The sequence below is a fragment of the Erinaceus europaeus genome, chromosome 8, assembly GCF_950295315.1.
Source record: "Erinaceus europaeus chromosome 8, mEriEur2.1, whole genome shotgun sequence".
NCBI lineage: Eukaryota > Metazoa > Chordata > Mammalia > Eulipotyphla > Erinaceidae > Erinaceus > Erinaceus europaeus.
The window spans coordinates 50,007,392-51,105,007 of NC_080169.1; the positions used below are offsets into that span (position 1 = coordinate 50,007,392).

Below are 1,097,616 nucleotides of genomic sequence, written 5' to 3' on the forward strand. Positions count from 1 at the left end.
ACCTTTTCTCTTTTTCCTTCATTTCATTCATTTTCTGATTATAGAAACTTGCCCAGTTTTTACACCATACATTTTTCGTAACTACACCAGCCCAAGTTCTATAAATCTCATCTAACATGCACTATGATGAACTTTCCACTTCTGGACAAGTATGTAAGAAAGAAGTTTGAAAGTTGCCACTATCTGCTAACAGTAACTAAAATGTTAACAGATAAAATCAACAACTCTTCTTATATGTGTCAGAGAAGTGAAGTCACAAAGTAAACTACTAGCCTCACAGTTGGAAAGATCAACAAATAAACTACAGAAAACTTACCGGAGCAGAATTCCACAAGTAGCAACCTCCACAAAAATCAGGATCTGGTTATGGAATAATGAGAGTACTGTAGTTGATTAATTGTGTATATAGTCTTATGAAGAGGCAACTTTGAAAGTTAAGTTCCAAGGGAACCCAGTCACAGTAGAGCCAGACAAAGATTCAGATAATTCTGTTCCTCTGAGCAAGGTCTTGCCCATAGGAGAAATGATTGAACCAGACTCTAATCTACTGGGATTTTTTTCCTTCTTTTCTTTTTGCTGCCTTCCTCCCTCCCTTCTTTTCTTCCTTCCTCTTTTCTTTTCTTGCTTCCTTCCTTTCTCCTGAGTACTGCCCAGCTGTAGCTTAAGGTGGTGCTAGAAATCAAACCTTGGGTGGGGGAGATAGATAGCATAATGGTTGTACAAAACATACTCTCTTGCCTGAGGCTCCAAAGTCTCAGGTTCAATTCCCCCACACCACCATAAACCAGAACTGATCAATGTTCTAGTAAAAAGGGAAAAAATGAACCTAAGACATTGGAGCCTTTGGAATAAGAATTTTTCTTGTTTTCTTTTTTTAAATTTAATTTATTTGTAGAATAAAAATAGAAAACATTGATAAAACCATAGGATAAGAGGGGTAAGATTCTACACATTTCCCACCATCAGAGTTCCATTTCCCATCCCCTCCACTGGAAGTTTTCCTATTCTTTATCTCTCTGGGAGTATGGACCCATGATCATTATGGGGTACAGAAGGTGAGAGGTTTGGCTTCTGTAATTGCTTCTCCACAGAACATGGGTGTTGGTAGGTCGATCCATACTCCCAGCCTGTTTCTATCTTTCCCTAGTGGGGCAGAGCTCTGGAGAGATGGGGTTTCAGGGTACACTGGTGAGGTCGTCTGCCTGGGGGAATCAGGTTGGTGCCATGGTAGCATCTGCATGGTAGCATCTTGGTGTCTGAAAAAACATTAAGATTATTTTCTTAATGAGCAAATTGTTTCTTAAAGAACAAATTGTTTAATAGTCTGCAACTTAAAGGCAAGAACATAGCAGATGAGATTTGGAGTTTCCACTTTGGAAAAAGTAGGTCTGTTTTAGGTATATTCCAAGAGTTCCATGACTTTACTAATTTTTGCCTGAGCCTGACAGATAACATGCATGTGGGCCAAAGGTATTATCTGGGAAGTTGGTGCTAGGGTTGGAAATAGGACTAGAAAGCTGTATCAGGGAGGAGAGTAGCTCCACAATCTGGGGAAAGTATATAAATATCATTAACTGTAAACCCCATTGATTTGACCAGTGTAGGAATCTGTGCAACCTCTGCATCCCTGTAGGTCTGAGCTAGCATTCTGTGCTCATAGCTAGGAAATGTTCTAGGCTGCACCCATTGCCAGACCCATCTTCCTCGAGTGATAGAGGATTTTGGTCCAATCTCCATTCCAAGAGTGGGGCAGTCCCTACCATAGTTGATCCACACTGAAGGCAAGGTCCTATGGGGGCTCACATAAAGGTCCATTATGTTGTTCCTGATGGAGATGGCCAGTGACAGTGGAGACAGGGATCTATTATAGGTCTAGGTCCATCATGTCATTATAAAATTAATTTTTAAAAGTTTTTTTAAAAGGTAGGTTCATTATTTTTTCATTCTTCTTTTTTTCCCCTCAGGGTTATCTTTGGGACTTAGGCATAGGATACTATGAATCCACTGCTCCTGGTAGCCACTTTTTTCTTTTTCTTTTTTTTTTTCCATTTAATTTGATAGGATAGAGAGAAATTGAGAGGACTTGTTGAGATAGAGAAAGAGAGAGAAAGATAGATACCTGTTGGCCTGCTTCACCACCTGTGAAGCATCGCAGCTGCAGGTAGGGAACAGGAACTTAAACCCAAATCCTTTTGCATAGTGCCATGTTCACTTAACTTTATCGGGGGATTAATAGTTTACAGTTGAAAATAAAATATGATAATTTATACATACATAACATTTCCCAGTTCAACCCCCACTAGGTCTTCCTTTGCCATCATGATCCAGGACTCACTCAAACCCTCACCCCACCCCCAGAGTCTTTTACTTTGGTGCAATACACCCACTCCAGTCCAAGATCTGCTTAGTGTTTTCTCTTCTGATCTTGTTTTTCAACTTCTGCCTATGAGTGAGATCATCCCATATTCATCCTTTTGTTTCTGACTTATCTCACTTAACATGATTTCTTCAAGCTCCATCCAGGATGGGGTGAAGGAGGTATATTTACCATTTTTAATACCTAAGTAGTATTCCACTGTGTATGTAGACTACAAATTGTTCAGCCACTCATCTTTGGTTGAATACATGGGTTGCTTCCTTTCTTTCTTCCTCTGCCAAGCCAATAATATGTATATTATTTCTTTTGAAGTCATCCCATATATCTCTGTTGTTATTTTCCTAACTGGTATATATGTTTAGAATTTCCTATTATAAAGTATTTTTCTTTTTAATATTTATTTATCTATTATTAGAAATAAACAGAGATAAATTGAGAAGGGAGGGAGAGGTAGAGAGGGAAACAGAGAGACAACTACAGCCCAGCTTCACCACTTGTGAAGCTTCCCTCCTGCAGATGGAAACCAGGGGCTTGAACCCAGGTCCTTGCACACTGTAATGTGTGTGCTTAAACAGGTGTGCCACTACCTGGACCATTGTAAAGTGTTTTTCTACAAAAATTTAGTTGGAATGTTCTTTTAAAAGGAAGGAGAAAATGGAATATAGACACAAGATGTCACTCAGGTAGCCTGTTTTGTGTGTGTGTGTGTGGTTTTTGGTTTTCTTTAAAGAAAGGATTACAAGTTCTGTAAGAAAGGGGTGATTGTAGGAAGGCAGGTAAGTCAAAAATCGTCAAAATATGGTGATGGAGATGGAATAATGGTTATGCAAAAAGGCTTTCATGCCTTCTGAAGTCCTAAGTTTAGTTCCAAGCACCACCATAAGTCAGAGCTGCATAGTGCTCTGGTTTTTCTCTGTATCTCTTTTTCATTAAAATAAAATAAAAAACACTTATTTAAAAATATATAAACTTAGTCCAGGAACTGTACTTCCAGTAATGTACTTATGACGTTTAAACTCCATACAGTGCTAAAATGAACTTTACAAAGTCTTTGAATTCCCTAAAGTTGCTCTGAAGTTATTCTCCAACAAGATTGGATGTGTTCAGTGTGGTATGGCCATAGATTCAAGTTATTCTCTACACGTGCATATTTGGGGGGGGGGGAGGTTTGCAAGCCTTTCCTTAGACCCTTAAAGGAATCCGTTTTCCCTACACATTCTTAAATTATAGAAATGGTTTTGCTGGGAGTCGGGCTGTAGCGCAGCAGGTTAAGCGCAGGTGGCGCAAAGCACAAGGACCAGCATAAGGATCCCGGATCGAACCCCGGCTCCCCACCTGCAGGGGAGTTGCTTCACAGGCGGTGAAGCAGGTCTGCAGGTGTCTATCTTTCTCTCCCCCTCTCTGTCTTCCCCTCCTCTCTCCATTTCTCTCTGTCCTATCCAACAACAACGACAACAACAATAATAACTACAACAATAAAACAACAAGGGCAACAAAAGGGAATAAATAAATAAAATAAAAAATATTTTTAAAAAATTTAAAAAAAGGAAAAAAAAGAAATGGTTTTGCTACAAGATGGCCTTATTATATGTGGAACATAAGTAGCTAAAGCCATCTTGCAAAATAAATCAGTAATTATCAAACTGACTTTTAGACTGAAAACTAAGATGGCTATTAGAGAGGACTATGAGGAACAGTAGAGAGACAGAAGGTTCTCTTTTGTGTAATGGAATTGGAATTCTGGGAGCACATGTGTGTACATACTAATGTTAAATCATTAGTGAAAACAAAACTACTCCCTAGGAGGTGACATGAAAAAGATTGTATGTGTTTACCAGTGCACTCCACAGCAGTCCCATAGAAGTACATAGTAGTGATCACTTGAAGGATCCCTGTAAAACAGAAACATGAGCACTAGTACACAGAAGCAGTGTAAAGGTCGCTATGCTCTTTACTCTTGTTGCTGAAGAATAAGTTGGCATACTTGCCAACAACCTTTGTCAGTGTTCATGCAGCTGTAACATCAACATTCCTAATTTAAAGGCATTTTGAAGCAATTAGAATGTGTGTTTGCGATTATGTACAAGGACCACTGTTCAAGTCCCCAGTCTCCATGTGCAGGGCAAAAGCCTCATGAACAGTGAAACGATACTGTAAGGGTCTCTTTCTGTCTCTGTGTCTCCTTATCTACCCCTTCTATCTCAATTTCACAGACTCTATATGTCTATATATTTGTAAAAAATAATTGTTTCTGGGGGTCGGGCGGTGGCGCAGTGGGTTAAGCGTGGCACAAAGCGCAGGGACCGGCGTAAGGAACCTGGTTCGAGCCCCCGGCTCCCCACCTGCAGGGAAGTCGCTTCACAGGCAGTGAAGCAGGTCTGCAGGTGTCTATCTTTCTCTCCCCTTCTGTCTTCCCCTCCTCTCTCCATTTCTATCTGTCCTATCCAACAACGAATTGCGTCAACAATGGCAATAATAATAGCCACAACGAAGCTACAACAAGGGCAACAAAAGGGGGAAAAAAAATGGACTCCAGGAGCGGTGGATTCATGGTGCAGGCACCGAGCCCAGCAATAACCCTGGAGGAGGAAAAAAAAAATTTTTTTAAATAATAATAATAATTGTTTCTGAAATAATGTATGTTTGGTCCTGGAATATTCTAATGCTTCATGGAGATTCTGCCCATTATTGATCCCTATGATTCTTAAAACTAACACGGAAAGTTTGGGGAATCTTATATTATTTCACTGCACATGCATCTATGAGAAAATGAAGTAGAAACCTCTAGGGATACTTACTCTGTCTAACCTATCTCAATGATTGATTTGTCACTATTATTCATGCAACCAGTGACCCACCCAAAATGAAAACATAAATGATGCATTTTCCTAGACTAGTCTTTTTCTCCCACAAATTGTAAACAAAACCTTTGGTCTAGTGAGAAAACAGTGGCAGTGTGATGTGGTGTGGACAGCCAGAAGGACGCTTTCAGAATAAAAAGCTGGTTTTCCGTTTCAAGTCTGGCTATTGCACTCAGTGGACTCAGAGATCCTGGCCTCACTCAGACATCAAATATTCATATTACAAGAACACGAAGAGCTATAAAACTGAAGAACACATCGATTGTTAAGTCATCAGTGGTTATAATAGAGATCAAAGGGCTTCACAAATTACTAGACATGTACTAAACAAGTGAACAGGTCATAGCCATTTTGGGGACCCTAATAATTGAAGATAAGCTTAGAAGGGAACTAATTAATGGCCAACATATTCTACTGCTGACTATCCTGGATTATTGTATTCAGTATTTGATCAATACCTAGATGCTAGAAGACTTTGCCAACCCATTATTTAACAGAATTGGCACTGTTGGGCCTTAGATTGGCCTGATAAATAGAGAGGAACCTAAAGGCACTGAGAAATCCAAACTATTTCTAGGGCAGAATCAGAATGGATCATATTCTACAGGATGTCTCTTATGATGAAGTTGTGGAGGTATCCACATTCAATTCCCTGCTAATTTGTAATATGATGATCAGTAGAAAATATAATGCCTTAGATATAAAAAGCACTCAAACAAGTATTGAATGAATGACTACCGTATGCCAATGAAATTGAGCGTGAAATCACTGACTAGAAAAGGTTTTTGTTGGTTTATAATTTATTTTTTCTTTGAAAAATAAAAGTGAAAACATTCAGGCTATTTGACATAACACAAATAAATAGTACGGTGTGCTTTTTGAGTACTTGCTCTAAGCCAGATACTATTATAAACATTGTATATATGTTAACATTTCACACATTACATGTTTTTTTTTAGATCTTTTGCATTTATTTATTTTGGATAGAGATAGAAAGACTTTAAGGGGGAATAGAGAGAAAGAAGGATACCTGCAATACCGGTTCATTATTTGTGAAGCTTTCCCTTTCTAAGTGGGAACTAGGGTCCTTGTGTACTACAATGTGTGAGACATCACTTAGCCTCCCATTACATGTTTGATTTGATTTGAATTTACATGTGTTTAGTTTACACAGGTTACCTCATTTTGCATGTTAAATGGAGTTCACAGCAAGTCTGTTATCCATTTTTCACAAATAAAAAGTTGACATAAAGAGGATTTAAGTCTTTTGCACAAAGTTGCATAGCTACACCCTGTAATCCTACAGTCCTGCTGTTAATCACAAATAAAAATATAAATAAAATGAGGCCAGATGGTGGTGCACCTGGTTGAGCGCAAATGTTACAGTGCGCAAATACCAGGGTTCATGCCCCCGGTCCCCACCTGCAGAGGGAAAGCTTTGCAAGTGGTGAAGCAGGGCTGCAGGTGTCTCTGTCTCTCTCCTTCTCTATCTCCCCTTTCCCTCTTGATTTCTGGCTGTCTCTATCCAATAAATAAAGATAATTATATATATATATATATGTATACACAAATTTGACAGTTGCATGAATTAAGACAAAAATAAATTTACATTGACCTATCTTTTAACCTTAAGGATAGTCAGTAATGAAATCACAGTTCTACATGCTGCTGATCTTTAAGTCTGAAGAGGAACCATGAGCAAGGAGAGTAATGCTGTGACACCACCACAGGCAAAATTGCCATTTGCTTTAGACTCCTCCCCCCTCAATGTGACTGCTTCTCACTTTTTCAGTCCAATGTTATTGCTATCATTGATGCTAAAGGGAATCCACAGACATGGATCTTGCACTATTTGTGAAGGGGTGTCAGTCTGACAATGTTTGCCCTGTTCTACATGGAAATGAGAATAACGGGAAATGTATTGGGTTCTCTTTCAGAAAACTAAATTAATATTTCATTTAAATAGCTACCTTCTGATCTGATTGAGATAAAAGATAAGATCTTTTCTACCTACTTGATAATACATCTGTATTTTTTTAAATGTATTAGTGGTAATTGTTGGTGGTAGTATGTTCTGTGGTTTTTATTTCACTTGATATGTCAATACCCAATTGACATTTTTTTTCTAGTCCATAAAGTCAAATATATGGAATGTTGCTACTGATAAACTCAATAAAAGTGAATTCTAGCGTACCAAATAGATCCTATAATCAGGTCAGCTGGTTGGTTTTTCTATTTTGTGCTTAGTAATTATTTATTTGACAGGTTTTTTAGAGTAGAGACGTGACTAAAATAGGCACAGTGAACGGGTTTGTTTGTTAAGCAGATAGCTGGCATAGACATCTATAATAGTACCTGGTGCTCAATAAGGGTTTGTTGAAATAGAACTAAGTTAAATCGTGCTATGTATAGAAGAAACCCTTTCTTGGTTCCTTCCTGACCACTGTGTTATGTCCAGATGACTGTCACGTAGCAGGGTGTTTTATCTTTACATAAATAGAAAGTGGCTTTCATGAAGGAATGAGGCATTAGAGTGAGAATCTGTGAAAATCTAAGTTCTGATTTCATTACTGTGACCTGGCACAGTCATTTAAACAGATTTAACATCCTACTCTCAAGGAGTGAAAAAGTGTCAAATTGCCTTTGTTGTCTAATATTCTCTGTAGAAGGATATGCAGGTTCATTAAATGATGCTACTTAGGAATGAAATAACTCCGTGATATAATTATGTACTCCAGACATTTTGAGGTTGAATCATTTCTGTCTTGTGGAATATATAGTCCCAGGTATTTAACACTTCTTGAAGAATATTTATTTATTTTAATGAACAAGATAAAGACAGAAAGATACACACAGAGAGACCAGAACTCTGCTTAGCTCTGATTTATGATGGTGGTGGGGACTGAATCTGGAGCCTTGGAACCTCTGTCATGAAACTCTTTTTGAATAACCATTAAGCTATATTTTTTTAATTTTTTTTTCAATGAGAAAAAGAGGGGAAAACACCACTCTGGCATATGTAGTGCGAAGAATTAAACCCAGAGATTCATGAATGCAGGCTCCATTGGTGAATCATCTCCCTAACTGCTATGTTAATACGTTTGAAAATAAATATAATTGCTTATTGATGGAATTCATACCAGTATAATAAGATGCTTTGTTTTTTCGTTAAATTTATGTGCTTTCATTCTTTATCAGGTGGTATATTTATTACATTTAATACTGGTTGATATACTGGCTTACAAAAATACATTACAGGGGGTGGGGGTGGCGCTGGACAGTAGCACAGAGGGTTAAGCACACATGGCCCGAAGCTCAAGAATCAGCGTAAAGGTCCCAGTTCAAACCTCTGCTCCCCACCTGCAGGCAATAAAGCAGGTAGCAAGTGTCTATATTTCTCTCCTACTCTCTGTCTTCCCCTCCTCTCTCAATTTCTCTCTGTCCTACCCAACAACAATGACAGCAATAACAACAACATTAATAACAATAAAAATAACAAGGGCAACAAAAGGGAAATAATAGCCTCCAGGAGCACTGGATTTGCAATGCAGGCACCGATCCCCAGCGATAACCCTGGAGGCAATATATATATATATATTACAGGGAAAGTATTAACATAAACATCTTGTACAAAAAGTGTTTTATTTTTTATCTCTAGAAGTTCTATTTTTTTTTAACCAAAACATTCTCCAGTTCTGGCTTATGGTAATGTGTCATGGATTATACTCTGGACCTCAAATATGAGACTGTTGCATAGATCACTATGCTATTTTCCCTTGCCCTAGCTTTTAAAATATCTTCTATTTATTTTTCATAGAGCTTATGTTATCCTCTAAATTTTGTGCAAATGGAGACTATAGTTGTTTATATAGTCCTTGTTTCATATTTTCATTATCTTAGTCATATCTGCTTCTACGAATTGACTTTTTTCCTAGTCACAGGCCATATTACCCTGCCTTGTTGCACACCTGGTGAAATTTTATTACATATTGGGCATTATAAATTTTGTCTTTGATAGCTGGATGTTGTATTTCTTAACTTGTGTTAGATTTCAAATTGCCATGCAGCTAAATCACTTGAAATAGATATGGACCTTTCAAAGCTTGTGTTTAAACTTTTTAAGTGTGTTCAATGAGTCTTGCTTCTATGGCTAATTTAGCCCCCTACTGAAGCAATATCTTTGTAAAGAGTGTATCATCTATATTATGAGTTCTTTAACTGTGTTTGGTGAGAACACAACTATTTAGTTCCCTATGAATCTCCAGAGTCATTTCCAATGATTCTTTCTTTGAAATCCAGTAGTTTACATCCTGCATGCACAAATCCAACCAAATTTCTACAGGGACGCCTTTTCAGGACTTCAGTATTCCCTCAGGCTTTCCTCCCATCCTCCCTCCCTCCTCCTCTCCCCCTCTCTCTCCTCTCATCAAAACCCCATACCACAAACTCTAGATACCTCATCTTCTCAGAATACTAGTTCTCTTTTTTTTAATTTTAAGCTTTATTATTATTATTTTTGTTACCAACATGACTTCACCACTCCAGGCCAACTTTTTTCACATAGATACATAGATACAAGAGAGAGAGAGAGAGAGAGAGTGAGAGAGAGAGAGACTGACTACAGGACCAAAGTTTCCTTCTCATGTAGTATGTAGTGTTACATGTAGTATGCCAGTGACTTGAGCCTGGGCTGCACATGGCAAAGCACTGCCCTCCCAGGTGACCTACTTCGCTGATCACTATACAGCCATTTAAAAAGGATGAGGTTTACAGTCAACAATATTTATACTCCTTTCCCATATTAGGGAGCTACTTTCTTCCCTGATCCAGCTTTCTCATCCTTTTTCCAGCCATGACATCATCTCCCCAGACAATAACTTGGGTCCACCTGCATATCAGATTTCAGGTTCAGGGTAAAAAAAGAAAAAGAAAAAAAATAATAACAACAATAACAAAAAACTAGTATAGCCACAGGCCCTTTGGAATATAACTAAAATATGCCTACTAGCTATTTACAAAATGGAGGACCCCCAACTCTTCATCGGTCCATTCCAGCCTAAAAGTGGGATGGGATACAGAATTCTGGTGGTGGAAATTGTGTGGAGTTGTACCCCTCTTATACTATGGCTTAGTCAATGATTCCTTTTTATAAATAAAAAAATTAAAAAGTAAATTAAAATACCAAATAATTCCTTTTTTAAAAAAAAAAGAATTTGCAGGGTCTCAGGTTCTAGTCCCCAGTCTCTGAAAGCAGGGGGAAAGCTTCACCAGTTGGGAAGCAAAGCTGTAGCTGTCTCTCTTCTAATTCTCTCTTTCATCTCAAACTCCCTCTGTCTCTCTACCCGAAATAAATAAATAAGTAAATAAATAGTTCAAGATATCATAAAAATATTGTTTTGGTCTCTATTCAAAAGGTGTTCCCAAGGGGGTAGGTGGTGGTGCACCTGATTGAACATATATGTCACCAGGCACAAGGACCAGGTTCAAACCCTCCCCACCCTCTGCTCCTCACTTGCAGGGGGGAGGCTTCACAAGTAGTGAAGCAGGTCTACAGGTGTTTCTCTCCTTTTTTAAAAATTTTATTTATAAAATGGAAACACTGACAAGACCATAGGATAAGAGGGGTATAATTCCCACCAGCAGAGCTCTGTATCCCATCCCCTCCCCTGATAGCTTTCCTATTCTTTAACCCCATGGGAGGATGAACCCAGGGTCATTATGGGGTGCAGAAGATGAAAGGCCTGGCTTCTGTAATTACTTCCCTGCTGAACATAGGCATTGACAGGTTGATCCATACTACCAGCCTGTCTCTCTCTTTCCCTAGTGGGCCAGGGCCCTGAGGGAGTGGAGCTCCAGGACACACTGGTGGTGGTGGGGGGCAGGGGTCATCTGTCCAGGGAAACCCAGTTGACATCATGGTAGCATCTGGAACATGGTGGCTGAAAAAGGGTTAACATATAAAGACATACAAATTGTTGATTAATCATGAACCTAAAGGCTGAAATATTGCACATGAAGATTTGGGGTCTCCGTTTTGCAAATAGCTAGTAGGTCTATTTTAGGTATATTCCAAAGGGCCCATAATTTTATTAGTTTTTGCCTGAGCCTAATGTCTGATATGCAGGTGGACCCATTGTCTGGCTAGAGCTCTGTCTCTTTTAACTCAGTCAGACCAGCAAACACTGAGTTGTTCCTCTCTGCTTTGTAGTCTGGCAACTAACATCAGTCGTTAAATTGGAGTAATCCTAGGATTCCCTGTTTGCCTTCCTTCTCTCAGGGATAACTGTCCTGTGCTACTTGCTCTCCAATGTCTAAAAATTGATGTCTCAAATATTTTGTCTAGTTTTCAAAATGAATTTGCTCAAGGTGGAAGGTAACAGTCCTTGTTATTCTATCTTAGCCAGAAGTGAAAGTTCTTGGGTATTCTTATCTCTGTGGATGCCAGCTTTAGGAATGAAACAGTTCTTAGCAACAAGTCAGATTATAAGGAATAGTAAATATGATACATCACAAACTCAACAAGCTTGTGCATGTCATTACAGGATGTGATTAAATAAATAAATGCACCAATCTAAATCTACAACATTGTGCCATTCTTCTTCTCCTCCTCCTCTTCCTCCTTCTCCTTCTTCTGTTTTCATTTCTAACATTTGACTTTTGGATCACAGACACTGATTAACCCTTTATATAAAAGCTCCAAATTAGGAAGCTATTACATAATTTGAAATTCTATTTAAGGACCAATAGAGGCCTTTGTTATTGATTTGGCAAATAAAAAGTTTCTGTGAAAGAATAAAATTTTTTTTTAAGTTGGGCTTCTGGGACAGTTTGACACTATTATCCTCTGAATACTATAAATTAAACTGATATGACATAAATACATTACAAAGACTAATTTAACATGCATGTGAGGTTGACATATGGTAATCCTCTCTACAATTTTTTTAAGTTTTATTTTACAGCTGTATGCTAATATAGAGCAATATTATATTATTCGACATTAGATGAATTAGTGCATGTGTAAGCACAGAGTGAAAATATGCACATAACAGGGAGTAAATCTTAAACTGAATTTCTTCTTTAAATAATCATTTTATATTTGTTAGCATGGTGTTTAATCTTCACACTGAGACTTAAAAATTCATAATGGGAAATGAGAAATTTGAACTTAACAAAGTTACCTTAAGAATGTAATCACTCCATTTTAAGACATATAAAATGTACAGCAATAAATAAGGCTCTACAAAATGTTCATTAAATTGAAGTTGTTCAATTAAGAAACACTTTCCAAATCTACAAACTGAGATATACCTATCTTATAAAAACTACTGTTAAACTGTACATTTCCTCTATAAGTTATTGATTGTTTCTGCAGAAAGCAGTATATTTTTCCTTATTCATAAATCTGTCTTTGATTAAACTAGAGAAGTCTATAAATCAACAATAGCCTTTTAGGTATCAACCCTTCATAATTACGCCCTCCAAATCCAGGTAATTATTTGCATACTTTATATAGAAATAAATGAAGGAAAACATGCTTCATTTTATTTGAGGGAATATAAAGATATAGACTGTTTTTCAGCATGTTTAAAGTTTGATTGTATCCACTTTTATATTTCATTTGAAAATTTAATTTATTTTACACAGAGGAACAAATATATCAAGTGATGCTCTGCAACTCTGGAGGAAAAAATATAGATATAGATGTAGATATAGATATATAGTCTGTTAGGAAGATGGCTTTTGTCAAATATAATGCAACACAGTGAATTTAAAGAAATTCTTTATTTTAGTCAATTCAGTATCTGCTATCCTGATGTTTCTGGTACATTCCCAACAGGAAGTAACTGAAAGACCCAAAAGGGAATGATCTCAGATTAAAAAACAACATGAGTATCTTGAAAGCTCTCTTATTTGTAGAACGAAATGACAGCAACCAGAGAGGCCTGGGGCGATTTTCCTAGATGCCTGCTCTGGGTGCCAGCCATCTGTATTCATTTAGGGGTGTGTGTGTGTGTGTGTGTGTGTGTGTGTGTGTGTGTGTGTGTGTGTGTGTGTGTGTGGTGTAGGTGGAAATGGTGGCAAAAATTACATATCAGGGTTCAGTGTGGGATCTGTACAGAATGCAACCTTCTGCCTGGTGCTTCTCAAACAACCCCCGCCCCTCATCAGTTGGTCTCTCCAGAGAACTAATTTACCAGTACCAGCTGCACAGAGAATGTTTTGTGTTTTCTTTATTCAAAGTGAAAGATGTTAAACAGAAATTTTCAGAAGCACTTTTGTTTGGTAAAGGGGAAAGGAAGATCAGGGAAACTGGAAAACATCCATAAAATTAGCCCCAAATCAGAGCCAATACTGATCATTTCCTGACAAGCTGTCTATCAGTCAAATGACAATACTTTATTCAAGGCCTCCTGGTGCCGACAGTGATGGAGCACAGTTAATTAAATGTTGGTGCAATGGCAAACATTTTTAAGATTTTACTTGCATAACTATAATAATGGGTGCGATAGTATTTTAACTACCAAGAGTCCTCCAAAATTTACTGATATGCTTCTCATACAGACTGCTTTATCAGGAATCAGCAAAATATCAATTTAACATAAATACCTTGCAGGCCTATTTAACTCACCTAAGAGCAACAAAAGAAAAATAGACAACAACTAGGGATCCACTTGGTTATGACAGCTTCAAAACAGTAATTTGATTTTGAAAAATTCATACAAATACACTGTTTATAAGTAGGAAATGTATATAAACTAATCGGACTGTGTGCTTATATTTACTTGTTATTCATGACCAAAAACATTCTGGCTGCCATTAAATGATGTAGTTATATTTCATTGCAAATTTTCTTCCAATTTATATTCTCACTCTCTTTTCAACTTGATTTCTCTGTCTTTTACTCTCTTCCTTTTTTTTTTTTTTGATAGACCATGAGAGTCATAAAGAGTTAGAGAGGGAAAGTATGAGAGATAGAGACAGAGAAAAAGAGAGGCACCTGCAGCACTGTCCCTTCATCTGTGATGCTTCCTTGCTACAAGTATGAGTCTTTCAGTTTCCTTGAGTTTTGCCTCTACCATCATTTGACATAACACATGCTGAAACATGAATTGGTTATTATTGCAATTCTAACAACCATGCACTAACCCAAGAGGGAGTAATATCAGATGCTACAGTTAACCTTTTTTTTCTTTTTTTTTAAAGATTTTATTTATTTATTAGAAAGGTAGGAGGAGAGAGAAAGGACTGGCACATGTGCTGCCGGGGATCAAACTCTGGACCTCATGCTTGAGAGTCCAAAGCTTTATCATTGTGCCACCTCCCGGACCACCAGTTAACCTGCTTGATGTCACATCTACTTAGAACAGCATAATTTGCATTTGCAATTCATTGTCAAATTATTATTTTTTTTTTTATGAAACAACTGTAAGGTATAAATTTCTATCTTCTAAACTCTCCTCATGGGAAAAAAAAACTTCTGTGGATTAACTAACTGGACTCAAAATATCACATTGAAAATAGTCCCCAACTTAGTAATAGTAAAAGCTTTTCATATATCTCAGACTCCTATATATCTAGAGTTTGAACGTCATCTGGACATGTAAGAGAAGAGAGGGAACTCTTTTTTAGTATTTCATATATCTGGGAGAATTATTTTAAGTTAGAAACAGGATCACCTGGGCAGCATTTTGCCTTGAAAATTCATTGGCTCATGTTTTTACACACCCATGCAAAAGATGCATAAGGAACTGTTTATATAGCAACACACTTGCATTGCTGGAATTTGATGACTTCTGAGAGAGAGTGTTCTCTGGATGTAGTGTTTTCTTCCTACAAACTCTGGTAAAAATCTGTCTATACATTTCACAATTTGTATCTTCCTGTTACTATACCTCATTTTATAAACCAGTAGGCACTTATCTGCCTCAAATCATAGGATTCTCACAAGATTACAGGACAAAGATCCTGTGCTCAAGAAATTTAACATGTGGTTGGGGGATACAAATCATAGTAAATGTAGAAAATAAAGGAGACCATATATATTCTGAAGTGCAGTGGGAAATGGCTTTGAATGGGATTATGTGAATATGAAGCAATGGTACAGATTAGGGAAAGAACTTGCCTTGTATAACTAGCAGTGAAGATAGTCCTTGGTGCAGAGAAAAGTGCAGGGAAGAAGTATTAACTAATGCTCCAAAAATGACCAAGAATGTTGCCTTTAAGAATCAATAAAGCTGATTATTAAATAAATTGTTCTGCTTTATATTTTAATGCTTTTCAGCCACCAAGTTACAGATGCTACTACCATGATGCCAACCTGACTTACCTGAATCCATTGCTCCTCGAGATAATTTTTTCCTTTTTGTTGCCCTTGTTGTTTATCATTGTTGTTGTTATGATTGTTGTTGTTATTGCTATCGTTGTTATTGGATAGGACAGAAAGAAATCAAGAGGAGGGGGGGTTCCCGGAAGATGGCGGACTGAGAAGCTGCTAGTGGCTTGAGCTCTGATCACATCTTCTGGAAAAGGTAGGATTTTCTGCCTTTAGTAGGCCAGTCAATAAGGGATCCTAGCGGTGACACCAAAGAGGTGACTATCACTTAATTTGGGTTAAGAATTAGAGTAGAAAAAAAGGGAACAAAAAATTTTTTTCCTTTTAATTATTAAGCACACCACCTCCCCCCCCAACCTGTCCCTGGGGACCAGCTCCTAGCAGAATCCCCTGCTGAGCTTCTGTCTTTACCAAATTCCTGTCCTACCAGGGAGTATCATTCATTCTAAGTCTATACCCTTCTGAAACCTCTGGCCTTTTTTCTTTCTAAGTAGCCAACAACCCCCACCTCACCCCGCATAGCTAATTAAATAATTAAAAATAAATTAATTAATTAAAAAAACTCTTTCCTTTCACCGCTCTTTTATGACTGTTCTTTTTATTATCTTTTTCTTTTTTCTCTCTTTCTTTTTTATTCTTGTTCTCATTCTTGTCATCCTTTCTTCCTTAATCCTATGGCTCCCAAAGCCACAGGCCCCAGCCCCCACACCACCAAACAGTGTGCTTTTTTGAATTCACTGATACACATTTGGGAATTATTTTGGGGAAGAATTCTGAATCAGAGTGGACTCTCTAAGTGTGTATCTCTGCTCTACTTCCCTTTCCCCTCTTGTTACCCCTAGTATATACAGTGGATAGTAGACTTGGATAACTGTTTATTCTTGCTATCCCTTTTTTTTTTTTTTTCTCTTTCTTCTTCACTGGGATTTAGTTACTATTCTTTCACGGACTGGAGAAATTGTTTGGCTAACTGGTAGTGATTAAACTGCTCCAATACTTGCTTCAGTTGCTACTGTAATTCCTTAGGTTGGTGAGTGTGATTGTCATAAAGGTATTTAGTACAGTGTTACTTGTACTCAAGACACAACAACTGAGGAACACAGTATAAAAAAAAGAAACACATAAATCAAAAAAATGGGTAGATCAAAAACAAATAAAACTGCTACTCCAATGAATGAAGACAAGAGCCCAGAAGAAACTACTAATCAGCCAGAAGTAACCATAGATAAGAAAAGTATGCAAGCAATAATAAACTTATTAATCACAGAAATGAAAATAACATTGGAGAAAGGAATAGCAGTATTAAGGAAACAACAGTTGAGACCCCCAATGAAAATACTGATTATCTTGAGGCAATTAAAGAACTGAAAGCTGAAATAGCTGTAATGAAGAAAGAAGCTAAGGCAAGGGAAAGCAGACTAAAAGAAGTGGAAAACAGAATTAGTCAGACAGAGGATGAGTTAGAGAAAATGAAGAAAGAGGTGACAGGGCTTAAAAAGAGATTGAGAGACACTGAAAACAACAACAGAGACATATGGGATAATCTCAAAAGAAGAAACATTCGCATAATTGGCCTGCCAGAGGAAGAAAGAGAGGAAGGGGAAGCAAACATTCTAGAGGAAATAATAGAAGAAAACTTCCCAGACCTGAATAACAGAAAGGACATCAAGATTCAAGAGGCCCAGAGAGTACCAAACAGAATCAACACAGATCTGAAGACACCAAGACACATCATAGTCACAATGAGAAGAAGTAAGGATAAAGAAAGGATCATAAAGGCTGCAAGAGAGAAACAAAAAGTCACATACAAGGGAAAACCCATAAGATTATCTGCAGACTTCTCCACTCAAACTCTAAAAGCCAGAAGAGAATGGCAAGATATCTATCAAGCCGTGAATGAAAAAGGGTTTCAATCAAGGATAATATATCCTGCTAGACTTTCATTCAAACTAGATGGAGGGATCAAAACCTTCTTAGACAAACAATAGTTAAAGGAGGAAACCATCACCAAACCAGCCCTGAAAGAGGTTCTAAAAGACCTCTTATAAACAAGAACATCACTACAATACTGGCAATATATCAGAGCAAACAAAAAAAAATTTTTTTTGAACAATGGCACTACAATACATTAAATCCATAATATCAATAAAGGTCAATGGCTTAAACTCACCAATCAAAAGGCAAAGAGTTGGGGGATGGATCAGAAAACATAATCCAACCATATACTGCTTGCAAGAATCCCATCTGTCACAACTAGATAAACACATACTTAAAGTGAAACGATGGAAAACTGTCATACAGGCTAACGGACCACAAAAAAGGGCAGGAACAGCGATTCTCATCTCAGACACGATAGATTTTAAATTAAATAAAGTAATAAAAGATAGGCAAGGACATTACATAATGATTAGAGGATCAATCATCCAAAAAGACTTAACAATCATTAACATCTATGCATGCAATGAGGGACCATCTAAATACGTCAAGCACTTACTGAAAGAATTTCAAAAATACATCAATAGTAATACAATAATAGTGGGAGACTTCAATACCCCACTCTCACACTTAAATAAACAAAGCAGATAACCAACAAAGATACAAGAGAACTGAATGAAGATATTGACAGACTATACCTCTTGGACATTTTCAGAGTCCTTCACCCCAAAAAACTGGAATACACCTTCTTTTCAAATCCACATAACACATACTCAAGGACAGACCACATGTTAGGCCACAAAGACAGCATCAATAAATTCAAGAACATTGAAATCATCCCTGGTATCTTTACAGTGGAGTAAAACTAACATTTAACAACAAACAGAAAGTTATTAAAAGTCACAGAATTTGGAAACTAAACAACATACTCCTTTAAGAACCACTGGGTCAGAGACTCACTCAAGGAAATTCAAATGTTCCTGTAAACAAGTGAAAATGAAGACACAACCTATCAAAATATTTGGGACACAGCTAAAGCAGTACTGAGAGGGAAACTTATAGCCATACAATCACATATTAAACACCAAGAAGAAGCTCAAATGAACGACCTTACTGCACACCTCAAGGACTTAGAGGAAGAGGAACTAAGGAACCCTAAAGCATCCAGAAGGACAGAAATCACTAAGGTTAGAGCAGAAATAAACAACATCAAAAATAAAAGAACCATACAAAAGATAAATGAAGCCAAATGTTGGTTCTTTGAAAGATTAAACAAAATTGACAAACCCCTAGCCAGACTCACCAAACAAAAAAGAGAGAAGACTCAAATTAATAGAATTGTAAACGATGGAGTAGATATCACAAATGACACCACAGAAATCCAGAGAATCCTGCAAACCTTCTATGAAGAACTATACGCCACCAAGCTAGAGAATCTGGAAGAAATGGAACAACTCCTAGAAGCATATGCCCTTCCAAAACTGAACCAATAAGAACTACAAAATCTAAATGCACCAATCACAGACAAAGAAATTGAAACCGTTATTAAGAACCTCCCCAACAACAAAAGTCCGGGACCAGATGGCTTCAGAAATGAATTCTACAAAACTTTCAAGAAACAGTACCCATACTTCTTAAGCTTTTCCAGAAGATTGAAGAAACAGGAATACTCCCTTCCACCTTCTATGAAGCCAACATCACCCTGATACCAAAAGCTGATAGGGACAGAACAAAAAAGGAAAACTACAGACCAATATCTCTGATGAACATAGATGCCAATATTAAACAAGATCTTGGCCAACCGGATATAGCAACATATCAAAAAGAATGTTCATCACGACCAAGTGGGATTCATCCCAGGAATGTAAGGCTGGTTCAAAATCCATATGTCAATCAATGTCATTCACCACATCAATAAAAGCAAGGCCAAAAACCACATGATTATCTCAATAGATGCAGAGAAAGTCTTTGACAAAATCCAACACCCATTCATGCTCAAAACTCTAAAAAAATGGGAGTAGTTGGGAAATTCCTCAAGATAGTGGAGTCTATATATAGCAAACCTACAGCCAACATCTTACTCAATGGACAGAAGCTGAAAGCATTCCCCCTCAGATCGGGGACTAGACAGGGCTGTCCACTGTCACCGTTACTCTTCAACATAGTATTGGAAGTTCTTGCCATAGCATTCAGGCAAGAGAAAGATATCAAAGGAATACAGATTGGAAGGGAAGAAGTCAAGCTCTCACTACTTGCAGATGATATGATAGTATACATAGAAAAACCTAAAGAATCCAGCAGAAAACTTCTGGATGTTATTAGGCAATATAGCAAATTATCAGGCTACAAAATCAATGTACAAAAATCAGTGGCATTTCTTTATACAAACACTAAATCTGAAGAAGACATCCAGAAATCACTCCCATTTACTGTTTCAGCAAAATCAATCAAATACCTAGGAATAAAGTTAAACAAAGAAGTGAAAGACTTATATACTGAAAACTATGAGTCGCTACTCAAGGAAATAGAAACTGATACCAAGAAATGGAAAGATATCCCATGCTCATGGATTGGAAGAATAAATATCATCAAAATGAATATTCTCCCCAGAGCCATATACAAATTTAATGCAATACCCATCAAAGTTCCACCAGGCTTCTTTAAGAGAATAGAACAAACACTACAATCATTTATCTGGAACCTGAAAACACCTAGAATTGCCAAAACCATCTTAAGGAAAATAAACAGAAATGGAGGCATCACACTCCCAGACCTTAAACTATATTATAAAGCCATCATCATCAAAACAGCATGGGGCTGGAACAAAAATAGGCACACAGACCAGTGGACCAGAATTGAAAGCCCAGAAATAAATTCCCACACCTATGGACATCTAATCTTTGATAAGGGGGCCCAAAGAATTAAATGGAAGAAGGAGGCACTCTTCAATAAATGGTGCTGGGAAAACTGGGTTGTAACATGCAGAATGAAATTGAACCACTTTATCTCATCAGAAACAAAAATCAACTCCCAATGGATCAAAGACCTAGATGTCAGACCAGAAACAATCAAATACTTAGAGGAAAACATTGGTAAATAGTTTCCCACCTACACCTCAAGGACATTTTTGATGAATCAAACCCAATTGCAAGGAAGACTAAAGCAGAAACAAACCAATGGGACTACATTTAATTGAAAAGCTTCTGCACATCCAAAGAAACTACTAAACAAACAACGAGACCCCTCACAGAATGGGAGAAGATCTTCACATGCCACACATCAGACAAGAAACTAATCACCAAAATATATAAAGAGCTCAGCAATCTTAGCACCACAAAAGCAAATGACCCCATCCAAAAATGGGCAGAGGATATGAACAAAACATTCACCTCAGAGGAGATCCAAAAGGCTAACAAACATATGAAAAACTGCTCTAGGTCACTGATTGTCAGAGAAATGCAAATTAAGACAACACTAAGATACCACCTCACTCTTCTAAGAATGGCATACATCAAAAAGGACAGCAGCAACAAATGCTGGAGAGGTTGTGGGGACAGAGGAACCCTTTTGCATTACTGGTGGGAATGTAAATTGGTACAGCCTCTGTGGAGAGTAGTCTGGAATACTCTCAGAAGGCTAGACATGGACCTTCCATATGATCCAGTAATTCCTCTCCTGGGGTTATACCCCAAGGACTCCATAACACCCAACCAAAAAGAGGTGTGTACTCCTATGTTCTTAGCAGCACAATTCATAATAGCTAAAACCTGGAAGCAACCCAGATGCCCAACACCAGATGAGTGGCTGAGAAAGCTGTGGTATATATACACAATGGAATATTATGCAGCTATCAAGAACAATGAACCCACCTTCTCTGACCCATCTTGGACAGAGCTAGAAGGAATTATGTTATGTGAGCTAAGTCAGAAAGATAAAGATGAGTATGGGATGATCCCACTCATCAACAGAAGTTGACTAAGAAGGTCTGAAAGGGAAACTAAAAGCAGGACCTGACCAAATTGTAAGTAGGGCACCAAAGTAATAACCCTGAGGTGAGGGGTAGACATGCCGCTTCCTGGGCCAGTGTGGGGGGGGAGTGGGTGGGAGGGATGGGTCACAGTCTTTTGGTGGTGGGAATGGTGTTTATGTACACTCGTAGCGAAATGTAGACATATAAATCAGTAGTTAATTAATATGAGAGGGGGAAAATCAATTGTATGTCTCGAAGTTTTTCAAAACACAAACTGAATCTTTTCTCAATATATGTAGTGTAATTGATATGCAGACTCTCTCAAAAGCCTAGACCAAGTAGATCAGAAGCAACCAATAGCACAGCTATATACAAGATACTGGGTACTGTACAGCAAAGCATAACAAAAGGACTTTTCAAAGTTAACCCAATTACCAAATAATGTGATGATAACATTAACTATCAATTGTCTTTTTGAACCCTAAGACAGCAGGAACCTAACATCTCCACTATACAGCCTCTACTTCCCCCAGTCCTGGAACCATTGGATAGGGCCCACTTTCCCATATGCCTCTCCCAATCCATATCAAATAATATTGCATCAGCCGATCACAACCTAACCAACGCAATGATTGCCACCTCAATATGCTTCACTTCAGACTCTGTCCAGAGACTTCACGTGTGGAATGACAACCCTTCAGCTTCATTACTCGGGTGAGACCTTTCCTTTCATAGTATACTCTAATTCCATCTCAGGTGGTTCACTTTCTAACAAAGTCCCAAAATCTAGATATACACCAGTTTCTGTGAGAGAGAGCATATGTTCACACGTATCCATAAACTACTGCAAAATATATACCTGAAAGAAGAAGTACACTAGAATTTTCAGTGAGTATCCCCCTAACACTTCCTCTCCACTATTCCAAGTTTGGGTCCATGATTGCTCAACAACTTGTTTGGCTTCGTATGTTATCTCTCTTTTCAGTCACCAGGTTCCAGATAACAACAGGATGCTGGCCAGGCTTCCCTGGACTGAAGACCCCACCAATGTGTCCTGAAGCTCCTCTTCCCCAGAGACCCACCCTACTAGGGAAAGAGAGAGGCAGACTGGGAGTATGGACCCACCAGTCAATGCCCATGTTCAGTGGGGAAGCAATTACAGAAGCCAGACCTTCCACCTTTGCAACCCACAATGACCCTGGGTCCATGCTCCCAGAGGGATAGAGAATGGGAAAGCTATCAGGGGAGGGGATGGGATATGGAGATTGGGTGGTGGGAATTGTGTGGAGTTGTACCCCTCCTACCCTATGGTTTTGTTAATTAATACTTTCTTAAATAAATAAAATAAATAAAATAAAAATAAATAAAATAAAATAAAAAGAAATCAAGAGGAGAAGACAGAGAGGAGTAGAGAGAGATATATACCTGAAGACCTGCTTCACCGCTTGTGAAGTGACTCCCTTTGCAGGTGGGGAGCTGGGGGGTATAACCAGAATCCTTACACCAGTCCTTGTGTAGTGTCATCTTTTAATAACTGTGTAGTACTACATTGAAGAGGTGAAAGATGATGTCACCAGATGATTTTACTCACATGTGACATACAAGTAATTAAAGTTCACAATTGCAGGGAAAAAAACCTGCTTCTTAGGTTGTCACTATGATAATTATCAGAGAGAAAAGAAGAGTGAGGTTGATAGGAGGAGGGGCTTTTTCAGGGTTTCAGAAATGCAACTTGGGGAAAACAGGATCTCATGTCATGCTCTAAAAATCTATTGGGGAAGTATATAGTTATATAAACAGAAAGGGCGGCAAAACCATTTTATGTAAATTTCAGGACAACAAAAGTCTGTAGTGAAAATTTTTTGCAGTGAGAATGTTTTATAGACCACTACCACCAGGAGATGAGAAATTATACTCATGTGCTAGTAACTATACTATAACCCAGTAACACCCCAATAAAGTAAAAAAGAAAAAATCTCTCCACAATTTGGAGCTTTTCCATTAATCGAATAGTGTCTCAGTTCAGATACAGACATGTGTATCTTTCTTACCAAAGAGTAGCTTCAGAGGGGGCCTGGATGGTGGCACACCCAGTTAAGCACACGTAGTACTAAGCTCAAGGACCCAGGTTTAAGCCCCCGCTCCCCATCTGCAGACAGGACACTTCTTGATCCATGAAGCAGGTTTACAGGCATCTATCTTTCTCCCTCTCTATGTTCCCCTCCACTCTGAATTTCTCTCTGTTCTATCCAATAAAATAGAAGAGAAGAATAATTAAAAAGGAAAAAATCGCTGCCAGGAACAGTGGATTCACAGTATCAGCACCCAGCCTCAGCTATAAACCAGGAGACAAAAAAAAAAAGCTTTAGAGGAGAACTAGAGTGGCAGTCTGAAAGCAACAATATAACAAGATTGTGCAGAAAAACAGCTCCTTCTGGGGTAAAGTTAGACAGTGCCAGAGCAATAACTAGCAAACTCCTCTGTTGCATATATTTCCTGCCCAAATCCCAGAAGCATATGTCATATCAATTAAATCATGCTGAATTTTTACCTTAATGAATATTTATAACCAAATAAATAAGTAGGATGTATGTGAGCACTAATGTAGAATTTTCAAGTTCCCGGGAAGTCAGCTAGTCTACTCAGAAATAGAAATAGACAGATTCCCAGCAGGGAATCTGGGATGTACCTCACATGGTAACATGCCCACCTGCTCATCTGCAATGCTTTGGTTGTAAATTACTCCATGGGAGCAACACAGCACCAGGGAGAAGCTCCACAGATGGTGGGGAGTGCTGTAGTGTCTCTCCCTTTTCCTCTCTCTTCTGTCATTAAAGTACGGGGCTCTAGTAGGCCGGGCTAGCTTCGTGGTGGTAGACAGAGACTCCCGGACACACGGCTGGGCAGAGAAGCTGTATTTTTTTATTCATGAACGATTCAAAAACTAACCCAAACCAATCACCACACAGATCTGTCCTGCCCCCTTTTCCTCCAGCGGCAAGAAATCTGGAAGTCCGTAGGGGCCAGGGGGCGGGGAGAAGGGGGCGTGTGAAACTAGCAGGGGCCAAACCACAATCTCCCAAACCAATGGGAAGCATAGCAACAATTTCCCCTTTTCTTGGTAGTGGGGGACGGCGATTTTTTCGGCTGACTCCACGTGGCCTGAGCCACCCTGTTTGATCCGTAATAAAGATTTGTGTACCCCATTTGCTCCGGATCTCCTCTCTCTCTTCCCTGTGGTGCAGCCCGACACCTGGTGCCAAACAAGGGGCTTGACCCACCCACTGGCAGGTAAGTATATAGCCACTTGACCCCCTGAGGACATGGGACAGGCTTTCTATCTCAGAGACATTTCACTTGGGGCTGCACTGTGGATTCTCTTGACCGTGATCGCAATGCTTGGGAGACGTGTGGGGTCCCCTCCCATGTCTCCTTTAAGGAGCACTGACTCTGGCCTGAGAAGCAGCCCTAGTCTAGCTGACCATGAGGCTGTCACCCAGAGACTCCTATTTTGGCAGACATGTCTTAAGCTGTTGCCACAGCTTCTGCGGCCCCTCCCTCTGCCACTTTTGCCAGAGGTAAGACGCCCTCCCGGGACTCATGATACAAAATAACACAATCTGAAAAATTAGTTCACAGAGCCCAAAAACAAAACTTCCCTACCATTTCTTTCTCCCCCCTCACCTCTCTAAATATCTTAAGCCTGCTTCTGTCTAACCTCTCTGCTTTCAGTAGTCTTAAACCGTGTGATTAAAAATGGTTCAACTAAGATGGTACAGATCTAAATTCGTGTTTAAAATGACATGTCTTCATAACAAAAGTTTTTCTCCTTGTCTATTGAAGACCATGTGTATGTGTGTGTTTAAAGTTTGGTAAACATTAACTTTAAGGTTAAAAATGTAACTTTAAGGCTACATTCTTACCAGGCAAAGTTAAATGAAAAAGGTTTTCAACGTAATTCTCATAAAGATAAAATTAACTTACATTTAAAGTCTGAGGTAAAAATTAGTTAAAAATCAATATATTTTAACTAAGTTGGTCTAAAAAAAAACCTGCGCACACCTAGGGTGTGTCTCTATCTTGAATGGGTGTTACAAAAGGTTAATAAGATGTTGTTGATATGTAAAACTCTCAAATTCCTTCTCATTTAGAAACGTTAGATTGTGCTATGGTTATGCTAATGATTCTCATGCCTGAGGCTTTTTTCTTTCCATGGTTCTTATGTTTACCTTTCCACATTCTATTGTTTAAACTTCAAACAACCTTAAAATCATACTAAAAAAGACTTCCAATTGTAATAGAGTTAACAATTGTGATAAACTTCTAACCTGCTACATGTTTTGTTTCATAAGTAAGTAAATTGCAGCTGTCAAGTTCTCTACAGAAAAGCGGAATTCCAGCAGCTGACCTTCCTCATACAATGTTCCACCCCCTGGCATTCTTCCATAGACATCTGCTTTAGACTGGCACTTCTATCGGACTCACTGGTACGCCTCTTGGACACTTTGCACAAAACTAGCAACTTCCCTTTATGCTGCTGGGTTTCTCAAAGACTGACTGCAGCCAGCTGCCTTGGGACTCTAGGCCGTTCCCCACCCCCATGCTAGAAAATGCCCGTCGAGACAAGTAACGCCCCCCAGAGGCAAAAAAAGGTCCCCCTCAGGCCTTCCCTTGGCAGCACAGTGGTTCTTGTTGCTCCCTTACATGTTCCTCCATGTTTGTGCCAGTTTCTTTTTTAAAAATGTCTGTACGATATAGGTTTCTGTTCACCCCACACCCCTGATACTATGGTCATTTAGTTAAAAAGAAAAGGGAGAATTGTTGCTATGCTTCACATTGGTTTGGTCTCCCCCCCTCTGCCTCTGGGAGGTGGTGGTTTAGCCCCTACTAGTTTCGCACACCCCCTTCTCCCTGCCCCAAAAAACCCTACAGACTTCCAGAGTCCCCCGCCGCAGCCGCCAGGGGGAAAAAGATGGAGATGGAGAAGCACATGGTGTGGTGATTTGCCCGCTCGTGAATAAAGATTAAACTGCATTCTCTGCCCAGCCGTGTGTCCCAGAGTCTCTGTCTACCTCCGTGAAGCTAGCCCGGCCTACTAGAGCCCCTAACTTTAACGACACTCTTCTCTGTCTTTCTAGCTCTATATGAAATTAAAAAAAAAAAATCAAAGATTGGCCTGGAAATGGTGAAATCAAACATGCATGAGAGACCATGCAAGAAAAAAAGAAAGAACAAAGAAAGAAAGGAAAGAGACTGAGAGAAAGAGGCAGTTCTTTAGCAGAGAAAATGGTTATTGGAAAAAGTAACAAAATGTATTGTTATAGAGCTGTAATTCTTACTAGTCAAAAACGAAAATTTGAAATTGTCTTAACTATTGAATGTGTACCTGCAAAGATTTTTTTTAACACCATTAATTATTACAAAAGCTCTTAGATTTTTCTCATAACCTCTAAATACTGTCTTGTTCTTGGCTTAAGAGTGAAGGGGTTTTCTATAATAAAAAGTATCAAAATAAGAAATACATTAGTGAAAAAAAAATAAACTTCTAAAAGTCTAAATAAGTGACCTCAGGGCTTTTGTTTTTTATTTCTAATATATATATTATACCAGGACTTTTGTACATGAGTTCATTAAGCCAGGCAGACTCCTTTTTTTTTTTTTAAGAAAGGAGACATTAACAAAACCTTAGGATAGGAGGGGTACAACTCCACACAATTCCTGCCACCCAATCTCCGTGTCCCATCCCCTCCCCAATAGCTTTCCCATTCTCTATCCCTCTGGGAACATGGACCCAGGGTCATTGTGGGAGACTATTTTTTTCTTTCTTTTCAGTATCAGATAGAGATAGAGAGGAAGCAAAACAGAGATAACAAGAGAAGGAGAGCACAGCACTGCTCTACCACTACCACCCTGCACATGAAGCTCCCATATGGTAGAAGGGGCCTGAATCCGGATGCTTGTTCAATGCAAAGTGTGCACTCCACTACTGGAACTAACTCCCAATCCTCACGGTTACTTTTTTGTTTGTTTGTTTATTTGTTTTAAGTCTCTCATAAAACACAGACCCAGCAAAGAAAAACAGGGTCCATAAGCTTAGCTATGTCATGAATTATACTGCAGCCTTGCATCAGCATATTTTAGAGATTAGATTTTTTTTTTTTTAAACCAGAGCACTGTTCAGCTCTGGCTTATGGTGTATAGGGGATTGAACCTGGGACTTTGGAGCCTCAGGCATGAGAGTCTGTTTGTATAACCATTATGCTATCTACCCTCCGCCCTGCATCAGCATATTTTAAAACTACAAGAAACTTTGAAAATCCTTTGTGTGAAGTTGCGACTAGAATGCAGGGTTCCAGTTCTCAGTTCTATCCGTGTCCCACAATGGACTTCTTTTTAAGTCTAGGAAGTCACAGGCACCTAGAGCACCATCAAGACTCCTTTCTTAATATTGACCAGTCAATGTAAAGGCATTTTTGTCAGTGCTGAACCTGATCCTCAGATGCCATCTAATCCAAAATAAGCTGTAGTCACTATTATCTCCAGCTGCACTTAGGACTCACTTTGTACCTCCCAACAGATGACCACATTCAGGTCATTCTTGCCAGCTTGTTAGTCTACCCTAACCTCCGGCCTGGTGATTAACATGTTGCCTAAAGCTGAAGTTCAGCCAGCAGGTATCTTCTATTGCTTTGCCTCATAGACATCCTAAAGATACTCCTGTGGTCGTAATTCATGGAAAACAATCATTTCCACTGCGTGAGATGCAAAAACCCTAGGGAAGCAGTTTAGTAATTAAACATTTTTGTTTCATGTGAAAATATTATTTCTAGTTCATAACGGGGAGTTCAAAAACATTGTTGCTTCTCATTAAAAGCTTTCAGAAGTGTGTAATCTGAGTTCTTTATAGGTAAGTTTCCTATAAAATGCCCTGAGGAACAACATACCAGTCTTTCCACAAAGAAATACCTTCGATATCTTCTGTTGTTTGAAGAGAAAGGTCTTTAATTTAGAGATGAATTAGTCATACTGATAAACACTTTAAAGTCCTTGGAATCTGCAGTTAGTTTTAACAAGCTTTTAAGTTAAATTTGAAGAGTGCTGTATCTCTTATGTTATGATACCTCTGAATTTGAAGGAGAAAATAACACCCAGGCTCGTCCATTCAAGATTTATTTTACATTCTATTCTGTGCAGGTTCGTTATGAATGCTGAATAACACATGGATTTTGACCTCAAAGATCTTCCTATTAACTGTAGATTCTGTACTGGGTTGAGTATTGTCTTTTCCTTCAAATTTACATCTACCAAGAATCTCAGAATGTGTTCTTACCTGTAGTAGGATCTTGGCATATATAAATAAGTTAAAATCATACTGAACTAGGCTGAACTCTCAACCCAATCACTGATGTCTTTAAAAAAATAAAATAAAATAAAATAAAATAAAATAAAATAAAAGACACACAGGCCAGACCATGTGAAGGTGAAAGGAAAGATTAAATAGGTACTTTTTCATTTCAATAAATGCCAAGCATTGCTGGCAAGAACCAGAGTTAGGAGAAGCTACCTGTTTGGATACTGACCATGATCTTGCCAATTTTTTTCTTTAGAATTTCTATACTCCAGAACTCTGAGAGAATACATTTTGTTGTTGTTGTTGTCATTTTAAGCCACCCAGTGTGTAGTAATTTATTACAGCAACCTTATGAAACTGATGTCAGCCATTAAATTCAAACAATCTGACATGATCTGTGTTGGATTTAGGCAGCAGTAAAGTAAAAATAAAAAGAAATAGGAACAAAATCTCTCTAGTTGACTCTAATGTTTTGGAATCATCACTCCAAATAGGCAGTATTCAAAACCTTAAGAACATTAACTGAGAACTTAATAAATACATATTCTCAGTCCTCACTCAATCCTAATAAGTCAGAAACTCTGTTCTCCTGTTGACTATGATGCCACCAATGTATGAGAACCACTATTGTGAATGGAAAGGGAGGCAAAGAAGAAATGGAAGATACCCAGCAGCCAGAAAGGAAATAGACAGGACTATTTCAAAAAGGGAAGAGTGTTCTCATCTTATCATAGGCAACACTAAGACAGTGAACCTGAAAACCCTAACATTAGCTGTTGTTCAGAGGTGAAGGCATGTCCAGATAATGATGTTATCAGCATAAATTGTTTTTAGGTTTTTGTCACCAGGATATAACTGTTCTGAGCCGACTTTTTTTCAGGTTGACTGAGAAATACAGAGATAGAGGGGGATAGAGAACAATACCACAGAATCAAAACTTTCTCCAGTGTGGTAGAGGATGGGTTCTAATCTGGGTTACGTCCGTAACAAAACGGGTGCATTACCAAGGTGAACTATCTTGATGCAGCTCTCAGTATATATTTTTTGAAGGCAAACTCTTTTCAAATTCATGGAGGGGATTTTAAAATTAATATTGCTATTAGGGTATTTGATGACCCAGTATTTGCATTCAGATTGTAAGTGGGCCAAAGGTAAAATAGGAGACCTCAATCTGTCACCTACAAAGACCAACAATTTAGAGAACTGTCCATGAACTAAAGCAGTTTTGATTAGTATTAAAGGAGCATTGATGAAACTTCAACAAACACAGTTGAGAAAGAAAGAAGACTATGCAGAAGGAAGAAGAGGATGAGGAGAAGAAAGGAGAGAGGTAAATATACCACAATAGCAAAGTTTCTTTAGTGTGATTGGAATCAGGCTTGAACATGGGCCATGTATATGACCAAGCAGATACACTATCCAGGGGAATTCCTTTATTTATTTATTTATTCCCTTTTGTTGCCTTGTTGTTTTATTGTTGTAGTTATTATTGTTATTAATGTCATTATTGTTGGATAGGACAGAGAGAAATGGAAAGAGGAGGGGAAGAAAGACAAAGAGAGGGAGTGAAAGACTGACACACCTGCAGACCTACTTCACCACTTGTGAAGCGACTCCCCTCCAGGTGGGAAGCCAGGAGCTTGAACCAGGATCTTCACACTGATCCTTATGCTTTGCGCCACCTGTGCTTAACTCACTGCACTACTGCCTGACTCCCATATCCAGGTGAATTCTTTTACCACTCCTACATAATATATTTGCAACTCATAGCAAGCTGAAGGGTTTCAAAAGTCAGCTCTAAACAGTAAAACACTGGCAATAACAATGACAACAACAGAGAGAGAAAAAAATGGCATAAACATCTTGAATATATCAAAATTAGTGATTTTGTTGAAATAAATGAAAGAAAACATAATTTTATACAAAAAAATGTGTAATCCCTAAGTGACTTATCACATATTCACCTATCACCAGCTCATCAACAGGTAAACCAGATATGTACAATAGAGCTGAATTCAATAGCTGAATATTTTGTTAGACCTTACACTTATTTAAAAAATAGCTTAATATAGATTATTTGCTTTTTTATTATGGGTTTTTTTTCTTTATTGGGGGATTAATGTTTTACAGTTGACAGTAAATACAATAGTTTGTACATGCATAACAGTTCTCATTTTTCCACACAATACAAGCCCCACTTGGTCCTGTGCCATCCTGTTCCAGGACCTGAACTCCCTAGGGACAGAGTCTTTTACTTTGGTGCAATACACCAACTCCAGTCCAAGTTCTGCATAGTGTTTTCTCTTCTGATCTTGGTTTTCAACTTTTGTTTGTGAATGAGATCATCTAATATTCATCCTTCTGTATCTAACTTATTTCACTTAACATGATTTCTTCAATTTCCATCCAAGTTGAGCTAAAAATGGTGAACTCACCATTTTTTTACTCTGAAAATGACCAGTAGTTCTAGTTTATCTATCTCCTCATTTAGTGCCTTCCTTTCTTCATTGATTTTCTGCCTGGATAATCTGTCAACTTGAGAGAGTGGGGTGTTGAAGTGCCCTACTATGACTGTGTTGCTGTTAATATATTGCTGTGGCTCTTTCAGTAGATGTTTGATGTATTTAGATGGCATCTCTTTGGGTGCATAGATGTTGATAATCATTAAGTCCTCTTGATTGATTGATCTTCTGAGCATTAAGTAATGTCCATCCTTATCTTTTCAAATTTTATTTACTTTAAGGTCTATCATGTCACAGATGTGCATAGCTGTTCCTACCCCTTTTTTGTGGTCCATTGGCTCATATGGTAGTTTTCCAACCTTTCACTTTGAGTCTGTGTTTGTCTTGTTGAGTTAGATGGGATTTCTGCAGACAACATATGGTTGTGTTGTGTTTTCTGATCCATCTTTCTACTCTGTGCCTTTTCATAGATGAATTCAGGCGACTGGCATTTATTGATGTCAAAGAGTGAAGATATTTTAATGCCATTATTATAGATTTTTAGAGTTTTCTGATATATGGCATGTTTTTGGTGATCTTTCAGAACTTCTTTCAGGGTAGGCTTGGTGATAGCTGATTCCTTCAACTGTTACTTGTCTGAGAAGGTTTTTTATGCCTCCATCTAGTCTGAATGGCAGTCTAGCAGGATACACTAGTTTTGGTTGCAAGCCTTTCTCATCAAGAGCTCAGTATTTATCTTGCCATTCTCTTCTGGCCTTTAGTGTTTGTGTAGAAAAATCTGCTACTAATCTTATAGGTTTTCCTCTTTAGGTCACTCTTTGTTTTTCTCTTGTAGCCTTCAGGATCCTTTCTTTATCCTTATTCCTTTCCATTCTAAATATGAATTGTCTTGGTGTTTTTAAATCTGGGTTAATTCTGTTTGGGGCCCTCTGGGCTTCTTAAACCTTTATGTCTTTGATGTTGCCTATGCTAGAGAAATTTTCAGCAATTGTGTCCTGAAGAATGCTTTCTTCCTTTCCCTCTCTTTCTTCCTCTGATAGGCCTATAATATGTATATTATTTCTTTTGAAGTCACCCTATATGTCTCTGTTGTTTTTTTCAGTATCTCTTAATCTCTTTTTAAGATCTCTTACTTCTTTCTTAGTTTTCTCTAATTCATCCTCAATCTTGCTAATTCTGATTTCAGAATCATTTATTCTATTCTCTCTCCCCTCTCTTGTTTTCTGTAGCTCAGCTATTTTGTTACCCTGTTCTGATACTGTATTAGCTTTTTCAGATAGGTGTGCTTTTAGCTCAGTTATTTCAGCTTTCAACTCTCTAATTAACTCAAGATAGCTAGTGCTTTCTTTCAGAGTCTCATTTGTTGTTTCTGCATTTCTGATAACGAATCTTCCAAATTCGTTCCTCACTCCTGTGACTAATTCCTTAACTATTGTTTTGATATTGATTTTATTCTTCTGTGTTTCTAACTTTGGGGGGCTTTTAGCTGGACTTTTGTCCTGGTTCATTTCTCCAATGCTTCTCCTTGGTTTAACCACTATTATAGTGTGTTATGAGGTCCTTCTCTCAGTACTATTTCAGTCCACTGATCACTCTTGCCTGGATTGACTTGTGTATAAGTAAGGTACTTAAAGAGTTCACAATTGTGGAAATTAACCATTGTTTCAATGTTATCTCAATCCCTGAGTTGAAGCACATTGGTTACAGCCTCTTTTGTTCTTTTTCTTCCCTGTAGGCTATGGTAGCATGAAGGCTTTTTACCTATAAGTAGGGTTTTAGCCTAATTACTCACTTATGACCAAGAGATAAATCAGGGTGGGGAAGAGATAGCACAGTGGCTTTGCAAAGAGACTCGCACACTCAAGGATTGAATGCTCCAGGCTCAATTCAACTTTTCTGTCAAGCCGGGCAGCACTAATGGGCCCTGTGAGTTTCTAAATAAGTCCCATTTATAGTCTGTAGGTTCTGAGGCAATTATTCACCATGTTCTCATCAGAAGAAAAATTTGCAAAGTTTCCCACTATACAGCCACAGAGCTAGACCACAGGGGTGCAGATCTTCTCTTGGTCAGTTCTCTGCCCCAGATGTCAGCACAGGGCCTCCACCCTGTTGCTCCAGCCTCTGAGGTCAGTAGCAAGTGGAGACTCACAGTTGCATTTGGTGAATTTTAGGGGAGTCCTCTCCTCCCTTCAGCAGTTTTTTTGTTGGTAAAACAGACTGGATGTGGCTCCTCAACTGGCAAACTACCAAATTGTTACCAGACACTCGGGAGTAGATATGGGCTTTAGCCCCAGGAATCTCTCCTTAGGATCCTCTCTGTCCTTGAGCCACATATGTTTTCCCTCACCAGTGACTTCATGGGTTCCCAAAGTAGTCCCAGTCTCGTCTTGTTGCAGTCTCAGGTGATCTTTAATATTTCTTGTTTTTTAGAGTAGTTTCTCAACTGAGGTGAGCTGGAGGTCTGGGCAGAGTTGTGGTCTCTGGATGCTCTGGTAATTTGGGGGGTTCCCAAAATAGTTCTAGTCCTGTCTTGTTGTGGTCCCAGGTGATAGTCTTTGATATTCCTAGTTGACTTTTTTTTATATTTTTAAGTTTAATTATTTAATTCATTTGATAAGACAGAAAGAAACTTAGAGAGAAGAGGAATAGAGATAAGAGAGGTAGAGAGCTACCTGTCACACTGCTTTACCTCTCATGAAACCTTTAATTTATTTTTCAAGATAGGAGGATAGGATAAATTTCATTACCAATTTATAATAAAAGTTTATAAATAATAACAATATTTATATATTTTTCTCATACTTGGATGCTACTCTCTTTTCTGACCCAGCTTTCTAGTCCTTTTTCCAACTCTGACACCATCTCCCCAGACAATAACTTGGTTCCACCTGCATGTTAATGCTCAGACTCAGAAAAAACTAGTAAAGTCATGGGCCCCTTGGAATATAACTAAAATAGACCTACTAGCTTTTTCCAAAATGGAGACCCCAAATCTTGATCTGTAATATTCTTGTCTTTAGGTTCATGATTAGTCAACAATTTGTTCTGCTTTATATCTTAACTCTTTTTTAGCCACCAGGTTCCAGATGCTACCATGATGCCAATCTGACTTCCCTGGGTAAACAACACCACCAATGTGTCCTGGAGCATCATCTCCCCAGATCCCTGCCCCACTAGGGAAAGAGAGAGACAGGCTGAGAGTATGGATCAACCTGCCAACACCCATGTTTAGTGGGGAAGCAATTACAGAAGCCAGACCTTCCACCTTCTGCACCTCATGATACTGTGTCCATGCTACCAGAAGGATAAAGAATAGGAAAAATTTCAAGGGAAGGGATTGGACATGGAGTTCTGGTGGTAGGAATTATGTGGAATTGTACACTCTTATCCTATGGTCTTGTCAATACTTCCATTTTATAAATAAATTTTTTTAAGTCTAAAATCCCTTCTGAATACTTCTAGGTTTCTTTCGTTTTTTCCTTTCTTGTTCTTTTTTTTTTTTTCATTTTTTTTTAGGCAGAAGCAGTGAGAAAAAAGCTGAAACAGACTACAATACCAAAGCTCCCTTCAGTGTGGTATGGACCAGACTTGAATATGCGTCATATACATGGCAAAGTAACACACTATCCAAATGAGCTATTTCACCAGCCCCACTCTGTTTGTCCAGGAAGTGATTATCCATACACTCATGGCAGACAAAATATAGGTTAAAGTCACAGTGGAAGCTCCCAAAGATTATCCCCAATCTCATGGAAGAACCAAAATAAATTAATCTGGAGGAAGTAATCACTTGAAAACTGTGGTTTCACTGAAACAGTCTGCACAGCAGCTGTAGACTAAAATTACGAAGTACATTATGAACCAGAAAAGATCATGTATGTCCCTAGACCAGTATGGTGAGAAAGCAGGATGTATAAGGGTCTAGAGGTTCCCCAGAAATAACATCTCTCATGTTGAACTTCTTTTCATGGTTTCCTCAATCCCAACACTACGGATATGTTTAAGATAAAAAGAGCATGGACTTGACAGACAGCTGAGAGCCCAATTGTCTCAGAAGCAGAGATTCTTTGGAAATGATAAGGTGCAAAGACTGTCAAATGGCTCCTTTTGCATTACACTACAATCTCCAGCCATAAAGGCTGTTGTGACCAGCAGGGGCAAAGCTCCCAGCCATCCCTCAAAACAACAGGCTTCAGCTGTCAGAACACTCTTTGGATTATATAATGACAGAGACCTGAGCAGTCTAGGTTTGGGATATATGTGTGGAGGTTGGGGAGGGGGTACTCTCTGACCCTGCTATTGAAAGAGAAGTGACCACTAGAGAATGCTATGTGGACTTGGTCGGTGAAGAGAAATCCAGAGGTGAAGCCAGCTGACCTTCCCTCACTTTCTAACCCTCCTTTCTCAGGGTTCAGCTGGGCAGTAGGTTCACTGCTGAAACCAGGTCTGGCCCTGTTGGATTTCTTCTGAAATCATGATAGTAGGAAATCTGTGTGTGTGTGTGTGTGTGTGTGTGTGTGTGTGTGTGTGTGTGTGTGTGTGTGTGTGTGTGTGTATCTGTCTGTGTCTGTCTCACTCTGTCTCTCTTTCTCCCTTCCTTTCTTTCTTTCTTGGGGGTTAATGGTTTACAGTACAGTCGTTCACACATAGATATAGATAGATATAGCCTCTCATCTCTCCATGATAGGTATGTAGGCACCTGCAAGACACTCCCACGACATAAGTCCTTTTTTTCCCCATCATTCACTAGGACTGCAACACCCCTCATCCCAACCCATTTCTCTCTCTCAAGTTTCACCTCATGTTTTCCCTTATTGTCTTTGCTTTATCAGTTCTGCCTATGAGTGTGATCAATCAGTATTGGTCCTTCTATTTCTGTCTTGTCTCATTCCACATAATTCCTTTAAGTTATGACCAAGATATGGAAAAAGAGATGACTTTGTCATTTTAACAACTGCATATTATACATATACCACAATTTTTTCAACCATTCATCTGCTACTGATCATCTGAGTTGCTTCCAAATTGTGCTGCTATGAAATACATATGTATATCATTATTGCTGTTACTATTATTATTTATTTTACTAGAGCACCACTCACCTCTGGCTTATGGTGGTGCAGGGGACTGAAACCGGGACTTTGGAGCCTCAAGCATGAGAGTCTCTTTGCATCACCATTATGCTACCTACCCCCGCCCTTTATTATTTTTATTATTATTATTAACTTTTGGATGGAGACAGAGAGAAGTTGAGAGGGGTGGGAGGTGGAGAGAGAGAAATAGAGACACCTGTAGACTTGCTTCACTACTCTTAAAGTTTCTCCCCTGCAGGTGGGAAACTAGGATATTGAACTCAGGTCTTTGTTGCATTGTAGTGCATGTGCCTCAACCAAGTGAATCACCACCTGGTCCCTAAAATACCTGATGATTTCCAAAAGCTTCTTGCTGGATTCCTTAGGATTGTCTATGTATACTATGATGCCATCTGCAAATAAGGAGAGTTTGACTTCTTCTCTTCCAATCTGTATCCCTTTAATTCCTTGCTCCTGCCTGATTGCTATGGCAAGAACTTCCAACACTATGTAGAATAGTAATGGTGATAGTGGGCAGCCCTGTCTAGTACCTGATCTAAGTGGAAATGCTTCCAGTTTTTCACCATTGAGTATGATGTTGGCTGTAGGTTTGCTATATATAGACTCCACTGTCTTCAGGAATTTTCCATCTATTCCCATTTTTTGTAGTGTTTTGATTGTAAAGGGATGTTGTATTTTGTCAGAGGCTTTCCTCTGCATCTATTGATATGACCACGTGGTTTTTTGTCTTGCTTTTGTTGATGTGGTGGATCACATTGATTGATTTGTGTATATTAAACCAACCTTGCATGCCTGGGATAAACCTCACTTGGTCATGATGAACAATCTTTTTAATATACTGCTATATCCAGTTGGCTAGAATTTTGTTCAATATTTAGCATCTATGTTTATCAGAGATACTGGTCTGTAGTTTTCTTTTTTGGTTGTGTCCCTGTCTGATTTTGGTATCAGAGTGATGTTGGCTTCATAGAAGCTGGCAGGGAGTATTCCAGTGTCTTCAATCTTCTGGAAGACTTTTAAAAGTAGAGGTATTAGTTCTTCTTTGAAGGTTTTGTAGAATTCATTTGTAAAACCATCTGGTCCAGGACTTTTATTTTTGGGAAGGTTTTTGATAGCTGTTTCAATTTCATTAGCTGTGATGGGCCTGTTCATGTTATCCACTTCCTCTTTACTTAGTTTTGGAAGTTGGTAGGTATCTAGGAAATCGTCCATTTCTTCCGGGTTATCTAGCTTGGTGGCATATAGTTGTTCATAGAAGCCTCGCATGATATGTTGAATTTCTCCTGCGTCTGTTGTGATCTCTCCTCTTTCATTTACTATCTGATTTATTTGGGTCTTCTCCCTTTTTTGTTTTGTGAGTCTGGCTAAAGGTTTGTCGATTTTGTTTACTCTTTCAAAGAACCAACATTTACTTTCATTGATCTTTTGTACGGTTTTCTTATTCTCAATGTTATTTATTTCTGCCGTAACTTTAGTGATTTCTGTCCTTCTGGTTGCTTTAGGGTTCCTTTGTTCTTCTTTTTTTAGGTCTTTAAGATGTGTATCTAATCTTTGACAAAGGGGCCCAGACTATTAAATGGGGAAAGCAGAGTCTCTTCAATAAATGGTGTTGGAAACAGTGGGTTGATACATGCAGAAAAATGAAACTGAACCACTGTATTTCACCAAATACAAAAGTAAATTCTAAGTGGATCAAGAATTTGGATGTTAGACCAGAAACTATCAGATACTTAGAGGAAAATATTGGAAGAACTCTTTCCCGCATAAATTTCAAAGACATCTTCAATGAAACAAATCCAATTACAAAGAAGACTAAGGCAAGTATAAACCTATGGGACTACATCAAATTAAAAAGCTTCTTCACAGCAAAAGAAACCACTACCCAAACCAAGAGACCCCTCACAGAATGGGAAAAGATCTTTAAATGTCATACATCAAACAAGAGTTTAATAACCAAAATATATAAAGAGCTTGCCAGACTCAACAACAAGACAACAAATAACCCCATCCAAAAATGGGGGGAGGACATGGACAGAATATGCACCACAGAAGATATCCAAAAGGCTGAGAAACACATGAAAAAAATGCTTCAAATCTCTGATTGTCAGAGAAATGCAAAAAAAGACAATAATGAGATACCACTTCACTCCTGTGAGAATGTCATACATCAGAAAAGGTAACAGCAACAAATGCTGGAGAGGGTGTGGGGTCAAAGAACCCTCCTACACTTCTGGTGGGAATGTAAATTGGTCCAACCTCTGTGGAGAACAGTCTGGAGAACACTCAGAAGGCTAGAAATGGACCTACCCTATGACCCTGCAATTCATCTCCTGGGGATATATCCTAAGGAACCCAACACATCCATCCAAAAAGATCTGTGTACACATATGTTCTTAGCAGCACAATTTGTAATAGCCAAAACCTGGAAGCAACCCAGGTGTCCAACAACAGATGAGTGGCTGAGCAAGTTGTGGTATATATACACAATGGAATACTACTCAACTATAAAAAATGGTGACTTCACCGTTTCAGCCGATCTTGGATGGACCTTGAAAAATTCATGTTAAGTTAAATAAGTCAGAAATAGAAGGATGGATATGGGATGAGCTCACTCACAGGCAGAAGTTGAAAAACAAGATCAGAAGAGAAAACTAAAGTAGAACCTGAACTGGAATTGGTGTATTGTACCAAAGTAAAAGATCTGGGGTGGGTGGGTAGGGAGAATACAGATCCAAGAAGGATGACAGAGGACCTAGTGGGGGTTGTATTGTCATATGGGAAACTGGGGAATGTTATGCATGTACAAACTATTGCATTCACTGTGGAATGTAAAACATTAATTCCCCAATTAAAAAAAAAAACCTGAGAAATGTCACATAGTATAATAGTTAAGAATGTATATTAAGGCAGTGAGATAGCATAATAGTTATGCAAAACACTTTCATGGCTGAGACTCTGAAGTCTCAAGTTCTACCCCTCACATCACCATAAGCCAGAGCTTAACAGTTCTATGGTAAAAGGGGGGAAAAAAGTTGATTCTGGAGCAAGGCTACTTTTATTCTAACCAGACTCTAGTAAGCTGTGTACCTCAGTTTCACCACTTATAAAATGGTAGGATATACATCACAGTGTAGACAAGAGAATTTAGTGATTGGATTTAAATACTGATGAACATAGTCCTTGGGAACACTGTAGTGTTTTAAATTTTACTTTATTAGAATAACAATAAGACCAGAGGAGCAAGATTATTTTTTACAAATTTCTGAAAGAAGTAATTGTATAACCAGTAATATTAACATTTTAAGAGAAAGCAAAATTACCTTTCAAGAAGAAAGTCTAAATTGTCTTTCAAAAAGATAACTGTATAAGCAGTAAAATCATCTTTTCATGAACAAGATTGAAGTAAATTCATTTTGAGACCCCCCAAAATCTCTTTTTTTTTTTTGCTACCAACATTACTAAGAAATCCTTCTAGAAAAAGTTGCATCAAAAATAATTAATGTGATAATGTAGGAAGGAGCTAAAATATAATAAGACATGGCAATCAAAGAAAAGGCAAACATGTATATAAATAAATATCAGTTACATAAAATAGTAGTGAATGCTTAACATGAAAAGTCAAAAAGTAAGGTAGCTGCTGGCAACAACGTAATCTGTAGGGTGCTTGGACTCAAGAAATGAAGTATAATAATCTTGACTATAAAAGAATATGAAGCTATTAATTTACTTTGACTTATGCTCTACTTACTACTTATAGGAACATCATTAAAGGCTAGGAATAGAATGTATACTTAAAAACATTTTTTTTTGTGTTTATTTATTCCCTTTTGTTGCCCTTGTTGTTTTATTGTTGTAGTTATTATTGTTGTTACTGATGTCGTTGTTGTTGGATGGGACAGAGAGAAATGGAGAAAGGAGGGGAAGACAGAGAAGGGGAGAGAAAGATAGACACCTGCAGACCTACTTCACCGCCTGTGAAGCAATGCCTTTGCAGGTGGAGAGCCGGATCCTCGAACCAGGATCCTTCCACTGGTTCTTGCACTTTGCGCCACATGCGCTTAACCCGCTGTGCTACCGCCCAACTCCCAGAATGTTATTTTAAGGTGATGTAAAAGTAAAAGATTATTTTATTTTAGCCTTTTTAGTTGCCACATCAGAGTTTCAAAGTGTAAAATCTAGTCAAGTTTTATATCCACCTTTACTCATAGCCACTCTAAGGGTATGATAGCTTTGTGATGAGTAAAGATCCTAGCAGTAAACTAAGTTCTAGTATTGTGCTTAAACTGCTTCAGCAGTTTTAAATCATACTAAAGAGATTGTAATCATTTTACCATGTTAACATACTGAATGTTGACTTTATATAGTATACTGGTATATGTATTTGTTTAAAAAGGCCTTCCAAAATTATATAAAGATATTTAAGCCAATTCTAATTATTGAGTTATCAATTCTCATGAACATCTAACTGGGTACAAGTTTTATTCACAAGTGAACGACTACAGCTGTAACAAGCTTTCACATGAAGAACCAACCATATGGTAAGACCTTATTATAAGAGGTTCCCCTATATGTAGTCCAACTTCAGGCTTATGTGACTTAACAACAGTGTTCTTATATTTTGCTCATGGGTGTATACTGACCCCTAAGGTCACTCATACCCCTAGTTTTTATAAAAGAAAAAAGGGGGGATATTACTCCAACATACAATTATCCATAGCCTTAACTATATTTAATCTTTTGAATATTTACAAAAATTTAAATTTTCAAACTACTCCCCAATGCCTCTCATTGTTCTGTGTGTGCCTCTCTCCAAAGACCCACTGTTGCTGCTGTACCCATTCTATTTCTGTCTCTACCAAACACTCTTTTTGCCTCTCCCAACCCCTTCATAACATTCCACAGTGGGAAATTAGGTCTCCAGAAGAGACACAGCTTACATGCTATGTCACTGGATCATTCATAGCCTCACCCCTTCTGTGCCTATGTAATATTACTGTTAGCGGTATGAGAGCTGCTACTTCACTGATGCAGTTCCAGTGCAATGGCGCCCTCTCTCTCCCTGTTCTGGTGGGCATGGGTTTAACTGCCTCTATGGGATTGGCCGGTGATGCTTTGGGTCACAGTCTCGTTACAACAGATGATTTTCCATGAAAATCCAGCAGATCGTGGATTCTACCACAGACACCCTGGCTTCCCTTCAATGTAAGATCAACTCTCTCGCCAAAGTATCCTCCAGAATTGCTGTGCACTGGACCTGCTGACAGTCGAGTAGGGCGAGACCAGTATCTTTCTGCAGGAGGAGTTCTGTTTTTTGACATGAACGAATCTGGACTGGTTGAACAGAACATAAAGACTTCGAACAAGATCAGTCAGTTGTTAAAAAATTGTTATGGTTCAGATTCCCCTAACTCGTGGTTTAGAAACCCCCTAACCTCTTGGTTTCTCCCTCTCCTGGGGCCATGTTGACCATTGGGACTCTGATGCTAATTGCCCCATGTTATCCATTTCCTAAAGAGATGTCCTTGGGATATCATAAAGGTCATGGTGCAGAGGGTCTCAGTTCAGCCCTACACTGCCCTCCTGGTAGAGGAGATGGAGTAATTTGCTGATATCGGTCTTTTATAAAAGAAAAAGGGGAGATGTGGGGACACAGTGGGTTAAGCCTGGTTGGAACCCCAGATACCTTTTCATGAGGATGGAAGACGTTCACCTATAAGCCTCCCCACTCCTACCTGACCTCCATCTTGTTAGACCTAGAGGCTGTAACCATTCCCCCTCCATCTAGTCTGGATAAACCTGATTTGCTCAATGGAATGTGGATAAACCCGAAGAACCCCTTCCTCATTCTTAAGTCCCATGCCCCAGGTAAGGGGAAGTCAAGAGCCAGAGTCATTAAAAGGAAGCTAGAGTCTAAAATATCTGATTGGTGCTTGCTGTCAAATTTTTGCCCCCATTCGGCTTGTTGCCCCAGCACCCTGCTCCAGCACCTGACTTCTTTTTACCCCATATAAACCCTGCCTTTTTCTTCAATAATCACACTATTCCCTGCCATAGTGTCCAGAGTGGTCATTCTGCATGCTCACCCCCACCTCAGCCTGTTCTCCTCTACAACACCTCTCTGGTGGCCAACAGACTGGTGGGTGGGTTGGTCAAGGCAGTTCTTCCAGAGCTTGCCCAGCAGAGCACTGCTCAGCTTTGGTTTATGGTGGTACTGAGGATTGAAACTGGAACCTTAGAGCCTCAGCAAGGAAAGTTTTTTTTTGCATTCATTATGCTATTTCCCAAGTCTTTGAGGTCTCTCTCTCTCTCTCTTTTTTTTTTTTTCTTTCCAGCACCTGAACACTCTCCCCCTCCCACCAGAGTCTTTTACTTTGGTGCAATATATCAACTCCAGTCCAAGTTCTGCTTTGTGTTTTCCTTTCTGTTCTTATTTTTTGACTTCTGCCCATGAGTGGGATCATCCCATATTCATCCTTCTCTTTCTGGCTTATCTCACCTAACATGATTCCTTCAAACTCCATCCAAAATGTGGTGAAAGTGAATTCACCATTTCTTATTGTTGTTGTAGTTATTATTGTTGTTGTTATTGATGTTGTCATTGTTAGAACACAGAGAAATGGAGAGAGGAGGGGAAGACAGAAAGGAGGAAAGAAAGATAGACACTTGCAGACCTGCTTCACCACCTGTGAAGCAACTCCCCTGCAAGTGAGGATCCAGGAGCTCAAACCAGTAGCCTAATGCACTTGGTTCACTTAACCCACTGCATTATCACCCAACTACCGTGAATTCACCATTTTTGATGGCCGAATAGTATTCCATTGTGTATATAGACCACAACTTGCTCAGCCACTCAATCTGTTGCTGGTCACCTGGGTTGCTTCCAGATTTGGGCTATTACAAATTGTGCTGCTATGAACATAGGTATACACAAATCTTTTTGGATGGGTGTGTTTTGTTCCTTAGACTATATCCCCAGAAAAGGAATTGCAGGGTCATAGGGAAGGTCCACTTCTAGCCTTCTGACAGTTCTCCAGGCTGCTCTCCACTGTGGTTGGACCAACTTACATTCCCACCAGCAGTGAAGAATGGTTCCTTTGTCCCCACAACCTATCCAGCATTTGTTGCTGCTACCTTTTCTAATGTATGACATTCTCACAGGAGTGAAGCGGTATCTCATTATTGTCTTTATTTGCATTTCTCTGACCATCAATGATGGGGCATTTTTTCATATGTTTGTTGGCCTTTTGGATCTCTTTGTGATGAATATTCTGTTCATATCCTCTCCCTACATTTGGACTGGGTAATCTGTTTTTTTGTTGCCTGAGCTCTTTATATATTTTAGTTATTATCCTCTTGTTTGATGTGTGGCATGTAAAGACTTTCTCCCATTCCATAAAGGGTCTCTTTGTGTTGGTGGTGGTTTCTTTAGCTGTTCAGCTTTTTAATTTTATGTAGTCCCATTGGTTTATTTTTAATAAAATTTGTATCATTGATGATGCCTATGATGCAATGATTTGTATCATTGATGATGCCTATCAAATTTGGATGGAAAAGAGTTCTGCCAGTGTAAATATAGAAATAAAGTTTTTTTGTTTGTTTTTTTAGTTTGCCTTGGGGGCACTTCTATACATAAGCTCTTTTAAGCAAGACTCTCAGTTTAAATAGTTCAAATAATCCACTTGTGGGAAGGCTTTTAGTTTTAATGACCTATATTTTGTCAACTCTACCAAAATACAGAAACAGATAAGCAACTTTATTGTCTTTTTTTATACTATTAAGATACCTACACCTCCCAACTTATTAGAAACAGAAACAAAGGATTACTGCTTCCACTGCTCCTCTTGTTCATTGCTGTTGTTTTGGTCTAGATACTCTACTACCCACCACCAACACCCTAAATTCATAGGTCAAATTCCTAAAGCTCAATGTGATAGTATTAGAAGGTAGATTCTTCAGATTCTGCTTAGGAAAAGAAACTAGAACTCTCATAGAGGGATTCACATTTCAATAAAAGAGGCCCCATAGAACTCTTAGACCTTTCCAATGTGAGACTATAGAAAGAAATCTGAAATTTGGAATAGAAATTGTCTCACAATGCTGGTATCTTAATCCTGGATTTCAAGCCTCTGTACTATAAAAAAAAGAAATATATGTCTTTTGGCTGGGAGTATGGATCAACCTGCCAATACCCACATTCAGTGGGGAAGCAATTACAGAAGCCAGACCTCCCACATTCTGCACCCCATAATGAACCTGGTTCCATGCTCCCAGAGGGTTAAAGAATAGGAAAGCTATCAGGGGAGGGGACGGGATACAGAGCTCTGGTGGTGGGAACTGTACCCCTCTTAACCTATGGTCTTGTCAGTGTTTCCATTTTATAAATAAATATATATATATTAAAAAGTAAATATATGTCTTTTATAAGCCTCCCACTCATTCTATGGTATTTGGGTATAGCAACTAGACTAAGACTTTTGTTAGCTGATATTATCTACTTTGTATCTCCTTATTGCCTGTTTATTATGCATATAAAATGCTGCGTTTTCATATTGATAGCTTTTAAAGGAACTATTTCTCCTCACTGTGGTTGTTACTAGTACATGAACTTGAACAAATTTTAATCCAACTTCCAAAATCTAAATGATAATCAAATCTTTACATATTTCTCTATTCCAAGCAATGCTATAAAAAATTTTCATTCCTGGGCTGGGGAAATTGCATAGTAGTTTACACACCATACTTTTAACCCTGAGGAACCAGAGGTCTTAGATTTAATTCCTGGTATCATAATAAGCCAAAGCTGATATATATCACCTCCTTCATTAAAATCATTTCTCCTCCAAATTAAGTCTACTTTTAAATCTTCCATGTTGTTAATTAACTTAAAAAAGGGGTTTGGCTCTAGTAAAGGTTGCTCATGGCTGTAGAAGGGTCTAAAAGTTTACCAGCTAGCAGAGTCACATGTGTTCAGTTCCCAGGAGAAGTAGCCATGGCACACCTCCGCCGAGATACTTCTGACCAGGAGAAGAAGCAGCAGCCAAAAAGAACAAGTTCCAGCTGGCTGTCCTTTTAAGTCTATTCAGCCTACCCACAATTCTTTGCATACCAGCAAAGTCTGGATCCACCTACAGTCCACCATGCGCCTACACAGATCACTGCATACTGTCAGCCTTCTGTGGCCAAGGTTGACATCAGCACTGTGGACTTCCATTCATGGTCACCGGCATATTGCATTACCACACCATGTATTCCCAGTGCAATAATATTCTATAGAAATCAACTAATGCCCCTCCCCCCAGAGTCTTTTACTTTGGTATCATACACCAAACCCAGTCTATGTTCTACTTTGTGTTTCTCCTTTATATTCTTATTTCTCAGCTTCTATGAGTAAGATCATCCCATATTCATCCTTCTCTTTCTAGTTTATCTCACTTAACATGATTCCTTCAAGCTCCATACAAAATGAAGTAGAAAAGGTGAACTCATAATTTAATTTAATAAGCTTTCTTAGTTACACAATTGTTGAACACCTGGGTTGCTTCCAGGTTTTGGCTGGGAGTAGGAGTGTTTTGCAGAAATATGTCCTGGAGCCCCAATTCCCCAGAGCTCTGCCCCACTAGAGAAAGAGAGAGATAGACTGGGAGGATGGGTCAACCTGTTAACGCCCCTGTTCAGCAGGGAAGCAATTACAGAAGCCAGATCTTCCACCTTCTACACCCCATAATGACCCTGGGCCCAAAGAATAGGAAAGCTCTCAGTGAGGGGATGGGATACAGAACTCTGGTGGTGGGAATTGTATTCCTCTTATCCTATGGTCTTATTTGTGTTTCTATTTTATAAATAAATTTTTTTAATGTACACATGTACCAACAACTATATACACTGTAAACCACTAATCCCCCCAATAAAAATGTTAATGAAACTTTCTTTCAGATTTTAAGAGAACTATGGTAGTTATCAAGGATGGGGCAGGGGGGTGGGCAGTGGCGCATCCGGTTAAACACATGTAGCGCAAAGCACAAGGAACCACATAAGGATCCCAGTTCCAGCCCCTGGCTCCCCACCAGCAGGGGAGTCCCTTCACAGGCAGTGAAGCAGGTCTGCAAGTGCCTATCTTTCTCTCCCCCTCTCTGTCTTCCCCTCCTCTCTCCATTTCTCTCTGTCCTATCCAACAATGAATGACATCAACAACAACAATAATAACCACAACAAGGCTACAACAACAAGGGCAACAAAAGGGGGGAAAATGGCCTCCAGAAGCAGTGGATTCATGGTGCAGGCACCAAGCCCCAGCAATAACACTGGAGGCAAAAAAAAAAACAAAAAAAGGATGGGGCCTAGGTGGAAGATACTGCCACTGCCACCATGTATAGTGAAATTGTCTTCCTGAAGTTTAATAATTTTGTAAAGCACTGTTAAATCATTTTTTAAAAAACAATAAATGCTTGTATCAATAGAAAATAAAATCTGAAATATATTTATTTCATGCAAGATAAAGTTTCATGATTAAAAAAAAGAGAGAGAGAGAAGTCAGAGCACTGCTCCAGTCCTGTGGTGTTAGGGATAGTACTAGGAACCTCACACGTGTAAGGTGAGCTATTTACCCCAACCAAGAAAGAATCTAATTAGAAATTCCTAGTTAGACTAGGCAGAAATATTTTTCCCTACTCCAGTCATGTGTTTCAAAGTTGAAAAAATCTTCCAGAGTGACGTGCAATGCCATTTGATCATCTTTTTAGTTTGCCATCACATCTTTAAGCTTGGTTTATGAGATGATAAATATACATTCAACCTTAATATAGGACATTTTGTATACATATGATTGCATTTAATTCCTAAAATTAGAGAAGAAAAATCCAATATTCTTTCAGGATCCATTTCTGGAATTTCAATTTCTCTTTCACCAAGTATAACATTTTGTGTCTGAAAAAAAAATAACTTCTTTTATTTTAAAATCTATACTGTATAGTCCCTATAAATAAAGAATTCCTAGAGTTGATTGGACTCTCTACTTCGATTTCAGAGACATTTTTCTTTTGCACAGTACCTCACATAGGACTATGTACATAGCAAATACGCATATCTACTTATTGAATAACTCACATAAACCTTGAGTTTTTTCAAAAGAATTTTATGACTACATGGAAATGGATTATACCTATAATCTTTTTTCCTTCTGTACACTTGGCATTTCAAAATTCTGAGCTTCCTTCACTTTTCATAGAAGCTTTGCACTCAGCCTATAAATCTTGCTCTTAAGATATTTTCCTTCATTATCCTAAATTTATTTTAATTTCAATCTAATTAAAAATGTTTACTAAAGTTTCTCCCCCCATATAATTGAGCACAGTATAGTTGATTTTTAAACTGTAAACATACATCTGTGAATAATTCCTAAATGCCACAGTATATAGGAGCTCCTGCAGCATAATGGAAGTAATTTATTTCCAAATTGCTCCCATTGCTCTTGTGACTTGTTTGCACAGCTTCATTAAAATCAAGTTCAGCAGGTACAGCAAGAGACTGACCTTGTTTTCTAAGCATTATGCAAGCTGCTTATACAAAAGACTTCTAAAGCTTTTGCATAGCCCATAAATTCACAATTCCTAAAGATATGACCTTACTCTGTTACTTCAGAAGAGACTAGTAGTAGTACAGTGTGATGTTTAAAAGCATGAGATGCAAAGCAAGACTTGTGAGATTTCTATTCTATCTCTACTGTTCTCCATTTGTGCAACATTAAACAAGTAAATGAACATTTATTCCTTTCAGTCATCTCATTGCTGTTATAAAGTAATAAAATCTACTTCACAAAATCATTAGGATTGAATTCATGGATATATGTAAAGAATATGCTAATACCTACTACGCATCGTTATTATTAGAGTTGGTATTATGGTCATTTAAAATTTCTATAAATCCATCTAGAAGAAATTTTCTAGTTTTTAAATGGAGTTGTCACACAGCCTTAAAACTCAGACATAGGGAGTCGGGCTGTAGTACAGCGGGCTAAGCGCAGGTGGCACAAAGCACAAAGACCGGCATAAGGATCCCGGTTCAAACCCGGGCTCCCCACTTGCAGGGGAGTCGCTTCACAGGCGGTGAAGCAGGTCTGCAGGTGTTTATCTTTCTCTCCTCCTCTCTGTCTTCCCCTCCCTCTCTCCATTTCTCTCTGTCCTATCCAACAACAACAACAACAATAATAACTACAACAATAAAACAAGGGCAACAAAAGGGAAAAATAAAATAAATATATATAAAAAAAAAAAACCTCAGACATAAAGAGTCCTGAGATCTCTCAATGATAGGAATGGAACTACCCAATTACCAGCTAGTTCCTTTCCTGGATATATATCCAAAGGAAGCAAATACATCCACATAAAGAGATGTATACCTATGTTCCTAGCAATTTGTGATAGCCCAAACTTTGAAAGCAATCTAGATGCCCAATTACAGATGAGTGGCTAAGAAAACTGTTGTATATACACACTATGAAACACTGCTCAGCTGTTAAAACTGATAGCATTATCTCCTTCACCTCATCTTGTTAGAACTTAAAGAAATCATGTTACATGAGATAAACCAAAATGAAAAAAACAAATATTGTATGATCCCATTCATAGATGGAATTTAAGAAACAAGGACAGAAAGAGAAAACACAAAGTAATATTCAGATTGGGCTTGGTGTGTTACACCAAAACAAAGGACTTTGGGGAACGAGGGGAACGGTGGAGGTTGGGTTGGCCTTGGAATTCTGGTACACAATGACAGAAAGGACCTAAGTTCGAGGTGAGAGTATTTTGAAGACAGCTATCACAAGGAGATGAGAAATTTTATCAATATGTCATCAAGTATACTGTAAACCATTAACTCCTCAATAAAATGATATATTTATGAAAGTCAGAAATCAGCCTCTGCCAAATAGCCACAACAATCAGATTAAAGTCGGTCATCTTAGTGGTCATATGTCATTGATGAGAAAAGCTAAACCCATTTTTCAGCAAATAACCCCTTTATAGTTTATTTTTTATTTTTATTTTATTTATGTATTCCCTTTTGTTGCTCTTGTTTTATTGTTGTAGTTATTATTGATGTCGTTGTTGTTGGATAAGACAGAGAGAAATGGAGAGAGGATGGGAAGACAGAGGGGGGAGAGAAAGATAGACACCTGCAGACCTGCTTCACCGCCTGTGAAGCTACTCCCCTGCTGGTGAAGAGCCAGGGGCTGGAACTGGGATCCTTATGGGGATCCTTGTGCTTTGCGCCACCTGTGCTTTACCCGCTGTGCTACTACCCAACTCTCCCCTTTATAGTTTCTATATCAACTAATTGTGTGACTCCATGTCTCAAAAGAACTGCATTTTCTGTCATGAAATTTGAACAATATATCAATTTCATCTGATTTATCAAATTGCTCTTAAACATCACCATAGGCAAGACACTGAGTCAAGTCATGAAGAAAGGTATGGCAGAAAGTATTTATTTAATTGCTATCAGATATCTTTCTGTGAAGTAGATGGTGAAGATATTGGGGGGAAAAATCAAGGCAGTATATTTTCTATCCTTAGAGAGCTTATAGTCTTGATAGGGAGGAGTAATACAAACCATAATTGCAATAGAACTATAAGGGATGAAGTTAGAACCTTATAAACCATTACAGATAGTTTGAATTTTATTCCATAAACAATGCGGAAGATAATAGAAGTTTTAAGCCTAGGAATGGAATTATCAGCTAAATGATCATTTGGGGGAAATATAGCTATGTTACAGAATAGACATGAAGAAGTGAACTGGGGAAAAAGATCCAAATGAGACTGGGCTAGAGAGACAGTCTAATGGTTATGCAAAACTTCCATGCTTGAGACTCAGAAGCCCCAAGTTTGTTTCCTAGCACCACCATAAACCAGAGCTGAGGTCTACTATATCTATCTATCTATCTATCTATCTATCTATCTCTATCTCTCTCATGAAAATAAATAAAAATATCTGAGAGAGTTGGGCGGTAGCACACGTGGCACGAAGCGCAAGGACCAATGGCATAAGGATACTGGTTCAAGTCCCTGGCTCCCCACCTGCAGGGGAGTCACTTCATAAGCGGGGAAGCAGGTCTACAGGTGTCTTTCTCTCCTCCCCTCTGTCTTTGCTTCCTCTCTCCATTTCTCTCTGACCTATCCATCAACGATGACATCAATAACAAGAATAATAATTACAACAATAAAACAACAAGGGCAACAAAAAGGAATAAATAAATAAATAAATATTTTTAAAAATCTGAATAATACCAAGAGTATGTTTTTGCTCAGTTAGAAGAGTGAGTATATAAAAAGTAAATGGTTTTTGGAGTTATTAAAAAGAAATCAATAAGAGAGCCGGACTGATAGTAGGTAGTAAGTGTAAGAAAAGACAAAAATAACAAAGATGACTAAGAAAATAGTAAGCATAAAGTTAAAGATTACAATATTTTCTGTTGTATGAGATGGGAGCTAGTACTGAACAGAATCAGTGACATAATGGAAATACAAAGATGCGATAGATTTATGAACAGATAATTCTTTAGGGACAAGGAACTGAAACATTTATTAATTGCTACCCCACAAGTATCACTGAGGCTTGGTGTCTCCATAACAAATCCATTTTTTTCCTTTCTTTTATTTGATAGGACAGAGAGAAACTGAGAGGGGGAAGAGAAGAGAGTGGATGAAGAGGTAGAGAGGGGGGCCAGATGCTGGTGCACTGGGTTGAGCACACATGTTATAATGCACAAGGAACCAGGTTGAAGCCCCTAGTCCCCATCTGCATGGGGAAAGCTTCATGAGTGGTGAAGCAGGGCTGCAGGTATCTCTTTGTCTCTCTCCCTATCTCCACCTTCCTCTCAATTTCTAGCTATATCTATCCAACAAATAAATACATTTTTAAAATAAAGGTATAGAGGGAGAGGGCGAGACTTTCATCACTGCTTCAGCACTTATGAAACTTCCCCCCACCTGCAAGTAAGGAGTAAGGGCTTGAATGTGTGCACTCAACCAGGTGCAACACCACATGGCCTGGTACTCCAAAACATCTTTGAGGTTAGTAGGCATAGGAGTTGGATTAAAATTAGCTGGGACTGGCCATTTGGGAAAACTGAAAAGATATTTTCATTCTCCACTGATGTCAATCCTCTAGAGCAGTTCTTTTTCCTCTGGCCCTGTGAGGCTTTCAGGGAAAATGCATTGACAGTTGAAAGCCCAAAGTTACCTCCATCTGTTCATCAGGATCTGGAATTCCTACCTAAAAACATTTGTGGCTCCATGTAACATTTCTCAAGCTGCAGATATTTGAGGTCATGTACAGGTCTTTGTCAGCTAGGGAATTGCTGCTCTGAAAGTGTAGTTAGTGAAATCCTTGCCAAAGTTGTCAGAAACAAATCATTTTCCCTACCCCCTTGAAAATTTGCCATTTTTTCCTAAATGCAAAAGCCAATTTTTATATAATGGTTCAAGACTTTGCATACCATATTTGGCCTGGAGTAGATTTTGATGTAACATCAGACCTCAAAGAAGTAAGCATTGCTCTTAGCAGAGACTCTGAACACTAACCCTTATGCTTCAGAACTGCTAACCTGAGCTTTGCAATCAGAATTTTCAACAACACTGTGAGGACTGGGAGAGAAGTTATCTGGCCTTTCAAATTGCAAGCCCAGCACATGTGGGATACATCTTTAACCACAAAATATGTTTTCTTTAAGGACTTTCCTCAATTGTAAAAACTTAAATTTGACAAGAACCAAAGAAAACCTATAATCACACACACACACACACACACACACACACACACACACACACAAATTACATTATGTACCTTACTCCAAATGGGGTATATATATTTTATATTGAAAAGTGCGGGTCTTAGTATTCTGGAAATCCTGATTTCTTGGGCAGTCTGGGAGTTGGGGGACACAGCTACATTAGTTTTCAATTTACAGAACATGATGTTACTGATTACATTAACTTAATTTAATATTATTTCCCACATTTAAAACAGAATAAGAACCTTGTGTTTAGATTGTTGCTAGTTTTAAATATATAAATGTTACTGCATATTTGGGTGGTGTGTGTGTGTGTGTGTGTGTGTGTGTGTGTGTGTGTGTGTGTGTGTGTGTATGTGTTTGTGTGTGTGTGTGTAGAAATAAGGGCCCGGTGGCTTTCCATATAATAGACCAAGTTATTAGTACAGCTGCACATTCTATGTCTCGGGGGATTAGAAATTCAGTCTGAAATCTCATTTAATTACAGAGCTTTGATTACCATGGACCTCTTGCATCTGGACCCACAAATAATAGTATTTTCTCTGAATGGTTTGCAGTGATCAGTATAGAAACACATGTAGTTCAATTTCTAACCTTTGGTTAAGAAGAAAAAGCAAAAGTTCACAGATGGCTAGATCAGCCATCTAAATATTTTCACTAAAGTTCCTTGAGTCTCATCTTTTATGGAGACTTTTAAAAACATCAATTTACTTCCCTTTGGTGGTAAAGTAAAAGGTCACAAGATTATTCATTTCATCTATAAAAGAACATAACAATGCTTTCATAAGTTATCATAGGGATAGTAAAGACAAAAAAGTGATAAGATCCCACATAATATTGTTCAATATTGGTTAAATACTATAATTTCTCACTCCTTCCCTTATTCATTCAATCAAAACTTTTGGATATCTCCTAGGTACTGAATATTTCTCTGAATGAGGGAAATAAGTGGTAAATAAGAAAGATGTGATTTCTACTCTGAAACAGTTTACATTCTAGTGAGGGAAGCAGATGAGAAGGTGATTGTAGAGTAGTAAATGGTATGAAAAATCTGGAAGTGAAGAAAGTGAGAGACAGTGGCTACAAGTTTCCTTTGGAAAAGTACCTATTGGAACATAATATTTAGGGGCCCTGCAGTGGCACAGCCAGTTAGGGGTACCTGTTACAATATGTAAGGATACAGGTTGAAATCCTCAGTCCCTGCAGGAGGAAAGCTTCCTGAGAGGTAAAACAGTGCTATGGGTGTCTCTGCCCCTCTATCTTCCCCTCCCCTCTAAATACCTTTCTCTGGCTCTATCCAATAGCTAAATAAATAAATAGTATTCAAGCAGGAACCTGAATGAATTGAATGATAAGAAGTTAACCATTAGAAGAACACCCCAGAAAGGAAAGTGACATGCTTCTAAGTGGTATGCTTCTAATTCTGCTTCTAAAACCCCTTCTGTTTCATTGATTTAATCCCCCTTGCTTAACACTGTATTCTATTTACATAACCACTGTTAACTAAGCACCGCCCTCCCTTCAGGGCATTGGTTTAATCCCCACTGGTTCATGATGTCATTGGTTTGAAATTGATAGCTACCATGGGGATGGACCAGAAATACTGTCTGAGAAGATTTGAGATTAGAACTGGGAAGCAGGATTAAAGGAGATAGTTGCTAACAAGTTTGAAGAAAAGAGATAAATGCAGTTAACTACTTACCACAATGATCTAACCCAGGGCCCATATCCATTCATATTTAGCACAGAAGCCTATAGAACCTCTGAGTCCCTATCAGACTGAGCTAACAGTCCATAGGCATAGCTGGGAACATTCTAGGTTGTGCTCACTTAAAGCTAGTCTCCCTCCAGTGGCAAAGTAGGATGACCTAGCCTCCCTTTGGAGAGTGGGGCAGTCCCTACCATTGCTACTTCATAGTGAGGGAATGGTCCAGAAGAAGTCTACAAAAAAGGATTATAATGGTGTTCTCAATGAGTGTGACCATTGATGGTAGAGAGAGGGATCTATGAGAGGTCTAGGCCCATGTTATCTATGGGAGAATCCAAGAATTCCATGTCTACAAGCCTGGGTGATGGGTAGCCTGATATTGGTCAAATAGACCACTGTTAAGTGAACCAATCTCTTACCATTACAGAGCTTTTGTAGTCATTTCTTTATCTGACAACCATAGGCTTTCTCCCAGTTGTTAAACAAGTTGAAATAGTTTTAAAAGTTGTTTACTTGATATATAGTTGTTGTCAACTCTTAGTCAGTTGTATGGTGTTTCTTCTGAAGCTTATCAAGGGGTAGCAATAAAGCCGATGCTGTGTCAGAAGAGATTTTAAAAAATGGAAGAATATTTATTACTTCTTTTCTTTTGTGTAGTTAATTGAGTAGACAAAGTGATGGGGAGGTTAAGTAGGGAGTAGGAGAGAAGGGTGCTTAGACCTAAGTAATAAATGTATGATTAGAGAATTTATGATGTCTACGAATATATATACACATATATCCAGTACCCTTAGCCCTAGCTTCTATCTACTATCTGTAACTTTGTTGGAAAATGTGCCATGTGAAATGGATCTCGGTAGACCCATGTGTTAGGACAGATCTCACCAGATTATAAGAGTTTGAAGACTGGTATCTCAGGCTTGGCATCTCAGGAGACAATCCACAGTTAACAAGTCAGTAGCAGCATAACATGGTATGGTGGCATTGGCAGCACTGATTTAGTTTTGGTCAATAGTGACAATATAACAAGGTAAGGGATCAGAGAGAAAAAATATAAATAAATATAAGCATAGGTTCCAGGACTAGGAAAAAAAATAGGAATCTTAAAGAGAGTGGGAAAAGTTCCTTACAGTCTTAGAAAGAGTTTAAAATAGCCATAGTTAATTATTATTGTAATGTGTGTACTTGACCAAGTACATCCCCGCCTGGCCCCTGTTAATTATTATTGTAGTCAAGTTAGTTGGTAGCTTATTTTTCTTTGAAAATCCAGTGGTTAGGATTTATTGTAATGTACTTGACCTCACTGTGCTTTATGCCATTTAAGGATATCTACTAATAACAACATTTTAGATACTGACAGGGCCAAAGAGTTTTGATCTATCTGGCCTAAGGTTGTAGGTAACTTGGGTATTTAAATATATATATATTTAGATATAATACACACACACATATATATACACACACACACACACAAATATCACAAATATATATATTTTTAGGGCTGTTTAAAGCATTTAGACCCAGTATCAGAATTTGATCATCTTATAAATCCAGAGCATTAAATACTTAGGCCAGGGAGACCAGAAACGGTCTTGTCAGTATATAAGATATAGTTATTTGTAAATAACATTAAATAACACAAATCACGGTAAAGTCTTATACAGAACCTCTGGGGCTTTACTCATTTTCCTTCATGCTTCTCATCTACTGATCTCAACCAATCAGTGCAACCAGTGCCATCTCAACATGTTTCACTTCGGATTGTGTCCAGAGACTCCAAGCCTGGTATGTCAACCCTCCTGCTCTAATACTCAAGTGAGACCTTTCCTAGTCCATAGGACTCCTAAGTTCCATTTTGGGTGGCGCACCTCCTAGAAGAGTTATAGAATCTAGATATAGACCAGGAGACATGAGATAAGGCATAAGTTAGGGGAAAATATATACCTTGAAGTAAAAGTGAACAATAGTCTATTTTGTTGCCCTTGTTGTGGTTGTTATTGTTATTCTTGTTATAGCTGCTGCTGTTGTTGTTGTTGGACAGGACAGAGAGACATAGAGAGAGGAGGGGAAGAGTGCAGCAAGTAAGTAGAAAGACCTAAAAAAGATAACACAAAATACTTAATCAAATATTTTCTACTTAAACCTATACACCCTCTGCAGCTACTTCCTATTTCACTTACCTCAATCACTCTAATCCTAGCTCTATCAGATAAAGTAAGGACTACAAAAACTGAATAAGGGAAAGAAACCAGCATTCTTTAATGATGGCCCTTTTGGTCACTACCAGCCCACCCTATCATCTGAGGCCCTAGTTTGGGAATCCTGGAATTCCCACACAGATATGATGGGCCTAGACCTCTAACAGCTTCCTCTCTCCACCATCACTGGTTATCTCCATCAGGAACAACATCATAAGCCTTTACAGGAACTTGCACTCAAAAATTCAATTTCTATGACAATCTTTCAAGAAAGGTTTTCTTAATTTACATTTTTATTTAAAAAAGAGTAGCAGTTGTAACATTTAATTTATGAATCCAATCTCATCACAGTTAATTTAGTCTCAAAATCCAATCATATAAGGGACTGTGATAATTTTCCTAATCTAAAATATAATTATATCAAATGATTGCACAGTAATAGAATACATTTTATCATTTATACTATACTTCACCAGTATTTTATGAAGTATCTATAAGAAATATTCTAGAAAATAGAGAACTAACATTTTGATATTTACCATCTATAATACCTAGTATTATGTTAATATTAGCATAACTTACTACATGACAAAATATATCTTCTATTTAGAAATGAATATTCTTCTCTACCCTTAAGTTCCTTCCAGAGAACTATCCTAGTCGATATCTGTATATAGTAATTGATTCATAAACTCTCCAATTCTCTTAACTACTCTTATCAGGACTTATACCACCAATAACCCTGTAAAATCTGAAGTTTCGGTGTAGGGAAGAGGGCTGGGTGGTAGCGGAGTTGGCTAAGTGCATATAGCCGCAAATGCAAGGACCAGTGTAAGAATCCCTGTTGGAGCCCCCAGCTCCCCACCTGCGGGGGGGGGGTCGCTTCACAAACCCTGAAGCAGGTCTTCAAGTGTCTATCTTTCTCTCCTCTTCTCTGTCCCCCCCCCCATTTCTCTCTGTCCTATCCAACAACAATAACAACAGCAGCTATAACAACAATAACAATAACAACCACAACAAGGGCAACAAAATAGGAAAAAATAGCCTCCAGGAGCAGTGGATTTGTAGTGGTGGCACTGAGCCCCAGCGATAACCCTGGAGGCAAAAAATTAAAAAAAAAATAAAATCTAAAGTTTCAATGTTCCTGTCCCTAATTAACATGTATTCTCCTAGTTCTTTAAGGTTCTTATTCCCACTATATCTAAATTTGGGGTTTAATTCTCTCTTGTCCTCATTGTGTATTTAGTCTAGATCTCATAATCCATCATGTTTAGTCTAGATTTCATAACCCATCTTTTAATACTCTTTTTAAAAATATTTTTATTTATAAAATGGAAACAGGAACAAGACCATAGAATAAGAGGGGTACAATTCCAGCATTGCCGAAATAGCTCAGTTGGGAGAGCATTAGACTGAAGAGAGGTACAATTCCACACAATTCCCACCACCAGAACTCCATAACCCATCCCTTCCCCTGATGGTTTTCCTATTCTTTATCCCTCTGGGGATATAGACCCAGGATCATTATGGGGTGGAGAAGGTAGAAGGTCTGGCTTTTGTAATTGCTTTCCTGCTGAACATGGGCGTTGGCAGGTCAATCCATATTCCCAGCCTGTTTCTCTCTTAACCTAGTGGGGCAGAGCTCTGGGCAATCGGGGCTCCACAGCACATTGGTGGGGTCGTCTACCCTAGGAAGTCTAGTTGGCATGACGGTAGCATTTGGAAACTGGTGGCTGAGTAATGAGGCTGAAGGGTTGACATTCCATGCATAACGTCTCTGGATAGTCTGAAGTGAAGCATAAGAGGTGGTACTCATTGCATTGATTAAGTTGTGATCAGCAGATGCAGTATCAGTTGGAAGGAAAGTGAGCCCCACCCTAGAGGTTCCAGGACTCAGAGAAATATGGGCTTTATAGAGGAAGCAGGAGGTTCTGGCTATCTTAGGGTTTAAGAAGGCAATAGATAGTTATTGCTATAATCAAATTCTTTGACAATTGGGCTAACTTAGAAAATTCCATTGTTAGGGTTTTCTGTATCATATACAATCTCACCATAATTTATGTCCTTTGATGTTATTTATATATAGCTGTATCTTATAAAGTAATGCCCCAGTTGCTTCTGTTCTCCCTGGTCTAAGCTTTTAGGAGAGTCAATATTTCAAAGAACAAGTCATTGTTAGAAATGTATTAACAATTTGAGCCCACTGTTAAAATTCAATCTGATTACCAATTTGAAGTCTTAAGTGCGTAGATTGAAGGACCATATATATACTCAGCCTATGCATCAAAAAGTTTGAGACATTCAATCAATTTTCCCCTCTCATATTAATTAAATTGTGATTTATAAGACAACAAGTTCATAGTAGTGTACATCAGCACCATTCCCAAAGATCTGTGTCTGCCCTCCCCCCCCACCTCACCCCCTGGTGAAGCTGAACACCCTCCACCCAGAGATTTTTACTTTGGTGCCATACTCCCTCTCTTAATACATTTACCAATAACCTTGTTCCATATCTTTCCATCAAACTATACTAAGAAAAAGTCTGCCTTTAACTTCTGTGCTCTACCAGGTTGTACTTGAATGCATAAAGTCAGTGTAGTTTGGTATCTCTTTATATTATGGGCCATTTATTTTTACCTGGTTAACATTGTCTGCATCCCCCTAGTCAGCAATTCCCCCTGCCCCTCTCTTTTTAACTAACTAGGGAAGTGATGATTTTAAGACCGTTGGATATAATTGCATACAATTTCTCTTCCTTCAGGATAAGTGTTTGCACAACACTCCCATCACTAACTTATTTTTTCTTCCACGACAGCACACTGATTGAGTCTCCAATGTCCTCTTCATCATCTTATCAAGTAATCATAACATTGTAACATCACCAGTTTTCTAATTCAGTGTTACCAAAACTTCCCATCTCACTCTCAAACATCAGTTTATCTTCTACTATTCTTTCTGCAGGAATAATAAAGAGGTGACCCTATAAGACACTCTTAAGCTTTCTGGTCTCAGCTCTATTTATTTAGCTAACACTACCTTTGTAATTTTCACTTTGTCTCAGTGGAAGAATTTTCCCTCCTGAAGTAAATTTTTAAATGTAAGATCTTTGTCTGCAGAGATATATATAGTCATCAATTATTCTCTCTACACATGCTACATCTTTATTAGCCTATTTCAGTGATGACAAATAAATGCTTTTGTCTCTCAGTTGATTCTACATCCCTTTCTTAAGTTATATGGTCCCTTCTTTTTACAGTAAATGTGTAGGGAAAATTATAATCACTATATTTCCTATACATGCAACTAGGTCTTCTATGTAAAGCACCCCACAACTACTCTTAGAAGTTACCAATACTCCTTTTGCTGCTGTTCAATAAAAGAACTTCTGTACTTAACTTATTTAATCACCATAAGCCTTTTTTTCTTGAATACTCTTCCTCACTGATATTCATAACATTAAGTTCTCCAAGTTTCCCTAATATATACTTTTTCATTCTTCAGTATTTTCTATCTACTCTACAAGTGTTCTACTATAAGTTTCCATCTTTACCTATCTTTTCACTCTAGATTTTCTTGTTGACTAACTTCACTCATACCTACACTATCAGTTACCATCAGTATAAATGGTACTTAAAGTTTGGAGATTATGAACCCCTTTCAAAATCTGATAAAAATCCATACAAGAACTATGTACAAGCTTTCTAAACCATTTAAAGAGGTTCATGGATACTCTAAAGTCCACAAAAAGATCATTCACATAGTATTCCTGATTACCAATACTCTTGGACAAGACTCATAAAACAGAGTGATTATTCAATATCTCTAATTGGATAGTCTAACAACACTACATACATAAGATGTCTAAAACTTACTGTCTCTTCCAACTGTAAGTCTGACCCTTATTGATTTAATCTTTTTGTTCTTAAATAAGATTTTTAATCTTTTCTTTAATTGGTCTTGTGCAAATTCTATAAAGATATATTTTTCATGTTCATCTCTAGATGCTTACTACTAGTGAAAAATAAAAACTATCTGGGGGCAGAGCCAAGATAGTGACTTGGAAACAACTGATGGTGTGAGCTACAAACAGAAGCAGCTTACAACCTGGAATTATCTGGACAGGGTAGGATACTGTGCCATCTGTAGGAGGGTGAACAAGGGGTGGTCAGGGTGACCAAAAAAAAAAAAAGTGTCCTATAACCCACTCTTGGGCTGGCAAACAGAGGCCAAAAGGACGAAAAAGGAAAATCATTTTGGCTTGAGTATTTCTGAGCTCACCTTCCCCCTCACCCCAGAAACAGCCCCCAGGGGCTGGGCAGCCACTGCTAGCAGGCTTCCTGCTGAGCGATATTCTTTACCAAGATTCCTGATTCACCAGGAGTGTCATTCCAAGCCTTTTTCTTTTTGTTTTCATTTTCCTTTTTTTTCTAGGTGGCTGGAGCTATATTTGAGTGACAAAATACCTGACCAATCAAAGCCTCAGCCATGTATGGGAAAGTCTACCTGGAGGGGGTTTTTTTGTTTGTTTGTTTGTTTTTTTGATACTTCTTTTAATTGGATGTCTTTGCTCAAGCTACCTGCAGACAATCTGGCGCAGTCCAAGCATCAGACTGGCTGTTAGGGTTTTTTTTTAACTCTATTTTATTTTTTATTTTATTATTATTACTATTATTATATACAAGTGTCCCTTTTCCCTCCTCCTTCCTGAGGTTGACCAAAATTAACTGTTGTTGTTTTTTCAAGTGATAGGTGACTGGTTGTCCCATCCATTGTGAGAAGAACCTGTTTCTCTCTCCCTCTTCTCTCCATTTTCCTTTTCCTCTCCTCCTAGCTAATTCAAAAGAAAAAAAAAAATCTCTTTCCTTTCACTACTCTCTCTCTCTCTCTTCTTTTTCTCTTTTTCTTTTCTCCCTTTTTTTTGCTTTCTGAATTCACTGAAACTCGTCTTGGAATATTTTGTGAAAGAAATCTGACTTGTAGTGGACTCTGTGTGTGTGTGAGTTTCTCTTTTCTACCTCCCTTTCTTTTCTTGCTATCCCTAGAATTTATAGTGGACAGTAGATTTGCATAATTATCTATTCTTCCTCTCCCTCTTTTCCTTTCTCTTTCGTATTCTTTTGGTTTTGGTTGCTATTTTTTCTTGGACTGGTGGTGCTGTTTGGCTAACTGGTATTGGTTGAGCTGCATCAATCCTTCCCTCAGTTGCTATTGTTCTAATTTCTGAGGTTTGAGACTGCATTTGTGAAAGGGCTTTAGTATAGCGTGGCTTGTACTCAAAACATAATGACTGAAGAACAACAGAACAGAAAAATAAAAACCACATGAATAAAAAAAATGGTGAAATCAAGAGCAAATATAACTGCTAACACAATGAATCAGGACAGGGGCCCAGAAGAAACTCCAAATCAGTCAGAAGTAATAATAGATAAGAAAAGTATGCATGTAATAATAAAACTAATTACTGGGCTAGCGTAAGGGTGTTTCTTCCTGGGCACGTGCTCTCTGGGTTGGACAGAACTCTATCGGAGCCAACCTGGGCTGCTGCTTACTCAGCGACATGTGAGAGAGACCAGGAACTCGTGGAGGAGTGGGAACTCAATGTGTCTTTACTGATCAGAGACAATGCTTTTATATATTTTGAAACATAAGTGGCAAGTCAGAAAAGGAAATGGCTAGGAAAGGGGACGGAGAAAAGGAAAGAGCGGGAAGGTAGAAATCTTCCACACCAACTATTGCAACGGTTTTAACTGGTGAGATTAATTAGTACCCTACAGGCAGGGCAGGTCTCAGACAAAACAATGATTATGTAAATAGACTATAGTATCAGCAACAGAGCGGGGGGATGGCTTAAGTCCTGACAACTAATAATCACAGAAATGAAGATAACTGTGGAGGAAAGAGCTATCAGAATTATGGAAACAACAGATGCGATCCTCAAGGAAAATACTAGCTACCTAGAGGTAATTAGAGAGCTGAAAGCAGAAATAGCTGAACTAAAAGGCCAATTAGCAGAAGAAGCTAATACTATCACTGATACAAGCTAATACTATAACTGCTAACAAGCTAATACCATAACTGATACAAGCTAATACTATAACAAGCTAATACTATAACTGAACTGAGGTAAGGGAAAGCAGACTAACAAAAATAGAAGACAGAATTATCCAGAGAGAGGATGAGCTATAAGAAACTAAGAAAGAGGTAAAAGAGCTCAAAAATGGATTGAAAGACACTGAAAACAACAGCAGAGTCATATGGGATGATGTCAAAAGAAGTAACATTTGTATAATTAGCCTACCAGAGGAAGAAAGAGAAGGGGAAGTAAACATTCTAGAGGAAATAATAGAAGAAAACTTCTCAGACCTAAACAAAAGAAAGGACATTAAGATCCAAGAGGCCCAGAGAGTCCCAAACAGAATTAACCCAGACCTGAAGACACCAAGACACATCATAGTTACAATGAAAATAAGTAAGGATAAAGAAATGACCCTAAAGGCTTCAAGAGATAAACAAAAAGTCACATACAGGGAAGAACCCATAAGACTATCAGCAGACTTCTCCACTCAAACTCTAAAAGCCAGAAGAGAATGGCAAGATATCTATCGAGCCCTGAATGAAAAAGGGTTTCAAACAAAGATAATATATCCTGCTAGACTTTCATTCAAACTAGGTGGAGGGATCAGAACCTTCTCAGACAGACAACTGGTAAAGGAGACAACCATCACCAAGCCTGTTCTGAAAGAGGTTCTAAGAGACTTCTTATAAACAAGAACATCACCATTCTACTTGTCATATATCAGAGTAAGTAAAAATTATTGAATAATGGCACTACAATACATTAAATTCATAACATCAATAAATGCCAATGGCTTAAACCCACCCATAAAAAGGAACAGAGTGGGAGGATGGATCAGAAAACATAACCCAACCATATGCTGCTGGCAAGAATCCCACCTGACCCAACAAGACAAACACTGACTGAAAACTATTATACAAGCTAATGGACCACAAAAAAACAGCAGGAACAGCCATCCTAGTCATTGACACCATAGACTTTAAATTAAATAAAGTAACAAAATATAGGCAAGGTCATCACACAATGATTAGAGGATCAATCAACCAAGAAGATTTAATAATTATTAACATCTATGCAAACAATGAGGGACCATCTAAATACATCAAACACCTATTGAAAGAACTACAAAAATACATCAATAGGAATACAATAATAGTAGGAGACTTCAACTCACCACTCTCACACTTAGACAGATCAATGGAGCAGAGAGTCAACAGAGAAACAAGAGAATTAAATTAAGAAATGGACAGATTAGACCTCATGAAAATTTTCAGAGTTCTTCAGCCCTAGAAACTGGAATACACATTCTTTTCAAATTCACACAGCACATCCCCAAGGATAGACCACATGTTAGGCCACAAAGACAGTATCAACAAATTCAAGAGCGTTGAAATCTTCCCAAGTATCTTCTCAGACCACAGTGAACTAAAGCTAACATTCAACAACAAACAGAAAAGTACTAAAAGCTAAAAAACATTGGAAACTCAACAACATGCTGCTTAAGAACTGCTAGGTCAGAGAGACACTCAAGCAAGAAATTCAAATGTTTCTGGAAACAAATGAAAATGAAGGCACAAGCTATCAAAATATTTGGGTCACAACTAAAGCAGTACTAAGAGCAAAACTCATGGCCATACAATCACACATTAGAGAACAAGACAAAGCTCAAATAAATGACTTTACTGTATGCTTTAAGAGGAACAATGGAACCCTAGAGCAACCAGAAGAATGGAAATCACTAAAACTAGAGCAGAAATAAACAATATCAAAAATAAGAGAACCATACAAAAGATCACTGAAGCCAAATATTGGTTCTTTGAAAAATTAAACAAGATTGGCAATGCTCTAGTCAGACTCATTAAAAGAAAAAGAGAGAAGACTCAAATAAATAGAATTGTAAATGATAGCAGAGACATCACAACTGACACCACAGAAAATTATGCAAAACTTCTACAAAGAACTATATACCACCAAGTTAGAGAATCTGGAAGAAATGGAAGAACTCCTAGAAACATATGCCCTTCCAAAACTGAACTAAGAAGAACTACAAAACCTAAATGCAACAATTACGGACAAAGAAATCAAAACAGTTATTAAGAATCTTCCCAACAAAAAAGTCCTAGACCAGATGACGATGGTGTTACAAACAAATTCTACAAAACATTCAGGAAATAGTTAATACCTATACTGCTTTTTTTTTTTTTTTTGCTTTTTTTATTTATAAAAAGTATACATTGACTAAACCATAGGATAAGAGAGGTACAACTTCACACAGTTTCCACCACCAGAACTCCATATCCCATCCCCTCCTCTGATAGCTTTCCTATTCTTTAACCCTCTGGGAGTATGGACCCAAGGTCATTGTGGGATGCAGAAGGTGGAAGGTCTGTCTTCAGTAATTGCTTCCCTGCTGAACATGGGCACTGGCAGGTCAATCCATACTACCAGCCTGTCTTTCTCTTTCCCTAATGGGGAAGGGCTCTGGGGAAGTGGAGCTCCAGGACACATTGGTGGGGTTGTCTGTTTTCCACAAGATCCAAGAAACAGGAACTCTCCCTTCCACCTTCTGTGAAGCCAACATCACCCTGATAACAAAAGCATATAGGGACACAACAAAAAAGGAAAACTACAGACCAATATCTCTGAAGAACAGAGATGCCAAAATATTAAACAAGATCTTGGCCAACTGGATACAACAGCACATCAAAAAGATTGTTCATCACTACCAAGTGGGATTCACCCCAGGAATGCAAGGCTGGTTCAACATACATAAGTCAATCAATGTCATCAATAAAAGCAAAACCAAAAACCACATTATTATCTTCAATAGATGCAGAGAAAGCCTTTGACAAAATCCAACGCATATTCATACTCAAAACACTACAAAAAAAAGTGAATAGATGGTAAATTCCTCAAGATAGTGGAGTCCACAGCAGGAACCTCACATCTCCACTATAGAGCCTCTACTTCCCCCAGTCCTGGAACCATTGGATAGGGCCCACTTTCCCATATGCCTCTCCCAATCCATATCAAATAATATTGCATCTGCCAATCACAACCTAACCAACACAACGATTGCCACCTCAACATGCTTCACTTCAGACTCTGTCCAGAGACTTCACGTGTGGAATGACAACCCTTCAGCTTCATTACTCGGGTGAGACCTTTCCTTTCATAGTATACTCTAATTCCATCTCAGGTGGTTCACTTTCTAACAAAGTCCCAAAATCTAGATATACACCAGTTTCTGTGAGAGAAAGCATATGTTCACACATATCCGTAAACTACCACAAAATATATACCTGAAAGCAGAAGTACACTAGAGTTTGCAGTGAGTACCCCCCTAACACTTCCTCTCGACTATTCCAAGCTTTGGGTCCATGATTGCTCAACAATTTGTTTGGCTTCGTATGTTAACTTTCTTTTCAGTCACCAGCTTCCAGATGTCATCAGGATGCTGGCCAGGCTTCCCTAGACTGAAGACCCCACTAATGTGTCCTGGAGCTCCGCTTCCCCAGAGACCCACCCTACTAGGGAAAGAGGGAGGCAGACTGGGAATATGGACCGACCAGTCAATACCCATGTTCAGCGGGGAAAATATTACAGAAGCCAGACCTTCTACCTTCTGCAACTCACAATGCTCCCAGAGGGATAGAGAATGGGAAAGCTATCAGAGGAGGGGGTGGGATATGGAGATAGGTGGTGGGAATTGTGTGGAATTGTACCCCTCCTACCCTATGTCTTTGTTAATTAATCCTTTCTTAAATAAAAAATAAAAAATATAAATAAATAAAAATAAAAAATAAATTAAAAAAAGATAGTGGAGTCCATATAAAGCAAACCTAGAGACAACATCATACTCAATGGACAGAAGCTGAAAGCATTCCCCCTCAGATCAGGGACCAGACAGGGCTGTCCATTATCACCATTACTCTTCAACATAGTATTGGAAGTTCTTGCCATAGCAATCAGGCAAGAGAAAGAAATCAAAGGAAAACAGATTGGAAGGGAAGAATCAAGCTCTCACTATTTGCAGATGATATGATAGTATACATAGTAAAACCTAAAGAATTCAGCAGAATATTACTGGAAGTTATTAGGCAATATAGCAAGGTATCAAACTACAAAATCAGTGTACAAAAATCAGTGGAATTTCTTTATGCAAACACTAAATCTGAAGAAGAAGACATGCAGAAATCACTCACATTCACTGTTGCAGAAAAATCAATAAAATACCAAGGAATAAATGGAAAGACATCCCATGCTCATGGTTTGGAAGAATTAGTCTCATCAAAATGAATATTCTCCCCAGAGCCATATTCAAATTTAATGGAATACCCATCAAATTTCCACCAAGCTACTTTAAGAAAATATAACAAAAAATATAATCATTTATCTGGAACCAGTAAACACCTAGAATCACCGAAACAACTTTGAGGAAAAGAAACAGAAATGGAGGCATCACACTCCCAGATCTCAAACTATATTATAGGGCCATCATCATCAAAACACCCTGGTACTGAAACAAAAATAGGTACACAGACCAATGGAAAGCCCAGAACAAAACCCCCAAACCTATGGACATCTAATCTTTGATAAAGGGGCCCAAAATATTAAATGGAAGAAGGAGCCTCTCTTCAATAAATGGTGCTGGGAAAACTGGGTTGAAACATGCAGAAGAATGAAACTGAACCACCTTATCTCACCAGAAACAAAAATCAACTCCAAATGGATCAATGACCTAGATGTAAGACCAGAAACTATCAAATACTTAGAGGAAAACATTGGTGTAACACTTTTCCACCTAAACCTCAAGGACATCTTTGATGAAACAAACCCAATTACAAGGAAGACTAAAGCAGAAACAAACCAATGGGACTACATCAGATTGAAAAGCTTCTGCACAGCCAAAGAAACTATCACACAAAGAAAGAGACTCCTCACAGAATGGGAGATCTTCCCATGCCATACATCAGACAAGAGACTAATAACCAAAATACACAACGTGTACAGCAAACTTAACACCAAAAAAACAAATGACCCCATCCAGAAATGGGCAGAGGATATGAACAGAACATTCACTACAGAAGAGATCCAAAAGGCTAACAAACACATGAAAAAATGCTCGAGGTCACTTCTTCTTCTAGCGTTTGCCCTCGAGGTCACTGATTGTCAGAGAAACTCAAAGACAACATTGAGATACCACCTCACCCCAGTGAAAATGGCATACATCAAAAAGGACAGCAGCAATATATGCTGGAGAGGCTGTGGGGACAAAGGAACCCTCCTGCACTGCTGGTGGGAATGTCAATTGGTCCATCCTGTGTGGAGAGCAGTCTGGAGAACTGTCACTAGCATAGACATGAACCTTCCATATGACCCAGTAATTTTTCTCCTAGGTGTATATTCCAAGGACTCCATAAGGTCCAACCAAAATGATATCTATATGCCTATGTTCATAGCAACACAATTTGTAATAGCTAAAACCTGGAAGCAAACCAGGTGTCCAACAACAGATGAGTGGCTGAGAAAGCTGTGGTATATATACACAATTGAATACTAAACAGCTATGAAGAACAATGAACCCACTTTCTCTGTCCCATCTTGGATGGAGCTAGAAGGAATTATGTTAAATGACCTAAGTCAGAAAGATAAAGATGAGTATGGGATGATCCCACTCATAAACAGAAGTTGAGAAAGAAGAACAGAGAGGGAATCTCAAAGCATGATTTGACTGAATTTGGAGTAGGGCACCAAAGTAAAAACCCTGGATTGAGGGTGAGGGTGGATGTTCGGCATCATGGGGCAATGTGGGATGGGGGTTGAGGGAAGGGTGGGATGGGATACAGTCTTTTGATGGTGGGAATGGCTTTTATGTACACTCCTATTAATTTGTATTCATATGAATCACTAATTAATATGAGAGGGGAAAAATTGATTCAATGTCTCAAACTTTTTAATGCACAGACCATAGGCTGAGTCTTTGGAAAGCTTAGACCAGGGAGAACAGAAGTAACTGGTGGCACAACTATATACAAATAATGTCAAAGGACATAAATTATGGTGATGCTGTGTATGATACAGCAAATCCGAACAAAGGGATTTTTCAGAGTTAAACCAACTGCCAAATAATTTTATTATAGCAATAACTATCTATTGCCTTATTAAGCCCTAATACAGTGGGAACCTCCCACTTCCCCTACAGAGCCTATATTTCCCCAATCCTGGAACCCTTAGAGTGGGGCTGACTTTACTGTATGCTTCTCTCAATTCATACCAAATAATATTGCATCTGCTGATCCCAACCTAATCAATGCTATAACTATCACCTTGGTATGCTTCACTTCAGACTGTGTCCAGAGATGTCAGGAGTGGAATGTCAGCCCTTCAGCCTCATTACAAGGGTGAGACCTTTCCTTTCATAGGATTCTCCAATTCCATTTCCAGGTGGTTCACTTCCTAACAATGTCCCAAAACCTAGATATAGACCAGGTCCCGTGAGATAAGAGCATAGGTTCTCATGTATCCATAAATATGGGCAAAATATGTACCTGAAAGCAAAAGTACACAATAGTCTGCAGTGAGTCAGTATGAAGTTCATAATGAAATATTATCTACTTAGACTTAGCTCCCTCCTCACCTATTTCCTGTTTTACTTCCCTTGCTCACTCCAAAGCTATCCTTATCAAAGCAAAGACTACAAAAGCTGAATAAGGGCAAGAGTGTGGCATACTTTAATGATGCCTATCAGACCACCTCATCAGCTTGGGACCGTATCTGGGGAGTCCTGAGGTTTCCAAACAGACATGATGGGCCTAGACCTCAAATAAATCCCTCTCTCCATTGTTACTGGTCATCTCTATCAGGAACAACAATGAAGACCTCTTTGTGGGACCCCATAGGACCTTGCACTCAACTTGGATCAACAATGTTTAGAGAATATTCCCTTCTCTGAAGGGAGGCTGGACAATATACTTTGTGCTACACCTGAGGAAGATGGATCCTGATATTGGGGCAGCTTGGAATGTTCCTACTAGTGACCACAGAATGAGCTCAGATCTATAGGGATGCAGAGGTCACATAGGCTCCGAAGCTGAATATGGTCCCCAGGTCACATCAAATCAGTGGGGTTTACAGTCAACAATATTTATACACCTTTCCCATATTTTGGAGCTACTCTCTTCCCTAATCCAGCTTTCTGGTCCTTTTTTCAGCCATGACATCATCTCCCCAGACAATAACTTGGATCCACCCACATACCAGGGACAAAAACAAAAAATTAGTATAGCCACAGGCCCTTTGGAATATAACTAAAATATGCCTACTAGCTATCTACAAAATGGAGATTCCCTCCACTAACTCTTCATCTGCTCTTTTCCAGCCTTTAGGCTCATGATAAGTGAACAACTTGTTTGGCTTTATATGTTAAATCTCTTTTCAACCACCAAGTTCCAGATGCTAGCATGATGCCAACCAGACTTCCCTGGACAGACAGCCCTGCTCTGATTCCCCAGAACCCCGCCCCACCAGGGAAAGAGAGAGGCATGCTGGGAGTATGGATTGACCTGTCAATGCCCAGGTTCAGCGGGGAAGCAATTATGGAAGCCAGACCTTCCATCTTCTGCATGCCACAATGACCTTGGTTCCATACTCCCAGAGGGTTAAAGAATAGGAAAGCTATTGGGGGAGGGGAGGGGATACGGAGTTCTGGTGTTAGGAATTGTGTGGAGTTGTACTGATCTTATCCAATGGTTTTGTCAGTGTTTCTTTTTAATAAATAAATTAAAATTAAATTAAATTAAGACAAAAACTATCTTTGTGTATTTTACAAGTGTTCAGGAACCTCATAAAATCTCATTAGTTCTACATTGGGGCTGGGGAGATAGCATAATGATTATGCAAATACCTTAAAAGCCTGAAGCTCTGAGATCTCAGGTTCAATCCCCAGCACCACCTTAAGCCAGAACTGTGCAGTGTTCTGGTCTCTTTCTCTTACTATCTTTCCCTCTGTATCTACTCTTTCTTATTAAAATAAAGTAAAATGAAAACATTAAAAAAATTCTTTAAAAAAAACTCATTAGCTCTATATCAAACCAAAGGCTAATAACCAAAATATAGAAAGAGCTCAACAAACTCAGCTTCAAGAAAAATTATTTCATTCAAAAGTGGGGAGAGAGTGGTCCGGGAGGTAGCGTAGTGGTAAAGCTTTGGACTCTCAAGCATGAGGTCCTGAGTTTGATCCCCGGCAGCACATGTGCCAGAGTGATGACTGGTTCTTTCTCTCTCCTCCTATCTTTCTCTAAATAAATAAAATCTTAAAAAAAAAAAAGTGGGGAGAGAGTATGAACAGAATATTCATCACAAAAGAGATCAAAAAGGCCAACAGACATATGAAAAAAAGCTCCAAGTCACTGATTGTCAGAAAACTGCAAGTAAAGACAATGAAATACCACTTCACTCCTATAAGAATATCATACATCAGAAAGGATAGTAACAACAAATACTAGAGAGGTTTAGGGAATTAAAAAAAAAAAAAACCCTATTGAACTGCTGGTGGGAATGAAATTGGTCCAAACCCTGTGGAAAGCAGACACTCAGAAGGCTAAAAATGGACATAACCCCAAGTGCAAAGGCCGACATAAGGATCCTGGTTTGAGCCCTTAGCTCCCCACCTGCAGGGGAGTCGCTTCACAAGCAGTGAAGCAGGTCTGCAGGTGTCTATCTTTCTTTCCCCCTCTGTCTTCCCCTCCTCTCTCCATTTCTCTCTGTCCTATCCAACAACAATAATATCAATGACAACAACAATAAAACAAGGGCAATAAAAGGGAGTCAATAAAAAAAAAGGACATAACCTATGCTATGTTATTCCATTCCTGGAGATATATACTAAGGAAGCTAATATGCCCATCCAAAATATGTGTGTATACCTCTGTTCATAGCGACACTATTTGTAATAGCAAAAAACCTAGAAGCAACCTAAGAAAGTTGTGGTAAACTTAAAGTAGTACTGACAGAATATATAAGACTTTGTTGAACAATAAAGATAACAGTAAATATGAGTTCTGTGTTTTGCTTTATGTTTTGCTTTAAATGATTTTGGTAAATCATTTTTATAACATAAAGTTAGTTTTACTCTCTTGCTGCAGTCTTCTTCTTCTAGCGTTTGCCCTTCTTCCATAGCCAGTTAACAGCGTCAGGTTGAGCCTGATGTAAAGTTTCGAGACCTCCTTTGAATCTGGAGAGGTGGCAGTCATTGACTATGTGGGTCATAGTCTGTCTGTAGCCGCAGGGGCAGTTCGGGTCGTCTCTGGCTCCCCAGCGGTGGAACATAGCGGCGCACCGGCCATGGCCTGTTCGATAGCGATTGAGGAGGGCTCAATCAGTAAAGTTTGTTATTAAGAATAATGTTATTATGTTCTTTTTTCATTTGACAGTATTATTTCTCTAATTTAGTTCATTATATCAGCATAGGTTTCATTTCATTGTACCAATAAAGTAAATGTATATTTTGACACATTATTCAATACTATTTTGTAGCACTTTAGTTATTTTTCTATAGCCATAAGCAATTAGTCACCAGTTTTCTTATTTTAATTTAAATTTATTTATTTCAGTAAGAGCAATGTAGAGAGAAAGTTGCAGAGAGACCAGAATACTGTTCAACTGTAGCTTATGGTTTTGTTGGGAACTGAACATGTGACCTGAAAGACTCAAGCTGAATATTTTTTGCATTACCATTATGCTGTCTCCCTTGCACTTCAGGTCTTCTTTATTGGTTTGTGGCATCAAATTATAGCTGGTTTTATAAAATAATTTGGGATGTTTTCAATTTGTCAATCTACTTAATCTAGTTAATAAATCAGTCTAGTTTGTTTATTTTCCCCCTTTTGTAGCCCTTGTTGTTGTAGCCCTGTTGTGATTATTATTGTTATTGTTGATGTCATTCGTTGTTGGATAGGGCAGAGAGGAATGGAGAGAAGAGTGGAAGACAGAGGGGGGAAAGAAAGATAGACATCTGCAGACCTGCTTCACCACCTGTGAAGCAACTCCCCTGGAGGTGGGAAGCTGGGGGCTCGAACTGGGATCCTTCCACCAGTCCGACCCCCTAAATCAGTCTAGTTTTTACAGGAGAATTTCTTGAGGAGTTTTAAGAAAACATTGATGTTCATATCTAGTACCTAGAAATCCTGACTCTAGTGACCTGAATCTCACTGTGAAATGGTATATTTAAAAATAAAATTATTTAAAAGTACAATAAGTTTTGTTATTATTGTTCTTAAAACAGGAACAGATAGTAAAGCGAAAATTTATGGAAAAGGAGATGGATGCATACAATGGAAAAGTACACAGCTATGAAAAAGATGAAATCTTGCCTTGTACTACAACATAGGTAGTATTGAGGGGATCATGCTCTGGGAAATTGGTCAGAAGGAGACAAAAAAAAAATATCTTATCCAGGGTGATTGGTTGCTGATCGGCTCTTGAGTCAACTGCTGTAGAGGCGGCTGCGTGGGCGTGGAGAGCCATGGGTCAGGCGGCCAAGGTTTTACAGCTCTTTAAAACACTGCACAGGACCAGACAATAAGTGTTTAAAAATGATGTGAGAGCATTAGAAGCAGCCAGAACAAAGATAAATGAAGAATTCAAAAGTAATAAAAGTGAAACATCTCCTAAGAAAATAGAAGAGCTAATAAAAATTGGTTCTGATGTTGAATTACTACTCAGAACATCTGTTATCCAAGGCATTCACACAGATCACAATACACTGAAATTGGTGGCTAGGAAAGACCTACTTGTAGAAAATGTGCCGTACTGTGACTCACCTTCTCAGAAACAATGAATTTTCTGGGATGAAAGCAAGTCTTTGTATTTTTTAATCTTTAAGTATATAACTGGCGGAGGTTCTGGAAATATTAGATATTTTTTCTCCAAATGTATATGTTAAAAATAAGTGAAGGTGGTAGAAAGAAACTCTCTTCTATAGTTCTAAGAGTCCCAGTTACAACCCCCTATTCTACTAAAAGCCAGAGCTAAGTTGTGCTCTGTTAAAAAAAAAAGGGGGGGGGGGAGTTGGGAGGTAGCACAGTGGGTTAAGCGCATGTGGCGTGAAGCACAAGGACCAGTATAAGGATCCCCGTTGGAGTCCCTGGCTCCCCACCTGCATCTGAGTTGCTTCACAGGTGGTGAAGCAGGTCTGCAGATGTACATCTTTCTCTCCCCCTCTCTATCTTCCCCTCCTCTCTCCATTTCTCTGTGTCCTATCCAACAATGATGACATCAATAACAACAATAATAACTACAATAATAAAACAACAAGGCCAACAAAAGGGAATAAATAAATATAAATAAATATTTTTTTAAGTCATGAAAATAAGTAGTGGATTAAACTATAGTTTAATGATTAAATTACACATTTAAATGATAAAAAAAATACCTTATCCATCTATGAAACATAAAAACAAGGGTACAGCAGGATAGAGGTTAAAGGAAAGAGAGGTTCAGTGGCATGTTGTAGAGAAATGTTAGTATTTTGGTGATGGGTCTGGTGTGGTACCATATCTGGAAGAGCTGTAAAATAGTACACTTAAAAGACATTCAGGGGCCAGGAGGCAGTGCAGCAGGTTAATCGCACATGGTGCAAAGCACAAGGACCAGCATAAGGATCATGGTTCAAGTCCCCAGCTCCCCAATGAAGCAGGCCTGCAGGTGTCTATGTTTCTTTCCCCCCTGTCTTCCCCTCCTTTCTTGACTTTTCTCTGTCCTATCCAATAACAAGCTACTAGCAACAAGAACAATAACAAGGACAACAAAATGGGGAAAATGGCCTCTAGGAGCAGTGGATTCATAGTGCAGGCACCAAGCCCCACCAGTAACCCTGAAGGCAAAAAAAAAAGACATACAGTCTTGGACTGGCAGCACAGCATATGATTATGCCAAAACAGTTCTCATGCCTGAGGCTATGAGCTCCCAGGCTCAATCCCTAGCACCACCATAAGCCACAGCTGAGCAGTGATCCAGTAAAATAAACAAATAAATAAGTAACTAAATTTTAAAAAGCCATGCAGTCTTATAAACTAGTTTTAAAAAAAAAAAAGACAGAGACAGAGACAGATAAGCAAAGGCAGAGAGAACTTTCTTCTAGGCACTGGTGCACAGAATCGAACCTAGACCACACACATAGCAAACCAGTGAACTTTCCAAATGAGCTATTTCATCATCTAGCCATAGGTGATTCTAATGAGCATTTACTACCGAAAGATAGTGCTCTAGAGTCTTTCAAATACTTGAGAAGATTATGTACAATTTAACCATTATCTTGTCAATGGGTGCTAGTCACCTTCCCAATTTCTTCTAAGGTAATTGTTCCATTAAAGCTTCTCATTTCTTTGTGAATGAATTTTAATAAACGTATATCTTTTTCTTTATGAGGTTAAGGACATTTCTATTCCCATTTCGTTGTGAGTTTTATCGTGAATGGGTATTCTATTTTCTTTCTATATCTACTGAAAGATGATGCTGTTTTACTTCTCTAGTCCATTAATATGGTGAATTTTACTGATTGTGTAAATCTGAACCAGACTATAATTCCTAAAATAAATTTCATCTGATTGTGACATTTTATCTTTCTTATATATTGCTGTATTCTATTTGTTAGCATTTGATAGAGGCAGAAAATTTGCCCTTACTGGTTATATTTCACTCTCCTCCTTGTGTCTGCTGTTCTTTACTTCTTAATTTCTTCAGATAATTGCTTCATTATTTTTTTTCCAAATTTTCAACTGGACTCTGTAGAAGAGGCAGGCTGTGATATACTTATTCCATTTGACTAGTATCAGTTTATCATGATGTGTGTGTGGGGGGGTGTATGTGTTTGGTGGGGGGTGGTAAGTAGTACATACAATTTACTCTGTTTAAAGCAATAGAACTCAGTTTATTTACATAAAATTCATATCCTTGATTTTGTTTTAGTTACTTTACTTTTATTATTGCTCTATTTTGGTCTTTGTTTTATACCTCTTGGTTGCTTATTTTTTCCTCCACCTCCTGTTATTTGGAAAAGCTACAGCTATTTTTCAATTTGTAAACATTTACTTTACCCAGGTCAGGCAGTGGTGCATCAGGTTGCCATATGCAAAAACCAGGTTCAAGCCTCTAATTCCCACCTGCAGTGGGGGAAGTTTCACAAGTGGTGAAGCAGTACTACAGAGGACTCTTTATCTTCCTTTCAAGTCTCAATTTCTCTATGTCTTATCATAAAATAAAAGCAAAAAAAAAAAAAAAGGAAGAGGGGAAGAATAAAGAAATGAAGGAAAGAAGGAAGAAGAAAAAAAAGAGAGAAAGAATTGACTGACGGAAGAAAAAAAGAAAAGAGAGAGAGAGAAAAAAAAGACTGCCAAAAGTGGTGAACTTTTATTACCTTGATGATAATAAAAAATGATAGATAGATAGGTAGACAGTATATAGACAAGCAAACATTTACTTTTCCTATCACAAACAAACATATTTTAATCAACCATTACATGAAAATTCATACAAACACATTTCTCTCCCATAAAGCTTTGGTGTTTTGTTTCTCTATTCTTTTACAGCAGTTAAAGTTATAGTGTTTTGGTGATTTATTTTATTCCACATTAGCATTATTTGGTTGTAGTAAAAGATTTCTATTCCAAGGTGGTTGTTGTCATGACTCTTAAATAATTATTATAATTTTATATAGATAGATGGGAAATTTTTGTATAGTCCTTTATTCCTCTAAATTTATTTTTTCTTCATGCTGAATTCTCTGTTTCAGATTAATTTCAACTTGGCTGTATTTCTTCTCAAGTATTTTTCTCAAATTACATAGATAGATTAATGCACTTAGGAATTATTTATGTATCTGCAAACTTTGTCACCCCCAATAAATTAATTTCATAAATTTAATAAGTATAGTAAGCTAGATAGAGAGATTAAATATTTAATGATTCTATCCATAATTCAAGAATAAGCAAACCTATATATGTATTAGTGGTTAGAATAATAATTTTGGGGAAAGAATGAGAAAACTTACTGAGATTCTGAAAATAACTATTTTTCTATGAGATTGTCACATGGGCTTTTATAAATGTAAATACTATGAAGACATTCACTTAAGATTTTGCATTGTACTGTATATGATCTATACTTAAATAAAAAGACATAAATGGCCAAATAAAAGAACTAACAGTTTGAGACCAAAGAGCAGCTGAAGGCCCATCATGAGACAGCCAGCCAACATAGAAGATTTGGGGTCTAGCACAGACTTATGACTGGATGGGACTCAAAATGGGGCTCACCTACATGCTCTTTTAAACTGGGGAAAATCACTCCAAAATTATGCTCACCAGCAACTTTATTGCAAGGTTGCAAGAGGCTGACAAGAGGAAAGCTAACTTCCAGTGTTTCTTTTTTTTTTTAATTTTTATTTATAAGATGTAAATACTGACAAGACCATAGTATAAGAGGGACACAATTCCCACCACCCTTTCCTTTGAAAGCTTTCCTATTCTTTATCCCTCTGGAAGTATGGATCCAGAATCATTATGGGGTACAGAAGGTCTGGCTTCTGTAATTGCTTCCCCACTGAACATGGGCATTGACAGGTTGATCCATATTCCTAGCCTGTCTCTCTCTTTTCCTAGTGGGGCAGGGCTCTGGGGAGGTGGAGCTCCAGGACACATTGGTGGGGTCGTCTGCCCAGGGAAGTCAGGTTATGCCAGTGTTTCTTAACTGGTTATTACCCTTAAAGTTCCTTTTCTCCCTGTCAGATACTGTAGTAGTTGTTGAGTGAAAGTCTTTTCATCTATGGTTTGAACTCTCTTCAAGTTGGGGCCATTGCTGGACATAGTGATGCCCATCTTTAATCCCACCTACTAAAGAGGCTGAGGCTAGAAGAAATGTTCTCACTTTAGTGCACAATGTCAACTGGGTACCTGTACTAAGTTCAGTATCAATATGGTGACTTCTGGGAGCAAGTTACCACCAGGCTATTTAAAGAGGGTTGAACCAGTCCAGGTAGGAAGTGAATCAAGTAAAAACTCCCCTATTTATAAAGTTTGGTCCCAGGAAGTTTATGTAGAGCTGTTTAAGTAAGGGTTCTTTATTCTGATTCTTCTAAGTGTTTCAAACTATCAGCCCTCAGTGCTCCAGGGACTTACTTTCACTAAACCAAATTGAGTTGGTGGGATATCTGAGAAATGGACTTCCAGATATGTAGCATAACTCTCTCCTTGTTCTACAGGATAAAATTTCACAGCCTTGGGACTCCTTCTACCAGAAAATCACTACAATGGACATAAGATTTCTTCCTTGGTGAGAGTTTACCTGTGGTTCTCCAACTGATCTCAGGATTATGCTTTTATCCTTTGTTATGAAAGCTCTGTTTATCAGTGTTCAAGTTTTCTTCCATGTAAATTGGTTCATCAGTCTTTGGGTCTTTGTATATTTGTTGTATATATGGAAGGAAGTTCAGATTTACTCCTTTTTTGAGCGAATAAAATATTTTATGTAAAATTATCACAATAACATGTAACTACAGCAGAACTTTTTTGTCATGTAAAGCTCTGATTTTTTAACTTTTTATTTTATTAGTGACTTAATGTTGATTTACAAAATCATAATATAATATAGGTATAATTCCTCACCATTCCATGGTTAACTCTTGATATATGCACATTTTAAAGAAAAATACAAATAGTTGGAGAGAGCTGAGTTTGCTAGGAGGGGCTAAGCTTGCACTCCTACACCAACCCTGTCTCCTTATTCTTTGGGGTTCTAGAAGGAAGGACAAGCTGAAAATGTAACTAAACCTATTTATTCCCCACCTTCCAGATACCCAAACCTTCACCTCTTCCCCATGGTCTTATAGCAAGTTAAGCTTGTTATGGGTAGGGGGAAAGAGATTCAAGTAATAAACAATACACATGGTTGACATCTATTCTGTGGCCTCAAATTATTATAATCCATAATGTTCAATTGAATTATTCAGTATAAAGTAACCCCCAAATATGTAAATCAATGAAAATAATTTTAATTAAAATATCTTCAAAGACTGGGAATTGGTTGAAAAGCATGACATATCCAAGTGTATACTGCTCTCTTAACAGAATAGAAGCATGAGGCAGGCAGTGGTGTAAAATGTACAAATCCCACACTACCATGTACAAGAGCCCAGGGTAGAGCTTCCAGTCTCCATTTACAGGGGGAAGATTCAGGGGTGGTGGAGCAGACTAAAGGTGTCTCTCTTTCTCTCTCTTCCCTTCTTGCTTTACTTCTTTCTGTCTCTATCAAATTTTTGAAAGGGGAAGGAGTGGCCTCCAGGAGCCATGGATTCATCATGCAGATACCAAGACCCAGAGATAATCTTGGTGATGAGAGAAAAAAAAACATAAATATGAACTTTAAGAAAAAGACCAGTGGGACTGGGTGATGGTATACCCAGTGGAGCACACTCATTACCATACTCAAGGACCAAGGCTTCAGTTCCTGTCCCCCACATGCAGGGAGAAAGCTTCATGAGCACTGGAGCAGTGCTGTAGGTATCTCTCCTTTTCTCTCCCTCTCTCTGCCCCCTCCCTCCCTATTTTTTCTCTGTCTTTATCAAAAAACAAACAAACAAAAAAGAAAAACAGAAATAAGAGGAGAAAGCAGAGAAAAGAAGGAAGGCCAGTCACAGGGACCAGTGTGTTTGTCTTATAGGTACTGAGCCCCAAGGAAACCATGGTGGAAAAACTTTAAAAATTTTTAAATTAAAAACATAAAAAGACCAGTATGGATAAAATCTGTTAATGTCTAATGTGATTATGCCAATCTAAGTTGCCCCTAGTATAGAATAAGCTTTTTCTGTAACATTTTATATATCTTCATGAGAAACTCAATTTCTCTCTTTCTTTCTGACCTCTATGCAAATAAAATCTGTGAAATAATAATCACATTCACTGGAGCTGAGGTTCTCTTTGCACTCCCATTGATCTCATTTCTGGGGTTCTGCTTTCAGGCATACAGAGAGAAAAAGATAATAGAGCAGCAGGCCCTAGTCTGAAATCAGCACTTAGAGAGTAGCAGCCCACATAGAAAGAGATCTTTTTGTATGGTTCAATAGGGCTGATAAAATAATAGATTGTCCTGCTGTGTAGAAGCCGTGGGGATATAGCTAATGGGACTCATAGATGTCCTAGAGGACCCACCTTGTGGTTTCTGCAAGGACCTGATGAAAAAGTCAACTCTCTCTGAGTTAATATAGGTAAATTAATCTGATATGTAAGTGTGTGTGTGTGTGTGTGTGTGTGTGTGTGTGTGTGTGTGTGTGTGTGTGTATTGGAAGACAATGTTAACAGTTAATGCATGGTTTAGCATAGCTAACTTCTACTGTAAATTCTATTATTTTCTAGTAGTTGTTTTCAAGACAAGTCCTGTGTTTCAACATTTTAACATTCCTGCTAGGAGACTAGATTCCCAGGGACATGGAGAAATACACAGTTGAAACCACTAATTGTAAATTTGTACAAATATTTCTACACAACTATCAACAAAAGTATGATTATCTGAACAATACCACACAATGAAAGCATATCTTGAAACACATTGCAGAAGTTATATTCATCTGGAATCTTTAGATTTCTTATAGTATCCAGGTCACTGGATACTATAAGACTTCTTTGTGCCTTATGTATCTATCTGTATTATCATGGCAGACAGAGACCATACACAAGGAATGTCACATTTGGATTCATGAAGTAAAGATGAAGATGGTGGTGAAAAGAGGTGATATGATGCAACATATCTAATATAACATATATAATAATCGTGTGTGTGTGTGTGTGTGTGTGTGTGTGTGTGTGTGTGTGTGTGTGTGTGTGTGAGTGAGTGTGTTGGGGTCAGAAACAGACAAGGGGACAACTGTTCTAAGAAAAAAGATGAAGTAGTTCTGGCTAAAGTACATGTGGTATCAAAAAAATCTATTGGGGGAGCAAATAGCTCAACTAATAAGGCGCATGCCTCTCCATGACACATGTGCAACCCAGACTCAAGCTCTGGCATCACATGGGAGATTCGACAACACCAATGGAAACTTTTGAAGTGGAGATAAAGTAGGCAGAGTGCACGATCTGCATACATAAGACTCTGGATTTGACTCTGAGTACATATGCCAGTGTCTCATAAACAGAAAAATCTTGAGAAGAAATGGATAAGTATGCTCTAACAGTAAAATCAAATTTATGTATCTTATTCCTTTTTGTAGCATTTATAGTCACTTCTTTATTTTAATGAATAGTATATTTCAAGAAAAAAACTGCAGGGACCCAGATTCAAACCCTTGGCTCTCATCTGTAGAGGGAAAGCTTTGAGAGTGGTAAAGTACTGCTGCAGGTGTCTACTTTCTCTCTCCCTCTCTATTTTCCCCTACTCTTTTGATTTCTAGCTGTCTCTACCCAATAAATAAAACTTTTTAAAAAATTTAAAAAGAAGAAAAAACTTTAATGTCATAATATGGTGTCTTAAAGTTACTGAGCTAATAAGGAACAGTTTGACTTGTCCTGCATCCTGAAAAATGTACCTATTATTCTACTTTATTTAAAGGTCTCCCCAAGATAGATGGGTATGTGTGCCTCTATGGTCCCTATATAAGGTATCAGAATATTAGTAAATAGCTCAGCTTCTCAGAGTACTCACAGGTGCAGGAAGAGTCAAAACACTGGAGTAGTTGAGGAGGCAAGCAGAGACAATCTTGCAGGCTCTATCACATGCTCATGTAGGAGCCATAGTACAATCAATTTCCACACCAGAATAACTTGATTTTGTAGAAAGATGGAGACAGTGGGCTGGACAGATATGTATGACCTTGCAAAAAAGTTTAATTATCACACTCAACATTCTACTCTGAAAGGCTTAAAGACCTGAAGAATATGAGGAATGCTCATTGTCTTTCTATCCTTTCCTTCCCTTTCCTTCCCTTTCCTTTTCTTTCCTTTCCTTTCCTTTCCTTTCCATTTATTTATTTATTTATTTATATTGCCACCAGAGTCATCGTGGGGGGGGGGGGGCAGCTCAGTACTGATACTAGAAATCCTCTACTCCCAGGACCCATTTACCCCCCTTTTTTATTCTTCCTATTTTTATTTGACAGGACAGAAATTGAGAGAGGTCAGGAAATAGGGAGAGAGAAAGATGCCTGCAGACCTGCGTCACTGCTTTTGAAGCATCCTCCCCGCAGATGGGGAGATGGAGCTTGAACCTGGATCCTTATGCATGGTGATAGGTGTACTTAACCGGGTGCACCATCTCCAGGCCCCCATCTTTCTAAACACTTAAAACGTGGCCTCCTCCCAACTGCCCTACACCTACACACACGTCTCATCTAGTTACATCAAGAAAATAGGGTTGAGGAAGTGTGTGAATATTAGAAAGTTTCCAGATAAGAGCAAGAAAACAGAAGTCAATAGTAAGGTTAATTATATGTTCTATCACTTTTCTACTTGCTTTCTGAGTTATATCCACTTCCTCACCAATGCAGCTTGATAAAACTCAAATTTTGTCATGACTATTTCCAAGCCAAACTAGAAATACTACTTCTTAGTAGTATAATACTTAATGCATCATGTTGCCTATGGTTAAGCATTCAGTAAATGCACTGAATGATAAAATCCCGCCTTGCTATGTTTCTTATCTCTCCTATAAGAGCCTAACTTGTTTCCCCAGTGAGATTATAAGTGGGGACAACACACTGCATTTCACATCCATTACAGTCCTTCACTAAGTTCCCTACACAAGCACTCTATAAATTTCCTAATTCCTTCTTAAATGCTTACCTGTGCTCACAAAGAGATGGACACTTTCTACTGATGTTTATCTCTCCATTGACATTAGTTTGTATATTTGCAGTCATATATATTTGTTTATTAGAAAGACAGGGAAATGGAGAGAGAATATTATTCTACCACATGCAATGCCCAGGATCAAATCCAGAACTTCATGTTTCTGAGTCTAATATTTTTTAGTGGGGGATTAATGGTTTACAGTAAATAAAATTATTGATACATGTGTAAAATTTCTCATTTTTCTGAAAACATCTATCATTTTACACCAGAACCTGAAAGTTCCCCTCACCAAGAGTCCTTTACTTTTGATATAATACATCAAATCCTATCTCAGTTCTCCTTTGTGTTTCCCCTTTTTTGTTATACCTCAACTTCTGTCTATGAGTGAATTCATTCTAAATTCATTCTCCACTTTCTGACATATTTCACTTAACATGATTTCTTCAAGCTGCATCCAAGATGAGGTAAAGAAGGTAAATTCATCAGTCTTAACAGCTGACTAGTATTCTATTGTGTATATAGACCACAAATTTCTCAGCCACTCACCTGTTGTTGGACACCTGCGTTGCTTCCAGATTTGGGCTATTACAAATAGTGCTGCCACGAACATAGGTATACCCACATCTTTTTGGATGGGTGTGCTAGATTCCTTAGGATATATCTCTAAAAGAGGAATTGCAGGGTACTAGGGGATGTCCATTTCTAGCCTTCTGAAAGTTCTCCAGACTACTTGTTCTTCAGAGGTTAGGCTAATTTACATTCCCTCCAGCAGCGCAAGAGGGTTTCTTTGTCCCCACAAATTGTCCAGAATTTGTGGTTATTGTTTATCGGTATGACATTGTCACAGGAGTGAAGTAGTATCTCATTGTTGTCTTTATTTGCATTTCTCTGACAATCAATGACTTGAGCACTTTTTCATTGTCTGTTGGTCTCTTGAATCTCTTCTTTCATGACTATTTTGTTCATATCCTCTCCCCATTTTTGGATGGGGTCATTTGTTATTGTTATTATTGCTGAGTTTGGTAAGCTCTTTCTATATTTCGGTTATTAGCCTTTTGTCTGATGTATAACATATAAAGATCTCTTGTTCTTTAAGAAGTCTCTTTGTTTGGACAGTGGTTTCTTTTGCTCTACAGAAGCTTTGCAATTTGATATAGTCCCATTGGTTTGTTTCTGTTTTAGTCTTCCTTGGAATTGTATTTTTAGCCTTGAAGATGTTCAATAAAATCTAGGTGGAAAAGAGTTCTGACAATATTATCGGACAGAGACAGAGAGAAATTGAGAGCAGAGGGAGTGATAGTGAGGGAAAGAGACAAAGAGATACCTGAAACCCTGCATCACCACTCTTGAAGCTTTCCCCCTGCTGGTAGGAACCAGGGGTTTGAACCCAGGTCCGTGTGCACTTAACCAGATGCGCCACCACCTGGCCCCTCAGCTTCATTCTTCTGCACATTTCAACCCAATTTTCCCAACACCATTTGTTGAAGAGACTCTCCATTCTCCATTTAATCATTTGGATCCCCTCTTCAAAAGCTAGATGTTCATACGTATGGGTGTTTGCTTGTTTGTTCCTAATGATTTTTATTATTAGTGATATAATGTTGGTTTATAAGGTCACAGAATTTCAGGGGGACAATTTTACACCCATGCATATGTGTATGTAACATCCCACCCACTACTAAAGTTCTCATAGCACCCTCCCCTTCTATAACTATCTCTATCATTTTCAAAATATCTAAGAAATAATTTGCCACTATTTCTTTCAAGTCTGACTTTTTAATCTTTTTTTCCAAGTTAATTTTTAGCAAAGTCATTATATCTAGTATAACACTCTAACCAAGTCTTGTTGGATAACTGCAAAATGAAAGTATAATCAATTTTACAGGATATTTTGACAACCCATATCTGGTTACTGAGAAGTACAACTTAACAAGAACAACAGAAAAGAAATGTTGTTCATCAGATAAATAAAAATTTTCTCTTATTCTTTATACCTAGCCTTTTTCAAGACCACTTTCCGTTTATTAAATTCTCTTTTCTGAAGAATTCCTGTGGAAGAAATGAGACACATTTCCCTTGAGATAATCTATAGTAAATTAATTATTCAAAGGAGGAGACCAGGCAATGTGCACTTCCATAGCAATATAGTCTCTCACCACTATAAGAAAATATGATGTAAAAAGAAATGAAATGGTATAGTAAATAAATTAAAATAGTTTCCATCCATTAACATTTTTCTGGTGGAGAGTGAAAGTACCCATATCTTTCTAGGGGATATGTACCCTCCTAATAACAACAATCCTTTAAGTCAGCATTTCTTCAATAAGATGATACTAAAATTTCAAATAATAATAAAATTTTCCTGGGGAGAATGACTATGAGTTTTCCACTTAGCCTTGAATATAATTTCAATTTTTAAATTCAATTTGCATAAAACTTTGTATCAGAAATTTGCCTGTTACATGAATCTCTCTGATTTGGAATGGGTCCACAGAGGGTAGGTAACTTGCCAGAAATTTTTTTGTAATTATCAACTCTATGCTGAAAAACCAGTGTGAACAGCGATTAGATAAACCAAACCCAGGAATGAACAATGTCTGCTAATTATGAGAAGGAGCCTGAGGGAGAATCTTTTAGGTCTAGCCACTAATCCACTGAGAATACATCTACATTTGAAAGGGTAATGTCACACCCCTTTACAACTGTGACCCCTTCAGGTTGTTTCCAATCAAAAACTCACAGTGCAGCTGGGCCTAGTCATTTGTTCTCCCAGGTCTTATCAGATCAGTCTCCTTTTTCCATCAGAATTCTCCTTTCTCACTCTCATCCCCAATTTTCCTCTACTCACAAATCCCCAGAATTAGAGTGAGTTTAAAAGACTTCTAACTTGCTGATTTTCAATTTTCTTATCTAATTTTTTTCATTCAGTTCTTGTACTTATTTATTTATCTGATAGAGAAGAGAGAAACTGAGAAGGAAGGGGAAGATAGAGGGGGAGAAAGAGGGCCCAGGAAGTGGCACACCTGGTTGAGCACACATATGACAATACTCAAGGACCTAGGTTCAAGCCCCCTGTCCCCACCTGCAGGGGGAAAGCATCACAAGTGGTGAAGTTGTGCTACAGGTGTCTCCCTCTCTCTTTACTTCTTTCTCCCCACTTCCCAATTTCTCTGTCTCTATCCAGTAAGTAAAAAAAAGAGAGAGAGAGAGAGAGAGAGGGAGAGAGCCACCTAGGTATGTTATACCATTAAAGGGAACCAAGCAGGCACTCCACCTGCTACACAAATCTGTCTCTCCTTATAGTTAGAACTTCAAGTGGGAGATTCTTTCCTGTATGACTGAAGAAACTGAATGAAGAATAAATGTTTCTCAGTGGAGACATTCTAGCACCTGAGGACAGGAGTGGTCTTTACTATGTAGGATGGGTCTCTGCATTCATGGTCACTGAACTTCCTCAGTTGAAAACCTGTCTTGCCTTTCCATGCTTGTGTCCACCAAAATCAGCTAGCTACCAAGAGAGTAATCTGGCTCCAGCTGGACTGAGAATCGCATGGTCCTGGAGTGATTAGCTCAGAGTTAACCAGAGGCAAATGGGCTTAGCAGTGAACCCAGGTTTCTTGACCCATGCCTATTGCTCTTTCTTCTCCAGCACATGGACTTCTTTTTTCCCAACTATAGTTTTATCCGTTTTGATCTTCAACAAAAGTGCCAGGCCGTTGGCCACTAAAATTCAGTTTCTACTTCTTTGTAGGGTGACTTTATTGTACCTGTACCACAACCATTGCTACTGCAAAAATAAGAGTGAAGCAGACTCTTCCATCTAAAAATGGAGATTTGTATAGAGAAGTAGAGGTCCCAGGATTTTCTTGCTTTATTCTAAGCATACATTTAACTCATGGCTCAATGACCAGTGCATCTTCTCAATAACGTGGTTTTCAACTCACTAATCTGAATGAATGCTGTCATTTCTTTCCAATTCATATTTCTTTACTCTAAATTTTCTTTCTTCTATAATATTTAACCTTGATTCTAGTAGGTTATTTCTTCACTGTTGTCTTGAGTAGTGTAGTATTATAATAACATGGGGTTGGAGGCAGAGAGACCTGGGTTTGATTCCTGCCTTTTCCACATGAGATTTTCTGAAAGGCTTTTCTGGGTCTCAGTTTCCTGTGGGGGCAAAATAAAGTGTCCCTTGTAGGATGCTTGTAAAGTCAGGACAGTCAACATTCACAGTACTTAGCACTCCCTGTGGTATAATAAATGACTCCCACCACTGTCGTAATTATCATATCACCATTCTCTCCTCTGGCAGGAATACTTGGAATAAAATAAATTCCTCAAAAGTAAGTTTCATAAATTTATTACATGAAGATGACTGAGCAACATAATTCTAGATTCTTTGCTCAGAGTATCCCCTCAGCTTTCAAAAGACCAGTAATGTCAGTCCAAGTGGGAACAAAATGCTAGATTCTTTATTTCTCCTGTAATAAGATGAGTAGACACCCCTGGAGTCATCTGAGAAAGCTTATTTCCCACTGATAAAGGAGTCGACAAATTTTTAGACCTTGTAGAATGGTTCTTTTCTTTTATTTTTTTTTCTTTTCTAACAGTCTATCAAGTCTCCAGAGGGGACTATCATATGAGAGATATACAGGATCCATTCTTACTGATAGTTTGAGCTTTGTGGTTAAAATCAGGTTTTGACAGGAAACGAAAAAAAACAGGCTCAAGAGCAATGAAATTATAGACAGTCCACAGTGACCAGTTTTCAAACTTCAAAATCTACATGAGTGACTAATTATACCACACCAGAAAGAATTTCTTTGGAAATTCGATGTATTTTTTTTTCTTTTGCACTTAGCACTCAAAATCAGTGAAACGATTTTTTAAATTCCAGCCAGTAAGACCAACTAAACCAAAAACATTGTTCTGAAACATTGGCCAAAAGTTGTGTCAGTGATACAATTCGTGTTGCTGGATCAATTAGTTTTAATTTCTAAACAAACAAAAAAATTGTTTGTTTAGAACACTTTTTAGATGTTTGCCTAAAATATATCTATATGGTTAGTGTATTAAGTGACACACAGGTGTAGGATATATCTGTGTGGAAAAGTATACCTCACTGGAAAAAGTTAAGGCCTAACAAATTATTTTTTTTAAGTCAGTATCATACTCCATACTGGAATTCTTTTAATATGTTTTCAGCAGACTTTCTTAACTGTAAATCTCTACATGTTTTGAGAAAATTCCACTGGAAGAAAAAAATGGTGCAGATTTCCTAGCTACATTTCCTTGCTTTTTTCTTCTCAATGAAACAATAATTACTCAATTAATCCTGCCAACAAGTGGAGGCTGGTTTCATTTCAGTTGTTTACTAATTATTATTGGGTGGATTTTTAGATCCTTGCAAATGTTGTCCAATTGCTACAAACTACTAATGAAGCAAGACTTGGTTAATTAGGGAATAACAGCAATTAGCTTGTCAGCAGTTAATTTCAACAGTCCCTGGAGAAATGCTACATTTAGGGATATGCGCATCACAGGAGCTATTGACCTCTAAACTTTCCTCCTTTTCTGTCACTGCTGTTTAGTGAAAAGTCACTTACTTTGTCAGGCTAATAACAGAGGTAATGAGGTAGCCTATGGCTTCAGTTTGCCGCTCTGGTTTTCTTTTGCTAATTTTAGAAAGTTTAAAAATAGATGAATGAGTTTATTTTTGTCTTTTTTAAAAGAGGAAGCCCAAGGTAGGACTTTTAAAAAATCTGTTGGATGTCTGTTGACCACCCCTGGAGCTATCTGGCACACAGTTTTCGCAGAAATTTCTCTGCCAAAGAAAATGAAGCTGTGAAAAAAAATTTAAGCTAAAAGACTTTTATGAGTTAAACCAGTTTTGTTTGAGAAGTTTATCTAATAGGTCAGAGGAGGATAATTCTCAAATATCTTGAACATATTGCCATACTATCCTGAAAATGCCAAATCTTGCCTGAAATATAGTCTCATTTCTCTGTTTACTGATAGAAAAATGTCTTTAAAAAATAAAACAATTGAATCAGATAGTTAAGTTATAGTCATTTGAGAGTGGGTAGAAGGTGAATGTGGCTGGGATGAAGGTTACCTTTAACTGATCTTTAAAATATCTTAGGACAATTGAACAAATTTCTATGTACCATAAGAGTAGTTTAAGCTAGGATAATATAATTGTTCTAGACTTGGGACTACCTCTCTTAGTGTAAATTATGTACAGAACATTCATCTGACATCTGTAAAGTGACTGGATCTGAGGAGACCAGGGTATTTCACTAAGGCAAATTTTGCTATTTGTTATCTCCCCCTTTTCCAGTTCTACAGAAGGCTGGCACTGGGGAGTACAAGGCAGCCTCCTCAATGAGTAGTCACAGACACCTTATCTACCCCAAGTCATGTTTCAGAACTTCTCATACATCACCTTTACTCTTCTCCTTGAGAGCATTGTAAAAAGTTCTTCGAACTAAAAGCCATTACATCAACTACAAAGGATATAAAAGGAACATGAAAGTAGAAAGGAAAATGGAGGCAATTCCATCTCACCAAGAAGTTTTGTTGAATTTGTTGCCGATATTAGAAGTAACAGTGCTGACCTTCATAGAAACCAGGGAACCTATTACATAGCAACCCTCCCTCCTTTTCAGCATTCTTAACCAAATAAGATAAAAGTGTAAATTAGATTAAGAGCCCATATCATCTTTATTTTAAATTGACAGAGTGCAAATCAATTTTTACTGCATTCTCAAGGGAAATTATCCCAGTGTTGTAAAAAAAAAAAAAAAAAAGTAACACTTGGTTTTTTTTGTTGTTGTTGTTGTTGTTGTTGTTCTGTTTTGTTTTTCTTTATTGGGGTATTAATAGCTTATAATCAACCGTAAAATACAGCAGTCTGTACATGTGTAACATTTCTCAGTTTTCCACATAATAATTCAACCTTCTCTAGGTCCTCCTCTGCCATCATGTTCCAGGACCTGAACCCTCACTCCCTCCCCTCCTCCCTCCCCAGAGTCTTTTACTTTGGTGCAACACACCAACTCCAGTCTAAGTTCTGCTTTGTGGTAACACTGTTTTAAATATTGTATTTAAAGAATGTGACTGATATCAGAATATGACTTCTATCACAGGCAAACAAACTTTCTAATAGGATTATACCCCAGAATTATCAAGAATTAACCAACTAGGGTCTGGACCACCAGCTCACATGGGGAAAATGCCAGAAGGAGGCAGGGAGCTGAGCACAAAATGTGCTCCTGCTGTGGGTCACACACTGCACGAGAAAAGATTGGCATCTCTTGCCACATTCAATAATCAGATTAAGCCATTCCTTCTCCAAGGGAGCAGGAAGGACAGGGCAGAATTACTCTAGGCAGAATTCTCTTCACTGGACTAGAGAAGGGCTAACAGATACTACAGATATAGACTATCTACTGGATCATGGTTTGGGGATTTGTTAAGAAATAAGAGTTTCCCATGACAAAGACATAACAGTACAACACTTCACTGCATGTGGCTCCAGAGATAAAACCAGGAACCTCAGGACTTCAAGTCTTGCACTTTGTCAGCTAGGTATTTTCCCAACAACCATCTTGTTCACATTTGAAGCAATTGCTTTCAGTTTTTGCCGGGAGGTTAAAAGTCCCAACAACAAAAAGGATCTTGTATGGACAGGCCTGATTGTAGGTATATTAAGGGCTATTTAGCTTTCAATTAGTACAAAGTAGCTTTTAAGTTGTTATTCACAGTTTACAAAAACCTATTTAGCTTTTGTGTTAAATTACATTATTCTACACACAGAAGTGTGTGATTTGGGTTACATTTTCACAGGCATCTGTCTACAGAATCCGGTTTATAAGGTTTGTCTGGGGCTGGCAAAATAGTACAGTTGGATGGTATGCTGTTTTGCTAAGTGCACAACACAAGTTCGAGTCTGGTACCCACCATGGAAAGAAGCTTCAGTCCTGTGGTCTCTTTCACTTTCTCTGCCTGAGTCTCAGTCTTTCTATCTGGAAAAGTCATCCCAGTGTTAATAAATAAAATTTACTTGATTTTTTCAATTTATGAATGAGCTTAGTATAGTTATACACTTTGGTAAATCAAGTAACTTTCAAAGTCCTTTCTTTCAACCCTTTGCATTTGTGATCTTTAGAGTCCACAAAACATTCTCACCTATAGAGCCACAATTTAATCCACATAATAACCCTGTGTAGGTTGGATGGACAGGCATTATTATCTCTATGTTGAGGTGTGTTTACCAGGACTCTGAATTGGATTGCATGAAACTATTTCCCTCCTCAGTCTCACTTAATTAGAAAGGTGGAAGCACTTAATGCAAGAGAATTCAGCCCATAGGCTAGACAATGAATGACCTAGTGTGACCAGTTCTAAAAGTGGAACTGGGCCAATTGAATATGTCTCTCTCAGAGGGGTAAGGCAATTTGTCCAAAACAGATTTCTGTATATAGCTCATACGAAGTTTCAATGTTTCTGAGAGAGCTATTGAGATATTTTCTTAAATTGTCCCTTTCTCAGTCTTCTCCATCTTAGTAAAAGGCACTTCTATCCACTTATTTGCTCAGTCAAAACCCTAGGAGTCATCCTTAAGTTATCCTTACCACCACCACCCCCTGCCTCCACCACCCCTCCTTTTATCTATCAGCAAGCTCAGCCAGTTCTATTGATAGCTTCATTCTTTTTTTTTTTCATTGATAGAGCCCACCCTCTGTCTAAGCCATAATCATCTCCTGCCTAACTTCACAATAACTTCAAAACTGTTCATCCTGCTCCCGTTCTTGTTCCTATTGTAATCCACTCTCCAAGTGATAGTCATTGTAAGCTTTAAAATGTTTATCAAACCATTCCATTTATAAACTTCAATTCCTGAGAAGTCCTCCATAGTTCAAGAACTCATTGCCTTACTTTGGTGGTAAGAATGATGGGGAGCTATACCCTTATTGTCCTATAATCTTATAAATCACTAATAAAATAAATTTTAAAATAAAACATAGAGAAAAAGAATAAAGAACTCATTGCCCTTGTATCAAAGGACATGAAAACACTAATTCAAAGGAATGTATGTACCCCAATGTTCATAATTGCTTTATTCACAATTGTGAAGAAGTGAAAGCAATCTAAATATCCAATGACAGACAAATGAATGAAAAATTCATGGGTAATATATTCAATGGAATACTACTCTGCAATAAAAAAACAATGATATTGTTCCCTTTGGGGAAAGTAGATGGAACAGGAAGTTATTATGCTTAGTGAATAAGTAAAGAGGTACTTAACAAAGAAAAGATCAACTCTAATTTGACCAAAGTCTCTAAGACTTTATGAGAACTATGATGGTTATTGTAGGGAGGGGCATTATAGAACTTTGGTGGTGGATGCATTGGGGAACTATGCCTCTGTAATCTTTTTAATGATTAACAATTTTATTTATTTTAATTTTTTTGCATTATCTTTATTTATTGGATAGAGACAGTCAGATATTGAGAGGGAAGGGGGTGATAGAGAGGGAGAGAGACAGAGAGATAACTCCAGCACTGCTTCACCACTTACAAAGCTTTCCCCTGCAGGTGGGGACCAGGAATTAGAATCTGGGTCCTTGAGCATTATAACGTGTATTCAACCAGGTGCGACACCACCTGGCCCCCAACAATTCTATTTTTAAAAGAGAGACTATGTGGAGCAAAATGAAACAATTATATTTAGCCATGGCCTATGCCTTGGTGAAACCCTCCCAATAACATACTTTATGTATTATCTAATAGCTATCAAAATCTCACTTTATGGGATATAGCACACCAAGATTCAAAAAAGATAGAATCAGAACCTGAGGGATAGTACACTGAGTAAGGCACTGAATTTGGAAGCATTTGGTCCCAAGTTCAATTCCTGGCATCATCCAGAGGGCAAAATCACTAGGGCTCAGTGCCAGCACTATGAATCCACAGCTTCAGAGCCTCAGACATGAGAGTCTCTTTGCATAACCATTAGACTATCTACCCCAGCCCTTGAATGTCTCTCTTTCCTTGAGTCCCTTTTCCCTCTCAATTTCTCTCTGTCTCCATCCAGTAAGTAAAATAATTATCAAAAAATAAAGATGTTTCTGATAAAAGTTGGCCCAGAGAAGTGAAGTCCCAGATACAACAACAAAAGAAGAAGAAGGAGAAGAAGGAGAAAGAAGCCAGGTGGTAGTGCACCTGGTAGAGTGAACAAGTTACAATGTACAAGGACCTGGACTCAAGCTTAAGGTCCCCAATAGCAGGGGGAAAGCTTTACAAGCAAGTACTTCAGGTCTCTCTCATTTTCTATCTCCCCCTTTCAGTCTCTGTCTCTATCCAAGAAAGAGACAAAGAAAAAGTAAGAGAGAAAGAAAAGAAGTGAAAACCTGTACCTAATCATACATATACAGTCTGTAACAAGATTCTGAAGACGAACAATGTGGTGAAGGCTTAGGAGAGAGAGAAACCTCATGTTGAAGGATCAGAGAAGACGTAAAGGATAAAATGTCATTTCAGATAGGCATTGAAGAATAGGTATATGTATACTGTTTCACTTTATAATATTTGAAACAAAGTTTGTATGGATTGCATAGTCAGAAATACTATTTACATTTTTACAGAAAATGTTATTGACCACTCATCTATTGAATTATAAACAGAGGAAAGGATCTCTCACAGTACCCAGAATGATAATGCTTATGTTCCAGAGGTTTGATAAATGTCTCTTGCTTTAACACCACTGTAAAATTTCTAGTATTCCACTATGTGTTACAGGACTCCTGCTTCTGTGCCAATAAAATTTAAAGTATTAATTTCTTTATATTTCTACAAAGTTTGACACTTACCTGCTTTGACATTTAGCATATGAAATCTACAAAAGATTTTTTACAGAAACTTCATGCTGCAATAAGAGTCTGATACTCAAAAAGAGAAGTAATTTTGCAGTCTCTTTTTAAGTATAAAATAGATGTTCATGTTGAAATCTTGAAAATTACACTAATGTACCATTCAAACTCTAAATGTCAGTACAGAAAACTGTTGGTTTTCTAGAACAAAAATAAATTAAAGATTAAAAGTCTGAGATCTCTGGCATTGCCTATTTCAAGCATACCTTCAAAATTAATACATGATCAGTCTTTAAAAATATCTTATAATTTATCAGGACTAATAGAATTACAAAATTAGTTTCACAAAATGAGATACCACATATGTTCAGAAACAACCAAAGATGTAAACAGTAAACATTCCTAGAGTAAATTTGAAAAAAGAGAGAAAAAAAAAAAGACTGAAAAGAGGAAAAAGTCACACACACTCACCTATATTTTTAGAACCATAGATTTAGACTTTTGTAACTTCCTTTTAAGGGTTTTATGTGCATCTATTAGCGTAGTTGCCCTTTCTTTAGTATGGCAGTAAGAAACAGTTTTGTTGTTGGTATTGCTGAATTTTTTTCCTTTTCATTTTCCACTCAGGTTATCACTGAGATTTGGTATCTGTAGGATAAATGACTACACTGATCAAGTTGCTGTTTTCCTTTTGATAGAGTATGAACAGCGGGGGTGTAGAGAGGAGAGAGAAGAGAGGAGAAAGAGAAAGAGAGAGAGAGAGAGACAGAGAGACAGAGAGAGAGAGGAGGCAATTGTATCACTGCCCCACTGTTTGTGAAATTGAAGCCAGGGGTTTGAACCCAGGTCCCTTAGCATAATTTGTGAACTTTACCAGGTATGCTACCACCCAGACCCAATATGAAACTATTTCAAAATGTTGCAAATGCACTATAAATATGGTATTATTGCTGCTAAATAAAATCTTAGGTCAGAGAGATAACTCTTATTTGAGCACAGGACTTGTAGGCCCTTGTATGCCAGAAGCTTCAGGTTCAACCCATTGCACTGCCATATGGCAAAGTTGAGCAATACTCTATTCTCTCTCTCTCTCTTTCTCTCATAAAGACAAATAAATCCTTTAGATAAATGAAATCCCACAATTCTGGGGCTAGAAGTTTCTAGAATTCATCTACATACTATCTACAGTACACAGATAAGAAACTGAGTTCTAAAATCCTCTACCACTCAAGGAAAATGGGTCTAGCAATGGGTGCAGCTTAGAACACTCCTAGCTATAATCACAGAATGCAAGCTCAGACCTACAGGGATGCAGAGGTTTCACAGACGCCTGTACTGAATATAGGCCCCAGATCAAATCATGGGGTTTACAATTAATGGTATTTATATACTTTTTCCAGATTTGGAAGCTACTCTCTTCCTTGATACAGCTTTCTAGTCCTATTTTCAACCCTAACATCACCTCCCCAGATAATACCTTTGGCCCAACTTCATGTTAGCTGTCAGGCTCAGGCAAAAATTAGTGAAGTCATGGGCCTCTTGGAATATACCTAAAATAGACCTACTGTGATCTGGGAGGTGGCTCAATAGATAAAGCATTGAACTCTCAAGCATGAGTCCCGAGTTCAACCCCCGGCAGCACATGTACCAGTGTGATTTCTGGTTCTTTCTCTCCTCCTATCATTCTCATTAACAAATAAATAAATAATTATTTTAAGAAATTTAAAAAATAGACCTACTAACTTTTTCCGAAAAGTAGACCCCTGCTATATTCTTGCCTTTAAGTTCCAGATTATTAAACAATTTGTTCTTATTTATATCTTAATATTTTTTCAGACACCAAGTTGCAGATGTTACCAGAATGCCAACCTGACTTTCCCCGGGCAGGTGACCTCACCAATGTACCCTGGAGCCCCATCTTACTGGAGCCCTGCCCCACTAGGGAAGGATAGGGACAGGCTGGGAGTATGGATCAAACCACCAATGCCCATGTTCAGCAGGGAAGCAGTTACAGAAGCCAGACCTTCTACCTTCTGTACCCCATAATGATCCTGGGTCCATACTCCCAGAGAAATAAAGAATAGGAAAGCTTCCAGTGGAGGTAATGGGATATATAACTGTGGTGGTGGGAAATGTGTGGGATTTTAACCCTCTTATTCTATGCTTTTGTTGATATTTTCTGTCTTTTAAATAAATTTAATTTAATTTAAAAAAAAGAAACTGAGGTCTAGAGTTGTGAAATGCTGAAGAGTACAGCTTTTCCATTACTCCATGTTGGCTATTTATGGTGAAGAACAATGTCCCAAATGCTTGCTGTTCCTGCAACATTTGCCTATTTAGACATCAATTATGCTTTTTATTTTCAGACAATATTCTATTTTCTCACACTGTTGTATTCCCATGGCTTGATTTCAACTTAGTCTCTGTGTCTGCAAAACACTGCAATTTCTGCTTGAATTTATCAAACAGTATTATCTAAGTAGTGTATTTGTATTTCATTCAAGCAGAAAAAGTATATGGCTCATTAGGATTCAGAGCTAATAACAGAAGATAAAGAAAAAGAAGCAAAAATGAGTGAAATAAAGGAAAAATTATTTGTCTTAACTGAATTATTTTGGTGTCAGATTCTTCCTTAAAACTATAGTTTTGCCAAGGCACATAAATTAACCTGTCAAATTATGTCTTGCTCACTAGAAAATTAGCAACAGTGATAAAATACTTCTGGCAAGAACCCATTCACTCAGTTATTCAACAAATATTATGGAGTCTTATAAACACTATGGCAGGATGGAGTACCCTCACTAAATTAATAGATTAATGAGTCTCTTCCTTCCTATGAAAGAATTTTAGAAATAAAAATAACTTACATCAAGCCCATGACCAATTCTGTGCCTCACATATTTTATTATGTCAAATTTAATGATATCCTAGATAAAAGTTCTAGTGCCTGGACCATATTATCAATAAATTCTCATAGAATCTTAATTTCCTCTCTGTTTTCCTTTGATTTTACAGGAGATATCATCATTCTTTCCTCTAAAATAATCTTAGATAGTCATGGATTTCTAGAACCGAATGAATGATACAGCCAAAAGAACCTACTAACTGACCACAGAAAATAACCCCAGCAGCTTAGAATGTTCCTACTCATGACCACAGAACGTGAGTTCAGATCTACAGGGATGCAGAGGGCACATAGGCTCCTAATCTAATATGGGCCCCAGTCCAAATCAAATCAATGGGGTTTACAGTAAACAATATTTATACCCCTTTCCCATATTAGGGAGCTACTCTCTTCCCTGATCCAACTTTCTGGTCCTTTTCCATCCATGACATCATCTCCCCAGACAATAACTTGGATCCACCTGCATATCAGATTTCAGACTCAGGGAAAAAAAAGAAAGAAAAAATTAATATAGCCACAGGCCCTTTGGAATATAACTAAAATATGCCTACTAGCTATCTACAAAATGGAGACACACCAACTCTTCATCTGCACTATTCCAGCCTTTAGGTTCATGATTGTCCAACAATTTGTTTGGCTTTATATGTTAACTCTCTTTTTAGCCACCAGGTTCCAGATGTTAGCATGATGCCAACCAGCCTTCCCTGGACAGACAACCTCAACAATGTGTCCTGGAGCTCTGATTCTGCAGAGCCCCACCTTACTAGGGAAAGAGAGAGGCAGGCTGGGAGTATGGATCGACCTGTAAACACCCATGTTCAGTAGAGAAACAGTTATAGAAGCCAGACCTTCCACCTTCTGCATCCCACAATGACCTTGGGTCCATACTCCCATAGGGTTAAAGAATAGGAAAGTTATCAGGGGAGGGGATGAGATACGGAGATCTGGTGGTGGGAATTGTGTGGAGCTGTACCCCTCTTATCCTTTGGTATTGTCAATGTTTCTTTATTATAAATAAAAATAAATAAGAGAAAATAACCCCAGAATCAAGATCTATCTTAGAAAAGTAAAATGAAGTTTATTTGAAAACAAAAAATGGAACAAATTCTTATCTGAAGGAGTCAGAAACTGGTACAAACAAGAGATACTTGGAGACTGATGACAAATAGAGGCTCTATGATAAAGGGTTGAGACAAGAATAGGTCAGCACTCTGCTTATTCATGCAAAAGCTCAAGCAGTCATGGGAGGCCCAGGTCCAAGAAACACACTAAAGGAAGTATGGGAAGAGGTGCAAATGGCACATTGGAGCCTGTCTCATGATGCCCCAGCCTTGAGCCTTCATGGCTTCCAGAACCACAACAGACTCCAACACTTTCCACAGAGAGTGGAAGGAAGTTGCTAGAACAAACACTATCCTGAAACTTGCCCCAAATCTGAACCTAATCAAACCTCAGTGTTTTTCTGAGGTTACAAAAAGTCTGACTTAGCATTTTTCTTTACAATATCTGTTTGCCTTTTGTCCTGTGTTTGCAACCAGAAGTGGAAGTTCTAAAATCCCATTAAAAACTTTGGTTTTTACTTTTTATTTATTTCCTTACTATATGCTTTACTTAGCCAAAACCAGAAAATACTGGAATGGCACAAGTTCATTCTCCTGAGATATCCAGATCAAAGTCTTTTGGAACTGCCTTGGCGAACCCTCTGAATTTTTCCATTCTTATCCAAACCAATACTTCACTCCCTTGCAATTTATTTATATGCATCCACCTTCTCAAGTGTTCTGAGGAATTTTTTAGTGTACACATTAGCCTTCAAATGGTAACAAGCAATTGTATTCTGGCAAAAGTTATGTTTTTAAGACTGGACCTCTTTACTACTTCCCAATAAAGAGAACAAGAACCTCTGACAACATCCCCTTTCTATATATTTCATACAGAAGGAAAATTTAGAAAAGGCAATGTCAAAGCCCCCCTTACAGAGAGGTTTACTGTTTTGCAGTATACTTTATACGCTAAGTTATCCTTCCTTTTAAATGTATAAATCACTTCGGCAAAAGTAAAATTTTAAGGCAGCCCATCTAATCCAACCAGTAAATTTATTGGAAAACTGGGTTAATTCTATTTGTTCTGTTTTGTTTTAAGTTTGTGGGTAAATGTCCTTTGAGAGTCAACCAACTTTGCCCTATCAAAACACACGCACACACTCCAACTGTTTTTTTTTTTGTTGTTTGTTTGTTTTTGTATTTTGGGCAGGTAAAGCATTATTAATATTTATTGAATTCCTATTAGCCATTTTATTTTTAAATGATTTTGTATTACCTTTCAGGAAATTATTGAATATTATGTGTTTTATCATACAGTGCCAACTGTGTTCTCATAAAATTAATTTCAATTTATCAACTGTTGTTGCTGTTTTCCCATGTTGATTCTTGAGTCCCTTTTTTTTTTTTTTTTAAACCATGGGATGGAATAGGAAATTAAAGTTTGGGCCTGAGGAGGTATCACAATATTTATGCAAAAAGATTTCTATCCCTGAAGCTCCCATGATCTAAATTCACTACCATAAGCCAAAGGTGAGCAGTGTTCTGGTTAACATAGAATAATGAAAATCTTTAAAAAAAAAAAAATTAAAAAAAGGAAATAAAACTAGGTAGAGTTTATTTTTTCAAAATATTTATTATTAATATATTATTATTATTTACTCTGTAGAGAAAGAAATAAAGAGGAGAGGAATAGAGAGACACCCGCAGCACTGCCTCGCTGCTTAAGCAGTTTTCCCTCTAGAGGTGTGAGAACAGGGTTTAAGCCCAAGTCCTTGAGCATACATGTGTGTTTAACAAGGTACATTTCTTCCCAGCCCCAAGAGAGTTTATCTAGAACCTAACTTGGGGGTGAGAGTGTTTTGCAGACACCTACCATGGAGATATAAAAAATTGTACCCATTTGTCAACAACCATGAACCTCAAAAAAAAATCAAAAACAAAAACAGAAACAAACCCTCAGAGCATTCTTCACTCTTCCTCCTGCGCAACAGGATATGGAAAATGTGTGGATCTGTCCTATACAAAGTTGCTAAGAAAATATCAAGTCATGCCCATCTTTGGCTGTGAAATGTTTGTGACATGTTTCAGCCTCCTCCTAGGGCACTTAGATATTTTATGTCTTGACAACTTCTATACAACTATGTCTGTACTGATTTGCATTATTGAAATCACACTCATTAGCTTGATTCTTCCCTAATACCAAAAGAAAGATTTTGATCATCAGACAGTTGAACTTCTACGGTAAGCATCCCTGTCTCAGTTTCTGAGGCTTCCAAAATATACATGCAATTCTTTAACTTTATAAACTTCCACCTGCTTCTTCCTTTCATGTAATTTGCCTTTGTTCAGTTATTTTGCACCACCCCTGGAGTGTTTTCAAATATATTTCAAACCCCCAAGCAACCCTATTTCAACTGATTGACTTCAGAGAACTCAAATGCTGGCCAGGCATTTTGCTCCAAGCCCATTTAGACTCAGCAGGAAGAGCAGATTTAAAAGGCAGATTATGTTTTTAGCTTAAAAAAAACTGCTTTATTAGAGAGGCTAAAAAGCCACAGTAGTGGTAAGTTGGATTCTTTTGAAATATAGGCAACTTCAAGACATCTGGGGATCCTGTGGAGCTCCTCCCTTTGGATTTCACTGATGGCAGGGACCACAGCTTCCATCAGTTGCATTTTTCTTAAGGGTCCTTGTGGCTCCAACAACAAAATCCATAAAAGCACCAGAGTAATTTTATTTAAAGGCCAGAAAACTTGGAAAAGCAGCTTACCACTTTCCCACCCCTGGACTTGTAGCAGGTCATTTTATGTGAAAGGGTTGGTTATATATTGTCCTCCATTAATAGTAGGGTTTGGCCGTGGGACAGTAGGTAAAGAATCATGGTGAGAATGTAAAAGGCCACTGAAAGAAGAGAGCATATCTACAGGCCAGCTTCCTATGGAAGACAGCGAGGATGCTGCTGCTGATGACAATGATAATGAAGACAGATGCTAGGAATAAATATATAGATTGATACATGACCAAAAGAAAGAAAGAAGGAAAGAAAGAGAAAAAGAGAGAGAAAGAAAGGGAGATAGAGAAGGAAGGAAAGAAAGAAAGAAGTTCCAAGGCTGATGGAGCAGTACGACAATCTCTTTCTCTAGCTCTATCTCTCCACATATAAATATATGAAATAAATTTGTATGTAAATATATGATATTATATATATTTTTTTATGTGTATGTAAAATTAAAATAATGAAGATTTTTGATTTGGGATCATACATGAGAATCAACACTACAAAAAGGAAGGAAGAAAGAAAGAAAGAGATGAAGGCTAGAGACTACTTAAAGCAGGGATGGGGAACATCCCGCCCTTGGCCATTTATAATCAACAAAAGCACTTGATTTGGCCCTATCATGACAACTGCAGGTGGGACTCTAAATTTAGTAAATCTAGAGACTTTTTCATAACAATATTAAGTTATGACATTCAAATTGTGATTTCAAATGGCCTGCCAGTGGTGTTATAAATATCCAAATGTCCCTTGATAGAAGAAATTTTCCCTACTTCTGATTTAAAAGCAAGACAGAGTCTTAAACCAAATATCAAATTAATAAGATAAGGCAAAATATATGGTATCTACTATGTCTGTGCCTAAAGAAAACATCAGTAACTCATCATAACTCTTATGCCAAATTTAGACAGTATTACAATCTTTCTTAGTGGTAAATACTGAATGAACTCATTTCAAGGTGAATCTTAAGAAATAATGACAGGGAAAACACAAGGTAAAACTTAGACTGACTGGGTGTATTACACCAAAGCAAAGGACTCTGGAGAAGGAAAGGGAAAGAGAAGAGGAAGAGAACCTTGGGGTCCAGTGATGTGATGATGGAAAAAGACCTAAGTTGTAGGGTAGGTGAGAGTGTTCTGCAGAGAACTACCATGAGAAGATGAGAAATTATACCCATGTTTCAACAACTGCACTGTAAACCACTACCCTACACCCTGATAATTTTTAAATTATTGATTTAATAATGATTGGCAAGACTATGGGATAATGTCAGCTTTCTGGCGGGGTGACACCAGCAGGAAGGCAACTGACTGGCTCTCTCTCACTCGCTCAAGGGACGAAATGAAGTAAAGACACCAGGGAGAAATGATGTGCTCTCAAATCTCAAATCTCATTTATGGGCAGGTAGACATGAGTTTAAATAGAAAACCAAACAAAGGGTATTATTGAAATATGTCAGAAATTACAGGTTTCTTAAAGGTCAGCTTGCCCCTATGGTAGGGGGCTGGTATGACAGGAATTGATGAGTTACAAGACAGTTATTCTCCATGACACAAGCAACTTAATTATCCAAAGGTATTTGAGAGAAGCATAGGGGTTAAACCAGTAGGGTGAGACAGAAGATGGATATCAAAAGTTTGGAATTTCTCGTCTGGGGTCTAAGGTGTATGATGGAGTGTGTGATAAGGTGTGTTCTCCTCTGTGATCAGAAGGTGAGGTGAACTTTGAGTAAATGAATCTTAAAGTAGGCAGCCATGTGGCCTGCAGTTAATGAAAAGGGGTATTGAGGTTTCTGTGGGCTTGAGAGTCAAGAAGGGAAGAACGTAGTCTGAAAGATGGTTTCTCCCCTTTGCTCACCTTGGTTGAGAGAAACTAACAAGAGGGTATCTTCTCAGACCTCCACCCGAGGATGGGGGGAGTTCTCCCTAAGCTCTATCAAGCTTACACATAGCCCCACAGGATAAGAGGGGTACAATTCCATACAATTCCCACTACCAGAGTTCCATATCTCATCCCCTCCTTTTTTATCCCTCTGGGAGTATGGACTAAAATTCTTTATGGGGAGCAGTAGGTGGAAGGTCTTGCTTCTGTAATTGTTTCTCTGCTGGACAGGAGCATTGACAGGTCAATCTATACTCCCAGCCTGTTTCTATCTTTCCCTAGTGAGATAAGGCTTTGGAGAGGAGGGGCTGCAGGGTACATTGGTGAGGTCATCTGCCCAGGGTTGTCAAGTTGGCATCACGGTAGCATCTGCAACTTGTGGCTGAAACACACTAAGATATAAAGCAGAGCTAATTGTTTAATAGTCAGGAACCTAAATGTAAGAATATATCCGATAAAAATATTTTTAAAAGACTCCTTATAAAGCCATCAGCAATACTGAATTAATGGGATATTCCTGAAGTTGCATAGGGATTGACAAAGTCCTCTGAGTTGTACAAGCCACTGACAGAATCCAGTGGGCCCCGCATATTGATAACTAGCAGGATAGTAAGTGTGTATTACATATGAACAAGGCAGTAGACACTCAACCTTAGATGTCGCCCTAATAAGAGTCTGGAATACATGCTATACAAGTAATATGAATTTGATTTTTCCTTAGAATCTCTTGATTTTTCAGCATATCCAAAAGAGAAAAGAAAGAAAAGACCAATATTGTATGAGTCAAACTAAATATATGTGAAATCAAAATATACCTACAGACCAGTATAATCTCTAGGCTTGAAAGAATCAAATAAAAATTCCCATGTAACACCTCACCTGAATACCTTGCTACTACACACAGTTTAAAAACAAAAGAAAACCATCCCACCCCAGGCTTGAAGAGGGCATGTAACAAATTGCAGAAAATTATAGCCAACTTTTTGTGGTTGCTGATCTCTAGTGTACAACCCTAGCAGTGTCCTAAGGAAAAAGAAAAAAAAAGGCAAACTTCAAAGATCAAAGTTTCCAGAGTGTAGAAGGATCTTTCAGCCTCCCTGCTCTTGCCCAGCTCCTCCCCCATCCCTGTCATCTTTTGTCAATCACAAAACTCTTCTCTCAAAGCTGAGATTCTGACATTGTCAGAGGCTAATGACAATGTCAGAGGCTTTTTTGCTCATAGCTTATTTCAGTATTCCAAACTTCTCTGTTTTGGTCTCTCCCTTCAGGCTGTTTACATACAATGTCCTCTGGGTAGAACTTTGTTTTTCCTTTCCTTCTTATGAGGCTGTTGTTTTTTCTTAAAATAGGAGGTCAATTCAGGCAGAAATGTGTTTTTGCTTCCTTGCTTCCTCTATAGCTGGGACTGGGGCACTTTTGGAAAGAAGGAAATTTCCACTTTGTTTACAAGGAGGACATAGTTTTCTTTGGACAACCCATTAATTAACTGGGTTGGGATTTTGGAGTTCCTATGACTATCTAGAGAGAACAGGAAATGTCATTTTTAAGATATTTAAAAGATTTGAAAAAATGTTATGCACTATTATTCCTTATTTCTTTTCTCTAACCAAGTTACCTCCCTCCTACACACACACACACACACAGACACACACTATAAATCTAAGCTTCCCATGTCTTCCCTTATGTTGCAACTACCAACCTGTCTCACCATAATCTTTCAGCTTCAGTAGTCAGTCTGGATTATTTGACCAGAATTCTGGGTCATTTCCAACATGAGTCATGGTTTCATATTTTGGGTTGAAAAAATAATTTCCCCCTTTTTAGAAAAGTGCAGCCATGGTTCATTAGTGTTAGTAGGGAAGACTAACTTCATCATGTATACCTTTCTTGACCCCACCATTCCATCTTCAAAGGCAATCAAGCAATCCATCAATCCACATCTAACAACATCAAAAGGCACCTAGGTGAGTGTGGGCTTCTTGAGGCACTGTTGGTTATCATAGACCTCTGGGAGAATATGTCATTTTTTATTTATTTATTTACTTTTATATTACATAATTACGTGTCGACAGGGGTTTGAATCCACACCATTCCCACCACCAGAGTTCTGAATCTTCACTTTCTCCACAGCAATACACCAGAGTTCCCTAAAATTGTAGGCATGGGCCAACCTCTTTTCTACAACTATCTGTCCACATTTATACAAAATTGCTCCTTCTTCTTCTGATTCAATCCTCTCTTCCCCTCTAAGCCACTCATAACATTGTAGCTACCTTCATATGTCCCTCTCCTTTTTCTTCTCTCTCTCTGGGTGCTGATGGAGCTGGAGTTCAAAGCCCTCTTATCATCAACCTATCACTTCTCCCCTGCTGGGAGTATGAATCAAGGTTGTTTATGGGGAACAGAAGGTAGGAGTTCTGGCTTCTGTAGCTGCTTCTCCACTGAGCATGGGTGTTGACAAGTCAATCCATACCCCCAGCCTGTTTCTATCTTTCCTTAGTGGACCAGAGCTCTGGAGATGTGAAAGTTCAGAACACATTGGTGAGGTCGTCTACCCAGAGAAGTCGGGATGGAGTCATGATAGCATCTGTAACTTGGTGTCTGGACGGTGGCATGACCTAAGTTGAGACAAGATGGTTAGTGAACAGGAACCAGAAAGTAGGATCAGAGATATGAGATTAGGGATTTTAGGGTAGAAGAAATCTAGGAAAACCATTTTAGGCATATTCTTGGGGCATACAACTATGGTAGTTTTGCTTCAGTATAATAGCCAGCCTAAGGTTGGATAAGAATATTTTCTGAGAGAATGTTGTCAGAGTAGAGAAATGGTGTCAGAGTAGAGAAAAGGGCTAGAAACTTGGATTCAGGCAGGGAGTAGCTCCCATTCTTATATATTAAAAAATCTGTGGCTAAAATTAACTGTTTACCTCCATCCACCTGCTCCAGAGCCCATATATAAATACATATTTATATTTAGCACCAGAGCCTGTGTAACCTCTAAGTCCCTATTGGCCTGAGCTTATAGCTCATGGTCATATCTGAGGAACATTGTAGGCTGCACTCATTTCAGGACCAGTCTTTTTCTGAGTGGCAGGGCAGGATACTCCTAACCTCCCTTCAGAGACTGGGTCTATCCCTACCATCATTGCTTTATGGTAGAGTCAAGGTCCTGGGAGGGCCACAAGATGCTGTTCCTTATGGAAGTGACCAGTGGCAGTGGAGAGAGAGACCCTTAAGAGATCAAGACCCATCATTAGTGCATGGGAATCCAAGGATTTCCTAACTAGGACCCCAGATAATCAGGTCATGTGATATTGACCAAGCAGGCCATTATTAAGCGGGCAAGTCTCTTGCCTTACCCAACTTTTGTAGTCCTCTCTTTATCTGATGATCTTAGATTTTCTCTCAGTTGTTTAGGCATTGAGTATCATTTGTTGAGCCCAACCAGAGTTAGGTTTGGGGGAATCTATCTTCTTCGGGCCTTTCTACTAGGCTGTCCCGCTAATTTGGTCTAAATCCAATTAATTACAGAATTTATGATGCCCTCTTTAGGCATTTCAACCATTATTGAGCACTTTGACTTGGAGTTATATGATTGCCCCTTGTTTATGGATATGTCTACACCTATACCCAATAACCTAAACCCTAGCCTAATCTGGTATCTGTTCCTTAGTTAAATGACATGCCATCTAACTTGGATGTATGTAGTCCCAGGTATTAGGAAAGGTCTCACCAGATTTGAAGAGTTGCAAGGGTGACTTCTCAGGCTGGTATCTCTGGTTACAGTCCACAGAAGGATTTCGGTAGCAGCATAATGTGGGGTGGCAGCACCAGTGGTGGTTTGGTTGAAGTCAACAAAATTGCTATAACAATATGGAACCATAGAGAAGCAATTTCAAGAAGTGTGGGCATATCCTAGAGGTACCAGGACTAGGAGAAATGAGGGTCTTAAAGAGAATGCAAGGGGTTTCTGATAGTCTTAGAAAGAGTTAAATTATCAATAATTAATTATTATAACCAGGTTAGTGGGGGATTTAGTATCTATATTAATATACTTGACTTCACTATGCTTTGAACTCTTTTAGTAATAGCTGAACCTCTTTGTATTTTAGATACTTACAAGACCAAAAGATCTAGATCTTTGTATTTTAAATAAAAATACTTACAAGGTCAAAAGGTCAACTTGACCTGTCTGGCCTAAAGCTACAGTTGATTTAGATATTTGCAGAACTATATTTTCAGATACATTTTTAGAGATCCATGAACAATCCCCTTATCAGAGTTTGATAATTTTGCAAATCTAAGATAAATATTAACAAAAGCTAATATTTTTGCTTAGGTCTATGGTCTAGACAGTTAGGGAACTTGAGATATTAACTCTATTCCCTCCACACACATGTGGTATTACTATTGATAGGATTAAACAGTGATAGGACTAGAATGTCACATCTTCCCAGCCACTGAAAATCTGTGCCCTCCTGCCTCCCCTTAGGTAACCACTATAATTTTCCTATTTAAATATGGGTTGTGTTATGTCTGGTTGTTTATTTTAAGTATGTATGTTCAGTTCTCTAAATTCCACATATGAGTGAGACCATCCTGTAGCTTTCCTTTACCTCATTGTTTATTTCAGTAAGCATAATATTCTAAAGTTCCATCCATTTTATCCCAAAAGATATAAAATCATCTTTTTTATTGCTGAATCGTACTCTATTTAGTATATGTCCCATAAATTTTTTAACCAGTCATCTGTGGAGGAACATTATGGTTGCTTCCAAATTTTTGCTATTATGGATAATGCGGCTATGAACATGGGGGCACATATATTCCTTCAAATTAGTGATGTTATCTCTTGGATAAATGCCTAGGAGTGGGATTGCTGGGTCATATTCCATCTGTATTTGCTTAAGGATTATTCATACTATTTTCCGTAATTGTTGTGCCATTTTGCATTTCCACCAGTAGTGTATTATAATTCCTTTCTCTCCACATCCTTTCCAGCATTTATCTTCTCCTGTTTTGTTGATGAAGGCCAGGTGTGAGGTGGTATCCCAATGTGGCTTTAATTTGCATTTCTCTGGTGATGAATAAATTAGAGCATTTATGCATATGCCTGTGGGCCATGCATATCTCTTCTTTGGATAACTGTATATGCATGTCCTCTGCACACTTTTTTATTGGGTTGTTCTTTTCTTTTTGTTGAGCTGGATAAGTTCTTTATAGATGTTTGATATCAAGTGCTTGTCTGAAGTGTGATGTGCAAATATGTTCTCCCATTTGATGGGTTTCCTATTTATGGAGTTTTCTTTTGGTGTATGGAGACTTTTTAATTTGATATATTCCCACTTGTTCAATCCTGCTTCTGTTTCCCTTGCCCATAGGGTGGAGTCTCCAAATATGTCTTTAGTATTAATGTCAGGAAATGTTTCAGCAATATGTTCTTCTATGTATTCTGTATTTTCAAGTCTGACATCCAGATATTTGATCCATTTTTAGTTAACTTTGGTGTATGGTGTTAATTAGTGGTCTAGTTTCATTTTTCTACATGTGGCAGTCCAATTCAACCAACAACACTTATTAAAGAGACTTTCTTTTCCCCAGTGGGCAGATTTGGCCCCTTTGTCATATATGAGGTGTCTGTACATGTATGGACTGAATTCTGGGCTCTCTATCCTATTTCATTGGTCCATATGACCATTTTTGTTCCAACACCACACTGTTTTGATTACTACTGCTTTGTAGTATAACCTGAAGTCAGGTATTGTGATGCCTCATTTTTCTTCCTTTTCCTTAGGAGTGATTTTGCTATTCATGGTATTTTAAAGTTACACATGAATTTTTGATTAATCTGTTCAACTTCCTTGAAATATATCATTGGAATTTTAATAGGGAATGCATTGAATATATAGATTGCTTTTGAAAAAATTTCCATTTTAATATTTATTCTCCCAATTTATGAATAGGCTGTGTTCTTCTGTTTCTTTTTATCATCCTCTATTTCTTTTAACAGTGTCTGATAGTTTTCTTTGAAAAGGTCCTTTACATCCTTTGTTAGATTTATTCATAGGTATTTGATCTTCTTGGATTTAATTATAAATGATATTGCTTCCTTCAGTTTCATTTCTTCTGACCCATTTTTTGAATAAAGAAATGCCACAGATTTATGGGTATTGATTTTGTATCCTGCTAGCTTACTGCATGTATTGATGATTTCCAGTAGTTTCTTAGCAGAGTTTCTGGGGTCCTCTATGTAAACCAACATATCATCTGAGAATAATGAGAGTTTAACTTCATCCTTTCCAATTTGGATTCCTTTGACATCTCTTTCTTTTCTAATTGTGACAGAAAGGACTTCTAGAACTATGTTGAATAAAAATGGTGAGAGTGCACAAAGCGCAAGGACCAGCATGAGAATCCCAGTTTGAACCCCCAACAGAGGAGTCATTTCATAGGTGGTGAAGCTGGTCTACAGGTGTCTATCTTTCTCTCCCCCTTTCTGTCTTCCCCTCCTCTCTCCATTTCTCTCTGTCTTATCCAACAAGGATGGCATCAATAACAACAACAATAATAACTACAACAATAAAACAACAAGGGCAACAAAAAGGAAATAAATAAACAAATAAATGTTAAAAATATTTTTTAAAAAATGGTGGGAGTGAGCAACTTTGTCTAGTTCATGATTTTAGGGGAAAAGCTTTTAATTTTTCCCCATTGGCTATGACATTAGTCTTGGCCTTATAATATATAGCCTTTATTATGTTAAGGAATTTCCTTTCCACTCCCAGTTTCTCAAGGGCCTTTATCATAACTGGGTATTATACCTTGTCCAATTCTTTTTCTGCATCAATTGATAGAATCATGTGATTTTTTAATCTTTCTTTTTGCTGATATAGCAGATTATGTTTATTGACTTATGGATATTGAACCATCCCTATTTCCCAGGGATGAATCCCATTTGATCTTGGTGGATTATACTCAATATTATATTGTAGTCCATTAGCCAAGATTTTGCTGAGGATCTTTGCATCAATGTTCATCAGGGAGATAAGCCTATAGTTTTCTTTTTTGGTGGGTCCTTTCCTGCTTTGGAGATCAGGGTGATGTTAGCCTCATAGAATGCATTTGGGAGTGTTCCCTTTTCTTCTATTTTCTGGAATTGTTTGAGGAGGATGTGTGTTAGTTCTTTGAATCTTTTGTAAAATTCATTAGTATAGCTACCAGGGCCTGGGCTTTTGTTCTTGAGTAGGCTGTTAATTACTATTTCAGTTTCTTTATTAATGATTGGCCTGTTAAGTTTATCTACTTCCTCTGTGTCAAGGCTGGCAGTGAGTATGATTCTAAGAATGTGTCTCTTTTTTTAAGTTGTCAAATTTGGTTCCATAAAATATTCTTACATGAGCTTTTGAATCTCTACCTCATCTGTTGTAATATCTCCTCTTTCTCTTATGAGTGATTTTATCATAGCATCCTCTCTTTTTCTCTTGGTAGGAGTAGCTAGTGGCTTATATATTTTATTTATCCTTTCAAAGAACCAGCTCTTGGTTTCATTAATCTTCCTAATAGTCTTCTTGTTTTCTATTTCATTGATTTCTGCTCTGATTTAACTTTTTCCTGTCTCCTGCTGATTGTTGGTTCTTTTTGTTGCTCCACTACTAGTTGATTGAAGTGGGTTGTTAGATAGTTTACTAGTTATTTCTCCTGTTTCTTAATGTGGGCCTGTATTGCTAAATTTCCCTCTCAGCACTGCTTTTGCTGCATCCCATAGGGTCTGGTAGCTGGTTTCTTCATTTATATTGGTATCAAGGTAATTCTTAATTTCTTTTTTGATCTCTTAAGTGACCCATTTATTGTTCAGCAGCATATTGTTTAGTCTTCAGACTGGGGAAATTTCTTTTCCTTTTTTGATTGATTTCTATTTTCATGCCTTCATGGTCTGAGAGGATGCATTTTATAATTTTAATATTTATATATTTGTTTAGACTGTCTTTGTGGCCCAGCATATGGTCAATCCTTATTCCATGTGTACTTGAGAAGAATATGTATCCATTATTTTGGGGATGGAAAGTTCTGTATATATCTATTAGGCCCATTTCATTTATGGTTTAAGTTTGCTATTTCTCTCTCTTTCTCTCTCTCTCTCTCTCTTTTTAGGATTCTATTTATTTATGAGAAAGACAAGAGGAGAGGGAAAGAACCAGACATCACTCTGGCACATGTGCTTCCGAGGATCGAACTCAGGACCTCATGCTTAAGAGTCCAAAGCTTCATTACAGCACCACCTCCCTGACCACAAGTTGGCTATTTCTGTTGATATTTTTGTCCAGATGTTCTGTCTCTTGCTGTGAGTGGTATGTTGAAATCTCCTACTATTATTGTGTTGCTATCAATGTCTCCCTTGAATTCAGTAAGTGTTTTGTTTTATTACTTGGATGCTCCAAAGTTGGGGGCATTTATATTTATAATGATTATATTTTCCTGTTGTATTGATCCCTTAACCATTATGTAATGTCCTTCTCTATCTTTGATTACTTTCTTTGCCTGAAAGTCTGTTTTATCAGAGAATAAGATAGCTGTCCCTGCTCTTTTTTGTGAGTTATTAGCTTGGAACATCTTGTTCCAACTTTTTACATTGTTATCATTTATATTGTTATCATTATAACTACGATCATCCTCTCTGGCATTATGCTATTCCACTGCAGAATACTGTGCCCCAGTATGGTTCCATAGCCCCCATGTCCACTTGGTCGATTCCAAATTATATTCCTCCATGAGGATAATTTCTGGAACCATCCGTTCCACCCCGGTTCCATGGCTGCCAGTTCTTAGCAACATCGCCCCGCCAGATATTCGTCAGGATGCGGCATCATCTAAGTTCATTTCCCACGTCTATGCTCGACCGGACCTGCCAATATACGCGGGTATCTTCGCCCACCCTGTCCAATGCTTGACGTCTCATCACCCAATCTGGTCCCCTACGCCTACACTGAACTTCTCTGTTCCAGTCTCTTGGAAACAGAGCTGGCAGTCAGCTGAGGTAAAGAACAAACACCTCATCACAGACCCCTGCAAGCGTCAACCCGGCTTTGACCTAGCACGTTATGATTGGGCCCTCCTCAATCGCTATCGAACAGGCCATGGCCGGTGCGCCGCTATGTTCCATCGCTGGGGAGCCAGAGAGGACCCGAACTGCCCCTGCGGCTCCAGACAGACTATGACCTACATAGTCAACGACTGCCACCTCTCCAGATTCAAAGGAGGTCTCGAAACTTTACATCAGTCTCAACCTGACGCTGTTGACTGGCTACGGAAGAAGGGCAAACGCTAGAAGAATTTGTCTTTTCTTAGAATGTGTGTTTCCTGAAGATATATACTGGATGGATCCCGTTCTTTAATCCATTTAGATACTCTAAATCTTTTGGCAGATGAATTTAGTCCATTTGCATTTAAGGTGATTATGGATATATGTGGTTTACTTATGTTCATTCTGATTTTTGTTTTGAGTTTATTTTAAATTATTGATTCTTTGCCCATTTATGTCTGTCCGACCTATTGTGTGGATGAGTTTCTGTGGTGAATTCCTCACTTATTTTTCTTGTGATTCCTGTAAATCTCTGTTCTCTGTTTTGGTTTTTTTGTTTTTTGTTTTGTGGTTAACATGTAGTAACTAGCATTGTGTGTCTAGAAAAGTATTTTTTAAGTTGATCTTGATTAAAAAACATTTGATAGGGCTTCTTTGTCTTTTAATTCCCTCCCCTCTTTGCTTGGTGTTCTTTCCTATTTTATTTTTTTATACTTTTTTTTACATATTTTATGTATTAATGAGAAAGGAAGAGAGAGAGAAAAAAACGGACATCACTCTGGTACATGTGCTGCTGGGGATTGAACTGGTGACCTCATGCGAGAGTCCAATGCTTTATCCACTGTGCCACCTCCTGGGCCACGTTCTTTCCTGTTTTATTGTGTTCTTATTTCTTTTTTTTTTTTTTTAATTTTTTATTTAAGAAAGGATTAGTGAACAAAAGCATAAGGTAGGAGGGGTACAACTCCACACAATTCCCAACACCCAATCCCCATAACCCACCCCCTCCCCTGATAGCTTTCCCATTCTCTATCCCTCTGGGAGCATGGACCCAGGGTCGTTGAGGGATGCAGAAGGTAGAAGGTCTGGCTTCTGTAATTGCTTCCCCGCTGAACATGGGCGTTGACTGGTCGGTCCATACCCCCAGTCTGCCTCTCTCTTTCCCTAGTAGGGTGTGACTCTGGGGAAGCTGAGCTCCAGGTGTGTTCTTATTTCTAGCCTACTGCTGTTCACCTCACTGAGAACATGTGTTCCTTTGCTTCTTCCTTTCCAGTAAGACTCCATTCAGTATTTATTATAAGGTGGGGTTGATTGTGGTAGATTCCTTTAGTTTTTGAGTATTTGGGAATATCTTTATTTCTCCATCATACTTGAAGGATAATTTTGCAGGATACAAAATCTGTGGCTGAAATTTCCTCTCCTTTAGTGTCTTGAATATATCATTCCACTCTCTCTTTGCCTCTAGGATTTGTGAAGAAAAATACAATAAGAGTCTGATATTTCTCCCTTTGTATGTAATTTTTCTCCTTTCCCTAGCAGCCTGCAAAACTTTTTCCTTGTCATTGAGTTTTGATAATTTTACAATAATGTGCCTTGTGTTGGCCATTTTGGATTTGCTAACCTGGGTGATCAGTCTGCCTCCTAAATAAGTATATTCTGAGTATTGCCTTGGTGAGGGAAATTTTCAACTAAAATTTCTCTAAAAATTATCTCTGGAACTTTGACCCAGTCTACCTCCTCAGGTATCCCTATAACTCGTATATTCAACCTTTTTATGGAGTCAGCAATTTCACAGAGGGTAGCTTCATTTTTTCTAAACCTTTCCTCTCTCTCATCTTTGAATTGAAAGAGTGAGATAATTATGTCTTCTAGATTGGAAATTCTTTCTTCTGCATGTGTGAGTCTATTTTCTAAGCCTTTTGCCTGAGTTTGAACTGAACTAAAGGTTTCTTTCAGTCCTTGCAGTTCTTTCTGAAGTTCTTCTTTCTTGCTTTGTAGCTTCTTATCAAAAAATTCTTTTCTGAGTTCCTCTTTTGGGTATCTTAATTCCAAAGTAAAATGCTCCTTAAACTCTTGCTTAAGTTCTTGTAGAGTTCTCATAAGCTTTCTATAATTTGTCTCTGACAGACTCTCTGCATCTGTAATATCTTGGATTTCGTCTGATTTGCTTCTCTTTATTTGTGGCATGTTATTTAGCTGTCTGCCTCTTTGTTTTCGCATGTATGGTGTTGGTTATTGTTGGCCAGCAGGTGGTGCTGTTGTGATCTTTGCTTTCACTTGTTTGTATAGTCAGCGGTGGTGGGAGGGGGAGAGGTGTTTTTGGACTATCTTATTGGCTATCTGGGTTCTATGTCTTTGTCTTAAACTCAAACTGAGAAAAAACAAAAACGAACATACACATACACACAATCAATCAATCAGTCAATCAATAAATAAATAAACAAACAAACCCTGAGTCAAAGATTGAGAGGTTTTAAGCTCCAATTTCTTTTCTTCTGGAGAGTCTGATAACTGTGTTACTGTCCAAGATGGCGCAGGTCAGTGCCAGGCTCCATCCTCTCAGAGCACTGGTTTCAATTGTGTCTTCCAACCCACTTTTTCCCAACCACACTGCGCAGGCACCCACCTGAGGCTGTGCATATTTTCAGCTGTAGATTTTTATGTTTCCAGTTTGATCTCTTGTTGTGTACAATAGTGTTTTGGGGGGAGCAAAGGTCTGATCATGGATACTCCATAAACCACACCTCCTGGAAGTCCCAGAGAATATCTTCCAATATAGAACATTAACTGAAAAGAATTTCCAAGATTTTAAAACCTAGCAGAATAAAACTGGGATGACTTAGATAGCTTAAATATTATATTGTAATATAAACACATATTACATATATATTTATTTAGGGTCATTCTCAATGTGATACTTTTTCATTTTATTGAGAAAATGTGGGTTTACAGAGTTGTTAACATATGTTATTATAAGAGTACAGTTTCACCTCTCCCCAAGGTGGGTGTAAGCACACCTCACACCTCATCCATCTGTCCTCCTTCACTATAAGATACTGAGTCCCTCCCACTCCCTTAACCCCTTGACACCTCTCCCCCATCCAATATGTGATGTATTTAAAGAGCCATGTTCAGTAACAAACACTCAAAAATCTCAATTAAATGAAAGCAAGTATTCATGTTTTGACTTTGATTGTCTAGTATCTCTTCATCCCATAAATGTGTATCATTTGTTTTATTCCTGAGACCAAAAGTAAATAATTAAAATTAATTATGTGACATAAAAGACAGAAATTGGAATGTATAATAAAGGCAGTTTAGGATGTTGTTTGAGTCCATGGATTTGGAGTCAGGAAGACATAGATTGGGTTCTCAGCTGCATTAGCACTAGATGAGTGGCCTTAGGCAAGTTACTTACTATGTCTATTCTTCAATTTTTTCATCTGTAAAATAAATGTTTTGATGGGACACACAAGGTCACATGTGGTCGAGTGGAGTATCCCCTGGTTCATTGCTATTTTGATGAAAAGAATTCCAAGGAACACTCTTCCAGGTGTATGGTTTCTGAACACTTTATTAAACAAGAAAATAAGGCTAGGAAAAAAATTGGGGGACAGGAATCCCAAGGGTCTTTGGGCCCAGAGACCCAGACTAAGCCAACGTCAAAGTTACCAGGGCCAAAAGTCCTCTCTTCATTCATGATTTGGTTTTTTTCTCTTTTTTTAAATATATTTATTTATTTATAAAATGAAAACACTAACAAGACATAGGATAAGAGGGGTACAATTTCAAGGGAACTTCTGGAGGTTGGACTATGGAGCAGCAGCAGCTGTTTTCTCTCCTCTCCCAGTTCAACTAGGAATATCAAAGATCATCTGGGACCACAACAAGGCAGGACTAAAATGACTTCAGGAACACACCAAATCACCAGTGAGTACAAATACCTGTGGCTTGTGGACAGAGAGGAGCCTCAGGAGAGATTAAGTGCCTGGTAACAGTCCAGCAGTTTATCAGTTGAAGCACTACCTCCAGTCTGTTTTATCAACAAAAATACAGCTGAAGGGAGGAGAGGACTCCCCTAAGACTCAACAAATGCAACTGTGAGTCTCCATTGCTACTGCCCTCAGAGGCTGGAGCAGCAGGGGGGAGGCTCTGTGCTGACACCAGGGGACAGAGAACTAACCAGAAAACCCAGGAGAAGATCTACACCTTGGTGGCATAGCAGTTGGGCTGTGTGGTGGGAGCCTTTCTACGTTGTTCTCCTGATGAGAACATAGTGAATAGTTGCCTCAGAACCTACAGACTATAAATGACTAGTTTAGAAACTCACAGGGCCCAGCAGTGCTGCCTGGCTTGGCAGAGAAGCTGAACTGAGCCTGGAGCTCTGGATCCTTGGGGTGTGAAAGTCTCTTTGAATAGCAAGTGTATTATCTCTCCAAAACCCTGCTTTATCCCTTGGTCAGAAGTGAGGGATTAAGCTAAGAAACCTACTTATAGTTTAAAAGCCCTCAGGATCCCATAGCCTACAGGGAAGAAAAAGAAGAAAAGAGGCATTAAATGTCACTATGCTCCAACTCAGGGATTAAAATAATATTTAAACAACTGTTAATTTCCACAACTGTGAGCCCTTTAAGCACCTTACTCAGACACAAGTCAATCCAGGCAAGAGTGATCAGTAATTTGAAAATTACTGACAGAGGAACCTCAGAACATAATATTTAGAATGGGTAAACCAACAAGAAGAAATATTGGAGAAATGAACCAAGTAAAAGTCCAGCTAAAAGCCCCCCAAAGGCTGAAGCACAGAATAATGAGGTCAATATCCAAACACTAGTTAAGGAAATAATCACAGAGGTGAGTAAAGAGTTTGAAAGAAGGGAGTCAGGCAATGGCACAGCGGGTTAAGTGCAGGTGGCACAAAGCTCAAAGACCAGTGGAAGGATCCGGGTTGAGCCCCCGGATCCCCACCTGCAGGGGAGTCACTTCACAGGTGGTAAGGCAGGTCTACAAGTGTCTATCTTTCTCTCCCCCTCTCTGTCTTCCCCTCCTCTCTCCATATCTCTCTGCTCTATCTAACAATGAAGACAACAATAATAACTACAACAATAAAAATATACAACAGGACAACAAAAGGAAATAAATATTTTAAAAAGAGTTTGATATGGAGATTGGGTGGTGGGAATTGTGTGGAGTTGTACCTCTCCTCCCCTATGGTTTTGTTAATTAATCTTTTCTTAAATAAAAAAAAATTTTTTTTAATGAGTTTGAAAGGATTGTCATCAGAAATGCAGAAACAACAAATGAGATTCTGGAAGAAAACACTAATTATCTCAGGGTTATTAAAGAGCTGGAAGCTGAAATAGCTAAGCTAAGAACACAACTAGCTGAACAAGTGTCAGGCTAGTGACATGAGAGAGCTGACCCAGGAACTGAGCTTGTGGTGGCAAGGTCATTCAAATCTTTATTCATGTGAACACCCCAGAGTTGGGCAGTAGCACACCGGGTTAAGCACACATGGGGCAAAATGTTAGGACCAGAATCTGCCTTCCAGTCCATGCACACTCCTCGAGGCCAGAAAACGGAAGTCCAAGTCAGAAACAGAAGTGTCTTGACAATACCATACATAGTTAGGAAAGGGGCGGAGAAAGGTAAAAGGGGACTGGGAAAGGTAGGAAATTCCTTAGCAACTGTTGCTAGGGGTTTAACTGGTAAGATTAATAATACCCCACAGGCAGGGAGGGTCTAGAGGGTAGGAAAATAATATATCAAATGAGCAGACTGGGTGGGAAAATAGGGAGGAGACCTTAAGTCATTTGTTAGACAAAGCAGAACATTGATATGTAGATAATAAGAGAGCGGGCCATTGTATCAAGGAATGCAGGGTGAAGCAGGGGAGCTGGCTTAATGTTTTAAGGAATGCTGAGCCCCTGGAGGCAGAAAAATGCAGGGTTTCTGGAGATAGGGAGTGGCTGACAGGGAAGTGAAAACTGGGACCTATACTTTCTCCCCAGCTCAGCCTTAGCAAGAGGGAGTCTGATAGGGAGATTCATTTCCTCAGTTCCCCATTTTTCAGTGGGAAAAGCCTTACCACACTCAACCTGGTTCTCACAGTATTCCCAGCAAACAAGCTAAAACAGTATCAGAACAAGGTAACAAAATAGATGAGCTCCAGAAAACAGTAGAAGGGGAAAAGAATGGAATAAATGAGGCTGAAGACAGAATTAGCAAGATCAAGGATGAATTAGAGACAACTAAAACAGAAGTAAGAGATCTCAAAAAGAGATTAAGAGATACTGAAAACAACAGAGACTTATGAGATGACTTCAAAAGAATATACATACTATTGGCCTACAAGAGGAAGAAAGAGAGGGAGGGGAGTAAAGCATTCTTCAGGACTAATAGCTGAGAACTTCTCTAGCCTAGACAACATCAAAGACATAAAGGTTCAAGAAGCTCAGAGGGTCCCAAACAGAACAAACCCAGACTTAAAGATACCAAGACACACCCTATTTATAATGGAAAGGATAAGGATAAAGAAAAGATTTGAAGGCTGCAAGAGAAAAAACAAAGAGTCACCTATAGAGGAAAACCCATAAGATTAGCAGCAGACTTCTCCACACAAACACTACAGGCCAGAAGAGAATGGCAAGGTATCTGTCATGTGCTCAATAAGAAAGGCTTTCAACCAAGACTACTGTATCCTGCTAGACTGTCATTCAGATTAGATGGAGGTATAAAACCATCTCAGATAAGCAACAATTGAAAGAATCAACTATAACCACACCTGCCCTGAAAGAAGTTCTGAAAGGTCTCCTATAAACAGACCACTATAAGGATGGCATATTTCAGAACACTCTAAAAATCTACAAGAATGGCATTAAAATATCTTCAATCTTTGATCTCAGTAAATGTCAATGGCGTGAATTCACCTATTAAAAGGCACAGAGTAGGAAGGTGGATCAGAAAACACAACCCAACAATATGCTGTCTACAGGAAATCCACCTATGTCAACAAGACAAACAGACTCAAAGTGAAAGGATGGAAGACTATCATACAAGCCAATGGCCCACAAAAAAAGGGCAGGAACAGCTATTCTTATAACTGACACTATAGACCTTAAAATAAATAGAATTTTAAAAGGTAGGGATGGCCATTACTTCGCGCTCAGAGGGCCAGTCAAACAAGAGGACTTAACAATTGTTAACATCTATGCACCTAATGAGAAGCCATCTAACTACATCAAACATCTACTGAAAGAGCTACAGCAGTATATTAACAGCAACACAGAAAGAGTAGGGAATTCAGATTGGTGTGTTGGGTTCATTAGGATATATGCCCAGGAGAGGAATTGCAGGATCATAGGGTAGGTCCATTTCTAGCCTTCTAAGAGTTCTCCACAGAGGTCGGACCAATTTACATTCCCACCAGCAGTACAGGAGGGTTCCTTTGACCCCACCACCTCTCCAGCATCAGAGGGTAGGTCTATTTCTAGCCTTCTGAGAGTTCTCCAGACTGTTCTCCACAGAGGTTGGACCAATATACATTTCCACCAGCAGTGCAGGAGGGTTCCTTTGACCCTACAGCCTCTCCAGAATTTGTTGCTGCTGTACTACAATTTCTGTTATAGGTGGTTTCTGATTGTAGGACTTAGTGTGAAGACTTATTTTACAAGTGGAAATTAATGCTTCCAAGAAAAGAAAAAAGAAAAATAATAAATAATAATTATTTTATTGCTGTTATTGGTGCTTTCTATATAGTTCAGGGGTCAGAAGACACTTTCTATAAAGAGGCATCTCCTAAATATGTTTGGCCTGTGTGCCATATGGACTTGGATTATTTGTTTTTTACAACCCTTAAAAAATGTTTTAAAAATGCAACTAGCAACTGGAAAAATGTCTCAACTGTTAGTGTTAAGCTTTATGCATGAGGTTCCTGGTTCAACACCAGCACCACACATACCAGAGTATGCTCTGGTTCTTTCTCTCCTTGTTTCTATCTGGTTTGAATCTCTCATATATAGTCAATAAGATAAATCTTAAAAAACAAAATCAAATATCCCATTTTCCCCCACATCTGACTGTGCTCGTCAGACATTTTTTTTCTTCTGTGAAACTACTGACTCAACTCAAACTATGAGTTAGGTCCTAACTTCATTATTTACTAATCTCATTTTGTCTAATTTCCTTACTAGAATGGAATTCAAAGCAATGATAATTTAGTAGGGTTGCTGTTATAATTTTTTTTAAAAAGTCACATAAAATGTTAACATTGTTACTAACTCATGGTAAGTATTTAATGAACATGAGCATTATGATTATTGCATTCAGAAGGATTTTAGCTTAGCCAACCAAGCTTCAGAGATCAGTTCCCCTATCATAATCCTATTCTACCTTTGTATTTGCTAGATCCATCTGAAACGCACTTATCCAAGATGTTCACAGGCATGTTCTCTTCCTGTCTTCTCTCAGACCCCTACTCAAAGGTCACTTACTCTGAATAATTTTCCCCAGCTTCCCAGTCTAAGATATTGAGTTGTTGAAAAAGTCATGATCTACTTTTCTATGTTTCTGTGACTCTCTGACTTTAATCCATCTCATTTCTTTTTTTTCCTAATAGCACTCATTGGATATTTCTTTACATAATGCTAATATTTATCACATGATATTTTCTCCACCATTAGAAAGCAAGCTCCACAAAAGCAGTTCAACCTATCTCAATAAAATCTGTGATTTTATTGCCTAAAATACAAAATATATAAACAAATCAGCAAAATGCTTATTTTGCAGCTAACATGTCACACTATTACCAACAGAGGTACCAAAGTATGGGTAACATCTAGGTCTTATTTTTATGAAACTTCACTTTGGCTAGAAAAGGGGTCTGGAAACCAGCAGGTTAGGATATGCCAAAGTTGATGCCTAATCTCTGGGCTAGTCATACCGTGATTCTTATCTTTTTGCTAAAACACTAATTACTCTCCTCTCTCTCTCTCTTTCTCTCTCTCTCCTTCTCTCTCTCTCACTTTTTTTCCCAGAGCACTGCTCAGCTCTGGATTATGGTGGTGCAGGGGATTGAACCTGGAACTTTAGTGCCTCAGGCATGAGAGTTTCTTTGCATAACCATTAACCACCCCCACCCCCCACCCAAAACACTAATTTCTCCAGCTGGCCAGTTGGATAATCAAAATTTCCCTAGTGAAAAGACCACATATCATAAAAAAAAAAAATCAAATGACATAATTTCAGAAAGTCACATCAAAACAGTTTAAATATTCAACTCCACCATATCTGTGAAATCAAGCATATATATTCCCTTGGGGTGAAATTCCCCAGAGAACTGCAGAAAAAGAATTCTGTTTCATATATATGTATATATATACTCCCAAGAGTAAACTGTGGAAGTAGTTTCTTTGCAATTGCTAAAAATCTTGAGAAAATGAAAAGCAAAATAGTCACTCAACCTCATCCAGCCTAAACTATTGGACTGTGCCTCCTGTATGTGAGTCATTAGTCAATCCCATTAAGTTATAATTCTTTGCCAAGCTAAGAAAACACAACCAAACAGTAGCGAATATTTGCTCTCCTTTGTCACTTGCCTCTAAATATGAAAAGCAGTTTTCTAAAAACTTCAATCTTCCTGAAATTAGCAGGTCTGCAAAATGTCCATTGGATTTGTCCAGAGAGAAAAGGTGACAAATTCAATGAAGTGAAAGAACAGGGCTTGATTCTGACCACTCACACTCAAAGCTATTTCCATAGCCCAGCTAAAACAATACAGAGCTATACAGGATGACATGGCTAAAATAAAACAAATCATTTACAACATGATTTCCTGCTGAGCAGTGTTCGAAGCTGTCCCATGGCGGACAGCTGTTAGCTAACATAGAACAGACCACAAGCTCTTGAGTAGCAAATCCTTTTATATGACAAATGACATTGTTTGTATGTTGATGAGTGGTGACTACAGGAAAACAGCAAAATATAACAGAAGCATCAGTGGTTACAGCTGAGGGACACTATCCTGTACTTCATCAGAGAAGCTCAGCCTGATCTGGTGTGATGGACCAAAGGGATAGTTGCTGGGACTGTCAAATCCAGTCATAAACAAGCAAGTGTCCAATGCAGCTTACTTAAAGGACAGATTACTCAGCAGCCTAGGAAGCCGGCCGCACAGCAGGTGTAGCACCTGACATGCAGACATAATGTCCATAGTTAAATCCCCAAGACCAAATATGTTATGGGTACTCTGGTATTCTCTCTCTCTCATATACATTTAAATGAAATAAATACAATAAACATAAATGACAGCATAGTGGAATATAATTTAGCAAGTGTCTGCCATATGCAACATAATGAGTTAGTAGCTAAAGAAATAAAGATAACACATTCCTGCTATTTTGGAGGAAGAAAGTACTCAATGAATTTGATTCTGATAAGAGTACAATAGGATATTTAGATTTCTGATTATTAAAAGATTTTTTCTGCTTTACATCTTAATTCTTTTCAGCCACCAAGTTGCAGATGCTACCATGATGCCAATCTCACATTCCTGGGCAGATGACCTCATCAATGTGTCCTGGAACCTTACCTCCACAGAGCTCTACTCCACTAGGGCAAGATAGAAATGGGGTGCGGGAATGTATAGACCTGTCAATACCCATGTCCAGCTGAGAAGCAATTACAGAAGCCATACCTTCACCTTCTGCTCCCCATAAAGAATTTTAGTCCATACCCTTAGAGGAATAAAAAAAAAATAGAGAAACTTCTAAGTGGAGTGGGGGCGTATGGAACTCTGGTGGTAGAAATTGTATGGAATTGTACCCCTCTTATCCCACAATCTTGTCAAACATCATTAAATCTCTAATAAAAAAAGAGGAAAAAATGAAAAAATAATATTAATAAAAACAATTCAATAATCTTATAAATTACTTTAATATGTTGTTTCAAATAAGGCTTATTTTTTTTATTTGTAAAAATTTATAAAAAAGGAAACACTGACAAAAACCATAGGATAAGAGAGGTACAACTCCCCACTATTCCCACCACCAGAACTCCATGTCCTATCCCCTCCCCTAATAGCTTTTCTATTCTTTATCCCTCTGGGTGTATGGACCCAAGGTCATTGTGGGATGCAGAAGGTGGAAGGTCTGGCTTCTATAATTGCTTCCCTGATGGACATGGGCATTGACAGGTTAATCCATACTCCCAGCCTGTCTCTTTCTTTCCCTAGTGAGGCAGTGCTCTGGGGAAGCGGGGTTCCAGGACATATTGGTAGGGTCATCTGCCCAGGGAAGTCTGGTTGGCATCAAGTTAGCAACTGGAACCTGGTGGCTGAAAAAAGAGTTCACATATAAAGCCGAACACACTGATGACTAAACATGAACCTAAAAGCTGGAATAGTTCAGATGAAGTGTTGGGTGGGTCTCCATTTTGTAGATAGTTAGTAGGCCTATTTTAGATATATTCCAAAGGGCCTGTGGCTATACTCATTTTGTTTGTTTGTTTGTTTGTTTGTTTGTTTGTTTGTTTGTTTTTTCTGAGCCTGACATCTGATATGTAGGTGGATCCAAGTTATTGTCTGGGGAGATGATGTCATGGCTAGAAAAAGGACCAGAAAACTGGATCAGGGAAGAGAGTAGCTCCCAAATATGGGAAAGGTGTATGAATATTGTTGATTGTAAACCCCACTGATTTGATCTGATCTGGGGCCCATATTCAACTTAGGAGCCTATGTGACCTCTGTATCCCTGTAGATCTGAGCTCACATTCTGTGGTCATGAATAGGAACATTCCAAGCTGCCCCAATATCAGGACCCATATCCCTCAGGTGAAATATAGACTATGTTGTCCAGCCTTCCTTCAGAAGATGGAACATTGTCTGCCTTTGATGATCCTCGTTGAGGGCAAAGTCCTATGGGGGCCCACAAAGGCGTCTATTGTGTTGTTCCTGAAAGAGATGACTGGTAACAATGTACAGAGAGATTTATTAGAGGACTATTTGGGAATCTCAGGACTCCCTGACTAAGGCGCCAGCTGATGGGGTGGCCTGATAGTGACTAAAGAGTCATTGTTAAAGTATGCCTGTCTCTTGCCCTTATTCAGCTTTTGTAGTCCTTACTTTGATAGGATTAGTTTTGGAGTGACTGAGGAAGTATAATAGGAAAGAGGTAAGGAGGGTATCTAGGTCTAAGTAGATACTATTTCATTATGAACTTTATGGTGTCTTTTTAGGTCTTTCTACTTGCTTGTTGCATATACTGACTCACTGCAGACTATTGTGTACTTTTGCTTTCAGGTATATTTTGCCTTAATTTGTGGATACATATGAACATATACCCAATCTCATGGGACCTGGTCTATATCTAGGCCTTGGGATGTTGTTAGGAAGTGAATCACGTGACATAGAATTAGAGAATCCTATGAAAGGAAAGGTCTCACCCGAGTAATGAGGCTGAAGTGCTAACATTCCATGCCTGATGTCTTTGAACACAGTATGAAGTGAAGCATGCTGAGGTGGTACTCGTTGGATTGATTAGGTTGGGAATAGAAGATGCAATATCTCTGTCCTTATCCAATAAATAAAAGTTTTTTAAAAATGAAAAAAAAGAAGATGTAATATCATTTGGTATGAATTGAGAGATGCATGCATAAAGTGAGCCCCACACTAGAGGTTCCAGAACTGGAGGAAATATAGGCTCTATAGAGGAAATGGGAGTTTCCTGCTGTCTTACAGTTTGAGAAGGCAATCAATAATTATTGCTGTAATCAAATTATTTGTCAATTGGGTTAACTTTGAAAAATCCCTTTGTTAGGCTTTGCTACATCATATACAACATCAACATAATTTATGTCATTTGACATTATTTGTATATAGCTATGTCTTATAGAGTAATGCCACTGGTTGCTTCTGTTCTCCTTGGTCTAAGCGTTTAAGAGAGTCAACATTTCAAAGACTCAGCCTATGGTCTGTGCTTTAAAAAGTTTGAGACATTTTCAGCCACCAGGTTCCAGATGCTAACTTGATTCCAACCAGACTTCTCTGGACAGACAACCCCACCAATGTGTCTTGGAGCTCCGATTTCCCAGAATCTCACCCCGCTAGGGAAAGAGAGAGGCAGACTGGGAGTATGGATTGACCTGTCAATGCCCATGTTCAGCCAGGAAGCAATTATAGAAGCCAAACCTTCCACCTTCTGCCTGCCACAGTAACCTTGGGTCCATACTCCCAGACGGATAAAGAATTGGAAAGCTATCACGGGAGGGGATGGGATATGGAGTTCTGGTGGTGGGAACTGTGTGGAGTTGTACCCCTCTTATCCTATGGTTTTGTCAGTGTTTCCTTTTTTTTTTTTTTTCTTTTTTTTACAGCTGAGTAGTATTCCATTGTGTATAAATACCACAACTTGCTCAGCCACTCATCTGTTGTTGGACAACTGGGTTGCTTCCAGGTTTTGGCTATTACAAATTGTGCTGCCAAGAACATATGTGTACACAGATCTTTTTGGATGGATGTGTTGGGTTCCTTAGGATATATCCCCAGGAGATGAATTGCAGGGTCATAGGGTAGGTCCATTTCTAGCCTTCTGAGAGTTCTCCAGACTGTTCTCCACAGAGGTTGGACCAATTGACATTCCCACCAGCAGTGCAGGAGGGTTCCTTTGACCCCACACCCTCTCCAGCATTTGCTGCTGTTACCTTTTCTGATGTATGACATTCTCACAGGAGTGAAGTTATATCTCATTGTTGTCTTGATTTGCATTTCTCTGACAATCAGAGACTTGGAGCATTTTTTCATGTGTTTCTTGGCCTTTCGGATCCCTTCTGTGTGAAAATTCTGTCCAAGTCCTCCCCCCATTTTTGGATGGGGTTATTTGTTGTCTTGTTGTTGAGTCTGGCAAGCTCTTTATATATGTTAGTTATTAAACTCTTATCTGATGTATGGCATGTAAAGATCTTCTCCCATTCTGTGAGGGGTCTCTTGGTTTGGGTAGTGGTTTCTTTTGTTGTGAAGAAGCTTTTTAATTTGATGTAGTCCCATAGGTTTATACTTGCCTTAGTCTTCCTTGTAATTGGATTCGTTTTATTGAAAATGTCTTTAAAATTTATGCAGAAAAAAGTTCTGCCAATATTTTCCTCTAAGTATCTGATAGTTTGTGGTCTAACACCCAAGTCCTTGATCCACTTGGAATTTACTTTTGTATTTGGTGAAATACAGTGATTCAGTTTCATTCTTCTGCATGTTTCAACCCATTGTTTCCAATACCATTTGTTGAAGAGACTCTGCTTTCCCCATGTAATAGTCTGGGCACCTTTGTCAAAGATTAGATGTCTATACGTGTGGGGCCTCATTTCTGGGCTTTCAATTCTATTCCACTTGTCAGTGTGTCTGTTCATGTTCCAGTACCAAGCAGTTTTGATGACAATGGCCCTATAATACAGTTTGAGATCTGGGAGTGTGATGCCTCCAGTTCTGTTCTTTTTTCTCAAGATTGTTTTGGCAATTCTAGGTCTTTTCTGGTTCCAGATAAACATTTGTAGCATTTTTTCTATTCTCCTAAAAAATGTGCTTGGGATCTTGATGGGGATAGCATTAAATTTGTAGATGGCTCTCAGTAATATATTCATTTTGATGATGTTAATTCTTCCAACCCATGAACATGGAATATCTTTCCACTTCTTTGTGTCTTTTTCAATTTCTTTGAGTAGGGACTCATAATTTACAGTATACAAGTCTTTCACTTCTTTGGTTAGGTTTACTCCTAGATATTTTATTGTTTTTGTTGCTATAGTAAAGGAATTGTTTTCTGGATTTCAATTTCTTCTAACTTAGTGTTTGCATAGAGGAATGCCACTGACTTTTGAATGTTAATTTTGTAGCCGGACACCTTACTGTATTGCCTGATGATTTCCAAAAGCTTCTTGCTGGATTCCTTAGGTTTTTCCATGTATACTATCATGTCATCTGCAAATAAGGAGAGTTTGACTTCTTCTCTTCCAATCTGTATGCCTTTAATTCCTTGCTCCTGCCTGATTGCTATGGCAAGAACTTCCAACACTAGTTGAATAGTAATGGTGATAGTGGGCAGCCCTGTCTAGTACCTGATCTGAGGGGAAATGCTTCCAGTTTTTCACCATTGAGTATGATGTTGGCTGTAGGTTTGCTATATATAGACTCCACTATCTTCAGGAATTTTCCATCTATTCCCATTTTTTGTAGTGTTTTGATCATAAAGGGATGTTGTATTTTTGTCAAAGGCTTTCTCTGCATCTATTGATATGACCATGTGGTTTTTGGTCTTGCTTTTGTTGATGTGGTGAATCACATTGATTGATTTACGTATATTAAACCAACCTTGCTTGCCTGGGATAAACCCCACTTGGTCATGATGGATAATCTTTTTGATATACTGCTGTATCCAGTTGGCTAGAATTTTGTTCAATATTTTTGCATCTATGTTCATCAGAGATATTGGTCTGTAGTTTTCTTTTTTGGTTGTGTCTCTGTCTGCTTTTGGTATCAGGGTGATGTTGGCTTCATAGAAGCTGGCAGGGAGTATTCCAGTGTCTTCAATCTTCTGGAAGACTTTTAAAAGTAGAGGTATTAGTTCTTCTTTGAAAGTTTCAATTTCATTAGTTGTGATGGGCCTGTTCATGTTATCCACTTCCTCTTTACTTAATTTTGGAAGTTGGTAGGTATCTAGGAAATCATTCATTTCTTCCAGGTTCTCTAGCTTGGTGGCATATAGTTGTTCATAGAAGCCTCGCATGATATGTTGAATTTCTGCAGTGTCTGTTGTGATATCTCCTCTTTCATTTACTATCCGATTTATTTGGGTCTTCTCCCTTTTTTGTTTTGTGAGTCTGGCTAAAGGCTTGTCGATTTTGTTTACTCTTTCGAAGAACCAACATTTAATTTCATTGATCTTTTGTATGGTTTTCCTATTCTCAATGTTATTTATTTCTGCCCTAACTTTAGTGATTTCTGTCCTTCTGGTTGCTTTAGGATTCCTTTGTTGTTCTTCTTCTAGGTCTTTAAGATGTGAAATCAGGCTCTTTATTTGTGCCTTTTCTTGTTTCCTAATGTGTGCTTGTATAGCTATGAACTTCCCTCTTAGGACTGCTTTAGCTGTGTCCCAAATATTTTGATAGCTTGTGTCTTCATTTTCATTGAACTCTCGAAACATTTTGATTTCTTCCTTGATTTCCTCTTTGACCCAGAAGTTCTTAAGAAGTGTACTGTTGAGCTTCCACATCTTGGGACTGTTACTAATCTTTTGTTGATTTTTAAGTGTTAGTTTAATTCCACTGTGGTCTGAGAAGATGCTTGGGATGATTTCAGTGCTCTTGAATTGGCTGATGCTGTCTTTGTGGCCTAACATATGGTCTATCCTTGAGAATGATCCATGTGGATTTGAGTAAAATGTGTATTCCAGTTTCTTGGGATGAATGACTCTGAAAATGTCCAATAGTTCTAGTTTATCTATCTCTTCATTTAGCTCCCTTATGTCTTTATTGATTTTCTTCCTGGATGATCTGTCAAGTTGAGATAGTGGGGTGTTGAAGTCCCCTACTATGATTGTGTTACTGTTAATATATTGCTGTAGCTCTTTCAGTAGAAGTTTGATGTATTTAGATGGCTTCTCATTGGGTGCATAGATATTAATAATTGTTAAGTCCTCTTGATTGACTGATCCTCTGAGCATTAAGTAGTGTCCATTCCTATCTTTTTTAATCTTATCTATTTTAAAGTCTATCATGTCAGATATGAGAATAGCTGTTCCTGCCCTTTTTTGTGGGCCATTGGCTTGTATGATAGTTTTCCATCCTTTCACTTTAAGTCTGTGTTTGTCTTGTTGATTTAGGTGAGTTTCCTGTAGACAACATATTGTTGGGTTGTGTTTTCTGATCCATCTTCCTACTCTGTGTCTTTTAATAGGTGAATTCAGGCCATTGACATTTATTGATATCAAAGATTGAAGATATTTTAACGCCATTCTTGAAGAGTTTTAGAGTGTTTTGATATATGTCCTATTTGTGGTGCTCTGACTGTTTATAGGAGACCTTTCAGAACTTCTTTCAGGGCAGGCTTGGTGATGGTTGCTTCCTTCAACTGTTGCTTGTCTGAGAAGGTTTTGATGCTTCCATCTAGTCTGAATGACAGTCTAGCAGGATATAGTATTCCTGGCTGAAAGCCTTTCTCATTGAGCACTCGATAGATATCTTGCCATTCTCTTCTGGCCTGTAGTGTTTGTATGGAGAAGTCTGCTGCTAATCTTATGGGTTTTCCTTTGTAGGTGACTCTTTGTTTTTCTCTTGCAGCCTTGAGGATCCTTTCTTTATCCTTATTCCTTTCCATTCTAAGTATGACATGTCTTGGTGTCTTTAGTTCTGGGTTAATTCTGTTTGGGACCCTCTGGGCTTCTTGAATCTTTATGTCTTTGGTGTTGTCTAGACTAGAGAAATTTTCAGCTATTATGTCCTGGAGAATGCTTTCTTCCTCTCCTTCTCTTTCTTCCTCTGGTAAGCCAATAATGGGTATATTGTTTCTTTTGAAGTCATCCCATAGGACTCTGTTGTTGTTTTCAGCATCTCTTAATCTCTTTTTGAGATCTCTTACTTCTTTTTTAGTTGTCTCTAATTCATCCTCAATCTTGCTAATTCTATCTTCAGCCTCATAGATTCTATTCTCTCTGCCCTCTACTGCTTTCTGGAGTTCATCTATTTTGTTGCCCTGCTCTGATACTGTTTTAGCTTGTTCAGCTAGTTGCCTTCTTAGCTCAGTGATTTCAGCTTTCAGCTCTCCAATAACCATGAGATAATTAGAATTTTCTTCCATATTCTCATTTGTTGCTCCTGCACTTCTGATCACAATTTTTTCAAATTCTTTACTCACTCCTGTTATTATTTACTTAGCTAATGTTTGGATGTTGAACTCGTTGTTTTGTGCTTCACCCTCTGGAGGACTTTTAGCTGGTCTCTTGTCCTGGTTCGAGTCTCCAATATTTTTTCCTGTTGTTTTAACCATTTTATATATTATGTTATGAGTTCCCTTTTTCAGTACTTTTCAAATTATTGATCACTATTGCCTGGATTGACTTGTGTCTAAGTAATTTAATTAAAGGGTTTACCGTGATGGAAGTTAACAGTTTTTTCAATCCCTGAGTTGGAGCTCATTGGTGTAAAAGCCTCTTTTTTTTTTCTTCCCTGTAGGCTATGGGAGCCTGAGGGCTCTTAAACTATCAATAGGCTTCTCAGCTTAATCACTGACTCCTGACCAAGAGATAAAGCAGGGTGTGGCAGAGATAATCCAGTAGTTATGCAAAGAGACCTTCACAGCCCCTCAGCTATGCCACCGAGGCATAGGTCTTCTCCTGAGTTTCCCGGCCAGATCTCCGTCCCCTGGTATCCCTCCCCGCCGCTGCTCCAGACTCTGAGGGCAGTAGCAATGGAGACTCAGAGTTGCACTTGGTGAGTCTCTGGGGAGTCCTTTCCTCCCTTCAGCCGTCCCCCCGTTGGTGGAGCAGACCGGAGGTGGCGTCTCCACCGACAAACTGCCAAACTGTCAGCAGTCACCCAATCTCTCCCTAGGCCCCTCTCTCCTCTCTGCCACCAGCCATGCGTGTCTGCACTCACGGGTGATTCACTGGGTTCCTGTGGTCATTCCAGTCCTGTCCCACTTCGGTCCGGGTGGTCTCCTTTGGCATTCCCAGTTGATCTGGGAGAGAAGAGGAGAGGAGAGGAGAGGAGAGGAGAGGAGAGGAGAGGAGAGGAGAGGAGAGGAGAGGAGAGGAGAGGAGAGGAGAGAAAGGGATCTGCTGCTCGTAGCTCCGCCTCCAGAAGTCGAATCGGAATCTTCTCAGTGTTTCCTTTTTATAAAAAATAAAATTTTTAAAAGAGTGTGAGACATTCAAATTTTCCCCTTTTATATTAATTGAGTAGTGACTTATATGACTACAAGTTAATAGGAGTGTACATAAACACCATTCACTCCACCAAAAGGCATCCAATCCTATCCTCCCTCCTACCCACCCCCAACCCAGTGAAGCTGAATATCCACCCTCACCTTCAACTCAGGGTTTTTTCTTTGGTGCCCTACTCCAAACTCAGTAAAATCCTGCTTTGAGTTTCCCTTTCTGTTCTTCTTTCTCAACTTCTGTTGATGAGTGGGATCATCCCATGCTCGTCTTTGTCTGTCTGACTTAGCTCTCATAACGTAATTTCTTCTAGCTTCATCCAAGATGGGTCAGAGAAGGTGGATTCATTGTTCTTAATAGCTGCATATTATTCCATTGTGTATATATACCACAGCTTTCTCAGTCATTCATCTGTTGTTGGGCACCTGGTTGCTTCCAGGTTTTAGCTATTATGAATTGTGTTGCTATGAATATAGGTGTACACATATCTTTTTGGTTGAGTATTAAGGAGTCCTTGGGGTATATCCCCAGGAGAGGAATTACTGGTTCATATGGAAGGTCCATGTCTAGCCTTGTGAGAGTTCTCCAGACTGCTAGCCACAGAGGCTGGACCAATTGACATTCCCACCAGCAGCGCAGGAGGGTTCCTTTGTTCCCACAGCCTCTCCAGCATTTGTTGCTGCTGTCCTTTTGGATGTATGCCATTCTCACAGGGGTGAGGTGGTATTTCAATGTTGTCTTTATTTGCATTTCTCTGACAATCAGCGACCTGGAGAAATTTTTCATATGTTTGTTAGCCTTCTGGGTCTCTTCTGTAGTGAATGTCCTGTTCATATCCTCTGCCTATTTTTGGATGGGGTAATTTGCTTTTTTGTTGCTAAGTTTGCTGAGTTCACTGTTTATTTTGGTTATTAATCTCTTTTCTGATGTATGGCATGTGAAGATCTTCTCCCATTCTGTGAGGGGTCTCTTTGTTTGTGTGATGGTTTCTTCGGTTGTGCAGAAGCTTTTCAATTTAATGTAGTCCCATTGATTTGTTTCTGCTTTAGTCTTCCTTGCAGTTGGGTTTGTATAATCAAAGATGTCCTTGAGGTTTAGGTGGGAAAGTTGCCCAGAGAAGTTGGTATGGAGTCATGATATCATCTGTAACTTGGTGGGTGAAAGGTAGCGACGTATAAATCAGGACAAATGATTAATGAGCAGGATCCAAAAAATGGGAATATAGTAGATGAGAATAGGGATCTTAGGGTAGAAAGAAGTGAAGAGGTCCAGTTTAGGGTGTTCCTAGGGGCCTATAGCATCCATAGTTTTTGCTTGAGTTTGATGGCTAACAAGGAGTTGGACAAAAATATTATCTGAAAAGACGGTGTCAGAGTTGAGAATAGTGCTAGAAAGTTGGCTTTGGGCATAAAGTAACTCCAAATCTTTAAGAAAATCTATAACTAAAATTAACTGTTTACCCCCATCAACTTGACCCAAGGCCCATATATATTTATATTTAGCACAGGAGCCAGTGTAACCTCTTAGTCCCTATCAGTCTGAACTCACAGTTGATCGTCATGGCTGGAGACATTTTAGGCTGCATTCATTTCTAGAGCAGTCTTCCTCAAATGGCAGGGTAGGATAACCCCAGTCTCACTTTAGAGAGTGGGGCAGTCCCTACCATTTCTACTTTATAGGGAGGACAACTTCCTGGAGTGACACACCAGAGGGATTATGCTGACATTCCTTGATGGAAGTGACCAGTAATACTGAAGAGAGGGATCTAGTAGTAATATTATCTCTGTGTGGGAATCCCAGGCTTCCCCAAGTAGGGGGAAAAGTTTATAAAGTCAATAGCCTTAAAAATGTTACTGGTTCGGTGAGCCAATAAAAGCACCTGGTTCAGCATAGGTGAAAAAAATTACTAGCTTGAGATGGTCCAGTGAGCAAAGGCTTTTACCTCTTTCATCAATCTTTGATTCCACTGGTAAATTAAGAACTTCTAGCAAAATACACCTTAGAGAATGAACTAGGAATAAAAATAGATAGTAGATAATGTAGTTCTATTTCCTTGTTTTACTTATGAAAAAAATAAAAGCTCAAAATTATGATATAACTTACCCAAACTCACCCAGATAGTTAGGACTACAAGTGTAAACTTTGTCTTTGATATATTTTTTTCTCCACCATTTCTCTTAGAGAAAATAAGTTCTATTGGTACTTTTTTTAATTGGGGTAATAAATGGTTTATAATAAATATAATTGTTGATACATGTATAAAATTTCTCAGTATTTTGCAAAAGATACTCTCCCTCGGCCTAGATCCTCCTCCACCATTATGCACAAGGATCTGAAAGCCCCTCTCCTCTCAGGACCTCTTTGCTTTTGTGCAATACAACAAACCCAGTCCAAGTTCTATTTTGTGTTTCTCCTTTCTAGTCTTATTTCTCGATTTCTGCCCATAGTGAGATCATCCCATAGTCATTCTCCTCTTTCTGACTTATTTCACTTAACATGATTCCTTCAAAATCCATCCAAGATGAGATGAAGGTGACTTCATCATTATTAACAGCTGAGTAGTATTTCATTGTGTATGTATACCACAACTTCCTGTTTTGGGGCACCTAGGTTGCTTCCAAGTTTGGGCTATTACAAATTATATTGCTATGATTGTAAGTATACATAGATCTCATTGGGTGAGTATGTTTGATTACTTAGGATATATCTTTTCTTTTTCCCTTTTGTTGCCCTTGTTGTTTTATTGTTGTTATAGTTGTTATTGTTGTTATTGATGTCATCATTGTTGTTGGATAGGACAGAGAGAAATGGAGAGAGGAGGGGAAGACAGAGAGGGGGAGAAAAAGATAGAAACCTGCAGACCTGCTTCACCATCTGTGAAATGACTGCCCTGCAGGTGGGGAACCAGGGCTCAAACTGAGATCCTTAGTTGGTCCCCACCTTCAGGAGGTCACTTCATAGGCGGTGAAGCAAATCTGCAGGTGTCTATCTTTCTCTCCCCCTATTTCCCCCTCCTCTCTCCATTTCTCTCTGTCTTATCCAACAACAATGTCATCGATGACAACAACAATAATAACCACCACAACGGTAAAACAACAAGGGCAACAAAAGGGAAGAAAAAAAGAAAAAAGCCTCCAGGAGCAGTGAACTCGTAGTGCAGGCACTGAGCCCCAGCAATAGCCCCGGAGGCAAAAAAAAAATGACAGGTCATAAGATAGATCCATTTCTAGACTTTTAAGAGTTCTCCAGACTGCTTTCCACTGGGGCTGGGCCAATTTGCAATCTCACCAGAGGTGCAGCAGTGTTCCTTTACCTCTGAAACCTCTCAAACATTTGTTGTTACTGTCCTTTAGGATGTATGACATTCTCACAGGAGTGAAATGGCATCTCACTATTGTCTTTATTTGTATTTCTTTGATAATCAGTCATTTGGAGCATTTTTTTTACTTGTTTGTTGGCCTTTTGGGTCTCTTTGGTGAATAGTCTGTCCATATTCTCTCCTCACTTTTAAATGGGGTTGCTTGGTTTGTTGTTGTTGTTGTTGCAGAGTTTGTTGAGCACTTTATATATTGTTGTTACTATATATTGGGGTTTTTTTTGTGTGTGTTTTTTTTTGCCTCCAGGGTTATTGCTGGGACTCAGTGCCTATACTCTGAATCCACTGCTCCTGAAGGCCATTTTTTTCCATTTTTGTTACCCTCTTTGTTATTGTTGTTGTTGTTGGATAGGACAGAGAAATCAAGAAAGGAGTGGAAGACAGAGAGGGAGGAGAAAGACGCCTGCAGTCCTGCTTATGAGGTCCTTGCCATGTGCACTTGTTTCGTGCCGTGTGCGTTTAACCAAGTGCGATACCTCCCCGCCCCTCGTTATTAATCTTTTATCTGATGTATATCTTCCAATCCACAATGAGTCAATCTGTTTATGTGGTTGTTCCTTTTATCATGTAGAAGTTTTTCAATTTGATGAAGTTCCACTGGGTTTTTTGTTTTGTTTTCCTTGTGAATGTATTTGAGTCATTGAAGTCACCTATAAAACTTAGATTTTTTTTTTTTAAAGAGCCTTACTAATGTTTCCTTCTAAATATTTGATGGTTGCTGGTTTAATATCCAAATCCTTGATCCACTGGAGTTTACTTTTGTTCATGATGACATAAGGTAGTTTAGTTTCATTCTTAGATCTTCAATTTTCTTTTTTTTTTTAGATCTTTAATTTTCAATAGTTTTTTTTTTCTCATGCTTATTCTTAACTTGTTTTAAGATGGAAGTATATTGTGGTGTATTACTTGACTTTCAAAGAAATAATTAAAGCTTTATTTATTTAAAAGAGATGAATTTGTTAAATTTATTATAATAGACCCTTAAGACTGCTGTGATGGATGAGGAGATAATGAGAAGTAGAAGAAACACAAAAACAGATCAAAAGACCAAAATTCAAAAAAATAAACAGACCACCTAGTTTGATCCTTTGTCTTCAGTTATTATACCAAATGATAATTTGGTTCCTTTAAATGCAAATTTATTTAGCTTATTCTAATTTTACATTAGAAGTATATATTTATATCCTTTGGTTAAGTAGACAACATAGTTTTTTTTTAAAAGATTCAGGAAATAATTCTGGACTTCTTTCTACATTTGTCTATATCCTGTTTTATAAAAAAGATTTAAGACATCTCACTTTGGAGAATTTACTGGGGAATTTAAGTTTTGTTTGTTTGTTTGATTTGGCAGTGCATTTTTCCTTTTATTTTTTGCTTTTCTATTCCTAGTGTATCTCCATCAATTATAAAGCTAAGTTGTATTTTAAGAGTCTTACTTCATATAATAATATTTAATTCCTGTTTATTTTACTTTAAGAGGTTTGATATGAACATCATATCAGTCAAGGGCAATTACAAATAGTCTCACATTTATCTTTGCCATATCTCTCTCCTGTATCATTGCAACCTAGAAGGAGCATTGTTTGTTCAACCTTCTGAGGTCACAGAACAACATTTTCTGGTCTGTATCTGAGATAATCAGCTAGCTAAGAAACAGCAAACAAAGTTATGAAACAGATGAATACAAAAATGTGCAACTGGGGCAGTGGCACACCTGGTTAAGCACTCACATTACAGTCCTCAGGGACTCAGGTTCAAGCCCAGGTCCCCACCTGCAGAGGGAAAGCTTCACAAGTGGTGAAGCAGGGTTGTAGTGTCTCTCTGTCTCTTTCTCTCTCTATCTCCTCCTCCCCTCTCAGTTCCTCACTGTCTCTATCCAATAATAAATAAATAAATAACATTAAAAAATAAAAAAGAATGTGCAACTAACTGGGTTTTGAAATAACAACAACATAGTATTGAAATGTCCCATTGCTCATTGCAACATTAAATTATGACATCATTATTCTTGCTCAGTAAGCAAGTGATTTTGTTTAACTGGTTTTTTGTGTGTTCCTGTGAGTATTTACTATGTGTAAGACTTCTATACTCTGTCCAGTAGAAGGAAAGCTTTCTGAAAATGGTAGGAGTTTTAAAAATGGGAGGAACTGAATCAGAACTCTAGCAAATATATATCACTGTACCTGTATGGAACTTTATAATTGAAAGAATACTTTCCACATGTGGCCCTTACAACAACCCAATGGTTTAGATAAGACAGGAATGATTATTTCAGTTTTATAGATATTAAACTTAAAGTCAGATGTTGTGACTTACTCAAATCCATTAGACAAAAACCATGGACTCTAATTTAGGTAATACTATCACTAGTCAAATTTTATTTCCACCAGTAACATTTATAATTAAGTTTTGTGGCTTCTGATTTTTGTTTATTTTTGGTTTTCTTCCAATGTTGTTATTGCTGGGACTCTGAGCATGCATTAGTCCAGAACTCCCAGCAGACCCCCCTCCCTTTTATTTTTCTTTTTTTAGATAAAGGGTAAGAGACAGAGAAAGGGGAGCAAGATAAAGGGGGAGAGGAAGGGAGAAAGGGGAACAGAAAGAGATGGAGAGAGAGACTTCACAGTTCTACTCTGAAGCTGATGAAACTTCCTCTTGCTCAAGCCTGGGTCCCTGGACATGGATGGACAAATCTTCCATCTGCTATCATTAACACTTTTACTAAGAAAACCTCCATCCTTTTGAGAGTTTTCTGTAATTTCCACTTGCAAAGTAGTTTCCTTGCACTTAGCACCACCTACTTGCACTTTGCTTAACCTGTGGCGCTTCCACCGGACTCCTGAAAGTGAGACTTCTTAAAGAGATTAACATACTGGAACGTTCTACTTGTTTGCTTGTATATATATATATATATATATATATATATATATATATATATATATATATTAATTGTATTTGACAAGACAGAGAAATTAAGAGAACCAGCGAGATATAAATAGATAGATAAATAGATGATAGATAGGTAGATAAATAGATAGAGACTTGCTGCACTGCTTCACAACTCGTGAAGCTTCCCTTTGCAGATTGGGGTTGGGGGCTTGAACTTGGGTCCTTGTTCATGGTAAGTTATGTGTTTAATCAGATGTGTACTGCCTAGCCCATAGAGACTGGAATGTATGTATGTATGTATGTATGTATGTATGTATGTATGTATGTATATATGTATTAACAGAGCACTGCTCAACTTTGACTTATAGCAGTGCTAGGGATTCAACCTAGGACTTCAAAGCCTCAGGCATGGAAGTCTTTTGCATACCCATTATATGCTGTCATCCCAGCCCTGGAACTTTCTAAAGGACAAAGACAATTGCCCTCCCTTAGAGTTGGCCTATCTTCAACAAAATCAGATAACCCACCCCCCTCCTCAACCCCAAGTTCCTCTACTTTTTCAGCTCATAAGCTGAAATCCACCTTTCCTTGTTGTTATTGTTGTTGCCATGATCCACAATTTGACTTCAGGCCAGGGCATTAACATCCTTTGTCCCTTTGAGGTGACTGCCAGTGTTGAACTACGGACTCCCTGGAAATTAGCATTTGTGGACAGCTGCTGTTAGAGCCTTCTGTAGCAACCCTTGCTTCTCACTGACCTTTTGGCTCTCTAGGAGGAAGACCCACCCTTCTCAGCAGAGGCCTCCCACTTACTATGTTACTTGAGACCCTCAACCAAAGCAGGATGGTGGTTGAGTGTTGGATATTATTTAACCATTATCTTTCCTCATCTCTCAGGTGCTTCATTTAGTCATAGGTGTTAGAATCTATCTCAGAGAGTCTGGAAATTGCTGTGGAAAAACATGAATATTTTCTGTTTTTTTCTTTTTAAGATAGATTTTTAGTAGAAAAGAGATATCACAACACCACTCAGCTTTGATAAAAGGTGGTGCTGAGAATTGAACCTGGGACTTCTGAGGCATCAGGCATGCAAGTTCTGTGCTCTTATTTATCTCCCTGGTCCAAAGTATAAGTATTATCTAAGACGTTTACCCCCCTCTGCTTCTTTGAAAAGATACAAAAAATTGGCCTAGGCAATGAGGTATCTTTGTGTCCAATTTGGAAAAAAGTTTTACCCAAATATCTGAGTATCTTTTTTATTTTGTGTATTTTGCAAAGCTGGACTGAACCTCTGTGAGAAAGACTGATGCCTCCATTAATAAGGTTAGAGAACAACAGCACCGTCTACTGGACAGAGGCTGAGTTCCTTGGTGATGGTCTGTGTGATGGATTGATAAAGTTTGGCAGACACTGTGGAGTAGACTGTAGAAAGAAAAAAAGAAAAGGAAAAAGGTCATGAAAGAGGACCCAGACCTTTCTAACTCAGCAAATACCAGGAGTGGCAAGTGCTATGAGAACTGTTCCCAAAACAAATCCCAGATCTTGAGAGTTACCCTTAAGGAAATTAAATAAATTCATTCCGTACACATCCACCTGGCATCTGCTTAACTGAAGCTGCCTCCTCCATCAACACTTATTAAACACCCTCTCACCTTCACACCCACATATTCATTCCTTTATTCATTCATTGAGCACTAGACCCTGTGCTCAAAGTCTAAACAGAACTTAAACTAGGGGCCAATAAATATCTTACCTAGTAGAGAGTGTACCTCACCACATTTGAAGTTCTAAATTTATGGAATAGCATGACAGAGGCAGTGTGGTGGAACACTTACTTAAGCACACACACATCAACATGCACAAGGACTGGGGATCGAGCTCCCACTCTCCACCTACAGATGTCCATCTTCCTTTCTCCCTCTTTATCTCCCCCTACCCTCTCAATTTCTTTTTGTTTTTGTCAAATAAAGTAGAAAGGGGTAAAATATAAAAAATGACCACCAGCGTGGTGGATTTATAGTGCTGGCACTAAACCCTCAGTGATAACCCTGGTGGTAATAAAAAAAATAATAAAATAAAAAGAAAAGGAAAAGTAACAGGACATGGAAGTATGACAGCATCAGAGAAATTGCTACAGATACTGGTTTAGGAATGTGCTATTCCCTCCACTGCCCTCTGTCTGTATGAAGTAAAAAAAAAAAAAAAAACACTATATATATATATATATGAAAAATAAAAATTTTAGGGGCCAGGCAGTGGTGCACCTGGTTGACTGCACACGCTACAGTGCTCAAGGACCCAGGTTCAAGGCCCTAGTCCCTACTTGCAGAAGGAAAGCTTCACAAGTGGTGAAGCAAGGCTGTAGGTGTCTCTCTGTCTCTTTCCCTCTCTTATCTCCCTCTCTCCTCTCAATTTCCCTATGTCTATAGCCAATAAATAAAAAATAAAATAAAAAATTTTAAATATCAAAAAGTTTTAAAATAAAAATGTAAACCCAGGAGCACTAGAACTGTGCATGTGTGAGACCCTGACACCACACTGGAACACATACACAAATTTAAAAAGAAATAAAATGAAATCTAAACCAATATTTAAGAAATCAGTGGGAATATGAGATGATGGAATAGGAATGAATGTATCAATCATTCAGGTTCTGCCTTGTAATAGCAGTTGTATTCTTACAGCTCAGATTTGATTTTTTATATGTGTTTCTTTTCCATTATGTATATAACTCCAGAACTGTGGGTTAGTTCAAATGAGCCACAGCAACTGCAACTTTTCATTAAATGTGTTGATAACTCATAGTGTTATGGGAAATAGCAGTCACAAATGCTTTTTTAAGCATTATCTGTTGTCCTTCCCATTTATTGAGGAGAGAATAAAGGGTAATTTAAATATTCACAGACAGCTGTAATTATCCTTTCCCCCAGCTTATCTCATTAAGAATCACAAGTCTTAAATTAAGCCAGAGGCCTCTGGTTTATTTCTCTAATTTCTGCAAGGATGTGAAATTTTGAAATAATGACAGCAATGTCTCTAGAAATAAGATTCTCCAGTTACCCACATATGTTATTGCATACAGAGTTATGTCTGTTAGAAGAAACTGTCTCATTTTTCATAGGAAAGGTTTACTTCTGTCCTAGAGTGTCGGTGTCCCAGAGTCTGGAGTTGAATTTTTATTCTCCATTATGAGTTCTTCCTACAACTTTAGCTTTCTAGAGATGAAGTGGATTCCTAGTTTATGTTGTCACCAAGAGTGGCAAACGAGCACTGTTCAATGTTTTCCTTCCATACTGATTCAGTAAGATCAAAATGTTGATCTCAAATAATGTAATTTCACTCAAGGACAAGCCATTCTGGAGCCCAGTGTTACTTGAGAGATAAATTGTGGTATAATTGCTTCCCAATTTAATATTTTACTACTATCCATTAGTTTTAGCCTACTTTCTCTGTATCTAATCAACATTTACAATATGGGTCATATTTGGGAGGAGGGATATGTACCCAGTTAAGTACACATAGTACTATGCGCAAGGACCCAAGTTCAAGTCCCTGCTCCCACCTGCAGTAAGGATGCTTCACAGACAGTAAAGGAGGTCTGCAGGTATCTGTCTTTCTCTCTCCTTCTCTACCTCCCCCCTCCTTTCTCAATTTTTCTCTGTGCTACTGAATAAAATAGAAGAAAAAGGGCTAGGGGAATGGCTACTAGGGAGTAGTGGATTTGTAGTGCAGCAACCAAGCCCCAGCAATAGCCCTGAAGGGAAAACTAGATAAATGAATAAATAAATAAAATAATGTTGGCCATATAATATTTTTAAAATAAAAATTGAGGGAGCCTGACGGTAGCACACCGGGTTAAGTGCACATAGTATGAAGTACAAGCATGGACAGAAGGATCCCGGTTCCAGCTCCCAGCTCCCCACCTGCAGGGAGTCACTTCACAAGCAGTGAAGCGGTCTGCAAGTATCTATCTTTCTCTTCCCACCTCTATCTTCCCCTCCTCTATCAATTTCTCTCTGTCCTATCCTACAACAACAGCAGCAACAATAACAGGAACTATGGGGAGGGGGATGGCCGCCAGGAGCAATGGATTTGTAGTCACTGAGCCCCAGCAATAACTCTGGAGGCAAAAATAAATAAATAAATAAATATAAAAAGAGAGAGGAAAAGATCTAGTCTAAATCAACAAGATAAAGTATCTTTATAATCTGAGTTTGTAAATGGTTATGAGACTTAGAAACTCACTATTCCAGATTGAATCCAATCATATATGTTCTCTAATTTCTCTCTTTCTCTTTTCCTGAGTTGGGGCCTTATGCATGTGAAATTTTACCACTTTGCAACATTCTTTTATTCAGAAAAAAGGAGACAGAGTGAGAAAAGGAAAAAGAGAAGAGGGATGGGGCAAGCCATATAACACAGCACCAGAACTTCCTCTGGCATCATAGAATCTCCTAATGTGGTAATGGGACTCAAACCTGGACAGTGTGCATGGCACAGTAGGTGCCTTGCCCAGTATGATATTTCTGGCCCATCTTATTTTTCTTAAATGAGTCCTTCTGTTCAATTATTACTCCTTTCACATAACCAGTTTCGTTCTTTACCAACAAATACCAAGCACAGAAAATTTTTTGAAGAAAATTCTGTGTTCTAGAGGACTAAAAAAGAAGCAATATTCTAATATCAGTGAGTACATATTATTAATACAAATGAAGCCACCTTTCTGATGGCCAATATTAAAACCATAAGTGGTATGTGCAGCTTGACTTAATGTTCCATTTTGAGAAGTCTTAATAGATGTATTAGAAATAATGAGACAATTTTGTAAATCAACACAGAATCACTAATAAGATAAAGAAAAGAATGAGATGCATGTACTAAAGCATGTGTATAAAATGAAAATCACATTATTTTCTATTAAAAATGAATATTGGACAAACTGTACACTGAGGTAGAGCACAGGATTTGCATTTTTGAGATTCCAGGTATGACCCCTGGCACTCCATATGCTAGTGTTTTGACTTTTTCGCAGTGTATACATAAATCATTTTTTAAGGTTATATTGGCCTTGGGTATATAGCTGAGCCTCTTAGAGCACAAACTTTCATCACTGAAACCACAGACGATAGGTTCAGTTTACAGAATCACCTTATACCAATGCTGACTAGTGCTTAGCTCTTCCCCGTTCCATATCTCCTACCTCTCTGATTCTCTCTCTCTCTCTCTCTCTCTCATAGCAAATAAATCATCTTTAAAAAGTAAATATTGGGCAAATCAAATGTTCATCATTTAAAAATTTAATGATGGGAGTTGGGGGGGCAGTAGCGAGGCAGGTTAAGCACCTATGGCTCAAAGCACAATGCCCAGTGTTAAGTATCCCCTCTCAGGATCCCTGTACCCCACCTGCAGGGGGTGACTTCAGAAGCTGTGAAACAGGTCTGTAGGGGTCTGCCTTTCTCTCCCCTTATCTTCCCCTCCTTTCTCGATTTCTTTCTGTCCTATCCACTAACAACAATAACGGCAACAATAAGGGCAACAAAATGGGGGTAAAAAATGGCCTCCAGGAGTACTGGATTTGTAGTGCAGGCACGGAGCCCCAGCAATAACCCTGAAGGCAAAAAAAAAAGTTTATGACCCAGGGGCCAGGTGGTGGCACACCCAGTAGAACACATGCATTTCAGTGCTCAAGGACCCACGTTTGAAATTCTAGTCCCCACTTGCAGTGGGAAGCTTCATCAACAGTGAAGTATTCCTGCAGTTCTCTCCTCTCTCCCTTTCTCTTCCTCGTTATCTCCCCTTTCTCTGTCAATTTCTATCTATATTCAAAATAAATAAAATATTTTTTAAAAGTTGATAAAGCGTGGTCTGAGATGTGGCACAGTAGATAAAGCACTGGACTCTTCAAGCACGAGCTCCTGAGTTCAACCCCCAGCACCACATGTAGCATAGTGATGCCTGGTTCTTTCTCTCTCTCCTATCTTTTTCATTAATAAATAATTTTTTTAAAGTTGATAAAGCATTCACTGGAACACTGAATTAGTACTAGATAGAACTAAGTCTATCTCAATGAATAATGAAAGCTATCTCTGTATATATGTATATTCCATAAGTATGCATATAAGATACACATGTTTTAGATATACAAAAATGTGTCATGGGTTTCCAAGAAACCCAATAGTTTCATCAACAATTTCTAAGACTTTGTTTTATTGATGGTAGAAGAGGACCTGGGGGTGAGGGGGTAGTGTGTTATGTGTAAAACAGAAGTATCACACATGTACAAACTAATGCATTTTTCTTTTCTTTTTTGCCTCCAGGGTTATTGCTAGGGCTTGGTGCCTGTTCCACTGCTCCTGAAGGCCATTTTTTCCCATTTTGTTGCCCTTGTTGTTGCCATTGTTACTGTTGCCATTGATGTTGTTGACAAACTACTGTATTTTACTGTTAACTGGAAACCATTTTTTATTTTTTTATTATTTTTATTTATGTATTTGATACAGACAGCCAGAAATTGAGAAGGAAGGAGATGATAGGGAGAGAGATAAAGAGGCACCTGCAACACTGCTTCAACACTCACAAAGCTTTTCTCCTACAGTTGGGGGCTTAGAGCTCAAACCTGGGTCCTTGTGCATTGTAACATACGTGCCATCACTCTGTCCCTGAAATACCACTTTACACCTTTAAGAATGTCACACATTAGAAATAACAGTAACAATAAGTGTTGGAAAGGTTGCAGGAGCAAAGGAACACTGTTGCACTGCTGATGGTCCTACACCTGTGGACAACTATCTGGAGTATTTTCAGAACACTAGAAATTGACTTACTACATGACCCAGTAATTTCTTTCCTGATGACTTTCCCAAAAAAAAAAAAAACACCTATCAGAAGATGTCTATGTGTGTTTATGTTTATACTTGTGATTAATAGAGAATTACAAAATTGTAAGATTACAGTATATAGCTCCACACCACACCCATCACCAAAATTTTGTATTCCCACCTCCAACCTCCTACTTCCCAAAGATAACAACCATAGTCATAGTTGTCACAAAATTTTAGAAACTGCTTCTTTGACTGGTTCTTGTGTTTGTTTGTTTTGTTTTTGTTTTTGCAAATTCATGTGCACCAGTTTTCTGGATTCCACATTTGAGTGAGACCCTCTGGTAGTTGTCTTTCATCTCTTATTTTACTAAGCATAATCACCTCCAGTTCCATCCATTTTGTCTCAAAGGACATAATATCATTGTTTATACAAAGTAGTATTCTGTAACTTCTTTAGCCATTATCTTATGATGGGCATTTAGGCTGCTTCCACTCTTTGACTACTGTGACTAATACAACTATGAATATAGGAGTATGTATATCATTTTAGATAAGTGTTTACATGTCCTTTGGGTAAATACCAGTGTTATTGCTATGTCATAAGATAATTCCAGTTTTAATTGTTGAAGGATTCTCCATGCAGTCTTCCAAATGGGCTGAACCAGTCTGCATTTCCAGTGCAGTGGAGTCCCTTTTCCTCTACAACCTCATCAACACCTGTCTTTCCTGTTTTGTTGATGTAGGCCATTCTCAAGGTGTAAGGCAGAATCTCAATGTAGTTTTAATTTGCATTTCTCTATTGACGAGTGAAGTCAATAATTAATTAATTTTAATTAGCATTTCTTCTTATGTCTGTGGGTCATGTGTATTCAGAAGAGATCTATGTACACCAGTATTCTTACAAGCACAATTCATTCATATTTAATAGCCCAAACTTGGAAGCAAGCTAGATGTCCAACCACAGATGGGTGGCTAAAAAATATATATAGATACATGGCATATGTACACATTTCCCACTCCTCTCTCTCAATTTCTTTCCACTCTATCAAAGAAGAAAAAGAAAGAAATATGTCTGCCAGGAGTCATGGATTCACATGCAGACTGAGAGCCCTCAGCAATAATCCTGGTGGCAACAAAAAAAAAAAAGGGGGGGGGTAAACAAATGCCCAGAGAGCCAGACTGCAGAGCCTAGATTACTTGTCCTTTTTTTTTTTTAATTTCCTTTTTTGTTGCCCTTGTTGTTTTATTGTTGTAGTTATTATTGATGTGATTGTTGTTGGATAGGACAGAGAGAAATGGAGAGAGGAGGGGAAGACAGAGAGGGGGAGAGACAGATAGACACCTACAGACCTGCTTCACCACTTGTGAAGCTACTCCCCTGCAGGTGAGGAGTGGGGGCTCGAACTGGGTTCCTTACTCCGGCCCTTGCGCTTTGCCCCACGTGCACTTAACCAGCTGTGCTACCCCCCCGACTCCCTACTTGTTCTTTTTAGCACTGTCAAGACTCCTCACAAAAACAATCTCCATAGGACAAGCAAAAAATCAGACCCAAATCTGAGATATCTGTTTTCTGGCTGAAGATTAATTAGCAGTGTTTCAAATCATTAAGCTTGGTATGGAAGATAGGAAAGCCGAAATGTGAAAGTCTTTAAACTATCTGAAGCAAGACCTCTGAGCAGCCATTGTGTTCAATGTCATAAGAGATTTTCATCTTAGTATTTAGTGGCTGGCAGAAGATGACTCATGCTGTAGAATTTAATTTTAAATTGTTTTCAAATAAATTTACAGGGTTCAATAGTATGAAATCTTGGAAGGTGACGAGATGACTTTAGAGGTTTGAGAGTTTTTGAAACTATATATCAAAGGCTCCCTCTGACAGTTGTGGGGATTTATCGTGTTGGCTGACAGTTGTGGGGATTTATCGTGTTCGCTACCCTTGATTGTTTCTAAAAGCTCTCAACCATGTTTCCCTATGCAAGAAAATTAAATTTGGAGTTTTTGCCATATTTGCCTGCCTGGAGACCTCAAAATATCTAGCCTTATGCTCAAACATGTTTTTCTGGGGGCTGTCATTAAATCCCCGTTTTCTGGTTGGGGCAGAGAGGGTGCAACCATTGGTCAAGGTCACTCAGTGAGTCAATAGCAAAACTGGGAATGCAACCCAGACTTTCTGACTCCCTCGCCCTTCCTCTGACCATCAAACCACACACTCCTGACCAGGATGAAATAACCTTGTCCCGTCTCAGCATTCAAACCCAGCTGAGTGAAACAGCAGTTTGCCCACTTCCCTTTCAAACATCCATATGCCATTCAGTTTATCAATTAATAGCTCCAGATAATTCTTCACACTAAGGAAGCGTTTTTTCCAAGGTAATAAATACTCCTATTACTTTGAAAAAGCAAGAGTGCAGGGGGCCTGGCACTCCTCCTCACCACCACTACCCTCTCCTCATATACACCATATCACATTGTGTAATACTGGCAGTGCAGTGGCTTCAGAAACCCACAGAAGCTGCTCCCTTTGTTCTGCCCATGGCTGATGGTCAGTTCCCTTGCCAGCTTCTCCATGTGGCCTTCCTTGTACTAGGGTCGGGCATCCCATGGTTCCTGGCAAAGTCATCTCCCATGGACAAGCCAGGTCTTGACGTGGCTGTTCCTTCTCCTGTGCTTTTGAATATTCCTTGACCGCAAGAGAACCCAGCTCTCCCTCCAGCTACACCCCACATGCCACTTGAAATGTAGTCAGTGGTGATGCTTAACAGGGTGCCAGCCAGAGTCCAGAGCAATTCTACCAGGGATGAGGGAAAATCAATACACAGGGGCTGCGGCTAGCAAGGAGCATCCCCTGCCAAAGAACACAAGGGGGGAGAACAGTCTTTAATACCCAGAGCCCTGGAGTTGTCCTGTGAGTAAACTGTCCCTCTTTTTTTCTCTCAGCCCATGAATTTTCTTCTCCTGGCATGTTATACCTGCCATGTTTGATTATAAATATTTCTTCCTCCAAATGAACCAAATTGTTTACTTGCAAAGACCCACTGCCATTTTGAGAACAAACTTCCAAACTCTAGGTTAGGGTTTTCACCAGCCTGTTCCATGCTGTCTTCTCATGTTGGCACTGATCATCATGTTCTGCAATGACTTCACTCTCAGCAGCTGTCAGTAGAAGCCAGAACAGCAAAGAAAAGGCTTCAGGAAAGAAGAGGGGGTATAGCATTATGGGGTTACCCAGACCTCTCTTTCTCCTTTCTTTGTGTTTGCAATTTGTTCAGTTCCTGTCAAGTATGCTATGGTTTGGGTAAGAGTCCTCAAAGTCTCCTCAGAATTTAGATCTCTTACCCCAGCAAAGTCACACCTGTCCTTCGTTGTCTCAGACATTGCGGGGTTGGGGGGGAGGGCAGGATAGAGAGGGAGAGAGGAAAAAATAAATGAGGACAGAGAGGGTGGGAGGGAAGAATAAAGAAAAAAAAGGAAATTAGAGGCTAGTGATATCGCTCACCTAGGTGTTGCCTTTGCCATGCAAACGACCCAGCTACAACAGGTGGAAGTACTAAGGTACTGAGCAAAACTTTTATGCTTTGGTGTCTTATTTTCTCGGTTTGTCTCTCATTCTTTCTACCTGAAATAGTCATCCAGGGTCAGAGAACCCCCAATAATTGTAACAACAATGAATTAAAAAGCCAGTCCTTCTTGTCTTTCCTCACGCCAGTCCGTGCATTTCACGCCGTGTATGCTTAACCCACTACAAGCGCCCAGCCCCCTCTGCTTGTCTTTCCTATCAACCATGACTCCAGTCACATCATATATTCGAGTCTTCAGCTCTTGCTATGTGAATCACCAAGCGCTGTGGTCTCATGTGGAGAAATAAGTCTGCTTAATGTTGACAGTACTGGATGTACTCCAGAAAAGCGACAACATAATTTTGTTTTATTATTCACTCCAAGTTCTAAAGAAATAAATGTCATTAACTTTTCTGATAAAAAAAAAAAACAAAGACACTATTATTCACCTTACCAGTAAAGTTAAAAAGAGAATAAATAACTTTGATGTCCCCCGAGATGGCAGAGTTTTTTGTTTTTATTTTTTAGAAGTTTCAGTTGCTCTACCCAGGTGATCTAGAGACTGATACTGCCTCTATTAACCTCTGACCCACGGTCGAAAGGCCCAGATCAGCAGCTAGTGCACTTCTCAGTATAAGTCTTGCTGCCCACCCATGTACTATATGTAGTGGCCTATCTTGAGTAGTGGAACAAAAAGGTGTTACATCACTGCCTAATATTATATAGATGGACATTTTTCATTCATAGGACAACAATCCCATGAAGATAAATATCTCATTCAAAGCAGCCTCTCAACCAGAAAATAAAAGACTTAAAAATATAATGTGGGCTGTGGAAGCCAGACTAAGTCACAACAGGATAAGAGAGACAGAAACTACACAAAAGGAAATTGAGAACAAAGAAGTCTGGCCTTTTGCTTCCAAAATTGGCAGAAGTACCATAGACCAGGTTTCCACTTGTGTCTCCTTGATACTCTGTCCACAGTGTGAAAATCTGCATTTAAGACAAAAGATTATAAGGAAGACTATCTGGAAGAATGATGACTTTTTTTTTTTTTTTAGAAAACTGTTTTCAGTGTTTTTTTTTTTTAAAAAAAAAAAAAAAAAAAAAAAAACTAGCTAGACAACCAAACCAAACCCTCAAATTAAATATTGGGGCAGATTATCTAATTTTTAAGATTTCTTTTTCTTCCTGCCAAGAAGAAATGGTAGTATGTATGATGTTGTCAGCAAACACAGGCAGCCTCTGATGACTCATAGAAAATGAATCTGCTTTCAAAGAGAGTAACAAGCAAGACAGGCCCCAGAAAAAAAAGTTTAAGATCTTCTACATTTGTTAAAATTTATCTGAAGAATGATAAATCTTCCATATATGTCAAACAGTTGTCTTTTCTATTTTATAGTAAAAGTAGCATTTGAAGATCTGAAATAAACAACTTTGTCAAAGTTCTCTTTACAGGACTTTCTCGTTCTTCCACCACCTTCATACCCCTAATAAAATGGTATTCATGGTTAAATGTGCAGAGTTGGAAAGACAAAATGTGAGGACAAGGGGATAAAGACTCAAAAAATTGATGATTCATGAAATAGAATTAAGTTAGAAGTTTATGATTTTATTTGTTGAGTAAAGGTTTGTTTTCTATCCTAATTTTTATTATATATATATATTAAATACATATACATATCAGGATATATATCAGGATATTTTCTTGATATATATACATATATATCAGGAAATTCAACATTTTAGCTTCGTGGTTATTTTATTTTTAATATGCTGCCAAGAAACAAACCAGGGGTTTGGCACATGCAAACTGTCACTAGCAACCAACTGTCAACTAACCCAATTTTTCTAATGTATATTTTTAGAGGAAAAGAGGACAGAAGGAAATATACTAAAACAGTGCTCCATCTTCCACTGTCTCTTTGTTTGGTGTTCTTATACGATGCTGGATGGAATACCAATGAAAAGTAATTGATGTGCTCTACCCAGGCACATTTCAAGATATCATTTTAACCATTTCTAAAAGAAGAATTCCTTGGCATTAAGGATACTGATAACATTGTATACCCATCACCGCTATTTATAACAAAACTTTTCTTTTAATCATCGCCAATTAATATCTTGTAAATCACTAATTACAACCAACTTCATGCTGCTTGTAACGACCCATCCAACCAGGTCTGGTAACCTCTACTTTACTTTCTTTCTTTGTGAATTTGCCAATCATAGGCATCCCATATAAGCTGGAATCATACAGTATTGCTCTTCTGTGTGTGTGATTCATTTTACCAAGCATTATGTGTTAAAGTTCATCTATGCTATGATGTGTATTCAAATTTTATTCCTAAGAACAAAGTTTTACTTGGCAGAGTAAGAATTTTTATTTACTTTTTAGTTTGCAATCCCTGTTCTCCAGTTTTTATTAACTCTTAGTAAAGTATATAATGACAGGAGGAGCCTAGCAATATAGTTGCCAACAAACCAAGCTCCCTAGAACAACAGTATAAATAGCAACAAACCACAGAGATACCTCACCAGAAAATACTTACATTTGCCTGAAAATACAGGCAAAAAAAAAAAAAAGTGTTTGAAATCAGGCAGTGGTGGATGGAGAGGAGGTAAATAGATTTATCATATTATAAACATGACACTCACTAATTGTCATTGCCACTAACATCATACAGTGATTTAGGAACAGAGAAGAAACTTTAGGCTTTTAAGCCCCTATTTCAGGGAACTCCCTGAAAGGAATAAAGTACTGACCTGTTTGCTAGTGCTCACCTTTAGGGCAAAAAAGGAAACCACCAAAAGCTTAAAACTGAGCCCTGTTGAGCCAGTCTAACCCAATCTTCTTACCCCCGTAGATTAGCATAGCTTCAGTCAGAAACAACTTATTACCCTGATATGGGTTAGGACACTGAAAGTTTGCCCTATTATGTTAATGAAGAGAACTGTACTTCATTAACAACATTGTGGGGTCTGGAAAAGTCTAAGTGCACCATGGAGCCCTCACATAATTCCACATTCCTACCAATATTCCTTAGCCAACTATAGCAGCACAAGAACTTATCTCTTGGGAGTTGGGAGACAGCACAGCAAGTTAAGCGCACGTGGCAGAAAGCACAAGGACCCAGATAAGGATCCCGGTTCGAGCCCCCAGCTCCCCACCTGCAGGGGAGTCACTTCACAAGTGGTGAAGCAGGTCTGCAGGTGTCTTTCTCTCCACCTCTTTGTTTTCCCCTCCTCTCTCCATTTCTCTCTGTCCTATCCAACAATGACGACATCAGTAACAACAAAAATAATAACTACAACAACAATAAAGAACAACAAGGGCAACAAAAGGGAAAATAAATAAATATATGTAAAAAAGTATCTCATAGTTTCTGCATTGCCCTCTCCCACCCCATTATATCTTATTTAAAAAATTTTAAAAAGGAATACTATCAGTACAAGCACAGAGCCACTTTTATGTAGATAAAAAAGAAAAACTATCTTAGATGCACAAACATAGAAAAGGGGCAGAAACCCCTGTAAAAAAATATCATGGAAGTCACTAAAGAAAATAGATTCATAGTAGAGACATATAATAATGCACTATCAGGAAACTTATAAGAGAAAGAATATAGAAGAGTCATTTCAAAACATTTAAATCTAGAAATTCCCAATATAGAAATGAGCAAAAGAATTTTTTTACCAGAGATTGAAAATTTGAAGGTAATGTATTTGTATTTATTTCTCCCTCCTCCTCCTCCTCCTCCTCCTTCCTCTTCTTCTCCTTCTCCTTCTCCTTCTCCTTCTCCTTCTCCTTCTTCTTCTTCTTCTTCTTCTTCTTCTTCTTCTTCTTCTTCTTCTTCTTCTTCTTCTTTTCAATCAGAGCACTGTTCAGTTCTGGCTTATCAGAGGTTGAATCTGGATCTTCAGAGTCTTGTTTCTAAGACTCTGATGGGTGTGAAAAGTAGTATGACTGAAATTCACACTAACATGAAAAGATTAAGTGGATTCAACCATGCTTATGAAAAAGCATCAAGATTAGAGGTTAACATGACCGTGATCTCTAAAAAGGAAAATGAGAGAAACAAGTTTAAAAACAATGAAGTATTGTTACAAGAAATATGACATCCACTAGAAAAGAAATATAATGGTTATTTGGATTTCCAGGAAAAGAAGAAAAAAAAACAAAGAACTGAGGCCATATTGAAGAGAATAGCCACTATTTTTTTTTAAATATGGAGGATGGCCAGAAAAAAAACAGTTCAGGAAAAAGGAGAACACCCAAATTCCTGAATTCAAAAAGAGTTATACCAAAATATGTTATCCTAAATTATTTGATGTCAGGGTACTAGAGAAAGTAAGAAAGTGATGCAATAAAATCTCACTACCAAGTTCTCATTCAGACTTGTCAGCAGAAATCCTACAGACTAGTAAAAAGTTTAATATTTAATAGCATCTTCAAAATGCTAAAAAGATAAGAATTTCCAACTAAGAATGTTTCGCCATGCAAAATTATCATTCAAAGTCAAGATCAGCATAAAACATTGTTTCCTTTTTGTTCTCGTTGTTGTTGTCATTTTGCCTCCAGTATTATTGCTGGGGCTTGGTGCCTGCACTACAATCCACTGCTCCTGGAGGCCACCTTTTCCCTTTTATTGCCTTGCTTTTTAACATTGTTGTTGTTATTGATGTTGTTGGATATGACAGAGAGAAATCAAGAGAGATGGGGAAGATAGAGACGGGGAGAGAAAGATAGACACCTGCAGACCTGCTTCACCTCCAGTGAAGCGACCCCTCCACCCAAGCAGGTGGGCAGCTGGGGGCTCGAACCAAGGTCCTTATGCTGATCCTTATGCCGATCCTTGTGCTTTGCACCGTGTGCACTTAACCTGCTGCACTACAGCCTGCCCCCAAAAACATTTTTTTTTATATATAGGAAGTTGAATACAATCCTCATGGTAATAACAAGACATAATACAGAAAAAGAGCAGAAAAAGAGAGCAAGAAAATAAAAGAAATTTGGAAAAGGGTAATACAAAAGATCAGTAAAGGCAAGAGGTAGTTCTTTATAAGGATAAGTAAAATATAGATAGGGTCCTTATTAGTGTTGCTAAGATAAGAAAGAAAAAGTCTTGATGAAAATAGTAAAGAATGAGAGGAGTGATATTGCAATGCCACAGAAATACAAAGAATCATAAGAGAATGTTATGAGGAAGAAAGAAAAAAAAAGGACAACCCAGAAGAAATCAACACATACTGGAATCATGATGCAAACTTCCAAGACTGACTGGGAAGAAATACACAACCTGAGCAAGCCAATAACAAGTGTAATTTTTTTTAAGTGTAAAATTCAAATCAGTGCTCAAAATTATCTTGAAACACAAAAACTCAGATCTAGGTGGCTTTAGGAGCTAATTCTACAAAAGTTTCAAGGAGAACTAATGCTCATCCTACTGAATGAAACTTTAAAAAAAAATGAGGGCGAGCACTTGCAAATGTTTTGTGCATAGCTAATCGGTATCACTCTGATCCCCAATGTAGGATAAAAGAGCATAAAAAGCAAAAGAAGAAGAAAAAGGGACCGATAACCCTAATAAGTATACAAAATCAACAAAATCTTAGAAAATCAAATCCAACAACATATCAAGAGAATGATCTATCAAGACTACATGGGATGCAGGAGTAGTTGAACATAAAATCAATAAATGTAAAAAGAAACATACTCATCATATCAATAGATACTGAGAAATCATTTAACAAAATTCAACAGCCACTTATGACAAAAAAATTTAATAACTTTTGAATCCAAGGATCATACCTTAACGTACTTAAGTCTATAACGTGGTGACTCATTCACTTGATTGAAGTTCAAGTCCCTGACTCACACTTGCAGGGTGAAGGGGCACCTTACAAGTGGTGGAACAGCCGTGCTCTAAGTATCTCTCCTTTCTATCTCTTTCCCCATCTCTTCAACTCTTTGTTTCTTACCTATAAATCTCTTCAACACTTTGTTTCTCACCTATAAAAATAAAGAAAATTTAAAAAAATGGCCACTGGAAATGGTGGAGTCTTGCTGGTATAGAGCCCCAGTAATAGCTCTACTGGCATTATAAATAAACAAACAAGTAAATAAATGCATATGTACATAATAAATGCTATATATGACAAACGCACAGGTAGCATCACACCTCTTGAAGAACTGAAACCTTTTTTCCTAAGATCTGAAACAAGACAAGGAGACCCATTCTCACCATTACTGTTCAGTATAATCCTGGAAGACCTACTCAGAGCAATCAGGCAAGAAAAGATATGAGAAGTCCAAACAGGAAGAGAAGTGGAGCTATTTGGTATTTACAGTTGACACAAGGGAATCCATTGAAATCTTAAGGACTCTCATGTCTGAGGTACCAGAGATCTCAGGATTAACCCCCAATTCTACCATAAACCAGTTCTAAACAGTGTTCTGGTTAAAAAATAATAATAATAAAATAAAATAAGCATGTCTACTCTTTATGAGCCACACTAAGTGGCACTGTTGATCTTACTTGACCTGAGTTCTTGTAAATTTTCTTCAGTTAAATTGGAGAGGGCTAGGATGTATAAGTAATGGGCATTTAACACAACCCACATTCATATTCCTCTGTTCTTTGATAACTTTTTGTCTAATGTTTCTCAACTTCATTAAGCCTAATGTCACCTTTTTACAACAAAGATCTTAAATCCCCTTTACTATCCTAAAATGAAATTTATAGGCAATATAACCTGCCTCTACACACTCATTACTTTTTTCAAGTTTCAATAGTGCCTTGTACATAATATAAATTAAAAATAATAGAAGAAAAATGATTTCAATAAGATAGTATCCATCAGCTTGCAGGAGTCACATTAAATGAAATAAGCCAGAACGAGAAGGATGAGTATAGGATGATCACACTCAGATAGAAGTTGAAAAATAATAACAGGAGGCAAAACACAAAGCAGAACTTAGACTGGAGTTGTTGTAGTGCACCAATAGTAAAAGACTTGGGGGACGGGGAGTTTTCAGGTCCTGGAAGATGATGGCAGAGGAGGACCTAGAGGGTGTTGAATTGTTAAACATGTACAAACTACTGTATTTTACTGTCAATTATTAACAACTAATCTCCCCAATAAAGGAAAATAATATTTTTTTAAGTCTGGTATTAGGTATTCACAAGAGTTTTTGCATTCTTGTTTATGATTTGATGCCCAGAATAAAGTGGAAAAAATATATTCTTCCCAGTTTTCTTGGGAATAACTGCATTGAAAATTATAATGAATTAATCAGAAGCTGGTAGTTAATTAGCAAATTACCTTTGAACTCAACAACCACAGGCACAGACCAAGGAAATAAATTATATAAATCACTTCAGCTATGTTACAAATCTGAAATTATGCAAATTTTCAAGATAACTTAAAAAATCTTAGCAAAATATAAATTGTTACTCCTAAAAATTTAAGAGTATTAGGGCTAGGTGGTGGGGCACCTGGTTGAGCGCACATGTTACAGTGTGCTTTGTGAGTGGTAATGCAGTGTTGCACGTGTTTCTCTGTCTCCCTCTCTATCACTCCCTTCTCTCTCTCTACTTGAACATATGAAGGTCATATAGGATACAGAAAATATCTTCAATGTTCAGGATTGTCCTTAACATGCATCGTGTTCATATATATTTTTTTATTTTCCCTTTTGTTGCCCTTTTTTTTTTATTGTTGTTGGTGTTGGATAGGACAGAGAGAAATGGAGAGAGGAGGGGAAGACAAAGAGTGGAAGAGAAATACAGACAGCTGCAGACCTGCTTCACCACCTGTGAAGCGACTCCTCTGCAGGTGGTGAGCCGTAACCTCCAACTGGGATCCTTGTGCTTTGCACCACCTGTGCTTAACCCGCTGCACCACCGTCTGACTCCCAGTGTTCATATTCTTAACACTTCTCCAGTAACTGTTAATAATGATCACCGTTTTGTAAAACCCATAGGAGGAAGTACAACAGCTTATGTTTGTTTGTTTTTAGAGGTAAGAAGCAAGTAGATAATTCTAGGTGCCACTAAGAGTGTCCAGAAACATTCACTTGCATAGTGTGGTCTGGAAAGAGACTCCAGAGACAAGTCAGTCAATGAGACTCTTTGGATGGCTGCAGATGTTTTAGTGATTTTTCTTAGGTCCTTGCCCACAGCATGAGCCTGAAATCTTATCTTTGCCTTTCTGTTTGGCTGCTTTACTCTCCACCACCTATGCCAAGTTTTCCTAAACACAGGATAGTACACAAATAATTTTGCTGTAGTGTGGTGGAACCTCAGGAATTGAACATGTAAATTATGTCATTACAGCTTCAAAAAAGATTCAGGCTTTCCCTCCATTTCATTTTCCCATCTTAACTTCTCCTCTAATTGCAACCTCCAGACCAAAGCCACAAATCTTGGCATTACTCCCAAACTCTCTCTTTTTTTAATCTAATAATTCCTTTCTATATATGTCTCCAATCCCACCTCCAACTTGGCTCTGTGCCTATGCTGTTCTTATAGTTTGCCTAAACCACACTTGGTGGCATCCTGCATCTTATACCACAGTAAGCTTGAAAACTAAACTTTCCACTCTGGCATCTTAGTGCCCCAGTTCATCTTTCTTATGTGACCAATCTTGCTACAGTTCAAAAATATACTTTAAAAGAGCAGACTCCTTCTTTGCCTCAGCAATGTCTAAAATAATCTTCTCCATCCCCAGTCACCTATATTATCTGCTCAGATCTTCAAAATAATTCTGTAAAGCAAACCACTGTGGTGACATCATATCACTGAGATCACAGAGAGACAAAGATTTATTGATTTACAAGTTACATAGATGATAATACTAAGTGGCAGAACTGAGAAGATAACAGATTTTTGTTTACTTATTTGCTTTTATGTTGTTGTTGTTGTTGTTTTTTTACTTTTAATTCAGTAAGCTTTCCAGGCGTTAGTTCACTAACCCCATTAAAATCAAAACCTCTTTGGTGAACTATTTTATATTTACCCTTTCAGTACTTCTAAGAGATGTAGAAAGTTTCTTAAAAGGGTTTTTGCCTTTTCTTTTTGTCAGCAGAGTCAGAAAACCCCTTATTTCCTAGTCTGTCATCACATCCCCAGAAGTGTCTCTGCCCTTCAGATGGTTTATGGTGTCTTTCTCTTGTCCTTTTCTGCCATTGTTATTTTTTCTAGATACACAAAAATTAGCATTGCCCTCTAGAAGATATAGATGACCTACAGTTTGGTCCAAAGAAGTGACAATGTTTTCCATTTTGCTTCTGGAGCATAACATAAGTAGAAGAGCCTTGAGCATTTGAGACTTTGAAAAAGAAAATTTACTCTTTTTTCACCACTCAAGGAAGTATCAGCTTTCCACCCTCTTACCAGAACCACAACTGTTCTGCAGTCCTTTGCTTTAAAATCCCACACAGACTTCAGGATCTCTCTTGTGTAGTGCCTCCTCTCTGATGCTTTATTTAAGTTTTCAAAATGACTCCTTTTTTTCTCCATGGAACATCATCTCAAACCTTTTTAGTATCAATTTAATTCTAAGGGATGTTAGGGTTAAGTGACTTAAAAAGTATATTTGTTTAACATTTATTCTTTCTTCCTCCCCATATTAGTAGGGAAATAACAATTTACAGGATGGCTAATACATGAGTACAGTCTCTTATCTCTATTACTTCTTATTTTTGCTTTTCATGAAGTTTCACACATTTACTTTTTCACCATTATTACTATATTACATTGAGGAGATATGTAAGTGATAAATTGCTTTAAGTCTCCAAATTTCAGTTTGGAAACTCTGGACTATAAGTATCAATAATCTCTGCTAAAATGGTTTTTAAAGTAAGGAACTCAACTATTCTACTTTCCAGCAGTTCTTGAGATAGAACAACTAGACATACAACTATATTATATAAGGAGAAGAGTTTTGTCATTATACTCTGCCCAACTGCTTGAAACATTCACTATGGCTACATTTTTTTTCAAATAAAATATACTGACTTAGGTGTACAGTATTCCATAAGTCTACGGAATCAACATCACACCTTGATGTGCCTAGGCTATATTACCTCCTTCACCATAGGTCTAGCCTTATCCACTATCACCAGGTTGTTTTCCTTTGTCCTTTTCAGACATATAGCATGTGAATTGCTTTTTTTTTCCATGAAAATTACTTTACTAGTATTGACCAGGAGACTTTAGACTTATCATTTTAAAGCTCCACTTTTGGGAGAAGATGAAACTGCAGTTAGGTAGTATATCTTGGTGATCCTTGCTTTTTTTTTTTAGTCTCTTTTGGGCTAATTTCTTCAGTTTTATTCTTTAATAAACTCACCTAAATTCTAAGTTAACATGTTTTCCACTAGCATTTATATAAAAATAAATCATTTTTTAAATAGAGATTGAAAAAAAGTCTATCTATGTGCACAATACTTAAAGACTATAGCTCTAACCAGACCTTTTGAAACTGAAACATGACTAATATAAGCTTCCAAATTACAAAATGTAGAAAAATGAAGTAGTACCAACACAACTCACTGTGTATACAACTCAACTCAAAATGAATCAAAGGGTTGATTATTAGACCAGAATCCACAAAAGACATAGAAGAAAATGTTAGCAGAATATTTCACACAACCTCTGCTTCATAATGTTTTTGGAGAATCAAGTCCAACAGCAAAGAAAGCAAATAAAAGTAAATCAATGAATATACATAAAACTGAGAAATTTGAGCTCAGCAAAAAAAACTATCATGGGGATTAGTAAAATTGCTCATATGGATGTTTCACTGTGCACTTGACTTAATCTCAAGTACAGCACCCACAGCAAAGTAGGATATTTTGGAGTTGTGGTGTCATTAACTCTTCCTTTGACTATGCCTGAGGGAAAAAGAAACCATGACCAAAACAAAAATACACTAGCTTAATGGGATAAGATTTTTACATTCCATTTATCAGATAATGGGCTAATGCCCAAAATATATAAAGAGCTCACAAGACTCAGCAACAACATTTTAATTGGGGAAGGATCTGAACAGACTCTTCAAACAAAGAAGATATTCAAATGGTCAACAGGTATATGACATAAGTTATAAAAACCACTTATCAGTAAAATGAAAATTGAGACAATGAAATACTACCTAACGTTCATGACAAACTCCTACGTTAGAAAGAATAGAAATAAGTGCAGGCAAGGATGTGGCTAGAAAAACATCACTTTTTTAAAATTTCTTTATTGGGGGATTAATGTCTTACAGTTGACAACAATCACTACTTAACTATTAGTGGGAGTATAAATTCATCCAACTGCAATGAAGTTGGATTGCATAATGGTTATGCAAAGTGACTATCATGCCAGAGATTCCAAAGTCCCAAGTTCAATCCCCTACACCACCATAAACCAGATCAGTGCTCTGATAAAAAAAAAAAATCTGGAGAGTTCTCAATATATTAAAAATAGACCTACTATATGATTCAGCCATACTTATTCCAGTATTTATCCAAAGAAAACAACAACAAAAAAAATCTAAATATATCTATGTATACCTGTGCTCACAACAGAACTATTTATATTATTCAAAGTATGTAAACAATCCAAATGTCCAGTGACAGATAAGTGGTTAAGGAAGTTGTGGTATATATACAAAATGGAATACTACTCAATACAAATAACTATGAAATCTTCTTTGGCTACTACTTAGATGTAACTTGAAAGAATCATGTTAAAGTAAAATAAGTTAGGGGAAAGATAAATGCCAGATGGTGTCATTCATGGCTGAGACATAAAAAACAAAGAAAGAGAAAACATACAGTGAAACTTTAAGTGGTTATTGTCTACTGCAGCATATTCTAACACTCTAAGGGGAGGGGGCAGGAGGGGCCTAGAATGGGAGTTGAGGATGCAATGTGCTCTGGAGAAAGAAGATGAGAATTTGGTGGAAAGTGTGGTATGGTGACACCTCTCCTGGGTCAATAATAGACTGTACATATGTGGCAACAGCTTTATAAATCAATGTTCCCAAAAAAATTAATTTACTAAAAAGCAAACTGAAATGACACCCCAAGCAAAAGAACAAAAGGTAAAGATTATTAAAGGAATTCTGGTGAAATTAAGATATGTTTGGACATTTTGCCCTTGTGACAACAAAAATCCTGTAAGTCACCATTTTCTCAATAAATTGATATTGGAATTAAAGAGAAAGAGAGAGAGAAATGTTTGCAAGTCTGGAAAACTGACGTAGAAGATAGTTAAAGGATGGGACTTCTCCTTGGTAATGAGTAAACCATATCTTCTGTATCTTATATATCATGTTAAACAGTTGAGTCCTTATTCTAAAGACAATGAGAGTCATTAAGGCATCTTAAACAAATTGCAGACTTTCTCTTTAGAAAAAAAAAAATCAATAGATGAGCAGGAGACCAAAAACAGAGTGATAAGTCAATATTTATTTTTTCTTTATTTATTGGGTGGGGGCATTAATGGTTTACAGTACAGTCATTGGCACGTGGGTATAGTCTCTTGGTTGGACAGTCAATGTAATACATTGTAAAGGTCCATAATATAGCACAGTAACTAGGACTTGTTTTACAGAGCTGGAAGAGCACTTATGTTTGAACTGCCTGGTTTTGTCATTAAAGTCTCTCTCCACCCCTTGTTTGTCTGAACATTGACCAAGCCAATTTTTTTTTAAACCGAAATGCTTTGGAATAAGAATGTCATATACATTGAGGAAATTTTAATTTAACTTTCCTGAGAGCTGGAAACCAACCTCTTGCAAAGTTCAGCACATTCCTCAAAGCTGTTCTCACTTTCTTGCCTAAGTTAGGAAGCAGACAATTGTTGCTAAGGACAACTCCATACAAGGCCTTCCATACTATGCTGCCCTCTGCTGCATCTCTGGCTAACCCTTTTTGGATGGCTTAGAATATTACAAACTAGAACTAAAAATGCTACTCCTTTATTTATCTGTCTCAGAAATCCCACTTAAGTGTCTGTTTTTTTTTCTTTTTTTTAATTTTTTTTTAAATTTTTTTTTTAATTTAATTTAATTTTTAATTTAATTTTAATTTTAATTTTAATTTAATTTAATTTTTTTAATTTTTTTTGCATCCGCCGATCACAACCTAACCAAAGCAACGATTGCCATCTCAACATGCTTCACCTCAGAGTGTATCCAGAGACTTCACGTGTGGAATGACAACCCTTCAGCTTCATTACTCGGGTGAGACCTTTCCTTTTATAGTACACTCTAATTTCATCTCAGGTAGTTCACTTTCTAACAAAGTCCCATAACCTAGACATACACCAGTTTCTGTGAGAGAGAGCGTATGCGCACACGTATCCATAAACTACTGCAAAATATATACCTGAAAGCAGGATTACACTAGAGTTTGCAGTGAGTACCTCCCCAACACTTCCTCTCCACTATTCCAATCTTGGGATCCATGTTTGCTCAACAAATTGTTTGGCTTTGTATGTTAACTCTCTTTTCAATCACCAGGTTCCAGATGCCACCAGGATGCTGGCTAGGCTTCCCTGGATTGAAGACCCCACCAATGTGTCCTGGAGCTCAGCTTCCCCAGAGACACACCTTACTAGGGAAAGAGAGAGGCAGACTGGGAGTATGGACCGACCAGTCAACGCCCATGTTCAGCGGGGAAGCAATTACAGAAGCCAGACCCTCTACCTTCTGCAACCCTCAACGACCCTGGGTCCATGCTCCCAGAGGGCTAGAGAATGGGAAGGCTATCATGGGAGAGGGTGGGTTATGGGGATTGGGTGGTGGGAATTGTGTGGAGTTGTACCCCTCCTACCTTATGCTTTTGTTCACTAATCCTTTCTTAAATTAAAAATTTAAATAAAAAAAAATAAATAAATAAATAAAAGTTAAAATGAAAAAAAAAAAAAAAAAAAAAAAAAAAAGAAAGGATTAATTAACAAAACCATAGGGTAGGAGGGGTACAACTCCACACAATTCCCACCACCCAATCTCCATAACCCACCCCCTCCCCTGATAGCTTTCCCATTCTCTATCTCTCTGGGAGCATGGACCCAGGGTCATTGAGGGTTGCAGAAGGTAGAAGGTCTGGCTTCTGTAATTGCTTCCCCGCTGAACATGGGTGTTGACTGGTCGGTCCATACTCCCAGTCTGCCTCTCTCTTTCCCTAGTAGGGTGTGTCTCTGGGGAAGCTGAGCTCCAGGACACATTGGTGGGATCTTCAATCCAGGGAAGCCTGGCCAGCATCCTGGTGGCATCTGGAACCTGGTGATTGAAAAGAGAGTTAACATATGAAACCAAACAAATTGTTGAGCAATCATGGACCCAAAGCTTGGAATAGTGGAGAGGAAGTGTTAGGGGGATACTCACTGCAAACTCTAGTGTACTTCTGCTTTCAGGTATATATTTTGCAGTAGTTTATGGATACGTGTGAACATAAGCTCTATCTCACAGAAACTGGTGTATATCTAGGTTATGGGACTTTGTTAGAAAGTGAACCACCTGAGATGAAATTAGAGTGTACTATAAAAGGAAAGGTCTCGCCCGAGTAATGAAGCTGAAGGGTTGTCATTCTACACGTGAAGTCTCTGGACACAGTCTGAGGTGAAGCATGTTGAGGTGGCAATCGTTGCGTTGAAGTGTCTGTTTTTATCATCTATTTTGTTATCAGTTTCTCTAGTCCCAAACTCTCTATTCTCTGAAAACAGGCATGGGCTTTCTAGTTAGATTATGTTTTATTTTCTATGATTTCCAGATCTCATTTACTAATCTATTTGTTTATAACCTATCTAAGGAATAGAAAGGAAGAGTGAATATGGATTCATTCGATCTAATACAGGTTGTTTAAGGCTAAGTGCTATGAGACATTCAAGTATCAAATAAATCTATGTTAATTTCCTTGCCAAAACATTTAACACTGAACATTAAATAAGGGCAATATATTTACTTGGAGTTCAAAGAGGCATTTGATGACATTCCAGGATAAGACAAAAGCTTTTTTTTTTTTTAAAAAAGGTAGCGTCTGCCTATAGCTATGTGATTAACATGATTCACATCTGATGATACCCAGGAAGCACTGACATTTTGTAGGCAAGTTTTTAGTCTCAACATCATCTTGGACATCAAGTTTATAATCACTTGGACTGCAATATATGCCATTTATCTTGCAGATAACCCAATGTATCTTGTGCAATGCTAGTACTAAGCAATTGCTCAATATTATGATTGTTGAATTTAATTGAGAGAAAAGTATTGACTTTCCTGACAGAATTACCATTCTAAATTATTTCACAAGACTGAAAAGGAGTGTGAATATTTAATATCAAAAAGGGGTAGATAAATTTTGTGCTCTTGGATTTAACTAACAAATGATGTAAGTGTAAGGCTGAGCAAGTTCAATTTACCAGTAAAAAAATACTTAGAATTTAGTTGACTTTAACTAAATATGGATTAATAGGTTGTTTTTCTCTCCCTAGAAAGCTAATGCAGAGTACATGATATCATGTCAAATGAGATAAAAGTTTACTATTACACTGTTTATATAACATCTGGAAATTGTGTTTCATGGCACTGAATTTATTTATTTATTGAATAGAAACAGACAGAAATCTAGAGGGAAGGGTGGGATAGAGAGGAAGAGAGGCAGAGAGACATCTGCAGCACTACTGCACCACTCGTGAAGCTTTCCCCCTGTAGATGGGGACTGAGGACTCGAACCTGGGTCCTTATGCATTGTAACATGTGTGCTCAACCAGGTGCACCAACACCGAGCCTCTCACTGAATTTTTATTAGTAGTAATTGAATAGTGATCAACAATACTGTGGGATTAGAGGAGTACAATTCCTACTACCAGAATTTCATATTCCATCCCCTCCTCCATTGGAAGCTTCCCTATTCTTTGTCTCCCTGGGAGTATGAACCAACGATCTTTATGGGCTTCAGTAGGTGGGAGATCTGGCTTCTGTAAATGATTCTTTGCTGTACACAGAAATTGACAGGTCAATCTATACTCCCAGCCTATTTCTATCTTTCCTTAGTGGGGTAGTGCTCTGGGGAGGTGGGGTTCCAAGACATATTGGTGAGGTCATCTGCCCAGAGAAGTCAGATTGGTATCATATTGGTGGCTAAAAATCATTAAGATATGAAAAAGAGGGAGTTGAGTGGTAGTGCAGCAGAGTAAACGCAAGTGGCACAAAGCGCAAGGATGGAAAGAAGGATACGGGTTAGAGCCCCAGCTCCCCATCTGCAGGGCAGTCGCTTCACAAGCGGTGAAGCAGGTCTGCAGATGTCTGTCTATCTTCCCCCTATCTACCCCTCCTCTCTCCATTTCTCTTTTTCCTATCCAACAACGATGACAGCAATAACTACAACAATTAAAAAAATGGGCAACAAAAGGGAATAAATAAATAATTTTTTAAAAAAAAAGATATAGGGAGTCCGGCTATAGCACAACAGGTTAAGTGCTCATGATGTGAAGCACAAGGATGGGCTTAAGGATCCCAATTGGAGCCGCCCGGCCCCCCACCTGCAGGGGAGTCACTTCACAAGTGGTGAAGCAGATCTGCAGGTGTCTGGCTTTCTCTCCCCCTCTCTATCTCCCCTCCTCTCTCGATTTCTCTCTGTCCTATCCAACAACAGAAACAATAGCAATAATGATAACCACAAAAATGACCAAAAAACAACAAGGGCAACAAAAGGGGGAAAAAATGGTCTCCAGGAGCACTGGATTCATGGTGTAGGCACCAAGGCCCAGCAATAACCCTAGAGGCAAAAAAAAAGATATAAAGAAGAATAAAGTGTTTAATAATCAGGAACCTAAAAGCAAGAATATAGCAGAAGAGATTTGGGGTCTCCATTTTTGAGAAAGTTAGTAGGTCTATTTTAGGTATATTCCAAGAGGCCCATGACTTTACTAATTTTTGCCTATGCCTGACAACTAACATGTAGGTTGGCTAAAGGTATTATCTAGGAAGATGGTGTCAGAGTTGGGAATAGGAATAGAAAGCTGTATCAGGGCAGACAGTAGCTCCTAAAACTTGGGAAAGTATATAAATACTGTTAACTATAAACCCCATCAATCTGACCTAGGGCCCAAATCTATTCATATTTAGCACAGGAGCCTATGTAATCTCTGCAGCCCTGTCAGTCTGAGTTTGCATTCCATGGTCACTGCTAGAAACATTCTAGGCTGATCTCATTTTAGGACGAGTCTTCCTCAAGTAGCAGAGTATGTTGACCCAGCCCGTCTTTAGGGAGGTCCCTACCATTGTTATTCTACATTGAGGCAAAGTTCTATAGGGGCCCACAAGAGGGTTTATGATGTTGTTCCTGATGGAGATTATCAGTGATGGTGGAGAGAGGGATCTCTTAGAGGTCAAGGCCCATCATATCTATGTGGAAATCGCAGGATTCCCGGAGTAAGGTCCTGGATGATGGGGTGGCCTGGTAGTGACCAAAAGGGCCATTATTAAAATATGCTGGTCACTTTTCCTTATTCAGCTTTTATACTTGTCACCTTATCTGACAAAGTTAGATAGAGTGATTGGGGGAACTGAAATAGGAAATAGGTCAGGAGAGCATCTAAGTATAAGAAGAAAATATTTGATCTAAGTAATTTATGATGTCTTTTCTTAGGTTTTTCTGTTTGCTTTCTGTATTTAGTGATTCACAGAAGACTACTGTGAACTTGTACTTTTATATCTTTATGTATTTATTGGATAGAGACAGTCAGAAATCAAGAGGGAAATGGAGAGGGTGAGAGACAGAGAGACACCTGCAGCAGTGATTCACCACTTGTGAAGCTTTCCACCTGCAGGTGGTGGTGAACTTTTACTTTAAGGTATATATTTTCCCTAATTTATGGGTACATGTGCACATTCATGCTACTGAATTTTAAAAGAATCATTAATCAAGATTATGTGTCCAGAGGAGATCATCTGGGACCACAAAAAGGCAGAACTAGAATGACTTCAAGAACCCACCAAATCACCGGTGAGTACAAATATGTGTGGCTCCTGGGCAAAGAGGAACCTAGGGAGAGATTAAGTGGCTGGTAATGGTCCAGCAGTTTACCAGTTGAAACACCACCTCCAGTCTGTTTCACCAACCAAAAGACAGCTGAAGGGAGGAGAGGACTCCCCTAAGACTCAACAAATGCAACTGGGAGTCTCCATTGCTACTGCCCTCAGAATCTGGGGCAGCTGTGGGAAGGCCCTGTGCTGACACCAGGGGACAGAGTACTAACCAGGAAACTCAGGAGAAGACCTCTGTGGTCTAGCAGTGGGGCTGTCTCTTTGCATAAACACTGGGTTATCTCTCACCCACCCTGCTTTATCTCTTGGTCACAAGTCAGTGATTAAGCTAAGAAGCCTACTTATAGTTGAAAAGACCTCAGGCTCCCATAGCCTACAGGGAAGAAAAAGAACAAAAGAGGCTTTTAAACCACTGAGCTCCAACTCAGGGATTAAAATAATATTGAAACAACTGTCAATTTCCACAACTGTGAACTCTTTAATTACCTTACTTAGACACAAGTCAATCCAGGCAAAAGTGATCAGTCATTTGAAAAGTACTGAGAGAGGGACCTCATACCATACTATATAGAATGATTAAACCAACAAGAAGAAATATTGGAGAAATTTACCAGGACAAGAGTCCAGCTAAAAGCCCCCCAAAGGTTGAAGCACAAAATAATGAGGTCAACATCCAAACACTAGTTAAGAAAATAATCACAGGAGCGAGTAAAGAGTTTGAAAGAATTGTCATCAGAAATGCAGAAACAACGAATGAGAGTCTGGAAGAAAACACAAATTATCTCAAGGTTATTAGAGAGCAGAAAGCTGAAATAGCTGAGCTAAGAACACAACTAGCTGAACAAGCTAGAACAGTACCAGAACAGGGTAACAAAATAGTTGAACTCCAGAAAACAGTAGAGGGAAGAGAGAATAGAATAAATGAGGCTGAAGACAGAATAAGCAAGGTTGAGGACAAATTAGAGGCAACTAAAAAAGAAGTAAGAAGTCTCAAAAAGAGATTAAGAGATACTGAAAACAACAACAGAGACCTATGGGATGATTTCAAAAGAAATAATATATGCATTATTGGCCTACCAGAGGAAGAAAGAGAGGGAGGGGGAAGAAAGCATTCTTCAGGGAGTCGGGCTGTAGCGCAGCGGGTTAAGCGCAGGTGGCGCAAAGCACAAGGACCGGCATAAGGATCCCGGTTCTAACCCCGGCTCCCCACCTGCAGGGGAGTCGCTTCACAGGCGGTGAAGCAGGTCTGCAGGTGTCTATCTTTCTCTCCTCCTCTCTGTCTTCCCCTCCTCTCTCCATTTCTCTCTGTCCTATCCAACAACGACGACAACAATAATAACTACAACAATAAAACAAAGGCAACAAAAGGGAATAAATAAATAAAATAAATATTAAAAAATTAAAAAAAAAAGAAAGCATTCTTCAGGACATAATAGCTGAGAACTTCTCTAATCTAGACAACATCAAAGACATAAAGATTCAGAAGCCAAGAGGATCACAAACAGAATTAACCCGGACTTAAAGACACCAAGACACATCCTATTTATAATGGAAAGGAATAAGGATAAAGAAAGGATCCTGAAGGCTGCAACAGAAAAACAAAGAGTCACCTACAGAGGAAAACCCATAAGATTAGCAGCAGACTTCTCCACACAAACACTACAGGTCAGAAGAGAATGGCAAGATATCTGTCGTGTGCTCAATGAGAAAGGCTTTCAACCAAGACTACTGTACCCTGCTAGACTGTCATTCATACTAGATGGAGGCATAAAACCCTTCTCAGACAAGCAACAGTTTAAAGAATCAACTATCTCCAAGCCTGCCTTGAAAGAACTTCTGAAAGTTCTCCTATAGACAGTCAGACCACCATAAATATGCCATAGATCAGAACACTCTAAAAATCTACAAGAATGGCGTTAAAATAGCTTCAATCTTTGATCTCAATAAATGTCAGTGGCCTGGATTCTCCTATTAAAAGGCACAGAGTAGGAGGATGGATCAGAAAATACAACCCAACAATATGCTGTCTACAGGAAACCCACCTAACTCAACAAGACAAACACAGACTCAAAGTGAAAGGATGGAAAACTATCATACAAACCAATGGCCCAGAAAAAGGGGCAGGAACAGATATTCTCATATCTGACATGATAGACTTTAAAATAGATAAAATTAAAAAAGATAGGGATGAACACTACTTAATGCTCAGTGGATCAGTCAATCAAGAGGACTTAACAATTATTAACATCTATTCACCCAATGGAAGCCATCTAAATACATCAAACATCTACTGAAAGAGCTACAGCAATATATTAACAGAAACACAGTCATAGTAGGGGACTTCAACACCCCACTCTTTCAACTTGACAGATCATCCAGGCAGAAAATCAATAAAGGCATGAGGGAGTTAAGTGGGGGAGACAGATAAACTAGAACTGTTGGACATTTTCAGAGACATTCACCCCAAGAAACTGGAATATACATTCTACTCAAGTCCACATGGGTTATTCTCAAGGATAGACCATATGTTAGGCCACAAAGACAGTATAAGCAAATTCAAGAGCATTGAAGTCATCCCAAGCATCTCCTCAGACCTCAGTGGAATTAAACTAACACTTAACAATACGCAAAAGATGAGTAATAGTCTTAAATTGTGGAAGCTCAACTGTACACTACTTAACAACTACTGGGTCAAAGAGGAAATAAAGGAAGAAATCAAAATATTTCGAGAGTTCAATGAAAATGAAGACACAAGCTATCAAAATATTTGGGACACAACTAAGGCAGTACTTAGAGGGAAGTTTATACAAGCACACATTAGGAAACAAGAAAAAGGGAGTCAGTGGTAGCACATATATCCGAAGTAACCCAACACACCCATCGAAAAAGATCTGTGTACACATATTTTCTTAGCATCACAATTTGTAATAGCCAAAACCTGGAAGCAACTCAAGTGACCAACAACAGATGAGTGGCTGAGCAAGTTGTGGTCTACATACACAATGGAATACTACTCAGCTATAAAAAATGGTGACTTCACTGTTTTCACCTGGTCTTGGATGGAGCTTGAAAAATTCATGTTAAGTGAAATAAGTCAGAAACAGAAGGATGAATATGGGATGATCTCACTCTCAGGCAGAAGTTGAAAAAGAAGATCAGCGGGCCAGGTGGTGGTGCACCTGGTTGAGCATGCGTACATGTTACAGTGTGCAAGGACCCAGGTTTAAGCCCTGGCCCCCACCTGCAGGGAGAAAGCATCACTAGTGGTGAAGCAGTGCTGCAGGTGTCTCTCTATCTCTCCCTCTCTATCACATCTTTCCCTCTCAACTGCTGACTGTCTCTATCCAGCAAATAAAGATTATTGAAAAATAATAATAATAATAATAATAATAATAATAAAGATCAGAAGAGAAAACACAAGTAGAACCTGAACTGGAATTGGTGTATTATTGCACCAAAGTAAAACACTCTAGGGTGGATGGGGGGGTACAATACAGGTCCCAAATGGATGACAGAGGACCTAGTGGGGGTTGTATTACAGACAACCCCACCAATATGTCCTGGAACCCCACCTCCCCAGATCCCTGTCCCACTAGATAGAGATAGAGAACTATAGTCTGGGAGTATGGATCAAACTGTCAATGCCAAGATGCTAGCATGATGCCAACCAGACTTTCCAGACAGACAACCCCAACAATGTGTGCTGGAACTCTGATTTCCCAGAACCCTGCCCCACTAGGGAAAACGAGAGGCAGGCTGGGAGTATGGATTGACCTTTCAATGCCCATGTTCAGCGGGGAAGCAATTAAAGAAGCCAGACCTTCCACCTTCTGCATCCCACAATGACCTTGGGTCCATACTCCTAGAGGGATAAAGAATAGGAAAGCAATCATGGGAGGGGATGAGATAAGGAGATCTGGTGGTGGGAGTTGTACCCCTCTTATCCTATGGATTTGTTAATGATTCCTTTTTAGAAAGAAAAGAGAAAAGAAAGAAAGAGAGAAAGAAAGAAAGAAAGAAAGAGGGAGAAAGAAAGAAAGAGGGAGAAAGAAAGAAAGAAAAGAAAAGAAAAGAAAAGAAAAGAAAAGAAAAGAAAAGAAAAGAAAAGAAAACAGAAAAAAAAAGAAAATTGTAGTGTGTGTGATTCGCAAAGTTAAATCAAGATGGTCGAGATATTGTTTCCTTTTGAACACTCCAGGGGTAAATCTCTGTTTTCCTGTCTCCCCTTATTCTCCACATGCCCCAGCTCTAGGAGCCGTTGGTTTATTATGTTTCTTTCCTTCAACTTCAGTGCCAAAAATGTCAGGTATAGTCATTCTTGTACTGCCAGTTGTCTTATTTTCTATTTTCTTCCTACCTCTTAAGGGACCTTATGATTCTGTTGGACCTACTTAAATAATCCATGATAAATTCCTAAACATAAGATCATATGAAAAGTAACCTTAATTCCATCCATAAATTTAATTTCCCCTTTTCATTTTCCAGCCAGAACTGTTAATAACAAAATATTACACTGGTTGGTCGTTTTTACAAGTCATTTTATTGAAGGGCAAATGGTTTATAGTACAGCTGTTGACACAGGGATATAATTTTTTAGTATTATATTGTGTATGTGTACCTTAATTTTATTAGTAATTTAATATTTATTTACAAATTTATGAGATAACAGGGATATTATTCCACACCGTTCCCACCACCAGAGTTCTGTGTCCCCATTCCTTCCATGGGAAATTGAACTAGTTCTCCCAAGGTCACAGATATGGATTGACTATTCTATCTATAACAATCTATATTTACATAGAGTTGCCCAGTTTTTCTGTGTTCCTACCTTCTCTTGCTTTCTAAATCACACCTACACCTATTACCATTTCCAAATGTCTTTCCTTTTCTCCTCTTCTCTTTTTGGGTCTTGGGGTTTTGATGGAATTGAAGTTCAGAGCCCTTTGCTCATCTTCCCCAAACATTTCTACCCCCCTGGGGATATAGACCAAAATTCTTTATGGTGTGCAGAAAGTGGGAGTTCTAGCTTCTGTAATTGCTTCTCCATTAGACAAGGGCTTTGGCCAGTAAATCCATAGCCTCAGCCTGTTTCAGTTTCTTTTCTTTTTATTTCTTTATTGGGGGATTAATGTTTTACAGTCAACAGTGAATATAATAGTTTGTACATGCATGGCATTTCTCAGTTTTCCACATAAAAATACAACTCCCTGTCCTCTGTCATCCTTTTCCAGGACCTGTATTCTCCTCCCCACCCACCCCAGAGTCTTTTACTTTGGTGCAATATACCAATTCCAGTTCAGGTTATACTTGTGTTTTCTTTTCTGATCGTGTTTTTCACGTTCTGCCTGTGAGTGAGATCATCCCATATTCATCCCTCTGTTTCTGATTTATTTCACCTAACATGATTTCTTCAAGCGCCTGTTTCAATTTCTTATCCTATTGGAAAAACACTCGCACTCCCAATTTAGGTGAGACTGGCTAGTATTAAATATCAGACTCTTCTTTAGGTAAAGATTTATTTATTTATTTATTTATTTAAGAAAGAGGGAGAGAGAAACAGAACATCACTCTACTACATGTAGTACTGAGGCTCAAATTTAGAATCTCATACCTACAAATTCTATCAACTACCACCCCTTAACACACTTTCTCTACCCTTTTACCACCTTCTTGATCACAGAAATTTATTTTCTCATACTTCCGAAGTTCAAGATCAATAACTGAATTCATTTCTAGTCAGAATCTTTTCCTAATTTGCAGAGGGCTACCTTGTGTCCTCACATGCAAGCATACACATTTGGTGCTTCTTCCTCTTTATATAAAGACATCAATCCTTTTGGATTAGGAACCAACTATTATGGTTTCATTTAATTTAAGTTGCTTCCTTTAAAAACATTGTCACAATACAATCACATTGAAAGCCTGGGTCTTCAACATATGAATTTATGGGTAAACACAATTCAGCCTATCACAGTCATGTAATTATATATTCCTTCCTAGAATTCAGGGATTAGTGTATGCATGTACCAAGGGGCTAATTTTTAAATTATTTTAACTTATTTGGTTTACAAAATTATAAGATTTCAGGGATAGTTTCACACTTACACATATGTGTACAGCTTACCACACCCACCACCAAAGTTCCATTGTGCTCTCAAGGGGATCATTTATTTTGCCATATACTTAGCAAATGTTCTTTGAATGAATTACTGAAAAAAGTGAATGCTAAAGCAGGGATGCTTATATTTTAACATAGACCCTCACAGTTTAGGTATCAGGTCACAATCTATGTGCCAACAATGATCACACAGGTACATAGGTGGTATCTGTGAGTCAAGCAAACCAAATGGACCCTCAGACAAGTTCAATATACATGGTGCAGCTGCTACTAAGTTCAATTCAATTTTTGCTATATTCTATTTAGCATTGCATTGTTAGATATTCCATTTCTTCAGAAGAAACTGCAAATCTGAATATTTATATATAAAATATCAAAAATGTGCACACTGTCAAACACATCTGTGGACCGGATTCAGCCAATAGACTGCCAATTTGCAATCTCTCATCTCAAATAAAGAGTAACCAGCACTAATTAGCCTGGAGTCCAGGAGAAAATTCAGAAGTCTATGAGCCTAAATAGCAGAAAATAACTGCCTTTAGTTTTATGCACACAAGATAATTTACATATAACATTAAAAATTTTTATTGGGGAATTAATAATTTATATACAACAGTAAATGGAATAGTTTGTACATGCATAACATTTCCCAGTTTCCCATATAACAATACAACCCCCACTAGGTTCTCTGTCATCATTTTTGGACCTGTATTCTCCCCTCCACCCACCTGAGAGTGTTTTACTTTGGTGCAATAATATACCAATTCCAGTTCAGGTTCTGCTTGTGTTTTCTCTTCTAATCTTATTTTTCAACTTCTGCCTGAGAGTAAGATCATCCCATATCCATCCTTCTGTTTATGACTTATTTCACTTAACATGAATTTTTCAAGGTCCATCCAAGATCGGCTGAAAACGGTGAAGTCACCATTTTTTACAGCTGAGTAGTATTCCATTGTGTATATATTTATACCACAACTTGCTCAGCCACTCATCTGTTGTTGAACACCTGGGTTGCTTCCAGGTTTTGGCTATTAAAAACTGTGCTGCTAAGAAAATATGTGTACACAGATCTTTTTGGACGGGTGTGTTCGCTTCCTTAGGATATATCCCCAGGAGAGGAATTTCAGGGTCATACGGTAGGTTCATTTCTAGCCTTCTGAGAGTTCTCCAGGCTGTTCTTCACAGAGGTTAAACCAATTTATATTACCACCAGCAGTGCAGGAGGGTTCCTTTGTCCCCACAACCTCTACAAAATTTGTTTCTGTTACCTTTTCTGATGTATGACATTCTCACAGGAGTGAAGTGGTATCTCATTGTCTTTATTTGCATTTCTCTGACAATCAAAGACGTGGAGCATTTTTTCATGTGTTCTTAGCCTTTTGGATCTCCTCTGTGGTGAATGTCCATGTCCTGCCCCCATTTTTGGATGGGGTTATTTGGTGTCTTGTTGTTGAGTTTGGCAAGCTCTTTATATATGTTGGTTATTAAACTCTTGTCTGATGTATGACATGTAAAGATCTTCTCCCATTCTGTGAGGGGTCTCTTGGTTTGGGTAGTGATTTCTTTTACTGTGCAGAAGCTTTTTAATTTGATGTAGTCCCATAGGTTTATGCTTGCCTTAGTCTTCTTTGTAATTGGATTCATTTCATTAATGATGTCTTTAAAATTTATGCAGAAAAGAGTTCTGCCAATATTTTCCTCTATCTGATAGTTTCTGGTCTAGCATCCAAGTCCTTGATCTACTTGGAATTTACTTTTGTATTTGGTGAAATACAGTGGTTCAGTTTCATTCTTCTGCATGTTTCAACCCATTGTTTCCAACACCATTTGTTGAAGAGACTCTGCTTTCCCCATTTAATAGTCTGGGCACCTTTGTCAAAGATTAGATGTCCATAGGTGTGGGGGATTAATTCTGGGCTCTCAATTCTATTCCACTGGTCAGTGTGTCTATTCATGGTCCAGAACCAAGCAGTTTTGATGACAATGACCCTATAATACAATTTGAGATCTGGGCGTGTGATGCCTCCAGTTCAGTACTTTCTTCTCAAGATTGTTTTGGCAATTCTAGGTCTTTTCTGGTTCCAGAAAACCATTTGTAGCATTTGTTCTATTCTCCTAAAAAATTTGGTTGGGATCTTGATGGGGATAGCATTAAATTTGTTTATGGCTCTGGGGAGTACATTGATTTTGATGATGTTAATTCTTCCAACCCATGAACATGGAATATCTTTCCACTTCTTTGTGTCTTTTTCAATTTCTTTGAGTACTGACTCATAATTTACAGTATATAAGTCTTTCACTTCTTTCGTTAGGTTTATTCCTAGATATTTTATTGTTTTTGTTCCTATAGTAAAAGGACTTGATTTCTGGATTTCATCTTCTTCTAACTTAGTGTTTGCATAGAGGAATGCCACTGTCTTTTGAATGTTAATTTTGTAGCCTGACACCTTACTGTATTGCCTGATGATTTCCAAAAGCTTCTTGCTGGATTCCTTAGGTTTTTCTATGTATACTATCATGTCATCTGCAAATAGGGAGAGTTTAACTTCTTCTCTTCCAATCTGTATGCCTTTAATTCCTTGCTCCTGCCTGATTGCTATGGCAAGAACTTCCAACACTGTGTTGAATAGTAATGGTGATAGTGGGCAGCCCTGTCTAGTACCTGATCTGAGGGGAAATGCTTCCAGTTTCTCACCATTGAGTATGATGTTGGCTGTAGGTTTGCTATATATAGACTCCACTATCTTCAGGAATTTTCCATCTATTCCCATTTTTTGTAGTGTTTTGATTATAAAAGGATGTTGTATTTTGTCAAAGGTTTTCCCTGCATCTATTGATATGACCATGTGGTTTTTGACCTTGCTTTTGTTGATGTGGTGGATTACGTTGATTGCTTTACATTTATTAAACCAAATTTGCATGCCTGGGATAAACCCCACTTGGTCATGATGAAAAAATCTTTTTAATAGACTGCTGTATCCAGTTGGCTATTATTTTGTTCAATATTTTAGCATCTATGTTCATCAGAGATATTGGTCCGTAGTTTTCTTTTTTTCGTTGTGTCCCTTTCTGCTTTAGGTATCAAAGTGATGTTGGCTTCATAGAAGCTGGGAGTATTCCAGTGTCTTCAATCATCTGGAAGACTTTTAAAAGTAGAGGTATTAGTTCTTCTTTGATGGTTTTATAGAATTCATTTGTAAAACCATCTGTTTTAGGATTTTGCCAGGGTACGGATGAGGACCCCACTTCTCAATCAGCTGACCCCCACTTTTGTTGTACACCAGAGTAGGGGGCCGAAAGGTCAAATCAAGGGCAGCAGAGGTGAGTAGGAGCTGAGGGTTTTTCTCTGTGGATCAGGGCAAGAGAGGAAGCCAAGGATCACCCCAGGACACTATTTGCTTATGAATAGCATGTTTATTGTAGCAAGCAAGAGTTTTATAGGTCCGGGTAGGGGGAAGAACAGGGCAGCTATGTCCTTAGCCTTATAAGGTCAGGAATATTAAGGGAGGAGGGAGCTGCTGGGGGCCTTCAGAGTCAGTTACCTGTTTACATCATATATTGTCAGGAGAGCAGGAAACAGGGTCTTTCCAGTAACTGTTGGGTAAGTGGTCAAGCTATTTTGGAGAATGAGGAAGCAGAAGCCACCAGCTAACACAGAAGGGGGAGGTGGATCTTTGTGTAAGCGAGAGACTCATAGGGGACTGAGACCTGTTAGGCAGTTTCCTTCCTGTTCAACCCATAGAGGCAAAAAGCCCCTGGAGAGACTTATGGAAGGCATGTGCCTCCCAGGCATCCAGGGGTCCACCCCTTGGATGGTCCGCACCACGCTCGACCTCAGTTTAGGCAAAGCCCCATAGACTTTTACTCTTGGGAAGTTTTTTGATAACTGTTTCAATTTCATTAGCTGTGATGGGCCTGTTCATATTATCTAGTTCCTCTTTACTTAATTTTGGAAGTACATAGGTATCTAGGAAATCGTTCATTTCTTCCAGGTTCTCTAGCTTGGTGGCATATAGTTGTTAATAGAAGCCTCACATGATATGTTAAATTTCTGCCATATCTCCTGTGATATCTCATCTGTCATTTATGATCCAATTTATTTGGGTCTTCTCCTTTTTTTGTTTTGTGAGTCTGCCTAAAGGTTTGTCGATTTTGTTCACTCTTTCGAAGAACCAACATTTACTTTCTTTGATCTTTTGTATGGTTTTCATATTTTCAATGTTATTGATTTCTGCCCTAACTTTAGTGATTTCTGTCCTTCTGGTTGCTTTAGGGTTCCTTTGTTTTTGTTACTCTAGGTTTATAAGATGTGCAATCAGGCTATTTATTTGTGCTTTTTTTGTTTCCTTTTTTTAAATATTTATTTATTTATTCCCTTTTTGTTTCCCTTGTTGTTTTATTGTTGTAGTTATTATTGATGTTGTTGTTGTTCGATAGGACAGAGAGAAATGGAGAAGGAGGGGAAGATAGAGGTGGCAGAGAAAAACAGAAACCTGCAGACCTGCTTCACCACTTGTGAACCGACTCCCCTGCAGATGGGGAGCCGGGAGCTCGAACCGAGATCCTTCTGCCAGTCCTTGTGCTTTTCGCCACGTGAGCTTAACCCGCTGTGCTACTGCCCGACTCCCATTTTCTTGTTTCCTAATGTGTGCTTGTATAAACTTCCCTCTCAGTACTGCCTTAGTTGTGTCCCAAATATTTTGATAGCTTGTGTCTTCATTTTCATTGAACTCTCGAAATATTTTGATTTCTTCCTTTATTTCCTCTTTGACCCAGTAGTTGTTAAGTAGTGTACAGTTGAGCTTCCACAATTTAAGACTATTACTCATCTTTTGCGTATTGTTAAGTGTTAGTTTAATTCCACTGAGGTCTGAGGAGATGCTTGGGATGACTTCAATGCTCTTGAATTTGCTTATACTGTCTTTGTGGCCTAACATATGGTCTATCCTTGAGAATAACCCATGTGGACTTGAGTAGAATGTATATTCCAGTTTCTTGGGGTGAATGTCTCTGAAAATGTCCAACAGTTCTAGTTTATCTGTCTCCCCCACTTAACTCCCTCATGCCTTTATTGATTTTCTGCCTGGATGATCTGTCAAGTTGAAAGAGTGGGGTGTTGAAGTCCCCTACTATGACTGTGTTTCTGTTAATATATTGCTGTAGCTCTTTCAGTAGATGTTTGATGTATTTAGATGGCTTCCATTGGGTGAATAGATGTTAATAATTGTTAAGTCCTCTTGATTGACTGATCCACTGAGCATTAAGTAGTATCCATCCCTATCTTTTTTAATTTTATCTATTTTAAAGTCTATCATGTCAGATATGAGAATATCTGTTCCTGCCCCTTTTTCTGGGCCATTGGTTTGTATGATAGTTTTCCATCCTTTCACTTTGAGTCTGTGTTTGTCTTTTTGAGTTAGGTGGGTTTCCTGTAGACAGCATATTGTTGGGTTGTATTTTCTGATCCATCCTCCTACTCTGTGCCTTTTAATAGGAGAATCCAGGCCACTGACATTTATTGAGATCAAAGATTGAAGCTATTTTAACGCCATTCTTGTAGATTTTTAGAGTGTTCTGATCTATGGCATATTTATGGTGGTCTGACTGTCTATAGGAGAACTTTCAGAAGTTCTTTCAAGGCAGGCTTGGAGATAGTTGATTCTTTAAACTGTTGCTTGTCTGAGAAGGGTTTTATGCCTCCATCTAGTATGAATGACAGTCTAGCAGGGTACAGTAGTCTTGGTTGAAAGCCTTTCTCATTGAGCACACGACAGATATCTTGCCATTCTCTTCTGACCTGTAGTGTTTGTGTGGAGAAGTCTGCTGCTAATCTTATGGGTTTTCCTCTGTAGGTGACTCTTTGTTTTTCTGTTGCAGCCTTCAGGATCCTTTCTTTATCCTTATTCCTTTCCATTATAAATAGGATGTGTCTTGGTGTCTTTAAGTCCGGGTTAATTCTGTTTGTGATCCTCTTGGCTTCTGAATCTTTATGTCTTTGATGTTGTCTAGATTAGAGAAGTTCTCAGCTATTATGTCCTGAAGAATGCTTTCTTTTTTTTTTAATTTTTTAATATTTATTTTATTTATTTATTCCCTTTTGTTGCCTTTGTTTTATTGTTGTAGTTATTATTGTTGTCGTCGTTGTTGGATAGGACAGAGAGAAATGGAGAGAGGAGGGGAAGACAGAGAGGAGGAGAGAAAGATAGACACCTGCAGACCTGCTTCACCGCCTGTGAAGCGACTCCCCTGCAGGTGGGGAGCCGGGGTTAGAACCGGGATCCTTATGCCGGTCCTTGTGCTTTGCGCCACCTGCGCTTAACCCGCTGCGCTACAGCCCGACTCCCTGAAGAATGCTTTCTTCCCCCTCCCTCTCTTTCTTCCTCTGGTAGGCCAATAATGCATATATTATTTCTTTTGAAATCATCCCATAGGTCTCTGTTGTTGTTTTCAGTATCTCTTAATCTCTTTTTGAGACTTCTTACTTCTTTTTTAGTTGCCTCTAATTTGTCCTCAACCTTGCTTATTCTGTCTTCAGCCTCATTTATTCTATTCTCTCTTCCCTCTACTGTTTTCTGGAGTTCAACTATTTTGTTACCCTGTTCTGGTACTGTTCTAGCTTGTTCAGCTAGTTGTGTTCTTAGCTCAGCTATTTCAGCTTTCTGCTCTCTAATAACCTTGAGATAATTTGTGTTTTCTTCCAGACTCTCATTCGTTGTTTCTGCATTTCTGATGACAATTCTTTCAAACTCTTTACTCGCTCCTGTGATTATTTTCTTAACTAGTGTTTGGATGTTGACCTCATTATTTTGTGCTTCAACCTTTGGGGGGCTTTTAGCTGGACTCTTGTCCTGGTAAATTTCTCCAATATTTCTTCTTGTTGGTTTAATCATTCTATATAGTATGGTATGAGGTCCCTCTCTCAGTACTTTTCAAATGACTGATCACTTTTGCCTGGATTGACTTGTGTCTAAGTAAGGTAATTAAAGAGTTCACAGTTGTGGAAATTGACAGTTGTTTCAATATTATTTTAATCCCTGAGTTGGAGCTCAGTGGTTTAAAAGCCTCTTTTGTTCTTTTTCTTCCCTGTAGGCTATGGGAGCCTGAGGTCTTTTCAACTATAAGTAGGCTTCTTAGCTTAATCACTGACTTGTGACCAAGAGATAAAGCAGGGTGGGTGAGAGATAACCCAGTGTTTATGCAAAGAGACAGCCCCACTGCTAGACCACAGAGGTCTTCTCCTGAGTTTCCTGGTTAGTACTCTGTCCCCTGGTGTCAGCACAGGGCCTTCCCACAGCTGCCCCAGATTCTGAGGGCAGTAGCAATGGAGACTCCCAGTTGCATTTGTTGAGTCTTAGGGGAGTCCTCTCCTCCCTTCAGCTGTCTTTTGGTTGGTGAAACAGACTGGAGGTGGTGTTTCAACTGGTAAACTGCTGGACCATTACCAGCCACTTAATCTCTCCCTAGGTTCTTCTTTGTCAAGGAGCCACACGGTGTTAGCACTCACTGATGATTTGGTGTTCCTGAAGTTGTTCTAGTCCTGTCTTGTTGCCATCCCTGGTAGTCTCCTTTGGTATTCCAGTGATTTGGTGGGTTCCTGAAGTCATGCTAGTCCTGTCTTGTTGTGATCTGAGGTGGTCTCCTTTGGCATTCCTAGTTGGCCCAGTAGAGCAATTTACATATAATTTGCACATCTGTATTTCTTTATATAATGACAGTAAACTGAAGGCTCAGCAGTCAAACATTTGATAGAAGGCATATATTACTATGTGCAAGGTCCCAGGTTCAAGCCCCTAGTCTCCACCTGCAGGCAATATGGCAGGTGTCTCTCTTTCTCTTTCCTCTCTTTCTCATGCCTTTTCTTCTCAGTTTTTCTATTTCTCTATTCAGTAAATAATAAATAGATAAATATTTTTTTAAAAGAAGAAAACTTGCATATTTTATTCTTACTATCTTCTAATAGAAAATTAGCATCTCCTTATTTCTAAATGTCTTTAACAGACCACACTTGTTTTAGGAGTACCTGTAACTGCCACCTTTGGAAATCACAAATATTTTCATCTCACGTTACAGTGCTAAATCATCTCAAATATATTATTTGTTTATCGCTACTATAATTTTAATTATTGGTTTTGTGCTGTTTCTAAAAGTTGTGGTTTTCAGAGGTAATCACTACTTTAAATTATCCACCCTAGAACTATTGATTAGTATATTCAACCTCAGGAGATGGTTTATCAGTAAAGTTTTCTTTGGATCCCCAAGATCTTGTTCTCAATCACTAGTACTAGGCAAAATGGCGGAGCAGTGTTCTGGTCTTTATCTCAATAGATATTATTACAAAATAACATAACACAGGTAGCAGCACAACTGGTAGAGTGCTAGATATGCAGGCAAGAAATCCCAAGTTCAATTCCAGACATGGCATGCACCAATATGCCAGAATTGTGAATGGTTATCTCTGTCTCTTATTAGTAAATTAATTAGTTATTTTTTCTTTTTTTATTGATTTAATAATGATCAACAAGACCATAGGAGAAGAGAAGTACAATTCCACACAATTCCTACCACCTGAATTTTGTATTCCATCCCCTCCATTGGAAGCTTTCCTCTGGGAGCATAGACCCAGGATCATTATGGAGGAATGTGGAAGGTCTGGCTTCTACAGTTGTTTTTCTGTAGGACATGGGCATTGACAGGTCAATCCATACTCCCACCTTGTTTCTATCTTTCCCTAGTAGGGCCGGGGTCTGGAGAGGTGGGGTTCCAGGACATACTGGTGAAGTCGTTTGCCCACGGTAGTCATGTTGGAGTGAGTCACGGTATCATCTGAAACTTGTGTCTAAGAAGCATTAAGATACAAAGAAGAATAAATTGTTTAGTAATCAGGAACCTAAAGGTAAGAATAGAGCAGATAAGATTTGTGGTGTCCATTCTGAAAAAGGCTAGTAGGTCTATTTTAGGTATATTCCAAGGGGCCCATGACTTTACTGATTTTTGCCTGAGCCTAATAGCTAACATACAGGAAAAGTATATAAATATTGTTAACTATAAACTACATCGATTTGATCTGGGGCCCATATTCTGCACAGGAGCCTGTGTAACTTCTGCATCCCTGAATGAATCATTTTCAAAGCAAGATGAATAAATGTATGCTAATGAGGAGGCACATATAATATCACATGATAAATTTGATTTTTCAATTTCTTTGATAAATTTGATTTTTATTGTGAGTCGGGCGGTAGCGCAGCAGGTTAAGCGCAAGTGGCGCGAAGCACACAGACCGGTTTAAGGCTCCCGGTTCAAGCCCCCAGCTCCCTACCTGCAGGGAAGTCCCTTCACAAGCAGTGAAGCAGGTCTGCAGGTGTCTACCTTTCTCTCCTTCTGTCTTCCCCTCCTCTCTTCATTTCTCTCTGTCCTATCCAACAATGACAACAAGAATAACTACAACAATAAAACAAGGGCAACAAAAGGGAATAAATAAATAATTTTTTATTTTATTTTAATACTTTGATAACAGCATTTCATCATGTGTGGTGACCTTCACAATGCTTTTTTGTTTGTTTTGTTTTAGTTTAGAGAGATCATTCTACAATTTTCACATTTTTCACCAAAATCCAACAGAATGTGTGGCATACACACAGCAAACACTATATACACAAACACCAAGATTCCTTGAGCCAGACTGAAAGGAAAGAGCAAAACATAGCATCAAAACCAACACAAATCTCCATCTTGGTTTGTTTTTTGATAAAATATTAGCAAGTGATACCTGTCAGTCTGCCAGTGAGGTAATATTAACTCATTCAGTTCTCTCAGGTACTGCAGTCAAGCCAAATACCAAGAGTGACTAAGTCTTGGTAAAACTTAAAGCTCCTTGTTACATTCTATCATTAGAATGGACTGCCCTGAGAACTGCATTTTATTTAGTAAATAGGATGCATAGAAACTTCAATTGTATTGCTAAAAAATGAGATTTTTGCATTTGTTTGTTTGTTCATTTAGGTCTTTCTGGATGGAGAAGTTTCTGTTTATTTGCTTTCAGCTCTGGTTAACCAAAGTCTCTATTTCTGAAGGATGGTTGGCTACATACTGCAGTTCTGGGAAATGTATTTGGCTTCCTCCTGATCCGGGCTGTCTGCTCTGCTTGCTGGGTTTTGTAAATCTGAGCTCAGTTGTGGGTTTATTTAGTTCCAGAAGGCTAGGATTGGCTTTTCACATTCCTAGGTCTCGTGTATCTGAAGACCTTCAGTTTGGCTTTACAAACGATCCTATGGTGTAATACTAGCTCTTGAATGGTAACATAAGTTCAGTAGTAATAATAAAACAGAAATAGGGAGCTATCACAAATTATTAGTACTGGCATATGAATTAAACCATATTGCAACAAATCAGCTTCAAGGATAATAATCTCTGTTTGGACAGAACTGAATTCAAGACCTCAACCTCACTGGCACTTCCCACATCCACTTCCTCTAAATATGAAGCTTTCCAGATACACTTAAATGATACATGCTCCCAGCTCATCTTCAGATAGTCTTCTAAAAGCTACCTACTTCTAGCAAGCTGTTTTCAAATGTACTAATATATTTTTTGAACTTTAAGTAGTTAAATACTCCTAAAGCTTAAAAAAAAAAAAGAGTCCCCATATGTAACTGTAGTCCCCAATGACAGACATATTTTTTATTTTGTTTATCATGGCATCTTGTCTGTCACCTTCTTAGTGTTCAAAAATGTTAGTTTGGATATGTTGACTCTTTCAAAAGCCTAGACCAGGGAGAACAGAAGCAACTGGTGACACCGCTATATACAAGGTGTTGGGTATTATACAGCAAATCCTAACAAAGGGACTTTTCAAAGTTAACCCAATTACCAAATAATGTCATGATAACAATAACTATCCATTGTCTTCTTGAACCCTAAGACAGTAGGAACCTCACATTTCCACTATAGAGCCTATATTTCCCCCAGTCCTGGAACCTTAGGGTGAGGTCCACTTTCCTGCATGCTTCTCTCAATTCATATCAAATAATATTGCATCTGCCAGTCACAACCTAATCAACACAAATGCCACCCCAGCATGCTTCAGCTCAGACTGTGTTCAGAAACTTCAGGTCCACCAGGTTCCGGATGCCAGCATGATACCGACCAGACTTCCCTGGACTGAAGACCCCACCAATGTGTCCTGGAGCTCCACTTCCCCAGAGCCCCACCCTACTAGGGAAAGAGAGGGGCAGACTGGGAGTATGGATCGACCAGTCAATGCCCATGTTCAGCAGGGAAACAATTATAGAAGCCAGACCTTCCACCTTCTGCAACCCACAATGACCCTGGGTCCATACTCCCAGAGGGATAGAGAGTGGGAAAGCTATCAGGGGAGGGGATGGGATATGGAGACTGGGTGATGGGAATTGTGTGGAGTTGTACCCTCCTAACCTACAGTTTTGTTAATGTCTCCTTTCTTAAATAAATTAAAAAAAAAAAAAAAGAGGGAAACAATCATTTAAAAATGCAGTAAGTTAGGAGGCCAGGTGGTGGTGCAACTGGGTAAGTACACACAATACAATGCATAAGGACCTAAGTTCAAGCCACTGGTTCCCACCTGTGGGGGGGAAGCTTCACAAGTGGTAAAACAAGGTGTCAGGTGTCTCTCTGTCTCTTTCCCTCTTTATCTCCCTCTCCCCTTTCAATATGTCTGTCTCTATACAGTAATAAATAGGTTTTTATTTTTAAAATGCAATGAATTTTTATTTTAAAAATGCACAGTCTTTTGGTGGTGGGATTTTAAATAAAATAAAAAGAAAAGAAAAAAATGCAATGAATTAAGTATAAGTGTAATGCTTACTTCAAGTTAAAGGACTTTTTGAGCTATCAAAAGTTAAACCATTCATATGATCATAAGCTCTGTATAACTAAATAAATTATATCCAATAGTACCATAAACCATTATATGTATGGTTTATATATATGTATACCAAGTAAAATAACTTTCTTTTTTTTTTTAGTTTTTATTTTAAAATGGAAACATTGACAAGACCATAGGATAAGAGGGGTACAATTCCACACCTAAAATAACTTTCTATCAAAGTCATATAAAAACCTTTTATCTGGGTAAAATCATGTAGATGGTATGTTTTGATATGCTATCATGCCATTTTTTTTTTATCACTACTACCCTATATTATTGGACCTCAACTTCCAGAGGTCTAGAGTCTCAAAATCTTATATATAGGGAGTCCGTCAGTGGCTCATTGGGTTAAGCGCTAGTGTCGCAAAGTGCAAGGAACGACAGAAGGATCCCGGTTTGAGACCCCGGCTCCCCACCTGCAGGGGAGTCGCTTCACAGGCGGTAAAGCAGTTCTGAAGGAGTCTATCTTTCTCTCCCCCTCTCTGTCTTCCCCTCCTCTCTCCATTTCTCTCTGTCCTATCCACCAACAACGACATCAATAACCACAACAATGTTAAACAACAAGGGCAACAAAAGGGAAAATAAATAAACAAATGTAAAAAAGAAATTTAAAAATCTTGTGTATAAAAATTAAAAAATGATATATCACAGCAGACACTTCAAATATCCAAAGTATCATGCAAGACTTTTATGAACAAGTATATGCCACTAAATTAGAGAACCTGGAAAAGATGGGAAACTTTATGAAAACATATACCTTCTCAAGACGAAACCAGGAGAAACTAGAAAATATGAACCGCCCAATCACAGCCAAATAAATTGAAACAGTTCTCAAAATCCTTCCCAACAACAAAAGTTCAGGCCCAGGTGGTTTTACAAATGAATTCTTCAAAATCTTTAAGGAGGAGCTACTACCTATACTCCTCATGCTCTTCCAAAATATTAAAGACACAGGAATTCAACCTAATACCATCTTTGTAGCCAACATCACCCTGATACCAAAAGCAGGAAGAGATGCCGTAAAGAAGAAAACTATAAACCAATATCCCTGCTGAACATAGATACTGAGATATTCAACAAAATCCAGGCTGACTGGATAGAGCAGTACATCCAAATCACGTACAGGGAGTTGGGCAGTAGCGCAATGGGTTAAGCACAGGTGGCGTAAAGTGCAAGGACCGGCATACAAGGAACCCGGTTCGAGCCCCCGGCTCCCCACCTACAGGAAAGTCACTTCACAGGCAGTGAAGCAGGACTGCAGGTGTCTATCTTTCTCTCCTCCTCTCTGTCTTCCCCTCCTCTCTCCATTTCTCACTGTCCTATCCAACAACAACACATCAATAACAACAACAATAATAACTACAACAATAAAAAAGATCATGTACAATGGGCAAGTAGGTTTTGTCACAGGATTACAAAGATGGTTCAGTATAGGCAAATAAGAATTTGACAGGATCTAGCATCCTTTCACTATCAAAATATTTTTTAAATGGGGTATATAGGAACAACACAGGATTTTTATATATTGATTTTGAAGCCTGCCACCTGACTATACAGTTCAATAACTTACAGGATTTTTATATTGAACTCTTTGGGATTTTCTATATCTACACTCATATCATCTGCAAACAGTGACAGTTTAATTTCTTTTCTAACCTGTATTTCTTTGGTTTCTTTGTCTTGCCTGATTGCTATGACTAGAACTTCCAAAACTACATAGAATAGTAGTGGTAATAAGGGGCAGCCCTGCCTTGTATTTGACCCAAGAGGGAAAGCTTTCATTTTCTCACCATAGTGTATGATGTTGGCTGTAGGTTTGTTATATATGGATTCAACTAGTTTGAAAAATTTCCTATTTATTCCCATTTTTAATATTTTGCTAAGAAAATGATGCTAGATCTTGTCTTGTTTTCTACTAAAACTGTAGTCTATAGAATCCTACCCACACTGTGATATTTTGGATCTTTTGCAGGCTTGTTGACTGGCATTTAATATTACAAGAAAATTATTTTTTATTTTTTTATTTTATTTATTGATTCATGAGAAATGATAGTAGAAAGAGAAAGAACCAGGCATCACTCTGGTACATGTGCTGCCAGGGATTGAAGTCAGGACCTCATGCTTGAAAGCTCAATTCCTTATCTACTGCACCACCTCTTGAACCACAAAAATTATTTTTTCTTTAAAGATGTAAGACCTGTCTTTTAAGACAGAGTGTATGACTTAGCTTACAGTATTTTTTTTTAATTTTTTATTTAAGAAAGGATTAATGAACAAAAACATAAGGTAGGAGGGGTACAACTTCACAAAATTCCCACCACCCAATCCCCATAACCCACCCCCTCCCATGATAGTTTTCCCATTCTCTAGCCCTCTGGGAGCATGGACCTAGGGTCGTTGAGGGTTGCAGAAGGTAGAAGGTCTGGCTTCTGTAATTGCTTCCCCGCTGAACATGGGCATTGACTGGTCGGTCCATACTCCCAGTCTGCCTCTCTCTTTCCCTAGTAAGGTGTGTCTCTGGGGAAGCTGAGCTCTAGGACACATTGGTGGGGTCTTCAATCCAAGGAAGCCTGGCCAGCATCCTGGTGGCATCTGGAACCTGGTGATTGAAAAGAGAGTTAACATACGAAGCCAAACAATTTGTTGAGCAATCATGGATCCCAAGCTTGGAATAGTGGAGAGGAATTGTTAGGGAGGTACTCACTGCAAACTCTAGTGTACTTCTGCTTTCAGGTATATATTTTGCAGTAGTTTGTGGATACGTGTGAACATAAGCTCTCTCTCACAGAAACTGGTGTATATCTCTCACAGAAACTGGTGTATATCATATGGACCTTCCATATGATCCAGTAATTCCTCTCCTGGGGTTATACCCCAAGGACTCCATAACACCCAAACAAAAAGAGGTGTGTACTCCTATGTTCATAGCAGCACAATTCATAATAGCTAAAACCTGGAAGCAACCCAGGTGCCCAACAACAGATGAGTGGCTGAGAAAGCTGTGGTATATATACACAATGGAATACTATGCAGCTATCAAGAACAATGAACCCACCTTCTCTGACCCATCTTGGACAGAGCTAGAAGGAATTATGTTAAGTGAACTAAGTCAGAAAGATAAAGATGAGTATGGGATGATCCCACTCATCAGCAGAAGTTGACTAATAAGATCTGAAAGGGAAACTAAAAGCAGGACCTGATCAAATTGTAAGTAGGGCACCCAAGTAAAAACCCAGTGGTGAGGGGTAGACATGCAGCTTCCTGGGCCAGTGGGGGGTGGGAGTGGGTGGGAGGGATGGGTCACAGTCCTTTGGTGGTGGGAATGGTGTTTATGTACACTCCTAGCAAAATGTAGACATATAAATCAGTAGTTAATTAATATGAGAGGGGGAAAATCAATTGTATGTCTCAAAGTTTCTCAAAACACAAACTGAATCTTTTTAATATATAGGCTGTGTATTTGATATGCGGACTCTCTCAAAAGTCTAGACCAAGTAGATTAGAAGCATCCAATAGCACAGCTATATACAAGATACAGTATTGTTTTTTATGCTTAATTACATTTTTCTACATGGCAATGGAGAAAGGAAATGTAGCTGGAAAATATTTGGGTCTAACCTACTGTGGGACAGTAGTGGGAGGGCTGATAAGCATTTTACTTGGACTTAGCTGATCTCACTTAATATTATTCCTTCAAGCTTCCTCTAAGATAAGGGGGAGGAGATCACTTTATCATTTTTTATTAATTTATTTATAAAATAAAAAATATCAAAAAGACCACAGTATAAGAGAGATAAAATTCCATACAATTCCCACCACCAGAACTCTGTATCCCATCCCCTCCCTTGAAAGCTTTCCTATTCTTTATCCCTCTGGGAGTATAGACCCAGGGTCATTATGGGGTGCAGACAGTGGAAGGTCTGGCTTCTATAATTGCTTCTCCGCTGAACATGAGCATTAACAGGTCAGTCCATACTCCCAGCATGTTCCTATCTTTCCCTAGTGGGTCAGGGCTCAGGAGAGGTGGGGGTCCAGGGTACATTGGTGAGGTCCTCTGTCTGGGGAAGTCAGGCTGGCATCATGGTAGAATCTACAACTTAGTGTATGAAAATGCATTACGATATAAAGCAAAACAAATTGTTTAATAGCCAAGAAGGCAAGAAGCTGAAGGGTTGACATCCCTATATAGCAAATAAGTTTTGGGGTCTCCATTTTGGAAAAAGCTAGCTGGTATATTTTAGATATATTCCAGGGGGTCCATGACTTTACTAATTTTTGCCTGAACACGACAGCTAAGATGCAGGTGGACCAGAGGTTTTATCTGGGGAAATGGTGTCAGTGTTGGAAATAGGACTAGAAAGCTAGATCAGAGCAGAGAGTAGCTCCCAAATATGGGAAAGGTATATAAGTATTACTCTATGTTTTTTTTTCTTTCGACTTGGTTGCTATTTTGGGTCACTTCAAACTACTGTACACTTTTGCTTTAAGATGTGTATTTTCCCCTAACTTATGAGTACATGTGCACATGTGTTCTGTGTCATGTTGCCCTGTTCTATATCTAGGTTCTGTGGCTTTGTTAGGAGGTGCACCACCCAATATGGAACTGGGGAATCCTGTGAGCTAAGAATGTCTCACCAGAGTGCTGGAGCTGGAAGAGTTGACAACCCACACCTGTTGTCTTTGGACACAGTCCGAAGTGAAGCATGATTTAGTTGAGCTCATCCAGTGCAGTATTAAATGGTATGGATCAAGTGAAGGGTGGAGGAAGATAAGCCATGCCCCAGAGTTCCCAGGACTGGGAGAAATATGGGTTTTATAGAGAATGGGGAGGGTTCTTGCTGTCTTGGAGATCAAGAAGTCAGTAGACAGTTGTTATTATAACCAAGTTATTAGGAAATTTGGTTTACTTTGAAAATCCCACGGTTAGGATTTTCTGTATCATATAAGACCTTACTTACCATGATTTATGCCATTTAAAGCTACTTACATATAGTGTATCTCATATAGTTACACAGCAGTTTCTTCTGGTCTTCCTGATCTAAGACTATAGGTGATTTAATATTTTAATTAAAAGTAATTATTAAAAACGTATTGGGAGTCGGGCAGTAGTGCAGCAGGTTAAGCCATGTGGTGCAAAGCGCAAGGACCAGCGTAAGGATCCTGGTTCAAACCCCCAGCTCCCCACCTGCAGGGGAGTCGCTTCACAAGTGGTGAAGCAGGTCTGCAAGTGTCTGTGTTCCTCTCTCCCTCTCTGTCTTCCCCTCCTCTTTCCATTTCTCTCTGTCCTATCCAACAACTACGACATCAATAACAAAAATAGCTACAACAATAAAATAACAAGGGCAACAAAAGGGAATAAATCAATAAATTTTTAAAAAATAAATATATTAAAATTTTGAGCCTACTGTTAAAATTCAGTCAGGTTACCAATTTGAAACCTTAAGTGCTTAGATTGAAGGAATATATACTCCAAGCTGGGGTCCATGCTGAGTAGGGTAGTTTTTAGTTTAAATTACTAAAAAAGCTAAAACCAGCCTTATATTTCATTGTATATAGTATCCAATATTGTCTGAAATAGTTGCAAAACTAAGGTTATCCACTATATGATATGGTATTAATGCAAAACATTCTTAGCTGGTAATTCTATAGAAAGCAGACATTTTCTTCTACCATGTATGTATACATACACACACACACACACACACACACACACACACACACACACACACCCTTCAAAGGACTGGAAAGAGAAAAATAAGTTTAAAAAAATAATAACTGCAGAAAAAGTGGAGCAGGACTGGAAATTAAAACAAACTTACATCTGAAATCAAGAGACTAATAAAGTAGCCAAAGATGGTCTTCAAACATCAAAGCAATATAAGAACAGGGGCTCTTTCCAAAGCACCATGTAGAATAAAGGAATCATTTTCACAGTATGAATTACAACAATATACACAACACTAGTCCTCCTTGCTAGTCATAACAAAAATTATTTGAAACATATACAGAGTGAATGAAAGAATTTTGGTTTCAAATATTGAGAATTCAAGAAACGAGAATTTATTTCTCTGGAGACTGAAAATTCATGAAAACATATATGTACATATGTGTGTATATATGTACATATATATTGCAGCTTTATAAGTGAAAATTCTTCAATCTTTACCTTACTATGAAAGCTTGAAATAATTTAATCTTCTCAAAAATGTTTAGAAAGTAGACTGTAAACATTTGCATTAATAACATATACAATGTTGGAAGAAAGTACAAAAATTTCAACTGAGGAATTTTTGTCAAAAAATGTTCTCCTGAATGATTTTGTGATTTCTAAGAAAAGCAGCATAGGTGTGTCCTGTATAGACTCATGCCATTTAAAAAGTTATAGGAATTGTACGGAATTATACCTCTTTATCCCACAATCTTATTGATCAATATTAAATCACTAATAAAAAAAAGAAAAAGTTATAGGCTAAAAAAAAGTTACTTTAAATATTGTCAGTATATGCCATTAACTAAGTTAAATACCAAGCTCCAGGCAGATAGATAGCTCAGTGCAGAACATAGAACTTACATGTCCCTGAGACCATCTCTTTACTTGATCTCTTTCTCTGTCTCTTCAAAATAAATAATCAATTTAATAAAACAATAACATAAATTTCCCCTTATTCTCAATAGAAAAATCCAGTATTCTCTAAGGTTACATGCACTGGAGTTGCTTTCTCTCTCTTTCTCTCCTTCTCTCTTTCTCTCGCTAATGTGAAACTCCTTTTACATATGAAACTTGAGTGTGTGAGTGTGTGTGTGTGTGTGTGTGTGTGTGTGTGCCAGTTGCCATTAACTAGCCAATTATATGCAGCGTGTCTAGTATTGGGACTTTGTCATAGCATGACTCTTCATGTGAATCTAAAGACAAATGCTCCAAAGCAGAGACAAACCAGAGGGGATTATACTTGATTGAGAGAAACTAAAAAGAATGAAAAGCAGATGTAGTATATAAATCTTTTGTTGAATCATGCATAAAAATAATTGGATAAGTTTGAATATGAACTTGGCTAGATATTATTCAATCAATTTTGAATTTCTTCAGTGGTTTGCCAGATAAATGCGTTCATTACTAGAAAATATATGCTGAGCGTGAGCAGGTTATAACCCACCCAGTATAGTACACACTTTACCATTCATGAAGGTTTGAACCTCAACACCATATGGTAGCACAATGTACAACAGGAGAAGCTCTAAGAATGGTGGATAGTTACTGTTGTTGTACCTCCTCTCCCCTGCCACTATCACTATCTGAAACTTAAATGGGGAAAAAAAAAAAAGGAAAGAAGAAGAAGAGAATGAAGGAAGAAAGGAAGGAAGGAAGGAAGGAAGGAAGGAAAGAAGGAAGACTAGAAACAGTGAAATTGTGTGGGTAAACTCCTGGCCAAAAAAAGAAATGATATGATATAGTGAAGTATTTAGAGGTCAAGGATCTGGGATCAAGAGCCATGTGTGCAAGTTGTTTTCAAATATACAAGTAAGTGTGTGGAAATAGAAAAGAGAAAAGCAATATTGAAAAAAAAAGTTAACTGTGAATTATGAAAGAATAAGTGTAGTATATTATTCCTTCAATTTTTCACTGTATTTGAAATAGTTTAAGAACATCAAATGTAGAATTAATCATTGAGTGCTATTTCATCAGTAGAAAAAAAAAAAGCAGTTAAACTATCTCCGTATTCATGGATCTGAGAATTTACACATGAATGGCCACAGGGGAAAAACTCTTTGTATACTGTTATTTTTTCTTCTTCTTCTACCTTTTCTTCATGTTCCGCTTTCCCTTCTCCATCTACCTTTTTTTCTTGTGCTACCAAGGCTTCACTGAGATTTTGTACATTCATGATCCTAGCAGTCCCAATGAGTCCTTCCTTCCTTCCTTCTTTTCTCCCTCCCTTCCTCCCTCCCTTCCTCCCTTCTTTCATTCTTTCTTTTATATCTTTGTTCTTTTACCTTTTTTTATTTTGAGATAGGAGGTGAGAAACAAAGAGGGGGAAATAAGGAGAAAAAGAGAGATCAGCAATATTACTCTACCATTCATACCTTCTGAATGATAGCCAGGTTGCTAGAACCCAGTTCCTCATGCATATACTTTCTCTTTTTCCTTTATATTTAATAGTACAGAGAGAAATTGAGAAGGGAGGTGAAGATGAAGAAGAAGAAAGACACTTGCAGTTTTGCCTCACTGTTTGTGAAGCTCCCAACACCCCCAACTCCCTATGAGCGAGGGCTTGAACTCAGGTCCTTGCACATGGTATTATGTGTGCTCAACCAAGTGTGCTGTTGCCCGGCCCCATATATACTATATTTTTGAAAATACTTAACTTTTAAAAATAAATACCATTCGTAATTTTTACTGAGAAAGAAATATTGAACCTTAAACCAACCAGATTCCTTAGTCAGTTGTTCTCAAACATCAGCAGAATCAAAAAGACTGTGTATTAGAAGTGTAATCTGAACCGTCCTGCACTGCCGATAGGAATGTAAATTGGTTCAACTTCTGTGGAAAACAGTCTGAAGAAGTCTCAGAAGGCTAGAAATGGACCTACCCTATGATCCTGCAATTCTTCTCCTGGGGATATTGTTGGCATGCTTCTAGTTCTGTTTCTGGGATCTAGTTCTGCTTCTGTTACATTGCTTGACCTTGTGGTCTATTTACATGATATTTCTGTTACATTGGTTTGGTCTCATTCTCCCCGCCTCCAGGAGATTTGGTTTAGGCCTTGCTAGTTTCGCGCTTCTCCCTTCTCCCTGCCCCCTATCCTACGTACTTCCTGGGTTCCTCTCTGCCGCTGGAGGAGAAAAATGGAGGAGCACATTGTGTGGTGATTAGGTGTTGGACTGTTTGCCCGCTCATGAATAAAGATTAAACTGCATTCTCAGCTCAGCATGAGTCTCTGGTCGTCTCTATCTCCTGCCCGTGAAGCCAGCCTGGAGAAAGCAACAAAATGGCGCCTGAAAAGGGACAAGAATCTTGGCTCCACACACATGCAACAGACCAAAGAAAATCAGATAAGTAAAGCCACAATGCCCTTCTTTTCTGCTTGTGAAGAGGTTTCCAAAGGCCTCTGCCCTTTCTTCATGAGACTGTTTCTCTGTTTCTGGAACATTTCTCTCTGGGCCACATTCTGGTTTCCACTTGCCGCCCCGTAGCGCCGCGGGGCATTGGGTGTGGGCTCCCTCCACACTGCTCAACACCCAGGAACAGGGCAGCAGACATGGCAGGCAGGGCTGCAGCCTATCCTGGCCGCAACCCCGGGCACCTCGGCCAGCGCCTTCTGCACGGCCGACCTGGCCGCCCTCCTGCTATGAAGTCTGGGCAGATTCCCGGACCACCTAGAGACCACGGGCTCCCTGCTGGGACTGGGCCCCCTGGCCGAGATCCCCAGCTCGGCTCTGAAGGCAGAGGAGCTAAATTACACAGAGATCCATGCAGCAATGGCAACCTACAATTCCTGGAAGTGGAGCAGCGCGGGAGGCCACCTCCAGATGGTGCCCCCCCAAAACGGCTAAGACAGTATAGATCTAAACTCATGTTTAAAATGACATGCCTTCGTAACAAAAGTTTTTCTCCTTGTGTATTGTAGACCATGTTTATGTGTGTGTTTGAAGTTTGGTAAACATTAACTTTAAGGTTAGAAATGTAACTTTAAGGCTACATTCTTACCAGACAGAGTTAAATGAAAAAGGTTTTCAACATAATTCTCATAAAGGTAAAATTAACTTACATTTAAAGTCTGAGGTAAAAAATTAGTTAAAAATCAATATATTTTAACTAAGTTGGTCTAAAAAACCTGCCCACACCTAGGGTGTGTCTCCATCTTGAATGGGTGTAACGAAAGGTTAAATAAGACGTTATTGATATGTAAAGCTCTCAAATACCTTCTCAATCAGGAACAGTAGATTGCACAATGGTTATGCTAATGATTCTCATGCCTGAGGATTTTTTTTCATGGTTCTACTGTTTACCTTTCCACATTTTATTGTTTAAACTCTAAACAACCTTAAAATCATACTAAAAAAGACTTCCAATTGTTATCAAGTTATTAATTGTGGTAAACTTCTAACCTGCTACAAGTTTTGTTTCATAAGTAAGTGAATTGCAGCTGTCAAGTTCGCTATAGAAAAGCGGAATTCCAGCAACTGACATTCCTCATGCAACATTTCACCCCCCTGGCAATTCCTCAGTGGACATCTGCTTTGAACTGGCACTATCAGCCTTACTGGTACACAACCCTACAGTAGCTTTCCTTTATGCTGCTGGATTTCTCAAAGACTGACTGCAGCCAGTTTCCTGGGGACTCTATAGGTCATACCCCTTCCCTCCTTACTAGGTAATGCCCACAGAGGCAAGAAACACCCATTGAGGCAAGAAACGCCCCAGAGACAAGAGAAGCCCACAGAGGCAGGAAATGTTCTTTAGCTGATAAAGCCTTGCCCACAGAGGCAAGAAACGTCCCCCTCAGGCCTTCACTTGGCAGCACACTGGTTCTTATTGCTCGCTTACTTGTTCCTCCATGTCTGTGCCAGTTTCATTTAAAAAAAAAATGCCTGTACGATATAGGTTTCTGTTCACCCCACACTCCTGATACTATGGTCAATTAGTTAAAAAGAAAAGGGGGAATTGTTGGTATGCTTCTAGTTCTGTTTCTGGGATCTAGTTCTGCTTCTGTTACATTGCTTGACATTGTGGTCTATTAACATGATCTTTCTGTTACATTGGTTTGGACTCATTCCCCCCGCCTCCGGGAGATTTGGTTTAGGCCTTGCTAGTTTCACACTTCTCCCTTCTCCCTGCCCCCTATCCTACGTACTTCCTGGGTTCCTCTCTGCCACCGGAGGAAAAAGATGGAGGAGCACATGGTGTGGTGATTAGGTATTGGACTGTTTGAATAAAGATGAAACTGCGTTCTCAGCTCAGCTACGAGTTTCTGGTCATCTGTTACCCACCCGTGAAGCCAGCCCAGATAAAATGACAGGCTATATTCCAGAACCCAACACACCCATCCAAAAATATCTGTGTACACATATATTCTTAGCAGCACAATTTATAATAGCCAAAACCTGGAAGCAACACTATCTTGGATGGAGGTTGAAAAATTCATGTTAAGTGAAATAAGTCATAAACAGAAAGATGAATATGGGATGACCTCACTCTCAGGCAAAGTTGAAAAACAAGATCAGAAGAGAAAACACAAGCAAAACCTGAACTGGAATTGGCGTATTGCACCAAAGTAAAAGACTGTGGGATGGGTGGGTGGGTGGGGAGAATACAGGTCCAAAAAGGATGACAGAGGGAAACTGGGAAATGTTGTATTGTTATATGGAAAACTGGGAAATGTTATGCATGTACGAACTATTGTATTTACTGTCAAATGTAAAACATTAATTCTCCAGTAAAGAAATTTAAAAAAATTAAAAAGTGTAATTTCTCAGCTCTTCCAAATATGTTGCTGCACCACATTCACCAAAACACCAATATCTCTCCACTAAAGTCCATTGTAACCCACTCCATATCCAACCTTCCTTGATAACCTTTCTTCAGTAGTTGTGTCTCTTCATGTGTTCTATTCTTTAGAATGTTCCTTCAGCGCTAGAGAAGAATGTGTATTTCTTTGGCTTTGAAGAGAGGGTGGTTAAGAGCCCAGTAAATATCTATTAACCACTTAAACTTTTTGCTTAAGGCTATTTTTTATTAGAGTTCTGGTTGTTCTACCTACTGAAAGAGGGGATTAAAGTTGCTTACTACTATTCTGTAGCTGTTGATGTCTCTCCTCAGTTCTGTTACTTTGTACATTTTGATGCTCCTTTTTTTGTTTGTTTAATGAGTTTTAAGCTTTCCTGAATGATTGATTTTTATTCATTATATATAGTGTCTGTCCCTGCATTTTGTTACCTTTTTTTTAGGGTCAAATTTCATATTATCTCCAGTCTTTTGTTAGCTTTTTTAAGGGTCAAAATTCACATTATCTGACACAAGTATAATCATCCTGCCTATTGTAGGCTACCATTTGCCTGTATGATTGATTTCTAAGCTCTTAGGGTTTGTTTGTTTGTTTGTTTGTTTTGAATTTATTTATTTATTTATTCCCTTTTGTTGCCATTGTTTTATTGTTATAGTTATTATTGTTGTTGTTGTTGGATAGGACAGAGAGAAATGGAGACAGGAGGGGAAGACAGAGAGGGGTAGAGAAAAATAGACACCTGCAGACCTGCTTCACTACATGTGAAGTGACTCCCCTGCAGGTGGGGAGCCAGGGGCTCGAACCAGCATCCTTATGGAGTCCTTGTACTTTGGCCATCTGTGTTTAACCCGCTTAGCTATGACCACACTCCCTCTAACCCTTTAGTTTGAGTCTATGTTAATCATTAGAGTACAAATGGGTATGTGATAGAGGAAGGTTGGGGCTTTATTTGTTTTGTTTGTTTCAACTCATCTTACCACTCTTTTTTTGTTTCTTTGTTTAGTGGCTTCAGGTCATTGACATTTAGTGAAATTGTTAATATAAAATAATCTGTGGTTTACTCTTCAAATGTTTTTCAATATCATAATAATTAAGGGAAGTCTCTGTTTCATTTATAGAAATCCCTTTGGAATATTTATTTTTTATTTTTTTACTTGATTCTAATTTTTTTAATTTCCTTATTGGGGAATTAATGTTTCACATTCGACAGTAAATACAATAGTTTGTACATGCATAACATTTCCCAGTTTCCCATATAACAATACAACCCCAACTAGGTCCTCTGTCATCATTTTTGGACTTGTATTCTCCCCCCACCCTCCCACCCGAGAATCTTTTACTTTGGTGCAATATACCAACTCCAGTTCAGGTTCTACTTGTGTTTTCTCCTCTGATCTTGTTTTTCAGCTTCTGGCTGAGAGTGAGATCATCCCATATTCATCCTTCTGTTTCTGATTTATTTCACTTAACATGAATTTTTCAAGGTTCATCCAAGATCGGCTGAAAACAGTGAAGTCACCATTTGTTATAGCTTAGTAGTATTCCATTGTGTATATATACACCACAACTTGCTCAGCCATTTATCTATTGTTGGACACCTGGGTTGCTTCCAGGTTTTGGCTATTACAAATTGTGCTGCTAAGAACCGATGTGTACACAGATCTTTTTGGTTTTTTGTTTTTTATTTCTTTATTGGGGAATTACTGTTTTACATTCAACAGTAAATACAATAGTTTGTACATGCATAACATTACCCAGTTTCCCATGTAACAATACAACCCCCATTAGGTCCTCTGTCATCCTTCTTGGACCTGTATTCTCCCACCCCAGACTCTTTTTAGTGCAATATGCCAATTCCATTTCAGGTTCTTCTTGTGTTTATTTATTTTTTTTTTACTTCTGATATTGTTTTTAAACTTCTGCCTGAGAGTGAGATCATCCCATATTCATCCTTCTGTTTCTGACTTCTTTCACTTAACAAGAATTTTTAAAGGTCCATCCAAGATCGGCTGAAAATGGTGAAGTCACCATTTTTTACAGCTGAGTAAAAAATGTGTATATATACCACAACTTGCTCAGCCATTCATCTGTTGTTGGACACCTGGGTTGCTTCCAGGTTTTGGCTATTACAAATTGTGCTGCTAAAAACATATGTATACACAGATCTTTTGGGATGGATGTGTTGGGTTCCTTAGGATATATCACCAGGAGAGGAATTGCAGGGTCATAGGGTAGGTCCATGTCTAGCCTTGTGAGAGTTCTCCAGACTGTTCTCCACAGAGGTTGGACCAATTTACATTCCTACCAGCAGTGTAGGAGGGTTCCTTTGGTCACACCCTCTCCAGCATTTGTTGCTGTTACCTTTTCTGATGTATGACATTCTCACAGGAGTGAAGTGATATCTCATTGTTGTCTTTATTTGCATTTCTCTGACAATCAGAGACTAGGAGCATTTTTTCATGTATTTTGAGCCTTTTGGATATCTTCTGTGGTGCATATTCTGTCCATGTCCTCCCCCCATTTTTGGATGGGGTTATTTGGTGTCTTGTTGTTGAGTTTGGCAAGCTCTTTATATACATTGGTTATAAAAATCTTGTCTGATGTATGACATGTAAAGATCTTCTCCCATTCTGTGAGGGGTCTCTTAGTTTGGGTAATGGTTTCTTTTGCTGTGCAAAAGCTTTTTAATTTGATGTAGTCCCATAGGTTTATGCTTGCCTTAGTCTTCTTTGTAATTGGATTCATTTCATTAACGATGTCTTTAAAATTTATGCAGAAAAGAGTTCTGCCAATATTTTCCTCTAAGTATCTGATAGTTTCTGGTCTAACATCCAAGTCCTTGATCCACTTAGAATTTACTTTTGTATTCGGTGAAATATAGTGGTTCAGTTTCATTCTTCTGCATGTTTCAACCCATTGTTTCCAACACCATTTGTTGAAGAGACTCTGCTTTCCCCCATTTAATAGTCTGGGCACCTTTGTCAAAGATTAGATGTCTATAGGTGTGGGGCTTACTTCTGGGCTCTCAGTTCTATTCCACTAGTCAGTGTGTCTATTCATGTTCCAGTACCAAGCAGTTTTGATGACAATGGCCCTATAATACAGTTTGAGATCTGGGAGTGTGATGCTTCTGGTTCTGTTATTTTTTCTCAAGATTGTTTTGGCAATTCTAGATCTTCTCTGGTTCCAGATAAACATTTGTAGCACTTGTTCTATTCTCCTAAAAAATTTGGTTGGGATCTTGATGGGGATAGCATTAAATTTGTATATGGCTCTGGGCCTAAACCTCAAATAAATCCCTCTCTCCATTGTTATCAGTCATCTATATCAGGAACAACAAAACAGATCCCTTTTGTGCCCCCATAGGACCTTGTTTTCTCTTTTCATTATCTTTCTGATGTTGCTGTTGCTACTAGCATTATCACTGGGGCTCAGTACCTGCACAACACCACAACCCTTCTCCACAGCCATTTCTCTCCCCCCCCCACTTTTTTTTTTATATAAAGGTAAAAGACAAAGAGAGAAAGGAAAAGGGGAAGAGACAGAAATAATGAGAGTCACCTGAATCACTATTCCACCACTCATGAAACTACCCAGCTGCAAGTAGAGACTGGGGAGCTTTAACTTGGGTCCTGACACATGATAATATATATACTCAATACTATAGACACTCTACAGGGTACATCTCTACCCAGTGTGTTGGAGGGGGTGTTTATAAGATTACTATATTGATCCTTTATTATAGATGGAATACATAGGTGACTCTGTCTTATACTTATGTTTGTTGCTGCATGAGGTCTTGGACAAAGGGTCTATGTGCAAACAGACCTGGGCAGCAAAAGGGATTCATAGTTGTGAATGCCTGGAAGTACCTGTATATCTAGTTCTGGTGGTCATGGGAAGACCAGGAGTTTATGATTGCACCTAGTAGCAGCAGAACAAATGAGACTGGAGAGTAAACAAAAGTTTAGAGTCTCAGTTACTTGGTGTTGAATTTGATTGTGTCTAGATACCATATGAAAGTTTCCCCAGTGTATTTATGCCCAAAATTTGAATAATACTAGGTAAAAACAATGATTCATAGTCACACATGCCTGGCAGAAACTGTGGCACTGGAGTCAGGTAAGTCTGTACCAAAAGTTTAAAAAAAAAAAAAAGTGTCTACCCTGTGACATGTTTCTGCAAAGTTTGAACAGACTGGAGCAAATGTAAGTATTTACAGTCATGCATGCCTGTCAAGTATTTTAATACTGAAGTCAATATTTTCAGTGTTATGAGTAGGCAGTTACAATTGTATACCAAGACTGTGTAGGTCTGGGAAAGACCAGGTGCAAGATTCCAGTAATAGCTATGGTGCCAGTATTGGATTTGCCTCAATGGTTGCTGAGGGTTTGACAAAGTGAGTACCTACTAGTCCCCAAACACTAAGTTCAATCAAACCAGAGCTAGACTAAGGGTTCACAGTACAAGTATCCAGTAGTAGCTACAATACCAATGCCATTTGGGCGGGGATGAAGACTTGAGGTTCAACATAGTGTGTGCTAACCTTTGTGCATCAAGATAAAGGAGGTCTAGATAAAAGTGGGAATTTGTGATTGTAAATACCCAACAATAGCTATGGTATCAGGGATAAAAGAGACAGAGGAATAACCTGAAGTTTGAGGTTCTGGATGTTCAGGAGCATTTGTGTGTAAAACCATGTGAGCCTGGTTATGACAAAGGGTTAGTGGGTCTGAGTGAATGGGAGCTCCAGGATAGTCATGGCTGCAAAGATCTGGGCCAGTGGGGGGTGCCTGTGTGGACCTCAGTCCTACCTAACAATGACGCATGCATTCTAGAGGTGGCAGGAAGCATAATCAGGCTGACTTTAGGACTTCAAAAGGACTCAACAGACAATAGGAATCTCTTACTAGCTGGATATGCTTTGGTAAGTCCATGAAGCATTTGTTGATTCTAGAGATACAGTTTGGTTGCTAGCAGACAGGGTCTAGGATTATTTGCCTACAAATTATATGCCTACAGTCTTTCATGGCATGAATATTTCTGTTTCTCTTCTTTGCTAAAATGTTCTATCTTCTCCTCTCCTCTCCTCTCCCGGATCAACTAGGAACACCAAAGGAGACCACCTGGAACCAAAACAAGACAGGACTAGAATGACCACAGGAACCCAGTAAATCACCTGTGAGTACAAACACATGTTGCTGGTGACAGAGAGGAGAGAAGGGCCTAAGGAGAGATTAAGTGACTGCTAACAGTTCAGCAGTTTATCAGTTGACACACCACCTCCAGTCTGCTCCACCAACAAGGGGACAGCTTAAGGGAGGAGAGGACTCCCAGAGACTCACCAAGTGCAACTCTGAGTCTCCATTGCTACTACCCTCAGAATCTGGAGCAGCGACAGGAAGGGACACCAGGGAACAGAGATCTAACCAGGAAACTCAGAAGACCTATACTCAGTGGCATAGCTGATGGGCTGTGAAAGTCTCTTTGTATAACGACTGGATTATCTCTGCCACACCCTGCTTTATCTCTTGGTCAGGAGTCAGTGATTAAGGTAAGAAGCCTATTGATAGTTTAAAAGCCCTCAGGCTCCCATAGCCTACAGGGAAGGAAAAAAAAAGAAAGAGGCTTTTAAACCACTGAGCTCCAACTCAGGGATTGAAATAACTGTTAACTTCCACCACTGTGAACCCTTTAATTAACTTACTAAGACACAATTCAATCCAGGCAATAGTGATCAATAATCTGAAAAGTACTGATAAAGGAAACTCATAACATAATATATAAAATGGTTAAAACAACAAGAAAAAATATTGGAGAACCGAACCAGGATAAGAGTCCAGCTAAAAGTCCTCCAGAGGGTGAAGCACAAAATGAGTTCAGCATCCAAACATTAGCTAAGGAAATAATAACAGAAGTGAGTAAATAATTTGAAAAAATTGTAATCAGAAATGCAGGAACAACAAATGAGAATATGGAAGAAAATACTAATTATCTCATGGTTATTAGAGAGCTGAAAGCTGAAATCGCTGAGCTAAGAATGCAACTAGCTGAACAAGGTAAAACAGTATCAGAGCAGGGTAACAAAATAGATGAACTCCAGAAAACAGCAGAGGGCAGAGAGAATAGTTCTATGAGGCTGAAGACAGAATTAGCAAGATTGAGGATGAACTAGAGACAACTAAAAAAGAAGTAAGAGATCTCAAACAGAGATTAAGAGATGCTGAAAACAACAACAGAGTCCTATGGGATGACTTCAAAAGAAACAATATATGCATTATTGGCATACCAGAGGAAGAAAGAGAGGGAGAGGAAGAAAGCATTTTCCAGGCCATAGTAGCCGAAAATTTCTCTAGTCTAGACAACATCAAAGACATAAAAATTCAAGAAGCCCAGAGGGTCCCAAACAGAATTAACCCAGACCTAAAGACACCAAAACATATCATACTTAGAATGGAAAGGAATAAGGATAAAGAAAGGATCCTGAAGGCTGCAAGAGAAAAACAAAGAGTCACCTACAAAGGAAAACCCATAAGATTAGCAGCAGACTTCTCCATACAAACACTACAGGCCAGATATCTATCGAGTGCTCAATGAGAAAGGCGTTCAGCCAAGAATACTATATCCTGCTAGACTGTCATTCAGACTAGATGGAGGCATCAAAACCTTCTCAGACAAGCAACAGTTGAAGGAAGCAACCATCACCAAGCCTGCCCTGAAAGAAGTTCTGAAAGGTCTCCTATAAACTGTCAGAGCACCACAAATAGGACATATATCAAAACACTCTAAAACTCTTCAAGAATGGCGTTAAAATATCTTCAATCTTTGATATCAATAAATGTCAATGGCCTGAATTCACCTATTAAAAGACACAGAGTAGGAAGATGGATCAGAAAATACAACCCAACAATATGCTGTCTACAGGAAACCCACCTAACTCAACAAGACAAACACAGACTTAAAGTGAAAGGATGGAAAACTATCATACAAGCCAATGGCCCACAAAAAAGGGCAGGAACAGCTATTCTCATATCTGACATGATAGACTTTAAAATAGATAAGAATAAAAAAGATAGGAATGGACACTACTTAATGCTCAGAGGTATCAGTCAATGAAGAGTACGTAACAATTATTAACATCTATGCACCCAATGAGAAGCCATCTAAATACATCAAACTTCTACTGAAAGAGCTACAGCAATATATTAACAGTAACACAATCATAGTAGGGAACTTCAGCACCCCACTCTCTCAACTTGACAGATCATCCAGGCAGAAAATCAATAAAGACATAAGGGAGCTAAATGAAGAGATAGATAAACTAGAACTATTGGACATTTTCAGAGTGATTCATCCCAAGAAACTGGAATACACATTTTACTCAAATCCACATGGGTCATTCTCAAGGATAGACCTTATGTTAGGCCAAAAGATAGCATCAGCAAATTCAAGAGCATTGAAATCATCCCAAGCATCTTCTAAGACCACAATGGAACTAAACTAACACTTAACAATCAATAAAAGATTAGTAATAGTCCCAAAATGTGGAAACTCAACAGTACACTTCTTAACAAACTCTGGGTCAAAGAGGAAATCAAGGAAGAAATCAAAATGTTTCAAGAGTGCAATGAAAATGAATATACAAGCTATCAAAATATTTGGCAGTACTGAGAGGGAAGTTCATAGCTATACAAGCACACATTAGGAAACAAGAAAAAGCACAAATAAACAGCCTGATTGCACATCTTAAAGACCTAGAAGAAGAAGAACAAAGGAACCCTAAAGCAACCAGAAGGACAGAAATCACTAAAGTTAGGGCAGAAATAAATAACATTGAGAATAGGAAAACCATACAAAAGATCAACGAAAGTAAATGTTGGTTCTTCGAAAGAGTAAGCAAAATCGACAAACCTTTAGCCAGACTCACAAAACAAAAAAGGGAGAAGACCCACATAAATCATATAGTAAATGAAAGAGGAGATATCACAACAGACACCGCAGAAATTCAACATATCATGCGAGGCTTTTATGAACAACTATATGCCACCAAGCTAGAGAACCTAGAAGAAATGGACGATTTCCTAGATACCTACCAACTTCCAAAACTAAGTAAAGAGGAAGTGGATAACATGAACAGGCCCATCACAGCTAATGAAATTGAAACAGTTATCAAAAATCTCCCCAAAAATAAAAGTCCTGGACCAGATGGTTTTACAAATGAATTCTACAAAACCTTCAAAGAAGAACTAATACCTCTACTTTTAAAAGTCTTCCAGAAGACTGAAGACACTGGAATACTCCCTGCCAGCTTCTATGAAGCCAACATCACCCTGATACCAAAAGCAGACAGGGACACAACCAAAAAAGAAAACTACAATATCTCTGATGAACATAAATGCGAAAATATTGAACAAAATTCTAGTCAACCAGATACAGCAGTATATCAAAAAGATTGTTCATCATGACCAAGTGGGGTTTATCCCAGGCATGCAAGGTTGGTTTAATATACACAAATCAATCAATGTGATCCACCACATCAACAAAAGCAAGGACAAAAACCACATGGTCATATCAATAGATGCAGAGAAAACCTTTGACAAAATACAACATCCCTTTATGATCAAAACACTACAAAAAATGGGAATAGATGGAAAATTCCTGAAGATAGTGGAGTCTATATATAGCAAACCTACAGCCAACATCATACAAAATGGTGAAAAACTGGAAGCATTTCCCCTCAGATCAGGTACTAGACAGGGCTGCCCACTATCACCATTACTATTCAACACAGTGTTGGAAGTTCTTGCCATAGCAATCAGGCAGGAGCAAGGAATTAAAGGCATACAGATTGGAAGAGAAGAAGTCAAACTCTCCTTATTTGCAGATGACATGATAGTATACATGGAAAAACCTAAGGAATCCAGCAAGAAGCTTTTGGAAATCATCAGGCAATACAGTAAGGTGTCCGGCTACAAAATTAACATTCAAAAGTCAGTGGCATTCCTCTATGCAAACACTAAGTTAGAAGAAATTGAAATCCAGAAAACAATTCCTTTACTATAGCAACAAAAACAATAAAATATCTAGGAGTAAACCTAACCAAAGAAGTGAAAGACTTGTATACTGTAAATTATGAGTCCCTACTCAAAGAAATTGAAAAAGACACAAAGAAGTGGAAAGATATTCCATGTTCATGGGTTGGAAGAATTAACATCATCAAAATGAATATATTACTGAGAGCCATCTACAAATTTAATGCTATCCCCATCAAGATCCCAAGCACATTTTTTAGGAGAATAGAACAAGTGCTACAAATGTTTATCTGGAACCAGAAAAGACCTAGAATTGCCAAAACAGTCTTGAGAAAAAAGAACAGAACCGGAGGCATCACACTCCCAGATCTCAAACTGTATTATAGGGCCATCATCAAAACTGCTTGGTACTGGAACATGAACAGACACACTGATCAGTGGAATAGAATTGAAAGCCCAGAAATGAGGCCCCACATCTAATCTTTGACAAAGGTGCCCAGACTATTACATGGAGAAAGCAGAGTCTCTTCAACAAATGGTGTTGGAAACAATGGGTTGAAACATGCAGAAGAATGAAACTGAATCACTGTATTTCACCAAATACAAAAGTAAATTTCAAGTGGATCAAGGACTTGGATGTTAGACCACAAACTATCAGATACTTAGAGGAAAATACTGGCAGAACTTTTTTCTGCATAAATTTTAAAGACATTTTCAATGAAACGAATCCAATTACAAGGAAGATTAAGGCAAGTATAAACCTATGGGACTACATCAAATTAAAAAGCTTCTTCACAGCAAAAGAAACCACTACGCAAACCAAGAGACCCCTCACAGAATGGGAGAAGATCTTTACATGTCATACATCAGATAAGAGTTTAATAACCAACATATATAAAGAGCTTGCCAGACTCAACAACAAGACAACAAATAACCCCATCCAAAAATGGGGCGAGGACATGGACAGAATATTCACCACAGAAGATATCCAAAAGGCCGAGAAACACATGAAAAAATGCTCCAAGTCTCTGATTGTCAGAAAAATGCAAATAAAGACAACAATGAGATATCACTTCACTCCTGTGAGAATGTCATACATCAGAAAAGGTAACAGCAACAAATACTGAGAGAGGGTGTGGGGTCAAAGGAACCCTCCTACACTGCTGGTAGGAATGTAAATTGGTCCAACCTCTGTGGAGAACAGTCTGGAGAACTCTCACAAGGCTAGACATGGACCTACCCTATGACCCTGCAATTCCTCTCCTGGGGATATATCCTAAGGAACTCAACACATCCATCCAAAAAGATCTGTGTACACATATGTTCTTGGCAGCACAATTTGTAATAGCCAAAACCTGGAAGCAACCCAGGTGTCCAACAACAGATGAGTGGCTGAGTAAGTTGTGGTATATATACACAATGGAATACTACTCAGCTGTAAAAAATGGTGACTTCACCATTTTCAGCGGATCTTGGATGAACCTTGAAAAAATCATGTTGAGTGAAATAAGTCAGAAACAGAAGGATGAATATGGGATGATCTCACTCTCAGGCAGAAGTTGAAAAACAAGATCAGAAAAGAAAACACAAGTAGAACCTGAAATGGAATTGGCATATTGCACCCAAGTAAAAGACTCTGGGGTGGGTGGGTGGGGTGAATACAGGTCCATGAAGGATGATAAATGACATAGTGGGGGTTGTATTGTTACATGGGAAACTGGGGAATGTTATGCATGTACAAACTATTGTATTTACTATTGAATGTAAAACATTAATTCCCCAATAAAGAAATAATTTTTTTTAATGTTATATCTTTGTCCCTTGCTGTGGAAACAGCTCACATATTTTTCAGAGGTTCCTGTACAAGTATTTCCTACTTTGACTTAGTTTCGCTTTAATCATGGGGGGGTGTTAAAATAGTTTCAACTACCTTGACCCTACCCTTCTGTAGGTGAAAGTTTTCCTTTCACCTGCTAATATCTCAGTTTAGGAAATCAGAGATGGCTGTCAAATTATTTTCATGATCAAATTCTCTCTCTCTCTCCTGCCAGGGTTATCACTAGGGCTCAGTGCTGGAATTACAAATCTACTACTCCTAGCAGCCATTTTTCCTCTTTTTTTTCCCCCTTTCTATTTTATTTGATACAACACAGAGAGAAATTGAAAGGGGAAGGAGAGAGAGAAAGATACCTACAGTACTGTTTCACAGCTCATGAAGTTTTCTCCTGCAGGTAGGAAGCTGGGGCTTAAACCCAGGTCTTTGTGCATAGTAATGCATGCACTCAACCAGGTGTACTATCACCTGGCCCCTCAAACATTCTTCGTGTTGGTGCTAGTCTAATTTTTTTTTTATTCCAGAATATCATGTGTTGTTTTTAAACAAACCCACATTCAATATAAATTCTATCTACAAAGCAAAAATAGCAAAGCAATTTAGTTTAATTGTGAAAATATCATGGAAATAGTACATGATGAATGCATAAATAATAACAAAAGAAAAAATATATATATATTGATCACTCAGTTTAAGAAGTTAGACATTGGGTGGGGGTAGAAAGCATAATGGTTATGCAAACAGACTCTCATGCCTGAGGCTCTAAAGTCCCAGGTTCAATCCCCTGCACCACCATAAGCCAGAGCTGAGCAGTGCTCTCGTAAAAAAAAAAAAAAAAAAAAAAAAAAAAGAATAAGTAAAATAAATTTTAAAAAAAAGTTAGACATTATCAATATTCTCAGAAAATCTCTGTATACCTCCATCTAGACTATCCTTATTTACCTCTGTAACTAACTTCAGTAACTATGCTCAAATTATTCCTTTTCTATTGTATAGCTAGTTTAGAATCATGCTATGTACATTCTTCTGTGTATTTGTCATTGCTATTGACATTATTTTTTTATAGATTTATTTTTTCTAATTTTTGAAAATGATCTTTATTTATTGAATAGAGATAGAAATCAAGAGGAAATGGGGAGGGAGAAAGGGAGAGAGACAGAGAGCTACCTGCAGCACTGCTTAACCACTCATAAATCTTTCACCCTTTAGGTGGGGACTGAGGGCTCAACCTGGGTTACTTGCACATTGTAATATGTGCACTCAATCATGTCCACCACCACCCAGACCCTATTTGTTTTATTTTATTGAATGGAGAGGGAGAGAAATCAATAGGGAAAGGGGAAATAATGAGGAAAAAAAAAAGAGAAACATCAGTACTGTTTCGCTAGTGAGGCCTTCCTGTGTAGGAGTGTGAGAAGGTGTCTTGAGCCTGTGTCCTTGCACACATGGTAACCTGTTCACTTAACCGGTTGCACCTAGTCCCCCAACACTGTATTTTTCAAACTGAGTCATATAGTTGTGTTCAACAATCATTCATCCATCTTCACTATTGTAGTCTATACTATAGTATAAAAAACTGTAGTCATTTGTACAGATATCCAATATTTACCAGATCATGTACTAATGGTTCTTTCTGAATTTTTAAAATTTTTCCCCCTACTTTTTTGGAAGGTTAATGGTCTACAATACAGCCAATTACACATAAATACAACCTTTCATCACACCATGAGATCTGTAAGACACTCTCCCAACACTCCCATCCTCATGCCCCAGGACCCCAGAGCCCTTCCATCTTACCACTTTCCCTCCTGCCCCAGAGAACTTTCTTGTGCACTAGCAAAGAGTAAACTCAGGGTCTGGTGCATGCACAATACAGCTGAGTGGCCTCCCTATTTAATTTGCTATTATTTTGGTTTTGGAGAAGGGAGAAAAGGAAAAGAGACAGAGACAGAAACCAGTCAACCATTCATGGAGCTCTACCATTATTGCCCACAGAGCTCCCATGTGGTACCAGGGCTCAAACCTATAACCTAATAAATGCTAGAGCTCTCCTACTACTGGATGAGTTTTCTTTTTTTTCCCTAGGCCTACCACTTTTCTTTAATGTTGTACCTATTTAGATAGCATGTGTGCTGTATTCCCCTTATATTTTTTGGTATGATTTCCCACAAAATCAAATGAACCTGACATTTTTTTTTTTTACTAATTGTTTATTTAGTCTAAGAACATGATTATGGTGAGATTTTTCATATAATGTCTTTTTTAGTATATTGCATTCCCTAGGTGGATGTTATTTTGTTTATCCAAATTTTCATATTATATTTAAAGCTAATGAATTTTTCTGTTATGATTCTCTGAATTTCATGTGTTCTACCATTAATTCTGTACTATTACTTTTTATTTGCTTTGTGTCCATTTTGGTTGACTTGACTAATGTTTTGTCTATTTTATTAATGCTCTAGTGAACTTTTTCAAAGATGTATTCAATTGCTACTAGTAAGATAGACATAAGCTCTGACTTATGATGGTTCTGTGAATTAAGCCTGGAAATCACCAAACCTCAGGAACAAAAGTCTGGTGTAACACTACTGAGCTCTCTCCTCAGCATGAAGAACTTCTAATTTTTCATAATTATATTTTCTGTGCTTTAAATCACTAAATATTTTTGTTGAGTTCCTCCCATGTATTTAGTTTCACTTTTTCCTTTAAGCCAAATGATTAAACTTAATTATTCACTTTTTTGATACTTGTAAATCAATAATTTTAAACTATAACATTTTATCTCTTGGCCAAGCAGGTTTTCTGGGGTGGTCTGCTTTAACTCTATGCTGTATATCTTGATATTTAGTATACTTGTTATTGTTCTTCTCTATATAATACTTTTTTTCTTTGCCTCCAGGGTTATTACTGGGGCTGGGTGCCTGCACAAGGAATCCACTGCTCCTGGAGGCTATTTTTTCCCTTTTGTTGCCCTTGTTTATCGTTGCTGTTATTATTATTATTGTTGTTGTTAGTATTATTTCTGTCGTTGTTGTTGTATAGGACAGAGAGAAATCGAGAGAGGAGGGAAAGACTGAGAGGGGAGAGAAAGATAGACACCTGCAGACCTGCTTCACTGCCTGTGAAGCGACCCCCTGCAAGTGGAGATCCAGAGGCTCGAACCCGTATCCTTATGCTGGTCCCTGTGCTTCATGCCATGTTCGCTTAACCCACTGCGCCACCTCCCAACGCCCTATATAATATTTTCATAGAAATTCTGTGGGGGTCGAGCTGTAGCGCCACGGGTTAAGCACAGGTGGTGCAAAGCGCAAGGACCAGCGTTAAGAATCCCGGTTGGAGTCCCCTGCTCCCCACCTGCAAGGGAGTCGCTTCACAAGAGGTGAAGCAGGTCTGCAGGTGTCTTTCTCTCCCCCTCTCTGTCTTCCCCTCCTCTCTCCATTTCTCTGTCCTATCCAACAATGACGACATCAATAACAACAACAATAATAACTACAACAATAAAACCACAAGGGCAACAAAAGGAAATAAATATTAAAAAAAAAAAAAGAAAAAAAATTCTGTGGTTTTAGCTTGCATTTCTTTTTTTTTTTATTGTTGTAGTTATTATTGTTGTTGTCGTTGTTGGATAGGACAGAGAGAAATGGAGAGAGGAGGGGACGACAGAGAGGAAGAGAGAAAGACAGACACCTGCAGACCTGCTTCACCGCCTGTGAAGCAACTCCCCTGCAGGTGGGGAGCCGGGGTTTGAACCGGGATCCTTATGCGGAGCCTTGTGCTTTGCGCCACCTGTGCTTAACCCGCTGCACTACAGCCCAACTCCCTAAACAATACTTTAATGAGCATTTGTGTATACACACATTTATATATCTTCAGGAGAAATTCTAAGAAGGAAAATGTGTATGTGTGGTGACTTTTATATATATATAAATTCACACAGCAGTATTACATAAATCAGACTTGTCATTTTAATGACACTATCTGGAAAATATATCCACAAAAAATGTTCTAAGAAAATTTACTAGCAGGAAAAGTGAAATAATGAATAAAGCCGGTGTCAAATAATCTCAGATCAGAGCATATCTCTTTCTATTTCATTGCTTTCTCTAGTTAAGTTTAACCAGTTTCTACTCCCCAGGATGATTTATTCATGATTTCCAAAGCAATTTAATTAATTCTGAGGAGGTTGCAGATATTCCATAGATTTTCAAATAGGGGAGTAAATAGCTGTTAGAAGTGATGAAGTAAATACTAACAGTAGTAATTTGTGGGAAAAAAAGATAGCAGTTTGAAAATTTATGCTTTCCAAAATTCCCACGTATTTTGTTCAAGGTTCATCTCTCCTTTACATTGATGTATATATTTAATGTCTTATAAGTCCTTTGTGCAATACTGAAGGTTACTGAAGTATGGCTTATTTTTGCAAATCAAATGTTTCTTTAAAATTCAACAAATTTTCAATGAGGTTTAATTAGGCAGAGCAGAGGTTCAGAACTCATTTTAAAACATGCATAGTAATTAGAGAACATCAAAGAGTATTGTTACATTCTAAACAGTAAACAACAGACTGTTAATGATTTAACAAATTCCCAAATGTTATCCCATAGTACAGAGGACCAAAGCTTGTTTTTCAAAAGCAAGTATAGATTAAGCTAATGTTTTACTCTGTTCCTCTTGTTTAAAAAAAAAAAGTTTTCCCAAAGATTGCATCCATCATTGCAAAGAACAAAGTTCATGGAACCTTGGAATGGAGAGAAATGATAGCTATTATCCTATCCACCAGCATATGAGGAAACTGACTTGATGGCAAATACTGTATTTGTTTAATGATAGGCTGAACTAGGACACTCCTTCCCAGACTCTCAATCTAGATTTACTACATTTTGCTTTCCCGGTGTTAATATATATAGAAGTGTTCACAGCACTATGTAATGTTTACTGTGATGTATTGCTTTTTATATGGCTGTTTTAAAAACTCTTTTGTATTGAGAGTCATTGTGATAAGTAATAAGGTTATACTAATGAATCAAGAGTTTCTCTTATTCTGGAGTCTGCGTTCTGATGAGCAAGGGTATGGATCAACCTGTCAACACCCATGTCCAGCAGAAAAGCAACTACAGATTCCAGACCTTCCACCTTCGACAACCTATAAAGATCTTTGGTCCACATTCACAGAGGGATGAAGAATAAGGAACCTTCCAATGGAGGGGATGGGATATGGAACTCTGGCAGTGGGAATTATATGGAATTATACCATTCATCCTACAATCTTGTCAATAGTTATTAAATCACTAAGAAGAAAAAAAAAAAGAAAGAAAAAAAGAAAAATGTTCCAGGACAATATTTTAAATGTCTCTATTGTTAAACCTGATCCTCACAATAATTTCTCAAGCAGGTGTTGTCTCCATTTGCTAACTGAGAAACACATAGCTCAAAGAGGATGATTTGCCAACAAATTAAAGCTGAAAAGTTGTAGAGCTGGTATTAGAATCCCAGGCTTCTGATCTTGATTTCCATGATTTGATCATTCTATTAATCAACTTGAATTCTCCAGGTTTCAAATTCTAAAGTCACTTATTTGTTTTCATTTTATAAAAGTGTTACTTATTCATTTATGAGAGGGAAAGAAAGAGAACCAGAGCATCATTCAAGCACATGAGATACTATAAATCAAAATTAGGACTCTATGCCAAGAGTTCAACACTGCATCCACTGCATATCTCCCAAGCTACTTTATTTAGTTAGTTAATTATTTTCGTTCTTATTGCTTTTGTCTTGTTTTCACCAGAGTACTTCTCAGCTCTGGCTCATAGTGGTGCTGGGAATTGAACCTGGGACCCTTGGTGCCTCAGGCATGAAAATCTTTTTGCATAACCATTAAGCTACCTCCCCAGCCTAATCGCTGTATCTTCAAAATAAGTTTATATCAGGAGTCGGGCTGTAGCGCAGCGGGTTAAGCGCAGGTGGCGCAAAGCACAAGGACCGGCATAAGGATCCCGGTTCGAACCCCGGCTCCCCACCTGCAGGGGAGTCGCTTCACAGGCGGTGAAGCAGGTCTGCAGGTATCTATCTTTCTCTCCTCCTCTCTGTTTTCCCCTCCTCTCTCCATTTCTCTCTGTCCTATCCAACAACGACAACAACAACAATAATAACTACAACAATAAAACAACAAGGGCAACAAAAGGGAATAAATAAATAAAATAAAATATTAAAATAATAATAATAATAAGTTTATATCTGGGGCTGAGGAGACAGCCTAATGACTATACAAAAAGCCTTTCAAGCCTGAGGTTGTAAAGTCCCAGGTTCAAACCCCAGGACCTCTATAAACCAGAAGTGGTTTATAATCTGGTCAAAAATAAATAAAATAAATAAATAAATAAGTTTATTTCAACTTTGTTCTTTAAATGATTATTTATGAGAAAGAGAAATAGAGAAGACCACTGCTCAGCTTTGACACAAAGTTGTGCTGAGAAGTGAACCTGCAGTTTCTGGGGCCCTAGGCATGCAAGTTAGTGCTCTAAGAGGCTACACTATCTCCCAGGCCCTCTGAGGTCACTTTGGAAGAGAGCTTCTTCAGTGGAAGCTTGGGTAACCTAAATATCTAAATTATAGCATACTCTCTTGGAAAAGGAAAATAGTAGCACCCAAAAATTCCATGGAAGTGCTTGTGGCTGTTAGTGAACTGTGAGGATGGCATTTTGCTAGATGCATGAAACCACAATCAGTTTTGAGTTCCTCCATTTGTTTGTTCCATTCCTTGTCATGGGGATAAAGAAACTCAAAAATAAAATATTACTGAAGTTAAATGTGTCTGGAAAGAAGTTTACTATAATGTTGCCAGTCTCTGGGTGGTTGGATTACAAGTTAATTTTATTTCTTTGTGTGCATTTTTCACATTTCCTACAATAATTATGTTACTTTCATAATCAAAAATTACATAATCCATCTATAGCTATGTGTAATTTGAAATGTATTTTTTTAAAAAGAAATTCAAACTTTATTAAGATGAACACTTGAATAGACAGATACTTGGAACCTCCCCATGAAAATGAACATTCTCTTTTTTTAATAAAAATTCACTCTGCAAGTAAGCTAAAGAATTTATTTAATCTGTTATTCTTCTAACAAACATTTACTGAGCATCTATACTGTGCCAGACGTGTGTGTGTGTGTGTGTGTGTGTGTGTGTGTGTGTGTGTGTGTGTGTGTGTAAACATTTACACCATAACAGGGAGGTTGTAGCACTTGCAGTGTAGTGTCAGGATTCATTCCTGGGCCGCAAGCATAGCAAGGCATGTGCCGTACCATGTGGGTTATTTCCCAGTCCTGGCAGGCTATATACATTGAATTACTGAAAATTTAACACAGTAAAATAGATTAGTATTTCTGCTTTCATGGACCTTCAGTTTTAGAGGCAGATAAATAATAATATTAAAATGAGTACAACAGAATATGTAAAATGGTTCCAAATAATAATGAGAAGAAAATTAGAGTAGTGAAGAATGCATGGGATGGGGACACTTTCCATAAGCTCTATAAGGATGACTCAGATAAGCCAAGATAGTGAGCTAGGTGGATATCTGAAGGAAGAGAAATCTAGGTAAAAGGAGCAGTCTTGCAAAGGTATGGAGCAGGAGTGTGCCTGGAAGATTCTAGAAACAGCCAGGGGACTAGAGTGTCTGTAAGATCATTAGCAACAGAGAGAAAAGAGATGTGAAGAGCAGGAAAGGGACAGTTTTAGTTTTATGCATTAGGCTCACTGTAGCTTTTGTGGTAAGGATAGACAAGCAAGAGTAGGAGAAAGAAGAAGAGATTGGGGACTGCTGCAATATCTAGGCCAGTAGAGTTTGTAGCTTGAGCTAACAAATTAAGAACAGAGACAATGAGCCAGAGAGATAGCTCACCTATAAAAGGCATGCCTTGCCACATGGGAGGTACCATGGGGAAGGTCTGGTGTTGTGGTATTTCTCACTTTTTTTCTTGCTTTCTCTGTCTCACCAATGTGGACCAACATTTTCAGATAGAGAGCAGGAGAGACAACATAGATCAAATCTTTCAGTGAGGTAGCACTCCCATGTAGTATACTGGGCACTCAAATCTGGTCTACATGCATAGCAAAACAGTCACCCTCCCAGATGAACTATCTCACTGGCCTGTCACTATCTGAATTAGAAACCATTCAGGAGTAGTGAAATCATGCATGCACTAGGCCCCAACTAAAAAAAAAAAAATGAATGAATGGTGGTCCGGGAGGTGGCACAGTGGATAAAGCATTGTGCAGTCTACTCTGGGTTCCCTGCCCCGCTGACCACAAGGGACAAGGGTTAGAGCAACTCTCCAGGGAGTCCCGGGGTAACTCTGCATGTCAGGGGCAATGTGCGCAGAAAGAATCTCAGACTCATTCAACTCCAGGGGCAGCCTCAGAAAGGTGGGCAACCCACTTATTGAAAGGAAAGGTGGGTAGATATACCCAAAACTTAGGGGGATGGTTGAGGTAACCATTAACCCAAACACAGAGCATTACAATACATAGTCACATACTGACCAACAGACTGACCACAAGTAAAAGGTTACCATATAATGTTCGGTCACAAGCTTTACAATGTACATTTTTCCAGAGATAAATTGCAGGCACTTTAGGGCAACAGGGAAGAAAGGGAGGCAGCTGAGCAATCAGGATGTTTGCTGGCGGTTTTAAGGTTAGCCGCACACAGTAATCCATGGCTTTTAATTAAAGAAGAATAGGGGGGAAGGTGGCATGTGTAGAAAGGCGCCTATGTCCGGTGTCCAGCCAGCATAAATTCCAGAGATGGGGAAACCTTCCCTTGTCTCATCCCGAAGGGAGAGCTGGGGGTCAACCCACTCAGACCTCTTGGAAACAATGGCCTGGACTTTCCAGGACAATAGGCCTCACTCTCCAACAGCATTGAATTCTCAGCCGTGAGGTCCTGAGTTCAATCCCCAACAGCACATGTACCAGAGTGATGTCTGGTTCTTGCTCTCTCTCCTATCTTTCTCATGAATAATAAATAAATTCTTTTAAAAAAATGAATGAATCAATCAATTAATGAGAATGAATGAATAAAGACAGTGAGAAGTAGAGTGTAATGGGTATATTTTAAAGGTGGAATCAAAAGAATTTTCTTATGGAGAGTCATCAGTGACAAAAAAAATCTAGTTCAGTGAGAGATTAGCGATTTCAAGTTGTCATTTTCTAAGATAAAGAAAAGCAATTCGACTTCAATTTCAGGGACTCAATTTTGAACATGCTAAGTTTGATATTATAGCATCTTTTATCAAAGTAGATATAACATTTATTTTCATGAAAGAAGGGAGGAAAGAGAAAGAATCTAGAGCACTGGGAGTCGGGCTGTAGCGCAGTGGGTTAAGCGCAGGTGGCGCAAAGCACAAGGACCGGCATAAGGATCCCGGTTCGAACCCCGGCTCCCCACCTGCAGGGGAGTTGCTTCACAGGCGGTGAAGCAGGTCTGCAGGTGTCTGTCTTTCTCTCCTCCTCTCTGTCTTCCCCTCCTCTCTCCATTTCTCTCTGTCCTATCCAACGACAACAACAATAATAACTACAACAATAAAACAACAAGGGCAACAAAAGGGAATAAATTAAATAAATATAAAAAAATTAAAAAAAAAAAAAAAGAATCTAGAGCACTGATTAGCTCTGGTATATGGCAATGCTTAGTATTGAACCTGTGACCTCTAAGCCTTTGAGAATGAAAATTGGGTATACTATTGCTGAGGTATCTCCCCACTCTGAAAGTATTTATTGTTTTGATGCTTGAATATTCTCACTGAGAATTCAACCAAGTCATTCAAACTCCAAAATTTGGACTTGTGAGCATGGAGCCAACATATTAATCTAAAAGATATGATGGGAGCAATAAAGAACAAGTGAAACTAAGAATAGGACCCAAAGAAAGTCCCAGATCCCACCTACATAGATTGAGAAGTTTAATTAGAACTAAGAGACAGATAGCATATCCTGAAAACAAAGAGAACTACTGTCAATAATGATCAGTTGGCATCAAGTAAGTGCAGCAGAATGTGATTGATCTTGAATCCAATTATTTTTCAGAAAACACCAAGTTGTGTCTGTTTAGGTATTGATAATCCACAATACCTATGCCCAAAGAAAAAGCATTTTAGAGGGCAAGGCATAACGGAAAATGAAATTTTGGAAACATACATTTAATGGTGAGCATATGGGAAAGTAATTTAATCATTTTGTAGGTTCTATATTTTTAAGATATAAATAATGTTAGTTATCTCATTCAGTTACTGTGAGGAATGATAAAAATAAAACCCTTGGGAGTTGGGCAGTGGTGCAACAGGGTAAGTGCAGATGGCACCAAGTGTAGTGACTGGCTTGAGGATCCCGGTTCAAGCCCCTAGCTCCCTACCTGCAGGGGAGTCGCTTCAGAAGCAGTGAAGCAGGTCTGCAGATGTCTGTCTTTCTCTCCCCCACTCTGTCTTCCCCTCCTCTCTCCATTTCTCTCTGTCCTATCCAGCAACAATGACATTAATAACAACAACAATAATAACCACAACAATGTTAAACAAGGTCAACAAAAGGGAAAATAAATATTAAAAATTAAATAATTAAAAATAATTTAAAAATAAAACCCTTATCATTGTTTTTTTTAATTTATTTTCCCTTTTGTTACCCTTGTTATTTTTCATTATTGTTGTTAGTTATTATTATTGTTGTCATTGTTAGATACAGACACCTACAGACCTGCTTCACCGCTTGTGAAGCGACCCCCCCTGCAGGTGGGGAGCCGGGGACTTGAACCCGGATCCTTTCGTTGGTCCTTGGGCTTTGCACAATGTGTGCTTAACCCACTGTGCTACGGCCCGAATCCCAATCATAGTTGTGTTTTTTAAAAAATATTTTTATTTACTTATTGTTGCAGAGAGAGAAATTGAGAGGGAAGAGGGACAAAGAGAGGGAGACAGAGGCACCTGCAGACCTACTTCACCAGTTGTGAAGCTTCCCCCCTGTAGGTATCAAGCCAGGGACTTGAACCTGGATCCTCGGGCACTGTAATGTGTGCACTTAACCGGGTGCGACACACCTGCCCTTCTTGTCATTTTTTAAAATAAATAATAGCTGTTCAATAAATATTGATTTTTCTCTCTGTTATCAAATGATACTGCTGGTGAGGTCCATGCAATTGATAAAGACATGGGAACTGTTCCATTTATCTGAGAGGGAAAAAAAAAAAGAAGGATACTTAGAAGTAATAATAAGTGTAGGTGTGACAGAAAGAAAGTGAAGGCAGGACTGTAGAAGTGAATAAAAATGGGCAAAAAATATAGAGATAGAAAGATATAAAGATACATAGTCAATCCATATTTGTGACCTTGGAAGAACTATTGCAGTTTCTACTGGAGGGTAATGGGGACACAGAACCCTGGTGGTGGTAATGTTTAGTATTTATACCTGTTATCTTATAATTTGGTAAATCACTACTAAGTCAGTAAAAAAAAATTAAATAGGGAAAGATTAGCATACATTTTGAAATCTATGAAACTGGTGAATGGTGAATTAATCTCCCATCTATCCCTTTTTCTAATTACTCATGTGTCTCTTAATAAACCTGAGCCCACCTAAAAAATATTCCCAAGTGAAAGATATTTATAAAGTAGCTGGCTCATGCTGTTCACATCTTTAAGATCTTGAAACCAAAGAAAAGCTCAGTAATTTTTCCAGATTAAAGGAAAATAAGACATGACAAAGAAATGCAATATGCACTCCTAGCCAGGATTTTTTAAAAACATTTTATTTATTGATTGATGAGAAAGATAGGAGAGAGAGAACGAACCAGACATCACTCTGGTACATGTGCTGCCGGGATTGAACTCAAGACCTCATGCTTGAGAGTCCAATGCTTTATCCATTGCGCCACCTCCTGGACCACTCCTAGGCAGGATTTTGTACTGTTTGGGATTTTTCCATAATGGAAATAAGAGGCCCCAAAAAGAACATGAGGACAACCATTGTTCTACTGAGAAATGGCCAGATGACTTTATGGCCCCACCCACCAGTCTTCTGCCTCTACAGAAAACCATCACTGGGGAGTCGGGCTGTAGCACAGCGGGTTAAGCGCAGGTGGCGCAAAGCACAAGGACCGGCATAAGGATCCCGGTTCAAACCCCGGCTCCCCACCTGCAGGGGAGTCGCTTCACAGGCGGTGAAGCAGGTCTGCAGGTGTCTATCTTTCTCTCCTCTCTGTCTTCCCCTCCTCTCTCCATTTCTCTCTGTCCTATCCAACAACGACAACAACAATAATAACTACAACAATAAAATAACAAGGGCAACAAAAGGGAATAAATAAATAAATTAAATAAATATTTTAAAAAAAAAAGAAAAGAAAACCATCACTGAAGACCTACCTAAAACCTAACCCTGTTTATTCAAAATCCATCTCTTCAGGCCCTCCTACAATAAATAGTATATATTAAATATTATGTAAATATAAATGTATAAATAGTCTATAACAAAATAATAGCAAGTCAATTTGAACAGTGCTCAATTCTCCTTGAACCTTTGTAATACAGTATATTTTCTACTATGCAAAAGTTTTCTGTGGCAATAGGCAGCATGCCACCCCACCTTTTTTTTACTTTTTTCTTTTATACAATCAGAATTTGAACTACATATTATAATATGTATTTTCATATGTTAATATGATTAAGTGTTTTAGATTTGATATCTGTGCATGGATATCTAAGGGAATATTGTTGGTTTAGGAAATACACATATAAGCACTACAAAGGAACGGTTAATTAAATAATTATACACAGCATAGAGGTATCATGAAAAGCAAGTGGAAAAGCATTAAAAGTTGGTTAACCTGGATCACTGGTATACACATAATCTCTATATTATCCTAGGTACTTTTCTGTACATTTAAAATTATTTCAACAGCCAGGAAAATGACTCACTGATAGAGTTGTGCTTCAGTCCTCAGCAATGCACATGCCAGAGAGGATCACTACTCTGACTTTTCTTTCTCTCTTAAGATAAATAAATTGGGGGGGTCTGGTGGTAGCACAGTGGGTTAAGCCATGTGGCACAAAGCACAAGGACCAGCGTAAGGATCCCAGTTTGAGCCTCCAGCTCCCCACCTGCAAGGGAGTCGCTTCACAGGTGGTCAAGCAGGTCTGCAGGTGTCTTATCTTTCTCTCCTCCTCTCTGTCTTCCCCTCCTCTCTCCATTTTTCTCTGTCCTATCCAACAAGACAACATCAACAACAATAATAAGTACAACAACAATAAAATAACAAGAGCAACAAGAGGGAAATAAATAATAAAAATATATATTTTAAAAAAGATAAATTAACCTTCAAAATGATAGAAAAATAAAGAATCTTCAAAATAAAAAAGTTGAATAATATATATTGGAGTATGCTGTTAGTTACTTCATGCAAAAAGACCTCAGTTAACATTTTTCTTTCAGATGTATTTTTATGCTCTTTAATATATATGTATATGTGGAAAAATTCACATCAAAACTTAAAAATAATAAGTAGTCATAGAGTTATATTGACTTATGTCTGTAAAGATAAAAAATAACTTAAAGGAGCCTGGCGGTAGCACAGTGGGTTAAGCTCACATGCCTCAAAGCGCAAGGACATGCATAAGGATCCCGGTTCCAGCTCCAACTTCCCCACCTGTGGGGTGTGTTTGTGTGTGGGGGGGTCGCTTCACAAGCAGTGAAGCAGGTCTGCAGGTGTCTATCTTTCTCTCCCCCTCTCTGTTTTCCCCTCCTCTCTTAATTTCTCTCTGTGCTATCCAACAATAATGACAGAAATAACAATCACAACAGCAATAAACAACAAGGGCAATAAAAGAAAAAATGACCTCCAGGAGCAGTGCATCTGTAGTGTAGGCACTGAGCCCCAGCAATAACCCTGGAGGCAAAATAATAATAATAATAATAATAATAATAATAAATAGTGATTAGCTCTGAGGAATCTAATTATAATTTTCTCTTAAATTTGGATTTCCTTTTGAATTTTTTAAAGTGATGGCTAGTTTTCTGATTTAAAATGCATTTTCACTGGGTAGTAAATGACACAGTTAGAGTCAAATGTCACTGTTGGCATTTGTGAATCAAGGGGCTGGGTGGTGGTGCACCCAGTTGAGCACAAGTAGCAGGAAGCACAAGGACCTGTATAAGGATCTGGGTTTGAGTTCCAAGATCCCCACCTGCAGGGGGAAAGCTTCACATGTGGCGAAGCAGTGCTACAGGAGTCTTTTTCTCTCTCTCAGTCTCTATCTCTACTTCCTCTTAGTTTCTGGCTATCTCTATGTAGTAAATATATAAATGTGATTTTTTTTAAAAAAAAAAAAAAAAAAGCAAAGAAAAACAAAAAGAGACAAGAAAAAAATGTTACAGGAAGTGGTATAGTAATTCAGGCACCATGCCCCATTGATAACCCTGGTAAGTGAAAGATAAATAGATGTTCTCATTCAAATCTCTGAAATAGGTAGCCAATTCACCTTATGTAGTAAAAAAGACTTTGCAGATGTGTTTAACTGAAGAAAGTAGAAATGGAGAGATTACCCTGAGTTATTTAGGTGGTCTCCAGTGTAGTTATAAGGACAGTGTAAGAAGCAGGAACTGTGAGTCAAGGAAAAGATCTGGAGTTGCTATGATGTTGGTCTCAAAGGCAGAAAAAAAAACTATCAAACTATCAGCCCAGGAACATAGCTAGCCTCCTGTACATGCTGAAAAAGAGCAAAAAAAATAAAAAATAAAAAACCAGATTGTGCTGAGCCTCCAAGAAAAGGTGATATATCAACACCTTGATTTTAGCCTAACAGCTCAGTTTAGACTCTTCTGGTTTTCAGACTGTATAATTATAAATGTATATTGTTTTAAAGTACTGAATTTGTGTCAATTTGTTACGGCAGCAGCAGCATAAAAGAAAATGTAACAATTTTCCCCTTGTTGTCTCCCACACTCTCTCACTGAAACTGCTGCTCAGTTTTGTGTTAGTTGCCTCTTCATTACTCCACACTCTCAGGAATATAAGAGAAATCCTGAGGAGGTATGGCCCCAAACTGAGCCCTGCTATGTAAATGTATTTCTTACTAATAATTCTGATGATAGTGATGGATGATAGTCAATGACACCTATGACTAGGTATACAACATTCATCCTGATGTGTTCTGTGTGTCAGAAGCCTTGGGATGAAGAAAAGTATAAGCACAAATCCTGGCACTGTTACTTGGGAATAATTGTGCAATATTGACTATAAGATTATGTTTGAGTAACTAAATTGCAAACAGAATAATAATGTTTTTGGAAGACTACATTTATGATGAAGAGCAACAATTTGAGAGTCAGGGCATTCATTTGAGAGTCCTGCCTGTCACCTTGGGATGACAGAATGTAGTTAATTTAATGGATTTCTCCAACTTTATTTCCATATCAGTAAAATGGGGGTGGGGTGGACACACAGTGAGATCTGTGTCATATATTGTTTTGGTAAATCATAAAATAGATACATGAATATTTAATCTACCAAAATAATAGATGGTAGTTTTTGCTTAATGACCAGGTTCCATTCTTGAAAGCTGGTAGATAAATGAATTTGTAACAAGGAGCCTCCCTCTTACTAATATATCAGCACAACATAATGTACTGGCAATGGGTTTGTCAGTCATTTTTAGATTGTTTGTGTCATTTTTTAAATTTTATTTTATTTTATTTTGCTTCCAGGGTTATTGCTGGAGCTTCGTGCCTGCACTATGAACCCACTGCTCCTGGAGGCCATTTTTCCCATTTTGTTGCCCTTGTTGTTGTCATTATTATTATTGTTGTCATTTCTGTTGTTGTTGTTGGATAGGACAGAGAGAAATTGAGAGAGGAGGAGAAACAGAGAGGGGGAGAGAAGGACAGATACCTGCAGACCTGCTTCACCAGTTGTGAAGCTACCCCTTTGCAGGTGGGGGAACCAAGGGCTCTAACCGGGATCCTTATGTGGACAGGTCCTGGCGCTTCCCGAACCAGGATCCTTAAGCGGGTCCTTGCGTTTTGCCATGTGCGCTTAACCTACTGTGCTACTGCCCCACTCCCTATTTTTAAATTTTTATTCAGTAGTGGTCCGGGAGGTAGCGCAGTGGTAAAGCTTTGGACTCTCAAGCATGAGGTCCTGAGTTCAATCCCCGGCAGCACATGTACCAGAGTGATGTCTGGTTCTTTCTCTCTCCTTCTGTCTTTCTTATAAATAAATAAAATCTTCAAAAAAATTATTCAGTAGTGTGCTGTATATTACACTATGATAATAAATAGTGGGCATATATTGTACTATGGGGTACAAAATAAAGTACAAATATATAGATGAAAATGCTAGTATAATGTACACTGACAACAGGAACAAGACTGAAACTGAGAGAAAATGCAAGATAAGATATTTAAGCTGAGTTCTCTGCTGATGTTTTCCACAACAAAGGTTCTCATAAATCGCCACAATATCGTCTCATCAGAGAGCTGAGTAGGCATAACTCCAGAGTAGATAAACAAGTAGGTCACTAAGTAAGGTTTCACTGTGTTCAATGTAACAGTTCAATAAATGGTGACTTAGTATGACATGTTTTTCAATATTCAAGGCAATTTTTATGAAACCTCTCAGCAGGGATCACTGAGCTAAACTATCTTTTGAAAAGCTTTGCTTGCCACATCTCCTGATTCTTTTACCCCCCTTTTCCAAATCCATAATTTCTGTTCAGTGCTGAAAAGATTTGCCAAACCATTCTGTCAGATAGGGTTTCCCTTTGCCCATTTTCCTTCAAAAGATGGGCCCTAGCCAGAAAAGGGGTTTTAGAGGATAGTTAGGACTCTCTCCAAATAAAAACACAAATGTGGTTTTTAGGGGTTCCAAAAGAAGGCTGAATTATAAGGACACAATGATTCTTTCTTTGTGGTCAAGATGTATGAGCTATATTTGTTAGGGTAATTTTGTTTGCCTGTGTTCTTTCATTTTTAACAGGGTACATCAGCATAAAATCCCTCATTGTTCATTTCCTACTATACCCTTCTCAATATGACTTTCATGGTACTCTTCCAATGCCTCACTGTCAAGCTGATTGAAAAGATAGCTGATTCTAACCTGCCAAAAGTTAAGTTCTGAAATTAAGCACATAAGCCAAAATCTCTCTTTAGTAACATGTAAGAGTGGGCTGGAAAGATAGTTCACCGGGTAGGGGATCTACCTTGACATGCATATGGTGCAAGTTCAAGCCCCACACCACATGGGAGGACCACCAAACTAGAGCAAATTTCTGGTACTATGGTGCGTTCCCTCTCTCCATTTATCACCATGTCTTATCCTGTCAGGTTTTGTTTTGTTTTGTTTCTTTTTTAATTGTCATCGGATTATTTCTGTGACTCCATGCCTGCACAATAAATCCACTGGTCCTAGCAAGCATTTTTCTTTCTTTCCTTTGTCTTCCTTTTTTTTGGGGGGGGGGGGAGTGATAGGGGTAGAACCATATAAACTGAGAAAGAAGAGGCAGAGAGAAAAAGAGAGACAACAGCAGCACTGATTCACTACTTGTGAATGCCCTTCCCCCTCCCCCTGCCAACACACACACATAAATGGAAACCAAAGGCTTGAATCCAATTCCCTATACATGATAAAATGTATATTCTGTTAGTGTAATAACACCCAGCCCCTTCTCTGTCTGTTTCAATCTTAGTGAAAAATTCAGTCTGGAAGCAATGAGATTATTTATGTCTGAGATCCCAGGTCCACAAAATAAACAACAGATGAAAATACACAAAAGTGCTAGTCTTTTCTGTCATCTAACCCAACAAACAAAATTATTCAGTCTCATATTCTGAGTGTTCATAGGGAAATTCAAGAAATAATGGAGGAGCAAATCCTTTGACTTTTTGTGTAAACTGAGATATTAGAATATGAAAGCAGTTGTGTCTTCTTTCCTTTGTTTCCAAAATACTAGGCATCCAGGTAGTAATCCCAGTCTAGAAGCTGAAGCTATGGGATGACGTTTGCCATATATAATTTCCTCATATTCTGGAAAATCCAACCGTCCCACTGATTGAAGGATCTCAGTAAATACATAATGTATCACCCCGTTTATTTGTCTCCAGCTAGCCAGGAATCTATGATAGGGTCATTTTCCTGTTGTAGAGGTGGGAAATTTGAGGAAAATAGTCTATGAAGTCATGTTTGGGGGTCAGACCTCTGGATGGGTTCTTACAGTTTATCATGGGCAGTGGCTGGGAACTGCTGTTAAAAATAGCACGACCTCCTCCAGAGCACATAGTAACTATCAAGTCTGCCATATGGGCTAGCCTGCTGAGCCCCACATGGAAGCACAGTATGTGGGATATAATTCCTGGGCTTTCAGAAGGCAACAGAAACCAACTTCAAACCCTTACAGAAGAATTCAGACTGTTTAACAGTGGGGATCCTCCAATCAAGGCATATGAATGAATGTCAGCCTCTTTCATTTAGAAATATAAACCATAGTATATATTTTGCAAAGTATGTAAGTGTGTGTGAAGACTGGAATCTGGATCTGTCTCAGACTACTAAATTCAGTTCAAGTTACCATAACTACTTATTGAACATTTTATGTATGTATAGCTCTGTATAACTGTATGTGGTAAATAGAGAGATGTATTGAAGTGATAGTTAGAAAGAAATGAACAGTCATATTGATACAGTCTATGTATCTACAATAATTGTCTTCTCAATATTTCTCACAACACCCTGATAGGTCCAGCTTCATGTTATAGGGGGGAAAACCACTCATATTTAAGTAATATAGAAATTTATTTTTATAATAATTAATTATAAAATAATTATTACCTATAAAAATTAATTTTAAATAATTTGGTTATGGCAATAACTATCTATTGCCTTCATAAACACTAAGACAGCAGGAAACCTTCCCCAACCTCTACAAAACCCATATTTCTACCAGTCCTAGAACCTCTGGGGTGGGGCTCGCTTTCCTGCATGCTTCTTTCAATTGATACTACTACATACCAATTGATACTGCATCATACCAATTGATACTGCATCTACTGATCTCAACCTAATCTATGTAGCCAGTACCACCTCGGCATGTTTCACTTCAGACTGTGTCCAGAGACACCAGCCATAGAATGTCAACCTCCTGCTTTATGACTCTAATGAGACCTTTCCTAGCTCATACGACTCCTTCATTCCATTTCAGGTGGTACACTTCCTAACAAAGTTTCAAAACCTAGATATAGACCAGGGCCCATGAGACAAAGCATATGTACACTTGTATTCATAAGTTAGGGGTAAATATATACCTTAAAGCAAAAGTGCACAATAGTTTGCAGTGAGTCAATAAATGCAGCAAGTAGAAAGATATAAAGACACCATAAAGTACCTAATCAAATAGTTTCTACTTAGACCTGGGCACCTTCCTCACCTACTTCCTGTTTCACTTACCTCAATCCTCCAAAGCTAACCATGTCAGACAAAGTAAGGACTACAAAAGCTGAATAAGGGCAAGAGACCGGCATACTTTAATGATGACTCTTCAGTAACTACCAGACCATCCCATCACCTGGGGCCCTAGTCAGGGAGTCCTGTGATTCCTACACAGATATGATGGGCCTAGACCTCTAACAGATCTCTCTCTCCACTGTCACTGGTCATCTTCATCAGGAACAACATAATAGAACCCTTTGTGGGCTCCATAGGACCTTGCCCTCAATGTGGATCAGCAATGATAGGGACAGTTCCATTCTCCGAAGAGAGGTTGGATTATATACTCTACCTACCACCTGAGGAAAATGGGTCCTGAAATTAATGCAGCCTGGAATATTCCTAGCCATAATTACAGAATGTGAACTCAGACCTACAGGGATGCAGAAGTTACATAGGCTCCTGTGCTGAATCAAATCAATGGGGTTTACAGTTAAAAAAATTTATATACTTTTCCCATATTTGGGAGCTACTCTCTTCCCTAATGCAGCTTTCTAGTCCTTTTTCCAACCATGACACCAGCTCCCCAGACAATAACTTGCATACAACTGCATGTTAGTTGTCAGACTCTGGCAAAAATTATTAAAATTATTAAGGACCTCTTGGGATATACCTACTAGCTTCTACCAAAGTGGAGACCCCAAAATCTTCATGTGCAATATTCTTGCCTTTAGGTTAATGATTAGTCAACAATTTGTTCTGCTTTATATCTTAACTCTTTTTCAGCCACCAGGTTCCAGATATTACCATGATGCCAACTGGGCTTCCTTGGGCAGATGACCTCACCAGTGTACTCTGGAACCCCACCTCCCCAGATCCATGCCCTACTAGGGAAAGAGAGAGACAGGTTGGGAGTATGATTCTACCTGTCAATGCCCATGTTCAGCCAGGAAGCAATTACAGAAGACAGACCTTCCATCTTCTGCATCCCATACTGATCCTGGATCCATACTCCCAGAGGGATCTTCTTCTTCTAGCGTTTGCCCTTCTCCCGTAGCCAGTTAATGGCTTTGAAAGTGACTGGGATCCATGTGGATTCAGTCAGCTAGGAAGGATCGTCAGTTTCCCCAATGAATGGGTACTCACGGATGCACCACTGGAAGGTCGATCCAATGGGATAAAGAATAGGAAAGCTTTCAAGGGAGGGAATGAGATACTGAGTTCTGGTGGTGGGAATTGTGTGGATTTGTACCCCTCTTATCCTATGGTCTTGTCAATCTTTCCATTTTATAAATAAAAACTTTAAAAAGACTATTAAATTTTTATTTACACAAAGTAATAATGGGATATGAAAGATTATAAAGATAAGGAAACATAAATTTTGGTCTATCAACAAAATTTCCAGAAAAGCATAAAGTTAGGCCATTATGAGGTGAGAGGCATGCCTCAGGTCAAACTGAGCCAGGAAATAAAAGTTTCCTTATAGACATTTACATACTTGCCTTAAAAACAGAAATTCATGAAAGGGTGGTGCACCAGTTAGAGTATACACATTACCATAAGCAAAGACCCAGGTTCAAGCCCTTGCTCCCCACCAGCAGGGTGGAAGCTTCATGAACCAGTGAAGCAATACTGCAGGTGTCTCTCTTTCTCTCTCTCTCACTTTATCTCTACCTTCCCTCTCAGTTTCTGTCTCTATCCAAAAAAGAGGGGGCAAAAAAAGACTGCCCAGGGTGGTGGACTTACTGTGTAAGCACTGAGACACAGCAATAACACAGGTGGAGGGAAAAATAAAGAAATTTATAAGAAGAAAAAGAGAAAACAGAAAAAGTTAAGCACAGGTAGTTATGGTAAATTCCATTTCACAGATACATAGCTGTGATTCAGATCATAGACTAAATAACATTCTTAAGATCCATAGGTTTCTCTATGGATGTTTCTCTATAATGCTGTACAACAGAGAATTTAATCTTTTGACAAAGCCATGCCTGCCTGGACTCTGAATGACAACAATTATGCTTTATCATAATAAGTTTTGTATCCTTCATGAACTAAAGAGAAATAAAGCTGTGTTGAAAACTACTTGAGAACTTAAGAGGCACGTGAATTCTCACTTTGCAAGGAAACTAAGGTTTTCAGTAAGTAGAAGTTCCACTAAATGCAGGGAGTAAGTAGTCCAGCAAATGAAGCAGTGAGATGGCAAGGCAGGAGAAGTCAAAACATGATCTTCCTCCACTGATTCTACACTCTCAACATGATGGTGGTTATTGTCATAGCTACTCAACTCTACTATTGCAATATGAAAGGAAGTGTACATTAGATAATCCTGAGCAAGTGAGCATGTCTACATTCCAATAAAGTATTATTTAAGCCCAGTGAAATTGGACTTTCAATCTTGTTTTTCAACTTCGGCCTGAGAGTGAGATCATCCTGTATTCATCCTTCTGTTTCTTAACAAGATTAGAAAAGAAAACACAAGTCGAACCTGAAATGGAATTGGAGTATTACACCAAAGTAAAAGACTCTGGGGTGGGTGGGTGGGTGGGGAGAATACAGGTCCATGAAAAATGATGAATGAAATAGTGGGGTTGTATTGTTAAATGGGAATCTGGGGAATGTTATGCGTGTAAAAAAAAAAAAAAGAAGTAGAAACGCAAAGCAGAAATTGACTGAGTTTGGAGTATGGCACCAAAGTAAGAAAGCAGAAGTACACTAGAGTTTGCAGTGAGTACCTCCCTAACACTTCCTCTCCACTATTCCAAGCTTTGGGTCCATGATTGATCAACAATTTGTTTGGCTTTGTATGTTAACTCTCTTTTCAGTCACCAGGTTCCAGATGCCATCAGGATGCTAGCCAGGCTTCCCTGGATTGAAGACCCCACCAATGTGTCCTGGAGCTCAGCTTCCCCAGAGACACACCCTACTAGGGAAAGAGAGAGGCAGACTGGGAGTATGGACCGAGCAGTCAACGCCCATGTTCAGCGGGGAAACAATTACAGAAGCCAGACCTTCTACCTTCTGCAACCCACAATCACCCTGGGTCCATGCTCCCAGAGGGATAGAGAATGGGAAAGCTATCAGGGGAGGGGGTGGGATATGGAGATTGGGCGGTGGGAATTGTGTGGAGTTGTACCCCTCCTACCCTATGGTTTTGTTAATTAATCCTTTCTTAAAGAAAAAAAAATTGGACTTTCAAATGATATTCTTGTGCCAAAAAACAGTGTTTACATTTTTATTTTTCAACTATTTGAAAAGGTTAAAGTCATCTGAAATTGATATCCTGTTTAAAAACAGATAATAGATACATCTGTACAATACATTTAGCCGTGAAAACAAATACACTTTTTATTATTAATTTAATAATGATTGACAAGACCATAAGATAAAAGGGGTACAATTCCACACAAGTCCCACCACTAGAGTTTTGCATCCAGTCACCTCCATTGGAAGCTTTCCTATTCTCTATCCCTCTGGGAGCATGGACACAGGATCATCATGGGATGCAGAAGGTGGAAGGTCTGGCTTCCGTAATTGCTTCTCTGCTGGAAATGGGCTTTGGCAGGTCAATCCATACTCCCAGCCTGTTTCTATCTTTCCCTGTAAGGCAGGGCTCTGGAGAGGTGGTGCTCCTGGGTACACTGGTAAAGTCATCTTCCCAGGGAAGTCAGGTTGGCATCATGGTAGCATCTGCAACTTGGTGGCCAAAAAAAGCATTAAGATATAAAGCAGTGGTCCAGGAGGTGGCACAGTGGATAAAGCACTGGTCTCTCAAGCATGAGGTCCTGAATTCAATCTCTGGCAGCACATGTACCAGAGTGATGTCTGGTTCCTTCTCTCTCTCTCCTCCTTTCTTTCTCATTAATAAATAACATATTTTTAAAAAGATATAAAAGATATTAATAACCAGTAACCTAAAGGTAAGAATAGAGCAGATGAGATTTGGGGTCTCTGTTTTGGAAAAAGCTAGTAGGTCTATTTTATGTATGTTCCAAGAGGTCCATGACTTTACTAGTTTTTACCTGAGCCTGACAGCTAACATGCAGGTGAGCTGAAGGTATTGTCTGGGGAGATGGTGTCAGAGTTGGAAATAGGACTAAAAAGCTGGATCAGGGAAGAGAGTAGTTTCCAGATATGGGAAAAGTATGTAAATATTGTTAACTTGTAAACCCCGTCGATCTGATCTGGGGCCCATAGTCAGCATGGGAGTCTGCGTAACCTCTGCATCCCTGTAGGTCTGAGCTGGCATTCTGTAGTCATAGCTAGGAATATTTTAGGCTTCACTCATTGCAGGACCCATCTTCCTCAAGTGGCATATTGACTCAACATCTCTTTGGAGAATGAGGAAGTCCCTACCAGTGTTGACCTATACTGAAGGCAAGGTCTTGTAGAGGCCCATAGTAGGGTCCACTATGTTATTCCTGATGGAAATGACCAGTGATAGTGGAGAGAGGGTTTGGCAAGGTTGGAAATAGACATACTTGTGACTACAAAAATGTAACATGAGGGATATTTTTATGAGAATGGAATAATTCTGTTTTGATTGAGCTGGTGGATATCTGAATTTACACGTGTTAAAATAATGTATACACACAAACTGTGCCAATATGAATTTCTTGGCTTTGATAGTATACTGTGACTATTCAAAAAGTAACTACTGTGAGAAACTGGCATATCTTGTTACTGCTTTTGTAAATTTAATTGAATCTATATTTTTTTCACAGTGAAATTTTAAGTAGAAAATTCATGGAAAATAAAGAATAAGTTGTATATATTTTTTTGTTTGATTTTACTGGGGTATTAATAGTTTACAGTAAATACAGTTGTTGATAACTGTGCAGTAAATTGTATTTCACTCATAGGTTATAGGATCTCAGCCTCTCAGCAAGGAAAAAAATTAAAAAACAATTTTTCTAATAAGAAAGAATTAGCATGCATATGTGACTAAGATTATAAAAGTCAGTAAGGAAATGACAAAGAACTCATATTTCAATTATAAATAATTCACAAAAAACACAAAATGGTCAGTAAAAATATTAAAGTTTTTGAAACAGTTCAATAATACAGTAATCAGTGACAAGCATTATAAGAAACATGTATTATTTATGTTGCAAAAGAACTGACAAAATTGTGGAAAAAATTGGTGAATTAATTTTGAAAAGGAATTAAGTATATGTAAATATATGTAAAATATGTAAATATACACTCTTTTGACCCACCAGTTACAAATTTATAAATATGGTTACACAGGGATACAAGGATGTGATTATGAAGATATAAATTAAAATTTGGTTGTAACACATTTTAGTTTTAGGAACATGCCCAATGCTCAGTGATATACATTTTTTCTCAGTAACACTCTATGGGCATGACTTTAAAATCAGTTAAGAATACAGCCTGAATTAAAAGGAGACTGAAGGCTCCAGGAGAAAGCACAGTAGACTAAGTATTAGACTCTTAAACAAGGGGTTCTGTGCCCAATTCCCAGCATTCCATGTGACAAAGTGATGCTCTGTTTCTTATGTTCTCTCTCTCTCGTAAACAAATCTTTAAAATGTTAATATATGATTCCTTTTTAAAGAAAAGATTAAATCACTTAAATTGGCTTAACATATTCAAGTACTGTCTTTGCTCAGAGTTTGAAAAAAATAAATGCTCAGTTGTACTTTGCCACAGAGTAATGCTATGCAGCCATTATACTGTTCTTTTTCTAAAGGGGATAAAAAAATTGATCTGTATATTTTCAAAGCAGGAGGCATTGGTACTTTGACAGAGTTCTATTACAGTGACAGTATCCTTATTATGCCAAATATCTAATGTACACCTAATGATTGTATAATATACAGAATGCTATTATGCACTGATTACCAACTGCTGTTTAAAATCTTTTGAATGCATTTTCCTGGAGCTAAAAAAAATGTAAAAAGTTATAAGAGGGAGAAAATGGAAGAGAAAGTGATCCATAAACAATGGGGCTTCATATAGCTCCATGTGGCTACATCAAGTCTCTATGGCTACATCAAGTCTGAGAGTCTCTGACAAGTTTCAGGAACATGACAAATTTATAGACTTAATGGCAGTAAAGCAAATAGTAGCCTCTAACTTAATATGGACACTAGTATTAGTGTTATAGTAACACTGTTTTCATCAGTCCTTCGCAACTTGACCAAATGGCAGGTGTTGAGCCAAAGAAACTTCAAGTATATATCAGTCATCAGTCATCTTAATCAGAGATCAATTTTCCAAAAGGGAAACTGGTTATTTAACCATTCAGAGCTATTTTCTATATTTGTTATGACCCAATTATATTTTCAAATATTTGAGAGTTCCCATAGAGAGTAAAAATAAAAGAATTTGATTCTTTTTTTTTAAAGATTTTATTTATTTTATTAATGAGAAAGATTGGAGGAGAGAAAGAGCCAGACATCACTCTGGTACATGTGCTGCCGGGGATTGAACTCAGAACCTCATGCTTGAGAGTCTAGTTCCTTAGCCACTGCGCCACCTCCCGGACCACAATTTGATTCTTTTGAATAGGGTAGGTGTTATCAATATCTACAAAGTTAATTATAATGATAGGAAAACAGAAATCCTGGGGTGTTTCCCAAATGGGACTACGTCTGGAAAATTTGCCATCTCAGTCCCATGTGGCACTAGAGGGTAATCATTCAGGAAAAGTGAGAGAATAGAAAGAATAAGGGAGCATCTTCTCCATAGGGAATGAACAAAACTTGTGATAAGCAAAGGTAATAGAGTAAGAGTTTAAGAGATTTGAAATTAGTTGAGTTTGACTAGAGATTGCAGAGAGGAAAGAAAAAAAAAAACCTAAAGTGATAGAGAAGAGTCAATGAGTAGTACTAAGTTTGAGGAAAATGTATCATAAAATAGGTTTAATTCTTGAATTAAGGACAAGAAGAGCCATTATAAGATCCTGAGTAGTGGCTTTATGAGACCTAGATTTTTGAAGACATCTTGAGAGCAGGGTGGAGAACAGTGTGGCAGAAAATGAAGCTGGAGAGACAAGTCAATAAATTTTTAGTATTCTTTATTTGAATTGATCATGCTTACTTTACCATGGTGGTGGTAATGGAGAGAAGAGCTATTTTCCATGGTGAAATCTATACCACTTTAATCAGCAGGAATAGAGTGAATGAAGAGTTAAAAGAAATATAAGAAGTAAGAATGACAGGGGGTCAGGTGGTAGCACAGCGGGTTAAGCGCACATGGCGCACAGTACAAGGACCGGCTTAAGGATCCCAGTTCTAGCCCCCAGCTCCCCACCTGCAGGAGAGATGTTTCACAGGTGGTGAAGCAGGTCTGCATTTGTCTATCTTTCTCTCCCCCTCTCTGTCTTCCCCTCCTCTCTCTATTTCTTTCTGTCCTATCCAACAACAACATCAACAACAATAATAATAACTACAACAACAAAACAACAAAGGCAACAAAAGGGAAAATAAATATAATAAAAAATTAAAAAAAAAAAGAAGTAAGGATAACCACACCCCATCCCAGCTTCTGGTTTGAAGAATGAGATAACTGTTGGTGCCATTCGTTAAGATAGATATAAATATGAGAGGAACTGATGGGATGGTATTTAATTAGATATATGAAAGTATTAAATAACAGAAGGTAGATACATGAACAGTTATGAGCCTAAAACTCAGGAAGAGATAGAGAAAGAGGATAAGCACCTGAGGAACAGATGAGACCAGACAGGGCTGTGAGGAAATTCACATCCACAGAAAGTTTAAATATAATTCTGGACACATATAAACCAAGTGATATTAGGCAATTATCCTAATCTCAGTATATGTGATGTTTTTGTTTGTTTTTGCTATCAAGGTTATCACTGGGCCTTAGTACCTATATAACTCTACCATTGTTCCTAATAACCAACTTTCTCTCTCTCTATTCCTTCCTCCCTCCCCCCTTACTTCTTTCTTTTTCTCTTATTGGTAAAGGTCAGAAATAAAGAGAAATAGTGGTGGGGAGAGGAAAAGAGGGGAGAGGAAAAGAGGGAGAGAGAGAGAGAGAGAGAATGAAGACACCTAGAGCATAGTTCCACTGCTTGACTGGCTTCCACGCTGCATGTGGAGACTGAGGGCTTGAACCTCTACCCAAGTGTGCCACTACCTGGTCCCTGTGTTTTTCTTTTCTTTCCCTGACATCTGTCCACATACCTTACTCTGTCCACCTTTCTTTCTCAACCTGTGGTAAAGAAATAATATCAAACTCATAAGCAGTAGCTATTAAATAAGAAAGTTTATCTAGGGAGTCGGGCGGTGGCGCAGTGGGTTAAGCGCACGTGGCGCAAAGCGCAGGGGCCGGTGTAAGGATCGCGGTTCGAGCCCCCGGCTCCCCACCTGCAGGGGAGTCGCTTCACGGGCGGTGAAGCAGGTCTGCAGGTGTCTATCTTTCTCTCCCCTCTCTCTGTCTTCCCCTCCTCTCTCCATTTCTCTCTGTCCTATCCAACAACAAAGCAACGTCAACAATAGCAATAATTGTTGCAATAACTAGGGCTGCAACAACTAGGGCAACAAAAAGGGAAAAAAATGGCCTCCAGGAGCGGTGGATTCATGGTGCAGGCACAGAGCCCAGCAATAACCCTGGAGGGAAAAAAAAAGAAAGTTTATCTAAGTCATCTATACCTCAGTGTCAAGGACATATAGTAGGAAATCAATTCTTAACTATCTTTTTAAATATTTTTTTTTATTTATTAATGAAAGAGAGAGAGAGAAAGATTGAGACAGAACTAGACATCACTCTGGTATATGTGCTGCCAGGGGTTGAACTCAGGACCTCATGCTTGAGAGACCAACGTTTTATCCACTGAGCCACCTCCTGGACCACTTACCTATTTTTTATTCAATGTCAGTATCACTTTACTGGGTAAATGTTGATTTACAGAATATTGGCATAAAGGTGCATTTTCACATTTCCCCAAGAAAGCAAAGATCAGTACACCTACCCCTCTAGCAAACAGTTATCTTCCATAAATAGTTATTCTTATTTATGTTCATGGTAGCAGTGCTTGTAATAGCCAACATTTGGAAATAACCCAAGTGTCCAACAAAAGATTGCATTGGTAGAGGCATAGAGAGAAAGTGAAAGAGACCACAGCAGCAAAGCTTCCTTCAAAGTAGTAGAGAGAGACCAGACTCAAACCTGGGTGGAGTACAAATCATAGCAGTACACTATTCAAGAGAGCTATTTTACCTACCGTGTGTGTGTGTGTGTGTGTGTGTGTGTGTGTGTGTGTGTGTGTGTGTGTATTTGTCTGATAGCATAAAAATGGTTAAAGAAGTTGTAGCATAGGGGGCCAGGTGGTGGTGTACCTGGTTGAACGCATATTTTAGAATGCACAAGGACCCAGGTTTAAGCCCTGAGTCCCCACCTGCAGGGGGAAAGCTTCACAAGTGGTGAAACGGTGCTGCAGGTGTCTCTCTGTCTCTTCCCTCTCTATCTTCCTCTTCCTCTCAACTTCAGGCTGTCTATCTAAAAAATAAATAAGATTAAAAAATTTAAAAATAATTTTAAAATTTTTAAAAATATTTTAATTAAATATTTAATATTTAATTATAATTTTATAAAATAATTATAAAAATATTTAATTTTAAAAATATATATGCTACACTTTATATATATTGTATATGTATATATACAATAGAATACTAGATAGCCATTAGAAACTATGACATATCCCCCATTGCTACAAAATGAACAGAATTAGAAGGAATAATATTGAGCAAGAAGTCAAATGATGACTACCAGTTGATATCACTCACAAATGGGCTCTGAGAAACAACACAGGATGAATCTTGATTGAATTATAGTCTATCAGCATAGAAAGGGAAGACAGGGTTAGTAAAGGGAGGTTGGTAACCTAAGTATCTATGGCAGAATAAGATGATATGGTTGAGGGTGAGATGCATTGATAGTTCTTTTGGAGGAATGTGGAAATGTACCCTTTTGACAACAAAAAAATTCTGTAAATCAACATTTTCTCAATAAAAGTATACTAAAGTTTAAAAAAAAGTAATTTTTGTTATCATGTTCAACAACTAGAAAGAAAATTTTTATTGGAAGATAATTACCTATAGATTATATTGATATTTATGTTAAGATTTGATGTAAATTCACCTTTGATTTTCATTCAGAATTCTTAATCTTAACTCACATAGACTGACTCATAAATTTTCTTTTAAAGAGTAGCTGTATGATTGAGGATTGGTTGGCTAAAGACCAAATTCATGTGGCTAAAGATCACATTTTGCATTCCATTTTGGAGTAGTTTAGCCTGAAGCTGAAAAAGATACAAGTATCATTTGCAATCACACTTATTTACAGTAAGGGCCATTGGTATTGTATATAAAAACAATAAACTCCTCTATGAAGATCATAGCTGGAGAGGACAGTGCCTAGAGGATGGGCAGCCTATTTAACCTATTTTTGGAGGCAATAACACATACAAAAAGAGCATGATAAATATGCTAAGTTTATACAATATGTTCTCAGTAATAAATATTCTAAGCATGCACTTTAATAATTCTCTCATCAAAGATGTCTTGTTACCCCCACCATCAAGCAGATACTGATAATTAATCAACTGAAATGAATCTTTACAGAATAAACAAATCTGTTATACATGAATGATTATGCCTCTTTCAGTTGTGAGGCTTTTCATAACTTATTCATGCCAATGTTATGAAGACTTTCCCTTTGGGGAATAGAATCTTCTTAGAGGTAGGTGGAGGGGGAGAGACAACTTTTGGGACTGTTTCTGATGATCATTGTCAATTCAGCCATATCTAGTGTATGGAGATTATTGTAGAGGGGTTATAGAGGTCTTGGGGTATTGCTGCATTTCCAGGATAGAGAGAAAGAAATAGCGGTTCTCTTGATCTCTTTCACATACCTTTACATTCTTCCTGACAGTGCAAGGGTGGTTTTCCCTGATTGAGTTCATGGAATTGGACATAATAGCTTTTGCATCCATAAGAGAGCAGATAGCCCTACTGATAATAAGTAAGTAAATAAATAAATAAAATGTGTGCAAACACTACTTTGAAACTTATCCATGCAAGTATTACCTTCTGCAATTAAAGAATATAGAAAGAAAGTAGATTTTGACAGACAAAAAGAAATCTCAGGTTGGTCTTGAAGAAAATAGCAGTCCCTTGATTATAATATATAGACAGTAATTAATTCCTAACTTTTTCATGATGATGTGAAAGATTATCCTTCACAGCTTTCTTGAATTTTTGTATGTCATCTCCTTCTCTTCTCTCTCTGTCTCTCTCTCTCTCTCTCTCTCTCTTCCTCTCTCTCCTAAAGCAGGACAAACTATTTAATATACAGGAACCAAAAAGTAGGGTAGAGCAGATGAGAATAGAGATCTTAGGGTAAAAAGAATAGAAGGAAACTAGGAAATATACTTTAGGCATGTTCCTAGGGACCCATGACTTTAGTAAGATTTGCATGAGCTTGATAGCTTGATATTCAGGTGAACTAAATAAAAATATTCTCTGGGAAGATCACGTCAGAATTGAGAATAGGGCTAGAAACCAGGTTAGAGCAAAGAGTAGCTTCCAAACTTGAAAAACATAAATAAATTCAATTAACTATTTACCCCATTGATATGACCCAGGACCCATATATATTCATACTTAACACAGGAGCCTGAGTCCCTGTCAGTCTGAGCTCGCAGTTCATGGTCACAGCTGGATAGATTCTAGGCGGCACTCATTTCAGGACTAGTATTCCTCAATGGCAGGGTAGGATGACCCAACCTTCCTTCAGATAGTGGGGCAGTCCCAACCACATCATATCTATTGAGCAGAGGCTATGAGAACCCCTGTTATGAGCAAATTATCTCTGTATAACAAGCAGAATTGGGAGTTTCTGAACATAGAACTACATAATTACTCTCTGTTATAAAAGACCTGTTTTCTAACTCAGGTTTTCTCTCTGACAGTGCAACACACTGCATAAGCAATCCTCTTTGCATTAGTCTGTAGGGTTTAGGAAATCAAGCTAATATTCTGGTTGTTGCTATTACTGGTAAGCAACAATCCTTTGACTCTAACTTGGGTATATCATGTCTTCTGCTAGCACCCATGAAATGTGCTAGTTTTACAGTTCTTACCTCCAGATTTTAGTGTTACTAATATTTGAAATGAGTTAAAATTTAACATTCCTTACATTTTCCCCTTGCAGTTTACCCATTTAAAAGTGAAATTTAGGATACAGAGAACTGTTCTATTGTCAGTACAAATGGAAGATACGGAGAGCTAAATAAATAGCCAACGTATGTTCTAACTCATCCACTGTGTAGGAATTTAGAAAACACTTGCCTACATTTAAGGGACAAAAAGAATAAGAAAAGTCAAATAGTGCTTCCCCATGAAAAAAATAAAAATTCAGAGCAGGAAGAGAGCATAAAAAAATGACTTCATTAACTTAATTCCATCCATTAAAAAAAGAAGAAGAAACCACTAAGGACTCTCTTTGACCCCCTCTGTATTCTTTGTAATGACTTTTTATAAACTCCTTCCTTTTTCTTTAGAAAATGCAATTTTGGGGAGTCAGGTGGTAGCGCAGCAGGTTAAACGCAGGTGGCTCAAAGCGCAAGGACCGGCAACAAGGATCCGGTTTGAGCCCCACCCCCTGACCTGCAGGGGAGTCTCATAATAAATAAATAAATAAATATTAACAACATTTTTTTAAAAAGAAAATTCAATTTTGATGGTATCCATCACATTTTGCCTATATAGATAGTGATAAGTGACTGATACACCCACTCCTTATAAAATGATAAAAGCAAATTATTATGTTACAATATAAATTATGATTTTCAATAAAATAAATTATGATGCAATATGAATTATGATTTTTGATATAATCCTAATTATGATTTTCAAGAATAATTAATGACAGGCTAATATGCACATATTGAATCAGTCAGTAAGATGTAAGAATAGCGTTATAGCAGTAATGTAACATATTATTATAACACATTCTTATTTTCATACATATCTAGAAAATATTACTTAAAAATAGTTACAATTGGATTAGGAGAATATACATGTTATTTTTATTGCCATCTGCATTGTTAAAATTCCTTATAATTTAATCAGAACTTTAAAAATTATTCCTTCATTATAAAATAAAATCCAAATCCTAGATGAATAACTTTCACTGAGTCAATCTTTTTTAACCCAAGTAGGTTTATTTTAGGCTTTCTCCTTTCCATTTATGACTCTCTTCAGTGAGACATAAATGCACCATACAATGCAGTTTTCAGATGCAATGGAGTGGCAGATATATATATATATCATATAAACATTCACACACACATATATGGGCTGGGTGGTGGCACACCCGATTGAGTGCACAAGTTACAATATACAAGGACACAAGTTTGAGACCCCATCCCATCCCTCACCTATAGGGGAAATGCTTTGCAAATGATTCTTCTTCTTCTAGCTTTTGCCCTTCTTCCGTAGCTAGTCAACAGCGTCAGGTTGAGCCTGATGTAAAGTTTCGAGACCTCCTTTGAATCTGGAGAGGTGGCAGTCGTTGACTATGTGGGTCATAGTCTGTCTGTAGCCGCAGGGGCAATTCGGGTCGTCTCTGGCTCCCCAGCGATGGAACATAGCGGTGCACTGGCCATGGCCTGTTCGACATCAAGCGTTGGACAGGGTGGGCGAAGATATCTGCGTATATTGGCAGGTCCGGTCGAGCGTAGACGTGGGAAATGAACTTAGCTGATGCCGCATCCCAACGAATATCTGGCGGGGCGATGTTGCTAAGAACTGGCAGCCATGGAACCGGGGTGGAACGGATGGTTCCAGGAATTATCCTCATGGAGGAATATAATTTGGAATCGACCAAGTGGACATGGGGGCTACGGAACCATACTGGGGCAGAGTATTCTGCAGTGGAATAGCATAATGCCAGAGATGATGATCGATTGTAGTGTGGAAGCGCTCACGCCCCATGAGGAGCTGGCCAGTCTTGCAATGATGTTATTCCTCGCGCCCACCTGTGCTGCAGTTTTTATGAGATGTTCGTGAAATGACAGTGCGATCGAGAGTAACGCCAAGATAGACTGGCTGGGCTTCATGCCGGATTCTCATATCGCCAAGCTGCACATTAAGCTCACGCGAGGCCAAGGCATGGTGTAGATGGAAAACAGATGATACCGTTTTTGCAGTGCTAGGAATTAGTCGCCATTTTTTACAGTAATCAGATATCAGAGACTTGTCTTTCGTGTTTCCTCGAGGATGTCGAACTTTGATGCCTGAGTTGCACAGCAGATGTCATCGGTGTAGATGAACTTCCTTGAAGAAGTTTCTGGGAGGTCATTGATGTAAATATTAAATAGCATAGGAGCCAGAACAGAGCCCTGGGGGAGACCACTTGAGACAAGTCTCCATCTGCTAGACTTGTCACCCAGATGCACCCGGAATCTTCTGTTTTGGAGAAGAAACAATATAGTGTTGGCCACCCATGGAGGCAGGCATCTTGAGATCTTGACTAGAAGACCACGGTGCCAGACCATGTCATAGGCTGCTGTGAGATCAACAAAGACAGCACCCGTCTTTAAATTCTTCTGGAATCCATTTTCAATGTAAATTGAGAGGGCCAGGGCTTGTTCGCAGGTAGATCTTCCTGGGCGGAAACCAGCTTGGGCGGGTGATAGGAATTTCTCTGTAAGATGAGAAATACGTGACAGAAGCAGCCTCTCAAGGAGTTTGTAACACACGGAGAGGAGAGAAATTGGTCTATATCTGGCGGCCAGTGTTGGGTCTTTCTTTGGTTTCAAAACCGCTATAATCTTCGCACGACGCCAAACTTTGGGCATAGACTCAGATTACAAGATGTGGGACAGGAATGAAGCGAGCCACTTCTTTGCCGCGGGACCCAGGTTAAGAATGAGTTCTGGGGTGATGTTATCATAGCCAGCAGCTGTTCCCGGTTTAGCCCTCTTCAAAGCGTCTTCCAGTTCAGACAGTGTAAAGGGAGAGAGTTTTGGAGATGGACAAGATAACCGGAAGTGGGATGACCACTCATGGGAAATTTCTCTTTTCCAGACTGGGTCGATCTTAGCACGTCCAACTTGAGTTAGGTGACTGTCCACTGAGTTTGGAGATATGGGAGGATGGGAGACGGGAGGGGGTTGGCTACCGGCACCCAGTCTGTGAAGAAGCTTCCAGGCCTTCCTACTTGAGTGGGTGAAGTTCAGGCTTTCCGTGAGTTGTTGCCAGCGGGCTTGGCATGCTGCATCCAGGGAGGCAATGAGATGGTCAGCCACATCTGGGTCGCCCGCCTCATCATACTGCTTTAGTAGTTGCTCGCATTCAGCATCAAGACAAGGCGTATAGTTAGCACGTCTCCCACGAGGAATGGCTTGGGAAGTTGCTTTGAAGATGGCTTGGCGGAAGCGCCTGTAGGAATCTTCAGAAGGGATAGAGTTAATTGGAATTGCAGGAATAGATTTGTTGGTAAGATCACTGAGCAGACGCCAGTTTGCTTTCCAAAAGTTCCATCTTAGTTTCTCTGAGCACAGAATCAGTGGGAGCTGGAGACCAATGTGGATGATAGCTGGGCGGTGATGACTGTGCGGGAAGATCTTGAGAACGTGTCTCATAGCGGGAAAGGCTTGGCCGTTGACTGTGCTAATCCAGCACAGGTCGGGTGACGAGTCTTTATTCCATCTAGCACTGTGAAAAGAGCCTGGCTGTTTGGGATCGTATAATAGGGAGAGGTCATTCGCTGAAGCCCAGTCGGCTAAGATAGAGCCGTCAGCACGAGTGGAGGAATATCCCCAGTCTTGGTGATGACTATTAAAGTCTCCAACGTAAATGGCTGGGTGATTCGGGCTAGGCAGGACCTCATTATCCCATGAGGCACTGGGAGGCTTATATATGTTGACGAGCTGAATGGTTCCAATAGTAATGGAGTCGTAGAAGGTCAAAGAGGCCGTATGGTAAACGTCCACAAGACACGATTTGGCGTAGATGGCTCGGCCATGTTTAGGATGGAGATTATAGCATATTAAATCGAATCCACTGATGGTGAATCGAGCAGCTTCATCGACTGCTATATGTGTTTCTTGTAGGCAGATAACATCTGCCTGATGCTGTATCGCCAATTGACCAATAAGAATGCGTTTGGCAAAGGACAGCCCCTCAACATTAAGTTGGAGGACTTAATGAAGAGCAGGACCAACAGCTTGAAAGCTGTCAGGAGCTGCTTGTTGCTGGCTTTGAAAGTGACTGGGGGGAGTTGGGCGGTAGCACAGCGGGTTAAGCGCAAATGGCGCAAAATGCAAGGACCGGCTCAAGGATCCCGGTTCAAGCCCCCGGCTCCCCACCTGCAAGGGAGTCACTTCACAGGCAGTGAAGCAGGTCTGCAGGTGTCTATCTTTCTCTCCCCCTCTCTGTCTTCCCCTCCTCTCTCCATTTCTCTCTGTCCTAGCCAACAACAATGATGACATCAATAACCACAACAATGTTAAACAATAAGGGCAACAAAAAGGGAAAATAAATAAATATAAAAAAATAAATAAATAAATTTTAAAAAAAAGAAAGTGACTGGGATCCATGTGGATTCAGTCGGCTAGGAAGGATCGTCAGTTTCCCCAATGAATGGGTACTCACGAGATGGCACCACGGGAAGGTCGATCCAATGCAAATGATGAAGCACTACATTAGGAGTCTGTCTGTCTGTCTATTCCCATCGATTTCTCTGTCTAAATAAATAAATATTTTTAAAAGACTTTAAAAATAAATAAACACAGGCATAGGCATAGGTATGAAAGAAATGAAAAGAGACCAGAGCACAACTCTGGTACATGCAATGTCTAAGACAAAACTCAGGGCTTCATACCCACAAGTCTAATGCCCTTTCCACTGCACCACCTCCTGAGCTGCAGAAAAAAGATTCCTGTCTCATTTCTAATTCTACTACACTTTCTAGTCTCTCTTCCTCAATTCATCATATTGTGCAGTAAAGCATACTGAAAATCTTTAGACTTTTTATCTTTCACAACTCCAGCTAGTGTCCTGGTTTTGTGGCACTTTTCTGTTTCCTACCTAACAGTATAGTTGAGTGCAAATTCACAATATTTCAGGCATAATGTCTTCATGACCCACTCCAATCCCTTCCATGACTCTCTCCTTTTGCTCCATCAGTTTCTTCACCTTCTTCCTCCACACATACACACACATGTAACTGGAGCTCTAAATTAGTACTATTCAAAAGCTACGTTATTTGAATGAAGTAACTTAATGTTGCTTCTCGCTGCTGTTCCCAAGAATTTATCCAAAGGACATAAAAATAATAATTCAAAAGAATAGTTGCACACTTATACTCATAGCAGCATTATTCACAGTTTTCAAAACATGGACATAACCTAAATGCCCACAGACAGATGACTTAGTAAAGAAACCCTACTATATGTATTCAGTGGAATACTACTCATCTATTAAAGACAGACAATGCCATGTCTTTTGCAGGAACATAGAGAGAATTTGAGGTGATGAAATAAGTCAGAAAGTGAAAGGTTACCAGATGATTTCACTTGCATATGAAATATAAGCATCCAAAGCAAGTTGGCAAAAGCACACCAAAAAACAACTTTTAGATTCTATGAAAATAGGTAGTAGTTAGCAGATGGGGAAGGGGAAGGAGACTGGGAGAAATGGAGATAGGGTGGTGATGGCACTAACTTTGGTGATGGTGTTATGTGAACCTATACTCCTATACACATATAGAGTTGTGAACCTATATTTCTGACAGTCTTCAGTATTGTAAAACAAAAATAAATCAGTAAAATTTAACTGAAAAGTAAATAAATGTCTACTAACACATTCAAATGTTTAAAAGATGCATATAAAACTGATTTTTTAAAAAATATTTATTTATTTATTCCCTTTTGTTGCCCTTGTTGTTTTGTTGTTGTTGTTGTCGTCGTTGTTGGATAGGACAAAGAGAAATAGAGAGAGGAGGAGAAGACAGAAGGGGAGACCTGCAGACCTGCTTCACTCCTTGTGAAGCAACTTCCCCACAGGTGGGGAGCCGGGCGCTCAAACTGGGATCATTCCTCTAGTCCTTGCACTTTGCACCATGTGTGTTTAACCTGCTGCGCTACCGCCCAACCCCCTAAAACTGATTTTAAGAAGCTATGTTATTTGGGAGCCAGAAGATAGCCCCTATAGTAGGGTAGAAGCCTTGACACCACATGGGAGTGCCATGGCACGAGGAGGGTAGTTCTGATGCTGTGATGTTTTTCCCTCTCTGTTTTTCTCTCTGTCTGAAACAGAAACAGTAAAATATGACCTCAATATGTGTTTACACTGATTTCCTGGTGTCATAAAAGATGGGGGGGAGGGCACTATATTTTACTTAATTCAGTATATCTTATCTGTGCTAACTGCTTTTCAATATGCTGTCAATATAAAAATCATTTAGGAAGATATTTTACATCTATTTTTTTCCATAGTAAAATCTCTGCAATGTATATTCTATATTATCAGTACATAGCAGCTTACACTAAGCATCAGAGTGGCTGATGGAATCAAGAAGAGACTTTCTCCCACTTTAAAAGACAATTTGCAACTTAAGTATAGGGGCCATCACTGTCCTTAATGCATACACTCCATTCCATCCCACCAGTGTGAATGACTTCCTATTCCAATTCTTGTTTGAGGCTGGCTGGCTGGCTGAATGGCTGTCTAAATGAATTGGGGTGGGGAGGGGGGAATAGAACACTAGCATTATGATTGATGCTCTTTGAAATCAAGTGCACTCATTTCATTGGTGAAGAAACTGAGTCCTAGAGAGGAAAGTTGATTGGACTGCTAAGTGACAGAACTGGATTAGAAGCAGCATCCAAGTTCCTCCCTACCCAACTCTCAATTCATTCTGTCTCAAGTTCATATCAAGTCTTAAGTCTCTTGCTTTTCATGAATCAGGTCACCAGCACCTACCTCAGAACTACAGGTCATTCACCTACCCCATCTGTTTTCAATCACTCTTTCCCAAGTCATCTCTTGACAACAAAGCTATAAATACAAATGATAAAAAAAGAAGAAAACAACTCTGTGATAAAAGTGAAAAAAAACAAAAAAGCAGAAGCAGGATGAAGAGATAGTAAATGACGAGGTTCCCTCTTTAGAAAGGGAGCCCAGGGAAGGTCTATAAGGGATTGAAGAATGAAAAAGAGGACCTGAGTAACGAGCTAGTGGGACTCTAAACAGATGTAACAGCAGGTGCAGAGAAGAGGTCCTGAAGGAAGAAACACTCGTCCTGTAAGAAACCAAGAAGTAAGGGATGGAAGGGCCTTAGAGAATGGAGGGCCACATTATGTGAAGGTTTAATGAGAAAAGTTACACATGCAACTGATCAGGTCCCACTGCTTCTTTTTGGTTTTGTTGTGCTATCTGAGCCTAACATATTCCTGATTTAAGACAGACTTCATTCTTTTTATTTCACAAATAAAGAGAGACAGGGCCATAAAGACAAACACAACACTGGAACTTTCCTTGGTTCAGACATGGGCCATGCTGCACCATGCACCCTACTGGGGGAATTATCTACCAGCCCCCCTCCCTTGCCTTTCAGTCTTTTTTGTTTTCTTACTGCTGAAGATATCAACACTCTGAGCTGACTTTTTTCAGATAGAAAGAGGGATACACAGAAAGAAAGATGCTACAACACTGAAACTTTCTGCACTAAGTCAGGGACTGGGCTTGAACCTGGATTACATGCATGGTAAAGTCAAGTGCACTAGTGAGGTGAGATATTTTGCTGTTCCACCCACTCCCACTCTTTTTTGATAAATGAATTAGATTTTCATTTAGATTAATTTTTTGTGTTACTATGAGTGGGTAGGGGGGAGGCGCCAAAATAGCCCACATGGACAGTTGGCTCTTTTGCCATGTGCATGACCTGGTCTCCACTGCATTGAATGAAGTTTCGGTGCCATAATTTCTTTCTCTCTCTCTCTCTCTCTCTCTCTCTCTCTCTCTTTCTCTCTCTGCCTTGCTACCTCTCTGTATCTACAAAAAATAAAATATATATATATATAATAAAACTATTAGGGGAGGGGCAGTGAAAGAACTCATTTGCATAGTGCTTTGTACTAACCTAAATTTGAGTCTGGCCCCTTGTGGTCTCTCTCCCTTTGCCTTTTCTTCTCTCTCTCTCTCTCCCTCTCTGTCTCTGACAAAGTCAGCCCACAGCAGTGAAGAATTGATGAAGACAAAAAGTATTATTATTATTTGTCTTGGAACCTAAAGAAAATTAACTCTGCCAAAACCTGCAAAGTTCCTTGGAGAATGAGTATATTGACTTGTTTCTAGCAGAGGATCGATCCCTAATGGACTCAGGCAGGAGCAGCAGGAAGATAAAGTACTGCAAAAGCCAGTGACCCTGAGGCTGAAATTGACTGTGCCCATCTGACTAGTTCAGTCATTAACAGTCTGGTCCAGTGTCTTCTAATTGGAAAGACCTAACACTAACAGGGTGTTTTTAAATGCTCAAGAGCTTTCATGTTCTCTCCCTTAATGGTGTTTCAATTTCTAGCTTCAAAAGTACTACATGTTAGTAGAGGAGGGCTTAAGTTAGCAGGGGAAGTGATGTGCAGACACCTGCTTCAGGGAGATAAGAAACTGTACCCAAGTATCTTGTAAGTCATTATTTCCCTTTAACAACAATCTGGGGGGGGGGGAATAGATGTTCTAATCCTTCTAAATTGACTTGCTTCTCGCCCCTCAGCCTACATTTGAAAGATCCTGGGATATGTGCCCAGCTATAATCTTTATGTGCATGAGAACAGGAATAAATCTGGAAAAGAACACTAGAAATACTAGAGATGGGAGGTGTTTCAGAAGACAGTTGCACTGCTCCTCTTGTTCAAGTGATATATTCTTTTTAAAAAATATTTTTATTTTTTTTAATGTTTATTTTTCCTTTTGTTTCCCTTGTTGTATTATTGTTGTTGTTATTGATGTCATCATTGTTGGATAGGACAGAGAGAAATGGAGAGAGGAGGGGAAGACAGAGAGGGGGAGAGAAAGACAGACACCTGCAGACCTGCTTCACCGCCTGTGAAGCGACTACCCTGCAGTTGGGGAGCCGGGGCTTGAACTGGGATCCTTACGCTGGTCCTTGTGCTTTGCGCCACATGCGCTTAACTGGCTACGCTACCGCCTAACCCCCGATATTATATTCTTATGCTATTTTTCCCACCAGAGTTATTGCTGGGACTTGATGTCTATACTACGTATTCATCACTTCTGGAGGGCATTTTTTCCTATTTATTTAGTTATTTATATATTTTAATTTATTATTATTTTATGTTTTATTTGATAGAACAGAGAGATATTGAGAGGGGACAAGAAGATAGAGAGAAGGAGGAAGAGATGTCTACAGCATACCAAGTGGAGACTGGGAATTTAAATCCTTGGTTCTTGATCCTTGCACGTGGTAATATGTTCGCTCTACCAGGTGTGCCACCATCTGCTTTCACTAAATTTTTTAAAAAATTTTTTATTATTATTTTCATTTATTTATTGAATAGAAACAGTAAGAAATTAAGAGGGAAGGGGGTGATAGGGTGGGTGAGAGACAGAAAGACACCTTCAGTACTGCTTCATCACTTGTGAAGGTTTCCCCTTGCAGGTGGGGACTGGGGCCTCGAATGGGTCATTGTGCATTGTAACATGTGTGTTCAATCAGGTATGCCACCACCCAGCCCCCCACCAACAATTTTAATGCATTTAATTTGTAATAAAACAGGAAGCTGGGAGGTGACTCGTCCAATTGAGTGCAAATGTTACCATATGGACAGACTTGGGTTCAGGTCCCTGGTCACCACATGAGAATACCTGTAGGAGGGAAGCTTCATAAGCTGTAGAATAGTGCTACGATGGCTCAACTTGCCTATCTCTATCTTTTTCTCTCTTTCTGTTTCTCACTCTCTATCTAAAGGAAAGAAAAGTAAATAGCGACCAGGAATGGTGCAGTCTGGCAGGTACCTAGCTCCAGGAATAACTCAGCTGAAAACTAGTTAGTTAATTTGTATTAAAATAATTTTTAAAAATTGTTCAAATCTGCTACCTCTCCTTGTCAAAACTGAGATGAACTTCCTAGGCCTAAGGAAATGAATTTTAAATATATATACTAGTGGAGGCTTATAGCTTGAGTACAGTGACAATCCCTTTCTGAGAGTAATTTGTTAAGCTTTTCTGCCTTTATTTGAACCAGGACAGTTTCATAAATGACTTTGTATTTATAAACATCCCAGGCCCCTGGACAAAACTGGAAAATGGAGACTATAATAGAGCCCTCCTTGAACTACTACCTCCATTCTTATCACTAGACTAACAATAAAGCCCTGCCGAGTTTTCTCTGAAATTCTCTGAACACAAACTATATAACTATATACTTCCTCAACTGTGCATGAATCTTTTCCTCAGGCATAATTTTCCCCAGAAACCCCTTAAATATGTATAGACTATTATGTCACTCAAATTCTACTTGGCAACAAACCAGACCCCCAATATCTCGAAATTTATTCTCTCTACAGCTAACATTGTCTACACATGCTGCTCAATGGAAGTTGCTTTCTAGCAAGTAAACTTAGCTATTCAGCTATTTTGGTGATTTTTTTGTAACAAAGTCAATATCATATAAATCTTGCGAATGGATTTTTTAAACCTCCTTTTCAGATCTAGAGACTGATTCTCAGCCAGGTTAATAATCATTTGACCTGGGTTTGGTGTACTGAACCAAAGTAAAGGACTCTGGGGGGAAAAGGGAAAGGAAGAGGCTGCAGGGGCTTTGGGACCCTGGTGCTTGATAGCAGAAAAGGATCTAAGTTGGGTTTTGAAGACATCGATCACAAAGAAGTGAGAAATTGTACCCATATGTCAATAACTGTACTGAAACCATTAACCCCCAATAAAATGATCAAAGAAGAAAAAAACCATCCAACCCTTGCATAGCTTTAAGTGATAGGAGATAGAAGTGGGTCTTACTTAAATAAAGGTCCTTGAATTTCTAACTCACCATGCTAGCTAAAGCTAATTAAACAGATAGACTGAGAATAAATAAGAGCCAATGGTTGAAATTACATATTACAGATAGTTTTTCTTTTTCTGTATCTTAACTATAAAGAAGAGTGCAAAGAGAGAAATGATAACAGGATAGAGTTTAAGTTATTGTTGCTTACAGAAATACAGGTTTCTTTAAGCTTGTTTTGTTATGATTGTTTTTACTTAACAATGAATTTCTTTAAAAAAAAACTTGTAGAATTCTCAATAAAGAGTTGTGGTATGAGTCGGGCAGTAGCGCAGTGGGTTAAGCACACATGGTACAAAGTGCAAGAACCTGTGTAAGGATCTTGGTTCGAGCCTCTGGCTCCCCACCTGCGGGGGGGGTGTAGATTCACAGGCAGTGAAGCAGGTCCACAGGTGTCTGTCTTTTTCTCTCCTCTGTCTTCGCCTCCTCTCTCCATTTCTCTCTGTCATATCTAACAATGATGACAGCAATAACAGCAACAATAATAAATACAAAAACAATAAAAAAAGAGTTGTGGGGGATCTTGCAAAAGAAACTGCTATATATTAAAAGTTTCAGGTTAGAAATTACCAGATTTATCAATTAGATTCATAAATATAGGTTTGGACTTGGTATAAGGTGATGGAGTAATGGTATGTTCTCTCTTTCTTCCCTTTCCCCCCTCTTTTTATTTATCTAAAAATAAATAATAATAATAGTAATAATAGCTTGGAACAGTGATACCAAATGTGTATAAGGCTGATGCCTAAGTGCCACATATAAATAAAAAGTAGAAAATATGGACATTTTCTTGTGAACTGGTAACTGGAATTGGGAAGATGAAGGAGATTCTGAATATACCTCAACATTGTGGGTGAAACTACATCATCTTGATGTCTTCAATTTAAACTTCTATTAATTGACCCATACAGGACAATCTTCCTCAAGTTTTACTGGGTTTGGAATCCCAGGCACAAAAATTTATGCTTTCAATGTAAATATGAAGGAAATATTTATTGAGTTTCATGCAATGTTAGAGTGCTGCATGCACTAGGATGTGGCAATGAGTCATGGGGCTTAATTCATTTTTTAAAAATATTTATTTATTCATTTATTCACTTTTATTGCCCTTGTTTTATTGTAGTTATTATTGATGTCGTTGTTGTAATTATTGATGTCTTTGTAGGACAGAGAGAAATGGAGAGAGGAGGGGAAGACAAAAAGGGGGAGAGAAAGATAGACACCTGCAGACCTGCTTCACTGCTTGTGAGGAGACTCCTCTGCAGGTGGGGAGCCAGGGGCTCGAACCGGGATCATTACGCTGGTCCTTGCACTTTGTGTCACATGCGCTTAACCTACTGTGCTACCACCTCACTCCCGTGGGGCTTAATTTTTCCTTTCATTTAGTGAGAGAGGTAGACACTAACTAAGTATATGGCAGGTGTTGATAAGTGGTATCATGATACCATAAGCAGTAGGTGATTAGAGTGCAGTCAAGAGACTTCTTAGATATAATTACATGTTTTTAGAAGATAATTTTTATTTATTTCACATGCGGTAAAGAGAGAGGCGGAAGAGGGGAGAGAGAGAGAGACCAAAGCACCACACTGTGGGGCCTAATGAGGGAACTCAGGCATACAAGTCTCATGCCCTAACAGCTGTGCTATTTCCAGGTTCTCAGATATGGTAACATTTGACGAAGACTTAAAGAACACATCCAGAAACTCTGAGAACCAGAGTTCTATGTCTTCTACACCTTTGAGTCTATGCTATGGTTGAATTCTTATAATTATGGACAGGAAAACAGTTTAACGCCAGATTGTAAGACTGTATTGGTAGAAGTAGCAATGGTTAGTCTCTTGATCTATGGAAGTACAAACAATATATATATAATTTCATTAAGTACTGGCCAACATTAGCTACCTACTTAATCTTACTTAAGAGTTCTTTGGGTTGGGGTTAGATAGCATAACGGTTATGCAGAGACTCTCATGCCTGAGGCTCCAAGGACCCAAATTCAATCCCCCATACCACCATAAACCACAGCTGAGGAGTGTTCTGGTTAAAAAAAAAAGTCCTTTGTAGGGGTTGGAGGACATAGGTCAATAATAAAGTGCATACTTCACATATTATGAGGCCCTGAGTTCTATTTACAGGACAAAAAGAAGAAGCAGAAAGAAGAGCAGGAGTAGAAGAGGAAGAGGAAGAAGAAACAATAGCAACAATAAGATGGAGGAGAAATAGCCTCTGTGTTCTTACAGTATCTGAGTGTAAAGCACATAACTTAGAGATTTTGAGGTGCCGTGTGTCATCTATCAATACTTTTCTGCCAATATCAATCAATATTTTTGCATCAAACCTTTCAGACTGGGACTTAGTTTATTTAAAGTTAAAAATGTATATGTATCCCCAAATCTGTAGTGACTATATAAGATTTTATGGATTTTCTTTGCCTCCTACAAAGCTCCATCAAACTTAAATGTTTGTGAATTTATACATTTATCACTGAATTGGGATATCTGACTACTGACCAAAATTATAAGCTGTATTATATTGTAGCAGTAACCATTGTGATTCTTTTTGATAGTTGCTGTTACGATACTGTTCCCATTTTGGTGGTAACATAATGCTCGCATCTTCTATCTGGTGAAAATGAACGTCCATTAGGGTTCTTCTGGGTGAGGATAGGCAGCAGATATTAACAATATATGCTCTGTTCTTGGATATTAATCTGTCCTATGCCTTGCTTATAGTCTCAAAGCTTGGGGGTGAGGGGTTTCTTTTCAATCACACGTTCCCTTAGTTTTTTTTTTTTTTTTTTTTTTTTTTTTGTGTGTGTGTGTGTTTTCTCATCCTGACTTATCTCATTGTTTCTACTTTCCCTTGTGAATTGAATTCTAGAAATGTTGACACAGCTTTATCCTTTCAATCAGCTAAGAAATTAGGTCTACTCCTTTTAGGGAAATCTTATCATGCTTGATCTGATCTTTGTCAGAACTACAAAAAGGGAATGACAGCAGAGGGCTGTGTCCTTAAGATGCAGAGTCTTAGCTACACAGTCAGAACTTGGGAGTTTCTCATTTAAATGTTGCTTCTTTGCATCTAACTTATAAGTCCTTTACCAGCCTTGGCATTACCTCTGCAAAATGCAATTCACACAAAAGGACCACTATGGCAATTCATATTTACCTGCCTAGAATGTCCTGTAGATGAAGTGTTTTGCAAACAATCTTGCTGGATACTCTTTTCAGCATTATAATCTGGAGGGATGCTAGTCCTGATAGCTGTGCATTTGACTTCCTTGTTTGTCCATAGTAAAGCTAAAGTAAAATCAGACTGTTTAAAAACATGCTCAAGGGGGTTGGGTGGTAGCGCAGCGGATTAAGCGCATATGGCTCAAAGCACAAGGACCAGGGGAAGGATACCAGTTCGAGCCCCTGGCTCCTCACCTGCAGATGGAGTCGCTTCACAAGTGGTGAAGCAGGTCTGCAGGTGTCTATCTTTCTTTCCCCCTCTCTGCCTTCCCCTCCTCTTTTGATTTCTCTCTGTCCATCCAACAACAATGACAACAATAATAGTAACAATAACACTGATAAACAACAAAGGCAACAAAAGGGAAAAAATGGCCTCCAGGAGTAGTGGATTCGTAGTGCAGGCACTGAGCCCCAGCAACAACCCCGGAGGCAAAAAAAAAATGCTCAAAAGACATCTACAATGCCTGGCTGCTCTGTGAGTGGTGAAAGTTCATCTCTTGAACGCTTACGACATAGATCAGACTGAGACCGTGTTTAGTCAGTCCATGCACCTTCCCCATGATTTGGGTTGGCTCTGCTCCAAGCAGGTCAGCTTGGCATGGGTTGCTGCTACAAGATTCAAGTGGTATGGGAGCTTATAATAGTTTCTCTAGGCTGCCTGAATAAAGTGCCACAAACTGCATGGCTCAAAATGTGTTTATTCTATCACAGTTCTGAAGTGTCATGAGGATTGTGTTCTATCTGACACCCCAGGTCAAATATATATTTTTCCCTTTAATTTTATATTTTTGCCTCTTCTTATCTGGTGATGGCAGTTGAAACTTGGCTCTAATCTCTGCCTTTTCACTACATGATATTCTCTTAGCAGGTTTATGTATCTCCTTGTGAGTTCACTCTACTCCAGTTTGATCACATCTGAACTAATCACATCTTCAGTTTCCAAATAAGTCAATTCTAAGGTAGTTGAGGTTAGGCATTTCGAGTAACACAACTCAGTCCATAGCATTATCATAGCAGTTAAAAAGGAAAAAAACGCAACTCAGTCCATAGCATTACCATAGCAGTTAAAAAGGAAAAAAAATTCCAGGTAGTTTAATAGTAACAGTGTTATTTTTTAAATTTTATTTAAGAAACGATTAATTAACAAAACCATAAGGTAGGAGAGGTATAACTCCACACAATTACCACCACCCAATCTCCATAACCCACCCCCTCCCCTGATAGCTTTCCCATTCTCTATCCCTCTGGGAGCATGGACCCAGGGTCATTGAGGGTTGCAGAAGGTAGAAGGTCTGGCTTCTGTAATTGCTTCCCCGCTGAACATGGGCGTTGACTGGTCGGTCCATACTCCCAGTCTGCCTCTCTCTTTCCCTAGGAGGGTGGGTCTCTGGGGGAAGCTGAGCTCCAGGACACATTGGTGGGATCTTCAATCCAGGGAAGCCTGGCCAGCATCCTGGTGGCATCTGGAACCTGGTGATTGAAAAGAGAGTTAACATACGAAGCCAAACAATTTGTTGAGCAATCATGGGCCCAAAGCTTGGAATAGTGGAGAGGAAGTGTTAGGGAGGTACTCACTGCAAACTCTAGTGTACTTCTGCTTTCAGGTATATATTTTGCAGTAGTTTATGGATACGTGTGAACATAAGCTCTCTCTCACAGAAACTGGTGTATATCTAGTTTATGGGAATAGTTATTATTGTTATCATCATCATTGCCAGTAGAGTTACTGCTGGGGCTTGGTGCTTGCATAATGATTCTACTGCTTCTGGCAGTTGTTCTTATCTCTTTTTTTCTTTGACAGAGGGTGACAGAGAGAGGAAGAGAGGAGAGAAAAAGGAGGGAGAGAGAGCATTGCTCCACCACCATGAAGCCTCTCCCCCTGCAGGTGAGGGCCAGCTATTTAAAGCTGGGTCCTCATGCATGTTTGCTTTCTTTTTAATTTAATTTTAATGATAGAAAGATACAGAGAGAAAGATAACAGAGAGAGACCAGAGCATTGCTCAGCTCTGGCTTATGTTGGTGCTGGGTATTAAACCTGGGACCTGAGAGTCTCAGACATGAGAGTATTTTGCATAACCATTATGCTGTCTCCTCAGCCTCCCGTTTGATTTCTTTTCCTCCCTTCTACCTTCTTTCTCTTTCCTTTTAAGACACTGATTAGTTCTAGTTTATGGCACTGCCAGAGATTGAACCAGAGAACTCAGAGCCTTAGGAATAAAAGCCTTTCACATAACTATTACGTTATCTCCCTAACCCTTTTCTCTTATTATTTTTTTTAATGGAAGAAATGATACTTTATAAGACTATAGTTGCTTCAGAGATACAATTTCACATCTCCCCAAAACATGTAGTAGCTGACCTCATCCAACACCAAAAAACCAGAGCACTGGGCCTCTTACCACCTTTAACTTACCGTCTCCCTCATTTAATAGCTTTACATCTTCATATATAGACTAAGGGTTCATTCCTATTTCACTGTCTTTTCCTTTGATGTGTTTCTTAAATCCCAAATATGAGTGAGATCATCAATATTTATTTTTCATCAATATTTATTTTTCTCCTCCCCAAACTACTTTTAAGTGACAAGGTAGTGAGTGGCCTGGAAATAGATGTGGGACAAGTATCAGGAAAAAACCCCTATTATGATAACACCAAGAGGGAGGAGAAGTAGCACGTTCCCATCAATGTTCACTTTATGTCTCAAGTGGTCAAGTGGAAGCCAAAGGCCAATTTTGACTTTCTTATTTTAGAAAGAAATAAGAAAAACCTTATTATTAAAAACCTGGTGAAACCTTGTTATTCTTATTATTTTTGAAATATTCATATTTGGGGGATTCTAGAGTTAAAAGTTTAAGGGACTGAATCTAATGCCAAAACGGTTGAAATATATTTTTATCCATAGATGGATATACTGTATACATAGTATGAGGGGCTTCGTAGTTAAGTAATGACTCTCTTCTAATCCCTAGAACTTTTGAGTGTTACTTGCATGGAAGAAGTTTTGCAGATGCTATTAAATTAAGGATTTGGGGATGGATTCTCCTGGATTATCTGAGTGTATTTAAATGCCATTAGAAGCATCTTTACAAGATAGAAGTCATGGGAGAGAGAAGCCAGGTCAGAGAAAGAAGATGCCATAGATGCTGGCTCTGAAGACTGAAGAAGGGATCCTGAGCTCCTGCAAAGGGTAAACGAATAAAAAAAATAAAATTAAATTAAAAAACCATACCTTATCTTAAATTCTCTAACAGTGAGCATAGTCCTATTGACACCTTAATTTTGCCTCCTTAAGACTCATTTCAGAATTATGAGCTCCAGAATTGTAAGAGAATAAATTTGCATTGTTGAAATTCATTAAACATATTGTGCCTTTGTTGGAATAGCTATAGCTAATTTACAGAGTATGAGTCTAGTAATTAAACATACCTCCACTCTCTCCAGGCACATAAACACATAAACACTTAAAAATACAATAAAATACTAATAGTGGTTAATAAAAATCGTCAAATTGCTTTCCATCATTATTATTTCACTCAGCATTCCCAGCTTTTAATAAAAATTCAGATTATTGATTATTTTCTATTTCTTAAAAAGGTGGATAGAATACTGTTTAGTCTACATGTGTCAGGAGTGAGCTGCTGATACATGCAATTACACAGATGCCTAAAGAACTTTATCCTCAGTGAAATAAGCCAGTCACAAAAAGATAAACACTTTTCTTTAGGTGTGTGAACACCTAGAGCAGTCAAATTTATAGAGATAGAAAGAAGAATGGCCATTGCCAGATATTGGGAGATAGAAGACTGGTGTGATTAATTGGTATAAGACTTTCAACTCCCTTTCAAGCAGCTGGGGTCATCTTTTCTATACCAATTACCCTGTTTTGACTTCTTTAAATCCATTTTTTAAACAGACCACTGATTAGCTCTGGTTTATGGTGGTGTGGGGGTCTGAACCTGGGACTTTGGAGCTGCAGGCAAATGAGTCTCTTTGCATAACTGTTATACTATCTACCTCTGCCCTTTAAATCCATTTTTAAAAAAAGATTTATTATTATTTATTTCCTTTTGTTGCCCTTGTTGTTTATTGTTGTCGTTGTTGGATAGGACAGAGAGAAATGGAGAGAGGAGGGGAGAACAGAGAGGGGGAGAGAAAGATAGACACCTGCAGAACTGCTTCACCACTTGTGAAGTGACTCCCCTGAAGGTTGGGGAGCTGGGGCTCTAACCGGGATCCTTAGGCCGGTCCTTGCGCTTTGCACCACGTGGACTTAACCCACTGCACGACCGCCCGACTCCCATAAATCTATTTTTTATCTTCTCAGTTTAGGAACATGTTTGAGTCCTTTGTGGTTTTTTGTTAGATCTCTTGACAGAATGTTAAAAAATTACTGTTTTAAAATTTTCTTCTGGGGGTTGGGCGGTAGCTCAGTGGGTTAAGCGCACATGGCGCAAAGCGCAAGGATCAGAGGAGGGATATCTGTTCAAGTTCCCGGTTCCCCACCTGCATGGGGGTCGTTTCATGTGCAGTGAAGCAGGTCTGCAGGTGTCTTTCTCTCCCCCCCTTTGTCTCCCCTCCTCTCTCAATTTCTCTCTGTCCTATCCAACAGCAACGGCAACAATAACAATAATAACAAGGGCAACAACAACAACAACAAAAAGGGGGGATGGCCTCCAGGAACAGTGAATTTGTAGTTCAGGCACCGTGGCCCCAGCAATAACCTTGGAGGCAAAAAACAAAAACAAACACACAACAAATTAAAACTATAATTTCTTTCCTCTTTGACCCTCTCATGTGTAATTAGTCATCACTCCTTACTAATTTTACTTTCTTTGTGTTTTTGAATCCTACCTCTAGTTTCAGACCTACCTTCCTCTTTATAAGCAGATTGATTCCCTCTTAATATAAATCTGTCCATAATACTTCTTATAGTCTTGCAGTTAAGGCATATACCCATCAGCACAGCACCCAACACTCTCCATCATAAATTCCCTACCTATCCCCTCCAAACTCTTCTTCACTTCAACAGCTTAGGTTACTCTTCATGCTCAACCATCTTCATAAATCATTATGGTTTTTCAGTATTTCTGGGTTGCTTGCCTCTCCTTATTTTTTTCTGGTAAGAATGTCTTTTCATTCTACCTCATTTGATTACTATATAGTCACTTCCTTGCATTCAGACCAGGCATCATTTCCTCTAATAGACTAAAACCAGTCTTTAAAGTTTCTACAGAGCATTGGGAACAATATGCTGCCTTAAATTATATCCAGTTAATTATTTATGTGCCTGCCTTCTCATAGCCCTCAAACTCTTTCAGGGCTGGAACCATCTCTTGAGTTATTTTGGTGTTCCCAAGTTCTGCTATGGAAAACACCTGGCATGTACTTGGCACCAAATCATTGTTGATTGATCAAAATGATTAGTAATAAATACTTTTGCTGGTATGGCACACCCATAATGCAGAAAGCATTTCAAATATTTTCCCCAACATACTGTCTTAATTTCATGACAGACAAAACAATGAATGCTTGATAAAGAGAAAATAGTCTTTCCAGTTTCTATATTAAAATTTTAAATTAAAAATATAACTGTTATTTTGGGGGGGGTCAATAGAGGGGGCTTTTTGACCACTAAAGTCCTTATTTGCAGGGTGAAATGATCCATAATCAAATACATGCCATATGTATATATTTGATAGATAGAGATGACCAGATTCAACCTAAAAGTTGAAAAAAAACCAAAACCATCACTTTACTATCTGCCATTGGTCTAGTTACTGCTTTTGGATCAAAAACTCTGGATACTTTCTATGACCCTGCAAAATAAAGCCTGCTAAACATGGATCCTCAAAATGTTTTCAGTTTCCCCAAGCTCTCTTGTCTTTCCTATGGGTCTTCAGGGCTCTGGTACTTGCCCAAACAGGTAGTTCCGCTTGAAAGGCCACCTAGTCCTTGCAAACCCGGCTGGCATCCTGCCACCATTCCTAGGCCTTAGTCTCAGAGGTCACAGCAGCGGGACAGTTCAGCCGGGGTCATGTGTCTGAGAGCAGCCCCCCACCCAAGAACCTGGGCCCGCCCTGGCCGCAGGGCAGAGGCCATCCGGATCACGCGCACCCCGGCTGCCGGCCTGGACCCAGCCAATGGGCTGGCGGCACCCTCATGACCCGCGCTGGCGGGAGGGCGTGGGGAGGCAAGCCGGGTGTGCACGCTGCTGCTGTTGCTGCCGCTGCCGGCCTCTTTCGCCTATCCCCCCCCGCCCCCCCAGCCGCCGGGACTGGAAGTGAGCTGTGCGGGCCTGCAGAGTGACTGAGTGAGTGTATCCCGCAGCAGCCAGCACCCGGGGTGAAGCATGGCGGCCGCCAAGGTAAGCGTCAGCCCGTTGCCCCGGGGAGAGTGCACGGGCCGGATTGGGCCCAGGAATGCGAGAAACTGGCGCTCACGTGCCCTGTTGGTGCACAGCGGGAAGCAGATGAAGGGGTGCGGGGGTAGCTGTGCCACTTTGCAGAAGCGGAAGGAAGGTGAGCGACCCTCCAGGGCAGCCCTTGCGGCCTGGTCAGTGCATGGACGGAAGTCAAATCTTGTAGGAGAAACTTTGCCGGCTTGGACCCTCCCCCTTGGCCCAGACTGGGAGCCGGTGTCTGTCTGGCAAAGAAGGAATGGGTATGATGGGAGCCCACGGAGTTGGGGCGGGTTGTTGGGTCATCTGGTCCCCCTCGGCCACCCCAGGGCGCCTCTGTTCCGTAGTCTGGTGGGTTGTTGTTGACTTGGGCTGCTTCTGGGGAACGCTGCCCAAGTTGAAGCCTGGTCTTATTAGATTTCAAAGACTCCGCCCTCCCGCGGCTGGGAAAGTCACCTTGACTTCCGTTTTGGAAATGTTGGGCGGAGGGGGGGGAATTGGCGCTAAGAACTCCAGAGGACCCCCCAACCCTTCACCCCGCCCCCCTCTTTTCCCATCCTTCTCCCCCTTTCCCATCTGACAACAATTAAACATACCTGCCTCTGAGCACTCCAGAGGCTTCTTTTTTAGAAATGACAAAATAGATTGTCCTGGAAGCTTGCAACTCCTGTGAAGTTCTACTTAAAAGGAATTTTGTGTAATGTGAATCATTCGCTAACCCAGAGAAAAGGCAACTTTGACAGCTTGACCTTTCCTCTTTCACCGTTTCTTGAAACCTGGACACCATTTCAGTCTCTTTGGACTCCATTTCAACTTTTCTGGCAGAATACCATTATTTAGTCCCAATCACTAGAATCCATGGAATTTGTTGCTTTTAATTTTAAGTTCACTAAGGCAGCCCTTTAATCAAGCCTATACAACTTCTTAGCTTATTTTATGTGCAGTGAACTTAAATATATCCAACATTTCAAACATTTGTCCTTAATCAAAACTCTGTGATAACCTCAAGAGGAAAACATGGCCAACACATCATATCCCTATTTATTCAAGCAAAGTAATCACATTTGCAATGGAAATTGTAAGCAGACAAATAGATTTAAATGCTGTTCTATGACTTGAGTTCCCCTGCTTCCCAGATCTGCTGGTTTTATCGTGTTCTTAGACTGTCGCCTAAGTGACCTTACTCTTTTTCTGTAGTTATGAGTTCCATTCTCAGCAGTGTGTTCTGACTGTGTGTGTGTATATGTGTGTTTGTGTGTGTGTGTGTGTGTTTCCCTGTGTGCACTTATATATATTAACTGTTTTAGGGAGGTTCTCTGAAAATCACTTGAACTAATTTTTGGAAACTGCATCGATATTTTCAAACTCTATCCCTTGACCTTTCCTTACATGGAATTTACATGTAATCAGTACTAGACATGGTATGAATTAGTTCTTTTTTTTTTTTTAATGGTTTTCTTTTTTTATAAATTTTTAAAAATATTTATTTTATCTATTTATTCCCTTTTGTTACCCTTGTTGTTTTATTGTTGTAGTTATTATTGTTGTTGTCGTTGTTAGATAGGACAGAGAGAAATGGAGAGAGGAGGGGAAGACAGAGAGGAGGAGAGAAAGATAGACACCTGCAGACCTGCTTCACCGCCTGTGAAGCAACTCCCCTGCAGGTGGGGAGCCAGGGTTCAAACCAGGATCCTTATGCCGGTCCTTGTGCTTTGCGCCACCTGCGGTTAACCCGCTGCGCTATAGCCCGACTCCCCATGAATTAGTTCTTACAGTGACTTCTCCCAGGAGAGTAGGTGGGAATAGACACCTGTCCTTAGCAGTCTTTTATATCTACAAATGAATTAAACAATACTTTATTTGGAGATTAAATGATTGTTGAAGCTAACTTGAGAAGTATGCATTAGGAGTGTAGTAAGACTAGTATGAAGCAAAGCAAGTGACTTGGAAGCAAGTTTCAATTAATTTTTTTTGCATTTTTAGTAAACTGTCATGTCATATAAGTAAAAACAGTTGGATTTTAGTCAAGTAGTGAGAGTCAGGAAATGAAACTTCATTTTTATTCTTTGAGAGCTCGTGTTTTTGTTTATTTATTTATCTAAATTCACTTCTTTTTACTTCTATTGGCAAGACATATCAAAATCAAGCCAGAGAAAAAATTGAGAAAATTAGTATCAAGAGTAAGATGAAGCCAGAACTGAAGTTTTGTAGAAAGTAAGAATGTTGCTGGAAGTGACTGAATTTTCAAGCATACAAAACAAAATGAGAGTGATCCAATGAGTTCTGTTACTTTACTTAGGAGAGAAATCTGGTACTGCTGAAGGGACTTTTTCCTCGTGCTTTTTTTTTTTTTTTTTTTTTTTTTTTATCTCAGAGAGAGAGAATCCAGAACATCACACTGGTATTTGTGGTAAGAGGGATTGAACTGAAAACCTCAGGCATGCAAGTCTGGCACGCTACCTATTGAGCTATTTTTTTTCCTGGCCATTCCCATGTCCTTTTAAAAACTTTATTTTCCCCTGTATTGCAATAATGTTAATTTACAAGAGTGCATATGTTCTAGGTTTATTTCTCCAGATTGTGTATTGTTAGTCTGATGATGCTTACCACCAAAGTGTCAAACTCCCACCAAAGTTTCAAGCTTCCTCCTCCCATCCCCTTTATTTTGTGGACAGATTAGGGACGTTACACTTGTGATTTAACCTCCTGAATGATTTTACCACTTTTAAGGTGTTGGGGCTTGAATCTAGGCTATTTACATGATAAAGCATGCACCCCACCCTACATCTTAATCCACTGTTCCTGGCCAACTCCTTTCTCCCTTCTTCTCTTCCCTCTCTCCCTTCTTTCTTTTATTAGATATGACAGAGAAAAGTTGAAAGGGGAGAGGGAGATAAAAAGGGAAAGAGAAAGAGAAACAGTTGCAGACCTGCTTTTTACATCTCATGAAGCTTCTCTATTGCAGGTGGCGAATGGGGGCTCTGACCTTAGTCCTTGCACATGGTAATGTGTGCTCTCAACTGAGTGCACTATGGTTTGGCCAGCCCACTCCCTGTGTCTTTTATGCTTTGAACAGACTGTATTTGTAACTACTTCATGAGCAAAATATATATATTTGTATAGCTATGTTTCATAAGGCCCATTTCTTAAAGTATGCCTCATTGTAGCTCAAGGACTGCATATTTAGTGTCACTTTAAATAATTCCTTAATGAGCTCTTCCTTAGTCCAAAAATTCCCCTTGCTTAGTTGTCTTTGAACATCATACTTGTGGAGTGAATGTATGGGCTGCTAGTTGGTGTTGGGCAGCCAGAGTTAAAGGCTGTGTTGTTGTGTTTTTTTTTTTTTTTTACTGTAGATATTCCAAGTTGTAATGTTGAGCACAGAACTAAAGACTTACCAACCTCATTTAGGAATAGGATAATCATAAACTCTTTAAGACGAGGAATTCTGTCTGCTATCTTAGTAAAGTATCTAAGATGACTTTGGTCACAATGCTGGGACAATAGGTGAGTTCCAATACTGTGGTCAATGAATTGGAGATTTAAGCTGACTTGCTATTTTCTGGATTAATTTAGCTACTGACAGTGTTTTGATTTCTTGAACATTTACTCTTAGTTTCATTGGTCTTTTATTTATTCAAATATAATCAGTTGTTCTTGTCTCTCTTCCTTTAAATTATTTAGATAGACAGTTTAATGATCTAATTTTGGGTATGGTTTTTATTTAGATTTCTGCATGAAAATTACTGCCTAAGTGATACAAGAAGTATTTATCTTTTCATTAAGTAACGTTGATCTAAAAGCCATAGTATTTTTGAGATTCAAAGCTTCCATATTTTTAAAAGATTTATTTTATTACGTGTTAGAGAGTTTCACATGACACAGTGAGAGAGGCAGAGAGAGAGACAAAGAGACAGAGAAGGAAAAGTCAGAGCACCACTCTGCTATATGAAGTGCCAGCTGTTGAATCTGGAACTTCAGGCATGAAAGCCTACCAGTTGAGTTATATTCCTAGTCACAAGCTTCCATATTCTTACTGCTTTCTTTTATAGGAATAATCTATAGGGGTTTCTTTCTTAGGTGCTAAATGGTATATAGTCAATTTAGACTATTTGTGATTTTTTTTTTTTTAGTATTTTAAAAGTGTCTAAATACTGTCCTGCATGTATTAAGATGAAAATGACTCCTTAGAACAACATTTTACATATTTCCACAAAACATGCATTTTTAAAAATTAGTAATAGAGGTTTTTTTTTTCCTCTTTCTCAAAACCCCCCCCCCCAATTTTTGCTTTTGTTTCAAACCAGAACACTGTTCAGCTATGGTTGCTGGTGCCTAGGAACAGACCTGGGATCTCTCACATTCAAGTCATATGTTCTACTCCTGTATTTATTTTGCCTCCAGGTTTATTGCTGAGGCTGGGTGCCTGTACCACGAATCCTCTGCTCCTCTTTTGTTGCCCTGTTTTTTTTCTTTTTTATATTTATTTATTTATTTATTCCTTTTTGTTGCCCTTATTGTTTTATTGTTGTAGTTATTATGGTTCTTGTTATTGATGTTGTTGGATAGGACAGAGAGAAATGACAGACAGACACCTGCAGACTTGCTTTACCACCTGCAGGTGGGGAGCCGGGGGCTGGAACCAAGATCCTGGTCCTTGAGCTTTGTGCCACCTGCGTTTAACCCGCTGTGTTACCGCCCGACTCCCGTTTTTTTTGTTGTTGTTGTGATTATTATTGTTATTGATGTTGCTGGATAGGACAGAGAGAAATGGAGAGAGGTGGGGAAGACAGGGAGGGGGAGAGAAAGACACCTGCAGAAGTGACCCCCCTGCAGGTGGGGGGGGGACTCGAACCAGGATCCTTACCCCAGTCCTTGCGCTTCCCATCATGTGCACTTAACCTGCTGTGCTACTGCCTGACCCCCTCTACTGCTGGCTTTTTTTTGTCTGCCTGCTCTTTGTCTTTGGTTAAGTTTATACATTAAGAATGATGAAACTCATAGTGCGGAAGGATCACAGTTCGAGCCCCTGGCTCCCCACCTATAGGAGGTTGCTTCACAAGCGGTGAAGCAGGTCTGCAGTGTCTTAATCTTTCTCTCCCCCTCTCTGTATTCTCCCCTTTCAATTTCTCTTTGTCCTCTCCAACAACAACAGCAACAAATACAACAACAACGGAAAAAAGATGGCCACCAGGAGCAATAGATTCATAGTGCAGGTTCCGAGCCCCAGCAATAACCTGGAGGCAAAAGAAAAAAAAAAGAGACTGATGAAATTAGGGATGAGGTGGTGGTTCACCTGCTTCAGCTCACACATTATAGTGCATAGGGTTCTGGGTTCAAGCTCTCAGTCCCTACCTGTGCGGGGGTGGGGGATGTCAGGCATACTTTATGAATGGTGAAGCAATGCTGCAGGCGTCTGTTTCCTCTCAACTCACTGTCTCTAACCAAGATAAATAATTTTTTAAAAAGAATGATTTAATTAAACTAGACAGTACTGTTAAAAGTCAGAGTGATCACTTGAGTTCATAAGCATTGTTCTGGTATAAATTGGGTATTGACCACTAACTTGGATGAAATTAGGCAAAATGGGGGGGGATTGGGACTGTATTGCATTCTTTGTACTATATCAAATAGCACTTGACTAAAGGTATGAAAATAAATTGGATAAATACCAATTGGGGACTTTTTAGAGAATCAACACCACACCACACCATAGGCTAAATTTTCTCATGGATGTCCCCTAAGTAGATTATGGAAGTGCTAGGGAAGGAAAGAAACTATTTATGATTGATGAGAGGAGGGAACTTAGTAAAGGCTTTGTATTTTGGAAGGGTGGTTGGAAGAAAAGGAGTGACAGAGAATATCATATAAAAGGCAGAAAGGTGAGAGTACATGTTTCATTTAGGGAACACTAAGTTAAAATAAAAATAAACAAAATAGCATCTAGTGCTGACTTCTGTACTAGATATGATTTAGTTCTTAGTGCTTCTCATTATTAGCTTACTATTTTATTTTATTTTATTTATTGTTGGATAGAGACCGAAATTGAGAGGAGAGATAGAGAATGATAGAGACACCTATAGCACTGCTTCACCACTTGTGAAGCTTCTTCCCAGCAGATAGGGATTAAGGGCTTGAACCTGCATCCTTGCATACTGTAATGTGTATGCTTAATCAGGTGGGCCACTGCCTGGCCCCTCATTATTAACTTACTTAAGGCCTTTAACAGTTGTATGAGCTACACACTAAATCATTCGTGTTTGGCCGATAAAGGCTCTGAGATATCAATAGGTGATATAAGTGGTATATAAGAGTTGGGTCTCTTGAGGGGCTGGGCAGTAGCACACCTAATAGGGTTCACATGTTGCAAAGCACAAGGACCTGTGCTGAAGCCTCTGGTCTCTACTTGCAGGGGGGAAAGCTTCACAAGTGGTGAAGCAGTGCTATAGGTGTCTCTCTCAAGCTTCCCTTTAACTCTCAGTTTTTCTCTCTATTAAATAAATAAATAAACAAATAAAATATTTAAAAACCATTGGGTCTCTTGGAAGTGGAGGAGTTGAGGTTCAATTCCAGCCAGTTCAGCTCCTCGGTTTGAACTCCTCGGGGAGTTCAGTATAAAGGAGAGCTGCAGAGATTGTTTGGGGAAGATAATTGGTGCCTCAGTATACCAGCCTTTTATTTATGAAGTACTTAACATAGTACCGTGTGTGTGTGTGTGTGTGTGTGTGTGTGCGCCAGGTTCTTCTCAAGTGCTTCACAGGTAGCCACTCAATTTTCCATAGTATCAGGAAATAGTATCTTTCTCTTTTACCCTCCCCCACCTCTCTCTTCTTCCTCTCTCTCTCCCTCTCCCTCTCCCTCTCCCTCTCTCTCTCCCTATTTTAAAAAGGTAAGCTTAGAGTGGTGAAGCTTTGGTGATGATGACAAGACAAAAAAATCAAGATCTAGATGCTTTGTCTCTCTCTTTTTAAGATTTATTTATTAGAGAGAGAGAGACCGGCAGAGAAAACCAGAGCATAACTGGTATATATGTTGCTAGGGATCGAAGTCATGACCTTTTGCTTGAGGTTCAAACTTTATCCACAGTGCTACCTCTGGAACCTCTCTATTTTTCTTCCTTATTTTTCTGTCTTCTTTTTACAAGTGAGAACACCAAGGTCCTGGGAGGTTAGAAGCTTTCTCAGAATTGAACAGCAAGTAAGCGATATAATTTGCATTTGAATGCAGTCAATATGTTTAATATCTCTGCTCTTGATCTCTCTCTCTCTCTCTCTCTCTCTCTCCCCTTCCTTCCTTCCTTCCTTCCTTCCTTCCTTCTTTTCTTCCTTCCTTCTTTCTTTTTTGCCTCCAGGGTTATTGCTGGGGCTTGGTGCCTGCACTACAAATCCACTGCTCCTGGAGGCTGTTTTTCCCATTTTGTTGCCCTTGTTGTGCTTGTTGTAGTTGTTATTGTTGTCATAGCTGTTGTTGTTGTTGGGTAGGACAGAGAGAAATGGAGAGAGGAGGGGAAGACAGAGAGGAGGAGAGAAAAATAGACACCTGTAGACCTGCTTCACTGCTTGCAAAGCCACCTCCTCCAGGTGGGGAGCCGGGGGCTCGAACTGGGATCCTTATGCCAGCTCTTGGGCTTTGTGCCATGTGCGCTTAACCTGCTGCGCTACCGTCTGACTCCCTTATCCTTTCTTTCTAGACCTTAAAAAGACCTCTTGCTTGCAAAGGTACATGTGAGAATTCACTCACTGTTGACATGTATATTTCCTGAGCACCCCAGTTTAGTAGTTTGTATCTGTGGAATGCATTGGTTCTCACTTTGTGCTTTATTGCAAGATTTGTTTACTAGTTTTTATTATTATAAAATATTAGAGGGTGGTGGAGATACCATTGTGGTTATACAGAAAGATTTTCATGCCTGAGGCTCCAAAGTCCCAGGTTCTACCCCCCTGTGCCACCATAAGATGTAACTGAGTAGTACTCTGGTCATTCTGTATCTCTCTCATTAAAATAATACATATATCATATTAGGAGAGCGAGAGAGTGATAGACATACTAGAGAATCTCTCCACTAAAGCATACATACTGCTATGGATCTATCCCCAGGATCCCCCACTGAGCCACCTTCTTAGTTGTGCAATATTTATTTGTTCAGTGGTTTTCAAAACAAATTGGGCAGGCCAGGAATTATCATATACTTTTTCTTTTAATAGCTGTATTGAAGTATGATTCCTATACCATGAAGTCCCCCATTTGAAGTATAATCTTCTGTGGTTTGTGCAGGTAGTACCACTGCCATAAACCTTTTAAAAAAAATTTTGTTTTAATTTTTTAATTATCTTTAATTTATTGCATTTAGATAGCCAGAAATCCAGAGAGCAGGGAGTGATAGAGAGGGAGACACACACACACACACACACACACACACACACACACACACACACACACACACACAGAGAGAGAGAGAGACTTGCAGCACTGCTTCACCATTTGCAAAGCTTTCCCCCTGCAGGTGGGGTCTGGGCTGGGTCCTTGTGCACTGTAGCATGTGCAATCAACCAGGTGCACCACAACCTGGCCCCCCATTTATGAAAGTTTTTTTTTTTAAATATTTATTTATTTCCTTTTTGTTGACCTTGTTTTTATTGTTGTAGTTATTGTTGTTGTTGATGTCGTCGTTGTTGGATAGGACAGAGAGAAATGGAGAGAGAAGGGGGAAATAGAGAGGGGGAGAGAAAGATAGTCACCTGCAGATCTGCTTCACTGCCCGTGAAGCAACTCCCCTGCAGGTGGGGAGCCGGGGGCTAGAACCGGGGTCCTTGAGCTTTGCGCCACGTGTGCTCAGCCCACTGTGCTACCGCCCGACTCCCATTTATGAAAGTTTTAATCTAGTGTTCACTATTTAAGACTTGGGCTACATATGTAATTTCAGTGCTTTCCCTGTTTTTTATTTGTACATTAGATGATTTGTCTGCTGAGGATAAAATTGGATTGAGATAGTTTTTTAAAATTAATTTATTCCCTTTTGTTGCCCTTGTTGCTTTACTGTTGTAATTATTATTGTTGTCATCATTGTTGGATAGGACAGAGAGAAATGGAGAGAGGCGGGGAAGACAGGGAGGAGGAGAGAAAGACAGATACCTGCAGACCTAGTGAAGTGACTCCCCTGCAGGTGGGGAGCCAGGGGCTCGAACTGGGATCCTTCTGCCAGTCCTTGCGCTTTGCGCTACATGCACTTAACCCCCTGTGCTACCGCCCGACTCCCTTGAGATAGTTTTTATATTGAAAATTTTCTCTCCTTTATAGTATAAACCACTAGGTATTTGGTGTTACTGTATAATAAAATGAAACAAACCAGTTTTTGTGCTAGGCAGGAGAGAATGAAAATTTGAGTTGTTTTTATGTTACCAGAATGATGGAGTTAGATGGATCTTATTTTTAAAATATTAAATAAACAAATTGTTATTATTATTTGTTACAAGAATACTACTCATTTCTAGCTTATGGGGATTGAACCTGGGGCGCCTGGGGCCTCAGGCATGAATGTCTGTTATATGTCTGATGCTTTCTCCCTAGCCTTGTATAGATCTTGTATTTCATAGCACAATCAGTCCTGTTCCCTTTGCCAGGTGAAGAAATGGAGTCCCAGAAAAAAATTGTAATTATTCCAAGATCCCTTAAGATAGCTTTCTTCGTTTTTTGATTTATTATAGGCCAATAGTCATTTGGACTGATACAAAAATATTGACAACCAGGTGGGTCTCATGAAGTTCTGGTTTAATTGCACTTCAATATGACCTGAATCTTAAGATTTTTCAAAGCTTTGTGGGTGAATTTTATTTATTTTTTTATTTTATTCCTACCAGTGTTATTGCTTGGTCTCAGGGTTTATGTTACTCTACCATATCTGGTAGCCATTAATTTATGTTTGGATAGAAGGTGGCAAAGAAAGAGATAGAGAGAGAAGGAGAGAGAGAGAGTCTCTGAGAGATAAAGAGAGACACCTGTAGCACTGCTCCACTGCTTGTGAAGTTTCTTCTCTGGGTGTGGAGACTAGGGGCTTGAACCTGGTTCCTTGTGCTTGATAACATGTAGGCTCTCCTGGGTCACCACCCTGCTCCTGAAGGCATTTCTAAATCTGACAGTTGTTGACTGCTCTAGTCTGTTTTTTTGTGCTTTTTGCCTGAGGTGATCTACTATATGTTCTTTCTTGGAATAGAGAAGGAATGCAATGAGATAAAGGGAAAAGTGCATTACTTCAGAGTAGGGTATGTAAGAGTCCCCTTTTCTTGACATTCTTTCATTCTTGCAGTTCTGTATCACCTTGATGGTTAGGCATCAAGATGATATAGTTTTCTGATTGTCCTAGGTTATGGTTTTTATTGAATGATTAAAAGCTCATGTTAAGTTTCGTTCGTTTTCTAGGCCCATGAAGAGTAAAAATGTTACAAAGTTATCCTGGTCTTGCAACCCTTTCCCTGCAAGTGAGGTTTCCATTAACCTAGTTAGTGTACACAAGGCTTCAGTATTGGTCAGCAAATAGAGAACCAGGGGGTGTAGGGAGGAAAGGAGAAGGTTAAAAGCCAGCTTACAGTGTAAGAGAATTAGGAAGTGAGGCTGGAACCACTGGCTCAGTGGCTTGGGTATTGGGTCCTGAGTTTGCCTTTGGACTGATGTTAGAACACAGGTTGTCCGTTCTGCTTGAGAATAAGGAGCATGTGCCCCACTCACAGACATATAGCAAACCATTTCTTTTTTTTATGAATTTATTTATTTATTCCCTTTTGTTATCCTTGTTGTTTTGTTGTTGCAGTTATTATTGATGTCATTGTTGTTGGATAGTACAGAGAGAAATGGAAAGAGGAGGGGAAGAGAAATACAGACACCTGCAGACCTGCTTCACCGCCTGTGAAGCGACTCCCCTGCAGGTGGGGATCCGGGGGTTCAAACCGGGATTCTCACGCTGGTTCTTGCGCTTTGCGCCACATGCGCTTAACCCGCTGTGCTACCGCCCAACTCCCTGCAAACCATTTCTTCATGACCTGTTTAACCAGACCCTTTTGTTGCTTCAGGTCATATCAGTTAACTGGCTGTTAGGTGTGGTTCTGGTTCATAGGCTCAGAATTAGCCTTGGTGGTTGTTTTGTATAGGGTTGTTCTGTTTGGAAACATCTGAAAGATACTCATAGTTATCCTTTTCTTTGGAAATTCATTATTCAGTTGCTTGAGTGAAAATAGGCCCAGGTGCTTTCTTTAGACTTTAGCTTATGACAACACAGTAAAATTGGCAGTGTTGAAATTCTTAGCAATTCAACCTAAATAAACCACTCTATTTAATGACTGTTATTAGATTGGTACCTTTGTCTTGATTCTCACACTTAAAGTTTCCATATGTAATCCATGAAAACTGTTGACATGATATGAGAGGGATTTCAAGACACACTTACTGATTTATGGTATAATGCCTTTGCATAAGATTTATGCAGTACAATTTGTAAGAAAGCTGTGTTAAGTGGTGGGAAGGAAAATTTTTCTTTAACCTTCTTTGGGTCCCAGACGGTCTGAAAATTAAACTGACAAAAACAGATTAGCAGGGGAAAAAAACAGGCTTAAAGAAGTGACCAGAACAGGAAGCTCTATACCTGTTAAACAGTGAAACAGTGTATTTGAGAAGAATTGACAAATCAGAGGGAATTGGGCAAGGGGTAGGTAGTAAATGGTCAAAAAGCAGCTCAAAAGATACAGAGCAGTTTAGCAAGGGTTGTTTGTACAGATTTCTTACTCTCAGATCCCCCATCTCTGATAATAAAAGATCCTTCCTGGTATAGGGGAAAGTTCATGTGGCAATTTGCAGATTTGTTTTGGGGAAGCAAGGTGTTAGGAAAAAGGTTGAAGTGACCTTCTTACTTCTGTAGAATCGTTCAGTCTAAGGGGGAGTAGTGAGTCCTAAGCCCCATTAGGATCCTGGTTTAGTCAGGATTGGATGCCCAAGTGCATGTTTACTGGCTTTTTTGACTTTGAGATGGTTTGGTTTGCATCCATCTGTCTGATTCTCTTCAGCTTTGTAGACTGAGTTGCTAGGGAGCTTGGTTACTCAGTCAACTGAGCACCATGTTCACATTTTAGGAGAGACAAGAGGCCTTTTAAAAAAATACTTATATATTAGCATGAGAAATAGAAGAGGAGAAGGAGGAGGAAAAGAAAGGAGAAGAGTAGGAGGAGGAGCAAAGGAGGAAGAGGAGGAGGAGGAGGAACCAGAGCATTACTTTAGCACATGCTATGCTGAGGATCAAAATTAGGACTTCATATATATTTTTAATTTTTTATTTATAAAAAGGAAACATTGACTAAACCAACTAAATAAAAGGAGTATAACTTCACACAATTCCCACCACCAGAACTTTGTATTCCATCCCCTCCCCTGATAGCTTTCCTATTCTTTATCCCTCTGGGAGTATGGACCCAAGGTCATTGTGGGATGCAGAAGGTTGAAGGTCTGGCGTCTGTAATTGCTTCCCGGCTGAACATGGGCATCGACAAGTTGATCCATACTCCCAGCTTGTCTCTTTCTTTCCCTAGTGGGGAAGGGCTCTGGGGAAGTAGAGCTCCAGAACACACTGGTGGGGTTGTCCAGGGAAGTCTGGTCCACATCATGCTGGCATCTGGAACCTGGTGGTTGAAAAGAGAGTTAACATACAAAGCCAAACAAATTGTTGACAAATCATGGACCTAAAAGCTGGAATAGTGCAGATGAAGAGTTGGGGCAGGGGTCCTCTATTTCTCTATTTTGTAGATAGCTAGTAGGCATATTTTAGTTATATTCCAAAGGGCCTATGACTAGTGTTTTTTTTTTTTTTTTGCCTGAGCCTGAAATCGGATATGCAGGTGGATCCTAATTATTGTCTGGGGGAGATGATATCATAGTTGGCAGAAGGACCAGAAAGCTGGATTAGGGAAGAGAGTAGCTCCCCAATATGGGAAAGGTGTATAAATATAGTTGACTGTAAGGCCCATCGATTTGATGTGATCTGGGGCCCATATTAAGCGTAGGAGCCTATGTAACCTCTGCATCCCTGTAGATCTGAGCTCACATTCATGAGTAGGAACGTTCTAAGCTGCCACAACATCAGAACCCATCTTCCTCAGGTGTAGCATAGAGGATGGAACATTCTCTGCCGTTATTGATCCAAGTTGAGGGTAATGAGGGCCCACAAAGGGGTCTATTGTGTTGTTCCTGATAGAGATGACCGGTAACAATGGAAAGAGGGATTTATTTGAGGTCTACGCCCATCATGTCTGTTAGGGACTCAGGACTCCCCGAATAGGGCCCCAGCTGATGGGGTGGCCTGATAGTGACTGAAGAGTTACCATTCAAGTATTGCCAGTCTCTTGCTCTTATTCAGCTTTTGCAGTCCTTCCTTTGATAGGGTTAGCTTTGGAGTGAGTGAGGGAAGTGTAATAGGAAGTAGTAGGTGAGGAGAGTATCTAAGTCTAAGTAGACACTATTTCATTATGAACTTTATACTAACTCACTGCAGACTATTGTGTATTTTTGCTTTCAGGTATATATTGTGCCCTAATTTATGGATACATGTGAACATATGTTCTATCTCACAGGACCTGGTTTATATCTTGGTTTTGGGACTTTGTTAGGAAGTGATCCACCTGGAATGGAATTAGAGAATACTATGAAAGGAAAGGTCTTATTCGAGTAATGAGGCTGAAGGGTTGACATTCCACGCCTGATGTCTCTGGACACAATCTGATGTGAAGCGTGCTGAGATGGTACTCATTACATTGATTAGGGTGGGATCAACGGATGCAATATCATTTGGTATGTATCGAGAGATTAATGCAGGAAGTGAGCCCCACCCTAGAGGTTCCAGGACTGGGGAAATATAGGCTCTATAGAGGAAGCGGGAGGTTCCTGCTGTCTTAGGGTGTAAGAAGGCAAAAGATAGTTATTGCTATAATCACATTATTTGGCAATTGGGTTAACTTTGAAATATCCCTTTGTTAGGATTTGCTGTATCATATACAAAATCACCATAATTTATGTCATTTGACATTATTTGTATATAGCTGTGCCACTGGTTGCTTCTGTTAATCCCTGGTCTAAGCTTTTAAGAGAGTCAACATATCAAAGACTCAGCCTATGGTCTGTGCACTAAAAAGTTTGAGACATTCAATCAGTTTTCCCCTCATATTAATTAAATAGTGATTTATATGACTATAAATGAATAGGAGTCTACATAAACACCATTCCTGCCACCAAAAGACTGTGTCCCATCCCATTACCACCCCCCTCCCTCCTTAAGCCGAACATCCACCCTCACCCCTCAACCCAGGGTTTTTACTTTGGTGCCCTACTCCAACTAAAACGGTGGATTCTTGTGCAGGCACCAAGACCCAGCGATAATTTGGCTGCAATTAAAAAAAAGAAAAAGCCCTGGACTAAAATAGAAGGCAGGAGAACCTGGGTTATAGACTGTTGCTTTCACTGATAGTAAGACTGTGGAGGAACCTTTGAAAACATGGGTGTTTGGTACTACCTTTAGGGAAATGAGAACCTTTTTTCTTTTTCTAAAGTTTATTAGTTTGGCTAAGAGACAGAAATTGAGAGGGAAGAGATAAAGAGAGACACCTGTGAAACTGCTCTGCTGCTTGTGAAGCTTTCCCCCTGCAAGTGGGGGCCAGGGGCTTGAACCCCAATCCTTGCACATGGTAATATATGTGCTCAACCAGGTGTGCCACTTCCCAGCCCTGAAAATGAGAACCTTTGTGACATCTGTGATGGGCAAGTGAAATATAATTAAGTGAAAGCACATTGGGAATTACGAAATGCTGTAGGAATGTCAGGAGCTAACAGTCAGAGACTGTGGACATGTTCACCCAGCTGAACTAGGGACAGCAAGATTATTTGACTTATCTGAACAGAACATGGTGTGCTTTTCTGAAGCTCATGATCCATTAAATAGCCACCGCAATGTTTAAGCAGTGTGGCACCTTTATTAACCTAATTCTGAGTTGTCTTTTTGGACTTTTGCTATTGAAGTTTTTGATGAAAAGATGATCAGCATTGATTTTGTGTGGAAGCTTGTTAGAAATACAGCATCTTGGACTCACCCTAAGTTGGTTGTATCAGAATCTGCCTTTTAACCCCTTCCCCCCAGTGATTGTGTATACATGTTAAGAGTTTGAAGAATATTAGACTGGAGCTCTCCAAATTTTGTGTAATTAAATATAGTTGCCTTTTTAAACTAAGGGTGCAGCAGTTGGTTGCATGTTGAGTCCAATATTTTGCAGAATTAAATGTGTATGACAATGTTTAGTATAAATTTCAGGTTTTTTTCTTGTTTATTTAACTGCATGCTGGAAAATGTTCTTTGCCTATCTCAAAGATATTTCAAACTTTGCTTAACCTAGAGGTAAATTCTAGGTCATTCCTCATGTTTAGCCTGCAACTTAGCTTTTGTACTGAAGTTTGCAGTTAGTCCAATTAAGTCTGCATTTGTTTTTGTATAGCCAGGAGACACATTGTGGTCAGGAATTTGAATGTAGGAGAAGAGAACTGTCATTTAAACTCTTCCACTTCCTAATTGATGTTTAGCTCATTCTTTTTTTTTTTTTACATTTTTATTTATAAAATGAAAATATTGATAAGACCATAGGACAAGAGGGGTATAGTTCCCACACAATTCCCACCACCAGAACTCCATCCATATCCCATCCTCTCCCTTGAAACCTCTCCTATTCTTTATCCCTCAGGGAGTATGGATCCAGGATCTGTATGGGGAGCAGAACATGGAAGGTCTGGCTTCTGTAGCTGCTTCTCTGCTGAACATGGGCATTGGCAGGTTGATCCATACTCCCAGCCTGTCTCTCTTTTCCCTAGTGGGTCAGGGATCTGGGGAGGTGGGGTTCCAGGACACATTGGTGGGGTCTTCTGCCCAGGGAAGTCTGGTTGGCATCATGGTAACATCTGGAACCTGGTGGCTGAAAAATAGTTAAGATATAAAGCAGAACAAATCGTTAGCTAATTATTAACCTAAATGCAAGAATATTGCACATGAAGATTTGGGGGTCTCCACTTTGGAAGAAGCTAGTAGGTCTATTTTAGGTATATTCCAAGGGGCTCATGACTTTAATAGTTTTTGCCTGAGCCTGACAGCTAGCATGCAGCTGGACACAAGTTATTGTCTGGGGAGCTGGTGTCATAGTTGGAAAAAGGACTAGAAAGCTGGGTCAGGGAAGAAAGTCTCTCCCAAATATGTGAAAATACATAAATATTTTTTAACTGTAAACCCCATTTATTTGACTCAGCAAAGGAGCCTATGTAACTTTTGCATCCCTGTAGGTCTGAGCTCACATTCTGTGGTCACGGCTAGGGACATTCCAGGCTGTACTAATTTCGGGACCCATCTTCCTTGGGTGATAGGCAGAATGTGCTATCCAACCTCCCTTCAGAGACTGAATCATTCCCTACCATTGTTGATCCACACTGAGGGCAAGATCCTGCAGGGCTCCCAAAAGGGGTCCATTATGTTGTTCCTAATGGAGATGACCAGTGACAGTGGAGAGAGAGATCTGTTAGAGGTCTAGGCCCATCATGTCTGTGTGGGAATTATAGGACTCCCTGACAAGGGCCCCAGGTGATGGGATTATCTGGTAGTGACTAAAGAGTCATTATTAAAGGATGCTAGTCTCTTGCCCTTATTCAGCTTTTGTAGTCCTTACTTTGTCTGTCAAGGTTAGCTTTGGAGGACTGAGGGAAGTGAAATAGGAAGTAGGAAGTAGGTGAGGAAGGTGACCAGGTCTAAGTAGAAACTATTTGATTAGGTACTTTATGGTGTCTTTTTATGTCTTTCTACTTGCTGCATTTATTGACTCAGTGCAAACTGTTGTGCACTTTTGCTTTAAGGTATATATTTTCCTCTAACTTATGGATACATGTGTACATGTACCCTGTCTAATGGGCACTGGTCTATATCTAGGTTTTGAGACTTCGTTAGGAAGTGTACCACCTGAAATGGAATGAAGGAGTCCTATTAGCTAAGAAAGGTTTCACCAGAGTAATAAAGCTGAAGGGTTGACATTCCATGCCTGGTGTCTCTGGACACAGTCTGAAGTGAAACATGCCGAGGTGGTACTGGTTACATCGATTAGGTTGAGATCAGCAGATGCAGTATAAGATGGTATGAATTAAGAGAATTGTACAGGACAGTGAGGCCCACCCTAGAGGTTTCAGGACTGGGAGAAACATGGGCTTTATAGAAAAAGGGGAAGGTTCCTGCTGTCTTAAAGATTTTAAGAAGGCAATTTTTGCTATAACCAAATTATTTGGCAATTGGGTTAACAACAAAAGCAAATGACCCCATCCAAAAATGCGCAGAGTACATGAACAGAATATTCACTTCAGAATAGATCCAAAAGGCCAAAAAACATATGAAAATTTTCTCTAGGTCACTGATTGTCAGAGAAATGCAAATAAAGTCAACAGTGAAATACCATCTCACTCACCCCTGTGATAATGTCATATATCAAAAATGACATCAGCATCAAATGCTGGTGAGGTTGTGGGGAAAAAGGAACCCTCCCACACTGCCGGTGGGAATGTAAATTGGTCCAGCCTCTGTGGAGAGCAGTCTGTGGAGAACCCTCACAAGGCTAGAGATAGACCTTCCATATGACCCAGTAATTCCTCTCCTAGGGATATATCCTAAGAACTCCATAACACCCAACCAAAAAGATATATGTACATCTATGTTCATAGCAGCACAATTTGTAGTAGCTAAAACCTGGAAGCAAACCAAATGCCCAACAACAGATGAATAACTGGGAAAGCTGTCGTATATATGCACAATGGAGTACCATGTAGTTATTAAGAATAATGAATCCACCTTCTCTGACCCATCTTGGATGGAGCTAGAAGGAATTATGTTAAGTGAGGTAAGTCAGACAAAAATGAGTATGGGATGATCCCACTCATAAACAGAAGTTGAGAAAGAAGAGCAGAAAGGGAAACTAAAAGTAGAATATGACTGAGTTTGGAGTAGGGCACCAAAGTAAAAATACCTGGGTGGAGGGTTAGGATAGATATTCAGCTTCACTAGGGGGGAGGGGGGTAGGCAAAGACCTCTGGTGGTGCAAACAGTGTTAATATACACTCCTATTAACTTATAGTCTCACAAATCACTATTTAATTATTATGAGAGGGGAAAAATAGGTTGAATGTCTCAAACTTTTGAGGCATAGACCATAGCTCTGAGTATATAGTCCTTCAATCTAAGCACTTAAGAGTTCAAATTGGTGATCAGGTTGAATTTTAACAGAGGGCTCAAATTGTTAATACATTTCTAATAATGACTTGTTCTTTGAAATATTAAATCTCCTAAAAGCTTAGACTAGGGAGAACAGAAGCAACTGGTGGCATTACTTTATAAGCTACAGCTGAGAGTTGGGTGGTGGCGAGAGAAGGGGAAGACAGAGAGGGGGAGAGAAAGATAGACACCTGCAGACCTGCTTCACCACCTGTGAAGCTGCTGGAACCTGGATTCTTATGCTGGTCCCTGCCCTTGGGCCACATGTGCTTCTTCTTCTTCTAGCGTTTGCCCGCCACATGCGCTTAACCCGCTGAGCTACCGCCCAACTCCCTGTTGTTAAGTCTTTTAAGTACTGCTAGTCTACAGGTTCTTCTATTGCTTTTTTTTTTTTTCCCCATTTGATTTATCTGTTGAGGGAAATGGGCTGCCTCTCTGGTGATTTCTGACAGTGTAGATTTTGTATCACCCATGCCTTTCCCTGGTATTTTCTGATAAGTGATAGATCAAGAAGCTTAATTCACTTTAGGATGTCTTAATTTGTTTGTCAGTTTGTTTGATTGATTTTGGTTAGACTTCTTATTCTGGTGTGCCTCTGTCAGAGTTTTGAGTACCTGTTACTGACTACTCACATAAGAAGGCACCTGAATGGGAGTCCTGCGTTAGCGCAGTGGGTTAAGCGCAGTGGGTTAAGCGCACCTAGCGCAAAGCACAACGGTCGGCGTAAGGATCCGGGTTTGAGCCCCCCCACTCCCCACCCGGAGGATGTCACTTTGCAAGTGATAAAGCAGGTCTGTAGGTGTCTTTCTCTCCTCCTCTCTCTCTTCCCCTCCTCTCTCCATTCTCTCTGACCTACTCAACAACAACAGCTATGACAACAATAACAACTACAACAAGGGCAACAAAATGGGAAAAATAGCCTCCTTGAGCAGTGGATTCGTAATGCAGGCACCGAGCCCCAGCAATAACCCTGGAGGCAAAAAAAAAAAAAGGCACCTGAACCTGGTTGTGTATTTACATATTGTTATGTTTGATCAGTGAGTCTGGATCTTACTATCCTGGTCCATCAACTTTTTGCGTAGTGCCGTATTTTACTTTAGTATGTTTTAATATTAATATTTATGCATTAATTAAAAGGCATTTCCATCCTTTAAATATATACACTTATGTTGAGTGTATGTATATACTCTAATCTCTCCTTATTCTCAGTTTTACTTAATGTGGTTAGTTACCCATAATCAACCATGATTTATATTTGTATATATAGAAAAAAAATATATATATATAGGACTTAGTAGTATCCGTTATTTGAGGCATACTACAGGATTTTGGAATGGATTCTCTATAGCAAAAGGGGGATACTGTATACATATAGAGAATTTAGGGGTGATGGTGGAACTGGTAGAGCTCAGAAGTTATTGTGTCCAACTAAAGGAATATATACTCAGAACTGAAATCTATGCATTAAAAAGCTTGAGACATTCAATCTATTTTCCCACCAAAAGGTATGCTTTGTATTGGGTCTCTTATCTGTCTCTCCACAGGCCCAAAGTCATGGACTTTATTTTCAGCTGACCATTCACATACTTATTTTATTGAGGCTGAGGTTGATTCTGTTTGAGGATTCCATCTTCTCTGCTGTAGATCTTGACCTTTTTATGATGGTTCTTGTAGATAGCCAGTAGACCATTTTGGTGGCTGTCTGTGCAACTTAAGAAGAGCCTGATTTTGACTTGTGCCCATTTTCTATTGGGTTATTTGCTTTTTCATATTGATTTGTTCTAAAAACACTTTTAAATTAAAAACTTTGACCCTGTGTTCACATTTTTTTTTTACAGTTTGATGTTTAACTGGTTAATAACCTGCTTTTGATTTTTTTAAAAAGCTTTGTTACATATTGACTAATCCTCTTTTCAAGTAGATTTCAAAAGCTTATTTTGTTTACTGATTTATTTATCTTGATAGAAACAGAAAGAATTTGACAGAGAAGGGGGAGATAGAGAAGGAGAGAAACAGAGAGAAACAGCAATGCTTCAATAGTCTTGAAGATTTACCCTTGTAGGTGGGGACTGGGGTCTTAAACCCAGGTCCTTGCATGTGATAACATACTGTCAACCAAGTGTGCCATCACCCAACCCCTCATCTTTCACTTAACAGCTTCTATGTAGTAATAGCCTGTGGTTTGTCGTGTTTAAACACAACTTCTCCCTCTTAATATTATACAGAAATTATATAATATTGTAGTAGTATATTATAAAAGAATATTAGCGATGCATTATACTGTTTATAGTATTATTTTTATTAGTCTTCTAGGTTATTAGTCTAATAAACTCATTTTTATTATATTCTTTCAAGATTAAGTCTGACCTACCTGCAGTTATTTTGATATAATGATGAAGGGTGTGAAACTGGCTCAATTTTTGTTGTTGTAATTTAAACCCAGAAGATAATGCTTATTCACTATTGTTACATAATCGACCAGTGTGGCCTACTGTCAACCTAGACCTTTGACTGGTTTAGGCTTTTTGTTGTTCTTAGTGCCAAGGCCTCATGAGCACTCAGATTCACTGCTCCCTTGCAGCTTTTCCATCATTTATATTTCTGAGATAGAAAGACTGAAGAGGGAAGAGACAATACAGTATAGGAAATTCTCATAAGACATGGCACTCGGTGTGATGTTGGCTGGAACTCAGGAGTGTGTTATCTTTTGGCCGAATTTAGAGTTTTAAGATTGAACCTGAATCTCATTAGTTTAAAGAGTTACTCCCCTTAGGGCTCAGCCCAGGTAATTACTTAATCTGTGGAACAGGTAAAAATGAAATGCATGCAAGGAACTGGGAGATTAGATACTACTTGATTTTGGGTTCTTGCAATTCTTAAATTCGCTCTTTTTTAAATACAATGAGAAAATAAAGTCAAGTTGCTATTTCCTGAGTCAGAATCTAAACATTTGCAAAGCCCATAAATTGGGTGTAAATAACATTCTATGGCTCATGTTCAGCAGAGAACCTATTAGAATCCAGAATTTTCACCTTCTGTACTCCCTCAGTTTTTTTTGGGGGGGGTTTATAGTCCCAGTGGGAGAGAAATGATAGGGAAAAATGACAAGAGGACTCTGATCTCCCAACTTCATCAGGACCTGGAAAGAGAAGAAAAAAGGAAGAACATTTAGAAGTAGTAAATAGGTGTAGGTGTGACTTAGAAAGGAAGAGAAGGCAGGACCATATAAACATAGAGCAAGTATATAAAAATATAGACAGATAGTTACAGAAATAAGAGTTAACCCATACCTGTAGCCTTGGGAGAACTATTGTAGCTTCCAGTGGAGAAAATAAGGAAACAGAATTCTGGTGGTGGGAATAGTGCAGAATTATACCTCTGTTATGTTATAATTTTGTCAATCAATATTAAGTCACTAATAAAATAATAATAAAACCCCCCACAAAAACAAATAGCATTCTATGAAGGAAATCTGGTTAGAGAATCTGGAAAATCTTACTGGGGTAACTGACATTTGAAGCAATATCAACATTTTAAACTTCTCATTGTAGAGAATTTCTTTCATTATTTTTAAAAAATATTTTAATGTTTTTTTTACCGTCTTTATTTATTTATTATATAGAGATAGCCAGAAAGTGAAAGGGAAGGGGTGATAGAAAGGAAGAGAGAGACACCTGCAGCACTGCTTCATTACTTGAAAGCTTTTCCCTTGAAAAAGGGGGCTTGAACCAGGTCCTTGCACATTGTAATATGTGAGCTCAATTGGGTGCACCACCACCCAGCCCCAAGAGTTTTTATATAAAAAAAAATTGTATCAAGTCTTCATGTCCCTACCTGTATAGTTTCAGTAATTATGACTAAATTTATGGACAATATTATTTCATTGCTCTTTTCTCCAGCAGCTCCCTGGTTTTTCAAAGGAGATTTCAATTATATTATCAAAAATATCTGTATATATTTCTAAAACATGTCTTTAAATCAACAACCAAAATATTACACATAACTAAATTTCAGTTAGTTTTTTTGTCTCATCAAATATCTGTTTGGAACACATTTTCCTTATTTTCTTAACATTTTTAAAAGTACTTTTTAATTGTCATTTAAGTAAAGCTCAGTTATTATTGTGTTTTAATTTTATTTTAATGTCTAGATACTCCTGCTTAGTTTCATGCTCTGTTTTTCCCTCCTTTTTTGAAAACTAGTATGTGTCTGAAATTATGGATTTGTACATCAAATTATAACTGTGGTTTGCTGAACTTTGATTTCCTTATCTGTAAAAAGGGGATAGTTTTTCTTTGGCATGTCTATTTTCTTCCTCCTTTCCTTTCCTTTTTTTTTTTTTTTTTTGGTGGTGTGGTGCTGGGGATTGAAAGTGGGACCTGGGAGTCTCAGGCATGAGATTCTGGTTGCATAACCTATATGCAATCTCCCCAGCAAAAGGGCATAGTTTTTCTGCCTTTAGGTTTACTGAGAGTCAGTGTGCTTATGATTTTAAAACTCAGAGCTGAACCTGGGACATAGTTGTCTTTATAGAAGTGTGTGCTTTGGGTTTGAAATTAGAAAAGCTGCTCAGAGTCAGTAGTACATGGATTGTAGGAGAGGGTGGAGGGTGAAACAACAATCTCTGGGTCAAGGAAGATCTTACTCTTTTTCTTTTGGCTTCTTCCTGGGTTCATGCCTAATTTCAGCTACATGATGTTGATGTACAGAAGATATTTCAATGAGTAAGGTATTGTTTCCTGGAGGCAACTTTTCCTTGGTCTTTTGATTTGCTGCTTTTTCTTCTTTTGCGTTTATTAAGTTAGCTATTCTTTCTCAGAAGCCATTTTAACTTTCTGTGGCATTATCTGGGCTCCAGTAACTTGTGATCTCCTAAGTAGAACCTTTCAGCACTTTATAAATATGTCATATACTTTTTATATTCCTTTGTTTCCCATTGGGAACATACATCTAAGTCATCAGACCAGCACAGTCAGTTTTATTCACTTAAAGAGCAGTAGTAATTTGACACTTGCTAATATGTAATAAATTATATTGGGAGCAGTAATTACAATTGCAGCTGGTTCCTAATTATACTGTAACCTTGATGCTTTAAAAAAAATTGAGACTGAGTTCAGCTTATAATATTGAAGAATAATCTACTCTAGACAGGTCTGCCTTCTATTTAACCATGGACATTTAAGTCTCATAATGCTCCCAGATTTTTAAAAAAAAATATTTTGTTTATCTTATTTTAGTCAGAGTGAGAGATTAAGAGGAAGACCCAGAGAGAAAGACCAGAGCACTTCTCAGCTCTGGCTTTTGGTGGTAGTGTGGATTGAGCGTGGGACCTTGGAGCCTCAGACATGAAAGTATTTTGCATAACCATTATACTGTCTCATCAGCACTGAAAATTTTATTTTAAATTGTTTCTAGCTATAATGTCCAGTGGCTCAATTCAGAAGGATAATTTTGTCTCCTTTACTTATCAAACTGTAGACATGTTCTGTGTATATTATAACTTGAGTGTCCATACAGTTTGGGCTATAGGGTAATTTTCTTTTGTTTCTGATCATTTAATACTAAGTATCTTAACTCACTCATCTTCCTCACCTGAAAAGTAGGAGTGTGTGTCGTATGCTTTACATTGGTTTGTTCTAGCCCTTCCCCCGCCAAGAGAATTGGATCAGGCTTGCTAATTTCGCGGGCCTGCTTGGCCCCGCCCCAAGGAACCCCGGGAGAGGGTTCCTGAGTTTGAGAGTGACAGAGTTCCTGAGTTCCTGAGTAAGAGAGTTCCAGAATTCCAGAGTGACAGAGTTCCTGAGTTCCGGAGTTCGAGAGTTTCAGGGTTACAGAGTAAGAGAGAGTTCCAGTGTGCCAGAGTTTCAGAGGGCTCTCAAGTACGAGAGTTTCAGAGTTCCAGAGTTGGAGGGTTCCAGAGTTCCCGAGTAAGAGAGAGAGTGCTTGTGCCGCCGCAAAGAGACAGCAGAGTTCTGTTTGGTGATTAGTTTGTCTTAGTTTATGAATCGTTGTTCCTGAATAAAGAAATACAGCTTCCCTGCCCAGCCGTTGTCTCTGCATCTCTGTTACCAGCCGTGAAGCAAGCCAACCCGGCAAGAGCCGTCCGAAAAATTTTAACAACAAGTGTGTTTAGACTTTCCACCTGAAATAGTTTTAGTGATATTGAAATGAAGTAAACTTTTTGTACCATTCCTAGCATAGAATTAGGTTCCAGTTAAAGTTAGCTGATAGTTATTATTACTGTAAACAATCCTACCCCTAAAACTTCACCTGTGATGCTCAAGTCCAACAGAATTGATTTTAGTTCTACCACCACTGTTGTGCATTATCTTATTGATAAGTCTATCATTCCTTTCCTACTGCCCATGGGAAGGGCCTCAGGTTTATTTCACATCTCCTTGGTGCCCGACAGTAGGCCTATAACATGATAGGCTTCCCATTGGTGATTGTGTTGCATACATGAGCATGAAGAGCAGTTTTTCAACTGGGTGTAGAGTAGTTTAGAGTTTTAGAGATATCTGGGGACATTTTTGACTGTCACATATGAGTATGTGCGTACTAATTGGGTAGGTAGAGGCTAGGCAAGTTAAATATCTTACAATGCCTAGAATAGCCTTCTGCAACAAAAAATGATCTGACCGAAAACATCAATGTGATGAAAAATTGTGGCCCAAGACAGCCTGACTGCCTGGGTTGTGGCCCTGAGGAGTAGGCATGGGATGTGAAACAGATCAGCCTGTCTAACCTGTAATTTTCTTAACCGTTAAACAAGGAAAACTAATCTGCTTTAAGCATTCCTTGAAAGTAAAAGATTATACACATGTGTGCTTAATGACTCCTCCTAATCAGGCTCATCTTAATAGTCCTAGTTATGCATGGCTTTTTTTTTAAATAAGTCTTTGCTTTGGATAACTTTAGGGTTACAGCAAATTAGAAATGAATGTGCAGAGACTTTCCTTATACATTGTGCCCAATACTTGCATGACCTCCCATTATCATCATTCCCCATCAGAATGCAACTTCTGTTACAGCTGATGAACTTACATAGACACATCATTATTGTTCAGATTCTGTGGTTACACACTTAGTGTTCATTCTATGACTTTGAACAGTTTTACTAATATATACCCCCTATTGTAATGTCATACAGAGTAGTTTTATTGCTCTGAAAATCCTCTTTGATCTGCCTGTTCTCTTTTCTTAACTCCCTAGTACCCAGGCAACCAATGTTTTCCTTCCTTTCTTTTCTGTCTCTTTCTCCCTCTCTTCCTCTCCTCCTCCTCTTCCTTCTTCCTATTGATATTATAGTTTTGTGTTTTCTAGATGGAATCACACATTATGTAATCTTTTCAGATTGACTTCTTTCATTTAGTAGTGTGCACCTAAAATCCCTCCATGTCTTCTCAATAACATAACTCTCTCTCTCTCTCTCTCTCTCTCTGTGTGTGTGTGTGTGTGTGTGTGTGTGTGTGTGTGTGTGTGTGTGTGTGTGTATACTGAGTGATATTCCATTGTTTGGATGTACCACAGCTTATCCATTTAGTGAGTGAAAGGCATCTTCGTTGCTTCAACTTTTGACAATTTAGATTAAAGCTGTTATAAACATCCATGCAAAGGTTTTTGAGTAGATATACCTTTTCTATACTTTTGAGTAAATATCAAGGAGCATGAATGTTGGATGTCCTTCCTTTTTTCCTACTTTACTCAGAGTTCTGATGGAATTGGGCTTCAGAGCCCTCTAAGAGTTATCTTCTCTAAACATTTCTCCCCCTCTGGAAATATGGACCAAAATTCTTTTTAGGGTTTAGAAGGTAGGAGTTCTGGCTCCTGTAATTGCTTCTCTGCTGGACATGGGCATTTGCAAGGCAGTCTATGTCCCCAGGCTGTTTCTATCTTCCCCTAGTTGGGTAGGGCTCTGGAGAGGTGAGATTCTGGGGTACACTGGTGAGGTTGTCTACCCATGGAGTTCAGGACAGCATCATAGTAGCATCTGCAGCTTGGTGCCTGAAAGGCATCTTTATGTTGTAAGTAGAATACTTGTTAATATATGTAGCTTGGTATATAGTTGGGTCCCTATCCTTTAATTAATTGGTTAAAATAGACTGCTGACATTAATGTCAGTTCTAAATGATGTTCTCTGATCTTTTCTCTTTCTGGTTTGATCTGACATTGATTTGGGCTAGTTTTTTGGTTTTCACATTACATGTATGTTATACTTTAGTAATCATCAAGTACATATTTTTTCTTCAGCCTTTTTTCTTTATTTTTCAATTTTGTAGATTTCTATTGAGACAGTCTCAATCTCAGAGATATCTCTGATATCTATTGAAGTATAGCAGTCTACCAATAAGCTCATCAAAAACATCCTTCATTATGGTTATAGTATATGATATCTAAGTAGACTCTATAACTATATGGTCTAGCTTTTATTTCCAATTCTTTCTTAGAATTTCCATCATTCTGCTAACATTGTTGATAAGCCTTTGCATGTTATTTGATTAATCAGAGACCTTAGCATATTAATAATAGTTGTTTTAAATTCCTGGTCTCATGGTTTCAATATTGCTGTTATTATCTGATTCTGGTTTAATGCTTTCTCTGTCTCAATTTATTTTTCTGCTTTTTGATATGGCTTGCAATTTTTTCCATGTATTTTCCCCAGAATACAGAAAGGTTTATTTTGTTGGTCGGTTTTTGAGAACCTGTGTCCCTAGCAGTGCATTTATCTAGTTTTTCTCATCCCTCCCACCTTTTTAGATGGGTGGGATTGCTGGAGGTGGCCAGAGTTGGGTATTATTTCCTGGGGTTATTACAAAGGCTCTGATAATACCCTAGGCAGGATAGGTTAACTAACTAAATAATTTATCTTCAGGACAGACCTAGTTACAAAGAACAGAATACTCTAGTGTATTTCAAAATGCTTTTCCTTTTCCTCTTCCTGTTGGGACGTACAGAGTGATTTTCATCCACTATTCACTGTGACAGCCTGGCTGAATTTAGGAGGTAAGTGAACAGAAATATGGGAAACTTCAAGTTTTAAATTCTCAGTCTTATCCATAATAATCCAGTAGCAATTTGTCAGACATGGCCCATTTTTAAAAATTTAATTTTAAATTTAATTTTTATTATTGGATTGAAACAGAGAGAAATTGAGAAGGGAGGAGAAAATAGGGCAAGAGAGAGAGAGAGAGAGAGAGAGAGAGAACTGCAGCTCTATTTCACCACTCATGAAGCTTTCCCCCTGTAGGTGGGGACCAGGGGCTTGAACCTGGGTCCACTTTTCTTACTCACACACTGATTTTCTTGATGATTCCCACTCCTGATTTATGCTTTGATATGTTGTGATTCTTTGTTTTTGCCTTTCTGTATCTTTAATTTTGGGGATAATGATTTGCCTTGTGATCTTCTCTGACAGATCTAGGGGGTATCACTGGTTTTGCAGTTTTTCCTCTTTTTACTTAAGTGACAACGTCTAAGATTCTTACATGGTGTTCTGGAAAACAGAGATTCCCCCACCAACTTTTGTCAAACATTTATTTAGTTTTTATTTATTTTGTTTTAATGAGAGAGAGAGAGAGAGCTACAAGGCAAAGCTACACACAGAAAGACTAGAGTACTGCTCAGCTCTGGCTTTTGGTAATGCTGGGGATTGAACTTGGGACCTTGGAGCCTTTTGTGTAGCCACTATAATGCTATCTCCCCAACTCAAACTTTCTTTTTGTATTGGAGAAAATGTTCATATTATAAGGCCTGCCTCCTTGAATGTATGAGTCAGAATGAATTCCTATTTTTCCTTGAAGTCAGGACACAGACACATGGTCTAGGTCTGCTAATTAGATGCTTACATTGAGGCTTTGATTTAGAAGAGGGTAAGGTAGGGAGTCGGGTGGTGGTGCAGCGGGTTAAGTGCACGTGGCACGAAGCGCAAGGACTGGTTTAAGGATCCAGGTTCGAGCCCCGGCTCCCCACCTGCAGAAGAGTCCCTTCACAAGCGATGAAGCATGTCTGCAGGTGTCTATCTTTCTCTCCTCTCTGTCTCCTCCTCCTCTCTCCATTTCTCTCTGTCCTATCCAACAATGATGACAACAATAATCACTACAACAACAATGAAAAACAACAAGGGCAACAAAAGGGAATAGATAAATAAATGTAAAAAAAAATGAGGGTAACATGAAGAAAACTTGTATATGAAGCTTCTGTAGCAGACGACCAGACAGGTAGCCTCAGCAACTGATTTCTAAGTGTGAGATCAGGATTTCTCAAGCGATTCTGAAATAATCTGGAGCTTTGTTGCTAGACTTTAGTCTTAAAATATTTATCCGGGAGTCGGGCGGTAGCACAGTGGGATAAGTGCACGTGGCACAAAGCTCAAGGACCACGTAAAGGATCCCAGTTCGAGCCCCCGGCTCCCCACCTGCAGGGGAGTCGCTTCACAGACCGTGAAGCAGGTCTGCAGGTGTCTATCTTTCTCTCCTCTGTCTTCCCCTCCTCTCTCCATTTCTCTTTGTCCTATCCAACAACGACAACATCATCAACAACAACAACAATAACTACAACAATAAAACAACAAGGGCAATAAAACGGAAAATAAATAAAGTAATTAAAAAAAACAAAAAGTATTTATCCAACTGTCCGATCAAAACGTCACTCATTCTGTGGAATCAAATAAACTCTTTTACTTCTAGTTGTGTTATCTTTGTTGTTGATGTCTAAGTTGGATACAGGCTGGATCCCCTTGCCTTTTATTCATATTTGAGATTAGAAATACCACTTAGCTTTGTTCTCAGCTCTCTCTCTCTCTCTCCCCTCTCCCTCCCAGAACATTGCTCAGCTCTGGCTATGGTGGTGTGGATTGAACCTGGGATTATCACTTTAGAGCTTACATAATTATTTATTTATTATTTTCTAAATACATTTTAATTTTTAATTATTAGAGACAGCCAAAAATTGAGAGCGTAAAGGGAGGGAGGGAGAGAGAAAAAGAGAGAGACCTGTAGCATTGCTTCACCACTCATAAAGCTTTCCCACTAAGGTAGGGACTAGGGGTTTGAACCTAGGTCTGGTCCATGTACATTGTAACATGTCAGGTGCACCATCATCTGGCTTAACTAGGTGCACCACCACCTGGCTGTACTTTTTAATTAATTTATTTTTTGATGTATATGTATAGAGAGAGTCCAGAGAACACTCTGCTTATATGTAGTGCTGAGCATTCATACCATGTTTGCTTAACCTGGTGCACCACCGCCTGACCCCTTGTGCTGATCATTCAACTTGTATTCTTAGGCTTGCAAAGTATGTTCTCTCCTTGCTGAGCCACCTCCCCACTCACGTACAGAACAGTTTATTCTAATTGGTGTTTGAGAGAGCTTTTTGAAATAACTAAGTAAATTTATCATTTTGTCCATTTTATAAATGAGGCAATGAAAATTCAAAGTTGTTAACTCGCTTGACCAAGTTCATCAGGCTTGCAGCATACTGAGACACAAAGCTCTTGACATCTGCTCATGTCAATGTGAGCAAGCATCTTCTGTCTTCATAAAAAGTTGAAAATATAGTCTGTTTTCAGAAAATATTCCTACTGTTTTTTCTAAGTTTTACTCTTGGGAACATTTACTAAAGTGTTAGCTTTAGCTTAATAACAATAATAATAAAATCTAAAATTAGTATGTTTAAGGCTATTTTGATATAACAGAACCCACAGCTAAAATACTGCCATTTATTTCTTAACTGTTATATTTTGCTTCTTAATATTAGAATTTTAATGTTTTTATAGTTTAATGTTTATAAAAGCAGTGTAGAAATATATGTTGGAAATATATCCAACATATATTTCTCAACTTACTGAATCATTCTGCTAAATATCTCTAGTACCCTTATATGACCTTCTTGTGTAATTACCTGCAGGGTTAGCATCTGTGGCGTCTGATGCTTTGTAAGTCAACTGTTGAGTGATAAGAACTTTTGAGGGTTGATTACACAAAAATGTTGTGGTTTAAGGAATGTTTAACTTGGCATCTTTTGTGTATATCAAAGACATTGTAAATATTCATTATTCTTAATTACTAGAATTTAGGAAAGCTGTAGGATGAGAAATAAATGATTCAGTTAATTCAATACAAAATTATTATTTTAAAAAAATTCAGTGAGATGCTTTTTTTTTTCTTTTCCTCAGTGGTAACTGTGGTTTTGGGGAATTCTAAACCTTCACTTGCAATTACTGATTGTATCAGTCAAGGGTCACTTGCAGAGAACAGAATCCACTCTAGCTGGTTTAGGCAGAGGGAGATTTATTACAGGGTGTTAAATGGCTTACAGAATTTGTTGGGAAAGTGAAGAAACAGACTTCAGGTTGAGGTCTCAGGAATAACTTTCAGAGTCTTATAGCAGAGCAGGCCACTAAGGGAGTAGTTGTCTCTTGTGCAGTTTTGAAACTATCTACCAAATGGTTAGTTTCAGAACCATACTGCTGTTCAACAGGTAGGAGGTATCCACAGGAAATTACAGTATTTCCAGTGATGGTACTTGCTGGCAAAAACAGCCTGAGTGCAGTTCTGAACTTACAAACCTTTGTCTTCAACGTCTTAACTTCCTCAATCTCATAATTTCATTTGATCAACAGCACTTCAGTTACATTGGTGCAAGGGATTCTGAGTAATTTACTTTTAACCTTCTAGTCTTTATAATATAGAAAAAAAAAAACATGAGTAGGAGGGTTGGCTTTAGCTTATGAATTGTTTAGTTAGTTGGTCATATTCCATAGAATTGTTTCATTGAGGTTCGAGTCCAACTACTACACTTACCTCCTTTTTCTTCTACTCCATATATGCACATACTTAGACACATATACCTGCTTTTTTTTAAAGATTTTATTTATTTATTAATGAGAAACATAGGAGAGAGAAAGAACCAGGCATCACCCTGGTACCTGTGCTGCTGGGGATTGAACTCAGGACCTCATGTTTGAGAGCCTGAAGCTTTATCCACTGCACCACCTCCCGGACCACACATATACCTGCTTTTGATGAGTTGCCTCTCTTGCTTTTTTTTTTAAATTTTTTAAAATATTTATTTATTCCCTTTTTTGTTGCCCTTGTTGTTTTATTGTTGCTGTAGTTATTATTGTTGTTGATGTTATCGTTGTTGGATAGGACAGAGAGAAATGAAGAGAGGAGGGGAAGACAGGGGGAGAGAAAGACAGACACCTGCAGACCTGCTTCACCGTCTGTGAAGCGACTCCCCTGCAGGTGGGGAGCCGGGGGCTCGAACCGGGATCCTTACCCTGGTCCTTGCACTTTGCGCCACGCACGTGCGCTTAACCCGCTGCGCTACCACCCAACTCCCTGCCTCTCTTGCTTTTTATTTCATTTCAAAGGTAAATAATTACATCATGACCATACAATTTTCTTATGAGACAACAGGTGTAATTTCACATCATATCCACAACCAAAGTTCTATGTCCCCATTCCCTTTATTGGAAACTAGTAGTTCTCTCAGGGTCATAGATATAGGTTGACTATTATTTCTATAACTATCTATGTTTTTAAATATTTGCCCATTTTTTTCCTGTGGTCTTGTCCCCCACTTTTTTTCTTTTCTTTTTTTTTACTATTTTAAATAATTCTTTATTGAAGTATCTTCCTTAGTAATTCTTTTTTAAAAAATTTTTTATTTAAGAAAGGAGACATTAACAAAACCATAGGATAGGAGGGGTACAACTCCACACAATTCCCACCACCCGATCTCCATATCCCATCCCCTCCCCTGATAGCTTTCCCATTCTCTATCCCTCTGGGAGTATGGACCAAGGGTTGTTGTGGGTTGCAGAAGGTGGAAAGTTTGGCTTCTGTAACTGCTTCTCCGCTGAACATGGGCATTGACTGGTCGATCCATACTCCCAGTCTGCCTCTCTCTTTCCCTAGTAGGGTGGGTCTCTAGGGAAGCAGGGCTCCAGGACACATTGGTGGGGTCATCAGTCCAGGGAAGTCTGGTCGGCATCAAGCTGACATCCGGAACCTGGTAGCTGAAAAGAGAGTTAACATACAAAGCCAAACAAATTGTTGAGCAATCATGGACCTAAAGGCTGGAATAAGTGCAGATGAAGTGTTGGGGGTACTCACTGCAGACTCTTGTGTACTTCTGCTTTCAGGTATATATTTTTCCCTGGTTTATGGACACGTGAACATATGCTCTATCTCAGGGGACCTGGTCTATATCTAGGTTTGGGGACTTTATTGGGGAGTGGAATACCTGGAATGGAATTAGAGAATACTATGAAAGGAAAGGTCTCACCTGAGTGATGAAGTTGAAGGGTTGTCATTCCACACCTGAAGTCTCTGGACACAGTCTGAAGTGAAGCATGCTGGGGTGGCACTCGTTGCATTGATTAGGTTGTGATCGGCGGATGCAATATTATTTGATATGAATTGAGAGAAGCATGCAGGAAAGTGGGCCCCACCCTAAGGTTCCAGGACTGGGGGAAATAATAGGCTCTATAGTGGAAATGTGAGGTTCCTGCTGTTTTAGGGTTCAAAAAGACAATGGATAGTTATTATCATCACATTATTTGGTGATTGGGTTAACTTTGAAAAGTCCCTTTGTTAGGGTTTGGGGTATAATACCCAGCATCTTGTATATAGCTGTGCCACCAGTTGCTTCTGTTCTACCTGGTCTAGACTTTTGAGAGAGTCAACATATCAAAGACTCAGCCTGTGTATTAAAAAGACTCAGTCTGGGGGTCGGGCGGTGGCGCAGTGGGTTAAGCGCATGTGGCTCAAAGCGCAAGGACCGGCGTAAGGATCCCAGTTCGAGCCCCCGGCTCCCCACCTGCAGGGGAGTTGCTTCACAGGTGGTGAAGCAGGTCTGCAGGTGTCTATCTTTCTCTCCCCCACTCTGTCTTCCCCTCCTCTCTCCATTTCTCTCTGTCCTATCCAACAACGAATAGCGTCAACAAGGGCAATAATAACCACAACGAGGCTACAACAACAAGAGCAACAAAAGGGGGGAAAAATGGCCTCCAGGAGCGGTGGATTCATGGTGCAGGCACCGAGTCCAGCAATAACCCTGGAGGAAAAAAAAAAAAAGACTCAGTCTGTGTTTTAAACACATTTTTTTTTTTAAGTCATACCTACACCTATTGCTACTTCCAAATGTTTTTTCTTCTTTCTCCAGGTCTTGGGGTTTTGATGGAAGTAGTATTCAGAGCCCTCTATGACCATACAATTTTCAGTGTAAATCTGTGCTTGTTCTAACTTTCAGACCTTTCAGTTTTGGTAGGGTCACAGGGGAGTTTTATTGATTCAAGTCTGTGCTATATGGCTAGTGAAGTACAGAGATTGGGACCTTGGGTTCTAAAGCAGGAATTCTCAACACAGCTAAATTGTATAGTCTCATGATAGAGCTTTAAAGATACCTATTCCAGAGATTCTAATACAATCACATTGTTGTTTGGTTGTCCTGGAAATGAATAAAAGTTCAAAACCCCTCTGGTGACCTGCATGCACATCTGGAGCTGAGAATCTGCCCATATCAGACAGAATGGGACAATAGCTGCAGTTGGGTTGCTTGTACTTTAATAGCATCATATAGAGAATATGCAGGAGGAAAACCGTAGCCAGTTGCCAGGGCCCTGAGATTAGGGTGAAAAGTAAGCACAAGCCATACAATTGATCAGAAGAGGTCAAGTGGGAACACACATATGACTCCCTAACTAGGACAATGCCAAGTGTGTGTCCCCCACCCCAAGCTTCAAGGAGTATGTATTTGTAAAACTTAGGCATTTCCTAACATTGTTCAGACAAAAGAACAGGTGGTTATACATTACATAGACAAAGATCAGAATACATTTATAAGGAAGAAAACATCAGGGTATGGTTCTTGTCATTATCCAAGAGTCATAACGTCAGGCACATTCTTTTGATGCCATAAAATAACTGAGTTTATTCCAGTTATCCCATGCACAATCTCCAGACCCTTAGGGCAGCAGCCAGACATTCAGATTTATGGGTGATCGCTGTGCAATCCAACCCTCTACTGCCTATGGGCAAGAGTCTCTGAAATATCTAAACTTTACCTTAGAGCAGGATTTTGTGATAATGGGACAGAGCCTGAAAATAGAGCCTGAAATATAAGCCTCATGGTTTATTAGTCAAAGGAATGTACCTTGTAGACAGATAGTAGCAAAGCATATATTTTATAAACATAGTTGCATCAAGAGGATTTTTATTGGCAAGTATCAGGAAGTCTGAAATCAGAAAACGTCTTCAATACATCAGAATCACCTAGAGGATCTGTTTCACCATAAGCTGCTCTTTTTCATCCAGTTCCTAACTCAGTGTGCCTCTGGTAAAATGAGAGATTTTTTTTTCCATTTTTTTTTTTTTTACCAGAGCATTACTTAGCTCTGGCTTATGGTGGTGCTGGGGACTGAACCTGGGATTTTGGAGCCTTAGACACAAGATTCTCTTTGATTAACCATTATGCTATCTACCCCTGCCCCCCACCCCATTTTTTAATCTACTGCATCACCTCCCGGACCACCTTTTTTTTTTTTTTTTAAAGCCAGAGTCACTCATCTCTGGCTGTTAGTAGAGATAGAGACTGAACCTAGGCATAAACCTGAGACCTCTCATGTGCTAGTCCTGTATGCTAACCTGTGCTGTCTTCTTGACCTATATATTGTTTAAATTTGCAAATGTGCTGCTGATGGTCCTATTACTAGGGGCTACTTAAGGACTGAGACCCTTGTCTGCCACACTTGGGTGGTCTTGAAGGGCATTAGAAGGGCATTGGAAGGCATACCAGGAACTCAGAACAGGCTGAGCCAGCCAATCCACCCATTTCCCTACACCTTCCTCAGCATAGAAGAGGGGCCAGGCGCCAAGATGTCTTAGAACAGCACCAGTATCTCCGCCTTCCATCTGGTTTAAAGGTCATAGCGTGCAGATGGGAGTGCTAGAAAACAAAGACTAAAGTTAGACCTTCTTAGATGGGGAGAGGACCAGGGGTCTGAGAAAGCAGTATGATGCAGCACATTTACCCTGACCCAGACTCACTATCAAACTAGGAGGGCAAGGTACTGGGTGGTGGTGCAGCCAGCTCAACATGCATATTGCAGTGCAAAAGCATTTGGATTAAAGCCCCCAGTCCCCACCTGTGGGGGGAAGCTTCATGAACTTTGAAGTAGTGCTGTGGTTGTCACTTTTTCTCTCTCCTAATTCTCCCCTTTCCCTCTTGATTTCTTTCTGTTTCTATCCAATAAGTAAATAAATAAATAAAACTGGAAAGACTGGAAAACTTGGGGTCTCTCCCTCTCTTGAGGGCATATATGTGTCTGTGCATGTAACTTTCTCTTTTCTGTCCCTGCTTTGTTGCCGTAAACTCACCCTCTTTGAAACCTGACAGTCTCCTGTGATTCTTCATTGTTAAGATTGTGAAGGATACCTTCAAGGCGACTATAGTTTTACATCTTTAAACTTTCATAATGGATCAGGAAAACTTTTCTCTATATTTTTACCTTTAAATTATTATTTTTATTTTATGTAGGGTTACATATAGTCTCCTGCATTCTTCTCTGTTAGACCTAGTTTTGCACCACTGAGATTTATTGTTAAGTCTAAAATACAATTTGAATCCAGTGCAAGGAAGAAATTTGTCCTACATATAGAAGTGTCTTCCCTAGAAACAGGGTGGGAGTATGGGACGACCTGTCAACACTCATGTCCAGTGAAGAAGGAATTAAAGAAGCCAGACCTGCACCTTCTGCTCCCTATAAAGATCTCCATACTCCATACTCCCAGAGGGTTAAAGAGTAGGGGAACTTCCAAAAAAGGGGAGAGGATATGGAACTCTGGTGGTGTGAATTGTACCCCTCTTACACCACAATTTTATCAATCATTATTAAATCACTATTAAAAAAGTTAAAAAATTAATTTGTGATTTGGGAGGTGGTGCAGTGGATAAAGCATTGGACTCATAGAGCATGAGTCCTGAGTTCAATCCCAGCAGGACATGTACCAGAGTGATGTCTGGTTCTTTCACTCTCTCCTTTTATCTTTCTCACTAATAAGTAAATAATATATATTTTTTAAAGTATCTTCCATAGTGCCCTTAGATATTTGCTTGTTCTAATTCATATTAAAATGGGAATGAATGGGAGTCAGGTGGTAGCGCAGCGGGTTAAGCGCAGGTGGCGCAAAGCACAAGGACCAGAGGAAGGATCCGGGTTTGAGCTCCTGGCTCCCCACCTGCAGGGGAGTCACTTCACAGGTGGTGAAGCAGGTCTGCAGGTGTCTGTCTTTCTCTCCCTCTCCCTGTCTTCCTTTCTCCATTTCTCTCTGTCCTATCCAACGACAACATCAATAACAACAACAATAATAACTACAACAACAATTGAAAGACAACAAGGGCAACAAAAGGGAAATAAATAAATAATAAAAAAAGAGAATGAATTAGTTGTCCTGTAAATTACCTTTCTGTTCTCACTGTCATGTCTCCCCCTCTCCATTCCCTTTTAAGTCATAGAAATGTTATTGTTGCTCTTTTTTTTTTTACTTTAAGGTGTATCTCAATATGATATATTTTTGAAAAAATATAAACCGAGGGCAAAGGATAGATAGCATAATGGTTATGCGAACAGACTTATGCTTGAGGCTCTAATGTCCTAGATTCAATCCCCTGCACTACCATAAGCCAGAGCTGAAGAGTGCTCTGGTTAAAAAAAAAAAAAGAAAAAAGAAAAAAATATAAACAGCCTAATTAAATTATATTTAATGTTTGCCATGTCAAAATTTACTTAGTTTTTGATGCTCAGCTTTTTTCTTGAGTAATTGATTCATAGACTTTATCTGGAATTTTCATACTAAAATAAAATATTGGGTTGTTGGAAAAGTGATGACACATTTTTGCATAGAAAAATACTTCATGAACAGCTGGAGGAGTCACCCCCAATACGGCTGCGAGAGCAGGAAAGAGTTGTCACCTCCAGCTGTTGCCCAGGGAAGTAGGTGCATGTGCATATACACACACCCAGGTTACACATGAGGAAAGTAAAGGTAAAGGGGGCATGAGATATAACGGTGGTGGTTCCGGAGGCGAGGCTACATAGCAGCAGCAGCTGTGTTTCTCTCCTCTCCTCTCCTCTCCTCTCCTCTCCTCTCCTCTCCTCTCCTCTCCTCTCCTCTCCTCTCCTCTCCTCTCCTGGGTCAACTAGGAGATCATCTGGGACAGCAACAAGACAGGACTAGAATGACTTCAGGAAACCACCAAATCACCAGTGAGTGCAAATAGGTGTGGACAGAGAGGAGCCTAGGGAGAGATTAAGTGGCTGGTAGCAGTACGGCAGTTTATTACCGGTTGAGGCACCACCTCCAGTCTGTGTTAACAACAAAAATTGCTGAAGGGAGGAGAGGACTCCCCTAAGACTAACCAAACACAACTGTGAGTCTCCATTGCTACTGCCCTCAGAGGCTGGAGCAGCAGGGGGTAGGTCCTGTGCTGACACTGGGGGACAGAGAACTGACCAGGAAACTTAGGAGAAGATCTACACCTTCGGTGGGGCTGTGTGGTGGGAGTCTTTCCATGTTGTTCTCCTGATGATAACATAGTGAATAGTTGCCTCAGAACCTACAGACTATAAACGGGACTTGTTTAGAAACTCACAGGGCCCAGCAGTGCTGCCTGGCTTGGCAGAGAAGCTTAACTGAGCCCGGAGCTTAGGATCTTTGGGGTGTGAGAGTCTCATTGCATAACCACTGGATTATCTCTCCCCCACCCTGCTTTATCTCTTGATCACAAGTCTGTGATTAAGCTAAGAAGCCTACTTATAGTTGAAAAGACCTCAGGCTCCCATAGCCTACAGGGAAGAAAAAGAACAAAAGAGGCTTTTAAACCACTGAGCTCCAACTCAGGGATTAAAATAATATTGAAACAACTGTCAATTTCCACAACTGTGAACTCTTTAATTACCTTACTTAGACACAAGTCAATCCAGGCAAGAATGATCAGTCATTTGAAAAGTACTGAGAGAGGGACCTCATACCATACTATATAGAATGATTAAACCAACAAGAAGAAATATTGGAGAAATTTACCAGGACAAGAGTCCAGCTAAAAGCTCCCCAAAGGTTGAAGCACAAAATAATGAGGTCAACATCCAAACACTAGTTAAGAAAATAATCACAGGAGCGAGTAAAGAGTTTGAAAGAATTGTCATCAGAAATGCAGAAACAACGAATGAGAGTCTGGAAGAAAACACAAATTATCTCAAGGTTATTAGAGAGCAGAAAGCTGAAATAGCTGAGCTAAGAACACAACTAGCTGAACAAGCTAGAACAGTACCAGAACAGGGTAACAAAATAGTTGAACTCCAGAAAACAGTAGAGGGAAGAGAGAATAGAATACATGAGGCTGAAGACAGAATAAGCAAGGTTGAGGATGAATTAGAGACAACTAAAAAAGAAGTAAGAAGTCTCAAAAAGAGACTAAGAGATACTGAAAACAACAGCAGAGACCTATGGGATGACTTCAAAAGAAATAATATATGCATTATTGGCCTACCAGAGGAAGAAAGAGAGGGAGGGGAAGAAGCATTCTTCAGGACATAATAGCTGAGAACTTCTCTAGTCTAGACAACATAAAAGACATAAAGGTTCAAAGGTCCCAAAGAAAATAAACCCAGACTTAAAGACACCAAGACACATCCTATTTATAATGGAAAGGAATAAGGATAAAGAAAGGATCCTGAAGGCTGCAACAGAAAAACAAAGAGTCACCTACAGAGGAAACCCCATAAGATTAGCAGCAGACTTCTCCACACAAACACTACAGGCCAGAAGAGAATGGCAAGATATCTGTCATGTGCTCAATGAGAAAGGCTTTCAACCAAGACTACTGTACCCTGCTAGACTGTCATTCATATTAGATGGAGGCATAAAACCCTTCTCAGACAAGCAACAGTTGAAGGAATCAACTATCTCCAAGCCTGCCTTGAAAGAACTTCTGAAAGTGTTATCTGGTTGAGTGTAAAATTCTGTTTTATTGATGTGTATAACAAATAGCAATCTTTCATATTCATCTGCAGAGGACCTTTCCTTTTCAGTGATTGACACTTTGTTTGAAAACAGTTCCTTTACTTGAAACTTTTTTTTCCCCCCTGGGGATTCACTGCAAGGGATTGACTTTTTCAGATATAGAGAGTCAGAGGAAACAAGGTGAAGAAACCATACTGAAGCTTTCTCTACTGTGGTTGGCAATGGGTTCAAACCTGGGTTGCAGCATGACAAATAGAGCCACCTCCCAAGGTGAGCTATTTTACCAGATTTAAAATTTAATACAGTGTCCAGGTGGTAGTGTTCCTGGTCAAGCATACATGTTCAAGTTTTTAGGTTCAAGCTTCCAGTTCCTATCTGGACGGGAAATGCTTCATGAACTGTGAAGTAGTGCTGCAGGTGTCTTTCTCTGTTTCCCTCTCTTTTTGATTTTTTTATTAGTGATTTACAAAATTATTAGATGATGAGGGGCATAATTCCACAGCATCCCAACACTAATGTTTTGTGTACCCTTCCAGCAGAAATTGCAGTACTTCTCCCAAGGTGACAGATATGGGTTGACTATATACCTATATCCGTCTATCTTATCTTTTTTTTTGCCCATTTTTATTCACTTCTACAACCCTGTCATCACTTCCTTTCTGAGTCTTACCTATTACTACTACCAAATGTGCTTCCTTTTTTCCTCTTTCCTCTCAGATAAGAGAAACATTGCCTGACTTCCTCTGGTGTTTTCCAGATTCTTTTGCTTTTTACTGATAGCATAAAAACAGAGATTTCTGGGGGTCAGGCAGTAGTGCAGCGGGTTACGAACACATGGTACAAAGTGCAAGGACCGGCGTAAGGATCACAGTTCAAGCACCCGGTTCTCCACCTCAGGGGAATCACTTCACAGGCAGTGAAGCAGGTCTGCAGGTGTCTGTCTTTCTCGCCCCCTCTCTGTCTTCCCTTCCTCTCTCCATTTCTCTCTGTCCTATCCAACAATGAATGACATCATCAATAACAATAATTACAACAACAAGGGCAACAACGGGGGAAAATGTCCTCCAGGACCAGTGGATTCGTGGTGTAGGCATTGAGCCCCAGCAATAACCCTGGAGGCAAAAAAAAAAAAAATATTCCTGGTGACAAAGCTTTCAAGTCCCAGTGGAATCATCTTCCTCTAACATTTCACCCCCTCTAGAATTTTGGACCAAAATTATTTTTGGTATAGAAGGAAGGAGTTCTGGCTTCTGTAGTTGCTTTTCCATTGCACATTAACATTGGAAGGTCGTTTGTACCCCCTACCTATCTTTATCTTTCCGTAGAAGGGAGGGGTGAGATTCTGGGATATGTTGGTGAGGTCATCTGCCTAGGGAGGTCAGATTGGAATTGTAGTAGCATCTACAATTTGGTGGCAGAAACCAGTAAGATATAAAGCATAAAAAAAATTAATAAGAGAAATCAAAAAGTAGTAATATAGCAAATTAGAATAGGAATTCTGGTGAAAAGAAGCTAGGATATCCATTTTGGGTATGTTCGTAGGAACCCAGGACTTTAGTAATCTTCGCTTAGCCTTGATAGCTAACATGGTTTCTCTATCTACCTCTCCCCTCTCAACTTCTCTGTCTCTACCAAATAAATAAATAAATAGATAAACAAAACTCATTTGGTAAAGTGTGCATTATGCTCATGGCCTGGGCTCAATTGTTGGCACCATATGGTAGCGCTGTAGCACATTGGGGAAGCTCTGAAGTCTCTCCCTCTCACTGGGTTGGTCTCTCTCTATCTGAATTTTAAAAATTGAAAGAGTTGTCCCAAGAATGGTGAAATTGCACATCCATGATGCCTGGGCAGTAAAAATAAAATAACATAAATAAATAAAATTCCATATAAAATGTATTGGGTAAAATCTATTATAAATGTAAATGCAGAAGAATAATGATAAGAAAAGTAAGACAGATGTTAAGGATCATAGCTGTGTATATTTACATGGTATTATTGTATGAGAAAAATACATATACATATTAATGAAAATCAGTCCTTTGACAACAGTTTAAAGTTTAAATTTCTAAAACCCAAGAGTGAACTAAGAGACGATGTAAATTGCACTTGTTGAACAGCTTTTTTGCATTGGCTTAAATAAGGCTGCATTCTGTGACACTCTTTTTCAAGCTCATAGAACTTTCTGCTACAAGGTAAAATCTATCTAAGTGCACATTCAAAGTACTCAGCAGTGAATTTATGTTGTTTTCAGCGTTGTTCAGTTTACCTCATCTTTCTTGGAACATAGACCTGAAAGGAGGGAATCTTCTGAAGCCTTTAGGTTAGCATGATCATCATTCTTAGGTTGGTTAGTAGTCTCTTTTATCCTCCTTAATTGAATGGCAAGAAACACTAATCTAGGATTTTAAAAGGGATCACAAATTCTTAAGGCTAAAAATATTGGTGGTCGCAAGTACTTAGCTGACCTTAAAAGAGTTATAGTCTTGCTTTGGGAAACTAGATGGCCAACCAGCTCGTTTCAGAAAGACTACCTTTCCCTTTCCAGTGATTAGCTAAGAAAATTATTCCTGACAGTGGCAGGCCAAGGAGCTCAAGCAGTTACATATTTAGAGACAGAGAACCCATTGTCCAAAGATCATAGAAGAGCCTTTGCAAACACAAAGAAGGGATTTAGAACAATTTGCATAAATCTCCCCCTAAACAGAGACATGGCTTCGGTGTTGGGGTAGTTCCAGCAACCCCTCCCTATCTGTATCATGAGGTGACTGTGCTTGGTGAGAATACAGTCTGAATTCAGTCTCATGATGGTTTATGCCAACAGGATTGGGTGATGGGACACTGAATAAGTCCACTGTTTGGCTCTACATAAGGACTCTTTTGTGTTGGCCTGGGCAGTCATTTTCAAGTTTGTCTTGCTTTTTTCCCCAAAGATGTTTTTGGACGTTGTGGGTTGGAGAATTAAGCACAACACCTATTCTGAGCTAATCTGTCAAAATTTGCTCTTGGAAGACCACCATAGTTCCTTGTATTTCTAGAATATGGAGAATGGTAGTCATACTATTGGAGACTTCTGATTCCTTAATTATAAGTCAAGCAGAAGAGAAGTCTTTGCTTGAAATACCCAATAACCAGGCATTCACTCCTATTCATGGTAATTCATTTCTGTTTGTTAATATATGATCAGTTTTATTCAGTAACTTCTTTAAGAATTATGTTCTATTGAGCAGTAATCTATATACTAATATTTAGTATTCCCATGCCATCCTGGGATATAGTTTAAAAATGCCAAATGATTACATATCTGTTTCTGAATTTCTTTCCTTTTTTCTTTTAAAAAGATACACATTAAACCAGATACTAGGAGCATTTCTGGTGTTTTGCACAGAATATTATTCTAGAAATCACTTAAGGAGCCAGTTTAAAATCCAAGAAGTAGCTCTTGCACTGGGAAAATTTTGAGCTTTTAAGGACAAAAATAAAATTCACTAATTTCTAACCTGCAGTTTATTTTTCTTTCAGTCTGCTAGCTTGATTTCATAGCTTTGTTATAATAATATAAACATTTTTTATGTTTATTTATAGGTGGCTTTAACCAAGAGAGCAGATCCAGCTGAGCTTAGAACAATATTTTTGAAGGTCAGTATAAATGAATCTATTTTGTTTCTTGTTTGATTTGTATTCTGTAACATTTAAAGATTTTTAAGTAGCTTTTTATTTCATTGTTATACTTTTTTTAAAAAAAATCACCCAAATTGTCCTTACTTAAGACTTAAGAAAGATTCTTTACATTATATATTTACATTCCCCCCCCCCCCATGGATTGATAGGCAATTGTGATGGGAACAAAGTTTATATTGCTATTTCTTTTTCTCCCCTCACATGATGTCAGGTACTCAAAAGGAGCTGCTGAAGTCTTATCACCAATTTGCCTTTCAAGGATTGACTATTTTGATGTTAATGCCTTTTTTTCGTTAAGTTTAAAGCTGTTCATAAACATGTTGGTAATCTTTCATTCATCCAATGGAAACTTCCTTGTCTGTCCTTAGTAGAAGCCATTGCTCTCTCCTCCTCCTTTCCATTGCCTTCGTTGTTATCATCATCATCATCATCATCATCATCATCATCATCATTCTTGGTTACAACTGTGATGCCCTGTATGTAGGAGTTCTCAGTATGAATATTAGGCAGCAGAACTAGCAGGCACCATATAAAATTTATTTCCTTAGTTTTGTATCTATTTACCCACCTTGTGATAGTTGGTCAGTGAAGGATTATATGCCAACAAAACTACCTCAGAATCCAGACATTGAATCACTTCTAATGTTATTAATTGTAATTAAAGTACTCAAAGAGAAAAAAAAAGATATTCTTATAAAGAAAATTGAAAATGTGTGAGCTTGAAAAAAAAAAATGGAGTGACCAGTCTCTAAGACCTTTTTCAGAGAGAACAATAGAGAAACACCACAGCACCAAACTGTCCTTCCAGTTTGTAGGGGTAGAGCACATGGCAAAGCAAGCATACTATTCAGGTGAGTTGGTAAGGCTACATGGTGATCCTGCTTTGGAATAGCATGTCTTTTTCTAGCTGCTGCCTCCACTCTGAGTTATGTGCACGTCTACATTGGGTATAATTCTGATTAGTCAGGCAGACCCAAGGTAGGTAGGACTTTTATGCTGACTTCTGGAGAACCTCTCTAAGCATATCTGAATAAGTAGACCTGAAGAGTGGGATCGAATCTTTAGGAGCAGATAGAGAAGATCTCTCTTCCCTTGCAGTGGCTGGGACTACATGAGTTTTGAGTGAGAGTCCCTTATAATCTGAGGAAGAGATGATCTGGGGAGAAGCATTCCTGAAGAAAACAGTGATCAGCAGTTTATGGAAGGGATTGTGGAGCTGGCAGGGGTTTTAGTGATCTCATCAGGCCTGGGCAGTGTGGTACCCACACAAATCCACCTTGGCTCAGCTTGCTGAGAGATCTCTTGTTTACCATCTACCGCAGACAATATTGTGGTGGGGGAAGAATAAGGAGGGAGGCGCCACGGGGGCTGTGCCAGGCATGTCTCCGCTGTAGCTGGGCTTTTTAGTTAAGTATGGATCAGCATTCTGTAAACCTGACTGCTGATTCACTTTGATTTCTTCCTGACTTTTCTCTCTGATCCATATTTCAACCTTTTCTCTGTTCAGCTGACTAGAGAAACTTCTAATATAGCATGGGAGAGATTTTCTTGAGGTATAATTTATTGTATCCTCTGAAGTATAGAAGGACTGAGTGCAGCTATTGAGCTAAGAGAGAGTCTGTGGAGGCAAGACATAAGAAAAAATGCCTTCAGGGACTGAGATGGGTCCAGTTCTGGAGTTTCATTTAGTGTTTTTGGGAAAGATTTAAGATATTCCTCTCTCCTAAGTATCTTTAACCCCCCCTCTCATTACATTAGTTTGCAATGTTATATGATTTTTAGTATGGTTTGACAGCTGCATACATGTTTGTTTATCTCAATACACTGATCACTGAAGTTCCTGTGCCACTGCACAAAACGGAGCCCGTTACCTATTATCCCCTTCTTGTACCCCTCTCATTTCCACTCTTACAGTGACCAAAATTTTCATGAATTGTGAGTCAGCTTGATGGTTATTATTTTGCATAAGATCACTTAGTTTAGTTAGATCTTTGTTCCACATATGGGTAAAACATAGTTGCTTATTATATGTTAACTATAGTGTTAGATGCTTTTACCAATCTTATTATGTATCTATACAAATATTTTAAAAAACATAATATGGTTGATAGTTTTGTATAGCATTGAATAGTAGAAAGATGGTATGAGACAAATTATATCTACCTAGAGATAGTCATTAATTTTACAGAGAAATGGTGATAAGCTGGGATTGAGGATAAGTAGGTATTTACCAGGTGAGAAGGTGTGATAGGGGCAAAGGGAGACAATTCTAGAATGGCATGTGCAAAACAAGGAATTTCAAGACTGCTAGATACACAAAGGGAGGGTGTCCTAGATGACAGTCATGAATGTTGACACTAGAATAACAGGTAGGGAAGGATTTGGTATAAGACTTCCTGTCTAAGACCTTGAATTTTAGTATGCAGGCTAATGTTGTTGTGGGTAATATTTTGATTAGATGTGGAAGTTGAAATCTAGCTGTTTAGTTTTGTGTTTAACCTAAATGTTGACAGACATATTTTTGTCTGCCTAATGCTTTCAGTGTTGTTTCATATTAATTTAAGCAAGTAGATATTGATGACTACTTAGTTTAAAGAATATTATGAAGTACTATGAAACTCTGAAGTGAGTGGGATGTGCAAAAAAATAAAATAAAAACAGTGACTATGTCTTAAAAGAATTCAAATTTTACATAGGAAACCTGGTTTACAGGCATGCAGCAAGTGAAAACAAAAAGAATTTAAATCAGCATACACAAATGGTTTGCATATGTGGTTAATGCAAATGCCACAGGAAATAGGGGGAAGCAGTACCCCTGGGAGGATTAGTTGGAGACTTTTCTGTGGAGAGGAAAATTGAGGAGGCTCTAGAGTGAGTGGAAGCTGAAGATGCTTGGAGGAAGGAGGCCAGAGCATGAGGGAAGAGGGCCGTGTTCTAGGGAAGGTCTGGGGGTGGAACTGGAAGCATTCAGCCTCTCAAGTAAAAAGCTATTTTCTAATTTTTCAGATACCTTCTGAAATTCGTCTCTGTACCAAGGAGTTTGCCAAGTATTACAGGGAGTGAGTGATAACATTAGAAAGGTAACTGGGGGGTTGGCATTTCTGCTAAACAATAGGAAGCCTTTGAAAGTTTTCTGAGTAATCCAGTGACATAGGAGAGGCAAGTTTGAAATGTGATTGATGAAGAAAGGCCATACAATAGATGTGAAGATCAGACTTGGGTGTAACCCTTAAAAACTTGCCTTAGTTAAAAGTAGCTGATCTTATCTAGTGTGTGTGGATGTGTGTGTGTGTGTGTGTGTGTGTGTGTGTGTGTGTGTGTGTGTGTGTGTGTGTGAGAGAGAGAGAGAGAGAGAGAAGTAGGGGAGAGGAAGAGAGAGAGGTGTAAATGTGACCTCTGGCTATGCAACTTAAATGCTGAAAGGTGACTAAACAGGGGGTGGGGTGGTTTAGGAGGAAACCTGTAACTCAAGGGAGAGTAGTGGAGATGATGTGTGTACTGTTTAGTAGAAGTGTAGAGCTGGAAGTAACTGAATGCCTGTAGCATAGCTGTGGAAGATGGTAAACTGAGTGAAGGGACTGAGGGGAGAGTTAAGTCATTTCAAATTGTAATGGCAGTATGTAGTGACCTGCTCTCAGAATTTTATAGTTTTTCCATTATGAACAAAAATAAAACTCTTGTAAACAAAATTATTTTGGAAAGTTCTCTTTTTTAACATATGAATTTAACATGGGTTAGAAGTATTATGAAGTTTGAGGGGTGGTATAGAGTCACACCTACTTGAGTGCATAAGATTGAACACTTGAACAAATTTCCAGTTTCCTTTGCACCAGAGACCCCTCTACCATCACTCCCACTCTCCCTCTGATTACAGTTTTCAGAGTCTAACATTAGTATTGTGACTATGTTACTAATAATCTCCATGTTTGTTTTCTTTAGTTATTTATGTCCCACATATGAGTGAAACCTTCAAGTTTCCTGATTTTACTTAGCATAGTCACTTGGAGTTCTGTCCATTTTTATCTTGAAAGGCAATATGTTATCTTTTGTAATGAAGGAGTAGTAGTATTTTAAGTATATACCTGATAGCTACTTTATGTAGTCATCTACTTTGTATCTATGTTGATTACATATTTTGGTTATTGTGAATAGTGCTGCTATGAATATAGAGGCACATATAATCTATATAAATATTCATAAATGGTATAGGTGTAATTTCATTACATTTTTTATGATAAAACAGTTCATACTCTGATCAAATGTTTTAAAGCGGGGATGGGTGATAGTTCAGGTTAAGTGCGCATGACGCAAAGCACGAGGACCTGCGCAATGATTCCAGTTGGAGCCCCTGGATCCCCACCTTCAGGGGGGTCGCTTCACAAGTGGTGAAGCAGGCCTGCAGGTGTCTTTATCTCCACCTCTGTCTCCTCTCCTCTCTAGATTTCTCTGTCCTATACAACAATAACAACAACAATAACAATGAGGGCAATGAAATGGAAAAAATGGCCTCAGGGGCAGTGGATTCGTAGGCACTGAGCCCCAGCAATAACCCTGGAGGCAAAAAATAAATAAATAAAAGTGAACATAAAAGTAACTTGTGATTCTAATTTATATAAATATGTGAACATGCATATGTGCATTTATGTATAGACATATTAATTTTTCTTTGTGTATGTATATATATATATATATACACACACACACACACACACACATATATATATGTTTTTCCTTAACAGGAGGAAAAAAATCCTTTTTTTTCATTCCCTATTATGCTACACTTTTCCCCCCTCATTTGTAACTGAATGTATTGCTATAGTATTTTGTTGTATGATCTTCCTATGTATGGCTGTTTTATCATAAGTCTATTTAACTACTGCCTATTATTGATGTTTAAGTCTTTGCTCTTACCTGCTCTCATAACAGCACCGTGATATATATATATATATATATATATATATATATATATATATATATATATATATATATATTCTTTTTTTTTCTCTCCAAGGTTATTGCTGGAGCTTGGTGCTTGCACTATAAATCCACTGCTCCAGTGGCCTTTTCTATTCCTTTCTTCTTAAAATTTTTAATATATTTATCTAGTTTCCCTTTTGTTACCCTTGTCTTTTTTGAATTATTGTTGTAGTTGTTGTTATTGATGTCGTCATTGTTAGATAGGACAGAGAGAAATGGAGAGAGAAGGGGAAGACGGGGAAAGAAAGATGCCTACAGACCTGCTTCACCACTTTTGAAGTGACTCCTCCTACAGATGAGGAGCCTGGGGCTCGAACCGGGATCCTTATGCAGGTCTTTGCGCTTGGCGCCATGTGCACCTAACTCACTGCCCTACCGCTGACTCCCTCTTTTTCTTTTTTCATTCATTCTCTCTCCCTCTCTCTCTCTCCTTCCTTCCTTCTTTCTTTCCCTTTCTCCCTCCCTCCCTTCTTTCTTCTTTCCTTCTTTCCTTTCTTTTTATTTCTATTATACTTGATAGGTCAGAGAGAAATTGAGAGGCATGGGGAGATAGGGAGAGAGAAAGACATTTGCTTTATGCCAACATGTTTGTATATGCCTACTATTTTCTTAGGATACATTGGTATAAGTAGCATTTTTGAATTAACTGGATTTCTAATACTTGAAGATATATGATGTGGTGGAGAAAGAGTGAATACCTTCCTACACCCCTTTGGAATTTTTGTAAGTTAACAAATGTTCAAATAAACAACAGATTGAAAAGAAAAAAAATAAATTATACCATATAATTTCCTATATTCATGGGTAAGAGTGAGCACTTCAACAAAATGATCTCACCTGTCACAAACAAAGCAAAGGAATGGTAGAGGGGAAAAACTTGTAAGGGTGACTAGTTTCTGCTTTATGAAGTCAGAGAGAGCAAGCAAGCACGGTTTGGAATGTTCAGCAAGGCTTGAGCACTCACTAGGAAAAGCATTGCTTTTAGGCATGATGGTTATGTTACTTACTTTCTCATTTAGTGAGATTCAGGGAAACCCGAGGGGGGATACCCTTTATGTATTTGTGTGTCTTTTACAAAAGGACAGCCTCCACTCAGCCTCAGAATCCCTTCAGTGAAATAATTGTTATCCTAAAGCAATATATCTTTAGGGTGCCAGATTTTGGTCTTCTACGATGTCCTTTGGCAGACTGTCTTTCATGAAGGCTGTACCAAGTTATATTTCTGCAAATTTTGGGATATTTTAATACATGAATAGCATTGATGTGGAATTACTATGGAAAAGGTACAGCAGCAACAACTAAAACTTTCTTCCAACTTGAGGAATTATATCTTATTTTAAAATTTCATTTCATTCATTAACAGCGTTTTAATATTATTTACATTCCAGAATTTTATTATAACATAAACAGAAAAATAATAGGCCTCATGTAGCCACCACCTACCTTATATTAATACTTAAATTAATTTAACATATATAAATTTATTGATGTTTCAGTATACATTACATATGACTATAATGCACTCTAAATATTCAGCATACAGCTTCAAATGATAAGAATGAATTTTTTATAGCTGTAATATTGCAACCTTTTTCCTTACAAATGTATTTTTTCATATTTTATTTTCCTTTTGTTGCCCTTGTTTTTATTGTTGTGGCTATTATTATTGTTGTTATTGATGTTGTTGCTGGATAGGACAGAGAAATGGAGGGGAAGACACAGATGGGGAGCGAAAGATAGATACCTGCAGACCTGCTTTACCACTTGTGAAGATAACCCCCCTTCAGGTGGGGAGCCAGGGGCTCGAACCGGGATCCTTATGCGGATCCTTGAGTTTTGCACCATGTGCACTTAACCCGCTGTCATTACCCGACCTCCTTACAAATACTGATTTGTTCATTTAATGACAGACCAGAATATTGGCATATAATACTGCCTGAGACTGACCTCTCTGAGTTTCATACATCTCCTTGGTCCTGTGTTCGAATTATTATGTATATTTTATTCCATTCCTACAATAGGAAGATAGGTTAAAGAATAATCAGATGAAGTAATCTGATGTGCACTGTGCTTTTTAGTGACTGGAAAACAGTCAAGGAGAATTTGCCCTTACTCCCTGAGATGTGAGTAATTTCTGGCAGAAACAGGGCAACTGGATAATTATGGTTCTGAACTGACTTTTTCACAGACTGTAGACCTTTTTTGAATAACTAGTGCTAAGCAGGTCAGATGGGAACATCTCTGCCCTCTAAGAATACGGGGTAGTGACATAATTCCTTTCCTGATTCCCTTTGTTACCATATTCATTGAATATGGTGATTTGACAATTCATTTATTAGCATTTCTAGGGTGGGGGGAACCAGTAGAAGTATCCATTTACTGCTATTACTATATTTTTATCTCTAGCTTGTTAACCTAAAAATTCAGATTTCACCTTTAAAAGGCAAAGTACATTTATTCAGTATCAGGGAACTGCAATTTAATATATGTAATTTTCAGGGTAGAAGTCTTAGATGTTTTGGAGGAGAGAAAAAGATAAATAAGGAGGCTAAATGGTTAAACAGTGACTTAATTGGTGCTAATAAGCCTAAACCATTCTTGGTTGTACATAACTAACTACTAATTTTATTCTTTGGCAAAAAAGTAAAGTTCATAATCATCAGTCTTTTTGATCTGGATGATTTCTCAAAGATTAATTCTTAAGACAGTTGCTTTTTGGATCAGTTCAGAGGCTTTTGAACTAGGTCAAACAAAAGAGATTATGGGATTCTCTAATGACTGACTAGTTCCATTTTTAAAATGGCTCCATAAACATCAGCTTTCATAGTCTGCATTTGTGTAATGAAGTTTATTATGAAGAACTGACTCACATTATTCATTATGAAGACTGTGGAGTTGCTTGACCTATCTTTTGCAAGCTAGAGACATAGGATAGCTGGTGGTGTGATTATGTCCAAGTTAGAAGATCTGAACATGAATGGAAGTACCAGTGTAAATATACATATACATATACATATACATATACATATACATATACATATACATATACATATACATAGCCTCTAGGGTTATCACTGGGGCTCAGTGTGGGCACTACAAATTTTCTGGTCTTAGAAGTTATTTTTCCTTTTTTTTTTTTTTTATTGGGTAGGATAAAGAAATTAAGAGAGGAGGGGAAGATAGAGAGGGGGCAAGAAAGACACTTGCAGACCTACTTCACTGATTGTGAAGCAACCCCCCTGCAGGTGGAGAACTGGGGGCTTGAACCTGGATCCTCGTGTGGGTTCTTGCATTTCATACTATGTTCGCTTAACCCAGTGTGCCACCACCAGCTCATCAATCTAAATCTTAGTTCAAGAGATAGTGAAATGAGATGTTCCTTCTTAGGCAGCAAAGTAGGAGCCATGCTCCTTTTTCACTCAGCCTCTTTTTTTAAATATTTATTTATTCCCTTTTGTTACCCTTGTTTTATTGTTATAGTTATTATTGTTGTCACTGTTGGATAGGACAGAGAATAATGGAGAGAGGAGGGGAAGACAGAGGGGGAAAGAAAGATAGACACCTGCAGACCTGCTTCACCGCTTGTGAAGTGATTCCCCTGCAGGTGGGGAGCTGGGGGATTGAACTGGGATCCTTATGTCAGTCCTTGTGCTTTGCACCACCTGCACTTAACCCGCTGCGCTACAGCCCGATTCCCACTCAGCCTCTTTTATTAAGGTCCTTAGTGAATGGACTGTTACCCACTCACATGGAGGAAGGCAACCTTCTTTATTGATGTCAGGGACCTAAGTGATAATTGTCCAGAATCACCTTCGTAGGCACACTCTGAAATATTTAATCTGGGTACCCCATAGTCGATCCACATTGACACAGAAAATTTATCATTGCAGTTAAAGTTACATTGAGTTGTACAGGAATCCTAAAAAGCTCCCTGCTTTGTATGTATATGTTTAGTCACCTAGTTAAGATTTCAAAATGCTATAAGAGAGAGAGGGGCTTTAGGTCACTCGTAATCTATTCTTAAGAAAGACCTGGGGGAGTGCCATGAAGACCAGGCTCTGGAATGAAGAGGGTACTAACCAGAGTAGCATTTCATATCAGTTTCCATAAAATCTCACAGAAAATCAAAGTTTGCTTTTCAGTTCAGCCTGCTTGCCATCTTCTGTTTTATTTTGTTTCCATAAAGTAGAAGAAATGGGCTGTTTTCATTTGTGACTTCATAATGAATTGTAATTTTACAGTGGGGAATCTCCTTCCAGAAATGCAAGTGACATAGAGAAGGCTACTTTTCCTAGACTGTATGGGGCTTTAGGGGGATACTGGTATTTAGAATCTGGATAAACTGATCAAGCTGTCTCCAGTTGAGAACCAGTGATATAAACTTAACACTTGGCAAAGTTAATTTTTTTTTTTATTTCTTTGAAGTAATGAGAAGTAATTGTTCTCTTGAAAATCATATTATAGCTGATATTTTATCCTTTGAATACATAACATTTTTACATCTGGTTCTTGTGATTAAATACTTGTAAGGATATAATTTCTTTTCTCTCTCTCTTTGAAAAATAGTATGCAAGCATTGAAAGAAATGGTGAATTTTTCATGTCTCCCAATGACTTTGTCACTCGATATTTGAACATTTTTGGAGAAAGCCAGCCTAATCCAAAGACTGTAGAACTGCTGAGTGGTGTGGTGGATCAGACCAAAGATGGGTATGTTTATTTTTAATGATATCATTCAATTCTCCTTTTTTCTTTGCTTTTTCTCTGCATGTAGCTTTGTAAAATTTTTAACATGTAATCAGTTTTCTATCATCAGTGAAATATTATATAAATATATACACATATATGTGTCTTTTAAACTAGTTTTTTTTTTGTTTGAAATAATAAAGTCATTGTAACATTTGCCACCTCTTAAAAGTATTTTATCAACCCATTACAGTGAATACAATTCAGGGTGTTGGGCAGTAGCACACTTAATTGAGTGCAAACATTACCGTGCTCAAGGACCTAGGTTTGAACCCTTGCTTTCCACCTGCAGGGGGGAAGGTTCACAAAGAGTGGTGCAGGTCTGCTCTTTTTCTTTCCTTCTCTCCCCTTACCTCCTCTCAATTCCTCTCTGTCCTATCAAATAAAATAGAAACAAACAAACAAACAAAACCCTAGCAGAAATGGCCACCAGGAGCAGGCAATTTTACTTTATTATTATTATTTGTTGCTATTGTTGCCACCAGGCTTCACTGCTCCAGGCTAGCCTTTCCAGATAGAAAGAAAGACAGAAGGGAGAGGGATAGATATCACAGCATCAAAGTTTTGTCTAATGTGTTGGAGATGGGGCTGGAACTTAGGCTGCACACACTGTAAATCAGGTGCACTATCCATGACCTAGTTGTCAGCCCATTCATTGCCATTATCATCATCAGTCATTATTATTATTTATTGTTATTGTCAGGGCTTCACTGCTCTGGCTTTTTCAGACAGGAGAGAGAATACTCCCATGTGATATCCTGAACACTTGAATCTTAGCTGAATTCATGACAAGCAGGTTTCCTCTCATGTGAACTTTTTGCCATTCTCACTGTCTACATTTTAAAAGGAATTCTCTCCTAAACTATGTAAGATTTTATTTGAGTAGTCTCACTTGTACAGAGTTTTGTGCTCTAGTTATTGATACAAACACCAATGTCCTCTACTAGCTAAGTATAACCTATATTAACTAGCCATTTCTATAGAATTGGTGGTCACTTAGACTTTTGTCCTTGTTGTTTGATACCACTCGATAGTTTCCTGTGTTGGAAATTTTATGTCTGTGATTTTCCCACATTTGTGAGTGGTTTGAAATAGAACCAAAGTAAAATCTTTTGATGGTACTGTGAATACTTTTTTCTTAAAAATTTTTATTAGTTATTTAATAGTGACTAATAAGACTGTAAGATATCAGGAGTCAGGCGGTAGCAGCGGGTTAGGTGCATGTGACGCAAAGCCCAAGCAAGGACCAGCGAAGGAACCCGGTTCAAGCCCCCAGCTCCCCACCTGCAGGGGAGTCGCTTCACAAGTGGTGAAGCAGGTCTGCAGGTGTCTTTCTCTCCCGATCTCTGTCTTCCCCTCCTCTCTCCATTTCTCTCTGTCCTATCCAACAACGACATCAACAACAATAAGAACTACAACAATAAAAAACAATAAGGGCAACAAAAAGGAAATAAATAAATATTTTTTAAAAATTTTTAAAAGACTGTAAGATTACATGGGGTATGATTTCATACAGCTCCCATCACACAAGTTCTGTGTCCCATCCCCTCTATTGGAAACTTCGCTGTTATTTATCCTTCTGGAGTATGGGCCAAAATTCCTTATTGGGTGCAGAAGGTGGAAGGTCTGGCTTCTGTAATTGCTTCTCCACTGGACATGGGTATTGGCAGGTCTATCCTTATCCCCAGCCTGCTTCTGTCTTTCCATAGTGGGTTAGAGCTCTGGAGAGATGAGACTTTGGGGCATATTGGTGAAGTCATCTGCCCAGGGAAGTGAGGATAGAATCATAGTAGCATCTGCAACTTGTCTTTTTACCAGTATTTTCACTTTCTAATTTATATGCCCATAATCCCAACCACCAAATAACCTTCTTTAAAAGGAATGCCTAGCAGATTGTGAGGGAGTTGGGAGAATTGGCCTCTGAGCTTCCTATAGTAGTACCCTGTAGGAGTATGGAATTATGCTTCTCTTTGGACCAGTAGCAGTTATCTGTGTTATTTCTGTTTTTTGTCTCCACCTTAACATGGGATTCTTTGTGTGGTAAGAAAATATAGTCTTAAATCACCTTTGCTTCCTCATAGGGCTTTGCTGGGTTGCTACAGAGGTTGAAGTATATTCAATCTTGTCAAGTGAAGCAAAAACTGCTGGACACAGGTAAATGCTAGCCAGCATTTTAAAGAAGACAATATAGTTGCTTCCACACACCTGTGTTTATGATTCATAGGCAGTTTGATCAGGATAACATATAGCATGAATTATGACTATTTGAGATCAGCATTTTTTTCTTAATATTTTTTTAAATATTTATTTATTTTCCCTTTTGTTGCCCTTGTTGTTTTTCATTGTTTTTGTAGTTATTATTGTTGTTACTGATGTCATTGTTGTTAGACAGGACAGAGAAATGGAGAAAGAACGGGAAGACAGAGAGGGGGAGAGAAAGACAGACAACCGCAGACCTGCTTCACTGCTTGTGAAGCGACTCCCCTGCAGGTGGGGAGCCAAGAGCTTGAACCGGTAGCCTTAAGTGGGTCCTTGTGCTTCCCGCGCCACGTGTGCTTAACCCACTGCTCTACCACCTGACTCCCAGGGTTTTTTTTTTTTTCTTCAGAAAAATTAAACGTGAAACATAGTGCATGGTCAACATATACCCTTCACTAGAGGAACTAATTGTTAACATTTTTATTTTATTTTATTTTATTTATAAAAAGGAAACATTGACAAAACCATAGGATAAGAGAGGTACAACTCCACATAATTCCTACCACCAGAACGCCATATCCCATCCCTTCCCTTGATAGCTTTCCTATTCTTTAACCCTCTGGGAGTATGGACCCAAGATTATTGTGAGATGCAGAAGGTGGAAGGTCTGGCTTCTGTAATTGCTTCCCTGCTGAACATGGGCATTGACAGGTCGATCCATACTCTCAGCCTGCCTCTCTCTTTCCCTAATGGGGTGGGGTTCTGGGGAATCGGAGCTCCAGGACACATTGTTGGGGTTGTCTGTCCAGGGAAGTCTGGTTGGCATCATGCTAGCATCTGGAACCTGGTGGCTGAAAAGAGAGTTAGCATATAAAGCCAAACAAGTTGTTGACTAATCATGAAACTAAAGGCTGGAGTATTGCAGGTCAAGAGTTGGGTGAGTCTCCGTTTTGTAGGTAGCTAGTAGGCATATTTTAGTTATATTCCAAGGACTTGTGGCTATACTAGTGTTTTTTTTGTTTTGTTTTGTTTTGTTTTTTCCCTGAGCCTAAAATCTGATATGCAGGTAGATCCAAGTTACTGTCTGGGGAGATGATGTCATGGCTGGAAAAAGGACCAGAAAGATGGATCAGGGAAGAGAGTAGCTCCCTAATATGGGAAAGGGGTATAAATATTGTTGACTGTAAACCCCATTGATTTGATATGATCTGGGGCCCATATTCAGCTTAGGAGCCTATGTGACCTCTGCATCCCTGTAGATCTGAGCTCACATTCTGTGGTCATGAGTAGGAACGCTCCAAGCTGCCCCAACATCAGGACCCATCTTCCTCAGGTGTAGCATAGAGTATGTGGTCCAACCTCCCTTCGGAGGATTGAACATACTCTACCGTTGTTGATCCAAGTTGAGGGCAACTATTGTTGTCTTATTGTTGTCCTGTTGTTAACATTTTTACATACTTTTTATATTTAAATTTAATATAAATAGAAATTCACATTTTTATGTATTGTAACATCGAAACATTGTCTTAGTGGATCTTTTACCATATGCTTTCTGCTTACAAACATATGTATAAAGGTAATTTCCTTTTTTGATTTGACCATTTAGCTGTACATTACAGACACCACAATATGTCAGCATTTATTTTCTAAGACTAAGAACATTCTCCTACATAACCACAATACTATTATCATACTTAGGGAAACTAAGAATAATGTCCCATGTCATCTAATATCCAGTCCATATTCAGGATACCAGATCTCTATCCATCCACTTCTCACTTCACATGGGTAGCTGTATTTTCTTAAAATATATATGTATTTTTGTGCCAGAACACCACTCTAGCACATGTGGTATTGGGAATAGAATTTGGGAACCTTATGCATGCAAGAACCTGTTCTGCCAACTGAGAACTACCTCCCTAGCCTAGTTAAAAAACAAAAAATAAACAAACAAAAAAACTCAAGATCTAATCAAGATATTTTTGTATTTCACTTTATATATTTTATTAGATTTGTATTTTATATTTCATTTGTAGTACTATTCTATGACAAGCCCTTTTATTGTTTTTCATGACAACATTTTTGTTGTTGTTAGCAATTTAATCATATTTTACAAGATTATAAGACTATAGTTGTATTATTCTACAAAGAATAATAAAAGAACCAAAGTTCTGTTTCTCCTTACACTCCTGCAGAAAAACAAAACAATAACCACTGTAATTCTCACAAAGTCTTAGAGACAATTTAGTCACTTTGTTTTATTTTGCAAGTTCATGTCTCAATTACATGTATTCCACATAAGAATGAAACCATCTAGTAGTTGTCTTTCTTTTCCTTACTTCATTTAGCATGATCACTTCTAGTTCTATCCATTTTGTCCCAAAGGACACAATGTTGTTGTTGTTATTATTATTATTGTTATTTTAATAGCAAAGTAGTATTTCATTGAATACATGCCCCATAACTTCTTTTCCTGTCAATGGCATTTAGAATTCTTCCACTCCTGGGAGTCGGGCGGTAGCGCAGCAGGTTAAACGCACGTGGCTCCAAGCGTGAGGACCAGTATAAGGATCCCAGTTCGAGCCCCCAGCTCCCCACCTGCAGGGGGGTCACTTCACAGGCAGTGAAGCAGGTCTGCAGGTGTCTGTCTTTCTCTCCCCCTCTCTGTCTTCCCCTCCTCTCTCCATTTCTCTCTGTCCTATCCAACAGTTATGATGTCAACAACAATAATAACTACAACAACGATAAAAAAACAACAAGGGCAACAAAAGGGAAAATAAATAAATAAATATATATATAAAAAAGAAAGTTTAAAAAAAAAAAGAATTCTTCCACTCCTTAGTAGTTGCAACTCTGAACATTGGGATGCATATGCTCCTTTGAATTAGTGTTTTCATGTCCTTTCATATATGCCTAGGAGTGGTGTTGCAGGATCATAAAGTACTTCCATTTTTACTTAATTTAAGGACTCTTCATACTGTTTTGCAAAACAGTATGCATTCCCACCAAAAAAAAAAAAATTTCCATGACATTGACTTTTAAGATCTGATCAGTTTGTTAAAAGAAAGTTCCCTATTTTGAATTTGCCTTTTTTTAAGATTCATTTTTTAATTTTAGATGTATGAATGAGAATTTCACATTGACAGAGAGAAAAGCCAGGGCAGCACTCTAGTACATGATGGGCCAGAGGTTGAACTGGAAGCTGAAGTCCAACTCTACCAGTTGAGCTACTGTCCCAACTTTGGACTTATTTTTTTTTTTTGGTCTTTCCTCTTGACTAGATTTATGTAAAAAAAAAAATTATTGAATACCAGAAATCTTGAAAGAGACTTAGACATGTTATCTTGCCAAGTGGCAAGTTATCTTGGTATTGATAATGATTTTTGATCACTTGGCTAAGGTGCTTTCTTTCACATATTTCCTGTATAAAAATGATTTTTGTCTTGTATTTTCAAAGTAGTTACTTTGAGAATGTGTAGATATCCTGTTTCCCAGCAGACTTTCACATAGTACTGTTAGCATCATAATGATTCTTTCATCTACCAGTTATTACATTGACACTTGAAAAGTAGTGATTTTCTCATTCTATCATATTTCGTATATTCTTCTGTTATACTCTAGTTGTTCAAATTGTCCCAGTGTAGTCAGTGAAGAGTCCCTTTAAACTGGTTCCTGTACCCTCCGCTCCTTGTTTTTGACAAATAAGTTGTTGCAAGTAATTACTCTCTTCTCTGAGAAGCCCTGGTTCCATTTATTTGGAAGTGGTGTACTGGAACAGTAAACAGGGCATTGACGTATTCTCCTTCTTGACTTTTCAGTGCAAAGAAGTGGAAATATATATATGTATATTTATATCTTTTAAAAAAAGATTGATTTATCAGTGAGGGGAGAGATTGAGAGAGAGAGAGAGAGAGAGAGATTGAATGAGAATGAACCAGAGCATCAATCTGGACATGTATCTGCAAGGATAAAACTCAGGACTTCATGCTTCAGGGTCTAACATTTGATCCACTGCATCACTTCCAGGTTCTGTGAGGAACAGACTTTTAAAATATCAAAACTTTATAAAGACATTTTCTATTTAAATTTAACATTACAGGACTTTTTCCATCTTCTGTATCTCTAGCAATGAATATGTGGCTGCTACTTAAATTAATGTATTTATGGGTATTGATTTAATGTAGTTGATCAAACCTTCTAATGTATTTGCCTTCTTATTTTTATTCCCATCCTCACTAATACACAGACTTTTCATGTCTTTCCTACTACAGCTTCTAAAACACTGCCTCAAATGCATTAGTAGCTAACAATGTAATGTTTAAACAATAAAACATATTATGACATATATCTATCATATATCATATCACATATATACTTTTCCCAAGGCTTATAGAAAATCTAAGATATTAGCTTTACTTTCTTGATTTTACAGATGAGATAACTAAGACTTTTGATTTTGCAGTTAAAAAGTGACCAGGTCTGTGGATCTAAGCACCTTAACCTTTCTCGTGTTCTGAGCTGTCTTTATATTTTCTGTTATTATATCTCAGAGTTTTATTGTGACAATGAAAATCCTAGGTGGCTTCAAGTCTTTGTACTTTGACTTTTTTAAGTTTCAAAAACAGTGTTAACAGTGAATATCAGTTTCCAAAGGGAAAACAACCATCAATAATCTCACCTTACACAAACATTTCAAACATTTTAGTATTTTCTACGACTTGTTAACCCACACTGATATTTTTCATAAATTGAAATTATTTTAATTGTAATTATTAACAATTTTTGATGGCATCAATTTTTATGTTTCCATATACTATACATATTAGGTGTTAAAATGCTTCCTCATTTTCATCAAGTTAATGTTCCATACTTTGTAAAGTCATACCCTTTTGGAGTTATTTCAGTTCCTAGTTTTCTGCAGTAGAGATAACAATGGAGTGACTATCTTCATGAACATGATATTACCATTTTCTGTTTAGTAACTTCCTAGGAAATAATTTGAAGAGAGGGATTCCTAGGTCTGTGGAAATAAATATTTTATGGCTCACTATATAAATATACTTCTTTCCAAAAGGGTAAGCTAGTTGAAGAATTTGTCCAGTGTATCTAAGCTCACTAAACAAATAATATAAGCCATTATGTGAGCCTAGACTCACACCAAGCACTGGACCTTGTCAGACACTCCATGCCATTTTCCATACGGCTAGTTTGGACACATAGTTATTCAAGTACTTCTCAAACAGCTACAACCATACATCTGTTCTCAATGTAAGCTGAAAATGCCTTCATTTCCCCTTCCTTTCCCTTTCTTCAGAAGCATTTGTCAAATTCACAAGTCACAAGTCATACTCTTAAATCAAACTACTATTCCCTGAAAACACTACTTGACCAAAGCCACCTGTTGGCACATGGAAGTACAATATAGCTAATTTAACTAGTCAGAGGGATTTAGTGTGGAACTTTATTAAAATTTGTAAACCATTTCTAGATTGACCAGGATTTAAAAAACAATGACAATGAATTCAAACTTGTACTTATTCTTGGTTATTCACAGCCAACTGTTATTTATTGAGTGCAAAGACCAGGTTCTATTGTTAGGTTCGGGAATCCAAGGAAAACACCAAGAGAGACTGGAGTGATGTAAAAACAAAGAGCCTTTATTGTTCTAGGCCGGAGTTGGGGGCTAGGGCCTAGACCTCACAGCTGAGGAGATATATAGGGTATGGGTTACATAACATACATGACAAGCTTAGCCTTGTGGTTATCTTCTTTACACATCTGGGGAAAATGTGGGGAAATGTTTAACAGTCTCTATCTCTCCAGAGATGCCTTGGCTCTATCTCTCCGGAGATGCCTTTCTTAATGCTCAGCTTATCTTTGTTCCTGTTGACTCAGGGCCATGGGTAATGGACCAGTAATGGTCCTGAATTCCAGGAGCTGTTCTTCTGAAACTGGGGCCTATCTCATTTCTGCAGTTTTTGGAGCCTGTCATGGAGTCACTGCAGTCTGTACCCTTCACTATATATTTGAATCTCTCCCTGTCCAAAACAATATGTTTCATGTCAACTTGTTAGTTATCTTCTAGTAAATCTACTGAGAAGAATTGACTGTTTTATCTTATGAAAGCCAGGAGAATTCAGAGATGGGAGTTCTAGTTCAAATTCTAGGATTCTGCTGTAGTAGTCTGAATTATGACTACCTGAAAATTTCCAAATTCTTGGAATTTGACATTCGAAACACTGTAAGAGCAAAGGACAACATGACCACATAGGCAAAGATTAGAGTGATGCAATCCATTTGTGGCCCCCAGAAGCTCAAAAAGAGAAGGAAAGAAGAGAAGAAGCAGACTGCCTGACCTGGAAGACTTTTGTCGTTGTTGTTATTGTTGTTGTTGTTATTGGGCCTCTTGGTCTAGAGAACTTCTTACCTAAATGGAGGTGAAAGGTGATAGATGTTTTCTCAAAGCCTAACTCCCCATACCTCAGCTAAACCGTGTGATTTGTCTCCTATTGTAGATTTTGCTTGAATTTTGGTGTGTCTTTTTTGATTTGGCTGTTGGTATTATTCTCTTTTAAAGATTTACTTAAGGGGCTGGGTGGTGGCACACCTGGTTGACTACACACATCACAATGTGCAGGAACCCCAGTTTAAGCCCCAGAACCCCACCTGCAAGGGGAAAGCTTCACAGTGAAGTAGTGCTGGTATCTCTCTGTCTTACTCCCTCACTAATTCCTCCTTTCCTCTCAGTATTTCTGTCTCTATCCAAAATAAGTAAGCAAATAAATTAATTAATTAAAAAGACTCACTTAATTTTTTGTTTGTTTGTTTTTGTGAGAAAGAGTTTGGGGATTGGAAGGACCAGAACAGTGCTCAGCTGTGTTATAAGGTGGTACTGTGGATTGACCCTGCAGCCTATGGGGGTCTCAGACCTTCAAGTTCTGTGCTCTAGCAGGCTGAATTTTCTCCTAGGAATGAAGCTTTCTATGTATGTCACCTAAGTATAATTTTTGGATAGATGCTGTGAGAGCTAGACAGAGCTCCCTGGCTCATGAGCCCCTTACCCCTACAGATAGGAGCCTGGGATTGAAGTTGGGTTCTCATGCATGGTAATGTGTGCACTCTATCAGTTGGGTCACCCACCTAGGTCATTAAGTGCATTTTTTTTCTTGTTTTGTTGCCTTTGTTGTTTATCATTGTTGTTGTTATTGTTGTTGCTGGATAGGACACAGAGAGAAATGGAGAGAGGAGGGGAAGACAGAGAGGGGGAGAGAAAGGTAAGACACCTGCAGACCTGCTTCACCGTTTGTGAAAGGACCCCCCCCCTGCAGGTGAGGAACTGGGGGCTCGGAACTGGGATCCTTACACCCATCCTGGCACTTCACACCATGTGCAGTTAACCTGCTATGCTACCGCCTAGACCCTTTAAGTGCATTTTTATACATTGTTCACACAGCTATCTTCTAAGAACAAGATAAAATACTGTGTCCTTTATAGCTTTGCAAGCATATTTCTATTACTGTTTGTTTTCATTAGCAATTGATAATCTTATTAGAAAGGACTGAGGTTCAAAGGTTGTTTCCACTGGTACTTACTTGTACTTCCCACCTGGGAGTCAGCTGTGATTGTACTGAGGGACCTCCCCGCTGGAGTATGGAATTCCCTGGTTGATTTGATCCTTGCCTGTGGGGAGAGTACTGGTTGGCTCTGGCATGTATTGGGTTTACTATAGTTGCATGAAAGTTTAACAAGCATAGGTTTTCCAGTTCCAGATCGGAACCTTTTTACATTCCATGGGAGAACAAAACTTAACTTGAATTTTTGGAAAGATAATGTCAAAGAAATTCGATTTTTCATAATGACATAGCAGATACCTCCAATTTATCCTTTGTCAACTTCACCTGATTTTACAGAATCAGAATGATAGCCATACAATCACTATACACACAAGATTCCTTTCTCTTCAGGGAACATAAAATCAATCCTGGGACAATTCCCATTTGGAGGCAATGAGGAATAAGGATGCCAAAGATGAAATATAAGAAATCTAACTTTTAAAATGTGTGATGATAAAAATATCCAACAACAAAGCAACGTCAACAATGGCAATAATAACCGCAATGAGGCTGCAACAACTAGGGCAACAAAAAGGGGGGAAAATGGCCTCCAGGAGCGGTGGATTCATGGTGCAGGCACCGAGCCCAGCAATTCTTCTTCTAGCGTTTGCCCTTCTTCCGTAGCCAGTCAACAGCGTCAGATTGAGCCTGATGTAAAGTTTGGAGACCTCCTTTGAATCTGGATAGGTGGCAGTCGATGACTATGTGGGTCATAGTCTGTCTGGAGCCGCAGGGGCAGTTCGGGTCATCTCTGGCTCCCCAGCGCAGCAATAACCCTGGAGGAAAAAAAAATCATTTTTATATACCTGTTTTCGCTTTGTGAGACTATCAATGAAATCCAGGCCTTGGCCACATGCTGGGAGTTAATGAGGTTTACAATTGGCAATGCATAAAGAGTATTAGGGTAATGTATTTAAACATCAGCAGTTCACAGTCTGAAATGCTCATCATCTGTCAAATATAAAGCAGAATCAATAAGAGATCTTTTAATTTTCTAGTGAGGATAGGTTTTTCATGCTATTGAGTGGACACACCCTTCAGATGCACACCTGAAATCCATAAACTATAGAATTAGGCAAAGATACCTCTAATTAAAAAAAAAAACTTGATAATCAACAGCAGTCACCTGAGCTTAACATTTTCTTAGTCATCAGACTCCCAAATTAATCTACCAAAACAAAAAGCCTCATTAACAACTCTCATTGAATCAGTGTTATTTTTTTCTCTCAAGATGTCTGATTAACCCCCTTTCTTTTTGCATTACTCACTTTGTGTTAATATTTGATGTCTGAAATCATAGGGGGTGTATGCAATGTGGTGGCTAGACGCTGTCTGCAAGGAGTAAATTAAAAAAGAATTCTTAAAAAGGTTTATATTATGTCTCCTGTATATCAGAAAAGTGTAGCAGTGTCAGGTGTCTAGGATTATTTTTCTTTTTAATTCCAGAAAGGGTTGATTAATGACTAGGTACTGATTTTACTTCTTATTCATATGTATAGATAGCACTCCTCCTTCTCTTCCCCTTGCTCCTAGGTACCAGACTGCTCTCTTTTGGAGAGTTTTTTTTTTTTTTTTTGTAAATGGAAGGTGACAAATGGGGCCAGAGGTACCACAGACAATCTTGTGAAGATGGATAGGTAATAACATAACATATGCTGCCAAGAATGACTGTAGAAAATTACAGTGTAGGAGGGAAAAAGGAGAAATTCTAGTGCATTGTCTGAGAAGGTTGTGGTCTCCTGAGAAAATGGAGAATTCATCTAGAACAGCTGTTCTCAAAGAATGGCCAGTAGACCTCCAGGGAGTCTCTAAGACCTTCGCCAGAATTCCTGCTGCGAGAACTATTTACATAATAATGCTAAGACTTAAGCCATTTCCACTGTTTTGTGTTTATACTGAGGGTTCTAAACGCAGTGTTGAGTGAAATTGCTGGTTTGCCCTTGTACCTACTGAACAATAACACTAAACTAAAATGGGTGAGTAGCCTTTATATTAACTGCCATGCATTCATGCATTTATAGTAACCACATTACTGCTGATAGGGCCAATCCTGTTTCAAAATGATACTGAAGGAGAAGCAAAAGTTACTGATCTTTATTAAATTTCATTCTAGATACTTGTCATTTATACTACTAGGAACTGGGGATATAGCTCAGTGGTATAGCACATGCCTTGCATGTATTGCACCCTGGGTTCTGTCCCTGGCACCAGAAGAAATTAAAAAAAAGAAAAAAATTTTTTTTATTTAAGAAAGGAGACATTAACAAAACCCTAGGATAGAAGGGGTACAGCTCCAAACAATTCCCGCCACCCAATCTCCATATCCCATCCCTTCCCCAATAACTTCCCATTCTCTATCCCTCTGGGAGCATGGACCCAGGGTCATTGTGGGTTGCAGAAGGTGGAAGGTCTGGCTTCTGTAATTGCTTTCCCGCTGAACATGGACATTGACTGGTCGATCCATACTCCCAGTCTGCCTCTCTCTTTCCCTAGTAGGGTGAGTCTCTGGGGAAGCAGAGCTCCAGGACACATTGATGGGGTCTTCAGTCCGTGGAATTCTGGCTGGCATCCTGATGGCATCTGGAACCTGGTGGCTGAATAGAGAGTTAACATACAAAGCCAAACAAATTGTTGAGCAATCATGGATCCAAAGGTTGGAATAGTAGAGAGGAAATGTTGGGAGGGAACTCACTGCAAACTCTAGTGTACTTCTGCTTTCAGATATATATTTTGCAGTAGTTTATGGATACGTGTGAACATATGCTCTATCTCACTGTACCTGGTCTATATCTAGGTTTTGGGACTTTGTTAGGAAGTGAACCACCTGGGATAGAATTAGAGAATACTATGAAAGGAAAGGTCTCACCAGAGTAATGAGGCTGAAGAGTTGACATTCCATGCCTGACGTCTCTGGACACAGTCTGAAGTAAAGCATGCTAATGTGGTACTTGTTGCATTGATTAGGTAGGAATCAGCGAATAGAATATCATTTGGTATGAATTGAGAGAAGCATGCAGGAAAGTGAGCCCCACCCTTGAGGTTCCAGGACTGGGGGAAATATAGGCTTTATAGAGGAAGCAGGAGGTTCCTGCTGTCTTAGGGTTTAAGAAGACAATAGATAGTTACTGCTATAATCACATTATTTGGCAATTGGGTTAAGTTTGAAATAATGAAGCTGAAGGGTTGTCATTACACACCTGAAGTCTCTGGAAACAGTCTGAGCTGAAGCATGTTGAGGTGGAAATTGTCGCATTGATTAAGTTGCGATCCGCAGATACAGTATTATTTGATATGAATTGGGAGAGGCATGCTGGAAAGTGGGCCCTACCCTAAGGTTCCAGGACTGGGGAAAATATAGGCTCTATAGTGGAAATGTGAGGTTCCTGCTATCTTAGGGTTCAAAAAGACAATGGGTAATTACTGTTATCATCACATTATTTGGTAAAAGGGTTAACTTTGAAAAGTCTCTTTGTTAGGGTTTGCTGTATAATACCCAGTATCTTGTATATAGCTGTGCCACCAGTTGCTTCTGATCTACTTGGTCTAGGCTTTTGAGAGAGTCCACATATCAAAGACTCAGCCTATGTATTAAAAAGACTCAGTCTGTGTTTTAAAAAATTCGAGACATACAATCAATTTTTCCCCCTCATATTAATTAACTAGTGATTTATATGACTACACTTTAATAGGAGTATACATAAACACCATTCCCACCACCAAAGACTGTGTCCCATTTCACCCACCCACTCCCACCCACCCCCCCTGCGGCCTAGGAAGCCGGCATGTCTACCCTCCCCCTCACCACAAGGTTTTTACTTTGGTGCCCTACTTTCAATTTAGTCAGATCCTGCTTTTAGTTTCCCTTTCTGATCTTCTTTGTCAACTTCTGTTGATGAGTGGGATCATCCCATACTCATCTTTATCTTTCTGACTTAGCTGACTTAACATAAGTCCTTCTAGCTCTGTCCAAGATGGGTCAAAGAAGGTGGGTTCATTGTTCTTAATAGCTGCATAGTATTCCATTGTGTATATATACCACAGCTTTCTGAGCCACTCATTTGTTGCTGGGCACCTGGGTTGCTTCCAGGTTTTAGCTATTATGAATTGTGCTGCTATGAACATAGGAGTACACACCTCTTTTTGGTTGGGTGTTAGGGAGTCCTTGGGGTATATACCCAGGAGAGGAATTACTGGATCATAGGGAAGGTCCATGTCTAACCTTGTGAGAGTTCTCCAGACTGCTCTCCACAGAGGCTGGACCAATTTACTTTCCCACCAGCAAAGCAAAAGGGTTCCTCTGAGTCATAAAAATGCATGCATACTGATGTCATGGGATGACTGTGGAAAAGTGCTTCAGCTATTACTTAGTTTCTAACTGAGCAAGTTATTTTACCATGCAATATTTTTATGAAAAAATTAAAACTTTGGCACTGACATCTTATCTACTTCAGGTTAGAATCGTTTTAATTCTTAATTACTGGGCCAGAGAGATAGTTGCAGGGTAGATTGACTGTATTGCCATGCACCCAAGCATGTTCAGTCCATCCACACACCACATAAGAGGTACTATGACAGTAGAGGAGGTTTGGTGCTATGGTGTTTCTTCCTCTTTCTGACTCTGAATGAAAAACATAGCTTGGCAGGGGGTGGGGGGTGTAGGGGGGGTGAAATTTCATATGTGTGACTGTCCAGTTTCACCTTCTCCCCAAAGGAAAATAAAGGAAAGGAGAGGTGAGGAGAGGGGATGGGAGGGGAGGGAAGGGAAGGGAAGGGAAAGAAGGAAAACTTTTATATAATGGCTGCCCAATTTTCTGATTTCATCAGTGGTAGCTTTTATGAATATGTTTTTTTTCCCCATGTAGTGTAATGGCCAGCAATAGGAAGATCTATATAATTTAGGGAAACATGTTTTCCAGTTGGCCAGCACAGCTTGTTTTATAATATCATGGTGTTCAGGGGGAAAGAGGAGAAGAGGTCTCTTCCCCAGTTTCTGGTCCATCATACTAAACTCAAAAAAGAGTTGGAGAGGAAAAAAAAAAAAAGCATGATTTTTCTCAGGCATTTTTTAGTTTTTATTCAGGAAAAGTCAATGCATGCACTCAAAGGGACATGTGGGCCAAAAGACAAAATGGCCAGAGTTGGGGTCTTCTACACACCTCTAAGGATCGGCCTTCATTTCCTTTCTAAGCCACACTGACACCTATTACAACTTCCTAGTGTCTTTCCTTCTTCCTCTTTCCTGTCAAGAAAGGGAATTAGGGCCTGGCTCCCCAAAGTGTTCTCCAAATTCTCTTTCCTCTCAGTGGTAGGATCAAAAGCAAAGATTCCTGGTCACAAAAGTTGCTGAACTGGGGTTCAGCACTGTCTCTGATCCTGACCATTCCCTAACAATGGCTTGGGTAAAAAGATCTATTCTTAGTGCCAGGATTTTAATATATCAGTATAGAAAAATCTAGTTCATTCAAACAATACTAGATTCCACTTTATAATTAATCTTTAAGAAAGCATCACTTCTTGAGATGGTGTACTATAGAAAAATATCCACATTTATTTACAAAGACAAAATATTCCCATTTCTTATGAATTTGTGGAAGACTGAAATCCTTCATACATGCAGCTCTATTATAGCACATTGAATAAAGCTGTATTCTTCCATTAAGTCTGACATTAAAAATTTGCAAAGATATGAAAGTGCTTTCTTACTTGCTCCATTTTTTTTAGAAAACAGAAATTTTCATGCATATATGCTATTTACATTACCATGTGATAGATTCATTCTCTTTTCAATTAATGTCTTTTTTTTTTTTTAAGATTTTATTTATTTATGATAAAGATAGGAGGAGAGAGAAAGAACCAGACATCACTCTGGCACATGTGCTGCTGGGGATAAAACTTGAGACCTCATGTTTGAGAGTCCAAAGCTTTACCACTGCGCCACCTCAATTAATGAGACCACTCAATTAATGTCTTTAAAAATTATCAGTTTTAGTTTTTGGAGAGTAAAGAATAGATATGACCTACATAAATAATAGCTTCTTTGGGTAGTGTCCTTAGTTAATTATAAATATGTCCTAAGACCCAGAAGTTTGAGAAATGCAAGAGCAGGTGGAATATAGATTTTAAGGAAGTTTTTTGATTTCCCAGGTGTTTCTATGGAAAATAGATAAGAGGGAAGATGTAGATTAAGATGTTTGCCCTCTGAAAGATAAGATTCTGGCTGCTGGGCTGGTCCACTTGAGGACTGACCTGAGGGCTTGTGGTCATGAAAATTTAAGTGAAACCTATCAGTGTGATCTCTCTCCCTCTCTCTCTCTCTCTCTCTCTCTCTCTCTCTCTCTGTCTGTCTCTCGTTTCAGATGTTTAGCTCCTGGAATGGAATAGGCAGTGTTGAATAGTCAGAATTGAGGATTTGGTCATTGAATAATCCCAAGTAGTAGGGGTACCAAGGAATTGAGGAGCATGCTTAGGTGAGACTGTAACTTTCAACTATAGATTGAGCCTAGGTAAGGGACAAGGAGGATATTGATCTAGGAGACAGTGAGAAGGTGGTAGGCTTAATGAATTGTAGATTTTAGTGTAATTCAAGATTGTTGGTAGTTTGAAGGAAGCAGTGAAGCAGTGAAGGGGAAGGAGTCCACCTAATCTGTTGATAAACCTGACCAGGGATATGTAGGCAGTGCTGTCACTTCTTTATCAGATGCTGCAAAGAAAGCATTGTCCTCAAGAAAGAGCCAGGTACTTAGAAAAAGCAAGAAGGTTAGGGGGTCGGGCGGTGGCACAGTGGGTTAAGCGCATGTGGCGCAAAGCGCAGGGACCGGCGTAAGGATCCGGTTCGAGCCCCCGGCTCCCCACCTGCAGGGGAGTCGCTTCACAGGCAGTGAAGCAGGTCTGCAGGTGTCTATCTTTCTCTCCCCTTCTCTGCCTTCCCCTCCTCTCTCCATTTCTCTCTGTCCTATCCAATAACGAATTGCATCAACAAGGGCAATAATAATAACCACAATGGAGCTACAACAAGGGCAACAAAAGGGGGAAAAAAATGGCCTCCAGGAGCGGTGGATTCATGGTGCAGGCACCGAGCCCAGCAATAACCCTGGAGGAGGAAAAAGAAAAAAAAAAAAAAAAAAAAAGCAAAAAAGCAAGAAGGTTACAGGATATTAAGGGGATTCCTTTGAGAAAGGTCCTTTTAGAGACTGGATTGAGGATAAAATTTTACTCATCATCTTGTGAATTCTAAAGGGTATAATGGAAGTTCTTTTGTGGGGTGAGATAGTAACAGAGTAGAGGACATTCAGAGCCCCATGGGGATTAGATGTGGGTAATGAATAAGATATATTTATAGTTAGGGCTGCTGGTGATTGACTAGCACAGATAAGGGGTACAATAAGATTAGTCCTAGTGGAATCTAGATTATGTCTGCTAGGCTATACGGATCTTTGATGAAAGACAAGGAATGCTGCAGAGGGGCAGTTTTATTATTTGAACCTTAAAAACAAAACCATTCTCTGAGATTGAGTTCAGCTGATGGTTTGCTTCCTAGTTGGACCAAGGATGAAGAAAGCAAATAATTGTTGAGCATATGCAAGGTTCTCGATTCCATGTTAATAGTTTCTATTCATTTCCTTTTCTCCCTTCCTGTAGAGTGAAAGAGACCACAAGCATGAAAACTTCCTTCTTGACAGAGAGGGAGAAGAGAGGGGTAGGGAGGGAGGGAGAGAGGGAGAAGGGAGGGGGAGAGGGAGAGAGGGCAAGGATGAGAGAGAGAGAGAGAGAGAGAGAAAGAGAGAGATAACCTAGCATCAAACTTCCCTTAATGCAGGGAAGCGTAATCTCAGGCCAAGCGTAATCTGGGTTGTAAGCATGGCGAAGTAGCACGCTATCCAGTGGAGCTATTTTTCTGGCTCCCCACTCATTTTCTTATCCAGTACTCATGATAAGCCCTTAAATTAACCACATGAATCCATAGCTTTGAAAAAGAGGTGAAGAGTTTAAGACTTTAGGTATGTTATCTGAAAGTCATTATCTAATGATTATTATCACCAGAATTTGGATGCCATAGTTTTTAAGTGTCCCAGCTTTCAGTGTATAGAGAGTAACTTTGCAAATGTCTTTGCTGAGGAATGCCATAACCTACAGCTGTATTTATCCAACTTAAGGTGGGCCTGAAACCTCCACAAAAGCCACCCCAATGTCATCTATATTCACAGAATTAGGTACAAACTTTCCTCATGTTTATTTTATGATCTTTTTTTTTTCTTTTGTAACTTTAATTTAGGAATATTTTTGGGAATATGTTTCACCTTTTTCTCTTTACAGACTCAGTTTTGAGGTACCACTGGATAGCTTATTCTCAGAATTGTTAATCTTTATTGAACTACTTAAAATACCAACCATTCTTACACATTCTTCTTACACATCAAGGTGCTCAGGTAGTGTTGTAAAGAATAATTTCTGTTTAAGCCTCTTTCCCTTCCTTGGTTTTTGTGCCATAGGTGTTTTAAACTCAAATCTAAAAATTTAGAAAGGAAATGAAATGTTAGTTCTGTTTCCTGACTTATTACAGATTGGTTTCTTTATCAATTTCAGTGTCATAGCACAGGATATCACAGTTGCTTAAATTAAAAGTTTTCTCATTAAACTGAGGAATTCCTGAAGTGAAATGTGAGATTTCGTGCCTATTAATTTACTCATTGATTGTGGCATAATTGTCAATGAGTCACTTCCTAGTAAATAGGTGAGATTCTCAGACTCTAGTGAAGGTCTTTGAGGGTAAATTATGTGTCATATCTGATATAAAAGGTTTTGGGTTTTCAGTCTGAAAAAGTAGGAGGGAAGGGGTCAGGCAGTAGCACAGTGGGTTAAGCGCACCTGGCTCAAAGCGCAAGGACAGGCATAAAGATCCCGGGTTTGAGCCCCCTTTCCCCACCTGCAGGGGGAGTCGCTTCATAGGTGATGAAGCAGGACTGCAGGTGTTTTTCTTTCCCCTTCTCTGTCTCCCCTCCTCTCTGTCCTATCCAGCAACAACAACAGCAGTGACAACAACAATAATAATAACAACAAGGGCAACAAAATGGGAAAAATGGCCTCCAGGAGCAGTGGATTTGTAGGTAGTGCAGGCACTGGGCCCCAGCAATAACCCTGGAGGCACAAAAAAAAAAAAGTAAGTAAGAGCGAAAAAAGATAACTAGCTATCATAGAAATAATAGAATACCCTATGTCTAGTGAGAATCCTATGATAAAGTCAGGTAACCTTCTGTTACAAATCTGAGAGAACCATGACACCTGAGAAATCGAAGATTTATCTCAGATTTTCTATTCATTTAACATACATTTATATATTTATTGTCACCCTCTATGTACTAAGTATTGTTCTAAACAAAACAGTAAATCTCCTGCTCTTGTATAGCAAGTAAACGGTGTAGACAATAAGCCCATGATGTAGAGGTAGATTACTGTATCTTTTTTTTTTTGAACTTTTATTTATAACATGGAAATATTGACAAGACTATAGGATAAGAGGGATACATTTCCACACCAGAGGGATACAGTTCCACATACAGTTCCCACACCAGAACTCCATATGCAATCCCCTTCCTTGATAGTTTTCCTGCTTATTTCTCTGGGAGTATGGACCCAGGATCATTATGGGGTGCATATTATATTATTATATATAATTATTATATTATAATTATATATAATATAGGATCATTATATATAATATAGGATCATATTATATATATTATATTATTATACTATATTATTGTATCCTTTTAAGCCAGTAAAGGAATGACTGTGATAGGATTATCAAGGATTGTGGGCTGCTGCTCTGGGTCCCCCACACCCTGGCCACTGCCCGTGAAGGTCAAAGTGGCCCCCTGGGAGTCTTGGGGTAGTTCCCTGTAGAGAGGGCAAGTGCTCAGAGAGACAAACAGTCAGCTCTGGGAGAGCCTCAATGGGGCAACTTTTTTATTGAAAGAGAAAGCAAGCTGATATCCCCATTGCACAGGGAGAAGGTTAAGGTAATCATTAACCCAAACACAAAGCAACACAATGCATAGTCACATTTTGACCTACAAACTATATGATCACAAGTGAAGAGTTACCATACAAGGTTTGATTACAATGTAGTTTTCCCTGGGGGTAAATTACAGGCACTTCAGAAGAGGGGGAGGAGGGTAGCAGTTGAGTAACACGACTTTTGGGGTGGTTTTCAAGTTGGGCCAAACACATTGTACAGTAATTCATGGCCTTTGTTTTAAGGGGATAGGAGGAGCATGTGCAGAAAGGTAGCACCCATCCAGAGAAGCAATCTGTCATTAGTTCACAAGGTCAAAGGAATCTGCCATTGTCTCAACCCAGAGTGGGGAGAGCCTGGGGTCAACCCACTTGGACCTCATGGAAACGATGACCTGGACTTCCCAGGCAATGGGCCCACTCTCCAACAAAGGATGGTCTCAACAAGACAGCAGGTCTGTGAGTTGGGTTCTTGTGTTGAGGGAATGTCAGATGCAGAGAATCACAGATAAAGAGTACTTGGTGGGGGCCAGGCAGTGGCACACCTGGTTAAGTGCACATGCTATAGTGCACAAGGAGCCAGGTTTAAGCCCCTGGTCCCACCTGCAGGGGGAAAGCTTCATGAGTGGTGAAGCATGGCTGCAGGTGTCTGCTTCATCTCCCTCTATGTCTCCCCTCCCTTCTCAATTTCTTTTTCTATCCAATAATAAATAAACAGAAGTCTAAAAAAATTGGGGAAAAAAAAAAGAACAAGTACTTGGAATGTTTGAGAAGCAACAAGATGACCTTTTTGGCTAGAAACAGGTGAATAAGCAGGAAAGTAGAGTAAATGTGGTATCTATATAGACCAGATAATATAGATCATCTAAAAAAATTGTATTCTATCGTAGAAGTCCTTGAAGATTTTTAAGCATGACTGACATGATCTGAATTACATTTTGAAAATTCTCCCTGGCTGATTTGTATAAGTTAGAATGAAATGAGCAAGAATGAAAGAAAGGGAAAAGATGGTAGGAGTAAAGTATTATAGAGAGCAGAACACCAGTCTGCTCTAACATCTGTGATGCTGGGCCTCATGCATGCAAATCCTGTGTTTCACCCACTTAACCACTTCCCTGACTCCATATTTAGTCTGTCAGTTTTGTTTGTTTGGTTGGTTATTTGGTGCTATTGTTGTCATTGGAGTTTCACTGCTTCAAGCCAACTTTTTCAGATAGAGAGATAGAAAGACACTGGAGCACCCAAAGTTCCTTCAATATGGTGGGGGCCAGGCTTGAACCTGAGTTGTGTGCACGGCAAAATAAGTGCACTATTGAGGTGAGCTATCTTGCCAGTCCTCCAATCTACTAGTTTAAATGCCAGTTATAATCGTCAGTGTCCTCACAGAGACAACCCAGAAATAACATTTAATCTGGACATGTTTAATAGTATTTAATCCTAGGACCCACGATTTAAGCTGACACATAAAACTTGCTATTACGGGGCCTGGTTGAGCACACATGTTACAATGTGCGGGGACCCAGGTTCGAGACCCCAGTCCCCACTTGCAGGGGGAAAGCTTCACAAGTGCTGAAGCAGTGCTGCAGGTGTCTCTGTCTCTCACTCTCTCTATCCCTCCCTTCCCTCTCAATTTCCAACTCTCTATCCAATAAATAAATAAAGATAATAAAAAGAATTTTAAAAACTTGCTATTACAGTATTTGTGTAATATCATTCCCCATTAGATACACATTTCCATGTAGGCATGGGTGCACACACAGTTTTGTTACTTAACTATATATCCTAAAGAACAATCCATACGTATGTTTCATGACTAATGTATAAGAGTAAACATTTTGTTTTTTTATATTATTTATTCCCTTTTGTTGTCCTTGTTTTATTGCTGTAGTTATTGATGTCATTGTTGTTGGATAGGATAGAAATGGAGAGGGGAGGGGAAGACAGAGAAGGGGAGAGAAAGATATACACCTGCAAACCTGCTTCACCACCTGTGAATCGACTCCCCTGAAGGTGGGGACTGGGGGCTCGAACCAGGATCCTAAAGCCAGTCATTGCGCTTTGCGCCACCTGCGCTTAATCCTCTGCGCTATTGCCCGACTCCCCCAAGAGTAAACATTTTAAATCACTTTTCCATTTCACTCTAATGCCTATTAAAGTTTGTAGATCAGTGCCTTTAAGACTTAACTTACTCTGGTCAGAAGATGCTAGCTAAAACCATCTAATAGAAGTCTTGTCAGAGAAAACTATACACATCATAATGAACTAGATGAACTCTAACTACACAGGGTATAATTTACTTTCTATTTTCTCTTCACTTTTTTTTTGCATCAGGCACTTTTGAAGCTATCTGATTCTTTGTTCACTCGTGTAGGAACATATTATTTATCTACTCACCTCCTTCTTCTTTTCTTTTTAGTGTGGTGCCAGAAACCAAACCCAGGTTCTTATGCATATGTAGCTTGTCCTTTGCCTCTGAGCCTTCTCCAACTCAATTTTTATATTATTTTGAGAGTCTGAGATATACATACATACATACATACATACATACATACGGGTCAAGTGGTGGCACACCTGATTAAGCACTCACATTACAGCATATAGGACCCAGGTTTAAGCCCCTGGTCCCCACCTGTGGGGGAAAGCTTCATGAGTAGTGAAGCAGGGCTGCAGTTATCTATCTTCCCCATCCCTCTCAAATTCTATCTCTATTCAATAACAAATCAATAAAAATATTGGAAAAAAGATTAAAAATCATACAAATCATACATACATACAGACAGACACCAAGGCACCTTGAGTTCCACTAATTTTTGTCTCCCTTAGTCTCCTTTGTTGTTAGGGGACATGCCTCAGACCTCATGAACATAGAACCTATGCTTTACTACAACTGAGCCACCTCCCCACTTTCGTAATTGTTACCCTCAGGTTATTCAAATGCAGGAACACTGCTTTTGCAGAGGGAACTATGACTAAGTTTCTTAAAAACCTAGGACCTTAAATAAGTGGCTGAACCATTCTGGTCAGTTAACTAAGTCAACTTATATTTGTTCCAATGGAAAAAACAAAACAAAACAGAGAAACACACACACACACACACCAGGGAAATAACATCCATAAGAACTTAATTAGCTCTCCTTTCTCACTTTGCTCATAGGTAAGATTACTGTGTTGAGAAAACTACCCTTTAGGTAAGTTTTCTAATCTTTTTTGAGACTCCTAGCCTTCTCTTTTCACTCTGTGAAGCCTGGGCTTTGGAAGCAGGTGCCAAGGTACCACTGCCTTTCTTTTTCTTTCCCTCCCCCTCTGCTTCCTTTTCTGTTCTGCTGTGCCCATTTCATTTCTGCTTATGATCTGATGAGTTACATTTTATGGCTGACCTAACTAAAAGACAACCATGTATCCACCCTTTCCCTGTTAATAGTTTAGAAATTAAAAAAAAAAAAATCATTAAGGTTATTGTATTTCCATTTGAGGAAAACACCTCACGGAAATAGTAAAGTTTGTACAAACATGTGATTTACATAGAAACCTGTTTTTTATGGCTCTGATGAATGCTTTATTTTAGCTTTTTTTAAAATGCTAGGAAGTAAAATAGTCACAAAGATACTAAAGGAAAAAGCCTTAAATCACTGATGTTGCGTTTCCACAATTAGCTGTAATTGTACCTAGAAAAAGTCTCAGAAGTCTTATAGCTTAATTTGCTTTTGCAGAAATAAAGTACTTCCAACAGTTTCTAATTTTGATTATTCTTTACAATTGCTGTTTTGTGTTGTAATTGCCTGTTTAAAAAGAAAAAAGAAAGAAAAAACACAACCCTTGGTATTATTCTGAGACCTTTAGAAATAGGACTTGCTAATGAATACAGAGATAGTGTGGAATAGGGTGGAGAACCACACTGAACAACAATATAACAGTTTTTAATCTGTTTCTCAGAATTTGTATGGATCTTTCCAGAGAATAAAATAAAATATAAACCAGACTCAAAAAGTTAAAATAAATGCTTTTGATTATTCTGATGAGAATCTGCACTCAAAGATGATCTGTATTAAAAATGAATTCATTGTGCTTTGTTTATGATTATTCATATATGTAACATGAATATGGAAAAGGTTTTTTAAAGCAGCTTGTGTACTATTTCTTCAGCATATTATATCCACATAATAAATATAATTTGTGGGAGTTGGGCGGTAGCACAGCGGGTTAATTACACTTGCTGCAAAGTGCAAGGACCAGCATAAGGATCCTGGTTCAAGCCTCCAGCTTCCCACCTGCAGGAGCGTCACTTTACAATCGGTGAAGCAGGTCTGCAGGTGTCTTTCTCTCCCTTTCCTTGTCTTCCCCCTCCTTTCTCCATTTCTCTCTGTCCTATCTAACAACGACAACAACAATAAAAAACAAGGGCAAAAAGGGAAAAATAAATAAATAAATAAAATTTGCATTCTACTGGGGCTAGAAGTGGATAAAGCGTTCTGTTTCTTTATTTTAGGTAAAATGCCAGAAGATGTTCCCTTTTTTTTTTTTTTTTTTTACCAAAACACTGCTGAGCTCAGGCATTCAACCTGGAACATCCAAGTCTCATAAAAACACTTCTTATCCCACAATCTTACCAATCATTATTAAATCATAATAAAAAGACTTCATAAGTAGAATATTGTTATTCAGAAACCAGTTTTACTTTCATTTATTTTCTTTTTTAAAACATTTTTAAAATTTATTTATTATTGGATAGAGACAGAAAAATTGAGAAGGGAGGGAGACATAGAAAATGAAAGAGACAGAGACACCTGCAACCCTGCTTTATTATTCATAAAGCTTTCCCCTTGCAGGTGGAGTCCACAGGCTTAAACCTGGGTCCTTGCACACTGTAGTGTGTGTGTTTAACCAGGTCTATCACTGCCTGGCCCCATTTATTTTCATCCCTTATCAATTTTTCTTCAGTTATTCAATACTTTCCCCAGTAATGACACTTCAAAAAGTTAGTTTTAAGTCTCGCCCTTTTTTTTATTATTATTTATAAAATGGAAACATTGACCTTTTTATTATTATTTATAAAATGGAAATATTGACAAGACCATAAAATAAGGGTACAATTCCCACCATCAGAACTCTGTATGAAGTCCCTCACCCCCCTTGATAGCTTCCCTATTCTTTATCCCTCTAGGAGTATAGACCCAGGATCATTATGGGGTGCAGAAGGTGGGAGGTTTGGCTTCTGTAATTGCTTCCTCACTGAAGATGGGCATTGGCAAGTTGATAGATATTCCCAGCCTGTCTCTGTCTTTCCCTAGTGGGGTAGGGCTCTGGGGAAGCCAGGCTCCAGGACACATTGGTGGGGTTGTCTGCCCAGAGAAGTCAGGTTGTCATCATGATAGAGTCTGGAAACCTTGATTTGTTTCCTTGCCTGCACATGGAAGAGTTTGAAGCTTGCTTTTCTTCTGTAATGGGAAAGGTAAGAATGTGTATTAGACATAACAGTGTCATTTGATGTCTCTTCTTCCCTCCTTTTCTTCCTCTTCTCTCTCTTTCTTTTTTTGTTTCTCTTTCTTTCTTCCTTCCCCCCCTCCCTCTTTCTCTTTTCATTTTTTTCTTGCCACCAGTATTATCTCGGACTTAATACCTGCACAACTACTTCTAATTCTGGCGTCCCTCCCCCCTTTTATAATCTTTTGATAAATGGTGAGATGGCAGAAAGCAGAGAGGGAGAGTGATACAGAGATGAGAGAGAGAGAGTGAGAGAGAGAGAAAGAAAGAGAGAGAGAATGAACTGTAACACTGCTTCATCACTCATGAAGCTACCCCCCTGCAGGTGGGAAGCTAGGGTTTAAACCTAGGTCCTCATGCCTGGCAACATATGTACTTTACCAGAGGCATCACCACTCAGCCCCGATTTTTCATTTCCTTTTTGTATGTGTCCTTTATGCTTAGTATTGAAAATTTAGGGTCTACTGTAATGCAAAAGGTAGAAGACAATCTGTAATTAAGACTAAGAATTTAAGCTTACTTGGAACCAGAATTGCCTCAGAGAAATAATTCCATAATTTAGGAGTAGAAATCTGATCAGAAAGATGAGAGAGGGAGTATTCTAACTGCTAATATAATGTTTGCAGAGCAATCACATTTTTCTTTTAAAATTTTTAAAAATATTTATTCCCTTTTGTTGCCCTTGTTTTATTGTTGTAGTTTTATTGTTGTTGTTATTGATGTTGTCATTGTTGAATAAGACAGAGAGAAATGGAGAGAAGAGAGGAAGACAGAGGGGGAGAGAAAGAGAGACACATGCAGACTTGCTTCACCAACTGTGAAGCGACTCCCCTGCAGATGGAGAGCCGGGGGCTCGAACCCAGATCCTTCCGCTGGTCCTTGCGCTTTGTGCCACCTGCGCTTAACCTGCTGTGTACTGCCCGACTCCTAACATTTTCTTACATATAGATACTTGCTTTAGGTGGCATGGGTAGGAGGTTGATAGGGGAAGTATTAGTATTGGTTATTACTCTTAATCTAGGCAAATACATATCCACTAGAACTTTATTTGGACTTTGTACCTTCATGAATCTACCATTCCTAGTAGACTTTTTCCTTTCTTTTTCAGATAGTGAAAGGCCAAAGGAATGAGAGAGGAAAGAAAAGACAGACAGAAGGAGGTGAAACATCAAAGCACTGCTTCACTTCCCCTTTGCTTGGTGATTTCATTTGTGGCTGGAAACCAAGTTCTCACACATGGTTCAGTGTGCACTCTACCAGTTGAATTGTCTTCTGGCCAGCACTTCGTTAATTTTTTCTTCCTGGAGCAAGGACTTTGTGCATGTGTGGTTTCACTGCTCCAGTGAGTGATTTTTCACTTACATAGACAGAGGAAGAAATAGAAAGGGGAAGAAACACAGTAGCACCAGGGCTTCCCTGACTGCCATAGCTCCTCACATACAGTGGTTAAACTTAAACCTGGACCTCCTGCATGGCAAGGTTTGTATGCACGGTACTTGTTGAGCAATCCTTCTAGCCCCCTTTTAGATTGTAATAGTCATTATATTTTAGATAATGCATGGTATATCCTTTATTTTATTACTAGGTGCTTTGATTTTTAAGCAATATCTTCTTTAAATTTGTTACTGAAACTGCAGTGCCTTCTCATCACACCCCACATTGATAAGGGAGGGTAAGACAACCTTTGAAGGTTTGAGATACAGTTGAGGGAAGTATTTCGCATCTCAGAATAATTTTTTTTAATTTTTTTTTTATTTAAGAAAGGAGACATTAACAAAACCATAGAATAAGAGGGGTACAATTCCCATATCCCGATCTCCACATCCCACCTCCTCCCCTGATAGCCTTCCCATTCTCTATCTCTCTGGGAGTATGGATCCAGGGTTGTTGTGGGTTGCAGAGGGTGGAAGGTCTGGCTTCTGTAATTGCTTCCCCGCTGAACATGGACGTTGACTGGTCGATCCATACTCCCAGTCTGGCTCTCTCTTTCCCTAGTAGGGTGGGGCTCTGAGGAAGTGGAGCTCCAGTACACATTGATGGGGTCATCTGTCCAGGGAAGTCTGGTCAGCATCTCGCTGGCATCCGGAACCTGGTGGCTGAAAAGAGAGTTAACATACAAAGCCAAACAAATTGTTGAACAATCATGGACCTAAAGACTGTAATAGTGCAGATGAAGTGTTGGGGGTATTCTCTGCATGCTCTTGTGTACTTCTGCTTTCAGGTATATATTATCCCCCTAGTTTATGGGCACGGGTGAACCTATGCTCTATCTCAGGGGATCTGGACTATATCTAGGTTTGGGGACTTTATTGGGGAGTGGAACACCTGGAATGGAATTAGAGAATACTATGAAAGGAAAGGTCTCACCCGAGTGATGAAGCTGAAGGGTTGTCATTCCACACCTGAAGTCTCTGGTCACAGTCTGAAGTGAAGCATGCTGCAGTGGCACTCGTTGTGTTGATTAGGTTGCGATCCGCGGATGCAATATTATTTGATTTGAATTGAGAACAGCATGCAGAAAAGTGGGCCCCACCCTAAGTTTCCAGGACTGGGGGAAATATAGGCTCTATAGTGGAAATTTGAGGTTCCTGTTGTCTTAGGGTTCAAGAAGACAGTGGATAGTTATTGTTATCATCACATTATTTGGTGATAGGGTTGACTTTGGAAAGTCCCTTTGATAGGGTTTGGGGTATAGTTCCCAGCATCTTGTATATAGCTGTGCTATCAGTTGCTTCTGTTCTCCCTGGTCTAGGCTTTTGGGAGAGAACATATCAAAGACTAAATTTTTTTAAACCTGGCTGTTTGTTGCTTACATTGAACATTATGACCCTATTGATGAGAAGTGTTAACATCTAAAACAACAAGTTATATGTTACCAGAAATTTCTGAAAACTCAATTTGAAATCAACACATGGACTTCTCTCTCTCTTTCTTTTTCTAGTTCTTAAATACAGAAAATCATAATCCATTTTAAGCTTCTTATAAATGATGGAACACTTGTTTACATGGGTAAAATGACTCTAAGTAATGTATTGAAGTTCATGTTAATGTTTGCTATTTAATGACACCTAATGATATTCAATGAAGGGTTATGCTAAACCAGAGAGAAAATGTGTTTCCCAGGCAACTGCCTCAGGCAGACTGGAGATTCAGGCATATGGCTCTATAGTACACATTATTTCAGCATCTTTTAGCATAAAGAACCACACATGTAATTGACTGTGAAAAATTACTGCTCAGTTACTGTATTGTATGGTCATAATAGAAGTAAATGAATACGTCATTGTTGTTGGAACAAGTCTGTTGGGAATCACTTGTAGACTCTACTGTTTAAGAAGCAAAAATACAATAAGAAGAAAATAGCTGGTTTAATTAACATGTAAAATTGGGTTAATTTGAATTCAGCTGGCACAGCAGATATTAATGTTGGCTGGTTTTTTTTGGGCATGTGATATTTTGGCTTAAGCCTGTATACTTATTTCTTCCTGCCCACGTCATGAATAATTTTTTTTAAAAAAAAATCTGATAAAACCTATCCTAGTTATTAATTTATGCTTTGTCAAGGGTTCTTGTTAGTGTTCACAATATGAAAGATTTCTGTGTGTATCCTCCCAAATAAGACTGAGAACTTGATTATAGAAAATGATAAAATATTTTTAAGTAAATTGGTAATGTTTTTTGAAGAGGAAGCAGTAAAGCTGGATTTCACTTCTTTAAGTCTGATTTATTGCTCATTTTATTTATTTATTTATTTATTTATTTAGCAGAATAGCTAAATATGAATTTGGCACTGGTATATTAAATAAAGCAGAACATTTATACTTTTTTAAATGTCTGTGTGAGTGTCTTTGCTTAGGTACCCTTTATCTGTTTCTGAATATTGTTTTAATCACTATTACTTAGCTTCAGAGATTTAGAAAAACAGATTGGGAAAGGCATGTTATTCCAATTAGGAGATTATTTAAATCAGTCAAACTTTTCATATTTGAAAATACTATTTGAGGGAGGAGAAAGTACCCCTAGTTACTATAAGCATCAGCTGAAAGTATGCATGAGAAAATTCTGTTCCTCACACAATCTCCTGTGCCTTGGATACTCACAAGCCTCTTGAGGGTAGAGTACGTTTTGTGCTCTTTAGCTCTAAAGGAAAGGAACAAATTGTAGGTGAAGTCTGATAAGCAAAGGATTTGGCAGTATGTGCTTCACAGGGAACCTTTAAAGTAACTGGCTGAGCAGTGGCAATCTAATAACCAAGTTGCTACTCTAGGCAGAGTGATAGGGCAGTCCTACTACACCAGTCACTTAAATATTAGCTAGCAAATTTATGTGCTTGATAATATTTCCTCTGTTGATTTCTTATTCACAGATTCATTCACCATTTTTCTTTATCCTTTTAATAAAATTGAAGCTTTCTCATTCAGCCCTAGATAGAAGAGCAATGGAAGATGCTGGAAGACTAGATTTGTTTGATTGTTTATTTATTGGCGAATGGGTTACCTCTGGGTCTCAGTGTCCACATGATTCGGTTATCCCTGGTAGCCATTTTCTTTTATTGTTATTTCTTATTTCTTTTTAAAAATTCTTTCAATATTTATTTATTTTTCCTTTTCTTGCCCTTGTTTTTTATTGTTATTTTAGTTATTGTTGTTATTGATGTCGTCATTGTTGGATAGGACAGAGAGAAATGAAGAGAGGAGGGGAAGGCAGGGGCAGGGCAGCGGGGAGAGAAAGACAGATACCTGCAGACCTGCTGCACTGCCTGTGAAGTGACTCTCCTGCAGGTGGGGAGCCGGGGGCTCGAACCAGGATCCTTTTGCCGGTCCTTGTGCTTCACACCAACATGCGCTTAACCCACTGCGCTACTGTCCGACCCCTATTTCTTATTTCTTCTCCCCCCATCCCTCTTTCTCTCTCTCTCTCTCCTTCTCTCCCTCCCTCCCTCTCTGTCATAGAGAATGAGAAACAGATGGAGAGACACCTAAGGTACCGCTCCACTGCTCACAAAACTTCTCCCATGCAGATAGGGACCAGGGGGGAGCCTGGGTCCTCACCCATGATAATATGTCTTTCTTTTCTCATATTAATTAAATAGTGATTTATATGACTACACTTTAATAGGAGTACACCATTCCCACCGCCAAAAGACTGTGTCCCACCCCAGTCCCTCCCCTCACCCCCCACCTGCCCCATGAAGCTGAACATACACCCTCACCCTTAACCCAAGGTTTTACTTTGGTGCCCTACTCCAAATTCAGTCAAATCCTGCTTTGAGTTTTCCTCTCTGTTCTTCTTTCTCAACTTCTGTTTATGAATGGGATCATCCCATAGTCATCTTTATCTTTCTGACTTAGCTCACTTAACATAAGTCCTTCTAGCTCCATCCAAAATGGGTCAGAGAAAGTGGTTTCATTGTTCTTAATAGCTGCATAGTATTCCATTGTGTATATATACCACAACTTTCTCAGACACTCTTCTGTTGTTGGGCACCTGGGTTGCTTCCAGGTTTTAGCTATTATGAATTGTGCTCCTATGAACATAGGTGTACACTTATCTTATTGGTTGCATATTATGGAATCCTTGGAGTATATCCCTAGGAGAGGAATTACTGGGTCATATGGCAGGTCCATGTCTAGCCTAGTGAGAGTTCTCCAAACTGCTCTCCACAGAGATTGGACCAATTTACATTCCCACCAGCAGTGCAGGAGGATTCCTTTGTCCCCACAGCCTCTTCAGCATTTGTTGCTGCTGTCCTTTTTGATGTATGCCATTCTCACAGGGGTGAGGTGGTATCTCAGTGTTGTCTTTACTTCCATTTCTCTGACAGTCAGTGACCTGGAGCAGTTTTTCATGTGTTTGTTAGCCTTTTGGATCTCTTCAGTTGTGAATGTTTTGTTCATATCCTCTGCCCATTTTTGGGTGGGGTCATATGCTTTTTTTGTTGTTAAGTTTGCTGAGCTCTTTGTATATTTGGTTATTAGTCTCTTGTCTGATGTATGGCATGGGAAGATCTTCTCCAGTTCTGTGAGGGGTCCCATTGTTTGTGTAATAGTCTCTTTGGCTTTGCAGAAGCTTTTCAACTTGATGTAGTCCCATTGATTTGTTTCTGCTTTAGTCTTCCTTGCAATTGAGTTTGTTTCATCAAAGATGTCCTTGAGGTTTAGGTGGGAAAGTGTTCCACCAATGTTTTCCTCTAAGTATTTGATAGTTTCTGGTCTAATATCCATGTCCTTGATCCATCTGGAGTTGATTTTTGTTTCTGGTGAGATAAGGTGGTTCAGTTTCATTCTTATGCATGTTTCAACCCAGTTTTCCCAGCACCATTTATTGAAGAGAGCCTCCTTCCTCCATTTAATACTTTGGGTGTCCTTATCAAAGATTAGATGCCCATAGGTGTGGGGGTTTATTTCTGGGCTTTCAATTCTGTTCCATTGGTCTGTGTATGTATTTTTGTTCTAATATGAGGGTGTTGTAATGATCATGGCCTTACAATATAGTTTGAGATCTGGGAGTGTGATTTTTGTTTCTTTTCCTCAAGATTGTTTTGGCGATTCTAGGTGTTTTCTGATTCCAGATAAATGATTGTAGTTTTTGTTCTATTCTCTTAAAGAGGTTTGGTGGAACTTTGATGGGTATCACATTAAATTTGGATATGGCTCTGGGAGAATATTCATTTTGATGATACTGATTTTTCCAATCTGTGAGCATGGGATATCTTTCCATTTTTAGTATTATTTTCTATTTCCTTGAGTAGTGACTCATAGTTTTCAGTATACATGTCTTTCACTTCTTTGGTCAAGTTTATTCCTAGGTATTTTATTGATTTTGCTGCAACAGTGAATGGGAGTGATTTTTATCCTCTTCTTCCGATTTAGTGTTTGCATAAAGAAATGCTACTGATTTTTGTACGTTGACTTCGTAGCCTGACACCTTGCTACATTGCCTAATAACTTCCAGTAGTTTTCTGCTGGATCCTTTAGGTTTTTCTTTTATTTTTAATAAATATTTATTTTATTTATTCCCTTTTGTTGCCCTTTTTGTTTTATTGTTGTAGGTATCATTGTTGTTATTGATGTCGTCGTTACTGGATGGGACAGAGAGAAATGGAGAGAGGAAGGGAGGACAGAGAGGGGGAGAGAAAGATAGACACCTGAAGACCTGCTTCACTGCTTGTGAAGTGACCTGCCTGCAGGTGGGGAGCCGAGGGCTTGAACCGGGATCCTTATGCCGGTCCTTGCACTTTGCGCCACCTGTGCTTAGCCCACTGCGCTACCACCTGACTCCCTCTTTAGGTTTTTCTATGTATACTGTCATTTCATCTGCAAATAGTGAGAGCTTGACTTCTTCTCTCCCTATTTGTATTCCTTTGATTTCTTTCTCTTGCCTGATTGCTATGCGAAGAACTTCTAATACTGTGCTGAAGAGTAATGGTGATAGTGGACAGCCCTGTCTAGTCCCCGATCTGAGGGGGAATGCTTTCAGCTTCTGTCCATTGAGTATGATGTTGGCTGTAGGTTTGCTATATATGGACTCCACTATCTTGAGGCATTTCCGTCTATTCTCATTTTTTGTAGTGTTTTGAGCATGAATGTGTGTTGGATTTTGTCAAAGGCTTTCTCTGCATCTATTGAGATCATCATGTGGTTTTTGGTTTTGCTTTTATTGATGTGGTAAATAACATTGATTGACTTACGTATGTTGAACCAACCTTGCATTCCTGGGATAAGTCCCACTTGGTCATGATGAGCAATCTTTATAATATGTAATATTATATATGTAATATGTATTTTCTCCTGGGTGAGATATAACACAACTGTCAGAAACCTAGATTTTTAATCTGCTTTGCTTACCTACATTGATTTTTCTAAAATGATTTGGTTGCAACTACCCCCAACCCTAGTGGTCTTCTTCTCCCCTTTAAAGGCAATTCTGAATTAAAATGAGTTTTTTTTTAACCTTAGTACACTTTTTCTTTTAAAAATATCAGTTTTGGGGATATATCTCAAAATGCTATTTAACCTGTGTGTTAATAAATGCAGAATATTCATGGTGCACATTATTAAATTGTGCTCTGAACACTAGCAATTATAGAGGATAACAGTATGACTTTTTTTTTAATGGTATCACTTTGAGAAATAATAGGGTATTTGCCAGAGATTTATGGAGATAATAGAATATGATTTGTCTAGTTTTCAAAGCCTGGTACTCCTTTCTGTTGTTATAATATACTTTTATGGGAATCTGTCAGAATGAGTTTTTTTTCTCTCACTCAAAGTCTTATGGGTGGGAGGATGAGGGAAGTGGTGGTTCATGAGACAGTCTTCTGAGGTCATTATTGTTTATAGGGATTAAGAATATGTGTAGATGATGTCTTGCAAGTTGGTGCAGTGGATAAAGTGTTGAACTGTTGAAGCATGAGGTCCCAAGTTCAATCCCCAGCATGCACCAGAGTGATGCCATGTTCCTCCTTCTTGTCTCATAAATAAGCTTTTTTTAAAAAAAGAGTACATATAAGTAAAATAAATTAAAATTAATTAAATTAACTGCTAGCAGAACAGAAGTAGCACAGGCATGAATCATACCTCTTAAATATATTTGATGCCTCTGTGAAGTAAGAAAGAAAGTGTAAAAATGCCCTCTATAAATCTCAGTAGTTTGAATAGTCATCCTTGAGCAGCCTAAGTGGTATTGGACAGATAGGTAGATCTAGAAGTATGGAATTGTCACTGAACTAAGTTCACAAATTAAAAAAAATTTATATCTATCTTCTGGAAACATGGAGTCAGTAACAGATGCAGAAGTGGTATTTATAGGCTAAATTTATGATAACAATATAGTAAAATTGCTAGTAAAATCTTTAATAGGTTTATAAAGCTAAGCAATAGCCTGCTTGTTTGAACAATATTTAGTCAGCCAGATTTCATTGGAGCCAATGAATTTAAATAGGCCCTTGGCAAATGCTACAGTGAGATTTGAGCTTAAGTACTTTGTTGAGCAGAAAGAGGAGCCCAGCTGGCCTCAGAACAGATGCCCTCTAGGTAATGCCAGGGCTGGCACTGGAGCCAGGGAAGGCACGAGATGATGGCTCCCTGCAACCAAAAATGGTAGAAAGTGGGACAGTGGAATGATAGACAATGGAGAAAGCACTTAAAAAAAATTAGGGGAGTCGGGTGGTAGCACAGCGGGTTAAGCACAGGTGGTACAAAGCACCAAGGACCGGCATAAGGATCCAGATTCCATCCCCTGGCTTCCCACCTGCAGAGGAATCACTTCACAGGCAGTGAAGCAGGTCTGCAGGTGTCTCTCTTTCTCTACCCCTCTCTGTCTTCCCCTCCTCTCTCCATTTCTCTCCGTCCTATCCAACAACAAGGACATCAATAACAACAACAACAGTAAAACAACAAGGGCAACAAGAGAATAAATACATATTTTTAAAAATTAGATAAAAATAGGTGATCTGCTCCAATTTGCTCAGCAAGATCATTAAGTCACTCAGGCAAAGGGAAAATTATAGAACCTTAGTCTCTTTCTATAATATACGGATCACTTAAAATGTATATAACATTCCGTCCCTGTTCCTTTTCTATTCTCTGCCCACTTGGGTGACTTCTGCCTCACAGGACTTGCCAACATTGGTTTATCTGGGAGCTGACCCTAGTACTGAGGTATTTATTTATTTATTTTATTTATTTAAAATATTTAGAATATTTTTCTTCCAGATCTTTCCTGTAGTTTTTCCTTTTTACCTTTCAGATATTAATGACACTGGTCAGAAAGTATATCCTGCCCTCATTACACAAAGGAGCCATCCCTTTTATTCTGATGCTTGACAGAAGGGTAGAATCCCTTAGGTAGTCTACAAAGACAAATACAACAAAACAAAAGCATCAGATTATATATTTTAAATGAATTATTTCTGTGGTATGTAAAAAATGTCTGTCAATAAAGATGACAGAAGGTGTTACCAATAAAATAACCTAAAATATGAAAAAAAAAAGAAAGCAATAGTTGTTTGACCTAATAGCCAAGTAAAAAAAAGTGTTAATAGTTTTATTTATTTTGAATTAAAAAAAGTTGGAAATACCGCAGAAAAACCTAATGGCTGCTTAAGACCTCATTATCAATTTAATAGACTGGGGTGGGGTTGAGAAGCACTGGTTTAGTCAATTTCTCTGTTTTATCCTGTATATAGTAGTTATCTGGTTATAGAATTATCTTACCTTTTCTCAAAATACATTTCTACTTCTTGCCTTCTCCACTAGGACACATTCCTCAAGGATATGCATGCTACCAGTCTTATTCTTTTTCTTTCTTTTTTTAAAAATTTATTTTCCCTTTTGTTGCCCTTGTTTTTCATTGTTGTAGTTACTATTGTTGTTAATGGCGTCATTGTTAGATAGGACAGAGAGAAATGGAGAGAGGAGGGGAAGACAGAGAGGGGGAGGGATAGAGAGGCACCTGCAGACCTGCTTCACTGCCTGTGAAGCGACTCCCCTGCAGGTGGGGAGGGCAGATGACTGGAACCAGGATCATTATGGCGGTGCTTGCGCTTTGCACCACGTGCACGCTTAACCTGCTCCATGTGGGTTTAACCCACTGCTATCCCCTTATTCTTTTTCATGGTATCCTTCCTAGGTACAGGGCACACATTTGCCTGGTGGCCTGAACAACATATATATTTGCAAGGCATTTACGAAGTAGATAAAAGAGCTGACCCTCCCCCACCATAGTTACTAAAATAATAAAGGTCAAAGCTGTTTTGATAACTGATGATTACAGGAGAGCCCAGTTCTTTTTAAAATTTTCTTTCTTCCTTTTTTTTTTTTTTTCTGTTGACATTCACAGATACTTGAACCTGGGTGGTCTGCTGGTTGGATTTTGCTTTTATCTCTGCCATTAATCTCAAACAATTGTTTGGCTTCTGTTGTATCTCACGGAAGAGGGTTATAAAGAGAAGTTATTTTTGCGAAGTGCTCTTGTGGTTAGGAACCTTAAGTAAAAGTGGCAATTGGATTTTGATATAGTGCATTGTCTACAACCAAACTTCCTGAAGTATGAACAGATCAGAACCTTATGTGCAGTTGCTGAAACTTCCATAGCCACAGAATTGGCCTGGAGATAGGAGCCTGGCGGGAGATAAAAAGGACTGCATGGGGAATAAGCCACTACTGAACAAGAATAAGCAGCAGCAGGGAGGAAGAGAAGAAATGGATATTATCCACCTTAGACAGTCAGTATTCTCTGTGATTCTTTCCCTTCTTTTGTTTCTTTATCTTAATTTCCTCTCCCATCTCTTTTTTTTAGTCCTTCTGCCAAGTTGAATTCCTTGCTATTTTAGTCATGTAAATGTTTAATTTCTTCTACAGAAATAACAGAATCTTACATATATATTACATTAATATTTTAAAATACATTTTCATGTATTTATGCTATTACATAAGTATAAGTAATAATAAAACATTATATGTGTATATACTATGGAAAAGCCAAAAGAAAAAAGGTCTATAATTAAAAAAAACAAAAAACTGTTATCTTTATTTATTAGATAGAGACAGCCAGAAATTGAGAGGAAGGGGGAGATAGAGAGAGAGAGAGAGAGAGAGACACCTGCAGCCCTGCTTCACCACTCATGAAGTTTTTCCCCTGCAAGTGGGGACTGGGGGCTTGAACCTTGGTTCTTGCACACTGTCATGTGTGCACTTAACCAGGTGTGCCACCACCTGGCCCCTAGGTCTTTAATTCTAAGGTTTTAAATATCCAGAGATAACCCTTGCTAATAATTTAGCCTACATCTTTGAAACTGTGTGTATATATATATAATATTTTACCATTTTTAAAGTAAAATTGAATATTTTTTCCGTACTTATGTATGTAGCTTTTTCTTTTTATTTGGTAGCATGTATTTGTGTGTGCATGTTTTGTATTTTGAGAGAGGTAAGAGACATCAAAGCACTGCCTCAAAATCCATGATTTTCTGTCACTTGATGCTCTTATGTGGTACTAGGGATCTTGTCTAGGGCCTCACTCATATAATACATATGCTTTGCACCCCAAAATGATCCTAGGTCCATACTCCCGGAGGGATAAAGAATAGCTATCAAGGGAGGGGATTGGATATGGAGCTCTGGGGGTGGGCACTGTGTGGAAATATACCCCTCTTATCCTATGGTCTTGTCAATATTTCCATTTTTTATTACAGATAGAATATTGTTTTCTTTTTTAAAATTTTATTTATTTATTTTCCCTTTTGTTGCCCTCACTATCTTTTTATTGTTGCTGTAGTTATTGTTATTGATGTTGTCATTGTTGGATAGCACAGAGAGAAATGGAGAGAGGAGGAGGAGACAGAAGGGGAGAGAAATACAGACACCTGTAGACTTTTTTCACCACCTGTAAAGCAACTCCCCTGCAGGTGGGGAACTGGGTGCTCAAACCTGGATCCTTATACCAGTCCTTGCACTTTGCACCACATAATATTTCCATCTTATAAATAAAAATTAATATTCTCTACTCACTGAGCCACTTTCCTGAACCCATCTATAATGATTAATGGTTGTAGAATGCTTGAGTATTCCTTTATTTTTATTAGTCATATACTATTACATACTAAGATTGCTTTCACTATTATTAGTGCTATTTGAGTGTTATATACTGAGAAGCACACATTTATCATGTTACTCAAAACTTCAAACCTTTGTCTACAGCAGGATGTGAGCACTGTACTTTCCTTTTTACAGTTTTTCTTCCTTGAATCCTGGTTCCCCACCTGCCTCCCACCCCATCCCCCATCCCTCCGCTCCCGCCAATCAGTTCTTGGGGAGCAGAAATTTGCTTTTATAATACCAGTCTGTGTTCAGTACAAGAGTAGACCCCACTCTATTAGGTGACCTCCCTTTCTCCCTCCTCCTTTCTCTCTACATAACAATAGACTCTATTAATGCTTTATTTCCAGTCCTATTATATTATTACTTTTCCCATAATATAACATTGTCTATTTTCTGTTCTAATATCTCCAAGCTAGAATCTTTTTTTTTTCTTTTGCAAAGCTGAGAATGACTGAGAAGTTGTACTTCTGTAAGGAAGTTCTGGTATTTAAAAGTCTAATTCGGGAGTTGGGCGGTAGCCAGCGGGTTAAGCGCAAGTGGCACAAAGCGCAAGGACCGGCATAAGGATCCCGGTTCGGTTCGAGCATCAGGCTCCCCACCTGCAGGGGACTCACTTTATAGGCAGTGAAGCAGGTCTGTAGGTGTCTTTCTCTCCCCCTCTATGTTCCCCTCCTCTCTCCATTTCTCTCTGTCCTATCCCACAACGACATCAATAACAACAATAATAACTACAACAATAAAAGAAGTGCAACAAAAGGGAATAAATAAATATTTTTAAAAGTCTAATTCATTCTTTTATTTCCTTCTTCCCTTCCCTTCCCTTCTTCCTTCCCTCCTTCCTTTTCCTCTTTCTTTCCTTTCCCATCAGGTGTTGTATGCCTACACAGTGAATTCACCCACTGCTTCTGGCTTGCATGCCTGCCTGCCTGCCTGCCTGCCTGCCTTCCTTCCTTCCTTCGCTCCCTCCCTCCATCTCTCCCTTCTTCCCCCCCTCCCCGCAATCCTTCCCTCCCTCCCTATTTGATAGGACTGAGAGAAATTCAGAAGGAAGGAGAAGATAGAGAGGGCAAGAGAAAGAGAGATACCTGTAGCATTACCTCACTGTTCATGAAGCGCTACCCCCCCAAGGACTGGGGGCTGGAACCTGCGTCCTTGTGTATGGTAATGTGTGTACTGAACTAGGTACACCACCACCCAGGTTATCCTTCCCTCCCTTTTCCTCTTTCCTCCCTCCCTCCCTCCTTCGTTCTTTCCTTCCTCCCTCCCTCCCTCTCTTTTCTTTCTTTCTTTTTCTGTGAGGCAGAGAGAGAATCAAAGAGACCTCAACACCTACAGTGCAGTAGGGGCCAGATTTGGCCCTGACTTGCATACATGGCAAAATAGTACACTATCCAAATAACCAATTTGGTAACTCCAGTCTAATTTTATTTTATGAGTATAATAGATAATGGATGTACACTTACATTGCCCTAAGCAAAATGTACAGATGTGGCCCACTTTTAATCTCTTTCCTCTTTGACTTAGTACTTTAATAACATTATGCAGTATTTTAGCTGTTTTTAACTGGACTTTAAAGACATTCTAAAGTTGCTGCTGTTATAAATGATTTTCTGAAAGTACTCTAATGGTTTTGGAAGACAAAACAAACTTACTTTAAAAAGAATCTCAGGTAGCTTTAGAACTAATAGAAACTTACCCTCCCATTTCCTAATTTTTGAGTGGGGTAGACCTTTTGAGTGGGGTAGACCTTCTATATTTTTTCTATGCTTTGTGACCTCTGTCCTAATATTATTTGCTACAGGTGAGCATTATTTTAAAAAATACTGTTCCTTAGATTTTGTTCATAATGTACATCAAAGCTGTAGGATTTAATTTGAAGAGTATCTAATGTCAAAGAAAATTTGGATGTTGAAGGGGAGAAAGGAACTGTGAGCTTACCAGCCAGGTCTGAACTTGATTAACCTTATATTCTTTGTTGTAATTTGTGATAATACCCAATAAATCTAAAAAACAAGACTGCCTGTTTATGTGGAGGGTAAAATGTTTTTATAAATCATGTTGTAAGTGACTGTAGTACTACTATACAATTATTTTGTCTTCTAGTCACATTGCTTTGAAAATCCAAAATGATCTTTATGAACAGTAAGACATGATTTCATGGTTCATCTATATACCTCCTACATAGATATGTAATAAATGTATCTAACAGGATTATCAAATTATATACCTTTTTGGTGTCTGTAACATGCCTAAAATGACAGAGTATTCATTGACCGGTTATGGTTATGAAACCACATTAACATTGCCAGAGGAGGATTTGTACATGCACAGAAATAATCTGTAGGTTTCTTATAACATTTTGAGAGAGGTAAGATGCCCTTTTTTTTGTACTTAAGATTTATTTTACTCATTTCATTAACTTTTTTAAAAACTTCTTTATTGGGGGATTAATGTTTTACATTTGACAGTAAATACAACAGTTTGTACATGCATAACATTTCTCACATTAATGATACAACCCCCACTAAGTCCTCTGTCATACTTTTTGGACCTGTACTCTGCCCCCCCCCTCATTAACTTTTTTTTTAATGTCCCTTTTTTTAGATAACGTTATGTGATTCATTTAAGTAACCTAATACCCATGGACAGATATCTTTAGCAAATACAATTGTTTTCTGTCCAAGCACACTGCCAACAAGTTAAACTGATGAGTAGTGTGACTGCATGGTTGTTGGGAAGTAAGCAATCAAAAACATTTTTCCTCAGTACTGCTTCAGTAGTCTAGAACACAGTGATCATACATCCCCAGTTGGAATGCTTCTGGGCAGTTGCACTCACAGCTTCACGTACCCTTTCTTTAAAAACTTTCAGGTATGCATTTCCAATCTTGACTTCTATTTTAGTTTGCTAGCACTGCCAATAGCAAAGAATAGATTTGGTGGCTTAGAAAAACAGAATTGTGTTGTCTCAGCTCTAAAGACCAAGATCAAAGTGTTGGCTACTTTGGTACATCCTGTAGGCTATAAGCAAGAATCTGTTCATGTCTCTCTGACATCTGGTAGTTCTGGGCAGTCTTTGCCATTCCTTGGGTTATAGAAGCACTTTTTTTTTTTTTGGTCCCCAGGGTTATTGCATGTGCTCAGTGCCTGCATGACAAATCCCTCACTTCTGGTGGTCTTCCCACAAACCCTCTCTCTCTCTCTTTTTTTTTTTTTAATTTGATAGGAGAGAACATTGCCTGTGTACCTGTGTTCAGATTTCTCCCTTTTGCTAAACACTAGTTACTTTGGATCAAGTGTCCACCCCATACCAGTATGAGCTTGTCTTAACTATTGTGTTGTCATAAAAGTCATGATGCATTTTTGCATAGCAAAACAGAAGATGACATCATGACCTTTGCCAACATGTCCTAGAACCTCACTACTCTAGAACCCAACTCTACTAGGGAAAGATAAAGACACATTGGGGGTATGGATGACCTTACAATGTCTATATCCATCAGAGAAGCAATTACAGAAGCCAGAACTCTTTTCTTCTCTACCCCCCGAAAGAATTTTGGTCCATACTCCCAGATGGGGAAATGTTAGGGGGAGATGACTGGAGGAACCCCCATTCCACTGGGACCAGGAACCTTCCTGACAAGGAATCTTTGTTTTTGCCCCATCCCCAAGAGGGAAGAGATTCTGGAGAACACCTGAGGAATGGCACTGTTTCTCTTATCTGAGAGGGAAAAAGAGGAAGGCTAAACAGCTATGGGATGATTTCACTCATAAGTACAATATGGAAAATTGAAACACATGAACTTCAAAATATCACTTTCTCTTGTTCTCTCTATATCTGTCTCTCTCTTGGAGGGATGACAGAACTTAAGTGATGGGAATAGTATGAAAATATACTTCTATTATCTTATAATCTATTAAATCACTAATAATATATAATACAGATTAAAGAAAATATGACTTCTGCAACCCAATAACATGGAAAGATTATTTCCATGTAAAATCACATTGTAAGGCACAGGGCTTTAGGTCTTCAACTTTAATTTTGGAGGAGATGAAGATGCAATGTGGTTCAACCCAGATCGGCCTCTTTTGGTTTTTGCTCTGGTCCTGTACTTTATTGGTACCTTAAAATCAGTCCAGTCAGTTGGTCCCACTCTCACAGGTCCCTGCTCACTTTTCCTTTTATTCTTTTCTTAATTAAAAAAAAAAATCTTTGGTAGTGTTATCATCCTGCTAAGCTATCCAAGTTAAAAGTCTTAGGAATAACCTGGCTTTCTCATTCCTGTTTCCTCTTTTTTTTAATATATCTTAATTATTTTAATGAGAAAGTGAGATACAAAAGGAGGGAGAGAATGAAGCCGGAGAGAGAAAGGGAAAGGGAAAGGGAAAGGGAAAGGGAGAAAGAGAGAAAGAGATATCAGAGCACTGTTCAGAAACTCTGGTTTATGATGGTGCCAGGGATTGAACCTGGGGCTTTGGAACCTCAGGCATGAACGTCTTTTGCATAACTACTATTCCTAACCTTGTTTCCTCTTTTTGTCATCCCAGTGCTCTCTACCTGTGGATCAGTCAGCCCCTCCCCCTCCTTCCTTTATCCCTTGCTGTCAAACTGTTTCCAGCATCTTGCTTTTTTTCCCTGCTAAATGCTTCTTCCACACCAGATCCTTTTCTAAAACAAAAACCTGAATTCAGTATTTTCCAACCCCCTTCTCACTGTATGCAAAAAAATCAAGATCTGTAACTTGGCCTTTAAGGTCCCCTGGAGGTGACTGACATGCCAGCTAAATAGCCACCCTTTTCCCTCTCTTAATTGCATAGCCATTGGTTTGGTGCTAAACATAGCACTCCATTTGTAACCTCTTTCCTGCTTCACCATCTTCTCATACCAGTTAGAATCCTGTTAATCTTCTAGAAATCAAGAAATCTGGTTTGTAGGCCAAAACGCTAGAAATCAAGTTTCTCCTTACACAGATTATTAACCTCTATTTTATCTAAAGTGGGACAAGAAGGTTGAAGTTGAAGATCTTTGAGGTCTTTGTAGCTTTAAATTTTTTTACTTTAAGTGGCACCCCTCCACAAAACATTTCTCATTTCTTCAAATAAATCTCTCTTCCTTTTGTGCCCTCCACTTAAGTGTTTGATTTCTTATTCTAATTTCCACACTCAACTCTTGCATTCTACTGAGCATATATGCACGTGATTACTTCCTCTCAGTCCCTGTCCCCCACCCACCTTAGCTCTTGTCTTGGCTTGTAACTTGGGGGATGAGAAACATTCACTCTGAGCACCATGTGCAGCCTGTGGAATTGTTTGGTCTAGACCTACTGAGATAATTCAGGCTGAAACTGAAATTCAATAAATCTAGGAGATTTCTTTCATTGCAATAGCAAGTGCTGATTTTGAAGTTGAAAATTTTGTATGGCCTGTGAATGATGTTATAGATATCCAAATGACACTTGTCAGGAAAAGGTGCCCCAGCCCTGATCTAGATTCTCAGTGAAAGTGACAGAAAAAGAGTACAAAATGTTTTGTGCCTGCATTCTCTGGTAACATAAGCTGTTCTGAATGTTCCCATGCATTTGGAAGGATAGATTTCAGTGGTGAATAATACAGATATAGTATATGGACCACATTGTAAATTTTTCCTTTGTGGTATTATAATCAGGTGACATAGTAGGGAGTGGTTAACTTTGTAACACTTTTTATAAAATATGATCTCTTAGATGTTAACTTAAATTTTTTTTTCTGTGAAGCGTACTTACAATATTCCCATTTTTCTCCCTTTTGTATCTGGTCTCCAGGGATTTAGACTAGTTCAGTGTATCATTGAAATATCTAGACATATTAAATACAAATAGGTCTGGAAAATAACACAGTAAATACAGCACTGGACTAGCAAGCGTGGGGTCCTGGGCTGGAGACCTGACATCTTATGTCCTACAGTGATGCCTTGATTCTCTCCCTATCTTTCTCATTAATGAGTAAATCTTTAATAATAATGTATGAAAGAGTGACCATGATCATTTCTAGGAAAGCTTTTTTTTTAAATTATTTTTTTATTCTATAGGAAAGATAAATTGAAAGGGGAGAGGGAGCTAGAGAGATTGAGATAAACAGACAGACAGACTGACTGATAGACCGGCAACCTGCAGTACTACTTTACTGCTCTTAAATCTTCTCCTCTGCAAGTGGGGAGTGGAGGCTTGAACCAGGTCCTTGCACATTTAGATATGCTCACGCTATTAGGGACACCACCTAACCCTCTAGGAAAACTTTTATAATCTGTTCTTTAGAAGTTAAAAATATCTGTGTCTGGGGGCCAGGCAGTAGCCGCAGCAGGTTAAGCACACATGTTGCTAAGTGTAAGGACCAGCTCAAGGATTCCAGTTCAAGCCCCAGACTCCTCACATGCAGTGGGGGTTGCTTCACAAGTAGTGAAGCAGGTCTGCAGGTGTCTATATTTCTCTCTCCCTCTCTGTCTTCCCTTCCTTTCTTAATTTCTCTCTGTGCTATCTAACAACATCATCAATGGCAACAATAACAAGGGCAACAAAATGGAAAAAATGGCCTCCAGGAGCAGTGGATTCATAGTGCAGGCACTGAGCCCCAGAGATAACCCTTGAAGCAAAAAAATAAATAAATAAAAAATAAAAAATCTGTGACTTGTTATGGTTTCTTTAGGATAGCATTGATCATATCTTGACTATAATTAGAAACTTCTAGGCATGTCTTAGAAAAGAATGTTCAGACCCTTTCTTGTCTTGATGGTTCTCTAGAGGTCTATCTGTGTTCTATTTTTTTTTCTTTCTAATATTATTTCACTATGTTCTCTTTTATGTACTCTACCATCCAGCAAAATCAATTTCTCACTGTTTTCCTTCTATACTCCTTAGCTTTCTTGTACCTGACTTTTCTGTAGCTTTTCTGTAGCTGTTTTCTCTTCCTTCTTTATTCACTACTACATTCCCATATTTCACTCAGATTTTTCAAGGTCCAGTTCACATCTTCTTTCTGCTAGTAGTGATTCCTTGTTTTTCTGCTAGAATCATATTGGAGCCTGTTTTAGGGTTTGTCTTTGTCTTTGTCTTTCTTATATGCTACCTTTTTTAACCTGCCTTACCAATTTAGAAGTTCCTTGGGGTCACATTTCTTCTTTCATTTATCTGTATTTTTGTGCTCCTTCTCCTCCCATTCTAGTTTAATCCTGGTAGCTATCAGTAATGAATCTTGTGAATTGTTTATAGTATTGTGCATAAAAGGTTAAAATGAAATTATAGTGCATTTAATGTGTCATCATAGTCTCAAATCTGTCATGTCTTTCAGATTGTACACATTGTTATTTCAGTCCACTCTATGTAAAGGGGAATCTAGGTGTTTATAAATGCTTTTAGTTTTAAGTTTTATTTTTTGACAGTGACATTCTACATTTTTCCTTAGTGTATATTTGCATATGCTTTTATTTTCCACAAGCTCCTGACTTTGTCTTGTGTCTTTTATGTTACAGACTAATATCATTTCAAGAATTTGTAGCATTTGAATCTGTGCTATGTGCCCCGGATGCTTTGTTCATGGTGGCCTTTCAGCTGTTTGACAAAACTGGCAAAGGAGAAGTGACTTTTGGTAAGGGGTGTGAACGTGTGCACATTGGTGTTAACGTACAGGCTTGGTGAACATATTATCTTTTCATGAATGACGTATGTGTCTTTGAAATTATGAGCATATCCTTTTATTTATTTGTTTTCCTTACAAGAGCACTACTACTCAGTTCTAGCTTGTAATAGTTCAGGGGATTGAACCTGGAACCTTGGAGCCCCAGGTAGAACAGTCTTTGGGTAACCACTATGCTATCTCTGACAGTATATCATTGGGAATTCTCCCCTCTCTTCCCTCCCCCCTCCCCAACCAGCCCTCCACTGTTCCACCCTCAGGCAAGCTTTAGAGACTGAGTAAGACACCACAGTGCACACTCAAACTAGAGGCATATGCAAGAGTAGCTGAGAGTAATCCAAGTCAGCTTTCTTACTGGACCCACATATCCTTTTAATTAGAGATATCTTAGTGATTTGTTGCTTTTGTTCTGATGTCTTCTTTTGAAAAAAAATAATAATTTCTGGCTTGGTAATTTTGATACTATGGTGGTTGAACGAGGGAGGTGGAGGCAAGATTCTGTCCACATCCTTCATAACTAGATATTTCCATTGCTGGGTTGAAGAAGTCAACAGACTGTCTAAGAGCAGATGTTTCTCATGTGTCCAGTGATTGCCTTGTCCTCACACAGTAGCTTGAGTTTAGAGGCACAGTGCAGTAAGGTAGTTCAGAGTGGTGCATGGTTGAACCATATACCTATAAACAATCCCTTTCTGCATGCCTGTGTTGTAAATGTCTACTCCACTGCCATATTCTTTATTGTGAAAGGGAGAACCATCTAACTGAGATAAGCTTCAAAGCTGCAGAAAGAAAAATGTCTTTTAGATTTTAGAAGAAAGGAAGACCAGGAAGTGATGGAGCAATGATAATTTCTTCTCCTCCTTCTCCTCCTCCTTCCTTCATTGGGGTGATTAATGGCTTACAATTGACAGTAAAATACAGTAGTTGATACATGTGTAACATTTCTCGGTTTTCTACATAATCCTCTAAACCTCCGCCTAAGTCTTCCTTCACCATCATGTTTCAGAAACTGAACACTTCCCCTTAACTCCCCACCATACCCCGGGGTCCTTTACTGTTGGTGCAATACAGTAATTTCTTTTCTAAAATGAACTAGCTACTAAAGATAAACTTGACTTTGTGCGGTCTAGTATACTTGCTATCTGTGCAAATGTACTTGCATCAGATAGCATTGCCCATGCAGAATAAGTGGGGACCTTTTAAGCATAAGGATTATGTTTTCAGGAGAAAGGACTAATGTGCCTATTTTAAATGTCTTTATTCATGGTTTTGAGGCTTGTCTGACTTGATGTATTATGTAAAATGTGTAGTTGGGGGATGTAGATTGTGCAATAAAAATACAATCTATTCTGGAACAGTTCTGAAATAGATTTAGAAAAGACTTCGCTCTGCCAGCTTTGTCTTGAGTTAACTGTCATGTCATGTCATTTTCCTTATCAAAGTGAATAGCCAAATAACGCACAGGTAAAACATAAGACGTTTATTTATTTTAGCAACTTTTTTCCCATTCCAGTCCTGTGCCCAATTTTTCATGATCACTTGACGTGATATTCATTTTAAAGCTAGAATAAATAAAGCAGAGGAAAACCAATACAGTCTGGGGACTAAACTGAAATAGATATCCACAGTAAAAAAAAAAACTACCCAAATGACCGCCATATCGCAAAATGATAGTTGACTTTTTCATGAGATATGGTAGAGGCATCAAATGTAGGTGCTGTGCCTATTAGTCTTGCCCAAATTGCTCAGATTACAGGGGAGGTGTGGCAGCCTAACGAATGTTTTAAAAGCAAATACCTTGAGAAGAAGTTAGAATTAAACATGTTTTCTAGGAAATTCACAGTGAGACCAAAGACCTTTAAAAATGATGCTGGATAAGCGCACGTGGTGAAAAGTGCAAGGACCGACATTCGAGCCCCCCGGCTCCCCACCTGCAAGGGAGTCGCTTCATAATTGGTGAAGCAGGTCTGCAGGTGTCTGTCTTTCTCTCCCCCTCTCTGTATTCCCCTCCTCTCTCCATTTCTCTCTGTCATACCCACTAACAATGATACCAGTCACAACAACAATAATAACTACAACAATAAAACAACAAGGACCACAAAAAGGGAATAAATAAATAAATATTTTTTTAAAAGAATGCTTATAAAAAATGACTCTGGACAGGGAAGAGAAGTTACTTAATCAATCCTTATTTCATAAACCCATATTTAGTGAGTTCTCATTAACACATGTTTAGCAAATTAAGAAAATCCCAGTCTGTGATTTTCCATATCAGACTGTTTGACTTGAACACATGGTTAATTCCTTTTAAATTCTTCCCAAGAATGACTTTTTTTTTTTTTTGTATTTTCAAAGATCGTCTTAGTATGTATCTTTGGGGAGCGGTTAGCCTAGGTTCGAGAAAAAAGGCTCCCATTTCACGTCACATTGATTTATTGTTGTCAAGGGTGCATTGTTTTCACACTTGACAGAACTTCATGGGATGCAGGGAAAGTCACAGATCCCCCCTACTTGTCTTTTAGTGGAGAACACTTACACATGCTATCTGCTTATGTATTGGGTTTCCACCTAAGAGTTTATTTCTGTGACTATGCTCTAATCAGCACCAGTTTGTCAGCAAGCTAGCAGCGCTGATGCTTCGACTAATACTGATTCTACTGCACATAAAACGTTAAAAAAAAGTCAGATGACATCAAGGGCAGATGATAAAGTGTCACATTTCAAACCCCAGACCCACCAAACCAGAAGTTGCTCCAGTATAAGGAAAAAGTAAATAAATAAAAAAAATAAAAGGTGAAAATGATCTCTTTGAAACTGTTCTTTGAATGTCAACATGATTTTCATTTTTGAAAACTTTCTATGCTAGATCTGGGGCAGAAATTTTTTTCTGAACAAAGACATAGTAAATATGTTGAACTTTGCAGGCCATGCATCTCTTACAACTACTTTTTCATTCCCATGGGTGGTATAAATGGTATTTGGTTGTGTCTAGGTAAAACTTGATTTACATACGTGCCTACTAGGAATGCATTGTGTGAATACAGTGCAGTTTATACCACAGAACTGTTTATGTAGATTATCCCACATTTAAAAAATAGGTCATTATAAAAGTTACTGGAAGACTGACTTCACATAGATAATAACAGTAAGTAGAGGAACATAGGATCCAATTAGGGTCGATTGACTTCAATGTATGAGTCCCTTAACTACCTTACATCAACTGTTTACTATTGTTATTAGGGTGATAGTGTATTGAACTTGTATAGACCTTTATATAAGATATGGAGCATGGAGCTGGGCGGTGGCACAGCAGGATCCCGGTTCCAGCCCCCAGCTCCCCACCTGCAGGGAGGTCGATTCATGGATGGTGAAGAAGGTCTGCAGGTGTCTGTCTTTCTCTCCCCCTCTCTGTCTTTCCCTCCTCTCTTGATTTCTTTCTGTCCTATCCAACAACAATAACAGCAATAACAACAACAATGATAAACAACAAGGGCAACAAAAGGGAAAAAAAATAGCCTCCAGGAGTAGTGGGTTCCTGGTGCTGGCACCAAGTCCCAGCAATAACCCTGGAGGCAAAAAAAAAAAAAAAAGAAAAGAAAGAAAAGAAAAAAGATACGGAGCAACAGGTTTCTTCACATCCCCATTGCTGCAGTATGTGCAGTATGCCCGTAACTTTTTCAAGTAAGGAAGGAATTTGGAATAGTCTGGGGACTCTTTGTTATTATGAAGGTAGAACCAGAGTGTGGGTGTAGTGTCAGCAAGTGTGATATTGTCATACAAAGGAAAGTGGGTTTGGAGCCATGATCTATGTGGGACACTGAGCAGCTAGCCACTCTCTCTTATCAGTGAATTGGCCCTTTCTCCATCTGTCAAAGGAAGTTTTGATTTCATCAGCATCTTTACCAAAAATCTGTTCTGTTTAAAGTCTTTTGCTAGGTGATACTGCATCCAAAAGGCCCATAATTTGAGGAGGTGAATATCTTTGTAGGATAGAAAATTAGTTCATAAAAGTGCCACAATTCATGTGCAAGTGTCAATGTTCAAAATGGACTTACAGGTGTGTGAATGTGAAGAGAGGAAAACATGAGATGGAGGAGATATTGAAGATGATCTTGCATATTCATAAGACCTTAAAAAATGCTATTATTTAGCTAACTATTTCAGCAGAGCTATTCCTGTATATGAGTTTATATGATTGACTTCCCAGTTGGCAATGGGATGAGATGGGTTCAAAGAAAAAGAAGAAGCATCAACCAGCAGGGAATTAACAGTGAGTTTATTCAGCTGCAAAGGTGGACAGTTTTATATAACCTCTTGAGAGAAAAAGAAAGTGATTTTCCCCCTTAAATTTGTTGATCGCGTATTACATACTGCCCCAGGACTTAAATGCCTTATATGTAATTTTTAAAATTCTTATGATCAAAGAGAGCTTTACTGTTATTATGCTCATTTTTTTTCCTGATGAAGAAATAGACTGGGGTGGTTGATTAACTTGTCTGCTCATGGAATTGCCTGAGATGGAGCCATGGTGGCAGCACTACTGTTCCATACTACCTCCCTCTGGTGGTTGTTATGCTCCATGACTTGGACCCTTCATCTAGGTAGTTATCACCTGGCTGAATAGAGCCTGAATCAGATGTTGGGGAGTTGGGGCGGGGGTGATATTTCTTTTCTTAAAATATTTATTTATTTACTAGGACAGAGAGAAATTGAGAGGGAAATGAGAGAGGGAGAGGGGAAGAGAGAGAGAGAGAGAAGGAACCCAGGTCAGTGTGCTACTGTCCTGCCCCAAACATATATATATATGAAGTAAACAACTATAAGGAAATGCATTTGAAATATTTTATGTGTCTCTAGTTGAGAGTAATTAGAAGGAAGAATGTACTTGGATCAGAGTTCTCAGCTGGCCCATAGAAAATTGGCCTCCATTACATACAGACATCCTTGTAATTTGCTGAAATGCACTTGGTATGGACTTTACCCAGGAAAAATTTATCTTTTGTTTTTCAGTGTGAGGAGAATTCTGAGTGAAGCAGAAAGAATCACTGATTGCTAGAGCAGAGTGGAAAGGTTATCTTTAGTACAGGTGGCAAAGACTGGAGGTGGCCCTGATTAGGTGTACAGCCAAGAAACGTGGACATTGGGACAGATACTACCATGTGATGAGTGCCCACCATATACCTTCATGAGTCTGTGAGCAGGAGTTTGTATTTGATAGGTGAAGTAATTTCAGGGTCCTTTGGAGAATATTACACAAAATAGAAATGGTGTTTGGAAAAGATGGGTTCTGCCCTACTGATTGGAGTAAAGAGGCAGCTTGTGTCTATGATCATTCTTCCCAGAGCTGGGAAGCTGCCAGGTCGTCAAACACTTTAATGTTTCCCCAGATTCTTACTTAATGACTGTGAGGGAGTAAAGAATTTGTTAGGAGTTTTTAGAAAGTGTGTGTGTGTTTAATAAAGCTGTTCATCTGAAATACTTAGTGCACCCACCTACAGCTGACCTTTTCGTGATGCTTAGTTAACATTAATGATTCCTATTTATTTGCATTCCATTGTTTGTTGTTTCTGCCAAAGTTAATAGTAGTGGACGATCCAAATCCTGATGTTTGTCTAGTGAAAGTGAAAGACTGAAAATTCAAGCTATGTTTTATAAATTGAACTTTCTTAGGTTGAAATCTTAAGAATAATGCCATTGCATATCTCTCTCTCTCTCTCTCTCTCTCTCTCTCTCCTCTCTCTCTCTCTCTCTCTCAAAGAAATAATGCAACTCCAAAACTTTCTCTAATGCAGTGGTGACAGGGCTTGAACCTGGGTCACACTCATTACAAAGCAGTTGCACTTCATTACATTGACAGTGCTATGAAACATGTTTTATATGCAAGTTATGAATCTTACCATGTGAATATAAGCACCCAGCATCTTATTGACGATAGTATGTGGGGGAGATTGTAGACAGGTTCTCAGTCAAGTTCTTAGTAAGTGTCTTGCTGTCTCACATAGCCACAGTTGTCAATTTTATTATGCCTAAATATAAAATAGCTTTTATACTTGAGATAAAAATATCAAATGGCCAGTGATTTGCTAAAAGATCAGAACTGCTTTTTATAGTAGGGCAGTTGAATGAGTGGACATACATGTTATTTAAAACTTTGCCAGCATTGTTACAAATTTCAGGTGTAAGTTTATTGATGTCTTCCACTAAACTGGAAGACTTCAACTGATGTGCTGTTTAACTTGGTCATTTGGTCCATAGTCCAAAAGAGACTAGCCCAGTCTTGTTTTTTCATTGGAAACTACAGAGGCTTCTTGTCCTTTAATCTTCACTGTTGAATGATAGTTTTAAGTTTGACTACTTGAAAGTAGTGCTTCCTGTTTATGTTACTAAGTATTGTATATATAGAAAAGAACTCTTCAATTAGACAGTGATAGGGGGTAAATTTTTTAGCTTATTAAAGATTCTGAAAAAATTTGTAAAGAAAATTATCAGACTCATTTGAATGGACTGTGTGTGTGTGTGTGTGTGTGTGTGTGTGTGTGTCTACACACAAAACAAGATCAGATGGTTCAGTGAGGTGACTTCTGATGTCTTTCTCTAGTTGATACTCTGAAATATGTTACAGAGTTACCTTTGTGGGTTTATAGATTATCCAGAAATACTTGCAGTGATGAAAATGAAGTTAACATACTCCAAGAAAACAGATAGAGATGGTATGACGAAATACATAGAAACAACCCACTCCAGTTATTTTGATTCTGGTTGCAGAAAATGATGAGAGTTTTTGTGGCCCATGAGGTGGCACAGTGGATAGATGTTACACTCTATAGCATGGGATTCTTAATTTGACACTTGGCAGTGTATATTCCAGAGTGATGCTCTGGTTCTTCTCCCTGTCTCTCATTAGCATATAGATGAATCTTAAAAACAAAACTATGGAAATTAAAGAAGTTTGCTAAGTAATTACCCAAGTTTCATATTAAATATACAAAGACAAGAGGTATTTGAAGAGCCTTATTTTTTTAAACTCATTGGAAAGATGTCAGTTTATTATTGTCTTTATAAAGGCAGTTATAAAATGAAATACTCAAAAATATCACTAATAGAAAAATGGTTATGAGCTAGAAGGAACATTATTAGGAAAACTTTGTTAGCATTGGTTCTGGCTTGGTTGTTTTATGAAAATAATGTGTTATTTTGAGGAACAAGATGTAGTGCCCTCTAGTAGATTTTATTTTGGGATCCTGTTATGTTTTCTTATACACTTACAATTTCTAGTGGAGAATAGGAATTCTGAATGAGAACAGTGTGTTTTCCAAAAGTAAATAACATCAACATAGATAAGAAATGTGGCATGACTGTTCACTGAGTGTCTTGTCAAGACCTTAGAGCCTGCTCAGTAACTTTTCCAGTTCATTGGGTCAAAAATCCACTATTTACGAAAAGCTAAATACGGATTTGCACAATTGACCATAATGGCTTCAATTTTAAAAGATAGTAGTATCAGAGAGCACTTCCAGTTGGTGGGATAATTTGAGAATTGTCCATGCTCAAATGGCTAGAACATTGTACTTTTTGCTACTTCATCACTCCATTTTAAAAATAGGGAAGGGGGAAGAAAAGCAGGTTTGTTGAGAAGGTGGAGAATGTCAACTGGAGAGTAAATCACAATAACCATGTGAAGTCACTCCTTAGTTAACTACTGCCTGAAGGTTAACCTTTCTTTAGAAGAGTGAAGGGTATAGAGATCAAATTGGGGCCTTCAGCCCCTGGTGTGTGTACATGTATATGTGTGTAAGTTAAAGAGAAGAGAGAACTTGTGAATAGGAACAGAAAACTAACAGTAAATCCTGAGACTTAGAGCACTGGGAAAATTTGACTATTTTAAACTGTACTGCTCATTTAAAAATAGTAAAATTATACCATTATTCTTTCTGTGTGAGAGGGAGATAAAAATACAGTTTTTCTAAATTGGAAAATTTGCTGTAATCTTGTTACTAATGACTGATTTCTTCCAACAGTTGCAAGGCAGTTTTTGCTCTGATAGGTTGATAAAGGAAACAAAATCAAGAACATATTGGAAGTTCTCAGAGAAAATTACAGTTTAGGTGTATGTTGGGGGTGGATAGTTAGACATTTTAATTGAAATAAAACAGTTTTATACTAATACGGGATCACTGTGGGTGTACATTTGTAGTGCATCTGCTCTTGGAGCATTTAAGTACGGTTAAATGTATGTTAATGCTTTTGCAAGAAAATTATTTTTTCTAACATCCATCTAAGGAAACTAGCTTAGGAATTTTTTTTTTTAACAATATAGGTAGTACACTTGTATTTAGAGAATGAATTAAGGTTCTTTGTGCTGCTTTAAGAATTTCAAAGCATTGGGGTTTTGATTTTGTTTTTTGGCTATATTCTTCTACTAGTGATGAAAGTGAATGATAATTAACACAGCAGATGATTAAAGCAAGTTATACATCTGGAAAGTGACCACAGTCTGGTCTATGCCTCCAAATAGCAGTTTTGACTGACCTACTTTTACAATTATGAAAGGCTGCTAGGGATTTAAATCCAATCGGAAAAAAAAAAACTTTTCTAGCAGATTTTAAACATCTCAGTTATCTTTCTGTTGATTTAGATAATGCATGGGATTCAAGTTGACTTATCTGTTGCTGTATGTCTGCTATCCTTTCATTTTTTTTTAAAGACTTATTTGTTTGTATGGGAAAAAATGTGCACATGTGTGTATGAGAGAGATAAAAGAGCACTGCTTGACTCAGACCTATGGCTTTATTGGGAATTGAATCTGTGGCCTCCTAGGCCCTACACACACACACAAATCCTGTATTGTAATGCTGATCATTACAGATCCCTTTTCTCTTTTGTTGCTAATGATATTTGCTAGGATGACTTAAAGAGAGTATTGACCTTGAAGATTTATAGATCCATTGGAATTTAAAAAGGAAGGATTTTTATCAATAAGGCAGAATCTGGGATCTCATTGTGCTAATGGGGGTTATTTTTTCTACTATGGACTTTTTGGCTCCATCTCGAATCAAAATCTTTGAGCATGGGACTTGAGTTTTTTTTTTTTTTTTTTTTTTTTTTGGCATTTTTTATATTTATTTATCTATTTATTTTCCCTTTTGTTGCCCTTTTTAAATTATTGTTGTATTGAGGTTTTTTTTTTTTTTTTTTTTTTTTTTTACAATCTCTTCAGGTTAGTATGTTCTCAGTGCAGTAGAACAATGACTGGTGTGGTGTCTGGCTTTCTTTCATAGATGGGGAAACCTAGACTCAGAAAGGGGAATATGCTTTATTATGTAGAAATCACAGCTTTGTTTTTTGGCACTTGCGGAAGTACAGTGTTTTCCTAGGATGTCACATGGCCTCACAACAGGATAACCTCTCTGTAGTTATAGAAATGCAAGAGTTTTACATTAGTCCTATTTTTTTTATTATTATTTTATTGCTACCAGGGTTATCACTAGGACACAGTGCCTGTACTACAAACCCACTGTTCCCAGTGGATATTTTTTCCTTTCTTTTTTTTTTTCTCTTTCTACTTTTAATTGATAGAGAGAAATTGAGAGAAGGTGAGATAGAAAAAGATAAACACCTGCATACCTGCTACAAATGACACATCCCCCTTTTGGTGGGAAAAAGGGCTCAGACTAGTCCTACTTATTTTGTACATCAACATCATATGTGCCTGTAAAATAATATTCAACTCAGGTTGCCTATGTGTGCTTGGTGAGTGTGTATGTACACAGTTACTTTTTGAAAGATGCTTATTATCACTGTTCCTACATGTTCAGAATAATAGTAATTAAAGTTTACAGGGACTTATAGAGAACTCAGTTTTAATGAGAAGGGTTACATGTATGGACTGCTTATTCTGTACCTACCCTATTTTAATGGCACCCATTTTCCCCCTCAAACTTCCTTGAGTGGGTCTGAATTGTAGCCAGAATACATCTTGCCTCTTTAGACCCTTAACTATGATTAATATAAAAAGGCACTTGTCAAAAGGGTTTGAAATGGCAGCCTTGATGTTGGAACATGTGACAGTAGAGATAGGTCTGCATCCACTTACTCCATTATGTTATTTAACTTACGAATTCAACAATTTGTCTTTCATTCCCTACTTAAAAGACCATGGCCATATAAGCTGTTGTTAACCATATCAGCAAGATAGGTATATTACTTCCCTTATAGCGAAAGTTACAACTTTTCTGGGAGGATTTAGCACGTTACAAAAAGCACCCTGGTGAAGCTGTTCAGAGATAAAGTGGGGCTGTTCAGAAACTGACCTTTGACCTCCTGCAGGGAATACTTTTGGTTTTAACAGAACTATGCTTTTTATGTGTATTGTGTTAACGGCATTTTTAGGATCCATAAGAGAGACATATAGTTCAGTGTTGGCAATAATGTAGCTTGATGAACCTTTTTTATTTTAATGCGAAATTTGTTTTCATTGATTTGCAGCTTCAAAAAGTGAGTCAGAAATTAAAGTGCATTAATTTAGTTATTTTGTATGGAAACAAACACATAGAAAGTTAAAATTTGCATAAATGAAGACCTTGATGATTTCAGATTATAGTGCAGTGGAGGTTAAAGAATAAGAGCCCATAGAATTTGTAAAAACAAATTCACACTAACCACTTAATGGCATGTGCAAGTAATTTGCCAATTAAATATTTCTAGTATCTGAAAGATATTCAAAGTAAAGAGCGGAGGTTCTTAATCTTTCTTAATTTCATACTTTCAGAAACATAATAGAAAACTACTTATTTTTATCACTTTTCATTCAAAATTTTATTATAAACCAAGGGTAAATTTTAAATATTTGAGAGAAATTATTGGGTTTTGAGTAATGTGTCAACTGTGATATTTCCAAATCACATTGCCTGATTTTTCTTTCAATCATTTATAAGTATTTGGTGCCCACATAGTAATTTTCAATATAATTGAGGCTTTAGATCTTGGAATTTTTCCAGTCTAACGATCACACTATCTTTAGAACATTATTCTTGGCGCACTTAGCTCTAGAACAAACTTCTAAGATAGATACTTTATTCTCATTTTACAGATTGAGAAAACTGAGTCCAAGTAAGTAATTTGCCTAATGTAGCTCTTATTTATAAAAGGCAAATCTGACAGTACCTGACTTTTTTCTTTAAGTATTGAGGTATAATTTGCTCATTGAAAATATAAAAATTTAATAGTTTTTAGTTACATATATTTGTGCAACCATTGCCATATTCAGCTTTTGAATATTTTCATTTCCCCAACAAGAAGCCCTCCCACCTACATGTCTTTTACTTGGTCCCTCCAGTCCCAGGTAACCACTAATTTATTTGCTGTTTCTGTGGTTTACCCACCTTTTCTAGACCTCTCACACAAATGAAAGTGTGCAACAGCTTATCTTTTAGAATTGGCTTCTTAGCATATATTTTCAGTGTTCCTCTGTATTACAAGATGTAAGAATACTAATTTCTTTATTGATGAGTTATATGCATTGTTATGGCTGTATCACTCTTTTAAAACAATACCATTTCATTTGTCACTCATCTTTTAAAAATTCCAACTCCTTCCACTGTAAGTATACTTGGTAGACTAAGAAAATTTTCACTCGGAGAATTGCTGACCTTGAGGTTATTTTAGGAAAAGTCAATTGCTACTTTATAATTGCTTATGCTTTTGGAAAATGCAGCAAATCTTAAGCCTAGAAACATTTCTGGAGAAAACCAAGTCCTGCAAATAAATGCAAAGGATCCTTAAACTTTTTTGTTAAAGTCATGTGACCAAATGTTTCTTAATGTTATGGAAGTTTAGGCTTTTAAATGATTTTATTTGGCACAGATTGAAGAACAATGACAATACTTTCAAAGATAATTTTGGGCAGGCAAAATAGGTAACATGGATAATGTGCTGCTTTGCTATGTCTGAGACTTAGGTTTGATCCCGAGCCCCTCCACATTGAAGGATGCTTTGTTACTGTCGTCTGTCTGTCTGTCTCTCTACCTGTCTATCTCTATTTGAAAAGTTAACCTGGGAGCCAGGAAGTAGCACAGCGGGTTAAGCGCAACGGCCGGCTAAGGATCCTGGTTCGAGGCCCCGGCTTCCCACCTACAAGGGAGTCACTTCACAGGCGGTGAAGCAGGTCTGCAGGTGTCTGTCTCTCCCCCTTTCTGTCTCCCCCATCTCTCTCCATTTCTGCCTGTCCTATCCAACAACAACAACAGCTGTGACAACAATGACAACTACAACAAGCACAGCAACAAGGGCAACAAAAGGGAAAAAATGGCCTCCAGGAGCAGTGTATTCATAGTGCAGGCAACTAGCCCCAGCAATAACCGTGGAGGAAAAAAAGGAAGAAAGGTTAACCTGGAGTAGTGAAGCCCTGGAGTTAACAAAACAAACAAAAACACATTTTAAGCTTATTAACTTGTTTTCACTTTTAGGGAAATTTGCTAAGTTAAGAAAAATAGGAATTTAAATACCTATAATTGATATTTAATGCTTCATTCATGTTCCAGTGCTAGTTCAGTTTTGCTTCTGTGTCTATCTATATGATCTCAACCTGAGGGCAAGGTTTTAAGATTTTGTGTCTTATACAGGAGAGATCTTCTTATTTTTTTAAGTTAATGATAAATCTGCCAACTGATCCCAATGTAGTTACATATAGGTAAGTGAATCAAATTAGTAACCAGAAAAAGCAAGAACAGAATGTCGTTTCCCAAACAAAGGAAGAGCACAAGCTTATATAGAGTTTTTACATCTCAATTGCAAAGAGAATGTAGACACTGGCACACTGCAGGCACATGATGTTTGGCCCTGTTGCTAGTTGGATACGGGGGTTATATCTCTTCCAGCTTACTGTTGTTTCATTAGCAGACCCTGAATAGCAGTACAGGTTCAGCACTAATGCATTATTCCTTAAATGACATTGGCATTATTTGAAGCATTTGTGAGCTTCTGTCAAGCCAAATGTGTGTAGTGTTAAAGAAGTGGATGCTAGATTTTCTTCCTTTCACTGTTGTCTACAAATGGGACTTGACGAACTTGGAACCTTTAAAAGTTCAAATGGAGTCTCAGTCTCAGTTTTGTTGAATATGTGTCTCAAATTTTAGTCATCTGATTTCTAAATCCAGAACTTTTCCGGATGACTCAGTAAGTAACTGTATTTGTGAGCTATAGAGTACTGTATGTATTTCAGGTCACTAAATATTGGATTTTATTACCTGTGCCTATCAACTTATATATCTTGAAAAAAAAACACTGAAATGAGGATGGTGATAGATTGAGCTTATTTCTTGGGTTTGGTTGTCTTTTAGACTTTAGTTATTGGTTCTCTGTGACTCCATTATTTTTCCTTTTTATTTGATGAGATTATTAATTAATTATTGCCTCCAGGGTTATCGCTGGGGCTCAAGGCTGGCACTACTAATCCACTGCTCCTAGTAGCCATTTTTTCCATTTATTTGATAGGATAGAGAAAAATTGAGAGAGGAGAAAGATACCTGCAGATCTGTTTCACTGGTTGTAAAGCATCCCCTCCCCCGTAGTTGGGGAGCTGAAGGCTTGAACCCTTATCCTTGGGCAGGTCCTTGTGCTTAGTACTATGTGCTCTTAACCAGGTGTGTCACTGCCCAGCCCCCTAGGATTATTAAATTTTATTTTTTCTTTAAGTCTATGAATTATTGCAATTTTCATTTCTGCCATGGTTTTATAATTTTTGTGGGTTTTAAAGTTATTTTACATATATAATGAATTTTTTTGATATGAAAGTAGCAGCTCATTCTTAATGACAGATTTTGTACAGCAGAATCTGACTTTGTTTAATCAGGTTTTTCTTTTCTCTTTTCAGAGGATGTTAAACAAGTGTTTGGACAGACCACAATTCATCAACATATTCCATTTAACTGGGATTCAGAATTTGTGCAACTACATTTTGGAAAAGAAAGAAAAAGACACCTAACATATGCAGAATTCACTCAGTTTTTACTGGTGGGTCTCGGTTTTTAATTTGAAAATAGAAAATAAAATTGGGATCCTGATTCTACCTCAGCTTGAACCCTGACTAAACCATTCCATTTGAAAATGTTCATGTATTTGTTTTTTATTTTATTTTATTTTATTTTATTTATTTATTTATTGGATAGAGACAGCCAGAAATTTAGAGCCAGTGGGAGAGAGAGACACCTGCAGTACTGCTTCACCACTTGTGAAACTTTCCTCCTGCAGGTGGGGACCAGGGTCCTGAACCCTAGTCCTTGTGCATTGTAACATAAGTGCTCAACCAGGTATGCCACCACCTGGCCCCTGAAAATGTTTCTAAGTATCTAAAAATCACAGGATAGAATGGTCTCCTACAATTCTGTAGAACCCCTTTATGTTAACAAGAATAAACCCTGAAGCCCCAGGAAGTCAAGCATCTTACTCAAAAGTCACTTTAGTTAGGAAGATAATATTGTGGGGCCAGGTGGTGGCACACCTGGTTGAGTGCACATATTACAGTGAGGAAGGATCTTGATTCAAACCCCTGGCCCCCACCTGCAGGGGGAAATCTTTGTGAGTGGTGAAGCAGGTCTAAAGCTGTCTCTGTCTCTTTCCCTACCCATCTCCCCCTCTCAATTTCTCTCTTTCTGATAATAAATAAAAACAAAATATGACTTTTAAAAAAGACAATATTGGAACTAGAACTTTTGTCTTATGTCTGATTCTGCTAGTGTTGATCAATATTTTATTTTCCCCTGGAAAATGGACAGATGTACAGTCATTTAATTTAAGTCCCTTTCTGGGAGTCAGGTGGTAGCACTACACTCAGCACTGGGTCTCAAACTTGATTGAATATAGGAATCACTGATTGTTGCTTAGCTTTCCCCCACTAGAAATTGTATATGATTGAGATGGGGATTTGCAACAGCCTGAGCATTAGAATATTTTGAAACTGTCCCCTGTACTTTCAATTTTCAGTCAAGCTTAAGAGCCATTGTTCAAAGAGCACTTTGTGATATATATATATATATATATATATATATATCCAAGGTTAAATGATGGAATTGTTTATAATTCTGGGGTGAACCTGTTGTCTTTTTGCCATTCTACCCTCCAATATGATTATATTATTGATGATGTAAATGAAATTATATTTTAATTTTCCTCTTGAAGTACACCTTGTTAAATGTTTTAATTAATTTCTTATTACATGTAGTCATTAGGAGTCAAAAGCTGGGGGGTCGGGCGGTGACACTGCGGGTTAAGCGCACATGGCGCAAAGCACAAAAACTGGCGTAGGGATCCGGGTTCCAGCCCCCAGCTCCCCACCTGCAGGGGAGTCGCTTCACCAGCAGTGAAGCAGGTCTGCAGGTGTCTATCTTTCTCTTCCCTTCTCTCTCTGTCTTCCCCTCCTCTCTTCATTTCTTTCTGTCCTATCAAACAACAACAATAGTAACTACAACAATAAAACAACAAGGGCAACAAAAGGAAATAAATAAATTTTTTAAAAAACTTTTTTAAAAGTCTGGTTCTAAGGAAAATTTGCCAGGGTAAACTACCTTCTGTTTTTAGTGACTAGGGATATCTGTTTCTGCTTTCTTTGTGTCTAAGTCCTTTCTCAGAGTCTTTTGAGGAGCTGTTATATGCACAATTATGGGGTGGAGTTAGAGCAAGCGTACACAGATGTATGCCTTGACTGGTGCTCATTCCCTAAGCATTTTGTGCTATCCAGTCTTGGAGTATAGATTGATACTGCTATGATATGTAAAATCTCTCAGTATACTTAGTTTGCTTTTTTTTTTTTTTGTCCTAACCTTTGAAAACTTAAAAATAAGGAGTATTGGGGCTGGGTGGTGGTGCACCTGGTTGGGTGCACATGTTACAGTGCATAAGGACCCAGGTTCATTCCCTCTAGTCCCCACCTGCATGGGGAAAGCTTTGTGAGTGGTGAAAATAGTGTTGCAGGTATCTCTCTGTCTCTCTCCCTATCTTTCCCTTCTCTGTTGATTTCTGGCTGTCTCTATTCAGTTAAAAAAAAAAAGTATTGCAAGTCTGAATATATTTTAAAAAAATGTGTTAGTGTCTTTTAATCTCTGTTTTAGTTCTATATTAAAATAAACTCACTTAAGTAACTCAGAGAATGGCATGTGAGTTGTTGGATTTTTGCTGGTGTTTACATAAGACACTGGCACACAGTGGGAGGTAGTAGTCATTTTGATGAGGAATAATTACAATAATGCTATTGAGACAAATGCCTCAAATTGTCTTTATGGAACACAGCCTAATTAACTTTTACTCCTAATGGTGTGTTAGCAGTAGTAAGGGTGATCGTATTTCCCTTTAAGCAAGTATCAATTAAGCTGAATTGAGTTGTCTGCAATCCACTCTCAGAGGCTTCTGGGTCTTCCTTGAAATAAGGAGAGACCAGAGTCAAAGATTAGATGACTCAGGGATTACTGTTTATGTCTTCAGCTACAACTTGTAGAACATTCACTTGAGTTTGACTTCACTCTTTAATGGTTAAGTGGAGTCATCCCACAGTGTCTTAGAAAGGATGATTTTACCTCTATGGTCAGAATGCAAGTACTAAACTTCTATAGATTCAAAAGGTTATGATGGATTATTACTTCAGTAAGGCCTTGATTTTGTGTCCCACTCCAGGCCCATATTTAAAGGAATTAAAGGATATATCATAATATACTTTATATTAGTGCAAATGTTGATGTCTACCACTGGGATGCCCTATGCAAATGCTCTTTCCTTTGAACTCTTTTCTGAATATAGGTAGAACATCATACCTTTACTTCAAATGCTTTGTTTGCTTTGGGCTTTTTTCTAGATGCAGGGAACCTCTTATAGATATAAGAGAACTTAATCTCCTATTGATATATTTTGGGCTCTTGCTTTGTCAAGCATGTGCTTGCCTTTCTGCTGGAGGGTAGGGCTCAGAAACACAGGCATTAGCTCCCTGACTGGCGCCACAGTTGTGAAAGCAGATGCTTGCCTTCTTGAGACTTGAAAGAACTGCCACTGTGCATGCTGCTACCTGTCACCTGCTTAGGAGAAGGAACAGCTACAAGGGCAGCTGAGAACTGCTTGTGCTTTCAGGGATCCTGAATGATACGTTAGAGACAGCACTGCTGAGATAGTCCTATAAGGCAGTTCAGTTTAGTTGCACAGAGCTGCAGTCTTATCCTGTGTTTGTTACCTATGTCTATAGGTGTACATGTGTGTGTATATGATGGGCAATATCATTCTCTACTAGGTCAAATTTTCCCCTTTATTAGATATTTTACTATACCTAAGCAAGTTTAAGTTTGTTATTAGCCACCATATAGCCATGAGAATTTAACATGTTCACGAATACTTTGTATATGGTTTGGCCAAGCGTCCCAGTCATATTTGAATGCTGGTTTATCAGCTATCTAATTGATAAAACGGTGAATATGCCTTGTTCGTACTTTATATCTCTATGCTAATGTTTAAACAAGTAGCATGGACACAAAGCCTCCTTCCTAGAATATAGAGAAGGTTTTTTTAATATTATTTATTTATTTATTCATTCTCTTTTGTTGCCCTTGTTGTTTTATTGTTGTAGTTGTTATTGATGTTGTCATTGTTGCATACAACAGAAAGAAATGGATAGGACAGAAAGAAATGGAAAGAGGAGGGGAAAACAGAGAGGGGGAGAGAAAGACACCTGCAGACCTGCTTCACCACCTGTGAAGCAATTCCTCTGCAGGTGGGGAGCCGGGGGCTCGAACCGGGATCCTTATGCTGGTCCTTGAGCTTTGTGCCACATGCACTTAACCCGCTGCGCTACTGCCCAATTCCCTAGAGAAGGTTTTTAAAGGTTGGTAGGACCATAGCTCCCCATCAATACTATTCTAATTGTTGTTGCTATTCTTTGTACTCAGTTTTATCACCAGTGAACTGCATGACTGATGATGGAATGTGTAAATGGGAATGCAGTTTACATGTACACTTGTGCATTTTAAAATAACTGTAAACCTCTTCACCTAATTGTACTTTTAGTTTCTAGAACAAAGCTCTGATTTTGTGACTGCTAGCTAAAAAATAATTTTGAACATAATGAATTTTTAAGAATTTTGAGGCATTTTCCTATTTTTATACCTGATAGAACTTTTGTTCATAAAAGGTATAAAAGTAATTCTCCCTGCCCTATTTGGAAATATTTTTTGATCTATCCTTAGTACTCCTGTGGTGCAAACCACCCATTTTAGCAGTGTTTGCTGAGCATGCTGGGTGTGTTGAGAGGCCTTTGCAAAGGACTGAGAGGTACAGAGATAGCAATTTCAAAATACTTATACTGTACAAGTCTAAGAGATTTCTGTTTATCTTCTTGACAGTTAAAAGGAGCAGCTGCAAGCAGGTATAAAATGTGCACATTGTTAAGTTGTTCTTTTGTAGCAAAGGCCCTTGAAAGAGTTTGTAGTATAAACACTCATGACAGCTGTAAACTCAGAATAACATTCCAAGTATAGCTAGAACAGCCATTCAAAGTATAAACTTAAATATCCAGACCATCACGAGGACCCCATTTTACAGATGAAGAGGCCTTTCCTCGAGAGGGCCTTACTGGTAGTTTATTTATGACACTGATTTGCATTTCCCTGATATATACTGATGCCAAACATCTTTCCATGTGTTTATTGGACACTTGTATATCTTCTTTGGTGAAATATCTATTTAGATACAATACCCATTTTTAAATTTGGTGTACACTTTGGGCTACTGTGTGGATAGAGAGTAAAAGACATCTTCAACTTATCTCACAAGTTGCTTTGTAGAATAGATATTAATAATCACTCTAAAAAAATTCTCAGGTAGCTAAATTCCCAGATTCAATTCTCCACACCACCATAAACCATAGCTGAGCAGTATTCTGGTTGATCTCTCTTTTTCTTTGTCTTTCTCTCTCTGTTTCACTCATTTTAAAAATTAGTAAAATCCACACAATTCCCGCCACTCCCCCAATCCTATGATTTTGTTAATGTCTCCTTTCTTTAAAAAAAAAAAATAGTAAAATCAGGAGTTGGGCCATAGCACAGTGGGTTAAGCTCAGGTGGTGCAAAGCACAAGGATGGGCATAAGGATCCCTGCAGGTGGGGAGTCGCTTCACAAGCGGTGAAGCAGATCTGCAGGTGTCTGTCTTTCTCTCCCCCTCTCTGTCTTCTCCTCTCTGTCCTATCCAATAACAATGACATCAGTAACAACAATAATTGCAAAAATAAAACAACAAGGGCAACAAAAGAGAATAAGTAAATAAGTAAATATAAAAAAATTAGTAAAATCATTTTGTAAAGAGAAAGGTAGTTTGTCTATTGTTTATCCTTAACCAAAAAGTAATAGTAACAACCCTTATAATGTGCAGTTTTTTAAATACTGTTTCATTAGTAGCATCCTTCAATATTATGGGGTAATTATTATTAATCACTTTTATATGTAAATACTCCAGGGTCAGATTTTATACTTACTGGTAATTTTCTGGGGAAAATGTTCATGACCTTTGTTACATATCTAAGCAGTGCCCAAAGAACATTTGCTCTAGAACTTTGCACCCTCCATTTAAGGATGTGTTTTATCACTGTGTTATATCATCTCCAATGTAAATACTTTGAAGTTCCTGCTTCTAAATGAATGAAGGTGGGCAGGCTACACTGTTAGACATTTAGTGCTTTTAGCTCCTATCATTAATCGCCAGATATGACTGTAGAAAGCTTTTATTTAGAGCATGTACTACTGTCATTTTTTATCTTTTGATAATGTTTTATAATCATGTGTGTATAATTCAAATTTATAATTTGAAATTAATCTATACATAGAAGTTTTCTATGGCTCCAATGTTAGAATAGTCTTGTTTGCTATCAAAAGCATTATGTTTGTTACCTAGAGAATAATTGCGATTAACTACTTGTCACCTGGCATTTTCTAATTTAGTTGTCCTTATAATGGCCCTATTTGACCTTTTGTATATCTGAAAGATGTGCACAGAAGTCTAGGGAAGATTTCCTGGATTGTTTCAGGATCAGACAAGTGGAACTGAAGTCAATTTTGATTATCTTGCTCTCTAATAGTGGTTTTCATATTTTGGTATAGAATTTTTCTAAAGTGACTGCTTTGAAATCATGAGTCCTGAGCCTCTCTGATTCACTAGCATGGGGTAGAAAATATAAAATGCCAGTTCCAATGAGTATCCTGAATTTCAGGTGGTTCAGAGACCATGAACTGAGAAACATTCATCCCAATTACCCTGTTTAAAAGCATAGAACCTAATGGCTGGAGAACTTACTCAATGATAAGACCCTGGGTTTACTCCCCAGTGTTACATGTGACTGAGCTTGTATTCTCATTTTTCTGTCTGTCTGTCTATCTATGTTTGTCTCTCTTTCTCTCTCTCTTTCTCACACACACGCACACACACACACACAAACACACAAATTGGGCTGACAAGATAGCTCATATGGGAGGATGCCTGCTTTGCCTTGTGCATAATTCACGTTCAATCCCAACCCCCACCACACTGGAGGAAGACTTAGTACTATAGTATCTTTTACTCTCTCCCTGCCCCTCTTTCTTGCTATATTCAAAAGTTGCCTGGAACAGTAAAATCCTGGTCTGACAGTAAACAAACAGGTAAATAAATAAACAAATTTCTTTCTTAATTTTTTATTTCTGGAGTGAGGTTTCAAATGTGTGTAGGATTTTACAGTCCAAGACCCTCATGTTTCATTCAGAAATAGAAAGAGAATATTTTTTATAAGTAAATAAAATCCAGTGTTAATAGCTTCATCCCAAGGCTGATTAGGTATGCTTGGAGAAGCAAACATGACCAAAATTTGTGGTTTAGATGGATCACTTTTCATTTTGGGTAGAAAAAAATAAAATATTTTCTTTATCTTTTTAAGATTTACTTATGTGTGTTCATGAGAGAGTAGGAGAGAGAGAGAAATAAAGAGCATCACTCTTGGCAGAAAAAAAGATTCCCCATTCCTGTTATAGGCACTCACAGAAGTAGGTCAGTAACGCTGTATATTGGTGGAGAGGCCAGACGGCATGTTGGGATGCCATTATTTAGATAAGAGGTAGGATAATTGATTTGAAGGGAATAAGGCTAGAGATTCTCACTAATGCCTTTTCAACAAGTAGAATTAGAGAAAGAAGTAAACTTACCCTACTCACAAAGTTTGAGTGTTTTAGCATAACTTTATTCAGATATCTCTTTTATGAAAGAGAATGATGAAACCCTGAAAGGTACATCAAAATTGATCAGTCTGTGAATGGTCCTGGAATAGCTGTTCATACTGGTAAAGAGGTTTTTTTTAAAAAAAATTTTTTTTCTCTACTAAGCACAAGGACCCAGGTTCAAGCCCCCCGTTCTTCACCTATAGCGGGTACACTTCACAAGAGGTAAAGCAGGTGTCTGTCTTTCTCTTTCCCTCTTTATCTCCTTCCCCTCTCAATATCTCTCTGTCCTATCTAATACAATAGAAAAAAAAAAAAAAAGGAAAAAATGGCTGCTAGGAGCAGTGGATTCATAGTGACAGCACCAAGCAACAGTGACTGAAGACAAAAGGAAGGAAGGAAAGAAGGGGGAAAAAAAAAAAAAAGAACAGAAAGCACAGCAGTACTGATGCTTCCTTCAATGTAGGGGGGCCCAGGCTCTAACCTGGGTCTCACATATGGCAAAGCAACACACTATCCACGTGAGCTATTTCAACAGCATGCCCCATGCTTATCAGGTCACATAAGCTCTGTGTCAGCCCTTTTGGATTCCAAAGCATACCCCTGTTGATGAAACTGAACAATTTTAGTTCATTTTGTAAAATCAGAGTGATTTTTTTTTTCTTTTTGGCCTTTTGCTTTTTGCTTATGGATCAGTATGGTGTACAGATCATTTAAAGTCTTTTCCTGTAAATCAAATATTTTAGTTACTCAGTTTCTGAACTGTAGAGACTAGGTCTCTAGAAGTCTTTTGCCTCCCAAGACTGGTGGTTGCCACATGTGCCTCTGGAGGCCAAGAGATTCACTTTCCTAGTCAGCTGTGGTCTCTTTGGCTTTATTGTTACCATCACTTATGGTTTGCTGTTATATATATTATCACATCCTAGGGTGAGGCAAAAGTTTCAACACTAAGTTATGTATGTTGGGGGGAAAAATTTATTCCTCCTCTTCTATCCCACCCCCTCTCTTTCTTTCACCAGAGCAACATGAAATCTTTGAAACTGACAGAGCATTTCAGATATTAACATAAACCAATCATTTGTAGTAAGCAGATTTACTTCAACCAGTTGGTTGAATAAGTTAGTGGACAACAAACAACATCTCTACTTCGGGTTGTGTAACTAGAGCCATTTGTATTTCCTCTTTGTCCTTCAGCTTGTCATCTGTATTAGTTAAAATATCTAGGCCAGTGATCTTAAGTAGCTGGAGACCAGGATTGCATTTGCATTTTTAACTTATGAGTACTTTTTATGTTGATTCTTAAGTTGGACCAGATGGGCTCTGAAGTGTAGCTTTGGTCCTGTTTCTTCAGTGAAGCACCAATAAGTGTTCCAAAATGAAATGAGTAAAATGGCAAATGTTTGTTCTTCCCATAGATTAGGGTCCTCAGCTCCTTCTATGAATTAGGTTATGTCTTGGGTTCAAATGAAAACCATTGCTCGTTCTGCAGTGGGTGACCAGAAATGTGATAATATCCTTTCACTTAAAGAATTAGATGCAGAAGACATTTTATTTACTTTGCTCTGTCTACTCTATGGGCAGAGGAAATCAGAATGCAATGTTGCCCTTGTGTCCTTAGTGTTAGTCAGCTAGCTGTTTTGCAGAGCAGCCTGTTGTGCAGGCTTATACAGAACATCTTGATGAAAATTAACACTCCATACAGCAGCTCCCCAGCTGGTTCCCACTGTGAAATTTAACGTTAAATCAGAAGAGCAAGGAAATAGAAGTGCAAAAGCTCTCTGTATTTGGTTGCTGCCAAGGTGTTGGTGTGCGTGCAGTGCCATTTTTAAGCAAGCACCCCACCCAGTGAATGGGGGAAGAAATTTTACCCTAACTCTGAAAGTCTGACTGCATGGGCTAAATAGGTGCATAGAAAATAAATAGATGAAGAATGAGAACTACTTTTTCTCTACCTATTGTTTTGTTGTTATGTTCCTTTTTTACTCAGCTTAAAGATAATGTGTTTTTTGTTTTTCATTGAAATTAGAATTTTCCCCCAAACTAGCATGAAGTAATATGAAGTATATAGGTATATTAAGTAGTACAATGGGGTCTGATACTTGATGTGATAATAGAGTTTAATTGAGATATGGCGAAATACTTGATTTTTATAAGAAAACCTTCTGTATACATTTTTGCTTTTTTTTTTTAGATCAATAGTTACTTCCTCTGATTTTTCCCTAAAATTGTTTTACTGTCACCCCCTATGTAGAAATTATTTTGCATCTTTGAGTCGTTTCCTAATTAATGACTCCAAGTTAAAAGTTTGGGTGCTGTTTTTTTTTTTTTATTTCAAAACAGGAAAAGCAGAACAGGAAAAAAAAAAAAGTAAACTAGCCAGGGGTTCTTTTGGTGTTCTTGACTTTATAATATAAATCATCTGGATATCCTGCTTATTTTGCAGGTCTTTGGTCTACTTTTTCCTCCTTCTACCCCTCCCCCCTTATATATTGTTCTCAGGCTGAAACACAAACTTGCATGTCTGAATAGATGTGGAGAGAATTTTTGCATTCAAAATATGCTCACTTGAAAATTGGAGATTATTAAGGAAATGACAGGTCTAAAACTATTAGAAGCATGAATGTTAGACCTAAAGTGGTATAACCCCTATATATGTTTATTTCTGTACAGCTAGCAATTTTGAAGAATTTGATTTTTCCCCTCCCTACAGCAGTCTGAATGGGTGTGTTGAAGTAGTTGGAAACTGCTGCAATAAAAGCCTATTCCATTAATCATCATGCACCAGAATAGAAGGAACAGAAAACAGTTCACTGGCAAATATTAAAGAGAAATTGGGTTTGCTTTCATGTATTTGAGCAGAACTGCCCGAGAGATAGCTGTACAGCAGCTTGCTCTGAGACCTTCTAGACTTAGGTGAAGGAGAGCTTCTTTGTAGTCCTTAACTGGCTCTGCAGCTGCATTTGGCACTCTGATGCTGGGCTTATTAAGAGCTCTGTTTGTGGAGCTGTGCCATCTTCCCAGCTCTCTGGGTATTCTACAAAAAATCTCACAACCTTAGTTTTATTTTCTGTCCTCACGTAGGTATAAGTTCAAGTTCTACTTTCTGTTTGCTTTTTGTATATACCATAGAATGATCTCATCTGTTACGACAAGTAGGATTTTTTTTTCTCCTTATGGATTGGCTTCCCTCAAAAAGAACAGTTATGGGGGTCAGGTGGTAGCTCAGCAGGTTAAGTGCACATGGTATGAAGTGCAAGGACCTGTGGAAGGATCCCGGTTTGAGCCCCTGGCTCCCCACCTGCAGGGCTGTCAATTCACAAATGGTGATGCAGATCTGCAGGTGTCTAACTTTGTCTTCCCCTCCTTTGTCGATTTCCCTCTGTCCTATCCAACAACAATAACAACAATGATAAGCAACAAGGGCAACAACAACAACAACAAAAGAGCAGTTGCTAAGTGAGAGCACATCATATGATCATTCACAAGAACCTGGGCTCAAGCCCCTGGTCCTCACCTGCAAGAAGGAAGCTTCACATGCAATAGAGCAGTGCTGTAGGTGTCTCTTTTTCTTTCCCTCTCAGTTTCTCCTTGTTTCTATCCAAAATACATAACAAATAATTAAAAAAAAAAAAGATTGTGGCTCCTGGAAATGGGAGATAGCTCACCAGCTAGAGCACACATTTTATCCAGGTTTGAGCCCCTGGCACCACATGGGAGCAGCATGCAGAGCAGCTGCTGTGGCTTCTGACCTCTTCCTCACCCACTCACTCCCTGTTTTCACCTGAAAATAAAGGAGGAAGGGAAAAAGTAGTTCATGAGGAACAGTGAAATTGCACAGGTGTTAAGTCCTGGAGACAAACAAATAAAGCAATAATAGCATGTGGGTCCAGAGCCAGATTGCCAGAATGTGAACCCAGTTTCACCCTCAGTGTTGTTTAACATTCAGTTTGCTCTTGTTAGGAAGATTCAAGGAAACGAATCAGTAAAGCACAGTAGTATCATGGGACATAGCATGTACTTAATTATTGTTTAGTAAATGTCAGCTCTTTTCCTCCTTAAAAATCTTGTTACCATTTCCCAGACTTTTATTTCTATTTGTGTTTCTAGTTTTCATTTTTTTAAATTTTTAAAAAATATTTATTCCCTTTTGTTGCCCTTGTTTTATTGTTGTAGTTATTATTATTATTGATGTCATTGTTGTTGTCTAGGACAGAGAGAAATGGAGAGAGATGGGGAAGACAGTGAGGGGGAGAGAAAGACAGACACCTGCAGACCTGCTTCACCGCCTGTGAAGTGACTCCCTTGCGGGTGGGGAGCTGGGGGCTCGAACCGGGATCCTTGCGCTTTGCGCCACGTGCTCTTAGCCTGCTGTGCTACCAACTAACTCCCTCTAGTTTTCATTTTTTATAGTCTACCTTTTATATTTTATTTAATTTTGTTTTGTTTTGCTTTTTGCCTCCATGGTTATTTCTCGGACTCTGTGCCTGCACTGGAGTCCACTGCTCCTGACAGCCATTTTTCCATTGTTGTTGTTGCTATTATTGTTGTTGTTGCATAGGACAGAGAAATCAAGAGAGATGGGGAAGACAGAGAGGGAGAGAGAAAGACACCTGCAGACATGCTTTACCATTTGTGAAGCAACTCCCTTGCAAGTGGGGAGCCAGGGTCTCGAACCAGAATTCTCATGCGGGTCTTCGTGCTTCACAACATGTGTGCTTAATCCACTGCTCTTTGTCCTGGCCCCCAGTCTAAGACTGGAGTTTTTTGAGATATAATCTTTTATATATAATCTTTTTACCCAAGGCAGCATAAATTATTGGTTAAAAATACCAGTTTGGGGGCACATGCCTTGCTATGTATGAAACGAAGGATTTGAGCACTTATGGAGCTCTATGGATGGCATTGTGCTGTGTCTCCCTCTTCTCCTCTTCCCTCCTGCCCCCAGAAATAATAAAGAATTGAAAATATAGCCCACGAGTGGTGAAATTGCACATATATGGCCCTGACACTCCCCCCCTCCAAATAAGTTTTGGAATCAAAGAATACTTGCTATAGATTTCAACTCTGTTGCTTCCTAGCTATGTAACTTTGGAGAGTTACTTAGCCTCTGTGAGCTTTAGGAACATACCAGGTGACAATTACTTCCCAGAAATATTGTGAAACTTCTGTCTTTCTAACTTTTCAGCATAGGGCCTCACCTATAGAAGGTATTTTAAGTATTCAGCTCACATTTTCTTTCTCCACCACATCTTATTCCTATCTCTGTTCATATTACTAATTCAAATTAACTCTGTAGAATTCTACTCTTTACTAAGTAGTTTTGTGAAAGACTCAACATATATTGGAAGGTTCCTTAGAAATATATAAACCACTCACCCAGGGGACTGGGCAGTAGTTCACCTGGTTAGACTCACAGGTTACCATGCACAGGATCTTGTATTAACCTGCTGTTCCCCACCTGCGGGGGGTGGGGAGGGGTAGCTTCAGAACTTTGAAGCAAGTACTGCCTGTGTCTATCTGTCTCATTCTCTCCCATCTCAAATTGTTTCTGCCCTATCAAGAAAAAAAAAGTAGAAAAATAATTTTAAAAATAACCGGTCACCCAGACAAAATCAAAGATAACCATATTTGAAAAGCCTGTCTTGCATGTCCTCTACTTTTCCTTCCTTCTTTCTATCCTTTCTTCCTTTCATTTAAATTTTTAAATATTTTTTATTTATTATTGAATAGAAACAGAGATATTGAGTGGGGTGGGGGACATAGAGAGTGAAAGAGACAGAGAGATACCTGCACCCCTGCTTCACCACTTGTGGAGCTTTCCCCATGCAGGTGGGGATTAGGGGCTTAAACTTGAGTCCTTGTGCACTGTAATGTGTGTGCTTAGCCAGGTGTGCCACTGCCTTGCCTTGCCTTGCCTAGCCTGGTTTTCTCTCTCTCTCTCTCTCTCTTTCTTTCTATAGAAACAGATGGGAGAGAGAGAGACACACACAGACTGACAATAGCACCAAAGTTTCCCTCAGTGTAGTGGGGGCCAGGTCAGTTGTCCTCTGATTTTTACAGTTCTGTACAGTGGGTGTTTCTGGGTCTGTTTTATAGAGAACCTGATACAAGATGATGCAACAGTCCTAAATTCTCCTAGTTTAGGACCATCATGGCTAATGATCTACTTTTTACAAACTTCAGGTTTTTGTCATTGAAACATACTGCTTCTATGGCCCTCTCTATTAAAATAAAATGGAATAAAATAAAATTCCATGACTTAATGTTCTTCAGACTGTAATTGAACAAGTATTTCCCACTGATTTAAAAAAAATAAAGAAAAGGAAAGAAAGTCTCCTAGACTAAATTTGTTTTTGCCTATATTGCCTATTGGCCTTTAACCTTTACACATTTGAACGTACTTACGGCTTCTCCCATTGTTCCTTTCTTCCTCAAATACCACTGCTTTACCTATTTTGCTTCTTCCTATTTTGAAAATGACCATTATCTTAAATATACTCTAATTCATGAATTCTAAAAACTCTGTCCCTGCTTTATCCATATGAGATCAGATCTAGGCACTGCTGCTATCTCACTTAGTATGTATTGCTTTACCTTAAATAGGTACCAGTTCAAATTTTTCATTTTAAATAGTGAGTCTGATTCTTTGTTTTAAAGATCACTCATTTCTGAATTAAGTATTTATAGAATGTGACTTTGGAGATGGTGTAGTGGGTAAGGTATTGGACTCTCAAGCATGAGTTCCTAGTTTAATCTTAGGCATTGCTTGGGTTCCAGTGATACTCTGGTTCTCTCTCACCCTCTCCTTATCATTAGCAAGTGAACAAATAAATCATATGTATATATGGAGTTGTAAAAAAGTTAGGAAGACCAGTGAGCATGGCCGAGGTAAGACTTTTCATATTTGATTTAATTCCTCCATGTTCTCTACTATTGTTACTGCTGGTCTGCTTCCTTTGCTGTTGGTACTCTAAGCACACAAAGAACTTTGCTTTTTTTTTTTTAATATTTATTTATTATCTACTCCCTTTTGTTGCCCTTTTTGTTCTATTGTTGTAGTTATGATTGATGTCATTGTTGTTGGATAGGATGGAGAGAAATGGAGAGAGGAGGGGAAGACAGAGGGGGGAGAGAAAGATAGACACCTGCAGACCTGCTTCACCGCTTGTGAAGCGACTCCTCTGCAGGTGGGGAGCCAGGGGCTCGAACCGGGATCCTTAGGCTGGTCCTTGCGCTTTGCGCCACCTGCGCTTAACCCGCTGCGCTACCGCCTGACTCCCAAGAATGACCACAATAATAACTACAAAAATAAAACAACAAGGGCAACAAAAGAAAATAAGCAAATAAATAAATGTTAGAAAAAAGACTTGAGAAATTGTTGTCTCAGAAGAACAAGTGACAAAAAAATATAATATTAAGAATAATTTAAGAGCATGCTGAATTTTTTTTTTTTTATAACTACTAAGATGCTTAAGTACAAATATCAAGTTCCTGACAGTAGAGTTATCCAGACTGCCTATGCACTATAGTGAAGTGTTAGCTACATTCAATGGGGTGGGACTGCCTGAGTTTAAATTTCAGCTTAGCTATTTCCTCCTGATCCATGATTAACCTATCCATGAGACTGGTTTCCTCAACTGACGTTAATAATAGTACCTATCTCACAGAGTGGTTATACACATTAAATATTTTTTTATTTTATTTATTTTTGAAAATATTTTACTTAATATTTATTAGAGACAGAAATCAGGAGGGAAAGAAGAGATAATGTGGGATAGAGAGAGAGAGAGAGAGAGAGAGACCTATAACACTGTTTCACTAATCATGAAGCTTCCCCGCTGCAGGTGGGACCAGGGACATATATCCGAGGCCTTGCACATTGTAACATGTGAGCTGAACCACAATGTGAATTTTAATAAAGTGCTTCAGGACAGTATCTAGCATATAGTGCATTCTTATTAAATGTAACCATATTTGATATATAGCTTTATTTCTTCACCTAGAAGAAGAAATTACATAAACAAATGTTCTTCAGAAGACAGCTCACATCTGTTTCTGAAGTTGGGAAAACACTTAAGTAAACCTTTAAAAAAAAAAAAAAACGAGAACAACACTCAACTCTGGTTGAGTCACTGGTGGTATTGGGGATTGATCCTGAGACTACTTGCATGTAAGTGTGTTCATTCACTGCCATTGTGCAATCTCTCTGACCCCTTAGCTAGACCTTTCACTCTATCAGACTTTTTAGAGAACTAAATAAATCTAACTTTTACTTTTCATATTGGTAATCTTCAAGTATTGTTGGAAATGCATTCTAATGTCATGTGTCATTAGATTTGTTCATCTTGTTCCATGATGGAGGGGTCCCTACTAGCAAATGTTTAATCTCATAGGAATGTATAATGTATCATGATGTCATTCCCTGTTATGCAGCATAAGCATGTCCCCGCCTCCTTTTGGTCTTCATTTCCTAATTTAGCATTTCAAACAGGTTGGCCTTAGTGTCCTGGCTTCCTGATTTCTGAGGAACTGGGGTAGTCAGAGATAGCATTTTTGTATTTGGTATAATAGTCTGAGGATCTGAAGAGTTGTTAACCAGGGGAAATAATAAATAACTGAACATGCCTTCTACTATTGTCAAGAGTAATCTTGACTCACGATAGCTATAACAGTGGTTCTGGCAATTCAGAGGAGACTGTGTTCATTTATTTTTCAATTGAATACATACTGTGGTCATTTTTCACTACAGGGTGTTTAACAGCCCATTTCTTCCTCCTTAAATTGGAGGCACTTGTGTAGAGAACCCCTTTTTGATCATGATGTCTTCATTCAGTTGGCTATAGAGGATATCTATTACTGATGATTCTTTTCTTTCATTTATTGAATATCTACTGTATCTGAAGTGTTCTGCTCAGACTGTATGCTGGGTAAACAGAACATACTTTTACCTCTAGAAAGGTAGGAGAAAGACAGTACTGTAAATGGTTTACTTTAATATAAGGTAGAATAGAGAAGTGTTGAGATTCAAGAAGGTATCCATGTGAATACAGGTCAGTTATACTCATTAGAAAATCTAGTTATAGGGGCCAGATGGTGACACAATACAGTGCACAAGGACCCGGTCCCCACCTGCAGGGGAAAAGCTTCATGTTAAAGCAGTGCTACAGTTGTGTTATTCCCTCTTCCTATCTCCCTCACCCCTCTCAATTTCTCTGTCTCTATCCAAAATAAATAACTAATCAAAATATATTTTTTAAAAAAGGAAAAAGAAAGCCTAGTTATGTTTCTAGAAGTAGTGCCATTTGAATTAAGTCTGGAGGAAGTTGTGAGAGTTCAGAAGCTATTCTAGTGGGTAGGAGGAGTGTGAACTAAGACTTGGATGTGTGGATCTGTCAGGACTGGAACTGGGCTAGTGGAGTCTAGTAGGGTCTTGAGTGCCCTGCTTCAGTGATGGGTCTTTATAACCAAAGTCACCAGAGGTTTCTGCAAGAGATTGAGGTAATATCTGAGATCTCAAATGGTAGAAACTAATGTGTACAAGGTCAGAGAGAAGCAGGTCTAAGAGGTAAGTCATGATTCATTTGTAGTCTGAGGAGAACCTGAAGCTGTGGGTTAAGGAGTGAAAAGGAAAAAACAAACTTGTTAGAACTTTCAGAGATTCAAAGAACATAAGTTGACAACCAACTTGTTCTGAGTAAAAAGAAGATTAAAGAATTGAAAATGGGGCCAGGTCGGGACACACCTGGTAGAACACTCATGGATGCCCACAGATATGGGTCTAGCCCCTAGTCCCCACCTGCAGTTGTAAAGCTTCATGAATGGTACTGTTTTAGGCTTCCTTCTTTTCTCTATCTCCCCTGTCCTTCTCATTTTCTCTTGCTATTCAATAAGTAAATAAAATATTTTTAAAATTATAAGAAAGTAATAATGACACATTTCTAGATTAAATGAACACAAAAACATGCCAGTACTTCAATTTTGAATATAGAAGAGAGTCTAAGTTAGGGTAGGAAATACATAATAGTAATTTTAGTGGTATGTAAGTTTATGATCTTTGTAAGATATTCATATGGGTGTATCCTTTAAACAGAATTTCTGACTTTTGTTAAGAGGGTAAGAGTGAGAGATTAGGATCCAGAAGTACAGCCTTATGAGGAATCTTTAAAACCTTTTCCTGAGAGAATGGAGTGAGAAGACCTGAAGACAAATGGCTGACACATATCTACGCAGCTAAAGATACAGACTAGTCTCAGAAAAGAATTTCAGCAGAGACAAACTGCATCATAACTAGACTAGAATAAGAACTGACTTCTTAAATTTTATCATAGAAGTCTAAAATGACACAGAAGTAAAGCAAAAAGTACAATGACACACCTAACATAGTATTCAACTTCAATTAGTTTTGGGATTTTTTTTTTTAATCAGTTGTCCTTTATCTGCCCATCCTTTTTAGGGGAAGAGAAGCTATATGAGTACATTAAGACATCATCAAACTTCTGTCTCCTGTACTTTATTTTGCACTAATCCATAAAAACCATTAGTTTTTACACAATTAAGTCATCACTCCAATTAACGATATTAATTCCTCAATATTGTATGATTTGCTAAAACAACTTCTCATTTGAATAACTAAGTTCTTGAAAGCTGTATTAGTGATGATTTTTAATTGACTAAAGTTGGAGATTGCAGTATAATAGCACATCTGGGAAATAGGAGGAAAATAATGAAATGTTCCCTTACAGAAGAGATGCTTCTCTTTTATGACATGCAGTAAGGTTTGATGAGAGGCTATATTTATTCTATAAATGTGTATACACTTACTCTTTGGTAGTAGCAATAGAAGTTTGAGATTTGGCCTCATATCTCTATATCATTATGAATTAAAATATACACTCAGTGGTGCTGCCACTGTTTTACTGTCTCTGTCCCACATACCAGCCAACTGCTGATTCCACAGCAGTGCTCTTCAGTGGGAACATTTAACTCTTTCTGGAGATATTTTTATATGGCCTTGGGTTGGAAGGAGCCACCAGTATTTAGTGGGACAAGGGAGGGTAAGAATACATAGAAAAGGATAGTGGTGGCTTAATCTATCACTAATGCTGGTAATGTCAAGACTGAGAAGTTCTGTGTTTAAGAAATAACATGTTTCAGAGAACTGCCCCTTTCAGTCTCTTGTTGCATCATGTTTACCAGGTTACTATTAAGAATACTTCTTTCTTAGAAGAAAGGTTAATGTTTCTGTAGGTGTTTTTCCTTTCATCACCTGTGTCACCTGAACTGAATTTGGTCAGATCTTTCTCAATACTTTTCTCTTATACTTTCTCAAGACACATTTAACTGTGTGAGCAAACTTTTGCTTTTAGTAGATTACAGCTTGGAGGGGATGCTAGTCAATAAGCAATGGGAATTTGTTCAATCAAGTCGTAATCTATATTCCTTTACCCTAATTTCTCATTGAAGAATCATTTATAGTAATTAAGTGAGAAACGAAAGATATTTCATTCTTTTTATATATATATATATATATAGGAGATACAACTGGAACATGCAAAGCAAGCTTTTGTGCAAAGAGACAATGCCAAGACTGGAAGAGTCACAGCCATTGACTTCCGAGACATCATGGTTACTATCCGTCCCCATGTGCTGACACCTTTTGTAGAGGAATGTCTTGTAGCTGTAAGTTGACCTAGTGAAGTAGTTTATTCTACCTGGTTTAAATGTTTATGAAAATAATTTGTAGAGCTTATTCTGTTGTAAGCAATAGCATTTCCATAATGATTCATATAGATTAGCAAATTTACAAAGGGTATGTTTTGACTAGGTTTAGTAGAAAAGTAGGTTAATTTGTTATCTGGATGATATTATAGAATGCCTTAAAGAAACATACTACTGGGGCTGGGTAGTGGTGCACTTGGTTAAGTGCATATGTCACAATATACAAGGACCAGAGTTCAAGCCCCCAGCCCCCACCTGTAGAGAGAGGGAGAAGCTTCACAAGGGATGGAGTAGGGCTGCAGTTGTCTCTGTTTTTCTCTCTTTTATCATTGGGTTATTATTGGCGCTTGGTGTATGCACTATGAATCCACTGCGCCTGGAGACCATTTTTTCCATTTTGTTGCCCTTGTTGTTTATCACTGTTGTTGTTACTATTATTGCTGCTATTGCTGTCATTGTTGTTGAATAGGACAGAGAGAAATCAAGAGAGGGGGAGAGAAAGATAGACATATGCAGACCTGCTTCACTGCTTGTGAAGTGACCCCCACCCCACTGCAGGTGGGGAGCCGGGCTCAAACCGGGATCCTTAGTCAGTCCTTGCACTTTGCACCATGTGCACTTAACCCACTGTACCAGCGCTCAACCCACTGTTTTTCTCCCTCTTTATCTCTCCCTTGCCTCTCAATTTCTAGCTGTCTCCAGCCAATAAATAAATATTTTTTAAAATACTAGTTTTTCATGTAATTTTTTTAGATATCAAGTTTTAAGATTTATTTATGAGAGAAAAAGAAACCACCAATGTGTTACTCTGACACATGTGATGCCAGGAATTGAACTTAAGACCTCATGCTTGCAAGTCTAGCATTCTGTTCACTGCACAACCTCCCAGACCACACTGGTACACTTTTCAAGGAAAAACAAATTTATGATCTCATTAATTTTGCTTTAGATTTTGAAGGGTGTTATAAGCTTATTTTCACTTTTATATATTCTCCAAAGCTAAAAATAAAAAGGGCATGCAGTATATTTGTCTGAATAGTCAGCAAAACAAACTAATACTTAGATTTACTTGTCTATTCAGAATATGTTTCTTGAGGCAGAAATGGTATGTGTTATTAATGATGCATTGCTATTGAATGTCATGGAGCTTTTTTTTTTTAAGATTTTATTTATTTATTAATGAGAAAGTTAGCAGGAGAGAGAGAAAGAACCAGACATTACTCTGGTATCTGCGATATCAGGGATTGAACTTGGGACCTCATGCTTAGGGATCCAATGCTTTATCCACTGCGCCACCTGCCAGACCACTGGATCTTTCATTCTAGTTGATTACTAGCCATTGTATCAAATGAATCCCAAGGAGAGTGTCTTAGAGCTTTATTTTATTTATTTATAAAAAGGGAACATTGACAAAACCATAGGATAAGAGGGGTACAACTCCACACAGTTCCCACCACCAGAACTCCATATCCCATCCCCTCCCCTGATAGCTTTCCTATTCTTTAACCCTCTGGAAGTATGGACCCAAGGTCATTGTGGGATGCAGAAGGTGGAAGATCTGGCTTCTGTAATTGTTTCTCTGCTGAACATGGGCATTGACTAGTTGATCCATACTCCCAGCCTGCCTCTCTCTTTCCCTAGTAAGGTGGGGCTCTGGGGAAGCAGAGCTCCAGGACACATTGTTGGGGAAGTCTGGTCGGCATCATGCTAGTATCTGGAACCTCTTGGCTGAAAAGAGACTTAACATACAAGGCCAAACAAATTGTTGATCAATCATGAACGTAAAGGTTGGAATAGTGCAGATGAAGAATTGGAGAGGTACTCCATTTTGTAGATAGCCAGTAGGCATATTTTAGTTATATTCCAAAGAGCTTGTGGCTATACTAGTGTTTTGTTTTTTTTTCCCTGAGCCTGAAATCTGATATACAGGTGGATTCAAGTTATTGTCTGGGGAGATGATGTCATGGCTAGAAAAAGGACCAGAAAGCTGAGTCCCATATTTCCTAATATGGGAAAGGGTTATAAATATTGTTGACTGTAAACCCCATTAATTTGATCTGATCTGGGGCCCATATTCAGGTTAGGAACCTATGTGACCACTGCATCCCTGTAGATTTGAGCTCACATTCTGTGGTCATGAATAGGAACATTCCAAGCTGCCCCAATATCAGGACCCATCTTCCTCAGGTGTAGCATAGAGTATGTTGTCCATCCTCCCTTCGCAGGGTGGAACATTCTCTACCATTGTTGATCCAAGTTGAGGGCAAGGTCCTATGTGGGTCCCACAAAGGGATCTATTTGTTGTTCTGATAGAGATGACTCGTAACAAGGCGAGAGGGATTTATTTGAGGTCTAGGCCCATTATGTCTGTTTGGGAATCTCAGGACTCCCCGAATAGGGCCCCAGCTGCTGGGGTGGCCTGATAGTGACTAAAGAGTCATCGTTAAAGTATGCCAGACTCTTGCCCTTATTCAGCTTTTGCAGAACTTTCTATAGTGGCAGTTCCCATACTTTGGTCAGGGAACATGAGAATCACCAGGGATAATTATCAAGCATGTGAAGTCCAAGGTCTCTTTCAGATTTACTGATTCACCATCATCAGATGGAGACGTCTTAGAACTTAATTTCTAAAACTTCCTAGATGATTCTGATGATCAGATCTGGGCCCCATTATCTAATTGTCTAACTCATCCTTTTGTTAATCACAGAAGCAAGATTTTTTCCAAGTTCTCAGTAGCATCTGTTCACCACTGAGAGAAATACAGAATATCTCTTCATTCTTTGTTTTTTCTCCCTGGTGTCTCTTTTTGGAGCCATGACTTCCTGAAGATCTTTTACATTCTACCACTGTGTTGTTAATTTAGCTCCTTTGTTTCTCTTCCTACCCCTTTACAACTCAGTCTGACTTCTCATGTCAGCTATTTTAAATAGCACCTACATAAAGATTTATGTGGTTGTTACCTTATAAAGAAGTGCTATATATATATGCCTTGCTAGAGATGGATAGAACTTGAAACCCCAAACTAACATTCCATTCAGAATGGACATGCTTTCCATTTCCCTTTTCCCCTACAGAGATATATGATTTCTTGCAAATTCTGATGATCCAGATTCTGACCCGTCTTAACCTCCACCAAAGCATATGACATTTCATAATGCACTTGTTTGCTAGAAATCCTACCAATGCTAAGTCTGTAGTAAGTTGATTATTTATTACTGGTTATAAGTAACATGGCAAACCATGATATTAATATTAGAGTGTCTATATTTTATAGTATGTTTGAATTGGTATAATATAGTTTTACATATTTATTCACATATGTGTATATATAAAATAGGCTTTTTGGCATGCATAAACCTTTAAGACTTGCTCATTAGATGAAATAAATAAGCTTATAAAACATTTCCAATTGAAATTTGAACTCAGTGAATTATTACTGGTCCTGTAACAATCCTACATATGTATTTATTTAGTTTCTTAGGAGTCACATGTGGAGAGTACAAGCTGTGGTCATGATTAGTTGCAGTTACTTCTAAAAATCATTTATAGCTTTTTTTTTTTTTTTAGTGTGAAAGGAAAATACTATGGTCACTTTTTATACATACATTCTTGATTATTTTCAGAACTAGCATTCATTCTGTAAATGTTTTGTTTATTTTCTTCTCTCTTTTTGTTTTTAATTCATTTGAGGCTGCTGGGGGTACCACATCCCATCAAGTTAGTTTCTCCTATTTTAATGGATTTAACTCACTCCTGAACAACATGGAACTCATTAGAAAGATCTACAGCACTCTGGCTGGCAACAGGAAAGATGTAGAGGTGACTAAGGGTGAGTGCAAATAAATATGTTCTTACCTCTCATAGTTCAATGTAGTATTATTAGAGTGAAAAGGTAACCTCGAATTTATGTTACAGGTTTTTGCTATCCCATTGGCACATAGTAACTATGGGATACAAGTGTGCTCTCTACCCTTTTATCAGACAAAAGCAAATAAAGCAGTCTTAAGAATTTAAATAAACTGAAGGCCGTCATTGAATGAGAGTACCGTATAAAATTTCTTAAATGTTTAAAAAAAATTTTTGCTTAGAATCCGAGTTTAATTGGCAGCCTTTAAAATGTTCGTAAGTGCATGGAGAATCATATGAGTTTGCACAGATTGACCTACAATGTTAAAATAAAATTTTAGCAGCATTCTAAAGGAAATTATTTTTAACTGATATTTTAAAGGAATTTCTCAGCTTCATTAAGATCCCTAGAATCTATGCTTATGGTGTGTTATATCTCCTTTCTTGTCCTTGATCTGTAATTTGAATAGCATCCAAGATCTAATTGATCCAGAACTTTTAGAGGATACCAGGTTTTTATAGTCAATATTAGAGGACATATCCTGTGCAGTCTTTTCAGTCAGTGAAAGAGCTACAGAAATCCTTATCCTGTTTGGATTATCTAGAATACCACAACTGATAATAATAAAGTTTTATAGCAATCACTCATTCCAGTGTCTTGAGTTAATGTTGAATTTAGTAGATATTCCTCCTTGAATCTTTCCCTTTTAACTTTTTTTCCATACAGAGGAGTTTGTTCTGGCAGCTCAGAAATTTGGTCAGGTTACACCCATGGAAGTTGACATCTTGTTTCAGTTAGCAGATTTATATGAGCCACGGGGGTAAGTCGGCCATTTTTTATTTTTTTAATTAGCTTAATGGGGGGGAGGGTTGGATGATCGAGGTAGGAAGAATGTAGCAACTGGGAGAAAAAGAATCTGAAACATATGAAATAAAAAAGGAATATTTAAAAATTTCATAATGTAAGTTGAAATTTGTTGGTGTTTTTATTTACTTTCTCCTCCAGACGTATGACCTTAGCAGACATTGAACGGATTGCTCCTCTGGAAGAGGGAACTCTACCATTCAACTTGGCTGAAACCCAGAGGCAGGTAGGCAAGAAATAGCAAGCTTATTTCCTCGTCTTTTTTAGTAGGATACCTTCCTTCCCTTTTCATTTGCAATTGCTGTTTTAACATTGCAGTGCCATTTTAACATTACACCTAAAATCTGGGTAATTTCTCAGGAATGAAAAGAGAAATGACTTAGAACTGTTCTGATTCAAATGTTACTGGCATTTGTTTCTTTAAGAAAAAAAAAAAAGAGGTGATTTTCTAACTGCACTTGAAGCCCAACACTCAGAAAAATGGGCAGATATTTTATTCTTCCATAAGTGTCATGTTGAGAAGTATGGGGACACTGTTGTTTTGCTATTGCTGTCCCTAGCAAAGCAAAATGGCATATCAATAATGAAAGCTGTCTTTTCTCAGCAAAGCAGTACTTTGTCAGTGCATTGTCTAACTGCCATGTCTTCCGTTTTTCTGAATATCAAAATGAGATAATTTTGTTTAGTCTAGAGTCATAGTTTGGAGGCTTTTAAATCTATTTTCTCTGTGAAAGGATTCATAAGTTATGTGGAAACAATTTGAGGAATGCTAAATTTTATATTATGGTTAACAAAAACCAATCGCTGGAAGTTGTGAGAGTCAGAAACTTAAGACATGGGATCTCATCATTTAACTCTTGCCCAGCTTGCTATAGATCAGGTCTAGAGAATGAAACCCTTCATAGCTCATGTTGTGCTTACATGATGTTTGTAAAATAAATCCACTCACAGACGAGCTTCATTTTAGAAAAATACCTCCTTTAAGGCAAAGCCATCTCTGAATCCTATGAGACTTAACAGTTTTTGGCTTGGAGCTCTGGGTCTGTACAGAGACGCCAGTTTGACCACAATGGGTTGATGCGGGCTACATTTTTAGGACTGGAAGGCCTCGAGCCAGGACCCCCTCCTTTCAGCTCCTTCCCACTGAATGCAGTGGCAAGTTTTTTGTGCAGTGTGTAACTTAAAGTAGTGAGTTTGTGTTCAGTAAATCCTAACTAGGCACCTCTGGAAAACCAGCTGGCCTTTGTTAAAAGAGGAAGCCGATCTCCCTAGTATTGGAGAGAGAACTGTATAATCATGTGTAGAGGTGGTAGCAAAGTTGCTTTTCCCTTGCTTTGATTTTTAAATACTGCTTACCAGGTGATTATCCCTTTGTCTCAGCTACTAGCTGTTGAAGAAACTCAGGGATTAAGAAAGCACAGAGACTTTTTTAAAAAATAAATAAACTTCTTATTCTCTAACTGGTGGTGGTATCCCACAGTTTTCCCTGTGTTTTCTGCAATTTTTGAGTTTTGATGGGTGCTTGTTGATATGGCTATGAAAGGGTTAGAATTGATTGATCAGGTTTATAGCAGGAAATGATTGACTACTGCTTAGAGGTTTTGGAGCAATTCAAAAGGACTTTGTAATATGCTTTATTTTGCGAACCTCAGTGGGCCAGGTAACATTGGCAGACTCAGAGAAGGGAGGCCATCATCCATCTAGTAGACTCTGTGTTGAATTTTATGATCTACAGAGCAGTGGACAGGTAGGGAGACTTTTGTCTCATTATAAGAATGCTACATTTCTAGCTTTAGAAAAATTGCAAAAAAGTCTGGGGTTTTATTTTATCCTTTAGATGAATAACTCATGATAATGGAAGCCCCCCTCCAATTATTTTTCATGCATTACCTTGTTATAAGAAATGTTTTGAATATTGCATATTTATATTCATGTAATAAAATGGGGGTTTTCTTATAGATGCATCTGCCAAGATGAAGTTGCTTTTGCTTTCTTCTATATTTGTATAGAATTGGGAACACCCCATGGAATTTGCAGGGAAATGTTTTATATTCTTAAAAATGCACATTTATATGTAAAGCTATTTTGAGTTAAAAGGCTTTGAAGGAGATTGTAAATTATCTCATTGTAGAGAATTGTGGTACAGTGACAGCAACTAAAATTCAGTGGATTGATAGCTGGGGTTAGTAATTACTTCCATTATTCACCCATTTTAATTATTGTGGCTTTTGAAAAACAAATTTTATTGAATGTATTTATTCATTTAACAGGTATTTATTAAGTACTAAGTTTATGCCACCATCATCTGACAACTCTGTGTGACATAAAATTGTTATTTATGTAGATAGAGAAGAGTAATACTATGAAGTGTTCTGGCATTAAAAAAAAAAACACTGTTAGGATAATAGGTCAAGAAAAAAAAAAAGAAAACAAAACAAAAACAAATAACTAGCCTGAAGTCTAAATTTAGAAAACATGTACATAAAAAAAGGAGAAAGTAACAACTACCTGTAATGCAACTACCTACTTATAGCCACTGTAAATATTTTGAATGTCTCTGAGTGGTGGGGTAGTAAAATACTACTATTATTTTTTTATGTGTATACATACCCACAGATAATTAATTATAATGAAAATACCATGTCTTTAACATTGTTCTTGAAACATTATTATTAAATATTTGAAACATTTTTTAAACACTCAAAGGAAACATATCATAAACACATACCTGTCCACTCTATTCTTTTTTCAACTTTTATTTATCCTTTCATACATTTTTCTTAACATGAGATGGATGCTCTTTGATGTTATACTGCTTAATTTTGGGGTTAAAATTTTTATTTTAAGTTAGTTTTATTTATTTAATATGACAGTCTCATATAAGATAAGGGAAATATGAAGAGTGAGAATACCACTCTGGCACATGGAATGCCAGAAGGTTGGCATTCAAGTCTGATACTCTTACCATTTGAGCTGCTTCTTCAGTTTTTAATAATCCCCTACTATTGGATGTTTAGGTTATTCAAAGAGATTTTGCTCTTAAAGCTATACTGCTTCCTAGCAGTCTTATAGCTTGATCGTTGGTTTTATATGTGATCATTTTTTTACCTAACATTTTCTAAGTAAAATTGCAGGGTCAAAAGCTATATGCATTCTAAAGGCTGTGTATTTATTACTAAGTTTTTCCTCAGCTTATACTTACGCAAATATCAAGTATATAATTTGAGAAGCAAATTTTATGAACTCTTACCAGGTTTTGAATTGACATTATAATTAAATAAGTAAGATACACACACACATTTACTAATTTGATTGATAAAGAATGATTTCCCATTTATATTATTTTTTGTTTTTTTCTTTGCTAATGAAGATCAAACTTTTAAAATAGATTCATAACACTTGGGGGGTATATATTAGCTCTCAGATTCAAATGTGAGTTTCAACATTAACAGCATTAATAACTTTTTAAAAGTATTTTTATTTTTAAATCTTAGTGTTTATTTGCTATTGGATAGAGACAGAGAGAAATTGAAAGAGGACGGGAGATAGAGGTAGGGAGAGACAGAGAGATACCTGCAGCCCTGCTTCACCGCTCATGAAGCTTTCCCCTGTAGGTGGAGACTACGGGCTTGACTCCAGGTCCTTGGGCACTGTAATGTGAATGCTTAACCAGTTGCACCGCCACCTGGCCCCTGCATTAATAACTTCTAATTAATGTAATAATAACTCAGAGAATCTGACTTCCTTTGTGCCATTTTAGTTGTGTTGTGAATTTAAAACACAATAGGTAATTTGCTTTAAAAGTTCTCATTTTGTTCTAAATTTTATTCCATCTTCCTGCTTTCCAAACCCTGTGCCTGCAATGAAGAAGGCCTCCGTCAGTTCATCTCGACCAATTCTCCTACAAGTTGCAGAGTCGGCCTACAGGTTTGGTCTGGGTTCTATTGCTGGAGGTCAGTCATAAACCAGTATGATGTTTTTCATCTTTGTTTTATTTTATTTTACTTTTCTACCTTAAGATATTAAAAGATGAAGCCTACTCAAGCTTTTCCCAGTCAAATCCCTACGTGTAAGATAGGAGGGAAAAGAAGCTCTTCTCCCATACCTCAATGGTATCAACCATAAAAGAAGTGGCTTTTTCCCCATCTTATTTATCTCTAGATAGGCTTTCTAAAGGTGGATAAATAATGAGGTTAAGCAGTAGTGATGCTTTTTAAATTTAAATTGCCTCTGGCATTCTTATATTAGGAGACACTTAAATGAAAATCCATAATTTTTTGTTAAGGGTAATAAAAGTTAGTAAAGTTTTAAGATCTGAATATGTGTCATTTGATGCTTTTAGCTATTTTCTGTGACTTAACCACCTTTCTTTTACCTCTTACTGTTCTTATTCCTTCTGTAATGTTATTTGATTTTAGCTGTTGGCGCCACTGCTGTGTATCCGATTGATCTTGTAAAAACTCGAATGCAGAACCAAAGATCAACTGGCTCGTTTGTGGGAGAATTAATGTATAAAAACAGCTTTGACTGTTTTAAGAAAGTACTACGTTATGAAGGCTTCTTTGGGCTGTATAGAGGTTAGTACCATGTGTTAAATTCATGTAATGTGAAATAATAGTCAGAGGTTTGGTTTTCCATCTTAGTGCCTGAAATATATTAGAGAGACTGTTAAAATGGAAATACAGCAGATTCTCAATTATCCATGCTAATGGGAGTAGGCTGCAGGCATCTAGGGCATAGCTAATCAAAACAGCCCATACATAATCTGAAAGCCATTTATATTGCTCTGCAGTATGTTGTGTTTATAAAATCATTATTTTTATAAACATCTTCAGTGAGTTTTTAAAAGGTTTATACTGTTTTTGTTCTTGAAGTAACTGCACTAACCAGTAGGGAAAGGGATGCTGGGGCCATAACAGAGCGTGCTTGGAATGGGTGATTTTACTTGACAATACTTGAAAAAAAAAAAATCCTCCATCATACCCATAACCCAAGATTTAGTGGAACTGTTTCTTACTGCCTCTTTCTGAGTTAAAATTGCTAGTTCTCTTCTTCTAATTCTGTGGTATATATTGATTATATACCATTCTAGCCATATAATCCTTTTATACCCAGATGTTCCCTTAATCATGTAAGATTCATCAAGCAAAGTAGAGAATATGCGCCATCACTAATAGAAAGTATTCTACAGACCCTGAATGCTTTTTCACTTGCTTTGGCCTAAAGAGACGCAGTTCCTAACCTCTCTTTGTGATTCTTTCCAGCCAAAGAAGTCAATGTATTTGCATCATCTAAAATAGACTACCACATAAAGTATCTCTTTGCAGAAACTAGAGTACCTAGTCTCTGCAAAACTAGAATAGGGGTGAGGGGGTGTCTTTCCTCCTACTCTCCACCACCTTTCTATAGGAACGTAATACTTAGTATTACTTAGTATTCTACTCACACAGAGCTGGAAATTAGCAGCAGTGTTCATCTATGCTTCTAGTTCTCTTCTGCCATCTGCTGACTTGTCTTCATCTTAAGTACCCAAGGTAAAAAAAAAAAAAAATCTTGAAATCTCTCACCTTAGAAACTAGGAAACTTCAAACTCTAAAGAAGTTGCATTTTTGCAGGTCTATTGTGTAGGTAGATGACCCCCATCAAAGGCCTTTTGATCTTTTCTCTGCTGTGTTTTTCCTTACCCCCTGCCTCTTCTTATAAATGGGAAGGTCTTTGACCCCAGGTGATTGATGATGACCCTTGCAGGGTCACTGCCTTTCATTTGAAATACTTTTTCCTGCTGGTAACAACAAATCTCACAAATGAAATCTCAACCAAGTGGTACAAGTTTAATGTCACAGTCTTGCACTGCAGTGATTCAGGCAAAGACCACCACCTCACCTGTTTATAGGCATCATTTCTGCAAGACCTTTGCAACATAGTATATGTTTGGTCCTCTCTGTTGGGACCTTAGTATTATTTCATAACCAGAATTTAAGGGCTTTCATTAATGTTGTATTAAGTGCTGAGTGAGTCTTTGGAGTTGTGAGAAGTACTTAAAGTCCTACTGAATGTTCTTTATTTGTATGTGTTGTCCTGATTTATTTTTAATAATCAATTCCTTCTCTTTCCTTTTTGACCACACCTGACAGGTTGCATCTGAATTCCCTTCTTCCATCTGACCCCATGGAAAGAACAGTTTAAAGCATACCTGAGTACTGAGTTAATCTGGGTCATCCCATAAACCTCTTGCTCTTTCAGTTATAATATCTGTGAGATTGGAGTGGCTGGTGTTAACTTTTCAGGGAAGAAATTAAGTAGAGACAGAGACTCTGAACACCAAAAAGGCAGTTCTTCACCCTTTTCCTAATTTAGAAATAGCCATTCATCTAATCTGCTATTGTTGCCTGAACTCTCAGGGCGCCTATGGCAGAATATGCAAAGTAACTAGGGTAAATATAAGGTGAAAAATTTTGGGAGTCATGTTTTTCATTTTACTTTGATTTTTTTTAATCTTTTCTTGCAGATGATTTTAAAACAAAAAATTCTTCATTGTAAACTTTTGTTCAGTTCTTTATTTTGGGTCTTGAGCAGAGGAAAGATCCGGAGTTTAGCTATTTCTAAAGGATGGTTTACATCTTGCTTCATACATGGTTTATTTTTATTCTTGATTGGCTAAAGCATGATTCACTAAAGTATTTTTGAAAATCAGTAGTCTAACTTTTGTGTACAAAGTCAAGATATAAAATACTTTACATTTGATTCTTTGGGTATAGACTTCTTACTTAGTATAATTTTTGTTTAAAAAATTTCATTCCTCCACATGAGGAATATTTTGAAAATTCAGAATTGCTACCAAGTATGCTTCACCTAGCAATATTTGAGATTGTGTCAGAGAATGGCTTTAATTTATAAACATGATTTGAAATCTTGAGCCTAATTTTTCTTACTATGGAAATTTTTCACATAATTTTTATGCATTAAGATGTGTTTTTATAGTTCCTAAATAATATAATTTGGGAATGCTGCATAAGTAAGATCTCTTCCCAATTTGTAACTATCTTTACATATATTCTGGAGAATAGTTAGCCATTGCCCTTGAATAATGGTGCTTGCAGCTTGCTTCCTTATTATACAGTTAATAAGCATCTCAAACCCTCTCCATTTTTTTTTCCTCCTCTTAATCCCTCTTTGTCTAACAAGAATATGGACATCTGAAGTATACTGTTTGTAGAACTACTTGAATGAAGCTGACTTCTAAAGAACTCTTTCAGCACTATATCACGTTGTTTTTCTCTTTTTTCCCTTTCTCTGGTAGTTGCCATCATCTGCACTCAGTTCTGGAAGTGATCCATTAGTAATCGGGGAGCATGCCTCAATCACTGCCCCTCAGTACAAAAGAGACTGTTAGCACAGCTATCGGGATTGCTGGTGATCATCTTTAGTTGACTTCTAGTTCTATGCCTCAGAGAGCTGTAATGGTAGTTATATGAGGTGGCTAGTTCTTACTCTCTTAAGTTTTTTTTAAACTGCCTAATGCTATAATTCTGAGAGTCTTTTGCTTTATGGGGTAAGTTTTGATAGTTAGAAAATATTCTCTTAGACATTCTATGAGACTAGCTCTTCAAACCTCTATAATACAAACTGTTCAATACTTTCTTTATAAGAAAATGATGAATTTTTCTAGAATTCTTGAAATGTTTGGAAATCAGACCTCCTCCCCCAGGCTAGGTCTATCTTATTAAGAAAAATAACACCACAGATAACACAGATTTTCCTGAAAGTCTGCTTTTTAAATGAAGTCTGCCTTTATTTCTTCTCCAGTCACCAGATGAATTTAATATACTCAGGTATTTAAAATCCTTAATGAATTACCTGACAGTTAATTTTATTTGAATGAGTCAAATGAATAAATGAATTAGTTATTTGACTGGTATAAACTTGACATATTAAGAAACAATTTAGTAATCATCCATTACTAAATGCTTGTAAAGTTCCAGAAATGACTGGTTTCTGTTTTCAAAGTTAGCTACACTCTCTTTCCTGAGATGCTTCTCTAATGAGGTCAGCAGTCTTATAAATTAGAAAATGTTTTCAGGGAACTTTTAGGATATATACGTATTCAAGAGAAAGCAGGATCCACAGGAAATTCTTAAAAAGACTTGTTTTGCTTCTGTTGGTGAAAGAAGGCTTAAATTTAGAAAATCTTCCGGAAAGCCAAGTGCAGGGTTTTTTTGTTTGTTTGTTTGTTTTTTATGAATTAAACTTAATTGACGTACTACTTAATCATTAAGGTAATTGGGGGGGAGCAAGATTTTTGTTGTTGTTCATTTGTTTTTAACAAGCCCATTGAGTCAGGCATGAGAAGTTTTAAATGCAGATATTTCAAGTTGTCTGTGTGATGTAAAAACAGTCATTTTCCAACCTGGAATGTTCTCAAAGTGACATCTAGAGGATATAGTGGTGATATCTCAGGAAGTTATTGATATGCTTGCATTCTAGAAAGAAGTTTGCCCAATAGATAGTAAAGCAAGGTCTTTTCCTATATATAGTTAATGGTTCTTGTGTGTAAGGAAATAGCTAAATTCTATGGATTCACAGTGTTATTTATTCTTGCATAACTACTGAGGATAAAAAAAGTTTAAAGATTCATGCATCAAATCAAATGAGTAACAATTCTGCAACACTGTTTTGCATTACTTAAAGATAAATGCACCTTAAAATAAACCACAGTGAATCGGTGATCTGCACTGTGTCATGGATGTCCATCCATGGCCTGCATCTCTTACTAGGTATAAACTGGATTGGTTCGAATCTTGTTTTATTTCACTAGTTTCTACATGTTTTCATTTATGATATTAAGCTGTGAAAAGTTCTGAAGGCAGTTGCTTAACTATAGGAAACTGGACAAAAATGAATAAAAGTCTTGGGCAATTTGTCAGCTAGGTAATTAAGTCTCCAAAAGTCTGTAGTGAGCTGTACTGAGTGCAGGGCATTATAGAAAGAAACTAAGGTGCCATTGTCAAGCAAAAATATGTGGGAGTGTTTTCAGAGACTTGAAAGGGCCAGATGAGAGCAATGATGAGCTTAGAAAATTGGGAAAGATAACATAAAGATGAGCTAGGTGTAGCTTTTAGAAAAGAAGGTTTATGATCTAATTAGTTATGGGTCTCAGGAATGATAATTTGTAATCAGCAGTTGCCTCTGCTAAAACTGAAACAATGAGAATAGTTTAAGTCAGCAGCAGCAGGGAAATAATTTAGATAAAAGAAAAGATAACTGGTGGTCCGGGAGGTGGCACAGTGGATAAAGCATTGGACTCTCAAGCATGAGGTCCCGGGTTCAATCCCTGGCAGCACATGTACCAGAGTGATATCTGGTTCTTTCTCTCTTCTGTCTTTCTCAGGAATAAATAAATAAAATATATATAAAAAAGATAACTGGATAAACATTGCCATAAACATGTTTGAAAAACTGAAGGAAAGAAATTAATTCCTTTTTTCAATATTCTTCACTTCTTAAAAAAAAAGCCCCTATTTTTTTCCTAGATTATAACCAATATCATTTATGCTTTAACACTCACACTTAGTCTTCAAAAGGCATCCTGAGTTATGATTAAGATGTGGTTCTTGAGATCTTGAGTAAACATTTAATCCAGATAAACCAACTTTTAAATCCTCATTTCTGTGTCTCTTCCCACCTGCCATTTCCCTACCTCCACTGTACAGTGCCCTTGGGATGGAGATCTAAATTGTAATGTGGTTGTGAAAGAGGATAGTGTAGTTGTTAAGGGAAGGGATGGAAAGACCTCATGCCCAGAGGCAATTTGAGTCAAAAGCAGACAGACAAATGGGAGGAGGGGGAGGAAGGAAATAATGCTTGAACAAGTGAAGAGAGAAGGCCATGGAAATAGGAGCAGAAATAAAAGCTGTGAGGCAGGGCATACAGCGTGCTGATAGCTCCAGAATGAAGGTTAATCTGATGTTGAAAGCAGTGATGCTCTCTGGGAAGACAGGAGCAAGTGTAGTGGCCTCCATGGTGAGGTCAGAGGGTAGGAATTTAACATCGAAGGAGGGTTTGCCTCTGGGTTGAAACTAGATAGCACAAAAAAAGCCGTCCTGGACATGGTTTTTGTAACAGGAATAGGAGTATCTTCCGTATTTTTTTCTTTACTTCACTTGAATTTATACAGGTTGTTTTTGCCCTGAATGCCTTCTACCCCATCTTAAGTGTTCTAAGTAAGCTGTGGTTCTTAAGACTAGCTAGTCACTCTTGAACTTGTGTTTATCTCACTTGAGACAGCAATGCTTCCTAGGTTAACGCTTTTCTTCATGATAGTGTCTCCCCCATGTCTACACTCCTGCTTATCTGGTCATCTTTCCACCTGCCAATTTATGACTACAGCAATCTGTAGACTAGTAATTTACCCCTTGTCCTATTACTCTGTGAGCCTCAGTCCCACTGTTCTCCCTGACTACCTGACTCACATGTTTCTCAGCCCATAACCTTTAGTATGGCTCTGATGTTCATAACTTTCAGCATTATTTTTTTCTTATATAGAGACAGAACTTGACAGGGGTGAGGAAGATAGACAGTTAGACCTACAGCATTGCTTCACTGCTCATGAAACTTCCTTCTTGGTTCAAGACCAGGACTTGAACGAGGGTCCCTGTTCATGGAATCAACTGGATGCACCACTGCCTTGAGTATTTTAAAGATATATAATAATTAATATTAATACTTAAAATAGGAGGCCAAGAGGTAGCACAGTGGGTTAAGTGCACATGGTACAAAATGAAAGGACCAGGATAAGGATCCTGGTTCAAGCTCCCAGCTCCCCACTACAGGGGGGTCGCTTCGCAGGCAGTGAAGCAGATCTGCAAGTATCTATCTTTCTCTCCCCCTCTCTATTTATCTTTCTCTCCCTCCTCTGTCTTCCCATCCTCTCTTGATTTCTTTCTGTCCTATCCAACAACAACGACAGCAATAACAACAACAACAATAAACAACAAGGGCAACAAAAAAGGAAAAAATAGCATCTAGGAGCAGTGGGTTCGTAGTGGAGGCACCGAGCCCCAGCAATAATCCTGGAGGCAAAAATTAATAAATAAAAATACTTAAAATAGATCCAGTTATGAACTGATCTAGTAAGAAGGGTAAATACATTGCAACTCCCCTTTTGTTATAGGAAAGAAACATTCCATGCAGAAAGCTGGACCAGCACAAATTAAAGCCCAGAACAAAAGTTTCAGGATGATCTGGTCTGGAAGAAAGGCATTTCTAGAGCAGGGAAGGAAAGTTGGAGCATTTGGTTTGCTCAAGTGAGTGGGGAAAGCTGAGCACCACGTGTGAATAGCTGTCTTTCAAATTAGACTAGCACTTAATTCAACTTTTTTATGCCACTGAAATAGTAAATGATGACTTGGGACATGCTTCTTTTAGCCTTTCTAGATTTTAGTTTTCGTGGAAAGGAGATAGAAGATTATCATGATTAACATTGATGAAAATAAAAATAGTCAAACAACACAGATCACTTCTGTAGTACTTCCTTTGTACTTAGCAGTGTTTTGAGGTCTTTGAATATATGTACATGATGCATGTACTATATATATATATATACGTATATATATGTATATATATACGTATATATATATATATATATTCTCCTTTTCTCTTCCAAATCAACCTACAAGGTTTTTATTATGCTTATTCTCATTTTACAGATGTTGTTGTTACCATGTTTGTCCCTGTTACTGACATGGACACTAAGGTACAAAGAGTTTGTAGAATGTGAGGGAATAGTAAACCTAGAAATCTGGCAGTAAACTTCATCTGGCTCTTCTGTCTCTCAATATAAATTGCATTATAAAACTTGGTTATTGTGGCCTGGGAGACTCACAGTGATGAGGACGATAGACTTTTGCCCTGAGGTTCTTTCTACCTCAGATCCCCCTCATTGCATATGCCAGAATAATATTCTGGCTGTCCTTTCCCCTGACAGATAAACGAATACTTTTTTTTTTAAGTTACTTATAATCAGAGTTTGAGAATTTTTTATATTTTTAGCTATAACCTTTTTATTTCAGCTTAGAAGCATGGCTCCTCCTGGGCAGGGGAGTCGGGCTGTAGCGCAGCGAGTTAAGCGCAGGTGGCGCAAAGCACAAGGACCGGCATAAGGATCCTGGTTCGAACCCCAGCTCCCCACCTGCAGGGGAGTCGCTTCACAGGCGGTGAAGCAGGTCTGCAGGTGTCTCTTTCTCTCCCCCTCTCTGTCTTCCCCTCCTCTCTCCATTTCTCTCTGTCCTATGCAACAATGATGACATCAATAACTACAACAATAAAACAACAAGGGCAACAAAAGGGAATAAATAAAAAAAATAAATATATATTAAAAAAAAAAGGGGGGGCCGGGCAGTAACACAGTGGGTTAAGCAGACATGGCACGAAACCCAAGGACCAGTGTAAGGAGCCTGGTTTGAGTCCCTGGGTCCCCACCTGCAGGGGATTCGTTTCACAAGTGGTGGAGCAGGTCTGCAGATGTCTATCTCTCTCTCCCCCTCTCTGTTTTCCCGTCCTCTCTCGATTTCTCTCTATCCTATTCAACAACAGTGACAGCACTGACAACAATAACAATCATAACAACAACAAGGGCAACAAAAAATGGGGTAAATTTTTTAAAAAGAAGCATGGTTAAACATGTGTTGTTTAACTGTGTTACTTGCTTATCTTTGTCTAATGTAAATGCCACCACTGGACATTATGTAAGTGTGATATCAATTATGCTGTTTCTGCATGGGGACAATTCACCTGAGGAGAAGTACAATCGTCCAGGAGCTGCACTATTATACCCCCTAAGTCACCACTATGAGTACTCTACAGGCTCAGTTCTATCTTATAAAGAAGAGAGTGAAGACTGTGTTGAATGGGCAGGTAGAAAGAGACATCAGATTTTTCAAATATTGAATGCACAGTATCATTTATAAATGCTGGCTATATACATTTACTCATGAGTATCATAGTAGACCACTGAGTTATAATAAGTATCTTTGCTTTGTTGGTGAAGAACATAGAATTCAAAGGGTATCATGTCCAAGATCATGCATCATGATAAGCTTAGACCTAGAATCCCACCCAGATCTATCTATGTCCATGATACTCATTTTGGTACCATTCCATTGAAATAAAAAGCTCTCATTCATACCAGCATTATTCATACGTTTCTTTCTTTTTTAAAATTTCTTTGTTATATTTATTTACTTATTGGATAGAGACAACCAGAAATCAAGAGGGAAGGGGGTGATAGAGAGGGAGAGAGTGAGAGAGGGAGACCTACAACACTGCTTCACCACTCAAAGCTTTTCTCCTACAGGTGGGGACTGGGGGCTAGAACCTGGGTCCTTGCACATTGTAGCATGTGCACTCAACCAAGTATACCACCACCTGGCCCCTATAAGTTTCTTTCATACTTTCTTCCAAATTTGGGATTTTAAAATTTGTATTTTTAAAAGTGTATAAGTAAAGAATAGCACAGTGTTTATGAGAGTGTCCTTTGGGGAGGCACTATTTGTAGCTTAAGCTAAAGATTCCTTACATGGATTTTATTCCCACACCTCTAGCTTAGTTCTCATTGAGTTGCACAGGAACGGTGTGATTTATATCTCCATCCCATGAAACTTGAAGACAAAATACTACATTAATAATGTACGCTGTAAATCTTTTCTCGCATTAGCAGTCTTCTGGTAAAGTTTGCCAAGGAAGCATTGCCATATGTGCTGATGGAGCTGAACTAAAAAGAGAAGATTTGGAAACTAACCACACTAATAATTTTCATTTGAGGTAGTTGAAAAACAGACTGCTATTTTGACAAGTTAAAAACAACACACACACACATACATACTTTGTTTTTAATGGTTAAAGTGAATATCCAGGAGAAATATATTAGAAATATATAAGAAATTGTTCTACTGAGCTACCCAGATGTTGACCATAAATGTACTTTAAGCTTCAAGATGATGGTGTTGAAGTATCTTAACTGGCAATTTTAGAATATTGCTGAGCTGTGTAACACCTCCTCCCTGAGATTCAGCAAAGGATAGTAGAAATTCCCGCCGTATGCCTTCTTCTTTCCCACAGATCATGACCTGTTTCAAAGGACTGATGATGCCAACACACACATCTGCAGTGCTACTCACATTGTAATCCACATCTACCTTTCATTTTCTAGCTATTCAGTGTAGTCACAAAAGTATTACTTACCTGGTTCCTCCCTGACTGCCAGCATCTGTCCCAGGCCTTCAGAGTTTATAGTATATATTTATACGTTGGTTTTATTCTTACTGAGATGAATTGATTTATTTAATAGAGTAAAACATGTGGCTTCATTTTATATTATATTATTCTCCTGAGTCTGTGCCCTTGCCATCTGTTTTCTTTCTCCTCCAGAGTTATCACTGGGGCTTGGTGCCTTAACTATGAATCCACTGTTCCTGGCAGCCATTTGTTGTTGTTGGATAGGACAGAGAAAAAATTTGAGAGAGGAGGGGGAAATAGGGAGAGAGAGAGAGAGAGAGAGAGAAAGAAAGGCACCTGTAGACCTGCTTCATCAGTTGTGAAGCTGGCCACCCCCCCCCCCCACACACACACACATACATACTGCAGGGAGCTCAAACCTTCATCATTGCTCAGCTCCTTGTGCTTAGTATCATGTGCACTTGACTGGGCGCAACACCACCTGCCTCCCTTACTATCTATTCTCCACCTACTTCTGGGACATTGTGTTTGTGAAATTTCACTTTTTTTTTTGTAGATCCCATAGTTTTGTTTTTTTTAATTTTTAATTTATAAAAAGGAAACGGTGACTAAAACATAGGATAAGAGGAGTACAACTCCACATAATTCTCACCACCAGAACTCTACATCCCATCCCTTCCCCTGATAGCTTTCTTATTCTTTAACCCTCTGGGAGTATGGACCCAAGGTCATTGTGGGATGCAGAAGATGGAAGGTCTGGCTTCTGTAATTGCTTCCCTGCTGAACATGGGCATTGGCAGGCTGATCCATACTCCCAGCCTGTCTCTCTCTTTCCCTAGTGAGGAAGGGTTCTGGGGAATTGGAGCTCCAGGACATATTGGTGGGGTTGTCTGTCCAGGTAAGTCTGGTTGGCATCCTGCTAGCATCTGGAACCTGGTGTACCAGGATAACTTATATAGAGAGAGATTTTCCAGGAACCAAGCTCATGGCAGTAGCAATATAAATCTTTATTCATGTGGGACGCTTCAGAGTGGGGTGTGAGCACAGCGCGTTAAGCCACGTGGCGCCAAACCACAATGGCTGCCTCCTGCACTGCATCCCAGCCCTTCTCCAGGTTGGGACACGGGAGAGAAAAGAGAGAGAGTGAGACCAGGAACAGAAGTGGGCTTTATAGGGTAAAACCAGAAGTGGGAAGTCAGGAACGGAGATGGCTGGGAAAGGGGATGGAGAAAAGAAAAGAGTGGGAAGATAGAAAGCTTCCATAGCAACGATTCCTAGGGTTTTAACTGGTGGGATTAATGTACCCTGCAGGCAGGGTGGGTCTTGAGGTAGAAAGAAGATAGATCAGGCAAAACAATGATTATGTAAATAGGCCATAGTCTCAGCAATGCAGCATGGAGCAGGGGGGCTGCCTGACACTGACACTGGTGGTTGAAAAGAGAGTTAACATATAAGGCCAAACAAACTTGCGGGGCCAGGAGGTGGCGCACCTGGTTGAGCGCACATGCTACAATGGGCAAGGATCTAGGATTGAGCCCCTGGTCCCCACCTGCAAGGGGAAAGCTTTGCAAGTGGTGAAGCAGCGTTGCAGGTGTCTCTCTGTCTCTCTCCCTCTTTATCTCTCCCATCTCCATTTCTAACTCTCTACCCAATAAATAAATAAAGATAATAAAAGAATTTTTAAAAAAAAACTGTTGCCCTATCATAGACCTAAAGGCTGGAATAGTGCAGATGAGGAGTTGGGGGGAGGTCCTCCATTTTGTAGACAGCTAGTAGGCATATTTTAGTTATATTCCAAAGGGCCTGTGGCTATGATAGTTGGTTTTTTTTCCTTTTTCTATTTTCCCCTGAGCCAGATATCTGATATGCAGGTGGATCCTAATTATTGTTTGGGAAAATGATGTCATGGCTGGAAAAAGGACCAGAAAGCTGGATCAGGGAATAGTGTAGCTCCCTAATATGGGAAAGGGCTATAAATATTATTGTCTGTAAACCCCATCGATTTGATGTCATCTGGGGCACATATTCAGCTTAGGAGCCTATATGACCTCTGCATCTATGTAGATCTGAGCTCACATTCTAGGAATATTCCAAGTTGCCCCAATAATGACCCATCGTCCTCAGGTGTAGCATAGAGTATGTTGTCCAGCCTCCCTTCGGAGGATGGAACATTCTCTACCATTGTTGATACAAGTTGAGGGCAAGGTCCTATGGGGGACCACAAAGGGGTCTATTACGTTGTTCCTGATAGAAATGACCAGTAACAATAGAGAGAGGGATTTATTGGAGGTCTAGGCCTATCATGTTTGGGAATCTCAGAACTCTTCGAATAGGGCCCCAGCTGATGGGGTGGTGTGATAGTGACTGAAGAGTCATCATTAAAGTATGCCAGTCTCTTGTCCTTATTCAGCTTTTGCAGTCCTTGTTTTGATGAGGTTAGCTTTGGAGTGATTGAGAGGACTATAATAGGAAGTAGATGAGGAGGTTATCTAAGTCTAAGTAGACACTATTTCATTATGAACTTGATACTGACTCACTACAGACTATTGTGTATTTCTGTGTTCAGGTATATATATTTTGCCCTAATTTATGGATACATGTGAACATATGGTCTATCTCACAGGACCTGTTCTATATCTAGTTTTTGGGACTTTGTTAGGAAGTGAACCACCTGGAATGGAATTAGAGAATACTATGAGAAGAAAGGTCTCACCTGAGTAATGAGGGTGAAGGGTTGACATTCTATTCCTGACGTCTCTGGACACAGTCTGAAGTGAAGCATACTTTCTTTTTTTATTAATGATTTAATAATTATTGACAAGGTTGTGGAATAAGAGGGGTAGAGTTCCCAATTCAAATCCCAGTTCCCAGAGTTCCATATCCCATCCCCTACAGTGGAAGCTTTCCTATTCACTATCCCTCTGGTAGTATGAATCATACATCTTTATGGGGTGCAGAAGGTGGAAGGTCTGGCTTTTGTATTTCTTCTCCATTGGACATGGGCATTGACAGGTCAATGCATACTCTAAGCCTGTTTCTTTCTTTTTTTTAATTATCTTTATTTATTTGATAGAGACAGCCAGAAATCAAGTGGAAGAGGCTGATCGAGAGGGAGAGAGACAGAGAAACACCTGCAGATCTGCTTCACCTCTCAAAAAGCCCCCTCCTCCCCGCAGGTGGGGACTGGGGGCTCAGACCTGGGTCCTTGCACACTGTAATGTGCACTCAACCCAACCCCTGGAGCCTGCTTCTATCTTTCCCTAGTGATATAGGACTCTGGGGAGGTGGGGTTCCAGAATACATTGGTGAGATCATCTGCCCAGGTAAATCAGGATGGCATCATGGTAGCATCTGCAACTTGATGACTGAAAAGCATTCAGATAGAAAGCAGAACAAATTGTTTAATAATCAGGAACTTAAAGGTAAGAATATAGCAGATGAGATTTGGGGTCTTCATGTTGGGAGGACCTAGGAAATCTATGGTAGGTACATTCCAATGGACCCATGACTTTTCTAATTGTTGTCTGAGCCTGACAGCTAACATGAAGGTGGGCTAGAAGATTTGTCTGGAAAGATGGTCTTAGAGTTGAGGATAGGACTAGAAAGCAGGATCCAGGCAAAGAGAAGCTCCCAAATATGGGGAAAGTATATACATACCATTAACTATAAACCCCATCAGTCTGACCCAGGGCCAATGTCTATTCATATTTAGCATAGGAGTCTCTGTAACCTCTGCATCCCTGTAGGTCTGAGCTAGAATTCCATATACACAGCTAGAAACATTCTAGGCTGCACTCATTTCAGGATCAATCTTCCTCATGTGGCAGAATGGGTTGACCTAACCTCCCTTAGGAGAGTGGGGCAATTTCTATCACTGTTATTCTACATTCAAGGTAATGTTTTATAGAGGCCCACAAGAGGGTTTATGATGTTGTTCCTGATGGAGATGACCAGTGATGATGGAGAGGAGAATCTGCTAGAGGTCTAGGCCCATCATATCTATATGGGAATCCTAGGATTCCCTGACTAGAGCCCCAGATAATGGGGTGTCCTGGTATTGACCAAATGGGCCATTATTAAAGTGTGACAGAGACTTTACTTTAAATATCACCTGGTGTGCTACAGTTTGGCCCAAACTCTTTGGTGTGACCTAGGAGAGTAGCAGTACAGAATATCAGGTTTATGGACCAGATTGGGTTGGATCTCCATCCTCAATCTAAGTTAATTGACCTTGAGAAGAAGTATGCCTAAATTCTTTTACCTGTCAATGAGGATAAAAATAGCATGTGCTATATATATAGGAAACACTGACAAAACTATAGGATAAGAGGGGTACAACTCCACACAGTTCCCACCACCAGAACTCTGTATCCCATCCCCTCCCTTGATAGCTTTCCCCTCTTTAACCCTCTGGGAGAATGGACCCATGGTCATTGTAGGATGCAGAAGGTAGAAGGTCTGGTTTCTGTAATTGCTTCCCTGCTGAACATTGGCGTTGACTGGTCGATCCATACTCCCAGCCTACCTCAGTCTTTCCCTGTTGAGGAAGGGCTCTGGGGAATCGGAGCTCCAGAACACATTGTTGGGATTGTCTGTCCAGGTAAGTCTGGTTGACATCCTGCTAGCATCTGGAACCTGGTGGCTGAAAAGAGAGTTAACATATAAAGCCTAATAAATTATTGACTAATCATGAAACTAAAGGCTGGTGTAGTTCATATGAAGAGTTGGGAGGATCTCCGCTTTTAGATAGCTAGTAGACATGTTTTAGTTATATTCCAAAGGGCCTGTGCCTATACTAGTGGTTTTTTTGGTTTGTTTTCCCCTGAGCCTAACATATGACATGCGGGTGGATCCAAGTTATTGTCTGGGGCGATGATGTCATGGCTGGAAAAAGGACCAGAAAGCTGGATCAGGGAAGAGAGTAGTTCCCAAGTATGAGAAAGGTGTATAAATATTGTTGACTGTAAACTCCATCAATTTGATCTAATCTAGGGCCCATGTTCAGTTTAGAAGCCTATGTGACCACTGCATCCCTGTAGCTCTGAAGTCACATTCTGTGGTCATGATGGAGCTTGAAGAAATTATGTTAAATGAGATAAGCCAGAAACAAAAGGATGAATATGTGATGATTTCACTAATAGAAGTTGTAAAGCAAGATCAGAAGAGAAAATACTAAGCAGAACTTGGACTGGAGTTGATGTATTTCACAGAAGTAAAAGACTCTAGGGTGGAGGGGAGGGTTTGGTCCCTGGATCATGATGGCAGAGGAGGACCTAGTGGGCATTGTATTGTTATGTGGAAAACTGGGAAATGTTATGCATGTACAAACTATTGTATTTCACTGTCAACTGTCAATCATTAATCTCCCAAAAAAATGTAAAAAAAAAAAAAAAGCATGCTGAGTTATTGTTATTGGGCTAATTGTGTGGATTAGACATGTTAATTCACATAGAGCACATATGTAGTGCCTGGTTGTATTAAAAGAATCCAATCATTGACTGTCATTATCAGTACTGTCTCTACTGCTGTTATTTTACAGATGGCTTGTAATCTAACCACAGCATCCAGCAATCTTACATTCACTCTGTATGAACCAGCATCTTGATTATTTAGTGTGTTTGCACATAATACCCATATTATCTCACCCTCCCTTTTTAAATTTTTATTATCTTTATTTATTGAATAAAAACAGCTAGAAATCAAGACAGCAGAGGGAGATAGAAAGGGAAAGAGAAAGAGGGACACCTGCAGTGCTGCTTCACCAGTTTCAAAGCTTTCCCCATGCAGGTGGGGACCAGAGGCTCAAACCCATGCTCTGGTGCATTGTAATGTATGCTCAACCAGTTGTGCTACCACCCAGTCCCACTCACCCTCTTGACTGCCCATGACTGTTATCTCTTGTGTACTTCTGCTTCTAACTAAATACCAAGATCAAGCCTCTCTTTTAATGTTTTTCTCCCTCCAACAGGCAGCAACTGGTTCTCTCAGAGCTCTGTATTCCCATAGTACTTTGCTAACCCTGGACTCTCTACTCTAAGGTAGTTTGTCTTTCTTGATAGATAATTTTTTCCAGTTATTTTTTATTAGTGATTCAATATTAATTTACAAAATTACCTGTCAACAGGGGTGCAATTCCACACCATCCCACCACTAGAGTTCAGAATCCCTGATGCCCTTCATTGCAGTCCACTGCAGTTCTCCCAAGGTTGTAGAAATGAGTTAACCATCATCCCTATAGCTGTCTTTCTACATTTGTACATAGTTGCCACCTTTTTCTTCCAGGTCCAGTCCTCCCTTCCCCTCCAAGCCACACATAACCCTGTTCATCCAAATTCTCTCCTTTTCATCCTCTCTCTCTGGGACTTTATGGAGCTTGAGTTCAGAGCCCTCTTATCCTCTTCCTCCTATCACTTCTCCCCCTATTGGGAGTATGGATCAGAGTTGTTTTGGGGTTGCAGAAGGTAGGAATTCTGGCTTCTGTAACTGCTTCTCTGCTGGACTTGGGTGTTGGCAGGTCAGTCTATACCCCTAGTCTGTCTCTTATCTTTCCCTAGTGGGGTAGATCTCTGGAGAGGCAAAGTTGGACATATTGGGGGCTTCCCTTTTCTTCTAAACTGGGAATTTCTCCAGAGATGTCATCCTAGTTCTTTCTAGTAATAAGCATACATAGGAATTTGGTATATGTTGGCTGGACAAGCCAATATCTTGTTTCTCTATAGTTAACCTTAAGTACAGGGTTTTCTCTTTTGTTTTTAATGTTCACAGTGCATTGCTAAATTTATAATGACAAAGAAATCATAGTTGCTTAAACGATTGATTGAAGTGATTGTATCTAACATTCTAGTAACTTGGTTTTGTGGACTGTTTTTTTATTAGTCATTTAAAAAAAAAACTGTCACCGGGTTGTTATAGAGACAAGTGATCATTTAAATCATAGTGCTTTCAGCCTGTCCATAGTTTTGGTCTACAATTTAATGATGAGAAAAATACACCTAGCAAGTAAATATATAACTAAACATTTTGGTGCTTAACCTGAATGCAGAGGCTAAAATGGAAATTGTAAATTTTGAGGTGAATTAAAATGAAGCTTGTCCCTTCATTTTTCTAGTAGAAACTAATGTTTTAATTCTATAAAGTAATAATAAGGCCTTCTGTTTTTCAGGTATAGCATCATCTCATATGGTATAGGTAATAGATTGAGTATTTGGGGATTTTTTTGTTTATTTATTTTATTATTATTTTATTTTACTTATTTATTAATTATTTTTTTGTAACTAAGGCTCACTCAGCTTGGTGCCTGTATAAGACTCTTCTATTCTTGTCTGCTTTTTTTTTTTTTTTCAATTGAGGGTGAGACAGGGAGAGAAACTGATAGAGAAGGGGTGACAGACCTTCAGCACTCCTGAAGCTTCCCCCCTGCAGCAGGGGACAGGGAGACTTGAACCCTATTCTTCACACCTGGTAACATGTACACTTTACCAGGTACACCACCACCCTGCACTAAGTGAGTGTATATATTAAAATAATGCTTACTTTGAGTAAGAGCATAGTTGACACTTGAATAGCATAGAAGCTAGTGGATCTGACCCTCATGCTGTTGAAAACTTGCAAATAACTTACATTTGACACTCAGTATGTACAAATTCTATACCTTAGGCTCCAATTAGCCAAGATTCATAGTTTATTAAATGCTTGAATGTGGAACCCATAGACAGAAAAAGAAAATTACATAAGTAATAAGTAAGTGGATTACATAAGTAAGTGGATTCTTATTATTCAAACTCATGTATTTCAAGTTTCGGACACCCTTATTTTTCCCAAATGTCCCATATTTGTATTTTGTCATCTATATAGCTTTGGCTTATTTAAGACATTAAAGGTATGTGCCTATACTCAAGCTAGCAAGGGTGTATGAAGACTATTTAGTGAGAAAGAATTCACATGAGAGAAAGAAGTGAAAGAAATTTACTCAACTTCCCAGGGCAGAAATGTGTCTGGAGCCTGATCTTAGTGAGATCAGTCAAAGTTGTCAGGTAAGACCAGCTTTCCCACCTGTGCACTTTTCATGGGTTCTTGTTCTCCATCTTTGGTGTTTCTATTCACTTGTCCTCATTACTTTCTCTCCATCAGTCTGTTTCCCTTATTTTTCCAAGGTTTCTGTACCCTCATGACATTAGCACCAACTCGACTTTTATTTGGCTATTTTTTTTATTGTTTATTTATAAAAAGGAGACACTGACAAAAAAACATAAGATAAGAGGGGTACAACTCCACACAATTCCTACCACAAGAACTCCATATCCCATCCCCTCCCCTGGTAGCTTTTCTCTTCTTTATCCCTCTGGGAGTATAGATCCAGGGTCATTATGGGGTGCAGAAGGTTTCCACCTGGCTTCTGTAATTGCTTCCCCCACTGAAAATGGGTGTTGACAGGTCAATCCATACTCCTAGCCTGTCTCTCTCTTTCCCTAGTGGGACAGGACTCTGCGGAAGTGGGGCTCCAGGACACATTGGTGGGCTCGTCTGTCCAGAGAAGTCAGGTTGGCATCATGTTAGCATCTGGTGGCTGAAAAAAGAGTTAACATATAAAGTCAAACAAATTGTTGACTAATCATGAACCTAAAGGCTGGAATAGTTCATATGAAGAGTGTCCCTGTTTTTTAGATAGCTAGTAGTCCTATTTTAGTTATATTCCAAAAAGCCCATGACTATACTAGTTTGTTTGTTTGTTTTTTCCTGAACCTGACAACTGATATGCAGGTAGATCTAAGTTATTGTCTGGGGAGATGATGTCATGGCTGGAAAAAGGACCAGAAAGCTGTATCAGGGGAGAGAGTAGCTCCCAAATATGGGAAAGGTGTATAAATATTGTTGACTGGAAAGCCCATTGATTTGATGTGACCTGGAGCCCATATTCAGCTTAGGAGCCTATATGACCTCTGCATCCCTGTAGATCTGAGCTCACATTCTGTGGTCATGAGTAGGAACGTTCCAAGCTGCCCCAATTTCAGGACCCATCTTTCTAAGTTTGTGCTTCTGTGCTAACTGGCTGCATCACTGTTAACAACTCTGCCAGGTTTCTGACTCATTGGTTGCCTCTCTCTCAGGTGCCTTTCCTTTGTTCAGGTAATTAATTCATGCACAGGTGCTATACAAAGGGCAAGCCTCACCTAAATGGACCATATTGCCATGCTGTCCAGAAAGAGACCAAGATCTGTCCAATCTGACAGTCTATCTGTCTGTTTCACTATAAGCTCAAATTATATTTGAAATTGTGCTACTCTGTAAACACATCTGGGGGCTGAGTGCATATAGCATTATCAATGAACTTTGTGACTTTTGCTCCTTCAGGAAGACAGGGTAGACAGGGTCTCTTAAGGCTCCAAGTGGACCTTTTAGTATCAAGATGAATTAGAAAATTAAACAATTACACTTGTTGATGAAGGATATTACCATGAAACCTCTTTCTTCCTTTCCTTCTTCCCTCCCTTTCTTTCATTCTTTCTCTTTCTTCCTTTCTTTCCTTCTTTCTTTCTTTTTTACAAATCCACTGAATTGGGTGGAATTTTTTTTTTTTTTTGCCTCCATGGTTATTGCTGGAACTCAGTGCCTGCACCACAAATTCATTGCTTTTGGAGGCCATTTCCCCCCTTTTGTTGCCCTTGTTTAACGTTGTTGTGGTTATTATTGTTGTTATTGATGTTGTTTTTGTTGCATAGGACAAAGAGAAATGGAGAGGGGAGGGGAAGACACAGGGGGAGAGAAAGATAGACTCCTGCAGACCTGCTTCACCTCTTGTGAAGTGACCCCGCCCCCTTGCAGGTGGGGAGCCAGGGACTGAAACCAGGTTCCTTATGCAGATCCTTGAGTTTGGCACCATGTGTGCTTAACTTTTTGTGCTACCGCTGGACCAAAATCTTCTTTTACAAGATAATTGTTGTCACATGAGTATAATTTTCCCATGGTAGGTGTCCCCACACTTCCTACCACCAGCTGAAATCTTCCTCAGTCATCTAGCACTATGTCTCCAATGTCCTCTCAGCTTCTGTCTCTTAGAGTCCTTGACTCTGCTATAATAGAACACAGCTGGAATCCCCTTTTACCTGGAGATGCACTGAAGCTTCTCCCCAGTGCCATTGTACTGTTGTGTGTTATTCTGGGGCTTGCATTTAGGTCATATATGTGATAAAGCCGGTAGGTACTCTTCCAGGTGAACTCCCTCTCACAGGCCCCTGGAGTGGTCTTTTAAAAACATAAATCAACCCTTCATTCTCTTCCAGATTGAAATCCTGTAGTACCTTTTCACCTAATTTAGGATAAATTTAGCCCAGAATCTTGGCCTATAGCATCTAAGCCCCATGCTTCTCACTTCCTGTGAGATGGCTCACTCATGCGTCTTTGTTTCTGAGCATAGTATGGTTGTTCCTTTTCTGCTCTCCTTACCTACCTGCCCCCCTTCCTGAGATGCATCTGCTATTGTTGCTGCTGCTGTTGTAATTTTCATTTCTTCAGAAGGCCTTTCTCTTCCTCCATTCAAGATAGTCAGAAGAAGAACCTTATATTTCTGTTACTTGTCATAGAGTTGTAATTTCTAAATAAATTACTAAACCATGGGCATTGGGGGGATTTATAAACATGTATAAATATATTCACTGAAATCCTCATAGGAGTCAGGGAAAGAGCAAGTTCTTGAGGAATAATGAAATTTTCCTATATAATGAATGCTGTTGATTGAACCAATGTGCAAATGATCTAGAATATGAGGTGGAATTTTCTTGGGCTTGCTGTGGTTGTTAAGCATTAGTATTTAAATATTCCATTTTGAGTATTCTCATTAAAGGTAACAGCTGAAAATTGCAGCAAAGATTGCCCCCATTTTTAAGTGGTGATCCCCTCTTTAGAGCTGCTGATTTGTTTAGTTAATTCTAATTTATTTAATATACTTCTACTTTTTGTTAGGTCTCTTGCCACAGTTGTTGGGAGTTGCCCCAGAGAAGGCCATAAAACTTACAGTAAGTCTTTTTTACTTAATGGTTGTTACTAAGGGAGTTTGCACATACTTAGGAATCTAGCAGCACAACTGGACAGTAGCACAACTGGTAGAATGCACATGTTATTGTGTGCAGGGACCAGGTTTCAAGCCCTGGAGTCCCCATCTTGGGGCAGGGGGTTGGAGGGGATGGGAGGGAGTTTCAGCAGTAGTAGAGCAGTGCTGTGGTAATTAGATGAACAAAATTCTTAGCCCTCACCATTGTTCCTGCTGTTGATGCAGCAGCTTAACTTCCTTCAATGCCTGCCCTATTAGATACGTACTGTGTCAGTTACTTTCATCTCAAAATCTAGCCCACAGTTTACAGATGAGGTGAGTGAGGCCTATAGCTTTTCAGTATTTGATTCACCAGCCAGTTCATACATGGGAAAGGTAGAATTCAAAATCAAAGTTTTTCAGACTGTAAAGTGTATGCATGTTCAGTTACATAATCCTTTTAAGAATTATTTTTAGGATATACTCTTAAGTATTTGTCCAAAACACATTTTGGAATATCTGAATCCTAATGAAATTCATCCTTCATCAGATTGTTTCTCTAATATCTAACTCCCATCTCTGGGTAGGTACTCAGCAAGTGTTAATGAAATGGATAAAATTTACATTTAAATCAGGATGCCCCTGAAACTTCAAAGTTAAGCTCTGGTCTTAGCTTGAACTGTGTAACCTTTGTGCCTGCAAGTCTTCTTTTATATGACCTTGAGAAAATCAGTCTTCTCTGATTTACATTTTATAAAAACATGATTGATACATGAAATAGCTTAAAGCAATATGCATCATTTTGTTAATATTATACGTAATTAATTAGCACTATTGATGTTCTTTGAGAATCCTTGTGAGATTTTTTAGATACTGAATTTCTCAAGGAAAATTTGTATCTGTGATGAGTGCTGTTTTTAGATCTTGTTAAAAGACTTGAAGTGATTATTAATCAAACCTTTTAAAACAATTTTTAAGTTCTAAAACACATATTTTGAATTTTGTCTCCATTGTCAAGATGTCTCTCAAGCTATTGTTGTAATTGAGGCACATGTTTGAGTTTTTGGCTTAAGAACTATCTTTTGGGGAGTTGGGCAGTAGCGTAGCGGTATAAGCGCAGGTGGCACAAAGAGCAAGGACCTGCTTAAGGACCCATGTTTGAGCCCTGGCTCCCCACCTGCAGGGGAGTCGCTTCACAAGCGGTGAAGCTGGTTTGCAGGTGTCTATTTTTCTCTCCCCCTCTCTATCTTCCCCTTTCTCTATCCATTTCTCTCTGTCCTATCCAACAAGGACATCAATAACAACAACAATAATAACTACAACAATAAAACAAGGGCAACAAAAGGGAATAAATAAATAAATATTTCTTTTTAAATCTTTAAAAATAAAAAAGCTATCTTTTATATTTTTCTTCCAGAAATAGCAGGAGTATGTATGCATACATATATCTATAGTATCATTAAAAATGTGTATATGCTACTAAGAACACTTCTCAAACTTAAAATGTGTTAACTTATACAGTTTATACCTGACAAAAACCATTTATAGATATAGATGTTTATATGTGTGTAATGGCTATTTTTCATCACTTACAATAAATATTTTTCTTCAAGGTGAATGATTTTGTGAGGGATAAGTTCATGCACAAAGATGGTTCAGTTCCACTTGCAGCAGAAATTCTTGCTGGGGGCTGTGTAAGTATCTTTGGTAGATTTCTATACTGAAAAGACTTGTTTCGTATATGTGTATCACAACTGTGATATTAAGTTTGGACTAAGACTTCTGTTTAACTACAGATCCTGTACAAGGGCAGAGCCTGCTAGGCCACCTCGGCTTTTCCTAAACAGGCGAACCATTCCTGAGGTGGAAGGGTAAATGTTTCTGATCTTATTGCCTGTTAAGTCATGCCTATTAAATTTGTCATTGCTTGTGGTTAGTTCTGCAATGGAAGTCATTTGTGGCAAAAGTGTTTGGTCTTTGAAAAGTCTTTGCTAACCTTAAGTTAATTTCTATCCATTCTTTTCTCTTGGCACCCTCTACTGGGTCTGAAACTAAAATTTGTATTTTGAAGTCAGCAGCCATAGCTCTCTGCTTTGCTTTACCTTACAATTGCTACCAACTCTTCAAGCTTCCCAGTGCTTCTGGGAGAAGAATGCTGAAAAATAACTGGCTGAGTGTGCTCTGCATTGTCAAAAGTGCTTGGAATGATTATTTATGTAAATGGGCAGCCTGCATCTTGTTCTTAAACTCACCAAAACATTGTGTCTTGTTTTACCTCATGTGCGAGTTCATCTGAGTGTAATACATTGAGTCAATTAGACTCTTATACAAATACTGATGTTACTTAATGATAATGTTGATTAAAAAAGTGAACTTTGATCCATAGAGCAGTTCAGTGTTGCTGTATTTCCCATCTAAACCTATGTGTCCTTCTAAGAAAAATGAACTCATTTTTCTCCTCTTTTGCTTTTTCAAAAAGGCCTGTTTTATTTGAGAAATACTATTCATAAAATAGTTTTTTCTTAAGTCATTGAGTTTAGAAATTGGGTAATCACCTGAGGAAATTAAGCAGTTGTTTGGAAAGGACTTATTCTCCTGCATAGAACTAGTCAGAAGTAGGCAGATCTAGCTTCTGATAATAAATAAGAGATGGACAGAATTTAGCTGCTACCTTACTAGCTCTGTATTTGATCATTGACCTGTCAGAAATGGCTGCCAGGTGTCAGGGCCTGCTTGGTAGGTTGTCCTTTTCATGTAACTTTAGGAATATTCATGATGGAAAGTGGGAGCCTTTAATAGCTTAACAAAAAGGAAAGGCATTATTTACAAATCAATCAGAATTATTAATTTGACTACTATTGTTATGATAATCAAAAAAAGAATATCAGGAGTCACATGAATGCTTCTTCCAGTATTCTTCATTTAAAACAACTGTAGTTTCATTTGAAGTTAGATGTTCTCATTCTAAATATATATACCCTAAATGTATATATATATAGAATATATATAAATAAATATATATAGAATATAAATATATCTTTATATTTATATATATATTCTAAATATATATAGACAGTAGTAGGAAACCTGAGATAGCAGGTCCTGAGATAGCAGTGTGCTTCAGTCGGTCATGAGAGTTTATACTTTTTAAGTGAGATTTTTAACACTGCTTAAAAGGCATGATTCTATATCTTCATATATTTGTAAAAGTAGTCATGTTATACAGTTGAAGATGTTGGTGATAGTATTGAGATTTATTTTCTTTTTTAATGAAAGCGTTTTGTCTGCACATGGGTCTGAGTGCCAAGGAGATGGGTTGTAGCATGTACTGTCTTCCGTAGGTGGTCTTGTTTTCTCCTATGTGTTCATCCATTTCAGATACAAAGTACAGACTGGCATCAGAAGTGATGCCTAGTTATTGTAGCTTTAAAAAAAAAAAAAAAAAAAAAACCCTGATCTAAACACAGGCTTAAAACTGGAGCCACTTGGGCTTTACAACTACTTAAAATATCTGTGAAATGAAGTTTGCCATCCTTCATCTCAAATGTAGGTAGACAGTGGTCCTCAGTGTTTTAAGTCTCCTGCACACACAACCCTGCTTCCCCCCCCCCCACTTCCATACACACACAGCTTTCAGTCATTGCTTTAAGAAGAGTTTAAATTTTTTAGATAAGCAGCCCTGCAGGTAGCAAACAATCCAGGACCCTTTCAGTCTTTGAAAGAGGCGTGAATGATTCCATTTTCCATGTACTTTTAAGCAGATGCAGCATGTCTCTTTGCAGACTTTGGCAAAGTTTCCCCCATCATTGGAAATTCATCGTGAGTTCCTCTGCCCTGTCTGTCCAGTTGGAAATATAAAAGATTTTTACAGGTCGTGTTCCGTGAGCATCCTCAGTCTTAGTTCAACCTTGCATTGCCAGGCATTAACTTTTAAGTTCTCAGCGTCGTTCACTTTGTTCATTATTACTGAGAATTAATATACAAGTGCCTTCTGTACTGTAAACAAAACTGTTCTTTTCTTTCAAGAAGGCTTTTCTGATTGTTTCTTTTGGGGGGGGCAATAAAGCAAATATGCAGGGAAGTCTTTGTCTCATATCACTTATTTAACTGATAGACTGTTTTATTACATACTTTTTAGGAAAATATTGAAAGTGATAGTCATTCTGAGGGACAAATCATTGGCAGAGAAAAGAGTAAATTTAATCCCATTCTTTCATTATATATATATATATTTTTTCTTTTTAATATAAGACCTGTAGGGGAAGAGATTTTCAAAAGTCCTGGTGTATCGTTGTATGTGCAATAGAGTGAATCTGATTTAATTTTTAAACTCACCTTTTCCCCACTGAGATTAGTTTTTAATTTAGAGCACTGTCTCAGTGTTATTTCCATTTTGGGGGAGGGGGTATTTTGATGATTTAGCATTTGACAGTAGTGATATATGCAGCACAATCCTAGACTAAACTAGATACTTATAATGGGGCTTACCAATTCTGAGTCGGAAAAATACTTTGTGGTTTATTTTCTCCATTAAGTCTGTTTTGTAACTTCTGAGTTAGGTTAATAGTTGTAGAAAGTTTTGACACATTTGGACCTTTTCATATCCTTGTACAAAATGTGTATACCTTCTGTTTCTTTCTGTCTTGCTCTTTCTTGTGGTTAGAAGCTCAGTCATAGGCAGTAGCTCAGCTGGCTAAGAACACATGGCACAAAGTGCAAGGACCAGCACAAGTATCCCAGTTTGAGCCCCTGGCTCCCTACCTGCAGGGGGGTCGCTTTATGGGTGGTGAAGCACATCTGTGGGTGTCTGTGTGTCTTCCCCTCCTCTCTTGATTTCTCTCTGTCCTATCCAAAAAAAGAAGCAGCAGCTCGGTCCTTGTTAGGGATATGGTTGGGGATCATTGCAGTAACAGCAGAGGCTCCCTATAAGTTAGGTCTTTTAGGATGGTATATTTCCAATTAGAATCCTAGTGACTTTAAAAGGGACTTTATCTCTGTGCCACTGTTATTGTTGTGTTGATGTTACATTAAGAAAAGATAGCATGTGTAATGCCATATGATGATCTGTTGAAGTACTTAATTAAAAAATGTGCATTGACTATATGCATCTGATGGACTAGACGGTGGAAATTCTGATTGAGTTTCTTTTCTTTTTTGTTTGTTAATCTTAAGAGAATTGCCAGAAAAGGAAATGTTAGTGGTGTATGACTGATTATGAGCAAGACATAAATATAATTATTTAGCATTAAAAATAAGTACATCAAAATGAAAAATTACCAGAAAAAAGCTAAAATATAACCTCTGCTCATAAAGCTCACATTTAGGAAAAAATTGTGTGTGTGTGTGTGTGTGTGTGTGTGTGTGTGTGTGTGTGTGTGTGTAAAAAGTAGTATTCTATAATAATTTTTGAAAGACAAGTAAATGTGCTTTTAAACAATTATTCTTTGATAATGGGTCTACAACAGTTTTCTGCAGAGATAGACACAAACACAGAGATACATATTCAGTGTCTGTGTGTAAATATTTAATGCTTATGGGAATTTATACTCATTTTAAATAGGAAAAATAATTGATATGCTGACATCGCAGGTTCTAAAAGAGATTAGTGAGGATATTACCATTGGGAAAATTATGGGATAAAGAGTAACTTTAACTACTTTACCCTGCAAGTATAACCCCTATATTCCTTTTTTTTTTTTTTTTCTTTTTCATTCCATAGTACTGCTCAGCTCTGAACTCTAGCATATAGTAGTGTGTGGGGATTGGACCTAGGACCTTAGAGCCTCAGGCATTAGAGTCTCTTTGCATAACCATTATGTTATCTCTGCTGTCCAACTTCCATTATTTATTTTGAAAGACAGAAAGTAACACCCATCCATGTACCTTCATTCAAGACCTCATACTTCACAAAGGTATATGCAGGTGCTCCTGATCCTGTCTTTGTTTTCCCTGCTTCATATCACAAGATAGAAACCTGTTCTGAGGGCAGGGGTAGATAGCATAATAGTTATGCAAAGAGACTCTCATGCCTGAGGCTATAAAGTCCCAGGTTCAATCCTCTGCACTACCATAAGCCAGAGCTAAGCAGTGCTCTGGTAAAAAAAAAAAGAAAAGAAACCTGTTCTGAAACTGGTGTGGGTCTTAATATTTTTGTTACACCTGAGTTTCTCCCTTGGTGATACCAATGTTTGCTTCTGGATGCTTCATTCTAACCAATTCTATAAGAAGAATTCAGTTGATTCTCAAAATGATACCAGTGCTTTCTCATTGGAGCAATTCATTTGGTTGGCTTGTCAGAGAGTTATAAATTGGAGTAATATTTTCAAATATTGTGACATGGCATCTAGTTTGTTTGTTATAGATGTGTGGACTTGTAAATAAGTATTATCTACTACTATAGAGGTAAATGTAGTTAATAAAGTACATGGATATAATAAAATATATTAAACAGTGTATTTAATTAACCAAGTTTCTGGTAACTTGAAGTTCTTCCCTAGGCTATAGTTACTTCTTCAGTTTTATAATTTAAACTCATGTTGAGTGCTAAGTAATCTTGAAATTGTAACCAACCCTATTGCCAACACACATATTCCATATCTACCATATTGTCCTCCATACTCCTTCCTTCCTAATTGGAATGATGGTGGTGTTTCTCTGTCTTTGAGGAGAGACATTCCCATTTTCTATTACTATACAATAAGACATTCCAAAACTTTGTTGTTTCAAACAGCAGTGTATTAGTATTCACTCTTGTGGTTCTGTGGGTTCATTGTGCTCAACTGATCACTTCTCCTTTTGGATCTCTGCATGGCTATAGGAGAGAGCATCTGGGAGTGGAGTCATTTAAAGGTTAGTTTGAAATAGGTGTTCAGAATTCCTCACTTTTGTGTTTACTGTTGACTGGGAATATCCAAGGCTATTATTCAGAGCATCTTGCCATGACCTCTGTGTAGCGTTGACCTTTCAAATCTTCACAGCTTGATTCTAAGAGAGTTTCCTCAAAGCACACATTAGATGGTGGGACTTGCACATAGCTTACTGCACTGAGGGCTCTAAAGCATATATTCTAAAAGTCCTGAAGGGAAGCTCAAGGTTTCTTACGATCTATCTAGCCTTGAATTTCATAGCTAGTCAGTCCTCACTTATTGACCTACTTAAATATACAGAACTTGAGTCATAGAAAATGTCAACACTGGGCAGAGGTAGGTAGCATAACGGTTATGAAAAGAGACTCTGATGCCTGAGGTTCCAAAGTCCCATGTTCAGTCCCTCACACCACCATAAGCCAGAGCTAAACAGTGCTCTGGTAAAAATAATAATAATAATTAAAAGAAAAAAAGAAAAGAAAACAGCAGGATAGCATCTAATCTCACATCACCTCACACAGTGTCACTTCTGCAGTTGGTCAGTATATATGCACACTAAATGACCATTTCTCACCTAGATATTTGTACTTTATTGTGTACTCCATAGTGCAGTATATTTCTTCTTTTTTTATTACAATACAATATAGAATGTGCTGCTAGATAACCCTTTGAAATTTAATTTTAAAATGTTACAAATGATGCAAAGGCAACATTAAACAATCTAAAGATGGTTGACAAGCCCACTGCCAACATAGTATATTATGCCTGAAATATTGATAAGGGAAAGGGCAGCTCCTCTTTCACTGACAAGTTCATCTATCAAGAACGGAACCTAATGACTAAGAGCTCCTGGTAGTTCTGCTATAATCTGTTGGTCAGACAAATCAAATAGGCCATCATAGGAACAGGAGGAGAAAAATCAGTCTCCACTTCATGGTGAGAATATTAGCAAGGAATCTTTAAACTACTAGTGAAATGTTCCATAAGCAGTGTTATAGGATAGAAAATCCTCTCTGTCTTCTACCTAATGAAAGTTTCATTAAGTCTTTCATCCTGTCTTTCCTGAGTATCTGTTGCTGAGTCTGGACTCTTATATTTTTCTTCAGATTGCTCTTGGTTGCAGGAAGCAGACACTCAGTGAAGTTGCAACAATTAAAGAAAGGTATACTGCCAGGTGTACATGAAATCAAGTCAGAAGCTCTAGAAACTGACAACTTTTCCAGTTTCTGCTCTTGGATTTCTCACTTTTTCTCACAGTAACTTTATTTCCTTGCCCATTTTTTAAGTTAATTTTTTAAAGAGTAGCTTAGGTTCAGAACATAGTTGAGAATAAAGATATATCCTGTATCCCATACTAGTATGAAAACTCTTCCCATTACTACCATTTGCAGAGTGATGAGCATATCACAACCAGTGAACCTGCATACATTTGCTGAAACTGGTGAACACACAGCAGCACATCATAATCGCTCAAAGTTCATGGTTTGCTGTAGGGTGTTGCATATTCTGTGAATTTGGAAAAAATGATTAATGATATGCATCTGTCATGATAATGTCCTCCAGAGTATTATAACTGCCCTAAAAACCCATCTATTTATCTCTCTATTTTACCTGTCTTTTGAAACCTCTGTTTTTTTGGTTTTGTTTTTTTTTGCAGTCTCCATCATTGTACCTTTTACAGAATGTACTGTAGTTGGAACCATATAATATGGAGACTTTCTGAGTTGTCTTCTTTCATTTAATAATATCCACTTGACGTTACTTCATATCCCTTCATGGCTTTTTTATTTTTTAGTTTTGATGATGCTTCCAGGGCCATCTGGTTATTGAACTTGTAGTCTGTTATTTTGGTCTACCTGTCTCAGCTTCTAGTGGAAGTGGGGAGAACACTTCTCAAGGATTTTCCCCCAGGGTCTGCTACTATGGTAACTAAGATTCATTATGACCCCACACCAGTTATTCACATCAGGTTGTGAGAGGAAGAGAATGACATCTGCCAGTGACTCCTGTATAGCATATAGCCTATACTTCTATCCCCCTAGTTCAGTGTTGTAAGTATAGAATTCTAAGGTTAGAGTTGTTGGAGTATAGCCAAACATGCTGCCAAGGAAATTTCCACACTTCAGAAATCTCATTCCTGTGTCTGGTAAGGCAGCATAGTGGTTAGTTTTCCCAGCTTGTAGGCATGAATTCCTGAGTTCAATCCCAGCATCAGATACGCCTCAGCAATGCTCTTGTTCTGTGTATTTTTCTTCCTCTATCTCTTTCACTAAGAAATGAATAAATGATTCCTTTAAAAATATTTCATCCCAACTATAGCTGACTTCAGCTCACTGGGGCCTCTTTCCTTCCATATATTTCTTTTTTCTTTGTGCCCGGATTGTAAGTCTTTGTCCCTTTACTGTGGAAACTCTGTTCCTATTGGCTTTAGAATGGTCTGTGCCAGCATGATGCCGACCACACTTCCCTGGACTGACGACCTCACCAATGTGTCCTTGAGCTCCGTACCCCAGAGACCCATCCTACTAGGGAAAGAGAGAGGCAGGCTGGGAGTATGGATCGACCAGTCAATGCCCATATTCAGCGGGGAAGCAATTACAGAAGCCAGACCTTCCCCCTTCTGCATCCCACAATGACCTTGGGTCCATACTCACAGAGGGATAAAGAATAGGAAAGCGTCCTGGAGCTCTGCTTCTCCAGAGACTCACCTCAGAGAGGCAGACCTCCCACCTTCTGCAACCCACAACGACCCTGGGACCATGCTCCCAGAGGGATAGAGAATGGGAAAGCTATTGGGGAGGGGATGGGATATGGAGATTGGGTGGTGGGAATTGTCTGGAGTTGTATCCCCCCCCACCTCATATGTACATGTATCTGCAGAAAGGGATTCTCAGTATTTTCCTTCTCAAATTTGCTGTGAACCTAAAATTACTGAAAAATGCCAAAATAAAAATGAAAAAGGCCTCTGATGGTTAGAACATACACACACACACACACACACACACACACACACACACACACACACACACACACACACACACACACAACCATGGAACTACCTATAGATACCTGTGGTCACCACTTGCCCAGAAATTTGGGGATATGTTGGGATTAACATACTGGGCAAAATAAGAAATCTGCTATCTTCCTGTTCTCTAAAAACCCCGCTTTCCAAACTTCTTGGATTCGGGGGGAAAAAATAAGAGATATTTGATGATACTGGGATTTCCTAGAACATCCAACCTGAGTAAGGGCTGCCTTTCGTGGCTTACCGATGTCACCTAGTTAGGGGAAGTTCTGACTCATGATAGACATTCAGCCAGCCAGACGTCTCTTCTATTTTCCTGCCTTTCAAGTACATGTCTCAGAGTTGTTTGGACTCAACTTAGTCCGGTGTTAGACTGTCCTGTTTTTCTAATAAATAGGCAAGAGGTTTGTTATGATACGAAATATAAAGAAAGATTGGGTCACAGCTTTCATATATTTAAGGTATGTTAGACATTGAAGGTCTGTAAATCATTAAATGATTTTGGTAGTGGTAGTCAAAATAGACATGTATAACAGGCAAAGCCTAAATGTGAACACATTTGACAAGTCTCTAGCTTAATTGCTTTTTAATGTCAGTCAAACAGATTCTACTTTGGTCTCTTGGCCAGACTTCTGTAGGCCTATTAAAACTCTATGAAGTTGAAAAAAATGAAACTAAATATTTGTAAAATGCAGAAATATTATAACCTTTTTCTGCTGGTCATATTTGAAGAGCTAAGTGTAGAAAATGTCTATTTTCTTTTTATCTGTTTCAAAACAATTGCATGGAAGGCCAGTGAAATCCCTTACTTGGTTAGTGCACTGTTTTGCCATGTGTACAGCTGAAGTTTGAGCCCAAATCCCACTGCATAGAAGGACACTTCTGTGCTTTAGGTCTTCTCTCTATACCTCTATACCTCTTTATCTCTATCTTTAAAAAAAACAACAACACATAGACATTACTCCTTTTTGCAAGTTTTTAATAATCTTGTTACAGATATTCTATTTAAGAGTTTAATTTATACACTTTTTTTTTTTTGACCAGAGCTGCTCAGCTCTGTCTTATGGTGATGCAGGGATTGAACTTGTGCTTCTGGAGCCTCAGGCATGAGAGTCTGTTTGCATAACCATTATGCTATCTACCCTCCGCCCATACACCATTTCAAAGGATGGATTCCTGTATTGTTGCATGCTTGTAAGTGTGCATGTAGTCAACCTAACTAGGTGTGTAGTTTGCTTGTGCTGCTAAATTAAAGCTCACAGACACACAAGGCGCCTGTAACAACGCACTTTGGGGAGTTCAAAGTCCAAAGTCAAGATTTCTGAAGATCTGAGTTTTGCTTGTTTATTTGTTTGTTTTGTTTTGTTTTTTCTCTTGTTTTGTTTTTTCTCTTTGTTTTTGCCTGTTTTGTTTGCAAATAGCTATCTTCTTGCTATGTCCTCAGATAATTGTACTTCAATCTGTGCTGTGTGTTTCCTATCTTTGATATGTAATTCATTGGTATTAAGTGACAGCAACTCCTATGTCCTCATTCCCCTTAACTCCTCTTTATATGTCCTGCTGTCTGTAACAATCACTTTCTAATGAATAGGATAAATTTTTGATATATGAATTTTGCAGGAACACAGTACTGGGAGTTAAGGTAAAGCTTATCTTTTCTTTTTTTTTTTAATGTTTTATTTTATCAGGGGTAATGCTTTACAGTATAGTCTAAGCCTAGCCTTCCATCTCTTCTTGACAGTTGTCTAGGAGACACATCAGCACCCCAGTATCTTTTCATTCTGTCCCTTTCCCTCCTTCTACAGAGTCCTTTGCTTTGCTGCAATACACCACACCCTGTCCAAACTTTTAAAAAGCTCATATCCCTGTCCTTATTCTTTTTTTTCCCTTTTGTTGCCCTTGTTGTCTTTTTTATTGTTCTTGTCATTATTATTGTTGTTATTGATGTCATCGTTATTGGAGGACAGAAAGAAATGGAGAGAGGAGGGGCAGAGAAAGATAGACACCTGCAGACATGCTTCACCGCCTGTGAAGCAACTCCCCTGCAGTTGGGGAGCCGGGGACTCGAACCGGGATCCTTACACTGGTCCTTGCGCTTTGAGGCACGTGCGCTTAACCCGCTGTGCTACTTCCCGACTCCCCCCCCCCCCCCCCGTCCTTATTCTTAAGTTTTAGCTATAAGTGATAGGTGTTTTTGTTTTCCCTGAGTAAATCTCCAAGAGAAGGACTGTTGGGTCATAAGGTAAGTCCTTTTCTAGTGTTCTGGTGAATCTCCAGGCTGTTTTCCATAAAGGCTGGACCAGTTTACATTCTCACCAACATTATAGAAGGAACCCTCCCCCCCCCCCCAGCCTCTCCAACATTGATGTTTCTGTCTTTCATAATGTATGACATTGTCACAGGTATAAAGTGATATCTTATTGTTGTTTTTGTTTGTATTTTTCTGGATCATCAGTTACTCAGGGAAAAGAAAACCACTATCCGAAAAGACCTATACATGCCTACATTCATAGCAGCATAGTTGGTAATAGCCCAAATTTGGAAGCAACCCAGATACCAATTGACAAATGAATGTCTAAGAAAGTTTTGGTATATATCCCAATAGAATACTATGCAGCTGCTAAAAGTGATGGGGTCATCTCCTTTGCCATATCTTGGTAATGCTTGAAGGTATCTTGTTAAGTGAGACAAGCCAGAAAGAGAAAGCTGTTCTTTTCAACTCCCAGTTATGATTCTGCTTCTTGTTTGCAGCCATGTGATAATTCCTCTTCTGAGGGTAATAGCTCTAACATTTTGCCTTCAGAGAGGATGGAGCAAGTAGCCTCTTGGCCTAATGTCCCCTCATATTAGCTGCATAGCCCCACTGTGTTGTTGAATGTATGATTTTAGTCTCTGGGAACAGTAGTTGATTGTTATAACAATGTGCTGCTGTTTGTTCAATATTTACTTTGTAGCTATGATTGTTTATGTGTGTGATAAAACACAACACATAAATCATATGTATCTAATAGTGAGTTAGTAAGAAAAATGTGTTGACACTTTGAGTTCTTAAGAAGTCTTTTGTCTTCCAATTTATGCAAATATTAAACACTATCATTACTTGAGTATTCATTTTATATGTAATATAAGTCATTAGACATTTACTAGTGTAGGCCATTTTTGTAATTACAATTTTATTGTTATCCATATAATCAAAATTGTGTATTTGGGTTTCAGTTTTTAAAAGCTTATATCCCATAACTTCATTTCATATTAATCTATCTTTAACACATGTAAGCACATATTTTAGAATGTCAGTGTGCAATTAGATATTCTTAGCACATGTCATTTATGAAAAGCACTTTTAATCTAAGTACATTCAATTGAGCATAATTAAAATATCAAGATACATATTCTTCATATACATTTTGCCATTTAATTTTTTAAGTAGCTATAAGTATCTACCATGTGAATTCAAATTAAAGAGAGGTGATTAAATTACATTTAGTGCTTTTGGTAAAAAATTAACAGAATTACACTTTGTTAAAAAAATACAGTGCTATTATTTATGAACATGAGATTGGTGATAGAATTAATTTTCTTAATGCAAGACTGTTTATATCTTCTGAATAGTGTCAGTACTGATGCTTGGAATGTCAGGAATGGTGGAGTCATAAGAATAATCTTTTCATTTTGTAAGTTCTCTTTTTAAATTTTTTTTAATATTTATTTTTTTCCCTTTTGCTGCCCTTGTTGTGGTTATTGATGTCGTTGTTGGATAGGACAGAGAGAAATGGAGAGAGGAGAGGAAGACAGAGAGGGGGAGAGAAAGATAGACACCTGCAGACCTGCTTCCACCTGTGAAGCGACTCCCCTGCAGGTGGGGAACCGGGGGCTTGAACCAGGATCCTTATGCCTGTCCTTGCGCTTTGCGCCACATGCGCTTAACCCACTGCGCTACTGCAGGACTCCCTTAAATTTTTTTAATTATCTTTACTTGGTTTTATTTGCAAGAGACAGCCAGAAATCAAGAAGGAGGGGGAGATAGAGTAGTAGAGAAAAAGAGAGACACCTGCAGCACTTCTTCATCACTCTTGAAGCTTTCCCCCTGCAGGTGGGGACTGGGGGCTATAACTTGGGTCCTTGCACATGTGTGCCACCACCTGACCCCTGTAAATTCTTTTGACTTGATTTCGTATATCTGGAAAAAAGAGAAAGGTTGATAGACCTGCTTCAGTACTCATGAAGCATCCCCCTGCAGATGGAGAGCATAGGGATTCAAACCCAGGTCTTTGTGCATGGTAATGAGTGCACTCAACCAGGTGCACCACTGCCTAGCCCCCTCTAGGAAATGATTTTTATGGCACATATAATTTTAAAATCACTTCTTGGGAGTCGGGCTGTAGCGCAGCGGGTTAAGCGCAGGTGGCACAAAGCACAAGGACCGGCATAAGGATCCCGGTTCGAACCCCGGCTCCCCACCTGCAGGGGAGTCGCTTCACAGGCGGTGAAGCAGGTCTGCAGGTGTCTATCTTTCTCTCCTCCTCTCTGTCTTCCCCTCCTCTCTCCATTTCTCTCTGTCCTATCCAACAATGACAACAACATTAATAACTACAACAAGAAAACAACAAGGGCAACAAAAGGGAATAAATAAATAAAATAAATATTTTTTTAAAATTTTTAAAAAATCACTTCTTTTTGATTATTGAACCTCAAGTATATTAAGATTATTTTTATGAAGATCATTTTTCTTGGGATACTTAAAGGAATTGAATTGTGCATTAGAATTCTATGCTAGGTTGCTTTTCTAAATATTTGATTTATTGAAATTCTGGCTTTGAAAAATAGATACACCATTTCCTACAATAAATTTACTCATGCAGAAACAAAAGTGTTAACAATGAAGGCAGTCATTATTTAACTTGGCAAGAAGTTTCTGCAGATCTGGTTTTCTTTCATAGCCTGTCTTGCTTGCAAATACTTTTCTTCCTGTGTCCTCAGATAACTGTTCATCAGTCTGCAAATTGTAATCTCTAATGTGCTATCCAGTCACACTAGGTGGCAATAATATGTCAAAGGCAAGAAGTTCAAATATGCAGATGTATTTTATAATGGCAATTAACAAGAACTGTAAAGCCACATGCTGGATCCTTTTCAAGTTAATCAATCTCAGACAGAAAAAGGCATTAGAACAAGTAGGGGGAAAGCCATAAACTATTCCATCACTGATGAGACTTTCCCTGGTGCTATGCATTGTGCCCGGGGCTCAAATCGAGTGGTAAAATACGCACTTTACCAGTGAGCTCGCTCCTGACCTCAGAGCATGGACATTCTCACAGTTGGTAAATCAGCATAATATTTCTTAGCTTGGGTTAGGAATTGGGCCTGGGTAGAATGAAATTTTGTCTCTGCCTTGATGCTTCCAGATAAGGGAGTTGATCAGAGTGGCTTATAATGATTGACAGAAGGATATTTGCTCCACTATCACTGTGATACTGAATAGCAACTCTTCAGGGTTTCCAAAGAGCCTACATAATAGGATTTTTAAAAAATTTTATTTAACTAGTCTTTAAACTTTGTTTTGTAAAGGTCTTTATTAAATCTTAATTAGATAAATACAGAGAGAGAGAGAGAGATGAGAGCACTACTCAGCTCTGGCCTGCAGTGGTGCTAGCCATTGAACCTGGTACCCTGGTACCACAGAACCTTAAGCATAAATAAGTCTTTTGGGTAACCATTATGCTGTCACCTCAGCCCTTCATTAAAAACATTGTGTGTTGTTACTATATACTGACATAAGTTTCACCACATTACTTTTTTACTCATAATATTCTTATCTAAAGTAGACCTTGGTGTTTTTTTTCTTTTTTTGGGGGGGGGGAGGATTGCTTTGTATTTTGAAGTAATGTATGGAGAAAAAAAATGACACCTTTAAGCATTTGAGTATTATTATATTAATTTATAGGAAAATTGAAATTCTTAGATTTGGGTTCTAAATAGGTTTACAAATAAGTTGGCATCTTACAACATTGGCTATCATAGTTTGAGAACAATATTTGTTTTTCTAGTATTCAGATACATTATGTCCCTTAGTTCTATGCATGTTTTACAAATTCCTTGTGAGACCCTCCTGCACTGGAGGAAGTATAAATTGGTCCAGCCCCTGTGTAGAGCAGTTTTTAGAACTCTCAGAATGCTAGAATGAACCTACCTTGTAACCCAGCAATTCATCTCCTAGGAATATAGCCCAAGGAAACAAACACACCCATCCAAAGGAACCTATGGAGACTGTGTTCATAGCAGCACAATTTGTAATACCCCAAACTTGAAAGCAGCCTAGGTGTCCAACAACAGATGAGTGACTACCAAAGTTGTGGTATGTGTGTATATATTACAGGTGTATAAACACACTACACAGCTGTTAAAAATGAAGTCACCTTCTACCCTCATTCTTGAAGGAATCATATTAAGTGAAATAAGCCAGAAAGAGAAGATACTCTTTATATTTGAATATGGAGTGGTCTCAGTCATGGGCAAAACTTGAGAAATAAGAACAAAAAGCAGAAATAGAAAGAACTTGGACTGGGTTTGGTGTATTGCACCAAAGCAAAGGACTCTGGGCAATGAGGAGGAGAGTAGGTGATGGTTAGGGCAGAGCTTTGACTTCCTGTGTGATGATGGAAAAGGACGTAGGCTGGGGGTGAAAGTGTTTTCCAGAGACCTGCCCCCCAATAAAAGAGAGGAAAAAATCTTGTCAATACCTCTGGTAAAAACAAAACATGGCAGTGTGCATACATTATGACTTACTCATTGTACCAACTTTATGTTTTTGTTCTTAAATATTCTTTAATGTAAAATTCCCTTTTCTGAAAAAAAAATGTGGCAGTTTTAACACATTGACATTTATATTCAGTGAGTACAGTGGGAAAGAAGATGTTCTTATTTAGGACCTGGTAGAAGGCTGCTAACAATCCACCATAGCTCATCTCTCATCTGCAGTTCTTTGCTCACAGTGGGTGATTAATAGAGAATTTGCTGTGGAGCTCTTGGCTGAAGCTCTGGGTTCCCTGGGGTGCACGCATGTAAGTGATCCCAAGTAGTGTTCAAACATACTGCAGATCATCGCTGTGTCTTCCAGTCTGTTTGAGTTGAGGGGTAGAATGAATCCATGAGCGATTATTTAGAATCATCTTTAGATGTCATTCAATACTTGATCTTCTTGTCTGTGTCACAGATCAAGCTAACTTCACCATACAAAACTTCTGGAGAGCCTTCATCTATTGATTGAGGTAGTCATTGCCATTGATTTGGCTTCTACTTCAGAACTTAGCTTCTATCTCCATATGCCAAATCCTAATCCATTTTTTATTCTACTTTCCTATATCTTTGAAGCATAAGTAGCAAGGACAACTACATATCATTTTCTGCTCAGAAACAAAGTTATGCTGCAACACTGTGTGTGTCATTAAAGCAAATCCACAGGCTTCACACTCTACTTTTCACTACTCAGAACTTGTACTGTTTTGCTTAAGTATTAACATAATTATCCCATCTCTGTTTTATCTCTTCCGACTCCCTAGATCTTTTTCCTTTAATTACCCTAAATAAATGTTCTTTCTGTCTTTTTATTTCCCCATAAATGACTTAATCATTCTTCCCCCTTCCCTTGAAAATGTACATTACACAGCTCTAATTCCTTGGCATCTGTTTTTTCAATCACAGATCACCCTTTGTGCCTGACCTGAACACATTGCTGTTGCTCTTCTTGTTTCAGGAAGCCTTTTTGCTCGTGACTTCTGTCCCAAGTTGACTACACACTGTGAAGGAGTAGAGGTTTTCTCATCACTTTTGAGTTGGTATATTCCCTTCCTTTCACTCCATGTAAGCCCCTGCCTCCACATAGATGAGATAACACCCTCATTAGTGTTAAGTCCTTAACTTTTAATTTGTCACCTGTACATCTCATATTTCTCTCCCTTTTTTTAATTGAAATTTTAGTGATTTTGCCATTATTTTGTAGTAACTTGAAGCCTTCTCCCCCCCCTCTAAGGATTGAATTGTCAGGAAAGTCATGACATATTTTTTTCTAAGTTTTTCTATGCAAAAAGGTGTCATGACTTTTGTGACGACTCAATATATAAAAGGTCATCACATTCACCAAAGATCTAGTCCCATTCCTGCTGTCAGATTGAATACTCCTTCCTTGCTATTTTCTCCTTCCAGATGTCCCTTTTTGTCCCTTTGCTCCAGTTACATCTGCAAAAGTTTGGATTTTTTCTTTTACCCTACTTAACTCTTTTTGTGCCATATTCATCAGCCAATCTTAATCTTACCCTACCTGACCTCATTACTGATGTAATTGTTCTAATCTGGTCTTTTCTCTCACCTATTTTGCTAAAACTTTAATTGTTATCCTGGCCTCAGGGGTCTCCCTCCCTAATAAACTCTCTCCCCTCAGCTAGCCAGTCTTTTTTTTTTTTTTTTTTTGAGGCATAGATACTAATCTGGGCACTCAAACTCTGTTTACCAGCTATGGTATAATCTTTCCATACCATCAAATACAACAAGTTAATTCTTCTTCCCCTACATCAACCCCCAACTCCAGTATCACTTTATTGAACTCAGTAGAATATCTTTTTCCTCTCACTCTGTCAAAGCAGAATCCACAGACTCCATGAATAAACAACAAAAAATGTATTCTCCCACATTACTGGAGGTTGAAAATTACAGATGAAGGTGTGACAGTTAGTCTCTTCTGAGACTTATATACTGAGTGGTGGCTGCCATCTTCTTTCTCATTGTGCCCTCAAATAAGATATTCTTTTTTTTTTTTTAAGAATTTATTTATTTATTCATGAGAAAGATAGGAGGAGAGAGAAAGAACCAGACATCACTCTGGTACATGTACTGCTGGGGATTGAACTCAGGACCTCATGCTTGAGAGCCCAATGCTTTATCCACTGCACCACCTCCTGGACCACCAAATAGGCTATTCTTTTTACACATAGCTGCTTCTCATTTTCTTCTTATAAGGACATTGAATTAGGACATTGAACTTCTGCTATTTGACATGATTTCACATTCATTACCTCTTTAAAGACTCTCCCTCCAAATATAGTCATAATAAAATGTACTAGAGGTTGAAAATTCAACATAAAAATTTTGATGGAACCCAGCTCATCCTGTAACTATTGCTTTAATATTTCTATGCCTCAGTTCCCTCTCGTGTAAAATCTGGAAATTGTTCTTTTTTGAGTGGACTAAAGATATATAATATATGCACAGTATATGCCACTATATCCCATAATGGATACTTATTGAATATTTATTACCTCTGTTCCTATTTTGAGCTCCTTAAGAAGATGAATGTTTTGTCATTCATCTCATGTCCTTGCAGTTCTTAGGACAAACTTTGAACATGATTGCTTATAAATATTTGGTGATAAATAAGTAAATGCTTGATTAAGTAGAAGTGAGTATGAAATAGGCATGTGTATTTCTCTATAGATGGTTCTAGATACTGGGTATTTGGTACTGAGATTGCAGTACCAAAGATTATACCAGGAAACCTGCAGAGCAGTCAATGTAGGTACACACAGAGTCTGTTATAGAATGGGAAAGCTCCTTCTGTCCTACATATGCATACTTTAGAAAGTCACAGCGAAATGATTTGTGACAAAATTGTATGTGTACATAAATACATACACACACACACACACATACACACACACACACCCCGCAGTATCATCATACAGCCAGAGCTCTCAAATGATGAGGGACACAAAGAAATTGTATACAATAGGTGTTCCTGTCTGATAGCGGAGGACTCACTCTCTTTGATCTCTGCAGAGGAGGGACATGAGTAAGGTACTATGAATGGATAATAGAACAAGAGTCAGAATAAAGAGAAAAAAAAAAAAAGAACAAGAGTCAGAAGAGCTGCAGGCTGTGTGCTGCTTAGTGATCCAGTCATGGTGATGCCCAGACACACCATGCATCTGATGATAAACATCTTCTCCTGGTGCCATGGAGTCTCTCATTTCCTTCTAGCTTGACTCCAAAGGAGCAATTCATCTCAAGCACCTCTGTTATGTGCCATTCTGTATCTATAGGTTATTTCTTTTTAGCTCATCAATGGTAAGAAGTACATTATTTTCTATAGTATCATTACATTCCCTGTTCCTACTGCTTCTGTTTTCTGCAGCTCTTTAAAGAGGATTTGACTTTTGCATCATCCATGGTGATTAGAGTTTACTTTGCCATGCTTAAAGAATTGGAATCTGTTGATTGATTGGACTCAGAAGGTTGAATATAAGTTCTTACTTTATTGTATACAATATTTTCTTTTATGCCTACTAGTAAAGATGTAAGATAATGAAAAAGAAAATTTGTATCTAAGAACTGAATTAATACTAGTACCACTGCAGTTAAAAAAAAATCATGTGTAATATAGAAAAACTACTGTCTGAAAGAATGGAAAAGCTGGAATGAGAAACCTGTTTAGACACCACCACTAAGCACCTTCTCAGAACTGAAAAAAAGACCTAGAAATGATGTAGTAAAGTAATTCTCAGCTTAAGTGTACATTTTTAATCACACCAAATAGTGGTTTGTTTTTTTTTTTTTTTTTTTGGTTGTTGTTATTTTGTTGTTTTCTCCTACATTTTCTGGTACTTCCACAAATCTACTTCTCCATTCAAAGTCAGTCAGAATAATACAGTGAAATAGATATGATAGATAAAGAGTGAGCCACACAGCACCACTCCATGTGCCTGGTGCTCCCATGTTGTTCTAGGGACTCAAATCCAGGTAATTTTACATGGCAAACTGTGTGCTATTTTGAGTGACTTATCTCCTCACACCGCAGACATTTTTTAAGAGTAAATGCATACATTCTTTTTTCACTTCTCTGGAGTGAGATCTTGCAAGTCACTACTTATTTTAGAGCTTTCAGATATTTGTAAGATCTTGTCAAGGAGGAGAACCATGAGTTAAAGAGAGAGAAAGAGAGAAAAGTTTAGAGAAATGCTCTATCTTGAGCACTGCACTGCTTGTAGTACATTAACCACCTCTCTGATACACATCAGTTACACTGTTTGATAAATGGGATAATGTCTCTGTCTTCATGTGATGCTACTTGGCTGCTTCTTCACCTGCTGTTGACAGTGCTTAATGAGTGTGTGTGTTGTGTTCCTTGTTCCTGTTCTGAGTATGTTATTATGTCTGTTTTATTCACTTCTTTACTGAAGTAACTGGTTTATAAGACTGGGGGATTTCATTTCACAGTTCTTCCAAGTACCAGAGTACCAATATTCTTCCACAAAATTGTTCTGTTTTTCAAAAGATGAATCTATACCAACTACTTGCCAGTCTACTTGGGAGGGATCTTCTTACCAACATTTGAGCTAATTTCAACTCAGTGGCTCATTCTCAACAATTTGCCCCTCCAGTCCCCAATCCAACGATCTTTAAATTTACCTCGGTTTTACAACTTGAGAACTCTTGTTTAGAAGCATAAACATCATCCTTACTGTGACTGAGCACTCTTTCTTCATTCTGTCAACTCTATAAACAATTGCCTTGGTGTCATGTGGCATGTGGAAAGATACTCCTGGACTGTAGATAGGGAAGGCTGGTCTTCCCACTCACCTACAGGTCAGAACAGCATGGAATCAAAGCATGGCCATCCTGAATGCTGGAGCATATGTCATCATGTGAACAGAACATAGAAGCTTCTTCATGGTTCATCCTGAACTTTTTCCCACTTTAGAAGATCCTTTACTGCATTTTTCCTGGAGCAGCCTGGTTTTCTTGTTTGTTTGTTTTTGTTTTTGTTTTTGCCCCATATGTGTTTGACTTGTCTTCTTAGAATAAACAAAAAGGGGCCGGGGGGTGGTGCACCTGGTTGAGTGCACATGTTATAATACGCAAGGACCTGGGTTCAAGCCCCTGGTCCCCACCTGCAGGGGGAAAGCTTCACAAGTAGTGAAGCAGTGCTGCAGGTGTCTCTGTGTCTTCTTCTCTGTCTTCCCCTTCTTCTCGATTTCTGGCCGTCTCTATCAAATAAATAAATATTTTTTAAAAAAGAATAAACAAAAAGAGATGAAAGTGATGAGAGGAACATAGTAGAGATGAGGAAGGAGAGATAGTGAGACAGTGTAGACACAAAAGAACATTACATTTTGAATGTGCAAAACCAGAATATCTTGGTCAGTCTTGAAGAGCAAGTATACCTTGATTAAAGATTGAAGTTGATAAAATTAAAAAAAAAAAATTAGAGTTAATGAGTAAAATTTTCCTTTACTTTTTTTTGGCTAAAATTGCTATGTTTGTTAGATAAGCAATACAGAGCATTTAGTTTTATAGAAGTAGTATACCTGTGCAGAAATAAAATACAGCAAAAATTATGAACCATTTGTAGTACTACCACTTCAAAAATATTGTTTATTTTCTACACAATAGTGTGCAACAGCAGGAAAAAAGATATACAAGCATTTAAACACAAGTTGGTTTTTTCTTTGTTTTTTTAGATTTTTTTTTCCTGACAGTATACATTAAACATTATTTGTCCTGTCAGCATAGTATCTCATTACACCAACCTACTCAAGTAATTTAACTTATCCCTCAACATTGGATATTTATGTTATTTCTTTTATTTCCAGTTGTTATAAACAGTAACTTCAAAAGTCATCTTTGTTGGTAGTCTTGATTACTACAGGGACATGCATTGGTGAATGGAATCAGAGGACTTAACAAGTGGTAGTTTTGTCTTGATGGCAATCCAAATGGTACTTTTTACCATGGCAGTATCTACTATACTATAAAATATTGGCATAATATCCATCATCTAGTTTTGTGATATCCCTGCATAATAAAGATTCTGAACAATATCATAAAAGTTTAATATATTTGTGACAAGGAATCACAAGGTGAAAGAAAGAATGCAATTGCTTATAATAAATATAGACTTAGCTTCAAAATAGCTAGCTTAAAATTTCTCCTCTGGTGCACTTTAAAGATTTCCACTGATGATCTTGGAGGGGTGGCACCCAGCCACTGTTGGAATGAAATAAAACCTGTTGTTCAAAGTTTGGATCATAATTGACATAATGCATATTTTCACTACTTTGACATTTATCTTATATGAAAAAGAACAATCTTATGTATGGAAAACATAAAAGTGTGATAATTCATAATGGTATCTGATGACAAGCATTTTTTTTTAAGATAAGAAAGAGTAGTTTTCACCTAAATTACATGTTCTCTGGTAGTTTTAAATCATTGCCAGATGATCATGGAAGACTCTTGTCTGCCCTTTCTCCCCCTTTTTTTTTTTTTGACTTTTTCATTGGTAATTTTTTATTTAATGGGTAGACTATATATGCATAAATATAATATATGTGTTTATATACCAGTACATATATTGTGTATAGATGTCAAAACAAAAATGATAACTACATAAATAGAAATAAATACAAAGTTATAACTAAGTTCTGTATGATTAACAACAAAACACATATTCTCTGACCTAAGAGATGCTGAAAGGCTAAGTAAGTTGAAGCAGAAAATTTATCTTATTCTTGTAGCACCAATATCCCAGCAGAAATTCTTGTTCATGATGGGTGTACAAGATTGTCTGAATTATAAAACTCAAGGTCAGAGTTGAGATTCTCCATATATAGGTTAATCCCTTTGATGCTTACCCCACCCCATCTTTGTACTCCTAATAAGGGCATCTGGGTTTTGTTTTGTTTTGTTTATTGGAGAGATTAATGGTTTACAGTAAATGCAGTTATTGACACATGTATAAAAATTTCTTGTTATCTGCAAAGCACTGTCATTGCAGGAGAGGTAGAACTTTCAGTTCTCCTTTTCTAATGGGCATAGGCTATGTCTCTTTAGTTGCATCCTATTCGTTATTCACTTTATTACTACCTGCCCTTTTTGTGTGTACTTAACCTTAAATACTGTGGTGACAGTTGTTTCTGCAAATCCATGTTAGGGTGAAACCCAAGGAAGTCTCTCAGGTGTTTGCTCCCTTTCAACCTCTGCCTGAAGGGAACTTGGCTTCTTTACTCAAGGCATTTTAGAGAGTAACTGCATTTTGATTCAGACTTGTAATAACTAACCCTTTTTATTGACAAAGCAAAGACTGAAACTATAGTCTCTTGAGGGTAGCTCCCTTGAGGTAAATCATGTGTCTCTTCCTGACCTGCCTTACCATTACCCTACTTTGATCCTTACTGTCTTCTTTTTCTCATTTTAGGCAGGAGGTTCCCAGGTAATTTTCACAAATCCTTTGGAAATAGTCAAGATCCGTTTGCAGGTGGCTGGAGAAATCACTACTGGTCCCCGAGTCAGTGCCCTGTCTGTCTTAAGAGACCTGGGGTTCTTTGGCATTTACAAGGTAATTTTTTCACTTAATCATTTGCTTAAGTATGTGTTTCATCTCTTAAGTTTCTTTCTCTTTTTTTTAATCTTATTTTATTGGTGATTTACAAACTTAATATGGCTCAGGGGTATAATTCCATACCTTTCCCACCACCAGAGTTTTGTATCCCCATTCCCCCCATTGGAAACTGCAGTAGTTCTCTCAAAGCCACAGATATGAGTTGACTATTATTTCTATAACTGTCTGTATTTATAAATATTTGCCTTTTTTTTTTTTTTACTATGGTCCTGCCTTCCATTTCTAAGTCACACCTACACCTGTTACTACCTCTTAATGTCTTTTTCTCCTCTTCTCTCTCTGGGCCCTGATAGAATTAGAGTCAAGAGCCTTCTGGTCATCTTCCCCTAATATTTCTTCCCCTCTAGGGGGTATGGACCAAAGTTCTTGGGTTGCAGAAGGTGGAAGATCTGGCTTCTGTAATTGCTTCTCCTCTGGACATGGGCTTTGGCAGGTCAATCCATACTCCCAGCCTGTTTCTATTTTTTCCCTATTGGATTAGGGCTGTGGAAAGGTGAGGTTCCAGAATATACTGGTGAGATCATCAGCCATGGGAAGTCAGGATGGAATCATAGTAGCATCTTAGTAGCATAGTGGCAACTTGGTGACTGGAAGGCATTAAGATATAAAGCAGGACAAAATGTTTAAAAATAGGACCCAAAAAGTAAGTATAGAGCAGATGAAATTAGAGACCATAATCTTAAATTTTTTAATGACTCATAAGCATGAAATCACTTCCTAATACTGCTATACCTGGAGAAGATATTCTGTTGGAACCAATAGGATACTTTTCATGCCAATTACAAAGAAGTAGCCATTCCTGGCATCCGCCCCCCAAAGCTTAGACTTAGACAAAGTAAGGATGACCGTGTGAATGATGCCTGCTAGTGTGCTTGTGTTCAGTGCATGATTCTTTGTATCAATACTGGGGGTGGGTGTAGTCTTTATTTAGATAATGCTATGACTAGAACCACCTGGTTCTTATTGTTTGTCCATGAAGGACGAAAACAAGGATGTCAGTATCTTCGTATGATACTTTGAACTCATTTAAGGAAAAGCCTATATCAGATTGGGAATTTATATTCAAGCCCTATCTATACATGTTGTTAAAATTTCGGAAGGCTCTTGCTGGCCGGGCTAGCTTCACGGCGGGTAACAGAGACGCGGAGACAACGGCTGGGCAGGGAAGCTCTATTTCTTTATTCAGGAACAACGATTCATAAACTAAGACAAACTAATCACCAAACATAACTCTGCTGTCTCTTTGCGGCGGCGCAGGCACACTCTCTCTTACTCTCGAACTCAAGAACCATCTCTTACTCTGGAACTCAGGAACCCAGGAACTCTGTCTCTCTGGCACTCTCTCTTACTCTGAAACCCTGAAACTCTCGTACTGGGGAACCCCCTGAAACTCTTCCACTGTGGAATTCTCTCTTACTCTGTAACTCTGGAACTCTCGGACTCAGGAACTCAGGAACTCTGACACTCTCGAACTCTCGCACTCAGGAACTCTCTATACATATGCCATATCATAATTATTTTGTATCTTAAACATTTTTTTGTTTGGGAAGTAATTAATTAAAGCATTAGAATGATTATAAAACCAAACAGTTTAGAAATTTTGGGAGTCATGCAATAGCGCAGCAGGTTAAGCGCACGTGGCACAAAGCACAAGGACCGGTGTAAGGATCCTGGTTCGAGCCCCCGGCTCCCCACCTGCAGGGGAGTCGCTTCACAAGCGGTGAAGCAGGTTTGCAGTTGTCCATCGTTCTCTCCCCCTCTCTGTCTTCCCCTCCTCTTTCAATTTCTCTCTGTCCTATCCAACAGTGACATCAATAATGACTACAACAGTAAAACAAGGGCAACAAGAAAGGGAATAAATAAGTAAATAAATATTTTTTTAAAATGTTTAACAATAGGAAAGTTTAAAAAAATTCTTGAAATGTGTCATTCAAATATTCTATCAAAAATTAATGGAATATACTAAAATTAGCTTTTACTGTGCCCAGTTGTAAGGTTTAGCAAGCATATGTATTCACCATTTTTCAATGAAAAGATTAATGAAATTGTCTATGACCAACTTGAATAAGAAAATAAACCTTTAGGGATAAAGATAAGTCAGATGTCTACTTAAAATAGTTTTCATTTGTTCATCTATAAAATACATTATAAAATTAATATTTTTCTAGACACACACACATACTAAATACTTTCTTGAAATTCTTCGTGAACTTTGATTCAGTGTGTTGCTCATCATGTAATCCAAATTTTTGAACCAGTTCTTCAAATGGTTTTATAGAGTGTGTTATCTTTATTTTTGTCTCCAGATAAAGCATTTTTCTGTGATACTGATCCAATCAGTAGTGTTCCTGGAAATTTTATCTCACGTACACAAAATTAAGATAGTTATTTTCTTTTTATTTTTGTATTCCCCATTAGTCTTGAATGGATATGATGGTTCCCATAATGTAATGATTTATGCCATGTTGCATTTTAGAACTTTAAGTGCCTTGTTTTGACATTCAGTGCTGCATTCATCAGATTCTATACCAGGCATACACACACACACACACACACACACACACATACATATATATCCTTTTTCCATTCAAGTTTTACAAGTGTTCTTAGTAAAGATCTAAGTTTAGTAGTAATTGAAGTTGTTTCAGGCATACTTGCCTTCCTCAGTGGTATTCTGGTATTTCTTAAGGTCATTTGATATACAGGGACACTACTCTTGAAGACTTTGTAAGGATTAAATAAAATATGATACTGTCTTTTCTAGAATTAGTGATGGGGAGGTCTTACCTTATATATAGGCATATGTAATCTTTAGGAAAAAACATTCTGACGTTCTTAATAGCACTTAAAATGTCTGGTCTGTAATTGTGCAGTGGAACAAAATGTTATAGCTATTTCATTTACCAAATTATTATCTATCTGTAAGAAATAGTTTTCTATTGATCAATTTGAAGAAAAATCATCTTTTATAAATTTTTAGGCTTTTGCCAACTACAATATGATGTAGCAGCTTGTCATTTTGACAGAATGCCAAGCTGTCTTTCAACAGGCTGTCTGGTAAAAAGCACTTAGGTACTATGCCAGTGAATGCTATTGAAATGTCTAGATGGATAAAAAGGTAAAAACTTGTTTGCTGACACAGAAACAGAGACTGTTCAACTACCTGCAAATGATACAAAACTGAGACTTAGTTCTTTTTATGTTCACTGTATTTCATAATCTTAATCCCCCTTAAAACCTCTTGGAAGTATTTAGTCTTCTGATTTTGTAGTTAGGAGAATAGAGGCTGCCAACGATGGTATCTAAGCTGAAATTGAGGCTCAGAAGTTTCTTGTTTCCACTTTTGTGCTAAAATTACTTTCCTGAAATGAGCAGGATTGCTCAAGTTTGAGCAGGAGATCTCTCCCATATAAAGTTAGTTTAATTACAAGCCTTGTGGTTTAATCTAGTTCAGAGACATTCCATAGGGCTTGGTACTTCCTTACAAAATGCTGCTTTTGGTGTATTGGCAATTACCAAGTAAAGTTGCTAACACTTTGAGCTTCTAGAAGCTTTATTTCCCTTCAAGAGAGTAATCTGGCTTCTTGCTCTTTCAGGTGGTCATTGGTGTCATGAGCTAATTCACTGAGACCTGGGAGCCTAGATAGACTTCGAGTTCATCTCTGAATTAAGTTCAGTTGACACTTGCATTATCACTCAAGGTTATCCTCATTTATAATATCCCAAACTCCAGCATCAACCTTTATTTCTCATGGAATTCTCTATTCCAGGCTCATCCACTTTACCATCCATGTTCAGTAGTCAGTTTGTCAACTCAAGATCCATCTATGTAAGGATACCATGGCTTTAGCATTGCTGTATAGTTTAATGTGTTTTTCTTTCAGAATAGTGCTTTCTAGCAGCAGAGCTAGTATTTCTCTTATGGTTGAGTAGAAAAATGCAAAGGACCTGATACTTTAACAACTGTTGGGCTTCACTCCTTCTTTGTAAGTCTTAAAAGAGAATTGCTGTTTTAGTGTTAGTTGGGACTAGTAGTCTTTGTTCTCCTTTTCTGGTCCTTTTGTTTGCTATTGTTAACATTACAATGAGGCAGCCTTAAATGAATATGGTTGACTCTGTCTGTGTGTTTAGGCCTGCAGTGCTTAACCTCACCTGAATTGGACTTACCCAGCTTTCTGTTTTTCTCATAAATAGATTTGCAAAATACCCAGCTGTTCTTTGACTTCTGTAAATGGTAATTAGAATACTTGCTTTAGAAATACATTTACAAATGAAAAAAAAAAAGTGGATGTGGTAAACATTCCTGAGGTTAGAAATGGTTTAGAGATATAAGGAGCTATGTAAACAAAGCCTTTCTCTTTGGTAACCTTAGAGACAATTAGTTATACCTCAGAGCAGGTAGGTGATTGAAAGCAGAATCACTAAGTGCCTTTAAAAGAGCTATTTGAATAGAATGAGATTTTAACTAATGTGCAATACAAACTAGTTAAGAATATACTAGCATGCATTTCCTTTTCCCTAGGTAACTAGTTTTATTGCATAAAGGCTTGAAGCATTACATATGTAAAATAAATTCTGCTATAGAAATATCTGCTTTTGAATGCTATTTTTTTCCAATAGAAATCAATAAAGCTTTACTGAGGAGATAGACTGTACCTTAATGATAGAATGAAATGTCATTTATTATTAAATGTTAGCACAGCTAATATAGCTAAAAGATGCTTCATTAAAACACAATTTTCATGTCTCCTTTTGGAAACAAAAATGACCAGTGAAGCTATGACAGCTAAGATTCATTAAACATTGGCTCTACATGCAAAGTCCCTTAAGATGTGGATCATACTGTATTCTAAAGAAAGGCATATGCTTTGTGCAAACGTATTTGATAAAAGTATTCAAATATGGGGTGGGAAAGATAGCATAATGGTTATGTTAAGAGATTCTCATGCCTGAGGCTCCACAGGTCCCAGGTTCAACCCCCACACCACCATAAACCAGAGCTGCACAGTGTTCTGGTAAAAATGTGTGTGTGTGTGTGTGTGTGTGTGTGTGTGTGTGTGTGTGTGTGTGTGTGTGTGTGTGTGTACATGTACATATGTATGTATATATGTTTCTGTCATGCATATATGTTGTGTTCATTCATAATGTATACATAAATGAATGAGTCCATAGAAATCAGAAATCATGTACTAGTATATATATTTGGATTTGTTCTGTTAGTTATCTCAAGGGAATATTGTATATTTCCATTTTAAATAAAATGCAAGCTTATGGTTCAAAAAAATACCCAGAATTGTATATGAAACAGTAAAAAAAAATTGCTTAGGCACCTTTCTATTCTCTCTTCAAAGAATAACCACTATTTATATTTTTGCATATATTTAAGGTGGAAAAAATCTTCCTCCTTATGTCAATACTTATTTCTCCTTCCCTTCTTTCCTTTTTCTAATAATCATTCTAGTTTGTCTATTATTTGTCAATGAGTAAGAGATACACAGAGAAAGAGAGAGTGGGTGAGATACCAGAGCACTGCTCAGCTCTGGCTTATGTTGGTACTGGGGATTGAACCTGGGGCCTGGGAGCCTCAGGCATGAATGCTTTTTTGCATAACCGGTATGCTGTCTCCCCAGCCTTTTCCCTTCTTCTCCATCGGTCTGTGAGTCACAAATTAGAATCATATCAATGTCAGTGTTGTATGTTTTAACATAAAAAGACTATTTCCACACACTATATCTTTAGGCGCTTTCTTTGTTTCATAGCTGTATAAATTTTTTGAAGGTTGTTTTTTAATGCAGTTTCTTATTGACATGCTATTATTGTTTTCCATTTAGTGATATTTTAAGCAATGACAACAACTCTGCATATATTTTGACATACTTTGTGAATATATACAAATGACAAGTTCTTAGCAATGAAATTGTTAAGTCAAAGAATATATGCAGTTTTTGTGATGATAGAATTTATTCAATTGTATTAATTAGTCTTTTCTTGGTAACGTATAAGTACATAAGAATACTTCCCACCTGCAGGGGCGTCCCTTGACATGCAGTGAAGTAGGTCTGCAGGTGTCTGTCTTTCCCCCTCTGTCTTCCCCTCCTCTCTCCATTTCTCTCTATCCTATCAAACAACAATGACAGCAATAACAATAATAACAACAACAACAAGGGCAACAAAAAGGGAAAAAATAGCCTCCAGGAGCAGCAATGGATTTATAGTGCTGTCACTGAGCCCCAGTGATAACCCTGGAGGCAAAAAAAAAAGTACATAATTTCCTTTTACATAAATGTTAATTTTATTCATCATGAGCTAGAAATAGGGAGAGAAAGGAGAGAAAGGCAGGGGCTCGAGATCAAACTTGGACCTCATGCTTGAGTATCCAAAGCTCTATACTATACCAATTCTTGGGCTGCAAAAATAAATCTTTGATTTAGTAGTTTTTTTTCATAGATTTTATTTATTTTACTAATGAGAAAGATAGAAGGAGAGGCAGAGAGAGAGAGAAACCAGACATCACTTTGGTACATGTACTGCCAGGGATTGAACTCAGGACCTTCTACTTCAGAGTCCAATGCTTTATGCATTGCGCCATCTCCTGGACCACGATTTAGTAATTTTTAAAAAATACCTATCTTAATGAGTTCATAGCCCTACTTAGAGAAAATAATTTTGTCCTACTGTCTTGCTAACTTACCATCACCAAGGGGCAATATACAGTTTTATAACCACCACCATGGCAGTTCCCACCTTCCTACATTATTTATTTATTTTTTTATCAAGACTTCTGTGAAAATCTTTATCAATCTCTTTTTTGAGCTTTAATTCTCCTAATTTCACTGTCCCACAGCAGCTAGGTGGTCTATTTTACAATGTAAATTTGATTAATCCATTCACTCCAAGCACTTAAGTTGAGTGACTGTGTGCTAGGTAGGAGCGTTAGTGATAAATCCAAGGCCCTATTCACAAATGCTATGGCTAGAAAAAGGCTACTTGCTATCAAGAAAACAAATATAGAGCCAGCAAGATAGCTCACCTGAATAGTGAACCTGCTTTATTAAACACACAACCTAACCCAACCCTCACACACTTGAGAAGATTCTGTGTTGTGGTGTTTCTTTTTGCTTCCAGGGTTATATCTGGGGCTCAATGCCAGCACCATGAATCTACTGCTCCTGGTGGCCCTTTTTTTTTCCATTTTGATTGGATAGGAAAGAAATTGAGAGGGGAAGAGGAGATGAAGGTGGAGATGGAGGAGAGAAAAAGATAGCAGACCTGCTTTGCTGCTTGTGAAGTGCCCCCACTGTAGGTAGGAAGCCTGGGGCTTGAAACTGGGTCCATGTGTAGGTCTTTGTGCTTCATACTCTGTGTGCTTAACCAGGTATGCCACCACTTGGCCCTTTGTGGTGTCTTTCTCTATCTCCCTTTATATCTTTTTTTCAATTAGTGATTTAATTTTAATCTACAAAATTATGAGACAACAGAGGTATAGTTCCACACGTTTTCCACCAACAGAGTTCTGTGTCTCCATTCCCTCAATTGTGAAATACAGTAGTTCTCCCAAGGTCAGAGATACAGTTGACTATTATTATTTCTTTAGCTGTCTTTATATATATTTGCCCTTTTTTTCCCCTGTGGTTCTGCCTTCCCTTCCTTTTTAAATCACACCTACAACTATTGCTACTTACAAATGTCCTTCTTTTTTCCTTTTCTACTTGGGTATTGGGTCTTGAGCTCTTGACAGAATTGAAGTTGAGAGCCTTCTGGTTATCTTCCCCTAACATTACATCTCAAGGAATATGAACCAGCATTCTTTTGGGGTTCAGAAGGTGGGAGTTCTGGCTTCTGTAATTACTTTTACACTGGATGTGGGTGTTGCCAGGTTGATCCAGGTCCCCAGCTTATTTCTGTCTTTCCCTAGTAGGGTAGGGCTCTAGATAGGTGAGGCTTCAGGATACAGTGTTGAGGTCATCAGCCCAAGGAAGTCAGGATATAATTATATTAGCATCTGCAATTTGGTGGCTGAAAGGCAGAAAGATATAAAACAAGTTAAAATAATAAAATTGAACAATAAACAGGAACCAAAAAGTAGGAATGGAGCAGATGAGAATAGGGATCTTAGGGTAGAGAGAAGCTAAGAAGTCTATTTTAGGTATGTTCCTAAGAATCCATGACTTTAGTAATTTTTGTTTGAGCCTGGAAGCTGACATGCAGCAGACTCAAAACATTGTCTAGGAACATAGTCCCAGAGTTGAGAATAGGGCTAAAAAGCTGGGCAGGGAGTTGCTTGAATAAAGTATATAAATACAATTAACTGTTTACCTCATTGATCTGATCCAGGTTCCATATACAGATTTAGCACAGGAGCCTGTGTAACCTCTGCATCCTTGTCAGTCTGAGCTCACAGTCCATAATCACAGCTAAGAACGTTCTAGGCCAGTGGTCTGGGAAGTGGCAAAGTAGATAAAGCACTGTACTCTCAAGGATGAGGTCCTGAAGTCAATCCTCGGCAGCACATGTACCAGAGTAACATCTGGTTCTTTCCTCCTATCTTTCTCATTAATAAATAAATAAAATGTAAGTGGTCCTGGAGGTGGCGCAGTGGTAAATCATTGGATTCTCAAGCATGAGGTCCCAAGTTCAATCCCCAACAGCACATGTACCAGAGTGATGTCTGGTTCTTTCTCTCTCCTCCTACCTTTCTCATTAATAAATAAATAAATTCTAAAAAAAAAAATTTAATGTTTAAAAACAGAACATTCTAGGCTGCACTCATTTCAAGACCAGTTTCCTTTGAGTGACAGAGCAGGATGACCCAGCCTCCCTTTGGAGAGTGGAGCAGTCCCTATAATTACTTCTCTACAGTGAGGACTAGGTCCTAGAGAAACCTACAAGAGAGTTTATGATGACATTCCTGGTGGAAGTGACCAGTGATGGTAGAGAGAGGGATCTGTTAGAGGTCTAGGCCCATCATATCTATGTGGGAATCCTAGGATTCCCTGACTAGGGCCCCAAATGATGGAGTGGCCTGGTATTGGTCAAAAAGGCCATCATTAAGTGAGCTGGTCTGTTGCCCATATCCAGCTTTTGTAATCCTTTCTTTTATCTGAGGAGCTTAGACTTTCTCCCAGTTGTTAAAGAGTTGAGTGCCATTTGTTGTATCCAAACTGGTATTAGGTTTATGGAATCATGGCCTTAAATTAGACATAAGACATTCAATCTGATGTCACCTTTATAATTGAAGTCCAGTAATCTTGAGATTTAATAAGGTGACTGGGTCAGCAGTGGCAGTTCTAACACTCTTGACTCTCTCTGTTTAAAGTTTATCTTACTCTCCCACAGTAAACATGGACAGGTGCCCTAGAGAGGAATGGGGCCTTAAATGCTGTTTTAGGGTTGGTTGAATATGCATATATAGTTCACCTGCTTTGTTGTGCCTCCCAGATTTGAGCCTGAGCCCCCACTGCTTTGGTGCTACTGTGTCTTTTCATCTCTTCTTCTCTATGTATCTGAAAAAGTCAGTGAAACCCTGGCAACAGCAAAAAGGAAGAAAAATAATTGAAAGGTCTTTGACCCTTGATCTGCACCTTGAACTTAAAGGTGAGGATCAATGGCTTTCTTTTAGATATCCATGTAAGTAGAATGACAGACATAGAAATCCATCTGAGGAAAATATAGGTTTTTAAGGGGAAAAGATTACAGCAACTGGAGGAAAAGTTGTAGCATTAATAATGTTAGAGCAAAGTGGATGCTGAAGGAGTTTTCATTTTGTTGGGAGAACCTTGTTGATCTGTAGATAGGTATGGAAAAACTTCTGAAAGTAAAATGATTCATAGTGTCTAAAGATAGCAAGATTAAATACTCTAGAACTATCCTAAGTAACATAGAGACAGGTTTCAGTATGTGCATAAGCTCATGAAAACTAATACTTAGTGTTTGCTCTTTGGAAGGCTTCATGCTTTAGACTACATATGCTTTATATCACTTTATCCTTAGTACATTTGTGGGCTGAGGGGTGAGATGGAGGGGGGTTTGTGTTATAGCTGAGGGAAGGAAACCTTGATGGTTTTAAGTAATTTGTTCAAGATCACACATCTTGAAAGTAAATAGGAGGTTTGGTTTCAAATTCAGTCCAGTTTCTGTTTGATACTTAAGTTATCACATTACCAGATAGGAAAGAACACGTGCCTGATAGTTCAGGGTAAGTTTAGAGACAAGGTGAGCAATTGAAAGGTTTGGTGTCACTGTTGGTGAGTGCAGAAAGAGTATGTCAGTGTCCTAGCCTACACCATTTTTGACCTACTTGAGGCTAAAATTTTATCAAAGTAGTGGGTTTTTGAGGGGTGCTGTATGTATGTATGTTCTTGTATGTGTGTTTAATGTACAATTTCACTGGAGATTGAGTGCCAACCTTATACAGCCTCAATAATGATTTTCCAAAATAATAATTGTTCAAAATAGCCTACTCCTAGTCCTTCCCCACCACCTCACCTACACCAAAATCCTTCACACCTGCAAAAAAAACAAACAAACAAAATCTAGCACTACAAATAGTTATACCTTCATTGTAAGAAAAAAAGGAAAATTCCCATTTATTATTCTTTACTAAAGGAAGGGTGCTATGGTTATAAATGGAGGGAGAGAAATCAAAAACTCCAAAGTCCTATGGTGATACACATGGTTGAGTGTCCATGTTACCATATGCAAAGACCTGGGTTCAAATCCCTGCTTCCCACCTGCAATAGGGAAGCTTCACAAGTATTGAGGCAAAAATGCAGGTATCTCTCTCTTTCCCCCTCTACTTCCCCCTCCACTCTCAATTTCTCTGTGTCCTAACAATTTTTTTTTTAAGGTTAAAAAAAAAAAGGCTACTGGGAGTGGTGGATTTATCATGCAGACAGTGGGCCCCAGCAATTACCCTGGTGACTCACATGCAGTCAAGAACTCCATCCTAACCCCTACCACACTGAAGGAAACTTGGTGGTTTGGTGCTGTTGTCTCTTGCTTTCTCACTCTCTATCTAAAAAAGTCAACTTAACAGTGGTGAAGCCCTGGGGAGAACAAAGAAAAATTTTTAAAATAACCAATCAAAAATTCCAGGCTTATCAACCATAGATTGGCAGACTGAATCTCAGCTGGAAATTTATTTTTGAAGTAATCTTAAATTGGTAGTATCCCCAGACATTTGAAAAAAGTTATTTCAGAAGGAATCTAACTTCAATCTATACATCAAAGAATTTTCACTGATAATGTTTATAAGGTAGTAAGCAGTTTGCAATTTAAAAAAACCTCAAATCACAGAAAGAAATAGGGAGCAAACCAGTAGGTAGCATTTTAAGCCCACAAACATTTTTAATTGTTAAATTATCAAAAAAATATAAAAATTTGAAAGTTTGATAGTATTTATAGTAATTAAATTTTCTAAGTTTAATAGCTGAACAGCAGATGATACACAACTGAAGAAAGGATCTGTGAGTTGGAAAATCAGAGAGACAATGAGAGATTGAGACACAGAGGAACATATAAGATGGTCTCATTAGAATAAAAGAAAGCCAGAAGTAGAGCTTATGACAGAAAATTCTCCAGAATTAACAGAAGTGATAGACCTATAAACTGTACAGATTCCAAGTTGAATAAGTAAAAATAAATCACACTATATGCACCTTAAACAAAGGTGTCTAACAATACAGCAGAGCTGAAGAGAAGAAGCTTTTAAGTGCCCAAGAGGAAAGCCGGTTTTCGCTCCAAGGAGGGAGAAGCAGGCTATAAGGAATTGCTCCACTGGCATAGTGTAGCCCTCCATGTACCAGACTGGTGCTCTGACGTCTTTCTCTTGCTCTTGTGAAACTTGGTGTCTACTATGGAATAAATAAGTCCTCATAAGTAAATAATAATAAAAATAGGGACAGTATAAACCAGAAAATGTAATAATGCTATCTCAGTATGTAGGGGGAAAGAAACCTGTCATCCTACCACTTTATATCCTTTGGAATTTATTCCAGAAATGAAACTTAAAAAAAAGAATTTAGACTACCACAACTAAGAAAGCACATTACCAGTAAACCCTTCTTTATGTTGTTTATTTATTTAGTTTATGTATTTATCTTGAATAGAGACAGAAAATTGAGAAGGAGGCAGGGAGATAAGAGAGTAAGACACTTGCAGCACTGCTTCCCCACTTGTGAAGCTTCCTTCCTGCAGGTGAAGACCAGGGGCTTGAACCTCAGTCCTTGAGCACTGTAGTGTGTACACTCAACCAGTGCACCACTGCCTGGCCCACCAGTAGACCTTGACAAAAGGGAATTCTTGACTGTGCTTATCAGGTAAGAAGGAAGATGGTCCCCGATGGCAGGGTTGAGATGCTACGAAGAATAAAGAACAAAGAAAATGATAAATGTTTAGGCTAAATCAGACTTCCTAAGTTATAGTGGTAATTATAATGCCTGTGTTTTACAAACACATAACACTAATAAATAGGAAGGCTACTTATAATTTCATCTAAAGCACATACGTTATACAGGAACAAGATAGTGAAAGAAAGTATTTTAAAAAATAGCGATCACTGTAAGTTTAGCTCCACGTACTAAAAAATTAGGGTATTCTCTTATACTAGAAATAGACCATAAATTCCAAATAACAGAAAGAAGGGAAAAGTTTTAGGTGGAAGAGGCAAAACAAAAAAAGGACAGAAAAAATTGGAAATGTGGGACATATTTCACAGATTCATTTTTGTGAAAATGACATGAATGGTGTGTAGAGACTAAAATGCTGTGCTGCTTATTTGATTTTTCTGCCTATCATCTGGAGGCTGAACATCATCAGTAGTGAAGCAGTATGTGACAGTAGAAAAGCAGAAAACTCGAACTGACACAGGAACAGCAATTCAAGGTGCTAAAATGCTTTTGTTAGAAGCTCAGTGAAATTACGGAGGAAACAATGTCCTAAAAGCCCCTGGACTAAGGAAACTGGTTAATGTGAATTTATATCTCAGCTCCTCTGTTACTGAATCTCCAGTAGTTGGCTGACCTATTTAGTTTTAACATTAATTCTTCTTCTAGCGTTTGCCTTTAACATTAATGATACAATATCATAACAGGTCTTAGCACCAATGTATTGCTCAGCTGGATACTAAAACACACTATTCAGTTCCTAGGCATGTGGGGCCTAACTCTCCCTTGACTGAGCAGGAGTGGTGCTGCCAAGCTGTGTATACAAGGGTTAACTCACTTGGGAGAAACCCAAAAGGAATGCTAAGGGATCAAGACATGACATGCTGCCCATTGTTTGTAGCTCCAGGATCAAAATATACAATTATACATGCCAAATAAATTCTAAACCTGTAAGGTAGGAGAAAAGGGGTGGCTCTGAGTACAGGTGCCAGAAGCATTAAATAACCTTCTCAGACAAGGTGCACCACTGTTGTCTTGAATGCTGTAGGGTCCCCCAGTCTGGCATTTTCCCTCATGCCAGACAATGTGCATTCACTGCAGGAGTCTCTGTTAAGCCTCTGTCTCCCAGACCTACTGGCTCCTGGTGCCCAACCTCTACACAGAGGTGCCTTTGTGCGTGTAATTACCTTTCCCTGTATTAGAAATAGTCTGTTTAGAGATGTGTTTGCAGGTACAGCTAAAATAAGCAGGAATTAGCATGCAAAAAAGACCTGCCCTGGCCCTGACTTCTTTATCAGCAACCATCCTTAAGAACGGGTTTTTCCCCTTTAGTTGACTGGGCAGGTGTGGTCCCTTCCAAGATGTAATACTTGAAGGGGGTGGGGGGGTGACTTTGGAGATAGAAAAGAGACCGTACCTCTGTGCATGTGTAAGATAAAAATCCTCTTATGTTCTACCTTGGGACAGTTTATGTCAGAGCTGCCAGAGTAAACTCGGGGGGGCGGGGGGTGTGTGTGATTTCATCAACTAGAAAATTGATTAAAGTTCCCTTGGGCTTTGAACAGTGTCCACATTAAAAAAAAAAAAAAAAAAAAAAGAGGCATGAAAAGCAAACAGTGTCTTCACCGTGGTGGTAGTATAGCCAGATTCTCTAAGGCTATCTAACTGACCTGTGTTGATTGCTGACTACTGAGTTGAGTCTACATAAGGCATGCCCTTAAGGAACCCTATCATAAAATGATGGAAGACTATTAAACCAGTACAGAACTGAAACAAAGCCAGAGCCGATGATTAAATAAGATTTCAGCTTGGGTTCCAGATGTTTTATGTATAGTTCTTCCTGCCTGGTGGTGGCATACCTGAGTATACATATTACAGTGTGCAAGGACCAGGTTCAAATGTGATGGCAGAGGAGGACCTAGTGGGGGTTGAATTGTCATGTGGAAAATTGAGAAATGTTATGCATGTACAAACTATTGTATTTTATTGTCAACTGTGAACCATTAATCCCCCAATGAATAAATTTAGAAAAACAAGGTCCCGGGGACAGGTGGTGGTGCACCTGGTTGAGCGCACATGTTACAGTGCGCAAGGACCTGGGTTTGAGCCCCCAGTCCCCACCTGCAGGGGGGGAAGCTTCACGAGTGGTCAAGCAGGGCTGCAGGTATCTCTCTGTCTCTCTTTATCACCCCCCTCTCAACTTCTGGCTTTCTCTACCCAATAAATAAATAAATATAACAAAAAAAAAACTAAAAAAAAAGAGAAAAGAAAAACAAGGTCCAGGTTCAAGACTTTGCCCCACCTGCAGCAGGAAGCTTTACAAGTGGTGTCTCTCTCCCTCTGCCTCTCAGCCTCCCTTTTTCCTCTCAGTCTCTGTCTGAAACAAAATATCAAAAAGAAAAAAATATTAAGTACATATAGTTATTCTCTTAGATGGCCTTTTATTGTTTCTGTTATTATGGAATTTGTGTATTACGATAAAAAAAAACTGAAAAAAGTGCTTTAATTAATATTAAGAACTAGGTGATTGCATTCTGCATTTACTAAACTTCCCTAGTTGATTTTACTGTATTTAGGAAGGAAATTCAGAACCTCGTCTGGGGACGAGGCTGTTTAGAGAACCATGAGAACAATTTAAAACAGGAAAATGTGGGGCTTTTCTTACGGAGCCTAGGACATTGAAAGATATGTTTTGATTGGTATACACTTTTTAATTTATTAATCTTAATAGCCAAAGTAACTGTGTTGCTGAACTGATTATAACCCCCTTGTACAGCATTATTACAAAGTTGCCTGTTCAGAATGGAAAAATTCATGGGGCAAGTAGCGTTTAAGTCAAGCAGGTTTATGTTTTGATATAGGCCTTAGAGAATGGATGTTTACCACAAAGGGGAGGATTTATCAAGGAATCTGGGAGAGAAGTGTTTTCACCTTTGCAACTTTGAAAGCCTTTTTCACATCCTGCCTTCCTTTTCATTGTGCCCCAGCCACAGGTCAGGCATTGCCTGAGGCAGCCTTACAAATTGGCACCTGCCTTTGTGCCTTAGACCTGAAGGAAATGGTGGGGAAAGGAGGCCAGGGAAATTTAATAAGCCTGGGCCGTTTTCTCCAACCTTTTGCAAAGCTAGTTTTCCTTGGAAATTGGGCTTTGATACCTGGGGTGTGAGTGATTTGCTGTGGGGAGATGCCTGAGCAGGTGCTAGGCTGTGGGAACCATGCAAGCGTCAGAAAGTCAGAAAGACACAGATTTCCTGTCCTCACTCTTAACATTTCTTCTACAGTTGACACTTCATACAGGATTTATTTCCCCATTTATTCTAAACTCCTAACTCCCCCAGCCCCCTGAAGAAAGCAATCAAAAGGTTTTTCTTGACAGCTGAGGAGGTAGTGAGCTTGATTTTTCTCTGTGCTCATCAGACTGCTAAGCAGTGGCGGAGAGGGAGGGCTGTACCCAGGTGTTCATACTTCATTCACTGGAAATTTTAGTTTTTAAATGTTTTCACCTGTTGGGGAGGCTGGCCCGCCTCTGTGAACCACTGATGGTCACTGTTAAACAAGTGGTCTTTCTACCTTGTGTTTTCGTATTTTTCCTCACTTATTAATAATCAGAAACTTCAGCCCTCTTGATGTTTGCTTTAGTTTGTATAAATGATTTGGCCATACAGTCTGATACTTGGTAGGAAAATGCAAAACAGTCCTAGCCATTTTTCCATTAGTGTTAGATGGTACCATTCTTCGATCTCAGAATTGTTGCTTGTTTGTTTCTTTTGATCAAGCCATTTATCTTCTCAATCATCTGGGCCTGTTTTCAGAACCCATAAGGCACATATCCCTATTTTCATGCTAGTACATGATTTATTGGGTTGTCAAAAAAGTGATTACTTGGTGGTCAGGCAGTAGCACAGCGGGTTAAATGCATGTGGTGCAAAGCGCAAGGACGGGGTAAGGATCCCAGTTCGAGCTCCCGGCTCCCCACCTGCAGGGGAGTCGCTTCACAGGCGGTGCAGCAGGTATGCAGGTGTCTTTCTGTCTCCCTCTCTGTCTTCCCCTCCTCTTTCCATTTCTCTCTGCCCTATCCAACAACGACATCAGCAACAACAACAATAATAACTACAACAACAGTAAAACAACAAGGGCAACAAAAGGGAAAATAATAATTTTTTTTTTCCTTCCAGGATTATTGCTGGGCTCGGTGCCTTCACCATGAATCCACCGCTCCTGGAGGCCATTTTTCCCCCTTTTGTTGCCCTTGTTGTTGTAGCCTCGTTGTGGTTATTATTATTACCATTGTTGATGTTGTTCGTTGTTGGATAGGTCAGAGAGAAATGGAGAGAGGGGGACAGAAAGATAGAAGCAGACCTACTTCACCACCCGTGCAGCGACTCCCCTGCAGGTAGGGAGCCGGGAGCTCGAACCGGGATCCTTACGCTGGTCCTTGCCCTTAACCCACTGCACCACCGCCCGACCCCCCCCAAAAAAAAAAATTTTTTTTAAGCCATTACTTCTATGAAAAAAATACTCCGTAACTTTTCTGATAACCCAATATTACTGTGATTTCAGGGAAGAAAAGAGAGTTCCTTCTTGGAAAAACCCGTATCTGAACTGAAAAGAAATTATAGAAGTATAAGATTACATATATATATATATATATATATATATAGTTTCATATGTGTGTTATGTCAATACAGCTCATTGCACCCACAAATTCCTATTTTGCTTTTAAAAAAAATCAGTGCAATTTCTTATAGAAAACTATAACAAATAAACCATTTTTTCTTCTTTTTGTGGTGTTGAGATCTTCTTTATACATAATTTAATTATCCCTGAGCTGATTTTTTTTTTCATTCAGATAAAGAGTGAGAGAGCCCTGGGTTCAAACCAAGGCCACCTGCATGTTAAGGCATGCACCCTAGCCAGTATGCTATCTCTCTGGCCCTTTATTCTCTTTTAAAGGTTTACTTATTGTGTGGTAGGGAGGGGGCCACCAGACACCACTCAGCTCTGGCAATATTGTCACCATGAACATAACCTTGGCCCCAAATGATACTCAAAGTTTTTGTTATATATTTTCTATATATATATATATATATATATATATATATATATTCCCTTTTGTTGCCCTTGTTTCTTTTTTTTATTGTTGTAGTTATTATTGTTGTTGTTGTTGGATAGGACAGAGAGAAATGGAGAGAGGAGGAGAAGACAGAAAGGGGGAGAGAAAGATAGACACCTGCAGACCTGCTTCACCGCCTGTGAAGCGACTCCCCTGTAGGTGGGAAGCGGGGGGCTCAAACCAGGATCCTTCCACTGGTCCTTGTGCTTCGCACCAGGTGCGCTTAACCCGCTGAGCTACCACCCGGCTCCCTGTTACATATTTTCTGAATAGTCAGACAACAGTTCCTGTTCAGTGGTTCCTTACACTGAAAAGAGAAAACACTGATACAAACAGATACAAATATGTAAGGGTAGCTCAGAGAATGTCTCCTAGTGAAAAATATCTCAGTGAAAAGGGCAACATGGGGGTTAATGAAGAGGTTGATGTTCCTAGCTAAGCAATCATCAAAGAAGATTCAAAATGATAGCTATAGTTTTATTGATAGATGAATGAAACAGTGAGTAGCTTAACTTCCTTGGTCATACTGATCAGGGAGAGAAAAATAGGAAGTGAAATCATTACAAAATTTTGAGAAGGGAAAGAATACTGATCAGAATTAACAGGACACCAAAGACCAAAAGAGATAGTAGAATTTTTGAAACAACAAATAGAAAGGAAATCTTAAACAACACCACACCACCTTCCCCCCCCCAAAAAAAAAAAAATATATATATATATATATATAAAATCACACTTCATGAATTTATGGAGAAACAGCATAATTCAAAACTACACAAGCACAGTTCTAATGGTGGTGTTACTTACTGCTGAAGACTATTATCCAAAATATGTACAATGTTTTCAGTGGTTGTCTCTGGCTAGTGAAAAATCAATAGAATTTTAAATCTTGTTTTCTATATTGTCTATGAAAACCATTAAATATTTTATAACTTAAGGAAAACACATTAAAAGGAAAGTATTCCCAGCCCCCCACCACATAAATAAATAAGTAAAAGAGGTGAGCCTATCTAGAGTTCAGCTGTAAATTGTAGTTTTAGGAGATATGGTTTACGTTAAAAAATTATTAGTAGATCTGGGGGGGAAAATAAGAGTTGTAAAATGGGGGACTGTAATAGCCTAAATATCATACTCTGGGTTGGTTTATTTATATAGTCAGTAAGATGGCAATAATTTGACTATATTGAGGGAGTCAGTTACAAGGAAGATCTGAGTGATAATGATTTGAGTTGGATATTTGGTATCTAATTTGAATATCCTCTGGACAATCTGCCTATGGACAAATAACAGAATTTACAGGAAGATTTGGAGGCAAGGAAGAAAAGTTAGAGAAACAAACAGGCAGTAGTATTAACCCATACACAGTTATCACTTGGATTTATAACATTTTAGAAATCATAAGCAAAGAATTGTATGCTACATTGGCATTACCCTGTCCTTTTTCTTTTTTTTTTTTTATTTTTTTTATTTAAGAAAGGATTAATTAACAAAACCATAGGGTAGGAGGGGTACAACTCCAAACAATTCCCACCGCCCAATCTCCATATCCCATCCCCTCCCCCGATAGCTTTCCCATTCTCTATCCCTCTGGGAGCATGGACCCAGGGTCATTGAGGGTTGCAGAAGGTAGAAGGTCTGGCTTCTGTAATTGCTTCCTCGCTGAACATGGGCGTTGACTGGTCGGTCCATACTCCTAGTCTGCCTCTCTCTTTCCCTAGTAGGATGGGTCTCTGGGGAAGCTGAGCTCCAGGACACATTGGTGGTGTCTTCAATCCAGGGAAGTCTGGCCGGCATCCTGATGACACCTGGAACCTGGTGACTGAAAAGAGAGTTAACATACGAAGCCAAACAAATTGTTGAGCAATCATGGACCCAAAGCTTGGAAAAGTGGAGAGGAAGTATTAGGGAGGTACTCACTGCAAACTCTAGTATACTTCTGCTTTCTTACTTTGGTGCCATACTCCAAACTCAGTCAATTTCTGCTTTGCGTTTCTACTTCTTCTTTTTTTTTTTTTACATGCATAACATTCCCCAGATTCCCATTTAGCAATACAACCCCCACTATTTCATTCATCATTTTTCATGGACCTGTATTCTCCCCACCCACCCACCCACCCCAGAGTCTTTTACTTTGGTGTAATACTCCAATTCCATTTCAGGTTCGACTTGTGTTTTCTTTTCTAATCTTGTTTTTCAACTTCGGCCTGAGAGTGAGATCATCCCATATTCATCCTTCTGTTTCTGACTTATTTCACTCAACATGATTTTTTCAAGGTCCATCCAAGATCGGCTGAAAACGGTGAAGTCACCATTTTTTACAGCTGAGTAGTATTCCATTGTGTATATATACCACAACTTGCTCAGCCACTCATCTGTTGTTGGACACCTGGGTTGCTTCCAGGTTTTGGCTATTACAAATTGTGCTGCCAAGAACATATGTGTACACAGATCTTTTTGGATGGATGTGTTGGGTTCCTTAGGATATATCCCCAGGAGATGAATTGCAGGGTCATAGGGTAGGTCCATTTCTAGCCTTCTGAGAGTTCTCCAGACTGTTCTCCACAGAGGTTGGACCAATTGACATTCCCACCAGCAGTGCAGGAGGGTTCCTTTGACCCCACATCCTCTCCAGCATTTGCTGCTGTTACCTTTTCTGATGTGTGACATTCTCACAGGAGTGAAGTGATATCTCATTGTTGTCTTGATTTGCATTTCTCTGACAATCAGAGACTTGGAGCATTTTTTCATGTGTTTCTCGGCCTTTTGGATCTCTTCTGTGGTGAATATTCTGTCCAATTCCTCCCCCCATTTTTGGATGGGGTTATTTGTTGTCTTGATGTTGAGTCTGGTAAGCTCTTTATATATGTTGGTTATTAAACTCTTATCTGATGTATGGCATGTAAAGATCTTCTCCCATTCTGTGAGGGGTCTCTTGATTTGGGTAGTGGTTTCTTTTGCTGTGAAGAAGCTTTTTAATTTGATGTAGTCCCATAGGTTTATACTTGCCTTAGTCTTCCTTGTAATTGGATTCGTTTCATTGAAAATGTCTTTAAAATTTATGCGGAAAAAAGTTCTTCCAATATTTTCCTCTAAGTATCTGATAGTTTCTGGTCTAACATCCAAGTCCTTGATCCACTTGGAATTTACTTTTGTATTTGGTGAAATACAGTGATTAAGCTTCATTCTTCTGCATGTTTCAACCCATTGTTTCCAACACCATTTGTTGAAGAGACTCTGCTTTCCCCATGTAATAGTCTGGGCCCCTTTGTCAAAGATTAGATGTCCATAGGTGTGGGGCCTCATTTCTGGGCTCTCAATTCTATTCCACTGGTCAGTGTGTCTGTTCATCTTCCAGTACCAAGCAGTTTTGATGACAATGGCCCTATAATATAGTTTGAGATCTGGCAGTGTGATGCCTCCGGTTCTGTTCTTTTTTCTCAAGATTGTTTTGGCAATTCTAGGTCTTTTCTGGTTCCAGATAAACATTTGTAGCATTTGTTCTATTCTCCTAAAAAATGTGCTTGGGATCTTGATGGGGATAGCATTAAATTTGTAGATGGCTCTGGGTAATATATTCATTTTGATGATGTTAATTCTTCCAGCCCATGAGCATGGAATATCTTTCCACTTCTTTGTGTCTTTTTCAATTTCTTTGAGTAGTGACTCATAATTTTCAGTATACAAGTCTTTCACTTCTTTGGTTAGGTTTATTCCTAGATATTTTATTGTTTTTGTTGCTATAGAAAAAGGAACTGATTTCTGGATTTCAAAAAGATTGTTCATCATGACCAAGTGGGGTTTATCCCAGGCATGCAAGGTTGGTTTAATATACGTAAATCAATCAATGTGATCCACCACATCAACAAAAGCAAGACCAAAAACCACATGGTCATATCAATAGATGCAGAGAAAGCCTTTGACAAAATACAACATCCCTTTATGATCAAAACACTACAAAAAATAGGAATAGATGGAAAATTCCTGAAGATAGTGGAGTCTATATATAGCAAACCTACAGCCAACATCATACTCAATGGTGAAAAACTGGAAGCATTTCCCCTCAGATCAGGTACTAGACAGGGCTGCCCACTATCACCATTACTATTCAACATAGTGTTGGAAGTTCTTGCCATAGCAATCAGGCAGGAGCAAGGAATTAAAGGCATACAGATTGGAAGAGAAGAAGTCAAACTCTCCTTATTTGCAGATGACATGATAGTATACATGGAAAAACCTAAGGAATCTAGCAAGAAGCTTTTGGAAATCATCAGGCAATACAGTTATGTGTCAGGCTATAAAATTAACATTCAAAAGTCAGTGGCATTCCTCTGTGCAAACACTAAGTTAGAAGAAATTGAAACCCTGTCCTTTTTCAACTTGAGAAAATAACTAATTCAAGAGACCTAGGTTTTAGATCCATATCTGGCACAGCTTCCACAGATGTTCCTTGTATAAGTTAACAACATGGCCATTAGAACATGTGCAATTGATAGATTAACTGAAATAAAGAATTTGGGTGTGTTGGATTTGGTGGTAGTTCTTTACAGACAGGCATTTAAAGAGTTTGGGGCAGACCAGATACAGGAGTGTGGACTCACTGGCAGTATTTGAAATAGGCCTTTTAAAATATCTATACTCAGAATAAAAAGAAAAGGTGTCAACACATCTGAGGGCAGGTTGACTGAGGGGTAGCCAAACTGGCAGAATCCAGATTCCAAGCATTTCTCCTTGTTGGAAGGATGGGCCAGACTAGGATTAAAGTTGATGGGATTAAATAAATCATGTTTATGTTACTTGCTCTATGCAACTATTTAAGTTAGAGTAGACTAGGTTAATAACTGTTCATATGAAAAAGACAAGGTTTTTGTTAACCACAAGCTCAGTGTGAGTCAAGAATATAGTAATGGTGTCAGAAAAGCAAAGACTAAAGTAGCAGATGTATAGTGGTAAGGAATTTTGACAGATTAGAGCCCAGTGTTGAACAAAACAGCAAAAATCCAGTGTCACCAGGCCTCAGTAAATGTCACCGGGCTTGACTAGATCTGTTGGATTTGGAAGGAGTCATTATTTTCATTGAAGAATCACTAAATATAGAAAGTTTTAGGTATTATAAACCTGTGAGAGAAATGGTATTAAATCTTTGAGTGCTGAAAAGCAGTGACTTCCCATTTAACATACCTAAAACATTATGTTTTATATATCACATTATGGTTTTCATTATAATGTGATAATCATATTTCTGTGCATCTATCAGTTCTCAAGGCCTCCCCATGTGGTGTCAGAAATTTATGAAAGCTTTGTTCTGTTTACTAGTTTTTCTTAAATATGACGGAGTTATATATTTTAGTGCTTTAGTGTAGGTATTCATCAATTTTTGCATACATTTGGGAAGTTATGGTTCAGTATTTAAATATTAGGCTATCCATCCCTGTAAAGGTATTCTAAACTGTTTTACTTATATGTAATTTGGGAGGGGAAGTTTAATACTTTAACCAGACTTATATATAATATGAAAAGTAAAATCTTTCCCTGACACCTGTTATAACTGATTTGTTTTCTACTGTGTAACTGAAGATAAATCTTAAATACTACTCATCTTTGGAGAATAGATTCTTCTTGAAATGTTATCAGTTAAGTACTTAAGAGAATGTCACAGCCACATTTTCAAAAATATCTTAATAGAAATCTTGAGACCTACCTCTTTCTCCTCATACTACACAACAACATTATTTTTAAAACGAAATTCAGTTTTATTACCTGCACAATTGGGGTTTGTTGGGTTTTATTTTTTCTGTCCTTCTTTCAGCCTGTGTACAAATTCTGTCTTCTCCAGGAATATTTTGTTCTGAGGTAAGTTCCCAAGAAGCTTGATCTTCTCAATGGGATATGTGTTTCATATGGTTTTTCTTCTTTTCCAAACTTGCAGGGTGCCAAAGCGTGCTTTCTGCGGGACATTCCTTTCTCAGCCATCTACTTCCCCTGCTATGCACATGTAAAGGCTTCCTTTGCAAATGAAGATGGCCAGATTAGCCCGGGAAGCCTGCTCTTAGCTGGTGCCATAGCTGGTGAGTACCCTTCACTAAACTTTAGTACTGCTCTCCTTGTCTTTGCATATAGGATTATTTGTTTGTTTATTGCTTGTAGTTTTTGACAGGGTACATATGTAGTAATTCAGTAGATTGCCTTGAATAGCTGCTGAATAGAAAGGGAGTAAATCTTACATTTAGCAGACAACTTAAATTGTCAGACAACTCTAAATTTCTTAACTCCAGAAAAGACTCATTAGGGTGGGGATTATACAGAAACTCTCATGCCTGAGGCTTCAAAGTCCCAGATTCAGTCCCCTACACCACTATAAGCCAGAGCTGAGCAGTGTTCTGGTAAAAACAAAACAAAATAAAATAAAAGAGAATAAAAGAGAATAAAAAAAGGAAAATTAAAAGAAAAGGCTTACTAAACAATGGTGAGGGTGGGTGGTTGTATACCTGGTAGAGTGCACACATTACCATATTGAAGACCCAGTTCAAGGCCTCTGTCCCTGCCTACAGGTAGAAGCCCTAGGAGTAGTACTACAGGTCTCTCTCTCTCACTCTCTCTCTCTCTCCCCCCCACCCCCATTTCTTGTCTTCTATCAAAAGAAAAGAAAGAGGGGAGGAGTCGGGCAGTAGCACAGTGGGTTAAGTGCACATGGCGCAAAGCGCAAGGACTGGTATAAGAATCCCAGTTCGATCCCTTGGCTCCCCACCTGCAGGGGAGTCGCTTCACAAGCTGTGAAGCAGGTCTACAGGTGTCTTTCTCTCCTCCTCTGTGTCTTCCCCTCCTCCCTCCATTTCTCTGTATCCTATCTAACAACAATAACAATAATAAAAAAGAACAACAAGAGGGAAAATAAGTAAATAATTAAAAAAAAGAATGTTTAAGAATTAAAAAAAAAAAAGAGAGGTGAAGGAATTGTCCACTAGAAACATTGATGAAATTGTACAGGCACTGAGCCCCCACTGATAACCCTAGTAGCAAAATTTAAATAATTTTTTTTTAATTTGAGTTTTGTGATAGTGTTAGGTTCCAGTTCAAATTCCACATAATTTCATGACAATGAAAATTGTTTAGATGGAGTATTCAGAAGTTGGTGAATGCTTATTGCTTAAAGATGTTGAAATAACATAGTACACAAAAGCTTGTCTGAAATGTTGTAAAGCAAAAATTGACTGAAACACATTAGATACCTGATAAAAACCTGACTATGTATGTTAATGGAATCCCAGAGAGGGCTGTCACTCTCCATTTTTTATTTTCAGTGATAAATTCAAAATACCAATAGGATAAAACATATTGAACATGACTTCTTTATCCTATGCAGATCTCTAAAGGATAGTTGATTAGTTCTATAGTACGAGTCATTTTGTTCTCTGGAGCAATCTGGATTATCTCTCCAGGTGGTGAGAAACATTTACTGAGTTAAGAAACCCTATGGCCATCATGAGGAGTCTGGGTCCTAACAGTTTAGTTACAGGTGTTCTCATTACAGATGTTCTCATCTGATTTGCGGCTTGAATCTCATGAAAAAAAACTCATGCTTTGAGAAGTTGTTTATCTTTGTAGGTCCCTATCCTGCCTATAGCCTGGGGAGCCCCTGGAGGCAGGAACGCACGGAACTCTTCTCTATTCTTAGTTAATTATTTTTCTTCAAAAGCAGTTTTGATGCTAGTGATGCTGGTATTTTAGGCAGAGATGTCCCTTACTCTGAGTGCTCAGGGACCCTAGTCATGTGAGCAGCAATGAATCTACTTGTCTTCTCTCAAGATGTCATGATTTCAAAGCTCAGGCTCTGTAACTGCACAATGTCACTGGTCAATGGTCTTTTTCCTTTTTTAGATAGAGGGAGAGAGACAGTGAAAACTTTTTTCCAATAAATTTCAGTACTTGCTATTGTGAAAAAAAATTGTGCTTAGAGACTTTAATTTCTGTGATGATTTTCTTTGGAGAAATAGATTCTCTAATGCGAGTTAACTGGTACAGGTGTTGTTTTCTAGCATTGCAACATTATTCTTGAAAGCCGGAAGTACTTTATATCTCCATGGTGCTGTCCTAGTAGTTTTCCAGATACTATCTGTATTAATGATTACCTTAAAACTTACCAGATAATACAATAGACATTTATTATCTCACTATTTCTGTAGGTCAGGAGCAACTTATGTGGAGGGTCTGTGCTTCCGTAATAATAGCGAGATTACAGTTAAATTGTCAGATAGGTTTCTGGAAGATTTGACTAGAATTGGAGAGCTCACTTTTTCTTTCTTTCTTTTTTAATTTAAGAAAGGAGACATTAACAAAACCGTAGGATAAGAGGGGTACAGCTCCACACAATTCCCACCACCCAATCTCCATATCCCATCCCCTCCCCTGATAGCTTCCCCATTCTCTATCCCTCTGGGAGTATGGGCCCAGGGTCGTTGTGGGTTGCAGAGGGTAGAAGGTCTGGCTTCTGTAATTGCTTCCCCGCTGAACATGGGCGTTGACTGGTCGGTCCATACTCCCAGTCTGCCTCTCTCTTTCCCTAGGAGGGTGGGTCTCTGGGGGAAGCTGAGCTCCAGGACACATTGGTGGGGTCGTCTGTCCAGGGAGGTCTGATGGCATCATGCTGGCATCCAGAACCTAGTGGCTGAAAAGAGAGTTAACATATAAAGCCAAACAAATTGTTGAATGACTTGTTAAAATTCGGCGGCTCCAGCTGGCCGGGCTAGCTTCACGGGCGGGTAACAGAGACGACCAGAGACATACGGCTAGGCAGGGAAGCTGTATTTCTTTATTCAGGAACAATGATTCATAAACTAAGACAAACTAATCACCAAACAGAACTCTGCCGTCTCTTTGCAGCGGCGCAAGCACTCTCTCTAACTCTGCCACTCTGGAACTCTGTCGGGGTTCCTTTGGGCGGGGCCAAGCGGGCCCGCGAAATTAGCAGGACTGATCCAATTTTCTTGGCGGGGGAGATCTAGAACAACCCAATGTAAAGCATACAATAAATGACCATGGACCTAAAGACTGGAATAGTGCAGATGAAGTGTTGGGAGGTATTCCCTGCAGGCTCTTGTGTACTTCTGCTTTCAGGTATATATTTTTCCCTACTTTATGGGCACGTGTGAACATATGCTCTGTCTTAGGGGACCTGGACTATATCTAGGTTTGGGAACTTTACTGGGGAGTGGAACACCTGGAATGGAATTAGACAATACTATAAAAGGAAAGGTCTCACCTGAGTGATGAAGCTGAAGGGTTGTCATTCCACACCTGAAGTCTCTGGACACAGTCTGAAGTGAAGCATGCTGGGGTGGCACTCATTGTGTTGATTGGGTTGCGATCCACGGATGCAATATTATTTGATTTGGATTGAGAGAAGCATGCAAGAAAGTGGGCCCCACCCTAAGGTTCCAGGACTGGGAGAAATATAGGCTCTATAGTAGAAATGTGAGGTTCCTGCTGTCTTAGGGTTCAAGAAGACAATGGGTAGTTATTGTTATCATCACATTATTTGGTGATAGGGTTAACTTTGGAAAGTCCCTTTGTTAGGGTTTGGGGTATAATACCCAGCATCTTGTGTATAGCTCTGCTACCAGTTGCTTCTGTTCTCCCTGGTCTAGGCTTTTGAGGGAGTCAACATATCAAAGACTCAGCCTATGTATTAAAAAGACTCAGTCTGTGTTTTAAGAAGTTCTAGACATATGATCAATTTTTCCCCTCTCATATTAATTAAATAGTGGTTTGTATGTCTACAATTTAATAGGAGTGTACATAAACACCATTCCCACCACCAAAAGACTTGTGTCCCATCCCAACCACTCACCCCACCCCACCCCCGCCACTCCAGGAAGCCCAATGGCCACCCTCCCCTTCACCACAGGGTTTTTACTTTGGTGCCCTGCTCTGAGAGCTCACTTTCAAAGGAACTCAATCACCTGGCCTTTGGAAATATGTCTCAGTTCCTTGGCACGTGGGACTCTCCATATGCCATCTCTGTGTCCTTATGACATAGTAACTGATTACCCCAGAGTGAGAGCAAAAACATAATCAGGAAGGGGGGATGTGAGAGAGGATAGGAAGAAAAGATGGAGAGCCAGGAAGAAGCAAAACAGAAGCTGTGATTCCTTTTCTGACCTAATCTTAAAAGTTACACTCTTTCATTCTGAACAATCCTATTGATTAGACTAATCAGCTGTGTGTAGTGCAAGAACTATCCAGAGGCATGGTGTGAAAATCAATAGGTAAAGCTCATAGAGTGCCATTTGGGAAGCTAGCTGACATACCTACTGTAGATTATTTATTTTCGTATCATTGTTCGTCTCTCCCCTCATCTTTCTGTTCCCTAGAGACTGAGGAAATATAAGAAGCAGTTTGTCCTCCTGGTTTCTTTCTTGAAAGAATAGGTTATTTTGATCAATTTTTATATTTTACAAATCAATACAAACTAGATCATGAAAACTAAGCAATTTACTTAATTTTAAAACACCAGAAACAAGTGGTCATAACTACCATTCTCATTAAAGATAGGTTTAAGACAAATATGTCTCTACCATCCCTATTTTTTGCTATATTTTGGAGGTTCCAGTAATTGTGGCAAAGTAAGAAAGCGAACTAAGAAGTGTAAATATTAGAAAGGAAATGAAACTATTATCATTTGCAGATTATTTTACACCTGAAAGGCCAAATTGAAATGTCCAAAGATATGTAGAATTCATATGAAAGATTACAAAAATGAATCATATTCTAAGAAATTTAAAAAAATAACTCTATATCAGTGATAAGCAATTTACTGAAGTCACAGGCAGAAGCAGAGCAACCAGCTGCTGAGTGCAGAGTTTTGGTTTGCTTAACCAGAGAGTGAATTCAGTGCTCAAGGGTAGAGCCATGGTAGGAGAGTTACAAGCAAACCACACTCCCCAGAAACAGTGGTATCAAGAAGAATGAACCACACGGAAGCCTCACTGGTGAACAGCCAGATTTGCCTGAAAGACACATGTATCCATATCCATTAGAGGTGGGTGAAAGTGATGGATGGTGGAGGGAGTGGTGAACAAGTGGCCACACAGAGATACATAGCACAAAGCTTTCCGTCTGTCGTTGTTAATAGAGCAGACCCTACAGACCAGAGAGAGACCATGGATTCTTACACCCCAAACTTCAGGGAGTTTAGGAGGTGGAAAGAAGGTGCTGAACTAGACAACAAGCTTTTCTAAAAACTGGCAGCTGAGTCCAGTAGAGCCAGTGTAGCCAGGCTGCCACTTACTGGGTTTGAGAGCAGGTGCAATCAGAAGTAAGTAGTATCTCACACATAGGTAGGACAGAGAAAGCTTTTGCCTTTTGAATTTATAGAAATCTATGTTACGGGGGTCGGGTGGTAGCACAGCAGGTTAAGCATGAAGCGCAAGGACCAGAGTAAGGATACAGGTTTGAGCCCCTGCAGTGGGGTCGCTTTACAAGTAGTGAAGCAGGACTGCAGGTGTTTAGGTTTCCCTTCCCCTACTCTCTTGATGTTTCTGTCCTATCCAACAACAATAATAACAATAGCAATAACAAGGGCAACAAAATGGGGAGGGGGAAAATGGCCTCTAGGAGCAGTGGATTCGTAATGCAGGCACTAAACCCCAATGATAACCCTAGAGGCAAAAAAGAAAAAAAATGAAAGAAAGCTATGCCACCTCATTAATTTCACTGGGGGTCTGGAGCAGCTGAGGTGCAATGTGGAGCCCTCTCTGTGAGCTGCTAACCTTCCTTTCCTATTTTGGCAACAAGAAGATCACCACAGGTTTGTTGTTGTTGTTTTCTGTTTGTTTCTACATTATCCTACCCTTTCCTGTATACCATGTAGACAAACGGGAATCCCAACACTACAACCACAGTGCCATCTGCAGGTAAACAGTTAAATCTAAGCTGGATGCATACAGAAAGCTATAGGCAACCTGAGTAGAAATAAGATGGCATCCCTTAAAGTGAATAAATTTGTAGGAAGCTTCCAGAAGGAAGCTTAACTAGAGGATTTATCAGAAAAAGAATTTATAATGATGCTTTAAGAAATTAGAAACTCCCAGCTAAACATAGATAAGCAGGTTCAAGTTTTTTTTAAAAAAGAAAATTAAAAAAAAAAAAAGCTACAGGAGTAGAAAGAGATCCTCATTAAAAAGACTGAAGATTTTAGGAAAAATTTACCGAAAGACTATCGGGATAAATATTTAATGAAATTTAAATTTAATCTGTAAATGGATCTTTTGGAGGATGAGCGGTAGCATGTTTGGTAGAGAGTACATGTTACAGTGCTCAAGAATCAGAGTTCAAACGTCCAGCCCCCACCTTCAGGGAGAAGCTTCACAGTCAGTGAAGCAGGTCTGCAGGTATCTCTCTGTCTCTCCCTCTCTTCCTCCCCATTGCCTCTTGATTTCTCTATCTTGCTCTATCCAGTAAATAAATATCAAAAATAAATAAATATTTTTAAAAACCAGAACAGTGCTTACCTGTGGGCTTACAGTATACTATTGATAAATGAAAAAGTTAATAACTAGGCTCACTATTGCAGAGGAGAGAGTATCAGGGTTAGGAGATAAAATGACTATAATCTCTCAAGTAGAAGAGGAGGGAGAAACAAGCCTTATGGAAATTAAATCTCACTGTAATAACTGAGATTCCATTAGAAAAAGAAATGGGCAGGTCTGCAGGTGTCTCTCTTTGTCTCTCCCTCTTTGCCTCCTCCTGGCCTCTCAATTTCTCTCTGCCCCATCAAGTAAAATAGAAAAGAAAGAAAGAAGAACAGTAAGTAGGAATTCCAGAAGGAGTACGAAAGCTGTAGAAATTCAAGAAAATAGCTGAATTTTTTTTCCAAATCTGAGGGGCACCCAAAATGGATATTCAGGAACTGGAAAAAACACAAAAATTCCTGAATGTACAATCGTCTACACTAAGATGCATCATTGTAAAAGTATCAAATGTCTAAATCAAAGAAAAAGTACTATTAGGGAAAGGAAAAATTGAACATATAGAGTTGATAAGATGGTTCATCTAGGAGGATGCTTATTTTGTCATACACACACACACACACACACACACACACACACACACACACCCCAAGTTTGAGCCTGTTCTGGAAGGATGGGGAAGGAGCCAGGTGGTGGCACACCAGGTTGAGCACACTTATCACCATGCACAAGGACCCAGCTTTAAGCTCCACATGCAGAGGGGGGGGGGTGCTTTGTAAGTGGTGGAGTAGGTCTGCAAGTGTTTTATCTTTCTCTCTCCCACTCTATCTCCCTTCCTCTCTCAGTTTCTCTGTCCTGTCAAGTAAAAGTAGAAAGGAAAAAGAGAAGTTTGTGTATATTAGTGGAAGCACTATCAGACTTTTCTGAGCCAAAATCCTAGAGGTTAGGAAAGAGTGGAACAACATACTCAAAGCACAAAAAGGTAAAAATTTCCACCCAAATATGTGATTGTATAAAAGTCTCACTCAGCTACAATTTAGAAAAGTAAGCATCTTAAGTCTGAACAGTGGCATACCTGGTAGGCAAATGTGTTATTGACATAAGACACATGGACCTGGATTCAAGCTCCCCATTCCCCACTCTGCACTAGTAGGGGGAATGCTTCATAAACAGTGAAGTGGTGCTGCAGATGTCTCTCTGTCTCTATCCAATAAATAAAAAAAGAAAAACAAGAACAAAAGACCCTTGCAGACAAATTAAAGCTAATGGAATTTGCCAGCACCAGACCAGACATACAGTAATTTTGTAATGGGGTTTCAGATTAAGAAAAGAAACAAGGGAACACAAAACCCTACGTAAGGTGATAATAGTAATGCAAAAATTAGAAATACAGGTAACAGTAGTATAAGATTACAATAAAACATGAAAGGGAGGGAAATACGCGTATAAACAGTACAGCTGGAAACCCAACTGAAAAGACCAAAAGAAATAAACAGGAAAAGAAGCAACAAAGATATAGAACAACCAGAAAACAGATCACCCACTGTCAACAAAAAGCAACCTCATCAACAAAAAGAAAGATAAAAACCACATGATCATACCAGTAAATCCTGAGAAGCATTTGACTGAATTCAACATCTATTTAAGTACTGGAACTAGAGACAATGAGGGTCCTATGCAGGCTTCCCTGTCTCTAGCACCACCTCTCACCCCTCTTACACACACACACACATACACACGCACACGCACACACACATACACACGCACATACACATACTCTCTCTCTCTCTCTCTTTCTCTCTTGCCAGAAAACATTTTTTTTCCTTTTGTCACTTTTATTTCACTAGCCAGTCTCTTTCTCCCATGCATCCCCACTTTTTTCTGCATACCATGAAACTTTTTTTTTTATTTAAGAAAGGAGACATTAACAAAACCATAGACTAAGAGGGGTACAGTTCCGCACAATTCCCATAACCCGACCTCCATATCCCATCCCCTCCCCTGATAGTCTTCCCATTCTCTATTTCTCTGGGAGTATGGATCCAGGGTCGTTGAGGACCATGAAACTTTTTATGAAAGCTACTCTGGCTGAAGGAAACTTTTGCCCACTTTATTGCTTGTGTGTCTCTCACAGTCATACTCTGACATGTCTGCCCACCAATGGAAGGAGAATTTTATTGTATTTCTAAGACAGACAGGCTCACTAAACTCTTTCTAAACCAGAAAGAAAAACAAAATCTGATGGTATGAACACAGTGGAGTTCTAAGCATTTTTCATGTTTCCTTCCATTATGTTAGAGGATAAATTCCTGGCTCAAATTTAAAATAATTCCTCCAAGCTAATAGGAAATTCAGTATGACTTACCCAGCAAAATACTGGGCATAGAGTAAGCTTTTTCACATGCAAAAAAATGTGATGCGTTCTATAAAACCTGTTACTTCAGATAAATATTTGAGGAGCTGAGTAAAGATAGAAGAGGAGGAGATGCAAGTTAGTGTTATAAATCTAGTATGCAAATTCTCCCTCTCCCCCCCCCCCCATATACACTGTAACTTTAACACTGTCTGTTAGAAGGATAAGATGTAGTTTTGAGCCAGACCAAGTTGGTTTGGACAGAAATTCTTACAGAATTATTAAGCCTTAAAAAAAGCAAAGGAGATTTATGCATCTGCATTTGACCAGTTTGGTTTGGAATAGGTTCATAATGGAAAAGTAATAAAACCATAAGAGACAGTGTCTTCTGAATACAGTCTCGCTTTTAAAAATTCTAAACATGGGCTGCCCCATTTTGCATTAAATAACTGTAAAAAAATTTCCCATTGGTAATTTTGGGAGGGTTTTTGTTGTTGTTGTTCCTTTTTCATTGATTATCAGCCAGCATAAATTTTAAGCTTTCTGTCAAATATTTTTTCTGGAGATGTTAGTCTTAGAAAAAGAATCTAAAGTGTTATCTGTGGTATTCGCCACCTCTTGTCACCGCCACCACCACCCCAACCCTCCCCCAACACACACAGTGTTTGTTTAGCTATCAGTAAAGTCTTTTTCTAGTGTAATTGGATAGGTTGGGGTTGAAAAGGTAGGGGGTAGCTGAATGTGTGCTAGAAGCACCTCCTGTGACTGCCAGCAGCCACAGAAAAGCATGAAGAGGAAGCACATAATAAGCTTCACCTCTGAAAAATCGGACCTAATAACTTTGCAAGTCTCTGATTTCAACAGGAAAGCAATAATAATAATAATAAAAGACTTTTCTCCATTCGCAATTACTTGAAGTAGTGTTATTAATCTATATGTAAGTCTTTAAAACTAAAAATACAAGCATAGCACATGGAGGCTACGTGATTTGGGGAAGGGGCAAGTGGGGAGACTGTAGGTATGTAGGTGGCTCCATCACTGCCTGTGAGATTGTCACTACTGTGCTTCCCAGAGAGATTGGTGAAATAAGTATTTGATTTCATCAGGTTCTTAACTTTCTTTCCACGGACATATGTTCATAGCACAGTTATTTTTATATAGTGAGAATGTGACCGGACTGTGATGGATTGTCTTTCCTGCAGGTATGCCTGCAGCATCTTTAGTGACCCCTGCTGATGTTATCAAGACTCGATTACAGGTGGCCGCCAGGGCCGGCCAAACCACTTACACTGGAGTGATAGACTGCTTTAGGAAGATTCTGCGGGAAGAAGGCCCAAAAGCTTTGTGGAAAGGAGCTGGTGGTATGGAAATAATTTGTTCTTAACTAAACCTTTAGTGCTGGGTAAATTTTTTCAGAAATCTAATTATATCTGTTATTTACCTTTTTTTCTTTTCTTTTTTCTTTTATTTTCTCAAAGCTCGGGTATTTCGCTCCTCACCCCAGTTTGGTGTAACTTTGCTGACATACGAACTGCTACAGCGATGGTTCTACATTGATTTTGGAGGAGTGTAAGTATGCCACAGAATCAGCAGCTAAGCTTCCACTGCTTATTTAATAGTCACTCATCATTGAGAAAGGTCAGTCTAATCCCTGTGATGAAACAGAAAATGTAGAGAAATGTTGAAATCATGCTGGCAAACTCATTTCAAAAAGAAACATACAACTAACTAAAATTCCCTTGTTCCTAATGTCTGATGACCATTTCAGTGGCTTTAGAATGTTGCCTTTATTGTGTGTAAAATAGATATAATAAAGCAAAAACTCAAATTCCTGCTCTATTTTCTCTCCTTTTAGGAAACCCATGGGATCTGAATCAGCTCCTAAATCCCGAGTCACATTGCCTGCCCCCAATCCTGACCACGTTGGGGGCTATAAACTGGCAGTGGCAACATTTGCAGGCATTGAAAACAAATTTGGACTTTATCTACCTCTCTTCAAGCCGTCAGCATCTACCTCAAATGTTTCCAGTGGAGGCCTGTAGGAGATCCAGACCTGGGAGTTTATTGTAGTTGTGTTGTAACTGTGGTAAAGAACACACCATCCAGGAATGAAGTGATGTCTCATTCCTTTCCCTTCCTTTCTAGTTCAAGTTTAACTCAAAGCTGTTTTATTATAAAGTGAAATCATTCAATTTCTGTGTGTTCTCGTCACCGGATCATTGTGAAATTATTCATAATTACCAGTTGGGCATCTACTCACAAACCTTTGTACTTGATGTATGGTGGAAATAGGTGAACACTAATATGATTTGGGGGGGAGGAACAACTCTGAATAGAAATTAGAACTATTCTTCTTGAACCAGGATATTAATCTCAGAGAAGTTACTGAATGGCAATCATGGTGCTCAGAGCAAAATGTTTCGTGTATGTTTAACTTGGTAGAAAAGTAGATGTCTGTTTCTAACAATGAAAGACACTGGACAAAATTACCAGAAATAGCCAACCTGGCTTCTGATTTTAAATATTCACTAATTTTATCTCTGGATTATATTATGAAGCTTTCATGTGAAACATGTTTATTTTTTTTTCTTTTGTAATGAAAACCACACTGAAGATGTTTAGTAATCATATGCTGTTGTTGGTACCAAGACTCTTGAAAAGTCTTTGAACTTTAGGGAAATGTTCTTGACATTTTATTATATAGAAAAGCTATGAGAAGTCTCCTCTCCTGGATGTGCTAGTTTGGGCAGCAGCTCATCCGATGCACACATAAGCTGATTCTCCTATTTTAATAAACAATGTAGAAAAATGCATGTCCCCTGTAACTGGTAAACTGTCCTGATCCCCTCCCAATCCTCTTAATTGGCGCCTCTTTGCTTTTAAAATGTGCTTTTTCTTGAATCATGTCAAATGTACTCTAATAGGTTTTTATTTAACATGTGGTGCCTCACATTAATGATGAAAAAGTTGTGTGTTTATGAAAGAGGAAATAAACTATTTTTAAAGCTATTGTTTACTTGTGTACATATCATGTGAATGATAACATTAGTTGTCATTCTTTGGACTCTATATGTTTCATCTTTGTAGGGCTTTTGTTCATACTGATATCAAAATATTCTTATTTTTAAAAGCAGTATGTGTGTCCTTATTTTCACTATGTCATTGTCTAGAGTAAGAACATTTAACCCTAGATCAGTGTACAAACTAGCAAATTGATGTTTGCTCTAGCCATTTCCAGTACTTTGAACAGTTTATCCAGAGAATTGAGTAATACTAAGTTTATCTGGTAGTTAAAAATGAAAACGTGTATGAAATTATGGCAGTTGTAGGTTTTTATCTTGCCACCAGGCTTAATGCTGGCACTCTGTGCCTATAGGACTCCACCACTACTTCCCAAAAGCCATATTTTCTTCTTTTTTAAAATATATTTTTTAAAATATTTATTTGCTCACTTTTGTTTACCTTGTTGTTTTATTGTTGTAGTTATTATTGTTGTCGTCATTGCTGGATAGGACAGAGAGAAATGGAGAGAGGAGGGGAAGACGGGGGTGGGGGGAGAAAGATAGACACATGCAGACCTGCTTCACCACTTGTGAAGTGACGCCCCTGCAGGTGGGGAGCTGGGGACTCCAACTGGGATCCTTAACACCTGTCCTTGCGCTTTGCGCCATGTGCACTTAAACCACTGTGCTACTACCTGACTCCCGTATTTTCTTCTTTTATTTCCTCTATTTTCTTCCTCTTTTTCATTTCTTTCCTTCCTTCCTTTCTCTCATTCTTTTTGTAAACACAGAAATAAAGAGGGAAAGAGAGACACCTGAAGCACTGCTTCAGCACATATGAAATATCCCCCTGCAAGTGATGAACAAAGGCTTAAATGAGGTCTCTACAGTAAAATTTTTCCTTTATAACCTGATATTATATAGGTCAGCAGGTTGACATTCAATATTGCTGCTCAAAATTTTTTTTTTTTTAAAAATCACTATCCATAAATCTTTTTTTTTTTAAGTGAGAAAAAATATTAAATGCTTATATGGTTTGGGGTTGGTTAAAAAAAAAAGGAAGGGGGGCCAGGCGATGGCGCACCTGGTTAAGTGCACACATTACAGTGCGCAAGGACCCAAGTTCAAGCCCCTGGTCCCCACCTGCAGGGGGAAAGCTTCACGAGTGGTGACGCAGGGCTGCAGGTGTCTCTCTGTCTCTCCCTCTCAATTTCTGACTCTCTATCCAATAAATAAATAAAAAGATAATAAAAAAATTTTAAAAAGAAAATATGTCTCTGACCAATGTAATAAATATTTATAGTTTACTTTTAAACACCATCAAAAGACTGTAAATATGTCTTGGAAATGTGGGTGATGCTCTAACAACAAAGAAAATATATTTTTTCCATCACTTAAAATTTTATAGAAAATCAAATATTCATAGTATAAAATCTGTTTCTTTCGTTAATGGGAGGTGCGTTGCCTTATCTTTTTCTGATTTGTTTTGTCATTGCCAGGTCTTCAATGCTCTGGATTAACTTTTTCAGATAGAGAGAGACAGGGAAAAAGATTCCACAGCATCAAAGCTCCCCCCAACACCATGGGGCCAGAGTGGAGGCCAAGTTGTGTGGCTGGGAAAGTAGACGCCTTTCCAAGTGAGCTATTTAAGTTTTCCACCTGTCTGCTTCTTTTAAAAGCTATTAAAGTTGGTGGGTGAGCACCTTGGCTTCAGTTACGAGTTGCCCATAGCAGAAAGCAATTCACTTTAGTAAATGGAAACCAGAGTTACCAGAAAGAAGAAATCAAAAGGTCTGTAGTTCTTTAAAATCCATGTGGAGGTGGTACAACAGAACAGAGAACTTGTAGGTTCAGGGTCCTAGGATCAATCCAACACCTCATGTGTCAGATTGATGTTTGAGCATTCTCTCTATATATCATCCCCTTCCCTTGCTCTCTCCCTATTCAATAAACATTTAAAAAAAAAAAATCCTTTGCTTACTCTGCTACAGCATAGGCAGAGACTTGAGACATTTTGAAGAAGGCCTAATTTCCATCTGAGTTCTGCTCAGTGGGTGGTGTGACTGTGACATCCTTGAATAGGACTGCAATCACTGTGTGGTGAAAACCACTTCAAATTTGTTCTGGGTTTTCCTCCTTCCTGAAATGACAGCACAATAGGTCTTCAGTGCTGTGGCTACTGTACTTGCAGCCGGCTGTTTCCCTTGACACTATGAAACTGAAAAATGTGGAGCTCCCATATGCATGAGTGGCCACCCAAGGGGCCCCACCTCCCTCTGCTCTGCTGACCCTGGTATATCTCAGCTCTGCACTTAGTCCATCTCATGATTGCTTGAAGGGTGGATGAGAAGCCTGATTTTCAAAGTGCTTTTTTTTTTTTTTTAAGGAAGGGGAAAAATGTGAATCTGACCACAATGTGAACACACTGATTCTTGGGTTCCAGTCATGGCTGGCTTTCTTGAGGCTGGGTGGCACGTTGTCGCCAAGCTCATGCTACACCTCATAACCCACAATCATTTGCTGAGCTCCCTGGGGTCGTCTTAATCCCAGCAGCCAGGGTTGCACAGGGGAAAATAAAAATTCTGGCACAGAAAGGAGTCATTTAAATGCTTATTGCATTTCAAGCTTCAGTTTTTACTTAGCTAAAATATTTACCATTGCTGGAAAACAATGTTTAAAATTTTGTGCTTATATGTTATTTAATAGAGTGGCCTATGTAAACCTCAGGATGCTTACTTTTTGACAGTCTTCTGGAAATGTTTAACAGCACATAACTCAGTGAGCAGTGAATGAAAACGGGAACAAATTGTGCTTGAAACTGGAACCTTCCCCAACTAGGTGTTCGACTAGTTCTATTGGAATTATTCAGGTGGAAGAGAAATCTCCAATGATGAAATTTGATGAGTCCTATATTGTGGCCCCATTCATTGAATTATTAGATAAACCCTCTTTTAAAATCATCTTGTGCTTTTTACCACAGAAGCCATATTTGTGGAGATAAATCTGTATCCTTGCCAGTAAGCAAAATCCCACTTGAACACCAGGGTAATCAAATGGTTTCAGGATGTGGATTTTTCCAGAGATTATTGAAAGACACATTCCCTGCTTGGTAGGAGCAATGAGATGTTCTTTCCATAATTGGTGCTGCCCACAAAAGGGGTGTGTTCTTTCCTTTCACCTTTGGGGAATAACCAAGGCCTCAGCAAAAGAGTTCTCCTTTCCATATTATGAAGATCACAGGGAAGTTCACTACTTCGTTTTTAATATCTGAGGCTGTTAAAAAGCATTAGCATCTATATGTTAAAAGAAAAAATAATGCTAGTCTTTAGTTTGAATGTCTAGTTTTGACTCCATAGGGCTAGAGACTATGATTCTACTTCCATGTGCCTAGAATTTAGTAGACATCTGGTTATCTGCATAGATTGGTGGATTTTTGAGAATGTTTTTCCAATGAGCAATCTGTGTTTTGTCCCTTTCTCTAAAAGCCCTTGCAAGCTGGCAAAATAGTTCACTTGAATAATGTGCTGCTTTGACATGTCCTTGATACAGGTTCCAGTCTGGCGCCCAGCACACTGAAGGAAGCTTTGGTGCTGTGAGACTCACTCATTTTTTATCTCTCCCTCCCTGCATCTCTGTAGGTCAGTGGGTGTTGTTTTCTCCGGGCTGGCTTCACGGGCAGGTAACAGATGACCAGGGACACATGGCTGAGCTGAGAACACAGTTTAATCTTTATTTATGAGTGGGCAAGCAGTCCAACAACTTAATCACCACACAATGGACTCCTCCAATCTCTCTCCTCCAGCCGCCACGTCCGGAACCCAGGAAATATGTAGGATAGGGGGTGGGGAGAAGGGAGAAGCGCGAAAAGGCAAAGACTAAACCAAAATCTCCCAGAAGCAGGGGGAATGAGACCAAACCAATGTAACAGAATGACCATGTAAATAGACCATAATGTCAAGCAATGTAACAGAGATCCCAGAAGCAGAACTAGAAGCATATCAACAAGTGGGACTACATCAAACAGAAGCTTCTTCGTGGCAGAGACTCACCACCACAACAGAGAGACTCACCACAGAGTGGGAAAAGATCTTTATGTGTCATACATCAGACAGAGGACTGATAACCAAAAGACACAAAAATCTCACGAAACTCAATAAAAAGACAAGTCTACTGAAAAGTAGGAGGAAGACATGGGCAGAATCTTCTCCAAAGATGAGATCCAAAAGGCCAACAGACATAAAAAAACAAACAAACAAATGCTCAGTCACTGATGATCAGGGAAATGCAAATAAAAACAAGATACTACTTTATACCTGTGAGAATGTCATACATTAGAAAAGACAGGAACACCAACTACTGTGTTGGTTTGCTTCTAAATTCTGCTTCTAAGACCCCTTCTGTTTCATTGGTTTAATCCCCCCTGCTTAACATTGTATTCTATTTACATAACCACTGTTAACTAAGCACCGTCCTGCCTCCAGGGCATTGGTTTAATCATTGTTTTGCATGCTTTTTTTCTCCCCACCCCCTATCCTACATACATCCTCTTCGGACCTGACACTTCTACCTCAGGATATATAAGGACAGGATTGTGATTAGAGATAGCTTAGACTGCGCTGTGTTCCACATGAATAAAGACTGAACTGCGTACCACTCAGCCATGAGTCCCTGGTTGTCTCTCTCTCCCGCCTGCGAAGCTAGCCCGGCATAATGGTCCCCGAACAGGGACTGGCACTATTAGAGGGGAAGTTACTCTCCTGTCCATGGTGGGAATGTAAATTGTCCCAGTGCCTATGGAAAACAGTCTGGAGATTAATCAGAATACTAGAAATGGATTTACTTTATAAAGGAATAATCCCTCTCTTAGAGATTCACCCAAAGAAAATAAAAACAACTATCTGAAAAATACTTATATACACCAATATTCATACCAGTGTAGTTTATAATGACCCAAATATGGAAGCAACCCAGATGCTCAATGATGGATGGCTAAGGAAGTTGTGGTACATAGTACACAAGGCAGTACTATGCAACTATTAAGACTAATAAGGTCTCAACTCCTTTGCAGTATCTTGTTCAGAACTTAAAGCTATTTTGTTGAGTGAGCCAAGCTGGAAAGAGACTTAATACCAAATGATTTCACTTACGAATAGAACTTAAGAATGAAGCAAAGTAAGAGGGCCAGGTGGTGGCTCACCTGGTTGAGCATACATGTTACAATGTGTAAGGACCCGGGTTCAAGCCCCTGGTCCCCACCTGCAGAGGGAAAACTGCAAGTGATGAAGCAGGGCTGCAGGTGTCTCTCTATCACTCCCTTCCCTTTTGATTTCTGGCCATCTCTATCCAATAAATAAAGACAATACTAAAAAGAAAAGAAATGGCAAACATAAAGTAAAACTTGGACTGGGTATAGTGTATTGCACCTAAGCAAATGATTTGGGAGAAGGAGGGAAAGGGACAGGATGAAGAGACATTTGGGCCCTGGTGTGTCTCCTAGACAACTCTCAAGGGGAGATGAGAGGTTGCGCCTATGTATTAAATAAATATTAGACTGTAAACCATTACCCCCCCAATAAAGTAAAATAAAATAGAAATATTTTCTGTTAGAGTTAAGACTTATGACATAGAGTGATCACAACTTCGTTAGTTTTTTTATTGTTATCAATTTATTTATAAAATAAAAAATATCAACAAGACCATAGGATAAGAGGGGTACAATTCACCACAACTCCTACCACCACAGTTATGTATCCCCACCCCTCCCCTCCTTTGAAAGCTTTCCTATTCTTTATCCCTCTGGGAGCATGAACTCAGGATCATTAAGGGGTGCAGAAATTGATGGTCTGGCTTCTCTGCTGGACATGGGCGCTGGCAGGTCAATCCATATTCCCAGCCTGTCCCTATCTTTTTCTAGTGGGACAGGGCTCTGAAGAGGTGTCAGTCCAGAGTACATTGGTGAGGAACTCTGCCCAGGGAAGTCAGGTTGGCATCATGGTAGCATCTGCAACTTGGTGGCTCACTTAACATGATTCTAGGCAGGCGATGGTGAACCCGGTTAAGTGCACATAGCACAGTTTTGTTTTTAAAAGTCATAAATGGGTATTTTATTAAAGAAACTGCCTATTTAAAATCACTTGGAATTATGAACTGTCACATAAACTATATGATATCCAAATTTCCTGGTAATGTTAAAACTAACTTTTGAAAGTCCTATCTTGTGGCTGGGTAATGGGTCAGTTGTTAGAACATCAAACTTTCGTGCCTGAGGTACCTGATTTAATCCCTAGCACCAAGTGGAACTTGTTCTTGTCTCTTATTCTCTCTGCCTCATTTGAAATGTTCTCTCTCATATGTAATAAATAAAATAATTTTTGAAAAAAGTTCATAACTTTTAAGATCAATGGTCCATTGAGCCTGAGCTATCACTAAAATAATGTTTATTGTCAGTGAATATTAACTGTAGAAGCTCTTTTCTTTTTTCTATTCCTGAATAGAATTTTTTTTTTTTCTATTCCTGCCTGATATTTATGTGTCCACAGGAGCACATGGCAAGTTTTCCCTTAGAAGCTATGAGGCCAATAGGATCTCGCTTTCAGAAGTTTGTTTTTAGGTAATGCATTAATTGACTCCAAAAAGAGTCCAAATGGAACAGTCTGCTTTCATCTGCTAGGGCAACCTAATAAAATAATATTGTTTGTTTTTAGATTCCCTGCTGTTAAGGGGGTTTAGCTCAAGGCAAAACCACAGTCCCCTTGCATAACTTTAGAAGGAAAGTTAAGAAGACACACTAATTGTGCCTGTCTGAGGCTTGCTTCTCCCAGGTCACAGATGCCCCCACTCCCCTCACACACACTGGTCTGGCCACCAAGGCTCCAGTGTCCACCTCTGCTTTCATCCCATTGGGTAGGACTCCTACCCCTTTGGAGGGTGTGCGATTTTGCAGTTGAGCAGTTCTTACAGTTATTTTATTTGATGCTTTAGTTCGAACACCACACCAGCTTTATTTATATAAGCTATTAATTTCTGAACCTAGCTCAATGAATTCTTCTCTCATGCCTATCACTGAGGTGTAAACAAACACTAGTGCAAATCAAATTTATACTTGTTGATTAAATTTCTGCAACTATTTTTGTTGTTATAGTGGGGTGGGGGGGTTGCCTTTCTGTAAGGCTTATAGCTACATAGGGCAGACAACTGGGGTCATAGTCTATGGTTATTGTTCCACTCTGAAAGATACTGACTTCATGTATCCAAAGGCAACAGCAAACGCTTCTTGCTTCCTTTTGGCTAAAGAAACCAGAGATTGGAGGCCAGGTGGTGGCACACCTGGTAAAGTGCACACATTACAGTGCACAAGGACCCAGGTTCAAGCCCCTGGTCCCCACCTGCTTGGGGAAAGCTTCATGAGTGGTGAAGCAGAGCTGCAGGTGTCTCTCTGTCTCTCTTCCTCTCTGTCTCCCCCTCCCTTCTCAATTTCTCTCTGTCTCTGACCAATAATAAATAAATAAAAATACACTTTAAAAAAAAAAGAAAAAGAAACCAGAGATTGAGTCTTTGGTACTCAGATGGTAGTCTACTGTACTCCACCTGGCATATAATTAAATTGGCTACACACACTGGCAACCAGTCCCCCCCACCATTGATGCTAGAAGCAACTATAACTTGGGTATGCCAGAGTGATCTCCAGTTCATCTATAGTCTGTTGTTGCTAGATAGAACAGAGAGAAATGGAGAGAGGAGGAGAGAAAGATAAGATACCTGCAGACCTGCTTCACCACTTGTGAAGTGACTCCCCTGCAGTTGAGGAACCAGGGGCTCGAACCGTCATCTTTACACCGGTCCTTGGACTTCACACCATGTGCACTTAACCTGCTGCACTACTGCCCGACCCCCTTGTGTGTTTAAAGTAAATAAATATTAACAAAATAAATAAATCTTAACACAAAATCTAGTATTACATGCCAAACATGAACTCATAAGATCTGCTTTATACATCTTAAAAGTAGGTGAGAAAAGCAAGACTCTGAGGATAAGGATCTTACTTCACTCTCCCTGCTAATACATGAGGAAGCTAGAGCTAGAGTCCAGGTTTGATACTGATAATAGACTCTGTCTTTCCCTATGATGGTTTCTCAATAAAACTTTACATAGGAACTTCTTAGGACAGTCTTTGTCCAGTTTCTTCTTACTGTCCCCTGTTTTCAATAGCAGATGTATTATCACTATGCTAGAGTAGAAGTGAGTCATGGGCTCTGATTATTTACTATAGTAAGGACAATATCTTTTAGAGAATTCCAGACCCTGAGGACCAGGTGAGTCCCAACAAATCTGTTGAGGGTCATCTTAAACTATTTTATAACCTATTAATATCAGTAAAGAGAAGACTAAGGTAAACTTGAAGCATTTGCCCTATGGGTTTAAATTTGAAGTAATGTGGAAAATGCAGAGGTAAATTTACAAACTGTTATAGTGTAATGTGATCTGATGCTAACCAAGTTGGACCATCTTGAAAATTTTCTACTATAATTAGAAAATATCATTCTTCAACACAAGTTGGAAATAATGGAAAGGCAAGTTAAAAGTAAATATCTATGAGTACTTGGCCTCAGAGTGTGTCTGGAGGGAATGTAGACAGTTTACAGAATGTGGGATTTTGTGGAATTACTTTTGGACATAAAATCTCCATCACCACTAATGGTGGAACAGTTTCTGTTCCCAACAACAGCCTCCAGCTACCCCTAACATTGAAGGGAGAATCTACCACTGTGCTTTACTGCCCCTGCCCCACTGTTTTATAAATAAAGCATATAACTAACTGATCAACAACAAAAATTTAGAGTATTTTTTTCCTGGACAATTGAGGATATATATGTATATATATGCATATATATGCGTGTGTGCACTATATTTTCATTATCTTTTCAAAAGTATTGTAGCTTTTCTTAAAATAGATTTTACCTACATGAATATAGAGAAAAGTTTTATCAATTTGAGAATTCATGTTTCCTGGCAATTAGCCACTCCATGATGATTTCTTTATTTGAATTAGTTCTGCTGTGTTCACACATTGCTAGAGTAAAATGAAAAAACTTGAGATGAAGATACTTAAAACAAGATTCATTTTTTTTCTGTAGACATAATTGAACTTATTGTGATGTTTATGGAATTTTTTTATTGATTTAATTATCAACATGACAGTAGGATGAGAGGGGTACAATTCATACCACAAGAGTTCTGTATCCCTTCCCTCTATTGGAAGCTTTCCTGTTCTTTATCCCTCTGGGAGGATGGACCCAGGATCATCATGGGGTGCAGAAGGTAGAAGGTCTGACTTCTGTAATTGCTTCTCCTCATGACATGGGCGTTGGCAGGTCAATCCATACTCTCAGCCTGTTGCTATCTTTCCCTAGTAGGGCAGGGCTCTGGAAAGGTAGACTTCGAGGTCACATTGGTGAGGTACTCTGTCCAGGTAAGTCAGGTTGGCGTCATGCAACTTGGTGGCTGAAAAGCAGTAAGATATAAATCAGAACAAATTGTTTAATGATCAGGAACCTAAAAGTAAGAATATAGCAGATGAGATTTGTGGTCTCCAGTTTGGAAAAAGCTATAGGCCTATTTTAGGTATATTCCAAGGGGCCCACGACTTTACTAATTTTTTTCCTGCTCCTGACAGCTAACATGCAGGTGGGCCATAGGTATTATCTGGAGAGATGGTGTCAGAGTTGGAAACAGGACTAGAAAGCTGTATCAGAGAAGAGCGTAGCTTCCAAATATGAGAAAAGTATATAAATATCACTAATTGTAAACCCCATCTATTTGATCTGGGGCCCACTGAGCATGGGAGCCTCTGTACCCTCTGTATCCCTGTAGGTCAGAGCTTCTCAATAGGGCATGGATTCCTTTCTCCCTCCATTCCTTCCTTCCCTCCTCCTCTTTCCTTCTTTCTCTCTCTCTCTCCATTTCTTTCTCTTCTTTCTTTCTTTCCCTTTCTTTCTTTCTTTCTTTCTTTCTTTCTTTCTTTCTTTCTTTCTTTCTTTCTTTCATCTTAATCAGTAGAGCTTCACCACTCTGAGATGATTTTTTTTTCAGATAGACAAAGAAAAAAGCGATACCACAGCCACAGCACCACCAAAGCTTTTTTTTTTTTTTTTTTGCCTCCACGGTTATCACTGGGGCTCAGTGCCTGCACTATGAACCTACTGCTCCTGGAGGCTATTTTTCCCCCTTTTTGTGCCCTTGTTGTTTATCGTCATTGTTGTTGTTATTATTTTTGTTGTTATTGCTGTTGGATAGGACAGAGAGAAATCGAGAGGAGGGGAAGACAGAAAGGGGGAGAGAAAGATAGACACCTGCAGACCTGCTTCACCGCTTGTGAAGCGACACCCGCCTTTGAAGGTGGGGAGCCAGGGTCTCGGACTAGGATCCTTCCGCCAGTCTTTGCGCTTAGCGCTATATGCGCTTAACCGCTGCACTACCATTGGCCCCAGGACCAACAAAGCTTCTTACAAACATGGCAAAGCAGTAAAATATCTTAGGGAGCTATTTTGCCAGCCCAACTCCTATCTAATTGAAGAAGTAACTCACACTTGACATGCAATCTCAAGTTGCTTATGACCACAACCTACAAAGTAGTTGATTTCTTTCATTTTTAAAAAATAATTCACCTATGTGAAAGTGAATATAAAGAAATAATCAATTGTGTCATTTTAGTACCTGATGTTTAAACATGGGATTTTCACTGCTCACTCCATCTGGAGAGAGGTTTATTTATTTATTTATTTATTTTATTAAGACTTCTAACACTAAACAATCACTTAAATTCTTTAGAAATTATGATAATGGTATTTGGTCACTCAGATGTAAGGAATAACTGCTTTTATTGGAGCTTAAGAACAAGTAATGGGTCCAGGTTGTGATGCACTGGGTTCACCTCACATAGTATGAAGAACAAGGACCCCAGTTTGAGCCCCTGGCTCCCCACCTGCGGGGAGATCACTGCACAAGTGGTGAAGCAGGTCTGCAGGTGTCTATCTTTCTCCCTCTCTATCTTCCTCTCCCTCTCAATTTCTCTGTCCTATCAAAAAAAAAAAAATTAAAAATAAATGGTCGTAGGAGCAAGCCTGGAGGCAAGTGAATGACTTGAGTGATATAGAAATATATCACTATTATTTTATAATTTTGTGAATTCTTATTAAATAACTAATAAAATTATAAAAAATAAGTGAATATAATAATGTATAACCAAAGTCCTGAAATTATTAAAAGAATCAAAGAAATGCTTTGGTATCTATAATCACTAAAATTTAGTTAACCTTTTTCTTAGTTAAAAATGCCATTTTTGGAGGAGGGCAGGCTGTGATACACCTGGCAGAGTGTACATGTTACCCTGTGCAAGAACTCAGGTTCAAGTCCACAGCCCCCAACTGCTGGGGGGAAGCTTGAATGGTGAAGCAGTGCCGTAAGTGTCTTTCTTTCTCTTTCATATCTCCCCCTCCCTTCTCAGTTTTTTTTCTCTCTCTCTCATAAATAAATATTTTTTAAATGTCACTTTTGAGAGATTTCTATTCCTAACCAACATGAAGTAGAAGGGAAAACTGGGAGATATATATATATATATATATATATATATATATATATATATATATGTATATATATTTAATTTCTCTTGCCTGATGCATAGGAAATTTCACTGCTCCATACCAACTTTTTCATTCAGATATAGATGTGGTGGGTGTGAGAGTCATACAGCTGTGAATCTTCCCCTGGTGTCATGGCACTTTCATGTGGTGCCAGGATATCAAACATGTGTCTTGTGCATTGAAAGGCATGTCCCTTACCAGGTGTGCTATTTCTAGGCCTGATAATGTATTGAAAACTGTATATGGCAGCCAGGCGGTGGCACACCAAGTTAATCAGACACATTATCATGTGCAAGGACCAGGGTTCAACCAGTTAATCAATCAGACACATTAGCATGTGCAAGGACCAGGGTTCAAGCTCTCAAACCTTATGTGCAGAAGCTTCATGGTGATGCAGTGCTGTAGGCGTCTCTGTCTCCCTCTCTATCCTCTCACTTCCCCTCTCAATTTCTCTTTGTCCTATCAAAAAAAGAGAAAGAAATGGCCTCCAGGAGTTGTGGATTTGTTATGCAGCCAGAGTCCCAGAGATAACTCTACTGGCAATAAAGAAATGAAATGAGGGGGTAGGGAGGTAGTGCAGCAGGTTAAGCACACATGGCGCAAAGCACAAAGACCAGAGAAAGGATCCCGGTTTGAGTCCCGGCTCCCCACCTTCAAGGGGGTCGGTTCACAAGCAGTGAAATGGGTCTGTGTCTTTCTCTCCCCCTCTATGTCTTCCCCTCCTCTCTCCATTTCTTTCTGTTTTATCCAACAACAACGACATCAATAACAACAACAATAACAATCACAATAACGATGCAACAACAAGGGCAACAAAAGGAAAAAAAGAAAAACAAACAAGAGTAGAAACTTGGACTGGTTTGGTGTATTGCACTGAAGCAAAGGAGTCTGGGGAAGGGAAAGGGAGACGGAGAGGGCGAGGGCGAGGGCGAGGACGAGGACAGATTTTCAGGTCCTGGTATATGATGCTGGAAAGGACATAAGCTGGCAGTAAGAGTGTTTTACAGACACCTACCATGGTAAGACAATAAATTGTAACCATGTGCCAACAACTGTACTATAAACCATTATCGTCACATAAAAGAAAACCAAATTAAAAAGAAAGGGGAGGTGTTGGGTGGTAGCGCAGTGTGTTAAGCGCACATCACACGAAGCGCAAGAAACGGCGTAAGGATCCCTGTTCGAGCCCCGGCTCCCCACCCAAGGGGGGTTTGCTTCACAAGCGGTGATGCAGGTCTTCAGGTGTCTTTCTTTCTCTCCCTCCCTCTGTCTTCCCCTCCTCTCTCCATTTCTCTCTGTCCTATTCAACAACTACATCAGTAACAACAACAATAACCACAACAATAAAACAACTAGGGTAACAAAAGGGAAAAAAATAGCCTCCAGTAGCAGTGGATTCGTGGTGTTGGCACTGAGCCCCAACAATAACCATGAGGACTAAAAAAGAGAAAGAAAGAAAGAAAGAAAGAGGAACAAAAAGGGAAAACAAATTGAAACTTGGACTGAGTATGGTATATTGCACCAAAGCAAAGGACTCTGGGGAAGGAGGGGAGGAGAGAGGGTGAAGAGGGTATTAGAGTCCTGGTGCATTGTGCACCAGGAAAAGGACGCAAATTATAGGGTTGAGTGTTCTGCAGACACTTACCACAGGGAGATGAGAAATTGTACCCACTCCTTTGGTGGTGGGAATGGTGTTTATGTACACTCCTAGCAAAATGTAGACATATAAATCAGTAGTTAATTAATATGAGAGGGGGAAATCAATTGTATGTCTCAAAGTTTCTCAAAAGACAAACTGAATCTTTTTAATATATAGGCTATGTATTTGACATGCGGACTCTCTCAAAAGCCTAGACCAAGTAGATTAGAAGCATCCAATAGCACAGCTATATACAAGATACTGGGTACTATACAGCAAACCATAACAAAGGGACTTTTCAAAGTTAACCCAATTAACAAATAATGTGATGAGAATATTAACTATCGATTGTCTTTTTGAACCCTAAGACAGCAGGAACCTCACATCTTCACTATAGAGCCCCTACTTCCCCCAGTCCTGGAACCCTTGGATAGGGCCCACTTTCCCGTATGCATCTCCCAATCCAAACCAAATAATATTGCATCCGCCGATCACAACCTAACCAAAGCAACGATTGCCACCTCAACATGCTTCACCTCAGACTGTATCCAGAGACTTCACGTGTGGAATGACAACCCTTCAACTTCATTACTCGGGTGAGACCTTTCCTTTTATAGTACACTCTAATTACATCTCAGGTAGTTCACTTTCTAACAAAGTCCCATAATCTAGATATACACCAGTTTCTGTGAGAGAGAGCTTATGTGCACACGTATCCATAAACTACTGCAAAATATATACCTGAAAGCAGTACACTAGAGTTTGCAGTGAGTACCTCCCTAACACTTCCTCTCCACTATTCCAAGCTTGGGATCCATGATTGCTCAACAAATTGTTTGGCTTCATATGTTAACTCTCTTTTCAATCACCAGGTTCCAGATGCCACAGGATGCTGGCTAGGCTTCCCTGGATTGAAGACCCCACCAATGTGTCCTGGAGCTCAGCTTCCCCAGAGACACACCTTACTAGGGAAAGAGAGAGGCAGACTGGGAGTATGGACCGAGCAGTCAACGCCCATGTTCAGCGGGGAAGCAATTACAGAAGCCAGACCTTCTACCTTCTGCAACCCTCAACGACCCTGGGTCCATGCTCCCAGAGGGCTAGAGAATGGGAAAGCTACCATGGGAGGGGGTGGGTTATGGGGATTGGGTGGTGGGAATTGTGTGGAGTTGTACCCCTCCTACCTTATGTTTTTGTTCACTAATCCTTTCTTAAATAAAAAATTAAAATAAAAAAATTAATAAAATAAAAAAAGAAATTGTACCCACTGCCAACAACTATACTGTAAACCATTAACCTCTCAGTAAAATGTTTAGGATTTTTTTATTATTTCTATTTTTATGTTTTTTACATGACTTTAAATCATTGTTAAAAATTGAATCAAACACATGTGCATTTTATTGTATATAAATTATACTTCAATAAGAACATCATTTTCCTTCCCCCACCCACATAATTTTTACTAGATAGGACAGAGAGAAGTTGTGATTGGAAAGGGGGCTCAAACCTTTTTCCTTATGTTTGGTAATACGTGTGCTTAATCAGGTGCACCACTGCTCCCCCCACCCCACCCAAGTTGTACTGTATATCTTACAAGTTTACTTATTTTTTTATACATCTGTCCAACTTTATAACATAGTGACATTTCAAATTACCAGAAGTTTCTGTTATCTCATGATGAAGGGTTCTAGTTCTTTTTTAAAAATATTTTTTATATTTGTTTATTCCCTTTTGTTGCCCTTTTTTATTGTTGTAGTTATTATTGTTGTTATTATTGATGTCATTGTTGGATAGGACAGAGAGAAATGGAGAGAGGAGGGGAGACAGAGAGGAGGAGAGAAAGATAGACACCTACAGACCTGCTTCATCACTTGTGAAGCCACTCCCCTACAGGTGGGGAGCGGGGACTCAAACCTGGATCCTTCTGCAGGTCCTTGGGCTTTGCACCTCCTGCGCTTAGCCCCTGTGCTACCGCCCAACTCCCTTTTTTTTTTTTGTGGCTCCAGGGTTATTGCTGGTGCTGGGTGCCTGCACTAGGAATCTATTGCTCCTGGAGGCTATTTTTTCCCTTTTGTTGCCCTTGTTGTTTATCATTGTCTAGTTCTATCAGAACCCTGTAACATGCCTGGGGCTCCTTCTCCCCTCCCCTCCCCTCTCCTCTTCTCAGGAAAAAAAATCTTTGTGTATGGGGGTTGAGCGGTGGCGCAGTGGGTTAAGCGCACGTGGCGCAAAGCGCAGGGACCAGCGTAAGGATCCTGGTTCGAGCCCCGGCTCCCCACCTGCAGGGGAGTCGCTTCACGGGCGGTGAAGCAGGTCTGCAGGTGTCTATCTTTCTCTCCCCCTCTCTCTGTCTTCCCCTCCTCTCTCCATTTCTCTCTGTTCTATCCAACAACAAAGCAACGTCAACAATGGCAATAATAACCGCTACGAGGCTGCAACAACTAGGGCAACAAAAAGGGGGGAAATATGGCCTCCAGGAGCGGTGGATTCATGGTGCAGGCACCGAGCCCAGCAATAACCCTGGAGGAGAAAAAAAGAAAAAAAAAATATTTGTGTATAATCATTATGCTGTCTCCCCAGCCTGATTAATCAGTATTAAAAATGGCATGTTACTTTCTCCAAAGGGAGGCTGGACAACAACTCTACCTACTACCCAAGGAAGATGGATCCTGAAATTAGTGCATCCTAGAATGTTCCCAGTCGTGACATTAGAATGCGAGCTCAGACCTACAGGGATGCAGAGGATACATAGGCTCCTGTGCTGAATATGGGCCCCAGATCAAATGATGGGGTTACAGTTAACAGTATTTATATACTTTCCCCATTTTTGGGAGCTACTCTCTTCCCTGACCCAGCTTTCTAGTCCTTTTTCCAACTATGACACCAACTCCCCAGACAATAACCTGAGTCCTCCTACATATTAGATGCCAGGCTCAGGCAGAAACTAGTAAAGTCATGGGCCCCTTGGAATATACCTAAAATAGATCTACTAGCTTTTTCCAAAATGTCTTCATCCCAAATTTTCATCAGCAATATTCCAGCCTTTAGGTTCATGATTAGTCAACAATTTGTTCTGCTTTTTCAGCTACCAGGTTCCAGATGCTACCATGATGCCAACCAGACTTCCCTGGGCAGACTATCCCACCAATGTGTCCTGGAGCCCTGCCTCTCCAAACCCCTGCCCCACTAGGGAAAGAGAGGCTGGGAGTATGGATCAACCTGTCAATGCCTATGTTCAGCAGAGAAGCAATTACAGAAGCCAGACCTTCAACCTTCTGCACCTCATAATGATCCTGAGTTCATACTCCCAGAATGATAAAGAATAGGAACACTATCAATGGAGGGGATGGGTTACAGAGTTCTGGCAGTGGGAATTGTGTGGAAATGTACTCCTCTTATCCTATAGTTTTGTCAATGTTTCCATTTTATAAATAAAAATTTTAAAAAGTAGTTTAAGAAGAGAAAGAGCATTAGTGAGGCCACTTCTTGCCTTTTAATGATGTGTTAACAGGGTGCCTGATTATCTTGCAGGAATAATGAATCAAAGCAAGGAGTCTAAAACAAACAAAAACAGACTGCTTTTAATGATAAAAAAAAATAGGAGGACACTACACAAAAGGAGGGACACTATTTTAGGGAATATATATCAAGGGAAAGTGCCTAGATAGATGCATAAGTTCTTGCTATTCTTCATATGCTCTGGACTTTATAATTCCATAGTTATTTATTTTTATTTATTACTATTTTTTTTGCCTCCAGGGTTATTTCTGGGACTCAGTGCCTGCACTACAAATGCACTGCTCCTGGAGGCCATTTTTCCCATTTTGTTGCCATTGTTACCCTTGTTATTGTCATTATTATTGTCATTGCTGTTGTTATTGGATAGGACAGAGAGAAATCGAGAAAGAAGGGGAAGACAGAGGGGGAAAGATACTGCAGACCTGCTTCACCACCTGTGAAGCAACCCCTCTGCAGGTGGGGAGCTGAGGGCTGGAGCTGGGATCCTTAAGCTGGTCCTTGCACTTTGTGCCATGTGCACTTAACCCCCTGCGTTACCATCCAACCCCCACAATTCCATAGTTTTTACTCAGGAAATCAGTCATTGCTTGGTGTATAGTGATAACTCATACACTCATGCCTTATTTTTAATTCCTTGAGAAACTTTTTTATTGATAGTACTTTTAATTGGATTATTTTAAAATCTGTGTTACACATTCATATCTTTAAGATTCAATTTCTGTTTATAAAGCTCAACATATACATGCAATAAGCACTCAGGCAAGTCATATCATTAGTTTATGAGAAAATCTCACATTTCAAGGAATCCTTACTGACAAAGAAATTCTCTTCCTAAAAAGTTGAAAGTCTGTCTGCAAATATTTTCATGAAGTTACTTTTGGAAAAAAATTATATTAAAGGTTTTTATAGAGACATTTCCTAGTCCAACATTAATAAACATAATTTTCTGGTATAAATAAAAAATGTGTGAACACTTGCTACTTGTTCATCTTAACCCTTCTTTTTTCCCTTATTCCAACAAAGTCTTTGTGAGTTAGTCTTTGTGCAAGAATGGCACTAGTCATAAAAGAACTTTCCCCCAAACCATATACATTGCCTCATAAAAATTAAACCAAGAGTCTTGACTAGAATCCAGCCAGGTTAATTGCCTGTAGATTTTCTATTGAGTTTTTAAATATTTATTTGTTTGTTTACATATTTATTTTCAAATTTTTACTAGGGTTATTGTTGGGACATGGTGCCTGTATGCTGAATCCATCATTTCTGACCATTTAAAAAATTTCTTTCTTTGTTTTTTGATAGGACAGAAAGAAATAGAGAGGAGAGGGGGAAAAAGAGAGAAACTTGCAGTACTGCTTTGCCACTCATGAAGTTTACCCTGCAGGTCGGGGCTAGGGGCTTGAACCAGGGATTTGTGTGTGGTAATGTGTGTGCTCAACTGGGTATGCTACTGCCAGGTCCCACTATCAATTTTTTTTAATTTAATTTATTTATTATTGGCTAGAGACAGAGAGAAATTGAGATGGAAGGGTGAGATAGGGAGGGAGAGAGACATAGAGACATTTGCAGCCTAGCTTCCCCAAAACAGGTGGGGACTAGTCGGGCTTGAACCAACTCCTTGTGCACTGTAATGTAAGTGCTAAACCAGGAACACCACCACCTGGCCCCCTACTATCAATTTTTTAATGTGTTTTTAAGCCCTCTGTTGGCTTTCTTTGTGTATTTTCTTTTCAAGGATTTATTTAGACCTTTGGTGAGAAGAATTGTGAAAATAAATGAGGAGAGGAGAGGAGAGGAGAGGAAAGGAGAGGAGAGAGGGGAGGAGGGGAGGGGAGGAGAGGAGAGGAGAGGAGAGAGGGGAGAAGAGAAGAGGAGAGGAGAAGAGAGGAGAGGAGAGGAGAGGAGAGGAGAGGAGAGGAGAGGAGAGGAGAGGAGAGGAGAGGAGAGGAGAGGAGAGGAGAGGAGAGGGGCAACCAGTCCAACACTCTGGCATAGGTAATATTAGGGCTCAAACTTAGTCCTCATACCAGAGAGTTCAGTACTTTATCCACTGTGTTACCTCCTGGGTCTCAATGTTTAATTTTCAATTAATTATTTTTTGCCAGAATGGTGCTCAGCTCTGGCTTATGGTGGTATTGAGAACTGAATCTGAGACCTCAGAGCTTCAGGTATGAAAATCTTTTGCATAACCACTGCACTATTTCCACAGTCCCACTATCAATCTTCAACATGACCCTGATGTATATTTCTCATCCACCCCCAACACACACACTCTACCTTCACGCCCACCCTGCCCTCACAGATGTCTAATCAGGCTTTGCTCAAGCAAAGGATTTATCCACACTGTTGCACAGGTTTGAAACATTTTATTGGCAATACTGTTGTCATATTTAGGAACCACAGACTTTTGTCAGACTATGTTAGCTTCAATGACAAGTATCAATGGTTAACTATATTTGAAATATTGTTAAAGTACCTAGAAATAATAGGCATTAAAATTCATTCTGTTCACTGTAACAAACCTCTAAAGACTTCATGCCCTCAGTGGAACCGGCATACTGTAATTGTTATTTGGAACTTAATGTAACCTCAACAGCAGCAGAGAGACAATACAATCCTCTCATTATGTACATGCTCTAGGATCATTTATTTTAATGCTTTCAAATAAATATGTTCCATGCAGCACACCACAATAAATAAGTAGCAGCAATTTTCTTCTAGTAAATCCATTCATAATGTGAGTCACCATGTAAAACACAACATCTCAAGTCTTTGGCCCTGTCCCATATCATGAAGCACACCAACATCTGTACCTAATCATATCTGACTTCATATGGATTTAATAGGCCTATGCCAGAAGTGCATGTAAGCACAATTTTAACCAGAGGTTTCCAGCTATTAAATACAGCTACTAAGCAGTTAAAGGCAACAACCAAACCCATAAAGCAACCCCCCTCATTTTTTGAGAAAGAAATATAAAGATAGAAACACTCTGATGGATTTCAGGTCACTGGAAAGCAGAGTGGGGCACAACATTTGGAACACTTGGGGCATAACTGACACAATATCGTACTTAAATTATCACAGCAATGCTGAAACTGAATGGACACTGATAGACTAAATGGACTTGACTGCACACAATGAGCTGTAGTTGGTGAGGACTGGGACTGGGATGGAGGCAGCTCATTTCTACTAGGCAGCTAACTCCATGGTGCCTTCTTCCTCGCTATCAGCTCTGTTAGCACGGATCTCCACAAGGGTCCTGGCAAAGCGAGTCCATTCATCACTGTGGGGAACGGCAAGCTGCAAAGTAAATTAATAGAAAATGGTGAACAAAATATCTCTCACCTCTAAAAATCCTGAGAACTACATGCCTGTTCTTTCTGAAGCAGACATTTCCCTTAAAATATGAAGAAAGCCAGGTAGCCTTCTTTCAGTCAGAGCCCTGAAGTGTTGCTCTTAAACTGACAAGAGAATAATGTCACTTTCAGAAGTGAAATTAAGGAATTTAGAAAAATTTTAAAACTTATGTAAACTATACAATAACAGCAGCCACCTTAAAGCACTTTCAGTAATGAAATTTCATCATAGGAAGACAAGACTCACATTATAGAACACAGCAGATACAAACTGCATTATTGACTAGGGTTTTCAAACAACTGTATTAAACTGGCTAAAGCAACAAGGAGATTTATAAAATTTCCCAAATAATATCTCCTTTTGATTTAGTGGGAGAAAATTAACTCTCCCCAATGAAACTTGCATGTATGAGTTTTTGCTACTTTATATTATTTTTTAAATACTTTATTTATTTTGGATAGAGGTAGAGAGAAATTGAGAGAGAGGAAGGATACATATACTACTTCATCACTTATGAAGCTTCCCCTTGCAGCTGGAGACTGGATGCTTGAACTCAGCAACTCATGCACAGTAATGCCTGTGCTCAACCGGGTATCCTACCATTAGCTCCCTGCTAGTTTATTTTAAAGATAAATGATTTGGCTCATCTGGTTAAAGTTTAATGATTTCTCTACATAGTATTCAAGATTGAATTTATTTTTTTTAATATTTATTTTATTAATTTTTTCCCCCTTTTGTTGCCCTTGTTTTATTGTTGTAGTTATTATTGTTGTTGTTGTTGTTGGATAGGACAGAGAGAAATGGAGAGAGGGAGGGGAAGACAGAGAGGAGGAGAGAAAGATAGACACCTGCAGACCTGCTTCACCGCCTGTGAAGCGACTCCCCTGCAGGTGGGGAGCCGGGGTTCGAACCGGGATCCTTATGCCGGTCTTTGTGCTTTGTGCCACCTGCGCTTAGCCCGCTGTACTACAGCCCGACTCCCAAGACTGAATTTCTTAATGATATCATGAAAGTGTTTTAGATAGAAAGAAAATTATTTGAAGGTGAAGAGCAGAATTATGTAGAAGTCTGGTTTTCACATATAATTAAATAATTTAGGCTGTAAACCATTTTCTTGCAGGGTAACCCTATATGATGGTGTGATCTGTCTAGGTATGGGGAGGCAGCATAATGGTTATCTCAAAGATGTTCATGTTTGAGGCTCTGACCTAAGCTCAATCACCAGCACCACCATAAATCAAAACTGAACAGTGCTTCAGTGCTCTGGTCTCTCTCTTTATTCGTCTCTCTCTTTCTGTTCCTGTATATTTCTCTCTGTATTTCTCTAATTAAAAAAAAAATTATGAAGATGGTGTGGCTTTTTTTTCCCCTCCAGGGTTATTGCTGGGGCTTGGTGCCTGCACTACAAACCCACTACTCCTAGAAGCCATTTCCCCCATTTTGTTGCCCTTGTTGTTGTAGTTGTTAGAGAGAGAAGGGGAAGACAGAGATGGGGAGAGAAAGATAGACACCTGCAGACCTGCTTCACCACTTGTGAAGCGACCCCCCTGCGGGTGGGGAGCCGGAGGCTTAAACCGGGATCCTTGCACAGATCCTTGAGCTTCGCACCATGTGCTACTGCCCTGGCCCCACTAGTGTGGCCTTTCTATACTGATAAATGTTCCCCATGTATCCACATAATTAATAAATAATACTAGGTTGGTGGAAACGTCATGACACATTTTTGTCATGATTTTTATGATAACCCAATTAATATCACACATTTATCCCAATCAATATGCATTTACAAAATTAAAGGGAGCAAATAAACCTAAATTTTGAGATTGTATTTACAGATGAAAAAGTACGCACTTTACAGAGCCAAATAATTTGAACTTAACATTTTTGTTACAGGAATTGACATCTCAGATACTATATGTCCAAAACAAATTGGTGGAAAGTGGCATTGTGATTCTACAAAATAGATCCTTAAATTAGTTTCTAGTACTAAGGTTAAATGGTTCAAGATTATAATTCTTGAAATGATGTTCAGGTGAGGGAGGTAAGTTCTATTTACTTTGATAAATGCAGTACCAAATAGAATTCTCATTTAGACATATGAATGGGCTTCGAATGGCTGAATACTTCCCTAGTTATTGAAACGAATCCAGATTTCCTTTTAGGTAATGACACAGGTTCACAATAGCATGGAATGACATGGTTACCCCTTTACACAGTCCATTTTCTCTACTTTGAGCTCTTTTCTCATGTTCTACTATTCTTCATTTTTCTCTTCAATTTTAGGGAAAAAAAAAACTGAACTGGGGAAATGAGGTCCTCAAAATAAATGAGCAAAAAAAAGCTAGCAGGAAGCATAAGCAGCAAAGAGTTGGTATCATATTTATATTAAAAAGAAAAAGTCTACTATTTCTCTTCTCTCCAACTCCTAGCCAAGTTCTTCCAAAAAGAACTGCAGAGTGAAAGCCCAAGAGACTAAGGCCAATCAGGATAACACATTTGTAACATATTTTTTCATATAAGGTGAGGATAAAGTTGAAGCACCTCATAACTTCACATAACTTTAAGAATTGGAAAAATAAGACATTTTACTTATATTATACTGTATACCTTTTATAATATTCTATAGGAGTTTGCCTTACATATAACTGTATTATTAGTTAAAATGACACAAATTTAAGTTAATATGTTATGTCATATGTAATAACAGTACAGAGAAACTATATACTAAACACAAAAACAGGCCAATATATTTACATAGTTTAATTTAGTAGTAATGATAAACTGTTTCAAATATGACCATAGTTTTTATTAAAACTATGAAATATCAAATTTTGAGTATGTGTCAGGTACAGCTTGAGACACAACTGAGTATCATTTATGGTACATAAAGTCTAACGTTTAAAAGATGGATTTTGTCACATTTAAATGTGTATGAATAAATAAAAATGCTCTACAGTGGAACTAGATTTTTACATTATCTATGGGGTGGGAATAATATTGTCAGACCAACATTGTCCTTATAAATACAAATTTAGCCTCATAAAAGTTTTCATAATATTCCAACATCTTTTGATCTCTTTAAGATCTGGGAAAGTTTCATGAATTTGGAACAATAACAGTTTTTATTAACTAGAATTATTATAATCCCTCTCTAGAATATAATAAATTTCAAAGAAATGTTTGTATTGGTTCATGAAACAAAACATTCTAGTGTAGATCATGATGAAAACAGATGCTTCTGAAAATTTAAATTCAGCTGTCTCCTTCTAGTATAACTTTTCATTTCATCAACTGTAAAAATAACCCAAGATAATTGTTATGTTAGACTTCCCCATTTTTAGAATTAAATATCACCATCAAGAAGCACTTTAAGTATAATCTTAGCTTGAATGTGTGAATGTATACTCACAGGCCCCTTCTATACCCAAAGTTTTATATATATGTGTGTGTGTGTGTGTGTGTGTGTGTATCTGAATTACTTGTAGGTAAGACTAAGTAGGTATCCTAACAAATAAGAAAACCATTCTTTTCATTTTATATCTATGACTGTAAATAGCATCTGTCTGGGCAGAGCTGTTCTTGTCCTTGCAGTTTCTAACTTTTCACCTGCTACTTGCTGATTAGAAACAGCAAGAAAGGAGGTTCATAAACACAAAGGCATCTTGCACTTCTCATCCAGTAATACTACAATCATTATGTAGGAAAAAATCTTTGTTCATGTTTCTTCATTAAAGAGTAAGACTGTTCACCAACCAGCATATGCGCTTATTCAATAATCAATATGTACTGAGTACCAACTCTATGCCTATCACTATACTAAGAGTTAAAGGCAGCTGCAAATTATTTTGGTATATGATGATTATAAAATACAGGTAGATTTTTTTTTTCCCTGAGCCTGACATCTAATATGCAGGCGGATCTAAGTTATTGTCTGGGGAGACAACGTCATGGCTGGAAAAAGGACCAGAAAGCTGGATCAGGGAAATGAGTAGCTCTCAAATATGGAAAAGGTGTATAAATATTGTTGACTATAAACCCCATCGATTTGACCTGATCTGGGGCCCACATTCAGCTGAGGAGCCTATGTGACCTCTGCATCCCTGTAGATCGGAGCTCACATTCTGTGATCATGAGTGGAAACATTCCAAGCTGCCCCAATTTTAGGACCCATCTTCCTCAGGTGAAACATAGAGTATATTGTCCAGCCTCCCTTTGGAGGATGGAACATTCTCTACTGTTGTTGATATACACTGAGGGCATTGGTGTCTGCACTATGAATCCAGTACTTCTGGTGGCCATTTTCCTGTCCCCCCCCTTCTGTTTTATTGTATTGGACAGATTGAAATTGAGAGGGGAGAGGGAGGTAGATAGGGAGAGAGAAACATATCCACCTGTAGACCTGCTTTACTGCTTATGAAGCATTCTCCCTGCAGGATGGGGAGGGGGGCTGTGGCTCAAACCCAGGTCCTTATGCATGTTGAAGTGTGAACTCAATTGCCTGACCCCCAAAATGTATTTTCTTGTATTAGCAACTGCAACATTTCCTGGTATGTGTTTTATGTCAAGCTAGTAGCAGGTTTCAGTATCACTTCAATTTCTATCATGGCATTAAAGATTAAATTTAAGGTATCACGATAGGTCTTCCCATTGAAAAGAAAATTAGAGTTAATTTCAATGAGCTTTTATGGTCAGAAAAAATATTCATAAGTTTCTATTATTACTGAATAACTTCAATTAACTAATATATACAAAACTGTGAAATAATGAGTTATATCAAGGAAATATCCTAAAGGAGGACTTGTAAAATTCATATAGTAGGGAGTCCGGCGGTGGCACAAAGCGCAAGGATCTGCAGAAGGATCCTGGTTTGAGCCCGGCTCCCCACCTGCAGGGGAGTTGCTTCACAGGTGGTGAAGCAGGTCTGCAGGTGTCTATCTTTCTCTCCTCCTCTCTGTCCTCCCCTCCTCTCTCCATTTCTCTCTGTCCTATCCAACAACGCACATCAACAATGGTAATAATAATAACCACAACGAGACTACAACAACAAGGGCAACAAAAGGGGGAAAAAATGACCTCCAGGAGTGATGGATTCATGGTACAGGCACCGAGCCCAGCAATAATCCTGGAGGAAAAAAAAATTATACAGTATTCTTTTAAAAAATTTTTTTATTATTTTTATTGATAGGGCAGAGAGTCAGAACGGAGAGGGAAGGGGGAGATAGAGAGGGAGAGAGTTAGAGAGACACCTGCAGCACTGCTTCACCGCTCGCAAAGCTTTCCCCCTGGAGGTGGGGACTGAGGGCTCAAATCTGGGTCCTTGCAAATTGTAACATGTGCACTCAACCAGGTGTGCCACTCCCTGGCCCCTTATACAGTATTCTTATAGACAGAAGTTGAAAAATAAGACCAGAAGGGAAAACACTAAGCAGAACTTGGACTGGAGTTGGTGTATTGCACCACAGTAAAAGACTCTGGGGTGGGGGGAATACAGGTCCAAAAAGGATGACAGAGGACCTAGTGGGGGTTGTATTGTTATATGGAAAACTGGGAAATGTTATGCATGTACAAACTATTGTATTTACATACAATAAATGTCGAATGTAAAACATTAATTCTCTAATAAAGAAAAAAAAGACTCTGGGGTTCAGGGGAGGGTTCAGGTCCTGGAACATAATGGAGGAGGAGGCCCTAGTGGGGACTGAATTGTTATGTGGGAAACTGGGAAATGCTATGCATGTGTAAACTCCTGTATTTTACTGTTAACTGTAAACTATTAATCCCCCCAAAAAGAAATTTTTAAAAATTATACAGTATTGTACTAAATTAAAAATGGGTCTGAAAAATCTCTCAGCCTTCTCCTTCATCTACTCAACTCCACATCCTCTGTCACAAATGACTAGGTGTTCACAATACATTGTAGATGAGTTTCACAATAGTCAATTCACCTCTTGTTAGATGACTGATTTTTAATATTTTACTAACTGCATAAGTCAATATTATGCCATAAACATATAAGGTTTTGATTCCTAAGATAGCACTACATTAACTCTCCAAATTACCACCTTTTATAGATATATGACTCTCTTTTTTTTTTTTTTTTACAGTCAAAGGGACAGGATAAAAGGTAGCTATGTAGATCTACTGTTGAATCAGAATCTATATACTTGAAATGTATGAATCTTAAGTATCTTAAAGCAAAAGTGTTCTAGAATGTTGTTGCTTTTTTAAAAAGCATTAAAGTTAGACCAAGGTATACCGTTTTGTTTTAATAGACATTTAGGTTAATTGTAAAGATAAGGAATGCAAAATGGGTCAAAATCAAACATTCTTCTCATGTTATGTATATTTTGTTCCTGTTATATTGACTTTGTTTTCAAATTGTAGTTTGTAGGATGTTTCCTTTTATTGATATTCTCTTACATATATTATTCATTCAATAAATGAGTTATGACTTTGGAAAAAAAAGGTAGTTTCTGAGGTAGCAATTCAGACAGAAGACTTATATTCTACTCTCATCTTAGCTATTGGCAATGATCAGACACAGCTTCTCACTGCCTCAACTATAGTGTCTGACCTATTTATCAACAGTCATGTAGAGAGGATGAAAAAGGTAATCTAAGTAGGAAAAAAATTCTGTCATATCACCATTAATTTTCATGCATTCTTTTTCTTTAAACTCATTTAAACACATTCCTAGAAATGGCATGTGTGTGGCATACTTATCTACAGCCTTTTTGTATTTTTATCTCATTGTATTATTATTAACCAGAACACTGTTCAGCTCTGGTTTATAGTGGTAGAGAGGACTGAACCTGGGACTTTGGAGCCTCAGGCATGAGAGACTCTTTGCATAACCATTATTCTATCTTCCCTGCCCTTGTTTTTATTTTCTATAAGAGCTCTGAGGATTGCTATCTAAGGCCATTAAAGAACTATTCATAGACCACTCATTAACAGGGAGGAAACAAATCAACTGGGAGCTAAACGGGAGTTAAACAACACATAATTAAAAAAATATATCTATACTATATTGTATATTTAAGATGAATTTGGGGCTTGGAGGTGGCACATCCATGTTACCATGCTCAAGGACCCAGGTTTAAGCCCAACTCCCTACTTGCGCGCGGGGGGTGGGGTGGGGGTGGGGGGTACTTCAAAAGCAGTGAAGCAGTGCTACAGGGGGTTTCTCTTTTTCTATCCTTCTCTATCTCCTTCCCTCTCACTTTCTGTTTTTATTTTAAAAAAAATGGGGGTCAGACGGTAACGCAACAGGTTAAGTGCACGTATTGCAATAGGCAAAGACCGGCAGAGGGATCCCTGTTTGAACCTCTGAGTCCCCACCTGCAGGGGAGTCCCTTCACAGGCGGTGAAGCAGGTCTGCAGGTGTCTATCTTTTTCTCCCCCTCTCTGTCTTCCCCTCCTCTCTCCATTTCTCTCTGTCCTATCCAACAACGAACGACATCAGCAACAACAACAATAATAACCACAACAAGGCTACAACAACAAGGGTAAAAAAAAGGAGGGGGATGGCCTCCAGGAGCAGTGGATTCATGGTGCAGGCACCAAACCCCAGAAATAACCCTGGAGGCAAAAAAAAAAAAAAAAAAAAGAAGAAGAAAGAAAGAAAAAAAAATGGAGTGAGGTGATGGTGGATTCATAGTGCAGATAACGCTATAACCCTGACGGCAGTAACAAGAACAAAAAGGAAAAAAAAATTTGGGATTGGGTAGGGGCAGTGATTGCCAATAGGAAGTACAAAATGAAGAGTAAAGCTCAAGTAATTTGTACATCCATGACTTGTCTCTGCTAACATACGTTCCACATTAATAAATGCAGGTAAGGACAGAAGGGCATACACATGTTACTGTGTGGCCGTCTGGAGCCTCACCAGTTGAAGAAATGACAGTAAACCGTGCCAGGACAGCAAACAGGTAATGTGTTTTGAATCAGCTTTGAGAAGATTCTAAAGATTGTCTTTAATCTTCCATAGTTTGGGAGGACAATAGGTCAGAAGTGAAAAAGCAGCAGTACCAATTTTGTGGGAAAATTCATGAGAAGTGATCCAAATGGTCAGTCCTCTCTGTGCCCTACTACTTCTGTGACCCTGGCAGGAGTTTTCTCCCTCCCTGCTCCCAAGTGAATGAGAAGTGTGCCTTTGTACCCTGCTGAACCTTATTCCCAATAATTTATCAGTCTAACCACTGTGTATCTTGCCTGACCTTCTTGCACACTTAAAGGAAGGCATAGATTACAGTAGGTGGAGCCAGGACTAGCTTTTTTCTAAATTAAATATCAGAGTATAGGGTGCTTTTTTTTTTTTTTTCTTTCTTTTTTCCAGCTTGACCACTTATTTTCTTGAAACCTCAGGCATGAGAGTCTTTTTGCATAACCACTATGCTATCTCTTCCCGCCCTTTGCTATGTCTCTTTAGGAAACACGTACAAACATCTCTGGTCTTCCTCACAAATGCAAAAATAATTCTTGAGACCTATTTCCTGGGATTGTTCAGACAAACACAAGTATCAGAGTACTTCACACATTGTAAACTCTGAATAAATGATGCTGAATTTTCTACTTTTCCTTCAATGTTTATTCCCTCTTCCTCCACTTTTTTTTGTGCTTTCTTCCTTCTCTTGCATTTTCTTCTTTTCACCTAAATAGAGCAGATTTTATAAGTACACCTTCTATCTTATCACATTTAATTTATTTAGCCAACACAAGTTATTTTCTAGTCACACTTCTAATAATAGATAACTTTCATGAGTTTGGTGTGGGGAAAGGGCTCTTTCAGATCATAGGAAAAATTCTGACTGAGTACTTTTTATTGTTCATTTTAAAAATCAAATGTAACGTACAGTGTTTTCTTATAGATACAACCACATACATAAATACATATTTTTTACTTTCCAGTATGATCCAAAAGCTATATATATTTTCTTGTTATGGCACTTTCTACAGTTAAAGACATGAAGTTTGTAACCACTGAGCATGCTGTTGTAAAATTCAAATGACTTTTTATAACCAGGGTTAAGCACACAAATATGATTTATGTGTCCCTTTTTTTTTGCCTCCAGGGTTATTGCTGGGGCTCAGTGCCTACACTACAAATCCACTGCTCCTAGAGGCCATTTTTTCTGTTTTGTTGCCCTTTTTGTTTATCGGTGTTGTTGTTACTATTATTGTTGTCGTCGTTGTTGGACATTATAGAGAGAAATGGAGAGAGGAGGGGAAGACAGAGGGGGGAGAGAAAGACAGACACCTGCAGACCTGCTTCACCGCCTGTGAAGTGACTCCCCTGCAGGTGGGGAGCCGGGGGCTCAAACCGGGATCCATCCGCAGGTCCTTGCGCTTTGCTTCATGTGAGCTTAACCCACTGCACTACCACCCGACCCCCTATGTGTCCCTTTTTATAAGCATATGGCTAACCATTCTGAACAGTCCTCAGTCAAGCCTCCCAAATTTGTTAGCAATTTTAAAGGGTTTATAGTACAAAGCAGCTGATTTTAAGTGGCTGCTTTATCTGCCAATAACTTCTACCAGCCCAATGCTATATTTTAAATAGTAAAATATATGTCTTAGGCATGGCTTAGTAGATTTAAAAGAAACTGAATAATTAAGAAATCAGAAAAATATTTCATAATTCCAGTTTAGTTTCTCAGATATATTGAGCATGGCAAACAAATTAAAATGATTAGGACTCTAGGTTTCAGGATAAATATTCCACGGATGTGTGGTTCATCAGCATCTTTGTAATCTTTAAATTAAGTGGCGTCATTAGAAAAATCTAGGATTATGTTAACCACTGATTCTGAACAGATACACAATTCATCTTCTGTATTAACTAAAAAACTAAAGTTTTCTGTTAAAAGGATAGCTTATATGTCACCTTTTCTACTTTGATATACATCGATTTTTCTGAGGCTACTGCTGTTAATACATTTATGGAATGTGAAAAGGCATGTCAGTTGCCACAGTACCACTACTAAACCCCTTCTAAGCTCTAAAGGCTTTTTCAAAAGTACAATTATTAATGGCATCCTGACTCAGGAGATTGTGGACTTACTGGTGTACAAATACACGCTTGTGTTCAGAGGAAACCTATATTTTTTTAAGGACAATTCCCTTTGCCACACACACAGATGGAGGCAAAGTGGGAGGTAATAAGCAATGGAACAGCTGCTGGAAAGACCAAGCATACTCACTTAACATAAATACAGCTCCACTGCATTTAATTCTCCAGAGAATCTAGCATCACTGTTAACAATGGATGAAACCACTGACAGAATCCCAAGCCAGAATGCAGTATACAAAGGGTAGTAAATATACTACAGTGTTCTACCACAAAAAGATATACTATGTGGTAACAGTATTTGCAGCAGTTTTAAAGAAGTCCACAACATAGAAGTTACATTAAGACTGTACGCTGTAGCATCTGTTACTACCACTCAAATAGGCTAAACTTTTGTAGCACACTAACCTATAGAAGTCTGACGATAACTATTTTTGGTTAAGGAATCTGAAAATCTCATCTAACATAATCTTGACTACCTGCGAAGCTTGAGAAATCTTTGCCAAAGTTCCCCCAGAGCCTTCTAATGACTTTTATAGTATGCTTGTTTGAAAAATACTTAGAAAAAGAACTCTATTACCACTCAGTTGAGAAAGCTAGGAAATAAAGTCAAATGTAAATACTAATAAATTAAGGTATATAGCAGACAATAATAGTTTATTTTAAACATTATTCTTAAAAGTGAATTAATTTATAGCATTAAGTTAGAATTTAATTAAGATTCCTTAAAACAAGGTTATAGTTCTGAAGTTTCTGCCTTTAAAGAAAAACAAACTGAAGAAAAGTTAATTCATTAACTATAATAAACTGAGGATGACCTTGTTCAATTTATATTAAAATATTGTCACCCTCACCCTCCTTTCTTCAGGAATATCTTACATGTTACTTTTTCAATTATTTGGGATATTCTATTTTCTGTTGAAATGATGGAAGAAGTATTAAAAACATTGATTGTTGGGCAATAATTGCAAATACATTTTCTAAACTTCAATTACTCTCTTTTTTCTATAACAAAAAGATAAAGAAAATGACAGGAAAATGAAAAAGCACGTACTACTCAAACTGATCTGTTACATAGGCTGACTAAATATATAGTCCTTCTCTTCTTGATATTATTAACTCTAGGTATTCTAGTTAATTCCTAGCAACCATTACATCTAAGCAGTTTTGACAAAAAGAAGGCTTATTGCTAAACATCTTAAAACATGTACTATGGTAATAAAAGAAATGTCATTCCCTCCTACTGAATATTTGGGCATAAAAGGTATTTTTACAATGTAGTTCATGATTTACCATATCTATAGTGTCCAAAAAAAGCACAATAAAAAGAAAGCATTTTTTCCAGTGGTTTGAAAACTACTTGAATCAATGGTTAGGCTTTCATTACACTTGCGGCCAATTTCTTACTTTTTTTTTGTTTTGTTTTTATTTATAAAATGGAAATATTGACAAAACCATAGGATGAGAGGTATACAGTTCCACACAGTTCCCACCACCAGAACTCCATGTCCCATCCTTTTCCTTGATAGCTTTCCTATTCTTTATCCCTTTGGGAGTATGGACCCAGGATCATTACCAGCGGAAGGTGGAAGGTCTGGCTTCTGTAATTGCTTCCCCACTGAACATGGGCAATGTCGGTTTGATCCATGCTCCCAACCTGTCTCTCTTTCCCTAGTGAGGTAGGGGTCTGGGGAGGCGGGGCTCCAGGACACACTGATTTGCCCAGGGAAGTCAGGTTACTTTTAAAAGCATAGGAGGAGAGGGGGGGATCAACATAGAGAGTAGGGAGATAGGATAAGCATTCATTTCTAATACATTTTCTATATATCCTTTTCCACACAAATATAGTTAAATGGAATGTTTTTTCCTGTTTATCAATCCATTTTATTTATTGGACAGAGACAGCCAAGAATCAAAAGAAAAGGGGGAAGTAGATAAGAAAAAGGGGGAAATAGATAAGAAAAGAGACAAATAGGCACCTGCAGCACAGCTTCACCACTCGCAAAGCCTTCCCCATGCAGGTGGAGACAGGGGGCTCAAACTTGGGTCCTTACGCATTGTAACGTGTGCTCAGCAAGGTGTGCCACTACCCAGCCCCTCCTGTCTATTAATCTATAACCAGCTTAGAGATTCTGCCTTGATTACTTCACACAAGTAGGTTTTCCCTTTAATTGTTATGAGCAACACATTTTATTTTGTACAAACAGACAAATGTCAGGAGTAACCTTTGTGTATGTTCTTGTGGTGATGATATTCCAAAGTTTAATAAAATTCTACTGAGGAACATGATTAACCAAAATAGGCTGTCACCTTTTTTTTTTTCTCCTAAGCCGAAACAATGGTTGGTCTTTAGAATACTAGAAAGTGTTCACTTTTTATCTAAAAGTCCTTAATACTGAGGCAAATAAAAATAGGGAAGTTTATTGAAATGTTGAGAAACTATTGTCTGGATTGAAAGAGGAACAACTTGGGGAATTAACCACTAATGCATTTTATCTACCAGCCTAAGAAGTAAAGTACAAAATTTTCTTGGCAATGTTAAACCTTGTCATCCCCTAAGAGATAAATAATTCATGTTTTAAAATGTGAAAGTAGGGAGTTGAGTGGTAACGCAGCGGGTTAAATGCGGCTTAAGCATCCCAGTTCGAGCCCCTGGCTCTCCTCCTGCAAGGGAGTCACTTCACAAGCAGTGAAGCAAGTCTGCAGGTGTCTGTCTTTCCCCCCCTCTCTCTTCCCCTCTATCCATTTCTCTCTGTCCTATCCAACAATGACGGCATCAATAACAGCAATAATAACTACAAAAATAAAACAACAAGGGCAATAGAAGGGAATAAATAAATAAATTCTTAATAAAAAATTTGAAAGTTGTTCTGATAGCTGACATTTTCAAAAATTTATGCAGACCCCCCGAAAAGCAGAATATGATTCATTCACTTCTTTACTTCGCAGGTACAATGCACCTGGCAGATAAATATTTATATGTAAACATGCATAAGCAGATATTCAATTTCATATTTACTTTATATATACCCATAGTAGCACATATATACATGCACGAAGCAAATAACTCTCAATTTCTAAGTATTTATTTATTTTTTCCGTTTTGCCACCCTTGTTGTTTTATTGTTGTAGGTATTGTTGTCGTTGTTGGATAGGACAGAGAGAAATGGAGAGAGGAGGGGAAGACAGAGAGAGGGAGAGAAAGATAGACACCTGCAGACCTGCTTCAGGCTGTGAAGTGACCCCCCCCCCCCCCCCCCCCGCAGGTGGGGAGCCAGGGGCTCGAACCTGGATCCTTACACCAGTCCTTGCGCTTTGCGCCATCTGTGCTTAACCCACTGCACTACTGCCCAACTCCCATAACTCTCAATTTCTTTTTTTTAATATTTATTTATTTTCCCTTTTTGTTGCCCTTGTTGTTTTTCATTGTTGTTGTAGCTGTTGCCATTGTTAGATAGAACAGAGAGAAATGGAGAGACGAGGGGAAGACAGAGGGGAGAGAAAAATAGACACCTGCAGACCTACTTCACCACCTGTGAAGCAACTGCCCTGCAGGTGGGGACCCCGGGGCTTAACCGGGATCCTTATGCTGTTCCTTGCGCTTTGCGCCACCTCCACTTAACCCTCTGCGCTATCGCCGGACTCCCAACTTTCAATTTCTGTACAGGCTACTATTAATCTAGACTCCCAGATGACTGGAGCAGCTTCATGCTTGGCTGGTCTAAGCTGTGACTTGAGGCTACTGTTCTAAGCACTAATTTTGCAAGATAAAATTTAGCAATTTTGAAATTCTAAAACTAAACATAATTTTGTCATCTATAAAAAAATTAACACTGTAATTAACAACTGCTTCAGAATCCAAACCGCTATTGAACATGACAGTTGCAAACCACAGAAGAATCATAAAAATGATTAATTGTACAAACTAAGATTTGTTTCAGAAGGCTTGTATTTTAGAACATTTTATCACCAAAATGGGAATGCCTGAATTTTATTGCATATTGTAAATTCCTACATATGTATTTATAAAATTTGATATAATGGTTTTCATTTCATTTACTCAACCACTCCCTAATACATTAAAGTAATAGAAATTTTCTTATTAATTCAGGAAATCAAAATGGCCTGAAAAGATATTAATCTGACAAATTCATCTTATAAACTAATAATATTTGAATAAGTATATTATTTTTATAGTAATTAGTTTAATCATGGTCTTTCACACATATAATTATCAACATGAATGCCACTGTTGTTATATTCACTATAAGATGAACAATTATAACATTAATTGGAATTATAAACATTTTTTTCTTCCTTTTATAAAAATTAAGCACTTTTCCTAGATAAAACCTAGCTGACATTAAAATCATAAGTCTTAATTAGATTATTTTGTTTAAAATACACATAATTTATCATAAGGGAATGAATTAGTATATTATTTCAAATTAGCTTATTTAACATAATTACATTTTAACACCCTAAAGTTGCTCATACAGATATATACTTTTTTTTGCTTCTTACTAAACTATACAGTGTTGTGGTTATAATAACAATTCAGGTAAAATTCTGAAAATGAGAAGTCCAGTTGAAAATTACATTTTTTTTCTATGCTGTCAAATATCTATCTACATGCTATTAACAGAAGTAGGTACTTGGATTTTCAGTTTTTATTTGGATGTTTGGCACCATGGAAAAAACAATTGTACCAAAAAGTCTTTTGCAAGGAGGGAAAACCAAAAGAAGTATTAGGTTAGTTAAATAAAATAGAATTAAAAAAAATTCATTGAAGAGTAACCTGGTACTTGCAAAGACCTCCAAGATTCTAACAACCTTGACCACACTCACTTAAGAGAACACAAGTGCTTAGGGTGATTATAACTGGACTTTGTTTTGGTAAGTTGAACTCAATTCTTCTGGAGATCACCAAAGCTTAACCATGCTATCAGGTTTGTCATCAGCAGGGGCTAATGGCCTTCATAAAGTATAATAATTTAATAGGAATCTTTTCTTAGTTGCTCCCCCCCATAACCGTTGAATGTCACATTTTGTGCTCTGTACATCCCTTCTTCCATGAAGGAAGTTTATTTATATTCAGGGTATATGCTCCTTATAGAAAATTGGTATAGGTTCTATCCTAGTAGAAATCATAAAGTTGTTCTACAAAGCAAACAGTTATCATCTGAAACAACTCATACTTAAAACTGTGAATATATCCTAGTTATTTTGTCATTCAAATCCTTTTTAAATCTTAGCACCTCTAGTTTATCAAAAGCTACTAGACTGAAGTGCTACTTAAAGGATAGCAAATCTCTTTCCTTTCTTATTCTGGCTGTGGAAAATGTTTGAGACACTTTTTAATAATTCTTGTACATTACACCTTGATATCATTCTAAAATAAATTACACAGGTCATTTATCCTTTTGATATTCCATATAGACTTTTTCCTTGTTTAGAAATACATACAACTGAACATTTTAAATACTGTACTACGTTTTTCATAGTTACATGCAATCTCATATGCTCAACTGCATTTTTCCTTTCTAATTTTTTTCAAAAGTTTTTTTTTTTTTTTTTTTTTTTGCCTCCAGGGGTTATCGCTCGGGCATAGTGCCTGCACTAAGAATCCACTGCTCCTGATAGCCATCTTTTTTCTATTGTTGTTGTTGTTGCTGTTGCTACTGTTGTTGGATAGGACAGAGAGAAATTGAGAAAGGAGGGGAAGACAGAGAGGGGGAGAGAAAGGTAGAAATCTGCAGACCTGCTTTACCTCTTGTGAAGTGGCACTCCTGCAGGTGGGGAGCCGGGGGCTCAAACTGGGATCCTAGTGCCCATCCTAGTACTTCACACTATGTGTGCTTACCTTGTGCACTGCCGCCCAGCCCCCTTTTCAAAGCATTGTCAATATATTAACAAGTGTCAAATTTGCTGCATTATTAACATTTGTAATGAAATTACTGTTATTCTTTTGGCTTTAAGATGAATTTTTGGCTTTAAGATGAAATAAGTGATTTGAAATGCTGTCAAAGTTTAGGGTTGAAATTTAAAGATTAATGTTTTTTTAAGATAATCAGTGTACAAAATACTAAACAAATAGACTAGGACAATAAGACATATTTATCGTCCAAATTATAGTTTTTGAGTTGCCATTTTGTTTCTTATATTGTACTTTAAGCTGAAAATTATTTTGGAATTTGATCATTTTACTACAGTGGAAATATAATCAGAGACTTGAAACTTATGTGTATCGATCACAACTGAAAACAAAATCTTCCCTGGAAGAGGTTAATGGAAAAAGAAATAGTAGGCAGTGGAAGATGAACCGCTCTTTTCAAAACTGGTACTGCAAACAGCATTCTAACTAATTCAGATAAGCAGCAAACATAGTTGTTAGGGGATATTTATGACAGCTGCATCTGTGTGACAGCACTGAAGCATTAATAATGGCATCGGGCTTTCTGTAAAACACATCTGCAAGAAAGACAGGTAGATAGGCTGACTATCAATCATCAGGACATGTGAATAATTCTATACTCACTGGCCCATGTGCTGTTAAGTCACCTTCATATATATAGAAAAGCTTACTACTCACTAAAGGAGCCATAGTACTGAGTAATTTTTATTTTTAATTTTTTTAGAATGTGTGTGTTTGAACATCATTTAAAAGAATCAAGTGGTTAACAGCTCTCTCAGTATATTTTGAAGCAGGATATCTACAAAATTTCTGGTTATATCAATCATTAATTTATGACTTATTATCTTACTCTCATGTTTTAGCTAATTGAATGAAACTATCTAGCTTTAAAACAAATAGATTGTATTCCATAGACTGAAGACAAAAATCATCAGAACTTAATTCATGTGCTAGGATAATTTTTAATTTTGGATCTTTGTAAACATAAAGGTTACATACAACTACTGTCTGTTTAAGTAACTGAATTTCTGGGTGTGGTGGGTCTTAGGCAATGTGTACCGGTGTAACACTACTCTTTGGAGTTTATAAAATTGTAATCCAATGTTAAATGAGTTAAAAAATAATAAAAATGTAAAAGATTTACAAGTAGAGTAAAAATTACACTTAAGTAATTAAAATGATGTTCTTGCTTTTCATTGAACTCATATAATTTTGATTTATGCTAATCGGAGCTAAACACCTGCTCTGCAAAGAAAATAGACCCCTGTCTGTGAAAATAAGTGTGTACAGTATATTTTCTAGATAGAATATTGAAGTCAAATAACTAAAAATGTGTAATATATAAACAAAGCATCATGGGGCCTACCTGAAAACATTGTTGTTTATATATTTTACTTCTTTAGTCATAGGCCCAGAGATATTCCTCAGTATTCCTCAAGTCTTTGCCACTTAAATGTAAGAAGGGAAAAAAAAAAAAAAAAAGAAAACCACAAATGGAATGGAAAACTCAGTCTGGTGATTTCAGTGATCTCATACACAATCCTCTGTTTAGCCCCTTAGAAGTTCATAATACATTGCATCAGTAAATCTGAATTCAAGCCACTACTCTGCCATCATCTAAAATGTCAAGGAAGATAATTGGGCAAAATAGAGGAGGGCATGATCATGAGGGCACTGTGCTGGGACTCCCTGCGACAGCTGTAGCCTTAGCTGGGACAGGAGATGAAGCAGCCAATTGGTAACTAGAGTTCCTTTTTTCAGTGACCTAGTTGCATGTCAAGTCTCAGAGGAAGGTATGTCTACCTGGACTTGAGTGAGAATGTCTCCGCTGTTGAGTTATAAAAGTTCTTTCACTGGGAAATATTGACAAGAGGTGGACAGAAAAAAGATCTTTCTCTCTCTACTCCAACTGCATAGTGCACTTTACATAGATCTTGTCCCAAAACTATTACACTTCCTGATAAAATTACCATGTGATCAAAACAGGGTTTTGGGAAGGCAACTTAGGGTATCTAGTGTGGCTTCAGTTTTATTTTAATGGACCTTCTGATATTTAAAATGTCAAATCATTGTGCTCTCCTTAACAATTTTGACAGTCATAGAACTATGTAGTGTGATTATTTGACTTTTGTACTACTTTTTAACCACACTTTCTAAAAATTCCTTTTTACTAACGGTCTAGTACATTTTTTTATATCTAATTTGCATCATGAGTGGTGAGCAAGTCTTGTGGGTAGATATGGCTATATGACTTATAGGGTTCATTGTAGAACAGAAATTGAGCTCCTTACTGGAAACGTTTTTAACCTTGATAAGACGACAAAATAGCAGAGAATTAAGCTAAGCTTCAGACTCTTCTGAACATAGGACATTGTGAGATTACACAGGTTGTACTGTGAGGTTGTACTGTGAGGTTAGGTTCACTTTTGGAATAGAACTTTGTTAAAGATATCTTACTGACATGTCCTTCTCAGCCCAACTACTGAAAGATCGATACGATATCTTCCCCAAAACACCTGTTCAGTGCATTTAAGTCCCAAGGAGAGTGAATCAACCAAATGTAAACCTAATCAAAATTTATTTTCTTATTCAGATTGTATTATAAAGTCTAAGAGTATTTTATCTTCTTTCCTTGAAGTTTTCACAAAGCAAGTTTCCTTTCAGAAGACAACACAACCCTAGTGAGTTTTAATAAGGATCAGAGGACCAATTCTGATTACAGATAATGGTAACAGATTCTTTTGGAAATTTGATCATTATAGGCATATTTTTTCATATATATATATTTTTTTCTTTTATTTCCTTCTTCCTCTTTCTTCCTTTCTTTTTCCCTTTCTTTCTTTTTTATCACTTCTTGCTCAAACCTCTTCCCCCTTGTTAGCCTTTCATTTGACTTCAAATTCTAAACGGGCCAACTTGCTCTGAAAGTGCTTTGTCTGGATTTCTGCAATTTATGTGATTTGGAATTAGCACAGTTTAGAGGGTGCCCTTCTTTTTTGAGAGCAGTTATGCTCTGTCAGCTTGAGGCTGGTGAATAAGACAGTAGTAATTACAGTAATGGCGGCATTTGCCTATGAAGTGATCCACCACCTCTCAAAAGTGAACTTCAGCTCAGCTGTAGGAAACTTATCTTTCCTTTCCTACATAGAGTCTCTATGGAGTTGGTCTTCAGAAATTTCTAACAGGCTATTGAGGTGAGCAGAGGAAGCAGAACTCCCTCCCAGAATCCATTCTATTTTTCTTCCAGAAATACATACAGGTAAATTTAAACACTGTACAAAATTTTTAAGAAAAATACTAAATAAAGTTATTTTCCTAAATTTGATTTTTTCTGAACTATATATTGTTTTGTATATAACCATATGAACTGTTCAAATGTATTTCTATTTTGATTTTTGATAATGTAAGAAAGGGATAGAAGCATATGTTTTTCTCACCTGGCAGTGAAGTTGTAGGGATAAGCAACCCTACAAATTGTTTGGCCTATTATATGTCACAGAGATTTTTCTATAGCCTGTCTAGACTCCAGACAATAGACTCCAGACTGGCCTATAGTTGCAGACATTTCTATAGTCTGTAATATCACTTAGAAAAGTAAGGGCAATAGCACAAAAATGAAAACCAGCCTGACCTGCCAGTACGATAGTAGAAATCTGAGTATAACAACACTTCAGAATTTAGAAATGATGACAGTAACCTAAAAGAAGTTTTAGCAGCTATATATAAGTCAAAACCAACTTCTGTAAAAGCATATATCCTCCCCAAATGAGTCCTGTTCAAGTCATTCTGCCCAGAGAATATAGAATTATGTTATTACAGAGATTTCTGACTATAAGTTATATTGCATTTTCTTATTGCAATGGAGATAATGATGCACATGTATGTATTATATGTAATATTTGTGGTCAACACAGACTTTCCAAAAGGCTTTTCTTTAAATAAACCAGATTGTTAAATTATTCTGTTTTCAGTTCTTTTGGGTAAGATAATTAATTATTTATATAATCTTAAGAAAGTTAGGGACAGTTTGATATAAGAAAAGAGGTAGAGAAAAATTTTCTAAATTTTACCAATTTACTGTTATTTTGTCTTTGAGCAGGTGTCCATATTTATTTTTCTCATACAGTTACACTTCACAGGAAAGCAAGGAGAATGAAAGAAACCTCGTTTGCTTTTTATTTTTTCTTTGACCAAGAAAGAGTATTTGTTCAGTTGTTGTTTTATTTTGATGAATACTATAACAGACATATTGAATTTACGTAACACTCATTGGATAAATTATTGTCGTAAATCTACTGGAAATATTTTAGACTCCAAGCATTCTTTTTTCTCAAAGACACCAAACTATATCAGTAGCCACTAGAGCATTTGCATCTTCATTATTAGGGGTGAATATTAACAGAGTCTTCGCTGCTGTTGGAGTGACTCAATGTTTGGTTGAGGAGGTACCTAGTGAAAAAGGTAAACTGAAGCAAAGCCAAAATATTCTTCAAGTTATTTTACCTAGAATTTTACAGCCCCAAGTAGAAAACTCTAATTTCTGAAGGCATTCAGTTTCATTTAATGAATTTAAAAAACTAAGCAAACAAAAAACACTACCACCATCTACTTGTTTCAACACAGTCAACTTGAGCATAGTCATATAAAATATATTATCAAAAGTTTGATTATAAAACAAACCACTACAGATGTTTATAGAACCTTAACTGAAGAACCTTTCCAATGTGATCTAAGCCCATTGACCAGGCACTCAGAGAATTTATTATATCTTAGAGGTTATGTATATAAGTGTGGTCTATTTTCCCTCTGGAATATAATTTTAGATTTGCATTACAGAAAAGTAGCATTACATGACACTCTTTGTTTTACATGTAAGTCCAATATTTTCTTTGTCTTTAAGAAAAATTTCTTGTAAACTCATCAGAAACAAAGGTTTTTGTCAATATTTCCTCATGTAGCAAAAATAAAGAGATGTGCTTAGTTACAATCAATTGACAACATAATATCAAATACAAATTATGTAATATTCAAGGAGATATATCTGAAATAATAGATGTATTTTTCCCTTTTATATATGCCATGATATTCAGGAATACTTCATATACCTTACAACAAAGTATACTAGTTACAATAACTTTGACTATCATTAAAATAGCACAAAATTCCAGCTCACTCCAGTCTTTTAAAATGATTATAAGTAAAAGAGTAATAGCATTCCTTTTTTACTTGAGCATACAAGAACTTGACTTTTCAAAGTAAACAAAAAAGTCCAGATTTAATGTTAGCATGACAATGTTGGCAAACTTTTCAATCTCATGAAAATGATGACCATGTTTCATTACAGGATAGCTGAGATGTCTACAGCATTTTGAAAGAAAGCTAGATCATTAACTAAAGTGTCCTGTGAGTGGAGACACAAGGTCAAATTAAGCCCTAAGGAAATCTTCCAAATTTCTACACAAGTCAGTGGAAATGTGCAAAATTTACACTTGAGAGGGGGTCCTGTAACCTACAAGTTCTTGTTAGTAATTTCAACAGGTCTTTAGAGAAGATATATAAACAAGCAGGAATAAAAAAAAAAAAAACCACCAAAAATAGATACATTATAAATAAATAAAAAATACCTCTCCAACATCATAGATCCAAATACGGCCTTCAGAGTCCCCAACAGCAACTTCTTTGCCACCTTGAGCCCAACGAACACGGTTTAGTGCAGAGGCTCCCTCAATGGCCACACTTGCTGTTGGAACCTGTCACAGAGTCATGACAGTTAAGAGAGAATCTCTAAATATGAATTTAAAGACACGGATTTACAATCGTACATTTAAGTGGATGAGTCACCACTGCCTTCATGTGCATGTAGTAATATATGTCCCTTTGCAGGGGTAAAAAGGATTCATTGTTCTTAAATCATATGCTCCACTGAATTAAAGGGTAGACAGGAGAAACATTTTAACAAAAAAGGAAAAGAGGGAGAGTCTTTTTCCATAGTCAAAAGGCAGTGAGTAACACAAATAATTCTTTGAATTATGCAGGATGTACATTCAACATACAAGTAAAACAAGATAAATATGATACTTATGATCAGTTTGTGATTTGTGGAATGGTGGAGAATTTGGGATTTAACAAGATTAAGGATATTATAAAAAGCAGGAAGAAGAGCATATAGTGGAATAAAAGTCATAATAATATGAGTCTTTAGGGAAGAAGAAAATATATTGATCCCTTAAAACCTCACTGTGGAGAGAATGATCAGAAAAAGTTAAAAAAATGCAAGTGAAAAACTTCAAAACTTCCAGTTATCCTTTTATCTTTTTCTCTGTTTTCTCTTTTCATGTCAGTAGTAGGGTGTAGGAAGCAGTCCATAAAGCTCACAGTATTCTCAGGGTAATATCCTGGTAGAATGTAATCACCTACATCTAGAAAATGTCTTATATGTTCTTAAATAATGTCCAAAACCACTGTCAATTATACTTATAACTACTGTTAAAGTGAACGGGAAGTGCTGAAATGGACCTTAAAATATTTGTCAGAAAAATTTTAGCATTTAAAAAAGAACTGTAGCCAGTCTACAATTCTCTTAATTCTGTTATCATCAGCTGTGAGAACTCTTCACGTCACTCTTGCTTTTTCTTTCTTTTTTTTTTTTTTGACCAGAGTATGACTAAATTCTGGCTCTTGGTGGTACTAGACCGAATCTGGGACCTCTTGCATTAAAGTTCATAAACTCGACTTTAAGGTTAGAAATTTATGGGAAAAGGGCTGTAGCACAGCGGGTTAAGCGCAGGTGGCGCAAAGCACAAGGACCGGCATAAGGATCCCGGTTCGAGCCCCGGCACCCCACCTGCAGGGGAGTCGCTTCACAGGCGGTGAAGCAGGTCTGCAGGTGTCTATCTTTCTCTCCCCCTCTCTGTCTTCCCCTCCTCTCTCCATTTCTCTCTGTCCTATCCAACAATAATAACTACAACAATAAAACAACAAAGGCAACAAAGGGAATAAATAAATAAAATAAATATTAAAAAAATAAAATTAAAAAAAAGAAAAAAAAGAAATTTATAACATATTAAGGTCAAATTCCTCTAAGCATTCTATAGGAATAGTAAACGGGAAATGACAACACAGCATTAAAAAGAAAAAAGTAAATGTAAAAAGAAAAAGAAAAAAATAGCAAAAAGAGGGCTGCATAGATCACCTCATGCCATTGTCTATAGTACATGTCCATTTAAGGCCTGTATCTAATAAACATCTCTTATTAGGATGAGAACATGACATGTACTATACCTTAGCATCCATGGTATCCATTACTCAGGGTATTGAAACCATATGTTTATATGATATTATTGATCCAAAACCTATCTTTGAAATAGCAATAAAACTCCACAATATGTAAGAATCTATGCTTAAACTTAATCTTAAATCAACACAACCCCTTTTACCTACTTAAATCACTGCATGTCATGCCAATTGTGAGCAAAATGAAAAACAAAAGTCCTCAGTTCATTAATTTTTTATATACAATTAAAAAAAATAAATAAAGGCAATTACTGTGCAAACTACAAGTTGAATTTTTAACCAGACCTTTCAGAGGCCAAAGCAATGTGAATTTAGATGGACTATAATTCTGTCAATACATTTATAATTATATGAGTCTGCTACTCAGAAAACAAATCTAAGATTTAGTTATATAGTTTTTCAGAGTTAATTTTTAACTCCATAATTTAGAGGGGTCATAAATTATTAAACTCTATTCATGATCAGAATTTATCAGTGAACAATATCAAAAATAGAATGAAAATGTTTAAAGCAAATGCAAATATAATAAAAATGAACTATTCAGAAGAAACAGAATTTTAATACAGTTTAAAGGATTTTTAGTAGACTTACTTAATAATAATATAGCAAATTGGAGCAACTAATATTTTAACCATTTTAAAATAGCTTCATTTCATAATATTATAAATGGCAAAAAAGTATCTACCAAAGCCCATATATAATGTATCAATATTTTAAAAAGAAAACTTACCAGATAATATGAAGGAAATGACAAAATATATTTTGCCAGGCCCGTGCCTGTAAAAGGCTTTCCAAAATTTATAAGCCATATGACAACAAATCACATTTTCTTACTCTTGAACTTTGGTTTTATGTACATTTTTATATTTGTATGGCTCAAATATTTCAACTGCAAAGAAAAGCTATATGCAGCAAAATTACTGTACTGTATAAAGGTCAGTAGTACTGAGATAGATGATACAAATTATCTTAGTTGAAGCAGTTGGGGGTAAGTTGATCTGAAAGCACAATATTGGAAACACACTCGAAATTCAGAATTTTTTTTGACAAGTTTAAGTCCTAATCTGACAAATATTTGAAAAATCTGACTTAACTTGCTTTAAAGAAATAAAATGATATGATTTTAAAAAGTATTCAGTTCATTGAATCTTAGCTAGGTTCAACTCCGCTATTATGAAGGAAGAATTATGTATGCCATAAAAGTAAATAGTTGCTTGTCCAGTAATGATTTTTAAAATCATTAGCTATAAAATTCCTATATGGTTGTCTCAGAGAAGGGTAGAGATTATATCTGGTAATGTTAATTTCATTTTATTAAAAACTGATAAAAACAGTTACATGGGAATTACTAGTTTATAAAATATTCCATTACATTGTAGAATATCACTGTCACATCTACTAAATCCGATTACTGACATAGGGGCTCTCTGAAATCAGTCTTGAATATGTGTTTTTGATTGTTTTTAAAAAGTGAATGAATTTATTTTAGTAGATAGAAGTGGTATGATTTTAATCAACAGTGATGACAGACTTTGGAAAATCATTAGAATGTAGAGTAAACAGAATTTTTTTTATTATTAAAAGCAATAATGTCCTATGCATTTTGGCATTCAAAATGGTCATTGAACATGTACATGCCTTTTGATCATTCTCAAAGATGTTTCATTACATAATTCATCTTTGTTATGTGGTCCTTGCAGCCAAAAGGAAATATAAACTTAAATCTAAAGATTTTTTAAAAAGGTAACTCTATGGCAGTAGTTGTAAGTATAGATAATTTTGCAAGATACAATGTCTCAATAGTAACACCTGAAGGCTGTGTCCCTGCCCCCTCCTACAAAAAAAATGCTAGGGGACTCTGCTCCTCCTCATATCCTCCAGCTGTAGGCTTCTTAATTAAAAAGGCTGTGTTGTTTCCTGCTCAGAACACTTCAAAAGGCCTTTCTCTTGTTCTCGACTTGACAGAGTTTACAGCACTTGTCCTTTTTACCTGTCCATTCTTATTTATGAAGACGGTTCCAGAATAAGAAACTAGGGAATGATGAAGAAACCATAATATTTTATTAAATTGAAAGAGACTTAATATTTATGTTTAAAAATAAAGTGAAAAATTTGATTAGCCTTTACTAATTTTGAAAAAGCAGAAACAAGGAAAAGATACACATGGAATAATTTAAAAAACGTAGATATATATAGCATATTTTAAAAAACGAATGCGTCTTTATTGCCAGTTTTTTTTTTAATGGGCATTTTCACTCATGATGGATATTCAGTGAAACCTGTTAAATATGCAGCTTTAGATACATGTTCAGAGTTTGATACGACTGTAAATCTCTGCTGTGAGTTCAGTATGTTAGACAAGGACTATTTACCCTGTGAAAATCAAATGGAGGACAGATCTAAACATACAATAAACTGCCAAGAGGAGTATCTTTCATGGATTCAACATAGAATTCATATGCATAGTAAACGGTGACAAATAACCCTTTTAAAAAAGTCCAATCTAAAATCAGTCCACAAGAAGTTAAATTTTTTTTTTTTTTTTTTTTTTTTTACTATTTGCGTTTGCCAATAGTTAATTTCAACACCGCTTTGGTGTGTCTTTCCAATAGGGGAAGCTGTGAACACGTATCATTTTTGCTTTTTGCAAAGAAGGGTCCTCAACAGTTCAGGCTCTGTTATGGTTTAGGGATGAAGTGAGATTTGCTTTTTTGGCCACTGCATCTGCCAGTTCCCTTCAGACCAGACAAGAATGAGGGGGACCCGGGGTATGGCGGGAGGGGGTGGGAGGGGGTCTGCAGTATGGCTGCAATTGGAAGATCTGCCCCCAAAAAGGCCGTTTTGGGGAGGAGGGGGTGGTGGTGACAGAGAGGCCAGCTGCGCCCCCCTTACAGCCCTCCCAGTCCAGGCGCCTGCGCCACCGCTCACCTCGGTGTCGTTGTTGAGGTTCCAGAGGTCCAAGCGCCCCATCCCGTCCACGCAGGCAAAGAGCGCGGGATGCACAGGGGACCACATGACATCGTACACATAGTCTGCATTGTCTTCAAAGGAGTAGAGCGGCTTGTTGTGCTGTAAAGCAGAGACCGTGAAGACTTTGTGGCGCTGCTTCTGCCTCGGGCTGTCTAGAGATCCTAATTAAAAACTTTGCACATTCACAAAGTGTCATAAAACTTCCCGAGATGAAAGTCCTCAAGAAGGTGAACCGCAGCTTTAATGTGACTAGAACTGTCCAGTGGCATAAATAAATACCGGGGGTAGGGGGTGGGGAGCTCGAAAGGGCTGGGGCTGGGACGGGAGGGGGGGAGGAGGTGGTTTCAGACACAGAGGAGACATTCCAGACAGGTGGACGGGAACTGCCCATTAACTCGGAATTTTCGCCTAGAAAAGTCTTTGCGAATCACTCTTGAGTCCGAACCCAATCGCAGTTGACCCGGATTAGACCCTCCGGGATGCTCTGGGAGCCCGGGCGGTCCTGGCTGCCCCGAGCCCTTTGGTTTGAAGGCAATGCCTGCCACCTTGTGGTTTTTGTCTATAACTGCAACGGCTGGTACTGTTTCCAATCTATACCAAATTCATACTTTTGTGGTTCAGTTATGAGGGCAATGGGGGACACGTTTTAAAGGGATTTGCAGTTCTTCTGAAAGGCGAAAAAAAATCATTATTCTAAGACCGAAGAGTGGGTTCACTCAAGTCAAGTAAACTGGTGTGATTAGGTGAACTGCACCCGTACCCTCAGAGGTGATGAATCACATTTTATAGATAACCTAATAGTTCCAAAAGCCTTGAAATGGATGCTTTTCTTTTTTTTTGGGGGGGGGCATACATTAGCACATTCCCATTGAATATAAATGCTTCCACTCCAGAGGGATATAATAAATTAAAATGGCACTCTTGATTCCAGTGAATATTGTCACATCAAAATAGCACAGAAGTCAGAGGCAAGTTTGAAAGTACACCAGAAATAAAACGTAATTGGACTTCATGAATTATTCATTCCATCTGGCTTGTCTTATTCTAATTTCTGCATAATGGCTTTACTAATCCCTGATCAATTAATGTAAAATGAAATTTAAATGATAATGAAAGCCCTAGAGATAAAAGAAATTAAGTATTCTTATATCCTCTGACAGAAATCTAAACAATGGGAGTTTTTTCCCCCAATGTCTTCTTCATCCAGTCAGCTGTCGGTACTCTTCATGGGGTTAGGCTGAATGCCTGTACAGACCAGAGTAATAAGATTTAAAGAGAGAGAGAGAGAGAGAGAGAGAGAGATGGAGGGAGATACAACATTCACTGTGAACAATCAAATTCTTTCTACATAGAATGTAGAGTAGAATTGTAAGGAATTAGTTCCAAATACAAGAACAAACTCCCAATTGTATTGGTAGAACTGTAAAATGAACACCATGCATGTGCCAAAATCAAAGTAAGAAAAAAATCTTTGAAAGGACAATAAAATTTCTATGCAAACTTTTATTAATGTAGTCACCCTAAGTGATTTGTCTGCATGAATTCTGTTGCTTAAAAGAGAGCACAATTGTGTTATGAGTTAAGCACATAGAAGGTTGAAAATGAACCATGGTATGTGTGTGTAGGTGGGTAGTATTAGTATGAGATGTATCTTATTTTTAATTCAAAATCTAACAGGGAGTAACTTGAAAAATATCTAGAGAGAATTAGATATTGTATCTTTATGTTCTATAACTTGTTGATGCTAAAATATTTTTATATGCTATTTTTTCATAGTGATTCAAAACTAAAATGATTTCGTATAAATATAACTTCCTATTTGCAATGTGTGTGTTTTTCTACATTTGATTTACTAAAAATGCACCTTTCTCGTCTCATAGTCTGAAGCAGGTGATTCAAAGTACTTTCTCCAGAAAATATGAATACCCGAAGACAACATAACATGACTTATCATTTCCCCTTCCTATCACTTTGTTAAAAGGAAATAAAGATATGGCTCTTTGCTGATAAATTCTAACCCTTAGTAGAAGAATATTCCTACATGAAATCCTTAATTTTATACTTAGCTAGTCACTGTTAAAGAACATGCCCCTCCCTACAAAATCAAAGGGTGGAAAAGATTTGTACATGCTTATACAAGTCAGTTCTTAACTTCTCTCAGTAGCCCAGTTGCTAGCATAACTGAGTATATGGAGGTCTGGAAATAGACACACATGTACAGACATGTAATGAACATATAACCCATCTACACTCCTTGTTTTGATCAATTAGGTCACCCAACTTTAGTCATTTTCTTAGGAGCTGATGTTATCTGATACACTATTTCTATAAATTACCCTGTTAAACTCTCTTGTTGTTCCCTTTTTTCTTTTAGCAGCCTTTTCTTTGAGAAACTTAGTTAAATTTATATAGGCTAGTGACTTCACTACTCAAGCATCTGTAAATAACTGCTACTGTTTATGTTATCAGAAACTAGTTTTCCCATGTGTGGTAGTACTGTATTAAAGTGCTATTGCTCTTTAGGTTTGTTCTAAAGTCATTATTACCCTTCAACTCTATGAATAAACCTTCCATCATGAAAATCACTATAAGGTTAATACCATTCAACTAACTGCTTTATCTCGCAACTTCATGGTACTCTATTCTGTCACTTTTTTTTTATACTAAAGTTAATAGATCTTGTAATAAATACATATTTTGAATTGCAAAGAATGTCACTATGCAAGTAATTCTAGCCTACAGTGGGTATATTTTGGGGGGAAGGGAGAAGAGCCTATATTTTCAAAAACACTGCTTCAATCACAGGTTGGAAAAGTCTTGGTCAGGATTGAACCCACTACCAGGTTATCAAGTGAACTGATGCCTATGAACCATTAGTTCTCAAGTATAGTCTATAGCATGATAAAGACATAGGCTAATGCCACCTTTACAGTTGTAAGCAGTGCTACTTTAAATAGCAACTGATTTTTTTAGAATAGGAATTTTATTATTCTATTTGGTTTGTGAAATCAAAATGTTATTGGAAGATCTTATTAAAATTTGTTTCAAATATTTATTATGAAAAATTTTTGCAGTAAACACAGATATAAGGACATTTTAATACTCATAAAATATACTGACAGCATCAGGGCTAAAACATTCTGTTTTCCTATTTTGAAACATAAATGTTTGGACCCACATTGTTGTTATAGCTTACTAGTGCATTCCCACCAATTTTAGAATACTGTAAGTTTTGAAAAGGCAGGTAGAGGGGGAGCATGAAGCTACAGAAACATGATAATTTTAAATATCTACACTGTGGAATCCTCAAGGCACTCAAGATCCAAAGTTACTCAAGTAAACTGAATATTCCTTCACAGCATGTTACTATAGAAACTGTATTCCAGTGCAATCAAATTTCTCTCAACAAAAGCTCTTTCACCTATGTTTCCTTTTCTAATGTCTTGTTTAGCATCAGTAAACTGTTAAAGAGAAAAGGAAAACTTCACTGTTACACAACACATTTCATGTGTGACACATGCCAATGAAAAAAAGTCACAGCACCCTATATTTTAGATTGGTTTCCAAGGCTGTGCCAAAAATGCTAAAGTATCCAGACACAGATCAGCTTGATTTTAATACTCTGACTCCCAAACAGAGGAGAGAAGAAAGCTACCAGTCACCTCCCAGACAGACATGCAGGACAGGGCAAGGTAAATTGTTGGGTGTTCGCTGTATGCCTGACTTTGTACACATTGTCTAATCTAATCCGCATAAAATCTCTGTAAGGTAGATGGTATTTACAGAAAAGAAAATTATAGTTCAGGAAAGTTAGTAACTTTCCCAAGGCCACAAAAGTTGTAAGTGGTGGAGTTAGATTTGACTCTTTGGTTTTTCTAGCTGTAAAGAAGATCCTCTATTTGCTGGGTCATGCTGTCTTCTAGAAAACACAGCAAGTCTTCTTTAGTCTCTGTAGGAAAAGCCAGTAGCTACCCCCCCTAATGCCTCTATTCTCTGCTGTTTTATTTGACCAATAATATTTACTAAATACACATGATTTAACATTTAGAATGTTAAAAAAATATCCAAGTCTGAATATTTATTTCATTTCCTGAATCTGTTATCAGTAATCCCAAAGAAGTTTCATACAGTGGATGTATAATAATTCTGGCAGTTGCATGTAACTCTAGGCATCTTTGCACTGACTGATAAAAACAAAAGTATTTTTCTTCTGAAAACTTTTTAGTATTTTAACAGGTGGAAATTCCTATTTAGCTAGTAGAGGCTAAAAGTAGGCCATATATTAAAGTAGAATAAAATGATGCATAGATCTGGGTACTAGTTCATTGAATATCCACACAAATTTGGGTGAATGACAACATTTATATTATCTGAAAGATGGGAATTTCTCAAGGAGAGTGAAGCAGAAAACACAATAGGAGAAAATGGGAGTCTTGGGGAATTAAAGTTAACAATCTTGGATCTTCCTTTCTTTCTTTCTTTCTTTCTTTCTTTCTTTCTTTCTTTCTTTCTTTTCTTTGTTTCTTTCTTTCTTTGTTTTTTTCTTTTTTTCTTTTTTTTTTTTTTTGCCTCCAGAGTTTTTGCTGGGGCTCTGCACCTGCATTACAAATTCACTGCTCCTAGAGGCTATTTTTTTCCCCTCTTGTTGCCCTTGTTTATCATTGCTGTTGTTATTATTATTGTTGTTGGATAGGGCAGAGAGAAATTGAGAAAGGAAGGGAAGACAGAGAGGGGGAGAGAAAGACACCTGCAGACCTGCTTCACCACCTGTGAAGCAACCCCCCCCCCTGCAGGTAGGGAACTGGGGGCTCAAACCAGGATCCTTATTCCAGTCCTTGCGCTTAGCGCCATGTTCGCTTAACCCGCTGCACCACTGCCCAGCACCCCATCTTGTATGTTTCTTTTCATTAATAAGGAAGACTTTATTAATAAGAACAGCTTCCCTCAAGGGCACATATTGATTTTGTGGTTGCATCAGTTTCTGCAAAAATGACCGAATGGAATGAGATAGATGAAAGTTTTTCTTTTTTATTAAGAGTTATTACAATTAAAGCCATTATACCAAGGACCTTGGTTCAAGTCCCTGGTCCTTACTTTCAGGGGGTTGGTGGGGTACCTTTATAAACCAAGCAGTGCTATAGGTGTTTCTCTTTCTGTTTCCCTCAGCCTTCCTATTCCCTATCAATTTCTCTCTGTCTCTATAAAAGATAATTAAAACCATTTTCCTGATGCTCTGAGGAATTCATTTATAATGATTTCTTTATTTTATTTATTTGTTTATTTTTTACTTTGTATTTTATCAAGATATACATATAAAAGCTATACCAAGGCGGTTTGAAGTGAAAAATGGAAATTATAAATGTAAAGATAGACCTCCTATTTGATCTGTTGGAAGAGGAATAAAACATTTAAACATAGTTAAGAGAGGCAGGTACAGAGTTCAAAAATGAAACATTACAACATCCATTATTATTTTACAATATAGGCTTGATCTCTAGATTTGGGGCTTTGATTTTATAAGTACACTTCTGACAATGAATAATGATAGTTTTTTTTCCCCTGAATGGTTAACTATAAAATGATTTTGTATGTGAGGAGTTTCTGTTTCTCATTTCAGAAATGTACAAAAGTCATATCTAGAGAATATAATTCCTGTATTTTTTCCCATCATTTACTTTCTTATCAGGCACCTCTAGGTATTCCAATAAATAGTTATTAGTATTTAAAAAAAACTGGTGAATATGACTATTTGTGTTAAAATGCTTCCTAGCATTACCAAGTACTGTGGTTCTTGCGGTTGCTTTTTTTCTGAATAATGAGCTGTCAAAGGAGACTTGTGAAGGATGTTTACTCAAGCCATGAAGATTTTTGTTGGAATAAAGGGGTTGGAATAGGTAAGGTGTAGTGTGAAGAGGGCAGAAAAAGATAATGGAGTTTCTGTACCTTTATTCTGAAATAAATAGTAATGAAATAAACTCTTACCTTGACAACTATATTCTGTGGAGGGAAAATAATGACCAAAATACTAAACAATGCATAATAAAATGTTCTTCAAAAATTGTTATGTGGGTTCCTGTGAAGTAATTAAAATAAATAGCTAGCCAGTTCTTCCAGGAAATGTTAAAAAGTGAGACCATAATATCACTTTAAAAAAAACCACCAAAGGACCCCAAAACTTCAGGCTCACATAAAAATGGAAGCTTCTACCATAAAAGCAAAATGTTTCAACACAAAAACAAACCAGCACTCATGAACCAAACCAAGTCAAACCAAATGAGGAAAGCAAGTCTTTTTTTTTTTTTTTTCACAAAAAAAGGGGCACTGTGAATTTCGTACTATGCCTGGAAAACTTTATTTATAACTCGATTTGAAGTTCTTGTAAAGCATGAGATATCCTATATGTTTCTTAATTTTATTAACTAATGTTACTAAAAACAATCCATGATATCTAAAATGTTAATTTTACTCATTTCTATTATGGTCAGAACTTCAAAATTAGATACTGGGTGAGCTATTCTTAATAATATGTATAGTGGGTCTGCTTGTGTATTTAATTATAAAGGCTAAGGACTTTAATTTGGATTTGTTGATTTTAAAACAATGTGAAAAGAATACTACAGAAATCCATGAATTTAGCATTTGCTTCTCTATAAATGCAGAAGTTTAGCTAAATAAATGCTGAAGCCACATAAAAGGTATTCTTTGTTGTACCACCTTCCTCTTATGCTTATTTGCATGGAAGAATCCTCCTAATCCAGGAGGCGCCACCAATAAAGAGGATAATTATCCATATAAAAGAATGTATACATATTCACAGGTTTTGACTAGTGTTGGAGTGTTTAAAGGTATGGAAAAAACTACAAGCTTTGCCTAATTCATAAAAGGAACATCACCACACCAGCATGTTTTTTTTTCTTCCAAAAAAAATAATAAAGGCAATTTTTGCAGCATAAGTCTTTACAGAAACATTTTGGCTGGGATGCTTTTTTGACTGTCATTTGCAGTCATATAAACTGCTCAATCTCTTTCTGAGTATTCGGTCTCCTTGCTCATTTGAGTTGAGGCCAGGCTGAAAGGGCAGATCACTATGTCACCAAAATCATTGCCAGATGAACAGACTAAATACAACTGAGGTAGCTGCTTTCTGGGCCTATATTTTCTCTCTGAAAGACCATGTGGCTATAAAAGAAGGCAAGCAAGTTCAAAAGGGACACTCTTTACTTGCTCCTGTTCTAATTATATATATATTTAAAATCTATGGTTGTATATATATATATATTTAAAACACTTTATTCATTTTTGATAGAGACAGAGAAGTTGAGAAGGGGGGACAGAGGAGAAGGGGGGGGAAGGGAGAGAGAGCTGCAGCATTTCTTCATGGCTTGTGAAGGTTCCCCACTGCAGGTAGGGACCAGAGTCTTGAACTGGGCCCTTGCAATTATGATTGTGCTCAACCAGGTGTGCCACCACCTGTGCCCAAATCAATGGTTGAATACTTTCATAGCATGATGCCAGTATGAGTAAGAAGCATACAATAAATAGATGCTGCTAAGGTTTAATAGAGACTTTGTTAAAGGGGTCAGGTGATGAGACACCTGGTTGGACGCACATGCTACAATGCACAAGGACATAGGTTTGAGCCCCTGGTCTCCACCTACAGGGGAAAGCTTTGCAAGTGGTGAAGCACGGCTGCAAGTGTCTATCTGCCTCTTTCTCTCTCTCTATCTCCCCTCCTGTCTGAATTTCTCTCTGTCCCTGTCAAATTAAAGATAACAACAACAAAAAATAACAAATGAAAGGGGCCAGGTGGTGGCACACCTGGTTGAATGCATGTTACAATGTACAAGGACTTGGAGGTTCAAGCCCCTGATCCCCACCTGCAGGGGGAAAGTTTCACAAATGGTGAAGCAGGTCTGTAGGTGTCTGTCTGTCTCTCTTCTCTATTTCCCTTTTCCCTCTCGACAGCTAAATGTCTTTATCAAATAAATATAATTACATATACAAAAAATTAAAAAAGACTACTACATAATAGAAAAGAAAAGGGTGAATATTGGTAAAAGGAATTCAGCATGAAGAGGTCATGGGCTAGATCTTGAAGTGGCTAGGAGTGTGGCTGTGTCTGTACCTTGAAGACTTGAAAGTTAGAAGGATGAGAAAGTGAACTGCAAGTTTGGCTAGTTTTACTGGTTTACTTATTACCTATTTAACATTAAACTGTAAAATTTCAATTTCTAAGTACATTGGTTAAATGATCGAACATTTCCCCTAGATCTTAAATTGTCAACCTTCACTCTAGCACCTGGTCCACAAATTATCATTTGTATACAATACTATATATTAAATACACATTATATATAATACATTGTATATGTATTGTGTGATATATATCCTGTATTTTAAAGATTTATTTTACTTATGAGAGAGAGAGAGAGACAGACAGAGAGAGAGAGAAGCAGGGCATCACTCTGACATAGGTGATGCTGGGGATAGAATTTTGGACTTTTTACTTGTCCCACACTCTACTCACTGTACCATATTTGGGCCACTATATAATATATCTTCTTCAAAGAAATATTGAATAAGATCACATTATTATCCTGGGTATATGACACACACTTTTATAATTAGGTTTGATTTTAAATTTCCCATGTGGGCATTTGATAGCTCCCAGAGATAATTTGACACTAGTGTTCTTACCATTGAGTAAGTAAACACTTAGAAAAATATATTTCTCCCAGTCCTGGAACCTCTGGGGCTTTGCTCATTTTCCTTCATTCTTCTCTCAATCCATACCATTTGATACTGCATCTACTCATCTTAACCAAATAAGTGCAACCAGTCCCACCTCAACATGTTTCACTTGGGGCTGTGTCCAGAGATTGCCAGACCTGCGATGTCAACCCTCCAGCTCCATTACTCTGTTGAGACCTTTCCTAGCTGATAGGACTCTTTAGTCCCATTTTAGGTGGTGCACTTCCTAACAAAGTTATAGAACCTAGATATATATATATACCAGGGCTCATGAGATAGAGCACATTATGCACACATAACCACGAGCTGGGGAAAAACATATACCTTAAAATAAAAGTGTGCAGTAGTCTACAGTGACTCAACCAACTATTCTCTACTTAGACCTTCTCACCTACTCCCTGCTTCACCTCCCTCAATCACTCTAAGGCTAACCTTGACAGATAAAGTGAGGACTACAAAAGCTGGATATGGGCAAGAGACTGGCACACTTTAATGATGGCCCTTTTGGTCACCACTAGGACACCCCATCATCCAGGGTTTTAGTCAAGGAATCCTGGGATTCCCACATAGATATGATGGGCCTAGATGTCTAACAGATCCCTCTCTCCACCACTGCTGGTCATCTCCATCAGGAACAACATTATAAGCCTTTTTGTGGGCCTCTACAGCACCTTGCCCTCAGTGTAGAACAACAGTGATAAAAATTGCCTCACTCTCTAAAGGGAGGCTGGGTCAACACACTCTGCCATTTGAGGAAGACTGATCCTGAAATAAGTGCAGCCTAGAATGTTTCATGTGACCATGGAATTCAAGGTCAGACTGACTGGGATGCAGAGGTTGTATAGGTTCCTGTGCTAAATACGAATAGACATGGGCCCTAGGTCAGATCGATGGGGCTTACAGTTGGTGGTATTTGTATACTTCCCCATATTTGGAAGTTTCTCTCTGCCATGGTTGAGCTTTCTAGTTCTACTCCTAACCCTGACACCATCTTCCCAGACGATACTCTTAGCCCACCTTCATGTTAGCTGTCAGGATCAGGCAACAATTATAAAAGTCATGGGTCCATTGGAATGTACCTAAAATAGACTTCCTAGCTTCTTCCCTAATCAAGACCCCAAATTTCACCACTTTCACTCTTACCTTTAAGTTCCTGATTATTAACCAACTTACTCTGTTTTATATCTCAATGCTTTTTCAACCAACAAATTGCAGATGCTACTAGGATGCCTTCCTGACTTCCCTGGGCAGATTACTTCACCATTGTGTCCTGGAACTCCACCTCTCCAGAGCCCTGCCCCACCAGGGAAAGACAGAAACAGGCTGGGAGTATAGATCAACCTGTCAATGCCTATGTTCAGCAGAGAAGCAATTACAGAAGCCAGACCTCCCACCTTCTGCTCCCCATATAGATTCTTGGTCTATACTCCCAGAGGGATAAAGAAAAGGGAAACTTCTAAGGGGATGAAGGGGATATGGAACTCTGGTGGTGGGAATTAGATTGTATGAATTGTACCTCTGTTACCCCACAATCTTGTCAATCATCATTAAATCACTAATTATTAAAAAAATAAAAATATATTTTCCTTTAAAGAAATCATGTATTCAATCAACCAGATTTGTATCTTTTATACTGTATCTAATAATACTTGTATTTATTTTAATGGTGGAGCGAACTATCTCTGATTATTTCACATAGCAGATGTTCAGAGCTAACTCAACTTACCTGCTCCTTCCTTCTTTTCTTCCTTTCATATATTAAGAATGAGAGAGAAGACCAGAATACTACCCTGCCATTTAAAATGCATTTTTTCATTCTTGTCTTTACATTTTACATGTAGTGTCAGGGATCACACCCAGACCTTAGACATGCAAGTCATGCACACTACTAAGGAAACACCAACTGGCCCCAAAATATTCTTTTCAACTGTAAATTATATATGAAAATGTTTTATTTTACAAAACATTTCAATATCTTATTCTGTTTTCTTTAAGTTAAATTAAAATTAATTTCTATTCAAAGTCCAGTACATTGAAAATGACCGTGGACATGAATCCTGGACAATTTTCAAGGTTAGGAGGTCACATAAAGCTGGTCAAGATATACCTATATTGATTTAAATTCAGAACAGATCTTTGGGGAGGAGGGTGGCGTAATAAGTTTTAACTTATCTTTTAACATCAGACAAAATATAGGTTAGATCAGGAGTTATCTTTGAATCTCAGAATTATGTAAATAGTGGTACCTGTTAACTATTATAATTCACCCTCCCTCTTCATCCATTATTGATTAGAATTGTGGAAGATAACCATGTAGCCTGTCACTGAAATAGAAAGGCAATATTTTTGCTGTGGCTAAAAGAGCAAAAGAATGTATTCACCAAGCCATTACTTCTTGCATAAGAGCAAAGCCTACTCAGCGGGTTGAATTTTAAGTCTCAAAGTCTTTGTATTTATATGGATTATTCACACAGGTCTGTGTAAATATTTGACAGCTATAGGTTTGCACTGGTGGATGAATGTTGGGAGGAGTAGTGTAGGGTGGGGGTAATAGGACAGAAAGTACGAGTGCAGTCTGGATGTGACTTAATGATTACATTCTTGTGGTTTCTTTCAAAGTTAAAGTATTCTCCCTGGGTGAGCTTAAAAAGGAACCCCTCTCCACCCTGCGGTCCTCACAAAAGGGGGAAGAAAGAATATAGTATCCCATGACTGGCACAAGTACTTTACTGAAAGCCAGTATTAATGCTCGCTACCTTATATTAGGAAGGGCAGGATAGAGGAGTCAAAATGAAGATGGAGAAAAAAAAAATCAGACACCATCTGAATGTTATGTTTATCAGAAAGGGATCAAGCAGGGCTTTGGGTTGTGGGAAAAAAAAGTACTCTCTCATCCAGTAAGTGTTACTGGCAGTAAACTATGGATTTTTGTTAAACTAAAAACTTTAACTTTTAAAATCTAATGATTTCTCCGATATTTTAAACATTTAACTAAATATTAATAGAAATAGGCTCAGGGCCCTTTGTTTAAAGTACATAGTAAGTGGATGTTCCCTTCTCAGTTAAAAAATATTCTTTTAAAAAATATTTTTATTTATTTATTATTGCAGAGAGACAGAGAAATTAAGAGGAGTGGGGGAGATAGAGAGAGAGAGAGACAGAGACACCTGAAGCCCTCCTTTACCACTTGTGAAGCTTTCCCCCTGCAGGTGAGGGCCAGGCCTTGAACCTGGGTTCTTGAGCACAGTAATGTGTGCCAGGTGTGCCACCACCTGGCCCCAGTTAAAAATATTCTACAAGCAAGATCTGACTGAGTTTGGAGTGGGGCACCAAAGTGAAAATCTCTGGGTAGAAGGTGAGAATAGATGTTCAGCTTCACTGGGGGGCTGGAGGGGAGATCCCCGACACAGTCCTTTGGTGTTGGGAATTGTGTTGATGTATACTCCTATTAATCTGTAGTTTCATAAATCACCATTTAATTAATATTAGAGGGGAAAAACTGATTGAATTAAAACAAATTTAAAAATATTCTAAAAGACTTTAGCATAGCACACTAATTTTACTTAGAATATCCAAGAGTAAAAACTAATGAAAAAAAAAGAATATCCAAGAGTATTAATCTACCAACAACATTTTATTAAAGACTTTTCATATGTTTTCTACTTTGGACAATCAAAAGAGTTACAAAATCTAACTCTTCTGAAGGCTTCACAATCCACACAGGAAATGAAAATTATGAAATACTATGTTTTTTATTTGAGAATCATATTTATTTATTCATTTGGATAGAGACAGAAAAAAATTGAGGGGGAAGGGGAAGATAGAGAAGGAGAGAGAAAGAAAGACACCTGCAGCCCTGCTCCACTGCTCACAAAGCTTTCCCCCCTGCAGGTGGAGACCAGGGCCTTGAACCTGGGTCCCTGTGCATTGTAACAGGTGCGCTCTACCAGATATGCTATTGCCTGGACCCCAGCAATCAATTTTCTAACTTTGTTTCAGAAGGATTTACAGTATCTGACAAATTGAGTTTATTGCAAAACTAAGAATACACAAAAGACAAAAAAAGGCAGGAAGAATAGATAGCTACTAGGATTGTGAGATAAGCTGATTATTACAATCCGATAGTGAAATACTTTTAAATTTCCTCATCATTTAGACTAAAGTGAAAACACAACAGATTATAAAGAGGTATACAGATTTTATCATCTGAAGAAAGGATATTAATTCCTTCTCAAAGACACATTCCTGGGAAAAACTCAAAGAGCAGTATATGATATCTGTGGTTTCCTGGAAAAGAAACTGCATGTTTATAGCAAAGAAAGAAATTTCAGTGCCAGAGGAATTTGGAGATATGAAATAGGGGGAGGAGATGGTATGTTGGTGGTTATCTTGGTCTGATGTGGTCAAGGAAGGTATTATCTAGGACAGGTGTTGGAACTTTCTTTGAAAGATGCTTAGACCAAGGCTGCCAGGTGGGGATGCACCTGGTTGCATGCATACACTGCCATGTGTAAGGATTTCGGTTCAAGCTCCAGGTCCCCAACTGTGTGTGTGTGTGTGTGTGTGTGTGTGTGTGTGTGTGTGTGTGAACTTCAGTGGTGGTATGTGTCTCTCTTTCTCTCTTCCTATCTCCCTCATCCCTCTCAATTTCTCTGTCCTATCAAGTAAATCTATAAATAAACAAATGAATGAAGAAAGAAAAAAGAAAAGAAAGATGCATAGACCTTAATGGATGTCAAGAAAGCCAATCAAAAATGGAAAGCAAACATGAAGACCTGGATGTGCAAATCAGTAAGGAATTTCCAGTTGGACATTTAAATAAATATGAGTCTAATGACCACAGGGTTGACTCTAAGGATTTGTCCTAGGGAATGCAGAAAAAGAAAATTTTGGCTTGGGAAGGATAGAGGAGGGACATATTATAAATGGTCTTGAGTAAGACTGTTTCATGCTAAAAACTACTAATTCGTTAAACAGATATTGATAAATGTGCTGGGCATTATTAAATATTAGTTTCAGAGATGTCTCACATTTATGCAAGTTTTTTTCCCCAGCTTTTCTAGTGTCAATGACTGAGCGCATACCATTAACTGAGTAGAAAAAAAGAGGCAGAATAGGGGGGGGTAACACCTGGTTTAACATTGAGACAATGGTGCATTTGAGCTTGTGGAGATGACATTCACACTAGGTAGTGGAAATTAATGTCTAGAATGGAAAGTAAGTGTAAACTTGAAATGCATGCTAATAAATCATTTCCAAAATATCTTAAGGGAGAGCACAGAGTGAATAGGAAGGTAAAAAAGAACACAGATAACAGCTACTGAAAAACTGGGCCAGTGGCGTGAAGGAGAACTACTGATGAACTACAAGACAAAACAAGAGAACATCACCTAGGCTTGGAAGAGATAATGAATGAGTGGTGCATAGGATAATACTACCTCTAGTAATTAGGGATTCACTGATGGTCTTGGAGAGATAGGTGATTGAAGACCGAGTTGGTTGAGATGTGTTATAGTCACTGGTATGGCTGGATGTTGGTTCTTCAGGGAGTTTGGCAAGTTCACTCAAGTTATAGTAATGAAAATACTCTTTTTTAAAAAAAGACTCATTTTTATTTGTTTCATGTGAGATAGAAATAATTTTTACAAGATGGAGAGAGAGACAGAGAGACAGAAAGACCAGAGAATGCTCCAGTACACAGCACAGGTGATTGCACCAGAAGCATCAGACATACAAGTTTGGTGCTATTTCCCCAGCTTATAGAAGAAAGATTTTTTTAATAAAATATTTCATAAGATTTCTTTTTAAATAATTATTTATTTATTATTTTTAATTGGTAGGACAGAGACAAATTGAGAAGGAAGGGAAGACAGAGAGACTAAAAGACACCTGAAGTACTACTTCATGGCTTCTGAAGCTTCACAGCTTATGAAGGTAGGGACAGGGGGCTTCAACTCAGGTCCTTGGACATGGCAACATGTGTGCTCAACCAGATGAACCACTGCCTGGTCTGTGTGGAAATATTTGTATTGGTTTATTTATCTGGGGGAAAAGAAAACAGTGGTTCCTAGGAATAAGGAAACTGTGCCTTGATTAGGCATCTTGTCCCGGTTGATTACCGTATTCATGATAATGAAGAAATACGTATTTGGATTCAGTATCAACAAAGTTGCTTTTCACTTAATGATATTCTACCATTGGTTTCTGTTACTTCAGCATCTAGGGGGATTTTCGGGCTTCTGTTGCTCTTGGGAATCAGTTTTGGAATTTTGGAGCCCTTCAGGCACTGGAAATGGAACAGAGTTGTGTATGAAAAAAACCTCATGGAAATTTCATTATTATTTAAGGTGTGTGTGTGTGTGTGTGTGTGTGTGTGTGTGTGTTGAGGGGACTGCTGTATCCATGCATTAATTGTGATAATAAAATATCCTTACTTGGGAGTTGGGCAGTAGCACAGTGGGTTAAGCACATGTGTCGTAAAATATCCTTACTTTTTTGCTATGGAATGAATCATGTTGAACTGAATTAATAAGTTCTACTCCCATCACTTCAGAATGTGACTGTATTTGGAGACCAGATCTTTTTGTTTGTTTGTTTGTTTTTTGTTTTTTATTTTTTAAATATTTTATTTATTTATTTATTTTTGTTGTCCTTGTTGTTTTATTGTTGTAGTTATTATTGTTGTTGTCGTTGTTGGATAGGACAGAGAGAAATGGAGAAAGGAGGGGAAGACAGAGAGGAGGAGAGAAAGATAGACACCTGCAGACCTGCTTCACTGCCTGTGAAGCGACTCCCCTGCAGGTGGGGAGCCGGGGTTTGAACCGGGATTCTTATGCCGGTCCTTGTGGAGACCAGATCTTTAAAGTGTCAATTAAGGTGAAATGAAAATCTTCTGAGGGTGTCTTGACCAATATGACCAGTGTCTATAGAGGAAGAGGTAATAAAATACAAGCACACACAGAGGGAGGGCCACATGAAGACATAGAGAAAAGGCAGACATCTGCTGCCAAAAAAAGTCAGCCCAGTCAATACTTTGGCATTGGCCTCCTCAATTCTAGACTGTGAAGAGATACATTTTTGATGTTTTAAGCCACCCAACATTTAAGTGCTTTATCATGGCAATGATAGCAAACCAATATCATAGAGAAAGAGATATATGCACACATATATGGGCACAGCTACCTTATTGAGTCCATATTTATGGAATCACCTTCAAGTGTGCAAAATAAAAAGTCATTTCTGAGTAACTACTTCTCTCCAGGAACACACCCCTATGAAATCAGCGATGGTGGTTAAACCCTATGCTCTACTATTGAGAGGTACTTACAGTAAACAAGTTTTAAAAGCCCCTTTCTGGGGGCATCAGGGTCTCATTTTAATTTTCAATTTAGTTTTAACTCATACCCATAGTTCTGCAGTCTTGTTGAAACAGGACAAGTGAGGGTGGAGAGTGGAATATTATGTGGAATTCAATTCGATTTTAGGATTAAACTATTCTCGGGACTCAGCTGGATGTGAACCCCCAAATAATTCTGTTCTATTCAATCAATCACTTTTGCCTAAAGACAGAATTATTTCCCCCCAGAAACAGAGGTTTTCTGCTCCTGAGATTGACATTTTTTTTTTTCTTCCTCCTCCAGGGTTATTGCTGGGCTTGGTGCCTGCACCATGAATCCACCGCTCCTGGAGGCCATTTTTTCCCCCTTTTGTTGCCCTTGTTGTAGCTTCGTTGTGGTTATTATTATTGCCCTTGTTGACGCAATTCTTTGTTGGATAGGACAGAGAGAAATGGAGAGAGGAGGGGAAGACAGAGAAGGGGAGAGAAAGATAGACACCTGCAGACCTGCTTCACCGCCTGTGAAGCGACTCCCCTGCAGGTGGGGAGCCAAGGGCTCAAACCGGGATCCTTACGCCGGTCCCTACGCTTTGCGCCACATGCGCTTAATCCACTGCGCCACCGCCCGACCCCCAGAGATTGACATTTATTTTGGTTTAAATTTGTCCTCCTCTACAAGCTCAGTCTTGAACTTCCATATATATATATGGAAGTTCAAATTATATATTATAATAATATAAGTTCAAATAATATAATAATATATAAGTTCAAATTATATATATATAATTTTTATTTATAAAAAGGAGACACTGACAAAAACCATAGGAGGGGTACAACTCCACACAATTCCCACCATCAGAACGACCTATCCCATCCCTCCCCTGATAGATTTCCTATTCTTTATCCCTCTGGGAGCATGAACCAAGGGACATAGTGGGGTGCAGAAGGTGGAAGGTCTGGCTTCTGTAATTGCTTCCCAACTGAAGAAAAGGTAGTGAGAGGGTGAGATGAGGGAGGGAGGGAGGAAGAGGACAGGCAAGGCAGGTAGACAGGGAAGGCCATGGGCCCTACAAGGAAACCTTTCATCCAGAGACTGGGGGGCTTACATTTTAAGTCAAGAGCAGGAAGACCTCTTCTGAGTCCCCCCTCATCAGCTGAGTTAGTGACTAATTACAGCTGAATGCTTTGATTCCCAAGGTTGGAAACAATTTCAAAGAGTTTTTGAATATATCTTTACAGCTCTTTTCACTTAACAATGGGATCTATCAAACAGCAAGGGAAAGGCTCTGCTTAGAAGCACTGACAGGAGATCAGAAGAATGTGTTTGGTTGCCAAAGTGACTAATTTATTTTTACACAATATTAATGATACTACAATACCCAATATCTATAGCTTGGTTTTGACACTTCATCGTAAGGGCTCCCATTGTTAAAAAAAAAGAAGAAGAAGAAGAAAGAAAGTGTGTGGGGGAGAGAAAGTATGAAATAAAGCATTTTTATTTTGCCACATTTCCATTTGTTAACAAAACTTCCCATAAGCAAAACCAGAGGTCATTAGCAAACAACCAAAACATGCCTGTCTTCAGAAGAATACAACTCCCTTCATCATTTAAAATGCAGCTTTGCTGAAAACTCAAATCATGACAGATCCTTAACATGAAAAATTCAGTGCAGACTTGAAACCACCTGACTTTACTTTGAGTTTGTGCTCCTTAAAATTACCTAGAAAATACCATAATCTTCTCTTCGTGTGGCTGGATGTGGTCCAGGGTCCTGGCTCCAGAGGCAAAGGGCAAAACTAAAAATCATGTCTGAACAGACAGCTCCACCCTTTCTCCCAAAGTCCACTTGGCCCTGTGACAAAAAGTGAGGTCTAATGCACATTCATCCAGGGCTTGGGTTGCTGGCTTAAACTCAAGACTCTTAGAGGACAAACAAAAAAATGAAATTCAAAATGTTATCACTCTCCCTTTAAGAAGTCAAATGGGTTTAAATGATTGCACTGCAGCCTATAGTGAGCTGTTCATATTTGTGATGAAATTGGAAGTTAATAGATTGGTACTGGAAGATATTTTTGTTTCAGAAAAGTATCCTTAGCTGAGAATTTAACTTTCAAATGATTTTTAAAAAATAATAACTTGGGGTGTGTGTGTGTATGTACACGGAAGAATGTGAAAGAGGAAAGAGATTTCTATATTGAACTTAGAGAATGAATGAAAGACTAACTCTCTGGAGAATGGGAGTACAAAGGGACTTCACTGCAGGGTCTAATTGCCTGGCACCAGTGCCTCTAGATTTCAGCAAGCCTTCCGTGCCCTTCATTTACCTTCACCTAGGGCCCAAGTTCTTATGGACTCACTTCTTCCAGTGCCCACACGCTCTGACATCCATTCTCTCTCTCTTTGGATAGGTGAGAGCCAGGAGAGTCTGTCAGGTGATTTTTTTTACCCTCCTGCTGGGCTAGTGACAGGCTCAGTACAAATAACTATATTGAGAAAGTACATTTATGCCCCAGATTTCACAGCTAGCACTCTATGTTAGACAGTCCAGGGCTAGGAATACTACCATCTGATCACACTGGGACAGATCAGTACTGAAATAGCAGGGCCAGGTGTTCTAAATATGTTTTCCTCTCAGCCTCTTAATCAAAACCCTCTGCTCTTGCGAGTCAGCTGCATTCACAATCTCCTTCACACACTCAGTCCCTTTTAGTCTCTGAGCCTTTGTTCACAGTGTTTTCTACTCTTGGAGAAGGTATTACTCTCCTAGGAAATGGCCAGTACTATAATCCTGATCAAGTCCTGTCTAAATCAACAATTGTTTTCAAACACCTACCTAAACAGGGATGTCTCATCACCCCAGGCCTTAGTTATTATTTCCAGACTTTTTTAAAAAAGTGTTTATTTACTTATTATTATTATTTTAGATTTATTTATTCCCTTTTGTTGTCCTTGTTGTTTTATTGCTGTTGTTCTTGATGTCATTGTTGTTGGATAGGACACAGAAAAATGGAGAGAGGAGGGGAAGACAGAGAGGGGGAAAGAAAGACACCTGCAGACCTGCTTTACTGCTTGTGAAGCGACTCCCTGTGGGGAGCTGGGGGCTCGAACCGGGATCCTTCTGCTGGTCCTTGTGCTTTGCGCCAAGTGCGCTTAACCCACTGTGCTCAGTTTTTTTAAAAGCAATTTTAGGGTCACTGAAAAGTTGAATGTAAGGTATAGAGTGTTTCCATATACTTCTGTACCCCCACATCCATGTCCTTCCCCAATTCCTCCACAGAGTGAAGCATTTGTTACAACTAGTGAACTGCCACTAATACATCAACACTACCACTCAGAATCCATAGTTTGCATTAGGGTTCACTTTGAGTACTGCATATTTCTATGGGTTCTGATAAATGTGTGAGACATAAGCACCATTTTATTGACATGCAGAGTGCTTCACTGCTTTGTTAGAGCAAAGGTTTTCAGACAGTTTTGGAGAGCAGTTGTTTAATTTTTGGGTGGATGGGCTTTCTAGGAACCTTCATTCATTGCTGGTGGGAACACAAAATGGTACAACCATTTTAGAGGACAATTTACAATATACACAAATAATAGTATATTCTCACCAGTTATACTCATTTGCATTTACTCTGAGGAGTTGAAAGCTTATGTCCCCACAAAAATACAAATGCTTATAGAGCTTTATTCATAATTATCAAAACTTTGAAGCAGCCAAGATGTTTTCAGCTGTTTCAACAGATAAATAAGCTGTAGTACATCCAGACAATGCAATATTATTCAGTGTTAAGAGAAAATGAGCTGGGTGGGGGTACATAGCATAATGGTGATGCAAAGAGACTCTCATGTCTGGGGCTCTGAAGTCCCAGGTTCAATCCCTTGCACCAAAATAAGCCAGAGCTGTGCAGTGCTCTGGTGCTTCTCTCTGTATCTTTCTCTCTCTACATCTCTCTCAAAAATAAAATAAATAAAATACTTAAAAACAAAACAAAACAGAACAAAAAGAAAATAAGCTATTAAGAAAATGAGCTATTAAGGATGGATGGAGTCGAGCGGTAGTGCAGCAGGTTAAGTGCACGTGGTGCAAAGAGCAAGGACCGGTGTAAGGATCCGGCTTCGAGCCCCAGCTCCCCACCTGCAGTGGAGTTGCTTCACAAGTGGTGAAGTAGGTCTGCAGGTGTCTATCTTTCTCTCCCCCTCTCTGTCTTCCCCTCCTCCCTCCATTTCTCTCTGTCCTATCCAACAATGACGACATCAGTAACAACAATAATAACTACAACAACAAAACAAGGGCAACAAAAGGGAATAAATAAATAAATATAAAAAAAGACATGGCTGAATGTAAACTGTATATTATTAAGAATCGAATCTGAAATGATTCCACATATGACTCCAACTATGTAACATTCTGGAAAAGGCAAAACTATGGAGATAGTAAAAAAAAAAAAAGATCCATGACTGTCAACGGTTGAACAGAAAAGGGATGAATCAGTAAAGCACATGATTTAAATGGCAGTGAAAATACTCTGTATAATATTATAGTGATTACACTCCACCATGAGTGAAACTTAAACTATGGGCTTGAGTTGATTATAATGTTTCCAAAGTAGCTCACTTGGATAGTGGACTCCTTGTCATTCATGTAACCCAGGTTTAAACCTGGATTTTTACTGCACTAAAGCTTTGTTGTTGTGGTTTCCTTGCCTCCCTTTCTTTGCCACTCTATCTCTATTTTTATAAGACTGTTCTCCCTTTCTTTTTCTTCTTCTCCCCCTCCTCTTCCTCCTCCTTTTTCTCCCCTTCCTCCTCTCCCTCTTTCTTCTTGGTAAATTATAAATATAGACATTTCTTCTGCTTCCCCCCCCCCCCCCCCCCCCGCCACCAAGCATTACTCAGCTTTGGCTTATGGTGCAAGCAATTGAACCTGGAATTTTGGAGTCAGGTATAAAATTCTTTTTGTGAAACCATTATTCTGTCTCCCCTGACCATCTCTATCTCTATTTTTTAAAAAAGTGTGTACTGTTATAGTATTTTTGTATGTTTTCCAATGATAAGAAATAGGTTAATAAGTAAAAATGTATATGTTCACGTGTGTATAATTGGTTAAGAGTGAAAAGAATTATGAGCTAGAAAAAAGGAGACATAGAATGGAATTGTCAAAAATATCAATAAAGAATGGACAGAGATGTCATTGCAGGTGTTTGGGTGAAATTGTGTTTTAATCATTGGGGTGTCCAAATGGGTACTGAAATAGATATGCAATACTTATAAAACCTCTGAGCTAAAAAAATTCAAAGAGCATTCTTCACATAAATAGAACAAAAACTAGGATTTTAAAAATAGAGAAGCAGAGAGGCAGAGACAAAATGAGAGAGAGAGAGAGAGAGAGAGAGAGAAAGGGACCACAGCATTGCATATTCCTTCAACGCAGTTGGGGCCAAGCTCAAATCTGGATCATGTACATGGGAAAGCATCACACTATCTAAGTGAGCTATTTTTTGGTCTGAAATTAAAACTTATTTGGAACTTCAAAGAAAATGAAAAGAAAAAAAGAAACAAACAAAAAAGAATGAAAATAGAAGTATCATACATACCTTGACATCAGGTTTAGAAATATATTTGGGGATTTGATTTCAAAGGCAAGGCAAACAAAGGCAAAATAAACAAATGGATTTTCAACAAATTATGCATGGTGGAAAAGTACTACATTAAAACAAAAAAAGACACCTTACTGAATGAGAGGGAGTATTCAGGGGCTTGGTGGTAGTGCACCTGGTTGAGTGTACATGATACAATGTGCAAAGACCTGAGTTAAAACCCCCAGCCCTCACCTGCAGGGGGAAAGCTTTGCAAGTGGTGAAGCAGGGCTGCATGTGTCTCTCCTTCTCTATCTTCCCCTTCCTTCTTGATTTCTGGCTGTCTCTATCCAATAAATAAATAAAGATAATTTAAAAAAAGGAAAAGAAATGTATGTATCTTTTTGAATTTGTGTTTTTGTCCTTTTTGGCAAATACTTAGCAATTACAGTTCTATGATTAATTTTTTTAAAGAATCTCTGTACTGCTTTCCATAATAACTGCACTGACTGCATTTCCACCAGCAATGTACATGGGCTCCCTTGTCCCCAAATAGTCTCCAACATTTGTGGTTTCTTGTCTTTTGGTTCACAGGCAATCTTACAGATGTAAGGTGGTAGTGTTTTTATTTTAATTTCTCTAATAATAGCAGATGATGATGATGACATCTTTTCATATGTGTATTGACCCTCTAAATTTCTTCTTTGCAGAAGTGAGACACCTGCAGCCCTGCTTCACCACTCACAAAGCTTTCCCCCTGCAGGTGGGGGCCGGGGGCTCGAAACCAGGTCCTTGTGCACTGTAACATGTGCACTCAACCAGGTGTGCCACCACCCAGCCCCTAGATACACACATTTCTATATTTACTGCAGCATAATTTACAATAGCTAAAACCTGAAAACAACCCAAGTGCCCTGTGAATAGATGAAGAATGGGAATCATATATAAATGATGAAAATTTGTCATTTACGACAATGTGAATAACATAGAATGTAGTATGCTTTGTGAAATAAATAAAACAAAGGCAAAAACCATATCATTCCACTAATATGTAGAAACAGAGAAACCAGATATAACAAAAGTAAATTTTACCAGTGGTTACCAGAAGGAAAGGGGAAGAGTGTTGGGTAAATTGCAACAAAAAGAACAATTGCAAGATAAAGGATAGACATCATGTGGTAAACTTATTTCGGTATATACATGCTGATTGTAATGATGCACATCTGAAACTTACATAATGCAATAGCTTTTCAGTAATAATTTAAAAGGTTTAATTATTTTATGAAAGAGATAGCGATATCAGATAGCAGAACATCACTCTACACACATAGTTTGGGAGAGGGAGTCAAGGAGTTCAGGCTTTCAAGTCCTCTGCTCTGCTGCATACCTATATCTCCCTATAACTTTTATTTTATTTATTTTATTTTATTTTACCAGGTTTATCACTGGAGATCTGGACCTGAAGGAGTCCTCTGCTTCTATCAGTCTCTCTCTCTCTCTTTAAGATAGTTTGTGAGAGACAGAGAGGGAGTGAGAGTCAAAAAATGAGCAAAAGACATAGAGCGAAATGTCAGTGTAGCACTGCTCCACCACTCTTGAAGCTTCTCCTGTGAAAGTGCTTCTATATAGTCTTTGTTTATGGGGAACTGTATTCTCTACTCTTAAAATTAAAATGGCGGCCATTTTTATTTTTAATTTTTCTTTGAGAGAGAGAAGAGAGGGGGGAAAAGGGAGAGAGAGAGAGAGAGAGAGAGAGAGAGAGAGAGAGAGAAAGGGAGAGAGGATAAAGAAGCAGATAGAAGGAATGACAGCTGCAGTACTGCTCTACTACTTATGAGATTTTCCCTTGTAGGTGGGAACAAGGGTCTTGTGCATGGCAATGTGTGTCGATTACCCATTGTGCCCTCTTTTCTGCTAGACAAATTCAAGTTCACTACTCATTTCTGTCCTTAGTGGTTCTCTTATGTTCACTTGTCTGACGATTACTACTAAAAACATAAGTTATCAAAGATTGTGTTTAGAATTTGTGGGACTAATAGATGCTTGTCCAAGAGTGGGAAGCCATGAAATGTAGATTGAGGTGTCTAAAGTGATTAGGAAGCAAGTAGCGTCAGTCAGAGTTTTAATAGGTATGTTCCAGGTTATACTATTTTATCAATAGACTTGAGTAGAAGTAGAAGTCAATCCCTGTATATAGGTAAGTTTGAGGATCTCTGCGAGAAATATACTCAGTTCATTCCTAAAGAATAAGCAAGCAAACAAATAAAATCTTCCTGGTAAAGATGCTTTCTTTGTTTAGCTCTTTTGGTAATGATTTTGGATTGGGAAGATTCTTATCTTTAAAATTTTTCTTTCAGTAGGTCAGAGAATATAAACAATGTTAAACATTGTAATATGAGGAGATTAGCATCATGAAAACTGTAGTTTAGAAAGACTATGAGAGAGAATTATTCAGAAGGAATGGGCATGAGGAGAGACCAGCCTTATAGACATTGGTGATAATTTTGCCACAAACTTTATGAAGAATACATGATTTTCTCTGCTCTTAAAGACTTTAAAAAATATGTCAATTATTTAAAATAATATCGTATTCATTTATTATTGGATAGAGTCAGACAGAAATTGAGAGGAGATGAGAAGACAGAAGAGGAGATAAAGTGGGAGAGACATATAGAGACACCTGCAACCCTGCTTCACCACTCCTGAAGTTTTCTTCCTGGTGGGGGTCATGGGCTTGAACCCATGTCCTTGCACACTGTAATATAAGTGCTTAACTAGGTCCACCACCTCTTGGACCCTAATTAGCTGTTTTAATTATGGGAGAGACAGAGAAATAGGATGAAGGTGGGGAGAGAGAAAGAGAGAAGAGAGACTCCTTAAACTTGCTCCACAACTGGTCAAGTTTCCTCCTGCAGGTGGGGACCAGGGGCTCAAACTGGGGTTCTTCCATGTGGTAATTTGCATGCTTTATTGGTTGTGCCACTGCCCCACCCACTTTTTTCCTTTCCTTTCCTTTCCTTTCCTTTCCTTTCCTTTCCTTTCCTTTCCTTTCCTTTCCCTTTCCCTTTCCCTTTCCCTTTCCCTTTCCCTTTCCCTTTCCCTTTCCCTTTCCCTTTCCCTTTCCCTTTCCCTTTCCCTTTCCCTTTCCCTTTCCCTTTCCCTTTCCCTTCCCTTCCCTTCCCTTTTCTCTCCCCCTCACCCCCTGTCCTCAGCTCATTTACTGGACTTTGTTGTAGGACAAATTGGTGAATAGAATAATTAAATATGTCAAGCATAAATTACTTTCCTGGGATAAGTAGAAACTAGGAACCTCATGCATTGGTGATCCCTTGCACCTTTCAATGTAGCTGGGCCTTGAAAGATGGTACAAGGGAAATCTGGTATACAAGTTAAGTTTTAATCATTAAGTGAGAAAGAAACTGACAGCTTATAAGAAACTTCTTTTGACTTGGGCTTAGTTCAAGTCAATGAACCAGTGGACAGGAGAACAAAAACTATTTTACTCTACCGCCAATTTGACAGCATTCCTCCCCAGAAACTTCCAGAGAGCTGGTGAGTTTCCAGTAGTAAATACTGAGGTCTATTTCCCCAAAATTTATGGGAAGGCCTGTAACTCTACTTTGAAAGGAAAAATGAGAGTTTTCCAAGATTAATTATATTTATTTTTCCTCTATAAAACTTTCATTTATTCTTTCTAAAGTACTCAAAAAATGAGAACATGTCCCAATTTTTATTGTCCCAAGTTGATAACACAGTAAGTTGTCCTAATGATCAAATTCTACTCATTCTATATGGTAACACTAGTAAAATTAATATGTAGTAGACACAGGATAAAGATGAGCAAAGTAATTGTATTCTGAAATAAAAATGTAAGTCAATATTAAACAGTGGAACAATTTAGATAAATATGTGGAAACTGTGACAGCAAAATTTAGATAAATATGTAGAAACTGTGAAACCCATACTGTAAAAAAAATCCTATATGTGCTTTTTTAGATTGAAGATGAATAAGATTATATATATTTTTCTTTTGAACTTGCAAAATTTAGCCCGTTTGAGCAGTCAGAACTTGGTGTGAGGGGGTTATGTATAAAGACTAGTAGGATTTTGAATGAGGGTTAGAAGTTCTATTGAGGGCCATTAAAACAGCTTACTTGGATAGTGTGTTGTTTTGCCATAACATAGGTGTGACCCAGGTTTGAGCCCAGCCTCCATCCAATTGAAGGAAAGCTTTAGTGCTGTGGTTCTCTCTCTCTCGCCTATGTATTTATCTAATAGAAGAAGAAAGAGAAGGAGAAGGAGGAGAAGGAGAAGAGGGAAAAGGAGAAGGAGAAGAAGGAGGAGAACTAGTGATAAAAGATCAAACTAAAAAGGACAGGGCTAGTAAAATAAATAGAAGAAAGACAACCACTGGATGGTTTCAGTCATATGTAGAATCTAGATAACTGATACATATGAACTTGAAAAAAACAGAAGCAAGCTGTTTCTATGACTTGTGACAACTATGCTGGTTATCTTTTGGTTATCTTTAGGAGGTGGGAGGGTGGGAACACAGAATGCTAGTGGTTGGTGTGGTTACTATACACTGTAATATTAGAACCTTGTAATCCACTATTAATCACAGATTAAAAAGAAAAAGGGAAACAAGCATAATATTTGGCTCAAAAATTCAAAAATAATTTTAATCTGATGGAAAATCTAATTGAAGATAGAAAGGAGGAACAAGTAAGCACAAAACTAACAGAAAGTACACTTGATTCTGCACCAATCTACACAAGATGAGGTCATGTGTCCATGTGATTATGAAAAGATAGAATTATGTTATATTATTGGTATTATAAATCACATGCAAGTATTCAACTCAATGCAGCTTCTATGATTATTGTGACAGTATTATTATTTATATTGAGATAAAAAGGATTGAGGGGCAGCACTGAAGCGTTAATAGGGAACACAAATCTTGCTGGTGATGTGCTGAAGCAGGCACCTGATGTAGAACATTATGCTAATGTTGGGATTCAAAATTCTGAAGGAAAGGTGAGATGTCTTTGTGCCCAGTTTTACTTTGCTTGATACCAAGCATTGTCACGTCATTCCCTCTATCATACTGAGAAAAGAGTCTAAACTACATCACAAACCAGTGTGCCTTTTACTGTCTGCCCTTCCTACAGTCTGGCCTCTCCTCTTTGAAAGTACTTCCAGGAATTGAATCCAGGACCTTGTGTATGTAATACTACTAAGCTGCTGCCCTGGCCCAGATTTCAGAGGGTGGGGGGCTAACTCCCTGCTCCATCTTTTTTTTTTTTTTTAATATTTATTTTATTTATTTATTCCCTTTTGTTGCCCTTGTTGTTTTATTGTTGTAGTTATTATTGTTGTTGTCGTTGTTGGATAGGACAGAGAGAAATGAAGAGAGGAGGGGAAGACAGAGAGGAGGAGAGAAAGATAGACACCTGCAGACCTGCTTCACCGCCTGTGAAGCGACTCCCCTGCAGGTGGGGAGCCGGGGTTCGAACCGGAATCCTTATGCCGGTCCTTGCACTTTGCGCACCTGTGCTTAACCTGCTGCGCTACAGCCCGACTCCCTCTGCTCCATCTTTTTTGGCATTCCACATGCTAGTCTTTGGAGGCTTTTTTTTTTTTTTTTTTTATGATGCCAGAGATTTAACTTAGAGTCTCACTCATGGAAGTCATGTGTTCTACCTGCTGTGTTACATTCCAGTTCTTTAAATTTTTTTTTAAAATTATCTTTATTTATTGGATAGAGACAGCTAGAAATCAAGAGGGGGCAGGGAGACAGAAAGGGAGAGAGAAAGAGAGACACCTATAGCACTGCTTCACCACTCGCAAAACTTTCCCCCTGCAGGTGGGTCCCAGGGGCTCGGACCTGGTTCCTTGCACATTGTAATGTGCACTCAACCAGGTACACCACTGCCCAGTTCCACATTCTATTTCTTAATCTGGTTCTTTTCCCCAGAGTTTTCCTTTTATTATTGCCTTCTACCTACTTTTACCAAGGATCCAGCTAAACCACTTTAATATTCAAAGTACAAAAGCAACATTACGAGTAGTTAGTAATAGTGATAGTACTACTTCACTCATAGAGGTTACTTAAATAACCTTCTTTTTTTAAAAAGAAACTTTATTTAATTAAAGTTTTTATTATTTTCATTTATTGGATAGAGACAGCCAGAAATTGAGAAGAAGAGGAAGATACAGACGGAGAGAGACAGAGAGACACCTGCAGCCCTGCTTCATCACTTGTGAAGCTTTCCCACTGCAAGTAAAGTCCAAGGCTTGAACCCAGGTCCTTACTCATTGTAACATGTATGCTCAATCAGGTGCACCACTACCCAGCCCCATAACTTTCTAAAGTCACATAGCTTGCCCATATTATTTGGTTGCTTATATGTTTTGGTCACCTCCAGAGCTTCACTGATCCAGACTTATCTTTTCAGGTGGATAGTGAGGCAGCAAGCAAAGAGAAGGAGGGAGGTGGGGAAGAGAGAGATAACATAGCACTAAAGCGTTTGAATGCTGCCAGGTACTGAGGAAACAAATAAAGTAATATTGGTCTGCTCTCAAGGAATTCATAAACTTACACAGAAAGGGAAGAAATTTTATACATATTGAACATGGGTGGGAATTCTATGCATGTTAAATGTGAACAAAGCAAAGGTAATATTATTATTGCATTATCTATAATACAGTCAGACTTAAGATATACTACAACAAATAATAATTTTAATTTAAAAAGTTAATAAGGAATGTTTTCCTTGGAAACAAAATCTTTCTAATTTCTTCATAAAATTTCAAATCATCATTCTCTTCTAGAAGTAAAGAAGAATCAGTTAAGACAGTCATATTTTAACATTGACCATGGATATAAAACTGAAGTAGATAATATTTATTGATTTGACAGCAGCTACCTGAAAATTGAAGTTGATATTTCTTATTTTGCAGTCACTTAGATAACTTTGTTATTAGATTTCCTATTTTATTAAAAGATCAGTGGGCTGAGTTGTATGTTAACTGCAAGGGTAGATTACATAATATTAAAGTATATTTGAGGAAGATGATGACCTCCATCAAACAAATGTATGTCCAGAAAATATCTTTGGATGATAGCACCCCAAGATTCTGGATTAACATGGGTTAAGTAAGGCCATATACTTAACAAGTTTACATAAAAGAATGATAATAAATAGTTCACAGGATGTTATCTATACAAGCAGAAGCACTGGTCTTTTGAAGTAAAGGAAGGCACTAAACTGGCAAATACAGAAACAATATCAAGATCTTTGCTTGTGAAACTGTACCAAGACCAAAATAAATATGAACCCGATGTTTAATTGGAATCTACCAAAACTTTTCCAAACTGGATGCAATAATAAAAAATCCAAAGACTCATAACTTGCCTAGCCACTAAGTTAAATGACAGTACAGGAAAAAAAATTATCCAAAACCTCAGCAAACAGAAAAGCTTAGTGAAACAGTGAATATTTTAATCTAGCCAAGAGTTCATACTTTATGTATTAGCTCCAGCATTTCCTGATGGATGGGATATTTAATATGCTAAGATACAGTAAAAGGTAGGAGTTGGTACTCATAGAATTTGCTCAGGCAGTGCATTTTCCTATAGTTTTGTCAGTGTTTCTTTTTTATAAATAAAAAATAAAAAAGTTTATCAAATGTACTCCTTTTAGTATGCAGCTTTTTACTAGTATACTTATTTATTTACTTTTTAAACCTCAGATTTTTTAATTGGTGATTTAATAATAATTAACAAGACTGTGAGATAAGAGGGGTAAATTCCATGCAATTCCTACCACCAGAGTTCCATTTACCCTCTCCTCCATTGGAAGGGTCCCTATTCTTTATCCCTCTTGGGCAGTATGGGTCCTTATTCTTTATCCCTCTTTGGGTGCAGAAGGTGGGAGGTCTGGCTTCTGTAACTGCTTCTCTGCTGGACATGGGCATTGACAGGTCAATCCATATCCCCAGCCTGATTCTATCTTTTCCACCTTGGGTAGGGCTCTGGTGAGGCAGAGTTCCAGGACACATTGGTGAGGGCATCTGCCCATGGAGGTCAGGTTTGGCATCATCTGCAACTTGGTGACTGAAAAGCATTAAAATATAAAGCAGTACAAATCAGGAACCTAAAGGTAAAAATATAGCAGATGAGACTTGGGGTCTTTATGTTGGAAGAAACTAGAAGTCTATTTTAGGTATATTGTTTATTTTTAATTTTTTAAAAACAATTTTATTTATTAAAAGAAAACATTGACTAAACCATAAGATAAGAGGGGTACAATTCTCCATAATTCCCACCACCAGAAATCTGTATCCCATCCCCTCCCCTGATAGCTTTCTTATTCTTTAACCCTCTGGGAGTATGGACCCAAGGTCATTGTGGGTTGTAGAAGGTGGCAGGTCTGGCTTCTGTAATTGCTTCCCCACTGAACATGGGCATTGACAGGTTGATCCATACTCCCAGCCTGTCTCTCTCTACTTATTTATTTTTTTTTATCACAGTACTGCTCAGCTCTGGTTTATGGCGGTGCAAGGGATTGAAACTGTGACTTTGGAGCCTCAGACAGAGTCTTTTGGCATAAGCATTATGCTATCTGCACCACTCTTTATTTTTCTTATTCTTGAAACATTTTAAAAAATTAGTTTTTATTTTTATTTTATTAGCTAGAGACAGGAATTGAGAGGAACAGAGGAAATAGGGAGTGAGAAAGAAAGATGCCTGTAGCACTGCTTCACCCTCTGTGAAGTTTCCCCCTATGGTGGAGACCAGGGCTTTTGTACTGGTATCTTTAAAACAGTTTCATGAATGTATATGGAGAACAAAGTTCCAGTGTTTCATCAACATTACTAAAACAATGAAGCAATGAAAGAAAATGAAAATGACAGAATGAGGATCAGGCAAGGATATCTGGAAAATGGTAACATAGAGAAAGAGATAGATGGTGGTTAATTAAATAAATATACTCTACATAGAAACATATTCCAGAAGGCTCCATAGCCATAGATAGCCCACACTCTATAACTTATGTGCCTCACCTAACCCCACTTTGCCCTGTCTCATTAATTAGAACACATTTAACTATTTGTTCTAATGTTCTTTTGAATTCTCCTGTATATTGCCTCTGTGTAAATTAACTATAACAGTACTGTTTTCTACACAAGATTATATTGTTATTCTTTATCCAGCTGAGGATAAGACCATAATGTTTATTTCCTTTACTTCCCTTCTGTTGATAATTAAGGCGGTGAGAAAAACTCTTTTTTAAAAAATATTCATTTATTTTTCCTTGTCCCTTTTTATTGTTGTTGTAGTTATTATTGTTGTTGTTACTGATGTCGTTGTTGTTGGATAGGACAGAGAGGAATGGAAAGAGGAGGCAAAGACAGAGAGGGGGAGAGAAAGATAGATACCTGAGACCTGCTTCACCTGTGAAGCCATTCCCCTGTAGGTGGGGAGCTGGGGGCTCAAACCGTGATCCTTCCGCTGGTCCTTGGGCTTCATGCCACGTGGGCTTAACCAGCTGCGCTACCACCCGACTCCCAGAAAAACTCTTTTTACTATAAAAAATGTTTGCATTCTATGATTGAAGAATGTCCTTGGACCAGCAAGATAGCTCACCTGGAAGGAAACCTGCTTTGCCAGGTTTGAGACTGACCCCCAATCACACTGGGGAAATTTTGGTGTTGTTGAGTATCTCCCTCTCTCTGTCTCTTTCCATCTGAAAAAAGATAGCTTGGAGCAGTGACTCTCTAGCAATGAGAAAAAAAAATGGTCTTTAATTAAATTACCTTCACTTTCTGACAAAAAGAAAAGAATTTGTCTCTTTCACTAATATGCACCTATTTTTCTCTTGCTAAATCAAGTAAGCTATTGAAGCCAGAATCCTTAAAAAATTTCAAGATTTTATCATAATATCAGGTCTTCAAATTTTCTACCTGTATTCAATGTACATTTTTGGTGTTCATGAACTAAGCCACTTTTCTGGGCATGATTCAGAGCTCCAAACTTGCAAAGATACATAGTTTTACTTTCATATTCATCTTTTTCCAGTAAAAAAAATTCAACCTTCTCATTGTTTATAGCAAACAAATAAAACCACCTATGTATGTGAGCTTATTTATTTATTTTTATTGCCATCAGGGTTATCGCTAGGGCTCAGTGCCAGCATCCATTGCTGGGGAGCCAGAGACGACCCGAACTGCCCCTGCGGCTACAGACAGACTATGACTCACATAGTCAACGACTGCCACCTCTCCAGATTCAAAGGAGGTCTCGAAACTTTACATCAGGCTCAACCTGACGCTGTTGACTGGCTACGGAAGAAGGGCAAACGCTAGAAGAAGAAGAAGTGCCAGCATTACAAACCTACCACTGCTGGGGGCCATTTTCCATTGTGTGTGTGTGTTCTTATTTTAATTGATAGGACTGAGAGAAAATGAGAGGGATGGGGAGATAGAGAGGGAGAAAACAGACACTTGCACACCTGCTTCACTACTTGTGAAGAGTTTCCTTCCTGCAGGTGAAGAGCCAGGGCTTGAACCCTGGTCCTTGTGCATGGTGATATATGTGCTTAGCCAGGTGCTTCACTGCCTGGCTCCCATGTGCATATTTATATATATGTTAATGGGAACATTCAGTTTTCTTTTAACATAGTTCACAATGACTTCATTTTCTCCAAATATAATTTTTCATTATCTGCAATATCTCTAAAATCCTGCATAGGGAAATATAATTTTTGTCTTGATCTTAAAAAATGTAGTTTAGGGAACCAGGTGATGGTGCACCTGTTATAATGTGCAAGGACCCAGGTTCAAGATCCTGGTCCTTACCTGTAGGGGAAAATTTCACGAGTGATGAAATAGTCCTGCAGATGTCTCTTTCTCCCTCTCTATCTTCCCCTTCCACCTCAGTTTCTCTCTGTCACTATCCAACAAATAAGGAAATAAAAATATAAAAAACGAAACTGTAGTTTATTTCTAAAAGTGTATAATGTGCTATTGTCTCTCTGGCAATCACATAACTTACACAAAGTGAATGAATCTGGTCTTTGCTACAGACTTCAAAATTAGTTTCATTTCACTCAGTGTGATAATTTCAGCATAATATTCTCCCCTGGAATGCAGATTTTATTAATACTTTACCCTTGCATTATTAGTATGAATGTACAAAATGCACATCTGCTAACAAATGTTCCTGGTGTTTAATTTGCAATTTGCTATGGCCCAACAATTTGCATCTTTCCCAAAATCATGCCTCAAAACCCTAAATCCCCAAAGATGATAGTACTAGGAGTTTGGACCTTGGATAATATTTATGTTAAGGGTGGAATCCTCAAAAAATGGAATTAATATTTTTATAAATGACATTCAGCAGAGACCCTTAGACCCTTAGACCCTTCCACTATGTAGCAGAAAAATCTGATTATGTGCCCAGAAAAGGAGCCACACCAGAATGTGACATGCTAAAACCCTCATCATGAATGTCACATCCTTTAGAATGTGAGAAAAAGGTTTATGTTATTTGTAAGTCAGGAAATCTGTGGTATTTTAGTATATCAGCCCAAACAGACTAAGACACAGTTTAAGTATGATGGGATCACTAACTTGGTTATGTAGTAAGACTTCCTTAACCTTACTCAACATATGCTTAAATGATCAATTTCAAGTTATGCAATGCTGTGAAATAAATATAACTGGGACCAGGCAATAGTACTCCTAGTAGAGTGAACATGTTACTGTGTGAGGATCTGGGTTCAAGCTCCCTGTGCCCCCCTGCAGAAGTGAAGCTTCATGAGTAGTAGAACAGTGTTGAGGGTTTTTCTCCTTTCTGTCTCTCTTCCCCTCTCTAGCTTTCTGCCTCTTACCTTCTATACAGAGAAGAAAGAAGGAAAGAAGGAAGGAAGGAAGCAAGCAAGGAAGGAGGAAAATGGTTGCTAGGAATGGTGGTGAACTGTGTAGGACTAAGCCCCCACCAATAACTGCAATGGCAAAATAAATAAACAGATAAATAATAAATATGATTTTGGTAACCATTATTGCCAAAAGGGACTCATTTACCCTTCTCAGCTCAGAGAGACAAGAGAACTCATTTAGGAAAGCACTTGCTTCATTGTATGTGTGACCCAGGTTCAAACCTAGCCCCACCCACACCTAGGGAAGCTGTGGTGTTTTTACCTCTCTATGGGGGGGGGAGTCACCTCAGATAAATGAAAAATTGATGAAAATAGCAAGAACACAGGAGTTGGGTGGTAGCGCAGCCAGTTAAGCATACGTGACACAAAGTGCAAAGATGGGCATAAGGATCCCCGTTCGAGCCCCCCACTCCCCACCTGCAGGGGAGTTGCTTCACAGGCGGTGAAGCAGGTCTGCAGCCCTGGCCCTCTCAACTTACATTGAAAATGGATTCCAGAAGAATTTAAAGACGGGTGCTGTCTTTGTTGATCTCACAGCAGCCTATGACACGGTCTGGCACCGTGGTCTCCTAGTCAAGATCTCAAGATGCCTGCCTCCATGGGTAGCCAACACTATATCGTTTCTTCTCCAAAACAGAAGATTCCGGGTGCATCTGGGTGACAAGTCTAGCAGATGGAGACCTGTCTCAAGTGGCCTCCCCCAGGGCTCTGTTCTGGCTCCTACGCTATTTAATATTTACATCAATGACCTCCCAGAAACTTCTTCAAGGAAGTTCATCTACGCCGATGACATCTGCTGTGCAACTCAGGCATCCAAGTTCGACATCCTCGAGGAAACACTCACGAAAGACAAGTCTCTGATATCTGATTACTGTAAAAAATGGCGACTAATTCCTAGCACTGCAAAAACGGTATCATCTGTTTTCCATCTACACCATGCCTCGGCCTCGTGTGAGCTTAATGTGCAGCTTGGCGATACGAGAATCCGGCATGAAGCCCAGCCAGTCTATCTTGGCATTACTCTCGATCACACTCTGTCATTTCACAAACATCTCATAAAATCTGCAGCAAAGGTGGGCGCGAGGAATAACATCATTGCAAGACTGGCCAGCTCCTCATGGGGCGCGAGCGCTTCCACACTACGATCATCATCTCTGGCATTATGCTATTCCACTGCAGAATACTGTGCCCCAGTATGGTTCCGTAACCCCCATGTCCACTTGGTCGATTCCAAATTATATTCCTCCATGAGTATAATTTCTGGAACCATCCGTTCTACCCCGGTTCCATGGCTGCCAGTTCTTAGCAACATCGCCCCGCCAGATATTTCCCACGTCTACGCTCGACCGGACCTGCCAATATACGCGGATATCTTCGCCCACCCTGTTCAACGCTTGATGTCTCGTCACCCAATCTGGTCCCCTATGCCTACACTGAACTTCTCTGTTCCAGTCTCTTGGAAACAGAGTTGGCAGACAGCTGAGGTAAAGAACAAACACCTCATCACAGACCCCTGCAAGCGTCAACCCGGCTTTGACCTAGCACGTTATGATTGGGCCCTCCTCAATCGCTATCGAACAGGCCATGGCCGGTGCGCCGCTATGTTCCATCGCTGGGGAGCCAGAGATGACCCGAATTGCCCCTGTGGCTACAGACAGACTATGACCCATATAGTCAATGACTGCCACCTCTCCAGATTCAAAGGAGGTCTTGAAACTTTACATCAGGCTCAACCTGACGCTGTTGACTGGCTACGGAAGAAGGGCAAATGCTAGAAGAAGAAGAAGAAGAAGAAGGTGTCTATCTTTCTCTCCCCCTCCCTATCTTCCCCTCCTCTCTCCATTTCTCTCTGTCCTATCCAGCAATACCACCAATAACAACAACAATAATAACTACAACAATAAAAAAATAAAATAGCAAGAACACAAAACATTTACCTATCTAATTTTTTTGTCCTCTATCACATACCTCTATGGAAATTCTTATTGTAATAAAAACTAAAAACAGTAACAACAACAATAACAGTAAAACAAAGCCTTGATTTATAACATTTTCAAATTTCTTCTTATATTTTCACTTTGTTCGTTTAATAGGAAGACTATTTTCATTCCGTCTTATAAAACTGATTAGCACTTTTAAGAGATGTTGCTGTTTCCATTAAAATTTATGTATATTCATGTTAGGAATTAGGAGAAAGACCTAAGCAAATATTGTCAAAAAATTCAAGCATACCATAATTCTCAATACATCACCACAAATATTATAATTAATTTGTGGCTTAAAATATTTTCATAGTAACAAATTCTGGCTAAAACAAGTAAGATATTCATTCTATCAGGAAATCTTTTGGGGTGCAGTGGGGGGCAACTGATTTTATTCTTCTACCTGAAGCCTGAACTAGCTTCTCATTCTCTAACACAAGCCTAACAAATAAATGAACTGCCCTATCAGCTATTTAAGATGGTTCAGGACATTTTTCTTTAAATTTTACCTGTATTATGTTCACTTGAAAAGTTTCGTAAATATAGATCACTGGAAACCCACAGTCAGAATTATTAATGCAGATGATCTGGACTGGGGTTTGGAGAATTTGCATTTCAAATGCTCCTGCTTGATGATATGAGAGACTCTGGTTTAGAATAGCTGACAAGGGTTTATCTCTCACTCTTGAATTTGTAGACCTGTTTGTTAAGTTGGGGACAGATTGTGCTCAGCTCTGAATATTAGATCTGGGTAGTTTCTGAAAAATCAGAAGACTGGGCAACGGTAACTTTATACATCTACAGGGGTGGCCAGTATAGTGAAGGGATATTGCACAGTATCTTTAGAGAACAAAGTAGAAGGAGATGAAACCTTTGTTTGTTGAGCTGTTGGTTAAAGAACAGACTGATGCCTTGATTTCTTGCCTGAATGTCAACAATAACCTCAGAACAGGCCTAACTAAACATGCTCACTCTTTCACCTCCAAACCATGCCCCATACTCTAGTCAGAGGAATCTCAGTTATTTAGTATGTAAGCATGCTTGTCTCATGATTGATCATCTCAGGGTGTCATCTGCCCTCTTAGTCTTAAAATAAAGACCCCAAATCTGTGCCAAGAATGACCAGAAACTGAAACTCTGATCTCTTCATTCTTGGGACCTCACTTTTTCTATTGGATGACTTCTCTGAAACATTCTTTTTACATGGTGGGGGAAGGATTCTCCCAGAAGCTCTGCATTTATGCCATCTCAGTGGTTCTCAGCTGTAATTCCTTAGTTTTTGTGTAGAAAGGGAGAGAAAGTATTCAAAAGAAAAATGAACAGAGAATAAAGTAGCATCCTCTCTGGTCATATAATTAAAAACAAATCATTTAGCATATAGTGTAATTTTCCAACTACCAACTATGCTCCTTGTTTTGAAACTATGTTTAGACATGCATAGAAAATAATTTGATGCTATAAATTCCCACAGTGAGGAAATTCAGAAATCTTTTGGAGATAATTTGGAATATTATTAGTTGCTGATTAAAAGAAAAAGAAACTCATACGGCTCAACAAAAAGAAAAACCTAATAAAAAAGTGGGCAGAAGACATGAGTTGCAGGGTCATAAGGCAGATCCATTTTTAGCCTTCTGAGAGTTCTCCAGACTGCTCTCCACAGGGATTGGATCAATTTACATTCCTATCAGCAGTGTAAGAGAGTTCCTTTGTCGCCACAACCTCTCCAGCATTTGGCTGCTGTTACCATTTCTGATGTGTGATATTCTCATAGGAGTGAAATGGTATCTCATTGTTTTTATTTACATATCTCTGACAATCAGTGCCTTGGAGCTTAGATCTCTTTGGTGAATATTCTGTTCATATCCTCTCCCCATTTTTTGATGGGATCATTTGTTTTTTTTGTTACTGAGTTTGGTGAGCTCTTTATATACTTTGGTTATTAGCCTCTTGCCTGGTATATGGCATGTGATGATCATCTACTATTCTGTAAGGAGTCTCTTTGGTTGGTAGTTTATTTGCTATAGTCCCATTGGTTTATTTTTGTTTTAGTTTTCATTGTAACTGGATTTGTATTATTGAAGATGCCTATAAAATTTAGATGGATAAGAGTGCTGCCAATATTGTCCTCTAAGTATTTGATAGTTTTCAGTCTAATGTTCAAGTCCTTGTCCATCTGGAGATAACTTTGTGATCCTGATTAATATCTTACTGCCTTTCAGACATCAAGTTGCAGATGCTATTACAATTCCATCCTGATCTTTCTGGGCAGATAACTTTGCCAATGTATCCTTGAACCTCACATCTCCAGAGCCCTATCCCACTAGGGTAAGACAGAAACAGGCTGGGCATATGGATAGACTTTCCAATGTTCATGTTCAGCAGAGAAGCAGCTACAAAGCTAGAACTTCTTCCTTCTGTACCCCAAAGAGAATTTTGGTCCATACTCTCAGAAAGGGGGGAATGTTAATGGCAGATGACCAGAGGGCACTGGATCCCAACTCCATCAGAAATGTTTTCCATCAGGAATCTTTGTTTTTATACTATCACTGAAATGAAACCCAAACTGGAAAACATCAGAAGAACAGAGGTACTGTTTCACATATCTGAGAGAGAAAAAGAAAGAGGAAGGACATTTGGAACTAGTGGTAGGTATAGGTACAAATTTAGAAAAGAAGTGAAAGCAGGACCATAGAGAAAAATGGGCAAAAAATATATATGGATATAGATAGATATATGCTAGATAGATAGACAGATAGATAGATAAATAGATAGAGATAGAGCTATATAGTCAACCCCTATCTGTGACCTTGGGAGAAGACATGCAGTTTCTTCTGGTTGAAGATGGAGACATAGAACTCAGGTGGTGGGAATGGTATGGAATGATACCCCTATTTTCTTACAATTTTGTAAATATTCATTAAATTATTAGTAAAAAATTAAAAAAAAAAGAACTAGAGAAAGGGAGGGAGAGAGAAAGGCAAAGTAGCTACCAGGAGTGGTGGCTTCATAAAGTAGGCACTGAGCTCTAGAGATAACTGGGTTTCAATGACAACAACAACAAAAATAATAGAAGTTTACTATAAGGATTTAGTAAGATCATCTTTTAAGCATTCAACACAGTATGTGGAACATAGTATAAGGATGAGAGATGCTGGCCCTGTTTCCTTCCTTTTTATTTTTGCAAATTCACCTTACATAGAAAACTCCCAAACATTAAATTTTGATTCACTCTTAAAATGACTTGTCATCATTTATAAAATAAGAATAATCTTCACAATTAAGTCTAGACCTATTTTTCTAGCCTCATCACATGACATTCCTTAACTGGATTTAGGTTTAAATAGCTGCTCACACATTTGTTGATTCAGCTGCCTGGAAAGTAGTCTGCTCTTCTTTTTTGCCAGGTAAAGAATTCTGGCAAAGTTTCTGCTTTAGTGTGAAGCTTTCCCTGACTGTGGTTTAATGATGAAAGTCGATGTGGTGGCAGTGGAAAGGGGTGGAGAGAGGGCAATGTAATACGTTTTAATCCTGTCTTCCTTCATGCTGTCTTCACTAGAATTTGCAAAAATTAGTATCTTGTTTGGAATTCTGACCTCCTTTTCCTCATCTTCCCTTGTCATTCTTTGTGGTCCCATAGTATTTTTTAGAAAATTCTGTTAATACTTATTTCACAAGGCCTCCACTTTTTCAGATGTTCCTACTGTACCCTTTAAAATTTATTTATGTATTCCTTTTTGTTGCCCTTGTTGTTTTACTGTTGTAGTTATTATTGCTGTTATTGATGTTGTCGCTGTTGAACAGGACAGAGAGAAATGGAGAGAGGAGGGGAAGACAGAGAAGGGGAGTGAAAGATAGACACCTGCAGACCTGCTCCATCGTCTGTGAAGCAACTGTCCGCAGGTGGGGAGCCAGGGGCTGGAACCGAAACCCTTATGCCAGCCCTTGTGCTTCACACCACCTGTACTTAACATGCTATGCTACCGCCCGACTCCCCCTACTGTACCCATTGTGTCTTTCATTCCATGACAATTTCCATGGAAAACTTCTCTTACTGGTGAACAACCATGTTCCCTCCTGTTATCTCTATGAGTGGAAGCTATTCACCATCACTTTTCTATTTCAGAATACTGAAGAGTCCAACTACCTATTTGCTCAATAGGGCAGTTTCCCAGTATTTCGGTTCTCCACTAAAATTTCCTGCATCAGGGATTTTGCTTACATTTTTTGATATTTCTCCTCTTGATCCCCTATCCAGTGATACTGCCTCTGCTGACCTCAACTAAATCAATTCAACCAGTGCCATCAAACCACATTTCATTTTGGACTGTATCCAGAGACACCAACCCTGAGATATTAACCCTCCAACTCCAACAATCTGGTGAGACCTTTCCTAACACATGAGACTACCTAGTTCCATTTAAAATTGCACATTCCCTAACAAAGTTATAGTCCTTAGATATAGACCAGGGTCTAGAGGACCAGGTACATGTACACATGTATCCATAAGTTAGGGGAAACTATATACCTCAAAGCAAATTGCTTAATAGTCTTCTGCGATTAGACTTAGAGTTTATAAGCTGAGCAAGCAAGCAGAAAGACCTAAAGAGGAGACCATAAAGTGTTTAACAAAATATTTATGACTTAGGCCTGGACACCTTCCTCTCCTACTCCCTACTTCACTTCCCTCAATCACTTTATCTACTCAATTAAATACACAAAAGAAAGTAAAAGATATCCCCTAATCACTTCTGACAGCAACAACATTACTGTCACCCCCTTGATAATCATTAGAAGAAATACTGTATACAAATGGCCAAGAGATATACTATATATATATAATACAATTATTATATTATATTGTATATATAATATAGAAATAATATATACTGGCAAAAGTATATATATCAACTAAAGGACAGTTACCATCCTCATGACAACCTCTATTATAATTGTCAAAACAAGTAAAATGCAGTAATGCTTAAGATTAATTTAGAACCCACTTAAACTCAAGGTCTATATCCTCCCTAACTTGAGGCCAGATCCCATAAACTGGTTTAGATACAACAAATGATACTCAATGATTGATTGATCTCACAACTAGGAAAAAGACTAACTTCGTCAGATAAAGAACAGACTGCAAAGGCTGGATAAAAGTAAGAGACTGCCTCATTTTAATGATGGCCTTTTTGGTCAATACCAGCTCACTCCATCATCTGGAGCTTTGGTCAGGGAATCCTTAGATTCCCACATAGATATAATGGGCCTAGACCTGTAATAAAATAGATCCTTCTCTCCACTATTACTGTTCACTTCCATCAGGAATGTCATTATAAGCCCTCTTGTGGGTCTTTCTAGAACCTTGCCCTCACTGTAGAGCAGCAATGGTAGGGACTGCCCCATTCTCTGAAGGTTGGGTCAGCCTACTCTGCCATTTATGGAAGACTGGTTCTGAAATGAGTTCAGACTAGAATGCTCCTAGCTGTGATCATGCAGTGTGAGCTCAGAATGACAGGGATGCTGAGGTTACACAGGCTCCTGTGCTAAATCTGAATATATATGGGCCCTAGATCGGATTGTTGGTGTAATGGTTAATGGTATTTATATTCTTTCCTCATGTTGGGGGCTACTCTCTGCCCTCAACCAGCTTTCTAGACCTATTCTCAATTTTTTCCAGCAATATTTTTAGTCCACCTACATGTTAGCTATAAGGCCCCAGTAAAAATTACTAAAGGCCTGGGCTCCTTGGAATACACTTAAAAGAGACTCCTAGCTTGTTCCCACCCAAAAACCCCTAGGGAAAGATAGAAACAGGCTGGGGGTATGGAAAGACTTGCCATCGTCCATGTCCAAAAGAGAAGTAGTTACAGAAACCAGAATTTCCACTTTCTGTATCCCTTGGGGAATTTTGGTCCCATACTCCCAGATGGGTAAAGAATGGGGAAGTTTCCAGTGGATGGGGTGGGGCATGGAACTCTGGTGGTGTTATCTTACAATCTTGTTAGTCACTAATAAAATATTTTCTATATTGTATCTGCTTTCAATCCAACTGATATCAATTTCCAATTCCACAGACACATTAATTTATTGCTTAATACAAACACTTAATTTTTTTTCATTTGTCATTGTTGTTGGGGTTGAATTTTTTTCTACTTTGCTTTCTTCATTTAAAAGTAGACCTTAAGTTTAACTCCCTAGTAGGATACAAAAACCTTCATTTTCCCCCTACACCTTAGTAGTACTGTTTTCTTATGTCTTATTTATTTAGTTTATTAATTATGGACTTGTGATAGACTTGAGGTTGTTTCCATTCTTTTTCTATTTAAGTATTTTTTTTTGATGAGTATCATATACATGCTCCCTTTTCTTATTTTTGATGATAAATCTATGGCACACATTCCTTGAAGTGGGAATTGTTCCACCAATGACCAATTATACTTACAGTATTTTTAAAGTTTGTCAAATTCCCTTTCATAATGTTATACATTTTTTGCTTATTCAATGGCAATGTATGATAATGATTGCTTTCTCTCTGTCTTATCATAGAGTATGTTGCTAATATATTCGGATATTTGCTAATCTGATAGTTGAAATAAGTTACTCAACTTGGCTTTAGTTTGAATATATCTTACAAATGAGGATGTTCTTCATATGATTAAGAGCCAAATCTGCCCTGTTTATACAGTTCCTCTTCATTAATAAGTATGAAGCAACACACACAAGAAATAGTAATTTTTTCCTATTGCTTAGGTTGTTACATTTTGCCCAATCATGCTTTTTTTCTTCTGTCAAATTCCACTACTTCCAAACAGACAAGCTTCTTGTTTCCTTTAATTTCAGCTAGCTAGCTAGCTAGACAGACAGACAAGCTAGAGAGACTGACTCACAGACAGACAGAGTGACACCACAGTATTGTTCACAAAGCTACCGATGGTGCAGGAACTCATATTGAGTCTTTGCACTTGATAAAGTCTGTATTCTACTGGGTCAGACATCTCCTGACCCCTAGTGCTACTACTTTGTAATATTCTTCCCCAGTTTCTTTTCTCCTGCTTATTCCCTAATATTCTTCTTTCTCTGTATTGTGCTTTCACACAATATTTTGAAATCCATTCCCTGGCCAAAAGCTTTCCCTATGTTTTGCCCTACATAATAACTTGCCTGATGAAGCTATGAATTGTTCCTCCCAGGCACCCAAAACTCAACTTGTGTAAAGTTCTTCCCCTGACATGCCCTGGTATTCTCCAGCATAGTGAATACTACCATAAATGACCAGTTTTCCCTCCCAAATACCTGAAGTTTTTTTTTTTTTAATCTGATGACTCCCTCTCTCACCCTCCTTATATCAAATCAATGACTAATTTCTTTCTTTCAGCCTCTGCAATATTTCTTAAAATTACCTGGTACTATCCACCTTAGACTACTACTCTAAAGCACAATCACTTCTTCTCTGGTCGACTGCATCCTCCTTCTCAGTAATCTTTCCTATTCTTTTTCACAAACATGGTCATATTTAGCTTTCAACTGTAAGTAAAACAGTGCCATCTATGAACTAGAAAGCTCCTAAAGGTTAAAAACAAAACAACAATCCCCCCCAAACCTAAATCTCAAGTGATACATATCCACAGGTACATCTGCTAGAGAGTGTGACTAGGCTTTGGGTCAGCACCAAACAGAAAACAGAGGTTGTCTTCTGGGATTGTAGAGGATGGCAGACAGTGAATAGATGTTCAGGGTGGGGATAGTGAAGACAGAAATCAGTTTTTATCATAACTTAAAATTTCTGAATGTTTTATAATGAAACATTTCTAATATTACTTAACTATTTAAAAATAAAGAAAATGCATCCAGAAAGTAAACTTTTAACTATTTTAGTTCTGAAGCAGATTAATCTTACCACCAGACTCTATAAATTCCTGATGCTAAGCCAGATGAAAGAAATTTCAGATTCCAAACAACCACACTCCCTGCCCCCTCACACCCAACAAAAATTGTCCTCTTTGCTTACATACTAGGTAAGAATTTCAGTCAAGATATTCTTACCTTTGTGGTCCACAGTTTCACAGTCCAGTCAAATGATGATGTGACAAACAGGTGTGAAAAGTCGATTGGACCCACTGCCATATGGCAGTTAATTCCTGTCACTGGCCCTTGGTGACCTTCAAAGACTTCACCGATACCCGCTTTGCTGTTTGAATACCACACATGAACAGAATTTCAGTGACCTCTACAAAGTAGTGATTCTTAAAAACAGGACAATGCTTGGCTCTGCATGATTATGACTCTATAATTTAGGACATCTATATACTGCAAAAAGTTATACCATTTTGAACAGTTATCTTGAAATAAATAATTCTCAAACATGCTGCATATTTTTGTGATAGAAAACAATGAAATATAATTGAACTGTTAACTTTCAAAATTTACCTCATTTCATTTATTTATTTATTCCCTTTTGTTGCCCTTGTTGTTTTATTGTTGTAGTAATTATTATTGTTGTCATCATTGTTGGATAGGACAGAGAGAAATGGAGAGAGATGGGGGAAGACAGAGAGACACCTGCAGATCTGCTTCACTGCTTGTGAAGCGACTCCCCTGCAGGTGGGGAGCCAGGCCTCGAACCAGGATCCTTACACTGGTCCTTGTGCTTTGCACCACCTGCGCTTAACCCGCTGCACTACAGCCAGACTCCCAACTTTCAAAATTTAATATTAAACTATATCATTGTACCTTTTTTTCCAGCAGTTCCTTCAATCCTGCCATTATCAATTAAACTTTGGTGGAAAGCATATGTGCTTAGTTCTTAAAATTTTTAATTTTAAAATCTATTATTGTAAAGACTATGGCTCATGTTCAATTTTAGTAATTTTTGGGATGCCTATTGGCCACAGAGTTCTATATATCCTGCAAAAACACACTTACCTTTTTGAGGGAATTTATTAATAAAGAAGTCTTATTAAATAAGAAAATTAATTCATTAATTTCAGGCATATAACTTACTCCTGAAAATGTAACATTTGTCAAGATCTTTGTCATTACAAAGTAATATACACATAATTTAAACAGAGTATGAAGATAATAGTGTTTTCTTCTTCAGAGTGAAAGAAAGCTTTAGTACTCCACTAAGTGTAAATATCATAATGGTTGATGTTTTCTTTCTTGTTGTCAAATATTTAGAACTTGTAAATGCTCAGTAAATATCTGCAAAAATAAATAACAAGGGAAAAGAAATAAGAGAATACTTTTTTTTTCCGAAAGAAGACACATTTGAGAAACAGTGACTTATTTTGAGAGTTAATCACAGACATATTTTGCTTATTTAAACTGGGATTATTTCCAGCCCTTCATTTCCACATAATAGCCTTTCCTTCTCCCCACCCCCTTTCTTTCCTAGAGCACTGCTCAGTTCTGGCTTATAGTGATCCCAGGGGTTGAACCTGGGACCTCAGGTTCTTCTAGTACCACAGGAATGAGAGTCTCTTGTGTAAACTACTATGCTATTTTCTAGGCCATAACTGTCTGAGTGCAGTCATACCCAATTAAAGAAAGACACCAAAAATACTATGCATTATAAAAACTGAAGTGTATGAGGTTATGCACATGACAAACACAAACACAAAAAAGTAAAAATGAATCAAATTATTGAGTTGGGTTTCTCGAGTACCTACAAATATTAGTGTGCTAAACCATATCTGAACCCATGAACAAAGCACTGTAGTGTGTTTCCTACAGCAGCACTCAAAAATTATGCCAGTAAAACTTCTAACAGCAGTTCCATACATTATCAGTTACATTTGTTCTATTGCACACAAGGAACTGATCTTTGTAGTGGCCCCTGGTAAAATTCTACTTGTTCTTAATAGCATCCTGAAGGGGTTTATAGGGTGGAAAATGAAGACTTTGTTTAATTTATGGAAGTAGATTTGCACCTTCTTTATGGTAGGTGAAAAGCAGAAATCACCAACTTCTTTCTGTAGCCCTACATAAACTTACTAAAAATTATTATGAAGTACAATGCCTGCTACTTTACACATTTTGCTGAGCTCTGTATTGTGTTTTGTTTTTGCTGTCACCAGGGTTTCACTTTTCCAGTTCATTTTTTTTTCAGATAGAGAGAAAGAGACATAGAGAGACAGAAAAATGATCCAGGTGGTGGCACACCTGGATAGGTACACACATTATAGTATGCAAGGAACTGGGTTCAAGCCCCTGGTCCCCACCTTCAGGGAGAAAGCTTCAAGAGTGGTGAAACAGGGCTGCAGGTATCTCTCCGTCTCTTTCCCTTATACATTCCCATTCAATTTCTCTCTGTCTCTACCCAATAATAAGTTAATTAATTAATTAATTTAAAGAGAGAGAGAGAGAGAGACAGAGCTAGGCAGTAGCACAGTGGATTAAGCACACGACATGTAGCATGGGGACCAGTGTAAAGATCCCAGTTCAAGCCACTGGCTCCCCACCTGCAGGGGGCTAGCTTCACAAGCAGTGAAGCAGGTCTGCAGGTGTATATCTCTCTCCCTCTCTCTGTCTTTTGTCTTCCCCTTCTCTCTCGATTTCTCCTATCCTATCCAACAACAACAGTACAATAGCAACAGCAACAAAATGGAAAAAAAATGGCCACCAGGATCAGTGGATTTGTAGTGCAGGCACTGAGCCCCAGCTATAACCCTGGAGATGAGAGAGAGAGAGAGAGAGAGAGAGAGAGAGACAGAGACAGAGACAGAGAGAAACACCTCACTGCATTGAAGCTTCCCTTAGTGCAATGGGGCCAGACATGACAAAGCAGGCCTTCTTCCAAGTTAACTATCTTGCTGGTCTAAGATCTCCATTTTATATTTTATCTGGATGGATTGACAAAAAAGTCAAATAAAGCTCATTGAAAAAGATTTGTGGTTTAATGCCATAGGTATTCTTTTAAAAAAAAATTTCTTACCAGAGCTTTGATCAGCTCAGTTATGTTCATACCAGGGATTGAACTGGGGACCTTGCAGTTTTGGGCATGAAATCCTTTTGCATATCCACTTTTCTGCCTTTGTGATTCAATACTCTTCATTTGAACTACAGTGCACTTTCTGATTGTGCTTGAAAAGGACAGTAGCGTCAAGAAAAAAAAAATCCACAATTTAAAAGGCTATTCAGATTAAATAAACACAAAGAAATGCTGAAAGTTATCAATGAATGAGCTTGTTCTTAGTCTTCACAAGTGGTTTAGTTCCAGAGTAAGTCAATTGATTCTTGTAAGTATGTAGCTGTTTAACTTCATGTTTAGCCTGGTATACTCTCTGTCTCTCTCATGCCACTTGGGAAATTCAGGCGGTATTGCAGATAATTGTATGCTTACTTTTCTACCCTCATCAGTTTCTTGAAGATAGGAACCAAGTTGAAATGCAGTCTGTTTACCTGGCAGCATGCAACAATGCACTTTGCTCAGAGGAGGTTTGCAGGAAATGTCTGCATGAATGAACAACTTTTATCAGATCTTTTTGTGCTTTGATGAAACAGGGGCACTGGTTATGGAACTATAAATCACATCTCTTTCTAGCCATCATTAAATCACGTGATTAGGGCAAATACTTGTTTCTATATGTGTAACAGTTGAAACATCACAGCTCGTACTTGAGGAATAAAAATTACACAGTTGGACTAAGGATGCATATTTCTCTTTCAAATTGCAAACACAAATTTTTATGAACTTTGAATAAGTTATGGTTCCTCATTAAATTCAAATAGTCTGGGATGAAAACACAAGAGAAAAATCAATTGAATTAGAATTACTAAAGTGGAAGCGAAATTAAGCACCAAGGTGCACACAGTAAATCTTTCAAAAAGCTTTTCAGCTTTGGGTTAAATATTAAAATCTGCTCCAAATGAACAGAACCCATTTCATCATGATGGATCTGTTTCTCATAAGCATTTGGTGATTTCTCAATTAGGCAGAGTTCTTATCAACTGCATAGTGGCTTGTGTATGTTATACTGCTCCAGCCTCTTGACTGGGAGAGTGTGTCTTAAAGGGCTTCTCAAAATTATTTAGACACCGTCATGTACTTATTTCCCAGTCAGATTTTCACTCTCTATTATGTGCCAGACACCAGAAAGGGAATGAGCGAGGAAATAGAAATAGCTTAGTAACAGAAGTTAATTCAATAACAAGCTAATGAATAATAATTAAGTAATGAAAATAAATGTGAGTGATGCTATTGCAGAATTTTACATAAAACACATGAAAAAACACAGAATAGCAAACCTCACAGTCCTGTAGTCCTAGTCCATTTATTCTACTTTATTTGTCTTCATAGGATTTATCTTTTTTTTAAATTTATTTTCCTTTTTGTTGCCCTTGTTGTTGTAGTTATTATTGTTGTTGTCATTGTTAGATAGGACAGAGAGAAATGGAGAGAGGAGGGGAAGGCAGAAGGGGGAAAGAAAGACAGACATCTGCAGACCTGCTTCACAGCTTGTGAAGCGACTCCCCTGCAGGTGGGGAGCCGGGGGCTCGAACCGGGATCCTTACAGTCCTTGCACTTCATGCCATGTGCGCTTAACCCACTGTGCTACCGCCTGACTCTCATGGATTTATCTCATTAAATCATACATTTACTTGCTTATTATCTCATTGTTTTCTAGCCTCAGCCAGCATATGAGCTTTGTCCCTTACTGTGTCCTTATGATGGGATGATGCTTAGTACATGATAGCTTCTTAGTCAGTATTCCTCTGAAGAACTGAATCAGTAAGGGAAACAAAATTTCTTTTTCTTTCTTTCTTTCTTTCTTTCTTTCTTTTTTCCTTCTTTCTTCCTTCCTTTCTTTTTTCTTTCTTTCTTTTTTTTTTTTTTGGGAAACAAAAATTTTATGGAAACATAAAGGAGGGGTGACTTCTTTTGCTAAAGAGAGTTGAGATGGGGGATGGAGCACTTTGTTGAGCTCATGCATTATAATGCACAAGGACTCAAGTTCGAGTCTCCTGTTCTCACCTGCAGAGGGAAAGCTTTGCAAGTGGTAAAGCAGTGCTGCAGGTGTCTCTCCCTCTCTATTTCCCCCTACCCTCTTGATCTCTCACTGTCTCTATCCAATAAATAAAGATAATAAAAAATTTAAAAAATTGTGTGTAATAAAATGCATGAAATTTAAAATAACAATAAAAAAAGAGAGTCAGAAGTTTTAACTGTAGCATCTCCTCTGTGCTGGTACTTGAAAGATGAAGACATACCAAGGCTAAGAAGAGAAATGGCAGACCCAGCAAAATAAATGAAAAGCATAAATGTCTGGAGATGTTATAGGATAAGTAATATTTAGATATAATTATCCTCATGAGTGTGAGACTACAGCCTAAAGACTATGGCTGGGAGGGGCAGAGAGTCAAGAGTCTCATATAATAGGATAAGAAGCTGAGATATTTTTAGTCAAGGATCTTTTAAGAAGCTTGGGATGACCTCTCCCTGAAGGCAGCGTGGATTACTAAAGACTTACACATGGCTGACAACCACAGCAAATAAATGCTACAAAGATAATGAAGACTTGAGGCTATGCTTTGTGTTTCTTCAGAAATACCTTTGTCATAATGCAAAGTGGCAATCATCCAGAATGGGATAACGGACTTTCAGAAATGAGTAACACATCATGGGTAAGAAAAGAGAAAAATCACCTTCCATGACGACAGGCTGTGTAGACAGTACCCTCCTCACTGCCAACCACAAAGTTATTGACATCTCCCGTCGGGAAAGCCATTCCGGTAACAGCCACAGACTTGGACTTATTGTACATCAGCTCCATGCTCTCCTACCAAAATACAAAGTGGTTACATTCCCTCTGTCAACTCCTTGCCATGCCAAAGATAGCACGGAAAAATCATTTGGCTAAATCATCTGTTTGCTTTTCACACAGCGTTACAAAAGACCCCGGCTGTGCCAGAAACCACGCTTTACTGCCCCTGACATTCATGCTTCTGTGTATCTCTGGTTTCAGGCCGGCTGGATTTCATCAGCATGTGCTGCTGCTTCTTAAGTCAGACAGAGATGACAGGTGAGAATTTTGAAACTAATGGTGCAGAAACTAAAGATAATACTGTAATGGTTACACTTGTCAGCCCCAAGCTTTAATAAAACACACAATACCCTTGTATTTACAAACATTTTTAAAATCAGTTGTTCTTGAGAATACACATGTATTAATCTCAGATGTACTAAGCATATTTGTCAAAATAGGAATGAGTGTCCTCCATGGACTGAAACCAGAAAGTTGTCACCTGGGTCATAAAAAACAGATTACAACTGGGACTAGGTTTGAAGAAGGGCAGCCATGGAGTATATAGATGACCAGCCTGTAAAGAACAGTGTTTGAATAGGTTTTTACATAGTAAAACAAAGTCTTTATTTTATATAATATGATTTTCAAAATAGGAAATTCAGGTATACTTTAAAAGCTATTTGGCTGAATTAAGTTTAGTGGCAGTGAGAAGTAATGAAGTGTTACTAGTGTCCCCCAGTATTTCTGGATATTTATATCACACAGTCTACTTTTAAGTACCTGATATATTAAAAAAAAAAATCACTCCAGGAGGTCATGTCAGAGTTGCTTGCTGGTTCAGTTTTTATGTGCAGACAAGTAAACCAGGTCATTCCAGCCAAAGAGTTCATAAATCTGCAATGCAGGATAACAGGCTGGGTAGTGCAGAGCAACTGCTTATGTGATGTGCTCACAGTCCCTGAGATCCATATATAGTGAATGTGTTAGTGAGGGGTAGTATGATGATGTAATACAGAAAATGGAATAAACTAATGGTCTGCTCCATTGCTAAAATTAGCATGGGGTCTCACACATGGCTTACCCAGTAGAATGTACACATTATAGTGCAGGGAGACCAAGTTCAAGCACAAGCAACCATATAGAAGCTCCCTAGAGGTTAAACTCCAACAAGCAGTGGTGTTTCTCCTACTGTCTCTCTCCCTCTCTATCTCTCCCTGTCTCTTACCCTCTACCAAATTAAAATAGTGGTAGTTGAGAGAGGTGAAGTTGTACAAGCAATGAGTGGCAAAACAAACAAACAAATAAACAAGTAGTGTTGATGGCACATCTTTGAGTCACCAATGCAACTGATGGATGCTCCCATGTCGGAAACATTCCTCACCCAGGGAATCCACCAGAAAACAATGCATCCCTGTGAAGGGAGAGGAGACTGAACATGCTGAAACTAATAAAAATGATTTTGTAGTCTGTAAATGCCTAGTTTTTAACCTAAATAAGCACATGTTTAATCAGCAAAACTCACATTTCAGTATTGCTCACCAGAGAGTTTGCTTTTCTATGTAGTTTTTCTTTTCTTTTTTTTTTTTTTTTTTTACCTCCAGAGTTACTGCTGGTGTTTGGTGTCTGCACTACAAATCCACGGCTCTTGCAGCTAATTTTTCCATTTTATTTGACATGACTGAGAGAAATTGAGATGGAAGGTGGAAAGAGAGAGAGAGAGAGAGAGAGAGAGAGAGAGAGGGAGATATGCCTGTAAACGTGCAGGTAGGGAATGGAGGCTTGAAGCCGGATCCTTGTGTGGGCCTTTGTGCTTCATACCATGTGTGCTTAACTGGGTGTGCCACTGCCCAGCCCTTCTATATAGTAATAATCTCCATGTTCTTAAAAAGAAAACAACTCATTATTGAGAAATTTTAAGAAAAAACCATGAAACAGCCACATTCTTGACTTGTATAATGATAAAGATCAGCAAAAGTAATGGAAGTTAAACTGTAAGGAGTTCATTATGAGTTCTTTCTTTCCACACATCCCCTTTCCATTGCAAAAATAAAATAAAGCCCAAAATGCATTTAATTTTACTATTCTCTACATCCATACTGGTAGAGACTACTGAGAAATTATTTATGATTTCCACATTTACTTATGTATCTTGAAATGTCACTGCTTTCTAAAATTGTGTGAAATATTCTGGGATCATTATTCTAGTAAAGGAAATAGGAATGCTAAAATTATATTTTTTTCTTCTAACAAACGATATACTCCTCTTGTAGCCAGAAGATAGCTCACCTAATTAAGCATGCATCTAACTGTGCTCAAGAACCTGGATTCAAACCCCAGCACCTTGTAGGACTTTCATGGGTGGTGAATGGTGCTAAAGTATCTGTGCTCTCTCTGGGTGTCTACTCTCCCCATCTTTCCCCTTTTCTCTCCTCTCCTCTCCTCTCCTCTCCTCTCCTCTCCTCTCCTCTCCTCTCCTCTCCTCTCCTCTCCTCTCCTCTCCTCTCCCTCTTCTCTCCTTTTGATCTCTCCTTCTAAACAGTAGAACTTGAACCTGGGAGGCTGTTCAGTGCTACAGTGCATGCTCATGGTTTGGCATTCATTCCCCACTGTTGCACAGCAACAGAAACAACAAACAAATAATGAACCTTTTTCTCTTTCTTACATTTTTGTTTGGAGGAGAGTGAAGTCCTCTCTCCAATCCCAATAAAAATGTGAAGTGTGTGCATATGCTTATGGGTATTATGTATATTCTGAAAGTCCCACTTACATTGCCTTCCCCTCAACTATCTCTTCCTCTTCTGCTCCTTGTTTGGTTCTCATTACTGTAATCAGAGTGGTTTAGAAACCTTGGAGCTTTTTCCATTTTCAACTTTTCATTTATCGAACAAGGACTGGTATGAACCATACTAACAAACATTCTAGAGAGGAAAGAAGATGGCTTGACAAGTTCTTCATATACACAGATGGCTGTCTGGACTACAGATTTATCAAAGGAATCTGTCTTGTTGGGAAACCTTTTCTCTAAGGCAAGTACCTACCAGGGGTTGTTAAATTGAGCTCCAAGCTCATTTTTATTTGTTTAACAATGCTGTAGGGTAAATATAACATGTATCATAAGTAGCTTCCATAATAACCATGCTTTAAAATGGCTTATTTAATTTTCTCTTGAAACTGACCTAAGGATTAATGGTATTAAAATAATTATATGATTTGTGGTAAAGGAAATGGGTTTGGCTTCAAGGGAAGGCTGCTGATAGCAGGCCCCCCTCTTTTAAGTGCATCCATTGGTTTTAGTTCCTATAGGATGTGAGGGTTTGGCTTTTAGGAACTACATTTTAATAAACAAGAATTACTTTTAACCAGGGTGCTCTTATGTATAAGTGAAAACAAACCCACCTGTGGAGTTGAGAGCATATCCAAGCTCCAGGAACACATTTTACCATCAGTAGAGACAGTGATGAGGTTATGAGCATTCTGGGTCCCAACGACATTTACACAGTACACGGGATGCTGTGAAAGCATAAACATAGAGAATCACACTCTGATCTAACAGGAAATGTTTGCATCTGAGTGTTAAACATATTGCTTTAAAACCAGGATTCAAAAGCTACACAATTCTATAATAATGCAAGCCTTGGGTCACTTGCTATTTTTGATTTGAGCCTTTCTAAAAGTTCTGGCAGGAACACATAATAGTGGAAATAATTACAAAGCTCCAGCTTGTTCAGTGAGACGTAGTGCAACAAAGCTGAAGGAAGTGAGAGCAAATGAGGATCGGCAGGGCTGAAGCAGCACAGGGAGGTGAATATGGATTGCTTAAATCTCCACCACATAGTTTGCCTTCTAAGCTCATGAGTGATAAGGAAAGATATTCACAAGGGTAAAACTATTGACTTTTGGCAATAAGTATTACTAAACCTGAAGTTTAATGCATTATGGCCATAATGCCACACATTTGCTAATATTTTTCAAAGCTATGGTTAGTATTCATTAACTTCTTTGATTTGGAGGAAGAGATTGACGATAGAGATTACTAGCACAATGCATCTAGCAAGATAAGTTTAGTCTCTTCTATGCTACTGTAAACATTGAGAATAATGATAAATTCATTTTTCAAAATATCATTTGAGTTAGTACAGAGGCTTTGATTTTGGTTGGGGTCTTTGGAAAGGTATTTACATATCCCAGGAATTGTAAGCAAGCTACTGCAACTCTCTGTCATAACTCTAGCAAGGTATACTATAATTCTGTAGATGCCTAAAGGGTAGGCTAAAATCATTTGCAGCTGCACATTAAATACTAAATGGAAGGTTAGCATAAGCAGAACCTCGCAGCAATTTGGGTTAGATTTTAGGCAGCTTAGCCACTAGTGGCCAAACCACAGCTTACTTGATGCTTCTCTGTGCAAATAGCTGACGGTCTAAGTCTTACTCTTGATGAGTTACTGTCCATAATACCTAGCCACAACTACAATGAAACAATCTTTAATATTGGAAAGCTGATATTATATAGAGAATGGTTTCCAAACTATTATTATCATATAAACTCCTGGTCAGAAGACGCTATAATAATCATCTAGTGTGACTATTAAACTGCCTCTACAAAGAGATGGTCCAAGCTCTGCTTAAACACCTTTCTTTCTTTTTTTTAATTAGTATTTTAATCTTGATTTTCAAAATTGTAAGATAATAGGGTTATAGTTTGCTAGTATACAAACAAAATGACTGGTGGCAGACAGTTCAGGTCCTGGTGGAACAAGGATACAAAACCCTCTGGTTTATTTACCCATTAATTTAACCCTCTGGGAGTATGGACCAAATTTCTTTTTGAGGTGCGGAAGGTGAGAGTTCCGGCTTCTGCAATTGCTTCTCTGCTGGACATGGACACCAGCAGTTCAGTCCATACCTACAGCCTTCTTAGACACTTTTCTTAAAGGGTATCAAGTTTTAGCATTAATTTCTGAGGAGTTATTTCTTTTATTAGGAGGGTTAAAAAGGTTCAAGGGAATACTGTTAATATAGTCCCCTTTGGGATGATACAGGTCATATGAAAACAGCTCAGCTTTTTGAGTATTTAAAGATTGTTGAAATATTACCATACTATTAAGTACTATTTTTCTTAGATTATTGTCATAAATTATTTCTTAAGGATCTTGTTTTCAATCCTGGTGACTCTCTTTTGAATATGTTGAACTTTTTTCTGAGTTCCTCTTACAGCAAAGTTCTGAAGATGAAGCACACTGCGTATCTTTATACTGACCTGTTGAATACAGAACTCTAGGAAGACTGAATTGTCACTTCTCATGTGATAAAAATATGTCTGTACCAATGTATCCTAAATTACTTTGTATGAGGGGGCAGGTGTCATCCCTTGTTTGTGTGAATGACAGTCAACTAAATCCCTGTGTTTTGCTCACACAATCCTTTTACAGAGATTTTAGAGAATTTTTTTTTAAAGATTTTATTTATTTATTAATGAGAAAGATAGGAGAGAGAGAAAGAACCAGACATCACTCTGGTACATGTGCTGCCAGGGATTGAACACAGGACCTCATACTTCAGAGTCTAGTGCCTTAGCTACTGCGCCACCTCCTGGACCACAAAATTTCTTTTTTTTTTTTTTTAATTTATTTATTCTCTTTAGTTGACTTTGTTTTATTGTTGTAGTTATTATTGTTGTTGTTATTGATGTTGTTGCTGTTGGACAGGACAGAGAGAAATGGAGAGAGGAGGGGAAGACAGAGAGGAGGAGAGAAAGAGAGGCACCTGCAGACCTGCTTCACTGCCTGTGAAGCGACTCCACTGCAGGTGGGGAGCCGGGGCTCGAACCGGGATCCTTATGCTGGTCCTTGCGCTTTGTGCCATGTGCGCTTAACCAGCTGCACTACCGCCTGACTCCCCAGAGACTTTCAAATGAATCAATATTAACATATTCATACAATGGCAAGTATAGCAGACATCTGAAATCAAACAATCAAACAGGTCAAAGCACAAAAAGACCTGATCATGTTTTAAATACCAGGACTAACTAGGTCTGCGGACAGTGCTCTTATCTTATTCCTAGTCTCTTGTACATGTATCAAACATAGCATCATGTACTCAAATTTAAATCCAGAGCCACAGAGAACAGAAAAATCAGCAGGAAACCTAAGTGGGAGTCTAGGTGAAATGGTTTCTTACCTAAAAATAATAGATTTACTAGAAAATGGAGAATGAAAATACAAAGTCTGGGCATTGTTATAAACCTGAAGGCCACATAGTGTTTTTCAGCAAGAATCCAATGTGGCGTCTTTGTTACCCACCCAGCATCAACACAAATCACCCAGACCTTAATGGATCTGGACTCGTTAGGGGAAAGAAGGAAGAAAAGGCGTGTGGAAGAATGTATAAAGCCAAAAGCCTAGCAGACTGTGTGTGGCAGTTCTCCCTGGCTTTAATCAGTACTACTGGCCTGTGCTTTCATGAGCAATAAAAAGAAAAGAGAGAGATGTAAAGAAACCAGAACAGAAGCAGCCACGTGGGCTTGTCTACTCTCTCATACACACAAACACCAATGATTCTACTTAATGTAAAGAAAAAAGCAATGGTAGAGCTCATTTTTCCAGTATAGATGCCAGACTGTTTTTATTTATTTTAGGAATAAACTTACTGTGTGGCAAAAGGGTTTTGTTTTAATTAGGATTTCCTGTTGTTCCAAATGCATATGTGTAGTGGGTGTGAAAGGAAATTAGTTAGTAATCTGTGGTGGACCTCTTTTTCCTTTTAGATCCTGGCAGCAATCAGTCAGGCATTAGTGGAAGTTGAAAGGCAGTTGCAAAATTATGCACTTTTAGCTTCAATTCAACAAAACACAGCAAAAGAGAAAAACTTGGTATGGTTTTGTTTTCTAACAGAAATGACTCTCTGATCATACTAGTATTTTAGTTGTGATGATTTCATTCTACGTTACTTGCAAAAACAACAACAACAACAACAACAAAACAGCTCCGTGGAAGAACTCCTAGATTTGAATTCTTGCTCAAATATCATTGCTAAATGTTAGAACATTTATTTTTATGATTCTTTGTAATATCTGAAGATATGCTTACAAACATACCAGACATCCACATCCAACAAGAATTGGTCTCATGCCACTTGAACAAACACCTGCATCAAGCTCATCTTTTCCTGGGTCACAATTTTCTGTTATTAGTTTGGAGAAATGAGGTAGACAAGAGTAATTTTCCAAGATTCCAAGAACTAGTTTCACCTGTATATGGTGCAGGTCCAAGTCAGTTAGAATTAAAGCTAACTTGATATTTGTAATTTCCCATTGTCAATCTTAGGAGAGAGAAAGCATTTTCCTCTTCATGATATTAACTAAAGTACCAAGCAGGCCCCTTTTCAGAAGACAAGAATGGTTTTGAGGCCATAAGATGAAACAAATGAGACAACCACATTAAGGGAATTTAAACAATAGTATAACTGAATCCTTGGGCACAATTTGGGCATTTCATAGGCAGAACATCAGTTACCTTAAATGTTAAGGTAGCAAGGATTGATGGAGACACGCCAGTCTTCTCATTCCTCATAACAATTGCTAAACACACCTGTCATTTTCTTAAAGGAACTGACAGAGTAGTTGTCTTACAAACACTATACTGAACCTCTCCTGCTAAATTATGGGTAATGGTTTTGAGATGTTGACTTTTAACCCTAGGGATTATGTTGTCACTGTAGACTTTGCCATTGAGACTTATACCACAGATTCTAGAATTTAAAGTCATAAAACCCCTTCAATCACAAATCAAAAAGGCCTGTTGGCAAAAGTCCCATATTCCATGCCTAGATGTGAAATGCACACTCTTTCTGGTCAAATTGAAAGCACTGGTTTCTACCTTATAATGCAAATACAAAAGGTTATTATAGGAAAACAACTTCACAGATGCCTTTTCTAAAGTTTTTTCTCCCTTCCATTTCTTTTTCTTCCTTTCTTCACTTCTTCTTTTCTTTCATTTTAATCTGTCCTCAAAGGTAACCCCTGGGATATGCAAAAAAAGATTGTTTCTATGTGCTAAAACTTAGAACTTCAAAAGACTTGTAGATTCAGAGATTTCCTTAAATCCAACTTCCTTCACCTACTTTTTTACTCCACTTTATATAAATCAATCAGCATACAGTCACTATAAATTAAATACTTCCTTTTTATTTTTAAATTAAATTAATTAATTAATTAATTATTTTTTGCCTCCAGGGTTATCACTGGGGCTTGGCTCCTGAATTATGAATCCACTGCTCCTGGAGGCCATCTTTCCCATTTTTGTTCCTTGTTGTTGGACAGGATTGAGAGAAATCAAGAGAGGAGGAGAAGACAGAGAGGGGGAGAGAAAGATACAGTCATAGACCTGCTTTACCACTTGTCAAGTGACCCCCCCCTTGCAGGTGGGGAGCCGGGGGCTCCAACCAGGATCCCTAGTATGGTCCTTGTGCTTCACACCATGTGTGCTTAACCTGCTGCGCTACCGCCTAGCCCCCTTTATTTCATTTTTTAAAACATTTACATATTATGGTGGAAAAAGAATGAGAGATGAGGGACAGATTGGGGCACTTCTCAGCTCTGTGACATATGTTGGTGTGGGGGACTGAACCTTTTTTTAAAAAAATATCTAGAATGGGGCGGAGGGTAGATAGAATAATGATTATGCAAAATAGACTCTCTTGCCCGAGACTCCAATGTCCCAGGTTCAATCTCCCACACCATAAGCCAGAACTGAACAGTGTTCTGGTTTAAAAAAAAAATCCAGAATGGTTCTGAGGTCAGCAGATGAAACAAGTGATGCAACCATATTAAGGAAACAAAAATAGTAGTAGAACTTGCAGCTACTGGGGGCCTTAGGCATGTCAATTTTGTGCTTTAATAGCTTGCCACATTCCCACCACTTATTCATATTTTAATTTTAAAAAATAATTTATTTTATTTTAATGAGAGAGATACAGAGAGGGGGAGAGAGAGAGAGAGAGAAAGAGAGAGAGAGAGACCAGAACACTGCTCAGTACTGGCTTATGGTGATGCAGGAGGTTAAACCTAGGACCTCTGGGCCTTAGGCATGATAATCTTTTGCATAATCATATGCTGTCTCCCAAGCCCAATGTTTTATTTTTTAATTAAAAATTTTACTTGAAAATTCCAATTGGATCAAGGACTTGGATGTTAGACCTAAAACTATCAGATATTTAAAGGAAAATATTGGCAGAACTCTTTTCTACATAAATTTTAAAGATATCTTCAATGAAATGAATCCAATTACAAAGAAGACTAAGGCAAGTACAAACCTATGAGACTACATCAAATTAAAAAGCTTCTGCACAGCAAAAGAAACCACTACCCAAAGCAAGAGACCCCTCACAGAATGGGAGAAGATATTTACATGCCATACATCAGACAAGAGTTTAATAACCAAAATATATAAAGAGCTTGCCAAACTCAACAACAATAAAACAAATAACCCCATCCAAAAATGGGGAGAGGACATGGACAGAAGAGTCACTACAATAGAGATCCAAAAGGCTGAAAAACACATTAAAAAATGCTCCAAGTTTTTGATTGTCAGATAAATGCAAATAAAGACAACAATGAGATATCACTTCACTCCTATGAGAATGTCATACATCAGAAAAGGTAGCAGCAAAAGATGAATAAGGGCAACAGACTGGCATACTCTTTAGTCACTATCAGGCCACCCCATCAGCTGGGGCCCTATTCGGGGAGTCCTGAGATTCCCAAACAGACATGATGGGCCTAGACCTCGAATAAATCCCTCTCTCCATTGTTGCGTCATCTCTATCAGGAACAACAAAATGGATCCCTTTGTGGGCCCCCCATTGGACCTTGCCCTCAACTTGGATCAACAAAGAAGGGAAAGAGAGAGGCAGGCTGGGAGTATAGATAGAACTGTCAATGCCCATGTTTATCGGGGAAGCAATTACAGAAGCTAGATCTTCCACCTTCTGCATCCCACAATGACCTTGGGTCCATACTCCCAGAGGGTTAAAGAATAGGAAAGCTATCAGAGGAGGGTATGGGATACAGAGTTCTGGTGGTGGGAACTGTGTGGAGTTGAACCCCTCCTACCCTATGGTTTTGTCAATGTTTCCTTTTTATAGATAATAATAATAGAAAAAGAAACACAGATAAAGCTGTACTAAGAAATGGTAAAAATAAAAAAGGTAGCAGCAATCAAGAACAATGAACCCACCTTCTCTGACCCATCTTGGACAGAGCTAGAAGGAATTATGTTAAGTGAACTAAGTCAGAAAGATAAAGATGAGTATGGGATGATCCCACTCATCGACAGAAGCTGACTAAGAAGATCTGAAAGGGAAACTAAAAGCAGGACCTGATCAAATTGTAAGTAGGGCACCAAAGTAAAAACCCAGTGGTGAGGGGTAGACATGTAGCTTCCTGGGCCAGTGGGGGGTGGGAGTGGGCGGGAGGGATGGGTCACAGTCCTTTGGTGGTGGGAATGGTGTTTATGTACACTCCTAGCAAAATGTAGACATATAAATCAGTAGTTAATTAATATGAGAGGGGAAAATCAATTGTATGTCTCAAAGTTTCTCAAAAGACAAACTGAATCTTTTTAATATATAGGCTATGTATTTGATATGCGGACTCTCTCAAAAGCCTAGACCAAGTAGATTAGAAGCATCCAATAGCACAGCTATATACAAGATACTGGGTACTGTACAGCAAACCATAACAAAGGGACTTTTCAAAGTTAACCCAATTAACAAATAATGTGATGATAACATTAACTATCGATTGTCTTTTTGAACCCTAAGACAGCAGGAACCTCACATCTTCACTATAGAGCCCCTACTTCCCCCAGTCCTGGAACCCTTGGATAGGGCCCACTTTCCCGTATGCATCTCCCAATCCAAATCAAATAATATTGCATCCGCCGATCACAACCTAACCAAAGCAACGATTGCCACCTCAACATGCTTCACCTCAGACTGTATCCAGAGACTTCACGTGTGGAATGACAACCCTTCAACTTCATTACTCAGATGAGACCTTTCCTTTTATAGTACACTCTAATTTCATCTCAGGTAGTTCACTTTCTAACAAAGTCCCATAATCTAGATATACACCAGTTTCTGTGAGAGAGAGCTTATGTTCACACGTATCCATAAACTACTGCAAAATATATACCTGAAAGCAGAAATACACTAGAGTTTGCAGTGAGTACCTCCCTAACACTTCCTCTCCACTATTCCAAGCTTGGGATCCATGATTGCTCAACAAATTGTTTGGCTTCATATGTTAACTCTCTTTTCAATCACCAGGTTCCAGATGCCACCAGGATGCTGGCCAGGCTTCCCTGGATTGAAGACCCCACCAATGTGTCCTGGAGCTCAGCTTCCCCAGAGACACACCTTACTAGGGAAAGAGAGAGGCAGACTGGGAGTATGGACCGACCAGTCAACGCCCATGTTCAGCGGGGAAGCAATTACAGAAGCCAGACCTTCTACCTTCTGCAACCCTCAACGACCCTGGGTCCATGCTGCCAGAGGGCTAGAGAATGGGAAAGCTACCATGGGAGGGGGTGGGTTATGGGGATTGGGTGGTGGGAATTGTGTGGAGTTGTACCCCTCCTACCTTATGTTTTTGTTCACTAATCCTTTCTTAAATAAAAAATTAAAAAAAAATGTAGCAGCAACAAATGCTGGAGAGGTTGTGGGGTCAAAGGAAGCCTCCTGCACTGCTGGTGGGAATGTAAATTGGCCCAACCCCTTTGGAGAGCAGTCTGGAGAACTGTCAGAAGACTAGTAATAGACCTACTCTATGATCCAGCAATCCCTCTCCTGGGTATATACTAAGGAACCCAACACACCCCTCCAAAAAGATTTGTGTACACATATGTTCATAATAGCACAATTTGTTCATAACAGCACAATTTGTGTACACATATGTTCATAACAGCACAATAGCCAAAACCTGGAAGCAACCCAGGTGTCTAACAATAGATGAGTGGCTGAGCAAGTTGTAGTATATATACAAAATGGAATACTACTCAGATTAAAAACAGTGACTTCACCGTTTTCAGCCCATCTTGGATGGAACTTGAAAAAAACATGTTAAGTGAAATAAGTCAGAAATAGAAGGATGAATATGGGATGATCTCACTCTCAGGCAGAAGTTGAAAAACAAGATCAGAAGAGAAAACACAAGTAGAACCTGAACTGAAGTTGTTGTATTGCACCAAAGTAAGACTCTGGGATAGGTGGTGGAGAGAGTACAGGTCCAAAAAGGATGACAGAGGACCTAGTGGGGTTGTATTGTTATGTGGAATACTGAGAAATGTTATGCATGTACAAACTATTGTATTTACTGTTGAATGTAAAACATTAATTCCCCAGTAAAGAAATTAAAATTCAATTTTACTTGAAGAAATGATTATTTCCAAGACTATTGTTACATGTGTATAGTCTCATAAGCCCCCATAAAAGATAGTAGCCTATCATACCAATTTGTCTTCTTTCTCAAGGACCCCTTACAGCCACCTCCCTCTTCCTCCCACCTTCACAGTCCCTGGGTCTGCTGCAACAGACCACGGGTAATTAAAATTTCACCTGATTTAAGTCCCACCTGTGAGTAAGAGCTTCCACTTCTTCTCCTCCTTCTAGTTTATTTCCTTAAGATGATTCTTTTCTTACTTCTAACAACTGACAGCATTTGTACTGTTTTTCAGTGAAGCGACTCTTTCTTTTAGGGTTCAAGAGACTACAGAAATATGGCAAAATTTTACTCACTGTGTGTGCAGCAGCTGACAACGGTGTCCTCTGCACTGGAGTCCTTCGATGACTGCGATTGTCCCACAGGACTATCTGACCTGAGTAGGTTCCACCAACCACTAAGTTGGGATGGAAACGAGCAAAGCAGACAGACATCACAGAGGACTGTGAGAAGAAAAGAAAGAGAAATGTACTATGAACTTGCTGGACAAGGCTTGTATCTTCCTTAAAAAAAAAAAAATCATCCTATAACACCTGAAAAACACCAAGTTGAGACTTTTAAGCATATACTTAGAAGAATATTCTGTGTAGGGAAAGTTTTTTTTTTTTCCTTATTTGTCAATATTGAATTGAAACTTGAATTTTGAAGTCTTAGTTACGTTATGAAGTAGGCATAATTCCCATCTTATGAACATCATTGTTTTGTGGTCTGTAAAGTTAACTTTGTAAAAAAATTTCCATTTATCAATAAAAATTGCATAAGAACTGCACAAGGATCCCGGTTCAAGCCCCCAGCTCCCCACCTGCAGTGGAGTTGCTTCATAGGCGGTGAAGCAGGTCTGCAGGTGTCTGTCTTTCTCTTCCCCTCTCTGTCTTCCCCTCCTCTCTCCATTTCTCTCTGTCTTATCCAGCAACAACGACATCAATAACAACAACAATAATAACTACAACAACAATGAAAAACAACAAGGGCAACAAAAAGGGAATGAATAAATATATATGTATATAAAGATATCCAGGTTATAATGTCTCACCACTCCCACCAGTAAAGTTTTATCATACTCCCCCCCACCCCAAGGATAACCATCATAGTTCTCAAAATCTTAGAGATGGGTTGGTTATTTTTTTCAAGTTCATTGGTTTCAATTCTCTGTATTCTTCATATGAGTGAGACCATCTGGTATTTGTATTTCAAATCCTTCCTTGTGTCATTAAACATATTCACTTCCAATCTTGTCTTTTTTAATTACCAACTAGTAACTCCATTGAGTATAAGTCCCACAACTTCTTTATCTAGCCAATTGTTGATGGGCAATTAGGCTGATTCCATATTTTGGGTATTGTGAATAATGTAGCTATGAACATGGGGGTGTATATATCCCTTCAAATTAGTGTTTTCATGTCTTTTTTTTTCATGTCTTTTTGCTTAAGATTGATATTGCTGGATCATAAAGTTTCTTTTCTTTTTTTTTTTTTGCCTCCAGGGTTATCACTGGGGCTCGGTGCCTGCACTAAAAATCCACTGCTCCTGGAGGCCATTTTTTCCCTTTTGTTGCCTTTGTTGTTTATCATTGTTATTGTTACTACTATTGCTGCTGTTGCTGTTGGATAGGACAGAGAGAAATCGAGAGAGATGGGGGTGACAGAGAGGTGGAGAGAAAGATAAGATACCTGCAGACCTGCTTCACTGATCATGAAGCAAACCCTCCCCACCCCCCACAGATGGGGAGCCGGGGTCTTGAACCAGGATCCTTACGCAGGTCCTTTGCACTTTGCCCCACCTGTGCTTAAACTGCTGCGCTACCATCCGGACCCCATGTATTTCCATTTTTGTTTAAAAATTCTTGATACTGTTCTCCACAATGACTCCACCAGTTTGCATTCCCATCAGCTGTGTAACAGAGTTCAGAACTTATATTAAACTACCAAAAATTATTTAAGTGCAATTCTTTACTTTGAGAGTATTGTCATATCAAGTTGTATAATGCACAGTACTGACACGGCTTTGAGGACTTTCAAATGGGGTGCTTTTCTTGGTTTTTTTCTTTCTTTCTCTTTCTTCCTCTCTTTCTTTCTTTCTTTCTTTCTTTCTTTCTTTCTTTCTTTCTTTCTTTCTTTCTTCCATCCTTCCTTTCTTTCTTTTGGGTTTAATGTAGATTTCTAGGAAGTGCACTGACCTTGGGCTGATCCAACTGGTTACCTCCCGAAATTCCCTCTATTCCCATGGGTATTCTCCTAACCTTGAATCTTCCCACTTCAGACAGATCCTAATGTTATTCTTTGCCTATTTTAGCAGTCAGAAATGGATTTTAGTTCAACTCTGCCATGGCCTGTCATAACATCACAAATGTGGTTTTTGAAATTATACAACAGACTACTGGATACTATATTTTATAGGAAGTGACTTAGTTGAGACAGAGTCATGATGTAGCTGAAATCAGATGAGTCAGCTGTCCCACATCTGCTGAAAAGTCCTTTTGATTTTAGTAGTGCTGTTGGCGATTGAATCCATATATAAAGGTAGTTGTTTTTAACAATTGTATTTTACTCCTTTATTAAAATTTATAAGTACTTTTAGGTGTATAGGAAGTATTGTATTATTTGTAATGAAAATACAAAGGCAGTCAATTCCTTAAACAAATTTGTACTCTGATAAAGGAAACTAGGGTGTATACAAGCATGTGAATGGAGCTGCTGCTATCTATACAGTGCTTTTGCATGGGAACCTCTTTGTAGACATTTTCATGCTGTGGCAGGTGGAGAGTGGGATAGATTTTGGTCTTTAGTCTCCCTTGGGATTGACATCAGGACACAATTTACACACTCATGTAGCAACCTTGACTATGACCCAAGGATGACTAAATCCCAGGCATATGAAGGTGTGTGTGTGTGTGTGTGTGTGTGTGTGTGCGCGCGCGCGTGGGAGAGAGAGAGAGAGAGGGAAAGAGGAAGAGAGAGAGAGATGTAACTGTGTAATAGGTTGCTAAAAAGATTTTTCTTGAAGGTATAAAAGAAAAGTAAAATATGAGATGGATAGGAAGATCTTACAAAAGGGAATGTATAACACTTGAAGTGTATTTGGAACATTCAGCAAGTGGAGAAGAAAAGGACTTGGTATCCTTTAAATTGGGGATACTGGGAAGAAAAAGATTAGGAATTGCAAATAGATGTTGAACAGCTGGCATTTGGTTAGGCTGTGGAAGAGCTTATGAGGAAGAGGCAGGTAGTAGGAGATGTGATTGAAAAGTTATTCTGGGCTAGATAAGAAATGGCCCTGGCTCTGAGAAGTAGTCTTTGTCTGGATTTTGTTGTTGTATTGGTACTAGTGAGGAGTCATAGTTTTATAAGTAAAAATAAAATAAATAAACTAGATCAAATGTAACCAATAAGTCAGTGAAATGTGATTGAACAACAACAGCAACAACAAATAGATATGGCATTTTTCTAACTAGTAAGTTAAGCTTTAATTTCTAAAACAAATCAGATCTACCATCACCCTAAAGGTTTCTAGTCACAGAGTATCTGATAGTCTATCTAAAGTAGAATAAAGAATGTGGACTATTTTTTCTATGTCATGTTTTACTAAATTGAATGATTTTCAGTTTCAATTCCTTGAATATGATTCGATGATGAACATGCTTATGTCCAAATCTGGATTTCATAAACTTCAAGAATAACTCTCAATAATATGGAATTAAAGAAAAAGAAAATAATGCTGGTCAGCTTCTTGTTTTACACATCCCACAGAATCTTTCTTAGTTTTCAATTGATGAAGTTCTTATGTTGCTTGAGCTCTGTTGGAAACAGCTTCTAAATCTTCAGAAAGACTAAAATTATACAGGTGGCATTGACAGTTGAATTGCTAAAACTCCAATAAATATGGGTAGAAGAATGCCATTGATTTTGAAAAAAATCCAGATATCAGTTCCTTGATTACTTCTAGATTTCAGTTAAATTATAGTAAATGCCACTCTAAGCCTTGCACAGTTTGCTGAGGAACAAAACTGGAGAAAAATAAGCAGTGAAGTTTTTTTTTTCTATGAAATTGAAGCACATAGTTGGCAGTCAACGTGAGCCCAAGCCCACAGGATGAGTACTCTAATTCTTAGTTTTCATTCATTTAGTTGTTCACTTTTCATTCATCATCAAACACACAGTGTCCAATAAGTACTAACTAAATCAATTAAAATATTAAGTATTGCAAATGTTCCTCATTTTAAAATTCAGAACTCTGATAGTATTTGATAAAAGTCAAATTAATACTAAAAAATCACCACTTAGGCACTGGGATTCTGTTAACAGCACATTTTGTTTTCCTACAAATAAATCTTACAATGTCTGTAAGAGGAAAAAAATGAACACACTTATTTTCACTTTCTAGTTAGAAGACTATAAATGGGGAGACTTAGAAGATTCATCAACTTTGCTTATTTTTTGAAGTTATACAAAGTTATGTATTATAGAATACCCATCAAGTTTCAAAACAGATCTCCAAGGTGTGCCACACTGACATACTATCATTTGTATGAAAACATCAAGGTGGTATGATCTCAATTATCTAGATGTAAAGTTTAGAATTTAGTTATTTCTTGAGATATTTTTTAAAAGTACTCTGATGTTTGATGTAGTGGTGGCAAACAACTGGATGACTGGCTGAGCTTCAAAATTTTCATTCTAATGTCTATGCTCCTTTAGACCCAGGAGGATAATCTTCCTTCAGTGAGATTCTGAAAAGAAAGCTCTTCTTTTGATGTGGAAAGGCCACATCAGTCCCTCAGGCAAACCATCTTGGAAAAACTATGCAACCTCGTTCCCTTCATATAGCTACTAATCTAGGCACTGCTACTGATTGTTGTAGAATTTACTGACTGTCAGAAACAAGAACAAAGGATTATATCATTTTGTCAGTTACACCTATTTGGTAAGGAGTAGGAAAGCATTCCAGAAAAAAAAAAAGATTGACACAGCTAAAACATGTGGTTTGTACTGTGCTCATTTTTAGCAATTTTTGAAGACAAATTATATGAACCACATTTTTAATAATATTAATATTACTTTAAAAACTCTCATTACTTTTCTAGTCCTTGAAAATGTTGTATGCAGTGTCACAGTAGAGCATTATTAAATTATATTATTAATAAAATTTAGACAGGTAAAATTAATTTTTTAAGTTTCATAACCTTGTTACTCTTAGCACTGTAAGTATTCTTAGCTATATAAGTGCTTTTCTCTATCTTATTTTATTTGTTAAATCATGAGAACTTACAATGACTTTCAGAAACAATGTATGGTCTTTTAGCACTCAGATAAAACAATTCACACAAGTGGAAAAATAATGATAACATTTATGAGAATGTTTTTTTTTTTTTTTGAGCTGTTACCTCCAACATGCTTAACTTTACTTCTGCAGACCATTTTTTCATTCAGATTGCAAGATAAAGTGGGAGGGATAGATCAACACTGAGCTTCCTCTGGTACTATGGCATGTCCTGTGTGGTGCCAGGAATTAAACCCGAGCTTCACACATGGCAAAGTATTTGCTCTGTGAATAAGCTATCTTTATGTCCCTGATGAGAATTTTTAGACAATTTAGCTGTTATATCAAAATAAGGTTTCCTGATACTAGATTCAGCTTTCTTTTAATAGGACAGTGATTTCATATATGTAACCATGTGGCCACTAAAATTAGAGACCTATAAATACTATAAACTTATGTGCTAAAAGTTTTATAAACAACTGGTGAGCTTAACTGACTACATTCCAATACAAATAATACAGAGACAGTATTACATAAGGAACCGCTATTTCCAACATAAGCAAAACATTTAATTTCTTTGCATACTCTGTCTCAACCAAACCATAACAAGTGAGGTTTTACATATATATTTTGAGAATCCAGTTATCTTTATTGACAGTTTTTAGTGTCTTCTGCAAAGAATTCCAGAGGCTCCTGAAAAACATGATTTAGTTTTTCACTTTTGAGCATATTGTCTTGCTATAGCCCATCTTTGAGAAGGCAGTGCTTCTCCTTATCTATGCTGCCACACACCTACTTGTGTACAAGTTAACCTACTGCACAGGATTTCACATCCTTTAAGAATGTTCTAAGAAACATGGAGGTTTACTGGGGTACAGGTTGTGGTGCACACAGTTGAGCACACATGTTGCTGTGTGCATGGGCCCCCAGCCCCCCACCTACAAGAGGGAAACTTCACAAGTGGTGTCTCTTTCTCTGTAACTATCTCCACCATCCATCTCAATGTCTTTCTGCTCTATCAAATAAAAAAGGATGAAAAAGATGTCCTCCACAAATGGTAGATTCTACATGTTGGAACCAAGTCCCAGTGATAACCCTGCTAGAAAAAACCAAGGAGGTTTACTTTGTCCCAACTTACTGAAGGAATTCCACAGAGATGAAAGGGGTAGAGACTTCAATGTCTTCTCTGGCCCACTGTGTACCACTACATTCAATTCAAGGCAACCCCCAGTCTCTCCTTAAGGGACTGTAGGGCTGTTTTCTATTTTACAGAGTTAATCTAGACCAGCTTAAAGATGGTACTTCCCCTCAACCACAGACCCAGATGCCTAGGACAAACAGCCTTCAGTCACTGGGCCACTCATCCCCTACCCCACCCCCCATATTCACATTTGATCTGATTGTCCATATCCTTCTGTGTGTGACACTCTGCCCACACTTCAGACATCATGCCTGGGTGGGAGGGAAAGAGATCCTTCACTCAAAAGCATCTCCTATTTCAAGTACCATCTCTTCTGGGCAGAGGTTGGTCCCTAGAGAGGGAATGATCATATTGTTGCCATATGCTGTTTAACAGTGGCTGACGTTTTATTTGCCTAAAAGCAAATGCTTAACTGTCAGAGGTTTGTAAGACAGGAAGATCAGATGCTTCTGGCTACTAGTGAGCTAGTATATATATATATATATTTCTGCAATACCTAAAAAACCCACAGATATTTCTTTTGTTAATGAAAACAACTGTAATTGGAGAGCACTGCTGTCAAAAAATCCTCTTACAGGCAATCATGTAGCACCAGGCATCTGACAATGTGGAAGGTGTGAAGGTGGCAGAGCCAAGACATGAGTCACAAGTCAGGCACTTAACTTTAACTGAGATGAGGGGAAAGATCTTTATCTCCCTACAGGGTTGACTTTTCTTAGGAGGAAATTTCTGTCTCAGAGTGTACATACCATTTTCCCAGAGTCTAAGATTGGCCATGTACTGTCCAGGAGCAAAATCTGCATGCATTTGGCTGCAACCCCCTTAACTCAACTTGTACTAAATAATTTTTTTTTAAAAGCTGCTAGTTCTAAAATGTGATTTCTCAAATAGTGGCAACCACTTATTCTGATGACCCACTTTTAGAGTCTCTTGGAATTTTCATTTCTTTCAGTGAAATCCTGTACTTTATCTTGAACTGTCTGTAAACAATGCAAAGTTTCTGTGCAAACCACAAAGAGATACAACTTCATGCACCTTAGCATGGCTATAATTATATCTCAATAAAGTAGGAAAAGTCACCAATAAAAAGGGAAAACAACAATAGTTGGTGAGGATATGGTTAAGTCAAATGCCCACACAACACTCACCAGAATGTAAAATACAGGGAGTAGTGCAGCAGGTTAAGCGCAGGTGGCACAAAGCCCAAGGACCGGCATAAGGATCCTGGTTTGAGGCCCTAGCTCCCCACCTGCAGGGGAGTCACTACACAGGTGGTAAAGCAGGTCTGCAGGTGCCTCTCTTTGTCTCCCCCTCTCTGTCTTCCCCTCCTCTCTCCATTTCTCCCTGCCCTATCCAACAATGATGACATCAATAATAACTACAACAATAACTACAACAATAAAAAATAACAAAGGCAACAAAAGGGAAAACAAATAAATATTTAAAAATATTTTAAAAGAGAAATTATTAAAAAATAAAAAATTTAAAAAAGAATATAAAGTACAGGTCTACTATTTTAGAAAATGCACTGCAGTTCCTCAGAAAGTTAGACATATAACTCAGCAATTATATTCCAAGGTATATAACTAGGATAAATGGAAACACATGTCTACTCAAATGCATGTTTTCAAATGTTCATAACGGCATTATTCATAATAGCTCACAGTGAAACAACCCAAAGGCTGATCAACTGAAGAATGGACAAAATATAACAAAACCAATAAATCAATAAAAAGAAATAAAGCACTGAAACATGATATAATCTGGGTGAATCTTGAAAACAGTATACTTAGTGAAACAAATAACAAAAGATCACATATTATATACTTCTATATAAAATAAACATGAACTGTTAAGAATAGCTAAGTCCACAGAGGCAGAAAATAGACTAGGGGGTGCCTAAGGCTGGGGTTCAGCAAATTATGAATAACTACTAACAAACATGGGGTTTATTCTGAGCGATAATAAAAATGTTCTGGAATTAGTGTGATGATGATGATGGTAATTGTACAACTTTGTGAATATACTAAAGCCATGAAATTGAACATTATATTTTAAAAATTTAATTTAGTTTTTATAGAGACAGAGAAGGAAGAGGGAGATAGAGAGGGAGAGAATGAGAGAGACACCTGCAGCACTTGTGATGCTTCACCCCTGCAAGTGAGGGTCAGGAGCTTGAACCCAAGTTCTTCTGCACTGCAATATGTGCACTCTACCGGGTTGCTCACTGTGAAATTCAACAATATAAAGGAATAGTTCACCTTCTTTGCTTCTTCCCTTTCCCCTTCACTCCCTCCCTTCCCTCCTTGCTTCCTTCCTCATTTCTTTCCTTTTTTTTTTTTTTTTTGGCCATCTCCATGTGTACTTGAGAATAATGTAGATTTCTTTATTTTGGGATGAAAAATTCTGTATAGATCAATTAATTCCATTCCTTCTGTTACCTTGTTGATTCTTTTTTTGTTGTTGTCCCAAAGGTCTGTCTCTTACTCAAAGCAGTGTACTTAGATACCCTACTATTATTGTGTTGCTGCCAATATGTCCCTTGAGGTCATTAAGAATTTGTTTTGTTTGGTGTATTGCATCAAAGTAAAAGATTCTGGGGTGGGGGTGGGGGGCTCAAGTCCTGGAACATGATGGTAGAGGAGGACCTAGAGGGGGTTAAATTGTTATGTGGAAAACTGAGAAATGTCATACATGTACAAATTATTGTATTTACCATCAACTGTAAACAATCCCCCAATAAAGAAAAAAAGAAATATAAAAAAAAGAATTTGTTTTGTAGGACAAGGAAGATTGTGAGGGGATATCTAAGAATGATATCTCAGCATGCCAAGTTTCAACAGCCACTGACTTGTACAACCCATGCCCTAACTCCTTTGCATGGCCAGCAAAGATCTGTAACTCTTCAAACACTAATAGGTGTCAATGTAGCCTTCATATGCCAAATATCTGACCACAATCAACTTGTTATCTGATCTGAATGTGAAGTACATAATTTGCTTACCATTACAGCCATAAATCTTCTTATATCCATTCAAAATTGCTACTTAGTAGAGACCTTTAATGATAGTTAGAGGAAACTTCAGATTTTATTTCCCATGATCAGTGGTGCTGCCCTATGCAAACTTCCCTTCTGCTACTGTACTCCTTATCAAACTGTTCTGCTTCAGGCAGATATAAGCTGTCTTAAAGTTCCTTTGATTTATCTTGAAATGAACTAATTATAGGCAAGAGATTCAATAGATGGGGCTCTACTACTTACTATCCATCCTTAGAGTATGTTGGTGCAAGTCACCCCAAGTCTCTTAGGATCAGTAATTATTTATTATTCTTGAGTCAGAGGCTTTGAGTCACCCCATATGAGATAGCATAATGGTTATGCAAAAAGGACTTTCATGTCTGAGGCTCTGAGTTCCCAGGTTCCATTCCTAGCACCACCATAAGACAAGGTTGAACACTGCTCTGTCCTTTCTCTATCTCTATATCCTTCATTAAATAAATAAAGTATTTTGGGACCCAGGCAGTGGATTCTAACTGCTGTTCTAATGGACTCCTCTATTTCAAGTAGAATTTTTTTCTAAATTTTTTTTTTCTCCATTTGTTTTGAAATCAGTGTGAGAAGATAAATAAAATAGATAAACCAGGCTTACCAAGAAAAAAGAGAAAAGGCTATGACAAAAATAATCAGAAATGAGAAAGGTGAAATTATATCTGTTGAGTCAGAAATACAAAGAAAAAGTGATTATTGATGGTGTAGAAGAACTTAGGCTGGAGGTGGGAGTGTTTTGCAGAAAACTGAGAAATTTTACACATACATCAGCAACTGTATTTACTGTAAACCATTATTCCCCAAAGAATAAAAAAAAATATGAAAAGCCTATATGTAAATAAATTTGACAATGCAGATGAAATGGGCATATTTCTAGAGTCATGCCAATTTCCTGAACTGATCCAAGAGGAAGTGGGAAAATGTTAAAAGAGTTAAACCACTTAAGCAAATAATCATAGACATACCCTATGACCCCAGAACACCATTCTTCACAATATACTCAAAGGACATGGAAGCACAAATTCAAAGAGAGGTATGCACCCCTATGCTTATAGTTACATTGTTTACAATAGCCAAACATTGGAAACAATGTAAATACCCAATGACAGATGACTGGATAAAGACTTTATAAGATGTTCAAAGCAGTGTTGCAGGTAGTTCTATTTTTATCTCATTTTCTCTCTCCCTGTCTCCTTTTAATTTCTCTCTGTCTGCACCCAATAAAATAGAAACAAATAAATATATGAAAAAGAGAAGTTGTAAAATATATATACAATGGAATTCTACTCTGCACTCAGAAAGGTTGAGATTGTATTCTTTGGAACAGAATGGATAGCACTGGAGGTGCTTATGCCAAGTAAAACAAGAAGTAAAAGACAACTGCTAGATGGCTTCATTCATATGCACAGTATAGATGAATAAAGTAAAGGAATTTGCAAAAAAAGAAAAAAAATGACAACCAGATTATTTCTTGTAAAATGTAAGAACTAAGATGATTATGGGGTGGGGAGCAGAACTTTGGAAGCGGGTATGGTGACTTGCATACCAAGTGCGGTTATGAAAATACTCCTGAAGTTTGAAAATTCTGTAAAACAATGTTAAATTACTAATAAAAAATAGCTTTAGTAGTAATGCTTTTCCTGTCTTGATGATCTAGGTTAAGAAATTATCTCTTAGTTAATGTGCCTTTTGCTATGTGGTTTAACTCTTTCGAGTAATGTTTATATGTATATTTATATCCTCCACATCCTCCATTCGGAATACTGATTCTTCCTCTGATTTCAGAGATCTTCATGCCTACAGCTCTACTTGTTGACAGCAATTCTAAGCCCAGACATTTATTGACTTGGTTAATGAGGAAGAGGAGGGATAGTTTGAAATAGCATCACATTAGCTAGTACCAGTGAAAGTCACGAATAAATCCATACCACACAATTATTCAAATGGATATTTATACTGTAAGCACTGCCAGTTTAAGCAAATTCAGACTAAATTACAAATGGTAGTCCTTTGGGTACAATTTGGTTTTCTGTTTGTTTTTGCACTGAGCATGCTAGTCTGTTGCATAAACTGTTGTGCTATTTCCCCCAGATGTGAGTGCAAATACATATATTTTTTATTAGTAATTTAACAGTATTTTATGAAAGTATAAGATTTCAGGGTTATAATTTCATATGCATATGTGGTGTGTGTAAGTCACCATACTTTCCACCAAAGTTTTGTTCTCCACCCTCCCCCCAGCCTATACAACTCTCATAAAGCTGAAGAGAGTTTGGATGCCATTATTTTAGTCCAAGTATTTTTGAATATAGCAAAATTCTAGGGCAACTGACTAATCAATTCACTACTTGCAGGAAGTTTTCTAAAATTGGTACTTTTCCTTTTATAGTTACTTAATTTTTTAAAAATACCTTGAATCAGAGCTATACCTTTTACCTATAATGTTACATTGGATCTCAGTATTATCATTTGCTGGTTACTTATCTCCTGCTACTTTAAAAGTAAGCATTCCTCCTGTACTTCAGTATTCTCTGAGAAGTTAAGCACTTTTTTTTTCAAAGCTCAAACTAAATTTCATAGCAATTTAACCAGAAATTCTAGGGCTAGGACCCAAAAATCAATGTTTAAAAAAACTAAATTCAGACATGCAGGGGAGTTGCTTCACAGGTAGTGAAGCAGGTCTGTAAGCAGGTGCCTATTTTTCTAAAAAAAAAAAAAAAAAAAGGAAAAAAATAAATTCTACAGGATGGATAAATCCTTGGTTGCCCAAACATGAGATTCCCAGTTCAATCTTCAGCTTTGCATGTACTACGGTGATGCTTTGGTCTTCTCTATCACTTTTTAAAATAAATAAATAATCTTTACCACCTGGGATTTGGCATAGTGGATAAAAAGTTTCAAAGAGGGAAGCAGAGCCAAGATGGTAACTTGCAAGCAGGGGCTGGTGTGAGCTCCAACAAGCAGAAGCTTGTGACCGGGGATTCTCTGGATAGGGTAGGATACTGGGCTGTTAGCAGGGGGGTGAATAAAGGGTCCTAAGGGTGAGACCACTCTTGGGTTAGAAAATGGAGGCCAGGGGGTAAAAGAAAATAAATCTTTTGATTATTTCTGAAGCTAACCCCTCTCCCCCACCCCAACCCCAGCCCCCAGGAGCTGTAAAGCTGCTCCTAGCAGGCTCCCCCGCTGAGCTATTTTCTTTACCAAGATTCCGGGCTCAACAGGGGTGTCATTCCACACCTTTTCCCTTTTTGTTTTCCTTCTCTTTTTTTTATGTGGCTGGAGCTCTATTTGAGTGGCAAAATACCTGACCAATCAGAGCCTCAGCCCTGCCTGGGAAAGACTACCTGCAGGTTTTTTTTTTTTTTTTTTCTTGGATACTTCTTACAGTTGGCTGTCTTTGCTCAGGCTTCCTGATCCAAAGCAGTCCAAGCTGCAGACTGACAGGATTTTTTTCACTCTATTCTATTTTATTATTACTATTATTATATAGTGTGTCCTTTTTGCCCCCTCCTTCTTTAGGTTGACCAAAATTAACTGTTGTTGTTTTCTCCATTGCTAGGTGACTGGGTGTCCTATCCAGTGTGACAGAAACTTATTTCTCTCTACCACTTCCCTCCCTCTTCCTAGCTAATTAAAAACAAAAAACAAATAAACAAAGAAAAAAACCCTCTTTCTTTTCACTGCTCTTTTTTTTTCTTTTTCTTTTTTCTTGTTTGTATCTTCTTTTCTTCTTTCCTCCTTCTTTTGATTTCTGAATTCACTGATACTCATTTGTGAATTATTCTGGGGAAGAAATCTGACTCAGAGTAGACTCTCTCTCTCTCTCTCTCTCTCTCTCTCTCTGTGTGTGTGTCTTCTGTAGTACCTTTTCTCCTCTTGCTATCCCTAGAATTTACAGTGGACAGTAGATTTGCATAATTGTACATTCTTGCTTTCCCTTTTTTCCTTTCTCATTCTTTTTCCTTTGGATTTGGTTGCTATTTTTTCTAGGACTGGAGGAATTATTTGGCTAACTGGTATTGGTTGAACTGCATCAATCCTAGCTTAAATTACTACTGTTGTAATTTCTGAGGTTGGGTGACTACATTTGTCATAAAGGTATTTAATATAGCATGGCTTGTACTCAAAACACAACAATTGAAGAATGACAGAGCAGAAAAATAAAAACCATGTCAATATAAAGAAAATGGTTTAATCAAGAGCAAATAAAAATTCTACCACAATGAATCAATACAGGAGCCCAGAAGAAACTCCAAATCAGTAAGAAGTAACCATAGATAAGAAAAGTATGCAAGCAATATTAAACCTAATAATCACAGAAATGAAGACAACTATGGAGGAAAGGGATATCAGAATTAGGGAAACAACAGATGAGACCCTCAAGAAAAACACAAGCTACCTTGAGATAATTAGAGAACTGAAAACTGAAATAGCTGAACTAAAAGGTCAATTAGCAGAACAAGCTAATACTATAACTGAACTGAAGAAAGAAGGTGAGGGATGGGAAAGCAGACTAACAGAAACAGAAAACAGAATTAACCAGACAGAGAGGATAAGCTAGAGAAAACAAAGAGGTAAAAGAGCTCAAAAAGAGATTGAGAGACACTGAAAACAACCACAGTGACATATGGGATGATCTCAAAAGAAGTAACATTTGCATAATTGGCTTGCCAGAGGAAGAGAGGAAGGGGAAGTAAACATACAAGAGGAAATTATAGAAGAAAACTTCTTAGACCTAAACAACAGAAAGGACATTAAGAGTCAAGAGGCTCAGAGATTCCCAAACAGAATCAACCCAGACCTGAAAACACCAAGACACATCATAGTTACAATGAAAAGATGTAAGGATAAAGAAAGGATCCTAAAGGCTGCAAGAGAAAAACAAAAAGTCACATACAGGGGAAAACTCATAAGATTATCAGCAGACTTCTCCACTCAAACTCTAAAAACCAGAAGAGAATGGCAAGATATCTATCGAACCCTGAATGAAAATGGGTTTAAACAAAGGATAATATATCCTGCTAGACTTTCATTCAGACTAGATGGAGGGATCAAAACTTTCTCAGACAGACAACAGTTAAAGGAGGAAACCATCACCAAGACTGTCCTGAAAGAGGTTCTAAAAGATCTCTTATAAACAAGAACATCACCATAATACTTGCCATATATCAGAGCAAATAAAAAACTGTAGAATAATGGCACTGCAATACATTAAATCCATAATATCAATAAATGTCAATGGGTTAAATTCACCCATCAAAAGGCACAGAGTGGGAGGATGGATCAGAAAACACAACCCAACCATATGCTGCTTGAAAGAATCTCATCTGACCCAACAAGGCAAACACAGGCTTAAAGTGAAAGGATGGAAAACTATCCTACAGGTTAATGGACCACAAAAAAGGGCAGGAATAGCCATTCTCACCTCTGACACAATAGATTTTAAATTAAACAAAGTAATAAAAGAAAGACAAGGCCATTACATGATGATTAGAGGATCAATCAATCAAGAAGTTTTAACAATTCTTAACATCTATGCACCCAATTGGGGACCATCTAAATACATCAAACGTCTACTGAAAGAACTACAAAAATACATCAATAGTAATACAATAATAATAGTGGGATATTTTAACACCCCACTCTCACACTTAGGTCAACAAAGCAGAGAATAAACAAAGAAACAAGAGAATTAAATGAAGAGATGGACAGACTAGACTCCTGGACATTTTCAGAGTTGTTCAGCCCAGGAACTGGGCTGAAATCCACACAGCACATCCTCAAGGATAGACCACATGGTAGGCCACAAATACAGCATCAACAAATTCAAGAGCATTGAAATCATCCCATGTACCTTCTCAGACCACAGTGGAGTAAAGCTAACATTTAACAACAAACAGAAAATTACTAAAAGACACAGAATTTGGAAACAACATACTGCTTAAGAGCCACTGGGTCAGAGAAACACTCAAGCAAGAAATTCAAATGCTCCTGGGAACAAATGAAAATGAAGACACAAGCTATCAAAATATTTGGGACACAGCTAAAGCAGTACTGAGAGGGAAACTTATAGCCATACAATCACATATTAAAGCACAAGAAAAAGCTCAAATAAATGACCTTAAGGACTTAAAGGAAGAGGATAAAGGAACCCTAAAGCAACCAGGAGGATGAAAATCACTAAAATTAGAGCAGAAGTAAACAACATCGAAAATAAGAGAACTATACAAAAGATCAATGAAGCCAAATGTTGGTTCTTTGAAAAATTAAACAAGATTGACAATCCCATAGCCAGACTCACTTAAAAAAATGGGAGAAGACTCTAATAAATAGAATTGAAAATGATAGAGGAGAGATCACAACTGACACCACAGAAATCCAGAAAATAATGTGAAACGTCTATGAAGAACTATATGCCACCAAGCTAGAGAATCTGGAAGAAACAGAAGAATTCCTAGAAACATATGTCCTTCCAAATCTGAACAAAAAGACAACATTGAGATCCCATCTCACCTCTATGAGAATGGCATACATCAAAAAAGGACAGTAGAAACAAGTGTTGGAGAGGCTGTGGGGACAGAGGAGCCCTTCTGCACTGCTGGTGGGAATGTAAACTAGTCCAGCCTCTGTGAACTCTCACAAGGCTAGACATGGACCTTCCATAATCCAGTAATATCTCTCCTAGGGTTATACCCCAAGGACTCCATAACACCCAACCAAAAAAGAAATGTGTACACCTATGTTCATAGCAGCACAATTCGTAATAGCTAAATCCTGAAAGCAATCCAGGTGCCCAACAACAGATGAGTGGCTGAGAAAGATGTGGTATATATACACAATGGAATACTACGCAGCTATTAAGAACAATGAACCCACCTTCTCTGACCTATCTTGGATTGAGCTAGAAGGAATTATGTTAAGAGAGCTAAGTCAGAAAGATAAATAAAAGTATGGCATGAACCTGCTCATAAATAGAAGTTGAGAAAGAATAACAGGGAAGTTTTCAAAGCAGGATTTGACTGAATTTGGAGTAGGGCAACAAAGTAAAAACCATGGCTTGAGGGTGAGGGTGGATGTTCAACTTCACGGGGTGGGAGGGTGGGAGGGAGTGATTGAAGGGGGGCGAGATAGGACACAGTCTTTTGGTGGTGGGAATGGTGTTTATGTACACTCCTATCAATTTGTAGTTATATAAACCACTATTTAATTAATATGAGATGGGAAAAATTGATTGAATATCTCAAACCTTTTATATCACAGACTGAGTGTTTTTAATACACAGGCTGAGTCTTTGATATTTTGACTCTCTTAAAAGATCAGACCAGGGAGAACAGAAGCAACTGGTGGTATAGCTATATACAAATAATGTCAAAGGACATAAAATATGGTGATGGTGTGTATGATACAGCAAATCCTAAGAAAGGGATTTTTCAAAGTTAACCCAATTGCCAAATAATGTGATTATATCAATAACTATCTGTTGTCTTCTTAAACTCTAAGACAGCAGGAACCTTCCACTTCGTCTATAGAGCCTATTTCCCCCATTCCTGGAACCTCTAGGGTGGGGCTCACTTTCCTGCATGCTTCTCTGAATTTATACCAAATGATATTGCATCTGCTGATCCCAACCTAATCAGTGCAACGAGTACCACCTCAGCATGCTTCACTTCAGACTGTCCAGACACATCAGGCATGGAATGTCAACCCTTCAGCTTCATTACTCGGGTGAGACCTTTCCTTTCATAATATTCTCTAATTCCATTCCAGGTGGCTCACTTCCTAACAAAGTCCCCAAACCTAGATATAGACCAGGTCCCATGAGATAGAGAATATGTTTACATGTATCCATAAATTAGGGCAAAATATATACCTGAATGCAAAAATACACAATAGTCTGTAGTGAATCAGTATCAAGTTCATAATGAAAATGTCTACTTAGACTTAGACACCTTCCTCACCTACTTCCCATTACAGTTCTCTCACTCACTCCAAAGCTAACCTCATCAAAGCAAGGACTGCAAAAGCTTATTAAGGGCAAGAGACTGGCATACTTTAATGTTTGCTCTTTAGTCACTATCAGGCCACCCCATCAGCTGGGCCCTATTCGGGGAGCCCTGAGACAGACACGATGGGCCTAGACCTCAAATAAATCCCTCTCTCCATTGTTACCAGTCAGTCCTATCAGGAACAACACAATAGACCCCTTTGTGGGGCCCCATAGGACCTTGCCCTCAACTTTGATTAACAGTGGTAGAGAATATTCCATCCTCCAAAGGGAGGCTGTACAACATACTCTATGCTACACCTGAGGAAGATGGGTCCTGTTATTGGGGCAGCTTGGAATGTTCCTACTTATGACCACAGAATGTGAGGTTGGACCTACAGGAATGCAGAGGTCACAGAGGCTCCCAAGCTGAATATGGGCCCCAGATCACATCAAATCGATGGGGTTTACAGTCAACAATATTTATTCACTTTTCCCATATTGGGGAGCTATTCTCTTCCCTAACCCAGTTTTCTGATCCTTTTGCCAGCCATGACATCACCTTCCCAGACAATAATTAGGATCCACTTCCATATCAGACTTCAAGCTCAGGCAAAAACCAACCAACCAAACAAACAAACAAAAACACTTGTATTGCCACAGGCCCTTTGGAATATAATTAAAATATGTCTACTAGCTATCTACAAAACAGACACCCTCCAACTTTTCATCTGCACCATTCCAGTCTTTAGGTCCAGGATTGGTCAACAATTTGTTTGGCTTTGTATGTTAACTTTGTTTAACCAGGTTCCAGATGCCAGCATGATGCTGACCAGACTTCTCTGGACAGACAACCCCACCAATGTGTCCTGGAGCTCCGCTTCCCCAGAGCCCTTCCTCACTAGGGAAAGAGAAAGATAGGCTGGGAGTATGGATTGACCTACCAAAGCCCATGTTCAGCAGGGAAGCAATTACAGAAGCCAGACCTTCAACCTTCTGCATCCCACAATGACCTTGTGTCCATACTCCCAGAGGGTTAAAGAATAGGAACTCTATCAGGGTAGTGGGTGAGATATTACTCCCAGAGGGTTAAAGAATAGGAACTCTATCAGGGTAGTGGGTGAGATACAGTGATCTAGTGGTGGCAATTGTGTGAAGATGTACCCCTCTTATCCTATGGTTTAGTCAATGTTTCCTTTTTATAAGTAAAAAATTAAAAAAATAAAGTTTCAAAGAAAATTCCCCTGTGCAGTTAAATGAGTAGTGCTGTTTTAAATCAGTCATTCTCAGACTTATCCAAATACTGATAGAAGCAGCACTCGCAGAGTTTATTTAAAATAGGTTCCTGGACCCTAGCTTAGATCCACTGGATAAGAATTTGAAGAAGGATGGTGGTCATTTTATTTAATGTTCACCCTATCATTGAGAAATGTGGAAAGTCACCTATAAAACAATGAGTTTAAAGGGGATGATTCAAAGTCACTGTGGGCTGCCTCCTTTTGCTTCATGTAGGCTATGTCTACGATGTTTCCTTCATGGGTGCTCCCATATGGTGCAGAAGATCAAGTTCAGGACCTCTCAAACAGTAACGTATGCACTCTACCCATTATTTCCCAGTCCCGATAGTTGAGCTTCTGTTGCTAGTGTTGAGGTCATTCATCTGACACAGTTCCTAGCCTACCAGTTGTGACAGGTGACAAGAGAGCTAATTAACACCAATTGTAAAGATGTTTACCTTGAGGTGGTATTTCCCGCTGAGAAATGATTGAGACCAATTAGTTATGTCTTGGGAGTCTAAGAATTGTTAGCAGCTGGAGACCAATTGGGTCACTACTGAAAAACTCTGCATTTATTAATCTGTTTTGAAGAATGATATTTATTTTCATCTTGTCACTATGCAGTCAAACAAACCAACAAAGCCATTTTCATTCAGGTTCTTTTCAAATGAATGTTTATCCTCCAAATAATTATGTGAATTGCTATTCATATTTGTGAAAAGGGAAGAGCATCACTCTATATTAATAAACAAAAGAGACTTCTTACACAAGAGAGACAGAGGACACAGGTAAAAATCTTCTGAGCTCAAGAAATAGAAAATATTATAACTTAAAAAATGCTCATCAGCAGATATTCAACTTGGTATGTATGGTCCATTTTGGAAATTAAAGAGTGGCCAGGTCTGGATGGTGACAAACTAGGTAGAAAGTAGATGTTACCATGTGCAAGTATCTGAGTTCAAGGATCTGGTCAGATGGGGTGGGAGAAGCTTCCTAAGTGGTGAAGTAGTGCTGCAAGTACCTCTCTTTTTCACTCTCCATCTACCCTTCCTTCTCAATTTATCTGTTTCTGCTAAAAAAAAAGGAAGAAAGGAAAGAAGGAAGGAAGGGAGGGAGAGAGGAAGGATGGATGGAAGGAAGGAAAGAATAGTCACCATCAATGTTGGATCCATTCTGAATGCACTGAGCCATGATGATAACACTGATGGTAATTTTAACTTGTATTTAGGACCCATCAGTGAAAAATTCAAGGTGCAATTCATTCTCTTCTGTGAATGAAAGTCTTCATGGAACTTTAAAATGGAGTGCACAGACCAACAGATCAAGATGACAAAGATCTTTACACACAGACACACACACACAGACACACACACACACACACACACACACACACACACACACACATGAGCAAGCTGAACACTATCCACTGGAAAGGTGGAGAATCATGCATGATAACACACCCAAATGCAAAGTCATTCTTGGAAAGTGACTACTTGGATCATCAGCCACATACTAACTGGAAACCTTTGTACCAGGTGTCAGAGATGACCCATCATGTGCTATATTGTAGAGCAGGTAGAACATACTTTCTTGTCAGTAAAAGGAAAGGTAACTGGCCTTATAAATTCTAGTCTGCCCACCTGCAGGGGAGTCGCTTCACAAGCAGTGAAGCAGGTCAGCAGGTGTCTATCTTTCTCTCCCCCTCTCTGTCTTCCCTTCCTCTCTCCATTTTTCCCTCTGTCCTATCCAACAACAACAACAACAAAAAAATTCGAATCTGTAAAAAGAATGGTGGTTTTCCTGTTTTCAAAGATTGGTATCTACTAAGATTTTTTTTTTTTTTTGTTATTGTCACCAGGGTTATCACTGGGGCTGGGTGCTTATACAACAAATCCACCACCACTCCTAAGGCTTTCCCCAATGGGTACTAGGAGCTTGAAGTTGGGTCCTTGCATATGGTAAGGTGTTCACCCTATGGCTAAAAAAATGTGATACATATATATGAATGTTACTTAGTTGTTAAAAATGATATCTCCTTTGTATCATCTTGGATAGAACTAGAAGACACCATGTTACGTGAAATAAGTAAAAAACAGAAGAACAAATATCAAATGATCTCATTTATAAGCAGGATATAATAAATAAGGACAGGGGGAGAACACAAAGTGCAATGTGGACTGGACCTGGTGTATTGGCATCAAAGCAAGAGACCCTGGAGAAGAAGGGAGAGGGTGGGGTGGAAGAGAATTGTGGAATCCTGGTGTATAATGAAGTTTAACTTATATATCAGTGACTGCACTGTATAACATTAATCCCCTCAAACAACAACAAACATGCACTCTGCAAGGTGCATTACTGCGTAGCACCTACTAAGTTTTCTATAAAGTAGAAAAAATTTTGATAACCTTTTAATAAAACTTTAATAATAGTTCTAGATTTGGAGACAATTTGGGTAGACTGTACACTTTCCAGATTCTTGTTTTTCCCATTGTTAGTAGCTTTCTTATGGGTAATTTAGTATAGTATATTTGTTACAGCTGGTGAATAATATTGACACAACACTACTGAAGCTTGCACCTTATTTACTTGTCCTTAACTTTAATCCAATGTCCTTTTCCAGTTCCATGATCCCATCCAAAATGCTGCATATTATTAAATAATCATGTTTTCTCAGGCTTCCATAGACTGTGATTGTTTCTCAGATTTTTTTTGTTTTTAATGACCTTAAATATATATTTTTTCATTTTATTGTGGGAAAGAATGGTTTATAGGCCAGTTGTTGACACATGGGTAGAATCTTTTCCTTTTCCATGAAAGATATTTGCATACCACTGCCACCTCTAGCCCCAAGTCTCTCTTCATCATGGTGTACTGGATAATCAATGCGCTCTCACTCAATCTTAACTGTCCTAAGGTGTGCTAGTCAGATATTTCATATACAGATATTTCATGTATTTCATATATATATTTCATTCTCTCAACTTGGGTATGATTTTATTTTCCTTTATGATGGGTCTAGACAAAGAATTTTAAGGTTTGACCAAACCTTTGGAGCAAAAAACAAAAATCCAAGAATTTGAGGTGAGCTAGTAAAATGAATTATTGTATAATACAGCAGAGACATTAACACATTGATATTTCAATAATTTATCAATTATTTAATGTGCTTTTCTCTGAAAAATGAAAAATAGGTTATTATTCTTTGGCTGGAAAAGGAATGTGACCTAAACTGAAAACAAGCTTTTGCTTTATACAGAGGACAAAATTCAACATGAAGAGATGAATAAATGAATTGTTATATGTATTTAAAAGCACCAACTTTCTTCAAATAAAATGTCTAAATCCTGCTAAATTAAAAAAAAAGGAAGCTAATATTTGGATACAGAATGTGTTGACATCTACTTCTTTGATTTATGTTGAGTATTAACTGGAGAGAACAGATTACTTTATTCAGGAGAGAGGGAAAAAGTTCCACTTTGACAGGAAAGAGTGCAGGCAGCAGCATTAACTCCAGTGCTTGTTAAAACATGAAAGATTAATTTTAAAAAAATTTAAAAAGGAGGGAAGAATTGTGCATGTCTCCAGTTTAGTATCTTCAAAAATTCTTGGGGTTTCTGAGAATGGCTCATTCAACCACATGAAAGTGACATTAAGGGATTCAGCCACATGACTTGTCTAAATCCAAGATTGAGACTGCTCCACTTTTATCATCAAATCATCCTACTTGAAGTATAACCACAAATTAAATTTATTTTTATTGGAAAACTACTAAGTTCTAGTAAAGAGGCAAACAGCATTCAGAAATATGTATCCCCTTTTCCACCCAGCCCACCTCCCACATATATGGAGTAATCAATTTAGGAAAGAGCCTCTTAATCTATGAGTCCTCTTCTTCACTACGAGAAAAAGTGGATAATGACTTTGGTCTACAGAACACAATAAGATAATTTAGTCATCAGATAGCCTTTAAAAACAAACAAACAAGCAAACAAAAACAAACACAATAATAAGAAGGTTAATGGGGACCAGGCAGTGGTGCATTGGGTTAAGTACACATAGTACGAAGTGGAAGGACCCACACAAGTATCCCAGTTTGAGCCCCACCTGCAGGAGGGTCACTTCACAAGCCATGAAGCAGGTCTGCAGGTGTCTATCTTTCTCCTTATCTTCCACCCCCTCTCAATTTCTCTCTGTCCTATCCAAAAAATTGAAAAGATGGTAGTGCAGGCATGGAGTCCCAGTGATAACCCTGGAGGCAACAACAACAACAACAAACAAGCAAACAAACAAAAAAACCTAAAACCAAATTCACACTGTTTCATTGGCAAGTATGTCAGAGATAACTGTATTACAGTCAGTGTCTTACTTTGTGGGCAGTGTCTGAATTTGTAGGATTCAGGTTTTTTGTTTGAGGTAGTCTAAAACAGAAGAAGAAAATGCAGTTTCCAGAAGTCACTCAGAGCAACCCCCCCACCGCTCCGATAAAATAAAACTACAATTGTAGGATCCACCTAAAGAGTCATGGAATATCTGTCCCACATTAGATCATTACAAGCCACTTAGGTCAGAAATTATAGGAGAACCATTAAAAGAAACCTTAAGTGTTCTACTCATTTATTTAATAATGCTGGTTTTGCCAGATGTGACATGAATAGAATCATTACTATTTTAAATTTAGCAAGAAAGCAAGAAATATGGCAATAATAGGTCCTTCCTCACATTAAAACTATGTAGTAAATATAGATCTCAGGAAGCAAGTGGGAAGTACAATTCTGCAGCTAAGGAAGCAATATAGTGCAGAGGCAGAAGCAGTTTGTCTCTTTTATCTGCTTAGAATTACTTAGATATGCTTATGTCTAGGGCACTGAGATGAACTAGATAACCTCTTAGGGCTGTGTCTAGCTTGGTGGTTCTATTGATAAACTGTTACTTTGAAGTACTGAGAAGGACTAGAAAAAATGGGGTTTAAGTGCTTGCTATGAGACTGATGTAAAAGACAAGGGTAAAGTGATTTTTGTGATTGTCATCCAATCCCAAGTTTCACCCAACCCCCAATTTCTACACTGATGCCTTTTCTATGGGAGGTCTTTGATGTTTAACAAGAGATCCAAAGACAGAGAGTAACCAGAGTGAGGAAAAGAATAGAAATCTGTTCTGGTGGTTCATTTCTAAGCTGAGAGAAATCCCCTCTTAACATAACATTTGTGCTACTTGGAAGGCCAACCGATAAATGAGTATCAAATTCCCCAGTTGTCAATCTGAGCTAATTTTTAAGAGGACAAAAATAATAAACAAATTCAGACATAACAAAAATGCATGAATAAAAATTCTTTTGGGATCAAATTATTAGACTTATTACATTTGAGACTTTTTTTTGTCCTCTTCCAGAGAAAACTCCTACTCAGAAGACATGATACTTAGAGAAATTTACATAGAGTTTGAAATACACAGTTCCAGGAAAAAATTCTGGAGACACATCAAAGGTCACCTATCAATCAACTTGAGTCTGAAATCATGTCCTCTGTGGAATGATATGTGTGATAGCATTAGCTAATTAGAAAACATGTAGTTGTGAATTTCTAAACTCACAGCATTAGTAATACACAATATGTATGTTACTCAACTATCATAGTTGAGCAGAATATGTTTATTGAAGTAAAATATGTATACATATGTAGAAATACACAAGGATAATTTTTTCCTTGTCTCTAAAAAAAAGATTTTATGTAGAGAAAAAGCAGTTTTTACTGTTTTTAGTCTTGTAATGATTAATATTTTACCTTTTGAATTGGTGAATACTAAGATTCATGAAGTGCCTGATGTCCTTCTCCAAGAGTGGGAAGAAAAAAAGACCCAATATTTTTCAGGAACTAGGAACAATATGAAACCAGACAGTGAAGAATTAAGGAAAACTTGTTAATCCTGTTAATGAACTTCATCCTATCCTTGTGAGACCACCCTTCTCTTAAGTAAGAAGTAATTTAATATGCATCTAACTCAATTGTGTTTGAGATTCATCCAATCTAAAAATATTAGTCTGATAAATTACAATGAATTATCTGCTAAACTTCACCAGGTGACTATAACAGACCTGAAAAAAAAAAAGACTTTGAAGCTTGATTTTCCATCCCCTCTGAATACTTTTTGTCTTACTTCTGTCAGATCACTCCAAAAATTGAAAATGTATCTCTCATCTACTGAAATTTATGGGCTTCAAACCCACTTAATTAGATCCACAGTTGACTGTCTTCACCTAATCCAGCCCCATAGATGATTATGAGAACATCAGTGAGAGCAACCCAATCATTTAGCAAGCAAACAAACATGGCTTCTTTAGTTACCAAAGGGAATTTTTATATGTTAATTTTCTTTTGTAATCTACGTGGTATGTTGAGGAGTAGTAAAATGGACTTGACTCCAGTGTCAGATTCTGAAAAAGGAGCTGGATCAGCTGATGTCTGTAAGGAAAATGGTTATAGACTTAAAAGGAAGTTCGGAACTCAGGTTTTACCTGTGCTCTACTATTACAGGTATGTGACATTTGTTTTTGTTTGTTTTCTTGGTTACTTCCAACTCCAACATTACTTTATTGAAGAAATGCAGATTTATAGATTGTTGTCACAAGGATATATTTCCCCAAAACAGGCATTAGTACTTTTCACCCTTAACCAAACCAACATTTTGTTCCACCATAGGGATTTAGGTCCCCAACCTTCCCTCAGTGCTTCTTCTCCCCGCTCTCATTCTCAATTAAGCTACAAAAGACATAACTAATTTACGATTTTTGTTTGATTATTATTATTATTATTATTATTATTACCTTCTGAGTTCCCCTGGGGCTTTTTTTAAATTTTTTTTATTTAAGAAAGGATAAATTAACAAAACCATAGGGTAGGAGGGGTACAACTCCACACAATTCCCACCACCCAATCTCCGTATCCCACCCCCTCCCCTGATAGCTTTCCCATTCTCTATCCCTCTGGGAGCATGGACCCAGGGTCATTGTGGGTTGCCTGCACATTCCACTGTTCCCCTACGAACTTTCTTTTTTATTTTTCCTAAATAAACAGTGACTGACAGAGAGGTAGAGAGAGGTAGAGAAAGGAGAGACTACAGCATAACTCTACTCCTTCTAAAGCTTCCTTCTTCCCACAGTGCTCCTATTTGGTGGCCAAGGCATTGAATCTGGATCCCTGCCATGGTAAACTGTGTGCTCTCCCCTCCATCAGGTGAACTGTTTCTTAGCCTCAGCTGTGTTACTTTGTTCATGTGATCTTCCTCCATAGGACATAGTTTCTTCATGTAGAGTGAAGACTACTGTCCTAAAGAAAAAGCCACTTCTTTTCATTTAAAGTCTTCATGAAATTTCAATTCTTCTGTTATTCTAAAAATTTCTTCATAAATAAGAGTAGCTGAATTAGTGTTAAGCTGTCTCCTGCTCTTGTCAGAGGATAGCTGCATTTAGGGTAACACAACATTTGCCTGGGAAGGGCAGGGGAATTTTCCCCTTCTATTCATAAGGCACAGATGTTGCTGGTAAAGAACCACAGGCTAGTAATAAAGACTAATTTTCTGAAAGGAAAGACACTTGGAAGTAGTAATAGGTGTAGGGGTGACTTACAAAGGAAGTGAAAACAGAACTGTTAAAAAAAAAAAGGTGAGGAAGGATTGGGCACAATGGGTTAAGCACACATGGTGCAAAGCACAAGGATCCCAGTTCCAGCCTCCGCTTCCCACCTGCAGGGGAGTCACAGGTGGTGAAGCAGGTCCGCAGGTGTCTATCTTTCTCTCCTCATCTCTGTCTTCCCCTCCTCTCTCCATTTCTCTCTGTCCTATCTAACAATGATGACATCAATAACAACAATAATAACTACAACAATAAAAAAGGGCAACAAACGGGAAAATATATAAATATTAAAAAAAGGTCAGGGATATATACATAGGTAGATAGAGATAGAGATAGAGATAGAGATAGAGATAGAGATGATAGAGAGAATCAGTCCATATCAGTGACCTTGGGAGAACTACTGCAGTTTCCAACAGAGGGGATGGGGACACAGAACTCTGGTGGTGGAAACAGTGTGGAATTATATCCCTATTATCTTACAATTTTGTAAATCAGTATTAAATAAATAATAAAAATAAAAAAACTCATAAGAATGGTTTTCTGTGTGAAATCATGTGTTAATTCTACAGGTTTGATCTCCCCATGGGCAAAAAATTAAAATGGGATTGTTGAACTTGAAAACATCACAAGGGTGAAAGAATTATACTGCTTTTTGTTGTTATTATTGTTGAATTCACACCTAAAGATAGTTCTTGAGATCCAGTAGAAAAATTGTATTAGTTCTCTATTGCTGCTGTAACAAATTACAACAAAACCATTAGTTTAAAGCAATACAAATGTATTATCACATACTTCTGGAGGCTAGAAGGTTTAATAAAGGGACAGGTATGATTGCCTCCCTTTATGTAGGTTCTAGGGACAATAAATTTCCATGTCTTTTCCCCAGTTTTTAGAGACCAATTCACTCCTTCGTTCATATTGCTTTTCCTTTTCAGAGCAGCAATTGCTTGTTGAATCTTGCTCATGCCATATCACTCTAATTCTGCTTTCATCCTCATATTTCTTTTTGAGTTTGAATCTCCTCCCTCTCTTTCACATATATAAGCACCCTGGTAATTACATTGGACCCATCCAGATAACTCAAGATAATCTCCCTTTCTCAAGATCCTTAGCCTAATCGTACCTGTAAAATTCTTTTTGTCATATCAGACAACATATTCATATATCAGGAGGTGAACATTTTTGAGTGACCATTAGTTTTCATACTATATAGTTGCACAACATGTAAATATTTTGAGAAACTGATAAACTAAATACTGAATCATTTCTGAAATCCAGCTAGTTCCCATGACTGAATCTCTGTATAGTGTACCTTCCTAGCCCTCGCAAACAAACTTTGTACTCATTCAAGCTTGTATTTGTTGTGACTTAAGAATGATTTTCCTCTTTTACTCTCATTTGCCAGGTAATGAGAGCATAATCTGTTCTGACTAATTTTCCTAACCTGATTAAGTAAATTTGCTCACTGTCACATAGAGACAAAAATTTAATTAGAAGAGAGATGCAAAACTGCTGTCCACTTATCTTAAATTCTTTCCTCCAATTGCCACTTCAAAGAGACCAAGAAAAATGAAGGGGTGCTAATCTTCAGGCAAGAGTAATGGTGTAGATTATACTGGAATCCTACCAGTGAAAACTCAAGGTTTGCCATTATTATCAAGATCCAAGGACATACTTTCTCCAAAATAAATCTTTCAAATCAAAATCAGAATCACTAAATCATGTGCTACCAAGCATCATGACAATAAAAACCTATACACCTTGTCAAAACTTTTTGAAATTTGTCTTCATAGCATTAAAAATATATGGCAAAAAAACCCTTCCAATGGCCTGTCCCCCATCTTTCCTCCCAACAATACAGATGAAGATACAGGGTGGTTTTGGATGGCAATTTACAGGAGCTTTAGTGATGTGAAATTATGTATTTTTATCTTGAAGCTATCTGACTGTTTTGAAGCAACTTAACACATCACACCTATTAGTCTCTATTACTTGGGCAAAGTTGTTCCATTCTTGGTCAAAACAAATGGCAGGAACCCTGTCTTATCTTTAATTGTAATACCCTGAAAGTGAGGATAACTTATAATCTTTTTCCAGTGCCATTTCTATCATTTCTATCAATATATAACTGATGTAAAAAAATGAGAACAATTGGAAATCAATTGAACACTAAAGTATCTTGACAGGGGAGAGGTATTAAGAACCAGATTGACACTCAGCAACACTTGACACCCCAGACATTCTCTTTTAAAATTTGTAATGATACCTTATAAAATCAAAGATTTACTTACTGATTATTTTAAGTACAATCAGAATACTTTTCTGTGGTCTAAAGGAAATAATTTTTCTAGACCCATGAGGTTCAAATTTTCTGAGCAATTTTCCCTGCAGTTCTAGTAGGTCATTAGATATTTAGTACCAAATATTTACATATTTAAGACTCTCTAGGTGCTTTTAACCTAGCACATAATACTCACTTAGTAATGTGAACTTCTAAGGGAAAATCTAGTTTAAATGTAAACAAATGGTTATTATATTTTCTTTCTTGTTCTTATTTAAGTCCATATTCTTGAATGTGAACTATAAAATGAACTTTAGCATCTTTATGCCTATGGAATTAATATTTTTAGTATCAAGAAACCAGGCAAATAATCACAAGGTAAAATTGGATTTTTAAATAATTACTTCTTATTATGGCATATGTAAGGTACTAAGGAAAGTTCTGGGCAGAACTGAAGAAAATGGTCCAAAGGCAAAATACATACATACATATATAAATAAATAAACAAATGACTTTATTTCCAAGACATTCTGATAAGGAAGGTAATAACAGGTTCATTTCTTTATATAATTTGCACCTCAGTTTCCACCCTCCTCTCAAAATGTAGATAAAGTCAAGAACTACCTACAATTACAAGTTGTCACACACCTGAAACGCTATATTAAAACTCATTCAAAATGTTCTGGCTACATGATGCCAAGCATCTGGTAATATAAACTTCTTTTAGATATTTTTTTCCTCTAGAATTCAGTCTTATGCAGACAATCGTTATGCAAATATTTGAACTACAGCTTTTATTTGTGGATAAATATGCAAACATTAGGTTTTCCTTATGATTTAGGTACACCTAAGTTAGTGACATTAACAGAGTTGCTATTGATTCTTGCATTACTTGAATGACCCTCTGGCTGAGTTTTCTCCCTAAAAGCACTGCAATGGCCAGTATTGGTCAGTCTCACCCCAGGAACGTTCTCTCCCAAATGAATAGAATTCACTTACTTGTCTAAATAGCAACTGACTTTATTGGTTTCATTCCATAGCAAGGAAGAGGAAAGGCGAAGCTTCTAGTTTTTCCTGCCTAATAGGAACCAGCCTTAGGAATACCTGTGGTTCACCAACCATTCCCAAACCATTTGCAGGATTTTGAGGTACGAGGTAGGTATTCTCCCTGTGAGGTCGCCTCCCTCCCAATGAAAGCTCACTCAGACTTCCAAAGACCTTTTCCACAAATTAACCCAACTATCCCTATCTCCATTCTACATTCATACTAAATTTTAAGTGAAGTTGACACCACAGTGGGAAGGGGATTTCCTGATAAAATGTGCACTAACCGCTTCAGTTTTGTTGTTTGCAATCTAGTTTGGTTCATCCTTGCTTTTGACCTAGGGGGATAGGGGTAACTCCCTGATAACCAGGGCAGAGCTTCTATTTATCATTGTGCTCTATGTACAATGAGTGTATGTTGAATTATTCCTGATAAAATGAATTCTGCAATGTGGTGAAGTAAAGATCACCACATCTGAAACTTGAAACAATATTAAACAAAGAGTGAGTGAGGTTTGAATCTAAGCTGTGTTCACTATTTGCATAGTCATGGACAACAGACTAGTGTGACAGATCTGCCAGAACATTATTTGCATTAGGATGTTACCATAAGTATCAATACAAAAACTATGTGAATGATGGATGACCTTTGTGAGACAGCAGAGTACCAGTTTACATTATTTAGGTTTCTTGGAGACAAAGAGTAGACATTTGAGGATGAGAATAATTTATCTCCATCTTCATGGATTATCCCTTTCTAAGAGGGGCTTCAGTTCTAGAGATTGCTCATTGATCTGCACAAGGTTCTGGGGGCAAGATCAGCAGCAATAGTGTAGCAGTAATGGAAATCAACTTGTGGTTATGAAGTTAGTTGAGGAGATGACCAAGGATCAGTCCTTGGTGCATGACGGGTCTGGTAATAAGGTAAGGCAGTGGAGACTAGATTTTGGAATTCCAGTAAACTGGTTTTTTTTTTTTTTTTTTCATTTTTGCCTCCAGGGTTATTGCTGGGGCTTGGCGCCTGCACTATGAATCCACTGCTCCTGGAGGCAATTTCCCCCCCATTTTGTTGTCCTTATTGTTATTTTTGCCATTGATGTTGCTGTTGTTGGATAGGATTGAGAGAGGAGGGGAGACAGAAAGGGGGAGAGAAAGAAAGATAGACACCTGCAGACCTGCTTCACCACTTGAGAAGCAACCCCCCTGCAGGTGGATCCTTACACTGGTCCTTGCACTTTGTACCACGTGTGCTTAACCCACTGTGCTACCGTCCGACACCCCCCCCCCAGACCCCCCAGTAAACTGTTTTTAACCAAGTTCCTGAAGTCTTATTTGTGAACGTGTTTGCAATCTTTTCTAGAATTCCTGGGGAGGTGGGTACGGTGGGTTAATCTGAATAGCCTAGAAAACCTATTTGTAGGTAGGGTGAGAACTAAGGAACTGTGGTTTGTACTGTAAATATGACATCGTTAAAAAAAAGTCAGTATGTTAGGGAAAGGAAACCTGGATGTAATGAAACATACATATATACATATACGGAAATGGGTTTAATGACTTCTAGTAACATAATATTTTGCTGGTTAATATTTAATAGTAATAAGAGATTGCTGTTTCACTTTAAAATATAGTCCTAAGTATTTGAAGCAGTCCATGATTCATATACCTATGAAAATGCAGAAGTCTCCTAAAGGGTTAATAGTTCAAGATAGAAAATATATTTGTTTAGAATTCCTCAAAAAAAAAATCAGTCATCTCTGTAGATTCTACAAATAACAGTATTGGTGGCTGATATTTATAATCTTTAGTCAGTTTTCTGTTGATGAAAAATATTAGAATCAGGAGTTATTACTTTTACAAAGAATGTTTAGACACTTTAGTGGCATGATCACTATATAAAATATAATTCAAATTAGCCGAGTTTAAACACTGAGTTTGGCAGTATAATCATTTAATTTTCTATGATGGAAACTATTTTAATAATGTAAACCACTTTTAAAATTATATCAATTCTTTGAGATTAAGTACAATAGATAATCAAAATAATCTTCATAAATTAAGCTCTACTGCAAAAAATGCTTTCCATTCTACAGCAAGGATATTACCAGATAACTTTTTGAGCACATTTTCTTTATACTTTTCTTCCTCAACCTCTCCTGAATTACATAGCTCAAAGAAAGCCTAGTTCATGAAAACAGTCTCTACATAATGATCCCCTTTCCTCTGCTCTCTTCCATTCTCTTTCATTCACATTCCCAATTTTGCATCTCTCTTCTCATTTTCCTTTTTTCTTTCCGGGGAATGACCACCTCAAAGGATTAATTCAGAACAGGCAGCAGAAAACGGTAACAAGAGTGGGCAAATCAGGATGTGGATTTAAAATCAAGAGATATTTTAGAGGAGGAGAGTTGCTCAAATTAAACATATGTTAAGAATATGGGTTTGTTGTTCATGGCATACCTGCTGCCTGTGATCCCACCCTCATCGGATCAGCATTCATGGGCAGACCATTCCCTAGTGGAATAATAAATAGAGTGGCTTGAGTGGATACGGATTTGAGCAGTCCCAAGAGCTTCCTTTCTTCTTGGTCTGACTTTACTATTGGAACACTGGTGGTAACTGAACTAGCTGAACCAGTGAAATGGATCATGGTCCCTCTGACACAGAGCCAGAAAGAATAGAATTCAAGCTCTAGGCAAATAGGCTTTGGTTATATTAAAGTTCTAATATAGTCCTCAGCTGATAAATCATGCCTTGTTTTAATTGATACTGCCTGTTTTACAAAGTATTGTCTTTCTAACCTTGATGCTACTGAACTAGGCAATAAAAATATACACTTGTCTTTTAAAGCTATATTGTATATTGAAGCTTATAGTGTTTTTCCTTCATTCAACCTATTACCAATCTTCTAGAGGTAAAAATGGAAAGTTTTGAGATTGGGTGGTGGGAATTGTGTGGAGTTGTACTCCTCCTACCTTATGTTTTTGTTCATTAACCCTTTCTTAAATAAAAAATAAAAAAAAAAAGGAAAGTCTTGCCTTTTTTTTCTTTTCATTTTTCCCAATGTACTAATTTTTAAGATTGCCGCTGGCACCAAACAATATGATTATCATTAAAGGTTTCCAATAAGAATGAAATAAAACAGCAGTATTCCCCACCAGCAGGAAGAAGCTTCATAAGAAGTGAAACAATGTTGCATGCGTCTCCCCCTCCCTCACTATCTTTCCCTCCCGTCTCATTTTTTCTCTGTCTCTATCCAAAATAGATAAATAAATAATAATTTTAAAAGTATAGCAATATTTATTTGTTTATTATCTTTTTATCTCTTCTCACTTGAGATGAGTTTTGAAGTTTAGAGTAGTAATGTAATATATTATGGTTTGAATTTGTTCTACTAATAGGCTAAAATCAAGACTCTGCTTCCTCAAAATAAAGATAACATGGAGGGGTGAGAAGAGAATTCAGTGGTAGTATATCAGACTTTTATGTCTGGAACTGCAAGAATTGCAGGTTTAATCCCTGGCACCACCACAAAGCAGAGTTGAGCAGTGCTCTGTTATGTTTCTCACTCTCTAATAAATAACTATTTTGAAAATGTTTAAATTATTTTTATTAATAAGGAAGAGAGAAACTAAAAGGGGAGATAGAGAAAGCTAGAGACAAAGAGAAACTCCTGCAAATTTGCTTCACTGCTTGTGAAATTTCCTCCTGTAGGTGGGGATTGGCACCCAGTAGTGTGTGCATGGTAGTGTGTGCACTCAACCTGGTATGTCATGGCCTTGCCCATAAATGAATTTTTAAAATAAACTTAAACAAACAAATACATACTTACATACATACATACATACATACATACATTTGAGTGGTCCAGAAGATGGCGCTGTGGATAAGGCATTGAACTCTTAAGCATGAGGTCCTGAGTTCAATTCCCAGCAGCACATGTACTAGAGTGGTATCTTGTTCTTTCTTCCTCTTCTATCTTTCTCATTAATAAATAAGTAAATAAATAAAATATTAAAAAAGTAAATGTGACTTTTAAGCAAAAGCCTGATAAACTCAGAGGGTTCCTTTCCCATTTTTGTGGATAGTCTTCCTAGAAGAAAAGAATTACCTAGCTAGCTTTGAAATTATTACAGAATAATAAATGGTAACCAGTTTAATTTTTTACTATTTATTGAAAATCGTATTTTCTAACTAAATATATAACACTAGGGAATAGCATAAATCCTTGAAGCATTTTAAAAAAAGTCTAGTTGGGGCGGGAAAAAAGGGGCGGGGGAAAATGTCTAATTATGAATTAGGTTTTTTCTTTTTGTTAGTGATTTAAGAGCTTTACAAAATGATAATCTTATCAAGGGTATAATCACAACCATACTGGAACAGTGTAAGTCACCTAACTTCCCCATCCAAGTTCTATGTCCTATCCCCACCATTTATGAATTATAATATACAAACAACAAAATGTTCATAATTCTACATTAAAACAATCAGGCCCCTGATGTTTGACTATGAGTTCAGATTATCACATACTCAGTGCTAATATATATTTTATGTGGTAACAATGTCCCAAATCAGTAGCTATCATATCAGAGGGCCCAATATATGAACATATAAATTTTCTAAGTGTGTGACTATTTAATTATTTTTTAGCTTTTCTGCACTTATTTATTTATTTAATAATAATTGACAAGAATGTGGGATAAGAAGGGTACAATTCCATACAATTCCAACCACCAGAGTTCCATATCCCCTCCTGTTCAATGGAAGTTTTCCTATTCTTTCTCCCTCTGGGAGTATGGACCAAAGATATTTATGGGGTGCAGAAGTTTTGTTTCTTTTCTTCTCTTTTCCCTCTTTCTTTCTTTCTTTCTTTCTTTCTTTCTTTCTTTCTTTCTTTCTTTCTTCTTTTTTTTTAAGCGTTTAAGGTTTCTTTTATTGGTCTTTATTTGATTTAAGAACTGGACTGCATTTTCCATTTTGCCCAAATCTTCGTGATATTTTCTAGAGCTTGGCTCAAATATATGGGAACATATCATAATGTACAAAGTGCTAGAGGTGCGTATTAAACCTCTATCAGCAATTTTAAACATGAAAAGGGGGAAAATCCAGCAAAATCTAGTTTAGAAATTTAGCAAGTCTAATTATATGACCAAAGTATTAAAGAAATTGCTATTCACCACCATGTGTGCAGCAAGTACAGTACAAAACATGCATACAAGAGGTTCCAAATTCATACAAGAGGTTCCCAAATCACAAATACCAGAGCAATATGCTAGTTCTTGCTCTCTCTCATGTAAATACATAAATCTTAAAAAAGAATAAATTACCATGAATCACAGAGAGAATATGTTTCATAAGTGTGATCTGGAAGGTGGGCAAAAGGAAAAGGTAAAGCACAGGTAGGATTTACTTGTCCCTGAGGCCTTCACTCCATAATAAATTATTTTCAACAGTTATTTTCCCACCAGAGTTATTTCTGGGGCTAGGTTTGTGCATGGTAACTTTGCATCTCATGACAGTCATATATTTTTTATTTCTGACTCAGAGATAAGAGTAGAGAGGAGGGGAGGGGAAAAGGGAGTAGAGGGGAGGAGAGGGGAGGGAAAGGGAAGGGAGGAGAGAGGAAAAAGAAGATAAGGGAAGGGGAGGGGAGGAGGAAGAGGAGGAGGGAGGAGAGCAAAGGAGAGAGGAGAGGAGAGAGGGGAGGGGAGTAGAGAAGAGAAGAGAAGAGAAGAGAAGAGAAGAGAAGAGAAGAGAAGAGAAGAGAAGAGAAGAGAAGATACTTGTGGCATTGTTGCACTAGATGGGGACTGGAAGATTGAACCTAGCTCTTCACAAACAGTAACATGACTGCTCTACTGTGTATGCCATCAAGTAATCTCACTTTTCAATAATTTGAATTGCAATAAGATTGGCATCATATTTTGTCTTTGGTGAAATGATGTTATAGAAAGCCAAGTGTGGACAAGGACAGTGAGATACAAAAGGAACGTGGCAGAGACGGGCAAGGCAATATTGTATTTATGTACTCATTTCCACTCTGGCAGTAATCCAAAGCTCATTGCCTGAGGTTGCATTTGCTACCCTTGACATTCCAGAGTGACCACGCCTTTATCCAGAGAGTAATAATTTAGGATGAGATTCCATTCTGTTGGCAAGCACAATGGGAGAATCTCTATAACTATTTGGAGATTGGATAGTTTGCCCTGAGTCCTCGTGACTTTCTCATCAGGTAAAACGATAGTCCAGCAAAGAAAGATGGAATCATATAAGCGACTTCAGATAATGAACAGATGTTGGTCCAGAGAACTATGAAAGATTCTTTAAACTCTGAGACTCAACAAGTTTAATTTTAATAAATCTCATGGAAAAAGTATTAACTAACATGTAAAGGTCATAAACATGAGCAAAATAAACACAAAACACATAGCCTTTAAAACAAATAAGATGGTATGACATGATTAAACTATCTTAAAAATGATATGTGGTTTGACTTTTTTAAAAATCAAAATTTTTTTTTTAAAAGATGAAGACAAAGAAAGGCAGAGAGAAAGAATGTAAAAGAGACCACGGCACTTCAATGTAGTGGAAGCTGGCCTTGAATTTGCGTCAAGCACAGCAGCATACTATCCAAGTGCGTTACTTCACTTACCCAGCCAGGAGTTTATATTTCCATTTATTTAAAAATGATCATCAATAAAACAAAAGTACAGTTTTTTGTTATAGAAAGTAAGTATACATAGATGCCTAACTATAGACTAGTAGTTAAGATTGATTAATATACTTTTTGCTAAAAACAGTATTAAATTAAACTTACAATGAAAATTTTCATAAGTTTACATGAATTTTGTGCACAGAATCTGCCTCTCTTCTCCACATTTTTCTTTTAATTTTTTAATTTTTATATTTTTATATTACAGAATTACATGTTGATAGAGGTTTGAATCCACACCATTCCCACCACCAGAGTTCTGAATCTCCACATTTTTCTTTATGTGTATGTAGTTGTGTGATTACTGCTAATAGAATATTTGCTTTGATTGCAGGGATCCTTTCAACCATTAAAAGCTACAGTTCTAGTTTTATACTTAAAAAATTATCAAAATATCTTTCTGGGAGAAACTAAATACTGTCTCACTTTTGAGAGGTAGGACCTTCAAAGCCCATCAACTCATGTTTGAAACCTTCTGATTCCATTTCCACACTCATTGTCCTGTATTTTCTGAAAGTCTTTGAGTCCTGGTATGGAAATTCTTCTAGTGGCATTTTTTTTATTTGCTCCCCCCCCTTTATTGCCCTTGTAGTTTTAGTGTTGTTGTTATTGATGTCGTCATTGTTGGATAGGACAGAGAGAAATGAAGAGAGGAGGAGAGAGGGGGAGAGAAAGACAGACACCTGCAGACCTGTTTTACTGCCCATGAAGCAACCCCCCTGCAGGTGGGGAGCTGGGGCTCGAACTGGGATCCTTAGGTGGGTCCTTGCACTTGACACCATGTGTGCTTAAACCACTACACTACTGCCCGACTCCCCTCTAGTGGCAATTTTAAGATAGCTCAATACTTCAGGTTATGCTGCAAATAGTGAACACAATAATATGCATCATTAAAATAATACTGTCCCCATATAGAACTTATTTTCCAGGAATTGGTTGCCTGGTTGCCCAGCTGTGGGATCAGAGGGTGGGATACTTCTGATTTTAGACACAAGGAAGGGGACAGTGGGAACCAGACTTTTAGTGATGGGGCTTTTAAGAGCCCTGATGTAGCTGTTGTACATCTTGTGCCAGAGAACACAGTGTACGACATCACTGCTCGCAGAGTCCTCACCAAAATTCACAACCACATGTAAGGCAAAACAGTTTACTAAAACTCAGACCAAGAGTACTTTCTTTTGGAAGTAGTACGCGTGGGGGATTGAGTCAAAGAGAAAACTTGTGCCTAAGCTGCTTATCTGATATTATCAAGGTGAGTGGGTCTTTAAAAGACATTTTGGCTTCTTTCTGGAAATGTTTTTTCCATTTTTTCATGCTGTCTCTGTAACACAATCTCTTTACATAGTTTATCTCAGGAAATGACAATTGGCTGTCGAATCCCATACAAATTGATTGGATATGACAGCTTAAAGGAATAAATATTCTGCAGAAAAAGTTTTTCCTTATACTTGTGTATTTTCAATCCCCTTTTACTCCTACTTGCTTAATTTTATTATTTCAATTAGATCATTTAAAAATCAACACATCACATACCAGTCTCCCCTAAGAGCAATCATAAGATTTGATGATTTTTCTGATATACAGGCTAGAGTTTCAAATTTGCATTATTTTATCTACTGAATTAAGTATGGATTCTAAACCAAGCTAATGCTGCCATATGTTTTTAAACATGTCTAATCTAAACCATCTGGAGAGGCATGGTTTTGCAAAGGCATCCCTTTCAGGACACTCTGTGGATTTTGTCACTGCTTGAGGTTTTGGCAAACCATCAACATTACTATAATTCTCTTGTACGAAATATAGCTTTTGACTAGGATTTTAGAGTCTTGTGTGTGTGTGCATTTATATGAGTGTGGGCACTTTTGTACAGTTCTTGATTCTGGTTCTCTTTTCAGAAGACTACTTACAGCAAACTTATTTTTAAAGAAACAAAAGGTTTTGTTATATATAATGAATAGAGTTACTTTCAGCTACTGAACATAATGTCAAACCAAGTTATCAGAGAAGCAAAGAAGCACTATTAAATAGCATGCCTATTGAGTACAGGTGCTGGAAATATTTTTGCACAAGTAAAGGAAATAAAAAAGACCTATCAGTTTTAAAGAACAACAAGAAAAAAGTATAGATATTAAACAGTTGCAACAACATGACTTAAAAAAACAATAAAAGTATAGATACAAAATAATTATAGTAATAATGATTTATAGTGTGTAAGATATAAAAGCAACATATATTTAGTTCTTTGGTATGCCTGTATCATTTAAAAGTTGCAAATAAAATATAAGCATGTTAAAAGCAAAGTGTAGACTACTTGTTACAAGGTGAAAAAATCTTTCCTCAGAATAAAGATGACTCTTCTTCCACAAATTCTTTTCATAATAATACTTTCAAATGGTTAAAAAAGGTCAATCACACACGAAAAGTAGAAAGAACAGCCTCTAGCTGATAGTAACTTACTGACATGAATTAAAATAATCATGTGCCAGCTGGTAAACACAAAGGTGTTATTAATACTATGATATGTTCAAACTGTCCCCTTTAATCCAGCTATACTAGGCAACTTAAATAATGGTGCACACACAAAGTCATTAGGACTTTGGTCCAGTTTGCAGAGGGTAAATAAAAATTTTACATTTTGGAGGGGAGGATAGAATAATGGTTGTGCAAACAGATTCTTAAACCTGAGGCTCCCAGGTTCAATGCCCTGCACCCCCATATGCCAGAGCTGAGCAGTACACTGGTAAAAAAAAGAAAAAGAAAAGAAAAAACTAAGAACTTCCGGAGGCTTGTTTGTAGGGTAGGAGCCATTTCAGAATGAGCTTCTGATTAAATAGAAAAAAATAATAATAAATCACCTGAAAACTCAACAAAATACAAACAGGAATTCTCCATAAACTCACTAAGCCATAGCCACCAACTTGCAGATGCTACTATAATTTCATATTGAACTCCCTGGGCAGATGGCCTCACCAGTGTGTCCTGGAACCTCAACTCTCCAGAGCCCTACCCACTAGAGAAAGAAACAAGCTGGTGGTATAGATTGACCTGTCAATGCTCATGTCCAGTTGAGAAGCAATTACAGAAGCCAGACCTTCCATCTTCTGAACCCCATAATGAATACTGGTGCATATTCCCAGATGTTATGGGGTAAATGCTAGGGGAAGATGACCAGAGGGCTCTGAACTCCAATTCCATTAGGACACGAAGAGAGAAGAAGAAAAAATAAGAGGGGGGCATTCAGAAGTAGTAGGTATGACTTAGGAAGAAAAGGCAGGAACACAGACAAAATGGCAATATGTATATTTCTGTGTGTATACACACATATATATACAGAAATAATAGTCAATCCATATCTGTTATGGAGGAAATGAAGACACAGAACTCTAGCAATGGGAAACGTGTGGAATTATACACCTGTTATCTTATAATCTTGTAAATCAATATTAAATATCTAATGAAAAAGAAAAAATATTTATTTATTATTATTATTTTAGAAATAAATGGTCTGAAGTCTAGAAGTAGTTCTGACTGGAAAATAAAGAAATCAAAGCAAAGAAGCAGCATCAGGATAACTGGAAGCATTAAACATTTTTGGTAGCTGCCTGGGACAACACCACAGCCTACCTCTTGGCTACTCAACTTTCCTTAAGGAGGACCACCATCCTCATAGTCTTAAGAGAGAGCATTACCTTCCTTTAATTTCTATTTCTGGTGTTTTCTTAAAAATTGTAGTGCAAGAGAGAGACATGGGGAAAGATAAATGATAGATAAGAGAGAGAGGGAGAGAGAGCCAGAACTGCTCACCTCCTTCTTATGGTAGCCTAGGACCTACAGCCTCAAGTATGAAAATCTTTTGCATAGCCATTATGCTATCTCACTAGCCCTCTGGTATTTTTTAAAAATCTGATTAAAATTTTTTTCATGTCCTTAGGAGCGGTTCTATTAACAAAACTGTTAACCAGCTCTAAATGAAAGAACGCCTGACAGCCCCATCTCCTTGTCTCTTACATCAGAGTCTGCAGGGTGGGTTCATTATGGAAAAGGGCCTGCTGGTCTGTACAGACTTTAGTGTGACCATATGAACTGTGCAGAGACTAGAGGGCACCATTGTAAAACACATTCCTAAATCCGTTAGTATGAATAACTCGGCCAGGAAAGCAAATGCATCTGTACCAAGCACAGAACTGACTTAGAGTAGCAGAGATGATATTCAAGTGGTGTGTACTGCAGTATAAAACTGCTGTCAATTTTCATTTCCTTTCATTTCCTCCCCTCCCCTCCCCTCTTGATTCTTCCTTTTCCCTCCCTTCCTCTTGATTCTCCCTTTCTTTTTTCCTCTCCCCCCATCACTAGGACATGATGCCTGCATGATGAATGGTGAAATGATGAATCCACCACTCACAGTGGTCACTTCTTCCTTTTTTTTTTTTTTTGTCTTTTTTTATTATAATAGAGACAGAGAAATAGGACGAGATGGGGAAGGAAGAAAGAGAGAAAGAAAGAAAAGGAAGAAAAGAAAGAAAAGGAAGAAAGAAAGGAAGGAAGGAAGGAAGGAAGGAAGGAAGAAAGAAAGAAAGAAAGAAAGAAAGAAAGAAAGAAAGAAAGAAAGAAAGAAAGAAAAAGAAAGGGAGACAATTGTAACTTGTTCCACTGCAGGTGGCCAATGGAGGTTCCAACTCAGGTCCTCACACATAGTAGCATGTGTGTTTTACTTGTTGAACCACCAACTGGCCCTCAATATTACCAGTTATTAAAATATTGAGATTCTTTTGTATTTGTTGATTAGATATTGTCCCCCCCATAATTATTCAGTGCTCCCCCGATATCTGGGCATAGCACTGCCTTCTCATACCCTCAATTATGAGCTTCCTCATGCAACAATTAAGGAGAATGTATGACATAAGTTAGCTCTCATCTGTGTTGCTTAGACAGTGTTGCATATTTTGGATCTCATTTCTGAGTGTTAAATAATAACTGTAGTTATTAGTTAATAATAACTGTAGTTAAATAATAACTGTAGTTATTATTTAACACTAGGCAGTTCCTTTGAACCTGACAATAAGTATATAAAATTTATTATATGTATTAATTTACTTACTCCCATGGCTCACTTGCCCAATGTCACAGAATTTCTGACTGGTAAAGCCTGAATTATATCCCTAAGCTTTATGACCTAGAATCCATTCTTAACCACTATGTACTTAACTGCCTCACAGCACTCAATAAATATGATTACTTAGTTATGAAACTAATTTTTAAATGATCTGGATGAGAAAACCTAGAAATTTTCTCAGGTTCCCATTTCACTTCTTCTTCTAGCGTTTGCCTCCCATTTCACTTATCACATATATTACACATAGGGATGTGGGCAATATAAAAGGAGCTAGTCAGATAATAGTAAATTAGATGTAGTGGGGACTGGGACAACCTAAACAGGTTCTCCTTATTATCAGTCAGTTGTTGCTGAGAGGACTTGGCCATGGTAAATCAATCAATAAATGAATGAATGGATCTAAGTTAAGCAATATTTATTCAGGGATACATTCAAACAGGAAAAACAAGAATGTCAAGGTTTAATCTTCCTCTCATTTGACCATTATGTAATAGTAGCAAAATGACAAAGATTCCTGGAACCTCAGCGAATATGTGTATGTGTGTAGTGAGGACAAGGGAAGTAGCAACTCAGAAAATATGCTCTTACTGCTTTCTGACACTCTCTGCTTTTTAATTTTTTTAATTTATTTTTTACCACAACACTGTTCAGCTCTGGCTCATGGTGGTACAGGGGATTGAACCTGGGACTTTAGAGCCTCAGGCATGAGAGTCTGTTTGCATAACCATTATGCTATCTACCCTCAGCCCTCACTCTCTGCTTTGTATCAATGATTTTGAGGGCAATTCTTTGATGAATGACAACTAGAGGTAGCTCTATTCAGGCAGTTTTAGCAAAGGACAGGGAAAGAGGAGAGAAGTGTTTTTAGGGAACTGCTGAGTTCCGTAAATTCAATATATGTGTACATTATTGGGTCAAATGCTAATAAATATTAGGCATAGTTTTTTAAATTTTTTTGCCTCCAGGGTTATCGCTGGGGCTTGGTACCTGCACTATGAACCCACTGCTTCTATAGGCCATTTTTCTATTTTTGTTGCCCTTGTTGTTATTGATGGTGTTGTTGGATAGGACAGAGAGAAACTGAGAGAGGAGGGGAAGACAGAGAGGGGGAGAGAAAGACAGACACCTGAAGACCTGCTTCACTGCTTGTGAAGTGGCCTCCCTACAGGTGGGGAGCTGGGGGCTCGAACCGGGATCCTTGTGCTGGTCTTTTCGCTTCACATCATGTGTGCTTAACCCATTGCACCACTGCCTGGCCCCCTTAGTTTTTTTTATTTTTATTTGCTTGTGATTCCAGGGATCAAACTCAGGGTATTATATGTATGTAGCAAGTAGTTTACCACTAAGTCACATTCTTGGTTCTTCAATTTTTGTAATGATACTTGACTTCACTTTCCTCTCTTACAATATAAGGCAGCAAGACTAAGATACTTAAAAACAATTCATTCAGAAGTGTTTGGTTATCTTTCATATCATACAGTTCATTTGGTTACTTTTAAGCTGGACAGCTTAAATTACTATTTCCAGATATGGAATCATCTATGGTAATGAACTTCTTACTATGATCCTGCTAATTCTTATTTCCCTAGGTGAATTCCAATTCTGCTCTTCTTTTGCTATTATTATTATTATTTTGAAAATTCTAGTAAGAGGGCAGAGAAAGACTGAACGCTGGCAAGACTCTTTCTCTGCTTACAGGTACCTTGCTCAAAATAGAAGAAGTTCCTGGTGCTTAATTTAATAAGAATCAGGGTCTAGCTCAAGAATCTATTGTTAGTCCAGTCAGACTCAACCAGCATGAAGAAACTATTTCTGAATTCTGTATTTCATGCCACTATGCATATTTTAAACTCCCTTACAATGTACAAAACTCCCTTACAGGTACAATGTAGCACTTGTTGTGCTGCTGTTGCTTCTGTCTCATCCATATAATTTGCATATTTTATATGAGTTAATTTTCCCTTTATTCCATATACATTTTGATTTATTTATTTTTCCCCTTTGTTGCCCTTGTTTATCATCGTTGTTGTTATTGTTGTTGTTATTGCTGTTGTTGTTGTTGGATAGGACAGAGAGAAATGGAGAGAGGAGGGGAAGAAAGAGAGGGGGAGAGAAAGATAGACACCTGCAGACCTGCTTCACTGCTTGTGAAGTGAACCCCCTGCAGGTGGGGAGCCCGGGGCTTGAATTGGGATCCTTACGCCAATCTTTGCACTTCGCGCTATGTGTGCTTAATCTGCTGCACTACCGCCTGACTCCCATTCCATATACATTTTAAATTCCCCATAATTTGAAATATTTATCACAATCTACATAACAATGGTTAAAGTGTCCTCTGCTGAATTTCTCCATCTTGAAGTTTATTCAGCATCACATTGTCTTATGTCAGCATAGCCAGGTTTGTGAAGTTTGCTCTTCTTTTTTTAAAAAAAATATTAAAAAAAATCTTTATTTATTGGATAAGGACAGACAGAAATCAAGAGGGAAGAGGGTGATAGAGAGGGAGAGAGACAGAGAGACACCTGCAGCATTGCTTCACCACTTGCAAAGCTTTCCCCCTGAATGTGGGGACCGGGGGTTCAAACCCGTGTCCTTGCACATTGTAATACATGTGGCTCAACCAGGTGCGCCACCACCTGGACCCCAATGTTCGCTCTTCTATTACTTAGCAGCTATCATATGCAATCATTTCATTTTTCTAGGAACTCACAATGTGTATGAGAGTTATCAAAGAACTTGCTGTTCATTCACTCCCATTCCCTTTTTATTTATTTTTAATTGGGAGAGTAATGGTTTACAGTAGTTCTTGGCATGGATACAATTTCACATCTCATCATGACAGGGTCTGCAAAACATGCTTACCTCCATCATAGGTCCTTTTCCATCATCATGTATCAGGACCTGAAAGTCCCTTCTCTCTCCACCCCTCTCCTTGTCTTCCTTCCCCTGAGTTCTTTGCTTTGGTGTAATACACCAAACTAGTCCAAGCTTTACTTTATGCTTTCCCTTTCTGTTCTTGTTTCTCAACTTCTGCCCATGAGTGAGATCATTCCATATTCATTCTTTTCTTTCTGGCTTATCTCACTGTGGAAAGCAGTCTGGAGAACTCTTAGAAGACTAGAAATGGACTGACCCTATGACCTGGCAATTCTTCTCCTGGGTATATACCCTAAGGTAAAAAACACACCCATCCAGAGAGATCTGCATATAACTATGTTCATACCAGATCAATTTGTAATATACCAAACTTGAAGCAATCTAGGTTTCCACCAACAGATGAGTGACTAAGAATGTATGGCATATATACACAATGGAATTATTAAAAATGATAAAGCCACCTTCTTCACCTCATCTCTATCTATTTTCTCCTCCTCCTTGTTGAACCTTCATTGAGCAACCATTCTGTTACACTAGTAAGAATAGCTTAGATAATGTGCTTTCTTTCTCTCTTTCTTTTAGGTAGAGACAGAGAGGCAGAATATGATAGAGTGAAAGAAACCATAACACAAAAGCTTCCGTGGGAGGCTGGGTTTTAACATGTTTTCTTTTCTTTCTTTCTTCCTTCCTTCCTTTCTTTTTTCTTCCTTTTATTTTCCTTTTCTTTCTTTCTTTTTTTTTGTGATCAACCAGGTTAAAAAAAAAGGCTACCCTTGTTTTAATTTAAAAATGTTTAAATATCAAATTATAACACTTTCCTGGTCATTACATGCCTTGAAAAATTAAATTATTAGTTTTAATAGTTCCTAGTTGTTGTTTATTTGGACTTTGGATCACACTTGAACTGAGGGAGGTAGGGGACACAAGCAGAGATAGGGGCAAAAATCAAGTTCATTGCAACAATCATAGTTACACCAGAGATTAGAAGTCCTTCCAAGACTGACAACCAAGTCTTGACAGTTGCCCAGGGTCACTTAGCATGATGGTTAGCTAGGAGCAGAGTGACAAGTAATATCTTCTGTGCCCCTCCTAGCCAACAATCCACATTCCTATGTGTCCATCACTTCTCATGCTAGAATCTCTTTGAGGTCAGCAAGAACCTCATGCAGAATCAGAAACTGGAGGGCTCAAGTCTTGACTTGCAATCTGCTTTGTAACTTTTATAGAATCTCAGTAAGAAGCAAAACCACAGTAGGGAAGAAAGTCAACTGAGAATCTTAAGCACTGGTACAAATAAAGTTAGTGCCCCCTGTGAAACAAGAAGGTTTCAGGTCATTGTCAGTTTCAGACTATTGCCAGATAATCCTTAAAAAACAGTATGTCAAAAACAAAGAAATCAATCAGGAAAAATAAAAGTAAAAATAAAAACTTCACCAAGACAAGCCTCTAAATATAGCTTTTCCACTTACCTCAATGCAAATAATTCTAAGATATGTATTTCTGATTCATTTCATTCTGCTTAAAAGAGAAAGACCACACCAGGGTAAGCAAGACAGGGTGGTCAGATGTATAATCTAATGACAGTGTGTGAAAGCCACGACAGAAGACTTCTGGAGCCTTGTCAGATGGTGTGGTGGGACCAAGTGGCTGATTTCTATAATAGAGTCCACCAATATTTTCCAAGTATGGACAGATGTTATTGAAATGCAAATAGGAAGTACAAGGCCAGAGCCTACACTAAAAATTGTAGTCAATACATGAAACTGTCCATGGAAGTAAGAAGCTATTTGTCCTTAGAGAATTAACCTTCTCATTCTTTTTTTTTTTTTTTTTTTTTTTTGCTATCAGGGTTATTCAGTTGCCATTTATGTATTTATTTATTTTACATGGTTATTAATGCCACCAGTGTGTTCTTATTTATTACTGTTATTATTGTTATTAGTTGTTATTTTATTGCCACTGAGGTTATCTCTAGGGCATATCACTGCTGGCACTATGAGTCCACCACTTTCTGTGGTCATTTTTTTCTTTTACTTTTTATTTATATTTTATTTGATAGGTCAGAGAGAAGTTGAATGGAGAAAGAGAGAGAGGTAGAGAGGGAGAGAAAAAGGACTTCTGGGAATGGAGTAACAGCAAACAGAACAGACTCTTCCCCCAAAACAACAAATACTGATAACTATCAAACTTAAAAAGCCTCAACAAACTACAGCTGACACACCTTCAGAAGCACTGCAGTCTCAGGTGGGTGCTCACATGTTTGGTTGGGGGAGAGAAGGGTAAAGGATTGAAAGCAAACACAGAAGAGTTAGGAGCTCTGGCAGGGGGATGATGCCACTTTCTCTCTAAGCAGTAGCAGCAGCAGTCAAAGAAACTCAGTGATGAAAGTGAGAGAAGGTGACCTTTGAGCTTTTAATCCATGTCCTCCAGGGTATTACCCTACTGAACTACTGGCAAGGACACACCACAACAGCAGGGAACATTTCTGACCAAAAGCAGTCTGATCTGTCACCAAACTAAAACAGACATATGTACAGATAATTTGCAGTGGCTTCTGGCCCCAGAACATATTAACCCCTACTTCTCAGAACACAGCTGTCTCCCAGCAACAAACCCCTGAGGCTTTGATTCACACTGAAATCCTGCAGAAAATCCATATATACACACTACACAAAGTACAGAACAATTCAAGGAAATAATAAGAAACACAACCCCCCAACTCCCACGACCCAACATATAAACAAAGAAAAGCCCAATGAACACAACAATAGAGCCATCTGATGGCCAGCAATAACCAGCACAATAAATGTGTAAACTGAAACACTATAAAAGCAAACTTCAAAATATGATTAAGCATATAGATATGAATGAAACAGAAGGCTCCAAGAATTATAGACATAGTGGGACTATCAGAGAAAGACTGCAGAAAGCTCAGTATGAGGTCTCTCCAAGAATATAAGCATAGTATGGAGAAGAATATTCAAGAATATTTCACTAAGGAGTTAGAAAACATAAAAGAGCCCTGAAGAGAGTTCTCTAAGAAATTAGAAAACCTGAAAGAAGAACTTTAATTAGAGTTTACTAAGCAGTCAGAACCATGAAAAAAACAAAACTACAACAACAAAAAAAACTTCAAACAGAATTATAGGATTTGAAAGACACTTTAAGTGCAGTATAAACTCAGGTAGAAGGCTTAGGAAATAGACTCACTGTAGCAGAAGAAAGAATATCTAAGCTAGAAGACAGCCCACTCTCAATTTAAAGATGATGGAGAGAAAGATTTGGAAGGAATGAAATAATTCTTTGTAAAATTGTAGACTCCATCAAAAGGTTGAATGTAAGAGTGATAGGAATTCCTGAGGAAGAGGACAGGGTGAAGGAAGCTGAGACCATATTCAAGGAAATTATACCTGAGAATTTCCCTCACTTGGACAGTTATGAACAAATCCATGCAGGAAACAAAATGTATACCCAGGTACATGGATGCAATGAGAGGGAAAGAAAAAGATCAACAACTGCAGACCTGCTTTACTATTTATAAACATCCCTCCTCCTGCAGTGGGTTTTACAGAAAGTTAAAGGCATTTTTGAATGACATTGTTAACAATTCATTGTTAATAAAGTCAGAACATTTATCATTTTTTGTTAACCATGTGAGTTATCTTTTCACACTGGCTTTTACAATGAACAGCTTAATATTTTTAGGTTTATGAATGCATGGCCAGTTTAGTAAAGCTCATAACCATGCAATTATTCAATATGTTGATTCACTGTTTTATAAGTGAACAGAGTACACTTTTTCCTCTGTGATGGTGCTATCTCTCAATAAGCTCATCATAATTAAAAATATGTTTAGTATTTGTAACCCATGGAATAGCTTAACATTTTCTACCTTAAACTTATTAAAAGCAGTTATTAACCTAGCATAGTGACTATTTTATGTAACTTATTTGAAATATTTTAATTGAGATAATATTACAGTATACTATGTTTCTGCTGTGCATCATTATGAATCAAAGTCTTTGTACACTGCATTAAAATACTATGCAAAAGCACGAATTGTCTTTTAATACCATATGTAATCTATTCTATACTCTACTGAAAGTGAAAAACAAGTATGATGAAATGTGGAAACACAATATCTGAAACTGACTAGCCTTCAGCCTTCAATGATATTGGTCATTTACCCTTATGACACTGTAAACAACAGGCAATGACTCACTGTGCTGCTCTACATCACTCGAGAGTTACCACACTGCAAATTGCTATCCCAGGAAAAAGAAAAAAAAATCCATAAATTTGAAATATGGTTTATATTGAATGCTACTGCTTGTACATTATCATAAAGTAAAATTAGAAATAACAAACAGAACATTGTGAAGTTAGGAACTGTCTATACATTCATGTGTACTATTAAGATACCACCTTTATACATACAAAGTTAAAAAATACCATAAGTTCTAATCACCTGAGAGCTTTCAAAGGGCACCTCAGTTTACTTCAGAATCTCTGTGGGTGGACAGAGGAATCAGTAGTCTTCAACATTTACCAGGTAATTATAATAATTAAATAAGCTGCAATGGACTGCTCTGTTCCATGTCTTCTCTAGTTACTCTGCACTCCAGGCCACACAACTGTATGCAGGCAACAAGATGAATCCCCTACTATTGTCACGTGAGTCATGTCAGGACTTTAGAGTGAAAATGAGCTGACTTTCAATCCAGGCTTTGCCAGAGTACCTACCCTACTTCATGACTTCTCTGGGAGGGGGAACAGTCCAAGTAACAGGAATTTATGATAATAAATGTAAAGAGTGGATTCTCAGTACTTGTCAGTATAAATTTAAAAACAGATTCATAGCTATGAACATTTTAGATTGCATTCATTTCAGGACCAGTCTTCCTTGAGTAGCAGAGTATGTTGACTCAGCCTCCCTTCAGAGAGTGGGGTAGTTTCTACTATTGTTGATTTACATTGAGGGCAACATCCTGTAGAGACCCACAAGAGGGTTTACTATGTTGTTCCTGATGGTGGAAAGAAGGATCTGTTAGAGGTCTAAGCCCATAATATCTATGTGGGAATCCAGTATTCCTTGACTAGTGCCCTGAATGATAGGGTGTCTTGGTAGTGACATGAAGGGCCATCATTAAAGTATGCCAGTCCCTTGCCCTTATCCAGATTTTGTATTCCTTACTTTATCTGATAAGGTTAAAGTGGTTGAGGGAAGTGAAATAGGAAGTAGGTGAGGAGGGTATCTAAGTCTAAGTAGAAAATATTTGGTTAAGTAGTTTAAGCTGCCTTTTTTTGGTCTTTCTACTACTTGCTGCACTAGCTATGACCATGGAATGTGAACTCAGACCAACAAGGATGCAAAGGTTACACAGGCTTCTGTGCTAAATATGAATAGACATGGGCCCTAAGTCAGATTTATGGGGATTATAGTTAACAAGTATTAATATACTTTTCTCATATTTGGGAGCTACTCTATTCCCTGATCCAGCTTTCTAGTCCTACTTTCAACTCTGACACCATCTTCCCAGACAATACTCCTAGCCCACCTGAATGTTAGCTGTCAGGCTCAGGCCAAAATGAGTAAAGTCATAGGTCTCTTGGAGTATACCTAGAATAGACTTCCTAACTTCTTCCAATATGAAGACCCCAAATCTCATCTGCTATATTCTTACTGATCATTAAACAGTTTGTTCTGCTTTATATCTTAATGCTTTTCAGCCACCAAGTTGCAGATGCTACCATGATGCCAACCTGACTTCCCTGGGCAGACAACCTCACCAATGTGTCCTGGATCTCTATCTCCCCAGATCCCTAACTCACTAGGGAAAGATAGAAACAGGCTGGGGGTATGGATATACCTGACAAGGCCCATGTCCAGCAGAGAAGGAATTACAGAAGCTTCATAGAGATCTTCTGCATCCCATAGAGATCTTTGGTGTATACTCCCAGAGAGATAAAGAATAGAGAATCTTCCAATGGAGGGGATGGGATACAGAACTCTGGTAGTTGGAACTGTACACTTCTAATCTCACAATTTTGTTGATCATTATTTAATCACTAATAAAAGAAGAACAATGGGTGGGGGGGAAGACAAACATGAGAAATCTAAAATTAAAAAAAATAGATTGAATGATACAGATACATTCCCATGTCCTCATATAACTTCTTTTTCAGCACCTTTTAGGACAGCTCTTACTCATTTGATATCTGATAATTTCAAAGCTCACTGCTCCAGATATACTTGCTTATTAGTCCCCAAATGATCTGGAATTAGTAAGACATTAAGAGTTGTGAAAGATATTGTTTTTATCAATTGTTCTGTGGTGGGATGATTAATCCATGTCAACTTGACTAGGTTATGACACCTTGTTTGTTTTCCTTTTTCTTTTACCCCCAATATAAGTTAAGATGTTAGTGTATAATATTGTTGACTATAAACCCCCATCAATTTGATCTGATCTGGGGCCCATATTCAGCTTAGGAGCCTATGTGACGTCTGCTTCTCTGTAGATCTGAGCTCATATTCTGTGATCATGAGTAGGAACGTTCCAGGCTGCCCCAATATCAGCACCCATCTTCCTCAGGTGTAGCATCGACTATGTTGTCCAACCTCCCTTCAGAGCAGATGGAATATTCTCTACTGTTGTTGATCCAAGTTGAGGTCCTATGGGGGACCACAAAGGGTTCTGTTTTGTTGTTCCTGATATAGATGACCAGTAACAATGGAGAGAGGGATTTATGCGAGGTCTAGGCCCATCATGTCTGTTTGGTTATCTCAGGACTCACCCCCTACCCCCGCTAGGGTCCCAGCTGATGGGGTGGTTGGATAGTGACTAAAGAGTCATTATTAATATATGCCAGTCTCTGCCCTTATTCAGCTTTTGCAGAATAGCTTGGGAGTGAGTGAGGGAAGTATAATAGAAATAGGTGAGGGGGAGTCAGGCAGTAGCCCAGTGGGTTAAGCACATGTGAAAAAAAGTGCAAGGACTGGTATAAGGATCCCAGTTCAAGCCCCTGACTCCCCACCTGCAGGGAAGTCGCTTCACAGATGGTGAAGTAGGTCTGCAGGTGTCTATCTTTCTCTCTCCCTCTCTGTCTTCCCCTCCCCTCTCCATTTCTCTCTGTCCTATCCAACAACAATGACAACAATAATAACTACAATAAAACAACAAGGGCAACAAAAGGGAATAAATAAATAAATTAAAAAAAAAAAAGAAATAGGTGAGGAGGATATCTAAGTCTAAGTAGACACGATTTCAACAATATTTATACCCCTTTCCCATATTTGGGAGCTACTTTCTCCCCAGATCCAGCTTTCTAGTCCTTTTTCCAGTCATAGCATCATCTCCCCCAACAATAACTAGGATCCACCTGCATATCAGACTTCAGGCTCAGGGGAAAAAAAAAACTAGTATAGCCACAGGCCCTTTTTGAATTTACCTAAAATATGCCTACTAGCTATCTACAAAATGGAGGAACCCTGAACTCTTCATCTGCACTACTTCAGCCTTTAGGTTCATAATTAGTCAACAACTTGTTTGGCTTTATATGTTAACTCTTCTTTCAGCCACCAGGTTCCAGATGCTAGCATGATGGCAACCAGGCTTCCTGGACAGATGACCCCACCAATGTGTCCTGAAGCTCCAATTCCCCAGAACCCTGGCCCACTAGGGAAAGAGAGGCAGGCTGGGAGTATGGATCAACCCATCAATGCCCATGTTCAGCGGGGAAGCAATTATATTAGCTGGACCTTCCACCTTCTGCATCCCACAATGACCTTGGGTCCATACTCCCAGAGGGATAAAGAATAGGAAAACTATCAAGGGAGGGAATGTGAAACTGAGTTGTGGTGATGGGAATTGTGTGGAGTTGTACCCCTCTTATCCTATGGTTTTGTCAGTTTCCTTTTTATAAATAAATAATAAAAATAAAAATAAAGTAAAAAAAAATGTGAGTGTAAAGGTACTTTTTGAATATGATTAACATTTAGATTTTTCATAATGTGGTTGGGCTTCCTTTGATCAGTTGAATGGCTTAAGAGCAAAGTCTGTAATTTTCCTGAAGTAGCGATTCTAAATCTCTCTTTAAATACATATTAATATCTTACCAATTCTAAATTAAACTTTAATTTTCTAGGTATTTGTACATAAATTCCAGAAATGGAACCTGTAATACATACATGTAATTACCTATAACCATATATATTTGCATATTATACTATATATGTGTGCAGGTGTAATATATTATAATATGTAATCACATGTACATGCACATTATATATGTAATATTTTATATATGTATACATAACATGTCTTCTATATCTTTGAAGTACCCTGGCTAAATCATTGAAGGTCATTACGGCTTCGTAATTATTTTTGCCTTGCCCACTTCTTCCCTTTTCTCTCTGAAAAAAGGTGATCTTCTGAAAGATAGTCATATATTCTACAGTTGGATAAATTCAAGAGAATTAATTTAAAAACTGAAGCTAAGTACTATAGTGGTGTTCGGCAAATTTTCTAAGTGTGTCTTCCATGAATATCAGGGTAATTTATGTTAAGTACTTATCATTTACATCTCAGTAGCACAATCATAATTTTAATATCTTTAAAAATATATGTGCTTAAAATGAGTAGCTTTTATACTCAAACTCAAGAGAATTCATGATTTCTTATGGACGTATCATCTACAATCCCAGTGTCTAAAAGAATCAGACTTCTTATTTTAATTGTGAAAATTTTAGGTGGAATTTAGAGCCTTACCTACCTTCACTAGATGAAGTGCAGATAGGAATTTGTAAGATAAAGAGATACTTTAGTCAGTGTCTTATGGCAGGATATTTACTGAAATTAAATGTCAATGGAATATTTAGTAAATTATCCTGGTAAAAGATACCAGAAAGGGTCTGGGTGGTGTTGCACTTGGTTGAGCACACAAGTTACAATGCTCAGGGACCCAGGTTCGAGGCCCCAGTACCCACCTATAGGAAGAATGCTTCATGAGTGGTGAAGCAGTGTTGCAGGTGTTTCTCTCTCTATCACCCCCCTTCACTCTCAATTTCTCACTGTTTCTATCTAAGAAATAAGTAAAGATAATTTAAAATTTTTTTTTTTAAAGGATACTAGGAAGTGAAAGAAAGGATGCTTGCCTCAGTCAATATTGGTGTTAACTACTGAAGAGTAAAACAAGTGGTTTTTAAAATTTCAGTTATTTTCTTAGACTTTGGAACATTGCTTCTTCACTCAGCACTACTATGTTCCTATTGATCTGGAACTGTTTACTATTCAGTATTGTGACTACAGAGCAAGCACATCTACAACCTGTCATTTTTTCCCTCCTTTCCTTTCTTTTCTTTTTTTTAACTTTTTTTTTTTTGCCATTAGGGTTATTTCTGGGGCTCAGTGCCTACATAATGAATCCACTGTTCCTCTGGGCAAATTTTCCCCTTTCTTCCTTCCTTTATTTTGTTGTAAGAGACAGAACAGGGAGCTAGGCAGTGACACACCAGGTAAGAGCACATAATTTGAAGCACAAGGACCTGATCAAGTATCCAGATTCTAGCCCCCGCCCCTCTCCCCTGGCTCTCCACTTGCATGGGGGAACACTTCACAAGTGGCAAAACAGGTCTGCAGTTGTCTCTCTTTCTCTCTCACTGTCTATCTCCCCTTCTCTTTCAACTTCTCTCTGTCTTATCCAATAATAATAATAATAAAAAGTTGCTAGGCGCAATGGATTCATAGTGATGGCACCAAGCCACAGAGATAATCCTGAAGGAAAAGAAGAGACAGAGAGAGAGAAGAAGAGATACCTGCTGCACTGCTTCATTGCTCATGAAGCTAACATGCTGCAGGTGGGGACCAGCAGCCTGAGCTTGGTCCTTGACCGTAGTAATGGGTGTGCTCCACTGGGTCTATCACCATCTTGCCCCTTATCAGATTGTTATTGCGGAGGCTGAGCAGTGGCGCACCTAGTTGAGTACACTTGTTAACATGCACAAAGACCGGGACTCATCTTCCAGTCCCCACCTTCAGGGTTCACATGAGCTGTGAAGCAATGCTACAGGTATCTCTCTCTCTCTCTTTTAGCTCCTCCTTCCTTTTTCTATTCCTCTCTGTCTCTATCCAATAAATAAGTAAATAATTTAAAACTCTTTAAAAATGTACAATTATTATTGTAAAAGGCTAGGTAATATAACAAAAATTTAAATTGTAGTAATATTTTATCAATTAACTAAAAAATACAATGCTTCCCTCCCTTGCTTTTTTCTTTTTTCCTTTCTCTTTTAGATTGAGACAGAAAGGCAGAGATAGAGAAAAAGTGAAAGAGACCACAGAACCAAAGCTTCCTTCTATGTGGTAGAGGCCAAGCTTGAACCTGAGTCATGCATCTGGTAAAGAATGACTATCCAAATGAGCTGTTTAACTGGCCCTTTATTGCTTCTTAGATCCACTATGGGGAACATCTGGCCTGTGGGTCATATATAGCCTGTGAAGCAATTTCACCTGGCTCTTCCAAAGGAACTGCAAATATTTTATAGCAATATTAAGTGCTATTTTTTAAATTTATAATTTTGTATGGCCCACAAATAATGTTATAAATATCTAAATGACCTTTGGCTAAAAAAAGATTTTTCACCCCTGTAGGTTTTTTTTTTTCAAAATTTCAGATTTTCTTTTTGTTATATTAAACTAGTTTAAATTGTACTTTTAAAAGTGTGCTTCTGCTATTTCACATTCTTGTTCGTATTTGTCTGATAACTCAGCAAATCTTTTAAAACTGAATGAAATTAGGATTTTGTCTTTCTGTGTTTATAAAAAGTGCATATCAGACAGACAAATTTGATAATCTTAGAAAAACGTTCTTATTTCAAAGGAACAATAAATAAAAGTAATTTCTATGTGGACCTAGATTTCTAGTTGTTTTTAAGATAGTAAATTAGAAAAACATGGGAAGAGTTAGAGGTCACTCGATTAAGTTGAAGCTGGGACTATTCCTGCAGCAGCTTTTATTCCTCATATTAGATCTGATAATGTTCTAAAAGCTAAACATATTTTAGTACAAAAGATACACAACTCAATAGATATAACAGGTCATTATGCTTCCAAATAGCAACAGGTTTACTATACTCTCCAAATGATGTATTTGTTTAGAGTAATCTGCCACTCAGTACTACTGGATGGTAATATTTGAAGAACTGAGCTGGAATGTTTGTTTTGTATTTTCCTGTTCATAATCACAGGTTAAGAGCATTAATAAAAGGGTTGGCATGTTGGCCACTACAGAGGCCTGTTATTTAGTCAGAGTCATGGCAACAGAGCAAAGCAGGGTGTGTGCAAGTATAAGAGAGTTTCAGTCTGCATTGTGTTGAATGAAAGAGAAGACAAATGTTCCAGCAGCCAGGCACAAGAAGTTGAACATCCTAAACTAGTGGAAATTATCTCTACATTAGGGAATTAGAATCAACATCTACATTTATCAATAATTCAGTCTTGGTGGTGAGTCTTCCTTTATATTGGCTACAGAAGAATTATTTGCAGAGCAAGATGGCATCCATAATCTTAAAATTGGTGAAATCCCATTGAACTATATTTCAGAGTGAGGAGGGAACATGAAATGGTAATTCTTTGAGGATGTCCACATGGGTGGGCAAACATATGGTGCCACAAAGAAAAGGAAGTGGTACACCAGGATTTCTTCATAAGTGTGAGGTCTCTATAAACTCATCCTCTTGGGGACTGTTTTAAATAGAAAGAAAATGACATACAGTCCCCAACCAGGCTTCCTCACAGTTTGAAGAGGGTTTCCACTTTCTTGAAGCATTAAGTTACTGTAGGGGAATTTTCTAAAATTGCCAACAATTTCATTCTTAAAGTTGGTTCTTCCTTTCCATAAATGACAGATATAAGGCAGCATGAGCTGTAGCCGGTCTATTAGGAGATGCAAGTTATTTTTATTTTGCTGATTCCTACCTGACAGTGGAAGACATATTCTGGTGTGGTTTTCTTAAACTTCATGTTCCAAACCAGGGCCACTCCATCTGGTTCATGGGGAGCATCTTCATTGTTGTTGTAAGAAGCAACCATCAGTTCAGGGTACTGAACAGAGAAGTGACATAGATGGGTTAAGCCAAGATATCAACACAAAGAAAACTTTTCCCCCCCTACAGTCTCATGATTACATATGTTAAATAATACTTTATTTATTTATTTATTTATTTATTTATTTATTTATTTTTGCCTCCAGGGTTATCACTGGGGCTTGATGCCTGCACTATGAATCCACTGCTCCTAGAGGCCATTCCCCTCCCCCCCAATTTGTTGCCCTTGTTATTATTGTTGTTATTGGTGTGGCTGCTGCTGTTGTTGTTGCTGGATAGGACAGAGAGAAATTGAGAGAGGAAGGAAAGACAGAGAGGGGGAGAAAAAGATAGACACTTGCAGACCTGCTTTACCACTTGTGAAGCGAAACCCCCTGTAGGTGGGGAGTTGGGGGCTGGAACCAGGATCTTTAACCTGTCTTGCACTTCACGCCATTTGCATTTAACCTGCTGCACTAACACCTTGTCTTAATACTTTATTTTTAAGTTGGGGTACACTTAGTACTAATTTACTGCCTTGACCTATTACAATCTGGCTTCTACCTTCATCATTCTGTGTGTTTACTATAATCACCAGTAAACAACAGACTCCACTTCTGCATTGTCTGGTATTTATTTATTTTTTTCTTTCCTCCTATATGGCTTACATTACATCTTTCTCTCCTGATTTTCTTCCTGACCACTCTTTTCATTCGATACAGGTTCTTCTACTATGATCTATATGTCAAATGGAACTGTTTCTTCCCTCCTTTTTATTTTGTCTATTTGCACATTCTCCCTGGAAGATCTCATTTACATCATTGGATTTAGTAAGCACTAATATGTTGACAGTGTTTGTACTTATATCTTTAGACTTGCTATCTTTCTGTAGATTATTATCTTTGGCTGCCTACTGGGGGTTTCTCGGTGCTGTCTGTGGATACAAAAGATGCAATGCATAGCAAAATGAACCCATTGACTCCTGTACAAATTCTATTGCTCTTGTAATGGCCTTGCACTAATTTACCAATCTCTGCAGGTCACACACTTCACATTCGTTATTAGAATTTCATTCAAATCTTAATATACTATGCTTCATGTTGTTAAAATTCGTAAGCTCTTGCTGTGCGGGTTGGCTGGCTTCACGGGCGGGTAACAGAGACGCGGAGACAACGGCTGGGCAGGGCAGCTGTATTTCTTTATTCAGGAACAATGATTCACAAACTAAGACAAACTAATCACCAAACAGAACTCTGCTGTCTCTTTGCAGCGGCACAAGCACTCCCTCTTACTCTGTAACTCGGGAACTCTCCAACTCTGGGACTCTGGAACTCTCGTACTGGGGAACCCTCTGAAACTCTTCCACTGTGGAACTCTCCCTTACTCTGTAACTCTCAAACTCTCGAACTCAGGAACTCTCGGACTCTTGGGGCAGGGCCAAGCAGGCCCGCGAAATTAACAGGACTGATGCAATTCTCTCAGCGGGGAAGAACTACCCAATGTAAAGCATACAACAGCTTCATTACTTCTTCAACACCTTTCAAATTAATGCTTTTAAACCATCTCTGCTTCTTGACTCTCTTATTGTCATATGTGCCCCCATTGAAGTGTCTAGTAAAATTTCATTATGATTTTTTCCACTGGTGTGTCTCACTAGATTAAGCTCTTCAACTGTGGGGATTTGCTTTTACTGACTCTGAATGTAAGGCTACTAACTTTTAGTACATGATAAATTTGTATAAAAATTTGTTAGATTATGCACAAAGGAAAGACCTAATATTTGATCCTTAATTGTCAAATAATGTCAATTCATTCCTTAAGGAGCCTCTTTGTATTGTAGTCTCCTTTTTTGTACAAAAGCTTTTTAATTTGGTGTACTACCAACCTTTGGTTTATTTTTGTCTTCTTCCTTTCAGCTGGATTTGAGTTATTGAGGATGCCTATAAAACTTAGATGTAAAAGAGTTCTGCCAGTATTTCCCTCTAAATATCTGATAGTTAAGTGTTTTGCAGAAAATTGAGAAATTTTACACATTTGTCAAAAACTGTATTTACTGCAAACCATTAATCCTTCCAATAAAAAATGAAGAATATTTACAAAATAATAATTATAATCATTAAAAATAATCGCAGGAAACACAACTTGTAAAATAACAAGAAATCTGAAATACTTAAGTCACCTTAAATGAGCGCTATGCTGAGTGTTATTAGATGAATTGAAGTTGAATCGCATGGGATGTATTTATGAGCTAGAATTCATTTCATGAAACTGCCATCCCTGCTCGGGATTCCCATAAGGTAGCCCATTCAAAATATATCTGGCATTATATTGCTCCTTTTCTAAGATAATTTTATTTTTCCCTTCATTTTCACTATGTAACTGTTACTGACTTTATAAATTTAAATATCACTCTTTACCTATAAAATTATTAAACTTGATGTGATCTGGGGCCCATATTCAGCTTAGGGGCCTATGTGACCTCTGCATCCCTGTAGATCTGAGCTCACATTTTGTGGTCATGAGTAGGAACATTCCAAGCTGCCCCAATATCAACCCATCTTCCTCAGGTGTAGCACAGAGTATGTTGTCCATCCTCGGAAGGGAGGATGGAACATTCTCTACCTTTGTTAATCCAAGTTAAGGGCAAGGTCCTATGGGGGCCCACAAACAGGGTCTATTTTGTTGTTCCTGATAGAAATGACCGGTAATCAGATTTCAGGCTCAGGGGAAAAACAACAACAACAACAACAAAACTAGTATAGGCACAGTCTCTTTGGAATATAACTAAAATATGCCTACTAGCTATCTACAAAATGGAGGAATCCCCAACTCTTCATCTGCACTATTCCAGCCTTTAGGTCCATGACTGGTCAACAAATTGTTTGGCTTTGTACGTTAACTCTATTTTCAACTACCAGGTTCCAGATGCTAGCATGATGCCGACCAGACCTCCCTGGACAGCCAACCCCACCAATGTGTCCTGGAGCTCTGATTCCCCAGAGCCCCACCCCACTAGGGAAGGAGAGAGACAGGCTGGGAGTATGGATCGACCTGTCAACGCCCATGTTCAGCGAGGAAGCAATTACAGAAGCCAGACCTTCCACCCTCTGTATCCCACAATGACCTTGTGTCCATACTCCCTGAGGGATAAAGAATAGGAAAGCTATCAGGGGAGGGGATGGGATACAGAGTTCTGGTGGTGGGAATTGTGTGAAGTTGTACCTCTCTTATCCTATGATTTAGTTGATGTTTCCTTTTTACAAATAAAAAATTAAAAAATTAAACTTAATTCTTCTACGTAGTATTATTCATTGTTTCAGTTCCTTCAGCATAAAAAGCTGCAGAGTAACAACTTGCTGATTGCTACAGAGGGCATATGAATGAGCTTACAGTGATAACACATGTATGTGGCCACCAGGGGAAGTAATCATTCTTTATTAGAAAACACTCCTCAGCGGAAGAATCAAAGGCTTATTAAGAAAGGCCTTTGATTCAAAGCCTGTTCAAAAATTAACATCCAGATAAACACAGAAGTCTCCAGACAGTCCATCTGAAGTTTAACTATGTCACATGTGAAAACGACACTTTATAAACATCAACATCACTATATCACAACATAGTGGCCAATGAGCAGCCAGATGTGTCTGGGATAATACCCCACAGCTTCACATCTGGGTCTCATCTTTGGCTCCAACTTGCAGTTTTTCTTTTTTCCATTAAAATATTTTTAAATGGCTTAACTTTAAAACACCAGTGAAATGCCTTTAGTGTAATTTGCATGGCAAGGATCAGAAGTCTTAAAGATACTGATTTAACTTTTATCTTTTGCAAGTTTTTTATGATTTCAAGGTCTCCTCTTTTTTTCTATTGCATTTTGAACATGAATAGTCATATTTTCTTCTCCAATGAAAAGTAAATACCCAGATAGTTATTTAACCCTGAAATGTTAAAATTATTATTTTAAAGAAAGTATGAACAATTATAAAGTCTATCACTGCTCCTAGACTAAGCTACCCAATTACTCAAGATTGGTTCTCTCTCTCTTTCTACATATATATATTTGGTGGTGAGGATCTGCAGATATTTGACTTGAGTGTTTATGGATGGACATTATTTTCATTAGCTAGAAAGACAGAGACGGAGACAGAGAAACAAAGAGTGTGTGTGTGTGGGGGGACACTACAGCACGAAAGCTTATGATATTGCTAGAGAAGCTTCTATATGCTTCCAGGACTCAAATCTGGGTCCTGGACATGACAATGCAGGCCACCTATACAGTGAGCTAGCTATCTTTCTGGTTCTCAACAAATCTCACAGAGAAATAAAACAATAAAATTTGGCGTTTATCAGAGAGGAAGAAGTTAACATGATTTTAGTTTCCATTATGTGCCAAACACTGTGTCAGGTCAACTCATCTCACCTTTCTAATCTTTAAAAGTAAACAACCATTTTCTTCTTTCTACCCAAAAATAAAGAAACAAAAAAGAAAAAAACCTAACAAGGATCTCGCAGTAAGGGACTTATTTCAAGTTATGTTGCTAATAAGTGATGAAGTGAGAACTCTACTTGAAATTGCTTTGACTTCAAAAGCTGCATTCCTTTCAGTGCACTGTGGCATGTGTCAAATGCCCCTAGGCACCATGCCAGGTGGAATGTGGAACAGAAATGTCAGCAGCATGTTTTTCTCTACAAGAACTTACAGTTATGCAGGAGGAATAAAACACATCTACAAATAACTACAGCATAAATAAAACAACAGAATGTGAAGTGTACTAAGATGAAGATTTAAGTCTCTAAGGAAGGACAGAGAAGAAATAACCATTTTAGTCAAAGGCAGGTATGGGAGGAACAGAAATTGGAAAGGACTTCTGAAGAAAAAAAAATTCTTGGGAAAAAAATTCTTAAAATTTTTTTTTCATATTTATTTTCTCTTTTTTTGCCCTTGTCTTTTGTTGTTGTTGTAGTAGTTACTATTGTTGTTATTGATGTCGTCATTGTTAGATAGAACAGAGAGAAATGGAAAGAGGAGGGGAAGACAGAGAGGGAGAGAGAAAGAAGCAACTCCCCTGCAGGCGGGGAGCCTGGGGCTTGAACCAGGATTCTTACAATGGTCCTTGTGCTTTGCACCATGTGTGCTTAACCTGCTGCACTACCATACGACTCCCCCCAAAAATCTTTTTTTTTAAAATATTTTACTTATTTTATTTTTGAGAGATATGCAGAGGGAGAGAGAGACAGAAACACCAGAGCACTGCTCAGCTCTGGCTTATGGTGGTGCGGGGGATTGAACCTGGGACTTTGGAGCCTCAGGCATGAGAGTCTGTTTGCATAACCGTTATGCGCGAGGAATAACATCATTGCAAGACCGGCCAGCTCCTCATGGGGCGCGAGCGCTTCCACACTACGATCATCATCTCTGGCATTATGCTATTCCACTGCAGAATACTGTGCCCCAGTATGGTTCCGTAGCCCCCATGTCCACTTGGTCGATTCCAAATTATATTCCTCCATGAGGATAATCCGTTCCACCCCGGTTCCATGGCTGCCAGTTCTTAGCAACATCGCCCCGCCAGATATTCATCGGGATGCGGCATCATCTAAGTTCATTTCCCACGTCTACGCTCGACTGGACCTGCCAATATATGCGGATATCTTCGCCCACCCTGTTCAACGCTTGACGTTTCGTCACCCAATCTGGTCCCCTACGCCTACACTGAACTTCTCTGTTTCAGTCTCTTGGAAACAGAGTTGGCAGTCAGCTGAGGTAAAGAACAAACACCTCATCACAGACCCCTGCAAGCGTCAACCCGGCTTTGACCTAGCACGTTATGATTGGGCCCTCCTTAATCGCTATCGAACAGGCCATGGCCAGTGCGCCGCTATGTTCCATCGCTGGGGAGCCAGAGACGACCCGAACTGCCCCTGCGGCTCCAGACAGACTATGACCCACATAGTCAACGACTGCCACCTCTCCAGATTCAAAGGAGGTCTCGAAACTTTACATCAGGCTCAACCTGATGCTGTTGACTGGCTACGGAAGAAGGGCAAATGCTAGAAGAAGAACCATTATGCTATCTACCCCGCCCGGAAAAAAATTCTTGAGTTGGATCTTACCAGATGAGATATATGAACGTGGGTACAAATAAGAGTAAGAGTACAGGAGGTAGGATATCTTCATAGTTCACAGTATTTTCCCCAACTGTGGAAATGATCTCAATACTAACATGATTTTACTAATACTAACATGGCTAACTTCCCAAGGAAAAGTGACTCGTTGCAGAAGTGGTACTGAACCCAGCTGGGACAATCATACTCAATACTCTTGACTGGAATATATTGATATTTGAACTAATACACAACCTGTGAGCTGGCAAAGCCAGGTTATGGTCATATTCTACAGACAAGTTCCCTCAAGCTGCCTAGATTTCTATTCTTCCTAAGTTTTCACTTGTTCACCCTCAACAATATAGCCTAGTGATACTCTAACATTAAATCCCCCTTTGCCTAAACCATTCACAGGCAAATCGTAACTAGAGCAGTGGAAAAAGAAAAACAAACACATCACTGAGGTTGTCAGGTTGTAGCATTTGTCTGGGTGGCAGGACATGAGGGCCAGAAATGTCCTAGGGCATCTTCAGAAAGTACTGAATACAGGCCAATAATTGCAAACTTAACTGTGGGCATCAGGAGTCATATTGTACAACTGCTACTACTCTCACTGCATTTATTGAGTATTAAACAGTTACAGACACTTTCAAACATTTGAATCTCTTTAAATGCATCAATTTGTTTAATAACTCAATACATACGTGAGCCAACTACTGATACCATCATTTTGTGAATAAGAAGTTGGTACCCAAGGTAATATTGGAGCATATCTATAATGATTCAACAGTATAGGTTATTAGGCAGATTATGGTAAGTATAATATAAGTAAGTTTGGGGGCATGACATACTGTAGGTATCAAATCTACATGCAAGTGACTTCAAACTGGTGTTAATTGGAATCTTTTTGTTACTATAAATTTGATTGACTTGGATGAAGACCAAACAAACTGTCAAACATTATTAGGGTTTATATCTTAGAAGACTGTAAAATTGGAGAGTGTAATTTACATATGACAGGAGTATATATAGTGGGAGTTTGGATCATGAGTCTGGAAAATCTGTAATGTGGTACATAGTATGATTGTCCAATGAATGTCAGAATGGACATAATTGTTCATATGTTCATATTTCTTTCAGGGGAAAATGACAGGTAAATATTTTGTAAATATTTCAAAGCTAAAGTGCTCTTATTCAAGATGCCCAGGAGATCAAAGCAAAACTATGCAGCAACCTCCTAGTTTCCTTTTCTTTTCTCTGTTCCATTCTGTCCCACTCAGGTAATCATCCTAAGCATACATGCCTCTACTAGATTCTAAACTAGTGACCCTACTCTTCTATTAGTAATAGCTTCGGATTGGATTTAGATACATTCAGAAAATATCCTCATTTTACAAGTATGTAAACCTGGTACTTTGAACCCCACAGAGTTATGATGCAAGGGTGAAAGATTCCACATATGTTTCCTCATGCTCCATAAAAATATGTTTTTCAGAACTGGAAATCTTCTCCCCATGGATTATGGAAAATGTGCAGAGTGGGTGGGAAGTTGTGGTCTATCTGTGGTAGAGTTTCTACCTTTACAGTTTCACTTCCTGCAATGAAAGCATCACAGGGATGCTTTGTGGAATCACTCTGTCTATGGGCAACATATTGCCCACCACATGTTGAGGCCAGGCAGGAACCAACCACACTCCTGCCAGCCTTGCCACTTCCTTGGGGAACATTATCAGTTGACCCGGGAGCACAGTAAAAGTTGCCTTTGAGGAATTTGTCAGATAAGGTTCCTGTGTAATTTCTAGACTCCGAACAAGTGAACAAGCAGAGCTAAGTGTTTCCTCCGGTTTGGATCTGATTTCTGCATATACCCAAGCATGCTCACAGACCACCCACACACTGGTGGGAAGTGGCAGGGCAAACCCTGTTTGTGTTAGTCTTTGCACGATCATGCACTGCATGCTCTGTTGTTTGGATGTGAAAGGAGATTCAAGAGGAGTGAACACTCACCCACTTGGTGTTTGATGACAATTTGGCTATGGGGGATTACACTCCTCTTCAGTGCTCCTGTTCTCTAGTAGGATTAAATGGGGCTCTTCACATGGTCTCTTAATGCTCTGCCTAGGAATTATTCTCCTTCCATCCTTTTGTCTAAATCTCAGACTTCCAAGAAGCCCTGTTTGAACAGAACTAGATTCCAGCCTCACTGAACTCTGAAAGGACTTGCTATTTGACCCATGTCACTTGGTGTTTACAACTGCTCTTAGTTCAGGATTCATAAAGCCTTTGTAGAAGAATGTTGAAGGGCATATGACTTTAATTGCTAACGGACTTGGGTTCAAATGTCCTGCCACATCTAAACTGAGGAAATTTCAGCATATTACTTAGTTTCTATGAACCTCAATTTCTTTATTTAAAATGGAAACAGTAAAAATGACTGCCTGATATCACTGATGTGAGGATGAAATGAAATAATGCCTTTAGAGCAGTTGGCACAATGCTTCGCACCTAAGAAACAAAAGCTAGCCCTGGGCACTATTCTCAATAAAAGCTTAGACTAAAAGAAAGCACAAGTTATGCTGTGCATAAATACCAGGACTGAAAATTTTTATCTCCCTAATTATTATTTAATATGATTGCCATTAAGGAAGGAACATAACATGGTGATCAGGAACTACCTGGGTTCAAATCCTGTTCTTGCAAAAACTAAACTTCATAGCTGTGTGCCCTTGTGCACACCATCTGACTACTGACTAACAGCCAAATTGTCAACTAGTTGAGCTAGTGATGCAAAAAAAAAAATTGACTTTTGGTAAAATTTATGATTTTTCTCCTTATTAAAGATGATAGAGACTTTAAAATTTTAAAAATTTTAATCAGTTAAGCTACCATGATTATCACTGGAGCTTGGTGCCTGCACAAAATATCTATTGCTCCCAGCAGCCACTTATTTTCTTTTTTCTCTTACTTTTTTATTTTTGATAAGAGTCAGAAACTGAGAGAGAAAGGGGTTGTAAAGAGGGAGAGAGACCAAGAAGTAGCACTACCTCACCACTGGAGAGGCTTTCCTCCTTGCAGGTGTGGACAGGGGCTTAACGCTGGGTCCTTGGTAATGTGTGTGCTCTATGAGGTGTCACTGCCTGGCCCCTTAATTTTTTGTTTTATATCAGGGCTTTGCTGGGGCCAAACATCTGTGCCATTCTATTACTCTTTCTGTTATTTTTTCTTTTCTTTTCTTGCCACCAGGGTTATCACTAGGGCTTGGTACCAGCGCTATAAATCTACTGCTCTTGATGGCCATTTCCCCCTCTTTCTATTTTTTATTATTTGTTTGGACAGAGAGAGATTGAGAGGGGAGGGAGAATTAGAAAGGGAGAAAGACACCTGCAGACCTGCTTCAGCACTTATGAAGTGTCCCCCTGCAGATAGGGTGTGGGGGCTCCAATCCAGGTACTTGCACATGGTAATGTGTGCAATCAACTGGGTACACCAGTGCCCACTCCCAATTCCACCACTCTCAGAAACACTTTTGTCCAGTGAGTGTGGGTGCTAGAGACAGGAAGGAAAAGAGAAACAGAAAAAAATGGGGGGGGGGGAGGCAGGGGGTAGCCCAGCGGGTTAAACACACATGGTGCAAAGTGCAAGGACCAGAGTAAGCGTCCCAGTTCAAGCCCAAGGCTCCCCACCTGCAGGGGGATTGCTTCACAAAAAGCAACAGACTTAGAAGCAAATTGTAGGTTAGAGCATATATATATATAGTATTGGAATAATTCCACTTTTTCATACAAATATCATGAAATCACATGACTAATCTGTTCCATCCCAACAATAATTCTTACCTGGAGAGACCAGTCCATACAAGTGACTACCCGATGCTTAGACCAATGTTCATCATAGAATTGACGGTTGAAAGAAAGGTTGGCTCCAGCCTGGACATCCCTAGAAAAGTTTAAAAATCAAATACAGATGTTACTTGAAAGTGGGACTTTATTTCTATGTTGCTCATACAGAAAGAATGTGATTGCAATAATATAGTACATTATATTCTCTGAAGCCAAAGCAGTAATTTGATCATAAGTAAATAAGCAAATAAACCAAAGATGGTCTCCTTAATGCAAAGATCTCTGTGACCTGTCCTAGAAAGGTCTTCCATAAATTGTATTAAATACATTTCAGGTTCCTAAATCATACTCATACTCCCAGTAAGTTTGATCTCAAAGCAGAATTTATAGAGTTGTCCCAGCTATCAATGGAGCACAGAACACTTGGAAATTCTTTGACATCAATGGCATCCTATCTAGTCATAGACCAGAGATGATATCCATGTTTCTATGTACTTGTGAGCTCAGATTGTCTATAGTGGATAGTTCCCTGCACAATAACAATATCTAGTGTAAGTTTGGCCATGATACAGGCATGGTGGAAAACACAAGATTCATCAAATATATTTGATACTCAACAAAGACTGAAACAAAATCTGAGTCTAGGAAAAATTCATTTTCACTGTTTATTTGGCTGGTATTCAACTGATCACAAAACCTCGAAGAATCCTGCATTTACCATTTATCTGATGTCAGAATGAGTGTTTAAATTAAATAATGTCTGTTCTATGCCAGCATTTATTAGATCTACAATAAAAAACAAAACAAAACAAAACAAATAAACAAAAAAAAAACCCCAACTCCCTAAGTTACTTGAGTTTGGGTTCATGAAGTCCTTCTACTTCACCTTTTCCCCATTCTTTGATTTATTCTATTACTTCACATCCTGCATCATTCTCTATTAGCTCTCATTTAGACTGGGTGACGTAGCTTCAGACTAATTATTAGGACTGTCTGCAGCTAATTTAATACTTTTTTTTTTTTTGTTAACACAGCCTCAGTGACAACACTGAAAACTCAGAAAGAGGTTCAGGAATCTGAGTAACTGCCAGGAACCTAGAATAATTTTCATATTTTGGCGGGTATTCAATAATGATATTATTGTTCTATGAGAATGTGTATGAATTTTACAAATTGTACAAAGTGAGGGCTGATGAAAAAAGGTTATGTCACCTTTATAAACTGTTCTTGACCAAAATAAATATAAATATTTTCAAAACTTGTAAAGTGGGAGTCAGGCGGTAGGTAGCACATTGGGTTAAGCACACATGACATACAGATCCCGGTTCGAGCCCCCGGCTCCCCACCTGCAAGGGAGTCACTTCACAAGCGGTGAAGCAGGTCTGCAGGTGTCTATCTTTCTCTCCCCCTCTCTGTCTTCCCCTCCTCTCTCCATTTCTCTCTGTCTTATCCAACAACAATGACATCAATAACAACAACAATAACTACAACAATAAAATAACAAGGACAACAAAAGGGAATAAATAAATAAATATTTAAAAAATCTAATAAAAGTATTACATGATTTCATTTAGAAAAAAAAACTTGTACCTCTTATTATTCTCTTGATGATGGTGATAGCCACTTTGGTTTACAATATATGTGTTGCAGTCACAGTGAAAGTCATTTGGGTGGGCATCAGTTTCTTTTCAATTAGCTTTTTTGTTTTTAACTATGGCTGTATCCTTGCACATTTTTTCTAAAAGATATATATATATCTTTTAGAAAATATCTTTATCTTGATATTGTGTGTGTATATATATATATATATACACACACAATATCAAGGCATCAAAAAAGTGGGAAAATTTCCTGTTTCTGTTCTACATCAGTTAGCATTTTTCATTGTCTCAAAGTAGATCTACCGGATATAACACAAATATTCTACTATTCTATAAGAGTTTTGTTTTTTTTCTCAGAGAATAATATTCATGGCTCTTACAGTCTCTTATCACCTGGACTGTTAACTTCAAGTACCAAGTTCAAAAGCATTTCATGGAAGCATATGATAATTACAGGATACTCTAAGCCAGAAGTTATAACTAAAGCTCTTAGTCAAAGCTATCCAGTGAGATCAGTCCTGCAATTTCAGCCTCTTCTGATATGCTGTGGTTAGGATTTGCCTATTCAATACATAAATTAATTCAGAATCAGCAAATAAATTATCATAGTATTTTTTTTTAATGCACACAAGAAACTAACCCATCTTTTTCCTCTAATTCTCGACCACTATAGTCAAAGAAGATGTCTGAGTCTTCTGCCAGCGCTCTTTCAATGACCCTTACTGTCCGATCAAAAAAGATGAGAAATTCTTCTGAATGAAGGATCTGCTGTTTTTCTTCCTCTGTCAGTTCCCGTGGAGGGGCTTTTTATATAAAAGAGATAGTTTGGAAAGAAAAAAAAATATGATTAAAACATTTTTAAGAAGAACTCATCCTTGAAAAAGATTGTTTTTTATTGTTATTTTAAATATTACTGGGGGTAATAGTTTACAATATATAGTCTTTAACACTTAGACACAGCCTCTTATCTCCCCTTGATTGGTGTTTAGGAGACACATCAGGGTCTCAGTATCCCTTCATCTTGACCCTTTCTTTCCTTCTTTCCCTTCAAAGAGTCCCTTGCTTTGGTGCAATATGCCACATCCAGTCTAATTTTCACTTTGTGCTCTCTGTTACTATCCTTTATTCTTCAATTCCACGTATTAGTGAAATAATTTGGAGTTGATCGGCTTATCTCATTTAACATATGTATGTATATATACCAGAACTTTCTTAGCTATTCATTTGTTGTTGGGCATCTGGGTTGCTTCCAAGTTTGGGCTATTACAAACTGTACTGCTATCAACATTACTGTGCACAGGTTTTTTTCAGAGAGGTGTTTTTGTTTTCCCTAGGTAAATCCCTAGGAAAAGGATTGCTGATTCATTTCTAGAGTTCTGATGAAGATTACTTTTTAAAGGAATGACAAGACAATTGTTTTCTCTGACTTAATGCCTGTTTTGAAGAGCTGACAACATATCTATGTACATATATATATATATTTGAAATCAGTTTGGGGATGTTATTTTCTTTAAAACTGAAATTTAAAACAGTTCAAGGAACATGTCATAAGATATTCTATAGAACTATGAATGTTACATACCACAACATGAAAATATTAGGTAATTAAGATAAATCATCCCTAAAATTATCCAGATAGGAACTTTTCTTATTCTATTAGCAAATTCATTATATTTTAAATGGTTAGTTGACAGAGCTGACAGAATGTCATATACATCTCTCTTGAAAATAGAAATATACCTTAGAAAACTCAATTTCCCCAAAAATATCTTGAACCTTTAATGAACACAGAACATATAAAATTTTCTTTCTTTTTCTTTTTAACTTTATTTCCTTATTGCTACCAGGGATATCACTGAGGCACGGTGCCTGCATGATAAATCCTCTGCTCTGGATGGATTTTTTATTTTATTTGATTGGACAGATAAAAACTGAGAGAGGACTGGGCTCCCCACCTGCAGGTGTCACGAGCAGTGAAGCAGGTCTGCAGGTGTCTATCTTTCTCTCCTCTGTCTTCCCCTCCTCTCTCCATTTCTCTCTGCCCTATCCAACAACAACAACAATAATAACCACAACAATAATAAAAAAAAATTGAGAAAGGAGGAGGTCAGGCCATAGTGCAGCGGATTAAGCATTAAGCGCACATGGTTCAAAGGCAGAGACCGGAAGTAAGGATCCGGTTCCGGCCCAAGGCTCGCTTCACAAGCGGTGAAGCAGGTCTGCAGGTGTCTATCTTTCTCTCCCCCTCTCTGTCTTTCCCTCCTCTCTTGATTTCTCTCTGTCCTATCCAACAACAATGACATAGTAATAACAACAATAATAATAACAACCACGACAACGATAAAACAAGGGCAACAAAAGGGAATAAAGTAGCCCTCAGGAGCAGTGGATTCGTGGTGTAGGTACTAAGTCCCAGCAATAACCCTGGAGACAAAAAAAAAAAAAAAAAAGACCTAGAAGAAAAATTGAGAGAAGAGGGGAGAAAGTCAGAGAAAAAGACATCTGCAGAGCTGCCTCACCACTCATGATTTTATTCCCCTACAGGTGGGGAGCAGGGTCTCAAACACAGGTCCTTATGCATGGTATAGTGTGTGCTTTACTGGGTGACACACCACCCAACTCCAAATATAAATATCTCTATAAACTACCACCCAACCCCAAATATAAATATCTCTATAAACTACCACAATACATATTAAATCTTACTTTTCTGTTACGACTACTTTCATCAAACTAAATTTGAACAAAATAAGGTAAAGAGAGATAAAATTACTAGCAGTATGTCATAGTGACAGAAAGCTCACTTTAGATTCATGGTTAGGTTACACAAGCTGTTTATTCAGTAGCAGACAATAAATGAAACTAAAGGCAGGATTAAGAAATCCTTCAGACTGAGAAGCCTTCAGGACCTGAAACTGTCAGTTGAAACCTAATGGTTCTTCAGGAACCCCAGTTCAGTTCTCTTGCAAAGAACTTTAACCTAATATTCAATTGATTATTCTTTCAACTGGACCAGAAGATTATGAAGTTCAAGACATGAAAGGAAGGTATATGGATGCCCTGCTGAAATTATGCAGCCATAGGTTTCCCCAAACACATCTCTATAATCACCCATATAGCCAGGACTGATTTATACATGACTATGTGGTAGGAATCATTTAGGTATAGTTGCCAGTAGCATAATATTGCCTCTAGAAGTTGTACTGTCTTCTTGGACATAAATAACTGCAAAAATTTAAATGCCTTATTTATGGGATTAAGCATTTGATTTTATTTAAAATATCTTAAAGGCATTATCCTGAGAACCCTAATCAAGAAGCTCTTCTGCAGAGTCATGGCAGTGCTACTCAAACTTTAATTTTTTTGATTTGTTTTTATTTAATTATGACTGAGAAGTCAACAGATAAGAGGAGTACAATTCAACACAATTCCCACCATCAGAGTTCTCCATCTCATATATGTATTTTTTAACCAGAGCATTACTCAACTGTGGCTTATAGTGGTACTGGGTATTGAACCTGGGACCCCAGAGCCTCAGATGTTAAAATATTTTGCATAACAATTATTCAGTCTCTCTAGTCTTTAATGTTTATAACATCTCTTCCCTACTGATCTCTGCTTCCTTCCCTAGACCATGCTACAAGAGGCCTAAAGTCAGTATTTGTAGGAGAAACTAAAATAATTCTGATGTAGTTGATTCTTACCTTGAATAAATCTTCCTAGGTAATAAAACTGACTGATCCACTACAGCAGAAGATCTTCAAAACAGTCTATCCCAGAGTTCTTAGAAGCCCTCAATATAACTAGAAACATGTCTTCTGGTCATGTATTCAGAGTCCTAGAGGTGCCATTGTGTATTGAAACTTTCCAAGTATCCCCTTCAACTTCTGCTCAACAATGTTGCTCAACCACTAGTCTGAGAAGCAGTGAGGCTGGCAATATGTAGACTATAAATATAAAAAAGAACTCTATGAAAATATACCTGGAGTCAAACATGTGCTTTGCCACATGTTTTGATTCTTAAATCAACTGATGTCCTTTGACTAGCAGCTTTATCTTTAATATGTGGCAGTGATACCTCTACTTTAAGTCTCATTTTATGGTTAAAGGTAAATATACCAGGCAAATACCTAAACATTCAATAATTAGTATTTAGGATTAATTTATTAGTTTACTTTCTAAAAATCTCATAGATTAGGCATTTATTTTTTCACCCTTGTGTAAGTTCAGGAAAATAGTAGAACTACTAAATGTAACTAGCTAACAGGAATAAAAAAAAATTCCTTCAAAATGTTAGGCTCATTTAATTTTAGTTAGTACTATTAAATAAATAAATAAACTTCATGAACAAGGATGCTATAAGGTTAAGGAAAATGTCATATTTTAAGGGCCCTGCTCAGCCTTGTTTACTTTTGATGCATGACTTGGGACACATTTGAAATTAAGCAAAGAAATATAATTTTTTCCTTTCATTACTTTAAAATATTTCTATTCTGTATTTTCTGAACTACTTCTATTTCCCCTATACCTTTCTTTAGAGCTCTATTACCTTAAATAAAAACTAGTATCTGTGTAATTTTCTCCAATTTTTTCTTGCCTGTAGCTCATTGTCACTTTGATCTCAGCTTTCAAGACATACAACTTCTTCTCTAAGAGAAACATAAATGGCTGATCAAAGTGTATTTGAAGAGTCCAAGTTCAGATAAGTGAAGCAGTAGCTTCTCCAGATATTATATTTGACAATACGATGTTTGGCTTGAAATCAAATTGCTATTGAAGCATAACAAGGAAATATTTTATATTAGACTTTGAAGTCTAACAGGGATCAAATGACATGATTTGTACACAGAGAGTAATAAGATGCATATACAAATAAGTACCTTAAAAGTCATAAACATTATTCAACTTAGGAGTTGAATAGGATCATAGTTATATTTGATAAAAAAAAAAGCATCTCATATGTTAGTATTTTTAAATTGTTAAGTACTGTCACAATGTGGTAAAAAGTAATGGAATTATATTACAACCAAAAGTTGTGAGAGGTAGACCTCTGTAGACACATTTCATGAAAAAAAATTGGTTTATTATTGGAACCCACAAAATTAAGAATACAAACATAAGCAATTTAAATTAGAATCATATTATAGTGGGCTACATCCAAAATTTTCTCAGTTATGTTTCTGCAGCTTTTTTTTTAAATTCCAGGGGTACAGAAAATTATTTTTAATGTTGTCAGTACACTAAAAGGTAGGAATTAATTTAACTGCAAAAGGTATACAAAAACAAAACATGGGCATTAATAATACTTGACTTATATAAATTTAGTAGAAGATTATATTAAGTATGTTTTCTTATGCTGCACCAGTGAATCTAAGAACTCACACATGCTCAATACTGTCTTGTAGCCTCCCCAGATAATTTAATATTGTCTTTGGTTTTTTATGGTGATAAGTGACAAAGGGAAGATCAGAAAGAAAGCACAGCACTTTACCTACTTGAGTGATCTTTTGTAAAAAAAAAATATATATATGTATATATGCATATGTATGTGGATATTATGAATAGGAAGAAGGAGGACTTATAGGAGTATGGCAATGGAGAAGAACCATTTCAAACAGCTCTCTAGTGAAACTAGCAAAAACAGTAAAAAATAACTTGAAAACTCAGCAAAATACAACAGGATTTCTTTAGAAACTCACTAAGCCACAGATGAGTTCAAACGTGTGGTCAGTGGGTGGAATAGGGGTGAGGAAGAGATCCTTAGAAGCTATGCTTGGGGGGGACTGGGCAGTAGCACAATGGGTTAAATGCACATGGTGTGAAATGCACAGACTGGCTTAAGGATCCAGGTTTGAGCCCCCAGCTCCCCACCTACAGGGGGTCGCTTCAAAGGTGATGAAGCAGGTCGGCAGGTGTCTTTCTCTCCCCCTCTCTGTCTCCCCATCTCTCTCAATTTCTCTCTGTCCTATCCAACAACAACAACAGCAATAACAACAACAATGATAAAAAACAAGGGAAACAAAAGAGAAAAAGCCTCCAGGAACAGTGGATTTATAGTGCAGGCACTGAGCCCCAGCTATAACCCTGGAGGCAAAAAAAAAAAAAAAACACAAACTATGCTTTGTGATGGCTGGCTCTGAACTAGAAGTGGAACAGCTGAGAGCATCACCAGTGGCAGGAGAAGACCAAGGATAGCATTCTGGTTCCTTATCAAACCCCATTTTTTTGAGACCATTGGCTGCTAATCCAATGTTAGGCAGAATCTAGATGTAGCTATTGGACAATGGAAGAGAGAATTTAGGATCCAGCTCCAATCAGTCACATGCCTGTTGTGTGACCAAAAAAAAAAAAATCTGTTTTTCCTCTTCTCTTATATCTGTTATCTCTGTTTTCTTTCTTAATCATTAATGAGTGATTAAGTCAAAATAATAACTATTGTTTATGCACTCTTACCACTCTTATCTCTAATTCTTTTCTCTCTCAATCACATAAATGATTAAGTGAAGAATTAAATATTATTGAAGACCCCAGAGCAAGTTAGATAAATATCTCTCAGTCAATAGGAACTTCACACTACTTTGCTTCACATCAGGACTGGGTTAAAGCAAAATAATTGTTAAATTTTACAACTGTGACTTCTTTTTTTTTTTTTAAATTTTTAAAAATATTTATTTTATTTATTCCCTTTTGTTGCCCTTGTTGTTTTATTGTTGTAGTTATTATTGTTGTTGTTGGATAGGATAGAGAGAAATAGAGAGAGGAGGGGAAGACAGAGGAGGAGAGAAAGATAGACACCTAAAAAAAAAAAAAGAAAGATAGACACCTGCAGACCTGCTTCACTGCCTGTGAAGCGACTCTCCTGCAGGTGGGGAGCCGGGGTTTGAACCAGGATCCTTATACCGGTCCTTGTGCTTTGCGCCACCTGCACTTAACCCACTGCGCTACAGCCCAACTCCCCAACTGTGACTTCTTAAGTAGCTCACGTAGTCAAGTGAATCTTGGGAAGTGTGATCAGGGGATTGAAAAGGTGTGAGAGAGGGACCCTCCAAGACATAAGAATTGGTGCCCACTGTAAGCAGGTGTCATCTTGCTGTTCCAGTCATCAATTTCTCTCTTCAGTTTGAACACAAGAGACCCTATCTCTCATCTTCCAAAGGCAATGAAGTCACCATTAGATTAATAGGTCCACTCACTCCTAGATTCACCAAATATGACTGGTTTCAGAAATGGAGGCACCAAAAGGCTAGATGCCACCTCACACCATACCTAAACAGCAACACCCAGGACACAGATTTCAACAAATATAATGGTTAAACAACAACAACAACAAAAATACAGATAAGAACAAGAAGAGATGTCCAGAAAAAATTTCAACAAGCCAGAAGCAAATAATAATAAGGAAAACATCCAAACTCTAATTGATGCAATAATCACAGGAATAAGGAATGCTTTTGAGGGAAATATTATCGAAATGAGGAAACAACAAAGGGATATAAAAAAAGAAAACACAAACTATCTCGAGGTAATTAGCTAAAAGCTGAAATAGCTGAGTTAACACAACTAGCTGAACAAGCTAACACAGTAACTGAACAGTGTAAAGCCATAGATGAACTAAAGAAAACAACTGAGAGAACTGGGAGCAAAATAAATGAAGCAGAAAACAAAATTCACAAGATTAAGAGACACTGAAAACAATAGAGACAAAAGAAGTAATACATATATTATTGGTTTGCCAGAGGAAGAAAGAGAAGAGGAATAAAGCATACTAGAGGAGATAATAGCAGAAAACTTCCTCCTTCTAAACAACAGAAAGGACATAAAGATTCAAGAATCCCAAAGAGTCCCAGAATTGAACCAGACCTAAAAACACCAAGATATATCATATTTAGAATGAAAAGATACAAGGATAAAGAAAGGATTCTGAAGCCTGCAAAAGAAAAGCAAAGGTTCACATACAGAGGAAAACCCATAGATTATCTGCATATTTCTCCACACAAACTCTAAAAGTAAGAAGAAAAAGGCAAGATATATATTGAGTACTCAATGAGAAAGGCTTTAAGCCAAGAATCTTTTTATCCTTCTATATAATCATTCAGACTAGAGGGAGGGATAAAAACTTTTTGAGACAGCAACAGTTGAAAGAAACAACTACCACCAAACCTGCTCTCCAAGAAATTCTAAAAGGTCTCCTATAAACAATAACATCGCAGAGAAACATGACATATATCAGAATACTCAGAAAAGTTTAGAGTAATGATACCTAAATATTGCATATCAATATTAATAAATTTCAATGGTCTGAACTCACCCATTAAAAGACACAGAGTAGGAAGATGGATAAGAAAACACAACCCAAACATATGTTGTCTTCAGGGACCCCACATGTCTCAACAGATAAACACAGACTCAAAGTAAAAAAAAAAATCATACATGCTAATGAACCACAAAATAAAGCAGAAACAACTATTCTTACCTCTGACAAAACAGACTTTAAAATAAATAGTATTGAAAGATAGGCATAAATATTACATTATGCTTAGAGGATTAACCAACCAAGAGGACTTAACAATTACTGATATCTGTTCACCCAATGAGGGGCCATCTAAGTACATCAAACATCTACTGAAAGAGCTATAGCAATATATTAACCACAACACAGTGATAGGAGGAGACTTCAACACCTCACTCTTTCAAGTTGACAGGTCTTCTAGATAAAGAATTAATAAAGAAATGAGAATTAAATGAAGAGATAAATAAACTAAATAGACTAGAACTATTGGACATTTTCAGAATACTTCATCCCAGAAAACAGGATTACACATCTTATTTGAGTCCACATGGAAATTCTCAAGGATAAACCATATGTTAGGCCACAAAAACATTGTCAACAAATTCAAGAGCATTGAAACCATCCCAAGCACCTTCTCAGACTACAGTGGAATTAAATAAACACTTAAAAACTAACAAAAAATTAGTAATTCCAAAATGTGGAAACTCAACACTATACTACTTAACAAGTACTGGATCTAAGAGGAAATCAAGGAGGAAATTTAAATTTTCCTAGAATCAAATGAAAACTAAGGCATAAGCTATCAAAATATTTGTGACATAGCTAAGGCAGTACTAAGAAGGAAATTCATAACAATACATGCACACATTAGAAAACAAGAAAAACCTCAAATAAATAGCCTGACTATACATCTTAAGGAATTAGAAGAAAAAGAACAAAGGAGCACTAAAGCAATCAGAAGGATTGAAATAACAAAAATTAAGGCAGAAATATATAACCTCAAAAATAAATGAAGCATACAAAAGATCAATGAAGCTAAATGTTGGGTAAATAATATTGACAAACCATTGTCTAGACTTACTAAAATAAAATGGAGAAGATTCAAACAAATTGGATTGTAAATGAAAGAGGAGACATCACAACAGAGACCACAGAAATCCAAAGTATAATGCAAGGCTTCCATGGACAACTATATGCCACCAAGCTAGAGAACCTGGAAGAAATGGGAAAGTTCCTAGAAACATACAACCTTTCAAAATTAAACTAAGAGGAACTAGAAAACATGAACAGCCAAAGAAATTGAAACAGTCATCAAGAACCTTTTTTTCTATTAATAAAAGTTCAGGGCCAGATGATTTTACAAATGAATTCTATAAAAACCTTCAAGGAAGAGTTACTACCTATAATTTTATAACTTCTTCCAAAATATTGAAGACACAGGGATACCGCTTCTATGAAACCAGCATTACCCTGATACCAAAAGCAGACAGGGCAACAACAACAACAAAAAGAAAACTACAGACCAATATCTCTGATGAACATGGATACTAAAATAATGAACAAAACCCTAGCCAACTGGACACAGCAGTATATTAAAAGGATTGTGTATCACAACCAAGTGGGATTTATCCCAGGGATACAAAGCTGGTTGAAGATACATAAATCAATAAATGTAATTCACTACATCAATAAAAGAAAAACCAAGATGCCACCATGATGCCAACCGGACTTCCCTGGGTAGACGACCCCACCAATGTGTCTTGGAGCCCCACTTCCTCAGAGCCCTACCCCACTAGGGAAAGAGAGAGACAGGCTGTGAGTATGGATTGACCTGTCAACGCCCATATTCAGCGGGGGAAGCAATTACAGAAGCCAGACTTTCCACCTTCTGCAACCCTTTATGACCCTGGGTCCATACTCCCAGAGGGATAAAGAATAGGAAAGCTATCAGGGTAGGGGATGGGATACGGAACTCTGGTGTTGAGAATGTACCACTTTTATCCTATGGTCTTGTCAGTGTTTCCATTTTATAAATAAATAAATTAATTTAAAAAAAAGAAAACCCAAAAACTACATTTTTATTTCAAGAGATGCAGAGAAAGCCCTTGACAAAATCTAACATCTCTTCATTATCAAAACATTACAAAAAATGAGAATAGATGGAAAATCCCTTAAGATAGTGGAGTCCATATACAACAGACTCACAGCCAACATCATACTCAAACATGAGAAACTGGAAGCATTCCCCCTTAGATCAGGTACTAGACCAGGCTGCCCACTATCACCATTACTATTCAACATAGTGCTGAAAGTTCTTGCTATTGGATTGGAAGAATTAACATCATAAAAATAAATATTCCACTTAGAGCCATATATAAATTTAATGCAATCCCTATCCAGATCTCACCATTTTTTGTTTGTTTCGTTTTTAGGAAAATAGAACAAAAGTTATAAGCCTTTATCCAAAACCAGAAAACACCTAGATTTTAGTTCTGAATATATATTCTTTTAGTCTAAGCATTTAATATTTCAAAATTTTAAACTGATTGAATTGACACAGAGTTTAAATTGTTAAAGCCTTTCTAAAGGATAACTATTTTTAAGTACTAAATTACCTATAGTCTTAGACCAATAGGCCAGAATCATTTGCTCCTGTCAATATCTAAGATATTGTGATTAATGACATCATTAAATGACATAAAGCATGATGAGGAGAAATATAATATGCTAAACCCTAACCAGGGGGACCTTTTAAAGAAAAATAAGCTCCTAATTAACCTGGTTATACTAATAATCATATCGCTTAAAAAAAAAACAACTCGTAAGTGAAGCAGGTACTATAGGTGTACTACAGATGTCTTTTTCTCCCACCTTCTCTACCTCCCACTCACCTTCTCAATTTCTTTTTGTCCTATCAAATAAAATAGAAAGAAAAAAAAAGAAAAGAAAAATGGTCACCTGGATTAATGAACTCATAGTGCAGGCACTGAGCCCAGAGATCACCCTGGTGACAAAATAAAAATAAATAAATAATCCAGAGAGAGAAGGATGAATGTGGGATGATCTCACTCACAGACAGAGTTGAGAAATAAGAACAGAAGGAGAAAACACAAAGCAGAACTTATACTGGGTTTGTTGTACTTCACCAAAAGGTGGGAGGTGGGGGTGAGGGTGGGTTAGAGTGTTATGCAGAAAACTGAGAAATTTTACACATGTATCAACATTACTTAATGTTGACTGTAAATCATTAATTTCACCAATAAAAATTAAAAAAAATAAATGTTAATTTCTCTTGCGGTTACATGTAAAATGCCTTTTATGAGTCTTTCATGATCACTCTATTATATGTGTAGTGTTTTCTTTTTTTTAATTTTATTCATTTTTTTAAATATTTATTTTATTTATTTATTCCCTTTTGTTGCCCTTGTTGTTTTATTGTTGTAGTTAGTATTGTTGTTGTCGTTGTTAGATAGGACAGAGAGAAATGGAGAGAGGAGGGGAAGACAGAGAGGAGGAGAGAAAGATAGACACGTGGCAGACCTGCTTCACCGCCTGTGAAGCGACTCCCCTGCAGGTGGGGAGCCGGGGCTCGAACCGGGATCCTTATGTCGGTCCTTGTGCTTTGCGCCACCTGCGCTTAACCCGCTGCGCTACAACCCGACTCCTATGTGTAGTGTTTTCTTATTAAACTTAGAGGATTCCTTTTCAATTTCTTTTTAATTGTTCAAAAATAAGTAATCCCACAGAACTATCAAACCAGATCAAATAAGGGTGTTAGTTCTTAGTGGAAATTTTACATTGAAAGCAGCTCATAAATAAGAGTAAGATAAAATGAACCAAACTAGTAAAGAAGAGTATTTTTCCCTGAAATTAATGTGAATTTTATGAGTTAGTATGCATATACAAGAATTAGATTTCTAATTCGGTCATATTAAATCTCTAAACTTAAAGATGTTAAAATAAACACACATATAAATTTCCTATATTTTAAAGTCAAAAGAAGCCTGCTATTTTCTCTATTTTGTTGTGGGAAGAAGAGTGAAAGTAGTAATAAATTAAGTCCACATTTCTTCATTATTTAATGTATTTTGATGTCACATGGACAAAAATGTCAAATTTTACCGAGTACTGATTTTTTCCCATCTCCACATCGTTTTTTTAACTAAAAAAAAAAAAAAAAAACAGATTTCTCAAAAACTATGTTCTCTGATTTGAAACTGTGTATGTCAAGTTTCAGCCCAGAGCAAATTTTTATGGCTAAGTAATAAATCCCTGTAACTCACGGTTCATAATGGAAGTGCTGACACAGCCCTAACTACTATGCAGTCGTGCGAATGGCGCCACAATTATATCTGTGAGAGATTCTTTTAAAAGTTTGCAAAATACTGTCCTGCTTTAAAAAAAAAGAGAGACTTTGTTGCCAACATAAACATGCTTTAACCCATTATGTACTACCAATTTCCAGAAGACTCATTAATAGAGAATAAGGCTCACAGCATGGCAGTATCTAGAAATGTACTTTCAAATTCCTTTTAGACTTTTAAGGGGACTTAAATCAAGCCCATGAAGCCTGAGTAATAATAACAACTGGAGGGTGTTTTTCTTAGAATAGTGCTACAATGCCCAAGACAGAAAACATGATCTGATGATCGGGGTGGAAGAGGCTCTTTTTTTAGCCCAATGTTATACTAATGATTTTCTCAAAAGAAATATTTAGGGTTGGGGAGATAGCATAAATGACTATACAAAAATACTTTCATGCCTGAGACTCTGAAGGCCCAGGTTCAACCCCTGCGTCCCCAAAAACTGAGCATTCAAGAGTTGAGCAGTAATTTGCTTTTAAAAAAATACACACATACATACCTATATAACAAAAAAGAAAAACATTTATTTCAGTAAATTCTGATTTATATTGTTCGTTGCTAAACCTTTGTCAATGATAACACCTTTGTCAATGATATCCTACTTACCAACTTTAAAAAGTGTTTTACGGGAGTCGGGCGGTGGCGCAGCAGATTAAGGACAAGTGGTGAGAAGCGCAAGGACCTGCATAAGAAGCCGGGTTGAATAGTATTGGAAGTTCTTGCCATAGCAATCAGGCAAGAGAAAGAAATCAAAGGAATACAGATTGGAAGGGAGGAAGTCAAGCTCTCACTATTTGCAGATGATATGATAGTATACATAGAAAGACCTAAAGAATCCGCAGAAAATTACTGGAAGTTATTAGGCAATATAGCAAGGTATCAGGCTACAAAATCAATGTACAAAAATCAGTGGCATTTCTTTATGCAAACACTAAATCTGAAGAAGAAGACATCCAGAAATCACTCCCATTTACTGTTTCAGCAAAATCAATCAAATACCTAGGAATAAAGTTGACCAAAGAAGTGAAAGACTTGTATGCTGAAAACTAAGAGTTGCTACTCAAGGAAATAGAAACTGATACCAAGAAATGGAAAGATATCCCATGCTCATGGATTGGAAGAATAAATATCATCAAAATGAATATTCTCCCCAGAGCCATATACAAATTTAATGCAATACCCATCAAAGTTCCACCAAGCTTCTTTAAGAGAATAGAACAAACACTACAATCATTTATCTGGAACCTGAAAACACCTAGAATTGCCAAAACCACCTTGAGGAAAAGAAACAGAAATGGAGGCATCACACTCCCAGACCTTAAACTATATTATAAAGCCATTATCATCAAAACAGCATGGTACTGGAACAAAAATAGGCACACAGACCAGTGGACCAGAATTGAAAGCCCAGAAATAAATCCCCACACCTATGGACATCTAATATTTGATAAGGGGGACCAAAGGATTAAATGGAAAAAGGAGGCTCTCTTCAATAAATGGTGCTGGGAAAACTGGGTTGTAACATGCAGAAGAATGAAATTGAACCACTTTATCTCACCAGAAACAAAAATCAACTCCAAATGGATCAAAGACCTAGATGTCAGACCAGAAACAATCAAATACTTAGAGGAAAACATTGGTAAAACACTTTCCCACATACACCTCAAGGACATCTTTGATGAATCAAACCCAATTGTAAGGAAGACTAAAGCAGAAACAAACCAATGGGACTACATCAAATTGAAAAGCTTCTGCACATCCAAAGAAACTATCACACAAACAGAGAGACCCCTCACAGAATGGGAGAAGATCTTCACATTCCATACATCAGACAAGAAACTAATCACCAAAATATATAAAGAGCTCAGCAAACTTAGCACCAAAAAAGCAAATGACCCCATCCAAAAATGGGCAGAGGATATGAAGAAAACATTCACCTCAGAGGAGATCCAAAAGGCTAACAAACATATGAAAAACTGCTCTAGGTCACTGATTGTCAGAGAAATGCAAATTAAGACAACACTAAGATACCACCTCACTCCTGTAAGAATGGCATACATCAAAAAGGACAGCAGCAACAAATGCTGGAGAGAATGTGGGGACACAGGAACCCTTTTACATAGCTGGTGGGAATGTAAATTGGTACAGCCTCTGTGGAGAGCAGTCTGGAAAACTCTCACAAGGCTAGACATGGCCTTTCCATATGATCCAGTAATTCCTCTCCTGGGGTTATACCCCAAGGACTCCATAACACCCAACCAAAAAGAGGTGTGTACTCCTATGTTCATAGCAGCACAATTCATAATAGCTAAAACCTGGAAGCAACCCAGGTGCCCAACAACAGATGAGTGGCTGAGAAAGTTGTGGTATATATACACAATGGAATACGATGCAGCTATCAAGAACAATGAACCCACCTTTTCTGACCCATCTTGGACAGAGCTAGAAGGAATTATGTTAAGTGAGCTAAGTCAGAAAGATAAAGATGAGTATGGGATGATCCCACTCATCAACAGAAGTTGAGTAAGAAGATCTGAAAGGGAAACTAAAAGCAGGACCTGACCAAATTGTAAGTAGGGCACCAAAGTAAAAACCCAGTGGTGAGGGGTAGACATGCAGCTTCCCGGGACAGTGGGGGGTGGGAGTGGGTGGGAGGGATGGGTCACAGTCTTTTGGTGGTGGGAATGGTGTTTATGTACACTCCTAGCAAAATGTAGACATATAAATCAGTAGTTAATATGAGAGGGTGAAAATCAATTGATGTCTCAAAGTTTTTCAAAACACAAACTGAATCTTTTTAATATATAGGCTGTGTATTTGATATGCGGACTCTCTCAAAAGCCTAGACCAAGTAGATTAGAAGCATCCAATAGCACAGCTATATACAAGATACTGGATACTGTACAGAAAACCATAACAAAAGGACTTTTCAAAGTTAATCCAATTACCAAATAATGTGATGATAACATTAACTATTGATTGTCTTTTTGAACCCTAAGACAGCAGGAACCTCACATCTCCACTATAGAGCCCCTACTTCCTCCAGTCCTGGAACCCTTGGATAGGGCCCACTTTCCCATATGCCTCTTCCAATCCATACCAAATAATATTGCATCCCCCGATCACAACCTAACCAACGCAACGATTGCCACCTCAACATGCTTCACCTCAGACTGTGTCCAGAGACTTCATGTGTGGAATGACAACCCTTCAGCTTCATTACTTGGGTGAGACCTTTCCTTTTATAGTACACTCTCATTTCATCTCAGGTGGTTCACTTTCTAACAAAGTCCCATAACCTAGATATACACCAGTTTCTTTGAGAGAGAGCTTATGTTCACACGTATCCATAAACTACTGCAAAATATATACCTGAAAGCAGAAGTACACTAGAGTTTGCAGTGAGTACCTCCCTAACACTTCCTCTCCACTATTCCAAACTTTGGGTCCATGATTGCTCAACAATTTGTTTGGCTTCGTATGTTAACTCTCTTTTCAATCACCAGGTTCCAGATGCCACCAGGATGCTGGCCAGGCTTCCCTGGATTGAAGACCCCACCAATGTGTCCTGGAGCTCAGCTTCCCCAGAGACACACCCTACTAGGGAAAGAGAGAGGCAGACTGGGAGTATGGACTGACCAGTCAACGCCATGTTCAGCGGGGAAGCAATTACAGAAGCCAGACCTTCTACCTTCTGCAACCCTCAATGACCCTGGGTCCATGCTCCCAGAGAGATAGAGAATGGGAAAGCTATCAGGGTAGGGGGTGGGTTATGGCGATTGGGTGGTGGGAATTGTGTGGAGTTGTACCCCTCCTACCCTATGGTTTTGTTTATTAATCCTTTCTTAAATTAAAAAATAAATAAATAAATAAAATTTTGAAAAAAGAAAAAAAAATAGAATCCGGGTTGAACCCCCGGCTCCCCACCTGCAGGGGAGACACTTCACAGGCAGTGAAGCAGGTCTGCAGCTGTCTTTCTCTCCCCCTCTCTGTCTTCCCCTGCCCTCTCCATTTCTCTCTGTCCTATCCAACAGAGACAACATCAACAATAAGCACTACAACAGCAGTGAAGAACAAGGGCAACAAAAAGGGAATAAATAAAAAAAAAGTGTTTTACGTGGACTGGACATGGTGTACTGCATTAAAGCAAAGGACTTGGAGGAAGGAAAGGGAAGGAGGAGTAGAAGAGACCTGTGGTGGTCCTGGCACATATCTATGATTGAGCTGTAAAGCACTATCCCCCTCAATAAAAGTTGCTTAACAGTTTTTTTTTAATCAATATATAGAGAGGGTGGAGACAGAGAGAGAAGGGATACAATAATGCCACTCCACTACTCATGAAGTACCCTCCTGGTCCCTAAGGCAGGGCTCCCATGCGGTGGCCAGGGGCTCAAAGCCAGATTCTTGTGCATGGTAATCTTTACTCTGAAAGATGGGTTACGTTTCATTCCTGTTTTTTTAAAAATTTATTTTATTTTATTTATAAAAAGGAAACACTGACAAAATCATAGGATAAGAGGGGTACAACACCAAACAATTCCCATCACTAGAACTCCATAACCTATCCCCTCTTTAGATAACTTTCCTATTCTTTAACCCTCTGGGAGTATGGACCCAAGGTCATTCCCTTTTTTAATAGTTTAACTGTGAAATCTCTTCAATCAGATTCACCTAGAATCTCTCAGGAAATAAAACTCTTATGCCTTCTGTGGCTGCTACTATTAAAGATACTGAATATCCTCCATGCTCTTAGTTGTACCCAAACTGGACCCTAATCCACCTTGTTCAATATCTAAATAGGTTTAGGTGAGTACATATGAGTACAATTTCAAACCAATATATATCCATTTCTACAAAAGATCCCAGCGATGACTATGTTCTGCACATGGACCAGAGGCACAGGTTTATTTTAAATCTATAAATCAAATGGTTGTCTAAATAGCCTTAAGCTGATTTATATTTAGAATATACTATGAAATATGGGAAACCATTTTTTAGTCAACCTGCACTTCCGCAGATACTCCATTTGTCCATATAGATGACAATATTTTGCCCTCGTGGACTGAACATTTGAAAGTGAATACCATTAGATTTTTTTTTTGAAGAATCACCTGCATTATTTCTCTTCTTGTTTACTTTTCAGACTCACTGATGAGTGAGATGTTTAGGTTTTGGAGTCAGCTACAACTCCTGCTTCCTGTATTTACATATTTTGTATTTATATGTTTTAAAACTTTTATCTTTCCATTTCTCTACTTGTAAACTAAGGTCAATAATAATGTCTGATTCAAATGGACATTCTGAGAATATAACACCTGCAAAGTGCTTAGTAAAGCTGTAATAAACAATAATCATTATTATCAACAGAACATCTAAGAGGTTGTGCCTCCTTATACAGGCACATATGGGAAAAAACTTTTCAAGGTATAGTTAATAGTAATAATCACTTAATAGTTCTATGTAAATCACATGACTAAACTAGACTATATTGAAAAAACCACTGTATTCGTCCCTTCTCTTTTATTGTTATCTCTGGGGATATATGATGTAGTAATCTAGATAACACAAACAACTTCAAGTAAGTATCTTATTTTGCACTACTTAGTAATTTTACTGGATTCATGATTGAACTTGTTACTGGACTTGTGGATACTTTATATTTTACTTGATCCTACCATTCAAAAATCAGTGGTTCCTAACTTCAGAGATCACAGCTCATGTTGCTAAATTTAATGTTATTTAGTAACCATAAACACTTTCCATATAAAGGGTACATAGTGAATTATAACCTCTACCTGTAATCTCTTACATTAGTACCAAGGAAAGAAAATTAAAATGATGATGGTATCTCCTACACCATACCTTCTTTCACTTCCTGTCTTTTCTCTTGATTTTCCAGTTCTGAATCATGTCCACCTTTAGGCTCTACCATTTCATCATCTTCTTCATCTTCTGGAAAAAAGTAAGAAAAAATGAATTATTTTCTTTCCTCAAAGTTTTTGGTTGATGGTGGGAGGTAGGGGCAAAGGGTAAAGTTTCAATTATTTAGGGCAGCTTCTAACTAAATCAGTCCACAATGAATGCACAAAATATATGTTCATGAATATATGAATAATGTATCTCCCAAAGGGGCCTCTTTGAAAGTCCTCTAAGAGCTGCTGAGAAAACTGCCCTAAGTCAGCACCTGTTATATTCATTCCCAGATCTTTGCCACATGGGATGCCTTGGAATTGCCTCTCTGACCTCTGGTGCTTCTTCGGAGATGGCCCAGGAACAGAGCATAAAATGTTTCCACCTGGGGCGCATTCTCCACAGGGGACACCTGCTGTACAGAAGACTTATTTCCAATTTAATTCTTGACAAATTAATTTGCTTTTGACCTACAGGGAAGGGTTAAATACAGGACTGACTTTGGGTCAAATGCCATTGGCAAGTAAACAAGAGCATTTGGGCCTCCAAAGTCATTTCTATTGGCTTGGGAGAAAACAACCAACCCAAAATGGCATTTACACACTGTGAGAAGTTTATGCATTAATGTGAATTTAATGAGTATGAACAAATGGACCCAGTCAGCTACCACTGCCAGATGTTACGGTGCCCTTCCTGCCATATGTAAATGTCTCTACTTTCAATCTGCCTTTCTTAGAGACCCTTTTCATTGCCCTTTCATTGTGGAGCACATGAAATCATCAGCCACAATATAGAAGACATAAAGCCAATTACAGGCTGAAAAAAAATTTATAGAAATAAAAAAAATATAAAAATTACATCTTGCTCTCACAGTTTATAAGTGTATTACCTTTGTTCTTTTTTAATTTTTAAATATTTATTTTCCCTTTTGTTGCCCTTGGTTTTTTTTTTTATTGTTGTTGTAGTTATTATTGTTGTTGTTATTGATGTCGTCATTGTTAGATAGGACAGAGAGAAATGGAGAGAGGAGGGGAAGACAGAGAGGGGGAGAAAAAGACACCTACAGACCTGCTTCACCTCCTGTGAAGCGACTCCCCTGCATGTGGGGAGCCGGGGGCTTGAACCGGGATCTTTACTCCAGTCCTTGCGCTTCAGGCCACGTGTGCTTACCTGTTGCGCTACTGCCCACCTTTGTTCTTAAGTACTATATTCATTGCTGATTATTAATTTTACTAGCTAAAATGAGATTTAAAAGAAAGTACATTGCTTTTTTCCATAATTTCAGTCCTATGTCCTTTACAACAAATACTTACAGACTTCTTGTAAGATTGCAGTCTCTATGGATAGACCCATTTAGATAAAAATAAATCTTGAGATTTAGATCAACTCAAACTTTTAGCACTGACTACTAAAATAATGCATTGTAAGTGTTTGTTTAAATGCCCAAATAAATATAAGTAGGTTAAATAGCAATTATAGAATATATTAGGCAAAAGATTTGTGGAAAGAAGATCAATTAAACTTCAGATATATAAAGCATGTAAATAACACTGCAATTTTCAAGTGTAAATTTACTGCAATTCAGCACTGTATATACATATACATAGATTGTGGAACCAGCCTTATTACCTGATAATTACAATGTATACATAAGAAGTTAAACACTTTTAATGAGAATTGTCATTTATCATTAACATATAAACAAGTTAACACATTTATTATTAGCACATATGAGATAAAAAGTTGTACTTAAATTTTTGAAAATAACACTATTGCTTTGAGTTTTAGATAAGCCCTTAGTAAATAATGTATCTAAGTCCTTATCCATATATAAAGCTATTACTGCTACCTATCCATTAAAATCTTGAACAAAATATTCACCTCTACATAGTTTATCTTCTTGATCCAAATACCTAGCAAAACTTTCAATGTGTCATAATCTGGTAGAACTTTTGCTCTTCTGGAAAACTTCAGATGAGAGGGAAATTTTTCAAATGCATATATATATATATATATATATGTACATATATATATATGTATATAATTTTTGATAGAAACAGAAGTTGAGAAGGAAGGGAGAAATAAAAAGGAAAAGAGACAGATAATTGTAGCATTTTTTTTTTTTTTACCACTCATGAAGCTTCTTTTCTGCAGGTGGAGACTGGGGGCTTGAACCCATATACTTGTATACTGAAATGTGTGTATTCTATCGCCAGGCCCCTCAGAGAAAGACTTCTGATCTACTGAAAAAACAAATTCATTTTCTAAATCTCCTAAAAATTCAAATAATCTATTATTTTAAAAGATTTAGATCAAAATCTAAAAATCAAATCAAACAATCAGGTCCAGACACAAAATATAATATAGAAAATGTGATGTAGTCCTTGCTATGGACTGAGCGGGTCAACCCAATTTAGGAACCCCTAAATTCCTATTCTGAAATTCCATCCTCTGGTATCTCAGTACATAAACTCACCTGAAAATGGGGATATTGCAGATGCAATGAAATAATAAGTTCAAATATGAATAAGATGGATACCTAATTCAGTCTGAATGGCTTCCTTGTAAAATGAGGATATCTGAAGGCAGACGCAATGAGAACCTCATGTGAAAGTGATATTCAAGTAAGAATGATAGTTCCATAAGCCAAGAAATGCAAAAATTACCTCCAAACCACCAGAGGTTAGAGAAGAATAGATTCTTCCTTGTGGCCCTCAGAAAGGACTAACCTCACCAAAACCTTGATTTCATAACTCTGATTTCCAGAACTCATTTCTTGTCATCCGAACAGTCCAGTTTATGGTACTAAAGCAGCCCTAACAAATTATTAAAGTCAGCAGTGATTTACCTTCTATGGTCACAATCTAGTAAAGATATATAATAATAATAATTAAGGCAGTGATGAATGCTTAATGTGTATGTCTAATTTAGTTACCACTTGTTAGTTTCATGGATGAAGAGACAGAGAGCAATTTGCTTCCCTCAAAGAAACTTCCAGTCTTATTGATATTCAAGTTCTGTCAGGTTTTGCCTGTTGGGGGTGTGTCTATAAACTTGAACCATTATGCATACTATTTCTCTCTACTTATAGTAGGACATGAAACAGAAACATCACCGAGAAATGGGGAAGGGTCTAGACTATAAGCAGATGAAACATTTAGTTTGCAATGTGATTAGGGATTTTATAGAGGATTTTGGATGTGGATATTGCACAGACTCAATGTTGATTACTTTTTCTCTTCCCAGAGATAATCACTGATAAGTTTCAGATGAGGACTGTTGTAATTCACATCCTTAAGTCCTATACATCATGGATTTGTTTGTTTTGGGTAGAGGTAGATGGAGAGAAAGAAAGAGACCATGGCACCAAAGCTCTTTCAATACCGTGGAAGCCAGACTCAAACCCAAGGCACACACATGGCAAAGCAGCACACTATCCAAGTCAGCTATTTCACCAATCCTACAGATTATTTTATTTACATTCTATATCCAAATTCTGGTTTTAGTTACATTTTGGAACCAATTATCTCAGCCTAGCCAGCAATGCAGAATGAAGAACACTTAACCTTTTGGTCAAAGATGAATTCACAACTTGGTTAGCAGCGACACTTCAAAGTATTCCTTGTTTTAAAAAAGTTTTAGTTTGCCACTTCATTTTCATGACAAAAGACAAAAAAGCAAAAGTAACGGATATTTTATAGCAGCCTTTAGAAAGGCAGTGCATAAGCTGAGCAGGGAAAGCAGCACCACCAAGCTCCTTCGCCCCTCAACTATACTCACCATCAAGCCACAGTGACTTTGAACTGTCTGAGAGCATCTGTCCTTTATCTCCATTTACTTTGTGCAGCTGTCAGCAAGATGTGTTCTTAAAGTATCAGGGGGGAAAAAAGCCTTAAAGATCTCCTCAGGGTATTACACTTTGCATAAACTGGATGTAATTAAGTTGTTTTGATCATGGTGCAATGAACAAGAAATACTTTCATGAGATTTTCAGTACCATTGATGCTGCTGCAACGATTGTGGAAAAGTGTGCTTTTGAAAGGGTTAGCAGGCTTAGGGCAGGTTGCAGGATGTTTTGAGTGTCTATAAAGTATTGTATGATTGAGAAATGCATGAGGCTATGTAGTCAAGCACACTGTCAAATTTCAAGTCTTGCATGTCAGCCATAACAGATGAGGAACCTCAACTTTTGACATTGACATTGAGGCAGGTAGACAAAGAAGAAGGTGTGGGTCTTAGTGCCCTCCCTGCCATGACAGAATCAGTATTCAATAAATATTGATAAGCAACCCTCTTCTTTTTTGTACAGCCCAGTTTCCTGTACCTCTCATCAATGCAACTTTTTGATGATTCAGCTTAAAACCTTAGCCTTCCAGTGCGTTCACTATCTCCCTAATTCTGGTAGATGAAACTACATTGTACATTCATTATTTCTATGTTGTATAGGCTGTTTGTTTATTATATTTTAAATGTTTTTATGCTAAAATATTATTTTGGTTTTGAATATTATTTGATATGAATTGGTAGGTTATTTATTTTTTGGCCTGGGAATAGTCTCTCTTTCTCTCTCTCTCTCTCTCTCTGTCTCTCTGTCTCTCCTCACCCTATATCAAAGAAAAAAAATGGCCACCAGTAGGAATGGATCATTGTGTAGGCACCAAACTCCAGCAATGACCCTACTGGCAAACAAAACAACAAACATACATAGAACTCCACAATCTTGTTATAAGAATAATTAAATTATTGACATAAAACTGTCTTTTAAGTCACTAAGTAAGGTAGGAAAACTATGAACAAAGACCTTCAATCAGTGCCATAGCTCATATGACAAAAGACACTCACTGAATACTAAATGCCATGTGCTAGGAATGTGAAACAGAAGAGGACAAACTCAGTCTCTATATTCCTAGAGCTACATTTCAGTTATTAAAAGAAGCTACAAATACATGAATATACAAAACATACTACATCAGATAAAGACTGTGGAGAAATAGAAAAGCTAAAGAGGGAGACTAGACATGCTGACAAGAGAAAGAAGAATTCAAATTAACAGAATGGGTAAGGCCACACTAAAATGATATTTGACCAAAAACTTCATGGAACCAAAGGAGTAAACACTGTGAAAGATCTTAGGGAAGCAAGGATAACATTAAGCAGATTCTTCCATTGCTTTCTATGGACCCAAAGTATGAAATAGGTCAGTATCTAGATTAATTGATTACCAATTTCATTGGTTATGGAAAATAACTTTTTATTAGCGTTATCTTTTTTTGTTGCATTCACATCTCCCAGTTATCAAAATGAAGTCAGTTTAACTAAAATACATTGAATAAGTCAGCTTTTAATAGTAGTTCTAAGCCTATATAAAGGCTTTCATTTTAAATAGTAATCCCTAAAAGTGTAAAAAAGTAACATCATGGTGAAAAATGCCATTTAGAATTTATTGGAAAAATATTCTATAAGGACTTGTCTATGAAAAGAGATATATTTTGTGGTAACAATGTATAAATTTATACATAAGGATATGAAAAAAATCTTTAAATAGAAATTCCTTCCCCAGAGAATATGTTTTTGGGTGACTTTTAAAAAGCCAAGAAATACTGAGTCTAAAATAAGTACAAAGTTCCATAATGAGATATATAACTAATAATCGCTTCTCGGCCTTTTGGCTAAGATCAAGTGTGAGATATATGACTAACAAAGTAACAAATTAAAAAAGATAGTACTTGCCCTTCTAAAGTAGCTATAAACCAGGTGTAGGCATTAATTTTTTGCAGTCACATGATTCTTTGTCTATCTGGCTTTTAAAGGCATAAAGTAAGGGTTTCAGTGGATTTGTTAAGGAAATAAAACATGAGACTGGTTTGTTTCTCTGCATACTGATATGTTTGCCTTGCTCAGAAAAGAGAGTATATTTTTCTTTAAGACTTTGGTTTCCTTTCTGGTGCAACTGGAATTTCTTCTGTTGAAACCATTTTCAAAACAGTTAAATAACTTTAAAGAAAAGGATTTATGTAGAACCGCTACAGACTATTGATATATGAGTTGTTCCACTAGTTCATACCTGGTTATATTTCCTCTGAGATTGGAGGGAAAAAATTACCACCCATGTATGGTTTCCTGTACCAGATCAACACAAAAAAATTAAACCAGTGGCAGAAGTTAATTACTTGTTGGTCCAAGGGGATAATTTCAAACAATGGCATCTTTTAAACAGATTATTTTATTTAGCACCACAATTCTGCTGTGTGCAGTTGTTAAAACGATTTTTTCCCTAATTGGAAAAATCTTTAGTACCTATACTCTTCCTACCTTAAAATTTTTTGGTGGTGTAAAGACAAATAATTGCAAGGTTGGCAGAGGTCACACGTAATACTTAGCACCAGGTGGACCCTTTGTATGTGCTCTGAAGAACTAGTTATTCTTTATCATATTGGATTTAAAGATAAGTCCTTACAGAATAATGTTTTTTTTCCAGTAAATTGTAGTTCAAAAGCCAACATAGGGAAGTTGGGTGGTGGCAAAGCGGGTTAAGCGCATGTGGCACAAAGTGCAAAGGACTGGTGTAAGGATCCCAGTTCGAGCCCTGGCTCACCACCTGCAGGGGAATCGCTTCACAAGCCGTGAAGCAGGTCTGCAGATGTCTGTCTTTCTCTCCCCCCCTGTCTTCCCTTCCTCTCTCCAATTCTCTCTGTCCTATCCAACAACAACGACATCAATAACCACAACAATGTTAAACAACAAAGGGCAACAAAAGGGAAAATAAATAAAATAAATATTAAAAAATGTTCACTACATAAATAACTTTAATTTTTAAAAAAAAGCCAACATAGTCAGTTTGAATGTTACAGATTCCTCTGATTGTTAAGTTGTGCTGATGACCTCATTAGTATGAGATGTCAAAAAGGTGGTTCAATGGATTATTTATAACTACTAGGCAATACAATATCAGAAAACTCCTTTCTGTCTGGGACTGTTCCTCCTATAGTCCTGCTGTATTGGTGACAGTTAGATTTTTCTTTCTTCTGAAGTTCAAGGGAAAAGATTTTTGTATTCTCTAGATTATAGACAGGATCATCGCAGTCATACTGGTTACTCCTAACCATGGTTTTGTCTTTGAAGCTTGTATGTCAAAGTCAAGAGTAAATGTAAGATTAATTTTGGAGAATGTTCTGTAGTAGCAATCTTGTCCAACATCCTGGGCAGTTCTAGAAACATAGGATTTGATTTTCCCTTGGTCCTTGGCTTCTTGCAAGTGTGCTCATTCTACCTTCTGTTGAAGCTGTGCGCACCAGATTTCCTTCCAATAAATCCCACCAGAGGTGGTGTCAGCACCAGATTTCCTTTCAATAAATCCCGCTGGAGTTAATGCTTGTTGTTTGTAACCAGAACTCTGAGCAACACAGGGTGACCTCTATGAAGAGAAGGGCTTTTATTTTATGAGGTCACTAGGTTCTCACTTTTTCTAGTCCTTTTAGGGCCTGCAAAATGCCAGTATAAGAGGCGCTGAGTACCAGGCTTGATTCCTATGCAGCTCTGCGCTTGACTTTTTATAAGAAAAAACCTACATCTGGCAGTTGAGAGAAATCCCTAAGCTTGGTCAAGTACAGAAGGGCAGCAGGGAGCAAAAAGAAGCATTTTACTCTATCCTTCTCAGTTCCAAAAGGCATCTTAATATTGCCAAAAGTGGGAGAAACAAATCAATTACTCCATGACTTACAGTAGAATAGACACCGGACTGTGAGATGCATTATTACTTTGTAAGCCATTAAGACAGATTTTTTTTCTGCTAATTATATTATGACACATAATCAAAATCATAATTTGGAAATTATGAATATTGGAATTTATACAACAATCTCTAGCTTAGAGATGAATTGAAACTAGCTGTTAGACAATGAAGGGAATGGAAAGGATAACCATTTTTGAATCAAATTTGCTACTGCTGGTGAACAAATTTGAAGAGATACAAAACACTCTCATTTATTAATTTTTGGGTGAATTGCTTTCAACTTAAGAACAAATGCCATAAATACACACACACATACACACACACACACACACACAAATATTTCAGATGCTAGTTGTTTTATAACACATTTTCAATTGGAAAACAAATAGTTAATCTTTCACATTTTACTTTATGCTTAAAACAATTCACTTAGATGAAGATATATTTGACAGTTCTTCCTTTGAATTCATCTTTTCTCATTTCAACTACTTTTCTGGATAACATTCACCTTTTTCAGCTATCATCTTCTACAATGTCTCCATGCAGTATGTCTCTTCTGCCTCCAAATTCTATACTGAACATGAGTGCTCTCTTCACATTTCAGATTTGAGATGTTCAAAGCAGAACTTCTGGCAACATCTGCTCCTTTGATTGCATCCTGCTTAGCAATACCACCATTCATAGGGGTTCACAACTGGACACCAGAGTATCACATTCAGTTTATCTTTTCCATCAAGGCCCATCATTTGTGTGTGTGTGTGTGTGTGTGTGTGTGTGTGTGTGTGTGTGTGTGTGTGTGTGTGTGTTGGGGGGATGTATGGTGTGTATGTGTGTGTGTGTGTGTGTTGTGTGTGTGTATGTGGGGGGAAGCATACCCATTCTGTTCTTCCTCCTCCAAAATCTGTCTCAAATGAACTTTGTTTTTACAACCACTGCCTTAGTAACCCCATCACCTCATATCTGGAGTTTTACAATAGCTTTTTAAAAATTAATTAATTTGTTAATTAATTTGATAAGAGAGAGAAAATAAGAGGGGATAGGTAGAGAGGAAGAAAGAAAGAGAGACAACTGTAGCACTAACTCAACACTAATGACATTTCCTCCTGCAGGCAGAGACTGGGACCTTGAATCTGTATCCTTGTGCATGGTAATATATGTGCTCAATCAAGAGTGCCACCACACAGCCGCTACAGTAGCTTTGTATTATTAATAAATTATAGTAATTTAGGTAGTCTTCCTACCAGTGTTACTCTACATGTCTATTAATTTTATGTTTCAGGCGAAACATATGTTTCTCCACTAAAAATTAAGCTCCTATAGCTCCCTATAAATTTTAGCACAAAGACCAGTAACTCATTCTTGTTTTTTCCACCTCATTCTCCATTCTGGACAATGCTGCAATAGGTTCATGCCACAAATACACTGTACACTATTTTTTTCCTGTCTATGTTTGCTCCCCTGCTAATGTCCAGCATATAATTATTACTGGCCTTTCAGGATGTTATTCCAGCACCTTGAATACTTCCTTTCATGCATATTTGTTGATTTCCTGCCACTGTTCTGCCAGCCTTCCTTATAGATATCTCTTTTCTATAGCATATCTCAGGTCACTTAAAAAATTGGGCACCTGATGGAATATTACACAGCTGTTAAAATGATGAAGTCTGGACTGACTAGGAAGGTATTATGTTGAGTGAGGTAAGCCAGAAAGAGAAGGGTGAATACCGGATGATCTCACTCACAGGTGGAAATTAAGGAAAAGACACAGTAAGGGAAAACATAAGGTGAAACTTGGACTGGATGCAGTATATTGTACTAAAACAAAGGACTCTGGGAAAGGTGGGAAAGGGATGGGCAAGAAGGGTTATAGAGTCCTGGAAAAGAAAGAATGCCTTGCAGACACTTACCACGGGGAGATGAAATGTTGTACCTATGTGTCAACAACTATACTGTTTAACATTAATGTCCCAATAAAGTATAGAAAAAATTAGGTCTCTGCATCTATTTATTTTATTTTAATTTTTATTATCTTTAGTTATTGGATAGAAACAGCCAGAAATTGAGAAGGGGGAGACAGAGAGGGAAAGAGACAGAGAGACACCTGCAGCCCTGCTTCACCACTAGCAAAGCTTTCCCCCTGCAGATGAGGGCCAGGGGCTCGAACCCAGGTCTTTGCACATTGTAACATGTGCGCTCAACCAGGTACTCCAACACCTGACTCTGCATCTATTTCTACAACTGGATGAGAAACTCCCACAAAATCTAGTTTTGTTAAAATAATCAATGTATGGTGTATTGCACCAAAGTAAAAGACTCTGGGGTGAGGGGGTGGGGTTCAGGTCCTGGAACATGAAGGCAGAGGAGGACCTAGTGGGGGTTGTATTGTTATATGGAAAGGTTATATATGTACAAACTATTCATATTTTACTGTTGACTGTAAAGCATTAATCTCCCAATAAAGAAGTTAAAAAAATCAATGTGAAATACTGAGACTAGCACTATGAAGACAGGTGAACATATTGGAAAGGTAGTAGTGGACCACTCTTTGTGGGACCTAGCAGGTAGGATAAACCTGGACTTCTTCCTGTAGATCAGTATATCCCTCTTAATAAGTCTAAATAAATCACAATTAGTCCAGAGCTATTATATTAAATTTTCAAAAGGAACTCATGGAAATGCTGGTACAAAATGTAGTTTTGAAACCTCCTTTACCTCCTTCTCAGTCATTCCTATATGCATATTCTGACATATCTCTCTATGGTGCAGCCTAAATCTTGATGAAAATTATTGGTGCCATCTATCCCTGGGAGAAATCAAAGGATTTTGAAACACAAGAGATAAATATTCTGATTTTGTTTAAAAATATAGTTGCAATAGAGAGACTGGAATAAGGGTCTAGAGAGAAACCATGAACATGGTTCCAGCATCAAAAGAGAACTTGACTGAGGATGGTTCAGTTCCCTGTGGGTATGATTAATTTAGACTGAATTTAGACATGTGTTTGTACAGCAGATGGTAAGGGTTCTTGTACAGAACTCACTCACTCTATACTTGGACTAACTTTGTGTACATTTTGCCAAATTTTCCAGGATTCCAAAGACAGCCACCCTCCCAATATGTATCCCAGCAGCCAAAATAAAGTATAACGTGCACCACTGAATGCTTATATAAACCAAGGTGAGCGCCTCTGTGCTTTAAAAATATGCAGGCAAGACATATTTTGTGGGATTTTCAGTAAGCACTTTGTTAAATATACTACATGTTAATATTTTAAAAAACCTTGACTTTCTGGTCTCAAAAAAATCTGGCCAGAGTAAAGAAAACATACATTTCTCATCATACAGAGCGCTCCTGTTAACACTCTAGGCCACATCAGTTCTCTCCTAAGGCTCTAACATGACAGTACTTGGAAAGTTTACTTCCTGACAGAATGTCACCCAAGACATTGCAAATGGGAGGAAATGAAGGAAAATATTCAAAATGAAAGAGGAAGCCAGAGAATAGTACTTTTAAAAACAGATGTTTCTGAAACTTGTGTGCTGATATTTAATATGTGCTAAATTGAGTTGCTGTAGACTATATGTCTTATATGAAAGGAGAGAGATCAAGATGAGAAGAACTCTCCTCAGAGATGTCCAGACAAAAAAATCTGTGGATAACTTACTGATTCAGTATTCGCAGATAGGAAGGCTTCATTTAACTGTATTTCTATTAGTTTTCCTCCTTAAAATATTTAATGAATTTTTGTTCCCTAGATCAACTCATATTTAAGGCCCATGACCATCTAACCCCGATATAAATTCTCTAGCATTGTTCAGAAAAGAACAGCTCTTAACTTGACTGTATGAAGTAAGCAAAGTTTGTTGTCTGAATTCCTTTCTCCTTTTCTCTCTTTACCCTTTTACATTTTGTTGGAACCTTTCTTTCTTTCTTTCTTTCTCCCTTCCTTCCTCCCTTCTTTCCTACTTTCCTTCCTTCCTTCCTTTCTTTTTTTATTGACTTAATAATGATTGACAAGAAGGGTACAATTCCATACAATTCCTACCACCAAAGTTCCGCACCCCATCCTCTCCATTGGAAGCTTTTCTTTCTTTCTTTTTTTTTAAATTTTATTATTGTTGTTGTTATTGATGTTGTTATTGTTAGATAGGACAGAGAGAAATGGAGAGAGGAGGGGAAGACAGAGAGGCGGAGAGAAAGACAGACACCTGCAGACCTGCTTCATCGCCTGTGAAGTAACTCCCCTGCAGATGAGGAGGCCGGGGGCTTGAACTGGGATCCTTTTACCGGTCCTTGCACTTTGCTCCACGTGCACTTAACCCGCTGTGCTACTGCCCAACTCCACACTGGAAGCTATTCTATTTGTCCCTCTGGGAGTATGGACCCAAGATCATCATGGGGTGCAGAAGGTGGGAGGTCTTACTTCTGTAATTGCTTCTCCACATGACATGGGCATTGATTGGTCAATCCATACTCCCAGCATGTTTCTATCTTTCCCTAGAGGGGCAGGGATCTGGAAAGGTGGGGTTGGAACCTGTATTTCAAGAAATCACAGAACCTTTAGCCACAGAAGCAATAATTAAAATGACTGAATTTGTATAGATAAATTAGAGAAAGGTAAACAAAATAAGTTAATCTCTAATTTTAACTGCAGTTCTTGCAAGACATGAGAGAGAAGGAAATTTGAAACAGCAAAATCACTTTTCAAATCAGTCCTTTACTGTGCATTTGTGAAAGGAGAATTACCTATAGTATAACTCCAGAAAGCAGCACTCCCATTGGACTCTATGTGAATAGAGCCTCCTTTAGTTATACTAGGCACAAATTCTGTGTCTGTTTTGGCACAGAGATACCTATATGTGTGTGTGCATGAGCACGCGTGTGCATATGCATGCACATACACATCCTCAGTAACAATTCAAAAACACTTTAACATGCAACTTTGGGCTGCTTGGGAAATGTGAAGGGACTTAAATCCATTTTGCTACCTGTTTTTGATTTGGGTCAGTTCCATGCCCTAATCTTTACTTGTTCTACCTATCTTCAAATATGTTTGCTTTCAGTAAAGCACTGCTTGTCAGAGTAAACTGGAATAACTAGGACAAAGATGTCGTCGTATCTGACTCTGAGCAGATAACCTGTAGATACATCCCAGGGGAAGGCAGACTTCAAAGTCTCTGGGTACAAAGATGATTACTGTTAATCAGTAAAAATATAAAGTGAACAGAAATCCTTTGAAACACATAAATTACCTGTAAAGAAATTATTGCTGAGAAGAAAGTAGTACTTTCCATCCCTGAGAATCATCAGCTTCACTATGTCAGTATAGTAGCCACATAATCCCTGCACATATAGGTCATCCCACTGTAGCTTATTCTCTAAGTTTAGGTGAAATCTTTTTTTTCTATTTCTTTATTGGAGGATTAATGTTTTATAGCCAACAGTAAATACAATAGTTTGTACACACATAACATTTCTCAGTTTTCCACATAACAATACAACCTCCACTAGGTCCTCTGTCATCTGTTTTGGACTTGTACTCTCCCCCCATCCACCCCAGAGTCTTTTACTTTGGTGCAATACACAAACTCCAGTTCAGGTTCTACTTGTGTTTTCTCTTCCGATCTTGTTTTTCAACTTCTGCCTCAGAGTGAGATCATCCCATCATAGGATGAAATCTTAATAATTATGTCCTTTATTTCGCTTTCACTTGCTCAGTTCCTGTTTTTCTTCTCTATTTTTCATCTCCTTCTCTTTGGATAAGACCACCACAAGTCTCCACTGCTATAATCTTCTAGCTGATGTTTCTATCTTCAGCCTGTGTGTTAATCATTATTACGAACACTGTCAGATAAATCCTCTAACTACAGAACTCTGCTTATATAAATTTCACAGTGAAGTCCTCTGACAGTTCCCTTGACATGCAGAATAAAAGCTGGATTCCTTGGCCTAATTTTCAAGTCCTCTAGGGTCTGGCGCCAATATGTGTTTCCTGCCTGAATTTCCTCTCTCATGTTCAATTCCCTTCCATCCCCCCACCTCCTACACACACTCACTTCTCTGCCCCCCCCCCCCCCAGAGTCTGTAGCAGTGACACTGCATTTGCTTTTATAAAGTTCTACATCTTATCTGTCCTTTGGTTCATATTCTTTCTATCAAATTCCCTTTCATCCAAAATTTGAGTACTTAATGTTGTCAGCACTATTATAGGTGTTGGAGACACAGAAATGAGCAAGAGACAGAATCTCTTATCTTTAGGGCGTTTTTCTTCTAGTGAGTGAAATAGATAATTAGATAAGCAAGTAGATTATAGGTAGGAAAGAGAGTTGCTAGCATTAGAAAAAGAAATCAATGAAAAGAGGAGGAAGTAATAGATATCACTATTTTCATAGATAGCTTGAAAGCTCTTTACTGATAGGTGGTTTGGAAAGAAGACTCAAGGAACTGAGGAATGAGATCATCTGAAGACCTTGGGAAAGTGTTCTTGGGAAAGGAAGAGAAAACATAAGGGCAGGATTTTGTATAGAGAAGGATCACAAACCCTGAATACCTTATCTTCTCTCTCTGTAAAATATAGCTAACACTTTATTACCTGATTTAATTAAAGTTTGGGAGCCTCAATTCCCCCAGTTTCTCCAGTTTTCCCTATTTTTTTATTTATATAAAGGAAACACTGACAAAACCATAGGATAAGAGGGACACAACTTTTAAGGGACTTCTTCCATAGCACTTCATTGGGTCTCTCCTAGCAATTTTTTTTCCCTGTATAATCAAATGACTGTCTTTAAGATGATGGCATGTATCCATGTATCACTCTATTTTCTATGTTGTAAGAAGAGTGTATCTCTGTAGATTTGAGTTTTCTTTTCTACCATAAAACCTCAACTTCTTCGGATTATGATTCACTAATTATTTACATTAATTTGCCTCACTATGGAGCTGGATTCTGCATATCTGATGGAGTGCACACATCACTATGAGCAAGGATCTGGGTTTGAGTCCCCAGTCATCACCTGCACGTGCTTAAGTTTCACAAGTAGTGAAACGTTTCTATTAAAAAATTAAAAATTGTGTCTTACCATGGAGGTTAAATATTTTTTTTTACTTTTTTAGATATTAAAAACCCAATTTTTCCAGTAATATGAAAAAGTAAATATTTTTCTCTTGATTTACCCAGTGTTTTAGCTGGATGGTGTATTTTCTCACACAATTTTAAATTTTAAGGTTTCTACATCTCATCGTTACTGAACACTTGTCTAAACTTGCATAGAAATATTCTGTGAGGATTGCGGGCCTCTAGTTTTTCCCTTCTTGGTCACATTGGTCAGCAGATAATTATTCATTACCTAATGTGGGCTCAGATTTATTCTAGGCATCATGGAAAAATAGTAGAGTTGTATATACCAGAATTTATGATAAATGTTTTGTGTGTGTTAGCCTAATTAGTCCTCACAATAAATCACAGAGGTAAGCACAACTATTCCTATATGAACAACCTGATCCTTATAAAGGGAAGATGATTTGTCTATGGTCACAGAGATAGAGCAATAGAGCCAAAATTCAAACCCAAGTTTTACAACTCTGAAAGTTTCTCAGTTTACTACTTCTTCTTCTAGCGTTTGCTAAATCATACCAAAGGAGAACTGTAATGAATGCTGTGGCTTTGACCACCCAGAATTCACTACCACACTTCTTAGAATAACAGATCCTTTATTCCTTTTTGGTGGACTCTCTCTTCTCACCCTCAGCTAAGTAAATCTTTATTAATATTTAGGGGAAATTTTGTATCTGAGGCAGTGGCCAATGAGATGAAGTCCCAGAGTGACCATATAATCTACTGCCCAAGTTGGGTTACTTCTGATAGGGGATGGAGGTGTAATTAATATTTAACCTGGGCTGGCAGGTGTCAGTGAAGACTACGTAGCCAAACCAGGATGTGTGGTCACCATAACCATCAGGAAAGTGGTTCTTCTCCTGATTTTGACTGTGTAACTACTCTGGGCAATCCAAGATGTGTGGTCATCCCTTTATAACAGGGAAGTAGAATCCTGTATATTAAACTGGGTTGTTGTTAAAATTTCGGAAGGCTCTGGTCGGGCTGGCTTGCTTCACGGCGGGTAACAGAGACGCGGAGACAACGGCTGGGCAGGGAAGCTGTATTTCTTTATTCAGGAACAACGATTCATAAACTAAGACAAACTAATCACCAAACAGAACTCTGCTGTCTCTTTGCTGCGGCGCAAGCACTCTCTCTTTTTCTCTGGAACTCAGGAACCCTCTCCCTTACTCTCGAACTCAGAAACTCTCGCACCCTCGCACTCTCGAACTCCGGAACTCAGGAACTCTGTCACTGGGGAACTCAGGAACTCTCGGACTCCGGAACCCTCTCCCAGGGTCCCTTGGGGCGGGGCCAAGCAGGCCCGCGAAATTAACAGGACTCATCCAATTCTCTTGGAGGGGGAGGGCTAGAACAAGCCAATGTAAAGCATACGACAATTCCCCCTTTTCTTTTTAACTAAATGACTATAGTATCAAGGGTGTGGGGTGAACAGAAACATATATAACCAAAACCAGCATGTTGCCAAGGAAAGGCCTGAGGGGGCCATATCTGAAAAAAAAAAAACATTTCTTGCCTCTGGGGGGCTACTTGCCTCGATGGGCATTTGCATGGGGGCGGGGAACGGCCTAGGGTCCCAAAGGCAGCTGGCTGCAACTTACTTACTATGAAACAAAACTTGTTATTAGCATATCTACTGCACGATCTAACATTTCTAATAGAGAAGGAATTTGAGACTTTTACATATCAACAACGTCTTTTAACCTTTTGTTACACCCATTCAAGATGGAGACACACCCTAGGTGTGGGCCGGAGAGGAAACCTCAGGCATGAGAATAATTAGCATAGCCATTGTGCGATCTACCATTTCTAATAGAGAAGGTAGTGTTTTACATATCAACAAGTCTATTTAACCTTTTGTTTAGACCAACTTAGTTGAAATATATTGATTGTTAACTAATTTTTACCTCAGACTTTAAATGTAAGTTAATTTTTATCTTTATGAGAATTACGTTGAAAACCTTTTTCATTTATCTTTGACTAGTAAGAATTTAGCCTTAAAGCTACTGTTTACCAAACTTTAAACATACACATAAACATAGTCATTAATACACGAGGAGAGAAACCTTTGTTACGAAGACATGTCATTTTAAACACGAATTTAAATCTATATTGTCTTAGTTGTTGGGGGGGGGTTCACCATCCGGAGGTGGCTTCCCGCGCAGCTCCACTTCTAGGAATTGCAGGTTGCGATCTCTGCACAAATCTCTGCGTACTCCAGCTTGTCTGTCTTCAGACCGGACCGGCGGCTGGAGATCTCGTGTGCCCAGTTTCGGCAGGGAGCCCGGGGGTCCGGGAGGCCCGGGATGGTTCCAGAATTCATAGAAACAGGGCAGGCAGGCCATCTTTGTAGAAGGCGTGAGCCTAGGTGCCCAGGGGTGGCGGCCATGATAGAACGCCGCGGCCCTGCCCCATGGCCCTGCCATGTCTGCTGCCCTGTTCGCAGTGGCCGAGCAGCGTGGAGGGATCAAGCGTCCAGTGTCCTGCACCACGCGGTGGAGAGCCGGCTCCTGTGGGCTGGCCTCAGGCTCCAGCATGTTGGCATCAGGCTCCAGCATGTTGGCCTCAGGCTCCAGCATGTTGGCATCGGGCTCCAGCATGTTGGCATCGGGCTCTAGCGTGCTGGCATCGGGCTCTTGCATGGTGGCGTAGGCCTCCTGCGGGCTGCGGGGCTGCGGGGTTGCTGGCGCGGTGCGCGGGGTTGTCTGGGCGCAGCCGGCTGGCTGGCTGTTTGACCAGGTGGAAACAGCAGCTCCGCGCCTTGCCTCCCGCCCGCTGGCTCTTCCCGCTGGCTGTTCTGAGTTCGCCCGAGCGAGTGGAAACCACAGAGTGGTCCAGAGATAAATGTTCCAGAAACAGCAAAACAGTCTCGTGAAGAAAGAGCAGAGGCCTTTGGAGATCTCTTCACAAGCAGAAGAGAAGGCCATAGTACATAGGTAGCCAAATTGTCTTTACTTATCTGAGAGATGCGCAGGTCAGGTCCACGTGGGCGCCATTTGTTGTTAAAATTCCGGATGGCTCCAGCTAGCTTCACGGCGGGTAACAGAGACGCGGAGACAACGGCTGGGCAGGGAAGCTGTATTTCTTTATTCAGGAACAACGATTCATAAACTAAGACAAACTAATCACCAAACAGAACTCTGCTGTCTCTTTGCTGCGGCGCAAGCACTCTCTCTTTTTCTCTGGAACTCAGAACCCTCTCCCTTACTCTCGAACTCAGAAACTCTCGCACCCTCGCACTCTCGAACTCCGGAACTCAGGAACTCAGTCACTGGGGAACTCAGGAACTCTCGGACTCCGGAACCCTCTCCCAGGGTCCCTTGGGGCGGGGCCAAGCAGGCCCGCGAAATTAACAGGACTCATCCAATTCTCTTGGAGGGGGAGGGCTAGAACAAGCCAATGTAAAGCATACGACACTGGGTGACTGTTCTAGTTCTTTCAGACACCTGGACATCTATTAAACATAGATGAGAAGTTGTACGCATGTGTCAACAACTATACTGGAAGCCACTAGCCTCCAATAAAGCACATTAAAAAAAGAACTTTGTATTACTAATGAAGAAATTAAGATACAGAGTTTAAGTTAGTAATGGAAAGTCAGACATACACAAACTTAAAAAGGCACATTTTTCATCTGTTGTTGGGCACCTGGGTTGCTTCCAGGTTTTAGCTATTATGAATTGTGCTGCTATGAACATAGGAGTACACACCTCTTTTTGGTTGGGTGTTATGGAGTCCTTGGGGTATAACCCCAGGAGAGGAATTATTGGGTCATATGGAAGGTCCATGTCTAGCCTTCTGAGAGTTTTCCAGACTGCTCTCCACAGAGGCTGGACCAATTTACATTCCCACCAGCAATGTAAAAGGGTTCCTCTGTCCCCACATCCTCTCCAGCATTTGTTGCTGCTGTCCTTTTTGATGTATGCCATTCTTACAGGAGTGAGGTGGTATCTTAGTGTTGTCTTAATTTGCATTTCTCTGACAATCAGTGACCTAGAGCAGTTTTTCATATGTTTGTTAGCCTTTTGGATCTCCTCTGTGGTGAATGTTTTGTTCATTTCCTCTGCCCATTTTTGGATGGGGTCATTTGCTTTTTTGCGGCTAAGTTTGCTGAGCTCTTTATATATTTTGGTGATTAGTTTCTTGTCTGATGTCTGGCATGTGAAGATCTTCTCCCATTCTGTGAGGGGTCTCTCTGTTTGTTTAATAGTTTCTTTGGATGTGCAGAAGCTTTTCAATTTGATGTAGTCCCATTGGTTTGTTTCTGCTTTAGTCTTCCTTGCAATTGGGTTTGATTCATCAAAGATGTCCTTGAGGTGTAGATGGGAAAGTGTTTTACCAATGTTTTCCTCTAAGTATTTGATTGTTTCTGGTCTGACATCTAGGTCTTTGATCCATTTGGAGTTGATTTTTGTTTCTGGTGAGATAAAGTGGTTCAATTTCATTCTTCTGCATGTTTCAACCCAGTTTTCCCAGCACCATTTATTGAAGAGAGCCTCCTTCTTCCATTTAATCCTTTGGGCCCCCTTATCAAAGATTAGATGTCCATAGGTGTTGGGATTTACTTCTGGGCTTTCAATTCTGTTCCACTGGTCTGTGTGCCTATTTTTGTTCCAGTACCATGCTGTTTTGATGATGATGGCTTTATAATATAGTTTAAGGTCTGGGAGTGTGATGCCTCCATTTCTGTTTCTTTTCCTTAGGATGTTTTTGGCAATTCTAGGTGTTTTCAGGTTCCAGATAAATGATTGTAGTGTTTGTTCTATTCTCTTAAAGAAGCTTGGTGGAACTTTGATGGGTATTGCATTAAATTTGTATATGGCACAATGGAATACTATGCAGCTATCAAGAACAATGAACCCACCTTCTCTGACCCATCTTGGACAGAGCTAGAAGGAATTATGTTAAGTGAACTAAGTCAGAAAGTTAAAGATGAGTATGGGATGATCCCACTCATCAACAGAAGCTGACTTAGAAGATCTGAAAGGGAAACTAAAAGCAGGACCTGATCAAATTGTAAGTAGGGCACCAAAGTAAAAACCCAGTGGTGAGGGGTAGACATGTAGCTTCCTGGGCCAGTGGGGGGTGGGAGTGGGCGGGAGGGATGGGTCACGGTCCTTTGGTGATGGGAATGGTGTTTATGTACACTCCTAGCAAAATGTAGACATATAAATCAGTAGTTAATTAATATGAGAGGGGGAAATCAATTGTATGTCTCAAAGGTTCTCAAAAGACAAACTTGAATCTTTTAAATAGATAGGCTACATATTTGATATGCGGACTCTCTCAAAAGCCTAGACCAAGTAGATTAGAAGCTTCCAATAGCACAGCTATATACAAGATACTGGGTACTGTACAGCAAACCATAACAAAGGGACTTTTCAAAGTTAACCCTATTAACAAATAATGTGATGATAATATTAACTATTGATTGTCTTTTTGAACCCTAAGACAGCAGGAACCTCACATCTTCACTATAGAGCCCCTACTTCCCTCAGTCCTGGCACCCTTGGATAGGGCCCACTTTCCCGTATGCGTCTCCCAATCCATACCAAATAATATTGCATCCGCCGATCACAACCTAACCAAAGCAACGATTGCCATCTCAACATGCTTCACCTCAGACTGTATCCAGAGACTTCACGTGTGGAATGACAACCCTTCAGCTTCATTACTCGGGTGAGACCTTTCCTTTAATAGTACACTCTAATTTCATCTCAGGTAGTTCACTTTCTAACAAAGTCCCATAACCTAGACATACAACAGTTTCTGTGAGAGAGAGCTTATGTTCACACGTATCCATAAACTACTGCAAAATATATACCTGAAAGCAGGATTACACTAGAGTTTGCAGTGAGTACCTCCCTAACACTTCCTCTCCACTATTCCAAACTTGGGATCCATGATTGCTCAACAAATTGTTTGGCTTTGTATGTTAACTCTCTTTTCAATCACCAGGTTCCAGATGCCACCAGGATGCTGACTAGGCTTCCCTGGATTGAAGACCCCACCAATGTGTCCTGGAGCTCAGATTCCCCAGAGACACACCTTACTAGGGAAAGAGAGAGGCAGACTGGGAGTATGGACCGACCAGTCAATGCCCATGTTCAGCGGGGAAGCAATTACAGAAGCCAGACCCTCTACCTTCTGCAACCCTCAACGACCCTGGGTCCATGCTCCCAGAGGGCTAGAGAATGGGAAGGCTATCATGGGAGAGGGTGGGTTATGGGGATTGGGTGGTGGGAATTGTGTGGAGTTGTACCCCTCCTACCTTATGCCTTTGTTCACTAATCCTTTCTTAAATAAAAAATTAAAAAAAAAAAAAGGCACATTTTTAACTCAAGTTTTTGAGGCTTAAAATTTCACTGTTTTAACTGCATCTATACTACTATCTCTCAGCTGCTTGAACTTGATTGTGAAGAGTGGAAATGTCTCACTGAATTTGGTGGAGAGAATAGACATCACCAGCAAAGAGGAAAGACCACAGTAGTAGAGAAACCACTTTGGAGCACCAAGGAAAACAAAGCTACCACTTATGCTTTATCAGACAAACCCCAACTTCTCTGCTGTATTCCAGTTTTAGTACAGTGAGTGGGCTGCACCACACTCCACATATAGGTTCAGATGTGTTCCCATCTGCCAGGACATCTTTTGAACAGTATTCTTTTCTCTGTGACAAAATTATGTCTCTAGGACATGCTCATTTCTGTTTTTCTTAATAGCTCCTATTTTCCTCATTGCTGACCTTGCTTCTCTGATCTAACTTTCTAGCCTTTTCTTACTCTTTTTTTTTAAATTCTTTTCATGTATTTTTTGGTAAGGACATATTTTCTAAAAGAGATATGGTGAATGCCTTTGTTTTAACAACCATGGTCCTGTCACTAGAATATTGCCAAATAAGGGTCACTTCCAGAAATTATTTACTTTCTTGGCAGTCTCCATACATTCTTTGTGAGTGCAGTTACATTTCCTATAATTCTTGTTTAGCAAAAAATCATATGTTAATAACATTTTTGAAAGGTGCGGCTTGGTGATATTCTTTTTTTTTTTCAATTCCTGCTTTTTTATTTTAATATTTTCTTGAATGTTATTTGGGTATAAATTCTGGGTTGTAACATGCAGAAGAATGAAATTGAACCACTTTATCTCACCAGAAACAAAAATCAACTCCAAATGGATCAAAGACCTAGATGTCAGACCAGAAACAATCAAATACTTAGAGGAAAACATTGGTAAAACAGTTTCCCACCTACACCTGAAGGACATCTTTGACGAATCAAACCGAATTGCAAGGAAGTCTAAAGCAGAAACAAACCAATGGGACTACATCAAATTGAAAAGCTTCTGCACATCCAAAGAAACTATCACTGAAACAAAGAGACCCCTCGCAGAATGGGAGAAGATCTTCACATGCCATACATCAGACATGAAACTAATCACCAAAATATATAAAGAGCTCAGCAAACTTAGCACCAAAAAAGCAAATGACCCCATCCAAAAATGGGCAGAGGATATGAAGAAAACATTCACCTCAGAGGAGATCCAAAAGGCTAACAAACATATGAAAAACTGCTCTAGGTCACTGATTGTCAGAGAAATGCAAATTAAGACAACACTAAGATACCACCTCACTCCTGTAAGAATGGCATACATCAAAAAGGACAGCAGCGACAAATGCTGGAGAGGTTGTGGGGACAGAGGAACCCTTTTACATTGCTGGTGGGAATGTGAATTGGTCCAGCCTCTGTGGAGAGCAGTCTGGAAAACTCTCAGAAGGCTAGACATGGCCCTTCCATATGATCCAGTAATTCCTCTCCTGGGGTTATACTCCAAGGACTCCATAACACCCAACCAAAAAGAGGTGTGTACTCCTATGTTCATAGCAGCACAATTCATAATAGCTAAAACCTGGAAGCAACCCAGGTGCCCAACAACAGATGAGTGGCTGAGAAAGCTGTGGTATATATACACGATGGAATACTATGCAGCTATCAAGAACAATGAACCCACCTTTCTGACCCATCTTGGACAGAGCTAGAAGGAATTATGTTAAGTGAGCTAAGTCAGAAAGATAAAGATGAGTATGGGATGATCCCACTCATCAACAGAAGTTGAGTAAGAAGATCTGAAAGGGAAACTAAAAGCAGGACCTGACCAAATTGTAAGTAGGGCACCAAAGTAAAAACCCTGTGGTGAGGGGTAGACATGCAGCTTCCCGGGACAGTGGGGGGTAGGAGTGGATGGGAGGGATGGGTCACAGTCTTTTGGCTGTGGGAATGGTGTTTATGTAAACGCCTTTTCTTACTCTTAACATTAACTTTCACATCTCATAGTTTTTGCATCTGTTATTTCATCTGCCTTGGCCCATCGTCAGTGAGACCTTTCCTATCTAGCCTATGTAATAGTTTTAAACCTCACCCAAACATATCTTCCCACTCACCCTGAATTTTCAGATATTTTTAATAAAGAAATGTTATTTTACAAGACTGTTGTCTCATTTTTGCACAAAATGCATAGTATCATATTTCACCTGCCACCAAAGTGCCATCTTCTTTTTCCTTATTTACCCCTCCCTCTTCTCTTCTTAGTGACCCCAGATCCGCAGATATAATTCAAGGGTTTACATCTTCACCTTGTCTATTCACCTCTGTCTTTTATATCCCCGAATATATGTGAGATAGCTCAGTATCTGTCCTTCATTTGACTAGTTTCACATTTAAAAAAAAATTTTCTTTACCAGAGCACTGATCAGCTCTGGTTATGGTGTTCTGGGGATTGAACCTGGGATTTAGGAGCCTCAGGCATAAGAGCCTCTTTGTATAATCATTATGCTATCTCCCCTACTCTGACTTGTTTCACTTAGCTAGATTCCCTCCTGTCATATCTATGTGATAGCAAAAGTCAAGTTCATCTCCTTTTTTTAAAATTTTATTTTTGAGAGAGATGCAGAAAGAGAAAGACACACAGAGAAATACCAGAACAGTGCACAGCTCTGGCTTATGATGGTACAGGAGGATTGAACCTGGAACTTCGGAACCTCAGGCATGAGAGTCTCTTTGCATAACCATTATCTACTTCCGCCCCAAGTTCATCTTTTCTTAAAGCTGTGTAGTAATCCATAATCACTGTATACCACAACTTCCTAGTGGACATATACCACAACTTCCTTTTCCATTCATCTTTTATAGAGTGATTAGCTTGTTCCTAAAAAATAACTTGGCTATTACAAAGAGGATGGCAATGAACATTGGGGTGCAAATATCTTTTCATATTGTTTTTGTGTTCTTCTGATACCTACCCAATAGAAAAATTGCTGGATCCAATGGCAGATCTATTTTTTTTTTTTGAGAACTCTCTATATTGCTTTCCATAGAGGCTGACAGGTATATATCTCTACCAACAGTACATAAAAGTCCCCTTTTCTCCATTTTTTTTTTTTTGCCAGGATTGTTGTTTCTGACCTTTTTAACATAGGTCATTCTCACAGATGCTAAGTGTTATCTCAGTGTTGTCTTGATCAGCACTTTCCTGATGAAATGCAATTTTGAGTATTTTTTCATATGTTTGCTTGCCATTTGTAAGCCCTCTTTTGTGAAATGTATATTAGGCTCTTCTCCCCATTTCTCATGACCCTCTACCCAGATTTATCTTTGAATTCTCATAGATAAATAAAATTTGATATTACTTGCAACTATCTGATTTCATATATTTATTTATGAGTTACTTATTGTCTCTCACCACTAGCTTAGGAATCCTACAATGTCAGTAACGGTGTCTCTGTAGCATTAAAAGAGCTGGGCATGGGGGCCAGGGGATGGCACACCGGGTTGAGCACACACATTACAATGTGTAAGGACCCAGGTTCAAGCTCCTGGTCCCCCCTGCAGGAGAAAAGCTTCAGGAGTGGTGAAGCAAGGCTGCAGCTCTCTCCCTCTCTCTCTCCCTCTCTCTCTCTCTTCCTCTTTATCTCCCTCTATCCTCTCAATTTTTCTCTGTCCCTATGCAATAATAAATAAATAAAAACATTTTTTTAAAAAGCTGGGTATGTGGTAGGTGTATATGTACTTGGTGTTAAGATGACTTAAGCACAGAAGAATAGCATGGCAGTGTCACGTCTTTAAACTAACACCCACACAACTCCATAAAACAACAGAGAGCATTCCCTGTTAGGGAAATGAACCCCCTCCTCAAGTAGAAGCACAGAAGTTTGGTGGTGGAATATATCTTGTAGCCATAAATTCTTGTAAACCACTATTAATCACAAATTTAAAAAATAGTGGCATATATCATGCCAATAAAAAAGCTCTCGTGACCATCACATCTTCCACCTTTACTACTACCGCTACTATTTCATCTTCTCCTTTTTCTTTTCTTTGTGTGTATGAATCTGGGGATTGTGCATACACAATTTTATTGATCCCAAGTTACTTTTTCATTAAGACAAAAGAAATCAGACACATAAAGAGGAAGAGACACCACTTCACTGAAGCTTTCTTCAGCATGGCATGGTATACACCCTACCTGGTAAGCTATCTCTCTGTATCCTTTATACCTTCTCATAGATGCTTGCAGTCCAACTAATCTGGTTCCCTGAATGGTCTGTCTCCCTGGTGTTTTTTTTTTTAATATTTATTTATTCCCTTTTGTTACCCTTGTTGTTTTATAGTTGTAGTGATTATTGATGTCCTTGATGTTGGATAGGACAGAGAGAAATGGAGAGAGGAGGAGAAGACAGAGAAGGGGAGAGAAATATAGACACCTGCAGACCTGCTTCACCACCTGTGAAATGACTCCCCAGCAGGTGGGGTGCCGGGGGAGCTCCAACTGGGATCCTTAAGCCAGTCCTTACGCTTTGCGCCACGTGCGTGCGCTTAACCCGCTACCTACCACCCGACTCCCATCCCCTCCCTGGTGTTTTTATTCACTAGAAAAGAGAGAAATTAAGCCTTCTGAATGCTCTTTTGCTGACTTCCATTTCAGAATTTTCTAATTCTCAGCTGGAACTGTCCAATCTCCAGTCCAGAGAGAACAGATATTTTTTTCATTTGGAAAGACATCAAAATTCATCAGTCTAATTATCAAGGAAGATCTTGATAATTTGCATTTGTTTGCTTTTATTCTGGCATAAATATATCTATTTGGGACTAAATTATTTCCCCTGGTTTCAATATCAAGTTTTCCCATTGGCTTCAATATGGAGTCCATGTCTGTCAATGTAATAATTTTCTATTAATTATGAAAGAAGCTAGACGTTTGAAAGTCTTTTTTAAATTTTTGCCTCCAGGGTTATCACTGGGGCTCAGTTCCTGCACCATGAATCCACTGCTCCTGGAGGCCATTTTTTTCCCCTTTTGTTGCCCTTGTTGTTTATCGGTGTTGTTACTATTATTGTTGTCATTGTTGTTGGATAGGACAGAGAGAAATTGAGAGGGGAGGGGAGACATAGATGGGGAGAGAAAGATAGACACCTGCAGACCTGCTTCACCGCCTGTGAAGCGACTCCCCTTTAGGTGGAGTGCCAGGGGCTTGAACTGGGATCTTCACGCCAGTCCCAGCGCTTTGTACCACATGCGCTTAACCCGCTTCACTGCCACCCAGCCCCCTACATTTGAGAGACTTAAGGGAAGCATTTGTTTAATCCAAGAAAGTGAATTTCCAGTTGCTTGGACACAGTACAACTCTCAGTTGTGGTCAGATCCACAGATTTCAAAGTTCCCCTTGTTTTTACTTTCTGGTCAGTCTAGACAGACATGGTTCTTTTCTTTATTTTTCAAGCTGTTGAAACATCAGGTTAGTCAAAAAGATCTGAATCCCTAGAGAACAAACCAGCAGTACTTCACCAGGGACTTCATAACTTTCTAGTGAATATCCCTCCAAACAGAAAACTCTCAGTGGAGCTAGGAGAAATTTTATTTCAAAGGTCCAATATGTGTATAAGAATGAAACTATGAAAACAAAATTAATGAGTATGATTGTCCTATTAAGAAGGGGAAAAATTTAACAGTGGTCAGAGCATAAAGAACTGGATTATTCTTTCCCACTCCCTAAAGCCACCCTGTGTACCTCCTCCCAGCTTCTACCTTTCCCTCCCACCTGTACCTATCCTCTCCCATCCCCTCTTATCAACTCCTACTCCCTACCTATTGCCTCCCATCCTGTATCTCCACACACCCACTGCCTATATCCTCACAACCTCCCTCTACCCTCAACCCCTACCTATCCCCTCTCACCCCTATCCCCACCCAATCCCTACCATCCTCTCCCACCCCATACCTATCTTGTCCCACCCCCTACCTATCACTTCCCAACTCTAACTATGGCATCCCACCCAATACCTATTCCCTCCTACCCCTATCCCCACATGCCTATCCCCTTCTGCACCCTAGCTATCCCTGCCCACCCCCTACCTAATGCCTCCCACCCCCTACCTCTCACCTCCCACCTACCTTCACCTCCCACCCTCTACCTAACCCCACCCACCCTCTACTTATCCCCTCTCACCCCTACTCCCACCCACCCCCTACCTATCTCTTTCCAACCCTACCTATGGTCTCCCACCCAATACCTATCCCCTCCCGCCCCTCCCACCTCCCCCCACCTGTCTTCCCTCCCCCCTCCAACCTATTCTCTCCCACCCACTATCTGTCACCACCCACCCCATCCCTCCCACCCTCCTTCTTCCCCATAACTTTTAGCACCACCAATGGTCAGAGCCAAACAATGCTTTCTAGGTCACCAAAACACACCATAGACCTTTATTTTAAAAGAAAAGCAGCTGGAGAGATAGTTCACCTGTTGGGCGTGTAAGGAGAACCACTGGGTTTGAGCCCCTCTGCCATAAGGGAGGTATGGGGGCAGTGAAGGGCACAGTGCTCTGGGTCCTTTTTGGACTCAATCACAGCACTTATTGGGGACAAGTGTTGCTAGGTAGAAGTAACTTCTCTTAAAGTCACTTCTTTTCAAAGTGAGGAGCTTTTGTAGAACAGAAAAAAGATATTGAAAATAAATTTCTCCTGTAACAAAAACACCAGTGTGTAAAGAGGGCTTCAGCTTCCTCCAACGCCAGGGTCACTGACGGAGATCAGACACTACTCTTCTCAGGAATCTGGCCTCTCATCTTTGGGTTTACTTTTATATAACTAGAAATCAAATGAATATACTGTTCTAGGTAAATTAAGTCAATAAAATCTTAAATATAAATAAAAAAAAGAACTGGATTATTTTTTGGTTGCCCTAAGCTATTTCACTTTTATGCTGGATGTCCTCACACAACCTACATTATCCCTTTTAATTCTGCTATTCATTATAATTGAATGCATGTTCTTAAGAACCTGTCATGTGCAAAGCATAGGTTACATTGTATAGGACTAATAGAAATGAATCAAGAGACAAGCTTGAACTGAAAGAAAACGTAAGAATGAAAAGTAAGAGTGCTTAGGTATGAGTTATAGGAATTCAATAGAGGTTCAGTTAATTTCTGATAGGGAAAGTATGGAGTGGGTGAAGAAAAAGGAAACAACTGTTTCTTAAGTATGATTTAAGTTTGATTTTAAATAGAGTGTAGGGGCTGGTAGGTGAATCAGCATGGAAACATAGGCCTTACTATGTATGAGGCCTTGGATTTGAGCCACATCATCACATAAGAGCTGCTGGCTATGATAACATCACCCCAGAACTCATTCTTAACCTGGGCCCCACAGCAAAGAAGTGGCTCGCTTCATTCCTGTCCCACATCTTGGAATCTGAGTCTATGCCCAAAGTTTGGCGTCGTGCGAAGATTATAGCGGTTTTGAAACCAAAGAAAGACCCAACACTGGCCGCCAGCTATAGACCAATTTCTCTCCTCTCCGTGTGTTACAAACTCCTTGAGAGGCTGCTTCTGTCATGTATTTCTCATCTTACAGAGAAATTCCTATCACCCGCCCAAGCTGGTTTCCGCCCAGGAAGATCTACCTGCGAACAAGCCCTGGCCCTCTCAACTTACATTGAAAATGGATTCCAGAAGAATTTAAAGACGGGTGCTGTCTTTGTTGATCTCACAGCAGCCTATGACACGGTCTGGCACCGTGATCTCCTTGTCAAGATCTCAAGATGCCTGCCTCCATGGGTGGCCAACACTATATCGTTTCTTCTCCAAAACAGAAGATTCCGGGTGCATCTGGGTGACAAGTCTAGCAGATGGAGACCTGTCTCAAGTGGCCTCCCCCAGGGCTCTGTTCTGGCTCCTACGCTATTTAATATTTACATCAATGACCTCCCAGAAACTTCTTCAAGGAAGTTCATCTACGCCGATGACATCTGCTGTGCAACTCAGGCATCCAAGTTCAACATCCTCGAGGAAACACTCACGAAAGACATGTCTCTGATATCTGATTACTGTAAAAAATGGCGACTAATTCCTAGCACTGCAAAAACGGTATCATCTGTTTTCCATCTACACCATGCCTCGGCCTCGCATGAGCTTAATGTGCAGCTTGGCGATACGAGAATCCGGCATGAAGCCCAGCCAGTCTATCTTGGCATTACTCTCGAGATCACACTCTGTCATTTCACAAACATCTCATAAAATCTGCAGCAAAGGTGGGCGCGAGGAATAACATCATTGCAAGACTGGCCAGCTCCTCATGGGGCGCGAGCGCTTCCACACTACGATCATCATCTCTGGCATTATGCTATTCCACTGCAGAATACTGTGCCCCAGTATGGTTCCGTAGCCCCCATGTCCACTTGGTCGATTCCAAATTATATTCCTCCATGAGGATAATTTCTGGAACCATCTATTCCACCCTGGTTCCATGGCTGCCAGTTCTTTTTTTTTTTTTTTTTTTTTAATTTTTGATCTATTTATTTAGAAAGAAAGAGGGGGCTGGGAAGATAGCACAATGGTCATGCAAAAAGATTTTCATTTTTTTTAAAATTTTTTTTTTATTTAAGAAAGGATTAATTAACAAAACCATAGGGTAGGAGGGGTACAACTCCACACAATTCCCATCACCCAATCTCCATATCCCACCCCCTCCCCCGATAGCTTTCCCATTCAACATCGCCCCGCCAAATATTCATCGGGATGCGGCATCATCTAAGTTCATTTCCCACGTCTACGCTCGACTGGACCTGCCAATATACGCGGATATCTTCGCCCACCCTGTTCAACGCTTGACGTCTCATCACCCAATCTGGTCCTCTACGCCTACACTGAACTGCTCTGTTCCAGTCTCTTGGAAACAGAGCTGGCAGTCAGCTGAGGTAAAGAACAAACACCTCATCACAGACCCCTGCAAGCATCAACCCGGCTTTGACCTAGCACATTATGATTGGGCCCTCCTCAATCGCTATCGAACAGGCCATGGCCAGTGCACCGCTATGTTCCATCGCTGGGGAGCCAGAGACGACCCGAACTGCCCCTGTGGCTCCAGACAGACTATGACCCACATAGTCAACGACTGCCACCTCTCCAGATTCAAAGGAGGTCTCGAAACTTTACATCAGGCTCAACCTGATGCTGTTGACTGGCTACGGAAGAAGGGCAAACGCTAGCAGAAGAAGAAGATCACATGAGAGCACCATGGACAGCAACATGAAGAATTCATATTTTAATTTTTGTCATTTGAAGTTTTTAATGAATCTAGGTAGTTTCCTTCATTTATCTCACTGTGAGCAATAGGTGCTTCTCCCAACTCCCCACTTATAAACAATTTAGTCTTCAAAATATAGTTCTCCTGAGCTGTACTTCTTGCAGAAAGTCAAATGTCTACATAGTTCTTGGGATAGGTTTTCATTTCATATCCACCAGAAATATTTGGGGAGCTCCTTTCAGTAGAGGGAAGAACATAACATAAGCTGACAATGTGCAAACATGCTTTCTGCTCAACATGAGTCTGATATGACAAACAATCCATTAGATTATTAAAAGGGACTGGGACTTGTAAGTTGATTTATAGTTCTAAAAGCATCTTTACCAGTATCCTTAGACACTGCATTTCAGAGAAACCGTAGCTCTGGCGAAACTTCAGCTCCAGGGACCTTTTAAAGGGCAGAGGAATGCAAACACCAACAGAAAAACACATTAAACTCTTATCATTGTTTGTTTATTCCAAGGTCCTGTTCAAGTGGTTGCAAGTAGATTGATATTTAAAAAACTTCAATTCAGAAAAAAAAGTTTTAATAACAGCATGAAGTGCAGGAATCAGGTCTAATTGCATACTTTCACATAAGAGAAGGTAGTAGAATGACATACGTACTTTAAACCTGTTGTCACTGATCTTTAGAACTTCAGTTAGAAACAATAGTATGTTAGTTCATGTTTTTCACTGGCGGGAAAGATTGTAGATGATGCAAAGTTTCTGACGGGAAAATTCAGTCCTGAGTCACGATGCTACTAAGTTACTGACGGGTTGTTAAAGCCCTCTTTTGACATCAGTGGAAGGAATGTGTATTTACAGTGCTTTTTCTCAACAGAGTGGAGTAAATCAAATAGCAAATATTTATGACCGAACTTAGGTGTGTACGTAAGATTTTCTACTGTCTTCTTTAATGCACTATCTGCCATTTATTATATGTTTTGCTTTGCTTTGCTTTTCACTCCAATTCTGCTAAGCATTCCTATGTGCTCTTTTACTTTTATGACATAATGTTCTGCATCCTTACCTAGACCCACCATTATCATTTCTCTTTATTTTTTTATATGATGCCTGAGGATCAAACATACTCCCAGGTCCTTGTGTAATACCATTGTCCAACCTCTTTGGCCCAGTTTTTATTTTATGCACAGACACAGACACACGCACACGCACACACGCACACGCACACACGCACACACGCACACACGCACACACGCACACACGCACACACACACACACACACACACACACATTACACCAAAGTACTACTCCACCACCATCTGTTTAATCCCAGTTCTGCTAGAATCACATCATTGTCTTTTAGCTTGGTACAATTTGCCCACAGTTTAATTCACATGACCATGCATAACAAGTTACATAGTTCTTATAGTTTATTTACTTCTGATTTTTTTAAGTTCATGTGTTTCAATTCTCTAGATTCCACAGATGAGTGAAACCATCTGGCAGTTGTCTTTTACCTCTTATTTTTCTAAGCACAATCTGCTTCTGTTCCATCCATTTTGTCCAAAATGACACTTTTCAAAAAAAATTGAGAGTAGTATTTTATGGAATACATATCTCTTAGCTTCTTAAAAGTAAAATAAATAAATATTATCTGGTGGTAACATACTGAACAGGCTATAGTTTCCATGTCAGCCATAATATAGCTTTTAGATAGGTAAAAAAAAGGAGAAAGAAACAAATCCATGGCAACCATGATTTGTCAGATATTTTTTAACTGCACATGCCAACTATCACTCTGATTTTTTGGGATTTTTGAAGCAATTTCATGGTTTTAAAATAGCATCTTCATAGGAAATCTTTGTCTTCATTTTCTGCCATTGCATATTATCCCTAGAGCTTTTACATAATTGCTTAGTCACAAAAATACAACTGAAAAGATTCACAGAGCTATGTAGCTATAGTCATGAAATTTAAATGGACTGTTATTTTATTTTCTTATCTTTCTCCTCCTCCCTTTTTTTTTCCTTCTTAATAACTTAGTTTACTACTCTCACTTAACAGATGATTGTGATCACAGTTAAAGGTTAAAGGTTTTCCCCAAACCCAAGTTCACACAACTAGATGGTAGCATGTCGAGCTCCTATGGGAAATTAGATCTGTCAGACACTCTCCCAAGAGAACTCTTCAGAGTTCTATGTACAGAGAGGGGGAAAAAAAGGTCCCAATTTCAATTCTATTTGAAACAGACATGGGTCTCAGCAGAAGATTATCTGACATACTCTCAGCAAGCCTCACCTGTCAAGATGGCCACTACATCATTTATTTATTCCCCTTTTCCAATCCAAATTTTTCTTTCTGAATGAAGTCATTAAATTATACAAAGTCATTAAAGCACCCCCGTGGCTTCTAGCCAAGCCAATGTGGGTCTTTAAACCCTCATTGCCAGAGTTCATGCTTGGCAGAAAGAAGTTTGTAAGTACAACTATGCACCATTAAAATTTGAAGATTCTTTTGGACAGGCTAATTAGACCAAATCATTCAAACAGGTCTAGACGATGTTGAACAGGGTTTAGTATCTGGATGGGAGCCTACTGTGGTCCCACAGACTTGGCTGCTTCTATCCATCTGCAAAGGCACTTACTTCCCTGCTGTGCAGTGTTGAGTATTGATTGGTCTTTTAAGGCAAAATGGAACTTTATGAGTTTGCACTATCTGCAGCTGTGGGAACCAACTGAGAGAAGGGTTATTTCATGATGACATCTTGAACACTTCAAGTTTCTACTCTTATTTTCTTCCCTTTCACTTGGAATCAAGCAAATCAAATTGGCAAGCTGAGTACTTTATACACTTAGGATGGAGACAAGGAAAAAAAAAAGGTCAGTTTTTTTTTTTCTCCTCCAAACTTTCCCCATAATAATATTCAGTCTTTTCCACACTGATATTTAAGTGGCTATTCTAATGTGAAAACTAGGACATGTCAGTTACCTACTTAAAATTACAGCATTTCCTGCTTCCACATTCAGGTTTAAGGTCAAACTTCCTAGGCTGAAATATAAAACCTCCTATGATCTAGCCCTTGTCTAGTGTGCTATTATATCACACAGTGCCCCTTTACTGCAGGCTGTATCCTAACTACTTAATCTATTTGCATATCCTCCCATTAAAATGAGTAGGAATATAAGTGCTGAGGCTGGGTTTCCTGAACTCAGAGGTGCTCCACAGGTGCTCTTCACTTTGTGGCTAAGATTTATTGAGCATTTACTAATTATCCAGCATAGTTCTTACTAACAGTCATCTCATTTAATCCTTAAAATAATTCCCTAGTGAGGCTGGGTGGTGGTGCTTCTCGTGGACTGCACATGCTACCATGCACAAGGACCAGGGTTTAAGCCCTCAGTTCCCCACTTGCTGGGAAGAAGCTTCACAAATGGTGAAGCAGTGATGTAGGTACCTCTCTTTCTCTCTCCCTCTCTATCTCCCCCTTATCTATAAATTGTTCTGTCTCTATCCAGTAAATAAAGAAAATAAACTAAGACTACCTTCCCCCAAAATAGTACTATTAGTCTACTTTAACTAAATATTTGTGAAGTACCTGAATTCAAACAAGTGTATGCAGTTGGCAAACAATCTGAATTTGGCTCAAAGACACAAGGTCTCTTAGGAGATGAGTTTTGGAGGTCTTGGAGATAACAAACTTCTCTCCCTTTAGAAACTACTCCAGTATGTACCCCTTCCTATAAATTTCACTATCAACAAAGTATTTTGTTGCTCCAGTTGTGACACCTGGCTTTTGATTGCTATCTCCAGATGGAGGTTTCAGGTTCTAGGAGTCCCTTCCCTTGGCTTTGATGTCTCCAGCTCATGTAAGCTATTGCATAGTGAAACCAGACAGGGCTTCATGGCTTCAGTGTCCTTTTTATTCAGATACATAGGATTCCCAGTCAATAACTGCCAGCAAGATCCAGGGATGGGAGTTTCTGGAGAATAAATAACTGAATCAAAGGGGAAGCAGCAATAGACACTAAACAGCTTGAACAATTTATTTAGAAATATGTAATGACTGGGGCAATTATGGGTAGAAAGAAATGGAGGAGTGGAATGGGGTGGGGGAGAATTTAGACTCATTTCCCAGGTGTCAGTTTTTTTTTTACATGTTTTGTGTTTGATTTTTAGATAAATAGACAGACAGACAGACAGACAGAGACAATGAGACCAGAACACTGCAACTTCTTTTAATGTGGTGGGGACTAGACTCGAACTTAGGTCACACACAGGGCAAAACAGCACACTATCCTAGTGAGCTATTTTGCCTGCCTCGGGTGCCAGGTTTTAAAAGATGTGATTGATTTCAAAATTCTAAGCAACAACTCCCAACTTCCTCAGACATTTATAAGTATTATAAGCATCCCAATTAAATAATGACTACATTCTGGTAGCAATATTTCATTAGTAAATGTTTTAGTTGCTTTTTCTTTTTTAAATGTTGTTGATTTTTTAAATATAACTACAGTAATACTTCCCAAACTATAAATAATTTTACTAGTTGAAGCACAAATCTTCCCACCTTGGCTGACTATCAGAAACAAGCATCACTTGACCCTCAATTTCAGCATCCAATCCCCTTACTCTGGTCAAAGATTCCTGAGATAGAAAATAGCACATAAAAGTGAAAGTAGATTTATAGGAAAGTGTAAATGGTATTCATTATTATCCATCGAAAAGAGAATGAGAAAATGACTGTAGATTACATTTATGATCATACTAGATTAATAAGTTTATTAATATTTTACTCTAAATTGAGTTTTTGTTTCTTTTTTTCTTTTTTAATTTTTATTTATAAAAAGAAAACACTGACAAAAACCCCAGGATAAGAGGGGTACAACTCCACACAATTCCCACCACCAGAACTCCATATCCCATCTCCTCCCCTGATAGTTTTCCTGTTCTTTATCCCTCTGGGAGTATGGACCCAGGGTCATTATGGGGTGCAGAAGGTGGAAGGTCTGGCTTCTATAATTATTTCTCCACTGAACATGGGCATTGGTAGCTCGATCTATACTCCCAGCCTCTCTCTCTCAAGTTTTTGTTTCTTTCATAAAAGTTATCCCTGTATGGTGTGTGTGTGTGTGTGTGTGTGTGTGTGTGTGTGTGTGTGTGTGTGTGTGTGTTTAACTGGGGCCTGATGCATGTGTGAGTTCACTACTTGGACCACTTTTTTATTCAGTTGGTGAGACATAGGAGAGAGGGGGTGGAGGAGGAGGAGCAACACTATAACACTGAAGCTTTTTCTATTTTGATAGCACTTTCCATGTGGTACCAGGGCCCAACCTAGGTCACATGCCTAATAATGCAAGAGAGTTAACCTGGAATTCTCTCTCCAAAAAGAAGTATATATGTAACAAAACCTTACATAAGGTAAGGTTACTTATGTTATATTTGTCATAATTCAGTAGATTTACTAAATAGGTCTCAAACTTTAAACAATAAAAATAATTACTATTCTGTCTTCAACTTAGTTTTTTGTAAGATACTAGTAAGATGAAGGAGTGAAAGGCAGAGCAATACTGACTATCTAATACAAGATGACAAAGAGAGACTTGGATTGGTGGTACAAGTGGTGTTCAGACAACTATCATGGAAAGAGAAGAAACTGTACTCATGTATCAATAACTGTCCTGCAAACCATTACCTCTACATAAAATGATTTTAAATGTCTAAATAGTTATTCTCTGTTTCTTTACTTCATTATAGATTGCTGGCTATAAATTTGTGAACCGGATCCTGTGGGGGGGGCACCTGTAACACAGTATTAAATTATATGATACCCAAAGGGGATAGCAAAAAGGTGATTCTCCATGCATCTTTAATAGAAAGATAATAGAAAATCAGAGCATTCAAAGTGGAAATATGCTTAAGTTTTAACATTCAGCTCTTACTGTCTATAAGTTCTAAATGCCTGGTCAGTATAAAGGTATCAAATGGCAAAAGACCAAGAGACATTATACAAACACCAAACTAGTCCTGTCCAGCAGAACTTTCTGTAACAGTGGAAATGTTTGATCTGGGCTATCCAGTGTAGTAGTCCTGAGTCACATATAATCACTGGACACTTGAAATGAGGTTTGTCCTTGGAATGAGGAATTTGAAATTTTATTTGATTTTTTAAATTATGTTATTATCTTTATTTATTGGATAGAGACATCCAGAAATCAAGAGGGCAGGAGGAGATAGACATTGAGAGATAAAGAAGACACCTGAAGCCCTGATTCACCACTTGCAAAGCTTTCCCCCTGCAGATGGGGACCGGGGGCTCAAACCCAGGTCCTTGTGCATTGTAACATTTATCAATCAGATGCGACACCACCCAGTCCCATTTTATTTGATCTTAATTAATTTCAACAGCCCCATGTGTCTAGTAGTTTTTACACTGAGCATCACAAGTCTAGCTAGTGATGACAGAAATAAGAATATGTTTAAATCACATTTCAACTAGAGGGAGCATAGAAAAAAATAAGCCAAGTGGAACTGTCTCTTTCTGTGAAAAGAGTGCTTTAGAATTTATAAATGCTACTACTTCTTCCTCCTTAGTAGACAGCACCTTTTATTCTTGGGTGTTCTAGACCTGTTACTGTCTTGGAGTTCATATTTCCTTTCAGCCTGCCATGATGTGAATGATGACTGGAGAGCATGGGAACCCCTTTCCTTTGTAACAGCTCGGGATAATGAGACCTTTGCAGCTTTTACGATAGTCAAGGCTGCCTGGCCAAAGTGTTGAACCAAGGTGTTCATGTCTGCATAGAATTAAGTCACAACTAAAGCAGTTATTTCTGACAGTAGATTTATAATAGGAAAATCTCAGCAGGAATGAAGGGTGGGAGACCCCAGCCACAGGCTTTTCATAAACTTTCCCTTGATTTAGCGACTCAAAACAACCAGCAAGGAAGGCAAACTGCAGAGGTAACCCTATCATCTTTTCTCCAACCAGCACTATTCCATCTTTTTGGCTTCCTCATGGAGTTAACATGAATTCAAATCATCTGTGTTTAAAGTTAAACTCGGTGATTGACAGTTCTTTATAGTCTCAGTCCTATTGAAGATTATTCTAGATATCTATCAGTTATTACTACAAGAGCAGTATGATATTCAATACCTACAGTGAAAATTGTTTTTAACAGTGTAATGTCTGATCTGTTTTGAAAGCGATTTTAAAATAAAGAACTAACCATAACCAGGTGGTGAAAATCCAAACATGCTTCTTTTTTTCCTCCTTCTTCTTTAAATGGGGCAACAGAGTGGGAGAAGGGAAAGTAAAGCGTGACTTTCAAAGGCTATTCTAAAAGACAAAATTTTTTCACTTTTGTGATTATTTTCTGTTTAAAAAGAAGGTATATAAAAGCAACAAGGTGCTTATAGTCACAGGAACTTTAACAGTTCAATGTCTAAAAGATGCTAGAGTAACTTGCAAAAATAACAACTGTCCAAAAGTTATGAAGATCTATCCTAGCATATGAAGGTACACAAGGAAAGTCACTGTTAGTCTGTTTCATAGTATCTCAGACTAGAAGAGTTAGGCACTTTATGCTGGGGAGTGTGAAGAATTCCTGAACTATTGCAAAGCCTTAGTCTTTGAGATTTCTCTGTGTCTTCAAAATAAAATGAATTGTAATGTGCAAAACAAATAATTATTGAATGAATGAATGAACATGTGCTAATTCATAATTGTGCTAATGAAGGCCATTAAATCTTTTGATCAATACTGTTTCTCTGTGATCAGACTTTAAGCTAAGCAATGACAGACAAGTAGACCTTGAGGTCTGGTATGATCAGCCATTCCCTAAAATCCACTCTGCATCCAGTCACACACCTCTGCAAGTCCATAAATGAAGAAAGGAAGAGACAAAGAGCACCATGATGAGTAACAGGACAGAAGAAGGACAGGAAAGGAAACAGGATTATAAAGTGGAAACACATCAAAACATTCATTTTTCTCCCTTTAACTTATTATGTAGCCCCTACGCATTTTATATCTCCATTTACACAAAAAGGTTTTCTTGCCTGGTACAGAAATAACATAGCACTCACTTGAAAATAGATTGTGTGTAGGAGGGAAGTGTAAAAGCCTTGAGCAGGGCCATAGTACTCTTGGATTTGATGAGGTTTTCAGCTAGAAACTCCAGGTCAGGAAGTAGAAAGGGGTTACTTCAGTTTTGATAGTAAAGTGGGGATAAAAAGGGTGGGGAAACATCTGGAGATCTGGGCTTGAATGCATGTCTTCTTCTTGATGAGGCACCTCTTGTTGCTGAGTTCCCAGTGGCATTTTCAAGATTCCCGTAATCACTAGTTGTCACTCTCCACCATTAGTGAAGGAAGGGAGTTTCAAAGGGGGTGGGAAATATAAGCTAAAAAAAAAAAAATCTACCACCTTATGTCAGGAGGGATAAATGCATTAACAATGATTTGGAACAAGCCTGAAAGTCAGAAGGAAACAAAGATTCCACCCTGAGGAAATGAAAGTAAATGGGCAGCTGAGGGACACTGACCTTCAAACAGAAAACTGAAGCATGGCAGAAAACAAAATAAAAAAGGAAGGAGAAAAAAGAAAAGAAAAGAAGGAGGGAAATACCAAGAGTCCTAGGCTTTATATCAGATTCATTCCACTGGAGACCAGAACACACATTTTAAAATCATGCAGCCGACCAAATACTTATTAAATAAAAAGACCCTTCCCTGTTTGTCAATTCACTTTTTTTCCATCTGCAAATAATGAAACATAAATGATTCCAAGGGTAGACTGAAAGAAATACGTTCCATGGGCTGTGGGGAACCACAGAGAAATTTATCCAGAAAAGAAGCGTCAGGGCGGGTCCTTCCTGACCTTTACTTGGCTAAGAGGCTGTGTGCCTTCTCCAAAGCGAGCAGCATGAAAGCACTTACACAAGAAACCCTTCAGAAGTGCAGCTTTTTGCTGCACGAATACCACAACACAGAGAAAATCTGCTGTGTAGGCGTGCAGTCCTCCCACTTGAAAAGAGATGGTGATATCGTTGTGTCACAGAAAACATTTCCGTCTCATTTCAAGAACTGGAGGCATCTGAAAAATGGGGAAAGCATAAGCTTCAGAATTTTTCATAAAAGATATTTGAAACTTGATTTCTAATAAAAAGGTTGCATGGGATGTATTGTTTAAAACTGTTAACAGACAAGTATTGCAAGTATTAGCAGTGAAGAAAAAGAAAGGACCATACAAAAACAACAACAACAAAAATTTCTTGGGTTCCTAGCAAACTTTTAAAAGCCAAATCCGGAAACTATCCTGAATGGATCCTCGGTTGGATCAATGCTTATTTTATCACAACTAGGAAAACAAGCACTATTACCTTGTATAGCATATATTTGCTATACAAATATTTCACAGGCCTGCGTTGACAAATATTTCACAGGCCTTTAAAGCCCTGAAAATCTTGCAAAGGGGAGGGCCAGGAATGAATCAGAGGAAAGTCACCCTTTCTTCATCACAGATTTTGGTGTGGGCACAGGGAGGGGAGTTGGAGCTATGTAATTTAGGGAGAAAAAAATCAATTTCAATTATATCACAAAACTTCTAAATTCATGCTATCTACTGATAGCAGCAAAAAATGATAATAATAAAAAGCCATTATGAAAACTTTAAAAAGTATAATGCACAAGTCTCTTTTATTCCATCCTGTTCATTCTCAGTTCTATAGACCATTTCATTTTAAAGAGGGAAAGCTTAAGAAAACAATGGGACTTACATTCAACAATATTTATACATTTCTCATATTTGGGAGCTACTCTCTTTACTGATCCAGCTTTCTAGCCCTTTTTCCAGCCATGACATCATCTCATCAGACAATAACTTGGATCGACCTGCATATCAGATGTCAGGCTCAGAAAACAAAACAAAACAAAAAAAACTAGTATAGTCATGGGCCCTTTGGAATATAACTAAAATAGACCTACTAGCTATCTACAAAACAGAGACCCCCCAAATCTTCATCTGCACTATTTCGAGCCTTTAGGTCCATGATTAGTTAACAATTTGTTTGGCTTTATATGTTAACTATTCTTTCAGCCACCAGATTCCAGATGCTAACATGATGCCAACCTTACTTCCCTGGGCAGATGACCCCACCAATGTATCCTGGAGGCCCGCTTCCCCAGAGCCCTGCCCCACTAGGGAAAGAGAGAGACAGACTGGGAGTATGGATCGACCTGTCAACACCCATGTTCAGTGGGGAAGCAATTACAGAAGCCAGACCTTCCACCTTCTGTATCCCACAAGGACCTTGGGTCCATACTCCCAGAGGGACAAAGAATAGGAAAGCTATCAGGGGAGGGATGGGATACGGAGTTCTGGTGGTGGAAACTGTGGAGTTCAATCCCTCTTATCCTATGGTTCTTGTCAGTGTTTCCTTTTTATAAATAAAAAATAAAAAAGAGAAAACAATGGGTCTTTAAAAAAGGCTATAAATTCTCCATAGATCCCAGAGGAAATGTGATTCTAAGATGTATTGTGTCATGATTATTCTATTTGAGGTTAACTTTCATGATGTTTTATTTATTATTTTTATTGGAATTAATGGTTGACAGGAAATACAGTTGTTGGTACATGTGTGAAATCCCTCAGTTTTCTGCAAAGCACTCTCACCCCCAGCCCAGGTCCTCCTCTATTATCATGTACCAGGACCTAAAAGCTCCCCCTCCCACCTCAATAGTCCTTTACTTTGGTGCAGTACAAGTTCTACTTGGTGTTTCCCCTTTCTAGTCTTATTTCTGAACTTGTGTCCATGAGTGCCCATATTTCTCTTTCTTTTTCTGTCTTATCTTACTTAACATGATTCCTTCATGCTCCAAGTTGAAATAATGAAGGTGAATTCATCATTCTTAATAGCTGAGTAATATATATATATAATTCATCATTCTTAATAGCTGGGTAATATATATATATATATATAATATCACAACTCATCTGTTGTTGGACACTTAGGTTGCTTTTAGGTTTTTCCTATTACAAATTGTGCAGTTATGAACATAAATATAAATGAATCTTTTTGGATGGGTGTGTTTGGTTCCTTAAAATTTCTCCCCAGGAGAGGAATTGCCAGGTCATAGTGTGGGTCCACTTTTAGCCTTCTAAAATAAATATGCAATTTAAAAATACAAAGTCTTCTTCTATTTTCTGAGGAGTTACATTTCTCATTTCCTTTATGGGCCATACCTTATGGGGGTGGGTGATAAACAATTACCAGGTTTGGGGAAAACAAGTAATTCAAAGTAATTGCATTTCATATATATATAAACCGTGGTCAGGTGCGTGGTAGTAAGTTTTTTTTTTAATTATTTATTTAAAAAAGGAGACATTAACAAAACCGGTAAATTCTTAATTGTATCTACAGAATTTTTTTCAAGAATGAGAACTACTCACTACCCTAATCCAACTTTCTATCCCTTTTCTCTACTCAGACATCATTTTCTCAGACAATATTTATATCCAACTTCATGTTAGCTCTCAAACTCAAGCAAAACTATCATAATTGTGTGCCTCCAGGAACATGCCTAAGATGGACTTTCTAGCTTTCTTCTACCATAAAATACCTCATCTCATCTGCTCTATTCCTATTTTTTGGTTCCTGTTCGTTAACCATTTTGTCTCACTTTATGTCCTACCAACGTCCAGACACCAAGTTGCAGATATTACCATGATTCCATCATTACTTCTCTGTCAGATGACCTCACCAATGCGTTCTAGAACCTTATCTGTCCAGAGCTCTGGCCCACTGGGAAAGGATAGAAACATGCTGGGGATATGGATCAACCTGCCAATGCCCACATCCAGTGGCAAAGCAATTACAGAAGCCAGACCTCCTACCTTCTGCACCCCCCAAATAATCTTGATCCACACTCCCAGCAAGGGAAAAGTGATAGGAGGAAGATAAGAAGACTGAACTCTAGCTTTATTGGCACCCAGAGAGAAAGGGAAAAAAGGAGAGGGACATATGGAGGTAGTAATGTCATGAGTGGCTTGGGGGTGGGGGACAGGGAAGAAGATTGAGTAAGGAAGAAAAATGGGGCAATTATGTATAAATGTAGACAGATAGTTATAGAGATGATGTCTGGCCCATATGGTGGCTTGCAGTGGGGCAACTGAAAATTCAGAACCCTGGTGGTGGGAATGAAGTGGATTTATACCCCTATTGACATAAATCAATATTAAATCACTAATAAATATCAATATCAATATCAATCAATATTAAATCAATAATAAAAATTTAAAAACAACAACAAAGTGAATGCATTTCAAAATCAAGGACTGAAAATATACCAGATAATATATTTTAACTAATGACAAACTAATGAAGAGTGACTAGTCCAAGGGCCTTTATTAATCCTCAGATCAAAAGAAAAACTAGCAAATATACAGTTTTTATAACTATAGAAGACATACTGCATTTGGACTTGTACTGTTCAGTTCCAGTTGGTTAGGATGGATATGGGATTTTAAAGGAAGAAGGCATTAAAATTAACTGGAAAAATTCCATTTTTTAGATTTACCAGTTAATTCTAATTCCTGGCAATAGTATAGAACAAGAACAAAAACCTTAAATCCTCATTGGTGAGAGCTCCATGCTGAATGACTTTCACCTTAGCATTTAAAGGAAATCCAGCCAGGCTAGTGAGAAGGCCTCAACTTCCAGTTCTAAGAATCCCCTGGGATTTATTTTTTTCCTTTTCCAACAATCTTAAGAATTTTTCTTGCAGGAAAACAATTCCTCATTAAAAACCAGCTACTCTAGTGAGGCAGACTTAAGTTAATAGCCACTTTAGAGCCAAACATTCAAATGTGTGGTGAATTAATTAGCTTTTTCCCAGACTTTGGGTTTTCAGAAGGTATATGTATGTATGTATGTATGTATGTATCTTTTTTCACATCTCTCGCTGACCCAATCCAGTAAATGAGTGTGTAATTAGGTGATCTAAGATAGGTCTACTTGCATGAGTGAGTACATAAACTCAGATAATCTATAAGCACACTGAAAGATCAAACCTTGAAATTTATCTTCAGATTTAAAATTTATGAACATACACATATAATACCTCCTCCTTTTAAAACAATTTCCTTATTAGAGGATTAATATTTTATAGTCCACAGTAAATACAACAGATTGTACACGCTTAACATTTCTGTTTTCCACACAATACAACCCCCACTAGGTTCTCTGCCATCCTGTTCCAGAACCTGAACCTTCCCTCCTGAACACACCCCCAGAGTCTTTTACTTTGGTGCAATACACTAACTCCAGTCCAAGTCCTGTTTAGTGTTTTTTCTTCTGATTTTGTTTTTTAACTTCTGCCTGTGATTGAGATCATCCCATATTCATCCTTATGTTTCTGGCTTATTTCACTTAACATGATTTCTTCAAGTTCCATCCAAGATGGGCTGAAAACAGTGAAATCACCATTTTTAGTACCTGAGCAGTATTCCATTGTTTATCTATAATACAACTTATTCAGCCACTCATCTGTTATTGGATACCTGGGTTGCTTCCAGGTTTTGGCTTTACAAATGGTACTGCTATGAACATAGGTATACACAAATCTTTTTGGATGGGTGTGTTTCATTTCTTAGGATATATCCCTAGGAAAGGAATTGTAGGGTCATAAGGTAGGTCCATTTCTAGCCTTCTGAGAGCTATCCAGACTGCTCTCCACAGAGGCTGGATGAATTTACATTCCCACCAGCAGAGCAGGAGGGTTCCTTTGTCCCCACATCCTCTCCAGCATTTGTTGCTGCTATCTTTTCTGGTGTGTGACATTCTCACAGGAATGAAGTGGTATCTCATTGTTGTCCTTATTTTCATTTCCTTGACAATCAATAACTTGGTTTGGATGGGGTCTTTTGTTTTCTTGTAGTTGAATTTGGTAAGCTCTTTATATATTTTGGTTATTAAACTCCTGTCTGATGTATGACATGTAAAAATCTTCTCCCATTTTGTGAGGGTCTCTTGGTTTGGGTAGTGGTTTCTTTTGCTGTGCAGAAGCTTTTTAATTTGATGTAGTCCCATAGGTTTATGCTTGCCTTAGTCTTCTTTGTAACTGGATTCATTTCATTGAAGATGGCTTTAAAATTTATACAAAAAAGAGTTCTTCCAATATTTTCCTCTAGTATTTCATAGTTTCTGGGCTAACATCCACATCCTTGATCCACTTGGAATTTACTTTTTTGTTTGGTGAAATATAGTGGTTTAATTTCATTCTTCTGCATGTCTCAACCCATTTTTTCCAACACCATTTGTTGAAGAGACTCTGCTTTGACCATTTAATAGTCTGGGCACCTTTGTAAAAGATTAGAGGTCCTACCCTATGGTTCTGTTAATTAATCCTTTCTTAAATAAAAAAAAAAAAAATAAAAGATTAGAGGTCCATAAGTATGGGGGCTCACTTCTTGGCTTTCAATTCTATTCCACTAGTCAGTGGATCTATTCATGTTCCAGTACCAAGCAGTTTTGAGTATAGTGACTCTATAATACAATTTGAGATCTGGGAGTATGATGCTTCCAGTTCTGTTCTTTCTTCTCAAGATTGTTTGGGTAATTCTAGGTCTCTTCTGGTTCCAGATAAACATTTGTAGCATTTGTTCTATTCTCCTAAAAATGTGGTTGGAATCTTGATGGGGATAACATTATATTTGTATATGGCTCTGGGTAGTATATTCATTTTGATAATATTAATTCTTCCAATCCATGAACATGGAATATTTGTGTCTTTTTCTGTTTCCTTGGATAGTGATTCATAAGTTTCAGTATATAAGTCATCCTCTTCTTTTCTTGGATTTATTCCTAGATATATTATTGTTTTTGTTTCAATAGTAAGAGGAATTGATTTCTGTATTTCTTCTTCCAACTTAGTGTTTGCATAAAGGAATGCCGATGATTTGGGTATGCTAATTTTGTAGCCTGACACCTTACTATATTCAATTTCCAAATATTTCTTGATAATTCCAAAAGCTTCCTGATGGATTCTTTAGGTTGCTTTTTAAATTTTTTAAAAACTTTTTTATCTTTATTTTGATAGAGCCAAAAGTCAAGAGGGAAGGGCTGATAGAGAGGAAGACAGGCAGATAGACACCTGCAACACTACTTTACCACTTGCAAACCTTCCCTCTGCAGGTGGGGAGCAGGGACTTGAACCTGGGTCCTTGCACACTGTAATGCATGAGATCAACCTGGTGCAACACCACCTAGCCCCTCTTTATACTATAATATCATCTGCAAATAGGGAGAGTTTGACTTCCTCTCTTCCAATCTATATCCCTTTAATTCCTTGTTCCTGCCTTATTTGTATGGTAAGAGCTTCCAACACTATGCTGAATAGTAATGGTGATAGTGGGCAGCTGTGTCTAGTACCTGATATGAGGCTAAATGCTTCCAGTTTATCACCATTGAGTATAATGTTGGCTGTAGGTTTGCTATATATAGATTCCACTATCTTCAGGAATTTTCCATCTATTCCCATTTTTTGAGGGGTTTTGATCATAAAGGGATGCTGTATTTTGTCAAAGGCTTTCTCTGCATCTATTGATATCACCATGTGGTTTTTGGTCTTACATTTATAATAGCCCTTCTTAATACTAATTATTTTACCATGATCACTTTCTCCTTTTACTTCACCTAAATTTTATCTTTGCTTGAATTTGGACCTCATTTATTTCCCCTTAAAACCCAAGTTCTGCCCAACTTTCTATTTTTGGTGTTGTTTTTTGTTCTTTTTATTTACTTATTTATTCATTTATTTATTTTTAATTTTTTATTTATAAAAAGGAAACATTGACAAAACCACAGGATAAGAGGGGTACAGCTTCACACAATTCCCACCACCAGACCTCCGTATACCAACCCCTCCCCTGATAGCTTTCCTACTCTTTAACCCTCTGGGAGTATGGACCCAGGATCATTGTGGGATGCAGAAGGTTGAAGGTCTGGCTTCTGTAAGCATGGGCATTGGCAGGCTGATCCATACTCCCAGCCTGTCTCTCTCTTTCCCTAGTGTGGAAGGGCTCTGGGGAAGTGGAACTCTAGGACACATTGATGGGGTTGTCTGTCCAGGGAAGTCTGGTGAGTATCATGCTAGCATCTGGAACCTGGTGGTTGACAAGAGAGTTAACATAAAAAGCCAAACAAATTGTTGACCAATTAAGGACCTAAGGGCTGGAATAGTACAGATGAAGAGTTGGGGGTTCCTCCAGTTTGTAGATAGCTAGTAGGCATATTTTAGTTAAATTCCAAAGGGCCTGTGGCTATACTAGTTGTTTTTTTCCTTTCTTTTTGCCCCCTGAGCCTGAAATCTGATATACCAGTGGATCCAAGATTTTGTCTGGGGAGATGATGTCATGGCTGAGAAAAGGACCAGAAAGCTGGATCAGGGAAGAGAACAGCTTCCTAATATGGGAAAGGGGTAAAAATATTATTGTAAACCCCATCAATTTGATGTAATCTGGGGCTCATAATTAGCTTAGGAGCCTGTGTGACCTCTACATCTGAGCTCCCATTCTGTGGTCATGAGTAGGAACATTCCATGATGCCCCAGTATCGACCCATCTTCCTCAGGTGTAACATAGAGTATGTTGTCCATCCTCCTTTCGGAGGATGGAACATTCTCTACCATTGTTGATCCAGGTTGAGGGCAAGGTCCCATGAGGGCCCACAAAGGGGTCTATTTTGTTGTTCCTGATAGAGATGACCAGAAACAATGGAGAAAGGGATTTATTTGAGGTCTAGGCCTATCAAGTCTGTTTGGGAATCTCAGGACTCTCCGATTAGGGACCCAGTTAGTGACTAAAGAGTCATAGTTAAAGTATGCCAGTCTCTTGCCCTTATTCAGCTTTTGCAGTCCTTGCTTTAATAAGGTTAGCTTCGGAGTGAGTGAGAGAACTGTAATAGGAAGTAAGTGAGGAGGTTATCTAAGTCTAAGTGGACACTACTTCATTATGAACTTGATACTGACTCACTAAAGACTACTGTGTATTTTTGCATTCAGGTATATATTTTGCCCTAATTTATAGATACATGTGAACATATGCTCTATGTTATGGGACCTGGCCTATATCTAGGTTTTGGGACTTTGTTAGGAAGTGAACCTCCTGGAGTGGAATTAGAGACTACCATGAAAGAAAAGGTCTCACCCGAGTGATGAGGGTGAAGGGTTGGCAATCCATGCCTGATGTCTCTGTACACAGTGTGAGGTGAAGCATGCTGAGATGGTACTTGTTGCATTGATTAGGTTGGAATCAGTGGATGCAATATCATTTGGCCTGACTTGAGAGAAGCATGCAGGAAAGTGAGTCCCACCCCAGAGGTACCAGGACTGGGGGAAATACAGGCTCTATAGTGGAAGCGGGAGGTTCCTACTGTCTTAGGGTATAAGAAGATAATAGCTAGTTATTGCTATAATCACATCGTTTGGCAATTGGGTTAACTTTGAAGAATCCCTTTGTTAGGATATGCTGTGTCATACACACCCTCACCATATTTCACGTCCTGTGATATTGTTTGCATATAGCTATGTCACCAATTGCTTTTGTTCTCCCTGGACTAAGCTTTTAAGAGTCAACATATCAAAGACTCAGCCTATGTATTAAAAAGACTCAGTCTATGCTTTAAAATGTTTGAGACACTCAATCAACTTTTCCCTTCTCATATTAATTAAATAGTGAATAATATGACTGCAAATTGATAGGAGTATACATAAACACCATTCCCACCATCAAAAGACTGTGTCCCAACCCCTCACCCCACCCCACCCCCCCTATGAAGCTGAATATTCACCCTCACCCTCTACCCAGGGTTTTTTCTTTGGTGCCCTACTCCATCTTCCCAACTTTCATCATCAATATTATGTTTCATTCTTGTCAGCCAAGGGCATCTTGTTTCTTTCTTTCTTTTTAAAAATGCATAGTTTTTGGATTTACTGTGCAAATTTTGATATATACTAAGTCTAAAAGATTATAGATTTTGGACTATCACTTCATGAGAATGAATGTCCTTATTCTTTTCTGGCATACGAGTAATAACAAGGTATATACATCATTAATAGCCTGCTTATCCACTTCTTTTTAAAGAATATTTAACTTTATTTATTTAATTTGCTAGGACAATTCCTTAGGAGGAATTAAGGGGGGTAAAGAGAGAGAGAGTGTGTGTGTATGTGTTTGTGTGTGTGAGAGAGAAAGAGAGAGAGAGAGAGAGACAGAAAGAGAGAGAGAGAGAGAGAGAGAGATATGCAGCACTGCTTCACCATCTCTGACACTTTCCCCCTGCAAGTGGACATAAAGGGCTTGAAACTGGGTCCTTATACATGGTAATGTGTGCACTTTATCAGGTGTACCACTTTCTCGGCTCTTTATCTACTTTCTATGTAGCACTGACATACATTTCAGAAGTGCTACTTCGTTTTGTTCCCTAAATTCCACTTGTGAGTGAGATCAGCTAGCACTCATCCTTTGCCTTCTGGTTTATTTCAATTAGCATGATTCCCTCTAGATCCATCCATGTTGTAGCAAAAGAGCAGATGTTATATTTTTCTCATAGTTGAGTACATATTCCAGTGTGCATATATGCCATGACTTCCTTATCTACTCATCTGCCATTGGACACTTGGACTGTTTCCAAATATTGACAATTGCACATAGCATTGTGATGAAGGAAGGCATATATCTCTTTTGACTGTTTTTTTTTAAATTTTAATAAATACCTAGTACAGGATTGCCAGATCTTATAGTGTGTTTATTTGAAAGATTTTGAGGAATCTCCAGATTGTTTTCCACAGAGTATGGCCAATTTACATTACCATCAATAGTATTAGTGTCCCTTTTTTCCTGGATAGTCATCTCTGGATCTGGCTTTTTGTCGCTGAATCCTAACTCCCCAACTGTTGACTGTAGGACTTGCTCTGATGTTGACCTCCAGTGAAACTCATGCCTGATCCCTGACTCTACCTTCCAAAAAGTCACTTAACAAAGACTTTTCTTTGTAGAAGACTTATCAGAGTTTTGAGGATGAAATTGGATGACTTTACAATACAAATCACTTGGAAATTACTGAACTTTTCTTTTTCTTTCTTTCTTTCTTTTTTCTTTTTTTAGTATTTTCTTTAGCATGAGTACAATTCCATACAATCCTCACTACCAGAGTTCCGTATTGACCTTTTCTAACATTAAAAAGATTCTCAGATACTTTGCCACAATGCTTAGAGAAGCCCCTCCCTACCCCTTCTCCTTTCTCTCCTCTTTCCCTTTCAGGTGAAAACCAATACCCTACACCCAGATTTCTCTCATTCTTTAGTGTAGATCATTTCAAACATCATTGTTCCCATGTGTATCTAAACTAGAGAAGAAACTAGCTTTGAAGAGTAGGTTGTAAGTAGTCTGCTCCTCTCTTCATGGGATTTGAGTTTCCTAGAAGTAGAGTAACACACATGGGGAGGCACTGATCTGAAGCTAGTTTGAGCTAACCTACCCCAAACCTGCTATTTACAGGTCAAAATCTCAGCAGCAAGATGCTCTTGGGTGGACCAATGGAAGCAGAATCTGAGAAAGACTAGTGAGTCATGAAGGTGTTTTTTATTAAGTCATTTATGGACATTCTTCAACTACATAACACTGCTGATTGCATTAATGTTTTGTGGGAAAAAATAAGTGATATTTTGGGTCTCAGTTTCTTTTTAAAGTACATCACTGTTAAGGAAGAGAGACTATGATGTTGTAGACAAACTCAAACACAAACACAAAAAGGTATTTACAGAAAGAAATGCACTGAAGACTTACAGAACACTCAGTGTGCTGGGCATTTTGCACACACTATGTACTTTAATCCTCAGAAATCAGCTTTCAGTGTAGTGTGATTTCCATTTAGCCACAGAGGAAATTGTAACTCAAAGCTAGTTAATTTGGGAGATGTTTCAATAATACTAAGATTGGTGGTGGTGGTGGTAGTGGTGGGAGGAGGTCTTTGCTTGGAATTAAATTATCCAGTAATCCAGGACTATCTTTGATAATTTCTCCATACCTCTAATGTGCCTAATCTAATGCTAGGCCCATGGGGACTTTTCTATTTAAAAAAAAAAAAACACTTCCTTATATATTGTTTTCTCGACCCTTTTTACTCTACTCTCTATAAACACAATTAAATATTACATATTATATATCCTCTTGGTCAGTTTATTTATTATAATTCTCCACACTCACAACCAAAATAAAATTTCCACTCAGGACCAATTTTGTAACTGCCTTGTCTGCTATAGTGTCCTTAGTACCTGCAATGGGGTCTAGTTTAGGCTAGATAATATTTGTTTAACAAATGAGTTAATATGTTCAATGAATGAAATGAAGGGATATGGTTCCCTCTATTCTCCTCAAGTAATGTTCCTATATTCTTTCTTTCTTTCTTTCTTTCTTTCTTTCTTTCTTTCTTTCTTTCTTTCTTTCTTTCTTCCTTTTGTTGCCCTTGTTGTTTTTATTGTTGTAGTTATTATTGATGCTGTTGTTGGATAGGACAGAGAAAAATGGAGAGAGGAGGGGAAGGAAGAGAGAGGGAGAGAAAGACAGACACCTGCAGACCTGCTTCACCATTTGCGAAGTGACCCCCCATGCAGGTGGGAAGCCGGGGGCTCAAACCAGGACCCCATGCCAAGTCCTTGCGCTTTGCACCATGTGCACTTAACCCGCTGTGCTACCACATGGCCCCCCTTTCATGCTTTTTCTAAATGTTCTAATTTAAGATGAAATAGTTCACACTGTCAGAAAGAATCTTTATCTGCCTTAATTATTATTCTATTTTTTGATGCTTTAGTGCTTTTAAAAAGTACCCATTCTTAAGTTATTTTCCATCTAAGCACTTAATGTTTCAAATTTGTGAACTGATTGAATTTAGAGACTGGGATTAACTTGTTAAAGCATTTCTAATAATTTCTTTTCTGAATATTAAGTTACCTATAGTCTTAGACCGGGAAGATCTGAAGCAACTGGTCCTGTTAGTATCTAAGATGTAGTTATTTGTAAGTAGCATTTAATGACATAAATCATGGTGAAGTCATGTATGGTACAGTATATCCTAACTATGGGATTTAAAAAAAGTAAACCAAGCTCCCAAATAACTTGGTTACAGTAATAACTATCAACTGAATTCTTAAACTCTATCACAGCAAGGAACCTTGCTCAGTCTCTTTAAAATCCATACTTGTCCCAGTCCTAAAACCTCTGGGAGTGTGCTTGTAATTTTTGATGCTTCTCTTCTTGATCCCCTACCATACTGCCTCTGCTGACCTCAACTAAATCAATGCAACCAGTGTCACTATGACACGTTTCGTTTTGGACTGTATCCAGAGAGGCCAAGCCTGAGATGGCAACCCTCCAACTCCAATAATCTGGGGAGAACTTTCCTACCACGTGGGACTACCTAGTTCCATTTCAAATGTCACATTCCTTAACAATGTTACACATCCTAGATATAGATCAGGGTTTAAGGGGTACGGCCTATGTGCACATGTAACCATTAATTAGGAGAAAATATATACCTTAAAGTAAAAGTGCTCAATAGTCTACTGTGAGTAGAATTAGACTTTAATAAATTCAGCAAGCAAGTAGAAAGACCTAAAGAAGATACCATGAAATGTCTAATCAAATATTTACTACTTAGGCTTAGAAATCCTCCTCTCCTTACCCCCACTTCACTTCCCTCAATCACTTTAAGTTTAACCTTGTCAAATAAAGTAAGGACTACAATAGCTGGATAAAGGCAAGAGACTAGAACACTTTAAAGAATTTTGTCCCATACTCCCAAAGGGGTTGAAATGTTAGGGGAATCTGACTAGAGGGCTCTAAAACCCAATTCCATCAGGACCAGAGAGAGAAGAGGAAAAAAGAAAAGACATTTGTAAGTAGTAATAGGTGTAGTTGTGACATAGAAGGAAGAGAATGTAAGCCCATAGGAAAAAAAATTAACAATAATATATATAAAAAGAGAGATAGAAATAGAAATAGAGATTTTTGGTCCATACTCCAAGAGGGGTAAAAGATAGGGAAGCTTCCAATGGAGGGGTGGGGGTATGGCATTCTGGTGGTGGTTGTACCCCTCTGATTCCACAGTTTTGTTGATCATTATTAAATCACCAATAACAAAAGAAAAAAGTTGAAAAATAAGGAAACATAAAGCAGAACTTAGACTGGGTTTGCTGTATTGCACCAAAGTAAAAGACTCTGGGTGGGGGGGAGGATTCAGGTCCTGAACCATGATGGCAGAGGAGAGGGAATTAATTATTATGTAGACAACTAAGAAACATGGGGGTCAGGCTGTAGTGCAGCGGGATAAGCACACATGGCATGTAACTCGAGGACCGGCATAGGGATCCCGGTTTGAGCCCCCGGTTTCCCACCTGCAGGGGTGGGGGTCACTTCACAAGTGGTGAAGCAGGTCTGCTGCAGGTGTCTATCTTTCTCTCCCGTTCTGTCTCTCCTCCTCTATCCATTTCTCTATTTCTCTTTGTCCTATCCAGCAACAATGACATCAATAACAACAACAATACTATCCATAATAATATTTTTTAAAAAAGGGCAACCAAAAGGAAATAAATTTTAAAAAAAGAAAAATAAGAAATATTACACATGTACAAACTATTGTATTTTATTGTTGACTATAAACCATTAATCCCCCCAATGAAGGAGAAAGCTAAAAAAAAAATACTCAATCCATATCTGTGACCTTGGGAGTACCACTGCAGTTTCCAATTGAGGGAATGGGGACACAGAACTTTGTCATTGAACTGTTACTATAATTCACAATAATATTATCACTTTATAGAAATAATGAAATATAGAACAATGATTATTTTTATAGATTTTTATTTTTTATTAAAGTTTTAATTTTTTAATTTATAAAAAGGAAACATTGACAAAACCATAGGATAAGAGGGGTACAATTCCACACAATTCCCACCATCAGAACTCCATATCCCATCCCCTACCCTGATAGCTTTCCTAGTGTTTAATCCTCTGGGAATATGGACCTAAGGTCACTGTGGGATGCACAAGATGGAAGGTCTGGCTTCTGTAATTGCTTCCCTGCTGAACATGGGAGTTGACAGGTTTATCCATACTCCCAGCCTGTCTCTCTCTTTCCCTAGTGGGGTGGAGGCTCTGGGAAAGTGGGGCTCCAGGACACATTGGTGGGGTTGTCTGTCCAGGGAAGTCTGATTGGCATCACTGTAGCATCTGGAACCTGGTGGCTGAAAAGAGAGTTAACATATAAAGCCAAACAAGTTGTTGACTAATCATGAACCTAAAGGCTGGAATAGTGCAAAAAAAGAGTCGGTGTGTGTGTGGGAGGGGGTCCACCATTTTGTAGATAGCTAGTAGACATATTTTAGTTATATTCCAAAGGGCCTGTGGCTATACTAGCTTTTTTCCCCCCCTGAGCCTGAAATCTGAAATGCAGATGGATCCAAGTTATTGTCTGGGGAGATGATGTCATGGCTGGAAAAAGGACCAGAAAGCTGGATCAGGAAAGAGAGTAGCTCCCAAATATGGGAAAGGTATATAAATATTGGTGACTATGAAAGCTCAGGTATTATAAATTACAAAATTTGTATCTGCTTGCAAATATGTATAGACTTTTGACAAATCTTTGGTATGTTAAAAGTACATTATCATAAATACAGCTGATTAAAACCATATTTTTATCAGTAATAAACTTGTCTTAAAATATCTCCCTAAGCTCGGGTGAGACCTTTCCTTTCATAGTATTCTCTAATACCATCCCAGGTGGTTTACTTTCTAACAAAGTCCCAAAACCTAGATATAGACCAGGTTCCATGAGATAGAGCATATGTTCACATGTATCTATAAACTAGGGCAAAATATATATATTTGAAAGCAGAAGTACACTAGAGTTTGCAGTGAGTACCCCCCAACACTTCATCTCCACTATTCCAATCTTTGGGTCCATGATTGCTCAACAATTTGTTTGGCTTTGTAGGTTAACTCTCTTTTCAGTCACCAGGTTCTGGATGTCAGCATGATGCCGACCAGATTTCCCTGGACTGATGACCCCACCAATGTGTCCTGGAGTTCTGCTTCCCCAGAGACCCACCCTACTAGGGAAAGAGAGAGGCAGACTGGGAGTATGGATCGACCAGTTAACGCCCATGTTCAGCGTGGAAGCAATTACAGAAGCCAGACCTCCCACCTTCTGCAACCCACAACGACCCTGGGTCCATGCTCCCAGAGGGATAGAGAGTAGGAAAGCTATCAGGGGAGGGGGTGGGATATGGAGACTGCGTGGTGGGAATTGTATGGAGTTGTACCCCTCCTATCCTATGGTTTTGTTAATGTCTCAATAAATAAATAAATAAGTAAGTAAATAAATATCTCCCTAAGGCAACACATAGCCTCCCTGCCATCACTACTTGGTACTACCACCTCTCACACCCTCTCACTCAACAATGGCATTTTATAGTTTGCAAAAAGCCTTCAACATATGACCTTATTTAATTGATGGATGAGCTTTTCTGACATACTTAACAAGCCTTAATACAAATGAGGAAAGTAGGAAGACAGACTCAGTGATATGGCTAAGGCTAAAAAGTGAAAGTCACGGGTCCTGAAATTAGTGCAGCCTGGAATGTCCCTAGCTGTGACCACAGAATTTGAGCTCAGACGTATAGGGATGCAAAAAGTACACAGGTTCCTGTGCTGAATATGGGCCCCAGATCAAATAGATGAGGTTTACAGTTAACAGTATTTATATCATTTCCCCATATTTGGGAGCTACTCTCTTCTCTGATCCAGCTTTCCAGTCCTCTTTCCAGCTATGACACCATCTCCCCAGACAATAACCTGGGTCCACCTGCATATCAGATGTCAGGCAAAGGCAAAAACTAGTATAGTCAAGGACCCTCTGGAATATACCTAAAATAAATCTACTAGCTTTTTCTATAACGGAGACCCCAAATTTCATCTGCAATATTCCAGCCTTTAAGTTCATGATTAATCAACAATTTATTCTGCTTTATATCTTAACTCTTTTTCAGCCAACAGGTTCCAGATGCTACCATGATGCCAACCGGACTTCCCTGGGCAGACCAGCCACCAATGTGTCCTGCAGCCCCATTTCCCCAGATCCCTGCCCCACTAGGGAAAGAGAGAGACAGGCTGGGAGTATGGATCGACCTGCCAACACCCATGTTCAGTGGGGAAGCAATTACAGAAGCCAGACCTTCCAACTTCTGCACCCCATAATGATGCTGGGTCCATACTCCCAGAAGGATAAATAATAGGAAAGCTTTCAAGGGAGGGGATGGGATATAGATTTCTGGTGGCAGGAATGGTGTGGAATTATACCCCTCTTATTCTATGGTCTTGTCAGTATTTCCATTTTATAAATAAAAAATTTAAAAAGTGACAGTCATAATTTGAAGCTGAGTTTATTTGATGCCATGTGACTTATTGAAGACAAACATATTGCAACAAAGACTCTGCATTCCAAACCAATACATAAGTATGATTATAATGATTATAATGCATTTCCCCTGATAAACTAACCATCTCCCCTCATTGCTAATCTATCTTTTCAATACAAAAAGCAATCCTTTATTGCAGTAGCTTAAATGTAATATAACTGCAAGCAATCAGCTTCTAACTTTTGAGACACAGAAACTCTATCAGGTTCACCACAACCCTGAATGTTACTATAACTTGAGAAATAGGTAGTTTATCAGATTAGTCTGCTAAATAAAGTATCAGTGTGCAGCCAATTTGTTATATGTAAGAATTATCCATCTTGATAAAAAAATGCTCTTTGTCCTTGTGGGTTAAATTAGATGAATGAAAGATATCAGTGACAGAATAAATGATAAGAAAAGACAGAATACTACCAAGATCCCATCAAGTGGGAATTCAAAAAAGCATTCCAAGCTAAGGAAAGTCTCGGGCACAAGGAGGAAAATACGTGTCAGAATAATAAAAAATAAAACTCCTTCCACTAGAGAACACAGGTCAAATAAATTAGAATCCATACAAACAATGCAAAGTTATGTTCAACCCTTAAAATTAGATTATATGAGGGAGAAAAAGATAGTTCCACCTGCAGAATGTACATTTTATGTACTATGAGAGGTGTTCAAGCTTTGGTACTAAATAGGGACATTGGAAGAAAGAGAGAAACTATATATTAGTATATAGTTCACCAATATGATATATTTATATTTGCCAAAGTGCTAATAGCATTAAGATTAGTTGCATTTATGTTTGTAAGCATCTTTTAAATTCTTTCTGTATTGTATAATTTTTAATACTGAAATAACTGAATACTGTCATAATAGAAAAAAGTAAAAATAGTGGCAGTTTTGCTAGTTCATTTCTTTAGTTCTTTAGATCCTGAAGGAAAGAAATCCTCCAGTAATTGTCTTTCAGTCCTTTACTTACTAGACTTAGCATAATCACCTTGAGCTCCATCCATTTTATTCCAAAAGTCACAATTTCATCTTTTTCTTTTTAAAATGTAGGGTAAAGCCCTTTTGTGCAAGATGGCTACTTGGAAGCAGCTGCTGCTGTGAGCTCCAACAAGCAGCAGCCTTTGACCTAGGATTCACTGGGTAGGGTAGGATACTGGGCTGTCATCAGGAGGGTGAATAAGGGGTCCCAGTGTGACACCAAGGAGGAGTCCTGTAGCTCACTTTTGGGTTAGAAAACGGAGGAAAAAGTAAGGAAATCTTATGTTTATTTCTGAAGCTCACCTCTCCTCCCACCCCAGAATCAGATCCTAGGGACTGGAAAGCTGCTCCTAGCAGGCTTCCCACTGAGCTATTTTCTTTACCAAGAATCCTGGCTCACTAGGGGTGTCATTCCAATCCTTTTCCTTTTTGATTTCCTTCTCTTTTTTTTTTTTGTAAGTGGCTGGACTTATATTTGAGCAACAAAATATCTGACCAATCAAAGCCTCACCCTTGCCTGGGAAAGACTACCTGGAGGTTTGTTTGTTTGTTTGTTTGTCTGTTTTTGGATACTTCTTAGAATTGGCTGTCTTTGCTCAGGTTGCCTGAGCCAATCCGGAGCCGTCCAAGCTGCAGACTGACTGCTAGGGTTTTTTACTCTATTCTATTTTATTATTACTATTATATATACACCTGTACCTTTCCCCCCCCTTCTTCAGGTTGACAAAAATTAACTGTTATTGTTTTTTCCATTGCTAGGTGACTGGGTGTCCTATCCAGTGTGAGAGGAACTTGTGTCACTATACCACTTCCCTCTACTCTCCTCTCCTTTTTTCCTCCTATAGTTAATTAACAAACAAACAAACAAAAAACCTCTTTCCTTTTTCCTGTTCTTTTTTTTTTTCTTGTTATTGTCTTCTTTTCTTCCTTCCCCTTCTTTTGCTTTCTGAATTCACTGATACTCATTTGTAAATTATTTGGGGGAAGAAATCTGACTCAGAGTGGACTCTCTGTGTGTGTCTCTCTTCTCTACTTCCCTTTCTCCTCTTGATATCCCTAGAATTTCAGTGGACAGTAGATTTGCATAATTGTCTATTCTTGCTTTCCCTTTTTTCCTTTCTCTTTATTTTTACTTTGGATTTGGTTGCTATTTTTTCTTGGACTGGAGGTGTTGTTAGGCTAACTGGTTTGGTTAAACTGCATCAATCCTTGCTTCAGTTACTATTGTTGTAATTTCTGAGGTTGGTGACTGCCTTTGTCATAAAGATATTTAGTATAGCATGGCTTGTACTCAAAACACAACAATTGAAGAATGACAGAACAGAAAAATAAAAAACACCAAATCTGAAGAAGAAGACATCCAGAAATCACTCCCATTCACTATTGCAAGAAAATCAATAAAATACCTAGGAATAAAGGTGACCAAAGAAGTGAAAGATTTGTATGCTGAAAACTATGAGTCACTATTCAAGGAAATAGAAATGATACTAAGAAATGGAAAGACATCCCATGCTCATGGATTGGAAGAATAAATATCATCAAAATGAATATTCTTCACAGATCCATATACAAATTTAACATGGTACCCATCAAAGTGCCACTAAGCTTTTTAAGATAATAGAATATAAACTGCAATAATTTATCTGGGACCAGAAAACACCTAGAATTGCCAAAACTATCTTGAGGAAAAGAAACAAAAATGGAGGCATTACACTCCCAGATCTCAAACTATATTATAAGGCCATCATCATCAAAACAGCCTGGTACAGGAACAAAAATAGGCACATAGAACAGTGGAACAGAACTGAAAGCCCAGAACTAAACCTACACATCCATGGACAACAAAAATTTGATAAGGGGACCCAAAGTATTAAATGCAGGAAGGAGGCTGTCTTCAATAAATGGTGCTGGGAAAACTGGGTTGAAACATGCATAAGAATGAAACTGAACCACCTTATCTCACCAGAAACATAAATCAACTCCAAATGGATCAAGGACATGGATGTTAGACCAGAAACTACTTAGAGGAAAACATTGGTAAAACACTTTCCCACCTAAACCTCAAGGACATCTTTGATGAAATATACCCTATTGCAAAGAAAACTAAAGCAGAAACAAAGCAATGGGAATACATCAAATTGAAAAGCTTCTGCACAGCCAAAGAAACTATCACACAAACAAGGAGACCCCTCACAGAATGGGAGAAGATCTTCAATGCCATCCATCAGACAAGAGACTAATCACCAAAATATACAAAGAGCTCAGCAAACTTTGCAACAAAAAGCAAATGACCCCATCCAAATATGGGCAGAGGATATGAACAAAACATTCAGTACAGGGGAGTTCCAAAAGGCTAACAAACATATGAAAATTTGCTCCAGGTCACTGACTGTCAGAGAAATGCAAATAAAGGCAACATTGAGATACAGGCTCACTCCTGTGAGAATGCCATACATCAAAAAGGACAGCAGCAACAAATGCTGGAGAGGCTGTGGGGACAGAGGAACCCGTCTGTACTGCTGGTGGGAATGTAAACTGGTCCAGCCTATGTGGAGAGCAGTCTGGAGAACTCTCACAAAGCTAGACATGGACCCTCCATATGACCCAGTAATTCTTCTCCTAGGGATATACCCCAAGGACTCCATAACACCCAACCAAAAAGGTATGTGTACACCTTTGTTTATAGCAGCACAATTCGTAATAGCTAAAACCTGGAAGCAACCCAGGTGCCCAACAACAGATGAGTGGCTGAGAAAGCTGCGGCATATATACACAAGGAAATACTACACAGCTATTAGGAACAAGAAACCCACTTTCTTTGACCATCCTGCGTGGAGCTAGAAGAAATTATGTTAAGTGAGCTAAGTCAGAAAGATAAAGATGAGTACAGGATGATCCCACTCATCAACAGAAGTTGAGAAAGAAGAACAGAAAGGGAAACTAAAAGCAGGATCTGACTAAATTTGTAGTAGGGCACCAAAGTAAAAACCTTAGGTTGAGGGTGAGGATAGATGTTCAGCTTCATGGGATAGGAGGATTGGAAGGGGGATGGGGTGGGCCATAGTCTTTTGGTGATGGGAATGGTGTTTATGTATACTCCTATTTATTTGTCGTCATATAAATCACTATTTAAGTAATATGAGAGGGGAAAAACTGATTGAATATCTCAAACTGTTTAAAGCACAGACTGAGTCTTTTTAATACATAGACTGAGTCTTTGATATGTTGACTCTCTTTTTTTTATTTAAGAAAGGATAAATTAACAAAACCATAGGGTAGGAGGGGTACAACTCCACATAATTCCCACCACCCAGTCTCCATATCCCACCCCCTCCCCTGATAGCTTTCCCACTCTCTATCCCTCTGGGAGCATGGACCCAGGGTCATTGTGGGTTGTAGAAGGTGGAAGGTCTGGCTTCTGTAGTTGCTTCCCCACTGAACATGGGCGTTGACTGGTGGGTCCATACTCCTAGTATGCCTCTCTCTTTCCCTAGTAGGGTGGGTCTCTGGGGAAGCGGAACTCCAGGACACATTGGTGGGGTCTTCAGTCCAGGGAAGCCTGGCCGGCATCCTGATGACATCTTGAACCTGGTGACTGAAAAGAGAGTTAACATACAAAGCCAAACAAATTGCTGAGGTTGACTCTCTTAAAAGCTTAGTCCAGGGAGAACAAAAGCAACCGGCAGTATAGCTATATACAAATAACGTCAAAAGACATAAAATATGATGATGTGTATGATATAGCAAATCCTAACAAAGGGATTTTTCAAAGTTAACCCAATTGCCAAATGATGTGATTATAGCAATAACTAGCTATTGTCTTCTTAAACCCTAAGACAGTAGGAACCTCCCGCTTCCACTATAGAGCCTATATTTCCCCTAGTCTTGGTACCTCTAGGATGGGGCTCACTTTCCTGCATGCTTCTCTCAAGTCATACCAAATAATATTGCATCTTCCAGTCCCAACCTAATTAATGCAACAAGTACCACCTCAGCATGCTGCATTTCAGACTGTGTCCAGAGACCTCAGGCATGGAATGCCAACCGATCACCCTCATTGCTTGAGTGAGACCTTTCCTTACATGGTATTCTCTAATTCCACTCCAGGAGGTTTACTTCCTAACAAAGTCCCAAAACCTAGATATAGACCAGGTTCTGTGAGATAGACCATATGTTCACATGTATCCATAAATTAGGGCAAACTATATACCTGAAAGCAAAAATACACAATAGTATGTGGTGAGTCAGTATCAAATTTATAATGAAATAGAGTCTACTTAGATTTAGATACCCTCCTCACCTACTTCTTATTACAGTTCTCTCACTCACTCCAAAGCTAACCTTATCAAAGCAAAGATTGTAAAAGCTGAAGGGCAAGAGACTGGCATACTTTAACTATGACTCTTTAGTCACTATCAGGCCATTCTATCAGCTGGGGCCCTAATTGGAGAGTCCTGAGATTCCCAAACAGACTTGATGGGCCTAGACCTTGAATAAATCCCTCTCTCCATTGTTACTGGTCATCTCTATCAGGAACAACAAAATAGACCACTTTGTGGACCCCTATAGGACCTTGCCCTCAACTTAGATCAACAATGGTAGAGAATGTTCTAACCTCCAAAGGGAGGAACGACAACATACTCTATGCTACACCTGAGGACGATGGGTCGATATTGGGGCAGCTTGGAATGTTCCTACTCATGACCACAGAATGGGAGCTCAGGTTTAGAGGGATGTAGAGGTCACACAGGCTCCTAAACTAAATATGGGTCCCAGATCACATCAAATTGATGGATTTACAGTCAACAATATTTATACCCCTTTCCCGTATTAGGGAGCTATTCTCTTCCCTGATCCAGCTTTCTGGTCCTTTTCCCAGCCATGACATTATCTCCCCAGACAAAAACTTGGATCCACTGGTATATCAGATTTCAGGCTCAGGGGGCAAAAAGAAAGGAAAAAAACAACTAGTATAGCCACAGGCCCTTTGGAATTTAACTAAAATATGCTTACTAGCTATCTACAAACTGGAGGAACCCCCAACTCTTCATCTGTACTATTCCAGCCCTTAGGTCCTTAATTGATCAACAATTTGTTTGGCTTTTTATGTTAACTCTCTTGTCAACCACCAAGTTCCAGATGCTAGCATGATACTCACCAGACTTCCCTGGACAGACAACCCCGTCAATGTGTCCTAGAGTTCCACTTCCCCAGAGCCCTTCCCCACTAGGGAAAGAGAGAGGCAGTCTGGGAGTATGGATTGACCTGTCAACACCCATGTTCAGTGGGGAAGCAATTACAGAAGCTAGACCTTTCATCTTCTGCATCCCACAATGACCTTGGTTCCATACTCCCAGAGGGTTAAAGAATAGGAAAGCTATCAGGGGAGGGTACGGGATACAGAGTTCTGATGGTGTTAATTGTGTGAAGCTATACCCCTCTTATCCTATGGTTTAGTCAATGTTTCTTTTTTATAAATAAAAAATAAAAAATAGTAGAGTAGTATTCCTTTGAGTATATACCCCACTTTTTTTTTTTTTTTTTTTTTTAACCAAAGCACTGTTCAGCTCCGGTTTATGGTGCTACTGGGTATTGAACCTGGGAGCACACAGCCTTAGGCATGAAATGATTGCATGGCCATTAGGCTAACTCCCCAAACCTCCAGCAACTTCTTTAGTCTGTCATCTGCCAATCAGCATTAAATTGGCATTTAGGTTGATTCCATGTTTTGCTTATTTTGAATAATGGCGCTGTGAACATAGGAGTACCTATATCCTTTGAATTAGTGTTTTCAAATTCTTTGCATAAATACCTAGGCATGGTATTATGGAATCATAAGGTATTTTCATTTTTTGGCAGTTGAGGTGGGGACTTTCCATACCATTTCCTATAGAGGCTTTCCCAATTTACATTCCCACAAGCAGTGTATCAGAGTTTCTTATTTCCACGTGCTTGAAAACAGATGTTATTGCTGATCTCCCTCCCAAATTGTTTTATTAGGGAATAACGATTTACAGGTTAATTCTTGTCTTATAGATAAAAAGTCTTTTTAAAAAAATTATTTATTTATGTGGTCTGGGAGGTGGTGCAGTGGATAAAGCATTAGACTCTCAAGCATGAGGTCCTGAGTTCAATCCCCAGCAGCACATGTACCAGAGGGAGTCGCTTCAGAGGCGGTGAAGCAGATCTGCAGGTGTCTCTCTTTCTCTCCCCCTCTCTGTCTTCCCCTCCTCTCTCCATTTCTCTATGTCCTATCCAACAATGACAACATCAATAACAACAACAATAATAACTACAACAATAATAAAAAAGACAACAAGAGTAACAAAAGGGAAAATAAACAAAATTAAAAAAAAGAAAATAAGAGAACTATACAAAAGATCAATGAAGCCAAATGTTGGTTCTTTGAAAAATTAAACAAAATTGACAAACCCTTAGTCAGACTCAGAAAAAAAGGGGCGGGGGAGAGAAGATTCAAATCAATTGAATTATAAACAATAGAGGGGCTATCTCAACAGACACTACAGGTATCCAAAAAAATCATGTGAAACTTCTACGAACAACTATATGCCACCAAGCTAGAGAATCTGGAAGAAACGGAAGAATCCCTAGAAACATATACCCTTTCAAAACTGAACCGGAAAGAACTACAGAACCTAAATGCACCAATCACAGACAAAGAAATTGAAACAGTTATTAAGAATCTTCCCAACAACAGAAGTCCAGGACCAGATGGCTTCACAAACGAATTCTATAAAACCTTCAGGAAACAGTTAATACCTATACTTCTAAAACTCTTTCAATGGATCGAAGAAACAGGAACACTCCACCTTCTATGAAGCCAACATCACCCTGATACCAACATCACCCTGATACCAAAAACAAACCCTGAAGCCAACATCACCCTGATACCAAAAACAAATAGGGACACAACAAAAAAGGAAAACTGTCAGGGTTCCTCAGCAGGGAACAAGGCAGGAGTGAGCTTGCTAATGGGGTCTTCCAGCACATCATTGCAGCTGACAATATGCAAATGTCTTTAGGGTCCTGTTGCGGTGTACAGAACCACTTTATGATGCAGTTACAAATTTATAAAGGGGTAGCTGTGCAGGGGAAGTAGCTAGATGAGCAATGAGGCCAATATCTCCTTAGAAGGGAAAAGAGAGCAAAGCAATGAGATGGTATGGATGATGGTGCAGGAACAGGGAAATAGAAATATAGGGAATGTGAAGCCCACCAGAAAGGGGGAAGGGGTGGGTGATCCAGAAAGGCTGATAGGAAGGTTAGAATTCCCCCGTATACTCTTGCCTCATCTCCCTTGACCAAAAGGCTGGCATGCCAAGGGGAGACTGATAGACGACCTTCCAGGGAGGGTCAGCCATCCATGCTCAAGCACACATCAAACCCGCAGAAAATTACAGACATAGATGCCAACATATTAAACAAAATCCTGGCCAACCAGATACAGCAGTATATTAAAAAGATTGTTCATCAAGACCAAGTGGGATTTATCCCAGGAATGCAAGGCTGGTTCAATATACATAAGTCAATCAACATCATCCTCCACTTCAATAAAAGCAAAACCAAAAACTATATGATTATCTCAATAGATGCAGAGAAAGCCTTTGAGAAAATGCACACCCATTCATGCTCAAAACACTGCAAGAAATGGGAATAGATGGTAAATTCCTCAAGATAGTGGAGTCCATATAAAGCAAACCTAGGGCCAACATCATACTCAATGGACAGAAGTTGAAAGCATTTCCCCTCAGATCGGGGACTAGACAGGGCTGTCTATTATCACCATTACTCTTCAACATAGTATTGGAAGTTCTTGCGATAGCAATCCGGCAAGAGAAAGAAATGGAAGGAATACAAATTGGAAGGGAAGAAGTCAAACTCTCACTCTTTGCAGGCAATATGATAGTATACATAGAAAGACCTAAAGAATCCAGCAGAAAGCTACTGGAAGTCATTAGGTAATATAGCAAGGTATCAGGCTACAAAAAAAATCAGTGGCATTTCTTTATGCAAACACTATGTCTGATGAAGAGGACATCCAGAAACCACTCCCTTTCACAGTCACAACAAAATCTATAAAATATCTACAAATAAACCTGACCAAAGGAGTGAAACACTTGTATACTGAAAACTATGATTTGCTATTCAAAGAAATAGAAAATGAGTGGTCCAGGAGGTGGCAGAGTGGATAAAGCATTGGATTCTCAAGCATGAGGTCCCAAGTTCAATCCCTGACAGCACATCTACCAGAGTGATGTCTGGTTCTTTGTCTCTCCTCCTATCTTTCTCATTAATAAATAAACAATTTCTTTAAAAATAATAAATAGAAAATGATACCAAGAAATGGAAAGATATCCCATGCTTATGGATTGGAAGAATTAATATCATCAAAATGAATATTCTCCCCAGAGCCATATACAAATTTAATGCAATACCCATCAAAGATCCACCAAGCTTTTTTAAGAGAATAGAACAAAAATTACAATTGAATGTCTCAAATTTTTCAATACACAGACCATAGGCTGAGTCTTTGAAGTGTTGACTTTCCTAAAAGCTTAGACCAAGAGAGCAAAAGCAACTGTTAATGTTACTTTATAAAATACACACACACACACACACACACACACACACACACACACACACACACACACATATATATATATATATATATATATATATATATATATATGACATCAAAGGAAAATTATGGTGAGTTCATGTTTGATACAGCAAATCCTAACAATGGGATTTTTAAAGTCAACCCAATTGCCAAATAATTTGATTATAGCAATAACGATCTATTGTCTTCTTAAACCCTAAGACAGCAGGAACTGCCTGCTTCCTCTATAAAGCCCAAATTTCTCCCTGTCCTGGGACCTCTAGAATGGGGCTTACTTTCCAGCATGCTTCTCTCAATTCATAACAACTGATACTGCATTTGATGATTCCAATTTATTCAATGCAACGAATACCACCTTGGCATGCTTCACTTTGGAATGTGTCCAGAGACATCAGGTGTGGAATATCAACCTTTCAGCATCATTACTTGGGTGAGAACTTTCTTTTCTCACAGGACTCCTTAATTCCATTTCGGGTGGTCCACTTCCTAACAAAGCCTCAAAATCTAGCTATAGACGAGGTCCCATGAGATAGGGGAGATGTACACATGTATCCATAAATTAGGGCAAAATATATACATTAAAGCAAAGGTGTACAATAGTTTGCAGTGAGTCAATAAATGACGCAAGCAAATAGAAATACCTAAAGTACTTAATTAAAGTACTTAATCAAATAGTTTCTACTTAGACCTAGATACCCTCCTCACCTACTTCCTATTACACTTCCCTCAGTCACTCCAAAGCTAACCTTCCATCAAAGTAAGGACTAAAAAATCTGAATAAGGACAACAGACTGGCATACTTTAACGATTACTCTTTAGTCACTATCAGGCCACGCCATCAGCTGGGGTCCTAGTTGGGGAGTCCTAGGATTCCCACACAAACACGATGAGCCTAGACTTCAAATAGCTCCCTCTCTCCATTATCACTGGTCATCTCCATCAGGAACAACACAATGGACCCCTTTGGGGGTCCCCATATGACCTTGCCCTCAATGTGGATCAACAATGGTAGAGAATGTTCCATCCTCCAAAGCGGGGTTGGATAACATATTTTATCTAGCACCTGAAGAAGATGGGTCCTGAAATTGGTACAACTTGGAGTGGTCCTACTGAGACCACAGAATGCAAGTTTGGACCTACAAGGATGTAGAGGTTACATAAGCTCCTATGCTGAATGAATATGGGCCCCAGATGAAATTGACGGGGTTTACAATCAGCAATATTTATACACTTTTATCATATTTTGGAGCTACTCTCTTCACTGATCCAGCTTTCTATCCCTTTTTCCAGCCATGACATCATCTCCCCAGACAATAACCTGGGTCCACCTGCCTATCAGATGTCAGGCTCAGGCAAAACCTAATAAAGTCATGGGCCCTTTGGAAGATACCTAAAATAGAACTACGAGCTACTTCCAAAATGGAGACCCCAAGTCTTCATCTGCAGTATTCCAGCCTTTAGGTTCATGATTAATCTACAATTTTTATGGCAGGTAGGGAGCCGGGGGCTTGAACCGGGATCCTTATGCAGGTCCTTTTGCTTTGCACCACGTGCGCTTAGCCTGCTGTGCTACCGCCGGACTCCCCAGTTCTCTTATTTTCGATATTGTTTACTTCTGCTCTAATTTTGGTGATTTCATTCCCTCTGGATGCTCTTCTTCTTTTTTTAAAAAAAATATTTATTCATTTTCCCTTTGTTTTTGCCCTTGTTGTTTTATTGTTGTAGTTACTATTGTTGTTACTGATGTCTTCGTTGTAGGATAGGACAGAGAGAAATGGAGAGAGGAGGGGGAGATAGAGAGCGAAGAGAAAGATAGACACCTGCAGACCTGCTTCACCGCTTGTGAACCAACTCCCCTGCAGGTGGGGAGCCGGGGGCTTGAACCGGGATCCTCTCGCCGTCATTGTGCTTTGCACCACCTGCGCTTAACCGCTGTGCTACCGCCCGACTCTCTTGGATGCTCTTCTTCTAAGTCTTTAAGGAATATAGTAAGGTCGTTTACTTCAGCTTTCTTGTTCTCTAATGTGTGCTTGTATGGTTATGAGTTCCCCTCTCAGTACTGCTTTAGCCGTGTTCAATATATTCTAATAGCTCATGTTTTCATTTTTATTTGTTTCAAGGAACATTTGACTTTCATGCTGAATGCCTCTTTGACCCAGTGGTAATTAAGCAGTATGTTGTTGAGTTTCCAAGTTTGGTAACTTTTAGTATTTTTATGTTTGCTGTTGAATGTTATCTTTACTACACTGTGGTCTGAGAAGATGCTTACGATGATTTCAATGCTCTTGAATTTGTCGATACTGTCTTTGTGGCTTAATATGTGGTCTGTTCTTGATGATGTGCTGTGTGGATTTGAAAAGAATGTGTATTCCAGTTTCTTGGGGTGAAGAACTCTGAAAATGTACAGGAGGTCTAGTCTATTCATCTCTTCAACTAATTCTCTTGTTTCTTTTTTGATTCTCTGCTTCATTGATCTAAGTGTGAGAGTGGGGTATTGAAGTCTCCTACTATTACTGTATTACTATTGATGTATTTTTGTAGCTCTTTCATTAAGTGTTTGATGTATTTAAATGAGCCCTCATTGGGTGCACAGATGTTAATTGTTAAATCTTCTTGATTGACTGATCTTCTGATCATTATGTAATGACCTTGCCTATCATTTATTACTTTACTTAAAGTCTGTTGTGTCAGATATAAGAATGGCTGTTCCTGCCTTTTTTCTTTTTCTTTTTTTTTTTTTTTTGGTCCATTAGTCTATATTATAGTTTTCCATCCTTTCACTTTAAGTCCCTGTTTGTCTTATTGCATCAGGTGGGATTCTTGCAAGCAGCATATGGTTGAATTGTGTTTTCTGATCTATCCTCCTACTCTGTGCCTTTTAATAGGTGAATTTAAGCCATTGCCATTTATTGATATTATAGATGTAAGGTATTGCAGTGCCATATTCAATATTTTATTTTTCTCTGATATATTGCAAGTATTTTGATGATGTTCTTGTTTATAGACGGTCTTTCAGAATCTCAGGTCCGGCTTGGTGATAGTTGCCTCCTTTAAATGTTGTTTGTCTGAGAAGGTTTTTATCCCTCCATCTAGTCTGTATGAAAGTCTAGCTGGATATAGTATCCTTGGTTGAAACCCTTTTCCTTGAGGGTTTAATAAATATCTTGCCATTCTCTTCTGTATTTTAGAGTTTTAGTGGAGAAGTCTGCTGATAATCTTATGGGTTTTCTCTTGTATGTGACTTTTTGATTTTCTCTTGCCTTAAGATCCTTTCTTTATCCTTGCTTCTTTTCATTGCAATTATGATGTGTCTTGGTGTCTTCAGGTTGGGTTGATTCTGTTTGGGACTCTCTGGGCCTCTTGAATCTTAATGTCCTTTCTGTTCTTTAGGGCAGGGAAGTTTTCTCCTATTATTTCCTCTAGAATGTTTACTTCCCCTTCCTCCCTTTCTTCCTCTGGTAGGCCAATTATACGAATGTTACTTCTTTTGAGATCATCCCATATGTCTCCGTTGTTGTTTTCAGTGTCTCTCAATCTCTTTTTGAGCTCTTTCACCTCTTTCTTAGTTTTCTCTAGCTCATCCTCTGTCTGGCTAATTCTATTTTGTGTTTCAATTAGCCTGCTTTCCCTTGCCTCAGCTTCCTTCTTCAATTCAGTTACAGTATTAGCTTGTTCTGCTAGTTGTCCTTTTAGCTCAGCTACTTCAGCTTTCAGTTCTCTAATTATCTTGAGGTAGCTGGTATTTTCCTTGAGGATCTTATTTGTTGTTTCTCTATTTCTGATAGCCCGTTCCTCAACAGTTGCCCTCATTTCTGTAACTAATAGTTAGTTACATTACTGTTTGGATAGTTCCCTAATTTTTGCTTCTGACTTATTTGGAGTTTCTTCTGGGGTCCTGCCTTCATTCATTGTGCTAGTAGTTTTATTTGCTCTCATATTCATCCTTCCATTTATGGCTTATCTCAATTATCACCATTCCTTCAAGTTTTGTCCAAGATATGGCAAAGGAGAAAACATTAGCATTTCTTACAACTATGTAGCATTCCAGTGTGTATCCAAACAAAAATTTTCATAGCCACTCATCTGTTAACTAATATGGAATATATTTATATAGACCATTCTCACCTGTGTGAGGGAATATCTCACTGTAATTTTGACTTAGAGCTTCATTCCTAATTATATCAATAAGCATCTTATAAAAGAAGGCCATTTTTTGACTAACCACAACACCATTATCACACCAAAAGAATCAATGGAAGAATAAATCAGAAACAAATCAATGGGACTACATCAAATGAAAAATTGCTCACATGAAAAATTGCTCCAGGTCACTGATTGTCAGAGAAATGCAAATAAAGGCAACATTGAGATACCACCTCACCCCTGTGAGAATGCCATACATCAAAAAGGACAGCAGCAACAAATGCTGGAGAAGTTGTGGGGACAGAGGAACCCTTCTGCACTGCTGGTGAGAATGTAAACTGGTCCAGCCTTTGTGGAGAGCAGTCTGGAGAACTCTCACAAGGCTAGACATGGACCCTCTATATGACCCAGTAATTCTTCTCCTAGGGATATACCCCAAGGACTCCATAACACCCAATCAAAAAGATATTTGTACACCTTTGTTTATAGCAGCACAATTCATAACAGTTAAAACCTGGAAGCAACCCAGGTGCCCAACAACAGATGAGTGGCTGAGAAAGCTGTGGTATATATACACAATGGAATACTATACAGCTATCAAGAACAATGAACCCACCTTCTCTGACCCATCTTGGACAGAGCTAGAAGGAATTATGTTAAGTGAGCTAAGTCAGAAAAATAAAAATGAGTATGGGATGATCCTACTCATCAACAGAAGTTGAGAAAGAAGAACAGAAAGGGAAACTAAAAGCAGGATTTGACTAAATCTGGAGTAGGGCAACAAAGTAGAAATCCTGGGGTGAGGGTGAGGGTGGATATTTGGCTTCTCAGAGCAGCTGGGGGGTGCGGGTGGGTGGGTGGGATGGGCCACAGTCTTTTGGTGGTGGGAATGGTGCTTATGTATACTCCTATTAATTTATAGTCATATAAACCACTATTTAATTAATATGAGAGGGGAAAATTGATTGTATGTCTCAAACTTTTTAAAGCACAGACTGAGTCTTTTTTTTTTTTTTTTTTAATATTTATTTTATTTATTTATTCCCTTTTGTTGCCCTTGTTGTTTTATTGTTGTAGTTATTATTGTTGTTGTCATTGTTGGATAGGACAGAGAGAAATGGAGAGAGGAGGGGAAGACAGAGAGGAGGAGAGAAAGATAGACACCTGCAGACCTGCTTCACCGCCTGTGAAGCGACTCCCCTGCAGGTGGGGAGCCGGGGTTCGAACCAGGATCCTTATGCTGGTCCTTGTGCTTTGCGCCACCTGCGCTTAACCCGCTGCGCTACCGCCCGACTCCCGACTGAGTCTTTTTAATACATAGGTTAAGTCTTTGATATGTTGACTCTCTCAAAAGCCTAGACCAGGGAGAACAGAAGCAACTGGTAGCACAGCTATATACAAGATGTTGTGTATTATATAGCAAATTCTAACAAAGGAATTTTTCAAAGTTAACTCAATTACCAAATAATGTGATTATAGGAATAACTATATATTGTCTTCTTGAACCCTAAGACAGCAGGAACCTCCCACTTCCACTATAGAGCCTATATTTCCCCCAGTCCTGGAACCTTTAGGGTGAGGCTCACTTTCCTGCACGCTTCTCTTAAGTCATACCAAGTAATATTGCATCCGCCAATCCCAAGCTAATCAACCAGTACCACCTCAGCATGCTGCACTTCAGACTGTGTCCAGAGACCTCAGGTGTGGAATGGCAACCCTTCAGTTTCATTACTCTGGTGAGACCTTTCCTTTCATAGTGTTCTCTAATTCCATTACAGGCGGTTCACTTCCTAACAAAGTCCCAAATCCTAGATATAGACCAGGTCCCGTGAGATACAGCATATGTTCACATGCATCCATAAACTAGGGCAAAATATATACCTGAAAGCAAAAGTACACAATAGTCTGTAATGAGTACCCCCCAACACTTCATCTGCACTATTCCAGCCTTTAGGTCCATGATTGTTCAACAATTTGTTTGGCTTTGTATGTTAACTCTCTTTTCAGTCACCAGGTTCCAGATGCTAGCATGATGCTGACAAGATTTCCCTGGACAGATGACCCCACCAATGTGTCCTGGAGCTCCACTTCCTCAGAGCCCCACCCTACTAGGTTAAGAGAGAGGAAGTCTGGGAGTATGGATCTACCTGTCAATGCCCATATTCAGCGTGGAAGCAATTACAGAAGCCAGGCCTTCCACCTTCTGAATCCCCCAATGACCTTATGTCCATACTCCCAGAAGGATAGAGAATAGGAAAGCTATCAGGGGAGGGGATGGGATATGGAGATCTGCTGGTGGGAATTATGTAGAGTTGTACCCCTCTTATCCTATGGTTTTGTTAATGTTTCCTTTTAAAAATAAATTAAAAAAAATAAGTCCCTCAAAGAAAGAATTAATAGTATTATTTCAACATTGTCTAATAACTAATTTACCTATACATGTTTTTAGCTATTCTTCAAATATCATTCATAGCTGCTTTCTTTTGGAACCAAGATGCAATTAAAGTTCACATATTGGATGTGGTTATTTTGAGGGTCTTTAATCTCTAAAACTTCTACATATAGGTTTTGTTTGTTTGTTTGCTTTTAATAATGTGTACATTTGGTAGACATTTATTTTTTTATATGATGCTTCATATCCTGGCTTTATTTCCTCACAAAACTATTCCACTTTTAATTTCTCACTCTCTCTTTTTTCTTATTTGTACTTTTTTTTTCTTCTTATTTGTACTTTTTTTTTACCCTCTGCAGTATCTTGCTTTTATTTTGTGTGTAAAAAAATCTTATGTTATTCAAAACATACTAAAGATAGAGTTCTTTTTTTGGTAATTTCCTGTGTTAAAGATAGAGTTCTTTTTTTGGTAATTTCCTGTGTTTCTTTCACAATCATTTTACTTCTGATATTTTTTCTTTTTTTTTTTTATCTCTGCTTCCTGTGGTGTGAGTTTTAAATATACCTTGTCTCACCTCACATCAAATGACATTAAACCACTCTTTTGTAGCTCTCTAAATCTGGGCATTATCTTAACATGAACATCCCAGATTCAGTGAATATGGATCTTGACTTAAAGAATATAGGACTTTGACTTTAAGATCAATCTTATAATTTAAATTGTAACTATTTTTAAAGATTACTTTGTTATAAAAATATTTATTTATTTATTTATTATAAAATAAAATCAGAGTGTAGGAGGAAGAGGACCAAAGCACTGTTCAGCTCCAGCATAAAGTGGTGTCAGAGATTAAGCCTTTGTTTTCTGAGGCCACAGGCATGTAAGTTGGTGTCCTAACAAACTGAGCTATCTTCCCAACTCTGTTACTATTTTGTTTGTGACTATCATTGGAGAAAATTCAGGGAAATAACCTACTGTTAATATCTTAGCTACTATTTTGTAAGTTTTTTAAGTTTCTTACTCATTTCCTACTCAGCCTATCAACTATTCATATACTAAAAATATACTTTGACTTTAATTTGTATGGTAACTACACATATTTTAGGAATTTATAAATAACTAATACTCTTCTTGTATTACATGTATATATGTATATGTGTATTTCAGGATTATCACAAGAGCTTAGTGACTGTGCAGTAATTCTGCCATTCCCATGACCACTTTTTTATTTTTCTGATAGATATGGGGGAAAGGGAGGGAGATAGGAAGAGAGACACATGCAGCACTGTTTCACTGTTCATGACACTTTCCCTCTGCAGGTAGCGACTAAGGGACTTGAACCCATATTCTTATGCATGGCAATATGTGCATTCTACTGGGTACATCATTGCCTCCCCCTTATATACTATTCGTAATGTTTTTTTTTTTTTTTTTTTTATCTATCTAGTAGCTAGAACAGAGTAATGTGGCAAAAGTTTAAGTATATGTGATCATATCTGGTTAGTTCTTCTAATGGGGAGGAGACACTTGACTATTTATTATTATATACATTTTCTTTACAAGCAAACAAAAAGCTTCAGTATGTTTTAACTTTGAGGTGTTGTTTGTAGTCTTTTAAATTGTAGTTTCAAGTATATAAAATATTTTCTTGTGTTTTTCTTATGGTAATAGTGAAAGGGCTTAATTCTCAAGTGATAGTGCGAGGTACTTTAAAATTCAAGGAAAGGAAAGGAGAAATCAGGTTGGCATTACAAAAAATTTACAAGTCAAACCCACCAGGTGGATAATGTTTTTGATGATATTGGCATTTGACTAGGTGACCTCAAAGTCCCTTTCAGTGCTGGGGGCTGGAGGGGGGGGGGCTCTTCAGTCTATGACTTTATTGTTTTATTCTATAACTTTGGTTTTATTCTATGAATGGTTGCCTTCATTCTCTGTCTACATAAAACTGAAACAACAACATAATTGTGTTTGTAAGAACGAACTATTTATCAAACTGTTTTATTTGTGGATATATAACTGATTGGCTTTCAATGAGCTATTTCATTATTTTATATGCTCAGCCACAGCTTTAAAAAATGGAAGCTTTAAGACTCTTGCTGCTAGACCTACTATGAAGAAATTCCTACTTGGCTGTTGATTATGGTTTATTTGTCTTGCTTTTCCTAGTGAGGGCTGTAACTTGGGAAACAAAATTTTTGTCTGTAATTTAGTATGTACCTACCCCCAATATCTATCATGTACCTTACAGGAATTCTAAAATTTTTTAGCTATCATCTATTAATATAAGAAAATATCTGACATTGTTTCAATCTTTCAGTTTTGAGTACTAGTCATGGCTGGTTTCTTTTTTTTTTTTTTGGCTGTTTTCTCTGTCTTCACAACTCCACACAATTCCCACCACCAGAAATCAATATCCCATCCCTTCCCCTTGATAACTTTCCTATTCTTTATCCCTCTGGGAGTATGGACCCATGGTCATTATGGGGTGAAGAAGTTGGAAGGATGATTAGTCAACAATTTGTTTTCTCTTTTTAAGACCACCAGCCAATTATAATTGGTACTTAAAAGCAATTTTCAGCAGCAAAAATCTATTTTACTGTAAAGAATGTGAATAGTGATAGTTCTCTAGGCAAATCTTTCATTGATACCAATTAAATGTCAGATCCTAGAATGAACTTATAAACTTTTATTTTATTTTTATTTTTTTATATTTATTTATTTATTACCTTTTGTTGCCCTTGTTATTTTATTGTTGTAGTTATTATTGATGTTGTCATTGTTGGACATGACAGAGAGAAATGGAGAGAGGAGGGGAAGACAGAGGGGGGAGAGAAAGATAGATACCTACAGACCTGGTTCACTGCCTGTGAAGCAACTCCCCTACAGATTGGGAGTTGGGGGCTTGAACCAGAATCCTTACTCTGGACCTTGCGCTTGGCGCCACGTGCGCTTAACCCTGACTACCCCTATTTTTATTATTATTATTTTATTTATTTATTTATTTTTGCCTCCAGGGTTATCATTAGGGCTCGGTGCCTGCACTACAAATCCAATGCTCCTGGAGGCTATTTTTCCCTTTTGTTGTCCTTGATGTTTATCGTTGTTGTTATGATTATTGTTGTTGTTATTGCTGTCGTTGTTGCTGGATAGGATAGAGAGAAATCGAGAGAGGAAGGGAAGATAGAGAGGGGGAGAGAAAACTAGATACCTGCAGACCTCCATCACCGCTTGTGAAGTGACACCCCCCCATCGCCGGTGGGAAGCTGGGGGCTCGAACCAGGAACCTTGCACAGGTTATTGTGCTTCAAATCATGTGTGCTTAGCCCATGCTACTGCCCGACCCCCTGAACTTATACATTAAGAAATTAGTATTAAATTTCATTTTATGTTATTTCTTTTACAACCTCCAGGCTTGAAATACATTTATCTAAAAACAATAAAGAAGATAAGATTATAGGAAGCATAACAAGAGGAACTGAAGAGTAAAAGTCTCATTAGTATTAAATATTTATTTGATTTTATGTGAGACTTAGAAAACACCAAGTATTTTTTAACACCAAATATTAATAGCTTTACTGAAATGTCATGTTGTCTCTGCTAGAATCCGGATTCAAATAATGTTCTTATCATGAATAAAAATCATGACATATGTAAATGGGGTTTTTGTGTGCAAATGTGTGTCCTGCCAATTTGTGCTATATTTAAGTTACTGAAAAATGATAAACCCCATGAACATCAAATATGACTTTTGCTTTATTGGAAACAAAACTATTTTCTTACAATTCCAAAAGATAGAGACTTGAGAGAGAGCATAGTGTAGGGTGCTTGCGTTGCTATGAGTACGGCCCAGGTTGGAGCTCCAGCACCTCATGGAATGTGTTAATGGCAATAGATGATGCTCAGGTGATGTGGAGTCTCTCTCTTCCTCTCACTGTCTGAATGAAAGAGTGGCTTAGAGCAGTGAAATCTTGCATGCATAGGTGCTGTTTCCACAACAAAAAGACAATTCTAAATAGTACTATAGTTCTATATAGAATTAACACTATGAGTCACATCAGTGTGCTAAAATGATTTCAGTAGAAGTATAGAGACAGCCAGAAATTGAGAGGGAAGGGGGAAATAGAGAGGGAAAGAGACAAAGAAACACCTGCATACCTATTTCACCACTCACAAAGCTTTCCCCCTGCAGGTGGGGACTTGGGGTGCTTGCATATTGTACGACCCAAGAGCCAATATAGCTCCCTCTCTGGTTTTATAAATAAAACGTTATTGGGACACAGTCAGGCTCATTTGTTTTATATTGTCTCCGGTTGCTTTGATGCAATAGTGGTTGAGTTGTATAGCTGCACCAAAACATGTGACTCACAGAGTGTAAAATTTATTGACTGACCCTTAACAGACTAAGTCAGATAGCTTCTATGCTACATTTTTAAAAAAGTTTATTAATGCCATATGTAATACTTGTATATTTTTATGCTATATCTTAGGTTTTTAATTTAATTTTTTTTTTTTTTTTACCAGAGCACTGCTCAGCTCTGGCTTATGGTGGTGTGGGGGATTGAACCTGGGACTTGAGAGCCTCAGGCATGAAAGTCTCTTTGCATAACCATTATGCTATACCCCACCCCTATATCTTAGTTTTTATTTAACTTACTGGTCTTTCAAAATGTGCTTCCCAGGGCCAGGTGGTGGTGCACCTGGTTGAGTGCACATACTACAATGTGCAAGGCCCCAGGTTTAAGCCCCCAGTACCCACCTGCAGGGGGAAGCTTTACAAATGGTGAGGCAGGTGTGCAGGTGTCTTTCTGTCAATCTTCTCTACCTCTCCTTCCCTTCTCAAATTCCCTCTGTATCTATCCAGAACAAACAAATAAACAGGCATGGACACCAAAGCTGCCTCCTTTAGAATAATAATAATAATGAAAAAACTGAGAAAGTACAAACTACTGTATTTTACTGTCAACTGTAAGCCATTAATCCCCAATTAAAAAAAAAAAGTAAGAAGGCAGGGGGCTTAGAAAGTCTAAAATGGCGCAGCCAAAAAGATATGTGTACACCTATGTTCATAGCAGCACAATTCCTAATAGCTAAAACCTGGAAGCAACCCAGATGCCCAACAACAGATGAACGGCTGAGAAAGCTGTGGTATATATACACAATGGAATATAGTGTAGCCGTTAAGAACAATGGGCCCCCCTTCTCTGACCCATCTTGGATGGAGCTAGAAGGAATTATGTTAAGTGAGCTAAGTCAGAAAGTTGAAGATGAGTATGGGATGATCCTACTCATCAACAGAAGTTGAGAAAGAAGAACAGAAAGGGAAACACAAAGCTGGATTTGACTGAATTGAGTAGGGCACCAAAGTAAAAACCCTGGGGTGAGGGTGGATGTTCGGCTTCCTGGGGCGGTGGAGCAGGGGTGGGGGGGTTGGGGGGGTGGGGTGGAGGGGAGGATGGGCCACAGTCTTTTGGTGGTGGGAATGGTGCTTATGTACACTCCTATTAATTTGTAGTCATATAAATCACTATTTTATATGAGAGGGGAAACTTGATTGTATATCTCAAACTTTTTAAAGCACAGATGGAGTCTTTTTAATAGTTAGGCTGAGTCTTTGATATGTAGATTCTCTTAAAAGCCTAGTGTCAGTCAAAGTTCATGGCGCCAGTATGCCAGGCTAGCTTCGCGGAGGAAGACAGACGATCAGGGACACACGGCTGAGCGGAGAAGCAGTATTTCTTTATTCACGAGCAAATGGTTCAAAAAACTAATCTAATCTAATCACAACCCCATTCTGTCCTGCATCTTTCTCCTCCGGTGGCAGCATGAGGAACTCAGGAATTACGTAGGATGGGGGCGGGGAGAAGGGAGAAGCGTGAAAAAGGCAAAGACTAAACCACAATCTCCTAGAGGAAGGGGGAGTGAGACCAAAACAATGTAACAGAATGATCATGTAAACAGACCATAACGTCAAGCAATGTAACAGAAGGGATCCCAGAAGCAGAACTAGAAGCATACCAACAGTCTAGACCAGAGGGAACAGAAGCAACTGGTGGCACAGCTATATACAAATAATGTCAAAGGACATAAATTATGGTGATGTTGTGTATGATACAGCAAATCCTAAAAAAGGGATTTTCAAAGTTAACCCAATTGCCAAATAATATGATTATAGCAATAGTTATCTATTGTCTTCTTCACCCTAAGTTAGCAGGAACCTCCAACTTCCTCTACACAGCCTATATTTCCCCCAGTCCTGGAACCTCTAGGTGGGGCACACTTTCCTGCATGCTTATCTCAATTTATACCAAATGATATTGCATCCGCCCATCCCAGCCTAATCAATGCAACGAGTACCACCTCAGCATGCTTCACTTCAGACTGTGTCCAGAGACATCAGGTACAGAATGTCAACCCTTCACCCTCATTACTGAGGTGAGACCTTTCCTTTCATAGTATTCTCTAATTCCATTCCAGGTGGTTCACTTCCTAACAAAGTCCCAAACCCTAGATATAGACCAGGTCCTATGAGATAGAGCACATGTTCACAGGTATCCATAAATTACAGCAAAATATACACCTGAAAGCAAAAGTACATAATAGTCTGCAGTGAGTCAGTATAAAGTTCCTAATGAAATAGTATCTAATTAGACTTAGATACCCTCCTCACCTACTTCCTATTACAGTTCTCTCACTTACTCCAAAGCTAACCTTATCAAAGCAAGGACTGCAAAAGCCGAATAAGGGCAAGAGACTGGCATATTTTAATGACAACTATTTAGTCATTTTCAGGCCACCCTATCAGCTGGGGCCCTATTTGGGGAGTCCTGAGATTTCCAAACAGACATGATGGGCCTAGACCTCAAATAAATCCCTCTCTCCATTGTCATCTCTATCAGGAACAAAAAAAATAGACCCCTTTGTGGGCCCCCCATAGAAGTTTCCCCTCAACTTGGATCAACAACGGTAGAGAATGTTCTATCCTCCAAAGGGAGGATGGACAGCATACTCTATGCTACACCTGAGGAAGATGGGTCCTGATATTGGGGCAGCTTGGAATGTTCCTACTCATGACCACAGAATGTGAGCTCAGATATACAGGGATGCAGAGGTCGCATAGGCTCCTAAGCCGAATATGAGCCCCAGATCATATCAAATCGATGGGGTTTACAGTCAACAATACCCCTTTCTTATATTAGGGAGCTACTCTCTTCCCTGATCCAGCTTTCTGTTCCTTTCCAGCCATTACATCAACTCCCCAGACAATAACTTGGATCCACCTGCATATCAGATTTCAGGCTCAGGGAAAAAAAAAAACCTAGTATAGCCACAGGCCCTTTGGAATATAACTAAAATATGCCTACTAGCTAGCTACAAAACAAAGACCCCCCCCCCCAACTCTTCATCTGCACTATTCAGCCTTTAGGTTCATGACTATTCAACAATTTGTTTGGCTTTGTATGTTAACTCTCTTTTTAGCCACCAGGTTCCAGATACTAGTATGATCCTTGGACAGACAACCCCGCCAATATGTCCTGGAGCTCCACTTCCCCAGAGTCCCACCCTACTAGGGAAAGAGAGAGACAGGCTGGAAGTATGGATCGACCTGCCAAAGCCCATGTTCAGCGGGGAAGCAATTACAGAAGCCAGACCTTCAACTATCTGCATCTCACAATGATCTTGGGTCCATACTCCCAGAGGGTTAAGGAATAGGAAGGCTATCAGGGGAGGGGATGGGATAGGGTGTTCTGATGATGGGAATTGTGTGGAGTTGTACCCCTCTTATCCTGTGGTTTTGTCAATGCTTCCTTTTTATAAATAAAAAAAGAAAAAGAAAAAAGAAAGTCTAAAAAGAAAACAATGATGAAAAAAAAAGAAAAAAAATAATGAACTGATAAGAATAGTCAAGGTTGTTTTTTTATCTGAATTTTTAGGTTTTACATTTATACTGAGAATGCATTCAAGAACTACTGGTGGAGAAAAAGGGGATAGAGGAGAGACAGAGAGACACCTGCAGCACTACTTCACATGAACACTTAGCCTGGTGTGTCACCACCCACCCTCCCCCCAATTTTTTTTTAATTATCTTTTTTGTACTTATTGGATAGAGACAGCCAGAAATTGAGAGGCTAGGAGGAGATAGGGAGAGAGAGACACCTGCAGCACTGTTTCATCACTTGCAAAGCTTTCCCCTGCTGGGGGAGGGCAGGTGCTCCAAACCAGGTACTTGTGCACTGTAACAACCAGGTGTGTCACTGCCCACCCCCAATTTTTTTTTTTAGTGGGAACATTTTCTTCCTTTTTAATTTATAGGAGCACCTTAATTATTTTTATTATTTTTTTATTTAAGAAAGGAGACATTAACAAAACCATAGAATAAGAGGGGTACAATTCCGCACAATTCCCATAACCCGATCTCCACATCCCACTCCCTCCCCTGATAGCTTTCCCATTCTCTGTCTCTCTGGGAGTATGGATCCAGGGTCGTTGTGGGTTGCAGAGGGTGGAAGGTCTGGCTTCTGTGATTGCTTCCCAGCTGAACATGGGCGTTGACTGGTCGATCCATACTCCCAGTCTGTCTCTCTCTTTCCCTAGTAGGGTGGGGCTCTGAGGAAGTGGAGCTCCAGTACACATTGATGGGGTCATCTGTCCAGGGAAGTCTGGTCAGCATCTCGCTGGCATCCAGAACCTGGTGGCTGAAAAGAGAGTTAACATACAAAGCCAAACAAATTGTTGAACAATCATGGACCTAAAGACTGTAATAGTGCAGATGAAGTGTTGGGGGTATTCCCTGCATGCTCTTGTGTACTTTTGCTTTCAGGTATATATTTTTCCCCTAGTTTATGGGCACGGGGGAACCTATGCTCTATCTCAGGGGACCTGGACTATATCTAGATTTGGGGACTTTATTGGGGAGTGGAACACCTGGAACGGAATTAGAGAATACTATGAAAGGAAAGGTCTCACCTGAGTGATGAAGCTGAAGAGTTGTCATTCCACACCTGAAGTCTCTGGTCACAGTCCCGAAGTGAAGCATGCTGTGGTGGCACTCGTTGTGTTGATTAGGTTGCGATTGGCGGATGGAATATTATTTGATTTGAATTGAGAGCAGCATGCAGAAAAGTGGGCCCCACCTTAAGGTTCCAGGACTGGGGGAAATATAGGCTCTATAGTGGAAATATGAGGTTCCTGTAGTCTTAGGGTTCAAGAAGACAATGGATAGTAGAAGGAATTATGTTAAGTCAGCTAAGTCAGAAAGATAAAGATGAATATGGGATGATCCCACTCATCAACAGAAGTTAAGAAAGAAGAACAGAAAGGGAAACTAAAAGCAGGATCTGATTAAATCGAGAGCAGGGCACCAATGTAAAGACACTGTGGTGAAGGGGAGGGTGGCCATTGGGCTTCCCGGCACGGCGGAGGGTGGGGGGTGCGGGGGTGGGTGGTGGGGATGGGACACGGTCTTTTGGTGGTGGGAGTGGTGTTTATGTACAATCCTATTAAAGTGTAAATGTTATATAAACCACTATTTAATTAATATGAGAGGTGAAAAACTGATGATATGTCTAGAACTTCTTAAAACACAGAGTGAGTCTTTTTAATACATAGGCTGTCTTTGATATGTTTTCCCCCAAAAGCACCTTAATTCTTAAGATTAGTGGGATATTTGAATGATTGTACTAGCTCTTCATGATTTCTTGAATATTTAGTCATGCACTCAAAAATTTTGGAGTACTATTATATTAGGAACTCCTCCAGGCACTTGGAGTATTGGAGCAAATAACCCCTGCCCAATTGAAGCTTATATTCAGAGTGGTGAAAGTGGGGCATAAAATTCACAAGGAACTTAAAAAAATGATTTATTGTCTGAATGCCATTAGGAAACAACGGAATAAGCTGATGAAGTGAAGTACACACCTCCACCTCACCACCTGGGCCAGGAAGAGCCTCTGCCTTGAGCAGAGTAGCTGCTGATGCCTGCAGGCTGATTTTCACGTTCTCTTTTCTTCACTGGAAAGTTTATTTACTGAAAGCCTATTTGTGAAAGTGTCTAAAAATAAAGGGTTGCTCTATCCCAAAACAACAACAACGACAAAAAAAAAACTACTGGTGTAATTAAAGCACATATAATAACAATAGCAACAACAATTAAAAGCTATTTCACCTGTTTAAAACAGTGACACTAAAAATTATTTTACAAATTTTCTAAGTTGTTACCCATATTCATCCTAGGAAGCATTTTTCCTGCCCCCAAAAGATCATTGTTTTGTTTTCCTCCTACCAGTGCTTTTGGGTACATCAGAATATGGCAGCTCAGAGTCTACAGAACTAAAGACAGAGAACATAGGGGCAGAATCACATTCTGAAAGACTCTCAGAGCCAACAGCTTCTGCAGAAAATGAGGACAAGCTGCCCTGTGTTATGTTTCCTTTTTCAATATTTTTTTTACATCAAAAACACATTGCAGGGTAGTGAAGACTTCAGGGGCATCCTACAAAAACAGGCTGCATAATTCTGATATTGAAAGCCAGTCTAGTTTTAATTAACTGCCAGCTCTCTGCCACATCCTTTAACTTGAGATAGCCAATAACAATCTTGTAACTTCTAAATATGAATGCCACTCAGGTAGAGAACAAATAGTGAGGGTTTCAGCTTACCTCTTAAAATGTAAACATGAACTTTCAGCTATCCATAGCAACCAGACCTCCCTACACCTTAGACACCTTCTTAAAAAAAAAAAAAAAAAAAAAGAAGAAGAAAGAAAGAAAGGAAGATAGAAATAAAGAAAAGAAAAAGAGGATGGAAAGGCACATTTGTGGTAGGTGCCATGTAGACAATCGCCCATTAAAATGATAACATCAAAAAATATAAACAACCAAGTCTTGTTATCATTTATTGACAAGTGACTTACAAGGCTGCTAGTGAAATCCTTTAAAAACCTTTTAGACATGTTGAAAATTAAGAAACTGGCAGTAAGTTAGATTGACAAGTAAGTACAATTAATGCCACCTACAATTATTAGTAAAACACATTTAGCTCATTACATTCCTGTCCCACATCTTGGAATCCGAATCTATGCCCAAAATTTGGCGTCATGTGAAGATAATAGCGGTCTTGAAACCAAAGAAAGACCCAACACTGGTCGCCAGCTATAGACCAATTTCTCTCCTCTCCATGTGTTACAAATTCCTTGAGAGGCTGCTTCTGTCACAAATTTCTCCTCTTACAGAGAAATTCCTATCACCCACCCAAGCTGGTTTCCGCCCAGGAAGATCTACCTGCGAACAAGCCCTGGCCCTCTCAACTTACATTGAAAATGGATTCCAGAAGAATTTAAAGACGGGTGCTGTCTTTGTTGATCTCACAGCAGCCTATGACACGGTCTGGCATCGTGGTCTCCTAGTCAAGATCTCAAGATGCCTGCCTCCATGGGTGGCCAACACTATATCGTTTCTTCTCCAAAACAGAAGATTCCGGGTGCATCTGGGTGACAAGTCTAGCAGATGGAGACTTGTCTCAAGTGGCCTCCCCCAGGGCTCTGTTCTGGCTCCTACGCTATTTAATATTTACATCAATGACCTCCCAGAAACTTCTTCAAGGAAGTTCATCTACGCCGATGACATCTGCTGTGCAACTCAGGCATCCAAGTTCGATATCCTCGAGGAAACACTCACGAAAGACATGTCTCTAATATCTGATTACTGTAAAAAATGGCGACTAATCCCTAGCACTGCAAAAACGGTATCATCTGTTTTCCATCTACACCATGCCTCGGCCTCGCATGAGCTTAATGTGCAGCTTGACGATACGAGAATCCGGCATGAAGCCCAGCCAGTCTATCTTGGCGTTACTCTTGATCGCACTCTGTCATTTCACTAACATCTCATAAAAACTGCAGCAAAGGTGGGCGCGAGGAATAACATCATTGCAAGACTGGCCAGCTCCTCATGGGGCGCGAGCGCTTCTACACTACGATCATCATCTCTGGCATTATGCTATTCCACTGCAGAATACTGTGCCCCAGTATGGTTCCGTAGCCCCCATGTCCACTTGGTCGATTCCAAATTATATTCCTCCATGAGGATAATTTCTGGAACCATCCATTCCATTCCGGTTCCATGGCTGCCAGTTCTTAGCAACATCGCCCCGCCAGATATTCGTAGGGATGCAGCATCATCTAAGTTTATTTCCCACGTCTATGCTCGACCGGACCTGCCAATATACATGGATATCTTCACCCACCCTGTCCAAAGCTTGACATCTCGTCATCCAATCTGGTCTCCTATGCCTACACTGAACTTCTCTGTTCCAGACTCTTGGAAACAGAGTTGGCAGTCAGCTGAGGTAAAGAACAAACACCTCATCACAGACCCTTGCAAGTGTCAACCTGGCTTTGACCTAGCACGTTATGATTGGGCCCTCCTCAATCGCTATCGAACAGGCCATGACCTGTGCGCCGCTATGTTCCATCGCTGGGGAGCCAGAGACGACCTGAACTGCCCCTGCGGCTACAGACAGACTATGACCCACATAGTCAATGACTGCCACCTCTCCAGATTTAAAGGAGGTCTCAAAACTTTACATCAGGCTCAACCTGACGCTATTGACTGGCTACGGAAGAAGGGCAAACGCTAGAAGAAGAAGAAGCTATATATTTGTATGCCAACATTTAATAGCAATACAGAATCAAAGGAACACCACAAAACCCCACATATTCTATCTGATTTTTACCAGTTAGCAACCAGCTAGCTAGAGAAGAATACGAAACTCATGGCTGGGAGCCTGAGGTGTCCTGTGTTTTAAAGACCTTACTGGCTCCATATATTTGTGACTCTAGTCACCACTCTATACTCAAAGGGTAAAGAATCTGTACTACTTTCTTAGTGTTCATGAATGTAATCTTCTCTGTCACCTTTTCTTAGGAAGTGTTTCTTTTCTTTTGACACCTGCAGATCTGCTTCATTGCCTGTGAAGCGACTCCCCTGCAGGTGGGGAGCCCTGGGCTCGAACAGGGATCCTTATGCTGGTCCTTGCACTTTGCGCCAAGTGAGCTCAATCACAGCGCTACAGCCTGACTCCCAGGAAGTGTTTCTTAAGATCCTTTTGTCAGTATTCAATTCAGTTCACAAAATCATTAGTCTTCTTGGTAACATTAGTAGTAAAATGAATAAATAAATCATATAGTCGTCACACAATAGAATACTACATAGCCATAATGAACTGCAGCTACACACACCATGATAGTAAATGAAATATGTCCATGATGAAAAAGTTCAATACAAACAAAACTAAGTCAGATCATTAGAAAGAAAGCAGGTTATATCTAGGGGTGGGATAAGGACTGAAGGTTGATGTCTGGGTTGTTTCTAATAGTCTTCTAATTTTTAAACTTGAGTCTGGTTGCATGGATATATTCATTTAAAAAAATCCAAGTTGTATGCTGCTGCTGTGAATTTTCTATATGCCTGTACTTACAAAGAATTTGCAAACAATCCCATCTCTACAATAGCTACTGAGCAGTAAATATGCCAGGCTTCCATGCTGAAACTAGGATAAATAGAGTGATCTTTTGCCTCTAGAAATTCATAGGTAAAGCAGAGGAGATGGATTTAAATAAGAAACTTCAGCACTTTATATGACACAGGTTATTAGACAGATAAAAGGCACCATGGGAGCTGTTCTGCTCTCACTGTGAGGGAGTCCACAGAAGGTGATATGGTGTCAAAACTTGAGTGATGAGTTTAATAAGCATAAAGTAAAAATAAAGAGGGATTCTGGTCACAGTGCTATAAGACAGAGGATTTTGAAGTAGGAAAGATCAGAATACGTGGCTAAAACTAAAATCACATATGGAGTAGACTTGCAAAATTTGTTTAAAATTTAAAAATGTGTTTATCTTTATGTACCTGTTGGGTACTGCATAACCTCTCAAAAAGTACTTGAATCATATTCAATTTTAAGATTCTCATCTTCTAAGAAGTATCTCCAAATGCTGTTGAATCAGTTATTAGCATTTAGAAGTTTGGAGAATCCAGGCAGAAAAGACAGAAGCCTGGTTGCAAAAAACAGAAAAGTATAACAGTGATAACAACCACCACTGGATCTATTTAATCTTCACAACAGTTACTAGAGTTTGAGACTACTATTCTTTCCCCCAAAACTGATCTTGTCTTTCTTTCTTCTTTTAATATTTTTATTTACTTATTGGATAGAGACAGAGAGAAACTGAGAGGGGAGGGGGCAGTAGACAGGGAGAGAGACGAGATGGAGAGAGATGAGACGGAGAGCCGTGCTTACAGACCTGCTTCACCATTCATGAAGCTTTCCACCTGCAAGTGAGTACCAGGGGCTTGAACATGGGTCCTTGTGCACTGTAATGTATGTACTTATCCAGGTGCACCACTGTCTGGTACCCCTGATCTTGTCTTTTCTTCTTCCTTTCCTTCTTTTCCTTCCTTCCTTCCTTCCTTCCTTCCTACCTTCCTTCTTCTTTTATTTATTTTTTTCTTTCCACCAGGATTATTTCTGGGGCTCCCATGCCTAAATGATTCCACCACCTCCAGCAGACTCTATATTATTATTACTATTGTTGTTGTTATTATATTATCATTACTTTTTAATTAGTGATAATATAATAACAACAATAGTAATAGTGGCTCTAATTCTTTTTTTTAATTTAAAAAATATTTATTTATTTATTCCCTTTTGTTGCCGTTGCTTTTTTATTGTTGTAGTTATTATTGTTGCTGTTATTGATGCTGTTGTTGTTGGATAGGACAGAGAGAAATGGAGAGGGGACGGGAAGACAGAGAGGGGGAGAGAAAAATAGACACCTGGAGACTTGCTTCACCACTTGTGAAGGGACTCCCCTGCAGGTGGGGAGCCGGGGGCTCAAACCGGGATCCTTATGCTGGTCCTTGTGCTTTGCGCCATCTGCACCTAACCTGCTGGCTCTAATTCTGAGATTTGTCTACATAGTGAACACTTGGAGCAGCACACAGCCCTCCTGGGTCTAGTGCCAGCTGTCTTCTCCTCTCAGCTAATGCAGCAGTAGTATGCCACATGAACAGTAAGCTCAAACAACAAAGCAAATACATAAATACCTGCAAAGTTTCATGAAAAGTTGAGCAGGGTTGTTGGCTTGTTCTCTCTCTCTCTCTCTCTCTCTGATAGCAGGCAAGAAAGAGAGGGAGATTGAGAAAGAGAGAAAAAACAAAGGAGGAAAGGGAAGGGAAGGGAAGGGAAGGGAAGGGAAGGGAAGGGAAGGGAAGGGAAGGGAAGGGAAGGGAAGGGAAGGGAAGGGAAGGGAAGGGAAGGGAAGGGAAGGGAAGGGAAAGGAAGGGAAGGGAAGGGAAAGGAATGATTTGCCAGAAACTGTGGAGTCACTGTGCCAATACAGAATCCCAGTAATAACCCTGGTTGGGGGAGTGGGGGAGGTGGTGGTGGAAGAACATAAAAACAGAACAAAAAAATAAAAGAGAATGCTGTCAGGACTGCATCTTCTCCAGCTTCATGGCTTCTGAGGGACAGTGAAGTGACAGTACCCAGAGAAATTAATTAATTATTTCCTTTCTCATATACCTTTTATTTCCATTGTTGCCAGCCTGAAGGGGAAAAATATCCACTCTAGTGCCTCAGATCTGGCCTCCTGAAGCACATAGAGGGAAGGGCACACAATGAAAACTATCTTGCCCTCTTCCTGGTTGCAGCTCTTACTTCTCTTCAGATTAAGATGGGGGCTGGTTTTCCCTCCAAATGCATCCTTGTCCTCATCATTTTCGCAATACTGAGAGAATCTTTAAAATGTGCAGTTCTGTGGAAAATGTGTTTCTACTGAAGGTGATGTCCAAAGGTGAAATGTGTTAAACAGCTTAGGTCTCAATTCTACTGAGAAAATGCCTGAAGGAGGCTATCTGAAGTCTAGAAGTAAGAATGATGCTAGCCTTGCACTGAAGCTCGGGTTTAACAAATTGCATAAAGAAACAGCTGAATCACTGCCTTTGAAAATGTCTTCAAGAAATATGTGCTATCCTGAGGGGGTTAATATTCAAATGTAAGGTAGAAAGCTTTGTTTTCTAAATCAGACCTTCCATTTTATTTGTGTAGGCTGTTTACTCCACAGTATTGGGTCTGATACTAAACTATTCAAACCAAGCCAAAAGCGGTTGGGCTGGGCACAAACTCCCACCCACCCCACAACACAGCCCTCCTGCTATTTCAGGCCTTGGGTTCTGAAACACAGACACCACCGCTGCCCTCCATCCTGGGTTGTGTGAAATTATGCGGTGGTTTGGTGAAGTCAACAAATAACTAGAAGGAACCACATTTTGGGAAATAAAAAAGCAGCTGGCATCAGTTTTGGTCTTCAGAAGGCAGCACATAAGGACAGCAATCCTTTGTTGCTTCTTATCTGAGAATTGGCTTTAAAAAAAAGAACTATTTTTATGAGAATATAAATTCAAATAAGTTGGTAAATTGCAAAAATACAGGTGGTACCGAGAACTTATGTATGCCCTTCATGCAGATTCATCTGTTCTTTTAAACAATGCTGCAATAAAAATTCTTGTAGTTAAGTTAAATTTGCTCTCTTTTTCCTAATTACTTCCTCCAGGAATAATTCACAGAATGAAATTGCTCCATAGTACATTGTTTTAAAACTTATAAAGGTAAGGACTGCCAAACCGCCTTACAGTAATATTGTGACAACTTAGCTACCGTAAAAATATCAGATAAAGTCTACTCACTGGTATCTTTGCCAGTCCTGAACATTATATTTAACAATTAAATATGTACAACATGGCTCCTTGTTTGACTTGGTATTTATTTAATTTATACAGTAAGTTAAACATTAAGTGACTCATAAATTTGTACTATCAATTTAGGAACGGGGGATCCATAAATATTTAAATGATGGAAAAAACATATAAGATAGCGTACTATTTAAAGAGTATTTCAAATCCAGCAAAACGTAATTCCACTCTTCAGGCACAAGAAGAAATAAAAAAGGCTAGTTTCAAGTTGAAGCACAAATGTTACTTGTGAACATAGCTCTTATTCTGTATCTATAAAGGATTAGATAATTTTGTAAAGTGCTTGTCAAATTTTGGCTATTTTCTATTTTCTAGAGAGCTGAATGTTAAAAATCAATAGAAATGTTACAGCATTCATGCCGCCTTTAGAAGGGTTAGACAGACTCATGCCCACAACATTCAAAGCCATTTCTGTTTAGAATCTTGGGAAGGAACCTATTCCAAACTTCCAGAATCACAGCTGGCAGGCTATAATTTAGAATTGCATACAGGATAATGTGTATTAGTCCATTACTAAGCTGTAAGTTGACACCAACCTTTGGAATTGCTTTCTCAGAGGAAATGTTGAAGAGCCAATGCCTCAATCATTTCCAACAGGGCTGGGAAAAACATTCAGACAACCCATTAGATCCTTTCATCTCACATTTTGATGATTTTCATCAAAAGGGAGGTGGAAAGGGGGTGATTAGACACAAATTTTCACTCTGGTAAAAATCCAAACACGTATTTTTAAGCTCAAGACATTGATAACATATTGGCAAGTTTCTGTCCCCACTGACTTGAAAGGTACCAGCTACCCAGAATATTCTAATGGCAATGAACATGTTGAGGAGGGGGATGAGCAGACATTAACACAAATATTGCAATCTTTGTTCAGTGAGCAAAAAGTCCTTTTTCCTTTTTCTTCCTTTCTTTCTTTCTTTCTTTTTTTTTTTTTTTGGTGAAAATCAACCAACAGAAGTCTTAGGTTACCAAAATCTAGGTTTGAAATATTTTTAATTGCCAAAATTATTGCATTCTATTGATAGCTGTAAGATCAGAGGGTTGCTTTTTGAGGATGAATAAGGTTCTGCACTGGCTACAGAGATTTGGCTAAGGATGCATAATAAGTGTCAAGTGAAGGACTGTTTGGGAGAGTCCATTTTATGAAAAATCAAAGATGTAAGCTCCATTACTGTCAATTCAGTTAAGTTCGCTTTTGTCACAAATTAGGCCAGGTCAGATATTCTGGTTTCAGTCTCTTCTCTTTCTCTCCCCCCCCCTCTCCTTTCTTTCTCTCTCTCTCTCTCTCTCCTTCTCTCTCTCTCTCTCTCTCTCTCTCTCTCTCTCTGCCTCCAGGGTTATCTTGGTACCTGCACTATGAATCCACTGCTCCTACGGCCAAATTTTCCATTTTTTTTTACATGATAGAAATTGAGAGGGGGAGGGGAAGATAGACACCTGCAGATCTGCTCTAGTGTTTACGCGGTGACCCCACACACACCATATCCCCTGCAAGTGGGGAGCTGGGATCCTTACATGGGTCCTTGAGCTTCACATTATGTGCGTTAAACACCAAATGCCACTGCCCGGCCCCTCTGGGTTCCAGTCTCTACAAGCTTAACCACTGTGTTAGTGTTGTCAGTGAACAAATAGAATTCACCTAAATTTAAGCCTCCTATCAAAAGTAGCAAATTTTGATGAACACTGATTTTTCCCCACTGTATGATCTAATGTATCCCTTTATTCCCCAGTCTCATCCTTCTCCCTAGTCCAGCATTATCTAATGAAAATATGATGTGAACCTACATATAATGTCTTTTTTTATACGTAACCAATTCCAGGGCCTTGGCACATGCATGAGTCCAATGGTCCTAGAGCAACTTTTTCATTCCTCTTATTCATTTTTTCTTTTATTTTAGAGAATAATAGAGAAAGAGAGAGAGGGAGAGAGAGACTTCATAGCATTGTTTTTCCATCTGTAGTGTTTCTTCAGTGTTATGGTACTCCTATATGCTGTTGAGGTTTGAATCCAGAACCTCACACTTGTTAAGGCAAGCTCTGAACAAGGTGAATTATCTCACCTTGCCCAAAATCTAACTTTAAATATTCTAGTAGCCATGCATAAAAAAATAAAAGGAAAAGATAAAATTGTTTTTAATATATTTTAATGGATTTGATGTATTATAATTTCAATATAAAATTACTGAGATATTCACACTACATCTTCAAAACTCAAGGTGCATTTAATACTTACAGTGCATATCAGTTTGGACAAGTCACATTTCACAAACTCAATAATGAAATTGTTAGTGTGGATTGGGACTACCAAATAATTATCAGAAAAATTCCAGATGCAAAATACATAAGACTAAATCTCATGACCACTTTGCTCACTTCATAGATTGAGCAATGCAGAAACTCTTGGGGAGATACTCTTTAAATAATCCATTCAGTGAGACGTTTGTTTTCCCTTGAGAAACAACATAGCTGTAAAGTGTTGCCCAAAGTGAGGAGCATCCTTTTTTTTTATCATCATAATGGCCAATTCCTGGTAGCTATCATGACAACAATAAGTCCTTATACATAACTGTAAGGTAGGGTCTGAATTTTAAAATGTATTAGTAAGTAATACTTCATTAAAATTGACCCCTCTCCTCAAATGCCACATGAATTTACCTAATTTCCAAAAATGTTTCTTGTTGAAAGCCAGTTTTATGAGTTTAAATTGCTTCTCCATAATAACAAACCATTGTTTTTAACTGTGTAGAGAAGTTTTACAAGTAAGCTATAAAATGTTGCTATCCCACAAAAGGGAATACAGTCTTCCTCCGCATATCACACCTATAATTTAGTAATAACAATAACACTCTACATGTGGATAGTTTTGTACTATTTACAAAGCATGGTTTACACTGTCCCATTAAAACACACACACACACACACACACACACACACACACACACACACACACACACACCTACATTGTCAGGCATACAAGGCAAAAGAAACAAAATGCACCAGTTCTTTTCCAATGTTTTAGTTCCTTAGGGCTCACTGACTATTTACAAGGTCAAGATAGGGTCTCTCTCTTGCTTGCTCTCTCTAATATACCCTATATCTTTTCATTTGCTTGAAAGACTAAATCTAATTGTTCATTGGTTTTCATACTGAACAAAATTCTTGTTCTACTCAGTCCTGATCAAATTAAATTCTATGAGCCAAAGCAATTCACCTATCATTTAAGTAATTCTTCACAAAATGGCAGGAAAAAGACCTCACCCAAAGACTTCCAGGAGCCGTGGCCATAGAGTAACAAAAAACAGAACTGATCTTCCCCCAAACAACAAATATCTACAACTATTGAACTTAACAAAACTTGCCAACCATAGCTGAGACATCTGCAGAAGCACCGCAGCCTTAACCACCAAGTTGCAGATGCTATCACGATTCCATCTGGACTTCCCTGGGCAGACGACCTCACCAACATATCCCAGAACCGCACCTCCCCAGAGCCCTACCGCAATAGGGAAAGATATAAACAGGCTGAGGGTATGCATCAACCTGCCAACGTCCAAGTCCATCAGAGAAGCAATTACAGAAACCAGAACTCCCACCTTCTGCACCCCCAAAATAACTTTGGCCCATACACCCAGAGGGGGAGAAATGATAGGGGGAAGATGACTAGAGGGTTCTGAACTCCAACTCCATCTGGACCCAGAGAGAGGTGAGGAAAAAAAAAAGGAAGAAGATTTAGAAGTAATAATAGGTGTAGGTGTGACTTGGAAAGGAAGAGAAGATAAGCCCATGGAGACAAATGGGCAAATATATACAAATATAGACAGATAGTTGCAGAAATAATAGTTAACCCACATCTGCAACTTTGGAAGAACTGCTGTAGCTTCCAATGGAGGAAATCGGATACAGATCTCTGGTGGAGGCAACAGTGCAGAATTATACCCCTGTTATCTTATAATTTTGTAAGTCAACATTAAGTCACTAGTAAAATTAAAATAAATAAATAATAAATACTTCATCCAAAGACTTGGCTTACTATTTTAGTCACTTTTTGCATAACCCCGCCTACTAGAGTAACAGCTGAGTCTCTGAAGTCTTCCTTATGGTCTTACTCCCCCAACCAGGGAATGTGTGAAAGTAAAAGATCCCTGAGGAAATTAAAACTCTGGGGTCAAACAACTGAATTTTGATTTTAAGAAAATCAGTTATGACAACAGAATTAAAGGACAGACCTGAGGAAATGAAGAAGTGATGAACTAAAACAGCAATCTTTAAAAGTGACAAGTTTTACAAACAGGCAACTCAACAACCATTTTCAGGAAAACCAAAACACAGCAAAACACAGAAGTCTTTGAAATTATAAAGTCATTAATCAGTATCTCCACTTTTGGGAAATATTTAGATATTTTTAATAACTTGGAGTCCTGGTTTTGTTGTGCTACTTTTCTTCGATTTGTACATCTTAAAATCAAGGAGGAAAACCACAGGGAACATATTTGCACATGGAGTGGAAAAACATACCATTTGGTTAATTATGTATTTGCTACATGCATCCCTGCTCACTCTTACACATAATAGTGTAGAGATGCCTGGGTATCATAGAAACAGCCCTCTTCCTCCAGCATGGTGATAGGAAGAAATTAACAGAAAGATCCAAACTTCATGTGTGGTTCTCACTCTCCTTTACTGTAAATGCCACACATGGAGTACAGTTAAGAATGTCAAACTGAGCAAAATTAGTTTGGGTTTCCTTAGTTAAACAGCTCACTGTAGTTGAAAGTCTATTCATGCCAAAGCAAGCTAACCAATCAGTCCTTCTTCAAAGAAGTTTGTCTTCACTCCTTATAGAAGTAGAAAGGCTATTCACCTTGCAGTAATATTTGAAATGTCTGATAATTTACAGGAGAATTTTGAATTACAGAAGCCACCTTTAAACTGCTGATATTAAAGAAAAAAAAGAGAAAAGAAAAAGGGGTTAAAAAAAAGCCCTCAAGAGACATTTGATTTGAATGAAAATTAAAAAGATAACATAGCAGCTGTTTCAGTTTTATGTCATTGAAATTCCAGCTTCATATTTTTAATTGCTACTATGAAAAATTCTTTGATTGCACTTGATGAAATTAAGTTTGCCTTTTTAATGATTAAACATAGGAAAATTCAAGTGTGTTCAAGTTAGGAATTTAAATTATTGTGTGTGTTTAAAAGAAGTAAAATCTACTGGGACATTATTTTATCTCCAGGCTAGATACAATATGTGGTAATTGGATGTAGCACTTGTTCACTCTCGGCTCTTTCAAGATGACTAAATAATCTTTTAAAGAAAAAGACAGCAAGTATTTACTGGGTTAAATGAAAGGAGACCATAGGATCACACTGTTCATAACCATATTGTGACAGAAGTCATTTCAAAGAAGGAAAATAGCATATTCATTATCGATTGTGTGATAGTCTCATGAGTCATTGGTCAATCAACACACTCAAAAATATGGTGCACATTCAGCTCCCAAGATTTCATCTTAGTGGATGACAAGGGTGTTTGCAGACAAGAAAACAACCAGAGAACCCACTGGCTTTTCAAAGACCCCCAGATCACAGAAAGGTTTTTGATGATGAAGCCCAGACCATGGATTTCCCACTGCAGAAAAATCTGTCCCAGACTGTAACTAAACTCAAAAAAAAAAAAAAAGGTGGAGGGAATTACCCTTGGTCTGAAATGAATACAAAGGAAATAATGGATGTTGGGAAGGGAACGTTGGGCTACACCAAAGGACCTTCTCAGAAAATGTCTCTGTCCTACAGATGTATGGTGTGTTTATAGATAAGCAATATTTAAAAAACATTTAAAGTCATAATAGCATACTATTTATATTTATGAGATAATGTAGCCTCCAAAGTTTTGATAGGGTTATCAATATTCATGTTTAATTTTATCTGATGCGAAAAGTTACAATTTGGGGATGAAAATTGTACTGTGTTACCTCAAAACCAGTACATTTTACTTTATTTAAAAAACATTGTATATTTATTAATGCAAAAAAAATTCAGTGCCATTTTGATAAAGACTGTAGTAAATTTGATCTTATGCAGATAGCTATTATTTTAGTAGGGACTGTGAACAGAGGAGAAAGACCATTAGATTATTATTATTTCTAAACCAGCCACTGAAAATTGCCTAATTCCTGACTGAATGTTAAAGTGGCCACTTACCACTAAGTTATTCACTTTCCTCCTCTGTGGGTGGTCTGGACAGTCCCCTTATAACGGGTAGCAAATTTTTTCATACCTTGGTTCACTAGAAATACTTTTTATAAAATAGAATATTAAGTCTATTTATAAGCAAAGTCAATTATGATATTCATAGTTTCACAAATGGCACCTTTAACAATAATAAGTACATAAGTAGCAAAGTCTAGAGGGGCTCTTTTCTTTGATCCAATTTAAAGTTATCTCTTCAAATCAATGAAGACTTAGAAAAATTGATATACTTAGATTTAGGGCTAATGTAGAGTAAGAAGAATTACTCCATATTTTTTTAAGTATGTTATTTATTTGGTTTTTAATGAAAGAGAGATACTGAGAAAGAGAGGAAGAGAGGCAAGAGAATTACACAGCTTTGGTTCATGGTAATGTTGGGGACTGGACCTTGGAACTCCAGTGCTTCAGACATGTGAAGCTTCTGCATAACTATTTCCCCAACTCCAAAGAATTACTTTTAAAAACTCTTCTTAGAATAACTTTAATTTTAGACTGTGGGAATAGCATAATGGTTACGCTAAAGGACTTTTATGCCTGAGGCACCAAAGGTCTCAGGTTTAATCTTTGGCACTTTTATAAAGCAGATTTGAGCATTGCTGTGGGAAGAGGAGGAGAGGAGAGGAAAGAAGAAAGGAAAGGGAAAAGAGAGGAGGGGATGGGAGGGGAGGGGAAGGGGGGGGAAAGGAGAGGGATGGGGAGGAGGGGGAAGGTTAAGAGAAGAGGGGGGGGGGTCGGGCGGTGGCACAGTGGGTTAAGCGCATGTGGCGCAAAGCGCAGGGACTGGCGTAAGGATCCCGGTTCGAGCCCCTGGCTCCCCACCTGCAGGGGAGTCACTTCACAGGCGGTGAAACAGGTCTGCAGGTGTCTATCTTTCTCTCCCCCTTTCTGTCTTCCCCTCCTCTCTCCATTTCTCTCTGTCCTTTCCAACAATGAATTGCGTCAACAAGGGCAATAATAATAACCACAGGGAGGCTACAACAAGGGCAACAAAAGGGGGAAAAAATGGCCTCTAGGAGCGGTGGATTATGGTGCAGGCACCGAGCCCAGCAATAACCCTGCAGGAGGAAAAAAAAAAAAAGAGAAGAGAGGGAAGGGGAAAGAAAAGGGGAAGGGAGGGGAGAGGGAAGGGGAGGGTAGAAGAGGAAACAGCTTTTGTTTTATTAGAAAATATGTAAAGGTATTACATACAACTTTCTCATATGACCTTCATCCAGTTTCTCTCATTATAAATATATGATTATGTCATTTGTTACAACTAATAAGCTAATCTTGATATATTCTTATTATTTAAAGTCTATCCTTTATGGAGACTCAAAGTCCTTTTCCACTCCAGAATTTTGTACAGACTATTATATTTAGTTATGATGTCCCCTTATGCTCCACTAAACTGACAGTCTCAGACCTTCCTTATTTTTAATAATCCTGAAAGTTTTGAGGAATTATCAATATGGTATTTTATAGGATGCCCCTCTATTGAAATTTGTCTGATTTTTTTCTCATTATTAAACTGGGATTTGAGTTTAGGAGAGAAAGACCACAGAAATAAAGTGACATTCCTATCATTTTACATTTAAAACATAGGCTATCAGTATGATTATTCACTGTTGATATGGAATTTAATCGCTGGGCTGAAGTATACTCTATTTAATTTCTCTGTCATAAAGCTATTCTCCTTTCTTTTTCCTTATAGTGTTTCTTGGAGATACTTAATCAACACTTATTAAGGAGCTATGCTCCACATTCTTGAAAATACAATATCTATATAAAGGATTTGTAATTTTTTGTATGGGGAATTTGTTTATTCTTCCTAGTGTATTTAGTTATTCCATCACTTATGTACATTTTTATGGACTTCTGATATGTATATTACATTTTTGAACTTTATACTGTTTATTTTTTTACTTACATCATTCCAGCTCTGTCCTTTCAGTTTGCACTTAGAGATTTTCTTAAAAGGTAACTATATCTTTCCCATTTTTCCCTTTCACATTTTCCCCAGTTATATATGAGATGAACATGCCTCTGTTCAGGTTGATGTAGTGTGTGTGTGTGTGTGTGTGTGTGTGTGTGTTTTGTGTTGTGTGTTTAATAGTAGATTACAAGGTATAATTCCATACTACATTCATCACCAAAATTCTGTGTCCTCACCATCACAATGGTCACTACCATAGTTTTCACAAAGTGTTAGAGATAGTTTATTTAGTTTTTTTTTTTTTGCCCCTCCATCATGTACTTTAATTTTCTAAATTCTACATATGGGCAAAATCATCTGATAGTTGTCCTTTACCTCTTTATTTATTTCACTAAGCATAATCACCTCCAGTTCTGCCCACTTTGTCCCAAAGGATACAGTATCACTTTTTTTTTTAACCTCATAGTAGTATTTCATGGAGTATATAATCCATAATGTTTTTTTTCTTGCCATGTAGGCTTTCCTTTTTTTTATCTTTATCAGATTGAGACAGCAAGAAATCAAGAAGGGAAGAGGGTGATAGAGAGGGAGAGAGACAGAGAGACATCTGTAGCACTGCTTCACCACTTGTGAAGCTTTTCTCCTGCAGGTGGGGATCGGGGGCTCGAGCTTGGGTTCTTGTGCATGTAACATGTGCACTCAACCAGGTGCACCACCACCCAGCCCCAATCCATAACATTTTTAACCAGTCATCTATTGATGGATATTAAGGCTGCCTCCAGTCTTTGGCTATGGTAGCTAATGTGGCTATGAATAAAGGGATGCATATGCTCCTTTGGTTGAGTGTTTGCCTGTCCTCTGGATGAATACCTAAGAGTGGTGGTGATGGGTCATAAGGTAGTTATTGTTTTGTTTACAGAAACTTCATAGGTCTGTACCAATTTTCATTCCCTTCAACAGTATAATAGGGTTGACCTTTCTCCACAGCTTACCAACACCTAATATTTCTTGGTTCATTGATGTAGGCCATTCTCACAAGTGTGAAGTGGAATTTCAGTATCCTTTTGATTTGCATTTCTCTGATGATAAGTGAGGTGGAGCATTTCTTCATACATCTGTGGGGCATGTGTATCTTTTATTTAGAAAAGTGTCTATTCAGTTCTTGGGATACTTCTTATTGTTATTCTTTTTGTTGTTGTTGTTTGCTTGTTTTTCTTTTTTTGAGCTATACCAGTTCTTTATCATGTATATGCTCAACCAGGTGCACCACTGCCTGGTTCCACCAGTTCTTTATAAATGTTTGATTTCAACAGCTTTGCCTAATGTGTGATATATAAATATCTTCTCCCAATTACTGAGTTGCCTAGTTATCCTTATGTAGTTTACTTTTGATGTATGTTACAATGTAGTACTATATTAATACTAAACACAGATCCTTATTTTTTCATATCTTTGTTTAATTTATTGGATAGAGACAGCCAGAAATTGAGAGGGAAGGGGAGACAGGAAGAGAGAAATACCTGCAACACTGCTTCACCACCTGCAAAGCTATTCCCCTGCAGATGGGGACCAGGGACTCAAACCAGTGTCCTTGTGCACTGTAACATGCATGCTTAACCAGGTGAGCCACCACCTGACCCCCCCTTTTTTTTTTGATATGGCACTAAGGAATGAACTCAGGGCCTCATGAATGTATGATGTCACTGAGCAGTCTCTAAGTAAATGAGACACAGACAAAAAGAAAGAGGAGATATGGGGAAAGAGCCCACTGTCTGGGAAGTCCAGGCCATTATTTCCATGAGAGTCTGAGTGGCTTGACCCCGAGTTCTCTCCCTCCTAGGGGGAAGAGATGGTAGGCAGGCCCCCCCTGACCTCATGAACTTATGATGGATGGTCTTTTTCAGACAGGGAACTTTCCTGTACATGCTGCCCTATCCCTTTTGAACAAAGGCCATAGATTACTGTGTATGGCCAACTTGAAACTCACCACAAAAATTCCTGGCTTTGCTCAAACTGCTCCCTTCCCCCCTGCCCTGAGGTGCTTGTAATTTACTCTTAGAGATAAATGCCTACCTATACATTGTAAGCTCAGGACCAGACCTTATATAGTAACTTTCCAGTTGTGATCAAATACTTTGTAGGTCAAGATGTAACTATGCATTGTGTGTAGGTCAATGATTACCTCAACCTTCTCTCTGAACTATGGGTATATCTACTTTCTTGTATCCCCCAATAAACGATTGGTCCTAAGAGGCTTCTCCCAGAGCTGATTGGTCGTGTGTTCCCTTCCTCTCTCTTTGCACACGTCACCCTCATCACCAGCCACCCCCACCCAAGGACCCCCAGAGGCCACCCCCGGTCTCTGCTGCCAATGGCCAGGGAGACAGCCCCAGGACAACCCGCAAAGAGAGAAGGAAGACACCTCATATTGCTCCACTGTCCTATCCACCGCCATGCTACCCATGGCACTCCTATACGGTGCTGGAACTTGAACTTGGAACTTCGCTCCTCATAAAATGCACTCTTTGCTGAGTGACTTCATCCTGGATCTCAAACCCCAGTTCTCAAATTTGGCTAGTGATAACTCACATCTTCCACTGAAATGATATCAGACTAAGTTCTTTGCTTAGTAAATAGACAGGCAGTGAAATGAAATACAAATTCACAGCTCAGTTATTTCTCAGAATAAAAACAATAGAATGTTCTGCCTCTTCTCATAAGCTGTCAAGACATTTTTCTCCATGATGTGTTGGCTATGAAGGGAGCTGGTTTTTAAATGTTTGCAAATAAGCTAAAAATAACTAGCTCAGTTTTTGTGAAATTGATTTATATATTTTAAAATATAAAATAATAGATATTATATGATGTTAAAATGGAGTCATTTGCTAAAGACTCAAATGTCCACACATGTACATGCATACACATTCATGCACACAGGCAAGTAACCTGTATTTGTCTTCTACCATTCAGACCTTTATAATTCCCCTCATGATCCACAAACTGCTTTGCTTCCACCAGGAAGGATGGGGAGACTTCAGTTCTCCCTCCTTGCTTAGTGGGTGTGAGAAAAAGATGTAGAGAAAGGAAACAACCAGAAGAAAATACAAACTTACAAGGAACAGAAGAAGAAAAAAAATAACAGGATAACAGGGAGTAGTCAATAGTGGGCACTAATTTTAAGGGTCAAAAGGGGCTGTAATATTGTCTCTGAGGAGTGAAGTGAGGTGAAAATAGTGACCAGTGAAAATCAAATCAATAGAATGACCTTTAGCTGGACATCAGATTAAACTGATTCTCCTGCAAAACAGAAGAGGGCTTTTTTTTTTCTTCTTCTTCAAACTGAAGAAAGGGAAACAGAGGCAAAAAGGTCAACTACCCTTCTGAAGGCCACCCAGAGAGCTTCTTGGGCCAAGGCTTCTCTTTAAAATAAAGGTTTACTTTAGATCGCAAATAGACATTTTAAAATGTTGTGCAAATCCAAAACCTCAACCACTGGTCCTCATGTTTACAGTTCAGGATTATACAAATTTCCCCTGGTCCTCTGAGGCCTCATCTAAGAGACTTGATTGATGCTCTCCTGTAGCCTCAGGCCAAGGGGCAGGACGTTTCACTGAGAACATGGCCATTAGCTAATGGAAGACATTTTTCATCCTGTGGAAGGACAGAAGACTGTAGCCAGCTAGAGTCAGCCAAAAATGGCACCTACTAGCTGTGAAGGACAGAGATTACCCAATGCCCACATAGCAAGGGAAAACCACATTAAGCAAAGTTCAGATTCACTGAGAACTTTATCAGGGTGTTTTCTGGCACTCTCTGACACCACCATAAATATGAATTGCAGATACGATTACGGCAGTATCTGGATATTTTTCACCAAAATGTCTGAAACAACTCGTATATGTTCCTGCGTAAGAGGAGACCTGGGAGGGGAGACCTGCAGAAGATACCTGGTAACTGGTGGAGGTTCTAGAATTTCTTAGTAGGAAGAGCTTAGGTAGAGCATTTTCCTTGGCAAGAGACTAAGGAGGGAGTTGGCTTGAAATTTTGACCAGCAACTAACTGTGTTTACATTACAGTTTTATAAAATTTGAGAGACTGTCAGTTCATCAGAAAGAATGGAGGTCTGGTAGAGGTGAAAAGTCTCCACCTCGGATCACCTCTTTGCACTGCCACTGTATAGAACACAAAGGCCTTGGTGAAGAGAATGCTTTTGAATCTATAAGATCATGCCAGACTCCCACTGATTTCTTTCTCCCAAGGCCTCAAATGCTCTCTCTCCAATCCACACCCCTAAATGGCCAAGGTTGCACAGATGTTTTCCCTTCATTGTACCAGGTCAGGGGACAGCTGGCAGTGCTAGTTGGAAAGTGAAAGTGTAAACAAGTTTTTATTTTCCCCTTCTGCTGGCACTCCATGAATAGAACTTTCACATAAGAACCTCAAGCTGATGGAAAAATTAGATAATCATACCCCATTGCCCTGAACTCTCCTGAGGTGGGTCAACTGAGGGCTCTGCAGAAGTGTAAAGAAAAGTGAATTTCCCAGTTATATTGATACAGTTTAGGGGTATAAAGTGTCAAAAGACACAAAGAAACAATTTCAACAAATTGAAGAGCTTTTTCATTCTAATTACTTTGACTGAATAAAAATAATTTCCATGTATGTTTTTCAAGAGCAGAAATCAGAGAGCAGTTTTCAAAAACTAGGGCAGCAGTGCCCTCTACTGGCTACCTTTCCATATGTGCCTGATCTAAAATTGGGCAAAGCAGGAAAGCTTAGGACAACTCCCAAGTGTTTAAGTGTGGCTTAAAAAAAAAAAACAAAAAAAACTAATCATATTTATATAGTAAAAGGTTAATTGTGAAATCATAGATGTCTATCACAAGACATGATTAAAAGTAGGCCCTCATAAAAGAAAATACCTAAAGAAAATGGAGCTCAAAATAAGTATATCTAGTAAAATATGAATGTATACTAATTTTATTCTTTTTTATAAATATATTCATATGATAAAGAAATATTATCCTTTAAAGAAAATTGTTCAAATAAACACACAGTGATATTTTCAAAATTCACATAATTTCAGTCAGTTTTTCCACTCATATCCAAGCTATGCTCTGGTTGCAAGTTTAAGGCAAAGAAAAATTCCTCAATCAAAGAATTTTATTGGCAATGGAAAAATAAAGTCTCAAAGCTCATAGCTAAATGACTTTATATGGGAAATATTTGATTCTGAAAAATGTTTTTATACTTGAGAAAAAAGATAATTTTTAGAAACTTTTGCCACCTGCGGCTAGTTTCTTCCAAATAAATGTCCTTTTTTAAAGACAGGGACCAGTATGCCTTCTAAGTGCTTTTAGGCAGTTCAGACACAATGTAAAAAGGGTGTCTAGATACTCCCAGAGAGAAATCAATTCTCAGGGCTTACTAGTTTACAACTTCCTAGAATAGGAATAACCCTAGACTAGGGAGAACTGGTTACTCATTTTAAGGCAAGTAAATTTCCTCTCATTTTGGTGAATTATTTTACTGTTGTTGAAAGAATACCATTGAATAGATCTATAACACAGTTTCTGTTTCTCTGACTGCCATTTAGAATGGAAAACTTTTTTCACTGACACATTCCAACTTAAACAGAAGTATTCTAACCTAATTAAAACCTCGACAAGCAAAATACTATCACTTTCTTAGTGTGGGGGGTTGTAGAATACATATCTATATAGCCTTTTAAAGTGATAAGTTCTACAGATGCATGATTTTACTTGACTCCAATTCGCTGCTGAACCAAAAAGATGGTAAGTGCTCAGAAATACACTGAGAAAATACACTATTTTGAAAATTTTTTACACATGCCAATTTGCATAATTTTATCACTAAAAAGAAACAGGACGATCATTTGATCTAAGATCAACTGATCAATCATTTCAAAAATTAATTTTCCATAAATGTGCAGATATTAAAAAAAATACTAGTGGTTTGGATTTATTATGTAGAAAAATAAAAGCTTTGGCAATGGAGTATATTTTGATTCTAACATTACATCTCTTTATGGCTATATGACTTTGTGAATGCTTGTTAAAGTTTTTTTATTCTTTCGTGCCTGATATGAAACTGATTTTGAGACTTTTTACATTTTAGATAATATATATATATAAAACTTATGGCAAGTAAGTGTTCAATGACTCATAGATACTACTATATTTATACTAATAATTTATTATTATTATTATTATTATTATTATTATTATTGTATGTGTCCTCCTTAGCGCTCTTGAAGAAACTACAAAAATGCCATACTTTCTGAGTTAGAAAGTGCTTAATTAGCTAAGGTAGGAGGAAATAATAGGAAATTAAACAGAGCTCACTCACTTGTCCCATTTAAGATATAACTGAAATTACTCATCTCAGGGTCACACAATGTACCTTGAAGAGCACAAAGGTGAAAATTACATGCTGCAAGATTTCCCTTGGAATCTAAGATTTAAAAAAATATATCATTTTGTTTAACAGGCAGACAAGTGATACAGTTTAAATGATGTGTATGAGAGATTCTATTTTCTCTATTTTTCTTGCAGGACATGATCAACAGACTGCTGGCTACTCAAGCACAACTGCCATTGGCAAATGTTACAAGCCATGTGGCACCCCAAGGAGAGAACAGATAGTAGACCATGTCAGAAATTTAAGGAAAATATGAATTAATGCAAATACTCATTCCTCACAGGAAGACTTCTTCCTCAAATTGCACACCAGTGAAGCCACTAATAAATTATTAGGTATCTACATTTTGAAATGCCTATCCAACATTAACTAATTTGACCATATGATATTTTCAAAGGGATAATTATCATTCTCATTTTGCAGATGGGGAAATAAAGCAGGATGATCATCACATTTAAAAAGGAACATTATTTCATATTATGACTAATATCATATTCAGTTGCCAATTTACTAAAGGGTGAAAATATTCTGTCTGCATACAAAAATGTCATGACTGACCTAATATGGGTAAGGCGGTATATTTTGAGCTTTCTTTTCTAATTATTTGTCCCTCTCTTAATCCACAACCATAGAAAGAATTTAAGAGGCTTGGAAAACACATCCAAGTACAGAGGCATGAAATAAGTTTTCCAAGGAAGTTCTGATGATGAAGAGAAACAACAAAGCAAAAAAAAAAAAAAAAATGTGTTTCTCAAAGTAACATGTTGGTTGCTTCACTCAGGCCTTAATTATTGCTTCCAGTGATGTATCTGGGCTAGCATACATAGTTATGGTCATAAAAACAAAAGGTAAAGGCTAAAAGGTTGGTAAGCAGATCAAACATATAATCTGTCCAGATTAGACCTCCTCAACTGACATATGACTGATGAGTTTCAAGGGTGTTGTGAACTACTACTCTTAGCCTGAGGCTGGAAAGGAATATCTCCTCTGTTTATCCCAGTGTGCCCAGCAATTATGGTATTGTTGATTTTGATTTGAGAAAATATTAGAAACACAGTTCTAGACAGTGGAATGAACAAACCACATCCTTACTATGGAGTGTCCTAAAAAATCAAACTCATGACCCAAAAGACTGACAAGGATAATTTTTTCTTAATTATGTGTGTTGTCTATTCTTGCTATCCTTTGTGAAACATTTTCATTAATCAAATTCCCTCTCTTTTAAGTTCTCAAATTGTGACTGCCTTCCTTACAGATGAGAGGATCAAATTATGGTATGAGAATCAGGATCACCTTCATATTAGAAAATCTCACAAATAATTTCTCTCTATGAATCGGAAGATACAATCATATTAACATCTAATTTTTAATTTTATTTATTTGAGAGAGGAAGAGAGAAAGTGATAGGAAGAAGGAGAGGAGAGGAGAGGAGAGGAGAGGAGAGGAGAGGAGAGGAGAAGACCATGACATATGTGATGCTGAGAACTGAACTTTAAGCATCATGCTTGAGAGTCCAACACATTATCCACTGCACCACCTCTTGGGCCTTAACATCTATTTTTTTTTTTTCCCACCCAGGGTGAAGTCATGAACTAGATTCAAACAGATTCAAACCATGAAAGTAACACTAGTTTGCCTTAAGCAAACCAAACAAAGGGCAAGGACTATTTAAAAATATTAAACATCTTTGCCAATGGGGGTTGAGAGTGATTCAAGAGGTTTTAATTGGTTTTCTTTTTCACCAACTTACAAAAGTTGGTTTTGATTTCAGGAGTGTGGAGGAGTAGCTATTTCTATGGGTGCATGACCAATCATTGCCACAATTCTGACACACAGGAAGTCCAGTTTAGTCAGTACCCCCACAAATCTCTTGCCCTTAGGACAATTTTCCCACTGTTTGGAACCTGATCCAAAGGCAGAGGAAGGGCAACATCTGTGGGAAGTTAGCCTCTGATCAAGGATGGTGCTAAGGAAGGTCAATCCATAAGCATAGGCAGCAGCTCCTGTTGCTGTCTCCTAAACTGACTGGTACCTCACCTCCCATTGCTCCTAAGAATTTGTATGTCTGCTTAGGATATTTCTTTCTGGACTGTCTTTGTGAGAAACCTTCTGGGGTGAAGGTGCAGTGAGCGATGGTGGGTGGGGTTCTGCATATGATTAGAACAGGCTTGGACTCCTTAATCACGACATCTGATTACCGACTAATTTCACTGAGTTTGCCATCATCCCCTTTTAACTTGACGAAGAAGAATAAATTATCCCTGGTAAGGCTATAATCTGTATGAAGTTTGCATGCTTTCCCGGTGGGTTCTCTCTGGTACTCTAGTTTCCTCCTACAGATGTATATGTTAGTTTCATAGGCTTATCTCAATTGTACTCTCCTGACAGAAGGTGTGGTCTGGTGAGGTGTGGTGTATATGTAACATGGAGTGGAATGGTGACCTGTCCAGAGCTGGATCTGCCTTGTACCCTAAGCAGATCCTGATACAGGTTTTGGTTACTGATAACTCTGAACTAGAATAAGCAGGTTGGAGAATGAATACAAATCTCTGTTCAGTATTAGAAGTGTTTTGAGTCTTTGTTTAGCAGTTGATAATATGTTGGGGTCCAGAAATATGTGCTAAAAGTAAAACTCTTGTTCAAACCAACTTGCCCATAGTAGGGCTGATTTGGTTATCTGTTGTTCTCATTAAAATTAGTTTGCAAAATGTACTCATTGGTTTAAATGTAGTGACTAAATAACTAAAACAAATGTAAATGATTATAACCAAATTGACAGGTTGGGAAGACTATGGTTGTGGCTGTTGGAGAGAGAGGAGGGGCCAGGCGGTGACATACCCAGTTGACTGCACATAGTACTAAGCTTGAGCACCAGCAAGGATACGGGGGGTTGCAGTGGTTTCATAGTGCTGGCACTGAGCCCCAGCGATAATACTGGAGTCAGAGAGAGAGAGAAGGTGGGACAAGGAGGAACTAAGGGGTGAGAGGTCTCTTTAGAATAGTCTTTGGGGGAGTTGGGCGGTAGCACAGCGGGTTAAGCGCATGTGGTGCAAAGCGCAAGGACCGGTGTTAAGTATCCGGGTTTGAGCTCCTGGCTCTCCACCTGTAGAGGAGTAGCTTCGCAAGCAGTGAAGCAAGTCTCCAGGTGTCTATTTCTCTCTCCCCCTCTCTATCTTCCCCTCTTTACATTTCTCTCTGTCCTATCCAACAACCATGACATCAATAACAACAACAAGTACAACAACAATGAAAAACAACAAGGGTACAAAAGGGAAAATAAATAAATAAATATATTTTTTTTTAAAAAAAGAAGTCTTTGGGGTGGTATAGGCCCCTCTAAAGTAATGTTTCTCTACAGGAGGATCCTCAGCTAGCAGCAAGAGCAGCACTGGAAAGTTACGCAAATTCTCTGGCTTCACTCAGGACCTACTTGAGACCTATGGATCGGGTTAGCAGTCAGGTGTAACTAGGCCTCCAAATGATTCTGACGTCTGCAAAATTATTTATTTATTTTTTGCAGAGCACACTTTCTTGTCTCCCTCTCTATTTAAATCTTTTTATGAAGCTCAGCTTGGGTCTTTCTGTCCTTCATTATTCCATTTCTACTCTATCAGTCAGTTCCAAGGAGAGGCAGGGCAGTTTTGCTCCCCCCATCATCGTTTTGTTTTCTTCTTCCTACTTCCAGATGGCTGTCCTCAAAACCTGAAGAATGTATCCCGGTCCACACAGCAGCGCCTGAGTATCTTCTCTCTAGAGACTTTCCATGGGTCCTGCTCCACTCATCTGCCTTATGTACAGGCTGAAATGTATTCTTCACCTTGACCTGATATCTCCTTGCCATCACGACTTATTTCCTGACTTCATGTCACTTTGCTTTGCTCTGCTTACTGACAAGCTCATGCTTAACAAACCTGTGCGGTTTTACTGGATTCAGGACCCTGGCCCAGTCCTAATATTTTACAACTGTGGGATTACCCCATCTTGTCTATTTGAAAAAAATTTTATTACTGTATCTGGCACTCATAACTCTAGCTGTTGTCCCAATTCCAGTTTCATCCACATTTGGATGAAATCCCCTTGCTGAACTCCTACAAACTAACCTCTTAAAAGACCCATGACCACAGATCTTAACTTGCATGGTGGTAGCCCTTCTCAACTCCAATTGAAAAATATTACAATTTTTAAAATATTCACCACACTTTCCAGAAGGAAGATTATAACAGCACAGTGATGATGAAGATGGCTACAGATGCCATAATTTAGTTCATGTACAATAGTGAGTTACATGCATGATCTTATTTCTTTTCCAAAAGCACCCTGTGACAAGGTGCCAGTATTATCTATACAAGTGGAAAGTTTTGGTGTTTTTTTGAGTTTATATCACTAGTAAGTACTAGAGATAGAACTCTAACTTATAAATTACTATAATCCTAATATATATCTCCCTAAACTTAAAAATGCCTTGATGAAGCATCTGAAGGCCAACACAACCTTATTTCCCAAAACCTTTTGGGAAAACTTTACTCCTCTTACTCCAACACACATACCTCTAAATCTTTTCTAATGCTAGACTAGGGGTGAAGTGGATGCTTCCCTCTCCCCATGCCTCTCTAGATCTTAATTTATGTCTCAGAGCATATCTTAAATTTTACCTCTTTCGCAGATGAATTCAACTATATGAATTATAGAAGCATGGATGAAAGACTAGGGCTATCTGATATTTTAATATAAGGTACCTAGACCCAGAAGTCCTGGGTACCAGTTAATAGGATGCAAGAACACACGAAGTAGTGACAGTATAGAAACAAATTTAGGGAGTCATGTACTCTTACAGATATGTTGATAAAATATTTAGAATTAGAGCTTTAGCTTTAGCTTTGGAAATGACAAGACAGGGGGCAAGAACACCCCTACAAACACACACACACACACATACACATACTTTAAAAAATGAAGAAATTATTTGCAGGCCTTGGCATGGGTACAGTTTGAGATAGAAATGCAAGTGTATGATTTCTCTCTTTTGATAAGTCAAAGGAAGCAAGGTGTAAAGCCTTCATCCTTACAGTAACTTCTGGATTAATAAGAATTTTTTGACGCTAGATAGTGTCGTGATTGACACTAATTTCACTTAATAGGACAACTTTAAGGAAATATATACTTTATTCGTTATGACTGTGTAGACTATTCATCTCCCTCTCAACCCATGTATACTTTATATTCTTAATCCATCAGTTAATTGACTCATCAACTCTTCTGTATCAAGCCCTTAAATTGGCGCAGGATAGACACTGGTGTACACAGATGAAAATGTTCCTAAGATAGGCAGTAAAACATCATTCTAAAGATGTGTTGATACATTATATTGCATGGCAAGGGGAGAATAAGGTTGCAGATAGAGTTATGTTGCTAAATAGCTGAGTGAAGATACTCCACCAGATTTATCCTAGTGGTGTCAATATAATCAAAGAGAGGGCAACTGGACAGGGTAGATATAGAATTAACAATGCACCAGACTTGCATGTTCAAGGACCCAGATATCTAGATGAATCCCCACTACTACTATAGGCTAGAGCTGAGCAGTGATCTCATTTACTTCTTTCAATAAGTCAAGTATCTTGAATAAATGAAATGTTTTAATTGTAGAAAAGAGAGCATTATAGTAAAGTGAAGTGAACTGAACTGAAAAGAACTTGACTGACAGTTTCTAACTTTGATGATGAAAGAGAGCCAGAAATGAAGAAATACAGTGGTCTCTAGAAACTAGATAAGATCAGTCCTATCTTGAGCCAGCAGAAAGCAACACAGTCCTGTTAACAGGGTTTAGCTTAGTGTAGCTCTTCTTGAGATCATGAATGCCAAAAGTGTAAGACATTTGTGTTGTTTTAAGCTACTCAGTTTGCTGTAACATGTTACAACAGCAGTAAAAGGTCTTAACAATCCCTTGTGGAACTATAATCTCTATGGAGGGGTGCAGTAAGAAGAGGCTCTGAATTATGAAGTCCAGGACCAAAGCGTGATTACTAGCTGAGATGCATGCATGCCATGAGCAAACATGTCAGTCTGTGATAAGAGAACCCTTTTGAACATCACTGTGTCAGGACACTGGTGTTTCCTGAATGTGGTTGTCAAATGGGATGGCATTAAGGAGAGATTTAAGATGAGGACAAGTTAAGGGCTGGGACACTAAGGAATCCAGGCAGAAACAGTTGTCAGGTTGTGATCCTTAGTGTTGAAAGTGAGACCTGGAATTTGGAAGTCACGAGGCAGCTGACTATAAAGCTGAGTGCCCAAAGCACTTGGGTCCTGCAAAACAGCACCTGGACTCTAGAAACCTGAGAGGAGCAGGAAACAGCACCTGGAGCTGGTCTCACAGATGGTGACTTGTGCTCCTTTGCTGAAGACTGCTGGCTCTGTATTGGTATCCTGGGGCTGCATTTGCATGGAGAAGGAGTTGTAACTGGGGAGAGGATCAATGAGCTCTAACTTGGGCTTGGAATGAAGAAGGAGGTTTTCAGATGATTATTATCTCATAAAACTAATTAATACTATACAATTTGAGTAATTTGGGAAGGATAAGCAGTAGGACAAGGAAATAAAAGTACTTGTTTAATAAGAACAGCCATAGTCCCTGAAAAAAAAAAAGGGCATTCTCTAAAGTCCTGTCCAGGATTCAGGGTTTCATTAACTGGGCAAAGAAAAAGTGCAGAGCTGGTCCATCACCTTGTTCATGCTGTCTGGAGGGAACAAAGGGGTGTGAACACATACAGATTCATCCAGGGGCTTCCTCTGCCCATGACCAGTGGGAGAGGCCCAGAAAGAATGAAGGGGATCTCTGTTTTGGGAAATTACAGTCTGTCTCACTAGGAAAGGAAAGCAGTTAAGAGTGTTACCAGACATTTGCTTATCCAACTATAACTAATTAGGCACCAGTTGGATGGTAATCACCTTACTGGTGCTACAATACAGGTTCTATGTTCATGGGGTATACGGGTAAAGTATTAAACAAAGTAATATGGACTATGATAAATGCTATAAATATGATGACATGGGTAAGAATTATTAGGCATCACTAACCTCATCAAAGCAAGGACTGCAAAAGCTGAATAAGGGCAAGAGACTGGCATACTTTAAGATGACTCTTTAGTCACTATCAGGCCACTGCATCAGCTAGGTCCCTATTTGGAGAGTCCTGAGATTCTCTAACAGACATGATGGGCCTAGAACTTGCATAAATCCCACTCTCCATTGCTACCGGTCATTCCTAGCAGGAACAATACAATAGACCCTTTTGTGGGCCTCCACAGACCTTGCCCTCAACTTTGATCAACAGTTGTCGGGAAATTGTGAGGATGTGGTAGAGCCTGGCAGGGCTTGATCTGAAGAGTGTGTCTATCCTGTCAGTCTCTTTCTCTAAGAGGTTGAGCAAGGAGGGACAGAAGTAACCTCAAAAGTTTGCCCCATTTTATCAGACTCCCTGTCTCACAAAGCACCCTACATTCCTGATACTATGGCCATTAGATAAAAAGAAAGGGGGAGATGTTGGGAAATTGTGAGGATGTGGTTGAGCATGTCAGGGCTTGACTTGAGGGGGCATCTATCCTCTCGCACCCTGCATTCCTGAACTATGGCCTATCCACATAATCATTGTTTTGCCTGAAAGATCCCTACCCATTCGATTCCTTTGATCTATCTGTTTTCTACTCTCAAGACCTTCCCTGCCTCCAGGGTATTATTAATCCTACCAGTTCAAACTCAACAGTTGCTAAGGAAGTTCTTGCCTTTCCAGCCCCTTTTGCCTTTCTCTGCCCCTTTCCTAGAACATTTCCATTTCCGACTTGCCACTTCCAGGTCCAACCTTTAAAAGCCTGGGATCTCTGATCAATAAAGAATTGAATTGCCTCGCCACCACGAGTCTGTTCCTGAGTCATCTCCTTCGTGTAGCTAGCTGAGTGAGTAGCAGCCGACGCTGGCTCCAGTTGATTTCTCTCCAACCCAGAGAGTATGCACCCGGCAAGAGGCACCCCACGCTAGCCTGGCGAACAATGATTAGAGAATCTTCCATCCTCTGAAGGGAGGCTGGACAACATACTCTTATGCTACACCTGAGGAAGATGGGTCCTGACATTGGGGCAGCTTGGAACGTTCCTACTTATGACCACAGAATGTGAGCTCAGATCTATAGGGATGCAGAGGTCACATAGGCTCCTAAGCTGAATATGGGCCCCAGATCACATCAAATCAATGGGGTTTACAGACAACAATATTATACACCTTTCCCATATTGGGTAGCTATTCTCTTCCCTGATCCAGCTTTCTAGTCCTTCTGCCAGCTATCACACCACCTCCCCAGACAATAATTAGAATACATCTGCATATCAGATTTCAAGCTCAGGCAAAAAAACCAAAACAAAGCAACAACAAAAAAAAACCCACACTAGTATAACCACAGGCCTTTTGGAATTTAACTAAAATATGCCTACTAGCTATCTACAAAATGGAGGATCTTCCAACTTTTCATCTGTATTATTCTAGCCCTTAGGTCCATGATTAGTCAACAATTTGTTTGTCTTTGTATGTTAACTGTCTTGTAAACCACCAGGCTCCAGATGCTAGCATGATGCCGACCAAACTTTCTGGGACAGACAACCCCACCAATGTGTCCTGGAGCTTTGCTGCCCCAGAGCCCTTCCCCACTAGGGAAAGAGAGAGGTAGGTTGGGAGTATGAATTGACCTGTCAATGCCCATGTTCAGCTGGGAAGCAATTACAGAAGCCAGACCTTCTGCCTTCTTCAACCCACAATGACCTTGGGTCCATACTCCCAGAGGGTTAAAGAATAGGAAAGCTATTAAGGGACGGGATGGGATACAGAGTTCTGGTGGTTGTACCACTCTTATCCTTTGGTTTAGTCAATGTTTTCTTTTATAAGTAAATTAAATAAAAAAGAATTATTAGGCATCTAGGGGACATTCTAGAGGAGTGGGGTAGATATAATGTTAGGTTAAGAAGGCATGACTAAAAAGACTACATTAAGGAAGGAGAGTTGCAGGATGAAAATTAACGAAGTACTGAGAGCTGGTAGAAGGGTACATTGGGTGAGATGAAGCTGGCCAATTGCTATAAGTAAGGAAGGAGCTCAATGCATTTAGAGAAAACCAAAATAACAAGAGTAACGATGGACAGTGGTGAGCAAGAATAAGATTAAGGATGAATGGCAGGTTTCAGCTCTGGTTACACAAATCTTGAAGGGCATGATAATGTGTTTAGATTTGAATTCAAAGGAAATTAGAATCTCTGGATAGGTTTTTGAGCAAGGAATGATTTGTATTTTATAAAAACAATCCCAGGGTCAGGTAGTGGCACACCTGGTAAAGTGCACATTTACCATGTAAAATGACCCAGGGACAAGTACCTGGTCCCCACCTGAAGGTGAGAAACTCTACAAGTAGGGAAGCATTGCTGCAGGTGCTGTTCTTCCTATTTCTCCCTTCCTTCCATCTCAATTTTCCTTTGGCTCTATTTAAAAAAAAAAAAAGCCACCAGGAGCCATGGATTCATCATATAGGCACTGAGGATTTTGTTGAATATCTGAGCATCTAAGTTCATCAAGGATATATATTTATAGTTTTCTTTTCTTTCTTTCTTCCTTTCTTTTTTTTCTTTCTTTCTTTCTTTCTTTTTTTTTTTTTTTTTTTTGTTAGTTGTTGCATCTCTCTCTGCTTTTGCTATCAGAGATTTGTTAGCTTCTTCATAGAAAATGTTAGGAAGCATTCTTGTGTCTTCAATATTTTGAAAGAGCTTGAGGCATATAAACAATAGCTCCTTCTTTAAGGTCTTGTAGAATTCATTTGTAAAACCATCTGGGCCTGAACTTTTTGTTGTTGGGGAGAATTTTTTAATTACTATTTCAATTTCTTTGGCTTTAACTGGTCTACTTATATTTTGCAGACTCTCTTGCAGTCTCAGAAGGGCATATATGTCCAGGAATTTACCCCATCTTCTCTATGTTCTCAAGTTTGGTGGCATATAACTGTTCGTAGCAACCTCACATGATGCTTTGGATTTCTGTGGTGGTTGTTGTGATGTCTCCCCTTTCATTCATAATACAACTTATTTGGGTCTCCTCCCTCTGTTTTTAGTGAAACTGGTCAAGGAGTTGTCTGTTTTGTTTACCCTTTCAAAGAACCAGCTCTTAGCTTCACTGGTGTTTTCTATGGTTCCTTTGTTTGCAATGTTGTTGAGTTTTGCTCTATTTTTTGCTATTTTACTCCTAATTGCTTTGGGTTTCCATAACTCTTATTTTTCTAAGTCCTTCAGATGTTCTTGTCTCCTCTCTAGCGCTCCCTGTGTTTCTCTTCCTCTATCTTTCAGTTTTCTCTGTCTCAAGGATGATGCTGCATTTGTTGGTTTATTGATGTCCTTTGGTTGTTGCATCTATTGTCTCTGTTTCACAAAGAGCAATCCTGGAGCTGCCAGATGGTCTCCATCTTCTTTCTTCCTTCACTGCTTTTAAAATGTTAGATACTCAAGAGTATAGCATAATCGCAAAATCTAATCATTCCACTATTCACTACTTTAGACTGAAATGTAGAAAATAATATTCTTGCAAAAGTATTTCTTCATGATATAGGCCCATAAGCAACTACTTTTATAAAACTACACATAAAAGTATATACATTTATATAAAACTGAAGAGTTGTCAGAAGTCCCACCTTTTAGCATGGTTGTTTTAACATGTTTAAAGAGAACTCTTACATTTTCTTCCTGAAAGAAGACATGTATAGACTCCTTAGTTGAATTTACTAACAATATCCAAATATTTTTTACCAAAATATAAATTACAAAAAGGCATATTCACCAATGAAAGAAAAGTTCTATATATCACATTTCCATTAGATATTTTACTTGAATATTTTTCAAATACTATTCTCATTCATTTTATTTCTTTCTTAAAACTTTTTTTTTTTGACCGAGCAAAGAACTACTCCATTTATGGGTTGCCTCAGACAATAAAAGCCATGCTCTCTACAACCCCCCATCTTGCTGATTTTCTTTTTCTTTCATACCTCATGGCATTATGCACATTGTATTTATTTTTATATTTATACTTTTATTAGCTAGGACAGATAGAAATTGAGGGGGGGTAGAAAGGGAGAGAGAAAAAGAGACACCTGCAAACCTGCTTTACCTCTTGTAAAGTGTCCCCTCTGCAGGGGGGGAGTGGAGGCTCAAACCCAGGCATTTGTGCATGATAATGTGTGCGCTTAACTTAAGTGGGTATACCACTGCCTGGTTCATTTATTTTCTTTTATATGATAGAGCAGAGAATAATTGAGAGTGGAGGATTGAGGGAGAGAGAGAAAAAAAAGAGAGACACCTGTAATACTCCTTTAACACTTGAATAATTTCCCACCTGCCAGTGGGGCTGGGTGCTTGAACTTGGATCCTTATGCATGGCAGTTTGTGCCCTCAAGTGGGTGTGTCATTGCCTGTCCCCCTTACTTTGTTTTAAATTGAAAAAATTGCATATGTGTTTCTAACCCATAGTTCTGTAAAACAATGCTTACTTTGCATTGAACATATAAAACTATGTGGGATTAAATAAAAAGTTGAATAGGACATAATCCCCCCCCCCCAAATAAACTGCACTTTAGTTAAAAATTCACAGAATGCAGTCAGGCAGGAAGTAAAATAGGTTTTGAGTTTTGCCAGGGATGGGTGATGTTGGGGTAATTAAACAGTACAAGGAATAGCATAAAAAGAGTAGGGAACAGCCTGAACACAGAGGTAAAAATATGTACTGACTTTAGTGAAGAGTGAAGAGATGGTGGTGCACCTGGTTGAGTGCACATGTTATAGTGCACAAGGACCCAGGTTCAGGCCCTGGTTCCTACCTGCAAGGGGAAAGCTTTGTGAGTATTGAAGCAGGCCTGCACTATCTCTCTACTTCTCTATCTCTCCTTACACTCTTGACTTCTGGCTGTCTCTATCCAATAAATAAATAAAGATAATAAAAAAAATCTTTAAAAAAATAAAAAGTGAAGAGACCAGACTAGCTGGAATCAAGGACTTGTGCGTGAGCAATAAAGGGAAACAAACTGTAGGCAGCTTTCAGTTCCTGCTTACTCTCCTGGAAGACAGAAGCCCTGAGATTTCTCTCCAAACTGCATGAAGAAATTCTGGAATACCGTGATCGTTTATGAAAGCACTCATTATATGTTCTTAATTCACTTTGAGATAGATATTCATTTATTTAAACTCATGAGAACATTGCTTCCTGAAACATGGGACAAGAATATGTGCTTACATCTAAATATTTCCCACTGTTTTTGCATTACCTGAGAAGTATGGGACATGAAAAAGCAAGTAGCTCAGAGATCAACAGCACTGTGTCTGACTGGGCTGCAGATTTCAAAGGATATGTACTGCAAGCAGATATTGGTAAGGAAGCTGGGAAAATGCAGCTGCTTGGAGAGCTTAAGTGATTTAGCTTAATTCCTCTGTAAACTATATTTTAAATGACTATGAAACCACATTTCAGTGCCTGGTATTGTTTAAAGGAATGGAAGCCCAACTAGAATGCTTTGGTTTTCTTTCATAAATATTCAAGTTTATTCTACTATGGAGACCCCTCCCTCCCCCCTTAGCAGTCTCTGAGAATTAATCCCTTGCAAGTTATATAAAGATTGGGCTGCTTACCTCATGTCTTGAAGGATTTTGGGCAAATATATCTTATTTTCATATAGATATAGTTGTGTTCTTTTTCAGATGAATTCAGGTTATGTGACTAGGTGACTTTCTGAATATAAGAAAGGGTAATTTTACTTCACCCTGACTTCCATAAAGACAAATATTAACAATATGAGATAGTCTGGTTCCTTTTTCTCTTTTTCTGAAATTTCTTAGTTATTTATTTGATATAGATAGATAAAAATTGAGAGGAAGAGGGGAAAGGCAAGGAGAAAGAGAGACACCTACAACACTACTACATTGCTAATAGTTTCTTGCCTACAGGTGGGGAAAGGGGACTTGAATCCAGGTCTTTGCATGTGGTTCTTTGTGCTCTACCAACTGTGCCACTTCCCAACTCCTATTTCTTATGTGGTAAACATAGCAACCCTAACTTCCCATGTTATATATATTGAAGGGGAAAAAAACATTTTAGGAATAAGTGGATGTAGATGATAGATAATGGTTCATGATGATTAGGGGTCTATTGTGACTATATGGTACAAAATCTCTAAAGACAGTGTATAAAACTATTAGAGTCTTTTTAAATCAGAGCACTGTTTAGTCCTGGCTTATTACGGTGCTTAGGGTTGAACCTGGGGCCTCTAGCATCAGGCATTAAAGTCTGTTTCCCTAATTATTGTGCTATATCCCTGGCCCAGAGAATTTTTGATATTAAAAAAAGGAGAGCTAGTATCTGGACCCAGGATGGTGAATATGGTAGGGCATATTCCTTGCAAATGTGATCCCTGAGTTTCATTGCTGGACTGCATATGACAGAGCAGTGTTAGAGACTCTTTCCTTCATCAAATAAGAAACAGCAGATCAGGAGATGGTGTAGTGGATAAAGCACTGGACTGAAGCATGAGGTCCCATGTTCAATCGCTGGCATCATATGTGCCAGGGCAATGTCCATGTTCACTCTCTCCTCTCATACTAATAAATTTTTTAAAATATTTATTTAAAAAGTAATAAATCTTTTACAATCAGTTTTATGATAAAAAAGGCTATATCTATGTGAGAAAGGTCAGAAAAACTGGCCTAATACTCTTTATCAAGGGATCAATTCCCTTCACTTACGTTTCATCTAATTTTTACAAATTATTATATGCAGTTTTCCAATTTACAGATGTGAGAGCTGTAGATCAAGAAATGCCAATAAGTAACTTGATCCAGGTTATGCAAGTGGTAAAAGAAGAATGGAAACCCAAGGGACGCCCTGTATGATCAGAAGCATGCCCTCAGCTAGTATACAAGTCAACTGGAATATCCCTCTTACACCACAATCCTGTCAATCATTATTCAATCACTAATAAAATTTTTAAAAAGTCAACTGGAGAATCTGAATACAGGCTGCTTAAGATATAAGTAGATTAGGGAGTTAGGTGGTTGCACAGCGGGTTAAGCACATGTGGCACAAAGTGCAACGATCAGCATAAGGATCCCAGTTCGAGCCCGTCTCCCCACCTGCAGGGGAGTCGCTTCACAAGTGGTGAAGCGGGTCTGCAGGCATTGATACTTCTCTCCCCCTCTGTCTTCCCCTCCTCTCTCTATTTCTCTCTGTCCTATCCAACAATGATGACATAAATAACAACAATAATAAGTACAACAATAAAGTATCAAGGGCAACAAATGGGAATAAATAAAAATTAAAAAAAAATAAAAAAGATATAAGTAGACTAAGCACTATAGGGCTAAACAGATAGATCATCAGGTAGGGTCACTGCCTTGCCAGGTTCAAACTCCAGCACCACATAGAAGGTGCTATGACATCAGAGTATTTGCTGGTGCTGTGATGCCTCTCCCTCACTCTGCTTTTCTATCTGAACCAAAATAGGCTATGGACAGGTGAAATCAGACCTGTGCAAAGCCCCAGCTCCACAAGAAACAAAACAAAAAAACTAAGACAGTTCATGAAAAACAGTATATCATTAGCATTAAAATGAATAGTACAAACTACAAAGAGCTCTAGTTGAGACAGATATTTTGTTCTTAGGCTGATCAGTAAAGAAGTCAAAGGAAAAGGAAATGTGAGATTAGAGAATGGGCACAATTTTAGTCTGCCCATAATGCTAGCAGGACAATGAAATATCATCTGTGAAAAAGAAAAAGCCAGGACACAATGGAGCACTGGCATATTTCTATCTTTGTCCCAAGAATAAAATAATTAAGAGAATTATTTACCCCCTTTAATTGCAAGATAGATCACTCATCTGAATGAATGAGAAAAGGCAGTATAGCAGTGAATCTTTGAATCTTTGGTTTATAAGCTTGGGAGGATTCAGAAAGTAGCCATTAGGAAAAAGGGAGTGGAAAGTATGGATTTTCAGCTGAGTAGGTCTGTAACTCAAACTCTGCCAGTACTCAGATTTTTAGTATTGAGTACTATCCAAGGTACTGATTTATTCCATCCTAATATCTCACCCAGTGGACCTACTTTTGTCCTAGTTTCTCCCCATATTAGCACATGAGAATCTATACTTTGGCGATTGTCATGCTAACTTATATTTGTGACCTGTTTTTATGATTTTCTAGTCAGTTTATACCTTGCCTTTTGCCTCCTTCAGTTTATAATTCTATGTCATCGTTTTTATACTTCAACTGTAATTCCACTAGGTAAACAGTGGAGATGTTATAGGTAAAACATTTTTTAAAAGTTTAGAAACAATAAATCACCCCATTTATTTAAACTGTGTACTTCTTTAGGGAAATTGTAGAAATGAGACTTGAAATGCAGGCTGAAACCTACAAATAAGACCTTGAATTCAGGGGCTGTGCAGTGGTGCACTTGGCTGAAGACATACATTACCATATTCAAGGACCAGGGCATAAGCCCCCTACATGAAGTCCCCACCTACATGAAGAAAGCTTCATATGTGGTAAGGCGGAGATACAGGTATTTATTTCTCTATTTTCCCCTTCTACTCTCATTTTCTCTCTGTTCTGTCAAGTAAAAAAATATTGGGGGGGGGGTGGCTGCCAGAAGAAGCAGATTCATTGTGCAAGCTCCAAGCCCCAGCAATAACCCTGGTGGCAACAACAACAACACATTTTTAAAAGAAGTCTTGAATTCAGTGATGAGGCATTTTGATTTTGTCAGTAGGTAATTTTAAAGTTAAGAAAACTATTAAATAGAAGAACATTGATATGACAAGGAGAATATTGGGAAAATCATTGCTTAAATATGCCAGTGGATTCATAATTTAACAATGACTCTTTAGTCACAATGAGGACACCCCATCATGTGGGGCCCTATTCAGGGAGCCCTGGGGTTTCCACACAGACATGATGGTCCTAGACCTCTAGCAGATTCCTCTCACCACTGTCACTGGTCATCTCCATCAGAATAACATAATGGACCCCTCTGTGGGCCCCTATAGGACCTTGCCCTCAATGTGGATCAATAATGGTAAGGAATGTGCCACTCTCTGAAGGGAGGTTGGACAACATACTCTGACTACTACCCAAAGAAGAAGGGTCCTGAAATTAGTGCAGTCTGGAATGTCCCTAGTAGTAACCACAGAATATGAGCCCAGACATTACAGAGATGCAGAGGTTACACAGGCTCCTGTACTGATTATGGACCCCAGATCAAATCGGTGGGGTTTACAGTTAACAATATTTATGTACTTTCCCCATATCTGGGAGCTATTCTTTTCCTTGACCCAGCTTTCTAGTCCTTTTTCCAACTATGACACCATCTCCCCAGACAGTAACCTGGGTCCACCTGCATATTAGATGTCAGGCACAGGCAGAAACTAGTAAAGTCATGGGCCCTCTGGAATACACCTAAAACAGACCTACCAGCTTTTTCCAAAATGGAGACCCAATCTTCATCTGCAATATTCATGCCTTTAAGTTCGCGATTAGTCAACAATTTGTTCTGCAATATGTCTTAATTCTTTTTCAACCAACAGGTCCCAGATGACAGCATGATGCCAACCTGACTTCCCTGGGCAGAGGACCCCACCATGTGTCTTAGAGCCCCGCCTGCCCAGATCCCTGCCCCACTAGGGAAAGAGAGAGACAGGCTGGGAGTATGGATTGACCTGCCAACGTCCATGTTCAGCGGAGAAGCAATTACAGAAGCCAGACCTTTCACCTTCTGCACCCACAATGATCCTGGGTCCATACTCCCAGAGGGATAAAGAATAGGGAAGCTATCAAGGGAGGGGATTGGATTTGGAGCTCTGGGGGTGGGCAATGTGTGGAAATGTACCCGTCTTATCCTATGGTCTCGTTAATGCTTCCATTTTATAAAGAAAAAAGAAAACAACATGCCAGTGGATTAAAGAGGAGAGGAAAGATTTAAAAGGTAAGCAAATAGCCCAAAGAGGGAGATAAAACACAGTTAATTTACATATTTTAACAGAACAAGTCTTTTCAGAAATAAGTTTAAAAATAACAAATTTATGAAGAGTGCAATATCATATTACATTCTTCTATATATAGAAAGTATACCCCTGGTTCTAAACCTTCATGGACTTAAATTGTTAAATGCTGACTTAATCAATTTTAATTATTTATATTTTATTTTACATCCCTTTTATTGTTTTATTATGGAATAATAATTTACAAGATACTTGTCACAAGAGTAAGCTTTCATATTTCAGGTCAGGCAGTGGTGCACCTGGCTGAGTGCAAGAACCCAGGTTCAAGCCCTTGGTCCTCAACTACCAGTGGAAAGCTTCATCTGTGGTGAAGCAGTGCTGCAGATGTCTGTCTGTTTCTCTCCTTCTCTATCTTCCCTCTCCCTCTCAATTTCTCTTTGTCTCTACACAGTAAATAAATCAATATATTTAAATTTCTTATCTCCCCATGACTCATTTTTTTCTAAATTTGTGTTGCTTTGATTTCCCTTAGCACCATGGCAATACTGAAAGCAAAAAGTATAAATATAAGCACGTATATATTTTAACATAATATAACACAATATGCATGAATACTTGGGGTTTGACAACAGGAACAAAACGGAAACAATGGACAAAATAGATAACAGGCTGTTTTATATTCTTTGTCTATCCTTGATGTGTCTTGTCACTTCTTAGTCCCTGTACTTCAGATTTAAGAACCTTGACCAATTTCCTAATACTGAGTATTTATTACTACTTTTTAAAATAATTACCTTTAAGGAAAGAACATATTTATGGCTTAAGATTGCACAACTCCTTCCTTCTGATCAGTAATCCAGCAGGTGTTGCCTCCACTTTTTACAGATGGCCATGAAAGAAGAACTAGGGATTAAGTACCTAAGATTTGGTGATTACCCAAGTCCCTGTTAGGAGACACTAGAAGTGACATAATCTAGATTCTGTGATGCTGATAACCCTCTATGGCATGGTAGTTGTCAGATTTGGAGCAGTCTTAAGTGCTATACATTCCTGAACATAAAGGGCCACAATGGCCCAATTTTTTTAAAATTTATTTATAAAATGGAAACACTGGCAAGACCATAGGATTAAAGGGGTACAATTCCACACAATTCCCACCTGATAGCTTTCCCATTCCCTAGCCCCTTGGGAGCATGGACCCAGGGTCATCATGGTGTTCAGAAGGTGGAAGGTCTGGCTTCTGTAATTGCTTCCCTGCTGAACATGGACGTTGACAGGTCGATCCATACTCCCAGCCTGCCTCTCTCTTTCCCTAGTGGCACAGGGTTCTGAGGAAGCAGAGCTCCAGGACACATTGGTGGGGTCATCTGTCCAGGGAAGTCTGGTTGGCATAATGGTAACATCTGGAACCTGGTGGCTGAAAAAGAGTTAAGATATAATGCAGAACTAATTGTTAACTAGTCATGAACCTAAAAGCAAGAATATTGCAGATGAATATTTGGGGTCTCTGTTTTGGAAATAGCTAGTAGGTCTATTTTAGGAATATTCCAAAGGGCCCATGACTTTATTAGTTTTTGCCAGAGCCTGACATCTGATAAGCAGGTAGACTGAAGTTACTGTCTGGTGAGATGATGTCATGGCTGGAAAAAGGGCTAAAAAGCTGGATCAGGGAAGAGAGTAGCTCCAAAATATGAGAAAAGTGTATAAACATTGTTGACTGTAAACCCCATCGACTCAATCTGGGGCCCATATTCAGCACAGAAGCCTATGTAACCTCTACATCCCTGTAGGTCCAAACTTGCATTCTGTGGTCATCAGTAGGACCATTCCGAGTTGGACCAATTTCAGGACCCATCTTCTTCAGGTGGTAGATAGAGTATGTTATCCAACCCCTCCTTCAGAGGATGGAACATTCTCTGCCATTGTTAACCCACATTGAGGGCAACGTCCTATAGGGGCCCCCAAAGGGGTCCATTACATTGTTCCTGATGGAAATGACCAGTGATAATGGAGAGAGGGATCTATTTGAGGTCTAGGCTCATTGTGTTTGTGAGGGAATCCCAGGACTACCTGACTAGGGCCCCAGCTGATGGGGTGGTCAGGCCCAATTTTTAACAAAATAAATACTACTTACATCTTCAGCATAGCAAGCAAACTTGGATTCAAAATCCTTTGTTCTGTCCATAGTATTGACACTGCTATTATTTTCTAGCTACTATTATCTCTTGTTGGTAAGTTGTTTTCTGCCCTAAGACAAGTTCTCCCACTAAAGGAGCCATTATTTCCTAGCATTTTGACATTAAACTAACTGCACCTTACCAATGATTCACATTCTCATTCTTTGGAGTCAAATAAGGACTCTAATACTGCTTCTATCAGTTACTGCTTATGTCCTTAGACAAATTATTTCTAAGCTTTAGGCTTTTTATTAAATAGACACTAGTAGTCTTAACCTCATATGCTCACTGAAAAGAAATAAAATGATGGACAACTATGAATTCCAGCGGTAATAAAGTACATCATTTCTATTCTGAAAAAGCCTTCACATAAAAGTAAGTCATTTTTCCATGGGTTGAATACTTCCAACATTAAGTCTCTCTTATTTGCCTTCTTGTATATACTTCCACTTTTATCACAGCTCTATATATTTTCACCTTCACTGCATCTGCATTCTAGTTCAGGCACCAGATATCACTAGCCTTGCCACTCTCTGCTAAGAAGAGATATGGGAGTTTCAGAAAATGCACTTTACCATACTCTTCAAGTTGAGCACTTTTCCACATTGGGTTCAAAGCATCTGGGTAAAATAGGGCAAAATTCTTTGGAGAGGCATAGTTTGATGTTAGCTCAAAACATGTAGAAAATGGGAGAAATCAGATATGTTCACTTTCTCACATTCATGCACTCACTACCAAAACACTATATTAAATTATTCCACACTTCAAGTTTCTTCACAATGGAGGCAAAGCAAAGGATACTTATAACTAACATATGGTATAAGGTATTTTAATACTGTACACTGCAAATGGGGCTCCACAACTATAATATCACATGCCCATGAATAATCCAATATTGTTCAGTGACATAAATAAAGGTCTCCAAGCCCACTTGGAAATACTTAGTGTTTTCTTGAGAACAAAAACATTAAGTCAACAAGAAAGATAACTTGCATACTGTTCTCCATGGAGGAGAGATGGAGTAAAGGTTTCATGTGTGAATTAAACCAAACTGAAATAAGGCCCATTGTTTGCATAAACTGAGGGCATGCAGCTGGGTTTTTCCTTGGCAGTAATTCTAATGGCCTGAATAAAAAACACGTTGAACTCTACGCTTTGGGAAGAAAACACTTGAGATATTTCATTAGGACGAGACAAGTGGATTTAAAACATATCATGCTTTTAGATGACTAAGTTTTCCTTGCATGGTGGCACAGTATAAATATTACTTGAAAAATTCCGTGTTTCTTTACATGCTATGCTTCCCCCAATATATAACAGGAATGTAAACAAGATGTCTGTCAAGCATAGCTATAACATGTTGCTTAACACATCAACCTTATAATATGTACCTATTATTCTTAGTTCTCTTAATGAAAAAAACTAAGGACACTGTGTAAATTTTTCAACACATGCTTCATTTCTCTAACTGCCTTGTGCTGTAGAACATCATGCTAACAAGAAGTGATGCTAACAAGAAGCTAAAACCAGGGTAGCAAATGAGGCATTTAAATATATATAAACATACAGACATTCACTAAAAAAAGAGTTATTTGAAAGGAAACTAAATGGATCCCTAGACAGACATATATTTTAATTTTAATATTCCATATATTTTTCTACATGCTAACCATGTTGATTCTTCTCAATGGCAGAAACACATTCTGTTAGAGAACAAAAAGTCAACATGCAATTATCTACTGGACTCAATTCTAAATATACTTATTTTGGGGGAGAGGTAAAAGGCAACTTTGGTCACTTTAAAGTCATTTTTAAATACCAATATTATTAGGTATCAGCTGGAGAAATAAAGAATTGCAGTGCTTATTCTAATCAAAACATCTCTCTAAGAGGAATCGGACCATTTTAGTCAGGTTCATTAATATTAGAGGACCACTTTGGCATATTGCTTCTCTTTTGCTCCCCTCTTTCCTTCCCTTCCCTTCCCTTCCCTTCCCTTCCCTTCCCTTCCCTTCCCTTCCCTTCCCTTCCCTTCCCTTCCCTTCCCTTCCCTTCCCTTCCCCTCCCTCCCTCCCTCCCTCCCTCCCTCCCTTCCTTCCTTCCTTCCTTTTTTTCTCTCTTTTATTTGCCTTCAGGGTTATCGCTGGGGCTCAGTACCAGCACTATAAATACACCACTCTTCGAGGCCATTTTTCACCATCTTATCAGATAGGACACAGAGAAATTGAGAGGGGTAGGGAGATAGAAAGATAGGCACTTGCAAACCTGCTTTAGCATTTATGAAGGATCCCAGTTGCAGGTGGCTCAAACCCAGATCCTTGCACAGGTCCTTGTGCTTAATACTATATGCGTTTAACTGGGTGCATCACCATCTGGCACCGCTGGCATTTGCTTCTTGCTCTCCTGAATATTCATCAGGGAAATCATATTTTGTTGACTGAGGTCAAGGCTACATTGTGATTTCTGGAATAAATTCAGAATAAATAACTATCATTTAAAATTTTACTTATTTATTTTATTTGACAGGACAGAGAGAAATTAAGAGGGAAAGGGACAGAGAGGGAGAGACAGACAGAGGGGTACCTGTAAAATTACTTCACTACTTGTGAAACCTTCCCCCTGAAGATGGGAACCAGAAGCTTGAACCTTTGCCTTGTGTACGGTAACATGTATATTTAACCAGGTATATAATCTATCAGCCCTCACAATGAATCATTTTCTTTATTTAATGAGAGAGATGGAGAACTAGAGATTCACTTTGGCATCCTGGGTGCTAAGGATAAAACTTAAAACCCAATACAGGTAAGTCCTGCACTCTACTATAGTGTTACCTCCCCAATCATCTTTTAGTCCTATTTATCCAGGAGGTTTACCAATACATAAGCAGATATCAGTCCTCAGCTCATGTTCTCCAAATTTCATAGCCCTCATCAGTAAACACTGCCAATAAGAATAATGAACATTTTCAAAATGAAATCTTTGATGAATTAAAGTGAGTTTCATGTTTAAAGGATTGGGGAATTTAAGATATAAAAATTCAGCTTAATGAAAGCAATTTAAGAGCAAGGCAGGGTAGTGAGCACACACATTACCATGCACAAGGGTCAGGGTTCAAGTCCCTGGCCCCAGCCTATGGGGCAAGTTTCACCAGAAATGAAGCAGTACTGCAGGTCTCTCTTCCTCCCTTGGTAGTCAATATGCCAAATATGTTTTTATGTATGCATGTATGTATATGAAAAGCATGTGTTTTAGTACTGAGCTACATCTGGTTCCTGTAAACTATTACTAGACAAATGAACTATTAAATACATGTACTACTGTGGATCCAGGAACCAACTGACTATAAACCACCTCACACCACATATAAACAGCAACACCCAGAACATTTGTGTAAATTTCATAACACACCAAATATAATGGCCAAACCAAAGAGCAACATTGGAGAAATGAAAAAAAGCCCAGAAGAAAAACTCCCAAACAGCTAAAAGCAAATAAAAATGAGTACAACATCCAAACACTAATTGATGCAATAATCACATGAGTGAGGAAAGTTTTGAAGGTAATATAATCAGAAATGGGGAAACAACAAATGAGACTCTGAAACAAAACACTAACTATCCTGATGAAATCTGAAAGCTTAAATAGCTGAGTTCAGAACACAACTAGCTGAACAAGTTAATACAATATCTGAACAGTGTAACAAAATAGTTGAGCTAAGAAAATAGCTGGAGGGAGTGAGAACAGAAAAACTAAAGCAGAGAACAGAATTAGCAAGATAGAGGATGAATTAGAGAAAGCTAAGAATAGAATTTTAAAAAAGAGATTCAGAGATACTAAAATCAACAACAGAGACATGTGATTACCTCAAAAGAAGTAATATATCATTAATGTCTTGCCAGAAGAAGAAAGAGAGGGAGGGGAAGAAAGCATTCTACAGGACATAATAGCTGAGAACTTCCCTACTCTAAACATCATAAAGTACATAAAGATTCCAGAAGTCCAGAGTCCCAAACATAATTAACCCAAACCTAATGACAACAAAATACATCATATTTAGAGTGAAAAGGAATAAAGAAAAAGAAGGGATTCTGAAACCTGCAAGAGAAAAACAAAGAGTCACCTACAGAGGAAAACCCATAAGATAATCAACAGATTTCTACACACAAACTGTAAAGTCCAGAAGAGAATGGTAAGATATATATCAAGTGCTCAATGAGAAAGGCTTTCAATCAAGACTATTGTATCCTGATAGACTATATTTCAGACTAGATGGAGGCACAGAAATCTTTTCAGACAAGCAACAGGTGAAGGCATCAACTATCGCCAAGCCTTTCCTGCAAGAAATTCTGAAAGGTCTCCTATAAACAATCACAACATCACCAAAAAAATGCCATATATCAGAACACTCTAAAAGTTTAGATTAATGGCATTAAAATATCTTAAATCTATAATATCAATAGATGGCAATCACCTGAATTCACCTATTAAAAGGCACAGAGTAGGAGGATGGTTCAGAAAACACAAACCAACCATATACTGTCTGCAGGAATCCCACCTAACTCAACAAGACAAACACAGACTCAAAGTGAAGGAATGGAAAATTATCATATAAGCTCATGGAACACACACACACACACACACATTCACACACGCATACACACATACACACACACAGCAGGAATAGCTATTCTCATATTGAACACAACAGACTTTAAAATAACAAAAGATAGAGATGGACATTATTTAATGCTCAGAAGACCTGTCAACCAAGAGGTTTTAACAATTATTAACATCTGTGCACCCAATAAGGGCCATCTAAATACATCAAACATCTACTGAAAGAGCTAGAGAAACGTATCAATAGCAACACAGTAATAGTAGGAGACTTCAACACCCCACTCTCTCAACTTGACATATCATCTAGGAAGAGAATTAATAAAAAATTATGCACTATTGGAAGTAATATTTAGTGTCTATTTTGCTTCAGCCTAAATTACAGCTAGCCCTGTTTCTTTGTTATCTTAATTTTGTGTGTGTGTGTGTTAATTATTTGTATGGTAAAAAAGATTCAAAGATACATTACACAAAACATTTAGAGAACACCGTTCCATTGACTAGTGGCCTGCATTATACCTTGGGCTCCAGCAAACCAGTCTTATCTTGGCTTAGCACTCACAGGCAGTTATAGTTGGTCTGAACAGGATCCAAGAGAACTCTTATCCAACCCAACTGGGCATTGGTCAATTGCTGCAGAACATTATTTAAGTTGAAAGGGATAGTTATCTAACCCTAAAATCTCCTGAAAATGGAGTTGCTGCCATGTCAGCAGCCTTCCTTTCCCAGGGGAAGCTCCAACACACTTAGTTTGGCAAGTTTGTCCCTAGTCATTTGCATCCAGACCTACTTGCCTAAAATGACTGGAAAAAAAAGGAGGCCAAGTTTGTTGTTGATTTTTTTTCTATCTTTTCTACATCCACGAAACAAACAAAAAGAAATTTGAATATTCTTCTTAATACTTAATGTTTCTATACCAATTTAAAATGGGGGAAAATCTCATTGAATACAATCCCCTTCTTTGAAAAGGCAAGGAGCAAAAACATAGACCATTTATATTCTTTAGACATTATATAACTCATTTCCTACATATTATTAACAATGGAAATCCTATTCAATCTTTCTAGGGGTTCTCTTAGAAATAGTGGTGAATGACAATGATTAAATGCCATAGAACCTTCTTTCCAAATAAACCAAAACTTTGAAAAAAAAAGTCTATCTGTTTGAAGGATCAGGCCCTTGTATTTCCGTTCTGATATCATTCAAAATGAGTTCTTATGGTGTGTGGATAACTTTCATGGGGCAAACATTTTTTCCACACAGAATTCCAATTCCAAATCTCCTTTGCAATGACCTCAGCTTGACTCTTCATTTAACTGTACACAACTAACCTCAAGTTCAGCTTCTCTAGAAAACCCCAGGTTGTCCTTATTTTGCTTTCTAAAGTAATGTGTGTATTGTAACTGGTCCATGATGATGGTGATTATTATATTAATAAAGCTACTGCTCCCTGGAGATGTGGCTTTGAAGTTTCCAAACAGTCTTCTAAGTTAGCCAAGAAGGAGGAAAAATTCTTGTATGGGTTGTTTTGCAATGGCTTGTGGCAAAGAACAGCAGAATGTCATAAGAAGGAAATAAGAATTAGAAGGGAAGGGAAATATGAAGAAAAATACAAACTAGTACTTCTTTCCAGTGCTATACTGAACCTGAGCTACAGAGCACTACTGGAAATAAGGAAGGATGGGTCTCCCAATACATGCCTAGCTATTGGCATTCTTATAGACGAATTCCCCAAGCTTGTGCTCAGAGAAGGTAAAATAAATAAATAGGCATATTCTTTCCAAATCTTCCTAGGGGAAAATTATGTGCTTCATGGAATATATATATATATATATTTGTCCACATTAAAGTTGAACCCTTACATGATAAGTATATCATTTACCTGCATTTATTTTTTTAAATCTTTTATTTATTTACTTTTGCCAGATGGTCAGAGATTTTTTTTTATATAACAAGGAGAGAATAGAGAGTAGTACAGAGATCAGATAACAAAGAGGAGCTAGAAATTGGGGGGGTGGATTTATTTTAAAAATACAATATTCATAGTACTCTATTATAAAAACAAAAAAAAGATTTCTACTTTTGTGAGCCTCCTTCCCTCCCAGACCACACATCGAGTATTCTTTTCTTATTTTTTATTCATAAAAAGGAAACACTGACAAAATCATAGGATAAGAGGGGTACAACTCCACACAATTCCCACCACCAGAACTCTGTATCCCATCCTGGCCCCTGATAGCTTTCCTATTCTTTATCCCTCTGGGAGTAAGGACCCAGGGTCATTATAGGGTGCAGAAGGTGGAAGGTCTGCCTTCTGTAATTGCTTCCCCGTTGAACATGGGCATTGACAGGTCGATCCATACTCAGCCTGTCTATTCTAACCCTGAATAAAAATGGTGGTTTCTAGGACTACCACAGAGAGGGTTACACTTACTTGTGCTTTTCAATTGGTTGGTAGTTTCTTCCCACAATGTACTTAGGGAATGGGTTTTGCTTCTCATCTCTATTTCGTAAAATACTGAGAGGCTCAAATTAACAAAGAAAAAATTTGGTGGATAATTTCTGGCTGGATGGGATGAACAGGTCAACTTAGCAGTTTGAAGTGGAATGGGCTTACAATTTATTCTCAAAGGCATGTGGAGAGCCTCACTTATGACTTTCACATCACTGCAGCTCAAGAATGGGCAACAGAAGATTCTGATTTAAGGTCCCCAACAGAGTTCTAGGCTACATTTAAATTCTTGTTACGTTGTTGTAGTTGTTAGTCTATTAAGCTTACACCTCATGACAATACAATTTCACCATCCTGGGCTACATATTTTACTCAGATAGAGATAAATGTATGTAGAGACGCCATAGAACAACAGCTCCCTCCAGTGCCATAGTATCTAACATGTAGAGCTATAACTCAAACCTGGACTGTATGTATAGCAAAGCATGCAAAATAACAGGTGAGTTATCTCTCTGGCCCATCAGTTTTTAACCTTTAAAGCTTCTGAGGTGATTTTTAATATATAAGTAGGTATAGAATCCCTTGTTCAGAGAAAGGTTTGTTGTACTTTCAAACTCTCTTTCCAGACATAACTCTATCTCCTTACCTCTGGTTTGATATTTTAGAAGTTTACAAAAGTCCATTCATATATATATATATATATATATATATGTGTGTGTATATATATGATTTAATTTTTTAATTTTTAATATTTATTTATTCCCTTTTGTTGCTTTATTGTTGTAATTATTGATGTTGTTGTTGTTGAATAGGGCAGAGAGAAATGGAAAGAGGAGGGGAAGACAGAGAGGGGGAGAGAAAGATAGACACCTGTAGACCTGCTTCACCACTTGTGAAGTAACTCCCCTGCAGGTGGGGAGCCAGGGCTCGAACTGGTTCCTTCCACCAGTCCTTGAGCTTTGCGCCATCTGTGCTTAACCTGCTGTGCTACTGCCCGACTCCCATAAACATTTTTAACCAGAGCACTGCTCAACTCTGGCTTATGGTGGTATAGGGAATTGTACCTGGGACTTCAGAGCATCAGGCATGAAAGTCTCTTTGCATAACCATCATGTTAACTATCCTTGCCCCATTTATTTATTTTTAATAACTATCAATCATCTTTAATTTGCATAACACTGTCCTAGGTGACAGAGGTAAGCAGTGAATAAAACAAAGTCTCCAACTCAAAGTTTACATTGTTGTAAAATAAAATGTATTTTTTATAGTGCTTAAAGAATCTCAAAAGCAAAAGGCTACCTTTACTTTGGGACTACAGCATGCATATTAATCACAAGATTAGTTTTTGATAAGAAGTTGTTTTTAAAATAATGTAGATTGCTTTGTGGGTTTAGAAGAGAGTTTGTAGCACTTTGCTTAGGAGGTTTCTATTTGCAATAAGACATCTTAAGACTTAATCACTGGGATAAGCAAAAATAGTTCTTGTTGTTCAGGGATTGAATCTAACCAAATTATTCAAATCCATACTTTTTTAAAAAATCCTTTCTTACTGTGAAAATAGTCATTTAAAAAAGACAAATTCTCAATTAAGAAGCAATGATATATTGATTTCTGTGTAAATGCAGATTGAGAAAGGTCATGATTTTTTCTTTTGAAGAGAGCAGTAATTTCATGGATTTTTATTTCAGACAGAAAGCAAAATAATAAAGCAGAATGTAGATTTTTCCATTTATCATACCCTAAGTTCTTGGGGCTGTTTTTGTCCACAGGTCTGTGAATATGTGCCTAGTTCAAAACCACTCATATTTCATTCACAACTACTCCAATAAATTACAAGAAAATACCACATGAAGTACAGAAAGTAGAAGGAAATAAGCTTGGAAAAATTCAGAATTTGGAGGGCTAGGTCGTGGAGCATCTGGTTGACTGCACATGTTACCATGTACAAGGACCCAAGTTCAAGCCCCCTGTCCTTACTTGAAGCATGGGAGATTCATAAGTGGTGAAGCAGTATTGCAAATCTCTCTTCCCATCCCTCTTTTAAAAAATTTTTTACTTGCTTGGGCTTGGGTGCCGGCACTAAGAATCCACTGATCCTAGTGGACATTTTTTCTGCTCCATTTTATTGGATTGGACATAAAGAAATTGATAAGGGGGGATAGAAAGAGAAGTAAAAGATAGAAACCTGAAGACCTACTTCACCACTTCTGAATTACCCCTCCTCCCCCCACAGGTGGGGAGCCAAGGGCTCAAACCCAGATTTTGAACTGGTTCTTGAGCTTAGTACTATGTGAGCTTACCCAGATGCACCACTGCCTGACTACTTCTCTCTCTTTCTCTATATCTTCTTCCCCTCTTAATTTTATTCTGTCCTATCATATAAAATAAAATATTAATTAAAAGAAAATTTCAGAATTTCCAGTCATTGAAAAACCAGAGACAGATAAACAGTCCAGTGGGGTTTTAGAATCAGATTCGAAATTCAAATGTGCGACAGTCAGTTGAAAACTCTTATCAGATTTCCTAAATTAACACAAAACTCAGAGACCCCAGCAGGTGTGCAAGTTTGATTTTCAAATTATTAACATTTTGCATGTGGAGTTTTCATTAGGACAAGTTTACTACATGATGGACAATCTGTGTATATTTGCAGATGTTGTGTGCATGGCCATCAAACCTGCATAGAGGATAATTCCCAACAATCTCCACCTGACTGTTGCTGAAGGCGATGTCCAATCAAAGTGCAGAGCTCAGCAAATAAATTAGTTGCTTTGACAGGAAATTCCAACAGCAATTTTAATTCTGATCATGCTTCAGGAAATGGAAAGAATAAAAACACATCAATTATAGTGACAGGAAGTTTTAAATCACATGGCAAGCAGCTGCTGCCAAAAGATGTCTGCCAGCTTTGTTAAAGAGCCCAGTATTTTGGTGTGACCAAAATCTTACACCAAAATGTTATAGGCTGACATCATTCCCTAATTGCATGTTATCTCTCTACAAGGGGAAAGAAAATGACATACTACTGAAAGCATATCATTATTACAAAAAGAGAAAAAAACATACAGCTCTAAGGACTTGGAATGCATTTTTTTAAATGAACACATACAATATATTCCTCAGCACAGAAAGCCGATCTGCAATTACTTCTTGACCCTGCATGGCTAATTAAACTCTTGTTTAGTTAATTGTTGGATGCGTATCCATTCCATTTCATGACAAAGGATTAGATTATTATTTCCTGCTTTTTAGTCTTCCTGTTCCTAGGTCTTTCCCTTTTGTAGTGTATTTCTTGATATTTTTAGTCTAAGTCTAAATGAAAGGGTGTGGAGAAGAAACCAGGGACAACAGAAAATTAATGTATGCAGAATGAATGGCTGTGCTAGTTGACAGGGGGAGTTAGAGAAGTGATTTTCTACATGGTAGTATATCAAGCAGACCCTACCTTCAAAAGAGTTTTTAATGTAGTCACTCTACACAAATTATAATATAAATCCATTTTCCTAAGATTTACAAAGCGCCCTTCTATAAAGTTCAAAGGGGACTCAGAAATTTGTCTGGTTTGTTGCCTTTCCTGCTTCCTGCTTAGGAACCTGGGGATAGATGTTAATGACCTTGAGCTCATAAACGGCCCGTGGAAGTGGTTATAACTCAAATTCTACTTTTCCTCACCCAATTAAAAGTTTCCTTTTTCTTTTTCTTAAAATTCCATGGATCCTGATTTATTGTTCCCTTTGATAAAACTCTAGTTGATAAACCAGGAGACCAATTTTATCATTGATAAATCAGAGGCAAATTTACCTTGCTCATCTTATAAACCAGAGGCAATAGCAAGTATTTAAAAAATAAAATCTAAATGTAATTTTCACTATTTTCAGTATGTGATATTAGCACAATCATTGTAGCAATAATTACTAACATCTGATATATGTTCGAGTTTAGAAAATTAAAAGTAAGCTCAGCAACTGGATGCAACCCGGGTAAATTTTACTGCTTTACTTTTGTATGAGGCTAAACAGTTAACAACAGAACTGATGAGAAAGATCACGGATTGACAATCTAGGCTCTTGGAGGGTAAGGATAATAGTTACCAGCCGTTTGTATTTTCCACCTCAGGATGAAATAATAAGCAACTTGCCTTCAGACTTTCTCATAGTCCTTCCTGTGTTTGCTTTTGGGCTGAATGATTTAGTGGAAATTGATGATTCAGTGAATTTAAGGATTTGGTAGAAAGAGTATATAAGATTCTGACCTAGACTGAGATGGCTGCAAATCTGGTTTGAAGTGTTTAGTTGCTATGTAACTTTAGGAAAATTTCTTAGTCTTCTTTGCTATCTAATCTGAAAGTGAAAATATAGTAATGTTTACCACATAAAGTAGCTGAGATGACTAAACAAACAAACAAACAAAAAACCCCACTAAATTTAAAGTATTTAGTTTACAACTTGAAATACAGTAAGTTTGTAATAGATATTCAATGATAAGAACATATTTGGTATTGATCTGAATCATCCAGTCTTTTTGCCTTAAATTTCACCATGTTGAGAATGATCCTGCAAAAGTCAGCACACTTCTCCAAAGACTTCTTTTGTAGCTAAACTGAAACCACCTAGAGCTTAGGGATCTATACTAGACAAGTCTTAGCAGATGGTCCTGCTGTTCTAGACCCATGTAAAGCCACTATGTGCTGTGCCTGGAATTGACAGTGAAAAAAACAGTCTTGTGGGTTAAGTAAGCTATTGCCAATCTTTCTTTCTCAGTGGCAACCCTGCTTATTCTATAATTAGCCCAGCAGCAAAGACTTTAAAAACTGTGGAAGCTTAGTGCCTTCTGCTGGTTTTTCTCTCACATAACTGTTGTAGGAGGGGGAAAAGTAGAGAAGGTTTATCTCACTTCTCTCTCCCTAGCTTATTTGGAACAAGATAAGCCTCATGCTATTATCACTGAAAGCAATGGATGAAGAAATTATTATTATTACTTGGATTGAGAAGGACACACAAGCACTTACTACCCTGTGCTTTCAGTTCTAATAAATTTGGATCTCCAAGGATGCTGGGTTTGGATGTATGAGAGGCAGGTAGTTAAAATATCATATAATAATGTAACACTAACGTATTAAATAGCCAATTTATATGCAACAGCAGAGGTCAAAACCCAAAGTTACATCATTCTATATTGTTTGGGAAAGTTACTGACTGAGAGAGCAGCTTTTTATTTTTTTTATAAAATGGAAATATTAAGTCCATATGACAAGAGGGGTACAATTCTACACAATTCCCACCACCAGAACTCCATATCCCATCCCATCCCTTGAAAGCTTTCCTATTCTTTATCCCTCTGGGAGTATGGACTCAGGATCATTGTGGGAGAGAGCAACCTTTATTTCCTTCCAGTATATTTATTTCAGCCCTTCACAGGGTAGACTGCTCCAAGGGCCTCCAAACCCAATTCTCAGAGTTCCAGCTTAATCAGGAAGCTGTTGTTTCACTTAATATTTTAGGTTTCTGTGCTTGCCACTTGGCTTTGTTTGACATCAGTCTATAGTAACTACATTTTACTGACAATACTAGCTTTGGCAGCTCAAAGAAATAAATCCTTTGAATCTAGCTGTGCTATTCTTTGGTTTTGCACCAGCAGCAGTCTTTGATATCTATATCTGATGCTTGGAAGTTGACATTCATGGAGTGCCAGCAGTGTGATGGGTCCTGGAAAGCAAAAGAGTGAGGCTTATGTTCTCATGTTACGGGGAACATTTAAGGACTTATTGGGAGTGATAGCTCATCATAAACATGTCATGTTTAAGGTTGTTGTGTTTTTTTTTAAAACAAAATAACTAGGCATTTACAAGCCCAATTAAACAATACCCAAAAGGACTTAGTGTAACTTACATATATCTGCTAAAGGCATTTTGCATACTTACGTATATTTCCTTTCTCTGACTATAAAAATCCATAGGAAATAATTTTTTAAAATGTACAAAAAAGACATTGAGTCACAAATCCATACTGAGAGTTCTAATTTGATGTATTCCCTTACTTATAGTTCTCAAAGTATTTCCTGGGCAAAACTTTCATCTGGCTTTCTAATATAGTCAATCAAGATGAATAAAGATGTACTACTTTGGGGGGGGGCGGTTGGTGGCATACCTGGTTGAATGCACATGTTACAATGTGCAAGGGCCAGGGTTCAAGCCCCCAGTCCCCACTTTCTGGAAGAAAGCTTTGTAAATGGTAAAGCAGTGCTGCAGGGGTGTCTCTGTCTCTCTCCCCTCTACCACCCTCTTCCCTCTCTCGATTTCTGATTCTATCCAATAAATAAAGATAAAAAAATTAAAAAGGGCGGGGTTCCCGGAAGATGGCAGACTGAGAAGCTGCTAGTGGCTTGAGCTCTGATCACATCTTCTGGAAATGGTAGTATTTTCTGCCTTTATTAGGCCAGTCAATAAGGGGTCCTAGCGGTGACACCAAGGAGGTGACTATAACTTAATTTGGCTTAGGGTTAAGAATTACAGTATAAAAAAAGGGAACAAAAATTTTTTTTCCTTTTAATTATTAAGCACAATGCTCCCCCACTGCCCACCCCTAACCAGTCCCTAGTCCCTGGGGACCAGCTCCTAGCAGAATCCCATGCTGAGCTTCTATCTTTACCAAATTCCTGTCCCACCAGGGAGTATCATTCATTCTAAGTCTATACCCTTCTGGAACCTCTGGCCTTTTTTCTTTCTAAGTATCCAACCCCCCTGACCTTAACCCGCATAGCTAATTAAATAGTTAAAAATAAATTAATTAATTAAAAATACTCTCCTTTCACCGTTCTTTTATGACTGTTCTTTTTCTTATCTTTTTCTTTTCTCTCTCTTTCTTTTTTTATTCTTTTTCCCATTCTTGTCATCCTTTCTTCCTTAATCCTACAGCTCCCAAAGCTACAGGCCCCAGCCCCCACACCACCAAACAGTGTGCTTTTTTGAATTCATTGATACACACTTGGGAATAATTTTGATTATTCTGATTCAGAGTGGTCTCTCTATGTGTGTATCTCTGCTCTAGTTCCCTTTCCCCTCTTGTTACCCCTAGAATATACAGTGGATAGTAGACTTGCATAACTGTCTATTCTTGCTATCCCTTCTTTTTTTTTTTTCTCTTTCTTCTGAACTGGGATTTGGTTACTATTCTTTCATGGGCTGGAGAAATTGTTTGGCTAACTGGTAGTGATTAAATTGCTTCAATACTTGCTTCAGTTGCTACTGTAATTGCTGAGGTTGGTGAGTGTAATTGTCATAAAGGTATTTAGTACAGTGTTGCTTGTACTCAAGACACAACAACTGAGGAACAACAGAGCATAAAAAAAAGAAACATAAATAAAAAATGGGTGGATCAAAAACAAATAAAACTGCTACTCCAATGAATGAAGACAAGAGCCCAGAAGAAACTAAAAATCAGTCAGAAGTAACCATAGATAAGAAAAGTATGCAAGCAATAATAAACTTATTAAACACAGAAATGAAAACAACATTGGAGAAAAGGAATGGCACTATTAAGGAAACAACAGTCGAGACCCCCAAGGAAAATACTGATTATCTTGAGGCAATTAGAGAACTGAAAGCTGAAATAGCTGTAATGAAGAAAGAAGCTGAGGCAAGGGAAAGCAGACTAACAGAAGCAGAAAACAGAATTAGTCAGACAGAGGATGAGCTAGAGAAAATGAAGAAAGAGGTGAAAGAGCTCAAAAAGAGATTGAGAGACACTGAAAACAACAACAGAGACATATGGGATGATCTCAAAAGAAGTAACATTTGTATAATTGGCCTGCCAGAGGAAGAAAGAGAGGAAGGGGAATCAAACATTCTAGAGGAAATAATAGAAGAAAACTTCCCAGACCTGAATAACAGAAAGGACATCAAGATTCAAGAGGCCCAGAGAGTCCCAAACAGAATCAACCCAGACCTGAAGACACCAAGACACATCATAGTCACAATGAGAAGAAGTAAGGATAAAGAAAGGATCCTAAAGGCTGCAAGAGAGAAACAAAAAGTCACATACAAGGGAAAACCCATAAGATTATCTGCATACTTCTCCACTCAAACTCTAAAAGACAGAAGAGAATAGCAAGATATCTATCGAGCCCTGAAGGAAAAAGGGTTTCAACCAAGGATAATATATCCTGCTAGACTTTCATTCAAACTAGATGGAGGAATCAAAACCTTCTTAGACAAACAACAGTTAAAGGAAGCAACCATCACCAAACCGGCCCTGAAAGAGGTTCTAAAAGACCTCTTATAAACAAGAACATCACTACAATACTGGCAATATATCAGAACAAACAAAAAAAATGTTTTTTTTGAACAATGGCACTACATTAAATCCATAATATCAATAAATGTCAATGGCTTAAACTCATCCATTAAAAGGCACAGAGTCGGGGGATGGATCAGAAAACATAATCCAACCATATGCTGCTTGCAAGAATCCCATCTGTTGCAACAAGATAAACACAGACTTAAAGTGAAAGGATCGAAAACTATCATAGAGGCTAACGGACCACAAAAAAGGGCAGGAACAGCCATTCTCATATCAGACACAATAGATTTTAAATTAAATAAAGTAATAAAAGATAGGCAAGGACATTACATAATTATTAGAGGATCAATCAGACAAGAAGACTTAACAATCATTAACATCTATGCACCCAATAAGGTACCATCTAAATACGTCACTTACTGAAAGAATTTCAAAAATACATCAATAGTAATACAATAATAGTGGGAGACTTCAATACCCCACTCTCACACTTAGATCAACAAAGCAGAGAACCAACAAAGATACAAGAGAATTGAATGAAGAGATTGACAGACTATACCTCTTGGACATTTTCAGAGTCCTTCACCACAAAAAACTGGAATACACCTTCTTTTCAAATCCACATAACACATACTCAAAGATAGACCACATGTTAGGCCACAAAGACAGCATCAATAAATTCAAGAGCATTGAAATAATCCCAAGTATCTTCTCAGACCACAGTGGAGTAAAACTAACATTTAACTATAGACAGACAATTATTAAAAGTCACAGAATTTGGAAATTAAACAACATACTCCTTAAGAACCACTGGGTCAGAGACTCACTCAAGCAGGAAATTCAAATGTTACTGTAAACAAATGAAAATGAAGACACAACCTATCAAAATATTTGGGACACAGCTAAAGCAGTACTGAGAGGGAAACTTATAGCCATACAATCACATATTAAACACCAAGAAGAAGCTCAAATGAACGACCTTACTGCACACATCAAGGACTTTGAAGAAGAGGAACAAAGGAACCCTAAAGCATCCAGAAGGACAGAAATCACTAAAGTTAGAGCAGAAATCAACAACATCGAAAATAAGAGACCCATACAAAAGATCAATGAAGCCAAATGTTGGCTCTTTGAAAGATTAAACAAAATTGACAAATCCCTAGCCAGACTCACCAAAGAAAAAAGAGAGAAGACTCAAACTAATAGAATTGTAAACAATGGAGGAGATATCACAACTGACGCCACAGAAATCCAGATAATCATGCGAAACTTCTATAAAGAACTATATGCCACCAAGCTGGAGAATCTGGAAGAAATGGAACAATTCCTAGAAACATATGCCCTTCCAAAACTGAACCAAGAAGAACTACAAAATCTAAATGCACCAATCACAGACAAAGAAATTGAAACCGTTATTAAGAACCTCCCCAACAACAAAAGTCCTGGACCAGATGGCTTCACAAACGAATTCTACAAAACTTTCAGGAAACAGTTAGTACCCATACTTCTCAAGCCTTTCCATAAGATTGAAGAAACAGGTATACTCCCTTCCACCTTCTATGAAGCCAACATCACCCTCATACCAAAAGCTGATAGGGATAGAACAAAGAAGGAAAACTACACAGCAATATCTTTGCTGAACATAGATGCCAAAATATTAAACAAGATCTTGGCCAACCGGATACAGCAACATATCAAAAAGATTGTTCATCACGACCAAGTGGGATTCATCCCAGGAATGCAAGGCTGGTTCAAAATCCGTAAGTCAATCAATGTCATTCACCACATCAATAAAAGCAAAGCCAAAAACCACATGATTATCTCAACAGATGCAGAGAAAGCCTTTGACAAAATCCAACACCCATTCATGCTCAAAACTCTACAAAAAAGGGAACAGATGGAAAATTCCTCAAGATAGTGGAGTCTATATATAGCAAACCTACAGCCAACATCATACTCAATGGACATAAGCTGAAAGCATTCCCCCTCAGATTGGGGACTAGACAGGGCTGTCCACTGTCACCGTTACTCTTCAACATAGTATTGGAAGTTCTTGCCATAGCAATCAGGCAAGAGAAAGAAATCAAAGGAATACAGATTGGAAGGGAAGAAATCAAGCTCTCACTATTTGCAGATGATATGATAGTATACATAGAAAAACCTAAAGAATCCAGCAGAAAATTACTGGAAGTTATTAGGCAATATAGCAAGGTATCAGGCTACAAAATCAATGTTCCAAAATCAGTGGCATTTCTTTATGCAAACACTAAATCTGAAGAAGAAGACATCCAGTAATCACTCCCATTTACTATTTCAGCAAAATCAATAAAATACCTAGGAATAAAGTTGACCAAAGTAGTGAAACACTTATATACTGAAAACTATGAGTCGCTACTCAAAGAAATAGAAACAGATACCAAGAAATGGAAAGATACCCCATGCTCATGGATTGGAAGAATAAATATCATCAAAATGAATATTCTCCCCAGAGCCATATACAAATTTAATGCAATACCCATCAAAGTTCCACCAAGCTTCTTTAAGAGAATAGAACAAACACTACAATCATTTATCTGGAACCTGAAAACACCTAGAATTGCCAAAACCATCTTGAGGAAAAGAAACAGGAATGGAGGCATCACACTCCCAGACCTTAAACTATATTATAAAGCCATCATCATCAAAACAGCATGGTACTGGAACAAAAATAGGCACACAGACCAGTGGAACAGAATTGAAAGCCCAGAAATAAATCCCCACACCTACGGACATCTAATCTTTGATAAGGGGGTCCAAAGGATTAAATGGAAGAAGGAGTCTCTCTTCAATAAATGGTGCTGGGAAAACTGGGTTGTAAGATGCAGAAGAATGAAATTGAACCTCTTTATCTCACCAGAAACAAAAATCAACTCCAAATGGATCAAAGACCTAGATGTCAGACCAGAAACAATCAAATACTTAGTGGAAAACATTGGTAAAACAGTTTCCCACCTACACCTCAAGGACATCTTTGATGAATCAAACCCAATTGCAAGGATGACTAAAGCAGAAACAAACCAATGGGACTATATCAAATTTAAAAGCTTCTGCACATCCAAAGAAACTATTAAACAAACAGAGAGACCCCTCACAGAATGGGAGAAGATTTTCACATGCCAGACATCAGACAAGAAACTAATCACTAAAATATATAAAGAGCTCAGCAAACTTAGCACCAAAAAAGCAAATGACCCCATCGAAAAATGGGCAGAGGATATGAACAAAACATTCACTACAGAGGAGATCCAAAAGGCTAACAAACATATGAAAAACTGCTCTATGTCACTGATTGTCAGAGAAATGCAAATTAAGACAACACTAAGATACCACCTCACTCCTGTAAGAATGGCATACATCAAAAAGGACAGTAGCAATAAATGCTGGAGAGGATGTGGGGACAGAGGAACCCTTTTACATTGCTGGTGGGAATGTAAATTGGTACAGTCTCTGTGGAGAGCAGTCTGGAAAACTCTCAGAAGGCTAGACATGGACCTTCCATATGATCCAGTAATTCCTCTCCTGGGGTTATACCCCAAGGACTCCATAACACCCAACCAAAACGAGGTGTGTACACCTATGTTCATAGCAGCACAATTCATAATAGCTAAAACCTGGAAGCAACCCAGGTGCCCAACAACAGATGAGTGGCTGAGAAAGCTGTGGTATATATACACAATGGAATACTATGCAGCTATCAAGAACAATGAACCCACCTTTTCTGACCCATCTTGGACAGAGCTAGAAGGAATTATGTTAAGTGAACTAAGTCAGAAAGATAAAAGATGAGTATGGGATGATCCCACTCATCAACAGAAGTTGAGAAAGAAGATCTGAAAGGGAAACTAAAAGCAGGACCTGACCAAATTGTAAGTAGGGCACCAAAGTAAAAACCCTGTGGTGAGGGGTAGACATGCAGCTTCCTGGGCCAGTGGGGGGTGGGAGTGGGTGGGAGGGATGGGTCACAGTCTTTTGGTGGTGGGAATGGTGTTTATGTACACTCCTAGTAAAATGTAGTCATATACATCACTAGTTAATTAATATGAGAGGAGGAAAATTAATTGTATGTGTCAAAGTTTTTCAAAACACAAACTGAATCTTTTCTCAGTATATGCAGTGTAATTGATATGCAGACTCTCTCAAAAGCCTAGACCAAGTAGATCAGAAGCAACCAATAGCACAGCTATATACAAGATATTGGGTACTGTACAGCAAACCCTAACAAAAGGACTTTTCAAATTTAACCCAATTACCAAATAATGTGATAACATTAACTATCGATTGTCTTTTTGAACCCTAAGACAGCAGGAACCTCATATCTCCACTATAGAGCCTCTACTTCCCCCAGTCCTGGAACCATTCGATAGGGCCCACTTTCCCGTATGCCTCTCCCAATCCATATCAAATAATATTGCATCTGCCAATCACAACCTAACCAACACAGTGATTGCCACCTCAACATGCTTCACTTCAGACTGTGTCCAGAGACTACACGTGTGGAATGACAACCCTTCAGCTTCATTACTCAGGTGAGACCTTTCCTTTCATAGTATACTCTAATTCCATCTCAGGTGGTTCACTTTCTAACAAAGTCCCAAAACCTAGATATACACCAGTTTCTGTGAGAGAAAGTATATGTTCACACGTATCCGTAACCTACTGCAAAATATATACCTGAAAGCAGAAGTACACTAGAGTTTGCAGTGTGTATCCCCCTAAATTTTTCTCCACTATTCCAAGCTTTGGGTCCATGATTGCTCAACACTTGTTTGACTTCGTATGTTAACTCTCTTTTCAGTCACCAGGTTCCAGATGTCATCAGGATGCCAGCCAAGCTTCCCTGGACTGAAGACCCCACCAATGTGTCCTGGAGCTCTGCTTCCCCAGAGACCCATCCTACTAGGGAAAGAGAGAGGCAGACTGGGAGTATGGACCAACCAGTCAACGCCCATGTTCAGCGGGGAAGCAATTACAGAAGCCAGACCTTCTACCTTCTGCAACCCACAATGACCCTGGGTCCATGCTCCCAGAGGGATAGAGAATGGGAAAGCTATCAGGGGAGAGGGTGGGATATGGAGAATGGGTGGTGGGAATTGTGTGGAATTGTACCCCTCCTACCCTATTCTTCTTCTTCTTCTTCTTCTACTTCTACTTCTACTTCTACTTCTTCTTCTTCTTCTTCTTCTCCTTCTCCTTCTCCTTCTCCTTCTCCTTCTCCTTCTCCTTCTTCTTCTTCTTCTTCTAGCATTTGCCCTTCTTCCATAGCCAGTCAACAGCGTCAGGTTGAGCCTGATGTAAAGTTTCGAGACCTCCTTTGAATCTGGAGAGGTGGCAGTTGATTGGGCCCTCCTCAATCTCTATCGAACAGGCCATGGCCGGTGCGCCACTATGTTCCATCGCTGGGGAGCCAGAGACAACCCGAACTGCCCCTGCAGCTCCAGACAGACTATGACCCACATAGTCAACGACTGCCACCTCTCCTACCCTATGGTTTTGTTAATTAATACTTTCTTAAATAAAAAAAAAATTAAAAAGGAAAGTTTTTTTTTTTTAAAAAAAAAAAAAAAAGAAGATGCATTACTTTGGAAATTAGCCTGCCATAAAGAAAATTCCAAAGTATGCTTATGATTATGTTCAGGAGTCAAAATTAGGAAGTCATTTTTCAAATCTCCCTTTCAAAAGTTCACTTTGCAAAGTATATAGTTATTAAGAAAAAGAATGAAACAAATATCAGACTTAAAGAGTATATTTCTCTTTGCTTTTATTTTTACTTAATCCAAATTAAAATAGTACAGTAAGCCTTCTAATCAACTATTTCCTCTTGAGACCCACACTCTATATTAATTTGCTAGGGTGTTATATAGAAGCACCACAAACTAGGTAGATTAAGTGAAAGAAACTTATTTAGTTCTGAAGTCTAGACATCCAAGATCCAGGTGATGGCATGGTTAGTGTCTTCTGAGATTTCTCTTCATGACTTGTAGATGACAACCCCCTATAATTGTTGGTATGCATGAGACCCCTTCTGTTTCATTGGTTTAATACCCCCTGCTTAACACTGTATTCTATTTACATAACCACTGTATTCTATTTACATAACCACTTCATTCTATTTACATAACCGCTGTTAACAAGCACCACCCTCCCTCCAGGGCATTGGTTCAATCCCCACTGGTTCATGATATGTTTTTGCTCTGCCCCCTCTCCTTGTCATACCCTGATTTTCACCAGTCACTTTTCTCTCCACCCTCTCTGCGTCGCATCCTGTTCCCACCCTACTGGGCTAGTATATTTATAAGGACAAGATTGTAGTAGTTTAGTTTATCTTAGCTTGGTATAGATTGCGTCCTGCATGAATAAAGAGATACTGCGTACAGCTCAACCATGAGTCCCTGGTCGTCTGTTATCTGCTCGTGAAGCCAGCCCGGTGAAAACAACATAGCCCGGCGAAAACAACATATAGTCGTTCCTCTATATCCAAATTTCCTCTTACATGCACTGGAGTCATACCAAATTAGAGTGATCTTTTTACCTTACTTTAATTTAATCAACTTTTTAAAGATTCTGTCTTCAACTACAATTATACTGAGGGTTAGGATGTCAACACATGAATTTGGGAGAGGATGTAATTCATACTATAACACTTTTTCAGGTATATCTTATTTTTTTTAACTGGGGCCATTAATGGTTTGCACTAAATGCTATTGTTGATACATGTATAAAATTGCTCAGTTTTGGATTGACCTGTCAACACTCATGTCCAGTGGAAAAGCAACTAGAGAAGCCAGACCTTCCACCTTCTGCACACCATAATAATCCTGGGTCTATGCTCCCACAGAGATAAAGAATAGGAAAGCTTCCAACAAAGGAGATGGAGATGGAACTCTGGTTGTGGGAACTGTGTGAAATTGTATCCCTCTTACCCTACGGTCTTGTCAATCATGATTAAATCAATAATAATAATAATAAAACTGCCCAGTTTTCTGAAAAACTCACTTATCCGCAACCTAGATCCTCATCCACCATCATGTACCATTTACTTTGGTGTAATACGTCAAACCCAGTCCAAGTTCTACTTTGTGTTTTCCCTTTCTGGACCTACTTCTAAACTTTTTTCCATGAGTAGGATCATAACATATTCATCTTTCTCTTTCTGGCCTCAGTTAATATGATTCCTTCAAGTTCCATCCAAGTTGAGGTTAAAAAAAAAAAAGGTGAATTTATCATTCTTTTTTAAAAATTTTATAAAAGTATTAGTGATTTAATACTGATATACAAAATGACATGTGAACAGGGTATAATTCCACACCATTCCCACCACCAGAGCTCTGAATCCCCAATCCCTCCATTGCAAGCCACCAGTTCTCCCAAGGTTGCAGACATGGGTTAACTGTCATCTCTACAATTATCTGTCTACATTTGTACATAATTGCCCCCCTTTTTCTGCCAGGTCCAGTCATCTCTTCCCCTCCAAGCCACTCATGAAACTATTACTACATCCAAATGTCCCTCCCTTTTTCCTCCTCTTTCTCTCTGGATCCTGATAGAGTCGGAAGTTCAGAACCCTCTTAACCTCTTCCTCCTATTTCTTGACTTCATCATTCTTTATAGCTGAATAGTATTCCAGTGTGTATATATACCACAACTTTCTCAGCCACTCATCTGTTGTAGAATACATAAGTTGTGGAGTTGGGCGGTAGGGCAGCGGGTTAAGTGCATGTGGCGCAAAGCGCAAGGACCAGCATAAGGATCCCCGTTGGAGCCCCCGGCTCCCTACCTAGAAGGAAGTTGCTTCACAGGCGGTAAAGCAGGTCTGTAGGTTTCTATCTTTCTCTCCCCCTCTCTGTCTTCCATTCCTCTCTCCATTTCTCTCTGTCCTATCCAACAATGACAACATCAATAACAACAACAATAACTACAACAATACAACAACAAGGGCAACAAAAGGGAATAAATAAAAAAAAAAGAACACGTAAGTTGCTTAAAGGTTTTGGAAATTACAAATTGTGCTGCTATGAACATAGATAAACACATATTTTTGGATGGGTAAGTTCGATTCTTTTTTTTTTTCTTCCTCCAGGGTTATTGCTGGGCTCGGTGCCTGCACCATGAATCCACTGCTCCTGGAGGCCATTTTTTCCCCTTTTTGTTGCCCTAGTTGCAGCCTCGTTGCGGTATTATTGCCATTGTTGACGTTGCTTTGTTGTTGGATAGGACAGAGAGAAATGGAGAGAGAAGGGGAAGACAGAGGGAGAGGGGAGAGAAAGACACCTGCAGACCTGCTTCACCGCCCGTGAAGCGACTCCCCTGCAGGTGGGGAGCTGGGGGCTCGAACCGGGATCCTTACCAGTCCCTGCGCTTTGCGCCACGTGCGCTTAACCCACTGCGCCACCGCCCGACTCCTGTAAGTTTGATTCTTTAGTATTTATCCCCAGGAGAAAAAAAAAAAAAAAAAGCATCACAGGCTAAATCCATTTCTAGCCTTCTGAGAGTTCTTCAGACTGCTCTCCACAGGGTTTGAACCAGCTTAAATTCCCACTAGCAATGCAGGAGGGTTCCTTTACTCCCACAGTCTCTCTAGCCTTTGTTGTTACAATCCTTTCTGATGACATTCTCACAGGAGTGAAGCGGTATCTTATTGTTGTCTTTATTTGCATTTCTCTAATTAGGAGCATTTATTCATATGTCTGTTTGGCTTTTGGATCTCATCTTTAGTGAATATTCTGTTCATATCCTCTCCCCATTTTTGAATGAAGTTTTTTTTCTCTGAATTTGGTGATCTTTTTATTTTTATTTCTGTTCCTTTTCTTTAATTTCTTTATTGGGGAATTAATCATTTGTACTCAGCAGTAAAATAAAATAAAATAGTTTGTATTTGTATAACATTTCTCAGTTTTCCATATAACAATTCAAACTCCCACTAAGTCCTCTTCTGTTTTCCAGGACCTGAAACCTCCCACCATTCTCCCCCACCCCCATTGGTGCAATGCACCAACTCCAGTCCAAATTCTGTTTTCCCTTCTGTTCTTATTTTTCAATTTCTGCCTATGGTGAGCTCTTTATATATTTTGGTTGTTAGACTTTTGTCTAATGTATGGCATGTAAAGATCTCCCATTCTGTAAGGAGTCTATTTGGGTGGTGGTTTCTTTTGCTGTGCAGAAGCTTTTCAATTTGATATAGTCCCATTGGTTTATCTTTTTGTCTTCTTTGCAATGGGACTATAAAACTTAGATGGAAAAGAGTTCTAATAATATTTTCCTCTAAATATTTAATAGTGTCTAGTCTAACATCAAAGTCCTTGATTCATCTGGAATTACTTTTGTATGTGGTGAAACACAGTGGTTCACTTTCAGTTTTCTGCACCTTTCAACCCACTTTTCCCAACACCATTTGTTGAAGAGACTCTCCTTTCTCATTTAATAGTTTGGGTGCCCTTATCAAAAATTAGATGACCTCTCTATCAGGAACAACAAAATAGACCCCTCTGTGGGCCCCCATAGGACCTTGCCCTCAACTTAGATCAACAACAGTAGAGAATGTCCCATCCTCTGAAGGGAGATTGGACAATATACTCTACGCTACACCTGAGGAAGATGGGTCCTGATATTGGGGCAGCTTGGAACTTTCCTACTCATGACCACAGAATGTGAGCTTAGAGATGCAGAGGTTACATAGGCTCCTATGCTGAATATGGGCCCCAGATCACATCAAATCGATGGGGTTTACAGTCAACAATATTTATTCACCTTTCCCATATTAGGGAGTTACTCCGTGATCCAGCTTTCTGGTCCTTTTTCCAGCCATGACATCATCATCATCATCATCATCATCATCATCATCATCATTTCCCCAGAAAGTAACTTGGATCCACTTGCATATCAGATTTCAGGCTCAGGTGAGAGAAAAAAAAAAAAAAACTAGTATAGCCACAGGCCCTTTGGAAAATAACTAAAATAGGACTATTAACTATCTACAAAACGGAGGACCCCCCCCCAACTCTTTATCTGCACTATCCCAGCCTTTAGGTTCATGATTAATCAACAATTTGCTTGGCTTTGTATGTTAACTCTCTTTTCAGCCACCAGGTTCCAGATGCTTAAATAATGCCAACCACACTTCCCTGGACAGACAACCCCACCAATATGTCCTGGAGCTCCACTTCCCCAGCCCTTCCCCACTAGAGAAAGAGAGAGGCAGGCTGGGAGTATGAATCGACCTGTCAATGCCCATGTTCAGCGGGGAAGCAATTATAGAAGCCAGACCTGCCAACTTCTGCATCCCACAATGATGTTGGGTCCATACTCCCAGAGGGATAAAGAATAGGAAAGCTATCAGGGGACAGGATGGGATACAGAGTTCTGGTGGTGGGAACTGTGTGGAGTTGTACCCCTCTTATCCTATGATTTTGTCAGTGTTTCCTTTTTATAAAATAATAATAATAAAATTAAAAAAGAATTATTCCAAGAAAAAAAAAGATATTCTTAGTGTCAAATGCTTTGAGTCTTGGTGGAATGGAGGTACAGAACCCTCTGGTTTTCCTTCCCTATTATTTACCCCTCTGGATGTATGGACCAAAATTCTTTTTGGGGTGCAGAAAGTGGGAGTTCTGGTTTTTGTAACTGCTTCTCCACTTGACATTGATATTTAATTTTTATCACAACCCTGTGAAGTAAATTTAGAAATGTTGAGTCAGAGAATAGACAACACAGAAAACTGGTCTGTAGAACAGTTTTGTCTCTGTTACCTATATCTATCTGTCTGTCTGTCTGTCTATCTATCTATCTATCTGTCTATCTACCTATCTATCTATCTTCTTTTCATTGTTCACATATTGTCCATTTCATTGTTCAACAAACCACAGTCCCAGACTTCTATGACCACCCGTTGTTTCATCTGTTTGCCAAGGAAGTTTATTCATTCTTTCTTTTCTTTTTTCTTCCTTTTCTTCCCACATTCACATCTCTTGCCCTGTCGCTTCCATGCTCATAAAATTCTTCCCTATTTTGTTGCACATATACCTCTCAAGTTGTGAACTTTCCATCAAACCACTCCCTCTACAATCTTATAGAGAGACCCCAAACTGTAGTCCTTCTGAGTTCTACAAAATCAGTACATATTTTCAGTGCTTAATAGAAGTGGCATAAAAGATTGTATGTCTCAGTAATACTTCACCACTATAAAAACTCCATCAGGGAAAAGTGGATCATAGTCAGTCTTACTTCCCTATTATTCTCCTATCATTACCATCAAAGATCAATTTCCAGAATCAGGATTTAAGTCCAGTCACTCAAATGACGTCATTAACCACCTCCACAAGTTTCATTAAATGATTATTTACAACATATTTAGAAAATTCAGCATGTCTGTTATTTAAATGACATTAAGTCTTATTTATTAATGATATCTTTAAAATCTCCATTTAAAATTGGTGCTAAGAACTATCTTTATATGTAATTCTTACTTGTTGAGGTAGAATTGTTGAAACTGATTGATCAAATAAACTAAATTTTAAGAGGAAAATTTATAAAGGTCATTGAAAAACACTTTAAAGGCACAGAGCAGAGCTACCAACTGTTGCCAGATTTGAATTTCTTAAAAATCTTTCATTGCAGACATGTCACTGGTTTTCAAACACAACCCAAGTCTCTCATAGCTTCAGCAAAAATATTTAACACATCAGTGCATACATTAGTTAGTGTAAATATGATTCATTTAAGTAGAAAGTTAAAAAAAACTCAGTATGTCATCACCATGTCATTGCATGGAAATTAACTTGGGGCTACTATGAAGGGGTTTCAAACATTTCTCATAAAAACACCATTACACATTAGCAGAACCTCCATTCAGTCAAGAAGACTGACATAACTAGCTAGAGGCAACTCCTTAAACCTCATGCAGTTTTAATTAAATTCATTAAAAATTCTGTGCCTCTCAGTAGATTTTAGGGCATATAGAACCACTTAACAATAGCCAAGATCTAATCCACTGTGTCGGAACTCATAATAACACAAATGCAATTTCTCACACAGGGACACATCCAAAAAGTTCACAAATGTAAAATTGTGATGGTTTTTAAAGTAATATTTATAAATTACTGCAAGATGTTACCAGTCTCAGACCATAGTTCCAATGTCTATCCAAAGAGTTGATAAAAGGTGCTATTAATATAAAGGCACATTTTGGGCAGCTGATATAACTAATTGATCAAGTAATTTGAGTGAAAAATGCAAGACTTCTCTAGGAAACCTAGGCAAGGATGAAATCACTCAATTTTCCAAAAGCAAGAGGTCTTGAAAGAGGAGAAGACCACAGAACATTTTAACATTTAACCAAAACCAAATAAAATGATCCCAATGTACAAATAGGCTTCAGACGATATAATGTGACGAGAGATTTCAACTATGTAGGCAAACCTTTCATTTTCTTACCCAAATATGCAAAGCCAAGGATTACCAAAATAGAGAGGGAGGGGGAAAGTACTATTTCCTCAGTGTTGTCTCTAAGGGTGGCAAAGAAAATATTTTCCCTCATCTTCAAATTTCACAGTACCTCACTAAACCAATGCTCAGCCTAACATCTGAATCTGAAGATCTGGGTTACATTAAAACAAGATAAAATGGACCCAGATGAAGATGAATTTACCTAGGCTGACACTTCTAGTAGTGGTTATGTATAACGTACCACTATCAGCCAACCCAAGAATCCCTCTGGCAGCCAAATACATCAATTTTTCAGAGCATTTGAAGCTGATTGGACAAAGTTCTGTATGGCTCTAATGAGCTCACCACTATGCATGAACTGTGAAGAGAAGGAAACAGCTACTCAAACAAACATTCAAATAATATAACAAAATATGGTATATCTCTCTATCCTTTTTTTCTTTGCCTTGGAGAAATACGCACATCCCAGAGTTCATCATTACTAGGATTGAGATGATAGCACAAGAGACATACAACACACAAAAGATCACCACTATCATAAAGTCCTGGGTTTTCTATAAAAAAAAGTCAGTGGAATATTTTTATTTTTATAACAATCCAATTAATTTTATTGCAGTAAAACTATCCTATCTGAGAAATTTTCTTATTCATAAAATAAAGCAGCTTTTGGACCATGGGAAAATAGCAGATCTTATTTAATAGCTTAAAAATTGTAATGAGCGGGGGATTCCGGAAGATGGTGGAATGAGAAGCTGCTAGTGGCTTGAGCTCCGACCACATCTACTGGAAACGGTAGGATTTTTTGCCTTTAGTAGGCCAGTCAATAAGGGGTCCTAGTGGTAACACCAAGGAGGTGACTATAACTCAATTTGGGGTAGAAAATAGAGTAAAAAGAAAGGGAAAAAAATTTTCTTTTAAATTATTATTCCCGAAACGCACCCCCCACCCCATAACCAGTCCCTGGGGACCAGAGATCTGCTCCTAGCAGGCTCCCCCTACTGAGCTTCTTTCTTTACCAAGATTCCTGTCCCACCAGGGGGTGTCATTAATTCCAATTCTATTCCCTTCTGAAACCTTTGGCCTTTTTTCTTTCTAAGTAGCCAATCAGCTGCCTCTGCTCAGGGGGCCTGAGGCAATCTAGAGCTATCCAAGCTGAAGACAGGACAGGTTTTTTACTCTGTTCTATTTTATCATCAATACAAGATAAACGCATACCCCTTTCCCCCTCTCCTTCAGGTTAACCAGAATTAACTCTTAGTGTATTTTCCATTGCTAGGGGACTGAGTATTTTATTTGCTGCTAAAATAACTTGTTTCACTTTTCCTACTGCCCCTACCCATCCTCTCCCTCCCCCCACGCATAGCTAATTAAATAATAATAAATAAATAAAAAACTCCTTCGTTTCACTGCTCTTTTATTACTGTTCTTTTTCTTATCTTTTTCTTTTCTCTCTCTTGTTTCTCTTTTTTTATCTTGTCTTCCATTTTTCCTTCCTTCTTCTTTGTCTTTCTGAATTCACTGATATCCATTTGTGAATTATTTTGGGGAAGAAATCTGACTCAGAGTGGACCCTTTATGTGTGTATCTCTGCTCTACTTCCCTTTCTACTATTGCTACCCCTAGAACATACAGTGGATAGTAGATTTACATAATTGACTATTCTTGCTATTCCTGCTTTCCTTTCTCTTTCTTCTTCACTTGGACTTGGTTGCTATTTTTTCAAGGACTGGAGACATTGTTTGGCTAACTGGTAGTGACTAAACTGCTTCAATACTTGCTTCAGTTGCTATTGTAATTCCTGAGGTTGGTGAGTGTAATTGTCATAAAGGTATTTAGTACAGTATCGCCTGTACTCAAAACACAACAACTGAGGAACAATAGAACATAAAAATAAGAAACACATAAATCAAACAAATGGGTAGATCAAAAACAAATAAAACTGCTACTCCAATGAATGAAGACAAGAGCCCAGAAGAAACTAAAAATCAGCCAGAAGTAACCATAGATAAGAAAAGTATGCAAGCAATAATAAACTTATTAAACACAGAAATGAAAACAACATTGGAGGAAAGGAATGGCACTATTAGGGAAACAACAGTCGAGACCCCCAAGGAAAATACTGATTATCCTGAGGCAATTAGAGAACTGAAAGCTGAAATAGCTGTAATGAAGAAAGAAGCTGAGGCAAGGGAAAGCAGACTAACAGAAGCAGAAAACAGAATTAGTCAGACAGAGGATGAGCTAGAGAAAATGAAGAAAGAGGTGAAAGAGATTGAGAGACACTGAAAACAACAACAGAGACATATGGGATGATCTCAAAAGAAGTAACATTTGTATAATTGGCCTGACAGAAGAAGAAAGAGAGGAAGGGGAAGCAAACATTCTAGAGGAAATAATAGAAGAAAACTTCCCAGACCTGAATAACAGAAAGGACATCAAGATTCAAGAGGCCCAGAGAGTTCCAAACAGAATCAACCCAGACCTGAAGACACCAAGACACATCATAGTAACAATGAGAAGAAGTAAGGATAAAGAAAGGATCCTAAAGGCTGCAAGAGAGAAACAAAAGTCACATACAGGGGAAAACCCATAAGACTATCTTCTCCACTCAAACTTTAAAAGCCAGAAGGGAAAGTCAAGATATCTATCGAGCCCTGAAGGAAAAAGGGTTTCAACCAAGGATAATATATCCTGCTAGACTTTCATTCAAACTAGATGGAGGGATCAAAACCTTCTAAGACAAACAACAGTTAAAGGAGGTAACCATCACCAAACCGGCCCTGAAAGAGGTTCTAGAAGGCCTCTTATAAACAAGAACATCACTATAATACTTGTAATATATCAGAGCAAACAAAAATTTGTTGAATAATGGCACTACAATACATTAAATCCATAATATCAGTAAATGTCAATGGCTTAAACTCACCCATCAAAAGGCACAGAGTGGGGGGATGGATCAGAAAACAAAACCCAACCATATGCTGCTTGCAAGAATCCCATCTGACACAACAAGATAAACACAGACTTAAAGTGAAAGGATCGAAAACTATCATACAGGCTAACGGGCCACAAAAAAAGGCAGGAACAGCCATTCTCATCTCACACAATAGATTTTAAATTAAATAAAGTAACAAAAGAAAGGCAATGACATCAATTATTAGAGGATCAATCAGACAAGAAGACTTAACAATTATTAACATCTATGCACCCAATGAGGGACCATCTAAATACATCAAGCACCTACTGAAAGAATTTCAAAATACATTAAGAGCAATACAATAATAGTGGGAGACTTTAATACCCTACTCTCACACTTAGACAGATCAACAAAGCAGAGAATCAATAAAGTTACAAGAGAATTAAATGAAGAGATTGACAAACTAGACCTCTTGGACAATTACAGAGTCCTTCACCACAAAAAACTGGAATACACATTCTTTTCAAATCCACATAACACATACTCAAGGATAGACCACACGTTAGGCCGAAAGAGAGCATCAATAAATTCGAGAGCACTGAAATCATGCCAAGTATCTTCTCAGACCACAGTGGAGTAAAACTAACATTAACAACAAACAGAAAATTATTAAAAGACACAGAATTTGGAAACTAAACAACATACTCCTTAAGAACCACTCGGTCAGAGATTCACTCAAGCAGGATATTCAAATGTTCCGGGAAACTAATGAAAATGAAGACACAACCTATCAAAATATATGGGACACAGCTAAAGCAGTATTGAGAGGGAAACTTATAGCCAGACAATCACATATTAAACAACAAGAAGAAGCTCAAATGAATGACCTTACTGCATACCTCAAGGACTTAGAGGAAGAGGAACAAAGGAACCCTAAAACAACCAGAAGGACAGAAATCACTAAAATTAGAGCAGAAATAAACAACATCGAAAATAAGAGAACCATACAGAAGATCAATGAAGCCAAATGTTGGTTCTTTGAAAGATTAAACAAAATTGACAAACCCCTAGCCAGACTCACCAAACAAAAAAGAGACAAGACTCAAATTAATAGAATTGTAAACAATGGAGGAGATATCACAAAGGACACCACAAAAATCCAGAGAATCTTGCGAAACTTCTATGAAGAACTATACGCTACCAAGCTAGAGATTGTGGAAGAAATGGAACAATTCCTAGAAACATATGCCCTTCCAAAACTGAACCAAGAAGAACTACAAAACCTAAATGCACCAATCACAGACAAAGAAATTGAAACCGTTATTAAGAACCTCCCCAACAACAAAAGTCCTGGACCAGATGGCTTCACAAACGAATTCTACAAAACTTTCAGGAAACAGTATCCATACTGCTTAAGCTTTTCCATAAGATTGAAGAAACCGGAATACACCCTTCCACCTTCAATGAAGCCAACATCACCCTGATACCAAAATCTGATAGGGACAGAACAAAGAAGGAAAAATACAGACCAATATCTCTGATGAACATAGATGCCAAAATATTAAACAAGATCTTGGCCAACTGGATACAACAGCACATCAAAAAGATTGTTCATCACGACCAAGTGGGACTCATCCCAGGAATGCAAGGCTGGTTCAACATCCGTAAGTCAATCAATATCATTCACCACATCAATAAAAGCAAAGCCAAAAACCACATGATTATCTCCATAGATGCAGAGAAAGCCTTAGACAAAATCCAACACCCATTCATGCTCAAAACTAACAAAAAATGGGAATAGATGGGAAATTCCTCAAGATAGTGGAGTGTATATATAGCAAACCTACAGCCAACATCATACTCAATGGACAGAAGCTGAAAGCATTCCCCCTCAGATTGGGGACTAGACAGGGCTGTCCACTGTCACCATTACTCTTCAACATAGTTTGGGAAGTTCTTGCCATAGCAATCAGGCAAGAGAAAGAAATCAAAGGAATACAGATTGGAAGGGAAGAAGTCAAGCTCTCACTATTTGCAGATGATATGATAGTATACATAGAAAAACCTAAAGACTCCAGCAGAAAACTACTGGATTTATTAGGCAAACAGCAAGGTGTCAGGCTACAAAATCAATGTACAAAAATCAGTGGCATTTCTTTATGCAAACACTAAATCTGAAGAAGAAGACATCCAGAAATCACTCCCATTTACTGTTTCAGCAAAATCAATAAAATACCTAGGAATACAGTTGACCGAAGAAGTGAAAGACTTGTATACTGAAAACTATGAGTCGCTACTCAAAGAAATAGAAACAGATACCAAGAAATGGAAAGATACCCCATGCTCATGGATTGGAAGAATAAATATCATCAAAATGAATATTCTCCCCAGAGCCATATACAAATTTAATGCAATACCCATCAAAGTTCCATCAAGCTTCTTTAAGAGAATAGAACAAACACTACAATCATTTATCTGGAACCTGAAAACACCTAGAATTGCCAAAACCATCTTGAGGAAAAGAAACAGGAATGGAGGCATCACACTCCCAGACCTTAAACTATATTATAAAGCCATCATCATCAAAACAGCATGGTACTGGAACAAAAATAGGCACACAGACCAGTGGAACAGAATTGAAAGCCCAGAAATAAATCCCCACACCTACGGACATCTAATCTTTGATAAGGGGGTCCAAAGGATTAAATGGAAGAAGGTGGCTCTCTTCAATAAATGGTGCTGGGAAAACTGGGTTGTAAGATGCAGAAGAATGAAATTGAACCACTTTATCTCACCAGAAACAAAAATCAACTCCAAATGGATCAAAGACCTGGTTGTTAGACCAGAAACAATCAAATACTTAGAGGAAAACATTGGTAAATCACTTTTCCACCTACACCTCAAGGACATCTTTGATGAATCAAACCCAATTGCAAGGAAGACTAAAGCAGAGACAAACCAATGGGACTATATCAAATTTAAAAGCTTCTGCACATCCAAAGAAACTATTAAACTAACAAAGAGACCCCTCACAGAATGGGAGATCTTCACATACCATACATCAGACAACAAACTAATCACCAAAATATATAAAGAACTCAGCAAACTTAGCACCAAAAAAGCAAATGACACCATCCAAAAATGGGCAGAGGATATGAATAAAATATTCACCTCTGAGGAGATCCAAAAGGCTAACAAACATATGAAAAACTGTTGCAGGTCACTGATTGTCAGAGAAATGCAAATAAAGACAACATTGAGATACCACCTCACTCCTGTAAGAATGGCATACATCGAAAAGGACAGCAGCAACAAATGCTGGAGAGGCTGCAGGGACAGAGGAACCCTTTTGCATTGCTGGTGGGAATGTAAATTGGTCCAGCCTCTGTGGAGAGCAGTCTGGAAAACTCTCAGAAGGCTAGACATGGACCTTCCATATGATCCAGTAATTCCTCTCCTAGGGTTATAACCCAAGGACTCCATAACACCCAACCAAAAAGAGGTGTGTACACCTATGTTCATAGCAGCACAATTCATAATAGCTAAAACCTGGAAGCAACCCAGGTGCCCAACAACAGATGAGTGGCTGAGAAAGCTGTGGTATATATACACAATGGAATACTATACAGCTATCAAGAACAATGAATCCACCTTCTATGATCCATCTTGGACAGAGCTAGAAGGAATTATGCTAAGTGGGCTAAGTCAGAAAGATAAAAATGCGTATGGGATGATCCCATTCATCAACAGAAGTTGAGAAAGAAGATCTGAAAGGGAAACTAAAAGCAGGATCTGACTAAATTTAAAGTATGGCACCAAAGTAAAAACCCTGTGGTGAGGGGTAGACATGCAGCTTCCTGGGCCGGTGGGGCTTGGGGGTGGCTGGGTGGGATGGGACACAGTCTTCTGGTGGTGGGAATGGTGTTTATGATGTACACTCCTAGTAAAGTGTAGTCATATAAATCACTAGTTAATTAATATGCGAGGGGGGAAATTAATTGTATGTCTCAAAGTTTTTAAAATACAGACTGAGTCTTTTTAATATATAGGCTGTGTATTTGATATGTGGGCCCTCTCAAAAGCCTAGACCAATTAGATCAGAAGCAACCAATGGCACAGCGACATACAAGATACTGGGTACTATACAACAAACCCTAACAAAAGGACTTTTCAAAGTTAATCCAATTACCAAATAATGTGATGATAACATTAACAATCGATTGTCTTTTTGAACCCTAAGACAGCAGGAACCTCATGTCTCCACTGTAGAGCCTGTATCTCCCCTACTCCTGGAATCTTAGGATAGGGCCCACTTTCCCGCATGCTTCTCCCAATCCATATCAAATAATATTGCATCTGCCGTTCGCAACCTAATCAACACAATGATTGCCACCTCAACATGCTTCAGATCAGACTGTGTCCAGAGACTTCAGGTGTGGAATGACAACCCTTCAGCTTCATTACTCGGGTGAGACCTTTCCTTTCATAGTATTCTCTAATTCCATCCCAGGTGGTTCACTTTCTAACAAAGTATCAAAACCTAGATATAGACCAGGTTCTGTGAGAGAGAGCATATGTTCACATGTATCCAAAAACTAGTGCAAAATATATACCTGAAAGCAAAAGTCACTAGAGTTTGCAGTGAGTACCCCCCTAACACTTCCTCTTCACTATTCCAACCTTTGGGTCCATGATTGCTCAACAATTTGTTTGGCTTTGTATGTTAACTCTCTTTTATGCCACCAGGTTCCAGATGCCATCAGGATGCCAGCCTGGCTTCCCTGGGCTGAAGACCCCACCAATGTGTCCTGGAGCTCCGCTTCCCCAGAGACCCAACCTACTAGGGAAAGAGAGAGGCAGAGTGGGAGTACAGACCGACTAGTCAACGTCCATGTTCAGCGGGGAAGCAATTACAGAAGCCAGACCTTCTACCCTCTGCAACCCACAACGACCCTGGGTCCATGCTCCCAGAGGGATAGAGAATGGGAAAGCTATCAGGGGAGAGGATGGGATATGGAGATTGGGTGGTGTGAATTATGTGTAGAGTTGTACCCCTCCTACCATATGGTTTTGTTAATTTATCCTTTCTTAAATAAAAAATAAATTTTAAAAATTGTAATGAGCCTAAAACTTTTAATGTATGAAGACTGTATTGATTATATTTCTTTCCTAATGGACAACAGATTATGCAGTTATCTTCACTGAGTGTTATTTGTTTTCAATATTTTAATTAGTCATTAATAGTGATGTACAAAATTGTAGGAGCAGTATAGTTCCACACTGTGACAAGCAACAAACTTCTGTGCCCTGCCCTCACCCCAAAGATAATCATAGTAGTGCTCTCAATGACTACAAGTGTACTATATATGTACGTTAATGAATACAAATAATTAAATGTATTTGTATATGTTTAGGGGGATTAATGGATTATAGAAAATACAATCATTGATTTATGTGTATAAGTGTAATTGATACATGTGTATAAGTGTAAGTGATACATATGTATAAGTGTAATAAGTGATACATGTGTATAAGTGTAATTTTGCTGTAAGATTCAAGCGAAGATTCAAGCTGTTGTTAAGAAGTAGACTACTTTTAATTTTATTTGCTTATTCTTTAGTGTAATTTAACTGATCCAAGCAGATCATTCCTCTTTTCTGACTAAGTTGGGGCCAGGCATATGATCATGCACAGAATAGTATTAAGGGTATTATCAGTACCAAAGGCAAGAAGCAAGTTATGAGAAAGTAAACATGAATATGGTAAACTGTGTGTGTGTCTGTAATTTATTAGCTGGAACTTAGTTTGTACATTGCCGGTCTCATAATTTCCATTAGTTCCATTTATATTTTGATTAGGACACATACATTCATCAGAATATTCTATTTTCATTACTTCAATTTAATATTTCCTTTTATTCCTATTTTCTGTTATCTCTTCTTACAAAACCACTGTACTTCTCTTGAACACTTTGATTTGTTTATTTAATTTTAACTTTCATTTGTAACTCACATTGCATTTTAAACTTTTTTTTAGATTTTTTTATTATTGATTTAATATTAATTTACAAAATTATAAGACAACAGAGGTATAACCACCCCACTCCCTCTATGAGAAATTATAGTAGATCTCCCAAGATCATAGATATTACTTCTATAACCATATGTTATTTCTGTATTACTCTGATAAGCATATATATATTTGCCCCCTTATTTATTTTATTTAATAAGTTAATAGGATTATATAACATAGTTCCTACTACCATAGGTCCCTATGCCTACCCCTCTACAAATGAGTTTAAAAATCTTAACCCCCTGTCCCAAGATTTCAGCTGTGGAATGTCAACCCTTCAACATCATTACTTGGATGAGACCTTTCCCTTCTCATAGGAATTCCATTTTGGGTGGTCCACTTCCTAACAAAGCCTCAAAATCTAGCTATAGGCCAGGTCTCATGAGATAGGGCAGATGTACACATATATCCATAAGTTAGGACAAAATATATACATTAAAGCAAAGGTGTACAATAGTTTGCAGTGAGTCAATAAATGAAGCAAGCAAGTAAAATACCTAAAAAGACACCTTAAAGTACCTAATGACAAGATACTGGCATACTTTAACGATGACTCTTTAGTCCTATCAGGCCATTCCACCAGCTGGGGCCCTAACCAGGGAGTCCTGGATTCCCAAACAGATTTGATGGGCCTAGAACTTGAATAAATCCCTCTCTCCATTGTTACCGGTAATTTCTATCAGGAACAACAAAATAGACCCCTTTGTGGGCCCCCATAGGACCTTGCCCTCAACTTGGATCAACAATGGTAAAGAATGTTCCTTCCTCTGAATGGAGGATGGATAACATACTCCATGCTACACTTGAGGAAGATGGGTCTATATTAGGGCAGGTTGGAATGTTCCTACTCATGACCACAGAATTGGAGCTCAGATCTAGAGGGATGCAGAGGTCACACAGACTCCTAAGCTAATTATGGGCCCCAGATCACATCAAATCGATGGGGTTTATAGTCAACATTATTTATACCCCTTTTCCATATTAGGGAGCTACTCTCTCTTCCCTAATCCAGCTTTCTGGTCCTTTTCCCAGCCATGACATCATCTCCCCAGAAAATAACTTGGATCCACCTGCCTATCAGATTTCAGGTTCAGGCAAAAACAAAACAAAACAAAGCAAAACAACACTACTATAGCCAGAGGCCCTTTGAAATATAACTAAAATATGCCTACTAGCATAATGACAAAATGGAGGACCCTCCAACACTTCATCTGCACTATTCCAGCCTCTAGGTCCATGATTGTTCAACAATTTGTTAGGCCTTTTATGTTAACTCTCTTTTCAACCACCAGGTTCCAGATGCTAGCAAGATGTGACCAGACTTCCCCAGACAAACAACCCCACCAATGTGCCTTGGAGCTCCGCTTCCCCAGAGCCCTTCCCCACTAGGGAAAGAGAGAGGCAGGCTGGAAGTATGGATCGACCTGTCAATGCCCATGTTCAGCAGGGAAGCAATTACAGAAGCCAGACCTTCCACCTTCTGCATTCCACAATGACCTTGGGTCCATCCTCCCAGAGGGTTAAAGAATAGAAAAGCTATCAGGGGAGGGGATGAGATATGGAGGTCTGGTGGTGGGAACTGTGCGAAGTTGTACCCCTCTTATCCTATGGGTTTGTCAATGTTTCCTTTTTATAAGTATAAAACTAAAAAATAAATAAATAAAGTACCTAATGAAATAGTGTCTACTTAGACCTAGATACCCTCCTCATCTACTTCCTATAATACTTCCCTCAGTCACTCCAAAGCTAACCATATCAAAGTAAGGACTACAAAGTTGAATAAGGGCAAGAGACTGGCATACTTTAATGATGAATCTTTAGTCACTACCAGGCCACCCCATCAACTGTGGCCCTAGTAGAGGAGTCCTGAGATTCCCACACAAACATGATGAGCCTAGACCTCGAATAGGTCCCTCTCTCCATATTCTAAGTCATGGGCCCCTTACAATATACCTAAAAATGCATATTAGCTATTTACAAAAGAGACCCCATATCTTCATCTGAAATATTCCAGCCTTTAGGTTCATGATTAGTCAACAATTTGTATGGCTTTATATATTAACTCTTTTTCAGCCACCAGGTTCCAGATGCTAACATGATGCCAATCAGACTTCCCTGGACAGATGATCCCACCAATGTGTCCTGGAGCCCCACCTCCCCAGATCCCTGCCCAACTAGGGAAAGAGAGTGACAGGCTGGGAGTATGGATAGACCTGTCAACACCCATGTTCAGTGGGGAAGCAATTACAGATGCTAGACCTCCCATCTTCTGCATCTCATAATGACCCTGGGTCCATACTCCCACAGGGTTAAAGAATAGGAAAGCCATCAGGGGAGGTGATGGGATAAGGAGCTCTGGTGGTGGAAATTGTACCCTCTTATCCTATGGTCTTGTCAGTGTTCTAATTTTATAAATAAATTTAAAAAAATATATCGCCCCCCCACCACACCGAGTCTTTTACTTTGGTGCAATATTCCAAACCCAGCCCAAGTTCTACTTTGTGTTTCCCTTTCTGTTCTCCTTTCTCAACTTCTGTTTATGAGTGGGATCATCCCATACTCATCTTTCTCTTTCTGTCTTATCTCATTTAACATAATTTATTCAAGCTCCATCCAAGATGGGTCAAAGAAGGTGGATTCATTATTCTTAATAGTTGAGTAGTATTCCATTGTGTATATATACCACAACTTTCTCAGCCAGTCCTCTGTTGATGGACCCCTTGGTTGCCTCCAGGTTATTACAAATTGTGCTGCTATGAACATAAAGCACATATTGCCCCTCCTTTTTTTTTTTTAACCATGCAAGGGTGTTAATTCTTACAGAATACTTTCCTAATCAATTAAGATGATTGTATGATTTTAATTGTTGTTGATGATGATGTGGAGTATTACAATAATTGAATTGTGTAATCTGAACCATCCTTGCATGCTTGGGGTGAATTCCACTTGCTATTGATGTATTATTTTCTATTTTGTCATTTATTTATTGGATATAGACAGAAAGAAATCAAGAGGGGGGACATAGAAAAGGAGAAAAACAGAGACACCTGCAAAACTGCTTGACTGTTCATGAAGCTTTCCCCCTATAAGTGGGGACCAGGGGTCAAGTTGGGTCCTTTTATATTATAACATGTATACCCAACAAGGTGTACCATTATCTGGGCCCCAGCTTATTCTCTTGATGTGCAATTTATTCTGTTTAAGGCCAATGTTAATTTTTGTGTATGCATGATCTTTCTCTTGGCCAAAGTGGGATGTTAACATTCTTCACTATTATTATGTTCTGTGACTGTATCCCAGGAGGTCTGTTAGTGTATTGCATTTATTTCCCTCTTGATCCTAGAGCAGAGACTTTAGGGTTTTATCTCTTTTTTGCTGGGTTGAGAGGTTGTGTTGCAAAGTGTTAGGCACAACCTTCTCCTTTCCCCAAGGAAAAGTTCTACACCTTAGCAATCTCTTCCCAGTTCCATCCCAGTGCTCTAGGGGAAGTGTTTCTTCACTGGGACAATATATTTCTATCTTTCCTTTTTTTTTTATTTAAGAAAGGATTAATTAACAAAACCATAAGGTAGGAGGGGTACAACTCCACACAATTCCCACCACCCAATCTCCATAACCCACCCCCTCCCCTGATAGCTATCCCATTATCTATCCCTCTGGGAGCATGGACCCAGGGTCATTGAGGGTTGCAGAATGTAGAAGGTCTGGCTTCTGTAATTGCTTCCCCACTGAACATGGGCGTTGTCTGGTCGGTCCATACTCCCAGTCTGTCTCTCTCTTTCCCTAGTAGGGTGTGTCTCTGGGGAAGATGAGCTCCAGGATACATTGGTGGGGTCTTCAATCCAGGGAAGCCTGGCCAGCATCCTGATGACATCTGGAACCTGGTGACTGAAAAGAGAGTTAACATACGAAGCCAAACAAATTGTTGAGCAATCATGGACCCAAAGCTTGGAATAGTGGAGAGGAAGTGTTAGGGGGGTACTCACTGCAAACTCTAGTGTACTTCTGCTTTCAGGTATATATTTTGCAGTAGTTTATGAATATGTGTGAACATAAGCTCTCTCTCACAGAAACTGGTGTATATCTAGGTTATGGGACTTTGTTAGAAAGTGAACCACCTGAGATGAAATTAGAGTGTACTATAAAAGGAAAGGTCTCACCCGAGTAATGAAGCTGAAGGGTTGTCATTCCACTCGTGAAGTCTCTGGACACAGTCTGAGGTGAAACATGTTGAGGTGGCAATCGTTGCGTTGGTTAGGTTGTGATCGGTGGATGCAATATTATTTGGTATGGATTGGGAGAGGCCTTACGGGACAGCGGGCCCTATCCAAGGGTTCCAGGACTGGGGGATGTAGGGGCTCTATAGTGGAGATGTGAGGTTCCTGCTGTCTTAGGGTTCAAAAAGACAATGGATAGTTAATGTTATCATCACATTATTTGGTAATTGGGTTAACTTTGAAAAGTCCTTTTGTTAGGGTTTGCTGTACAGTATCCAGTATCTTGTATATAGCTGTGCTATTGGATGCTTCTAATCTACTTGGTCTAGGCTTTTGAGAGAGCCCACATATCAAATACACAGCCTATATATTAAAAAGATTCAGTTTGTGTTTTGAAAAACTTTGAGACATACAATTGATTTTCCCCCTCTCATATTAATCAACTACTGATTTATATGTCTACATTTTGCTAGGAGTGTACATAAACATCATTCCCACCACCAAAAGACTGTGACCCATCCCTCCCACCCACTCCCACCCCCCACTGGCCCAGGAAGCTGCATGTCTACCCCTCACCACAGGGTTTTTACTTTGGTGCCCTACTTACAATTTGATCAGGTCCTGCTTTTAGTTTCCCTTTCAGATCTTCTTACTCAACTTCTGTTGATGAGTGGGTTCATCCCATACTCATCTTTATCTTTCTGACTTAGTTCACTTAACATAATTCCTTCTAGCTCTGTCCAAGATGGGTCAGAGAAGGTGGGTTCATTGTTCTTGATAGCTGCATAGTATTCCATTGTGTATATATACCACAGCTTTCTCAGCCACTCATCTGTTGTTGGGTACCTGGGTTGCTTCCAGGTTTTAGCTATTATGAATTGTGCTGCTATGAACATAGGAGTACATACCTATTTTTGGTTGGGTGTTATGGAGTCCTTGGGGTATAACCCCAGGAGAGGAATTACTGGATCATATGGGAGGTCCATGTCTAGCCTTGTGAGAGTTTTCCAGACTGCTCTCCACAGAGGCTGGACCAATTTACATTCCCACCAGCAATGCAAAAGGGTTCCTCTGTCCCCACATCTTCTCCAGCATTTGTTGCTGCTGTCCTTTTTGATGTATGCCATTCTTACAGGAGTGAGGTGGCATCTTAGTGTTGTCTTAATTTGCATTTCTCTGACAATCAGTGACCTAGAGCAGTTTTTCATATGTTTGTTAGCCTTTTGGATCTCCTCTGTAGTGAATGTTTTGTTCATATCCTCTGCCCATTTTTCGATGGGTCATTTGCTTTTTTGGTGCTAAGTTCGGTGAGCTCTTTATATATTTTGGTGATTAGTTTCTTGTCTGATGTATGGCATGTGAAGATCTTCTCCCATTCTGTGAGGGGTCTCTCTGTTTGTTTTATAGTTTCTTTGGATGTGCAGAAGCTTTTCAATTTGATGTAGTCCCTTTGGTTTGTCTCTGCTTTAGTCTTCCTTGCAATTGGGTTTGATTCATCACCTTGAGGTGTAGGTGGGAAAGTGTTTGATTGTTTCTGGTCTGACATCTAGGTCTTTAATCCATTTGGAGTTGATTTTTGTTTCTGGTGAGATACAGTGGTTCAATTTCATTCTTCTGCATGTTACAACCCAGTTTTCCCAGCACCATTTATTGAAGAGAGCCTCCTTTTTCCATTTAATCCTTTGGGTCCCCTTATCAAAGATTAGATGCCCATAGGTGTTGGGATTTATTTCTGGGCTGTCAATTCTGTTCCACTGGTCTTTGTGCCTATTTTTGTTCCAGTACCATGCTGTTTTGATGATGATGGCTTTATAATATAGTTTAAGGTCTGGGAGTGTGATGCCTCCATTCCTGTTTCTTTTCCTCAAGATGGTTTTGGCAATTCTAGGTGTTTTCAGGTTCCAGTTAATTGATTGTACTATTTGTTCTATTCACTTAAAGAAGCTTGGTGGAACTTTGATGGGTATTGCATTAAATTTGTATATGGCTCTGGGGAGAATATTCATTTTGATGATGTTTATTCTTCCAATCCATGAGCATGGGGTATCTTTCCATTTCTTGGTATCTGTTTCTATTTCCTTGAGTAGCAACTCATAGTTTTCAGCATATAAGTCTTTCACTTCTTTGGTCAACTTTATTCCTAGGTATTCGATTGATTTTGCTGAAATAGTAAATGGGAGTGATTTCTGGATGTCTTCTTCTTCATATTTAGTGTTTACATAAAGAAATGCCACTGTTCATTGATTTTGTAGCCTGATACCTTGCTATATTGCCTAATAACTTCCAGTAATTTTCTGCTGGATTCTTTAGGTCTTTCTATGTATACTATCATATCATCTGCAAATAGTGAGAGCTTGACTTCTTCCCTTCCAATCTGTATTCCTTTGATTTCTTTCTCTTGCCTGATTGCTATGGCAAGAACTTCCAATACTATGTTGAAGAGTAACGGTGACAGTGGACAACCCTGTCTAGTCCCCGATCTGAGGGGGAATGCTTTCAGCTTCTGTCCATTGAGTATGATGTTGGCTGTAGGTTTGCTATATATAGACTCCACTATCTTGAGGAATTTCCCATCTATTCCCATTTTTTGTTAGTTTTGAGCATGAATAGGTGTTGGATTTTGTCAAAGGCTTTCTCTGCATCTATTCAGATAATCATGTGGTTTTTGGCTTTGCTTTTATTGATGTGGTCAATGACATTGATTGATTTACGGATGTTGAACCAACCTTGCATTCCTGGGATGAATCCCACTTGGTTATGATGAACAATCTTTTTGATATGTTGCTGTATCCAGCTGGCCAAGATCTTGTTTAATATTTTGGCATCTATGTTCATCAGAGATATTGGTCTGTAGTTTTCCTTTTTTGTTCTGTCCCTATCAGCTTTTGGTATCAGGGTGATGTTGGCTTCATAGAAGGTGGAAGGGAGTATTCCTGTTTCTTCAATCTTATGGAAAAGCTTAAGAAGTATGGGTACTAACTTTTTCCTGAAAGTTTTGTAGAATTCATTTGTGAAGCCATCTGGTCCAGGACTTTTGTTGTTGGGGAGGTTCTTAATAACGGTTTCAATTTCTTTGTCTGTGATTGGTGCATTTAGATTTTGTAGTTCTTCTTGGTTCAGTTTTGGAAGGGCATATGTTTCTAGGAATTGTTCCATTTCTTCCAGATTCTCTAGCTGGGTGGCATATAGTTCTTTATAGAAGTTTCGCATGATTCTCTGCATTTTTGTGGTGTCAGTTGTGATATCTCCTCCATTATTTACAATTCTATTAATTTGAGTCTTCTCTCTTTTTTGTTTGGTGAGTCTGGCTAGGGGTTTGTCAATTTTGTTTAATCTTTCAAAGAACCAACATTTGGCTTCATTGATCTTTTGTATGGTTATTTTATTTTCAATGTTGTTGATTTCTGCTCTAACTTTAGTGATTTCTGTCCTTCTGGTTGCTTTAGGGTTCCTTTGTTCCTCTTCCTCTAAGTCCTTGAGGTTTTCAGTAAGGTCATTCATTTGAGCTTCTTCTTGGTGTTTAATATGTGATTGTATGGCTATAAGTTTCCCTCTCAGTACTGCTTTAGCTGTGTCCCAAATATTTTGATAGGTTGTGTCTTCATTTACATTAGTTTCCAGGAACATTTGAATTTCCTGCTTGAGTGAGTCTCTGACCCAGTGGTTCTTAAGGAGCATATTGTTTATTTTCCAAATTCTGTGTCTTTTAATAATTTTCTGTTTGTTGTTAAATGTTAGTTTTACTCCATTGTGGTCTGAGAAGATACTTGGGATGATTTTAATGTTCTTGAATTTTTGATGCTGTCTTGATGGCCTAACATGTGGTCTATCCTTGAGTATGTGTTATGTGGATTTGAAAAGAAGGTGTCTTCCAGTTTTTTGGGGTGGAGGAGTCTGAAAATGTCCAAGAGGTCTAGTCTGTTGATCTCTTCATTCAATTCTCTTGTATCTTTATTGGTCTATCTTTCCTTTTCATATAAGTGCTACTATCCTTCCTTATGGTAGCTCTACTCTTCTGTATTTCTGCTCTACTTCTGAGTAGATTAATTTACATGTAGGGCTAAATTTATTGAGCTCATGGAATTAGATGTATATAGGCTCTTCCTGTGCTGTAGTCTTTACCCTACTGACTAAATTTTTTTTTTTGTAGCTTTTTATTTGCTGTATTGCCTTGGGACTATTTTCAGAAACTTTAGTTTAAAAAGTAATTTTATTTAGTTCTGCATCAAGTACATCCACAGAACTCTCTATGTTGTCTTGCTTTTTTGAAATACTTCTTGAATTGGTCAAGATATGAACTGTTATTCTCCATAGAACAAAAGGTTTGATATACTCTGCATTAATCTTTAGTCCTGGTGTATGGACTATTACTTATCAAAGTAGTTAGCAGAATGTGCAATGGAAATTATACTTGAAAATTATTAGTGCACTTTTCCTATTTTATCTTCCTAAACATAATGATTTTTATCAAACATGGGAAATTTATTTGCTAGTAAAGATTAGAATATAATAGAGATGAATAAAAATAAAGTGACTAAGGTTAGATTTAACTCCGTTCTCACACATACAAAAATAACTGGACTTGGAATCCTTTTGTAAAATGACAGTCTGAGGGAGAAAGTAGACTCCAGATTCCTTTCCTTACCACGCAGAATATCAACAATTTAAAAGATCACTCTTGTCCATTCCTTCCAATCTACAGGGAAAGTTAAACACAGGAATGTATTTCTAGATATGTGGCAAGAAACAGAAAATTTAGGGATAAGAGATTTATTTTTAGGTATTTATGGATTTCTTCCCCCTACTTGTAAAACACACACACACACACACACACACACACACACACACACACACACACACGAGAAATAAGTACAAAAACCTTGAGCCATACACCTTATTTGATAATTTAGGAGAACAATAGGTTTCATTTATTCATGGGCAATCCAGCCTCATTTGGTGATAGCATAGTAAGGCTAAACAAGTTGATATTTCTGAACCTCCCTCAGGTCATCTGAGGGGTGGACATTGAGTTGAGAACCATTCTTCCCTGTATGTCATGGAAGATTTCTAGGCCAGCAGCTAGATATATGACAGGGCATTCACTCAAGCTTTGGAGGCAATGAAAGCTGAGAGGAGACAAAGAATTTAAGGGATAAAATAGCCCACATTCCCTAGATATACTATTAGGCCAAATTGCAGCATTGGGTGCCAGGGCACAGATGGACAAAGAGCAAGATGTCAGTGAGCAGCAGCACACTATCAAGGTCTGGCATGAAGTCAGAGTTCCTCTTATCCTTCTATAGTCTATCAAGGCAATAGAATCATGGATATGTCATCTCTTTTCCCTGGGTACTTGGTCTTGATTTTAGGGAGGTCCTATGAGAAACTATCCAATTGTAACTGAACTTAACCAACTGACACTAAGAGATTGGATAGAGGTTCTTTATTTTGCACATTTTCTCACTTACCCTCTGAGAGAGAGAGAGAGAGATGAGGGCTGTCTCCTTTTTTCTCTCTATAAAGCTTCATTGGGATTTAAAGGGTGATTTTTTTTTCCTGTTTCTGACCTAACTAATCACCTACTTTTTCTCATTACATATCTTTTTAATAAATCACTTTTCTGTTTAAGTTAGCATCATTTTCTATTGTGGGCAACTATAAACCCTCACTGGTACAGAAAATGATATAAGAAAGCTGCCACTCATGAAATGGGTGTTGGTCCTTTGCCCAAATGGTGCCTAAAGAACATGAAAATTAGTTGGGGTGTAGGAATGTGAACCTGTCAGTTGTAACAAATAGCTAGATAAGCTCCTTCTGTGACAATCTCAAATGAAGTGTCCTTTGAAAAGAAGGATTTAAGGGATCACATTGTCACTGTCACTAAATAGTGTGATGGCATGAAGGATTTAAGACTCAAGGGTGACGTGACTGGCTCTAATAGGATTGGACAATTTGAAAGAGAGATGACAAGCTCAAAAGTCTACATTTTAGCTCAAGACATATGCCTGGAGAGTGTCCTTGACTGTAATAAATGCATGCAAAAACAAACAAAAAAATAAAGTATGGTAAAATCAAAGTTCATTGAATTTCCAGTCTCAACTATGTCACTTAAAGAAATATGATAATGCTGAAATGAAGGTAATGAAAAATTGAACATAGGGAAGAGTACAGAGGGCCAAAAAGAACTCCAAACTACATTCTACACTAAATCCTTCCTGGACAACAAACAGATTCACCTCTTTTTTCTTTTACATCTTCATCATCTACATGAGGGAAAACCCAGTTCTCTGACTCTCTATAGGCCTTGATCAGTGCACCTTCAAAGAGGGCATGATCTTCTTCAAAGAAGAACATGAGGAGTGAGTTGTACTGCCACTTTAAATACAATACAACCCCCACTATGTCATTTATCATCCTTCATGGACCTGTATTCTCCCCACCCACCCACCCCAGAGTCTTTGACTTTGGTGCAATACGCCAAATCCAGCTCAGGTTCTACTTGTGTTTTCTCTTCTGATCTTGTTTTTCAACTTCTTCCTGAGAGTGAGATCATCCCATATTCATCCTTCTGTTTCTGACTTATTTCACTCAACATGATTTTTTCAAGGTCCATCCAAGATCGGCTGAAAACGGTGAAGTCACCATTTTTTACAGCTGAGTAGTATTCCATTGTGTATATATACCACAACTTGCTCAGCCACTCATCTGTTGTTGGACACTTGGGTTGCTTCCAGGTTTTGGCTATTACAAATTGTGCTGCCAAGAACATATGTGTACACAGATCTTTTTGGATGGATGTGTTGAGTCCCTTAGGATATATCCCCAGGAGAGGAATTGCAGGATCATAGGGTAGGTCCATTTCTAGCCTTCTGAGAGTTCTCCAGACTGTTCTCCACAGAGGTTGGACCAATTGACATTCCCACCAGCAGTGCAGGAGGGTTCCTTTGACCTCACACCATCTCAAGCATTTGCTGCTGTTACCTTTTCTGATGTATGACATTCTCACAGGAGTGAAGTGATATCTCATTGTTGTCTTTATTTGCATTTCTCTGACAATCAGAGACTTGGAGCATTTTTTCATGTGTTTCTCGGCTTTTTGGATCTCTTCTGTGGTGAACATTCTGTCCAAGTCCTCCCCCCATTTTTGGATAGGGTCATTTGTTGTCTTGTTGTTGAGTCTAGCAAGCTCTTTATATATGTTGGTTATTAAACTCTTATCTGATGTATGGCATGTAAAGATCTTCTCCCATTCTGTGAGGGGTCTCTTGGTTTGGGTAGTGGTTTCTTTTGCTGTGAAGAAGCTTTTTTAATTTGATGTAGTCCCATAGGTTTATACTTGCCTTAGTCTTCTTTGTAATTGGATTTGTTTCATTGAAAATGTCTTTAAAATTTATGTGGAAAAGAGTTCTGCCAATATTTTCCTCTAAGTATCTGGAAGTTCTATCCAGAGAAATAAGAAAAATAAAAGGCACTCAAATCATAAAGAAAATAATTACTGGGGGGGCGGGTGGTGGTGCGCCTGGTTAAGCATATACTTTACAGTGCTCAAGGACCTGGGTTTGAGCCCCTGGTCCCCACCTGGAGAGGGGAAAGCTTCACAAGCAGTGAAGTAGGGCTGCAGGTGACTCTCTGTCTCTCTCTCCATCTCTCTCATCCCCTTCCCTCTCAATTTCTTGCTGTCTCTATCCAATAAATAAGTAAAGCTAAACTTAAAAAAAAATAATTACTTGGGGCTGGGCAGTGGCACACTGGTTAAGCACACATAGACCAAAGTGCAAGGACTCATGCAAGGATCTGGGTTTGAGTCCCTAGCTCCCCATTTGCAGGGGGATGCTTCAGTAACGGAGAAGCAGGTCTGCAGGCGTCTTTCTCTCTCCCTCCCTACTTTCCCCTCCTTTTTCAATTTCTCTCTGTTCTAGACAATAAAATGGACAAATAGCCACCAGGAGCAGTGGATTCGTAGTGCTGGCACTAAGCCCCAGCAATAGCCTTGGAGGGGAAAAAAGAACATAAAAAGGAAAATAATCACTATTTGCAGATGACATTATTATATGTAAAAATTCCAAAGATTCCACAAAAAAAGAGTCCATTAGAACCAGTGAACACACTCAGTAAAGCTGTATAGCACAAACTGAACCTGAAAAAAAATCTGTAGCATTATTTTTTACACACTCAGAACTAAGCATCAGAAAGTGAAATTTAAAAGAATAATGTGCCCGGGGTAGATAGCATAATGGTTATACAAAGAGACTCTTATGTAGGCTCCACAGACCCAGGTTCAGTTCCCCATACCATCTTAAGCCAGAGCTGAGCAGTACTCTGGTTAAACAAAAAGAAATGCATTTATATTTGCATTAAACATAAACTACCTAGATGTGGCCTATACACTGTAATCTTACAATTTTGAAACCTTCTATTTATCACAAATAATTTTAATTAAACAAAAAATGAAATAATAAAATACCTAGGACTAAAATGAACCAAAGAAGCAAAACACCTATATCCACAATACTTTAAGAACATTGATTTTTTTTAAAAAGTGTGAAGAAGACACAAAGAAATGGGATAATATTAATGTTCACGGAGTGTAGGGATTAATATGTTCAAACACCCATATTATCCAAATAATATACAGACTTCGTTATAATCACTATCAAAGTTCCAATGGCATTTTTCAAAGAAATAAAGCAAGCAACACTGAAACTTGTATTCGGGAGTCGGGTGGTAGAGCAGTGGGTTAAGCGCAAGGACCAGCCTAAGGGTCCCAGTTTGAGCTCCGGGCTCCCCACCTGCCGTGGAGTTGCTTCACAGGCGGTGAAGCAGGTCTGCAGGTGCATTTCTTTCCCCCTCTCTGTCTTCCCCCTCCTCTCTCCATTTCTCTCTGTCCTGTCCAACAACAATGAGATCAATAACAACAATAATAACTACAACAATAAAAAACAACAAGGGCAACAAAAGGGAAAATAAATACAAAATAATTAAAATATGAAACTTGCATTCAACTACAACAGATTCTAAATAGACACAGTAATCTCAAGAGCCCCGCCCCACTAGGGAAAGAGAGAGAGACAGGTTGGGAGTATGGATCAACCTGCCAGGTTGGGAGTATGGATCGACCTGCCAACGCTCATGTTCAGTGGAGAAACAGTTACAGAAGCCAGACCTTCCACCTTCTGCACCCCATAATGACCCTGGGTCCATACTCCCAGAGACACAAAGAATAGGATAGCTATCAGGGGAGGGGATGGGATATGGAGTTCTGGTGGTGGGAATTGTGTAGAGTTGAACCCCTCTTATCCTATGGTTTTTGTCAGTGTTTTTTTTTTTTATAAATAAAAATTTAAAAAAAAGAAACAAAAAAGTTCAAGGACCTGTACTCTCATTTAAAATAACAATATAGGGGTCAGGCAGGAGTGAACTGGAGAAAGTGCACAAAATACAAAGCAGAAGGACCCGCTCAAGGATGCTGGTTTGAGTAACCCTTCTCTTCACTTGCAGGGGGTGGGGGGGCGGTGTTGTTACTTCGTGGTGAGGTAGGTCCACAAGTGTTTATCTTTCTCTCCCCATCTTTATCTTCTCCTCCTCTCTCAATTTCTCTCTGTCCTATCCAATAAAATGGAAAAAGTGACCTCCAGGAGCAGTGGATTCCTAGTGCCAGCACCGAGCCCCAGCAATAACTTGGAGGCAGAAATAAAATAAAATAAAATTACAGTACAAAAGTATAGTAGTCAAAACAGTGGAGATTAATGAAGCTAGTGGAATAGAGTACCCAGAAACAAATCCACAAATAAATGGTTAATTTACAACAAAGAGGTAAATAAATAAAGAAATGGAGCTATATCAAATTGAAAACTTCTTCCTAGCAAATCAATAAAATGTGACTATTTAGTAAAGATAGCCATAAATCATGTATCCAATAAGAGATCAATATCCCTACTCTATAAAATATTCATATATTTTAGGAACATTCCAACAAAAACTCAGAATACGTGAAAAAAATTAAGACATACAAAGGCCAACAGACATATGAGAGATGCTCAACATCACTTATTATCAGAGAAATGCAAATCAAAAGCACAATGATGCATTATCTCACACCCATTAGAATAGTTATTCATTGAAATGGTAAATATTGGTATAGATGTAGGAAAATAAGAACATCTGTGTATTGCTGGTGAAAATGTAAATTGGTACACTTAAAAAATTAAGAAATAGAATTATCCCATCTTTTTGAGTGAGACAAGCCAGAAAGAGAAAGATCAATATTAAATGACCGCACCTATAGGTGGAATTTTAGAATAAAGGATAAGGGAAAACATAAGGTGAAACTTTGGGTGTGGTGTATTGCACCAATGCAAAGGGCTCTGGGGAAGGAGAGGAAGGGAAAGGATGAAGAAACCTTGATGTCCTGGTGTGTTTCCAGAATACCAACCAAGGGGAGATGAGAGGCTGGGCCTATATGTTAAAGACTATACTGTAAACCACTAACCACCCAATACCATTTTAAAAAAGAAAGTGACTTCTTCAGTGGGGTTTCTCTTTAATTCATTTAATTTTGATTGGTTGAGTTTTAAGAATCAAGACACAAAAGTGCATTCCAAAATATTAATAATTATTCTGTTTATAATAATCATAGTAGTTTCCTTGGCATTATATATTCTCTCAAAAGTTTTAAGCATATGTCCTAGGCACTAAATACCAAGAAAATGATTTCCATAAAACTGGAATGCCAGAAGGGAATGGGAAGAAATGAATGCAAGATCACTAAAATCAGGAACTGTGAATATAAAAGATTCAGCAAAAATATGACCTGGGAATCCACATAAAGGATTAGCTGATAGGAATACAGTGATAATTACCTTTAATTTTGATCATTTCTTTCATTAAACTGACAGTTGCCTCAAAAAGGAAGCATTGTTAATACTGAGATTAAATTCTAAATGGAGACATTTGTGTTAAACACATGTCACCAAACCAAGACTTAATACTAAACAGTAGTTTTAGTCTTTCCCAGGTATCTAACTTTTAAGCAGTCTGGAATTTCTGGGTCAACTTTAGCTAGGTACTCTTGACTTATATGGTCCTCCAGTTCCTTAAGCGAAAGTAATTTTCCTGAAGTAATTCCCTCTTCTCTCTTATCACCTTTTGCTACAAAAGGCTTTCATTTTGTACAGTTTCTTGGGGTTCCTTTTATCTGTTCAGATGGAATACTACCTTACTCATAAATCATTGTTTAAAGTAAAAAATCTTTAAATTCACTTAAATTTTGTTTTTAACAAGATTATGAAGGGAGAGCCTAGAGGGGTCCCACAGCTGTTTCAACAATGAGGAGAAACATAAATGAGGACCTGACCTAATGGGGGTCAATCTTTACATTTGTCCAACCACTTGCTTGGATATGGCTAAACTCACAAAAGGACAGAAATCTTTGATGTCACCATTTATCTGGAGGAGTTTTCTAAAAATCAGGGAAGTTCTTCCCCAAGAGCCTTGGTTAAGTCATGAAGATGTGAAGACAAAACTGACTTTGTGGATCTGAGCTTCTAAGTCTGTGAGGTGGTGGGTGGTGGTAGAGAAGAGCTGTCCAGTGAAGAATTCCCTGTCTTCATATGGTTATCAAGTACTTGAGAAGTGCCTAATACAAATAAAAAAACAGCACTTTTGATTGAGTGCTTTATGGTGTCTTCTCTAGGTCTATTTGCTTGCTGCTCTTATTGAGTCACTTGTAAACTACTATGCAATTTTACTTTAAAGTACATATTTTCTCATAACGTATGGATGTATATTCACATATGCCCTGTCTCATGCCCTGGTCTATCTAGGTTCTGTGGCTTTGTTAGGAAGTGTGCCACCAGAAATGGAATTAAAGAGTCCCATGAACTAGGGAAGGTCTCACTCAAGTAATGGAACTGAAGGGTTGGCATTCCAGGTCTGGCATCTCTGGATACTGTCTGAAGTGAAACATGTCAAGGTGTTACTGGTTGTATTGATTTGGTTGAGCTCAGCAGATGCAGGATCAAATGGTATGGATTGAGAGAAGCATGAAAGCATGAAGGAAAATGAACCAAGCCCCAGAGGTTCCAGGACTGGGAGAAGTATGGGTTTTATAGAGAATGGAGAGGGTTCCTGTTGTCTTTGAGTTGAAAAAGGCAATAGATAGCTATTGTTATAACCAAGTTATTTGGTGTTAGGTTTACTTTGAAAAGCCTATGGTTAGGATTTACTATACCATATAAGACCTGACCACAATTTATGTCATGTCAGACTAACTTTCTTCATCAGGTAAAGTAAGTACTACAAAAGCTGGATATGGGCAAGAGACTGATATATTACTATGATGGCTTTCTTGGTAATTACCAGGCCACCCCATTGCCAAGGGCTCTGCTCAGGGAATCCTGGGATTCCCACATAGATATGATGGGCCTAGACCTCTAATAGATCCCTCTCTCCACCATTGCTGATTATCTCCATCAGGAACAACATAGTGGACCTTCCTGTGGGTCTCTACAGGACCTTGCTTGCCCACAGTGTGGAACAACAATGGTAGGGACTGCCCTGCTCTCCAGAGGGAGTCTGGGTCAACATATTCTGCCACTCAAGGAATACTGGTCCTATAATGAGTGCAGCCTAGAATGTTCCTAACTATGATCATGGAATATGAGCTCAGATCTACAGGGATACAGAGGTTACACAGGCTCCTGTGCTGAATACAGGCCCCAGATCAGATCAATGGGGTTTACAATTAATAGTATTTATATATTTTTCCCATTTTGGGGAGCTACTCTCTTCCCTGATCCAGCTTTCTAGTCTCACTCTCAACTCTGACACCATCTCCCAGACCTGCTGTTAACTGTTGGGCTCAAGCATGAATTAATATATCATGGGCCTCTTATAATATACCTAAAATAGGCTTCCAAACTTTTTGCCACAGTGGAGAACCAAAATCTCATCTGCTGTATTCTCACCTTTAGGTTCCTGATTACTAAACAATCTTTCTTCTTTTCATCTTTTTAAAATTTTTTTTTATTTATAAAAAGGAAACTCTGACAAAAACCATAAGATAAGAGGGGTACAACTCCACACAGTTCCCACCACTTTTCAGACACCAAGCTGTGATGCTACCATGAGGCCAACCTGACTTCTGTAGGCAGACGACCTAACCAAAGAATCCTGGGAGCCCACCTTTCCATTGTCTTGCCCCACTAGGGAAAGGCAGAAACCAGAAACAGGCTGCAAGTATGGATCGAGCTGCCAAAGCCTATGTCCAGTGGAGAAACAATTACAGAAGTCAGACCTTCCACCTTTGCACCCCATAATGATCCTTGGTCCACACTATCAGAGAGATAAAGAATAAGAAAGATTCCAATGGAGGGATCTGGATGGAAAACTCTGGTAGTGTTGAATTGTACCCCTCTTATCCAATAGACTTGTTCATTATTAAATTTAAAAAAAGTAATAGCAGTTTTACTTTTATAATTAAGATTAAGTTAAAAAATGCCATTTTAATGGCCTTTTGGTCAATATCACACCATCTCACCATCTGGGGTGCTAATTAGTGAGTCACTGGATTCCCACACACATATGATGGGCCTAGACCTCTAAGGGTCCCTCTTTCGACAACAACTGGTCACTTTCATAAGGAACAGCATCTTGTGGGCCATCCCAGGATCTTGCCCTCACCATAAAGCAAAGATGATAGGGGACAGCCATAGTCTCTGAAGGGAGGCTGGGGGTATCCTGCCTTGCCACTTAAGATGGACTAGTCCTGAAAAAGAAGAAAAGAAAAAGGAGAAGAAGGACTAGTCCTGAAAAAAGTGAAGCCTGCAATGTGCCCAGCTGTGACCATGAGCTTCGAGCTCAGAACAATATGGACTTAGAGGTTACACAGGCTCTGGTGCTAAATATAAATATAAACATATACATGGGTTCTGAATCAGGTGGACAGAGGTAAATAGTAAATTTTTGCCACGGAATTTTTTTTATTTCTTCATTGGGGAATTAATGTTTTACAATCTACAGTAAATACAATAGTTTGTACATGCATAACATTTCCCAGTTCTCCATATAACAATACAACCCCCACTAGGTCCTCTGTCATACTGTTTGGACCTGTATTCTCTGCGCACCCCATCCCCCTCACCACCCCAGAGTCTTTTACTTTGATGTAATACACCAATCCCAGTTCAAGTTCTACTTGTGTTTTCTCTTCTGAACTTGTTTTTCAACTTCTGCCTGAGAGTGAGATCATCCCATATTCATCCTTCTGTTTCTGACTTATTTCACTCAACATGATTTTTTCAAGCTCCATCCAAGATTAGCTGAAAACAGTGAAGTCACGGTTTTTAAAAATAGTTGAGTAGTATTCCATTGTGTATATATACAACAACTTGCTCAGACACTCATCTGTTGTTGAAAACTGGGTTGCTTCCAGGTTTTGGCTACTACAAATTGTGCTGCTAAGAACATATGTGTACACAGATCTTTTTGGATGGGTGTGTTGGGTTCATTAGGATATATCCCTAGGAGAGGAATTGCAGGATCATAGGGTAGGTCCATTTCTAGCCTTCTGAGAGTTCTCCAGACTGTTCTCCACAGAGGTTGGACCAATTTACAATCCCACCAGCAGTGCAGGAGGGTTCCTTTGACCCCACACCCTCTCCAGCATTTGTTGCTGTTACCTTTTCTAATGACATTCTTACAAGAGTGAAGTGGTATCACATTGTTGTCTTTATTTGCATTTCTCTGTCAATCAGAGACTTGGAGCATTTTTTCATGTGTTTCTCGGGCTTTTTGGATCTCTTTTGTGGTTAATATTCTGTCCATGTCCTCTCCCCATATTTGGATGGGGTCATTTGTTTTCTTGTTGTGTAGTTTGGCAAGGTCTTTATATATTTTGGTTATTAGCCTCTTGTCTGATATATGGCATGTAAAGATCTTCTCTCATTCTGTGAGAGGTCTCTTTGATTGGATAGTTGTTGGTATACTTCTAAATTCTGCTTCTAAGACCCCTTCTGTTTCAGTGGTTTAATCCCCCCTGCTTAACACTGTATTCTATTTACATAACCACTGTTAACTAAGCACCGCCCTGCCTCCAGGGCATTGGTTTAATCCTCACTGTTTTGCACACTTTTTCCTTCTCCCTACCCCCTATCCTATATATAAGGATATATAAGGACAGGATTGTGATTAGAGATAGCTTAGATTGCGCTGCATTCCATATGAATAAAGACTGAACTGCACACCACTCAGCCATGAGTCTCTGGTCATCTCTCTCTACCACCCTTGAAGCTAGCCCAGCCCAGCAAATGGCGCCTGAACAGGGACTGGCATATGGCGCCCAACCAACGTGGGACCTAACGTGCCCATCCCCCAGATAAGTAAACTTGGCTACCTATCCACTATGGGCTGCCTTTCTACTTATGAAGAGGTTTCCCAAAGCCTCTGCTCTTTCTTCATGAGACAGTTTCTCTGTCTCTGGAATATTCTGCTCTGGGTCACACTTTGGTTCCCTCACCGGGAACTTTGGTTCCTTGTGACTGTGATCATAGTGCTTGGAAGATGCATGGAGATTTCTCCTTGGACTTTCTGATCTTCCTCTCACATGTTTCCCATGGAAAAGGACTACTCTAACTTGAAGAGCATTCTCCAGTACCTTGGCAGTCCCCAAGAATGGAGACACGTGGTTAGTTCTACTCTCCTGATTCAATTCTTTCTTCGATGGGAAGATGTTTTTAAAAATGGGTGCCTGCAGCAGTTCAGCAGGAACAGTCAAAACCATCCTAGCTGCAATTTTGATGCACTTTTTGGACTAGGACACCCTCTGGGGACTCATGATGCTACATGATGAGATCTGGATAATCTGGTTCAAGCTGAAGAAGCAAAAACTGCCTACCGCTTTTCTCTCGATTCCCCCCTCATTGTTAACTCTGAATATCTTAAGTTTGCTGTCTGCTTTCAGTTGCATTTCATAAGAGAGTGATTCGAATGACTGAATTTTTGTATGACATCGACTTAAAAAAATGTTGGATGAAGCCATGATTTCTAGAGACATCCATAAACAGTCCAAAAAAAAATTTTTCCCCTCTTTTGATTTCTTTTACCTCTTGGTATAAATCTTAAACATTTAATCCTGAAAACTGTATGAGTATGGGCGGGGTAGATAAAGCAATGGTTATGTTAATGATTTTCATGCTTGAGGCTTCTAACCATGGTTCTTCTGTTTACCTTTCCAAATTTTATTGAGGTTAAACTGTTTAAACAACCTTGAAATCATACTAGAAAGGACTTCCAAAATTATAAAGGTACTTAAACCAGTTATAATGGAGTCATCAATTATAGTAAACTTTTAATCTGCTACAAGTTTTGCTTCACAAGTAAGTGAATTGCAGCTGTCAAGCCTTCACATGAAAAAGCATCTGCTCATATGGAATCCCTGGAAATCCATTTGGACCCCTGTTCTCTGACATCGCCCAAAAGATGGCACGACTACAGCAGCCCCCCCCCGAAACTAATGATGTGACCTGGAACGACCTGAAGAAACTGATTCACAGACTCCAAAGCAAGCTCACTCTCTACTGAAAAGCGGAATTACCTTCCCCATCGAGACAGACGTGCAGCATTTCATCCCCTGGCATTTCTTCTGTGGTCATCTGCCTTGGACTGACACTTTTATTGGACTTACTGGTACACCTCTTGGACACTTTACACAAATTTACAGCAGTTTCCCTTTACGCTGCTGGGTTTCTCAAAGACTGCAGCCAGCTGCCTTTGGACTCTATAGGTAACATCCCCTCGCCTGCAGGCCCTGATACCAGAGTCAGGAAACTCACCCCTTACTAGGTCATGCCCACAGAGGCAGGAAATGCCCTTTGGGGCATGAAACGCCCCCACAGGCAAGAGATGCCCACAGAGGCAGGAAATGCCCTTTGAGGCAATAGATGCCCCCAGAGGCAAGAAATGCCCTTTAGCGTGTTAGGCCTTGCACTTTGAGGCAGAAAACGCCCCCCTCAGGCTTCCCCTTGGCATCACACTGGTTCTTGCTGCTCTCTTACTTGTTCCTCCATGTCTTCTGCCAGTTCTTTTGAAAATGCCTGTAAGATACAAGTTTCTGTTCACCCTACACTCCTGATACTATGGCCATTAGTTAAAAAGAAAGGGGGAATTGTTGGTATGCTTCTAAATCTTGCTTATAAGACCTTCTGTTTTGATCATTACATTAGATTCACTTGTGTTACTTACGATGTATTCTGTTTACATAGCCACTGTTGACTGAAAACCCCACTGCCTCCAGACATTGGTTTAATCCTCACTGGTTCTCCCTCTTCTCTTCTTCCTGCCCCCTATCCTACATACTTCCTTGTTCCTGACTCTTCCACCTCAGGAGAGATGCAGGATAGAATTGTGTTGTGATTAGAAGAGATTAGATTGTTGAACCACATTCCCGCTCATCAATAAAGAGATACTGCTTCCCAGCTCAGCCATGAGTCCCTGGTCGTCTCTCTCTCTCGCCCATGAAGCCAGCACGGCAAAATGGCGCCTGAACAGGGACAGGAATCTCGGCTCCACACACATGCAGCAGACCAAAGGAGACCAGATAAATAAAGCCGCCATGGCCTGCCTTTCTACTTATGAAGAGGTTTTCAAAAGTCTCTACCCTTTCTTCATGAGACAGTTTGTCTCTGGAACAATTTGTTCTGGGCCACACTTTGGTTTCTGCCTGCCCGCCAGAGCCTGCTCGCCACCGTGGGACATGGGGCACTGGTCGCGGGCTCCCTCCGTGCTGCTCGGCCGCCAGGAGCAGGGCAGCAGGCACAGTAGGCAGGGCTGCGGCCCATCACAGCCCCTGCCCCAGGGCACCTCGGCCTGCGCCTTCTACACAGCTGGCTCACTCGCCCTCCTGCTATGATGCCTGGGCAGATCACGGAACTCTTGGTGACCGCGGGCTCCCTGCTGGGACTGGGTCCCCTGGCCAGGATCCCCAGCTCTGCTCTGACAGCAGAGGAGCTGAAATACGTAGAGATCCATGCAGTGATCGCACCCCTACACTTCCTAGAGGTGAAGTTGGGCAAGAGGCCACCGCTGGACAACGCACCCCCCAAAACCACTGATGTGACCTGACACGACCTGAAGAAACAGATTCACAGACTCCAAAGCTCACTCTCTAAAGAAAAGCAGAATTCCGGTGGCTGATATTCCCCATCGAGGCAGACGTGCAACATTTCATCACCTGGCATTTCTTCCCCTAGCCATGTACTTTGGACTGAGACTTATACCGGACTTTCTGGTATACCCTTTGGACACTTTACACAACTTTACAGCTTCCCTTTACGCTGCTGGGTTTCTCAAAGACTGACTGCAGCCAGATGCCTTGGGACTCTATAGGCTACCCCTCCCTCCTTGCTAGGTCCTGCCCACAGAGGCAGAAAACGCCAGTTGAGGCAAGAAATGCCCCCAGAGGCAAGAGATACCCACAGAGGTAGGAAACGTCCTCTATCCTGATAGGCCTTGCCCTTTGAGGCAAGAAACGCCCCCCTCAGGCCTCCCCTTGGCATCACACTGGTTCTTGCTGCTCTCTTACTTGTCCCTCCATGTCTTGTGCCAGTTCTTTTAAAAATGCCTGTACGATATAGGTTTCTGTTCACCCCACACTCCTGATACTATGGCCATTAGTTAAAAAGAAAGGGGAAATTGTTGGTATGCTTCTAAATCCTGCTTATAAGACCTTCCATTTTGATCATCACATTAGATTCGTTTGTGTTACTTATGATGTATTCTGTTTACATAGCCACTGTTGACTGAAACCCCCCCTGCCTCCAGACATTGATTTAATCCTCACTGGTTCGCACTTTTCCCGTCTCCCTGCCCCCTATCCTACATACTTCCTTGTTCCTGACTCTTCCACCTCAGGAGAGATGCAGGATAGAATTGTGTTGTGATTAGAAGAGATTAAATTGTTGAACCAAATCCCCCCTCATCAATAAAGAGCTACTGCTTCCCAGCTCAGCTAGAGTCCCTGGTCGTCTCTCTCTCCCACCCATGAAGCCAGCACGGCAAAAAATAAAGGAGAAAATGTTGGTATGCTTCTAAATTCTGCTTATAAGACCTTCTGTTTTGATCATCACATTGGGTTCGCTTGTATTACTTATGATGTGGTCTATTTACATAATCACTGTTTTACCTGGGTCCTGCCCTGCTTGCAGGGTATTGGTTTAATCTCCACTGGTTAGATAGAAGCTTTCTATGTTCTGTTCATGCTCTTTTTTTGCTCCACCCCCTCTCCTAGTCATTTCCTTTCCCTTGCCACTTCCAGTGAAGAGTTGCATAAAAGGCTATGTATCCGATTAATAAATGAGATACTGATTCCCAGCTCAGCCATGAGTCCCTGGTCATCTGTCTCCCACCCGTGAAGCTAGACTGGCAAATGGCGCCCTGAACAGGGACTGGAAGATAGTGGTTTCTTTTGCTGTGCAGAAGATTTTTAATTTGATGTAGTACCATAGGTTTATACTTGCCTTTTTCTTCTTTGTAATTGGATTTGTTTCATTGAAGATGCCTTTAAAATTTATACAGAAAAGAGTTCTGACAATATTTTCCTCTAAGTATCAGATAGTTTATGGTCTAACATCCAAGTCCTTGATCCACTTAGAATTTACTTTTGTATTTGGTGAAATATAGTGGTGCAGTTTCATTTTTCTGCATGTCACAACCCATTTTTTCCAACACCATTTGTTGAATAGACTCTACTTTGACCATTTAATAGTCTGGGCACCTTTGTCAAAGATCAGATGTCCATAGGTGTGGGGGCTTACTGCTGGGCTCTCAATTCTATTCCACTGGTCAGTGTGTCTATTCATGTTCCAGTACCAAGCAGTTTTGATGACAATTATAATACAATTTGAGATCTGGGAGTGTGATGCCTCCAGTTCTGTTCTTTCTTCTCAAGATTGTTTTGACAATTCTATTCCCATTTTTTGTAGTGTTTTGATCATAGAGGGATGTTGGATTTTGTCAAAGGCTTTCTCTGCATCTATTGAGATCATCATGTGGTTTTTTATCTTGCTTTTTGTTGATGTGGTGAATCACATTGATTGATTTACAAATATTAAACCAACCAAGCATCCCTGGGATAAACCCCACTTGGTCATGATGAACAATATTTTTAATATACTGCTGTATCCGGTTGGCTAGAATTTTTTTCAGTATTTTGGCATCTATGTTCATCAGAGATATTGGTCTGTAGTTTTCTTTTTTGGTTGTTTCCCTGTCTGCTTTTGGTATTAGAGTGATGTTGGTTTCATAGAAGCTGGAAGGGAGTATTCCAGTGTCTTCAATCTTCTGGAAGACTTTTAAAAGTAGAGGTATTAACTCTTCTTTGAAGGTTTTGTAGAATTCGTTTGTAAAACCATCTGGTTTAGGACTTTTATTTTTGGGAAGGTTTTTGATAAACCTTCAATTTTATTAGCTGGGATGGGCCTGTTCATGTTATCTAGTTCCTCTTTATTTAATTTGGAAGGTTGTAGGTATCTAGGAAATTGTCCATTTCTTCCAGGTTCTCTAGCTTGGTGGCATATAGTTGTTCATAGAATCCTCACATGATATGTTGAATTTCTGCGGTGTCTGTTATGATATCTCCTCTTTCATTTATAATCCTATTTATTTGGGTCATCTCCCTTTATTTTGGGAGTCTGGCTAAAGGTTTGTTGATTTTGTTCACTCTTTCGAAGAACCAATATTTACTTTCATTGATCTTTTGTATGGTTTTTATTTTAATTTTCAATGTTATTGATTTCTGACATAACTTTAGTTATTTCTGTCCTGGTTGCTCTAGGGTTCCTTTGTTCTTCTAGGTCTTTAAGATGTGCAATCAGGCTGTTTATTTGTGCTTTTTCTTGTTTCCTAATGTGTTCTTGTATAGCTATGAACTTCCCTCTCAGTACTGCCTTAGCTGTGTCCCAAATATTTTTATAGCTTGTGTTTCCATTTTCATTGAACTCTCAAAACATTTTGACTTCTTCCTTTATTTCCTTTTTGATCCAGTAGTTGTTAAGTAATGTACTGTTGAGCTTTTAAAGTAGCTTTTAAAGCCTCTTTTGTCCTTTTTTCTTCCCTGTAGGTTATGGGAGCCTGAGGGCTTTTAAACTATAAGCTGGCTTCTTAGGTTAATCCCAAGGTAGGGGAGAAATAATACAGTGGTTATGCAAAGAGACTCTCACACCCCAAGGATTCAAAGCTCCAGGTTCAATTCAGCTTTTCTGCCAAGCCTGGCAGCACAGTTGGGCCCTGTGAGTTTCTAAACAAGTCCTGTTTATAGTCTGTAGGTTCTGAGGCAACTATTCAGTATGTTCTCATCAGGAGAACAACATGGAAAGGCTCCCACCACACAGCTCCACCACTAGGCCACCAAGGTATAGATCTTCTCCTGAGTTTCCTGGTTAGTTCTCTGTACCCAGGTGTCAGCACAGGGCCTCCTCCCTGATGCTCCAGCCTCTGAGGACAGTAGCAATGGATACTCACAGTTGCATTTGGTGAATTTTAGGGAGTTCTCTCCTCCCTTCAGCCATCCTTTTGTTGGTAAAATAGACTGGAGGTGGTGCCTCTCAACTGATAAACTGTTGGACTGTTACCAGCCACTTAATCTCTCCCTGGGATCCTCTCTGTCCTCAAGCCATACTTATTTGCACTCACAGGTGATTTGGTTGTTTCCTGAAGTCATTCGAGTCCTGCCTTGTTGGGGTCCCATTTGATTTCCTTTGGTATTCCTTAGAAAGGTTTTTTTTTTATCACAGTCTGTATACGTGTTTCATTGTTTCTGATACTATTAGCAAAACTTCCTAAACCTAACAATTAATAAATGATTAATTAAAAAAATGATTTGTACTTGTTTACAATGACACCGCTCAAGACAACTGAAGGAGAAGAACAGATACAACCTGGCTGTGTCCATAGGTCTTGTGGGATTTTTTTTTTTTTTAAGAACATGAGCTACTCTCTATCCTAATCCAGTTTTCTAGCCCTTTTCTCTACTCTGACATCACATTCCCAGACAAGCTGGATATTCTTACTCAGCTTTAGGCTAGCTATCAAACTCAAGCAGAACTACCATAGCTGTGTGCCCCCAAGATATGCCTAAAATGGATTTCCTAGTTTTTGTCTACCTTAAAATCCCTAATCTCATCTGCTCTAATACTACATTTTGGCTCCTGTTCATTAACCATTTTGTCTCAACTTAGGTCATGCCACCTTCTAGAAACCAAGTTACAGATGATACCATGACTCCACCCTGACTTCTCTGGACAAATGACCTCACCAACGTGTCCTGGACCCTCATACCTCCAGTGCTGTGGTTCACAAGGGAAAGAGAAACAGGCTGGGAGTATGGGTCAATGTGTCAGTGCCCATGTTCAGCAGAGAAACAATTAGAGAATCCAGAACTTTCTGCACCATGAAACCAACCTTGATCCACACTCCCAAAGAGGGAGAAGTGATAGGAGGAAGATAAGGGGGCTCCGAACTCCAGCTCCATCAGCACCCAGAGAGAGAGAAGGAAATGGAGAGGGACATGTGGAGGTAGTCATGTTGTCATGAGTGGCTTGGAGGGGTAGAGAGGATTGAATCAGAAGAAAGGGGGGCAACTATGTGTAAATGCGGACAGACAGTTGTAGAGGTGATAGTTGTCCCAAGTCTACAGCTTTGGGAAAACTGTGGTGAATTGCAGTGGGGAGACTGAAGATTCAGAGCGCTGGTGATGGGAATGGTGTGATTTAGACCCCTGCTGACATGTAATTTTTTAAAATAAAGACAGCAAATTAAAAAAATTGCTATTTGTGTTCCAGGAGGAGTTGTAGTGGATAAAGCATTAAACTCTCAAGCATAAGGTCCTGAATTCAATTCCCAGCAGTACATGTGCCAGAGTGATATCTGGTTCTTTCTCACACTCGTCCTTTCTCATTAATAAATAAATTAAATTGTTTAAAAGTTTGCTACTTGACTCAATTAAAGTATTTATTTATTTATTTATTTATTTATTTATTTTTTGTCACCAGTTATCACTAGAGCTCAGAGCCTACATAACAAATCCACCATTCCCAGTGAGCACTTTTTTCTTTTCTCCTCTACCAAATAGAATTTGAAGACAGTATTTTAAAAATAATTACAGTGGGGGTAGATAGCATAATGGTTATGCAAAGAGTCGCACATGCCTGAGGCTCCAAAGTCTCAGGTTCAGTCCCCTGCACCACCATCAACCAGAGCTGAGCAGTGCTCTGGTTAAAAAAGTAAATAAATTTATTCCTTTCTTTATACTCAAATTAGCCTTTTGTTTAAAATGCTTTGTGAGTACACATATTCTTTCCCTGAGCCAATATTCCCCATTCTCTATCTTATTTCTAATGACATAGGCAGGGAAAGAAGGTGTATACTTCTATTGAAAAAACAATATTCAAGGCTGGGTGGTATTGAACCTGACAGAGTGCACATGTTAAAATAAGCAAATTCCCAGTCCCCATCTGTGGGGTATGGAGAGTAGGGTGCAAGGTGGGGAAAGAAAAGCCTCACAAATGTTAACAATAGTGCTATCACATTGCAGATGTTACCACAGTGCCAACCTGACTTCCCTGGGCAGAAATCGCCAAAGTGTCTTGGAACCCCACCTCCCCAGATCCCTACTCCACTAGCGAAAGGTAGAAACAGGCTGGGGATATGGACCAACCTGTCAATGCCCATGACCAGCAGAGAAGCAATTACAGAAGTCAGATACTTTCTGTTCCCCATAAAGATCTTTGATCCATACTACCAGAGGAATAAAGAATAGGAAAACTTCCAGTGGAGGGGAGGGGATGTGGAACCCTGGTGGTGGGAATTGTGTGGAATTGTATGGAACTGTACCTCTCTTATACCACAATCTTGTTGATGATTATTAAAATCACTAATAATAATAATGACAATAATAATAAACAGTGCTCCTGGTGTCTCTCTTTCCCACTCTATCTCCCGCTTCCCTCTCAATATTTCTCAGTTTCTAACCAATATAATAAACAAAAAAAAAATAGTTTTCATGGGTCTTCATTCCTACATCTTCCTGGTTTAAATCATCCACTGGAGTATTTCTCATAATAAGTCTTTATAACCACAAATTAAGGGAATGTTCTCTATAGTACATAGAAAAGAGAAATAGTTTTGGGGAAATTTAAAGTATCTCCCCCTTCATTTTCAAGAATAAGCTCATGAAAACTAGAATGCCACCAGATGGAGAACAGATTAATGATCTAAATGACCAAATATATACTGTTAGATTTCCCATAGTTACAGAGTGACTTAAAGAACAACCAGCACTCTTTCATGTACTACAGACAATTATCAAGCTACAATGGTCTTTATATTCATTACAGCTTTGAATATGACCTTCCTGAGAGTTTCACTGGGCAGAGGGGTAAAGGAGAGAGAGAGGAGAAAGAGAGATATGAATATGGGATAATCTCATTCATAGACAGAAGTTGAAAAATAAGAACAGAAGGAAACACAAAGCAGAACTTGGACTGGGTTTGGTGTACTGCTACCAAACTAAAAGGCTGGGGGTAGTGTTGAGGGGGGATCTGTTCCTGGCGCATGATAATGGAGGAGGACCTAGGTGGGGGGGGGTTAGTGTTTCTCAGAAAACTGAGAAATTTTACACATGTAGCAATAACTGTATTTACTGCCTAATGTAAACCATTAATTTCTCCAATAATAAAAATTTAAAAAAACAGTAATTCACTCATTCACTGCTCCTGAATGTCTGCAGTTGTCATGTGTCATGACAACATTTTCCTGCTTCCAGTCCCAAACTGGAAGCAAAACCAATCCTGATATATGGTATTATTGTGCTTCATATTGCCCACCCTACCTCCAGGCTGCACCTCTGCCAGCTCCCTTCACACTGCAGGTGAAAAGCATCTCAACTGCCAGGAAGCTGGGTGACTGAGCAGCAAAAGGTCAGAGAACTGTCTGCCGTGAGAGGACAATTTCTGAGGCAAGATCTGAAGTGTTTCCCATCATAACCCATCAGGGGTTTCTTTAAAGTCTAGACCTGTAGTACCCAACTTTGAGTTCAAATCTGTATTTCTGTATTATTGAATTTGAACAATCAAAATACCCAACACCCCCCCCCCACACACACACACAGCTCTATGAGCCTGATTAAGAAAACAGAAACAACAAACTCCTGCCAATAGCTGAGAAATAAATTCTTTCCTGTTGCTTGGACCACAGTATAATGAGGGTTCCCAAGCTCTCTTTGCAATAATAAAAGGGAAAGCATAGGTTTTTCCTTTTGATGTTTTCCAGTTTAAAGATTTAGAGTTGGTGTCTTTTCATCCCTAATTTATTTCCCCTTGTAAATATTTCTGTACCAACTCCAGTATTGGCCATATACACAGTTTTAAGAAATCATTCTCTCCTCCTGTTTCAGCTTTATAACTTTGTTATTCGTCAGCTTTGGGGCTACAAAAACATACCACCGGTTACAGATCTGAAAATACCTCTGGCAGCAAAATAACTCAAACAAATGTTTTGGTTGGGTAGTGAGGTTTTTTTTTTAATGATCGTCCTGATCTGCCTGGAGGCCCAAGGATAGACTAGGTTCACTCAAATAATTTTCTAACTTTGCCATCTTCAGCTGCATTAGAGTTCTTGTTTGTTGGAGTGGTTGGTTTACTATTTCACCAGCAGAGGGTGCTACTTGTTTGCTATAAAAACTCCACTCAGCGTTGGATAATGGAGACCCTGCTATCAAAGAATCATGGCGAATCCAACCAGCATTACTCAGGAATGATTTTCAGCAGACTCATAGGCAGCGCTCCACTTCAAGGAATTTACTTTCCGCTTTGCTTCGGATAATGTGCACTTGGAACTAAAATTGGGAAGCTGTGTAGCCTGCATAAACCAAGCTGCGCTGATTTACATATCTGCTGTAACCCAAGCAGGTAACTGTTTTTCATTCTCAAGGCCTTTTTCAGTGTTCACTATCTAATAGCAATAAATTCAATATTCTAACATCACGTACTCTACGTGGAAAAGTAACACAGCACAAAGGAAAGCAAGAAATTTCTTGACATTAATAAACAGTGCTAGTCTCTAGTAATGCAATTTTCACTTAGCCCATTTTAGGTATAGAAGCCATCTGCTGCTGCTTTGATGTAATTTTGCTCTGGTGTCACTCTTTTCAATTCTAAGAAGCATTTTGATTTATCACTTTAAAAGTCTCTTATTTTTAAATGCACTGGGATTTACATGCAAATTTTCCGATATTCATGAATGGCGACATGGAATTCAATTTTATCACCCACGTGAGATTTGCATGGAAATTATTTTTCCAAATCTAATAGACTAGTGTGCTGTCACCTGAATTAACAAAGGCAGTCAGAGGTGAGCGAAACTTTTCTATAAAACACCAAATTATGATAAATATTTAAGAATCATAAATTACATAAATTATAAATCATAAATTACTCAACTCTATCACTATAACAAGAAGGCAGTTATATAGATATGAACTATTATTGGGTTGTCAGAACAGTTGTGACATATTTCTTCTCTGTTCTTCTACACAAAATTATGTAGTGACCTTTTTGATAATTCAATATCATAAGATATTTTATAAGATATAAAATCACCAAGGATGTGACTCTCTGGCACTATCTACTGGCGTAACAAGGAAAGGTTAAAAAATAAAAGAAGGAAGAGGCATGGTTCACCTTCTGACTGATGTGTGGCCAGAGGAGTCTGAGTCTCCTTGGAGTAGGACACAACTTCCCTGGGCAGGAAATCCACTTGGGTAACCTTCGACACTCCCAGTTTATGCAGTCTTCGTCTATAAATAACAAAGGATAAATGCTTAAAGAAAGAAGCTATTTCTTACAGAAGAGATATTAATAATAAATCAAAAGACTCAAACTCCAAATACACTTAAACTCTTAGGACAAGGGTTGGTTCTGAGTAGAACTGACCTTGAGCTAGAGTCAGCACATGTGGATTTTTTTTTTTTTACTCAGTTTGACCATAACAGGATGTGTGACACCAAATAAAAAGCAGAGGTCAATGTGAATGGCCCAGCTGAAGAATGAGGCCTTAGACCAACTTAAATGAAACCCCTTACATTCTGAGCTCTGACTTTGTGTGGTTAGTCTAGAAAAGGGATTTTCATTTTTTCAAGATAGGATTTTAGTCTCTTATGTGATGGGCACAATAAAAGCAATGCTTGTTATTTTAAGAGAAATGAGATAATTTCTTTGTGGAATAACATTTTTAATGATATTACAAGGAGGTTTATAACATTTTTCATTTCTACAGAAAAGAAGTTAACACAGGTAAGCAAATTGTTTAATGAAAGGCATATTGATGTGATACAGATCAGTAAAGAGAGCGTGAAGCTAATAGTAAAGGTTTACCTTGGAATTCCAAAACTAAGTGTGAACACGTGAAAAAAAATTGCAATCTTTTCTTTATAGGGCTTATCAGTTTTTAGAAACCTTTCACATTTTGTATGCCACTAATCCTCACAATACCTCCATTAAAAATCATGGACAGGCATTAACATCTCCATTTTATTGATGAAGAAATGAGTCATCAAGGGTCATGCACAAGTATAAGATAGCTCATGGGTGATAACATGGGCTAAATGATCATTAATCTGAATCCTGATCCAATTTTGGCTTTTGTGACTGAGCCAAAATCCTTTTGTTTATTGCTGAGGTATGGTGACTTCAGATACACATTGGTTCAAACTGTGACCACTTCTGACATAGAGAGACCACTGAATAGCCTAGACTTCCAGGGAGATTTAGGTAAGGCCCAGAGTTCTCCACTCCCCAAATTATAGGTGCTTATACCTACAGATGAAATGGAATGGGGATTGTAGAGCAGCTTGCTATTGAGAAATATATAATATAGGTTTATCTTGATGAATGACCAGCAGCTGGAATTAGGCAGTTGGAAACTGACCTGTAATTTGGTAAACCATTAAGGCAAATTGACTAATAAGTGATACGATAGAGCATAATAATTATTGTTCATTTATCCAGAAACAGAAATTTAAATTCAGATCTCTTGTTGGTCATTTAACACCAGAGTGGTAGGTGAAAGTTATGCACAGATGCATAACCTCTCTAAACCTTATGTTGCATATCTGTAGAAAGGGTCTATATACTGAGCTGATAAGAAAATCAAAACAAAATTAATAGTTGTAAAGAACTTTTGTGTCAGTACGTAGTCATCACAGCTGCTGGGTCAAATTTTAAAACTTTTATCTTTGATTGATTATAATAATACTTATTATTTGTATTAAAATCTGAAAAGGCAGATTTATAAACAATCTAAGTTCTCTAAGACAGTACACTTGAAGATTAGTAGCAATGAAACTTAACCTGCATACTCCTCAATTCTTTGTATGATGTATGTATAGGTTTTGACTGGTTGGGAGAGTTCTCTTACTTCTCTTTAACAAAAATTGTTAAAATCTGCTTTGGGATAAAAATTAGTATATCAGTGCAGAAGTCTGAGTGAACAGTTTTTCAACCGTATAAGATATAAGGCCATAACTAAAAAAAAAAAAAGATGACAAGGCAGAAAATGCCACCCACTAAGAACCAAACAAGAAAAGGCTACATCATAGGAAAGGGGACTAAATCATAAAGCTTATTGCATTAAAGGTTTTAAAGCGACAAAGGGCTAGTTTGTTTTCCCAAAACTACAAAGCAATAAAGGGCTAGTTTGTTTTCCCAAAACTACAATGTAACATAATTAGATGTCACAGTGTGACATTTTAAGGACTGACTCCTAGGGTTAAGTTTAGGTTACCACAGGGAGTTGGGTGGTAGTGCAGGGGTTAAGCGCACATAGCATGAAGCACAAGGACCAGCATAAGGATCCTGGTTTGTTGGTATGCTTTTAAAAACCCCTTCTGTTTCATTTGGTTTAAATCCCCCCTGCTTAACACTGCATTCTGTTTACATAACCACTGTATTCTATTTACATAACCACCGCAGTCTACTTACATAAATCACTTTTACATTTACATAAAGCACCACCTTCCCTCCAGGACATTGGTGGTTCAGTGGTAGAATTGTCACCTGCTCCACCCCCTCTCCTTGTCACACCCTGATCCTCTCCTTGTCACACCCTGATTTTCACCAGTCACTTTTCTCTCCACCCTCTCTGCGTCACATCCTGTTCACACCCTACTTGGGAAGTATATATAAAGACAACATTGTTCGTTTTAGTTAGTTGTTAGTTTAGTCTAGCTTGGTATAGATTGCGCTGTGTCCTGCATGAATAAAGAGACACCGCGTACAGCTCAACCATGAGTCCCTGGTCGTCTGTCTCCCATCAGTGAAGCCCCCTCCCCACCTGCAGGTTTGAGCCCCCTCCCCACCTGCAGGGGAGTCACTTTGCAGGCAGTGAAGCTGGTCTACTGGTGTCTATCTTTCTCTCCCCATCTCTGTCTTCCCCTCCTCTCCCCATTTCTTTTTGTCCTATCCAACAACGATGATATCAATAACAACAACAAGGGCAACAAAAGGGAATAAATAAATAAATATTTTTTTAAAAACTTAAAAAAAAAAGATTAGGTTACCATAGACCAAATGAACCTAGCATTGTAGCCCTCTCACCACATTCATCTTATCATCTGTGTTCAAACTGAGTGTTTTTCCCCCAAGAATTAAGAAGGAGCTTTATGGTTAATCTGTTCTTATTACTTCAAGAGGAGTGACTTTCTATTTTTCTATGTTCATATTTAAAAAACCATATGAGGAAATATTTGTTTTGTTTCCATGATATTTACTTCTTAGTGTGCACAGATATTAATTTGGCAGCTAAAACAGTTTCGTTTTCCCTGAACAGAAGCAAATGTCAAGTCTGGCTTAATCAGCAGGCACAGTCAAAGAGTTTACCTTGACTTTCATAACACAAACAAATATTGCAAATTTCTTTGATGAAAGGCAAATGAAAACATTCAAAGTTATAGCAAGCTTGACAAAATGAATGGATGCTCTGTCAGTGGGTACATAACAAAGAAAAGTGACTGTTCAGAAAAGAAAGACAAGTTATAGATGGTCCTATCTCCAGTATTGTGATGACAATGGTGACATAAAAATTGTATAGGAATGACCTTTACTAGCCTTATAGTTAGGGGGGAAAAGCTTCTATGTAATCTATAACATAATATCTATCAAATTATAGACTGCAAGTCATTGAGTGCCAAAATATAAGCTCGCATTCTTACCAACTGATGTAACACATTTTTTTTCAAATGGAATAAAAAGGACTATTGCTTCCTGAAAATCCAGTTGCTAGTGTAAAATATAAAATATACCATAATTGCTTACTCAAAGTTCTTGAAGGCAGAGAACAAATACTAACAGATTGCAGGTTCTTAAAAGCTGTTTGGAGATTTAATGTCATTATAAGAAGTGAGCAAAGTTTTCTGTTCTTTTGTGATAAAATTTTGATTGAAATTGTTAAAACAACTTATTAGACTTTTCACAGATCGGTATTCATTCTACATTTGCAGATTCTAAGTAGTGTTTTATCATTATTTTTGATATACACATGTGTTACAAAATACTGTACCATATTCCAATTTCTTTAGAAAACATTGTTACTGAAGTTATACATTGTCAGTTTGCTTAAAAAACCAACAATATTATTCTCAAGAAGATATCAAATATTTTTCCGTGGGAGATTTTACAAATTAATTCAAACCACAGATCATAACATATCATATAAGAACTTGAAAAATTTGTAGGATAATCAAAAAGTGTATTAAGAGCTGCTCCAAAGATGAGTGAGGTCATTACTGTTCTTTTAGGCAACTTAAACACCAACAGACACACACACACACACACACACACACACACACACACACACACACACACACATATTCATTCCCAGGCCTCATATATGTGCAGTTTCACTGCCTCACCATTATTTCTCATAGATCGATAAATAGCTAGATATATAGCTATATAGACAGACAAATATTTCCTCCAATATGTATATAACAGTCGTGGATTCCTTCCACACTTCTTACCTATCTTACTGACAAGCAACTCACTTGACTGAAGTGCATAATGAAGCCATAGTAACCCTACTTAATAAATTATTAAGGTCATAACATCACATGCTGGAAAAGCAAGGGTTAAGTAGCTCAGTTCTAAGTTTATGATCCAGAGTTTTTAAAATGCCAGAGGTAATTGGCAAAATGAGTAGACAGGAAAACATAATATATGTCTAGTAATCTGAGACTTCATAATATATGTCTGGTAATTTGAGCCTTCAATAGACTATAATATCACAAGGAGAAAAACTATAATTGTTTAGTAATCAAATTTAGAGGCACAAAAGAGTATATTTCTGTTGTGACAGAGAGTTCAAAATAACTATCATAGAGACACAAGAAAACTAAGAAAAGAAAGAAGGAGAAGGAGGAGAAACAAAGGAACAAAGAAATAAAGACTGAATTTAGGAAGAAAAAATGACCAAAAGGTAAATCTGAAACTTCAAGTAAGAAACTGGCTATAATTCAGGATGTAAATAACACAATAAGTGAGATCACCAGTACTATATAAACATCAATAGAATCAACCTAATATAAGAATTAATCAACAAGTTTAAAAATAGAACCTTTGAACTGACCCAGGTGGTAGATGAGAGAAATAAAATATTTAAAAAGTGAAAAGCCACACTGATAGCTATCTGATTCCACTAGTAAAAGCAACACAAGGATAATGGGTATCCCAGAAGATAAAAAGAGGAATAAGAAATGGATGTTTTATTCAAATAAAATAATAATAACAGAGAATTTCCCAAACCTTCTTAAGAAGGGTGAAAATATATGTCCATCAAGTTAACAGAATACCTGGATATTAAAATTTAAAGAGGCTATACTGGGTTTTTTTTCCCCCTGAGCCTGAAATCTGATATGCAGGTGGATCCTAGTTATTGTCTCTGGAGATGATGTCATAGCTGGAAAAAGGACCAGAAAGCTGGATCAGGGAAGAGAGTAGCTCCCAAATATGGGAAAGGTGTATAAATATTGTTGATTGTAAACCCTATCGATTTGATCTGCTCTGGGGCCCATATTCAGCTTAGGAGCCTATGTGACCTCTGCATCCCCGTAGATCTGAGCTCACATTCTGTGGTCATGAGTAGGAACATTCCAAGATGCCCAAATATCAGGACCCATCTTCCTCAGGTGTAGCATAGAGTATGTTGTCCAGCCTCCCTCCAGAGGATACCCCACCAATGTGTCCTGGAGCTTTGATTCCCCAGAACCCCACCCCACTAGGGAAAGATAGAGGCAGGCTGGGAGTATGGATCGACCTGTCAACGCCCATGTTCAGCGGGGAAGCAATTACAGAAGCCAGACCTTCCACTTTCTGCATCCCACAATGACCTAGGGTCCATACTCCCAGAGGGTTAAAGAATAGAAAAGCTATCAGGGGAAGGGATGGGATATGGAGTTCTGGTGGTGGGAATTGTGTGTTGTACCCCTCTTATCCTATGGTTTTATCAGTGTTTCCTTTTTTATAAAAATAAATAAATAAACAATCATTGTAAAAGGAAATGGAACAAGAGGCACAGAGTAGCCAAATGGGTTAAAAAATTAAACCCCAGGAGCGGGTTAAGTGCACGTGGCACAAAGCACAAGGACCAGCATAAGGATCCCAGTTAGATCCCCTGGCTCCCCACCTGCAAGGAAGTTGCTTCACAAGCAGTGAAGCAGGTCTGCAGGTGTCTCTCTTTCTCTCCTCCTCTGTCTTCCCCTCCTCTCTCTATTTCTCATGTCCTATCCAACAATGACAACAATAAGTACCAAAAAAAAAAAAAGGGAAAGAAATTAAACCCCAACTTTATGCTTCCTACCAGAAAGTCACATAAGTAATAAGGATAAATACAGACTTGTAGTGAAGGAGTAGAAAATGGTGCTCCAAACCAAACAAAAACATTCAAGAGGCATGAACCACATAACTTATTTTACACAAAATAGTCTTCCAGTCAAAACAGACAGACATACAGGAATAAATGTATCAGTGTAACAAGAAGAACTATTAATAACATATATGCACCAAAATATAAATAAAAATATATATAAAAAATAAAAATAAGGAACACTGACAGCAACATAATAACAGTAGGTAAACTTAACAATCATCTAAATGGAAGAACAAAATGTAAATAATACCATTAAATGACAAATGAAATGAGATGGATTTAATATTTATGGATACTCTACTCCCTAACAACAAAATATACAATATTTGCAAGTTCTTACAGAGCACTTTCTAGAGTAGACAAGTCTCAAATAAATTCAGGGAAAATGAATCATTTTAGTCATACTGACATGAAAGTAGGAATCAACCAAAAGAGCAGAAACAATAGTCACAAATATGTTGAGACAAAGGTAACATCATTGACTGATTACTGGGCTGACAAGGAAACTAAAAGATTTTTTTAAAATGTGAAAAAAATTGATATTTATACATAAATCAAAGAATGGTTTGTATATACAACTCAATTAGTGTAATATGCTACATGAACAAAACAAAGGGGAAATCACACAATCAATTTTATAGATGAGAAAAGCACTGACAAGTATCAACACAAATCTTTAGTTAGAAATCAGCTCAACAAAATAGGTATAGATGGACACATTTCAACATAAGAAAGTACACCTGCTTTGTCATTCTCAACTATTTTTGAGTCTGGACCACACAGCTTTCAAGAAATCTCTGGTGCTGGCATATCTTTCCCTTTCTCCCTCTCAACCAGGTGCACCATCACCCAGTCCCCTCCTTTTGTCTCTCTGTCTTTCTCTTTCTATCTGAAAAAAATCAGTCCAAATTAGTAAAGCTCCAGTGATGACAAAGAAAGAAAAAAAAAAGAATGTTCATCACAGCTTTATTTATAAAGAGCAAAATTTCAAAAAGGTCAAAACTATATTTGAAAGTGACCAGTTTGGGCGGGGGGGGATGTGAGATAGCTCACTCAGTAGAATATTCTTTTTTTTAAAAAAAATATAGTACTTACTTCAAATTTTTAAAATTCATTTATCATTATTTTATTTGATAGAGATAGAGAGAAACAGAGAGGGAGAGAAGTGAGAGTGGGAGGAAGAGGAACACAGAGAGAAACACACAGAGAGACCTGCATTACTTCACTGCTCCTGATGCTTTCTCCTATTAGTGGGGACTGGGAGCTAGAACCCACATCCTTGTGCATGATCTGCAGGCTCAACCAGGTACATTATCACCTGGCTCCCTAGAATGCATTCTTTACCAAGTATGAGGATCTGTGTTTGAGCCCTTTGCCGAGCATCATACAAAAGAAAAGCTTGACTGCTGGTAAAATGGTGCTATCATAGCTCTCTCCTCTCCCTCAGTCAATCTCTCTCTCTCTATCAGGAACAACATAATGTACACCTTTGTGGGCCCTTATAGGACCTTGAACGCAATGTGGATCAACAATGGTAGGGACTGTTCTGTTCTGTTCTCCGAAGGGAGGTTGGACAACATACTTTACCTACTACCCAAGGAAGATGGGTCCTGAAATTGGTGCAACTCAGAATGTTCCTAGCTGTGACCACAGAATGCCAGCTCAGACCTACAGGGATGCAGAAAGTACACAGGCTCCTGTGCTATGGGCCCCAGATCAAATCGATGAGGTTTACAGTTAACAGTATTTATATGCTTTCCCCATATTTGGGAGTTACTCTCTTCCCTGATTCAGCTTTCTGGTCCTTTTTCCAACTATGACACCAGCTCACCAGACAATAACCTGGGTCTACCTGCATATGTCAGGTTCAGGCAAAAACTGGTAAAAGTCATGGGCCCCTTGGAATATACCTAAAACAGACCTCTAGCTTTTTCCAAAATGGAGACCTCAAATCTTCATCTGCAATATTCTTGCCTTTAGGTTCATTATTAGTCAACAATTTGTTCTGCTTTATATCTTAACTCTTTTTCAGCTATCAGGTTCCAGAAGCTTGGGCAGATGACCCCATCATGTGTCCTGGAGCCCCACCTCCCCAGATCTCTGCCCCACTAGGGAATGCAGGATACATCCCAGGACCCGTAATACGACATGGCAGAACCTGCAAAATCTGGCTCACAGAGACCTCTCTCCTACCCTTTCCCTGTATGTCTTATGTTATACTGGCCAGTTGTTTTTGTGAGTGAGTGTGTTAAATGACAAACATTTTTTTTTTTTTGCATGACCCATCTGCTTGGAGTACTCTAAAAGGTAATTGGCTTTATATAAAAATGCTGGACGCAGCCAAAGTTTCTGGAGACGTCCAGAAACATTCCAAATTTTTTTCTTTCTCCCCCTTTTGAATTTTATATATAGTTTTGGTATATATGTAAGTGTTTAGTCTTAAACTGTGTGACTAATGACAGATTTAAATTTGTTTTTAAATAATGTGTTTTTATAACAAAAGTTCTTTTTCCTCCAGTTTGTTATAACTAAATGTTTATGGGTATGTCTCAAGTTTGGTAACACTAACTTAACGGTCAGAAGTGTAACCCTACAGTTACACTTTTACCAGACAAGGTAAAAATTAATTGTTAGGATAACTTACTATTTAGGTAAAAGTCTAAATGTTCAACGTGACTATTCATTCCCAAAACTAAACTATATAAATTTTATATACAGGAGACCTTTGAAGGGCCCCCAAAGGTGCCCTGTAAACTATCTTGTGGAAATTAATCCACAACAGATCTGACATCAATCTGGCACTGTAAATGTTAAAATCATTGTCACGAATATGCGTTAACTCTCTAAGCAATTTGAGTCTGTTTAAAATACATATTTTAGCTAAAATTGGTCTCAAGATCCTGAGGTAGAGGCTGCTACAGGAGGTCACATTAGATGATCTTTAAATAAAATCATAAAAAGATTCTAAACCAATTATAATCATCGAGGTATCAACTATAACAAACCTATAACTTGTTACAAGTTCAAATTAACCACAAGAAGCAGATTGTTTGTGTTTCTTTCACAGGAATCCCAGAAAAACCATCTGAACCCCTGCATACCCTGACGTCACTCACTAGATGGCACGACTACCGTGGCACACCCCCCGAAACCCTAGATGTCACTCAACGCGATCTGAAGAACCTGATACACAAACTCCAAGGACAGAACTTTCTTCATGCCTGGTTACCATTCCTGCTTCTGACCTGCTTGTTACATGTTGGCAGTTCCAGCTAGCTATCTCCAAAAGAGCAACATTCCATCGGCTGACCTCCCTCATGCAGCGTTGCATCCCCTGCCAATTCTTCCCCTAGCCATCTACTTCGGACTGAGACTTGTATCGGACTTTCTGACATACCCTATATACATTTTACACAATTTTGAAGCAGCTTATTTCCCTTCACGCTGCTGGTTTTTCATAGACTGATCCTGAGTAATTCACAGACTTTACAGACTGTTGCCTTGAGGACTATACAATGCCAAATAGCCCCTCTGTTTGGTGGGTCATGCCTCCCGCCTCCCCCTCATTATGTACCCTTGCCCCTTTCCCCACCCAAACAGGGAATGCTCCTTTACACACCAATCCTTCCCTTCACACCACACTGGCTTTTACTTCTCCCCTACTTGTCCCTTCCTATTTTGTTATATCATTTAGGCTTATGCCCAAAAGGTTTCTGCCCCATGATAGTCTTTTATAGACTTTGTACATCTTATGCAATTACTAGATAGAAAGATAGAAAAGATGTAGAGATATTGTGAAGAGATGGTTGAGCAGGCTGCACTTAAACCTATGAGATGAGTCTCTCCAGGTAAGTCTCTCTCTCTAAAGAGGGGTTGAGCACAGGAGGACGCATAAATCTCACAAGGTTGGCAGCCATTTAAGCCTTCCCTCCTCCACAGAAAGTCCTACATCTTCCCACCTGAGCATGGCATTCCTCTAAAACATTTAAGCCTGCTCCATTTTTCTTTACTGTGTCCATTTAGATATAAAGGGATAGGAGGAGATGTTGCTGAGGACTTATTCTGATGCAGTCTCCGCCCCCAGGTTTTTCTATGCCCCGCTAAATTCTAGAGTGCCCCCTTTCAACCAGTCCTGGCTCCACCCCCAGGTTTTTCTATGCCCCGCTAAATCCTAGAGTGCCCCCTTTCAACCAATCCTGGCCCTACAAATCACCCCTGGTTGTCGCCCAATAAAAATCCCCCTCACCCCTCCCCTCTCTCTCTCTGGGCTCTCGGCTCTCCCTCTCTGAGGTCTCGCTCCCTGCTCTCCCCCCGTGGTCGGCCATTGCCGGCTGGCTCCACGTGGTCTGAACCAAACCTCCCCCCCCATCCTATAATAAAGATTTGTGTACCCCTTTGCTCTGGACATCCGCTCTCTTCTCCGTGGTGCAGCCCGACACCAGACCGCTGCAACAACTCACCCCTCCCCTCTCTCTCTCTGGGCTCTCGGCTCTCCCTCTCTGAGATCTGTGTACCCCTTTGCTCTGGACGTCCGCTCTCTTCTCCGTGGTGCAGCCCGACACCAGACCACCGCAACAACAAGGGAAAGAGAGAGAGACAGGTTGGGAGTAAGGATCGACCTGCCAATGCTCATGCTCAGCAGAGAAGCAATTACAGAAGCAAGACCTTCCACCTTCTGCACCCCACAATGATCCTGAGTCCATACTCCCAGAGGGATAAAGAATAGGGAAGCTATCAAGGGAGGAGATTGGATACGGAGTTCTAGGAGTGGGAATTGTGTGGAAATGTATCCCTCTTATCCTATAGTATTGTCAAAATTCCCATTTTATAAATAAAAGTAAAACAAACAAACAAAAAAACCCCAAGTCTCATAGCAAGCCATGGGCTATGTGTGGTCAACTCCATGCCAAGAATCAAGAGGAAATAAAATTGTCTCCAGAAAGACTGTATAATAAACAATCTTATAAGTAAAATTTCACCATAAAATCAAGATAATTATGTAGGAGAGAAAGACAGCCTTGCTCAAAAGTACTATAAATAGAGGGAAATAGTTAATAAGGTAATATTTGAAAGTGCTACATAGTTAAAGACATCTCTCTTAAATATTCTATTATTCCTTCCAAGCTTTGTAAAATAAGTTACTCAGTGAAGAACCTCAGATGCTGTCTTTGACTCACTGAACCCACTCTTTAGCAAAACACAGTTGGCAACATAAAAACCACAGATATGCCATCTCCTGTGTTACATCACAAGTTTTAATCTATGTATCAAAATAGTGAAGTGAGTTTTTGCTTGTAAAATAAATATAAATAAGAAAAATCCCTTGGGGCCCAGTCGTGGCACATCAGGTTAAGTGCACACATTACCATGTGTGAGGACCTGTGTTCAAGCTCCTGGTCCCTACTTTCAGGTAGAAAAGCTTCACAAGCAATGAAGCAGGTCTGCAGGTGTTTCTCTGTCTCCCCCTCTTTACCTCCCTCTCTCCTCTAAATTTCTCTGCCCTATCAAATAAAATAAATAAAGTTAAAAAATAAAATAAGTTACTAATAGAAAAGAAAGCTACAAAAATCCCGGGACTGGGTGGTGGCACACCTGGTTGAACACACATGTTACAGTGCACAAAGACCCAGATTCAAGCCCCTGGTCCCCACCTGCAAAAGGAAAGCTTTACAAGTGGTGAAGTAGGGCTGCAGGTGTCTCTCTTTCTCTCTCCTTCTCTATCTCCCCTACCCTCTTGATTTCTGACTATCTCTATCCAATAAATAAAGATAATAATTTTAAAAAAATCCCTAAGGATTCCACATTAGCAAGTATAATTTAACACCACCACAATCTCTAAAAATGTATAAGTGCAAAGAATAAAACTTCTGCCACTTTTGTCCTTTGTTTTAGTACAACAAAATACTGAATAAATATCCTCCGAAATTTCCTGGTACTATACCATACTCTATATCCATTGTATCTGTGCTTGTTTCAAAGTCCTATTTCTTGGTTATCTAAATAATATGAATTTAAAGTAACATGTGAACTATATAGTCAAGAATTTAATAATGAAAAATGTTCATTAGTTACATGAAGTGTTATGATATTTTATTATTGTTTTGAGTCTCTTGATAAGAGCCTTTACATATACAAAAGGAGTCAGTCTGATGGCATTTAACCTAACATGTAGTTAATCCTTCAGTACTCTTATGCACCTATAATAGACACTGAAATTGATAGAAATCCAGAGATAGGTGTCCACGGATCTCAGGAATGTGAAATAAATAATAAATACTGATTTCAAGATCCACTGGGTTATGTTCAGAAAGGGGAAACCATAGTCATAAAATATTATAATCAGATTTTCAATTCACATACTGAAGTGTTCAGTAGCATGTTGGCAATGCTCATTTAATAAGTTTGAGGGGGCAAAATAATCCCTGGTTTGTGGCATTTTCCAGTTCTGGTGATACTATACCCTGACATGCAGACCCTTTATTGTTTGATTTTAAACCTATTATTTGATTGATTTGACTTCAAGCTCATTTCACTGAATGCAAAGTTGGAAGGAAAAGTATTGGCTCTCCAGAATTCAAATCCTTATATTAGTATAAGTTGGTACAAGGATGTCACTGGAATACATGCATGTTTATAACTAACTCCAAATACTGTAAGAGATAAAAGTCAAGTTTCTAGGATATGCCTGTGTGTCTCTATCTGAATGGATTTTCAGGAGTGACCTCTTAACCTTTGAGAATACATTCTCCATGTGATAAGGAAAAAATATCTCTAGCACATAGGATAAATTTTCCATCATCAAATATTTTAGATTTCTTAATAAATAATTCAGAAAATGTGTTTTTCCTTTAACATGTCTCTATATATCCAGGTATAATCCTTTTTGTAAGTTCCCAAGTAAGTGAAAAGGAAACAAACAAGACATTACATTTCAGTGTTGATTTTAGACAAAAATTAACCTAAGGCAACTTATTAGTAAAAGGGAAAAATATGTTAGAAGCAACAAATCTCACCACAGAACTTGAGTGCCCCACCTTGAAATTAAGAGGTGTGTGTGTGCTTGTGTGTGCGCTTATGTATGTGTGTATCTGTATGTGTGTATGTATGTGTGTGCTTGTGAGTGCAATGACAATAATTAAGAACAAAGGATCAAAAGCCATCTTTTTGCAGTTTTTCCACAAAGAGAGACTCTTCAAAGCTTGACTTTATCAGGAAAATTAGGAGGAAATAAATGCATTAAACTGCAAGTTCAATAAAAGGGTAAAAACCAAGAGCAGCAATAGCTCTTGGCATTTCAACACAACTGTAGCAAAGAAATAATAAAAGGAATAACAAAAGAGCAGACATATACCCAAGTTCTGAGTCTGACTGCAGCTGGAGCACTGAGGGGTCTGTGTCCCACTGCAGGGTCCTAATCGTGCAGCACAAAGGAAAAAGAACACAGAATTAACAAAACGAGAGGGGAACAAAACAAAACAAACCATGTCAGTCATCAAGGCAAGGCATATACAATACATACATGGAACATCTCCCCACTTTTTCAGCACCCCCCCCAAAGGTGAATATTAAGACATCATGCATATTGAGCAACAAGAGAAAATGAGGATTCATTCCTTCCTTTGAAAAGCCATTTGGTATGCAAGCTATAGTTTTCCTGAAAGTAAGCCCAGAATCAAGTATTCAAACTACATACACACCTTTACCCTTTTACTTGTTTGTTCTATATTGCACTGAAGCTTGCATGACTGGGGGGTGTAAACTGCTGCAGTTATTTCTTTTCAACCCAGAACCTATCCACATCTAGAAGAGCCAAACACTTCCATGTTGTAAAGAGAACCAAATGCAAGGATACAAGCAGGCTATCATAGCAATATGTAAGCAAGTTGGGGTAGATGAAGGTTAGTTGCAAAATAATTCACTGAAACTCAAGATTTGGGTTACAGTCTTTTTTATGTAAATACATGGATGTTTCCCATAAGTATAATTTATCTCTAAGATGTCTAAGATGCCTTACATTTTAAAAACATTTCAAAAGAGAACACAAAGTATCAGCAGTTAATCAAGGCATTCAATTTCCCTTGTTATTTCTCCTTCAAAATAAGAGGGAGTAAATAGCTCTTCTGTAAACAAAATGTCCCCTTAAAGTCTCTTCCAGTTTCTGACACATAAATAGTTACAGGTGAATCACTCATGAAGCTTTCTGGTAGGCAACTAGTGGGCAGCTCTTGAGTCAGACATCTGAGATATAAATTTTTCTCAGACTTACCAGCTGTGTGACATTGCACAGGACAATTTTGCTTATTCTTTTGTTTCATGGCTCACACATGCTCTAATTCACTCTTCCACGGGCTGACTTTTTTATTCTTTTGTTTCAGGCAGAGAAACAGATAGACGTTAAGACAAACCCTGAGAGACACCACAACACCAGAGTTTTCCCCCAGTGCTTTGGCACTCCCCTATGGTGTCAGAAGTTAAATCCCGGCTGTATGCAGGCAAGGCACAAGTCCTACCAAGTGAACTATCTTCTGATCTTTTGCAGTGTGGTCCACAGATTAGTAGTATCAGCATTTCCTGGGAGCTTGTTGAAAATGCAGGCTCAGATACCACCCCACACTTCCTGTCTCCACACTACAGTTTAATGAAGTTCCAAGTGATTCATGAGCACCTTAAACTTTAAGAAATCCTGCTCAATTTTCTTGCCTGTAAAAATTTACCATAGTGGGAGTCGGGCTGTAGTACAGCGGGCTAAGCGCAGGTGGCACAAAGCACAAAGACCGGCATAAGGATCCCAGTTCGAACCCCAGCTCTCCACCTGCAGGGGAGTCGCTTCACAGGCGGTGAAGCAGGTCTGCAGGTGTCTATCTTTCTCTCCTCCTCTCTGTCTTCCCCTCCCTCTCTCCATTTCTCTCTGTCCTATCCAACAACAACAACAACAATAATAACTACAACAATAAAACAACAAGGGCAACAAAGGGAATAAATAAATAAAATAAATATTAAAAAAAATTTACCATAGCTTATAAGGTAATTTATGATCTGGCCTGTAGCTATTTCCCAAAATCATCTTTAAACCATTCTTGCATCCTCTGTGTCCTCATGTCCCATATTCTCTTTGATGTCTCTCCTTCAAAATGTTGCTTGGTTCCTGCCTTTGCTTCCTTTGGATCTTGGCTCAAATTTCACCTGCTCAGAGAGACTTTCCTTCTTTCACCACACTGTCTACAGTAGTATCTCCTTGACACTCTTCACCCCCTTCCCTTATCTTGCTTTAGTTTCTTTGGATCACTTATCTTCTACCTAGGATTTGATTATATAATAGCACATTTATTTATTTATTTGTGCTTGCTGTTTGACTCTGGAAATTAAGTCTCATAATTCCAAGGGTAGCTGTATCCCTAGATTAAAGGGATATGCACAGAGATGTGTCTTTCATATATTCAAAGAAATGACTTTTCTTTGATCTTCTGCAGAAATTACATGCAATTAGACCTATACACTGCACAAAGAAACTATTAGATAAACTCTCACTACGACTATATCAACTATACCTGCTAACTAATATTATTTTTAACCAATCTGATAAAGTCTACATAAACTTCAGATAGCATGATGGTTATGCAAAAGACTGTCATGTTTGAAGCTCCCAGGTGAGGTCCCAACTTCAATCCAGCATTACTATAAACCAGAGATGAATAGCGCTCTGGCAAAAAAGAAAGAAAACAAATTTAGAGAGCAACCTGTGAGGTGTACAGTAGTTAAAGTATTAGATTCTCAAACATGAGGTCTGGAGTTAGCTCCCGGCAACATATATGCAGGAGTGATACTCTGGTTTTCTGTCTTTTTTTATAAAGGAAACAAATGTAATGCAACTCCACACCTTCTATGACTAGATCTGTCTTGTTCTCTTACTCTGGACCTCATATTTGAGAATCTAATACTTTTAACTACTGTACACCTCAAACCTCACAGGCTGCATTTTAATTTTTTTCTTTTCTTTTCTTTTGAACACTAAAAGATGAGGATACCCAATAGTAACACTAATTGATCACTACAAGGATTCAAGAATTGGCTCGTGTGTGTGTGTGTGTATCGGGGGTGGGATGGGGAGGAGATTGACCCCATAAATAGAACAAGCAATATTCAAATACCAGCAGAATGTTTAGGAATTCAGTTCAACCTGATATTATGTCTGGAAACAGCAACTGATTCTACAGATTGAGAGCTCTGTCATACAAATCCATGTACCCCCTACTCTGACTTCAGACATCAGTCACAAGCACAAGTTATTATCTATGCTTCTGATTAGTTAGCTATAGTGAATTACAACAATCTCCATCCTTGTACTTCAAATCTAAGATATCTGTATTTCTTGCCAGACTGATTTTATAATTCTTCCCCAAAGTCCATTACATTTCTAGATCTACCCACAGAAGTAAGAAAATATTTTATTTATAAGATTAGCAGTTTATTATAAGTGTATATAACTCAAAAAGAGCCCACTAGAAGAGACAGGTGCATAGGGCTTGTCTGGGAACAGGGCATGAAGTTTTCCTGCCCTATCCAGTTACACTATCTTCCCCAAATTTCCATGTGTTCACCAGCATGGAAGTTCTCTGAACCCTGTCTTTTGGGAGTACTGAGGCTTAATGACACAGATAGGACTAAATCATTACCTACTGGTAATTGAACTCAATCTCAAACCCCTCTCACCTTCTTAGGGGTTAAACATGAGATTTCAGAGACTCCAATCACCTGATTGATTCTTTTGACAATCAATCCCCCCGCCCTTGGATGTTTGCAAAAAAAAAAAAAATTATTAACGTAATAAGAGGCTTTTCTTTGCTGTCCTACTTAGTGTTTAAAAATGTCTGTGTCAAGAGGCTAATAACCAGAATATATAAAGAACTTGCAAGTCCCAACAACAAGAAAACAAATAACCCCATCCAAAAATGGGGGGAGGACATGGACAGAATATTAACCACAGAAGAGATCCAAAAGGCCAAGAAACACATGAAAAAATGCTCCAAGTCTCTGATTGTCAGAGAAATGCAAATAAAGACAACAATGAGATATCACTTCACTCCTGTGAGAATGTCATACATCAGAAAAGGTAACAGCAGCAAATGCTGAAGAGGTTGTGGGTTCAAAGGAACCCTCCTGCACTGCTGGTGGGAATGTCAATTGGTCCAACCTCTGTGGAGAACAGTCTGGAGAACTCTCAGAAGGCTAGAAATGGACCTACCCTATGATCCTGCAATTCCTCTCCTGGAGATATATCCTAATGAACCCAACACACCCATCCAAAAAGATCTGTGTACACATATGTTCTTGACAGCACAATTTGTAGTAGCCAAAACCTGGAAGCAACCCAGGTGTCCAATAACAGAAGTGTGGCTGAACAAGTTGTGGTATATATATACTGGAATACTACTCAGCTATAAAAAATGGTGACTTCACCGTTATTAGCCGATCTTGGATGGACCTTGAAAAATTCATGTTAAGTGAAATAAGTCAGAAACAGAAGGATGAATATGGGATGATCTCACTCTTAGGTAGAAGTTGAAAAACAAGTTCAGAAAAGAAAATACAAGTAGAACCTGAACTGAATCTGGCGTGTTGCACCAAAGTAAAAGACGCTGGGGTTGGTGGGCAGGGAGAATACAGATCCAAGATGATGACAGAGGACCTAGTGGGGGTTGTACTGTTATATGGAAAACTGGGAAATGTTATCCATGTACAAACTATTGTATTTACTGTTGAATGTAAAACATTAATTCCCCAATAAAGAAATTAAAAAATGTCTGTGTCAGAAACAGAGATACAGACTTAAAACATATTTATTATTACAAATTACATCATGCCTTATAGGTGTTGGTACAGTGGGTAGAGCACTTGACTTGAAAGCAAGTGGTTTTAAATTCAATCCCTGGCATTGCATATATCAGAGTGTTACTCTAGTTCTCTTTCACTTTCACAAATAAATAAATACACAAGTAAATAGATCTTTAAGAAACATTTACAAAGAAAGTCATAATATTGTAACCACAGTTACCTAAACTAGTATTTCTCAAACTTTAATACTTATACAACAACCTGAGAATATATATTGTTAAAATCTGGAGTAATCCAGAGTTAGGAGTGATGGAGTGACTTGATACTCTGATTTTTTTTTTTTTTTTTAACAGGCTCCAGCAGATGCAGATGGTGTCGGTCAATGGGCCACATATAAGAATCAGTAGTTCTCAAACCATGCCATGGATCACAGTCATCTGGAGAACTTACTAAACTACAGAGTTCTGATTTCAAATCTTCCAGTAAAACTTTCATTCAGTAGATTTGGAATGGGATCTTAGAACAAGTTCCCAAGTAACACAGCTGACCCAGAGACTGCCTTTTAGAAAATGACTAGGCAAGTTTATTGCTTTCATCAGTCAGCAAGAAGAAAGCATCACTGATTCTCAGATATAAAATATCTAAACCTATTATTAACTCAAACATGGTCTAAAGCCCAGGCTTCTTTCAGGACAATTATATCTGAATGCCTGGGCCGGAGCCCAGACATATATTTGAAAACTCTCCAAGTGATTCTAACATTCAGCTGGAGTGAGAACCACTGTGTTCAAGGAAAACAGCTCTCCACCGATTCTTGTACTACTTCTTTTCAAATGGTAGAAATAATGGAATCTAGCATATTTTTGTTCATATATTTCTGGAGATCAAATCTATTATCTTTAATGCTATTTCTTTGGCTATAGACAGAAGAGCAGTTGCAGGCTCGTGCATTCTCTTGTATGGGGCAGGACTATCTATTTTAGCCTGAATTTATCTTAAGGTTTCAGATGGGATAATCTTTACTGAACTATTCCATTTTTCTCTGGGGCAAGTAAAGAAACCAGAAATTCTTGGGTGATGAGGCTGCTCTATTATCTATCTAACATCCCACCTGAACTCATTGTACCTTCCCTTAAGAGAGAAAAATGATGACTCCCTCAGAATCACTGACTGAAAAAATTCTACAAATCAGCAGACTGGAGTTCTCATCTACTCATCCAGAACAACAAAGGTGGTCTTTGTAACTAAACCACAATAATCCTACCTCCCTTACACACACTCTTGTCCACACATATTAGGCAGTAAAATAAATCATAGTTATGTATCATTAAAAAGCAGTGCAGGGAGAAATAAGTAGGGTAGCAAGGAGTCAAGCCAAGGATATACATCCCTTTTCTTTGAAAAATAATTTAAAGTAAATGCACTAAATGAACAAAGGTCACTTGTGTTTCTCAGTATAGCCAAGGAATGTTTACTTTTTAAAAAGCCCTTTAAAGGGCAGATTCTTATAAAAGGTTTCCTGGGTCTAGAAGTGGGATGTGTGTGATCTAGTGGGGTCACTTTTTGTGCATCATCAGAAAAGTTTCTGTTCTTCCTCTGCAAAATGAGGATTCAGGACAACAGGATATTTAAGGTTGTTTTCTGCCTGATTTTCAAACATTAGATAGTTACTAAACTGTCTTTTAGCTTTCTCTTCTCCAGATAAAATATCTTTGCTTAACGAATTCATACAACTCTTATTTTTCAACCATATTAACAAGTTAGTCATTGAAAACAAAATGGTTTCACAATAGTTTTCTGTGCATTCTGAGATCATTCCAAATGCTTATTTAAGATGAAAGAAATCACAGAATTATGTATGAGTGTATGTGAAATAATATACTACACATGATTGCAAAATGTGTTCATTCAGAAGTTACCTTATTTACTACATTTACTTATTCACTAAGTCCTTCTAGCTCCATCCAAGATGGGTCAGAGAAGGTGGGTTCATTGTTCTTCATAGCTGCGTAGTATTCCATTGTGTATATATATCACAGCCTTCTCAGCCATTCATCTGTTGTTGGGCACCTGGGTTGCTAGAAGAAGAAGCTACTATGAATTGTGCTGCTATGAACATAGGTGTACACATATCTTTTTGGTTGGGCGTTATGGAGTCCTTGGGTTATATCCCTAGGAGACGAATTACTGGGCCATATGGAAAGTCCATGTCTAGCCTTGTGAGAGTTCTCCAGACTGCTCTCCACAGAGGCTGGATCCATTTACATTCCCACCAGCAATGCAAAAGGGTTCCTCTGTCCCCACAGCCTCTTCAGCATTTGTTGCTGCTGTCCTTTTTGATGTATGCCATTCTAACAGGGGTAAGATGGTATCTCACTGTTGTCTTTATTTGCATTTCTCTGACAATCAGTGACCTGGAGCAATTTTTCATGTGTTTGTTAGCCTTTTGTATCTCTTCTGTAGTGAATGTTCTGTTCATATCCTCTGCCCATTTTAGGATTGGGTCATTTGTTTTTTTGTTGCTAAGTTTGCTGAGCTCTTTGTATATTTTGGTGATTAGTCTCGTCTGATATATGGCATGTGAAGATCTTCTCCCATTCTGTGAGGGGTCTCTTTATTTGTGTGATAGTTTCTTTGTCTGTGCAGAAGCTTTTCAATTTGACGTAGTCCCATTGATTTGTTTCTGCTTTAGTCTTTCTTGCAATTGGATCTGTACCATCAAAGATGTCCTTGAGGTTTAGGTGGGAAAATGTTCCACCAATGTTTTCCTCTAAGTATTTGATAGTTTCTGGTCTAACATCCAGGTCCTTGATCCATCTGGAGATGACTTTTGTTTCTGATGAGATAAAGTGGTTCAGTTTCATTCTCCTGCATGTTCCAACTGCCGCCTCCCCCCCCCCCCCCAACTCTTCATCTGAACTATTCCAGCCTTTAGGTTCATGATTAGTCAACAATTTGTTTGACTCTATATGTTAACTCTTTTTTCAACCACCAGGTTCCAGATACTAACATAATGCCAATTGGACTTCCCTGGGCAGATGACCTCACCAATGTGTCCTGGAGACCCGCTTCCCCAGATCCCCACTCCACTAGGGAAAGAGAGAGACAGACTGTGAGTATGGATCAATCTGTCAACGCCCATGTTCAGCAGGGAAGCAATTACAGAAGCCAGAGTTTCCACCTTCTGCACCCCATAATGACCCTGGGTTCCTACTCCCAGAGGGATGAAGACTTGAAAAACTATCAGGGGAAGAGATGGGATACAGAGTTGGGAATTGTGTGGAGTTATACCCTCTTATCCTATGGTTTTTGTCAGTGTTTCCTTTTTATAAATAAAATTAAAAAAAAAAGATCTTGAATAAACACTAATAATTATGTTAAAATTTTAAAAGATTTATTTACTTATTCAATTTATTGCTATTAAAGGCCCAATATATGAAATATTGAGATAGAAAACTAAAAGACTTCCCTGGGAACCTACAACTGTTATGAAGAAATAAAACATATATACCCAGTTTAGTGGAGCAAGGTAGCAAAAAAAGCATGACACATAAGCAGCACCATAGGTGTAACATTTACGGGGGGGGAGGGGGGAGGGGGGAGAGGAATGTAGTTCTTGCAACTTGTGCCCAACCTGGCACAGTTTAAAGTTTCAATAAATAGGGGAGTCGGGCTGTAGCACAGCAGGTTAAGTGCAGGTGGCGCAAAGCACAAGGACCAGCATGAGGATCCTGGTTAGAGCCCTGACTCCCCACCTGCAGGGGAGTCGCTTCACAGGCGGTGAAGCAGGTCTGCAGGTGTCTATCTTTCTCTCCCCCTCTCTTTCTTCCCCACCTCTCTCCATTTCTCTCTGTCCTATCCAACAACTACGACAACAATAATAACTACAACAATAAAACAACAAGGGCAACAAAAGGGAATAAATAAATAAAATAAAATAAATAATAAAGTTTCAGTAAACAGAAGCTGCAAAATCAGAAGATGCCATAGAAAGTAATAGCTTATTCTGTGCTAGCCAACCAGCCAACCATTAGACCATACTTTCACTATCTTACGAAGTCAGAGAGGAAGACACACTCACTCTGAAAATGATAAAAAATTCCACTCAATTTCTGAAAGATTTGGTAGGATTTGTACAGAACAAATTCAGTTTTGTCAATGTTTAGTTTATTGGATTTAAGTACCTGAATTAATCTAACAGACATATTAACTATTAAGTCAAGTGTCAATTTACCAATGTATCAGAGGAACTATGCAGGCCTGACAAAAATCTTCTCTTCTTAAAGGCCAGATTCCTGGGATGCCAGGTAACCAGCAGTGTCTTTGAGATCAGAACAAGTGAAAGTGAATATTTAACTATTACTGCTTCTCCCTCCCTTGTTCCCCAACTCTGTCAGAAACTTTAGCAGAACCAAACATAAGTTTTACTGATACAAGAGACTCTATTTTCCCTAATTCCTGGGATCCCAACAAGCCCCTTCTGTTTTAATAGTCTGTCTTTAACTATACTCAATTATAGCTTGTCTAGTGATTTCTCTCATGTTTTTTCATAGCAAACTTGCTATTTGCAAGCCCTAAATAACTCAGTAATTCCTTACCAACCCTAGGCTAAAGTCCCTGTTGTAGTGAAATCAAGCCCCCAAAGAAACTTATCCTCAACCACTTTCCTTCCTAGGGGGAGGAACCAGGACCCTATGGCAAGAAGAATATGAGGGATAATTCATGGAAGGAAGCAAGATCTTGTCCCTGACCTTCTCAGCCTACCTCATTTCCACCAGTCTAAAAAGTAGTCATTACTGGAAAAAGAAAAAAAAAAGGAGGGCTGATCTGAATAAATTCAGATAAACTGAATAATAAACTGGCCTCAAATTACACAATAAAGTAGATTTTCATTTCACACAGAAGATTGGTATGCAGAGCTTGGTTTTCTTTTTAAGATTTTATTTATTAATGAGAAAGTAGGAGAGAGCTTGATTTTCTTTTTTTTAATTTTTATTTATTTATTTACTTTTTGCCTCCAGGGTTATTGCTGGGGCTTGGTGCCTGCACTATAAATCCACTGGTCCTGGAGGCCATTTTTACCCCATTTTGTTGCCCTTGTTGTTGTTGCTGTTGTTACTGTTGCCATTGATGTTGTTGTTATATAGGAAAGAGAAAAATCGAGAGAGGAGGGGAGACAGAGAGGGGGAGAAAAAGACACCTGCAGACCTGCTTTACTGCTTGTGAAGTGAACTCCCTGCATGTGGGGAGTCAGGGGCTCCAACTGGGATCCTGAACTGGTCCTTGCGCTTTGTGCCAGGTGCGCTTAACCCCCTGCGCTACCGCCCTGACTTGAGAGAGTTTGCTTTTCTATAGCACCAGGCAGTAGGCTCTCTTATTTGGCTTTAATGGTTTCATGGCCACAGTTGGCTTGTCAATTCTGGACATCCCAATTTAAGTCAGATTTCCCAACTTTACTTAATAATACTAAGTATAGAAAGTTCTCATAACTTGGAAAATAATCATTGACTTATTTGGCCCTATGCATGACAATGGACCCTCTAACATATATATCTATTGCTATGCCACAGTTTATAATAGGATTATTTGTTTTGTCATAGTTTTTTTTTTAATAGATATCATCAAAATCCTTCAAATCAGCAGTGACTTACTGTGAAGCTAGTGGAACTTTATATTTTAAACTTTTTACCAATTCATCACTAACCAGTTCCTTAATGGAGACTTCACTGGCTCATAATTTTATTTAATTTCAGCTTATTAGAGAGAAGTGGAATAAAAATATGAATTATTGGACATTGAAAGACATGATGTCTGCATTGTGTATACACAGCTCTCCAATGAGTGGTTGATTTATTCCTATTCAGCTCTTACTAACAGCAAATTAGTGGTTTTCATTCTTTCATTCTTTTCGTCTCCCTTTATCAAGAGTTTGGAATAGAAAGCCATAAAATTCTTCCCTGTGCACCCTTATTTATTTATTATTATTATTTTTTTACCATTTCTGAGTTTTTATTATAAGAGATGTCTAATAAGTACTTGATAAGCAGTAGTTAAGAACTCTGTTAATATTAACATTCATTGTGGCTATGGCATGCTTGTACATTGCTGGTAGCATTTTAAATCAGTATAGTTCTTGGAAAGTAATATGCCAATATGTGGCACAATGCATATATGTGGAATTATCCCTGGACTAGATTTACTCTCAGGAATTTATCTATCTTTCCTTTCCCTCTTCACTTCCATCATATATAACTTTGCAGCCCTTTTTTCTTCTATAAATTGTTCCCCCACATTATGTCTTAGACCTTGAAAAGCATTCTAAAAATGCAATAGCCCAGACCTTGGGCTGTTATTATTATTATTATATTTTAAGACTCACATGTTTAGTGTGTATAAAGGCAAGGAAAGAGCAGTTCCAAGTTGATTAAAAACATTTTATACAAATCACATGATGGTGCTGGGGCAGGGTGGGCTGAGGGAAGAGAAAGAAATCAGAAAGCTCACGCCCAACAAGTACAAAAAGAAACCAAAAAAAAAACAACAACTTTTTTTTTAATTATTTTTAAAAACACAGTAATCTCACCAACAAGGTGATACAGCTCTTGCCCCGCTTGGGGTCAAATTACAAAAACAACAACACAAAAACAACAAGCCAGAAAGGTCCAAAGTTCAAAGTACTTTGGCTGAGGAAGGATATCAGACCAGATAGGAGGATGAGTTAGGAGGCTGCTCTGTGTTGGTTGTTCGCCATGAGCAAGTTTAACAGCTTGTCCAGGACAGTGCAGACATAGCCTAGGCGGCTCGCCAGCTCTTTGCAACAGCCTAACTCCTCCAGAAGCCGCAGGCTGTAAGTGCGGAAGTCCTGTTTCTCGTCAATGTAGGTCACAGCGGCGGTCATTGGACACAGAATGAGTTTGGAGTGGTCCTGGAAGAAGTTGATCTGCAAACAGCCATTACTCAGATACAGGATGATGGCGTCTTGGGTGCGGAACCAGGTATTCAGGTAGGGTAGCTGGGCTAGCTCATCATTTTTGGGGGGCGTGATATTGGCACCTGCCTTCAGTAAGTTTTCGCTCATGTAGTTCTGGAAATACTTTAGAAGGGTAATCTTCTTCAGCAGGAAGTCAGGATGGGAATTCATGGTGAGGTGGAATTCTGTGCCATTGCGCTCTATGTACTTCAGGCTATCACCATCATTGTAAAGGATGAGGCGTGTGAAGTCTTTGAAGAACACCCCTACGCTGTCGTCACAAAGCAGATATCCAAAGCCATACTTTCCCGAATAGTCCACCCACTTGCTGACCCAGAAAATGGGAATGCAGGTGGGATCCTCAGCCTTCTCTTGTCTTACCAGCATGCATTCTGAGGGGATGGAGGCAGTGATACTATGCAGCTGCTGCATCATGCCACCAAGGTGGCACTCGATGTGTAGAAGCTGCAGCATGTCACTTATGTCATGCTCAATGTGTAGCTGCTCTAGCATGTTGCTGAGGTGACACTCAACTGCCTCACAGCTCCCCGAGAACATGGGTTCCTGTTTTCCCCAGGCATGCTCAGGAACAGAGTTCTCCATTCCTTTATTGAGGGCTTTTGAGAGACTTCTGATTGCTGGGGTCCAATCGGCCGGGAGCTTTGGAAAACCTGAGTGGAATGGTGGGGCACATGCAAGGAATGAAACCGAAGATAAATGGTGGGGAGATTCTGGTAATGTAACCGGAAGTAAATGGTGAAACAGATGCTAGGAATATAACCGGATGTAGTGGGACAGATACTGAAATGTACCCGGAAGTAAATAGTGGCGCAAATACTGGGAATGTGACCTGAAGTAAGTTGTAGGGCAAGTGCTGGGGATATAACCAGAAGTAAATGGTAGAGCAGTTCTGGGGGCAGGGTAACTGGAAGTAAAGAGCTTGAGCAATTCAAAACCGATATTTTTTAACAGAATAGTGGGATGTGTCTGCAGCAGAATAGAAGTATTGTTTTGGATATTATGCATAGTCTATATGTATATATGAGTACATAATGTGTTTATAATACAATATATAATACATATAACTATAACAATATAAATTTACATTTATATGCTATGTGAATGTGTATTATATTTGATAAATGCATATTTATATATACAATACAAATTCGTATAGTATATACCACATAATGTAATATAATAGTAATATATATTATACACAATATGTTAAATCTTATATTTATGAAAGTCAAGTTATAGTCATATAGATCACATATATAATAAATTATATTTACCTATATAAATGCTTGAGATTTGGGTATCTGTATATTTTTTAAGATAGAGACAGAGAGGCAGAGAAAGTGAAAAGAGACCACAGCACTGAAGTTTCCTTCAGTCTTACCTTAACTATTTCAAATATCATGCTTCTCTCCTAGACTGATTTTTGTCTATATTGCCTCATTAACATGCATTCTACATCTCAAACACTTCCTACCTCTACCCTTATTATTTTACCTTATTTATATCTTTCCTATCACCTAGAGTGTTCATTATCCATTCAGTACCCATCCAAAATATAGGTGGTTCCTAAGACTCAGCTCACTCTCTAATTATGTTTGTATTTAGTATCTTCTTCATTCAGAAATAACCTGCCTCTCTATGGGACACGAATGGACAATAAGCTGGATAGGTCTCTTATTCACATTTGTTTTACCAATTAATAATCTACCTGACCTCAGTAATAACCCTGAAAATGGTCTGCAGGAGGAAATGAGTACTAGTGCTGTTAGAAATCGCAGGAGAACCCAAAATTATGCCAAACATGCCAGAACCAATCTGACTTGTTGCCCTGAGCCCATCAAGTGTTTAACTGCTTTGTTTTTGTGGAGATAACTTCACCTTAAACCTCATTCTTATGATATGTAATGGTGGTTCATCTTGACAAATGTTTACTTTTGAGAAAACATACACATTCGAAATACATTTACCAAATAATATACTTGAAGATTCTATGTGGAGGTATTGATGAATCAAATCATTAGCCCTGCATTAATATACAATAAATGACTTATAGATGATCTAGGAAAATTTGTAATTCTATAGCAACAGTTCCTTAGACAGCTTCAGATTAAGTCTGTCAAAATATAAGCAGATTTTTTAGAAAATAAAAACAATTTGGGGGTTTGGGTGGTGGCCCACCTGATTAAGTGCACATATTATCATGCTCAAGGATCTTAGTTTGAGCTGCTGCTCCCCACCTGCAGGGTGGGGGGGGGGGCTCATGAGTGGTGAAGCAGCTCATAGGTACTTTTCTCCAGCTCTCTCTCTCTACCTCCCCCATCCATCCCAATGTTTATCTGTCCTATCTAATAAAAATAGAAAGAAAGGGAAAAAACGGCCACTAGGAAAAGTTGATTCATAATGATGGTACCAAGCTCCAGCAAAAAAAAAAAAAGAAGACGACTATTTTCTTAATTTATATAATAATTTTTTGCATGCCTATTACTTTTATTGTGTCTTGCACTCTATAAATTTACAACTATTCATTGAATGAACTGATAAATGTGTAAATAATTAGTCTTACCTGCCTTTTTGGAAATACATGTAAAATTGTGTGGGCAAGCTCATCCCCCCCAAAAAAGTCCTTACTTTATTTATTTAGAAAAATGTACAGGTCCTGGAAAAGGATGACAGGGGACCTAGTAGGGGCTGTACTGTTATGTGGAAAACTGAGAAATGTTATGCATGTACAAACTATTGTATTTACTGTTGATTGTAAAACATTAATCCCTCAATAAAGAAATTTAAAAAAATGTATCTTCACTTGACTCCCTTAATCTCTACCAAGGTTCTTAAAAGATCATTTTCTTGAAAAAAATTTAAAATTTTCTTGTATGGAATAACATCATCCAATGTCCCGCCGAGAGTTTTCAGATTCACTTCCACATTGGAAAAGGAGACACTATCATGATTCTTATTTATGCTAATAGTTAAAAGATATCTATCTATCTTCCCTGCCAAATGAATTCAGCAACATCAGTTTGTGGAGCAATTGCATTATAATCCATATTTCATGGTCTTCATTTTCTCTCTAAGATGGAATAACAACTCCAGGTCAGAGACCAAATTCCCTTGAGCGTCAGTTTTTCTGAACTCTAGTTCCATATGTCTTCTTTGTCAAACAAATCACCAGATAATGAAAACAGTATGGGGCAGACAGAAAATCTCCAGTCAATGCCATCCCCAAATATCTATTTTTCGAAGTACCACTTCAGAGAACAGTAAGGATATGAAAAACTCATCAAGTCGCTCAATCTGTCAGTCATTAACAGAATGTCAATGAATTGAGAATGGCATTTAAATAATTAATGTTTTTCTTCTAAGCATCAATTATTTTCCAACTTAGAGCTGGCAATGATGAGATCAGGGATAAAGCTGGAATAGTGTAAATATATTACTTAAATTTACTGTTTGAGAAACTTCTCAGAACTTTAACATGGAGCTCCACTAGGTGTCATATTTAGCTAGAAAAAAAGTTCATCTGAGCTGAACTCAAAAAGAAATGTAAAGCTTCTCATCATAAAGCCAAGACATGCTTTCTCAAAAATTTGCTGTCAATTAAGCACTTTCTCTAGAAGAAAGCTAAGCAGACTTTCACTAAAACAGATGCTAAATATGTTATTATTAGCCATATGGGCACATGCCTGAAACAAAGTGACATGACGTCACAAATTTTAACTTTTTATTTAATGAGATACATGAAACTACACAGCTGGGGGCTAAGTGGTGGCACATCTGGTGGAATGCACAAAGTCCTGGGTTCAAGTCCCAGTCCCAATCTGCAGAAAGGGAAGCTTCACTAGTGGTGAAGCAGTGCTGCAGGTATCTATCTCCCCTTTCCCTGTCAATTTCTGTCTCTATCCTAAATAAAATTAATTAAAACATTAAAAAATACAAACTCTATAGTAAACATTTCAGTTTAATTTCCATAGAGATTATGATGTTAGTTTTTCTGAAGTCCAATTAGTGGTAGTTCCTTGCCAACTTCTTTTTTACTTTTTTTATCATTGTGCTGTTCAGCTCTGGTTTGAGTTGGTACTGGCAACTGAAATAGAATTTAGGGACTCCAGGCATGAAAATCTTTTTGCATAACCATTATGCAATTTCCCCAGGCCTCTTGTCAACTTCACTACAAAATGACAATGTAAAGAATTTTGTACATAAAGAAATATTAGTCTTATTAAATTTCCTTCAAGGTTTTACATTATCTTACTCCACTTTTTCACCTTTACTACAGTGCCCTTCATGTTTTCTCTTTTGACTCTGATTAATGATAGCACCTTACAAAATGATGTTTTCAACAACAACAACAAAAAAAGTCAAAGGTTCTTTGAAGTTTCTGCAGTGAGAGAAAATCCAGTGGAATTCAGTTGTTATAAAAGTCCTGAGGATTTTGTGTTGGCCATAACCCTAAACACATTTCCCTTCCCTGAAATCACTAAGAAAGTGGTGAGCAAATTCAGCCAGCACAAATTATAATTTCCTTATTTAAGGGTTCACGAAGCAGAAAATCCAGAAAAATCAGATTTTATTAAGTATCTGAATTTAGCCAAAGTATTCTCTCCCTAGAGAGAATCTATGACTGTAAATGTTTAGCTTGAGAACTGCTGATAGCTGGGAGGTCAGAAACTGGTTTTAAATACAGTGGAGTTATGTTAGGGGTGGTTGGGGAAATCTGAAGATAGTATACATATTAAATATGATGAGCATGTGTACAAATGGAAAAAGATACTTGATTTAAAACAAGTTCAATAGTTTGTATAACATATCACATATATGATCATACACACATATTATACAAAGGGTGTTAAATAATCCTAATCTCTGGTGTTATGAATATAACTATTTTGTATTTGTTAGTTATACTTGATAATTATATAAAATCTACTGATAATGTTTATTTAATAAGATTATTAAAAATAAAACGAGGGATGGATGTACTGATTGGAAAAATAACAGTGATGTTATTAAAAGCATGGTTAGTCATTAAAAAAAAGAAATAATTTCTGTTATTATATCCATGCCAGATCTCACCAAAGACAAACATTTTTCATCAGAAGTCTTTCCTTTTGAATATTTAAGTATATTTTATGGTAAAGTGTATATAAGTTTTAGCTATTACCTTTTACTTACTTTGAATTAGCTATTTTAACTTTGTATATTCTCATAAACACATACTGGTGTTATTTTCAAATTTGATTAGCATACCTATATCTTTATCCAAGTGACTGCATGAAAGCGTTAAACATGACAAGGCAAAGGGCCTCATTAACCTTGAGATATTCAATGAAATGAATCTAGTAGCATGTGTCCTTGCATTAACATGCATATCTAGCCTGGCTCAAAAGGACTTTCTTTAAGAAAGTTTATTTAAGATTTATTTAAGATTCTTTACCAATACCTACTGCACAGATACATCCTTAAATATTTTGCCTATTTCCTTTTAAAATGTGGAAATTGGTGTTTTAGTTTTGTAAGTACTAATTACAATAATTACTTTGTTCTCTTTGGCCTTTTTTATACTGAACTGTGGTTGATACTTTTTCCTAAACTAAAATATTCTTTAATTTTTAAAGTTTTTTTATATTTATTTATTTTCCCTTTTGTTGCCCTTGTTGGTTTTTTATTGTTGTTATAGTTATTGTTGTTGTTATTGATATAGTCATTGTTAGATAGGACAGAAAGAAATGGAGAGAAGTGGGGAAGACAGAAAGGGGGAGAGAAAGATAGACACCTGCAGATCTGCTTCACCACCTGTGAAGCAACTCCCTGGCAGGTGGAGAGCCAGGGGCTCCAACAGGAATCCTTACACCGGTCCTCCTGCTACTCACTACATGCGCTTAACCTGCTGTGCTACTGCCCGATTCCCTATTCCTTAATTTTTCAATCAATCCTAATTCATCATAGTGTAGGATCTTGTTAATACTGTGCAAATTCCAGTTATATACAGTAAATCTAGAATTTTAAAAATCTATTTTATAGGGCCGGGTTGAGCACACATATGGTTGAGCACACATGTTACAATGTGCAAGGACAGGGTTCAAGCCCTCAGTCCCCACCTGGAAAGCTTTGTGAGTGATGAAGCAGAGCTGCAGGTGTCTGTCTCTCTCCCTCTCTATCTCTCCTCCCCTCTCAATTTCTGACTGTCTCTATCCAACAAATAAAGATAATTAAAAAAAAAATTTAAATCTACTTTATAATTAAAACTAGTTTTTCAGATGTTTTATTAAATGTATTTTTCTTTATTTTTTTTGAATAAAGACAAAGAATTGAGAGGGATTGAAAGACACCTACAACAGTGTTTAATGACTCATGAAGCTTCCCTACTTTCACCCCACTCCCACCCCTCAGACAGGGACCAGGTTTTTGAGCCTGGGTCCTGAGGCACTGTAGTGAATGTATTCAATCAGGTGCATCACCATCTGGCCCCCAGATGTTTTATTAATGGAATTGGTATTTTTAACACAAAACTTTTTTTTTCCTCCAGGGTTATTGTTGGGCTCGGTGTCTGCACCATGAATCCACCGCTCCTGGAAGCCATTTTTCCCCCTTTTTTGTTGCCCTTGTTATTGTAGCCTCGTTGTGGTTATCATTATTACCATTGTTGATGTTGTTCGTTGTTGGATAGGACAGAGAGAAATGGAGAGAGGAGGGGAAGAGAGAGAGGGGGAGAGAAAGACAGACACCTGCAGACCTGCTTCACCACCCCCGAAGCGACTACCCTGCAGGTGGGGAGCCTGGGGCTCAAACCTGAATCCTTAGGCAGGTCCTTGCACTTTGCGCCACGTGCGCTTAACCCACTGCACCACCGCCCAACCCCCCAACACAAGATTTTAATCTTAGTCCACTATGATAAGTTGAGCAGTAATTAATTACTTTTTTACCAAAACTGGTCAAGAGTGAGAATCATAACAACAGAAGTAGAAATTGCAAAACAAATAGTGAAATCTTAAGAAGGGTTTTAAAATTAAATGGTACTACTACAACTAAAACATTATTACATATTTCTACTTTCTATGCAAGCACTTAAAATTTTTGCTTAAATAAAAATGGAACTACCTTTTGATCCAGCAATACCACTTTTAAAAAAATTTTTATTTTTTATATTTATTCCCTTTTGCTGCCCTGGTTATTTTATTGTTGTAGTTATTATTGATGTCGTTATTGTTGGATAGGACAGAGAGAAATGAAGAGAGAATGGGAAGACAGAGAGGGAGAGAGAAAGATAGACACCTGCAGACCTGCTTCACCGCCTGTGAAGCCACTCCCCTGCAGGTGGGGAGCAGGAGCTCCAACTGGGATCCTTAGGCCGGTCCTTGGGCTTTGCGCAACCTGTGCTACCACCTGACTCCCAGCAATACCACTCTTAGGCATTTATGCAGTGGACACTCAAACACTAGTTAGAAGGGACATATGCACCCCTATGTCCATAGCCGCATTGTTCACAATAGCCAAAGAGTGGAAGCAGCCTGAATGATAATCAACAGATGACTGGCTAGAGAAGTTATGATATATATATTCCATGGAATACTACTCTGTAATAAAAAAAGATATATTATGTCCTTTGAAACAAAATGGATGCTTAGCAAAATTAGTAAAGAGATGAAAGACAACTACCAGATGGTTTCACTCATATGGGAATCTAGAGGTCTGATTTACATGAACTTGCCAAAAAGAAAAGAGAAAAAAAATAGTCCAAATAAAACAGAAGCAAGCAAACTGTAACACTTGTGAGAATTATGGTGGTTATCTTTGGGAAGTAGAAAGGTGGGGATACAGAACTTTGGTGGTAGGTGTGTTGTGGAAGTATTCATTATAATCTTAAATTTTGTAATAACAAAAATATTTTTTAAATGTTTGTTTCTTAATAGTTCCTAAACTCAAAAAAGGGATTTTACTATACTTACCTTCCTCTCTCAAGTCTCTCTCTCTTAATTTTTTTATTGTTGCTGGGGTTTCACTACTCTGAGTTAACTTTTTCAAATACAGAGTAACAAAGACAGAATAATAATGGGAGAAGAGGAATAGCACTCTAGCAGAAAGCTCTCTCCAGTGTGGTGGAGGATTGTATTCAAAGCTGAGCTGTTCACCTGGACAAAGCAAATAAGCTATCTTGGCAGACATTATATTTGACTTTTTAAATAACTTTATTTTTTATGAGTTTTTCTTTATAAAAGGTAATAGCAAATATGAAATTAGAAATCTTATAGGGGGTACATAAGAAATGCTTCCCAAAAGTTACTAAGGCAAAATTTATACTTGGTTTGAAATTTTGGCAGTCTACTTTTAGGTATAACTAGATGTGTTAATTTGATTCATAAATTATCTTCTAAGAGATTTTTCCATTTTTAAAAAGTTCAAATTTCACATAAACAGACAAATTTATGACTACAGAGTTATATTCTTAGGAATTAATAAATTATTTTCCCTGTCCTGTGTTTTATGAAGGTTAAATTTGATAATTATTATTTTCAAAGATGTTTCTTTTACAGAGAAAAGTATTCTAAGTGGAATTTTAACAATAGTAACTGATATTTAACTCTGATATCTATTTATTGAAACAAAAATATAAATCTAAGTTCAAAACAAGGACAAGATTTATTAGGTTATTCCTGATATGTTCTCCTCAAGTCAACTTTGTGCTTATTTTTCTTTTCTTTTTTTAAATATTTTATTTATTTATGAGAAAGACAGGAAGAGAGAGAAAGAACCAGATATCACTCTGGCACATGTACTGCCAGAGATCAAACTCAGGACGGCAGGCTTGAGAGTCCAAAGCTTTACTACTGTGCCACCTCCTGGACCACTGTGCTTATTTTTCATGGAAATTATTTCATCAATGTCATTTTTATTTTTCTCCTATGAAACCAATCTTAGGAAGAGATTTACTTACTGACTCCAATACCTTCTTTTGTCATTTCCAATAAAGAACTGAATATATTTGGGCTCTCTCTGTGGTGGGGGTGGAGGAAGAGTTGGGGGTGGGAGAGAACAGTACTCTACCTAAAATATGCACCAGATTAAGCACATAATAGTATGAAGTGTAAGGACCCGCGGAAGGATACCAGTTCGAGGCCCCAGCTCCCTAAATTGGGGAGGGTTCGTTTCATAAACAGTGAAGCAGGTCTGCAGGTGTCTATCCTCTTTCCCTCTCAATTTCTATCTGTCCTATCCAAAAAAAAAAAAAAAATCAGGCTACATTGTAAGTTCGTCTACAAAGTTCTCAAAAGGGCTCATTAACTGAAGTCATTTAATAGAATTTAATGCTGCTAACTGAACCCCTTGAGGCTAAGCATCAATGACAATTGCCATCACTGTGTTGAAATGGTCAAATATATTAACTTAATGGTTTATATAGGTCAGTGAACCAACTAACAAATGTAATTATATTGTACCAATATTAAATCTTATAGAACTATATTGTCATTTTATTGTTGTCGTCGTCATCGTTGTTGAATAGGACAGAGAGAAATGGAGAGAGATGGGGGAAGACAGAGAGAAGGAGAGAAAGATAGACACCTGCAGACCTGCTTCGCCACTTGTGAAGCAACTCCCCTGCAGGTGGGGAGCTGGGGGCTCGAACCGGTATCCTTACGCCGGTCCTTGCGCTTTGCGCCACCTGCGCTTAACCCGCTGCGCTACAGCCCGACTCCCCCTAACCAAACATTTTGAAGTAGTCAAAATCAAAAGCTGGGAGAAAATATATTGTCCCAAATCACAAAGGTGATATGCTAAAGTAAAAAAAAAAAAAAAAGAAAGAAAGAAAGAAAGAAAGAAAGAAAGAAAGAAAGAAAGAAAGAAAGAAAGAAAAGAAAGAAACAAACAAAAAATCTGTTGCTGGGGGGGGGGGGCGGGGGGAACGTCTATTTTAGGTTTTCTTTCAAATTGAAAGCAGTATCCACTGGATACAAGGTGCCCTGTAAAAACAAAATACTCATGTCTAAAACACACCAACAGGATGGTAAGTCTAAAATAATTCTATTTTTATACAACACTTTCAAAAAGGAAACAACAGAAACTGAATGCCTGAACTAATACTAGGTTATTCTGCCAACCAAAATTGTCTAGGACTATATGGAAACTATCTCAGAATAATTTCAGAATATACTGGTTATAACAATGTGCTAAGTGAAAAAAAAAGGCAGAATTTTATACCTCCCCCCAGTATGGCATCAAGAAAGTATACAAGTACACAAGGATTCAAGGTACATAGACAAGGTTAGAGACCTATTTGTAGGAATGATAGTGCTTTGAAAGATTATTTTCTCTTTTGCTTGAAGCCTACTAAAGTAATTTATGACTTTGTTTTAAATTTAGTCAGAGGTTAGTTTGTTAGCACACTGGCAAAATCTGGCCCACAACAAATTCATAAACATTATCAGTTAGGAAGTTATTTAATTTTTAGCTTCTTATGAAAAATGAGATAAGAAAAATATGGAGTCATATTCCCCCATGAGTACAACCATTCTAAGCTGTGATGAGATCCCATCTGACATCTATAAGTGGGGTATTTGTTAATCATTTGTCCCCTGTCTATAAGCACCTGTATGACTGTATGTAGGAATTATGGTGGAGATAACTGGATTAAAAAATTACTGTAACTCAATGAATATTAATGAGCCCTTTACTTGACCTCTTTACAGATTTACCTTCTGATTACCTCTTCAGTGGTCAAATTAAAGAATGTCACTTTTCATTTCCAGAAATGATATATTTTTTATTATACATAGTATGATAAAACATTTGGAAACTGACTCACACAACAGAAGAATCAATAATGATGATTATAATAATCAGTAAGAATGAGAAAAACATTTTGGGGATGAGTCCTCAAACTAGTCAACTCCATTAAGTAAATAAATAAGAGATAGAGAGGGAGAGAGACAGAGAGACACCTGCAGACCTGCTTCACCATTTGCGAAGCTTTTCCCCTGCAGGTGGGGACCAGGGGCTTGAACCCAGGTCCTTGCGCACTGTAATATGTGCACTTAACCAGGTGCGCCACCGCCTGGCCCCCAGATATATATTCTATTTGTCTTTGGTCTTTCCCTGCTTTCTTTCACACCCAAGTCAGTGGTTAGGCTAGTGTTGATTACATAAGATACATGGTGCTAAACTAATTTACTCAAGAACAGATGATATATGTTATTATTATATGTTAAAAAGCACTCCTAAGCTCCTAAAAAAAAGGAAAATCACCATAAATTTGAAATAACATTATTGAATATACATGCAGATGTATGTATGTATGACACTACACAGTGGATAATAGTTCTTTGATTTTTTGATTATTGTTTTCCCACCATGAATTATGCAGACAGTTCTTACCTTGTTAATGGTCCCAGGTCGCCTGAGTCTTGGCTTCCAGCTTCACTTGGAGTGCTCACTGATTTCGAGGAGGGAGACATAGGGGTTGGGACTAAATAATGAAAATAACAAGTATCCCATGTTAAAAAATGCAGCGACTGCACTGGAGAAGAGCAGTGTCAGACAAATTAAAACAAATGGGCCCAAATTAAAGTCATCATATGGTTAGGAAAGATTGAGATGGGATAAAGAAGAAAAAAAGAAAAAGAAAACAAAAGGAAAGAAAAGGAAGAAAGTCAAGTGAATTTATTTTAATATTTAAGAAAAATTATAATTTGAAATGTATTTAAACAGAATTAACTTGATGATTCTAAAGCCATGTTTACCATAACAAAATAAAATGGAGAATCTAAATAGTTTTCAGATAATTTAAATCATATATTTCTAGTAGTCAATCATCTCAAGATAATCCCAAATCTCCACTTTGTTTTTTAGTATAGAAATGACCTATTAAAAATGAATTTATGCATAAAAATTTTTAAATATTTAAAGTATTTAAATGAAATACGTGATTTTAAGTAATTTAAAATGGTCCAGAAGAATCATAAAAAGCCCGTTGTATCTCTTCTGTTAGAGGGAAATCTATTGTCCAAGGATTACAGTCTGTTTTTGCTATGACAAATAGAGAAAGTGTAAATGTTGAACCTGGTAATTTAAAAGTCTCTCTTAAAACAAAAGAAAATGGCAGGCTGCTTTATTTTTACATTTAATTAATAGGTACATCCCACTGTACTATTTACTGTGTTTGGGATTTGTTTTTCTTTGTCTTTGGCAGCATTGGAAAGTACTGCTATGTGTATGAACTAAGTAAGCTGCCATTCTGAAGACAAGAGATACAGGTTCAAAGATTGAGGTCAGTGCAGCTGAAATACTGAGAGCAAGGATAATAAAAGAAAAAAAGCTAATCTATTTTTTTTTTCTCTTCCCTCTTGATCGAAGCCAAATACCCTTCAAATAGAAGCTGCACCAACTAGCCAAAATGGCTCCAAGCCAAACATATTAAATGGGTTCTCAATATCACACATGCCAAATAAGCCATATGGGCAGAAGAAATTTCAGTGCGTAAGTTTAGACTACCATTTGGTTTCAATCATGTGCAATTTCCTTTTACTTATTTAATAGGATAAAGAATTTAACTATTTTGTCCAGATCCTATAACACAATGATGGATCTGTCAAGAAATTTGGCTTTATCATATGATCCACAATTCATTCACTGATTATCCTCTGCAGTAAGTCAGAGGATAAGTCAGTGAGGTGGATGAAAATTAAAAATGGGGTCTACCCTTGTTTGGGATGTATAGGTAGTTCAGAATCTGGTCATAGTATATAGATTTTAAATTGTTTTAAATTTTAAATGTAATTTCTGGTTTATCTAGGCTAGAGGAATTAAGACTATTGTACTTAACCAGTGTCCCCACTGCAACAGATTTTCATAGGCTCTTTTGAGGCAAAAATATAATTAATTGATTGCAAGGTCAATTAATTATATTATATTAATTATGTTACAAGTCAATTAAGTACAAAAAAATTGTCAGCTCCTCAAAGAAACTACACAGGCAAATATCAGATAGGTTAGATCTTCCATGCCCCCAAAAAGCTAAACAATATAATTAATTTCTTACTGTGGGTTTATTACATCATTGTTAGACATATGATTTTATCTACAACAAATTGAAGGTGAATATAAATATGTTTTTAAGGTGTTTTAGTTTTGTATATATGGATTAAGTATTCAGAATACTTAATTTGTAGATTAATTATGAAAAACATTAAAAATATTGCAATATCTTGGGGAAATGTGAAAATGTATTCTTGTGAAAATAATCTTCTTATAAATCGACATTTCCTCAATAAAGTGATACTGAAGTAGGGAGAGAAGGGCTACATTAAGTAAAAAAAAGCATAGTACTTAATATAAAATCTAATGATATGATTAAAAGGTATTATTTTTAAAGTAGACATGATATATTTATTTTTATATTTATCTATTTTTAAAAGTATTTCCTTATTATTTATTTATTTATTTATTATAGGATAGAGATAGAAATTGAGAGGCTAGGGGGAGATAGAGAGGGAGAGAGAGAGAGACACCTGTAGTTCTGCTTCATCACTTGAGAAGCTTTCCCCCTACAGGTAGGGACCAGGGGCTTAAACCCAGGTTCTTGACATTGTAACATGTGTGCTCAGCCAGGTGTGCCACCACCTGGTCCCAAAAGTATTTTCTTTTGCTTAAATACACTTGACATTACATAGTTTTAGTCTAGGGTTACTCTGTGTGTATGGAAAACCAACAGATAAAGAAAAATAAGATGACTTATCACATGGGAAATATTAGGATAAATGACAGAATAAACACTATGTGTACCAGTTACCATCAACACAAACAAACAGTTCAGTATCCAAACCCTAATGAGAAAATGAGATCATGGACAATTAACTAGAAATGAATGAGTTGAAGAAAAGGTGTTCCAGTGAAAATGCCAATTAGCAATAAAATCAAGATATATATAAGTATCAAATATATTTAAATTGTTAATTAGCTGCTAATTTGTTACCATTTTAAGTTTTCCTTCAAATTTCCCACTGAGCACTTTATTTTCATTATGAAATAACACCATGTCTTTGGTGGTTATGAGATTCATAACCAGATCCATAGTATTTAAGTTAGCAAAGAGAGGTTGAGATTCAACCATGAGAATGAAACATAACTTAAGAAAATATTTAAGATTTCTTGCATTTACCATGTGGCTACTCACTTTAAGAGTATAAATGCTCCGATAGTAACACAGTAGAGACTGACTAGATAATCTGTTAGCCAGCAGCAAATTGGTAACTCCAAAACCTGTCTTCCCATCTCCTTCTAACTCCCTTACTTCCAAAAATAAACATGCCTGAAGCATAACCCACAGAATTTCTTTTAAAAAATAAAGTAAGTAATATCGACTTAAAAGAACAGTAGGTGCTGGACATGGTGTATCTCATGCAAATCAGATTTTAGTAACTAGTAATATGAAGTACTTCTAAGTACCTAACGGTGGCTCTGGCGATATCCCAATGCTCTGCAAAAGGGCCTCTGTCTCTCTACGTTTGCGGTCCAAGTCAGAATCATCTTGAACAGGTTCTTTCTTTTGCTGCATATCAGCCTGCAAATGGTAGAGATCAGATAAAAAAGTCAATCATAGAACTAAATATATGTTTTTCCCAGCAAGAATCCCTACATAGACCTAATCTTTAACAAAACACTGAAATTGTCCCCAGCCCCATGGGTTTTTATTTATACACACAATACAGGGAGATTCATACTTTTCCCAACATTAAAATAGATCATTTACTTAAAATACTGAATTATTCTGACAAAGGAAAATGTGATTATATAATTGTTTAGCTTTCAGCAAGTCTGTGGACATATCCTATAGCATCTTGATTCTGTGAAGCAATTGCTAAAACATTTTATAATTAATGATTCCACTTTGAGGAAATAATACAAATAAAGGACAATGATATGAAAAGTGTCACCATAAAGATATAACTGAGGAAATAAAAAATTACTTATGGATACATAATAAGGGAATTGCCCCTTCTAATAATTACTAACCCAGCAGCCTTATCTTTTGGTCAAAGGTTTTTTGTTTTGTTTTGTTTTGCTTTGTTTTGTTTTTTCCCCTTACTCTTATCAGATGGTAGGAAAGTGTCTCTTAGCCAGCTTTGGAAGAAACAACCAAGGCAAAATATTTCTGACCAGAATATGATTTTTTTTTCAGAGGACAGACAAGATAGGGTGTGGTCATGATGGTCTGGCTGTAGACTGGATTGTGAGTTTTGTAAAAACTGGATCTCTTGGGCTGGGGATATAGGATAGTGATAGAATGTATATAATACATACTTGCTTCATGTGTGGAAGGCCCTGGATTTTATCAACAGTACTCCTCTTAAAATTGTCTCTTTCTTAAAACCCTGTCTCTTCTGGGCAGACAACTATCAGTTGTCAATGAGTTTGTGTTGATGATATTCCTTCCTCATGTTTACGGTAAAAGTATTGATGTAAGTTTTATTACTAAATTCTAATTTCTACAGGCTTCCATCATACACACTAACTTCAAGAAGAAAATTATTTTGTAGATATAGATTGAAAGATTACTCATAAGTTCCTTTAACAAATTTTGTCGGGGCTGGGTGGTGGTGCATCTGGTTGAGAACATGTGTTACAATGTGCAAGGTCCCAGGTTTGAGCCCCCAGTCCCCATGTGTAGGGGGAAAGCTTTATAAGTGGTGAAGCAGTGTTGCAGGTGTCTCTCTCCCTCTCTATCATCCTCTTCCCTCTTTATTTCTGACTGCCTCTATCCAGTAAATAGATACAGATAACAGTAAAAAAAATTCTAAAACAAATTTTGTCTATAAACCATATTTTGTATATCCCTCTGATATTCTGAGCATTTTCACAGTCTGTTTTTCTATCATATAGTGATAAATTAAAGTCTGGGTTAAAAAAGTTCATTGTTGAGGGGGCAGCTGGTGGTGGCATACCCGGTTAAGCAAACATAGCACAAGGAACCGGGTTAACAGGTGTCTATTTTTCTCTCCCTATCTCCCCCTCCTCTCTCAGTTTTTCTCTTTTCTATCCAATAAAATGGAAAAAAATTCCCACCTCCATATTAATTATTTAGCTCTAGCAAAAATTATTAAAGTCATGGACCCCTAGGAACGTACCTAAAATAGACTTCCTAGCTTCTATCCACCCTAAAAATCCCTATTCTCATCTACTCTATTCCTAATTTCTGGTTCCTATTTATTAAACTTTCCTTTCATAGTATACTCTAATTTCATCTCAGGTGGTTCACTTTCTAACAAAGTCCCAAAACCTAGATATACACCAGTTTCTGTGAAAGAGAGCATATGTTCACACGTATCCATAAACTACTGCAAAATATATACCTGAAAGCAGAAGTACACTACAGTTTGCAGTGAGTACCTCCCTAACACTTCCTCTCCACTATTCCAAGCTTTGGGTCCATGATTGATCAACAATTTGTTTGGCTTCGTATGTTAACTCTCTTTTCAGTCACCAGGTTCCAGATGCCATCAGGATGCTGGCCAGGCTTCCCTGGATTGAAGACCCCACCAATGTGTCCTGGAGCTCAGTTTCCCCAGAGACACACCCTACTAGGGAAAGAGAGAGGCAGACTGGGAGTATGGACCGACCAGTCAACGCCCATGTTCAGCGGGGAAGCAATTACAGAAGCCAGACCTTCTACCTTCTGCAACCCACAGTGACCCTGGGTCCGTGCTCCCAGAGGGATAGAGAATGGGAAAGCTATCAGGGGAGGGGGTGGGATATGGAGATTGTGTGGTGGGAATTGTGTGAAGTTGTACCCCTCCTACCCTATGGTTTTGTTAATTAATCCTTTCTTAAATAATAAATAAATAAATAAATAAATAAACATTTAGTCCTGTTTCATATCTTAACTGCCTTTCAGCCACCAAGTTGCAGATGCTCCTATGATTCCATCCTGAACTACATGGGCAGACAACCTCACCAATGTGTTCTGGAACATCACCTCTCCAGAACCTTTCCCCACTGGGGAAAGATAGAAACAGGCTAGGCGTATGGATTGACCTGCTAATGCCCGTATCCAGCAGAAAAGCAATTACAGAAACCAGAACGTCCTTATGCACCCCCAAAATAATTTTGTTCCATACTCTGAGAGGGGGAGAAGTGTTAGGGAAAGATGACAAGAGGGCTCTGAAACCCAATTCCATCAAAGCCCAGAGAGAGAAGAGGAAAAATGTAAGGGCATCTAGAAGTAGTAGTAAGTGTAGACTTAGAAAGGAATAGAAGAATCTCCCTTTTTGAGCAAATGAAAAAATCTTTTCTTTTGAATAAGTATTGGATGTATTCTTTAAAACATCTGCTGTATGTTCTCTGTAGAAAGACACATAATCTTGAACGCCAGTGGCGCAATTGGTTAATGCGCGGTACTTACTTATACAGAAAGACACGTATTCTGATATTTCAAAAATGTCTACTATGATTTTAATTGTTGAGCATTCAAGAAACGTCTAAAAGGTAAATCACATGTCAAAATGCACAAACATGTACTGTATAAAAATGGTACATCTGAATTGCAAAATTCACTACAATACAGGATATTTGTACAACTCATTCTCTGCCTTCATTTGTTTTCTAATTTTTTAAAAAATATTTATTCCCTTTTGTTGCCCTTGTTTTTTATTGTTGTAGTTATTATTGTTATTGTTGAATAGGACAGAGAGAAATGGAAAGAGGAGGGAATGACAGAGGGGGAGAAAAAGACACCTGCAGACCTGCTTCACTACCTGTGAAGGGACTCCCCTGCAGGTGGGGAGCCGGGGGCTCAAACCGGGATTCCCTACTCCGGTCCTTGCGCTTTGCACCACACACGCTTAACCTGCTGTGCTACCTACCACCGGACTCCATTGTTTTTAATTCTTAAAGGAGCAGGCAGTGTGATGGCATGCACTAATAAAAATAAATGTTCAGATGTAATACAAAGGTCAAGGAAGAGGCTCAGTGGTAGAGCACATGCCTTGCCAGCATGAAGCCCTAGGGTTAATTTGTGAAATTACATTTAACCAATTAAATATTTGTAATAGAAGCTTAAGAAAGTTGCCAAAACTCAAAAGTTGACTATGAAAAATGCAAAATTAGGTAACAGGGTCTTATTGGAAATAAAGATAGTGTCTGTCTATTGCAATTAATACTGTAAACTAGATCAAGTGCTACTCTATCCAAGGTCTTTATACATTCATGACATTTTTCTAGGTAAATATTACAGAATCCTATTTTATTTTAATGACTCAATAAAGTAATTTCACAATACTAGTAATTAAAAATATATAGGCGTCTCTCTCAGCAAGTGATATTTCTGCTTGTGAAGAGTAATAACAGTTGAGAATTATCTGTCACTTTTGCAAAGATATTTCCATGGTTATTAGGACAAAACTTCAGGGCGGCCCTATTAAGCACACACCTCTTTGTAGTAAAACCCTTTTTTTTTATAAAGTTGGGTCAGCATCTTAACTAGTGACCACTATATTTATTTTAAAATCATAGTTCATCCATGATACCACAACCAGGAAAGCAGTAAACATTGAAAGGATCAGAGAGTGGTAATTTTATACATGTACTATGTATCTTTCTGAATTCTGCGGAGACAGCCTAGGTAGGCCTAACTTGTTTTTAGTCATGATAAAAAAAAAACTTAGATTTACAAAAGTTGTTGTTTTTATTTTAAATTTACTTATTTAAAATTTATATTTTAAGCTGGCAAAGTAATTCCCATGGATAGTGTGCTGCTTTGCCATGTGTTTGACCCAGGTTCGAGCCTGGCCCCTACTACACTGAAGGAAACTTTAATGCTGTGGTCTCTATTGCTCTATCACTCACTGTCTCTGCTTTCTTTGTTTCTATCTAAAAAGATAATAGTAAAGTAAAATATAAGCCTAAATAAAGTTCATAAACATGAAATCTATTTAAGTGTGAAGCTATTTCAAACTTTCTACAAACAGAAAAATAGAAAATCTTAAACTCAGGAATAGATGATGGTGATTAGTTGACTGGACTTTTCCACAAACTATCTCAGGATCAGAAGCTTCCAAGGGAATTTACTGAAGAGAATGCCAGGTACTTGGAAAGGCTTCCTGTCATCAGTACCACAGATCTCCCTATCTAGTTCACCTGTTCACTCATTTATCTATCCATTCATTCTGCACTCCTTTTTTGAGGAACAACTATGTGAAAGACATTGATTCAGTGATGAAAAATACTTAACACTGACTTTGAAAACTTGTACTCTACTAGAAGAGAAAGACAAGTGAAGAGATAAATATAATGCTTGCTGCTAAACAGTCTGATAAGGATAAAAGTGAGGGGAGTGGTGGTAGGGCACCTAGTTACGTGAACACACTACAGTGCACAAGAACCCAGGTTCAAGCTCCTGGTCCTCACATACAGGGGGCAGAGCTTCATGTATGGTGAAGCAAGGCTGCAGGTGTCTTTCTCTTTCTCTCCATCTCTATCTCCCCTCCCCTCTCAATTTGTCTCTATCCAATAATAAGGAAATATAAGTAAATAAACTTTAAAAAATATCAAAGTGAGGGTACAGGATTAACCTAGTCATTGATGGGGAAAATGTCAGAGAAGATTACCTGCCACTCCCCCAGAAAAGTGACATATGAAGATGAGAACTGAAAGATAAGGAGTTCAACAGCCAGGTGAAAGACAATAGGGAGAAGTAAGAGAACAGTGAAAGTAGAGCAAATATAACATTCAGACTCTCTAAGACAGTAAACAAACAGTTAAGTGTAGTTGGAATATGGATTTTAGGGAGAAGGGAAATGGGAAGAAAGAGAAGGCTATTGTGTTTAGTCCAGAGCATGATGATCATAGTAAACTGGGAGAGGCATCCTTCCCAAGACTGGGAAGGGGGATACCTCTAAGCTTTAGAGTTTTGTGGTCCAGTTTTCTTATTTGAAAAACAGGAATTAGAATAGATGTATAAAAAAGCTATAAGCAAGGGGTCTTCAATTATAAGACTCTTGTAATAATGGGCATTTTTTGGACAATGGTCTCACAGATAGTGACCTGGAGAAATGCAGCCACTCCAGACATCCATTATCTTACCCTGGTAGTTGAACCCAGGAGCAGAATAACTGAGTAGAATAGATTTTTATTGATCAATTGTCCTGTACCTTCTACTACTCTGTAGTTCCCCTGTATCTTCACAGAACTCCCTGGAAAAAGGCACCAGATTTCTCTCCATTTTAAAGAAAGAAAACATGTTCAAAGAGGTTCCATTCACTTAAGACCATCCCATAGAAGGAAGAGTCAGTTTTCCCACAGTCACATTCAACTCAAAAACCTCTGTGTGCAATCAGTAGGATTTACTACCTTTTATCTTACTGCTTTTGACTGCTCAGAACAAACCACACCATCACAATAGACAGTTTTAAGACTGGATCAAGGAAAAGATCTTCTATGGAGGATGTTTTAGAGAGAAAGGATGGAAAGCCAGGACACATGTTGAAGATAAAGCTGGCCAACTCAACTATTTCAAATAAGAAACTTAGAGATGAGAGACTAGGACTCTATATTTTCATAGGAATAAACAGAGAAGTATCAGATTATCAGAGACTTAAACTACTTTACCATCTTAGAAATGAGAAGACGGGGGTCGGGCAGTGGCGTAGTGGGTTAAGCGCATGTGGCCCAAAGTGCAGTGACCTGCGTAAGGATCCCGGTTCGAGCCCCCGGCTCCCCACCTGCAGGGGAGTCGCTTCACGGGCGGTGAAGCAGGTCTGCAGGTGTCTGTCTTTCTCTCCCCCTCTCTGTCTTCTCCTCCTCTCTCCATTTCTCTCTGTCCTATCCAACAACGAACAACATCAACAATGGCAATAATAATAACCACAACGAGGCTACAACAAAAAGGGGGAAAAATGGCCTCCAGGAGCGGTGGATTCATGGTGCAGGCACCGAGCCCAGCAATAACCCTGGAGGGGGAAAAAAAAAAAAAAAAAAAGAAATGAGAAGACAAAGACAATGGGACTTTACATCGAGAACTAGGTCTAATTTCTTAGAGGCAGTCCAGAACCTTCTAACATTCTACACTCCTCACCACCTGCTGCCTTCATCTTCTAGGGCTCTGTCTGATGTGTATCAAGCCCAAATCTCCATTGGAAAAAACTACTTTGTATAGAAACAAAAAGGGTGGCCATTTCCATCATTCCTTTTTGCCTGTAATTTCCCCCCAAATATGTAAAATGACAAAGGCAAAGCAGACAGCATGATTTGAAACCAGATTTCACATATCTTATCTCATTTTGTAGTAATTCTATAAAATTCAATTTGGATATTGAAATGTCAGTTTAAAAGGAAACCAGTTATTAGTAAAGGATAGCAGTAAGTGTTTAAGTAAGTGTTAAAGTAAGTGTACTTTAAAACTACAGTAAGTGTTGACATTTGAAAGAAATAAAGCATAATCACACTTAATGCTTTTTTTGGCTGTGCTTGAAAATGAATAGCCATTCCTTGTCAATTTTCACCTTTACTTCACTCACAGACTACATATATAATAGCAAAGATCTCCAAAAAAGAAATAAAAATCACTGTATACACTATCAAGGACAAATAAACTATGGCATCAATCAGAGTATAATTATATAGAGATGGGAGATGGCAGGAGGCTAAAATTCAACTGCAATTATGTTTTACTTCGTTGGAAAATAGTTGTTTTAAATCTATTACCTTGGTCTCCCAATCATATAGTACTAAACAGCACTTATTTAATTTGTATGCCAACAAAATATACTTTCTTTCCTCAAAGAAAAACTCAGAGTAGGGACACAGTTGTGATTTCTAGAGACAAAAGCATATAACACTATACAGAGTCTTCTTTTTAAAAACTGTATACATGTACCAACAACTGTATTTACTATAAAACATTAATTCCCCAATTAAAAAAAAAAAAGTCTGTACCAAGCTCAGTGTACAAGGACCTTTATCACATTGTTTGACATGCAAGAAGGCCATGTTAAATGAAAAAAGAAAAATGGTTAAATATCTGATAAATACTGTTAAATTAATTAAGGTCTAGCCCCCTGCCCTGCTCCCCCAATAACATTTATTAAAATCTAAATATATCCTATGTGCTACCTGCTTTTTACAGGAGTAATGCTTTTAATCCTCACAACTCTACAAATTAAATATACTGCTACTTCTTTCTTTCTTTCTCTCTCTCTCACTCTTTCTTTCTTTCTTTCTTTCTTTCTTTCTTTCTTTCTTTCTTTCTAGAAGGAGACATTAACAAAACCTTAGGATAGGAATGGTACAACTCCACACAATTCCCACCACAGATCTCCATATCCCATCCCATCCCCTGATAGCTTTCCCATTCTCTATCCCTCTGGGATTATGGACCCAAAGTCATTGTGGGTTGCAGAAGGTGGAAGGTCTGGTTTCTGTAATTGCTTCCCCGCTGAACAAAAAAAAAGGGGGGGGGGGGATTCCAGAAGATGGCGAAATGAGAAGCTGCTAGTGGCTTGAGCTCCGACCACATCTACTGGAAATGGTAGGATTTTTTGCCTTTAGTAGGCCAGTCAATAAGGGGTCCTAGCGGTGACACCAAGGAGGTGACTATAACTCAATTTGGGGTAGAAAATAGAGTAAAAAAGAAAGGGAAAAAAATTTTCTTTTAAATTATTATTCCCGAAGCACACCCACCCCACCCCAATCCCGCATAACTAGTCCCTGGGGACCAGAGATCTGCTCCTAGAAGGCTCCACTGCTGAGCTTCTTTCTTTACCAAGATTCCTGTCCCACCAGGGGGTGTCATTCATTCTAATTCTATTCCCTTCTGAAACCTTTGGCCTTTTTTCTTTCTAAGTAGCCAATCAGCTGCCTCTGCTCAGGGGGCCTGAGGCAATCTGGAGCCATCCAAGCTGAAGACAGAACAGGGTTTTTTACTCTGTTCTATTTTATTATCAATACAAGATAAACGCATACCCCTTTCCCCCTCCTTCAGGTTGACCAGAATTAATTCTTAGTGTATTTTCTATTGCAGGGGACTGAGTGTCTTATTCACTGCTAAAATAACTTGTTTCACTTTTCTGACCACTCCTACCCATTTTGTCACCACCCCCGTATAGCTAATTAAATCATTAAAAAAAATAAATAACTCTTTCCTTTCACTGCTCTTTTATTACTGTTCTTTTTCTTTTTTCTCTCTCTCTTTCTTTTTTTCTTCTTTTTCTCATTCTTGTCATCCTTTCTTCCTTCCTCCTTCAGCTTTCTGAATTCACTGATACATGTTTGTGAATTATTTTGAGGAAGAAATCTGACTCAGAGTGGACTCACTCTGCATGTATCTCTACTCTACTTCCATTTCTCCTTTAGCTACCCCTAGAATATAGAGTGGATAGTAGATTTGCATAACTGTCTATTCCTGCTATTCTTGTCTAGTCCTGAGGTTTTATTATTTTTTTTCTTAACAATCAGCTGCCTCAGCTCAAGGCAATCTGGGACATGTTTTTTTATTTTATTATTAATATTATATAAAGGTGTATATCTTTCCCCCCCTCCTTTAGGTTGACCAGATTTAACTCTTAGGGTATATTTCATTGCTAGGGGACTGGCATCTTACCCATTGTGAGAGGAACTTGCCTCATTACTCCTACCTCCTCTACAGACTCTCCCCTTCTCCCTCCTCCTAGCTAATTAAAAAAAATAAAATAAATAAAAAATAAACTAATCAATTAAAAAACTCTCCTTTCACTGCTCTTTTATCATAGCTCTTTATCTTTTTTCTTTTCTCTCTCTTGTTTCTCTTTTTTTTTTATCTTCCATTTCTTCCTTCCTTCTACTATGGCTTTCTGAATTCACCGATATTCATTTGTGAATTATTTTGGGGAAGATTCAGAGTGGAACCTTTATGTGTGTGTCTCTACTCTACTTCCCTTTCTCCTATTGCTACCCCTAGAATATACAGTGGACAGTAGATTTGCATAATTGTCTATTCTTGTTATCCCTGCTTTCCTTTCTCTTTCTTCTTCACTTGGACTTGGCTGTTATTTTTTTCATGGACTGGAGATATTATTTGGCTAACTGGTAGTGATTAAACTGCTTTAATCCTTGCTTCAGTTGCTATTGTAATTGTGACTGCATTTGTCATAAAGGTATTTAGTACAGTGTTGCTTGTACCCAAAACACAACAACTGAGGAACAACAGAACATAAAAATAAGCAACACATAAATCAAAAAAATGGGTAGATCAAAAACAAATAAATCTGCTACTCCAATGAATATAGACAAGAGCCCAGAAGAAACTACAAATCAGCCAGAAGTAACCATAGATAAGAAAAGTATGCAAGCAATAATAAATTTATTAATCACAGAAATAAAAACAACATTGGAGGAAAGGAATGGAAAGAGAGGAAGGGAAGGAAACATTCTAGAGGAAATAATAGAAGAAAATTTCCCAGACCTAAATAACAGAAAGGACATCAAGATTCAAGAGGCCCAGAGAGTTCCTAACAGAATCAACCCAGACCTGAAGATACTATGACACATCATATTCACAATGAGAAGAAGTAAGGATGAAGAAAGGATCCTAAAGGCTGCAAGAGAGAAACAAAAAGTCACATACAGGGGAAAACCCATAAGACTATCAGCAGACTTCTCCACTCAAACTCTAAAAGTCAGAAGAGAATGTCAAGATATCTATCGAGCCCTGAAAGAAAAAGGGTTTCAACCAAGGATAATATATCCTGCTAGACTTTCATTCAAACTAGATGGAGGGATCAAAACCTTCTGACAAACAACAGTTAAAGAAGGCAACTATCACCAAAACGGCCCTGAAAGAGGTTCTAAAAGGCCTCTTATAAACAAGAACATCACTATAATACTTGTAATATATCAGAGCACACAAAAATTTGTTGAACAATGGCACTACAATATATTAAATCCATAATATCAATAAATGTCAATGGCTTAAACTCACCCATCAAAAGGCACAGAGTGGGAGGATGGATCAGAAAACATAACCCAACCATATGCTGCTTGCATGAATCCCATCTGACACAACAAGATAAACATAGACTTAAAGTGAAAGGATGGAAAATTATCATACAGGCTAACGGGCCACAAAAAAAAGCAGGAACAGTCATTCTCATCTCAGACACAATAGATTTTAAATTAAATAAAGTAATAAAAGATAGGCAAGGACATTAATTATTAGAGGATCAATCAGACAAGAAGACTTAACAATTATTAACATGTATGCACCCAATTGAGAGACCATCTAAATACATCAAGCACCTACTGAAAGAGTTTCAAAAATACATCAATAGTAATACAATAATAGTGGAAGACTTTAATACCCCACTCTCACACTTAAACAGATCAAAAAAGCAGAGAATCAACAAAGATACAAGAGAATTAAATGAAGAGACTGACAGACTAGACCTCTTGGACAATTTCAGAGTCCTTCACCACAAAAAAACTGGAATACACCTTCTTTTCAAATCCACATAACACATACTCAAGGATAGACCACATGTTAGGCCACAAAGACAGCATCAATAAATTCAAGAACACTGAAATCATCCCAAGGATCTTCTCAGACCACAGTGGAGTAAAAATAACATTTAACAATAAATAGAAAATTATTAAAAGACACAGAATTTGGAAACTAAACAACATACTCCTTAAGAACCACTGGGTCAGAGAGTCACTCAAGCAGGAAATTCAAATGTTCCTGGAAACAAATGAAAATGAAGACACAACCTATCAAAATATTTGGGACACAACTAAAGCAGTATTGAGAGGGAAACTTAAAGCCAGACATCCACATATTAAACAACAAGAAAAAGCTCAAATAAACGACCTTACTGCACACATCAAGGACTTAGAGGAATAGGAACAAAGGAACCCTAAAGCAACCAGAAGGACAGAAATCACTAAAATTAGAGCAGAAATAAACAATATCGAAAATAAAAGACCCATACAAAAGATCAATGAAGCCAAATGTTGGTTCTTTAAAAGATTAAATAAAATTGACAAATCCCTACCCAGACTCACTAAACAAAAAAGAGAGAAGACTCAAATTAATATTGTAAATGATGGAGGAGATATCACAACTGACACAACAGAAATCCAGAGAATCATGGGAAACTTCTATGAAGAACTATACGCCACCAACCTAGAGAACCTGGAAGAAATGGAACTATTCCTAGAAGCATATGCCCTTCCAAAACTTAACCAAGAAGAACTACAAAACCTAAATGCACCAATCACAGACAAAGAAATTGAAACCGTTATTAAGAATCTCACCGGGAGTCGGACTGTAGTGCAGCGGGCTAAGCGCAGGTGGCACAAAGCACAAGGACCGGCATAAGGATCCCGGTTCGAACCCCGGCTCCCCACCTGCAGGGGAGTCACTTCACAGGCGGTGAAGCAGGTCTGCAGGTGTCTATCTTTCTCTCCTCCTCTCTGTCTTCCCCTCCCTCTCTCCATTTCTCTATGTCCTTTCCAACAACAAAAACAATAATAACTACAACAATAAAAAAACAACAAGGGCAATAAAAGGGAATAAATAAATAAAATAAATATAAAATTTTTTTTTTAATTATTAAAAAAAAAAAAGAATCTCACCAACAACAAAAGTCCTGGACCAGATGGCTTCACAAACAAATTCTACAAAACTTTCAGGAAACAGTTAATACCCATACTTCTTAAACTTTTCTATAAGATTGAAGAAATAGGAAGACTCCCTTCCACCTTCTATGAAGCCAACATCACCCTGATACCAAAAGCTGATAGGGACAGAACAAAAAAGGAAAACTACAGACCAATATCTCTGATGAACACAGATGCCAAAATATTAAACAAGATCTTGGCCAACCGGATATAGCAGCACATCAAAAAGATTGTTCATCATGACCAAGTGGGATTCATCCCAGGAATGCAAGGCTGATTCAACATCCATAAGTCAATCAATGTCATTCACCACATCAAAAAAAGCAAAGCCAAAAACCACATGATTATATCAACAGATGCAGAGAAAGCCTTTGACAAAATCCAACACCCATTCATGCTCAAAACTCTACAAAAATGTGAATAGATGGGAAATTCCTCAAGATAGTGGAATCCATATATAGCAAACCTACAGCCAACATCATACTCAATGGACAGAAGCTGAAAGCATTTCCCCTCAGATCGGGGACTAGACAGGGCTGTTCACTGTCACCATTACTCTTCAACATAGTATTGGAAGTTCTTGCCATAGCAATCAGGCAAGAGAAAGAAATCAAAGGAATACAGATTGCAAGGGAAGAAGTCAAGCTCTCACTATTTGCAGATGATAAGATAGTATACATAGAAAAACCTAAAGAATCCAGCAGAAAACTACTGGAAGTTAATAGGCAATACAGCAAGGTGTCAGGCTACATAATCAATGTACAAAAATCAGTGGCATTTCCTTATGCAAACACTAAATATGAAGAAGAAGACATCCAGAAATCACTCCCATTTACTGTTTCAGCAAAATCAATAAATGACCTAGGAATACAGTTGACTGAAGAAGTGAAAGACTTGTATGCTGAAAACTATGAGTTGATACTCAAGGAAATAGAAACTGATACCAAGAAATGGAAAGATATCCCATGCTCATGGATTGGAAGAATAAACATCATCAAAATGAATATTCTCCCCAGAGCTATATACAAATTTAATGCAATACCCATCAAAGTTCCACCAAGCTTCTTTAAGAGAATAGAACAAACACTACAATCATTTATCTGGAACCTGAAAACACCTAGAATTGCCAAAACCATCTTGAGGAAAAGAAACAGAAATGGAGGCATCACACTCCCAGATCTCAAACTATATTATAAAGCCATCATCATCAAAACAGCATGGTACTGGAACAAAAATAGGCACAAAGACCAGTGGAACAGAATTGAAAGCCCATAAATAAATCCCCACACTATGGGCATCTAATCCTTGATAAGGGAGCCCAAAGCATTAAATGGAAAAAGAAGGCTCTCTTCAATAAATGGTGCTGGGAAAACTGGGTTGTAACATGCAGAAGAATGAAATTGAACCACTTTATCTCACCAGAAACAAAAATCAACACCAAATGGATCAAAGACCTGGATGTTAGACCAGAAACAATCAAATACTTAGAGGAAAACATTGGTAAAACACTTTCCCACTTATACCTCAAGGACATCTTTGATGAAATAAACCCAATTGCAAGGAAGACTAAAGCATAAACAAACCAATAGGACTACATCAAATTGAAAAGCTTCTGCACATCGAAAGAAACTATTAAACAAACAAAGAGTCCACTCACAGAATGGGAGAAGAACTTCACATGCCATACATCAGACAAGAAACTAATCACCAAAATATATAAAGAGCTCAGCAAACTTAGCACCAAAAGAGCAAATGACCCCATTCAAAAATGGACAGAGGATATGAACAAAACATTAACCTCAGAGGAGATCCAAAAGGCTACCAAACATATGGAAAACTGTTCCAGGTCACTGATTGTCAGAGAAATGCAAATTAAGATAACATTGAGATACCACCTCACTCCTGTAAGAATGGCATACATCAAAAAGGACAGCAGCAACAAATGCTGGAGAGGCTGTGGAGACAGAGGAACACTTTTGCATTGTTGGTGGGAATGTAAATTGGTCCAGCCTCTGTGGAGACCAGTCTGGAAAACTCTCACAAGGCTACACATGGACCTCCATATGACCAGTAATTCCTCTCCTGGGTATATACCCCAAGGACTCCATAACACCCAACCAAAGAGAGGTGTGTACTCCTATGTTCATAGCAGCACAATTCATAAGAGCTAAAACCTGGAAGCAACCCAGGTGCCCAACAACAGATGAGTGGCTGAGAAAGCTGTGGTATATATACACAATGGAATACTATGCAGCTATCAAAAACAATGAACCCACCTTCTCTGACCCATCTTGGACAGAGCTAGAAGGAATTATGTTAAGTGAGCTAAGTCAGAAAGATAAAGATGAGTATGGGATGATCCCACTCATCAACAGAAGCTGAGAAAGATGATCTGAAAGGGAAACTAAAAGCAGGATCTGACTAAATTGTAAGTAGGGCACCAAAGTAAAAACCCTGTGGTCTTCTTCTAGCGTTTGCCCTTCTTCCATAGCCAGTCAACAGCGTCAGGTTGAAAGCTGTCAGGAGCTGCTCGTTGCTGGCTTTGAAAGAGACTGGGATCCATGTGGATTCAGTTGGCTAGGTAGGTTCGTCAGTTTCCCCAATGAATGGGTACTGTGGTGAGGGGTAGACATGCAGCTTCCTGGGCTGGTGGGGGTTGCGGGTGGATGGGTGGGATGGGACACAGTCTTTTGGTGGTGGGAATGGTGTTTATGTACACTCCTAGTAAAGTGTAGTCATATTAATCACTAATTAATTAATATGAGAGGGGGTAAATTAATTGTATGTCTCGAAGTTTTTAAAACACAGACTGAGTCTTTTTAATAAATAGGCTGTGTATTTGATATGTGGACTCTCTCAAAAGCCTAGACCAAGTAGATCAGAAGCAACTAATGGCACAGCTACATACAAGATACTGGGTACTATACAGCAAACCCTAACAAAAGGACTTTTCAAAGTTAACCCAATTACCAAATAATGTGATGATAACATTAACTATCCATCGTCTTTTTGAATCCTAAGACAACAGGAACCTCAGATCTCCACTATAGAGTCTATATTTCCCCCAGTCCTGGAACCCTTGGATAGGGCCCACTTTCCCACATGCCTCTCCCAATTCATATCAAATAATATTGCATCTGCCGATTGCAACCTAATCAACACAATTGCCACCTCAACATGCTTCAGCTCAGACTATGTCCAGAGACTTCACGTGTGGAATGACAACCCTTCAGCTTCATTACTTGGGTGAGACCTTTCATAGTATTCTCTAATTCCATCCCAGGTGGATCACTTTCTAACAAAGTCCAAAAACCTAGATATACACCAGGTTCTGTGAGAGAGAGCATATGTTCACACTTATCCATAAACTAGTGCAAAATATATACCTGAAAGCAGACGTATACTAGAGTTTGCAGTGAGAAGCCCGCCAACACTTCCTCTCCACTATTCCAACCTTTGGGTCCATGATTGCTCAACAATTTGTTTGGCTTTGTAGGTTAACTCTCTTTTTCAGCCACCAGTCTCCAGATGCCATCAGGATTCCGGCCAGGCTTCCCTGGACTAAAGACCCCACCAATGTGCCCTGGAGCTCTGCTTCCCCCAGAGACCCACCCTAATAGGGAAAGAGAGAGGCAGACTGGGAGTATAGACCGACCAGTCAACGTCCATGTTCAGCGGGGAAGCAATTACAGAAGCCAGACCTTCTACCTTCTGCAACCCATACCACCCTGGGTCCATGCTCCCAGAGGGATAGAGAATGGGAAAGCTATCAGGGGAGGGGATGGGATATGGAGATTGGGTGGTGGGAATTCTGTGGAGTTGTACCCTTCCTACCCTATGGTTTTGTTAATTTATCCTTTCTTAAATAAAAAATAAAGAAAGAAACAAAAGAAACAACTGGTGGTTCAGCTAGATACAAGATGCTGGGTATTATACCCCAAGCCCTAACAAAGGGACCTTTCAAAGTTAATCCAATTACCAAATAATGTGATGATAACAATACTGCCCATTGTCTTCTTCTTGAATCCTAAGACAGCAGGAACCTCACATTTCTACTATAGAGCCTATATTTCCCCCAGTCCTGGAACCTTAGGGTGAGGCACAGTTTCCTGGATGCTTCTCTCAATGCACATCAAATAATATTGCATCCGCCGATCCCAACCTAATCAACACAAGGAGTGCCAGCCAGCATGCTTCACTTCAGACTGTGTCCAGAGACTTTAGGTGTGGAATGACAACCCTTCAGCTTCATTACTCGGGTGAGACCTTTCCTTTCATAGTATTCTCTAATTCTATTCTAGGTGGTTTACTTCCTAACAAAGTCCCAAAACCTAGATATAGACCAGGCCCCCTGAAAGAGAGCATATGTTCACACGAATCCATAAACTAGGGCAAAATATTTACCTGAAAGCAGTGAGTAACCCCAATATTTCATCTGCACTATGCTGCTATTTCTATACTGAGGACAGGGAATGGAGACAAAGAAAAATTAATACAATTTTTTATCAGTGACTGTATCACAGACCACATCACAAGACCAGTATGTACCTCTTTTTTTTTCCTTTCTTCTTCCTTCCGCTTCTTCTCTTCTCTTATTTGTGCTAAGCGCTGCTTTTTGCGCTCTAGCTCGGCTTTTAAGTCACTTTTGTCAGACATGTTGGTTTCCTTAGAGAGAAAGAGGAAAATTGTGAATATATAAAAATAAAGTTACTGCATTATCATCGCCAACATTATTCAAAAGGAAATCCAGTTTGTGAATTGTCTTCTTGACAATAGCAGGTTGTGTTACTTAAAGTGTGTGGGGGGATAAAAATTAAAGGAACAAGTTAAGTTACATCTGGCCTCTTTCTATAGAAAATATTTTCCTTTTATGTGCATAAAATATTAGAAAAAATACGGTGTGATAGCCTATTTGAGTCTAAAAAATAATATCAACCTATTTTAGAATAAACAGTATATCTCCCATACAAGTGTTTTAACAAACAACAGTATTTAAAAAGAACCAAAAAACAACTATCATTGTGACTTCCAATTTAGATGATAATAGACCAATTCATCCCCACACTGAGAAAAGAAAAAAAATACTTTCATAAACCCTTAAAAATATGCCCCCTTCACATTTCTATAGACTCAATAAACATTCCTCCACTTAATTTAAGCACATGGAAAATTCATTCCCTTTCGCATTATATGCATCAGGAAGACAGCCACTGAAGAGCTAACATATTAATCTTCTTTTTCTGTAAAACTTCTCCTGAACTGTCATAATTAATTTCATATACAGTGCAATCCTATGTCTATAAAACTTCCATTTGCATACAAAATGCAATACTACTTGTCCTGACACACTTTGTTTTTAAAGCAAAAGATGTTTGAATACATGAAGTGGCCAGTGACATCAAGAAAAGTTCTTGGGAAAATTATCTGAATGAGAATTAACTTTCATGTTAATAGTGATAGGAATGCTAGTAGTGGTATGAGGCCAAAAATGTTTTCAAATCGAGGGAAGGGCAGTGGCACTACTATGCAAGGACAGACACAAGAATCTGGGTTTGAGACCCCAGCTCCTCATCTACAGGGGGAAAGCTTCATGAGCAGTAGTAAAGCAGGTCTGCAGGTGTCTCACTGTCTATCTCTCCTCTCCTCTCTCAATTTCCCTCTGTCCTGTTCAATAAAATGAAAGAAATAGCTAACGGGAGCAGTGGATTTGTAGTGCCAACACAGAGCTCCAGCAATAACAGAGCAGTGGATTTGTAGTGCCAACACAGAGCTCCAGCAATAACCCTGAAGGCAAAAAATAAAAATAAAAATTCAAATAAAATAAATTTGGACAAAACTCTCACCATTCATCTCTTTTGTACTCCCAACCAGACAATAATAAATGGGACATACTGAGAAATTAAGAACTACTTATGACCCAGTTTCCTAACATAAAGGGGAAAGGAGAAAGTATTACATATGACATGAGTACCCACTTACATATTATTTGTATGCAACTAGGATGTATAGTGTTTCCCAAAGTAGATGACAGAATGATACATGGCAAAAATAAATATATAAATAAATAACAAAAATATATAAAAGAAGGAAAAAGCCCTCAAATTTCTTGTTACTATTTTTACAAGGCAATCAAGAACTGTTACCCTGTGGTCCAGGAGGTGACACAGTGGAAAAACATCGGACTCTCAAGCATGAGTTCAATCCCTGGCAGCACATGTACCAGATTAATGTCTGGTTCTTGCTCTCTCTCCTCCTATCTTTCTCATTAATAAATAAATAAAATCTTTAAAAAAAAAAAAAGAACTGTTACCCTAAGAGACAATTTTAAATGAATACACACAATTGAAAAATATGCTGCCATGTTCCTACTTTACTTATTCCTGCTCACAATGTAATGTCAAAGATTTGTGAAATAATAAAAATGATAATCACAATATTCAAGCTCTATTACTCATGATAATATATTATTTCCATTTCTCAACAAATACTAGTTGAGTATTTAATCTGTACTTGGCTATTGAAAGCATTAAGTGTACAAAAATGAGGGGCCAAGTTGTGGTGCACCTAGTTAAGCGCACACATTACAATAAACAAGGACCCGGGTTCAATCCCCTGGTCTCCACCTGCAGGGGGAAAGCTTCAGGAATGGTGAAGCAGGGTTATAGGTGTCTCTCTGTCTCTATGTCTCTCTCCCTCTCTATCTCCTCCTTCTCTCTCAATTTCTGGCTGTATCTATCCAATAAATAAAGATTTTAAAAAATGAACCAAAGCACATTCCCTTTCAAGGAGTACATAACTTTCAGGGAATGTGGTGTGGCTGAGAACTTCTCTGAGATATTGGCTAATTACCAAGTGCAAGACGCAAGATGCTTCCATTTTTTTAACACAACTAATCACAGCAATCCATTGGGTCCAGAACTATTATTACTATTATTATTCCCTTTTGTTGCCCTTGTTGTTTATCGGTAGTGTTGTTACTATTATTGTTGTTACTATTATTGTTATCGTTATTGTTGGATAGGACACAGAGAAATCGAGAGGAGAGGGGAAGACAGAGAGAGGGAGAGAAAGATAGACACCTGCAGATCTACTTCACTGCCTGTGAAGTGACTCACCTCCAGGTGGGGAGCTGGGGGCTCGACCTGGGATTCTTGCGTCAGTCCTTGCCCTCTGCACCATCTGCGCTTAACTTGCTTTGCTACCGCCCAGGCCCGGGGACCAGAACTATTATTAATACATGCCTTACAATTTAAATAAAGAATTGTCATCAAGACCTAAGTCTTCATAGTCAATACAAGGAGTATGTCCACACTCTGAAGTATTACACTCTTTTATCTTGAGTGTACAAGCTTAGAGGCAAAGGAATATTCACAATATAGTGGAAAGAACCAGAGTAGTAGATTTTAAAGTAAATCAAGTGAGGTCAGGAACTATACATGAAGGAAAGATATCAATGTGCAAAGCCCTGTGGAAAAGAGAACCAGCAGGGCAGGGGTAGATAGCATAATGGTTATACAAAGAGACTCTCTTGCCTGAGGCTCCGAAGTCCCGGGTTCGATCCCAACACCACCATAAGCCAGAGCTGAGCAGTGCTCTGGCAAAAAGTAAAAAAAAGAGAACCAGAAGACTGAGTACAAGAATGTGGGTGGAGGCTGAGTGATATCTTACCCTGTAGAACTCACACATTACCATTCAAGGACCTGGGTTCAAGTCCTTGGTCCTTACCTGGAGGGGGTAAAGCTTCCTGAGTGGTAGAGCAGTGCTACAGGAATCACACTCTCATGCAAGCCCCCTCCCCTCTCTTCTTTATAAGAAAATAAAATTTCAGAAAGAAAGAAAAAGAAAAAAAAAAAACGGCCACTAAGAATAGTGGAGTTGTCATACAGGCCCTGAACCCAAGTGATAATCCTGGTGGCAAAATAAAGAGAAAATAAATGTGTGAATACTTTAGGGGGTATTAAGATAATTCACCTGAGAGGATGCCTGCCTAGCCACTCATATAATCCTGGTACACCAAATGGGAGTAACATGGTACTGAGAGAAACTTTGGTTTTATAGTGTCTCTCCCTTTAACCCATCCTATCTCCCATATCTCTCATTCTTCCTCTTTGTATTTTATAAATACAGTCTAGAACACTGAGTCTCCAATGACAACAAAAAAGCATAACTCAGTTTGTACAAATGGATGTGTCAAGGCAACTGGTAGAATTGTGAGAAAACACAAAGTGAATCCCATTTAATACAAAGAATAATAAAGGATCACAGCAGCTTTTGAAAGAGAGAATGACAAAATGAAGATATAATTAACTTAAGCCTATTCTTGTTCCTGACTGAAAACAAGTGGGGGGGGCAGAAATACAGCAAGCTCTTATAAGGCTGCCGCCAGAATCTTCCTAGAACGACTGCACCTGCACTGGGAGGGTGGACAAATGTAGAGACAGAAGGGAGAGCATGCAGACTGGAGAGAACAAAGCCAAGAGAGAAGAAATAACATTTTGGTGGATGCAAAAATAATAATAATGATGATCCAATAATCATTCAACTTTGAGAGAGCACAGGATGGCTGTGAAGTTGGGAAGAGAAGACATCCTATCACTAGCTGAATGTCAATGATATAAGGGGCAGACAAGTGCAACACTACAGATAAAATGAGAAGAAGCTGGTTAGGAAATGGAACTGTGGAATAGAGTGCAGAGTTGTCCTTCCACAAAGACTGTAGAAAGCAAAATCACAAATTCAAATTCCATCAGTATCCAGACAGATGAAAAGGGGAAGCAATGAGGCCAAGTGGTGGCATACCTGGTTGAGTACACATGTTACAATGCACAAGGACCTGGGTTCGAGCCAAGAGGAATGCTTTGCAAGTGGTAAAGCAGTGTTGCAAGTGTCTCTCTTGTCTCTCCTTCTCTATAACCCCCTTGATTTCTGGCTGTCACTATCCAATAAATAAAATAATAATTATATATTTTTTTTTCTTTAAAAAAAGGGGAAGCAAAGAAGTGGCTGAAACCAGCGAGCAAGAAAAGTCTCTGCCTGGAAGAGGCAGCTACACCCAGCTCCCACTGATGACCAACATGGATGAAGATGGACCCAAGTAGTAAGGTCATTTGGTTCTTTTTTTTTTTTTTCCCCACAAAGTAGAATTGACAAAAGCCAAGTTTAGCACTAAAATACTGTTTCAATAATTTTCAACACAGTGGGCAACTTTTTCTGGCAGGAGCAAATTAGAACTTAATCCAGGAAGCCATCTGAGAAGTTACATATACATGTTCCCAAAAGGGGCCTATCTAATTTATGGTTTTGAGATTTCTCAGGTATAAAAATTGAAATGTATGAGAGGGTAGAAGAGATATCATAATGATTATGCAAAGATAGTCTCATGCCTCAGCTCCAAAGTCCCAGGTTCAATTCCCCCACACCATCAGAGCTGAGCAGTGCTCTGGTAAATAAATAAATAAATAAATAAATAAATCACTGGGTAGGGTACATACACTGCAATGCCAGTAGCCTAGGCGTAAGGATTTAAACCACACAGGAGATTTTATAGCAGTGGTGAAGCTTCAGTGTTGTGGTGTCTCTCCTTCTCTCTGTCTCCTTTTATTTCTATCCAAATAAAAAAGTGATCCAGAACGGCAATATTTCACATGTGCAAGACCTGGTTCCACCAATAATAATAATAATAAGAGGAGAAGGAGGAAGAGGAGGAGGAGCAGGAGGAGGAGAAGAGAAAGAAAAAATAATAAATTTTTGATGGGGGGGGGAATCACTGTTAAAGTAATAGTTGACCATTCTGTGCTGACAGTAGTGCAATTTCTTAGAAAAGTTTTTTTTTACTGCTGTACTTATCCAACATTTATCTTTTATTCCTATTATTATTATTACCTGGGTAGAGACAGAGAGAAATCAAGAGGAGAATAGACAGAGAGAGAAAGACAGAGAGATACCTGCAGCACTGCTTCACCACTTGTGAAGCTTTCTGTCCCGCACAATTAAATAAAAATAAAAAATAAAAATCAGAGCTACTTGCTGCTAATCATTGTTTGTTTTTTTCAATCAGATCACTGCTCAGCTCTGGCTTATGGTGGTGCAGGGTAGTGGTGGTGAACCTGGGACTTCTGGAGCCCAGGGCATGACAGTTTGCATAATCATTATGCTATCTCCCCTTCCCCCTTCTGCTAATTATTGCTCACTTACATAAGGAGTTGATCTTTTCATTTGCAAATAGCAAAGGTTCAAGCAGATAAAGCAGCACTTTTCCCCAGATTTAAGGATTCTCCTTAATTATTAAGCAACTCTAGCTCCCACCATTCCAACCATAGTTTAACTACCCAGATTTAAGAACAACTACTGTTCAGTCCCACCCCAGCTCCACCCATTCAACAATGAGCTGATGCACTCTGGGCTCCCCTGGAGGCTCTTCTTACAGCAGAAGCCTGCTTTCTGAACTTGCGTGCCAGCAAGGACATTCGCCTTGCTAATACTTACTGATTTTTTATTTTATTTTTTGCCTCCAGGGTTATCTCTGGGGCTTGGTGCCTGCACTACGAATCCACTATTCCTGTGGACATTTTTTTTTGATAGGACAGAGAGGAATTATGAGAGGAAGAGAGAAAGGTAAACACCTGCAGATCTACTTCACCACTTATGAAGGGACCGACCCCCTTGTTGGTGGGGAGCAGGGAGCTTGAACAAGGATTGTTGTGTGGATCTTTGCACTCTATTATCTGTGCTTAACCCTGTGTGCTGCTGCACAGCCCCCTTTTTAAATTTTATTGATTGACCAGAAGAAAAAGAGAGAATATACTTTTTTTTTTTTGCTACCAAGGTTATTGCTGGGGTGCAGTACCTGCACTAGGAATCCATTTCTCCCAGAGACCATTTTTTTCCCTTTTTTTCTCCCTATTTTTATTTGAGAGAGCAGACAGGTGAATTGGAGCTAGAGATGGAGAAAACAGACATCACCTGACACCACAGAAATCCAGAAAATATGTGAAACTTCTACGAAGAACTATACGCCACCAAGCTAGAGAATCTGGAAGAAATGGAAGAATTCCTAGAAACATATAGCCTTCCAAAACTGAACCAAGAAGAAGCACAAAACCAAAATGCACCCATCAGAGACAAAGAAATCGAAACAGTTATTAAGATTTTCCCTGAATTCCGGAAGTGGGGCTACGGAGCAGCAGCAGCTGTTTTCTCTCCTCTCCACTCCTAGGTCAACTAGGAATACCAAAGGAGACCACCTGGGACCACAACAAGACCTGATTAGAATGACCTCAGGAACCCACCAAATCATCAGTGAGTGCAAACACCTGTGGCTCCTGGACAGCGAGGAGCCTAGGGAGAGATTAAGTGGCTGGTAACAGTCTGGCAGTTTACCAGTTGAGACACCACCTCCAGTCTATTTCTCCAACAAAATGACAGTTGAAGAGAGGAGAGGCTCTAAGACTCACCAAATGCAACTGTGAGTCTCCATTGCTGCTGCCCTCAGAGACTGGAGCAGCAGCAGGGAGGCCCTGCGGTGACATCAGGGGACAGAGAACTAAACAGGAAACTCAGAAGAAAATCTATACCTCCCTGGCCTAGCAGTGGGGCTGTGAAAGTCTCTTTGCATAACCACTGGATTGTCTCTGCCCAACCCTGCTTTATTTCTTGGTCAGGAGTCAGTGATTAAGATAAGAAGCCTACTTATAGTTTAAAAGCCCTCAGGCTCCCATAGCATACAGGGAAGAAGAAGAACAAAAGAGGCTTTTAAGCCACTGAGCTCCAACTCAGGGATTAAAATACTACTGAAACAACTGTCAATTTCCAAAACTATGAACCCTTTAACTGCTGTAGACAAAAGTCAATCCAAGACAAGAGTGATCAGTAATTTGAAAAGTACTGAGAGAGGGACCTCATAACACACTATATAAGATGGTTAAATCAACAAGAAGAAATAATGAAGAAATGAACCAGGACAAGAGTCTAGCTAACAGCCCCCCAAACATTGAAGCACAAAATAATGAGATCAACATCCAAACACTAGTTAAGAAAATAATCACAGGAGTGAGTAAAGAGTTTCAAAGAATTGTCATCAAAAATGCAGAAACAGCAAATGAAACCCTGGAAGAAAACACTAATTATCTCAAGGTTATTAGAGAACTGAAAGCTGAAATAGTTGAGCTAACACCACTATTTGAACAAGCTACCACATTAGCAGAAGGGTAACAAAATAGATGAACTCCAGAAAACAGTAGAAGGGAGAGAGAATAGAATAAATGAGGCTGAAGACAGACTTTGCAAAATTAAGAACGAATTAGAGACAACGAAAATGAAGTAAGAGATCTCAAAAAGAGATTAAGAGATACTGAAGCACCAAAAAAGCAAATGACCCCATCCAAAAATGGGCAGAGGATATGAATAAAACATTCACCTCAGAGGAGATCCAAAAGGCTAACAAACATATGAAAAACTGCTCTAGGTCACTGATTGTCAGAGAAATGCAAATTAAGATAACATTGAGATACCACCTCACTCCTGTAAGAATGGCATTCATCAAAAAGGTCAGCAGCAACAAATGCTGGAGAGGATGTGGGGACAGAAGAACCCTTTTGCATTGCTGGTGGGAATGTAAATTGGTCCAGCCTCTGTGGAGAGCAGTCTAGAAAACTCTCACAAGGCTAGCCATGGACCTTCCATATGATCCAGTAATTCCTCTCCTGGGTATATACCCCAAGGACTCCATAACACCCAACCAAAGAGAGGTGTGTACTCCTATGTTCATAGCAGCACAATTCATAAGAGCTAAAACCTGGAAGCAACCCAGGTGCCCAACAACAGATGAGTGGCTGAGAAAGCTGTGGTTTATATACACAATGGAATACGATGCAGCTATCAAGAACAATGAACCCACCTTCTCTGACCCATCTTGGACAGAGCTAGAAGGAATTATGTTAAGTGAGCTAAGTCAGAAAGATAAAGATGAGTATGGGATGATCCCACTCATCAACAGAAGCTGAGAAAGATGATCTGAAAGGGAAACTAAAAGCAGGATCTGACTAAATTGTAAGTAGGGCACCAAAGTAAAAACCCTGTGGTGAGGGGGAGGGTGGACTTGCAGCTTCCTGGGCCAGTGGGGGGTGGGGGTGGGTGGGAGGGATGGGACACAGTCTTTTGCTGGTGGGAATGGTGTTCATGTACACTCCTAGTAAAATGTAGTCATATAAATCACTAGTTAATTAAAATGAGAAGGGGAAAATTTATTGTATGTCTCGAAGTTTTTAAAACACAGACTGAGTCTTTTTAAAAAGACTGAGTCTTTTTAATAAATAGGCTGTGTATTTCATATGCGGACTCTCTCAAAAGCCTAGACCGAGTAGATCAGAAGCAACCAATAGCACAGCTATTACAAGATACTGGGTACTATACAGCAAACCCTAACAATAGACTTTAAAATAAATAAAATTAAAATAGAATGGACACTACTTACTGGTCAAAGGATCAGTCAATCAAGAGGACTTAACAATTATTAACATCTATGCACCCAATGAGAAGCCATCTAAATACATCAAACGTCTACTGAAAGAGTTACAGCAATATATTAACAGCAACACAGTTATAGCAGGGGACTTCAACACCCCACTCTCTCAATTTCATATATCATTGAGCAGAAAATCAATAAAGATATGAGGGAGCTAAATGAGGAGATAGATAAACTACAACTATTGGACATTTTCAGAGTCATTCACTCCAAGAAACTGGAATACACATTCTACTCAAGTCCACATGGGTCATTCTCTAGGATAGACCATATGTTAGGCCACAAAGACAGCACCAGCAAATTCAAGAGCATTGAAATCATCCCAAGCATCTTCTCAGACCACAGTGAAATTAAACTATCACTTAACAATCAACAAAAGATTAGTAATACTCCCAAAATGTGGAAGCTCAACAGTAAACTACTTAACAACTACAGGGTCAAAGAGGAAATTAAGGAAGAAATCAAAATGTTTTGAGAGTTCAATGAAAATGAAGACACAAGCTATCAAAATATTTAGGACACAGCTAAGGCAGTACTGAGAGGGAAGTTCATAGCCATTTCTTCTTCTTCTAGCATTTGCCCTTCTTCCGTAGCCAATCAACAGCGTCAGGTTGAGCCTGATGTAAAGTTTCGAGACCTCCTTTGAATCTGGAGAGGTGGCAGTCACTGACTATGTGAGTCATAGTCTGTCTGTAGCCGCAGGGGCAGTTCGGGTCGTCTCTGGCTCCCCAGCGATGGAACATAGCGGCGCACCAGCCATGGCCTGTTACAAGCACACATTAGAAAACAAGAAAAAGCACAAATGAACAGCCTGATTGCACATCTTAAAAGACCTAGAAAAAAAGAACACAGGAACCCTAAAGCAACCAGAAGGACAGAAATCACTAAAGTTAGAGCAGAAATCAATAATATTGAAAAAAATAAAACCATACAAAAGATCAATGAAAGTAAATGTTGCTTCTTTGAAAGAGTGAACAAAATCGAAAAACCTTTAGCCAGATTCACAAAACAAAAAAGGGAGAAGACCCAAATAAATCCGATACTAAATGAAAGAGGAGATATCACAACAGACACCACAGAAATTCAACATATCATGTGAAGATTCTATGAACAACTATATGCCACCAAGGTAGAGAACCTGGAAGAAATGGACGATTTTCTAGATACCTACGAACTTCCAAAACTAAATAAAGAGGAAGTAGATAACATGAACAGGCCCATCACAGCTAATACAATTGAAACAGTTATCAAAAATCTTCGCAAAAAGAAAAGTCCTAGACCAGATGGTTTTACAAACGAATTTTACAAAGCCTTCAAAGTAGAACTAATACCTCTATTTTTAAAAGTCTTCCAGAAGATTGAAGACACTGGAATACTCCCTTCCAGCTTCTATGAAGCCAACATCACTCTAACAACAAAAGCAGACAGGGAAACAACCAAAAAAGAAAACTACAGACCAATATCGCTGATGAACATAGATGCTAAAATACTGAACAAAACTGTAGCCAACCAGATATAGCAGTATATTCAAAAGACTGTTCATCATGACAAAGTGGAGTTTATCCCAGTCATGCAAGTTTGTTTTAATATATGTAAATCAATCAGTGTGATCCACCACATCAACAAAAGCATGACCAAAAACCAGATGGTCATATCAATAGATGCAAAGAAAGCCTTTGACAAAATACAACATCCCTTTATGATCAAAACACTACAAAAAATGGAAATAGATAGAACATTCCTGAAGATAGTGGAGTCTGTATATAGCAAATATACAGCCAATATCATACTCAATGCTGAAAAACTGGAAGCATTTCCCCTCAGATCAGGTACTAGACAGTGCTGCCAACTATCACCATTACTATTCAACACAGTGTTGGAAGTTCTTGCCATAGCAATCAGGCAGGAGCAAGGAATTAAAGGGATACAGATTGGAAAAGAAGTCAAGCTCTCCCTATTTGCATATGACATGATAGTATACATAAATAAAAAAAAAACCTAAGGAATCCAGAAAGAAGCTTTTGGAAAAAATCAGACAGTACAGTAAGGTGTCAGCCTACAAAATTAACATACAAAAGTCAGTGGGATTCCTCTATGCAAACACTAAAAAAGATGAAATCCAGAGATCAGTTCCTTTTACTATAGCAACAAAAACAATAAAATCTAGGAATAAACCTAACCAAAAAAGTGAAAGACTTGTATACTGAAAATTATGAGTCACTACTCAAAGAAATTGAAAAAGGCACAAAGAAATGGAAAGATATTCCATCTTCATGGGTTGGAAGAATTAAGATCATCAAAGTGAATATACTAGCCAGAGCCATATACAAATTTAATGCTATCCCCATCAAGATATCAACTACATTTTTTAAGGAGAACAGAACAAATGCTACAAATGTTTATCTGGAACCAGAAAAGACCTAGAATTGCCAAAACAATCTTGAGAAGAAAGAACAGAACTGGAGGCATCACACTCCCAGAGCTCATATTGTATTATAGGGCCATTGTCATCAAAACTGCTTGGTACTGGAACATGAATAGACACACTGACCAGTGGGATAGAATTGAGAGCCCAGCAGTAAGCCCCCACAGCTATGGACATGTAATCTTTGACAAAGGTGCCCTGACTATTAAATGGTCAAAGCAGAGTCTCTTCAACAAATGGTGTTAGAAAAAAAATGAGTTGAAACAGGCAGAAGAATGAAACTAAACCACTCTATTTCACCAAATACAAAAGTAAATTCCAAGTGGCTCAAGGACTTGGATGTTAGACCAGAAACTATCAGATACTTAGATGAAAATATTGGCAAAACTCTTTTCTGCATAAATTTTAAAGACATCTTCAATGAAAGGAATCCAATTACAAAGAAGACTAAGGCAAGCATAAACCTATGGGATTACATCAAATTAAAAAGCTTCTGCACAGCAAAAGAAACCACTACCCAAACCAAGAGACCCCTCACAGAATTGGAAAAGATGTTTACACGTTAAAGGACATAAATGGTGGTGATGCTGTGTTTCATACAACGAGTCCTAACAAAGGGATTTTCAAAGTTACCCCAACTGCCAAATAATGTGATTATAGCAATAACCATCTATTGTATTCTTAAACCCGAAGACAGCAGGAACCTCCCTCTTCCTCTATAGAGCCTATATTTCCCCCAGTCCTGGAACCTCTAGGATGGGGCTCACTTTCCTGCAAATGATACCAAATGATATTGCATCCGCCAATCCCAACCTAATCAAGGCAACACGTACCACCTCAGCATGCTTCACTTCAGACTGTGTCCAGAGATGTCAGACATGGAATGTCAACCCTTAAGCCTCATTTCTCGGGTGAAACCTTTCCTTTCATAGTATTCTCTAATTCCATTCCAGGTGGTTCACTTCCTAACAAAGTCCCAAATCCTAGATATAGACCAGGTCTCATGTAATAGAGCATATATTCACATGTTTACATAAATTAGGGCAAAATATATACCTGAGCAAAAGTACACATTTGTCTTCAGTGAGTCAGTATAAAGTTCATAATGAAATAGTGTCTACTTAGACTTAGATACCCACCTCACCTACTTCCTATTACACTTCCCTCACTCACTCCAAAACTAACCTTATCAAAGGAAGGACTGCAAAAGCTGAATAAGGGCAAGAGACTGGCAGCTATCTACAAACAGAGATGCCCCCCCCCACTCTTCATCTCCACTATTCTAGCCTTTAGGTTCATGATTAGTCAATAACTTTTTTGGCTTTATATGTTAACTCTCTTTTCATCCAACAGGTTTCAGATGTTAGCATGATGCCAATCAGACTTCCCTGGACAGACAACCCCACCAATGTGTCCTGGAGCCCCGCTTCCCCAGAACCCCACCCCACTAGGGAATGAGAGAGGCAGGCTGGGAGTATGGATTGACCTCTCAATGCCCATGTTCATCAGGGAAGCAATTACAGATGCCAGACCTTCCACCTTCTGCACCCTATGATAAGCCTGTGTCCATACTCCAGAGGGATAAACAACAGAAAAGTTATCAGGGGATGGGGGTAGGATACGGATTTCTGATGGTGGGAACTGTGTGGAGTTGTACCTCTCTTATCCTATGGTTTTGTCAATGTGTCCTTTTTATAAATAAAAAATAAAAATAAAAAATAAAAAAAGAAAGAAAGATTGACATCTGCAGGCCTGCTTCACTGATTCCAGAGCATCCTCCCTGTAGGTGGGGAGCCAGGGCTAGACCAGGGTCCTTACTGATAGAGATATGTGCACTTAACTGGATGCACCATGGCCCAGTCCCCAAGAGCACCAGGGTTTCATGTGACACTGGGGACTCAAATTCAAGACCATACCCACTATGTCCTTTTATCCATCCAACAATAGATGACCCAGAACTCAAATCAGCCACTCTTAACTCTGAATTCTATAAACCTAATAACTTCACACACACACACACACACACACACACACACGTATGTGACATTTATTAAAGAGGTTAAGGGGGAAGAGGAAAACAAAGCATCACTATGGCACATGCAATGCTGGGGATCAAACTCAGAACCTCAAGCACAAAAATTTTGCAGTGTATTCACTGCACTGTATATTGGGCCACCCCATAACCTTTTAAGTTACATTTATTTATTTTGTAAGAGATAATGTATATTTGAGTGAGAGAGAGAATAGAGTATCTCTAAACTCTGGCATATGGCAGTGCCAAGGATTGAGCCTGGGACCTCTGAGGTCTCAAGCATACAAGTTCTGTGCTTTATGACTGAGAGATCTTCCCAGCCAATAACTTCTTTAAAATATCAACTTCTCAATCATTTCCATCCTAATATTTCAATCACCCATTATTTTTATAATTTATTCTAAATATCACTACTCATCTTCCCACTCATCTTCCCAAATGTCTCAGTTTTCATAATTTTTGCTGATGTCATCTTTGATCCCAATAAATTACATTCCTGTGATCTAAGTAAATGAGTCAATATAAGATTTTAGAGTTATATGTGGCAAATATTAAACACTCAAGAACACTTGCTTCTCTCTCTTTTTTTAAGTATTTTTTTTTAATTTATTTATGAGAAAGATAGGAGGAGAGAGAAAGAACAAGACATCACTCTGGTGCATGTGCTGCTGGGGATCGAACTCGAGACCTCATGTTTGAGAGTCCAAAGCTTTACTACTGCGCCACCTCCCAGACCACAGAACACTTGCTTCTCTCTTAACCTAGAAACTCCTTTATGTTTGTTAGGCCCACAGGCATTTGAATCCAAAAAGGAGACCCATCATATTAATTTTCACTTCTGCACATATTATCATGGTATGATTTGATCCTGTCTAGAAGCAAGTGTCTAACACAGGAGAATCAAAGGGTTTGGTTCTTTTTATATAGCTGCTGAGAAGCAGAACCTCCTAAGGCTTAGCTTTAAAAATAAATAAATAAATAAATAAACTTGTAAAAAATTTTTTTTGAATATTTAGTTTACTTATTGGACAGAGACAGACAGAAATCAGGAGAGAAGGGGAAGACAGAGAGGGAGACAGAAAGACACCTGCAAAACTGCTTCACTACTTGTGAAGCTTCACCCCTGCAGGTGGAGACCAGGGGCATAAACATGGGTCCTTGTACACTGTACCATGTGTGCTCAGCCAAGTGTGCCACCACCCTGACTGTAGATTTCACTTCTGAAGATTATGTCAATATATCTCTATTACCTTTTGACTCCCTGAGTTGGCAGCAGTTGAAGATTTCATTTCTAACATGAGCATACACAAATGTACTTTTAAGCTTAAAGTCAGAAGCCTAGGAGATTTAAATTAATGCCTAACTGTTGCCAGACTTGCAGGAAAAAAAAAATCTCACAAATAATTTCTCTCTTGCTGCCTGAAAACAATTCACTATCAACTACAGAACTTTTCATCTGCCACTAGGTGTATGTGAGAAATTCAGTCTTTCAAAACTTCCTTTGCACCTGCCTGTCTTTTCACAAAATAGAGCTACCTCTGTCTACATACATGGACAGGAGGTGAAAGAATGAATCAAGCCACAATCATTAGTCAGTTTTTATAACAATATCTCACCATCAACATAAAGAGGGCTATAAAAGTATCAAAAGGTAGTTGACTGCTGATAGATGTGTGTGTGTGTGTGTGGGGGGGGGGGGGTCATTGTCACTTGCTTGTATTTTACAGCCACCCATGAAAAGAAAAAAAATCGAAGCTTTTATGTTAATTGTGTATATATATATATATATATATATATATATATATATATTTTTTTTTTTTTTTTTTTTTCCTCCAGGGTTATTGCTGGGCTCGGTGCCTGCACCATGAATCCACCGCTCCTGGAGGCCATTTTCTCCCCTTTTTGTTGCCCTAGTTGTTGCAGCCTCGTTGCGGTTATTATTGCCATCATTGACGTTGCTTTGTTGTTGGATAGGACAGAGAGAAATGGAGAGAGGAGGGGAAGACAGAGGGAGAGGGGAGAGAAAGATAGACACCTGCAGACCTGCTTCACCGCCCGTGAAGCGACTCCCCTGCAGGTGGGGAGCCGGGGGCTCGAACCGGGATCCTTACGCCGGTCCCTGCGCTTTGCGCCACGTGCGCTTAACCCACTGCGCCACCGCCTGACTCCCAATATATTTTTTAAAACTTTTTTTTTTCTTTTTCTGTTGCTCGTCATTATCTGTAGTCGTCGTTTCACCTGTGTGGCGCGACCCCCGCCCCCGCGGCCGTCACGCAGCGGCCGTGGGTCATGTGGCAGCGCTCAGTGTCCCGCAGTGGCTGCTCGGTCTGTGGACAACACAGGGGCTGCGGTTCTCTCCCCACCGGCGGATGCCCGTCTGTGCCCCCGTGGCAGCGGCGGGGCTTAAACTTTATATATATATATTCCCTTTTGTTGCCGTTGTTGTTTTATTGTTGTAGTTATTATTGATGTCGTTGTTGTTGGATAGGACAGAGAGAAATGGAGAGAGGAGGGGAAGACAGAGAGGGAAAGAGAAAGACACCTGCAGACCTGCTTCAACGCCTGTGAAAGGACTCCCCTGCAGGTGGGGAGCCGGGGGCTGGAACCAGGATCCTTACTCCGGTTCAATTGTGTATATTAACATCAAAAATTTTGAATAAAGAAGCCAGGTGGTGGTGCACCTGGTTAAGCGCACACATTATAGCATGCAAGAACCCTGGTTCAAGCCCCTGGTCTCCACCTACAGGGGGCAAGCTTCACAAGTGGTGAAGCAGGGCTGCAGGTGTTTCTCAAGTTTCTTTCCCTCTCTGCTTCCTCCTCCCTTCTCAATTTCCCTCTGTGCCTATCCAATAATATATCCAACATATATACATATATGGTTGTTGTTGTTGTTCTTAACCAGAGCACTGCTAAGCTCTGGCTAAAGGTGGTATTGGGGATTAAACCTGAAACCTTGGAGCTGCAGGTATGAGAGTCTCTTTATATAGCCATTATGCTATCTACCCCCATCCTAAAACATAATTTTTAAAACTGATTAATAATTAGTATATTGATAAAATTGATAAATAATTACTCTTTGGATTTAATTGGAATTGAGACAGAGATTACAGCTCAGCTCTGGTTTATGTTGGTGCCAGAGACTGAATCTGGAACATCTGGGATTTAAGTCATGTGAATCTTGTGTTCCAATGTGTTGACTTATCTGGCCATAAATTTATTTATTTATTTATTTATTTATCACTGGGGCTTGGTGCTGGCACTGTGGATCCTCTCCTCCTGGATAGGAAAGAGAGAAATTGAGAGGGGAGGAGGAGGTTGAGGGGGAAAGAGAAAGAAACACCTACAGATATGCTTCACCACTGGTAGAGTGTCCCCCCTGAAGGTGGGGAGCAGGGCCCCGAATCTGGATCCTCGTGTGGGTCTTTGCACTTTGTACTATGTGTGCTTAACTGAGTGTGCCACTGCTTGCCCCCTGCCATAAATTTATTTATTTAATGATCCATTTTTTAGAATATTGTATTTACTTATTATTGGATGAGACGGAGAGAAATTGAGAGGGAAGAGGTGGCTAGAGAGGAAGACAGACAGACAGATACCTGCAGACCCGCTTCACCATTTGTGAGTCTTTCCCCCTGTAGGTGGGGACCAGGGACTTGAACCTAGGACCTTGCACACTGTAATGTGTGCACTTAACCAGTTATGCCACCACCTGGCCCCCTTAATGATCCATTTTTAACTAGCAATATTAAACTCATGACATTAATCTACAATTAATAAAAAGATATATTTGTTTCAGGGGATCAGGCAGCAAAGCAACCAGTTGAGTTGCACGTGTTAGCATGTGCAAGAGCTGGGTTCAAGTCCCTGGCCCACTTGATGGACAGAAGCTTCTCAAGTGCAAAGTAAGTGTATCTCTGTCTGTTTCTCTAGCTTTCTCCCCTTTTTCTCACAATTTCTATTTGCCTTATCAAATAAGGGGGAGGGATGACCCACAGGAGTGAGTGATGGATTCTTTGTGTAGGCACAGAGCCCCAGCAATAACCCTGGTGATGATGAAATTTAAATTAAAAAATATATTTAGTTCTTTTCATTAGAAAGACCAGAACACAGCTCAGCTCTGACATTCTGTGGTGCTAGAAACTGAATCTGAGAGCCCTCACAAGCAATCTGTGCCCTACTGCTATATGTCTCCCCATAAAATGTATCTAAAACCAACTATTCATGCTTTCCAAGACAAAAAAAAAATAGAGTATAATTCTTTAGAATTTATATGCATCTCCTTGGTACCTGGCTTAATAGAAGTGAACTGGATTCTTAACTTCTACATTCAATCTGTTGTAATGTATTATTTTGGTTGGGAAAACAAGCCTCACACAGATATGTACTTCAAAATAGTGGCATTTTATTGCTTCTTGAAATAATTAAGAGTATTCTTTGTTATGGTGATAAATGTCATCAGGTGGCATATTCTTCAAGGTCACTTTTGGCTAAAAATTCATTGGTCTAGGGTCCAGGTGGTGGTGCACCTGGCTAATCAAACACATTACAGTGCACAAGGACCTGGATTCAAGCCCCTGGTCCCCACCTTCAGGGGGAGAGCTCATAAGTGGTAAAACAGGGCTGCAGGTGTCTCTCTGTTTCTTTCCCTCTGTTTCCCCCTTCCTTCAGTTTCTGTCTCTATCAATTAATTAATTAATTAATTAAAAATCATTAGTCTATTTTAAACTTTGAGTGAGTCTTTTATCTCTGTAAGATTTATCAATATTATCATACATTGACAATTTGGAAAATGCTTGATTGGGCAGATGTGATTTTTTTTCCTCCATAGTTATCTCTGGGCTCCATGTGGCCACTATGAACCTACATCTCCAAGTGGACTTTTTTTTTCTATTTTATTCGATAGGACAGAGAGAAAGTAAGAGAGGAGGGGGAGAGACAAAGATGGACACCTGCAGACCTGCTTTACCCACTGGTGAAATGTGAAGCATCCCCCACTGTGGGTGGGGAGCGAGGGCTCAAACCCAGGTCCTTGCACATAGTACTTTGTGAGTGTAACTGTGTGTGCCACCACCACCCCACCCGACCCCACAAATGTGATATTTTTCACTGGAAACTATCCAAAATTCAAATGTTGGCAATATTACTTACTATCTTCAGAAACGTTGCCAGGCATTATAAAGCTGTCAAGTTGGTAGTAGCAGCATAGAAGTTACCTATACTCCAGTTTGTGCTTCAAAGTTCAAATTTTACCATTGGTTTTCATTATTATTATCATTATGAAAATGATTGGTTTTTAAACTGCATATGTATAGCAGTAAAGTTGGTGTCACCATCTCAATGTATACAAAGTACCAGCAGTTTTACCACCACTGCCTTTATGCCATCATGGTAAAGCTTAACACACACACACAAATAGCAAGTAGTGGGGCCGAATAGTGGCACACCTGCTTGAACACACACATTACAGTGTTCAACCCCCTGACCCCTATGGAACCTTCATGAATGGTAAAGCAGGTCTGCAGGTGCCTCTATGTTTCTTTCCTATGTTTCTCTCCTCTTTCTCCCCTCCCCTCTCAATTTCTCTCTGTTTCTATCCAATAATAAATAAATAAAATAGCAAGTCACATTTTTCATGTTATCATAAAAGTAGTTTTTCAACTTACATATCAGTAAACTTATCTTAGGATTCACAAAACCACACTTTGACTTAGCCAATTTCTGCTGGTGACTTTATTCTAATGTCTTTAGACTAACAAAATTTTGCTAAGTGTTCATATAGATAACATAAACAGAGGGGGCTAGAACTTTTTTTTTCAGAAGAGAAAAAGACTTAGTAATGAAATCACTGAACTGGGAAAGTTTGTATTGGATTTTTGAAATTCCACAAACTGTAATAACTTCAAAATATAGAAGATCTATGATTTCTGGATAAAGCATAAGGAAATTTGGAATTAAGAAAAGAGGGCTTGAAGGAAAAGTTTCACAAAACTATGTGTGAAAAATTTCTCATTGCATACATATTTAATTTAGATAATAATATTTGAGGGATACAAACTGAGAAAAAACTTCTCCCACACTTCTATCCCCCACCTTCCCTCAAAACACACACACACACACACACACACACACACACACACAAACTGTTTTCTAATGTGAGCCAAAACCACTGGTCTAATAAAACACAGACTTTCAGGACCAGAAAGATAACACACCTGGTGGGTACTTGCATTGTCATGCACATGACACAAGTGTGAACAGGGTACAATGCAATGAAGTTTCAGTGCTAGGTGTAACACCCTCCACACACTACCAGCCCTACCTCCTGCCAAAGTACTCATTGTCTATCTCAATGGGGGTAAACAAATGGCCGGAAGCAATGAAATCATGCATGCTCAAGCCTTGTTTTACACCGCCAAAAGTAAAAATAGAAAACAAGAAAAAAAACTGTGGAATTTTGTATAAAAACTTTATTATTTTAACTTTTCTTTAACAAGTATATGACCGTAAAAGATTATATAATGCAATACTACCAGCATTTTACCCATCAAGAAAAACTGAGACTGACCTATTCAAGATCAGCGTCAGAACAGGGAATATTAAAATATTTTATTCATTAATAATTTTATTAAATAATGCTTCCTTCTCAAGTGCTTACTTATTTAACATTTTACTCAAAAGAAAGTTCTTGGGAGTGGGGTGGTAGTGCCGCAGGTTAAGCGCACGTAGCGCGAAGCACAAGGACCTGCTTTAGGATCCTGGTTTGAGCCCCTGGCTCCCCACCTGCAGTAGGGAGTCGTTTCACAGGCTGTGAAGCAGGTCTGCATGTATCTATCTTTCTCTCCCCCTCTCTGTCTTCCCCTCCTCTCTCCATTTCTCTGTCCTATCCAACAACAACGATATCAACAACAATAATAATAACTACAACAACAATAAAAAATAATAATAGAAAGTTCTTAAGAGATATAAAGAACAGGAAAGCTTTCAAAGGAAGGGATAGTATACAGAACTCTGGTGGTGGGAATTGTGTGGAATTGGACACCTCTTATCCTATGGCCCTGTTGATATTTTCTATTTTTTATGTTTTTAATACCTTTTTGGGATCCAGGCAGTAGCACAGCAGGTTAAGCACATGTGGCGCAAAGCGCAAGGACTGGCTTAAGGATCCCAGTTCGAGCCTCTGGCTTCCCACCTGCAGTTGGGAGTCGTTTCACAGGCCATGAAGCAGGTCTGCAAGTGTCTATCTTTCTCTACCCCTCTCTGTCTTCCCTTCCTCTCTCCATTTCTCTCTGTCCTATCCAACAACAACGACATCAATAATAACTACAATAAAACAACAAGGACAACAAAAGGGAATAAATAAAAATAAAAAAGCAAAAAGTTATTAATACATTTTTAAAAAGAGACTTTCATCAGCGTGTCAACAACTGTACTCTAGATCATTAATTCACCATTAAAATAGGGTTGGGGGGAGAGCCTTTTCATGGTGGTTCTTAATCAGTTTACTGCTAGTCCAACCCTTCGGTTACCACAAATGTAAACTACATATGAGAAACAACACAGCCTTCATGCCTGAGGCCCCGAAGTCCCAGGTTCAATCCTCCATACCACCATAAAGCAGAGCTGAGCAGTGCTCTGGTAAAATATAAAATAAAATAAAATAAAATAAAATAATCAACACAAGAGAAAAGGCTTTGCCTCTGAAACTACCAGTCCCATCACCAAAGCCAATAAACTGTTCCTACACACTTGAAGAATGAATTTAATCTACATATGAAGTACCTACTTATGTTAATCCAGAACTACTGTTTTAGAGGGAAGGAAAACATCTCAAAAAATAACTATCAATGCTATTTCTAGGTTGCTCTCAACTTTATTCATACTGGATTCTTATTTTAGAAATCAGGCAATATTTCTGAATCAAGCCTTTATCATTTCTTGTGTTGGGCTTGTGAACTATCTTTAAGATCACTGTGTCTGATTATTGTCCTTACTCACATTGACTCATGATTCTGAGCTACCCAAATTGCACTGCTAATGCTGTAACTCTAGCATTGGCAATTGTAGCACATTAAACAGGAGAGATTCATCAGTATTCAGCACAGAGAGGCCCATTATACTAGAAAGAAAAATCAATCCATATGGTATCTGCCTTCTCATCTAGTTAACAGAATAGATATGAGAGCTCTCAAACTTTAAAGATCTCAAAAGTCACTGTGATCTTCACCCAAAAGTTCTGGAAATTGTTGAGCTATTTCTGAGCCCTACCATGTATTCCACCAACTGAGAAAGGCACAGCAGGCTTCTCTTTGGAAAAGGAATTCTTCCTCAATTAAGAGATGCATTGATTCATATCTTAGAATAAGTTTCCTCTGAACACACTCAGATGACATCAAGAGTCCTTAGAAAATGAGTGTTTCAAGTAAGCATCTTGAAAGATTAAACTAAAGATAGAATAGTTTGGACAAGTAGAAGACAGTGTTTTGGGACTGGCAGAAAAGGAGTTAGGAAATAAACTCAGAAGGGTCCTGTAGAAACATTAACCTCAGATTATTGAAGAGGAAAGGGCATAAACCAGGTAGAAGATGAAGCCAAATAAAGAAAGCTACTTCCACTACACTATATGTAGTTTGAATTTATGTAGGTACTAAGTTACTTCTGAACAAATACAAGGAAGATTTTCTAAATGGTTACTCTCAAATAGCACATGGTGGGGCAGGGGGTTGAACCTGGGTCTGGAGCCTCAAACATGAGCGTCTGTTTGCATAACCATTGGGCTATCCACCCCCGCACGGTCATTAAATTGTATACTGGGCACATAGTATGCATTCAGTATATACTTGCTTGATGTTACAAATACATTAAAACATTGATCAAAAATGCAGCTTAGCAGTAGAGCACATAATCTCATATACTAGGGTTTTATCACACACACACAAAACAAAGGATTAAGTTATTTAATCTTCAAATGGTTTTTGTTGTTGTTGTTTGTTATCACCAGAGTATCACCACTCTTTTGCATATAGAAAGGACATGTGAGACTCTTGACACCATTCTCTCATACAATATTCTCATCCAACCTCAGGCTCGCTACTAAACTCAAGCAAAACTACTATAGTTGTATGCCCCCAGGAACATGCCTAAAATGGTTTCCCTAGCTTTCTTCTACCCTAAAATCCCTAAGCTCATCTGCTCTGATCAAACTTTCTGGTTCCTGTTCATTAACCATCTTGTCTCAACTTAGGTCATGCCACCTTCCAGACACCAAGCTGCAGATGCTACCACCTTGACTTTTCTGGGCAGATGACCTTATCAATGTGTCCTGGACACTCGCATCTCCAGTGCTCTGGTCTACTAGGGAAAGATAGAAACAAGCTGTGGGTATGGGTCGACCTGTCAATGCCCATGCTCAGTGGAGAAGCAGTTACAGAAGCCAGAACTCCTACTTTCTGCTCCCCATAAACAACCTTGAGCTATACTCCTAGCAGGGGATAAGTGATAGGATGAAGATAAGAGGACTCTGCACTCCAGCTCCATCAGCACCCAGAGAGAGAAGGGAAAGGAGAGGGACATATGGAGGTAGCTATGATGTCATGAGTAGTTTAGAGGGAAAGAAAGGATTGAATCAGGAAAAGAAGGGGCAACTTTGTATAAATGTGGACAGATAGTTGTAGAGAAGATGGTTGACCCATGTCTAAAACTTTAGGGAACTGTAGTGGCTTACAGTGGGGAGAGTGAAGATTCAGAACTCTGGTGGTGGGAATGGTGTGGATTCAAACCCCTGTGACATGCAATTCTGTACTATAAAAATATAAAAAAGAAAAAAGAATAGGAAAGCTATCAGGGGAGGGGAGGGGATACAGAGTTCTGGTGGTGGGAATTTGTTGGTATGCTTCTAGTTCTGCTTCTGGGATCCCTCTGTTACATTGCTTGACATTGTGGTCTATTTACATCGTCATTCTGTTACATTGGTTTGGTCTCACTCCCCCTGCCTCCAGGAGATTTTGGTTTAGTCTTTGCCTTTTCGTGCTTCTTGCTTCTCCCCACCTCCTAACCTACATACTTCCTTGGTTCCGGATGCTGCAGCCAGAGGAGAGAGATGGAGGAGCCCATTGTGTGGTGATTATTTTGTTGGACTGCTTGCCCGCTCATGAATAAAGACTAAACTGCGTTCTCAGCTCAGCCATGAGTTTCTGGTCATCTCTGTCTCCCGTCCCTGAAGCCAGCCCAGCGAAAACAACATAATGGTGCCTGAACAGGGACAAGAATCTCGGCTCCACACACATGCAACAGACCAAAGAAGATCAAATAAGTAAAGCCACAATGGCCTGCCTTTCTACTTATTGAGAGGTTTCTAAAGGCTCTGCCCTTTCTTCATGAGACTGATTCTCTGTTTCTGGAACATTTCGCTCTGGGCCACACTCTGGTTTCTGCCCGCAGGAGCCACCTCGCAGGGTGAGGAGCGGGGCTCGGAGATGCACTGCCACCGCCGCCACAGGCGCGGCTGCAGCAGCTTCGGGAGCCCAGAGCAGGGCAGTGGGCATGGCAGGCAGGGCTGCAGCCCATCCTGTCCCCCGCCCTGGGGCACGTCGGCCCGTGTCTTCTGCATGGCCGGCCTGCCCACCCTTCTGCTATGAAGTCTGGGCAGATCCCGGACCACCTGGAGACCGCGGGCTCCCTGCTGGGACTGGGGCCCCTGGCCGAGATCCCCAGATCATCTCTAAAGGCAGAGGAGCTAGAATATGCAGACATATGTCCAGTGATGGCAGCCTGCAATTCCTGGAAATGAAGTTGCACAAGAAGCCACTGCCGGACAACGCACCCCCCGAACAACTAAGACAGTACAGATATAAATTCGTGTTTAAAATGACATGTTTTCATAACAAAAGTTTTTCTCCTTGTGTATTAAAGACCATGTTTATGTGTGTGTTTAAAGTTTGGTAAACTAACTTTAAAGTTAAAAATGTAACTTTAAGGCTACATTCTTACCAGGCAAAGTTAAGTGAAAAAGTTTTCAATGTAATTCTCATAAAGGTAAAATTAACTTACATTTAAAATCTGAGGTAAAAATTAGTTAAAAATCAATATAACTAAGTTTGTCTAAAAAACCTGCACCCTCCTAGGGTGTGTCTCCATCTTGTATGGGTGTAACAAAGGGTAAAAAAAAAAAAGACGTTGTTGATATATGAAGCTCTCAAATAACTTCTCAATTAGAAACGGTGGATTGCACATGGTTATGCTAATGATTCTCATTGCCTGAGGCTCTAGCAGTGGTTCTTTGCCTTACCACATTTTATTACACTTAAATTGGTTAAGCAGCCTTAAAAATAAACGAGAAAGACCTTCCAAACTTATAAAGATACTTAAACCAATCATTGAGTTATCAATTGTGGTAAACTTCTAACCTGCTACAAGTTTTGTTTCATAAGTAAGTAAATTGCAGCTGTCAAGTTCTCTACATAAAAGCGGAATTCCAGTGGCTGACCTGCCTCATGCAACGTTCCACCCCCTGGCATTCTTCAGTGGACATCTGCTTTGAACTGGCACTTCTATTGGACTTAATGGTACACAACACTACAGTAGCTTCCCTTTATGCTGCTGGGTTTCTCAAAGACTGACTGCAGCCAGCTGCCTTGGGACTCTATAGGCCATTACCCCCCCCCTCCATGCTAGGTAATGCCCACAGAGGCAGGAAATGCCCATTGAGGCAAGAGAATCCCACAGAGGCAAGAAACACCCTCCTCAGGCCTTCCCTTGGCATCACACTGGTTCTTGTTGCTCGCTTACTTGTTCCTCCATGTTTGTGCCACTTTTTTTTTTTTTTTAAAATGCCTGTATGATATAGGTTTCTGTTCATCCCATACTCCTGATACTATGGTCAATTAGTTAAAAAGAAAAGGGGTAATTGTTGGTATGCTTCTAGTTCTGCTTCTGGGATCCCTTCTGTTACATTTCTTGACATTGTGGTCTATTTACATCGTCATTCTATTACATTAGTTTGGTCTCACTCCCCCTGCCTCCGGGAGATTTTGGTTTAGTCTGCCTTTTTGCACTTCTTGCTTCTCCCCGCCCCTTATCCTACATAATTCTTTGGTTCCAGACGCTGAGGCCAGAGGAGAGAGATGGAGGAGCCCATTGTGTGGTGATTATTTTGTTGGACTGCTTGCTCGCTCATGAATAAACTGCGTTCTCAGCTCAGCCATGAGTTTCTGGTCGTCTCTATCTCCCACCCATGAAGCCAGCCCAGCGAAAACAACAGGAATTGTGTGGAGTTATACCATTTTTATCCCATGGTTTTTGTCAGTGTTTCCTTTTATAAATAAAAAATTTAAAAAAAAATCAATATGGATGTGATAACAACTATGTAAATCAACATTTTTTCTCAATAAAGTTGTTAAATTAAAAAAAAAAAGAAATACAGCAAGGAAGAGAGGGGGGGGAGAAATCGTGCACTTCACCACTCATTTTCAGAGAGAAAGAGATAGAAGGAAAGACATCATATTACTGGAGCTACTACCTCCACTGCTCCAGTACTCTCAAGTGTTGTACTGGAGACTTCAGCCTGTATTGTACACATGGCAAAGCAGGCACATTTTTAGATGAGCTATCCTGTATGGCAGTCCTTTCACCTTTAAAAAGTGTCTCCTTTTTTTTTTTAATATTTATTTTATTTATTCCCTTTTGTTGCCCTTGTTGTTTTATTGTTGTAGTTATTATTGTTGTTGGATAGGACAGAGAGAAATGGAGAGAGGAGGGGAAGACAGAGAGGAGGAGAGAAAGATAGACACCTGCAGACCTGCTTCACCACCTGTGAAGCGACTCCCCTGCAGGTGGGGAGCCGGGGTTCGAACCGGGATCCTTATGCCGGTCCTTGTGCTTTGCGCCACCTGCGCTTAACCCGCTGCGCTACAGCCCGACTCCCCAAGTGTCTCCTTTTCTATCTTTATTGCCACCAAGGTTTTTGCTGGGTTTCTGTGCTTCCCTCACAAATCCACTACTTCTGGTGCCTATTCTTCTCTTCTCTTCTCTTCATTTATTTATTTACTTATTTACTTATTTATTATTTTCCTTTATCTGACAAGTCAGAGAGAAACTGAGGAAGAGGAGTGGATGGGGGAGAGGCACCTGCAGCAGTGCTTCGCCACTCATGAAGCTTCCCTCCTGCAAGTGGGAAGCAGGGGGCTTGAACCCAGGTCCTTGATTTGGGGAACATTCATATCAAATGTTCAGTTTCAGCTTTACTATCTAACCCCATACCTGAAATACTGTTTCCAGTGAGCGATCTGAATATTGCTCAAGCATAGCTGGGTTATCAGGCAAAAGCCATAACTCCCAGACATCTAATGCCGACCTTTGATATGGAAGAGGCTATCAGTAAGCTTCTGATAAGCAGCAGTCATTCATATGTTGTTTCACTTGTCTATCAGATTATGATTATTAGCTTAAAACCAGCAAACACGAAACACAATTTCATTAATAAGAAATTTACTTTATATAGAACTCCAATGAGCATTTAGATCCATCTGAAAAAACATACCCAAAATCTAGTACATGATAAACATAAATAAGACAAGCTTTAATTTTAAGAATCTTTAAACTACCACTTCCCTTCAGAGATCTCTGCCTGAAAGACTCTGCACCTTAACACTCAGTGGCATTGCCTACATACAGAAGTCCCTCTATGGTTTCCTCTCTCATTTGAGAGTGTTGGTCCATACTGGGAGCACTGGGAAGTTTCTTTCTGTGAATAGTCCTACTCATGAAGTCCTGGTCAAGTATCTCCCACAGTCCAGTAAAGTTTGCTGTGCACTGCTGCCACCTTGTGGTCTTGTCTTTTCCTTGATCGTCCCCCAAATCCCGACACTACCTCGGATTTCACTAGTACTCCCTATCGTATTACCAAATATTCCCAAATCTGCCCTTGCTTATCTATATCCACTCACAGTGCCAATGTCAGTCTTCATCACTGTCCATCTGACAACTGAAATATTCTTCTAAATTACTGTTCCGTCTCCTTGCTCTATCAAGGATCATCCATCCACAATGTGTCAAGGTGATCTTTCTGTCACTCAAAACTGTTGAGTACAATCCCCTGCCTAAAACACATTGATAACTCATATTTAGCTGGCAAACATGTTCTAATTCCATAGCATGGCACATAAGATGTTTTTTATTGCTTGTCACTCTGTGTTATCACCCCACTCTCTGTTTTTCATTTTACTGGACTGTCCCAAGTTGTTTCCTGATGCTGAGCCTTTGCAAATTCAAAAAACAAACAAGGTATTTTTTCCACTTATTAATTAATGATTCTCTCTTTTTTTCTTTTGCCATCAGGATTAGTGCTAGGGCTGTGTGCCTACACTGTTCTACTGTTCCCAGTGGCCATATTTTTTTGCCGTGTTCCTTTATCTTTCTTATCAATAGCTAGTAAAAGTCAGAGAGAAATAGAAACGTAAAGGAACAGAAAAAAGATTCCTTTAGCACTGCTCCACTTCTAGTGAAGCTTCCCTCCTGCAGAAGGGGATGGAGGGCTTGATCTGGTAGTTCTGTATCAGATCAATGGCATCCTTTCAGAGTGGCTACTAGGGCATCAAACCCAACCTAAACAATCATCTCAAGTGACCCTAGAGGACCCTGTCCAAGTTGCACATGGGCCACATTGCATGGTTGAGTTCTACTTATGTCTCTACAATTACATTGAAAGTTCCTTTATGGGTAGGGCCACATCTCTCCACTTTCTGTGTTTATCTGTGAGTTCTTAATAAATGTTTGCTGAACTGTCAAACAGCCATCAAATAGAAATATGAAGTCTTCCTCTATGAGAAAATGTATAATCATCAATAAATTGTGTTAAGGGGCTAGGTGATGGCACAGCTGGTTGGTTGAGCACACACATTACCAAGCCTAATGATCAGGTTTCAGCCCCTGCTCCCCACCTCAAGGAATGAGTACTATTGGTACCTCTCTTTCTCCCTCTTTATCACCCTCTTCCCTCTCAATTTCTCCCTATCACATAAGAAGAAAGAAAACGGGGGAAAATGGCCACCAGGAGCAGTGGATCCTGTGAGGTTAGCAAGTCCCAGCAATAACCCTAGTGGCACATAAGTAAATAAAGTCCAAAATGATGAAACTCAGTGAAGTTCTTCCTTCTTATGTCACATGTTTTCCCCCATGGGAGTCAGTAAAAACTGATTTTTTTAAAATACATCTGTGCAAATATGCAGCCACCTTACAATCCTAGCACTGCCTCATCCACTAAACTCTTTTCTTTTTTTAATTAAATTAATTTATTTATTGGATAGAGACAGCTAGAAATTGAGAGTGGAGGGAGAAAGACAGAGGGAGAGAGACAGAGAGACACCTGCAGACCTGCTTTACCACTAGCAGCCCCCCAACCACCACCCCTGCAGGTGGGAACAGGGGAGTTTGAACCCAGGTCCTTGTGCACTGTTACATGTACACTCAACCAGGTGCAGCACTACTCGGCCCCACTAAACTCTTTTCTAATTCACTACCACTATATGCCCATTGATATAATTTTTTTCCTTACCTGGTTTATATATTTTAATTTCTGTTGTCTGAATTTAAAAAGGTTTATTTTGCAAAATTCATTCAATTCATAGTTGACAGTCTTTTCCTATTGCTTACCTCAAGCAAAATAAATCCAGTAACCTAAAATCTATCCCAAATATCTGAGGGATAAATCATTGGGATTTCTCTCCAATGTGATACAAAATATTAGTGCTTTAGAAGAGAGCCATCTATTGCACTTTAAGCTGTTTTCTCTGAGTTGCTAAAATGATAAATGATTATGTCTAAAAATAAACTACTCTCAGGTAAACCTTTGGAGCTGATTTAAAAATAACTGATAACAAGCAAATAATCGGACATGATTAGCTCTACTTTGACTCTGCATCCTTGACCTGAAGTCCTAACAAAGGAACTAGATTTCCTATGCAGCAGAGTTAAGTCAACATAGTAGCAGACACAGGGCCAGACTAAAGTGGATATTCTATCTGATAGAGGATGCAAGAAATTCAAGCTGTCCAGAGATTTTTTGCTACCTACAAATGAGAACAAATTTAAGTTGTTAAACTAGAGAAAATCAAATCAAGACATTAGTAAAAATAAAGGAAGGATAAATTTAATTCTAGATAATAAAAAAGAATTTCTTGATATAAATTAGCAATGTAAATGTTGACAAAGTCAATTTGTTTCACTTTCCTAAACATAGATAAAATAAAATAAAGTATTAGTCACTAAGAGATCTCTACATCTTAAAAGCACTTCATTTAAAACCCTCTAAAATTAACTACAAAACACATAGGTATTTGAAACTAAATTTACCTAATTTTCAAGAACAATGTGAATTTATGATGAGCAGAGAATGCATATGGAGAATAGAACTGCTAAGGTAGTACCTGCTTCTCACACCCAAAGCAAATAACTTTGACAGGTGAAAAGTCAAGATTCAAATCCAGTCTCCAACAGGCTTAACTGCTGCCAGGAACTTTTTATTTTTCTCACTCACCCTTTGCCCCTTGGCCCTAGCATTTATATCACTTTATTACTTTTCCCTTGTATTATTTCTTTAAAATGGTCATTCACTGTACAATTTTCCTTCTCAAATCTTTTCTACAGCTGATAAAGAATAAGATAGTTACAAAAAAAAAAATGTGGAGCTCTTAAAGACCTGATAAAGCAATGTAATCTTTGGCACTACTGTGCTCACAGAAGTCAACGAAAGCATCCATAGAGGAGGTGACTAAACAAAATATCACAGAGGAATAGCTGAGGACAACAGAAGGTAAGTGGAACATGCCAGGGACACAGGAACAAAGGCAGGGAGGTAGGAAAGAGAATGGCCTGTCTGTGGGACAAGTAATTGAATATGAATGGAACACTGAGTATAAAAGAAGATGGTGGAAGATGGATGGGAATATAGTCAAAGATCAGATCCCCAGGTTAAGTGACCAGTCATCTCAGTTTGCACAAAAGCAAGGGGGTTCTCTGCAAGCAGGACTTTCAGTGCTAAACACAGGAAAGTCCCAAGCAGACCTGAATCATTTGGTTACCCAAAAACCAAAGATCTGCTATGCTTTGTGTTAAAAGGATACAGTGCTCACTTTACCATGCTCTCGGGCCTGGATTTGAGCCAAGAGTAGCACACACACCACCAAATAGCAGTTCCAGGAATAATGGAGGAGTACTGTGGTATCTTTCTCTTTCTCTCCTATCACTATCTTTCCCTCTCTGTCTCTTTCTATCTGAAATTGAAAGGAGAAAAAAAAAGAGAGAGAGAAAGAAAGATAGATAGGAGGAGTAATCCACTGGGATGAGTGGAATCATGCAAGTACAAGGTCCCAGAAACTAATAACAACAACAACAACAACAATGTCCAAATTATTCTGTAGGCAGCAGCGAAACACAGAAGTACAAGCAAGCACAAGAACAGATCATATATCCTGAGCATGTAATGTACACATTACATGGGTTGCAATTCACTGGTGAGTTACAAAAACAATTTAGTAGTCACAGGCAACAATATCTGTAGTTAAAAAATTAGGTCTTTTAGAATCTACTCTGCATGGTAAGAGCAACTATCATTTAATAAACCTTGTTTTGGAAATGCACATATCCATTGCTATGTATACATCCTTTATTGTTGATAAGTGTAGTTACATGAGTTTGAAAGATGAACTTGAAAATTGCAAGTTTGACATTATAATTGGATTTTCATTTTTGCCCATTATTATCAGTCTTTATTTTGCGTGGCATTACTCCATTGATTATAGTATTTGTATAGTACATTTGAGTGTAATGAGAGACTTTTTATGGGCAGAGAGACAGTATAATGGTTATGCAAAGAGACTCTCATGCCTGAAGCTTCGAAGTCCCAGGCTCAGTTCCCCACATCACCATAAACCAGAGCTAAGCGGTGCTCTGGTAAAGAGAGAGGGGGGAAGGGGTGGTTACTACCACAGGAGACTGTCTTATTTAGGCACTGACTACCATGAGGACCAAAATATTAATACTGAGTATACTTGTGACCTACAATTTATGTCTGTAAGGAAGTACAACAACAGAAGAACCAAAGAAGGGGCTGGGCAGTAGTGCACCCAGCAGAATGCACACATTACTATTTATGAGGACCCAGGTTTCAAGCATTCAGTCCCCACCAGCAAAGAAGAAGTTTCACAAGCTGTGGAGCAATACTTGAGGTGTCTTCCCTTTTGACTCCTTCTCTCCCCTTCTCATTCTGGATCAGGGAAAAGGAGAAAAAAAAAAAAAAAACACTGCTTAGAGAGGTGGAGTTATCATGCAGGAACTGTGTACCAGCCATAATCCTAGTGAAAAAATGAAAGGAAATGAAAAAGAAAGAAAGAAAGGAAGGAAGGAAGAAGAAAGAAAGAAAGAAAGAAAGAAAGAAAGAAAGAAAGAAAGAAAGAAAGAAAGAAAGAAAGGAAGGAAGGAGGGAAGGAGGGAAGGAAGAAAGAGAGAGAGAGAGAGAGAGAGAGAGAGAAAGAATAGCCAAAGCAAGCTCTTCTCTACTTGTTTAAATATATAAGAGAATGAAGGGGGAAAAAATAGAGAATACATCCCTGGATAGCTCAAGGCACAAACACATCAAGGATATACTTAACAAAGCTTACCCTGTATCCTCAGCTTCCTGAGGCTGCCCATCAGAGTGTATAAAATCAATCCTGCCAGAAATGCAGAGCCATGGCATATTTCTTACAGACCATGTCAGCACAAAGGCTGAATGCCACCCTAGGATTTGAGGATCTGTCATCAACACAACCTTTTCTATCCCTTTTAGAATGCAAATACCCATCTGAAAAAACTTGGCTGCACAGTGTCAAGCCTGGCCCAGCGTACAGCACTTTGTACATGAATGGATAACTCAGTGGTATGAGGCAATATTCACAACAGATTTTTCAGCCAGCTCTAAAAGGCTTAAACATTTCTGATTCTCATGTGTATTTTTTGAATTCTAGATTTTTTTTCCACTAATTTAGCTAAAGTTAGTTACAACCATCTGTCTCTTCAAGTGAAAAACAGGATGCAGGCTTGCTTGTATAAGCTTTTGAAGAAAACCGATTTTGGCAGAAAGGATTTAAGTGGAAGAAAAATTTATCTCTTCCCTGGAGAACAACCCCACCAATATGTCCTGGAACTCCGATTCCCCAGAGCCCCATCCCACTAGGAGACAGAGAGGCAGGCTAGGAGTATGGATTGACCTGTTAATGCCCATGTTCAACAGGAAAGCAATTACAGAAGCCAGACCTTCCACCTTCTACATCCCATAATGACCTTGGGTCCATGCTCCCAGAGGGTTAAAGAATAGGAAAGCTATCAGGGGAGGGGATGGGATACAGAGTTCTGGTGGTGGGGACTGTGTGGAGTTGCACCCCTCTTATCCTATGGTTTTATCAGTGTTTCCTTTTTATAAATAATAAAAAAATCTCAGTTTTTAAGACTATGTGACAAAAACCTCAAAGAAAGTAGTAACATGAACTTAGCTATTTTCCTCTCTATTTATTTGGCTGCCTTGATTGACCTTTGTCACCCAGTCTTAGTCTTGAGAAGTAGCAGAGTGGAGACATGAAAATTCTTTCCCAATTTGAACAATCGTATTAGAGTTTTCAGGAGATGGTGATAGGAGGTACTTTCCAAGAGTTTGGAAATAATAAAATAGCAATGCAGTGTGATTACTTTCTGAGAATTAAACTAGAACTTGTCCTTTTTATTTTTATTTGTGATTGATAGTAGGTTATAAGATTGTAAGATGTATAGTTCCACACCACACACACCCATCACCAATGTTCTGTACCCCTTATTCTCCCGCCTCCCAAAGATAACCACCATAGTTCTCACAAGTCTTAGAAACAGTTTGTTTATTTTTTAATTTTTTTTCAGGTTCATGTGTTTCAGTTCTCTAGATTCCACCTATGAATGGAACCATCTAGTAATTGTCTTTCATCTCTCTACTTATTTTGTTAAGCATAATCACCTCCAGTTCTGTCCATTTTGTCTCAAAGGATACAATACAGCTTTTGGATTGCAAAGTAGTATTCATATCCTATAACTTCTGTAATAAGTCATCTGTTAATGGACATTTAGGCTTGTGTCCACTCTTTGGCTATTGTGAGTAATGCAGCTTTGGAATAGCTGTGCAAATGTCACCTTGAATTAGATGTTTGAGTGTCCTTTGGATAACTGCCCAAGAGTGGGTATCACTAGACCTTAAAGTAATTCCATTTTTATTTGTTTAATGACTCTCCATACAGTCTTCCAAAGGGACTGTACTAATTTGCATTCCTACCAGCAGTATAGCAGAATTCCTTTTTCTCTACAAACTCACCAACACCTGTCATTTCCTGGTTTGTTGATGCAAGCCATTATCTAAAGTGTGAGATGGTATCTCAGTGTAGTTTTAATTTGCACTTCTCTAACAATAATTGGAGTATTGCTTTATGTTTCTGTGGGTCATATGTATCTCTTATTTATAAAACTGTTTAGTTATTTGCCCTACTTCTTATTTGGTTATTTTTAATTCTTTTGTAAATCTGTACCAATCCTAAATAAATGTAGAACTTGTTTTTAGAAGACATCTCTCTAAAATTAACACTAAGATAGACCATGCCAAACATTGCAGGTGTTGACCAGGTGTAATGAAAAACACCATACAGTTAGTGAACCACTGTATAAAAACTAAATGAATAAATAAATAAATAAATCTATTATAGTTCAAGGAGGACAGAATATTCAAAACCAGAACAAGAAAGAGTTGATTCTTTAAGGGCAAGAGACTGGCATACTTTAACTATGACTGTTTAGTCACTATCAGGTCACTCCATCAGCTGAGGCCCTATTCGGGAAGTCCTGAGATTCCCAAACAGACATGATAGGCCTAGACCTGGAATAAATCCTTCTCTCCATTGTTACTGATCATCTCTATCAGGAGCAACACAATAGACCCCTTTGTGGGCCCCCATTGGACCTTGCCCTCAGCTTGGATCAACAATTGTAGAAAATGTTCCATCCTCTGAAGGGAGACTAGACAACATACTCTATGCGACACCTGAGGAAGATGGGTCCTAATATTGGGGCAGCTTGGAACGTTCCTACTCATGACCACAGAATGTGAGCTCAGATCTAAGGCTCCTAAGCTGAATATGGGCCCCAGATCACATCAAATAGATGGGGTTTACAGTCAACAATATTTATACACCTTTCCAATATTTGGGAGCTACTCTCTTCCCTGATCCAGCTTTCTGGTCCTTTTTCCAGCCATGACATCATCTACTCAAGACAATAACCTGGATCCACCTGTATATCAGATTTCAGGCTCAGGGGAAAAAAAAAAAAAAAAAAAACTAGTATAATCATAGGCTTTTGGAATATAACTAAAATAGGCCTACTAGCTATCTACAAAATGGAGACACCCCCCCCCCCCAACTCTTTATCTGCACTATTCCAGCCTTTCGGTTCATGATTAGTCAACAATTTGTTTGGCTTTATATGTTAATTCTTTTCAGCCACCAGGTTCCAAATGCTACCATGATGCCAACTGGACTTCCCTGGACAGACAACCCCACCAGTGTGTGCTGGAGCTCCAATTCCCCAGAACCCCACCCTACTAGGGAAAGAGAGAGGCAGACTGGGATAATGGATTGACGCCCATGTTCAGCAGGAAAGCAATTAAAGAAGTCAGACCTTCCACCTTCTTCTGCACCCCACAGTGACATTGGGTCCATACTCCCAGAGGGATAAAGAATAGGAAAGCTATCAGGGGAGGAGATGGGATACAGAGTTCTGGTGGTGGGAATGTGTGGAATTGTACCTCTTATCCTATGGTTTTGTCAGTGTTTCTTTTTTATAAATAAAGCAATAAAAAAAAAGTTGATTCTTTCGCGCTTTCTCTAGTGCATCCAGGGACTGGAACACCCTGACAAGGTGGTTTACATCATTTTTCTATTTTTCTCCTTCCTTTCTTTCTTTTTTCTTTCTCTTTTTCTTCCTTCCTTCCTTCCTTCCTTCCTCGTTTCTTTCTTCTAGTCATTTTTTATTTATGACAAATAGTGAATTGGTTACAAGACTGTAAGAATACAAAGTATAGTTCCATATCACACCCATCTCCAAAAGTCTGTGCCCCCATGACATCATCTTCTCCTGTGCATTATTATTATTATTATTATTAATCTAATAATGATTGACAACATCATGGAATAAGAAGGATACAATGCCCACATCCAGAGTTCTATATCCCATCCCCTCCAATGGAAGGTTCCCTATTCTTTATCCCTCTGAGAGTATGGACCTTCTGTGCTTTTCAGGAAAATCACAGTCAGCATCTGGCATGACAAATTGGACACTTGCAGCCCAGTTATCCATTAAACTACCACTCTTCCATACTTCAGTTTAAAGAAACTCTAGCCTTCCCACCAAAAATCTTGAAGATATTCCTGATTTCTCTTTGTTAAATCCCACATTCAATCCATCAGCAAGTTATTCAGGCCAGGGTTTACTTTCCAGCATTTCTAGAACCTGGATACTTTTTGCTACCTCCTCTATTACCTTGCTCAAGTTATATCAGTTTTCATGGATATCATTGCAAAATCCTTATAAATACTTCTGTTTCTATGTTTGCTTTCCCTACCCTTGCAACCTATCATATAAGCTGCCATTATAATTTATATTTTTTAATTTTTTTTATTATCTTTATTTGTTTATTGGATAGAGACAGCCAGAAACTGAGAGGGAAGGGGGAATTAGAGAGGGAGAGAGACAGAGAGATACCTGCAGCCCTGCTTCACCATTCGTGAAGCTTTCCCCCTGCAGGTGGAGACCAAGGGCTTGAACCTGGGTTCTTGCCCATTGTAACATGTGCACTCAACCAAGTGTGCCCCCACCTGGCCCCTTATAATTTATTTTTTATATTTGGTGCAAGAGAATAAACCTAGGGCTTTGCACAAGCATGATACCACTGCCCAAGCAGCCTAATTTCATTCTGTATTTTTAAGAATGAATAGAGAGTAAGGGAGGAAGGCAGTGACAGAGAAACCAAAGCACCATTCTACCATCTATGAAGTTCCTTCCCTTGGTACTATCCATGATCATCTATGTGGGGTTGGAGATCCAACCCCAGGGCCTTTTAAGGACTATGTTTTAACTGCTGAACCATTTCTGAGACCCTGCAACAGTATTTATTAAAACTAAATTTTCCTCTAAGTATTTGCTAGTTTCCACACTGGAATACTACGCAGCTATTAAGAACAACGAGCCCACCTTCTCTGACCCATGATGGATGAGCTAGAAGGAATTATATTAAGTGAGCTAGGTCAGAAAGATAAAGATGAGTATGGGATGATCCCACTCATCAACAGAAGTTGAGAAAGAAGAACAGAAAGGGAAACTCAAAGCAAGATTTGACTAAATCTGGAGTAGGACACCAAAGTAAAAACCCTGGGGTGAGGGTGAGGGTGGATATTCGGCTTCCTGGGGTGGCGGAGACAGGTAGGTGAAATGGGACACATTCTTTTCATGGTGGGAATGGTGTTTATGTACACTCCTATTAATTTGTAGTCATATAAATCACAATTTAATTAATATGAGAGGGAAAAAATGATTGTATGTCTCAACCTTTTTAAAGCACAGACTGAGTCTTTTTAATTCATAGGCTAAGCCTTTGATATGTTGACTTTCTCAAAAGCCTAGACCAGGGAGCATAGAAGCAACCAGTGGCACAGCTATATACAAATAATGTCAAAGGACATAAATTATGGTGATGTTGGGTATTATACAGCAAAGCCTAACAAAGGGATTTTTCAAAGTTAGCCCAATTACCAAATAATGTGATTATTATAACAATAACTATCTATTGTATTCTTGAAACCTAAGACAGCAGGAACCTCACATTTCCACTATAGAGCCTGTATTTGCCCCAGTCCTCGAACCTCTAGGGTGGGGTGCACTTTCCTGCATGCTTCCCTCAATTCATAGCAAATAACATTGCATCCACCAATCCCAGCCTAATCAAAGCAATGAGTACCACCTCAGCATGCTTCACTTCAGACTGTGTCCAAAGACTTCAGGTATGGAATGACAACCCTTCAGCTTCATTACTTGGCCACCAGGTTCCAGATGCTAGCATGATGCTGACCAGACTTCCCTGGACAGAGGGAACCAATGTGTCCTGGAGCTCTGCTTCCCCAGAGCCCTACCCTACTAGAGAAAGAGAGAGTCAGGCTGGGAGTATGGATCGACCAGTCAATGCCCATGTTCAGCAGGGAAGCTATTACAGAAGCCAGACCTTCTACCTTCTACATCCCACAATAGCCTTGGGTCCATACTCCCAGAGGTATAAAGAATGAAAAGGAAAGATATCAGGGATGGGGATGGGATACAGAGATCTGGTGGTGGGAATTGTGTGGAGTTGTACCCCTCTTATCCTATGATTTTGATAATGTATCCATTTTAAAATAAATTTAAGAAAATTTTAAAAAAAGAAAAAGTGAGAAGTTATGTGCTCAAAATAGACATCTTAGCATTTGGAATACATCCCTTTTTTTCATTATTATTCCTTCTGTTGCCCTTGTTTTTTGTTGTTGTTGCAGTTATTATTATTGTTGCAGTTATTACTGTTTTTGTTATTGATGTCATTGTTGTTGTTTAGGACAGAGAGAAATGGAGAGAGGAGGGGAAGACAGAGGGAGAGAAGATAGACACCTGCAGACCTTCTTCACTGCTTGTGAAGTGACTCCCCTGCAAGTGGGGAACTCAAACTGGGATCCTTATGCCAGTCCTTACGCTTTGTGCTATGTGCACTTTGGAATACATTTCTTATATAAGATAATCATTCAGGGTGGCAAGTCTATCTCCTAGGTAATTTATTTATTTTAGTTCTCTATTCTTTACAATTTTCATATTTAAAAGAATATGGTAATTGTAATTGAGGGTTCTGGTGTATGTAGTATGCTTTTCATTTCTTTTTTGTGGAACTAGGCCTCACTCATGTACAATATCACTGTTCCAGGCAGCTTTTTCATTCATGTTGCAAGACAATGACATAACCAAAGGAGGAGACACCACAGCCCGTGTCTTATCTGGTGATAGAGTAGGTCAAATGTGGTACCAAGGCTTTGCTGTTGTTGTTGTTGGATAGGACAGAGAGAAATCGAGAGAGGAGGAGAAGACAGAAAGGAGGAGAGAAAGATAGACACCTGCAGACCTGCTTCACTCACTACTTGTGAAGCGACCCCCTCTCCCCGCAAGTGGGGAGCTGGAGGCTTGTACTGGGATCCTTGTGCTGGTCCTAGCACTTTGTTCCATGTGCACTTAACCCGCCATGCTACTGGCCACCCCCCCCATTAATAACATTTTCTTTAAAGACTAAGAACCTTAAATCTGTGAAAACCAAGAAATCATTGTGTCATTAATCACACAGAATGATTAGAACCCACACCCGAGTTAAAGACCTTCTCATTCTACATTTTCTCCCAGAAAGTTTATAAACCAGTTAATGAGGACTGGCCGGGTCAGCACTAGTTAAGTAGTCTGTCTACTAGACCAATGCTATCCTCTAGAGAATAAAAAATTTCTCGTAACCAACCTGTCTTTTTGGCTGATATAACTTCCTTTTCCTTACTCTCATCTTCTGGTATTCTACGGCTCCCCAGAGTGTCTATTGACTACAAAGGATATTGCCTGATTAGAAGAAACTTTTGTTCCAATATACTTGCCCCACTCCCAACCCCTCCCCACAGCATCGCTGAGCTCTAGCTCCTGATGCTGGGAACTCAGCTTGGGACCTTTAGTAGTTCAGGTATTAAAGCCTTTTAGCACAGCCATTATGCTGTCTCCCTAGCCCCTCAAAATAAACTTTTTCTTTTTCAATTTTATATCTTCCATTATTGGGGGCTTAATGGTATAGCTGTTGACACACAAGTACAATCTCTCTTCTCTCCATGATAGATGTCTGAAAAACACTCTCACTCCCAACTTAGATCCTTTCCCATCATGTTTACTATACTTCAGTTGGTCTTTAAAACACTGGGTGTCAGATAAGGGAAATGAACAAAACCACCTCAGTCACCAGGAGCAATAAACAAACAGACATAGATACCTACTGAAAGCTATATTTTCTTGCTGCCATTGGAGGTCCTGGGCTAAGTCTTTCTCAGATTCTAGTTTTGCTTTCAGACTTTAATTGAACAATTTTGTTGCTGTTGTTTTGGACTGAGTCCACAACTAGCGGGTTGGACCCAGGTTCAGCCTTGGCCCAATTTGAGGACCAGACTGTGTCTAGAGTTTGATTTGGCTCTGGTTAAACTAGAACGGGTTGGGGGGGGGGGGTGTCTCAAGTGAATAAAATTTTGCTTTTAGACTGAACATGCAGGTTAACCTTACCAAAAATAATCTTGAATTACAGTAGCCACTGTGAAGAGCTTTTAACCCAGATAAGCTTGCCCATTTCTAAGGTGCCCCCAAAGAACAGGGGCTTCAGGGGGTGGGGCGGTAGCACAGTGGGTTAAGCTCACATGGCGCTAAGCGCAAGGACCAGGCATAAGGACCACGGTTAGAGCCCCCGGCTCCCCACCTGCAGAGGAGTCGCTTCACAGGCCTTGAAGCAGATTTGCAGATGTCTGTCTTTCTCTCCCCATCTGTCTTCCCCTCCTCTCTCCATTGCTGTCTGTCTTATCCAAAAACGACAACATCAATAACAACAACAATAATAACTACAACAACAATAAAAAAAATCAAGGGCAACAAAGGGGGGGAAGCAAATTTTTAAAAAAGGGAGTCGGGCGGGTTAAGTGCACTTGGCGCAAGGACCCAAGTAAGGATCCTGGTTGGAGCCCCCGGCTCCGCACCTGCAGGGGAGTCCTTCACAGGCGGTTAAGCAGGTCTGCAGGTGTCTATCTTTCTCTCCCCCTCTCTGTCTTCCCCTCCTCTCTCCATTTCTCTCTGTCCTGTCCAACAATGACAACATCAATAACAATAATACCTACCAACAATAAAACAACAAGGGCAACAAAAGGAATAAATAAATAAATTTTAAAAAAAAGAATAGGGGTTTCAGACAAGCTTATTTTTCCTCCTCTACTGTTTCTGGAGACCAGGGTGATATCTCCTAGGACACCCTATATACTGCAGAACTTGCCCACAGGATCCTAGAAAACCTAGCAGACACCAACAAAGAGTAAGAACTCTTATGTCAGCTTTTCCAAATCTCTTTCTCTGGTACCAGGTGGATAGAAGAAGGTGATTTTATGTTGTTCCTTCCTTTTCAATTTCAGGTTGGCAGGCAAATACATTTGTAAAATGTTTACTATACCTTAATTTGGATTTTTTTTAAGTATGTATTTATTTATTAGTGAGAAAGAAAGAACCAGAACAGGGGCCGGGTAGTAGCACACCGTAAGCTCACATAGTACTAAGTGCAAGGACCCACTCAAGGATGCTGGTTTGAGCCCCCAACTCCTCATCTGCAGAGGGGTCACTTCACAATTGGTGAAGCAAGTCTGCAGGGGTGTCTAACTTTCTCTCCCCCTCTCTATCATCCCATCTCCTCTCAATTTCTCTCTGTCCTATCCAATAAAAATGTAATAGGAGCAGTGAATTCATAGTGCTGGCACAGAGCCCCAGTGATAATCCTGGAGGGATAAAAAAAAAAAAAAATGAGGAGGTGGTGGAGAAGGAGAAATCAGAATGGCACTTTGGCATTTGTACTAGGGATTGAACTCAGGACCTCTCATGCTTACAAGTTCAGCAATCTACCACTTCACCACCTCCCAGACCACAATTATGTGTTAATTCATCTTTCACTATCCCCTCCTTATTGCTGCCTGTCTACATTCCCAGTGTTTCAGAAGGCAGCTCTGCTGTTGGCTACTACAGATAATATTTCCAGCACTCTGGCATATTCCCAAAAGTAAGTGGATTAATTAGGAAGAAAGTAGGAGGGAAATAGTACATTTTAAGAGTTTATCTTTCTCTACCCTACAACTGATTTTTCTATTTACTTTAACATCTACAATGTGTACACCTCCAAATATTAGTAATTCATAGCTATGTTTAAAAACAAGAGACTTCCTAGAGAAGAGAGCACAGTTTCTCCCTTTAAGATTTATGTATAAAGTATGGAATTTCAGCCCTTTTTGATATGCCAATGTCTTCTCCATAGCATTCAAAAAATATTAAAAAGCTTAAGAGAGGAAGTAAGAATATTTGTATTCAAAACCTCAAACCTGGCCTTTATGATATCCCTGGGTGGTCCATATTTGCATTGTGAGATTTAGTTTGGCATTTTAACTTATGTAAATAGATTCTCACTTTCCTCAATGCTTTTTTCTAAAAGCATTCAAAGAGATCATCTTTCCAAATCAGCGGTAACCTATACCTTCTGCAAGTGAGTACAAAGTCATACTTTTCAAAGAAAGAGGTAAAGAAGTGTTTTTGTTACTCTTTCTTCCACAAAAATATGCACTGATTCCCAATATCCCTTGATACTTTTATACTAATGGGATGGATAGTGAAACAGGAGACACACGGTCATTTGAAAAGGGAGACACAGTCAAAACACATTCTTCACAGGGTCTGTGACCCTTCCAACCACACAAACTCACCAACTACTGTAAGTACACAAGTAAATTATGAGAATTTCATGGTTCATCTTTTACATATGGACTCACTAACACTAAACAACTTGGTAAACTTTAAAAACCTTCCATATATATATATATGAAGAAACTGAGACACACACAGACATTAAGTGGGATCATCTGACTTCTGTTCAGAATCTTATGCTGTCTCATGGATGTGGTGCTTTTATTTAGTAAAAGAAGAAACCAGGAGGGGGAAAAAAAGACTTAAGTTAAGGCAATGAAAATTACAATGAGAAAACCAGAACATCTAAAGAATAGTAACATTATGGGTCAGATGATTCTTTGCCCTGTGCATTACAGACAGTTCAACAACAGCTGAGATTCCTACACACTAGATACCTAAAGACACTTTCACTCCCCAAGTCTGACAACCAAAAATGTCTCTAGATATTTCCAAATATCTTCTGGGGAAGACAGTCAATCCTGGCTGAGAATCACTGATGTAAAAACACCGAGCACACAGATAAGAGACCATAAATCTGATGCCTGGGAAGCATCTCACTGTTGACCCATAGCACACAACACCCATGATAGATAAATGCATGGTCTTCAAACTGTCATCCAGTGTCCCTGGTGTTTTTGAATGTTTATTTTCTTTCCTTTTAATTTATTTATAAAATAAAAATAAAAATGTTGACAAGACCATTGGATGAGAGGAGTACAAGTCCACACAATACCCACTACCAAAGTTCTGTATCCCATCCCCTCCCTTGAAAGCTTTCCTATTCTTTATCTCTCTGGGAGCATGGACCCAGGATCATTATGGGGTGCAGAACGTAGAAGGTTTGGCTTCTGTAATTGCTTCTCCACTCAACATGGGCATAGGCAGGTCGATCCATACTCCCAGCCTGTTTCTATCTTTCCCTAGTGGGGCAGAGAGCATGCAGGTGCAGGAATAGGTAATGCCTTTTCATTTCCAGATCTAAGGTTGTACCCTTGTAGCATCATTGAAGACCTCCTTTTCCAATTCTATTTTTCACAAAAGACTTCTACTTTATGAGAGAGAGTGAGAGAGAAAATCTGAAATCCTAATGATACTTGACTATAAGGTATAAAAGTATCCCTGCAGTTAGATTTAAAGTAGACACTGGACAATGTTTAGATTTTTAATGGAACTAAAAAGGGATGTCTTATTTTACAATATTCTAGAAATTGCTTACATTTTTATGTATCAAGAACTGTCATATGCCAACCTAAAATGGATGGGAGGGATCAAAACAATTTATTTTTAATTCTTTTTTTATTTCTATCATTGTACTTATGTTTATTTACATGGTTTTTCCCCTTTTGTTGTCCTTGTTGTTTATCATCATTGTTGTTGTCATTATTGTTGTTATTGCTGTTGTTGTTGTTGTATAAAACAGAGGGAAATTGAGAGAGAAGGGGAAGATTGAGAGGGGGAGAGAAAGACACCTGCAGATCTGTTTCACCTGTGAATTGAACCCCCTGCAGGTGGGAAGCCAGGGGCTCGAACCAGGATCCTTACACATGAAGGGTCCTTGCCTTCATGCCATGTGCATTTAACCCGCTACACTACCGCCCGGCTCCCTATTTTTAATTCTTTAGTGAATTATAGCAGAACAAATGTTAAAACATTATGAAGCACATTGGCATGTGCTCGCAGGCAGATCCATTTGTCAAGCACAAATATCTTATAAAGTGTCTGAGGTTCATTACTTTTAAAGACTGCCATTTCTCTTAACATAAATCTCTAAGTGCATTTGTCACACTTAGCTCACATATATCCCCAAAATAAATGAATAATTTAGTTCTTTAAGAGTTTGTCAAGAATATAGATGAGCATAAAAATGTTAAGTATTCGTGGCACAAAGTGCAAGGACCTACCTAAGGATCCAGGTTCCCCAGCTCCCCACCTCCAGGGGGTTAGGCCCTACCACGTAGAGGGAAGTTTGAGTGCTCTGGTGTCTTTCTCATTCTCCCTGTCTCTGTTACTATCTGAAAAACTCAATACAAAGTGGTGAAGCCCCAGTGATGGCAACAACAACACAAAAAAGATAAGATTAAGTAATATTTGGGAAGCAAAAGCATTGGCGTGAGGATTTCAGGACTAATGTGAACTGAAAAACTAAATGTAGGTCAGCCAGTAAACAAAGGTCGTCCCAGGATTTAGTACAAAGTAGTGTTCCAGATCATGATGCAACCATTATGCCAGTCAAACTCCAGAACACTGAGCAGTTTTGAAGTAAATTCATCTTTGCAGTGAATAAAGTCTAGACTTGCAGTTATCCCTGAAAAATCAAATTTGGTCAGTCTTATGTGTGGACTACTAAGCATTTGGTGCCTAACCAAATGTGTTCAGTACACTTGAAGGGAAAGCAGGACTTGCTTATCCTTTGCCACACTGGAAGATGACCAACATTCTAGTTCCTTTGATAACATGAATTAGGCTTTTCCTACCAGCATGTGACCATGTTGTTAAGGAACTCTTTGTCCTGCCACACTAAATAGCTACACCGTACAGTAAATTTTGGCTTTCTACACAGAGAAATAATGAACTAGGATCAGAAGAGATTCTATCAATAAGAACAGTGGAAACCAGTTGATATGTGTTTGAAATCCAGCCCTCTCCCTAACCAGCTTCATGTTGCCCTGGCCAAAAGACTTAAAGAAGGCCAACAAAGATTTAAAAAAAAGAAAAGAAAAGAAAAATATAACAACAAACATAAAAACAAACATAAAAAAAATACTCCAAATCACTGATTGTCAGCAAAATGCTAATAAAGACAAGATACAACTACACCCATGAGAATGTCATACATCAGAAATGTGTGTGTGTGTGGGGGGTGTAGATAGCATAATGGTTATGCAAAGAGACTCTCATGCCTGAGGCTCTGAAGTCCCAGGTTCAATCCCCTCCTGACATACTGCATCTGCTGATCCCAACCTAATCCATGCACCTGGGCATGCTCTGCTTTGGACTGTGTCCAGAGACATCAGGCATGGAATGTCAACCCTTCAGCCTCATTACTCGGGTAAGATCTTTCCTTTCTCATAGGACCCCTTAATTCCATTTCTGGTTGTCCACTTCCTAACAGTGCCCCAAAACCTAGATATAGACTAGGTCCCATGAGATAAATCATATGTACACATGTATCTATCCATAAATTAGGGCAAAATATCTACCTGAAAGCAAAAGTGCACAATAATCTGCAGTGAGTCAATAAGTGAAGCAAACAAGTAGAAAGACGTAAAAAGATACCATAAAGTTCCTAATGAAATAGTTTCTACTTAGACCTAGATACCTTCCTCACCTACTTTCTATTACATTTCCCTCAGTCACTCCAAAGCTAACCTTATCCAAGTAAGAACTACAAAAGCTAAATAAGGGCAAGAGACTGGCATACTTTAATGATTACTCTTTAATCACTATCAAGCCACCCCATCAGCTGGGGCCCTAGTCAGGGAGTCCTAGGATTCCCACACAGACATGATGGGCCTAGGTCTCGAACAGATCCCTCTTTTCATTTTTACTGATCATTTCCATCAGGAACAACATAATGGACCCCTTTGAGTGGATCAACAAGAGTAGAGAATGTTCCATCCTCCGAAGACAGGTTAGAGAACATACTCTTATCTACCACCTGAGAAAGATCCGTCCTGATACTGGGGCAGCTTGGAACATTCCTACTCATGACCACAGAATGCAAGCTCAGACCTACAGGGATACAAAGGTTACATAGGCTCCTGTGCTGAATATGGGCCCCAGATCAAATTGATGGGCTTTACAGTCAACAATATTTACATACCTTTCTCCTATATGGCAGCCACTCTCTTCCCTGATCCAGCTTTCTAGTCCTTTTTCCAGCCATGACATCATCTTCCCAGATAATAACTTGGGTCCACCTGCATATTAGATGTCAGGCTCAGGAAAAAACTAGTATAGTTATGGGCCCTTTGGAATATACCTAAAATAGATCGAATAGCTATCTCCAAAAGGGAGACCCCAAATTTACATCTGCAAAAGTCCACCCTTTAGGTTCATGATCAGTCAACAATTTGTTTGGCTTTATATCTTAACTTTTTCAGCCACCAGGTTCCAGATGTTACCATGATGCCAACCAGACTTCCCTGGGCAGACGACCCCACCAATATGTCCTGGAACTCCGATTCCCCAGAGCTGTGCCCCACTAGGGAAAGAGAGAGACAGGCTGGGAGTATGGATCAATCTGCCAATGCCCATGTTTAGTGGGAAAGCAATTACAGAAGCCAGACCTTCCACCTCCTGCACCCCATAATGACCCTGGGTCCATACTCCCACAGGGTTAAAGAATAGGAAAGCTATCATGGAAAGGAATGGGATACAGAGTTCTGGTGGTGGAAACTGTATGAAAGTGTACCACTCTTATCCTATGGTCTTGTCAGTGTTTCCATTTCATAAATAAAAAATTTTTAAAAAGAAAGAAAAATGTCAAAAAGAAATATGAATGGAAGCATTACATATGATATAAAATGAGAAGTATATTGCAATACTGATGAAAACTCTGATATTCAAATTTCTACAGTTGCTCAAGAGGCACTTGATGCTGTTTGCTTAGTATATTTTGTAGTGATATCTACAGCAATAAATTTGTAAACATGAAGTCCTCAATTCAGTCCCTAGCTCTGCATATGCTAGAGCTGAGCGGTTCTCTGCCCCTCCTCATAAAATAAATACATAAATATTTTTTAAATGCCCTAAATCACTGATTGTCAGTGAAATGCAAATAAAAACAACAACAAGATACCACTACAAGCCTGTGAGAATGTCATACATCAGAAACAGTGTGTGTGTGGGGGGGGGGTGTAGATAGCATAATGGTTATGCAAAGAGACTCTCATGCCTGAGACTCTTAAGTTCCAGGTTCAATTCCCCCCACGTCGCCCCCAATCATCATAAGCCAGAGCTGAGTAGTGTTCTGGTAAAAAATAAATACAAAAAGAAAGAAAGAAATGACAGCAACAACAAATGTTGGAGGGGGTGTGGGGACAAATGAACCCTATTGTACTACCGAAGGGAATGTAAATTGGTCCAACCCCTGTGCAGAACAGTCTGCAGAAACCTCACAAGGCTAGAAATGGACCTTTCATATGACCTAATAATTCCTTTCCTAGGGATATATCCTAAGGAGTCAAACACACCCATCCAAAAAGATATGTGTACAGTTATGTCCATAGCAACACACTTCATAATAGCCCAAACCTGGAAGCAACCCAGGTGCCCAACAATGGGTGAATGGCTGAGAAAGTTGTGGTATATATACTGAATGGAATACTACTCAGCTATTAAGAATAATGAACCTACCTTCTCCGACTCATCTTGGGTAGAGTTAGAAGGAATTATGTTAAATGATGTAAGCCAGAAAGACAAAGATGAGTATGGGATGATCCCACTCATAAACAGAAGCTGAGAAAGAACAGAAAGGGAAACTTAAAACAGAATTGTACTGGGTTTGGAGTATTGCACTCACAGTTTTATAAATCACTATTCAATAGGAGATGGAAAAATATATTGAATGTCTCAAGCTCTTAAAATGCATAGACTTTAGTTCTGAGTAAATATTCCTTTAATCTAAGAACTTAATGTTTCAAATTTGTACTAACTGAATCCTAACACTGGGCTTAAATTTTTAATGCATTTCTAATAATAACTTTTTTTGAAATATTAAATCAACCATAAACTTAATACCAGGGAGATCATAAGTAACTGGTCCTGTTAATATCTAAGATATAGTTATTTTTAGTAGCATTAAATGACATAAATCATGGTGAGGCCTTATATGGTACAGCAAATCCTAACCGTGGGATTTTCAAAGTAAACTTAGTTACCAAATAACTTGGCTATAATAATAGTCATCTATTGCCTTCTTAAACACTAAAACAGCAAAGAACCTTCCTCATTCTCTGTAAAAATCCTTATTTCTCCCAGTCCTGGAACCTCTTAGGCTTTGCTTGTTTTTCTTCATGCTTCTCTTGACTCATACCATTTGATACTGTATCTGCTGACCTCAATTAAATCAGTGCAACCAGTGCCATCTTGCATGTTTCACTTTGGACTGTGTCCAGAAACACCAGGCCTGGGATGTCAACCCTCCATCTTCAATACTCTGGTGAGAACTTCCCTAGCTCATGGGACTCCCTAGTTCCCTTTTGGGTGGCACACTTCCTAACAAACTTACAGAGCCTTATAGGCCAGGCCCAAGGGATAGGGCACATGTCTACATCAGTAAGTTCAGGGAAAATATATACCTTAAAGTAAAAGTGTGCAGTAGTCTACAGTTTGACTCAGGAAGTTCAGCAAGCAAGTGGAAAGACCTAAAATAGACACCATAAAGTAATTAATCAAATATTTTCTACTTAGACCTAGATACCCTCCTCTCCTACCCCCTACTTCACTTCCTTCAATCACTCCAAGACTTAGTATTCCAAGCATCGGATTCTTAGTTTGTCAGATGATGGTAAAAAACTGCACCCTGGGATGGGATTAGGTGGTGGTGCATCCAGTAGAGCACACCTGACAATGCAAAAGAACCCCAACCATGGGGGCCAGCTGGTGGCACACCTGGTTAAACACATAGTACTAAGCACAAAGACAGATGCAAGGGTTTGAGCCCTTGCTCCCCACCAGCAGCAGAAATACTTCATCAGTGGTGAAGCAGGTTTGCGGGTTTTTCTTTCTCCTTTCCCTATCTACCCCTCCCCTCTTAATTTCTTTCTGTCCTATCAAATAAAAAAAATAAGAAAAAAAAAAGTAACAATGACTACTGTGAGCAGTGGCACTGAGCACCAGCGATAGATAACCTTGGTGGGAATAAAAATAAATGGGGGTCAGGTGGTGATGCACTGGGTTAAGCACACATATCACCCTGCTTGCTCCCCACCTGAAGGGAGAAAGCTTCATGAGCTGTGAAGCAAGTCTACAGGTCTCCCCTTTTCTATCACCCCTCCCCATCCCTCTCAGTTTCTCTGTCTTGTCAAAAAAAAGAAAAAGAAAAAAAAAAAAAGGCCATCTGGAGTGGTAGATCCATAGTGCTGTTACTGCATCCCATTCAATAATCCTTGGCAATACGTTAAATAAATAAATAAATAAATAAATAAATAAATAAATAAATAAATACCACAGTCAAAGCCCCCAGTCCTCAGCTGCTCAGGAAAGCTTTCTCTCTGTGTCTCTCTAGCTGCCCTATCTTCTCTATGTATCTTTCTCTACCAGAAATAAATAAGGTAAAATACAAAATAATGTTTTAAAAAGGCAGTCTTCCTAGAGTGTTGGAATACTTTGATAATTGAGCCAGTAAGTATCCAGTTAATGATAAGCATTGCAGAACTGTGTGCCACACCTGGAGATCTCACTGTGTTGTAACATGCATTAGTGTACGTTGGAACTGCACCTGCATATTCTTTGCCTCAATAGTGAAATATCAAAATGTACTAAAAGCTAAGAATATTTTTCCTAGCTGGTTCTGTAAAATCAGCTGGTTCAGCGGAGTGATCTTCACTCTTTCCTAAAGAGCACAGCTAAATTAGAGGTTCTTAAGATTCTTTTTTAGTCATATACCCTGTTATTTTTTCTCTAGAAAACTTGTATTTATGCACAAACACATAAAAATTGTATCAGTGTTATCAGATTCATTGACCACTTGAAGATGATCACATGCCTGCTCTCTATGGTTTCTGTTGTATCCAGTTTAAGAAACCTCCTTGAATTAAACAGGGAGTAAGGAGATGGTTAATAAACATACGGGGGAGTCGAGAGGTAGGGCAGCGGGTTAAGCGCACATGGTGCTAAGCACAAGTACCAGCATAAGGATATGGGTTCCAGCCACAGCTCCCCACCTGCAGAGCGTGGTTTCACAAGCGGTGAAGCAGGTCTACAGGTGTCTATCTTTCTCTGCCCCTCTCTGTCTTCCCCTCCTCTCTCCATTTGTCTCTGTCCTATCCAACAATGATGACAACAATAACAACAATAATAACTACAACAATAAACAAGGGCAACAAAAGGGAATAAATAAATATTTTTTAAATAAATAAATAAATAAACATACGGGCTCTTCAGGACTAACACCTGGGTAGATGTATCTATATTATATTGCAAGTTTCACTCTGACATTCTATAGGCCATAATTTCTGCAGAGAGGGAGCAAAGGAAAGAAAGCCAGGATAATAATGAAAAATCTAAAGGAATAATTTTTACATGACACCAGACAGGAATTTCTAAATTCAAACAAATAAAGTGAAAATCTAAGTATGGCTTGTTCTTAACAGAAGTAAGCCCTAAAAGTTCATTGTCCTATCAGTGTTCCCAAGAATGCTCATCTGTTCACATTTTCTAAAGGATGCAAAAGCCACAAAAGTTTCTAGATATAGCTCCACCCACCCAATCAAAAGGAAACCCACTTACATAGTATTTGAGATCCACAAAGTATTATGGGAATTAGCTAGTGCCATGAAGGAGATAAGACAAGGATAGTATTTCATTTCAAAAGATTGGCTCTGATCCTATTTTAAGTTTACCAAGTCTTTACAAGGACCAAAAAAATATGGTTACATCTGAGGTTTAAAGGAAATAATAATGGCCCAGAGTGAAAAAGAGGTAGTAAGTCTGAAAGAAACAGACAGGCTCAGCCTTTTTGCTTTTCACAGAGGACTCTAGCCAAAAATGGATGTGTTCTGTTTTGGAATCTTCAGAATGAACTGACTTTGGAAGCCTCAGGCACAGAGAGTCCCTTTGCATAACCATGATGCTATCTACCTCTACCCCAGACAGAACTGACTTAAATTCTGCTTCTGCCTCTGGAAGACAACACAATAGTTATGCAGAAAGGCTTCCATGCCTGAGGCTCCAGTATTCTATGTTCAATCTCAGCACCACCATAAACCAGAGCTGAGCAGTGCTCTGGCAAAATACATACATACATTGTCATTCGTTAGCTATGAAAATTACTATGACAACTCAGTTTCTTTATTTGTGAAGTACAGATAACAATGTCTATGTCATAGGTTTAAGATAAAGACTAAATTGTGATAACATGAAAGACCCTAGTATTCATTATGTTATAACTAGCCAAAATTAAGTGTTCTATAGGATAGAAGGGTTGGGAGGGGGAGATAGCATAATGATTATGCAAAGAGACTCTCCTGCCTGAGACTTCAAAGTCCCAGGTTCAATCCCCAGCACCACCACAAGCCAGAGCTGAGCAGTATTCTGGTATAAAAAAAAAAAAAAAAAAAACTAGAAGGGATGAGTCAACTACCCATATTCAGAAAGTTTCTTAACATCTTTGTATCTTGGTTTCCCACTCTAGCAAACAGTACTACAAATAATATCTATCTAAGATTTTTGTGAAGAGTAAAGATATTTCATGAAATAGTTTAAAATGCAGTGACTGCTCAAATGTTCATTATATTTCAGTAAATGTAATGGTGATGTAGTACATTTAGTAAATGTATAAAGTGGTTAAAACATTATTATCAACCTTTGTTTTACTTGGTAAAAGAATGTATTGGGAGAACAAAGTGATAAGGGATTATATTTGCAATGAATGTGTGGAAACTTTTTAAATAAATGCTATGTGAAGTGAAGAAACAGGCTGATGGGGAGAATGAGTAGCACACAGAGATAACTAATTGCTGGTGAAGCCCAACACATTGTACTAAAATATGAAACTGGGTTAAAGACTTTATACGCATTTTACAAGACTGGTCTATGAAGCTGTCCTAAGTCTAGACAGAATAGCACCCAGTCTGGCTCCCCAGTATTTACTTGACTCACCAAGTACATGTCAAGAAGCAATGTTTGAGAAAGTTATGGGGGGTGGGGGGGAAGGAAAGTTCATTGAGTCCCCTCTTAACCATAAAATATGACAGCAGGAATGGTGGGTTAACAGGGTAATTTCTTATTGCCATATCAGAAGCTCCTCAGAAACTAAGGACCAGGAGCCACCACTGTTAAGATCTGTTGTCACATTTCCCTGTGGATTGAGTTTATTTTTCTTCCCAAGAGTGACCATTAAACCTAATGTAGACATTTAAAAGCAAAATAGCTTCAGGGTATGACTTCATTAGGACAGTAAGAGGGAAAGCTTAGTATAGGGGAGGAGTGGAGTTATCATCTAAGCCTGGAGGCACTGGGCAGCACCCCAAGGTTCAAGGAGACACAGGGTGCATGAGCTCAGCGATAAATATGAAAGAGATCAGTGGGAGATATTCTTAGGCAAAAATTGAGTCTAGAGTTGAACAAACTGGAAAAATTTGCATACTTCCCCTGTCAAATATTACCCACATATTTCAGGAATGGTACTGGAAGACTTTGGAGAAATGATTCTTGGAGCACTGAATCTTCAGAACTTATGAAATACTGGAGGGTCAGCAAAGTAATTCAAGTGCTTGCTTTACCATGCACATAATCCAGGTTCGACCCTGGCCCCCATAGCACTGGGGAAAGATGGATCAAGCTATGTTATCTTTCCTTCTGAAAAAATCAGCCCAAAGCAGTGAAGTCACAGAGATGACAACAAATAAACATTAAAGACTGGGAAGACAGCTCAACCTGTTAGAGCACCACTATGCATGCTGGAAGTCCCAGAGATAACAGGTACAGTCCCCAGAACCATCTTATACCACAGCTGAGTAGGCATGCTGGCCCTCTCCCCATTTCTCTCATTCTCTCTGTCTCTTCAAATAAACAAATATTCATTAAAAAAACAAAAATTGGAAAGCTGGTTCCTACAAAGAGAATATTTAGTGACCTAGTGGTAGAAGCATCTGATTTTATTTTACAGAGACACATGGTCAGAAGAGCACAGTTTGGGCCCTTTGTTCCCCAACAAGCATTCTGGAGAAACAGAGAAACTGTTACTCATACTCCCACCAACATCCTGGGGATGCAAGTTGCATTGAATGTTCCCATTTCAAATTCACTAACACTTATCAGCCAACCCTTTTCTCTAGGATTTCCACAGTGAAAATATGGATAGACAGTTACCCATATCTGTATTACTATGCAGTTACTTATGCTTTCTGCTAATCTGGACTACTTGTAAGCCATTTTTCACAGCCCTGAAGTACACTAAGTTTACAATGTCCACTAGAGAGGCATTCTAGGCAAGAAAATGGCTGATAGGTGCCTGCACCTTGTCTAGATATAATAGAGGCCAGGCTAATAAACGTATTCCATTTTTTGCCTTTTATTCAGTTTCTGATTTCTTAAGTAATTTTCAGTCCTGCTACTGGGCTTCTGTTTAACCTCAGTAACTGAGGTACATGTCATGAGACTCCTCCACACTAAGTTTCTATCACTGCTGCCAGGATCCTTTAGGATGATGACGCATAGATTTATAAGGCCCCAGAAATACCGGGCTTGGAGTGCGAGAGAAATAACCACGAGGCCAGAAAGGTGTTTACGAAAATACATCCCCCAATCACACTTTTTTTTCTTTTCTTTTTTTTTTTTTAAGCAACAGAGAAGGCAACTGTCACTTTCTTGTGCTAGTGTTTAATTAATGCCCTGCTGGAAGTGCCTTCGCTCCCTCAGACTTGGTGGGTAGCAACAGCTTCTAAGAGCTTTGCAGACAGCTTGAATATGTAATCTAACAGCATCCCACCTCTTCCCTCTACAGCTTCCCCCTCCCCCTGGGGCCATCAGCTGGTGACTCAGAGGGGTGCAGATTTCACTACCACTAACCTTCTGCCCCCCCCCCACACACACACACACACAAGACTGAGGCGGGGCGCACTGGGTCGCTCCTCCCCTCTCACAAGGTGGGCGACAAGGTTAAGACGCCGCGACTCTTCCTCTTCAGTCCTCACCTCTCCACTCCTCCAGGGAGCTGCTGCCGGGGGCTGCCACTGGGGTGCTCTGGCCGCCTTGGGGAGCAGGCAGGAGCCCCGGGAAAGGGGGAGGTGAGTCTGGAGAGGCCCGGGGTCGCAGTGTTGACTGACTACACCAGGGAGGTGAGGCTTGAGGGAGAGCGCGGAGGTGACAGCAGGGAGAGCGAGACCGTCACCTCCTCCTTCCTGTTTACCTGGATGCACTGGAGGGCGGCAGAGCTGAACTCCGGGAGCGCGGCGTTGGCTTCCAGTCGCGGAGGCGCCGGCGTAGGAGCGAGCGGCCCCGGAAGACTGCGGGCCCGGCTGCAGGATGTGCTGTCTCACGCTGCGCCCGCAACTAGGCTTGGCTCCTCAGAGAGCGATCACTTCCTCCCGCTCCCTAGCCTAACACAGACAGCTCCCCTTGGAGAACCCAGTCTGCTGGGCTCGCCCCGCCCTTAATCCACGCCCTCCATGCCCTGCAACCCCACATCCCCCCAGCGGGAAGGCGCTCTGCTACCCAGCTCCTGCACCTAGTCCAGCAAAGAGGGAACCGGTGGCACTGGGCCAGAGGTTTGGTGGTCAGCAAGGGTCTATCTAGTTCAATGTCATCAGTAAGATTCACAAGTGCTGCAAGCAGAACAGCTGCAGGGTTTGGTGAGCTCCGGGTGACATGCCTGCATGGATAACTTCATTCCCAGATAACTACTTTAAGATCATTTAGCTAGAAATAGAGAAAACTCAGATCCACCGGTTACATATAATGACTTCCATAAGACATTTATCTAGAAATTTATCTGTATTAAGCATTTTCTAATATCTGATATATCCCTACCTTGCTCAGAAAATTTATTAAAATGCATATAATTTCCCCTACAACATTACTCAAGAGTCTTAGTTTTTGTTGTTGGTTTGGTTGCTTGCTTGCTTTCCTTGCTTTTGATTTGGGTAACTATTCTTTAACTCCTCCCAAACTTGTCCTGACAATTAAGTTTCAAAGCCCAGAAATGGACCTTGAATGGTATTCTAGTCATAGATGTCTGGACACCATTTTGTCTATCACCAGAGATCATATTTACATCGTGTTTCTTGAATTATTTGTGAGGCTATTGTACATAGTTGAAAGAAATATGGTAATGGGTAAGAACAATGAATGCTGTAGGGTTGCAGTAGATAGCATAATGGTTATGCAAACAGACTCTCATGCTTGAGCCTCCAAACTCCTAGGTTCCATGCTTTACAACACTATCTGGTGCATAATAAGAGCTTAATAAGTATTTCTGAACATATTAATCAGTAAGTACTACAATGGCATCAACTATGTATCAGGCTGTATAAAATGATTGCTATTAAATTATGGTTAAAAAAAGAAGCGAAATATTTGAAGGGATTTAAGGTTTTCAGAAGAAAAATAGTAAGAAACAAATAATCACTACTGTCAAATATTGGATACTTCGTATATGTCAAACTACCCATGCATTTTTCTTTAACTTTTTTTCAATAACACTATGTAGTTAGTATAAGGCCACTTGTAGGAAAGGCATCTGGGTCTGAAGATCTTGCCCAAGATCCACAATTACTGAATGATCTGAAATTTGAATCAGGTCCATCTGACTTCATAGTGCCTAATATTACTGTTTCTCTAATAAGGGTCCTGTTGTGTACCCACCACCTGCAAAGTACTGTGCTATAAGTTATATATAGTTCACAATAAAGGATAATGTAAACCCTTTCGACAAAGAAGCAAAAATCCAGCTGCAGGTGGAAAGAAGGTAGTGTGTATGAAAGGCAAGCAATAAATAAATGGCTAAAGTAGAATGACATGTTAAAAAAAAGTAAGAATCCATTTGGTTGAAGTTGGGGAAGCAGTAGGATCTGATTGTGGATATTGATGATATATGAAATGGACAGCAAAGGTTTTTAGTAATAGAGATGAACAAAGAGGACGCTATGGGAGTAAACAAAGCTCTAGAGAAGAGAAAGCCCAACAAGTATTGAGTAAACAAGTCAACTTGATTTTTAGAGCAAGACAGATTCACAGCAGAGTAGACTAGAAGTTTATAGGAGGATGAAGAGCAGACCATGGAGTACCACCATTAAAAATGTTTGAGTAGAAAATTACACTTGGGAAGAAACATATGGAGGCATCAACAGGTAGAGAATTGGAATAATGAACAAAAAGATCAGTTCAAAACTCATTATAAGAATCCAGGCAACCTAATTCATCTCCTAGTGATCTACCCAAGGAATACACACCCATACACACAAACATAAAACCCATCCAAAGAGTTCTGTGTATATCTATGTTCATAACAGCACAATTTATAACAGCCTAAACTTGCAAACAGCCCAGATACTCCGTGACCGTTAAGGAAGTTGTGATATATATACACAATGGAATACTACAAGGCCATATAAAATAGCGAAATCTCCATTGTTTCACCTTGGATAGAATGTGTGCTAAGTGAGATAAGCCAGAAGAAAAAGACTGAACACCAGATATCTCACAAGATGATCTTAGGTGGAGCCTAAGAAACAAGGAGAAGGAAAATGAATGGTCAAACTTGGACTACTATGTGGTCTATTGCAGGAAAGCAAATGACTCTGAGGAATGGAGAGAGAAAAAGGCATAGAGAGGGCATAGAGGACCCTGTGTATGATGGTAAAGAAGGACCTCAGTTAGTGGCAGGAATGGTGTGATGGGAGATAAGAAATTGTACCTATGTTTGAGCAATTATCTTATAAACCATCACTTCTACCAATAATTTTTTAAATTTCTTTATTGGGGGATTAATGTTTTACAGTCAACAGTAAATACAGTAGTTTGTACATGCATAACATTTCTCAGTTTTCCACATAACAGTACAACCCCTAGTAGGTCCTCTGCCATCCTGTTCCAAGACCTGAATCCCACCCACCCACCCACCTCAGTCTTTTACTTGAGTGCAATACACCTAAAATTATTTTTTAAAAGAATTTAGCCACCATTAAGAAACCCTGACTTGACTCTGTTTTAGTCATCTGGATAGAATTTAGTATATGCCTAGCACGAATCAGATACTCAACTAAAAGTAGTATTAGAATTATTTTCATTATATAGAGCACAGGCTTAGTATAGATATTAGGTATAGGACTAAAATGAATATGAAATAAATGGTCTCTATATTATAGAAGCCTAAAGCCTAAAGAAAAAGTTTTCATACCAGACTAAAAAATATATATATATCAGAATATTTGAAGGTATTTGCCTTGAGAGATAAAGGGAAAATGGATTTCAACTGAGAAGTCTTGTAGAAGATATTCTGGATATATTGTATACACATACATTTTGATACATAAATTATTGTAATTACTCAACAGGGTTACAGAGCAGATAGGAAAAGAGATCTATTTTTAAAAAATATTTTATTTACTTATTCATGAGAAAGATAGGAGGAAGAGAGAGAAAGAACCAGACATCACTCTGGTACATGTGCAGCCAGGGATTGAACTCTGGGCCCCATGCTTGAGAGTCCAATGCTTTATTTATACCACTTCCTAGATCACAAAAGAGGTATATTTTTATTGGTACGTATTACTTTATTTTAGAGCACTCTGCATTCATAGAGATACTGTGAAGAAAATTTCCATATATCTTCTCTTCACCCTCCCCCCCAGTTTTCCTTTTTGTTAATATCACACATTGCTACAGTCCATTTATTACTGTTCGTGAGCCAAGGGACCAGGTGATGGCACACCTGGCTAAGCACACACATTACTATTCATGAACCAATATTGGTATTATTAACTAAAGTTGATAGATAGTTTACATTAAGCTTCATTCTTTGAGTTTTGCAGTTCTGTAGGTTTTGACAAATGTATGGTATTATGCATTTACCTTATAGTAGTACACAGAATAGTTTCTCTAGTGTAAACTCTGGTGTTCCCTGTATTCAACTCTCTTTTCCTCTTTCCATCCAATCCCTTGTCAATCATTAAACTTTTTAAAGTCTCTACAAGTTTGCCTTTTCCAAAATAGCATACATTTGGAATGATAAGTTCTTTTACTTAGAAAAGTGCTGAAAATCCTTTAAAAGGTGGTGAAGTTTCCTACATCCCTTTTCATGTCTTGTAACACATTTTTTTTATCATTGAATGATACTCCTTTATATGAAAGTAGTGAAGTTTGTTTATCCATTCACCCACTGAATAATATCTCAGGTGCTTCTATGGTGTTGTTGTAGGCAATTAATTATGAATAAAACTTATATAAACATTCATGTATAGTTCTTCACGTGGACTTAAATTTTCAACTTATTTGATTAAGTACCTAGGAGTGGGGATAAATGAGGCATATTGTAAAGCCTAATAGTTACCTTTCTAAGAAACTTCCAAACTGTCTTCCAAAAATGGTTATGCCATTTTACATTTCCAAAAATGACAAATGAGATTTCTTGGCATTCCAAACCCTTCTCAATATTTTGTGTGTGCCCTTATGAATTTTGACCACTTTAATATGGGTTTTTCAACTTCATTTAGATTCGTTTCTTTACACGTTGATGTCGAATTATTCTAACAGCATCTCTTGCAAAGTCTTGTAAATACATCCAAGGCATGTATTTTTCATTTCATTTGATATTTACACGGACAGATTGGGGATATCTTAAATTTGTTACCATGTTTGTTCATGACAAATCAGATGTTTACACATGTCTAAGCTTGCAAGAAAGAGATATTTGTCCTGCATTAATAAATAGGGAATTAATAATGAGAGAACTGGGTTGGGCATTACCACTACCTGTTAAGCTCACAGGTATTACTATACACAAAGACTCTGCCTTAGGCTGGAACCCCACCTGTAGGGGAGAAGCTTCACAAGCCATGAAGCATTGTACAGTCTTTCTCTTCTTCTCTGTCTGCCCTTCCCCATTCAATTCCTCTGTGTTTCTATCAAATGAAAGAAAGAAAATAGTGAATTTTTCTTTTATCAACAATCTGAAAATTTAAACCTTATCACATTCTGCTTGCTTAAATTTAGATACAAAGCTTATAATCTAAAATTCTGTGGTGAATTCATGTATAATTCCCTCTTAACTTAGACATTTCCAAATAACAGAATTTGCTTTAAAAAAATGGATGTATTCTTTCATTCATTGTATCTTCGCTGAAAGAAAGTGAAAAGTCACCTCAGCAGTCCAAAAGTCAGAAACTACAAAAAGAAAAAGTGTATCTCATCTGAGTTATTAAGGTGCTTAAAGTGCAAAGAAAAATCTTGAAAATACTTTAGTTAGGATAACATGAACTTTAAATTTACCCAGGATAAAGCCTTTTGACTTGGGAGGTGGATGGTTAAACTACCACACAGTGACATATAAGGTAGGTTATGTCTTATGTCCTTTTATACTATATGACTGAAGGTGGGCGTTGGTGTCAAATCAAAACAATAGCAGATACCCAGAAATGTGCATTATTTGTATTTGAAGATATATTAGAAATCAACTAGTAACTTATGGGGAAATCAATGATTTGATATGAAACAACCTATACCTTTTATCTTCTGGATATTTTTCATTAAGGAATGTTACTTATTTTATATATGTATTTATATATAATAAATAAAAAGAAACTGTGCAAAAATAATACATACAATTTCTTATTGTTTTGGAAGAATGAATTCAAAGATGTCTGTTGTGTAGCTTCAGATGACTCTAAATGCTTTTTGGATAACGTCCAAATGCACACCAATTATACTGTAATTATCTGTATTTAAAATGTAATTGTGTCATAATCACTCATCTATCTACCCCCTTTACTTTTGCCTCAATGTATTTTTTCCCTTTTTAATTCCTCCTCACATTTCCTTTCAATAGCCTTTCTTTCAAGGACAATGCTAACCCCAAATCAACTATCAATAAGAACATGCAACTGAAAATATCAATATTGCAAAAATAAATACCTTCAGGTTTTTAAAAAAGGAATTTAAGCACTTAAATTTGTGTGTGTTAAAGGAAATCCCATGATTATAAAATGTAAATCAAATTTGCTGTTTTAAATTCCCTTTTTGTTATTATCTAAATATAAACCTTATTCCTCCTAGTTGTAAAAATCAATGTCTATATACTATGCATTATGACATGACATTTGTTACTTTAAATTTATGCTTAAAGGTACCTAAGAAACCTAGATTGGTAAAAAAAAAAAATTAAAGTAAAACACTTGTGCTTTATAATTTCTTTTCTACATTATTTCTTAGAAGTATGCTTTATAGCTCTTGGAAAGATTGATCCAAATAGCTTTAGTAGCCATAACTTCCCCAAAACTTCTAAAAAGTTATCTATATTTACTTATTAATAATTAAACATTTGCATTGGTACATGTGCCTTTAATCTGTAAATCTGATTAGTGCTTTGTTATTAATTATTATTTGCTAATTCTTAATATTTAATTTCAAGAAGTGAAATCTGAATATTTTATATACTTAAGAGTACAAATTATATGTTTCTCACTTCTCATTCACAAGCTTTTTTTTTTTTTTTTAGGAAGCTGCATAAAATAATTTGCAAAGGATGGAAAAGATAGCTTAATGGTTATGCAGAGAGACTCTCTTGTCTGAATCTCTGAGTCTCAGGATCAATCTCCCACAACACCATAAGCCAGAGTTGCGCAGTTCTCAGGCTTAAACAAAAAAAATCATGTGGTCCAGGAGATGGTGCAGTGGATAAAGCTTTGGACTCTCAAGCATGAGGTCCTGAGTTCAATCCCTGGCAGCACATGTACCAGAATGATATCTGGTTCTTCCTCTCTCTTCCTATCTTTCTCATTAATAAATAAATAAATAAAATATTTTTAAAACATTACAAAACCCCCAAATTTTCCACTATTAAGGAAATGTATGAATCAGACAAACCAGAAATAATACTTTGAGGTAATAAGCACAAATATTAGAATGAGGCCTTCCTGATTTAAAAATTAGTTCCTGTGATTCACTAGTTTTGCTTTCATATATTTTTTAAATTTTTTTATTTATAAAAAGGAAACACTGACAAAACCATAGGATAAGAGGGGTACAACTCCACACAATTCCCACCACCAGAACTTCATATCCCATCCCTTCCCCTGATAGCTTCCCTATTCTTTAACCCTCTGGGAGTATGGACTCAAGGTCATTGTGGGGTGCAGAAGGTGGAAGGTCTGGCTTCTGTAATTGCTTCCTCACTGAACATGGGTGTTGACAGGTCGATCCATACTCCCAACCTGCCTCTCTCTTTACCTAGTGTGGTGGGGCTCTGGGGAAGAGGGGCTCCAGGACACATTGGTAGGATTAGATGTCCAGGGAAATCTGGTTGGCATCATGGTAGCATCTGGAACCTGGTGACTGAAAAGAGAGTTAACATATAAAGCCAAATAAATTGTTGACTAATCATGAACCTAAAGGCTGGAATAATTCAGATGAAGAGTTGAGGGGGTCTCCATTTTGTAGATAGCTAGTAGGCCTATTTTAGTTATATTCCAAAGGCCCGTGACTATACTAGTTTTTTTTTTTTCTCTAAGCCTGAAACATGATATGTAGGTGGATCCAAGTGATTATCTGGGGAGATGATGTCATGGCTACAAAAAGGACTAGAAAGCTGGATCAGGGAAGAGAGTAGCTCCCAAATATGGGAAAGGTATACAAATATTGTTGACTATAAACCCCGTCGTTACATGATTTTATACAAATTGTTGAACTCATTATCCATCAAAATCTAAACCTGTGAAATGGGGACAACAGTGTCCATCTCTTAAGATTACAATAAGAATTAATTGAAATAACGTTTATAAAAAGAACTTGGTATAATGAGTGGCATCAAAGGAACATTGAATGAATGTTGGACCTTTTTTATCATTTTAATATAATAATATATTAAAATAATAAAATATTTAAATAAATATATTATATAATATATTTATGTCATATAATAAGTAAATGTTTAAAAAGACAATAGGTGTTACAAAAGCAGGGGCCAGTTCGTGGTCCACTTGGTTGAACACACATGCTACAAAAATATATTAATGGAGGTATTTTGGGTGATGAAATTTTTTTTCTGTTTCCAGAAATTCTTTTACTGATCACTGCCATTTAAAAAAATCTTTAGAGAAAACGTATTTATTTATTTATTTATTTATTTATTTTTAATTACAGACTGAGTCTTTTTAATACATAAGCTAAGTCTTTGATATGTTGACTCTCTTAAAAGCTTAGACCAGGGAGAACAGAAGCAACCGGTGGCACAGCTATATACAAATAATATCAAAGGACATAAATTATGATGATGTTGTGTATGATTCAGCAAATCTTAACAAAAGGGATATTTCAAAGTTATTGGGTGATGAAATTAAGTAATATTTTTCTTTTGAATTTTTCCACATCTTTCTTTCTTTGAAGGTCTCATGTTTACTAGGCTTGCATTCTACTACTGATCTGCTTTCCCTCCCCCTTTTTTTCTTTATGAGAAGAATAAAAGAGATCACTCCACCATTCATAGACCTCTACTTGTTTTGCCTTTGATTCCCTTATCTGTTGCTAGGGGTCAAACCAAGTACATCATGCGTGTAAGACAGACACTACTGTTGAACCACCTCCTGGACCACTTTATAGATATTTTTAATTGCTCCTACAAACTCATTATGATCTTTAGGCATTCCACTGATAACACTGACTCCTTAAAAATGGTAGATATCAGGGGTGGGGAGGCAGGGTTGGGTGTTGGGAATGGGACACAGCCTTTTGGTGGTAGGAGTGGTATTTATGTACAATCCTATTAAAAACATATAAACCACTATTTAATATGAGAGGCGAAAAACTGATATGTATAGAACTTCTTAAAACACAGACTGAGTCTTTTTAATACATAGGCTGTCTTTGATATGTTGTCTCTCCCAAAAGCCTAGACCAGGGAGAACAGAAGCAACCGGTAGCACAGCTATATACAAGATGCTGGATATTATACCCCAAACCCTATCAAAGGGACTTTCCAAAGTTAACCCTATCACCAAATAATGTGATGATAACAATAATTATCCATTGTCTTCTTGAACCCTAAGACAACAGGAACCTCACATTTCCACTATAGATCCTATATTTCCCCCCAGTCCTGGAACCTTAGAGTGGGGCCCACTTTTCTGCATGCTGCTCTCAATTCAAATCAAATAATATTGCATCCGCCAATCGCAACCTAATCAACGCAACGAGTACCACCACAGCATGCTTCACTTCAGACTGTGACCAGAGACTTCAGGTGTGCAATGACAACCCTTCAGCTTCATCACTCGGGTGAGACCTTTCCTTTCATAGTATTCTCTAATTCCATTCCAGGTGTTCCACTCCCCAGTAAAGTCCCCAAACCTAGATATAGTCCAGGTCCCCTGAGATAGAGCATAGGTTCACCCGTGCCCATAAACTAGGGGAAAAATATATACCTGAAAGCAGAAGTACACAAGAGCATGCAGGGAATACCCCCCAACACTTCATCTGCACTATTCCAGTCTTTAGATCCATGATTGTTCAACAATTTGTTTGGCTTTGTATGTTAACTCTCTTTTCAGCCACCAGGTTCCGGTTACCAGCAAGATGCCGACCAGACTTCCCTGGACAGAAGACCCCATCAATGTGTACTGGAGCTCTGCTTCCTCAGAGCCCCACCCTACTAGGGAAGGAGAGAGGCAGACTGGGAGTATGGATCGACCAGTCAACGCCCTTGTTCAGCGGGGAAGCAATTACAGAAGCCAGACCTTCCACCCTCTGCAACCCACAATGGCCCTGGATCCATACTCCCAGAGAGATAGAGAATGGGAAGGCTATCAGGGGAGGGGATGGGATATGGAGATCTTGTTATGGGAATTGTGCAGAATTGTACCCCTCTTATTCTATGGTTTTATTAATGTTTCCTTTCTTAAATTAAAAATTTAAATTTAAAAAATGGTAGATATATGTATTGTAAGATTATTCCTTTGGAAATTTTCTAAAAATTTATTATTTACCGTTGTTCTCTTGGGAGTGTTTATGAGCGAGTAAAAATAACCTACCAATAAGTGAAGTACTATATACCTTCTTGCCAGAAGGGAAGTCAAGAATAAGGACAGGAGAAATGAAGAGTGTGCCTTCTCATTCTTGGATATATACCAAGTATCATCTCTTCTCTTCCTGTACACGACTTCCAGCATATCCGCTTAGGTGGTTATCATAGTGCCACTTGGGTTCTCTTGAAATGCATTGAGCCATAAAAGAAACCTCCCCAGGGATCCTATAATGATATGCTACAGTCCTTTCGAGAGCTGGAAATATATGCTGCCTGTCTATCCTCCAGGGAGGTACCCTTTGTACTGGCGATGAGTAGGCACAGTCATATGGTCTGCAGAGCACTTGTGACTTCCAAGTCATGACACTCATACATTTGTGAAATATTTAGGTGAAATACTTTATAAGGATGATAAAGTTCACATTAGTGGCCAAATGATTTCTAAGCATATGGCCTAAACATAAGCTATAATTTTAATTCATTTGTGAGAAGATAGTAAAAGGAAAAAAAAACTTTTTCATTTTCGTTTTTATTTTGAAAATCAACAAGCATATGAGAAGAATCTTTAATGTCTCAAGATTCTTTTGTAGGAAGGACATTAAATCACTATTTTTTTATTGCAACAGCATTGTATTACAATACACATTGCAGTTGTGCATCATTCAAAAGCAGTATGTGCTGTGCTAAGTTACTGAAAGGCATAAAGTCTATCTTTCACTATGCATTTGTTCCTTTGTCTTGATTTACCCATTCCTCCTCCCCCTTCCCGTCTGGTAATCTCTAATTGGTCTATGGTCCTAATCTTTAGTCAGTAGACACAGGTTGCTTTTAGTTCTTGGCTATTGTAAATAATGATTTAATAAACACAGAAGTGCTTATTTTCTTTTTGAATAAATGTTTTTTATATTTTGATGACAAACACACAGAAGTGGGATAACTGGATTGTGGGGAATTTCTATTTTTAATTTTTTGAGGATCATCAATATTTTTTGAGTAAAATCAACACTGCTTTCTATAGTGGCTATACCAGTTAATAGTTCTATCCTAACAGTGTATAAGGGTTCCCTCCTCTCTCCATTCTCTCTGACATTTGTTTCTTGGGATGTTAACTATACTGACAGGTGCGATTGGATACCTTTGTTTCTTGCATAGCATCCCCATAACAAGACGAGATCATGAGTTGTTTTCTTTTTTCATGTGCACTTTGGCCATCTTTTTTGTTTTCTTTTGAGAACTGTCTGCTAGAGTCATGGCTCATTTTTAACTGAGTTGTTTTTTATTGCTGAGTTTTATAAGTTCTTTATATATTCTGAATATTTACTCCTTGTATGATTTGCAAATACCTCCTTCAGTAGGATTTTTTTTTGTTTCAATACACATTTATTTTGTTCTGCAGAAGCATTTTAATTTGATGACTAAGCTCCATTGTTTATTTTTGCTTTTGTTCTCTTTACCCTTGGAGTCAATTCCCCAAATACATCTCTAAAGCTGATGCCAGGGAATAGGAGTTTACCACCTGTGTTTTCTGCTATGTACTTCATATTGTCAGGTTGTCCAAATGCAAGTCTATTTCTCTCACTAAAGACTCACTGTTGATAGATACAGATTGCTAAGCTGTTCAAAGTTTCTTAACATTTGAATTTGTCAAATATAAATAAGATCATACAAGACCACATCAAATTAAATGATTTATCACCACAAAGATTCTAAAAACCCCTTTTCCATATGTAGTGAAAGAATTATAAATACAAATAAATACATATTTTGTAAAAAAAAAAAAAAGATAATTTTTAAACATTGCAGGCCAAAAGAATAGTGAAAATTCAAGTATTGTTCAGTGAAGCTAAAAATAAGAACAAGTAAAAATGTATTTCACATTTAAATCTAAACAAGTTGATAATCTATAATAAGTTCTAAAGAAACAAAAATAGGAAACTAAAGAAAAAACAGGGAATTGCTGTTGGAATTTGGATCAATGCTACTTGGCTGATCAATAGCTTTTTAATATTCCATCTCCTTTGGGAAACATACTATTTGCTTGTATTTTCAAACATCAAAAGTTTTTCTTTAAAAACTTATTTTCTAGTAGAATTCTAGGAATATTATCCACACCCACAACAATAATTTAGAGTTAACACACTCATCCAATTTCTTTTTTATTTTTATTTTTATTTTTATTTTTATTTATAAAAAGGAAACACTGACAAAAACCATAAGATAAGAGAGGTACAACTCCACACAATTCCTACCACCAGAACTCCGTATCCCATCCCCTCCCCTAATAGCTTTCCTATTCTTTATCCCTCTGGGAGTATGGACCCAAGTGTTTGTGATATTATTAGATATGTAGCCTCAAGGGCCATTTGAATTCCGTCACTATAGTGGTCAAGAATGTAACTCATTGATTAGTGTGTATAAGGCCCTAGGTTTGATATTTGGCATCCCACACACATAAATAATCACACAGCTCTTAGGCTGTCAAGATAGCTCACCTGGAAGTGTGTCTGTTTTACATACGCTTGGCATTTTTTTGACCCCAGCACCACCACACTGGGGGAAGTTTCAGTGTTATTAAGTGATACCTTCTCTGCTTATCTCTGTCTTTCTCTTTCAGGTTGAAGGTTTGCTTGGAGCAGTGAAGCCCACATGATGACAAAGAAACAAAAAGCATAAATAGAATTTCACAGTTTTTTTAGATGATTTTCATTTTTTAAAATATTTCTTTATTCCCTTTTGTTGCCTTTGTTGTATTGTTGTAGTTATTCTTATTATCATTGTTGTTGGATAGGACAGAGAGAAATGGAGAGAGGAGGGGAAGACAGAGGGGGGAGAGAAAGATAGACACCTGCAGACCTGCTTCACTGCTTGTGAAGGACTCCCCTGCAGGTGGGAGTCAGAGGGTTGCAACAGGATCCTTTTGTGGTCCTTGAGCTTTGCACCACGTGCGTTTAATCCACTGCGCTACCGCCCAACTCCCTCATTTTTAAAATTTCTCTGTGAAGTCATAGTTATTGCTCAGTGTCTAAAGATGAAAGAAGTATCTGCATTTTTAGCCAGATACTTTTCAAATCAGATGCATGTTTTTTTGATTCCATAACAATTCTGTCAGATATATTTTGTGAATGGATATTTTTAAGGCAGAGAAAAATTTAGGAAAATCAATACTTCAACTGCCCTATACAAACTGGCAACTGTTAAAGGCTAGGCAGTGGTGCACTTGCCTTGGTACACACAGTACTATACACAACAATCTGCCCAAGGAACTGGCTTCAAGCCCTGGCTCCCCACCTGCAGCAGAGGCACTTCACAAGTGATGAAGCAGATCTGCAGGTCTGCAAGTGTCTCTCTGTCTCTCTCCCTCTCTACCTCCCCCTTCCCACTCAATTTCTCTGTGTCCTATCAAGTAAAATGGAAAAACAACAAGAACAAATTGTCAACTGTTATTTTAACCTTTGGGTATTTGGTTTAAAGAAAATCACCCTAGGGGCCAGGTGATACTGCACCTAGTTGAGCACACATGTTAAAATGTACAAGGACCTGGGTTCACACCTAGTCCCTACCTGCAGGGGAAAAGCTTCACAAGTGGTGAAGCAGTGCTGCAGGTGTCTCTCTCCCTCTCTATCTCCCCCTTCTCAATAAATGGCTGTCTCTATCCAATAAATAAATAAAGATAATAAAGATTATTAAAGAAAACCACCTTTAGGTAGAGAAGAATTGCAAAGTTAACTCTTCTACATTGTTTACATATAATATCATCATCAAAGTGACATCATAAATGTGACCTGTATGTGGTCCGGAAGGTGGCGCAGTGGTAAAGCTTTGGACTCTCAAGCATGAGGTCCCGAGTTTGATCCCCAGCAGCACATGTGCCAGAGTGATGTCTGGTTCTTTCTTTCTCCTCCTATCTTTCTCATAAATAAATAAAACCTTTTAAAAAATGTGACCTGTCTAATACATATATATATATACATATACATATATATTAATACATAGTGATATAGAGAGAAAAGTTTCAAACAGAAAATAGACAAAATTTCCTTTAATAAATTATAATTTTGCTACTTCTATTGATGTGTGCTTCTTTTTTATAAGAACTTATATTTAATTTGACATGGGTATAAATTGTTCAAGGAGCTCTAAAAAGAATATATTTGTATATATAATTTTTAAAACATTTAAGTTACCTACAATCTTAAACCACTGAGGTCAAGAATATATAATAGTAGGTCTTAACCACTGAATTTTTATAGAAAAACAAACGTCCAACTAACTGGGTTATAATAATAGTTAACTATTGTTACTTTAAACTTTTTCTAAGGCTACAAGGAACCATTCCCATTCTCTTTATGATCCTTATTTCTGCTAGTCCTGGGACCTCTAAGCATAGTCTGGATCCCTTACATTCATACTGCCTCAGCTGACCTCAATTAAATCAATGATACCAGTGTCGCCATGCTACCTTATGCTGCTACTGACTTGTTACTGAGGATTATTGCCAAAGACGCCAAGCCTGAGATCTCAACCTCCCAAATCCTCTAATCTGGTGAGATTTTTCCTAACACATGGGACTACCTAGTTTCACTTCAGATTGCAAGTTATTTAGCAAAGTTACAGATACTAGATACAGGCTAGGGTTTAGGAGACTGGGTACAGATGTTAATGTATCCATAAGCAAGGGGCAATTATTTAACTCAAAGTATGAGCCAGGTGGTGGCTCACCTGGCTGAGTGCAAATATTACTATGTACTATTGACTCAGGTTCAAGCCCCATTCCTCATTAGCAGGGGGAAAGCTTTGTGAGTGGTAGAGCAGTGCTGCAGGTGTCTCTCTGTCACTCTTCCTCTCTATTCCCCCCCCCCAAATTTATGACTTTCTCTATCCAATAAACACACACACATACACACACACACTTTTTTTTAAATAACTCAAATTAAAAGTGCTTAATAACCCTTAAGACATAATATGCCTGGGATCCTAGTAGAAGAGACTAAAGAAGGCATCATAAATTTTCTAACCAATTAGACATAGACCAAATAAGCTTGGCAATCTACTACAAAGGCCAAAAGAAAGCAGACCCCATAAACCTAATAATGGTTTGGATACAACAAGTGACAATTACTGCTTTGATAACTGGAAGAAAGTCCAAGCTATCTGATTTAAAAAAAAAAAAAAAAAAAAAAGGACTAGAGAGGTTGGACCAATTTACATTCCCACCAGCAGTGCAGAAGGGTTTCTTTGTCCCCACAGTCTCTCCAGCATTTGCTGCTGCTGTCCTTTTTGATGTATGCCATTCTCACAGGGTGACGTGATATCTCAATGTTGTCTTTATTTGCATTTCTCTGACAATCAAAGACTTGGAGCATTTTTTCATGTTTCTTGGCCTTTTGGATCTCTTCTGTGGTGAATATTCTGCTGCTTTATGGTGAGGGCAACATCCTGACAGGGTCGGCAAGATGGCTTATGATGACATTCCTGATGAAAGTGACCATTGATGGTGGAGAGAGGGACTCATTAAAGGGCTAGGCCATCACATTTGTATGAGAATCAAGGATTCCCTAAGAAGGGCCCCAGTTGATGGTGGTCTGGTATTAACCAAAAAGGCCATCATTAAATGAACAAGTCTCTTGCCCTTATCCAGATTTTGTATTCCTTTCTTTATATGACCTTAGACTTTTCCCAATTGTTTAAACTCTAAGTGTCATTTTTTTGTATCCAGCCAAAATTAGGTTTTTGGGGTCTGTCTTCTTTGAGACTTTCTGCTAGATTGCCAAGCTAATTTAGTCTAAGTATGATTGATTAGAGAATTTATGATGCCTTCTTTAGGCCCTTATACTAGGGTTCCAAGCTTATTAGGTCTAAGTCTATCACAGATGGCTACTAAGCACTTTTACTTTGAGTTATATAATTGCCCTTTGCTTATGGATACATGTACACTGTATCCAGGTATAAGTACTTTCTCCTATATTTAGTATCTTTAACTTTCTTAGATGATGTGCGATATAAAGTGAAGCTAGGTAGTCCCATGTATTAGGAAAGATCTCAGCAGATTTGAGGAGTTAGGAGGTTGACATTTGAGGCTCAATATCTCTGGCAACAGTCTGCCATCTGCTCTATTCCCCTTTTTGGTTTTTTGGTTCATGTTCATTAATCATTTTGTCCTGCTTTATATCTAATGCTTCTCAGCCACCAGGTTGCAAATGTTACCATGATGCCAAACTGACTTCCCTGGGCAGATGACCTCATCAAGTGTCCTAGAACCTCACCTCTCCAGAGCTCTGTCCCACTAGGGAGAGATAGAAACAGGTTGGGGGTATGGATCAATCTGCTTATGTCCATGTCCACCAGAAAATAAATTACAGAATCCAGAACTATGACACTGTGTACCCCCCAAAAGAATTTTGGTCCATACTCCCAGAGGAGAAGACATGATAGGGGAAAATGACCACAGTGCTCTAAGCTCCAACTCCATCGGGACCCAGAGAGAGAAAAGGAAAAAAGGAAGGACTTAGAAATAAACTGAAAGAGGGCTGCACCTTGTTAAGTGCACATAGTAATAAGCACAAAGACCACACAAGGATCTGGGTTGGAGCTCCAGCTCACCACCTGCAGCAGGGTCACTTTACAAGTAGTGAAGCAGGTCTGCAGGTGTCTATCTTTATCTCTCCCTCTCTGCCGTGCTAGTGTGGGGGTGCCTCTTCCCGGGTGTGTACTCTCTGGGTTGGAGAGAACTCGACTGGAGCTAGCCTGGGCTGCTACTCACTCAGCGATGCAAAAGAGATGACTCAGGAACCAAGATCATGGCGGCGAGGCAATGCAATGTCTTTATTGATCAGAAAGCCAAGGCTTTTAAAGGGAAGTGGCAAGTCAGAAATGGAAATGGGTAGGAAAGGGGCAGAGAAAGGCAAAAGGGCTGGAAAAGTAGGAACTTCCTTAGCAACTGCTGGGAGGGTTATAAATGGTAGGATTAATGATACCCTGGAGGCAGGTAGGGTCTTGAGGGTAGAAAGAAGACAGAACAAAGGAATGTAATGGGTGGGGATCTTTCAGGCAAAACAATGATTATGTAGATAGGCCATAGTATCAGGAATGCAGGGTGGAGCAGGGGGAGCTGGCTTAATGTTTTAAGGAATGCCAGGCCCCTGGAGGCAGAAAAATGCAGGGCTCTTTGTGAGGCTCCTCACAATTTCCTGGCATCTCCCCCTTTCTTTCTATCTAATGGCCATAGTATCAAGAATGAGGGGTGCTTTGTGAGTCAGGGAGTCTGATAAGACGGGGCAAACCTTTGGGGTTACTCCTGTCCCTTTTTGCTCAACCTCTCGGTAGAGCGAGAAAAACTGACAGGATAGACACACTCCTCAGGACAAGCCCTGCCAGGCTCTACCACATCCTCACAATTTCCTGACACCTCTCTTCTCTCACTTTTTATCTGCTTTATTCAATAAAGTGGGAAAAATGGCTGCCAGGAGCAATAGATTCATAGTACGGGCACTAGCACCCTGGAGGCAAAAAAAAAAAAAAGAAAAAGAAAAGAAAAAATAGGAATTGGCAGGACTATAGAAAAAATGGCCAAATATGTATAAATATAGATGGGCAGTTACAGAAATAATAGTCAACTTATATCAGTGACTTTGGTAGAACTACTATAGCTTCTAACAGAATGGGGATACAGAACTCTGGTGGTGGGAATAGCTCTGAAAATTATGCCCCGTTACCTTATAAATCTGCAAACCAATATTAAGTTACTAATAAAATAAACAAGAACTTGTATTTAATAACTATGTTTCACAGATTTATATGCAGAGCAGCATGTAAGAGCTTCTTATATGTATGGAGCTTTTCCTCATGTGTTAGATATCATTATCACTATTCTCTTGGTTAATGCATGGGAAAGCAAAGACTCTGAGAGGTTATAAGTTGCTCAAGTTCTCATATTTTATAAAGAATAAAGTCATGTGTTCTAGGAGATGGCTCAGTGGATAAAGCATTGGAATCTCAAACATGAGGTCTTGAATTCAATCCCTGGTAGCACATGTACCAGAGTGATGAGTGGTTCTGTCTCTCTACCCTCCTATCTTTCTCATTAATAAATAAACAAATAAAATCTTTTTAAAGACTTTATTTATTTATTCATGAGAAAGATAGGAGGAGAGAGAAAGAACCAGACACCATTCTGGCACATGTGCTGCCAGAGATCGAACTCAGGACCTCATGCTTGAGAGTCCAAAGCTTTATCACTGTACCACCTCCTAGACCACAACAAATAAAATCTTTAAAAGAAAGAATAAAGTCATGACCATAAATCAGGATGTTGAATGAAAAAAAAAAAAATCCAACTGCTTCTCATGACATACAACCTTCATGTATCTTACTTTGGAGGTTTATCAGACAGCTACAAACCAGAGAACATAACTTGAACACAAGCCTCTTAGAATTTATGCCTGGATGTCTGTACACATCATGTATATTTGAACTTGGGCAAGTCACCCAAGCTGTCTATATCTTAGGCTCTGTATTTGACAAATAAGAACAGTATCATTGCCTGCTTCCCAAGGTTAACATGAGAATTTAATGGTTTAGCACACAAAGAAGCATTAGAAAAGCATCACACACAGTATGAGCACTATTATTAAAGTATGTGAGCTATGCATTATTTATGAGTGTATTCATACACATTTTCAGTTCTTTAAGGACATTTTTTTGTTTTGTTTTTTGTTTTGTTTTCATTCTCTACTACTGATGCTGGAGGATGGTAAGACAAAATAGTAACAACTGTTCGGCTTTTATTGTTAAAAAAAACACAAAAGGGTGGTGGAAAAACACAATTACTTCAAAACATCAGTAAAGTACAAAAGAAAGAAAGAAAAGAAGAATATTATGTCAGAAGGAGGGTCTCAGGTTTCCTAAAAGCTACCCTAGAGCCACACACACACAAACACACACATACACACACACATCCTGACAATTGTTTCTAAAGAAATCAAAACCTGGGGAGTTGATGGTTTGAACCAGCACATTAAATCCAAGACAATAAATACCAGGGTAGAGCAAAATGAGCAGGATATAATAACATAGTCACATTCTCAGAGGCCTCCTCCACATTCAGTATTTTCTCCCTGCCACCTGCGTTTGTCTTGAGGCAGTTGTGTTCAAGGCTATGGTTAACTGGTCACTGGCCTCCCACTGTTCTGTCTCCTTGCTTTGCACAATCAGCCTCCCATCCCCATCTAACTCAGCCTGCAGTCTTAGCCCTGTAAAGATTGTAATCAGACACTGAAACCGACACTTGCCTTTTCTACCACTAGAGATGTTTGAAATCATAGAATGTTATCTAATTACTAGACATGGTCAGCCTTACCATTTTTATATACTATTATAGCAGTAGCTGAGCAATAAAGAATAAAAATATGTCAATTTTAGCAGCAAATTGCATCAGATGGTAATGAATGTCTAATCATTACAAAACCAATGGAGAATGTGTTCTGAGAATCTAGATTAAGTGGAAACTAATCCACTAAAAATGGCCTCTTAGAATAGGTGTCTTTGAACGTGACTGTACAGGTCTTTCATTTTTTAGAAAAAAAAATTAATGATGTCAGGCTTATCACTGCTTGGTGCCTACATGATACCATCACTCTGGGTAGCAAATTTTCTTTCTTCCTTCCACCTTCCTTCCTTTTTTCCTTCCTTCCTTCCTTTTTCCTTCCTTCCTTCCTTCCTTCCTACCTTCCTTCCTTCCTTCCTTCCTTTCCTTTGTTTTGATAAGAGAGAAATTGAGAGGAGAGATAGAGAAGGAGAGAGAGAGAGACATGCACCCCTGCTTCATCTCTCAGGAAGTTTTTTTTTGTGCAGGTGAGGATTGACTGAAGGCTTGAACCTGGGTTTTACCACATTGTAATGGGATGCATTGGATCGACCTTCTCGTGGTGCATCCCGTGAGTACCCATTTATTGGGGAAACTGACGATCCTTCCTAGCCGACTGAATCCACATGGATCCCAGTCACTTTCAAAGCCAGCAACAAGCAGACATCAGGCTCAACCTGACGCTGTTGACTGGCTACGGAAGAAGGGCAAACGCTAGAAGAAGAAGAATGGAACTTAAAGGAATCATGTGAAGTGAGATAAACCAAATAGAGAAGGACAAATACAAGATAATCTCACTTATAGGTGGAATTTAAGAAACAAGGTCAGAAAAAGATAACACAAAGCAAAACTTGAGCTAGTTGTGGTGTGTTACACCAAAGGACTCCAGAAAAGAAGAGAGGAAGAGGTAGAAGGTGTTTGTCAGTTCTGCTGCATGATGGTGGAAAATAATCTATGTTTGGAGTGACAGAGTTTTACTTTCATAAGAAGATGAGAGGTTGTACCCAGGTATACTATAAATCATTGAACTCCCCCAAAAAAGTGGGTCAGGAGAGGTAGATGCACAGGTATTATTCTCATGCTATGTCCCTGATGTGATGTTCTAAGGTGGTAGGAGACAGGTAACTTTGTTCAAGATACTCAGGTTCATGCTACCCTGTTGCTTTGTTAAAACCAAGCTTTCATCTGTATGGTGGAAGCCACATCACAGGCAAGGCACATATAATTTATATGAAATGGGAAAGGAACATATAAGCTTACTGTATTGTGTTCCTGATGCAGAAGCAGCATGTGTCACTTCTTCACATACTTCACTGGGGAGAACTGGATCATGTGACCACAGCTAGTTGTAGAGCACTGGAAAATGTTTCTGGTAAACTCTTCCAAGAATTCAGTAGCAAGTCTATTACACTGAAAAGTGAAATTGGAGTTTGACAGACAACTGTCTCTGCAAATCTAGACTTGGATTTAGTTCTAGATGCTTCTGATTTTTTTTTTTTTTTGCCTCCAGAGTTATCACTGGGGCTCAGTGACTGCACTATGAATCCACTGCTCCTGGAGGCTATTTTTCCCCTTTTGTTGCTTTATTTTATCTATGATTGGTTTTAAATATATCAAAAATAGGACCAATGACTTGTTTTTGAAAAAAATAAGATAATGTAGGAGATAGGATGGCAGAAAGCCTACAGATAAGCTTAAGTGCTCTTAGAGATATGTATGTGTTAACTTTCTAGGGCATATTTGATAATTATACCAACACAATATCCTTAACAACTAAGGTAGAGGTGATATAGCCAATTAACTAGCCTTGATGCTTGGTTTTCAAGTACACATATAAAGTGTAAATAAATATTCTATATTTCGGAATTGTGCCAGAGATTTGGAAATAGCTCCTTATTCTCTTCAATTGCTATATATAATTATTTGTGTGTAAATTATTTATATAAATGTTTTTTTCCTTTCTTTTTCTCACAAATATTTACTTCTGTTGTTGCTACTGTTTTTTACCACAGCACTGCTCAACTCTTGAACCTTGTAGTTTTCGGCATATCTATTATGCTATGTCCTCAGCTAACATTTCTTTTTTAATTTAAATTGAGGAAACTTTTTTTTTTGCAAGACTTTTGTCACAGTGGGATAACCTCATCTCTTCAAAACTGTTATCAATAAATTTCATCTACTACCAACTATATCCCCCTCTACCAATAAAGCACTGAGCCTACTACCCGTATTCACATCCCTTTTGTCTTCCCTCTTTGAAAGCTTAAATTTGCTGAAATAGAATACAGTTTATTAGTGTTTCACCCCAATCTTCCCTTTGTTTCTTAAATCTCACCGATAAGTGCAATCATCTGATATTTGTCTTCCTCCTTGAGGCATATATATAACTGGACTATTCCATATGCTCAATTCTTAGTCGTAGGGAAAATCTCAATTCTATCCTCCCTAATCAGCAATTTATAATATTCATTTATTTATTTAAATTTTTATTTACAAAATGGAAACACTGATAAGACCATAGGATAAGAGGGGCACAGTTCCACACAGTTCCCACCACCAGAACTCCATATCCCATTCCCTCCCCTGATAGCCTTCCTATTTTTTTTTTAAATTTTCATTTATAAAAAGAAAAGACTGACAAAAACCATGTTAAGAGGGGTACAACTCCACACAATTCCCACCACCAGAACTCTGTATCCCATCCCTTCCCCTGGTAGCTTTGCTATTCTTTATCCCTCTAGGAGTAGGGACCCAGGGTCATTATGGCTTGCAGAAAGTGGAAGGTCTGGCTTCTGTAATTGCTTCCCTGCTGAACATAGGCATTGACAGGTTGGTCCGTACTCCCAGCCTATCTCTCTCTTTCCCTAGTGGGGCAGAGCTCTGGGGAAGTGGGGCTCCAGGACACATTCATGGGGTCGTCTGCCCAAGGAAGTCTGGTTGGCATCATGGTAGCATCTGGAACCCGGTGACTGAAAAAGAACTGAGATATAAAGCAGAACAAATTGTTGACTAATCATAAACTTAAAAGCAAGAATATTGCAGATGAAGATTTAGGGGTCTCCATTTTGAAGATAGTTATAGGCCTATTTTAGGTATATTCCAAGGGGCCCATTACTTTACTAGTTTTTGCCTGAGTCTGACAGCTAACATGCAGGTGGACCCAAGGTATTGTTGGGGTGGGGGGGGGTGTTGTCATAGTTGGAAAAAGTAGCAGAAAGCTGGATCCGGGAAGAGAGTAGCTCTCAAATATGGGAAAAGTGTATAAATAGTGTTGACTGTAAACCCCATCAATTTGATCTGTGGCCCAGAGTCAGCATAGGAGCCCATGTGACCTCTGCATCCCTGTAGTTCTGAGCTCACATTCCTTGGTAATGGCTAGGAACTTTCCAGGCTGCGCCAATTTCAGGATCCATCATTCTCGGATGATCCATCATTCTCGGATGATAGGCATATTATGCTATCCAACCTCCCTTCGGAGAATGGAACACTTCCCACCCTTGTTGATCCACACTGAGGGCCAGTTTATTATTTTTTTTGCAGAACACTGTTCAGCTCTGGTTTATGTTGGTGCAGGGGATTGAACCTGGGACTCTGGAGCCTCAGGAATGAGAGTCTGTTTACATAATCATTATGCTATCTACCCTTGCCCAATTTATAATTTTCACTTTTTTATCTCTTTCCCCAGAATATGATTCTTTTTAGCAGAGAATATTGTAAATCATCTGGGCGTTTCTAGATCTGTTCTGAATTAAGGTGAGACTTCATGAAAAATCAGTTCCTTCATACACAATACATATTTTATTTTGTCAGAACTCTTGCTTGTGTTTTGCTTTTTTTTTTTTTTTTTAAATCCTCTTTCTCAACCATATATCCAGTCATATTAAACTAAGTAACAATTTACCCCAACCCCCAGTTAATGAAACTCATTATTTTCAAGTGCAGATGTAATTTATAGACAGCATGTCAGACCATTAAATAAATTCTGAATATATTTTTTAAAGACTAAATGTTTAGACATTTCTCTAATTTAAAAATTATTTAAAAAACTGAGGCTAGAATTCATTATAAGAAAAGTGTTAAAATTGAAAAAGAAAACCCATAATCTTTCTCCATCCAATTAAAAAATAAACTCATTATTCCAGTTCATTAAAAAAATGTAGTAAAAGCTTTTTCTCTAGCTTCCTTTTGAATTTGTAATAGTTGCACCAGTTTTCCTTCAAACTGTGTTTATGACAAAGGAACTAAATAATGATTTTATTCTCATAGCTAACTAAATTAAAAGAAAGTTCTGGAAAGCTTAAAGATTTTTTGCTACAAATAAATATGTAGCAAGAGCTTCATGCCACAGGCTGTGAGATCCCAGGTTCAATCCCCAGCACCTCCATAAACCAGAGCAGTGTTCTGGTTTATCTCCTTCTCTCTCTCTCTCTCTCTCTCTCTCTCTCTCTCTCTCTCCCTCTCCCTCTCCCTCTCCCTCTCCCTCTCTCTCTCTCCCTCTCTCTCTCTCCCTCTCTCTCTCTCTCTCTCTCTCTGTATCTCCCTTTCATTAAAAGTAAATAAATAATGTATATATATATATTTAATTTATTTACTGGGGAATTAGTGTTTTACATTCAACAGTAGATACAATAGTTTGTACATAACATTTATCAATTTTCCAGATAACAATACAACTCCCACTAGGTTCTCTGTCATCCTTTTTGGACCTATATGCTCCCCCACTCCCACCCCAGAGTCTTTTACTTTGATGCAACATGCCAGATCCAGTTCAGGTTTTACTTGTGTTTTCTCTTCTGAACTTGTTTTTCAACTTCTGCCAAAGAGTGAGGTCATCCCATATTCATCCTTCTGTTTCTGACTTATTTCACTTAACATGAATTTTTTTTTTGTGTGTGTTGTTCCCTTCCAGGAAAGGGATTTGTTAAAATATCTTTATTGGGGGATTAATGTTTTACATTCAACAGTAAATAAAATAGTTTGTACATGCATAACATTTCTCCGTTTTCCATGTAACAGTACAACCACCACTAGGCCCTCTGCCATCAGTGGGGAACCAATTACAGAAGCCAGACCTTCTACCTTCTGCAACCCTCAACGACCCTGGGTCCATGCTCCCAGAGGGCTAAAGAATGGGAAAGCTAACATGGGAGGGGGTGGGTTATGGGGATTGGGTGGTGGGAATTGTGTGGAGTTGTACCCCTCCTACCTTATGTTTTTGTTCACTAATCCTTTCTTAAATAAAAAATTAAAAAAAAAAACATGAATTTTTCAAGGTCCATCCAAGATCGGCTGAAAACGGTGAAGTCACTATTTTTTTTAGCTGAGTAGTATTCCATTGTGTATATATACCACAACTTGTTCAGCCACTCATCTGTTGTTGGACATCTGGGTTGCTTCCAGGTTTTGGCTATTACGAATTGTGCTTCTAAGAACATATATGTACACAGATCTTTTTGAATGGGTGTGTTGGGTTCCTTAGGATATATCCCTAGGAGAGCAATTGCAGGATCATAGGGTAGGTCTATTTCTAGCCTTCTGAGAGTTCTCCAGACTGTTCTCCACAGGGGCTGGGTCAATTTACATTCCCACCAGCAGTGCAGGAGGGTTCCTTTGACTTCACAACCTCTCCAGCATTTGTTGCTGCTACCTTTTCTCATGTATGACATTCTCACAGGAGTGAAGTGATATCTCACTGTTATCTTGATTTGCATTTCTCTGACAATCAAAGACTTGGAGCATTTTTTCATGTGTTTCTAGGCCAATAAATATAATATTTAAAAGAATTATATAATAGTGAAAAGTCAAAACCTATTCACCTGGGAAGAGTACCAAGGTCTCATATAAGGATAGTTAGCTGACTACCAGGAAAGAGCTCTGGTAGGAAAAAGTCTTTCTTCCTAGACCTGAGAGCTCTGGTGGGGAGAGTAAACAGCTGGCTACAAAGTCATAACATCAAAGTATAGCTATATTATTAATATATATATAATTATATATGTTAATATATTCCTAATAAAAATAAGGAGAAACTCAATGAAACCTAGGAAGTTAGTAGTAAATAAATAAAATCAGGATGAAAGTAATGTTGGGGGCCCATGAATCACTGGGTTGGGACAGTACAAGGGGAAGAAAGATGAATTCCATAAAACTGAAATTCAGAGAGAACTTGAAATTTTGACAGACAACCAGAGAAAGAGTTCTTGATACTCATAGCGACAAGAATTTATGAAAAAAAAAAGCATTAGGGTATTAAATAAACACAGAAGTTTAAAATATATCCAAGATCTAGAGCAAGATTAACAGATGCTTAATTTTTTTTTAATTCACTACTGCTATTTGACATAGTATTAAAAGTCCTAGATGTTAGGCAAAAGTCATTAGACAAAGAAAAAGAAATAAAGGGTTTCTAAACTGGAAAAGAAAAACTATTCCTATTTACAGACGGCATAATTTTATACACAGAAAACTCCAAGGAGACTCCATTAAATAGCTAAGATAAATGATAAATGACTAAAATAAAGCTGTATCATAAAAAAAAGAGAGTGTATACTGGTCATCTCCATCAGGAAGAACATATTATATTCCAAATTATATTCCTCCATGAGGATAATTTCTGGAACCATCCGTTCCACCCCGGTTCCATGGCTGCCAGTTCTTAGCAACATCGCCCCGCCAGATATTCGTCGGGATGCGGCATCATCTAAGTTCATTTCCCACGTCTACGCTCGACTGGACCTGCCAATATACGCAGATATCTTCGCCCACCCTGTCCAACGCTTGACGTCTCATCACCCAATCTGGTCCCCTACGCCTACACTGAACTTCTCTGTTCCAGACTCTTGGAAACAGAGTTGGCAGTCAGCTGAGGTAAAGAACAAACACCTCATCACAGACCCCTGCAAGCGTCAACCCGGCTTTGACCTAGCATGTTATGATTTGGCCCTCCTCAATCGCTATCGAACAGGCCATGGCCGGTACGCCGCTATGTTCCATCGCTGGGGAGCCAGAGACGACCCGAACTGCCCCTGCGGCTACAGACAGACTATGACCCACATAGTCAACGACTGCCACCTCTCCAGATTCAAAGGAGGTCTCAAAACTTTACATCAGGCTCAACCTGACGCTGATGACTGGCTACGGAAGAAGGGCAAATGCTAGAAGAAGAAGGAAGAACATAATTGACCCTTTTGTGGGCCCCTATAGGACCTAGCTCTCAATATGGATCAACAATGGTAGGGACTGTTCCATTCTCCGAAGGGCAGTTGGATAGCATACTCTACTACTCGAGGAAGACAGGTCTTGAAATTAGTACAGCCTGGAATGTTCCCAGCCGTGACCACAGAATGTGAGTTCAGAACTACAGGGATGCAGATGTTACATAGGCTTCCTATGCTGACTATGGGCCCCAGATCAAATCAGTGGGGTTTACAGTTAACATTTATATATTTCCTCCATATTTTGGAGCTACTCTCTTCCCTGATCCAGCTTTCTAGTACTTTTCCCAATATAACACCATTCCCCCAGACAATAACTTGGGTCCACCTGCAAGTTAGCTGTTAGATTCAGACAAAAACTAGTAAAGTCATGGGCCCCTTGGAATATACCTAAAATAGACCTACAAGCTTTTTCCAAAATGTAGACCCCCAAACTTCATCTACAATATTCTTGCTTTTAGATTCATGATTAGTCAACAATTTGTTCTGTATTATATCTTAATTTTTTTCAGTCACCAGGTTCTAGATGTTATCATGATGTTAGCTTGACTTCCTTTGGCAGACAACCCCACCAATGTGCCCTGGAGCCCCACCTCCCCAGAGCCCTGCTCCACAAGAGACAGGCTGGGAGTTGGGTCGACCTGCCAACATCCATACTTAGCTGGGAAGCAAGTACAGAAGCCAGATCTTCCACTTTCTGCACCCCATAATGATCCTGGCTCCATGCTCCCAGAGGGATAAAGAAAAGCAAAGCTTTCAAGGCAGGAGATGGGATATGGAGTTCTGGTGGTGGGAATTGTATGGAATTGTACCCCTCTTATCCTATGGTCTTGCCAATATTTCCATTTTATAAACAAAAAAATAAATAAATAGTACATAAAAATCTAGTGCATTCATGTATATAAATAATGAACTATCGATAGGAGAATTAAGAAAAACAATTCTGTCTATAAACACATCAAGGAAGATTGAAATATTTAGAAAAAAAAAAAACCCTAACCAATGAAGGTGAAAGATATTTATTCTGAAAGCCATAAGATGCTTTGGAAAAAAATACAAATAAAACAAGAGAAACAGAAGGTATTCCACAGCCCATATCCAGAGATTAGGAAGACTAACCAACTTTTTATTTATTTTATTTTTTTATCTTTTACTGTGATAGAGAGAAGGAAAGAGAACAAAGACTCTTCCCCCAACCCCAGACTGTGTTGATATAACTTTAACCCAGGATCTTACACACCTAAAGAGATGTGCTCTACTGAGTGATGCAGGTCCTTTCTGGTTCTGAGAACTAATCTTGTCAAAACAACCATTTAAAAATTTTTTTTTCAGCAGATCAATGCTCAACTTAGGTTTACGGTAGTGCCAGTGATTGAATCTGGGATCTCTGAATATCATGCAAGACAATCTTTTTGTATTACCACTATGCTATCTCCTCAATCATAAAAATAACCATTTTAAAATAAATCAATATTTAGATATAATGAAGATCCTATCAAAATTCTAACAATACTACTCTTCACTAAAATAATATATATATATTTTAAATTGTATAGATCCACAAGAGACCTTAAATAGCCGAAACAATCCTAGGGGAAAAAGAAGAAAAGTGAATGTGTCATACTTTCTGACTTGTAATTGTACTATAAAGTATATTAATTGAAATAAAATGATATTGGACTAGAAATAGATGCAGAGGAAAATGGAACACAATCAAGAGACCTGACATAAATATGGGCAAAGACTTTATAAAATAAATCAAGAGCCTACAAGAAAGAAAGGAAAGTCTGTAATAAATGAGTTTGGAGAACTGGACTGCCATTTGCAAATGAATAAAACTATTACTTATGTCATATATGAAAATTAATTAAAATAATTTAAACATTAATTATCTGAAACAGTGAAACACATATAAGAGAATGTAAATTCATGAACATCTGCTTTTGGGGAGTTAACTCCAATGGTCCCAGAAACAAAAGTAAAATAAACAAGTAAGACTTCATCAAACTAAAAATTTTTAGTACAGTGTAAGAAATTATCATCAGAACAGAAAAGCAACCTGCTAAGTTCAAGAAGATATGTGTAAATTATACACCCGACAAGGAGCATTTATATATATATATATATATTTATATGACTCAGCAACATAAAAGAAAATAACCAAATTAAAAAAAATGGGTAGAGGGGCCAGGCAGTGGTATACCCAGCAGAGAACACATATTACCATGTACAAAGACCCAGGTACTAGGCCCCAGTCCTCAACTGCAAGGGGGAAGCTTAATGAATGGTGAAGTAGTGCTGAGGGTGCTTCTCTTTCTCTCACCCTGTCTCTCCCTTTCTTCTCCATTTCTTTTTGTCTCTATTTAAAAAAAAAAGTGGGGAAGTCTGTCAGGAGTGGTGGATTTGCCATTCAGGAACTCAGCTCCAGTGATAGGTTAAAAAAAAGTGGGCAAAAAATGGAAGAGAGAAAACAAGAAAGGAAGGAAGGAAGGAAGGAAGGAAGGAAGGAAAGAAGGAAGGAAACAAAAAAAGGGAGCGAAGGGGAGAGGGAGGAAGTAAGGAAGGAAAAAAAAAGAAAGGGGTTTGGGTGGTGGTGGTGCACCTAGTTGAGTGCACATATTACAATGCACACGAACCTGGGTTCAAGCCCCCAGCCCCCACCTATAGGGAGGAAGCTTTATGAGCGGTGACACAGCGCTACAGGTGTCTCTCTGTCCCTTTCCTTCTCTATCTCCCCCATCTTCTCAATTTCTGGCTGTCTCTATCCAATAAATAAATAAAGATAATAAAAATTTAAAAAATGAATGTTAAAATTAAAAGTTAAGAAAGAAAATAAAGGCATAGAGAAAGAAAGAGAAAGAGAAAGAAATAATCAGGGGATCTGAATAGAAATCTCACCAAAGAAAGACATATAGGTGACAAATAGACACATGTTAAGAAGTTCATTATCAATTAAAAAAAAAAGATTATTATCACTCATTTTCAAAATACACAAATCAAAATCACAATGAGATTATCTTTCACCTGTTAGAATAATTATTATTAATTATTATTTAAAAACTTTTTTGGGGAGTCCAGCTATAGCACAAACGGTTAAGCGCATGTGATGCAAAGCGCAAGGACTGACATAAGGATCCTGGTTCAAGCCCACAGCTCCCCACCTACAAGGAAGTAGCTTCACAGGCAGTGAAGAAGGTCTGCAGGTGTATCTCTCTCCCCCTCTCTGGCTTCCCCTCCTCTCTCCATTTCTCTCTGTCCTATCCAACAACAACGGCAACAATAATAACTGCAACAAGGGCAACAAAAGGGAATAAATAAATAATTTTTAAAAAACCATTATTTTAAAACAGTGCTTGGAATAATAGAGAATGCAAATTGATGCAGACATTATGGACAACAGTATGGAGATTCTCGAAAATGTTAAGAATAGAAGCACCGTATGGGAACAACAAAATAGGCCTCTTTGTGGGCCCCCATAGGACCTTGCCCTCAACTTGAATCAACAATAGTAGAGAATGTTCCATCCTCCAGCCTTTAGGTCCATGATTTGTCAACAATTTCTTTGGCTTTGTATATTCACTCTCTTGTCAACCACCAAGTTCCAGATGCTAGCATGATGCCCACCAGACTTCCCTGGACAGACAACCCCACCAATGTGTCCTGGAGCTCTGCTGCCCCAGAGCTCTTCCCCACTAGGGAAAGAGAGAGACAGGCTGGGAGTATGGATCAACCTGTTAATGCCCATGTTCATCAGGGAAGCAATTACAGAAGCCAGACCTTCCACCTTCTGCATCCCACAATGACCTTGGGTCCATACTCCCAGAGGGTTAAAGAATAGGAAAGCTATCAGGGCAGGGGATGGGATACATAGTGCTGGTGGTAGGAATTGTGCAAAGCTTGCCCCTATTATCCTATGGTTTTGTCAGTGTTTCCTTTTTATAAATAAAAAAAAAAATTAAAGAATAAAAAAGGATAAATGCTAAAAAAAAAGCACTACATGACTGTATAAAGAATATGAAAACAAGATTTCAAAAGATGTATGAAGTCCCACGTTCATTACAGCACTAGATGCAATAGTCAAGATATGAAGCAACATAAATGTTAACTGACCAAAAATATATGTGATCAATGTGGTGTATTGTTGATATAAATACAAATATAGGCTCAGTTATTGGCATTGCATATGCTAAAGTTTATTATTGCATCCTCTCACTCATAAAAACAGAACAAAACTAATAAGCCAAAGCTTTTACATATGTATACACACAGGTGAGAAAAACCAGTATTAGGGTACCTGGTTTGCATGCCTAAGGACCTTGAGACCCCAGTTACCATCTCCTGCATTACTCTCTGCCAGGGTTAAGCAGTGCTATTATTCTTAAAAAATAATAGATATGATGACATCATTTCTTCTGTAATATCATGGTCAGAATTAGAAGGCATCATGTTGAGTGAGACAAACCAGAAAGAGAAAGACTAAAACCAATGATCTTACCTATAGGTAGAACTTAAGAATAAAGAACACAGGGGCCTGGTTGAGCACACACATTACAATGCACAAAGACCCAGGTTTGAGTCCCCAGTACCCACCTGCAGGAGGAAAGCTTTGTGAGTGGTAAAGTAGTGTTGCAAGCATCTCTCTGTCTCTCTCCCTCTCTATCACTCCCTTCCCACTTGATTTCTGGTTGTCTCTATCCAATAAATAAATAAAGATAATACCAAAAAAAAAAAGAATAAAGAACTTTAAGGGGAAACTCAAGGTGAAATTTGGACCAGTTGTGGCATATTCCATCAAAACAAGACTCTGATAAAGGAGAGAAAGGGACAGAATGGAAGAACATTGTGGTCATGGTGGGTCCCCTAAACCCAGTTAAGGGGAGAAGAGAATCTGTGTCTATGTGTTAAAGACTATACTGTCAACCATAACCCCTTGGTCCCCATAAACAAAAAGAAAAAGGAATAATAATAATAAAATCCTTTTAAAAAGTTTTAAAGACTTAGGGAACATTTTGTAAGAGACAGAGACTTTATCCCACCACAAAATTTAAAGGACACCAAATGCTTCCTTCCTTTCTTCCTTGAGATTTTTGAATGCGCATGAAGAAATATGCAGATGTAGGGGAAATTAGATATAATTCCCAGTGGTGGAGTCAGTATGGTGTCCAGACTCTGCCGAGGGATCCTGACAGATGGTTCCTGTGGCAAAACCATAAATATTAACTGTCTTCCACAGTTAATGGAATTCTGCCATTTTCTGTGTAAGTTTTTTTTTTTTCACTTTATTCCCAAACCTATGGGCTTCACAATCATATTACAATGAACTCCTTTTATGTTTAGTTTAGTTCAGGTATATAATCATGATGCTTTTCCTTACTATCCACAGGCAATATTGTTGAGAAATTCCTAGCTCTTTCCACAGACCATTTGGAGGGCACTGCTGTACCTTCTAGAAAATCTTATCAATTAAGTCTCTGCTAGTTTTCCACAGCAGAGAAAGACTTTCCCATTCGCTGCTTAAAGATAGCACAAACTTCATGTCTCCTTGATTCTTTCCACCAGGCTCTTTGCCAGGCTTCCACTCTCATTTAGGATGTCTGTGAAAATTTTAGGTTACGTAACTGAAGTCTGCTAAAAGACAGTCTTGGGGATGCAAATCTTTTCTTTTTCTTTCTGTCTTTCTTTTTAAAAATTCTTTATTGGGCGATTAATCGTTTACAATTGACAGTAAAATACAATAGTCTGTACATACATAACATTTCCACATAACAATACAATCCCCACTAGATCCTCCTCTACCATCATGTCCAGGGACATGAACCCTTCCCCCCATCCGAGAGTCTTTTACTTTGGTTTAATAAACCAACTCCAGTCCAAGTTCTGCTTATTGTTTTCTCTTTTGATCTTTTTTTAAAATATTTATTTATTCCCTTTTGTTGTCCTTCTTTTATTGTTATAGTTATTATGGGTGTCGTTGTTGGATAGGACAGAGAGAAATGGAGAGAGGAGGGGAAGACAGAGAGGACGAGAGAAAGATAGACACCTGCAGACCTGCTTCACCACCTGTGAAGCGACTTCCCTGCAGGTGGGGAGCAGGGGTCTCAAACCGGGATCCTTACTCCTGTCCTTGCGCTTTGCGCCAGGCTTAACCCGCTGTGCTACTGCCCGACTCCCTTGATCTTGTTTTTTAACTTCTGTCTATGAGTGAGATCGATGCAAGTCTTTTCTACCCCTATAACACCCTCAACGGAGATAGTAGCAGAAATTTGAACCTGAGAATGTAATGGAATATATATATTGTTGTTCCTTATCCCTAGGCAATCATTCCTGACATTGAACAAAAATGAGAATCTTTACAGCCAATGTTCATTGCTGCTGATTCGTGCTCAGTTTAGCACTAGTGCTTTTGGTTTTTAGAGGTGTTTTGAATATATGTATTATATATATATATTTCCACTTTTCTAAGATGTCATTTATGTGAAATACTATTAAGCCCAACACAATTTTTAAAAAAATTTTTTAATTTATAAAAAAATACACAGGGAGTTGGGCCATAGCGCCTTGGGTTAAGCGCAGGTAGCTCAAAGTGCAAAGACCAACTAATGTTGGAGCCCCCGGCTCCCCACCTGCAGGGGAGTCACTTCACAGGTGGTGAGATAGGTCTGCAGGTGTCTTTCTCTCCCCCTCTCTCTTCCCCTCTTCTCTCCATTTCTCTCTGTCCTGTCCAACAATGACGACATCAATAACAACAACAACAATAACCACAACAATAAAAAGACAACAAGGGCAACAAAAGGAAATAAATAAATAAATATTTTTTTCTTAAAAAAAGAGGAAACACCAACAAAACCATAGGATAAAAGGGGCACTCCACACAATTCCCACCACCAGAAGTCCATATCCCATACCCTTCCCTGATAGCTTTCCTATTCTTTATCCCTCTGGGAGTATGGACCAAGGAACATTATGGGGTGTAGAAGGTAGAAGGTCTGGCATCTGTAATTGCTTCCCTGTAATTGCTGAACATGGGCATTGACAGGTCAATCCATACTCCCAGCTTACCTCTCTCTTTCCCTAGTTTGGCAGGTGTCTGGGGAAGTGGGGCTCCAGGACAGTGGTGGGATAGTCTGCCTAGGGAAGTCTGGTTGGCATCATGCTTGCATCTGGAACCTGGTGGCTGAAAAGAGAGTTAACATATAAAGCCAAACAAATTGTTTATTAATCATGAACCTAAATGCTAGAATAGTTCAGATGAAGAGTTAGGGGGTCTCTGTTTTGTAGATAGCTAGTAGGCCTATTTTAGTTATATTCCAAAGGGCCTCTGACTATACTAGTATTTTTTCCCCCTGAGCCTGAAACATGATATATAGGTGGATCCGAGTTATTTTCTGGGGAAACAATGTCATGGCTGGAGAAAGGACTAGAAAACTGGATCAGGGAAGAGAGTAGCTCCCAAATATGGGAAAGCTGTATAAATTTTGTTGACTGTAAACCCCATCAATTTGCTCTGAAATGGAGCCCATATTCAGTGTTGCTGAGGAATTATTCTTTTTGTTTTGTTTTGTTTTGTTTTGTTTATTTATTTATTCCCTTTTGTTGCCCTTGTTTTTTTTTATAATTTATTTCTTTATTGGGGAATTAATGTTTTACATTCAACAGTAAATACAATAGTTTGTACATGCATAACATTCCCCAGATTCCCATTTAACAATACAACCCCCACTATGTCATTCATCATCTTTCATGGACCTGTATTCTCCCCACCCACCCACCCACCCCAGAGTCTTTTACTTTGGTGTAATACTCCAATTCCATTTCAGGTTCGACTTGTGTTTTCTTTTCTAATCTTGTTTTTCAACTTCGGCCTGAGAGTGAGATCATCCTTCTGTTTCTGACTTATTTCACTCAACATGATTTTTTCAAGGTGCTGAGGAATTATTCTGATGCAGTCTCTGCCCCCAGGTTTTACTACGCCCAGGAAAACTAGCAGGACTGAACCAATTTTCTTGGCAGGGGAGTTAAAAAGAAAAGGGGGAATTGTTGTATGCTCTCCCCCTGCCAAGAAAATTGGTTCAGTCCTGCTAGTTTTCACGGGCCCACTTGTCCCTGCCCCAAGGAGCCCCGAGAGGGTTCCAGAGTTCCAGAGTTAGAGAGTGCTTGGCTCCGCTGCGGGGGAAGGAGGCAGGAGAGTTCTGTTTGGTGATTAGTTTGTCTTAGTTTATAAATCGTTGTTCCTGAATAAAAAAATACAGCTTCCTTGCCCAGCTGTGTGTCCCTGAGTCTCTGTTACCCGCCCATGAAGCTAGCCCAGCCAGCTGGAGCCTCCGAATTTCAAAAACAAATGGCGCCCACATGGACCTGACCTGCGCATCTCTCAGATAAGTGAAGACAATTTGGCTACCTATGTACTATGGTCTTCTCTTCTGCTTGTGAAGAGATCTCCAAAGACCTCTGCTCTTTCTTCACGAGACTGTTTTGCTGTTTCTGGAACATTTATCTCTGGACCACTCTGTGGTTTCCACTCGCTCGGGGGCACTCAGAACAGCCAGCGGAGTCAGGAAGAGCCAGCGGACAAGAGGCGAGGCGCGGAGCTGCCTTTTCCACCTGGAAACCAGCCAGCCAGTCGTCTGCGCCCAGACAACCCCGCACACGGCGCCCGCAGCCCCGCAGCCTGCAGGAGCCCAACGCCAGCACACAGGAGTCCAACGCCAGCACACAGGAGCCCGATGCCAGCACACAGGAGCCCGATGCCACCACACAGGAGCCTGATGCCAACATGCAGGAGCCTGATGCCAACACGCAGGAGCCCGAGGCCAGCCCACAGGAGCCGGCTCTCCACCGCATGGCGCAGGGCACTGGACGCGTGATTCCCTCCACGCTGCTTGGCCACTGAGAGCAGGACAGCAGACATGACAGGGCTATGGGGCAGGGCCACGGCGGCCTTTCATGGCCACCACCCCTGGGCACCTCGGCCCGCGCCTTCTACAAGGCTGGCCCGCCCGCCCTCGGGCTATGAATTCTATACAGATCCCGGCAGACAAGCTGGAGTACGCAGAGATTCATGCAGAGATTGCAACCTGCAATTCCTTGAAGTGGAGCTGCGCGGGAGGCCACCTCCAGATGGTGACCCCCCCAACAACTAAGACAGTACACATCTAAATTTGTGTTTAAAATGACATGTCTTCGTAACAAAGGTTTCTCTCCTTGCGTATTAATGACCATGTTTATGTGTGTGTTTAAAGTTTTGTAAACAGTAACTTTAAGGCTAAATTCTTAGTAGGCAAAGTTAAATGAAAAACGTTTTCAACGTAATTCTCGTAAAGATAAAATTAACTTACATTTAAAGTCTGAGGTAAAAATTAGTTAACAATTAATATATTTTAACTAAGTTGGTCTAAACAAGACCTGCGCACACCTAGGGTGTGTCTCCATCTTGAATGGGTATAACAAAAGGTTAAATAGACTTGTTGATATGTAAAACTCTCGGTTACCTTCTCTATTAGAAATGGTAGATTGCACAATGGCTATGCTAATTATTCTCATGCCTGAGGTTTTCTTTCCTGCGCACACCTAGGGTGTGTCTCCATCTTGAATGGGTGTAACAAAAGGTTAAAAAGACGTTGTTGATATGTAAAAGTCTCAAATTCCTTCTCTATTAGAAATTTTAGATTGTGCTGTGGTTATGCTAATAACAAGTTTTGTTTCATAGTAAGTAAATTGCAGCCAGCTGCCTTTGGGACTCTAGGCCATTCCCCACCCCGATACAAATGCCTGTCGAGGCAAGTATGCCCCCCAGAGGCAAGAAATGTTTTTTTTAAGCTGATAAAGTTTTGCCCACAGAGGCAAAAAAATGGCCCCCTCAGGCCTTCCCTTGGAAGGTTCTTGTTACTTGCTTAAATGGTTAACACTGGTTCTTGTTACTTGCTTAAATGTTTCTCCATGTTTGTGCCAGTTTCTTTTTTAAAAATGCCTGTATGATATAGGTTTCTGCTCACCCCACACCCCTTATACTGTGGTCATTTAGTTAAAAATAAAAGGGGGAATTGTTGTATGCTCTCCCCCTGCCAAGAAAATTGGTTCAGTCCTGCTAGTTTTCGCGGGGCGTAGTAAAACCTGGGGGCAGAGACTGCATCAGAATAATTCCTCAGCAACAATTCAGCTTAGGAACCTATGTGATGTCTGTATCCCTGTAGATCTGAGCTCACATTCTGTAGTCATGAGTAGGAATGTTCCAAGCTGCCCCAATTTTAGGACCCAGGACCAACACAAATAAATATACAACACAAGTGCTAAACATGGCTGCTCCTAGGCTTCTTGTCTCTGAAGGTTCCAGAGGTCCATAATATTCTAAATTTAAATTCAGAAGGGTTTACTGGCTCTGGGATCATCCCCTGTTGAGAAACAATGTGTTCCTTTTGTGGCACAAAGTTGCAGCAGCACCAACCCTTGTCAAGGTCAGTCCCAAAGCTGCATTCTTTTTTTTTTTTTTGCCCCAGGGTTATTGCTGGGGCCTCATGTCTGCACCACAAATCTACTGCTCCTGGAGGCTATTTTTTCCCTTTTGTTGCCTGTTTATCATTATTGTTATTATTGCTGTAGTTTTTTGTTGGATAAGACAGAGAGAAATTGAGAGAGGAGGTGAAGACAGAGAGGGGAGAGAAAGACACCTGAAGACCTGCTTCACAGCTTGTGAAGCGACCCTACAGGTAGGGGTGTGGAGGGACTGGGATCATTATGCCTGTCCTTGTACTTTGTGCCATGTGTGGTTAGCCCACTGTGCCACTACCCAACCCCCCAAAGCTCCATTCTTTAATAATTTATAAACTCAGGTCCTTCTAATGTCCTTATCAGAATACCTGTGCTAGCAAATATTTCATCTTTCTTCCTGCTATTGAAGAGTATATGGTTATTAAAAATACCCTGTCAATCCATGAGAAATGGAAAAACTGAATGAATTCTTGCTTCTCATTGCCCTCTGTATTTGAGTATGTGACAATGAATACATATCCTAGCCAATAAGTACAACTTATTGGTTCAATTTTAGTTCACAATGTCAACAAAACCCTGATTTTCCCATGCATGGCATGATTAGTACCATCTAAGGTTTCAAAAGATATAGATTTTCTATCCGTGAGTAATAATTCAAAAGTATGATTGTGGGGCCAGACTGCAGTGCACCTGGTTAAACCATTACATTAAAGTGCACAAAGACCCAGATTCAAGCCCATGGTCCCCACCTGCAGGGGGAAAGCTTCACAAGCAGTGAAACAGGGCTGCTTCTGTGAAGATGGTGTCTCTCTGTCACTCTTCTTCTCTATATCCCCCTCCCCTCTCAATTTCTCTCGGACTCTATTCAATAATAAATAAATAAATAATTTTTAAAAAGAAGAAAGAACAAACATAAAAGTGTAATAGTAAGCCCGGTTCGAGCCCCCAGCTCCCAGGGGAGTCACTTCACAGATGGTGAAGCAGGTCTGCAGGTGTCTATCTTTCTCTCCCCCTCTCTGTCTTCCCCTCCTCTCTCCATTTCTCTCTGTCCTATCCAACAACGACAACAACAACTGCAATGATAACTACAACAACAATAAAAAACAACAAGGGCAACAAAAAGGAAAATAAATAAAAATTTTTTTTAAATGTGTAATAGTAAGATTGGGAGACAGCATAATGTTTATGTAAGAGACTTTTCTCATACCTAAGGTTCTGAGTTCCCAAGTTCAATCCCTAGCACCACCATAAACCAGAGTTGGTAGTACTCTGGTGAAAACCAGCCAACCAAACACTCAAATAAACAAATGGTATGATTAATTGAGTTAGTTCAGCATGATTTTTTAAAAATATGTTAGATATCTAACCATTATGCTATCTCTCCCACACTGGTTTATTTTCTTATTGACATTAGTTTATTTTGTCCTTCATTAGTCTTCTAATGTATCTAGTGTCAGTAAGAAAATAAACTAGAGTGGGGGAGATAGCATAATGGTTATGCAAAAGGACTCTCGCGCTTGAGGGCTGCAAAGTCCCAGTTTAATCCCCAGCACCACCATAAACTGAAGCTGAGCAGTGCTCTGGTATAAGAACAAAACAAAAGTAGTCCCCCATGATATCCCTGGTTTCTACTATATTCTGTGTAACAGAACTTGTTCTGTGAGCATGGTAACAATCAAAAGAGGCTAATATTCAGTAACACCTGCCTTTTTCTGGGTTTATCAAAATGCAGAGCCTGAGAAATAGGTTTATAGACCAACTCACATATAAGTGAATGTGACCCAGGTGACAAGAACAAAAGACAGTGATAGTAAAGCTTGGGGGGCAGGGGATATGCATCATCAAAATGGCTTCCTCTATATGCAATCTTATTAAATCATCCAAATTGCTCAATCACATTTGATCATCTTAAATATTAACTTTATCTTATTATAAATATAATTTAATTAAAATTAAATAGGAGATTCTTAGAGAACAGACACTCTGAAGAGAATATTATTAATTAAAAATCAACAATAAAAGCTGAAAACAACTCCAGATACCCTTCAATGGATGTAAAGCTAAACAATTTTTATAATAGCCATAGACTTTACTATATACTCCACTATAACATGGAATACTGTTTAACAAAGAAAAGATGCAAACTAATGAATATATAATTTGGATGAATTCCTTGAAATTATGCTCATGGAAAAAAAAGTCTCTGCTGGGGACAGAGCATAATGACTATGCAAAAATACTTTCATGCTTGAGGATCTGAGGTCCTAGGTTCAATCCCTGGCACCAGTGTAAGTCAGAGCTGAGCAGTAGTCTGGTTATCTACTATCTATCTATCTATCTATCTATCTATCTATCTATCTATCTATCTATCTACCTATCTATCATATATCTATCTATCCATCTCTCACTCTGTGTGTATTTGTATCTTTCTCACTAAAGCAAATAAATAAAATCATTGAGATTTAAAAAAAATTAATTCTAGTCAGTAAAGTTACTGATAACTTATTCTTGAACTTTCTAGCCTCCAAATCTGTTTTTATTTCTGCTTCAGCTGTCTAAACAAGCTAAAGTACTTGTCAAAATAATATAGCATAGTCATTAAGGTTGATAGTAGGACGTAGCTGTGAAGAAATCAGAGCTGATCAAAATAATGCTTTTAGGCTCTAGAGTGAAGCTGGTGTTAGAAGGAGCAGCCAGAAGGTGGTATTCTTCATCAGATTGGTGGTCAGAGCCTAGCATGCCTTTTCCACCAACATCCATATCTCATTAGGGATTAGCTGTGAGATTTAACATAATTCCTTGGGTCCTCTGACACATTTTTCCCCTAGATATTTCTCTATCTCCCTCTCCCTCTCCCTGTCCCTCTCCCTGTCCCTCTCCCTGTCCCTGTCCCTCTCCCTCTCCCTCTCTCTCTCCCTCTCCCTCTCTCCCTCTCTCCCCCTCTCTCTTTCTCTCTCTTCCTTTCTGAGAAAAAAAAATGAGACCTAGGCACCACTTTGCTCTGACTTATGATTATAGTGTTATGATTTAACCTGGGATCTCTGGAGTCTCAGGCTTGTAGGTCTTGTGTTCTGATAGCACTGAGCTATCACCCAGGTTAGATATTTTGTTTGTTGCTTATCTACTTTGAATCGCAGGTGACCCACTGTTCTTACCTGATGTCCTCCATTGACACAACAAAGCACATATATTCTCAGACCATGGACTGGTTTATGAAAGGCTAAAATCTCCAGCCAAAAGAGATGTCATCTCTCCCCCCCTTTTTTATTAGTAATTTGAATAATGATCTACAAGATTGTAGGATAAAAGGGGTACCACCACCAGAGTTCCATGTCCCCTCCCCTCCATTAGAAGTTCCTTTATTCTTTATTCCTCTAGGAGTATGGACCAAAGATCTTTATGGGGAGCAGAAGGTGGAAGGTCTGGCTTCTTTTTTTTAATTTTTAAAAAATTTTATTATCTTTATTTATTTATTGGATAGAGACAGCCAGAAATTGAGAGGGAAGGGGGCTAGAGAGGAAGAGAGACAGAGAAACAATTGCAGCACAGCTTCACCATTTGTGAAGTTTTCCTACGCAGATGGGGACTGGGGACTTGAACCTGGGTCCTTATACATTATAACATGTGCGCTCAACCAGGTGCGCCACCACCTGGCCCCCAAGGTCTGGCTTCTGTAGTTGCTTCTCTGCTGGACATGGGCATGGATGATCTAGGGAAATTTCTTAGATTTCTTTATTTTTTTTCATTGTAAAGTGGTGATGATATATAAAATAATATTATATAGGGCTGTGGTTTATCTTAAATGGGTTAATTAAAATATTGAGAAAAGGGAGCTGGGTGGTAGCACAGTAGGTTAAGTGCACATGGTGCAAAGCACAAGGACCAGTGGAAGGATCCCGGTTGGAGCTCCCGGCTCCCCACCTGTAGGGGTGTCACTTCTCAGGCAGTGAAGCAGATCTGCAGGTGTCTTTCTCTCCTCTGTCTTCCCTCCTCTCTCCATTTCTCTCTGTCCTATCCAACAACAACGATAATAACTACAACAATAAAAAACAACAAGGGCAACAAAAGGGAATAAATAAAGGGAATAAATAAATAAATAAATATTTACCCAGAGTAAGTACTTGTTATTAGTTTTTGAAAGAAAAGTTTCAGACTAGCCCCAAATATGGTAAAGTCATTGAATAATTTATAATATAGTCATAAAATAGAACATGATGCAGAAAGAAGACAGAAAACTACTGGAAGTTATTAGGAAATATAGCAAGGTATCAGGCTACAAAATCAATGTACAAAAATCAGTGGCATTTCTTTATGCAAACACTAAATCTGAAGAAGAAGACATCCAGAAATCACTCCCATTTACTGTTTCAGCAAAATCAATCAAATACCTAGGAATAAAGTTGACCAAAGAAGTGAAAGACTTGTATACTGAAAACTATGAGTCGCTACTCAAGGAAATAGAAACAGATACCAAGAAATGGAAAGATACCCCATGCTCATGGATTGGAAGAATAAATATCATCAAAATGAATATTCTCCCCAGAGCCATATACAAATTTAATGCAATACCCATCAAAGTTCCACCAAGCTTCTTTAAGAGAATAGAACAAACACTACAATCATTTATCTGGAACCTGAAAACACCTACAATTGCCAAAACCATCTTGAGGAAAAGAAACAGGAATGGAGGCATCACACTCCCAGACCTTAAACTAAATTATAAAGCCATGATCATCAAAACAGCATGGTACTGGAACAAAAATAGGCACACAGACCAGTGGAACAGAATTGAAAGCCCAGAAATAAATCCCCACACCTATGGACATCTAATCTTTGATAAGGGGGCCCAAAGTATTAAATGGAAGAAGGAGGCTCTCTTCAATAAATGGTGCTGGGAAAACTGGGTTGTAACATGCAGAAGAATGAAATTGAACCAGTTTATCTCACCAGAAACAAAAATCAACTCCAAATGGATCAAAGACCTGGATTTTAGAACAGAAACAAGCAAATACTAAGAGGAAAACGTTGGTTAAACACTTTCCCACCTACACCTCAAGGACATCTTTGATGAATCAAACCCAATTGCAAGGAAGACTAAAGCAGAAACAAACCAATGGGACTACATCAAATTGAAAAGCTTCTGCATATCCAAAGAAACTATTAAACAAACAAAGAGACTCCTCACAGAATGGGAGAAGATCTTCACATGCCATACATCAGACAAGAAACTCAGCAAACTTAGCACCAAAAAAGCAAATGACCCCATCCAAAAATGGGCAAAGGATATGAACAAAACATTCACCTCAGAGGAGATCCAAAAGGCTAACAAACATATGAAAAACTGCTCTAGGTCACTGATTGTCAGAGAATTTCAAATTAAGACAACACTAAGATACCACCTCACTCCTGTAAGAATGGCATACATCAAAAAGGACAGCAGCAACAAATGCTGGAGAGGATGTGGGGACAGAGGAACCCTTTTGCATTGTTGGCGGGAATGTAAATTGGTACAGCCTCTGTGGAGAGCAGTCTGGAAAACTCTCAGAAGGCTAGACATGGACCTTCCATATGATCCAGTAATTCCTCTCCTGGGCTTATACCCCAAGGACTCCATAACACCCAACCAAAAAGAGGTGTGTATTCCTATGTTCATAGAAGCACAATTCATAATAGCTAAAACCTGGAAGCAACCCAGGTGCCCAACAACAGATGAGTGGCTGAGAAAGCTGTGGTATATATACACAATGGAATACTATGCAGCTATCAAGAACAATGAACCCACCTTCTCTGATCCATCTTGGACAGAGCTAGAAGGAATTATGTTAAGTGAGCTAAGTCAGAAAGATAAAGATGAGTATGGGATGATCCCACTCATCAACAGAAGTTGAGTAAGAAGATCTGAAAGGGAAACTAAAAGCAGGATCTGACTAAATTTAAAGTATGGCAACAAAGTAAAAACCCTGTGGTGAGGGGTAGACATGCAGCTTCCTGGGCCAGTGGGGGGTGGGAGTGGGCAGGAGGGATGGGTCACGGTCCTTTGGTGGTGGGAATGGTGTTTATGTACACTCCTAGTAAAGTGTAGTCATATAAATCACTAGTTAATTAATATGAGAGGGGGGAATTAATTGTATGTCTCGAGTTTTTAAAACGCAGACTGAGTCTTTTTAATATATAGGCTGCGTATTTGATATGCGGACTCTCTCAAAAGCCTAGACCAAGTAGATCAGAAGCAACCAACAGCACAGCTATATACAAGATACTGGGTACTGTACAGCAAACCCTAACAAAAGGACTTTTCAAAGTTTTGAAAAGTTCTTGAATCCTAAGACAGCAGGAACCTCACATCTCCACTATAGAGCCTCTACTTCCCCCAGTCCTGGAACCTTTGGATAGGGCCCACTTTCCCACATGCCTCTCCCTATCCATATCAAATAATATTGCATCTGCTGATCGCAACCTAATCAACACAACTGCCACCTCAACATGCTTCAGCTCAGACTGTGTCCAGAGACTTCACGTGTGGAATGACAACCCTTCAGCTTCATTACTTGGGTGAGACCTTTCCTTTCATAATATTCTCTAATTCCATCCCAGGTGGTTCACTTTCTAACAAAGTCCTAAAACCTAGATATACACCACTTTCTGTGAGAGAGAGCATATGTTCACACTTATCCATAAACTACTGCAAAATATATACCTGAAAGCAGAAGTACACTAGAGTTTTCACTGAGTACCCCCCTAACATTTCCTCTCCACTATTCCAAGTTTTGGGTCCATGATTGCTCAACAATTTATTTGGCTTTGTATGTTAACTCTCTTTTCAGTCACCAGGTTCCAGATGCCATCAGGATGCCGGCCAGCCTTCCCTGTACTGAAGACCCCACCAATATGTCCTGGAGCTCCACTTCCCCAGAGCCTCACCCTACTAGGGAAATAGAGAGGCAGACTGGGAGTATGGACCGACCAGTCAAGGCCCATGTTCAGTGGGGAAGCAATTACAGTAGCCAGTCCTTCCACCTTCTGCAACCCACAATGACCCTGGGTCCATGCTCCCAGTGGGATAGAGAATGGGAACGCTATCAGGGGAGGGGGTGGGATATGGAGATTGGGTGGTAGGAATTGTGTGGAGTTGTACCCCTCCTACCCTATGGTTTTCTTAATTTATCCTTTCTTAAATAAAAATAAATAAGTAAATAAATTAAGAAGAAAATATATAAAAATATGGGGAAATTGTAGAGAAGCCTGTATATTTGTGTAAACAACATAGCAAGCTAATAAATACTAACATTTACTTATATATTCATAAGATTGTTAGAGAGATAATATCAATGAGCTAATAATTGTAGTTTTCTATTTAGGGCATAGGAACTCGGCAGATAGGTGACAATGGTAAAAGAGAGATTTTCAATGTATAATTTAAACTTTTATTTTTAAAAAATATGTTCTTATTTATTTTATTTTAATGAAAGAGACAGAGAAAAAGATACAGAAAGAGTAAGATCAGAACACTGTGTAGCTTTGGCTGATGGTGGGGCTGGGGAGAGGAGGGAGTAGATTGAACCTATGACTTTGAAGCCTCTTGAGATTCTTTTGCAGCATCACAAAACAGTCACCTTAACAGTAATAAGGATCGTTTTCCAGGGGCTTCTTTTCCCTTACAGCACTCTACTGGAGTTTCTGTATCTTTGCTCTAAGGTTTCTCCTCATCTAGGAAGTTATTTCCTATGTCTCCTTCTCCAATCTTGACTTATGTGGAATAAAAGTTATCTCTTCTACTCCAGACTTTTATTAAATAAAAAAGATCTCATCTGAACATTGCATCAGCTTGTCATGTGCACAACCCAAGTTTGAACCCAATACCCACTGCACTGGAGGAAGCTTCTGTGCTTTAGTATTCTCCCTCTCTCCCTCTGTTTCTCAGCCTCTGTCTCTATCTGAAAAAAGTCAGCTCAGAACTGTGAAATCATAGCAATGACAAAATAAAACAAAAATAATTTTGGACTAAAATCAGCAGAGACATTAATTTTACTTATTTATTATTGGATAGAGGCAGGGAGAAATTGAGAGGGGAGGGGGAGGTAGAGAGGGAAAGAAAGAGACAACTACAGCCTTGCTTCACCACTTGTGAAGCTTTCCCATGCAGGTGGGAACCAGGGACTTGAACCTGGGTCCTTGTGCACTGTAATGTGTGTGCTTAACCAGGTGTGCCACCACCTGGCTCCAACACATTAATTTAAAAGACTGTTCCATAGAGAGGGGAACTGCTGTAATAAAAAGAACAAAACTGATGGCCATAAGATCTATGAGCATCTCTGTGATCATGAAGAAACACTTTTGCTTTATACTCACAAGTAAGCAAGACTAAGAATGATCAGGAAGCAATGGTGTAGGATGTGCAAGGGGCAGGATCAATCAATTATTTTTCCTTGAGGTCAACAACCCCCATGCACTGTTATGGAGGAATTCTTCCAACTTCCACTGCTTGCTTATCCTCAGGGACCAGAACTCAAGGCCCTGGGGAAACCTAATAAAAATGTAGCTGAGGTGAGTTAATAGGCATTTTATTCAAATGGGTGGGGGCATCAAGGGGTGAGGACACAAACAGGTCAGAAAATCTTATGACAAAGAAAGAAAATGTAGAGGATCTATGTGTGATTATTTTTCTTTAAAAATTAAGTGAATATCAGTCTGATTTTTGTTTGTTTTTGTAATCTCTGAGTTCTTACTCCTTTGACCAACTTTTTTAGGTAGAAAAAGAGAGACTGTGAGTTGGGCAGTAGCTCAGTGGGTTAAGTACATGTGGCGCAAAGCACAGTGACTGGCATCAGGATCACTGTTCCAGCCCCCGGCTCCCCGCCTGCAGGAGAGTCACTTCACAGATGGTGAAGCAGGTCTGCAGGAGTCTATTATTCTCTCCTCTCTTCCTCTCCTTTCTCAATTTCTCTCTATCATATCTAACAATGATGACATCAATAACAACAACAATAACTACAACAGCAATAAAAAACAAGGGCAACAAAAGGGAAAATAAATGAATATAAAAATATTTTTAAAAATTAGGAAAAAAAAAATTTTTTAAAAAAGAAAAAGACAGAGAGGCTGGGTGGTGGTGCACCTGGTTGAGTGAATGTGTTACAATGAGCAAGGTTAGAGCCCCCATTTCCCACCTGCAGCTGGAAAGCTTCACAAGTCGTGAAGCAGTGGTGCAGGTGTCTCTCTGTCTCTTTTCCTATCTATCTCACCTCTTTCCCTCCCAGTTTATGGCTGTCCATTCCCTATACAATAAATAAATAAAGGTAGTAAATTTTTTTTTTTTAAAAGAGGGAGAGTGGAAAAGATATTACAGTACTGAAAATTCCCCCAGTACAATGAGGGCCAGGCTGGGAAATTGGCTCATTTGCATGGCAAAGCAGACACCCTCACAGGTAAGATACCTTGCCAGCATCACTTGTGAGTCATATTTCAGTCATATGGAGAAGGATGGATTTTCCAGTAGATCTTTTCCTGAATATGAGGATGGGAGAATTTCTTTACAGTTTGCAGTTTCCTTGTGCAAAAAGCTCAGATTAAGTTTAACATTGTCATTTCCAAGATAATACATCACATCGTTCCTCTGCTGCTGGTAACTGGGACCATGCACTTGCCTTTTCCTGTCTGCTTCTTTACCTGCATGTAAAAAGTTAAATTATGAATAAAAATATGCATATATTTATGAGTAGCTCATTCTGAATTTTATTTATAATTAGTACACAACATCTAAACAGAGGAATTTGTACATATCTTATATATTTCACTAAGTATTTCAGGATACTTTCCCGAGGACATTCTTAAGTATAACATCATATAATAATAATAAGATTATCTTACTGAAAATTATCATTAGGGCTTCTAGAGGCGGGGATACAGAGCAGCAGCAGCTGTGTTTCTCTCCTCTCCGCTTCCAGGTCAACTAGGAATACCAAAGGAGACCACCTGGGACCACAACAAGACAGGACTAGAACAACTTCAGGAAACAACCAAATCACCGGTGAGTGCAAACACATGTGGCTCCTGGACAGAGAGGAGCCTAGGGAGAGATTAAGTGGCTGGTAACAGTCTGGCAGTTTACCAGTTGAGACACCACCTCCAGTCTGTTTCACCAACAAAAAGACAGCTGAAGGGAGGAGAGGTTCTAAGACTCACCAAATGCAAATGTGATTCTCCATTGCTACAGCTCTCAGACTCTGGGGCAGTGGTGAGGAGGCCCTGTGCTGATACCAGGGGACAGAGAACTAACCAGGAAACTCAGGAGAAGATGTGTCCCTTGATGGCCTAGCAGTGGGGCAGTGAAAATCTCTTTGCATAACCACTGGATTATCTCTGCCCCACCCTGCTTTATCTCTTGGTTAGGAGTCAATGATTAACAAGCCTACTTATAGCTTAAAATCCCTCAGGCTCCCATAGCACAAAGGGAAGAAAAAGGACAAAAGAGGCTTTTAAGACACTGTGTTACAACTCAGGGATTAAAATACTATTGAAACAACTGTCAAATTTCCACAACTGTGAACCCTTTAAGTACCTTACTTAGATACAAGGCAATCCAGGCAAGGGTGATCAGTCATTTGAAAAAAACTGAGAGAGGGGCCTCATAACATACTATATAAAATGATTAAACCAACAAGAAGAAATACTGGAGAAATGAACCAAGACAAGGATCCTGAAGGCTGCATGAGAAAACCAGAGTCATCTACAGAGGAAAACCCAGAAGATTAGCAGCATATTTCTCCACACAAACACTACAGGCTAGAAGAGAATAGCAAGATATCTATCGAGTGCTCAATGAGAAAGACTTTCAACCAATACTACTGTATCCACCTAGACTGTCATTCAGACTAGATGGAGGCATAAAATCCTATCAGACAAGCAAGAGTTGAAAGAATTAACTATCACCAAGTCTGTCCTGAAAGAAATTCTGAAAAGTCTCCTATAAACAGTCAGACCACCATAAATAGGACATATATTGGAACACTCTAAAACTCTACAAGAATGGTGTTAAAATATCTTCAATCGGGAGTTGGGCAGTAGTGCAGTGGGTTAAACGCAGGTGGCGCAAAGCGCAAGGACCGGCGTAAGGATCCGGGTTCCAGCCCCCGGCTCCCCACCTGCAGGGGAGTCACTTCACAGGCAGTGAAGCAGGTCTGCAGGTGTCTATCTTTCTCTCTCCCTTTCTGTCTTCCCCTCCTCTCTCCATTTCTCTCTGTCCTATCCAATAACAACCACATCAATAACAACAATAATAACTACAACAACAATAAAAAAGACAACAAGGGCAACAAGAGGGAAAATAAATAAAATTTAAAAAAATATCTTCAATCTTTGATATCAATAAATGTCAGTGGTTCGAATTCACCTATTAAAAGGCACAGATCAGGAAGATGGATCAGAAAAGACAACCCAACAATATGCTTTCTACCTAAATAAGAGAAACAGAGATTCAAAGTGAAAGGATAGAGAATTATCATACAAGCCAACAACCCACAAAAAAGGGCAGGAAGAACTGTTCTCATATCTGACATGATAGCCTTTAAAATAAATAAAATTTAAAAAGATAGGGATGGACACTACTTACCGGTCAGAGGATCAGTCAATCAAGAGGATTTAACAATTATTAACATCTATGTACCCAATAAGAAGCCATCTAACTATATCAAACATCTACTGAAAGAGCTACAGCAATATATTAACAGCAACACAGTCATAGCAGGGGACTTCAACACCCCAGTCTCTCAATTTGACAGATCATCCAGGGAGAAAATCAATAAAGACATGAGAGAGGTAAATGAGGAGGTAGATAAACTAGAACTAATGGACATGGACATTTTCAGAGTCATTCATCCCAAGAAACTGGAATACACATTCTACTCAAGTTCACATGGGTCATTCTCAAAGATAGACCATTTGTTAGGCCACAAAGACAGTGCCAGCATATTCAAGAGCATTGAAATCATCCCAAGCATCTTCTCAGACTAAAGTTAGGGCAGAAATAAATAATATTGAAAATAAGAAAACCATATAAAAGATCAACGAAAGTAAATGTTGGTTCTTTGAAAGAGTGAACAAAATCAAAAAACCTTTAGCCAGATTTACAAAACAAAAGAGGGAGAAAACCCAAATAAATCAAATCATAAAGGAAAAAGGAGATATCACAACAGACACCCCAGAAGTTCATCTGGATACAGCAGTATATTAAAAAGATTGTTCATCATGACCAACATATCATACGAGACTTCTATGAAATGAACAATTTCTTAGATATATAAGAACTATGAAATGCCTAAAAACTATGAAATGGACAATATTTTAGATACCTAAGAACTTCCCAAATTAAGTAAAGGGGAACTAGATAACATGAATAAGCCTATCACAGCTAATGAAATTTAAACAGTTGTCAAAAACCTTCTCAAGAATAAAAGTCCTGGACTAGATGCTTTTACAAATGAATTCTAAAAAACCTTCAAAGAAGAGTTAATATATTTACTTTTACAAGTCTTCCAGAAGATTAAAGACACTGGAATACTTCCTTCCAGCTTCTATGAAGCCAGCATCACTTTGATACCAAAAGCAGACACGGACAAAACCAAAACAGAAAACTACAGACCAGTATCTCTGATGAAGATAGATGCTAAAATATTGAACAAAATTCTAGTCATCTGGATACAGAAGTATATTAAAAGATTGTTCATCATGACCAAGTGGGGTTTATCCCAGGGATTCAAGCTTGGTTTAAAATACATAAATCAATCAACGTGATCCACCACATCAATAAAAGTAAGATAAAAAACCACATGGTCATATCAATAGATGCAGAGGAGGCCTTTGACAGAATACAGCATCCCTTTATGATCAAAACACTACAAAAATGGGAACAGATGGAAAATTCCTGAAGATAGTGGAGTCTGTATATAGCAAACCTACAGCCAACATCTTACTCAGTGGTGAAAAACTGGGAGCATTTCCCCTCAGATCAGGTACTAGACAGGACTACCCCCTATCACCACTATTACTCAACATAGTCTTGGAAGTTCTTGCCATAGCAACGAGGCAGGAGCAAGGAATGAAAGGAATATACATTGGAAGAGAAGAAGTCAAACTCTCTCTATTTGCAGATGACATGATAGTATACATAAAAAAAAAACCAAAAAACAAAAAACAAAGGAATCCAGAAAGAAGCTTTTGGAAATCATCAGGCAATACAGTAAGATGTCAGGCTACAAAATTAACATACAAAAGTCAGTGGGATTCCTCTATGCAAACACTAAAGTAGAAGAAGATGAAATCCAGAAATCAATTCCTTTTACTATAGTAACTAAAACAATAAAATATCTAGGAATAAACCTAACCAAAGAAGTGAAATACTTGTATACTGAAAATTATGAGTCACTACTCAAGGAAATTGAAAAAGACACAAAGAAATGGAAAGATATTCCATCTTCATGAGTTGGAAGAATTAACATCACCAAAATTAATATATTACCCAGAGCCATCTACAAATTTAATGCTATCCCCATCAAGATCCCATGCACATTTTTTGGTAGAATAGAACAAATGCTACAAATGTTTATCTGAAACCAGAAAAGACCTAGAATTGCCAAAACAATCTTGAGAAGAAAGAACAGAACTGGAGGCATCACACTCCCAGAGCTCAAATTGTATTATAGGGCCATTGTCATCAAAACTGCTTGGTACTGGAACATGAATAGACACACTGACCAGTGGGATCGAATTGAGAGCCCAAAAGTAAGCCCCCTCACCTATGGACATGTAATCTTTGACAAAGGTGCCCAGACTATTAAATGGTCAAAGCAGAGTCTCTTCAACAAATGGTGTTAGAAAAAATGGGTTGAAACATGCAGAAGAATGAAACTGAACCACTATATTTCACCAAACACAAAAATAAATTCCAAGTTGATGAAGGACTTGGATGTTAGACCAGAAACTATCAGGTACTTAGAGGAAAATTTTGGAAGAACTCTTTTCCACATAAATTTAAAGACATCTTCAATGAATCGAATCCAACTACAAAGAAGACGAAGGCAAGCACAAACCTATGGAACTACATCAAATTAAAAAGCTTCTGCACAACAAAAGAAACCACTGCCCAAATCAAGAGACCCCTCAAAGAATGGGAGAAGATCTTTACATGCCATACATCAGAAAAAAGGCTAATAACCTGTATGTAAAGAGCTTACCAAACTCAACCACAAGAAAACAAATAACTCCATCCAAAAATGGGGAGATGACATGGACAGAATATTCACCACAGAAGAGATCCAAAAGGCCAAGAAACATATGAAAAAATTCTCCAAGTATTTGAGTGTCAGAGAAATGCAAATAAAGACAACAATGACATACCACTTCACTCCTGTGAGAATGTCATACATCAGAAAATGCAACAGCAGCAAATGCTGAAGAGGTTGTGGAGTCAAAGGAACCCTTCTGCACTGCTGGTGGGAATGTAAATTGGTCCAACCTCTGTGGAGAACAGTCTGGAGAACTCTCAGAAGGTTAGAAATGTTCCTACGCTATGATCCTGCAATTCTTCTCCTGAGGATATATCCTAAGGAACCAAACACACCCATTAAAAAAGATCTGTGTACATATATGTTCTTGGAAGCACACTTTGTAATAGCCAAAACCTGGAAGCAACTCAGGTGTTCAAAAACAGATGAGTGGCTGAACAAGTTGTAGTATATATGCACAATGGAATACTACTCAGCTATAAAAAATGGTGACTTCATTGTTTTCAGCCGATCTTGTATGGACCTTGAAAAATTCGTGTTAAGTAAAATAAGTCAGAGAAAGAAGGATGAATATGGGATGACCTCACTCTCTGGCAGAAGTTGAAAAACAAGTTCAGAAGAGAAAACACAAGTAAAACCTGAACTGGATCTGTCACGTTGCACCAAAGAGTCTGGGGTGGGAAGTGGGGGGAGAATACAGGTCCAAAAAGGATGACAGAGGACCTAGTGGGGGTTGTATTGTTATATGGAAAACTCGGAAAATGTATGCATGTACAAAACATTGTAATTACTTTGAATGTAAAACATTAATTCCCAAATAAAGAAATTTAAAAAATAAAAAAATAAAAAATAAAATTACCATTAGGAGTCAGAGATAAGTAAATTAGGTAGAGGATATGCTCTGCCATCTGTGTGGCTCAGGCTTGTCTGGCATTATGAAGATGCCACAGTACCAGAGGGAGGGTCAGTGCTGTAGAGTCTGCCCCCCTCTCTCTCTGTCCCTCTAGTTGAATGAAAATGTTGGTTTGGGAAACATGAAACTACGCACATGTAAGGCCTTAGCTCCACAAAAGATATGATTATCAATTATGTAACTGTTTCTCATATCCATTTTTATTTTTTCATTTCCCCAATTATCATCCATCTGTCTTTTACTGCTTTTTTTTTCTACCTTGAAACCATATCCAATCTAGGTTCACATTTTGCATTTGGATTTTGTGTCATCTTAATTTCCATAAATGGCGGCTACTCATAGTTTGATCCATTAGTTGGTACTGTCAGCATTACATGGAAGTCAGGTAGAATTGTACAATATCAGGCCCTGCCTTAAACCTACTAAATCAGGACACTTTTGAATCAGATCTACAGGTGATTTGAGTGCATCTTCAGAGCTCCAAAGTGCTATTTTTCTTACTGTGAGAAACAAAATGAGATATAGACAAGTCAGGTGAGCAGATAAAGAAAACTTTTAAGGGTGGGGGCAGATAGTATAATGGTTAAGCAAAGAGACTTTCATGCCTCCAGATGCATAGTCCCAGGTTCATTCCCCTGCACCATCATAAGCCAGAGATGAAAAAAAGATGAAAAACCAGAGATGGGAAAAAGAAAAAAAGAAAAGCTTTACTCAGATAGATTATGAGAGGTGATTCTCCTCGGCTACTACCTGCCAGCGTAAACTGGAAAAGTTTTTATAGGGGTTTGGTTTAGGGCTGTTTTTGGTGGCGTGGGAAGACTGGTGGTCTTGAGGAAGTTTCTTGGATGTGTGTCTGACTATTTAATAGACAGGCAGGAATGGGACTACAATGCATTTTACCCAACTGTTTTAAATATATAATTTTCACAATACAAATATGGAAATGGAATCACATTGTGCATATTATTATGCTACTTTCCCTTTTTTTTTTTTTGAGGTCTGTCAGCCCATATTGCATCTACTCTTTAAATTGTTTCTTTCATTTCAGTAAGTTCACATTTATTCTTATTTTATTTTTTACCTCCAGGGTTATCGCTAGGGCTCAGTTCCTGCACTACAAATCCACCGCTCCTGGAGGCTATTTTTTTCTCCATTTTTGTTCCCCCTGTTGTTGTTATTATTGTCGTTGTTGTTTGGGACAGAGAGAAATGGAGAGAGGAGGGGAAGACAGAGAGGGGGAAGACAGACACCTGCAGACCTGCTTCACCACCTGTGAAGCAACTCCCCTGCAGGTGGGTAGTGGGGGCTCAGAACCAGGATCCTGATGCTGGTCCTTGCGCTTTGTGCCACGTGTGCTTAACCAGCTGCGCTACTGCCTGGCACCCGTAAGTTAACATTTATTATTATTTATTTATTTATTTATTTATTTATTTTATTTAAGAAAGGATTAATTAACAAAACCATAGGGTAGGAGGGGTACAACTCCACACAATTCCCACCACCCAATCTCCATAACCGACCCCCTCCCCTGACAGCTTTCCCATTCTCTATCTCTCTGGGAGCATGGACCCAGGGTCATTGAGGGTTGCAGAAGGTAGAAGGTCTGGCTTCTGTAATGGCTTCCCCGCTGAACATGGGCATTGACTAGTCGGTCCATACTCCCAGTCTGCCTCTCTCTTTCCCTAGTAGGGTGTGTCTCTGGGGAAGCAGAGCTCCAGGACACATTGGTGGGGTCTTCAATCCAGGGAAGCCTGGCTAGCATCCTGATGGCATCTGGAACCTGGTGATTGAAAAGAGAGTTAACATACAAAGCCAAACAAATTGTTGGGCAATCATGGACCCAAAGCTTGGAATAGTGGAGAGGAAGTGTTAGGGAGGTACTCACTGCAAACTGTAGGGTACTTCTGCTTTCAGGTATATATTTTGCAGTAGTTTATGGATACGTATGAACATAAGCTCTCTCTCACAGAAACTGGTGTATATCTAGGTTATGGGACTTTGTTAGAAAGTGAACCACCTGAGATGAAATTAGAGTGTACTATAAAAGGAAAGGTCTCACCCGAGTAATGAAGCTGAAGGGTTGTCATTCCACACGTGAAGTCTCTGGACACAGTCTGAGGTGAAGCATGTTGAGGTGGCAATTGTTGCGTTGGTTAGGTTGTGATCGGCGGATGCAATATTATTAGATATGGATTGGGAGAGGCATACGGGAAAGCGGGCCCTATCCAAGGGTTCCAGGACTGGGGGAAGTAGGGGTTCTATAGTGGAGATGTGAGGTTCCTGCTGTCTTAGGGTTCAAAAAGACAATGGATAGTTAATGTTATCATCACATTATTTGGTAATTGGGTTAACTTTGAAAAGTCCTTTTGTTAGGGTTTGCTGTACAGTATCCAGTATCTTGTATATAGCTGTGCTATTGGATGCTTCTGATCTACTTGGTCTAGGCTTTTGAGAGAGTCCGCATATCAAATACACAGCCTTTATATTAAAAAGATTCAGTTTGTGTTTTGAAAAACTTTGAGACATACAATTGATTTTCCCCCGCTCATATTAATTAACTACTGATTTATATGTCTACATTTTGCTAGGAGTGTACATAAACACCATTCCCACCACCAAAAGAAAGTGACCCATCCCTCCCACCCACTCCCACCCTCCACTGTCCCAGGAAGCTGCATGTCTACCCCTCACCACAGGGTTTTTACTTTGGTGCCCTAGTAAGTTAACATTTTTTATACTATTGCCGGCATCTTTTTATCGTCTATAGAATTACAGTGTTCAAAACACATTAAAAATAAAATAGAACAGAAAGAATAGAAAAAATTAGATAGAAAAATTAAATAGAAAAAATTGGAAGCACACCCCCCTCTGTCATAATAAAGATTGCTTTGTGAAGCATTTGTTTTAGTTCAGTATTTGTACTACAGGAACAGCCTGAAATAATATGTCTCACTGTAGGTATCAGTTGTGAAGAAAAATCCTACCTTGATATTTCTTTCCTCCTATTCTTTTTTAAAAATTTATTTATTTTTTCTATTCATTTTTCTCCCATATCTCCAGCACATGCACACACATAAGAGAGGGAGAGAGATTATGTATTTATTTTGAATAGTGATTTATATGACTACAAATTAATAGGAGTGTACATAAACACCATTCCCACCATCAAAAGACTGTCCCATCCCATCTCTCCCCCCCCAGTGAAGCCAAACTTCTGCTCTCGCCTTCAACCCAGAGATTTTTATTTTGGTGCCCTACTCCAAATTCAGTCAAATCCTGCTTTGAGTTTATAGAAAGGTAATCAGAAAGAGAGATTATTTTCATGGGTAAACTAAGTTTATAAAATAGTATGATGATATGTGTGGCAAATGGTTTTTTAATTTGAAAGAGCAGGTAAAAATCAGAATATGGTTATGATGTTTTCTTTACTCTTACTCCAAAATTTCTGATAAGAGACTCCTTATTGAGTAACAAGAATGAAAGGTCAATGTAGTCAGAAAACCAAATGAAACAGCCTTAACGACAAAACTAAAATATTTTTGGAAAAAGATGAGTTTGACAAATAACACAGAACAGGAAAACATATTGATTTGTTTGGTAATAGTGACCTCTAGAGGGCTAAAGTTAAAATTGCATAAAACCACCCCCCCCCCCCCCCCAGCTTCTGTGAATTTGTTTTTATTGGGGCTGGGGAGATGGGTTGGGGAATAACATTCATTTTAATCTTCCTAGGAATCAAAAAAAATCTTATTTATAAAAAGGAAACATTGACAAAACCATAGGAAAATAGGGGTACAACTTCGCACAATTCCCACCACTAGACCTCCCTATACCCTCCCCTCCCCTGATAGCTTCCTATTAACCCTCTGGGAGCATGGATCCAAGATCATTGTGGGATACAGAAGGTTGAAGGTCTGGCATCTGTAGCTGCTTTCCAGCTGAACATGGGCATTGACAAGTCAATCCATTCCCAGCCTGTCTCTCTCTTTCCCTAGTGGGGAAGGGCTCTGGGGAAGTGGAGCTCCAAGACGTATTGGTGATGTTGTCTGTCCAGGGAAGTCTGGTTGCATCCTGCTAGCATCTGGAACCTGGTGGCTGAAAAGAGAGTTAATATACAAAGCCAAACACATTGTTGAGCGATCATGGACATAAAGGCTGGAATAGTGCAGATGAAATGTTGGGGGGGGGTCCTCCATGCTGGTAGGCATACCTTAGTTATATTTCAAAGGGCCTATAGCTATACTAGTGGTTTTTTTTTCTTTTTTTTTTGGCCTGAGTCTGAAATCTAATATGCAGGTGGATCCTAATTATTGTCTGGGGAGATGATGTCATGGCTGGGAAAAGCTGGATTTTTTTTTTTTAAGCCTTCTTACTGCCAACAGCCTCTTTAGGCCCACTGTTGGGTGGACTCAGTGAATATCTTTTTCTTTTTCTTGGTAACAATCTTTGTCCCTTCCTAATTGCTCACTGGTTTCTCTTTAGGAGATTTCTTCCTCTTGAGAAGACTTACAGTGCTGGTTGTTTTTTAAGATCACTATTAACTAACTCCACCTTAGAAAAAGTTTACTTTTTCTTCAGCTTGGAGACAGGTGACTCTTTTCTACTTCATTCTTCTGAGAATCCTGGGACTTCTGCTTTTGCTTCTTTTTTGGGTTTTCACTTGTCTCTTTACACTCATTTGGAGTACTGCTGCTCTTTTCTGAAGCTGTGTGGGCAGCTGAAGCTAGGCAATTCTTTTCCTTCTTCAAGAGTTTCTTCTCCTGTTTCTCCATTTTATTAGTAATATCATCACCTTGATAGCAAAAATCAGAGAGATAAACAACCAAAAGAGAAAACTATAGACTAATATCTCTGGTTAATATAGATGCTAATATGCTGAACAAAATTCCAGCAGTACATCAAAAAAGTTGTACACTACAACCAATTGGGATTTGTCCCATGCATGCAAGTCTGGTTTAATATGTATGAATCAATCAATGTGATTTATCACAGAGATGGTATTTTCCCATTGTATACCTGACACGAGGTTAATATTCAAGGTACAGAAAATATCCATATACTTAATAAAATAATAAATAAATTAAATGGGTAGAGTATTTTAACAAACACTTTTCCAAGAGCCAGACAGTGACGCATCCCATAAAGCAAAAAATGTAGAATGTGCTGGGACCCAAGTTCAAGCCCCTGATCTTCACTTCCAGGGGGAAAACTTCCCTGTTGGTGGAGCAAGCCTCAGGTGTCTTTCTCTCACCCTCTCTCATCCCGTTCTCTCTGTATCTGTCATAATAGATTAACTAATTAACATGTTACAAGAAAGGATATACAAATGACTTAGAAGAATATAAGAAAATGTTCAGTTCGTAGAGAGCATAATAGTTACGCAAAGAGATTCATGCCTGAGGCTCCAAAGTCCTTTAATCAATCAATCACACCACCATAAGCTAGAGTTGAGTAGTGCTCTAGTAAACAAAATAATGTTCATTATCTCAGAACCTAAAAAAGGCAAGTTAAGACCAAATGATATATTATTTTAGAAGATTAAGAAAGACTCAGATGCATTTGAGTACATATGTTATCATATCTTGAGAACCTGGGTTCATGACCCAATTCCTCACCTGCAGGGGGGAAGCTTTAAGAACAGCAAAACAGGGCTGCAGGTCTGTCTGTCTATCTATCTATCTATCTGTCTATCATCTATCTATCTACCTACCTACCTATCTGTCTAACATCTACCTTCCTCTCCCATGTCAATTGCTCTGCCTTATCAAATAATAAAAAAAGGCCACTGGGAGCACTCTATTTGGCATGCAGGCACTGAGCTCCAGAAGTAACCCTGGTGGCAAAAAAAAAATTATTTACAGGTGCCAGTGCCAAGTACTGTGGCACCCACATTACCACACACAAGACCAGGGTTCAAGTAGTTGGTTCCACTTGTGGGGAAGAAGTTTCACCAATTATGCTGCAGGACTGCAGGTGTCATTTTTTCACTATCTTCCCATTTTCTCTCCATTTCCCTGGTCTATTAGAAAAGAAAAAGGCCACCAGAAGTAGTTTTGCCATGTAGACACAGAGTTCCAGCAATCATCCTGGAGGCAATTAAAAAGAAAAAAATTACTTTCATCAGAAGTAATAGTAACAGCAATGTTCCTATGTGGAGAAAAAGGAAATTGATCACCATCAGGGTGAATATAAACATATGAAACCACTCTTTTCAGTTTCTTTCTTTCTTCCTTTCCCCCTTTATTTCATTCTTTCTTTCTTTCTTTCTTTCTTTCTTTCATTCTTTCTTCCTTCCACCATCCTTCCTTTCTCCATTTCCTTCTTTTTTTTTCTGTTCAATTTCCAATATCAGTAAAGAAAAATGCAATGATAGCATTATGTTTCATAGGGAAAGAATAAAAACAAAACAAATTAATGGTACATCAAACTGATTAAAGAACTAAAAACAACCATAGATTGATGAGATAGATGCCTACTCTTTTGTGTAAAATTGGGATCTCACTAGAAATCTAGGACCAGTTCTAGTATTAGCTCTACAATAAGAAATTATAAGTGTCAAGTTTACCAAGTTTTCACACTGTACAATCCTTTAAACATTAGAGTTAAATATGTCTGCTTGAACATTGCAGGTGGTAGAATGAAGGAGTAGAAGATTAAAAAAAAATTTTAAGTGATCTCCTGGTTACTTCCCCTCCCCCAAATCATTTTATTGGGTAAATAGTGGTTTACATGACAGTTATTGACATATGGGTACAACCTCTCATCTGCTGTTAGTATAGGTGTCTGCAAACCATTCCTGTCACCAAGTCTTTCTCCACAGCTGTGCCCATGTCCTCTTTAACTCCCGCCTCTTCCTCCAGAGTCCTCCACTTTGCTATAATATAGTATAGTCTAGGTTTCATTTGTGTTAACCTTTTCTTTTCTCTGTCCTTAGTTTCTACCTATGCATTCATAATATACAATTTTTAACTTTTCCTTGTCGCAGTTCTTCACTTTATTATCTGTTACTTCACTTTATTATCTTTCCAAAGTCTCCAAAGTGATTTTTTCCATTTATAGTTCAGGTCCTGAAAAATTCTCAGTATATATATATATTTTTTTTCTACAAGTTTAAATTAACTGTTTCTTGAGGTAGATGGTGGTGAACCTAGTTGAGCACACATGTTACAATGTGCAAGAACCCAGGTTTAAGTCCCTAGTCCCCACCTGCAGGGGGCAAGCTTTGCCAGGGGTGAAGCACTGTTGCAGGTGTATCTCTAACTCTTTATCTCCCCCTTCCATTTTGATTTCCGGCTGTCTGTATCCAATAAATAAATAAAGATGATAAAAAATAAAATAAAGTAAGTGAATAAATAAGACATAGCAAATAAATAAAATTAACTGTTTCTTTAAAAAATATTTGTTTGCTTTTCCTTGGTTAAATTTCTACATGGAAATGGAGGCTTTTCTGCCTCTTATACAACCTTTTCAAAAGTGAAATAAACTTGCCTCAAGAAGTTTTCTAGGCTACACAATAATCCAGTTGTATGCTACAACAAATCATAACAATGGGATTTTCAAAGTTAACCAATTGCCAAATAATTTGATTACAACAGTTACTATCTTTTGCCTTATTAAACCCTAAGACAACAGGAACCGTCCCCCTTTGTCTATAAAATACATATTTCTCCCAGTCCTGGACTCTCTAGGGTGGGGCTCACTTTCCTACATGCTTCTCTCAATTCATACCAACTGGTACTGAATCTGCTGATCTCAGCCTATTCAATGCACAGAGTACCACCACGGCATGCTTCACTTCGGAATGTGTCCAGAGACGTCAGGTATGGAATGTCAACACTTCAGCTTCATTATTCTGGTGAGAACTTTCCTAGCTCATAGGACTCCTTAATTCCATTTAGGATGGTACACTTCTTTTTTATTTATTTATTTTTTATTTAAGAAAGGATTAATTAACAAAACCATAGGGTAGGAGGGGTACAACTCCACACAATTCCACCACTCAATCTCCATAACCAACCCCCTCCCCTGACAGCTTTCCCATTCTCTATCTCTCTGGGAGCATGGACCCAGGGTCATTGAGGGTTGCAGAAGGTAGAAGGTCTGGCTTCTGTAATGGCTTCCCCGCTGAACATGGGCATTGACTAGTCGGTCCATACTCCCAGTCTGCCTCTCTCTTTCCCTAGTAGGGTGTGTCTCTGAGGAAGCTGAGCTCCAGGACACATTGGTGGGGTCTTCAATCCAGGGAAGCCTGGCTAGCCTCCTGGTGGCATCTGGAACCCGAGTAATGAAGCTGAAGGGTTGTCATTCCACACGTGAAGTCTCTGGACACAGCCTGAGGTGAAGCATGTTGAGGTGGCAATCGCTGCGTTGGTTAGGTTGTGATCAGCGGATGCAATATTATTAGATATGGATTGGGAGAGGCATACGGGAAAGCGGGCCCTATCCAAGGGTTCCAGGACTGGGGGAAGTAGGGGTTCTATAGTGGAGATGTGAAGTTCCTGCTGTCTTAGGGTTCAAAAAGACAATGGATAGTTAATGTTATCATCACATTATTTGGTAATTGGGTTAACTTTGAAAAGTCCTTTTGTTAGGGTTTGCTGTACAGTATCCAGTATCTTGTATATAGCTGTGCTATTGGATGCTTCTAATCTACTTGGTCTAGGCTTTTGAGAGAGTCCGCATATCAAATACACAGCCTTAATATTAAAAAGATTCAGTTTGTGTTTTGAAAAACTTTGAGACATACAATTGATTTACCCCTCTCATATTAATTAACTACTGATGTATATGTCTACATTTTGCTAGGAGTGTACATAAACACCATTCCCACCACCAAAACAAAGTGACCCATCCTTCCCATCCAGTCCCACCCCCCACTGTCCCAGGACGCTGCATGTCTACCCCTCACCACAGGGTTTTTACCTTGGTGCCCTACTTACAATTTGGTCAGGTCCTGCTTTTAGTTTCCCTTTCAGATCTTCTTAGTTAACTTCTGTTGATGAGTGGGATCATCCCATACTCATCTTTTTCTTTCTGACCTAGCTCACTTAACATAATTCCTTCTAGCTCTGTCCAAGATGGGTCAGAGAAGGTGGGTTCATTGTTCTTGATAGCTACATCGTATTCCATTGTGTATATATCACAGCTTTCTCAGCCACTCATCTGTTGTTGGGCACCTGGGTTGCTTCCAGGTTTTAGCTCTTATGAATTGTGCTGCTATGAACATAGGAGTACACACTTCTTTTAGGTTGGGTGTTATGGAGTCCTTGGGGTATAAGCCCAGGAGAGGAATTACTGGATCATATAAGGTCCATGTCTAGCCTTCTGAGAGTTTTCCAGACTGCTCTCCACAGAGGCTGTACCAATTTACATTCCCGCCAGCAATGCAGAAGGGTTCCTCTGTCCCCACATCCTCTCCAGCATTTGTTGCTGCTGTCCTTTTTGATGTATGCCATTCTTACAGGAGTGAGGTGGTATCTTAGTGTTGTCTTAATTTGAAATTCTCTGACAATCAGTGACCTAGAGCAGTTTTTCATATGTTTGTTAGCCTTTTGGATCTCCTCTGAGGTGAATGTTTTGTTCATATCCTTTGCCCATTTTTGGATGGGGTCATTTGCTTTTTTGGTGCTAAGTTTGCTGAGCTCTTTATGTATTTTGGTGATTAGTTTCTTGTCTGATGTATGGCATGTGAAGATCTTCTCCCATTCTGTGAGGGGTCTCTTTGTTTGTTTAATAGTTTCTTTTGGATGTGCAGAAGCTTTTCAACTTGATGTAGTCCCGTTGGTTTGTTTCTGCTTTAGTCTTCCTTGCAGTTGGGTTTGATTCATCAAAGATGTCCTTGAGGTATAGGTGGGAAAGTGTTTAACCAACGTTTTCCTCTTAGTATTTGCTTGTTTCTGTTCTAAAATCCAGGTCTTTGATCCATTTGGAGTTGATTTTTGTTTCTGGTGAGATAAACTGGTTCAATTTCATTCTTCTGCTTGTTACAACCCAGTTTTCCCAGCACCATTTATTGAAGAGAGCCTCCTTTTTCCATTTAGTACTTTGGGCCCCCTTATCAAAGATTAGATGTCCATAGGTGTGGGGATTTATTTCTGGGCTTTCAATTCTGTTCCACTGGTCTGTGTGCCTATTTTTGTTCCAGTACCATGCTGTTTTGATGATCATGGCTTTAAAATATAGTTTAAGGTCTGGGAGTGTGATGCCTCCATTCCTGTTTCTTTTCCTCAAGATGGTTTTGGCAATTGTAGGTGTTTTCAGGTTCCAGATAAATGATTGTTGTGTTTGTTCTATTCTCTTAAAGAAGCTTGGTGGAACTTTGATGGGTATTGCATTAAATTTGTATATGGCTCTGGGGAGAATATTCATTTTGATGATATTTATTCTTCTAATCCATGAGGATGGGATATCTTTCCATTTCTTGGTATCAGTTTCTATTTCCTTGAGTAGCGACTCATAGTTTTCAGTATACAAGTCTTTCACTTCTTTGGTCAACTTTATTCCTAGGTATTTGATTGATTTTGCTGAAACAGTAAATGGGAGTGATTTCTGGATGTCTTCTTCTTCAGATTTAGTGTTTGCATAAAGAAATGCCACTGATTTTTGTACATTGACTTTGTAGCCTGATACCTTGCTATATTGCCTAATAACTTCCAGTAATTTTCTACTGGATTCTTTAGGTCTTTCTATGTATACTATCATATCATCTGCAGATAGTGAGAGCTTGACTTCTTCCCTTGCAATCTGTATTCCTTTGATTTCTTTCTCTTGCCTGATTGCTATGGCAAGAACTTCCCATACTATGTTAAAGAGTAACGGTGACAGTGGACAGCCCTGTCTAGTCCCCGATCTGAGGGGGAATGCTTTCAGCTTCTGTCCATTGAGTATGATGTTGGCTGTAGGTTTGCTATATATAGACTCCACTATCTTGAGGAATTTCCCATCTATTCCCATTTTTTGTAGAGTTTTGAGCATGAATGGGTGTTGGATCTTGTCAAAGGCTTTCTCTGCATCTGTTGAGATAATCATGTGGTTTTTGGCTTTGCTTTTATTGATGTGGTGAATGACTTATGGTGATTGACTTATGGATGTTGAACCAGCCTTGCATTCCTGGGATGAATCCCACTTGGTCATGATGAACAATCTTTTTGATGTGCTGCTGTATCCGGTTGGCCAAGATCTTGTTTAATATTTTGGCATCTATGTTCATCAGAGATATTGGTCTGTAGTTTTCCTTTTTTGTTCTGTCCCTATCAGCTTTTGGTATCAGGGTGATGTTGGCTTCATAGAAGGTGGAAGGGAGTATTCCTGTTTCTTCAATCTTATAGAATAGCTTAAGAAGTATGTGTATTAACTGTTTCCTGAAAGTTTTGTAGAATTCGTTTGTGAAGCCATCTGGTCCAGGACTTTTGTTGTTGGGGAGACTCTTAATAATGGTTTCAATTTCTTTGTCTGTGATTGGTGCATTTAGATTTTGTAGTTCTTCTTGGTTCAGTTTTGGAAGGGCATATGTTTCTAGGAATTGGTCCATTTCTTCCAGGTTCTCTAGCTTGGTGGCATATAGTTCTTTATAGAAGTTTCGCAGGATTCTCTGGATTTCTGTGGTGTCAGTTGTGATATCTCCTGCATCGTTTACAATTCTATTAATTTGAGTCTTCTCTCTTTTTTGTTTGGTGAGTCTGGCTAGGGGTTTGTCAACTTTGTTTAATCTTTCAAAGAACCAACATTTGGCTTCATTGATCTTTTGTATGGTTCTTTTATTTTCGATGTTGTTTATTTCTGCTCTAACTTTAGTGATTTCTGTCCTTCTGGTTGCTTTAGGGTTCCTTTATTCCTCTTCCTCTACGTCCTTGAGGTGTGCAGTAAGGTCGTTCATTTGAGCTTCTTCTTGGTGTTTAATATGTGATTGTATGGCTATAAGTTTCCCTCTCAGTACTGCTTTAGCTGTGTCCCAAATATTTTGATAGGTTGTGTCTTCATTTTCATTAGTTTCCAGGAACATTTGAATTTCCTGCTTGATTGAGTCTCTGACCCAGTGGTTATTAAGGAGTATGTTGTTTAGTTTCCAAATTCTGTGACTTTTAATAATTTTCTGTTTGTTGTTAAATGTCAGTTTTACTCCACTGTGGTCTGAGAAGATACTTGGGATGATTTCAATGCTCTTGAATTTATTGATGCTGTCTTTGTGGCCTAACATGTGGTCTATCATTGAGTATGTGTTATGTGGATTTGAAAAGAAGGTGTATTCCAGTTTTTTGGGGTGGAGGAGTCTCAAAATATTCAAGAGGTCTAGTCTGTCAATCTCTTTATTCAATTCTCTTGTATCTTTATTGGTTCTCTGCTTTTTTGATCTGTCTATGTGTGAGAGTGGGGTATTGAAGTCTCCCACTATTATTGTATTACTATTGATGTATTTTTGAAATTCTTTCAGTAGGTGCTTAATGTATTTAGATGGTCCCTCATTGGGTGCATAGATGTTAATAATTGTTAAGTCTTCTTGGCTGATTGATTCTCTTATCATTATGTAATGTTCTTGCCTATCTTTTATTACTTTATTTAATTTAAAATCTATCGTGTCTGAGATGAGAATGGCTGTTCCTGCCCTTTTTTGTGGTCCGTTAGCCTGTATGATAGTTTTCCAACCTTTCACTTTAAGTCTGTGTTTATCTTGTTGTGACAGATGGGATTCTTGCAAGCAGCATATGGTTGGGTTATGTTTTCTGGTCCATCCCCCACCCTGTGCCTTTTGATGGGTGAGTTTAAGCCATTGATGTTTATTGATATTATGGATTTAATGTATTGTAGTGCCATTGTTCAAAAAAAATTTGTTTGCTCTGATATATTGCAAGTATTATAGTGATGTTCTTGTTTATAAGAGGTCTTTTAGAACCTCTTTCAGGGCTGGCTTGGTGATGGTTGCCTCCTTTAACTGTTGTTTATCTAAGAAGGTTTTTATCACTCCATCTAATTTGAATGAAAGTCTAGCAGGATATATTATTCTTGGTTGAAACCCTTTTTCATTCAGGGCTTGATAGATATCTTGCCATTCCCTTCAGGCTTTTAGAGTTTGAGTGGAGAAGTCTGCAGATAGTCTTCTGGGTTTTCCCTTGTATGTGACTTTTTGTTTCTCTCTTGCAGCCTATAGGATCCTTTCTTTATCCTTACTTCTTCTCATTGTGACTATGATGTGTCTTGGTGTCTTCAGGTCTGGGTTGATTCTGTTTGGTACTCTCTGGGCCTCTTGAATCTTGATGTCCTTTCTGTTATTCAGGTCTGGGAAGTTTTCTTCTATTATTTCCTCTAGAATGTTTGCTTCCCCTTCCTCTCTTTCTTCCCCTGGCAGGCCAATTATACGAATGTTACTTCTTTTGAGATCATCCCATATGTCACTTGTTGTTGTTTTCAGTGTCTCTCAATCTCTTTTTAAGCTCTTTCACCTCTTTCTTCATTTTCTCTAACTCATCCTCTGTCTGACTAATTCTGTTTTCTGCTTCTGTTAGTCTGCTTTCCCTTGCCTCAGCTTCTTTCCTCATTACAGCTATTTCAGCTTTCAGTTCTCTAATTGCCTCAAGATAATCAGTATTTTCCTTGGGGGTCTCAACTGTTGTTTCCCTAATAGTGCCATTCCTTTCCTCCAATGTTGTTTTCATTTCTGTGATTAATAAGTTTATTATTGCTTGCATACATTTCTTATCTATGGTTACTTCTGGCTGATTTGTAGTTTCTTCTGGGCTCTTGTCTTCATTCATTGGAGTAGCAGTTTTATTTGTTTTTGATCTACCCATTTTTTTTATTTATGTGTTTCTTTCTTCTTTTTTTTATGCTCTGTTGTTCCTCAGTTGTTGTGTCTTGAGTACAAGCAACACACTACTAAATACCTTTATGACAATTGCACTCACCAACCTCAGGAATTACAGTAGCAACTGAAGCAAGTATTGAAGTAGTTTGATCGTTACCAGTTAGCCAAACAATTTTTCCAGTCCGTGAAAAAATAGTAACCAAATCCCAGTGAAGAAAGAGAAAAGAAAGAAAGGATAGCAAGAATAGACAGTTATGCAAATCTATTATCCACTGTATATTCTAGGGGTAACAAGAGGGGAAATGGAACTAGAGCAGAGATACACACATAGAGAGTTCACTCTGAGTCAGATTTCTTCCCCAAAATAATTGACAAATTCAGAAAGGCAAAGAAGAAGGAAGAAGTGTATGACAAGATTTAAAAAAAAAGAGAGGGAGAGAGAGACAAGAGAGAGAAAAGGGAAAAGAAAAGAAAAAGAGCTGTAATTAACGAGCAGTGAAAGGAAATTCCCAAATGTGTATCAGTGAATTCAAAAAAGCACACTGTTTGTTGGTGTGGGGGCTGGGGGCTGTGACTTTGGAAGCTGTAGGATTAAGGAAGAAGGGATGACAAGAATGAGAAAAAGAAAAAAAAAGTAAGAGAGAGAGAGAATAAAAGAAAAAGATAAGTAAAAGAACAGTCATAAAAGGGCAGTGAAAGGAAAAGGTTTTTTTTTAATGTATTTATTTTTAATTATTTAATTAGCTATGAAGTGTGAGGTGGGGGGGTTGCCTACTTAGAAAGAAAAAAGGCCAGAGGTTTCAGAAGGGTATAGACTTAGAAATAATGATACTCCCTGGTGGGACAGGAATTTGGTAAAGAAAAGGACTGGTTATGGGGGGGGGGCAGGAAGGAGGTATGCTTGAAAATTAAAAGGAAGAAAAAAATTTTTTTTCCTTTTTTTTTCTTTTCCCCTTTTTTCCCTCCTCTAATTCTTAACCCAAATTAAGTGATAGTCACCTCCTTGGTGTCGCCGCTAGGACCCCTTATTGGCTGCCCTGCTAAAGGCAGAAAATCCTACCGTTTCCAGGAGATGTGGTCAGAGCTCAGCCACTAGCAGCTTCTCAGTCCGCCTTCTTCTGGGACCCCAGAAGCTTTTTTAAAGGATTTCTCAAAGATGAAAACTAGCTCCAAGTCCTTTGATCCAATGAGAGCTATACTCAAGAAGTCTTTGGATCCGCCCTCAGGGTCGCGGTGGTCCCTGGAGACTCCCAAGAGAAAGCCCCTGAGCTAAAGTGCTCTCTCCGGGTCCTCTGCCGGCCGCCCAGCAGCGCTCTGCAACCGGCGGAGGAGCCACCTTCCCGGGCCGAGGACAATGCCTGGCGCACCCGCCTTGCCTGCCGCCACCTGGGAAGTCTGGAGCAGCCCGCCTGCTAGTCCGAGCCACCTCTACTCTAATTCTTAACCCAAATTAAGTTATAGTCACCTCCTTGGTGTCACCGCTAGGACCCCTTATTGACTGGCCTGCTCTAGGCAGATAATCCTACCATTTCCAGAAGATGTGATCAGAGCTCAAGCCACTAGAAGCTTCTCAGTCTGCCATCTTCCGGGGAAGGTACACTTCTTAACAGACCTCAAAACCTAGATACAGACCAGGGCCCATGAGACAGGGCATATGTACATGTATCCAGAAGTTGGGGGAAAACATATACCTTAAAGCAAAAGTGTACAATAGTGTAGGGAAATTGTGAGGATATGGTTGAGCATGGTGTGGAACCTCCTATTAAAAATGGGAGTCTGATGGTACAACCTTTTCCTGTTAGTCTCTCTCTACTTGAGACTGAGCATGGAGGGAAACTACCACCATAGACTGTCTCCTCTGTAAGCCTCCCTGCTTCACAATGGACCTTGCATGCAGCCCATTTACTTGTTCTCAAACCAGTTAGTTCCTTTACTCAGAAGTTAATAGAAGTCGATCTTCTTTGATCATACATGGCCCACACATCATTGTTCTGCTCTGTCAAACTATAACCAAAGAGCATCCTCTTTACTCCTTCACCTCCTCAGGCCCTTCTAATCCTACATGATCTATCTCCTCTCTTAAGGCTCCTTTCTGTCTGCTAGTTATTGATAACCCTACTTCCTTCATTCCTTTGAGCAACTAAACCCCTTGTTCAACATTTACCAGGGGTGCTCTGACCTTTTATCAACCCCCTATTCTCTTTCTTCTTCTTCTCCAAAACCATATATGAGATGGATACCTTGTCTCCTCCTACAACCCCTTATAAACCCTACTTTGCTGTTCTATAAATGGATTGCCCATGAGACAAAGTCCCCATGAGACAAAGACCTGGGTCTTCTCTCACCGTGACACTAGCATCAGGCATAGAGAGAAACCTGTATGGCTCCACCCCTGCTGCCCCAGATCATTCTCTTAGGCCCCTGCATCTGGTGCGCAACAGAGTGGGTTAAGCCAGGATTTTGTGCCCGGGGAAGAGGCCCCCCAAAATGCCCAACACTATAGTTTTCAGTGAGTCAATAAATGTAGCAAGCAAGCAGAAAGAGCTAAAAAAAAAGACACCATAAAGGACCTAAACAGTTTCTACTTACACCTAGATAACGTCACCTCCCTCCTATTGCACGTTCCTTAATCACTCCAAAGCCAACCTTGTCAGAAGAAAGTAAGCACTACAAAAGTTGAATAAGGGTAAGAGACTGGATTACTTTATTGACTCTTTAGTCACTACCAAGCCACCTTAATACCTGAAGCCCTAGTGAGGGAGTCCTGGGATTCCCACACAGACATGATGGGCCTAGACCTCTAACAGATCACTCTCACCACTGTCATTGGTCATCTCCATCAGGAACAACATAATGGACCACTCTGTGGGCCCCTGTAGGACCTGGCCATCAGTGTGGATGAACGATGGTAGGGACTGTTCCATTCTCTGAAAGGAGGTTGGATAGCATACTCTGCCTACCACCCAAGGATGATGGACCCTGAAATTAGTGCAGCCTGGAATGTTCCTAGCCATGACCACAGAATGCCAGATCAGACCTACAGGGATATGCAGAGGTTATATAGGTCCTTGTGCTGACTATGGGCCTCAGATCAAATAGATGGGGTTTATAGTTATCAATATTTAAATACTTTTCCCATATCTGGGAGCTACTCTCTTCCCTGATCCAGCTTTGTAGTCTTATTTCCAACTCTGATACCATCACCGCAGACAATAATTTGCGTCCACCTGCATATAAGATGTCAGGCTCAGGCAAAAACTAGTAAAGTCATGGGCCCCTTGAAATATACCTAAAACAGACCTACTAGCTTTTTCCAAAAGGGAGACCCCAAATCTTCACTTGCAATATTCTAGCCTTTAGGTTGATGATTAGTCAAATTTTTTTTTTTTTTTTACTTTATATCTTAACTCTTTTTCAGCCACCAGGTTCCAGATGCTATCATGATGCTAGCCTGACTTCCTTGGGCAGACAACCTCACCAATATGCCCTGGAGCCCCACCTCCCTAGATCCCTGCCCCACTAGGGAAAGAGAGAATGGCAGTATGGATTGACCTGCCAATGCCCACGTTCAGTGGGGAAGCAATTACCTTCTGTGCCCAATAAGGACCCTGGGTCCATACTCCCACAGGGATAAAGAATAGGAAATCTATCAAGGGAGGAGATTGGATATGGAGTTCTGGTGGTGGGAACTGTATGGATTTCTGCCACTTTTATCCTATGGTCTTTTCAATATTTCCATTTTTTAATAAAAATTAAACAATATAATCTGGTGATTCCACTCTTAGGTACCTATCTAAAAAATACTAAAGCATCACAAAATGTAATGTTTACCCCCTATATTTTATTTTTATATTTTGAACTCTAAATGAAATATTTCAGTGATATTTAAATATTAAATAGAGAAAAGAAAGAAAGAGAAAAATGAATACTAAAATCTCCACAAACCAAGCTGTTAAAACATCAGGAGATAGAAAGTTTATCTGAGGTGAGGGAACCACTGTAAGTTGTCGTTCCTGAGCTGAGTCCACAAGAGCCAGCAAGAGGGAGGCTGCTGCAGGAGGTGATGGCTCTGCTGGTGGTTGTCCTGCCTCTGGAGCTGCTGCTGGTGCTGAAGATGGAGCCTCGGGAGGTGCTGCAGGACTGCCCTCTTCCACCTCCGCTGACACACCCAGGTGTTTCTGACTCTGGGCATCTGACTCAGGCTCCCCAGAGTTCTGCTCATCTATGGTGGTCCTTCAGATTGTGACTCTGTACCCCAGCGCATTGTAGTAAGTGTCTCTCCTCCAGTCAGCCCCTGGGCTGGGCCTTGACCGGGAGTTTGATCTTGGTCATGTATATAGTCACAGTCACTCTGCACCTCCTGACCTTCCTGTTCCTGGGGTTCACCTGACCCTCACTGGGAAAGTTGGAGTCTGCCTCGCAATCTGTTGGATCCTTGAGTCTCTCTGGTACAATCCTTCTGTGTCTTTGAGAAGCTGGCCAGGGGCACTGCACATGATTTCTCATCCATGTCTGACACATATTCCATGTTGCTGCCACTTGGCATTTCTTACAGCCAGAGCCAGAGGGTCTGGGCACACAGCAAAACATGCTGCTTCCTTCCAGTCTCCTGGAAAGTGACCTGGAGAGGTTGCTGTTTGTGGAATGTGGGTGCCTGGTTACCAGAGTTCTGAGTTCCACAAGGTTTTGATAATTGAATTTCTCGTGTCCCTTCAAAGACTCAATGCTTTAAAGGTTTCTTGCACACACATCACACATTGTAGTGTTGATTATACAACTTGCCATATGTCCCTCTCCTTTTCCTTCTCTCTCTTTAGGTGCTGATGAAGCTGGAGTTCAGAGCTCTCTTATCTTCTTCTTCCTATTACTTTTCCCCCACTGGGGGTATGGATCAAGGTTGCTTTTTGGGTGCAGAAGGTAGGAGTTCTGTCTTCTGTCATTGTTGGATGTGGGAGTTAGGAGATTGATCCATACCCTCAACCTTCATCCGCCCATCATTCTCTCTTTTTTTATGTTCTTTAAATTTATCAGAGGATTAATGGTTTACAATCAACAATGAAATACAATAGTTTGTACATGCATAACATTTCCACATAACAATACAACTCCCACTATGTCCTTCTCTGCCATCATGTTTCAGGACCTGAAGCCCTCCTCCCAACCCAGAGTCTTTTACTTTGGTGCAATACACCAACTGCAGTCCAAGTTCTGCTTATAGTTTCCCCTTCTGATCTTGTTTTTCTACTTTTGCCTATGAGTGAGATCATCCCATATTCATCCTTTTATTTCTGATTTATCTCACTTACCATGATATCTCTGAGCTCCATCCAAGACAGGTTAAAGAAGGTAAATTCACCAGGAACCTGAGACTTTGGAGCCTCAGGAATAAGAGTAGCTTTGCATAACCATTATGCTATCTGCCCCTATTCACATTTCTTAGTTTTCCATATAATAATTCAGTGCCCCTCTAGGCCCTCCTCTGCCATCATGTTCCAGGACCTGAACCCTCGCCTCCCACCCCCAGACTCCTTTACTTGGTTGCAAAACACCAGACTTAGTCCAAGTTCTGCATTGTGTTCATTGTTCAATTTATTTTAAATTGGATTTGTTTCATTGAAGATGCCTTTAATATTTAGATGGGAAAGATTTTGTTCAGTATTTTCCTCTAAGTATTTGATAGTTTCTGGTCTAACATCTAAGGGTTGTTGAAATCCCCTACTATTGCTGTGTAGCTGTTAATTAATTGCTATAGCCCTTTCAGCAGATGTTTGATGCAAATATTTAGATGGCCTCTCATTGGGAGCATAGATGTTAGTAATTGTTACGACCCCTTGATTGACTGATCTTCTGAGCATTAAGTAATGTCTATCCCTATCTTTTAAAATTTTACTTGTTTTAAGGTCTATCTTGTCAGATTGAGAATAGCAATTCCTGCCATTTTTTGTGGTCCATTGGCTTGTATGGCTTGGATGGTTTACCATCCTTTCACTTTGACTCTGTGTTTGTCTTACTGAGTTAGGGGAGATTCCTGCAGACATCATATGGTTGGGTTGTGTTTTCTGATCCATCTTCTTACTCTGTGCCTTTTAATAGGTGAATTCAAGCCACTGACATGTATTGATATCATAGAATGAAGATATTTTAATGTCATTATTCTAAAATTTTAGAGTGTTCTCATATATGGCATTTTTATGATGTGATTGCTTATAAGAGACCTTTCAGAACTTTTTTCAGGACAGGCCTGGTGATAGTTGATTCCTTCAACTGTTGCCTGTCTGAGAAGGTTTTTATGCTTACATTTATTTGGAATGACAGTCTAGCAGGATACTGTAGTCTTGTTTGAAAGCCTTTCTCATTGTGAACTCGATATATATCATGCCATTCTCTTCTGGACTGTAGTGTTTGTGTGGAGAAATCTGCTGCTAACCATATGGGTTTTCCTGTGTAGATGAAACTTTGTTTTTCTCTTGCAGTGTTCAAAATCATTTTTGTATTCTTATTCCTTTTCATTCTAAATATGCTGTGTCTTGATCGTTGTTAAGATTGGGTCAATTCTGTTTGGGACCCTTTGAGCTTCTTGAAGTTTGATGTCTTTTATCTGCCTAGATTAGGGAAGTTCTCAGCTATTATATCTTGTAGAATGCTTACTTTCCCTCCATTTCTTTTTTCCTCTGACATGTCAATAATACTTATATTACTTTTTTTGAAGTCATCCCATGTCTCTGTTGTTGTTTTCAGGATCTCTTAATCTGTTTTTGAGATCACTTACTTCTTTTTCAGTTTTCTCTAATTCATCCTCACTCTTGTTAATTCTGTTTTCTGTCTGAGTTATTCTAATCTCTCTCCCCTCTAGTACTTTCTGTAGCTCAGCTATTTTGTTACTCTGTTCTGATACTGCTTGAGCTTGTTCAGCTAGTTGTGCTCTTAGCTTAGGTATTTCAGTTTTCATTCATCCAATTACTTCCAGATAGTTAGTATTTTCTTTCAATCTCATTTGCCGTTTCCCCATTTCTAAAGATAATACTTTCAAACTCTTTCCTCTCTCCTGTGACTAATATTTCAGTTAGTGTTTGGTTCTTGTCCTCATTCTCGTATGCTTCTACCTTCGGGGTTTTTATAATCTGAGCTTTTGTCTTGGTTCATTTCTCCAGTGTTTCTTCTTGGTTTAACCATTGTCTATCATGTGTTATGAGGTCCCCCTCTCAGTACTATTCAATCCACTAATCACACTTGCCTGGATTGACTTGTGTCTAAGTAAGGTACTTAAAGAGTTCACAGTTATAGAAATTAACAGTTGTTTCAGTGTAGTGTCAATCCTGGAGGTGAAGCACAGTGGCTGTTAAGCCCTCTTTTGTTCTTTGTCTTCCCTGTGGGCTATGGAAGACTGCAGGCTTTTTAACTATAAGGTGATTTCTTAATTATTTTATTTTATTTATAAAAAGGAAATGCTGACAAAACTATAGGATAAAAAGGGTACAACTCCACACAGTTCCCACCACCATAACTCCATATCCCATCCCCTCCCTTGATAACTTTCCTATTCTTCAACCCTCTGAGAGTATGGACTCAAAGTCATTGTGGGATGCAGAAGGTGGGAGGTCTGGCTTCTGTAATTGCTTCCCTGATGAACATGGGCATTGACAGGACCATCTATACTCCCAAACTGCCACTCTTTTTTCCATAGTGGGGCAGGGTTCTAGGGAATTGGAGCTCCAAGTACACATTGCTGGGGTTGTCAGTACAGGGAAGTGTGGTTGGCAGACTGGTGGAAGAACCAGTGGCTGAACCTGGTGGCTGAAAAGATAGTTAATATATAAAACCTAACAAATTGTTGACAAATCATGAAATTAAAGGCTGGAATAGTGCAGATGAAAAGGTAGGGGGGTCTTCATTTTCTAGATAGCTAGAAGGCATATTTTAGTTATATTTCAAAGGGCCTGTGGCTATAATAGTTATTTTTTCTTCCACCTGAACCTGAAATCTGGTATGCATGTGGATCCAAGTTATTGTCTGCGGAGATGTTGTCGTGGTTGGAAAAAGGACCAGAAAGCTGGATCAGAGAAGAGAGTAGCTCGCAAATATGAGAAGGGTATATAAATATAATTAACTGTAAACCCCATCAATTTGATGTGATCTGGGGCACATATTCAGTTTAGGAGCCTATGTGACCTCTGCATCCCTGTAGATCTCAGCTCACATTCTGTGGTCATGAGTAGGAACATTCCATGCTGCTCCAATAGCAGGACTCATCTTCCTCAGTTGAGCATAGCATATGTTGTCCATCCTCCCTTCGGAGGATGGAACATTCTCTACCATTGTTGATCCAAGTTGAGGGCAAGGTCCCAAGGGGGCCCACAAAGGGGTCTATTTTGTTGTTCCTAATAGATATGACTGGTAACAGTGGAGAGAGTGATTTATTCAAGGTCTAGGCCCATCATGTCTCTTTGGGAATCTCAGGACTCCCCGAATAGGGCCCCAGCTGATGGGGTGGCCTGATAGTGACTAAAGAGTCATCCTTAGAGTATGCCAGTCTCTTGCCCTTATTCAGCTATTGTAGTCCTTGCTTTGATAAGGGTAGCTTTAGAGTGAGTGAAGAAAGATTTTTTTACCTTAATTATTCACTCTTAACATAGAGATAATAAAGTCTTGGGGAAAGAATGCACAGCAGTTATGCAAAGAGATTCCCATGCTCCCAGGGTCCAAAGCCCCAGGCCCAATTTGGTTTCTCAGACAGCAGCCAGTACTAAGATGTGCAGCAGTCCTTGGCCCTATGAATTTCTGAACAAATTCTGTTAGTACTCCATGAGTTCTGAGGCAATTATTCAACATGTCTCCAAATTCATTAGGAGAGCAATGTGGAAAAGCTGCCACTCACTATACAACCCCACCTCCAGACCACTGGGAGAGTATGTCTTTTCCTGAGTTGCTAGATAAGGTCTCTGCCCCCAGTGTCAGCACAGGGCCTCTCCACTGCTGCTCCAGCCCCTAAGGGACAGTAGCAATGGAGACTCACAGTTGCATTTGGTGAGTCTTACGGGATCTTCTTCTCCAGTCAGCAGTTCATTTCCTGATAAAATTCAGACTGGAAGTGGTCCCTCGATTGGCAGACTGTTGGACTATCAGCACCTCCCGGGTAAATACAAGCTTTCAGCACTAGGGATCTCTCCTTATGCCCTTCTTTGTCCACAAACCACACGTGTTTGCACTCACTCATCACTGGGTAGTTTCCCAAAGTAATCTGAGTCTTGTTTTCTTTTCAAGTGAACTTCTCTATTATTCTTAGTTGACTGGGGAGAGGAGAGAGACACAGCTGCTGCTAAACTGTAGCCCCACACCTAGAAGTCCACCCCTACATTCATTCCAGAATTATTTATCAGAGTTATAAAAAGGAAGCAACTGAAAAACCCATTAATATCTTTTTAAAAAATTTTTTATTTATAAAAAGGAAATATTGACAAAACCATAGGATAGAGGGGTACAGCTTTTCACATTTCCACCACCAGACCTCTGTATTCCAACCCCTCCCCTGATAGCTTTCCTACTCTTTAACACCCCTGGGAGTATGGACCCAAGGTCATTGTGGGATGCAGAAGGTGGAAGGTCTGGCTTCTGTAATTGCTTCCCCACTGAACATGGGTGTTGACAGGTTTATCCATAATCCCATCCTGTCTCTCTCTTTCCCTAGTGGGGAAGAGCTCTGTGGAAGCCCTTTTCTTAATGGATAAGAAAAAGCATACTATGTCATGCTCATCTGTGGCACACCCCACTGTACACACATGTTACCTACCATGTGCAAGGACCTGGATTCAAAACCCTGCTTCTCACTTGCAGAGGGGGAGCTGGATAATCATTAGGAATAATGATTCATCATGCTGCCACCAAGACCCAGTGATAACTGTGGTGACAGTAATAATTTACTATGGCCTATATATATAATCATTGTTTTCCCTGAAAGATCCCCACGCATTCCATTCCTTTGATCTATCTTCTTTCTACCCTCAAGACCTTCCCTGCCTGCAGGGTATTTATTATTAATCCTACCAGTTAAAACCCTCACAACAGTTGCTCCTTTTGCCTTTCTCTGACCTTTCCTATCCATTTCCATTTCTGACTTGCCATTTCCTGGTCTTCCCTTTAAAAGCCTTGGCTCTCTGATCAATAAAGAATTGCATTGCCTTGCCACCGTGAGCTTGGTTCATGATTCATCTCACTTGCGTCGCTAAGTGAGTAGCAGCCCAGGCTGACTCTGGTTGAGTTCTCTCCAACCCAGAGAGTACGCGCCCGGGAAGAGGCACCCTCATGCTAGCTGGGCAAATTTCTTTTCTCTAATTTGTCATTTGTATATGGAAATGCCAAAGGTTTGTGGTCGTTAACTTTGTATCCTGTTACTTGACTGAATTTATTGACTGTTTCCAATAGTTTTTTTTTTTTTATTATTGGAGTCTTTGGGATTCATTAGTTATACTATCATGTCATCAACAAAAAATGATAGCTTAATTTCTTCCTTTCCAAGCTGTATACCTCTGATATCTCTTTCTAGTCTGATTGAAAAGGCAAGGGCCTCCAGGACTATATTGAATAATAATGGTGATTGTGGGTATCCTTATCTGGTTCTATATTTTAGGGAGAGAGCATTCAGTTTTTCCCCATTAAAGATGATAGTAGTTGTGGGTTTATTATATATGGACATGAGAAACGATCCTTATATACTTAATGTCTAGAGGGTCTTTATCATAAATATTTGTTAGAGACTTCTGGGTAGTGTGGCTATGGACTAACAGTGAACTGCAAAAATCCTCTCCTCAAAATAAAATAATGAAAACCACTGAATTTGCAAACCTCAATAAACCGCAGCTGAGATGTCCACAGATACCAAGGCTTTAGGTGGGTGTTAGTGTGCATGGTCAGGGTGAGAGGGAGCACAATTGTAGCCAAGCACAATGAGGTTGGGAGCTCCAATAACAAACAGAACCATTTTGCCTCTGAGCAACAGCAGTCAAGGATGTACAGGGTGCTGACTGTAAGAGGGGGTAAACTCTGAGCTTTGGCCCATGCATGCCCTTGTGGTTGAGAGTCTGGTGTGGTCACACCACCATAACAGGGAATTTGCCCTACTAGTCAGGTCTACCCCCCCAAATTAAGGCAAATATACAGAAAGATAATTTGCAGCAGCTGGCAGTGAAAAGATAATAGGCAGCAGCTGACACCCAAATGGTAAACTCAGCCCTGCTTCTTCAAACACAACTGTGAAATGATATATACCAATGATCAACCTAAATGTGAATGACCTAAATTCACCTTCAAAAGACTCAGAGTAGCTAAATGGATTAAAGAACACAAGCCATTTCTCAGGACTGCCATGACTGTATCCCATAGGGTCTAAAAACTGCCTCCTCCATTTTTGTTGATATTGAGGAAATTCTTAATTTTTAAAAATGTATTCAATGACACACATGTTATTAAAAAGTATGTTGTTTAGTCTTCAGTCTTTTTTTGGGGGGGGAATAATCTCTTTTCTATTTGTGGTTGATTTCTTGTTCATGCCATAATGGTTTGAGAAGATGAATTTTATGATTGTAATATTCACATATTTTTATAATGAATGTTCATTTTATTAAACATTTATTTTCTTTTGTCGTTCTTATTGTTTTATTGTTGTAGTTATTATTATTGTTGTTATTATTGATGTTGTCATTGTTGGATAGGACAGAGAGAAATAGAGAGAGGAGGGGAAGATAGAGAAGGGGAGAGAAAGATAGACACCTGTAGACCTGCTTCACCACCTGTTTCTATCTATACCTAGTAGGGTAGAGCTGTGGGGATGTCTGCTTCCAGGATATATTGGTGAGGTCATCTGCCCAGGGAAGTCAGGATAGAACCATAGTAGTAGCATCTGGAACTTAGAGACTGAAAGATGAAAAGATACAAACAGACAAAATTATAAAATTGAACAAGAAAGTGAAAACAAAAAGTATAAATAGAGCAAATGAGAATACAGATTATAGGATGGAGAAAAGCTAGGAAGTCTATCTTTGGCATCTTCCTAAGAGCCCATGACTTTGACAATTTTTTAGACTGATAACTAACATGCAGATAGTCTAAAAATGTTGTCTAGGAATGTTTGTAGTGAAAGATGAGAATAGGATTAGAAATCTGAATTAGGACAGAGAGTGGCTCCCAAACTTGAAGATAATATATGGACACAACTGTTTACCCAGGGGCTATATATATTCATATTCAGCACAGCAGCCTGTGTAACCTCCTAGTCACTGTCAGACTGAGCTCACAGTCCATGGTCACAAGTGGGAGCATTCTAGGCTGTACTTATTTCAGGACCAGACTTCCTCAGGTGGCACAGCAGGATGCAGCTTCCCTTCAGAGAATGGATCAGTCCCTACCATTGCTATGCTGCTATTCTCTCACCACTTCTATTCAATATTGTCCTAGAAATCTTCGCCATCATAATCAGTCAAGAAAGAGATATCAAAGGAATTCAGAGTGTAAAGGATAAGTTAAATTATCATTATTTCAAATGTTAAGCTGTTACGCCTAGAAGATCCCAAAAATTCTACCTAAAATTACTGGAAATCTTCAATAAATTCAGTAAAGTAGCAGGTTACAAAATCCATACTCATTAATTGGTGGCATTTCTTTATACAAAAGATGTGCCAAAAGAAAGGGAACACAAGGAAGCAGTCCCATTTACAATTGATTCCAGAATGATAAAATACCTAGAAATAAATATAATAAAGGAGGTGAAAGACCTTTTCAATGAAAACTATAAAACATTGTTAAAAGACATAGAGGATGGTGGTCCAGGAGGTGGTGCAGTGATAAAGCTTTGGACTCTCAAATATGAGGTCCTGAGTTCAATCCCCGGCAGCACATGTGCCAGAGTGATGTCTGGTTCTTTCTCTCTCCTCCTATCTTTCTCATTAATAAATAAATAAAGTCTTTTTTAAAAAAGACATAGAAGATGATGCAAAGAAATGTAAGAACATCCCTTGTTCATAAACTGGGGGAAAAAAAATCTTTAAAATGGCAATCCTGTCAAAAGCAATCTATAGATTCAATGCAATCCCTGTTAAATTCCCAATGACATATTTCAAGGAAATTGAACAACTTATCCAAAAATTCATGGAAACTATAAAAATAACATGAATAACAAAAACTCTTCTGGGGATAATGAAGAAAAATGGAGGCATCACAATTTCTGACTTCAGGAATAGTAACATTGCAATAGTAGTTAAAAACAGTGTGGCATGGAATTGTACCCTCTTATCTTACAATCTTGTCAATCATTATTAAGCCAATAAAAAAATATTTAAAAGTGGTCAGGGAGATGGTCCAAATAGAAACATGAGTTTTTGAGTCTGACCCCTTGAATTGCATGTGCCAAAGTGGTTGTCTGTTATCCTCTCTCTTATTCTCCCCCCCCACACACACACTGGTTAAAACAAAACAAAACAAAAAAAAATTAAGTCCACCACATTGGAGAAAGCTTTGGAGACATGATTGTTTTACTTTTCTGTCTTTATATCTGAAAAAGTTAGCTCTAAGGAGTAAGCAGAGGGTGGGGGTAGATAGCATATTGGGTACACAAAGAGATTCTCATACCTGAGGCTGGCTCCAAAGTTCCAAGTTCAATCTTCTGACCATCATGAGTCAGAGGTGAGCAATGCTCTCTGGTAAAAATAAAAATAAAAATGTTCCTACAAGAGAGGTTAAACATTAGCAAAGACAAAAATAAATAAATAAGTAGATGCTGAATCTTCTCAAATGCCTCTTTAGCATTAATTGATATAATCATAACATTTTATCTTTCTTTTTGTTGGTATAGTGAATTATGTTGCTTGATTTACAAATGTTGAACCATCTGCCCTATTTTCTAGGGATATATCCCACTTGGTCTTGGTGAATTACCCTCTTGACATGTTGTAGAATTCAATTTGGAAAGATTTTGTTTGTTTGTTTGTTTTTGTTTTGTTTTGCCTCCAGGGTTATTGCTGGGGCTCTGTGGTGCCTGCACTACAAATCGACTGCGCCTGGAGGCTACCTTTTTCTCATTTTGTTGCCCTTGTGGTTGTCGTTATTGTTATTGTTCCCATTGGTGTTGTTGGATAGGATTGAGAGAAATTGAGAAAGGAGGGGAGACAGAGAGGGGCAGAGAAAAATAGACATCTACAGACCTGCTTCACTGCATATGAAGCAACTCCCCAGCAGGTGGGGAGCCCAGGGCTTGAACTGCAATCCTTAATCCAGTCCAGTGCACTTTGCAATGTGTGCGCTTAACCTGCTGTGCTACTGCCTGAGACCACCTGGAAAGATTTTGTTGAGCTTTTTCCTACATGCTTACATTAACTATTTCTCTAAAAATATAAAATAAACTATCTATTTACTTTTCCTTGGTTAAATTTTTACATGGAGTCTTATGCAACCATTTCAAAAAAATGAAATGGATTTTCCTCTAGAAGTTTAAGTTAGGCTATGAAATAGTCCAGTGATTCTACCCTTAGGTATCTTTCTGAAAAATATGAAAACAACACAAAATGTAATGTTCACACTTATGTTTATTGCAGTTATTTACAAGAGCTATAATAAGGAAGCAACTGAAAAGCCCATTAATAGCTTATTGTATAAGAAAAAGGATATGATGTCAGGCTGGGCTGTGGCATACCACACTGAGCACACATGTTACCATGTGCAAGGTCCTAAGTTCAAAACCCTGCTCCTCACCCTCTCTGTACCCTCTTAATTACTCTGTCTTATCAAATTTAAGAAAAGAAAAAAAATGCCGCTAGAAATTGTGGATTCTTAATGCTGGCACCAAGACCCAGTGATAACTGTGATGACAGTAAATAATTTTTTTTTCCCTCCAGGGTTATTGCTGGGCTCGGTGCCTGCACCATGAATCCACCGCTCCTGGAGGCCATTTTTCCCCCTTTTTGTTGCCCTAGTTTATTGCAGCCTCGTTGCGGTTATTATTGCCATTGTTGACGTTGCTTTGTTGTTGGATAGGACAGAGAGAAATGGAGAGAGGAGGGGAAGACAGAGAGAGAAGGGAGAGAAAGATAGACACCTGCAGACCTGCTTCACCGCCCGTGAAGCGACTCCCCTGCAGGTGGGGACCCGGGGGCTCGAACCGGGATCCTTACGCCGGTCCCTGCGCTTTGTGCCAAGTGCGTTTAACCCACTGCGCCACCGCCCGACTCCCAATAATTTTTTTAAAATGTAAAAAACGGATATGTTATTGTTACACTGTGACATACTATTCAACTTTTTCAAAAGATGACATTTTGCCATCTACAGCAAACTAGAAGGAGCTTGAGGGAATCTTGTGAAGTAAAATAAGTCATAAGTTAAATAAAGACAAGTATTGATCATTTCCCTATGTGTAAACTTTAATGATGTGAAATTAATGAGGAAAGCAAAATGAAAACAAAATAATAAATATAATAATAATAATAGATATTAGTACTGAACTAAATTCACTTGAGTAGAAAAAAATGAGTGAGGCAGGAAGGAAATACAGTATGGAAGCAATCCAGAAAATAGAAAGAAAGAAGGAAAGAAAGAAGAGAGAAAATGGTGGGAATGTAAATTGGTCCAACTCCTGTGGAGAGCAGTCTGAAGAACTCTCAGAAGGCTAGAAGTGGACTTGCCCTATGACCCTGCAATTCCTCTCCTAGGGATATATCCTAGGAAACCTAACACATCTATCCAAAAAGATTTGTGTGTACCTATGTTCATAGCAACACAATTTGTAAAGCCAAAATTTGGAAGCAACCCAGGTGTCCAACAACAGATGAGTGGCTGAGTAAGTTGTGGTCTATCTACACAATGGAATATTATTCAGCTATTAAAAATGCTTGAGTGGAGCTTGAAGGAATCATATCAAGTGAGATAACTCAGAAACAAAAGGCTAATATGGGATGATCTCACTCATAGACAGAAGTTGTAAAACAAGATCAGAAGGAAAAACACAAATCAGAACTTTGGTTTATTGCACCAAAGTAAAAGACTCTGGGGTGTGGGGGGAGAGTGCTGGTCCTGGAATATGATAGCAGAGGAGGACCTAGTGGGGTGAATTGTTATGTGGAAAACTGAAATGTTACACATGTACAAACTACTGTATATTACTGTTGACTATAAACAATTAATCCCCCATAAAGAAATTTAAAAGAGAGAGAAAGTAAGTAAACAAAAACATTCATGTCTAAGGCTTGAGTAAACATTATCTAGGTGGTAAGGAAATGAAAAGAAGTGAAAAAAAAATACAATACTTAAAGAAAATGCCAAGTGGAGGAGCTCAGAACCAGATTGGTGTTTCATTCATAGCAGCAAAGCAAAACAAAATGAAGCCAGTGATACAGTTATAACTCTCAAAACTCACTAATAAGCAGTCTACTCCAATCAAAAATGATGAAAATATTTAATGTATAGTAAACCCTATATGAAGATCCCAAATCTCATCTGCTATACTCTTACCTTTAGGTTCCTGATTATTTGACAGTTTATTCTGCTTTACATCTTAATGATTTTCAACCACCAAGTTGCAGATGCTATCATGACTTCCTGACTTCCTTGGGCAAGAGTGTCCTGAAGCCCCACCTCCCCAGAACCCTACCCCACTAGGTAACAGTAAAAACAAACTGGAGGTATGGATCAACCTGCCAATGCCCATGTCCAGCAGAAAAGCACTTACAGAAGCCAGACCTCCCACCTTCTGCTCCCCTCTTTTGTTCAGACTCCCAGAGGAATAAAGAAAAAAGAAACTTCTAATGGAGGGGAGGGGACATGGAACTCTGGTGGGGGAATTGTACCTCTCTTACCCTACAATCTAGTCAATCATTATTAAATCACTAATAAAAAATAAAAGATAAATAAAATTGGACTGGCATAAGGATCCTGATTCGAGCCACCAGCTCCCCACCTGCAGGGGAGTCGCTTCACAAGTGGTGAAGTAGGTCTGCAGGTGTCTTTCTCTCCCCTCTCTATCTTCCCCTCTTCTCTCCATTTCTCTCCGTCCTATCCAACAACAATGACATCAACAACAACAATAATAATAACCACAACAACAATAAAAAGGGGGCAACAAAAGGGAAAAAAAATAGCCTCCAGGAGCAGTGTATTCATGGTGCAGGCACCAAACCCCAGCAATAGCCCTGGAGGCAATAAATAAATAAATAATAAAATTGGAGTTCAAACAAAACACAAAAGATCACTATCAAAGTATAAGAATAATAAACAGGGAAAAAGGCAAATAGCAAAACCATGCAAGAACAGCAAAGATTAACAACATTGAAAACAAATATTTAAAAGATCGATGAAGCTAAGAGTTGGATCTTTAAAAAGGTAAACAAAATTAACAAACTCCCTAGAATCACAAAATAAAGGGAGGAGTGAGGCGAGAAATAAAAAGGGTTATAAATGAAATAGGGAGAAATTACAATAAACACAGTAGAAATTAAATGTCATGTGAGGCTTCTATGAATAACTATTGATATATGACACCAAACTACAGAACCTGGAAGAAATGGTTGACTTGTTAGAAGCATACAACCTTCTCAGATGGGAGAACTGGAAAACATGCATAGGCCAATTATAACTAAAGACACTGTAACAGTGGATTGGGGAGATAGTCTAATGCAAAAAGACTTTCATGCTTCAGTCTCCAAAGTCCCAGGTTCAGTTATTAACACCACTATAACCAGAGCTGAGTAGTACTCTGAAGGAAAAAAAAAAAAAAAAAGCAGAAACAAAGCAAAAAGAAACTGAAACAGTAATCTCAGATCTGCCCAACAACAAAAATCTAAGCCTAGACAAATTTAAAAATGAATTACACAAAGTTTTTTTTTAATGAGGATCTACTATCTATACTTTTCAAATCTTATAAAATCCCTTTCAGCTTTTATTGCTCTCTGTCCTTCAGAAAATTTCCACTTGGAACCATGAGTTCTACAGACTTGACTAAAGGAACTCAGGATTTCCTTATTGAATTACCAATAAAGGTTTCAAATATAGTGACGTGAATTCTTAAGAGTAACAAGCAGAATTGTTAACAGTAACATGTTGTAGCAGGGGGTAGATAGCATAATGGTTATGCAAAGAGACTGTCATGCCTGAGGCTCCAAAATCCTAGGTTCAGTCCCCTGTACCATTATAAGCCAGAGGTGAGGAGTACTCTGGTAAGAAAAAGAGTGAAAATGACTACAGTATCAGGAGTCACAAGCTAGGACTAGAAATACAAGGTTTACAGGGAGAACTGATTGAGTCACAAACACCAATAGTTGAAAGGAAACTAGAATAGAATGGAATGAACCATGAAAAAGGAAAACTGACTTCTCACCTGTCAGAAAGAAAAATGCTACGAACCTATATCCCTGATGAATTTAGATGCTAAGATACTGAACAGAATTCTAGCAAAGCGGATACAGAAGCAGTACAACAATATAATAGTAATAGGGATAGTTGAGAAATTCACTGAATTCGTCAAGTTTATATATAGTAAACCTATAGCCAACAACTTAGTCAATAGTGAGAACCTCAAGTTTTCCCTCTTCAATCACATAAAATACAGGAGTGCCCACTATCATTACTATCCAACATAATTTTGGGAGTCCTAGTCATAGCAGTTAGGGAGGAAAGAATTAAAAGGATACAGGGGATGTCAAAATAACTCATTTGAATGTTGCTCTACTTTGCCATATGTACAACACATGTTTGAGGCTGGCCCCAACTACTTTGAAGGAAACATCAATGTTGCATCCTCATTCACTCTATCTGCCTTGTTATCCTTCTATCAAAAAAAAAAAAAAAAAAAGGATACAGATAGGAAGAGAAGTAAAACTGTACATTATATATGGGGGAGAAAAACTCAAGAATACAGTAAAAAAGAACTCCTGGAAATTACTAAACTGAAAATCTGTGGTGGCCTACAAAATTAATATATAAAAATCAGTGAATTGAGGCTGGCTGGGTGGTAGTGCATTTAAGCACACATAATACAAAAATCAGTGAGTGGTATTGCTTTATGCAACACCAAGTAAAAGAAGGAAGAGAAGAAACCTAGAAATCTGTCTTTTTTAATATAGCAGCAAAAAGCAATCATGTGTCTAGGAATAAACTTAACACTTTTATTCCTGTGAAGTGAAAGACTTGTACTCTAAAATTATGAGTCACTATCCAAAGAACTAGAGATTCAAAGAAATGAAAAGATATTCTGCCCAGCTGCAGCAGGGATGTTTCAAGGGCAGTGAAGTAGGTCTGCTGATCTATATATCTGTCTCTATTTCTATCTCTCCCTCCTCTCAATTTCTCATTGTCCTATTGAATAAAATGGGAGGGGGGAGAGCTGGCTTCCAGCAGCAGTGGATTCTAGTACCAGCACTCAGCCCCAGAAATAACCCTGAAGGCAAAAATAAATAAATAAATAAATATTAAAAGTAAATATCCTGTAATCATAGCTTGGGGAATTAACAACATCAAGATGATCATCCTACCCATATCCATATACAGATTAATATGGCCACTATCAAGATTGCACCAAACTTCTTTTTATTAATATATCTTTATTTTATTTTTTCTTTATTTTATTTTATTTATAAAAAGGAAACACTAAAAAAAATAGGATAAAAGGGGTACAACTGGACAACATACTCTATGCTATACTTGAGGAAGATGGGTCCTGATACTGGGGCAGCTTGGAACATTCCTGCTGATGTCCACCAAACATCTTTAGGCAAATAGAGCAAAATCTACAAAAGTTTATCTGAAACCTGAGAATACCTAGGGTCACCAAAGCAAACTTGAGAAAAAAAAAAAAAGAACAGGATTAGAGGCATCATACTTCCTGACTTCAAATTATGCTTATAGGGCTATTACAATCAAAATTGCTAGTAATGGAAACAAAATAGATACACAGACAACAGGAATATAATGAAAAGTCCAGACAACCCCCCATATATAAAGATTTACAAAGGGTCCCAAGATGCTAAATGGAAAAAAGAAAGTCTCAACAAATGGTTTTGGGAAAATTGGTTTGAAATATAAAGATGAATGCAACCGGACCATTACATAATACCATAACAAAAGTCATTTCTCTCCTTCTAACTTATAAAAAGGAAACACTGACAATAAATAAGAGGGGTACAATGCCACAAAATTCCCACCACCAGAACTCTGTATCCCATCCCCTCCCTTAATAGCTTTCCTATCCATTAACTCTCTGGGAGTATGGACTCAAGGTCATTGTGGGATGCAGAAAGTGGAAAGTCTGGCTTCTGTAATTGCTTCCCTGCTGAACATGGGCATTGACCAATCAATCCATACACTCAGCCTACCTCTCTCTTTCCCTAGTGGGGCGGGGCTCTGGGGAAGCAGAGCTCCGGGACATAATTGATGGAGTTCTCTGTCCAGGGAATTCTGGTCAGCATTATTCTAGCATCTGGAACTGGTGGCTGAAAAGAGAGTTAACATATAAAACCAAACAAATTGTTGACAAATCATGAACCTAAAGGCTGGAATACTTCAGATGACGAGTTGGGGGGGGGTCTCCATTTTGTAGACAGTTAGTAGACATATTTTAGTTATATTCCAAATGGCCTGTTGCTATACTAGTTTGGTTTTTGTTTACTTGTTTTTGTTTCTGTTTTTGAATGGTAGCAATGGAGAGAGGGATTTATTCTCGGTCTAGGCCCATCACATCTGTTTGGGAATCTCAGAACTCCCTGAATATGGCCCTAGCTGATGGGGTGACCTGATAGTGACTAAAGAACCATCTTAAAAATATGCCAGTCTCTTGCCCTTATTCAGCTTCTGCAGTCCTTGGTTTGATAAGGTTAGCTTTGCAGTAAGTGAGAGAAGTGTAACAGGAAGTAGGTGAGGAGTGTATCTAAGTATAAGTAGACACTATTTCATTATGAACTTTATACTGACTCACTACAGACTATTGCGTATTTTTGCTTTCAGGTACATATTTTGCTCTTATTTATGGATACATGTGAACATATGATATTTCTATCTCACGGGACCCGGTCTATATCTATGTTTTGGGACTTTGTTAAGGAGTGAACCACCTGGAATGGAATTAGAGAATCCTATAAAAGGAAAGGTTCACCTGAGTAATGAGGCTGAAGAGTTGGCATTCCATGCCTGACTTCTCTGGACACAGTCTGAAGTGAAGCATGCTGAGGTGGTACTCCTTGTGTTGATTAGGTTGGGATCAGCGGATGCTATATCATTTGGTATGAATTGAGAGAAGCATGCAGAAAAGTGAGCATCACCCTAGAGGTTCCAGGACTGGGGGAAATATAGGCTCTATAGAGGAAGTGGGAGGTTCCTGCTGTCTTAGGGTTTAAGAAGACAATAGATAGTTATTGCTATAATCACATTATTTGGCAATCGAGTTAACTTTGAAATATCCCCTTGTTAGGATTTGCTGTATCATACACAACATCACCATAATTTATGTCCTTTGACATTATTTGTAAATAGCTGCACTGGTTGCTTCTGTTCTCCCTGGTCTAAGCTTTTAACAGAGTCGGCATATCAAAGCCTCAGAATATGGTCTGTGCATTAAAAAGTTTGAGACAATCAAACAATTTTCCCCTCTCATATTAACTAAATAGTGATTTATATGACTACAAATTAATAGGAGTGTACATAAACACCATTCCCACCACCAAAGACTGTTTCCCCACCTTTAACCTGTGAAGCCAAGCATCCACCCTCACCTTCAAGGTATACACATATCTTTTTGGTTGGGTGTTATGGAGTCCTTGGGGTATATCCCCAGGAGAGGAATTACTGGGTCATAAGGAAGATCCATGTCTAGCCTTGTGACAGTTCTCCAGACTGCTCTCCACAGAGGCTGGACCAATTTACATTCCCAACAGCAGCGCAGAAGGGTTCCTTTGTCCCTACAGCCTCTCCAGCATTTCTTTCTGCTGACTTTTTTGGATGTATGTCATTCTCACAGGGGTGAGGTGGCATCTCAATGTTGTCATTATTTGCATTTCTCTTACAATCAGTGACCAGGACCAATATTTCGTATGTTGGTTAGCATTTTGGATCTCCTCTGTAGTGAATGTTTTGTTCATAATCCTCAAGGAACCAACATTTGGCTTCATTGATCTTTTGTGTGGTTCCCTTATTTTCAATGTTGTTTATTTCTACTTTAATTTTAGTGATTTCTGTCTTTGTAGTTGCTTTATGGTTCCTTTGTTCCTCTTCCTCTATGTCCTTAAGGTGTGCAGTAAAATCATTTATTTGAGCTTTTTCTTGTTCTATAATATGTTATTGTATGGCTATGAGTTTTCCTCTCAGTACTGCTTTAGTTGTGTCCCAAATATTTTGAAAGCTTGTGTCTTCATTTTCATTTGTTTTCAGGAACATTTGAATTTCTTGTCTCTCTGACCCAGTGGTTCTTAAGAAGTATGTTGTTTAGTTTCCAAACTCTGTGTCTTTTAATAATATTCTGTTTATTGTTAAATGTTAGCTTTACTCCATTGGTCTGAGAAGATACTTGGGATGATTTCAATGCTTTTGAATTTGTTGATGCTGTCTTTGTGGCCTAACATGTGGTCTATCCTTTAGGATGTGCTGTGTGGATTTGAAAATAATGTGTATTCCAGTTTTGGGGGGTGAAGAACTCTGAAAATGTCCAGGAGTTCTAGTCTGTCCATCTCTTCATTTAATTCTCTTGTTTCTTTGTTGATTCTCTGTTTTACTGATCTGTCTGGCAAACGCTAGAAGAAGAATTGATCTGTCTAAGAGTGGGGTGTTAAAGTCTCCCACTATTATTGTATTACTATTGATGTATTTTTGTAGTTCTTTCAGTAGGTGTTTGATATATTTAGATGGTCCCTAATTGGGTGCATAGATGTTAATAATTGTTGGATCTTATTGGTTGATTGATCCTCTAATCACTATGTAATGGCCTTGCCAATCCTTTATTACTTAATTTAAAGTTTATTGTGTCAGAGATGAGAATGGCTGTTCCTGCCCTTTTTTGTGGTCCATTAGCCTCTATGATAGTTTTCCATCCTTTCACTTTAAGTCTGTGTTTGTCTTGTTGGGTCAGGTGGGATTCTTGGAAGCAGCATATGGTTGTTTTGTATTTTCTGATCCACCTTCCCACTCTGTGCCTTTCAATGGGTGAGTTTAAGCCATTGACATTTATTAGTATTATAGATTAAATGTACTGTAGTGCAATTATTCAACATTTTTTTATTTGCTCTGATATATGGCAAGTATTATGGCAATGTTCTTGTTTATAAAGGGTCTTGTAGAACCCCTTTCAAGGCAGGCTTGGTGATGGTTGCCTCCTTTAATGGTTATCTACCTGAGAAGGTTTTGATGCCTCCATCTAGTTTGAAAGTATAGCAGGATATATTATCCTTGGTTGAAACCCTTTTTCATTCATGGCTCAATACATATTTTGCCATCCTCTTCTGCTTTTTAGAGTTTGAGTGGAAAAGTCAAAGGTCTTTCTTTATTCTTATTTCTTTTCCTTGTAACTATGAGGTTTCTTGGTGTCTTTAGGGCTGGGTTGACCCTGCTTCACTACTTGTCAAGCTTCCCCTTTGCAAGTCAGAGGCAGGATTTTGAATGCAGGTCCTTGCACATGGTAACATGTGTCCTCAGTGGGGTGTGCTACAGCTGAGCCTGACATGCTTTTTCTTATGCAATAAGATATTAATGGGTTTTTCAGTTGCTTCCTTTTTATAACTCTGATAAATAATTCTGGAATAAATGTAGGGGTGGACTTCTAGGTGTGGGGCTACAGTTTAGCAGCAGCTGTGTCTCTCTCCTCTCCCCAGTCAACTAAGAATAATAGAGAAGTTCACTTGAAAAGAAAACAAGACTCAGATTACTTTGGGAAACTACCCAGTGATGAGTGAGTGCAAACACGTGTGGTTTGTGGACAAAGAAGGGCATAAGGAGAGATCCCTGGTGCTGAAAGCTTGTATTTACCCGGGAGGTGCTGATAGTCCAACAGTCTGCCAATCGAGGGACCACTTCCAGTCTGAATTTTATCAGGAAATGAACTGCTGACTGGAGAAGAAGATCCCGTAAGACTCACCAAATGCAACTGTGAGTCTCCATTGCTACTGTCCCTTAGGGGCTGGAGCAGCAGTGGAGAGGCCCTGTGCTGACACTGGGGGCAGAGACCTTATCTAGCAACTCAGGAAAAGACATACTCTCCCAGTGGTCTGGAGGTGGGGTTGTATAGTGAGTGGCAGCTTTTCCACATTGCTCTCCTAATGAATTTGGAGACATGTTGAATAATTGCCTCAGAACTCATGGAGTACTAACAGAATTTGTTCAGAAATTCATAGGGCCAAGGACTGCTGCACATCTTAGTACTGGCTGCTGTCTGAGAAACCAAATTGGGCCTGGGGCTTTGGACCCTGGGAGCATGGGAATCTCTTTGCATAACTGCTGTGCATTCTTTCCCCAAGACTTTATTATCTCTATGTTAAGAGTGAATAATTAAGGTAAAAAAATCTTTCTTCACTCACTCTAAAGCTACCCTTATCAAAGCAAGGACTACAATAGCTGAATAAGGGCAAGAGACTGGCATACTCTAAGGATGACTCTTTAGTCACTATCAGGCCACCCCATCAGCTGGGGCCCTATTCGGGGAGTCCTGAGATTCCCAAAGAGACATGATGGGCCTAGACCTTGAATAAATCACTCTCTCCACTGTTACCAGTCATATCTATTAGGAACAACAAAATAGACCCCTTTGTGGGCCCCCTTGGGACCTTGCCCTCAACTTGGATCAACAATGGTAGAGAATGTTCCATCCTCCGAAGGGAGGATGGACAACATATGCTATGCTCAACTGAGGAAGATGAGTCCTGCTATTGGAGCAGCATGGAATGTTCCTACTCATGACCACAGAATGTGAGCTGAGATCTACAGGGATGCAGAGGTCACATAGGCTCCTAAACTGAATATGTGCCCCAGATCACATCAAATTGATGGGGTTTACAGTTAATTATATTTATATACCCTTCTCATATTTGCGAGCTACTCTCTTCTCTGATCCAGCTTTCTGGTCCTTTTTCCAACCACGACAACATCTCCGCAGACAATAACTTGGATCCACATGCATACCAGATTTCAGGTTCAGGTGGAAGAAAAAATAACTATTATAGCCACAGGCCCTTTGAAATATAACTAAAATATGCCTTCTAGCTATCTAGAAAATGAAGACCCCCCTACCTTTTCATCTGCACTATTCCAGCCTTTAATTTCATGATTTGTCAACAATTTGTTAGGTTTTATATATTAACTATCTTTTCAGCCACCAGGTTCAGCCACTGGTTCTTCCACCAGTCTGCCAACCACACTTCCCTGTACTGACAACCCCAGCAATGTGTACTTGGAGCTCCAATTCCCTAGAACCCTGCCCCACTATGGAAAAAAGAGTGGCAGTTTGGGAGTATAGATGGTCCTGTCAATGCCCATGTTCATCAGGGAAGCAATTACAGAAGCCAGACCTCCCACCTTCTGCATCCCACAATGACTTTGAGTCCATACTCTCAGAGGGTTGAAGAATAGGAAAGTTATCAAGGGAGGGGATGGGATATGGAGTTATGGTGGTGGGAACTGTGTGGAGTTGTACCCTTTTTATCCTATAGTTTTGTCAGCATTTCCTTTTTATAAATAAAATAAAATAATTAAGAAATCACCTTATAGTTAAAAAGCCTGCAGTCTTCCATAGCCCACAGGGAAGACAAAGAACAAAAGAGGGCTTAACAGCCACTGTGCTTCACCTCCAGGATTGACACTACACTGAAACAACTGTTAATTTCTATAACTGTGAACTCTTTAAGTACCTTACTTAGACACAAGTCAATCCAGGCAAGTGTGATTAGTGGATTGAATAGTACTGAGAGGGGGACCTCATAACACATGATAGACAATGGTTAAACCAAGAAGAAACACTGGAGAAATGAACCAAGACAAAAGCTCAGATTATAAAAACCCCGAAGGTAGAAGCATACGAGAATGAGGACAAGAACCAAACACTAACTGAAATATTAGTCACAGGAGAGAGGAAAGAGTTTGAAAGTATTATCTTTAGAAATGGGGAAACGGCAAATGAGATTGAAAGAAAATACTAACTATCTGGAAGTAATTGGATGAATGAAAACTGAAATACCTAAGCTAAGAGCACAACTAGCTGAACAAGCTCAAGCAGTATCAGAACAGAGTAACAAAATAGCTGAGCTACAGAAAGTACTAGAGGGGAGAGAGATTAGAATAACTCAGACAGAAAACAGAATTAACAAGAGTGAGGATGAATTAGAGAAAACTGAAAAAGAAGTAAGTGATCTCAAAAACAGATTAAGAGATCCTGAAAACAACAACAGAGACATGGGATGACTTCAAAAAAAGTAATATAAGTATTATTGACATGTCAGAGGAAAAAAGAAATGGAGGGAAAGTAAGCATTCTACAAGATATAATAGCTGAGAACTTCCCTAATCTAGGCAGATAAAAGACATCAAACTTCAAGAAGCTCAAAGGGTCCCAAACAGAATTGACCCAATCTTAACAACGATCAAGACACAGCATATTTAGAATGAAAAGGAATAAGAATACAAAAATGATTTTGAACACTGCAAGAGAAAAACAAAGTTTCATCTACACAGGAAAACCCATATGGTTAGCAGCAGATTTCTCCACACAAACACTACAGTCCAGAAGAGAATGGCATGATATATATCGAGTTCACAATGAGAAAGGCTTTCAAACAAGACTACAGTATCCTGCTAGACTGTCATTCCAAATAAATGTAAGCATAAAAACCTTCTCAGACAGGCAACAGTTGAAGGAATCAACTATCACCAGGCCTGTCCTGAAAAAAGTTCTGAAAGGTCTCTTATAAGCAATCACATCATAAAAATGCCATATATGAGAACACTCTAAAATTTTAGAATAATGACATTAAAATATCTTCATTCTATGATATCAATACATGTCAGTGGCTTGAATTCACCTATTAAAAGGCACAGAGTAAGAAGATGGATCAGAAAACACAACCCAACCATATGATGTCTGCAGGAATCTCCCCTAACTCAGTAAGACAAACACAGAGTCAAAGTGAAAGGATGGTAAACCATCCAAGCCATACAAGCCAATGGACCACAAAAAATGGCAGGAATTGCTATTCTCAATCTGACAAGATAGACCTTAAAACAAGTAAAATTTTAAAAGATAGGGATAGACATTACTTAATGCTCAGAAGATCAGTCAATCAAGGGGTCGTAACAATTACTAACATCTATGCTCCCAATGAGAGGCCATCTAAATATTTGCATCAAACATCTGCTGAAAGGGCTATAGCAATTAATTAACAGCTACACAGCAATAGTAGGGGATTTCAACAACCCTTAGATGTTAGACCAGAAACTATCAAATACTTAGAGGAAAATACTGAACAAAATCTTTCCCATCTAAATATTAAAGGCATCTTCAATGAAACAAATCCAATTTAAAATAAATTGAACAATGAACACAATGCAGAACTTGGACTAAGTCTGGTGTTTTGCAACCAAGTAAAGGAGTCTGGGGGTGGGAGGCGAGGGTTCAGGTCCTGGAACATGATGGCAGAGGAGGGCCTAGAGGGGCACTGAATTATTATATGGAAAACTAAGAAATGTGAATAGGGGCAGATAGCATAATGGTTATGCAAAGCTACTCTTATTCCTGAGGCTCCAAAGTCTCAGGTTCCTGGTGAATTTACCTTCTTTAACCTGTCTTGGATGGAGCTCAGAGATATCATGGTAAGTGAGATAAATCAGAAATAAAAGGATGAATATGGGATGATCTCACTCATAGGCAAAAGTAGAAAAACAAGATCAGAAGGGGAAACTATAAGCAGAACTTGGACTGCAGTTGGTGTATTGCACCAAAGTAAAAGACTCTGGGTTGGGAGGAGGGCTTCAGGTCCTGAAACATGATGGCAGAGAAGGACATAGTGGGAGTTGTATTGTTATGTGGAAATGTTATGCATGTACAAACTATTGTATTTCATTGTTGATTGTAAACCATTAATCCTCTGATAAATTTAAAGAACATAAAAAAAGAGAGAATGATGGGCGGATGAAGGTTGAGGGTATGGATCAATCTCCTAACTCCCACATCCAACAATGACAGAAGACAGAACTCCTACCTTCTGCACCCAAAAAGCAACCTTGATCCATACCCCCAGTGGGGGAAAAGTAATAGGAAGAAGAAGAGAGCTCTGAACTCCAGCTTCATCAGCACCTAAAGAGAGAGAAGGAAAAGGAGAGGGACATATGGCAAGTTGTATAATCAACACTACAATGTGTGATGTGTGTGCAAGAAACCTTTAAAGCATTGAGTCTTTGAAGGGACACGAGAAATTCAATTATCAAAACCTTGTGGAACTCAGAACTCTGGTAACCAGGCACCCACATTCCACAAACAGCAACCTCTCCAGGTCACTTTCCAGGAGACTGGAAGGAAGCAGCATGTTTTGCTGTGTGCCCAGACCCTCTGGCTCTGGCTGTAAGAAATGCCAAGTGGCAGCAACATGGAATATGTGTCAGACATGGATGAGAAATCATGTGCAGTGCCCCTGGCCAGCTTCTCAAAGACACAGAAGGATTGTACCAGAGAGACTCAAGGATCCAACAGATTGCGAGGCAGACTCCAACTTTCCCAGTGAGGGTCAGGTGAACCCCAGGAACAGGAAGGTCAGGAGGTGCAGAGTGACTGTGACTATATACATGACCAAGATCAAACTCCCGGTCAAGGCCCAGCCCAGGGGCTGACTGGAGGAGAGACACTTACTACAATGCGCTGGGGTACAGAGTCACAATCTGAAGGACCACCATAGATGAGCAGAACTCTGGGGAGCCTGAGTCAGATGCCCAGAGTCAGAAACACCTGGGTGTGTCAGCGGAGGTGGAAGAGGGCAGTCCTGCAGCACCTCCCGAGGCTCCATCTTCAGCACCAGCAGCAGCTCCAGAGGCAGGACAACCACCAGCAGAGCCATCACCTCCTGCAGCAGCCTCCCTCTTGCTGGCTCTTGTGGACTCAGCTCAGGAACGACAACTTACAGTGGTTCCCTCACCTCAGATAAACTTTCTATCTCCTGATGTTTTAACAGCTTGGTTTGTGGAGATTTTAGTATTCATTTTTCTCTTTCTTTCTTTTCTCTATTTAATATTTAAATATCACTGAAATATTTCATTTAGAGTTCAAAATATAAAAATAAAATATAGGGGGTAAACATTACATTTTGTGATGCTTTAGTATTTTTTAGATAGGTACCTAAGAGTGGAATCACCAGATTATATTGTTTAATTTTTATTAAAAAATGGAAATATTGAAAAGACCATAGGATAAAAGTGGCAGAAATCCATACAGTTCCCACCACCAGAACTCCATATCCAATCTCCTCCCTTGATAGATTTCCTATTCTTTATCCCTGTGGGAGTATGGACCCAGGGTCCTTATTGGGCACAGAAGGTAATTGCTTCCCCACTGAACGTGGGCATTGGCAGGTCAATCCATACTGCCATTCTCTCTTTCCCTAGTGGGGCAGGGATCTAGGGAGGTGGGGCTCCAGGGCATATTGGTGAGGTTGTCTGCCCAAGGAAGTCAGGCTAGCATCATGATAGCATCTGGAACCTGGTGGCTGAAAAAGAGTTAAGATATAAAGTAAAAAAAAAAAAAAAATTTGACTAATCATCAACCTAAAGGCTAGAATATTGCAAGTGAAGATTTGGGGTCTCCCTTTTGGAAAAAGCTAGTAGGTCTGTTTTAGGTATATTTCAAGGGGCCCATGACTTTACTAGTTTTTGCCTGAGCCTGACATCTTATATGCAGGTGGACGCAAATTATTGTCTGCGGTGATGGTATCAGAGTTGGAAATAAGACTACAAAGCTGGATCAGGGAAGAGAGTAGCTCCCAGATATGGGAAAAGTATTTAAATATTGATAACTATAAACCCCATCTATTTGATCTGAGGCCCATAGTCAGCACAAGGACCTATATAACCTCTGCATATCCCTGTAGGTCTGATCTGGCATTCTGTGGTCATGGCTAGGAACATTCCAGGCTGCACTAATTTCAGGGTCCATCATCCTTGGGTGGTAGGCAGAGTATGCTATCCAACCTCCTTTCAGAGAATGGAACAGTCCCTACCATCGTTCATCCACACTGATGGCCAGGTCCTACAGGGGCCCACAGAGTGGTCCATTATGTTGTTCCTGATGGAGATGACCAATGACAGTGGTGAGAGTGATCTGTTAGAGGTCTAGGCCCATCATGTCTGTGTGGGAATCCCAGGACTCCCTCACTAGGGCTTCAGGTATTAAGGTGGCTTGGTAGTGACTAAAGAGTCAATAAAGTAATCCAGTCTCTTACCCTTATTCAACTTTTGTAGTGCTTACTTTCTTCTGACAAGGTTGGCTTTGGAGTGATTAAGGAACGTGCAATAGGAGGGAGGTGACGTTATCTAGGTCTAAGTAGAAACTGTTTAGGTCCTTTATGGTGTCTTTTTTTTTAGCTCTTTCTGCTTGCTTGCTACATTTATTGACTCACTGAAAACTATAGTGTTGGGCATTTTGGGGGGCCTCTTCCCCGGGCACAAAATCCTGGCTTAACCCACTCTGTTGCGCACCAGATGCAGGGGCCTAAGAGAATGATCTGGGGCAGCAGGGGTGGAGCCATACAGGTTTCTCTCTATGCCTGATGCTAGTGTCACGGTGAGAGAAGACCCAGGTCTTTGTCTCATGGGGACTTTGTCTCATGGGCAATCCATTTATAGAACAGCAAAGTAGGGTTTATAAGGGGTTGTAGGAGGAGACAAGGTATCCATCTCATATATGGTTTTGGAGAAGAAGAAGAAAGAGAATAGGGGGTTGATAAAAGGTCAGAGCACCCCTGGTAAATGTTGAACAAGGGGTTTAGTTGCTCAAAGGAATGAAGGAAGTAGGGTTATCAATAACTAGCAGACAGAAAGGAGCCTTAAGAGAGGAGATAGATCATGTAGGATTAGAAGGGCCTGAGGAGGTGAAGGAGTAAAGAGGATGCTCTTTGGTTATAGTTTGACAGAGCAGAACAATGATGTGTGGGCCATGTATGATCAAAGAAGATCGACTTCTATTAACTTCTGAGTAAAGGAACTAACTGGTTTGAGAACAAGTAAATGGGCTGCATGCAAGGTCCATTGTGAAGCAGGGAGGCTTACAGAGGAGACAGTCTATGGTGGTAGTTTCCCTCCATGCTCAGTCTCAAGTAGAGAGAGACTAACAGGAAAAGGTTGTACCATCAGACTCCCATTTTTAATAGGAGGTTCCACACCATGCTCAACCATATCCTCACAATTTCCCTACACTATTGTACACTTTTGCTTTAAGGTATATGTTTTCCCCCAACTTCTGGATACATGTACATATGCCCTGTCTCATGGGCCCTGGTCTGTATCTAGGTTTTGAGGTCTGTTAAGAAGTGTACCTTCCCCGGAAGATGGCAGACTGAGAAGCTTCTAGTGGCTTGAGCTCTGATCACATCTTCTGGAAATGGTAGGATTATCTGCCTAGAGCAGGCCAGTCAATAAGGGGTCCTAGCGGTGACACCAAGGAGGTGACTATAACTTAATTTGGGTTAAGAATTAGAGTAGAGGTGGCTCGGACTAGCAGGCGGGCTGCTCCAGACTTCCCAGGTGGCGGCAGGCAAGGCGGGTGCGCCAGGCATTGTCCTCGGCCCGGGAAGGTGGCTCCTCCGCCGGTTGCAGAGCGCTGCTGGGCGGCCGGCAGAGGACCCGGAGAGAGCACTTTAGCTCAGGGGCTTTCTCTTGGGAGTCTCCAGGGACCACCGCGACCCTGAGGGCGGATCCAAAGACTTCTTGAGTATAGCTCTCATTGGATCAAAGGACTTGGAGCTAGTTTTCATCTTTGAGAAATCCTTTAAAAAAGCTTCTGGGGTCCCAGAAGAAGGCGGACTGAGAAGCTGCTAGTGGCTGAGCTCTGACCACATCTCCTGGAAACGGTAGGATTTTCTGCCTTTAGCAGGGCAGCCAATAAGGGGTCCTAGCGGCGACACCAAGGAGGTGACTATCACTTAATTTGGGTTAAGAATTAGAGGAGGGAAAAAAGGGGAAAAGAAAAAAAAAGGAAAAAAAATTTTTTTCTTCCTTTTAATTTTCAAGCATACCTCCTTCCTGCCCCCCCCCCATAACCAGTCCTTTTCTTTACCAAATTCCTGTCCCACCAGGGAGTATCATTATTTCTAAGTCTATACCCTTCTGAAACCTCTGGCCTTTTTTCTTTCTAAGTAGGCAACCCCCCCACCTCACACTTCATAGCTAATTAAATAATTAAAAATAAATACATTAAAAAAAAACCTTTTCCTTTCACTGCCCTTTTATGACTGTTCTTTTACTTATCTTTTTCTTTTATTCTCTCTCTCTCTTACTTTTTTTTTCTTTTTCTCATTCTTGTCATCCCTTCTTCCTTAATCCTACAGCTTCCAAAGTCACAGCCCCCAGCCCCCACACCAACAAACAGTGTGCTTTTTTGAATTCACTGATACACATTTGGGAATTTCCTTTCACTGCTCGTTAATTACAGCTCTTTTTCTTTTCTTTTCCCTTTTCTCTCTCTTGTCTCTCTCTCCCTCTCTTTTTTTTTAAATCTTGTCATACACTTCTTCCTTCTTCTTTGCCTTTCTGAATTTGTCAATTATTTTGGGGAAGAAATCTGACTCAGAGTGAACTCTCTATGTGTGTATCTCTGCTCTAGTTCCATTTCCCCTCTTGTTACTCCTAGAATATACAGTGGATAATAGATTTGCATAACTGTCTATTCTTGCTATCCTTTCTTTCTTTTCTCTTTCTTCACTGGGATTTGGTTACTATTTTTTCACGGACTGGAAAAATTGTTTGGCTAACTGGTAACGATCAAACTACTTCAATACTTGCTTCAGTTGCTACTGTAATTCCTGAGGTTGGTGAGTGCAATTGTCATAAAGGTATTTAGTAGTGTGTTGCTTGTACTCAAGACACAACAACTGAGGAACAACAGAGCATAAAAAAAAGAAGAAAGAAACACATAAATAAAAAAATGGGTAGATCAAAAACAAATAAAACTGCTACTCCAATGAATGAAGACAAGAGCCCAGAAGAAACTACAAATCAGCCAGAAGTAACCATAGATAAGAAATGTATGCAAGCAATAATAAACTTATTAATCACAGAAATGAAAACAACATTGGAGGAAAGGAATGGCACTATTAGGGAAACAACAGTTGAGACCCCCAAGGAAAATACTGATTATCTTGAGGCAATTAGAGAACTGAAAGCTGAAATAGCTGTAATGAGGAAAGAAGCTGAGGCAAGGGAAAGCAGACTAACAGAAGCAGAAAACAGAATTAGTCAGACAGAGGATGAGTTAGAGAAAATGAAGAAAGAGGTGAAAGAGCTTAAAAAGAGATTGAGAGACACTGAAAACAACAACAAGTGACATATGGGATGATCTCAAAAGAAGTAACATTCGTATAATTGGCCTGCCAGGGGAAGAAAGAGAGGAAGGGGAAGCAAACATTCTAGAGGAAATAATAGAAGAAAACTTCCCAGACCTGAATAACAGAAAGGACATCAAGATTCAAGAGGCCCAGAGAGTACCAAACAGAATCAACCCAGACCTGAAGACACCAAGACACATCATAGTCACAATGAGAAGAAGTAAGGATAAAGAAAGGATCCTATAGGCTGCAAGAGAGAAACAAAAAGTCACATACAAGGGAAAACCCAGAAGACTATCTGCAGACTTCTCCACTCAAACTCTAAAAGCCTGAAGGGAATGGCAAGATATCTATCAAGCCCTGAATGAAAAAGGGTTTCAACCAAGAATAATATATCCTGCTAGACTTTCATTCAAATTAGATGGAGTGATAAAAACCTTCTTAGATAAACAACAGTTAAAGGAGGCAACCATCACCAAGCCAGCCCTGAAAGAGGTTCTAAAAGACCTCTTATAAACAAGAACATCACTATAATACTTGCAATATATCAGAGCAAACAAATTTTTTTTGAACAATGGCACTACAATACATTAAATCCATAATATCAATAAACATCAATGGCTTAAACTCACCCATCAAAAGGCACAGGGTGGGGGATGGACCAGAAAACATAACCCAACCATATGCTGCTTGCAAGAATCCCATCTGTCACAACAAGATAAACACAGACTTAAAGTGAAAGGTTGGAAAACTATCATACAGGCTAACGGACCACAAAAAAGGGCAGGAACAGCCATTCTCATCTCAGACACGATAGATTTTAAATTAAATAAAGTAATAAAAGATAGGCAAGAACATTACATAATGATAAGAGAATCAATCAGCCAAGAAGACTTAACAATTATTAACATCTATGCACCCAATGAGGGACCATCTAAATACATTAAGCACCTACTGAAAGAATTTCAAAAATACATCAATAGTAATACAATAATAGTGGGAGACTTCAATACCCCACTCTCACACATAGACAGATCAAAAAAGCAGAGAACCAATAAAGATACAAGAGAATTGAATAAAGAGATTGACAGACTAGACCTCTTGAATATTTTGAGACTCCTCCACCCCAAAAAACTGGAATACACCTTCTTTTCAAATCCACATAACACATACTCAATGATAGACCACATGTTAGGCCACAAAGACAGCATCAATAAATTCAAGAGCATTGAAATCATCCCAAGTATCTTCTCAGACCACAGTGGAGTAAAACTGACATTTAACAACAAACAGAAAATTATTAAAAGTCACAGAATTTGGAAACTAAACAACATACTCCTTAATAACCACTGGGTCAGAGACTCAATCAAGCAGGAAATTCAAATGTTCCTGGAAACTAATGAAAATGAAGACACAACCTATCAAAATATTTGGGACACAGCTAAAGCAGTACTGAGAGGGAAACTTATAGCCATACAATCACATATTAAACACCAAGAAGAAGCTCAAATGAACGACCTTACTGCACACCTCAAGGACGTAGAGGAAGAGGAATAAAGGAACCCTAAAGCAACCAGAAGGACAGAAATCACTAAAGTTAGAGCAGAAATAAACAACATCGAAAATAAAAGAACCATACAAAAGATCAATGAAGCCAAATGTTGGTTCTTTGAAAGATTAAACAAAGTTGACAAACCCCTAGCCAGACTCACCAAACAAAAAAGAGAGAAGACTCAAATTAATAGAATTGTAAACGATGCAGGAGATATCACAACTGACACCACAGAAATCCAGAGAATCCTGCGAAACTTCTATAAAGAACTATATGCCACCAAGCTAGAGAACCTGGAAGAAATGGACCAATTCCTAGAAACATATGCCCTTCCAAAACTGAACCAAGAAGAACTACAAAATCTAAATGCACCAATCACAGACAAAGAAATTGAAACCATTATTAAGAGTCTCCCCAACAACAAAAGTCCTGGACCAGATGGCTTCACAAACGAATTCTACAAAACTTTCAGGAAACAGTTAATACACATACTTCTTAAGCTATTCTATAAGATTGAAGAAACAGGAATACTCCCTTCCACCTTCTATGAAGCCAACATCACCCTGATACCAAAAGCTGATAGGGACAGAACAAAAAAGGAAAACTACAGACCAATATCTCTGATGAACATAGATGCCAAAATATTAAACAAGATCTTGGCCAACCGGATACAGCAGCACATCAAAAAGATTGTTCATCATGACCAAGTGGGATTCATCCCAGGAATGCAAGGCTGGTTCAACATCCATAAGTCAATCACCATAAGTCATTCACCACATCAATAAAAGCAAAGCCAAAAACCACATGATTATCTCAACAGATGCAGAGAAAGCCTTTGACAAGATCCAACACCCATTCATGCTCAAAACTCTACAAAAAATGGGAATAGATGGGAAATTCCTCAAGATAGTGGAGTCTATATATAGCAAACCTACAGCCAACATCATACTCAATGGACAGAAGCTGAAAGCATTCCCCCTCAGATCGGGGACTAGACAGGGCTGTCCACTGTCACCGTTACTCTTTAACATAGTATGGGAAGTTCTTGCCATAGCAATCAGGCAAGAGAAAGAAATCAAAGGAATACAGATTGCAAGGGAAGAAGTCAAGCTCTCACTATCTGCAGATGATATGATAGTATACATAGAAAGACCTAAAGAATCCAGTAGAAAATTACTGGAAGTTATTAGGCAATATAGCAAGGTATCAGGCTACAAAGTCAATGTACAAAAATCAGTGGCATTTCTTTATGCAAACACTAAATCTGAAGAAGAAGACATCCAGAAATCACTCCCATTTACTGTTTCAGCAAAATCAATCAAATACCTAGGAATAAAGTTGACCAAAGAAGTGAAAGACTTGTATACTGAAAACTATGAGTCGCTACTCAAGGAAATAGAAACTGATACCAAGAAATGGAAAGATATCCCATCCTCATGGATTAGAAGAATAAATATCATCAAAATGAATATTCTCCCCAGAGCCATATACAAATTTAATGCAATACCCATCAAAGTTCCACCAAGCTTCTTTAAGAGAATAGAACAAACACAACAATCATTTATCTGGAACCTGAAAACACCTACAATTGCCAAAACCATCTTGAGGAAAAGAAACAGGAATGGAGGCATCACACTCCCAGACCTTAAACTATATTTTAAAGCCATGATCATCAAAACAGCATGGTACTGGAACAAAAATAGGCACACAGACCAGTGGAACAGAATTGAAAGCCCAGAAATAAATCCCCACACCTATGGACATCTAATCTTTGATAAGGGGGCCCAAAGTACTAAATGGAAAAAGGAGGCTCTCTTCAATAAATGGTGCTGGGAAAACTGGGTTGTAACAAGCAGAAGAATGAAATTGAACCAGTTTATCTCACCAGAAACAAAAATCAACTCCAAATGGATCAAAGACCTGGATTTTAGAACAGAAACAAGCAAATACTAAGAGGAAAACGTTGGTTAAACACTTTCCCACCTATACCTCAAGGACATCTTTGATGAATCAAACCCAACTGCAAGGAAGACTAAAGCAGAAACAAACCAACGGGACTACATCAAGTTGAAAAGCTTCTGCACATCCAAAAGAAACTATTAAACAAACAAAGAGACCCCTCACAGAATGGGAGAAGATCTTCACATGCCATACATCAGACAAGAAACTAATCACCAAAATACATAAAGAGCTCAGCAAACTTAGCACCAAAAAAGCAAATGACCCCATCCAAAAATGGGCAAAGGATATGAACAAAACATTCACCTCAGAGGAGATCCAAAAGGCTAACAAACATATGAAAAACTGCTCTAGGTCACTGATTGTCAGAGAATTTCAAATTAAGACAACACTAAGATACCACCTCACTCCTGTAAGAATGGCATACATCAAAAAGGACAGCAGCAACAAATGCTGGAGAGGATGTGGGGACAGAGGAACCCTTCTGCATTGCTGGCGGGAATGTAAATTGGTACAGCCTCTGTGGAGAGCAGTCTGGAAAACTCTCAGAAGGCTAGACATGGACCTTATATGATCCAGTAATTCCTCTCCTGGGCTTATACCCCAAGGACTCCATAACACCCAACCTAAAAGAAGTGTGTACTCCTATGTTCATAGCAGCACAATTCATAAGAGCTAAAACCTGGAAGCAACCCAGGTGCCCAACAACAGATGAGTGGCTGAGAAAGCTGTGATATATACACAATGGAATACGATGTAGCTATCAAGAACAATGAACCCACCTTCTCTGACCCATCTTGGACAGAGCTAGAAGGAATTATGTTAAGTGAGCTAGGTCAGAAAGAAAAAGATGAGTATGGGATGATCCCACTCATCAACAGAAATTAACTAAGAAGATCTGAAAGGGAAACTAAAAGCAGGACCTGACCAAATTGTAAGTAGGGCACCAAGGTAAAAACCCTGTGGTGAGGGGTAGACATGCAGCGTCCTGGGACAGTGGGGGGTGGGACTGGATGGGAAGGATGGGTCACTTTGTTTTGGTGGTGGGAATGGTGTTTATGTACACTCCTAGCAAAATGTAGACATATACATCAGTAGTTAATTAATATGAGAGGGGTAAATCAATTGTATGTCTCAAAGTTTTTCAAAACACAAACTGAATCTTTTTAATATTAAGGCTGTGTATTTGATATGCGGACTCTCTCAAAAGCCTAGACCAAGTAGATTAGAAGCATCCAATAGCACAGCTATATACAAGATACTGGATACTGTACAGCAAACCCTAACAAAAGGACTTTTCAAAGTTAACCCAATTACCAAATAATGTGATGATAACATTAACTATCCATTGTCTTTTTGAACCCTAAGACAGCAGGAACTTCACATCTCCACTATAGAACCCCTACTTCCCCCAGTCCTGGAACCCTTGGATAGGGCCCGCTTTCCCGTATGCCTCTCCCAATCCATATCTAATAATATTGCATCCGCTGATCACAACCTAACCAACGCAGCGATTGCCACCTCAACATGCTTCACCTCAGGCTGTGTCCAGAGACTTCACGTGTGGAATGACAACCCTTCAGCTTCATTACTCGGGTTCCAGATGCCACCAGGAGGCTAGCCAGGCTTCCCTGGATTGAAGACCCCACCAATGTGTCCTGGAGCTCAGCTTCCTCAGAGACACACCCTACTAGGGAAAGAGAGAGGCAGACTGGGAGTATGGACCGACTAGTCAATGCCCATGTTCAGCGGGGAAGCCATTACAGAAGCCAGACCTTCTACCTTCTGCAACCCTCAATGACCCTGGGTCCATGCTCCCAGAGAGATAGAGAATGGGAAAGCTATCAGGGGAGGGGGTGGGTTATGGAGATTGAGTGGTGGGAATTGTGTGGAGTTGTACCCCTCCTACCCTATGGTTTTGTTAATTAATCCTTTCTTAAATAAAAAATAAATAAATAAAAAAGAAGTGTACCATCCTAAATGGAATTAAGGAGTCCTATGAGCTAGGAAAGTTCTCACCAGAATAATGAAGCTGAAGTGTTGACATTCCATACCTGACGTCTCTGGACACATTCCGAAGTGAAGCATGCCGTGGTGGTACTCTGTGCATTGAATAGGCTGAGATCAGCAGATTCAGTACCAGTTGGTATGAATTGAGAGAAGCATGTAGGAAAGTGAGCCCCACCCTAGAGAGTCCAGGACTGGGAGAAATATGTATTTTATAGACAAAGGGGGACGGTTCCTGTTGTCTTAGGGTTTAATAAGGCAAAAGATAGTAACTGTTGTAATCAAATTATTTGGCAATTGGTTAACTTTGAAAATCCCATTGTTATGATTTGTTGTAGCATACAACTGGATCATTGTGTAGCCTAGAAAACTTCTTGAGGCAAGTTTATTTCACTTTTGAAAAGGTTGTATAAGAGGCAGAAAAGCCTCCATTTCCATGTAGAAATTTAACCACGGAAAAGCAAACAAATATTTTTTAAAGAAACAGTTAATTTTATTTATTTGCTATGTCTTATTTATTCACTTACTTTATTTTATTTTTTATCATCTTTATTTATTTATTGGATACAGACAGCCGGAAATCAAAATGGAAGGGGGAGATAAAGAGTTAGAGATACACCTGCAACAGTGCTTCACCCCTGGCAAAGCTTGCCCCCTGCAGGTGGGGACTAGGGACTTAAACCTGGGTTCTTGCACATTGTAACATGTGTGCTCAACTAGGTTCACCACCATCTACCTCAAGAAACAGTTAATTTAAACTTGTAGAAAAAAAAAATATATATACTGAGAATTTTTCAGGACCTGAACTATAAATGGAAAAAATCACTTTGGAGACTTTGGAAAGATAATAAAGTGAAGTAACAGATAATAAAGTGAAGAACTGCGACAAGGAAAAGTTAAAAATTGTATATTATGAATGCATAGGTAGAAACTAAGGACAGAGAAAAGAAAAGGTTAACACAAATGAAACCTAGACTATACTATATTATAGCAAAGTGGAGGACTCTGGAGGAAGAGGCGGGAGTTAAAGAGGACATGGGCACAGCTGTGGAGAAAGACTTGGTGACAGGAATGGTTTGCAGACACCTATACTAACAGCAGATGAGAGGTTGTACCCATATGTCAATAACTGTCATGTAAACCACTATTTACCCAATAAAATGATTTGGGGGAGGGGAAGTAACCAGGAGATCACTTAAAATTTTTTTTTAATCTTCTACTCCTTCATTCTACCACCTGCAATGTTCAAGCAGACATATTTAACTCTAATGTTTAAAGGATTGTACAGTGTGAAAACTTGGTAAACTTGACACTTATAATTTCTTATTGTAGAGCTAATACTAGAACTGGTCCTAGATTTCTAGTGAGATCCCAATTTTACACAAAAGAGTAGGCATCTATCTCATCAATCTATGGTTGTTTTTAGTTCTTTAATCAGTTTGATGTACCATTAATTTGTTTTGTTTTTATTCTTTCCCTATGAAACATAATGCTATCATTGCATTTTTCTTTACTGATATTGGAAACTGAACAGAAAAAAAAGGAAAGGGAGAAAAAAATGAAGGAATAAAGAAAGAATGAATAAAGACAGAATGAAAGAAAGGAAGAAAGGAAGGAGGAAATAAGGAATAAAGCAAGAATGAAAGAAAGAGACAGAATGAAAGAAAGGAAGAAAAGAAGGAAAGTAGGAAGGATGAAAGAAAGAAAGAAAGAAAGACAGCATGAGAAAAAGGAAGAAAGGAAGGAAAGAAGGAAGGAAGAAAGAAAGAATGAAAGAAAGGCAGAACGAAAGAAAGGAAGGAAGAAATAAATTCGGAGGTATCACTGAAAAGAGTGGTTTCATATGTTTATATTCATCTTAATGGAAAACAATGTTCCTTTTTCTCCACATATGAACATTGCTGTTACTATTACTTCCGATGAAAGTCATTATTTTATTATTATTATTTTTAATTGCCTCTAGAATGATTGCTGGATTTCTGTGGCTACATGACAAATCCACTTCTGGTAGCCTTTTTCTTTTCTAATAGACCAGGGTAACTGAGAGAAAACGGGGTGATAGAGAAAAAATGACACCTGCAATCCTGCAGCATAATTGGTGAAACTTCTTCCCCACAGGTCAGAAGCAAAGACCTGAACCCTGGTCTTTGTGTGTGGCAATGTGGGTGCCACAGTACTTGGCACTGGCACCTGTAAATATATATAAATATATTTTGCCACTAAGGTTATTTCTGGAGCTCAGTGCCTGCATGCCAAATACACTGCTCCCAGTGGCCTTTTTGTTTTTTAATTCGAAAAGACAGAGAATTTGACTTGGGAGAGGAAAGTAGATGATAGATATATAGATAGATAGATAGATAGATAGACAGACAGACAGACAGACAGACAGACAGACAGACAGACAGACCTGCAGCCCTGTTTGACTGTTCTTAAAGCTTTCCCCCTGCAGGTGGGGAACTGGGTCTTGAACCCAGGTTTCTTAGACATGATAACATATGTACTTAAATGCATCTGAGTATTTCTTAATCTTCTAAAATAATATATCATTTGGTCTTAATTTGCCTTTTTTATGTTCTGAGATAATGAACATTTTTTGTTTAAAAGAGCACTGCTCAACTCTGGCTTATGGTGGTGTCATAGATTGAACCTAGGACTTTGAAGCCTTAGGCTGAGTCTCTTTGCATAATATTATGCTATCTATCCAAGTGAACATTTTATTATATGCTTCTAAGTCATCTGTATAGCCTTTCTTGTAACATGTTAATGAATTAATTATTCTATTATGATAGATACAGAGAGAATTGGAATGAGAGAGGGTGAGAGAAAGACACTTGAGGCTTACTCCACCACTAGTGAAGTTTTCCCCTGGAGGTGAAGATCAGGGGCTTGAACTTGGGTCCCAGCGCATTCTACATTTTTTGCTTTATGGGATGCATCACTGTCTGATCCTTGGAAAAGTGTTTGTTAAAATACTCTACCCATTTAATTAATTTTAAAATTATGTACATGGATATTTTTTGCACCTTGAATATTAACCTCGTGTCAGATATATAATGGGAAAATACCATCTCTGTGATAAATCACATTGATTGATTCATACATATTAAACCAGACTTGCATGCATGGGACAAATCCCAACTAGTTGTGGTGTACAACTTTTTTGATGTACTGCTGGAATTTTGTTCAACATATTAGCATCTATATTAATAAGAGATATTAGTCTATAGTTTTCTCTTTTGGTTGTTTATCTCTCTGATTTTGCTATCAGGGTGATGAAATTACTAAGAAAATGGAGAAACAGGAGAAGAAACTCTTGAAGAAGGAAAAGAATTGCCTAGCTTCAGCTGCCCACACAGCTTCAGAAAAGAGTGTAAATGAGTGTAAAGAGACAAGTGAAAACCCAAAAAAGAAGCAAAAGCAGAAGTCCCAGGATTCTCAGAAGAATGAAGTAGAAAAGAGTCACCTGTCTCCAAGCTGAAGAAAAAGAAAACTTTTTCTAAGGTGAAGTTAGTTAATAGTGATCTTGAAGAAACAACCAGCACTGTAAGTCTTCTCAAGAGGAAGAAATCTCCCAAAGAGAAACCAGTTAGCAATTAGGAGGGGACAAAGATTGTTACCATGAAAATGAAAAGGAAATTCACTGAGTCCACCCAACAGTGGGACTAAAGAGGCTTCTGGTAATAAGAAAATCTAATAAAAATGTCCTAGGAAGATTAAAATGAATATTATTCCCCAACCCATCTCCCCAGCCCCAATAATAACAAATTGACAGAAGCTGGAAAAAAAAAAGAAGTATAAAAATAGTTTGCTGCAATTTTAAATGTAGCCCTCTAGAGGTCACTATTACCAAACAAATCAATATTTTTTCCTGTTCTGTGTTATTTGTCAAACTCATCTTTTTCCAAAAATATTTTAGTTTTGTCGTTTAGGCTGTTTCATTTGTTTTTCTGACTATATTGACCTTTCATTCTTGTTACTCAATAAGGATTCTCTTATTAGAAATTTTGGAGTAAAAGTAAAGAAAACATCGTAACCAAATTCTTATCCTGCTCTTTCAATTTCAAAAACCATTTGCCACACATCATCATACTGTTTTATAAACTTAGTTCACCCATAAAAATAATGTCTCTTTTCTGTAAACTCAAAGCAGGATTTGACTGAATTTGGAGTAGGGCACCAAAGTAAAAATCTCTGGGTTGAAGAGCTCTGATTTGACTGTGTTGAACTTTGAACCTGTGACCATTCTTACCCCAACCTGAGGCAGCAGATCTTTCAGCTATAGATTATGAATTCTAGTTGGGTTTCTTGTTGTATTTATTTGTTGTTTTAGGGGGAGAGCTGATCCAATCCCTCTTATGCCATGGTCACACCTCCCAGAAGTCCCATCAACAGCAACTGTTCTTTTTTTAAATATTAAAAAAAATTATTTTCCCTTTTGTTGCCCCTATTTTTTATTGTTGTTGTAGTTATTATTGTTATTATTGATGTTGTTGTTGTTGGATAGGACAGAGAGAAATAGAGAGAGGAAGGGAAGACAGAGAGGGGAAGAGAAAGATAGACATCTGCAGACCTGCTTCACCGCCTGTTAAGTGACTCCCCTGCAGGTGGGGAGCTGGGGGCTTGAACCAGAATCCTTATGCTGGTCATCGCACTTTGTGCCATGTGTGCTTAACCCTCTGCGCTACCGCCGGACTCCCAAGATCAACTGTTCTTATTGCAAAGTACTAACTATTTCCAGCACCATGTGTTAAAAATATTCTTCTTCCTTCATTGAACTGTTTTGAAACTTTTATAAAATCTGCTGCCCAAACTTGTGAGTCTATTTCTATGGTCTCTAATCTATTCTATTTGAATTTGTGCCAACACCTGTAAAACGGTAGGGTGATTACTGTAAGTATACAATAAGTCTTAAACCAGAGTATTCTGATATACATGTATATTATTAACAAGGTATTAATATTTTTTTGCAGCTGCCAGAGTTTCTTTTCTCCAGACTGACTTTTTCAGATAGAAGGAAATATATACCATAGCACCAAGTTTTCCCCTGATGTGATGGGGGTTGTGCATGGCTAAGCAGACTTCTTACCAGGTCAGTTCTCTTGTCAATGGTCTGATTTATCTAGGTTTATTATTTTTTAAATATCTGATTTCTATCAAATAGTATTTCTATCATCAATTTAATATAAATTTTTACTGAGATGAGTTATATCTACAAAAATTGTGGATTTTTAATGTAAATTGCAAGAACTCTATGCATGCATTTAAGGAACCCAATTTAGAATCCTAATATCTGTCTCTAGTTTATTCCTTTATTTATCCCATAATCATTTTGTACTACAATGTATAGTTTTTTTTCCATTCTACTTTATTTTATAAGACAGAGAAATTGAGAGAAGAGGAGGAGATAGTGACAGAGTAAGAGACTTATTGACTTGCTCCAAAGATGGGGAGCCGGGGGCTCGAACTGTGATCCTCACCTCAGTCCTTGCACTTTGCGCCACCGGCTCTTAACATGCTGTGCAGCTGCCCGACTCCCTATTATTAATTTTTAAGAATTTAATTAGGAATTGAAGTTAAGTTTTTCAGTTTTTTTCTGTGTCAATTTATATAATTATATACATGTTCTTTTTTAAAATTTCTTTATTGGGGAGTTAATGTTTTACATTCGACAGTAAATACAATAGTTTGTACATGCATAACATTTTCCAGTTTTCCATATAACAATACAACCCTCACTAGATCCTCTGTCATCCTTTTTGGACCTGTATTCTCACTACCCCACCCACCCCAGAATCTTTTACTTTAGCACAATACACCAATTTCAGTTCAGGTTCTATTGGTGTTTTCTCTTCTGATCTTATTTTTCAACTTCTGCCTGAGAGTGAGATCATCCCATATTCATCCTTCTGTTTCTGACTTATTTCACTTAACATGAATTTTTAAAGGTCCATCCAAGATCAGCTGAAAATGCACCATTTTCAATAGCTGAGTAGTATTCCAGTATATATATATATATATATATATATATGCCTCAACTTGCTCAGCCATTCATCTGTTGTTGGACACCTGTGTTGTTTCCAAGTTTTGGATATTACAAAATGTGTTGCTAAGAACATATGTGTACACAGATCTTTTTGGATGGGTGTGTTGGGTTCCTTAGGATACATCTTCAGGAGAGGAATTGCAGGATCATAGGGTAGGTCCATTTCTAGCCTTCTGAGAGTTCTCCAGACTGTTCTCCACAGAGGTTGGACCAACTGACACTCCCACCAGCAGTGCAGGAGTGTTCTTTTGACCCCACAACCTCTCCAGCATTTGCTGCTGTTATCTTTTCTGATGTAAGAAATTCTTACAGGAGTGAAGTGGTATCTCGTTGTCTTTATTTGCATTTCCCTGACAATCAAATACTTGGAGAATTTTTTCATGTGTTTCTTGGACTTTTGAATTTCTTTTGTGGTGCATATTCTGTCCATATCCTCTCCCCATTTTTGGATGGGGTTATTTGCTGTCTTGTGGTTGAGTTTGGCAAGTTCTTTATATATTCTGGTTATTAGCCTCTTGTCTGATGTATGGTATGTAAAGATCTTCTATTTTGTGAAGGGTCTCTTGGTTTGGGTAGTGGTTTCTTTTGCTGTGTAGAAACTTTTTAATTTGATGTAATCATATAGGTTTATGCTTGCCTTAGTCTTCTTTGTATTGGATTCACTTCATTGAAGATGTCTTTAAAATAAAATTTATGTGGAAAAGATGTCTGAGATATTTTCCTCAAAGTATCTGATAGTTTCTGGTCTAACATTCAAGTACTTCATCCTCTTGGAATTTGCTTTTGTGTTTGATCAAATTTAGAGGTTCGGTTTCATTCTTCTCCATGTTTCAACCCCCTTTTTCCAACACCATTTGTTGAAGAGACTCTGCTTTTCCCATTTGTCTGGGCACCTTTGTCAAAGATCACATAGTGTGGGGGATACTTATGGGCTCTCAATTCTATTCTACTGGTCAGTGTGTCTATTTATGTTCCAGTACCAAGCAGGTTTGATTACAATGGCCCTGCAATATAATTTGAGATCTGGGAGTGTGATGCCTCCAGTTCTGTTCTTTCTTCTCAAGATTGTTGTGGCAATTCTAGGTCTTTTTCTGGCTCATTTGTATTGTTTGTTCTATTATCCTAAAAAATGTAGTTGGGCTCTTGATGGGGATAGCATTAAATTTGTATATGGCTCTGGGTAGTATATTCATTTTGATGATGTTAATTCTTCCAACCCATGAGCAGGGAATATCTTTCCACTTCTTTGGGTCTTTTTCAATTTTCTTGAGTAGTGAGTGACTCATACTTTTCAGTATACAAGTCTTTCACTTCTTTGGTTAGGTGTATTCCTAGATATTTTATTGTTTTTTGGTGCTATAGTAAAAGGAACTGATTTATGGATTTCATCTTCTTCTAACAATATTTGCACAGAGGAATGCCACTGACTTTTGAATGTTAATTTTGTAGCCTGACACCTTACTGTATTGCCTGATGATTTCCAAAAGCTTCTTTCTGGATTCCTTAGGTTTTTCTATGTATATTAGTTATCATGTGATCTGCAAATAGGGAGAGTTTGACTTCTTCTCTTGCAGTCTGCATCCCTTTCATTCCTTGCTCCTGCCTGATTGCTATGGCAAGAACTTGCAACACTATGTTGAATAGTAATGGTGATAAAGGGCAGCCCTGTCTAGTACCTGATCTGAGGGGAAATGCTTCCAGTATTTCACCATTGAGTATGATGTTGGCTGTAGGTTTGCTATATATAGACTCCACTATCTTCAGGAATTTTCCATCTATTCCCATTTTTAGAGGTGTTTTGATCATAAAGGGATGTTGTATTTTGTCAAAAGCTTTCTCTGCATCTATTGATATGACCATGTAGTTTTTGGTCTTGCTTTTATTGATGTGGTGTATCACACTGATTGATTTACTTATATTAAACCAACCTTGCATCCCTGGGATAAACCCCACTTGGTCATGATGAACAACCTTTTTCATATACTGCTGTATCCAGCTGGCTAGAAGTTTGTTCAGTATTTTAGTATCTATGTTCATCAGAGAGATTGGTCTGTAGTTTTCTTTTTTGGTTGTGTCCCTGTCTGCTTTTGGTATCACAGTGATGTTGGCTTCATAGAAGCTGGAAGGAAGTAATACTTCTTCAGTCTTCTGGAAGACTTGTAAATGTAGAGGTATTAACTCTTTTTTGAAGGTTTTGTAGAATTCCTTTGTAAAGCCATCTGGTCCAGGACTTTTATTCTTGGGAAATTTTTTGATAACTGTTTAAATTTCATTAGCTGTCATTGCCCTGTTCATGGTATATGGTTCCTCTTTACTTAATTTTGGATGTTCATAGGTATCTAAGAAATCGTCCATTTCTTCCAGGTTCTCTAGCTTGGTTGCATATAGTTGTTAATAGAAGTCTTGCATAATGGGGAGTCGGACGGTAGTGCTGTTGGTTAAGCGCATGTGGCACAAAGCGCAAGGACCGGTTAGGATCCCGCTTCGAGTCCCCAGCTCCCCACCTGCAGGGGAGTTGCTTCACAGGTGGTGAAGTTGATTCACAGGCAATCTCTCTTTCTCTATATCTCCCCCTTCTCTCTCAATTTCTCTATCTCTATCCAAAAATAAATAAATTAATTAATTAATAAAAATAAAAGAATTGCATGATATGTTGAGTTTCTGTGATGTCTGTTGTGATATCTCCTTTTTCATTTATGATCCAATTTATTTGGGTCTTCTCCCTTTTTTGTTTTGTGAGTATCACCAAAGGTTTCTCGATTTTGTTCGCTCTTTCGAAAAACTAACATTTACTTTTGTTGATCTTTTATATGGTTTTATTTTTTCAATGTTATTGATTTCTGCCCTAACTTTAGTGATTTCTGTACTTCTGGTTGCTTTAGGGTTCCTTTGTTCTTCTGCTTCTAGGTCTTTAAGATATGCAATCAGGCTGTTTATTTGTGCTTTTTCTTGTTTTCTAATGTGTGCTTGTATGGCTATGAACTTCCCTCTTAGTACTGCTTTAGCTGTGTCCCAAATATTTGATAGCTTGTTTCTTCATTTTCATTCAACTATCAAAAAATTTTGATTTCTTCCTTTATTTTCTTTTTGATCCTGTAGTTGTTATGTAGTATACTGTTGATCTTCCAAATTTTGGGACTATTACTAATCTTTTGTTGATTGTTAAGTGTTAGTTTAATTCCACTGTGGTCTGAGAAGATGCTTGGGGTTATTTCAAAAATCTTGAAATTTCTGATGCTGTCTTTGTGGCCTGATGTATGGTATATCCTTGAGAATGACCCACGTGGACTTGAATAGAATGTGTATTCCAGTTTCTTAGGATGAATGACTCTGAAAATGTCCAATAGTTGTAGTTTATCTATCTTTTCATTTTGCTCCCTCATTTCTTTATTTATTTTCTGCCTGAATGATCTGTCAAGTTGAGAGAGTGGGGTGTTGGAGTCCCCTACTATGACTGTGTTGCTGTTAATATATTACTGTAGCTCTTTAAGTAATCGTTTGATGTATTTAGATGGCTTCTCATGGGTGCATAAATGTTAATAATTGTTAAGTCCTCTTGACTGACTGACCCACTGAGCACTAAGTAGTGTCCATCCTTGTCTTTTTTAATTTTATTTATTTTAAAGTATATCATGTCAGATATGAGAATATCTGTTCCTGCTATTTTTTTGTGGGACACTGGCTTGTATGATAGTTTTCCATCCTTTCACTCTGAGTCTGTGTTTGTCTTGTTGAGTTCGGTGGGTATTCTGAAGACAGCATATTGTTGGGTTGTGTTTTCTGATCCATTTCCCTCTCTGTGCCTTTTAATAGGTGAATTAAGGCCATTGACATTTATTGATATCAAAGATTGAAGATATTTTAATGCCATTCTTGCAAATTTTTAGAGTGTTCTGACATATGGCATATTTATGGTGGTCTGGCTGTTTATAGGAGACCTTTCAGCACTTCTTTCAGGGCAGGCTGATAGTTGATTCAACTGTTGCTTCTCTGAGAAGGTTTTTATGCCTCCATCTAGTCTAATTTGCAGTCTAGCAGGATAGAGTAGTCTTGGTTGAAAGCCTTTCTCATTGAGCACTGGATATATATCTTGCCATTCTCTTCTGGCCTGTAGTGTTTGTGTGGAGAAGTCTGCTGCTAATCTTAGGGGCTTTCCTCTGTAGGTGACTCTTTGTTTTTCTCTTGCAGCCTTCAGTATCCTTTCTTTATCCTTATCCTTTCCATTCTAAATATGATGTGTCTTGGTGTCTTTAAGTCTGGGTTAACTCTGTTTGGAACCCTTTGGGCTTCTTAAACCTTTATGTCTTTTATGTTTTGTAGACTAGAGAAGTTCTCAGCTATTATGTCCTGAAGAATGCTTTCTTTGCTTTCCTTTCTTCTTACTCTGATAAGCCATTAATACGTATATAATTTCTTCTGAAGTCATCCCATATGTCTCTGCTGTTTTTTTGTATCTCTTAATCTCTTTTTGAGATCTCTTACTTCTTTTTTAGTTGTCTCTAATTCATCCTGGATCTTGATAATTCTGTCTTCAGCTTCATTTATTCTATCCTCTCTCCCCTCTAGTTTTTTCTGTAGTTCTTCTATTATGTTACCCTGTTCTGATACTGTTTTAGCTTGTTAAGCTAATTGTGTTGTTAGTTCAGCTATTTTAGCTTTCAGTTCTCTAATAACCTTGAGATAATTAGTCTTTTCTTCCAGAGTCTAATTTGTTGTTTCTGTATTTCTGATGATAATTCTTTCACATTCTTTGCTCACTGCTGTGATTATTTCCTTAACTAGTGTTTGGATGTTAACCTCATTATTTTGTGCTTCAGTCTTTAGGGCGCTTTTAGCTGGACTCTTGTCCTGGTTCATTTCTCTTGTTGGCCTAGCCATTCTATATAGTATGCTATGAGGTCCCTCTCTCAGTACTTTTCAAATTACTGATCACTCTTGTCTGGATTGACTTGTGTCTAAGTAAGATAATTAAAGTGTTCACAGTTGTGGAAATTGACAGTTGTTTCAATATTATTTTTATCCCTGAGTTGTAACACAGTGTCAAAAAACCTCTTTTGTTATTTTCCTTCCCTGCAGGCTATGGGATCCTGAGGCCTTTTAAGCTATAAGTAGGCTTTTTAGCGTAATCCCTCACTCCTGACCAAGAGATAAAGCAGGGTGGGGCAGAGATAATCCAGTGGTCATGAAAGAGATTCTCACAGCTCCACTGATAGGCCACCGAGGTATAGATCTTCTCTGGAGTTTCTTGGTTAGTTCTCTTTTCCCTGGTGTCAGCAACAGGGCCTCCGCCCTGCTGCTACCTCTTTTGAGGGTGGTAGCAATGGAAACTTACTGTTGCATTTGGTGAGTCTTAGGTGAGTCCTCTCCTCCCTTCATCTATATTTTTGTTAGTGAAACAGACTGGAGGTGGTGTGTCAACTGGTAAACTGCCAGACTGTTACCAGCCACTTAATCTCTCCCTAGACTCCTCTCTGTTTGTGAGCCACACATATTTGCACTCACCCATGATTTTTTGGGTTCCTGATGTCATTCTAGTCTTGTCTTGTTGTGGTCCCTGATGATCTCCTTTGGTATTCCTAGTTGACCCCGGAAGAAGAGGAGAGAAACACCAATTTTTTATTTTGGTGCCCTACTCCAGACTCTTTTTATAAAACCATTTTTATTGGTTGGGGCACATTAATGGTTTACCTTGCTGTCACTGACACATGGGTACAACCTCTCATTTTTCCCTGTGAAAGTTCTATAAAGAACACTCATATCCACAGTCTAGGTTCTTTTACATGAACATATATCAAGATGCCAAAGTTCTCTTCAGGCCTTCTTTTTCCCTCCTTCCCCAAAGTCCTTTTCTATGTTGCAATGCACCATGCCCAGTCCAAGTTTTGCTTTTTGTTCTCCTTCCATCCCTTATTTATTAAGTCCCCCCTATAAATGAGATCATTCTATATTTGTCCTCTTTTTGGCTTATCTCACTTAATAGGATATCTTCAACTTCTTTCCAAAATGTCAGAAAGGAGATGGTTTCATCATTTTAAACAGATACATTGTATTCCATCATGTATATATACCACAATGTCTCTAGCCAATCATCTACTGTTGGTAATTTAGGTTGCATACAAGTTCTGGTTATTACAAATTGTGCTGCTACAAACATAGGTATACATAGGTCTCTCCTATCAGTTGTTTTTGTTTTCTTTGGGTATATATTCAAGATCCTCTTTAAGGTTTTATAAATTCATTAATAGAACTGTCTGGCCTGTTTTTCCTGGAAAGACTTTTGATTGATCTTTTTTATTATTATCTTTATTTATTGGATAGAGACAGCCAGAAATCAAAAGGGAAGGTGGTGATAGAGAGGGAGAGAGACAGAAGATCAGGTGGTAGCACAGTGGAGTTAAGCGCACATGGCGCAAAGTGCAAGGACTGGCTTAAGGATTTGGGTTCCAGCCTCCAGATTCCCACAAGGTGGGTGGTGTTACTTCACAAGTGGTGAAGCAGGTCTGCTGTGTTTATCTTTCTCTCCCACTTTCTGTCTTCCCCTCTCCTCTTGATTTCTCTTTGTCCTATCCAACAACAGAAACATCAGTGACAGCAATAGTAATAACCACAACAACAATAAGACAACAAGGGCAACAAAAGGGAAAAAATAGCCTCCAGGAGCAGTGGACTTGTGGTGCAGGCACTGAGCCCCAGCAATAACCCTGGAGGCAAAGAGAGAGAGAGAGAGAGAGAGAGAGAGACAGAGACAGAGACAGAGAGACCTGCAGCACTGCTTCACCACTTGCAATGCTTTCCACGTTCAGGTGGGGACTGGGGACTCGAACTCGGGTCCTTGGGCATTGTAATACATGCACTCAACCAGGTGCACCACGATCTGGGCCCTGATTATGTTTTAAATCTTTGTGATTGGCCTACTCATGTTTTATAGTTCTTTTTGATTCGGTCCTGGAAGTTGTATGCTTCTGAGAACTTACCTGTCTCATCTAGATTCTCCATTGTGGTAGCATATAGTTGTTCATAGAGGCTACACATGATATGTTCGATTTTCATAATATTGATTGTGAGTTTTGCCTTTCATTTGTAATCCTATTTTTTAAGGGTTTTTCCTTTTAAATTAGATATATGCAAATTTTAAAATGAGATACTACCTTACACCCATGAGAATGTCATATAATAAGAATGCCAGGGAACCAGGCAGTGGAGCAGTGGGTTAAGCACACATTTGTTTGAAGCACAAGGACCGGCATAAGGATCCCGGTTCGAGCCCCCAGTTCCCCACCTGCAAGGGGTTCACTTCACAGGCAGTGAAGCAGGTCTGAAGTTGTCTTTCTCTCTACCTCTCTGTCTTCTCCTCCTCTCTCAATTTCTCTCTGTCCTATCCAACAACAATGACAGCAATAACAACAATAATAACAACAACAACGATAAATAACAAGGGCAACAAAAGGGGGAAAATTAAAAAAAAAGTGTTCCCCCCCAAGAAAAAAGAATGCCAAGAGAAAAAAAACAAGCCTGGAGAAGGTATGAAGAAAAATAAACATTTCTATACTATTGGTAGAAACACAAATTGGTTTAGTTGAAAGACTCCTCAGAACCTTAAAAATGGACTTGTAATATATATGATCTAGCAGTTTTCCTCCTATGAATTTACCCAAAGAACATAAAATATATCTAAACTTATCTACATTCACATGTTCATAGCACCACTAATCACAATAGTTCAAATTTGGAAACAACTCAAAAGCCCAATGACAGATAAACTGTGGTATACATACAGAATGGGAACAATTCAGCTGTAACCACCCAACTGTTAAAAATGAAGTCATCTCCATTGCCTCATCTTGGATGAAAGCTTGAAACAATCATGTTAAATAAGATAAACAAAAATGAGAAGGATAAATAACTGATGATCTCACTCATAGGTAGACTTCAAGAAACAAGGAAATACAAACAGAAATGTGGACTGGGTTTTGTAGATTGCACCAAAGCAAAGGACTCTGGGGAAGGAAGATCAAGGTTGTCTCAGAACATGATGATAGAAATGGATTTAAATTAGGGGTGATAGTTATCTGCAGATACCTATGACAGAGACATGAGAGACTGTGCCCATGTGTCAACAACTCCACAGAAATATATTAACCCCTACCCCTTAAAAAAGAAAAGAATAAAACAAAAAGAAAGAAAGAAAAGAAAATCCAATGATGAAATAATTTCTTTTACTCCATCTTGGATGGAATTTGAAGGAAACATGTTGAGATAGGTCATATCTTCCATGTATGTGTCTGCATCCTAATCATATTTCTGTCAACTGGAATATCTTTAAATCCCCACTATACATTTTGTAGCTCCTACAATTGTAATTCATTCCTGGGGAGATTGTGATTTATGTGTGTTCTAATTTTCTTTATATATATACTTTTCCCTTTTGTTGCCCTTATTGTTTTTAATTGTTGTTGTAGTTATTATTGTTGTTGTTGTTAATGTCGTCATTGTTGGATAGGACAGAGAGAAATAGAGAGAGGAGGGGAAGACAGAGAAGTGGAGAGAAAGAAAGTGAAGCGACTTCCTTACAGGTGGGGAGCCAGGGGCTTGAACAGGGATCCTTAAGCTGGTCCTTGCGCTTTTGTGCTACGTGCACTTAACCCTCTGTGCTACTGCCCGACTCCCGTGTGTTCGAATTTTCATTTCATCTATATTCTCTACATAATTTTTTATGTGTGGATTTTGTACATGCTATCTCTTCTTGTTCCACCTGTATTGCTTTAGTTTTCTCTAATATTCCTATAGTATAGCCCTAATGTTGCTGCTTGGGGTTGACCATTTAATCACTTGTCCTACCAATATCCATATCAATAATGACTATCCCTCATTCAGGACCTTCTTATTGTTTGTATGTTAAGCCTCTTGTTTTAATGTTTAGTTCCCTAGCCAAGGGGATTACATAATTGTTATACAGAAAGACTTTCACGCCTGAGGCTCTGAAGTACCAGATTCAATCCTGGGCACAACTGAAAGACAGTTGAGCTGTGCTCTGGTTAGAAAACAAACAACTTGGGGGTCAGGCGGTAGCATAGCGAGTTAAGCTCAAGTGACCTGGCAAAACGCCAGGACCAGTGTAAGGATCCCGATCCCGGTTAGAACTCCTGGCTCCCTACCTGCAGGGAAGTCTCTTCACAGGCGGTGAAGCAGGTCTGCAGGGGTCTATCTTTCTCTACCCCTTCTCTGTCTCCCCCTCCTCTCTCCATTTCTTTCTGTCCTATCCAACAACGAACGACATCAACAATAACAATAATAACTACAACAAGGCTACAACAACAAGGGCAACAAAAGGGAGAAAAAATGGCCTCCAGGAGCAGTGGATTCATGGTGCAGGCACTGAGCCCCAGCAATAACCCTGGAGGCAAAAAAAAAAACAACAACAAACTGTTAGATTACACTTTGGTAGAAAGAAAGAATGTGGTAACTATAAACCCATATGTGGCCATATGGTTTCTAATTTTTCAACTTGATGTCTGATTTTTATCAATATTTTATTATTAATTAATGGAATATATTGCCAATGTTTACCATATTATGTATACATTATTCTGTAACAATACTTATATTATGTCCATTTCAGTATAGATTTTTGGATAGCCAAGACTAGTCACACTATAATTCCTGTCATCTGTCCCCCACCCCCATTGAAATATCATTTGAACAGCCCAGAATCCCCTGGGTCATTATATCCATCACAAAATTTATGATATGCAACACCATCTGTTTGGGAAAACAGAATTTATTCTACATTTTTTTCTGTCTATATATTATGTTACTTTGTGTCATAATCATCACATCCTTTCACTCTGTATTTTCTTCTTTAGTTTATCTAAGGATGATAGAAATAGGCAATCAACCACCTTTCCATTTTAAGTTTAACTTCATATTTCTGTTTATTGGATTACTTTTGAAAAGTCAAGCTTGTCTAGCTGTTACTCTAGTAAGCATTCTCTCACCAATTATAAAATATTTTAAATTTATTCATGGTTTAAAATCACTAATGAGTTTCTTTTGGCACTTGACCTCAAATACTGTTTTAAGTCTTATACACATACAGTGGCATATCACTTTGAAAAGTGTGGTGCTGTGCACACACACACACACACACACACACACACACACACACACACATATATATATATATATATATATATATATATATATATATAAAGGTCAACAGTGACTCAGAAGAACCTTTATGTTATAAAGTGAAGAAAGGTCAAGCTCAAGCTTAATTATAGTCCTGGAGAAGAAAATGTCATGTCATTAAGTGGATAAATATATGCTAGTGTCAGGCTAAAATATATAAAAACATAATTTGTGGTATTTTTCCTGAAAAAAATGAAACAGACACCAAGAGTTTAAAAAAATATGGCTTTAAATCATGAATCTCAAATCACGAGTGCTGTGAGATGTGGGAATATGTCCATGCTGTCTCTTCTAATTCCACCTATATTGCTTTTATTGAAAAAGATTTAAGAATGCCAACTTATGTTAATACTTGCTTATGAAAAGTAGGTAAAAGCTGAAAATGCATCAAAGTGGAGACAGGATTGAAACAGGATGAGCCCAGTAAGACTGTTGGCCTATGAACTCGATACTGAGGATAGAGAAAATGCCAGAATGTGTTGGATACTGACTGCTGAAAATTGTGTTCCAGGCTTCTAGATCAGTACATTGCACATGCTTTTCCCAATATTATTCCATCTCTACAGAAGGGGTAGGTTTTTTCATATGAAAATGTGAAGGAGTTTGGAGAGGCTATGGTTTATTTGCTCAGGTAACCGAAGAAATTTAAAGACAAAGACATGTAGGCCATGTTTTTCTCACTGCTCTGCCTTTCCTACAAGTGTGACCTGTGTGACTGTCTTTGGTACAGTCTCACCAGTCACTATTAAACTTTTTCTCCTTACCTCTTTCACTGGGGACTCAACATTCCCCCCCCCCTTTTTTTTTCAATGTATGTCTCAGGAAAACCTGACCTCAACAAATGAACATTCTCAATTTGTCCTGAACGTGCCTCCAGGACCACAGAATATGCCTTTGTTGTTCTTTGGTTCAGTTATCTCATGGCAGCAACAGCCCTAAAACCTTAGTATGGGAATGGGGAGACTTCTTTCTGCTAAGGTTTCACTTGAGTATTTAGTGACCACTTGAGTATTTATTGCTGGAGCTTCGTGCTAACAATATGAATCTACTGCTCCTAAAGGCCATGTTTTCTTTCATTTGATAGGACAGACAGAAATTAAGAGAGGTAGGAAATAGAGAGAGAGAAAAAGATAGACAGGCCTGCTTTATCACTCATGAAGCATACCCCCCACAAACACTCTCCATCCCTCAACCACCCCCCATTCCCCACAGGTGAGGAGTGGTAGCTCAAATCTGAGTCTTTGCCCATGATAATGTATGTGTTCAACCAGGTCTTCCACCAACCAGCCCCTACTTGAATATTCATACTATCACTTACGGGCCATAAAAAAATCATCAACTTGAAAATTAGCACTTATATCAGTTGTATATCTATGTTTAGGTTGTTTATATCCTGAAAGACAGAGTTTGGTTATCTGTTCATGGGCTCTATAAGTCCTGTGAACGATTTATTAATCCCTGGGATTTAATTCTTTTTAAAATTACTTTTATAATTTTTATTTATAAAAAAGGAAACACTGACAAAAGCCATAGGATTAGAGAGGTACAGCTCCACACAATTCCCACCACCAGAACTCCGTATCCCATCCCATACCCTGATAGCTTTCCTATTCTTTATCCCTCTGGGAGCATGGACCAAGGGACATTGTGGGGTTCAGAAGGTGAAAGGTCTGGATTCTGTAATTGCTTCCCAGATGAACCTGGGTGTTTTTTTAAGAAACAGTTTTGAACACCATCATTAATGCAACAGACTTCTGTGTCTGAGGCACCAGAAGTACCAGATTCAATCCTTACACTCTTATAAGCCAGAACTAAACAGTAATCTGGTAAAAACAAACCAAAACAAAAAAGCAGAAAGAAAAGAAGAGAAAATGAGAAAAGAGCAGAGCAGAGAAGGGAGGGAAAGGGAAAGGAAGAGAAGGAAAGAGAAGGGAAAACAATTTGTTCTTACTTCTGCTGTTCTAGTTGGAAGTTGTTATAGTTGAACTCTATGCAATGCCAGCCTTAGAAACAAAGACAATATTAACTTTTAATAAGAAGCTACATTGAATGTTTCACCTCCCAACTGGATAAAATCAATACTTGTTGAGATTTTGCTACTTCATTACCACAGTTAATGCCAAATAATACCTTATAAGTATGATCAATAGACTTTTGGAGACACCAATACTTCTTCATTTTTGTCAAAGATCAAATACTGATGCCAGTGTTCTGTTAAAGAAGCTAACCCATGGGTGTTTATCATCTTTTGTAAGTTCCCTTATTTGTGTCCATACCTTGTGGTCAATTTTATGCATTGAATTTGACTGACATACAAATTTCTCAGACACTTAGTTAAGCATTATTCCTTTATTATTCTATGTGCTTTAGGGAAGGTGTTTTAGAGTGAAATTAACACTTAACTAAGTAAAACAGATTTCCCTCCATAATGTAACTGAGACTCATACAATCATGGTTAGTAAATGATAATAAAACTCTAATCTACCTAAATATTCATCAATAAGTAGTTGTACATTTGCATATGAATAGTAAAGTTATTTTAGAAACGTTATGTTCTTGATGACTTTGTTAGAAAACTCATAGATTTATATTTTGATATAAATCACATAAAATCAAAGTATAGAATAGTTTATATGATATGCTGCCATTTATGCAATAAGAAGTAAGATTATATATTTATGTTTTATATGTTATAAAACAATATATTGCTTAAACTCTTGGGAATTATATAGGAACCTAATGACTATGGTTTCTAGGGGTCACAAATCAGAACTGGGTGGTGACTTTTTTTTTTAGTTTATTGATATCATGTGCTTGTCCTTGAACATACATCACTGCAGTCAGGAGGATGTGCTACTCTATTTGTATGGGTCTGAACCCCAGGAACTGGACAATTCTCTTTACCATAGGTATATGTCTTCAAGAATGCCTTTTTCAACATATCACAGCTATACTACTAACACTAAAAACTATGTTCAATCATGCCACAGTGGAGGAAATGAATGATTTCTAGGTCATAAATAAACTCCCAGCCCAGAATCTTCATTTGCTAAATTTTCTTCTAAGTCAAGTTCTTTTTAAAAAATATTTATTTACTTATTCCCTTTTTGTTGCCCTTGTTGTTTTATTGTTGTAGTTA

General features: G+C 38.6%; 2 protein-coding genes and 2 pseudogenes across 8 annotated transcripts; 2 read left to right on the forward strand and 2 right to left on the reverse strand.

The window, feature by feature from the left end:
* The first annotated feature begins 72,649 nt into the window (after positions 1-72,649).
* On the forward strand, positions 72,650-73,010 carry LOC103121530 (complex III assembly factor LYRM7-like; annotated as a pseudogene).
* A 183,489-nt stretch (positions 73,011-256,499) lies between these two features.
* On the forward strand, positions 256,500-477,603 carry SLC25A13 (solute carrier family 25 member 13). 3 transcript variants are annotated; one of them, XM_060196193.1, is made up of 19 exons: positions 270,371-270,549; positions 272,484-272,568; positions 299,650-299,703; positions 309,289-309,431; positions 354,880-354,995; positions 368,914-369,053; positions 387,783-387,929; positions 391,660-391,798; positions 392,543-392,636; positions 392,822-392,906; positions 396,549-396,633; positions 397,099-397,257; positions 417,872-417,924; positions 419,552-419,632; positions 442,078-442,218; positions 465,704-465,842; positions 475,797-475,955; positions 476,073-476,163; positions 476,450-477,603. In XM_060196193.1, exons 4-19 carry the CDS (start codon positions 309,322-309,324, stop codon positions 476,634-476,636), a joined length of 1,926 nt encoding a protein of 641 aa, XP_060052176.1. In that variant the 5' UTR covers positions 270,371-270,549; positions 272,484-272,568; positions 299,650-299,703; positions 309,289-309,321; the 3' UTR covers positions 476,637-477,603. The 3 variants fall into 3 exon arrangements, with proteins under 3 accessions (XP_007532120.2, XP_060052177.1, XP_060052176.1); XM_007532058.3 differs by lacking the exons at positions 270,371-270,549; positions 272,484-272,568 and adding an exon at positions 256,500-256,692; XM_060196194.1 differs by lacking the exons at positions 270,371-270,549; positions 272,484-272,568; positions 309,289-309,431 and adding an exon at positions 256,500-256,692.
* Positions 477,604-486,858: 9,255 nt separating this feature from the next.
* On the reverse strand, positions 486,859-973,587 carry DYNC1I1 (dynein cytoplasmic 1 intermediate chain 1). 5 transcript variants are annotated; one of them, XM_060196195.1, is made up of 18 exons: positions 973,343-973,587; positions 919,225-919,341; positions 902,479-902,593; positions 899,410-899,500; positions 876,571-876,630; positions 862,982-863,097; positions 672,395-672,484; positions 654,519-654,681; positions 652,275-652,374; positions 642,227-642,352; positions 586,127-586,273; positions 576,729-576,842; positions 573,232-573,365; positions 567,631-567,775; positions 523,958-524,098; positions 519,361-519,486; positions 506,329-506,406; positions 496,745-497,696 (listed from the first exon to the last, which is right to left on the reverse strand). In XM_060196195.1, the coding sequence occupies exons 2-18, from the start codon at positions 919,330-919,332 to the stop codon at positions 497,586-497,588; spliced, it is 1,965 nt and encodes a 654-aa protein (XP_060052178.1). In that variant the 5' UTR covers positions 919,333-919,341; positions 973,343-973,587; the 3' UTR covers positions 496,745-497,585. The 5 variants fall into 5 exon arrangements, with proteins under 5 accessions (XP_060052183.1, XP_060052178.1, XP_060052180.1 ...); XM_060196200.1 differs by lacking the exons at positions 496,745-497,696; positions 506,329-506,406 and adding an exon at positions 486,859-487,097 and having other exon boundaries at positions 973,343-973,586; XM_060196197.1 differs by lacking the exon at positions 876,571-876,630.
* LOC132539825 (serine/threonine-protein kinase PLK1-like) lies at positions 887,630-888,715 on the reverse strand (annotated as a pseudogene).
* Positions 973,588-1,097,616: the final 124,029 nt, after the last annotated feature.

Coding starts and splice junctions, on each gene's coding strand:
- SLC25A13 (XM_007532058.3), top strand. Junction 392,637..392,821: donor GATTTATATGAGCCACGGGG/GTAAGTCGGCCA, acceptor TTTCTCCTCCAG/ACGTATGACCTTAGCAGACA. Junction 442,219..465,703: donor GGTTCTTTGGCATTTACAAG/GTAATTTTTTCA, acceptor CCAAACTTGCAG/GGTGCCAAAGCGTGCTTTCT.
- DYNC1I1 (XM_060196195.1), bottom strand. CDS start 919,332: ATGTCTGACAAAAGTGACTTAAAAGCCGAGCTAGAGCGCAAAAAGCAG. Junction 902,594..919,224: donor AAGAAAGGAAAAAAAAAGAG/GTACATACTGGT, acceptor TACCATTTGCAG/GCTGATATGCAGCAAAAGAA. Junction 899,501..902,478: donor ATCGCCAGAGCCACCGTTAG/GTACTTAGAAGT, acceptor TTCATTATTTAG/TCCCAACCCCTATGTCTCCC.